General features: G+C 43.2%; 37 protein-coding genes, 4 long non-coding RNA genes, 2 other non-coding genes and 4 pseudogenes across 80 annotated transcripts in view; 24 read left to right on the top strand and 23 right to left on the bottom strand.

Annotated features, from left to right (window-relative positions):
- Positions 1–8,149: 8,149 nt before the first annotated feature.
- On the top strand, positions 8,150–28,060 carry pnp4b (purine nucleoside phosphorylase 4b). Its single transcript, XM_064948222.1, has 7 exons — positions 8,150–8,289; positions 14,002–14,174; positions 18,464–18,567; positions 23,131–23,306; positions 24,399–24,589; positions 26,016–26,095; positions 26,246–28,060. The coding sequence occupies exons 1-7, from the start codon at positions 8,264–8,266 to the stop codon at positions 26,390–26,392; spliced, it is 897 nt and encodes a 298-aa protein (XP_064804294.1). The 5' UTR covers positions 8,150–8,263; the 3' UTR covers positions 26,393–28,060.
- An 11,176-nt stretch (positions 28,061–39,236) lies between these two features.
- On the top strand, positions 39,237–57,411 carry LOC135523096 (calbindin-like). 2 transcript variants are annotated; one of them, XM_064949823.1, is made up of 11 exons: positions 39,237–39,397; positions 39,819–39,895; positions 44,449–44,523; positions 49,333–49,413; positions 49,552–49,608; positions 52,853–52,930; positions 53,083–53,138; positions 53,237–53,276; positions 53,386–53,439; positions 54,728–54,799; positions 56,448–57,411. In XM_064949823.1, the coding sequence occupies exons 1-11, from the start codon at positions 39,319–39,321 to the stop codon at positions 56,571–56,573; spliced, it is 795 nt and encodes a 264-aa protein (XP_064805895.1). In that variant the 5' UTR covers positions 39,237–39,318; the 3' UTR covers positions 56,574–57,411. The 2 variants fall into 2 exon arrangements, with proteins under 2 accessions (XP_064805895.1, XP_064805896.1); XM_064949824.1 differs by lacking the exon at positions 44,449–44,523.
- A 4,538-nt stretch (positions 57,412–61,949) lies between these two features.
- On the bottom strand, positions 61,950–69,338 carry decr1 (2,4-dienoyl CoA reductase 1, mitochondrial). Its single transcript, XM_064948221.1, has 10 exons — positions 69,223–69,338; positions 68,227–68,426; positions 68,065–68,122; positions 67,857–67,943; positions 67,587–67,734; positions 65,369–65,468; positions 63,778–63,850; positions 63,475–63,621; positions 63,150–63,212; positions 61,950–62,873 (listed from the first exon to the last, which is right to left on the bottom strand). The coding sequence occupies exons 1-10, from the start codon at positions 69,304–69,306 to the stop codon at positions 62,814–62,816; spliced, it is 1,020 nt and encodes a 339-aa protein (XP_064804293.1). The 5' UTR covers positions 69,307–69,338; the 3' UTR covers positions 61,950–62,813.
- Positions 69,339–69,831: 493 nt separating this feature from the next.
- On the top strand, positions 69,832–72,435 carry LOC135522183 (uncharacterized). The gene is made up of 3 exons (XR_010452656.1): positions 69,832–69,998; positions 70,117–70,180; positions 70,428–72,435. It is a non-coding gene; the product is annotated as an uncharacterized LOC135522183 (long non-coding RNA).
- LOC135522181 (tropomyosin alpha-3 chain-like) lies at positions 72,098–95,612 on the bottom strand. 2 transcript variants are annotated; one of them, XM_064948219.1, is made up of 9 exons: positions 95,240–95,612; positions 94,842–95,150; positions 86,869–87,002; positions 86,327–86,444; positions 86,080–86,150; positions 85,350–85,425; positions 80,849–80,911; positions 80,664–80,733; positions 72,098–73,590 (listed from the first exon to the last, which is right to left on the bottom strand). In XM_064948219.1, exons 2-9 carry the CDS (start codon positions 94,965–94,967, stop codon positions 73,508–73,510), a joined length of 741 nt encoding a protein of 246 aa, XP_064804291.1. In that variant the 5' UTR covers positions 94,968–95,150; positions 95,240–95,612; the 3' UTR covers positions 72,098–73,507. The 2 variants fall into 2 exon arrangements, with proteins under 2 accessions (XP_064804291.1, XP_064804290.1); XM_064948218.1 differs by having other exon boundaries at positions 94,842–95,612.
- Positions 95,613–103,207: 7,595 nt separating this feature from the next.
- On the bottom strand, positions 103,208–110,070 carry LOC135522180 (annexin A2-like). Its single transcript, XM_064948217.1, has 12 exons — positions 109,931–110,070; positions 107,105–107,207; positions 106,834–106,928; positions 106,378–106,491; positions 105,783–105,873; positions 105,602–105,681; positions 105,089–105,148; positions 104,901–104,991; positions 104,692–104,787; positions 104,484–104,542; positions 104,134–104,244; positions 103,208–104,031 (listed from the first exon to the last, which is right to left on the bottom strand). The coding sequence occupies exons 2-12, from the start codon at positions 107,196–107,198 to the stop codon at positions 103,969–103,971; spliced, it is 954 nt and encodes a 317-aa protein (XP_064804289.1). The 5' UTR covers positions 107,199–107,207; positions 109,931–110,070; the 3' UTR covers positions 103,208–103,968.
- Positions 110,071–110,625: 555 nt separating this feature from the next.
- Positions 110,626–170,141, bottom strand: LOC135522182 (rho guanine nucleotide exchange factor 2-like; annotated as a pseudogene).
- A 1,141-nt stretch (positions 170,142–171,282) lies between these two features.
- On the bottom strand, positions 171,283–186,128 carry LOC135522179 (death-associated protein kinase 2-like). 2 transcript variants are annotated; one of them, XM_064948215.1, is made up of 12 exons: positions 185,648–186,124; positions 176,594–176,725; positions 176,094–176,315; positions 175,162–175,300; positions 174,919–175,048; positions 173,998–174,046; positions 173,853–173,879; positions 173,438–173,590; positions 173,280–173,325; positions 172,999–173,088; positions 172,666–172,752; positions 171,287–172,326 (listed from the first exon to the last, which is right to left on the bottom strand). In XM_064948215.1, the coding sequence occupies exons 2-12, from the start codon at positions 176,653–176,655 to the stop codon at positions 172,246–172,248; spliced, it is 1,086 nt and encodes a 361-aa protein (XP_064804287.1). In that variant the 5' UTR covers positions 176,656–176,725; positions 185,648–186,124; the 3' UTR covers positions 171,287–172,245. The 2 variants fall into 2 exon arrangements, with proteins under 2 accessions (XP_064804288.1, XP_064804287.1); XM_064948216.1 differs by lacking the exon at positions 172,666–172,752 and having other exon boundaries at positions 171,283–172,326; positions 185,648–186,128.
- Positions 186,129–191,070: 4,942 nt separating this feature from the next.
- Positions 191,071–195,717, top strand: LOC135522178 (transmembrane protein 79-like). The gene is made up of 5 exons (XM_064948214.1): positions 191,071–191,194; positions 191,734–192,577; positions 192,839–193,033; positions 193,154–193,370; positions 193,565–195,717. Exons 2-5 carry the CDS (start codon positions 191,884–191,886, stop codon positions 193,764–193,766), a joined length of 1,308 nt encoding a protein of 435 aa, XP_064804286.1. The 5' UTR covers positions 191,071–191,194; positions 191,734–191,883; the 3' UTR covers positions 193,767–195,717.
- A 16,204-nt stretch (positions 195,718–211,921) lies between these two features.
- Positions 211,922–216,176, bottom strand: LOC135522177 (T-complex protein 1 subunit gamma-like). Its single transcript, XM_064948212.1, has 14 exons — positions 216,069–216,176; positions 215,408–215,469; positions 215,234–215,284; positions 215,076–215,138; positions 214,867–214,963; positions 214,486–214,603; positions 214,210–214,396; positions 213,943–214,092; positions 213,687–213,819; positions 213,498–213,579; positions 213,218–213,398; positions 212,785–213,030; positions 212,568–212,699; positions 211,922–212,229 (listed from the first exon to the last, which is right to left on the bottom strand). The coding sequence occupies exons 1-14, from the start codon at positions 216,094–216,096 to the stop codon at positions 212,137–212,139; spliced, it is 1,623 nt and encodes a 540-aa protein (XP_064804284.1). The 5' UTR covers positions 216,097–216,176; the 3' UTR covers positions 211,922–212,136.
- On the bottom strand, positions 212,332–212,467 carry LOC135523236 (small nucleolar RNA SNORA15). The gene has a single exon (XR_010452811.1). It is a non-coding gene; the product is annotated as a small nucleolar RNA SNORA15 (small nucleolar RNA).
- A 1,429-nt stretch (positions 216,177–217,605) lies between the features above and the next one.
- Positions 217,606–221,831, bottom strand: LOC135523095 (uncharacterized). Of its 3 annotated transcripts, XR_010452769.1 has the most exons (7): positions 221,626–221,831; positions 221,183–221,261; positions 220,795–220,915; positions 220,604–220,692; positions 219,451–219,974; positions 219,334–219,362; positions 217,606–219,213 (listed from the first exon to the last, which is right to left on the bottom strand). It is a non-coding gene; the product is annotated as an uncharacterized LOC135523095 (long non-coding RNA). The 3 variants fall into 3 exon arrangements; XR_010452767.1 differs by having other exon boundaries at positions 219,334–219,974; XR_010452768.1 differs by having other exon boundaries at positions 219,334–219,974; positions 221,631–221,831.
- A 120-nt stretch (positions 221,832–221,951) lies between these two features.
- Positions 221,952–245,969, bottom strand: gon4lb (gon-4 like b). Of its 2 annotated transcripts, none has more exons than XM_064948210.1 (31): positions 245,880–245,969; positions 245,097–245,353; positions 244,791–244,883; positions 243,879–244,108; positions 243,694–243,768; positions 243,523–243,555; positions 243,358–243,408; positions 242,952–243,050; positions 242,756–242,872; positions 242,242–242,418; positions 241,332–241,539; positions 240,694–240,795; positions 240,536–240,576; positions 240,334–240,455; positions 232,334–232,550; positions 232,059–232,145; positions 231,748–231,940; positions 231,412–231,565; positions 230,858–231,008; positions 230,624–230,740; positions 228,358–230,499; positions 227,904–228,171; positions 227,593–227,753; positions 227,238–227,435; positions 225,683–225,826; positions 225,296–225,592; positions 225,096–225,206; positions 224,801–224,999; positions 222,907–223,207; positions 222,719–222,821; positions 221,952–222,598 (listed from the first exon to the last, which is right to left on the bottom strand). In XM_064948210.1, exons 1-31 carry the CDS (start codon positions 245,891–245,893, stop codon positions 222,479–222,481), a joined length of 6,582 nt encoding a protein of 2,193 aa, XP_064804282.1. In that variant the 5' UTR covers positions 245,894–245,969; the 3' UTR covers positions 221,952–222,478. The 2 variants fall into 2 exon arrangements, with proteins under 2 accessions (XP_064804282.1, XP_064804283.1); XM_064948211.1 differs by having other exon boundaries at positions 240,694–240,792.
- Positions 245,970–255,746: 9,777 nt separating this feature from the next.
- Positions 255,747–312,510, bottom strand: LOC135522175 (atrial natriuretic peptide receptor 1-like). The gene is made up of 22 exons (XM_064948209.1): positions 311,546–312,510; positions 309,729–310,543; positions 292,564–292,751; positions 289,931–290,044; positions 286,836–286,971; positions 273,141–273,235; positions 270,544–270,679; positions 270,256–270,340; positions 269,989–270,109; positions 269,822–269,896; positions 269,589–269,666; positions 269,354–269,458; positions 269,063–269,134; positions 268,649–268,808; positions 268,330–268,485; positions 262,440–262,608; positions 260,256–260,402; positions 260,031–260,154; positions 259,831–259,899; positions 259,534–259,708; positions 259,340–259,438; positions 255,747–259,213 (listed from the first exon to the last, which is right to left on the bottom strand). Exons 2-22 carry the CDS (start codon positions 310,492–310,494, stop codon positions 259,056–259,058), a joined length of 3,228 nt encoding a protein of 1,075 aa, XP_064804281.1. The 5' UTR covers positions 310,495–310,543; positions 311,546–312,510; the 3' UTR covers positions 255,747–259,055.
- Positions 312,511–318,024: 5,514 nt separating this feature from the next.
- On the bottom strand, positions 318,025–646,823 carry LOC135522174 (thioredoxin-interacting protein-like). The gene is made up of 7 exons (XM_064948208.1): positions 646,192–646,823; positions 645,712–645,787; positions 645,455–645,602; positions 644,782–645,141; positions 644,350–644,664; positions 642,260–644,196; positions 318,025–318,040 (listed from the first exon to the last, which is right to left on the bottom strand). Exons 1-6 carry the CDS (start codon positions 646,445–646,447, stop codon positions 644,137–644,139), a joined length of 1,215 nt encoding a protein of 404 aa, XP_064804280.1. The 5' UTR covers positions 646,448–646,823; the 3' UTR covers positions 318,025–318,040; positions 642,260–644,136.
- Positions 320,817–337,908, bottom strand: LOC135522173 (interleukin enhancer-binding factor 2 homolog). 3 transcript variants are annotated; one of them, XR_010452655.1, is made up of 9 exons: positions 337,538–337,908; positions 329,973–330,035; positions 329,762–329,796; positions 329,420–329,517; positions 326,098–326,191; positions 325,156–325,634; positions 323,951–324,077; positions 323,397–323,486; positions 320,817–323,298 (listed from the first exon to the last, which is right to left on the bottom strand). XR_010452655.1 is itself a non-coding variant. In XM_064948207.1 (8 exons), exons 6-8 carry the CDS (start codon positions 324,060–324,062, stop codon positions 323,126–323,128), a joined length of 375 nt encoding a protein of 124 aa, XP_064804279.1. In that variant the 5' UTR covers positions 324,063–324,077; positions 325,156–326,393; positions 329,420–329,517; positions 329,762–329,796; positions 329,973–330,035; positions 337,538–337,894; the 3' UTR covers positions 320,817–323,125. The 3 variants fall into 3 exon arrangements, 2 of the variants coding, with proteins under 2 accessions (XP_064804279.1, XP_064804278.1); XM_064948207.1 differs by having other exon boundaries at positions 325,156–326,393; positions 337,538–337,894; XM_064948206.1 differs by having other exon boundaries at positions 325,156–326,191; positions 337,538–337,894.
- Positions 345,067–349,707, bottom strand: LOC135522172 (cyclic AMP-responsive element-binding protein 3-like protein 4). Of its 2 annotated transcripts, none has more exons than XM_064948204.1 (10): positions 349,491–349,707; positions 348,625–348,765; positions 348,178–348,442; positions 347,889–348,031; positions 347,372–347,461; positions 347,050–347,156; positions 346,709–346,777; positions 346,523–346,607; positions 346,331–346,427; positions 345,067–346,239 (listed from the first exon to the last, which is right to left on the bottom strand). In XM_064948204.1, exons 2-10 carry the CDS (start codon positions 348,760–348,762, stop codon positions 345,914–345,916), a joined length of 1,320 nt encoding a protein of 439 aa, XP_064804276.1. In that variant the 5' UTR covers positions 348,763–348,765; positions 349,491–349,707; the 3' UTR covers positions 345,067–345,913. The 2 variants fall into 2 exon arrangements, with proteins under 2 accessions (XP_064804276.1, XP_064804275.1); XM_064948203.1 differs by having other exon boundaries at positions 348,610–348,765; positions 349,491–349,706.
- Positions 359,440–363,874, top strand: LOC135522171 (zinc transporter ZIP1-like). The gene is made up of 4 exons (XM_064948202.1): positions 359,440–359,579; positions 360,016–360,292; positions 361,864–361,994; positions 362,351–363,874. Exons 2-4 carry the CDS (start codon positions 360,103–360,105, stop codon positions 363,044–363,046), a joined length of 1,017 nt encoding a protein of 338 aa, XP_064804274.1. The 5' UTR covers positions 359,440–359,579; positions 360,016–360,102; the 3' UTR covers positions 363,047–363,874.
- On the top strand, positions 364,214–385,162 carry LOC135522170 (CREB-regulated transcription coactivator 2-like). Of its 2 annotated transcripts, XM_064948200.1 has the most exons (14): positions 364,214–364,601; positions 367,707–367,808; positions 368,018–368,131; positions 368,362–368,423; positions 369,510–369,578; positions 369,987–370,087; positions 370,284–370,310; positions 370,449–370,578; positions 371,407–371,645; positions 373,569–374,047; positions 374,749–375,318; positions 378,059–378,133; positions 378,265–378,472; positions 378,747–385,162. In XM_064948200.1, exons 1-14 carry the CDS (start codon positions 364,428–364,430, stop codon positions 378,944–378,946), a joined length of 2,550 nt encoding a protein of 849 aa, XP_064804272.1. In that variant the 5' UTR covers positions 364,214–364,427; the 3' UTR covers positions 378,947–385,162. The 2 variants fall into 2 exon arrangements, with proteins under 2 accessions (XP_064804272.1, XP_064804273.1); XM_064948201.1 differs by lacking the exon at positions 369,510–369,578.
- On the top strand, positions 385,284–430,891 carry LOC135522169 (DENN domain-containing protein 4B-like). 7 transcript variants are annotated; one of them, XM_064948193.1, is made up of 28 exons: positions 385,285–385,661; positions 388,113–388,308; positions 405,622–405,939; positions 406,443–406,695; positions 406,817–406,886; positions 407,099–407,268; positions 411,965–412,206; positions 412,353–412,419; positions 413,150–413,208; positions 413,396–413,540; positions 413,664–413,839; positions 413,964–414,064; positions 414,348–414,563; positions 414,731–414,876; positions 415,078–415,214; positions 417,315–417,429; positions 417,928–418,263; positions 418,378–418,522; positions 418,664–418,816; positions 422,435–422,672; positions 422,789–423,071; positions 423,231–423,511; positions 423,903–424,065; positions 424,165–424,404; positions 424,513–424,612; positions 424,708–424,873; positions 427,660–427,718; positions 427,827–430,891. In XM_064948193.1, the coding sequence occupies exons 3-28, from the start codon at positions 405,641–405,643 to the stop codon at positions 427,970–427,972; spliced, it is 4,506 nt and encodes a 1,501-aa protein (XP_064804265.1). In that variant the 5' UTR covers positions 385,285–385,661; positions 388,113–388,308; positions 405,622–405,640; the 3' UTR covers positions 427,973–430,891. The 7 variants fall into 7 exon arrangements, with proteins under 7 accessions (XP_064804267.1, XP_064804265.1, XP_064804266.1 ...); XM_064948194.1 differs by lacking the exon at positions 388,113–388,308 and having other exon boundaries at positions 405,625–405,939; XM_064948197.1 differs by lacking the exon at positions 388,113–388,308 and having other exon boundaries at positions 415,081–415,214.
- LOC135523094 (immunoglobulin superfamily DCC subclass member 3-like) lies at positions 438,324–477,562 on the top strand. The gene is made up of 14 exons (XM_064949822.1): positions 438,324–438,375; positions 446,412–446,717; positions 447,409–447,553; positions 447,818–447,948; positions 448,096–448,233; positions 448,602–448,760; positions 473,800–473,965; positions 474,142–474,392; positions 474,610–474,774; positions 475,075–475,263; positions 475,460–475,576; positions 476,918–477,047; positions 477,205–477,331; positions 477,446–477,562. The coding sequence occupies exons 1-14, from the start codon at positions 438,324–438,326 to the stop codon at positions 477,560–477,562; spliced, it is 2,193 nt and encodes a 730-aa protein (XP_064805894.1).
- On the bottom strand, positions 503,718–508,203 carry LOC135523093 (gonadotropin-releasing hormone II receptor-like). Its single transcript, XM_064949821.1, has 3 exons — positions 507,574–508,203; positions 504,311–504,512; positions 503,718–504,139 (listed from the first exon to the last, which is right to left on the bottom strand). The coding sequence occupies exons 1-3, from the start codon at positions 508,201–508,203 to the stop codon at positions 503,718–503,720; spliced, it is 1,254 nt and encodes a 417-aa protein (XP_064805893.1).
- On the bottom strand, positions 525,578–531,269 carry LOC135523092 (tetratricopeptide repeat protein 24). The gene is given in 4 exon segments (XM_064949820.1): positions 525,578–525,931; positions 526,040–526,241; positions 530,417–530,710; positions 531,075–531,269. Coding segments are annotated over 4 exon segments (882 nt in total). The 3' UTR covers positions 525,578–525,740.
- On the top strand, positions 532,198–552,515 carry iqgap3 (IQ motif containing GTPase activating protein 3). Its single transcript, XM_064948191.1, has 36 exons — positions 532,198–532,470; positions 532,784–532,871; positions 539,182–539,338; positions 539,689–539,766; positions 539,874–540,018; positions 540,138–540,251; positions 540,558–540,736; positions 540,843–540,924; positions 541,014–541,177; positions 541,259–541,346; positions 541,525–541,688; positions 541,962–542,122; positions 542,224–542,339; positions 542,484–542,647; positions 542,739–542,829; positions 542,972–543,139; positions 543,501–543,640; positions 543,761–543,931; positions 544,036–544,119; positions 544,207–544,278; positions 544,374–544,443; positions 544,613–544,821; positions 544,959–545,111; positions 545,250–545,413; positions 545,508–545,732; positions 546,006–546,146; positions 546,361–546,445; positions 548,359–548,591; positions 548,709–548,841; positions 548,976–549,226; positions 549,318–549,405; positions 549,524–549,736; positions 549,904–550,070; positions 550,177–550,305; positions 550,421–550,529; positions 550,731–552,515. Exons 1-36 carry the CDS (start codon positions 532,434–532,436, stop codon positions 550,842–550,844), a joined length of 4,947 nt encoding a protein of 1,648 aa, XP_064804263.1. The 5' UTR covers positions 532,198–532,433; the 3' UTR covers positions 550,845–552,515.
- LOC135522167 (transcriptional repressor p66-beta-like) lies at positions 554,419–576,940 on the top strand. 5 transcript variants are annotated; one of them, XM_064948190.1, is made up of 11 exons: positions 554,419–554,559; positions 564,148–564,551; positions 564,667–564,796; positions 565,179–565,310; positions 567,260–567,388; positions 567,753–567,929; positions 568,569–568,932; positions 569,078–569,277; positions 569,481–569,591; positions 570,459–570,690; positions 571,930–576,940. In XM_064948190.1, exons 2-11 carry the CDS (start codon positions 564,154–564,156, stop codon positions 572,064–572,066), a joined length of 2,010 nt encoding a protein of 669 aa, XP_064804262.1. In that variant the 5' UTR covers positions 554,419–554,559; positions 564,148–564,153; the 3' UTR covers positions 572,067–576,940. The 5 variants fall into 5 exon arrangements, with proteins under 5 accessions (XP_064804262.1, XP_064804261.1, XP_064804260.1 ...); XM_064948189.1 differs by having other exon boundaries at positions 568,557–568,932; XM_064948188.1 differs by having other exon boundaries at positions 567,260–567,409; positions 568,572–568,932.
- On the bottom strand, positions 587,895–591,139 carry LOC135523091 (ankyrin repeat domain-containing protein 34A-like). Its single transcript, XM_064949819.1, has one exon. The coding sequence runs from the start codon at positions 591,137–591,139 to the stop codon at positions 589,541–589,543; it is 1,599 nt and encodes a 532-aa protein (XP_064805891.1). The 3' UTR covers positions 587,895–589,540.
- LOC135522166 (DNA-directed RNA polymerase III subunit RPC7-like) lies at positions 613,261–620,480 on the top strand. 4 transcript variants are annotated; one of them, XM_064948183.1, is made up of 8 exons: positions 613,261–613,425; positions 616,808–616,970; positions 617,269–617,398; positions 617,769–617,837; positions 618,297–618,353; positions 618,917–619,014; positions 619,242–619,358; positions 619,781–620,480. In XM_064948183.1, the coding sequence occupies exons 2-8, from the start codon at positions 616,845–616,847 to the stop codon at positions 619,865–619,867; spliced, it is 684 nt and encodes a 227-aa protein (XP_064804255.1). In that variant the 5' UTR covers positions 613,261–613,425; positions 616,808–616,844; the 3' UTR covers positions 619,868–620,480. The 4 variants fall into 4 exon arrangements, with proteins under 4 accessions (XP_064804255.1, XP_064804256.1, XP_064804253.1 ...); XM_064948184.1 differs by having other exon boundaries at positions 613,261–613,617; positions 618,917–619,005; XM_064948181.1 differs by having other exon boundaries at positions 613,261–613,617.
- On the top strand, positions 635,505–636,651 carry LOC135523090 (uncharacterized; annotated as a pseudogene).
- A 27,278-nt stretch (positions 646,824–674,101) lies between the features above and the next one.
- LOC135522164 (mothers against decapentaplegic homolog 4-like) lies at positions 674,102–683,499 on the top strand. Of its 4 annotated transcripts, none has more exons than XM_064948177.1 (11): positions 674,102–674,398; positions 675,484–675,724; positions 679,382–679,556; positions 679,712–679,783; positions 680,272–680,448; positions 680,599–680,802; positions 680,904–681,005; positions 681,110–681,166; positions 681,326–681,509; positions 681,702–682,009; positions 682,104–683,499. In XM_064948177.1, the coding sequence occupies exons 2-11, from the start codon at positions 675,488–675,490 to the stop codon at positions 682,322–682,324; spliced, it is 1,737 nt and encodes a 578-aa protein (XP_064804249.1). In that variant the 5' UTR covers positions 674,102–674,398; positions 675,484–675,487; the 3' UTR covers positions 682,325–683,499. The 4 variants fall into 4 exon arrangements, with proteins under 4 accessions (XP_064804249.1, XP_064804248.1, XP_064804252.1 ...); XM_064948176.1 differs by having other exon boundaries at positions 680,263–680,448; XM_064948180.1 differs by having other exon boundaries at positions 674,103–674,398; positions 679,712–679,735.
- A 1,496-nt stretch (positions 683,500–684,995) lies between these two features.
- Positions 684,996–696,297, top strand: LOC135522165 (synaptotagmin-11-like; annotated as a pseudogene).
- Positions 696,298–717,166: 20,869 nt separating this feature from the next.
- On the top strand, positions 717,167–728,612 carry LOC135522162 (mucin-4-like). The gene is made up of 8 exons (XM_064948174.1): positions 717,167–717,332; positions 718,039–718,084; positions 718,166–718,364; positions 718,531–718,613; positions 719,101–719,338; positions 720,397–720,578; positions 725,297–725,563; positions 725,799–728,612. Exons 2-8 carry the CDS (start codon positions 718,055–718,057, stop codon positions 728,115–728,117), a joined length of 3,318 nt encoding a protein of 1,105 aa, XP_064804246.1. The 5' UTR covers positions 717,167–717,332; positions 718,039–718,054; the 3' UTR covers positions 728,118–728,612.
- A 132-nt stretch (positions 728,613–728,744) lies between these two features.
- On the bottom strand, positions 728,745–731,785 carry LOC135522163 (ras-related and estrogen-regulated growth inhibitor-like protein). The gene is made up of 4 exons (XM_064948175.1): positions 731,655–731,785; positions 730,983–731,036; positions 730,810–730,886; positions 728,745–730,701 (listed from the first exon to the last, which is right to left on the bottom strand). Exons 1-4 carry the CDS (start codon positions 731,755–731,757, stop codon positions 730,375–730,377), a joined length of 561 nt encoding a protein of 186 aa, XP_064804247.1. The 5' UTR covers positions 731,758–731,785; the 3' UTR covers positions 728,745–730,374.
- A 765-nt stretch (positions 731,786–732,550) lies between these two features.
- Positions 732,551–749,778, bottom strand: LOC135522161 (transcription intermediary factor 1-alpha-like). Of its 2 annotated transcripts, none has more exons than XM_064948172.1 (15): positions 749,529–749,778; positions 749,233–749,422; positions 740,978–741,093; positions 740,711–740,846; positions 740,226–740,346; positions 739,872–739,988; positions 737,275–737,389; positions 737,009–737,155; positions 736,034–736,145; positions 734,172–735,742; positions 733,836–734,035; positions 733,601–733,703; positions 733,395–733,463; positions 733,088–733,222; positions 732,551–732,950 (listed from the first exon to the last, which is right to left on the bottom strand). In XM_064948172.1, the coding sequence occupies exons 2-15, from the start codon at positions 749,420–749,422 to the stop codon at positions 732,663–732,665; spliced, it is 3,420 nt and encodes a 1,139-aa protein (XP_064804244.1). In that variant the 5' UTR covers positions 749,529–749,778; the 3' UTR covers positions 732,551–732,662. The 2 variants fall into 2 exon arrangements, with proteins under 2 accessions (XP_064804244.1, XP_064804245.1); XM_064948173.1 differs by having other exon boundaries at positions 749,592–749,778.
- Positions 749,779–771,896: 22,118 nt separating this feature from the next.
- Positions 771,897–780,017, bottom strand: LOC135521591 (DC-STAMP domain-containing protein 2-like; annotated as a pseudogene).
- Positions 780,018–789,351: 9,334 nt separating this feature from the next.
- On the top strand, positions 789,352–829,224 carry LOC135522153 (disintegrin and metalloproteinase domain-containing protein 15-like). Of its 4 annotated transcripts, XM_064948156.1 has the most exons (24): positions 789,352–790,132; positions 795,862–795,959; positions 803,025–803,101; positions 803,353–803,431; positions 803,583–803,659; positions 804,746–804,944; positions 805,093–805,158; positions 805,310–805,381; positions 806,625–806,794; positions 806,950–807,034; positions 807,156–807,304; positions 807,511–807,688; positions 808,297–808,389; positions 808,751–808,946; positions 810,997–811,105; positions 811,277–811,472; positions 811,635–811,712; positions 811,837–811,948; positions 814,103–814,262; positions 815,292–815,406; positions 821,269–821,334; positions 824,111–824,179; positions 825,949–826,118; positions 826,274–829,224. In XM_064948156.1, the coding sequence occupies exons 1-24, from the start codon at positions 789,868–789,870 to the stop codon at positions 826,338–826,340; spliced, it is 2,946 nt and encodes a 981-aa protein (XP_064804228.1). In that variant the 5' UTR covers positions 789,352–789,867; the 3' UTR covers positions 826,341–829,224. The 4 variants fall into 4 exon arrangements, with proteins under 4 accessions (XP_064804228.1, XP_064804229.1, XP_064804230.1 ...); XM_064948157.1 differs by lacking the exon at positions 821,269–821,334; XM_064948158.1 differs by lacking the exon at positions 824,111–824,179.
- Positions 829,225–840,101: 10,877 nt separating this feature from the next.
- LOC135522154 (semaphorin-4A-like) lies at positions 840,102–865,517 on the top strand. The gene is made up of 14 exons (XM_064948160.1): positions 840,102–840,370; positions 843,689–843,849; positions 843,957–844,019; positions 844,129–844,227; positions 844,428–844,530; positions 844,708–844,827; positions 850,522–850,649; positions 860,190–860,371; positions 860,571–860,706; positions 863,185–863,374; positions 863,549–863,664; positions 863,784–863,947; positions 864,201–864,271; positions 864,405–865,517. Exons 1-14 carry the CDS (start codon positions 840,271–840,273, stop codon positions 865,163–865,165), a joined length of 2,394 nt encoding a protein of 797 aa, XP_064804232.1. The 5' UTR covers positions 840,102–840,270; the 3' UTR covers positions 865,166–865,517.
- On the bottom strand, positions 845,332–845,384 carry LOC135523228 (U7 small nuclear RNA). Its single transcript, XR_010452804.1, has one exon. It is a non-coding gene; the product is annotated as a U7 small nuclear RNA (small nuclear RNA).
- Positions 865,518–870,238: 4,721 nt separating the features above from the next.
- LOC135522158 (membrane-spanning 4-domains subfamily A member 4A-like) lies at positions 870,239–873,992 on the top strand. Of its 3 annotated transcripts, none has more exons than XM_064948170.1 (7): positions 870,239–870,536; positions 871,031–871,272; positions 871,565–871,588; positions 871,943–871,999; positions 872,258–872,443; positions 872,924–873,061; positions 873,502–873,992. In XM_064948170.1, the coding sequence occupies exons 2-7, from the start codon at positions 871,072–871,074 to the stop codon at positions 873,622–873,624; spliced, it is 729 nt and encodes a 242-aa protein (XP_064804242.1). In that variant the 5' UTR covers positions 870,239–870,536; positions 871,031–871,071; the 3' UTR covers positions 873,625–873,992. The 3 variants fall into 3 exon arrangements, with proteins under 3 accessions (XP_064804242.1, XP_064804241.1, XP_064804240.1); XM_064948169.1 differs by having other exon boundaries at positions 870,240–870,536; positions 871,015–871,272; positions 871,487–871,588; XM_064948168.1 differs by having other exon boundaries at positions 870,242–870,536; positions 871,487–871,588.
- On the bottom strand, positions 872,706–878,801 carry LOC135522159 (uncharacterized). The gene is made up of 4 exons (XR_010452651.1): positions 878,591–878,801; positions 878,066–878,126; positions 875,831–875,990; positions 872,706–873,110 (listed from the first exon to the last, which is right to left on the bottom strand). It is a non-coding gene; the product is annotated as an uncharacterized LOC135522159 (long non-coding RNA).
- A 1,746-nt stretch (positions 878,802–880,547) lies between these two features.
- On the top strand, positions 880,548–887,239 carry LOC135522157 (nucleoside diphosphate-linked moiety X motif 17-like). Of its 3 annotated transcripts, XM_064948165.1 has the most exons (9): positions 880,550–880,672; positions 880,965–881,056; positions 884,897–885,013; positions 885,170–885,353; positions 885,485–885,510; positions 885,675–885,767; positions 885,936–886,034; positions 886,179–886,315; positions 886,498–887,235. In XM_064948165.1, the coding sequence occupies exons 2-9, from the start codon at positions 880,982–880,984 to the stop codon at positions 886,667–886,669; spliced, it is 903 nt and encodes a 300-aa protein (XP_064804237.1). In that variant the 5' UTR covers positions 880,550–880,672; positions 880,965–880,981; the 3' UTR covers positions 886,670–887,235. The 3 variants fall into 3 exon arrangements, with proteins under 3 accessions (XP_064804238.1, XP_064804237.1, XP_064804236.1); XM_064948166.1 differs by having other exon boundaries at positions 880,548–881,056; positions 886,579–887,239; XM_064948164.1 differs by having other exon boundaries at positions 880,551–881,056; positions 886,498–887,234.
- Positions 887,240–889,584: 2,345 nt separating this feature from the next.
- Positions 889,585–898,292, bottom strand: LOC135522160 (uncharacterized). Of its 3 annotated transcripts, XR_010452652.1 has the most exons (8): positions 898,181–898,292; positions 895,734–895,930; positions 894,415–894,482; positions 894,167–894,309; positions 892,756–894,022; positions 892,473–892,598; positions 890,977–891,044; positions 889,585–890,611 (listed from the first exon to the last, which is right to left on the bottom strand). It is a non-coding gene; the product is annotated as an uncharacterized LOC135522160 (long non-coding RNA). The 3 variants fall into 3 exon arrangements; XR_010452654.1 differs by lacking the exon at positions 892,473–892,598; XR_010452653.1 differs by lacking the exon at positions 894,167–894,309.
- A 489-nt stretch (positions 898,293–898,781) lies between these two features.
- Positions 898,782–900,729, top strand: LOC135522156 (uncharacterized). Its single transcript, XM_064948163.1, has 6 exons — positions 898,782–898,916; positions 899,038–899,334; positions 899,444–899,749; positions 899,861–899,980; positions 900,098–900,144; positions 900,284–900,729. Exons 1-6 carry the CDS (start codon positions 898,865–898,867, stop codon positions 900,377–900,379), a joined length of 918 nt encoding a protein of 305 aa, XP_064804235.1. The 5' UTR covers positions 898,782–898,864; the 3' UTR covers positions 900,380–900,729.
- A 2,043-nt stretch (positions 900,730–902,772) lies between these two features.
- On the top strand, positions 902,773–931,205 carry LOC135522155 (metaxin-1-like). The gene is made up of 8 exons (XM_064948161.1): positions 902,773–902,887; positions 921,731–921,800; positions 922,243–922,322; positions 923,177–923,269; positions 923,870–924,052; positions 927,314–927,390; positions 927,508–927,665; positions 927,794–931,205. The coding sequence occupies exons 1-8, from the start codon at positions 902,792–902,794 to the stop codon at positions 928,033–928,035; spliced, it is 999 nt and encodes a 332-aa protein (XP_064804233.1). The 5' UTR covers positions 902,773–902,791; the 3' UTR covers positions 928,036–931,205.
- A 9,707-nt stretch (positions 931,206–940,912) lies between these two features.
- LOC135522152 (thrombospondin-3a-like) lies at positions 940,913–958,272 on the top strand. Its single transcript, XM_064948155.1, has 22 exons — positions 940,913–941,287; positions 942,680–942,883; positions 943,162–943,409; positions 943,779–943,881; positions 943,995–944,027; positions 944,141–944,223; positions 944,332–944,383; positions 944,512–944,660; positions 944,948–945,088; positions 945,333–945,407; positions 945,645–945,797; positions 946,155–946,373; positions 946,501–946,660; positions 946,847–946,965; positions 947,100–947,152; positions 947,705–947,886; positions 948,104–948,282; positions 948,539–948,587; positions 952,409–952,605; positions 954,088–954,260; positions 957,117–957,256; positions 957,373–958,272. The coding sequence occupies exons 1-22, from the start codon at positions 941,194–941,196 to the stop codon at positions 957,432–957,434; spliced, it is 2,868 nt and encodes a 955-aa protein (XP_064804227.1). The 5' UTR covers positions 940,913–941,193; the 3' UTR covers positions 957,435–958,272.
- Positions 958,273–973,840: 15,568 nt separating this feature from the next.
- On the top strand, positions 973,841–982,146 carry LOC135522151 (hemojuvelin-like). 2 transcript variants are annotated; one of them, XM_064948153.1, is made up of 5 exons: positions 973,841–973,957; positions 977,020–977,166; positions 977,479–977,636; positions 977,800–978,314; positions 980,273–982,146. In XM_064948153.1, the coding sequence occupies exons 3-5, from the start codon at positions 977,540–977,542 to the stop codon at positions 980,936–980,938; spliced, it is 1,278 nt and encodes a 425-aa protein (XP_064804225.1). In that variant the 5' UTR covers positions 973,841–973,957; positions 977,020–977,166; positions 977,479–977,539; the 3' UTR covers positions 980,939–982,146. The 2 variants fall into 2 exon arrangements, with proteins under 2 accessions (XP_064804225.1, XP_064804224.1); XM_064948152.1 differs by lacking the exon at positions 973,841–973,957 and adding an exon at positions 976,545–976,661.
- A 172-nt stretch (positions 982,147–982,318) lies between these two features.
- The window catches only part of LOC135522150 (integrin alpha-8-like), a 54,902-nt gene continuing 4,720 nt past the window's right edge, over positions 982,319–1,032,500 (bottom strand). Inside the window, exons 5-30 of the mRNA XM_064948151.1 lie at positions 1,031,801–1,031,862; positions 1,029,006–1,029,051; positions 1,026,564–1,026,689; positions 1,026,441–1,026,485; positions 1,025,908–1,025,951; positions 1,024,649–1,024,705; positions 1,024,448–1,024,500; positions 1,023,696–1,023,901; positions 1,020,236–1,020,433; positions 1,013,456–1,013,501; positions 1,013,124–1,013,231; positions 1,012,417–1,012,472; positions 1,011,989–1,012,146; positions 1,011,654–1,011,782; positions 1,011,453–1,011,520; positions 1,010,683–1,010,830; positions 1,010,298–1,010,390; positions 1,007,267–1,007,346; positions 1,006,870–1,006,950; positions 1,005,481–1,005,586; positions 1,004,795–1,004,953; positions 994,288–994,401; positions 994,096–994,209; positions 993,867–993,968; positions 988,178–988,300; positions 982,319–988,065 (exon numbers count right to left, since the gene is read on the bottom strand). Coding sequence (XP_064804223.1) covers positions 987,979–988,065; positions 988,178–988,300; positions 993,867–993,968; positions 994,096–994,209; positions 994,288–994,401; positions 1,004,795–1,004,953; positions 1,005,481–1,005,586; positions 1,006,870–1,006,950; positions 1,007,267–1,007,346; positions 1,010,298–1,010,390; positions 1,010,683–1,010,830; positions 1,011,453–1,011,520; positions 1,011,654–1,011,782; positions 1,011,989–1,012,146; positions 1,012,417–1,012,472; positions 1,013,124–1,013,231; positions 1,013,456–1,013,501; positions 1,020,236–1,020,433; positions 1,023,696–1,023,901; positions 1,024,448–1,024,500; positions 1,024,649–1,024,705; positions 1,025,908–1,025,951; positions 1,026,441–1,026,485; positions 1,026,564–1,026,689; positions 1,029,006–1,029,051; positions 1,031,801–1,031,862 — 2,609 coding nt within the window. The 3' untranslated portion in view covers positions 982,319–987,978. The remainder of the gene's footprint in view (positions 988,066–988,177; positions 988,301–993,866; positions 993,969–994,095; positions 994,210–994,287; positions 994,402–1,004,794; positions 1,004,954–1,005,480; positions 1,005,587–1,006,869; positions 1,006,951–1,007,266; positions 1,007,347–1,010,297; positions 1,010,391–1,010,682; positions 1,010,831–1,011,452; positions 1,011,521–1,011,653; positions 1,011,783–1,011,988; positions 1,012,147–1,012,416; positions 1,012,473–1,013,123; positions 1,013,232–1,013,455; positions 1,013,502–1,020,235; positions 1,020,434–1,023,695; positions 1,023,902–1,024,447; positions 1,024,501–1,024,648; positions 1,024,706–1,025,907; positions 1,025,952–1,026,440; positions 1,026,486–1,026,563; positions 1,026,690–1,029,005; positions 1,029,052–1,031,800; positions 1,031,863–1,032,500) is intronic.
- Positions 999,606–1,004,503, top strand: LOC135522982 (uncharacterized). The gene is made up of 13 exons (XM_064949720.1): positions 999,606–999,675; positions 999,800–999,883; positions 1,000,003–1,000,086; positions 1,000,232–1,000,294; positions 1,000,440–1,000,502; positions 1,000,595–1,000,678; positions 1,000,835–1,000,897; positions 1,002,593–1,002,676; positions 1,002,766–1,002,828; positions 1,002,938–1,003,021; positions 1,003,328–1,003,381; positions 1,003,484–1,003,612; positions 1,004,159–1,004,503. The coding sequence occupies exons 1-13, from the start codon at positions 999,606–999,608 to the stop codon at positions 1,004,464–1,004,466; spliced, it is 1,233 nt and encodes a 410-aa protein (XP_064805792.1). The 3' UTR covers positions 1,004,467–1,004,503.

The following is a 1,032,500-nucleotide window of genomic DNA, read 5'->3' as shown; positions in this document are numbered from 1 at the left end:
GTATAAAGTATGTCCAGAGTCTGGTGAGATGAAGATCTGCACCTTCCATCGAAACCAGCTCCACTTGGTTAAGAAAGGGCTCGTAAGTAAGCATTTCGCGGTAAAGTCTACACCTGTGACAAATAAACATTAGATTTGATCTGGTTCCTCGTCTTATTTCTCTTACAGGTGAGTTGCTTTGTGTGGGTATGATTTCTTTGGATGTTCTTCTATGGATTGGATTCATCTGCAATCTACAGGTAGGTTGTGAGTGTTCTGTTCTCTCTTCTCTTCTTACAGGTTTCCTCAGACAGTTTTCAATCTGCTGTAGTAGTAACACATAGTAACACAATAGTACAATAAATAACACAATCAATAACAATAGCGATGCTATATACAAAGAGTACCTGTACCTAGTCAATGTGCAGGGATACAAGGTAGTTGAGGTAATATGTAAATGTAGTTAGTGATAAAAGTGACTAGGTAATCAGGATAGACAATAAACAGAGTAGCAGCAGCGTATATGGAGAAAGAGTGTGTGTGTGTGTGTGTGTGTGTGTGTGTGTGTGTGTGTGTGTGTGTGTGTGTGTGTGAAAGTGTGAAAGTGTGTGTGTGTGAAAGTGTGTGTTGGAGTGTCAGTGTAAATATGCACGAGTGTGTATTTAAATCCTCATTTTTTGGGGCACAAAACTACCTCCATACTTCCATCATGTTCATAAGAGTTTCCCCCTTTCACATTGGTTTCAAAAATATAATTGCAACATGGAATAAGTTACAGTTCAGTCAATTGAAATAAATTCATTAGGCCCTAATCTATGAATTTCACATAACTGGGCAGGGGCGCAGGCATGGGTGGGCCTGGGGAGGCACAGGCCCACCCACTGGGGAGCCAGGACCAGCCAATCAAAATGAGTTTTTCTACACAAAATGGAGAAATCAGATCAGATGTCCGTGTGGCTGGTCTCAGACATTCCCGCAGGTGAAAAAGCTAGATGTAAATGGCCTGGGCTGGCATGGTTACACGTGGTCTGCGGCTGTGAGGCCGGTTGGACGTACTGCCAAATTCTGTAAAAAGACGTTGAAGGCGGCTTATGGTAGAGAAATTAACATTAAATTATCTGACTACAGCTCTGGGGGTCATTCCTGCAGTCAGCAATGCCAATTGCACACTCCCTCAAAACATATCTCTAGCTTAAGCCGCCTCCAACGTTGTTTAAGAGAATTTACGTCCAATAAAGCACTTTTGTGGGGAAAAACACGTTCTGATTGGCTGGGCCTGGCTCCCCAGTCGGTGGGCCTATGCCCTCACAGGCCTACCCATGGCTCTGCCCCTGCCCAGTCATGTGAAATGCATAGATTAGGTCCTAATATTTTTTTTTCAATTGGCTGATTTCCTTATATGAACTCAGTAAAATCATTTAAATTGTTGCATGTTTATTTTTTTGTTCATTATATAATGCATAGACATTGAGAAGAAGCAACTGAAGAAGGCGGCTAACTCTCTCCATTTCAGGTGTTCTGCTTCTTTCTGTAGCAACTTTTGTCCAGATCATAAGGCAGTTGCCTCATCAGTTTACTGTATCTATTTCTGTGAAACCCCCTACCTCACAACCATGATTACATATTGATTTCATTACCTGTGACCAAATTGGCAGTGTTTACTTTTGTCATTAGTGCAGAAAAGTACTCCGTCAGTGGCATTTTGCACGCCTGCATCTCTATCGAGCCACCCTCGTGGCGACGGGTATGGCCTTTTACTTAGAGTATGGATTCCTCATCGAGTCGCCCACTTTTGAACACATCATTAACCTTTGCCCTCTGCGTAATGGCATAGGTCAAGTCACTAATTATGGTTTGAGAGGAGTTCACCATGCTGGCGAGGATCCATCTGCCTTGTCTAATTATCTTTAACTGGGCACTCAGTCACTACTGTCTGGTGTTACTGTAGAGTGGAGAGGGCTAAAGAAACAAATAAAAGAGATATTGGTGCCATATCTCATCAAGTAGCTGTCCAGTGTTTCCAGATCTCTATTAGATATTATCTTGAATTAATTACAATATTTGTGAAATAGTATTCCTTCAAAAATATCTAATTAAGTATGTTAAAAAGCAGCTTTTCAGTGTGTGGTGTGGGCATACCCCAACAACAGAATTGTGTGACCATATACCGGTCAATAAAAATGTTCATGACAAGTGAACAGATGATTGGCCAGCTCAGCTAATGAGCCAATGAGTGGCTTGGCCAAAAACATGATATCATCCTCTATGAGGAAATGGCAAGCATTGTTTAAACGGTCTGTTTGAGATACAAGTTTGAGAAAGGGTTTTTAAAGTGTTTTCTCTCTGATTTATGCTTTTGGCCAGTTGTTGACAAGTCAATAACATTATTTGGGTATGAGTTAACAGATTATGAGCTTTTAAAGTGAGATTTTCACTGGACAATTACTTTCAGTCCTATTGTAAATGGTGGCAATATGAAAGTTGGCAAGACTTATTTTTGTACTGTAGACATAAGGATGTCCTTGTCCTTCTGGGGGGCAGTAAAGCTGATACAAAGATAAGATAAGGTCCAAGACTGAGGGGTTGTTGGCAGTAGCAAGGTTAGATTTGATCTGTGTGATGGTGGGAATGGGAAAGACTAACTAGAATAATAATTTGGTGGGTGCTTATACTTTCACAGATGTACAAAGTGTATTGGAAATGAGCTTTTTGCGTATCCCAACTCCCCTGAGAGTAGGGTCAAGGCCAGGGTCGGCCATTATCAACAGTAACCCTGAAGCAATTAGGGTTAAGTGCCTTACTCAAGGGCACATCGAGAGATTTTTCACCTTGTCGGCTCGGGGATGCAAACTAGTGACCTTCGGTTACTGGCCTAACACTCTAACCGCTAAGCTACCTGCCCTACTTAAAGCTGCTACCCTGCTTAAAGCATAGCACTGACAATATTTGAACGTTTTTCCAAAGTTATTTTGCAATAATAATTATTGCTATGTAGCTATGGTTTGTATAGCGTTATTTAACATTGTTGGTATTACATAACACCATTGTGTTCATTGGCTTTGCCAAGAATATTGTCTGATTGAAGATCCAGGTTGGACTTTGCCTGGCTACCCAGACTCCTTGCGCCGGCTAAATGCTACGCCAAGCCCTCCACAATGAGGCCAGATCTGAGTACCTCCCAGGTGATTTCTAGAAGTCAAGTACATTCGAACCGTTCCGATTGGTTCCAGAAACCGATGGGATGGGCCAGAGCCAGAACCCATGTGGCTAAAGCAGCATTTCAAAAATATGTGATTGATACTCTGATTGGTTATGATCCCATCGCTGATGACTTTGTTTTGTACAACACCCCTCATTTTGCCATCACCACAAACTACTTAAAGTATGTAACCAACGTAGAGCAGTGGAAGAATTCAGTTTGAGTCGTCAGGCAAGGTTCGACTGAAGAGGCCCTTTTCAATGAGGGCAGGGAGGGTCAGGAATGGAGGCTTTCTATCAGAGAAAGGTGTTGAGTTGAACTTTTTTTATTTATTTTTTATTTCTTCTTTATTTAACCAGGTAGGCTAGTTGAGAACAAGTTCTCATTAACAACTGCGACATGGCCAAGATAAAGCACAGCAGTTCGACCCATACAAAAACAGAGTTACACATGGAATAAACAAACATACAGTGAATAATATAGTATAAAAAATAATATACAGTGAGTGAAAATAAGGTAAGATAAGGGAGGTAAGGCAATAAATAGGCCATGGTGGCGAAGTAATTACAATATAGCAATTAAACACTGGAATGGTAGATGTGTAGAAGATGAATGTGCAAGTAGAGATACTGGGGTGCAAAGGAGCAAGATAAATAAATAAATACAGTATGGGAATGAGGTAGTTGGATGGGCTGTTTACAGATGGGCTACGTACCGGTGAAGTGATCTGTGAGATGCTCTGACAGCTGGTGCTTAAAGCTAGTGAGGGAGATATGAGTCTCCAGCTTCAGTGATTTTTGCAGTTCGTTCCAGTCATTGGCAGCAGAGAACTGGAAGGAAAGGCGGCCAAAGGAGGAATTGGCTTTGGGGGTGACCAGTGAGCTATACCTGCTGGAGCGCGTGCTACGGGTGGGTGCTGCTATGGGGCTTTGGTGACAAAACAGATGGCACTGTGATAGACTGCATCCAATTTGTTGAGTAGAGTGTTGGAGGCTATTTTGTAAATGACATCGCCGACGTTGAGGATCGGTAGGATGGTCAGTTTTACAAGGGTATGTTTAGCAGCATGAGTGAAGGATGCTTTGTTGTGAAATAGGAAGCCGATTCTAGATTTAATTTTGGATTGAAGATGCTTAATGTGAGTCTGGAAGGAGAGTTTACAGTCTAGCCAGACACCTAGGTATTTGTAGTTGTCCACATATTCTAAGTCAGAATAGTCCAGAATAGTGATGCTGAACGGGCGGGCAGGTGCGGGCAGTGGTCGGTTGAAGAGCATGCATTTAGTTTTACTTGCATTTAAGAGCAGTTGGAGGCCATGGAAGGAGAGTTGTATGGCATTGAAGCTCGTCTGGAGGTTAGTTAACACAGTGTCCAAAGAAGGGCCAGAAGTATACAGAATGGTGTCATCTGCGTAGAGGTGGATCAGAGAATCACCAGCAGCAAGAGCGACATCATTGACGTATAAAATAGAGCTATTTCCCTCTGCTTCCTTCTCGGTGGTTAACGGGAGTGGGACCTCTGGCTCTAACCGAAAGACATTGACCCAAAGAGATTCATGACACCATCTCGTCGACCCCAAGCATGCCATGTGTGTTTTGGTAAAATGACGCCCATTAAGGGGGAGATCCCTGAGACCCCCCCTACCTCTGCCCAACCACCCAGCCTTGGAGCTGTCTCTAGGATCAGGACAGCTATTTTTTGTCTGTTTGCTGCTTACGTAAGGTCTCCTGTTTCACACTGATTCACCCCACAGGAGAGGACAAATACATGCAGATGCAAATGAGCTGCCAAGGCCTGGAGACAGAAAAAGATATTCTCTCTGGTCCCATTGTCTGCACACAACCATGCCCGAAAACAAATATATATGATACAGTTATCCTTCCGAGCAGGGGTCAGCAACTTCATAACACATTCATAACCCATACATACAGCATTTATAAGCAGTACATAAGCATTTGATATTTATTTGTGTTTAGGAGCGCAAAAATACTCTTACATAACAGTATGTTTTCTGAACTCCGACAGGTTCAGTGAATCAGTCTGCAGAACTATTTGCTTAGGGCGCATGTGTGTGCGTGTATCTGTGTGTGTATGCGTGCTTGCTTATGTGTGTATGTGTGTTTGTGTGCACATATACATACCGTTGAATGACCCTGTCTAGACAAAGAGATTCATTATGGTCAAGGTGACTCCAGGATTGGACATTGTCCTGCCAAGTGCAATGCGATGTTTCATAGGCTTTAGTTTAAGCCTATTGCCAGTCTGACTGAGCTTATGACACATTATGTCCTTGTATTACCACCACAGTAACCAGTACCAACTTGTACCAACTCATAGCCCATTAAGAGGATACTACTCTTATCTAATCAATTAATCTGCAATCATCACAATTGAGTTGACCAGTAGTGGTAAATAGGTTATAATACAAATTGAATGAGAAACGTAGCCTATCGGTCCACAATGGCCTAAGACGTGAATCTGTGGTCGTCCATTATGTAATCCTCTTGTTTTTGCTTGTCATGATATACTCTTTCATCTAGAGCTGTGTATAGGCTGTGTTTACACAGACAACCCAATTCTGATCTTTTTTCCACTATTTGGTCTTTGACCAGTCACATTAGATCTTTTCACATCAGATATTTTTCAGAGCTGATCTGATAGGTCAAAATATCAATTGGTGATAAAAAAAAAGATTCGAATTGAGCTGCCTGTGTAAATGCAGCCTTACTCAGGCAGACCAATTTATATTTTTGCACAAATTTGTATTTTGACCAATTAGATCAGATATTTTGCCCATAATTGGGCAAAAGATCAGAATTGGTCTGCATGTGTAAATGCAGCCTAACAGTCTTCAATTAGAGAACTTGGGTTGATCATCATTAGAAGCACAAAATATTTTACTGGGCGAGATGCCAGGATTTTCACCTAGAATTTTCCATAGTTCAACAAATTAGAGAAGAAGCAATCTCTCGTGGACAGACTACATGACATAAATTATATGGGGTGGCAGGAAGCCTAGTGGTTAGAGTGTTGGACTAGTAACCGAAAGGTTGCAAGATCGGATCCCTGAACTGACAAGGTAAAAATCTGTTGTTCTGCCCCTGAACAAGGCAGTTAACCTGCCACTATTCCTAGGCCATCATTGAAAATAAGAATATGTTCTTAACTGATTTGCCTAGTTAAAAAAAAGGTCAAATACAGATAAAATATCTTAACATTTGTCGGAAGGATGGGATAAGCAACAGTAGTTCCGGTGCTTTGGTTTTGCGTCACAAGTTATTTGGACGTATTAGGTTTGGGTAGTGCTTAATTTGCAGGTGGGTATTTCAAGAAATGAAAGCGGCATCTGACACAATTACACAAGATGTTGTTCTGCGTTTCTGAGATCAGGGATGAAGAAAAATAATTTTGTCAGATTTCTTCATATCTAACATTAGTTCAAATAAAGCATAGTATGAAATTCCGTGAAGATGAAACAAATGTCCTTCCCCAAAAACTTTTTGAGAGAGCTTAGAGAGAAGCTTAGAGAGAGTGAGCTGGGTAGAGAACACATTGTGACAACGCAATCGTCCTTGAGAGTAGTTAGGTTATCCCACAGCTCATCCAAAATCATACACAACGCACAACGAACACGGCATGCACACACACACACACACATATACGCAAATACGCACACACACACGCGTACACACACACGTACACACACACGTACACATACACGCACACACACACGTACACACACACGCACACACACACGCACACACACACACGCACGCACACACACACACACACACACACACACACACACACACACACACACACACACACACACACACACACACACACACACACACACACACACACACACACACACACACACAGCATCTGTTGGGTTTTCATCAGGATAGTCAGCTGTCTGGATTCCCCTCCGTATACCACATCTGGCACTGTACTAAAGTCGACCTCAACTTACAGGGAGCAATAATTAAAGGTATGTTAATGACAGTAATAACCATGTCAGTGTACTCCTTTCTAATCCCAGCAAAGCAAACTGTCTAATTCTATGTCTCTAGATGATTGCCCTGATCGATATAAATCCCCTGCAATACCTACTCCTGCCACTAGCTGTTTAGCATTCTTTATAACTAATGATTTACTAAATACTATACACAAGTTTTTGCTGAACCCATACCCTTCTACTCAATAACATCTTACCGTTTTGAAAATGTCTGTACCTTGGAATGCTGTAGATTTGTACACTTCCTTAGTATCCCTCATGTAAGAGTGTTATGTAAGCCAATGTTACTCATTGACTGGTTTTACCTTGAACTCAGGGCATCAACACTATCTGGTCAAAAAAATGGTTGTGTGCTAAATGCACACCTCTCTCTTTCTCCACTCAAAGTCCATGCTACGTGTGGATGGGAGCCAGATGTGTCTGAAGACGTGGAGGTGTAGCAGAATGAAAGGTCAAGGGTCACAGACAACAGCTGACTAAGATGATAGTGGCATATGCTGACGGACACTAGACATTTAACCAGAGATGCCCCCACCAACACACCTTTGGCCACCTGAATGAATATGGTTTTGCCACATTTCACAAATAACAACAATTAATAATCCTATGCTGTAATAAACAACCCATTAGTCATATTGCTTAAACTGATATAAAACAAGTTAGGCATATTTACTTAATATTTGTTAGTGACTATTGTAGTAAGGTCATTTCCGATTTGTTAAACAAATTGACTTTCACTACGAACGTGACTTCAAATAGGTAAAAGAACATTGGGAAACCCTGTAATTATTTGCATGTACCCTTGTCACATCGGACCTTTGCATCCCACGAGGACGTGGGAGACATCTCCATGTGACTCGGCACATTTTTTTTTCTCCAGGAATCCCAAAGAATATACCCCACGCTATCTCCCACCTCAAAATCAACCAATGAAAAAGTTCCACACACTAGGTTGCGTGGCACTATCTCACTCCCTCATGATCTCTCTTAACTCTATCTATCGTCACCAGCTTTGATTAACTCTAAACTCCCCACCAGACTACACCTGACAGACCTGTTTGTGGATCATGCATACCAAAGGAAGTACAGAATGGTAAATGTTATTTTCTTCATCATATTTCACACATCAGACAATATTTCCAGTTAAATGGATTGGTTTAGCATAAGCACAACTTTGACCCAGGGATGACAGTGAATACACACATTTCGATTTGTTTCCCATAAATTATGAAACAAAAATGGAATTGTTACATACATTTAATGTGTTTGTTTAAAACAAACATACTAGCAGTCATAAAGACTTTTAGAGGGACTTACTAAGGAACATTTCAAAATGTGAATCTGAGAGGAATAAACAGGCACAGACAGTCATAGACTGCAGGTTAGCAGGGTATTATAGTATTCATTCTTGCTTTTCAATAAATACACTGATTTGTTCATACATTCAGAGGGAGCCTATATCAGAACAACTTACAAGTCAGGTCACATACTGTGCACTCAGTGAATACAAGAGGCTAAATTGGATTTGAATTGTAATTGTAATGTAAAATACCACTCAGGGGTTGACAGTCTGTGGAACAATTGCTTTGAATATGTCTCCTCAGGTCAGACACCCCATTTCAAAAGAGCAGTGAGATCTCCTCACGTATTTCAGTTATTCCTCCTGTGCCTCGCGGATTTATTAGTTGGAGTTATTCCTGTTTGATCACAATGAAGGAAAATGGAACTGTTCTCTACACGGATTTGTTGCGTTGTCATGAGGTGTGCACTAATTTTATATGTATATATGGAGAGTTTGTGTCACTGGTCTACACACAAAACCCCATAATGTCAAAGTGGAATAGTTGTTTTTGGACAGTTTTACAAATTCATTAAAAATTAAAAACTGGAATGTCTTGAGCCAATAAGTATTCGCCCTTTTGTTATGGCACGCCTAAATAAGTTCAGGAGTAAACATTTGCTTAACAAGTCACATAATAATTTGCATGGATTCACTCTGTGTGTGCAATAATAGTGTTTAAGATTTTTGAATGACTACCTCATCTCTGTACCCCACACATACAATTATGTATCTGTAAGGTCCCTCAGTCAAGCAGGGAATTTCAAACACAGATTCAACCATAAAGACCAGGAAAGTTTTTTATTTCACCTTTATTTAACCAGGTAGGCTAGTTGAGAACAAGTTCTCATTTGCAACTGCGACCTGGCCAAGATAAAGCATAGCAGTGTGAACAGACAACACAGAGTTACACATGGAGTAAACAATTAACAAGTCAATAACACAGTAGAAAAAAAGGGGAGTCTATATACAATTGTGTGCAAATGGCATGAGGAGGCAGGCGAATAATTACAATTTTGCAGATTAACACTGGAGTGATAAATGATCAGATGGTCATGTACAGGTAGAGATATTGGTGTGCAAAAGAGCAGAAAAGTAAATAAATAAAAACAGTATGGGGATGAGGTAGGTGAAAATGGGTGGGCTATTTACCAATAGACTATGTACAGCTGCAGCGATCGGTTAGCTGCTCAGATAGCAGATGTTTGAAGTTGGTGAGGGAGATAAAAGTCTCCAACTTCAGGGATTTTTGCAGTTCGTCCCAGTCACAGGCAGCAGAGTATTGGAACGAAAGGAGGACAAACGAGGTGTTGGCTTTAGGGATGATCAGTGAGATACACCTGCTGGAGCGCGTGCTACGGATGGGTGTTGCCATCATGACCAGTGAACTGAGATAAGGCAGAGCTTTACCTAGTATGGACTTGTAGATGACCTGGAGCCAGTGGGTCTGGCGACGAATATGTAGCGAGGGCCAGCCGACTAGAGCATACAAGTCGCAGTGGTGGGTGGTATAAGGTGCTTTAGTGACAAAACGGATGGCACTGTGATAAACTGCATCCAGTTTGCTGAGTGTTGGAAGCAATTTTGTAGATGACATCGCCGAAGTCGAGGATCGGTAGGATAGTCAGTTTTACTAGGGTAAGTTTGGCGGAGTGAGTGATGGAGGCTTTGTTGCGGAATAGAAAAGCTGACTCTTGATTTGATTTTCGATTGGAGATGTTTGATATGAGTCTGGTAGGAGAGTTTACAGTCTAGCCAGACACCTAGGTACTTATAGATGTCCGCATATTCAAGGTCGGAACCATCCAGGGTGGTGATGCTAGTCGGGCATGCGGGTGCAGGCAGCGATCGGTTGAAAAGCATGCATTTGGTTTTACTAGCGTTTAAGAGCAGTTGGAGGCCACGGAAGGAGTGTTGTATGGCATTGAAGCTCGTTTGGAGGTTAGATAGCACAGTGTCCAAGGACGGGCCGGAAGTATATAGAATGGTGTCGTCTGCGTAGAGGTGGATCAGGGAATCGCCCGCAGCAAGAGCAACATCATTGATATATACAGAGAAAAGAGTCGGCCCGAGAATTGAACCCTGTGGCACCCCCATAGAGACTGCCAGAGGACCGGACAGCATGCCCTCCAATTTGACACACTGAACTCTGTCTGCAAAGTAATTGGTGAACCAGGCAAGGCAGTCATCCGAAAAACCGAGGCTACTGAGTCTGCCGATAAGAATATGGTGATTGACAGAGTCGAAAGCCTTGGCAAGGTCGATGAAGACGGCTGCACAGTACTGTCTTTTATCGATGGCGGTTATGATATCGTTTAGTAGCTTGAGTGTGGCTGAGGTGCACCCGTGACCGTCTCGGAAACCAGATTGCACAGCGGAGAAGGTACGGTGGGATTCGAGATGGTCAGTGACCTGTTTGTTGACTTGGCTTTCGAAGACCTTAGATAGGCAGGGCAGGATGGATATAGGTCTGTAACAGTTTGGATCCAGGGTGTCTCCCCCTTTGAAGAGGGGGATGACTGCGGCAGCTTTCCAATCCTTGGGGATCTCGGACGATATGAAAGAGAGGTTGAACAGGCTGGTAATAGGGGTTGCAACAATGGCGGCGGACAGTTTCAGAAATAGAGGGTCCAGATTGTCAAGCCCAGCTGATTTGTACGGGTCCAGGTTTTGCAGCTCTTTCAGAACATCTGCTATCTGGATTTGGGTAAAGGAGAACCTGGAGAGGCTTGGGCGAGGAGCTGCGGGGGCGGAGCTGTTGGCCGAGGTTGGAGTAGCCAGGCGGAAGGCATGGCCAGCCGTTGAGAAATGCTTGTTGAAGTTTTCGATAATCATGGATTTATCGGTGGTGACCGTGTTACCTAGCCTCAGTGCAGTGGGCAGCTGGGAGGAGGTGCTCTTGTTCTCCATGGACTTCACAGTGTCCCAGAACCTTTTGGAGTTGGAGCTACAGAATGCAAACTTCTGCCTGAAGAAGCTGGGCTTAGCTTTCCTGACTGACTGCGTGTATTGGTTCCTGACTTCCCTGAACAGTTGCATATCGCGGGGACTATTCGATGCTATTGCAGTCCGCCACAGGATGTTTTTGTGCTGGTCGAGGGCAGTCAGGTCTGGAGTGAACCAAGGGCTGTATCTGTTCCAGGAAAGTTTTTCTATATCTCGCAAAGAAGGTCACCTATTGGTAGATTTGTATAAAAAAAGCAGACATTGAAAATCCCTGTGAGCATGGTGAAGTTATTAATTACATTTTGGATGGTGTATCAATACACCCAGTCAATACACAGATACAAGCATACTTCCGTAGAGGAAGGAAATCACTCAGGGATTTCCCCATGAGGCCAATGGTGACTTTAAAACAGTTACAGAGTTTAATGCCTGTGATAGGAGAAAACTGAGGATGGATCAACAACATTGTAGTTACTCCACAATACTAACCTAACTGACAGAGGGAAAAGAAGGATGCCTGTAGACAATAAGAATATTCCAAAACATGCATCCTGTCTGCAACAAGGCACTAAAGTAATACTTAAAAAAATATTGCAAAGCAATTCACTTTTTGTCCTGAATACAAAGTGTTATGTTTGAGGCAAATCCAATACAACACATCACTGAGTATCATTCTCCATATTTTCAAGCATAGTGGTGGCTGCATCATGTTGTGGGTATGCTTTTAATCGTTAACGACTGGGAGTTTTTCAGGATAAAAAAAGAAACGGAATGGAGCTAAGCACAGGCAAAATTCTAGAGGGGAAACCTGGTTCAGTTTGCTTTCCACCAGACACTGGGAGATGAATTCACCTTTCACCAGGACAATAACCTAATCTACACTGGAGTTGTATCAGTAACTAGGCCAAATCTACACTGGAGTTGCTTATGAAGAAGACAGTGAATGTTCCTGAGTGGACGAGTTACAGATTTGACTTAAATCTACTTAAAAATCTATGGCAAGACCTGAAAATGGTTGTCTAGCAATGATCAACTGCAAATTTTAATTTGGAAAAGAATAATGTTGCACAATCCAGGTGTTCAAAGCTCTTAGAGACTTACCCAGAAAGACTCACAGCTGTAATTGCTGCCAAATGTGCTTCTATAAAGTATTTACTCAGGGGTATGAATACTTCTGTAAATTAGATATTTCTGTCTGTAATTTTCAATAAATGTGCAAACATTTCTTAAAACATGTTTTCACTATGTCATTATGTGTCATGGATCCCCCCGGAACTGTCATTACGCACACCTGGTCCCTATTCCCATTTGATTAGTAACTGTATAAGTGTGTCCTTTGTTCACCATTGTCCTGTTGATTATTGTTCCAATGTCCGTTGGTTCGTGTGAGTACCTGTGCTATGTTGTTTTGGCTTTTGTGCCACGCATATTGTGCAGATGATTACGGGTCTCGTCCCGTGTGATAATCATTGTGCGATTGTGTATTTATTCGAGGTACTCCTCGCTCTTTTGTTTGGGTTTCTACCCTGTGATTTTATACGTGTTTGTTTGGTCTTCGTCCCCGTGCCTTTACACGGCACGCTGTAATTTGGGAAATAAAAACCCCTATTACGCATTTCTGCGCCTGTCTCCCAATCCCTTTATACCAACGTAACATTATGGGGTATTGTGTTATTCCAGATGGGTGAGAAATATATTGAACACATTTTGAATTCAGGCTGTAACACAACAAAGTGTGGACTAAGTCAAGGGGTATGAATACTTTCTGAAGGCACTGTAAACAAAGATCTAAGTAGATATGTTATCTCGTCTTCCTTGTATCATTTTTGATGATAAACAATATTGTTCCTAAAAGTATACAGTCAGTATATTCTTTATCTATTGCAAGTGTGTTTTATTTCTATCGAACCAATTATAGAAGTTGAGCTATACCTAACTCCATTGCCGAATTCAGTTAACTGCCCAATTCAAAAGTGACAGCTTGTCACTACCACCTATGGACTTGTTTAAGATGGTGGAGACAATATGGCAGGACAAAAACATAGCCTATCAGAAGGTATGGTGGAACTATTACCATATTGTTCATACCAAATCCTTTCATATCCATATTAAATGTTGAGTGGTAGGGAGAAGGGGTTAATTTGGAATTAAGCATGTGTCTCTACATCAGGGGTAGGCAACCATGGGGGTAGGGGGGTAGGCAACCATGGGGGTAGGCAACCATGGGGGTAGGCAACCATGGGGGTAGGCAACCATGGGGGTAGGCAACCATGGAGACACGATCACATCTCTTTTTTTACTTGTGGGAATGGTTGGGAACAGATTTCCAAAATGAAACACTTTTTTAGCTAAATTCCTGGTGATTTTACAGTCTTTTTTGACCAAAAAGTTAAATCCCCCCAAAATCACATTTGCGGGACGGTTTTGGCCCGTGGGCTACCTGTTGCAGATCCCTGCTCTACATGGTGTATAATCAGGCAGTCCATTTAAAAATAATTACCTGAGTGTCATCTCTCCTAGCTGTTGCTCTTTTGAAGACTACAATCAGACGACAGAATGGCTTCTGAGTCGGACGAGACATAGGCCTAAGATCGCAGTGGTGTGTGGCTCCGGCCTGGGCCTGCTCGCCGATGGTGTTACCAACAAAGAGATCTTCCCTTACGCAGATATCCCCAACTTCCCCGTCAGCACAGGTGAGATGAAGTCGCTGTCACGAACGTATAATGTGTCATGATAATATTGATATGAGACTAATGATAGTATATTGTGGTCTCTACCCAGCAAACAGTGAATGTTCCTACAATGTTAAGATCAAGTTCCTATGGAGTCTTAATTTGGTTTACATCCAATGTTAGCATGAAAACTTCCTATGACTGTTGTTAAAATGTCCCGGCAAAACCTACTAACATTCTGGGAATTCAGAAGTAACCAGAAAGGGTTTGCTACATATAAACTGTCAATCTATACTACCCACCCCCCAACACACACATACACACACACTTTGACAAATATAATAGGCAATGCCTCTCTGTAAACATCACCTCACCCCAATTAGCTTGTTCACTGATTCTCCCAAACATCAGGTGAACCTGTGTAGTGCTCTTAATTATGCCTGCACAGCAGAGGAATTTACATTTTCCCTCAATGATTCCATTGACACACCATTGCAGCTAAGTAGTTCATTATTTACTTGCTGAAATGCATTTGGGATTTCTGTGTGTCTTTGTCAAAAAGTCGCATGGAAAAACAAATCATAACCAGTTGGTGGGAAAATTAACCAAGAATGAATAACTACGCCCCATGAATAAAATATTATAACTGGAGTAAAAATAGGCCCTAAAATCTTCCACATGGAATTCTTATTATGATCTCATGGACATATTTAAATATTCATCATGTGGAGGTGAATATAAAATGTCTGCATAAGCGCTCAAATGTTCACTTTCCTATTATTATTAGAGTATGGTGGGTCTTTGCAGAAAAGCCATAGCCTCCTTTCTAGTAACCAGCTTTTGTTGTGTTTTTGGACAACAATAGCATCATAAATAAACAAATGAGAAGTCTAGAAATGACATTATTTGACAATGTTGCCTTCATTAGACAGAGCTGACATTTTTTTTTTAATTATCTTCAATTCTGGTTTGGTTTGTGTTGCAGTCTTCCCAATTATATTCTAGTTCATTTAAGCTTGTCAGAGAGAAGCCCATTGAAAACACTAATCGATGTTCAGTGCAGCACTAGACTTCTCGTTTTTTGGTAAATTAAATGGAGAGCATAATGATTGGCAGACATTCTAAATGAGTGTGATTTCAGACCATACTAATATTGGTGTTTGCCTGTGAACAGGTGCTATGCTGTGTGAACCTGTAACAGTGCCTATCCAATAACCTGTAAAACCAAAGGGCCAGATTGAATCAAATCCACACAACATGTGTGAATAACCTGTAATCATGAGATAACAAACAAAAATAACTTAAAAAATTGCATCCTATCCAATAACATCTGATAAAACCAAAGGGCATCCTGAGATAACCAATACGAATCAAATAACCACACATCCTTAGATAACATAGCAGTCCTGAGATCCAATAAAGGCATCCTAGATAACCAATACGATAGTGCATCCTGAGATAACCAATACGATAGTGCATCCTTAGATAACCAATACGATAGTGCATCCTGAGATAACCAATACGATAGTGCATCCTGAGATAACCAATACGATAGTGCATCATGAGATAACCAATACGATAGTGCATCCTGAGATAACCAATACGATAGTGCATCCTGAGATAACCAATACGATAGTGCATCCTTAGATAACCAATACGATAGTGCATCCTGAGATAACCAATACGATAGTGCATCCTGAGAAATACATTATTTGCTTGGTCACTCACACCAAGTCTTTATAAAGTGACATCCAGTAACGCTCATTAAAACAAGTTAATGCAGCAATGGAATGGATTCTGAAGTAACTTCAATGGACAGAGTAATAACTGACACCATCCTCCCCCCTAAACTTCCCTCTGCCAACCCTCAACCTCTGACGGAGGAGAAGAAAGTCACTTCTCTAAACAGTGTTGTAATCATTCAGGTCCTATCTCATTACGCAGCACTTTTCAACAAATTGCCTCTGACAAAACTCAGGGTCAAATTAACATCCTCTCCACACCACCGAACACAACTCTGCTGTAGTCTCAGCCATCATCCCCACTATAAAGAAGGGTACTAAACAGACAATTACAGTTGACATTTGACAGCGGATGATGAACACTTTTATTTCAATAGCACAGATACTGTTCCTACACTGCATGCTGTCCTGAGTACTACAGTGCATTTGGAAAGTATTCAGAACCCTTGACTTTTTCCACATTTTCTTACATTAAGGCCTTATTCTAAATTTAATTAAATAAAATGTTTTCCTCATCAATCTACACACAATTCCCCATAATGACAAAGTAAAAACTGTTTTTTAGACATTTTTGCAAATGTATTCAAAATAAAAAACAGATACCTTATTTACATAAGTACTCAGACCCTTTGCTATGAGATTTGAAATTGAGCTCCTGTCCATCCTGTTTCCATTGATCATCCTTCAGATGTTTCTACAACTTGATTGGAGTCGACCTGTGGTAAATTCAATTGATTGGACATGATTTGGAAAGGCACACACCTGTCTATATAAGGTCCCACAGTTGACAGTGCATGTCAGATCAAAAACCAAGCCATGAGTTTGAAGGAATTGCCCGTAGAGCTCAGAGGCAGGATTGTGTCGAGGCACAGATCTGGGGAAGAGCACCAAAAAATGTTTGCAGCATTGAAGGTCCCCAAGAACACAGTGGCCTTCATCAAGACTCTTCCTAGAGCTGGCTGCCTGGCCAAACTGAGCAATCGGGGGAGAAGGACCTTGGTTAGGGAGGTGACCAAGAACCCGATGGTCACGCTGACAGAGCTCCAGAGTTCCTCCGTGGAGATGGGACAACCTTCCAGAAGGACAATCGTCTCTGCAGCACTCCACCAATCAGGCGTTTATGGTAGAGTGGCCAGACGGAAGCCACTCCTCACTAAAAGGCACATGACAGCCCGCTTGGAGTTTGCCAAAAGGCACCTAAAGGACTCTCAGACCATGAGAAACTAGATTCTCTAGTCTGATGAAACCAAGATTGAACTCTTTGGCCTGAATGCCAAGCGTCATGTCTGGAGGAAACCTGGCACCATCCCTACGGTGAAGCACAGTGGTGGCAGCATCATGCTGCAGGGATGTTTTTCAGCGGCGGGGACTGGGAGACTAGTCAGGATCGAGGGAAAGATGAATGGAGCAAAGTACAGAGAGATCCTGCACCAGAGCGCTCAGGACCCTTGACTGGGGGTGAAAGTTCACCTTCCAACAGGAAGCTCCAAAACCACCATAAAAAAGCCAGACTACGGTTTGCAACTGCACATGGGGACAAAGATTGTACTTTTTGGAGAAATGTCCTCTGGTCTGATGAAACAAAAATAGAACTGTTTGGCCAATATGAACATCATTATTTTTGCAGGAAAAAGGGGGAGTCTTGCAAGCTGAAGAACCTCATCCCGACCATGAAGCATGGGGGTGGCAGCATCATGTTGTGGGGGTGCTTTGCTGTAGGAGGGACTGGTGCACTTCACAAAATAGATGCCATCATGAGAAGGAAAATGATGTGGGTATATTGAAGCAACATCTCAAGACATCAGTCAGAAAGTTAAAGCTTGGTCGCAAATGGGTCTTCCAAACGGACAATGACCACAAACATACTTCCAAAGTTGTGGCAAAATGGCTTAAGGACAACAAAGTCAAGGTATTGGAGTGGCCATCACAAAGCCCTGATCTCAATCCTATAGAACATTTGTGGGCAGAACTGAAAAAGTGTGTGCGAGCATAGAGGCCTACAAACCTGACTCAGTTACACCAGGTCTGTCAGGAGGAATGGGCCAAAATTCACCCAACTTATTGTGGGAAGCTTGTGGAAGGCTACCCGAAACGTTTGACCCAATTTAAAGGCAATGCTACCAAATACGAATTGAGTATATGTTAACTTCTGACCCACTGGGAATGCAATGAAAGAATAAAAGCTGAAATAAATCATTCTATTTACTATTATTTTAACATTTCACATTCTTAAAATAAAGTGGTGATCCTAACTGACCTAAGACATGGGAATTTTTACTAGGATTAAAATGTCAGGAATTGTGAAAAACTGAGTTTAAATGTATTTGGCTAAGGTGTATGTAAACTTTCGACTTTAACTGTATGTACATGCAGAGAGTTTTTCATTACAGCAGTAGTATTTTATTTCTATAGGACTCTCTCATGCTTGGAGTATGAACAACACAAATCGGACAACTTCTGTGAAATTAAACATGAATAAAACATCAATTCACAGTTTTTTTTCCTAACCCGACTAGAGACGCTGTATCACTAACCGTCCATGACAGAATATGCTTGTGTCCTTCACAGTCCCGGGTCATGAGGGGTGTCTGGTGTTTGGTATTCTGAAAGGCAAATCCTGCGTCTTCATGCAAGGCAGATTCCATCTCTACGAGGGCTATTCACTCTGTAAGGTAAGTCCAAATACAGTATCTGACCGATGAACAGATAATAATATATGCCATTTAGTAAATGCTGAGATTCAAAGTGACTTACAGTCATGCGGGGGGGGGGGTACATTTTACATATATGGGTGGTCCCAGGAATCAAACACACTACCTTGACATTACAACATTCATACTTTATCAACTGAGCTACAAACTGAGCAACGAAGGACCCCATACATTTAGAGACTCCCAGTACCATGACGAAGACTATATCTATATTATTTGGTATAGGCCATATTTTAAACATCCAACATTAAGACATTTGCTCTACACTACTAGTCTTTCTACTCTTTTACCTTGCTGCTCTGCCCTTTGAGATCAGGGAAACATCACATCAGACTATTTTAACCATCAATATTCCTAGCCTCCATGGATTCAACCCAGTCCCTGCTCATCTATAACCCTTACACATTCCCGCTACGGCGACACCGGATGTTTTGAAATATTCATCACCAGTGTGTGCTTATATTAGCCATCATAAAGAAGGAAAAGAGTGAAACAAAATGGGTCCTTTCCTTTGGAACGCTATGCGAAAAACTCTCCATTGTGGCTCAACAAGGTCATGTTAACTGAAGGAGAACTCCTCCTATTTGTATAACAGAGAGGGGCTGGCATCTCCGGCCTTGGCCCATTAACTTTATCTGTCACAATCAGGAAAATGGGAGGCAGGAAGACGATTGCTGAAACCAGCCTGGGAACTGCTGACTTTGCACAAGGCTGTATATTGTAACAAACAAAGTTTAGGACAGGGTCACCACTGATCTGGGCCCTGTTTCTTAAAAATGTCCCTGGCAGCAATGAGGTCATTGTTGGGTAATTTGGTGTGAATTTGAACAAAATGTCAATGAAATGAAGCCATTTTCTCAAACAGTTTGTAAGGATATTGGGCAAAAATGTTGAGTGGATGAGAGGTATGTACCAGCATCCGTTCACCTGTGTTGCGACGCTTGTCTTATTTGTATATAAAAGTATTTCAAAGCAGCAACTTTCTGTATGTAGGTTTTTGCTTGGTCGAGACTTACAGCCCCAATCAACCAGTCAATCAGCTGTAGCACTGCATATTTATGATGTCACTCCAGAGTTAAATGAGTCCTTTCCTTCCACTGTTTTGGTTAAGGCAGCATAAATGCAACCCTCTCTAGACCCGCTAGGCCCTTGGTAAATGGCTAAGGAATCTTCTGTTGTCTGGAGTGGCGAGGGAAATTCTCAGAGCAATTACGACATTGACAACATGACATCATGTTTTAGAGTCAACCCTCATGGCTGCCGGACACCGGCACATAAGTGAAGCACAGGCCTTTTGGCCTTTCACTTAGGGTCACCACATTGTACCTGTCAATCAAAAGCACTAGTAAATACCACATTGCTCATTCTCATCCTTTGATTCTGACCAGTCCAGACAATAATTTGTTCCTATTGACCTAGATTGCATTGGACGGCGAAAGTATAGACATATTGTATAACAGTCTATGAGAACAGCAGGAGACAGTCTAAAGATGTGTAATTATGATGAGATATCGAAGCAGCATTTCTACCTCCCAGGTGCTAGGCAGTAAACACGTCATCATGTTCTCATTGACTGTGACCACAGAGGAGGGCCTAGGTTGCAGCCTCGCCATTGGACATACAGAAGTATCTTACACCGCAATAGGCTTTGGTGACAGTTTATAGGGAGACACAGAGAACAACAGACCAAATGCTGCCTTCTAGATCAATGTCTTATCTCCTATGGGCTGTTTCTCAATTCTGACCTCCACAATATTGTTTTCACCTGTCAATTCTCTTCAGATCAGAGTAGATGTAGGATAGGACCCAAAGGAGAGGAAGTAACTTTACACTGCTGAGATGCAGCCCATAGGTGAGCACTGTCAAGGTTAGGGTTGCAAAGGGACAGTATATTACTGGAAACTTTAGAAGTTTACCATTAAACGACCAGAATTTTGGTCTCTTTTAAGGATTTTATGTAATCTGTCACAAGACATCTAGTGGCACGTTTGGGTACTTCAGATTATCACAGGTGTCTAACAATCTCTGGTCTGGCCTTGTCACATAAAATGATTTTACAATTTAAAAACAATTGAATGACAAATCTGTAGAACATTATGTGTGTGGCTCAGTTGGTAAAGCATGGGTTGTGGGTTTGATTCCCATGGGGGACCAGTATGAAAATATATTACTGTAAATTGCTTTAAGAGGATTCTAGCATGAAATATCATTTCAAAATGTTTTTACAAACTTTTTGTCGATATGTATTTGTTGTCAAGCTGGTTGCAGTTGTGAAAAAAGTAAATAGTTGCAGAGTTAACTAGAAAATAATACCATAGTTGATGAGATGCTTTTCTCACTCAATCAGCTATTTTCTCTTGAACCATATTTATTTATTTAATCTTTATTTAACTAGGCAAGTCAGTTAAGAACAAATTCTTATTTTCAATGACGTCCTAGGAACAGTGTGTTAACTGCCTTGTTCAGGGGCAGAACGACAGATTTGTACCTTGTCAGCTAAGGGATTTGTACTTGCAACCTTTCGGTTACTAGTCCAAAGCTCTAACCACTAGGCTACCCTATTTAATACAAACTCATGTACAATATCGACACAGATATAATAAATTAATAATTTATATGAGGTTTCCTATCTTGAGGACTGACTGAACATGCAGCAAAACGTGTAAGGTGTGAGAGAAGAACAGGTGTGATTACAGTGGATGTTGGACCTCTTTCCTATGGCTCAGCACACCAGACAAGGCAACAAAGCGATATCTGCTAAATTTACCCCAGCACATGCAACCGATACAGCTGTTGTTTCAGCCTGCCATCTGCCTACTCTCTTTGTCTTTCTCTCATTATCTCCCTTCTTTTCTCTCTCTCTTTCTTAATTTCTCTTTCCCCCACCACTACCACCACACAATCTCACACTCTCTACTCTCATCTCCATGTCTCTACTCTCATCTCCATGTCTTCCCTGTTCTGCTCACTTTCTTTCCCAACATTATCGGACAGCAGTCCAGTATGTGTGACAGGGACACCAGGGTGTCCATACACTCCATCAGCCCAGGGACACATCCATGAGTCATTGTATCTGACACCTCCGACACCAACATCACACCACTCTCACAAGAGTTTACGTAAAGACAAAACAAATACAGAGGTGTTGCAGTGAGAATTCAGTAAATATCTGGAAGGCGTAGTGATGCTACTAGTTTGTTACCAATTTTATATCTCCCTTTTCATACACTTTATTTTATGATACACTTTGTTCTATGGGTTTTGACATCAAGTGCCTGGTACATAGCAGAAAAGCAATATGGTTTTGCTTTGTTGAATCGCACTCACACAAGCGCTCTCTCTCTCCCTCCCTCCCCCTGATTTGCAATCAGGGTGTGAGCTGTTATCTCTCTCATCTCAGTGTGTCAGTAGGAGATGCATGACAAGGTTAATTAGCTGGCTTGCTTCGTTAGCCCTCCCTGATCTCCTCTCCCTCTATGAGTGGTGCCTTTCATACAAACTGCTAGCATGCAGCTGGAGTTAGCCTTGGTGCTAGTTCTGTTTTGTATAGTGGCTGTTATTGGGGCATGATGAGTCTTATTGGCATGCATGTTTAATTAAGATAAGCATGCATAAAAATGTATACACATTTTTAAAAATCACTTCTCCTATGCCACACACAAATATACATGCAGGTGAGGCAAGGAAAGACATGGAGGAAAGGAGGGAGGGAGGCTAGAAAGGTGATCTGGCATTGAAATATATTCACCAATTGCCAATCCTAGCTTGCAAACTGACAGAAATGTGCATTTTCATGAGTCACTGTACACCCCACACACGCAAACCATGTTTATGGATGTTGCACTAGTGGTGCCGTGTGTATGTGTCTGTCAGTGGTCTGACTTACAAATGTAGGATCTTCATTTGAGTCAGTTTTCTACAGCAGGAAAATAATGCTGCAGCAACAGGAAATGTGAATTCTTATGTGGATTATATTTAATGCAAAGAGCAAAAATTGGACAGCGCTCTGGTGAATAAACTTAAATTAACATATGTTTATTGCCGCACTCAAATACACTACAAGTTTTACATTTCAGGAAAGTTCTCCTGCAACAGGGTGATCAAATTAAGATCCTACATCTGTACCCTATTGGGTATTTCTATATCAAGAGAAGTGTGTGTGTGACAGAGTTACAAGTCGTGGCTGCATGCTTCTAGCAGATTGTATGCACATCTTGTGTATTACTGGTGCTGGAGATAACCAAGAATGGTCCAAGAGAGAGAACATTTTATGTCTCATTTCTTATCTTCCCCTTAATGGTACAATAAAGTGTTGGTAGCATTCTCTTCACCTCTCTCGTCATTTCCTCTCTTCTATATTTATCTCTCCCTCCCTCCCTTTCTCTCCAACTCCCTTTTCCTCTTCACTCGTCCACTCCTTTCTCCTCTCCTCCTCTATACTCATATAATTCTCTTGTTTTCTCTCTCTGACTTTCTCCCCACCTATATTTCTCTCCTCTCCATCCCCCTCCTCTTCTCCCCCAGGTCACATTCCCGGTGCGGATCTTCAAGCTGTTGGGCGTGGAGACCCTCATTGTGACTAACGCCTCAGGGGGCCTATGTCCGGACTTCAAAGTGGGCGACATCATGCTCATTAAGGACCACATTAACCTGCCAGGCTTCGCCGGCCAGCACCCTCTGTGCGGCCCCAATGACGAACGGTACAACCAGAGACAGGGAGACAGAAAGATTGAGGGAAGAAAGGGGAGACAGTGGTAGAGAGGGGGGATAAGGAGAGAGGGAGAGGGGTGTGGGAGGGCACATCACTCACTGTGCAGCTACAATGATGAACGATACAGGCAGAGAGATGGAGAGAGGCAGGGAAGAGGGACGGAGAGAGGGGTGGGGGGAATGGGTAGGGGAGAGTGGAAGTGATGGAGGGAGAGTCAAGGAGAGAGAGTGAAAAATGTAGTATAGTCTGAAGCACAACGGTGGGAGGAGAGATGGAAAGAGAGAGAGTTGCAGTCAGTGAGAGAACTGAAATGATCCCGGAGAGAGGAAGCACGGGGAGGGAGAGGGGAAGAAATACATACTCTTCAAGTCATCTATCTAGCTCACTAGGTTACATGGAACCTGTAATTCATATTTTCCCTTTACAGCTAGGAGGTTGTAGATTAATGACAAATAAACTGTATATTTAGTGTGCTCAGAGAGCTACAGGTAACTGCCAAAATAATGGAAACACTTGAGCAAATGAGGAATACAAAATATATTGAAAGCAGGTGCTTCCACCCAGGTGTGGTTCCTGGGTTAATTAGGCAATTAACATCCCATCATTCTTAGGGTCATGTATAAAAATGCTGGGCAGGCTATTATTTTGGCTAGCTTGGCGATGTCATGGCGGTCTCAGTCACCAGATCTCAACCCAATTGAAAACTTATGGGAGATTCTGGAGCGATGCCTGAGACAGCGTTTTCCACCACAATCAACAAAACACCAAATGATGAAATTTCTTGTGGAGAATGGTGTCACGTCCCTCCAATAGAGTTCCAGACACTTAGAATCTATGCCAAGGTGCATTGAAGCTGTTCTGGCTCGTGGTGGCCCAAAACCCTATTTAGACACTTTATGTTGGTGTTGCCTTTATGTTGGCAGTTGCCTGTATACTATCATAATATTGTACTATATTACAGTATTATTCATATTATTAATAGTAGCAGATTATTGGTAGATTAGGAGAGATACATTGCAATAGTATTTGCTCCATATGTCCCATCGATAAGCCAGTAGTGATTGTCTGTGCTCTGCTCCAGGTTTGGGATCCGGTTCCCCTGCATGTCAGATGCCTACAGTAAGGACCTGAGGAAGCTAGCTCTGGATATCAGTCATGAGCTGGACTATACCAACTTTGTGCGGGAAGGGGTGTACTGCATGGTGAGCGGGCCCAACTTTGAGACCATCGCTGAGGCACGCATGTTGCAGGTCTTGGGGTGCGACTCTGTGGGTGAGTGGTGACAACACAGGCCTACGGGCTACAACCACGAACGGGTTTTCATCACCAGAACTGGCTATGACTTGAGCAACAAATTACAGTTAATGTTAGGAAATGGTTCAATTTAAGTTTAAAGGAACAATAGATATTTAATACAACTTGTGTTTCAAAATGCTGTATCAAGATCAAGCATCTACTCAGGAAGGGGATGTTTTGTCAGAGAGCCAAGTGACCACCAGCCACAACATGGTTTAACAACGATACAAACACAGACGAGGCTTGCTCACTCTCCCTTTCCCCTTTTTAGTTCATTAACACTGCTCTAATTGGACCTCCCTCGTAAAAACACCCATGCTGGGCTTGTTAATAAATGATGGTGCTAGCTCTGCTAACAGAGCCGACTCATGCTAATTAGCTTAGCGATTAGGTCAACAGATAGACCAACAGGCTGCTACATGCTGTGACGCTAATTGGTCTGATGATTTGATCCAGGATCAAAATACAACACCAATATCTGTTACAATTTACAGTGGGCAGAATTAACGAATGACATCTTTCATGATCCACTCCCCCTAAGAACATGTATTTTGCCGACTTGTTACCTTAAGAGCTTGTTGTTGTAGCCAACCAAAAAGCCGCTTTGGTTCCTTGTTTTGATGACGTTTTGAGTTATTACTCCTGTGAGTGTATTATTTAATGTGAGAGTCCAATTCAGGTCTGCCAAACCATATTTTTTTATGTGGTGTTTTTTCTTTACCATGCTTGAGTTTCAGCTTAGTGGAGGCTGTGTTTGAGTGAGTGAGACCTTTGGCGTAATAAGTATTTTTAATTCATATGCTTTTTGGTTATGCCTGTAAACATTGTTTTGTCGTTGCATTCGTACAGTATGTGTCTGTGTAAATTGTATCCATGTTTTTAGCATGGATTTAATGATATGTGAGATCTGGCTGGGTTCCCATTAAATACTAACATGGGAATGGGACCTAATCTCAGGGAATGGGACCTAATCTCAGGGAACGGGACCTAATCTCAGGGAACGGGACCTAATCTCAGGGAACGGGACCTAATCTCAGGGAACGGGACCTAATCTCAGGGAACGGGACCTAATCTCAGGGAACGGGACCTAATCTCAGGGAACGGGACCTAATCTCAGGGAACGGGACCTAATCTCAGGGAATGGGACCTAATCTCAGGGAACGGGACCAAAGTTCAGGGGGAAGTACACGGAGGGGGTTATTAATGATACTGAATAGTATAACTACCTCTCTACACACACAAACACACAACCATGACCCGGTGCAACCCACAAACCCTGTTGGATATTTTGCCATTTTCTCTCTGCCCCTCCCCACCCCTCTTGCTTTCCATCCCCATGAACCTGCCAACCTCCGCTCCTGTCCCCGTCTGCACTCCCCAACCCCTTTCCTCTTCCCCATAGGCATGAGTACGGTCCCAGAGGTAACAGTGGCCAAGCACTGTGGCCTGAGGGTCTTTGGTCTCTCACTCATCACCAACAAGGTATTGATTGACTTCTCGTATTGCTGTATATCATTTGATGTACCTTATCTGCACACACTCTGAACAGCTCAGCGTATCTATTCTGTCATCTGTTGACTAGTTATTGAGTATGGTACCGGAGCATCTTAATGTATTCTTATCATTGTGAAGGTCTCCCTAGATTACAGCTGTGAGGAGAAGGTGAACCATGAGGAGGTCCTGGAGATCAGCAAGATGAGGGCGGAGCATGTGCAGATGATGCTCAACACACTTATTGCCCGCTCAGACCAGCTGGACGAGGGCATCAATGTCAACTGAAGGAGGAAGGGGGATGGAGAAAGAGACAGAGACATACTCTAATGTTGAAGCACACTCTCTCACACACAGACACTCACAAACACGCAGAAATGTACACAGACATGTGCAAACATGTACATATCATTCACTGTGAATCTTTACAATAATCAACCACCCATGATGAAAGAATTTAGTCAATTTTCCAGTTTAATAAAATGTTCTAAAGTTGTTGTTTTTTACACAAGAACCAGTCTGTTAAAAAATGTAAATGCTTATTTGATGATAGGGCACTGACATGAGAATACGTAATGCTCCTATTTAACATCAGCTGAAGGGGTGCCACTACCAGTTGAACAACTGAACACCTTCAACTGAAATGTGTCTTCTGCGTTTAACCCAACCTAGGTATCCCCCTTTCCTTACGTGAGGAAATTCAGAGAGAGAGATGACAAAGGAGAGAGAGATTGTGACTTGGGTGGGCAAATTTGTTTCTATTTCTTTGTTGGCCTAGTATGGTTTGTTGTCTCTGATTGGGGATCATACTTAGGCAGCCCTTTTCCCCACCTTCAGTTGTGGGATCTTGTTTTTGTACAGTTACTGTGTAGCCTGCAGAACGTTACGTTCGTTTATCATTTGTTTTTTGTTGTTCATCTAAATAAAGAACGATGTACGCTTATCATGCTGCGCCTTGGTCCGATCCTTCAAACAACGGACATAACAGAAGATCGTTGTTGGGATATTCTGTTCCGTCCGTTGTTTGAAGGATCGGACCAAGGCGCAGCATGGTAAGCGTACATCTTTATTTAGATGAACACCAAAAAAACAAAAGATAAACAAGGTGGGAAACAAGGCTGCCTAAGCATGATCCCCAATCAGAGACAACAATAGACAGCTGCCTCTGATTGGGAACCATAACCGGCCAACAAAGAAATAGAAAAACTAGAATGCCCACCCAAATCACACCCCGACCTAACCAAATAGAGAAATAAAAAGGCTCTCTAAGGTCAGGGCGTGACAGAGATTATACATTAATTCCACCAAATGTTTTTCTCCCAAAAATAAATGTGAAAAGCCTCCAACCAGAAAATAGCATTTAATGATAAATAGTGGGAATATAAATATGCAACTGAACTAATGTACAGATGATGGTGCTTTTCTCGTAAAATTCCTTCCTGCTATTCAGAGCTAGTGACAGAAAAAACCTATCCTGTATTAATATAATTATACAGTGCTTTCTTCTTTGTTATCCCCTCACTGTTTAGAACGAGAATCAAACTATTATTTATGTGCTTCACTGTGTTTACCAGACAACACAAGTCTGTTTCATAAAGTTGATTAAAAAACTATTTTCATGCTGAACAATTACAGTGTTACGAGCTTAGTTTGACTGCAATAACAGTGAGAGCTCATGCAGAAATAATGTTTCTTGTAAGAATTTACAAAGCAACAGAAAAAATGGACAGAAAAACTTGTTTTACTCTGCCTTGCCTTACAGTAAATCGAAGTGCGTTCATCTATAAAGAAAACACTGCCATCTTTCACAGGGCTCCTCAGCCAATATGGCGCAGTGGTAACTTCTGCACTGTAGCGATAAGCTTGGAGAACACTGATGTGTTCATAACAAGGTTTTCCCATTGTAAATATATCGATACATATATAAATAAACATACAGTAGATATAGATCATAAACAGACTTTAAGTGTGTTTATTTGTGTCTGTGTGTGTTCATCAGTGCATGCGTGTGTGTGAATATTGGGGCGGCAGGTAGACTAGTGGTTAAGAGCGTTGGGCCAGTAACTGAAAGGTCGCTGGTTTGAATAGGTGAAAATCTGTCATCGTGCCCTTGAGCAAGGCAATTAATCCTAATTGCTCCTATAAATTGTTCTGAATAAGAGCGTCTGCTAAATAACTAAAAGGTAGTGCAGGTGTGTGTAAAAATGGGGTAAAACAAGGTTAAACCTACTCAGGGTCTGACTCAAAGTCAACGTGAATATAATCACATTGGATATTCAGGAATTCTGACCTTGTGCATTGGTTAGTGGTAAAGGAGACAGTAGAAGAAAAGTAGCCCTCCCCTGAGACAGTGCTCAGCTTGAAGAGACAATAATCTCTCATCGTATACAATAGACAAGACCAGGGTGGCTGATTCTGGTCGTGCGGGGCCTCTGTTGTTACAGTCAGTCCAGGGCCCGTATCCACAAAGTGTCAGAGTCGGATTGTGATCTTGGATCAGTGTAGCCTTTTTGATCAAAATAAATAAGATTACATGGCCAGGTGGCCTTGTGTATACGGAGCCTGAACAATACGGCTGAACTAACACATCTGATTGATCTAATCATTGTTGTGAGAGGAAACTAAAATACATATCGCCACCTTATTTCTGAGTATTTAAAGTTGTATGCAAAGCAATACTGTACAATATTGGAACAGTATGGTTGACTATCTTTGTTTAGTCCTGGGACCTGTTTAGCTGAGTGTATAAAGTAGCTAATACACTATTAGTAAACTAATCATAATAGGAATCTCCTGTCAGCCTTAAGACATCATTAACATAGATCAGTGGCTTTTCACACCCTGTTCATTTAGACTGTTATAAACTCCCCACAGAAATCATTCATGCTAACCTGGCAGGCCGAAACAAGGCTGGGGTAGAACGCTTTTAATCTAAATCTTCCCTTTCGATTGTCATCCTCTCATGAGAATAAATAGTGTCAGGTTCCTCTTAGCCTTCTAGTCATTACCAAGGAATACAAATGTTCTCTAGTATTATTAAAATCACCAACATTAATAATTGTTTAATTATTGTAATTACACCAGAACTATTACCTTAAAATCCAAGGGGAAGTGAATTTATTAACAGGCTAATGTGGCAGTTTATCAGAGAAAGAGAGGTGATGTTTGGGTGTTTTTCTCCTTTCTCTGTGTTAATTGCCCTGCCTTGATGACTTGTATTGATGCTTAATGAGTTTGGTAATGTACAAAAACGTAAACAGTATTTCCTCAAAATATTCAACAGGACATGCTACCTACCGCATGCTGTTCTTTAGAATATCAATTGATCAAATGTATTTTGTAAATCATTAATGGCCTAGAAAAGCAGTCGCACATTGTTTAAAAAAAAAAGCTCAATAGAATGAAGCAACCTAGATATGAACCAGGCTCAGAGGGAAGGCCCATCCTCTTCTGGCTGTACGGAATGTTTTGTTCTGTTATGATAAGGTAATGCCACAAATGAGCAGAACACTTTGCTCTTGATAAATAAATAAATGTCCACTATTAACATTGGTATTCAGAATCAGATTCAGAATCATTCTGGAAGCCAATGACCTTTTATCAGGAGTAATATTGTAATGAAATGTACATTGTTCACAATTAATCATAATCCTTTCTAGGCCGACAGGCAATGTTTGTTCTACAGTGCATCAAAAACAGAGTAATTACCATTAACACTAATTACAGTCAAATCTTATACATTATTCTCAGACTTGTGTTAATGGGACATTTGTTTGTTTTCTTATCAATTAGCTCGTTAGCCAAGTCAGTTAGTACATATTTTGATGTCTGCTCAAACTTCAATTTGGAGGATAATGTCCCAGTTATGCTTGTGCCATCAATGTACATTTTATTTAGCCCTTTTCTTCCCAATTGGTAGTTACAGTCTTGTCCCATCGCTGCAACTCCCGTACGGACTCGGGAGAGGCGACGGTAGAGAGCTGTGCATCCTCTGAAACACGACCCCACACATGACACAACGCTTGCTTAATTCGGAAGCCAACCGCACCAATGTGTCGGAGGAAACACCTTACACCTGGCGACCGTGTCAGAGTGCATTACGCCCGGCCCACCACAGGAGTCGCTGAAGCGCAATGGGACAAGGATAACCCTCCTCTATTGAACTTTATATTAATCCACTCATCCAATTTTGACCTAACTTTTTCTCACAATGAGCTTGACGTGGAATCAAAAGAAATTGTAAAAATGTTTTGTTATTTAGGGGGGTGCTGTTCCTAAGAGTAGTTGGTGCTGTTCCTAACAGCAGAAACAGTACTATCTAGTGGTAAAAACCTGGTAATATCAGTATGTAGGATGGAACATAACCTAACAACTTCATTGACTAATTTCTCTGAACAGGGGAAAAAAACATCACCTAATTCACTGAGAATACATTACATAGGATGAAGAGACAATACTACTTGTCAAACATAGAGAACTGATACTGTATATTTGTTGTTGGGGTGGGATTGGCGTGGTTTGTGGGGAATCCGTGGTTTGTGGGGGATCCGTGGTTTGTGGGGGGTCCATGGTTTGTGGGGGATCCGTGGTTTGTGGGGGGTCCATGGTTTGTGGGGGATCCGTGGTTTGTGGGGGGTCCGTGGTTTGTGGGGGATCCGTGGTTTGTGGGGGTCCGTGGTTTGTGGGGGGGTCCGTGGATGGCTTTTGACCATTTATTTGGATTCCTCATGTAGAACTTATTGTTTAAAAAAAGTTAGGTACTGTTAGTTCCAATATTTATTGAATATTATGAATCCTATGAATTAAAATGGCCAATTTGGGTGCAATCAATTAACCTAATTTCTCAGAGATCAAATTATATTTCAACAAGATAATTGCAGAAACGCTAATCTGATCTGTTTCTAATTACAGAAATGATTTCAGAACTATCTGAGATAGTGGGTGTCATGGCTTGCTGAAATGACATGGCACGACGCTAAACAAAGATACTGTAACCTCTGTCTGATGCTCCAAATTATAGCATCTTACATCGACAAATCAAACCGTACATGTGACCCATTTAAACATGTATATTTTTCCTCTTAATTATATAGTTTAATAATATACAAGTAAATGTTTGACAGTCAGGGGCAAAACCAGTTCATGACTGTCATAATAATATTGACTTATCAGGAACCCATTGGATGTTTATGTTTCAATTAAATTCACATTTGTCTGATGAGCAATTGACTATTCAAAAGCTTGTCATTATTTTGTTATGCACTCGGTTCAACCTCATTTCAAATTGGTTGTGAAATTGTCCGGTACAACGTTAAAAGGAGACTCCACAAGGAGACATCATCATACAGTTCTCCTGAGTGGCGCAGCGGTCTGAGGCATGGCATCTTAGTGCTAGAGGCGTCACTACGGCCCCTGGTTCGGTTCCAGGCTGTATCACAAACGTCTGTGATTGGGAGTCCCATAGGGCGCCACACAATTGGCCCAGCGTCGTTAGGGTTTGGCCGGGGTAGGCCGTCATTGTAAATAAGAATGTGTTCTTAACTGACTTGCCTAGTTAAATAATAAAATACACAATGGAGACTTTCTGTTTACAGACATCAACAAAATACATTCAGATCAATAAAAGTCATCAAATAGGCTCTTCCTAATTTGTTCCAGGGACGGCAGAGCCTAAAAAAACGAATTAAACCAAAAGTCTGTCTGTTAGTTAGGTGGCCATAGCCATCCCATTTAGGCAGGGATTCTATCCAATTGGGGGTGATAGAAGGCAATTTCTGATTGAGCCGACATATGCAGTGTTACCGTGAATGGGTTCCCTGTGAACGCAGGGAAATTGCCTTTAAAAGCCACAATGCCTATAACCCATGATCAGGTTGAATCCCTGCATTACTTTTAATGGTCCTTTGGAGCTCAGTTAGTAGAGCAGGGCTCTTGGAACACCAGGGTGGTGGGTTCGATTCCCAGGATCACCCACATGTGAAATGTATGCATGCATGACTAAGTTGCTTCGGGTGAAAGCATCTGCTAAATTGCATATCTATACTGTATATATTATAATGGTCTATAAAGATTATGCAAAAAGTCATGATTCAGTAAATGGAAAGCAATAGGGCTGACAATGATTTCCATTGCAAGTATGGCCAGTCACCTATCTTGTCAATAGAAGTTTGCGCCCTCCCTTAAGTAACACCTACATCTTAACAAGTCTACCATATGTGTGTCAGATGCTGTAACCTCCACAGTTTTCCCCTGAGTGTCATACTGCAAGTGAAGTCACAGCATGGGTCAAACAGATTTATGCAAAAAGAGAAAATTCATCTCACCAGTGCGACTCCGCAGGAAAATACTGTCACTTTGTCAAAGCTCCCTGGGGCTCTCATACCTCCTCTGAGCTGTCAGATGACCCAATCTACGGACCGAGGTTAAACCCTCCATTGAATTACCTTTAACCCCCAAGGCCAAGGGCATTCTGACGCTAGTCAATCTTAGTCAAGCAAAAAGCCTCTCTTACTCTGAGAAAGAAAAACGCTAGATGGTGAATGGAGGGATGAATAAGGGCTTGGTTCAATCCGTAGCGTGGAAGATCTGCCTTGTAACTCGATTGACATTTAAAGGCAATGTTACCATAGCCGTGGGAACGAGGAGTGCTGGAAAATCTCAATTTTAATTTCAAGTTTATATTTATTTTTTAACAAAATGTGTGAACTAGGACCTTATTACTCCTGTATGAGCGGAGAGAAAATAACTCCTCAGCTGAGTGGAGCACAGTACTCCCAAACAAAATATCATTAGCACCCCCCCCTGGAAGCCGCATTTACGGTAAATGCAGCATATGTCGGCTGAAACGGAAATTACCTTTAGATGTTGACCACATTACAATGCAGATCCTCCGTGATACAGATTAAATCTGACCCTAAGCCTCTAATGTGCTGTTGCCAACACTTCTTCATGAACCCATAGAAAGATTGGTTACTCTGGCTGGAGTCTGTGCCAAATTGTCTGGAGGAGCCAACAGGAACTAAATGTCACAGGCAGCCCTGACTGCCGTTCAGTGGCCCCAACTTTATGGCGCAGTCTCGCCGTTTTGCATCTTGAGGATTTATACCGTGTGTAAAAGAAAATAACATTCTCAACGTGGACAGTTAGTCAGGATTTCTGGACAGCCAGTGCACTCCACTCCATCCAGACATTAGATTAGGTCTCACTCTGAGTGGAATAATAACTAGAAAACTGTTGAATTACAGATTAGTCTGGCAAACTCCCCAGCTGCTGCAAAATGTGTTGGCAGGCACAAGTACAGGTGTTTTATTGTCTGCATAAACTGCAGACTGGGATATGTACTGGGATGTAAAGAAGCTGTCTATGAATGAGCCTCAAGATTGTGTAAATTTCTCTGAGCTCAGCAAAAAAAGACAGTTATAGTTTTTGTAAAACAGCCCTACTTCACATCCCAATCAAGTCAAGGAAGTATTCGTTAACAAGCGCATATTTCAAGTGAGGTAACTTATTCAGAGTAATTACAAGTAAAGCTTTCCTCCACAAACGCGCACATTGATACAGAATGATGTATTTGTCATTATACATAGGAATGTTTTCAAATCAAATCCAACTGTACTGGTCTCGAACACGTGTTTAGCAGATGGTATTGCTGGTGTAGCAAAATGCTTGTTTAGAATGCAGAACACGTTGTGGTGAGGGTGTGGAGGTAATGGCGTGTCACTGCGGGTCTGTAGAATACAGCATCACATCAGCACAAACAACACAGAACATCAGATGACACTCTCCACAGAATATATGAGGTCTCTGTCAATATACAAGCTTATGAAGAGCACACGCTTGAGATAAATCAGACCATTTGACCAATTTCCATTTATTATCCATGTAAATCCATGCAGCATAGTGTGCGACAACCTTATGAAAGCATTGACTCCTCATCACCACTCAGACATACAAAGTCATTTCACTATATTATTTGAGTGTAATGGGTAACATTTAAACATTGGATATCATGCTATGATTCTGGGTATTCTTGCGTTAAATCCCCATTTTATAATGATAAATCCCTAGGCTAATGTTCTTGCTACATGGGGCTTCTTTAATGTAGATCATTTGTTTACATGTGACATTTCACTGGCCATTCATTCTTCATAATTAACCCGAGCTACATGTCGTCTCACAAATGACCCTGTGTGAAATGTGGCGACGCTCGAGACAGACTGCCACTGGTGTGTTCCATATTACCAATGTGCTGCAGTCACACACATATACACCAACAACACACACATACTGCCAGCGCACCAACAGTAACCCCCCCCCCCCCCCCCCATCCTGTTATAACATTTTCCTGTTATTAACAATTTGTTAACACTCACATTTTTTCAATATACAATTGTATTATTTATTTTTGGACTTTCAGAACACACAAATCACCACCCTTTCGACACGCCCACTCTTTTTCACACGCCCATACTCCGGTCGTCATGTTGGGATGCAACAACCCCCTTCTCGCGGAGGCAGCATTCATTGTAAACGCAGCATATGTCGGCTGAAACTGAAATTACCTTTAAATGTCAACTGCGTTACAATGCAGATATATTATATTTTTATAGCATTCTTTTTTGACAAATGAGTCATACTTGTAATTATTTCCCGTGACAAACTGCTCTGAATTGTGAAATGTTTTGAAAATGGATGGTAGGTTTTACGTAGTGTGTAGGACCATTGAAAATGTATGCGGTCAACACCAGAAACTGGTAGCTCTTGTCGGCCTATGTTAAAGAGTTTTTTCATTGTGGTATGATGGGAATTGAAAATCTACCATGAATATTAGTTTGATCATTAATTAAAATTCCTACACCATGAAGTCTATTCTCCCTTCTCTGAGAAAGGCTATACTTTATTGCATGTGTTCAATTAGAATCTTAGGCAGAATGAACACATCATTCCTCTTAAAACTCATAGTGTAAAAAACAGTAGATGTTCCATTAGAGCCATGTCTCATAAACAACAGTTCCATGTTGCAATATATTGAAGGTAACAGTTTAGGAATATTACAGGAGAGAGAGATAGTAACTTTCATTACAAATGGAAAGCGAATCCAAACCCTCCAATCACATCAAAGCCCAGACAGGTGACACCTATGACATCATGGCTGTCAGGCAGAATAGTTAGTCACCCACTGGTTGACCATCTGAGGAAGAGCAGTAGGGGTGAGAGGTCGCGGTGGGGCTGAAGCCAGGTCCCCTGTTTGTCTGGGACAAGGTGTCATCAGAAACAGATGGAGCACAATTACACCCTCGGGTGACAGAGTGCATGTGGCTACACTAAATGGCAGTAAATAGCTGGGATGTGTTGTAATAACAAGATAGGAGCTAGGAGTGAAAATCAACACAAAACAAATACAGTGAGATAACCATGAGCAGACCAGATGGAAGCTCTGGTCCTGAACCAATAAGGAGAAAGGAAAGGTTGTTATTGCTTTGTTTCTACAAATTAGTAAATGTGGGGAAAATGCCAACAAATCAAAGCAATACAATTGACATACATTATAAGCAATTTATAATATTTCTAAATGATTGTACACTACAGCTCGAAGAAAATATGGGTTGTCCTAGGCAAGCTCTAAACTTCACAGCAAAATGACATGCTGATATGAACCTTTCCACACTCTTGTGGAGTAAAGGAATTTAGATTACAAGAACATATAATCCTTTCTTATCATTTAAAAACAATATGAAATCGGCTGAAATGTTCATATTCATAAAACTTCCTTCTCCTGCTTAAATGTTAGAAATACATTTACTTTCAGTGCCATGGTGGGGATATGGGAGGGGAGGGGACAAACCTAAATGATACATCATCCTTCATGTCTGTGCTGTCTGTTCCATAAACCAAGAGGAGAGCTGTTTCCCATTACTCCACCCATGATGCCTCAGAATGGGAACTCTGCATGTTGCCATTATAAGGTTCATTTATGATAGGTGGTGGTGGGGTTGTTGTAAAAGCACTCCTTAAAAAGCTATGCCAGTTCCCATGCAGTGCTATTACACGCCGACCTTGGCTGCCTGCGGATTCTCGACCCCACACTGGGAACCCACAGCACAGGGTGATTAAACTGGACCATATCTCTGGAGACTGACCGCAGAGCTAAGAGCTAAGCATTCATGTTTCAAGGGAACAAAGAAGCACATTTTGTGTGTGTGTGTGCACATGCCTGTGTGTTCGAACTAACTACAGTATCTACAATCTTTATACCCAAAAGTGTGGCCCTGTCATAAGGCTATGTTAAGACACATAGACAAGAGGAGTTATAATTAAGCAATAAGGCCCGAGGAGGTGTGGTATATGGCCAATACACCACGGCTAAGGGCTGTTCTTAGACACGACGCATCGCGGCCATATATCACAAACCCCGAGGTGCCATATCGCTATTATAAACTGGTTACCAATGTAATTAGAGCAGTAAAATAACTGTTTTGTCATATCCATGATATACGGTCTGATATACCACGGCTTTCAGCCAATCACCATTCAGGGCTCGAACCACCCAGTTTATAATGATGAATGGCAATGTCATATCCTGTCTCAGTGACTGATGGGAAAGGGAAGAGACAGTGTGATGAGAGTGGATGAGAGGAGGCCCCGGGAACAGGAATAAGCTGAATCATGTCAATGATGATAAGCATCATCATTGTAACACCTTTTATTTGTTTTTCTCATTTACAGAAAGGACTTTGAAGTAACTGGCAGAAAGTATTCATACTGTACCCCCTGACTTCTTCCACATTTAGTTCTGTTACAGCCTGAATTAAAAATATATTGAAATGAGATTTTTTTGTCATTGACCTGAACACAATACCCCATAATGTCAAAGTGGAATTAGTTTTTTAAAACATTTTAACAAATTCATTAAAAATGAAAAGCTGAAATTGGTTGAGTCAATAAGTATTCAACCCTTTTGTTATGGCACGCTTAAATCAGTTCAGAAGTAAAAATGTGCTTAACAAGTCACATAATAAGTTACATGCACTCACTCTGTGTGCAATAATAGTGTTTAACATGATTTTTTAATGACTACCTCATCTCTGTACCCCACACATACAATTATCTGTAAGGTTCCTCAGTCAAGCAGTGAATTTCAAACACAGATTCAACCACAAAGACCTGTGAGGTTTTCCAATGCCTCGCAAAGACGGGCACCTATTGATGGAACACAAGCATTTTGCTACACCCGCAATAACATCTGCTAAATTTTTATATGTGACAATAACAATACATTTTGATCTAATATATATATTTTTTTAAAGAACAGACATTGAATTTCAGCATTAGACTTGGGATGGTGTATCAACATACCCAGTCACTACAAATATACAGGCGTACTTCCTAACTCAGTTGCCGGAGAGGACTAAACCGCTCAGGGATTTCACTAAAGTTTACTAAAGTAATACTGCAGAAAATGTGGCAAAGAAATTCACTTTTTGTCCTGAATACAAAGTGTTATGTTTGGGGAAAATCCAATATAACTCATTACTGAGTACCACTCTCCATATTTTCAACCATAGTGGTAGCTGCATCGTGTTATGGGTATGCTTTTAATCGTTAACGACTGGGGAGTTTTCAGGATAACAAAGGCATCGAATGGATGTAAATACAGGCAAAATCCTAGAGGAAAACCTGGTTCAGTCTGCTTTCCACCAGACACTGGGAGATGAATTCACCTTTCAGCAAGACAATAACATGAAACACAAGGTCAAATCTACACGGGAGTTGCTTACCAAGAAGACAGTGGATGTTCCTGAGCGGCCGAGTTATAGCTTTGACTTAAATCTACTTGAAAATCTATGGCAAGATGTGAAAATGGTTGTCTAGCAGTGATCAACAACCAATTTGACAGAGCTTGAAGAATTTTGAAAAGAATAATGGGCAAAATCCAGGTGTGGAAAGCTCTAAGAGTCTTGCCCAGAAAGACTCACAGTTGTAATCGCTTCCAAAGGCACTTCTGCAAAGTATTGACTCAGGGATGTGAATACTTACGTAAATGAGATATTTCTGTATGTCATTTTCAATATAAATTGCAACAATAAAAAAAACATGTTTTCACTTTGTCATTGTGGGGTATTTTGTGTAGAGGGGTGAGAAATGTTTTGAATTCAGGCCGTAACAAAAAGTGGAATAAGTCAAAGGATATGAATACTTTCTGAAGGCACTGTACTATAGTGTACAACAACCCGAAAAAGGGGCATAAACCTCTTCATAGTACGTTCATATAGAAGTAACTTTGCGATACAATGTTGTTTGAAGCCATACAAGTCATAGACCTGTGCTGCATTTATATGCAGGGGTACACTGACTCTCCATAGCATTCATTGGCCACTGCCATCCATATCGAAGTTCAATTTTTCTCTTGTCACTCACAATATCGGTTATTGAAGGTAATATCTTCACTTTATTCTATTCCATTTCCCCATCTCCCAAAGCCACCTCGTGCACTGAATTGTTATTGATTGTGTGGACTATGTGTGTCCCATTTCCCTGTAAACACACATTATGAGGCAGCAGTCACCAGTCTTCTCTAATGAGTGGCACCACCCAATACAAAAGCCAATGGTGTAAGAGAAATGTAAAAGTAAGAAACAGAATCCTAAATCTCCATAGTTAGATAAGGAGTTGAGTCAGCCCAACTATCATGGAGGGTCCAGCCAGCAATTCGCATTTCAAAATATCCTTTCTGTCCTTTCATTCTTTTTTGAAGATTATGTAACTTTGCATAAGTCTTTTGCTACTCCATAATCCATTTATGGGTTTTATTTCATAAAGAGCCCTTGGATGGCCCTTAAATGCCAGAATAAAGAAGAGGGGGGTTGAGCTATTTTTTGGTTGAACAACTTCTACACTTTTGTGTGATAGAGTGTATATCTGGAGGGGGAAATGAAAAGCACGAAAAGCGGGTGCTCATTTAAATGGATCTCACATCTCCGTGCCCCCTGGCGCGCGTCAACGTGCTGCTGAGCTCCCGTTATTCCTGCGGCGGGAGGAGAGGAGGTGGCTAGTTTCCCGACGTCGGGGAAGGGGGGGGCGACAGTGAAAGATTAGCGTGATAGTGCTCCCTTTAAATACCGGGCACCGACTAATCAAAGCGTCTCATTCATAGCATATCCTCGGCCAGTGCAGCTATCTGGTACGCGCTCCGGTCCCCAAACCTAACCCGCGACATGGCAAACGCTTACCTGCAAGGAGTAGAGATCTCTGCATCACAGTTCCTGGATATTTTTCACCATTATGATAACGATGGTAACTTATTCTTTAATATTGTGGATTATTCATGGAGATGGCACTGAAGTAAAATATTTTTGGGAAGTTTTGCACCAAAGACCCTCATGGACATTTGCGCTTTTTAGCGGGTTTTCGAAAATATGTAGTAGCCTATAGTATATTGAATGAAAAACTCGATTTAGCTGTCAAGACTGATATTTGTTCTCTCAACTTTATCCATTGACATTTTATAGCGACATTTTCAATATTTACAAAACCCTAAATGACTGGAAAATATTATTATAATATGGTGATAGGTTTAGGCACTAAAATGGAAGTTCAGTCATACAGCTGTCATGAAACGGCAAATTATGGATTTGATCCTGTGCGTAATGTTCTTAAACTTAATGTAGGCTACTTTACGCATGTCTTTGATTGATTTGGTGCTTACTTCTTGCAGGTAATGGATATATTGAAGGGAAGGAGTTGCAGAGTTTTATAAAAGAACTTCAGCAAGCTCGAAAACAGGCAGGACTTGTAAGTAAACTGAATTATTTTAAATGTTTTAAACTTAAAACATGAATGTATTGGCAGTGGGCCTGATATCTAATTGTCTTCTCAAACTGAACTGTATCTAGTATTTAAATGTGTTTGGTGTGACTCATTCCAATTACCTTCATCAGATAGGTCATACAGTAGGCCAGACATATTGACATTGTGAAACCAATGGGTGGTTGATTAGGCTACTGGTGGTGCCACAGTTGAAAGCTTCAAGTTAAAACATTTTGGGTGCGCATGTGTGTGTGTGTGTGTGGGGGTGTGTGCGTGTGTGTGCTTGTGCGTGTGCGCGCGTGTGTGTGTGTGTGTGTGTGTGTGTGTGTGTGTGTGTGTGTGGTGCATTTCATGTAACGCTTCACTGAGCTTCCATTTTAAAGTACTGTCATGATATTGTGAAACTGGTTGTTCTTAATTGACCCTTCGCTAAGCCCCACCCCCCTTGGTTACTGTTGTAACCACGGACAACATTTTCCCTGGAAGCACAACTCCCCCTTCTAACCACTGGCGAAATCTCCTCACAATGATCTCAAACTGTGTTTTTCATACACAATGAAATTATACACTGACTACCGCTTGCTAATCAAGAAATTCTCTGGTATGTTGTAGTGGATTGTTATTACAATTGCTTCACTGGAACCTGGTAAAATTATATTTGTAGTCTGGCTAGCCAATGCATCTATGGCTCTGAATTCACTGTCAGCATGCAGTCAAAGCATACTGACCTCTTTTGGAGCAAAGTAGTGCTCTCAAATCATATCCTGATGTCGACAGCAGATTGGAGTTGTATTATAACATGGCTAACTTAGCTAGCTAACATACATTTCGAGAAAACAAGTTATATTTAGTGGCAAGCGAGCTAGCATTAACAACGTTTGATGGTCAATGAGCATGAGAAATAGCTAACCAGATGAACTACCAAACAATGTAACAGAAGTATAATTTTGGATTCTAAAAATACTCCATAAACAGGCTTTGGAATGAGAAGTGCCACTGGTGCACTATTCCATTGTCTAGCCATTTAAAACATGTATTTTATTTAAAGAACTCAGGTTTTCTCACAGCCCTCACTGGCTTTTATGTGTTTCAAACATGAGCTTCCTTGAGGTGTAGTACTCGAGACAGTTGCTATCCATTGGAGTGCTATGATTAGTTGCCCAGAATTCTGGGGCGGGGCTTAGCGAAGGGTCAAATGTCATTGATTAATACATTATGACTAGTTATGAGGTGTCAAGTACATGTCTGGTCTACCAATATTCCATGTCTTTCCATGCCTGAAAGACATGGAACAACCCCATATTCCTGTTGCATCAGATTGATGGGTTGATGGATGTATTTCCCACATTTCCACCTTGCTCAACTGTAAGCCCCGGTGCGGAAAAAGCAGTTTTGGAAAATTCTGTTTTCTATTCTGACCTTGTTATTTGACATTGGTATTTTTATTTGAGTCTTAACTCAGCATTTTGGGGTCTGAATTGGATTGAGTCACCCATTGCTCAGTGACAAACAGCACTGCAGTGCACTTTCCTACTTTGCATTTGGGAAAGGTTAAACACTTATTTCCCATTCTGTGTATAAGCAATTAGCCAAGCCTCTATAGAGCAAGCCATTTGGCACTCAATCCCAGATCTTTAAACAGGAGTAATGGTTCAACATTTGCCAGACACTGAAAACATCTTTTGATTTACTCTATGGGGAGAGAGCACGTTGGGGAGTTGATTATGGAAAATCACAGCATTTACCATCAAATTAAGTGCCCATTTACAACTGCCCAATCAATGGCCAGTGAGAAAACACCATTGAAGTGCATTTGAAGTAGAATTGGAGTTATTAGCATATCTGACACCACCTTATGCAGAGAGATGCCATAGATGGTTTCAACATTTTGCATGGGCATCATCATCATAGAGATCAATACAGAGATCAATGATTGGTTTTGACTGCACAGCGCATGCAGTGTGTTGATTGGCTCAGGGTCCTCTTACTTTGAAATTCCATGGAATTCAATCAAACATGCACTTTAACATTTGCAGAGTCACTTGACGTTGGATAGTCGATAAGGATGGCTTCCAAAGATGGCCGCCTACTCAATGGACACACACATAGACTAGAAGAAGAGTTCACTCGTAGTACATCTTCCTTTCATACAACATAATCATTTTACCCCGAAAGACAAGCCCAATGTTAGAATATTGCCTACTTTCTACATGTTGCTACGTATTGCCTACTTTCTACGTGTACACTTTTCTCTCCAGTGAGTATGCAAGGTGGTCTTCTTCTCTAGAGTTAACCTCTTGTGCCAGTTTCTCTGAAAGGAAAATTATGAAATGATAATGGTCATATATTTGGAACATATTTGGTCAGCGCTGGTGTGGTACTGGGATTTACAGATATTTGTTTATAGCATCTCAGGATATGGTTCACATTGTTCTTGAAGCAATGGATTGCTTTTATTGATTGTGTATTGGAGATTAAATGCAAATCTAAAAGTCTATCTGTTTATATTCCTACTATAGAAAGGCTCTATAAAACAGACATTAGTCAGTACTAAGGTACTTCTGATGTTCTCATAAAAACATATAGTACTAACGCCTCAATCTCACCGATAGCGTCATTGCATTTTGGTACAGCAGAAGTACATTCATTTCCAATGGAACGCTGAGTTTGCCTTGCAGCATTGCGTTGCAGAGGCATTTGCAGTGCGTTCTGTGTGGTGCATACGTTGGATTTATCCAAACTGTATGCGTCAAACTGTATGCGTAGACGACTTGACAGAAATGGTAGTAGAAGGTGAATGTTAAACTTTTGTTGAACACCTATCCAGATGATGCTGCGTACCATTTTGCGCAATGATGGTATAGGTGTGGTCGAGGTGTAAGATATATTGATATTTTATCCTTGGATATCAAATTTAATCTAGTTTTTTTTTTCTTTTTTACATCTATCTAACTCATTTACTTTTACCATCGACACAATGGGAATGAGTGATCATAGTAAAGGCCATGTCCATCTTTTACAGCAATGCTCAATTTGCAGCATAAAGCCTAAGCCTTACACAAATATGCAACACAAGAACGCAATTCACTACGCATGCAATAAAGCCCACTTCAACAGGCCTACTGCAAGGTCATGTAGCAGATAAGTGCTACCCTTTAAGTGTTACACATCATACAATATCTACAGTATCACATTGTCACATGTAACACTTCCAGTCCCAACATAGACAATCTCAAATGGCTGCCGTTAAAGGCCCAGTGTGTAGTCAAAAACTAGATTTTCCTATGTTTTATATATATTCCCACACTATAAGGTTGGAATAATAATGTGAAAATTGCTAAGAAGCTGTTTTTGTTTCTTTTTGACCATTTTGATGGAAAACAATCACAGTAAGCTACTTAATTGTTATCCATAAATCATTTGCTATTGAGATAAAATGGCTGCATTGGACCTTTAAGCATCTTCTATTATAACTTATTTTAGCATTCTCTTGTGGCACTTCGTATGCTTCTATGAAAGTACCTGACAGTATCAGTGCCTTGTCAACTCGATTCAATTAAACTGAACGTGTCAGTGGAGATCTCTGTCCCTCCACACCAGGCATTACATCAGTAGCTGGCTGGCTGTGCAGCCAGGTCAACTGTGATACAAGTCAGTATTTGACGTCCATCAATGTCTGAGGACGTCGGGAGATGACGTGGAACCAGCCTCTAGGGGCAACAGTGAGAGCTGTTACCTTCAAGTAGGTTTGGGTTTTGCTAGGGCGTTGTGAACGGGAATGGCAGATGGGCGTAAGCATCTGATTCGAAAGGTTGCAAGTTCTAATCTAGCGATAGAATGTTGTTTTTTATATTTTGTTTTAATCATATCCCAAAACCTAACCATTCAGAGTTACTGCCTAACCTTAAGAATGTTGAATAAATGCCTGAACTTAAGCCTAACCATAAAAATTCAGAGTTAATGCCTAAACTTAGCCTTAAATACTTAACTTTATATTTTAAACAACCTCGAAATTTGCCATTTGAGAAACATGGATCAACGTTTAATTCTGACGTGAGACTTTGAGAGCTGGTTGGGCCCCTCCGTACATGCATAATCAATGCATCGCGTGGCCGTCTGTATGCGTGCAGTGACATGGACTGACCAGTGCCAAAACTCTATTAGAATTGTGCTCTGATGGGTGAAGAATACAACACTCGCTCCTAATCTAATTCAGATTGGATAACATGGCCGTCTACTTATCATGTTAAATGGTGTTTGTGAGGACACAAGGTATACAAGGTCTTTCACGGCACCAGGTGCCTACTAAATAGCCTTTCCAGATATTTGAGGAGATTTACTGAGCCCTCTCATGTTATCAGTGCTTGTATTTCAAACTAAACGCTTCCCTGCATAAAACATAATTACCTGTTATAAGGATGTGCGAATACCTATTTAGTTTCGTTGTTAACTAATTATATGTTTATATGTTGATTTGTGTGTAATTATTCAAGGCAGAAGCTACTGCAATTAATTGACACAAATTTTCTCTCTCATAGGAGCTTACAGACCAAATGAAGGCTTTTGTACAGGAATATGAGAAAAATACAGATGCCAAAATTGGAATTGTTGAGGTGAGAGTCTACATAAACTCATGATGCAGTATACACACACAGTAGGTTAAGACCCACCTAGAATTTGGGACTTTCAGGGACACTGGATCTTGAAACACTGACAGGTTTAGATGGGGCTTCTCCCTCTATGAAAGGTGTTCAAATATAATTTTAAAAGACAGTCACTTTAGCCATGCGGGGTCAAGGGGATTCATATCTCTGCTATAGATGGATACTCTGAAGCTTTAGCTGACAGACAGGGTCCTGACAGGGTCATTCAGCTGTACACAAATGCACCAATGCACACACAATGATTACACATAAATAGAGGTAAGACATAATTTGAAAGTGGAAATAACATCTATTGTGTTTGGAATATGAGATTGCCGTTTAGATTGGATTCTCCAGGAGCATGATGGAAGAACAGGAGTCCTGTATGAAAACACATTTTTGTCATGGGGTGTTTCAATGCCCCCGGAATGGTTATATTGCAGCTGTCTGATGGATAGTCTAGCGGGAGTAGTCTGAAAGTTTAGGCTGGGTCTCAAACCCGATTTACAATGCATTTCTAAGCAGCCAGCTGGGTTTGCTAACTGGGCAAAAACTGGTAGAATCAATATTGTTTCATGTTATTTAAAAAAAATATAAATAAATGATGTGGCAGACCAGGGGGTTTGATCAAGACGTTCACACAGATCAGACAGACACAAGTGTGATACCTCAGTTTCAAGGGTGTTTATTTAAAACAAAGAAAAAGTAAAGAAACCGGTCTCCTTCAGGAGACCTCTTCCAGATTACCGTCTTCTGGGCTCCGGGGAATGCTGTCTCCTCTGGGGTAGAACACCGAGCCGGTAGCGATCTCTCACTACCTCCAACCCTCCCATGTGCTGCCCTCCTGGAAGCTTCATGGGCCCCATACTGCTGGTGAGCAAACAGCCCCTTGATTACTCACCATCCTCAATCAGGGTCTGATTGCTCACCAGCCTCAATCAGCCCCAATTAGTCCTGACCGGAGGACCCGTTGATACCTGGCACGTCCAGCAGAGGGAGCCACCACCGTGTGATGTAGACTCCGGCTGTCACCAGGCCTCGACGAGTCTCCCCCTGGTGGGTTGTCCGCAGTACGCCACACAAGAATCAACTGATGACTCAATCATTTGTGTCCTTTCCCCTGGCCATCCAGACCAGGGGATCATGGTCCGTGATCAGGGTGAAGTGGGTGCCCAACAGGTAATACTTAAGAGTGTCTAGCTCCCACTTCACCGCTAGACACTCTTTCTTAACATTCAAAACCTTGTTTTCTCGGGGTATCAAATTCCGGGTTATGTACATGATGGAGTGTTCCTCCCCACCGTGTACCTGGGACAGGATGTCCCCTAGTCCTGTGTCGCAGGCATCCGTCTGCACCAGCATCGGTACCTGGAAATCCCTCTTCACGAGAATTGGATGAGAGCACAGGACTTCCTTCAGGCACCTGAACGCCGCTTCGGCCTCATCCAACCACTTCATTGTTTTTGGGAGGCGGGCGGTGGTCAGATTGGTAAGGGCCATAGCCGCAAAATTGGAGATTAAAACCAGTTATAGTATCCTGCTAGCCCCAGGAAGGACTTGACCTGTGTCTTGGGGCATGGGCCAATCACAAACCGGCTGGACCTTCTTCTTCTGGGGCTTGATGTTCACATGTCCGATCAAATACCCCAGGTACTCCACCTTATCGATCCCCAGCTTGTATTTCTTGTGATTCGCTTGAATGAGCACGTCCAGGACCGCCTGGAGACACGTCAGCTGCTCTTCCCAACCTTGGCTGTGGATGATGATGTCATCCAAACAGGCCACTGCGTACTGTTGGTGGGGTCGGAGGACTTGGTTCATCAGGCCCTGGAACGTGGGCTGGGCTCCATGTACTGGACCTTTCCCAAATGGTCAATGAGCTTGTCTACCCTCGGAAAACATGTCCGTGTTCCGATCGATGAGCTCCCGGAGTGCTTGCTTCTGGGCCGGCCCGAGGTCCTCATTGCTCGAGACCACCACTAGCCCCGTCGACGTCCTGAGTTTCGACCACAACACAGCCAAGGCTGTCCTCACGTGTCACCTCTTCAATAGGTTCACGTGGTAAATCTGTTCGTGGTGCCATCTCCCTGGCTGCCGAGGTAATTTACGGGTCCCAGCTTCTCCGTCATCTCATACCGTGCCTTGTTGCCAAGAACTTACTTTCTGCATTGGGGATTAAAACTAGCACCTTCTCACCCACATGGAACTCTCTGGGCTGGGTACCCCGATTGTAAACCTTGGCTTGGGCGCACTGGGCCTTCGCCATATGTTCCCTTACCACTGGCCATATGCCTGTCATCTGCTCCCTCATCGTCTTTACGTGTTCCACCACACTGCGTAAGGGGGTCGGCTAGGCTTCCCACACCTCCCGTAGGGGAATGGCCTCGGGACAACGGTGGCATAATCTACTATTACCAGGATGTACCGGTGTCCTCAGGCCATTTTTACCAGGGGGCCCACTATATCCATGGCAATGCATTCAAACGGCACTCCGCTGGTTCCACTCGGTAGTGGAACCAGCGGGTTCCAGAAGTGTGCTTTTGGTGAGGTGATTTGACACTCGGGGCAGCTGCGGCAGTAGCCTTCCACGGCCTACCTCATCGCGGGTCAGTGGAACCAGGCGTTTCCGGGTCTTCTCAATTCCCAGGTGCGCCCCCAACAAATGGGTGTGGGCCAGCTGAAGAATGGTTCCGACATACCAGCGGGGCAGCAACAGCACCTCTCGAAGTACCCCTTGTTCATGGGACACCTGATACAACAGGTTATTTTTTATTTGGAAATGGGGGTATCGCCAGTCACTCACCCCCAGAACAAGCTGGCCATCCACCGCTATCACTCGGGCCGCGGAGGCTTTCAAGTCCGGATCCTCCCACTGGAAGTTGAAGAGGGGAAGCATGGGCTCCTCCTCCGGTTGTTCACCAGGCGAGGTTGGTTCTAGCACCCTCTCAAACCCCCAACTCCGGGTCCGTAGACACGGGGTTGGCAACTGCTTGCTTCCGGGCCGTGCAGGTGACGGTCTGTCCCCGCTCTCGTCGGTCGCCAGCTCATTCTCTTTTTCTCAGCTCGTGCCTCCGCATTGCCGAGAACAGTGAACAATCTAGTCCCAAAAGGAGGGGCACTGGTAACTCAGGTACAGCACCCATCTGACAGCTTCCTTGTGGCGTCACGATGGTGGCCTGCCTGGTCTAATACTGCCTTTCCGGTTAAATGTCGCCGTGGACACAGGAGACTGACACAGCATTACCACACTCCCAGAATCGAACAAAGCGTGTGTGTCGTGACCATTGACTTTCACCGGCACCATGGGTAGTTCACTGTGGGCACAACATGAGATGAGAATAGTTTACTGCATGGCCCAACTCATCTCCAGGGCCCGCTGATGGCATCAACCCCTCTTGAAAAGGGCAATTGCATGCGAGGTGTTCCCGGGCGACACACTCAAAACATCTCCTTCATTCTTCATCTTCCTGGGTTTTTTGGCAGCGGGTCAATTCTCACCCGGCTGTCTCTCCGGGGGTCTGCATTCCTTTAGCCCGGCTGACTGTCGGATTGGGGAGTACGGTGGTGGGGTCATCCTTCTTTCCCCCCCGACAGCTCCCGGACTTGACCTGCATCCCTTTCAGCAGGGCCTCTGTATTCTGGTGTGTCTCCACAGCTCACAAGATGTTCTCCAAGGTCTGGGCGCGTAGGTTTGTCGCCCTCTTCATGTGAGGTAGCACCCTTAAGAAGCGATTTATGACAACTTTGTCGATTACATGGAGGGTGGCTATGTCGGTTAGGAGCCATGCCCTGATGATACACAGTAGGTCGCTTATCTGGGCTCGTGAGGGAAGCTTCGGCCACAAACCTCCAGTCGTGGACCAGTTGGGCCCGACGGGCCAGGCTGTACCCGTGGCGGCTGAGTACCTCCCTCTTGAGACAGTTGTAGTTAGCCACCTGTTCGGTGTTGAGTTCATAATACGCCTTTTGGGCATCTCCGGACAGGAAAGGGGCCAGCAGACTCGTCAAATTCACCTTGGGCCAACCTTCCCGGAGTGCTGTCCTTTCAAACGTGCAGAGGGAGGTCGTCATCCTCTGTTAGTTTAATTAAAAACTGATTGGGATGCGATTCGGTCTGCGTTTGTCCGCGCAGCTTCCTGACGTCCTTCAGCAGGTGGACATTCTGTAGACGCTGTTCTTCCAGCATTCGTTCCTGAATGCCCTGTTGCACTTGTTGTGCCTGAACAAACTGAGCTATCAACTCGGCCAAGCTGATACTGCGTAAATGTCAACCCTGGTCTGACCACGTTCTCAGACTTGCCCTGTCCAGTAGCAACCCTCCCATGTGCTGGCCTCCTGGAAGCTTTATGGGACCCGTATGGCTGGTGAGCAATCAGCCCCTCTGTCTGTCACAAGGCCTCGACAAGACTCCCCCTGGTGGCTTGTCCGCAGTACGTCACAATGATGACATTGAATCAATGTGGAAAACTGATTGGATTTGAAACAAGTAATCAACATAAGGGAATTTAGTCTTTTTTTTCACCCAACTTTAACCTAAATCCAATGACCTAGTGACATTTTTTTGTTGTTTTCACGTTGAATTCTCAACCAAACGTAAATCAAAATTAGACGTTTAAATAACGTCTGTGCCCAGTGGGTTGTGGCTAAACTGTCACATGGTGCCATTCTTTGCCACTGATCTACTGTTAAAAATAAATGGGATGTTGAACCAATGTAAGCATGTTTCAGGACAATACAGTGTTATCTCTTATATATGTTCTTCTTTTCTCTGTGTCACAGCTAGTACAAATATTGCCCACAGAGGAGAACTTCTTGTTATTTTTCCGGCAACAGTTGAAGTCTTGTGCGGAATTTATGCAGGTATTTTTCTATTAACCAATATTATCTATTTTAAATGTTTTCAAGTGGCTCTTGACATAAATATAGTTTTTAACCGATTTAACTATTCTCTCCTCATTGATGATACAAACCCCTATTTCACTCATTGTCTCATTCCAGGCTTGGCGATGTTATGATGCCGACCATAGTGGCTACATTGAAGCAGATGAGCTGAAGGTGAGCAATGCTGGACTGTAACTTGCCTCCCAATTTGTATCTTGATGAACTGTTTCATTGTCCTCTCTATTTCATTAAGGGGATATAGGCTCACAAGGAGCCTCTGAGGTCAAGGCTCATCTGGACTGTAACTTGAAATCCTTTTTTTATTGTAAATAATTTTGGTAATTGAGCATTTTATACGAGTCTCGGGGGAGTTTTGTCTGTCTTAATAACCCCAATACCAAAGTTTGACTCATATACAGTACCAGTCAAAAGTATGGACACACCTATCCATTCAAGGGTTTTTCTTTATTTTTACTATTTTCTACATTGTAGAATAATAGTGAAGACATCAAAACTATGAAATAACACATATGGAATCATGGAGTCCCCAAAAAAGTGTTAAACAAATCAAAATATATTTTATATTTGAGATTCTTCGAAATAGCCACTCTTTGCCATGATGACAGCTTTGCACACAATTGGCATTCTCGCAGGTGACCTGGAATGCTTTTCCAACAGTCTTGAGTTCCCACATATGCTGAGCACTTGTTGGCTGCTTTTCCGTCACTCTGCAGTCCAACTCATCCCAAACCATCTCAATTGGGTTGAGGTCAGGTGATTCTGGAGGCCAGGTCATCTGATGCGGCACTCCATCACTCTCCTTGGTCAAGTTGCCCTTACACAGCCTGGGGGTGTGTTTTGGGTCATTGTCCTTTTGAAAAACAAATGATAGTCCCACTAAGCTCAAACCAGATGGGATGGCTGTGGTAGCCATGCTGGTTAAGTGTGCCTTGAATTCTAAATCAATCACAAACCGTGTCACCTGCAAAGCACCCACACACCATCACACCCACCTCCTCCTCCTCCATGCTTCACGGTGGGAACCACACATGCGGAGATCATCCGTTCCTCTACTCCGCGTCTCACAAAGACATGGTGTTTGGAACCAAAAATCTCAAATTTGGACTCATCAGACCAAAGGACAGATTTCCACCAGTCTAATGTTCATTGCTAGTGTTTCTTGGCCTAAGCAAGTCTCTTCTTCTTATTGGTATCCTTTAGTAGTGGTTTCTTTGCAGCAATTCGATCATGAAGGCCTGATTCACGCAGTCTCCTCTGAACAGTTGATGTTGAGATGTGTCTGTTACTTGAACTCTGTGAAGCATAAATTTGGGCTGCAATCTGAGGTGCAGTTAATTGCCCATTTCTGAGGCTGGTAACTCTTAATGAACTAATCCTCTGCAGCAGAGATTACGCTGGGTCTTCCTTTCCTGTGGTTGTCCTCATGAAAGCCAGTTTCATCATAGCGCTTAATGTTTTTTTGTTATAGGGCTATTTTGCTTCCTCTGGTCCTGGGGCCCTTGTTAAGGTCAATATCACCATGAACTTTACCCAGTACCAGGACATTTTAGCCAAAAACCTGGTTGTGTCTGCCAGGAGGCTGAAACTTGGATCTTCCAGCAAGACAATAACCCCAACCACACATCAAAATCCACAAAGAAATGGTTAGTTGACCACAAAAAAAATCTACATTTTGCAATGGCCATCTCAGTCTCCAGACTTGAACCACATTCAAAACCTGTGGTTTGAATTGAATAGGTCCATAAGCACAGATGAAGGATATCATGGATCTGTATGAAGAACGGGTCTAAGATGCTTTCCAATGTATTCTTCAATCCATAAAACATTTTTGAAAAAGGCTCAGTGCCATTATCCTCGCAAGGTGAGGTATTGAAAACAGGGGTGCCAATAATTTTGACCTCTATCTTCTTGTGGAAAAAAAGCAACTGTATTAGTATAAAATAATTTCATTTTTGTTTTTGTTGAGCATACAATATACAGTGCCTTCAGAAAGTATTCATACCCCTTGAGTTTTCCACATTTTGTTGCGTTACAGCCTGAATTCATAATTGATTACATAGATTTCTTTTCCTCACCCATCTACATACACAACACCGCATAATGACAAAGATATAAGAAGTTTAGACATTTTTGCAAATTTATTGAAAATAAAATACAGAAATATCTAATTTACATATATATTTACATGCCTGAGTCATTACTTTGTAGAAGCATCTTTGGCGGTGATGACAGCTTTGAGTCGTCTTGGGTATGTCTGCATCAGCTTTGCACATCTGGATTAGGGGATTTCCTCCCATTCATCCTTGCAGATTTTCTCAAGCTATGTTAAGTTAGATGGGGAGCGACGGCTAATAGCAATCTTCAAGTCTTTCCGCAGATTTTCAAAGGGATTCAATGATGTGGCTTTCATGTGGCTTTTGGCAAACTCCAAGCGTGATATCATGTGTATTTCTCTCAGGAATGGCTTCCGTCTGGCCACTCTACCATGAAGCTCATATTGGTGAAATGTTGTAGAGACTGTTGTCCTTCTGGTAGGTTCTCCCATCTCAGCCAAAGAACTCTGTAGTTCTGTCAGAGTGGCCATTGGGTTCTTGGTCACCTCCCTGACTAAGGTCCTTCTTGCCCGGTTGGTCAGTTTGGTCGGGCGGCCGGCTCTAGGCAGAGTTTGGGTAGGTCCATATTTTTTTACATTTCCCAATGATGGAGACCACTGTGCTCTTGGAAACTTTGAACACTTTAGAAATTGTTTTATACCCTTCCCCAGATATATGCCTCATCACAAGTATAACTCAGAGCTCTACAGACAGTTCCTTGGACTTCATGGTATAGCTTCTGCTCTGACATGCACTGTCAACTGTATGACCTTATATAGACAGGGGTGGTTGTTTCTAAATCATGTCCAAACAATTGAATTGGCCACAGGTAGACTCCAATCAAGTTGTAGCGACATCTCAAGGACGATCAAAGGAAATTGGATGCACCTGAGCTCAATTTAGAGTGTCATAGAAAAGGGTTGTGAATACTTATGTAAATTAGGTATTTGTGTATTTCATTTTTAATACATTTGCTAAACTTTCTAAAACCACGTTTTCACTTTGTCATTATGGGGTATTGTGTTTAGAAGGGTGAGAACATTTTTCTCCATTGAATACGTTTTGAATTCAGGTTATAACACAACACAATGTGGAATAAGTCAAGGGGTATGAATACTTTCTGAAGACACCGTAGCTCAGTATTTGTATTGTTTATTTTATACAGTCTTTTTTGATCATCTTTATCAACGGTGCCAAAATTTTTGGACCTGACTGTACATCCCGGACAGCAATGCAGTTCAAATGTGTCTGCTATAGCAGGCGTTGTTGTCAAACTGATCTTTCTGCTTTTGCTTCATTTCCAGAACTTTTTGAAAGATCTGCTTCAGAAGGCTAAGAAACCATATGACGAAAAGAAGTTAGACGAGTATACACATACCACAGTAAGAATATAGTTTATACTTATGCAGCTAGCCTCCGCAACAACTTTAAGAACAGTGTAGCTAAATGGCTACAACAAATAGCTCTGTACAGTGTAGTCCTTCATTTTCTGTTTTGTATTGCTTTAATTCGTTTATTTATTTTTCTCTTCCAGCTCAAAATATTTGACTCAAACCACGATGGGAAGTTGTGTTTGGCAGAAATGGCAAGGTCTGCTTATGGAGTTTTGTCCTGTGTGATATGAATGATATATCTGTCTACACATTGTGCTGTATATGACCTGAACAATGTGTGTATTTTTTCAACAGGCTGCTACCGGACGAGGAGAACTTTCTACTCAAGTTTCAGGTTAGTGGTTATTCCCAGAGTAAATCCGAGATGGAATCGGAAAATCAGATTGACCTTGACTCAATTGTCTCCTCTCCCTCTCCTTCTCCCTCCTGTCTTTCTGTTACAGAATGTGAAAATGGTGAGAAGAGAGTTCAACAAGATCTTTGAGTTATACGATCAGGTACGTTCCAATAATACATTGTCATTATACACCATTTTCCAAAAAATAAGAATCACTCTCTGTTACGGCTTTTTGAATGTTTCAATGCCTCTCAAGACAGTATGAACCAGGACAGAAAGTGCTTCAGAAAGTGCTAGTCTAGGAAATTGCTGCTCTCCTGGGATGCACTCCCTCAATCTTTCTCTCTTATCCTCTTTATCTATCTCTCCTTCTCTTTCTTGCTCTTGCTCTCTCTCTCTCTGTCTATCTACCAATTTCCCTTCCTATTGCCCTTATTTGTATGCACAATGGATACAGTGCATGGTCCCCCCCTGCCACCATCACTCTTCCTCTCTCTCGCTCTCTCTCTTCCCCCATCCCCATTTACCCCACCCTCTCTCCCCCTATAATGTATGACTGTCTCTGGAGCAGGTCGGCCCATACCTTCTCTCCCGTGGCAGCGCCTGTAATCCATATTCACTGGCAGGTTCATGTTGCACATGCGGGCAGGCAGGGTAGCAGGCAGACAGGCAGGCAGGCAGGGTGGCAGGCAGGCAGGCATGGAGGCAGACAGGCAAACAGACAGGGAGGCGGGCAGACAGACAAGGAGGCAGGGAGGGTGGCGCTCTGGGCCTTGCAGATATGTGACAGACAAGTAATTGGGGCAGCAAATGACAACACCTTCTTTCGTCTGCCTGTAGAGCATTACAGGACAATTAATCTGAGTGGCTGGCTGGCTGATCATGCTTTTCCATTTGTTTTAGTCTTCGACCATAGAACCTGGTCTAAAGATTTAGATTGTTAGAAGTGCCATGTTGGCACCTACTGTCCCACATGGTTCCTGATGATGGTGCTCTTGTTGCCAACATAGAGGATTGATTGCTAGACTAGGTACAGTATTTCTTTTGCTCTGAATGGAGTTGGACACACAGAGAACTCCCCTAAAGTGGATAGCGATATCCTTGTAAAGGTATCAGCGATGTGGTTATCATATTATAATATTGCTTTCAGGGAACACGAGCCAGTACAAAGATGACCAAAAACAAACCGTTCAAATTCATGAATAGAAAATACGAGCAAATATCATAAGGGCCCATGAACAGGCTGTTCAAATATACACATCTGTTCATTAGGCTTATTGTTTTGTTTGTTTACTGAGATCTGTCTTGTGAGATGCAGCGTGGTATCATGTTGACACTGCATACCAAACCAAACCCAAAGGCGGGCTAAATGGTGTGACATTGTGTTTCTTGTGTGTCTCTCTCTGTCTTTCTCCCTCTCTCTCTCTCTGTCCTTCTCTGTCTGTCAGGATGAGAACGGCTATATGGATGAGAATGAGCTGGATGCCCTCCTCAAAGATTTGTGTGAGAAGAACAAGAAGGTGGGTTTCCATTCTGTTTAATTGATGGAGAAGAGCGGAGACTAATGGCAAGATTCAATCAGTTCCAGCCTTAACCCGCGATAATCAAGAACTGCATACCAGTCTCATTGTTTTTATGTAGGCGATGTCTGAGGTGTAACTGCATTGGAGCTCTCAAATCATTTAGCAGCTCCCGGCGTTATACTTATCGCGGACATTGTCATTGGATGCGCCAAGTTGAATTAGTAATAAACCCACACCGCTGAAACACCAGCTATGCGGGTGTCAGCTTTCAATGGTTAACGCTGGATCTGATTGAATCTAGGTCTGAACAGTCCACACAAATATTTTAGTTTTTCATTGAGACTTCAAATATCACAGAGGGCCTCTTCTGTTGCCTGTGGTGATATGATTGGCCTGAGGACAATCACAATACCTCTTCAAACAAACTCATGAGCGCATGCTTAGAACTGGACAGATATCCAATCTCTCTGTCTCTGTCTCTCTCTCTGTCAATTCAATTCAAGGGGCTTTATTGGCATGGGAAACGTGTTAACATTGCCGAAGCAAGTGAGGTAGATAATATACAAAAGTGAAATAAACAATAAAAATTAACAGTAAACATTACACATACAGAAGTTTCAAAACAATAAAGACATTACAAATGTCATATTATGTATATATACAGTGTTGTAACAATGTACAAATGGTTAAAGTACACAAGGGAAAATAAATAAGCATAAATATGGTTTGTATTTACAATGGTGTTTGTTCGTCACTGGTTGCCCTTTTCTTGTGGCAACAGGTCACACATCTTGCTGTTGTGATGGCACACTGTGGAATTTCACCCAGTAGATATGGGAGTTTATCAAAATTGGGTTTGTTTTCGAATTCTTTGTGGATCTGTGTAATCTGAGGGAAATATGTGTCTCTAATATGGTCATACATTGGGCAGGAGGTTAGGAAGTGCAGCTCAGTTTCCACCTAATTTTGTGGTCTCTCTCTCTCTCTCTCTCAGTCTGTCTGTCTCTCTCTGTCTCTCTGTCTCTCTCTCTCGGTCTGTCTGTCTCTCTGTCTGTCTGTCACTCTCTCTGTCTGTCACTCTCTCTCTCTGTCTCTCTCTCTCTCTCGGTCTGTCTGTCTCTCTCTCTGTCTGTCACTCTCTCTCTCTTTCTCTCTCTCGGTCTGTCTGTCTCTCTGTCTGTCTGTCACTCTCTCTGTCTGTCACTCTCTCTCTCTGTCTCTCTCTCTCTCGGTCTGTCTGTCTCTCTGTCTGTCTGTCTGTCTGTCTGTCACTCTCTCTGTCTGTCACTCTCTCTCTCTTTCTCTCTCTCTCAGTCTGTCTGTCTCTCTGTCTGTCTGTCACTCTCTCTGTCTGTCACTCTGTCTGTTACTCTCTCTCTCTTCCTCTCTCTCTGACAGCTGACTTTAAAAATACTTTTCTGGATGTCAATATATCAAAGCCATATGTGACCTGCGTGTAGAGCCTACTCCTCTTTTCTTGTGCAAATATTTTGTGTCATCTTTATGAGCTAAGCTTTGGCCCAGCAACCATCTCATAGCCGCAGGGGATTTTGAAATGAAAAAGTAGGGTCAATGTCAAATCTGTAAAAGTCAAGGGATGAAAATGACAAGTTGGATGTCTGCATCTGTTTCTTGTCTCCGACAGGTGCTGGAAGTCAACAAAATCCCCACATATAAGACCGCCATTATGGCGCTATCAGACGGGGGAAAGCTGTACAGGACAGAGCTAGCACTGGTGCTCTGTGCTGAGGACATTTCAGCCCCCTTATAAACCACTCCTCTTTCCACCTAACCACACCCCCTCCATCCCCTTCCAACCCGCCTCCCTTCCCCTCACTCATGAAGTGTTTAAAGATACTGTAGCTTGAAACTCCAAGAACGTAGGGTGTATTTTTGTTTCAGTTTTTGCTTTTCTTTCAATAAATCAGTCAATTTGCCAGTGACAGTGTGTGTGTAGCTAGGGCACATTATCAGAGACATAGGGTGTCACATACTTTTCAAACCTTTTGTTTCTATACTCTTTGTAAATGTACAGATTTTTGTAACAATGAGATTGATACCACCATTGAAAGTCCCTGTACTTTGTCTTCTCTATACTACATACTCCAACCTCTCATTGGCTGAAAGAGAGGGTGTGTCCCCTACTGACCAGTGACAACAATGTTTACTGTATTGTTAATTAATATCTCTACACCAAGTAGTCAAACTACTAGTAACAATAACTTATTATAATTATATCCCTCCAGTAGCCTAAGCAATACGTTACTAAAATGTTTCTGTAATGTGGTGCATGGAAATTAAAAATAAAGAAAATAGCGGAAGAACAGTTCCGTGATGTGAGACAATTTTAAGCTATATATTGTTTTGCAGTGCATGTTAGTTGCTGAAGGCTAGCCTTGTATGGAGATACTACTGAATGGACAAGCACATATCTCAGAGTTGTGTAGCCTAACCCCCATGACCCCTGACCTGCCCTGTGTACAACGATGGTGCCAGTCTCTGATGTGCGACATGGACCTTTTTTTGCACTGTAAACAATGCCATGCCCCACCATGCTGGGCACCAGAAACACTGTGTAAGATGTAATAAAAACTAAATTTAACAACTACCTTACACCCCAACTGTGTGCATCGCTGTGTTGCTATTTGACTGACGTAGGGGACAATGTAGGGGACAATGTCAAGAATGATATGGATGAAACATAATAATAATTCATTTAATATGAAAAGCGCTGAAGAAAATAACTAAAAAAGTGTATATATACAGAGTGTACAAAATATTAAGAACACCAGCTCTTTCCTTGACGTAGACTGACTAGGTGAATCTAGGTAAAAGCTGTGATCCCTTGTTGATGTCACTTGTTAAATTCACTTCAATCAGTGTAGATGAAGGGGAGGAGACAGGTTTAAGAAGGATTTTTAATCCTCGAGACGGATTGGGTATGTGTGCCATTCAGAGGGTGAACGGGCAAGACAAAAGAGTGAAGTGCCTTCGAACAAGGAATGTTAGTAGGTGCCAGGCGTGCCGTTTTGTGTCAACTGCAACGCTGCTGGAGTTTTCACGCTCAACAGTTCCTGTGTATATCAAGAATGGTCCACCACCCAAAGGAGATCCAGCCAACTTGACACAACTGTGGGAAGCATTGGAGTCAACATGGGCCAGCATACCTTGTAGAGTTCAAGCCCTGACGAATTGAGGCTGTTCTGAGGGTTAAAGAGGGGGGTGCAAGTTGCAACTTAATATTAGGAAGGTGTTCCTAATGTTTGTTATATTCAGTGTGTATATATATATATATATATATATATATACACACATACATACAGTGGGGCAAAAAAGTATTTAGTCAGCCACCAATTGTGCAAGTTCTCCCACTTAAAAATATGAGAGAGGCCTGTAATTTATCATAGGTACACTTCAACTATGACAGACAAAATGAGAAAAAAAATCCAGAAAATCACATTGTAGGATTTTTAATTAATTTATTTGCAAATTATGGTGGAAAATAAGTATTTGGTCAATAACAAAATTCTCTCAATATTTTGTTATATACCCTTTGTTGGCAATGACAGAGGTCAAACGTTTTCTGTAAGTCTTCACAAGGTTCACACAGTGTTGCTGGAATTTTGGCCCATTCCTTTATGCAGATCTCCTCTAGAGCAGTGATGTTTTGGGGCTGTTGCTGGGAAACACGGACTTTCAACTCCCTCCAAAGATGTTCTATGGGGTTGAGATCTGGAGACTGGCTAGGCCACTCCAGGACCTTGAAATGCTTCTTACGAAGCCACTCCTTCGTTTCCCGGGCGGTGTGTTTGGGATCATTGTCATGCTGAAAGACTCAGCCACGTTTCATCTTCAATACCTTTGCTGATGGAAGGAGGTTTTCCCTCAATATCTCACGATACATGGCCCCATTCATTCTTTCCTTTACACGGATCAGTCGTCCTGGTCCCTTTGCAGAAAAACAGCCCCAAAGCACGATGTTTCCACCCCCATGCTTCAGAGTAGGTATGGTGTTCTTTGGATGCAACTCAGCATTCTTTGTCCTCCAAACACAACGAGTTGAGTTTTTACCAAAAAGTTATATTTTGGTTTCATCTGACCATATGACATTCTCCCAATCTTCTTCTGGATCATCCAAATGCTCTCTAGCAAACTTCAGACGGGCCTGGACATGTACTGGCTTAAGCAGGGGGACACGTCTGGCACTGCAGGATTTGAGTCCCCTGGCGGCATAGTGTGTTACTGATGGTAGGCTTTGTTACTTTGGTCCCAGCTTCTGCAGGTCATTCACTAGGTCCCCCTGTGTGGTTCTGGGATTTTTGCTCACCGTTCTTGTGATCATTTTGACCCCACGGGGTGAGATCTTGCGTGGAGCCCCAGATCGAGGGAGATTATCAGTGGTCTTGTATGTCTTCCATTTCCTAATAATTGATCCCACATTTGATTTCTTCAAACCAAGCTGCTTACCTATTGCAGATTCAGTCTTCCCAGCCTGGTGCAGGTCTACAATTGTGTTTCTGGTGTACTTTGACAGCTCTTTGGTCTTGGCTATAGTGGAGTTTGGAGTGTGACTGTTTGAGGTTGTGAACAGGTGTCTTTTATACTGATAACATGTTCAAACAGGTGCCATTAATACAGGTAATGAGTGGAGGACAGAGGAGCCTCTTAAAGAAGTTACAGGTCTGTGAGAGCCAGAAATCTTGCTTGTTTGTAGGTGACCAAATACTTATTTTCCACCATAATTTGCAAATAAATTCATTAAAAATCCTACAATTTGATTTTCTTCTCATTTTGTCTGTCATAGTTGAAGTGTACATATGATGAAAATTACAGGCCTCTCATCTTTTTAAGTGGGAGAACTTGCACAATTGGTGGCTGACTAAATACTTTTTTGCCCCACTGTATAAAGTTATATACAGGTGTCGTCAGATCTGGTGGACAGGAGAACAGAATTAACATAGGTATTTGAAAGCTATTCTGAACAACAGTTATCTGTGCCTTAAACAAGATACTCTACAGCCTTGACATTGACTGTAAGTTCCACAGTCAGGGAGCTGCAATACTGAAAGACCCTGTCACCCATACATGTTCGTCTGCAGTGGGGCTGCTGAACAAGTACGGACCTGGAGGTTCGAAAGGTGTGTGTGGGGTAGGAGGGTAGAATGAAGTCAGACAGGTACTTGGCTACGCAGTTGTGGATAGCTTGGTAGCTGTGAACCAGGATTTTAAAGTCAATGCGTGAGCATATTGGGAGCCAGTGGAGGTTGAACAGCACTGGAGGGATGTGCTTACAGGGGGAGGTGAGGACACTTCAGATGGAACTTCTTTAACCTGTGTGCAAATCTGTTTCTGCTTTGGCCAACTTGTCGTTGCAACAATGCAGTGATGCTGAATGCAGAAACAGTCTGGTGCCCAGGCCAGGAGATGTCTGTAGACATAGGGGCACTTGAAGTTACATGCTGCTTTATGACAGACAGAAGCATTAACCTTAGAAATCCCTGCACTGAGTGGAAGCATTGCTCAGTCCTCTGTCCCCCATGCATTATGCAGTGAGAGTTTAGACAGCAGGATGACTTTATCTCCTAATTGGGCAGCTGCTGGCATCTCTCTCCAAGTTGGTAAAGGTATAGCGATGGCTTATCTGAGGTTAGCTGCAGTATGTACGTGCCTAGTTAAATAAAGGTTAAACGTAGCCGGTGTGAAGTGTGTGTCTGTATGTGCCTAATGAAACTCTGGGACGTGAAAAGGGTAGGGGTATGAAGTAGGAAGAGGGGAACAGGCTGCATTATGGGAGAGCTAATTGTAATTAGTAAAAGCAAGGTACTGTTCCACTCTATAAGTTGATGCCTGTTTCCCTCGACACAGAACAGGCATACCTCTGACCTTAAAAGCATGGCCAAAGGAGAATCTGCAAACAAATTAGACACTGGTTCAACACAATTAAAGATGACAAAGGAATAACCAGATGAAATTGTCGTTCTTTTCAATTGGACATTTCCACAAACCTCATAGGATAGGTAAATAAAACTCCACCACATTTCATTTTCTCAGCTAAGTGTTGCTGACACCACAATCAGAGTAATAGTGTTTAGCCTGGATATACTCCAACACTGAGAGACACATACACACAGCTTTAGCAGGAGGGTCAGTGAACTGGTGTTTTGTGTTGGATTGAAAGGATGTTTCCTCCGTTGTGCTTGTCCTATGGCATCAGACACTGTCCAGCGCCCTCTGTTCAGTGGGGGAGGACAAGGTCTGGTGGCAGAACAGTGAAAATGTGACCAGACAATCCACCACGCTCCAACTGTAAGAAAAGGCTTTGTGGCTCCACTGCTCTAATGAATACAGGAAGGGAGGAAAATAAAATAGAAAATGTAAGGATGAGTGGGGGAGGGGGTTCAGACAGACAGGGGGAAGAGGGGTGAAAGGGAAAGAGTTAAAGGAGGTAAAGTGAGGTAAGGAAGAAGGGGGAAGTAGAAAAGGGAGGAAATGAAGAGTATGAAAGACAACAGTAGTGTGACTTGCGCAATACAAATAGAGATGGGAGGGAGTGGGGTTCTCTCTGTTCCTCTGTAGAGAAGCTCACTCGCACAATGCCTACACATCACAGTAAGACAACTATGCCTAACAATGAGACATGGGCTACTTCACATTTGGCGACATTTTCATTTAGCGTCACGTATGGTGCACCATTAAAAGGCTTAGGTCCAATTCCAAAGTTGTCAAAATACATCACGACCTTCCTTGAAGTAACCAATCGGTATGCGATTGGATGCGTGAAGGATGTTTCCATCTTTTTACTTTCACCAATGAAGCCTTGGCACATCAGTGATTACTTCAAAGAATATTAAAAACACATTTACGAAGAATTGAAACGGTTCATCAATGATTATGCATTCGACAAGCTTTTCAACTTGCTACAAATCGCACTTCTGACCAAGAACAGCTCATTCAGGTTATTTATTTATAACAGCTTAGCAGTGTATTAGTTCCACATAAGATTATGTTCGCGTTTAGACTATTGATTTGTCAGAGTAACTAAAATAATGATAGAGCAGCTTGGGAGGGAATGAATAGAGTCAATCCATCTAACGCTCCATGTAACATTAGGTGGCTGAGAATTTTAAAAGACTGCGTCAGAGAGATATAAAATGTCTACTGTCTTTTATTCAACATACTCCACACAGACATATTTATGTAAACCTCACGTATTGTACACAGAGCACAAGACAATCACTTAACAGCAATGAATAGCATTACTGGACATCAATTTAGATAGGCCATTGAAACATGTTTTTTTTAAAGAACAGAATTCATTCTTTTCAAGGCATCATTGTAAAAACAAATGATAAATGTTACTAGCAAAATACCAAGTCATTCGTAGGAACGGACAGGTTTTTCAACCAACAAGAAGCCAGTTTCATCCAGAGAGTGCTGTAGCCAGTAGAATCTCAGACCGAGTGAGAATGAAAAGATGAGGTTCTCTCTCTCAAACCTCCTCTAAATAGTTGGCCTCCTGATGAAGCCATTTTCTCTTCAAATGCTGAACCTACTGTCCCCATCCTGTCAATTTGTCCATTAGGCAATGAGAAATAAGGCTTGAGGTTAAGTGAGTGTGTGAGAATGTGTTTGTAGAGAAGGCTGTGTGTGTGTGTCGATCCTGTAGCCATATTCCCTGACATGGTATAATCTCTGTTTTAGGTCAGAAACAGAGGGAAAGATTGTCTGTGTGAACAGTATATGTGTTTCCCTGGAGCATTAACAGTGGTAGAGAGTTAGTAAATATAATTATTTTAACCTTTAATTAACTAGGCAATCAGCTAAGAACAAATTCTTATTTTCAATGACGGCCTAGGAACAGTGGGTTAACTGCCTTGTTCTGGGGCAGAACGACAGATTTTTACCTTGTCAGCTCGGGGATTCAATCTTGCAACCTTTCAGTTACTAGTCCAACGCTCTAACCACTAGGCTACCTGCTGCCCCGGAAGTATCGTGTTCCCATCTTGACTTCTTAGGATCCCTTGGTGCCCCTGATCATGGTCTCCATCATAGCCCACTGCTCCTTAGTGACCTGACGCACACAAAACACAAAGTTAAAACTAGCACAACCTGACCCACATATCCATAAACTAACATCTGTCATAAAATGTGGCCGATTTCCTCAACCAGCAACAGCTCACATGCAATCTTGTTACGGAATCAATAGCTAGTTGCATAACAGAACAGAGATTATGCAAAAGGTAGCAATGCTATCAAATTATCATTCTATGTTCATATGATTTTTATAGTGTTAAAGTTCCAGTCTTGACAGTGGAACAGGGTTTGCAAAGTTAGTTCCAGCACATACCTTCCTCAGATCATTGAATTCTCCTGCCATGGAGACATACTCTCCACCGTCCATTCGAATGATCTGCAAATAGAAGAGAATGGGCACAACTAAAGAAAAGAACATGGTATATGTGGATGTTGAGTCATCATTTTCCCCTTAGCCATAGTCCATCCCTATACCTACATCGCCTAATCCTAGTGCACTTGGAATGTCATTTACAGTGAAGGACTTACTGTAATCTGCAATTTCCAGATACCCATTCTGCAAGGTAGGCATTCAGCTAACATAGTGATTGGTCTCCACTGCCTGCTTAGCTTATCAAGACAGACACACATTCTCTTACCGCTCCAGACACCCAGCAGGCATAGTCACTGCACAGGTAGGCTGCCAGGTTGGCAATCTCTCCAGGCGTGCCCAGCCTGCCCACGGGTATCCTGCCGATCATGGCCTTCTCAAACATGCCCGTGGGATCGAGACGGCTGAAGGCCCCCTACACAAAGAGAAGAGGTCATAAAGCATAGCTAATTACACATTTACAAGCCAAGATAAAACCAGAAAGGGCAAGATTTAAGCCATTTTATTATAATTAAATAAAATATCAACACAGTATATTTGTAAAGTTTCATGCCAGAGTTGTGTCTGTTACCTTGGTTCTGATTGGTCCTGGCTGGATGACATTAAACCTCAAGCCGTACCTCCCCCACTCCGCAGCCAGAGACCTGAGAAACAAACAGTAGTTTGTTTACCTATACATACAATACACACACACGAAAAAAAGGAAGAACAAGACAAAGAACTACCACTACTGCATGTAGTAATAAAGATGGCCTAGTGCAGGCTCAAGGAATCTGTTTAGACTTGGGCATAGGAGTGAGGCACTACCTCTTAAATATTCTCATAGGTAGTCACTCATAATGGGGCCTTCAGTCTGAGTCTAATATGATTGGAGGGTAACTAGCTGCACCTAAAAACAAAATACATCTCAACTATTCATACAGAAAAAGCTGGGGCGCCAAAAAGTAGATGCCAGGAGTGCTTTAGTCATTCCATGTCATTCTGGGAACATTATAGCGAGAGGCGCCGATGGTGGTGCTTGTTGAATTGATTCATTCCCTCTAGTTTCTTGAAACCCTCCGCACAAAAAAATGTAATGAAAGAATAGGATCTAAAAATAGGCTCGCTCTCCCCTGAGATGCCGGGCGCAATAAATGAGCATGAAATTTGGCTGCTGCTGCCTTTACAAAATAGAGGGGTCACTTTTTTGGTGTGAGCGATTTCATATTGGGGGGGGGGGGGTCCATTATCAGATAATAGCACTCATTCACACAGAAAAAAATGACCAGCTATAGGTAACTCTCCAGTATGCCACTATACATGTAGTATGCTCCTTTGAGACCCCTCTTTCAACGTCACTGGACAACCAGGCATTTTTATGCATGACCCCTAAGCATGATGGGATGTTAATTGCTTAATTATCTCAGTAACCACACCTGGGTGAACAACCTGCTTTCAATAGACTTTATCCCTCATTTACTCAAGTGTTTCCTTTATTTTGGATTCAATCGTAACCTTAAATGGCATTCTAGCTAGTCTGGAATGTACACACACACTGCGGTCACTTGTATAGGAAGTCAAACATATCAAGGTACAAAAGGGACGTGATTGTGAGAGACACGAATAGTTCCCCCATCTATCATTTCCAGTCCCCTGGTTTATGGGGAAACCTTTCAGTGTCATTAACTCTTTCCATGGAATTGAAAGGGACTAATATTGAGTGGGATCTTTCTTTCGGTAAAAGCCCTCCGAGGTTCATTAAGAAGGTGTATTCTTCATTTGATAAGAGCATCCCTGTCTTCACATGAAAGGTGTCGGTCCCATTCAGGATTTAAGTTGGGTTCTCACACACACTATTGGATTCACACGTGTGAAAGAACAAGGTACACGCACAGAGCCCACCCGTCTTTATTATTGTCTACATTCTACTGGAGGGGGATCGGGAGAGAGACACACTTTAATGTTAATTAAATGTTCCTGGACCTTCGTTATGCTAATGATTGCTTCTCTTTAAAAATGCATTAGTGTTCATAAGGCGTTTGATGAGTGAGAGAGCCAAATCTTTTCAAATGAGGCCAATGTGGATGTCTACGTGTGGTGGGTGCAATAGTGATAGGGATGGTTTAGGACAGGGAAACAGGTCCTGATAGGTTTTATGGTAGTGCCTCCTTTGAAATACCTACATGCACAGAGTTTCCACTCCTGCCTTGGCAGCCGCGCTGGGAACCACAAATCCAGAGCCGGTCTCTGCATAGATGGTGGTGATGGCCAGAAACGCAGCACCTACAAACACAATGTACATAAATACCACAAAGAAACAAAAATATGTCCAACTAATATATGCACAGTATATGTCCAGCAATATGTGTTATCATGTACATCCCTATAATTTACAACTGATCCCAGTTTAGACCAATTCGTCCATCTCTTCATTAGACTGTCATAGGCTGACTTGTTCCTCCAATGAACTGAGAGAAGCGGTTAATCATTGTACAGTTCTATAGGCTTTTATATCCAGCACACTAAAGCTCATAAAACATGGTGGCTGTTGTGGGCCAGATTACACTGCAATAGATTTAACGAGTCAGGGTACCTTTAGATTGATAAAACAAACGACGCTACTACACATACATGGAACATCAAGAAGTCAGAGGGGTAGTGGAAGGAGATGCTAGCAGAATAAATAGTGTCTGTGAGACTATTTAATCAAAGCCTGGAGCCAAGCTGCCAGGTAAGAAGACAAAGCAACGTTCTTGTACTGCGATAAAAGCACATTTAGATTTATGTAGCCGCTAAAACAGGGTAGGGAAAATTCTTATTTTAGGCTCACAAATTGATTTTGATGAACAAATCGATCAAATAAAAAAAATTTGCGGCCCTCCGTTAAATTTCTAAATCCCAATGTTGCCCTCAAGACAAAACGATTGCGCACCCCTGCAATAGAATAATCCTAATAGTGTGAAAGAAGAACAGACACCTGGGTATCAATTCAAATATGCTTTCTTGCACTGTTGGAAGAATGGCTGTTTTGGAAAAACATCAGTTCAGATTGAATAGTGCCCCTAGTGTGATGGCATGTTTTTGTCTTTGTACTTCAAGGTAATTGCTTAATTGTGATTTGCCTAATTGCAGTGTTGAGGGCAGATGGAAAAGCCACAGTAATCAGAGAAGGGCTGGGATATTCACATGAATATTAAAGCTTATCCACGCCCACGCAGACACACACATATTATAAATATGTCACAACATCGCATGAGAGGCTTTTCCTATCCTCCCATTACATATAATTTCCCCTTTGATCAGAGACCGCAGAGAAAGGAGAAAAAAAAGAGAATGATAAGGAATGTCTCAGGATGGTAAGTTGGTGGTTGAAGATATCCCTCTAGTGGTGTGGGGGCTGTGCTTTGGCAAAGTGGGTGGGGTTATATCCTTCCTGTTTGGCCCTGTCCTGGGGTGTCCTCGGATGGGGCCACAGTGTCTCCTGACCCCTCCTGTCTCAGCCTCCAGTATTTATGCTGCAGTAGTTTGTGTCGGCGGGCTAGGTTCAGTTTGTTATATCTGGAGTACTTCTCCTGTCCTATCCGGTGTCCTGTGTGAATTTAAGTATGCTCTCTCTAATTCTCTTTCTCTCTCAGAGGACCTGAGCCCTAGGACCATGCCTCAGGACTACCTGACATGATGACTCCTTGCTGTCCCCAGTCCACCTGGCCGTGCTGCTGTTCCAGTTTCAACTGTTCTGCCTGTGATTATTATTATTAGACCATGCTGGTCATTTATGAACATTTGAACATCTTGGCCATGTTCTGTTATAATCTCCACCCGGCACAGCCAGGACTGGCCACCCCACATAGCCTGGTTCCTCTAGGTTTCTTCCTAGGTTTTGGCCTTTCTAGGGAGTTTTTCCTAGCCACCGTGCTTCTACACCTGCATTGCTTGCTGTTTGGGATTTTAGGCTGGGTTTCTGTACAGCACTTTGAGAAGGGCTATATAAATACATTTGATTTTGATTTGATTTGAAGGAATAAGAGGGTGCATGCACGCAAAGCCAAGAGGAGCCTAGGGCAAAAGGGCAGTGGACAAGGGGAGGGACGCTGGACTATGACCAACTGAATGGAAAAGTGCTCAAGCATTTCATATTGAGGCTCAATCACTGTCAATATTACACACTTAAAATAGAAAACAGAGAGACATGGTACACATGCATCCACACCAATGTTCTGGGTTGATCCTCACTTGTTATACTACTAAGGATCAAATGTACAGGAGTTGTAGGCAAATGGTGAATCTTTACTGCCCCCTGTTGGCAGCACTACACGATACATTACAACACAAATAAATGGGGAGGGAAAGCTGATCCTAGATCTGTGCTTATGGGCTCCATCAGATAGCTCTGGTGTTTACCCTTCTCGGCCAGTATCAGCCTCTTGCCCAGTTCCAGGGTGACGAAGGCCGTGCCGTTCAGGACGATGTCTGTGATGGTCCTCCATGCGTTGGCAGACAGCTTCTCTGACGGGGAGATGAAGTTCCCTGCAGCGTTGTTGATCACCACCTAAAGGAACAAGAGAGGAGGATGATATTTACCAAGCAATTGGAGTTTTATTGGCCAGTACATCTAGAACAGCGAAGCATACCACTTTTCAGACAAAACGTCCTTGATCTGTACCTACGTACATCAGGGAGACCAGCAACCTCTACCAGTTGGTCCACAGCAGCTTCAATTGACTTGGGGTCTCTAACATCACACTGCACAGCATGGACCTGCAGATAGAGTCTTGAAGTATCAAACACAACTTAAAGCAGAGTTCATACTGATTTATCAGTATCTACAACTCTTGGATAATGAATGCATTCAATGTGGGTAACTGATCAGTAGTAGTACCTTATTTCCTGTCTGAGCTGTAATTTCCTCTGCAGTCTTTTTCAAAACATCCAGTTTTCTAGAAATTACAACAAAAATGTGTCACTTTCTAATTTGTGAGTGCAAGAAGTCAGCAGTAGTGTTGGGATTTATAGCACGACTGACTACCAAGTTTCCACTTACCTGCTAGCGATGACACACTCTGCCCCTAGTGCTGACAGTGTTGTGGTCATGCCTTTTCCCAACCCCGTTCCTCCTCCTGTGATAAAGGCCACTTTGCCTTTGTAAGTACCAGGGAGCAGCATTGATCCCTCATTTGCAGGAAAGAATTTGGCCTGGGAGGGTCCAGTCTCACTCAATGCCCTGGTCCCACTGCTGAACAACTGTTTAAGGAGAGTAAATGGGATAACACAAAAAAAAAATCATATTAATGAACCAGCAGAAAAGGGATGTTGCGAGTCAGAGACTTTGATTTATTAGGATCCCCATTAGCCGACACCAATTGTGACAGCTAGTCTTACTGGGGTCCGACACAAAGAAAAAGACATCACAGACAAAAAAAAGACTTGGAAAAATACATTAACATGTGTGTTTGCATCTATCAGTTACACATACATGTCAGTAAATACACACAAGTCCTGTTCGGTCACACAGGGAGAGGCGTTGTGCCATGAGGTGCTGCTTTTTCTGTTTAAAAAAAAAACCCAGGCTTGCTGTTCTCCTGCGCTATATAAGAACTTGTGCTATATTTGAACTTGCACGTCTACAAGTAGCATAGAGGCCATTGAATTAAAAACTAGTTGTCTTTCCTGTCAAACAAATGCATTAGTAAGAACAATTACTTATATTGATAAACACCACTGATGCACTGCACTCTACTCCTCCAACAGCGTGAGTACTCACACTCCCAGTGGAGAGGGGACTGGGTGAAAGGTTGAGATGCTTACATGTCTGGCTGTGAGAACACACAGCAAGCCGCCTACACAGGTTTAGCATTTAGTTTACTATGTGCTCTTGCATTAACATCACACAGCTTTCCCATAGAAGCACACCTAACAATTAGCTAGCCAACTAACAACAACCTGCTGCTAAACTAGCAGCTAGCTAACTTACACATCACATTAAGAGTTTTTAATAAGATTTGTGAGTTATTGCATTAATCTCGGTGGCAATGTTTACCCGTCTGTAGACAAGACTCTTCAACGGCAAGGTTAAATCAGTTTTAAATATTGACGACACCCGACACAGTAAAGTGGACGCCATGGTTTCAAATTTTGATTTGACTTTTGCCCTGATTTCCGTAAGGTAAAGAAGGGGAGGGGGGTTATTGTTTAGAAAGTAGGTTGTTCCATGATCTTAGTCATACTGTCGTGGGTCATTTTACGTATTTTAACACTTTTTCTTTCGTGGTTAGTGCAATATCCCTCTTATTTTTCATTCACGTATTCAATTTGATGTTGTCGTCATTAAAGAAACCATTAAATATTTTATATTTCATATGATCACCCTATTTCCGCATGTCAATGGTAAGGCCCATGATATGTTGACGATCTGTTACCGTAAACCTTGCATGACAGTTTTTTAACAAACGTTTGCCCATCTTTTTAAAGTTGATGAATTGTAAGAATGACTATATCTTAAAATAAATAAGTACATGTTGTAAAAATATTGATTGAAATATGTATTTTTCTCTAAGAAATTCGATCACATAAGCAAATGTTATAATTAAATGGCGCTTGTTATGTGTATATTACTGTAGCTCAACCAACCATAATGCATGTGGTACGGTTAATGTGTAAACGAAGAGGCTAGCTCTTCTGTATCAAAAATAAAACACATAAATTGGTTGCTGCAACGTTTTGTTCGATGGCAACAGCGGAACCCAAGCTCATCATTTTATTTAGTGGGAAACGCAAATCTGGAAAATATTACGTGACGGATTTGATTCACAGAAGGTGCTATTGACTGTTGGCATAATGTTCACCAATTTATCAAAGCTATTATCGCTGAATTGTATACTTTATCAAATGTTATGTTAGTTTAACAATCTGGTTCATGTATAATTTCTATCAGACTAGGTCCAGATGTATGCTGTATCTTGCGTATCTCGGGTATTCTCAAACAGCAATACGCACAGGTTGGTATTTCTGTACAGTTGTGCTACATCATCCTGGCCGATCCTCGGTGTGCAGGCTTGTGTTCCAGCAAATACAACACCTAATTCAGATCATCAAGGACCTTGCCTTGATGAGGTTAATCGATCAGACATTAAGTGCTGGGCAGGAACAAAAGCCTGCATGCCCAGCTGGTATGCAATACACACTACGAGTGAATGGAGGAACACTACCACTACTGTCTCCTTATATTACCCACTATGCCTACAGGACCATGGATTGGACTTTGAGGAGCTGTTGGGAGCAGGTGAGTACAAGGAGAAGTACCGTGCTGACATGATCCAGTGGGGTGAGAAGCAGAGGGAGAAGGACCCAGGGTTCTTCTGTCATGTGGCCATCAAGGCAGCCCACCAGCCTATCTGGGTAAGATAACATTCTCAATTGACCCACTGTAATGGAGAAATATACAAGCCAAGTCCCACCATATATGATTTATGTCAAGCGCAAGTATTTGAGTCAGGTCTTAATTGCTATTAGAAACTGACCATCTCCATATTCAGAGTTGGTGAACATGACTAAAAAAAGGCCCTACCTGATGAGCAGTTGAAGCATCATGTATTGTCCTCTACCATTATACCTTCTCTAATCTCTATTGTGCCCCAGATTGTGAGTGACACATGAAATCTGTCAGATCTGCAGTGGTTCTGGAGGGAGTATCCTAGTCAGTCTCGCTGTGTTCAGGTGGAGGACTCAGAAGAGACACGGAGGGAGAGGGGCTGGGAGTTCACAACAGCTGCAATACCTACACTGATAGTATTAGTGATATGTTCTTCACTTTTGGAGAAATACAATACCTCTTCAACACCACACCCTCTCTCTTTGCAGGAATAGATGATGCAGTCTGAATGTGGGCTCGACCAAGGAGTAGATTTTGATTGGATAATCAAAAATAAGGGCAATGGATCACAACTGGAAGAGCAGCTTGCTACTTGGCTGCTCTCAATAGCCAAAGAAAAGGTGAAAGAGGACTGATGTGGAGGGGACATTACACAGCTGTAGTAACTGTAGTTGGGTATACATTACACTATTTTCTGTGAAAATCCTAGAACACCTTTCATACACAGAGGAGCAGCAGAAAGTGAGAATGTAGTATTTATTTCTCTACAGTGTTCTGTACTATCAACTACATAGCATGGCAAGAATACAAAAATCTGATCAAACACCCAAACATGTACGGTGTGCATATTGGCACTGACCAATATGTTAATTTACATGGATCACACAACTGCCAAAATAAAAAACACTTGAGAAAAATTAAGGATACAAAGTATATTAAAAGCTGGTGCTTCCACACAGGTGTGGGTCGTGAGTTAATTAAGCAATTAACATCATCATGATTAGGGTGATATATAGAAATTATTTTGGCTAACATAGCTAGAAGAGATGTGACTGTCACATTAATCCAATAAAGTTTGACACTTGAATAGATGCCAAGGTGCATGGAAGCTTTTCTGGTGGCACAATGCCCTATTAAGACACTTTGGGGTTTCCTTTTTGGCATTTTCCTGTACTTGGTGACATTTACCTCCTGTGTTGACATCACTAAGACCCAATATACAGATTAATTCTGCACTTGTATAAAAGTGTCTTAGATTGTAAAATAGTTAACTAGGCTACTCAAAAGTATAGTTTTAGTTGTAAATAGCTAGACGATTAACTGGGAACCTGGAACATGCACATATGCTGACCCATGGTAAAATTAGTGCAATACTACATTGCACACCTATTCAACATAATTAAAATGTACTAGACACAGACATGATCAATGTTCTAATAGCAGGGTAAGTGTTAGTTCATAAAACATTTTAAAGTAGACATGGAGGTAGTAGCAGCACCTAAATTGAGTGGTATCAAACTGAAGAAAAAAAACAATACAAAAATTGGAATGTCAATACAAATCATGGTTCTTTATTTTTAAAAAGTGTCCATTTGTGTCATGATTACAATCAAAACATTACTGGTAACAAATGTTTACACCCATAGTGTCGAGTGAAAAGTTCCAGTTAAACTTGATGCAATACTTTACTTTTTATTTCCTTATTAATTATAAGGTTTGCAGAGTTCACTTAATTTTCAGAAAAAAAATAGTTTAATAGTCTATACTGATAAGAAGTCTAGATAATACCCTTGTGTCCCTTCTCCCTATTCATTGGCCCCTATGCTTCCATTTTGGCAGTGGAATGCGTAGTGATTGGCTGATCACACCCCTCCCCTACATCATCTTATTGGAAAAAAAATAACAATTCGCCTAGAGGACTAAGGCTGCAATTGGCTAGAATATCTGCATCCAATTCTGTCTGAAGCTATAAGACATTTATATCCCTTCAATGACCCACGACTCATTCACAATTCAATTTCCTGATCTTGGGGGGGGGGGGGGGGTAGTAGTAAACTGAAGAAGAAAAAAAAAAAACTGTTTACAGTAACTTGTGACAATGGCCCTTTTTGGAAAATGACTCCAGATAAAAACAAAAACATGTCATGCAACTAAACAAAACACTTCTCCCTTATAAGAAACACATGTTAATCCCCCAGCCCATAATTGTAAATGAACACAAAATCTTTGACAAAAGGTAGCACAGTTGTGGACCCTCTGGGCATTGGCACAGTAGAAATGCAGTGCTTGTGTAAGGATGTTCCAGCAGAAGGTGAGTGGTTAGAGGGGGACAAGAGTTTGAGGCGATACGTTGGTAGGGCAAGTGGTTCAGATGGGGATAACAGAGGGAGAGTTAATGATCAAATGGTGGTCCCATTCCAAAAGGGAGACATTGGGTAAGAGTTATTACCCTCGCCACCTTAATATGTGCCCCAGTGGACACCAAATATCCCCTTAAGGGTTCTTATCAGAACAGGAGAGAAGCGCCTCAATGTATTTAAACGCTTACAACTAAGATCCAAAGAAAGATCATAGGAATGGCCTCAAACACAAATCACACACCTAAGCTGGAATGTGAATATTAGAAACCTGTGAAACACTTAAGATGTGGGTGCTTGAGTAAATATTGCCCTTTAAGACTAAAAAGAATGGTATGAAGAGGCTACAAAAAAAATTAAATAAAGAGGGATGCTCATCAGGAGAGCATCCGCAGATACTGGAGTGGAATGTGGGAGAGGCGGTCAGCCATTTGGTCTACTGGGGAGAAACGTTTGGCTAGGTGTGAACTGAAGTGCTACCGTGACCAAAAACAATTAACAACCCCCCCACCCCCCTGCTAAACAGTCAGCCAGCACAGACAGACAGGGCCAGAGGTGAGGGGGTGGAACGGCCATGCCGCAGGTCCAGTAGCCGCTCAGAAGCTGTTAAGATCCTCCAGGGTCTTGTCCAGGGTGGCGTGAATGTTGACATTCTCCTCCTTGGCGTTGGCTAGCGCATCTGTAAATCAAAACAAAGAATGAAGGTAAGCGAAGGATCCTCCTGGTGGTGAGATGAGGACGTAGGAGGCAAGACATTTAGATCTTATAGTGTTTGAGTTTTGTAAGAGGTCTACCACACTATAGTGGAGCAACGCCAAGGGTTAAACCATGTCAATCCATGACAAAACCTCCTGATAGCGTCAAAACAGTACATGACTACTTTGAAAACAAGTCACATACATAACTGTCAAGGATAAACAAGGAATGAGTTCAGCTGTAGCTGACAGAAGATGTAGGACATCTATTTCTGCAACTCCACAAGACGGTATAGCACCTGGTCAAATATTGAAGTTGGACCAGTCATCTACACTTTTCTAGCAGCCTTTAGTAGACACCCTTATCCAGAGACACTTAACATTCAACTTCAAATCAAAATCAAACTATTTACTTCAGCACATTTCAGACATGGAATGCAACGCAATGTGCTTTACAGAATAAAAATATATAAAATAAAAGTTGAAATATTTACTACAGAAAACAAGATTTAAAAACAACTAAAATGCACCCCAAGGAAAAGCTAAGCTAAAAATGTTTAAGATATCGAATATATGTCCAGTTTCAGCACCCCTCAGGTTCTCTGGCAGGCTATTTCAAAGGCTGGGGGCATAATAACTAAAGGCTGCCTATCCATGCATCTTGGTCCTAGACTTTGGGATAGTTAAAAAAGGCCAGTGCCAGAGGGACCTACTAGGTACATTACTTAAAAGCATGTCTGACATGTATTGGGGTGAACGATGGCAGATTGATTTGCAAACCCAATAGAACCTGAAAATGTATTCTAAAACTCGGGCAGCCAGTGCAAAGACCTTAAAACCAGGATAATGTGTGCTCTCAGTCTCGTCTTGGTCAGTACCCGTGCTGCAGCAGTCTGTTTTGCAGTTGACCAATACAGTACTCAGGCCTGTCAACGTAAGGTAGTGACGTACAACAAGTCAGTGAAAACGTTCCTCAAAGCAGCCATCAGCAAAGTCAGTGCTAGTAAGGAAACAAGTCCAAGAAAGTAGAACAGTAGGTATTTTATTTTGCTCGCTATGAACAGGTTTCATTTTGTACTGCCTGCATGGGACAGCAAGTGTTAAATTTACAATGTAAGTCAGAAGTTTACATACACTATGGTTAGAGTCATTAAAATTCACTTTTCAACCACTCAAGTTTTTTTTTAACAAACTATAGTTTTGGCAAGTCACTTAGGACATCTACTTCGTGCATGACATTTCACTTTTTCCCAACAATTGTTTGCAGAGAGATTATTTCACTGTATCACAATTCCAGTGGGTCAGAAGCTTACATACACATAGTTGACTGTGCTTTTAAACAGCTTGGAAAATTCCAGAAAATGTCATGGCTTTAGAAGCTTCTGATAGGCTAATTGACATAACTTGAGTCAATTGGAGGTGTACCTGTGGATTTATTTTAAGGCCTACCTTCAAACTCAGTGCCTCTTTGGTTGACATGGGAAAAAGCAACAGAAATCAGCCAAGACCTCAGAATAATTTGTTTTTGTAGACTTCCATAAGTCTGGTTCTTCCTTGGGAGCAATTTCCAAAAGCCTCAAGGTACCACGTTCATCTGTACAAACAATAGTATGCAAGTATAAACACCATGGGACCACCCAGCCGTCATACCGCTCAGGAAGGTAACGCGTTGTCTCCTAGAAATTAACGTACTTTGGTGCGAAAAGTGCAAATCAATCCCAGAACAGCAAAGGACCTGAAAAGCTCAAATAAGCAAAGAGAAATGACAGTCTATCATTACTTTAACTTCTTATGGCTGCAGTGGCAGTATTGAGTAGCTTGGATGAAAGGTGCCCATATCAAAATGGCCTGCTCCTCAGTCATAGTTGCTAATAATTGCATATTATTAGTATTGGATAGAAAACACTGAAGTTTCTAAAACTGTTTGAATGATGTCTGAGTATAACATAACTCATATTGGCAGGCAAAATCCTGAGTTGAAATCAAAACAGGAAGTCAGAAATCTGAGCTTGTATGTATTCAGAGTCCCCAATGAAATCCCCTTGAGATATGAATGACGTTGCACTGCCTAGGGGATCCACTAGATGTCAACCATCAATAGAACGTATAATAAGGCTTCTATGTTGTTGGAGTGAATGAGAGCAGAATATATCAGCTGTCCATCAAGCAGCCATTATGTGATCCCACTTTTTCCTCATGGTAGTCACTTGCGTTCCATTGCTCACGAAGACAAGAAAGAATACTCCGGTTGGAACTTTATTGAAGCTATATGTTAAAAACGTCCTAATGATTGATTCTGTACTTAGTTTGAAATGTTTTTTCGACCGGTAATATCACTTTTTGTCCGATATAACGCTGACCAGAATTAGTGCGTTTTGGTATCCATATCCAAACTCTAACAAAAGGTATTTGGACATGACATTTTTCGAACAACAAACATTTGTGGACCTGGGATTCCTGGAGTGCTTTCTGATGTAGATCAAAGGGAATATTTATCATGTAATTTCTTGTTTATGTCGACGCCATCTTTGCGGCTGTGGTGTTTTTACTTTTGAGCACCGTCTCAGATTATTGCATGTGTTTCTTTTTCCGTAAAGCTCTTGAAATCTGACACAGCGGTTGCATTAAGGAGGGGTATATCTATAATTCCACATGTATAACTTGTTTTATCATATACATTTAGGATGACTATCCGTTGAATGATGTGGCTATGCAAAATCACTTGATGTTTTTGGAACTAGTGAATCTAACACTACAATGTAAACTCAGATTTCTTTTATATAAATATTAACTTTATCAAACATGCATGTATTGTGTAACATGAAGTCCTATGAGTGTCATCTGATGAAGATAATTCAAGGTTCGTGATTCATTTTCTTTATTTCTGGTTTTTGTGAATGCTATATTTTGCTGGAAAATGGCTGTGCTTATTGTGGTTTGGTGGAGACCTAACAATCATTTGTAGTGCTTTGGCTGAAAAGCCCATTTGAAATCGGACACTTGTGGGATTAACGAGAAGAGCTTTAAAATTATATAAGACACATGTTTTAGGAATTGTAATTATGAGATTTCTGTGGATTAAATTTGGCGTCCTCTTTTCACTGGTAGTTGTTATGTCTGTAATCCCGATACCGGAATCGATGAGGTTAAGACATGGTCAGTCAAGCTGGAAAATTTCAAGAACTTAAAGTGCAGTCACAAAAACCATCAAGCCCTACGAAACTGGCTCATGAGGGCCACCACAGGAAGTGAAAGTGTAGCGATATGCCATCCCATCTGGTTTGCACTTAGTGGGACTAGCATTTGTTTTTCAACAGGACAATGACCTAACACACCACCAGGCTGTGTAAGGGCTATTTGACAAAGGAGAGTGATGGAGTGCTGCATCAGATGACCCGGCCTCCACAATCTCCCAAACCAATTGAGATGGTTTGGGATGAGTTGGACCGCAGAGTGAAGCAAAAGCAGCCAACAAGTGCTCAGCATGTGGGAACTCCTTCAAGACTGTTGGAAAATCATTCCAGTTGAAGCTGGTTGAGAGAATGCCAAGAGTGTGCAAAGCTGTCAAGGCAAGAATCTCAAATGTATATTTGGATTTGTTTAACACTTTTGGTTACTACATGATCCCATGTGATATTTCATAGATCTGATGTCTATTAACCTACAACGTAGAAAAGTCAAAATAAAGAAACCCTGGAATGAGGTGGCGTGCCTTAACATTTGACTGGTACATGCATGCACAGTCATCTTCTGCACATCTACCATTCCAGTGTTTAATTCCTTCGCCACCATGGCCTATTTATTGCCCTACCTCATTTGCACATACAGTAGAAAAAGCCTATATACAGTATGTTTGTTTATTCCATGTGTTGTGTCGAAAGGCTTTGCTTCATTTTGGCCAGGTCGCAGTTGCAAATGAGAACTTGTTATCTAGCCTACCAAAAAGGTCAAATAAAAATAAAAAAAATGGACAAAGCCATCACATGAAAATGTATTTCTATGAAGACTCAATAGCGCATCGAAGTTAATTTAAATCGGTTAAGATGGCATCTCATTGAAACATGCACAGTTTGAGCTAGTCCAGGAAGAGACGTTGCAGGCTAGCTCAGTGCTGCCCACCCATTGAGTATCTCAAGTCAAAGGCCGACCAGGGTACTGCAGGCTGCCATTAGCAACTAAATTATCCTGTGTGCGATTTTTAACCTTTTTTTGTAAAAACAGTTCAAGGACATACATCTGGTGTATTAGAAGCAATTATTGGTACCATGATTTATTATTTACACAAGGGGGGGGGGCGGCAGTCTTTCTCCCCTGAATGGAAACATGAATCATTTGGTAATAATTTACTTACATTGTCTACTTAAGATTGATAGGCTAAACCTGTTGATTCTTGAAAAACATAACTTCTACCCCGTGAGCGAGGTACAGCTGGCGTTCCTCATCAGAACCCAAAATATAAGCATGTTTTATGCCATTGTTTGTAAACAATGTAATTGTAAATAACCATTAAAGCCCCAAAACATGGTTAAAACTATTATTTTTATATCATGGATGGCCAGTCCTGACATCCATCGCTCTCTAATATGATTCTGAAAGTGGTTGCATTTCTCCAGCCTCACCCTTTATTTTATGACCCATTTTCTCCCCAATTTCATGGTATCCAAATTGGTAGTTAGTCTTGTCCGTACAGGAGTTGCAGCGATGGGACTCGGGAGAGGCGAAGGTCGTGCGCGTTCCCCGAAACACGACCCAGCCAAGCCGCACTGCTTCTTGACAATACCCGCTTACCCGGAAGCCAGCCGAACCAATGTGTCGGAGGAAACACCGTACACCTGGCAACCTCAGTGTGCATGCGCCCAGCCCACCACAGGAGTCGCTAGAGCGCGATGGGACAAAGATATCCCTGCAGACCAAACCCTCCCCTAACCCGGACGACGCTGGGCCAATTGCGCGCCGCCCCATGGATCTCCTGGTCGCTGCGACAACCTGTGGACTAACCAGGATCTCTAGTGGCACAGCGATGCAGTGCCTTAGACCACTGCGCCATTCGGGGGGCCCAGCCTCATCCCATCACCAAAACAGTAGTGGGGTGACTAATTGTTTAAACTGCAGATGTTAAGAATAACTTAAAACAATTAAGTCATTGGTCTTTATTTAAAAAATCTCACCAGTACCTTTATACAAAATGGCACCACTGAAGATTGGGGGGTTGCGTCAGATACTGACCCACCTCTGGTGATGCAAAACCATGCCAAAAAGCATAGTGGAGTGAAACCAATGAAGCCCAGACAGTGTGGACAGCCAAAAAGCAGTGAACAGAGACTAATGCCATGGCATTATTTTCCCCCTCTTCATTAGGTACAGAGAGACAGTCACAATGACAGAGTGTGAACATAAGTGTCAGAGCGAGCAGTTTAGTACAGATAGGAAAGGACAGGTGGAAAATAAGAACGGCAATAACCCAGCCAGCGTGTTGGCCGCAACTGGGCCAATGACAAAGGGAGATGAGAGAGAGAAAGGGAGAGACAGGCACTGGTTACTAGGAGGAGGGTATGGTTCTTTCTCTCTAGAAAGGAAAGGGAGAGAGCACGCAATCGTTGTGGCAGTTCAGGCAGACTGAATTCAGGGTGTATCGGGTTTTCCAGAAATCTAACGAGTCAAATTTATCTGAAATAGAGACGGAGCAATGGCAATTTAACACTTCAAAATAATAATGACACACCAAGGTTGTTGTCATGGGGTGTAAACTCACAGCGAACCTGCAATCCATGCAAATCCAAAACACACCAAGCGTGACCGGAGTTTTTTATTTTTACCTTTATTTAACCAGGCAAGTCAGTTAAGAACAAATTCTTATTTTCAATGACGGTCTGGGCCTGGGAACAGTGGGTTAACTGCCTGTTCAGGGGCAGAACGACAGGTTTGTACCTTGTCAGCTCGGGGGTTTGAACTTGCAACCTTCCGGTTACTAGTCCAACGCTCTAACCACTAGGCTACCCTGCCACCCCAGTTAAAGGGCAATGCCACCACTTTTCAGCCTGGATTTTAATAATCTCCAGCACAATAACAGTGTCAACATGTGAAGGCAGCACATTTAAGTTATTCAAAATGTTCATAGAAACATGCTGTTTTCACATATGTAGACACCGGTTTGGTGCTGGAGATGAATGTTAAAGTGGTGGAATTGCCCTTTAAGTGTATTACAGTAGAACCCCGGGATACTCAAACTTGTAATTGAACTGAAAGAAATCGCCCAACATACACACGAGCTGCAACCCAATAGTTCCAAATGGAATCCCTGAGCTAGACTAGTCAGTCAAAGGCATTGATATCCATAAAAAGATAACTTGTGTCCACATTTACATGTGGATAAGTAGGCCTGTGACAGCATGTGAGCCATATACATACAGTATCAGTGTTCATGGCTTGTGTTGTGCCGTTGCCAAGGTGACAGCTCACATCCGTTACATTGCAGAAGTGGGTGAAGGGGAAAGCTCAAGGTCTGAGGAAACTTTCTACCACTGCAGATTTACTTGTAGCTACCGTATGCTTTATCTACAATGTGCCGATCCCTAGTCAGAATAAAATGGAATGTGTGCATGGGTGTAGATGCATGGAAGTGTGTGTACATGGTAGGCTATGCCTCAATACATTTTCCAGCACAAACAGCCAAAGGCTACCAGAACACATTCCACTACAATAGTTCCCTAGCAACTCAACCCATCCTCTTTTGACAGTCTGCATACGGTTACTGAATCATACTGTTATTAACACAAGATAGCACACTCCAGTTCAACCCACACCACAACAGGCATCTAAATTAGTATTTACATGGAGGTCATGTCATTGAGGGCATGGTCCTCACTAATGGCTTTGTACTTCAATTTCTGTGCATAGAGCTCATCTGTGGGTGCACAGAGGGGAGAGGAGAAAGGGATGAGGAGAGATGTACACCAAGGGGGGATGGAGAGCAAGACACAGCCAGAGGGCACAAGCAGGAGAGTACAATTTATAACTGTACTGTGAACTCCAACAATATGGCGAGTGAGAGTCCTACCTTCAAGGTCATCAATGGTCTTTTCCAGTTTGGCCACTGATCTCTCAGCAAACTCAGCACGGGTTTCAGCCTATGGGAAAGTAACACAAGTTCATTAAACCCCCCCACCACAGCAATACAGGCACATATCACAGCATTAGTCATCCATGCAGAGCTTCATGATAGACGTTTCCGGGGAATCTCACCTCTTTGAGTTTGTCGGTCAGGATCTTGATCTCCTCCTCGTACTTGTCCTCTTTCTGGGAGTACTGTAGGGGACAAAAAGGGGAGGAAGAAAAAAAAGACAATCAGAGAATCACACATTGGGAACACTAGAGAGTCCTCAGGACAGCACAACAGAGCGTTCACATAAAACAGCCAGGATTGTGTCATGTAGTAGAAAGAGTCGAATCATCGCTGCACATTAGTGGAGCGACAAGAAAATGACAAAGCTTAAAACAATAATTCAAATGTGTTTTCAGCTATCAGAGGTAGCCGGTAGGCTTAACTAGGACTTACAACAGCACTCCATTTAACTGTCTCTCCCTAACATCTTTCCACCTCTTTATTTAACTAGGCAAGTCAGTTAAGATTTTTATTTTATTTACAATTACAGCCTACCCTGGCCAAAACCTAACGACGCCAGGCCAATTGTGCGCCGCCCTATGGGACTCAGAATCACGGATGGTTGCGATACAGTCTGCAATCGAACCAGGGTATGTAGTGACGCCTCTAGCACTGAGATGCAGTGCCTTTGACCACTGCGCCATTTGGAAGCCTCTAGCAGATGTGTACTACGCAAAATATATATATATTATTTTAAAGAGGGTGGTGGGGGGGGGGGGGGGGAACAGATACCGACCTGCAAAGAAACCCCCTGGGAAGTGAGTTGGCCTACAAGTAGGAGAAACTGATACTTATTATTCCTCATCTCTTGAGTACTCAGTCTGGTCAAAAGCTTTTAAAATGTGGCTGCTGTGCGAGTTTGATTGAAACTCCACCAGACAGAAGGGGTAACCCAGACATGTCACGGGGCTATCCGTTTAGATAGTTCTCACCACAAAATATGGTGGCGAGAGGAAGTCCAGTCACAGGTAGTGAGGATAGAACTAGGTGAAGCTGGGCTGACATTTTGGTCCCCAAATCTAGAATCTGTTAAAGACAGTGCACTAAGTTTCAGGCTGATACTTTGCCAAAGTTTTTTTTAAATTGCATTGTGCAAGGTCGAATTGAGTTTGTGCACACGCACTTCAGCGAAGGCGTTCCCTATTGGAAATATGCTTCAACGCACCAATAGGAACTCGCTAGCTCGTGCCTGGCCTACCTCCTTGCTCGTTCTACCCACTATGATTAATTTGCTCTAAACGACACAGATGAACTATCTTGGGTTAGTTATAAATATCTTCACTACCACCTTTGTGCGGACTGAGCTGCAACAGTGCAGTGGGAAGACATGGGCTCATCAAGCTTTTGAGAGAATGAGGGAGAGGTGTGTAGACTGAGTGTGACTCAACATGCCTGGGGAGTTAAGAGAAACGGTTCATTAGTGCAGCTTCAATGTAGCTAGAGTTTGGGTGGGAGAAGAATGAAAACAAAACCGGCTTCTCTCGTCGGATGACATCATTGGCAGATACTCGTTTGGCAATGGGAGTTTGCTGAAAAGGCCTCTTTCTCTGAGCTACAGAGCACTGGATACTGTACTGCACTACACATCACCCTGGGGGGCGATTTACGGGAGGAGGGGGTATGCATTCTTGCAGCTGCAAAGTCAGGGTGTGGCCTCTAATCTAGAAGTGTTTAAGGATTATGCCACAGCAGACAACCACCATACAGACTCCCTCCCTGCACTGAAACACCTTAGTTAGAACTAGAGGTCGACCGATTAATCGGAATAGCCGATTAATTAGGGCCGATTTCAAGTTTTTCACAACAATCGGAGATCTGTATTTTTGGGCGGCAATTTTATTTTATTTTTTACACCTATATTTAACTAGGCAAGTCAGTTAAGAACACATTCTTATTTCCAATGACTGCCTAGGAACAGTGGGTTAACTGCCTCGTTAGGGGCAGAAAAACAGATTTTCACCATATCAGCTCGAGGGATCCAATATTGCACCCTTAACTATTCCAACGCAATAACGACGTGCCTCTCTCGTTGCACTCCTCTTGGAGACTGCCTGTTACGCAAATGCAGTAAGCAAAGCTTAGTTGCTAGCTAGCATTAATTGTTTTTTATAAGATAAGTTTAATCATAATCACTAGTTAACTACACATAGTTGATGATATTACTAGATATTATCTAGCATATCCTGTGTTGCATATAATCTGACTGAGCATACAAGTATCTGACTGAGTGGTGGTAGGCAGAAGCGTAAACATTCATTCAAACAGCACTTTCGTGCGTTTTGCCAGCAGCTCTTCGTTGTGCGTCAAGCATTGCGCTGTTAATGACTTCAAACCTATTCAAACTTCCGAGATGAGGCTGGTGTGACTGAAGTGAAATGGCTGGCTAGTTAGTGCGTGCGAATAGCGTTTCAAACTTCACTCGCTCTGAGCCTTGGGGTGGTTGCTTCCCTTGCTCTGCATGGGTAATGCTGCTTTGATGTGGTGGCTGTTGTCGTTGTGTTGCTGGTTCAAGCCCAGGGAGGAGCGAGGAACGGAAGCTATACTGTTACACTGGCAACACTAAAATGCTTAGAAGAACATCCAATAGTCAAAAGGTTAATGAAATACAAATGGTATAGAGGGAAATAGTCCTATGATCCCTATAATAACTACAACCTAAAACTTCTTACCTGGAAATATTGAAGACTCATGTTAAAAGGAACCACCAGCTTTCATATGTTCTCATGTTCTGAGCAAGGAACTGAAACGTTAGCTTTCTTACATAGCACATATTGCACTTTTACAGTCTTCCCCTACACTATTGTTTTAGCATTATTTAAACCAAATTGATCATGTTTCATTATCTACTTGAGGCTAAATTGATTTTATTGATGTATTATATTAAGTTAAAATAAGTGTTCATTCAGTATTGTTGTAATTGTCATTATTACAAATATATATATATTTTTTTATATCGGCCGATCAACGGCAGCGGCTTTTTTTGGTCCTCCAATAATCGGTATTGAAAAATCATAATCAGTCGACCTCAGGTTAGAACCAGTCCTGGGCCTCTTCAGATGAGAGAGGAGCGAGTTTTCAGGATGGAGGAAAGTATCCTTGGTGAGCTGGTTTTGATGCCTGCTTGTATGTACTTCCTCGTTCCACCTTTTAAAATGGCAACAGGAGAGAACATCTGTGTGTCTGAAACATGGGGCTGGAATTTCCTCACGGTTGGCAAGCCTTCTAGAGCCATTAGAGTATGTCTCTCTACATTCCAGACAATCTAATGTCTAACTTCGCTGTTGCCTGGGAATGCTGGCAGTTTATTTTGGTCAGTTCATCCAAACAGAGATCAGCTTATGTTACAGATCACGTGGTTACATGAGCAGGAACCAAACCAAGTTCTGGGGGATGTCTGAAACTAAACTGACTTTGAGGCTGTGGGCAGGACGCAAACCCAGACACCGTTACAAAGCAAACAGGTCTGCCTCTACTTTGATAAATTAAGTAAGTTGATTACACATAACATTTTGGACTAAAGTCAAGCATTATGTAGCATATACCAGTACACATGCTTTTTAAAACGTTACAGAATACTAAGTTTATCCCTTCTTAAAAGGACACCAAACACTTCAAATTCAGGTTATGCACAACATCTAGGGTTATGGTAATCATATTGTAGTTAAAGAAATTCACCAGCAACTCATTTCAGATCAATAAGGCTTTGGAGGGTTTTAGGTGGTCAATGGACCTGAGTTGTCTCCAGGACTGGCCAGGGTGCAGTTACATTCAGTTCAAAAAGCATGCAGGGTTTCCCCTCCCTCCCTCCTACCTTCCAGGGACTTTAAGTTATTGCTGACATTTTTCAGCTCCTCCTCCAACTCGGCACATTTTCTGCAGTATTTCGTTTTTTTTTGCAGTTCATTTGGGGTTTTGGCAGGGTTTGGGAATAGGGGGATGAGGAAGAGGGAGTGAGGGAAATGAGGACAAAGGTCAATGGATAAGGTGAGGGGCAAGGAAAAGACATGTAACAATGAACAGGGGAATTAGAGGGTGGGGGTAGAGACAACAGACAGAGAGATTTACAAAGAAAAACAAGGAGAGAAAGTCATGGACTTTAACCTCGGAATGGGACCCAGACCACGGCCATTCTGCTAAACTAAATCATATCTCAACAATACAAAACAGACTTATACAAATCCCTGATAAACCAAAGGAAAATGTTTGTGGTCAAATACTCTTACTAAACTTGGATGATGGAGCGCCTGTAGGTCGGGTCAATTCATGCGGATGGTATGCGGAGCGTTTGAGAGAGAAGGAGAAGTGAAAAGGAGCACACACGAGAAGGGGAAAGGATCGCGGAGGCAGCAGCTATACAATTACAGCAGTCAGTCGTGCAGCCAGATAAACGTAGGACTTTATGTTAGCGAGGGTAGGAGGACTGCAAATCCCTGTGTGCATTCCTGGTCCACATAAACCAGGTTCAGGGGGTTACGTTTATGGACGCCTATAATGAAGACCCCAGTCAGACCCGTCGAGGGTCCCCATAAGGCACCATTGTGTCCTGTAGTTGGTAAGAACAGGGAGAAAGGGGGGTGGTACCTTGTCCTCAGAGGCCTGCAGGCTCTTCAGTGACTGGTCGAAACCCCTCAGCTGCTCCTCCAACCTCCGGGCGTTGCTGTGAGTGGGAGGGGGGTGGGAGTCACATGACACAGAAGCGCATGCAGAAAAAAGAGAGGGACCGAGAAAGACAAGAGGGGGAAAGAAAATGGTAACCGACATGTCGGTATGGTAAACCCAGGACACATACAACAGGCACATACATATGGGGAGAGGGGGAGAACAGATTGGATATTGTCATGGTACTGCTACGGCATTCTCATTTTTACACTAATGATAGCGTGCTAGTCCAAGTTAGTGCTAGCAGACATTTGAATATACATTTCCTATTACAGCTGTACTACAGGTAATTGCAAAATTAACAGTATCGTTCGGTTGCATAGTAAAGACACCTCCAGTTTAACGTTTAGTAACAAATCTTCAAAACATGTAAAAGTTTTTTTTTTAAGTGTCATAAGTGGGTGTGCAGTTCCTACTGTGACGAGAGTGAATGCGTCGTGCAGTCAGGCAAAGCCGTGTTGAGGCCAGTTAAGTAACGCCATGCAAAAGGTGTGGCTGAAACACACTGTGGCTTTAAACTTACTTCTGCAGTGTAAGAGTGATGGAACCGGTGGGTGTTTATGTGTTCTGCTACCAGCTTAAGCAGATGCAGTGTAAGACTGTAGCGGAGAGGTACAGGGAGATTGATTAAGTATGTGAGAAAGCGACTAACCCCTCGGCCAGCGCCGCCCTCTCCTCTGTACGCTCCAGATCACCCTCAATAATCACCAGCTTACGAGCCACCTGTAGGGGTAGAAAGGCAGAGAGCAAAGGAAGTGAAACATTTGATAAGAGCAAGCAAGAGAATGAGAGAACAAAAGTGGTGACGCACGGTCCAAGACTTCTTCAGAAGCCACACCAGAGCCTTGTTCTACATGTGTGACCGTGTGTTTGTTGGGGGGGGGCTCTGATCAGCTCACCTCCTCATACTTGCGGTCGGCCTCCTCAGCAATGTGCTTGGCCTCCTTCAGCTGGATCTCCTGCATCTCCATCTTCTCCTCATCCTTGGAAGCCCTATTCTCTATCACCTTCATACCCCTAAGGTAGAGAGAGGGCAAGGAATGAGTGTCAAAAAAGTGTTTTGGCCTTAATTACCATATTACACAGTGTACTGCAGGCCTTAGCTTTCGGCACAGGAAATACTGAAGGAGAAAAACAGGTGAGCACATCTCTCTGTATAGTCTGGTGGCAAACTACCTCCACAGCACTCTTCTGCTGATATGTGGTGTCAGGACCCTATAATGCAGGCCAGATCGGAGGGGCACTAATACACACTGCCCCCTGACATCTTCATATGTGAGAAAGTATCCTAGCATATATAGACAAATTATCCACAGGGTACACCCTCAAATAGGCTAATTCCAGCTCACACCCATCAATGACCTTGTCCCACAACAGGAAGTGGCGTGACCCGGTGAAGACTGAGAACACCGCCCCACCTCCACCCCTTCAAAACACACACCTCTCGCTCTCATCTGCAGCTTTCTCTGCCTCCTCCAGTTTCTGCAGAGCGGTGGCCAGTCTCTCCTGGGCCCTGTCCAACTCCTCCTCAACCAGCTGGATACGCCTGTTCAGAGAGGCCACCTCAGCCTCAGCCTGGATGTGGACAGAGAGGTTATTATTGTACACCATAAGCTCACAAATGCCATTTGAGACACCTCTTCCAAAACAGACAACACATCATGACATACCAGTACCTTTAAATGATAAGGACATATTTCACACCACCTCAGCCTTTGATATAGAGAAGGATTACAGATGTGGCCTACAATCACATAACACTGGTAGTGTGAGAGTTACTATGACATAACAACCGGCAGTTATACTCAGACACACAGGCCTGGTAAAGGATACACCTCTCCCGCAGCCTGGATGTGTGGGTGAGAGAGAGAAAGCAGCACTCTCGACAGAACTGGAACAGAGCTGGGAAAGTGTGTGATCGCAGAGTCTTTGTAATGGACACCAACCAGTCACATTTCATCACCATAAGAGTTGGATACACTAAACGCACACAGCAAATCTCTGACTGATGTGCTGGTGTATGGGTTAGACATGCCAGTGGTCTCCATGGCCATGAATGGCACTAATTAGGCACACCAGCCTAGATGACTGTGCTGCCTACCCTGGGTGGGTTGGGTATGGAAAAACAAGGGAGAGAGAGAGAAAATGCACTGAGACAGATGAGGGGAAAGGTTAAAGCACTTGGAGTGAATAAATGTTTTAGTGCCTTGTAGAGAGTAGCCTGGCTGTTCTCACTCTCCATGCCTTGGAACAGAGGAATAATGCGGTGTCAGAGAAATAGCAAGTGGAAGACAAAGAGCAGTGAGAGAAGGATAGAAGGCTTACTAAGCCTTAGATAGCCACAACCAGATGGCCAGATCAGAAGATGGACCAGAAGGAGGCCAACACTGACACAGCTCAGTATATACTGTGAAGCACATTGAGGATTAGGACTGTCTGTTACTTGTAGTACCTCCATGTTCAGTTGCTAAATTGTATGCATGTACCATCTAGTAAATCTGGATGAAACAAATCATAAATGGGTAAAGCGTTTGACTGACTAAAGAGCTGGGCACCATGATGCTGCTGCCACTATGTTTACAAATACTGGCCAGGAGACGCTAGCATGACGGCCATGGAATCATGTCTGCAAAGAGTATCAGAACCATTTAGGTTGAAACCACAAGCTCTCCTCTATGGCTTTGGGTAAGACCATCTGTCAGATGAACACCATGTAAATATAACGCTGCAATATTGAGACAGACCACCAAACTGAAAACAGAAGGGGAGCATTAAGCAATGAAAGCACAGCAACTTTTAGATGTATACAGCAACCCTTAACTACCCCTACTACACACACAACCACAGGCAACCTGCATGAAAGAACGACTTCGGAGCACAGTCAAACCGGTTGCCATGGCACTGGCATGCAAGTCTTTGACAGCCGTCACGAGAAATGGGCCTCTCGCCAACGTAGGCCAGCACCACAGAGATATGCAAATCGGCACCCCCTCACACCCTGAAATAGCTTTCTATCACCAAAGACAAGAGTGCTATTAGTTAGCTTCTTCCGGTCTGACCAAGCACATTCTGGAGGTGGTATTTTGCAGCCATGGTTCCTAGATTATTGGAAGTGAGGAGCATGCGTATGCACCTTCAAATTCCTCAGTAGCGCAGAGACATTTCAGCTCTAGACTTGAGAATGAGGCGTCTAGTTAGCTTGGTGGTGTTTAGTGTTTGTACACCTTATGACCAAGATGCAACATGATCCGAGTCTTCAGAGTAGCGCATGTAGAAGAACAGTAGCATTTCTGAATACTGTTGATTTCCACAAGGCTGAGTCAGACAGGTGGAATGATACAACAACTCCTCCAGACTAGGCCTGATGATTTATTCTGTGGGAGAAGGGCCAAACATTCATTGTCAGGTAGTCTTCCTCTAGGTAAGACACACACGCGACTCATAACCAACATCTTTTTTAGTCATCAGTTGTCATTTCCTCTGACAGCAGTGGCAAAAAAAGCCCCACCACAATCAGTTGGAAACCACACTTCCTGTGCACCATAATAGAATGACTCCACAGGAGCCTCACGCTCTGTCTCACCCGCTTTCAACACGGACCTCTGTGCTAGAGTATAACTGTAGACCAAGAGACGCTCTCATTGAAAAATTACTCCACTGTTTAGGCCGTTTATTTCAGGCAATTGCTCTGGAATAGCCGTTTATATCCAATCAGTTACTGTGTTGCATTTGTTTTGCTCCAAATAACAGTAACACTTGTGTACCTCCTTGAAAAAGACACAGAGTACATAATTATTTTACCTTTAACTAGGCAAGTCAGTTAAGAACAAATTCTTATCTTCAATGACAGCCTAGGAACAGTGGGTTAACTGCCTGTTCAGGGGCAGAAAGACAGATTTGTACCTTGTCAGCTCTGGGGTTTGAACTTGCAACCTTCCGGCTACTAGTCCAACACTCTAACCACTAGGCTACCCTACCCTTTTATCATGGGATGAAAGGAGAAAACAGACATGCTTGTATCATCTGCGCGTGACCAAATTAACCATAGAACTACAACTGGGGCCTGGGCCAAAGTAGTGCGCCATAAAACCGCAATACATGTTGCACTGTGTGGCAACCCAGGAGCTTACATCACTAGCTACTAGTGAGCTTAGAGAGGAGGAATTTGGCAAGTTGAGGGCCAAGCCTAGGAGGCAAACGTTTGAAATTCCAGTGAACGGGGAAATACAGGGACAACTGAAATACAAACCATTTAAAGCATTTGACCAACATTCATCTTGGAAATAGCATTGCACAAATAAAACATCCATTCAATGAAAGACAAACACCTTTGGGAACAATTATTCTTAAGATAATTGGAAATGCAGGACATCCATAGAGATGGATCAAGGACCCATCTTTGTCTCTGTGCCATGCTGCATCTGCGACAGCATGGGCTGCGCCATAGACGGGTTGGTTGTTTTAATAGAGTTGCCAACTATCCCGTATTAGCCGGGATGTCCCTTATATTGGGCTAAATTGCGTTGTCCCATACGGGACCCCCCTTGTCCCGTATATTCATCCAATCACAGTATAGCGTAAACACGCCAAATCCTGCTAAGTAATTTCTGTTGTTGTTCAGTCAGTTTGGCATATCAAGGAAATATGGATAACCCTGCAATAAAAAAATGCCACTACAACAAATGAAAAAAAAAGTGGGTTAAGCCCGTCAGTGGTGACTCGAAAGCTTTCTGTACTTTATGCCGTCGGGAATTCTCAATTGGCCATGGAGGGGAGAATGACCTAAATCAGCATGCATCCACAGAAATGCACAAGGCGGCCACACTTGCTAAAGGTGCTAGCAATATCGGTGCATTCTTCGTGGCGTCTAATGCGGAAAAAGACAAAAATCTCAGCAAGTGAAGCCTTGCATGTGTACCATACGATTAAACACAGACTCAGCTACAACAGCACCGGCGGTCTTGTTAAGCTTAACGGTGTGTTGTTTCATGACTCAAATGTTTTGAAAATGCACTTGGGAAGAACAAAAGCTCAGATTATTACAATGAATGTTTTAGGACCAAAGACTGTGCGGGATATTCTGTGAGCAGGCCTTCCTAATCGACCTGGCCCGGGTATCCTGGAAGGACATTAACCTCATCCCGTCAGTTGAGGATGTCTGGTCATTCTTTTGTAAGTCGCTCTGGATAAGAGCGTCTGCTAAATGACTTAAATGTAAATGTAAAAGTAACTTCCTCACCATTTTAGATAAGCATGCTCCGTTCAGAAAATGCAGAACCAAGAACAGATACAGCCCTTGGTTCACTCCAGACCTGACTGCCCTCGACCAGCACAAAAACATCCTGTGGCGGACTGCAATAGCATCAAACAGTCCCCGCGATATGCAACTGTTCAGGGAAGTCAGGAACCAATACACGAAGTCAGTCAGGAAAGCTAAGGCCAGCTACTTCAGGCAGAAGTCTGCATCCTGTAGCTCCAACTCCAAAAAGTTCTGGGACACTGAAGTCCATGGAGAACAAGAGCACCTCCTCCCAGCTGCCCACTGCACTGAGGCTAGGTAACACGGTCACCACCGATAAATCCATGATTATCGAAAACTTAAACAAGCATTTCTCAACGGCTGGCCATGCCTTCCGCCTGGCTACTCCAACCTCAGCCAACAGCTCCGCCCCCACCGCAGCTTCTCGCCCAAGCCCTTCCAGGTTCTCCTTTACCCAAATCCAGATAGCAGATGTTCCTTAAGAGCTGCAAAACCTGGACCCGTACAAATCAGCTGGGCTTGACAATCTGGACCCTCTATTTCTGAAACTATCCGCCGCCATTGTCGCAACCCCTATTACCAGCCTGTTCAACCTCTCATATCATCTGAGATCCCCAAGGATTGGAAGGTTGCCGCAGTCATCCCCCTCTTCAAAGGGGGAGACACCCTGGACCCAAACTGTTACAGACCTATATCCATCCTGCCCTGCCTATAAGGTCTTTGAAAGCCAAGTCAACAAACAGGTCACTGACCATCTCGAATCCCACCGTACCTTCTCCGCTGTGCAATCTGGTTTCCGAGCCGGTCACGGGTGCACCTCAGCCACACTCAAGGTACTAAACGATATCATTACCGCCATCGATAAAAGACAGTACTGTGCAGCCGTCTTCATCGACCTTGCCAAGGCTTTCGGCTCTGTCAATCACCATATTCTTATCGGCAGACTCAGTAGCCTCGGTTTTTCGGATGACTGCCTTGCCTGGTTCACCAATTACTTTGCAGACAGAGTTCAGTGTGTGAAATCGGAGGGCATGCTGTCCGGTCCTCTGGCAGTCTCTATGGGGGTGCCACAGGGTTCAATTCTCGGGCCGACTCTTTTCTCTGTATATATATATCAATGATGTTGCTCTTGCTGCGGGTGATTCCCTGATCCACCTCTACGCATACGACACCATTCTATATACTTCCGGCCCATCCTTGGACACTGTGCTATCTAACCTCCAAACGAGCATCAATGCCATACAACACTCCTTCCGTGGCCTCCAACTGCTCTTAAACGCCAGTATAACCAAATGCATGCTTTTCAACCGATCGCTGCCTGCACCCGCATGACCGACGAGCATCACCACCCTGGATGGTTCCGACCTTGAATATGTGGACACCTATAAGTACCTAGGTGTCTGGCTAGACTGTAAACTCTCCTTCCAGACTCATATCAAACATCTCCAATCGAAAATCAAATCAAGAGTCGGCTTTCTATTCCGCAACAAAGCCTCCTTCACTCACGCCGCCAAACTTACCCTAGTAAAACTGACTATCCTACCGATCCTCGACTTCGGCGATGTCATCTACAAAATTGCCTCCAACACTCTACTCAGCAAACTGGATGCAGTTTATCACAGTGCCATCCGTTTTGTCACTAAAGCACCTTATACCACCCACCACTGCGACTTGTATGCTCTAGTCGGCTGGCCCTCGCTACATATTCGTCGCCAGACCCACTGGCTCCAGGTCATCTACAAGTCCATGCTAGGTAAAGCTCTGCCTTAGTTCACTGGTCACGATGGCCACACCCATCCGTAGCACGCGCTCCAGCAGGTGTATCTCACTGATCATCCCTAAAGCCAACATCTCATTTGGCCACCTTTCGTTCCAGTACTCTGCTGCCTGTGACTGGAACGAATTGCAAAAATCCCTGAAGTTGGAGACTTTTATCTCCCTCACCAACTTCAAACATGTGCTATCTGAGCAGCTAACAGATCGCTGCAGCTGTACATAGTCTATTGGTAAATAGCCCACCCATTTTCACCTACCTCATCCCCACACTGTTTTTATTTATTTACTTTCTGCACACCAGTATCTCTACCTGTACATGACCATCTGATCATTTATCACTCCAGTGCTAATCTGCAAAATTGTAATTATTCGCCTACCTCCTCATGCCTTTTGCACACAATGTATATAGACTCCCCTTTTTTGTACTGTGTTATTGACTTGTTAATTGTTTACTCCATGTGTAACTCTGTGTTGTCTGTTCACACTGCTAAGCTTTATCTTGGCCAGGTCGCAGTTGCAAATGAGAACTTGTTCTCAACTAGCCTACCAGGTTAAATAAAGGTGAAATAAAAAAATAAAATGATCTGTCCCCGACCAAAGGTGAGCCAGTGTATTTCTCAGTGATGCCTCAAACAAGAGAAATATAAAAAGGTTTCCAGTGTGTGTGATAATCTGATGGAGTGCAGTGCAAGTTACTTGACTTTTATGAAGACAGTGATGAAACTGCAAATGGCTTACATCAAGCTCTGATGAACTGTCTGGAAAAGCATGAACTGGATATTAGACATCACAGCCTACGCAGAAGACAATGCCAATGTCAACTTGAGGAAGTCCAAAATGAAGATGATTCAGCAGAAACAGGACAGCTTTTTTGAATACCAGACCAATCAGCTGATGGGACAAACAATTGTCAGCACCAAGGTCCAAGCAGAAAAAGGACTTTGTGAAGTTCTATGACACTGTCATTACATACACTGACAAGCGGTTTGATTTCTCACCAGAAAAAGTAATGGTGAAACTAAAACCAATCTGCTTCTATGAGGATCTCTCCTTCACTGACCTGGAGCGTGGTGGTTGCCCTCAAAATGACAGACAGTCAGTATGGACCAACTATGAAGAGTTTTGTGCTGGGAGGAAACACACAGCCAGTAAGGACACCACATAATCCACCAGTGAGAAGTGGGTGGCAGTTTTCCAAACCCAGGGAAAGACAACTTGTTCAACATGTTCAGGATTGTCTCATTTGTCCTCAGTGTGCCAGGCTCAAATGCCTTTGTAGAGCAGATTCTCTCTGATGACCATTAAATGGTCAGACTCAAGAAACAGATGCTGCACAGACCTGATCAAAAATGAACTTCAAATATCTGTGAACTGTGACTTGTCATGTAAGGACTCTGTCTATGCAAAAAGACAGCTTTAAAATCAGTCAAGAGCACCAAAAAATATCCATGGAAAAATGCAGACTTGGTGAGTGACTCATGCCCCTCTTTCACATTTGAAATGTTATTTCTTGCTGTAAAGGTCCAAATTGGGATTTCTTTGATAATTTATTTTGAGGTTTAGTCAGTTTTAGTAAAGCTAGACTAAATTGAATACAATTTATTTTTGCCTTTACAATTGAATAAGAACATACACTATATTCATTCACACAACACCATACCCACACCGCCGTGGCACCGTGCACTGGCACGCCACCTTTCGTCCCTTAATTGGTAGTGTGAAAGGTTGCAACCCTAGTTTACTAACAAAATTGTAAATAAGAATTTGTTCTTAAAAAAACTTAAAGGCAAGTCAGTTATGCATCTATTGAAACCAAATCCACTGTCACTTTTCTTCATGTCTTAAAAAAAATAGAAAGCTAATAGTGGAGGTTTACCGCCACCTGTAGTGCTGGAGTCCTGAACCAAATATTGTCTCATTCATTATTGTGGCCTCTAGATGGCTGTTATAGCTTAAATCCATTTACAAACCAAAACACCCAATTTGAATACAATGGGCTGATCATGAGCTGATTTCTCCGAACCCATAGGAAACCCCACCCAGTTGACTACTTTAAAAATAACAATGGTTATATCCACGATGAGTCTAATCTCTATGAAGACGCCCAATTCCAGCTAGCTGATTTAGCAGGAATTTGTCACATTTCTTTCACCTCCAATTAGGCTATTGGACTGAGCCAGCTGAAGAAACCCGACAAAAATCGGTGCTAACGGTAGCTATCCAGCCAACTGGCTATGGGGTTCAGTTCAAACGATACTGTAAAGTTGCCAGAGCATCACAAATCAATGCATCTAGCTACCTAGCTAAAACCTGTGCCTAGCAACTGGATTATTCAAGGCCTAACGTTGGCAGACGCCGGAAGGTTATGTCAACGTTACCTGTTCCCTTGACCGCTTCTCCTCTTCAACCTGTCTTTGCAAAGTCTCAGCTCTTTCCTCGGCTTCATCCGCCTGTTGCTGCAAAACTTTAATTTTTCGCTTCACTGCCTCGATGCTATTGGCCATTTTCTGACGTTGATTTTGTTTGCTAGCTAACTTGCAACGATTGAAAACGCGTTTCTATTAACTAGCTCGTGCAGGATGCTAACGTTAGTCGTTCCAGTTGGATTAGTTGCAAGCTGGCAAACGTCGTTCCCGATGCGATGTATTCACGAACAGCCAAACCAACGCCCCGCCAACGAGTCCAAACTGGAAATTAGAACAGAGCTTTGTTTCTTTCAAATCTAACGTTACTCAACACTGTAGGAAGTCAGCTTATAGTCTAAATTAATTCTTACCGGCAGACAAATGTAATGTGCATAAAAACTTAACTCTCACGTGGTTCAATTGATAACTATACCGAATTAATCAATTAGACTAGCCTAAAAACTGTAAACCAAAGTTTCCACCTCGATGTGTCGATGGACAGACAGCGTCGTTAGCTAGCGGCTAAAATAAATGCTATAGGTTCGAAAGGCAGTTCCAACAAGGTGAATACAAGTAGGATTTTCCTTTTGAGCTAAATGTATGGACGGTGGTTCCAGTTGTCTATTGAAAATGAATACTGCAATTCCTAAGAATTTGGAGGAAAGCTGTGCAAAGAAGACGGTTCTCTCTCTCCCTCCACTGCTCAGTTGCCTCGTTCTCTTCCTTATTTCAGCAGACAGCACGCTTCCGGTCTACTCCGCCCTGTCAAAGGGGAACTGACGCCTTATATATTCCGCCACCGGATAATTTTGATTTTAACCAAATGATAATGCAATAAAGTTCTCCAACGCAAAGACAATGAAACAGTAAACCAATAAATTGTCATATTTAGAGCTAGGTAGTAGCTCAACCTGGTCTCAGAATATTTCGTATTATTATGTACGTAAATCTGAGACACGCAATTTAGTATCAAATCAAATGTTATTAGTCACATGCACCGAATACAACCTTACAGTGAAATGCTTACTTACGAGCCCCTAAGTAACAATGCAGTTAAAAAAATATGGATAAGATCAAGAAATAAAAGTAACAAGTAATTAAAGAGCAGCAGTAAAATAACAATAGCGAGACTATATACAGGGGGTACCAGTACAGAGTCAATGTGCGGGGGCACCGGTTAGTTGAGGTAATATGTACATGTAGGTAGAGTTAATAAAGTGTCTATGCATAGATGAAAACAACAGAGAGTAGCAGAGGTGTAAAAGAGGGGGAGGGAGGCAATGCAAATAGTCTGGGTAGCCATTTGATTAGATGTTCCGGAGTCTTATGGCTTGTGGGTATAGAAGCTGTTTAGAAGCCGCTTGGACCTAGACTTGGTGCTCCGGTATCACTTGCCGTGCGGTAGCAGGGAGAACAGTCTATGACTAGGGTGGATGAAATGTTAAGTTTCGTGTGGTATGTATTCATTTATGGATGCCCATCACCCATTTCGCATGATATGTTCCGAATTATAATTTGTATTACATGTTACGAGTTAGCAAAATGTAAAATATGTTAAGAATTTGAAAAAAGTGTTATTGCTACGAATTTGCAAAACATACAATATGTTGTGAATTTTCAAAAAGTACAATATGTTACGAATTAGCAAAATGTATGTTATGTTACACATTCTAGCTAGGTGGCTAATGTTAGATAGCTGGCTAATGTTAGCTAGGCTACGGGTTATGGATACGTTTAGGAGTTAGGTTAAAGTGTAAAGGTTAGGGTTAGGGGAAGGATTAGCTAAAAGGGTTAAGGTTCGCTAACATGCTAAGTAGTTGCAAAGTAGCTCAAAAGTAGTAAGTAGTTGAAAAGTTACTAATTAGCTAAAATTATAAAGTTGTCTGTGATGAGATTTGATCTCGCAACCACCTTCATTTAGTTTTTTCCCTAAACAACTATCTGTCTTATGTAACCCTACCAAATGTAACATATCATACTAATTTGAGTATCTTGGATTTACATTTAGTATACTACGTGTAGTCTATGAGACCAGGTTGCAACCCCCACACTGGGCACAGACGTCAATTTAACGTCTATCTATTCCACGTTGGTTGAACGTAATGTATTTGAAATGACATGAAAACAACGTTGATTCAACCAGTGTGGCCAGTGGGTAGCAATATGGTTCATCTGAAGCTATAGCTTTATTTTTCATGTATTACTTTTGTCACTATAAGTCTAGGTCCTGTCTGCAGTGCTTTGTCATGGCCCATCTCTTCCAGGCACTCTTGGATGGCTGCCCTCAGCTCACAGGGCCATCTGTCCAAGCTGCATATACCAGCTGGCCAGGCCATTATTTGGACTGGAGAGCAGTGAGTGGTTTTATTTAGCATAAAGAAGATGTATACTGCCGTGTAAATGCTCTGGCTAATTGTGAAATGTGTTGGCTTGAGACTCCTGCTTTTAGCCCATGCTCAGGTGACACATCTTGCAGGGTATAAATGTTGTAGGTGATGGTTTTAGTGTATGCAAAGATTCATTCCATGGTATTCAAAAGGTGTGAGATGGCTTAAATTGCGTATTACTACTCTTTTTGCCCCATGTATCCAGAAATGTGCACCATGGTACATGGGTGATGTTCATTGACAAGTGCATATGTCAAGTTGTATGTGGACTTGAGAATGGCTTGTCTCACCACTAGATGTCCCCATGGTTACACATAATAGCCAGTCTTTGGCTGAACCAGTACCTGGTCTGAGGAGACGCACAGTATGTGCTTCCAAAAAAGGTCTGAATAAAAATGATCTATTGTTTTTTAAGTTCGCACGCGCCAAATCCATCTTCGGCACCTGCAATAAAATCACTCATTGCTGCTATGCACAGGTCGGCTGATCCAGCAGCGCTACTTTATCCCAAAAAAATCCTAGGCATCAGAGGAGATCTTGTCAAATTCATCATCTCATCAAGCTCAGGTATTGGTTAAGTTTTTTGGGGGGGTGGCATATGAATCACGAGTGGCGTTGCATTTTATTTTGAATGTAAGTTATGATTTAAATCAATTAAATAATCAAATGATAATTGGATACTGGATGAGTTCTTTTGATCTGCCTTTGTAACTCCTAACCACCAGGCAGGCAGTGCAATGTCAGAAAGACTGCAGTTGATCTCTTGCCTGTTTCTTATGTCTCTTGACATTTAATTAAGGGTCAGGAAACCCTAGCAACTCCATTAGAAGAGAAAGTAATGTGTGCCACCCACACGTCTCCCAATACAATGTTCCAGGAAAGATTATCTCAACAAAGAGCAAGCCAATCATTTGAAACGTGTCCCTAATCCTCAGTAAAGGAGCAGTGGACACCCCACAACTCCACAACGGATTACACCAGTCTGGGAGTGTCAATGACATTTGAACCCTAGTAGTTTGAAGGTGTAACGATATTAACCATCCCCACTACACTCTCCCTAGTCACTGGGAACACAATGATGACAGGAGTGATAACAGCAGTGACATGGCGATACTATTAACACTAATCCCCCATTGGGTGCATGGGGAGGGGGGTTGTAGCCAGCTGGCAAAGTGACACCCTGTCTAAATCAATTTCACCCCCTCTTGGATGCCGAGAGGCTTTGCACCAAAATGCCACTGCGGGGGGTGGGGCTTGCCAGTTGGTAGGGGAGGAGGGTGAGCAGTATATATTTTATGGCTGACCCTGGATGGCCATTTTGCTTTGTGTTGTGTGGTTACATAACGCCACACACCAGGGTTTGTCATGGCCCCTGCAGTACATGTAGATCTCTCCACCTGACTGTGGATGTCTCCTGCCTCACTAATGTCTTGTTGTGTCTCTCGAGACTAACTAAAGACTGAAGGGATATTCTCTCCTGGCAACTGAGACCACAAGTCATGACATTATGCCATTAGATTGTCTGAGATGCCACACGAGCCAGGGCATAGATGTTGTGTTATCTTTATCCTCACTGAGGATTCTGGTTCCTCTCAAGGTCTCTTACTGCTTTTCTTCTTCAGGACCTATCTACCACATGGTATGAACCACCAGGGAGGTTTAACAGCATTGTCTCTATGGGTGCATTTGCAAATTCACTCTGGAGTGCCAAAGAGCACTCAGAGTGCGCTCTGGGCATTCGTAAAATCAAAGCTTTGTCAGATTGTCCGTTTGTAAATTCAGAGCTTTTCACTCTCGGAGTGTCTCTGGCCGAAGAGTCGAGGTTGATATGAGCGTTCTGACCTCACAACGGCATTCAAGCATCCAAGCTAACTAGCTAAAGTTAGCTAGCTTGCTAGCTACTTCGAGACATACATGAGAGATCACCTCACTCTGACCATTTTACTTGCTCTAGCAAAGCTGGTTTGGCTGTTTTCATGTTATCCAGAGCGTTGGTGACTGTAACTGTGCTGCTAGCAAAAAAAATCTTAAGCTTTTTTGCCAATGTTTACTAACACCGACCATATTCAATGGGTGTTGAGCGTTCGTAAGTTCATCAGTTATTTTGCATTCTGGCACACTCAAACAAGAGTGCTCTGAAATCGGAGAAGATAGCCAGAGTGAATTTACGAACACGCCCTATGACGAACACGCCCTAGACATGGCCTTTGCCCCCCCCCCCCCCCCTACCATTCTGACCTCTCCTATTTTAAACCCCATGGTATTTTGGCATAGGAGAGCCTTCTCAGGGCTTTGCCATAAGAAGGCAAATTATTTGTGTTCCAGGTGGACGTGCTTTATCAGGGGAGTGCCTCCCTGACATAACCATTTGATCATTATCATGAGACAGATAGGAAGAGAGGGATCAAAATAAGGTAGAGAAAGGGCGTGGGCCTGACAGGTTGACCTGTATGTGTGGAAACTGATATATGATGGGAAGAGTGGCCTTGTTTGTATCTGTGGATGTGAGAGGGAAGTTTGTATGGTGTGCTTTTGGTGTGCCAACAGAACTTACATCTGCAGCTTTCTTGTCTGCAACCTCCAGCTTCTCCTGGGCATCCTTCAAGGCCTCAGAATATTTGTCCAGCTCATCCTCAGTCCCCTTCAGCTTCTTCTGCATCTGGATCAATGTATCGTCATGCTGACGGAGGGAAAGAACAACGGACAGAGGGGAATGGGAAAGAGAGAGACAAACAGCCAGAAAGAAAGGAGATGGAGAGACAATGAGGAGAGGACAATTGAGCGAGGGAGAGATACAGTATGAGCAGATGACTCTGGGGGCGCTATTTCATTTTTGGATGAAAAACGTTCCCGTTTTAAACAAGATATTTTGTCACAAAAAAATGCTCGACTATGCATATAATTGATAGCTTTGGAAAGAAAACACTCTGAAGTTTCCAGAACTGCAAAGATATTGACTGTGAGTGCCCCAGAACAGGAGCTACAGGCAAAACCAAGATGAAACTGCAACCAGGAAATGAGCAGGATTTTTGAGGCTCTGTTTACCATTGTCTCCTTATATGGCTGTGAATGCGACAGGAATGAGCCTGCCCTATCTATCGTTTCCCCAAGGTGTCTGCAGCATTGTGACGTATTTGTAGGCATATCATTGGAAGATTGACCATAAGAGACTACATTTTCCAGGTGTCCGCCCGGTGTCCTCCGTCGAAATTGGTGCGTCATTTTCAGCTGCTGGTATTTTTCCATGGGATTCTGAGACGAAAGCAGGCTTCCACGAACGGCATATCAATGAAGAAAAAACACCTTGAGGATTGATTCTAAACAACGTTTGCCATGTTTCGGTCGATATTATGGAGTTCATTTGGAAAAAGTTTGACGTTTTGGTGACTGAATTTTCGGTTTGTTTCGGTAGCCAAATGTGATGTACAAAACGGAGTGATTTCTCCTACACAAAGATTCTTTCAGGAAAAACTGAACATTTGCTATGTAACTGAGAGTCTCCTCATTGAAAACATCCGAAGTTCTTCAAAGTTAAATGATTTTATTTATTTGGTTATCTGGTTTTTGTGAAAATGTTGCATGCTAAATGCTACGCAAAATGCTAAGCTAGCTTGCAATACTCTTACACAAATGCTTGATTTTCTATGGTTCAAAAGCATATTTTGAAAATCTGAGATGACAGTGTTGTTAAGAAAAGGCTAAGCTTGAGAGCAGGCATATTATTTTCATTTCATTTGCGATTTTCAGAAATCGTTAACGTTGCGTTATGCTAATGAGCCTGAGGCTGTATTCACGATCCTGGATACGGGATGGGTAGTATCAAGATTAAAGGGAAGAAACTCAGAGTAAGACAAGCCAAGATGTGTGAAGACCAGGCTATAGAGTGGAAAGAACCACACATACAGTAGCAAGATGTGAGAAGGAGAGGTCAACATCATAATGTTTCCGAAAACATATTTCCATAGTACAAAACCATTAATTGAAGTTATTGGGAGATTAGAGCAAACAATCATGTTCGGTAGCACATATTTCGGGCTTCAGTTCATTACTTAGTGAACAAGACGCTTTTGGAATGTTATGTATACTGATTGGTCGCTTTTGATGAGCAATTGATCCCAAACATCCACAAGTATGAGTAGCCGAATGAATGTGTTGAGGGATTACAGTGTCAATGCATTGTGGGTATTAATATCCCCAGGCTCTCAGCTTTCGTACCTGGACTGCTGTGTAACACTATTGTCTGTCCTTGTCGTTGTTCCTAACCCTAATGTTGGATTCCAACTTGGGGACAGGAGGACAGCTATCACTGTCAAGATGAATACCCACACGCACGGTCTTAATATAGATTATAGAGCACTCTGGAACCCGATAATCACTTTAGGACCCGGATATAATGTCTCTCTTTGTCTTTTCCTGTGATTATCTGTCAATTAAGTTCAGGCCTTTATAAAGGCTCCTGGCTGTCAAATTTGGATTTGTCATTTTGATTTTTTTTTCTATGTTTCGGTAGAAATACCAAGATAATTTGTTTGCATTCTTCAAACAACTCCGCCTTGAACTTCCTAAATATTGTTATCATTGAGTTTTAAAAAAAACATACACATAGTTAATAAATATGGTATATGCCATAACATATTAGCTTGTAGAATAATTATTATAATTTGTGTTATTTATTGTTACTAGCACTTTGTGTGAGCATAGGTTGCTTGCCTTCTCAATGTAAGGATTTGCTTTTCAATACTCTTATTAAATTCAGTGTTGACCGACTCATTTTGAATTTGAGCTCTATTGTAAAGGCCTCAAGATTAACCTTCAGTTGACCTCCCCTAACCAAGCTATGGTTAGCATCTTAGCAATTGTTGGCCTACTTGTGTTAGCAAAGTTAATCGACTGTGTATGAGTTAGAATCACCTAATTACTTACTAACTAGAATTATACTGAGAATACTAGGCTAATCTGGGCTAGGTGTCCCCACCTGCTTGCTCTTATCCTCAGCTGCCTTTTTGTCAATCTCGAACTGGTCAGCCGCTTCCAGAGCAGTCTCTTTATCCATCTTCAGCATCGGCATCTTCTTCTTGATGGCCTCCATATTGCCTGTGTTTGGTTAGGCTCACGAGGCGAATAAATAAACATGGATGTCTTTCTGGAGAAAAGCTCAAGGAGGATGAGTTGGAGCCCAGAAGGAGATAGGGAGAGAGATGGACGGACAGAGAAAGGGGTGAAAAGGGGGAGGCCAAACTCAAGACTATCATAGGGTGGGTGGTTTTATATTTGGTGGAAAGGTTGGAGACTCCCACCTCCAATGCCGCTCCTCTAACCTATTTTAAGGCTCCTCCACTGACCAAGGCCTTATAAACCTATTATTCAACTCCGTGTGTCTGTCAGAATCTATCTCAAACACTCACACACACTTTCTCTCTGACACACACAGGCACACCCACTCTAACTATATCTCTTACACAAACACACACTGTTATTGCTACTATGGACATGAAACATCACCTCTTAGAGGCCACCCCCGAATATGAATTACTACTAATAAATGTTTCCCAGTTTAGAAACCACAGTCATTGTAAGTTGTAAATCAGTCGGAGAAATGGAGATAAAAGACATGTGGAGGAAGGTGAGACCAAAAAAGTGGACAAGAATCAAATGTTGGAAGTAGAAGAACAGTCCCTGATATAGAATGTACATGGTCTCAAAAGTGAGCTCATTCAATGTGGAGAAGGGAGACAATTTACTGTTGGTTGACAAAGCTGTAATCCTGACAGGCAGTCATTCACTATCAGGGTGTCACTTTTCAATAGCTGGACATGGAACACATATGCAAGAAATTAGCCAGTGGTTAAGCAACTTTTTAATGACATGACCCCAACTAAGCTTTTGGAATTTGCCTGGGACCCATCAAGTGAAACCCGTGTTTATTTTCATGATCCAGTCAGCAGTCAAACCTTTTATGTTTAAAACTAACTTTTATTATTTATCGTTTTGAACAAGTTCAAAGTTGCATTATTAAGGAACAGTTACATGTGGTTTTTGATGCGTCTCATCATATGATCCAAACTCTTTGTCTCGACTCACACAAACATCCAAGGCTGCCAACATCACATTTGATTAACACCAATTGAATCAGGTACCAACTCTTGTGGAGCGTCGGAGTGGCAACAACATCATTTGGGGACAAGGTGCCTTGTCTATATAATGGTAGGGGAAACACTGCCAGAGGATGAAAGTGCTTCTATTTTTACTGATTGACAATCCATAGGCCCAGCCAGCCCTTGGTCATGGTGGGAGGGTGGGTAATGGTGGGGAGGGGATGAGGGGAGTCTGAGATGCTAGCTATGAGATGCTTGAGGGATATTAATACTTCCTGGCTGACATTGACCTGGGATTAGGATGAACAGAGGGAGAGAGACACTTAGAATTTGAAGCGCCTGGACCCTGTTCCCCACCAACTCTCACACACACTGGATGATCATATTCATAGAAGTAGAAACAAAGGTGTGAGATGTTTGAAATTCGGTTGCTATAAGGCAAATTACCCGATCATAATGGTTAGCACTATGGGTGATATAGACATGGTAGAATTATGGCAAAATATGCTGAAATATCAAAGACGTGTAAATTGTTTAATGGAGCGACATAATACCAGTTCTTAGGTTACAACAACGGAAATAATATGTACTGTGTGTAGGTTAAAAGGTATTCTTTCTTTACAGGTCTTCAGATCGACACAAGGCTAGGAGAGCCTGCTGCATCTCTCCTTTGTATTCTTTCTGTGGGTGTGAGAGAGAGGGGCGTAGTTATGACAGAGTTACAAACAACAAACCTTTCAGAATGACTATTCAATGTATTGGTGCGCGTGCATATGTCTTCACCTGCAATGTAGAGTAGAGTGAAGTGTTGGTCAGTCTGCGATACTCGATTCTCACACAGAGGAGGTCCTCTTCACTGTGGCTGATAAGAATCCCCTGCACTAAACTGCCTTTCTGCAGGACACATACACAATAAACATACACATTTGGAATGAATCTGGCTTACAGAAGACTCTTCCTCAAGACCTGACACAAAGGCACAGAAATCAATAGTCTTACAAGATCGCAATGGCCACTACACTTGCCGACTACACCTCACAGCACAACAAGAATAGTCATGTAGCCAGTGTGAGTCTGGAGTAGAGTCACTGTAACAGAATGTGGAGTAGACCATCATATGACATGAAACTCACCTTAATGTTGCTGTGTAGACGCTGGGCCAGGAACAAAGGAATACTTGGGATGGAGCCAACTACAGATGCAAAGAATCAATACATACTGTTAATTAATGTTTGTCATACTGTCATACACACACACACACACACACAAACACACATATGAGCATTTGAAAAAGTTGATAGCCTTGTTCAATTGCTTTGTGCGAGACAAACTATGTCATACCCAGAGTGCGGAAGCCAAGCCTCAGGTCCCCAGAGAAGTGACTCTGTACTGTTTTATCCACAGTCTCCCCTCTCAGATCCTCCAACCTGGATAGCACTGAGAGATAGAGAGAGGGAAATAGAGAGGGGAAGGGGGGTAATGGAGGCTACAGCCATACCAGGGCTAGGAGGAGAGACAGCGAACGGATGAAAAAGAAATTGGTTTGTTACCTCTGTTGAGATGGTTTGAGTCTCTCGTGGTTAACACCTGAATCCAGGGAGCTGGGTCCTTTTTCTTACCATTCACAGCATCATTCAGAGCCTACACACAAACACACACACGCACAAAGGATATCAAGAGTACTGCCTAATTGAAAGAACATTCTGGAGGTAATTTTGGGCTTTGAGGAAGAACACACCTTAACATCCTGGTCAATGAGCTGATAATCAACCATCTCCTTTGAATTCAGCTCCTCCTTCTGTTGGTATTAAAGCACAAATGGCACCGTTTACTTAGTTTAACAGGACATTATTTTTCTCTGACTGATCTATACAGCTTACTCTGTGCAAGGGGGTGAAAACTTGACAAGGCACTCTAACTTACTATGCGTATATAGCATTCACTCTTAGAAAAAGGGTTCCAAAAGGGGTTCTTCAGCTGTCCCTAAAGGAAGATCCCTTTTGGTGCCAGGTAGAACCCCTTTTGGGTTCCATGTAAAACCCTCTGTGAAAAGGGTTCTACCTGGAACCGAAAGTGTTCTACATGGAACCAAAAAGGGTTCTTCAAACGGTTCTCCTATGGGGACAGCCGAAGAACCCATTTAGGTTCTAGATAGCACCTTTTTTTCTTAGTGAACTCTACATAGTTTGCAATATTGAGACATCAAGTCTAAGACCAGAATGAGAATCTGCTAAAAGAAGAGTGGCAGTACCTTGAGTATGGCCAGTACCAGCTTAGTGAAGTCTTTACTAGTCTCACTGATAAGATCATTCTCCAAGTAACGTCCAAACTCTGTAAACAAAGCAGTATAAGACTACAGTAGGGCACACTGTGTGTGTGTATGTGTGTGTGTTGCAAGAGTGTATGTGTTACCCACAGACAGTAATTCTCACCCTGTTTGTAGGCAATAGTGGCATCTTTAAGCTGCTGTGGTGATTTGGTACACAACATAGCCAATAGACTCTCTTCATCTGTACCAATACCCTGTAACAAACAATTACACATTTAAAGTGATTTGTTCCAGTGATGTAGCCAAGTCGCTAAATGTTGAGTCCAAGTGGAATCCCAAATACTTGAGTCACAAGTTGAGTCACGAGTCCCTTGGTGTGCTAAATGTAGTTGTCAAACCATTTTTAAAGTTAAATATCATTACAGTGTGGCACATTTGTAAGGCTAAATAGATAATAAAGCTATCTAATGTTTGCTGTTGTTACATTATGAAAAAGAGAGACATTTTCTGACAACAAAGTCACCACTGGTCGAGTCCAACTCGCGTTGCGAATCATGAAAATCGTGACTTGAGTCTGAGTCAAGTCCGAGTCCTGTGCTCGAGTACTACAACACTGATTCAGTCACACACACAAAGACCCACACATTCATTTAAACCACATTACAGTACATACAGTAGTTACACAACTAAAAATACAAATAACATGTATTACATGCTTATTACAATGATCATTGAAATAACAGGTGATCTGCTCTCACCTCCATGGTCTGTCTGAGGCGATGGGCGTCAAACTGAGAGGGGGTCATCATCAGCCCCAGCATGAGTTGCTCCAGCCCCCCTGACAGAGCTTTCTTCAGGGCAGGACATAACTCCTACAGATTATGGGTAGATAGAGACTGTTGGGCTGGGTTCCAATGCCATATATCACATCCCTTCCCACAGTCCCCTTATAGATGTAAAAGTAGTCAATAAGTAGGCTGACAGATCCACAAAGTGGTAGGCTGACAGATCCACAAAGTGGTAGGCTGACAGATCCACAAAGTGGTAGGCTGACAGATCCACAAAGTGGTAGGCTGACAGATCCACAAAGTGGTAGGCTGACAGATCCACAAAGTGGTAGGCTGACAGATCCACAAAGTGGTAGGCTGACAGATCCACAAAGTGGTAGGCTGACAGATCCACAAAGTGGTAGGCTGACAGATCCCCGGAGTTACCTTCTGTGTAAGGTTACGGTAGGACTCTGCGATGCTCTGTCTCTGAACATTGTTTCGATTGGTCAGGATTCTCACCAAAGTGTTCACATCACTGTCTAATATACGGTAACACACACACATTTTGAATACCTCATCCAATATGTATGTATAATATTAACTACTTCAAACATTCACACCATCAGATGGATGAAATTCTCGGGCAACAAATTGTTTTCTATGAGCTATGGTAGTGATTTACTTCATTGGCGGACATTCAAGCCTTGAATAGTACCTTTGCTCTTCAGGGCAGTTTGAACGTCGCGGGCGTCCTTCTCTGAGTTGAAGTTGGGGAAGGGTCGCACAGTGCCCAGTGTACCCCACCACATCGCATGAGACTGGACAAGACAGGGGAGAGAGGGATGATTTCAATGAGTCACTACAGTAAACCTCTATCACTGACATTGACTGTCTAGGTTCCGTCATGTTGCGTTTAGCCATTCCATCCTTTTAGTTTAGTCCAGAAGAAGAAGAGGAGATGAGGAGAAAGTCTCTTCAGACTATGGAGATGCAGGTTCACTAACACTGGCTTTGGGAGTGTTTTTTTTGCATAGACTTCTGCAGAGTTTCCATGATGGGAGTGACAAGAGTAACTGCGATGGAGATTAGGCATAATTCGTTTTGGGGTTATTTGACATTTAATATGTATACAAATATTTCAAATATTCAATGCAATATTATATATTACAAAACGGACTGTTTGAATCCTAGATGCTGATTGGTTGTTAGCAAGGATTTATTCAAGATAATTCCCAAATACCATGATGCCATAATTTCTATTCACGTATCAATACGCATCCACTGTCCCGCAGTTCAGTTGTCCTACTCTGCATTGATACATTTACCATTGATAAATCAGGTACCCAAACGACAGACATTAGCTATTTTATGCAACAGAAACATTGTCTTCGTGTATCAATTCACAAACAAGTCAGTGATTACCAAAGGAAAGAAGGGAGGGAATAGAACGTTTTTGAACAGGGCCACAATGGTCGGTGAAGTCCTTCCAAAATACTTTAACTTCATTGCCCTCTAGTGTCGCAAATGTACGGAAGAGTATTAGGGGTAAGTGAAGGGAAGTGGTGATACTTGTATATATATATATATTTTTTTACTATAGTTGTTTTTAAAAGTGGGAATATTTCGAGAATAAAATTGCAATATTTCGAAAATTAAGTGGCAATATTTCGAAAATAAAGTGACAATATTTTGAGAATAAAGTGGCAATTTTTTGAGAATAAAATCGAAATGTAATTTTGAGAATAAAGTCAAGATTGTGAGAATAGTCGCAGTTATATTTCAAGATTAAAGTAGGTGATTTGGTTAACTGCATGACTCCCTTACTCCCTGCTGCTGTGCGTGCCACCATTGATTTGCCTGCAATTAGATGACCTGGTGAAACTATACTTTAGAATTGGCTTTCGTATAAAGGAAATCCTTTATCTTTTAGCACATAATAACCATATTATTATAAGTAGGTCAAATCCCTGTCATGGACCTTGCATAGCAACCGGGCAGAGGTTTGGGTAAAGCGCCGTCTGCGACAGTAATTTTACGTCCCATTAATATAATCTAACAGTCAGGTCTAGCCTCTATAATGTGAACAAGTGGTAGCCTAAATTAGCCGTATAGTTGAGACAAATAGTTTTTAACGGAGATGTCCCTGTTTTGGGATATGCATCCTTCATTCCTCCCATCCTTGAAAACATCATCGATAGATGGATAGTGAAAGGAGATATTATGCTAGCCTACCAATCAAGTAATGTCAGATCAGTGATTATTTCTTTATAGCCTATCATAATGTATATAATAGGCCTATATTTAGACCAATGATTCTTTCTAGAAAGGGTGAATCAACCATGAATATATTCAAACATCGCATCAGATTAGCTGGTTTGCGCGTGCATGAGATGTCCTTGATTTGCCTGCTCCCACAGATATTTGCGTAAAACCCACGCTTCGTTGTTCATTCCTCCCGCAGCAGTTGGATAGGCCTATCATTTACTTTCACTTGCCCACTGTAATGTAAGATTAGCCTACAGGTTAATTAAGGTACTCAATCTAATAGACCGCTATAGGTTTATAGTGTGCTGAGAATAGCGTTGTTGTAGCGAATTTTGAGAGCAGTTTGACATTGGACACATACACACGCATATTACCCAGGATCCCAAGAGAATTCGTTTTATTGAGTGTGTTATCGTAGCCTACCGTTAGAAGTATAGTTGCCATAAAGCGGAAATACTACTATCAGTAAAGCATCATGGATAAAGTAGTTAATAGTACCCATTATGCAGATTTTTGCCAGGCGTTCCCCTAGGCTGCGCATCAGAACGTTGTAGCGAATTCGGATGTCAGACTGACAGGGACTCAACCCCAGTTCTTGTTCGTGCGAGATATTAGATCATTAGATTGATAAACGTGAGTGCACAGTGGCGCCTGTTTGAACGAGTGTATTATATCATTAAATTGATGGCCATTTGTTTTGTTTTGCCCCTACTTTTAACCGACCACACACACACACACCTACATGCATACACACCCAACCCGCCGCACTTCTCGAAATATTACCACTTTATTCTAGAAATTTGACACTTTATTCACGAAACTGTGCCACTTTATTTATAAATATTTTGCTAGTTTTTTAAAGTACTAGCCTGCAAAAAATATATATAATCCAAGTAACGCCACCCCTTGCTCTTTTTTTTCTTCACTTTGGCCCTAATACTCTTCCGTACAAATTACATTTCAGCGTTGTGTCATTTCTGCTTGCATTGCATCTCACAAAACTCCAACATCTGGTCAGAGCAAGCAAATAGTCCTCCGACATGACTCTACAGACTCTAAATGAATCTCGTCTCTGGTGATGTTGCCTACAACAAACCTTCGAGCCCACCAATCTAGAAATTACTCCATGTGAAAAAACGCAGGGAAACCAAACGTTTTTTCTGTCGCTTATCACCATATCGTTTACAAAAATAAAACGTACAATTATGAACTTCATAAATCAAGGATTGTCTCCAACAATTTATGTCATTATACAGCATAATGAAATGAAACGCACCTGATAGTACCGTTTCGTATCCGCTTGACAGGAGAGGTCTCTGAAATTTCTTGACGTTTTAGTCTATTTCCAGACAACCTGGTGTGGCTGCAGCGGGACAGGTGGGATATGGCTATGGTGGACTTGAAGCACTCACTCATTCATTTTATAACCATGGGCGTGTCTCTATTGACAGGTAGGCTATCTTGGCTGAAGAAATTCCTGGCTATGGACTCCCTTACAGAAAAACCACATGATTTCACAGGTGGAAAATCACATGATTTCACATTACATTTCAAACGTCAAAACGTGTTTTTTGGAACATGTGTAGTTTCATGTTATCACATGTTGTCATGTGTTATCACATTAACTTCACATAAGATCACATGTGATCACATGAAAGCATGTGTTTTTGGAACACTTCACGTGTTCACATGTGAAATTCCTGTGGTTTTCTCATAAGTGCAATAAGCCTACCTGGCCGTTAGTTCAGTTCACCAATCTGATAGGAAATGGATAAAAACCTGGAGTAAAACCAATACATGGTAAAATAGATGGAGCTATAATAAAATTACTTGTGTATCCTGTACTGTCATGTGGAAAGTTGGATATCAGACACACTGTCACACACACACACACAGAGAATGTTGCACACCTGTCAGAGGGTGACCCCCTCCCAACACACACGCATCAATAACAACTTCCAAGCCACTCTTGATTTCTGTAACATTTATAAACAATACACAAAATTAACAATAATTGTAACTCAAATAAAAATTATAAAAAGACAATAAAATTACAACATTAACGTTAAAAGTCATTTTCTTTTTTTCAGAACAGATCAAATATTTATACAAATTCTTCCTATAGAATATATGTAACATATAAAGAAAAAAACACATTTTTAAAAATGTATTTCAAACAAGGAAACACCTTTTGAATCCAGTCAAATAATTTCCATTCCTACATAATAGTCGCTTCATGGTCAAGGGGTGAGCTCAAAAACGGTTCTAAAAAGGTTGACTTTTTGTTAAAGGAGGTTTTGGTTGGTGTCAGTGTTGCTGGTGGAGTTGGCTGGTAGCAACAGTTTATCATCCTAAAAACCATATGGGTGAAATTACATTAGAGACGATCAAAGTCAATTCCACCGGCAAATCTGAACTCACGATTGAGTGCAGTGTAAACCACGTTTTAGTAGTTTGTGTATGAAACATACAACTGTAGATTAGATATGAGGTCAACATATTCCAGGTACAGCCAGATTAGTCTATCCTTATTCTAAGGATGCAATTCTTTATCCTAATTCAAATATAAATGTTGTTGTTTTTTGGTTCAGTATGGTCCTTCTGTGTATCCTCCAAAAGTCAGAACAGTTCATTGCAAACCTCCCTCCTCCCCATTTTTATAAAATATTCAGTATAAAACCCCCCATGGTGGCTCACTACTGTTGTCTTCCTAGAAAAAAGAAACAATTTGGTTTATAAAAAGCACAAGTGTTTTCAAGTGTTTGTGTTCAAGAATGGGGGTGGGGGTGAGAGTTGATTAATACCCACAATTTTGTAAAACAACTATATAAAGTATATACACATATATATATATGCACATATATATATATATATATATATATATACACATATATACATATTTATTTTTTATTTTTACCTTTATTAACTAGGCAAGTCAGTTAAGGAACAAATTCTTATTTTCAATGACGGCCTTGGAACAGTGGGTTAACTGCCTGTTCAGGGGCAGAACGACAGATTTGTACCTTGTCAGCTCTGGGATTTGAACTTGCGACCTTTCCCATACATATATATATATATACAAATATATATATATATATACACATATACATATTTTTATATATATACACACACATATATATATATATATATATATATACATATATATATACACATATATATATCCTCCTTTTCTGTTCTGTCCTGTCCTCCCCCTTTTCCTGTCCCGCCCTCCTTTACTGATCTAAGTTCAGTTTCAATCAGTCAGCTCCACCACCACAGACAAACCAGGTCTGTAGAGAGGTGACATTAAATGTACAACAATGACAGGCAGTTACAGTACAGAATAGTTCCTACTGGTATCAGCAGACACCTATAGATCAACAGCCCACCATTAGAATTCCATTGTTGTTACCGGATCCTCCTCTTCAGCCCTAATCTCTCTCTCTTATTAGTCATCCTTGTTTTGAAAAGGGAAAGAAGAAACGAAGAGTGGGATTGGAAAAAGGGGTTCAATCCCGGGGATGAAGCTTTTAACATAACATTAGAAAAACATATAACATCTCCGAACTAACTTATACCATGATACAATACACAATTCCTGGGTAGGCTTTCTATGCCAAAGAAAGACGAATAGATGGAATCACTGAAGATAATTTCTATCAGGTCTGGTTGGTTGGAGGTTGACAATATGTTGGTCCAGCTCTCATGTCATGTTTTCTGGTTTGCGTGTCCAGTTTGAGGTCAATGTTAACTCTGAATCAGCCTTTGGATTCCTGCGCTTCCGGTCCGCACTCGCTCTCCTCCGGGATATCCTGGAGATCTGAGGAGGTCACTGAAGGTTATTCATATGAATAAATGTGTTATTAATACGTTTAATAGCTTTTGAATAACGTGTTGATCCAAACAAGACTAGCTTGCTCAGTAATGTAAATAGAGGTCACCAATCAAGATGCGACTGGAGGAGTACTGTTTTACTAGACTGAGTTACTCGACATTGACTGATACAATAAGGACTGTGGACAGAGGGAGTTAAATATTGTCAGAGGTATCCACCCTTTAAGCACACAGAAATAAAGAATGGGGAGAGGTGCATTGATTGAGTAAGAAGGGCATAAAAAACAGGGACTGTCTCTCAATACTCTAAATGTCGCCTCTAACCCTACCATATAGCGTATGATCAAAGTTGAATGAAAATGTATGAAAATTGTGGAAAAGTAAAGAGTGGAGAGGACAGAGCGCTATTATTGACTATCAACAAGCAGCCATTAAGAGAGATCAGAGAGATAGAGGGAGGACAGGACATGGTGCACAAAACTCTGTCTGCTCGAGAAACAGCTGAGAAATTGGTGCCAAACAGATAGATAGAGATATGACGTGGCGACACACCTTCAACATGCAGAGGTAGAGAGTGAGAAATATGGCAGGGCTGAAAGAACATAAAAGTGTGTGTGTGACTAATTCAACTAGGTGTGATATGGTTAAAGGTCAGAAATGGACACCATGGGGATTTTCTGGGGATTCCATTGATTTGGCCAATCCCAAAGTTATCGAGTCAACCACCTCTATCTCACAGATTACACCCTACCAATGACTAATACTTTAGTGGCCCTAGATATTCCTTCTATTTTTGTTTTTTACTCCACATACAAACGTAAACATATAAACAACAATTTACAGACGTACACAAACAGACGCACACAAACAATGACTATATCTCATCTTCCCAGACCCACATGCTCACACCTCCATCCCTAGTGCCTGCATTACTGGTTTCCCTTAGATATTCCAATTACACTCAATACAGGAAAGATACACACTGTGGGTCATTTACTCACCTCTTGGACTATCAGAGCGTGGTGAAACCTTCACTACATCCGCCTCTTCCTCTGACTCCTCCTCTTCCTCCTCACTGCCTTCCTGTACGCCGTCCAATTGGTCCACTGGTTCCTGACAGGCCAATGGGGCGACAGGGCTGGGCTCGCCGTCACCACTTCCTCTCCTTTTAGAGGGAGCCTAGTAAAGGACAAAAGTCATCATATCCTGTTTGAGCTCACCTACAGATCAACCACTAGTACTTCCTGAATGGCTTAGTGATTCAGCCAGTTGGGGTGAGGACTGTAAGTCTACCTAAACCCAAACACACTTGACCCCAAACTCCCATTCACACACCTCTGCATTCACACACCTCTGCATTCACACACCTCTGCCAGATGTTACTTTGCTCACCTGCTCTAAGGCTGTAACATCCACCACAATGTCTTCGTTGCTGCCTCTGCCGCCTCTCCTGCCCCTCCTTCCCCTCCTGCCCTTATTGTCCCTGATCTGCTGCTCCAGCTGAGACCGGACCCTCTCGCTCTCCCTCAGCCTGGCCTCCAGGGGGCGCAGCCTCACCACCTCCTCCTGCAGCAGATCATGCTGCTTCTGGAGCATGGCCATTTCCCCCATGGCTGCCACCATGCCCGCATCCAGACCTGTGTCACGTGACATGGAACGGCACAGCCTGGGGAAGGAGTTTGGAGGAGTGGGGGTGAGAGTCGGGGAACCTGAGGAGGCAGGGCCTGTGCCCTCATGGAGGCGGAGCTCGAGGACAGAGTCTTGGTGAATGACGGCGGCCTGGGAGAGGGAGAGAGAGGAAGGAGAGAGAGTGAGTTTTGAATCTAGGTTGGAGCTGGGGTGTAAGGGAAGGACCACTTATGCAATACAAAATGCCTCAAATGGATTCCAGTGTGTCATTCAGCCTCACCTGTAGAGAGTGGAGATGAGCACTGAGGTTCACAAGCCTCTGACACACCTCCTCATTTAGGGGTCTGTCCTGTAGCTGGTTACCATTTCTGTCCTGAAAGGATAAAGAACACCCACAAAACATGAAGTCATTTTAAACTCATTATGTATTACAGTCACAGTTGTGGCTTATGTATATGTTATCCAACCCTAAGGCACAGTCATCCTCTCTCACCTTGGACGCTGGACTTCCTTTGATTTCATGAGTCCCGTTGACGGAGATCGAATCTCCATCTGTAAATGGGTGGGACAGAAGGAGAGAGAAAGTGAGCAGATTTGCAAGTGAGAGCTGAAACACTGTAGAGACCACCCTCCACCATGTCCCAGTAGTAAAAGACAAAGCGAAACCACTCACTGCTCACTGGCGCCCCTTTGTGGTTCTGGTCATCATTGGTACCGTTGGTGCTACCATTGGACTTGGGAAGCTCTATGTTGGAGCCCAGCAGCAACTCACTGAGCCTGTCGACTGATGAATGGAGGGAAAGAGAGGGAATTAAAAACTAAAAGAAAGAGGCATAGCAACGTTAATAACACAATGTAACACCATCCTAGTCACTGAATAACACTACACCCAGGGGTTAATAACGGAGGTTTCGTTGGTGATCTCAGACTGACTCCTGAGGAAGTTATGACTAGCTGATACTCATACTCTTATAGGGTGCTCATTATGTAATTTTACCTCTCTATCTGCAGTGTTAAGCTCTGGGTTAGGCCTCATTTAATACCTGCCTCTCTGTAAGACGGTATTAACACTCACCTTACACTCTATGGCACTGACCTAGGATGACCCAACCCTACACTGGCCTCTCACCTCACTATTAGGTGGTGAAAAGTCAAACTGACCATAGATCAGGAATTAGAATGAAGGTAAATTCTACATTCCCTTACCCTCTGAGATGGCGTCGGTGAGTAGGTATTCCGCCTGGGGTGCGTAGGGGGTGTCGGCCCGGAAGATGTTCCTAGAGTTGGTGGGGGGCGTGACCTCCTGACACCCACCGGTGACCTCAGCCAGGTCAGAGAACAGAGTCACTCTCTCCTGGAGGAGCTCCAGCACCTCCCTGTCCTTCTGCTGGATGTCAGCTAGAAACACATTTGAGTCAGTAAGATGCATCTTCAGGTCTAAAACAACTGAATATTCAGAACGATGCAGATGTTGTCTATTAAGGGAAGCTACATAGACAAGTGTAGCACAGGAATGATATAGAAAGAGAAGGGTGGAGGAGTGTGAGGAGAGGAGAAGAGGTTGTACCTCTGAGTCGGCGCAGTAAGGCCTTGTCCTCCGTCTCTATCAGGGGGAAGTCCTCTCTGGATGGACAGCTGGAGGGAGGGAGAGAGAGTGAGTGAGGAGAAGGTGAGGTATGGTCGGAATAAGGATAATGCCGGGGCATAAGGAAGGACCCCTAGGATTCCAGTAAGGATAATAGAGAATTCTCAAAACTGAAATCGGCAATGTTCTGAATGAGATGAGTAGGTGTGTGTTTGTGTGTATTACAGGAGCTGACCTGCTGACTGTCTGCTGTATGAGTCTCATCCAGTTGTTCCTGTCGTCTCGTGAGGCGCCGTGCAGCTCGTACATCTCTGGGGGGGTGGAGTCACTGATCAGGAACATCCCTCGCTCCTGATTGGCTATGTCCCTCACAATCAGGTTCTTCAGAGACAACACTGCAGGCTTGTCCTGAGAGAGAGAGAGAGAGAGAGAGAGACCGAAAGGGGGGAGGGGTTAGCTCTGTGATTTAATGCTTAGACTAAATAAAGTTAGATGTGTGGAAAGGCAAAGACAGAAGCAATGGAGGACCTGCTGAACAAAAGTCAGAAAGCAGAATAGATGAGTAGAGGAGGATGAGTCAGATGGGTGGAAAGGTGGGGCAGACTTACTATGCAGGGGAATAAATACTTCTGGTCCTTCTCCTGCATGAACACCAGGATGTCTGTCATCAGCAGGACCTGCACGTCTACATAGACACACAGTGGAACATTGTTAATGATACAAAGAGTGTGCAACCTTGTGATACACACTCAAAGATACAAGAACAATCATACCCCTTTATCTCTCTCTCTCTCTCTCAGATACACACACACACTCCCTCCCACCCTACCTTTGAGTCTGGATCCTTGCGTCTTCCACAGCAGTGTGCCCTCGTGGAGGAGCGTCCTGCGGAGCAGTTCCCCTCCCCTGAACACCCCTCCTCCCCTGACCTCTGCCTGGGCCCGGGGGTCCAATCTTGCCCTGATCTCCTGGAGCCTCTGGGTCCGCTCCAGCTCTGCCACCTGCTGGTCCACAGAGCTCAACAAGTCCCGGATCAGGGACAGGGACTGGGCTAAGGACTGGGCCTCCTCTTCACTGCCTGTTGGGGGAAGGGGGGGGGGTTATTCTACAGCCGTGTGCGTGTATGTAGTGATTATTCAGTTCTTATATGTTTTTGTCTACTCCCTGAGCTGTAGTGGCTGTTCTGTGTTCAGCTTTTATGCTGTGTGAGTCTTCTTACTAAGCTGCTATAGCTGTTCTGGTGTCAGGTCTTACCCTTGGTGTTGTCCAGGATGCGCTGGATGAGGACAGGGTATTTGGTGATGCGTTGAGTCACCAGCAGGATGCACTCCTGGATGCCATGGCGACGCAGCAGGGGCCCCCGGCTTACCCTCTGATTATGGGGTGGATGAGATTTAATACCACTTATTATATATTTAAGCAATAAGGCACGAGTAGTTGTGGTATATTGGCCATTATAAACTGTGGTTCGAGCCCTGAAAGCTGATTGGCTGGCATGGGTATGACAACACATGTATTTGTACTGCTCTAATTACATTGGTAAACAGTTTATAATGGCAATAAGGTACCTCGGGGGCTTGTGATATATGGCCAATATAGCATGTCTAAGGCACTCAGTGTTGTGCCTAAGAACAGCCCTTAGCCGTGCTATATCAGTCATATACCACACTTCCTCGGGCCCTTTTCTTAAATATACCATGGCTAAGGGCTGTTCTTATGCACAACGCAAAACGGCCCTTTGCCGTGATATAATGGCCATATACCACAAACCAAGGTTTGATATATAATAAACTGGTTAACCTTTATTTAACTAGGCAAGTCAGTTAAGAACAAATTCTTATTTTCAATGACAGCCAAGGAACAGTGCCTTGTTCAGGGGTAGAACGACCTTGTCAGCTCGGGGATTCGATCTTGCAACCTTTCAGTTACTAGTCCAACGCTCTAACCACTAGGCTACCTGCTGCCCCATAAATAGGACATTAAACAATTATTTATGCGCCATACCCGTGTTATACTTACTGATGCTGTTTCAGCCAATCAGCATCTAGGACACAAACTACCCAGTTTTATAATATACTATAATTACCACTTAGACATAAAATGTAATAACATGACTAATTTGAATGTGTAAAATAAAGGTATAGTTCCATCTATGGAGACTGAAGCCCAGGAGAAATCCCATTTTAGCTAATATACAGTACCAGTCAAAAGTTTGGACACACCTACTCAATCAAGGGTTTTTCTTTATTTTTACTATTTTCCACATTGTAGAATAATAGTGAAGACATAAAAACTGAAATACCACATATGGAATCATGTAGTAACCAAAAAGGTGTTAAACAAATGTTTTATATTTGAGATTCTTCGAAGTAGCCACCCTTTGCCTTACTGACAGCTTTGTACACTCTTGGCATTGTCTCAACCAGCTTCATGAGGTAGTCACCTGGAATGTATTTCAATTAAAAGAAAGGTGTTCTTTGTTAAAAGTTCACTTGTGGAATTTATTTCCTTCTTAACATGTTTGAGCCAATCAGTTGTGTTGCGACAAGGTAGGGGTGTTATACAGAAGAAAGCCCTATTTGGTAAAAGACCAAGTCCATATTATAGTCAGTCATCTTGAAAATCTCAAGAACTTTTAAAGTTTCTTGAAGTGCAGTTGCAAAAACCAGCACAATGATGAAACTGTCTCTCACGAGGACCATCACAGGAAAGGAAGACCCAGAGTTACCTCTGCTGCAGAGGTTAAGTTCATTAGAGTTACCAGCCCTCAGAAATTGCAGCCCAAATAAATACTTCACAGAGTTCAAGTAACAGACACATCTCAACATCAACTGTTCAGAGGAGACTGTGTGAATCAGGCTTCATGGTTGAATTCCTGTAAAGAAACCACTACTAAAGGACACCAATAAGAAGAATGGTATTTATTTAACCAGGCAAGTCTGTTAGGAACAAATTCTTATCTTCAATGACGGCCTAGGAACAGTGGGTTAACTGCCTGTTCAGAACGACAGATTTGTACCTTGTCAGCTCGGGGGTTTGAACTTGTAACCCTCCGGTTACTAGTCCAATGCTCTAACCACTAGGCTACCCTGTCGCCCCAAAGAGAAGAGACTTGCTTGGGCCAAGAAACACGAACAATGGACATTAGACTGGAGGAAATCTGTCCTTTTGTCTGATATGTCCAAATTTGAGATTTTTGGTTCCAATCGCCATGTCTTTGTGAAACGCAGAGTAGGTGAACGGATGATCTCTGCATGTGTGGTTCCCACCGTGAAGCATGGAGATGGTGTGATGGTGCTTTACTGGTGACACTGTTGTGATTATTTTTTAGAATTCAAGGCACACTTAACCAGTATGGCTACCACAGCATTCTGCAGCGATACGCCATCCCATCTGGGACTATAATTTGTTTTTCAACAGGACAATGACCCAACACATCTCCAGGCTGTGTAAGGGCTATTTGACCAAGAAGGAGAGTGATGAAGTGCTGCATCAGATGACCTGGCCTCCACAATCACCCAACTCAACCCACTTGTGATGGTTTGGGATGAGTTGGAACGCAGAGTGAAGGAAAAGCAGCCAACAAGTGCTGGGAATTCCTTCAAGACCGTTGGAAAAGCAATCCAGGTGAAGCTGGTTGAGAGAATGCCAAGAGTGTGCAAAGCTGTCATCAAGGCAAAGGGTTACTACATGATTCCATTAGTGTTATTTCATAGTATTGATGTCTTCTTTATTCTATAATGTAGAAAATAGTAAAAATAAAGAAAAACCCTTGAATGAGTAGGTGTGTTCAAACTTTTGACTAGTACAGTAGATAGCAGTAAAGATATGTTAATTTTTGGGCATTTCATAGGAGCGTGATTGGACCACAAAGCTAGGACACTTATGAAAAGTTTTGAGGCCAGAACACATCCTTGTGACGAGTGTTAGTTAGGTAATGAAGCAGAAATAACTTGTTCGTGACTCCTTTTTGAATAGAATATCTACAATTACATTTACATTTAAGTCATTTGGCAGACGCTCTTATCCAGAGCGACTTACATATAGAGAGAGATATATAGAGAGAGAGATATACAATGTGATAAGTTGTTCCTACCATTCAGTGTTATCTGTTCAGCACTCCTCCTAGCTAAGGCATGTGAGACACCCCTCAGTTGGCACCTCCTGACACGGACTGCTGAGCTCACATGCACGCGCACATGAATCATGCTCTTAGGCCTTCCCATTCTCCCCGTCTCTGTACCTCTAACCCTTCCCCCTCCCTGTGACACCCCCCCCGCCTCACTCCATCCACCTCTCTTGCTCGCTCTCTCTCTCTTACCCGTATGAAGTGCTGAAACCTCTTGTCTCTGGCCAGCAGTTCCTTGTATAGTTTCACAGCTTTGGGGTGGCGGCTACAGAACTCAGCATAGGCTTTCCTCATCTCATCTGCACACTGACCTGAGAACTGAAAACACACAACGGGTATCAACTCAGTTAGTGTGTGTGCACAATATGTTTAAATTATGCATTGTTCATTGGGTGTTTAGTATGAATGCATTCTAATGTTAATGGACGGCAAAGTTGGTACATGCGTCTCGGGTTCTGTGTGTGTGACCGTGGATGTTTGTTCTAACGTCTGAGTGTGTGTGCCCAGTGCGTTTCCTACCTGTTCAGTCAGTATATCCCCCAGTTGGTTGATAGTAAAGTTGGTACTGCTCCCGGGGGCCAGGCTGTGTGTGCGTCGTGTCATAAGCTGGGAAAGGAAACGTGTGTGTAGCGCCATCAGCTGCTCCAGACAGGGGAAGACAGCGTGCGCCACGCCCGGCTCCAGCAGCACCTCGTCCAGCATGCCCTGCCGGAACACCCCCTCCATGATCCGCAGGGTCCTCACGTGGTGGAACTCTGTCTGGATCAGCTCTGAGAGGGGCGCGGAATGGAAAACAGCGTTAGGGATATACAGTACCTTCACATAACACGCAAACACACAGAGAGACAGAGAGAAGGGATAGAAAGAGAGAAAGAGATAGGAATATAGAGAGAGAGAAGAGGGAGAGAGAGAAAGTGAGAGAAATAGTGAGGAAGAGAGGTGTTCTCACCATAGATGACGTCCTGTCTCTTGATGACGTCTTTGCGGTGCGTCTGCAGGTAGGAGGGGTCTACAGCCCGGCTCCATGAGTCAGCCTCAAAGTCCTTCCCCTCCCTCTCCAGCTCCTCCAACATGGCAGCATAGTACACCTCCCCCTCGTCGTTGAGGGACTCCATTGACATGGCTCTGTTTCTGAAGTTCAGGGAGTCTGTGGACTGAGACAGGATCCTCCGCAGCCCCAACGGTGAGTCGTCATTCAGATTCCTGGAAACACATTTTTGAACACAACAGTTACACAACGTTTCGAACAACTTCATATCAGTGCCCTGCTCGCATAGGTTAATCAATTGATGACTCTACACAGCAGCCTGCTCACCCGGCGAGGTTTTGTGTGGAGACACTCTTGGAAAGGGAGAGGCCAGAGCGGACACGGCGGGAGCCCAGTAGGGACTGACGGAGACTGTCGGATGGATAGATGGCTGAGCTGGGCCGCTCCTTCATCATAGGGGCTGGAGAAAGAGAGAGAGAGAGACAAGGGGTTCAACTGAACTTTTCCTGTCCAAAAGGATTTAAATCCATATGATGCAGTCAGTACTACATCCATACTACATCCATGCAGTGGCAGCGACCAGCCAACAGGTGGCAGCACCCCTATATTTACATGCAGAAAGGAGGCATTAATTGCAAAAGAAGGAGAGGAAATAGGAGAGAAGTTTTTGAGGAAAAGAGATACTAACTTTTGGTCCTCAGAGCTACGTTTGGCAGCGCGGAGCTGTTCCTCACCAGGGCTAGCTTCTGTTGCTGCAAAACCCACAGAGAAAACACATTTAGACCAATGTCTCATCCAACAGTCAATTTTTCAAAGAACAAAAGGCCCAACTTTTGCTTTTCATACATTAAAAACCTTTCCTTTCCCCTCTCTTACCTTTTGTTTCATCTTGGCACAGTTGGCCAGTGTGTCTCGACAGCGGTTGTGGATGGTGACATTGCAGGCTGCAACACAGAAACACAAAGATCAATTTCCCCGACACTCCACAATATCTGCATATGCACTGTTGATAAGAATGGCAACTAACTTTGTTAAATCACGAGACTATTTTTGAGGCACTTGTCATTACGGTCACGATGCGTTGCTTCCAGAGTGACTGGTGAGTACAGCTATCGAGTGGAGTTGATAAAGGTGCCCACTCTTCCTGTTCCAGACAGGGTTATCAATGACACATTGTACATTTCATACTGGCACTGACTCTAAATTCTTTGTTTTTTTTCTCCACATGTTTTTTATTAGTTCTACCACTTTGATATTGAACACTGCACTGTTGGGTAGGGCTTGCAAGTGAAGCATTTCACTGTACTTGTGCATGTGACAATTAACACTTGAAACCTTGAAACCTACGCTTTCTGACACCAATGAAAATGTTATCACTGTTATTAAAATCTCTCCTATGCTTCAAAACACCTCTTCTCCCCTCCTCTCTTCCCTCAGCTTCCCTTTCTCTTCATTGTTAGAGGGGCTCCACTTCCTGGTACAGGTTTTCTTGACAGGAAGTTCTCCTGGAATGGCGCTGGGAGGTTGAAGTGATGTCTGAGGCAGGTTATCGGTGTGTAAGTGCATGTGTGTGTGTCCTGAGTCCTGGGAGTGTTGTTGCGTCCATATGAAACGGCCTAAAAGTGTTTATGAGAGTTCTTGCCCACTACATAGGGTTGTCTTTGTTCTAAGAGCAGCCCAAGGCTAGACACACACACACACACACACACACACACACACACACACACACACACACACACACACACACACACACACACACACACACACACACACACACACACACACACACACACACACACACACACACACACACACACAGAATCTCCCTTATAAAACTCTACATATTCCTTTACTTTAGTCTTTCCCATGTCTCTGCCCAGATTACACATTTGCTACCAAAGCAGGCTAAATACAGCCAAAACACTTGTCAGAAGTATGCTTTGCTTTGGTGGGGTGCATTTCCTTGGTGCCGTTCCTATTTTCAACCAATAGTTTCCACACACATGAGAGGGAACATAGGGCTAAAAATACACTCTTTTCAGGGTGTGTTCTCCATAAAAGCCAACATTTTACAGAGCATGGACTCAGCTAACACGCTTTCTACTTAAACCTCAGAATGCGAGGCACACTGTGACCCATTCATCGCTCAAACTCTCACAACACACGCACACACACACCTTGCTCACTAAACCAACATGCCAGTGTTGGAGCAACACTGCTGGTAATGAAACGATGGCAGCCTTCTCCAAGGCTCGTAGAGACGTTTAGAAAGTACTGTTAGACCCTCCCCCTAAAGCTCAACATCGCTGCTCGGAAACTAGACTGGAGACCCAACAGGATTAATGGCATACTATTATACATATGTCCATACAGAGTGGATCTACAACATAGAAATGCTTTGGCGTTTCAAATACTGCTTAGAATCCCCCCTTCCTTATGACACTATATTATTTACAGTTCACTTGTCTTTAGCTAATTATCTTATTTATTTCTATGATAATACTGTTCACTGAGTGTACAAAACATTAGGAATACCTGCTCTTTCCATGACATTGACTGACCAGGTGAATCCAGGTGAAAGCTATGATCCCTTGTTGATGTCACTTGTTAAATCCACTTCAATCAGTGTAGATGAAGGGTAGGAGACATTTTAAAGAATGATTTTGAAGCCTTGAGACATAGATTGGGTATGTGTGCCATTCAGAGGGTGAACGGGCAAGACAAAGGATTTAAGCCGCACCGGTTTGTGTCAAGAACTGCAAAGCTGTTGTGTTTTACACACTCAACAGTTTTCCGTGTGCATCAAGAATGGTCCACCACCGAAAGGACATCCAGCCAATTTGACACAACTGTGGGGAGCATTGGAGTCAACATGGGCCAACATCCCTGTGGAACGCTTTCGACACCTTGTAGTGTCCACAACCTGACGAATTGAGGCTGTTCTGGGGGGCAAAAGGGCGAGGACAATTCAATATTCTTAATGTTTTGTACACAGTGTATACCCCCCAATTGTCATCTGTGTGTGAGTGTAATCTAGGACCCTCAGATTATGTCAAAATGAGCCAAACAACAATGGCCTGGTCGTCTTAAGCTGAGTCTTAATCTGTGTCTGAGGAGGTAATCTCACACGTAATGACACAGCGCTACGCAGAGGCTACACACATTAAATTACACCCTGCTGGACACCCAGCAGGGCTCCTATTGGTCAGTTATCCGTTCATGCAGAGAACAATAAGATGTGAGGCAGGAAATAGACACGAGTTCAAATGTTGATGAAAACAAAAACAAAATGTCTTTCTCTACAGTAATGGAATAAAGGGACCCTGAAATGAATTTGAAATAAATAATACTAAATAAAAAAGATACCTGGACTTCATTCAAATTCAAGCCAAACATTGTTGTACATCAAGAACACGTACTTAATTGATTGAATACATAGACAATATTGTAAAAGCATTGACGAGAAATCCTCCCTGGTGACTTCAAACCGGAAACATCCACTCAGACATGAAATCAATGGATTCTCCCAAAACAGGCGGTGCTACCTACTCCACACACTCACACACACACTCTCACACACACACACACACACACACACACACACACACACACACACACACACACACACACACACACACACACACACACACACACACACACACACACACACACACACACACACACACACACTCCCCCGCACCCAGCCTAAACATATGTCTCCCCTGTCCCAATTCACAGGGGACCTCAGATAGCAATCCCGATGTAGGACAATGTCATGACCCCGTATTCAAACATCGCTGGGTCTCTGAGGCAATATGGCTCCCTATCAGACCACTGTGTTAAACAGGAGAGGTTTAACTGTGTTACCCTCTGCTCATTCATCACTCATTACTGTTAGGGACCACTAATATCTGTGGACTCAGAGAGGAAGAGGGATTGGGAGTGTGTGTGTGTGCATTCGTTCGTGCTGACCTGCCTATGTGTGTTTGTCTATGTGTGCGTGCATGTATGTGCGTCTATGTGTGCATGCATATGTGTGTGTATGTGTGTGGGTGCACACGTCAGTGTGGCAGATTGCTTGTTAATCTCCCACACTCCAACTACCAGATGCACTATTTCCAGATTACAGTCGGGGAGGGTGGTAGCAGCTGTGTATTGGGGCAAGAGTGGGAGAGAGGGGGGGCTGTTTCAGATCCACCAAACAAAGAGAAAAGCCCCTCTCTCAACAGACAGTGGGCTTCATCATAGACCTACTGTATAATCTCCTAAACCTGCATTCTGTACTGTAGTTACACTATAGCTACTTTGTCATTCTCCATCTCTATATTGAGTCTTACAGGTCTAATGGTTGTGGTGCATCTAATTATAACATATTAGCAAACTGAGATGACAGTGATGCGATAACACAGGAATTAATGAAAAGGTAAAACTGTGAAAAATATTAGTTGAGTTCAGACAAACCGACTATAACTGACCCAAGGCATGTTGCCTAAACCAATTTAGATTCTTATCGAATCTAAATATATGAATAGAGAATCCAACACTAAGGGAATTCCCAACCTGAAATAGTCTCACAGCCGGCTCACACCTAAGTCCTCCCTCCTACTTACAGTAGGCATCCACTCTGTTTCTATTCCCGTTCTCTCCATCTCCATCTGTATCTCGCCCCCTCTCTCACCTCCGGTGTAGTTTACAGTGATAATGTATTCATGCCCCCTTCAGCCCAATACGCACACATACACACCCAGACCTGACCCTGTGAATATAATTATGCCCCCAACCCAAATCAATAGCCTATGACCGGTCTTCTATCTAAACTACAGCTGGTGTACCCCTTACCCCCCACTGCAATCTCTGTGCCCACCGTCTCTCTCATTCTCAAGTACCGGAACTCTCACACACACACACAATACTCATAACCACTCACACACACACACACACACAATACTCATAATCACTCACTCACACACACAGGCGCACACTCACAAACACACACACACCACTCTTTGGCAGCAGACATGTGTAATCACACCCCATGCCAAGAGCCTTCCCTCTCCCACCCCCATGCCCCACTGTACCCCCTCCCCCTGTGCTCTCCTTCTCTCTCTGTCTGTCTGTCTGTCTCTCTCTCTTCTCTTTTATCTCTCTCTCTTTGAACCTCGTCTTCAGAGCTGTAGGGGTCAAGGTAACGAGGTCGAAGATGGAGCAGCTATTTCCTCAACTTGAAGGACAATGAACTTCATCCATACATCAATATTCCATCAAAATAGGTAATTGGGTTTGATAAGACAAAAGGCATCCCTCTTTCCCTTTAGGAATGTACGTTTGGATTGATTTAATGATAAATACAAATCTCAATCGACTATGACAGTCAATTGAATTGTCTTTGATGTTGCTGTGGGGACAGTGTAGTGTTATTGCATGGTATAACGCTCGTTTCAAAATGGGGTAAGCAAAACAAAAACACAATTCTCAGTATGGACTTCCTCTTTCTATCTCAGGCAAACTCCTCTCTGTCTGTTAGTGTCATCATGCATCATCCATATGGCTTCGTCTCCTACTCTCGTCTTTCTGGTTCACTTGTTTGTTAACTAATATCTCTCTCTCCCCCCCTCGGTCTCTCTTGACCTGAGAACTGATGGCCCCTGCGGAGCCTTTTCACTCAATATGTTCTCCTCTACCTCCACCTCTTCCTTCTACCCCTTTCTTTCCCCCTCTTTCTGCTCTCTTTATCTGTCCACCCTTCTCTCTGGATCTTCCTCTATTTGTTTTCCCCGTTTGCCCTGGAGTCTCCCTCCCTCCCACTCCTCCCTCCCTCCACCCAGCTGTTCCTCCAGGCGAGTGGAGAGAGGGGCAGGCCATCTGATCTATGCTCCCCACACACTAACACTATTGTCTGGGCAGGGGAAGGGAGAGGGTTCTCCTAGAAGTCAACAGCTGATTGATTCTCAAAAGGAGGGAAGGAAGGAGAGAAAGAAGGGAAGGAGGGAGGGAGCAAAGAGAAACATTGAGAGGGTGCAGGAGGAATCCCCTCTCCTATTCGCTCCCTGTGTTCACTGTGTTTTCCTTCCCTCTTTTGATCCAACTCTTTGGCTCATCTGTTTCTTCTACCTTTATTGACCCACACGTCCTACCCAATCTCTCTCTCTCTACCCTTATTGTTTGAATCTTCTTTTTCTAGCTCCAATCTCTCTCTCCTGCTGTTCTTTTGATCACCCTTTCTCTTCCAAAGCAATTTTGTCCCTCCCCCCTTTACACAAGACAGTCACTAATCTCTCTCTCTCTCCCTCCAATATGACAACCCTGGGGCAAGATGTCTGTTGGTCCACTGATCTGGTGATGCATCAATACACCAATACCCCGATAATGTTATCGCTAATGACATTAGGCTTTTGTCTGGGCCTTGTGAGTGTATGTCCTGCCTACGATAATGTGTGTGTGGTACTCACTGGGGCAACTGAGGGCCTCTTTAGCGGTGATGCTTTTGTTGCAGGCGGAACAGAGGGTGGTGGCAGACACGGTGAGGGAAGTGAAGAGGTGGCCGTTGCTGTAGCGCGCCTCCCGCTCCCGCGCCTCCTTCTCCCTCTCCTTCATCCGCTCCTTCTCTTTGTTCTGTAACCAAAGACACAAATCAGCGCCAACCGATGCAATCTGTGGATGTTAACTGTTTAAAAAAAGCCACTCTCGCTCATCTCACACTGTCAACCGTTCTGGATATTCCACAGCTGTGAGATGCTTGTCTGGTACTCAGGTCTCCTCATACTGTATATGCAGCATGCACTTTGTTTCATAGAGTAAGTTTCACAGGATGAGGACAGCTGGTGCATGAGGAATTGTAAATGTGGTGTTTTCAGGAATAGTATCTCTCTCTCCCTCCCACTCTGGGAGATTGACAGAGTGGGGACTGGGGACTGTCTTTAATCTCGTTGTTACACGACAGGGCTCTCCATGCTGCCTCAGCATAACTCAAGCGCATTCAGCGTGAGAGTGTATTCCGTGTGCATGTTAGCAATTGCGAGTGCATGTGTCCTTGTGCATCTAAGAATGTGTGTGTGCGAGCACTATGCTAATTAGTGTAGGTGCATGTGCGTGCACTATGCTAATTAGTGTAGGTGCATGTGCGTGCACTATGCTAATTAGTGTAGGTGCATGTGCGTGCATTTGCAATTGTGTAGGTGTGACTCAAATGTGAATGTTCCGGTGTTACTTTGCCTCTTGTAATATCCAGCTGTTCCAAGCATGGTGCCTTATTTTATACCACACATTTTAATGGCAGCCTGTCTGTCTGTGTCCAGACCAGAGCACCAGTCTATGCTGCTGGCTGTGACTCTGGCCGTGCTGCTAATTAAGCAGAAGAATCTGGTACCAAACAGCGTTTCACAGCCGGTGGCCTTTTAGTCACAAACTAATCTCCTGATGTTGTGAACACAGACAAAGTAGTCCATCTTCAGTGGCTTTGTCACTCTCTGTTTTTTAGCTCTCAGCTAATTACCAACTCAACAACACGTGGCGTTACGATGAGGTTGTGTATCCACTGTAGCGAGAGTATATGACTTACAGATGCTTTCAGTAGGTTCTCAGTAAGCACTTTAGGCAATTATTTATGTTCAAGAGGATAACTCTGCCATCAAATTTGTTTTGAAATGATTCAAAATGGTATTCCATGTCAAATAATCCTTGTGCATCACCACAACTGCTAATGCTACCAAAACAAACAGAACAAAAGCTGTTTTCAAATACACAACATGTCTATTATCTGAAATGATGCCCTTCGATACTGGTTGTACTGTATTTTCTAAAATATTCAGAGGACATGATCAACAAAGCAGTTTTCTCTAAGAGTGTAGACTTCAGACCCTTGACGAACACATAAGGAAAGCTCACCCTGTTGGTTTATCATGATGGGCAGCAGAGGGGTTTAACCCGCTCACCGGAACGTGCCACACAACTATAACGTTATCGGAAAGAGGAAGAGAAATAACTAAAAGAAGGATTTGTCAGGGGTTCCTTTGAGAACCTAAACAAAAGGCCTGGGGGCCCCCATTGTGAGGAACTCATTCAGGACACGTCACCATCTCAGGGGTATGTAAAACACACCCAAAGGAAAGAAAGCAGAGAGGAATGGAGGGATGGATGGAGTGAAAGAAGTTCAAACCCATCCATTTACATTAGCTAATTAAAAAGGCAACCCGCCAAGATTTTGATCTGAGGTGAAAATGGAGGAAAGAGACTCAAGGGTAATGACATATAGGACACACTGACACATGCAACATGCTGGTGTGATGACTAGCTACAGTTGTGACGCTGTAATAACGGTGGAATGAGGTGAGACGGGCAGGGAGACAGCTTAGGTCCAGGACACTGGCTCCACTTACAGACCCTCATGTCTAAACACACTAACCCACATTTACATTCACTCTGTTTTGAAGAGGAAGGAAACAGGTGCACAATTTGGCACTGGGCACCAAGCCAATGCTTGGTAAATCTTTCTAAGCTTCTCGGTAGAATTCATCCATAGAGTTTAACTGCATCCATGTAGCGTCCATCGCCTAGCAACTCCTGTACAGTATGTGTGAGGCGGGCTGGCTTTAATGGCGGCAGGATGAGCACTGCGGCAGCATGCTCTAATCCACTCTGTCCCCCGCAGAGCAGAGGTAGGTTAGTCGACTGTTACCAAACTGCCTCCCTTACTATTATTAATGCACAGTCAGCTTCATCAGTCAAGACCACCTTATTAAGACCCTTTTCTATAGAACTGATTCTTACACGAGATATCTGGCACACTGACTGAATTTCCCCCTCCCCCTATCCATCGCTCTCACACACTCACTCCATCTCCCTCTTTCTCTCTCGATTCCTCTCTTCTTGTCTCTCTCTATCCTACCCTCCTTATCACGCTCCTCTACAGTGGATTAACAGACTGGATTAGAATCATCGGATAGGGGATGGTGTGAAAGACGAGAAAGATAGATAGTGAGCGATAGGAAGAGAGAGCGAGAGAGAGAGAGAAGAGTGAGTGAGATTGCTAAGAGCATTTAATTGAGGGAAAGAATGCAACAATGCAGTTTATGAAGAGCGGCGCTGCTGGTAAATTGTTACCAAATGGGTGTAATGACTTTTTAATGAAAAGAGGGCGGGGCAGTGGGGAGGAAGAGAGAAGCTGCTGTTATAGACCAGGGATTAGTAGATACTATTAAGGGGCGGATTAGGCCACAGACTTAACCTCCGCCCAAGCCTTCCAGATATCGAACCTTACTCCACGGAGGAATTTACACTGTTTGGTGGATGAGCTGAGGACAAGGCCTTCTTACTCTCTATTTGGTCTCTCTCTCCCTCTACTCAATTCAAATGTCTTTATTGGCATGACAATAGCCATATCACAAGCAAAAGGCTAGGAAGTAAGACTGGGAAATGACGTTCTATGAAGAAATGAAGAGTTTATTTCCAAAACGCTATATCCACAAATGTTTATCAGAAATTATTGCTTCTGGGTACCGACATGTGTGTGTAAAATATTACTGTTCTCGGATTTTTTATTCATAGATTTTAGATGTGTATGAAAATGTATTTAGCTGGAATGGAATGTTCATATCTTGTATATTTGACTGTGGTATGTGCCAAGCTAAGTGACTTGCCTAGTTAAATAAAAGGTTAAATAAATAAAAAAATATATATAAATGAATGCACTTAAGAGCACCTGCTAAATTAATAAAATGTAAAATGTAAATGTTTTACATACAGATAAATTATAACTGTATTGAAGAAAAGAAATCTTTTTTTATATTGATGCCCCAAATGCATCCTTTGTACAGTTCTTTTAACCTAGCAGTGGCACTTATTTCTCTCAGAGTGAGGTGGTTAAGCAGTATTTTGCAAAGAAAAAACATTATTATTTGTCTCTCTGAAATGAAACCATCAAGTGATAGATAGATTTTAAACAAATACATGTCTATCATTGAACACCACCATACCGTGAATAGATAGTGAAAAAACACTTCAATCTCTTTCATAATTTCTTTAAAACAATAAAAGATAATTGACCAACATGTCTGAAAATGGATATACACGGAGTGTACAATACATTAGGAACACCTTCCTAATATTGAGTTGAACCCTCTTTTGCCCTCACAACTGCCTCAAGTCAGGACATGAACTCAAGGTGTCGAAAGCGTTCCACAGGGATGCTTCCCACAGTTGTGTCAAGTTGGCTGGGTGTCCTTTGGGTGGTGGACCATTCTTGATACACATGGGAAAATGTTAAGCATGAAAAACCTAACAGCGTTGCAGTTCTTGACACACTCAAACCGGTGCGCCTGGCACCTATTACCATACCCGTTCAAAAGGCACTTAAATATTTTGTCTTGCCCATTCACCCTCTGAATGGCACACACACAATCCATGTCTCAATTGTTTCAAGGCTAAAAAACCCTTCTTTAAACGGTCTCCTCCCCTTCATCTACATGGATTCGACATCAATGTAACATCAATAATGGATCATCGCTTTCACCTGGTCAGTCTATGCCATGGAAAGAGCAGCTGTTCTTGATGTTTTGCTCACTCAATGTATAGTCCCTCTCCCCTGCTCCTCTACCTCCTCTCTCATATGATTCCCCTGTATCAGATAGCTGTCCTTGGCTGACCCTCAGACTATGTGGATGCCAGAGGAGAGCTAATGCTAAAACTCTGTAGTCGACTTGTTTATTAAACTGCCTCTCCCGTGCTCCTGGCCAGTCTGAGAGGAGACCACATCAGTGTGTTGAGTTAATCAGCCTAAGGAGGCCTCTAGGATCCATGACCCCACCACCGTCAGACGTCATCTCCCCACCACAAGACCAACAAACCCACTAAGATAACACCCTATCTGGCTGTACAAACTTTATAGGATCAGCTTCTCAGTGATGATCAGACGAAGGGCTTGGGATTCAATCAAACATGTAGTATGGAATGTTTGATTGTATTACGGAAAAACGCACTAGGGGAAATATCACTTTGAACTTTGTACACTGAAAAAAAGGCTATCATCACCGGATGATCACACAGGATGTTGAACCAAGATTAGGCCTGTATTTTTACGTCCATGTTTCAATCTAAAATTAGATACTTTAGACATGTGCGTCTACAGAGAATGAGTATCCTGCACAAGGCCATAAAAGCAGTATACAATTCTCACCTGGGGATTACGAACCAGTATACCCTCAGGTCACAAGCCTCAATCTTAACCACCACTATGCCATATAACAGTATCCCAGTCTGAACTCTGACCCCAGACAGATAAGACACAGAGATAAAAGAGCTGTTAAAATGCTGTTGTGGTGAACAACACAAACAACCAGCAGGTCAATAAACCTGCTATAGGGGAGTGATCAGAAAAATTTATGATGAGGGCAACGTTCCTTGTTATTTTGGATGGGGGAAGTCTATCGTAGCCTTTGTCTCTTAGTGGTTGAAGAGCACCTTTGGCCAAATTCAGCCAGCCAGTGTGTAGCATGGCTAATCCTTTGTTTAGTACATTCGTATTAGACTTGTACTGGTGTCTATATAAAGTGGCATGTATTACTTTTTTTAGATGGAAGGAAGTGACCTAATTGGTTTACTGTAAGCAATGAAGCTTGGGTATGCTACAGGGATCTGGCGTTATTGATGCTAATGGTTAACCAAGAGGTTGGCATGTAAATAGATGCAGATACACAGTGCTAGGCAGTTAACATTGAGTATGCAAAGACATATACTGAGCAAAAATATAAACGCAACATGCAACAATTTCAAAGATTTTACTGGGTTACAGTTCATAGAAGGAAATAGGTCAATTGAAACAATTCATTAGGCCCTAATTTATGGATTTCACATGACTGGCCGGGGTGAAGCCATGGGTGGGCCTGGGAGGGCATAGGCCCACCCACTTGGGAGCAAGGCCCACCCACTGGGGAGCCAGGCCCAGCCAATCAGAATGAGTTTTCGCCCACAAACGGGCTTTATTATTAGGCAGAAATGCTTTTTGTGCATATGAAACATTTCTGGGATCTTTCAGTTCAGCTCACGAAACATGGGACCAAAACTTTACATGTTGATTTTATATTTTTGTTCAGTATATAATAAATAGAATGGACATTACTATTTAAAGCAATTGTCAACATGTTTTTATGCCACACGTCCATTTCTGATGAGTCAGTTTCCAAGCGTCAACCAGTTTTCCTGCCGCAACAATAACACTTCATATTTATCATGACACTTCTACAAAGTCTAGCATGCACTTTACTGGGCTGCCATGACAGATGAGGTCAGAGGAGTTTCAGATGGGATGGACAGAGAGCCATATAGATTCTTCCCTTTCTATTTCTATGAAGGGTGCTATCTGAAAGTGTCAAGACTCATGAAGTCTCTGTTCCTCTTCAGACTGTGATATTGGCATCTGTTGTTTTCAGGGGACTGAACTCATGTGCAGATGCCTGAGTCAGAGAGAATGTGCTCACTTTTGGTCCCTCTATTAAAAGCTTCTATGAATACATGTCATTCACTCCCCTTCCTGCAACCAAGCAGCCTCAGAGACTCAGACACAACAAAACTAAACAGGAAAGGGAGAAACAAAACTCACAGTGTCGAAAAACGTAGTTTGGAAATGGGTTTGTATACACAGTCCAAACATTTTTGTAAAAAGACGTTTTTGTCTCAGTAATCTGTTTTCTACCAAAATTGTCTATGCTAGTACTTCAGTACTGACATCACACACCGGAAGTTCATTATACTGACTTCCTGTTTCATGGAAAAGGCAGTGGAGGCAGAGGAGAGCATGGAGACTGGGGTAGGTGAGTTGGGAGCATAGCAACACTACAGTTGGAGGGGAAGGACAAAGTTGTTGTTCATAATCTTAGCTCCGGGGTTCTCAGACGGCCTTGTAGACTTCTTTGACACAGATCAACACCATGGCTTTGTGTTGCAAACAATTTTGTCCAGTCTGACTGACAAAGCAGACATTTTAGGCATTTTTTTGTCATATAGCTGGATATGTAGTGAATGTAGGTTAAACAACAAACTGTGACACTGGGTAAATACTTGTTGAATCAACATTGTTTCCACATCATTTTAACACCAAAATTCAATGTGATGAAGTTTAACTTCTTATGGCTGAGGGGCAGTATTGAATAGCTTGGATGAATAAGGTGCCCAAAGTAAACGGCCTGCTCCTCAGTCTCAGTTGCTAATATATGCATATTATTATTAGTATTGGATAGAGAACACTCTGAAGTTTCTAAAACTGTTTGAATGATGTCAGTGGGTATAACAGAACTCATATGGCAGGCAAAAACCTGAGGAGAAATCAAAACAGGAAGTGAGAAATCTGAGGTTGTTACCTATTCAACACAGTTCCCATTGAAATCCCCTAGAGATATTAATGAAGTTGCATTTCCCAGGGCTTCCACTAGATGTCAACCATCTATAGAAATGAATGAGGCTTCTACTGTGTTGTGGGACTGAATGACAGCAGAAGGAATCAGGTGTCTGGCAGACAGCCATTTCCTGGTCACCCGCATTTACATGATAGCGACCTGCGTTCCCATGGCTCCTGAAGACACAAAGGAATACTCCGGTTGGAACTTTATTGAAGATTAATGATAAAAACATCCTAATGATTGATTCTGTACTTAGTTTGAAATGTTTCTGAAATGTAACGCTGACCAGAACGAACGTTTGGATATGTTTACCAAACGCGCTAACAAAAGTAGAAAATTGGACATAAATAACGGACATTATCGAACAAATCAAGCATTTTTGTGGACCTGGGATTCCTGGGAATGCATTCTGATGAAGATCATCAAAGGTAAGGCAATATTTAATTTATGGTTTATGTTGACTACAACATGGCAGCTAATTTGACTTGATTGTTCTGAGCGCTGTCTCAGATTATTGCATGGTTTGCTTTTTCCGTAAAGTTTTTTCGAAATCTGACACAGCGTTTGCATTAAAGACAGGTATATCTATAATTCCATTTGTATAACTTGTATTATCATCTACATTTGTGATGAGTATTTCTGTTGAATCGATATGGCTATGTAAAATCACTGGATGTTTTTGGAACTAGTGAATGTAACGCGCCAATGTAAGCTCAGATTTTCTGATATAAAAATGAACTTTATCAAACAAAACATTGTATTGTGTAACATGAAGTCCTATGAGTGTCATCTGATGAAGATCATCAAAGTTTAGTGATTCATTTTATCTCTATTTGTGCTTTTTGTGACTCCTCTCTTTGGCTGGGAAAATGGCTGTGTTTTTCTGTGGCTTGGTGGTGACCTAACATAATTGTTTGTGATGCTTTCGCCGTAAAGCCTATTGGAAATCGGACACTGTGGTGGGATTAAGAACAAGACTACCTTTAAAACGGTATAAGATACATGTATGTTTGAGGAATTTTAATTATGACATTCCTGTTGTTTTGAATTTGTCGCCCTGCACTTTCACTGGCTGTTGTCATATCATCCCATTAATGGGATTGCAGCCCAAAGAGGTGTTTAATCAACGTGGAAAACTGATTGGATTTGCAAAAAGTCATCAACGTAAGGGAATTACGTCTTTTTTCCAGCCAACGTTTAATCTAAATCCAATGACATGGTTAAATTTTTTGTTGATTTCACATTGAATTCACGTTAGTTGACAACTCAACAAAATGTAAATCAAAACAAAAGACATTGAAATGACGTCTGTGCCCAGTGGGAAGTACTGATCAACTAGGAATTTGAACCATAGGCTTTCTAGTAACTATATGACTGGTAACTATAGCATAGACGCTGTAAACATAAATGTTTATTAACTTATAACAAATAAGTGTTCAATAATCTAATTTTTTATAAATGCACTAAGACTAAAAATTAATTCAACACATATTGCACATAATGTAGCTCATAACACTGATTCAAAGCTGAAATAAATGATAATGCTTTGTTTTGATGTGAAGGCCCATTATTGCTCTCCCTTAAGTAACTCATTATCCACACAGTGTAGTCATAAGTTATTACAGTCAGACACTAACAAGCTTGGCTGATCCTTGTTCCGGTTAACTGAATAGCTTTGGGTGTGTCCTCTCCTCTCCTCTGTTTATGTTTCAAGTATTCTTTTTGCCGTCACACTTTCAACCCAGGGTATACAGTGGCTTGCGAAAGTATTCACCCCCCTTGGCATTTTTCCTATTTTGTTGCCGTACAACCTGCAATTAAAATGGATTTTGTTTGTATAATTTGATTTACACAACATGCCTACCACTTTGAAGATACAAAATATTTTTCTTGTGAAACAAACAGGAAATAAGACACAAATTTAACTTAAGCGTGTATTCCCACCCCCTCCCAAATTCAAAACTTTGTAGAGCCACCTTTTGCAGCAATTGCAGCTGCAAGTCTCTTGGGGTATGTCTCTATAAGCTTGGCACATCGAGCCACTGGAATTTTTGCCCATTCTTCAAGGCAAAACTGCTCCAGCTCCTTCAAGTTGGATGGGTTCCGCTGGTGTACAGCAATCGTTACGTCATACCACCGATTCTCAATTGGATTGAGGTCTGGGCTTTGACTAGGCTATTCCAAGACATTTAAATGTTTCCCCATAAACCACTCGAGTGTTGCTTTAGCAACATGCTTAGGGTCATAGTCCTGCTGGAAGGTGAACCTCCATCCCAGTCTCAAATCTCTAGGAAGACTGAAACAGGTTTCTCAACAATTTTCCTGTATTTAGCACAATCCATCATTCCTTCAATTCTGACCAGTTTCCCAGTCCCTGCCGACGAAAAACATCCCCACAGCATGATGCTGCCACCACCATGCTTCACTGTGGGGATGGGGCTCTCGGGGTGATGAGAGGTGTTGAGTTTGTGCCAGACATAGCATTTTCCCTGATGGCCAAAAAGCTCAATTCTAGTCTCATCTGACCAGAGTACCATCTTCCATATGTTTGGGGAGTCTCCCGCATGCCTTTTGGTAAACACCAAACGTGTTTGCTTATTTTTTTCTTTAAGCAATGGCTTTTTCTGGACACTCTTCCGTAAAGCCCAGCTCTGTGGAGTGTACGGCTTAAAGTGGTCCTATGGACAGATACTCCAATCTCCGCTGTGGAGCTTTGCAACTCCTTCCTCATCTTTGGTCTCTTTGTTGCCTCTCTGATTAATGCCCTCCTTGCCTGGTCTGTGAGTTTTGGTGGGCAGCCCTCTCTTGGCAGGTTTGTTGTGGTGCCATATTCTTTCCATTTTTTAATAATGGATTTAACGGTGCTCCGTGGGATGTTCAAAGTTTCTGATATTTTTTTATAACCCAACCCTGATCTGTACTTCTCCACAACTTTGCCCCTGACCTGTTTGGAGAGCTCCTGGTCTTCATGGTGCCCCTTGCTTAGTGGTGTTGTAGACTCTAGACCTTTCAGAACAGGTGTATATATACTGAGATCATGTGACAGATCATGTGACAGATCGTGACTCTTAAATAAAGTCCACCTGTGTGCAATCTAACTAATTGTGTGACTTCTTAAGGTAAGTGGTTGCATCAGATCTTATGGGCTTCGTAGCAAAAGGGGTGAATACAAATACACACACCACTCTTCCATTTTTATTTTTTATTTTTTAAACAAGTTGTTGTTTTCATTTCACTTCACCAATTTTGACTATTTTGTGTATGTTCATTACATGAAATCCAAATAAAAATCTATTTAAATTACAGGTTGTAATACAACAAAATAGGAAAAACGCCAAGGGGATGAATACTTTTGCAAGGCACTGTATTGTGTGATGTCAGCTCACTGAAGCAAAATAAGCGCAGTCTAATCGGAGGGTGAATAAGTGGTCAACTAACCTCAGTATGCCATCACTAACTAATGAGATAGAAAGTCATTAGTGCATAAAGGAACAGAAACGCATACAGCAGATTCACAGAATAATCACACTAGAATGACCTGCATACAGAAACTTAAGTTGAATCTGAAAACAAATGTAAACATGACGCTATTGATATAGGTTGACATTTACAGGGACAGATGCCAGTGGTCCCCAATGAGATTATGTTCCTCAAATGACATATGTAAACAATCAAAAACCATTGTGCAGTCTGCCTTTATTCGAGTTGAGCCAACTAAACCAAGGTGTGTCAGGCAGGAAGGACTGTCCTGTGTGTATTGCGACATCACAGGAAAGTGGACTGCCATAAGAGAGTTAGTGGTAGTCAGCACATGGACATACACTGGGAGAACAAAGCCATTTTGCCTTTGCTTGCTACACAATCGGTCTGCGGCAGCCCAGGATCTCCTTCAAGTTAACCCTGTGTCATGCGTGAAGAGGGTCAGTCCTTCTGTTCTAGGAGAGGAGGAGAGGGTCTTATTATGGGAGAGGGTGTGCTTGCTACTGTCCCCTGTAGCAGAGAGAGTGAGGCTGAGAGAGACGGAGCCCTGGTTAATGGGCCATAACAATGAGCTTGTCTGTTGTCTCTCTCATTTCAGATGACATCAGCAGCATAGTGACAAAAAATGATAGCTAATGGGTAATTAAATATCCTCAGAATGATCTTTGTGAACAAGCACAGTCACCAATCCCCATAGCACGTATGAGAGACATTAAAAAGAGTGATGGAATAGCTACACTATGAAGTGTAGCAGCTTGACGAGATCATCAGTAGCAAGGAGCAGCATGGAGAGTCTGCCTAAACCCAACAAAAAGGAGTGAAGTTATGAAGGTATACACTGTCTAGACAAATATATGTCCTAATAGGAGATGGAGGATTACTAACAGAGAGAGTAAGAGGGAGAGAGAGAATGAAACCGAGATACCTAGGAAAGAGGGAGAGGCCTGGAGGGGAAGACCCACGAAAGCAGGAGGCTGAAACGAGTGAGGGAGAAAAAGAGACCTAAGCAAGAAATAAAATGGGTCTGGGATGAAGGGGGGGGGCAGACAGATGGAGAAACGGATACAGGGGGAAGAGAGAGAACCCCAGAGAGAGGTAGAGAGATAGAGAGCGTGATGTGGCAAGGAAACAAAGGAGGAGAAGAGAATACCTGACACAGCGAGAGAGCCTAGCAGGTAACTGGATTTCAGCGTGTATTGATGGAGGAACAAAGAAATAGAGAGCAGACAAAGAACACAAAGAGAGATGGAGAAACGGGAGACACTGGGGAAGAGAACTACTGGATGTGTTGAGAACTCTTATCCTAAGGGTTACTAAATGTATCGGAAAAAGACATTGAGTGCGTGGATCCATAGTTCTCATCTTAGTGTGTGCGTGTGCATGTGTGTGCATTCAGTACGTGCATGCATATGGGTGTGCGTTTGTGTGGCAGCAAAGGGGAGGTATGGCTGTAGTATTTGTGTGCGGTATGTGTGTTGTCGCGGGGGAAAGTGGTCATTATAATATCAGGAATGTGTCCATCCTTTGCATGTTCCTGTGGGTGAGGAGACTATAGATGTAGGATCTTAATTTGAGCCAGTTTGCTACACCAGGAAAATAATCCTGCATTAATAGGAAATGTGAATTACAATGTGGATTATAATTCATGGAAATATTTTGCAGGGGTTGATATTTTTATATATATATTTTTTTTTTTATTAGGGCAAATCAAGCCTTTTTAAACCTTGAATAACCTACAAGTTTAGATTTCCTGCTGTGCAGCAAAATTCGCAGCAACAGAAGAGTGATCAAATAAAGATCCTACATCTGTATCAGAGACAGATGGCATCCATCATGAGGCTTAGTACACTATGACCTTGATGATGTGAGGCGAGGCCACACACCCACACAGTTCTGTGGGAAAATTAATGTCTGCCCCCTAGTTAGCACCTGACTGTCCCAAGGGCACATTCATTAATAATGAGTACAGCTACACACCCATACCCACATGTAGGATCATAATTTGATCACCCTGTTGCAGGAGAACTTTCCTGCAATGCACAACATGTTAAACTTGAAATGTATGAGGTTTAAAAGGCTTCTGAAGTTTGTAATTTCCATTTAGTAATTTCAGACTTGATTTTCCCGTTGTGAAAAACATAAACCCTACAAAAATGTCCATTCATTATAATCTACATAATAATTAACATTTCCTGTTTTTGAAGGATTACTTTCCTGCTCTACCAAACTGTCTCAAATTAAGATCCTACATCTGAACACACACATATTATACACACGCACAAACTGACTTATGGAACAATTCCTTACAAAAGGTACGGCACACATAAACAGCAGAGAGAGTTATTGCACAGTAGGAGTCCACATACCAGTGTTTTATGGTTACAACTATTTCCACCACGACAACATAAAATAACAGAGGTATCTTCATCAGGGCAAATCTGTTTTTCGTAATCAATAAACATATTTAATCGTTATTTACTATCAACTAAATCAAATCTTCTTAGTTACATGCACCAAATACTTACAAGCCCCTAACCAACAATGCAGTTGAAAAAACATGGATGAAAATAAGAAATTAAAGTAACAAGTAATTAAAGAGCAGCAGTAAAATAACAATAGTGAGACAAAACTCAGCAAAAAAAGAAACGTCCCTTTTTCAGGACCATGTCTTTCAAAGATAATTAGTGAAAATCCAAACAACTTCACCGATCTTCATTGTAAAGGGTTTAAACACTGTTTCCCATGCTTGTTCAATGAACCATAAACAATTAATGAACATGCACCTGTGGAACGGTCATTAAGACACTAACAGCTTACAGACAGTAGGCAATTAAGGTCACAGTTATGAAAACTTAGGACACTAAAGAGGCCTTTCTACGAACTCTGAAAAACACCAAAAGAAAGATGCCCAGGGTCCCTGATCATCTGCGTGAACATGCCTTAGGCATGCTGCAAGGAGGCATAAGACAGCGCTACAGGGAGACAGGACAGACAGCTGATCGTCCTCACAGTGGCAGACCACGTGTAACAACACCTGCACAGGATCGGTACAGCCGAACACCACACCTGCGGGACAGGGACAGGATTGCAACAACTGCCCGAGTTACACCAGGAACGCACAATCCCTCCATCAGTGCTCAGACTGTCCGCAATAGGCTGAGAGAGGCTGGACTGAGGGCTTCTAGGCCTGTTGTAAGGCAGGTCCTCACCAGACATCACCGGCAACAACGTCGCCTATGGGCACAAACCCACCATCGCTGGACCAGACAAGACTGGCAAAAAGTGCTCTTCACTGATGAGTCGCGGTTTTGTCTCACCAGGGGTGATGGTCGGATTCACATTTATCGACGAAGGAATGAGCGTTATACCGAGGCCTATACTCTGGAGTGGGATCAATTTGGAGGTGGAGGGTCCGTCACGGTCTGGGGCGGTGTGTCACAGCATCATCGGACTGAGCTTGTTGTCATTGCAGGCAATCTCAACGCTGTGTGTTACAGGGAAGACATCCTCCTCCCTCATGTTGTACCTTTCCTGCAAGCTCATCCTGACATGAACCTGACATGACAATGCCACCAGCCATACTGCTCATTCTGTGCATGATTTCCTGCAAGACAGGAATGTCAGTGTTCTGCAATGGCTAACGAAGAGCCCGGATCTCATTCCCATTGATCACACCTGGGACCTGTTGGATCGGAGGGTGAGGGCTAGGGCCATTCCCCCCCAGAAATGTCCAGGAACTTGCAGGTGCCTTGGTGGAAGAGTGGGGTAACATCTCACAGAAAGAACTGGCAAATCTGGTGCAGTCCATGGAGATCCACTGCCGTACTTAATGCAGCTGGTGGCCACACCAGATACTGACTGTTACTTTGATTTTGACCCCCTATTTATTCAGGGACACATTATTCCATTTATGTTAGTCACATGTCTGTGGAACTTGTTCAGTTTATGTCTCAGTTGTTGAATCTTGTTATGTTCGTACAAATATTTACACGTTAAGTGTGCTGAAAATAAAAGCAGTTGACAGTGAAAGGATGTTTCTTTTTTGCTGAGCTTATATACAGGGGGTGTACCGGTACAGAGTCAATGTGTGGGGGCACCGGGTTGGGGTAATGTGTACATGCAGCGGCGTAAAAGAGGAGGATGGGGCGGCAATGCAAATAGTCTGGGTAGCCATTTGATTAGATGTTCAGGAGTCTTATGGCTTGGGGGTAGAAGCTGTTTAGAAGCCTGTTGGACCTAGACTTGGCACTCTGGTACCGCTTGCCATACAGCAGCAGAAAGAACAGTCTATGACTAGGGTGTCTGGAGTCTTTAACAATTTTTAGGGCCTTCCTCTGACACAGCCTGTTATAGAGGTCCTGGATGGCAGGAAGCTTGGCCCCAGTGATGTACTGGGCCATTCGCACTACCCTCTGTAGCGCCTTCCGGTCGGAAGCTGAGCAGTTGCCATACCAGGCAGTGATGCAATCAATCAGGATGCTCTCGATGGTGCAGCTGTAGAACCTTTTGAGGATCTGAGGACCCATGCCAAATCTTTTGGGGGAATAGGTTTTGTCGTGCCCTCTTCACGACTGTATTGGTGTGTTTGGACCATGTTAGTTTGTTGGTGATGTGGACACCAAGGAACTTGAAGCTCTCAACCTGCTCCACTGCAGCACCGTCGATGAGAATGGGGGCGTGCTCGGTCCTCTTTTTCCTGTAGTACACAATCATCTCCTTTGTCTTGATCACGTTGAGTGAGAGGCTGTTGTTCTGGCACTACACGGCCAGGTCTCTGACCTCCTCCCTATAGGCTGTCTCGTTGTTGTCGGTGACCGCAGGACAAAACATAAAATGGAATGCTCTTGGTCTTTGTTAGCCTACTAAACAGAGGTATCTGGGTATTTAGGGTTACTACTGTTTTCACTGAAATATATTCCAATTTAGTGCACCTCTTCAATTCAAAATGATGATCCCTGATAGAAGGGAGAACGAGCTCAGATGGTAGGCCAGGTCCTTTCAGCTCCAGCTGTGATAACTATCTATGCCCAGACAGTCATTTCAGCATGGTCAGAGAGAGCCATCACAGGCTATGCACTAATATTAATTTATATTAGTGATCGGGGGAAAAATCTATGTAGTTACATATCGCAATATACATTTTGGACAAAATTATATCAATATTTGACTCCAGCCCTAATTTATAGTCTCCTTTTGTGCATTTTCCCCTGATAGGTATGACGAAATAGGTTTTCACTAGTAACCCTTCTATTCAGATCAGTGTTTATGAGAGCCATGATACTGTGATGAAGCTACAGTATTTCAGTCTGCTGGGTAATTACTGTAGCAGACTCAACCCAGTAGCAGCCACTCAGGGGGAGTGTGAGGGGGGCACTGGGGCTATTGACTGAGTCATCAGGTTCACACAGGGTGTTGTTTGTTTTAAGAAGCTCTCTGATGAGTTCACTTCCTGTGACTCTGGCTTTAGTTAGTTTGGGTTCCACGCCTGACCCCCACTCAGTCACCTCTAGTGGGGGTTTCACAAAGGCAATGCTAAGACTCCAAAGAAAACAACTGTAATAAAATGCTAGCTATTGCAACACCCAAACCCCCTACACAAAGTCCTTTACCTGCAGACTACTAAGCACCCCTCCACCTATCCTTATTTCTCCTAAATGTTTTCTTTCCTCCCTCTCTTTTGTCCCCCCTTCGTAATCACTCGCTATCATGACAACTCAAACGGAAGTCTTCCACTGCTCTATGACCGTGGAGAAGAAACGTTAGTGGGGAACATGGTGTTTGGCTGGAGCTATGTGGCTGAGTAGCCAGTCAAACCTGTCACTCTCCTCTTTCTACATTTAACATTTACATTTAAGTCATTTGGCAGACGCTCTTCCTCTATCTCTAGTCCTCCTCTCCTGCTCTCTCACTTTCTCTCCTCCCTCCCCATGGGATTGGTCCATTCCCCTACCAGTCTAGTCAGCTGCTGTGAGGTGAACCCATTGTCCGTTACCAGGCTGACTGTGAGAACAGCCCCCTAAAGCAACACTGTTTACACAGGTGCAATCACACACTGGTGACCACAATGACAGTATGTGTGTGTGTGTGTGTGTGTGTGTGTGTGTGTGTGTGTGTGTGTGTGTGTGTGTGTGTGTGTGTGTGTGTGTGTGTGTGTGTGTGTGTGTGTGTGTGTGTGTGTGTGTGTGTGTGTGTGTGTGTGTGTGTGTGTGTGTGATCTGTTGACAGAAGGTGAGATGGTGTGTCCATGTGTGTGTGATTATGTCTCTGTTGGGTGTTAAAGTGTGTGTGTGGGCACACTTTTGAGTGTTAAAACAGGCCTGAGCCTCATGGGAAGAACTGTTCATGTGTAGTAGTAACCCATGAACACAAGTGTTTGTGTGCGTACATTAGAGGTCGACCGATTATGATTTTTCAACGCTGATACCGATTACTGGAGGACCAAAAAAGCCGATACCGATTAATTGGCCGATTATTTATTTATTTGTAATAATGACAATTACAACAATACTGAATGAACACTTATTTTAACTTAATATAATACATAAATAAAATAAATTTAGCCTCAAGTAAATAATGAAACATGTTCAATTTGGTTTAAATAATGCAAAAACAAAGTGCAATATGTTCCATATAAAATATGTGCCATGTAAGAAAGCTAACGTTTCAGTTCCTTGCTCAGAACATGAGAACATATGAAAGCTGGTGGTTCCTTTTAACATGAGTCTTCAATATTCCCAGGTAAGAAGTTTTAGGTTGTAGTTATTATAGGAATTATAGGACTATTTCCCTCTATACCATTTGTATTTCATTAACCTTTGACTATTGGATGTTCTTATAGGCACTTTAGTATTGTCAGTGTAACAGTATAGCTTCCGTCCCTCTCCTCGCTCCTCCCTGAACTCGAACCAGCAACACAACGACAATTAGCGCGCGCTAACGAACTAGCCATTTCACTTCGGTGACACAAGCCTCATCTCGGGAGTTGATAGGCTTGAAGCAGGGTAGCCTAGTGGTTAGAGCGTTGGACTAGTAACCGGAAGGTTGTGAGTTCAAACCCCCGAGCTGACAAGGTACAAATCTGTCGTTCTGCCCCTGAACAGGCAGTTAACCCACTGTTCCCAGGCCGTCATTGAAAATAAGAATGTGTTCTTAACTGATTTGCCTGGTTAAATAAAGGTTAAATAAAGGTAAAATAAAAAAATAAAAAATAAAAAACAGCGCAATGCTTGACGCACAACGAAGAGCTGTTTGAATGAATGTTTACCCGCCTGCTTCTGCCTACCACTGCTCTGTCAAATACTTGTATGCTCTGTCAGATTATATGCAACGCAGGTCACACTAGATAATATCTAGTAATATCATCAACCATGTGTAATTAACTAGTGATTATGATTGATTGTTTTTTATAAGATAAGTTTAATGCTAGCTATCAACTTACCTTGGTTTACTGTATTCGCGTAACTCCTTGTGGAGTGGTGTGGGGGCTGTGCTTTGGCAAAGTGGGTGGGGTTATATCCTTCCTGTTTAGCCCTGTCCGGGGGGTGTCCTCGGATGGGGCCACAGTGTCTCCTGACCCCTCCTGTCTCAGCCTCCAGTATTTATGCTGCAGTAGTTTATGTGTCGGGGGGCTGGGGTCAGTTTGTTATATCTGGAGTACTTCTCCTGTCCAATTCGGTGTCCTGTGTGAATCTAAGTGTGCGTTCTCTAATTCTTTCCTTCTCTCTCTCGGAGGACCTGAGCCCTAGGACCATGCCCCAGGACTACCTGACATGATGACTCCTTGCTGTCCCCAGTCCACCTGGCCGTGCTGCTGCTCCAGTTTCAACTGTTCTGCCTTATTATTATTCGACCATGCTGGTCATTTATGAACATTTTAACATCTTGGCCATGTTCTGTTATAATCTCACCCGGCACAGCCGGAAGAGGACTGGCCACCCCACATATGCTCTCTCTAATTCTCTTTCTTTCTCTCTCTCAGAGGACCTGAGCCCTAGGACCATGCCCCAGGACTACCTGACATGATGACTCCTTGCTGTCCCCAGTCCACCTGGCCGTGCTGCTGCTCCAGTTTCAACTGTTCTGCCTTATTATTATTCGACCATGCTGGTCATTTATGAACATTTTAACATCTTGGCCATGTTCTGTTATAATCTCTACCCGACACAGCGGGCGGCAGCGTAGTCTAGTGGTTAGAGCGTTGGACTAGTAACCGGAAGGTTGCAAGTTCAAACCCCCGAGCTGACAAGGTACAAATTTGTCGTTCTGCCCCTGAACAGGCAGTTAACCCACTGTTCCTAGGCCGTCATTGAAAATAAGAATTTGTTCTTAACTGACTTGCCTGGTTAAATAAAAGTAAAATAATTAAATAAAAACAGCCAGAAGAGGACTGGCCACCTCTCTAGGTTTCTTCCTAGGTTTTGGCCTTTCTAGGGAGTTTTTCCTAACCCCCGTGCTTCTACACCTGCATTGCTTGCTGTTTGGGGTTTTAGGCTGGGTTTCTGTACAGCACTTTGAGATATCAGCTGATGTACGAAGGGCTATATAAATAAATTTGATTTGATTTGAGTGCAACGAGAGAAAGGCAGGTTGTTATTGCGGTGGAATAGTTAAGGTTACAAGATTGGATCCCCCGAGCTGAAAAGGTGAAACTCTGTCGTTCTGCCCCTGAACAGGCCGTCATTGAAGATAAGAATGTGTTCTTAACTGACTTGCCTAGTTAAATAAAGATTAAATAAAAGGTGTAAAAAAATAAAATACAAAATAGGCAAATCGGCGCCCAAAAATACTGATTTCTGATTGTTATGACAACTTGAAATCGGCCCTAATTAATCGGTGGACCTCTAGCGTACATGTATGTTGTACAGTGTATGGTCTGTTTTGTCACATGACCGAGCAGTTCAGGCCCATTAACTGGGCACTCCTTATTCCTGGGCCTGCAGACATATGATGCATGTCCACTTTATGAGTCTGCACTGAAGAATGGCCTCTCTATGGCACTGTCTGAAACAGAAGCTGATCTAGGACTGGGCCCCTATAAAAATAGCATGAATGGAACCAACAGGTCACCATTTAACCTTAATGAATAACAATTTGGAAGTCTGCATGCCGCTTTGATTAGGTAAAACATATTTTATATATTTTGGGTTTTAAGAGTACATAATGACATCCGCTCACTTGCTTCCCCACTTTAATTGTTGTCTTTCAGCATGTCACATACAGATGTGGGATCTTAATTTGATCATTCTTTTGTTGCTGAGAATTTTCCTGCACATCAGGAAATCCAAACGTGTAGTGTATGAGGTTTAAAAAGGCTTTTAAAGTTAGTGCTTTCTACTTTAAAATGTCAGACTTGACTTGCTGTAACAAAACAATGTATCATCAACTCCTTAATTTTTAAAATATTTTATCCATTATGATTCAATGTCTCCATCTGTCTCCCCTCATTGGGCTGCAGATCTGAAGAAGGAATGGTTACAAGCAGAGGTTTGGACTTGAGTCACATGACTTGGACTCGAGTCAGACTCGAGTCACAAATATGATGACTTGCAACTCGACTTTGACTTTAACACAAATGACTCATGACTTAACTTGGACTTGAGCCTTTTGACTCAAACTGACTTGATACCCTCCCCAAGCCCAAATATTTAAAATGATGCTATTAAAAAAATGTGCAGTACATCGACTCTTCATTTAACAAATTACAGTTTGAATCGGACAGCAGTCAATCAAATTGTGCCAGTTGAGAAAAAGTTGTGCGTGGCAGTGCAGAGGAACGTCGGCAGGTGAATTCAGATGGAGCCCTTGGAAAGATGATACCCAAAATTATTATTTTCAGATATAAAGATGATGCTGTATCAACAAAAAAACGGATTGCAACTTGCAAAACATGCGGGAGGCGCAACAATTTCCAACTTTGTTCGACATTTGAAACTGCACAAAGAACAGTAAGTCGTGGCTAATACAGCCAACAGCTATATACAGTGTATCATGTAGGCTAGCGTAACGTTAAATCAAAGAGCCTCCACACAGTCAGTCAGTGCGGGAACGTGAACATTGAGTTACAACTGGCTAGGCAGTTGGTAGCCTAAATCCTGCCTGATGTTACTGCTGATCCTAAAACAAGGTTGGGTGATTGTGTCCAAGCCTACATCGCCCGATTGCGCCCCATAGCGATCCTCGATAGTCGATCACTATTGGGGGGAGGGTCTTTCTCATGGCTGCCCATATATTTCAATGGAAATGTAACGTTTATTTGGAAAGTAATAAATATATATATTTAAAAGCATTCATGATTTGCGTAAATGTAATATACTAACTATTACTCTTGTTAAAAATATGAAATGGTATTACATTTGGTGAAGAGCACATTATGACTTGTTTATGGCCTTGGGTTTAAGGACAGAGCGCACTGTGTCAGTCTGGCAACTGGAGTGTGTGTGTGCATGCGTGCAATGCTAAGAGTGTAGGTCTTCAATTTAGACTCCTAGCTATTGTTCCTGGAGGCACCGACCACTAGAGCACATAATGAGAATACAACAGGCTGATCACACAGACACTCCTCGCCTGTCTCAAACAGATATATACGGCAAGGACTGACTCACCTCCTGTCTTTCTGACTCACCCAGACACTTTCAGCCTACGTCAACTACACACCTCATAATATTAGTCTTCCAGACAGATTTAAAACTCTGATATATGATTTGGCAATAGGAAAGCCCTAAATATATAGAATATATCTAAAGCAACTTAGGTGTGCAGTGAGTTATTGGCACAGCAATGAGGGAGAGATAATGTGGGAAAAGCCCACCAGTCAGAGCCATTCCCCAACTGGTACAATGGAGACCCTGTGACAACTGACAAGAGAGCTTCCTCCCTCTTTCTCACACAGGCACAATATCTTTCTCTATCGTCCGCTATCCCTTCCCAACCTCTCCAATTCCATCTATTTCACTCAAACCCCCTCTCACTCCCGCTCTCTTTCTCTCATCTTCCCCCAGGGCTGTATATATCACAATCCCTGCTCTGTCCTGCCCCACATTCTACCCAATGATGTGCAACTTTGCTGGGGTGCATAGGGTCCAATGAACAGCAATGGAACCCCCAAGAGAAAAGAAAGGGTTGGGTTGTGAAATGCATGAAACATGGGATTTCTGGCTAATCTGAATGCATGCCAATGCCAAATATCTTTCTCTCACACATATACACAGTCCAGAAGTGTGTGTGTGCGCATTTGTCTGTGTATGTGTAGACATTGAGCCCTGGAGTATTTCATATGTGATTGTCTGGCACTGCGAGTTTGTATTGGCATGTGGCTCCATGTGACTATGCATGCCAGCCCTGATGCCTTTCCACCAGTCACATCTGCTGGCATGTGTGTTTGGGTTTGCTTGTTCTAGTGGGGGTGAAGGTCACGGCACTGGGATGCTAAATTAGCTTTGGCCAAAAGGCTGACATCCCACAGTCAGACGAAGAACACACACATTCACATTCAAACAAATACGTATGCATGTACACACAGAAATCCCTCACTCTAACCTTTCTGACTCAGTGGGCATCACCCACTAACATTTCCCCTCAACACAATGACACACACACAATGTGATTTTAGTTAGTAATGTTGCCATTGGTGAATATGTTTGGACTACTTGGTTGGGTCTTACAATCTATGCCCACAACAGCTGTACTTTCTCCACTATCCTGTTCTAACAAATCCTTCTCTTGTGGCCTTCTCCATTAAAGGTTGACCAAACAAAAGGCTACGCAACACAGAACTACATTGACACTTGTGTTTCCATAGGAACTGTACACTTCCCTGTAAACATCTGAGCTCTGACTTCAACCACACACAAAGCAGTGAGATAAGGTATCATAGAATACACACAAACCAACCTCACAGTACACATCACACAGAGATAGTAGCACACATTCACTGTACACACACACACACACACACACACACACACACACACACACACACACACACACACACACACACACACACACACACACACACACACACACATTTTACCTTCTGATCAGGAAGCAGTAAGATGATGAATTAAAACTGCTGCAATAATGATAGGCATAAAGCAAGAGGATCATATTACACCTGTATAACCTGTCACAAACCAGGAACACAAAGCCAACAGGTAATACACAACCTCAGCGGGGAGGGGGGGGGGTAGACAGGCTATAAGAGAGGAAGGATATGTACTATTGCCATGTTCTAAGACTATAAAATAAAAATGATACTCAGAGGACTTTGTTAAAGCTAAGACCTGGACCAGATCTGGATCCAAAGTGGTGCAGAAGAGAAGGCTGGGAAAGGGAAGTGAACAGATGACATGGACTAAACGGATGCTAAACTTGTAGAAATGCTTCTGATTTAAACAGGTGTGAAGAGACAGTAACAACATGACCACACTTGTTTAGTAGAACTCAGATACACAAGACAAGAAGTGATTTGTAAACTAACACAAACACATTCAACCTTCTGATCTTTTAGCCATGCCATACCCTCTTAGAAAAAAGGGTTCCAAAAGGGTTCTTCGGCTGTCCCCTCTGTGGAAAGGGTTCTACATGGAACTCAAAAGGGTTCTACCTGGAACCAAACGAGTTCTACCTGGAACCAAAAATGGTTCTTCAAAGGGTTCTCCTAAGGGGACAGCCAGATAACCAAATAACCCTTTTAGGTTCTAGATACACTCTTGGGGGGGGGGGGGGGGTGCTATTTGAGAAACTACTTTTTGACAACAACCATGGTAAAGAATCGATAAACATACTTGTATTATGGAAATGTGGATATGTCAGTATCTGTGTCTGACCTAGTACTCCACAGCATATGTGGCAACACACATCCACACCGGTGCTACAGTCCATCCACCCTTGTCACTTTCAGAGTGCATGATACAATTACTGCGAAACAGAAACAACATATCCTTATCATCATGCTGCATCACCCAAATCACATGGGGAAGACAGACAACAGAGCCCGGGAGAGGTTATAACAAATACAATGATTATAAGAATAGGCTATAGGCATCTCTTTGACGTATACCGTTATAGAGCATTTGCAACGGTCTCTCTCAGAAAACAGTTGCACAATGTTCATTGTTGAATACGTGTCATGTGTCTAATAGCGTAACTGCATAATTTTGCAATTACTGTTCGACATATTATTGATCCGTAATATTCCGTATAGTCCATGACTAGACCAATGACAGACACACACACTTGCGGTTTTTCCCCCCTCCCCCAAACTATTTCCTCTATCTCGGACAACGTGTTCGGGGTCTCAAGCTTTGGCTACTGTGCCGCACTATGCAACCCTTTTGCCAAGCGATATGGTTTTCTATGATATGCAACGGGCGGGACAAACATTGACAAAGTAGACAAAATCATTAGCATTAATAGTAGTCTAAATCATTATTAAAAAGGTTGTTTCATTACATTGCCAGGTGCCACCATACAAAGCAGGAGTCTAAGGGAGCCCCCTCGTTTCCCCTACTCATCTTGGTATACCCGGAATGAATAAATGGGGGATTTCCAAGTCATTGCTGTATTTTACTGTAAAGACATCATTATGTATTTATACAATAAACACATGCAGGCTATTATAAATGTTAGAATAACCCATGTTACAGAACTATTGATATAGGCTACTAGTGGCCTTATACATTTTAACAAATTGCTATTGAAAATGCAAATGTATTATCTATGCTATTGAATACTTTATTGAACAGTTATATATCCATATGACGATTCAAACTCACCCGTAAATTGATTTCTTTCATTCTCTCTTGACGCGTTTTTGGCAGTGGTTCAGTGACACGGGACATAACGAGGACGGGATCAACAGAGATTGATCCTCAATTTAAATCAAAGGTGATCTCCAATCCTTCTCTTTCACTTTATTACAATGTTTTCTTAAACGAAGATAAAATCCCAGTTTAACATTTCCTGTGGAACAGGCGGCGTCAGATAATAGCGCATGGAAGGCGAATCCGTTAACTTTTCTCCATATGTCTGAGTAGGGGCCTCGACGAACAACTGAACCGTTTCTCATGCAGGAAATTCGGACTCGGCACTCTGAAGGAGGAGCGAACATTTTTAAGCCGCGCCTCTGAATGCGGAGCTATTCAGATCAAAACACCCCCTATCCTTCTTTTCACCAACCACAGATGAGTATTGAGTACTTAACCCGCCCACTGGGTAAAGAGACGTAATCAAAAGCCAATAATCAGATTGTGGCTATATTTTTTTGAACCACACCTCTAGAGGTGAAGGTTTCTCGGAGTGTAAACCGAGGCTTCATATTTAGGGGTTCGCTAAATGAGTTGTGCCCCTGTACAGTCTATGGTGGCCCCAATGTTTTACTGTACATTTACAGCACAATTCAGATTATAGTTGTTTGAAACCTCAATTATTAAGCTGTGCTACTTGAGCCACATAATGTGAGTTTGCCTGTTGACGTGGCAAAAACAAAAAACCTCCCATTTGGACAATGTATGGGAGAGATACCATCTGTTGGGAGGTGATGCCTTAAAGGCAAAATGTGGACTGTAAAAAGTAAAGGTGAATGTATTTGGGAATAGAACAAGCAAAAGAGAAGAATAGTAAAGGGATAGAGGACATGTTAAGATGGAGAGAAGGAAAAGAGAAGAATAGTAAAGGGATAGAGGGCATGTTAAGATGGAGAGAAGGAAAAGAGAAGAATAGTAAAGGGATAGAGGACATGTTAAGATGGAGAGAAGGAAAAGAGAAGAATAGTAAAGGGATAGAGGACATGTTAAGATGGAGAGAAGGAAAAGAGAAGAATAGTAAAGGGATAGAGGGCATGTTAAGATGGAGAGAAGGAAAATAGAAGAATAGTAAAGGGATAGAGGACATGTTAAGATGGAGAGAAGGAAAAGAGAAGAATAGTAAAGGGATAGAGGGCATGTTAAGATGGAGAGAAGGAAAATAGAAGAATAGTAAAGGGATAGAGGGCATGTTAAGATGGAGAGAAGGAAAAGAGAAGAATAGTAAAGGGATAGAGGGCATGTTAAGATGGAGAGAAGGAAAAGAGAAGAATAGTAAAGGGATAGAGGGCATGTTAAGATGGAGAGAAGGAAAATAGGGAGAAGGGGAGGTTAAATAAGGAGAGTGGCCCAGGGCTACATTTAGAGAGCAAAGAGAGAGGAAAACGCCCAACCATGCACCCACAGCCAATGGACCTCTGTACAACTCGGTCCAACAAACTGCAATATCACACCATTCATTCTCTCTAACAGGACTGTGCCTGTGTGACCTTGCCTCTTCATCCTCCCACTCGTTTTCAGTCTCTCTGTTTTCAACACAATTTCTACTTTACTGGACGTTCCTCGTCTCCACCTCTCTGAGCATGCACTATGCATTAACACTCTCTGTTTCTCCTTGTTCTTCTCTGGTTCAGTTGAGGGCTATCTGCATCCTTCCTTCTCCACTGTGATCCTCTCCAGCTCCTCCTCCGTCTTCTCAGGTCGTCATCCTCTCTTCATGAGTCCTCATCTGATACCAATTGCCTTCCGACATGGTCAAACACACACACACACGTGTGCGTACATGCGTGCGTGTGTGTGGGAGAGACTGCATGCATGCGTGCGTGTGTGTGAGCGTGTGCGTGCGAGGCCTGGCGGCACTTGGGTGGTATGATATAACACACAGGTGTTGGAAATTGTACAATAGTTCTATTGAGTATAGTCAACCAACATCACACACACAAGTCACTAAATGACACTGTCACACACTAACCCTCTGAAGAGTTATTGTGAGGGAGACAACAACGCCTCACAATACGTAGTGAGTGAGAGAAAGAGTGTGTGTGTGTGTTAGAGAATGAGAAAATGTGTAACAGCGTGATAAGAGGGCAACAGTATTCCCTTTCAAAACAGAAAAGAGTAGCACGTCATTTAGCGAAAGAGTCCTCATAAACAATTATAAGCATCTATAACATGACATCACCCTTCGCATAAGAGTTTCCGATATGATGGATGGAAAAACAAAGACCGCGAGAGATAAAGAGAGTGATGATGGGGAATGGACAGAGGAGAGAGACTAAGAGCAGTTAGTAGTGAACATGTTGGTATGATAGGATATTAGAGGATATGTAACGGATGTGGTGTGAGACGTGGGCAGCTTTAATCAGGCAGGGTATATTTGCTTGGCTAATATTCTCTGGCCCTCCGCAGGCTTCTTTATGAGTTTCATATCCGCTGTTCTGCCTGCCTCAGTTTGTTTAAAAACTCCCACTACCTCAGAATGGACATTTGGAATAGGGCAGATAAAAGTGGAAAAGAGAGCGAGAGTTGGAAAGAGGGAGGTTGAAGGGGTGGGACAAAGAGTGGTGAAGAGAGGAAGTGGAGAGAGATTATCAGACACTGAAAATGGGAGGGAGAATAGAAAATTATGGAAAGATGGAGGAGGAAGGGAATATATGAAAGGGTGAAGAGAAAAGCAAAGGGAGGGAAATGGAGAGGGGACTGTAGAAGGGACAGCAGAGAAGAATAGCAGAAAGGGGTGCAAGAGAGAGAGAGAGAATACGCAGAGAAGCGGAGGCATTGAGCGCAAGGGAGGAAAATGGTGTGGGATTGAGACAAATGAACGGAGGAGTGGGGGTGGAGTGACGGAGAGAGAGAGGGGGCTGGGGAGAGAGGGATAGTGGAGGAGAAAAGCCAGCTTGCTGATGCAATCCTGCCACCCGAAGCAGTAACTGCCCAGTTGGGAAAGAGAGAGATTGAGCTAATGGAGAGAGAGAGCGGGGAAAAGAGAGGGGGAATGAGGGATTGAAGGGAAAATAGTGACTTTGGCCAAGAGTTATTAAATACCAATACATTTTTTTAATGTACACAAAACTGTTAAGTACATTTCACTGTTAAACATAGTGAGACACACACAACACCAATAAATGATGCTGAGCACACACACTTCCCCTGGGACACAGTGAACACACACCAACAAAACCAAGACACATGTTGTCCAGATGTGTTTGCTCTTAAGCGAGGGTTGTGTCTATCTACAGACATAACTTCCTCCTACTCAACATACGCTGAATAAAAATAGAAACTCAACATGTAAAGTGTTGGTCCCATGTTTCATGAGCTGAAATAAAAGATCCCAGAAATGTTCCATATGCACAAAAAGCGTATTTCTCTCAAATTTTGTGCACAAATTAATTTATATCCCTGTTAGTGAGAATTTCTCCTTTGCCAAGATAATGCTTTCACCTGACAGGTGTAGCATATCAAGAAGCTGATTAAACAGCATGATCATTACACAGGTGGTTCTTGTACTGGGGACAATAACAGGCCACTCTAAAATGTGCATTTTTATCACAACACAATGCCACAGATGTCTCAAGTTTTTTAGGGAGCGTGCAATTGGCATGCTGAATGCAGGAATGTCCACCAGAGCGGTTGCCATATAATTGAATGTTCATTTTGCTACCATAAACTGCCTCCAATTTGGCAGTACGTCCAACCGGCCTCACAACCGCAGACCACTTGTAACCACGCCAGCCCAGGACCTCCACATCCGCTTCTTCACCTGTGGGATCGTCTGAGACCAGCCACCCTGACAGCTGATGAAACTGAAGGAGTATTTATGTCTGTAATAAAGCCCTTTTGTGGGGGCCTATGCCCACCCAGGCCAACCCATGTCATGTGAAATCCATAGATTAGGGCCTAATTAATTGATTTCAATTTCCTTATACGAACTGTAACTCAGTAAAATCTTTGAAATTGTTGCATGTTGTGTTTACATTTTTGTTCAGAGTAGTATAAGACACATTTGTACAGGTACACTCTTAGAAAAAACCTTGACCCCTTTTTGTTTCAAGGTTAAACCCTTTTTGGTTCAAGGTTAAACCCTTTCTGTTCCAGTTAGAACTCTTTCCACAGAGGGTTCTATGTAGAACCCAAAAGGGTTATACCTGGAACCAAAAAAGGGTTACACCTTGAACCAAAAAGGGTTCTCCTATGGGGACAGCTGAAGAACCCTTTTTTCTAAGAGTGTATGAATAACAGACTTGTGATCTTGTAATGTGTTCTGTTTTCAGCTCCGTCCATTCTGAAAGACATGACATATTATCATTATGAGAGTACTGGGCTTAATCTAAAGCCACCACATGTCTCTGTCTAACATCCATAGCCAGATCAGCCAGCTCTGTTTAACACTGAGGTTAGTAGGAATACAGACGGTCCTGTAGACACACAGCAGAAGCACACTGATTTACATTCCAAAGTAGACTCCTCCACATTCAGACTTCTTGAGACGTCACGAGAGAGGAGAGGAGAGGAGAGGAGAGGAGAGGAGAGGAGAGAGAGAGAGAGAGAGAGAGAGAGAGAGAGAGCTCATAACTGCTGTAGAGAGGAAAGGTCTGGAGAAGTGAGCTCAGTCTCTTTCTTTCTGACTTCTGTTCTCTTTCACTCTCTCACTGTCTCTTTTCTGTCTGTCTATCCGTTCATCTCGGTCTTATGGTCTGGAGTCCAGTAGCCACTAAACATACAGCACCAAGGGTGTGGATAAACCTCACATACCTGGTTACACCACACACACGTGCGCAGGCACACACACACACACACACACACACACACACACACACACACACACACACACACACACACACACACACACACACACACACACACACACACACACACACACACACACACACAGGATGGCTGTTGTCACAGACCAGAAATAGCTCATGGCAACAGGGCCAGCAGCTGTCTGTCTCTAACAGGCCATCTGAGTCGGAGGCGATGATGTCATTGCGACAATGAACTGCTGATCATCAAAATCACAGCCACGCCCCTGTGACATCAGTGGGATTTCTTATCAGTTGGCATGGAGGGCACAATCTGGCAACCCCCCGTGATAAGGACCTCGGAGGAATCTGGCAACTCAGAGGGTCTTAAATCAGGGACTTAGTCTGGAGGGGCTGGTCGGGCATTTTTTTAGTCTCCCTTGCTTTTAGTTTTTTGATTATTAAACAATATACAGACAAGAATACATCAAATGTTACGTATATGTATAAATTACGTATATGTTACGTATATGTCAAAAGAAAATATACATTTTCCAAAAAGTGTGATGGTGCATACTGCTCTTTGGTCGGGCTTATTAGTAGGACAGTAATCTCTGAAACCCAGCATTTAAATCTTGCGTAATTGCATCAGATTCTTGATACTAGTTATGAGACGTCCGTCTGTCCACCAGAGATTAGTAGGACACAAATAACACACATACAAGAACACCAGCTGTACCCAAGTTCAGTTCAAGTGTGGAATGCCTAAATCATCAACTTGGCCATACATCATCCTGCTGAGGGCCACAGTGCTGCTTATTCCACTTCACTCATCATATCCACCTCCCAAAACAGAGTCTCCCCCTGCTGTTTAAAGATTGTCATTACAATAAAGACACACACACACACACACACACACACACACACACACACAACCCACTAGTACAAACACTTAAAAATGTTCTATCAGAAATCAAGAGCATGTTGCAATTCAGCTAGCCAGATATTGTCAACAATAATCTAAGCAGCACAAGAGAGAGAGCCTCGCCCAACATAATGAATAATACTGTTGTGGTTACTGCTTTGACAATATTGTTGTACATATATCATTGCTGTAACATTGTGTTATAGTCTTGGCAAACAGCATATGTGTTGAATTGGAGGGCCTTGCCTTGGTTGTGGTAAAATTGATATCGGGGGTGGTTCACAGCTGAATCTAAATAAAGCAGATACTGTCACTTCCTCTCTGGGGGAAGTTCACTGCTGGGCCTCTACACTGCAGGGGAAGCTAGCCTACTACCAAACTCCAACTCTCTGTCCTCAGTGATGGTCCTGTGCTCTACTCAAGTACTCTACTGCATAGTGACAGCTGTGACAGGGTCACATCCACATGCACCCACAATCACAGAGAGACACAGACACTCTGAAACACACACCCACACTCTCCTCTCTCTCTCTTTCTCACTCTCTCACCTTGCGCTGGCCGGCCATCTTGCGCAGGAAGCTGAAGGTGCGTCCCAGAGGGCTTCCTGTCTTCTCCCCCCTCTCCTCCCCGGGGGGAGCACCCCTCAGTCCCTCCGTCCTTCTCTCCTCCCTCCACCTCTCTTCACCCAGCCGCTGCCTCTCTTCCTGCCTCCACAGCTCACCAAGCTCCTCATCCACACTGAGAAAGAGGTGAAGAGAAACATCCTTCCATAAGACGGGACGAGTTTGCGTTCAGCCTAGCTTAGAGGAAAAGGTGAGTTACTAAGGGTATGTGTATCAAAATGCAGTCAGTGACAGATGAGATCATGTGCTCTATAGGGTTGTGAGTGAACAACGGTCATCAAGAAGAGAGAGAGAGAGACAACTCACCTCTGTGTGGAACCCCCAAATACAGAGCCCAGGGAAGACTCTGTGAGACAGACAGACAGACAGACAGACAGACAGACAGACAGACAGACAGACAGACAGACAGGAAGAGAGAGTTAGAAAGCAGAAACAAAGGAAACAAACTTAGTCATCCCATTATCTCAAAACTATCCATCCACACACACACACACACACACACACACACACACACACACACACACACACACACACACACACACACACACACACACACACACACACACACACACACACACACACACACTCCCAGATAGATTGAAGTGCATCGCCTGATAAGTGACAAACCTCTCTCTGCTTCTTGGCAAACACAGCTAATCCAAATGATGGCTGAGACCAAGAGTTAACAAACGCATGATGGCAGACAAGGATGAAATAACATAAGACAGTTGATTAAAGACCATCAAGGAGTGATTAAAACGATCTCTGCCGATGCCGTGGAATGAAAGGATGAATAGTGAACATGCAAAAGGTGAAATGAAGAGCGAGAGAGGAGATAGGAGAGCCTGAGAACACAGTGCTTTCTGTTCCGTGGCTAATGACAGCAGCAGCAGCCCACAGTGAGAACAAACACAGGAAGAAGGCTTCCGCATAGCTGCACACAGCTAGAAACACACACACAAATATCTGCCCTTCAAAACAGGAGAGTCCCCACACACACTCACAAATGAAGAGTCCTACTGTCCTACCTTGGTAGTGGCGTTGGGAGATGGAATTGGAGTTTGAGTAGGAGCGATGGCAAGGCTGATGATGGTGGTGGTTTTGTGAGTGTGTGTGTGGGTTGGAGGGTGGAGGTTGGCATTGGGTAGCTGGCGCAGACTGGGACTGGCACACAGGGAGGGAGCGGAGGCACTGAAGCCCTGCAGCTGAGACGACTGCTCCTAACACAACACAGACAAGAGACAAGGGCCACAGTGTGTCAGAGAGAGAGATAGAGAGGGGAGAGAGCGAGCGAAAGAGCGAGCGTGAGACAGAGAGAGACAAAGGGGAGAGAGCAAGAGAGAGGAGAGAGAATGTATGAAAAGCTCATTCCATAATAAACAAAGACAAGAGCATCAGTGAGTGGCTGTGTGTATTTGCAACAAAATATCCCAAGACGTGCTGCCACTGCTTGCACGAGACGTGTGCATGTGACTGTGTGTGTGTGTGTTACTGTCTGTGTTCTAAATAAGATTACTTTATCTCATTCATGTTAGCAAATTATATTTATCACACACACACACACACACACACACACACGATAATTTATCTGATGCTTCAATCCTAGCAGTCTGGACTAGGCCTCACCTCAAATGGGGAGAAGAGCTGGGTCTGGCAGCCCGCCTCCTCCTCTGTGAGTGACAGCAGGGAGCCCAGCTCCTGGCCATAGGAGGTGATGGATGTGATGGGGGCTCGGTGAGGGTCCCGCCCCCCTCTGCTGAACCCCTCCAGGGCCCCAAGGAGTACCTGCTCCATCTCTTCTGTGTCAAAACCCTCCAGACTCACACTGGGGGAGAGGGTAGTGTCACAGTAGAGTAGTTGAGTAGATAGGAGAGGAGTGGAGTAGAGGTCTAGTAAAGAAAGCAGCAGTCACTCATCCTGAGTGTGTGAGGCTGGAGCTTAGTGATTGACCCTCTTCTTGTTTTTGAGAGTACATTGTGTTGATGACCCAGCTTTATTTGCTGGCGGCTGCACTTATACTTCTGGTTTGTCTCTGAGCCCTCTCTCCCTCCCCCAAATTGTATCCTGTGTCCGTAAAATGTATATAGGTTCAGAACTTTTGTTAAACAGCACAGTTACAAATATAAGGCAAATAGAAATCAACTCGATGGTCTTCAGAAATAGATGGGAGGGGTCGAGGAAGGACAGGAGTAAAAAAACAAACAAAAGATAACCATTGTAAAATAGATGGTGTCCGTAACATTTACATAGTATGTAAACTAAGCAAAAAAAGAAATGTGCTCTCACTGTCAACTGCGTTTATTTTCAGCAAACTTAACATGAGTAAATATTTGTACGAACATAAGATTCAACAACTGAGACATAAACTGAACAATTTCCACAGACATGTGACTAACAGAAATGGAATAATGTGTCAATGAACAAAGGAGGGGTCAAAATCAAAAGTAACAGTCAGTATCTGGTGTGGCCACCAGCTGCATTAAGTACTGCAGTGCATCTCATCCTCATGGACAGCACCAGATTTGCCAGTTCTTGCTGTGAGACGTTACCCCACTCTTCCACCAAGGCACCTGCAAGTTCCTGGACATTTCTGGGGGGAATGGCCCTAACCCTCACCCTCTGATCCAACAGGTTCCAGATGTGCTCAATGGGAATGAGATCCGGGCTCTTTGCTAGCCATTGCAGAACACTGACATTTCTGTCTTGCAGGAAATCACGCACAGAACGAGCAGTATGGCTGGTGGCATTGTCATGCTGGAGGTTCATGTCAGGATGAACTTGCAGGAAGGGTACCACATGAGGGAGGAAGATGTCTTCCCTGCAACGCACAGCATTGAGATTGCCTGCAATGACAACATGCTCAGTCCGATGATGCTGTGACACACCGCCCCAGACCATGACGGACCCTCCACCTCCAAATTGATCCCACTCCAGAGAAACGCTCATTCCTTTGACGATCAACGCAAATCCGACCATCACGCCTGGTGAGACAAAACCGCGACTCGTCAGAGAAGAGCACTTTTTGCCAGTCCTGTCTGGTCCAGCGACGGTGGGTTTGTGCCCATAGGCGACGTTGTTGCCGGTGATGTCTGGTGAGGAGCAGCCTTTCAACAGGCCTACAAGCCCTCAGTCCAACCTCTCTCAGCCTATTGCGGACAGTCTGAGCACTGATGGAAGGATTGTGCGTTCCTGGTGTAACTTGGGCAGTTGTTGTTTCACATCTGCATGCCTCCTTGCAGCATGCCTAAGGCACATCCACGCAGATTAGCAGGGACCCTGGGCATCTTTCTTTTGGTGTTTTTCAGAGTTAGTAGAAAGGCCTCTTTAGTGTCCCAAGTTTTCATAACTGTGACCTTTATTGCCTACCGTCTGTAAGCTGTTAGTGTCTTAACGACCGTTCCACAGGTGCATGTTCATTAATTGTTTATGGTTCATTGAAGAATGGGAAACAGTGTTTAAACCCTTTACAATGAAGATCTGTGAAGATATTTGTATTTTTACGAATTACCTTTGAAAGACATGGCCCTGAAAAAGGGAATGTTTCTTTTTTTGCTGAGTTTATGTCACACCCTGATCCATTTCACCTGTCTTTGTGATTGTCTCAACCCCCCTCCAGGTGTCGCCCATCTTCCCCATTATCCCCTGTGTATTTATACCTGTGTTCTCTGTTTGTCCGTTGCCAGTTCGTCTTGTTTGTCAAGTCAACCAGCCCCTGACCCTGAGCCTGCCTGCTAACCTGTACCTTTGCACCACCTCTGGATTGTTGGCCTCTGCCCACCCTGAACCTGCCTGCCGCCCAGTACCGTTGCCCCACTTTTACTGACCCCTGCCTGCCTTGACCTGTCTTTGGCTGCCCCTGTTGGACAATTAAACCATTATCAATTTGACGTGTCTGCGTCTGGGTCTTACCTTGATTCCTGATAGTATAAGCTGGAAGTAGAAGTATTCTTGTTAATGTGTTTACTCCAATCAGGGGAGGAGTGGTGGGGTTAGGGTTATTGACTTATTTTTATATATATATAAAAAAATAAAAAATAAAAAATTGTTGCCAACATCTTGAATAAATGGGTGGAAAAAGAACGATAGATAAAGGATAGACAAAGACAGAGAGAGGGGAAAGAGAACAATGCCATGCCCAGTGAATTAGGAGCAGAAGAGATTAGCAAATAAGAGAGTAGGTGAGGGCCAGCTAAAACAGCACTGATAAGAACTCCAGCAGTTAGAGCAGGAATGCCAGAGATAACAACAGCATTGTCTATATGTGTGGGAAGTTATATACTGGTAGCACTGGTCTTAGATCAGCCATTCCCTAAAACAAATATTAGAACATAGCTATCATAATCCTACACAGTTCACTCCTAAATTCTCGCAGCCCTCCAGGAACATGGTTGAGTTGCAAGCTGTGAATTTAACTCAAATCACTATCTCACTCAAATCAAATCTAAATCAAATTTTGTTTGTCACATGCGCCGAATACAACTGGTGTAGACTTTACTGTGAAATGCTTGCTTATGAGCCCTTAAGCAACAATGCAGTTTAATGTGTACATGAAGGCAGGGTAAAGTGACTAGTTATCAGGTTAGATAATAATAAGAGTAAAATAAAGAGTGGTAGCAGCAAATTGTGTGTAAGTTTGCGATAAAAGTCACTATTGAGCAAAGTTGGGTTGGAACTCGTAAGATGTCACCCTTCTCCGTCGGCACCATCAACCTCTACCCTCGACACTGATGCGAGGTCAGTTTTGGGTTTCCCCGCCCTAATGATAAAGGTTAAGATTTGGGGAAGGTATGCTGAGCCTAGATCTGTCTCTATGGGCAACTTGTAGTCTTGTACCTAAAGTGGGTTGTTGACCACTGGACTAGTATGTATTGGTTGTTAGTGTGCCACCTACCTGCGTTGCTGGTACTGCGGGGGGCAGCTACACATCATGGCTCCAGGCTGCCAGCTGTGCCTGCGGAGGTTGTCCAGATTGTGTGTGAGACAGTAGAAGGTGGGGGGGGTCCGACGTAGTGTCACCCCTGCAGAGGAGGGAGAGGAGGGAGGGGAGGGGCAAGGAGAGGAGGGTGGGGGGGTCGGACATGGGACGCAGCGGCCTCCCAGATATGGCGGGGAGCCTGGGAGACGAGGGGAGTGAGGAGGTGTGGCAGTCATCTGACGGAGAGGGGAAGGGAGAGGAAGGGTGAGAGAGAGAGAAAGGGAGAGGAAGGGTACGAGAGAGAGAAAGGGAGAGGAAGGGTACGAGAGAGAGAAAGGGAGAGGAAGGGTACGAGAGAGAGAAAGGGAGAGGAAGGGTACGAGAGAGAGAAAGGGAGAGGAAGGGTACGAGAGAGAGAAAGGGAGAGGAAGGGTACGAGAGAGAGAAAGGGAGAGGAAGGGTACGAGAGAGAAAAAGGGAGAGGAAGGGTACGAGAGAGAGAAAGGGAGAGGAAGGGTACGAGAGAGAGAAAGGGAGAGGAAGGGTACGAGAGAGAGAAAGGGAGAGGAAGGGTACGAGAGAGAGAAAGGGAGAGGAAGGGTACGAGAGAGAAAGGGAGAGGAAGGGAACGAGAGAGAGAAAGGGAGAGGAAGGGTACGAGAGAGAAAAAGGGAGAGGAAGGGTACTAGAGAGAGAAAGGGAGAGGAATGGTACGAGAGAGAGAAAGGGAGAGGAAGGGTACGAGAGAGAGAAAGGGAGAGGAAGGGTACGAGGGAGAGAGGGAGAGGATGGGTACGAGAGAATGGACAGATGTTATCTAAAGGCCTTTATTCATACTTTCACTGCAATTCATTATTTGCAAAATACATCTCATGGCAGCTACAGAATCAACTATTAGATTATAATTACAATTTAGTACATGTTAGATTTTGAGGAAGCATTAAAAAGTTGAAGTAGCTACTAAATCATTAACTCACTATGTGGTTTGCATGTTGGACTTGTTATGCTGGCATGGAAACAACATGAGGCCACGTCAAAACAAAAAGATACTGCAACTAGCGCTCTTGAGAGAAAAGGTGAAACAAAATGCAGCCAAATCCTGTTTCAACCTTCTGTATTTTACAAGAACAATGTGAAACGTTTGATACATAGATGCCACACTCTCAATGACATCACTGTCCTAAACACCTGGAATGAGATTAAGAAGGATTAAGACCTAAAGATTTGTTAAAATGATCTGCATTGGGAACCAAATGAATAGCAGTGTGTCAAATGCCTGAAACTGTTGCCTACTTCCTGGTCTGTTTTATGATGTAATCATAACTACTTCTTTATTCTAGCTGAGCATAAACAAATGGAATCCATACCATATGTATGAGAGTAGGACTGTGCTCAGAGCCCATTGAATAATGTAGTCACAGCAACCTCTAAAGGTGATGTCTTGTCAAGGTCATGGGCATCTCAATCTATAGGCCTCCTTTTGATGACAAAAAATTAAACATTTAAATATTTAATCCTTACAGAGTGGTGTGTGTGTGTGTGTGTGTGCTGCATGCCTTTGAGAGCGAGAGACAAGAGAGTAGTAGGGAGGTTGTATATTTAATGAATTCCTTCAACCACGTGTCGTGTATCATGCTTCATGTAATGAGGTTTAGACAGACTCCAGCCCTGCATGGTACAGTATCGAACCACACCAGTGGTGTAAAGTACTTTAAAGTACTTTTTGGGGTACTTGTACTTTACTATTTATATTTTTTGACAACTGTACTTTTACTTCACTACATTCCTAAAGAAAATAATGTACAATTTACTCCATACATTTTCCCTGTCACCCAAAAGTACTGGTTACAGTTTGAATGTTTAGCAGGACAGGAAAATTTTCCAATTCACACACTTATCAAGAGAACATTCCTAGTTATGCCTACTGCCTCTGGTCTGGCTGACTCACTAAACACAAATGTTTTGTTTGTAAATTGTCAGTGTTGGAGTGTGCCCCTGGTTTTCCTTAAATACAAAAAAAAAACAAGAAAATGTCTGGTTTGGTAAATATAAGGAATTAGAAATTATTTATACTTTTACAGTTGATACTTAAGTATTTTTTAGCAATTACATTTACTTTTGATACCTAGGTATATTTAAAACCCAATACTTTTAGACTTTTACTCAAGTAGTATTTTACTGGGTGATTTTCACTTTTACTTGAGTCATTGTCTATTACGGTATCTTTACTTTTAGTCAAGTATTACAATTGGGTACTTTTTCACCACTGCCCCACACTGAGGACAACCCTCACTGACACACTCACGCGAGGGCGGAGGTGTATGTTTCATTATTAACGACTCATGGTGTAATTGTAACAACATAAAGGAACTCAAGTCCTTCTGTTCACCTGACCTAGAATTCCTCACAATCAAATGCCGACTGTATTATCTCCCAAGGAAATTCTCCTTGGTTATTGTCACAGGCGTGTATATCCCCCCTCAAGCTGATACCACGACGGCCCTCAAGAAACTTCACTGGACTTCATGCAAACTGGAAACCATATATCTTGAGGCTGCATTTATTGAAGCTGGGGATTTTAACTGAGCAAATTTAAGAACAAGGCTACAAACATTCCATCAGCATATTGACTCTAGCACTCACGCTAGAAAAACACGGGATCACTGCTACTCTAACTTCCACGATGCATACAAGGCCATCCCTTGTCTTCCCTTCGGCAAATCTGACCACAACTCCATTTTGCTCCTCCCTTCCTATGGGCAGAAACTCAAACAGGATGTACAGGTGCTAAGGACTATTTAACACTGGTCTGACCAATCGGAATCCACGCTTCAAGATTGTTTTGATTATGCGGACTGGGACATGTTCCGGGTAGCCTCAGAGAATAATATTGACGTATTCGGTAAGTGAGTTTATAAGGAAGTGTATATGAGATGTTGAACCTACTGTGACTATTAAAACCTACCCTAACCAGAAACCATGGATAGATGGCGGCATTCGCAAAACACTGTAAGCGTGAACCACCACATTAAACCATGCGAAGGTCACTGGGAATTTGGCCGAATACATACAGTGTAGTTATTCCCTCCGCAAGGCAATCAAACAAGTGAAATGTCAGTATAGAGACAAATTGGTGTCGCAATTCAACGGCTCAGACAGGAGACGTATGTGGCAGGGTCTACAGACAATCACGGACTACAAAGGGAAAACCAGCCACGTCGTGGACACCGACATCTTGCTTCACGACAAGCTAAACACCTTCTTTGCCCGCTTTGAGGATAACACAGTGCCACCAACACGGCCCGCTACGACATTTAAACGTGTTAACCCTCGCAAGGCTGCTGACCAAGACGGCATCCCTAGCCACGTCCTCAGAGCATTCGCAGACCAGCTGGCTGGTGTGTTGACGAAGATACTCAATCTCTCCCTATCCCAGTCTGCTGTCCCCACATGCTTCAAGATGGCCATTATTGTTTCTGTACCCAAGAAGGCAAAGGTAACTGAACTAAATGACTATCGCCCGTAGCACTCACTTCTGTCATCATGAAGTGTGTTGAGAGACTAGTGTCGTGTCTTTAATAATCATTAAATTGAAGACTTATAGTTTTTATCAAAGATTCTCTGTAATTAGTATTACGCGATCAACTGATTAATCATGTAACTGTAATTAATTAGGAAGTCGGGGCACCAAGGAAAAATTTTCAGATTACAAAGTTATCATTTCCTAAAATAACTTTTCAGATATTTTATCTGATAAATTAGTCTTCGAATTAAAGAATTATTTACTTAACCTCACGTTAGTCTCATTCCAAACATCGTAAATTGTTGGTTATCTGCACGAACCCAGTCTTCACTATGAGTCATCCATACATCAATTGTCTTAAATCATTTATTTATTACTAACTAAGTAATTCACAGAAATGCATAAACAAACAGTAAATATGGCTACAAGAAATGTTGGGAGAATGTGCCCTAGTGGGCTAAACCGGCATGGTGGCTTGTTAGACAAAAGGGGAAGTGGGGGTCGACTAAGAAGTCACTACAGAGTGATAATTATAACAATTGAAATTCTAATCCTTTGCACATGAACATTCACTCATTCGGGAACAATTGCAATCAATATATATATATTTACGCTCAGTGTGTCGTCTTGATTGCTGGTTAAAAGTTTGTTTCTGTTGGAGAGTTTTGTCCTCTTTCTCTCTCTGTCTTGGTTAGAGGGGATAGTTCAGAGTGACATTCATTCATTTGTTATAGAATGAATGTTTCGGTGGTTGTTGTTCTTCGCGTTCAATGATACCGAATTCCTAGCTGCAGACTAGTAATTAATATCAAAGACTTGTTCTTATTCTGTCGGTATCGATAGTCTAAGAGTTTAACCATGTGGTATGGTTAAAAGATTCAGAAATGGTCCACAACCTTTGTCCTCTCCTAATGGAGAAAAACATGGTCTGGTGATAATTTCTTGGGTTTTATTCGGAATTGTAGAAAAGGGGCTGTCCCAGGATGCCTGACCCTAACCGGGCTCAGGGGCGGTCCTCTGATTTAGTTCAAATCAAAAGGGAATTGGATTTTCCTTCATTAAACAGTCCAAAATCATATTACACAATTTTACAAACAGTATCATACTCACTCATTCATCTTATACAACAATTAGATGTAAACCTCATATCTGAGCCTATTATATACAGCGTTATGGTAATGTGGCCACACCGTCTCCCATGAGCTTCCCCAAGTTGTGACAAACGGACCAGTTCGTAGCTGGATTCTTTACCGATCTTTTATACTTTCTCCGGAACATGAAATTTGTTTGTACCTCAAGTCCTGTGAGGTGGAAGAAATTCCTTTGTTCTCTATGAAGATTTACTCTGCCTCTTATACTGTGTGGCAGGGTCTTCTCCTCAGGGATTTACGACCTCTCTCTGACCACAGCAGCCTAGTTGAAGGAGGCAAGGGGGAGGCATGGAGAGGGGGCTTGCTATACCCAAAGAGGGCAACGTCCTGACACTAGTCAAGGATCATATCACCTCCACCTTACCTGTCACCCTAGACCTACTTCAATTTGCCTAGTGACCCAATAGTTCACAGACGATGCAATCGCCATTGCACTGCACACTGCCTTATCCCATCTGCACAAGAGGAATACCTATGTAAGAATGCTGTTCATTGACTTGTTCTCGTATGTGCTTTCCTGTGTGTTACCGAGTTGAGAGACTGAAAACAAGAGTGATTAAATATACATGTGCCATTGAGTGATTGAGTGTATTAACAGACAGGTGCCTCCCTCTGCATGGGCTAAATGTAGGTAACAATGTCACTGTGCATCTGTGCCTAGCTGCCTTGTCTCCTACTCCCTATTCATATTTTTGCTCTTCCATTTCTCACATTCTTCGTAATTCGTCTCCCTTAAAAGGGATACTTTGGGATCTACTTCCCCAAAGTCAGATGAACTTGTGGATATCATTTTCATGTCTCTGTGTCCATTATTAAGGAAGTTAGAGGTAGTTTTGCAAGACAATTCTAACTAGCATTAGCATGATGACTGGAAGTCAGTGGATGTATGCTTTAAGACATAAGGACTTAAGGTGAATTGAATGGTTGACTGCCATCTACTGTCTCTCCCCTCTCCATCTCTCTCCTCACCTCCCCCTCTTCGATCTCTACTCCCCTTCCTCCATCGTTCACATTCCTCATCTCTAACCATAGACAGGACTCTGTCCAAGGAATGTAAACAGTAGGAGGTGAAACAACATACATGTCATCTTTCTTTCTGAAGAATGATGTGTCATCCGCTCTTCAAACCCTCAAACATTTATCTCTTTAATCCAGCTTTACATTCAGGGTGCTCTAATGCACTCCAATGTTTCTACACAGTTGCTTCACATGTGCAATGTGTTGTACTACCCAGCATCCTTTGAATTCATGGTGTCAATGACTTATCTGCCTAATAAAAAGGTTAGGCTTATTAACTGGGGTTGTTTCGGCCTATCGGGAACGTACGTACAACCATGCTGAAAATGTCTATGTGACCTTACGTCCATATAACTTTTCTTTATATATCTTGAGCGTTCCTGTTGGCCCTGTTCCTCCTTTTACTCTCCTTTTTCTAACTTCAAACATTTGTGGTTCATGAAGAAAGCTCCCATCATCCCATCCATCAGTGCCATCAATTGGCAACTTTTTATGGCCAACCTAATACTGTGGCCAACCTAATACTGTGGCCAACCTAATACTGTGGCCAACCTAATACTGTGGCCAACCTAATACTTAACTTGAAAGTATGCAAACACACTTGATATACCTTTTAGGTTTGTCTTCCTTTAAATCATTACCTAGCTTCTTCTTACAGACCAACCAGACATGAGTTTATGAGCCATGAAGTCCTTTGGAAAGGATGGGGAGAAACACGTCATGTTACTGTCAATGTTGTTAACGCATGCTGACTGCAGGAATGTCCACCCAAGCTGTTGATATACATTTGAATTTCATTTCTCTACCATAAGCCACCTCCAACATTGTTTTAGAGAATTTGGCAGTACGTCCAACTGGCCTCACAACCGCAGACCACATGTGTGGCGTCGTGTGGGCAAGTGGTTTGCTGATGTCAACATTGTGAAAAGAGTGCCCCATGGTGGCGGTTGGATTATGGTATGGGCAGGCATAAGCTACGGACAATGAACACAATTGTATTTTTATCAATAGCAATTTGAATGCAGAGAGATACTGTGATGAGATCTTGAGGCCCATTGTCATGTCATTCAGCCGTCGCCATCACCTCATGTATCAGCATGACAATGCATGGCCCCATATCGCAAGGATCTGTACCCAATTCCTGGAAGCTGAAAATGTCCCAGTTCTTCCGTGGCCTGCATACTCACCAGACATGTCACCCATTGAGCACGTTTGGGATGCTCTGGATAGGTACAACAGCGTGTTCTAGTTCCCACCATTATCCAGCAACTTCGTACAGCCATTGAAGATGAGTGGGACAACATTCCACATGCCACAATCAACAGCCTGATCAACTCTATGTGAAGCAGATGTGCCTTGCTGCATGAGGCAAATGGTGGTCACACCAGATACTGACTGGTTTTCTGATCTACCCCTTACTTTTTTTAAGGTATCAATGACCACCAGATGCACGTTTGTATTCCCAGTCATGTGAAATCCATAGATTAGGGACTCATTTATTTATTTAAATTGACTGATTCCTTATATAAACTGTAACTCAGTCAAATCTTTGAAATTGTTGCATGTTGAGTTCATTTTTTGTTCAGTATACATACATAGACCTTTTATTAGACATTTAGTTCATGATCAGTTAAAAACATTTATAAATTACTTGCAAATGACTCACCGGTTTGGTGGCTGCACCTGCTGCGACAGCCAACTTTCCAACCAGCGCGCAGATGTAATGATTGTCCTGTGCTTTTCACGTCTTCCCACGGTTTAGTCGGAAAAACTACAGTATTATAGCCGTTTTAATTATAGGTTTACCAGTCTTCCTGATATATATATTTTTTTTACATTTAACTTTGTCCAACTAATAAAAAATAAATGCAGACCATCCGAATTCCTCAAACGTCTACAGGTAAGGTGCCATGTGTCACTTGATCTCGAGAAGGAACCCGTTTTACATTTTGTTTGTCTCGCTCTGTGTATGAGTCGCCACTCCCACGATAATGCTGGGCTAGCCGTAAGTGTTGTAGCCTGTTACTCAGTTTCGCGAGACATGGCTGTTTGCGCATCTCCTCTCACCTGTATGTACTGTATGTGTGGGTGTTCATGCGTGCGAATTACAAATATACTGAACATCTTGAACACTTATTATATTATGCACCTTTACTTCAATTTTAATGGTTGCCTAATTCCAAACTCACCTCTCTTGCATGCTCGAGTGCATCTGTTTGTGAGTCCTCTATGGCAACGGGCATGTGCTCTATAGGATGCACATTGGAAGGAGAGAGGGCATGGGCAGATTCAGGAATTTACAGTGTGTGAAAGCTCTTTATTTCCTTGGCCCCCTCTATCTCCCCCTTCCTTGGCCCCCTGCTGACTCCTTGGATCCTGCTCATCTTGGAAGTGCCAACTATTCAACCCCGTTTCAAAACCTCTATACCCTTGTATAAACCCAGAGGAAAATGGCAACAATTCCCCACCCTTCCATAAGAATATGAGGTTGACAGCCTGGAACCAATTTAGAAGATTTAGAAAAAGAACTGAAAGACTAAAGATTGTAGGCCTCACTTCTTCTAATCCATTTGTCTGTTACAATGAACTTTTACAATGATTGTGATGTTAACTCTAGGTTCGCAGTGGTCAAGTTAGATACAGGTTGCTGTTCACTGACTATATTGACCTCATCATGTGCCACAGAAACGTATAACTCAACCAGTGCAAGTAGTCTGCTGTCTTTAAAAAATTGTGGGCTTTCAAAGTAACAAATGTGTATATACTGTAATAGCTTTAACATCATAGACTAACATTTTCTTATTCACCATCATACAATTCACAAAACATGGTTGTTGTCAGTATTAAACTCTCATTATTATTTATTTTTATATATATATATATATATATATATATATATATATAAAAACAAGCCTACACAAGGTTATAAAGTAGCTTTCCCTTTCAAAAATGACTATTCAATTGACCTTTGACATAAGCCAAAGATAGTTGAAATGTTCAATAAAGTATATTGAAGATGAAGTTTGATAAGGCTTTTAAGGGCCCTACACACTAAGACTACATTACATGTCAGTGTCAAACACTGTAGCTGTGTATAGTACAGTAGCTCTGTATAAACTTATATCTACATTCTGACACAAATAATGTATCCACTTAAAGGCAGAATTAGAAAAACAGGCCTTCTATTTCCAATTGTATGGCTTGTATTGTTCCCTAATTTCATGTAAAACACTTAATTTACATTTGAGTTACCAAGTACTTTTTCTAGTTAATTGTATGAAATTGCTCATGTCTCAAACGCAAATAAAAATGAGTTTGGAATAGTATTGACCTTTGATAGGCATACAGTAGTCAAAAATATCAGAACATGCACAGTAGTCAAAAATATCAGAACATGTGGCGGAGGCTAAATAATAACCACATAATATTGTAAGGCATAATAATTGCAATCGAGGTTAGCTATAAGTGTGACAAACTCTATCCCGTGCACCAAAACAAAAGTTTTGGCATGTTCAGAAAATAAATATGTCAAACTTAAAAGGCACAGGCAAATACATAAAAGGCACAGGCAAATGCTAGGTCAAATGGGGGTGAAGTGTAACAGAAGCAGTTTGGTAAACTACAGTGGTTTGATCAGGAACGGTGTCTGACATTAAGATTCAACTCTGTGGACTAACACTGGCTTTAGGCACCTGCACATCACGGGTTTGTTACTCGTATCGTCACTAGCATAGTCAGTCATTCTGTAACTCAGACTATTGTTGATTGGTGCAGCACTCACAAAAGGCTTCTCTCCATTTCCCCATGGTGGGATGGATAGAGGTGGTCTGTGGCTGTGTTAGTGACCCCAGTGGTCTTCTTTAGGAACTGCTGCTGAGGCGGCGGCGAATGAGAGAAGCAGGCTTGGTCTCCGTGTCCTCCTGGTCGCTCTCACACTGCCTCTGATAAGGGGACAATTGCAGAGATATTCAGACATAAGCATATCAACAGCCTCATCGATATGTTGATATTGAGAGTATAATAAAGGGATTTATAACAGTTAAATAAAGGGATTGTAACATTATGATGAAATAAGGGTGCAATATTTCATTGTAGTTTTCCTGTTTTGTTCTTTCCCTGGCATATAAATGATTAATGTATTACGATTTATTAAAATTGGTGTTATTGATTGCCCAGACGGTACACACAGCTAGTTATATAGGTCTTAGTCAGACTTTAAGAACAGGGCAGAAGCCAGCATGTCCCCTGGTCTAGACCCAGTCCTTTCTGCTCTCTCTTACCAGTTCTGGGTCCTCCTGGGACCTGCTTTTACACTGCAACTGCAGGCGAAATAATCTGTTACACGCCCACACCATGTTATATGACATCTACAGAGTAAGAGAGGGGAGAGGGAGGGGGGGGGGGTTTAAAAAGGGCATTGAAAGAGAAGGTGTCCACAGAAAAGCAGGACTTTGGAAAGAAAAAGGCAAATATGATGCAATACAATGTCCGGACCAGCAGGTGTCCCCCTCTCACCAATATTGTAGGACTACTGCTGCACACTAATGCAGATACAAGGTAGGAGAAAAGAAGAGGAAGCCACTGGAGTATTGAGATGCACTGCTGGGCCTTACCTTCCATTTCCTTTTGGCGTTGAACTTCTTGAAGCTTTTCATGTTGATGGACGACCGACTTCTGTTATCTGCCTGTTTACGTGTGAGGGGCTGATAAACAAGGAGTTAACGTGCTATTTTAATAGACGCTTTATCCAAAGTGACATGCAGTTCACAGCTTTTCAGTGAATCATACTCACAACTTAAGCTTTCCTACTCAAACCTTAAGCACAATAATGTGCTTATGTTGGGTTTATGTATTGAAGTTACCCCAATCAAATCACAATTTTCTCTTCTCTCACCTTGATCCAAGGGTGTTCTAGACATTCATCCGCTGTCATTCTCTCTCTGTAGGAGGGACACACATCATTAAGTAATAGACTGTTGCATAGTATACAGAGGTTATAGACAATAACCACATCAATGAAACTAATAAATGAATGAGTGATCGTTTGTTTACATTGGGTCTTTGACCAGCAGTTTCTCAATAAAGTCTTTGGCCATGGTGCTGGTCTTGGTGAAATAGTTCTCTTCAAACTCATAGATCATCCCCACGATATTCTTTAGTGTCTCCTCGTCATTATCTCCTTGAAAGGGGGACAAACCACTCAACCTGTAGAATAGGGGGGTATTAAAGAATATATGTAGCTTCCAGAGGAGGCTGGTGGGCAGAGCTATATGAGGACAGGCTCATTGTAATGGCTGCAATGTAATAAATGGCATGAGAGTCAAACGTGGTTTCATGTTTGATACCGTTCCATTTATTTCATTACAGACATTACAATTAGCCGGTCCTCCTATAGATCCTCCCACCAACCTCCACTGGTAGCTACGGTATGTAAATTTCAAATTGTCCACTTGTTTTGCATACTCACAATATGTAGGTTATCACACCAATACTCCTGAAGAGAAGAGAGATATGAGTGACTTTGTGTGCACAAAACTATTTACCCTGATAGTCAAGGCAGTTGGGACATTTTGTTTGGTTTTTCTAATAAATAACATTGTAGTAATGGTTACCAAATGTCGGCTGCCTCGCTCAGGGGTTCATAGTTAATCACCTCAGGGGCTGGGAAGAAAATGGAAAGGGAGAAGGGGGAGAGAGAAAGAAAGTGAGAGATAATGAGATACACATAATACAATCCAGCCTTATCCAGAAAAACAGAGTGTGTGTAACAGAGGAAAAGAACTGATAGTAAAAGAGAGAGACCTCTTTTGTAAGGACTTGAGAATACAATAGAGGAGAGTAACTTCCTTTTGTCACAACAGTCACTGTGTCATTGTGTTAGGGAAACACTGGGTGATGCTAACACTGCTGTTGCACAATATAATGGCATTCCCTAATGATGAATAATGAATAATAATGAATAAATGCTCTAAGGACGTCATTGTAAATAAGAATTTGTTCTCAACTCACTTGCCTAGTTAAATAAATAAAAATATATAAATAAATCCTAAAATCTTACAGTAGAACACATGAAAATGTGCAACTAGTTGGGGAATGAGTGGGTTATGATAGAACCCATGGCCCAACAATAATACCCATGCAACCCTCCTGCCCTCTCTTAAAGTAATCCTTCCATTACACTCTTTGTGTTGGCGACTCAGGTTGCATCACGTATTTCAGGCCTGTTGAAACCTCTCACCTAGTCACACGTCTCTCTCTCACTACCCCCAGAGCCCCACCACACGCTCTGATGTCACATCCTGTCCACAACCACACTACTACCCCTTGGAAACTGTCTCCATGGAAACCTCAGCACCTTTCTAGAGGCTCATGCTAAATAAAAACTAAAACAGACAGGAAGACACACTGTACACACATCAAACACACACACCATAATCACACACTAACAAAATGCTCCCACAGCATGAGACACATACTGAATGACAATTTCCACCAAACAAACAAAGACAGTAAACGTGGAATGTTCCACTTACCGATGTACTGTGGGGTCCCAGATAGGCTCCTGTACTCCTCCCCCTGTTTGAGGCGATGGGCCAGTCCAAAGTCAATGATCTTGATGTGGGGGTGTGGCATCGTCTTGTCAGCCAGCATGATGTTCTCTGGCTAAATGGAAAACAGAGAATGTTACACACACAATGCCAAATCCTGATGGAATGAAAAACAGCCCAAATGGGCTTAGGCAAGGGGCAACAGAGTCAGGAAACTGTGTGTCTCACCTTGAGGTCAAAGTGGGCAATGTTCTTAGTGTGCATAAAGCCCACTCCCATGAGGATCTGCTTCAAGAACTCTATGGCCTCCTCCTCAGACAGGCTCTCCTTCTCTGCTATGAAATCAAACAGCTCCCCACCACTGATACTAGAGCAGAGAGAGGGAGGAGGGGGGCAGTGAGAAAGAAGTGGTAAAAAAAGTAGATAGAATTAAGTAGATGTAAGTTTGTCAGGAGAATATCTTCATCACATACAGATGTAGGATCTTAATTTGATCACTCTGTTGTAGGAGACATTTAAAACTTGTAATATATTTTAGGTTTGAAGTTTGTATTTTCTATTTTGAAATTTCAGACTTGATTTTCCCTTAGGAATAATGTATCAACCCCTACACAAATGTCCATTAATTATAATCCACAAAATAATTCACATTTCTTGTTGCTGCAGGATTATTTCCCTGCTGTAGCAAGATGGCTCAAATTAAGATCCTACATCTGTCGACTTATAATAACTAGACCAAGTTATGAAAATGGCATCTCATTCCTATTAAAGTTACTCGAAAGTGAATCAGCCTAAAAGTTTGCTTCAAGATCTTATATTCATGCGCTCTTGTTTCCTGGAGTGCAGCACCAGTTTGGTTGCAGTTGTGAGTGTGTCTGTATTTTGGGGGGGGTGTATTGTTCAGTTATATTAACAAGTTTTGAGTTGTCTGTCTGGCCTGGACTATTAGATCAATGCTAGTAATGACAGGAGGATTAGATGGGCTGACGGGACCAAGTGCTTCTCATTGTGTTCCCATTAAACAGTGTGGGAGTGAGAGTGGTGCTCCACGCAACTATTTCCATCCCACCTGCTGTGGGCTGAGGGGGAAGACAGACAGACAGATAGACAGAGACCAGCAGAGGTCTCCCCCTCCCTCCATCTGTCCCCACTTGACTCACAGCTCCACGATGAGCACCACCTCGGCGCGACTCTCAAACACATCCCTGAGGGCCATGACGTTGGCGTGCTGCAGGCTCTGCAGTATCTCCACCTCCCTCTCCACACTCTTCCTCTCCAGGCCCAGGCGGCTACTGGCGCTCCGACGCAGCTTCAGGAACTTCCCCGCCCAGTGGGCCTTGGACGCCCGCTCCAGCACCGCACGCACTTGCCCAAAGTGACCACTATTGGGGGGCAGAGAGGGATGAGAGCGTAGGAAACTTTTGCATTGTGCTCTATATTACGCTGAACTACTCCTGCGATGCTAATAGGCCTAAAGCTAGTTTGAATGTGAGATTAGAGTGAGTAACTGAGAGAGGGGCATTGCACCTTTCTAGTACTATTTACTTAGCAGTGTATTCCTAGCATTATATGTAAATTAAGTGAAATTCAAATCAATTCAAATGAACCTCAATTAATGTCTAGCGCTGTTCCATTCTCTACTCCAAACCTTCTCACTCACCTGCCAAGCACCTCTCCAATCTCATAGTAGTCCTCCACATTCTGCAGCTTAATCTGAGCCATGGTCTTGCTCTTTTTCCCTCTTCCCCCCCCTCACACTATTTTTCTGGTTGTTTTCCAGACCTCCTGCACTCTGTAAAAGTGAGGGAAGAAAGAGGGATGACAGAACAGATTTGGAAGGTAAACTAAAATGTATTTCAAATATAGAAGCAAGTAAGTCACCAGACAGCATCAGGAACCATGGAAGAATGCCGGGACAATAAACAGTACTTTGTGTGTAGATATAATTATGTCAAGCGTATAGCAGCAGATAAACTAATGGAAACAAACATGGACATAAATTGAAAAAGGCACACACACGCACACCAACCCACACAACCAAGGTCGCTGTCAGATGTTTTGGGTTGGCATAGGGGGAGGGGGTGTGGAGCGATTTAAAATAAATGTATTTATCATCATCCATACTTTGCGCAACTATGCACACAAGAAAACAGCCAACCCCCATGATTTGTATCACGTTACAGCTTTTTCAATCACTTTGATGAGATTTTCACAAGTATGTCACAACGGTTAGTACACAACTCAAAACAAATCCTCAACAAGGCAGTTGTTTCACAACTCTAAGCACTTTTTCAATTGATTTGATTCAATATCAAGTGCTGAAGTTTTGCACTGTAGCACGATTGAAATCAAGGCCACAATTAAATTTGTATTGCGAAAGTTCAGCACTATAGCGCGATTGAAATTGATAGGTCATTTCTAATTGAGGCGAAATATGCAGCGTTTACCGTGAATACAGTCTCCCCGAACACGGGAACAGTGCCTTTAATTTTAAATCACGCTATAGCAATTTGATCGCAAATGGGAAAGAAATCATGGACATTTTCAGTAAATGTTTATGGGTAGTGCCAGTGTATTGCCTATTGTGAAAACAGTGTAATATTGTCACGCCCTGACCTTAGAGAGCATTTTATTTCTCTATTTGGTTAGGTCAGGGTGTGATGTAGGGTGGGCATTCATGTTTTATATTTCTGTGTGTTTGGCCGAGTGTGGTTCCCAATCAGAGGCAGCTGTCTATCGTTGTCTCTGATTGGGAATCATACTTGTGGAGCCTGTTTTGCCACCTTAGTTGTGGGTAGTTGTCTGTGTTAGTGGCCTGTATAGCCCTAGGAAGCTGCACGTTTGTTTCTTGTTTTGTTGGCGTCATTCTTAATAAAGGAAAATGTACGCTTACCACGCTGCACCTTGGTCCAGTCATTTCCCTGACGATGTTCATGACAAATATACTGTCATTGACAGTACTGTAGCTTATTACATTCAAAGGACAATTTTGCATCTTGCATTTATTTCTATTAGATTAACTGTTAGTTAAAACAACTACATGAAGAAGATATCATGATGTGTTTTGGTGATTAAATCAAGGTTCTCATGGAATTTCACAGTACAATTATATTTTGGATCAAAGGTTGTGTGGTGAAAGTCTACAAACTAAATGAATACAAAATATAAGGTTATGAATATAAGATGTTGCTGTTTTACCAGTTTGGAGTTTGGAGCGATTGGAAGGAAAAAAAACTGTCAATAGACAACTACACCTCTTCCTTGCATTTCATCTGTGTGTTTGATGGTCAGTCCTGCATGAACACTGATAACTTGGAACAAAAGCAGGCACTGACTGCACCCTTATCCGGATGTTTTATATAGAACAGACGTTTTCTGCTGTGTGTGTGTATATGTGTGTGTTTGATGACATCACCTTGCATGAGGTATGGAAGTTGTTTATGAATGGTAGTGGTTAATAGAGATGTTATTACGTCACGTTAATGAATGCTGAACAAATGTTCCACTATGGCTTGTTAATTTAGCAAAGAAAACCAAATAATTATTCTTTACACACAACCACCCAACCACCAACACACATCCTTCCCTGCTGATGCTGGAGCACAAAGGCATGCTCTGTATCTGTAAATATTTACATGTCACCGGAAATAACATTCATTTATCAGTGAACGCCCCAAGTAGCCAGGGGCCAAAGTGTTCTGCTTAACCACAACACAGATGCGAATACTTCTGTGAAAAAGAGAAAGACAGAGAGGTGTGTCCATATGCCCTGTGTGTCCATATGCCCTGTGTGTCCATATGCCCTGTGCATCCATATGCCCTGTGTGTCCATATGCCCTGTGCATATACAGTATGTGGCCTGTATGCAGGGTCTAGGGGTTTCCACTGTGTGTGAGTGATGCATGGCATGATAACAGGTTCCAATCAATAGTCGGAAAATAAATCAATGTACTCCTCACACTCAGTCATGGCAAGTTCTATCACTACATATCAAATTGTATGTCACATGTGCTGAATACAACTGGTGTAGACTTTCCCTTGAAATACTTGTTCATGAGCCCTTCCCAACGATGCAGAGTTTAAAGATATTAATAATAACTAAAGAGTAACACAAGAGGAAGAAAATAAAATACACAAGAATGGAGCTATATACAGGGAGTACCAGTACCAGATCAATGTGGAGCTATATACAGGGAGTACCAGTACCATATCAATGTGGAGCTATATACAGGGAGTACCAGTACCATATCAATGTGGAGCTATATACAGGGAGTATCAGTATCAGATCAATGTTCTATCACAGGGAGTATCAGTATCAATCAATGTGGAGCTATATTATCAGTATCATATCAATGTGGAGCTATATACAGGGAACCAGTACCATATCAATGTGGAGCTATATACAGGGAGTATCAGTATCAGATCAATGTGAGCTATATACAGGGAGTACTAGTACCAGATCAATGTGGAGCTATATACAGGGAGTATCAGTATCAGATCAATGTGGAGCTATATACAGGGAGTATCAGTACCATATCAATGTGGAGCTATATAAGGGAGTATAGTACCATATCAATGTGGAGCTATATACAGGGAGTATCAGTATCAGATCAATGTGGAGCTATATACAGGGAGTATCAGTACCATATCAATGTGGAGCTATATACAGGGAGTATCAGTACCATATCAATGTGGAGCTATATACAGGGAGTATCAGTACCAGATCAATGTGGAGCTATATACAGGGAGTATCAGTACCATATCAATGTGGAGCTATATACAGGGAGTATCAGTATCAGATCAATGTGGAGCTATATACAGGGAGTACCAGTATCAGATCAATGTGGAGCTATATACAGGGAGTATCAGTATCATATCAATGTGGAGCTATATACAGGGAGTACCAGTACCATATCAATGTGGAGCTATATACAGGGAGTACCAGTACCATATCAATGTGGAGCTATATACAGGGAGTACCAGTATCATATCAATGTGGAGCTATATACAGGGAGTACCAGTACCATATCAATGTGGAGCTATATACAGGGAGTATCAGTATCATATCAATGTGGAGCTATATACAGGGAGTACCAGTATCAGATCAATGTGGAGCTATATACAGGGAGTATCAGTATCAGATCAATGTGGAGCTATATACAGGGAGTATCAGTATCATATCAATGTGGAGCTATATACAGGGAGTACCAGTACCATATCAATGTGGAGCTATATACAGGGAGTATCAGTATCAGATCAATGTGGAGCTATATACAGGGAGTACCAGTACCATATCAATGTGGAGCTATATACAGGGAGTATCAGTATCATATCAATGTGGAGCTATATACAGGGAGTACCAGTACCATATCAATGTGGAGCTATATACAGGGAGTACCAGTACCATATCAATGTGGAGCTATATACAGGGAGTACCAGTACCATATCAATGTGGAGCTATATACAGGGAGTATCAGTATCAGATCAATGTGGAGCTATATACAGGGAGTATCAGTATCAGATCAATGTGGAGCTATATACAGGGAGTATCAGTATCATATCAATGTGGAGCTATATACAGGGAGTATCAGTATCAGATCAATGTGGAGCTATATACAGGGAGTATCAGTATCATATCAATGTGGAGCTATATACAGGGAGTACCAGTACCATATCAATGTGGAGCTATATACAGGGAGTATCAGTATCAGATCAATGTGGAGCTATATACAGGGAGTACCAGTACCATATCAATGTGGAGCTATATACAGGGAGTATCAGTATCATATCAATGTGGAGCTATATACAGGGAGTACCAGTACCATATCAATGTGGAGCTATATACAGGGAGTATCAGTATCAGATCAATGTGAGCTATATACAGGGAGTACCAGTACCATATCAATGTGGAGCTATATACAGGGAGTATCAGTATCAGATCAATGTGGAGCTATATACAGGGAGTACCAGTACCATATCAATGTGGAGCTATATACAGGGAGTACCAGTACCATATCAATGTGGAGCTATATACAGGGAGTATCAGTATCATATCAATGTGGAGCTATATACAGGGAGTACCAGTACCATATCAATGTGGAGCTATATACAGGGAGTACCAGTACCATATCAATGTGGAGCTATATACAGGGAGTACCAGTACCATATCAATGTGGAGCTATATACAGGGAGTATCAGTATCAGATCAATGTGGAGCTATATACAGGGAGTATCAGTATCAGATCAATGTGGAGCTATATACAGGGAGTATCAGTATCATATCAATGTGGAGCTATATACAGGGAGTACCAGTACCATATCAATGTGGAGCTATATACAGGGAGTATCAGTATCAGATCAATGTGGAGCTATATACAGGGAGTACCAGTACCATATCAATGTGGAGCTATATACAGGGAGTATCAGTATCATATCAATGTGGAGCTATATACAGGGAGTACCAGTACCATATCAATGTGGAGCTATATACAGGGAGTATCAGTATCAGATCAATGTGGAGCTATATACAGGGAGTACCAGTACCATATCAATGTGGAGCTATATACAGGGAGTATCAGTATCAGATCAATGTGGAGCTATATACAGGGAGTACCAGTACCATATCAATGTGGAGCTATATACAGGGAGTACCAGTACCATATCAATGTGGAGCTATATACAGGGAGTATCAGTATCATATCAATGTGGAGCTATATACAGGGAGTACCAGTACCATATCAATGTGGAGCTATATACAGGGAGTATCAGTATCAGATCAATGTGGAGCTATATACAGGGAGTATCAGTATCAGATCAATGTGGAGCTATATACAGGGAGTATCAGTACCAGATCAATGTGGAGCTATATACAGGGAGTACCAGTACCATATCAATGTGGAGCTATATACAGGGAGTATCAGTATCAGATCAATGTGGAGCTATATACAGGGAGTACCAGTACCATATCAATGTGGAGCTATATACAGAGAGTACCAGTATCAGATCAATGTGGAACTATATACAGGGAGTACCAGTACCAGATCAATGTGGAGCTATATACAGGGAGTATCAGTATCAGATCAATGTGGAGCTATATACAGGGAGTACTAGTACCAGATCAATGTGGAGCTATATACAGGGAGTATCAGTACCAGATCAATGTGGAGCTATATACAGGGAGTACCAGTACCAGATCAATGTGGAGCTATATACAGGGAGTACCAGTACCAGATCAATGTACAGTAGCAGAGTGAACAGTCTATGGCAATTTGGGCCTTCCTCTGACACCGCCTGATATAAAGGTCCTGGGTGGCAGGGAGCTCAGCCCCAGTGATGTACTGGGCTGTTCACACCACCCTCTGTAGCGCTTTGCTGTCATTTACATACCAAGCGGTGATGCAGCCAGTCAAGATGCTCTCGATGGTGCAGCTGTAGAACTTTTTGAGGATCCTAGGGCCCATGCCATGAAGACGCATGCCAGCTGGTCTGCGCATGATTGGAGAACGCGCCCCGGTATTATGTCTGGCAGGCGGCCTTGTGATTGTTAACCCTGTGCTCACATGGGCCATGGAGTGCAAGATCCCACAGTAATCCTAAAAACAGGGGCTTTCATGCAAGGCACCATGTTATATTCCCTCAAAGCGAGCATAAAAGGCATTTTGCTCGTTTGAGAGTTCTGCATTGCTGGGCAACTCATTGCTGGATTTCCTTTTGTAATCCATTATCGTCAACAAGCCCTGCCACATAAAATGAGAGTTGGAGCCGGTGTAATAGGATTCCTACTATATTGTTCTTTTGCATGTTTGATGTCTCGTCAGAGGTCATATCGGCCTTTCTTGTATGCGTCCATGTCCGTGTCCCGTTCCTTGTAAGCGTTAACTCTGGCCTTTAGCCCAGTGAGAATATTGCCTGTAATTCAGCACCCCCAAACACCTTCCTGCGGCTATGGGCTTTTCTGTCTATGTGTGTGTATCTGCGTGTTGTGTGTGTGTGAGCTTGCACCTGTGCGTTTATCTGTCTAAATGTCTTTCTGACATTATGCATTGATGCAAATTGGGAAAAATATGGTAAAAAAAACCAGGATGTGTGTGTCTGTGTGGTGTGCATGCATGTGTGAAATGACAACGTGTCTGTATGTGTGCTAGTTTGAAAAGAGAAGAGTCTGTGATGACAGGGTGTTTGTGTCTTTGTTGCAAGACAATGGCAGGATATGTGACATGTTGTAACGTCTGCTTCCAACTCACACTCTCAAACACGTAGATCGCCTGCACGCAGCTCACTTTCCAGCCCACTTTCCAGCTCACACTCTCAAACACCTAGATCTCCTGAACGCAGCTCACTCTCCTGATCCCAAGCACCTGAATTCTGATCACCTGTTCACACACCTGCATGTCATTATCACACACACTATTTCGTTCAGTTCTTCCCTATCATTGGGAAGTGTTGTTTGTTTTGTGACACACTTCTATTCTGAGCTCTGCCCTATTTGGTAAAATACCAATTCCATATTATGGCAAGAACAGCTCAAATTAGCAAAGAGAATTGACAGTCCAACATTACTTTAAGACATGAAGGTCAGTCAATCTGGAAAACTTCAAGAACTTTGAAAGTTTCTTCAAGTGCAGTCGCAATAACCATCAAGCGCTATGATGAAACTGGCTCTCAGGAGGACCACCACGGGAAAGGAAGACCCAGAGTTACCTCTGCTGCAGAGGATAAGTTCATTAGAGTTAAATGCACCTCAGATTGCAGCCCAAATAAATGCTTCACAGAGTTCAAGTATCAGACATCAACTGTTCAGAGGAGACTGCGTGAATCAGGCCTTCATGGTTGAATTGGCTGCAAAGGAACCACTACTAAAGGACACCAATAATAAGAAGATACTTTCTCGGACCAAGAAACACGAGCAATGGACATTAGGCCGGCGGAAATCTGTCCTTGGTCTGGTGAGTCCAAATTTGAGATTTCCGGTTCCAACTGCCATGTCTTTGCTAGACACTGTGTAGATGAACGGATGCTCTCCCCATGTGTGGTTCCCACCGTGAAGCATGGAGGAGGAGGTGTGCTGGTGTGGGGATGCTTTGCTGGTGACAGTCTGATTTATTTAAAATTCAAGGCACACTTAACCAGCATGGTTACCACAGCATTCTGCAGCGATACGCCATCCCATCTGGTTTACGCGTAGTGGGACTATCATTTATTTTTCAACAGTACAATGACCCAAAACACACCTCCAGGCTGTATACGGGCTATTTGACCAAGGAGAGTGATGGAGTGCTGCATCAGATGACCTCCACCCAATTGAGATGGTTTGGGATGAGTTGGACCGCAGAGTGAAGGAAAAGCAGCCAACAAGTCTTCAGCATATGTGGGAACTCCTTCAAGACTGTTTGAAAAGCATTCAAGGTGAAGCTGGTTGAGAGAATCCCTACAGTGTGCAAAGCTGTCATCAAGGCAATGGGTGGCTACTATGAATTATCTCAAATGTAAAATATATTTTGATTTGGTTTTTTGGTTATTACATGATTCCATATGTGTTATTTCATAGTTTTGAGGTAGTTACCCGTAATGCATTTCAATTAACAGGTGTGCCTTAAAGTTAATTTGTGTGTGAACTTGTGACTCTGTGTGCATGTGACTCTGTATGTGCATGTGTATTTGACTGCATATCATATGCATGACCCATTCTGGTCCACCAGACTACTGTAACACTATTAAAACATCTACTCCAGTACATCCATTGTCAAGGACTGACCGTCCAAATGGAAAACATATACAGATGCTGTATCCTAATTTGAGCCAGTGTCACACAACAGGAAAATAATCCTGGAGCAACAGGAAATGTGAATTGTTATGTGGATTATAATCAATGGACATTTTTTTTGTAGGGGTTGATACCACAGGAGGCTGCTGAGGGGAGGACGGCTAATAATAATGTCTGGAACGAAACAAATGGAATGGCATCAAACACCTGGAAACCATGTGTTTGATCTATTTGATACCATTCCACAGATTCCGCTCAAGCCATTACCACGAGCCTGTCCTCCCCAATTAAGTTTCAACCAAACTCCTGTGGTTGATTACATTTTTCATTAAGGCAAATCAAGTCTGACATTTTTAAGTGGAAATTACAAACTTTAGAAGCCTTTCAAAGCATTGAATACACTACAAGTTTGCATTTCCTGTTGTCCAGGAACATTCCTGCAACAACAGGATGATCAAATTAAGATATGGCATATGTATAGCCCCAGAGATTAGGACACAGATTAGGACACTATCACCAAATCTATGTCCACAAAACAACTAGAAAAAGAGAAAGATGGAGAGAGAGATTGAGAGATGCTGCATGAATGAGAAGTGGGTTGTTTATAGTGAGAATTTACATGAAGAGGGGGAGGTGGATGCTTTGGCCACTTGTGTGTGAAAGAGAGTCTAACGTGGCATCATCCATTCCATTGTCACTTGTTGCAGGCTTGAAAATTTGATGCGCAATTTGTGACATTGTAACAGCTGCGTCCATGGGTGTTGTATACAATATGACATTACACATCCCTAAATAACAAAAGAAATGGCCAACATCGCTTGATCTCCATCAGTTGGAACCAACAGACAGACAAGAGGGAAATGGCTCCTCATAAATCGGCCTATTCAAATAAACGGATTTTGGGTTTGAGGAAAAAGTCTGTAGGCGGCGGTTATTGTTAAAACTACTCACCCAAATAAATTCACGATAATCTCGGGCGCCGCTTGTGAGGTTGGTCGTGTCACAACTTTCTACTTCTTCACCTGTGTAGTAGGCTTTACGAACTCCCGAATTTAAAGTAAATTTGTCTCCCTTGAAATTAAATAATTAGGTTGTGCCGTATTCTGACAGCAACCGGTTTCCGTACCGGGGAGAGAGTAGTAGCCAGACTAGTTCGACGGCTCCCTTTATTTCAATGCTCTTTGGTTACGAAAGCCTACAGGGGAGCTAGAGATACGCGACATATACACCATAGCAAGTCCTCGCATACTTTTACATTTTTAAACCACATCAATATTCCTGTAGACTATAAAAGGTGCCTGTGGTGGCCCTGAATCAATCCACTGATTAGTCTAGTACAATCCAATTTCTTGGATATGTTGCGTGCAATTTGCAAATAGGCCTACTGCACAGTACACTGGAGTTGTAGCCTATTGTGTGATGTGGTATAAAAAAAGTACCCTAAAGGCAAGGTTGGGTAGGTAACTTTCTAAATGTAATCCGTTAGTTACTAGTTACCTGTCCAACATTGTAATCAATAACGTAATTTTTGATTACCCAAACTCAGTAACTTAATCTAATTAGGCTACTTTCAGTTACTTTTAGATTACCATTAAGAGGCATTAGAAGAAGACCAAAAGGATCCATCAAACACATTTGGTGTGTCATCATAGTGGTGTCTCTGACTTATGGTTAGATTATCACATACACAAACACTAGATGACTGATAGGGGCGCTGTGTTGAAGCCACCATGCCTCCATCTTGGACCCCCACCATTGAGAAAAATATTTTGGAAGCTAAAGAAATGCATTTATTAATGTCTACATTCGTTTTGCCTCATTTATTCTATTACACACACCGTAATGCATGAATAAGGCCACTTTAATAACATTTACATATCTTGCATTACTCATCTCATATGTATATACTGTATTCTATACTATCTTTTGCATTTTAGCCTATGCCGCTCTAACATTGCTCATCCATATATTTAGATATTCTTATTGCATTCCTTTACTTAGATTTGTGTGTATTAGGTATTTGTTGTGTAATTGTTAGATATTGCTGCACTGTCGGAACTAGAAGCACAAGCATTTCGCTACACTCGCAATAACATCTGCTAACCATGTGTATGTGACCAATAAAATTTGATTTGAAAATATATTATGTGAGCTAAACATATACATTTTAATATCTCAGTTTCACCTCATTTCACACCTTTATTTAACAAAAGATAAATCTCAATAGGTGGTCGAGGTAAGTAAAGTCATGACAAGTGGGGGTGGACCTTTCCTCTTTTGTTCTCTACTGCTGCTCCATTGTTCCTCAAGCAAGTGGGAGGCCAATGACATCACGGATTCCCAGCAGACCAACTCCTTGATTTTTTTTTTTTTTTTTACCCCTTTCAGCGATAACCAATTGGTTGTTACAGTCTTGTCCCATCGCTGCAACTCCCGTACGGAGTCGGGAGAGGCGAACGTCGAGAGCTGTACGTCCTCCGAAACACAACCCTGCCAAGCCGCACTGCTTCTTGACACACTGCCCGCTTAACCCAGAAGCCAGCCGCACCAATGTGTCAGAAGAATCACCATACAACTGGCGACCGATGTCAGCGTGAATGCCCTTGACCTGCCATAAGGGGTTGCTAGAGCGGGATGGGACAATGACATCCTGGCCGGCCAAACCCTCCCTAATCCGGACAGAAGAATAGTCAGTATGGTTTCTACTCCACAGCACCACACATGAACATTAGTATTCCCAGTATATGACTAAATTACCTCATTTTGGAACAGGCCCTCTGTGCACTGCTATAATGTGTAGCCTGTAAATTTCATCCGAAATCGCATGGCATTTAATTAATTAATCTTACCTTTCATAACACTCATACCAGACAACTTTTTTCTGCAAGCCTCGAGTCTAGACACGGGTCAAACAATGATTTAAATATACACTAGATGACTGACAGGGGGCACTGTTTTGAAGACACTGCGCCTCCATCTTGGGACTCTACCATCCTTGTAAATTTTTTGGGGGGAGCTATAGAAATCAAATCAAAGTTTATTTGTCACGTGCGCCGAATACAACAGGTGTAGATCTTACAGTGAAATGCTTACTTAAAGCTCTAACCAATAGTGCAAAACATGTGTTAGGTGAGCAATAGGTAAGTAAAGAAACAAAACAACAGTAAAAAGACAGGCTATATACAGTAGTGAGGCTATAAGAGTGGATAGGCTACATACAGACACCGGTTAGTCAGGCTGATTGAGGTAGTATGTACATGTAGATATGGTTAAATTGACTATGCATAATATGATGAACAGAGTAACAGTAGCGTAAAAGAGGGGTTGGTGGGTGGCGGGACACAATGCAGATAGCCCGGTTAGCCAATGTGCGGGAGCACTGGTTGGTCGGCCCAAATGAGGTAGTATGTACATGAATGTATAGATAAAGTGATTATGCATATAAGATAAACAGAGAGGAGCAGCAGCGTAAAAGAGGGGTTGGGGGGGTGCACACAATGCAAATAGTCCGGGTAGCCATTTGTGATCATTCCTGTTCAGGAGTCTTGTGGCTTGGGGGTAAAAACTGTTGAGAAGCCTTTTTGTCCTAGACATGGCACTCCGGTACCGCTTGCCATGTGATAGTAGAGAGAGCAGTCTATGACTGGAGTGGCTGGGGTCTTTGACAATTTTTAGGGCCTTCCTCTGACACTCTGACACTGTAGAGGTCCTGGATGGCAGGCAGCTTAGCCCCAGTGATGTACTGGGCCATACGCACTACCCTCTGTAGTGCCTTGCGGTCAGAGGCCGAGCAATTACCGTACCAGGCAGTGATGCAAACAGTCAGAATGCTCTCGATGTTTCAGCTGTAAAACCTTTTGAGGATCAAAGAACCCATGCCAAATCTTTTTAGTTTCCTGAGGGGGAATAGGCTTTGTCGTGCCCTCTTCATGGCTGTCTTGGTATGTTTGGACCATTCTAGTTTGTTGTTGATGTGGACACCAAGGAACTTGAAGCTCTCAACCTGCTCCACTACAGCCCTGTCGATGAGAATGGAGGTGTGCTTGGTCCTCCTTTTCTGTAGTCCACAATCACCTCCTTAGTCTTGGTTACATTGAGGGATATATTGTTATTCTGGCACCACCCGGCCAAGTCTCTGACCTCCTCCCTATAGGCTGTCTCGTCATTGTCAGTGATCAGTCCTACCACTGTTGTGTCGTCAGCAAACTTCATGATGATGTTGGAGTCGTGCCTGGCCATGTAGTTGTGGGTGAAGAGGGAGTACTGGAGGGCACGCACCCCTGTGGAGCTCCAGTGTTGAGGATCAGCGTGGCAGATGTGTTGCTACCTACCCTCACCACCTGGGGGCGGCCCGTCAGGATGACCAGGATCCAGTTGCAGAGGGAAGTGTTTAGTCCCAGGATCCTTAGCTTAGTGATGAGCTTTGAGGGTAGTATGGTGTTGAACACTGAGCTGTAGTCCAATGAATAGCATTCTCACATAAGTGTTCCTTTTGTCCAGGTGGGAAAGGGCAGTGTGGAGTGCAATAGAGATTGCATCATCTGTGGATCTGTTTGAGCGGTATGCAAATTATAGTGGGTCTAGGGTATCTGGGATAATGGTGTTGATGTGAGCCATTACCAACCTTTCAAAGCACTTCATGGCTACGGACGTGAGTGCTACGGGTCTGTAGTTATTTAGGCAGGTTGCCTTTGTGTTCTTGGGCACAGGGACTATGGTGGTCTTCTTGAAACATGTTGATATTACAGACTCAATTAGAGACATGTTGAACATGTCAGTGAAGACACCTGCCAGCTGGTCAGCACATGCCCGGAGCACACGTCCTGGTAATCAGTCTGGCCCCCAGCCTTGTGTATGTTGACCTGTTTAAAGGTCTTACTCACGTCGGCTACGGAGAGCGTGATCACAAAGTTGTCTGGAACAGCTGATGCTCTCATGCATGCCTCAGTGTCGCTTGCCTCAAAGCAAGCATAGAAGTGATTTAGCTCGTCTGGTAGGCTCGTGTCACTGGGCAGCTCATGGCTGTGCTTCCCTTTGTAGTCTGTAATAGTGTGCAAGCCCTGCCACATAAGACGAGCCTCGGAGCCGGTGTAGTATGATTCAATCTTAGTCCTGTATTGACGTTTTGCCTGTTTGATGGTTTGTCGCAGGGCAGAGCAGGATTTCTTGTAAGCTTCCAGGTTAGAGTCCCGCACTTTGAAAGCGGCAGCTCTACCCTTTAGCTCAGTGTGAATGTTGCCTGTAACCTATGGCTTCTGGTTGGGGTATGTACAGTCGTGGCCAAAAGTTTTGAGAATGACAAATATTAGTTTTCACAAAGTCTGCTTTCTCAGTTTGTATGATGGCAATTTGAATATACTCCAGAATGTTATGAAGAGTGATCAGATGAATTACAAAGTCCCTATTTTTTATTTTTTTATTTTATCCCCTTTTTTTCCCAATTTCGTGGTATCCAATTGTTAGTAGCTACTATCTTGTCTCATCGCTACAACTCCCGTACGGGCTCGGGAGAGACGAAGGTCGAAAGTCATGCATCCTCCGATACACAACCCAACCAAGCCGCACTGCTTCTTAACACCGCGCGCATCCAACCCGGAAGCCAATTAATTGTAATTCATCTGATCACTCTTCATAACATTCTGGAATAAACTTTAATAAATTGACCGCACTCAGTCAGCTGTTTAAGGAAATAAGCAAACAGGAAACCCCTCACCCAGAGGCGGTGCTCCTTCTGGCCGGAGACTTTAATGCAGGGAAACTTAAATCAGTTCTACCAAATGTCTATCAACATGTTAAATGTGCAACCAGAGGAAAAAAAATTCTAGACCACTGTACTCCACACGCAAAGATGCGTACAAAGCTCTCTCTCGCCCTCCATTTGGTAAATCCGACCACAACTTTATCTTTAAATGCTAGGCAACTAAATAGATAACATCTACTGAGGATATATGATAGGTCTCTTGTAGATAACACCAACATGTTGATTTCTCTGTTCATCTAAACTTCATTCCGTCAGTGACAGGGCTGTGTTTCAACCAATATTGCTTTTGGAAATAGATCCAAGAAAGGGTAACCAACAAAGTGAGATAGTACACACCAATGCAATAACAACCACATAACACGAAACAAAACATTTACTGTATGCTATATCCACAATTTCTCACTAATTATTTTCACCCCAAGAAAGTCACATATAAATATAAGACTACTTGAAATACACATGTTGCTGTTTTTTTTGTACATTAAATTATGAAATTAAATTATTAAAAGGGTGTTTCTAAAAGACATTAAAGGACAAGTACGATAGGACCTAAATATTCCTATCGTACTTTCCCTTTAATGTTTTTTTAGGAACATACCCTTTAATAATTTACCTGGCCACACCTGGATTTCCACCCACTGAAAAGCAGTTGCACAATAACAATAGAAGTGGAAAAACGATGTAAGAGACATTCAATAAAATCCCCAAACTCGTTGTTTGATAAACCCTGAGGTTTGGTGAGTTTTACATTTTTATATATTTTCATTTGTATTTTCCAGCTTTGTATAGCGAGCAGTCTTCTTACGTGAGTCGGAAAGTCCAACATTTTATCTAGTGCGCTGGTATGAGAAACTTCCGTGTTATGATATGGAGTGCGCTTTCAAGGTCTGCGTACTATGTTTGTCTGGAAATTTTGTACGTCAACAATATTTTATTTTGTGGTTTTATATTGCAAGCGTATTTTCTTTGGTATTCATGCGTAAATAGGGCCTTTTATTTTCTTAGACTCTACTCAAACAGCACAGGCCATAATGAGATGCATTGGGCGGAGCTTTGTTTGCAACGGACAGGGAGGGATTCTACTTGTTTTATCGTTCTTGGCTTACCTTACCTGTCGTGGAAAAATTTCAACCTTAGAGACTATTTTTTGATGATTAATGACACTAGAATGCTGTCTGGAGTTACAGCTTATCGGTTTTGGGGCATCATCTCTTGCGTGGGAAGACATGTATGACCTACAGAATGTGCACTCTGTAAAATGTACTTTTCTTTGTAGGTGAAGAGCTGTTTACCATCAAACCAATAGAGCTGGGACACAAAGAAGGAAACAGACAATGTGATGTGACTTCAGTCAAAGTAAAAACACTCAATCAAGCATAGACTTACTGACGAAGTCTGGAGACATTAAATACCTAAAAATAAAACTATGTCTGAGGTCCTACGGTCAAACCTGGAGCTGCTAGAAGACAGCCCCCCCAAAACCAGCGGGGTGACTGCTGAACCCCAAACCCCAACATGGGGGGCAGAGGGGGAGAAGGTGATTGAAGAATTGGGGAAGGGAAGGGAAGGAGTGGTGGAGGAAGACGAAATGGTTAGCTCTGCTAAATTGGAGCCTACCACTCTGCAATGGCCGGGTGACAGGGATGTAGAGAAAGCAACAAAGAATGGAAGTGCATTGACTGTGAAAGAAGATAAGGGAAGGGGAAAGGGAGATGACCCTGAGGGCGAGAGGAGGAGCGTGCACTCCATGTGCACCTCTCTTCAAGAAGGAGGAAGCCGGATGGAGAGCGAGAGAAGGCTGGGTTTGGGAGTGGAGAGAATGAGAACGGGGGAAGAATGGATGGAGAGAGAGGTGCAGCACCCAGGGCTGTGTAAGAGAGGGAAGAAGGTGCAGGTAGAGATAGAGGTGGAAGATGGTATGAACTCTTTGCCTGAGAAGGCAGCACAGGTCTTCAACCCATCTGTCACCATCTTACACTCCTCTAGTGCTCCGACATCTCCCAGGGAAAGGGAGCCATTCTGGGATGTGGACGCAGAGAAGAATCCCCTCCTCGTTCCCCAGGGAACCCCACATGATGGCTACTACCACGACTGGCCAGTGGAGGGGGGGTCCTCAAAATGTAAAGAGATGCACTAACGTCATCTTTCTGTCTTTTGGCTTCCAACCTATCTCTCCGTTTCCATCTTTCTCTTTGCTCTTCTCTCCCTTGTTCATTCAGCCACTGTGGCTCTGCTCAAATAGATTTGCGAGTGCAAATTCATCCTTCCTCTCCTCCCTTATTTTGTGGTAATCTGATCTAGAGGGTGGTAATGTTTCTGTTAGCTTTCTTTTACTTCAGAGGGTAGAAAGACTAATAGTCTCTCCTTTCCTCTCCCTCCAGATGGGTGTGACTGTGCCAACCGGGATGCTCTCAAAGTGGGGGTGTCTGTGTTCACTGCAGCTCTGATTTTCCCCCTCCTAGTGTGGGGGGGTTATGTCTTCCTGCCTTTTGATGCCCCACTGCTGGACAGTGCCCCCCTCAGGCTGGTCTACACACTGCGCTGCTCTGTCTTCGCTGTGGTGCCCATCATACTGGGTGAGTGGCTCATTGGTCATTCAGCATATGTTCTTTACCAGAATTATGCCGGTGTGAACAGCAAGGTGGGTTGAACAACAACACTAACATCACAAGCTAACGCTTGTGTTGTCCTCCCAGGCTGGTTGGTGCTGGGTGTCTCCAGGATGCGGTTGGGGAATGTGAAGCCGCTGTGTGAGGTGGAGGCCAGGGAGGTGGGTGTGCACCGGCGCTATGTGGATGACTCCGTCACCCTCTTCCTGCTCTACTTCCTGCAGCTGGCCGTAATGGCGCCCTACCTGAGCCAGGACCTGCTCAAACTGGTGCCCCTGCTCACTATCATCTTCGCCTTTGGCAGGTAAAGAAACAATGCAACAAAAAAATTTTTATTTTGTCACATAACCCAGAGAGATGCAGTGAAATCTGTTGTCCAATTTCAGTGCCCAGTCAGTCATAACCCTATATGATATGTGATCTCAATTTAATACAGTCTGGGCAGACTATAGAAATGACTGCATCTGTCTAATGTCCATCTCTCCTCTGTGCCAACAGGCTGATGTACTGGGTGGCAGCTGCACTGGGCAGCAGTGTTCGGGGCTTTGGCTTCGGTCTGTCCTTCCTGCCCACCGTGGCCATGCTGGGTGCCAATCTCTACTTCATCTTCACCATGGACGCTGGGGGCACCATCTTTGCCCAGGATGTGGTTCACCAACAAGACCAACCCCCAGCCTCCCGCCAGAGGTTCTGGGGATAGGGGAATGGAGTCAAGACTGAAGGAATGAAAAGGATGGGGAAGAAGGACAGGATTTGTTTTACCTACTGGTGGAATTTAACTTTCAAAGGGTTACTATGTAAACGGTAGTGGATCGTGCTAGTGTGTTTAAACCACACTGATGATGTGTAGAATAGACTGGGCAGTGGTAGTCAGTGATAGAGCATGTACAAACCGTTATTGGAGAAAGGCTGTCTACGTAATAATTCATGTTGCATGGCATTATACCGTCACTTGGGGTGGCAGGGTAGCCTAGTGGTTAGAGCGTTGGACTAGTAACCGGAAGGTTGCAAGTTCAAACCCCCGAGCTGACAAGGTACAAATCTGTTGTTCTGCCCCTGAACAGGCAGTTTACCCACTGTTTCCTAGGCCATCATTGAAAATAAGAATTTGTTCTGAACTGACTTGCCTGGTTAAATAAAGGTAAAATAAATAAAATAAAAAAACTTTAGTGAAACAGTAGAATGTATTCTGTAGAAGATCTGCTAATTGACAGCATGACAGTTAAGTACCATGGAATAATTTTGAAATCACAATTGTCTCGCTGCAAATAGTTTGTAGATCCACACAGAATTGTGCCACTTGGGGAAGTTTTGAAAATAACCAAACCACTGTTTTCCTCATATCTAGCTTGGCCTGCTGCAGACAAATAGTTTGCTGAACTATACTGTTTGGTTTGACAAGTATATCTGTACTTGAGGCATCCTGTAATCTACTGTATTGCATTTGGTTATGAATCTGGTATTTCAAGCTAATAACAATTGCATTTACATTTGGGACGTTTATAGAGAAACTGAGACTTGCTCTAGACCACTTAGTCAATTTCCTCTTGAAAATGTTCAATATAACCAATCATAAAATCATGTTCTGTGAAAAAGTAATCGACTACAGAGTGGACATTTTGTCTCATCTTCATGACTGTATGATTGACGTCCCCACATAAGCAATGTCATAACAGCTAACAAATCATTGAAAAATAATTGATTTAGTATAAAGATTTTGACATTGAGAACCATTTCACAATTGGAGAATGTGGATTGCATGGCATTTTGTGCCTCCCCCCAAAATGGCAGTGACCTTATAGAAATCCAACCAGTCCAACGAGTGCCTTTGTCTCTGAAAATGAATCCTTTCACAATACAGCACAACCCTGTAAGGGTGATTGTGAATGGAGTTGTTACTGTATTTTACAATGATATGTATGAAATCTGATTTTTACAGTGTAGGCATCTACTTTATAAAATGTATAACTACGCTGATTTCTTTCTACATTTCAAGGTACACTTACGGTCTGAAACAAAGTGTAGAGTCTATTTAATGTCTATCATATTTTAAAATAATTTATGACTCAATGATCAATTATACTTAACAAGTGATGTTTTTATTGGCCTTTCATTTATGAAGCTGACATTTATTGGTTTCAAAGCCTTTTAGTGACCAATAAAAATTAACAAGCATTTAAGGTAGACCTTTGTGCATTACAGTTGTTTGAAATGGGCACCTGTTTTCAGACTGTTATTGCTGTGTTCGTAACCAAGTGGAAGGTGGTATTTATCACAAACGACTGGGAGAAAAACACTTGAACACCCCTCCAACTCGTAATTACTAGTGGAAAACTATAGAGATCGTTAGAGGACGCAACATTGTATCGGTCAGATTCTGGCTTTGTGAGAGCATGCACTGTGCCATTGAGGCCATCTCCATTCTGAAGAAGTACATTTTCTTCTACGAGTTGGTAAGCAAACTGAAAGGGTGCATACATGCCACTTGGAGTGTGTTGTTTTAACAGGTATAAAGCCAAGTTGGGGGATTTACTGCCACTTGCAGTTTATGGAATGTTTGCTCACAAGTGTAATTAATTGGCTGATCCCTCCTGATGACCTGGATGGAAATATACACTGCTCAAAAAAATAAAGGGAACACTAAAATAACACATCCTAGATCTGAATGAATGAAATATTCTTATTAAATACTTTTTTCTTTACATAGTTGAATGTGCTGACAACAAAATCACACTAAAATTATCAATGGAAATCAAATTTATCAACCCATGGAGGTCTGGATTTGGAGTCTCACTCAAAATTAAAGTGGAAAACCACATTACAGGCTGATCCAACTTTGATAATGTCCTTAAAACAAGTCAAAATGAGGCTCAGAAGTGTGTGTGGCCTCCACGTGCCTGTATGACATCCCTGCAACGCCTGGGCATGCTCCTGATGAGGTGGCGGATGGTCTCCTGAGGGATCTCCTCCCAGACCTGGACTAAAGCATCCGCCAACTCCTGGACAGTCTGTGGTGCAACGTGGCGTTGGTGGATGGAGCGAGACATGATGTCCCAGATGCGCTCAATTGGATTCAGGTCTGGGGAATGGGCGGGCCAGTCCATAGCATCAATGCCTTCCTCTTGCAGGAACTGCTGACACACTCAGGTCTAGCATTGTCTTGCATTAGGAAGAACCCAGGGCCAACCGCACCAGCATATGGTCTTACAAGGGGTCTGAGGATCTCATCTCGGTACTTAATGGCAGTCAGGCTACCTCTGGCGAGCACATGGAGGACTGTGCGGCCCCCCAAAGAAATGCCACCCCACACCATGACTGACCCACCGCCAAAACGGTCATGCTGGAGGATGGTGCAGGCAGCAGAACGTTCTCCACCGCGTCTCCAGACTCTGTCACGTCTGTCACATGTGCTCAGTGTGAACCTGCTTTCATCTGTGAAGAGCACAGAGGTGCCAGTGGCGGATTTGCCAATCTTGGTGTTCTTTGGCAAATGCCAAACGTCCTGCACGGTGTTGGGCTGTCCACACCTGTGGAAGTCGGGCCCTCATACCACCCTCATGGAGTCTGTTTCTGATAGTTTGAGCAGACACATGCACATTTGTGGCCTGCTGGAGGTCATTTTTCAGGGCTCTGGCAGTGCTCCTCCTGCTCCTCCTTGCACAAAGGCGGAGGTAGCGGTCCTGCTGCTGGGTTGTTGCCCTCCTACGGCCTCCTCCAAGTCTCCTAATGTACTGGCCTGTCTCCTGGTAGCGCCTCCATGCTCTGGACACTACGCTGACAGACACAGCAAACCTTCTTGCCACAGCTCGCATTAATGTTCCATCCTGGATGAGCTGCAATACCTGAGCCACTTGTGTGGGTTGTAGACTCCGTCTCATGCTACCACTAGAGAGAAAGCACCGCCAGCATTCAAAAGTGACCAAAACATCAGCCAGGAAGCATAGGAACTGAGAAGTGGTCTGTGGTCACCACCTGCAGAACCACTCCTTTATTGGGGGTGTCTTGCTAATTGCCTATCATTTCCACCTGTTGTCTATCCCATTTGTACAACAGCATGTGCAATTCATTGTCAATCGGTGTTGCTTCCTAAGTGGGCAGTTTGATTTCACAGAAGTGTGATTGACTTGGAGTTACATTGTGTTTTTTAAGTGTTCCCTTTATTTTTTTGAGCAGTGTATAATCTTTCCTTAACGAGTAGGAAGTCCCACCCAGTTGACTACTTCAAAATTGTGAAAATCCTAATGGTGCTGCCCATGCTAAAACTTGCTTTTGGGCACTTAGAGGACTCAATCTCTACGTGGGAAACTCGTCTATCACCCCTGATCGCAGACTTCTCCCACATGCTGACCTGACCTACTAAATAAATTACCTTGATAACAGGATTTTCGGCAGTTAAATGTAATAAATCATTGCTTTTTTAGAAAAAAGCAATCTATTAATGTGTTTTTTGAAAACTATATTTTGTTTACATGCATGATAGCTGTACTTTTAGTTATAGTTGACGCAGCTTGTTGGCTATCCGGCGTTTGTCAACGAGTTCAAGGCATGTGAATGCATCCATCTGGTATTTACTATATTACCAACTTCCCACTTGGTTATGAACGTAGCATATTGCCGTGTTCAAAATAACTGGGAACTCGGAAAAATACGAGGTTAACTCATGACTTCAGGTCAGAAAATCGGGAGCTCTAAAGAGACTCTAGTTTCCGAGTTGGATGACCGTTCAAATAATGTTTTCCCCATTCGGAGCTCGTTTTTCCCAGTTGCTTTGAAGGCGTCATAACATCGAGCCTATGACGTAGGACTACACTTTTCGACTAACGGGCTATTTTTGTCGGTGGTCAAATATTGTTCACGTCTGGAGAATATGGCAGCTGCCCCAGCTCGAAGAAAACACGGAGCGTGTCTGCTTCGATTCAAAGAAAATTGTCCATTGCGAAAATTTAAGAAAAACAGGTGTTACGGTAAGAACATGATTGTTTTCAAGAATTGATGGATAACAACATATAGCCTATAAAAAAGCATAAAATGAACCTACAGACGAATTATACTACCCAGGAAGTTAGTTTGAAGTTGACACTTCATAGATCCCTGTCGGCCTTGCACTGTATAAATTTGACAGTAAAACGTCTGAATTTGTTTGGTCGGCTCTATAGGCCTCAATGCTATAGCCTGATAATACATTATAAATAATAATCTTACATTTTAAAGTTGTATTTACTATAAAGGCACACTATAAAATGTGTATATCAAGGGAGCAAATGCACGACTTTCCACATGCAAACACCTTATATATATATATATATATATATGTGTGCTGAAGGAATAACATTCTAGAAGATAAACATTACATCATGTTTCTGTATACATCTGTATACATTGTCAACATAAACAATGGAGTAATATATCCTAATATAATGATAAGACTACTGCACCTATCAAATTATGAATAATAAGTCATATTATTCCAAATTAAGGGGTAGGCTATATTGCATTAGTTAAAATTACCGGAAGTCTGACTGTGGCTTTAAAATAAGTAGTCAGTGTTGTTAACTGCCAATGCTGATGCTCCTCCACCATTATTTGCCACAGTTTTGAGGAAGTTGGGGGCTAAAGTAGCAAGGCAACATTTAGTCCCAACGTATCATGTGGTTGCTTAAGACTTAAGACTGGCATACCTGTCCAAAAGTACATGCACTAGTCTACGCCTACACCTCCTGTCAAGTACTTCAGTTGCACTTGCTGTCAAGAGCTGGGTGCCCAGGGTGGGTGCATGTCAGCAGTGTAAAAATGCTTCCTGCATGGTCTCCTCTCCTTCAACTGGATTGATCTGACCATAATTTTAAGTAAAATCGTTTAAGCTAACGACTGAAAATTGCTTTCACCAGTCAAATTATCAGTGCAGATGAAGGAAATTAGATAAGGAGAGGAAATCACTTCACAGTATTGATACTTAAGCCTAATTGTTTAAAAAAAAATCCCTTTGGCAGAGGTATCTTCGGCTGGTGGTGGGATGTGTTGGGGAGACTTCAGGAAGCACCCCATTTCACCATCTATGTAGAGCCCATCCCTCCCTCCTATCAGTCTATTTACCATCCCTATCAATCACAGGACCCCATTGGTACGACCATTAAAACACTCGCATGGCCTTCTTTCCAAATGTCTTGGTGAATGGTCTCCAAAGGCTAATAGTTAACTGACCTGCTTTATCAGGAACCATGATATGGTAGTTACTGGTTTTTATTAGTATTAGAAGTTACCTCAATCTCTCTGATAATCCTATTATAAATGGGAACAATATTTTGGGAACACTGCTCTCACCTATTTAGCTTGTCACATCAGGGATTGTTTTTTTTTGAAGTAAGGAAGAATGTACTTTATTGGAAAGTGCTTCACAGAGCCATACACTGTGTATACAAAACATTAAGAACAACAGCTCTTTTCATGACAGACTGACCAGGGGCCTCGTTTTATAAACCGTGCGTACGTACAAAATAGACCCCAAATCAAAATCAAATTTGATTTGTCACGTGCGCCGAATACAACAGTGAAATGCTTACTTACAAGCCCTTAATCAACAATGCAGTTTTGAGAACAAAAAGTGTTAAGAAAATATTTACTAAAATAAACTGAAGTAAAAAAACAACTAAATAAAAGGCCTATGTTACCTCATCAGTATGAAACCATCAGAGAGAAGGTGAGGAATGTATTATGCAATGATCATGGAAATTAAACATGTGTGTGCCAGGTTTCACACAAAAGTTGGCATTTATAAAAACTGAACTTGACATGAAAATGTGCTCACCTTCCCACAAACCTTAGACCATGCGTAAGCACAGTTTATAGTAGTTGAAGTATTGCATTGCAAGCAGGCATGTAGATTAGTATTTTCTGCAAATGGTGGAAAAGAACAGGTTAATAACAAGATGCAATAATTTGTCATTAGTGAGAAGAGAGAATCTATTTAGTTTGTCTTTGCATTTGAAAATAATTAGAAATAGGCATTTATTTCCTAGCCTATTATTTATTTAATTTCCATGATTATTTCATAATAAATTCTTCACCTTCTCTGTGATGTTTTCATACTCACGGGGTAGCGTAGGCCAACAACAAGGATACCATTTGTCCCATCTCTGGTTTAATTGCATCCACTTCATAGTAGTAAATAGATAAGCCATTTCAAGTATTTTGCTCTATGCCATCTGATCCGAAGCTAAGTTTATTAACGGTGGAACAGGCGATTGGTTGTAGGTTACTTTTGTAGCTTACGTTTAACTACTGTACTTTCACATTTCTCAAGGAGACAATATTGCATTTATACACAATCCATATTTTCATAACCATTGCAGAATAAATGTGTCACTTTTTCTGGCCATGATGGGTTCATATTCCCGAAGTAGCCATAGCCTACAACAAATTACCATGCGCAGACCCTTCACTATGTCCCGCCCCAGAATTTTGGGCAACCAATTGCTGTGCTCCAATGGATAGCAACCGTTGTCGAGTCCAACACCTTGGACAAGCTCACGTTTGAAATGCATCAAAGCCATAGAGGGCTTTACAGAAATATTGTTTAAATGGATAAATAATTTGACAGGGCACCAGGCGTGCTGGCTCCTGTGATTCCTATATGGCTGACCCCAATTAGTTGACTGGTCAATTGTTGTTTTGTTAGTCGAGTCGTAACAAATATATAAAATTGCGCCGATTAGAGAGGGCAGCCGTGCTTCTAGCCCCTAGGCAACTTTGCAGTAGTTCCTTTTTTGTATGTGTTATTTTTTACATTATTAGGCCAGAACATTTTTTGTATTATTACATATAGCTGGGAAGAACTTTTGGATATCAGAGCGGCGGTCACTCACCAGCATTACGACTTTCCTGAATCGGATCCTTTGTTCGTACCCCCCAGGGCAATTGGAACTGATTCCAGAAGCTGGTCCAAAACATCGCCAGGGGAGAAGAGTTACTCGGAGTGAACTTTAGTCCGACTCAGGAGGCGCACACACCACCCACTGCTTCTGAGTATATTACTCGCTAATGTTCTGTCTCTGGATAATAAAGTTGACAAGGCCCTCTCCCGCCCTCCCTTCGGCAAATCTGACCAAGACTCAAATTTGATCCTCCCTTCCTATAGACAGAAACTTAAACTTTAAGTACCTGTGCTAAGGACTATTCAACGCTGGTCTGACCAATCGGAATCCAGCTTCAAGATTGTTTTGATCACGCGGACTGGGATATGTTTCGGGTAGCCTCTGAGAATAACATTGACAAATAAACTCAGTCACTGTGTATTTGTGTATCAGGAAGTGTATAGGAGATGTTGTACCCACTGTGACTACTAAAACATACTCGAACCAGAAACCGAGGATAGAGGAACAGCTTTCACGCAAAACTGAAAGCTCGAACCACCGCATTTAACTATGGCAAGATGACTGGGAATATGGCCAAATACAAACAGTGTAGTTATGCCCTCATTCAACAAGCGAAATGTCAGTATAGAGACAAAGTGGTGTCGCAATTCAACGGCTCAGACACAAAAGGTATGTGGCAGGGTCTACAGACAATCACGGACTACAAAAGGAAAACCAGCCACGTCGTGGACATCAAAGTCTTGCCTCCAGACAAGTTAAACACCTTCTTCGCCAGTTTTGAGGACAACACAGTGCCACCGATGCGGCCCGCTACCAAGGACTGTGGGCTCTCCTTCTCTGTGGCCAACGTGAGTAAGACATTTAAGCGTGTTAACCCTCGCAAGGCTGCCGGCCGAGACGGCCTCCCTAGCCGCGTCCTCAGAGCATGTGCAGACCAGCTGGCTGGAGTGTTTACGGAACTATTTAATCTCTCCCTATCCCAGTCTGCTATCCCCACATGCTTCAAGATGGCCACCAATGTTCCTGAACCCAAGAAAGAAAAGGTAACGGAACTAAATGACTATCGCCCCGTAGTACTCACTTCTGTCATCATGAAGTGGTTTGAGACTAGTCAAGGACCATATCACCTCCACCTTACCTGTCACACTAGACCCACTTCAATTTGCTTAGCACCCATCTAGATCCTCTGATGATGCAATCACCATCGCACTGCACACTGCTTCATCCCATCTGGACAGGAGGAATACCTATATAAGAATGCTGTTCATTGACTATAGTTCAGCATTCAACACCACAGTACCCTCCAAGCTCATCATTAAGCTCAAGGTCCTGGGTCTGAGCCCCACCCTGTGCAACTGGGTCCTGGACTTCCTGACGGGCCACCCCCAGGTGGTGAAGGAAGGAAACACTACCCCCACGTCGCTGATCCTTAACACTGGGGCCCCACAAGGGTGCGTGCTCGGCCTCCTCCTGTATTCACTGTTCACCCATGACTACGTGGCAACGCACGCCTCCAACTCAATCATCAAGTTCATCAAGTTTGCAGACGACCCAACAGTAGTAGACCTGATTACCAACAATGATGAGACAGCCTACAGGGAAGAGGTGAGGGCTCGGAGTGTGGTGCCAGGAAAATAACCTCTCACTTAACATCAACAAAACAAAAGGAGCTGATCGTGGACTTCAGGAAACAGCAGAGGGAGCACCCCCCCATCCCCATTGACAGGACTGCAGCAGAGAAGGTGGAAAGCTTCAAGTTCCTCAGCGTACACATCACTGACAAACTGAAATGGTCCACCCACACAGACAGTGAGGTGAAGAGGCACAGGCTGAAGAAATTTGGCTTTGCACCTAAAACCATCACAAACAATTGAGAGCATTCTGTCGGGCTGTATCACCAACAGGTATGGCAACTGCACCACCCGCAACCGCAGGGCTCTCCAGGGGGTAGAGCGGTCTGCCCAACGCGTCACCAGGCGCAAACGGCCTACCCTCCAGGGTACCTACAGCACCTGATGTCACAGGAAGGCCAAACAGATCATCAAGGACAACAACCACCCGAGCCACTGCCTGATCACCCCCCTTACATCCAGAAGGAGACGTCAATACAGGTGCATCAAAGCTGTGACCGAGAGACTGAAAAACAGCTTCTATCTCAGGCCATCAGACTGTAAAACAGCCATCACTAGCACATTAGAGGCTGCTGCCTATATACATAGACTTGAAATCACTGGCCACTTCAATAAATGGATCACTAGTCACTTTAAAAATGTTTACATATTTTGCATTACTCATCTCATGTATATACTGTATTCTATTCTACTGCTCATCCATATATTTATATATTCTTAATTCCATTCCTTTACTTAGATGTGTGTATTGTTGTGAAATTTTTAGATATAACTTTAGATATTACTGCACTGTTGGAGCTAGAAACAAGCATTTCGCTACCCCCTCAATAACAACACGTGTATGTGACCAAAACTATTTGATTATCATTTTTTAAAGTATTTTTTATTAGAGCCGTAGCAAATATATATATACACTGCTCAAAAAATAAAGGGAACACTAAAATAACACATCCTAGATCTGAATGAATGAAATATTCTTATTAAATACTTTTTTCTTTACATATTTGAATGTGCTGACAACAAAATCACACTAAAATTAAGTGGAAAACCACACTACAGGCTGATCCAACTTTGATGTAATGTCCTTAAAACAAGTTCAAATGAGGCTCAGTAGTGTGTGTGGCCTCCACGTGCCTGTATGACCTCCCTACAACGCCTGGGCATGCTCCTGATGAGGTGGCGGATGGTCTCCTGAGGGATCTCCTCCCAGACCTGGGCTAAAGCATCCGCCAACTCCTGGACAGTCTGTGGTGCAACGTGGCGTTGGTGGATGGAGCGAGACATGATGTCCCAGATGTGCTCAATTGGATTCAGGTCTGGGGAACGGACGGGCCAGTCCATAGCATCAATGCCTTCCTCTTGAAGGAACTGCTGACACACTCCAGCCACATGAGGTCTAGCATTGTCTTGCATGAGGAGGAACCCAGGGCCAACTGCACCAGCATATGGTGTCACAAGGGGTCTGAGGATCTCATCTCGGTACCTAATGGCAGTCAGGCTACCTCTGGCGAGCACACGGAGGGCTGTGCGGCCCCCCAAAGAAATTCCACCCCACACCATGACTGACCCACTGCCAAACCGGTCATGCTGGAGGATGTTGCAGGCAGCAGAACGTTCTCCACGGCGTCTCCAGACTGTCACGTCTGTCACACTTGCTCAGTGTGAACCTGCTTTCATCTGTGAAGAGCACAGGGCGCCAGTTTTCTGGCAAATGCCAAACGTCCTGCACGGTGTTGGGCTGTTAGCACAACCCCCACCTGTGGACATCGGGCCCTCATACCACCTTCATGGAGTCTGTTTCTGACCGTTTGAGCAGACACATGCACATTTGTGGCCTGCTGAAGGTCATTTTTCAGGGCTCTGGCAGTGCTCCTACTGCTCCTCCTTGCACAAAGGCGGAGGTAGCGGTCCTGCTGCTGGGTTGTTGCCCTCCTACGGCCTCCTCCACATCTCCTGATGTACTGGCCTGTCTCCTGGTAGCGCCTCCATGCTCTGGACACTACGCTGACAGACACAGCAAACCTTCTTGCCACAGCTCGCATTGATGTGCCATCCTGGATGAGCTGCACTACCTGAGCCACTTGTGTGGGTTGTAGACTCCGTCTCATGCCACCACTAGAGCGAAAGCACCGCCAGCATTCAAAAGTGACCAAAACATCAGCCAGGAAGCATAGGAACTGAGAAGTGGTCTGTGGTCCCCACCTGCAGAACCACTACTTTATTGCAGAGCTATTGTGAAGGAAGTGAGTTTGTGTTTATACAGGACGTACTGTCCCCACCTATCGTCAACGCGGAGCTTTATGGAGCCCTACGCATTGTTACAAAATTTGACAGGCGCATAGCGAAGTGAGGCCATACAGTTGAGGTTTACATATTTATTATACCGTTATTTTACCAGGTAAGTTGACTGAGAACACATTCTCATTTACAGCAACAACCTGGGGAATAGTTACAGGGGAGAGGAGGGGGATGAATGAGCCAATTGTAAGCTGGGGATGATTAGGTGACAGCTTAGGAATTTAGCCAGGACACCGGGGTTAACACCCCTACTCTTACGATAAGTGCCATGGGATCTTAAATGACCTCAGAGTCAGGACACCCGTTTAACATCTCATCTGAAAGACGGCACCCTACACAGAGCAGTGTCCCCAATCACTGCCCTGGGGCATTGGAATATTTTTTAGACCAGAGGAAAGAGTGCCTCCTACTGGCCCTCCAACACCACTTCCAGCAGCACCTGGTCTTCCATCCAGGGACCAACCAGGACCAACCCTGCTTAGCTTCAGAAGCAAGCCAGCATTGGGATGCAGGGTGGTATGCTGCTTGCTATAATATATACCTACATATACCTTAGCCAAATACAATTAAACTCAGTTTTTCAAAATTCCAGTAAAAATTCCGTCTTAGGCCAGTTAGGATCACCATTTTTAAGAATGTGAAATGTCAGAATAATAGTAGAGAATGATTTTATTTTTTTCATCACATTCCCAGTGGGTCAGAAGTTTACATACACTCAATTATTGGCTTTTCCTTTAAATTGTGTAACTTGGGTCAAACGTTTTGGGTAGCCTTCCACAAGCATCCCACAATGAATTTTGGCCCATTCCCCCTGACAGAGCTGGTGTAACCGAGTCAGGTTTGTAGGCTTCCTTGCTCGCACACGCTTTCTCAGTTCTGCCCACAAATGTTCTCTAGGATTGAGGTCTGGACTTTGTGATGGCCACTGCCACAACTTTGGAAGTATGCTTGGGGTCATTGTCCATTTGTAAGACCCATTTGCGACCAAGCTTTAACTTCCTGACTTATGTCTTGAGATGTTGCTTCAATATATCCACATAATTTTCCTACCTCATGAAGCCATCTATTTTGTGAAGTGCACCAGTCCCGCCTGCAGCAAAGCACTCCCACAACATGATGCTGCCACCTCCGTGCTTCACGGTTGGGATGGTGTTCTTCGGCTTGCAAGCATCCCCCTTCCTCCAAACATAACGATGGTCATTCTGGCCAAACAGTTCTATTTTTTTTTTCATCAGGACATTTCTCCAAAAAGTACGATCTTTGTCCCCATGTGCAGTTGCAAACCGTAGTCTGTCTTTTTTATGGTGGTTTTGGAGCAGTGGCTTCTTCCTTGGTGAGCGGCCTTTCAGGTTATGTCGATGTAGGACTCGTTCTACTGTGGATATAGATACTTTTGTACCCGTTTCCTCCGGCATCTTGACAAGGTCCGTTGCTGTTCTGGGATTGATTTGCACTTTTCACACTAAAGTATGTTAATCTCTCGGAGACAGACCGCATCTCCTTCCTGAGCGGTATGACAGCTGCATGGTCCCATGGTGTTTATACTTGTGTACTATTGTTTGTACAGATGAACGTGGTACCTTCGGGCATTTGGAAATTGCTCCCAAGGATGAACCCGATTTGTGGAGGTGTACAGTTTCTTTTTTCTGAGGTCTTGGCTGATCTCTTTTGATTTTCCCAAGATGTCAAGCAAAGAGGCACTGCGTTTGAAGGTAGGCCTTGAAATACATCCACAGGTACACCTCCAATTGACTCAAATGATGTCAATTAGTCTCAGAAGCTTCTAAAGCCATGACATAATTTTCTGGAATTTTCCAAGCTGTTTAAAGGCACAGTCAACTTAGTGTATGTACATTTCTGACCCACAGGAATTGTGATACAGTGAATTATAAGTGAAATAATCTGTCTGTAAACAATTGTTGGAAAAATGACATCATGCACAAAGTAGATGTCCTAACCGACTTGCCAAACTATAGTTTGTTAACACAAAATTTGTGGAGTGGTTGAAAAACTAGTTTTAATGACTCCAACCTAAGTGTATGTAAACTTCAGACTTCAACTGTACGTAGCCAATGTGATTTATAGGATTTTTATTTTTATCAGGATATTTTCTAATTGCAGGGTGCAGTGTTTTTTTTGTTGGCTTTATGTAGTCTATTTTTACATAGTTGGCAATAATAGAAGTTAGGAACAAGGAAATCATGGCCGGCCAAACCCTCCCCTAACCCGGACGACTCTGTGCCGCCTCATGGGTCTCTCGGTCACGGCCTGCTGTGAAACAGCCTGGGATCGAACCCAGGTCTATAGTGACGCCTCATGCGATGCAGTGCCCTAGACCACTGCATCACGCGGGAGGCCTTTCAGGCAGAATTGTAATGCTTGTTCATGCGCGCAGTTTCAGAACGGGTCTGATTTATAATAGAAACCTGCACCAAGTTTATAAATCTCTATTTTTGTATGTGCTCAGTCTTCTCAGAAATACCGCACACAGATTTTTAGTGTGACATTTACACAAGCGGTTATGAGACCCCAGGTGAATCCATTTGAAAGCTATGATCCCTTAAATTCACTTCAGTGTAGATGAAGGGGAGGATTATTTTTAAGCCTTGAGACAGATTGTGTATGTGTGCCTTTCAGAGGGTGAATGGGCAGGACAACAGATTTAAGTGCCTTTGAATGGGGTATGGTAGTATTACCAGGCGCACCGGTTTGTGTCAAGAACTGCAACACTGCTGGGTTTTTCACGCTCAACAGTTTCCCATGTTTATCAAGAATAGTCCAGTACCCAAAGGACATCCAGACAACTTGACAACAAGCATTGGAGCGAGCATGGGCCAGCATCCCTGCGGAACGCTTGACACCTTATAGAGTCCAAGGAAGGTGTTTCTAATGTTTGCTATGCTCAGTTTATACTTTGTACTGCTCACTGATCACTTCCTTTTTTTTCTGGCCCTCCGCTGAGAGCAGGCGTGGATATGGAGGTGGTCCGACCCCAAGCTCCTATTACGGGGGTCATGAGTCTCCCCCCATCCTCTGTACTGGCTCCAGGGTCTCTGGTTCCCAACCTCCAGCCTACCTGCCAGCACAGACGCCTCCCCTCCACAGCACCCAGTGAGGCCAGCATGGGTGAGTCACACTTAACAGGGTGCCATCTGTTAAGTTTTTTCTCCCTTAATTAAAACAGTGTCAGACACAGGTGTGTAGTTTTTTTTTAAGTCATATGCTCAAAAAGATCAATTCAAGGATAAATACTCACACTGAAGAGTTTGGAAAAATTCAGATGCTAATACCTTCATTGCTTTGTAACGGTGACTAACGTGCCGATTTCCTCTCCAGAGCTGGACAGCGGCGTCGACCCAGAGACTGGAGAGAAAGCCCAGAGATGACCACACCACTCTCCCGCTCTTTCTACCTGGCCTGATCCTGGAGATCTGGGTCATATATAATGAATGTCTAGAACAGGTCAAGTGGTTTGGAACCTGGCTGTACAGACTATCTCAATGTTGTGAAATACTTTTCTCATCCCCTTTACATTGGTATGTGAACAAGCATTTACAAGTATCCATCAAGGAATATGAGGGGAAGTTTTTTTATTAGGGTGTATGGAGGCTTTTGGTACACTGCCATCTGCTTCTGTGCAGGGCAGGGAAAAGCAAACCTTTAAATACTTATGGCATTTCATTGCTCCCTTTTCTCATATTCTGAGCCACTGTCCAGATGAGTCAACAAAGACTCCCTTCATATTGCTTTGAATGGTCTTCAGGTCAGAGTATAGGAGATAAAGCCCAGGAATCCATGTACTTGCACGGTCTGTTGACATGTACAGTACCAGTTAAAGGTTAGGACACACCTACTCATTCAAGGGTTTTTCCATTGTGGAATAATAGTGAAGACATCAAAAATATGAAATAACACATGGAATCATGTAGTAACCAAAAAAAGTGTTAAACAAATCACAATATATTTCATATTTTAGATTCTTCAGAGTAGCCACCCTTTGCCTTGACAGCTTTGCACTCTGAACCAGCTTCACCTGGAATGCTTTTCCAATAGTCTGGAAGGAGTTCCGACATATGCTGAGCACTTGTTGGCTGCTTTTCCTTCACTCTGCGGTCTAACTCTTCCCTAACAATCTCACGTGGGTTGAGTTGGGTGATTGTGGTGGCCAGATAATTTGATGCAGCACTCCATCACCCTCCTTGGTCAAATAGCCCTTACACAGCCTGGAGATGTGTTGGGTCAATGTCCTGTTGAAAAACAAATGATAGTCCCACTAAGCACAAACCAGATGGGATGGCATATCGCTGCAGAAGCCATGCTGGTTAAGTGTGCCTTGAATTCTAAATAAGTCCCTGACAGTGTCACCAGCAAAGCACCCCCAAACCATTACACCTCCCAACACACTTGCTTCCCTGTTGGAACCACACATGCAGAGCTCATCTCAGAAAGACACTGAGGTTGGAACCAAAAATCTCATATTTAGTCTCAAAAGGACAGATTTCCACCGGTCTAATGTCCATTGCTCGTGTTTTTTTGGCACAAGTCTGATTGTTCTTTAGTGGTGGTTTCTTTGTAGCAATTTGACCATGAAGGCCTGATTCACGCAGTCTCCTCTGAAAAGTTGATTTTGAGAAGTGTTTGTTACTTGAACTCTGTAGCATTTATTTGGGCTGCAATTTGAGGCTCGTAACTCTAATGAACTTATCCTCTGCATGAGAGTTAACTCTGGGTCTTCATTTTGTGGCGGTCCTCATGAGAGCCAGTTTCATAGCGCCTGATGGTTTTTGTTACTGCACTTCTAGATACGTTAAAATTATTGACATTTTCCAGATTGACTGACTCATGTCTTAAAATAATGGACTCTCCTTTCTCTTTGCTTATTTGAACTTTTATTGCCATAAGGTATTTTACCAAATAGGGCTACCTTGTCACAATGCAAGTGACTGGCTCAAAGGCATTTAAAGAAATTCCATAAAAATGTACTTAACAAGGCAAACCTGTTAATTGAAATTCATTCCAGGGGACTACCTCACAAAGCTGGTTGAGAGAATGCCAAGTGCGCAAATCTGTCAAGGCAAAGGCAGACTATATTTTGATTTGTTATACACTTTTTTGGTTACTACATGATTCCATGTGTCATGTCATAGTCTTCACTATTATTCTACCATGAAATTAAGAAAAACCCTGGAATGAGTAGGTGTGTCCACTAGAGGTCGACCGATTATGATTTTAACGCTGATACTGATTGGAGGAACAAAAAAAAAGCAGATACCAATTAAATTGGATGATTGTATATGTAATAATGACAATTACAATACTGAATGAACACTTATTTTACTTAATATAATACATCAATAAAATCAATTTATCCTCAAATAATGAAACATGTTCAATTTGGTTTAAATAATGCAAAAACTAAGTAATATGTGCCATGTAAAAAAGCTAATGTTTAAGTTCCTTGCTCAGAACATATGAAAGCTGGTGGTTCCATTTAACATGAGTCTTAAAAATTCCCAAGTAAGAAGTTTGAGGTTGTAGTTATTGTTAGGACTATTTCTCTATACCATTTGTATTTCATATACCTTTGACTATTGGATGTTCTAATAGGTACTTTAGTATTGCCAGCCTAATCTCGGAAGTTGATTGGCTTGAAGTCATAAACAGCGCAATGCTTGAAGCACAGCGAAGAGCTGCTGGCAAATGCAGGAAAGTGATGTTTGAATGAATGCTTATGAGCCTGCTGCTGCCTACCACTGCTCAGTCAGACTGCTCTATCAAGTCTGAGTCTTAATTATAATAACACAGAAATATGAGCCGTAGGTCATTAATATGGCCAAATCCGGAAACTATCATTTCGAAAACAAACACTTATTCTTTGTGAAACACGGAACCATTCTGTATTTTATCTAACGGGTGGCATCACTAAGTCTAAATATTGCTGTTACATTGCACAACATTCAATGTTATGTCATAATTATGTACAAGTCTGGCAAATTAATTACGGTCATTGTTAGGAAGAAATGGTCTTCACACACTTCGCAACGAGCCAGGCAGCCCAAACTGCTGCATATACCCTGACTCTGCTTGCACGGAACGCAAGAGTAGCGACACAATTTCCCTAGTTAAAAGAAATGCATGTTAGCAGGCAATATTAACTAAATATACAAGTTTAAAAATATATACTTGAGTATTGATTTTAAGAAAGGAATTGATGTTTATGGTTCGGTACATTGCTGCTAAGATGGTACTTTTTTCATGAATGGCGCTTGTTAAATCACCCGTTTGGCGAAGTAGTTTGTGATTCAATGATAAATGAACAGGCACCGCATTGATTATATGCAATGCAGGACAAGCTAGATACACTAGTAATATCAACCACCATGTGTAGTTAACTAGTGAATATGTTAAGATAGTCTTGTTTATCAAATATGAGTTTAATGCTAGCTAGCTCCTTGCTGCACTCGCATAACAGGTAGTCAGCCTGCTACGTAGTCTGTTGGAGGGCAGTGTTATCGGCCATAATCAGTGCCCAAAAATGACGATTACCGATTGTTATGAAAACTTGAAAATGGGCCCTAATTAATTGCCCATTCCGATTAATCGGTCGACCTCTACTCCAGACTGGTACTGTATATGTGTAAAGTTGCTAACATACGGAGTCAAAAAAAAAGAGAAAAGTTAAACATGACCTATTGCATGGTTTTATGACTTCCTAATAGGCCTATTCAACACATTCAGGGATGTTATGGCCCAGATAAAATAGAACCTTGATGTAACCGGAAGTAATATTTTATTATCTGTTGTGTACTCAGATCTGGTTTATTTCAATATGCTGTGGTGAATTGCATTTTTTTCTCTCCATCCATTTAACTTTAATAAAGCTGAAGATAATATTTTTATGTCCTTTGCTGAGAGAAACCTATCCTTAAAAAGGCTCAAAACAGTATAACCTGTTTCCACTTTAACTGGGTACTACAGTGCTATAAACAATACTCATGGAAGATACTTATTTAATCTGCCACGACTAAAGATACACAATGAACTGTGAGTCAGACCGTATTCGATTTGAATTTTATAGCAAATCAAACATACATGGCTACTGTGATGCTTGATTATCGACACACATACTTGGTTGAGAACAGACAATCCAGGCCAAACATTTAGTATTTTTGCAAAATAGCATCCCAAAAGAAAACAGTAGGCTGTACTATGTACACTAGCGGTCTGTTTGCCCACTGGTCTACCAACCCATTTCTTTCCTCATTTATCTTCACTCTGCTCCCTGTCCTCCTCCAGCCTGGTCATCGCCTTTCTTCTTGATTCCAGACACTATGTCATCAATGCGGAGCAGCAAGATGGCTGTCTGAAAGGCAAGAAGAGATCAAAATTATATTAGTGGGGTTCACTGAAACCAGTGACTGTTTAAAGTCAAAACGAAAAGAGACACTAAAGGTGCCCTGAGTTGCATTGTATTCACTTTGATGTGAAGGAGATAAGGCACTGGAAAGCACTCATCCTTTAGAGTAGTAGTAGTGAAAATGTTTTTGCATGGTGTCTGACTGCATTCACTATTGACAAAGTAAAACAGAATTCGTCCATGCCTTGTACAATATGTTTTAAAAACAGTAAGTCTCAAGCATTTGCAGCAGATACATTCGAGATGAATCTCACTTTCAACAGCAGCCCATTAGCCCCTCTTACCTCCACAGCAGTCTTGTAAGTCTGGGCCTTGACAGCCAGCGGCTCACAGATGCCAAGCTCCATCATGTCTGCCAAGGTGCCAGTCTCTCCGTTCACACCCCATGATGCACAGGCCTCCAGGGTGTGCTTGGCCTACAGAGGGGGAGGTAAGAAATAAAACATAGCTGTGCCCAACAAAATGATAAAGGTGCATATTTTAGAGCAAAACCACACGTACCCTGAGAGAGGTGAGCACGCGGATGGTGGAGGCTCCACAGTTTTGGATGAGTGTACGGGGGATAACCTCCAGGGCCTGGGCCACGGCACGGTAGGGCCACTGCTCCACCCCAGTCAGGGTCTTGGAACGCTCCATCAGCCTCTTGGACACAGCCATTTCCACCGCCCCACCTCCAGGGAGTAGAGATGGGTCCAGTAGCACGTTACGACACACCTGCATTGCATCCTGCAAGTTACGCTCCACCTCCTGAGGGACAGAGAGACACACACACCATTAACACTGTTTGGTTCCACAATGAAGCATTGAGCATAATAGGATACCATGAGGATCAAATCATCCTGTCTTGTTACGGTATGCCTGAAAATGAGCTGCTTCTGCCGCAAAGGAGACGTCTTAACATATTCTTGTGCATGAGGGGTAACTTGATACGTACAGCCAGGATCTCTTTGCTGGCTCCTCTCAGCAAGATGGTGCAGGCTTTGGGGTCTTTGCACTCTGTGACGAAGGTGAAGTACTCGTCTCCAATCTTCTTGATCTCAAACAGGCCGGCGCCAGTTCCCACGTCTTCCTCACGCAGCTCATCTGTGCGGCTGGCGATGCGAGCCCCACATGCCCTGAGAATATGATATCAGCGTTAATAGTCAATTAACAATTTAAAAGGATTAATAGTTAGGACATCTTCAGAATACTATACTGTGTGGAATGGACCTTACCTTGAAATGCGGTTGTTGTCAGTCTTTCTGACACGGCGGATGGCTGTGATGTTGGCCTTCACCAGATAGTGTTGTGCCAGGTCTGGGGAGATGAGTGGAGAAGTGAGTTTCTCTGGTCAGTGCAGGGGAGCTTTGGTGGATTAAGAGCGGTTGCTAAAATTGTACATACAGATTTTGTATGTGAAGTACCTGAGATGCCCTTCTCGGTGAAGATGAGGTCTGGCTTGAGGCGGATGATGTCTTCACAGATTGTCTGGATGTACTCTTCCTCCATCTGAAGGATCCTAGAAAAATCCTCCTCACGTGTGATCTCAATGTCAGTCTGCATAGAAACACAACATTTATTGGCAAGTACCTACTACTGTTATTTTTATACTGTACGTGTGTGCTGGTAATGCATTTGTGTGGATGTATGAATGACACTGTGTACATGTGTTTTCAGTACCTGGCTCTCGCCCTTCTTGTACTCCAGGGAGCAGTCCAGTAGGATGATGCGGGGGTTCTTGATCATTCTGCGCATGCGGGGGTGAGTGACATCCTTGTTGACCATCACTCCTTTTAGCACACATGAGTCCTCAATGAAGCCACCAGGCACCTATAACCATAGTAAAACAAGGAGGAATCAACCAACCTGGTGTCATTTTCCCAATGACCACACCCTTGTCATACTTATTGTTGTCAATCTTGTAACAGCAAGACCTTTAACGTTTACCTTCTCCACTTTGGCGTACAGCTTAATGTTGATCTCCTTGCGTCCGTGCTCCTCCAACTCCACAGTGCGCACGGCATCCAGGGCAATATTACACGCCATGGTAGACCAACGGCTCAAGGCCTTGGTGCAGATGGCAGAGTTGATGATCTTCAGCATCTGCGCCCTGTCATTCACATCCACCGGGGTGCTGGGAGGGAACAGAGACAGTCGGTCAATAGAATAGAGTGTAAAAGTGTGCGAGGGAGGATTGTGTGTGTAAGTGTATGCAATCTATACCTGATGTCTTTGAGCATGTCGAGCATGTCATCCAGGGCGTGTCTGTAGGCACTGATGATGACTGTGGGGTGCATCTGCTGCTCCAGGAACTGCTCTGCTACAGACAGCATCTCCCCAGCTAGAGACAGACAAAATATTGAAAAAATATGTTAACCAAGAGCTGTTTTAAAAATGTGCACACTCAGTACGATGGCTTAGGGGACGATTGATTCTTACGCATCAACAACGTGGCCCTCTCGGAGTCGGAGTGCCACAACATCCAGTCCTAAATAGCCTGAAGCTCAAAAGGGTACATTGACTATGTTGAAGAGGTTGACTGGATCTCAGTCAATTCCATGTCGATGGAGTGAGATGAAATATTTCCACGACCAGGCCACTTACCAAGGATGATGACTGACGTGGTGCCGTCTCCCACCTCCTCATCCTGGGTGCGGCTGATCTCAATCATGGACTTGGCTGCCGGGTGCTGCACTTGGATCTGTGTTTGTTTACAGGAAAGGTAACTTTAACAGACCTGAATGCGTTTACATTTACCATCTTCCAAATACAGTGTAAGGGTGCTTATGGGAAATGTATTGCAGAAACCTCACCTCTCGGAGGATGGCATTGCCATCGTTGGTCATGACAATGCCGCCCATGGGGTCTAGCAGCATCTGTTAATAGATAGGGAAAGGTTAAGACAGTTGTATTTTGGTGTCACTTTGGGATTTAAGTATCTAAGGGCCAGGAATTGTGTCTTGGTACAAACCTTCATCATGGCTCTTGGTCCCAGGCATGTTCTGATGACATCTGCTATTGCCTGTAAAAGTAGACTTCGTAAGGCTGCAGGAATTTCTCATGTTTCATTATCGCAATTAAACCTCAGTCAGAAGTAAAATTATTGGGTAATGGGAAGGGGAAGTCCGAGTGGTGTCATCTTTACCTTTGCTGCACTGATGTTCCCCTTCTGAACCTTGCGTCCAGACTCTCTTTTCATATTCTGGCCTTAAGAGAGAAGATCATTGAGGTGGCGACAGAGAGGGGCAGTCTCGAACTAGGCCTATACGCAAAATGACTGACCATGATGCTGCGGTTTGTTCAGTGTATTTAGCAACTTGACGGACAACAAGTGTGTAGTTATAAGTACATTTAATTTCTGAAATTACATTTGCAAGATTGTTAACTGCCGTGTTGCCACTGCCCGAACCAGATACTGAGACCAACCCCAAAAACGGGGAGATACCAGGGAAATAGCTCACCTTAAAATGTAACTTAGCTAGTAAGGCAGCTAGCAAATTCTTATCCATTAATCTTACCCGAAGGGTTTGTCTAACTACGTTTGATGGCGTGCATAACAATACCAAATAGAACGCTAGCTGAACAGTATCCTGTTTATTACCCAAATTTGATAAGTTTATAGCCGATTGTTCCGCTAACAGCGCAGCATGACTGTCACAACTCGAGACATCACTGGCTAGCTAGGCCCGAACGCCGGGCATCACCTCGCGTGAATGAAAAAGCTCACAAATATAGCAAGATATAAAATACACTTAAAACACTAATGTATTTAATTCATTGATAAATGTTGTAACTTTATCACTCACTCAACACGACGATTGGTCTTCCCATCATTTTGGCAGCGTGCGTAGATCAACCGGCTACCAAGTTCTCAAACGCAGCACAGGAAAGGCTAATTGTTTGTGGCTGGGCGGGTTGGGGAAAAAAATGACCAATTAAGGACGAGGGAATTTTGATGAACAGCCGTACAACCCAATCTGCGTGACTACGAAAGAGGAAGTCGCCAGTGGGCGCTATCTTCAACTTTATATTGTTTCCTCGTGTGATTACCCTAGCAAATTAAATCCTATGTCGCAGTACATATGGACATTATATAGAAACCCAATAAATAACCAGCTCTGTTGTATCAATTATGTGCATGACGGCATAAAACTACCTGTATCTTCAAACATTTACTAGGCTTACCATTTGGTGCACTGTACGTACAACCTTCATCACGCACAGGTATTGCATTTTGGGATATGTAGTCCAGAGAGAAACAAGACCATTCTGTAACATATCAAATAATACCCATGCATTGGACATTGCCCGACCTTCATAACTCTCTTTTCATGAAAGAAACAAATGATTTCAGTAGTTACTGTTGATAAAGAGATATGATGAAGGGCGAGCCGGTCAAGGATCGATGCAGACAAGGTGGTAGATTGTATGACAAGCGACAGTTTATTCAGAGTAAAGATATCTGGTACAGCGTATATAAGGGCCCTTCTATTAGCTCATGAGGAACCAACAAAAAAAGCCCCGCTAATCGTTTGCACAAGCAATTAATACAGAACAGAAAGTAGGTTGATTCTAGAAGTTCGGTTCTTCGGATTGGTTCAGGCTCAGGCTGGGGTGTAGTCTTCCGTCATTGGCTCAGTTGTCTGTCCGTCATCGTAGAATCCCTCCGTGCCTGTTCTGTCACACAATGTTCAGCTAGAAAAAGGAGGTTATGTGTGTGCGCTGGTTTGTCTCCAAGTCAAGGTTGTCTCTCCCTGCCAATGTGTGTAGGAGTCTTATCTGTATGTCCTCGGTAGTTAGTGTATAATGTGTGTGCGTTCGTGTCCTCACTGGATGTTGTGGCCGAACTGAAGGCTAGCACCTGTGGCTAGGATGTATCCTATTTTGACAGTGTTGTGGATGATTTAAGTGAGTCTGTGAAAATACGTTGCTATGTGTTGTCTAAGTTACAGCAAGGCAATAGCAGTAAGTTGGTCACCTGCATAAGATGGTCACCTGCATAAGAATTAACATTTCTTTACATTACTCAAATGCAAATAAAAGCTCAACGAGACGTAAGTCAAATGACACGTAAAACATAAATCGCAGAAGAGGGGCTAGCTGATGTAACTATACATTCTAGGAAAATAAATAATTCCAATAAATATCACTGTAATTTCCAATAACGAATAAACATATCTCTCTAACAAAAATTACTAATATGTGGATTATGTGCGAAATTGTGTATATAACACGAAACAAAATAGTGATATTGAGTGTCTTTAAGTATGTAAAAATCAAATCGAGTTAAATTTGATAAATTCGGGACAATGAGGCATTTCAAACTTTATTTTTTTTATTTAACTAGACAAGTCAGTTAATAAGAACAAATTCTTATTTACAATGACGGCCAACCGGGGCACAGTGGGTTAACTGCCTTGTTCAGGGGCAGAACTTCAGATTTGTACCTTATTAGGTCGGGGATTCAATCCAGCAACCTTTCGGTTACTGGCCCAACTAGGTTGCCTCTCCTCAAGAGCATTTATGGAAGATGCACAAAAGTGTGCAAATGTATGTCAAAAAGAAAGACATACCCAGATGAGATTCTTGGCATAAAAGTCCAACTGAAATCTAAGCCTGTCCATAGTGCTTCAGTAGTCTTCACCCTATTTTCACACAAAACTGGATAAGTGTGTCTGCTAAGACACAGTTTCCCAAACTCATTTTGTTTTTTGCCCTTGCACTACACAGCTGATTCAAATAACCAACTCATCATCAAGCTTCAACTATTTGAGAAAACTGTGTCGTGCTAGGGGCGAAAAAACTGCACGCAGGGGGGCCCAAGGACCGAGTTTGGGAAACCACATGCTAAATGACCAAAATGTAATGTCAAATTTATTTTCTTGTGTAAATCTTTTTGTATCAGATATTTTGTTACTTTTTGTTTGTTTCCCCTTTTTTCTCCCTCATCGCTGCAACTCCCTCAAGAGCTCGGGAGGCAAAGGTAGAGTCATCCCCCGAAACATGACCCACCTACCTCGCTTCTTAAAACACACCCACTTAACCCCGAAGCCAGCTGCACCAATGTGTCAGAGGAAACAACCTTTGAAACACCAGAGGAAACACAACTGACAACAGAGGTCAGCCTGCAGGCACCCGGCCAGCCACAAGGAGTCGCTAGACCGTGATGAGCCAAGTAAAGCCCTCCGGCCAAACCCTCCCCTTGCCCGGACAACGCTGGGACAATTGTGCCCCGCCCTATGAGACTCCCAATAACGACCGGTTGTGATACAGCCCGGGATCTAACCCGGGTCTGTAGTGACGCCTCAGTGCCTTAGACCGCTGCACCACTCGGGAGGCCCCTGTATCAGACATTTGATTCTATTTTTATCTATTTGCTGAGCAGGCACTTTTTTATTTGTACCCGTAAGCAACTTTGCATAAACTGTTGCACATAATTTTTCCTTTTCTACATTTATCTATAGTCTGACTGAGGTACCTTACTCAGAGTCAAGGACGCTACACTAGTATGCCTTTCTTGGGAATATTAATAGCAACCACCAAGTCACCAGTTTAACTGCAAAACCAATCTGCACGTGTTGCCTATTACTGTACTTGCAGATGCTCCATCCTCTCACATTGAGAACATTACTCTTTTGAAGCCCCATGGAAAAAACTGCAGATTTTTAAATGTAGAAGTCCTCTATGTTATGAGTATTCAGTGTTGCTGGTAAGTCAGAGAAACCCAAAGGAGATCTTCTGGTCGGAAACTGTGTATTGCAATGGATGGCTCCTTTTTCCCCCTTATAGTTCATGTCTTCTGCTTCTTTGCCAGTCCACCCACTCATCCCTTGTTTTTTCTTCTCTCTCTTCATTGCGCTCTCACAAGTCTTCTCTGGCAGTGCCCAGGACAAGGGGATGTGTGGCCACCTCCTTCAGATAGTTGAGGAAATCATTCACCTCATGGCCACCCTATTGACATATACGGACGGTTAAAACTGTGAAGGAAAGTATCAGAATATTGATTACAGAGCATTAAGTGTTATTTAATCCATGTCCTTTGGAGGAGGAAAAGTGGTGTTGTAGCCTAACCTTGTATATCCGAGGTTGGTCCTTCTGTCCTGCTGAGACAAAGAAAATAGCGGGGAAACTGGGAAGAAGGACAACAACAGATGAGATTAAAATAGCAGACCGGTCTCTTCAGTTTACCAGCAAAGTAGTCCTCCAAGAACCTCTCCAGGGATTTCCCGTCCCGTCTGCAATGGATGGACAGATTAGCAGTGTGACAGCTGGCCAGACTGCATAAGGAAGGGTCTGTGATGGTCATGTGTTGTCGTAACTCATGTGAACTCCTCCTGCATGCTGTACTTGTGGCCCTCCCTGTTCCTGATGGTGATGAGAGACAACTTTCCCCCGTCGGACGGCCCCGGGCCAAACTCCTCCTCCAGCTCATCCTGGAACTCTGCTCTGTTGGCCACAGCGTAACTCAGTCCCTGAGACTGGAACTGAGTGGTCACTTTCATCACCCTAGGGAGAGAGAAGGGGTAGTGAAAGTGATGGAGAGAGAAAAAGAGAGAGGTGGGTATCAGGTAAGAGAAGTTTCTGTCCCCGTGCTGTGGCCTTCACCAGCTGGCCATCAGGTTTATAGGGACTAGGTGAATTTGCCCCATGCCATCATCATGCTGTCCTCAAACTTGCTGTTGAGTCGTGGGGGCCGGAAGAGCACCACCGTTCTGGTTAAGAGAGACACAAGAGGAGAGTGACATCATAAGGTACTACTACTTGGCAATAATCTATGATGTCATATCCAACAAATGTGCCCTCATAGTCTAGTGACCAGAGGACTGAATGTTCAGAACCCAGGTGGGATTATATGTAAGTGGAGCTACAGCACATACTCTGATTCCACACCGTGTTTGAGGCCCAGGTTCAGGTCTGCAGTGTGGGTGTAACAGTATAACTTTAAACCGTCCCTCGCCCATACCCGGGCGCGAACCGGGGACCCTCTGCACACATCAACAACAGTCACCTACGAAGCATCGGAACCCATCGCTCCACAAAAGCCGCAAAAGTAGTAGTCGGAACTACTACTTCAAGGTCTCAGAGCAAGTGACGTCACCGATTGAAAGGCTATTTAGCTCGTACCACCGCTAACTAAGCTAGCCGTTTCACTGTCTCTCATTGCACTAGACGCCTTCAGAAACTCAGCCATCTGAGAGCTGTCAGCACCTGAGAAAAAACCTGACAGCAGGGAGGGAGAATATAAGTCCCTCATATAGTTCACTAAAAATATACATGCAATTGTTTTATTTCAATAGACTAAAGGATCTCTACTTTGCTGTGATTAATAAAGTGAACTCACCAACCACACTGGCTTCAAAATTGTTGATGAATGCATCCAGGTCTCTGTGCAGAGGAATGGAACTGGGACCTGCCTGTTTTTTCATGAAGCTCACAATGCCATATATGAGAACATGGGACAACATTAGATGAGTCATACATACACTAAAACACAAACACAAACCAGAGCAGCAATGATTTTAAAGTAGCCACCTGCACTCCTGGGTCCATCATAAGCAGCAAAGTCCTCTCCGTTGCGGAAGATTTTGAGTGTGGTGGGGTTCCCATTGACGCCAAAACGTCCACACGTCTCAGAGTTCACTGTGCAGTCTACCTGGGGAAAATGACAGAAACCTGTTTAATAGCAGTGCATTCAGAGTGGCGGTATGTAGAAGCAGCCCTGATGTTAAAGCTACTGTGGGAACTGATCTCAATTCACCAATAAAGATAAAAGAGAAGCAACAGAGCTTTCATGGAAAGTTGACCCCCACATTGTAAAGCAATACCCATCCCATGGAACAAAATAGATTGTAACGAATCTGGATGCAAGTAAATAAAATGCATCCCCTGGGGTGTCGTGTGGAGAAACTATTATACTCACTTTAGCTAAAGACACTGTCCCTTTTCGTTTTGTTGCTGCAGTTTCATATTCTGGGGCTAGTTGCTGGCGGTGACCACACCTGAAAGAGAGATGGGATGAAGGGAGGCGCCATACAAAGGAAGCGAATGATAAAATTTCACAAATGCTAGAGGCAAGTGTGCCAGCTGAGATATCAGGTGACTTAGAAAAGTGTTAAAGAGAGACCTAGACAAGTCATAATCCACTACTTAAATATGTCCGCGCAGAATGACATATATTTGTCAACAAATAATGTAACACTGTTAGTTTGAATTGAGCAGACACATTGAGTCAATAAAGCGTTCTAGATTAAGACAGTTTTATCGACTAACGTTAGATTAACTATTTACAGTTAGAACTGTGCAGCTATCTACAACATTGTGCGGTATAATCGATATTAAAATCAGGAATGAATTTGTATTTACTAAACATGTTTAGATGGCTGTCGTTCGTGCGTGCTAATTCATTAGCGAAGAACTCCAACAGTCTCGTACTCTGCTACCGTGTAATCGAAATCAGAATTCCCGAGCACGTCGCTGGCGGCTACGAAGACGTTCTGCTGAGACAACGCAAAAAGCAAGAACAGGCTAAATGGACCCAAGGTACCCATCGCAGCAGGTGGGCGTGAGTGTAGTAGAGCCGTTACCAGGCACATATGTGTGGGTCTAGTAGACGTCGAGATGTGCGCCTTGGAGATTGCACTCTTATAACATCTCAGTCATCAACGAAAGGAATTAATCAAAAAAAGGCAAACGGATAAATTACGTTTATTTTGTATAAAATATATAACTCTTGTACAGGTAGTATTACCGTGCATAATACATGCACAACTCAGGGAATTGAAAAAAGTATTTAAAAAAAAAAACATGTACATTACTGGACTAAACACCATGTCTATTTATAGTATTTATTCAACTTTTGCCACACTAAGAGACTATGTTCCCTCATCCCCAGTAGTGCATTTGAGTGATAACTTTTAGACAAAGGGTGCATTTCTTTCAATAAATTAGTGATGTACAGTTACACAGTGTTCACTGTCAAAATTGGTTCTGGTAAAAATTGAAAAGCTGCCATCTTTCGAGCTGCTGGTGTTGCTTCTGCTCAGATGATTCTGATATGAGTTTATTAAAAGCATTCATATGCCCTCAATGTTGCTTCCAGATTTCACCAGCCTTGAATTGGTTAGTATGAATATACTGCAGTCAAGTATCTTCTCTGCTCCTCTCCTTTGAAGTATCTGAATTTAGTTCTGTCCTTTTTGGGTTGGTTCTGTCAAGTTCAGTCCTGCTCCTCATCTGTGACTGTCTGCTGTTCAGTGGTCACAGCTTCGTCCTCTAAGTTGACCTGGCGGGCAGCGGTGTGGAACAGGCGCATCAAGTCCCGAAACCGCCGAGACACCTGGACAAGAGAGAGATAAAAGAGTCAGTGGACGAGGGTTAATTTCACAAGCCAAGACTTTTCAACAAGTGTATTACTGTTGGATTTTTTATAGTTCGGTTACAAAAAAACAACCTTCACCTCATTGAGTGTCTTATTGCCAAGTTGGGTGGAAATTGCCTGGAAAGTACTCTGATTGGCACCTTGCTGCTGACAGGTGGTTAGAATGACACGGTCAGCCTCCCTGTAACCCAAAGAGGATTATCACTAACAAAAACATTTTAAAACATTAAACAAATACCAAATATTTTCAGGACCGTCTTTCTCACCTTGTCCAGAGTATGACCTTCTCCCCACTGGCAGTAAGGGAGATGTTTTTGGCACACACCGGGGGATCGGAAGAGGGGCTGGGACAATGCTGCAGGGGGGTCAGGGGGTTCTCCATCTCCCCGCTAAAGGCTGTTGGGGGGCAATCAGACACCCCCGAGCCTTCTCCATCCCCCCTACTCCTCTTTGGCAAGGGGCTGTTTTCTCTCTCCGCATCCTTCCACTCTTCCTCATCATCCTCCTTCTCAGTGAGGGGGAGTGAGCCTTCCTCAGGACCCTCCCATGAAGGGGCTCCTTGCTTTTCTGAAAAGCATAATGGTTGTTAATCTGCAATGTGTGAAAGAGTTTAAAGGGGGGCTGAACTTCCTGATTTGGCTCTAGTGTTTTGTCTCGTTCAGAAATGCAGCAATCATGACTGAAGCCAAACAAGAGTTGTCCAAATGGCCTTCACCACTACAGACCACGTGTATGGCGTTGTGTGGGCGAGCGGTTTACTGATGTCAACGTTGTGAACAGTGTTCCACGGTGGCTGTGGTTTATGGTATTGGCAGGCATAAGCTACGGACAACGATTGCATTTTATCAATGGCAATTTGAATGCACAGAGATACCGTGACGAGATCCTAAGGCCCATTGTCGTGTTATTCATCCGCCCCAATCACCTCATGTTTCAGCATGATAAGGCAAGGTCCCATGTTGTAAGGATCTATACACAATTCCTGGCAGCTAAAAATGTCCCAGTTCTTCCATGGCCTGCAGACTCACCAGACATGTCACCCATTGAGCATATTTGGGATGCTCTGGATCGCCGTGTACAACAGCATGTTCAGTTCCCACTAATATCCAGCCACTTCACACAGCCATTGAAGAGTGGGACAACATTCCACAGGCCACAATCAACAGCCTGATCAACTATGTGAAGGAGATGTGTGGCGCTGCATGAGGCAAATGGTGGTCACACCAGATACTGACTGATTTTCTGATCCACGCACATACTTTTTTTTTTAAGGTATCTGTGACCACCAGATGCATATCTGTATTCCCAGTCATGTGAAATCCATAGATTAGGGCCTAATTCATTTATTTCAATTGACTGATTTTAAAATATGAAATGTAACTCAGTAAAATCTTTGAAATTGTTGCATGTTGCGTTCATATTTTGGTTCAGTATAGATAACTTGACCAGGTCTTGAAGTCGTCTAGGCTAGATAGTGCTGGCCGACTTATTTCGCGACCGTGGCAAAATTGGTTTGACATTGAATAGCCTCTCTGGAGCTAGTTAGGGACAGTCAATGAATTACACAAAGGAAATGGGACAATTACTTACGTTGCACATCTTTTAGTTGTCTCATTAAATGCTTCCAATATTTGTATATGCAATTCTAAAATGTATAGTTGGTTTGACGTTTAAGTCATAGACACTTGGCAACATTGACAAACATTTTGTCCATGTACATTGTCATCTACTGATGGTCCCCAACTACCCTGATAGGGATATTGAAAGTCAAACCAAATTGACCATAGGCATTAAAATCAGGTCGCATGCAGCTGCACTTCGAATTGATGATTACTTGGGTGCTGACAGCTGTGGGCAGGATTTAAATAAACCCAAAAGGAAAACAGTACCCTTCATTCCGTGACATACCATTTTGTCCTATCATCTCGCAAATCTCAGTTTTGGACAAGACTGACTTTATGACTCTTATCGATGCCACAATGCTGTTTTCAAAACGAGAAATTGTTTTTAGGGGCAGTCGCTCTTTAAAGTTTTTCATTCTATAGGTAACAAATGTATTTTCAGCCATATTACTTATGTAGATCAGTTTTACTTTAGTTGCTTTTGACCAAATAATGACAACAACCTTAATTCATACAGCATAGGTAGTACATTTCTTACCAGGATGTGGACTGTTGACTTCATCTTTTACTTCAGTGTCCACCTCTTGCTCTTCCTCTTTATCTTCCTCCCTCTCCTCTTCCCTCTCTTCCTCCCTCTCCTCACCGCCTGTCTCAGTGTGGAGGTTGGCTGTGGGGCTGGTTGCCGTGGGGTACAAGGGGTCAAGGCTCTTCATCGCCCTGGGGATGCCATCGGAAGCCTGAGCGAAGACCGCATGTCACATTCTGTCATCTCCATAACTCATTTTATTCACACAGACAGTTTAGAACAACAAAACACTAGACTACGAGGCTACCTTGTTGCCATGGCAGCGAGAGCATCCTTTCCTCTTGTGTCTGCGAAGCTTGGCATCATGGCTGGCACCATGACAGAGGCAGAAGCAGTCCTTTTCTGGCCAATCACACTCCTGTGAAGGAAGACAACCAGCCAAATCAGAATCATAATTGCAAATGCAATTAGAAATCAATAAACGATACAGTCCACATTTCCTCAAACCTTGTAGATGCCATGAGAACCCATCTTTCTCCTCCGGCTGCGACCTGTCATTGGTGGAATCTCTTCTTCCTCTAGATCAGGGAGGGTCACTTCTTCAAAACCACCACTTGCCCCTCCCCCTGACCCCAAGCCAACACCCTCGCCTCCGTCTATTCCGCCCCCTACCTCCTCTGGCCAACAAGCCTCTTCAAACTGCCCTGGACGGGCTGAGGGTGGGCGGAGCTCGTCAAAGAATACCCAGAATTCCCCTTGCAAGTGGGTGTGGCCTTTCAGGAGAGAGGACATCTGTGCTTTAAGCTGTAGAAAACAGAGGTGGATTACACTTGTGATTTAACATTGGTTTACTGTGCTGACAACTAATGTGAATGGTGTAGAATACTGCCATACCTCCTCAATGCTGGCAGGACTGAGGCCAGGTCCCCCCTGCAGAGCACGTACGATTTTCTGGTAGTGAGAAAGGTTTTCCCCAAAACTAATCTCCAGCTGCCTCAGGAAGCGTCGACTCCTCTCAAATGCCTGCTGCTCCTCAAACTGGACAGGACATAAAACATCATAGTCGAAGAGTATTAATGGCTTTTTCAGCAGTGAGAACTTTGCAGATTCACTACAATGTGTTTGGCTACAAGACAAATAATAATTTTGTTGAACATAATTATATTTATATATATATATATCTCAACACTAGAGTTCGACCGATTTCAAGTTTTCATAACAATTGGCGTTGCATATAATCAATGCGGTGCCGGTTAATTTATCATCGAATCAGTTTACTTCGCCAAACGGGGAATGATTTAACAAATGCACATGCGCGAAAAAAGCACAATCGTTGCACGAATGTACCTAACCATAAACATCAATGCCTTTCTTAAAATCAATACACATAAGTATATATTTTTAAACTTGCATATTTAGTTTTAAAAAATTCATGTTAGCAGGCAATATTAACTAGGAAACTGTTTCACTTCTCTTGCATTCATTGCACGCAGTGTCAGGGTATATGCAACAGTTTGTGCCGCCTGGCTCGTTGCAAACTAATTTGCCAGAATTTTACACAATTATGTCAACATTGAAGGTTGAGCAATGTAACAGCAATATTTAGACTTACGGTTGCCACCCATTCGATAAAATACAGAACGGTTCCGTATTTCACTGAAAGAATAAACATTTTGTTTTTGAAATTATAGTTTCCGGATTTGACCATATTAATGACCAACGGCTCGTATTTCTGTGTTTATTACATTATAATTAAGGCTAAGATTTGATATTTGATAGAGCAGTCTGTCTGAGCAGTGGTAGGCGGCAGCAGGCTCATAAGAATTTATTCAAACTTTACTGTGTTTGCCAGCAGCTCTTCGCAATGCTTGATTCACACCGCTGTTTATGACAAGCCTATCAACTACTGAGATTAGGCTGGCAATACTAAAGTGCCTATTAGAACATCCAATAGTCAAAGGTATATGTAATACAAATGGTATAGAGAGAAATAGTTGCCGCGTTATAATTCATATAATAACTACAACCTAAAACTTCTTAACTGGAAATTTTGAAGAACTGGGAATATTGAACCACCAGCTTTCATATGTTCTGAGCTAGGAACTTAAACGTTAGCTTTTTTACATGGCACATATTGCACTTTTACTTTCTTCTCCAACACTGTGTTTTTGCATTACTTAAATCAAATTGAGCATGCTTCATTATTTATTTGAGACAAAACAGATTTTATTTATGCATTATATTAAGTTAAAATAAGTGTTCATTCAGTATTGTTGTAATTGTCATTATTACAAAAAATATATAAAAATGGTCCGATTAATCGGTATCGGCTCATTTTGGTCGAAAAACGTTGAAAAATCATAATTGGCCAACCTCTAATGAACACTCTGTTACATAGGGCCTGATCCTTAATAAGCATATATGAAAATGGCTGTGATGTCATCCTTACCAGACCACACTCCAAAGCCTGCTCCGGGAGGAGGAAGGCCGCAAAGTCTCTGAGGAGATCTGGCCATTCCCCCAGGACAGGACGGAGCTGGGAGAAGAGCTCCACTGCGCTGCGCCCCTCACCCTCCTGCTCAAACTCATATAGCAGCCCCAAGAACTCCTCCACCTTACCAGGTACACCCTGAAGGGCTTCCCGCACCTGAGGGAGGAAGACGGGTTCAAGAGTTAAAGTTAACCTTTTCTTTTTATTGGATAACTGCTACTAAAGCTTTGCAACTTGTTTTGAAGTATGTCATTTAGAGTATGCTATCCGAGATCCAAAATCCCAAAAAACAAAATCCATTTTTGTTCCTTACCCTGTTGAGGTAGGCCTGTGCAAAGGCGATGTCCTTGCTCTCTCTGAGGGGGTCGTTGTCTAGAATGTGGTCGTCATAGAGCAGCAGCAGCTTGGACGTATCCTTACTGTCCCTCTCCGGACGACGACTACGCCTCAGACTGCGAGGAGGCCTGCCTCGCCCTGAGGGTACCCAACCACAGGAAAAGAGAGAAGATACAAAACAAGGATTCAAATTAGTACTTATATGGAAGTGAATACTTAGTAGACCATTTCTGAGAACATGAAACCATTTTCTAGTGGGTCTCCATCACCCCTAGACCTGAGACTGACCTCTGCCACGTCCAGCTCCCTTCCCACTGGCTCTGGGGGTTCCCTCCCCAGGAGGCACGTCCTCCTCTCCAGGGACCTTACTGACCCCGCCGTCTCCAGACTCCAGCCCCTCCCCCTTGGTGGGCCCCTCCTCCTCCTCAGAGTTTTCCTCCTGGGAGTTCTGGGAGACGGGAGAGTTGGGTGAGGTGGGTGAGTTTGGAGAGTTGTCCTCCTCAGAGTCACACAGCCTCCCCTCTGAGGCCAGCCATGTCAGCTTCTTCATGGTCTCCTGTGGGATAAATGGTGAGCGACCGTTAGCAGGCTTAAGGAGAACTAATGAAGAGACTATTCTTAACTTTCTAGATATATTAAGGTAGAATCTTGTAAAAATAGAAAATTTGCTAGCTGTCCGAATAGGTAACCTTACGCTACTTTCATGCCAAAAAATTCAGACTTAAACCTTTAAGTTACGTACCTGCAGCTCGGGCACTGAGAGAACAGACTCCTCTGAGGCTGATGACATCACTTCCTCTTCATCTTCATCCTGAGTCAGGTCATCAAAATCTTCCTCTTCCTCCTCCTCCCCTTGCCTCTCCTGCTCTCCATCCCCGTCTTTCTCTCCATCCTTCTCTCCTCCTCCATTCGGTCCTCCATCTCTTTCTCCCTCTTCTTCCCCCTCTCCACTTCCCTTTCCATCTTCACCCTGCTCTCCGTTTCTCTCCTCCTCTCCCCCTCTTCCACTGTCTCCTTCTCTTTGGTCACCCTCTTCTCCACCATTCTTCTCTCCTCCTCCTCCAGTTTGTTCCTGTGCTACAGTCCTTCCACTCAGCATGCCCATGCCATGCACACCACAATCTACCTCCTCTTCTTCCCTTCTCTCATCCTCTTCACCACTATTTCCCTCAGGTGGTATTTCAGGTATGTGCGTTGATCTAGCTGCCATGCACCACCTCTCTAGCCCCACCTCTCTCCTCTCTTCTTCTCCCCCTATCTTGTTATTCTCCACCCCATCCTCCCCTCCCTCCATTTCACCAACCACCATTCTCTCCAGGGCGTCAGCATGGCTTTCCAGGCTGGAGCAGGGGCTTCCAGAGGGTGACTCAGAAAGTGTCAGGAGGGGACCCTCCACATCCCCCCATCCCTCCTTCTCTTCCAGCTCCCCCTCTTCCCGTAATCCCTCCACCAATCGGTGCAGCTGCTCCTCTAAACTCGACCCGGAAGCATGTCCGCTAGTCAGAACACTGTTGCTGGGCAACCGGACACTCAGTGCCTGCTGGTAGCCCATTGTGCCATTAGGTAAAGTGGTGTGTGGCGAGAGGCAGGAAGGTATGCCATTCGTTAACCCAGTAATATTGTGTTGGGGTGCAGGCAACAGACCAAACGGGAGGCTTTCAGACCGGTGAAACCCATTCTCTGAAGCATTGGATGACACGGACCCGTTTGAAACCAGGCAGTTTTTGGGCACCCATAGCATTTGCATAGAACCATGGGTCGCAGTTTGTACCAGTACATACTGGTCATTCTTAGGGGCTGAGAAGCTCTGGATGATTGACGGAGACATAATATCATGGGAGCTGCTAGACTGGAGTGTGAAAGTGTCTGTATTAGTAATGTTCGGAGTGTATCCAGAAAGGTTCTGGGAATAGGTTAAGGATGGGTCAAACCCAACTTCATCTTTGACCTCTGCATGAATTGGTTGCCCCCAGGTGCTGTTCTGATTGTCGAGGGAGGGGTTCATAGGGCTGGTTTTGATGCTAAGGGGAGGGGAGGGCGTATGAGAGAAGAACACAGGGCTAGACTTTAGCTGGAGCCTGCTATCAGGGGGTGTGGGGGGATAGTTCAGGGAAACTTCCAAGCTGGGTGGGGCAGGCAGGAGGGGCCTGGTCAGAGTACGGGCGAGAGCTGCTCTGGTCTTAGCCTGAGTGTCCTGGTGGGAAGGGGTGGAGTGTGAGGGCCGCTTGGCCAATCTTGGAGCAGCACAGGCACGATGGGCTGAGTTAGTGACCAATGAGGGAGTACCACCATTCTCTGCTGGAAGAGCAAACAAGGGGGGTGGGGGTGATGGCTTTGGGGTAGCTGGTTGGATGGGCAGCAGTTTGCGAAACGGTGCCCGGTAGGGTGTTTTTTTCTCTGTTTGATTGGGACTCATTTGCATCACAAAGAGGGGGGCTCCCACCGGGATGGAGGGTAAGACCTGAACCAATGGCACTGCTCCATGGGCAGGAGTGACAGGAGCCTGGGACAATGGCAGGGCCCTCCGGATTGGAGTGCTGGGGGCCTTGGCCAATAGGATGACCCCTTGTGAGGGGATAGGTCCAGGAACATGGGCCAGAAAGCGGAGTGTATCTGGCAGGGCTTTGGCTAGGGGCGTAAGCGGGGCAGAATGGGTGAAAGCGTAGAAGGGACGAGGTTTAGGGGCAATGGGTGGGCGCTCGCCTTTGTAGTTCATGCAGGGGTGTAGGCGTAGGATGACATTTCTAGGGAGAGATGGGGGATATCGCGTCCCATTGGCGAAAGTGTAAGGAGGTGCTGGAGGAGGTGGAGGTATTCTGGATGGGGATTTCCCATGTGGTTTATTATACTCCATCACCGCCCTGTGGATGAATGGTAGACTCTTCTGTAGAGGAGAAACAATTTACATAGGAATTAGTACCTATTAGTAGTAATAGGGAAGTAAAATGGAGAATGACACATTTTCTCTGATAAGTAAATACTGAGAGTGGTGGTAGGTGAGTTTGTACCCGTAGCCAGTTGGGCATGACGGACATCTCTCTCTCCACTGGGGGGCGCTCCTCCCCTGGCATCACCCTGCTACAAGTCTCCTGCATGGCAGGAACTATGTTGTGCTGACAGTACAACTGAGAGAGAAGAAAATAACAGATAAAGACCAACATGGAAATAAGTGATAACATCAAGGCATGATCAAAACATTGAGAAAGACTGTGATAAGCATCAATGAGTTGTGAGGTCCACACCTTGATAACGTTGTCAGATGCCTTGTGGCCACACAGCTCCTTGACACGGGAGCGTAGCTGGTCCTGCTTCTTGGTACGGATGAGGTAGCGACACATGAGCTGGTAGGGAAGCTCTGTCTGGCTGAAGTGCTTCAGCCCAAGTACAATGAGCCTGGAACAAAAATCCACATTGCGAGTAAATATCTAGTCTTAAGTCTAACATTCAAACATGCGAGGAGAAATTTGATGCTTGGTTGTAGTAGTAAAGATGACATAGGCCCTCATAGTTCCAACTATGTCGGCGAATGGTCATTGAATGGGTTTGGAGATAGCTAGAGAGAGACTCTCTTTTTAGCAAAGGTAACACACCTTCAAGTGTTAATATTCAGCTCAATACTGAGCAGGCACTCACTGACAAAATACTCACGTTTGGCATGGCTATTTTTGACCAGTGTGAAAAATGAGTAATGTTTTTTTAAAGTTTGTTGTTGTTTGTGAACATGAGCTCCTGTGGAGGTTGTGTCCCCACGCAGAACGTGCAGCATGTGTAAACGTGTGTGTGTGCAAACGTGTACCTGTCCTCTCCGCGTGTGTAGAAGTTGTTCTTGGTGCGTGGAGGGTGCAGTGCGGGGTCCAGGCTGCAGTGAGGCAGGAGCTCTGGGTAGAGGAAGACGGAGCGGGTGGCGAGCAGCCAGGCCGTCTCAGCATGCAGCAGAGGGTAGGTACGCACTGCAGGGACAACCAAACACTTACACGCAATTCACAAAACTCACCCTCTGACACACATAGATAACACAAAACAGCTACACACACAGGCTATCAATACCATCTTTAGTTCATACAATTCAGATTCTCACATCTTTACATTACATATGAACCACACACACACACCAGACCTCCCTGTTCATTACCATTGTTAGAGCGTGTTTGAGGCCTGGCAGGGGGGGTTGGAGGAGAAGGAGCAGATGGCGAGACAGAGCTCTCCTGCTCCTGGACCAGAGACAGCGCCCCCTGGAGGTTACAGGCCCTGAAGATGCTGCTGAATCCTGGGTCCCGGACTGACCTGATCGCCTCCTCACGCTGTGCAAACGTCTGGAGCTCCTCCTGGGTGGGAGGCACACAGAGACTAGGACTTGAGATAGATAGATAGAGAGATAGATAGATGGATAGATAGATAGATAGACAGAGAGACACAGAGAGACAGAGAGACTCAGTTACTCACCAGGTACTGTTTGGTGGTGTGGGCCTTGTGGTGCAAGGCCTCCACAGGGCTGCACAGCAGGTGCACCTGGGTCAGCAGCTGTATGTGCTGAACAGAGACAGACAAAACAGGCAAGGGGGTTGTCAGTGAGTCTACCAGTGTCATGTGTCAATATATAAACAATTGGAAAATAATTACAATTATTGGTGTCAATAATAAGGCAACTTTGAAAATCGAAATGTAATATACCACCAACTTCAGATCCTCAGTTAAGTTTTACGAGCAGGCCAATCTACCTGTTGGACTTGCTGCTGCAGCTGGAGTTTCTGGATGTGGTCGAGCGTGAGGACGGGGCAGGGCAGTGGCAGCAGCACCATGGGGGGTGTTACCGTGACGATGGGGGTGGAACGGCCAGGGGTCTCCTGGAGGGCTCTCCTCTGCTGCAGAGCCTCCATCTGCTCCCTCACAGTACGTCGCCTCTCTGTTAGCATGTTAGCCAGTGGCTCCTGAAACCTGTAGAGATCAGAGGGCAGGGGTCAGAAAAGGGAATAATAATCATATTGATGACATAATACAGCACTTCATTGCATAAATCATCTCAGTGTGCTTTAAAGCATTAAAAAAAGACAAGCAATTTAGAAAAACATAATTCATGAGATGGAAGGTCCTGAGAGGGTGGGGAAAGTTCATGGCTTGAGTGGTCAGAGGAGGAAGGTGGTCGCAAGGGGAGAGCAAGCAAAGATGGCAGCCAGGCAGCTCTGTGTCATCAAGGTGTCTCACTGTCCCTCCCGTCTGTGTGGCTTCTCCATAGTAGGGCTCGGATGACGTTTGAGCTCAGCTACTGCAGTTTATGGACTCCGTAGTAACGTTAGGTGTAGCTAGCCAGCTACTCCTTCACTACTACCAAAATTAAGTACCTATTGTGTGAATCGAAGATAGTCATGTGGCGCCAGAAAGCACACCACATTTCAATAACAATTTAAGAGTAGCCTTGTTGAGGATCGTAAGGAGGACTACTCCCGACACTGCACACCTCTGCTGTGCCATCTTGCTTTCAGGCTTCTCTCCATCCCAAACCTCTGGACATTAGCTGGTATTTGAATATGGTCATTTAGCAGGCTTTATCACCAAAAATATCAGTACGTGAGGCCCATGTGGGAGATGGGACTGAAGACACCCTTGATTGGAATTATACTGAACAAAAATATAAAAACTCAACATGCAACAATTCAAAGATTTTACTGAGTGACAGTTCATAGAAGAAAATCAGTCAATTTAAATAAATTAATTCTGCCCTAATCTATGGATTTCACATGACTGGGCAGGGGCACAGCCATGGGTGGGCATAACCCACTGAGGAGCCAGGCCCAGCCAATCAGAATACATTTTTCCCCACAAAAGAGCTTTATTACAGACAGAAATACTCGGCAGTTTCACCAGCTGTCTGCCTGGCTGGTCTCAGACGATCCTGCAGGTGAAGTAGCCGCATTTGAAGGTCCTGAGCAGGCGTGGTTACACGTGGTCTGCGGTTGTGAGGCCAGTTGGACATACTGCCAAATTCTCTAAAACGACATTTGAGGCAGCTTATGGTAGAGAAATTAACATTCAATTCACTGGTGACAGCTCCGGAGGATATTGCTGCAGACAGCATGCAAATTGCATGCTCCCTCAAAACTTGAGACATCAGTGGCATTGTGTTGTGACACAAAACTGCACATTTTAGAGTGGCCTTTTATTGTCCCCAGCACAAGGGGCACCTGTGTAATGTTCATACTGTTTAATCAGCTTCTTGATATGCCACACTGGTCAGGTGGATGGATTATCTTGGCAAAGGAGAAATGCTCACGAACAGGGATGTAAACAAATTTGTGCACACAATTTGAGACAGAAAAAAAAATTGTGCATATGGAAAATTTCTGGGATCTTTTATTTCAGCTCATGAAACATGGGACCAACACTTTACATATGGCATTTTTATTTTTGTTCAGTATATGTTTGGATTATGCAATATTCTGCTTAAAGTCTCTAGTCTACACAAGGGGATCTGATGGAGGTTCATTTGCGTAGCTCTACATACTTTTGTGCACTGAACTTTTGGAATGTGACGAAAGCGTAGCTCCGCTTGTGCAGACTGAAATCACAGTGGTGAGACTTAACCCTCTCTACCCACCTCTATTATCCTCCTCTACTTTCCCTAATGTTGCTGAGTCATCAGTGGTAGCACTGTCACAGAGCCCTTACTCCACAGTGTGGAAAAACCTGTGTCTCTCCGCACGTCATACTGCCTCGTTAACATTTAGAGACATCCATTACAGCCAGGACCAGGACACAGCAGTGACGCAACCGTGTGCATGCGTGGAGGGTTGCTGGAAGGAAGTAGAATGCTCTCATCAGCTCAGAGAAGTGGCCTGAAAACAGCACGTGGCACACACAGAGACCTCTCAACAGACGTCACAGTTCAACCATCAAAGTAGGCACATGCGCCAACCAGCTACTGAAAACCTGGCGCACTGGGAGTGTATGTGTGTGCGAGACACAAAGTGAGTTTGTTAGTGGTGTGTGTGTCTTTTGTTAGTATGAGTAGCTGTAGCACAAATGTTTGTTAGTGTGGATTGTAGCTCTACTGTGAGTTCTGTCCACCTCCTGACACTTCAGAGGAAGAGAAAACACCAGAGCATTTCTCTGCCTCCCTACCCAAGCAGATACAGCACCCCTATGCTGCTCTGTCCCGAAGGGAGGCCTTGGTGTGTGTGTGTGTGTACACATCACTTCAAGTGATTCCTAGAATGGCATAGATGGATAGGCTCACTCGGCTACACAGCTGATGCCTGCTGGACTGTTCATTAACACTGTACTTCATTTTGTTTATCTGTCAGCCCCAGCCTCGAACTCAGGCCCTGTGTGTAGCTAACTGACCCTCTCTGCCCATTTATCGCCATTTACCTGTTGTTGTTGTCTTAGCTGTTTACCCGTTGTTGTCTCACCTGTTCCTCTGGTGATGTTGAGGTTAACCCAGGCACTGTGTGTACCCAGGTGGTCTCATTTTCTGACTTTGCAACCGTAAAAGCCTTGGGTTCATGCATGTTAACATCAGAAGCCTCCTCCCTAAGTTTGCTTTATTCACTGCTTTAGCACACTCCGCCAACCCTGATGTCCTAGCAATGTCTGAATCCTGGCTTAGGAAGGCCACCAAAATGTCTGAAATTTCCATCCCCAATTATAACATTTCCATCCAAGACAGAACTGCTAAAGGGGTCGGAATTGCAATCTACTGCAGAGATACCCTGCAGAGTTCTGTCATACTATCCATGTCTATGACCAAACAGTTCGAGCTTCAACTTTTAAAGAGCCATCTTCTCCAGAAATAAGTCCCTCACTGTTGCCTCTTGTTATTGACCCCCATCAGCTCCCAGCTGTGCCCTGGACACCATATGGGAATTGATTGCCCCCCATCTATGGTTAGAGTTCGTACTGCTAGGTGACCTAAATTGGGATATACTCAACGTCCCGGCCATCCTACAATCTAAATTAGGTGCCCTCAATCACACACAAATTATCCAAGAACCTACTAGGTACAACCCCAAATCTGTAAACATGGGCACCCTCATAGATATCATCCTGACCAACCTGCCCTCCAAATACACCTCTGCTGTTTTCAACCAGGATCTCAGCGATCACTGCCTCATTACCTGCGTCCATCATGGTCAAATGACCACCCCTCATCACTTCAAACACTCCCTAAAACACTTCTGTGAGCAGGCCTTTCTAAATCGACCTGGCCGGGGTATCCTGGAAGGATACTGACCTCATCCCGTCAGTGGAGGATGCCGGTTTGCTCTTTAAAAAGTGCTTTCCTCACCTTCTTAAATAAGCATGCCCGTTTCATAAAATAAACTAAGAACAGATATAGCCCTTGGTTCACTCCAGACTTGAATTCCCTTGACCAGCACAAAAACATTCTGTGGCGTATTGCACTAGCATCAAATAGTCCCTGCGATATGCAACTTTTCAGGGAAGTCAGGAACCAATACACACAGTCAGTTAGGAAAGCAAAGGCTAGCTTTTTCAAACAGAAATTTGCATCCTGCAGCACTAATTCCCAAAATTGGGACACTGTAAAGTCCATGGAGAATAAGAGCACCTCCTCCCAGCTGCCCAATGCACTGAGACTAAGAAACACTGTCACCGCTGATAAATCCACAATAATAGAGAATTTTAAGAAGTATGTCTACGGATGGCCATGCTTTCCACCTGGCTACCCCAACCAACAGCTCTGCACCCCCCCACCCCTCTCTAATGACCGCCTCACCTGGTTCACTAACTACTTCTCAGATAGAGTTCAGTGTGTCAAATCGGAGGGCCTGTTGTCCGGACATTTGGAAGTCTCTATGGGGGTGCAACAGGTTTCAATTCTCGGGCCGACTCTTTTCTCTGTATATATCAATGAGGTCGCTCTTGCTGCGGGTGATTCTTTGATCAACCTCTACGCAGACGACACCATTCTGTATACATCGGCCCCTCCTTAGAACACTGTGTTAACAAACCTCCAAATGAGCTTCAACACCATATAAACACTCCTTCCGTGGCCTCCAACTGCTTTTAAATGCTAGTAAAAACAAAATGCATGCTCTTCAAACTGATCGCTGCCCGCACCCGCCCGCCCGTCTAGCATCACTACTCTGGACGGTTCTGACTTAGAATATGTGGACAACTATAAATACCTAGGTGTCTGGCTAGACTGTAAACTCTCCTTCCAGACTCACATTAAGCATCTCCAATCCAATAAAATCTAGAAACAGCTTCCTATTTCGCAACAATGCGTCCTTCACTCATGCTGCCGAATTTACCATCATACCAATCCTTGACTTTGGCCATGTAATTTGCAAATTAGCCTCCAACACTCAGCAAATTGGATGCAGTCTATCAGAGTACCGTCTGTTTTGTCACCAAAGTCCCATGTACCACTGTGATCTGTATGCTATTGTTGGCTGGTCCTCGCTACATATTCGTCGCCAAACCCACTGGCTCCAGGTCATCTATAAGTCGTTGTTCTGGTCTCAGCCTCCAGTATTTATGCTGCAGTAGTTTATGTGTCGGGGGGGCTACGGTCAGTTTGTTATATCTGGAGTACTTCTCCTGTCCTATTCGGTGTCCTGTGTGAATTTAAGTGTGCTCTCTCGAATTCTCTCTTTCCTTCACTCTCTCGGAGGACCTGAGCCCTAGGACCATGCCTCAGGACTACCTGACATGATGACTCCTAGCTGTCCCCAGTCCACCTGGCCGTGCTGCTGCTCCAGTTACAACTGTTCTGCCTTATTATTATTGGACCATGCTGGTCATTTTATGAACATTTGAACATCTTGGCCATGTTCTGTTATCTCCAACCGGCACAGCCAGAAGAGGACTGGCCACCCCACATAGCCTGGTTCCTCTCTAGGTTTCTTCCAAGGTTTTGGCCTTTCTAGGGAGCTTTTCCTAGCCACCGTGCTTCTACACCTGCATTGCTTGCTGTTTGGGGTTTTCGGCTGGGTTTCTGTACAGCACTTTGAGATATCAGCTGATGTACGAAGGGCTATATAAATAAATTTGATTTGCTAGGTATAGCTCCGCCTTATCTCAGTTCACTGGTCACCATAACACCACCCACCCGTAGCACGTGCTGAAGTAGGTCTATTTCACCAAAGCCAACCTCCTTTGGCCGCCTTTACTTCCAGTTCTCTGCTGCCAATGACTGGATTGAATAGCAAAATCACTTGCTGGAGAGGTTGGAGACATATCTCCCTTGCTAACTTTAAGCGTCAGCTGTCAGAGCAGCTTACCGATCGCTGAAGCTGTACACAGCCCATCTGTAAATAGCCCATCCAACCAACTACCTCATCCCCATATTTGTTTGTTTTTCTGCTCTTTTGCACACCAGTATTTCTACTTGCACATCCTCATCTGCACATGAAATTGGAAGTTTACATACACTTAGGTTGGAGTCATTAAAAGTCATTTAACCACTACAAATTTCTTGTTAAAAAACTATAGTTTTGGCAAGTCGGTTAAGACATCTACTTTGTGCATGACACAAGTAATTTTTCAAACAATTGTTTTAAGACAGATTATTTCACTGTATCACAATTCCAGTGGGTCAGATGTTTACATACACTAAGTTGACTGTGCCTTCAACCAGCTTGGAAAATTACAGAAAATTATGTCATGGCTTTAGAAGCTTCTGATAGGCTAATTGACATCCTTTGAGTAAATTGGAAGTGTACCTGTGGATGTATTTCAAGGTTTACCTTCAAACTCTGTTCCTCTTTGCTTGACATCATAGGAAAATTAAATCAGCCAAGACCTCAAAAAACAAATTGTAGACCTCCACAAGTCTGGTTCATTCTTGGGAGCAATTTCCAAACGCCTGAAGGTACCACGTTCATCTATACAAACAGTAGTATGCAAGTATAAACACCATGGGACCACTTAGCCGTCATACCACTCAGAAAGGAGACGCATTCTGTCTCCGAGAGATGGTGCGAAAAGTGCAAAGATGATACTTTTTGGAGAAATGTCCTCTGGTCTGTTAGGCCATAATGACCATCGTTATGTTTGGAGGAAAAGGGGGAGGCTTGCAAGCCGAAGAACACCATTCCAACCATGAAGCACGGGGGTGGCAGCATCATGTTGTGGGGGTGCTTTTCTGCAGGAGGGACTGGTGCACTTCAAAAAATAGATGGCATCATGAGGTAGGAAAATGATGTGGATATATTGAAGCAACATCTCAAGACATCAGCCAGGATGTTAAATCTTGGTCGCAAATGGGTCTTCCAAATGGACAATGACCCCAAGCATGCTTCCAAAGTTGTGGCAAAATGGCTTAAGGACAACAAAGTCAAGGTATTGGAGTGGCCATCACAAAGCCCTTACCTCAATCCTATAGAAAATATGTGGGCAGAACTGAAAACGCGTGTGCGAGGAAGGAGGCCTACAAACCTGACTCAGTTACACCAGCTCTCTCAGGAGGAATGGGCCAAAATTCACCCAACTTATTGTGGGAAGCTTGTGGAAGGCTACCCAAAACATTTGACCCAAGTTAAACAATTTAAAGGCAATGCTACCAAATACTAATTGAGTGTATGTAAACTTCTGACCCCCTGGGAATGTGATGAAAGAAATAAAAGCTGAAATAAATAATTCTCTCTACTATTATTCTGACATTTCATATTCTTAAAATAAAGTGGTGATCCTAACGGACCTAAGACAGAGAATTTTTACTAGGATTAAATGTCAGGAATTGTGAAAAACTGAGCTTAAATGTATTTGGCTAAGGCGTATGTAAACTTCCGACTTCAACTATATATCACTCCAGTGTAAATTCCTAAATTGTAATTACTTTGCTACTATTGGTATATTTATTGCCTTACCTCTTTACTTCATTTGCACACACTGTATACAGATTTTTCTATTGTGTTATTGACTGCATGTTAGTTTATCCCATGTGTAACTCTGTTGTTTTTTGTCCCACTGCTTTGCTTTATTTTGTCCAGGTCGCAGTTGTAAATGAGAACTTTTTCTCAACTGGCCTATCTGGTTAAATAAAGGTGATTCTTTTTTTTTTTTTTATAAAAACACATGAGTGGCTGCAGTCACGTATCCTGCAGTTGTTCATAACATATACGACAGATGGCCAATTTGGCTCACCAACCAGCACAAAGTCAACAAGAGGAGGACCGTGTTTGTAGAAAAAAGCAAGGGTGAGCTAAACGGTCACACATTCACATCGATTCAGTTCTGGGATAGATAGCACTGTTGACTCAAGGAGGACCAGGAAGCAATGGATTATTTGGCTCATCATAATGTTATTTTATGAAACAGTTGTCATTTTAAGCGCATCTCAAAAGTCTAGTTGCTTCATCTGGTTGTTTGCGCCGCATTAAAAGCTCTATATCATTATTAATATGAGGTATTGGATTGGTGGACCAACTCAGTGACCTTGTGGTTAGTGTCCACTCTGAGATCGGAATGTTGGGAGTTCGATCCCCGGCCAAGTCAAGACTGTAAAAATGGGAACCAATGCGCCTCTGCTTGGCACTCAGCATTAAGGAGATAGATTGGGGGTAAGGCCTGCGATAGACTAGTGTCCTGTCCAGGGGGTCTACTTGTACATCAAGCTGCCTCATGCAACAGACACAGGAGATCTGCTCCTACAAGCTGTTCCAGCTCAGGGCTACTTACTTACTGGGTTGGCAGTACACTTTTTGAAAGCCCTTTCTTTCCAGAGAGAAATAGGGAGAGGGTCAGGGTGGAATCATACCGAATGGCTTGTGGAACGTTGAATTGCGGAGCACTCAGGGGTGGAGCAGCTTCCTCCCTCTCTTCATCTTCTTCATGCCCATCGTCATCCTGCCCATTCACTATTAGCTCATCATCTTGGAACTGAAGGGGTAAAAAGAGTGAGATTCAGAAAATATACTTTTTTTAAGAGAGACTTGCAGATATGATCCCATAATCCTCACCGTCTCGAAAAGCTCCTCCAATAGCTCGTTCACTTCCTTTTCTGAAAGAGAGGGACAAAGAAAATAGTTTGGTTGATTTTTCCCCTTGAGCAAAATGTAATTTATATATACATCTGTGGTTAAGGTTGATGTATGGAAACATTATTACAGAGACTCACTGGTGATGCGTACGGCCCGGTCATTCCTGTAGTCCTCTCGGTCAGGCTCATCCAGATCCTCCAGGAAATTATACTCTGGGTCATCATCATCATCACCCTCTTCTGGGAGAGAAAGAGAAGGCGGAGGTCGCGAAGAGAGAAAAACGGTTATTTTAAACTGTTTAAAAGTGAAGAAAGGTATATGGCCTAAGGGTAAAATGGCTGTCAACACACACAACCATAACCAGTGAAGATGAAACGGGAAAGATGAGGCAGAGTGGGGGAGACAAACAGGAGCAGAGCAGTGGGGGGGGGGGGGCAAAGTCAAAATAAGCAAAACATGACAGAGCAAACAGAGAACAATTAAACCAACAACACACACATCTCCCGTAAAATGCGTACACACACACAGGTTAAATGCAGCTCCATCTGTCTCAAGTCTACCTGCTTCACACTTTTCAGTGTTTGGAGGAGTGCCAACTTTTTGTGTATTTCACTAATTAAGTATTTGCTCCAGGAAAAACTGAATTCATGACCCATTTTTGAGAATGATGTAAAATCCTGTTGCATTGGTTTCTACATGGTTGGACCATTCAATTTCAATAGTACACCGCCCATCCTTGAATCCTCCCTCATCATCCCTTTATTTGAATCCTAACCTTCATTTTCCATGTCGGATGTCATGAGGCCCTGCAGCCACTCGCTCCAGTCACGGTCCTCCAGGGCCAAGCTGGAGTCGTACATGTCAGGAGTGATGTCAGGGGCATGTAGCTCCGCCTCCAGCTTGCCCAGGGGCACGTTCCTCAGGGTCCGTTTGGAGCGGGTACGACACGCCACCAGGCTAGACCCAGCACCTCCAGTCAGAGGCTGGAAACAGAGAGATGGAACCAATGAAGAAAGAGATTCACATTTGTCTTGATATGTCTGAATAGTGTCCTGATACGAGTCAGGTGATTTCCTGGTATAGCGGAATAGTCTGCTAGTATTCATGGGTTGCACGTTTTGTCACAGTATTGTTTTGAACATTCTCTTGGGGACTGGTAACCGAATTAACGTTCTACTCAAAGCATTGCCAATGGCGGTGATCAAGACTTCATCAAAAGAGCATTACAGTTGCTTGAAAACCCTATGACATTTCAAAAGGAGGCAAATAATTAGTAAGAAAACCTTTTTGTCATAATTGTGATGTCCCCAGATTGACTTTAGATGCAGTATAACTTTAGCTAACTATCCGAGATTGAGGGGACAGCACTGAATTTTAGCTCGCTAGCTATTTTTGACAAACTTTGCTAGCTAATGGAAACATTGCCCTCTCTCTAAAGTAAGTTAGACGACATAATGATGGAAAAGTTGTTCTTGACTAATTATTTCCTACTTTAGCACTGTCATCCTATTTCCATGCCACTGTAGTGTAATTTAGAATAAATAGGCATTAGACCCTGTCCAAAATGACTTGGCATCAGTCAGAGACCAATATGGCTGTGGTGTCTGTATAAAGTTCATAACAATGGCAACGATGTGACGAAGTGACAGAAGTGCAACCCATTAATAGTTTAACAGGTTCAGGACCTGGAAGGATTCGGTGCAGATGGGGCTGAGTTCCAGCTCTTCTTCCACTGCATGAAGCTTCTCCAGAAAGGTGCAGTCTTGGGGCCTGAGGGGCCGGGAGGGGCCAGTGGAGGATGGGGGCGGAGGGGGCCCCATAGGAACAGTCTCCACCCTCAGATGTCTGGGCTGCCTTGACTTCTAAACATAAACCATGACCAACATTACAGTACACTCATACTCATCCAGTGCACATTGTAAATATTAACTCAGTCAGTTAACTCTGACACTGTATATAGTATGTTAACTTACTTTCTTGTATTCTTATTTCTATTTCTCGTTTGTTGCTGTTCTATCTTATGTTATCTTTAGTATTACATTTGCATTGATTACTGCATTGTTAGGTGTAGAGGTGTCAAGAAATGCATTTCACTGTACTTGTGACAAAAAAATGATAAAATAATAATTGCATTCTTTCCCCCCCAATTATTTCAATAACTTTCAATCAAAGGCCAAATGCAGAGGTACGGTGTGTTACCTGTCTGGGACTGTCAAATCTGTCCTCTTCACACTCAGAGTGTCCAGGGGTCCTGGGCCTCGCCCCTCGGGCACACCGTGGGGACGAGGCTGTGCTGTCCACATCACTCCAAAACGTCTGAAACGACAATTTCACAGGCATGACATCGTAGTCACATATCACACACTTTTGACTGATTGAAAACGCTCTTCCTCACCTCCTCTGTAGTCTCATCCTCCTCATCCTCATCGGGGCAGTACTCTTCATCAGAGGAGTCCTCCTCCTCCTCCAGAGGGATGTCAACAAACTGAGGAGGCTGGGGAGAGGAAGCAGGGAGCGAGATGAGAGGGAAAGAGTGAAATAGAGGGAGAAAGCAACAGAGATGAAACAACAGTGAGAAGTAATAAAGTATTTGACAGCAGTGTAGCCTAGTGGTTAGAGCATTGGACTAGTAACCGAAAGGTTGCAAGTTCAAATCCCCGAGCTGACAAGGTACAAAATCTGTCGTTCTGCCCCTGAACAGGCAGTTAACCCACTGTTCCTAGGCCATCATTGAAAATAAGAATTTGTTCTTAAAATTTAAAATAAAAAAAACACTAACACTATGTGTGACAGGGACATACCTTCACTTCAAGGACCCTTTTGATTGGAGAAATGTTCCAGGTGGGGACCCCCTGCAAGAGAAGAGGAAGCCACTTTAGACTATTGAGATGAATCCAGGACAGAATACTAAAAGGTAGCTAGCTACAAGTTGTGTTACTGGAAACCCACCACCCCCTTTCTACCACCTCCTTCAGTCTGGAGCGGGTCATCTTGGGCTCCTGAGGGATGCAAATAGAAGATAAAAACATTGAATTCAGGCAGAGGAGAGATACATTATTTTCAAAACTTGCAAGTGATATCAGCAACCAATTTCTGAGTTGTACTGTCAGTATAACTTGCTGTATGTTGACGCTCACAAATAGGGGTAGGTCCTGCGTCTCCTGGATGGCTGCTTTCATCATGGCCACTACGTGCTCGTTGGTTATCACCTCCTGAGAGCAACATTCACAGGTGTCAGTCAAAAATGTTCAACACTAACATTAGTACTTAGCAGTTAGCATTAACCCCTCTTTTTCTCGGATTGAGACTCCAGGTTACTCACATGGAGGATGGTCCGTACGTTGACGGAAGTCAAGTTGTGTTGCTGTGACTTCCTCTCCAGATCCATATCCAGCTGCTCAAACTCATCTTCCTCACTGTCACTGGATGAATCTTCCGACAACCTTTTTCCAGCCACGGAGTGTCCCTCTTCCTGCCCATTGTCTAAAGTGCTCTTCATTTTCGAGCCGTGCTTCCTCGTTGACAGCCTCTGACCCCCACAATCCTCTCCATCTTCAGACAGAAGTAATTACTTTGTGCACATCAAAACAGAAACCCAATTCTCATACACTAGAAATCTGATTCAGTGTTTCCAAAATGGTGGGTATGTCCACTTCCTATAGAGAAGGGATAAGCAACTTTGATGGGGGTGGTGGCCAGAATAAATCTGAACTCATCATGAGGGGCTGCAGTGGCTTGCAGGTCTGCATACCAACATCCACACCCACACATGTAGTCAGAGCAAGCCCTAGACTTTTGGGGGCCCTAAGTGAAATTGTTGGGAGCAATACATATTCGCAGGTCCCCCTCTTGACAGTGGAGAGAGCGAATTTCCCTAAATTCCACACATTTTGCCTAGGGGTGTGAAAGCATTTTGCCAAGGGGTGTGAAAGCATTTTGCCAAGAGGATTGGAAAGCAAGTTTGCTGCAATTCTACATATTTTGTCATTGGGAAGAGAGAATATGTAGCAATTTAATAACTAATTTCATGCTAATCTTTTTAAAAATTGCCACAGAGCACAGAAAAGAAATTCAGCTTTACAGCTAATTTCTTGCAATTATACTAATTTCGCCATAAGGTGAAGAGAAATTATTGCAGTTATGAATACGATATCTGAGGGTTGTCTGGGGGGGGGGGTGGAAATTGTTCTTGTTTAAATCAGCATGTCACAAGAAGCAGAGTTGAGAAGCTCACCTAAGGTGATTACCAGGCCCAGTTCTGTGTCGTCCTCCTCTGCCTCAGAGGGGCTGGGGGATAGCTGACAATCTTCCCCATTCTTAAGCTGACCTGCAGCAGATACAAAACAAAGATTTCACAATGAAATAGGAGTTGATCACATTCCCACCACTGAAGCATGTAAAACCAATATATGTAAAACCAATGAAATGCCCTTGCACATAAACTCCAACATCCCTTCATATCTCAGCAACACACTATGCGTTACTTGTCATCCCTCTCTCTAAGTTCTCCATTCCCCCTTCCTTTTCTCATCCCTCGTACCTGAAGAAATTGTCCTCTGCTTGAACCTGGGAGAGTGTCTCATTGGTGACAGCCCATCTGTGACCGTCATCCCAGAGCCCTTTCCCTTAGCCGGGGTGGAAATGGAGAGATGTCTGTTAACAGAGAGAGTGCAGAGTGGACCACCATTGGAGATCTGAGGGGCACAGGTTGTCTCATCCCTCTTCAAGGCTTTAGAACGCATGGGCAGTGGTTCTGGGGTGCTCAATTTGCGTTTCTGGGCTTTCATGCTTCGAGGCCTGAAAGAACACAACAGTTTAACGTTACAGTTACATGAGGGGGCTAACGTTAGCAGACAGTAAAATATACTCGGTCATAGAATATGACAATATGATTAAATACTTGCAGTTGTTACTAGCTAGACAAAATGTACATAGCCGAGTAAAACACCGAACGAATGTGTCCCATGTGTGCAATCCAAGCTACTATCTAGCTAGCTGTTATTATCTAGCCAAGTTAGCAGGCTAGTGTTGCCGCTTTCTCAGTTGCAGTACAAAAAGCACAACCAAGTCATCACAGCTACATAAAACATTTCTTACTAGCTAAAATAATCGCATGACACAAGTCCCGCTAATGACCCTGAAGTAGTTGTTGGAGTAGTTAGCTAGCTAGCTTGTGTTGTTGTTATTAGCTTGCTGGCTAACGACGTATATTTGTCAACAACTAACCTTGTGTGTTTGTGTGTCTCGGAACTAGATGCCCGACTTTTCTAGGTTGACAGTACATTGACTTTTCAAATTTAGTAACTTTCTTGGTGCCACTTACCCGGAAATAGGCATTTGGTGCCATGAGAAGATAACGAACTAAGCAAATCTCAAAATAATTTACAGCGCCCTTTCCCGCGTGTCACACATAAATCCATCCCCACTTAATTTCCCCATAGCATTAGAGATCCTACCTCAAGTACAGTGAAAGGTTAGACTATTCAATCTACGTGGTTTCAGCAGCCCACAGTAAATGTTTGTGTTATTAACCACACACAATCGTTCAAGTTGATTCACCAGGTTATGTTTTCTTACAAATCAAATGTATTTATATAGCCCTTCGTACATCAGCTGATATCTCAAAGTGCTGTACAGAAACCCAGCCTAAAACCCCAAACAGCAAGCAATGCAGGTGTAGAAGCACGGTGGCTAGGAAAAACTCCCTAGAAAGGCCAAAACCGAGGAAGAAACCTAGAGAGAAACCAGGCTATGAGGGGTGGCCAGTCCTCTTCTGGCTGTGCCGGGTGGAGATTATAATAGAACATGGCCTAGATGTTAAAATTCTCATAAATGACCAGCATGGTTAAATAATAATAATCATAGTAGTTGTTGAGGGTGCAGCAAGTCAGCACCTTAGGCGTAAATGTCAGTTGGCTTTTCATAGCCGATCATTAAGAGTATCTCTACCACTATTGTTGTCTCTAGAGAGTTGAAAACAGCAGGTCTGAGACAGGTAACACGTCCGGTGAACAGGTCAGGATTCCATAGCCGCAGGCAGAACAGTTGAAACTGGAGCAGCAGCACGGCCAGGTGGACTGGGGACAGCAAGGAGTCATCATGCCAGGTAGTCCTGAGGCATGGTCCTAGGGCTTAGGTCCTCTGAGAGAGGGGAAGAAAGAGAGAAAGAGAGAATTAGAGAGAGCATACTTAAATTCACACAGGACACCGGATAAGACAGGAGAAGTACTCCAGATATAACAAACTGACCCTAGCCCCTTGACACATAAACTACTGCAGCATAAATACTGAAGGCTGAGACAGGAGGGGTCAGGAGACACTGTGGCCCCATCCGAATATACCCCCGGACAGGGCCAAACAGGAAGGATATAACCCCACGCACTTTGCCAAAGCACAGCCCCCACACCACTAGAGGGATATCTTCAACCACCAACTTACCATCCTGAGACAAGGCCGAGTACAGCCCACAAAGATCTCCGCCACGGCACAACCCAATGGGGGCGCTAACCCAGACAGGAAGATCACATCAGTGACTCAACCCACTCAAGTGACCTACCCCTCCTAGGGACGGCATGAAAGAGCACCAGTAAGCAAGTGACTCAGCCCCTGTAATAGGGTTAGAGGCAGAGAATCCCAGAGGAAAGAGTGGAACCGGAAAGGTAGAGACAGCAAGGGCGGTTCGTTGCTCCAGAGCCTTTTCGTTCACCTTCACACTCCTGGGCTAGACTACACTCAATCATATGACCCACTGAAGAGATGAGTCTTCAGTAAAGACTTAAAGGTTGAGACCGAGTCTGTGTCTCTAACATGGGTAGGCAGACCATTCCATAAAAATTGAGCTCTATAGGAGAAAGCCCTGCCTTCGGCTGTTTGTTTAGAAATTCTAGGGACAATTAGAAGGCCTGCGTCTTGTGACCGTAGTGTACGTGTAGGTATCTACGGCAGGACCAAATCAGAGAGATAGGTAGGAGCAAGCCCATGTAATGCTTTGTAGGTTAGCAGTAAAACCTTGAAATCAGCCCTTGCCTTGACAGGAAGCCAGTGTAGGGAGGCTATCACTGGAGTAATATGATCAAATCTTTTGGCTCTAGTCAGAATTCTAGCAGCCGTATTTAGCACTGACTGAAGTTTATTTAGTGCTTCATCCGGGTAGCCGGAAAGTAGAGCATTGCTGTAGTCTAACCTAGAGTAACAAAAGCATGGATACATTTTTCTGCATCATATTTGGACAGAAAATTTCTGATTTTTGCAATGTTATGTAGATTAAAAAAAGCTGTCCTTGAAACAGTCTTGATATGTTCGTCAAAAGAGAGATAGAGAGACGTTTATTATGTTCAACATAGGAGGGCCAAGCACAGGAAGCAGCTCTTTCAGTAGTTTAGTTGGAATAGGGTCCAGTATGCAGCTTGAAGGTTTAGAGGCCATGATTATTTTCATCATTGTGTCAAGAGATATAGTACTAAAACACTTGAGTGTCTCTCTTGATCCTAGGTCCCGGCAGAGATGTGCAGACTCAGGACAATTGTGCTTTGAAGGAATACTCAGATTTAAAGAGGAGTCCGTAATTTGCTTTCCAGTAATAATGATCTTTTCCACAAAGAGGTTTGTGAATTTATTACTGCTGAAGTGAAAGCCATCCTCACTTGGGGAATGCTGCTTTTTAGTTAGCTTTGCGACAGTATCAAAAATAAATTTTGGATTGTTCTTATTTTACTCAATTAAGTTGGAAAAATAGGATGATCGAGCAGCAGTAAGGGCTCTTCGATACTGCACGGTACGGGCTATCTAAGCTAGTCGGAAGACTTCCAACCCGCAGTATTAGACTTAAAACGAATCATCCTGCGATCATACACTGTTTACCAGGGGGTAGGGCTACCGACGTTAAGGCTAATCTGAAGACGGTGCTGGCTAAAGCTAAAACTGGCGAGTGTAGAGAGTATAGAGATATTGTTATCCACGTCGGCACCAACGATGTCAGAATGAAACAGTCAGAGGTCACCAAGCGCAACATAGCTTCAGCGTGTAAATCAGCTAGAAAGATGTGTCGGCATCGAGTAATTGTCCCTGGCCCCCTCCCAGTTAGGGGGAGTGATGAGCTCTACAGCAGAGTCTCACAACTCAATTGCTGGTTGAAAACTGTTTTCTGCCCCTCCCAAAAGATAGAATTTGTAGATAATTGGCCCTGTTTCTGGGACTCACCCACAAACAGGACCAAGCCTGGCCTGCTAAGGAGTGACGGACTCCATCCTAGCTGGAGTGGTGCTCTCATCTTATCTACCAACATAGACAGGGCTCGAACTCCTCTAGCTCCACAATGAAATAGGGTGCAGGCCAGGCAGCAGGCTGTTAGCCAGCCTGCCAGCTTATTGGAGTCTGCCAGTAGCACAGTCAGTGTAGTCAGCTCAGCTATCCCCATTGAGACAGTGTCTGTGCCTCAACCTAGGTTGGGCAAAACTAAACATGGCGGTGTTCGCCTTAGCAATCTCACTAGAATAAAGACCTCCTCCATTCCTGCCATTATTGAAAGAGATCACGATACCTCACATCTCAATAGGGCTACTTAATGTTAGATCCCTCACTTCAAAGGCAGTTATTGTCAATGAACTAATCACTGATCATAATCTTGATGTGATTGGCCTGATTGAAACATGGCTTAAGCCTGATGAATTTACTGTGTTAAATGAGGCCTCACCTCCTGGTTACACTAGTGACCATATCCCCCGTGCATCCTGCAAAGGTGGAGGTGTTGCTAACATTTACGATAGCAAATTTCAATTTACAGAAGAAAAACGAAAGACGTTTTCGTCTTTTGAGCTTCTAGTCATGAAATCTATGCAGCCTACTCAATCACTTTTTATAACCACTGTTTTCAGGCCTCCTGGGCCATATACAGCGTTCTTCATTGAGTTCCCTGAATTCCTATCGGACCTTGTAGTCATGGCAGATAATATTCAAAATTTTGGTGACTTTAATATTCACATGGAAAAGTCCACAGACCCACTACAAAAGGCTTTCGGAGCCATCATCGACTCAGTGGGTTTTGTCCAACATGTCTCTGGACCTACTCACTGTCACAGTCATACTCTGAACCTAGTTTTGTCCCATGGAATAAATGTTGTGGATCTTAATGTTTTTCCTCATAATCCTGGACTATCGGACCACCATTTTATTACGTTTGCAATTGCAACAAATAATCTGCTCAGACCCCAACCAAGGAGCATCAAAAGTCGTGCTATAAATTCAGACAACACAAAAATGCCTTGATGCCCTTCCATACTCCCTCTGCCTACCCGAGGACGTCAGAGGACAAAAATCAGTTAACCACCTAACTGAGGAACTCAATTTAACCTTGCGCAATACCCTAGATGCAGTTGCACCCCTAAAAACTAAAAACATTTCTCATAAGAAACTAGCTCCCTGGTACACAGAAAATACCCGAGCTCCGAAACAAGCTTCCAGAAAATTGGAACGGAAATGGCGCCACACCAAACTGCGGGTAATGGAGTAGCCAATGACAAGGGGTTTCAATTTGTCAGAGCTAATGGTGGGAAGCTTCGGTGTCTCAGACCCCGTAACGGGAGGTGTAGAGACAAGAGAAGGTTCGGCCTCAGACTCCGACTCGCTGCTTAATGGAGAAAACCGGTTGAAAGTTTCTGTCGGCTGAATGAGCGACACCAGTTGAGCTGTCCTACAGTATTTCCCTCCAGAAAACATGAGAAAGTTGTCCGGCTGCGGGGACCGTGCGAGGGGATTTATACTAACGTTACTATCTGTACTTACTGGTGGCACAGACGCGGTTTCATCCTTTCATACACTGAAATTACCCTTGCCTAACGATTGCGTCTGAAGCTGGGCTTGCAGCACAGCTATCCTCGCCGTAAGGCGATCGTTCTCATGTATATGATGAGTTTAGCGACTGCAATTAGAAGGCATCATGTTAATGTTACTACTTAGCTTAGTGGTTTTAATGGATGGAGGAAACGTTGACAATTGCACATGCACACACGCACTTAAGATTATTTCTCGTGGTTGTTTTTGTAAAAAATAAATTAAAAAGAACACCCCAAAAATCACTCTATTTATATTATTTATTTGGAGGGATCTGGATAATCTTGCACCTTCATACCTGAAACAAACCATATGACAGTAAAGCTGCGAGCTACTAGGAATGGACGCTCCTAAAGACTATTATATACGCACCTCCATTATGATGCATCGTTCCAGAATATTTGGAAAAGCACCAACACAGAATATGAATCAAGAATTAACATAGCTATGGATCAAACCTAAAATACTGTTTTATCAAAAAACTTTCATTGAAAGTAATTTTTTAAATAAAATATTCTACATATGAATGCCTGAAATGGAAACTGTGAGTATTATTATTATTTGTATTCTTTACAATAAACAAGTTTAAGAATATTTATCCTCAAATTGTTGTTAATGTGGACTGGTTTTGCCTGTTAAAGCCATTCTAAAAATGTGCTTTAAAATGTTCAGAACTGGTCAAAGTTCACCCTCAGCCTTCCAAATCAAGATATTCATGTATTTAGTGTAAATTAAACTTGTTTGTAAACTCAGAATATTCTCTCTCTCCAATTTACAGATATCCATAGCATACAAGTCCAGGCTTCAAAGTGACAGAGGCCTAGAGGTCAAGTCCCTGGTGTCCATGGGTAACAGCGAAGCAACACCTCCATATTTTGGCTCAAAGGGCAAAGCTGCTCACAGGGCTACTGCTGACCTGTACCACCTCCCAAAGCCCCAAAAGGCTAAAGTCCTATATGAGTCCATCCTGCTTGTTGACCCCATCAACCCCAATGAAATCAGGATGATCCTGAGGACGATTGGCTTCCCCCTGACAGAAAAGCAGCTGAACAACATAAAAAAGAAAGAAATTAAAAGATTGGACGATATCAAAAAGAAAGAAATTAAAAGAAAGGAGCTAGAAAATAAATGGAGCCAGCTGCAGAGGCCTAAATGGATCCTCAAGCTCATCAAGCTGCGACAGGGGACAAAACCCGTCCATGGCAGGAGTGGACTGAAGACAACAGCCAGCCAGAGTGAAGCGGGCTCTGCCCGTACATCAGATAAGGCGGCTAGCAACAAGGGGCAAAAGAGAACAGCCAGCCAGATGGAAGGAGAAAGCAGCTGTACCTTAGAGGCATCTAGAAGGGGACAGAAGAGAGCAGCCAGCCAGATGGAACAAGTAGAACTCAACTCATCCAAACGCTTCTTCAATATACCTCCCAGCCAGAAGAAGTTGAGAGTCATTGATATTTACTCATATGTATTTGCACCCAGCCACATTGCCGATCACACATATGCACGCAAGAATAGTTCTTAACTTAAAGATTGCAACAATATAAAGTTGGTAAAAAAAATGTCACATAACAGTCATCAGTCAGTGTGTTTAGAATCACTATTCTTAGCAACAACAGCCAGAGAGAGCTGCCCAATGGACATGTTATGTAGTAATGTAACCATCCTAGAGCTGTACTGCTGATAAAATCTTCAACGCTTGACGTGACTGAAAGCTTAAAAATATATATATATGTATAATTTCTTAATACTATATACATGAGAACTTGCAGCCACATATTTAAATTTCTACTACTATATATTAGGAGGAAAAAGTATTTCTCCCCAGGCACTAAATACTGTAGCTAGTCTCACTAGTCTCGACAGATGGGTTGCCTCCCATAATCTTACAATGTTCCAGCACAGTGCTGGTGCCCTAGCTAGGTCTGGGATTTCCGAGACTACAAAATAGATATAACCTAGTTAAGTTGTTTTTGTGCTCTATAAACCATTAACATGATTAATGGTTGAACGTTTTGGTAATCTTTTAGCCAGTGGAGGCTCAGAGGAGGAAGGGGAGGACCGTCCTTCTGAGTGAACTTCATAAAAATTTAAATTGTAAAACATTTAAAAAGTTATCCTTTTTAGATAAGACTATACTAAATATCACGTCACCAAATAACTGATTAAAACATACTATTTTGCAAAGAAGGTCTATAGTAGCCTCAACAGCACTCTGAGGGTAGCACCATGGTGTAGCTGGAGGACAGGCAGCTTCCATCCTCCTCTGGGTACATTGACTTCAATACAAAACCTATAAGGCTCATGGTTCTCACCCTGTCCCATAGACTTACACAATTATGACAACATCCGGAGGACGTCCTCCAGCCTATCAGAGATCTTGCAGCACGAACTGACATGTTGTCCACCCAATCAAAAGATCAGAGAATTAATCTAGTACTGAAAGCATAAACTAAAGCTAGCTAGCACTGCAGTGTATAAAATGTGGTGAGTAGTTGACTCAAAGACAGAGAAAGACAGTTGAACAGTTAAATTAATTTCTTCCAAAGTGAAGGAGAAGCAAGAGAGAAATAGTCTTTTTTTTCTCCCCCTTTCAGTTTAACTGACTTAGCTAGCAAATGCAGCAAACTAGTTTAGCCTACGGAAACACCCTGCTCAAACAGAGGGATGCTATGTTAGCTAGCTGGCTATGACTTTCCAACACAACACTGGAACTCTTCCAAGTCAAGGTAAGCTTTTGGCATTACCCATTTATTGCCACCAGGGCCTACTGGTGTAACTGCTTACTGACTGTACACTAATGTTACTGCATGATTGTAGCGGGTTTACTAACGCGTTAGTTCTATTAGCTATGCTGACTATGAATTTAGCATAGCTAATATTGTGACAATGATGTAGGCTTTGTGTAGCGGTTCTCCTTGGGAAAGTTTTTTTCACCTGGGCCCATACAGCTGATGTGTTGTGTGTTGAAGTCCACAAGTGAAGGGAAGAGAAGGAATACAACATGGCTGTTATGAGAGTGAGCTGTGTTTACAGGTGATCAGGGGTGTGTTCATTCTGCCGATTCTGTTGAAAAACGTTTAAGCGGAAGCAAACGGAAACAAAACAGGGATAAACATAAACATTGTTTGAGGCTGTTGGACTAATGATTACACCCTATATCAGGCAAAAATGTGCAAGGCGGTATTGAATGTCACTGTCTGTCACCTCAAATTTGTCTCTCGACCTGTGTGCACCTACGTTGTAAACTTCAGTCATAAGCTAGCAACCTCATGATGGGTATAGTGAAAATTCGAGTATCATGTAATAGCCTAAACCTATCACTCTTACATTGAACTGGGTGAATGAAATGTGAATGAGAGTCATCCAATATGTTGTAATAGAAATAAGGCCATGCTCATGAAATAAATAATCCTCCTCCCTCATCTTAAACGACACTGACAGCCACTGCTTTTAGCACTTGTAAAATAATGGTTTATGACAGTGTCATTGATGATTTGAATGCACAGAGGTGCTTATCAAGTTACCTTCAGTATGGCAAGGGCATCTGTTAGCCAACCCCGTGGGAGGAGTTCAGTTCAGCTGTTGACTGAAAAAGACACCGCTTATTGACGTCATTAAGTAGGTGATAGTACCTGAGAACCAATGAGGCATGTGATATACCTGTAATTTAAATATATGGGCACAGCTTTATCTGTCACTTCAGAAGCATGTCTCCGAGAAATTGGACACTCCTTCATTCCATATCTAGTCTGCAGTCGAATATGGTCCTAAGTCTTACAGCAAAATCAACAGCAAAAGATTAGCTTCGTTAATGCCGTCTAAATGTGCGTAAAAGTGGATGTGCGTAAAAGTTGATTTGTGTAAAAGTAATCGGATCCCATTCCGAAAAATCGAAAATGTCAACGCAACTGCAACTCCAACCGACCTAGACGGCGGTAAAGACAAAAACATATATATTTTAAGGACATGTGATGACACCTGACCGCATCCAAGAGTTTACCATTCCACCCCCCGGACAGGCGCGCCACGCACGATGTCTGCAAACTCCAAGGGACCGGGAAGGATGCTCCCTGGTCCACCGACGTCGCTATACAATTCCACTGTTGCCGCGCTCACATCTGTTTTCTGTCGAGCACTGAATCACGACGGTCCTCTCCCGGAGCATCAATAATATACATGGCAAGAGAAGATTTGGTGGATCCAACGACACGGGCGGCATTGTCTCTTCCGCATTTACCCAAAATCACAACGCCATATGGCTTTCTCACCCTGGGCGAAAGCCCCTTCGTCCGAAGGCGGGAGTCATTCTTTTTTAAAGATGACTTGACAGTCTTGCATGATCAACGGGACACAACGGGCCAGCACACCCTCGTCGACTAAAGATCAGACGACCTCTGGCTCTAAGAGGATAGCGCACTCCTTTTCGTACAACGCAGCATCAACTCACAGTTGCGCCTCACGTCAGTCAGAAAACTATCGACATTCTGAGCATCTCTGTCTGGACACTGATCATGCCAGACCTCTGCCACTGTGCTCCCCGGGGAATGGACAAATAAAGCGAATATTCGAGAAGCGCCTGGCTTCAGTTCGGGCAATGTACCGGTCAGCGAAAAGAGACGCTCCATTTGTGCAGAGCGACAACATTTTGGGAACAGGGATCCAGGCATCAGACTCTTGATGTGCCACTTGGCGAAATTGGCACGGGGGATGCCCCCAATATTCAGTATATGTCGATTCGTCTTCGTGGCAAAATGTGAAGAATTGCACGAGATTAGTTATGAAACAGCGAATCGTTTTCTCTGCTCCATGGCAAAATGTGTAAATAGTTTTACATTTGCTTTAAAACTGCAAAATTTTCTCTCAGACACATGACAAAACATATAGAGTAGCATGATAAAACTGCATATTTTTCTCTCTGCCCCATGGCAAAATGTGTTGAAATCCAGGTGAAAAAGTCGTTTTCCCCAACAATTTGTTTTGGGGGGGGGGCCTTCCACTTATACTGATTTCAAAATACACCCATATATCCCTCAAAATACCTCTCAAGAGAGGCGTAATAAGTAGTCAAACTTTGTAGAATTGCAGGAAATTAGTTTTAAAGTCTCCCTTGATGTGCCATATGAGATATTACGGTCAAATTAAATAACAATGCTGATCTTTCAATCCACAACATTGTCTAGGTTTCCCATATACATTTCACAAACATTTGAACAAAATGTTCAGTATACTGTCCTACTATATGGCCTATTTTCCTTCTGTGCAAACTTATCCATGCCCTTGACTTGAAGAAATTAATGCATTAAAAATACAAATGTTTTAACCACAATAAATATGACCGTTGAAATGAATCAACCAACAAGCAAGATAAAGGGAATGGAGTAAAATAAAGTTTAGTACCACATTTCAAAGCTACAATAGAAACAGTTATATATAGTGTCTACTTCACTCAAGCACTTGATGTTACAGAGATCAAACACATACTTCACAGGCTTCAAGACACATTAGATAATGACTACATTACCTTATGATGGATGACAGGTTACAGTTTAAGGCTTATTCTTATACCCACCCGTGGGCTCTGATCTAAGGGAAAGGGTTACATTTGATCCTTGGGGAGAGAGAGAGAGATTAGTCAGAGATGATTGACTGAGAAAGAGAAAAGAAGGACAGGGATAGGGAGAAAGAACCCTAAACTACAGTATTGCTCATTTTGTCTAGGCTGCCCTGGATTAGAGGGTTTAATGAAGTAATCTAAAGATATTTGATAATCAGATATACAGTGGGGCAAAAAAGTATTTAGTCAGCCACCAATTGTGCAAGTTCTCCCACTTAAAAAGATGAGGCCTGTAATTTGCATCATAAGTACACTTCAACTATGACAGACAAAATGAAGAAAACAAATCCAGAAAATCACATTGTAGGATTTTTAATGAATTTATTTATTTTCAAATTATGGTGGAAAATAAGTATTTGGCCAATAACAAAAGTTTATCTCAATACTTTGTTATATACCCTTTGTTGGCAATGACAGAGGTCAAAAGTCTTCACAAGGTTTTCACACACTGTTGCTGGTATTTTGGCCCATTCCTTCATGCAGATCTCCTCTAGAACAGTGATGTTTTGGGGCTGTTGCTGGGCAACACGGACTTTCAACTCCCTCCAAAGATTTTTTATGTGGTTGAGATCTGGAGACTGGCTAGGCCACTCCAGGACCTTGAAATGCTTCTTACGAAGCCACTCATTCGTTGCCCGAGCGGTGTGTTTGGGATCATTGCCATGCTGAAAGACCCAGCCACGTTTCATCTTCAATGGCCTTGCTGATGAGGTTTTCACTCAAAATCTCACGATACATGGCCCCATTCATTCTTTCCTTTACACGGATCAGTCGTCTTGGTCCCTTTGCAAAAAAACAGCCCAAAAGCATGATGTTTCCACCGCCATGCTTCACAGTAGGTATGGTGTTCTTTGGATGCAACTCAGCATTCTTTGTCCTCCAAACACGACGAGTTGAGTTTTTACCAAAAAGTTATATTTTGGTTTCATCTGACCATATGACATTCTCCCAATCTTCTTCTGGATCATCCAAATGCTCTCTAGCAAACTTCAGACGGGACTGGACATGTACTGGACTGGACATAAATTACTATTGCAGATTCAAGTCTTCCCAGCCTGGTGCAGGTCTACAATTTTGTTTCTGGTGTCCTTTGACAGCTCTTTGGTCTTGGCCATAGTGGAGTTTGGAGTGTGACTGTTTGAGGTTGTGGACAGGTGTCTTTTATACTGATAACAAGTTCAAACAGGTGCCATTAATAATACAGGTAACGAGTGGAAGACAGGGGAGCCTCTTAAAGAAGAAGTTACATGTCTGTGAGAGCCAGAAATCTTGCTTGTTTGTAGGTGACCAAATACTTATTTTCCACCATAATTTGCAAGTAAATTCATTAAAAATCTTACAATGTGATTTTCTGGATTTTGATTGAGAACCATACTAGGCCGAAACATAGAAATACACAAATCATAGAAAAACAAACATAGACTGCCCACCCCAACTCACGCCCTGACCATACTAAATAATGACAAAACAAAGGAAATAAAGGTCAGAACGTGACAGATTCAAACCGAAAACACGAGATGAAACTACATGTCGACAGGCTGATTTATAAGGTCTTACAGACAGTATTGATCTGTTCTACACTTCTCAACAGATGATGAACACTGTTGGCTTGAGACGCAAAAAACAATACCATTCTCCATGACTCTCAAACTCAAAAGGTTACTGTGAACACCAAACCAAAATATGGAACTTTATACACATCTATCTCAGAATTAGTTTAGTCCTTTATACACATCAACCCCAGAATTAATTTAGTCCTTTATACACAACTAATTGGGATATTTCTTTAGACCAGAGGATAGAGTGCCTCCTACTGGCCCTCCAACACCACTTCCAGCAGCATCCATCCAGGAACTGACCAGGGCCAACCCTGCTTAGCATCAGAAGTAAGCCAGCAGTGGTATGGAGGGTGGTATGCTGCTGGCAACAATAATGCATTAAATTGAATCGTACACTTCAGTGAAAATAATGAAACTGTCTATGGTGCCGAAGAAGTGGAATGCTTGACTTTATCTTAAGTGCATTTCTGTGAATTGCCCTTTCGGCAATAGAAAAGTAATCTATTGAGAAATAAACAACATCTGTATTATACAAAATAATAAGACAGTAATATGACTGTAAACGGACAAATCATATACACTGATGAGACATTAGACACACGCACACCCACCCACACATATCAAACAAGTCATTTTAACTCCAGAGTAGGCTCAGTTATTGTGGTTGGGGTCTGGGGATACATAATCACAAAGACTACAGTGGAAATTAATCAAATTATAAATCCCACTGGGTAAAAGAAGTTTGAACGTAATTTCTATGTCATTTCAACCCTGAAAATGTATGTGATGATGTTGAGTCAACATGGAAAACTGATTGGATTTGTAAAAAAGTAAGGGCATTTTGTATCTAAACCTAAATCCAATGACATAGTGATATTTATTGTTTATTTCACGTTGAATTCACATTAGTTGACAACTCAACCAAATTTAAATCACAACTAGATGTTGAACTGACGTCTGTGCCCAGTGGGATACTGTGTACTCATAAAAGACATTAATTCAAAAAACAGTTACATAATGTGACCACCAGGTAGCAATATCCACAACCTCCTGTAAAGGTTTGTTTGTGAACCATTTTTTTTTTTACCGATCTAAAATACCATCAGTGTTGCATCCAAAACCTCCAACACGGAAATAAAACTGGAAAAACGTATACACAGAACTTCACACACACACACACACACACACACACACACACACACACACACACACACACCACACACACACACACACACACACACACACACACACACACACACACACACTCTCAGAGCATGTAGCTTTCTATATGTCCTTAAAAGGGCTGAAGTGAAGAAAGTTCTCCACATCCTCCATCCTTGTCCTCTTCCTCATCTACCCCCCACCTCATTCATTCACCAGGCCTCTTCATTTGATTACTTGCTCCAGCACTTCAAATCAGTGGTTCCCATTATTTGCTCAACTTTGCCTCCACCATTTCTTCATTCATGACATTCCTCCCTCCTTCCCTTGGCTCGTCCCCTTAGCTCGTTGACTCATTGTTCTTGCTCTCTCCCAGTAGCCAGTAGGTGGTCATTTTCCCCTTCCCCTTCATCTCCACGTCTCCTCTCAGCTCCAGCTGGAAGCAGTTGAACTCCTGCAGGACGTCACGCGTGGCCGCAGACACATGGATCTTCAGCGCTGTGAGGGAGAAGGTGAGGAGAGCAATCATTAATTAGTCAATTAACTACCACAGAGATATGAAGACCAGCAGATCTGTGGAACTGATTTAAAACCCACATGTTGTATGACTACTCTGTGGCTTACCTTCACCATTGGATTCCAGTCGTGAAGAGGTGTTGACTGTGTCTCCAAACAGACAGTACCGTGGCATCTTCAGCCCAACCACTCCTGCACACACAGGGCCTGAATATAGAGTGAAGTGAATTGGTCAATCACACAACTGAAATTGGTATATCATCACTGAGTCTACTAGTATGTGACCATCGCGTGCCGCTCACCACTGTGGATGCCAATGCGTAGTTTGAGCTGCTGGTCAGGCCGGTGTTGGATTTTGAAGGTGCGTACGGCGTTGAGCAGAGCCAGGGCCATGCGGGCGATCTCTCGGCCGTGTAGCTTCCCGTTCCTCACCGGCAGGCCGGACACCACCATGTAGGCATCACCAATGGTCTCCACCTGGGGGCGCCACAGAAACAGCAGGGGCAGGGAAGTCAGTGTGTCCTAATGGCAGATCTCAGAGGCTTCATCTCCTCTTTTCCTTTCCTTCATCTGCACATTGTTGAGAAATATAATGTTACCTTGTAAACATCAAAGTTGTCAATGATGGCATCGAAACATGTGTAGAGGTCATTGAGCAGGGTCACAACCTAAAGAGGCAAACATTTTTTAGAGCAGAATAGGAATTGTTTAGTTTGACTATGGCCTCCCTTGTAAAGTCTATCTTTGTAACTTGTCACACCTGTGGGAGTAGTGTCACAATGTGATTGTGCTCTCTCACCTGCATAGGTGTGCTCTCAGCTGATATGGCTGTGAAGCCTACAATGTCACTGAAGTAGATGGTGACTGAATCAAAGGCCTCAGCCTGTACCGTCTCCCCTCTCTTTAGCTGCTCCGCCACTGAACTGCAGGTACAGACAGTAACATTACACACTGTGTGTGTGTATCGCATTGACTCACTGTGTGTGTGTTTGTGTGTGTTTGTGTGTGTATAGCAGAGACTCACTGTGGCAGTATCTGGTAGAGCAGGGCCTCAGCCTTGCGTTTCTCTTCGTGGTAGGCCTGGGTTCTCTCCTCCACCAGCTCCTCCAGGTTGTTAGCATACTGCTCCATACGGGACAGCAGGTTATCCAGGATGTTAGTGCTGCACTCCCTACGCACACACAGACATATACACAATACCAGTCAAAAGTTTGGACACACCTACTCATTCAAGGGTTTTTCTTTATTTTTACTATTTTCTCCATTGTAGAATAATAGTGAAGGCATCAAAACTATGAAATAACACATATGGAATCTTCTAGTAACCAAAAAGGTGTTAAAGGTGTTAACCATATCAAAATATATTTGAGATTTGAGATTATTTAAAGTAGCCACCCTTTGCCTCAATGACAGCTTTGCACACTCTTGGCATTCTTTCAACCAGCTTCATGATGTAGTCACCTGGAATGCATTTCAAGTAACAGGTGTGCCTTGTTAAAAGTTTTGGAATTTGTGGAATTTCTTTCCTTCTTAATGCATTTGAGCCAATCAGTTATGTTGTGACAAGGTAGGGGTGGTATACAGAAGATAGCCCTATTTGGTAAAAGACCAAGTCCATATTATGGCAAGAACAGCTCAAATAAGCAAAGAGAAACAACAGTCCATCGTTACTTGAAGGTCATGAAGGTCAGTCAATCAGGAAAATTTCAAGAACTTTTAAACCATCAAGCACTATTACTGAAACTGACTCTCATGAGGACCGCCACAGGAAAAGAAGACCCAGAGTTATGTCACGTTCTGTCCTTTATTTCCTTTGTTTTGTCATTATTTAGTATGGTCAGGGTGTGAGTTGGGGTGGGCAGTCTATGTTTGTTTTTCTATGATTTGGGTATTTCTATGTTTTGGCCTAGTATGGTTCTCAATCAGAGGCAGGTGTCATTAGTTGTCTCTGTTTGAGAATCATACTTAGGTAGCCTGGGTTTCACTGTGTGTTGGTGGGTGATTGTTCCTGTCTTTGTGTTTGCACCAGATAGGGCTGTTTTAGGTTTTCACGTTTATTGTTTTGTTAGTCTGTTCATGTGTAGAGTCTTTATTAAAGTACCATGAATAACCACCACGCTGCGTTTTGGTCCACCTCTCCTTCAACTAAAGAAAACCGTTACAAGTTACCTCTGCTGCAGAGGATATGTTCATCAGAGTTAACTGCACCTCAGATATTGCTTCCCAAATAAATGCTTCAAAGTTCACCTAACAGACACATCACAACATCAACTGTTCAGAGGAGACTGCGTGAATCAGGCCTTCATGGTCGAATTGCTGCAAAGAAACCACTACCAAAGGACACCAATAATAAGAAGAGACTTGCTTGGGCCAAGAAACACGAGCAATGGACATTAGACCGGTGGAAATCTGTCCTTTGGTCTGATGAGTCCAAATTTGAGATTTTTGGTTCCAACCGCAGTTTCTTTGTGAGATGCAGAGTGTGGTTCCCACCGTGAAACATGGAGGAGGTGTGATGGTATGGGGGTGCTTTGCTGGCGACAGTGTAAGTGATTTATTTAGAATTCAAGGCACACTTAACCAGCATAGTTACCACAGCATTCTGCAGCGATATGCCATCCCATCTGGTTTGCGCCCTTGTGGAACTATCATTTGTTTTTCAACAGGACAATGACCCAACACCTCCAGGATGTGTAAGGGCTATTTGACCAAGAAGGAGAGTGATGGAGTGCTGCATCAGATGACCTGACCTCCACAATCACCTGACCTCAACCCAATTGAGATGGTTTGGGATGAGTTGGACCGCAGAGTGAAGGAAAAGCAGCCAACAAGTGCTCAGCATATGTGGGAACTCCTTCAAGACTGTTGGAAAAGCATTTTTCATGAAGCTAGTTGAGAGAATGCCAAAAGTGTGCAAAGCTGTCATCAAGGGAAAGGGTGCATACTTTGAAGAATATAAAATATATTCTGATTTGTTTAACACTTTCTTTACTACATGATTCCATATGTGTTATTTCATAGTTTTGATGTCTTCGCTATTCTTCGACAATGTAGAAAATAGTAAAAATAAAGAAAAACTCTTGAAGGAGTAGGTGTGTCCAAACTTTGGACTGGTACTGTAGTCATACTCTTTTTTTGGAGTGGAGACGCACAGACATTAATGGAATCATGTAACACACTCTCCCCACTTCCACCCCCCTACACCCACCTGTTCTGTTTGCGTAGCAGCAGTTTGATGTGGTTGAACTCGGGCCTCTCGGTGGGCTCCTCTGCCCAGCAGCGCTGCATGAGTTGGCCCAGCTCCTGGCTGTGGATCTGAGGGTTGACAGCAGGCCGCAGGCACGGCCACTCACCCAGAGCCACCCGGTCCATGATTTCTAGAGGAAGGGGGAGTGTACAAAACATTACGCTGTTTCCATGACATAGACTGACCAAGTGAATCCCTTATTGATGTCACTAGTTGAATCCACTTCAATCAGTGTAGAAGAAGAGGAGACAGGTAAAAAAAATATATTTTTAAGACTTGAAACAATTGAGACATGGATTGTGTATGTGTGCTATTAAGAGGGGGAATGGACAAGACAAAATATTTAAGTGCCTTTGAAAGGGGTATGGTAGTAGTTGCTAGGAGCACTGGTTTGTCAAGAACTCCAACACTGCTGGGTTTTTCACATTCAACAGTTTCCCATGTGTAGAAAGAATGGTACACCGCCCAAAAGACATCCAGCCAACTTGACACTAGAGGTCAACCGATTATGATTTTTCAATGCCGATACCGATTATTGGAGGACCCAAAAAGCCGATACCGATTAATCATACGATATTATCGAACTATATTTGTAATAATGACAATTACAACAATACTGAATGAACACTTATTTTAACTTAATATAATACATAAATAAAAATCTATTTAGTCTCAAATAAATAATGAAACATGTTCAATTTTATTTAAATAATGCAAAAACACAGTGTTGGAGAAGAAAGTAAAAGTGCAATATGTGCCATGTAAAAAAGCTAACGTTTAAGTTCCTTGCTCAGACCATGAGAACATATGAAAGCTGGTGGTTCCTTTTAACATGTCTTCAATATTCCCAGTTAAGTTTAAGGTTGTAGTTATTATAGGAATTATAGGACTATTTCTCTCTATACCATTTGTATTTCATATACATTTGACTATTGGATGTTCTTATAGGCACTATAGTCTAGTCTAATCTAGTCTAATCCAGTCTAATCTCAGGAGTTGATAGACTTGAAGTCATAAACAGCGCGGTGCTTCAAGCATTGCGAAGAGCTGCTGGCAAACGCAGGAAAGTGCTGTTTGAATGAATGCTTAAAAGCCTGCTGCTGCCTACCACCGCTCAGTCTGACTGCTCTATCAAATATCAAATCATTGACTTAATTATAATATAATAAACACACAGGAATACGAGCCTTGGGTCATTAATATGGTCAAATCTGGAAACTATAATTTCGAAAACAAAAAGTTTATTATTTCAGTGAAATACGGAACCGTTATTGAATTTCCCTAGTTAATATTGCCTGCTAACATGAATTTCTTTTAACTAAATATGCAGGTTTAAAAAAAATATAGATGTGTAATGATTTTAAGAAAGGCATTGATGTTTATGGTTATGTACATTGGTGCAACGACAGTGCTTTTTCTGCCAATGCGCTTTTAAATCACCACCCGTTTGGCGAAGTAGTCTATGATTCAATGATAAATGTACAGGCACCACATTGATTATTTGCAACTCAGGACAAGCTAGTTAAACTAGTAATATCATCAACCATGTGTAGTTAATTAGTGATTATATTAAAATTGATTGTTTTTTATAAGATACATTTAATGCTAGCTAGCAACTTACCTTTGCTCCTTGCTGCAATCGCGTAACAGGTGGTCAGCCTGCCACGCAGTCTCCTCGTGGAGTGCAATATAATCAGTGTCCAAAAATGCTGATTACCGATTGTTATGAAAACTTGAAATAAGCCCTTATTAATCGGTCAACCTCCACTTGACACAACTGTGGGAAGCATTTGAGTCAACATGGACCAGCATCCCTGTGGAATGTTTGACACCTTTTACAGTCCATGCCCCAACAAATTGAGGCAGTTCTGAGGTCAAAAGTGTTTGTGTGGGGGGGTGCAACTCAATATATTAGGAAGGTATTCTTAATGTTTTCTACACTCAGTGTATAAAGCATTCCTATAGATGGTGAATTTTAATATTTTCTATCTAGTGTCATTCCTTTGCTTTCATCTTCTCAGAGATTCCAGTCCAATTTCCTTTCCATTGTGTTCATATGCTTTCACAATATTTCCATTATCTCTCCCTCCCAATGTATTCTATCCTCTCGTTCACACTTTCATCATTTCTCACCCTATTCCCCTATTTCTGCCCTCATTCAGAAAAAAAATTAAGCACGCACGCACGCACACACACACACACACACACACACACACACACACACACACACACACACACACACACACACACACACACACACACACACACACACCCAACAGCAGTCCATGCAGCCTAACTGAGTTAAGACCATAAAGTGGTTTCAGTGGCATAAATGGCATGCTCTGGTTCTAAGTCAGTTCATTGTCTTTCTGTCACACAACAGCTGCTGTCTCCCACTACAAAGTGTTACACTCTGATGAGCAAATACAAACACTTGCTTCTCTCTCAGTACACCACTCTTGCAATCGACCACAATCACGTTCAATTTTCTATAACTTTGCACAATTTCATGCAATTATGGTTTTGGGAAAAAAAACTAATTCACTGAGCAGTGGTGGTTGGCAGACATGGGTGACAGAAAGGTTTTCTCCTCAACACGTTGTGACGGAGACTTGAATTGGAACACAACAACAGCTGTTATTGCTGATCTGTATAGCAAAAAATCCAATCTCTTTCTTTTTCAGTTTTCAAAAGAAGGAAGATAAGACAGATTGTTGTTCCCAAACTAACTACAATTTAATCTGAAATCTTGACCGATAATTTAAAAAAACGTTCTAAAGAGTCACACACCCCTGATCAAATGAAAAATAAATATCTTGGTTGCAGCTATGTACTTAAAAGTGTGTTGCTTTACTCTAAGCCAGAGACACAGAAAACAGTACAGTGGAAGGTAAACAAATATAATATGTTTCTGTGTTATTTAAAGCATGTGACTGTGTGTTTGCCCCTACAAGTGTTTGCGTGGGCTTAACTATCCTTAGTACAAAGCAGAGAGGTATATTAGCTCTCGTGCTCCACATCATTAGAGTAGGCTCTTCAGGGTAAGTGGGGTGCAAGAGGGGCTAAGTGAGAAAATAGAAAATCTTTTGGGAGTGTGTTCGACAAATTCCCTAGTTTAAGTTGCCAAATGGTTGCAATTGCAAAACTGTTCCATGTCTCCATTTTAAAGTTGTGGCATATTGGTCAGTAGCTCTGAAATGAACATTGGGTTGTGTCAATATTTGGGGGTCTACACTTCATTTGTTGAATTTGATGTCATGTTTTTTTGTGAGTAGAGTCAAGGAGGAACCTTGAAATATAAAGAATACAGTTCACATGGAGTAAAATGAATCGACATACTGTAGCTTTGTTGAGTCACTGGAGCTGTTATGTGTTTTTTGATAGGTTTGTGTTTCTACAGAGCTTTTCCTGAGTAAACAGACTTGCGGGTGCAATGTGCAGAATAACAGCATTTGTTTTGAGTTGCTCTAATTGCCTTATCGCTACTCGGCGATAATGCAGCCAGCAAAGACCACAGAGCCTTGAACGAGAAGGAGGCTTGTAAGGTTTGTTTGTTATGCTTTTGATGGAAGAAACATACAAACACTGTTTATCTTGGACACAATCTGGGGTATAATTTACTCAGCAGCAATGGTATTCTCTCTTTCTTTTATAATACATTTGTGTTTATGTGCAAATAAGCGTGCTTATGACCAAAAGTGTATGGGAGCACAAATGTGACTAGTTTCAGGAAACTAGGAGTATGTCGCATGTCACTACTTCACAGTAGAGGCATTTGAACATGATCATTTTAATTTTTTATCAAAATGTGTTTTTGGGCAGAAATGCCTTCTGGAACAATGAACTTTCATGTGCCTTAAAAACAAACTTGTTTGCCATCTGTAAATATGAATAAATTACGAGCCTAGTTGGTTTAACCACGGGAAAAGACAGGAACCTTCCCGCTAGCCATGATTGGCTGAGATAATGGATGGGCAGGACATGCCAAGAGTGTGGCGCCCTGATCTGTTACACCTGTCCTTGTGATTGTGTCCATCCCCTCTATGTGTAGCTTATTTTCCCCAGTGTATTTATCCCTGTGTTTCCTGTCTCTCTGTGCCAGTTCATCTTGTCTGTTTCAAGTCAACCAGCGTGTTTTTCCCATGCTCCTGCTTTTGCTATTCTCTCTTTTGCTAGTCCACCTGGTTTTGACCCTTGCCTGTTTTCTGGACTCTATACCCACCTGCCTGACCAGTCTGCCTGCCCTGATCTCGAGCCTGCCTGCCACCCTGTACCTTCTGGACTCTGATCTGGTTTTGACCCTTTGCCTGTCCATAACTATTCTCTTGCCTACCCTTTTTGGAACTAATAAATATCAAACACTCAAACCATCTGCCTCCCATGTCTGCATCTGGGTCTGGCCCTAAGCTCTTATAGAGAGATGAGTTCAGATTGGTCTGCCATGTAGCCTGCTTCTGTCTATAACATGAGCTGCTCAGTATGTGTAGGTAATCATTTCTACCACAGCTTTTTTGAAAGATATCATAAAGAACTGCAGAAGTATTGCGACTGCTCTCCATTGTCTGGAGGACGATCGTGTCATGCTGACTCTCTCTGACTCTGAAAATGAATCAGACAATGAGGAAATCCCTGATTTAGATAAAAACATTCTAATTGAACCAGACATCGTAGAGTCTTCAGAAACAGCGATCAACAATGTTGTTGTCACGGAAGAAGTTGAATGCCCAGTGGTGGCAGAGTATGATTGCTATGGAGATGGAGAAAATCCTAGCGTTTGATTGCAAATATGCAGCAGGAGTCGAAAAGAGAAGACAGAAAGCTGTTGTATAAAACACATGTCTCCGGATTACATTTCCAAACTAAGAGCAACCATGGCAATGTTGACAGAGAGGGAGAAGCGTTCATCCATGTATACGGGTAAGAAAGTCTAGCTCAATACATTTTCAGATATTATACATTTCAAATTTAGTCAGAATGTCATTTTCATTTTAAGTTAAAGCGTAGTGTTAGCTAGCTAGCTAACATTAGCTGGCTGACTCACTAGCTAACATTACGTGTATGATCTGTATAATATTATTATTTGTATCTCCAAAATCTATTTGCATTGCTAGTTATAACCTAATGTTAGCTAGCTAGTTAACATTGACCCTAGTTGGTTAGCTTTAGCTACCTGGAGATTCATGCATGGTGGCGAGCTATGACAATCAGTTTGTATTGCTAGTAGTATTGGTTGGGATTATTGCCGCGTTCAAAAACTTGGGACTCGGAAATCTCAGACTTCCGAGTTCAGTGTGTTCAAGACAACTGGGGACTCGGAAAAAAACAAGCTCCGACTCGGAAAAATCGTTTTGAACTGTCATCCAACTCAGAATTCCAACTCAGGAACTGGGGCCTCTTTCTAGAGCCCTGACTTTTCGACCTGAAGCTCTCACTAACGTCATGATTTCACCTCGTATTTTTCCAAGTTCTCAGTTGTCTGGGAATTTACTCACTCTGTTTAGCAAATGGACTCACATGTGAATCCTTAAAGAGATGGGTGGGGCTAAGGCTTAAGAGGTTGTGAACGATCCTGAATGGGTTTAGACAAAGAAGAGCTCTCTAGTAGGTGTACCAAAACATTCAAGAGCCATTTTCTCAAAAGTGGGGTTACAAGTTTATCAACTTTCAAAGCAGAATTACTTTCCCATTGTTCCTCAACTGTAGTGTATTATCTATAACTTTCGCGCTCTGAATCTCTACTTTTATCTAATGTGAAAAACACAATTTCAAATTTTGCTACATAGGATCAAATCGGTCCCAAATGTCTGTCATGTAGAAAGAGAGAGTGCGTGTGTGTGTACGTGTGTGTTACCTTTGGGGCTGAGCGGCTCTCCCTCCAGATAGAAGGCTCCATGGCGTAGCGCCACCTCTTGGAGAATGATGCCAAAGCTGTAGACGTCTCCCTTCTGTGTGCCACATGGAGGGGGTCTCTCCAACCTCAGCAGCTCTGGGGCCATCCACAGCTTCCCTACACACATAGATTGATAAATTGACTAAAAGCTTAATCAATTTGCCTACAGACACTGATCTAAGGTCAGTTTTGTATTTCACCCTCTTAAGGATTTGATCAGGTTAAGCTGATCCTAGATCTGTGTCTAAAGGGCAATTTCCTGCAGAGCCAGGTGACTAACGGGCATAGTAAGAATGGGCGTCATCTGTGTTGCTCTCGGTACGAAAGCTGGACAGGCCGTAGTCGGTGATCTTCAGCACAAAACGATTATCCACCACGCAGTTGGAAGACTTCAGGTTGCCGTGGGAGACAATGACACTGTTGTGGAGGAAAGCCATGCCCTGGTAAGGAGAAGGGGAGGGAGGTAGGGATAGAGGGTAAAATGTAGAAATAGAAGAGAGAGGGATAGTCAAAAGGAGAGATTAGATATATATTAGTTATTTATATTCAGCTTTAGTCTAAAAATGTTTTGCAAAGCATATGCACAGTGTAAAGTCAGTCATCGTTCACTTGAATGATGCACATGTGTTTTCTGAAGTCAACTGAAGTTGACACATGGAAAGATAAGCAGGAGAGTGTGTAGAGCAGTGGTTACCTTGACAATGTCATTGATTAAAGAGTATCTGAACATCCAATCCAGTGTGATGCTCTCGTTTTCCATGATGTCCTGAAGGAGGAAACACACACCCATGCGTACACACACACACACACACACACACACACACACACACACACACACACACACACACACACACACACACACACACACACACACACACACACACACACACACACACACACCATTTAGACAAGGAAAATGCTTCCTAAAGATTTGTAATGGGTCAGTGGACTATCTTATAGTGGAGATGTGGTGAGGGGTGGCTACCTGTAGGCTACCCCGAGGACAGTACTCTGTGATGATGCAGATGTTGGGGGGGTCGATGCAGGCTCCGATGAAGCGGGTCAGGTGCTCATTCTGAATATCACGCATCTGGGGAGGGAAGGAAAGGAAGGAAAGGTAAGGAGGACACCATGTGACATTTAGGGACAGCGCTATTCTCTGATGCACATATGCATTCTGGAGTATACACACGTCACACTACAACCTCATGAGGACTTACATGTTTCAGTTCAAACAGCACGTTTCTGGTGAGCTCAATGCGTTTTCTGTTGATGTATTTGATGGCCACAATATTTGCCTGAAAGACAGAGAAAACATTATGCATTCAATCCAGTTGACATTAAAAGGTTACTTTCTTTCATGCACGCACACACACACACACACACACACACACACACACACACACACACACACACACACACACACACACACACACACACACACACAACTTACCTTGTAATAGCCTGTCTTGGCAAACACCTGAAAGTTTCCATCTCCTGTTAATAGGGAGCCGTAGTTGGAGCCCCTCTGTAAATAAAGCGAAAGGTGGGATGGGGTCAGTTTTGTGCAAGACTGTGTGTATTGTGAAATGTGTGTGTTGTTAATGAGTGTGGACTCACCAGGGACAGAGTGAGCTTGCTGCCTGCGCTTCGCAGCACTTTCTCCATGTTGCTCATCTGAATATCCTCCCAGGAGACTCTCCACAGCTGAGCCACCAGCTCATTTTCAAGCTTCAGCTTCCTGTGTGTGCGAAAGAGAGAGAGAGTGATGATAGATTGCTCTTTTAGATATGTGAACAATGCTATAAACGTAATGACATAAAACTCTTCCTGTAGATTCTAGGCCTTGTGCATACTTGCTGATTGAACTGGCCTGTCTACACTCACCTGTATATGAAGACAGTAATGGTGAGGATGATGATAATGATGAAGAACACCACAATTGTTACCATCTGGTGGATTGTGATGGTTCCTGGAAAAGGAGACAGGGGAAACATTTTTATGGTCCGCTGGTGTCCTTCAATACAGCCACTGCATGACAGTGTAAAGTCAGTCATCGTAAACTGTTTTGACTGGTTATGACTACTATAACTTCTGCTACGTCATGCAAACTAAGACATTTTATGGGGGGCAGTGTATATAAAAGCGAGTGAGAGACAGACGGAGTCCACTGACGTGCAAGGCATGCTGGGTTGTCGTTCTTGAAGCCACAGACGGGCACATCTAAAGGAGCAGCGCCCCCTGGCCACTGGATGTCCATCCCAGGCAAGGCCCTCAGCTTCTTCTGAGAGCCGTTGTACACCAACACAATCTGGCAAGGAACACAGTATAACTTACAATTACATGTCTAATGTTATAGACAAATAACATACCACATTGATTGATTGAATGTATTAGATCATTTAAAGCAGTCGCCTGTTCCAGCCGGAGACAACATTACATAATTAAACATTTTAGAGGATAAAAACAGAATAAAGAAGGCTTATTTCCATTGTGGTCCTCTAAGACAGTGAGATGGCAGGCTGGCAAGATTGACACATTATTCTCAATGCAATGCATTAGCATAGGGTGATAATGGGAGACGACATTCAATGAGCCACCAATCAGACCAAAGACTTGACACTCACCCCCTCACATCGGGTGAAAAGCATCCACTCTCTCTCCTTTATCACACACACACACACACACACACACACACACACACACACACACACACACACACACACACACACACACACACACACACACACACACACACACACACACACACACACACACACTTGAAGTCGGAAGTTTACATACACCTTAGCCAAATACATTTAATCTCAGTTTTTCACAATTCCGGACATTTAATCCTAGTATAAGTTCCATGTCTAATGTCAGTTAGCATCTTCACTTTATTTTAAGAATGTGAAATGTCAGAATAATAGTTGAGAGCATGATTTATTTTAGCTTTAATTTCTTTCATCACAATCCCAGTGGGTCAGAAGTTTACATACACTCAATTAGTATTTGGGAGTATTGCCTTTAAATTGTTTAACTTGGGCCAAACATTTCAGGTAGCCTTCCACAAGCATCCCACAATAAGTTGGGTGAATTTTGACCCATTCTCCCTGACAGAGCTAGTGTAACTGAGTCAGGTTTGTAGGCCTCCTTGCTCGCACACACCTTTTCAGTTCTACCCACACATTTTCTATAGGAGGTCAGGGCGTTGTGATGGCCACTCCAATACCATGACTTTGTTGCCATTTTGCCACTACTTTGGAAGTATGATTGGGGTCATTGTTCATTTGGAAGACCCATTTGCGACCAAGCTTTAACTTCCTGACTTATGTAATGAGATGTTGCTTCAATATATCCACATAATTTCCCCACAACATGATGCTGCCACCCCCGTGCTTCACGGTTGGGATGGTGTTCTTCGGCTTGCAAGCCTCCCCATTTCCTCCAAACTTAACGATGGTCATTATGGCCAAACAGTTCTATTTTTGTTTCATCAGACCAGAGGACATTTCTCCAAATAGTACAACCTTGTCCCCATGTGCAGTTGCAAACCGTAGTCTGGCTTTATGGTGGTTTTGGAGCAGTGACTTGTTCCTTGCTGAGTGGCCTTTCAGGTTATGTCGATATAGGATTTGTTTTACTGTGTATATAGATACTTTTGTACCTGTTTCCTCCAGCCTCTTCACAAGGTCCTTTGCTGTTGTCTGGGATTGATTTGCACTTTTCGCACCAAAATACGTTCATCTCTAGGAGACAGAACGCATCTCCTTCCTGAGCGGTTTGACGGCTGCGTAGTCCCATGGTGTTTATACTTGCGTACTATTGTTTGTACAGATGAACGTGGTACCTTCAGGCATTTGGAAATTGCTCCCAATAATTAATCAGACTTGTGGAGGTCTACAAATATTTTTCTGAGGTCTTGGTTGATTTATTTTGATTTTCCCATGATGTCAAGCAAAGAGGCACTGAGTTTGAAGGTAGGCCTTGAAATACATCCACAGGTACACCTCCAATTGACTATCAGAAGCTTCTAAAGCCATGACATAATTTTCTGGAATTTTCCAAGCTGTTTAAAGGCACAGTTAACTTAGTGCATGTAAACTTCTGACTCACTGGAATTGTGATACAGTGCATTATAAGTGAAATAATCTGTCTGTAATCAATTGTTGGAAAAATTACTTGTGTCATGCACAAAGTTGATGTCCTAACCGACTTGCCAAAACTAGTTTGTTAACAAGAAATTTGTGGAGTGGTTGGAAAACGAGTTTTAATTACTCCAACCTAAGTGTATGTAAACTTCCGACTTCAACTGTACATATACATACAGTACTCTAGATCTCGCTGGATCAGCTGGTCATTAACCTCAGTGGCTTGCCACCAATGAATATTTACCATTCTGTCATTACATAAGACAAACACATTGGCACTAGGTGGATGAAATTACATATTAAATTATCATATGTAAACTGAAATAGGGTTTGTTAATACTGTATGCTATAGCTATATATAGCTGTTTCCCCATTTACCCTCACCCTGAGCAGATGGTATATTGTAGTGTTAATGGAGACATGGAGGTCTTTCTATGAACTGTAGAGCTCTTTTCTTCCAGATGTTAATGCCTCTGGAGTACATCTCATTTTAATCTCCCATCTCCAAAACACACAGAGACTGTGTACACAGACAGGCAGCTTTATGAGCACTGGCAGAATGAAAGAGATGAGAAGCCTTAGTGTACGAGGGAGAGAGAGAGATGTGTGTGTGTTCAGTACCTGGAAAACACTGGTGTTGGTGTCATTCATGTCCCAGAGAGCGAAGTCTGTCTCTCTGTCCCCATTCTCATCTATCTGCACCAGGCCTGTTACACCTGTTGAGGACCAGAAGGAGAGAGGAGCCAAAGGGAGGTAGAGGAGTCAGACAATATTTAAAGGTACCAAATTAATGTTAGCTTACACTAATATCCAGTTCAGGGATGAAAATAATCTTCAAAGCACTCAGCGGGTAACAGTAATTACTACAAATTATTACTGTCGTTACGAAACGAGAGCAGATCTACATTTGAGGTTGTCCCTATTAGCCAACACCGGAAATAAATCTCAACCATTGTGCAAGTTAGAACACCCATAACAAAAATCTCAAACATAAAAAATAAACAGCCATAACGATCAAAACAACCATTGGTCATGACAACAATTTCACTTCAAATGATGGTGTTGGAGATACACAGATGCAAACACAACATAAGTTGATACACCCTAGGTCCACCCAAAAGTATTCATCCATAATCACAGTAATATCGCTGGGCTATCTTGCTAATACATCTACTAGATGGCCATCTTGTATAACATTACTTTCATTTCCGGCAAAGACAACAGCCCAGGGTTGGTTTAGAGGTGCAGATAATAGCCTGAGAGCCATTTCATATTGAGTGTGAATGGAAAGAGGTGTCTATAGGGAGAAATTACATGACAGGCGATGCCATTACCGGCATGGAAATGTCCAATCCAAATGGGGTTATCCTAGTAATAAAGAAATATACAGGCGTCATCCCTCTAATCAGAGGAGAGAGGGCCTGAGAGATGTGCTATGATATGGGACGGATTATCGGCTAGAGGGACATGCAGAAGATAGGGTAGCATGCACGCGTGCACAAACGTACATACTCAAGAACACACACTTTCCCACAGACGTTATTGCCCTACTCACACACACACAGGTGGGCAGTGGTTAGAGAATGATTAACCTTGTGGTTGGTCTGGGAAAATGACATTTGGCCAGCGTCTGCATGGGGGGCTGCATGGTGTTTGGTTGTCTGGGACAGGTTAAGGTGTGGAAGTAAGGGGAGTGGAGTCATGATTTAGTACCTCTTTAATAGAACATTATACACTTAACATTGACCAATGAGTCATGTCGGTGATGTCAGCACGACTTCCAGGAATTGGGAGTAGCACTTCTTTGGGGTATTGTCCCTGGCTGGTCTGTCTGTGTTAAGGCAAACTAGGTATGGGAAGTATATAAAATAATGGAGACATATTTACAGTAAAAATGTAGCCTTTAAATCAAATCAAATCAAATTGTATTGTATTTATCACATGCGCCGAATACAACAGGTGTAGTAGACCTTACAGTGAAATGTTTACTTACAAGCCCTTAACCAACGATGCAGTTTTAAGTAAATACCTCAAAAATAAAAAATAAGACAAAAGAGATAAGAAAAAATAATAATTAAAGAGCAGCAGTGAATAACAATAGCGGGGCTATATACAGGGGGTACCGGTACAGAGTCAATGTGTCAATGTGCCGTGGCACCGGTGTCGAGGTAATTGAGATAATTATGTACATGCAAGTAGTGTTGTTAAAGTGGCTATGCATAGATAATAACAGAGAGTAGTAGCAGAGTGGAGGGGTGCAAATAGTCTGGGTAGCAATTTGATTAGCTGTTCAGGAGTCTTATGGTTGTTTAGAAGCCTCTTAAACCTAGACTTGGCACCCCGGTAGGGCTTGCCATGCGGTAGCAGAGAGAACAGTCTATGACTAGGGTGGCTGGAGTCTTAGACGATTTTTAGGGCCTTCCTCTGATACCGCCTGGCATAGAGGTCCTGGATGGCAGGAAGCTTGGCCCTGGTGATGTACTAGGCCGTACGCACTACCCTCTGTTGTGCCTTGCAGTCGGAGGCAGAGTAGTTGCCATACCAGGCAGTGATGCAACCCGTCAGGATGCTCTCGATGGTGCAGCTGTAAAATCTTTTGAGGATCTGAGGACCTATGCCAAATAGGGGGAATAGGTCTGAGGGGGAATAGGTTTGGTTGCGCCCTCTTCACGACTGTCTTAGTGCGCTTGGACCATGTTAGTTTGTTGTTGATGTGGACGCCAAGGAACTTGAAGCTCTCAAACGGCTCCACTACAGTGTGCCCGGTCCTCTTTTTCCTGTGGTCCACAATCATCTCCTTTGTCTTGATCATGTTGAGGGAGTAGTTGTTGTCCTTGCACCACATGTTCAGGTTTCTGACCTCCTCCCTAAAGGCTATCTCATCATTGTCAGTGATCAGGCCTACCACTGTTATGTCATCAGCACACGTAATGATGGTGTTGGAGTTGTGCCTGACCATGCAGCCGTGAGTGAACAGGGAGTATAGGAGGGGGCTGAGCATGCACCCCTGAGGGGCCCCCGTGTTGAGGATCAGCGTGGCGGATGTGTTGTTACCTACCCTTACCACCTGGGGCGGCCCGTCAGGAAGTCTAGGATCCAGTTGCAGAGGGAGCTGTTTAGTCCCAGGTTCCTTTAACCATCCCTCTGTCCGTCCATGTATCCATCCATCCCTCCACCCATCCATTTTTCTTAGCCTCACATATCTCTTACTGCTGTCTTACTCTTTATTAATAACTCTTTAATAATTCTTATACCTTGAATGGAAATGGTGGGGGTACGGCTGAATTTAGTGGGCTGCAGTGATAGAGGCTCAGTCCACCAGAGCTGTATTAGTCTGGTAGTGCAGACAGACTTTAATTGTGCTGCAAAGAACAGAGCTGGAGGGGGTGGCATTTGCACAATGTGCTAGCAATCAGGGCAGGCGTTCAGAGCGTGTGGAGAAAGGTGGCACATTGTGAGCTACGGTACAGCGCAGTAGCTTGACAGCTAGTGTGTTAGTTTGATAAATTATAACTACCTGTATGCTTTCTTAAAAAGTTCAAATGGACGTAAAGTCATGAGTGATGCGTATTGGAAGTACAGTATATCAGATGAAGGCTGTGTTGCCAAAACATGCGGTTTTCAATAATGAAGAAGCAAGCTCTATACATCTTCCACTGTCCTCCTAGAGTGTCTGAATCTCTCTCACCCATCCAGGCCCATTAGTTAATGGAACAGAAGCCAGAGAGAAAAGCAGCTGTAACCTGATCCTTCCATCTAGACATCCTCCCTCTCTCTAAGGTCTATACTGGCTGCCTACCTTTATGTACTGTATATATCTTGGTACATTATGTAAATTCATATATCATCAACAACAGTAAAACATCCTGTTTGTCTCATCTTATTCCCCTCACTGTTCAAATCCTTGTAATTACCTAAACTAAAACGGGATTCAGTTTCCCCTCTGCGCCTTTCCAATATATTTGATTTGCACAGCAGTGTGTCCCTGATGGAAGAAGTTAACATCTGATTGAAAAAACATTGCATGACCCGTTCCGTACTGACGGCTAACCTGGAGGAGATGTCAACAGGCACATGCTCCTGGGCTGCCTATTCCTAAATCAGGTGTCAACTCCCTCCATCCAAGACTGCACAATGCACATTGTTTTAGTCTGGTCCTCTTTTTGTTGGGGTATAACAAGAAGATCTCGCAGTCAAACAAAAGATTCCAGAAGCATATTGACAAGGTAGAAAAAAAGGTCAAGTGTCCGAAAGAAAATGTCCATGAAAAAGCCAGAGGTGAGTCCATATTAGTGGCATGTTGTGGTTTTTAGGCTTCTAGTTGATAAATGCACAAGGCAACTGTCAAAGCATTTGAAAAGGGCACACAAAGGGAGGACTAGCAACACAATGCAGGTTGTCGCAGTGCGTCCCTAAACATGAATGAAACCTACAATCAAACACTTCTCTAATTCAGGGCATAACTGGAAAGTACTTTGACTTTAAATCTGGAGAAAGCAAAGAGCACTCTTATGAATAACAACAACCATTAACAAAGTGCACAGTGGAAGTGTCACTGCACCATTTGATTTTCCACCAAGTCACAGTGTAGTTTATGGATATATATGGTGCCAACCAGGTGATTACAATCCCTAGCTGCTGTGAAGCAATGAGAGCAGCTGCTGATCGAGCTCCATTAGAGCCACATAAACAGCCTTTGTTCTTATCTAGAGTGAACACATGGGAATAGGTGATATATTGTGTATTTATTATCACTGTGCTAAACGTGGGAGCACTCCTGTCACATACAGTATATGCAAATATTGACCTTATTGTACACTCACTGTAGTGTGTTATGATATTGCAGCTCGACATCAGCTAGACCAGGAGGTTAACTTGCAGGCTGTTTTTTGTTCACTCTACTTAGTTGTCTGATGTCTGAAAACACAAGCTTGGAATTTTGGCCTTGCATTGGAGAAGAATGTGATTACTTTTGTCAAAAAATTCATCAGTTAATTATAATTATTTTTTGGAATGGTTTTAATGCCTCCCCAGAAGCACCTCTCCTTGAAATAATTGCATTTACTGTGAGAAATAACTATGGCATTATTCTACCCAGGCAGATGTGAAAAAGTTTGCCAGTCTGCAAACCACCTGCAGCTTATGTCCCTGGATCAAAGTGTGTTCTACATACATACAGTTGAAGTCGGAAGTTTGCTTCGAAAATTCCAGAAAAGGATGTCATGGCTTTAAAAGCTTCTGATAGGCTGACTGACATCATTTCAGTCAATTGGAGGTGTACCTGTGGATGTATTTCAAGGCCTACCTTCAAACGCAGTGCCTCTTCGCTTGACATCATGGGAAAATCAAAAGAAATTAGCCAAGACCTCCGAAAAAAATTGTAGACCTCCACAAGTCTGGTTCATCCTTGGGGGCAATTTCCAAATGCCTGAAGGTACCACGTTCATCTGTAGAAACAATAGGTCGCAAGTATAAACACCATGGGACCAAGCAGCCGTCATACCGCTCAGGAAGGAGACGCGTTCTGTCTCCTAGAGATGAACGTACTTTGGTGCGAAAAGTGCAAATCAATCCCAGAACAACAGCAAAGGACCTTGTGAAGAGGCTGAAGGAAACAGGTACAAAAGTATCTATATCCACAGTAAAACAAGTCCTATATCGACATAACCTGAAAGGCCACTCAGCAAGGAAGAAGCCACTGCTCCAAAACCGCAATAAAAAAGCCAGACTATGGTTTGCAACTGCATATGGAGACAAAGATTGTACTTTGGTCCTCTGGTCTGGTCTGATTAAACAAAAATAGAACTGTTTGGCCATAATGACCATCTTTATGTTTGGAGGAAAAAGGGGGAGGCTTGCAAGCTGAAGAACACCATCCCAACCGTGAAGCACGGGGGTGACAGCATCATGTTGTGGGGGTGCTTTGCTGCAAGAGGGTCTGGTGCACTTCACAAAATAGATGGCATCATGAGGTAGGAAAATTATGTGGATATATTGAAGCAACATCTCAAGACATTAGTCAGAAAGTTAAAGCTTGGTAGCAAATGGGTCTTCCAAATGGACAATGACCACAAGCATACTTCCAAAGTTGTGGAAAAATGGCTTAAGGACAACTAAGTCAAGGCATTGGAGTGGCCATCACAAAGCTCTGACCTCAATCCTATAGAAAATTTGTGGGCAGAACTGAAAAAGCATGTGCGAGCAAGGAGGAGCAAACCTGACTCAGTTACACCAGCTCTGTCAGGAGGAATTTGCCAAAATTCACCCAACTTATTGTGGGAAACCCGAAACGTTTGACCCAAGTTAAAAAATTTAAAGGCAATGCTACCAAATACTAATTGAGTGTATGTAAACTTCTGACCCACTGGGAATGTGATGAAAGAAATAAAAGCTGAAATAAATCATTCTCTCTACTATTATTCTGACATTTCACATTCTTAAAATGAAGTGGTGATTCTAACTGACCTAAGACAGGACATTTTTACTAGGATTAAATGTCAGGAATTGTGAAAAACTGAGTTTAAATGTATTTGGCTAAGGTGTATGTAAACTTCCGACTTCAACTGTAACAGCCCCTGCCTAACTAACTAAGGATGGCACACACCTGTTGCCATGTCCAAAAATGTACAGCAATCTATGCGTTTACTTTGATTACCTTGAACCTTATCACTTCAGTCAACAACAGTCAATAAATAAACAACAGTTGTTTCATGAAATATATAGGTAACTAAGGATGGGAAAATGTACTACCCCAGGACTTACTTATGAATAATGTATAGTATTCATTATTCATCTGGACTCATCATGGGATTTTTTCTTAGCCTCCAATGGAGAGATAGTGAGTATGGGAGGGAGAGAGAGAAAGAGAGAAAGAGAAAGAAATAGAGAGCAAGACCTCTAGTTATGAATGACATGAAAGGGTCTCTATCGCTAAATGCTATTAGACTAAGATCTGTAGGGTCTCTGTCAATCCTTTTTACAGGCACCCCATTGCCCACTAATAGCATTGACAAGATTCTCCAGTTACCAAATACTTCTGGAACAATGGTGGCCTACCATGTACCATGTAGCTGTAGAGTTTCAGTACACATGATGAACCAAAGGACACAAGCACAACAGTGCTTCATCCTTTCTCTCTGTTCCTATCCCCCTCTGCCCACGTGTCTGCCTGTCTCCTTTCTACAGTGCACTCCACACTCCAGCCCTGCGCTCCACTGTGGCTCGGATGACAAGGCTTCAGATTCACACAGCTCATTATCAGCTCGACCCAGGCCAGACCTACCTACCGTTGGAAATACCAGCTGCCTAAGTGACCAGGGCCACTGCACAGAAGACAGAGGCAGAGAAAAAGGACAATGAATGATGGATGGTGGGGAGAGAAAGGGAAAAGAGAAGGAGGTGGAGACAGATGGACAGAGAGAGATAGAGGGATGAGCGGAGGGTGGAGGCTGGCGTCAGAGGGAGATGGCTCCTACTGACACGGCCACAGGAGCTCTGGTTTCGCCTGATTAGATTACTCTCCTATTTTGGGGATTTCCTCTTTTTTTCCAGGGGGACTATTTGTAACATGACAGCCAAAAGAGAAATGAGATCTTTCCATGGCAAAGGACAGAAGAGTTTAGAGGAGACAGAGAGGTCATGTAGGAGGAGAAGAGGGTAAAATAAGAGTTCAGGAGGATAAGACACGCTGAGACAGGAAAAATATGACAGAGCAGTGAAGTGAGGAGGAACACCTTGATGAGACAGAGAAAATATGGACAGATTGGTGAAGTGAGGAGGAAGGAAAAAGAGGAAGGCAGATACCGTGGGATGGAATTAGAGAACTGTTCACAGAGGAGAGGATTGAGAGCAGAGGAGAGGAGTGCTAGACCAGGAAATAATGAGATGAGAGAAGAAGGTGTGAAGGAAGTAAGGACAATGACTGATAGAAAAGACAGGGAGACTGGCATTAACTAGCTGGTGTACACAGCAGGACATCCACCTCTGACATTGAAATATTATTTTCACACACTTTCACAAGTTTACAACGTACAATTACTCATGAGTCATATACTGTAGTTTAAATGCTGAGGTCAAGTTTCAGATGAAGGTTTTGTATTTCATTAGACCAACTTAAAGCTGTCTTCACTTTCTAACAAAATATAACACCGAATATAACTAAAAAGCACTGAATCGGAAGCATAACAATGAACTAAAGCTACCACACAGCTTACGTTTCAGTATGCAACTGTGTGAGCAAAAATAATAAAAGAAGCATTGTCCTCGCATGCAACCAAACAAACCCTTCAGCCTTTCAATGCCTATGTTCGGATGGGCTAACAGAATCGGTGTGAGGAGACTCCATCTGTTCTTGGCTGCTGCCCGCTCTGCCCTCCCACTGTCTGTCTGAAGTGTTCATCTCTGTTGTTTGTGTGCTCTGGTCCAACTCATAGTGATTGAGGAGAGAAGGATGGACGTTTGTAAAGAGAGGTCAGCCAAGGAGATTAAAGGAAAAAGAGGGAGCAGGCAGGCAGTAATGGAGGACAGATGGAGGGAATAAAAGGGAAATGGGAAAGCAGGGTGAACGAGGGAAGGATAGAGGAGTGCAGAGCAAACAACCTGGCTACTTACCTGATGAGATGTCCCTGATGACTTATGTCACCTCTAAAGTATGTGTACCGTTCCAATGATTCAACGTATTTGTTCTTGCTGTTACCTTTGACTTGGTGTCAAGCGCCTTTCACTGTCTCCTGTGACCTCACACATAATCTGACTCTCTGACTCTCTGACCCCTGGACTCTGTGACCAATCAAACAAACATCAGATCAACAGCCCAACCCTTCAAATTCCCTTCAAGTCCCAATAAACAGAGGTTACTATGACTTGGCATCTGTCTTCAGGGCCCTCACAAAGGACTGGGACTGGGACAGAAGGGGTGATGAAATCCTGCTACAAGCTTTGAGACCACCGTCATTAATAATGTCAAACACTAGTGCAAACCCACAAGTCTGGGTAAACACACGTAACCTTATGGTTTAGTCAGTGAAGTGTGTGTGTTTGGGGGGAGGGGGGGTACTGGCACACGAAACGCAATGGAGGCCTTCATCAGGAAGTAAAAGGGTGATTCAATGATTTAATTTAGAAATGTTCAGCAAGGGGACTACCTCCTCCAGAATGCATAACACAGGGGAAAAGGTCAAAAATAATTTGATGATGTGTGGTCATAAAGATGTTCTTTTATGATTAATTTGCTTTTAAAAGACAATGATGTCACCAGATTGACTCAGATACTGACATTCCATTAAGAGATACCAAGGACTCAGTGATCAATTCCTTTTTTTTTTTTACTGAACTGGACACAATTAAATTAATTTGAATGGATTTGAGGGACACATTCATTTGCAGTGTCCGGGAATGTGTTTGCTCGAAGTCGAACGTGAAGATGAATTTTCTTCCGCTACAGACCTTGGCTTGACTACAAACCAGCTGCCAGTGGAGATGAAGAAGGCTGTTCAATAACAATGTTGGCATTTTTTGTTTCTTTTTGACGCTCTTTCTTTCTTTTCCAAGATCTTGCAGAGACGTGGAGAGGAAACATCTGCTTCTCTTCAAAAGGCCAAATGACACAACCATGGCCTGCTAATTGATCCTTTCCATTTAATATTTTCCCTGCTTTGAGGAGATTTCTGTTTTTGGCAAAACTTCCCCACAAAGGACATGTCCACAGTTATAAAGTCTATTCCCACCTTATAACATCTAACATAAATGGTAACTACAGTGTAAACCAGTGGAGGTTCCTCAGAGGAGGAATGGGAGGACCATACTCCTCAGTGAATTTCATAAAAATAAAAATAGTGAAACATTAAAAAAGCTATCCTTTTTAGACAAAATATATTCGCATGTCACCAAATAATTGATAAAAATACACTGTTTTGCAATGAAGGTCTACAGTAGCCTCAACATCACTCTGTAGGGTAACAATGTCATTGGTGTAGAGAGGAGTAGGCAGGAGGCAGTCGCAGGTTTAGAACTACTGAATTTATTTAAGCACCATAGATCAAAGCGGGATGAAACCCAAACACTGTTGTGCTCAAAATATATCTTCACAAACAAAAATATAAAGTACTCAGGAAATAGTAGGATAGATTCCTCTCAGGAAAACAAGTAACATTTACAATGAAAGATAAAGACAAATGGCAGAGGGTGTATATATACAGTGATAGAGTGGGGATTGGAACCAGGTGTGTGTAATGATGATGAGACAAGTCCGGGGTTGTAGCCTCCTCAAGATGGGAATAGGGAAAATTTGAGTATCATGTAGTAGCCTAAACCTATCAACGTTACATTGAGCTGGTTGAATGGAATATGAATGACAGTCATCTAATGTGCTTTAATAGAAATACGGCCATGCTCATTAAAAAAAAGAATTGTCCTCCCTCATGTTAAAAGGCACTGACCGCCACTTGTGGAAACCTACACTATACTGTAAATACAATAGTAGTGGATTCGGCCAGCCCCGTTGATGACAGCTGTATAAAATCGAGCACACTGTCATGCAATCTCCATAGACAAACATTGGCAGTAGAATGGCCTTACTGAAGAGCTCAGTGACTTTCAAAGTGGCACTGTCATAGGATGTCACCTTTCCAACAAGTCAGTTCATCAAATTTCTTCCCTGCTAGAGCTGCCCCAGTCGACTGTAAGTGCTGTTATTGTGAAGTGGATACTTCTAGGAGCAACAATGACTCAGCTGTGAAGTGGTAGACCACACAAGCACACAGAATGGGACTGGCGAGTGCTGAAGCGAGCAGGGCGTAAAAATCATATGTCCTTGGTTGCAACACTCACGACCAAGTTCCAAACTGCTTCTGGAAGCAATGTCAGCACAAGAACTGTTCGTTGGGAGCTTAATGAAATGGCTTTCATGGCCGAGAGCCGCACACGAGCTTAAGATAAACACGCGCAATGCCAAGTGTCAGCTGGAGTGGTGTAAAGCTCGTCACTATTGGACTCTGGAGCAATGGAAACTCGTTCTCTGCAGTGATGAATCACGCTTCACCATCTGGCAGTCTGACGGACGAATCTGGGTTTGGCGGATGCCAGGAGAATGCTCCCTGCCCTGATGCATAGTGCCAATGGTAAAGTTTGTTGGAGGAGGAATAATGGTCTGAGGCTGCTTTTCATGGTTTGGCCTAGGCCCCTTAGTTCTGGTGAAGGGAAATATATATATTTATATATATACCAATTTCGTGGTATCCAATCGGTAGTTCAAGTCATGTCTCATCGCTGTAACTCCCGTATGGCCTCGGGAGAGGCGATGGTCGAGAGCCGTGCGTCCTCTGAAACACAACCCAACCAAGCTGAACTGCTTCTTGACACAATGCCCACTTAACCCAGAAGACAGCCGCACCAATGTGTCGGGGGAAACACCGTGCACCTGGCGACCGTGTCAGCATGCACTGTGCCTGGCCCGCCACAGGAGTCGCTAGTGCGTGATGGGACAAGGACATCCCTGCTGGCCAAACCCTCCCCCAACATCCTTGCTGGCCAAACCCTCCCAGGGAAGAAATTTGACGAACTAACTTGTTGGAAAGGATGCCACCTTTTCAACAAATCAGTTCAGGCAAATTTCTTCCCTGCTAGAGCTGCTTCAGTCAACAGTAAGTGCTGTTATTGTGAAGTGGATACTTCTAGGAGTAACAACGACTCAGCTGCAAAATGGTAGATCACACAAGCAGACGAGGGCCCTGCTGGCCAAACCCTCCCCTAACCCGGATGACGCTAGGCCAATTGTGCGCCTCCCCATGGGTCTCCAGACAGACCCTGGACTCGAACCCAGAATCTCTGTGATGCAGTGTCTTAGATCACTGCACCACTCAGGAGGCCGTGAAGGGAAATATTAACGCTACAGCATACAATAACATTTTAGACGATTCTGTGCTTTCAACTAGAGGTCGACCGATTATGATTTTTCAGCACCGATACCGATTATTGGAGGACTGAAAAAAGCCGATGCCGATTAATCAGCCGATTTTGTATTTTATTTTTGAAATGTATTTATTTTATTTCATATACTGTATATTTGTAATAATGACAATTACAACAATACTGAATGAACAATGAATACTTATTTTAACGTAATATAATACATTGAAAAAATCTATTTAGTCTCAAATAAATAATGAAACATGCTCAATTTGGTTTAAATAATACAAAAACACAGTGTTGGAGAAGAAAGTAAAAGTGCAATATGTGCCATGTACAAAAGCTAGCATTTAAGTTCCTTGCTCAGAACATGAGAACATATGAAATGGTGGTTCAATATACCCAGTTCTTCAATATTCCCAGTTAAGAAGTATTAGGTTGTAGTTATAGGAATTATGACACGTCGACTATTTCTCTCTATACCATTTGTATTTCATATGCCTTTGACTATTGGATGTTCTAATAGGGACTTTAGTATTGCCAGCCTAATCTCGTGAGTTGATAGGCTTGAAGTCATAAACAGTGCAATGCTGGAAGCACAGTGAAGAGCTGCTTACAAACACAGTAATGTTCGAATGAATGCTTACGAGCCTGCTGCCGCCTACCACCGCTCAGTCAGACTGCTCTATCAAATCATAGACTTAATTATAATATAATAAACACAGAAATACGAGCCGTTGGTCATTAATATGGTCAAATCTGGAAACTATAATTTTCGGTGAAATACGGAACCATTCCGTATTTTATCGAACGCGAGGCAACCCAAAGTCTAAATATTGCTGTTACATTGCACAACCTTCAATGTTATGTCAAAATTATGTAAAATTCTGGCAAATTAGTTCGCAAAGAGCCAGGTGGCCCAAACTGTTGCATATACCCTGGCTCTGCATGCAATGAACGCAAGAGAAGTGACACAATTTCCCTAGTTAATATTGCCTGCTAACATGAACTTCTTTTAACTAAATATGCAGGTTTAAAAAAAATATACTTCTGTATATTGATTTTAAGAAAGGCATTGATGTTTATGGTTAGGTACATTCGTGTATTGATTGTGCTTTTTTCGCGAATGCGCTTTCGTTAAATCATCCCCCGTTAAATCATTTACCGATGATAAATTAACAAGCACCGCATCGATTATATGCAACGCAGGACAAACTAGTTAACCTAGTAATATCATCAACCATGTGTAGTTAACCAGTGATTATGTTAAGATTGATTGTTTTATATAAGATAAGTTTAATGCTAGCTAGCAACTTACCTTGGCTCATTGCTGCACTCGCGTAACAGGTGGTCAGCCTGCCACGCAGTCTCCTCGTGGAATGCAATGTAATCGGCCATAATTGGTTTCAAAAATGGTGATTACCGATTGTTATGAAAACTTGAAATAGGCCTTAATTAATAGGCCATGCCAGTCGACCTCTACTTTCAACTTTGTGGCAATAGTTTGGGGAAGGCCCTTTCCTGTTTCAGCATGACAATGCATGCCCCTGTGCACAAAGCAAGGTATATACATAAATGGTTTGTCGGGATTAGTGTGGAATAACTTAATGGCCTGCACAGAGCCCTGACCTCAACACCATCAAACACTTTTGGGATGAATTGGAACGCCGACTGAGAGCCAGGTCCAATGCCCAACATCAGTGCCCAACCTCAATAGTGCTTGTGGCTAAATGGAAGAAAGTCTCTGCAACAATGTTCATAATCTACTGGAAAGCCTTCCAATAAGAGTGGAGGCTGTTATAGCAGCAAAGGGGGACTAACTCCATATTAATGCCTATGATTTATTTTCCATTGAGTAGGTGTCCACATACTTTTGGTAATGTAGTTTACATGTCCAACAGGCATTTGAGAGCCATATGACTTCTTATGGCCTGCAACTAAATCAATGTCTTGTCTTGAAGAGCTCTTGAAGAGGTGTACATCTCATTTTAAAGGCACAAAGCACCCAATAGGTGACCCTCTGTCAATGGGGAGTATTGTTATATCGTGCTGGTTCTCTCTCATTCTGCCACAAATCACTCAATAATTAATCTACAGCGAAATTGCAAGGAAGACATTGAATGTGTTGTTGTTACAGAACTACCTCCTCAAAGGTGGAAACTGACAAGAGATCGTAAACCAGAGCTCAGATTTAATCCAGTGACATGGAACATTTTGTCTTCACACAAATCTTTTGAAATTGTCTCTGTGACAAAATGCAGACCACTGTAGTTACCAGAGACAGAGCACAGAGCTAGTGCTAGACTGAAAACATGTTCACACATGTTCCAAAAAAACCTAGAACCTTTCGGACCCCTGTTTCAATGGAATAAAGATTCAGGTTATAAACTGAGGTGCGTGGAATGGACTGACCATTGTAGGTGCGGTTCCACATCCTCCTTGTTACGGTTTTCCCCACAGGTCTGTCCTCTGGCGAGGTCATGGTCTCGTTCAGGGTGTGGGTGTACAGCATCAGCCCGTCGTAGAACCCTCCGGAGATTATGTTCATCTGCAGGGAAGCAAGAGGAAATTGTAGAAAAGTTATTAAATCTATCATCACCTATTTTTTATGAGATCGCTTAGATCAACCATACCACACATGTATTAATAGTACATCTATTACCCTCATCCAATAGATATTATTTTCTATAATTAGAAAGCTACTGTGTATGTCTAGCTACAGTTAAAGTTGGAAGTTTACATACACTTAGGTTGGAGTCATTAAAACTCGATTTACAACCACTCCAAAAATGTCTTGTTAACAAACCATAGTTTTGCCAAGTCAGTTAGTTTGTGCATGGCCCAAGTAATTTTTCGAACAATTGTTTACAGACAGATTATTTCACTGTCTACAAAACAAAAATAGAACTGTTTGGTCAAAATGACCATTGTTATGTTTGGAGGAAAAGGGGGGATGTTTGCAAGCCGAAGAACACCATCCCAACCGTGAAGCACGGGGGTGGCAGCATCATGTTGTGGGGGTGCTTTGCTGCAGGAGGGTCTGGTGCAAAATAGATGGCATCATGAGGTAGGAAAATTATGTGGATATATTGAAGCAACATCTCAAGACATCAGTCAGAAAGTTAAAGCTTGGTAGCAAATGGGTCTTCCAAATTAACAATGACCGCAAGGATACTTCCAAAGATGTGGCCAAATGGCTTAAGGACAACAAAGTCAAGGTATTGGAGTGGCCATCACAAAGCCCTGACCTCAATCCTATAGAAAATGTGTGGGCTGTCACGCCCTGACCTTAGAGATCCTTATTATTCTCTATGTTTGGTTAGGTCAGGGTGTGACTCGGGTGGGAAATTCTAGTTTTTTTCTTTGTTTTTAGCCGAGTGTGGTTCCCAATCAGAGGCAGCTGTCTATCGTTTTCTCTGATTGGGGATCATACTTAGGCAGCTCTTTTTCCCACCATTAGGTTGTGGGATCTTGTTTTCTGTTTAGTCACTGATGCCTGACAGAACTTTGCGTTTTCGTTTTCGATTTTGTGATTTTGTTTGAGTGTTTTTTTATTGAAATCATGAACACTTTCCACGCTGCGCCTTGGTCTACTCTTTCTACCACCAACGAGAGCCGTTACATGGGCAGAACTGAAAAAGCGTGTGCGAGCAAGAAGGCGTGCGAGCAAGTTACACCAGCTCTGTCAGGAGGAATGGGCCAAAATTCACCCAACTTATTGTGGGAAGCTTGTGGTAGGCTACCCAAAATATTTGACCCAAGTTAAACAATTTAAAGGCAATGCTACCAAATACTAATTGAGTGTATGTAAACTCCTGACTCACTGGGAATGTGATGAAAGAAATATAAGCTGAAATAAATCATTCTCTCTACTATTATTCTGACATTTCACATTCTTAAAATAAAGTGGTGATCCTAACTGACCTAAGACAGGGAATTTTTACAAGGATTAAATGTCAGGAATTGTGAAAAACTGAGTTTAAATGTATTTGGCTAAGGTGTATGTAAACTTCCGACTTCAACTGTATATTTGTGCCACTGCCATGGAGAACAGAACTTCTTCTGCTAACTACTTGTCTCTTCTACAAGCTTCTCTACAGTGTTTGATATATTTCAAGTGAATACCACTTTCTATTTCTTTCAACGATAAATATTTGCTATCATCTCCGTACCTATTTCTACCCCTTTATTAATTTCACAATTGTGCCTGAGAAACAATTTCCTCTTCTATCTCATCATCTCTCCAAACAATGGACCCAAACCAAAAGAACTGTCCACGTCAATCACAAAATGGAATATGAGGACAATAACCCACTCAAACAACTCACTCAGTTCAGTTGCATCAATTGGAATCGTACAGACACAATGTGCAGGCAGGGTGAATGAGGACCAGGTAGACCAGGGCAGAGCTCTCATGCTCTGTGCCTCTCTCTCATCCTCCAGACTCAGACCTGTCTATTTATCACATTGACTACACTTAGCTGTCTGCTACAAGTGATTCATCGGCTTGTGAGAGGTGCCAGACAGCCCTGTCGGTGTGTGTGTGTGTGTGTGTGTGTGTGTGTGTGTGTGTGTGTGTGTGTGTGTGTGTGTGTGTTTGCACACTCTCAGATGTGCAAATCCCAATGAACTAGTACTATTGTTAAATAAACAAGCACTGCTGATAGTTCTTTGTATGTGTTGCTTGCCTGTCAGATGTGGCTCAATCAAATGTTCCATAGTGAGATGTTCTCTAAAATATGATAGCCCTACACTGAGTGTAGAAAACATTAGGAACACCTTTCTAATATTGAGTTGCACCACCTTTTGCCCTCAGAACAGCATCAATTTGTTGGGCATGAACACTACAAGGTGTCAAAAGCGTTCCACAGGGGTGCTGGCCCATGTTGACTCCAATGCTCCCCACAGTTGTGTCAAGTTGTCTGGATATCCTTTGGGTGGTGAACCTTTCTTGATACACACGGGAAACTGTTGAGTGTGAAAAACCCAGCAGCGTTGCAGTTCTTGACACACTCAAACCAGTGCGCCTGGCACCTAATACCATACCCTGTTCAAAGGCACTTAATTATTTTGTCTTGCCCATTCATCCTCTGAATGGCGCATACATATACAATCCATGTCTCAAGGCTTAAGAATCCTTCTTTAAACTGTCTCCTCCCCTTCATCTACACTGATTGAAGTGAATTTAACAAGTGACATCAATAGGGGATCATAGTTTTTACCTAGATTCACCTGGTCAGCCGATGTCAAGTTAATAATGTTTTGTTCTCTCAGTGTATAGATTATTATACAGAACTTTATTTTGTGTAGTAGTCTTCATGCCTTAGCATAAGTCTTCTCCTTCATATTGCCTCAAGTCTGTGCCACATTGAGATCAAGTTCTGTCCCCTTTTATAAATACTCCTTTTGATCTCAGTTCTCTCTCCCTCTCTCTAAGAATGCCCCACCACACACACACACACACACACACACACACACACACACACACACACAGTGCAGCCCCTTACCAGTGAGTCCTCCACCGTAAAGTTGAACATTCTCTTGGCATCTGTCTTCAGGTCCCTCACAAAATCTTTATATTCAGGGTTCTGGGGTTCTCTATAGGTCAGGATTTTCACACTCTGAGACAGACACAAAGAAAAAAAGCGATTGTGATTCATAAGACAAAGGTTTCACTGAATTATACAGAATCATACCACATGATGATTTCTGCTAATGAATGAATGAACCACAGGTGTGAGAAACACCACTTCTGTGGTAGAAATTAACAGTATGTTCCTCTTTCCCAGGCTGTCCCTTTTATAAACAGGCAACTGTTATTCGAGCCTAGTTGCTCTATTATATGATGTCAATACAACCAGTCATCCAGAACACCTCCTCCAAAACACCCAATAACTTTCATCAAGTGATCTCATCTCCTCCCTCCCATTCCTACAGTCTGTGTAGATACAGGCCCAACCTCATTCAAGCAGAAAACTAAGGTCTGAGAAGGATAACTTGTAAAAACACAGTAGTGAGAGAAGTGTTCATACATATGGGTTATGGCATTGGTTCCCAGACGATTAGAACCCACATAAAATCCGATTCAACCTAAGACATATGACCACGACCCACCAGTAGAGTACGTGCATCAGCTACAGTTTTGCTCTTTCAGGCTTTGTGAGATGAGACTGATATCATCACATTGACGGGATGTTACAAAACATACAGTGCCTTGCAGTATTCGGCCCCCTTGAACTTTGCGACCTTTTGCCACATTTCAGGCTTCAAACATAAAGATATAAAACTGTATTTTTTTGTGAAGAATCAACATCAAGTGGGACACAATCATGAAGTGGAATGACATTTATTGGATATGTCAAGCTTTTTTAACAAATCACAAACTGAAAACTTGGGCGTGCCAAATTATTCCGCCCCCTTAAGTTAATACTTTGTAGCACCACCTTTTGCTGCGATTACAGCAGTAAGTCGCTTGGGGTATGTCTCTATCAGTTTTGCACATCGAGAGACTGAAAGTTTTTCCCATTCCTCCTTGCAAAACAGCTCGAACTCAGTGAGGTTGGATGGAGAGCATTTGTGAACAGCAGTTTTCAGTTCTTTCCACAGATTCTCGATTGGATTCAGGTCTGGACTTTGACTTGGCCATTCTAACACCTGGATAAGTTTATTTTTGAACCATTCCATTGTAGATTTTGCTTTATGTTTTGGATCATTGTCTTGTTGGAAGACAAATCTCCGTCCCAGTCTCAGGTCTTTTGCAGACTCCATCAGGTTTTCTTCCAGAATGGTCCTGTATTTGGCTCCATCCATCTTCCCATCAATTTTAACCATCTTCCCTGTCTCTGCTGAAGAAAAGCAGGCCCAAACCATGATGCTGCCACCACCATGTTTGACAGTGGGGATGGTGTGTTCATTGTGATGAGCTGTGTTGCTTTTACGCCAAACATAACGTTTTGCATTGTTGCCAAAAAGTGCAATTTTGGTTTCATCTGACCAGAGCACCTTCTTCCACATGTTTGGTGTGTCTCCCAGGTGGCTTGTGGCAACCTTTAAACGACACTTTTTATGGATATCTTTAAGAAATGGCTTTCTTCTTGCCACTTCCATAAAGGCCAGATTTGTGCAATATACGACTGATTGTTGTCCTATGGACAGAGTCTCCCACCTCAGCTGTAGATCTCTGCAGTTCATCCAGAGTGATCATGGGCCTCTTGGCTGCATCTCTGATCAGTCTTCTCCTTGTATGAGCTGAAAGTTTATTGGGACGGCCAGGTCTTGGTAGATTTGCAGTGGTCTGATACTCCTTCCATTTCAATATTATCGCTTGCACAGTGCTCCTTGGGATGTTTAAAGCTTGGAAAATCTTTTTGTATGCAAATCCGGCTTTAAACTTCTTCACAACAGTATCTCAGACCTGTCTGGTGTGTTCCTTGTTCTTCATGATGCTCTCTGCGCTTTTAACGGACCTCTGAGACTATCACAGTGCAGGTGCATTTATACGGAGACTTGATTACAAACAGGTGGATTGTATTTATCATCATTAGTCATTTAGGTCAACATTGGATCATTCAGAGATCCTCACTGAACTTCTGGAGAGAGTTTGCTGCACTGAAAGTAAAGGGGCTGAATAATTTTGCACGCCCAATTTTTCAGTTTTTGATTTGTTAAAAAAGTTTGAAATATCCAATAAATGTCGTTCCACTTCATGATTGTGTCCCACTTGTTGTTGATTCTTCACAAAAAAGTACAGTTTTATATCTTTATGTTTGAAGCCTGAAATGTGGAAAAAGGTCGCAAAGTTCAAGGGGGCCAAATACTTTCGCAAGGCACTGTATAGTTATGTTGCCTCTCTTCCCCTCGCTGTAGAGTCTGTTACTCACTAGGGAATTGAGAGGAAAATTAAAGTACTTCACAGTGAGAGAATGGAAAATAAACAAGATTAGATTTGTCATCTCATCTGCCTGGCAGCACACTTAACACCAATGACAGCCATGGGGAAACATAGGGATATCAAAATATGATTGCTTCAGGGCCTGTTGTTGTAAGTCAGCTGAGAATACAGCACATACCTGTTTCCAAGGTAATGATGGGAATGAGGTGAGGAATAAGATGATACACTTGACTCTGATCCAAGGCTTACCTGGAAGGCCTCCTTGGCGACAAGGTCGTCTTGGTCCCCTCTGGCCCAGGGTTGAGCATTCCGGGAGTCCAGGCTGCGTCCAAACATGTCAATGTAGAAGAAAACAAACTCCTCCTGAGGAAGGCCTGCCCGCCGGAAGTGAACCATCAGCTGCCTGAACGTGTCCGGAGAGCAACACACAAACACCACTACGGGGGCAGAGACAGAGAGGGTTATAAAAAGAGAGTAAAGACAATAGGAGAGGAATGATAGTTATTGCACATATGGTCAAATGTTTTTTCTAGCAAAATACACATCAACCAAGGTCCTGAATTATAGACCTGTCTAATACATGTAGGAATAAGAACAATCTTATGTATTGTATTCAACAAGCATCTTAAAAACCATCCTTTACACAGAGCATATCTGTAGGATCTTAATTTTACCACTCTTTTGTTGATGAGAATTTTCCTGCACAGCAAAAAACTTGTAGTGTATTCAAGGTTTAAAAAGGCTTCTAAAGTTTGTAATTTTCACTTCAAAATTTCAGAGTTGATTTGACCTAAAAAAAAATGAATCAACCTCTACAAAAAAGATCCATTAATTATAATACACATAATAATTCACATTTCCAGTTGCTGCAGTGTTTTTTTCCTGCTGTAGCAAACTTGTTCAAATTAAGATCTTACATCTGTAACAATGTAACAGGTCTTCAATTTAGTTCAACCTGCAGGCCAATGTTATGTGAGCAGAATGAGGAAAGCAAAAACACATAAATAGATCAGGTTAAGAATCTCCTATTTGTATTTGAAATGCTTTATTAGCCTCGTCACTCTGGTTAGCCTAGTCACACTTATCATCATACAGATGTATGATTTTAGCTCATTTTAGCCAGTTTCCTATAGCAGGAAAATAATCCGGCAGCAACAGGAAATGTAAATTATTATGTGGATTAAAATTAATGGACAATTTTGTAGTTGTTGATACATTTTTCGTTAAGGGATAATCAAGTCTGAAATTTCAAAGTGAAAATTACAAACTTTAGAAGCCTTTTTAATGCTCAAATACACTACAAGTTTAACATTTCCTGCAACAGGGTGATCAAATTAAGATCTTACATCTGTATGATGAGAAATAACACACTAAATGCATTTTAAACTAGCAAACACGGCAATCCTTGGAACCAGGAGTTGTGCACTGCTTAGTCCAAGGGCTTATTGTGTCAACCACCCATTTACAATGCATAAGTGATCAATATCTTAATCGGATTGACCCTACTACACCTTGGTGACTCAGTATACCAACCCAGTACAATGAGAGGATAGATGACCATCTATTTATTTTCCTTACACAACAGCCACTGGCCACATGACTAGGGTTGCCAAGGGTTGGCATCTATATGGAATTTTGTGGAATTTGTCTGGGAATTCTGCTTAAATTCATCAAAAAAGTTAGCTAAAAACAGTGAACCTTTTTTGTTGGATACACAAAAGGAAATTCTAGGTCTTGTGGCATATTTTGGTTAAACTATCCTCAATTCAATAGAATTTCAACCCTCTGTATGCACAGTGCATTCTTCCATCACATGTACAGCTGATTCTCAAGATCTTGCACACTAATGAGATGCTATTGTGCCCACACTACTACACTGTCTGAGTCAAGGACAACATGCTTTCTGGTAAGTTTTGATTACAATACTTGGAGGGGTGAATATATTTTATATGACATACATGATTTTTTATTAACTAGTAAATAATGGCCCACAGTAAAGTGTGTGTAAATTAACATGTTTCCATACATGTTTCATTTTAAAACATTTATCTTACAAATGAGTTGGTTTAACTGCTTAACTATTTATCTGTACATGGAATTGTATGTTTTTTTAAACTCATTTTTTCAAATCTTTACAGGAAAATGCCACAGGCACTATCTGATGTGTGGAGACATTTCACAGCAGCTAATGTAGAAAGAAAAGCTGTGTACATTTGCACATATTGTGCCAAATCATATGTGAAGAATGCAACAAAGATGCAGAATCATCTGGCCAGGTGCATAAAGTTTCCTCAGCGCTCACAATAAGCAACCTCTGACAAAAGCCCCTCTACTTCTATTTGAGGTGAAAATGATGAATCAGACAACTTATCGATAGCAACAGCTCATGGTCCTCCTGGAATCAGAAGGTTTTTTTTACTCAATTGAGGAACTTAAGAGAAATGCTGATGAATGTCTTGCTCGAACTGTGTATGCAACTGGTTCACCTCTGATTCTCACAGGCAATGTGTATTGGAAGAGATTTCTGAATGTTCTTCGCCCAGCATTCACCCCTCCTCCCAGTGCTTTATCTACCTATTTGCTGGATGCAGAGTTCAACAGAGTTCAAGTGAAGGTCAAGCAAATCATAGAGAAAGCAGACTGTATTGCAATCATCTCTGATGGTTGAATGTGTTTGGGCAAGGAATAATTAACTACATCATCTCCACCCCTCAACCAGTATTCTACAAGAGCACAGACACAAGGGACAACAGACACATCGGTCTCTACATTGCAGATGAGCTGAAGGCAGTCATCAATGACCTTGGACCACAGAAGGTATTTGCACTGGTGACAGACAATGCTGTGAACATGAAGGCTGCTTGGTCTAAAGTGGAGGAGTCCTACCCTCACATCATACCCATTGGCTGTGCTGCTCAGGTATTGAGTCTGCCCCTCAAGGACATCAGGCACTGAAAACAATGGATACACTCTACAAGAGAGCCAAGGAAATGGTTAGGTATGTGAAGGGTCATCAAGTTATAGCAGCAATCCACCTCACCAAGCAAAGTGAAAAGAATAAGAGCACCACATTGAAGCTGCCCAGCAACACCCATTGGGGTGGTGTTGTCATCATGTTTGACAGTCTCCTGGAGGGGAAGGAGTCTCTCCAAGAAATGGCCATATCACAGTCTGCTGATATGGACAGCCCCATCAAGTGGATCCTCCTGGATGATGTATTTTGGGAGAGAGTGGTAAGCAGCCTGAAACTCATGAAACCTATAGCAGTAGCCATTGCACGGATTGAAGGAGACAACGCCATCCTGTCGGATGTTCAGACTCTGCTTGAAGATGTAAGAGAAGAAATTCATACTGCCCTGCCCACTTCACTGTTGCTCCAAGCAGAGGAAACATCTGTTCTGAAATACATCATAAAGTGTGAAGACTTCTGCCTGAAGCCCATATATGCCGCAGCATACATGTTGGACCCCAGTATGGTGTCATCAATACCGTGTCTCGCCACCTTGGCATGGATGAGGGCAAGGTTCTTTATCAGTCTGGCAAAGTAAACTTCCAAGCAAGGGCTTTGGGATGGAGATGCAATATGGCAGTAGTGCCAACATATCTCAACAGCCACCTGGTGGGAAGGGACTTTGTGGATCTGAGGCTCTTTCCTCTGTTGCTTCCATCGTCCTCCAAATCTCACTAACATCAGCCACCTCCGAGCCCAACTGGTCCTTGTTTGGGAACACACACACTAAAGTACACAACAGGCTGACCAATACAAGGGCTGAAAAATTGGTGGCCATCTTCAAATTTGAAGCATTTTGAGCCGTCCTCAACAAGGTTGGAAAGTGACAGTGAAGATGAGGCCTCAGAGTCCTATATTCAAGAGGTGGACATTCAGGGAGAATACTTGGAAGCCTGAGAGGAAGACAGCCAAAGCTTTAGCTTCTAGACTTTCATTTTACAGATGTATGTTGAAAACGTTTTTGGGAGATGCGATGGATCATTGGGAATCATTCAATATTCCCTTTTGTTGTTCAGTGAAATCATCCCATGTGAAGAGTCAACTCATTTAAATAAAGTTCCATTTGTAATTAAATCGTTCTTAAAAATTATTATGTCTAAAAATTATAAATGATAAGGTAAAAAGGTTTATGTTTCTTCCTCCATATATGGTAAATATATCCAATGCAAAAAACATCTACATTGAAATGGTATTAATATTCATTTGCATACATTTCAGTTACTTCCCATATATTCCTTTTAATTCCCACAGAAAGTTTCCACCTCTGAATATTCCCCAAAATGTGCAACCCTACACATGACGTCTAGACAAACTGACAAACAAATAGACAAACAGACAGACCAACACCTAATAGGCACTTCAAATCTTGCTTTCTTCAAAGACGCACCCACTTCAGGCTTGTAAAGTCCATCAAGTAAAGAATCATTAAAAAAAATTTTGGTTTATGTACCACGGAAGTCATATTATACCAATAAGCTATACCAATAAGGTCACCATAGCAGCACCCACTTGTAGCACGCGCTCCAGCAGGTATATCTCTTTGGTCACCCCCAAAGCCAATTCCTCCTTTGGTCGTCTTTCCTTCCAGTTCTCTGCTGCCAATGACTGGAATGAACTGCAAAAATCTCTGAAGCTGGAGACTCACATCTCCCTCACTAGCTTTAAGCACCAGCTGTCAGAGCAGCTCACAGACCACTGTACCTGTACATAGCCCATCTGTAAACAGCCCATCTATCTACCTACCTCATCCCCATACTGTATTTATTTATCTTGCTCCTTTGCACCCCAGTATCTCTACTTGCACATTCATCTTCTGCACATCTACCATTCCAGTGTTTAATTGCTATATTGTAATTACTTTGCCATCATGGCCTATTTATTGCCTTAACTCCCTTATCTTACCTCATTTGCACGCACTGTATATAGACTTTTTGTTTTCTTTTGTTCTACTGTATTATTGACTATATTTTGTTTATTCCATGTGTAACTCTGTTGATGTATGTGTCGAATTGCTATGCTTTATCTTGGCCAGGTCGCAGTTGCAAATGACAACTTGTTCTCAACTAGCCTACCTGGTTAAATAAAGGTGAAATTCAATTAAAAAATATATAAAATAATGATGAGTCACCAGGCCTTTCCTGCGGTGTAGAGAATCAGTACTCTCGTGAATAAATTCTGCTGATTGACTTTAAGACTGGGCTCTGTCCATTATTATAGAATAAGGGTCTTACAAATCCTTATGAATTGACAGAGTGTTTAATTTTAATTGGGTATTAAAACATAGAGCAATTAAATTCCTGTAACACAGTGTCACCAGCAAAGCACCCCCACACCATCACACCTCCTCCTCCATGCTTCACACATGCAGAGATAATCCGTTCACCCACTCTGCATCTCACAAAGACACGGCGGTTGGAACCAAAAATCTCAAATTTGCACACATCAGACCAAAGGACAGATTTCGCCCAAGAAAGTCTCTTCTTGTCATTGGTGTCCTTTAGTAGTGGTTTATTTGCAGCAATTCAACAATGAAGGCCTGATTCACACAGTCTGTTGAGATGTGTCTGTTACTTGAACTCTGTGAGGTGCAATCTGAGGTGCAGTTAATTGCCGATTTCTGGGGTGCAGTTAACTCTAATGAGCTTATCCTCTGCAGCAGAGGTAATTCTGGTTATTCTTTTCCTGTGGCGGTCCTCATGAGAGCTAGTTTAATCATAGCGCTTGATGGTTTTTGCGACTGAAATTGAAGAAACTTTCAAAGTTCTTGACATTTTCTGGATTGACTGACCTTCATGTCTTAAGGTAATGACGGACTGTCGTCTTTCACCAAATAAGGCTATCTTCTGTATACCACCCCAATCTTGTCACAACAAAACTGATTGGCTCAAACACATTAAGAAGGAAAGAAATTCCACAAATGAACTTTTACCAAGACACATCTGTTAATGTAAATGTATTCCAGGTGACTACCTCATGAAGCTGGTTGAGAGAATTCCAAGAGTGTGCAAAGCCGTCATCAAGGCAAAGGGTGGCTACTTTGAAGAATCTGAAGAAATATATATTTTTGTTTTTACTTTTTAGTAACGTGTTATTTCATAGTTTTGATGTCTTCACTATTATTCTACAATGTAGAAAATAGTATAAATAAAGAAAAACCCTTGAATGAGTAGGTGTGTCCAAACTTTTGACAGGTATAATATGTAAATTAGATATTTTTGTATTTAATTTTCAATAAGTTTGCTAAATTAAAAAAAAAATGTTCACTTTGTCATTATGGGGTATTGTGTGTAGATGGGTGAGAGAAAAAATATATTGAATCCATTATAAATTCAGGCTTTAACACAACAAAATGTCAAATAAATCAAGGGGTATGAATACTTTCTGAAGGTACTGTAAATAGGGCTAATGAGAGAAAGGAGAGGGGACACTCAATGTTAGTCCGCAGGCTAATTGTGCTGGGGTATAGTAGTGCCTGTGGCGGTGTGTCAGAGATAGTGATCTGAAACAGGGCTTTATTAGCTCGATGATCAGCTCTGCTCCCAGCCAGAGGCTAACTACCTCGGTCTGACCCTTCATTAGCCTGGGTAATTACTGCAGGCTTCCAAGTACCTGGCACTGCCACGGCAGCACACATTAAGTGTGTGTGGATGTCAAACCGTGTTCAGCATTCTCTGTGCGCCATTGTGTTAGTTTGCCTGGTCCAAAAACAACCCTTAAGCCCTATACCTCATAAGCAGGTTGTGCTGCTGTGATTCTGTGTGGAATGTTCTAGTACAGGTAGGTCTAGGCTGATCTAGTCTAGTCTATTCTAACGTGTCAATGTCATAGTGTATTGTGTTCTGGGCTGGTCTAGTCTGATGGGTTATTGTGTTATGGTCTATTCAGGGTCTTATCTAGTAATATTGTGGTCTGGTCTGGCACCATATGGCTTGGTAGAGTGGCACAGGAAGTCTCCAGGGACGTGATGACATTCCTGTAGCACGCACTTCCTGTCCTGGCGGCTCTATTGTTTCAGGGTTAAATGGCCTTGGTCAGGAAGTGAGCAGTGGAACCAAACCAACAAACCTAAGGAGACTAAAAGGGATCTCCCGGGTCGCCCTGGACTCAGGAGACTCAGACCCTCCTTCTACTTATGAGTGCTCTCCTCCTGGTGAGACTCCATCCATATCTGGATCCCCTACAAACAATGGTGCCACCAGTTGTTTGGTGCCACACTCAACTTGTAGTGGCACCAAGATATATAACATTTGGTGTAAGACAAGCTGTTGACACCCTTGATTTTGTTATGAATGCTGACCCAATGTGCAACATGAGTGGATGGAAACAAACCAGGATGGCATCACGGCTAGAGGAGTGTAGAGCGGTACAAGGAGGCAAAGCACAGGCCTGACCCCTGATCCCAGCACCAGGCGGAGCAAACACTGTGACTTTACATACCTTTCATGCCTGATAAGTGCACAGTCACACACACACTTCCACTATCATCTTCAGGCGGTCTGACACTTCCTTTGAACTTCGAACCTCAGAAGAGCTGATGATGTAGTGGTTTCACTGTGGATAGCCCAGCTGATACCATGACGATAGGGTGAGAGAGCAAGGGTGAGGCGGAGATAGCGAATAGAATGTCTGTCACACATCACCACACCATCCTGTCTGATTTTCTTACCTTCACACAAGGTTAGCAGAAGGTGACATTGAGAGATAAGGGGGGTGTTAGAAGGAGAAGGAGGGTGATGAAAGGAAGGAATAAGAACATTTCTTACTTTTTCTATTTCTTTCTCTCCCTCCACCTTCATTTATTTTTCTTAACTTAATTCAGAGTCCACAACCGCAGAGTAGCGACAGGCTGATGGACCATTATTATATATTTACAAACGTTTTAAAATGTTTTATTTAATAACTTAATTGGCTGTTATCGAGTCACGGATGTATGTTCGCCACGTTGAATTCTGTAGCCCTTTTACTCTGTCTCTCACCACCCCACACAACTTCTTCCTTTCCTATAAATTGGTAAGTGATAACATAATCAATCCCTCTGTGTCAGTGTAATCTCCCAAAACATTCCAGAGAAACAAAGACACTTGATTAAGTCTTTGAATTACTGTGATGTAGGACCTGTCAACTTCCTGCTGAACACGCAGACAATTCCGCAGTCAAGTGACAGAGACAGCAGACTTCCATGGTTCTTGATTAAACATTACATTATCTAGTTGCATTACAATTACAAATTGCGATATGCAAACAGTGGAAGTGAATCCCAATTAATATTGTTATGCGGGATATTACTTAGAAACATTGCTGCTAGGCATACCTATTGGGATTTTGGATGATAGCAAGAAGACTAGTGTATGGGGACCCAAAGCTGGAAAAATAAATGAGAATGATGTAACAGTATGTACCAGTATGTCACTGTGTACTTCACTCCAAACAACCCGTCTATATGTGTCCATGCAGTCACCATCTCACTGGGAAAAAACTGGTTGAATCAAATCAAATCAAATTTATTCATATAGCCCTTCGTACATCAGCTGATATCTCAAAGTGCTGTACAGAAACCCAGCCTAAAACCCCAACATTGTTTTTCATTTCAACAAACAACTTAAAAGTATTTCGGGAATGTTTGTCTTTTTTCACCCAATCTTTCCCTCCCTGGAAGCTAATGGTCCCCACACATGGTAGAGAAGTCTGTAGATTTGTCCCCAGCATGGAATTACCAGCTACAATCCACTGTCTAGTTTAGAGCTGTGCTCTCTTATCTAAACACTTACAAAAAAGGGTTCCAAAAGGGTTCTTTGGCCGTCCCCGTAGGATAACCTTTTCTTGGTTCCATATAGAAACCTTTCTGGATTCAAAAATATTCTACCTGGAACCAAAAGGGTTCTTCAAAAGGTTATTCTATGGGGACAACAGAAGAACTGTCATGACTTCCGCCGAAGTCGGTGTCTCTCCTTGTTCGGGCGGCGCTCGGCGTCGCCGGTCTACTCGCCATCGCCAATCCACTTCTCTTTTTCCTTTGGTTTGGTCTTTGTTTTCACACACCTGTTTTCCATTTCACAATAATTTGTTCCTGTATTTAAACCCTCTGTTTCCCCCATGGTGTTGTGCGGGATTATTACATGTTCAGTTAGGCTTATTTTGATGGCTGTTTTTTTTGACGGGTGCTGTGTTCACCCGTGCGTTACCGTTTTGGTCAAGTGTAATTGTTACCTTGTGCCTTGTTGAGTAAAGTACGTTGCTCACTCAGTCTGCTCTCCTGCGCCTGACTTCGTGCACCAGCTACACTCACCATCTGACAAGAACCCTTTTAGGTTCTAGATAGCACCTTTTTTTCTAAGAGTGAAAATCCAACATAATACAGAAAACATCCAATTATACAATGTCTAACTATAAAAAGCTTTGTTAAATGTTAAATTGGCATAGGAGTGTGTTCAAAGCAGAACCATTACGGCAGAAGCAGCCTCCGTCCTTCCCGGGACTCCAGACTCCACCTGTGATGAACAGCAGGCCTAAACTCACCAAGATAACTAAACGTGTGTGTTGACTCATCTGTGTGTATTCATGCAAACCAACAAATCTAAAACCAACCAAAACCATCATCACTACGATCTCCCCCAGGCTCTAAGGCAAACTATAGGCCTACTACATGTCTGGCTCCCCTCCTTCTCCTTGCCTCTCCAGGATTCCAGAATATACATTTTTAACTGGAGCCAGATGGATGGGGCCGGGGGGGCTAAAGGGGAGAAAAGGGAAAGGCAAGGCCTTGTGGGTAGTTAGGTTCAGCATGGCCACCTTCTGCCTCGGCAACCATAGCGTTAGGAGGAGGTGAAATGGAAGCTCCAGGGTCTTGCGTCACCCCTTTTGGGAAGTCCAAGCTATGGGGTGAAGGAGTCATGTCGAGGCAAGGGTGATGTCAACAATCCTCTTAACACTGTGTTAACAAGCTCAACTGCCAAAACTCTCTCGCTCATCAACACTTTCTGCAAAGATCTGCCACCATGAAAGGTAATTGAAAAATCCCACCCTCCCTTTCACAGGTAGTGTGATGTTCTTGGAACTGTGTATAGACATTTCAAATCAAATCAAAGTTTATTTGTCACGTGCGCTGAATACAACAGGTGTAGATAATACAACAGGTGCACATAATTTTGCTACTCGCATACTGTACTCTCACTAACCTATAGAAGTTATGTAATCACTGGGCATGTGGGTGTGTGTAGTGAAAAGGAAAATAACCTTTCTTTGATTCAGCTTTCTTTGGATGTGATTATCTTTACTGTATGGCTTTGACAGAAGATAGAGTTTCTCATCAATAAGATTAATGTGACTGATACTGAACCACCCGTGGAGCTACACCGTCCTTGATTAAAACAGCCTGTTCCAAAATATAACTGATATGTATACCAAGGTGGGGGTGAGGAGAGCAAAGAGAAGGGCAAGATAGAGGTGTGGCAGAGAGGGGGTGGAAAGGGGAGAGCTGTGTCCACAAATATATTTGCTAATATCAAATGAAAAGTCACTTTCACACTTTTTCTATGTCACCTCAGAAACTCTAAATTCAGGTCAGGACTGTGTTGATAAACACCCCACTCACATGATTCCATGGCTTGTGTAACCAAACGAGAATCTTTCATGATACCAGATATTGTGCAAAAAGGTTACAACATTGATAAATGTATGGTTGTGTTCTGTCCAACCATTTCAGCAAAGTAGATAAAAAATTCAGACTTTGCCAAATGTTTTTGGCTGTTGCTCTTTTTTAGCGTAGTCAATTGGGTTGGTTGATAATGATGGCACACACACACACACACACACACACACACACACACACACACACACACACACACACACACAATGTGGGGAAGATTACTACTCCAGATGTTAAAAACAGCTAACCAAACAGAGCTGTCCTGAAATAAACTGTGCTCCTTCCACACACAGCATTCATTTATTGATTAGTCTATGTAGGCCAACCTCCTCAGAGGAGAACTACTCCTACTGGAGCGTATGTGAAATGGCGTTCAATTAGTGATGTCATGTGCTCTGAAACTTTGAAGTAGTTGTTTCGCTTGCCCTGCAAGGGCCCACGGGTTTGTGGAGCAATAGGTAACAATGCCTCCTGGGTGACAGTTTTCGATGTGTTCATAGGGTCCCTGGTTTGAGCCCAGGTTGGGGTAAGGAGATGGACGGAAGCAACACTGTTACACTACCATCACAGAGACAGAGCTTTGTTACTCCCAGAAACACAATTTCTGACAGGAAACAACATTAACAAGCCTACTCCCTAAGTTTGTTTTACTCACTGCTTTAGCACACTCTGCTAACCCGGATGTCTTAGCCGTGTCTGAATCCTTGCTTTAGGAAAACCACCAAAAACCCTGAAATCTCCATCGCTAACTATAACATTTTTGTCCAAGACAGAACTGCCAAAGGGGGTGGTGTTGCAATCGACTGCAAAGATAGTAATACAGAACTCTGCATGCTATCTAAGTCTGTACCCAAACAATTTGAGCTTCTACCTCTAAAAATTCACCTTTCCAGAAACAAGACCTCCCTCTGCCCCCAGCTGTGCCCTCGATACCATATGTGAATTGATTGCCCCCCATCTATCTTCTGAGCTCGTACTACTAGGTGACCTAAACTGGGACATGCTTAACCCCCGGCCATCCTACAATCCAAGCTTGATGCCCTCAATCTCACACAAATTATCAATGAACCTACCAGGTACAACTCCAAATCCGTAAACACGGGCACCCTCATAGATGTCATCCTAACTAAGTCACCCTCCAAATACACCTCTGCTGTTTTCAATCAAAGATCTCAGCGATCACTACCTCATTGCCCGCATCCATAATGGGTCTGCAACCAAACAACCACCCCTCATCACTGTCAAACGCTCCCTAAAACACTTCTGCGAGCAGGCCTTTCTAATTGACCTGGCCTGGGTATCCTGGAATGACATTGACCTCATCCCGTCAGTAGATGATGCCTGGCTATTTAAAAGTGCCTTCCTCACCATCGTAAATAAGCATGCCCCATTCAAAAAATGTAGAACTAGGAATAGATATAGTCCTTGGTTCACTCCAGACCTGTCTGCCCTTGACCAGCACAAAAACATCCTGATGCATTAGCATTGATCAGCCCCCGTGATATGCAACTTTTCAGGTAATATGGAACAAATATACACAGGAAGTTAGGAAAGCTAAGGCTAGCTTTTTCAAACAGAAATTTGCATCCTGTAGTACCAACTCAAAAAAGTTCTGGGACACTGTAAAGTCCTCCCAGCTGCCCACTACTCTGAGGCTAGAAAACACTGTCACCACTGATAAATCCACTATAATTGAGAATTTCAATAAGCATTTCTCTACGGCTGGCCATGCTTTCCACCTGGCTACCCCTAAACCGGCCAACTGCCCGGCACCCTCCACAGCAACCCGCCAAAGCCCCCACCATTTCTCCTTTACAACATCATAACCACCATCGACAAGAGACATTACTGTGCAGCCGTATTCATCAACCTGGCCAAGGCTTCAGACTCTGTCAATCACCACATTCTTATTGGAAGACTCAACAGCCTTGGTTTCTCAAATGATTACCTCGCCTGGTTTACCAACTACTTACTGTATCTGATAGAGTTCAGTGTGTCAATTCGGAGGGCCTGTTGTCCGGACCTCTGGCAGTCTATGGGGGTGCCACAGGGTTCAATCCTCGGGCCAACTCTCTTCTCAGTATACATCAATGATGTTGCTCTTGCTGGTGGTGATTCTCTGATACACCTCTACGCAGACGACACCATTCTGTATACTTCTGGACACTGTGTTAACTAACCTCCAGACGAGCTTCAATGCCATACAACTCTCCTTCCATGGCCTCCAACTGCTCTTAAACGCAAGTAAAACTAAATGCATGCTATTCAAACGATCACTGCCCACACCTGCTCGCCCGTCGCGCATCACTACTCTGGACGGCTCTGACTTAGAATACATGGACAACTACAAATACCTAGGTGTTTGGTTAGTCTGGAAGGAGAGTTTACAGTCAAACCCACTGTCTACAAGTCTCTGCTAGGTAAAGCCCCACCTTATCTCAGCTCACTGGTCACCATAGTAGCACCCACTCGTAGCACGCGCTCCAGCAGGTATATCTCTTTGGTCACCCGCAAAGCCAATTCCTCCTTTGGTCGTCTTTCCTTCCAGTTCTCTGCTACCAATGACTGGAACGAACGGCAAAAATCTCTGAAGCTGGAGACTCATATCTCCCTCACTAGCTTTATTAAGCACCAGCTGTCAGAGCAGCTCACAGATCACTGCTCCTGTACATAGCCCATCTGTAAACAGCCCGTCTATCTACCTACCTTATCCCCATACTGTATTTATTTATTTATCTTGCTCCTTTGCACCCCAGTATCTCTACTTGCACATTCATCTTCTGCACAACTACCATTCCAGTGTTTTAATTGCTATATTGTAATTACTTCGCCACCATGACCTATTTATTGCCTTAACTCCCTTATCTTACCTCATTTGCACTCACTGTATATAGACTCTTTGTTTTCTTTTGTTCTACTGTATTATTGACTATGTGTAACTCTGGGTTGTTGTATGTGTCGAATTGCTATGCTTTATCTTGGCCAGGTCGCAGTTGCAAATGAGAACTTGTTCTCAACTAGCCTACCTGGTGAAATACCATGTTCATTTTAAGGAATTAACACCAAAATAATTTAAAAGAAGTGCAGTCGACTGTGCAAATCCACTCATAAAATATGCATGACCAGTGGACTGGGGGAAATCCTTCACAATATTCAACTCTTCCTTTCTGTATAAGATTATCTCATAAAAACATAATGATAAATTATTATATTGGTTGTTATGGTTATAATTATTGCATCTGATAAATGCTGTGCTCATGAAAGGACTCTTGGGGGAAACAAATGGCTGATTTTCTGTTGTTGTTGTTGACTAAATCTTTTTGACATTTCAGAAAATGGCCCCTTATTAAATTTCACACACCATGTACACCCACCCAGTCCACTGGGCTTAGCTCTTCCACAAGATATATGATGAGTTACCAACATTGAGTTATTTAAACCCCTAAACTTGATCAATATTCAATACACCACCATCTCCATCCTGCTCCCTGCAGTGCAGCAGTGGTGGGTTGGTAAGGATCCTATTTTGAAAGGAGCTGGAAGAGGGGGTCAAAGTGCTCAATCAACTAAAGGGCATTTGTAGTGTTCCTATAAAATCTGTTTTATTTCTTGACTAATTCTATTGAGTGTTTCCCAAATTTATTTTTCTCAGTTTTGTTTTCCCTATTTTTAGGTTTTCGCTCTCAAAATCTGTTTTTTTATTATACAAAATCAACAAAACTGGATGTTCTAAGTCAAGGATGGGCAACTTTGATAGGGCTCTGGGGGCCACAAAAATCTGAACTCATCATGAGGGGCCACAGGTTGCTCACGGATCTGCACACCCACATCCATGCTTAACAATTATAGATAGCTGGCAGCTAAACTAATTTAGCAATCTAAAATAATTTGAGCTGACATGAGCTAATTGACTGACTATCAGTGACTGACAAAACAAGAGAAAAACGGCTGATCCACAACCATATTTAGAAATTGCACCTTGTATATTCTAGTATTTTAACTCAAGTAAATTGAGACCTCGACTGAGTTCAAAAACATATATACACTTTTTTGATATGAGAGACCACACTTTCTGTCTTTTTCTCCTGGATTATTGTTAAGGCCCCTGAAGCAAGAATGAAACCAGTCCAAAACAATCCAAGCCATGTTATTTTTCATTAAAAGGGGCAATTGAGAGAAGCAACTGTTGGTGAGACAATGAATGTACCCAAACAACAGACTGAGGTCCTTGCAGCACGTAAACCGTCTCTGGCGTCATTTCCTCATCATAATTGTGTGAGTATTTATTTATTGGTCCCTGGGGATGGCGGCAGGGGGTGGTGAGGTGGGGGGACATATTGTGAAAGGCTTCCTCTCGCTTGATGAGTGCTGAGGAAAAGGTCACATTACTGCTGGTGAGTGTGACAGATGTGTGTCTATGTGTTACGGTGGGCTGGGTAGGTTGTTACATTATCTTTTCGCACCACACACACATTATTTTTTTTTGCACATTGAGCACTCCTGCCCCTCACTCTCTCCAACCATAGCATGAGATGAGTGTTGGTGTTGTTGTGGTATTACTTGTCTCTGAGCTGTGAAGAGTTTCCACACGCGGAGAAAAGCAATGCATGAAATATGAATATAAAGCAGGTCTGTCTGATCCTCAAACCATCTGCTGTTCTGAAACAAACAGACAACCACCACAACAACATGGAAATTAGCTGCTGATTGTGTGCTCTGACAGAACAGAGTTACAATCAGGAAGTATTCTTGTACTCTCATATACTGTGTAGGCTAACCCAAATGTTCCACTTGCTACTTTAAGACTTAGTCTTTTCTTCTTTGAGTCAGTCATATTTCCACTATAACTCTTCCATGGGTATTCTTCTAAATGGAGTTGTACAAATGTCTGTTTCAAGCATAGGAGATTTTCTGATAAATACCGTGGGAGTTTAGTTTATTTTGATTCCTAACTGGGCCATGGCGGAGGTTATATTCAGGAAACGGCCTTTTTACTCAGATATTAATTAGATTTTACACTGGTCCCAATCTAATGAACCATTGCATCCCCTATGATGGCTTTTTCCCAGGCAGGTGTATGAGCAATAAAAAAAACATGTCTACGAAGGTCTTTGGGTTAAACATTTCCTGACTGTTAATGCCAAACAGACACTTTAAAGTGGCAATCAGTAGTTAAAACAATAAAGTCATGTAACCACTCTCAAATTCATAGACAGAGCTATGGATGCAAGGACTGACCATCCATGATATCAAAATAATAGATTTAAGCATGTTTTGAGGCTATATAGTTTATATTTACTTTGCTTATATATGAGGAATTTATAATTTGTATTCTTCAAGTATCAATGAGTACATATAATTCATTTATAAGTTCAAACATGGATGTAGCAACTGCAGATTGTCCCTTTAACCTAAATACATAAAACAACTCATATATTCTGCGCACACAGGTCAACTGCACTCCATCAAAATGCATGGCTTTACAATTAGCTCTGTCTGATCCCATGTCCTTTTTCAAATTAGTGTGGCCATTCTACCAGATCTCAGTCAGACAACCTTAACTAAAAGCCCTAATCAATCACACCCAGTTGACTGTGAATTTGAAATAAACCAAAGACAACAGTATTCTGGTGCTCCATAAAGTACACATTTATGTAACCAAAACAACAAAAGTTCACTGTGAAAACAAAAAGAAACATGTTAAGTCACACATGCTTTCTTGTTGAACAGAAATTCCAGGACATGGATTACCAGTTTTTGAACAAATCCCTAATTTGACTAAGTCCATAATTTGCTCACCTCTGGTTAAATATGATGAACTGCAGACCAACAAAAAGCAAAGGGCCAGGGTAATTAGCCCAATGACGGAGTCTGTTTAGCAGGAAATACCTACAGATCTGATATGTTGACTGCAGCTCCCTTATAAGGTCGGACAGCTCTTGACCTCTGTTAATAAATGTCTTCTCTGGAGACGTTTTTATACCCGTGTGGGAACGGGAGAGGGAAGCTCATAGAGAACCAATCGAGAGGCTTATCTGTCTATTTGTTGACTCACTTGACTTTGCAAAAAAAGTGATAGATTGGAGTAGCAATGAATTATATTTGCTTTGTACAGTACTCACTGTGCCCATTTCCTCAAAGGCAGCAGAAGGGTAAACTGAACCAAAATACAGATTTTTTTTTTTTTATATATATATGTATTTTTTAATATATATTTATTTTTTCATTCGGTGGACAAAATTTGAGGGGTCCATTAAACTGCTGCAACATCTAAGGACGCCGATCTTATTATCTCTGTCTGTCCTGAGGACAGGCCATTTGCAGCAGTGAGTTTTCTGATCTGCACAGCATCGATTGAGCTCATAATTCTTGCTCAGGCTGCCGGCGCATTCATCAAAAGCTAATATCCACGCTTAACAAGCCATGCTGCTACGAATCATTCAGAGGGCAAGAGACAACAAATATCATAGGTAATAGGTGAGACACACACGCAATCGTAAATGTGAAAACAAGCACATACAGCTTAGCTATTTTTGTACAGCTGTGTCAACAAATTCAAAATAATCTATGTCATGAGGGCTTCGGCTGAATAAATAACATGCTCCAAGAAGGTTCTTTTTAGGCTGTTCTTAGGCTGACAAGCCTAACCATAATGAAAGAAGATCCACTGTGCCAACCCACTGAACATTAACGAATTTGCTCTCACAATATGTAGAATACAAAGCTGTGAATAATGTGTAGTGAACGTAGGGGACTCACCTCGGCCATCTTGCTTGATGTTGTGAAGCAGGTCAGAGTAGTTGACTGGTCCAGTGTTCTCCTCAAACACCAGGTCCACCGAGGTGATGTTGTTCAAGTGCAGCTCTGTGTAGAGGCCCTCCACAGCGAAGTAGCACGGCCGGTCATCCTTCTTGTTATCACTGAACATGAGCAGCACCTGCTCCTTCCACTCAAAGTGCTTGCAGATATGGAGGCCGAACTTGCCCAGCTTTTTGTGCGTGGGGCCCGTGTTGGTGATAGACGGGTACATGTTGATGCCGTTGAAGCCCACGGCTGGAGCGCCCGCCGTTACCATGGGGATGTCCCAGTGGGTGGTGAAGAGGCCCACTGGGGAGGAGGTGTAGACGCAGCCCGGCCCAATGAAAGCCCAAGGGTCGTGGGCGAACTTGAGGTCAACAGCCATGAGTGGGGCGATGGACTCAGAGCAGATGCCTTCTTCGTTCTCACTGTTCTCAAACACGTAACCCAGGTGGTGGCCGCGGAGGAGTGCTGGGTCAGCGTTGATGGTGTTGATGGCTCGGTCCAGAGCCGGACCCACACGGGGCCAGGCCCAGGGGTAGGCAGTGTTTCTCTGTGGTAGGATAATGGCCAGCGTGATGTTCCCGTGCTGCCGATGGTCCCGGTGCTCTCTGGGGCGTCGGTGTGAATCCCGGTGCCGGGAGGACATGCCAGACTGGACCCACTGGAGACAGGCACCCAGCAGCAGAAGAAGAACCAGCAACAGTTTTACTCCCTCCATCCTCATCCTGATAGGCTGCTGAATAATGTCCTTGTGAATTATTTATCCTGTAGAGCTAAAGAGGGAGACATAGGGAAACATTTGTACACACACACAGACACACACACACAGTTTGGAGTCTCTGCATATCTGTTCAACTCTGTTCAAAGAGCTGTTTTGCTTCGTCACAACTGAATTCCCTCAAACTATTTTTCTTCATGTCACGTTTGAGTGGCCTTTGCACTACCATGTTATAGAACATCTGTGAGAGGGTGACTCCCTTATACCAGACTGGATTTACTGAGTTACTGGGCAGTTCTGATCCCTCAAATCAGATATATACTCAGGAGTTGAGAATATAAACGGAATAATTAACCATGCATCAAAGAATGTCAACATGTGTGACAAAATACTTGTCACATCTTCCTTTAGTAAGTTAGAGTGAAGGTGAACTTTCTTAGACAATTACATGGTTGTTAATTGCCTCTATCAAACTGGTAGACCCTTGAGCTTGCACCTGACAGGATATGCATTGATTTAACTGTTAAACTGCACTCGTTGAGATTTGTTTAGAATCAAAGCCTGGTACACCACCAAATAACGAAACAATTTACCAATAATCGAAGTTGCCTTGCATGCCATTTTCACATGCATGTAGGCTAGATAGAACAGTGTTCAATCTGAGGGCAATTACTTTGATTCATTTGAAGCTATAGGCTACATCTTGTTTATAAAGTATTTTATCAAAAACAATTGAGTAATAGGGCGCATAGGGTTATGATAAACTGATGTCTGAAATCAGATAAAGTTTTTTTCTAGGAGATAACACATATTTAAAACTACTAAATGTATACATAGCAAAACCTAAAACGTTATAAGGACTGTATGCCTGGTTTTGTAAAGCTATTAGCTTTATATTAAGCCTAAATATTTGTTCTCACATCATAGCCTACACTCAAAAGTCATTTTGGAAAACGTGGTGCACTATCTGGCTGTAGCCGATATAATTTAACATGGATTCAAATTTGTTGCGGCTACAAAAACATATTTGACATCTGCCTAAATACAATACAATTACCTTAAATTGCGTTTTCTCCCTCCATGTCAAACGGTGGTTTATTACGACGTCTTGGCACGTGTGACTGTCAGTGACTGAGGTGAATATCAGCTGCGAGGCTCGAGTTGTGTGGGCAAAGGTACTGATGGGCATGCGAAACCCGCGAAAAGGCAACGCGTGGTTCACGAAAGCCGGGGATATCGACCAAAAAAAACGTCAATTATGTTTTTCCTTTTAGTTGCGCCCAAAGAAATAAGAAACAAATCAAATTGGAAAATCAACAGAATGAATGTACAGCCACAGTCAGTCATTTGAGAGGTACTAGCTCCCACCTCTTATTACCAAAGAAAACAGACTGGACAAAGTTGACGTTGGCTTTCCCGATTCAATTATTGTAGGCTAAGCCATGACAGTCAGTTATTTGCTCTGTCAGACAAAGTAGCCTATCTCTGCAGAAAATGTGCCTGTTGTTTCATAGTTGTAGCATGAGAAGATGTAACCTTTTGCCTGAATTAGAAAATAGCCCAAGGAAAGGCTAGCAAAGTACCAGCATTGCTCAGCACCTTTAGCTGTGTTGTAGGTTTCCAACTCAGGGAAGCTGATTCTATGCCTGCGTGGGTCAGCTGTTGAACTCCTGGGTCAGGAAATCCCACCGCATCAGGTAGAGAAAGCAAGATGACAAAAGTAGTGTGCCGTCACACACCAGGAAAATCCTCTATAGCCACGGGTCAAAGAAACACGCGCACACACACTCTGCTTCCCTTCGTCTGGTCTGAGGGTGTGTTCGCTTCCTCACACAGCTGTAGATCCCTGTGTTTGTGACCCCCAATTGTTTGTGTGTGTATGTCTGGTTTCATGACAGTATTCCTTGTACTCTGTCTGTCTATTTCAGTGTTGCGCTGGATAGCCTGAGGCAGCCTTGGCCAGTCCGAGTAGAGACTGACTGCCTGACGCTGGAACAGTGTGTCTGTGCTTGTATGAAAGTGTGTGTGTTCATCTCGTGGCGCGGTCTTACTCCGGCACAGGGATAGGCTTTCGTTTCCACTGGAGGGAGGGGGAGGAGAGAGATAATGCGAGAGAGGAGGAGTGGATCTATTATACAAATATTTCGATTCAATTAGCTTTATTGGCATGACGCAACAATGTACATATTGCCAATGCCATACAAATATTTCTTATCAAGCAATTAGCACAGTGGTAAATAATTCTACCACAGAGCATCTGTATTTAAAAGCATGTCCAACAGTCTATGTTGAAATTATACCAGTTGTTGAGTGCATGCATCTTTCTCATAAAATATCAGGTTACCTAATGTATATCAGCTTACACACACAGTGCGTTTACATGCACAGTAATAATTATAGATTAAACTGATTATGGCAGTAGGCAGATTATGCAATAATCGTGTAAAAAACATACTCTGTTTATCTTCATCGGCGTAAAGTCAAAATCGAAGTAAGCATACGCCAACTAAAACACCAGCAATCTTTCGAATTATGCAGATCTAAACACCGGCGTTCCAGCTGTGCATTTGATCTGTGGATGTGCTAGCACTAGTTTAGAGAGCCTACCTCTTTGAAGTGAGTTCCGAACAACTGAATGTATACGTTTAGTAGTTTTAACAAACAAACTTTATATGTCCGAACTCAGAATCAAATATGCATCCCAAAAATACCACAGTCGCTGTTGTAGAACGTTTATTTTGATTGCCGATTTTCTGCGTTTATCAGAGTGCCATCAAGCCTGATTTCAGATGTGTCCATGTAAACAGGATTATTATGGATAATCGTTCTTCTTGCAATACATATAGGTTAACTAACATAACATTTTAGTCGAACTGTTATATTAATATGACTATCCACAATAATGTAATTATTGTGTGCAGGTAACCATACTCATGATGTGAGCGAATATATTTTCTGAGACCAACTGTTTGTGACATGTGAAGGCCATGATCAGGGCCGCCTGACTACTGCATTTGGGGCCACGGGGCAACGACCTCCAGGGGCCCACTGAGGGGGTCAGGAAATCAGCCAACTTCCTGCATTTCAACACATATTGCCATGGTGCAGAGAGAAAAATGTAGTTTCAAAGCACATTTCCTGCAATTCTACACTGTTGCCACAGGCCAGGGGAAAAAATGTGCTGTTTTACAGCTCATCTCATGTTTTTGTTTACATTTTGCCATGAGGCTGAGACAAAATGTTGCAGTTTTAAAGCTAATTTCCTGCAATGCTACACATCTTTCTATCATATGCTATCTGGGGGCCCCTGACCCTGGAGGCCGGGGCCCCGGGGTACGTGCTCTGCATCCCCGTTTGGTAAAAAATGAAAAGACCAAAACAAAATGCACACAGCAGGAACTCAAAATCCAAAAACACCTCACGGCCATCTAAAAAACATTTTAGATGAAATGCTTAATAAAATAGACTAGTATTATACAGCATATACAGAACTCACATTTCATTCATTCATTCTGAGCAGCACATCTGTCCAGTGAGGAGACATCAGTTGAACAGTTTTAAACTAGGCAGTATTGTAGTCCCTGATCTCTGGAGGCATGAGACAGCAGGCACAAACTGTGCTATATGAGTGCCCAATCTCTTTGTGGTCAAACTGCCACTGAGCTGATTCCCTCACCGCGGGATCATTACAGCTATTAGATTTAAAACGGAAACACTGTCTCTCCGCCTCAGATAGCCTAGTGGTTAAAAGCATTGGGCCAGTCGCTGGTTCCAATCCCCGAGCCTGCAAGGTGGGAAAATGTTGTTCTGTCCTTGAGCAAGGCAGTTAACAACTGCTCCCTGGGTGCTGATGACGTGGATGTCCATTAAGGAATCCCCTCGCACCTCTCTGATTCAGAGGGGTTGGGTTAAATGCAGAAGACACATTTCGGTTGAAAGCATTCAGTTGTGCAACTGACTACCCATCCCCCTTTCCCTATTTTGTGCATGTCGTCATAACTCTAACTCGTGTAAAATGTATGATTGTCATATCTTTTCAAAAATATTTTCCACCCATCTTCATTGTGTCAAGACAAAAGTGTTGCTTGGTGACTGACTGACAACCTACTGCCATTTCGTCATCATCAGGCATATGTAATAGCAGAGAGACATTTCTTGAGACCTGGTGTGGGCAGATAACATTTATTGCCTTCCGATATTAAATTTAAAATAAAGCTAGGACCCCGTACATTATAGCTGTGTAGGTGAAGCAAAATGCCGTTTTGAGTGTAAAATGCATTCTGTACATTTCCAGGTGAAAGCCATGAACATTGTGGCCGCTCTAATCCTGCCTTAGTTCCCTGAAGAGCTGTTGAATTCTGCAGTCTTTTCCTCACCCCATTGTCTTCCTTCCCCCTCACATTTTTGTGTTATTCTTTCCTCAGCTTATCTTTCCTCTCTTCTATGCCCTCTTATCCAACGGCAGTTTACAGATCAATAAACTCAACAAATCCCTTTGACAAACAAACAAATAATTCTAGGAGAAAAACAAGAAAGGGAGACGCCCCACGTAAATCACATTTGCCAATGAACTGGCTTTCAACCAAGAGGTTTATCTCCATTGTGGCCAAGATGACACCAGTGCTGTGCCATGTCTGTTTCCCTCGCCTCTGCCCTGCTCACTTATAGACATGCAGACACAGAACACATGTAAAATGCAGAGAAAGTACAACTTAACAGTTGTAACCTATTAACCTATTAACCTATTAACACACACTTCTCTCCTTTCTATATTTCCCTTTATTTCCCCATATTTATATCTAACACACTCATTATCGAATTCTCCCCCAGAATCGCTGTCACTTTTTCTTCCATCCCTAAATTACTCTCCAAGGCTGTGGTTTGAGAACACATCCCCAATTACAGTGCCTTCAGAAAGTATTCATAACCTCTGAAATATTACACATTGTGTTATAGCCTGAATTCTAAATGGATTAAATAGATTTTGTTTCCCCATCTACATACAATACCCCATAATCACATGACAAAGTGAAAACATGTTTTTAGAAATGTTTGCAAATGTATTGAAAATGAAATACAGAAATATCTCATTTACAAAAGTATTCACACCGAGTCAATACATGTTAGAATCACCTTTGGCAGCGATTACAGCTGTGAGTCTTTCTAGGTAAGTCTCTAAGAGCTTATATTTGCACATTATTATTATAAAAATTATTAAAAAAATATTAAAGGTCTGCCAAGTTGGTTGTTAATCATTGCTAGACAGCCATTTTCAAGTTTGTCATAGATTTTCAAGCCGATTCAAGTCCAAACTGTAACTAGGCCTCTCATGAACAGTCAATGATGTCTTGGTAAGCAACTCCAGTGTATATTTGGCTTTGTGTTTTAGGTTATTATCCTGCTGAAAGATGAATTTGTCTCCCAATGTCTGTTGGAAAGCATACTGAACTAGGTTTTCCTATATGATTTTGCCTGTGCGTAGCGCTTTTCCATGTACTTTTTATTCTATTACTTTAGTGCCTTGTTGCAAACAGGTGTCACGACTCCCACCGAAGGTGGCTCCTCTTCCTGTACGGGCATTTCAGCTATATATTTATATTAATTAAAAATCTAAAATCTAAAAACATATACTGAACAAAAATATGAACGCAACATGTAAGGAGTCGGTCCCATGTTTCATGAGGTGAAATAAAAGATACCAGAAATGTTCCATATGCACAAAAAGCTTATTTCTCTCAAATTTTGTGCACAAATTTGTTTACATCCCTGTTAGTGAACATTTCTCCTTTGACAAAATAATCCATCCACATGACAGGTGTGGCATATCAAGAAGCGGATTAAACAGCATGATCGTTACACAGGTGCACCTTGTGCTGGGGACAATAAAAGGCCACTAAAATGTGCAGTTTTGTCAGTCAATACAATGCCACAGATGTCTCAAGTTGAGGGAGTGTGCAATTGGTATGCTGACTGCACAAATTTAAATGTTAATTTCTCTACCATAAGCCGCCTCCAACGTCATTTTAGAGAACTTGGAAGTATGTCCAACCGGCCTCACAACCGCATACCACGTGTGACCACGCCAGCTCAGGACCTTCAAATGTGGCTTCTTCCCCTGCGGGATCGACTGAGACCAGCCACCCAGACAGCTGATGAAACTGAGGAGTATTTCTGTCTGTGGTACAGCCCTTTTGTGGGGAAAAACTCATTCTGATTGGCTGGGACTGGCTCCCAAATGGGTGGGCCTATGTATGTTGCATATTGCATTTATATTTTTGTTCAGTATAATTCCATTTTGACATTATGGGATATTGTGTCTCGGCCAGTGACAAACAATCTATATTTAATCCATTTTCATTTCAGGCTGTAACACAAAATGTGGAAAAAGTCAAGGGGTGTGAATACTTTCTGAAGGCACTGTATTTTGTGCTAGCACAGACTAGCAGATGCTGCTATATACCCTTTTCACTTGCTTGATCACTGAATATTTCATATTTAACTATGACCTTCAGATCAAAGCCAAACGGTAACAAGAAAACCTTTTCTTGTTCCACTACAGACGAGGGAAATCATGGAGAGCCCTGGCACTGTGCCACCATAGCATTAAACATTATTTCCTCTGTCTCTGTTAGCACATTTCCATCCACAGTTTTAAGAGTAAAGTCATATCATACAACAACAAAAAATCACAACACCTTAAGATGGAAACAGGAAGTTTCAGTATAATTTTATAAATGCAGACAGAATTTGTTCGTTTGACATGGTGGGATCGTTTTGTGTTTGTAAAATTAAGTATGCAAGAAATAGCGGTAGAATTGCCATTATTCGCAAATATTTATATAATAACCATCATATTGAAGAAAACTTAGAGTAATTCAATATGGCGGTTGGTCTACGACTCAGGAAACTATACCATTTATTATGCTAAAGATTAAATGAATTATGATGAACTTCATAGGGTTGTGAAAGTGGACGATGATGAGCTTGATGCTCCTTTCCAATAAATATCAAGGGTCTTGACATGATGAACAATGCTTGACTGCCATTTAACAAATAAAACAATTCTTGCTCTTATCCATAATAATCTCAACATGTAGACTAGCCTACCTGCACTGTATCTGCAGGCTGTTGGCTAGAGTGCACGTGCCAAAACCAGAGTAGACCAATTTTGACCTATCTGTTCCTACCTTATATTTCCTTCCTCAGTTTTGCTAAAACAGACAAATCCGTGCAAGGAAGGGGTTAGTGGTGGGGAGGGATGTCCATTAGTGGGTTAACAAAGTGTGAAAGTCTGTCATGTCAGCTTCCTCTCTGGTGCCCTCTAGCCCTGCACCTCTCTCTGCTTATCAGGGAAAGTGGAGGAAGGAGTACCCAAGAACAGATTACTGCACCACTCCTCAGGGCTCCATGCTAAGCAAATCTAAGTGCGGCTTTGGTCATTTTTCCATGTACTGTAGTTTCCAGTATTGGGCTATTGTAGGATAAATAGGAGTACCTATTACAGCCAAGATATATATGGTATATACAGTTGAAGTAGGAAGTTTACATACACCTCAGCCAACTACATTTAAACTGAGTTTTTCACAATTCCTGACATTTAATCTTAGTAAAATTCCCTGTCTTAGGTCAGTTAGGATCACCACTTTTTTTTAAGAATATGAAATGTCAGAATAATAGTAGAGAGAATTGTTTATTTCAGCTTTTATTTCTTTCATCACATTCCCAGTGGCTCAGATGTTTACATACACTCAATTAGCATTTGGTAGCATATCCTTTAAATTGTTTAACTTGGGTCAAACGTTTTGGGTAGCCTTCCACAAGCTTCCCACAATAAGTTGGTTGAATTTTGCCCATTCCACCTGACAGGCATGGTGTAACTGAGTCAGGTTTGTAGGCCTCCTTGCTCGCACACACTTTTTCAGTTCTGCCCACAAATTTTCTATAGGATTGAGGTCAGGGCATTGTGATGGCCACTCCAATACCTTGACTTTGCTGTCCTTAAGCCATTTTGCCACAACTTTGGAAGTATGCTTGATGTCATTGTCCATTTGGAATACCCATTTGTGACCAAGCTTTAACTTCCTGACTGATGTCTTGAGATGTTACTTCAATATATCCACATATTTGTCCTACCTTATGATGCCATCTATTTTGTGAAGTGCACCAGACCCTCATGCAGCAAAGCACCCCCACAACATGATGCTGCCACTCTCGTGCTTCACAGTTGGGATGGTGTTCTTCGGCTTGCAATTCTCCCCCTTTTTCCTCCAAACATAACGATGGTCATTATGGCCAAACAGTTCTATTTTTCTTTCATCAGACCAGAGGACATTTCTCCAAAAAGTACGATCTTTGTCCCCATGTGCAGTTGCAAACCATAGTCTGTCTTTTTTTAATGGTGGTTTTGGAGTAGTGGCTTCTTCCTTGCTGAGTGGCCTTTCAGGTTATGTCGATATAGGACTCATTTTACTGTGGATATAGATACTTTTGTACATGTTTCCTCCAGCATCTTCACAAGGTCCTTTGCTGTTTTTCTGTGATTGATTTGCACTTCGATTCGCACCAAAGTACGTTCATATCTCGGAGACAGAACGCGTCTCCTTCCTGAGCGGTATGACGGCTGCGTGGTCCCATGGTGTTTATACTTGCATACTATTGCTTGGTTGGTTAAAGGCACAGTCAACTTAGTGTATGTAAACGTCTGACCCACTGGAATTGTGATACAGTGAATTATACGTGAAATAGTCTGTCTGTAAACAATTGCTGGAGAAATTGTGTCATGCACAAAGTAGATGTCCTAACCGACTTGTCAAAACTATAGTTTGTTAACAAGAAATTTGTGGAGTGGTTGAAAAACAAGTTTTAATGACTCCAACATAAGTGTCTGAAAACGTACGACTTCAACTGTATGTAATTAATTTGATCTATATCAATGACCATATCACATTCACCGGGCTGCCAGTAGAAGACTAGACATTTCATGTTACAATAGTTGTGTGTGGCCGTTTTCCAGAAGATCACCACAAAATAAGCTCATATAAGGTGCATTTTGTGCAGCATGAACAGATTATTTGGTTGGCAAAATGAATATGGCACTGGGACAGCAGTATATCCTGCTGCAAATTAGGTTTCTGTTACGTCTCACTGTTGTTCCCATGGGATGTCGACTGGGAGGGAAGAAGAGAGTTCCTGAGTGAAAGAACGACTCTGTGTGCAAAATTCACATTCTATACCTTCCCCATCGGCTCAGGGCAAGATGCTCATCAGTGTCTCTGAACGTCAACAAAACATAGTAATGCTTGCTGTTGAGCGAATTTGACATTCTCTCATCTTCTTTCTGTGCTTCTTAATTTTAGTTATTTCTATGAGAATAAACATTTGACACTATACTCAATAACACGACCATCAGTAACTCTTGTATTAGATTGGAAGGAAATCCTACTTTTTGAAATAAAAAGATAAGTCCGTTTTCTAAGTTTAAAAACAAGTTTAGGGTCACAAAGCCAGCATGCACTAAAAATAAATAGTAGAATAATCAACTATGTTAAAATGTTTTACTTGAACCAAAGCATTAATTTTTAATTCCATTACAGAATGTGAGACCTAACCTGGTGGAAACGGCGATGTAGGCTAGTATGTACCAGAGGAAAAGTCACGGCTCCATGATGATAGCAGACAGCCATGTTCAAAAGCTTGGGATGAGATGTCAGGTTGTTTTTTTGTTGAAAAGCATGTTGAAAAGCATCAGATCTTTTGTTATTTACAGGCTGACACAATTACTGTATAATTGCATAATCAACGATTAAGGATGAAGACCGTCATGAAAATAAAATAGTTGCCATAACCATAAAAAAACAACAGCTGACTGAAGACGGGACGGCCGGGCATTCATGCGGTTGAGTCAGTTTCCGCAGTAACATGGACCCTTTGCAACATGAAACTTGGTTGTGCATTGCTGAAATCAACATGGTGTTGTAGCGAACAAGTGTAGTTGCCTAGGTAACACCCCCTCCCTGCAGCAGCACAGCACATACAGTCAGTCAGTAGCGGACGAGATAATGTGTGTATTAAATATATATTTTGCTATTCACCATTATAATTTTGACCACGGTCATTTGGCTGACCAATAACCGTCATCCAAAATTCCATGACAGTCACAGCCCTAGGCATGCATACATATACAGTGGAGAGAAGAAGGATTTGATAACCTGCAAAATCGTTAGTGTTTCCTACTTACAAAGCATGTAGAGGTCTGTCATTTTTATCATAGGTACACTTCAACTGTGAGAGACTGAATCGAAAACAAAAATCCACAAAATCACATTGCATGATTTTTAAGTAATTAATTTGCATTTTATTGCATTACATAAGTATTTGATCACCTACCAACAAAGTAAGAATTCCGGCTCTCACAGACCTGTTAGTTTTTCTTTAAGAATCCCGCCTGTTCTCCACTCATTACCTGTATTAAATGCACCTGTTTGAACTCGTTGCCAGTATAAAAGACACCTGTCCACACACTTAATCAAACAGACTCCAACCTCTCCACAATGCCCAAGACCAGAGAGCTGTGTAAGGACATCAGGGATAAAATTGTAGACTTGCACAAGGCTGGGATGGGCTACTGGACAATAGGCAAGCAGCTTGGTGAGAAGGCAACAACTGTTGGCGCAATTATTACAACATGGAAGAAGTTCAAGATGACGGTCAATCACCCTCGGTCTGGGGCTCCATGCAAGATCTCACCTCGTGGGGCATCAATGATCATGAGGAAGGTGAGGGATCAGCCCAGAACTACATGGCAGGACCTGGTCAATGACTGAAGAAAGCTGGGACCACAGAACTTAAATTTGAGCATAGAATGTTGTTGTGAGTGCATTCAGATGCATGGTCCACAGCAAATGTTCTTCACAATACAAAAAACATGGACTCATTCTGTTCAGTACAACCCAGGGTATAACCACATAACATATTGTAACTGTACAAACATAGTGATCACAAACATGAACAATGTATATTACAAGTTTCATATGGTAATGTGAAGTGCCCATTTGCACTCACGGTGTTTGGCTTGCTTGTATAACATCAAAGCTGTATTTATTAATAGTTGTCAATGTCCCATCTTTGAAAATACATAGAGCCCTCCATAATTAAAAAAATGTTTTAACCTTTAACTACGCAAGTCTTAAAAAAAACATCTTATTTACAATGGCAGCCTAGGAACAGTGGGTTAACTGCCTTGTTCAGGGGCAGAAAGACAGATTTGTACTTTGTCTGGGATTCGATCTAGCAACCTTTCAGTTACTGGCCCAACACTCTAACCAATAGGCTACCTGCCCAATTAGCGGGAGGGATGGGGTCAACTTCTTGTCCTACACGGTGCTCAAGTTCAGAACGGCTGTCTGTCAAAACCAATATAGAGCTGTGAAGTGCAGAGCCAGAGCTCTGATTTCACGTATAGCATGTTACTGTACAGCGTTCCAATTTAGAAGCTTATTAGTGTCCAACTCTGCCATTTTCAAACTGCATACAGGTACGAGTGGACGAATACTGCAAATAAACAACCCATTGAAAAGCTAACCATACATAGTCAAGGTCCGAGAGTAAAACACCAGCATCACTTTTGTTATTTTGACACAAAAGTAGTCTATCCAGCTATGTTTTTTCTCAGAATGGTTGGAAACCCCAGAAGGATGCAAAAGTTTAAACCTCTGCCATCTGAGAACAAGTACTCCAATACCACAGTTGCAACATTCCATTTGAAGAGGATGTGGTTAGTCAGCTGGAGTATCAACAATAATTACGCCATGTTTTTTCAGCTTAATTGTTCAAGAAAAAGTTAAAATATTGAAAAAGCTCTGTTCGATGTGTGGGGCAGAATAAAGCCTTGAGTTTAATGGCTTACGAAAGCACTGAAACATATACTTTAAAGATTTCATACCAATAGCATAGTATTTTGTGCACTCATATCAAACAAAATAGATGATATACTATCAGCCATGGCTCGATCTCTGTCTAGCCAGAGAAAACCTCAATAAGCCAGCCTTGGGCTTAGTTGCTGGGTGCTAGCAGCTTACTGCCTCCCCCTCCCTTCACAGCTCCTCCAACTGATTATGACATTTTGCAGTTCTTCTGTCAAAGGACTCCGTAATTGGGTTCATTGATTAAAGCCCAGTTATTACTGACAACACCACCGCTGTATGTAATAGTCCAGATAGCATAAACAGAGACGTCTGGTCTCCAGTGGCTGCTCAGTATCTTCAGACACCAAACTGACATAATCTATCCATTGTTGACAGCCAGCTCAGTGAGAAACTGTACACTGGAGCACCATCGATTGGGAGTGACCATAGAAATAAGATTTTCCAATTAAACATTTTTTTAAATCTAAATATTTGACATACAATAAGCCAAGAGAAAATAGTTACATTTCAGTTAACACGACTTGATATGAAATTAAACATAGGAAGCCACACCTTGTGTTCCTAGTATCAGGTTTGTCTGAAAACAAAACAAGCCCTTAAACTGGGCACGGGTAGGAGACGGTACAAAAATAAAATATAAATCCCCATCCCTCCTCAGAAGGGGACCATGCAACACAGTCGAATGACAAACTGAATAAAGCCCTTTACCACAATCATTCTTTAGCGTCCATGCCCTCTTTAGCGTCCATGCCCTCTTTAGCGTCCATGCCCTCCATTTCTACATCACCATCAACATCATCCACCTCCAATTCCAACATCTTCTCATACACCTTCTCAGAATGCTTCACTGTCACTCCATCCCACGTGGATGTCTCCACCACCAGGTCTGACCAGAGAGGACAGAACAGGTAAATGTGCGTGGGGGAGAAAGTTCAATCACTAATAAGTGCTGCAAATGCCTCGTGTTCAGGTGAGTTGACTTACGGCTAGCGTCTCCATCCAGACCCAGAATCTTCATGTAGCCGCCATGAGACAGCAACCTCACCAGGGTCTGAGCAGTGAGGCACACCATGTCTTGGATAGAGCAAATATTATGTCAGCATCTTGGTATAATGTGGAGAACACACTGAAAATGTATTGTTTGATACCTTAGTATTACAAATTAGGCCACGACTCCTGTCTTGCAGACTACAGTTTAGACCAGCAAATAAACCAGAAATCAAACAGTAATTCAAGATTGCGTTCAGAAAGTGCAGGTTTACACTCTTACAAGACAGGATAAGAGACGGGCTGGCGGGTATCATAGTGCTTTAGAGTGCTGAGCCAGTAACCGAAAGGTTGCTGATTTGAATCCCAGAGCCGACTAGGTGAAAAATCTGTTGATGTGTCCCTGAGCAAGGCACTCAACCCTAATTGCTCCTGTTAAATTGCTCTGGATAAGAGCATCTGCTAAATGAAAAAAAATGTAAATGTAATGGAGAGGCCGGCAGGTTGCTCCAGGTTCATGACAGTGAATACACGGTAGTGTCCATTCTCACCGGGGTCTGCAATTCCAGCTGAACCAGGCAAGAAAAGCCCTGATGACAGCATCTCCAGGCTCCACCTGAAGGCCACATTGAGGGCTAGTGGCTGTCTGCTGGGGTTGTTCATGACTGCAGAGTGACCCTGGACAGAGATAGAGAGAGAGAAAAAACAAATAATTTTCACCACGGAAAAACAGACTAAGCTGGCAGGCAGCATCTTGTGCCAGTACACATATATATAGTACGCATAAGGCCATTTCTTCAGCCTTGTAAAGTGCAGTTTGCTTGGGTAATGAATGACACCCAGAGACTCTTGAGTGCGTATCCAACTGCTGAGCAAACCAAAATCTCTCCTCCAAATTAAGCTTGTCAGGAGCAGGCCCACTACATGAGGTCCAGGAAATCCACATTTTATGCCCACACTGAAGTCTAATGAGGACACTAACATATGGGAGTGGTTTTTATACCTCTTCAGGTTCAACATGCAGACCCCCCCACCCCCCCCACACACAGACAAATTGACATGTTTGGATAGGTACATTTAACATCAACAATATTTCATTCCAAAATTGACCGGGAAAAAAAATAAATCACTGATGAAGCCATAGGTGGGTGTGTGTTTGCAGTGGCAGCTCACGTGGAGTGGGAGGCATTTTCTTCAAACAAGCGAGCGTGGCGAACGGCAGTCAGGGAGTTCTGCAAGAGCTTCATATCGACTCACTCAATATATCTGGCTAAACCTGCCTGACATGGATGTTTAAGTCCCTCACGTCAGCTATAATAGCAATACTTCAGCGACTGGCTTATTTGATCAGAGGGTACAGACAGTAGAGGTGAAAGGTTAACAGATAAACCATCCCCATATCTCTGGCTGCCTCCATCCACCCTTCATCCTTCCATTCATTGTAAGAGTGTGACTGTTAATCCTCGCTAAACTATACGTAATGTGCACATCAGGCTCCAGCCTGCGTATGTTGTGGGGCACGGTGGCAATGAGGATTTTCACGGTGGCGTCGGCTAAACTGATCTCAAACCCCATCTCATTGGGAAGCATGGAGAGTACTGGGGAAACATATTCAAACACATACTGAAGATTACCAATGTCATAATCTCAGAAACCCAGACCTAAAATTGTGCGTAATTGCATCAGATACTTGATTAGTTTCTGAGAGGAGATGAGGGGAGATGATGATAATGTAAATAAAAGTGATGTGCATTACCTTCCAAAGGGTCCTGTGTGCGTAGGGTCTCCACCACCTTGGTTCCCAGAGTGGTCACTGTCTCCACTGGGAGAAACAGACCTACTAATCAAAACTCACATTTATTTATATAACCCTTCACACATCAGCTGATATCTCAAAGTGCTGTACAGAAACCCAGTCTAAAATCCCAAACAGCAAGCAATGCAGGTGTGGAAGCACAGTGGCTAGGAAAAACTCCCTAGAAAAGGCCAAAACCTAAGAAGTAACCTAGAGAGGAACCAGGCTATGTGGGGTGGCCAGTCCTCTTCTGGCTGTGCCGGGTGGAGATTATAACAGAACATGGCCAAGATGTTCAAATGTTCATAAATGACCAGCATGGTCAAATAATAATAAGGCAGAACAGTTGAAACTGGAGCAGCAGCACGGCCAGGTGGACTGGGGACAGCAAGGAGTCATCATGTTAGGTAGTCCTGAGGCATGGTCCTAGGGCTCAGTTCCTCCGAGAGAGAGAAAGAGAGAATTAGAGAGAGCACACTTAAATTCACACAGGACACCGAATAGGACAGGAGAAGTACTCCATATATAACAAACTGACCATAGCCTCCTGACACATAAACTACTGCAACATAAATACTGGAGGCTGAGACAGGAGGGGTCAGGAGACACTGTGGCCCCATTCGAGGACACCCCCGGACAGGGCCAAACAGGAAGGATATAACCCCACCCACTTTGCCAAAGCACAGCCCCCACACCACGAGAGGGATATCTTCAACCACCAACTCACCATCCTGAGACAAGGCCGAGTATAGCCCACAAAGATCTCCGCCACGGCACAACCCAAGTGGGGGCGGCAACCCACTAGTGGTCAGTTTTGACCGTGTTCCATCCACTACCCCATTTCCTCAGAGTAGTGATTATCAAGTAATATGGACATAGAAATGCTTTTAGGTAAAAACTTACCAGAAGGCAATATCTTCAGAATGACAGCAAGGTCTGCAACATTGTGTCCTGTTGTCATGGTGCCTTTCTTGTAGGAGCCCACCTGTCTCACTTCCTAGAGTTAGAAAAGTATGAAAGCAATGTCATATTTAACTCAACTAACTTGTTTGAAATTCCCATATCCCTGCATTTGAGGATTCACCAAACCATTTCTCGGTTTAGATCAAATCTGACACTGTAGTACGTTCAGCCCCAGCTGAAACGATGACGTTGTCAATAACGTTGGTGATTTTGATGACCAGTGACAAGATGGATGACTAGAAGAGAGAGAAAAGGTTTTAAAACTACTGTCTGATGGCAGTTCTAATGTGCTAGTTTAATTGGTGTCATCCTGGATACTGGTTCAAAATGGGTTAAGAAACACGGGTCTATGAAGCACACAGCTGGAGTGAAGTAACACATCGGGCACCACTAAACTATGGAGTAGGCTGCCACCAAGTGTCTGAAATCAAACTGCCATAAACACACACAACGTCTTGAGCACTTGAAATCCACAACAGTTCTTGCCCGTAAACATTGCAGACACATGCCAGATCTTACAACAATTAGGTATTTGTAATGGGAAATTATAGTAAATATTTTCCTGTATTTGAGTTACTGTGGATATGGATTGATGGGTAATAAACATTTATTTGCATTTATTTAACTAGCAAGCCAGTTATGAACAAATTCTTAACACAATTACAGCCTACCAAAAGGCCTCCTGCAGGGACAGGAGCTGGGATAAAAAAATATAAGACAAAACACATCACGACAAGAGACAACACTACATAAAGAGATACCTAAGACAACATAGCATGGCAGCAACACAGCATGGTAGCAACAACACGGTAGAAGCACAAAACAGGGTAAATATTATTGGGCAGACAACAGCACAAAGGGCAAGAAGGCAGAGACTACAAATACATCACACAAAGCAGCCACAACTGTCAGTAAGAGTGTCCATGATTGAGTCTTTGAATGAAGCGATTGAGATAAAACTGTCCAGTTTAAGTGTTTGTTGCAGCTCGTTCCAGTCGCTAGCTGCAGCAAACTGAAAAGTCGAGCGACACAGGGATGTGTGTGCTTTGGGGACCTTTAACAGAATGTGACTGGCAGAACGGGAGTTGTATGTGGAGGATGAGGGCTGCAGTAGATTGTATGTGGAGGATGAGGGCTGCAGTAGATTGTATGTGGAGGATGAGGGCTGCAGTAGATTGTATGTGGAGGATGAGGGCTGCAGTAGATTGTATGTGGAGGATGAGGGCTGCAGTAGATTGTATGTGGAGGATGAGGGCTGCAGTAGATTGTATGTGGAGGATGAGGGCTGCAGTAGATTGTATGTGGAGGATGAGGGCTGCAGTAGATTGTATGTGGAGGATGAGGGCTGCAGTAGATTGTATGTGGAGGATGAGGGCTGCAGTAGATTGTATGTGGAGGATGAGGGCTGCAGTAGATTGTATGTGGAGGATGAGGGCTGCAGTAGATTGTATGTGGAGGATGAGGGCTGCAGTAGATTGTATGTGGAGGATGAGGGCTGCAGTAGATTGTATGTGGAGGATGAGGGCTGCAGTAGATTGTATCTGTGGGGAGATGCAGACAGAAGCATTCCCTTGGGGAAGGAAAAAAGGAGTTTACCATGAATGTTTAAGTACAATATTTAATGAAGCCGTTTGGCGCCTGTTACTCTATCATTATCTGATGTAACTATGTACTGATGATCTTACCTTTAACCTGTATCACGTCTGCCAAGTGTTGAATGTTGTGCATTTAGTTTTTACTGACAGTAGTTAGTTTTCCATCCAATTGGCAACAGATTTTCATGTGAATATTCTAAAATCTGCATACAAACTAAATCAATTTTCTCAGCAGAGATGTGTTTCCATCAAATTGACTTGTTACGGATAACAGTCTCTGCGTGATGACGTAGTGCACATAATAACTTTTGTGGTTCAATTCTCATGTACTGAATACAAAAATACAAGTTCAATGGGTTTCTATCACATTCTCAACTCAACTGTTGGTTTTCTAAGAAGAAATGTTGCATTATACAGCAAATCTCTGGTCTTGGCACATGCACTCTAGCCAACAGCTCACAAATACAGTGGGGGTAGCCTAGTCTACATGATGAGAGATTATTTTTGTTTGTTAAATGGCAGCCAAACATTGATCATCATGTCATCAGAATAAGACCCTGGATATTTATTGGAAAGGAACATCAAGCTCATCACTGTGTACTTAACCACCCTGTAAAGTTCAGAACATATTTCATCTGTAGCCAAATAAACCATGTTTTTTTCCCGAGTCGTAGTGAGAGGAGCACAAAATATTTGTGTGAATCACAGTTTATTTTGATATGGTTAGTATATAAATATTTGCACATAAAGTCATTTCCACCGCCATCTCTCACATACTTAATTTTACCGACACAAAAAGATCCCACCTCGTCTAGTGTATTTTGTTTTGTTGACATTTGGAAAGTTAACAAATTTGCTGTTTCCATCAGACCTGTCGTAGTAACATGTTTTTATCCGTCATGTACTTTACTTACATAAGAAGGTATGATGGAAACCTGGTAACTGTGCGATTCTGTAGAAGCAGGGGTGTATTCATTACGATGATTCTGCTGCTAAATGTTTTGCAACAAAAACGATTTACTCCAAACAAAAAAATTGTTTATATTTGACAAATTCAAATAGGCCTCTCCCCATTTCTTTCCATTTGCTTCCTGAAGGTAAACGGTTTCCGTTACAAAACGTAATGAATATACAACCCTGATGTTGTGACTTCTTACAAGCCTCTCGGGCTTGTGTTTAAAGAACATTTGGTACGGTGTGATTAATATAGAAGGGCCTTCTCAGAGAATGCTTGTTAAACATTTTCTCTGCTCCTGTTCTGGAGGTGTCTCTCATTTGCAACTTGTAATAAACCAGAGAATAAACCAGAGATTTTATCAATGGCTGCCTGCTTTTTTTCTTCACATGGAAATTCCCGTTACACTATTAAACAGCTAACCACATCATATGATATAGCAATTGATGCCCAGTCGATTGACTTGGCATGCAACCATTGGTTGATGCATTGCTGCGCCGGCGCATCTAGTTCAGCAGGAAAGCGACCATTACCATAAGTGGATATTATTCCCAGGTTATATTACAGACACACAACTGAAAAAAGACACTTGCTGCTGTAGTGTCTGGTCAGGCCACCTCACTTGACTTACTCCAGGTGTACAGTCTGCTGCTTGTGAACATGCTTAAAATATTAAATGGTTATGTAAACACGTGTGCGCTTAGTCACGGACCTGTTCAACAGAGGTGGGGCCAAGGTCCTGGTTCCTCTTAATAGGGCCTCACTGAAGGCTGTCTCATTAGGGGCAGGCTTCAGGCAGGCTATTTCACACTGAGACAAGGGGAAATAGATATTTGTTAACACAATTATTAACACATGTTGTATTATGTAAGTAGCAACATCTTCCCATCAGTCCAATTATTTATAGTAGAAGGAAACTCTGCATCTAAAGAGTGTTGTGGAGCAGGGTGGTGAGAAGAAATGTAGAAGCTCAGGGATGGTAATATTAACCACAACTTTGGTGTTCAATACAACAACATATGGCATTTCTTTGAAACTGAACAAGAATACTCACCAAGTAGAGGTCAAATGGGATGCGAGGGACAAAATCTACAAATGGAGGAGATCATACATGGCCATTTCACAGATTAATTTACTAAATGCCAAATGCATTCAAATTTCAATGCATTTCCTGAGTTGGTTTGAGATTAAATATAAATGTACCACAAACATTACTAAGGGCGCACACTTTGCAATGTTCAGTGTGGTGTTCAGAAGGTGCTTACCCTAGTACAGGTCCTCCCCCGCGAGCCCCAAAACGGCCACCATGACCTCAACCCCTCTCGCCTCTGGCAAATTAAGAAGTGACAACACATACATAAACTTGATTTAAAGTGTTGAACACAAAGAAACGTATGATGTAACATTAAACAACGTTGAAAGTGACATATTGGGGGCCTCACTGGTGGTGCAGTGGCTAAGGGCGCTGTACTGCAGCGCCAGCTGTGCCACCAGAGACCCTGGGTTCGCGCCCAGGCTCTGTCGTAACCGGCCGCGATTGGTAGGTCCGTGGGGGTGGCTTGGCCGGTAGGGATGTCCTTGTCTCATCGCGCACCAGAGACTCCTGTGGCGGGCAGGGCGCAGTGCGCGCTAACCAAATTTGCCAGGTGCACGGTGTTTCCTCCAACACATTGGTGCGGCTGGCTTCCGGGTTGGATGCGCGCTGTGTTAAGAAGCAGTGTGGCTTGGTTGGGTTGTGTATCGGAGGACGCATGACTTTCAACCTTCGTCTCTCCCGAGCCCGTACGGGAGTTGTAGCGATGAGACAAAATAGTAGCTATTAAAAAAACAATTGGATAGTAGGGGTAAAATTTAACAAAAAAAAAGTGAGGTATTAATAAACATATAAGGGGCGTGCTCTAGCACAAGATAGCTAGCAAGTTCCCTAAACTCTGTACGCTTACGGCGCTAACGTCAGCTAGCTAGAACACCTCAAGCAAAGTTAACTAGTGGTGAAATGCGTGTAAATATATGTACTTTACCTCATTGTGTGAGACGAAATCTACATGGAAAATGTGCACTTCTGCTGCTAGAAGTGTTCTAAATCAAATCAAATGTTTGTTGTCACATGCACATGCAGATGTTAATGCGAGTGTAGCGAAATGCTTGTGCTTCTAGTTCCGACAATGCAGTAATAACTAACGAGTAATCTAACCTAACAATTACACAACTACTACCTTATACACACAAGTGTATAAGGTAAAATCCATAAGTCCCAAAACACATTCAGCCACACTCACAACGATGCCTATTTTCTCAGATTTGTACTGTGCAGTTGATAACCAATGCAATAAATGCTACAGAGTCCACCTAAACATGCAACAGGTCAGGATCCCTCTGTTGACAAGGAATATTCACTGGTCTCTATTCTTAGTACCATTATGTTTTCCACTCTTCTCACCGGCTCCGGATAGGAGTCATGCCGGACAGCCGTTATTCTGGCCACATTCACACTAAAAGGGCACTTCAAGAATTTAGGCCTATGTTCACTACTGCAATTGCAGCATTTATGATCTGCTGGCATATGATACTCCTCCCATTGATACACACTTGACCAAATAATTTGCATTTATCACACTGCATGGGTTTGGGCATTAAGGTTTTTCAAATACACGTGAGAAGGGATAAACTCTTCTTCAAAAAACAATAGAATGGATTGAGTGGGCTTCCTCACTCGTATCAAGCACGTGGGTCAGATGGTGAGCACCAAACACTTGATCCAATTATTCACGTATATCCTTTGCATTCACTTCTAGCACCACCCCAGACATAACCCACTTGATAGGCGCCCGGCCTGCTTCGAAGAGCCACACACTAAAATCCGATATCTTCTTGAAGTACAGAGCATACTCCGTCTGTTCTACTGATACACAGAAAACCAAAATAAGCCCACTTCTTGTTACGCTCACCTTCAACAAATTCACGATTTTCATAGACTTAAAACAAATCTCCCAGGTAACTCCATTAATCGAAAACCCTCACTCTGACCAAAGAAATATCAGAACTAGGCTTGGATTTACTAGCTTCTACTACCACTTTACTTTTCTTTAAAAAAAATAATCTGCTGAAATTGTTGCAACCCCTATTACTAGCCTGTTCAACCTCTCTTTCGTATCGTCTGAGATTCCCAAAGATTGGAAAGCTGCCGCGGTCATCCCACTCTTCAAAGGGGGAGACACTCGAGACCCAAACTGTTATAGACCTATATCTATCCTACCCTGCCTTTCTAAGGTCTTTGAAAGCCAAGTCAACAAACAGATACCAACCATTTCGAATCCCACCATACCTTCTCCGCTATGCAATCTGGTTTCAGAGCTGCCCATGGGTGCACCTCAGCCACGCTTAAAGTCCTAAACGATATCATAAGCGCCATCGATAAGAGACAATACTGTGCAGCCGTATTCATCGACCTGGCCAAGGCTTTCGACGCTGTCAATCACCACATTCTTATTGGCAGACAACAGCCTTGAGTATTGAGGATGATTGCCTCGCCTGGTGTCTTGCTTTGCACGCTTTGTACAAAATAATAAAATGCAGTCCTACAGGATATTTCTTAACGTAGCTCTTTATTAGCTAGCTATAACTTCCATGTTCACGTATCTCCAACCATGATCAACTGACCATGACCTAACCATCTGGTTGGTCTTAACCAATCATAGCACAGTATGATACGGCGGTAAAATGCATCCAATTATAATTCAGTATGTTGACACATGAATATTACATCCCCCTTCTTTTAAAACAAAATGTTTACATATTCTAAGCGTTTCTTTTGAATACATGCTCTGCAGTTTGAACTCAAGGTAAGTAACCATTTATATTGCATACTACACCAACTGAATCAACATAGACTCTGAAACAATGATCCAATATACTGTTACGTTCGAACAAGGGATTCTCAGCAACTCAGCTTTCACAGAAGAAATGACATCTTAACATTTCAAACAAATACAATAACAAAGCATTTCAAGTGAACTTTCTATAACAATTTACAGTCTGGAACTCTTTTAGGGCAGCGATCCGCCTTTGACATTTCACAGGTCTAGGACAGACCTGGGCTTGACCTCTCTTCCTGACCTTCTGCAATATGATGCTGAGCATGCTTCTGTGTTGCAGGTAAGTATGGTGTATGTTGTGCTGTGTGTAGTCCAGCACATTCTCTTTCAGGGGAACAGTTCATCTCATCAGTGTGTTGTTTTTTTATGTTCAGTAGATGACTACGATTTTGGCGGTACACCGCTCCTTCTGCGGTGCGGACGTGATATGAACGTTCAGTGTCAGCTGGCTGGATGACGACTGCTGGCTTACAGAGGCCATGCTCCTGGATTCTAACTGACTCTCCGTCGATCAGTGGTGGCAGTGGTCTTGCTGACCTGTCGTAGTATCGCTTTTGTTGTTGTTGTCTGTGCACGTTTTTCATGCATTTCCTTGAAGCTGCTGGTTAGTGCTGGGAAGGATTGAGCGAAGTCTACGGCTCATCAACAGCTGGGCTGGTGATTTGAAGATGTCAACTGGAGTGTTGCGGTATTCAAGGAGACTGATGTAGGGGTCTCTCTTGTCTGCTTTAGCTTTGTCCATGAGTGATTTAGCAATCTGCACAATTTTTTCAGCAAGGCCATTACTTTGACAGTAATGTGGGCTTGTGGTGACATGTGTAAACTCCCATGCTTTTGTGAAGAATTCAAACTCATTTTATTTGTAACAGGGCCCATTGTCAGATATTAAAGTCTCAACAATACCATGCCTGGCAAAGGCTGCTTTCAGCTTGTGTATCACATCTGCAGATGTGGTGCTGTGAAGCTTGTCGAGTTTGATGTATCTGCTATAGTGGTCCACTGTTACAATGTAGTCCTCGTTGTTCCAGGTGAACAGATCGGTTGCCACGACCTGCCAGGGTCTGTCTGGGATACAGTGAGGTAACATTGGCTCTTTGGTGTTTGAGGGGCGTCGTTCAAGACATATGGCGCATTTACCAACAATGTCCTCTATTTGTTTGCACATGCCGGGCCAAAACAAAATGTCCCGTGCTCTCTGTTTGCACTTTTCCATGCCCGTGTGTCCAGCATGGATCTTTGTCAAAATCTCTTCTCTGAGACTGGTAGGAATAATGATTTTCTCTCCTTTGAAAATGATCCCGTTGATCTGTGATAGTTCATCACGATGGTTCCAGAATTCTGAGATCCTCTGGGGGCATTTTCTCCTCTCCTCAAGCCATCCTTCCTGTATGACTTTACTCACATGTGCGAGTTGTGAGTCCTTTTCTGTTTCTGCTTGGATCTCCTTCAGTTTTGTGTCACTAACTGGTAAGTTGCTGTACACAGTGTGCACTTGCATGTCCATGCCTTCACGGAGGCTGCTGTCGTTATAGGTGAGAAACTTCCTGGAGAGTGTGTCTGCGACAGGGATGTCTTTGCCTGGACAGGGAGTGATTGCCAAGTCGTATTTTTGTAGTTGAAGGATCATTCTCTGTAGCCTTGGCGGGGCTGCGGCTAGTGGTTTTCTCATGATTGACTCAAGGGGCTTGTGGTCAAATATACGTACTGATGGAAACGTTTACATACGAACAGTATGGCGTAGAGCTCCTTTTCGATTTGAGCGTAGTTGATTTCACATTCTATGAGAAATTTGGAAGCGTAGCCAATGGGCTTTCCTTCTTGCAGTAGCACTGCACCTAGTCCATACTTCGACAGGTCCACTTGGAGACTGAGCTCTTTGTCGGGGTCGTAGTTGGCAAACATTGGTCCTGGTTCTCTCGTGATCAAGTCTTTCACATTCTGGAAAGCAATGTCGTGTTGCTTGTCCCAGAGAAACTCACTGGACTGCTTTAGCAGTTGGCACAGGGGTGCATTAGCATTGGAGAGGCTGGGTGCGAACTTGGCTAAGTAGTTGACCATGCCAAGCACTGTTTCCAGCTCTACACAGTTCTTTGGTGGCTGCATTTCTTTTATGGCTGAGATCTTCTGTGGATCTGGCTTGTCTCCATTTGCTGTGAGATGTCCGAAGTTGCTGACCTCTGTAGCGCCGACTGTGCTCTTCTCGGGGTTGAGCCGGACTCCTCTCTTGCGGGACCTTTGCAGCATCGCCCTGAGGTTTTGGTCGTGCTCCTCTTTGGTTCGACCATAGACAAGGATGTCGTCCACAATTGCCACAACTCTATTGAGGCCTTCGTACACTTCGTCGATCTTTCGCTGAAACTCGTCTTGGGCTGAGATAATCCCAAAAGGCAGGCGATGGAACCTGTCGTGTCCAAACGGTGTGTTGAATGTTGTGAGCTTAGATTACTCTTCTGTGAGCTTGATAGCCCAGTAGCCTGATCTAGCGTCCATGACACTGAAGTAGTGTGCTCCCGCGAGCTTGTGTGTGATGCCATCTAGCGTCGGTAAAGGATAATGGGGGCATTTGATAGCCTTGTTCAAATCTCTTGGGCCGAGGCATACTCGGAGCTTGCCTGTGCGTGGTTTCTCCACCACCACTAACGCGTTTACCCAGTCAGTCGGTTCTGTAACCTTGCTGACTATGTCAGATTGCTCCATGCTCTCAAACTCTTTCTTCAGACGGGCACGGAGAGCAAGGGGAATCTTTCTCGTGGGTAGACCACAGGGGTTGCGTCTGGGTCAAGGTGAATGGTACATTCTCCTGGGAATAGTCCTATTCCTGTAAAAACATCAGCAAACTCCTCCATTACATTCTTTTGTCTCTACTGGTGCTGTCACTGATAAAACTAGCTTGATGAGATCCATGTCTAAACATGCTTTAAGACCTAGCACTGCAGGGGCTCTAGTGTCAACAACGTAAACGTCCAACATCATGTCACTTTCCTTGTATTTGCATTTGAAAGTGCATGTGCCTTTTACTGGGAGCTGTTCACCACCATAACCAGTCATTCTGCACGTGGTGGGCTGTGGCTCGCATTCAGATGTCAAGCTGCGTACTTATTCAGAGGAATAATGTTTACTTGTGCACCAGTGTCTAGTTTGAACTTTAGCTCTGTGCCTTGTGTTCCTATTTCAATGTCAGCAAAGGCTTGCTCTGTCTGTGATATTTGACTTTGCTGTGTCACTGAATCAATAAACAGCAGTGGTGGGCCGTCAGGGCCAGCAAGGCCTTCTCTGCTGGCCTGAACATCATCAGAATATATATTTTTTTAAATATATTTTCCCACAAATATGCATTAAATTATTCCCCAGAGTAAGAGTTACACTCTTCATTTCATAGCGTTCCTCTTGGTTGCACTGCTTCCAGCCCCAGGTTGAGATTTGGAGGGCTGGTCTTTATGTTAGATATTTTATCCAATCATATTCAGCCATCATGTGTTGCCAGAGGTCTAAAATCTGCCCTCAGGCCTTCAGAATCAACAGTGCGGGCCCTTGTAGCTTAAAGTGAATGGAAATTAAAATTTAGTGTCAACCAATCAGCTTTAGAGTTGGCTATTGTACGCCTGCTGGCTGGCTCCAGTGTTACACAGGAGCCAGCTAGCAGACGTAGTGCCTGCACCTCTTTTGATTGGATTACCAATATTGAGAGGCAGGTCCTTTAAATATATGGAACTAGGAAACTGAAATTGATCAACGAATTCATTTGCGTACTACTAAACTGTTTTTTCAACCCACAATGGCGGAAGGAGAAGATATCGATTTGGTCGAGGATATAATTATAACGCCATTCTCAAGACAAACTTTTCAAGAAAAGTTAGACATTGTCAGGAGAGGTAGACGCCGACGCTACAAAGCCAGGCTCCGAGAAGCACTGCAAACTGTACTGCTGGGAATGCCTATCGATTTGGTGTTTGGAGCCACACTGGCTTTGCAAACCTGAGTTGTCTAACCAAGGCAGCAACGAGACACCAAAGTACGGCTGGGCACTTACAAACAATGGTGCTTTTGAAAACTTTTGGGGACACCCGAGTGGATCTACAGCTCAACGAACAAGAACGCAGGGCAACGAAGCTGCACAATGAAAAGGTATTGTACTCTTCCCCTGCAATTCTCTGAATAAAAATATAAATTAAGGTGACCCAACGCCTGGTTATACTGCGTTTCTTTCTAAATGTATAGTGTCTACAGCCATGGCATCATAATGATGGTAATAAGAGGTGGATTAATTCGGGTGGGACTGTGTAGACTTCACTGAAGGCCCAGGCCCCAGAACCACGGCACGCTACTGATAAACAGTCCACCAGCATTTGACTCTTTGATTGACGTTTCATCTTCTCTCACTGTGTGTACTGTTTTTCCACGGTAAGCTCTGCACACATTTGCGAAGTGATTCCATTTACCACACTGTTTGCCTTTAGCTGGGAAATTTCCTTGTTCGCCATGCACTTTGTATCCACAATATCCAAATGTTTTGGGGCGTTTTGAGTCTGTGTCGCTCTGTTTTGGAGTTGTCTTTCTCCGTTCTAAAACGCGCTCTCTGTGCACCCGGGGTGTGCTTTGATGTCTGCATGACTGCCTGCACTGCTTGTTCACCTGATGCGCTCGTGCTGCCGCGCGAAATGGTTTTCATCTGAGCCTGTGCTAGCTCGTGAGATCTGGCTATGTCGATAGCTTTGTCCAGCGTTTGCTCAGACCCAACATTCAAAAGTCTCTCTCCCCCTCGCGGTGAGCTCCCTGACAATCTCATCCTTGTTTGCATAATCACAGTCTTTCACAAGCAGACGCAGCTCAGTCACAAACTGTTCAAATGACTCGCTAGCTCCCTGTACTTTCTCATGGAATTTGTACCTAGTGAAAATCGTATTGGTCTTCGGCACAACATATGCTTCAAAACGATCATAGTATATTTTCAGTACCTTTGATTCAGCCTCGATAAGTGTCCATGTGTTGAAATATCTCTCCCCTTTTCACCGACCCAGAGGAGCAGGAAGCTGCACTTTTCCTCTTCTCCTCTGTCCTTCAGAGGACCCGTGAACATAAGAGGTGAAGGAACTCCAGAAAAATCCATCTTTTAAGACCTTTTACTCTGACACCATGTCTTGTTTTGCACACCTTGTACAAAATAATAAAATGCAGTACTACAGGATATTTCTTAACGTAGCTCTTTATTAGCTAGCTATAACTTCCATGCTCACGTATCTCCAACCATGATCAACTGACCATGACCTAACCACCTGGGTGGTCTTAACCAATCATAGCACAGTATGATACGGCGGTAAAATGCATCCAATTATAATTCAGTATGTTGACACATGAATATTACACCTGGTTCACCAACTACTTCTCTGATAGATTTCAGTGTGTCAAATCAGAGTGCCTGTTGTCCGGACCTCTTGCAGTCTCTATGGGGGTGCCACAGGGTTCAACTTTCTGGCCGACTCTCTTCTCTGTATACAGTGAGGGGGAAAAAGTATTTGATCCCCTGCTGATTTTGTACGTTTGCCCACTGACTATGAAATGTTCAGTCTATAACTTTAATGGTAGGTTTATTTGAACAGTGAGAGACAGAACAACAACAAAAATCCAGAAAAACGCATGTCAAAAATGTTATAAATTGATTTGCATTTTAATGAGGGAAATAAGTATTTGACCCCTCTGACTTTTGCAGTACTTGGTGGCAAAACCCTTGTTGGCAATCAGAGGTCAGACGTTTCTTGTAGTTGGCCACCAGGTTTGCACACATCTCAGGAGGGATTTTGTCCCACTCCTTTTTGCAGATCTTCTCCAAGTCATTAAGATTTCGAGGCTGACGTTTGGCAACTCGAACCTTCAGCTCCCTCCACAGATTTTCTATGGGATTAAGGTCTGGAGACAGGCTAGGCCACTCCAGGACCTTAATGTGCTTCTTCTTGAGCCACTCCTTTGTTGCCTTGGCCGTGTGTTTTGGCTCATTGTCATGCTGGAATACCCATCCACGACCCATTTTCAATGCCCTGGCTGAGGGAAGGAGGTTCTCACCTAAGATTTGACGGTACATGGCCCTGTCCATCATCCCTTTGATGCGGTGAAGTTGTCCTGTCCCCTTAGCAGAAAAACACCCCCAAAGCATAATGTTTCCACCTCCATGTTTGACGGTGTGGATGGAATTCTTGCGGTCTGATTCAAACAGAACATCCAGTTCCACCATCTTCTCACTTGTGTTTTCCTGTTGACAGCGGCTTCTTCTTCTTTGGATTTTGATGGCAGACTACATCCTATAAGGTGTACAGAAAGTACATGGGGGAATATAAGTATATATAAATAACACACAAAGGATAATTGGGCTAGGGGGTACAATATCACATTACACAAGGACCTGATGGGACATACATACACTTATCATTTTAACAGATTTTTTGTTAGTAGAGTGTTTAATTGTCTTAAAATACAGTTAAATTTATTTTTGTAAGGTAAGAAATTGTGGTGTTTTGTTTGTAAATGTACATTTGCGAGTAGAAATTTGGCCAAAAGAATAATAGAAATAAGTTGAAACAATTTTATGTAATTAATTCCATCGTAGGTAAAGAATCCAAGCAGTACATCCCTCCACAATAGTGTAAAATCTTCATAAATGTATTCAATTATAAATCTAATGATGTCTTGCCACAGTTTCCTTACATGAATACAATGCCAAAAAGATGCAACACCGTTTCTGGATGGTCATTACAAAAGGTACAATTTGAGATTATGTTTTCATTAAACTTCTTCATATAGTGGTTGGCAAGATAATATTTCTGAATAATTTTAAAGGAAACTTCTTTAATTTTGTTAACGAGTAGGTATGTGTGTGGCAACATCCAAACTTTTTCCAACAGATACTATCAACAAAACCGTTCCAATAAGGCATGACATAAGGTCAACATCCTGCTGACACAAGATTTGTATCACTCTGTTGTTGAATGGACCAAAAGAGAAACAAATACTAGTTGGCTCACCAATAAGATATTTATTATTTCGGAACCAATATTCTAAAAACAAAGAATTATTTTTATACAATATATCTCGATTATTCCATATATAATATCTGTGTGGAGAAAAATTATGCTTATAAATTTAGGACCATGACAAGAAAACCTGCCGATGATAAGCAGAGAGTTTCACTGGAACTTTGTCAATATTATAATTGCAAACCAACATGAAGTTAAGGCCACCAAAAGTAGATAAGACATGATGCGGAATAAAATTCCACATAGAAGTGGTTCTTCTTAGGAATTGTTCTTTCCAATTGAACTTAAAAGTATTATTTAAGGTGGTAAAGTCCAGAAAATTCATTCCACCATACTCATAAGTGTTCATTACAGCAGTTTAACAGTTTTCCTAATGTATTGGGTACGGTTTCTCCACAGAAAGTTGAAAAGCATCTGCTCTATCTCTTTGCTTATTTTACCATCAAGAGATAAAGATAAAGCGCCATATGTTAGCCTAGAGATACTTTAATGCTCGTCGAAATGGGTAGACCATGGCGCAGCGTGATTTGGGTTCATCATCATTTATTAGAATGTGAACCAGCAACAAAAATAATAAAGAGGATAAAACAAACAAACGATTGTACAGCCTTGTAGGGCTCAAAAGCAACAATACAAAAACATAGTCAAGATCCCACAAATCACAAATGGAAAATGGCTACCTAAATATGATCCCCAATCAGAGACAATAAACAGCTGCCTCTGATTGGGAACCATATCAGGCCACCATAGAAATACAATTCCCCTAGATAACCCACCCTAAATCACACCCCGACCCAACCAACATAGAGAATAAACCACTCTCTATGGTCAGTGTGACAGATACCTTCAGCCTTAGTTATTAGGACTCTTCCTTTTAAAGTTAAGTCACTCTGTAGCCATTGATTTAGCTTCTTCTGGGGTTTTTTAATAAGAGGGTAACATTTAGTAAGCCTCTAGACTTCTGATCCTTAGTAATGGTTATGCCTAAATATGTAAGTTCTTCTTTCACTGGAATACCATAATATGAAGGTGTCACAATCTTTGACAGCCATGAGTTCACGTGTATATTGTTTATTGTTTACTCAATGTGTAACTCTGTGTTGTCTGTTCACACTGCTATGCTTTATTTTGGCCAGGTCGCAGTTGCAAATGAGAACTTGTTCTCAACTAGCCTACCTGGTTAAATAAAGGTGAAATAAAATAAAAAGTATTCATGTTAAGATATAAACCAGACGCTTTGGAAAAGGATAGTATCATATTGATCGATATGGGAATTTGGTTATCGTCTTTCAGAAAAAGTGTAGTATTGCCAGCCAGCTGGCTTTTAATAATTTCTTTACCAGCTATGGAAATACCTTGTATACAGGACTATTAGTTAAAGAATTTGTAAGAAGTTGGGTGATTAATAAAAACAGATACGGAGAGATAGGACAACCTTGCCTAATTCCTTTCTTTAACTCAAATCGATGTGAGGTGCCATGTTTCCGTTTGACAGAGCTGTTACCATTTCTATAGAGAGTCTTAATAGCCGTACAGAAAAAATCCCCAAAGACAAATTTCTCAAGGGAGTGGGAAGAGGAACTGATGGTCTACTGTGTGAAATGCTTTATGAAAATCCAAAAATAATATGAAGCTATCCTCAGTTATTAGGTCTGAGTAGTCAAGTGTGTCTAATACTAGGCTGATTTTGTTAGAAATATGACTGTTCTTCATAAAGCCAGACCGTGTTTCATCAATGATTGCATCCAGGACTTATTTAATTATTTTTGAAAGTAGTAAGGCTTATATCTTAAAGTCATTATTGAGAAGTCAAATTGGACGCCAGTTATTGATGAGCAGCATTTCTTTTTTAGGCTTAGGTATCAGTGTTATTTCCCCTGACTCATTGTAGGAGGGAGAACATTGTTTTTAATACTTGTTAAAAAGACTTCAAGTAGGAAGGGAGCTTCTTGTTCAGAAAATAATTTGTCAAATTCTGAAGTAATTCCATCAACATCTGGGGATTTATTGTTCTTTCGATGTTTGAAAGACTATAATCTCTTCAACTTTGATGGGTTCATCACACTGTTAGATTCTGTATCACTGATAGAGTGAACATTATTCAGTGAGTCAAAAAACGTATATGTGGATTCCTGAGAGTGCATAGAGCTATACAATTTCCTGTAAAAATTGCTACAGTATTTAGTGATTCATTTTTGGTAATCTGTAATAACACCATCAATGTTTAACTTATGGATAGTGTTATTTGTAGAGTGAAATTTCTCACGTCTAAAGAACTAGGATCCCCATACTGTTTTTATTTTATTTACTTTTCTGCTCTTTTGCACACCAGTATCTCTACCTGCACATGTTCATCTGATCATTTATCACTCCAGTGTAAATCTGCTAAATTGTAATTATTCACTCCTATGGCCTATTTATTGCCTACCTCCTCATGCCTTTTGCACACAATGTACTGTATATAGATAAAAAAATATACTATGTTATTGACTTGTTTATTGTTTACTCCATGTGTAACTCTGTGTTGTTGTCTGTTCACACTGCTATGCTTTATATTGGCCAGGTCGCAGTTGCAAATGAGAACTTGTTCTCAACGAGCCTACCTGGTTAAATAAAGGTGAAATAAAAAAATAAAAAATTCTGTTCTCCCTCCTCAAGCCATTTTTTCCTAGATCTAATAAAGTCTACTTCTGCTTTTAATCTATATATATTATCCAGTTTATTTAATCTATATATATTATCCAGTTTATTTTGTAACTCAATCAGTTCAATCTTCTCCTCACCCGATAGGCCGGCTGGGGACCTCTGAGAAAGGGAAGTTATCTTAATGATCACCTTTTCCTCCTCAGCTCTTCTGGTCGTAGCAAGATTCCTACCATATTTTCTAAGGTATTTGGACACCTCAAATGTAAAGAGCTCCCAGTTCTTGCAATATGATTTTTCTTCACAAGCCCTTTCCCAATAAGTGTGAGAGCAGATCTTTAACCTCAAACTTAACTATATTATTATTTAATTACGAGCTATTTAGCTTCTAGTAGGATGCTCTATCAAGGTCAGTATCAAGGGTAAATATTTTGATATCAATGTAAATGGCCCTATGAACTGAGGGGAGTAGCACAAATATTTGTAGTAACACACTCACTATCAATACATTTGGATATAAGCAAAAAATCTATTCTGGACTCTCTGGAACCTGTTTTGTTACTCCAAGTGAACGATCTGTTGACCGGAAACCTCTCTCTCCATATATCATTAAGATCAAACTTTTCCATAAAAGTATTAAAGTATTAAACCCAAAGTATTAAACCCAAATTCTGATTGGTTGGCCTACCTGGGTGCCATCTATCAGATGAATTATCTATAGTAATGTTAAAGTCCTCTCCTATCAATAATAAAGAATTGGGAAATTTAGATAACCAATGAAGTATATGTTTCTCCATAGATTCAAGCAACTCATCATTCTCATGTTTGGTGTTGTACCTGTAGAAGTTTACAGCAATGAGCGTAATGTCATTGTAACTGATCACAAGACAAATAAAGTGACCAAAGGGGTCACATTCCGAGTCTAGAATATTACCACCAAAGATATTGTTCACTGTAGTGACACCAGTAGAGCGTTCAGATCCATATCGTTGTCCCACTGTGACCTCCAGAAGTTGGCATCAGTAGAAATTGAGTGAGACTCTTGAAAAAAGCAAAAATCTGTTCGAAATTGTTTAGCAAATAAAAAGAAATACCTTGCGCTTCACATTGTTTCGTAACCCCCTAGCATTAAGAGAAACTATAGACAAAGACAAAATAACAAAGACAATTTAAAAGTATAAACTGTAGAATGAGTCAAAAACGTTGGAGCAGTGAACATAAGCGATAAGGAACCGAGATATGCACCATTTAAGTCAATTTAAAGAGAAAATAGCTTATACCATAAACTCTGAGCTAGTTGTTATCCGGATTTTGAAATTTAACTTAACAGAAAATTATTTTCAAAACCAAACCAAGGGTTCTCTGTAGTAAGAGAGACTAAAACCCCTCTTTAGTGCTATCAGGCACTTTTCTGATAAATAAAATACAAAATATTAATTTCAAAAATAAAAGAGTACCTACTATTTTAAGTGCATATGAAAACTGATTAGAAAAAAAATAGAGTAAAAAATGTTTTACATATACATGTTCCTAAGACCTTTCTCACTTGGCAATAACTAATAATAACTAAATAGAACAATAACTGTGTAAAGTCAGAACAGACCTGAATGCCCCTTTAAAACAGTATTTTAGTTACTGTATACATAAAAAACAAATACAACTTTCAGTCTTCTTCGTGAGTTTGTAAACAAAATACACCTTCCTCTGGTCTGGTCATACAATAACAAGCTAATCAATTATTGAGGTACCATTGAGGTACCTGAGTGTTCCGAAAAAGAGTCACCTGAGGCTTGTTAGGTAATGTTAATCAGTACAAGGAAAATGAGAATACCATGGCTGAAACCACCATCTGTTCCCTCTGGTGAGATTCTAGGGATGAAAATAGATTTCTGAACCGTTGATGAAGCCTTGTCCTCAGACGAAGTAATCATCCTCCGGGCTGAGATGCTCGGCGAAACGCAGACCATGGCTCTGAAGGAACGTGTTCTTCCTAGCAGCTTTCCAGACGGCATTCCTGTAGTATCTGGCAGTGAAGAGGATGATGATACCCCTTGGTCTTGAATCGTTTTGCTGTTGCTTCTTGCCGAGGTGATGCACGTTGATGGTATCACCAACTTTGTTCTTCTCTGCAGGCATAACTTCTTGGCAGATGCGGGGCGGCAGGGTAGCCTAGTGGTTAGAGCATTGGACTAGTGACCGGAAGGTTGCAACTTCAAATCCCCAAGTTGACAAGGTACAAATCTGTCATTGAAAATAAGAATTTGTTCTTAACTGACTTGCCTAGTTAAATAAAGGTTAAAAAAATGTGGATAGCCTCTTGTTGAACATCCTCATTCTCCACCTCTGGCACACCATAGAGTCTCAGGTTCCATCTTCTTGTGTATTTCTCCAGATCAGTGAGACGTCTATGGTAGACATTGTTATTCTGTTCCACATTTAACACACGTTTTCAACTTTAGCCACTCCCATTTTGACATCCTTGATTACAAGACATGCAAACTTCAGTCTTTTTCAAGCCTTTGATAACCACAGTGTTTGCGCCTACCATTGTCTCAATGGCGTCAGACCTGGAGTTGATGAGTAAGGAGAGGGTAGCCACGATGTCAGAGTCCATGTTGGGTTTTTTGGAGGGTGGAGGTTTGCACGGAGTAACCGGTAAAGAGGGGAACTCGTCATCTTCAGCAGCATTCAAAAGCATGAGATTATCCTTAGGGCAAACATTGTTATGGCAGTTGTCAATACATTTTTAATGGATTTCTTCCATGCTCTGAATACTCAAACTTCAGGTAGGCTACATAATTACGATAAAGCAAAACCAGTATTGTTCCCATTTAATAAATATAAAAAGTCAAGTAAAGCACATAAAATAGGACACCAGCAACCACTAAAATTAGGATAGCAAGTTTTGTGAAGAGTATACATTTGGACCACAATTCCATGCTTAAGATAAGGACATGTTTGGATTGTACACACTGTTTACCTCTTAACTGAATGAGGGCCAAAGGACATTTTTAAGTGCACGCAAAAGACAGTTTGCTTACAGTGCCAAATGAGTCTCTCAGCATTCAGTTATGGGAGCTGCAAACTACATTAAGCACAGATGCCAGTCAGAAACTAGCTAGGCAGTTTCACAAACAGTTTGCACATGAGTAGTTAGTTAGTCCAAAACATAATCCATCGATGTAGGCTCACTTTCAAGGAGTGTGTGTGTGGTGTACACTAAGACTTGCTTAAAGAATGCATAGCCAAAACAATATATTCATATCTGTGGTGTTTTTGAGGCTACAATCTAACAACCTTCATCCTTCCCACAGGATGTACTAACTAACTCCTCGGAGTTCAAAGTTAGAAATGTACTGAAATCTTTACCATACAAACATTAAGAAGTGGTGCTTAAATAGAAAAGTCAAAACAGTCAAAAATGTTTAACCCATTTTGAGGACCATTCCACCGAATCCCAGATTAAACTTTGTTTGCACCACAGCACCAAAAAAGAGTAAGGCAATGGTTAGGCATTGAAGGCACCCAAAGGGGTCTTGTTGAAAACCAATGTGGTAATGGGGCAGCATATTGGACTTGTCCATTGTTCATAATGAATTCAAGGAGTTTTGAAGAGCTCTATAAAGCAAATGGAATGTAGTCAAACTAGTTCATCAACAATGTCTACATCTCATCAGTGTGGGCTGGTTTGGTGGGGTCAAGGCTTGCACTCCCTTTTCCTGTTGCTGACACCAGGGCCAAAGGTTCAGTCTGCCCTTCATCCAGAGTCGAGCTGTTCCCTGGTTGGCTCTCCTCCAGGGCCACATCCTCAATGTCAGTGATTTTGGGACTTTCTATTGGTTGCTTTGGTATTATGGAAGCATCCGGGGGTTCTGATTGGCTGAGGTCACGGGAAACGGGTAGGGTATCGGGCTGAATGATACGGTTGTCCACATCCTCAGCAGCTTGCAAGGATGAAGCAGGATCTGTGAGGATGCTTCTGGAGATAACTGAAATGGTAAAGAAGAGGGAAGGCTATTTAACTTTCATCATTTTCAGAAGAAAAATTATCCATTATTAATTCCTAAATGGATAACTAACCTCCTTTTGGTGTATAGTCCTCTTCTATGGATGAGGCGCCCCAGTGGAAGGGGCTGTAACTTGGGAAGATGATGAGGCCCAGAGAGAAGATGATAATCTGATGGGAAACAACAGACACACGTTCAATTCACTTTTTTTTAAGATCACCCTGAAAGTACCCAAAGGCATGGATGAAAGACATGTTGATCTCACCATGACGCAGGTGCTGGTCTGTGCTGCTTTAGTGACCGTCTGCTTGATCAGCGACTGTAGTCTGCGCAGCTGAGCCAGGAGAGACCTGTGCGTGGAGATATTATAAAAACACCAGAACTAACAAGACACAAACATCTTCATTGAGCATCATCAGTGCAAAAAGGTGATGTTAGCCAATTAACTTACATGTTGTGTTTCTCCAGCTGTTCCACGGTCCTCTGCAGCTCTTTGTTTTGCACTGAGCAAGCTGCTGCCCTGAGACACAGAAAATACCTAGGGTCACTGACAGAAAAGTATTCCTACTGTCCGACAGTGTCACACCATTGGGGAGAGTCAACAATAACTCAGTGGCAGAATTGAACATAAGGACCCATTGTCAGGACTTCCTACTGCACATGCCTCACTGTTGTACCACAAATGAAAATGCTAAGGAAATGCAAGTGACTTGTTTATAGAGAATATTATCCACCATGGACTACATAGTGGGTCCAATTTTCATGGAGCCTAATTGAAGCCTCAGGCCTCACCTGCTCTCAAGCCCATCCACATAGTCCTTCTTCCTGCGACGGCTGTCTTGGGCTGACTGTTTGTTGCGTATTTTGCGTCTCACTTTTTTCAGAATCCGTTCCTCAGCCTAGAAGGGAATTCAGTCCAGTACATTTAGATGCAATTCAACTCAGAGATAAACAATTTCAGTCAATTTCAGTCAAATCATATAAAATATACAGCAAAGTCATTTGTTATGTCAAAGTTGTTATGCAAAAGTAATGTAATCCAAGTGCATGCAGGGAAGTAATGGATTTGGGGTACATAGAATAGTGTACCATCTACTGTGCGTGTGTGTCTGACCTTGGTGAGGGGCAGGTTGTTGGGCAGAGATATCCCCTCTTGGTTCAGCAGTTTCTGCTCCTCCTCAGTCAGTGTGAGGTCAGGGTAAAGCTGATCAGGAGAAGAGGGTATTGTGTTTATAATTCTCACGACCATAATCCCATGGAGAGACACTTGAACAACCACCGGGGTCTCAGACTAACAATCCCCCTCCCCCACTATCTTCTTATTGTGCCTATTTATCCATTCATTAGGGATTGAGGCCTATGGAGTTCACCACATCTTTACAATAAATGTGCAGGCTTCCTGTATAAATCATCGGGAAAGATTGTCACTATGTAATTACATCTAATTTGATGGTAAAAACATTCCCTATTCATTTGGGATTGAGCCCTGCAGCTTTGTCCTAATGCATACGGCGGGATCTTCACAACAGATGCCATTGAATATGGACTTATCTTGGCATAAGACCACTTTTGTGGTGTGAAAATATCAAAAACTCTTATTTTGGAGTCAACTTGCCCCTTTTAAGTCTCACCAGTGGGCTGTCTGGACTGGTGGGGCCTGAGGTGGTACCAGAGTGGGTAGAAAGATGACCATGGTCAAATCTACCAGCGGATACTAGGGGTAACTCATTGACGATACAGGACTCTGAGATCAACATCTGAGTACTCCAATCATCTGTAGCAGAAGACGTAGGAAAAGAGAATAAACTCCCACCCAACACACATGGACTCACACACACAGATGCGTGTGCGCTAGCGTACACACACACACACACACACACACACACACACACACACACACACACACACACACACACTCACCCAGTTCTATGGAAATGACATCAACACTATGCTGCTCTGGCTCCGTCTTGATGTTGGCCAGGGTGCTGATGTCATAGACCACCTGATAGATAGTTGTGGGGACCTGAGAGGGGTCCACCGTGGCACTTAGGGGACTCTTGGAGCAGGGTTCCTCAGAGATGCCACTGTCGCTCTCTGAGGAGGTCTCCACTGGGTCTCTGGTAGGGAAGACGTCATTTGGATTGATGGCATAAAGTACATCCTCTGGCTCGCTGTCGTTTAGACCCTGTAACATATGGAGAGGAATTAGGTAATACTTTAAGCAAATGGGTATAATACATTATTACATGTTAATAATGTTTTAATAAATAAAGTTGAGTAAATATTGCCCCAGGTCTTTACAACTTGGCTCACTATATTGTACAACTAGTCATAATGGGAAACCATCCGCACACTTTGGGGGTCTACCGTGCATTCATCCAGGGTTTTTTCAGAGCCAGCATAGATAACATCAGAGCAAGAAAATGGTCCTTCCAGTCCCCAACTCTCCTCTGTCATATTGTCCTCTTTGTGACAGAAAAACAGCTCTCCATTCTCTATATCCATGTCCTAGAAGAAACAAAACAGCAGTTAGAAGTATTACAAAATATTTATCAATTCAGTTCACATTTGTGTACTTATTGCACTGTCACTCTTACAACTCTTTGTTATTAAAGTGTTTGAAACTCATATCTATGTAGTTGTAGTTGGAGATTTATAAAGCATGAAGGTGTGGCAACTGCTCAGAGAGCTGTTAAAGGGTGGAGCTATATCTATTATTACTGTTTGATCAGTGGGAGTCCTTTCCCAAGAGGATATATCAGCATCCTGGTGCACGCACGCACAAACACAGACAGTTGTATTAAAAACTGATAGGCTTTCTTAATAGCAATTGTACCCCCTCATAAAATCTGTTACCCTTTTTTGGCTTCATATTTAATATGTAGGCCTACTAGTTAGGCTAGCAGAAATAATACTATCACGTGACCCACACCAGTAGTCTTTAATAAACTATAGTCTGTATATACGTATGTTTTCTATATCGTAGGCTATTGCCTGAATATTTCAGCCAAGTGTTCAGATAATGATCTCACGCTATTAAATGCCGGAACTTAAATAAAGTTTATCCATTAAAATTCATCATTCGCAAACGAATGCCTTCTTGGTTCGTATTAGATGTTGAGTTTGACACGACACCACGGTCATGTATAGGATTCCGTTCCCTGTCAAGCAGGATAAACAAGTGTTACATTGTACTCTCCAACTATAGCTTCATGACACCACAAACAACTTACTTGTCTGCTGCTGTTTTCAGAAGAGATGATTCTTCCGAATATAGTATATATATAGGTCTACTTCAAGAGCATTACAACAATAGAAGGCCCAACGTGAGTAGAAAAATGCAGACGAGCAGTGTTTAAAGATCAACCAGTGTAAGACGCATTTCTCCCAAAAATCCAGCTGGCAATTCTCATGTCAATCATCCCGGAGGGCGAATAACCATACTGACACGGCGGATGTGCGTCGCCTGTACGCAACAGTTGGCTCTAAAATCACTAACTAATAGAGTATGTGGATTTCTCTCAGTGTCTTACTTATTCCATAATGCAAAAACATGTCCTTTTTATAAATCAGTACATTTACACCAACGTTGTACAGTTCATAAACGTAAAAAAAAACGAAGTCCCTCCCACTTTACCTCTGATTCGGCAGGGCAATTTATGTGTGAATACTTCGTGGGCACAATGTAGCAGTGAATTAGATATTGTACTGGACATACTGGAAAAGAACAGTTACAGTATCGTATTGAACTCAAAAGACTTAGACTTTTGCCAACATTCTCTATTGAGACGTTTTTGCAGTAGGAAAGTCAGAGCAAAATCAAAGGATCATGGCAAAATCTAAAAGTGTGTCACACCATCTGGAGTTCTGACTTTAAACAGGTCATGGATATCTCAAAGCAGTGTTGATGGTTTGTAATACATGGCTGGCACTTCAATGATGGCTGGAAGAGCCTGGTCGGTTGGTGTTCCTTGCAAAAATGGATAGCAGGGTGGTGAGTCAATCTTTGTATGTGTTCACTGCTCTCTTTGCACTTATCTATTTACAATAGACACTTATCTTTTTGTCTCACCATTCTTTGTAGTTGATTGACTGATCAAGAATGGAAAAGGCAGCCAAATGTTGCGATCTTGAATGTAACTTTGTGAAATTGTATCATTCCCTTTACCCTGTAGGTGGCGTTAGAGTCTGTCCTGCTGGTGGATGGTGGGGAGACCATTGTGGTGCAAGGGCTGTGGGTGGCTCCTAGTGTGAGTGGTCAGGGGATTACTGGTGCCATCCAGAGATATGTGACAGTGTATTCCTGCAGTTACTTTCCACAGGTCACTTGCCCGAAGACTGTGCTGAGGACACGATCCCACACCTGAAAAACTGTATAGATATCACCTGTTGGCCAAAGAGGTAGGCCTACATAGCTTGCATGCCAGTGTGGTTTGTATTGAGCAGGGACGTGCACAACTGTAGTCCTTGATGGCCACAGTTCTGAGGCCCAGTCATTTCACATATAACATTCTCTAGTTGTGTAATTTACAATTATACACTACCATTCAAAAGTTTAGGGTCACTTAGAAATGTCCTTGTTTTTGAAAACACATTTTTTGTCCATTAAAATAACATTAAATTGATCAGAAATACAGTGTAGACATTGTTAATGTTGCAAATGACTATTGTAACAGGAAACAGCAGATTTTTTTTATGGAATATCTACATAGGCGTACAGAGGCCCATTATCAGCAACCATCACTCCTGTGTTCTAATTTGAACTTGTACTTTTAAAAATCCAACTCTCTAAAAACAAGTCCCTCACCGTTGCCGCCTGCTATAGACCACCCTCTGCCCCCAGCTGTGCTTTGGACACCATATGTGAACTGATTGCCCCCCATCTATCTTCAGAGCTCGTGCTTCTAGGTGACCTAAACTGGAACATGCTTAACACCCCAGCCATCCTACAATCTAAGCATGATGCCTTCCATCTCACACAAATTATCAATGAACCTACCAGGTACCACCCCAAAGCCGTTAACACGGAACCCTCATAGATATCATCCTAACCATCTTGCCCTCTAAATACACCTTTGCTGTTTTTAACCAAGATCTCAGCGATCACTGCCTCATTGCATGCATCCGTAATGGGTCAGCGGTCAAGCAACCTCCACTCATCACTGTCAAGCGCTCCCTGAAACACTTCAGCGAGCAGGCCTTCTAATCGACCTGGCCCGGGTATCCTGGAAGGATATTGACCTCATCCCGTCAGTAGAGGATGCCTGGTTATTTTTTTAAATGCCTTACTCACCATCTTAAATAAGCATGCCCCATTCAAGAAATTAGGACCAGGAACATATATAGCCCTTGGTTCTCTCCAGACCTGACTGCCCTTAACCAACACAAAAACATCCTATGGCGTTCTGCATTAGCATCGAGTCTGCCGATAAGAATGCAGTGATTGACAGTGTCGAAAGCCTTGGCCCGGCCCGGCTGCACTGTATTGTATTTTATCGATGGCGGTTATGATATCATTTAGGATCTTGAGCGTGGCTGAGGTGCACCGATGACCAGCTCGGAAACGAGATTGCATAGTGGAGAAGGCATGGTGGGATTCGAAATGGTCGGTGAACTGTTTGTTAACTTGGCTTTTGAACACTTTAGAAAAGGCAGGGTAGGATAGATATAGGTCTATAACAGCTTGGGTCTAGAGTGTCAGACACTGCAAGGACATCAGGGTTGGCGGAGTGTGCTAAAGCAGTGAATAAAACAAACTTCGGGAGGAGGCTTCTGATGTTAACATGCAGGAAACCAAGGCTTTTACAATTACAGAAGTCATCAAATGAAAGCACCTGGGGAATAGGAGTGGAACTGGGGGCTACAGGGCCTGGGTTAACCACTACATCACCAGAGGAACAGAGGAGGAGTATGATGAGGGTATGGCTAAAGGCTATAAGAACTAGTCGTCTAGTACGTTGGGGACAGAGAATAAAAGGAGCAGATTTCTGGGAGTGTTAGAATAGATTCAGGGCATAATGTACAGACAATGGTATGGCAGGATGTGAGTACAGTGAAGGTAAACCTAGGCGTTGAGTGGTGATGGGAGAGGTATCGCCCCTGGAGGCACCAGTTAAGCTAGGTGAGGTCTCCACATGTGTTTGGGGTTGGACAAAAGAGCTATCTAAGGCATTTTGAGCGGGACTGAGGGCTCTACAGTGAAATAAAACAATAAGAACTAGCCAAAACAGCCGAGTGATCATAGGGGCAAAAGAGAAGCAATGGTTGAGCCAGGGTGCCGTTCTGTAGTCACTGACTACGCTAGGCGAGCAGGGGACACAGCGTTCAGAAAAGCTAGCAGGCCGGGGCTTGTAGATGGTTCTTCGGCAACATCGTAACAGAATAGCGGAGGTATTGTATCCCTAGAATTAGCTGCTATATGGGCCTAGCTCGAGGCTAGCTCAAGGCTAGATGGTGCTTGCTTCAGGACAGAGGTGTTCGCTAACAGTAGCAACTCGTTTGCAGCTAGCTAGCTGCGATGATCCGGTGTAATGATCCAGAGCGGCAGGAATCCGGTGTTGTGGTAGAGAGAAGCAGTCCGATATGTTCTGGGTTGATATCGCGCCGTGCAAACTGACAGGTGACCAGGTGGCGAATCGCATCTCTGCATGTCTGGCAGACATATCAGTGTGGATGACGGATCACCACCTCAAGCTGAACCTCGGCAAGACGGAGCTGCTCTTCTTCCCGGGGAAGGACTGCCCGTTCCATGATCTCGCCATCACGGTTGACAACTCCATTGTGTCCTCCTCCCAGAGCGCTAAGAACCTTGGCGTGATCCTGGACAACACCCTGTCGTTCTCAACCAACATCATGGCGGTGGCCCGTTCCTGTAGGTTCATGCTCTACAACATCCGCAGAGTACGACCCTGCCTCACACAGGAAGCGGCGCAGGTCCTAATCCAGGCACTTGTCATCTCCCGTCTGGATTACTGCAACTCGCTGTTGGCTGGGCTCCCTGCCTGTGCCATTAAACCCCTACAACTCATCCGGAACGCCGCAGCCCGTCTGGTGTTCAACCTTCCCAAGTTCTCTCACGTCACCCCGCTCCTCCGCTCTCTCCACTGGCTTCCAGTTGAAGCTCGCATCCGCTACAAGACCATGGTGCTTGCCTACGGAGCTGTGAGGGGAACGGCACCGCAGTACCTCCAGGCTCTGATCAGGCTCTACACCCAAACAAGGGCACTGCGTTCATCCACCTCTGGCCTGCTCGCCTCCCTACCACTGAGGAAGTACAGTTCCCGCTCAGCCCAGTCAAAACTGTTCGCTGCTCTGGCCCCCCAATGGTGGAACAAACTCCCTCACGACGCCAGGACAGCAGAGTCAATCACCACCTTCCGGAGACACCTGAAACCCCACCTCTTCAAGGAATACCTAGGATAGGATAAGTAATCCTTCTCACCCCCCCTTAAATGATTTAGATGCACTATTGTAAAGTGGCTGTTCCACTGGATGTCAGAAGGTGAATTCACCAATTTGTAAGTCGCTCTGGATAAGAGCGTCTGCTAAATGACTTAAATGTAAATGTAATGTTGTCCTCGCTAAGGCTGACTGAAGACTGCTAGCCATGGCTAACAAGGACTAGTAGCTAGTTAGTTGGCTAGCTCCTGATGGAAGTTCCAGTTATAAGGAATAAAAATAGCAGAGCCGTACCACATTGAGTGAGGCGGGTTGCAAGAAAGTATATTTAGTTCCATAGATAGAAAGTGAGATTAAGATATATACGAAATAGACCAGCTATTTACACAGGATAAGATACGGGATAAAACAAAGACAAACATCCTACTGCTACGCCATCTTGGATCCGGTGTGTCGGATTGTGTTGTTGAGCATTCATGTATATATAATAACACCGTAAATTCAAAAGCTGTATCTACATACTGAATTCCAAACCAGGCCTTTAGCCAAAATGTCAGACAATATGTTTAATATATTCATGTCCTTTATACTGTATTTCGTGGTTTATCCGTATTATGGAAAATCTAATTGGATAAGATCTCCTGTATACTATGGCAAAATAGGACAGTTATTTATGGCTTCAGGGGCAGAAAGACAGAGTTGTGCCTTGTCAGGTAGGTGGGTTTGAACTTGCAAGCTTCCAGTTACTAGTCCAATGCTCTAACCACTAGGCTACCCTGCCGCCCCACAGAACTCTGTTTTTCTCTTTTTTATACAAGGCAAGGCTTGCCTCTTTATGATCTCACATGATCTCACCTCATAAGAACTGGGTTGTGGCATCAGCAATTTCTGCCTCAATAAATACATAAAAAAATTGTGTTGGTGATCTTTTGAAAAACACAGAACAATATACTATGCAATCAAGATATTTTTATTCTACAGGAAGTAATAACATACATTACCCAGTGAGCAAAATTGCTTTGAAAATACTTTTCGATACGTTGACATCACGTGCATTTCAGGTGCCGAATGAAAGGTTAGAAGACGTCTTATTCAGACATCAAAAATATGTCTGTAATGGATGTCAAAAAGACAATTTACAGACGTGAAAAATATGTCTTTTTCTGTCATTGATTCTATGGACAAATTTCAACTGCACATACATTCTCAATGAAGTAAGCATTCTATCACAAGAATATAGGAAAGACTGCAACTGAAGTATTTGATCACCTACCAACCAGTAGTTCTGCTTTTCTGATGTATCAAATACTAATGTCATGCAATAAAATGCAAATGAATTACTTAAAAATCATACAATGTGATTTTCTGGATTTTTGTTTTAGATTTTGTCTCTCACAGTTGAAGTGTACCTATGATAAAAATTACAGGCCTCTACATGCTTTGTAAGTAGGAAAACCTGCAAAATCGGCAGTGTATCAAATACTTGTTCTCCCCACTGTATGAGTGTCTGCTGAATGACCAAATAAAAAAAACGTGGATTGATGGCAGCCTTGTGAGGAAACTGAAAGAGAGAGATGCTGCTTAAACACGGCAAGGTGACCAGGCACAATTGTATGGTTAAACAGTATAAATATGATCAATACAGATAGATTAAGATGACAAGACACTAGTATAGGGACAAAGTGGAGGGGCAATTCAGCGGGTCTGACAAAATACGTATCTGGCAGCGGCTTCTAACATCCATGGATTTCAAAAAGAAAGCCAATCACGTCAGACACCAACGCCGCTCTACCGGATGAGCTGTTTTGTTGCCTTACAACCTGGAATTAAAATGTATTTTTTGGAGGTTTGTATCATTTGATTTACCCAACATGCCTACCACTTTTAAGATGCAAAATATGTTTTATTGTGAAACAAACAAGAAAAAAAAACTGTCAAAAAAACTGTCAACTTGAGAGTGCATAACTATTCATCCCCCCAAAGTCAATAATTTGTAGAGCCACCTTTTGCAGAAATTACAACAGTTTCCCAGTCCCTGCTGATGAAAAACATCCCCACATGCTGCCACCGCCATGTTTCACGGTGGGGATGGTGTTCTCCGAATGATGAGAGGTGTTGGGTTTGCGCCAGACATAGCGTTTTCCTTGATGGCCCAAAAGCTCAATTTTAGTCTCATCTACCTTCCTCCATTTATTTAATTAGGCAAGTCAGTTAAGAACAAACTCTTATTTTCAATGACAGCCTAGGTACAGTGGGTTAACTACCTTGTTCAGGAGCAGAACAACAGATTTTTACCTTGTCAGCTCCTTCCGGTTACTCGTCCAACGCTCTAACCACTAGGCTACCTGCCGGCTACTTTCCATTTGGTTGGGGAGTCTCCCACATGCCTTTTGGCGAACACCAAAGGTGTATGCTTATTTTCTTCCTTAAGCAATGGCTTTTTTTCTGGCCACTCTTCTATAAAGCCCAGCTCTGTGAAGTGTACAGCTTAAAGTGGTCCTGTGGACAGATACTCCAATCTCCGCTGTGGAGCTTTGCAGCTCCTTCAGGCTTATCTTTGGTCTTTTTTGCCTCTGATTAACGCTCTCCTTGCCTGGTCCGTGGGTTTTGGTGGGCGGCCCTCTCTTGGCAGGTATGTTTTGGTGCCATATTCTTTCAATTTTTTATAATGGATTTAATGGTGCTCTGTGGGATGTTCAAAGTTTCTGATATTTTTTTATAACCCAACCCTGATCAGTACTTCACAACTTTGTTCCTGACCTGTTTGGAGAGCTCCTTGATCTTCATGGTGCCTCTTGCTTGTTTGTGCCCCTTGCTTAGTGGTGTTACAGACTCTGGGGCCTTTCAGAACAGGTGTATATCTACTGAGTTCATGTGACAAATCAAAGTTTATTTGTCACGTGCGCCGAATACAACAGGTGTAGACCTTACAGTGAAATGCTTACTTACAGGCTCTAACCAATGGTGTGAAAAAAAGGTATGTGTGTGTGTAGGTAAGTAAAGAAATAAAACAACAGTAAAATTTGAGTACAACAGTACACATTTGAAAAAAGAGTAGCAAGGCTATATACAGACACATGTTAGTCAGGCTTATTGAGGTAGTATGTACATGTAGGTATAGTTAAAGTGACTATGCATATAAGATAAACAGAGAGTAGCAACAGCGTAAAAGAGGGGTTGGGGGGGAGCACAATGCAAATAGTCCGGTTACCTGGTCACCTGTTCAGGATTCTTATGGCTTGGGGGTTTAAACTATTGAGAAGCCTTTTTGTCCTAGACTTGGCACTCAGGTACCTCTTTCCATGCGGTAGTAGAGAGAACAGTCTGACTGGGGTGGCTGGGGTCTTTGACAATTTTTAGGGCCTTCCTCTGACACTGCCTGGTGTAGAGGTCCTGGATGGCAGGCAGCTTTGCCCCAGTGATGTACTGGGCCGTACGCACTACCCTCTGAAGTGCCTTGCGGTCGGAGGCCGAGCAATTGCCGTACCAGGCAGCGATGCAACCGGTCAGGATGCTCTCGATGTTGCAGAACCTTTTGAGGATCTCAGGACCCATGCCAAATCTTTTTAGTTTCTTAGTTTCATGAGGGGGAATAGGCTTTGTCGTGCCCTCTTCACAACTTGGTATTTTTGGACAAATCTAGTTTGTTGTTGATGTGGACACCAAGGAATTTGAAGCTCTCAACCTGCTCCACTACAGCCCCGTCGATTGAGAATGGGAGCGTGCTCGGTCCTCCTTTTCCTGTAGTCCACAATCATCTCCTTAGTCTTGGTTATGTTGAGGGATAGGTTGTTATTCTGGCACCACCCGGCCAGGTCTCTGACCTCATCCCTATAGGCTGTCTTGTCGTTGATCAGGCCTACCACTGTTGTGTCATCAGCAAACTTAATGATGGTGTTGGAGTTGTGCCTGGCCATGCAGTCGTGGGTGAACAGGGAGTACAGGAGGCGACTGAGCACGCACCCCTGGGGAGCTCCAGTGTTGAGGATCAGCGTGGCAGATGTGTTGCTACCTACCCTCACCACATGGGGGCGGTCTGTCAGGAAGTCCAGGATCCAGTTGCAGAGGGAGGTGTTTAGTCCCAGGTTCCTTAGCTTGGTGATGAGCTTTGAATAAGGTCCACCTGTGTGCAATCTAACAAATTATGTGACTTCTGAAGGTAATTGGTTGCACCAGATCTTATTTAGGGGCTTCATAGCAAAGTGGGGGAATACATATGCATGCACCACTTTTCCGTTTAATTTTTTTTTAAACAAGTTATTTTTTTCGTTTCACTTCACCAATGTGGACTATCCGAATTTAAATCCATTTAAATTACAGGATGTAATGCAACAAAATAGGAAAAACGCCAAGGGGATGAATACTTTTGCAAGGCACTGTACACCTTTCTCTCACACTTCGAGCGTTAACGACTCTGATCTGCCAAGGAGAGCCCCAAGGAGGCTACATGCTTAGGTCTCCACAGAGGACATATGTAAGTCATTCAAACGTGTTAACCCTCGCAAGGCTGCCGGCCCAGACGGCATCCCGAGCCGCAACCTCAGAGCTGATGTGTTTTCAGACATTTTCATCTCTCCAGCTTAGGCCGTTATCCCCTCCTGCTTTAAAATGTCCACTATCATCCCAATCCGTAGCACTCACGCTTTGAGAGGCTAGTCAAAGACCACATCACCTCCTCCGTCCCTGACACACTCGACCCTGCACCACAGCCTGGTATGGCTACTCCACAGTCGCTGACCTCAAGGCTCTACCGAGGGTGGTACGCTCGGCCAGTATGTTTAACAAGTTTAAACATCACATTAGAGTATGGCAGTTTAGCACAGTACGGTATGGCCCGGTACAGGACAGTCACGTTTTATTCAATAGAGTACAGGTAGAGTAGATTAGAGTAAAGCAGGGTACAGTACAGATCACTATTAAAAAATGTTTTTGTTTTTAAAGACATCAACGTCTGTAAATACTTGGTTGGGAAGTGTAGGCCTATACTCGTTCACTACATGGTTGGGAAGTGTAGGCCTATACTCGTTCACTACAGTACTTCCCACAAATCTAAAAGCAGGATCAGTGGAATTTTGGGTTAGTAGAAAGAGATTCCAACATTTTTCTTAGGCTACTCGTCATGTTTCATGGTCATGGCTGTCATCCCACTTCTGACACCAGTGTAGCAAACAACAAACTCGGTTCTTGGTCCTATCGGACCAATCATAGAACTCTGTATGTAGCCAAATCAATGCCAGCCTGGACCAGATCAAATCTAAACCGATCATAGCCGTCTGTTGACGTTGAAATCAAGGCCAGTCCGGACCGCAACAAAAAAAAAATATATAAATACCACAGGACCAGAAAAAACTACGTCCAAATTACATTGCCTGACGGTAAATGCTTAGCTAGTATGTAGCCTACTAGGTTAGGGAATGCAGCAGAGTTGTGGTACTGGAACGCATGCAATTGTCATATTTCGCACATTTACTGGAATGATACAAAGTCTAGAGATGGCACATGATGTCCCCTCAATCCTTCATCTGTTGCAATTGTGTGTGATTTAATAAGTGATACAATGTACATCATTTCTTGTATCAAAAGTCCACGAATGAATAGACCGCGATAGTTCGAAGTTGCTCCGAAACAACTGATAAATGACCTGTTTAGCGGACCCCCAATCTTGAGATGAACTATCGACAGCTAAAACGCAGATCTGACTCGAGATCAGATTTCACTGAGCGTTGATGAATCCGGGATATGCCCCTCCCTCGAGGTCGTCCCAGCCTCATTCTGATCAGTTGAATCATCACTTCCCGTACAGAGTGCAGTTTTTTGGCATAGCAGTAATGTAATTTTGCTGCCTTTTCCCCACTTGTTATTAAGTCTGTGCCAATACAAGCTGCTCACCAAGGCTGTCCTTTTATGAGAGAATACGACAGAAGGTAGTACATTATTTATTGCTTGCTATTTGTAATGTGAGAGACGCCATAGGCAGAAAGCTATACGTTTAGTCATATTGTTTAAAACTTTTTATGGACTAGCGATAGTTTTTAACTTTCTAAACAGCTGTACAGGATATTATAACAGTCCCGGTAAAGCAATTTAATATTATCTGATGTTAGATCAGTCACATGCTTTCTATGCCCCCCTTTCCTTCACAAACTACGTTTTCTATCCTTTCACATACTGTATCTGGGAATTCATGTTATTTGTTTGCCAAGATCCCAGAGCAGATGCTACAATGTGACATTGTCACAGAAGTCTCTCACCCTAAACCATGGGCACTATGAAAATGTATGCAATAAATGTCAAACTGCGTTTATTTGTCTTGACTTGATTTGAATGTAGGCAAATGTTACTCAAACTTCTCTGATGCAGGTGGTCTACCCCTCCCCATTCGACTGTAAGCCAATGGAGGTAGTCTGAGAGCTACTCAGGAGTGAAAGAGAAGCAGGGAGTGCAGAGATGGCTCTTAGAAAAGGATCTTCTGTTGCCCTCTCCGGGTGGCCATCTGAAGTGCAGATGAACCCAGCTTATGTCCCTGGCCTGGAGGTAAAGCTGGGAGCACTGGTTGTTCTTTTCTCCATCACACTGGTCTGTGGCTTCGCCCCTTTGTGCTTAGTCAGGGGGGCAGGGAGGTGCAATGTAGACCCAGGTAAGTGGTACTTTAGATCAGAATGAATTTTGAGAATGTGATTTAAAGGTAAAACCATTTGCATTAAATAAAAATTTGACAGTACCCCTTTTGAATTTAATAGAACCTGCCTTACATTTTTTTCCCATTGTAGAAGTGCTCAGAAAGTTACTTTTTGGACCTGAATGGCAAAATAGTCAAGACATAAAAAGTACTCAGTTGACCTATTTTGCATACACACCATACCATGAGACATCCATCTCTTCATCACGGGAAAAGATAAAAACAGTTGAGATTTACATATTTAAAAGCTTATGAACATGTTTTTTGAACCATCTCGCTTCGCGCTCCTCGGAAACTGTGCAGTTTTTTTTTACGTGTTATTTCTTACATTAGTAACCCAGGTCATCTTAGGTTTCATTACATTACATATTACATATCAGTAGTTTTATATTATATTGTCAATCCTCCATAGGAAACCTTTTGAAATATAGATCATAGAATAGACATGACCATTTAAATTGACATTTGACAATGGGTGGACCAGCAGAAATCTTTGTTAGTAATTAGAAGTACAAATGTCATTTAAATTAAAATGCCAATGGTGTACCAGCTAAATTGCAGAGGTCTGAAGGGTTAGGTCCATTCTATGAAATATATTTCTATGATTGAAATGACACCCACCCTGTATTCAAGAGCATGTTGCGTCTCAACCGATGACGGGCACAACACACAAACCTCAGATGTAAAAATATGGTCTAAGCTACAACATACAGTACCAGTCAAAAGTTTGGAAACACCTACTCATTCCAGGGTTTTATTTTAATTTTTAAATGTTCTACATTGTAGAAAAATAATGAAGACATCAAAACTATGAAATAACACATGGAATCATGTAGTAACCAAAAAAGTGTGAAACAGATCAAAATGTATTTTATGTATGTGAACATGAAGATTATTTTTTCAATATTTTTCTTTTCAATAAATGATTGATTAAGTAGTTTGATAACCCTGTTTTGTAAGCTTTTAAATGGCATCAAACTGAACCGTTTACTTTTTCCAGTGATGAAGACATTTTGAGCACTTATCTCCTGAATGTTTTGGGATTGAGGTCACTTTCTGACCACTTCTTCCATGGGAAAACATGTAGGAAAGTTTTGTTTAAATCAAAAGGAATGCTGTCAAAAAGTGATTGAATTCAAACGGATTTATCCGAAAAGAGATCCTGGGTGTAAACTTACTAGTTGACTCCTATGTGTTCCTTCCTTTCACAAACCCTACACAAAACAGAAAGACCCCCAAATCCATGTAAAGACAGTAGCATGTAAGTGGGTTCAACTTCCATGCACATCCGATAACGTTGCACAGGGCTGAATAATACAGTGCAGGTAAATTAGTAAAAGGAAGACATACCTACTCACTTTTGTGTAATCTGTTCCCAGATGTTGTCAAATCTGTATATTTTTTTCCATGGAGACCAGATGAAGACCAACAGGTTAAAACATTGACCGTACTTGTTGTAGAGCCTTTCAATAGACTTGCATGACTGGCTGACACATTTGTGGCTGAGTTGGGTCTATTGTATTCCACAGAAACGCGTCACAAGGTAGTGAGCTTGGTGAGCTGCTTTGCTGGAGGAGTGTTCTTTGCTACTTGCCTCCTGGACCTGGTGCCTGACTACCTATCTGGGATCAATGAAGCATTTAGTAGCCTGGGCATCACAGTAAGAATTTGGGGAAGTCCCCATTAGCGGTGTCTTTTTTTGGTTCCTGCCCTTCGGTTAGTCATTTCACATCTGATTAGTATTTAGGAAGCACAGCGTTATCTTGGCCTGCCCTGTATTACTTGATGTCAGAATTACATTTTTAATCTTTGTCAAATTTGAATGCTGAGAAAAATATAGATGAATGACTTTGTGTAGACTCATCAATTTCTGTTCGCAGACACCTTTTTTTTAATAGATTTTTTAAATGTTACACTTGTCAGCTTAATCTGACTGATTAGGCTATCTTTGCGGTAGTTAGTTCTTCCAAGTAACTTATAGTGTGTGTTATCCTCTTGTCTATCTACCCCTTCCAGCTTCAGTTCCCTCTACCTGAGTTTATCATAGCCATGGGATTCTTCTTGGTCCTGGTGCTGGAGCAAATAGTCTTGGCCCTCAGAGACCGATCGGCGGGCCACTCTGAAGAAAGACGCGCACTATTGGTGGACTCCAGCGTCCAGTCACATGACAGAGATGGCCGGAGACACTCCCACCACTCCCATGGTAGGGAGGAATTAGGGGGAGAGGATGCCCACTTCCATGTGGACTTTAACTCCACCTCGGCCATCCGGGCCTTCATTCTAGTATTTTCCTTATCTCTGCACTCAGTGTTCGAGGGTCTGGCTGTGGGGTTACAGGAGGACAGTCAAGAGGTGCTGGAGATCTGTGTTGCTCTACTCCTCCACAAGAGCATCATCTCTTTCAGTTTAGCCCTAAAGCTGGCCCAGGGCAAGCTGCGGCGGGCAGCCGTGGTAGGTTGCCTCCTGCTCTTTGCCCTCATGTCCCCAATCGGCATTGGGCTGGGCATTGCCCTCACCGAGACCAAGTCATCCCCCCAGCACCAGCTGGCCAGGTCCACCTTAGAAGGCCTGGCGTCTGGCACCTTTATGTATATCACCTTCATGGAGATCCTGCCCCATGAGCTAAGCTCCCCGCAGAACCGCATCCCCAAGGTGGCCATGATTCTCACTGGGTTCGCAGTGGTCACTGGGATGCTGTTCATCAAAATGTAAATATTCTGTAGATCAATTCTTTAGGTCTGATTCGATCAAAAACAAATTTCCTCTTGCGCCGTGAGAATGCAATTTGGACTGATAAGAATTAAACAATGTTTACAGCATGAGACCAAAATATACTCAAGCGTGTCATTAATTCAAACAAGTTTTCTTAAGGTGCAGGGAGAATGCTGGTTTGCCTTACACTGGAAACTTGATTATTTTAGTTTTAATATGTAGATGAATGTTATTCATTCAGATTTAAAAAAAGGATATATGCTAATCCTGCCATGCTTTGAAATTAACATCATATAACGTTTTCTATTTTAGATATGAGAATTTGAATGTATCTATTTTTTTATATAAACAATGACATACTACAAACTGCTTTCTGTATACCGTGATGTGGTCAAAATTACCTGATTTAAAAAAGGGTAATATGAGCATTATAAAACTCCTGGTTTGATATTATAGCATACCTAATGTTTTGCTAGCTGTGAAATCTGACTATCTGTGTCCTGAATTGTACACACATTTGTTTGTTCAGTATTATGACTGCCTAGCCCCTAAAAACACATAAGAGCATATACAGCTGGCTACTACTTTAAATGCTAAAAAAGATACATGGAGTGGTTGCTCTTTGTCAGAGCCTTACATTGAGATCTAAATATAGGCCCTTATTTCACTGCCATGTGGTGAGAGCTTTGAATTAGTCCTCTATTCTCTTGTAAAACTTGAGTTTGAATAATTGAAATGGGCTGCTCTTGTTTTTATGTTCACTTTTATATCAGCACTTGTTTATCTGTACCTGGTTTACTGATTTAAAAGTAATCTGAAATAATTGAACATGTTTCCTAGTTCTTTTTCACCTGGAGAGCAATAGGATTAGTGATGAGTATGACAGTGATCAGACAACCAGTCTGGCAGTGTATTTTACTACTGAATTATCTGGTTTATATGCAGCCTTTTTATTTTGAGAAAACCAACCAATACAATTAGTTTTATTTTGGAAAAATGTAACGTTTAAAAAAATATCAATATCCATTACACAGTACTGTAATTTCTGTGTTGACCAAGCCTTACATAAAAAAATAAATAAACTACATGCCCCAGATTGGCTTGGGCGCTCACTTTCTCTCCCCCCCCACCAAGTCAGATGGTTTCGACTAGCTAGTTACCACAGCTACAAAGTCAAAATTGTCCGTCGTACAAATTCATGAAAACAAAAATAACTTTTTGGTCTTCATTGATGCTTAACTGTGTTCATGTTAGGTTTAAAATCACATTTTAAGTAGATCAATTGTAGAAATAGGCGGCCCGTATCACTTTGTGGCGATAGTAACTAACGTTAGTGACAACCAAGTCAGATCATCCCACTGCGTGAAGTCGTTCGGCAAATATGTCTGCTACGGATGTAGGCGGTTGTGGACCCGGAGCAGGACCCAGTTCGGGTGCTGGGTCCGGGGCATCAAACCCTCGAAAATTTAGTGAGAAAATAGCTCTACATACCCAACGTCAGGCTGAAGAGACTGCTGCTTTTCAGCAGGTTATGATGGATATCACCTCTACCAGGGTAAGTCGGAGGGGGAGGCAGGAGAGGAAAGCTGGAGTAAGTACAGGCCCGGGGCTTGTCAAGAGGGTAAACAAAAAATACGAACATGATAAACCAATAGAAGTTTAGCGAACTAACTCTAGCCAAGAATGAACGTTATCCACGAGTTGCCTTTATCTGTTGGAGTTTGAATGTCTTTCTAGTTATTTCACCTATCTAACGTTAACTACGATGTTGATTGCTATCTTATCTAACTTGTCAAAAGTGTAATGCGAACCAGCTAGCTAGTTAACTAAAGTTAGCGTAAATAAACTAGTTATCTAGCCCTAAGTTAGTCTTATGTGTCGAAGTAGTATTTCAAATTCAGTAGCTAATGTTAACTAGTTCGTTACGTTAGCTTGCTAACTACTTAGCAAGCTAATGTTAACGAGACATTGTAACGTTAGTTATAACTAACTGTTTTAATACATCTTCAAACCTGCTGAACTGTGTGACTGGTTGATAATGTTAGTTACCAGCCATGTTTTGGCTTAACGTTAGTTTTTCAGTGCTTAGCGAACTAGTTGGTCAGACAGACGGTGCATCAAGTGAAGTGGCACATAGTGGTTGCTGTCAACCACCACAGCAGAACAGATTGCAAACTCTTGGCATAACTGCAACCCACTCCATTATTTTTCAACTGAGTTTAACATTCACAAAATGGTGTGTTTATAGGAACTCCACGGCTATATTAAGTACGCCGATTCTGTTCTAAAAGGTTTAGCAACGTTAACCGTTTACTCCAAACATACATTTTTGTTCAACGAAAACTAGTTTCTATTGGACAAATTCAGGTAGGTCCCTCTCCGTTTTTCTTCGTTTGCGCTGTTCGTGTACGTTTGATTCTTTACCGTGTTTCCGTTGCAAGACATAATAAATACACCCCAGGGTTCATTCTAAGGATCTTTCAATTTGAAGTGAATAAAGTTTGAACTGCTTTTCAAACGGATACTAATTAATAATTTGCTTATTAATGAATTCAACATATATTTTTTTTGAACATTCAATCTTTTAGAAGCATGATAATGGCCAGAATTTCCCCACTCTATGAATATCCTATATATTTTGAGGTGACTGTGATACAGACTGAGTGGGAGGAATAGAAAGGAGAAGAGTGGGCAAATCAAATTCAGTGACGACTCACCCTCCTAAATTGCATTGTTGGACAGCACATTCAAGGGCTCAAGTCTTACACTGACTCATCCAAACCCCTCATACCACCCCACTTTCTTCATTCATGGTAATTCCCCTTTGCCATCTCAACCACTGTCGTTTCTGGGAATTCCTTTGAGTCCTGTCCTTTACAACCTCCCCATCTAATATACTTTTTGTCAGGGTGGTCAGCCTAATAGCAAGGCAGGCATGCGGTTACCGGTAAATGGAGACGGAGCATGCTGTGAAACTGATGTGCTATGTGTGTGCGAGAGAGAAGGCACAAACTATGGAGTAGAGTAATGCAGAATTACGCTGAGACTTCACTTTAAAATGTATGCCAAACAAAAACCATTGATTTAAAAGTTTAACAAACCATACAATTCTATGCACAATGACTACTTTGAACAATTTTCACAGTAAATAAAAAAAACAACATTTTACTTTAAAAACTGTACAGGTGCAAAGTTTTGTAACAGAATTATGGTAAATTCTCACTCAGTTTTATTTGTTTCCAGACTTTGGACCCCCATCCTGTAAATGTGTTTTTGTAAAATGTTCAGTGGAAATTGTTAAAAGTAGTACTTGTGAATAGAGTTCTATGGTTTGTCAAACTTATAAATCAATGTTTTTTTTGTTTGGTATACATTTTAAAGTGAGTCTGTGTAAATCTGTTACCATGGATTTACCCACTTCCATTCATTCATTGTATTTATGAATCAATTTGGTTGTACAACCTGTATGTGTGGAGAATTCATATTGTCATCAGTGTAAGGAATACTGAAAGCGCTAGCTACTTAAATTGTCTTCGCCTGCAAAAGAGAGGGGATTTAAAGATGGAATCCGCAGTAGGGGAAACAGCGCCACCTTCCGCCCCATGGCCATTGTTATTGCTTTTGTTTTGTTGACGAAGCGAAGGTGAGGAGTGTCACCCATAGAAAAAATTGTATCACATATTCTGCTGTTCTATCGCTCGTGCAATGTCAGAGGGGAAAGAAACTGTGTTAACTTCTTTGTTGTTGTAATATCACAGTTTCACAATGAAGGATTCAAGCTTTAAGGCTTTTGGACATTTTTAGATGGGTTCGTAAAATATGACACTGTCGGCCTATCTTATTTGTATGCTGGAACAGTAGTGGTTCATATGAATCCATTTCAGAAGGGAACTTGGTAAGGGCAGATTTAATCTTAAATCCTATGAAGACCTTGTCTCATTCTTCTGCTGTCATAATATTTTACACTGCCAATGTCACATTTGGGAGGTACACAAAGCAGTATTTTCTCACTGTCACCTCACTGGAAATGTTTTGTCCTACTTGGAATGTATTAGGCAACTCCTGGGTGTTATTAGCAATATCCAATATACTTGTGGGGATATTGTTGCTTTGTGACTATTTTCAAAGTTCTTATTTTTCTTAGAAATAATAATTTAACAGCTTTTCCTCAATACTTGTGGTTTTCCCTGTGAATGATTGTCTTTTTTTCCCTCTTTTTCTTTTACAGTGATGAACTCACTGCCGTCTGTTTTAGAGGTTGAGAGACTGCATGAAAGATGTCAGAGGCAGGACAGCACATTTTATAAAATGTCAAGCTTTTACTCAAAAGAACAAGGTCTGAAAAGACACCAAGATGTTTGGCTGTCATTAATGAAAATGGCCAGAATAGTGTCTTACTAAAAGAACCGGCCAGCTCATTTCAAACATTCTATTGTGACATAGGACAACCACAGCTTTGCAGCTGATAAAGCACACTACAACAAACTCTTGAGGATCTTGTTACCCACTTGATTATCTCAATCCACTGATGTGGCTTCTGTCTCTGTGTAGGCTATGCAGCAATCCAGCAGTGAAGTATGTCAAGGGCACAAGTATTACAGTTTGTCTTACAAAAGACATTAGGTATTCATAAAGTCTTCATCTCCTCTTTGTTCTCCAGATCCAGGCTCAGAAAGTGCGTCTGGCTAGAACCCAGGGCCCGTACTATGGGGGCTCCCTACCCAACGTTAATCAGATCGGCAGGAACCCAGGCGACTTTCAGGTGAGAGAGGTTCACCTTTTTGTATCCTCATTGTGTGTGTGTGTGGGTCTACATTAATATATAGCCTAAAAATCTATCCATACAATCACTTGACACCAATTTAAACACCATGGCGTCTCTCCCTCTTCTCTTGCACCCCTCTTTATCCTCTCTCCCTTTCTGTTTCTCTGTCCTCCTACTTGTTTCCATCATCGGTCCCCCTCTCTTAGGGTTTGTTCCACTCTAACCTGGACTCCAGTCGCTCCACACGGCACCACGGCCTGGTAGAGCGGGTCCAGAGGGACAGGCGCTTCATCTCCCCAGGGCGTCCCTACAGGAAACAAGTATCCTTCACAATACCTCTGAGACCAGAACATCTTCAGACCTTGTTGCACAATCTTGGAGCTAATCCAGAGTTTTGCTCTACTTAGGCAAAGGACTGCTTTGATGATATATTATTTTGTCATTTTCTGTGTTGTGCTGACCAAATCCCTTGTTGTTAATCTCTGATTGTGGATGAGAAGAGTAAAAAGTGTAACAATTTAGTTGTCGCCTTAACTTGTGTGCTCCTCAGGTGGACAGCTCTCCGTACAACTCAGCCTATCTGTCCCCGCCTCCGGACACCAGTTGGAGAAGGTAATGATCTGGAGTGGACCCCAATCTGCAGAGACATGGGTGTCCTCAGGGAGCCTGTTTTATTTTTTATGTATTGTGCTTAGTTGTTTTTCTCTGCAGCATTATAGCTTGGTCTCACGGTAACAATGCATGCTAATGCGATTGGGACTGACTAACAAGACACCTGATTTTAGCTTTCCCTCATAGCCTTGAATTTATTTGCTTTTCAGAACTTTGTTGTTTTATTTTCTCCACTTTCCTCCCTTTTTTCTGGCATCCGAATACACTTACACTCTTTTTTTTTTTTCAAGTTTTGGAAAGAAACTCGCACCTCTTTTCCATTCTTGTCAAACCTCTTTTTTTCTTTCTTCTTTCTTTTCTTTCTTTCTCTGCTAAATGGAAAAGGACAAACTCTTTGAGAAAGGGAAACTGGCTTTGACATGAAATTATATGACTCTTACACACCTCCCAACAGTTCCGTTTTATCTTATTCTCTGAAAAAATAAAGGCATGTCGAGATGACTTATAAAGCAGCGTTGATGCATGAATTAAATGAAGGCCGCTCTAAACCAGCGTTTCTCATCCCTGCTTGCTTGGATGCTGTGCTTTGGGGAAATAGCCTCCATCAATCAGGTGAATGGAGGGAGCTGCTCCTGAAGTTTGTTTGTGGTGGATTTGGCACAAGTCTGTCCGATTCTTTCCAGATCAGCACTGGGGCTGGAAACACTGATAAACATCTTTGTAAATTCAACTGACGTGAACCGATCGCTGCGAGACCCCAGTTTAGCAGAGAATTTAACAGCCTCTTTCATAATAGCCAGTCTTACATGAGCACACACGCATGAGCGTGAATGCATACATTTGTGCAGATGAGCATGCAGTAACACACCCACAAATGCACTCACTTCACTCAATATTCTCTGTATCCAAAAAACAGCATCTATGGATGGGCCATGTGTTCTGTAGAATGTCAGTATCCCTCTCTTCCTCCCTCTATCTCTGCGTCTCCTATGCTCGCCGTTCGTCCCAAGCCTTCCCTCTCTTTTATTTCTCTCTTTTAATCCTTCTCTGGAGAATAACGGCCATTTTTGTTGTTGATCACAAAAGGAACTGTTCGGGCAACTTCCCAGGAGACAAAAGCCAGTTGTTTCGCCTCCCCACCATGGCACTCAACAGGTGAATCCCACCCTCTCCATCTATCTTCTCTTCTCCCCCTCAACATAGGGCATCAACTCACTGTCCTGGGGCAGACATTAATAGACGATTGTGCCAGTGCAAGATATGACCATTCAAAGATCTTCCAAGAGCTTGTATATTGAATGAGTTTTCCTTTTTATATTGAATGAATTTATATTTAAGACTGAGTTCCAATATATCACGGATGGAGTTACTTTTGTTTCTGCTCAGCCACAAACTAAGGTAGTGATGTCATGATGTGGTTACCTGAAGACTTTTCTAATGAGTCATGGATTGACTTGAGTAGTTGGTTCCTGTTTGGTGAATGTGTATGTGGGTTGATGTGGCAATGGAAAGAGACCCCCTGGATATATCTTTCTCCTCTCCTAATGCTTTTTCTCTATGCAGGACCAACTCAGACTCTGCCCTCCACACCAGTGTGATGAACCCCCCTGCAGGAGACCCCTTCAGTGCTGGACACACACTCACCCTTCAGGGCAGACTCACTGGTGAGGACTCACTAAAGACTAAACCAACAGCATATGTGTTTAGTTAACACATCGGAGTGGGAGTTGGGGGTTTGCCACTGAGATAAGTGTCTGCTAAATTACCTTATTGTTTATAATTGTTTAAGTGTGATTGTGCCTTAAGCCCATTCCCAGTTTGCCTCGGTACTCTGACTTGTATCTCTCTGTGCTCCTTTAGGTCAGAGTGAAGGAGAGGGGAGAAGAAGTGAGTCTAACAGTCACACTCGCTGTACACTAACAATTCTGTCCTACTTTAAACACACCATAAATAATCTTGACAATGGAAAAAAATCCTTATGACTTGGAGACATTGATTTGTTATCATGTTGTTTGTCATCCACAGTGTTTCCGTACCCAGTTCCCCCCATTGAGGAGAACATTCTGGATCAGGGCAAACTGCTCAAGCCCTGGGACACCAAGAAGTTGCCCCTGCTGTCTTCTCGACCCAAGTCCTGTGAAGTTCCCGGTATCAAGTAAGTAAATCCTTCTGAAACACATCCAAGTAATTTCTACAGCTTTTCTCACAGGAGAGAATAACTTATGTGAAAATGTCTGTGGCTCTAGAAGTTTGCACACAATTATCTACAGAATTCTGTTTCAGTGCAGACACACAGTTATTAAAAACCTGTGATGTTTTGCGTTCATTTAGACCTAATGTAATTTGTTTAATGTGAAGCAGCAATATGTGGAGTCTGATAGGAGACATAGTATTGTACTATGGCTAGCGTGTGCCCTCAGGTATGACATATGAATGCATGGCTGATTTTCTGTTGAACACTTTCTGCTGATGTAAAAGCCTCAAGCTCTCAAGCTCCATTTGTTTTCCATTGAAACATCCATTTGAAATATCTTCCTCTGTTTTCAGCCTCTGTCTGTCTATCCTCCTCTTCTTCGTCATGACTAGCATGACTTTCGTTGCGCATTCTTTTATCTTTCTCTCATAGCTGGGGTTTAGATTGTCCACTGTGTGTAGTTCCATTCTTTATTTTTTCCTTCATTCACTTGCTCTCTATCTCTCCATTTCTTTTTTTAAATTTTCTTGTTCTCTCTCTGTAATTTATTCTCTCGCTCGCTTTCTCCCCTCTTGGTCTATTCTGTTATTTTTCTCTGTTGTTCTCTGTCTGTCTGTCTGTCTGTCTGGCTGGAGGAAGCTGCTGTTGGGTGAGGATCAGTTTAGCTCTGGGACGCTGAGGTCATCCTGTCTGTAAATCACACGCCCCAGTGTCTAATTCTTGACGAATGTGAGACACCACTGTGGTTTCTCTTGTCTATCTAAATAGTTTCTCCATCTCCTCCTCCAGCATCTTCCCCTCCCCTGACCAGCAGTCCAGCACCCCCCATGCTCCCTCAGCCCTGAACACGGGGGGCTCCCTGCCCGACCTCTCCAGCCTGCACTTCCCGTCACCGCTGCCCACCCCGCTGGACCCAGACGAGCCGGGCTACCCCTCATCCCTGAGTGGGGGCAGCAGCACGGGCAACCTGGCCTCCACCCTGACCCAGCTGGGCATTAATGCCAGCAATGCCTTCTGCCACTCGCCAGGTACAGGGAGGTACTGTGGGACAGAGGCTGAAGCTTGTGTGTGTGTGTGTGTGTGTGTGTGCCATGTTGATCTTCAGCACTTCTCTCTTGCGTGTATGTTAGTGTGTGCGCTCATGCAGGCATGCTAGGAACAATACAACCCTTTCCGTCACACTAGTTAAAATGTCTAAGTTGTGACTCAAACGGAGGAAGCTAGTGGGTGTTGGTGCAAGAGGGAGACAGGCCAATATTTATTTAGGTGGGCGCGTGCATGTAAGATGTATTTAGAAAGTGCAGGGCTGTGCATTCTGAAAAAGTATAAAATCCCTGATGTGGACAGAATCAGAGAATCCAGACAAAACGGAATTCAACAATATAAAAAAAATGTATTCAACTTAGTCGGGAGTTAACTAAATGTATTGAACATTTATTAATTAGCCCAGGTTTATCATAAGACATGAACAGAATGAATCAGTGATTTGTATTTCCTGCAAATTTCTGAAGAGGCAATGAGAATTCCCCCATCTGTGTATGTGCGGTGCGCGCAGTTACCACTTTGTGTAGTTATTACCGTTGATGCTAATGAAACAGTCTTCTGGTAGATGGAAAGACTTTCCCCAAAACCTACATTAAATGTTAACAACAAAGCCTATGCCTACCTGGCAGAATATCATGATTATTTGCATCAGTCCAGTGGGTGTTTGTTTTGCAAACTATCATAACAAAAACACAGCTGAACTGCCTCTTGCTAGCTGTGCAATGGAATTAATGGGTAACTACACCCAAAAACCTAAATTTCAAAAACAATTCCCAGACTCAAAAGTGGTCTCCTAATGTGGTTTAAGCATTGTTGTGGACTTAATCCTATTTAGTTGTTTTTCAATTCAAGTGTCATTTAGAGTATGAAAGCCTGAAAAAATCCCGCGGAAACAGAGACCTGTAAAACTCAACGGAATGTGTAAAATGAACTAACCACAATCAGGGAAGAAATTAAACAGATTTTATATGGCCCTACTGACCTTATCTGTGTTGAGGTGATTTGGCTGACCACACACAGGTAATGTTAACTTCAGTCTAGAGGCAAGGCCTAGGGTGCATGTCAATCGTCTGAGGTGGCTTACTCTTCTCGTCTCTTGAGAAAACAGTATGGTGAATGCTTACCAGATATTTGCTGGTATTATTCTAGTTCTTTCACATCAGTGCAAATTAAGGATAGGAGATGATGAAAGGAAACCTAGTTTGACTCTTGAGATGCACCCTGCAGATCAGGGCCTCTTCAGGGGACTGAGCTAGCGTTGTACCTCCTGATATGATCGCCAGGAGACAAACTGTGTTTGCAGTTTGTCATATTAAATGTTAAAACGATGAAATGTTGCAATACATTTTCATTGAATTTTAGATGTTTGTAGTCTTCTACACTGAACAAAAATATAAACACAACATGCAACAATTTCAAAGATTTTAGTTATTTGAAATGTAAGGAAACCAGTCAATTGAAATACATTTCTAATCAATGGATTTCACATGACTGGAAATACAGATATGCTTCTGTTCCTCACAGATAAAGTACCTTAAAAAAAGGTAGGGGCGTGGAACAGAAAACCCAGTCAGTATCCGGTGTGACCACCATTTCCCACATCTCCTTTGCATAGAGTTGATCAGGCTGTTGATTGTGGCCTGTACTATTTTTGTCCCACTCCTTTTCAATGGCAAACAAATTTGTGCGCAAATTTGAGAGAAATAAGCTTTTTGTGCAAATGGAACATTTCTGCTATGGTTTATTTCAGCTCATGAAACATGTGACCAACACTTTACATGTTGCGTTTATTTTTTTGTTCAGTCTATGTACTCATTACCACAACTTTTCACACCAGGACTGAAAATGTGTTTATTTTATGTAGCTCTATATTCAAATCTGTTTATCGGTCTTGTTTATTTGAACAGGTCTCTTGGCATCTCTTCAGGGGACTCTTAGTAACCCCTCCCTGCAGTCCTCGCTAAGCAACCCCAACATCCAATCATCTCTCAGCGGCCACTCCTTCCCCAACTCCCTCAGCTCCACCTCCTTGCACTCGTCGCTGAGCAACCCTTCCCTGCAGTCCTCCCTTAGCTCCTCCCCCTCCCTCCAGTCTTCCCTGAGCAACCAATCCCTGCACTCCTCCCTCAGCAACTCCTCCCTGAGTGGCCAGTCCCTCCACACCGCATCCAGTAACCCGAGTTACAATAGCGGGGTAGGAGGGTCCGGCTCGTGCTCCTCTTATTCGCCACTGCTAACTAGCCAGGGGCAGTCGCCTCTCAGCACGTTGCCACGGAGACGAGCTCAGCTCTCCCCACTGATCCTACCCATGGGAGGGGAGTCTCGCCGACACCACTCCAAACAGTTCTCCCCCACCATCTCTCCTAACTTGTCCTCCATAACACAGGTAATGTCTACCTACATTCTCCTTTTACCATGACTTAATCACAGGCCAGAATAAGCACTGCCCTGGGGTTGGGCGGTATCCAGATGTTCATACCTTCATGCTGTTCCTGTGCTGCACACACAACACAAATAGTAGACGTCAGGGATCTTGATCCAGGAGGGGATTTGTCTCTGCTGTAACCAAGACGATTGATCTTGCAAGCTAGCCACTTAGTTAGCCTAAAGAACCTGACTAGACGTTAATTACTTCTCTCTCTGGTTGGAACTGTGCTATGCCAGAATGTGGACGCCACAGAGCCGGCGCGAGATATGGCTCGGAAAACGTACATCTATCCAGGAATGGGAGATGGCGCTGTACTTCTAATTATGATGAATCGAGTAGATTGAAATACTGCTATTTTTTAACTAAACTACCCTTTTTGTCAACATGCAAGGGTAGTTGATGCTGCTATATTTATTAACCCACAGCACAAGTTAACTGTAGGTATTAAAAAATATATATATTCAAATTGATGGAAAAAAAATTTGCCCAATTGTTTTGACGGTATTGAAAATCATACCATGAGTATTTCAAAATACCCTGGTGTATATATAGTTTATACTGTAAACCGCCCAAGCCTACACGGCACCATAACATTGGCCGACCTGCATGCCAATTGAGTTCGTATTCCATTTCCAATCAATGTGTTTATCTCCTCCCAGGGTGTCCCTCTGGACACCAGCAAACTCCCCATGGACCAGAGGCTCCCTCCCTACCCCTTCAGCCAACCGCAGCAGCAGCTTCATCAGCCAGGTCCTCCAGCATCCCATCAGCCCCAGCAGGCCTCTCAGGTAGGACAACCGCTCTCCCAGCCATCCGTGGTACTGCAACAACAAAATCAACAACAGCATCAACACCAACACCATCAGCTGCATTTGCAACACCAGCTGCACCAGCAGCAATGTGTCCAGTCTCAGCAGGCCCTCCAGCAGCTGCACCTGCAGAACCTGCGCAATGCCCAGAACCAGCAGATGCAGCACCTGCAGCAGCACCATAGGGTGTCGGTCAAAATTGAGAAGCAGGGTGAGCAGGGCCAGAACTCTCAGTGCCTGCAGACGCAAGACCCGCAGTCAACTCAGCAGCAGCAGCAGCAACAACAGCAGCAGCAGCAACAACAACAACAGGACCAGCAAGACCAACTGCAGCAAATGGAGCAGCAAAGGCAGCAGGGAAGTCTTCCCCAGCTGCAGCACATCAGCCACTCCCTGGCCACAGACCTGGGCCTCTACAACGTGAGTGGAGTCAGTGCTAGCCTATACACACAACACACTGCCGCCAATTGGCCCAATAAAGCCACAATTTCCTCTGTCCTCCTACTATCGGTCCGTCACGGTTAACCTACCTCGCCTCTCTGGGGCAGAGGGGCATGACGGCCACCATGGCTTGATGTTTTTGTAAACGTATGGTGTTTAAAGCAAGCTCAATGTTGTAAACGTTGGTTATGATAGAAACTGAGGTCAACTAGAATGATCCGGATGATGTAATCATCTGTACAGTTATTATCAAGACAATAACCAGTGACAGCCTGATGGCTTCTGGTTACACCAGGACATATTTTTTTAAAGAGTTTACTCTGTCATCTAGCTAGAATTAGCTCACTATTTTGTATTGCATATTTGTGTAATCAGTTAATTTATTCATACATTTGGCCATGCAAATTGATCACTGTTCAGCCTCTTAGTGTGTGACATCCTCAAGTATCAAATAGTGTAATATCATCTCTTTACACTTGACACATTACTCTGCTGTCATGTAATATACAGTACCAGTCAAAAGTTTGGACACCTACTCATTCCAGGGTTTTTCTTTATTTTGACTATTTTCTACATTGTAGCATAATAGTGAATACATCAAAACCATGAAATAACACACATGGAATCATGTAGTAACCAAAAAAGTGTTAAACAAATCAAAATATATTTTATATTTGAGATTCTTCAAAGTAGCCACTCTTTGTCTTGATTACAGCTTTACACACTCAACATTCTCTCAACTAGCTTCATGAGGTAGTCACCTGGAATGAATTTCAATTTGTTAAAAGTTCATTTGTGGAATTTCTTTCCTTAATGCGTTTGAGCCAATCAGTTGTGTTGACAAGGTAGGGGTGGTATACAGAAGATAGCCCTATTTGGTAAAAGACCAAGTCCAGCTCAAATAAGCAAAGAGAAATGACAGTCCATCATTACTTTAAGACATGAAGGTCAGTCAGTCCAGAACTTTGAAAGTTTCTTGAAGTGCAGTAGCAAAAACCATCAAGCGCTATTATGACACTGGCTCTCATGAGGACTGCCACAGGAAAGGACAACCCAGAGTTACCACTGCTGCAGAGGATAAGTTCATTAGAGTTAACTGCACCTCAGAAATCGGCAATTAACTGCACCTCAGGTTGCACCTCAAAGAGTTCAAGTAACAGACACATCTCAACATCAACTGTAAAGAGGAGACTGTGTGAATCAGGCCTTCATGGTCGAATTTCTGCAAAGAAACAACTACCAAAGGACACCAATAAGAAGAAGAGACTTGCTTGGGCCAAGAAACATGAGCAATGGACATTAGACCGGTAGAAATCTGTCCTTTGGTCTGATGAGTCCAAATTTGAGAATTTTGGTTCCAACTGCCGTGTCTTTGTGAGACGCAGAGTAGGTGAACGGATGATCTCTGCAAGTGTGGTTCCCACCGTGAAGTATGGAGGTATGGGGGTGCTTCAAGGCACACTTAACCAGCATAGCTACCACGGCATTCTGCAGCAATATACCATCCCATCTGATTTGCGCTTAGGGAAAGGGGGATACCTAGACAGTTGTACAACTGAATGCATTCAACTGAAATGTGTCTAACGCATTTAACCCAACCCCTCTGAATCTGAGAGGTGTGGGAGGCTGCCATAATCGACATCTTCTTCGGTGCCCGGGGAACAGTGGGTTAACTGCCTTGCTCGGGCAGAACGACAGATTTTTACCTTGTCAGCTCGGGCTTAGTGGGACAATCATTTGTTTTTCAACAGGACAATGACCCAACACACCTCCAGGCTTTGTAAGGGCTATTTGACCAAGAAGGAGAGTGATCGAGTGCTACTTCAGATGACCTGGCCTCCACAATCACCCAACCTCAACCCAAATTAGATGGTTTGGAATGAGTTGGACTATAGAGTGAAGGAAAAGCAGCCAACAAGTTCTCAGCATATGTGGGAACTCCTTCCAGACTGTTGGAAAAGCATTCCAGGTAACTACCTCATGAAGCTGGTTGAAAGAATACAAAGCTGTCATCAAGGCAGGCATACTTTGAAGAATCTCAAATATATTTTGATTTGTTTAACACTCTTTTTTTTTTTAGTTACTACATGATTCCATATGTGTTATTTCATAGTTTTGATGTCTTCACTATTATCTACAATGCAGAAAATAGTAAAAAAATAATAAAATAGACAAACCCTTGAATGAGTAGGTGTGTCCAAACTTTTGACTGGTACTGTATTTAAAACAGAACTTAGGCTATTCAAGAGGCCATCTTGTTATAACTGTGGCTCAATAATTTCCTACTTGATGCTTCACAGTTCCTGGACCTGTATAGCTTCTCAATACATTTCCAATGCTCACTCAAGTCTCAACTTGGTTCCATAACTTGCCACTGGAGATTGTTTCACAACATCTTTCTGACTTTGAACATGCTCACAATTTTCTTAGCTGCAGAATGCGGTGTGTGAAACTTGAGAGGGAATGCTGATGTCATGCCCAAGTGAGGTGAAATGGATCCTGGGCTCTGTTGTTGAATGTCTCTATTAATAGCAGTCCAGAGAGCTGACTGTCTTAGTGTGCTGAAGGGCTGTGACATTGGGACCACAGTGAAATTGGCCTGTAGCATCAATGAAGCCCCACTTCACTGCTACAGTCATGTTGTAGGTGTCACTCAACATAACTTGGTTTGACGTGTTGTTCTGTCTTTACACTAAAGTACCTGTGTTTTGTGTTGTAGGACACATTACTGTTAAACTCTCTGTTGGATGATCCCTACCTGGGCCTACAGATCGCCTCCAGACAGAACCAGCAGGTATACCATTTCTGCAGACACTATTTCTCTCAGGCTCATATTTGTATTGACTACTGCACCTCTGCTTTCATTGCTGAGTTCTGTTGTAATGTATTTGTCTGCCTGAGTTCACATTTGGTGTTTTGTCCCAGTCTCAGTTCAACATGGAGACTCCGGGAGACAGCCTAACGTTCAACCACGGTGGCTTGGGCTGTGGGAGTGGTAGAAAAGGCCAGGAGGAATCCTACCACCCCAACCATGGCTTCCTGGAGCTCCACGACACAGGGGATAGGCAGCACCTTAACAACCAGAACTTTGGGGGAGAGGGATGCCACAACGTCCCTAACATCATCCTCACAGGTGAGATCTGGGCTACCACTTCAGCTATTACTCCTCTGTAGGAGAGAAATGCTTTCCAAGTACATAATTATAACTACAACCAACACTAACCCTGAGTGGCTCAGTTGGTAGAATATGGCACTTACAATGTAAAGGGTTGTGGATTTGGTTCCCGCTGGGGCCACCCATTCGAAAACGTATGCACTCATGACGGAAAGTCCCTTTGGATAAAAGCGTCTGCTAAATGGCACATTTATTATTATGTATTACTAGCCCTCTTTTCTTTCTTCACCAGGTGACAGTTCGTTGGGCCTTTCCAAGGAGATCGCCAGCGCCCTGTCCCACGTGCCAGGTTTTGAGATGGACTCATTTGCTCTGGACGACCCCCTCAGGATGGACCCGCTGGCCCTTGAGGGGCTGGGCATGCTGGACGGGGACTTCATGCTGACCGACCCCGCCGTGGAAGACTCCTTCCGCTCCGACCGCCTCAAGTGACCCTCGCCCAGGAGTGGATACGGAGGAGTGAGGAGGGAAGGGGGTTGGAACGACCCCAGACTGAAGTGGAACAGGTGGGGTTGAGCCCTGCTTTGTTTCCCCCTCCTTGGCGATTGACCCAACCACAGCATCTGCGAATAAAAGGTCAGGTGGGAGGTTTTGGACAGTCTAGTGCAGGGATCTCTGACTGGTCCCGGAGAGAAACTGGGAAGCAGGCTGTTGTTCTACCACAGCACTAATACACCTGTCAATCTTAAATCTGGATCTTGATTATTTGAATCGGGTGTGTTAGTGCTGGGCTTGAATAGAATTCTACATGCTCTCCAGGACCAGAGTTGGAGGCACCTGGTCTAGTGGGGACCTCTCCACATGCTTTTTGTGTGGTGGTGGGGAAGGTTGGAGGACAGGACTGACATGTCAGTGGTGGAGCAAGTTCGTTTACGGTTCTTTCCGCTACATCCAGGCAGTTATCGAAAATGCACTTGTGATGCTTAAGAGAAAAAAAGAAAATATAGGCATTAGCTTGTACGAGTCTTATCTGCATGTAAACAAATGCACTTCAGATAATGCATAAACGCAGGGATCACGCATGAGGTCAGTTACACTTGAAAATGCCGTCTTAAAAAGCATACCATATGCATTCTATGAGACAGGACTTTCCCGACTGGTCTTTCGGCTTTGTCTGTCTGTGTTCCATCATTCCAACGCCAGTATGGGGAGGCTGGAATATCGGCCATGTTCGCCATCTTTCTACTGCAAGAACACACAGTAGATCTGGGGTATTTTCTGGATTACATCAACCCAACCAGAGACTGTTCAACCAATAGTTGCCAATTGACATGTCATTAAGTGTTTCCATTTTATTTACGTTTGGTGAAGGTAATTCAATGGTGGGCCTTGGTAGCTATAATTCAGATATAGTTCAGTCTTTCAACGGACAAGAGAAGAAAGTGTTTTTTTTGGAGAGGTGACTTTCTCAGTCCCTCTGGACAAGTTGGCACTTATTCATTTTAGTGTCTGGACGGCATATTCGTCTGTAAGATTATCACTGTGTCTGTGTTCAAGACCCAGCTAAATTGACCTTTCTCAGTTAACGTCTGTTAACTTGAATCGTCTTGATGGTTCCTAATTGAAAAAAAATGACTAAATCAATCGTCTAAGGATATTGTCCTCATATTGAACCAAGTAGTCCACAGAATCCATTATCCAACTCCCCTGTCTATAAAAACAACACAGAAAATAACACATTTCATTGCACCTGTCTGGTGTGTGACAAAATATTTTTGTATTCTTTTTTAAACATTTTTATATGTCCCAACATGACAGCTGTTGCCATTCTGCCAGCCTGCTTCTATACCATTGAGCTTCTCAGTAAGTTTAAGCTGAGGACCTTTTGCTATGTACCACCCCTGTGTGCCTGCTATCTTCCCCTCAGATCTTAGACCTACCCTCTTCTGCACATTTCCTTTAAAGCAACAAGGGACTGTTTGTTTTTAAATGTGTGCTATTGACAAAGTGTCTGCCTTCCATCAAGAGAATTGGCATTGTTGATATGAAAAATGCAGAGGAAAAGGAAAAGCCCTCAAAACATTTCAATTACATGAATTGGAGTTGTATGTTTTTTTATTGAGTAATTGGGAAACGGCAAGGCCAAAACCAAGTAGGCTAATGCATAGCAACATTTTTGCCATAGTATATATTTTAACTGCTACTACTATCCTAAGGCCTTGGAGCTTTAGTGTCCGTTTTAGTCAGGTAATCCTAGCCACTGTGATTGACACCTCTAACCCCTCCCACCTGCTGCACCTGTCTTGCCACAGCAAGGGCCATAGCCAGATTATAGTAACATATTTTTATGTAACAAAGTAGTTATTACTATGAAGTTTTATGTTTTAATTAAAGGTGGTCTGCCTTTGTATATAAATGGATAAATAATTGAGAGTATATTTAAGAAGAGAAGCCTTTTGGTTCCGCAACACCCTGAAACCGGTTGCATGATTTGAAAAGCAACAAGTTCTGAAAAATGTAGTCCATTTGCTATGCAAAGTGTTCTTGTGCATGTCTCGTGTGACTGTCTGGGAGTTGCCAAATACATTTTTTTATTTAGTACATTTGCAAGTAGTACATTTGCATCATACTATTGTAGTGAAAATACATTTTTTTAAACTAATTTTTTGGTGCTTTTTTATTGGTTTTTAAATGGTCATATTTTGCTTTGGTGACAATGTTTGATATTGGTGTCTGACGACTACTGTAAGTTTGACATTGTGTGGCAGCAACAGGAAGTTAGTGCTTGAGATAATATCGTTAAACCTTCATAATGACAAAGGTTATGGAAATCAGCCCTTCTTTCCAGTGTGGACTGAAAGAGGCCATGTTTGACAGACTTAATAAACACCAGCATTGCAATTTGGATATAGAAAGCTGTATGCAACTGTTACATCATAGATTGGTGGTAACATCCATCCTAAAATTAAGTAGTGCTGTTCTGAAGTTGTGTTAACAGAGTTTAACCCCCTTATTGACAGATATTGAAGTACCTCTAATTACCGGTATGCTTTATTTCAACCATATTGCTTTTACACTGATCATATGAGCCAAATGCAAATATTTTTTGACAGGAGTGGTGGTTGAAGTGGTTTGAGTATCAAACCTATGGTAAAACCCGTTCACTACTGCCCCCTATCCAACAGTAATAGTGTGGGTTTGCAAAGTCTCCTTTTACCACAGTGAGCCAATGTTGTGCCTTGATGTAAACTCAGCAAAAAAAGAAACGTCCTCAACTGTCAACTGCGTTTATTTTCAGGAAACTTAACATGTGTAAATATTTGTATGAACATAACATTCAACAACTGAGACATAAACTGAACAAGTTCCACAGATGTGTGACTAACAGAAAAGGAATAATATGTCCCTGAACAAAGGGGGAGAGGGGGGAGGGTAAAATCAAAAGTAACAGTCAGTATCTGGTGTGGCCACCAGCTGCATTAAGTACCTCAGTGCATCTCCTCCTCAAGGATTGCACCAGATTTCTAAGTTCTTGCTGTGAGACTTCTGGGGGGGAATGGCCCTAGCCCTCACCCTCCAATCCAACAGGTCCCCAGACATGCTCAATAGGATTGAGATCCGGGCTCTTTGCTGGTCATGGCAGAACACTGACATTCCTTTCTTGCAGGAAATCACTCACAGAACGAGCAGTATGGCTGGTGGCATTGTCATGCTGGAGGGTCATGTCAGGATGATCCTGCAGGAAGAGTACCACATGAGAGAGGAGGATGTCTTCCCTGTAAGGCACAGGGTTGAGATTGCCTGCAATGACAACAAGCTCAGTCTGATGATGCTGTGACCATGACGGACCCCCCCACCCCCCACAAATCTGTCCTGCTCCATAGTACAGACCTCGTTGTAACGCTCATTCTTTCAACAATAAACGCGAATCCGACCATCACCTCCGGTGAGACAAAACCGCGACTCGTCAGTGAAGAGCACTTTTTTGCCAGTCCTGTCTGGTCCAGCGATGGTGGGTTTGTGCCCGTAGGTGACGTTGTTGCGGTGATGTCTGGTGAGGACCTGCCTTACAACAGGCCTACAAGCCCTCAGTCCAGCCTCTCTCAGCCTATTGCGGACAGTCTGAGCACTGATGGAGGGATTGTGCGTTCCTTGTGTAACTCGGGCAGTTGTTGTTGCCATCCTGTACCTGTCCTGCATGTGTGTTGTTTGGCTGTACCGATCTTGTGCAGGTGTTGTTACACGTGGTCTGCCACTGCGAGGACGATCAGCTGTCCGTCCTGTCTCCCTGTAGCGCTGTCTTAAGCTTCTCATAGTACGGACATTGCAATTTATTGCCCTGGCCACATCTGCAGTTCTCATGCCTCATTGTTGCATGCCTAAGGCACGTTCACGCAGATGAGCAGGGACCCTGGGCATCTTTCTTTTGGTGTTTTTCAGTGTCATTGGAAAGGCCTCTTTAGTGTCCTAAGTTTTCATAACTGTGACCTTAATTGCCTACTGTCTGTAAGCTGTTAGTGTCTTAATGACCGTTTCATTGGTGCATGTTCAGTAATTGTTTATGGTTCATTGAACAAGCATGGGAAACAGTGTTTAAACCCTTTTACAATGAAGATCTGTGACGTTATTTAGATTGTTACGAATTATCTTTGAAGGCGGTGTCCTGAAAAAAGGACGTTTCTTTTTTTGCTGAGTTTATATCTTTCTTCTTACTAGGCTGGTGGTGTTGATAAGACCACAAGTCATTTTGAAGAGTCATAATAATGCATTTCCAATTTAGCCATTAATGAGGAGGTATAAAAAATATCAAGTTAGTGTGAAAATCATATTTGAAAGTGTTAGAAGTTTTTCTGCATTGCTTAGTCCTGTGTTCCCTATTTTCTGTGGCAGGTTTCTTGTATTTTCAGATTTTGTTTAGTTCTGCACTGTGGACCATTCCCAACCAAAACTGAAAAGATTATTTTGAAATTATATTTGAATTGATAGGCTATATAATGGAGATTTGAATGAGTCCTTTTTTAAGTGGACTGTAGGGTAGAGTGGATGAAATATCTTGTCTGTTTAGAAGGAATCATGTAAGTGTGGCTAGTATATTTTAGATTGGGTCTGAAGGGTATTCTGATGAAGTACCAGTTAGTTTCAGGGTCAGCGCTGGCAGTTGACTCGAGATGATGATGATTATATGATCTCCATCTTCACCTGGTGTGAGAACAGACTTGAAATGCAGAGAAAGTAATTTTATTGTTTTCACTGTTATTCTGCACTTTGTCATTTAAAAACCCAAGAGCACGCCCGCCATTGGTTGTCTTGCTTGATTAGTCCATGGTGATGCATGTTTGCTCTACCAGTTGTTTGATTTAGAATCTGTGACAATGTTACGCAATGCCTCCGAGAGATATCAGTCACTTTGCCAATATAGTTGGCTTGTTGAACATTTTTCTAAAGGCAATTATTTAAATGTTTTTTATTTTACTTTTATTTAACTAGGCAAGTCAGTTAAGAACAAATTATTATTTACAATGACGGCCTGCCCCGGCCAAAGCCTAACCCGGATGACGCTGGGCCAATTGTGTACCACCCTATGGGACTCCCCATCACGGCCGGTTATGATACAGCCGGGAATCGAACCAGGGTCTGTAGTGACGCCTCTAGCACTGTGATGCAGTGCCGTAGACCGCTGCGCCATTCAGGAGCTCACAAGTATCATGTGTATCCTAAAGTTTGAATGTGTACACTGCAGTTTTTAGTTACTGAGGAAAGGAGAAATATTTGATCTTATGTTTTCCCCCTCAGTATTAGTTAGTTATACCAAGTGAATTTGTCTAACGTCTTGGCAATTCTTCACAGCTGCAATTTGATGTTTCAGCTGTCATGCTTATAGAGAGCAATAGTAATGTGGTCTTTTTGTAGGCACTAATGGAGCTAGGCTTACTCCACCATGGCTTGTTGGCCAAAGCCTATGGAGAAATTATTTTGGAGTTTGTTTTGATAAATACAAAAAACAAGGCCTGTGTGATCTTAGGTTTTGTTCTATGAGATCATCTTCATCACCTAAAGTATTTTTTTTTGTGAATTTTGAAGCATTTATGTAATCAAAATAAGCACATAAAGGGTTCATAATTCATAAAGGTCATGTTAACAGACACATATCTCATCGAACAAAGCATATAAAATCATCAAAGGATGTGTTAATTAACCTCGGACCTTATTTGCAGCGTTTAGCCCCAAACCTCATTAATTTCCACTATAGGAACGGCTCAACGAACCTGAGGTTTCATTTCCGATTTTTAGGACTACATGGAGGCTCTGCGCTCACAACTTCATAGATCTCTCAGCATCTGTCTTATGCAATAACATTGTAGTTGAAGACCATGCACGGCAATAACATTGCCAGTAGGGGTTGCTGTTGAACAGTGAAGTTATGTGTGATAGGGATCAGTCAGATGGCCATGTAAATTGCTGTTATTGTTCAGTGTATTTTACGGTTGTAATAAAAACATTTTTGCTTTATGTTTAGGGTCAAAACCATATGTATTTTGCGTTTTCAGAGGAATACATTTAAATGTTTATTTTACATTTTTAATTTGTAATATCCAGGGAACCCATGTATGTTGTAAATACTGTTCCTAAACCACTGTGCATCTTAAACCTAACAAGAAAATTTGTACCTTAACATTATTTTACAAAAAATAAAAAATCCTGTCAAAGGCTGGTTTTATATTGTATTATTATCCGCGTTGTCATAACAGATTCACTGGTCTCCAGTAGAGTGACAGCTGGAAACAAACCCCAACAGCTGCATGCACGCGGGGGTGTCCACCAATTGCTTTTACCCTCGCAATTTCCTTTAGTTTTATAATGAATATTGCCACAGCAAACATGTTTTTAAATTCACAACAATAGACGGCAGGGTGTTGAACAAATTAATAACTAGTTTGTATGTATTAGTAAAATAGTAGCGCACTACCAAGGCGCAATGTTCTGAGAGCTCTTTCAGTCTGTAGCACTGGAAGTACGACAGTGTTTTAGTTTCCCATCTCGACCGAAGGAGCTGTTTGCAGCGAACCTCACAACCAGCGAGCTGATACGAGAGACATCTGCACTGGCTCTAATTAGAAACCGACTCATGGACGCTAAACGTCTAAATATGTCCTAAACAGGATGATATCCAAAGTGAGCAATCGGAACAGCCAGCAAGGATTACAAGGTAAATTATATTGCTAGTTAAATAGCGGTAGTAGCGTTTAGTGTCCCCACAATATTTGGTTTGTTAGCTAGCTAGGAAGCTAAGTAACGTCAGCTTGGTAATGCTTGTCTCTGCTCTGGGTTAATGTCACACAATTCAGGTATGGTGACAACTCAAACACTCCCTTGAGTTTTTTAAATTCGAAACCCACAGTAATAGTTGTTAGCCAAAATGCCGAAGTATCTGTGGTGGTAGTGCTGTGCTAACCGGCTAATATGCGAAGCGATAAAACAGTGTGGTGTGTGTAACGTTGGGCCAGCATGAGAAATAGCCTGTGCCGTGATCCAGTGAGTGGTTCCAAGCACTGACCAAAATGCATATGGTACAACCGATTTTAAAGCAATTAAAGGTTGGTAGTAATACTACGTCGCCCGGTGCTCCCTGTCCCTAGTCCAAAATGTTAAAATATGTTCCCAGCGCGGATATTGATCAAGGATATTTGACGTTGTACTGCGCGTGCATCATGTTTTGCATTGGAACGCATTTCTCTGCATTTGCCATCTCATATACTGTGCTGTCCATTCATGGTACTTTGTGGATTTAGAAAATGCATTGTGCATTTATCGTGTTTCTGCTTGAGTATTAAGCATACCTACATCCTGCAAATGCTTCATTTTCCACAACGATATGGGATTAACAAATCGTGTAGTGTAGTTTCGTGGGCCCCTCAAGGTCCGAGCAATATTTATTCAGAATATTGACCAGAAAAAAATTGACTTCAAATATTGACGGAGTTAACGACAGACATTCAAGACAGGCATATTTGTCTCAAAAAAAGATAAATACATTTGTAAAATATAGAAAATTATTCATTTGAAAATACCCTATTAAAAACACCCATTCTGTCTGATCTTTCAGCGTTCTGATGGAGTTGACATTGGACAAAAATCTGGAGTTTTTTACGGAGTTGAATAGTACGTTTTTCGTCTTTTCAAGTGGTATACACAGACCGTATCAATTTTGTTTTTCCACAGTTATTTTATGATTCTAAAACCTAACTAAATGTAGCATATTAAAATAAAAATTAATATTCTATCAGGCAGTTGACAGATTATGGTTCTGACCATGGTGATTCCAATATTGTTTGTTTAAACCTTGATAACTTTACAGACAATGAGTGGTCTTGTTGCACTACATGTAATGAGGACATGAATAAGGGGTCCTTATGCTGACCCTGCTCATTCCAACATTTTTCAGTTAATGTCCAGTATTGGCAGTTTAAATTTATATTTTTTAACACTTTTTGGACTGTTTGAAACTTGAATCCTTTGCACCGGACAAGGGCATTTCTAGGCAAAGAGCCGACATGGAAATTAGTAATAATGAAAGTATTTTGAAACAAATCTTTTCTCAGGTGGCGCAACGTTCTAAGGCACTGCATCTCAGTGCAAGAGACGTCACTACAGTACCTGGTTCGAATCCTTGTGGGGGTGTGTGCTATGCCAGGATTTCTTTTAGCTAAATATGCAGGTTTAAATATATATACTTCTGTGTATTGATTTTAAGGCATTTGTGTTTATGGTTAGGTACAAGCATTGCCGCAGTTCGATTATATGCAACGCAGGACATGCTAGATAAACAAACAAGTAATATCATCAACCATGTGTAGTTATAACTAGTGATTTATGATTGATTGTTTGTTTTTGACAAGATAAGTTTAATGCTAGCTAGCAACTTACCTTGGCTTCTACTGCATTCGAGTAACAGGCATGCTCATCGTGGAGTGCAATGAGAGGCAGGTGGTTAGAGCGTTGGACTAGTTAACTGTAAGGTTGCAAGATTGAATCCCCCGAGCTGACAAGGTGAAAGTCTGTCGTTCTGCCCCTGAACAAGGCAGTTAACCCACCGTTCCTAGGCCGTCATTGAAAATAAGAATGTGTTCTTAACTGACTTGCCAAGTTAAATAAAGGTATAAAAAAATATATATTTAAAAAAATTGGCGCACAAAAATACTGATTTCCGATTGTTAGAAAAACTTTAAATCGGCCCTAATTAATCCGCCATTCCGATTAATCGGCCGACCTCTACTCTCAATGCGCAACGTTACTATTTTGACAGCGTCATGCATCTTGCCTCACGTCTGTCATTGATTTGATTTATCTTATCATTTTGGTAATACGGTTGTTTGGATATTCTTCCCCATTTACAATGTTTCAAACAAATGTTTCATGTTTCAGCATATGAAATAAAATCATTTGCCAGTAGCAATTTTTGTGCTGATATTGAATAGGGACCAATAATAGAGCTGTTTAAAGTTCATAGGTGATGTTTAGGGTCAAATATCTGTTGGCAGGGAGAATTGTAGGCTAAACACATAAAATAGATTTTTGGAATGCTCATGCGATGTTATCTTCTACAACAGCCTGAACATCTTCCTAATATTGAGTTGCAACCCCCTGCTTTTGCCCTCAGGACAGCCTCAATTCGTCGGGGTATAGACTCTACAAGGTGTTAAGCGTTCCACAGGAATGCTGACCCATTTTGACTCCATTGCGTCCCACAGTTGTGTCAAGTTGGCTGGATGTCCTTTGGGTGGAGAACCATTCTTGATACACACAGGAAATGTTGAGTGTGAAACCCAGCATCGTTGCAGTTCTTGACACAAACGGTGAGCTCGGCACCTACTACCATATCCTGTTCAAAGGCACTTAAATATTTTGTCTTGCCCATTCACCGTCTGAATGGCACACATACACAATCCATGTCTCAAGGCTTAAAAATCCTTCTTTAAACTGTCTCCTCCCCTTCATCTACACTGATTGAAGTGGGTTTAACAAGTGACATCAACAAGGGATCATAGCTTTCACCTGGATTCACCAGGTCAGTCTATGTCATGGAATGTTTTGTATAGTGTTGGTCTCATGACATGGCCTCGCTATCTGTTCCTGATGTTTAAACATTGCTGTGTTACAAACCCCTGTTGTTAAAATAACAATTTGCACATGTCAATTGAGCTTAACATCGACATGCTGTCAGTAATCCTCAGCATGTATTCTTGCCCATTCATTCCTTACAGATGACTCAATTCCAGACAAAATATAATAAATATGATTTCAACTTGACACACCTAGACTTTCATGTAGGGGAAAATAAGCTGTAGGTTTGTGGGCCTACTTTGTTGTGGTGTACTGAGCTCGCACAGAGAAGCCCTCATGCTGCCTAACATACCCTCGTAAAACTGACTATCCTACCGATCCTTGACTTCGGCGATGTCATTTACAAAATAGCCTCCAACACTCTACTCAGCAAACTGGATGTAGTCTATCACAGTGCCATCCGTTTTATCACCAAAGCCCCATATACTACCCACCACTGCAACCTCTATGCTCTCGTTGGCTGGCCCTCACTACATATCCGTCGCCAAACCCGCTGGCTTCAGGTCATCTATAAGTCTTTTGCTAGGTAAAGCACCGCCTTATTTCAGCTCACTGATCACCATAGCAACACCCACCCGTAGCACGTGCTCCAGCAGGTATATTGCACTGGTTACCCCCAAAGCCAACACTTACTTTGGCCGCCTTTCCTTACAGTTCTCTGCTGCCAATGACTGGAACGAATTGCAAAAATCACTGAAACTGGCGACTTATATCTCCCTCTCTAACTTTAAGCATCAGCTGTCAGAGCAGCTTACCGATCACTGTACCTGTACACAGCCAATCTGTAAATAGCACACTCAACTACCTCATCCCCATATTGTTATTTATTTTCTTGCTCTTTTGCACCCCAGTAACTCTACTTGCACATCATCTGCACATCTATCACTCCAGTGTTAATGCTAAATTGTAATTATTTTGTCTCTATGGCCTATTTATTGCCTTTCCTCCCTACTCTTCTACATTTGCACACACTGTACATAGATTTTTCTATTGTTGTTGACTGTATGTTTGTTTATGTGTAATTCTGTTGTTTTTGTCGCTCTGCTTTGCTTTAATGAGATTGTTCCCAACTGGCCTACATGGTTAAATACAAAAATAGCACAGTTCGTCTAAATGTATCTGTAGATGTTGTGGGTACAGGTTTGGACAGATGGTTTAGATGATTAATTTCTTTACACTAATTTCTAAAATGAAGAGAAGCTGTTCTAAGTAGAGGAACTGAGCCTACAGCTAGCTACCTGACATGAAATGAGTAATATAATATTACAACTGCTATTCACTGCTGGCAGTCCTACTTAGCTACTCCTCTGCATAGACAACGGAGGCTTGCATTGTTGATTGTTCCATATCCTCACCACTTACACTAGTGGAAAATTAGTGACTAGTTAGGTTAGCCATGCACAACTAAAAGTCCACCGACTGTTTCCACTTATCGTCACAACCCATAAAGGCATAGAGGCAACTTTCTCAAAGCCCGTCATGCATCTAAAGCACTCAATGTAGCCTTGTAGTTGAATTTGGGACATAGTTTCTATGTCCTCATTTAGGCTTACTTATCAGCTTTTGCTAACTATACCTTTCTCTGGCTATCCAGTGTTCTTTCACAGCCGCCTCTTCCTCATGTCAGTAGACAGTAGTCTGTCTGCATGATACCTGAGATTGCGATCACACTTGGGACCTGTCACCTCTTGTTAGGGGTTTGCTACAGCTGGGGAACTTTTCTTGAAGAAAGGAACCTCAAAGCAACACATTGTCAGTGTTTATAACTCTCTGAGCACTAGGGTTGGGAGTCAATTACATTTAAATTCAGTCAAACTCTAATTCCAGAATTGAAGGTTGCTATTTACTTTGAATTGCGATTTCTCAATAGAAGCCGAATGCTCAAGGTATAATCTGATCAGTAGTGTTAGAGCCTTCCGTAAAGAATGTTTATCTGAAATCATGTCTAGTCTCCCAACCGCCTGCCTCACTCAGACTATCTCCTCAGTGTAAACACTAAAGGTGGAATGCTATCTCCAAGTCTCCCAGTTCCCTTTTCACATCATATCTCATTGCAGAGGTAGGCTATGCTTTGTGCATGAGGAATTGCATATGTTTCTGCTAAACCTTTCACACTAGTGCTACATTTACATAAGCCTGTAAGTTAATGCAAAATATAATGGTCCATGTTGAATGTCATAACAATGAAATGGAAACGGAATGTTTAGAAGGAGGAACCAGGGTTTGTCTTGAGACATGTTCAGTTGGCTAATACAGGGAGGGTGTCAGTATGATGTCATCGTACCAGCCAGCAGTTATATACAATTTAATCTCAACAGTGAAATTTGGCCTCATTCCTCACCAACTTTATCAAACCACTGACCTTTGCTTTATGACCCAGTGTCGCACAGATTCTCCCTCGCCCTCCGTTTGGAAAATTTGACCATAATTCTATCCTCCTGATTCCTGCTTACAAGCTCAAATTAAAGTAGGAAGTACCAGTTACTCACTCAACCCGGAAGTGGTCCGATGTCACGGATTTCACGCTACAGGACTGTTTTGCTAGCGCAGATTGGAATATCTTCTGGGATTCATCCAATAGCATTGAGTATACCACCTCAGTCACCGGCTTCATCAATAAGTGCCTCGATGACGGCGTCCATACAGTGAACATACTTATATTTCCCAACCAGAAGCCATGGATTACAGGCAACATCCGCACCGAGCTAAAGGCTAGAGCTGCCACTTTCAATGAGCAGGACAATAATCCGGATGCTTATAAGAAATCCCGCTATGACCCATCAAACAGGTAAAGCATCAATACAGGACAAAGATTGAATCCTACTACACCGGCTCTGACGCTCATCGGATGTGACAGGGCTTGAAAACTATTACGGACTGCAAAGGGAAACCCTGCCGTGAGCTGCCCAGTGACGCAAGCCTACCAGATGAGCTAAATGCCTTTTATGCTTGCTTCGAGGCAAGCAACACTGAAGCATGCATGAGAGCACCAGATGTTCCAGATGACTGTGTGATCACACTCGCTGTAGCCAATGTGAGCAAGATCTTTAAATATGCCAACATTCACAAGGCCGCAGGGTCAGACCAGGCCGTGTACTCTGAGCATGCACGGACCAACTGCCAAACTGTCTTCACTGACATTTTCAACCTCCCCTGACCAAGTCTGTAATACCTACATGTTTCAAACACACCATCATAGTCCCTGTGCCCAAGAAAGCAAAGGTAACCTCCCTAAATGATTGCCGCCCCGTAGCACTCACGTCAGTAGCCATGAAGTGCTTTGAAAGGTTGGTCATGGCTCACATCAACACCATCGTGCCGGAATCCCTAGACCCACTCGAATTTGCATACCGCCCCAACAGATCCACAGATGATGCAATCTCTATTGCACTCCACACTGAAAAGATTTGGCATGGGTCCTTAGATCCTCAAAAGGTTTTACAGCTGCACCATCGAGAGCATCCTGACCGGTTGCATCACCTTCTAGTATGGCAACTGCTTGCCACACAGGACCTGTATACTAGACGTGTCAGAGGAAGGCCCAAAAAATTGTCAGACTACAGTCATAGACCAAATCATAGACTGTTCTCTCTGCTACTGCATGGCAAGCGGTACCAGAGCGCCAAGTCTTGGACCAAAAGGCTCCTTAACAGCTCCTACCCCAAGCCATAAGACTGCTGAAGAACTAATCAAATGGCCACCCAGACTGTCTACACTTTGTTTTTACACTGCTGCTACTCTGTTTATTAACTATTCATAGTCACTTTACAAATGACTTTGAGTAACCTGTACCCCCAGTCATTGACTCGGTACCAGTACCACCTTTATATAGCCTCATTATTATGTACATTTCTTGTTACTTTTTGATTGTTTTTATTTATTTTTACTCTATTTTGTAAATATTTTAACCAACAATGCAGTTCAAGAAATAGAGTTAAGGGCAAGTACCATGCATGTGGTGCATTTCACCGTAATGTGACAAATACAATTTGGTTCAGAGGAAAGGCTAGAGTCCTTCCCAGATGTTTATGGCCCTCCCCCGTCATCATAAGAGAAGAGGAATGAGGTCTTACATTCATGGGTTGAAAGTGCTTAGGCAGCTGGCAATCTGAGGAAGTGGCACGTCATCCAACTAGTGAATATCGGATTAGGAAGTGGGTGTAGTGTTGGGAGAATATGATGTGAATAGATTTGTGGGATGATGCAGGTTGGGTCTACTTTTCCTGGTGGAGCCCAGGTGTACTGTGATCACTGATAATGCAGATGGAAAGCAAACAGACTTTTGTCAGGTTGGGAGGCCATTGAAACTCATGTAACCCTCTGTCAGCCTAAATCTGTGTATCGTTGTCAGCCTCTCTAAACGGGTTACTCCTAAAAGCAAACCTGATGCTGTTGTAGAAACAGGCTTAGTAACAGTCAGCCAGTCTGTCACCTGTCCAAGAATCTGTCCTTTGTACTGCTGTAACAGCCGCATCATACACTGTGCTATAGGGCCTTGTTCACAATGCTTAGCCTCGTATTGCTACTGTTGGGTTGTCTGCACTCACATACACTATGATTTGTTTTGAGAACAGCTCTATAGCCTAGAGCCCCATTGGTAAATGGCCAGTGTCAAGATTATGTATTCATCTGTGATGGATGTCTCCTCTTTTCACTTGCATCCTGTATCTTTTCCTCACTAGCTATGGCTAACGCAGTGTAAATTACTGTTCTCAAAACAGCATCACTTAAGCCTCATACCGTGTGTAATATGTAGGCCTACCGTATGCTGCATTATGCAACACAGAGGAGAAATTATGTAAAGTTTTAGTAGAGAAATGCATGAATATCAGTTATAGCCACATTTTATAGTCCACCTCGTTCAACGTCAAGGAATATATTTGTCCACTGCAATGTAATGATCATCCCACTTGTGCTGGCTAAATCAAACCTGGCAACTGCTCAAAATAAACCTCTCTCTACACTTCCTTTCTCTCCTCTCTTTTTCTCTTTCTGTCTATCATTCTCTCTACCTCTTCCCTGTCATCTATCCCTTCAATCCTGTCTTCATCTGTTGCTTTTACTTTCTGTCAGCTCTAGCTGACTTTGCAACCTTCAGTGTGTCACCTACACAGACACACACACACACACACACACACTTTGTCTATCCCCCTGTCGTACACACACAAATCCAGTTCCCTTGCTACAGTCTATAGTTCATCCCTCCTTCCTTCCTCTACCTTTCTTTCTCTTTCTGAACTCCATCTCTGCCAGATAAAGGTGAAGTCTGTCCCTCCGTCCTCTATCCACTAAACTAGCATAAACACTTTAGCCACATTACCATAGGGGTTAGGCCAAAGCCCAGTGCTCCACAACAAGGAATATATGGGCATTCAATCTTGGTAGAACAATCACAGTAATTGGCAATTGCCCACACCAAAATCTCTAACATTGTCTAGTACCCTACCAACTGTTAAATGTGGATGGATACATCTTGGTTCTAGCATTAAAAAATAATAATTTACAGACACTTTTATTTTCATGGATAGTATCCAAGTTCGAGATAATGAGATCGTTGCTTGGTGCATCATATTGTACACTTAAGCCAGCATTGACTGAAGAGCCTTTCATGATGCTCTCAGCCTCGCCCAGAAGGCAGTCTTGGATATTTATAACTTTATCTTAATCTCCTTCAAGTGTCTGTCATTATTTTTTCTCTCTTATTTCAACAGTTAGGTCTTGTGTCTTTTCCCATGTTGTCTGCCAGTTTGGCAAAAGGCTAATCCTTTACATTTTGACGATTTTGACAGTTTTCCAGAAATCCTGGGAAGCTGCTGTATGTTGAAGTGCAAGTCAGTTATCACACCAATACCTGGAGACGTTTGAATTTGAATTCTAATACTTCAGCAGCAACAGAGAGAGGAGTGCTGCTGAAGCCGTTTGAAGCGAGAGGCTTCAGAGAGGGGCAGAACCGACTCTCTGAGCAGGCTTTAAATAGAAGCGTCATTTGAAATAACCATTTCTCAGGAGTGCTGACAGTAAGAGACAGTGCCAGCCACGTGGCTCAATGGACGCTGCTGGAGCGGAATTAACAGCGCTGGTAGCATGAACCCTGGTGTTAGGGCCACCGAGGCCTAGGAATCTGTTTGGCCCTCTGACTTTGGATGAACCAACCAAGAACTGTTATTAGAATCTTCTGTGGTCTTGAGAGTGGTGTGTCTTCCTTGCCCTGAGGTATTACCAGGGTGAATTCAGACACCCTGGACAATGTTGCGTTGTGACGTGGTCAGGGAACCATGCAGCCTGAGAGGCTCTCTGTGTTGGTTTTGTTCTCGACCCCTTTTAGTTTGTTATGGCCTAGGAAAGTGAGTAGGGGGAGAGTGACTAACAGAGGAAAACCTTTTGTTTGATTTGAGACTAAGTAGGTCTAGTCGTGTTGTTTTTTTGGAGTAAGCGAAATGACTAACCTTTCCCACTGTGGTTGCCTGTATCAAGTTTCCTGAATTTAATTGTGGATGGCATTAAGATTGATCAAAGCATTATCAAGGATCAACTCTGGAAGTTATCCACATCGAAGACACTCTTGCTCCCTGATCATTTCTGCCAGTCTGTTGCAACATCAGCGAGACAATGTTTAAGAAAAATTTGAAAATCCCAGAGTCAAATATTGAACAACACATGGTGCGTGCTGTCTACTATTGACTTGCTGAATACAGGGTGATGAATTCAAAATTAAACACAGTATCCACATGAAGCTTATTAGGTAGGTTTAGGCCTAATCTGTATCAACCTTATACCTGTACCTCAGGTATACCATGGCTCAGTTAGAATGTCTCAGCCAGGCCATGTTTAGGTTGGATTGTTGACCTAGTTTGTCTACTATCCCCAGCCCGCTATTTATGAATCCCCCCCCTCCACCTTGCCGAGTCATGACTCGTGTCATCTAGAGAGGTGTCATTTAAGTGTTTCTCAGCCCCTGGACTGGCACTGGCCCATGAGATGTCACTCGTACATCCGATGATCTAACACCAATTTTAGTCTACCCTCTAGTGCTAGTTTTAGTTAAGTACCACTGACTCCAAGAAGGAGGAGCATAGCTTATCGAATCCTGATAACTGCCAAAAACACTGGTGTAGGTCATGCCTTCTCTTTGGTGGTCTAATGGGCCCAGATCACCTTCATAACAACATGCTGACTGGACAGAGAAGGATTTGTCCCCCCCACCACCCTACAATACTTAATCATCATACCCTTCAAGTTAACTTCACACTAATGGAAGGGTCCCCTATTGTGTTGTTCCACTATCGCTCTTCTAGGCCTACACTTTTTTTCTCCAAGGAGCTCTGTTAAGTCAGAGTTGTGGTCTTTGGTAAACAGTGTGTGATAATGGCTTTTTCACACTGTCAACACTTTGGATAATGCTATTTATTGTGGTGAGCTTGTGAAATGACCATTGTGGTACAGTACTCCCCTCTGGGCCTCACTCTGTTCACGGTGTGTGTGTGTGTGTGTGTGTAGGTTATGCACACGTGTGTGTGTGAATGTATGTCCCCTCTTAACGTCATCACGTGCTTGCCCCGTGCACACAAAAGGGGCATTGTGGGGCGGCCGGGCCTCCATTTTAGAATGGTATTGTGGTGATGCCCCTGAGTTGGCGTGGTCGTGGCTGTACGAGGCTACCAGGCATCTCTCCCTGTTGCTGACTTCCAGCATCATCTCTCTGGGAAGAGCGACCCTGAATACCTCCTCTGTCACTAGCTGTGGCTCTGGTTGAAGGCCAGCTATGGGCAGCAGCATTCTGACAAGAGCCAAGGCACTGCCTCTGGACAGCATTCATCGCTAACAACTTTACCTTAAGCATTGTTTTGACAGGCAAATCAATCAAATTTATTTAAATCAATCAAATGTATTTATGAAGCCCTTCTTACATCAGATGATGTCACAAAGTGCTGTACAGAAACCCAGCCTAAAACCCCAAACAGCAAGCAATGCAGGTGTAGAAGCACGGTGGCTAGGAAAAACTCCCCAAATCAGCTGGCAAGCGTATTTTGAGGAAGAATATATTGCATTAAGTTGCAAGATACAAGTGTTCATAAAGATCTGTTATCACTGTACATTCTGCTGTATTTCAAATACATTTTGTGAATGCTGTGGTGAGTATTGGAAATTATCTGGAAGGTTTTTTTAAAGATCTCCACACTTTTGTGCTGTCAAAATATTCCCCTAGGTATTACATAACACAAAGTAAGAATCTGTTCTTTCGAGGGTGTTATTGACAAAGCTATGAAGAAATGTTGACGTGTGAAATGATGCGTGTAGCACCTCTTCACACACATCATTTCACACATTCTCAAACATGTCAGGAGTTTGAGAACCTGTTGTATAGGAAGAGTGAGAGTGTCAGTCTGCCAGTTCAGGGTCAGGATTTCTAGCTGCCAAGCCTGAACAGAGCTCTCCTTGTCCATTTGGGGTGTCCTTATCAGGAGCTCACACCTGTAGAGATGTGGGGGTGCGGGTTGAATGTTGTCACTGCACAGGCTCAGAAATAACTCTTCTCAATCAGTTTGAGGCAAAGCTACACTGTAATTCACATACACAGTGAGCTATAACTAACTGCTTTATTTGACTGATATGGAGATTTAACCTACGTAAGGTAGAGTAAATTTCTCCTTTCCTAGAAAATGTTCATTGAAATGACTCATTCCTCAGTAGCTTGCATTAGAGGTTTATAATCTTTTGGAAATATATATTCAGGCCTTCCAGCCCGGCATGTGCTCAATAATAGCAGGTGAATTAAAAGAAGAACCAAACTCATGACCTGTTTTGAATATCTTGTGGCTCTTTTTATTTCCTGCTTGTTTGAAACTACTTTTCTGAGGAGGTTGAGGTATGATGTGAGTGGCTGGAAGGCTTTCAGTTGCAGTTTTGTTTCTGAGCATTAGCTAGCCTATTTTGACAAATTGTTTAAGCCACTGTTTCTCAATGATTTCTTGGTGAACTCTCAGGTTGCACACAAGACTTTGTTTTTGTATGTTTATGTATTCAAATCAAATGTATTTATATAGCCCTTCGTACATCAGCTGATATCTCAAAGTGCTGTACAGAAATCCAGCCTAAAACCCCAAACAGCAAGCAATGCATGTGTAGAAGCACAGTGGCTAGGAAAAACTCCCTTGAAAGGCCAAAACCTAGGAAGAAACCTAGAGAGGAACCAGGCTATGAGGTGTGGCCAGTCCTCTTCTGGCTGTGCCTTGTGGAGATTATAACAGAACATGGCCAAGATGTTCAAGTATTGTATCACCTCACTGAATAATAATATAAGTCAATTATTATAATATCTGGAAAAGCAGCCAGAAGGAGAGGCTGGCTGATATATTCAAGATGCAATAGACTAGATGGCGAAGTGGGTACGACCCGAATTCATGTGCTCAACTTGTTTTAATCTTATGTCATCTGTGTACGCCTGTGGATGTTTTTCAAAAGTTATGACTGACATTCTGACATTAGTTCAACCAAGCAGGGATGCACAACTCTAGTGCTTGACGGCCACACTTTGTTATTATTCAAGGAGGAAAGAACTAGCAGAATAACAGACCGAACCCCTGCCCTAAAACAACCCACCTTCTTCAGTAGTAGGCCATGGTCTAATACTTCACATTGATGTCAGCTCGTATGATCATGGTGGCTGCTTCAAGGCTGAAGTGTACTGTCAGACATGTCATAATTCTGGGGAATAAGACCTTTACTTCTCTCTTGTTGCTTGTCTAAATATGGCGTATTCAATTCTATATCTATGATGCACTGGGTTTCATACGAATGGGACTTCAAAAGCCTCTTGTCAGGATGTGGGCGCTCTAGTCCCAGAGCTTGCTCTCTCTTTTGCGCTCTCTCTCTCGCTCAAACCACTGACAGTTTTAATGAATTAATATCTTAGTTATATTGACAAACATATTGAAATAACTTGCAGATTGTGACTAATATTAAGACATGTTGGACATTGGGGCAATCCAGTACTCAAAAGGGGTTTTCCAGTGTGTGTGTGTGTTTGTGTGTACATAGAAAGTGAACGTTACCATACACGTAGGGTATTATGAAAAAGGGAACCAGCAATTATTAGCCTACATCAGCAATTTCTGAAAAACCCTGAGGTTCAGTGTCCTTCACAAGCTCCCAGCAGGGCAACACCCTTTTATTATAGTACCATTGTAGTACCATTTTGCATCAAATACTGCACTGAAATATTTATTTTCATAAGACATGAATAATACTCAAAAGCTCAAACTTATGGGACAGTTACACATTTGTTTATTGTTTTGGCTCTGTACTCCAGCACACATGATTTGAAATGATACAATGACTATGTAGTTAGTGCAGACTGTCCGCTTTAATTTGAGGGTATTTTAATACATATCGGGTGAACTGTTTATGAATTGGATGACATTTTGATGCTACCATTATTACAGATAATCCTGTATGAATCGTGAATAATGATGAGTGAGAAAGTTAGAGATGCACACATATCATACCCCGAAGACGTGCTAACCTCTCAACATTACAATAACGGGAGGTCAGCATTATGGGGGGGGTATTATATATGTGCGTCTAACTTGCTCACTCATCGTTGTTCACAATTCATTCAGGATTGTCTGTAGTCATGCTAGAATCCTCATATAATGCACATATAAGTGAATTTGTCCCAATACTTTTGGTCCCCTAAAATGGTGGAACTATGTACAAAAACAGTTCTAAACGGTTCACCGATATGGATGAAAATACCCGCAAATTAAAGCTGACAGTCTGCACTTTAACCTCAAAGTTATTGTATTTGTTGTATAATTTAAAATCCAAAGTGCTGAAGTACAGAGCCAAAACCACAAAACATTGTCATTTTGGAGCTCACTGTATATTATTACCTCCTGTAGCCTGTCATAATTTCCCCCTGGACAAGTGTCACCGTGCTCTAGTGTCACAAGGAAGCTACTGATGAACTCTTGGAATATAACAGGAAACAGGCTGCCAGTGGCCACTTCCTGTTTGCCAGTCAACCTTTGGAGCCCAACCTCCATCGATTTCCTCTACTCTCACTTTTTCAAGGCCCTTTTAGTAATTCTCTCACACTCTAGGCATGCATATGTACTCTTACGCGTTAGAAGTGCTAAATACTAGTGATTAGAGGTCGACCAATTGATCGGAATGGCCGATTAATTAGGGCCGATTTCAAGTTTTCATAATCGGTAATCGGCATTTCTGGACACCGATTATGGCTGATTACATTGCACTCCACGATGAGACTCCGTGGCAGGCTGACCACCTGTTATACAAGTGCAGCAAGGAGCCGGGTAAGGTGCGCGTTAGCAGTAAACTTGTCTTTTTATAAAAAACAATCTTAACATAATCACTAGTTAACTACACATGGTTGATGATTTTACTAGTTTATCTAGCTTGTCCTGCATTGCATATAATCAATGTGGTGCCTGTTAATTTATCATTGAATCACAAACTACTTTGCCAAACGGGTGATTTAACAAGTTCATTCGCGAAAAAAGCACTGTCGTTGCACCAATGTGTACCTAACCATAAACATCAATGCCTTTCTTAAAATCAATACACAAATATATTTTTTTTAACCTGCATATTTAGTTAATATTGCCTGCTAACATGCATTTCTTTTAACTAGGGAAATTGTGTCGCTACTCTTGCGTTCCGTGCAAGCAGAGTCAGGGTATATGCAGCAGTTTGGGCTGCCTGGCTCGTTGCGAAGTGTGTGAAGACCATTTCTTCCTAACAATGACCGTAATAAATTTGCCAGACTTGTACATAATTATGACATAACATTGAAGGTTGTGCAATGTAACAGCAATATTTAGACTTAGGGATGCCACCCGTTAGATAAAATACAGAATGGTTCCGTATTTTTTGTGTTCGAAATGATAGTTTCCGGATTTGACAATATTAATTAATATGACCTAAGGATCGTATTTCTGTGTTATTATAATTAAGTCTGTGATTTGATAGAGCAGTCTGACTGAGCAGTGGTAGACAGCAGTAGGCTCGTAAGCATTCATTCAAACAGCACTCTCCTGCATTTGCCAGAAGCTCTTCTCTTCGCTGTTTATGACTTCAAGCCTATCAACTCCCGAGAATAGGCTGGCAATACTAAAGTACCTATTAGAACATCCAATAGTCAAAGGTATATGAAATACAAATGGTATAGAGAGCAATAGTTCTAATAATAACTACAACCTAAAACTTCTTACCTAGGAATATTGAAGACTCATGTTAAAAGGAACCACCATCTTTCATATGTTCTGAGCAAGGAACTCATTATTTTTTAGACTAAATTGATTTTATTAATGTATTATATTAAGTTAAAATAAGTGTTCATTCAGTATTGTTGTAATTGTCATTATTACAAATATATATAGGCCCCTCTGTCCTCCACTCGTTACCTGTATTAATGGCACCTGTTTGAACTTGTTATCAGTATAAAATACACCTGTCCACAACCTCAAACAGTCACACTCCAAACTCCACTATGGCCAAGACCAAAGTGCTGTCAAAGGACACCAGAAACAAAATTGTGGACCTGCACCAGGCTGGTAGGACTGAATCTGCAATAGGTAAGCAGCTTGGTTTGAAGAAATCAACTGTGGGAGCAATTATTAGGAAATGGAAGACATACAAGACCTCTGATAATCTCCCTCAATCTGGGGCTCCACGCAAGATCTCTACCCCGTGGGGTCAAAATGAACACTAGAACGGCGAGCAAAAATCCCAGAACCACACGGGGGGACCTAGTGAATGACCTGCAGAGAGCTGGGACGAAAGTAACAAAGCCTGCCATCAGTAACACACTACGCCGCCAGGGGACTCAAATCATGCAGTGCCAGATGTGTCCCCCTGCTTAAGCCAGTACATTTCCAGGCCCGTCTGAATCAAATCAAATGTATTTATATAGCCCTTCGTACATCAGCTGATATCTCAAAGTGCTGTACAGAAACCCAGTCTAAAACCCCAAACAGCAAGCAATGCAGGTGTTGAAGCACGGTGGCTAGGAAAAACTCCCTAGAAAGGCCAAAACCTAAGAAGAAACCTAGAGAGGAACCAGGCTATGTGGGGTGGCCAGTCCTCTTCTGGCTGTGCCGGGTGGAGATTATAACAGAACATGGCCAAGATGTTCAAATGTTCATAAATGACCAGCATGGTCAAATAATAATAAGGTAGAACAGTTGAAACTGGAGCAGCAGCACGGCCAGGTGGACTGGGGACAGCAAGGAGTCATCATGTCAGGTAGTCCTGGGGCATGGTCCTAGGGCTCAGGTCCTCCGAGAGAGAGAATTAGAGAACGCACACTTAGATTCACACAGGACACCGAATTGGACAGGAGAAGTACTCCAGATATAACAAACTGACCCCAGCCCCCCGACACAAACTACTGCAGCATAAATACTGGAGCCTGAGACAGGAGGGGTCAGGAGACACTGTGGCCCCGTCCGATGACACCCCCGGACAGGGCCAAACAGGAAGGATATAACCCCACCCACTTTGCCAAAGCACAGCCCCCACACCAATAGAGGGATATCTTCAACCACCAACTTACCATCCTGAGACAAGGCCGAGTATAGCCCACAAAGATCTCCGCCACGGCACAACCCAAGGGAGAGGGGGGGGGGAGTGCCAACCCAGACAGGAAGATCACATCAGTGACTCAACCCACTCAAGTCACGCACCCCTCCTAGGGGATGGTATGAAAGAGCCCTAGTAAGCTAGTGACTCAGCCCCTGTAATAGGGTTAGAGGCAGAGAATCCCTGAAGTTTGCTAGAGAGCATTTGGATGATCCAGAAGAAGATTGGGAGTATGTCATATGGTCAGATGAAACCAAAATAGAACTTTTAGGTTAAAAACTCAACTCGTCGTGTTTGGAGAACAAAGAATGCTGAGTTGCATCCAAAGAACACCAAACCTACTGTGAAGCATGGGGGTGGAAACATCATGCTTTGGGGCTGTTTTTCTGCAAAGGGACCAGGACAACTGATCCGTGTAAAGGAAAGAATGAATGGGGCCATGTATCGTGAGATTTTGAGTGAAAACCTCCTTCCATCAGCAAGGGCATTGAAGATGAAATGTGGCTGGGTCTTTCAGCATGACAATGATCCCAAACACACTGCCCGGGCAACGAAGGAGTGGCTTCGTAAGAAGCATTTGAAGGTCCTGGAGTGGCCAAGCCAGTCTCCAGATCTCAACCCCATAGAAAATCTTTGGAGGGAGTTGAAAGTCCGTGTTGCCCAGCAACAGCCCCAAAACATCACTGCTCTAGAGGAGATCTGCATGGAGGAATGGGCCAAAAATACCAGCAACAGTGTGTGAAAACCTTGTGAAGACTTATAGAAAACGTTTGACCTCTGTCATTGCCAACAAAGGGTATATAACAAAGTATTGAGATAAATGTTTGTTATTGACCAAATACTAATTTTCCACCATAATTTGCAAATAAATTCATAAAAAATCCTACAATGTGATTTTCTGGGGGTTTTTTCTTCTCATTTTGTCTGTCGTAGTTGAAGTGTACCGATGATGAAAATTACAGGCCTCATCTTTTTAAGTGGGAGAACTTGCACAATTGGTGGCTGACTAATTACTTTTTTGCCCCACTGTATGTATGCATGTATGTATATATGTATGTATGTATGTGTGTGTGTATATATATATAATATAATATAATATAAAAATTGGCTGATTTAATCGGTTTCGGCATTTTTTGTCCTCCAGTAATCTGTATCGGCGTAGAAAAATCATAATCGGTCGACCTCTACTAGTGATGCACCAATATGACATTTTTGGCCGATTACCAATATCCAATATTTTTATTACAAAAAAACCGATATCGATAACCGATATAAAAATGTTTAGCAGCCTTTTAAGCATTCTAGTACAGTTAAATAGTTAACACACAAGGATGCAGTGGTTTAAGGCACTGCATCTCCGTGCAAGAGGCGTCACTACAGTCCCTGGGTCGAATCTAGGCTGTATATACACAATTTAGCCGGGGTAGGCTGTCATTGTAAATAATACTTTGTTCTTAACTGACTTGCCTAGTTAAATTAAGGTTACACACACACACTGACCAAAAAGTTAATTTGTTGGCATGTACGTATGTCCCCATTACCAGTAAAACATAATTGAAACCTATTTATTTCACTTACTTGCTGTGCTATTTCGTTGTTCAGTCGCTTCATTTTCAACCAGGATTTCTATGGAACGCGTTTGGGTCTTTGCGTGTCAAAAAATATACGATTTAATGTGTCAAATAGGTTTGTTGACCAATGCAGACCTTAATATGACTGCACGTCACATAATTTAACGTACATTTTTTACGTAGTTATTACACTATCATTTCATATGTCACAACAATTCATCGATACATATGCCATGATGCTGGTAAAGTTGTCTCGCTCACCTACAGTACTGGTCATAAAGAAAAGCTAGCTAGCTCATGGATGCAAACAATGTTCTTCCCCTAAAGCATAGCTAAACGACATGTGTTTCAGTAGCAATAGTTAGCTAGCTAACTATATAGCTAGGTGTCATCATCTAAAATAACCCTAATTTATAAGACAGTTCTTATTTGATTAATGGTTGTCAGACAATAGTGAACTTTGCGGCTAGCCTTCAAAATAAAAGTATGGCATCATTCTAATAAGTATTCATTTGTATAACTGTCAATGACATACTTTTATTTTGAAGGCAAACTGCAAAATCCACTTTGCCTAATCCTTACTATGGCTAGCTTCACAACACAAACCGGTCTGGTCGAGCCTCACTCGCCAGATAACGTCATAAGCAGCCAGCTCGCTTTATCTTTGGGCAACAGGGTTAAGTAGCTGGCTAGCTATTTATTTTAATGAACTGAAGTTAAATTCCAATTGGCTAACAACAAGTGGCAACCTAGCTAATACTTACTCACAAGGATTCCTAAATCATTGCTAAGAATAATGAAAATGACTTCAGTTTCCTGCACTGTCCTGTCTTCCTAGCAGTGACTCATCCACTCTGTGAGGAAGGCCTATCCATCCTGTATAAATGCTCTCTAGACAGTAATGCTCCCTCTGAAATGATTGGAGAAGGAATCCACATTATTTGTTTCTAGTGATTCGCTGAATCGCTTTTAGTTTTTTGATTAGCTTTTAAATAGATTTCACGTATTTGTTGGCGTTTGGTTTGGTTGACCTTACTAGCGATGTTGGCTAGCTAGCTTTGAATGCCGCAACACTACAGAAGTAGATAGGACTGCATTAGCAGAGATGGCTTGCAGTAGTGAAGATTGTCCACTACTCTGACAGTCACAAAATGTATGGTGAGCCAGTGGCAGGATTGGCATCTACAAAGGGTTAGGATAGGGATAGACTTATCTACGAGAAAGCACAGAGAGGAAGTTGGGAATGGAGAGGTGCGCTCTGTGCTGCTGAGGCTACGGACCTCGGCTGACCATCTGAAGTACAAGCCTGATCCCATCCACGACTTCTTAACTTTCTTGATTTGCCAACTGTATCACATTTATTGTTTTGTTTTCTTGTTGTCATGCATATGAATTCCTGATGCATATGAAATCCAACTTTTACTTGCCATGTATACTGAAATAAACAAACTCAACTAATGGGTGGGGAGAGGATGAGTGGTAATTGGTTGGATCTCCCATCTCAGCAGAATTTAGCAGCTTATTGTTGACCCTCAGACTTACCTCTCAGACGGGTCATATCTGTATGAAATGCGAATGACTCAAGGCCTTTGAGTCAAAAATAAATATTTGTGTGTGACCGTGCGGCATCCACATGCAGCGATATTGTTATCACTCTCCTGGTTATTTACCAAAGATGAGGACCAAATATTGTCAGTCTGAGTAATAAGGTTTTGTTTCTATAAGACTGTTGGAAGGAAGAAATCCATTCATCATCAACTGCTGAGCCATATGTATGTTTACATAAGCAAGATCGCACAATCTCAATTTGGTTCCCCCTCCGTCTACTTCTCGCTCTCTTTTTCTCCCCCTCTCCCTCCCTCTCCACAGCAGTTGGCAGACAGGAGGCATGACGGAGGAGAAATGCCCCCAGCTAGTGGACTACTTTGTGGTGGCAGGGCTGGCTCCGGGGGGCTCGGCCCCGCTGGACGAAGAGGGCCAGCAGAGAGGGGGCCGGGTGGTGGAGCCGGTCATAGACCTGGCGGTGATTGCACGGGGCTTGGGGGAGGAGGTGCCTGAGGGCTTCACCTGCATCGAGAAGACCCAGGGGGGCCACCCGGCCGAGCTGAGTACTGGACTCATCAACAACCCCCACATGTACCTGTGTTACCGCCGTGGGCACGACAAGCCACCCATCCTCGACCTCGGGTGAGACACTCCAGCAGTGATGAAAAAAATTATCATTCTATTCTAATGTGTGCTGGAGTCAGACATTAGCCACATCATCAATTTAAAGCTATGCATAGTGCTTGGAGTTCACATACTGTAGCTAATGCATAACAATGCTTTGAGCTTGCATTATGCAATTATCGACATACTGCATGCTGTAACCATGTACGTGTGACCACAAAGGTTTTATTGTATGCTATTGCTATGTAGCCCTGAACCGCCATAATCATTAAATTAAGCATGTCTGGCCAAGCCATACATGACTGCAAAATTTAATTGTATACATACCCATAGATTCTTTAATGGAAAGAGCTATGCACGTCACATAATACATTCATTCTGGACAAAGTGCGGGATGTCTTCTAAACATGAAAAGAAAAGCTTTCCTTGAATGAGTGATAGAAATTGGTTTCTGTTAACTGTATAACTAGTGACATTGACTGACTCATTGTCCTGACTCTGCCCCCTCCCCCGGTCCCCAGGGTGCTGTACGAGGGCAAAGAGGTGGTGAAGCAGGGCTGGTATGTGATCGAGACCACCCCCTACAGCCGCTCAGCCAGCCTGAGCTCCGGGGGGCCCGCCACCCACCGCACCTTCCTGACTTACCGCCGGGCCCCAGAGTCCCAGGCCCTCCACACCCTGGGGGTCACAGACATCTCCCTCCTGCTGCCCAGTAAGGGGGAGGTGGCCCCCCACACCTTCTGCCGGGTGGAGAAGAACCTCAACACTGGCATAGTGGGTTTGAAGCGCTCTGTTTTTCTATTGTTTTTTAAATTTATTTTTTAACTTAATTCTTCATCTTTCTCCCTCCATCCCTCTCTCTCTCTCACTGTGCTTTGTTGTTTTGGCTCCACAGTGGGGTCCAGCCTTATACCTGTGCTACAAGAGAGCTGTAGCCAAAGCCAATGCCCTAGTCTATGAAGCAGGTGAGTGTAGACTGTTCCATTATGACGGTATCACAGCACTCATTCTGCTGCGTCGCGATATGTGACATTTTAAACAGAGGCCTATTGACCAACTTCTCACAATTAAATACATTTAGAAGCAGAAAGATCTACCAAAAATGAAAGTCTCTCTGTAGTCACTAATCAAAATGGTACTTTTATTAACCGTCTGTCTCTGTGTGTGTGTTTCCCAGGTCTGATCAGTCGGTATCCTGAAGCGGATGTGGAGTCGTTCCCCCTGCCAGAGTCTGTGCCTATGTTCTGCCTGCCCATGGGTGTGACGGTGGAGAGCTGGCCCCTCAACACCAAGTACCAGCTCCCTGTCTTCTCTACCTTCGTCCTCACTAGCGCCTGTGGCGACAAGGTGGGTCCGCCTACCTGCCTTCTCACACACACTCTCCAACACTCTTAACACTGCGCAGTGGCTGAGCTATTGAGTCCATTGGGTTATGTGTTAAGCTGGATAGGAATTTTGATAATATCAGGTGAATGTATAATCTATTGTAGCTCGTTGCAAGTTACCGGTTCAGTCAATTACAACAAATGACAATAACTTAAGATGTCATTATTTGTCAGACATTGAAATACTTCACTCCATCCATGATGCCTGCAGTAACAGTGACAATCATAATGGTAATAGTAAAGTTTCCTAATTCATATTAAATCCATACAACAAGCAAAAATAATTCTAATAAAATGGTCTAATTCTAATATAACGTCCTCTCACTGTCAACTGTATTTACTTTCAGAAAACTTAACATGTAAATATTTGTATGAACATAAGATTCAACAACTGAGACATGAACTTAACAAGTTCCACAGACATGTGACTAACAGAAATGGAATAATGTGTCCCTGAACAAAAGGGTGGTCAAAATCAAAAGTTACAGTCAGTATCTGGTGTGGCCACCAGCTGCATTAATTACTGCAGTGCATCTCCTCCTCATGGACTGCACCAGATTTGCCCGTTCTTGCTGTGAGATGTTACCCCACTCTTCCACCTAGGCACCTGCAAGGGAATGGCCCTAGCCCTCACCCTCCGATCCAACTTGTCCCAGACGTGCTCAATGGGATTGATATCCGGGCTCTTCACTGGCCATGGCAGAACACTGACATTCCTGTCTTGCAGGAAATCACGCACAGAATGAGCAGTATGGCTGGTGGCGTTGTCATGCTGGAGTGTCATGTCAGAATGAGCCTGCAGGAAGGGTACCACTTGAGTGATCCTGTGCAGGTGTTGTTACACGTGGTCTGCCATTGCGAAGTCGATCAGCTGTCCGTCCTGTCTCCCTGTAGCGCTGTATTAGGCATCTCACAGTATGGACATTGCAATTTATTGCCCTGGCCACATCTGCAGTCCTCATGCCTCCTTGCAGCATACTTAAGGCACATTCACGCAGATGAGCAGGGACCCTGGGGGTCTTTCTTTGGTGTTTTTCAGAGTCAGTAGAAAGGCCTCTTTAGTGTCCTAAGTTTTCATAACTGTGACCTTAATTGCCTACTGTCTGTAAGCTGTTAGTGTCTTAACGACCGTTCCACAGGTGCATGTTCATTAATTGTTTAAGGTTCATTGAACAAGCATGGGAAACAGTGTTTAAACCCTTTACAATGAAGTTCTGTGAAGTTATTTGGATTTTTATTAATTATTTTTGAAGACAGGGTCCTGAAAAGGGACATTTATTTTTTTGTTGAGTTTAGTCACTAAAGCTCACCTTTGATTGACCACCCTTTGTTTTTCCGTCTTTCTCTGGACAAATCCTGGACTCGCCAAGCCATGTCCTCTAGCAATCCCTCCATCTTGGCTAGGTATCTACCCTCTACTTCCAGTTTTCTGTATCCATAGGATCTCCCTCTTTCTGATCTCTCTCATCTTGTCCTCTAACCACTCCCTCTCTCTCTTGAACATTCTGTTACATTTCTGTTCAAAAAGGCTTAGGTCCTGTTTTTTCCTCATGTGATCTCCCTCTGCCTTCTGAGGGTGCTTTACTGTTTGGGAGTCAGTGCAGGTTTCACTGTTTGGGAATCAGTGGGAGTCAGTGCAGGTTCCACTGTTTGGGAGTCAGTAGGCGTCAGTGCAGGTTCCACTGTTTGGGAGTCAGTAGGCGTCAGTGCAGGTTCCACTGTTTGGGAGTCAGTAGGCGTCAGTGCAGGTTCCACTGTTTGGGAGTCAGTAGGCGTCAGTGCAGGTTCCACTGTTTGGGAGTCAGTAGGCATCAGTGCAGGTTTCACTGTTTGGGAGTCTGTGCCATCTCTCTCCTTTGTATGGATCTGTTAAGACAAAATGAAACTACTATAAGCCTATTTGGAAATTTAGCTGAGACCACTTTCACATTTGCCTTAACTTGAAATGGAGCAGAAAAGCGAATCAGAAAATGCCCGTGTTTACCGAAGTTGGGCATTGGTGTCTGGTCCTGGAATGACCTTTCTGATGGCAGACAATTTTCTTGTCGTCCTGAAAAAAGAAAAGGTTTCCATATAATCATGCAAACAAGACCATTACATTGATCAAGAATGGTTAGCATATGGCAATAGGCTGTAGTGTTTTGGCAATATTAGATTTTAATTGTTTTTTAAATTCACAGTTATTGGCCTTCTTGGGCGGATAGACGCACTGCGTTAGCGATTCATTACATTTCCCTCTGCCTTCTGTGGGTGTTCCACTGTTTGGGTCACAGAGTCAGTGCAAATGGAACAACACTTAGCCTATATGGAGAGTATAGCCAAGACCACACTCACATTTGCCTTCACTTGAAACAGATCTGAAAAAATGGAAATGCCAGTGCCATAATGAATGTATGGGCTGGTTTACCGAAGATGGGCAGTGATGTCTGGTCCTGGATCTGCCTCTTTCATGGCAGACAGTTTTCTCATCTTCCTGAAAAAAGAAAAGGTTTCAATTATTATTATGACATGGATCAAGAATGATTTGTGTATGGCATGCGATTAAGAATTTCAGATTAGGTTAGCATGTTTTTAAAGGTTTTTTAAGCTTTTTTTAACTCACAGTTATTGGCATTCGTTGAGGGATAGATGACACACTCCGTCCGCAAGTCATAATGTCCCTCTCTGCATTCTGAGAGTAGTCCACTTTTTGGGACACAGTCAGTGCCATCTCTCTCTTTTGTATGGATCTGTTAAGACAATGAAATAACTGTTTATTTCATTTCATGTTTACTGTAGATTGAAAGTTGAGGCGGAACCAGGTGTAAAAATAAATAAATAACTTTTCAGAAAATGTCAGTGTTCCTCCATACTGTATTAACCAATGAGTATAAGGGCTGGTTTGTCCAAATTGGGCAGTGGCGTCTGATCCTGGATCTGTGCCTCTCACGCAGACAGATTTCTCATCCTCCTGAAAATAGAATGTTTTATTACCATGAACATGACATGGGTCAGGAATTATTTGCATATGGCATCAGATTAAGAAATCTAAGATTAGGCTATTGTGTTAAAACAACATTTTCGTGTGATTTTTATTTATTTTTTACTTACAGATCTTCCCCTTCTTCGAGGGACACACTCACTACGTCCACAATTCATTATGTCCTTTTCTGCCTTCTGAGGGTGTTTCACTGTTTGGGTCACAGAGTCAGTGCCTTCTCTCCTTTGTATGGACAAAATTAAACAACTCTCAGCCAAGACCACTCAAATTTGCTTTCATTTGAAACAGAACTGAAAAAGTTTATTACAGAACGTTTGTGTTACTAATAAGTACAGTCTTATGTATTGGCTGGTTTACCAATGTAGGGCAGTGGCATCTAGCCCTGGATCGACCTCTCGCACGGCTGACAATTTTCTCTTCATCAGAAACTGCAGTTCTTCAGGACATGGATTTTTCACAGACTGACGATTTTGGAATATGATGTTCCATCGATTTTGTTTGATGATATAGTAATCATCACTATGCTAACTCAGAACTCATCTGATTATGATTAGGGAATAGCGTCATGAGTTGATGACATCACAATCACAAGGTATATCTCACTGATCATCCCCAAAGCCAACACCTAATTTGGCCGCCTTTCCTTCCAGTTCTCTGCTGCCAGTGGCTGGAACGAATTGCAAAAATTGCTGAAGTTGAAGACTTTTATTTCCCTCAACAACTTTAAACATCTGAGCAGCTCACTGCAGCTGTACATAGTCCATCTGTAAATAGCCCACCCAATCTACCTACCTCATCCCCTTACTGTTTTTATTTTATTTACTTTTCTGCTCTTTTGCACACCAGTATCTCTACTTGCACATCATCATCTGCTCATTTATCACTCCAGTGTTAATCTACTAAATTCTAATTATTCGCTCCTATGGCCTATTTATTGCCTACCTCCTCATGCCTTATGCACACAGTGTATTTAGACTTTCTTTTCTCTACTGTGTCATTGACCTGTTTGTGTTATTGGCTTGTTTATTGTTTACTCCATGTGTAACTCTGTGTTGTTGTCTGTGTCACACTGCTTTGCTTTATCTTGGCCAGGTCGTAGTTGCAAATGAGAACTTGTTCTCAACTAGCCTACCTGGTTAAATAAAGGTGAAATATATATATTTTTAAATGACACCCCAGTGAGGAGTATGTTGCTAATTCTATGGTTGCGACAACAAAAACAAATTCTAGAACCAAATGGGCTGAAGTATTTCTAATTCTACAAAATTCCATGACCTACAGTGGCTGACAAGGTTCACAAATACACACTCACAAAGAAATGCATATCAAGTGTGATATATGAACATTGACAGGTTCTAATGTTGATAAATACCAACTATCTGTTGATTGAGTTGTGCGTAGTTATTTACCAATGCAGCTATTCAATATCATGCTTGCCTACTTAAATTACAAGTTTTAAATTGGCCCACTATATAGACTTTGTCTGCGACAGCAGCAAGAAGCTATAAAAACAACAAAAACATTGAGATGCAAATGACTCCAGTATGAACTCACTCACAGTTTAATTTAAAAAAATATATCTAGCATTTGCTAAATGCTAACTGTTCACACAGTTCAAAGCATCTAGCGTTCGCTGAATCCTTCGTTTTTAACATTCCCGTTTCTCTTCCCGCCCCAGGTTTACGGTGCTGCCATCCAGTTCTACGAGGCGTTCCCACGGGAGTGCCTCTCAGAGCGGCAGAGCGTCCGTCTGGGCCTGGTGAGCGTGGTGGACCGGCGGCCTATCGCCAACCGCACCCTGCAGGTGAAGAAGAGCGTGTGTGTTCTCTCCCACTGGCCCTTCTTCACCGTCTTCCAGAAGTTCCTCACCTTCGTCTACCGATACTCCATCTCCGGACCCCACGTGCTGCCCCTCGAGAAGTCAGTGGCCCTTCATGGCAAATATCAGCTATGTGTCTTTATGAACCTAAACTGGCTGATCTAGTGGCTAACAAACCGTAGTCCTATTGGCTGTTGATTGATGTTATGGTTGGTTGATTTATTAACAGGAACTCTGCTCTCTCCAGGCACATCTCCAGCTTCATGCACAACGTCCCGTTCCCTTCCCCTCAGCGGCCTCGCATCCTAGTGCAGGTAGGGACACCTGTCTTTAACTCAATTCACATTCTCTTATCTTTATTCCTTATTAACACATCAAAGCACTTGAAAGAATCAGAAAGGTGGAATGGAAAACCTTGCTAAGCATTGGTTTAGCTCAGGGCTATACAGAAGGCAGCATTAAAACTGCTAATTCAAGTAAGGCATGACTGTGATTATTAGTTGAGTCATGTGTTAGTGCTAGTTTAGAACAAAAGCTTGCTTGCTCTGTGTGTGTTTGTATATGCCTGTGTGTGTGTGTGTGTTTACAAGCGGAAACTCCGCTTGAGTTCTATTTGAACTTGACACCAGTAGCATTGTGGTGTTTGTCACTAAAGATTTGACTTCCTCCCCCACAGGAAATGGGTGTTGAATTAATTGATGGTTTCACTGGTTAGTGTGTGCAGATGGACAGGGTAAAAATAACACCCAATCAAAACAATCTATAATTTTCTGTGGATTTAAAATAATTTCACATCACTGAATGATCCTTCCGGCACTAGAAAGTAGAGACAGTTGTTTAAGTTGTTTGTGGTTTTCTCAAACTCAAATCGAGTCAAATGAGGCTTTTCAAACTTGATTCCTTTTGGCTTGTTTCAAATCAACATCAACATTGGTGAATGGTGGTCTATGAAATTGAAGCATGGCTGAACTTTCTTCCTTAGACCTGTAGATTATTGTCCACCATGTTGGTTTATTAATGAAAAATGTGTGTGTGTCATTTCAGCTCTCCCCCTATGACAACCTTCTCCTCTGTCAGCCTGTCTCCTCCCCCTTACTGCTCAGGTCAGTACAGTAAATATGCATTAGGTCGAGTCGCAATAAACTATGTGGTGGAATGAGTTATTTTGCGCTAGGAGCTATCACTCCAACAATGGCTTAGTTTCCCCTGAGGGATTTCTAGTATCATATTGAAGTGAATCCATGAAAACAATAATGAATTGATAAATAGGCTGTTCTTTTCTGTCTGTAGTGGTGCTAGCTTTGTGAAGCTGCTGCAGAACCTGGGCCCTGAGAACGCCTGTGTCCTGCTGCTGGCCGTGCTGACGGAGCACAAACTACTGCTACACTCCCTCCGCCCCGACGTCCTCACCTCTGTCAGCGAGGCCCTGGTGTCTGTGAGTTACACACACGCCAAACCTACACCCACGTATGCAATCACACACACACCGCCACACACACAAAGACATATACGTACACACACACTCATTCCAATCAAAGAATGCACTCTATCCCTCCAGATGACGTTCCCTCTGCGTTGGCACTGCCCGTACATACCCCTGTGCCCGCTGCGGCTAGCAGACGTACTGTGTGCCCCCATGCCCTTCATCGTGGGCGTCCACTCCAGCTACTTTGACCTCTATGACCCCCCTACTGACGTGGTGTGTGTTGACCTGGACACCAACACCATCTTTCAGTGAGTACACTGACCTTGAAGGACCTGGCCCAGGATGCAACTGATGGAAGAGGAAGCAACAAAACCAAACATATGCACGTTTGAAAGGATGAAATCCATAGTTTTGTTTTCTCTTCTCCTGCAGAGCAGAGGACAAGAAGCCGTTGTCATGGCGATCACTACCAAGGAAGCATGGCAAGATGCTGGTGAATACCCTCACCAACTTGATGAAGACTCTGGAGAAAAGTGGGTGATGGCTGGAGACTCCATGCATGACATACATTCTCTTCTCATCTCCCTTCTGTCAATCATTTTACATCTTCTAGTCTACTTATTCTGAAGCCCATCTAGGGACCGATGCTGGAATATGAGTACAAGCTGAAACATATTGGTGCAATACATCTGACTCTTGATAATTCAATGTGCCAATCCTTTTTATCTTCATAATTTTATATTTGTGCCTTTCTCCACCACTATCCCCATTTCCCTCACTTTTCCTCTCCCCCCTCCCCACATTCCCCTCCATCAGTCTACACCACTGGCCAAGAGGAGGCCACCCTGGAGTTCCTGCTGACGGACTATGACCTGATCTACGGGCGTCAGAAGCAGCTGGAGCTGGAGATCCAGGAGGCCTTCCTGCGCTTCATGAGCTGCTTGCTGAGGGGCTACCGTGCCTACCTGCTGCCCATCACCCAGGCCCCCTCAGACAGGACCACCGACTGCAGCTCCCTCTTCAACCTGCAGGGTCAGTGGGGGGGGTGACTGCGTGACTCATAACTCACAAAACAATTTACACAAGTGGCCACAAATATTATATAACTTTCTAGCTGAGTACGTGTGTGTGGGTGTTTTACCGCACCTACGAAGCTAGTGTTTTAATGTGTGAAGTTAACCACTCCCTGGCTCTTGCAGGCTTCCTGAAGTCTCGTGAACGCACCCACCAGAAGTTCTACACCCAGCTGACCAGGACCCAGATGTTCACTCAGTTCATCGAGGAGTGCTCATTCGTCAGTGACTGCCACGCCTGTCTGGAGTTCTTCGACGAGTGTGTCCAGAAGGTCAATATCACATCTTCGTGTTTTACAGGATGTTTAGTGATGCACCATATCTTATGGAAGCTTTTAGTGTGTTGATTCTAATACTGAAACCGGATGAGCATTTTTGTTTTTGTGCAGCTAATGGAAATGTGTGTGATCCATTCCTGCCCTCTATGTTGTCAATGTTTGTGTCTACCTGTGTATATATGTGGTGTGTGTAAGCAGTCGGATGTGGAGAAGCCTGAGGAGGTGCGTCTGATAGACCTGGACGAGGCCCACAGTGGGGAGCACACGGTATTCATCATGCCCCCAGAGGAACCCCAGGAACCAGACGGTTCAGAGTGCCCCACTCACTACAGGTAACACAGGCAGTACATATAAATCAAATCAAATTTATTTATATAGCCCTTCGTACATCAGCTGATATCTCAAAGTGCTGTACAGAAACCCAGCCTAAAACCCCAAACAGCAAGCAATGCAGGTGTAGAAGCACGGTGGTTAGGAAAAACTCCCTAGAAAGGCCAAAACCTAGGAAGAAACCTAGAGAGGAACCAGGCTATGTGGGGTGGCCAGTCCTCTTCTGGCTGTGCCGGGTAGAGATTATAACAGAACATGGCCAAGATGTTCAAATGTTCATAAATGACCAGCATGGTCAAATAATAATAAGGCAGAACAGTTGAAACTGGAGCAGCAGCACGGCCAGGTGGACTGGGGACGGCAAGGAGTCATCATGTCAGGTAGTCCTGGGGCATGGTCCTAGGGCTCAGGTCCTCCGAGAGAGAGAAAGAAAGAGAATTAGAGAGAGCATATGTGGGGTGGCCAGTCCTCTTCCGGCTGTGCCGGGTGGAGATTATAACAGAACATGGCCAAGATGTTCAAATGTTCATAAATGACCAGCATGGCCGAATAATAATAAGGTAGAACAGTTGAAACTGGAGCAGCAGCACGGCCAGGTGGACTGGGGACAGCAAGGAGTCATCATATCAGGTAGTCCTGGGGCATGGTCCTAGGGCTCAGGTCCTCCGAGAGAGAGAATTAGAGAACGCACACTTAGATTCACACAGGACACCGAATTGGACAGAAGTACTCCAGATATAACAAACTGACCCCAGCCCCCCGACACATAAACTACTGCAGCATAAATACTGGAGGCTGAGACAGGAGGGGGGGGTCAGGAGACACTGTGGCCCCACCCGAGGACACCCCCGGACAGGGCCAAACAGGAAGGATATAACCCCACCCACTTTGCCAAAGCACAGCCCCCACACCACTAGAGGGATATCTTCAACCACCAACTTACCATCCTGAGACAAAGCTGAGTATAGCCCGCAAAGATCTCCGCCATGGCACAAACCAAGGGGGGGTGCCAACCCAGACAGGATGACCACATCAGTGAATCAACCCACTCAGGTGACGCACCCCTTCCAGGGACGGCATGAGAGAGCCCCAGTAAGCCAGTGACTCAGCCCCTGTAATAGGGTTAGAGGCAGAGAATCCCAGTGGAAAGAGGGGAACCGGCCAGGCAGAGACAGCAAGGGTGGTCCGTTGCTCCAGAGCCTTTCCGTTCACCTTCCCACTCCTGGGCCAGACTACACTCAATCATATGACCCACTGAAGAGATGAGTCTTCAGTAAAGACTTAAAGGTTGAGACCGAGTTTGCGTCTCTGACATGGGTAGGCAGACCGTTCCATAAAAATGGAGCTCTATAGGAGAAAGCCCTGCCTCTAGCTGTTTGCTTAGAAATTCTAGGGACAATTAGGAGGCCTGCGTCTTGTGACCGTAGCGTACGTGTAGGTATGTACGGCAGGACCAAATCAGAGAGATAGGTAGGAGCAAGCCCATGTAATGCTTTGTAGGTTAGCAATAAAACCTTGAAATCAGCCCTTGCTTTGACAGGAAGCCAGTGTAGGGAGGCTAGCACTGGAGTAATATGATCAAATTTTTTGGTTCTCGTCAGGATTCTAGCAGCCGTATTTAGCACTAACTGAAGTTTATTTAGTGCTTTATCCGGGTAGCCGGAAAGTAGAGCATTGCAGTAGTCTAACCTAGAAGTGACAAAAGCATGGATTAATTTTTCTGCATCATTTTTGGACAGAAAGTTTCTGATTTTTGCAATGTTACGTAGATGGAAAAAAGCTGTCCTTGAAATCGTCTTGATATGTTCTTCAAAAGAGAGATCAGGGTCCAGAGTAACGCCGAGGTCCTTCACAGTTTTATTTGAGACGACTGTACAACCATTAAGATTAATTGTCAGATTCAACAGAAGATCTCTTTGTTTCTTTAGCAGGGTATGTGTTAACTAAGCTTCTCAGAGCAGGGCTGGGACTGGGATGAGTTTAGTCTTTTAAATGATAAAGAATAAGAGGGTTGATTTGATTCTAGATGAGCACAAATAAGGGCCCGACACTTTATACTGTCTGATGCTGTGACCAGTGACGGCGTGTTTGTCTGTTTACAGCTATGAGACGTTCCCTGTGCTCTGCATGGATCTGTTTGACCAGCCTCAGGACCAGCTACGTGTCCCTACCAAGGGGAGTGCCCCCAGCAGCCCTGCCCCGCGACGGACTAAACAGGTACAGACCCCAACCGCCGCACCAGAGCCCCAATGCAACCCCACTGAAAGCCAACAACCACAGTAAATCCACTTTATCAAAACCACTAGGAACTATACAATAATAAAGAGGCTGACTCACGCTGTTTAATTTCAATCTTTATTATTTTATTAAGAGCATTACTCTGCCAGCAAATCAAAATGTATTAGCATCAATCAACTTGATCTGTTCAAGACTCCCCAGTTAGCTTTATGATAACCCAGTTTTCCACAGCTAAAGAGGGAACATGCTTCACTGTTTTTCTGTGCCATTTGAATTTAATGAGCATTCATATTTCATTCTTCATTCAATATTTAAAAGCAGAAGCACAGTGGCGGCTGTGTATTTTGGGTGAATACCCCAAGCACCCTTCGGGGTTGTTAAGTTTGCCTTCTAGGACACATAGGAACCACATTATTACAGCTTTAGTAAATCTAGATTGGATGACCTAACAACTCTGTATCCCCCTCTCTCCTTTAGGAGATTAAGCTGGCACAGAAGCGGGCACAGATATACTCGGCAGTGCCCGACATGTGGTCCAAATGCCTGCTGGGCCACTGCTATGGTCTGTGGTTCATATACCTGCCCACCTTTGTGCGGGCGGAGAGTGCCAAGGTGCGTGCCTTGCAAACGGCATACGAGGTGCTCAAGCACATGGAGACCAGGAAGGTGGTACTACCGGATGAGGTGTGTTACAGGATCCTGATGCAGCTGTGTGGGCAGTACGGGCAGCCTGTGCTCGCTGTTAGGGTACTTCTGGAGATGAAGAAAGCTGGGATCACACCCAACACCATCACCTATGCATACTACAACAAGGTGAGACATTATTTACTTCAATTAAAAGTTTAACCCCGTCTGTGATCTCATCTGTAAGTGTTTGTATTTTTTTTTCCATATTGACTCACCTCTGGCTCGGCCCGCTCTCCTCAGGCAGTGCTGGAGAGCAAGTGGCCCTCTACCAATCAGGGTGGTCGTCTACGCTGGGCCAAGTTGCGTAACGTTCTGATGGCCGTGGCGCAGTTCAGACAGCCAGTCAGACAATGGCAGAAAAGTGGTTCAGCAGGCTCGCGGACAGGTCAGGACATTATTTATTTGATGTTTTACTATTGTTTGTAACAAAAATTGTCATTGGTTTTAGTGGCCTTTTTAATGGTTTGAAAAACAAACATTATATATGTAAAAACAGAGGTGAAACATGTTTTGTCTTTTTAAAAAGATACAATGGACAGTAACCAACGATCCCGCCCACAATCTAACCTGATTCGTCAGTCCAGCTGGAGCGGCCTTAGTGAAAGCTCCAGCCACGAATCGCTGACGGGGTCTATGGTGAAGAGCAACAGCCTGAACAGCATGAGAGGCTCAACAGACAGTGAGTGATGGATATCTATTATATAGAAATAGCACTGTCATTGGAATGTTATACACTGCTCAAAAAAATAAAGGGAACACTTAAACAACACAATGTAACTCCAATTCAATCACACTTCTGTGAAATCAAACTGTCAACTTAGGAAGCAACACTGACTGACAATACATTTCACATGCTGTTGTGCAAATGGAATAGACAACAGGTGGAAATTATAGGCATTTAGCAAGACACCCCCAATAAAGGAGTGGTTCTGCAGGTGGTGACCAGACCACTTCTCAGTTCCTATGCTTCCTGGCTGATGTTTTGGTCACTTTTGAATGCTGGCGGTGCTTTCACTCTAGTGGTAGCATGAGACGGGGTCTACAACCCACACAAGTGGCTCAGGTATTGCAGCTCATCCAGGATGGAACATTAATGCGAGCTGTGGCAAGAAGGTTTGCTGTGTCTGTCAGCGTAGTGTCCAGAGCATGGAGGCGCTACCAGGAGACAGGCCAGTACATCAGGAGACGTGGAGGAGGCCGTAGGAGGGCAACAACCCAGCAGCCGGACCGATACCTCCGCCTTTGTGCAAGGAGGAGCAGGAGGAGCACAGAGAGAGCCCTGCAAAATGACCTCCAGCAGGCCACAAATGTGCATGTGTCTGCTCAAACGGTCAGAAACAGACTCCATGAGGGTGGTATGAGAGTCCTACGTCCACAGGTGGGGGTTGTGCTTACAGTCCAACAACGTGCAGGACGTTTGGCATTTGCCAGAGAACACCAAGATTGGCAAATTCGCCACTGGCGCCCTGTGCTCTTCACAGATGAAAGCATGTTCACACTGAGCACGTGACAGACGTGACAGAGTCTGGAGAAGCCGTGGAGAACGTTCTGCTGCCTGCAACATCCTCTAGCATGACCGGTTTGGCGGTGGGTCAGTCATGGTGTGGGGTGGCATTTCTTTGGGGGGCCGCACAGCCCTCCATGTGCTCGCCAGAGGTAGCCTGACTAACATTAGGTACCGAGATGAGATCCTCAGACCCCTTGTGAGACCATATGCTGGTGCGGTTGGCCCTGGGTTCCTCCTAATACAAGACAATGCTTGACCTCATGTGGCTGGAGTGTGTCAGCAGTTCCTGCAAGAGGAAGGCATTGATGCTATGGACTGGCCCGCCCGTTCCCCAGACCTGAATCCAATTGAGCATATCTGGGACATCATGTCTCGCTCCATCCACCAACGCCACGTTGCACCACAGACTGTCCAGGAGTTGGTGGATGCTTTAGTCCAGGTCTGGGAGGAGATCCCTCAGGAGACCATCCGCCACCTCATCAGGAGCATGCCCAGGCGTTGTAGGGAGGTCATACAGGCACATGGAGGCCACACACACTACTGAGCCACATTTTGACTTGTTTTAAGGACATTACATCAAAGTTGGATCAGCCTGTAGTGTGGTTTTCCACTTTAATTTTGAGTGTAACTCCAAATCCAGACCTCTATGGGTTGATAAAATTGATTTCCATTGATGATTTTTGTGTGATTTTGTTGTCAGCACATTCAAATATGTAAAGAAAAAAGTATTTAATAAGAATATTTAATTCATTCAGATCTAGGATGTGTTATTTTAGTGTTCCCTTTATTTTTTTGAGCAGTGTATAATGGCATTGAGGAGTACACCAACTCAGTCACCAGCTTCATCAACATCATCCCCACAGTGACCATATGTACATATCCCAGCCAGAAGCCATGGATTACAGGCAACATCTGCGCCGAGTTAAATGCAGCCTTTTTCAAGAAGCAGGACACTAATCCGGATGCTTATAAGAAATCCCCCTATGCCCTCAGACGAACCATCAAACAGGCAAAGCAACAATACAGGACAAAGATTGAATCCTACTACACCAGCTCTGACACTCGTTGGATATGGCAGGGCTGGCAAACTATTACAAACTACAAAGTGAAACCCAGCCGCGAGCTGCCCAATGGCATGAGCCTACCAAATGTGCTAAATGCCTTTCATGCTCGCTTCAAAGCAAAAAACACTGGAACATGCATGAGAGCACCAGCTTTTCCGGACGACTGTGTGATAACACTCTCCGTAGCCAATGTGAGCAAGACCTTTAAACGGGTCAAGATTCACAAGCCTTTGGGCCATATGGATTACCAGGACGTGTACTCAAAGCATGCACGGACCAACTGGCAAGTGTCTTGATTTACATTTTCAACCTCTCCATGACCAAGTCTGTAATATCTGCATATTTCTAGCAGACCACCATAGTCTCTGTGCCCAAGAACACAAAGTTAACCTTCCTAAATGACTTCCGCCCCGTAGCACTGACGTCGGTAGCCATGAAGTACTTTGAAAGGCTGGTCATGGCTTACATCAACACCATCATCCTGGAAACCTTAGACCCACTCAATTTTGCATACTGACCCATCCGATCCACAGACAATGCAATCTCAGTTGCACTCCACACTGCCATTTCCCACCTGGACAAAAGGAACACATATGTGAGAATGCTGTTCATTGACTACAGCTCAGCGTTCAACACCATAGTTCCCATAAAGCTCATCACTAAGCTAAGGACCCTGGGACTAAACACCTTCCTCTGCAACTGGATCCTGGACTTCCTGACAAGCCATCCCCAGGTGGTAAGGGTAGGCAACAACACATCTGCCACGCTGATCCTCAACACGGGGGCTGCTCAGGGGTGCATGCTTAGTCCCCTCCTGTACTCCCCGTTCACCCACAAATGCATGGCCAAGCACAAATCCAAAACCATCATTAAGTTTGCTGATGACACAACAGTGGTAGGCCTGATCACCAACAGCGATGAAACAGCCTATAGGGAGAAGGTGAGAGACATGGCAGTGTGTGTGTGTGAGCAAGACAAAGCTGATCGTGGACTACAGGAAAAGGAGGGCATAACACTACCCCGTTGACATCGACGGGGCTGTAGTGGAGCAGGTCGAGAGTTTCAAGTTCCTTGGTGTCCACACCACCAACAAACTATCATGGTCGAAACACACCAAGACAGTCGTGAAAAGGGCATGACATCGCCTTTTCCCCCTAAGCAAACAGTGTCAGAGGAAGGCCCAAAAAATGGTCAAAGACTCCAGTTACCCAAGTCATAGACTGTTCTCTCTGCCTACCACATGGCAAGCGGTACCAGAGCACCAAGTCTAGGTCCAAAAACATCCTTAATAGCTTCTACCCCCAAGCTATAAGACTGCTGAACAATAAATCAAATGGCCACTCTGACTATTTCCATTGACACCCCCACTCCCCCTTTGTTTTTACACTGTCTATTAGCTGTTTATTATCTACGCATAGTCACTTTACCAGGACCTGCATGTACAAATTACCTCGACTAACCTGTACCCCCGCACATTGACTCGGTACCGGTACCCCCAATATATAGCCTCGTTATTGCTATTTTATTGTTACTTTATTTAGTAAATAATTTCTTAACTCTATTTCTTTAACTACATTGTTGGTTAAAGGCTTTCGAGTAAGCATTTCACGGTATTTTGTTGTATTTGGCGCATTGGATTTGGTTTAATGTTTAATGTAACATAACACTCTCATCAAACAGCTGTGTCTGTTTGGGAACCACCCTCCTAACAATTTCCACCCCACAGAGTCTAAGCTCTCAATGAAGGCGGTGCTCCGGAACGCAGGTGCCAATGGCTGCAGTGATCCCACCTCCCGTAAACCCCCCGTGGGGCCACGAGACACCTCCACCCCTTCTCCCTTTCCCCCTAGTGGTGTCCTGGTGCGCCGCGACCAGGTGTGCCTGTCCACCTTCTACAAAGACTGTGCCGAGACGGCCGACTCTGACCCTGACTGCAGCTGCCAGCCTGGGGAGAGAGACGGCAGGTGAGGGGGTGGAGAAGCTGGGACTGATATGTTCTGGTATGTTTTTGGATTACAGTTTGAATATCGCTTTGATATACTATAAGAGTATATCTCCCATTCCTCTGTTCTCAATGTAGGCCACCTGGGCCTAGAGACACTGTGAGCCGCAAGGCCGTGGACGAGAACTACAACCATGTGTCACCACCGAGTCGGGGCAGCCTGACGGGGAAACTGCAGCAGCTGCTCACGCCTACTCGCCATCGAGTCTCGGGGCGGCGGGCCGCCAGTGTAGACGCCCGGCGCTCGGGGGGAGAAAACGGGCCTGTGAGCCTGGTGTCAGAACAGAGACAGTCCCGAAAAGCCCAGGTGGCTGAGAGCCTACTGAAGGCTAAGGAGAGGCTCTACAATGCTACCTCTGAGGTGAGGGGACAACATGTGGGTGGTTGTAGCTTATAGTGTAACTACACTGTATTGGCCATCTGATTTAGTTTACTGTGGTAAAATACATTTGTAGATGTAGGGAGAGTTATCAAACCTGTCAAAACATGCTTAATGTTCCACCATCCTTTTCCTCTGTAGAGTTCTCTGTCGGTGGGGAGTGACGTTGACCTCCCTGACACCACCAATTTGGCCTTTCCTCTCCGCAAGTCCTGGGACACCAACCAAGAGGGAGCGGGACTACAGGTGTTGATGTCGAGCTGCTCCTTGTGTCGGAGCTGTAACTCCCTGGTCTATGATGAGGAGATAATGGCCGGGTGGACGTCTGACGACTCCAACCTCAACTCCAGCTGTCCCTTCTGCTCGACCACCTTCGTCCCCCTTCTCAACGCTGAGATCTGTGACCTAGGACCCGTCAGCAGGTAGGACTACTCCTCTCATCATAACATCACCCTAACGTTTGTGTGTATCCCAAATGGCACCCTATTCCCTATATAGTGCACTACTTTTGACCAGGGCCCGTAGAAGTCAAAATCCCTTCATTTTGACTCCTATTCTTATTCCTATTCTTTTCTGTCTATTCAGGGCCATGTACAGTCCTCACCATATGTATTTGGAAAGTGAAGCAGTTTTACTGTCTAAATACAAATGGTGAGGACTGTGTCATGTATGGTGAGGACTGTGTCATGTATGGTGAGGACTGTGTCATGTATGGTGAGGACTGTGTCATGTATGGTGAGGACTGTATGATTCTTAAACTGAATGAACGTTAGACTTTTTTATCACCCAATCCTTTCAATTTGACTAACAAAGCACTCACCATAGCCTGGAACGTACCAACTGGAACACGGAGGATGAGGTGGAGAGCGCAGCCAAGCCCCCTGGTGGCCAGGAGGCCATCCTGGGTCACAACGGTGTGAGTGAGGACTCCAGTTCTGAGACCAGCAGTTATTCTGAGACCAGCAGCGCTACCATGGTACTCTACCAACACTGGTTTATTTCTCATCTTTATCTGTTGGCTTCTGGGAAATATTCAGTCTTGCTATACCCACAGTTAACGTGTTATTGACTCCAGGGTTCATCGGTGGGCGAGTCTCCCCAGGTGACGGTGGCCTACCTGAGCCCATTGGTGCTGCGCAAGGAGCTTGAGAGCCTGCTGGAGAACGAGGGTGAGGCGGTGCTGGCACAGGGCCAGCTCCTGGACAGCCATTCCATCATCTTCTGGAACCTAGTGTGGTACTTCCATCGCCTGGGCCTGCCTAGCAACCTGCTGCAGCTGGTTCGCTCCTCACCGCTGGCCAACCAACTAGCACAGGTAACTCTGCTCCCAGGCTTCTCTTGGGGCCTAGTGATGAATTATTAGTATGTTACAATACATAATGTCCTCATTCTAATGTTGAGCTCCTGTCTGTGTGTATGTCAGACTTCAGAGAACTCAGCAGTGAGGGTGAGGCTGCTGTGGGACACACTGACACCTGACACAGACCACTGGCCCCCCCTCTACATCCTGTGGAGGATACACAGTAAGATACACATGTTATTCACAAGGAAATACTCAGATGATACAGGATAAGATCCTTTCATGAATTACAGATCTCTCTTTCTCTCTCTCTCTCAGGTGGCGTACCCATGCGGAACCACAGCTGGCGGAGGCACAACCACCCCTTCACCCTGGCCTTCCTGGAGGAAGTGCTGCGCTGGGTCGGCATGAACGAGATACACAAGGGAATCACCCTCTTCCTGGAAACCATTGCTAAGCAACCGGGCACGCCCAAGATACAAAGGTGAGTGCAGGAAATGGCCTCTGAATCATCAGTTGTTGATTTACATTTTTTGTTTGTGTGAGTAATAGTGGCTTCAGAAATTATTCACACCCCTTGACTTTTTCCACGTTTTGTTGTTATACTCAGAATTTTAAATGGATTAAAAAAATGTTTTTAAATGTACCTGCCCTACACACAATTCCCCATATTGTCAAAGTTTTTCAAAATTCTACAAATTAATTAAAAATGAAAAGCTGGGCCTCCCGGATGGTGCAGTGGTTAAGGGCTGTGCCTTCAGAGACTGGGTTCACGCCCAGGCTCTGTCGTAACCGGCCGCGGCCGGGAGGTCCTTGGGGCGACGCACAATTGGCCTAGCGTCGTTGCCTGGGTTAGGGAGGGTTTGGCCGGTAGGGATATCCTTGTCTCATCGCGCACCAGCGACTCCTGTGGTGGGCCGGGCGCAGTGCGCGCTAACCAGGTTGCCAGGTGCACGGTGTTTCCTCCGACACATTGGTGCGGCTGGCTTCCGGGTTGGTTGCGCACTGTGTTAAGAAGCAGTGCGGCTTGGTTGGGTTGTGTATCGGAGGACGCATGACTTTCAACCTTCATCTCTCCTGAGCCCGTACGGGAGTTGTAGCGATGAGACAAGATAGTAGCTACTAAAACAATTGGATACCACGAAATTGGGGAGAAAACAGGATAAAATTTAAAATGAAAAAAAAAAAAATAATTAAGAATAATGTTATGGCAAGCCTAAATATACTGAACAAAAATATTAACACAACATGTAGTGTTGGTCCCATGTTTCATGAGCTGAAATAAACCATCCCAGAAATTATCTATATGCACAAAAGCAAATTTCTCTAAAATGTTGTGCACAAATTTGTTTATATCCCTGTTAGTGAGCAATTATCATTTGACAAGATATGCCACACCTGTCAGGTGGATAGACTATCAAGAAGTTGATTAAACAGCATAATCACTACACAGGTGCACCATGTGCCCAGGACAATGAAAGGCCACTCTAAAATGTGCCGTTGTCACACAACACAATGCCACAGATGTCTCAAGTTTTGAGAGAGGGTGCAATTGGTATGCTGACTGCAGGAATGTCCACTGTTGCCAGAGAATTGAATGTTAATTTCTCTACCATTAGCTGGCTCCGACATCGTTTTAGAGAATTTGACAGTACGTCCAACCGGCCTCACAACCACAGACCACATGTAACCACTCCTGCCCAGGACCTCCACATCCGACTTCTGAGGAGTATTTCTGTCTGTAATAAAGTCCTTTTGTCGGGAAAAACTCATTCTGATTGGCTGGGCCTGGCTCCCCAGTGGGTGGGCCTATCTATAGATTAGGGCCTAATTTATTTATTTCAATTGACTGATTTCCTTATATGAACTGTAAACTCAGTAAAATCATTGAAAATGTTGCATGTTGTGTTTATACAGGCTAAGTTCATGAGTAAAAATGTTGAATGAATAGTGTTTAACATGATTTTTGGTACCTCATCTCTGTACCCCACACATACTGTAAGGTCCCTCAGTTGAGCAGTGAATTTTAAACACAGATTAAATAACAAAGACCAGAAAGGTTTTGCAATGCCTCGCAAAGAAGGGCACCTATTGGTAGATGGGTAAAACATTTAAAATATAACACTGAATATTCTTGATGAAGTTAATAATTACACTTTGGAAGGTGTATCAGTAAACCCAGTCACTACAAAGATACAGGGGTCCTTCCTAACTCAGTTGTCAGAGAGAAAGGAAACCACTCAGGGATTTTCCCATGAGGCCAATGGTGACTTTAAAACAGTTTGAGTGTAATGGCTGTGATAGGAAAAAACAGAATGGATCAACAACATTGTAGTTACTGTGCAATATTAACCTAATTGACATTGTGAAAAGAAGGAATCTTGTACATAATAAAAATATTCCAAAACATGCATCTTATTTGCAACAAGGCATTAAAGTAGTACTGCAAAAAATATGGCAAAGCAATTCACTTTTGTATTGAATACAAAGTGTTATGTTTGGGGCAAATCCAATACAACACATTACTGAGTACCACTCTCCCTATTTTCAAGCATAGTTGTGGCTGCATCATGATATGGGAATGATTGTAATCATTAAGGACTGGGAAGTTTTTCAGGATACAAAAGAAACGGAATGGAGCTAAGCACAGAGGAAAACCTGGTTGTCTGCTTTTCACCCAGACACTGGGAGAAGAATTTACCTTTCAGCAGGATAATAACCTTAAACACAAGGCCAAATATACACTGGAGTTGTTTACCAAGAAGACAGTGAATGTTCCTGAGTGGCCGAGTTACAGTTTTGACTTAAATCTACTTGAAAATCTATGGCAAGACCTGAAAATGGTTGTCTAGCAATGATCAGCAAACTTAACAGATCTTAAAGAATTTTGAAAAGAATGAGCAAATGTTGCACAATCCAGGTGTGGAAAGCGCTTTCAGATTTACCTAGAAAGACTCATAGCTGTAACAGCTGCCAAAAAGGCTTCTACAAAGTATTGACTCAGGGGTATGAATACTTATGAAAATGAGAATTCTGTATTTAATTTTCAATATATTGGCAAACATTTCTAAACATGGTTTCAGTTTGTCATTATTGGGTATTGTGTGTAGATGGGTGAAAAAAATCAATTTAATCCATTTTGACTTCAGGCTGTAACACAACATAATGTGGAATAAGTTGAGGGGTATGAATACTCTACTTTGTCAAGGCAATGTTTTGGTTATGTGATTGCACAATTGTGATTGATAGTACTTTGTGTTGTGTGTCCAGGAGTCTGTACAGAGAGATGCTCTTCCTCACACTGGCTGCCATGGGTAGAGATCACGTTGGTAAGCAGCCTTTTCAAGACACTTTAAACACAGTTGGAGTACTAGAACTTCAGTAAAGGTTTCAGACCAACCAGGCTTATTGCTTAAAGCACTTTCTCTGTCTTTTAGCTGCGTTTGATAAGAAATACAAGGCCGCGTACCAACGGCTGAGTGGCTCCTTGGGGCGCGGGGAGCTCCGCAGGAAGCGAGCCCAGCCACCTAGCCTCAAGGCTGTGGACTGCAGACGGAGCTTCCTGCTGCCCCTCGAGTGCTGATACCACCTCCAGCCTCTACCCACTCCAATCCAGATCCGCCCCCATCGCTGCTTCCTCCACTCCCTCGGAACACTGATACCCAGCTGCCAAGAAGAGTGGATGAGAAAAGCTAGACAGAAAAAATTCTGCCTTCAACTTTCACTTTGGACTTATTTGCTCTGCTGCCCCTAGCACAGCCTGGCCACACTATAAAAGCCCCCCAACTGTGCAACTGTACCTCACTGTCCTTGTTTGTGTGAACCAGATATCTACATTTGACCTTCATTCATTTTCATTGTGCAACTGGACTTTGGACCGCTTCCTCAACAACTAAACACAACCCTCTCGGCCAATAGTTTAGCTACAGGGATTATTGGACCTGGTACTGTACATACAACCCAGCCTCCTTGGACTTTGCTCATTGCTCGTATATACATGGTCTCTGCCTCACCAATATAACTCATACTGGTTTGTAGGTCATAAACCATGCATTTCATATGTATGCAATTTGTAAGGAATATTACCGACCTGCAATCTATGCATTCAATGTGAACATATTCTGTAACTTGCATTGCTTTGCTTTCAGACAGAAAATCTCATAAGAGTGGGAGATGTCTAGTGATTGTTGATGTGATGGAAAGTGCCAATATCATCGAACTGTAACACATACATTACATTGCAATGGTACATGCCAATCACTCAGTCAGTCAAAACTTTTAGATTAGATTGCATTTCATGCCTCTCTTGCTTTTTTTTACTCTCTGGAAAGAATTCTGTCAACTGGACATTGGTGGTAAAGTCTAACTTTGGGATGAGACCGCTTCAGCAAGTCTCAGCCAATCCAAACGAGGATGTTTACTCTGGGAGAGGGGGATGTTGATTGACTTCGGGAGGATTATGTCAACTCTGGGAGAGAATTATGTCAACTAAAAAAGGATATCGACTGGGAGAGGATGATGTCAACTCCGGAAAAGATGTCAACTCTGGGAAAGGATGATGTCGACTGGGAAAGGATGTTGTTTCCTATTGATTTGGGGAGATGATGTTAACTCGGTTTTGGGAGCAGATGGTAGAAGTGTGGATCAGCAATGTAATGGTTTGATCGCTATCACTATGGTTTCCTTAGTGTGTGTTTTCCAGCTCATGGTGTGGGATGGAGCTATGGTCAAACTTTGGGTAAGTCAGGAAATAGCCTATGTAGAATCGCCAGAAAATGCTAACATCCAGTTTTCAGGGATACAGTATTTTCGGAAGTGGGAACTCTGCACAGGCATCTCTATGCCTGCAACATTATGTTAGGCAGGAAGTGGAGGGAGGGTGTGACTGGGAACAGACATTGACAGTCAAGAATAATCCACAAGTCACAACCAGGAAGGACTTTTCATACACGGACACACATACATATCGCATACAAGATTTATCAGTTGTATTGTGTTTTTAATTCCCTGTACTGTTCTTGTGAATTCGAAGTGTGATTGGGTGTTCTCAGTTCAATAACTGATTGTCAGTGATCGAGGTATTTGTACCAGAAAAGTGTCTAACGGAAGAAAAAAATTAAAACGTGTGGAAGGGGGGTTTATTATGGTATGTACGATGTCATGTGTTTTCTCACGTTTTATGCTTATTTACCTCATCTCTCACCTCTTTTCCCATGTTCAACGGGAGTGATTTGTCTGGGAGGATGGTCCACAAGGAATGACTGTGATGGATCTTTAGTAACACATCACCAATTTTTTTATTTACCACACTGTTATTCACCACACATTTAGGCAGTATGTTATGGATTGTTGGCAGAGATGAAAGAAGTTCAGAAGATCCAGTTGAGTGGAAGGATTTAAAGAGAGGAAGGTGCTTCACCGTGGAGCCCATACTTACCTACTAGCTTCTTGTTTCCATGTACAATACCTGTGAGGCCTTCCCCTCTTATTTTAACCCTTTATTTGTTCAGCTTTGTATATGAAAGCATATCAATTGCACAATGGATTTTTCATTTTCTTTCAATTTCATGTCACACTGTTAAATGCCTCTGTTACCGTCATACCTTGTTTTTGTTCTTGCAGTGTTATATAGCAGCGTCACGAGAGAATACCTTGTGTTCTGCTTTTGAAGATTGTGTGAGTGACAAATTATTGTCCCACCTGGGGAGTAATGCTGTAATTACAACTAGGGATGTGAAGTTGTATGGAGAACAATTTTCATATCTCATATTTTAGTCTTAACCTTAGGGTGAGATATTTCAGATGGCACTGATATCATTTGTGTGATATTGTACCCATATATCATTAAAGTACAAGAGAGACATTGTTTGCACACAGTCATCCAGTCAACAGGGATATACAGACTGGAGCAAAGCATTGAGCATTCTAAACCAGTAGAGGGCAGTAGGGCATACAGAGTCCAGTTCTAGCCATTGGCAGTGGAATTGGACTTGAACAGGCTAAGGCAACCCTGGTCTTGGAATTGACATGTCTTTAGTAATAACATGGTGGGAACCTGTTTATTCAAATGACTTATCAGTGGTCATAACATAAAGGAGACCCAAGACGGTATGCTGTTTAAAAGCTAAGACTGAGTTATCATCAGCATCTCAAATTACACCCTATTTGGCTCTGGTCAAACGTAGTGAACTGTATGGCTAGTAGGTTGATAAAATGGTGTATAATTTAAGATTTCCCAGCCCAGAGTTAGATAAAAAATAATGGAGGTAGATTTGTTCCCCAACATAGGCAATATTACATTTATGGCTGCTATTTCAATGCATCTGACTGCAAGTGAATATAAGGGACATTTATATTGTCTGTTCTTTTATTGGTCAAGTGAGCAAAGGAATGAAGGAGATCTGTATTTAAAATATATTGTGTTTGCTGTTGTAATTTATATGGATGTGACTTCAGTTGTAAATGTCTTGTTTTATAGAAGAAAATACACAGATTCCCCAAAGCTCAGTTTTCTTGTGATTTAATGTACAGTATGATTTTCTCTATACCTAACAATAGTATTAGAGCTGCTCTGAATTACATCCCAAAATAGTATTCTCTGATCCATCTTTGAAAAGCTTTCAGGCTAGATAAAGGCTAGATAAAGCCGCAAATATTGTTCAATTGTGTGTATATTACAAAAATGTGTGTGTGTGTGTATATATATATATATATGTATATATATGTATATATATATATATATATATATATATATACACAAACACATTGGGGGGAAAAAGTATTTGATGCCCTGCTGATTTTGTACGTTTGCCCACTGACAAAAAATGATCAGTCTATAATTTTAATGGTAGGTTTATTTGAACTGTGAGAGACATAACAACAACAAAATCCAGAAAACCGCATGTCAAAAATGTTATGAATTGATTTGCATTTTAATGAGGGAAATGCGTATTTGACCCCCTCTCAATCAGAAAGATTTCTGGCTCCAAGGTGTCTTTTATACAGGTAACGAGCTGAGATTAGGAGCACACTCTTAAAGGGAGTGCCCCTAATCTCAATTTGTTACCTGTATAAAAAACACCTGTCCACAGAAGCAATCAATATTGCAATCAGATTCCAAAGAGCTCTCCAAGGATGTCAGGGACAAGATTGTAGACCTACACAAGGCTGGAATGAGCTACAAGACCATCGCCAAGCAGCTTGGTGACAACAGTTGGTGCCATTATTCGCAAATGGAAGAAACACAAAATAACTGTCAATCTCCCTCGGCCTGGGGCTCCATGCAAGATCTCACCTCGTGGAGTTGCAATGATCATGAGAACGGTGAGGAATCAGCCCAGAACTATACAGGAGGATCTTGTCAATGATCTCAAGGCAGCTGGAACCATAGTCACCAAGAAAACAATTGGTAACACACTACGCCATGAAGGACTGAAATCTTGCAGCACCCGCAAGGTCCCCCTGCTCAAGAAAGCACATATACATGCCCATCTGAAGTTTTCCAATGAACATCTGAATGATTCAGAGGACAACTGGGTGAAAGTGTTGTAGTCAGATGAGACCAAAATGGAGCTCTTTGGCATCAACTCAACACACCGTGTTTGGAGGAGGAATGCTGCCGTTGACCCCAAGAACTCCATCCCCACTGTCAAACATGGAGGTGGAAACATTATGCTTTGGGGGTGTTTTTCTGCTAAGGGGACAGGACAACTTCACCGCATCAAAGGGATGATGGACGGGGCCATGTACTGTCTAATCTTGGGTGAGAACCTCCTTCCCTCAGCCAGGACATTGAAAATGGGTCGTGGATGGGTATTCCAGCATGACAATAACCCAAAACATACGGCCAAGGCAACAGAGGAGTGGTTCAAGAAGAAGCACATTAAGGTCCTGGAGTGGCCTAGCCAGTCTCCAGACCTTAATCCCATAGAAAATCTGTGGAGGGAGCTGAAGGTTCAAGTTGCCAAACATCAGCCTCAACCTTAATGACTTGGAGATGATCTGCAAAGAGGATTGAGACAAAATCCCTCCTGAGATGTGTGCAAACCTGGTGGCCAACTACAAGAAACGTCTGACCTCTGTGATTGCCAACAAGGGTTTTGCCACCAAGTACTAAGTCATGTTTTGCAGAGGGGTCAAATACTTATTTCCCTCATTAAAATGCAAAGAAATGTATAACATTTTTAACATGTTTTTCTGGATTTTTTGTTGTTATTCTGTCTCTCACTGTTCAAATAAACCTACCATTAAAATTATAGACTGATCATTTCTTTGTCAGTGGGCAAACGTACAAGATCAGCAGAGGATCAAATACTTTTTTCCCTCACTGTGTAATATTAATAGTCAAGTTTGGACACACCTACTCATTTCATTTTTACTATTTTGTATATTGTAGAATAATAGTGAAGACATCAGAATTATGGAATCATGTAGTAACCAAACAAGTGTTAAACTGCTCCCGAGTGGAGCAGCGGTCTAAGGCACTGCATCTCAGTGGAAGAGGTGTCACGACAGTCCCTGGTTTTGATTCCACATAACGATAAGGAGTAGAGACTGGCTTGTGTGAAGAAACACGAGCAATGGACATTAGACCGGTGGAAATCTGTCCTTTGGTCCAAATTTGAGATTTTTGGTTCCAACCGCGATGTCTTTGTGAGACGCATAGTAGGTGAATGGATGATCTCTGCATGTGTGGTTCCCACCGTGAAGCATGGAGGAGGTGTGGGGGTGCTTTGCTGGTGACTGATTTATTTAGAATTCAAGGCACACTTAACCAGCATGGCTACCACCGCATTCTGCAGCGATACGCCATCCCATCTGGTTTGCGCTTAGTGGGACTATCATTTGTTTTTCGACAGGACAATGACCCAACACACCTCCAAGCTGTGTAAGGGCTATTTGACCAAGAAGGAGAGTGCTACATCAGATGACCTGGCCTCCACAATCACCCGGCCACAACCCAGTTAAGATGGTTTGGGATGAGTTGGACCGCAGAGTGAAGGAAAAGCATCCAAAAAGTGCTCACCGTATGTGGGAACTATGTATAGTCAGTATGAGATCATCATATCCTGCATAAGCTTAGGTAGCGGTGTCATCGTACAGTAAAGCGGTGTCATCGTACAGTAAAGCGCTGTCTGATCTACATTGTACAGTAGTTGCAACAGCCCAGTGGGGTATACATTCCAAACCAATTCATCTGGTCCAGTTGCCATGGACCTTTTTATTCCACAGTCAGTATAAGTCTGTACATGACACCTTTATTTCAAGAACAATATATCAAAGTGGTCTTTTTTCCCTGGCGGTTGGGCACGAAATGTGTTGGGGTTGTTTTGCCCCTGTTTTTTTGTTCTTCTTTATACGCCTCAGCTTGTTTATTTTCTGACGACGTAGTATTCCATGAAATGGAATGTAGTTTCTGGTACATTGTGTAGTCAAGGACAAGTCTGCTGCAGGAAACAGTGTTTTTCTCAAATGTAAACAGGGAAAAGACAAAAGGTGGGGAAGCAAATAATCTTCATCTTTATCTCTACTCCTCTCCGTCCTATTTCCTCCATGACCACAAGCCTTGTAGAGAGGAATGGTGTAAAAATGTGAGCCGTATGCATGCAGTGAGAGGAGGTCTTGCCAGGCCAGCTCAGATTAGACCACTGTGATCGTCTCTATGTGAAACCCTAAACCCCATTATGTGGCTAATAGGATAAAGCTTCGCTACTGCTGGGCGGACAATGAGCAACAAAGGGTTCTCAATACAGCCATGCTTACTACTCACTGTTTAACCACAGAGGCCTGGGAATAACACTATTAGTCTCTGTATGCATACTATAGAGGATAAGATTCACATTTGAATGTTGAATCCTAAGTAACTTCTTTCTGAAGCGCTGAATTTCGCTGAATTTCTTTAATTTGTGATAACATATACAGAAGTGTATGTGCTACAAAATATGAATTTGACCAATTTCAGTAATATATGAGGTTAGGTGTTTTGTTCTTAAACTAACTGCATCATACAGAGGTTTATTGTCAATGAGGAATATTTGAGTGATGTTGCACAGTATAGCCTGATCGGCTTTACTACAAGTCTACAAAACATTATGTACACATTGACACCATATGATACTTGCAGTATGTATATTTAAACATACTGGGCTCAGCAGATGAAGGTACATTTTCAGTAAGATTTGATTTAATGGTGGTGAGAAGAACCAGGGTGATTATGAGAAATCACAAAAGCTGCTTTTAGACAGGCAGCTCAATTCTGATATTTATTTTCCACTAATTGGTATTTTGACCAATCAGATCAGCTCTGAAAAAGAGCTGTGTGAAAGATCTGATGTGATTGGTCAAAGACCATTTAGTGGGGGAAAAATATCAGAATTGGGCTGCCTAATGAGTTAGCTATGAAAATCACAAGGGCGGGGGCGGGGGGGGGGGCTGAGGGAGGACTATGTCTATACTCTTTCAAAGAACCTGGAATGGGTAGACATGTTTTGTCTCTTTCTCTCTGACTCTGCATGTATATATCTCAGGACATTCCCAGTTGGACCAGACCCCTGATTATATATTTTTTTAATGTCCTCTAACATTTCTATCTCCCTAGCAACTTTAATGGCCAGATTAGGAGAATGTATGATATGAGATGCTGATACAGCTGTAGTACAGTTTTAACGAGCCCATGGGGGACAGTTGATTGATGCTGTCCAGTATAATTGGCAAGCATGACCACCTTCACTCCCTTACCAGACTGTGTAAGACATTATATTTGGTGTTCAAGATGTGTAAAAAATGAAAATAAATGGGGACTACATTGTATGGTGAGTTTAATAATGTTGTACTGTGGGTGGGGAGCATGGGAACATAAACTTGATTATAGAGTAGGATGAGTGACCAGATGATCAGATCATTTTTGATGGTTTAATGATGGTGAGAACCAGGGGGATTAGGATAGGAACAGCCACTGAGCTACTTACTAATGAGCTAGTTAAGAAGATAACAAAAACTGTGTGTGTAGGTAGGATCTATGCCTCTTCCCTCAGATGGCTAAAAAACATGCATCTCATTCTCCTCCCAGATCCTTGTTTTGCATGTTGATATCTCCCTCATAATAGACCAGGCCATTCCCACTTGGAACGATCCCCAATTAGATCCCTTTATATGAACAGAAAACCACCTAATGAATAGCACGCTGCTACTAGCCTGTTGTTCTCTGTTAAGAGGGGTGCGTATTGTGTGTGTTAGGGGGGCTGATGCCTGTTAATTGGCTGGTCTGTCCTGCTGTGAGCCGCACCGCATTCCAACAGCTTGGGTAATGGAGCCCCTTCCTTTACAACTCCATAGTGAGGACCGTTGGGGCAGAGGGTGGCTGAATGTGTTTTTCTATTTAAACATTCGTTATTGTACCCAAGGTTGAGAACTTCTTTGAGGCTGGTGGAGTTGAGACGATGAGATGATTTGAGTTGGTGAATGGTCTTCATTGAACAGACCTTCAACTTGCTTGTAGCTACTATGACTGTGTTTTTAGTAAAGCTGCAGTACAATATTTTTTATGTTTTATTTTTATTTCACCTTTATTTAATAACCAGGTAGGCTAGTTGAGAACAAGTTCTCATTTACAACTGAGACCTGGCCAAGATAAAGCATAGCAGTATATGCTTCCCCTTCTCATCATCAAGAATCCATTTTTTTAGGGGAGAAAAAAAACACCAAACATGATGACATTCCCTATGTTGTAATTTCATGTTAAATGTTCTTACTTCACAACCTGTATGGGTGACACTTTACTTGACACCCAGTGCCATAACACTGTCATGACCCATATATTTACACCTGTTGTGATAGGTATACATATATACAGTGCATTTGGAAAGTATTCAGACACCTTCACTTTTCCACATTTTGTTATGTCACAGCATTATTCTAAAATGTATGAAATTGTTTTATTTTCCTCATCAATCTACACATAATAGCCCATAATTACAAAGCAAAAACAGGTTCTTAGAAATGTTTGCTAATGTATTCAAAAATAAAAAACTGAAATATCACATTTACATAAGTATTCAGAGCCTTTATTCATACTTTGTTGAAGCATCTTAGGCAGCGATTACAGCCTCGAGTCCCTTGGGTATGACGCTACAAGCTGGGCACACCTGTATTTGGGGAGTTTCTCCCATTATTCTCTGCAGATCCACTCCTACATTGTCTTGGCTGTGTGCTTAGGGTCGTTGTCCTGTTGGAAGGTGAACCTTCACCCCAGTCTGAGGTCCTGAGCGCTCTGGAGCAGGTTTTAATCAAGGATCTCTGTACTTTCCATCTTGCCCTTGATCCTGACTAGTCTCCCAGTCCCTGCCTCTGAAAAACATCCACACAGCATTATTCTACCAACACCATGCTTCACCGTAGGGATGGTTCCAGGTTTCCTCCAGATGTGACGCTTGGCATTCAGGCCAAAGAGTTCAATCTTGGGTTCATCAGACCAGAGAATCTTGTTTCTCATGGTCTGAGAGTCCTTTAGGTGACTTTCGTCAAACTCCAGGCAGGCTGTCATGTGCCTTTTACTTAGGAGTGGCTTCAGTCTGGCCACTCTACCATAAAGGCCTGATTGGTGGAGTGCTGGAGAGATGGTTGTCCTTCTGGAAGTTTCTCCCATCTCCACTCTGTCAGAGTGGCCATCGGGTTCTTCCTGACCAAGGTCCTTCTCCCCCGATTGCTCAGTTTGGCCGGGCGGCCTGCTCTATGAAGAGTTTTGGTGGTTCCAAACTTCTTCCATTGAAGAATGATGGAAGCCACTGTGTTCTTGGGGTCCTTCAAGGCTGCAGAAATGTGCTGGTACCTTTACCCAGATTGATGCCTCGACACAATCCTGTCTCGGCGCTCTACCGACAATTCCTTTGATTGCTCTGACATACTCTGTCAACTGTGGAACCTTAAATAGACAGGTGTATGCCTTTCCAAATCATGTATAATTAATTGAATTTACCACAGGTGGACTCCAATCAAGTTGTAGAAACATCTCAAGGATGATCCATGGAAACAGGCTGCACCTGAGCTCAATTTTGAGCTCAATCTCATAGCAAGGGTCTGAATACTTATGTAAATAAGGTATTTCTGTTTTTTAAATTTTTAATACATTTGCATACATTTCTAAACCTGTTTTCGCTTTCTCATTATTGAGTATTGTGTGGAAATTGATGAGGAACATTTTTTATTTAATCAATTTTAGAATAAAGCTGTAACGTAATAAAATGTGGAAAAGTCAAGGGGTCTAAATACTTTCTGAATGCACTGTACATATATATATATATATACATACATTTTTTGTGTTTTACAGATCACAATGTAATTTGGAAAGTGGTTACTGGAGTAGCAGTAACATTGTCATTGCCAGTAATCATCAGCACCTCCACAACTGACAGCAATAACCACTTTAACAGCATTAAAGTGTATGTATAGAGTTGTAGGTTGACAATATAATGACGATGACCTGCATATTAAGACAACATTTGGATTTTGAGGCTTCTATATAGCAGGTCCCCTCAAGTGATGCTTTGGGGTGCAGAAGGGGCCACCCCTTTTGAGTGGCCCCCATCCTGCCATTGGCTCGTTTACATGCCCCAGTCTCCGCTGGCCAGTTCTATTGTTGTATCAGTGTCCATTCATTGACCGGGATGTCAGCCGGGACAACAATACCTTACGCATAACTAATAGCCCCAGAACCCCGCGAGGGCCCTTCTACAATAGCAAACGGGACATTCTCAAAGCAGCCTTGAACGCGTCCAGAAGCCAGCCGTTCGCCGGACAGTGGAACTTAAACTGCGGAAATGATTTTTTGAGATTTTGTTGGGATTTTTATTTAATACATTTTAAGGAGTGAAGCTCGCTATTAAAAAAACGTTGCTATAATAGTTAGACCTCAAACTAAAAGGGATTAATACTAAAACATGAACCAGACGAGGATTTTTCTGCTTTCTCTATTGGTGGTCATATCTTCAGGTAATGCTTTGCATATTTAAACGGATGAGTGTTCGAGCTTTGAATGGGTAACGGTAGTAAACGTCAAGTAAATGTACTCCATGCAGAACCCACTGAATGTCTTGCTACTTGCATGTGACTTTGAAATGATTTTAGCATGCAGCCTCACTATCTCCTGTATTTGAGGTGAACGTGAAGCCATGCGTCTTTAGTGTGCACCCGACTCTCTAGCCTATTGCAGTGCGTAAAAGCTATTTTTCCTTTCCTGTCGACTCCATCTCGTCTGTGTATGTCTTCCATAAAGTAATTGTTGTCGATTAGGGGACATGTGTAGTTTGCAGCCTCTGGGATACCATGGGTGTAATGAGAGAAATCAATGGGGGCTGTTAAGGCGCGCGTAAAGATGAATGGCCAAGTTGGAACCGTTAGGATATTTACAACTGTGTCTTTGGAGGGAAGCTTTTGAACTTCAACATTCATGTCTATAGTGTTAATATTTATATTATGCGTGGAAATCAGAATGGAGAGCCTTCAAAAAAATAAAAAAATAAACGTTGTTATTGATTCGGGTAAGGTGAAATACAAGAGCATTAGATACTTCTTTTAAACGTTTTTCATTCCAATTTGTTTCATTAATTGTGTGTTATCAGCACAAAAGTTGACATATGTTTGATCAGAGATTTCAACGGTGTGCTAGCGTGATGCACCATTCAGCCGATGCGTAAAGATACTAGCCTTTTCTCTCTCCTTTTACGCACAAGTTTACTTCTCTATAAGGCAATTTGGGGACAGGAACTCACGGTGCTTTATCATGTCAATCTTCATGTTATTAACTTTAGTCAGCTCCCACATTATTTTCTCTGATTACACCACTTAATACCAATTAATGACCCGGAAGGTTGCAAGTTCAAACCCCCGAGCTGACAAGGTACAAATCTGTCGTTCTGCCCCTGAACAGGCAGTTAACCCACTGTTCCTAGGCCGTCATTGAAAATAAGAATTTGTTCTTAACTGACTTGCCTAGTTAAGTAAAGTTTAAAAAATAAAAAATAAAATAAAAATGGCTATCCATCAAACAAACTTCACATAATCATCACAACAATAATCCAATACAACCTTTCAATACTAATCTTGAACATGCTAGTAAATTTGACTCATCCTCTGAACCTGACTATTGCCTCTCATGCATTTATTCCTTAATCAGGTATTGGCTGTTCAAGTCTCCATCTGATTCAAAACACTGTATCATCTTTAACCAAGATGTGCAGTTTGTAACTGTTTCCATAAGAACCATGTTTTCACTTCTCATAAAATAGTGTTAAACTGAGGCAAGGAACATATCTGTAAATCCAATAACTATAGGATGGGAAATGGCATTGTTTTGGCTACCTCTTGTGTATTGAAATCTCAGGGATATTTGGTCAGGGATATTTGGTCAGATCAGACTCATCTACCCTTCATGGCCATGGTCAGACACAGGGCAGCCAGGTGGACTGAACATTGGGGTCAAACAATGATTGACGACCTCACACCTTCATTTACATAAAACAGACAGACCCTCTCTGTCTGCCTCCCACCCCACACCTCATTTGGGGGTATGGTGGTGTGTGGGATTGGGTGTTCAGTAATCCCCCTGCAGCCGCCTTACTAGACATCCCCTAAAACCCAGGCAAACATACACACACAAACACTCTCCCCCAGCCTGCACAGACAGTGTTCTCCTACTCTCAACCAGACACCCTTCTGACTGGGGGTGTTAATCCCAAAGATCTACAATGAGGTAGAATCAGGGCCAAGGCGCTACTCTGCCATGAGGCTCAAAAGCTTGGCCTTAGTTCCTTCAGACATATTTGCTCTCTGTGCCATAGCCTCATAGCCTTCCCTGTTGGCCTCCCCACTTCTTCACCTCTTATGTGGCTGGACCCACCCTGGGTTCATATATAACAAATAAGACTGACGTTGGTGCATAGAAACAGTGCTGCTGGCTGTTATTGCTGTGTGTATGAGGGATAAGAAAGTGGGTTAATTACAAGCATAGACCAAATAAAAAATGCAGGTATTCAACCCTTTTTGACAGCAGTTATGAATGACATATAGTTTTTAGGTATGTGCTTCAATATGTATTACATTTTATAAGACTTAAGCAAGACCTAAAGGCAACACTGGCCATTGTTTTGATGCAATATTGCAGAGCAATGTTGCCAGTAATGGTTACCGAAACTTTTTCCATTGTAAATGAGAATCGTTTTATTATCTGGGGAAATTTAATCGGCAGGGCCACCTAGTCAATAAGATGAATATTGCCAAAACAAATTGCCTGTGTATCATGGGCTTGGTGAAAGAACAATTTACACCACAAGTCTCATACATTGAGAGCATAATTCTCCCAAGGCCCTTTGAGGTGGGATGTATAGAGACTGAAAATAACATTGTGTTCACTATACAATGAAACCTTTTATAAGAGAAAGACACACTGAGGTTTATTAACCTTAAGAAAGAAAGTTATCAAGAAAGTGTGTGAAAGTGAATTTTAAGGACAGTATTGGAAAACATGTCCATCTCTATCTCTCAGTTTAATTGAAACAATACCGAAACATGGAACAACCTTCGTTCTGGCATTGTTTTCCATTAAAGATAAACTAGACTTCCTGTTCTTAAAAGTGAAATCCATTCAATCAACTGCTGGTGGTCAATGAGACCTGATGTTGACTTCTTGACAGAAGCCACTTTCACAAGCAGCAGTACAAGATGACAGAGGCCATTTCTGTCCAACAATGTCAATACATTTTGGTCATCCTGATTCGGTGTTGCAATTACTTTGACAAAATGCGCTCCACTGCATCTCTCAAACATGTTTCTGAGGAACTCAGGCAGAGGCAAAGGGAAAGCAAAGTTGGTTAGTTTAGGATCTGTCTTATTTTGATTGTGCTGTTTTTACATGGCCACAGAGTGCTGAACAAAGTATAGGCCTATCCCACTTACAGAGAACTGGGGGTGAGAAAAATTGAGGAAAGTGATTTTCGCTTTAATACAGACTCTGGCCAAAATAAATAAAAAATATGCTTGGAGCATAGTCTAAGTAGTTAGAACAAGTGTTAAAATACTGATGAATTCATTATCACAGTGTGTTGTCATTAGAATGTATTGTCATTAACTAGGCCATTAATGGTTGTTGAATGATGAATGACAGACAAGCTAAATATGTTATCTCAAAACGTTGCATAATGGATGCTTGGTCTGTTGCCAACATTGCCCACATTTCTACAATGCCACCCCTTGTAATTGGTCCTTAAATGCCCCCTACACTTGCTGAACGAACCCATGGGTGTGTAAGGAAGTGCTTGTAGGCGGAAGTGAATTAATTAGCACAATGGGAAAAGGGTCTCGTGTTCACACACACACTAATGCCAAATTGGCTGGCAATTAATGAAGAAGTGGCTGTTTAAACAATAGGAGAGGAGCTATGCTGGGAGCAGATCTGCTGGTGCACCATCACCAGCCATAAAGAAAAGCGTGCCACGCAGCTAGTCAAGGTTGGGGCTAGGAGAGGGGTAGAGAGGGGAGTTTAACTCCTATTAGTGGGACAATAGGCCCAGCCCTGCAACGTCAGTCCCCAAATCCACAGCCCCCTGCCCCAGCACCCCCAATCCTCAATCCCAGCTGGGCCTAGGAGTCAGACCCCAATACTTATACAGGCCTTTCTACCCCCCTCCCCTCCATCCGTTATGCCTGCATGGGCCTAATTCAGTAGACATCATCTGTGCCTATCCCTCTGCTATGATGAAGAGTGAAGGAGGCTAGTGAAGGAAAAGGTGAAAGGAGAGAGGGAGAGCTGCTGGCTATAGCAATATCCACTGATAATAAGACATGTTTAAGCCAATACCAGAGGGTCTGTCTGTGGTGTGACTTGAGCTGATAATACAACTAAGCCTGTAGAATTCTATGCTTATTATAGCATGGTCATTGATCTTATCCATTTCACCTAGTGGAGCTTATCAACACTGTAAACATTCAGGAAAGCACATAAAGTGAAGAGCACATAAAAGACGTTCATTTTCACGATGGCATCCTTCTATCTCCAAAGTCGGCCTCTCCCCTTCATGCAGGGGTTCCCAGGGTCAGGGAGAGGGGATAGTATGGGACGAGTCAATTAAGGATTCAGCAACAGACTTGCAACTTACTAGCAGCCCCCCCCCCCACCACCACACACACAAACACACACTCACACACAAACAACATACAAACCCACACAGGGAAAAATATAGAGGACGCAACCAATGAAGGGATTTACTTGTGTTTGCCTTCTCTGCCTCGACCCTGAACCCCCTTTTCATCATCCTGGGGGGCTTAGCCACCTTCACGCCACATTCACAATGGAAACTGTGAAGTTCACTGCCAAGTCTGAGGCGACAATAAACAATGAAGGGACTGGGGTAGGGGGGTGCTTTGGTGACCGAATGCAAGCTGTCCTCCACCCCAGCCCCCTCAGTCCCCTCAGCCAACTCTCTCATGACCTTTTAGGGTTTTGGGGTCACAGTCTGGGGCTGAGGGGTGGAGATTTGGGATTTTGGTGGGGTGGAGTGTGAGGGAAAGCTGGGGGATGGGGCCGGGGGACCCTGTCCTCAGTGTTCAGGATAGCCCCCCTTCTGCTTATTATGAGCACCCAGATGGGTGGCGAATTTATCCCTAAACTTAACACTTAATCACACTCCGTGGCACAGGGGTGAATGCAGGGCTGCAGTGGTAAAGATGGGCTTTGCATTTTGACTGTGTGGAATACGGCTGGGAATTGATAAGGCAGCTTGGCTGCTTTTAAATGGCATACATACATGTAGATGATAAATAATATCATCATTTGCTTTATGATGAAGGTTTCCTTATTGAGCAACCCAAAAATAAAGTACTGATTACAGCGCTCTCACCCCTCAAAGCCTCAATCAACACAATTTGACATCAGTCTTAACTGTGCACTGTTTCCCTCATAGTCCCTTCTTACATTGCACTCTCCCTCTCTCCCCAGCATGGAAGTCCCCAGATATCTCTAATCCAATATGTCCCCACAGAAGGTCTGACATGCAGCTAATCCTTAGTTACCGTGACCGACATCTCACTCTCTTTACATCCCCAGCATAGCATCCCAGGTATTCCATTATCCACTGCTACCCCTTACATCAGATGTTAAGCTTGACTGAGTGTCTCTGGGTAGTGCAAGCAGTCGTTCTGAACTACAAAGACCTGGGGCCCAAGCTTCCCAGCTGTGTCAGGCAGTGTGACTTGGGGCCTGTTCTAAGACGCCAGGCCAGAGTGACTTAAGCTTCGACCTGGTCCTGGGTCATAGTATTGAAATCCAGAATTTATATATTTTGCAGAGCAGATATGAAGGAGATTGTAAAATAAGTTTGAAGGGTTAAAGATTCCTTGTACGGTGGCTGCTTGTTTGGCATGCATCCATGTGTGCATTGATTGTGTAAATGATGGAGTTTTACCCTGAATGGCCCAAGCACTCATATAATATATAGTTGTTGGAAGGTGCAGGGGATTGAGCATAATTGTATGTCAGTGATTAAAAGGTGTATAACCCGAATCTAAATGTAATGATCAGGTATCTACTGGAGCGAGAAGATATCTTCATTTAGATTAAGATGCTTTAAGGATCAGTCCTGTGGATGCGCAGCTATACTGTAGATTGTAGTTTCTGGTTAGTTGTTATTTGTTACAGAGAAAGTCAATGGAGGTGGATTAATGGGAAAAGGGGGAGTGATTAAATGGAGTAAAGGGAGGCTAATTGGACAAACAAAAAAACAACTGCAGGCAGTGGAGATTACACAGCATGTGTTGGAGCAGAGCCAAGAGCTGGAGTTTAGATTGGATCTCCCAGAATGGGCTGATGTGGGAGAGGGGGCTATGGGAGATGACTATGGCGAGGATGGGAAGACTATGGATGGATGGGGGGAAGGAGTTGGGAAAGAAAGAGCAGCTGTCTGGCGTGTTTTGCTGGGATGTTTGACGGTTGCACAGTTTGCTGTGGTCGGCCGTGTTGATGTAGGCGGGGGTTTGTTGTGTCTGGGTAGTGTGTATTGTTGTTCTTCAGAAGGGTCACAGGGTCAGGGGTTCCAGACATCACACGCTACAATTCCACAGCTCGCCATATAAACATAAGAGACCGAAAATGAATTGAACCTTTTCTTCTTCTCAGCATCTCTCCTTTTTTAAAATCTTGAACATCTGGGAAAGGTGGATTGGTCTTTAGAATGGGTCAGGGGAAAGGGAGAGGGTTACAAATCAGGGGGAACAGAAGGGGTATCGCCAAATGGTGCGTATAATGGGGCGACGGGCGTGTCGACGGAATCGGTGACGGGGTTCGGCGAAGTGTGAGCGATGGGGGTGGCATGGGAAAGTCACCTCCAAGTTCAAGTTAAAAAGGGGAGAGGGGGACAGGGGGTGCAGTAGAGTGGCTGGCGAGAGGGGGGCAGATGTTCTCATCTGAGTGGGCGATGACTAAAGGGGACAGAGGGGAAAAGGGGAAAGGGGGTGTGTGGGGGGGCTCTCACTAGTCATCCACCCAGACTTTATTGAAGTCATCCAAACTTGACCCCTAACCCCTCTCCCTCTCCCCCCTTCTTCCCCACTTCTTGCATTGTTCAGGCCCTCTCTTGCTTCAATGGCTCCATGGCATTCGGCACTATTGTAAGGCAGTTTTGGGAATGAATTGTGTTTGCGTGTGGGGGAAGGAGGGGGGGCACTGTGAAAGGCAGAATAGGATGGGGGGTGGAGGTGACTAACAGAGCTATCAATCAGGCTGGAGGAAAGTCAAGTGCAAGTTCACCCTTCTGAAAACTACCCAAACAGACTCCTCTGAAGACATTATCTTTGCTCCCCTCCCTCTGCGCTGTTGTTTCTCACTTTTTCAGTCCAATACCCCCCCTTCTCTCTCTCTCTCTCTCTCTCTCTCTCTCTCTCTCTCTCTCTCTCTCTCTCTCACACACTCACACTCACACTCACACTCACACTCACACTCACACTCACACACCCCCGCCTGGAGAATGAAGCTGTCACCAGTGCACACTGTGTGTGGGGCACACCACTGAGAGAGGCAGTCTCACTTTTCACAGGGTCTCATTGTGGGGAAAGAGTTAGGGCTTCAGGCTGTCTGCTCTTGCTCAATGAAACTGGCCATTTATCAGTGTGTGATTCCCAGCCTAGCGCTACAAACCCAGCCAAGGAGTCATCCAGCGTCCTCTTTTTCCCCTATTAATCTCTCATTAACAACCCTGTTATTCAGTGGTAATTAAGGTGTTATTAAGAACACAAGGGCCTGGATTATGTCCAACATCTAGTTGGGCAGAGATTGGTTTACATAGAGCCCTGGAAAAGTTTAAACAGACACACGGTTTATTTGTTATAAATCAATCCACCAAGAAAGGTGCTTCAATATATTTCCCCAGAACCACATGGCCATATATTGTCGGTATTGGAAGCTCCTAAACTTGCTAACTATATAGGAGCTATATTTTACAATGGTGATATAACACAGTGTGATATGTGCTTAAGGCACTACACGAAACCAATAGATAGGTCGTTAACAGAGAATAATTTACGAAAAAAGTCCACTTAGATCGATGACATCAGCACTTGGATGGCTTCATCAGCCATCTTTCAGTGGAGAGTTTCAACCTCTGGCCCTCTGATGGCTCTGTACTGGAATCACTGATTGATTGGTGTAGTAGTGTAATAGTAGGTGATAGGTCATATTCCTGATGTCAGTTCAGCTTTAATAGTCTTTTGCGTGTGTGTGTGTGTCATCATTATTATCATCCTCATTCTCATCTTCATCATTGTCATTTTTCAACAGCCCTCTTACTGCCATCATTGTCCTCTTCTTCATCATCAACTCCACCACCACCATCATCGTCATCAGATGCTCCATTCTGTCCTGAGGATGTCCCTTGTCATCTACATCAGCCCTCTTACCTCCATCATCATCATCCTTATCATCATCTGAATGGAGGAGAACTTCAGCAGTACCTGACCTCCCATGCTCCTCTTCTCTCAACCAGTGTTGGGCAGAGCCTCTGAGCTGGCCTTCTTGAAGGAGCCCAATGATGTCATCGCCGTGCGTGATCGGCCCCTGATGCTGGACTGCCAGGTGGAAGGGGAGGGGCCTATCTCTGTGATGTGGCGGCGCAACGGAGTGCCCGTTCCCACCGGGCCGAAGGCTAGCGTGTTGGCCAACGGAACTCTCCTGATCAAGAGCTTCCAGAAGAGGAAAGAGAGCAATGAGACGGACGCTGGGGTTTATGACTGTGCTGCCCAGAACCACTATGGCATGTTGATCAGCCGCAAGGCCAGGGTTCAGCTGGCATGTAAGTTATACACACCACAGACACGCGCAGTTACATATACATATTGGAGTGCTCACACACACATTAGTAGTCATACATAAGACAGCTGATACACATACTGTATACTGTAAGAGTCACGTGTGACACATTACATGGCATGCAGAAGTTATATGTAAACTCTTTGAAATGTCTTGCAAGCCATTGAAGTGAACACAGCATCTCACATAAACCGGCTCCCATGCTGGTCAAGACATTCTTTATGTGTGTTCATTCATTTGATACTGCACATTGTGCCTTTAAATCATACCTGTCTGCTTTAATCCTCCCTTCCCACCCCTTCCTCCATTATCTGTCCCCAGTTGGGACTGAACATTAATAACCACAGCACCTCCCCCCACTCTAAACGCCCCACTGAGTGGACAACCTTTCATTCACTCAATCCCCTGACCCCTCCCTCTGGTCAAATAAAACCAGAAGTGGGCAGTTGGGGGTTGGGAGGTGCAGGGGATTTTGGGGAAACCAGCAGAATTATGGCTATTGGAAGGATTGGTGGTTCTCCCCTTAGGGAAAGGGGTTACCATGGTGATTCACTTTCATTTAAGAAAAACGCAGTTGCTCTAAGCCTATCAGAAAGACCTGTCTCCAGGGACTTTGTTGTTTTACGGGTTCATTGAAAACCGTCTTGGACATGACTATTTTCTCTCACACACAGCTCTCCCTAAGTTCCACACACACCCAGAGTCCAAGACGGTGGATGAGGGTGGCGTTGCCAGACTGACCTGCCAGGTGAACGGAATCCCAGAGGCCAGCATCTCCTGGGAGAAAAACAGAACCTCTGTGAATACTGATGACAACAGGTAACGCACGGGTACACACACACACACACACACACACACACACACACACACACACACACACACACACACACACACACACACACACACACACACACACAGACACACACACACACACACACACACACACACACACACACACACACACACACACACACACACACACACACACACACACACACACACACACACACACACACACACACACACACACACACACACACACACACACACACACACACTATAATTCTCCTTTCCTGCATTCAGGTACACCATCCTGCCCACAGGGATCCTGCAGATAACCGGTGTAAGGTGGGCTGACAGTGGTGTGTATCGCTGCGTAGCCACCAACATCGCTAACACTCGCTACAGTCACGAGGCCCAGCTCACTGTCACTGGTAAGAGAAGCTGTCTTCTCTGAGTATGTATGTGTCAGAGATCATATCTTCTAATAACAAATATCTGTTTGTGTATTTACTGATATCTGTATTTTTACTTTGTCACCATTTCCTATCTTCTCTCTCTCTCTCTTTTTGTCTCTACAGTGGCAGCTCCACGGATCTACAAGGAGCCAGTGATTCTGTCAGGTCCTCAGAACCTGACCATCACTGTGCATCAGACTGCCATCTTGGAGTGCATCGCCACTGGCAACCCTCGACCCATCGTGTCCTGGAGTCGGCTGGGTAGGGTTCTGCTCCCTCTCACTCTACATCACTGTTCCCTCTCACACAACCTACATCACTGTCCAAACCCAAGACCAAATGTTTCTACCACAGAGAGTATTGTCTCGTAACATCAATTTGTTATCGCTAACCGTTACAATCTATTTGTTATTGTCACTTTTCTGACACCTATTCGGGTTACAGAAGTGACAGCAAACATACACATGATATAAGACGTCAATGTGGCCTTGGTAGTTGAACATTGACTGAATGCTGCCTTAATATTGTTGAGTAGTTCTGTGCTAAATAGATCATCCATGTTTGCTACAGATGAGACCTTCAGCTCTCTAACTCTCCCCCTTTTGCATTATCTCTCTCTTCTCCTCCAGACGGGCGCTCCATCGGGGTGGAGGGTATCCAGGTGCTGGGTACGGGGAACCTGATGATCTCAGATGCCAACCTGCAACACTCTGGGGTGTACGTGTGCTCTGCCAACCGCCCTGGGACCAGAATGAGGCGTACTGCACTGGGCAGACTGGTGGTGCAGGGTGAGTCGTGGTACCCATCAATCTCACACCAAACACACTATACTGTATTAACCCTCAAACCCCAAATACACACAATGCAATATTGGCTCTGTTGATACAGCACTTTTCAGATCTCCCACCCACCATTACCAGCCTCCAGGAAACCACTCAACCATCACCTCAATAGACCGGTGCCTCCCAGGCCTATGCTAAATGTCCCCTAAGCCCCTACCCAGAAAACACTTCTGTAGATCTGAAATGAGTGGATAGGTAGAAAAAACATGTCAGACATTCCACCCAGCCACTCAAGAGACAAGGTGATGCTATTAGCATATTTTTGAAACCTATGTGGTCTTTCCAGATCTACAGAAGAGCCTCAGGGAGTTGGGTCTGGGGGTCCATTTGGAAATTCATCTCAAGTCTCCCTCAGGGGAGCACCTGGCTCTCCCATGGCTCTGTTTTGGGGGGTAAAGATAGAGGGATGTGGGGGAGGGATGGGGAGATGGAGGGAGAGAGGTAATAAGCAGGATGGAGGATGGTGGGGATGCTGGGGTTATTTTAGGAAGGTCAGAATATATTAACCTTTGGTAGATTTGACCATGACCTTAAGGGTGAACTGACATCCCCCAACTCTTCTGGTCACCTTTGACCTCCTGGCACGGGGCCTTAGTGTTCTGCTGTTGGCCAACATGTTCTATTGGCATTGGGCTCCAACTGGACAAAGATGAAGGAGGAGATACCGTTTATTGCTGAAATGACCTTCACCCTACTTCAACGAGGCTTTACGTGTAATTCTACCTCTCTGCTCTACCTATTTTAGCTCATAATACCTTGTTTTATACTATAGAATCTTAATGGTGGTTCATCCCATGGATTCAACTCACAATTATGCCTACATAAATATAAACTCAGAGTAAGACTCAAACACAAACACACTCAAATTTGAGTTTCAGAGTGAGTGTGTGTATGTGTTCATAGTTGGAGTGTTTAGTCAGGTGATACTTTCCTGTACGTCAGTAATACACTGCCAAATGGCACTGGTAGCTGGTGTTAATGGCTGAGTTTGTCTGCTTGTCCTCGCCACCCAACTCAATCAATCTATATCTGCTTTCTGTGTCTTTCAAAATCAGGATCTGGCTAGCACCCTTATTGTGCTTGGTGAATGTATTCATTCATTTATTGATTGACGTTAGAAAAGGCACAAAGAGCATAGCTTCATTTGAAAACAAAGAGGTCAAACCATCAATAGGTTTGGAGGAGTACAACTGCAGTCAGCGTTCATATACAGATATGAATTGGTTTAGTTTCCCTTGCTTTTTCATAACTTGATCAACACATGTGTGTATGTTACAGTGTGGATAAAATTGCTGCTCTTTCTAAAACCACTCATACAGTTAATGTGGGGGTAGATAACAAAAATCCAGTCCATAATGTTAACACCATCTATATCAGGGACTCAGGCTATACCCAAATCTAACATCAATAAAACATACCATATTGATTCTAGTTTACTCAATCCCTTGATATCTCATGTCAAATACCATATGCCTCAATGTGCCTGAAAATCTCCTAAGTTCACTGATTCTACTTGAACTTGACCAGCCTTTACCTTCTGCAGACCTTTTCGGTCTTATGAAGTCTGGTCTGGCTTTGCATATTATGGGATGCCTTTTCAGACCTCATCTCCCTGGTTGCGTCTGCCTCCTGCTCCCCACCCCCAAACTAATTTGGAGTGCTGACTGCTGGGGGTCATAAATTGGCTGCACCAGGGGACCACCTGACCAGGACAGATGCAGGCCACAGTCAGACAATGGCTGCATAATCACCATCTGTGGGGAAGAGAAAGAGACAGAGAGAGAGAGAAAGATGGAAAAATAGAGATAGTGGGACATGTACACTAAACACAAGAGAGAAGGGAAACAAAGGTATACAGAAATGGAGTATTGCAGTATACTGTACACACTCATAGACAGCAAAGAGAGATGTACTGTACACACTCATAGACAGCAAAGAGAGATATACTGTACACACTCATAGACAGCAAGGGAGATATACTGTACACACTCATAGACAGCAAAGAGAGATATACTGTACACACTCATAGACAGCAAGGGGAGATATACTGTACACACTCATAGACAGCAAGGGGAGATATACTGTACACACTCATAGACAGCAAGGGGAGATATACTGTACACACTCATAGACAGCAAGGGGAGATATACTGTACACACTCATAGACAGCAAGGGGAGATATACTGTACACACTCATAGACAGCAAGGAGAGATATACTGTACACACTCATAGACAGCAAAGAGAGATATACTGTACACACTCATAGACAGCAAGGGGAGATATACTGTACACACTCATAGACAGCAAAGAGAGATATACTGTACACACTCATAGACAGCAAGGGGAGATATGCTGTACACACTCATAGACAGCAAGTAGAGATATACTGTACACACTCATAGACAGCAAATAGAGATATACTGTACACACTCATAGACAGCAAAGAGAGATATACTGTACACACTCATAGACAGCAAAGAGAGATATACTGTACACACTCATAGACAGCAAATAGAGATATACTGTACACACTCATAGACAGCAAATAGAGATATACTGTACACACTCATAGACAGCAAGGAGAGATATACTGTACACACTCATAGACAGCAAGGGGAGATATACTGTACACACTCATAGACAGCAAAGAGAGATATACTGTACACACTCATAGACAGCACAGAGATATACAACACTCATAGACAGCAAAGAGATATACTGTACACACTCATAGACAGCAAGGGGAGATATACTGTACACACTCATAGACAGCAAGGGGAGATATACTGTACACACTCATAGACAGCAAGGGGAGATATACTGTACACACTCATAGACAGCAAAGAGAGATATACTGTACACACTCATAGACAGCAAAGAGAGATATACTGTACACACTCATAGACAGCAAGGTAAGATATACTGTACACACTCATAGACAGCAAGGGGAGATATACCGTACACACTCATAGACAGCAAGGGGAGATATACTGTACACACTCATAGACAGCAAAGAGAGATGTACTGTACACACTCATAGACAGCAAGGGAGATATACTGACAGCAAAGAGAGATACACACTCATAGACAGCAAAGAGAGATATACTGTACACACTCATAGACAGCAAGGAGAGATATACTGTACACACTCATAGACAGCAAAGGAGATATACTGTACACACTCATAGACAGCAAGGGGAGATATACTGTACACACTCATAGACAGCAAAGAGAGATATACTCATAGACAGCAAGGGAGATACACACTCATAGACAGCAAAGAGAGATATACTGTACACACTCATAGACAGCAAAGAGAGATATACTGTACACACTCATAGACAGCAAGGGGAGATATACTGTACACACTCATAGACAGCAAGGGGAGATATACTGTACACACTCATAGACAGCAAAGAGAGATATACTGTACACACTCATAGACAGCAAAGAGAGATATACTGTACACACTCATAGACAGCAAGGGGAGATATACTGTACACACTCATAGACAGCAATGTAGAGATATACTGTACACACTCATAGACAGCAAGGGGAGATATACTGTACACACTCATAGACAGCAAGGAGAGATATACTGTACACACTCATAGACAGCAAAGAGAGATATACTGTACACACTCATAGACAGCAAGGAGAGATATACTGTACACACTCATAGACAGCAAATAGAGATATACTGTACACACTCATAGACAGCAAGGGGAGATATACTGTACACACTCATAGACAGCAAGGGGAGATATACTGTACACACTCATAGACAGCAAAGAGAGATATACTGTACACACTCATAGACAGCAAGGGGAGATATACTGTACACACTCATAGACAGCAAGGAGAGATATACTGTACACACTCATAGACAGCAAATAGAGATATACTGTACACACTCATAGACAGCAAATAGAGATATACTGTACACACTCATAGACAGCAAAGAGAGATATACTGTACACACTCATAGACAGCAAGGGGAGATATACTGTACACACTCATAGACAGCAAAGAGAGATATACTGTACACACTCATAGACAGCAAGGAGATATACTGTACACACTCATAGACAGCAAAGAGAGATATACTGTACACACTCATAGACAGCAAGGGAGATATACTGTACACACTCATAGACAGCAAGGGAGATATACTGTACACACTCATAGACAGCAAGGGGAGATATACTGTACACACTCATAGACAGCAAAGAGAGATATACTGTACACACTCATAGACAGCAAAGAGAGATATACTGTACACACTCATAGACAGCAAAGGAGATATACTGTACACACTCATAGACAGCAAGGGATATACTGTAGATATACTGTACACACTCATAGACAGCAAGGTAAGATATACTGTACACACTCATAGACAGCAAGGGAGATATACTGTACACACTCATAGACAGCAAGGAGAGATATACTGTACACACTCATAGACAGCAAGGGGAGATATACTGTACACACTCATAGACAGCAAAGAGATATACTGTACACACTCATAGACAGCAAGGGGAGATATACTGTACACACTCATAGACAGCAAAGAGAGATATACTGTACACACTCATAGACAGCAAGGGAGATATACTGTACACACTCATAGACAGCAAAGAGAGATATACTGTACACACTCATAGACAGCAAGGGAGATATACTGTACACACTCATAGACAGCAAAGAGAGATATACTGTACACACTCATAGACAGCAAGGAGAGATATACTGTACACACTCATAGACAGCAAATAGAGATATACTGTACACACTCATAGACAGCAAGGGGAGATATACTGTACACACTCATAGACAGCAAGGGGAGATATACTGTACACACTCATAGACAGCAAAGAGAGATATACTGTACACACTCATAGACAGCAAGGAGAGATATACTGTACACACTCATAGACAGCAAAGAGAGATATACTGTACACACTCATAGACAGCAAGGAGAGATATACTGTACACACTCATAGACAGCAAAGAGAGATATACTGTACACACTCATAGACAGCAAAGGAGATATACTGTACACACTCATAGACAGCAATATACTGTACACACTCATAGACAGCAAGGGGAGATATACTGTACACACTCATAGACAGCAAGGGGAGATATACTGTACACACTCATAGACAGCAAGGGGAGATATACTGTACACACTCATAGACAGCAAGGAGAGATATACTGTACACACTCATAGACAGCAAGGAGAGATATACTGTACACACTCATAGACAGCAAGGGGAGATATACTGTACTCACTCATAGACAGCAAGGAGAGATATACTGTACACACTCATAGACAGCAAAGAGAGATATACTGTACACACTCATAGACAGCAAGGGGAGATATACTGTACACACTCATAGACAGCAAGGGGAGATATACTGTACACACTCATAGACAGCAAAGAGAGATATACTGTACACACTCATAGACAGCAAGGAGAGATATACTGTACACACTCATAGACAGCAAAGAGAGATATACTGTACACACTCATAGACAGCAAGGGGAGATATACTGTACACACTCATAGACAGCAAGGAGAGATATACTGTACACACTCATAGACAGCAAAGAGAGATATACTGTACACACTCATAGACAGCAAAGATATACTGAGATATACTGTACACACTCATAGACAGCAAGGGAGATATACTGTACACACTCATAGACAGCAAAGAGAGATATACTGTACACACTCATAGACAGCAAGGAGAGATATACTGTACACACTCATAGACAGCAAAGAGAGATATACTGTACACACTCATAGACAGCAAGGAGAGATATACTGTACACACTCATAGACAGCAAGGGAGATATACTGTACACACTCATAGACAGGAGAGATATACAAAGAGAGATATACTGTACACACTCATAGACAGCAAGGGGAGATATACTGTACACACTCATAGACAGCAAAGAGATATACTGTACACACTCATAGACAGCAAGGAGAGATATACTGTACACACTCATAGACAGCAAGGGAGATATACTGTACACACTCATAGACAGCAAATAGAGATATACTGTACACACTCATAGACAGCAAAGGGAGATATACTGTACACACTCATAGACAGCAAGGGGAGATATACTGTACACACTCATAGACAGCAAGGGAGATATACTGTACACACTCATAGACAGCAAGGGGAGATATACTGTACACACTCATAGACAGCAAGGGGAGATATACTGTACACACTCATAGACAGCAAAGAGAGATATACTGTACACACTCATAGACAGCAAGGGAGATATACTGTAGAGATATACTGTACACACTCATAGACAGCAAAGAGAGATATACTGTACACACTCATAGACAGCAAAGGGAGATATACACACTCATAGACAGCAAGGGGAGATATACTGTACACACTCATAGACAGCAAGGAGAGATGTACTGTACACACTCATAGACAGCAAGGGGAGATATACTGTACACACTCATAGACAGCAAGGGGAGATATACTGTACACACTCATAGACAGCAAAGAGAGATATACTGTACACACTCATAGACAGCAAAGAGAGATATACTGTACACACTCATAGACAGCAAGGGAGATATACTGTACACACTCATAGACAGCAAAGAGAGATATACAGCAAAGAGTATACTGTACACTCATAGACAGCAAGGGGAGATATACTGTACACACTCATAGACAGCAAGGGGAGATATACTGTACACACTCATAGACAGCAAAGGAGAGATATACTGTACACACTCATAGACAGCAAAGAGAGATATACTGTACACACTCATAGACAGCAAACTCATAGAGAGATATACTGTACACACTCATAGACAGCAAATAGAGATATACTGTACACACTCATAGACAGCAAGGGAGATATACTGTACACACTCATAGACAGCAAGGGAGATATACTGTACACACTCATAGACAGCAAGGAGAGATATACTGTACACACTCATAGACAGCAAGGGATATACTGTACACACTCATAGACAGCAAGGAGAGATATACTGTACACACTCATAGACAGCAAAGGGGAGATATACTGTACACACTCATAGACAGCAAGGGGAGATATACTGTACACACTCATAGACAGCAAGGAGAGATATACTGTACACACTCATAGACAGCAAAGAGAGATATACTGTACACACTCATAGACAGCAAAGAGAGATATACTGTACACACTCATAGACAGCAAGGGGAGATATACTGTACACACTCATAGACAGCAAAGAGAGATATACTGTACACACTCATAGACAGCAAAGGGAGATATACTGTACACACTCATAGACAGCAAGAGAGATATACTGTACACACTCATAGACAGCAAGGAGAGATATACTGTACACACTCATAGACAGCAAAGAGAGATATACTGTACACACTCATAGACAGCAAAGAGAGATATACTGTACACACTCATAGACAGCAAAGAGAGATATACTGTACACACTCATAGACAGCAAGGAGAGATATACTGTACACACTCATAGACAGCAAGGAGAGATATACTGTACACACTCATAGACAGCAAAGAGAGATATACTGTACACACTCATAGACAGCAAAGAGATATACTGTACACACTCATAGACAGCAAGGGGAGATATACTGTACACACTCATAGACAGCAAGGGGAGATATACTGTACACACTCATAGACAGCAAAGGAGATATACTGTACACACTCATAGACAGCAAGGAGAGATATACTGTACACACTCATAGACAGCAAAGAGAGATATACTGTACACACTCATAGACAGCAAGGAGAGATATACTGTACACACTCATAGACAGCAAATAGAGATATACTGTACACACTCATAGACAGCAAGGGAGATATACTGTACACACTCATAGACAGCAAGGGAGATATACTGTACACTCATAGACAGCAAAGAGAGATATACTGTACACACTCATAGACAGCAAGGGGAGATATACTGTACACACTCATAGACAGCAAGGGGAGATATACTGTACACACTCATAGACAGCAAAGAGAGATATACTGTACACACTCATAGACATACTGCAAGACAGAAGAGATATACTGTACACACTCATAGACAGCAAGGGAGATATACTGTACACACTCATAGACAGCAAAGAGAGATATACTGTACACACTCATAGACAGCAAATAGAGATATACTGTACACACTCATAGACAGCAAAGAGAGATATACTGTACACACTCATAGACAGCAAAGAGAGATATACTGTACACACTCATAGACAGCAAAGAGAGATATACTGTACACACTCATAGACAGCAAGGAGAGATATACTGTACACACTCATAGACAGCAAGGAGATATACTGTACACACTCATAGACAGCAAAGACTGTACACACTCATAGACAGCAAAGAGAGATATACTGTACACACTCATAGACAGCAAGGAGAGATATACTGTACACACTCATAGACAGCAAAGAGAGATATACTGTACACACTCATAGACAGCAAGGGGAGATATACTGTACACACTCATAGACAGCAAGGGGAGATATACTGTACACACTCATAGACAGCAAAGAGAGATATACTGTACACACTCATAGACAGCAAGGGGAGATATACTGTACACACTCATAGACAGCAAAGAGAGATATACTGTACACACTCATAGACAGCAAGGGGAGATATACTGTACACACTCATAGACAGCAAAGAGAGATATACTGTACACACTCATAGACAGCAAGGGAGATATACTGTACACACTCATAGACAGCAAGGAGAGATATACTGTACACACTCATAGACAGCAAGGGGGAGATATACTGTACACACTCATAGACAGCAAGGGGAGATATACTGTACACACTCATAGACAGCAAAGAGAGATATACTGTACACACTCATAGACAGCAAGGGGAGATATACTGTACACACTCATAGACAGCAAGGAGAGATATACTGTACACACTCATAGACAGCAAGGGAGATATACTGTACACACTCATAGACAGCAAGGGGAGATATACTGTACACACTCATAGACAGCAAAGAGAGATATACTGTACACACTCATAGACAGCAAAGAGAGATATACTGTACACACTCATAGACAGCAAAGAGAGATATACTGTACACACTCATAGACAGCAAGGAGAGATATACTGTACACACTCATAGACAGCAAGGAGAGATATACTGTACACACTCATAGACAGCAAGGAGAGATATACTGTACACACTCATAGACAGCAAGGGGAGATATACTGTACACACTCATAGACAGCAAGGGGAGATATACTGTACACACTCATAGACAGCAAGGAGAGATATACTGTACACACTCATAGACAGCAAAGAGAGATATACTGTACACACTCATAGACAGCAAGGGGAGATATACTGTACACACTCATAGACAGCAAAGAGAGATATACTGTACACACTCATAGACAGCAAAGAGAGATATACTGTACACACTCATAGACAGCAAGGGGAGATATACTGTACACACTCATAGACAGCAAAGAGAGATATACTGTACACACTCATAGACAGCAAAGAGAGATATACTGTACACACTCATAGACAGCAAAGAGAGATATACTGTACACACTCATAGACAGCAAGGGAGATATACTGTACACACTCATAGACAGCAAGGGGAGATATACTGTACACTCATAGACAGCAAGGGGAGATATACTGCAACTCATAGACAGCAAAGAGAGATATACTGTACACACTCATAGACAGCAAAGAGAGATATACTGTACACACTCATAGACAGCAAGGGGAGATATACTGTACACACTCATAGACAGCAAGGGGAGATATACACTGACAGCAAGGGAGATATACACACTCATAGACAGCAAGGGGAGATATACTGTACACACTCATAGACAGCAAGGGGAGATATACTGTACAAGACAGCAAAGAGATATACTGTACACACTCATAGACAGCAAAGAGAGATATACTGTACACACTCATAGACAGCAAATAGAGATATACTGTACACACTCATAGACAGCAAAGAGAGATATACTGTACACACTCATAGACAGCAAATAGAGATATACTGTACACACTCATAGACAGCAAGGAGAGATATACTGTACACACTCATAGACAGCAAAGAGAGATATACTGTACACACTCATAGACAGCAAGGGGAGATATACTGTACACACTCATAGACAGCAAAGAGAGATATACTGTACACACTCATAGACAGCAAGGGGAGATATACTGTACACACTCATAGACAGCAAAGAGAGATATACTGTACACACTCATAGACAGCAAGGGGAGATATACTGTACACACTCATAGACAGCAAGGGGAGATATACTGTACACACTCATAGACAGCAAGGGAGATATACTGTACACACTCATAGACAGCAAGGGAGATATACTGTACACACTCATAGACAGCAAGGAGAGATATACTGTACACACTCAAAGACAGCAAAGAGAGATATACTGTACACACTCATAGACAGCAAGGGGAGATATACTGTACACACTCATAGACAGCAAAGAGAGATATACTGTACACACTCATAGACAGCAAAGAGAGATATACTGTACACACTCATACTCATATAGACAGCAAGGGGAGATATACTGTACACACTCATAGACAGCAAGGGGAGAGATATACTGTACACACTCATAGACAGCAAAGGGAGATATACTGTACACACTCATAGACAGCAAGGAGAGATATACTGTACACACTCATAGACAGCAAAGAGAGATATACTGTACACACTCATAGACAGCAAGGGGAGATATACTGTACACACTCATAGACAGCAAGGGAGATATACTGTACACACTCATAGACAGCAAGGAGAGATATACTGTACACACTCATAAGACAGACAGCAAGGAGAGATATACTGTACACACTCATAGACAGCAAGGGGAGATATACTGTACACACTCATAGACAGCAAGGGAGATATACTACACACTCATAGACAGCAAGGGAGATATACACACTCATAGACAGCAAGGAGAGATATACTGTACACACTCATAGACAGCAAGGAGAGATATACTGTACACACTCATAGACAGCAAGGGAGATATACTGTACACACTCATAGACAGCAAAGGAGATATACTGTACACACTCATAGACAGCAAGGAGATATACTGTACACACTCATAGACAGCAAGGAGAGATATACTGTACACACTCATAGACAGCAAGGAGAGATATACTGTACACACTCATAGACAGCAAATAGAGATATACTGTACACACTCATAGACAGCAAAGAGAGATATACTGTACACACTCATAGACAGCAAAGAGAGATATACTGTACACACTCATAGACAGCAAAGAGAGATATACTGTACACACTCATAGACAGCAAGGGGAGATATACTGTACACACTCATAGACAGCAAAGAGAGATATACTGTACACACTCATAGACAGCAAATAGAGATATACTGTACACACTCATAGACAGGGGAGATATACTGTACACACTCATAGACAGCAAAGGAGATATACTGTACACACTCATAGACAGCAAAGGGAGATATACTGTACACACTCACTATACTGTACACACTCATAGACAGCAAGGAGATATACTGTACACACTCATAGACAGCAAGGGAGATATACTGTACACACTCATAGACAGCAAAGAGAGATATACTGTACACACTCATAGACAGCAAGGAGAGATATACTGTACACACTCATAGACAGCAAAGAGAGATATACTGTACACACTCATAGACAGCAAGGGGAGATATACTGTACACACTCATAGACAGCAAATAGAGATATACTGTACACACTCATAGACAGCAAGGAGAGATGTACTGTACACACTCATAGACAGCAAGGGTACACACTCATAGAGATATACTGTACACACTCATAGACAGCAAGGGAGATATACTGTACACACTCATAGACAGCAAGGAGAGATATACTGTACACACTCATAGACAGCAAAGAGAGATATACTGTACACACTCATAGACAGCAAGGATATACTGAGATATACTGTACACACTCATAGACAGCAAGGGGAGATATACTGTACACACTCATAGACAGCAAAGAGAGATATACTGTACACACTCATAGACAGCAAGGAGAGATATACTGTACACACTCATAGACAGCAAAGGAGATATACTGTACACACTCATAGACAGCAAGGGAGAGATATACTGTACACACTCATAGACAGCAAAGAGAGATATACTGTACACACTCATAGACAGCAAGGGAGATATACTGTACACACTCATAGACAGCAAAGAGAGATATACTGTACACACTCATAGACAGCAAGGGAGATATACTGTACACACTCATAGACAGCAAGGGGAGATATACTGTACACACTCATAGACAGCAAGAGATATACTGTACACACTCATAGACAGCAAAGGGGAGATATACTGTACACACTCATAGACAGCAAAGAGAGATATACTGTACACACTCATAGACAGCAAGGGAGATATACTGTACACACTCATAGACAGCAAGGGGAGATATACTGTACACACTCATAGACAGCAAAGGGAGATATACTGTACACACTCATAGACAGCAAAGAGAGATATACTGTACACACTCATAGACAGCAAAGAGAGATATACTGTACACACTCATAGACAGCAAGGGGAGATATACTGTACACACTCATAGACAGCAAGGGAGATATACTGTACACACTCATAGACAGCAAGGGAGATATACTGTACACACTCATAGACAGCAAGGAGAGATATACTGTACACACTCATAGACAGCAAAGAGAGATATACTGTACACACTCATAGACAGCAAGGAGAGATATACTGTACACACTCATAGACAGCAAAGAGAGATATACTGTACACACTCATAGACAGCAAGGGGAGATATACTGTACACACTCATAGACAGCAAGGGAGAGATATACTGTACACACTCATAGACAGCAAGGAGAGATATACTGTACACACTCATAGACAGCAAAGAGAGATATACTGTACACACTCATAGACAGCAAAGAGAGATATACTGTACACACTCATAGACAGCAAATAGAGATATACTGTACACACTCATAGACAGCAAGGGAGATATACTGTACACACTCATAGACAGCAAGGAGAGATATACTGTACACACTCATAGACAGCAAAGGGAGATATACTGTACACACTCATAGACAGCAAAGAGAGATATACTGTACACACTCATAGACAGCAAGGGAGATATACTGTACACACTCATAGACAGCAAAGGGATATACTGTACACACTCATAGACAGCAAGGGGAGATATACTGTACACATCATAGACAGCAAGGGGAGATATACTGTACACACTCATAGACAGCAAGGAGAGATATACTGTACACACTCATAGACAGCAAAGAGAGATATACTGTACACACTCATAGACAGCAAAGAGATATACTGTACACACTCATAGACAGCAAGGGGAGATATACTGTACACACTCATAGACAGCAAGGGGAGATATACTGTACACACTCATAGACAGCAAGGAGAGATATACTGTACACACTCATAGACAGCAAAGAGAGATATACTGTACACACTCATAGACAGCAAAGAGAGATATACTGTACACACTCATAGACAGCAAAGAGAGATATACTGTACACACTCATAGACAGCAAGGGAGATATACTGTACACACTCATAGACAGCAAGGGGAGATATACTGTACACACTCATAGACAGCAAGGGGAGATATACTGTACACACTCATAGACAGCAAAGAGAGATATACACACTCATAGACAGCAAAGGAGATATACTCACACTCATAGACAGCAAGGCAGAGATATACTGTACACACTCATAGACAGCAAAGAGAGATATACTGTACACACTCATAGACAGCAAAGAGAGATATACTGTACACACTCATAGACAGCAAAGAGAGATATACTGTACACACTCATAGACAGCAAGAGAGATATACTGTACACACTCATAGACAGCAAGGGGAGATATACTGTACACACTCATAGACAGCAAGGGGAGATATACTGTACACACTCATAGACAGCAAGGGAGATATACTGTACACACTCATAGACAGCAAAGAGAGATATACTGTACACACTCATAGACAGCAAGGGGAGATATACTGTACACACTCATAGACAGCAAAGAGAGATATACTGTACACACTCATAGACAGCAAGGGGAGATATACTGTACACACTCATAGACAGCAAGGAGAGATATACTGTACACACTCATAGACAGCAAAGAGAGATATACTGTACACACTCATAGACAGCAAGGGGAGATATACTGTACACACTCATAGACAGCAAAGAGAGATATACTGTACACACTCATAGACAGCAAGGGGAGATATACTGTACACACTCATAGACAGCAAGGGGAGATATACTGTACACACTCATAGACAGCAAAGAGAGATATACTGTACACACTCATAGACAGCAAAGAGAGATATACTGTACACACTCATAGACAGCAAGGGGAGATATACTGTACACACTCATAGACAGCAAGGTAAGATATACTGTACACACTCATAGACAGCAAGGGGAGATATACTGTACACACTCATAGACAGCAAGGAGAGATATACTGTACACACTCATAGACAGCAAAGAGAGATATACTGTACACACTCATAGACAGCAAAGGAGATATACTGTACACACTCATAGACAGAAAGAGATATACTGTACACACTCATAGACAGCAAAGAGAGATATACTGTACACACTCATAGACAGCAAGGGGAGATATACTGTACACACTCATAGACAGCAAGGATATACTGAGATATACTGTACACACTCATAGACAGCAAGGGGAGATATACTGTACACACTCATAGACAGCAAATAGAGATATACTGTACACACTCATAGACAGCAAAGAGAGATATACTGTACACACTCATAGACAGCAAAGAGAGATATACTGTACACACTCATAGACAGCAAGGGGAGATATACTGTACACACTCATAGACAGCAAGGGAGATATACTGTACACACTCATAGACAGCAAGGGAGATATACTGTACACACTCATAGACAGCAAGGGGAGATATACTGTACACACTCATAGACAGCAAAGATATACTGAGATATACTGTACACACTCATAGACAGCAAGGGGAGATATACTGTACACACTCATAGACAGCAAAGAGAGATATACTGTACACACTCATAGACAGCAAAGAGAGATATACTGTACACACTCATAGACAGCAAGGGGAGATATACTGTACACACTCATAGACAGCAAGGAGAGATATACTGTACACACTCATAGACAGCAAGGGGAGATATACTGTACACACTCATAGACAGCAAATAGAGATATACTGTACACACTCATAGACAGCAAGGGGAGATATACTGTACACACTCATAGACAGCAAGGAGAGATATACTGTACACACTCATAGACAGCAAAGAGAGATATACTGTACACACTCATAGACAGCAAAGAGATATACTGTACACACTCATAGACAGCAAGGAGAGATATACTGTACACACTCATAGACAGCAAAGAGAGATATACTGTACACACTCATAGACAGCAAAGAGAGATATACTGTACACACTCATAGACAGCAAAGAGAGATATACTGTACACACTCATAGACAGCAAGGGGAGATATACTGTACACACTCATAGACAGCAAGGGGAGATATACTGTACACACTCATAGACAGCAAGGAGAGATATACTGTACACACTCATAGACAGCAAGGGGAGATATACTGTACACACTCATAGACAGCAAAGAGAGATATACTGTACACACTCATAGACAGCAAAGAGGGAGATATACTGTACACACTCATAGACAGCAAAGAGAGATATACTGTACACACTCATAGACAGCAAAGAGAGATATACTGTACACTCACTCATAGACAGCAAAGAGAGATATACTGTACACACTCATAGACAGCAAAGAGAGATATACTGTACACACTCATAGACAGCAAGGGAGATATACTGTACACACTCATAGACAGCAAGGAGAGATATACTGTACACACTCATAGACAGCAAAGAGAGATATACTGTACACACTCATAGACAGCAAAGAGAGATATACTGTACACACTCATAGACAGCAAAGAGAGATATACTGTACACACTCATAGACAGCAAAGAGAGATATACTGTACACACTCATAGACAGCAAAGAGAGATATACTGTACACACTCATAGACAGCAAAGAGAGATATACTGTACACACTCATAGACAGCAAAGAGAGATATACTGTACACACTCATAGACAGCAAAGAGAGATATACTGTACACACTCATAGACAGCAAAGAGAGATATACTGTACACACTCATAGACAGCAAAGAGAGATATACTGTACACACTCATAGACAGCATACTGTACACACTCATAGACAGCAAAGAGATATACTGTACACACTCATAGACAGCAAGGAGAGATATACTGTACACACTCATAGACAGCAAAGAGATATACTGTACACACTCATAGACAGCAAAGAGAGATATACTGTACACACTCATAGACAGCAAAGAGAGATATACTGTACACACTCATAGACAGCAAAGAGAGATATACTGTACACACTCATAGACAGCAAGGGGAGATATACTGTACACACTCATAGACAGCAAGGAGAGATATACTGTACACACTCATAGACAGCAAAGAGAGATATACTGTACACACTCATAGACAGCAAGGAGAGATATACTGTACACACTCATAGACAGCAAAGAGAGATATACTGTACACACTCATAGACAGCAAGGGGAGATATACTGTACACACTCATAGACAGCAAGGGAGATATACTGAGATATACTGTACACACTCATAGACAGCAAGGAGAGATATACTGTACACACTCATAGACAGCAAAGAGAGATATACTGTACACACTCATAGACAGCAAAGAGAGATATACTGTACACACTCATAGACAGCAAAGAGAGATATACTGTACACACTCATAGACAGCAAGGGGAGATATACTGTACACACTCATAGACAGCAAGGGGAGATATACTGTACACACTCATAGACAGCAAGGAGAGATATACTGTACACACTCATAGACAGCAAAGAGAGATATACTGTACACACTCATAGACAGCAAAGAGAGATATACTGTACACACTCATAGACAGCAAGGAGAGATATACTGTACACACTCATAGACAGCAAAGAGAGATATACTGTACACACTCATAGACTGCAAAGAGAGATATACTGTACACACTCATAGACAGCAAAGAGAGATATACTGTACACACTCATAGACAGCAAAGAGAGATATACTGTACACACTCATAGACAGCAAAGAGAGATATACTGTACACACTCATAGACAGCAAATAGAGATATACTGTACACACTCATAGACAGCAAATAGAGATATACTGTACACACTCATAGACAGCAAAGGGAGATATACTGTACACACTCATAGACAGCAAAGAGAGATATACTGTACACACTCATAGACAGCAAAGAGAGATATACTGTACACACTCATAGACAGCAAAGAGAGATATACTGTACACACTCATAGACAGCAAATAGAGATATACTGTACACACTCATAGACAGCAAAGAGATATACTGTACACACTCATAGACAGCAAAGAGAGATATACTGTACACACTCATAGACAGCAAAGAGAGATATACTGTACACACTCATAGACAGCAAGGGGAGATATACTGTACACACTCATAGACAGCAAGGGGAGATATACTGTACACACTCATAGACAGCAAGGGAGATATACTGTACACACTCATAGACAGCAAAGAGAGATATACTGTACACACTCATAGACAGCAAGGAGAGATATACTGTACACACTCATAGACAGCAAGGGGAGATATACTGTACACACTCATAGACAGCAAAGAGAGATATACTGTACACTCATAGACAGCAAAGAGAGATATACTCATAGACAGCAAGGGGAGATATACTGTACACACTCATAGACAGCAAGGGGAGATATACTGTACACACTCATAGACAGCAAGGAGAGATATACTGTACACACTCATAGACAGCAAAGAGAGATATACTGTACACACTCATAGACAGCAAGGGGAGATATACTGTACACACTCATAGACAGCAAAGAGAGATATACTGTACACACTCATAGACAGCAAGGGGAGATATACTGTACACACTCATAGACAGCAAGGGGAGATATACTGTACACACTCATAGACAGCAAGGGGAGATATACTGTACACACTCATAGACAGCAAAGAGAGATATACTGTACACACTCATAGACAGCAAAGAGAGATATACTGTACACACTCATAGACAGCAAAGAGAGATATACTGTACACACTCATAGACAGCAAGGGGAGATATACTGTAGACACTCATAGACAGCAAGGGGAGATATACTGTACACACTCATAGACAGCAAAGAGAGATATACTGTCACACAAAGAGAGATATCATAGACAGCAAAGAGAGATATACTGTACACACTCATAGACAGCAAGGGAGATATACTGTACACACTCATAGACAGCAAGGGAGATATACTGTACACACTCATAGACAGCAAGGGGAGATATACTGTACACACTCATAGACAGCAAGGAGAGATATACTGTACACACTCATAGACAGCAAAGAGAGATATACTGTACACACTCATAGACAGCAAGACAGCAAGGAGATATACTGTACACACTCATAGACAGCAAAGAGAGATATACTGTACACACTCATAGACAGCAAGGGGAGATATACTGTACACACTCATAGACAGCAAGGGGAGATATACTGTACACACTCATAGACAGCAAGGAGAGATATACTGTACACACTCATAGACAGCAAAGAGAGATATACTGTACACACTCATAGACAGCAAATAGAGATATACTGTACACACTCATAGACAGCAAATAGAGATATACTGTACACACTCATAGACAGCAAGGGGAGATATACTGTACACACTCATAGACAGCAAGGGGAGATATACTGTACACACTCATAGACAGCAAGGAGAGATATACTGTACACACTCATAGACAGCAAGGGGAGATATACTGTACACACTCATAGACAGCAAATAGAGATATACTGTACACACTCATAGACAGCAAGGGGAGATATACTGTACACACTCATAGACAGCAAAGAGAGATATACTGTACACACTCATAGACAGCAAAAGAGAGATATACTGTACACACTCATAGACAGCAAGGGAGATATACTGTACACACTCATAGACAGCAAAGAGAGATATACTGTACACACTCATAGACAGCAAAGAGATATACTGTACACACTCATAGACAGCAAAGAGAGATATACTGTACACACTCAAAGACAGCAAGACAGCAGAGATATACTGTACACACTCATAGACAGCAAAGAGAGATATACTGTACACACTCATAGACAGCAAAGAGAGATATACTGTACACACTCATAGACAGCAAAGAGAGATATACTGTACACACTCATAGACAGCAAATAGAGATATACTGTACACACTCATAGACAGCAAAGAGAGATATACTGTACACACTCATAGACAGCAAAGAGAGATATACTGTACACACTCATAGACAGCAAATAGAGATATACTGTACACACTCATAGACAGCAAAGAGAGATATACTGTACACACTCATAGACAGCAAAGAGAGATATACTGTACACACTCATAGACAGCAAACTCATAGACAGAGATATACTGTACACACTCATAGACAGCAAAGAGAGATATACTGTACACACTCATAGACAGCAAATAGAGATATACTGTACACACTCATAGACAGCAAAGAGAGATATACTGTACACACTCATAGACAGCAAAGAGAGATATACTGTACACACTCATAGACAGCAAAGAGAGATATACTGTACACACTCATAGACAGCAAAGAGAGATATACTGTACACACTCATAGACAGCAAAGAGAGATATACTGTACACACTCATAGACAGCAAAGAGAGATATACTGTACACACTCATAGACAGCAAGGGGAGATATACTGTACACACTCATAGACAGCAAGGGGAGATATACTGTACACACTCATAGACAGCAAGGAGAGATATACTGTACACACTCATAGACAGCAAATAGAGATATACTGTACACACTCATAGACAGCAAATAGAGATATACTGTACACACTCATAGACAGTAAGGAGAGATATACTGTACACACTCATAGACAGCAAGGAGAGATATACTGTACACACTCATAGACAGCAAGGGGAGATATACTGTACACACTCATAGACAGCAAATAGAGATATACTGTACACACTCATAGACAGCAAATAGAGATATACTGTACACACTCATAGACAGCAAAGAGAGATATACTGTACACACTCATAGACAGCAAAGAGAGATATACTGTACACACTCATAGACAGCAAGGGGAGATATACTGTACACACTCATAGACAGCAAGGAGAGATATACTGTACACACTCATAGACAGCAAGGGGAGATATACTGTACACACTCATAGACAGCAAATAGAGATATACTGTACACACTCATAGACAGCAAGGGGAGATATACTGTACACACTCATAGACAGCAAAGAGAGATATACTGTACACACTCATAGACAGCAAAGAGAGATATACTGTACACACTCATAGACAGCAAAGAGATATACTGATATACTGTACACACTCATAGACAGCAAGGAGAGATATACTGTACACACTCATAGACAGCAAAGAGAGATATACTGTACACACTCATAGACAGCAAAGTGAGATATACTGTACACACTCATAGACAGCAAAGAGAGATATACTGTACACACTCATAGACAGCAAAGAGAGATATACTGTACACACTCATAGACAGCAAAGAGAGATATACTGTACACACTCATAGACAGCAAATAGAGATATACTGTACACACTCATAGACAGCAAATAGAGATATACTGTACACACTCATAGACAGCAAAGAGAGATATACTGTACACACTCATAGACAGCAAAGAGATATACTGTACACACTCATAGACAGCAAAGAGAGATATACTGTACACACTCATAGACAGCAAAGAGAGATATACTGTACACACTCATAGACAGCAAATAGAGATATACTGTACACACTCATAGACAGCAAAGAGAGATATACTGTACACACTCATAGACAGCAAGGAGAGATATACTCTACACACTCATAGACAGCAAACTCATAGAGAGATATACTGTACACACTCATAGACAGCAAAGAGATATACTGTACACACTCATAGACAGCAAAGAGAGATATACTGTACACACTCATAGACAGCAAGGAGAGATATACTGTACACACTCATAGACAGCAAGGGGAGATATACTGTACACACTCATAGACAGCAAGGGAGATATACTGTACACACTCATAGACAGCAAAGAGAGATATACTGTACACACTCATAGACAGCAAATAGAGATATACTGTACACACTCATAGACAGCAAATAGAGATATACTGTACACACTCATAGACAGCAAGGAGAGATATACTGTACACACTCATAGACAGCAAGGAGAGATATACTGTACACACTCATAGACAGCAAGGGGAGATATACTGTACACACTCATAGACAGCAAATAGAGATATACTGTACACACTCATAGACAGCAAATAGAGATATACTGTACACACTCATAGACAGCAAGGGGAGATATACTGTACACACTCATAGACAGCAAGGAGAGATATAATGTACAGGGAAGCAGAGAGATGTAGAGTAAGGGACGATTAAAATTAAGATCCTAATGTTGACTGAGAGATTGAGGTTGACTGAGAGATTGAGGTTGACTGAGAGATTGAGGTTGACTGAGAGAAAAATAAAGATATAGGGAGAACAGATTCAGAAGAAATTGTAAAACAGAGAACTGAAAAAAGATAACAAGATATAGAAACAGAATAAAACAGACAGTGCTATCAAAGCCCAAGTGCAGGAGGAGAGGGAGCAGAGTAATCGTGCCAGAGTGAGGGATCACCTCTGATCTCTCACCCCTGACCCTCTCCCTGCAGGCCCTAAGGAAATTATGCGTGAGATGGATGGGGGTGGGGTTTTAGTTTTAATAGTAGGGGGTGGGGCTTTGATGGGTTTTTTGTTGTTGTAGGCCTATGATTGCCAGGCCTTGATAGAGCAGCGAGACGGTCCTCGCTCCACCTCCCTGGCCTGTGGGGACACTTGTCTTTGTCACAGCTGCAGGCAACAGACACAGGCAAGGCCAAGTTCAGGGGACAGAGGCCACGAGTGCTAGTCAGACACACAGAAGGGCTCAGGACACAAAGGGACATGACAGACATTGTATGTTTGCAAAACAGCTTATTCTAAGGGACATCTATGTGTAGGCCTACACGCCATTCCCATGGCTTCTGGTTAGCATCCTCATGCATAGGGAAAGCTGAGAGTTACTTTTCATTCACACCTTCTGAAAATGTGCATAATATTCCAGGGAAGTTCGGACAATTCACTATTGCCATGAGGTGTTTGATTGGGACCTATGTGTCGTGAACTTTGTCCTGATGGAAGTTGTGTTCGATTTTAGCCATGGCATTGTCAACTCATTGTATTGCTCTGATGACACTGCAATCAGGTTTACAGAGAGGGAAGCACATTCAGTATATTTCTGGATAGTTCAATATATTTCAATATTGTTCTGTATGAGAAATGATGTGAAACAGTTGAAAACCAATCTATGACCGTGATTGGTTTTCATGATTGAGGACCTAAATGTGTGTGTGACCAGAATGCTGAAGTCTGCTGTATACAATAAGAGTCACAGCAACGTACAGGAACACAGAAAACTCTAGATAGTCCAGCCACACCTTTGGTAGGCAAACACCTAGACTGAGGGACAGGCAGACCCAAAGAAAAGCATTCACTGCAGGTTTCTCCTCTAGCTCACTGAAACAAAAGGAACCACTAACCCTCATTGAAATAACAGGTATTGAATGCATCTCTACTCTAAATAAATGGCCTCGCCCAAGTGTGAAGTGCACTCTAGCACAGGAAAGAGGGATGCTAGAGGGTAGATTCATTACCCGTCCTTTTCCCAAATGCAGTAGTATGGAGCAGCCCCCATTCACTCTCACAATGGGAGCCATCTTTTTTCCTCTCAAATGAGCAAACCAGCAAACCTGCACCTAACCAGAGTCTCCCTTTTCCACCTCTTCTCTACCTCCTCGGTCCCTTCTGCAGAGGGACAGGCTGGGACAGCTGGGGAGCTCTCTCTGCAAACAGAATGACAATGACCCTGACTGCCGTTCTGTCACCAGGCTCTCACACACATCCAGCATTGATCCACCATTACTCAAACTCAATTTCAGCTCTCCACACTGCTGGAGCTGAAGTGAAATACACACTTATTAAACACTTATTCTAGACTGTTTGGAGTACTCCTGTCAGTCTAGGCATAAGGAATTGGACAGTTCGTTGCTGATGGATATGTCTACAGGGCCATTTATGGCAGCTTACTGTTTCAACTTTCCTTAAACCAATATTTGGCCCTATGCTTTGCTCTCAGGTGGATTTCTGTTCGGGAGACGACGGAAGAAAAACTGTTAGGGAGACTAAACGTGTTCCTGTGGTTATATAAACATGTTTAGCACAATTTGTTGCTACCCTGGGAACCCTAACAGATATATATCTCTTCAATATCCTCAAATCTCCACAAGATTAAACCAAGCATTTATGTTTATCTTTTCGGTACACAAGCTTTAGAGGCCCAGCTTGTTTGTCATCTTTTATTTTCCTGTCCCTTGTTAATGCAAAGAGATTGAAGCCCAGCGCCCTGGTTAGAAATAAAATCCATCCCTGCCATTGATTGATGGCCGCCCCAACCCCCCATGCCCCCAGCCCCTTCAACCCTACACCCCCCATCCCACCTCCCTCTCCTCTTGGTCCGCTTTTCCCAGAGTCCTGACAATGGATTTGTGAGCAAGCTAATTTTTACGAGGGGGGTGGGGGAAGTAGTAGATCAATGAGATGCGTGTGGAGGGGGGCGAGGCCTCAGGTTTTTGCACACAGACATCATGCCATTGTGACCGAGAGACTGCTTCTGTGCCCCTCTCTGTCTCCCTCTCCACTCGGGTGTCACAAGGGGGACGGACAGGGGTGCCGCTTTAATTTGGGGACGAGATGCTGCTGTCATGGATAATGAACTTGATTTTGGACTCCTTGTTTTGGCATATGCTCAGTTGGAGTCTGAGTCTCGACCTTAATGTTCTTATCTCCTTGGAGATGTGGTGGCACTTCTTGTTTGTGGATTATTTGGGGATTTGGATTCAGAGGCAAACACTCATCCTGACCACATAAAACACAGAACAGAATGACATTTCATCCGTTTCAAGTTCTTTGAGTAACATTCGACACCTAAACTATATTAAATTGAGCACAAACAGGGCATATAAAATATTGAGTAAACCCTAGAATTTAAATCAAGATTGTATCTCTCGTACACTGTCCATTATCCAAAACATAATTTTGGCAAGTTTATCTTATTCTCATTTTAGTCTCACAACCAGAATGGTCAGAATAATATCAAGTCCACCTGTGTCAACTGCGTTGCTGAAACATCTATGCTGCCCTCTACTGTGCTTTATAGTAATTGCAAGACATAGGCAACACTGCACAGTCAAAGCAGCCACTGAGCCCTGTAATATCAAGCAGTATCTCATCCCTTATCCATCTCCCTCCCCAACCCCTCTCATTTAAATTAAATTGAAATAAACTACATAATGTAGATATTGCCAAGCAGACTTTGAGACAATAGAAGATGGTGGAACATTTCATTACATACATTAATTACAGAGCACATAGCGAAATAGGAGACGCTCACTCTCTTTCTTTTTCTTTCTCTCTATTCCCAGCTCCTCCTGAGTTTTTGCAGTGGCCGCAGTCTGTCTCCAGACCAGCAGGGAGCAGTGCAGTGTTCACCTGTCTGGCCCAGGCAGTTCCCGAGCCTCACCTCATCTGGCTGAAGAACGGCAAAATCCTGACGCCTGGTGACAATGTCAAGCTCACCAACAATAACAGGTACAGTAGTTAGTATGCTTTAACTCATCGAGATTTACTTTTAGATCTGCAAATATAACATTCAAATGAAACATGAAGTAATGTTATTAATATATTCATTACACCATCATTATTAGTCACTACAATTCTTAACAATACACCCCCACCCCCCCAACTCCCCCACCCCCCCTCTACAGTACGCTGGCGGTGACGCGCATCACCACGGAAGACGAGGCCATCTACCAGTGTATTGCTGAGAACAGCGCTGGCACCAACCAGGCCAGTGCCCGCCTGGCCCTCACCCAGTCCACGGAGTTGCCCGAGGCCCCCCAGGACCTGACTGCCACGGCCCTGTCCCCCACTACCCTACAGCTCACCTGGGTCCAGCCCGCTCCAGAGGTCACCGACGGCATAATCGGATATGTGCTGCACATCCGCATGTTGGGCGGTAAGGAGGCTGTTATAATATAATACAACTTCATTGTCCAAAGTGAATCTTATATTTTTGCTATTTCATGGAATTCATATGAAGAATTTAAGATATTTTTTTGCAGACACTTATATATCTAGTACTCCAGTAGTACACAAGACTGCCTCTTTTTAATACCTTCCTGTCGTAAGCTGCAAAGATGATGACCTCACTTCCTATTTCCTGTCCCTTCCAGAGCCAGACAGCAGAGAGCTGCAGGAAGCTGTCAGTAAGACCACCTTCCAGCATGAGTTCACCACCCTGGAGCCCGCCACCACCTACTCCATCTACCTCAAGGCTTACTCCCCTCTGGGAGCCAGCCAGCAGTCCAGCACTGTGGTGGCTACAACACTAGGGGGCGGTACGTCATTTAGACATCATGAAATGAGAGGAGATAAGCAGTTGCATATCAGAGTGCCTAATTTCTCATGTTCCTCGATCACACCTATATTTTTATTTATCCAACTTTTTAATTTTTCTCACTTTTCTATCTTTTCATGTTTCTGTAAAATCTCCTTGTTTTAGTTTTTCAGATTTTGTTTCTTTATTCGAAGCCTCACTCATCTCTTTCCCTTTTCTCTATCTGTCTTCTCATGTTTGGAATTCAATTTGTATGTTAATCCACTCATCTTCTCTGTCCCTCCCCTCTTTCCCCTCACAGTACCCATTTCTCCCAGTTTCTTCACCAAGGTGCTGAACAAGACGGCCATGCAGGTGTTCTGGGAGCTGCCAAGTAAGTCGGGCAAGGTAGAGGGCTTCAAGCTGTCCTACCGCGAGGTCCCCCAGCCCAACTTCCAGGGGCAGGAAGCGTTTCCCGGCCACATCAACACCCACACCATCTCCCATCTAGGTCAGTGATGAGGCAGAATACCACTAACCACTGTCACAGCAGTGTCTCAGATTGCAATGACTCACACAAAGCAGACATTTTCACAATGCAGAGTGCCGGTACTGGTACCAAAAGGACCTTTGAAATGGAATGAATGCTGTGTATTAGGGTGTTGCTTTCTATGGTTGGTTTTCCAAACTGGCCATCTCTGTTTCAGAACCCGCTGCTGTGTATGAGATCCAACTGGTGGCCTACAACGGCAATGGGGACGGTGCTGCCAACAAGCATCTGGTTTCACTGGCTGAGAGTGGTACCAGCGCCAAGACCAGCTCCGGTGAGGCACAAACACGGACCTTTAAGCTGATTTAGGATCAGGACCCTATGTGTAACTGTCAGTGTAAAATGGTACTGTCTAACATACTCCACCAGGTGGCGATGTGGAGCAATGATGCTGTCTCGTCAGTATGTGTCAGGGGGTACATTTTTTATTTTAATAATTTATCCAGAGCAATTAGGGTTCAGTGCTTTGCTCAAGGGTAGTCGGCTCTGGGATTCAAACCAGCGACCTTTCAGTTACTGGCCCAACACTCTTAACCGCTAGGCTACCTGCTGCCCTGTAGGGTTGCAAAGGGAGGGTATACTACAGGAAACTTTTAAAGTTTACCAGTTACCTACAAGAATTTTGGTAACTTTCAAGAATTGTATGTAATTTATAAAAAGACATCCAGTGGCCCTATTGGGTACGTTAGATTATCACAGATGTCTGTAGTTATCGGTGGCCCTCTCTCTGGCAATATCACATGTAAAATAATGAAGGTGATTTTAAAAAACAACAACTATTGAATGACAAAGCTGTAAAACATTATCCTAAATATACCATTAGTGTTTAATATGAAATATCCTTTATATTTTTTTTTACACACTTCTATTTATTTTACACACTTCTATTTATTTTACTATTTCAATATGTATTTGCTGTCAATGTTTTGGCGTCAGACTGGTGCCAGATGTGAAAAAAGTCAACGTTGGAAGAAAAAATAATTATTGTAAAATAATGCCATTACTGATTAGATGCTTTTGTCATTCATTCAGCTATTTTCTGTTGAACCATATGGTCTATCTACTAGGAACTCATGGACAATATGGACACAGATATAATAAATGAATACTATACATTCATATATATTTTTGTAAGCTATTGAAGTATACAGTAAATTACCAAAGTTACCATAGATTGCCACATATTTTCTGTTAATGACCAAATTTACATTGGTAAATTACAAGTAGCTTTGCAACCCTAGTCAGAGGATATATGTAAAAACATATACTCATCCTGGATAAGTGTGTCAGCTATATTATGAAAAGGTAAATGTAATGTAAATCTCTTTAGTTAATCTTTCAGATCACAGAAAGAACATCTCAGTGTGTGTCTGCACAGATGTTTGCCAAGTCCACAAGAACAGGGAATGTGTTTTTTGTGTACTTATGTTTTCAACTTTTTCTGGCTGTAATTAGTGCACAATATTTGCCTCATTATATTAGAATTAAAGCAGATCGCTGTATTGACACCACAGATGGTGTGAGTCGTGGCACTTATGCGTTTCTGTGAGTGTGTATGAGTATCCCTCTATTGCTTTTCCACTAACAAAACCCATTTTTGTGTGTGTTTGTCCAGGTGGGCAGAGTCCATGTAACTGCAAGCAGGATGATGAGGGGTCCATGACTGGCATTGTGGTGGGAATCCACACTGGCATGGCATGCATCCTCTTCTGTGTTCTGTTCCTCATGTTTGGCTACCGCCGCAGGTAAGGAAGCACTTTTTGGTCAAATGTAATATGGTAGCAGAATACGTTTTGAATATGGTTTTAGTTTACATTGCTTTATTTATTATTGCCTGGATATTGAGTCACTTTGACTCGAGGACACGGATCTCATTCCATGTTTGAATGCTTCTCTCCCCAGCTTCTTCTGCAGGAAAGGGACCCAAGATGGCTGGTCAGGGCCCCGAGGAGGAGGCAGGAACCAGCGGGCTAGCCCACCTAAAGAGGGGGTGATCCGCATGCCCGAGGTCATTGAATTAGTGCCACAGGTAAGGAGCTGTAATATGCACAATTCTACACCATACACACTCACAGTTCCAGCTTTCTGTGTCCTATGGAGAGGTTGGTATAATAATAACCATCCTTCTCTTTTCTGCCTGTAGAGATGTGACTCTATCACTGCTCCAGTGATGGTTGTTAAGGGTCAAGCCCCCCCAGCGCAATGCCAAGTCCTCATCGAGCAGCCCCCACCATGCCTACCTGGCACAGGCACCGGCTAAAGTACCCAAACACCACTCCACTTACCCCCTCCCCCCCAAGCCCAGTCCCCTTAGCCTGAGAAATGAATGGCTGTTCTATGGTTCCTCCACCTCACCTGCCCACCAACGCCTTAGCCATAGTCTGCCTATTGCAGCGTCCAGACGTAGTTCTAGCAGTGGATGAGAGAGAGAGATTGAGAATGAAACTGAGAGTAAGAGATGATGTGTTGAGGACTTCTGTTGAATGTCCAATACCACAAACGAAAAAAAGGTATTTTATAATAGCTTCAAGTAAAAACAAAGTAGTACCAATGTAGTCATGAGTAACTATTGGGATTTTAACCCCATGTCTTTTACACCAAAGCTGAAAGCCTTATTTTAACATTTTATTTTTAGTTCCATGGAAATGTATTGATAGCTATAGAGGAAATGGGCACAGACCATTTATTATTCAAAATGACTCACTCGGTAAAATGCTGCTGGCTCATCTCTGAAGATAACTGCAATATTACTATATTCCTTATATTTTTTATGTGGTATTGGACATTGTGCATCTTCTTAAAACCAAAACCCATAAATAGCTTCATTTTATGTCATTTTAAGTTAATGGCCAATGGTGCCATTTTCAGGTTCTGATATATATATTGAGGCCTTTTACTAGTTTGAACAGTAAACGTGGCTCTCAGATAATTAGATGTTGAGCTTGAGTCAATGGATGAGATAGAAAGTCTATCAGTCTTACATTGAGGCCAGTACCAAAGTGATTTCTCTGTTCAGCTTGTGAAACAGTAGATATAGTGAATGTTTTCAGTTGATAGGTGTTCTCTGGTTAGCTCCACAAGATTGTACCTCAGGGCTACTTAACGTGGTCTGCTTTAGCCTTCCTGATTGTTGTCTCACCATGTTAGCCTTGAGGCGGTCTGGTGTCGAGTGATCACAGATTCAGCCATTTTTGTTCAACCCCCTATCCCAAACTCTTTGTTAACTTTCTGCTCCCCCACCAAAACGTTTTACCTCCAAAGATAGCTACCTCAGCCTGACGAGAACGTCAGAGCTATCAAGGTAACCATTTTGCCTGTTGTGCTGCTGGTCAAGCATACCTACCTCAACCAAAAGGGTACTTCTGTGCCCCCTTTTCTTTTTGGGTGCCAATGCCAGTCCTGTGCCAGCTGCCACTCCTTGTGTTCAGAGGGTGGTACACTCTTTCTATTCCTTCCTGTCAAGAAAAGCAGGAGGCCTTGGATTGTGATTGAACGTCACTAGGCCCCTCTTCTACCCAGAATGTAACTGGTTGGATCTGTGGGTTTGCCAGTTCACATATGTTGTTTGACATTGTATGATTCCTGATCGCCTATTGTCTGCAAGAATCGCCTGCCAGCTTCCAACCCCACAATTGGGACTCAACACCTTGTCCAGATCTTGAACGTCTGCATAAATTTAAAGCGGTTCATTCAGAGTTGGGTCACTTCAGCTACTGACATGCAGTATGGAAGCACATGGCTATGATACATATTCTACCTCAGACTCATCAGCTTCACAAACGGGTGATGGAGAGACCACCATCGTTGATGATGTCAAGTCAAGCTGTCTCAGAGCCCAGCTGTGGAGCACTACAAGAACAACAGACATGTCTCCTCAGTCAAACAGTGAGATGAATGTTCCTTTATTAAGGCATCACCTGCTGCTGCCAAACACCATCTCGTCTTGCTGGAGGAAGACATGACTCAGAAACGTGGAACAGGAAACAAAGTTGGAAGCCTGACCGAAAGTGAGCGATAAACATGAACGCACAGCATTTTTTCAACTTTGAACATTGCATGAAAGTATGGACATTTTAAGGAATATAAAGCCCAAGTTTCACCATTCTGTTATGGATGAATTTGCTGACTTTTTTGCCCTTTCCTGCAGAATTCCAAAATGTAATTAGATATGTATATTGTTGCTGAGACGGCCATTTTCAGGAAGCTTTCTGTCACCAACTAAAGGTGATTGGTTTGCAGTGCCTCAAATACCTTTGTTGTCATGGGAACCTTCTGTTCAGCAGACCATGGTTAACTTTCTTGAGTGACTAATTTGTTTTGTATTTTCTCTTCATGTCTATTAATATTCAATTCTTACCTCACATTTACCGCACAAATGACACTAGCTTTTACCGTAGATCGCTGTTTCAACAAAACTTTCCAAATATTCTATGAAAACCAAGTCGAACGATATCCAAAGATGTATGATTGTTACGGTTTTCAGTCTTTCCTGGATTAACCTTTTCGTAAAAAGTTGTTTTCAGGTGGGTTCCTGTTTTAAGGGGCTGCCATTAGCCAATGACGAGACAAACTAAGAAACACAAGCAGCTTACATAAACCAAAAAAACTCATTTACAAAGATAATTCAAGAAACCATCTGTAACATTGTAAAATGTTCGCAGGTTGTTTTCCATGTATCTCACTGGCAGACCACTTGAGGCATGGAATTCCACATATTTTCAGTTTCCAAAAATGGGATATTTTCATATATTGTTATAAGGATGGAGTTGAAATGGCCAAATAACTGTCCTTTGAATTATATAAATACTATGACCAATACTATGACCATATTCTAACATTTTCAATAATTTCAGTTCCATTTATTAATGACCTAACCACATGAATATCCGTGTTGTGATAGAGCACCGCCTTTCCCCTTTTTGTAACTACTGAATAAAATCCCAGTCAATTTGCTGGAGATACTTGAGAAAGTCTCCATCAAGCATAAGAGGATTCCATTTAAGTACATTTGTTTTCAGATCTTCCAAATGAATTGTGTTGTAACTGTTTGAATGGCTGTGAAAAACTTAGCCTCACTACAAGTTTATGTCTCTGTTTTGTGTGGAGGTCCGTCTTTCATTGCCAGTTTGTGAATCTAGTATTCTGTGCAGAATTGGATTAGCTACCGCCACATACCCTAATAAAGTCACATAGTGCCACTGTCCTCAAGGTTTTAGATCAACTGTTTACTCCAGGTATCACTGATACCTTCCTTTTTATTATTGTTTACTGTGAATACCTTATCTACCATTTTTGTTTATTGGAGTATGCTAAGTGTGATACCAAAAGGAAAAAATGTAAAACATTATGGTCAATATTTTATTATTTGAATAGCAAGACATAAGTTGACCCAATGTTTCTTTGAACAAAACAAAAAAATAAAGAAAAAAATATGATATGCTTTTCTTTTTATAGAACTTTTCTTATTCTTTCATTTTATAAATGTTCCCTCTCAAGGCTGTCCTGCTGTGTATGGGAAATCTTGCCAAAATGAAGACATTCCCTTTTAAAATGTTATTATTGTTATTAATATTATAATTATTGCCATTTTTGGATTCACTCCCTTTCATTTTGATTTCATATTGGTTGGCTCGTTTTGTTTCTGTTTTATTTGTAGTTGAAGGATGTGAACATGTTTGCTAGAAATGTGAGAATTCTAAATAGAACGGTGTGTTGTCAGAAAAAGGTTGTGTAAAAAACTGTATTTTGACATTGAAGGAACGATACCTCAAACTGTCTTGTATTCTCCAAATGGATATTTCCTCTCTTAACTCCTTTAGCAGCAGCTCAGCCACAACCATGTTAAGTTCATTTGCAAAGATGGACACTTGCCATACTAAAGTAAGCCATATAGGAGTTTTCCTAAGCCATAATTTACACTACTGTCATGTATTACAGTCTATACTTTGATATCAGGTTACTGAATTGTAACCTATCAACTGAGTACAATAGTTCTTGATGCCAGACACACAACCTACCTGTTGCTAAACATCTACACATAACAGAAAACAGCTGAAACATAGAGAAGTAGTGAATGAATTCTAGAACCAATGAAATGCTTTAATGTTCATACTTTTCTTTTCTCTCAATAAATATGTTTGTGTGTTTCATAAGAACCCCCACAAAGCTTTAAACTGCTTTTAAACTAGTTACAGACCAGAAGAAAGAGAGGAAGATGTGTATGTGTACCATTATAGCATAACTAGAGATGTAACATTTTTTTTTTTACTGTACAAATGGATGGTTGTTTGGTTATTAATTGAATTGAACTAACGCAGAGTAAGATCACATTGTGGTTGTTTTAGTCCCCGACTTTTAAACCATAGTTCTCTGGTTGATATGACTGTTTGAATATGTCAGCTGTTTCTTTAAGTTTCTCCTTCTTTCAACTGAAATGACACCTGTACGCCAAATACAACTAAGATCATTATGTAGACATCAGTCTTCCTGGAGAGTTCATTTATAATGCTGCTGATACCCTTGAAATGAATGAAAGTTTAAATGTATTAAAACGATTCAAATGTTCATAGCTTCCAAGCTCTTTATTGATGATTCAAATATGTTAATTGTAGACTTTTATCAAAAAGCTATATGCCAAACCTGAACCAGCTCAAATTTGAATAATAATGAAATGGTTCATGTTAAAACTGATTTAAATTAAAATAAGTGTTGCCTGGTTTCAACCAGTCAGCCCTGTAGAGACGCCTAGTTTACAGTTGATAGGCCACTGTGGAGTGGATTTAAAGTGGTTTAAATGGACACATAAAGTATTATTTTTGATTTGTCAATAACTCAGACAAATTTTGACCAATCCCATTGCTTTCTCAAACTAAGTTAAGAAATGTACCATGGGCCTACATTACAAAGGTGGTGTCTTTAGGTTCTATGGTTCATGAAAATAAGATTTTGAAGTATTGTTAGCAGCATCTACTGGTATATTGTGGCCATCTTTGAATGAATCAATGTTATCTTCTCAAACTCTTCAGGGACTATTATGATGAGTCCAAAGACCACATCTGGAGTGAATCTACGTTTAGCCCATGAGAAGAAGATTTTTAAAGATTATTTGAAGCATTACATGCTGACCAGACCGCTCGTGCATGTGCGTCCGCATGCGCCATCGTGCGCATGTTGATTTTGTCCACACACACCAGATGCGATCAGGACGAAATATCAAAACGAAATCTGAACCAACTATATTAATTTTGAGACAGGTTGAAAAGCATTAAACATTTATGGCAATTTAGCTAGCTAGCTAGCTTGCTGCTGCTAGCTACTTTGTCCTGGGATATAAACATTGGGTTGTTATTTTACCTGAAATGCACAAGGTCCTCTACTCCGACAAGTTATCCACAGATAAAAGGGTAAACCGAGTTAGTTTCTAGTAATCGTTCCTCATTCAGGCATCTTCTTCTTTGGACTTTATATGGAGGTTGGCAACCAACTATAAGATGCAATAACACAACCAACTGGACTGGAGTGTGAACCGCAGTTCATCTTTCAATCACCCACGTGGGTGTATGCCCCTTAAAGCCAATGAGGAGATGGCACATGGGTATATGCTCCTAAAAACCAATGAGGAGATGGGAGAGGCGGGATTTGCTGCGCACTAAATGTCACAAATAGAACCAAGTTCTATTTAAGCATCTGGCTATGTGGACGCTCATTGACGCGCGCGAGCAGTGTGGGTGCAATGATTGAATAACATGTATGTGTACATTTATTTTGCAATGCTCAGGCACGCGACGTGAGCGGCGTGGTCAGCAAATCAGCATTACATAGTCAAAAAAGTTTGTTGTTAATAGTTTCCTTATTATTTAGGATATCAATGCCAAACGTAACATGGTTCATCATGTTAATGTCTTTGATGACCCTAAAATGTTTTGACTTGATAGGCCATTGTGAAGTGAATTTACAAAGGATTTAAATGGACACGTAAAATCTGATTTCCTGATTTCCTATCAACACCTCAGCAATATTTTTGACCAATCCCTTAGCTTTCTCAAACAAATTGAAGACGTACCATGGGCCTACATTCTGTGTCATTTGGTCCTATGGTTACTTATGACCAGTAGTCTCTGTGTGCCAAATTGGAAAAATAGTTTCCAATTTATGCTTGAGTTATTTGATAATCTAAGAATAGCAATAGGTTTCACAGCTTTGCTGTAAACACCTAATTATATGTACTGAACTCAAAAACTATCAGATGCTGCTACAGTGTAGAGTGTACCAGCCTACTCAGCTCTGGCATAAAGTAGATGTGTGTTTATGTATGGCCTGAGGTCCCTACACTCTTCCCAGGGAGTCCAGGCTACTGCCAGCGCCAACTAACACCTGCTGAGAACCCAATTAGGCCTGATGCCAGGTAGAGGAGAGAGAAGCTCTGGCCAAGGTGAACAGTGAGTCAGCATTTAACAATGAGATTTACCAAGGGACTGAAGAAAGTTTTTTTAATGTCATTGACAATTCAGATGGGTCAAAATACTTGTTTAAACGTGTTTTTCTTCTGTTGGTTTGCAGTTTAATGTCTCTGTAGACTCAGCAAGGGGAGAGAGAGCATTTCTTCAAAAGTGTTTTGGGGTTTGTATAAGGCCTTAGAAAATCATGAAATGGATAGAGCTCATTTTGTGGTGGCAAGTCATTTAACTATACTATACTGTACAGGGGACAAATGCCATTTAATGCCCTTAAGTCATATATGACCAGGTGATCACAACATGTATAGTGTCATCTCCACCATTGCAAAATCAGTCTAGAAAAGTCCAGCCCTGTGTATGGTAGTATTCAGTGCAAATGTGATGCAGACAGCAGTTTGAGCAAACTGCCTCCAACAACCTGCTTTATCAGAAATATTTGAAACATTTTCAAGATAATTAGCGGTCTTAATGTTGACATCTGCAAGCTGGAAAATGTCTCCATGGGGAGATAGATAGATAGATAGATAGATAGATATATAGATATATAGATATATAGATAGAGGGGAAAGGAAAGCTCATTTGACCATTATCTGTAATGCTTTTGATCATTTCACCAGGTCTCAGACAAAGATTGAATTAGCGGCATGTTCTCACCTGTGTGTGTAATTGACAGGATATAACTTTGCTCGGAGAATAATGACCATCCACAGTGTGTGAATCCTCATGTGTATTTATAGCCATTATGAATAATAGATATGATTCTTAAAAAGGGGAGAGAAAAAGAGTGAGCTTAGGTGACACAAAAGTGGCAGGCTTAATGAGACGTCACTGAGATTTCAACGAGACCCATGAGAGGCATAAAGCCGTCTACACGCTCTTGATGTCCGGCTGAATCTCTCTCTCTTGTTCTCAGCAGTACTAAAGTTAATGAGATGCTCAATGCACATTTGCTTACCTCACAATCAGGAATATGTCTCAGGGGATGTTCCTCCACACTGGGATTTCTTTCATTAAGTTTACTGTGGGTTTGAATCCTTTCATGACTTTCAGACAGTTAACTGAAAATGTCTACCTTTAACATTGGCAGTGTTCCTGCTGGACTACCGTATTTGAGTACCACATTTTTGTGGTTGCAGTTTTATAATGCTATTCTTGTCATGAGGGTAATAAAGATAATTTTCTGCAATTCTACACTTTTGCCATGGGTCATAGAGAAAATGTGGCAGTTTTAAAGCTAATTTCCTGCTATTGTTCCCATTTTGCGATGAGGCTGAGAGAGAATTTTGTAGTTTTAAAGCAAATTTCCTGCTATTCTACACATTTTGCTATCATATGCTATCTGGGGGGTTGGGAGTGCTTGTCGGTCGGGGGCCCCAGGGCCCGTTTCGTAACCTGGCCCTGAACATACATGACTGAGAGACAGATACTCATGGAACTAACTTAATATTTGTATACCACGAGCAGCGATGTGACTATTGGAAAGAAAAAGGGGGAAAGATATGAGAACATTCCTCTCCATGTCTCCTTTCCTTTCTGAAATGATGTGAACGAACTGGATAGGTGAAAGTTAACTCCTGGTAGTCATCATTTGTCTGTTCTTTCATGTCAATGCAGTAAGGAAAGGAGATGAGGAGCCCTGTTAGAGTGAGATGCGCCCACTTTCTCTTTGGAGTTTATTTTGTTGTTTTGTCTGGTATTGAAATCCTGCTGGTGATAAAATGCAGTCTCATTTTGGATTACAGGCCATTTACCATTTCAATCATCCTCCAATGAGCTTAATGTCATAACAGGTTAATGGCCAGTCTGACTATTAGCATTATTAGCCCAGCATGGCACCTCATATCCTCATCTCCCATGGACACAAATGGGGACAGTTTTTTAGAATGTGTAATTCAGATCAAAATGATCCTGCCATGCCCATGTTATACTGACGCTGTCAAATAAGGTGTTACCAAAACTTCAAATCAAAATTCATTTTGAAGGTCGATAACCACCATCTGAAAACCATCAATCATGTTGTAGTGCAGTGGTGGCGTCTCTCGACATGACAACCATCTGTGGCAGGGAGAGGTGAGGGGAGTGGTTATTAAGGGGAGATATTTTGCAGCCCCCCTGGCTCCACCCCCAAGCCTTATATGGACGTCCTGCCCCAACGAGGCAAGGCTGTGGGGCGGCAGGGTAGCCAAGTGGTTAGAGCGTTGGACTAGTAACCGAAAGGTTGCAAGTTCGAATCCCCGAGCTGACAAGGTACAAATCTGTCGTTCTGCCCCTGAACAGGCAGTTAACCCACTGTTCCTCGGCCGTCATTGAAAATAAGAATTTGTTGTTAACTGACTTGCCTAGTAAAATAAAGGTTAAAAAAATAAAATTAAGCCAGGGAGTGCTTGGTGATAAAGGAGGAGGCAGTCTGCACAAAGGTGCAGAGAGCGGGAGAAGAGAGAGCGGGAGAAGAGAGAGCGGGAGAAGAGAGAGCGGGAGAAGAGAGAGCGGGAGAAGAGAGAGCGGGAGAAGAGAGAGCGGGAGAAGAGAGTGCAATATCTATATGATTACCCATTGTGACCTGGACTGTCTGTTTGTGTACCAAACCGGATTGGCTGAGGACCCGAGTTTTAGGATTACCCCTGGAAAACGGAACGGACAACGAGACCAGTTTGTGAACTGTGAAATAGTTGGTGAATTCCCCCCTTTTCCCCAGTGTACAAAAATCCCTAATAAACTCTCCATTTGCATTCTAGTGATGCTACTGGGGCGTGCTTTGTTATTGAACTTGGTGACGTGGAAACCCCACACCCTTGAGCCTGCTACACATCAAACATTTAAATATAGAGTATTATTGAAGAATATAATACATAAGACCTGACTGTCAGAAACTGTTCCCGACACAACAACAAACAAAATCAAATCCAAGTTATCTTAAGCCTGTCTCATGTCAGTGGAATCTTCCATCTAATTTTCCACAGGACTAGGAACAGGGATTTCTGGTAGTGTCTGTTGTCACATGTTGGGTTGTGTGGTGAATACATGTGTTTTCATCCATTTGTCCCTTGACCCCACAGAAATAGACTGTCATTTCAAATTCAACTTGGCATTCATTTGATCTCTGGCAGGTGTGACTCTTCCAGACAGGTTCCACTGCAGCTTCTGGCCCAGGGAGCCCTCAGGAAATTGCGTTCAGTTTACCCCAGAGCATACAGTACTGAAGAAGACAGGACAGTACTGTATGAGTGCTTGAAGTTGCACAGCTATCTGTAGGCTCTTTGGCAACTGTTCCCATTTTCTATACTGAGTTCACGCTCTGGGTTTATATGTTAATACTATGGTCATCAAACCTCATACTGAAAGTATGAGAACAGGAAGCTGTTTGTGTGTGTACTGTTTTACCAACTTTTGTGGCACAGCTTTTTTCTTACACAAGATAAGACATTTCTTGCTCTGTTGTAACAGACCTATGACAGACAGGAATGACAGAGCTATTTTGGAGGATCATCAGATGATTAACCCAGGTTAATTATTAGTCATAGAGAGTAGAACAAAATATGATGAGCAAATACTTGTCATTTCGCCTTTCTCATCATCCTCATTTTGAGAAAGACACAAAGATGTCCTCCTACCTGACTAGCAGAGAAGCAGGCATAATGAGCAAGCTCACTTTAGTTGCAGGTAAAAACACTTAAATATGTTCATTTATGTTCTGTTTGTGTAATGTGCAACATATCTTTATTGACTCTAAATCTGTGCTCCTGAAGGTTTGTTCTTGGCTCTGTGCCACTTGGGTGAGTTTCCATTCTTTCCCACACAGATTAAATCAACATGAGACATGTTTTATTCAAATTGTCACTCAATATTTATCAAGATGATGAAGTTGATTTAGTTCCATAATACTTTGCATTTCCAACAAACTGAGATCTAGGGGCTATATTCAAAATGTATCTTGTAAGATTAAGGTCACTGTTGATCAATCGCACACAAGGTCCAACTGAAACTTGACCTCTGCTTTTAACCATGCCCTTCTACAGGTTTTGGAGAGACTTGGCGCCCGTGGAGTTGTTATTGTGAGGGGTTAAGTGCCTTGATCAATGGCAGGCAAAGGCCTCAAGGATTTGATACCAGCAATAACCCTCCAGTTGTCAGCTCACTTCCTGTCAGATTTTTCCCGTCGGACCCAGGATTCAAACTGGCAACCCGCAGTTGCTGGCGCTCCTCTAACCACGAGGCTACCTGCTGGCCCCCTAGCGTGTCTGAAATGTTCATGTAATTTCTGAATGAGCCGACATGAATGCGGGAACACTTCCTTCATTTCAATTGTGCTATAGTGCGGATATTCCGTCATGCGGCTTGTATCTATGTCCTAATTGCTATCCCTCAACCTTTCAGATCAAACTGATGACAAATCCCCTGCCCCTTTGTCAGCAAAGCATGCGCAAGATGAAACGTTTCTGGTTTATGTAATCTGACTCCGGTACACTCTATGTAGGTGGTGGTAACAAGTCTTTTTTAAAGACAGTAAAGAGCTATTTGATCCTCCTTTCCTGTTAGGAAGTTTACCTTTAGTTGACTTGACAGTGTGTATGGAACGTTTTGGGAGTCTGCTGTGACATGGTATTGATTTAAATGTTTCAGTCTCATCTCTAGAGGGCCATTATGTTATACAGGCCTAACCATGGAAACAACCTGCAGATAACACACAATACAGTCCTGGATTGGAAGGACTTCTTGGTGTGCCCCTGTAGTTGTAATCGCGTTCCCAAACTTCCAACTTAATAATAACAAGCAATAACTGCATCTGTACAGCTGCGCATTTCAATTTCACACACTCAGACTGTTGGCAGTGCTCTGGGAGGGGGGGACCTGTTTCTTCTAACCAATCAGATGAGATTTTCATAGACCAGCATACTCTACACTGGTTGGTTGGTGACAGCTCACATGCATCGGCCTTGTTGTCTGACGCAACCACCTGTCAAGGCTGAAATAAGGAAGAAAGTAATTTATGAATTAACATGGAGTGGGGGATTGCACAGGCCTTCTGAGAGATCTGGTGAAGGAGAAGATGGACAATAAAAAAAGAACGTGGAATATTTTTTGAGTGAATATGGATTGGAGGATCACACAACTTTTGGAAGAGCTTCAGGAGGAAATGGAACATGACGAGAGTGAAGATGAATTAAAGGTGGTGGCAGGTGTAGTGATGATTTCTGGGAAGAAGTTGAGTGTAGAGGGAAGTAGTAAAGGGAGGAAGGTGGGTGTCAAGTGTAAAAACAAGGAAATGTGCTTCAGTAGTTCAGAGACGGAACTGGTTGAGAGTGAGGGTGAAGTAACTACGGCTTTCGGGCCTCATCCCAAGGATGATATAGAGGATTTTGTTGGAGTGAGATTTGTAGAGAATGGATCCTTGCTGTTTGGTTGATCCATATGTGGTGTCAGGTTGGGTGGAGGTGAGGTTGGGGACTGTTGAGATGGTGAAGGTAACTCTGAGTGGACTCGTGATGATTTACTGTGTTTCCTCCACCCAGAGGGAGAGGGCGCGCCAGATTATGAGATTAGGGACAAGAATTGTGACATGCTTTGCTCCATGGAGCAGGGCGCCGTTGAGAGGAGTGATAATGGGTGTGGCATTACAGTAGGTGTTAAGGAGGAGCAGTTGAAAGTGACGATCCCGGTGTCTGACACCCGCCGCTTGATGAGACGTAGATCTGGTGGGAAACTGAGAAGACATTATCTGTCATGCTGAGTTTTGATGCAGAATCATTACCAGATAAGGTCAAGGTAGGAAGTGTCAGTTATCCTGTTAGAGCTTATGTTCTAAGAATATTAAAGTGTTTTAGGTGTCAAGGTTATGGCCATATTGTAGCAGTGTGTAGGAGGGCATGAGACTAAGGAATGTGTGGTATCGGTGAAGAAAGTTGTGTGTTAGTTGTGGGGGTGATCATGGGGCTTATAGATCAGAGGTGTCCAGAGAGAGAAAGGCAGCTTGAGGTTCCCAGGGTTAGAGAAGTACAAAAAGTATTATATGCCAAAGCAGTGATGAGAGTACTAGAGGAAGATGGGTACAGGGTGAGGGAACCTGAAAGGATTCCTGTGAGTAGGCAGAGATCAAGAGAGAGTGAAGAAAATGTGCTTCAGTAAGGTGGGCTTTTTAGCATTCACAGCCATGGTTGTACTGCAGAAATGAATCGAAAGACTGAAAATAGAGGTTGTAGTGGCAGCAGCGGAGAAGAACTTGGGATCGCGAGGATTTACTGCAGAACAGCTGCAGGAGGTGTTGAGTGGGAGTGTTATGTCCTCTCAGACTGTTTGTCTGGAGTAGGACTCGGTAGGGTTAAATAGTGGAATGTGTGGTGTTTTTTTTTAGAGAGGGCTAACAGGTGGTAGGGTCATTTTACTTTCTCCCCAATCACAATGTGCACAACCAGGTTACAGCTGAGACTGATTGCACAATGTCCACCAAAGAAGCCCAGCTATTAGCTCTCATGGCTGGTAAGTTTTAATGTCTTTCTTTTATGGCTAGGTAGCATTATTTGTTTCTTATTTTTAATGTTTTGGGAAACTATTGTCCAAGTCATTGTAATTAAGTGTTTGTAACTAACATTGGAGTCTGATGCTAGCCACTGAAATTGACTAGGTAAAGTTATGGATCCATAGCTAGCTACAGTAGCTAGCATTATCATTAGAAAATTAGTTCTGCTAAGAACTAGCAACTGACAGAATACCATCCAGTTAGATCTGGAGTTTTAGTAGAAGCATGACTGAAGGAAGAAATCTATTTGTTTATCTTTGACATTGGTTGCATTCTGGGAATGTGCACTGCCCTTTGATTAATGTAAAACCCTATCTAAACCATTTACAACTGTGTGTCCCAACTCTCCTATTATATATTTATTGCAATTCGATACTGATTTTATTGCGTTCCAAACATAATTCTCACCATATTGTTTTCTGCAGAGAGCCATAAGAAAATGAGTTTTGATCAGTCTTGGAAATGCTGATTTTTTTCTCTCCCTATTTTACTAAAAGATGGGGGGAAATATTGCAATTTTGTGTCGGTACAGCCAACTAGCACAAAATAATACTACGATTTTCTCAAAACGATACGATTTATCATCAAAAATAATAACCCGATATGTATATTTGTATTTTATGTACTCTATCACTAATCAGTGATGTCTGGGCACTAATCCAAACTATCTACCTAGCTGTCTACATACCACCACAGACCGATGCTGGCATTAAAACCGCACTCAATGAGCTCAATACCGCCATAAGCAAACAGGAAAACACTCCTCCAGAGACAGCGCTCCTAGTGTCCGGGTACTTTAATGCAGGGAAATTTCAGCATGTTAAATGTGCAACCAAAGGAAAAAAAACTTGAGACCACCTTTACTCTACACACAGAGACACGTACAAAGCTCTCCCTCACCCTCAATTTGGCAAATCTGAACATAATTCTATCCTCCTGATTCCAAGTCAAAATTAAAGCAGGAAGCACTAGTGACTCAGTCATTAAAAAAGTTCCTTCACACTCTTCACTCACACTGCTGCTACTCTCTGTGTATTATCTATGCATAGTCACTTTACCCCTACCTACATGTACATATTTCCGTAATTACCTTGACTACTCCGTAACCCTGCACATTGACTCGGTACCGGTACCTCTTGTACATAGCCTTGTTATTGTTATTTTTATTTTGTTACTAATTTTCCTTTAGTTTAACAAGTTTTTCTTACTTACTTTTTAAATACTCTGCATTGTTGGTTAAGGGCTCGTAAGTAAACATTTCAGGGGTAAGGTTGTATTCGGAACATGTGACAAATAAAATTGGATTTGATGAGGCCTAACTACTTGACCTGAACAAAGAAGGCCGACTGTGGTAAAACTTATTTTAGTTTCTACACTATTACTTCCATTTTCCCAGATCTAAACCATTATAGAGCAAAGGAGGCATCTTTATCCAACTTCATTCCCACATTCAAGAACATTTTCATGTTTTCTTTCTAATAAAACAATCCTTCTATCACAGTTGACGGATGATTCTTAGTTTAGAGGGAAAGATACTAGCTTAAGGTAAAGGTTATTCACATAATACACTTTCTCTAATTTCAAGCCAAATCTGAAATTTATATAATTTCAGTTTCCAAGGAGTGGGATGCACTTGACATGAATGGACTTCTGTATAGTGGAAGTTCCCAGAAGCCATGCTGAATTTCATAGATGATTCCATGTCAAATCTGATCATAATTCTATCCTCCTGACTCCTGCTTATAAGCAGGAAAGCAGGAAGCACCAGTGACTCGGTCTATAAAAAAGTGGTCAGATGAAGCAGCTGATACACTACAGGACTGTTTTTTGTGGAGTACACAACATCAGTCACTGGCTTCATCAATAAGTGCATCGATGACGTTGTCCCCACAGTGACTGTACGTACATACCCCAACCAAAGGCAACATTCGCATTGAACTAAAGGGGAGAGCTGCCGCTTTCAAGGAGCGGAACTCTAAACTGGAAGCTAATAAGAAATCCCGCTATGCACTCCGACAAACCATCAAACAGGCAAAGCATCAATACAGAGCTGAGATCTAATCGTACTACACCGGCTCCGACGTTCGTTGGATGTGGCAGGGCTTGAAAACTATTACAGACTACAAAGGGAAGCACAGCCGAGAGCTGCCCAGTGACACAAGCCTACCAGACGAGCTAAATAACTTCTATGCTCACTTCGAGGCAAATAACACTGAAACATGCATGAGAGCATAAGCTGTTCCGAACGACTATGTGATCACGCTCTCCGCAGCCAATGTGAGTAAGACCTTCAAACAGGTCAACATTCACAAGGCCGTAGGGCCAGACGGATTACCAGGACGTGTACTCCGAGCATGCGCTGACCAACTGGCAAGTGTTTTCACTGATATTTTCAACCTCTCCCTGTCTGAGTCTGTAATATCAACATGTTTTAATCATGCGATGCAATCTATATTGCACTCCACACTGCACTTTCCAAAAGGAACACCTATGTGAGAATGCTATTCATTGACTAGAGCTCAGTGTTCAATACCATAGCACCCTCAAAGCTCATCCCTAAGCTAAAAACCCTGGGACTAAACACCTCCCTCTGCAACTGAATCCTGGACTTCCTGACGGGCCGCCCCCAGGTGGTAAGGGTAGGTAACAACACATCTGCCACGCTGATCTTCCACACGGGGGCCCCAAAGGGGTGCGTGCTGAGTCCCCTCCTGTACTCCCTGTTCACTCATGACTGCAAGACAACGATGAGACAGCCTATAGGGAAGAGGTCAGAGACCTGACCGTGTGGTGCAAGGACAGCAACCTCTCCCTCAACGTGATCAAGACAAAGGAGATGATTGTGGACTACAGGAAAAGGATGGCCGAGCACACCCCCATTCTCATCGATGGGGCTGTAGTGGAGCAGGTTGAGAGCTTCACGTTCCTTGGCGTCCACATCACCATCATACTGACATGGTCCAAGCACACCAAGATAGTTGTGAAGAGGGCTTGACAAAACATATTCCCCCTCAGGAGACTGAAAAGATTTGGTATGGATCCTCAGATCCTCAAAAGGTTCTACAGCTACACCATCGAGAGCATCCTGACATGTTGCATCACTTCCTGGTATGGCAACTGCTCAGCCTCCGACCGCAAGGCACTATAGGGTAACGAGTACGGCCCAGTACATCACAGGGGCCAAGCTTCCTGCCATCCAAGACTACTATACCAGGCGGTGTCAGAGGAAGGCCCTAAAAGTTGTCAAAGACTCCAGCCACCCTAGTCATAGACTGTTCTCTCTGCTACCGCACAGCAAGTGGTACCGGAGCGCAAAATCTAGGTCCAAGAGGCTTCTAAACAGCTTCTACCCCCAAGCCATGAAACTCCTGAACATCTTAGCAAATGGCTGCCCAGATTATTTACATTTAAGTAACTATTTCACTGTAAGGTCTACACCTGTTGAATTCTGTGCATGTGACAAATACAATTTGATTTGATTTGTTATTGTGCATCTAGTTCCAACCACTGTCAAAAACAGAATAGAAAGGTATGATTGGACTGGTGCCCATATCACTGATGCTACATGAATCATAGAGAGCACAGTACAGACTTACTTTTGTAAATATGAATTGAGGACCCAGGTGAAGCGGTACACAAACCTTTTGGCCGTCAGGTCCTCTGTAGTCAGTTCCTGTACCCTCACGGACACAGTTTTGTGGATCGAGCTTGAAGAACCTTTCCAGGTGTTGTAATGTGTTGGGAAGCCTTGCCCATGGCGCACTGCAGCACTAACTACAGTTGCTTGACCAGGTCGTCCAACAGGCTCTCCACCCTGCCAAAGTAGTTTTGAATGAGGTTCATGTTGTGCGTGTTCTTGTTGCACATGTGGTACTTAAATGTAAATATGTAAATGTACTGATCATATATGAGGTCATTCCATGAGCACTCCAGGTTCATCGGTTGTGGTGGCCCTCCAGTAGCCCGGTTTGCTCTATCATTAACCTCAGTCACTGCACAGGAAAGTATGAGAAATATTACTACACAAATACGTTGTAATTGTACAATGTCACATAAAATGTTATGCAAGCCAACAATAATAGTTCCCAATCAAGTGGCATGTTTGCAGCTGAACATACCTGAAAATATATTCTTCAGATTCGCCACGACTGAGGCTAGCTGACTGTTGCATCCCGGCATATTTTACATCCTTCAGGTTCTCAATGGTATTGACCATTTGCCTCCAGTCATTTCCTATGTCTCCCAGGGAGATCTGAATGTCTTTCACATCCCCCAGGCCATTGTGGAGCTGACGGAGGCCTGAATGGACCCTGTCTAACTGGGAGTGGATTGCAGCCTGGAAATTGTGGACAGACAAATGGTAAATGGTTTAGAGAGGGTTTTACATTTATCAAAGGGTAGTACAGATTCACAGAATGCAGCCAATGTCAAAGCTAAACAAATTATTTTCTACCTTCAGTCCCAAACAGGTCCCACCTCCCAGAGCTTCTGCTCTCACACACAGAAATCACTGTTTGCAGATCTACAAATATGTCTGTCCCAGTAGGGCCACTGTCTTTGATACGGTGCTAAAGCACTGACAAAAGTCTGAGTGCGTGAAATTGACGTGTGCAGTTGTACAGATGCAATTAATGCTGGCAAATATTAGAATTCGATTACAACTACAAACTCATCAGTTACATGCTTACAACTACAGATGATTATTTAATGTTCACAAATGATCAGTTACACACTGGCAAATTGTGCTTACAACTACAAATCTATTCCACACACTCAAATCATCATGCCATGTTCTCTGTTTTGCACACCAAGTGTCCTTCTGAAAGACATTTACATTACATTACATTTAAGTCATTTGGCAGACGCTCTTATCCAGAGCGACTTACAAATTGGTGAATTCACCTTAGGACAGTTCCCTCTGTGTGTATGTGTGTGTCCTGCCTATTGTCGTGCCTCGCCTCAAAATAGCCCTGTTAGACAGCCAGAGATTCATATCTCTCATCTACCTTTCAGCCAGGAAGATTGCACACTGACAAAAACACGCCCCTTTGGAGTGTCCTTGTTAGCGTCAAACATAGTTTTTTTTCCCCTCCACACTCCAGGATATTCCCTGTATAGCTCATTTAAAAGGAATGAAAGCATTCAAGTGTTCAAAACATTCAAATGAAGCACTGTGCGTAGTGAAGCAATTCAAAGTCAAACAATGCCAGCAAAGAGATCCTTTCCAGAGCCTGTTTATTTGGTAGGACAACTGCTGCTTTGATGTTACATTTGTATATTTATTTAATCCATTTCTCTTAAAATCAAAAGGCATACTTGGATACATCTTCATTTTGGAGAGATCTTTTTATTCTTCCCCTTTATATTCAGCTGTCAAGACAATATATTTGAAGGCTGTTATATAGGATCCAATAGTCTCTGAATTACATTTCTTCTCCATATCGCTGTCTCTTCACTAATAAGAGCTGTGCTTATGCAGCATCACATTAGTGTAAACCAAGACTGTTCTCAGGGCCTGCCTGGTTGAAACTAGATACACTACATGACCAAAGGTATGCGGACAGCTGCTTGTTGAACATCTCATTTCAAAATCATTTGCATTAATATGGATTTGGTTCCCCATTTGCTGCTAGAACAGTCTCCACTCTGTTGGAACATTGCTGCTGGGACTTGTTTCCATTCAGCCACGAGCATTAGTGAGGAGGTCGGGCACTGATGTTGGGCAATTAGGCATGGCTCGCCGTTGGTGTTCCAATTCATCCCGAAAGTGTTTGATGGGGTTGAGGTCAGGCCTCTGTGCAGGCCAGTCAAGTTCCTCCACACCGATCTCGTCAAACCATTTCTGTATGGACCTCACTTTGTGCACGGGGGCATTTTCATGCTGAAACATGAAAGGGCCTTCCCCAAACTGTTGCCACAAAGTTGGAGCCACATAATTGTCTAGAATGTCATTGCATGCTGTAGCGTTAATATTTCCCTTAACTGGAACTAAGGGGTGAACCATGAAAAAACATGAAGAAAAGCCCCAGACCATTAGTCCTCCTCCATCAAACTTTATAGTTGGCACTATGCATTGGGGCAGGTATCGTTCTCCTGGCATCCACCAAACCCAGATTCGTCCTCGGACTGCCAGATGGTGAAACGTCCATCACTCCAGAGAATGCATTTCCACTGACCCAGAATCTAACGGCGACAAGCTTTACACCACTCCAGCCGACGCTTGGCATTGCGCATGGTGATCGTAGGCTTGTGTGCGGCTGTTTGGCCATGGAAACCCATTTCATGATGTTCCCGACAAACCGCTCTTGTGCTGACGTTGCTTCCAGAAGTAGTTTGGAACTTGGTAGTGAGTGTAACCGAGGACAGACAATTTTTACGAGCTGTGCAATTCAGCACTCGACGGTCCTGTTCTGTGAGCTTGTGTGGCCTACCACTTCGCGGCTGAGCCGTTGTTGCTCCTAGACGTTTCCACTTCACAATAACAGCACTTACAGCTGACCGGGGAAGCTCAAGTAGGGCAGAAATTTCACAAAAAGACTTGTTGGAAAGGTGGCATCCTTTGATGGTGCAATGTTGAAAGTCACTGAGCTCTTCAGTAAGGCTATTGTACTGCCAGTGTTTCCCTGTGGAGATTGCATGGCTGTGTGCTCAATTTTATACACCTGTAAAGAACGGTTGTGGCTGAAATAGCCAAATCCATTAATTTGAAGGGGCATACTTTTGTATATATAGACTGTTTTCAGGTCAGGCCTGGTTGTAGCTAGATACAGTGCATGTTAGTCGTTTCGGAGACACTTGTATCTAACCCTAACCCTTTTCCTAACCTTAATTCTCCTAACCTGCCACGTTAATTCCCCTAACAACCTGCGTAAGTTCTCCTAACCTGCTACGAAAAGACACTTCTGCTAGTCAAAATCGGTAGACTTGCCCTGAGAACAGTCTTGGTTTTGTTGGTTTTCTGTCCTGAGCCTCATGTTATCTTTCAATGAACTATCGACCAGGAAGGACATCAAAGAAATATGTAAAGATCCAATTAGTATTCATGGCTCTGAACTCTGGATTTTAAGGGTTGTTTTACCTCCTAGTCCAGGGTTTGTGAAAGTACGGAGGTTAAGCAGTGTATCCTCAAGAGTAGGGTAGAAGAGGCTGGTGATTGACTGTGGTGTTTTACACATCATGATGCTGTATCATGGTGAAGGTCTTGGCCGGTGTAATACATCTCTCTATTGCTGCTCAGTTATTAAGCATGAGCCCATATTGGTTCTTCTCAGCATGTGTTGGATAAATAGGAATAGAAGAGAGCCTCAAACAGATCACCCTTAATAGTACAGTATATGCCTTATAGGGAATGGAATGGATATTTCCAATGTTTTCGGTCCCTAGCTTTTTGGATTTGGGAGTAGAGGTCTTCTCGGGTGCAAAACACTTGTCCTTGGGTCCATCAGACCCCGAACCGACTTGATAGTCTTTAATATAGGGGAACCCGGACAGACCCTGAGAACAATCAGACCCCAACCCGAATGGACCTGACAACAACCAGACCTAGACCTGACCCCTACCCTAACCAGTACCTGATTGGATGCGAGTGACAAAAACAATTATGTTAATCAGAAGTTGCTATTCTGGTTAACAAATAGGTCTTCATATGTTGGCTAGGCTTTCTGTAAGTCAATAAATTATTAGTGTAAAATACATTTGCTTTAGGATATGCAGAGCTGTGGTCGGGTCACTCAGGTCCATCAGCTGTAGTTACGTAGACCCGAGACCAGATAACAATCAAACAGGACCTGACCCGGACCTGAAAATCATTTTGGACCTTGACCCTCTCGGGTTTGGGTTTGGGTGGACCCGTGAATACCTCTAGTTGGGAGCAAACCACTTAAGTGTTCTGTTGCTTCAAATTAGTTTTCAAGGACAGAACTCCATAATAACATGTTAGGGCATTAGATGCTTTAACAACCCGCTAGATTAAGAATATTATCTTGAGCACCAATGTTTGGGGCATTTTAAACTCTATTGAGGAACTAAAAACAGGATTGATGTGGCAATTCCTCAGAACCTAAAGCCTGGAAAAGGATGCCATGGAATCAAGAAAAGCAACAGGGAGAAACCTTGATGGTACTTGCTTAATTATCAAGACAGAGCTCGACGTGTGTGTGTTCGCTAATGTAATGCATCATTGTTATTTACCCAATGTGAATCCTTGCGTCTAATCACTTGGCAGGGTGTTGTATGAGAATTTGTTTCTTCTAAAGCACAGCTTGGCCTTCCACACTCTGCCTTCTTCAGCTGACACCGAGCATCAATCAAACTCAACAGCAAGTCTTCTGAATGTACATGTTGTTCCTACAACCTCCTCCAACAGCAGACAGTACACTTTTCTAGCCTGTAAGTGCAAGACTGCTGTCAATCTCTTCCTTACTGTATGCACAGTGCTTGATTGGGACATAGTCTGTCACTCACACCTACTCTTTTTGTCACCATTTTGTTTTAGATAGTAGTATGGAAAGTATGAAATGAGATAGTATTCTTCCTATGAAAGATCTTAGCACATGTTTCTTATGTGTGTCAGACAGTATGATGAATCCTTCTCATGGCATGCAGTAATGATTCCTTTCATCTCCATGTTCACACTTTAATGTTTTCACTTCCCACTGGGCAAAAAACGTGTTGAATCAACTTTGTTTCCACGTCATTTAAACAGAAACATTCAATGTGATGGCGTTGAATCAACGTGGAAAACTGGATTTGCAAAAAGTCATCAACAAAAGGGGGAAAAAAAGTCTTTTTCACCCAACTTTGAACCTACTAAATCCAATGCCATGTTGACATTTTTTGTTGAATTCACATTACAACTCAACCAAATGTAAATCAAAAATGGACGTTGAAATGATGTCTGTGCCCAGTAGGTTATTACCCATAACTAGCTGGGAAGGAGGAGGCATTTCATATTCCGGTATTCCAGGACAGTCTTCCAAGCCTCTGGGAGACTCTGCACATCCCCTGAGCATGGTGCTCTCTTCCCTTCTTGGAATATAATAATCAACAAAAAAAGCACACACACGCTCGTGCTTGCACATGCACACACTCACCACCTGCCCTTTTTAATTAGCATCCTGATGTCAGCACTATGTGAAGGTGTATGCTTGTGTGTGTGTGAATGAAGCAGGACAAGTCTGACAATATGGCTCTTTTTTTACCCCTTTTCTCTCCCCAATTTCATGGTATCCAATTGGTAGTTACAGTCTTGTCTCATCGCTGCAACTCCCATACAGACTCGGGAGAGGTGAACACAACCCAACCAAGCCTCACTGCTTCTTGACACAATGCCCATCCAATCCGGAAGCCAGCCGCACCAATATGTCGGAGGAAACACCGTACACCTCGCTACCTGGTCAGCGTGCACTGCGCCCGGCCCGCCACAGGAGTCGAAGTGCACGATGAGACAAGGACATCCCTACCGGCCAAACCCTCCCTAACCAGGATGACGCTGGGCCAATTGTGTGCCACCCCATGGGCCTACAGTATGGCTCTTTGAACTGTATGGGGAGCCATTATGGAGACCTTCCAGTAGATAAGAGGGCTGTTCTGTTCCTGGTTAACTAAACCCAGTCAGCTCAGCAACCTCTTCTGCCTCTATAGACCACAGGATGGTTGTTACCCCCACATATCACCAACACTGGCAGCTATGATAGATTCATTGATTTCTAGTTGACACTGGTTTCCTACTCCATCTCTTCCTTTATCTCTCTCAAGCTCTATTTCCACGGTGATTATTCATGACGCGATTCATTAATATCGAACACATGGAGCATTCAATAAATGTGCAACTTCTGTGACTTCTGGATGATTTGAACCCACTTAACCACTAACTTCTCCATGTTTTCACGATCAATGTAAAGCCCTAGATTATTATTTATTTAATGTGATTAGTATTCAAATAAAGTATGTATGGCCATCATTTTAAGGTCAATCTTGTTGCGTGAACTGAACTCTCATTTTAATATAGTGAAACATTTTTTTTTTTTTTATAAATAAACATTGTACATTAATAGTCAAATCAGCGTAAAAGCAGGTGGGAAACTGAGTGGGTCGAGCATAACACGTCAACTCTGTTACCCATAGACAGAAAGGCTGGAAATGTTGTTATTTCATTTTTAGCTTGCATTCAGTTGCCACTCCCTGTTGAACACACAGAACAAGCTTCCATTCCCCCTGTCACAAGGGGATTTGTGGCTGATTTTAAGATGAAGTCATCAACAGTAAATAGCAAATACTGCACACTGAACATTACAATCATTCCAATGCCTGACACAGACGTACATTGTGTATTGATTCTAAATGCATTTACACACCTTGTTATCTTGCTTTATCTTGCTTCATAAACAACGTCAGTTACTTGAAGTGGGTAAAAACATTTGTGTCGACATTAGTATAATTGTAATTTTTTGGTATAATTTGGCAAATGTCTGTTCAAGGCAAATCTCAAATCAAATCAAATTTTATTTGTCACATACAGATGCAGACCTTACCGTGAAATGCTTACTTACAAGGCCTTAACCAACAATGCAGTTCAAGAAAGAGTTAAGAAAATATATACTAAATAAACTAAAGTAAAAAATATTGAATGAAAAGTCACACAAAATAACAATAACGGGGCTATATACATGGTAACGGTACCGAGTCAGTGTGCGGGGGTACAGGTTAGTCAAGGTAATTTGTACATGGAGGTAGGGGTAAAGTGACTACGCATAAATATTAAACAGCGAGTAGCAGCAGTGTAAAAACAAAGGGGGGGTTCAATGTATATGGTCCGGGTGGCCATTTGATTAATTGTTCATCAGTCTTATGGCTAGAAGCTGTTAAGGAGCCTCTTGGACCTAGACTTGGCACTTCGGTACCGCTTGCCGTGCGGTAGCAGTGAGAACAGTCTATGACTTGGGTGACTGGAGTCTTTGACAATTTTTTGGGCCTTCCTCTGACAAGGCCTAGTATATAGGTCCTGGATGGCAGGAAACTTGGACCCAGTGATGTACTGGGCCGTACGCACTACCCTCTGTAGCAAATTACGGTTGGATGCCGAGCAGTTGCTATAATAGGTGGTGATGCAACCGGTCAGGATGCTATCGATGGTGCAGCTGTCAAACCTTTTGAGGATCTTGGGACCCATGCCAAATCTTTTCAGTCTTCTGAGGGGGAAAACATTTTGTTGTGCCCTCTTCACAACTGTGTTGGTGTGATTGGACCATGATAGTTTGTTGGTGATGTGGACACCAAGGAACTTGTTCCACTACAGCCCCGTCGATTTGAATCGGGGCCTGTTCGGACCTCCTTTTCCTGTAGTCCACGATCAGCTCCTTTGTCTTGCTCACGTTGAGGGAGAGGTTGTTGCATACTCTCCCTTTACAAGAACGCTTAACAGCTCAGGAACATACAGATTTTGGGTGGGATGGAACAACCCCCCCATACCTCTGTGTATATGATATTCGGAACATTCCATAAGAAGGTGGGCATACCGTATGTGTACTTTGTATGCTCCCAGGACAGACATCCCATGATCTTCTTCTTACATGACCATCAATCTGGCTGCCTCAAGCCTCAGAGCACACCGTAGCTACAGGAGAATTGATTTGTATAGCGTAATGACTATGGCTGAGCCCACTACTTGTGACCCTACTAACAAGTATCTTCTTGGCCCTTTAGCACAATGGTAAGATTAATGGGCTTGATGCATTATGGATTCCACCTGTCTGCTCTCTGCTGCCATATACAGTGAGTGTACAAAACACTGCTCTTTCCATGACATAGACTGACCAGGTGAATCCAGGTGAAAGCTATGATCCCTTATTGATGACACCTGTTAAATCTACCTCAATCAGTGTAGATGAAGGGGAAGAGATAGGTTAAATAATGTTTAAGCCTTAAGACATTTGAGACATCGATTATGAATGTGTGCCATTGAGGGTGAATGGGCAAGGGAAAATCAAATCAAAGTTTATTTGTCATGTGCTCCGAATACAACCTTACAGTGAAATGCTTACTTACAGGCTCTAACCAATGGTGCGGAAAAAAAGGTGTGTGTGTGTGTAGGTAAGTAAAGAAATAAAACAGTAAAAATACATTTGAGTAAAGAGTAGCAAGGCTATATACAGACACCTGTTAGTCAGGCTTATTGAGGTAGTATGTACATGTAGGTATTGTTAAAGTGACTATGCATATATGATGAACAGAGAGTAGCAGAAACGTAAACAGAGGGGTTGGAGGGTGGTGGGACACAGTGCAGATAGCCCGGTTAGCCAATGTGCGGAAGCACTGGTTGGAGTCAACATTGGCCAGCATCCTTGTGGAACGCTTTGAAACCTTGTAGAGTTCATGCCCCGACAAACTGAGGCTGTTCTGAGGACAAAATGGGGTACAACTCAATATTAGGAAGGTGTTCCTAATGTTTTGTACACTCAATGTGTTATAATATACTGTAGTTGTGCTTTGGTTTTCAAGCATGAATGGCTGAAGTGAATGCATGAATAGTAAATACAGTACAAATTATGTTGTTCTCCATGACATGCACTGAATGTGACAGTTCTCTGGACTGTTTGTCCTCCGAGTGAAACGGCCAACCATTTTATTGTACCATCAAATGCATTTGTAAATTTGTTTGTAATTTGACAGTTCTGTATAGTGATGTGTGGTTATGGAGATCATCTCATGCAGCCTGGCATTGTAAAGACACAGTGTTGCATGGAAAAGCAACCTGTAGGCAGACAGCGAGCAGTGTGACATACTGTAAGCAGTATGGTGTATATATATATATATCAGGGGACAGCCAAGGGTTTTAATGGTTCGTAGAAAGTTGTGGAACAGCACTTAAAATGAGTTTGCCTTTCCATGTGATAGTAATTGAAATAGAATGGCATGTGCTTAACTGTTGCTGTATAACTGGATACCCAACGTTGGCAGAAACGTGTTGCAGCCCAGTGGGTTCTGTTCTGCCTCCCTCTGGACCTCTTGGAAACAAAGAACCATTCATGTAAGCTCACAAGATCAGGGTGGCTCCTAAGTCAACGTCTGACCTGCCTTAGCCATGGTGCTTAACGCTGTTGATTAGGCCCAGAAAACATGTATTTTCTGGGTAAAGTAATCCTGAAGGATTTGAACCCTTCAACCCTTGACTTCCAAGTCTCTTTATCCATCTATCCCCTTTCATCTCAGGTTGAGCTTGACCCCTAACTCAAGTGCCTCTTCCCATGCTTCAACAATGTCCTCAAAATGTCAAAGATGGGCGTACAATCAGAGGGGAGACATTTTTGGCGGTGCTGTTTAGCCTGTCACTGTCTTCACCTCACAGAATAAGTAGATCGGTCTACATACTCCTTAGTACCGCTCATTTCCAGGTCTGCTCTCCCTCAGCTCTCCAACCTTACAGATGTACTTACTGTCAGCGCCAGTCATCTACCGTCACCTCCAGTCTCTTTGGTCTGTTCCACACCGGGGGCGTCAGAGTCCTGCTCTCCACTGTGGGGGCCCTGGTGGGCGGAGAGGCGGTCCAGGGACCTGGGCGACATATTAATGTCCCTTCTTCTATAGCACCAGCACATGGCCAGGTCGGCCCGGAACGAGGGCGTGTAGAAGCCATAGATGACCGGGTCAAAACATGTGTTCAGGTTGCCGAAGACAAACAGGGCGTGGTGGATGTATTCAGGCGTGACCTGCAGCATCTCCGGCTGGAACCAGTACCAGATACCCAGGAGGTAGTAGGGCGTCCAGCAGACCACGAAGGACATCACAATGATGATGGTCATCTTTAGAGTCTTCATTCGTGCTTTGGGGATCATGTCTGTGCCACTGCGTCTCAGGCAGGACTCGCCAGCTGGAAATGTATGGCACTGGTTAGTAGCTTCCTAAAGCTAATGTATCTATCATATCTCGCCTAAACATTGTCAATGTATAATTCATGTTGGAACAGCATATAGGCCTACTGAGGTTGCCATATTGGACATGCAAGTATTGTGGTTGCCAGATTGGAATAGCTAGCTTGTACCTTTGTTCCTGTGGAGTTGCTGATTGATCTCAATGAGGATGTGTGTGTAGCAGAAGCTCATGACCAGCAGGGGGAACACGTAGAGAGTGACGAAGTAGAACATGTTGTAGACCGTCTCCTGCCATCGCTCTTTGAAGCTGCCATGGGTCACACACTGGGTGAAGTCTACGCCCTCTGCCTTGATGGCCCGGAAGATGAACAGCTGGGGAACAGGAAGTCACTGAGTAACAACAACATCTAAGATGTATGACAATCCACCTACTGTGAATACAGAAGTACCTTTCACACAGGTATACACTGGGCTACTACAGTACTACTTTAGGTTGTGTCGAGGATAATTTAATCTACCTTCAAAGTATAAAACTCAGTTGAGGTCTTGACTGCTATTTTGTGCCAGCGCACTGGCCAGAAATGGGTGGTTTAATGAGAAAATGCAGTGGCTGAGTCATGTCTGCAGTATTTTCTGAATAATGAATGCAGTGGTCAATAGCATCACAATAGCTTTCAAGGTGGATCCATATTCTGCATTGGCTTTCAAAATGATTTGGGGACATAAATCACCATGACAGACATATATAAATACTGAATTGATTTATGATTTTATACTTTCAGTTGTATCCAATCTGAGTTGTTAGCCTTTTGCAACAATGCAATTTTACTTGTTTTCCAATCCCCAATGTATTAATAAAACATTAGATTGTTTTCAGTGTTTAAATACTTGCTTTTACAACATCTCCCTCCTCCCTCTGCTGATGTTGCACATTCCTAATTCTCAGGAATATAATCACATTTCACACTCTGGGGGGCACAATTAACTAACTAATATCAGCATGCCAGGAATTTAAAGATTTCTCGCTGAAATGCCTCCTCATTTCCAGGAAGACTCCAGAAGGCATATCCCCCCTATCTGTCTATCTATCTCCCACTTGTCCTTGCCCCAGTGCTGCATATACGGGGCCCCTCTGCTGTGATTACATGGGATCTCTGACGGTGTGGCACTGATTACGTGGGATCTCAGATCACTGTTATGCCCCTCTGCTGCATAGGGGCGGTGATTACGTGGGATCTCAGACGGTGTGGCACTGATACGTAAATCCTGTTATGCCCCTCTGCTGCATAGGGGCGGTGATTACGTGGGATCTCAGACGGTGTGGCACTGATACGTAAATCCTGTTATGCCCCTCTGCTGCATAGGGGCGGTGATTACGTGGGATCTCAGACGGTGTGGCACTGATACGTAAATCCTGTTATGCCCCTCTGCTGCATAGGGGCGGTGATTACGTGGGATCTCAGACAGTGTGGCACTGATACGTAAATCCTGTTATGCCCCTCTGCACTCTGCAGCCCTGAGAATTAAATTACAGGGGAAGAGCCTGAGGTAAGACGTTCAAGATGCTCATGCACTGTGGTGAATCACTCGCCTACCAGCAGGTGCACTGATAAAACTCCCAGCAGCCCCGGCGCCACTCTGGCAGCAAATTAGGCTTATTTGTCTACTCAGATACATAAATATATCCTCATGAGGGACGAATGCCGTTTCTCCCCCTTTGAATCGCCCGTCCCACACCCTGACACTCTACCCCCTTCAAGCAAACAGTCCCTCTCCTGCAGCTTGAAGTAAGCCATCCAAACAATGTAGAGAAGCCTGGACTACTTTGAAGTTGTGGTGCCATTACTATTTGAAACCATTTTACATACTGTGCAAGAAAATACCCAAGAACAATCCAAACTACGGTAAGTTATTTACTGTACATTTTCTATTTCCTTAGGCTACATTCTAAATCAGATGGCTTGTAATATATTTTCTACAGGGGGAAAAAAGATGCCCCTTATTGTGAGCTTGAATTGGTTGTAGCCAAAAACCAATTCAAGATCACACTGTGGGGCAGTTTTTCTTTTTTATAATAATAATATATTACAAGACATAAACCACTCTGTCAAGTTCAGAGGAAATATTTAATTTCCCTGTCAAAGCGAATCAATGAATGCATCCATCCACATTTCCCTCTACACCGGCTGTCCTCACAGACCAGTGCCCCATTAACTATCACTTTCCCATAATCCTTAATGCACTGCTTTTGTCAAGGGGTTTTCAGGAAAGCCTTTTTCAATGACACGGCAGGCAGGACTGTGTTTTTGATTCAAGGAACACATTGCCAAAGAACCAGGGAGATCCTCAGCCTATATTCACTAAATCCCCATCTTGGTCCATCAGTATGTGTGCACAGTAGGCGAAGCGGATTCAATTTCTGGATGAGATGAAAGTTGAGTACAGCACACCATGCAGGAACAGAATCGTAGGTAATGCCTCCTCATTTGTCACTGTGTGTGTATGTGTGTGTGTATTAGATGTACGCTTGACCTTGACCAGATTAATTCAGTATCTGTCACAAATGGTGACCTCAGCCATCCTTTCACCTGTCATCATTCACCACAGTGCATCAGCCACTGGGTCGAGAGTGTTAACTGGCACTTGAAACATCTGTGCAAACTGATTGATTATGCGTACACTCCCGCTCAGCCCAGTCAAAGCTCCTCTCTGTCCTGGCACCCCAATTGTGGAACAAGATTCCCCCTGAAGCTAGGACAGCAGAGTCTCTGCCCATCTTCCAAAAACAACTGAAACCCTACCTCTTCAAAGAATATCTTAAACTTCTGTATTGAGGCAAAATGTACTTACGACAACTGTGATATGTGGTTATCTCACCTAGATATCTATTTATTTATTAATGTCATTTTTACCCCCTTTTTCTCACCAACTTTGTGATTAAGATCATGTCTCATTGCTGCCGGGCTCGGGAGAGGCGAAAGTAGAGTCACGCGTCCTCCGAAACATGACCCGCCAAACCGTGCTTCTTAACATCTGCCTGCTCAACTCGGAAGCCAACTGCTCCAATAGGTCGGAGGGAACACTGTTCAACTGACGACCGAGGTCAGCCTGCAGGCGCCCGGTCCGCCACAAGGAGTCACTAGAGTGTGATGAGCAAAGTAACCCCCCCCCCCCCACCACCTAGCTATCTTAAGATGAATGCACCTACTCTAAGTACCTTTGGATAAAAGCATCTGCTAAATTACTAAAATGTAAATACACACTTCTAAGTGCCTTGACTAACCCACAGCTAGAGCTGCACTTGGCATGAACACGTCATCTCAACAACATACCAGGAATGAACAAAATTACTTTCATTTTAAGGAATTTACCTTGAATTTCTTGGAGTGCCACACTATTTATAGTAAACAAGGCTACCAGGGTTTTAACTCACCTGTGGTAAAGCCAGAAGCACGCTGAGGCCCCAGGCCAGACCCAGCATCCTCTTGTTCCTGTGGTGGGAGTTGAGTGAGTCCAGGGGGTGCAGGATGGCGTGGTGCCTGTCCAGACTGACCACCACCAGGATGAAGGCTGACGAGTGCATGGCAAACAGCTTGAGGAAGCATAGCATCTTACACATGGCGTCCCCGCCATACCACTGCACCGTGATGTTCCAAATGGCGTCCAGTGGCATCACCACAAAGGTCATCATCAGGTCGGCGGCGGCCAGGCTCATGATGAGTGGTCGCAAGTGAGAAGCCAGGCGCCGGCCACGCCCCCGGCACACACTGATCAATAACGCAAGGTTGCTGCAGGCAGCAAATAGGAAGAGGATTAAGGTGGCGCCAACACGGAATTGGGCGGCTCGGGTGAAGGTGGGCGCCTCCCAGTCAACCAGAGGGGGAAACTGGGACATGTTTGAGAGGGCGGGTTGCATTGACCCGGTGGCACCCACTAAGGGAGGCCTCAGGAGGGACAGGTTGCCAGACATCCTGGGTTGGAAAAGACAAGATTTATATGAATGACTATAGATGACAAAGTAAAACATGCATGTCATTATCGTGATTACATACATTATTATCATATACACATCAAAGTTTTTATGTGTCGTCAGATATTCTACGTTGCTCTTGATAGTATAAGTGATTATTAATGTAAAATAAGACCACAGTCCACCAACCAACTCATCAGAGAGAAGCGTACCCACTGGGTACACCACATCATTTCAACGTAGATAATTGGATAATATTTGGTTGAGACGGTGATCAATTAGATTACAACATATATTCACCCACTCAAAAAGCAGTGGTGTAAAGTTCCTCAGTAAAAATGTTTTCAAGTACTTTGGGGTATCTGTACTTTACTATTTATATTTTTGACAACTTTTACAAAATATTGTACTTTTTACTCCATACATTTTCCCTGGCAACCCAAAGAACTCATTACATTTTGAATGCTTAGCAAGACAGGAAAATTGTGAAATTCATATACTTATCAAGAGAACACGTGGTCATCCCTACTGCCTCTGGTTTGGTGGACTCACTAAACACAAAGGCATACCAAATACTTTTAGACTTTTACTCAAGTAGTATTTTACTGGGTGACTTTCACTTTTACTTGAGTAACTTTATATTAAGGTATAATACTTTTAATCAAGTATGACAACTGGGTACTTTTCCACCACTGTCAAAAAGAAAGTCAAAAGTTAGTTGAATTGCCAGTGTGTTATCACTATGCTTTCAACCATCAAAAAGCACAACCAAATGCCAATGGAAAAACAATGTCTGGTTTTTGGTTTAATTGTCACCCAAATGTCAATCACTGCACTTTCAACCATCTTAAAGCACAGCAAAGTTCAAATGGGAATACGGTGTCAGATATTTTGTTAAATGTGTTATCACTGTGTTTAATTAATCTAATAGCAGAATCAAACCTGTATTGCAGTTGAGATTACATTAATGCCATTTGAGATTCTGTACAGATTGTGACGATCTCCATAGACCTGCAACATCCTACGCATACTACCTTGAACATGCATGCTTTATGTGATTACATAAGAAGAAATGTATAGTTACAGTAACATCAATGTGCGAATGGAGGTATTACTAATTTTAAGGTGGAATGTTACATTAGTTTGGAAGATAACTTTAGGCTAAGGCTATTTACTGTATTACAAAAGTAATATTAAATTTGGTTTGGTTGACAATGCAACCAAATACCAACATTTAAAGGAGATGTACTGTATATATCAAGTATGAAGGGAAGATCCAGATGCAGACCATGTCAAATAAACAATAGTTTAATGTTCCAGGTATGGGTCAGAAATCCAGAGGTCAGGCAACGGTACCGGACGGCAGGCAGGCTCAGGGTAAGGCAGGGTGGTTAGGCAGGCGGGCTCAGAGTCAGGACAGGCAACGGTACCGGACGGCAGGCAGGCTCAGGGTAAGGCAGGGTGGTTAGGCAGGCGGGCTCAGAGTCAGGACAGGCAACGGTACCGGACGGCAGGCAGACTCAGGGTAAGGCAGGGTGGTTAGGCAGGCGGGCTCAGAGTCAGGACAGGCAACGGTACCGGATGGCAGGCAGGCTCAGGGTAAGGCAGGGTGGTTAGGCAGGCGGGCTCAGAGTCAGGACAGGCAACGGTACTGGACGGCAGGCAGGCTCAGGGTAAGGCAGGGTGGTTAGGCAGGCAGACTCAGGGTAAGGCAGGGCGGTTAGGCAGGCGGGCTCAGGGTAAGGCAGGGTGGTTAGGCAGGCGGGCTCAGAGTCAGGACAGGCAAGAGTCAAAACCGGGAAGGCAAGAAAAGAGAGACTAGAAAAAGCAGGCGCTGAGACACACACCGCTGGTTGACTCGAACAAAGAAGACGAACTGGCAACGGACAAACAGAGAACACAGGTATATATACACAGGAGATAATGGGGAAGATGGGCGACACCTGGAGGGGGTGGAGACAATCACAAGGACAGGTGAAATAGATCAGGGTGTGACAGTATATATTGCTTGGATAGTTAGATCTAAGCCACTGTCTTAATCCTATTCTTTAATTTATATTTTTGGTTGAGTTAGAGACATGAATCCAACATATCAGTTGTTAACTTGTGGACAATTTCAAAGGTGATATTGAATTGTTTTCGATTGTAAATGCAACAAAATACCAACATTTGAAGGAGATTTATAGTCTGCATGGATAGTTCAATCTGTGCTTTAATTCCAGTTTGTCTAAAAATTAATAATTGATATGTTGGATTCACGTCTTTATCTCAATAAAAATGTAAGTTAAAGAATAGGACTAAATCAAATCATACTTTAAATGCACTTTAAATTATGTTTGTATTGTCTATTTTTTGTTGAATTCTGGGTTTAATTTAAACAATATATGCTAACTTTTCAAATGCTATACAGGCCTAAATAGCATCATTGATGTTATATGTGTCACGCCTTGGTCTTAGTATTTTGTGTTTTAGTTAATTAGTTGGTCAGGCCAGGGTGTGACATGGGTTTATTGTTTGTTGTAATTCTTAGTGGGGTTTTTTAGTTATTGGGATTGTGGCTGATTAGGGGTGTGTGTTGCATAGGTTTGGCTGCCTGAGGCGGTTCTCAATCAGAGTCAGGTGATTCTCGTTGTCTCTGATTGGGAACCGTATTTAGGTAGTCTGGGTTTCGCTTTGTATTTCGTGGGTGATTGTTCTTGTCTCTGTGTTAGTGTTCATCAGACAGGCTGTATAGGTTTTTCACGTTCCGTTTGTTGTTTTTGTTATTTCATGTATCGTCATTTTGTTATATTAAAAACATGAGTAACCAACACGCTGCATTTCGGTCCGACTCTCTTTCGACAAACGAAGAACGCCGTTACAATATGATTAAAGTATGGTCACATTTAATTTGCTCTGTTAAACCTACCCTGTGGAATGACTTTGATAGCAACAGTGAAACTATTTAGCCTTAAGTGGAGATCTCCCCACAATAATTCTTATGACCGCACATTAATAGTCAGTAACAAATATCATAGCTAAGCAGGGCTGGGATTGGTTAAAACATTAAAACCCTGGATGGGAGACCAAAGGGTAGATTCTCCAGTAGGAGGTACTGCCCAGCCTATTGTTGTTTTCTGACAGTGGATTTTTTAACGTTGAAGATCTGACGTTGTTTTAAAGGTACAAATTCAACATATTTTACACAAGGTTTGTCTATGTTTACATTTGGTTACCATAATGACATAATCCTGAGGATGAAATACCACCCTCAAAACAACAGTTGATGACTTTTTTCAAATCCAATGTATTTTCCATGCAGATTCCACATCACAATACGTTGACAAATTAAGTTGAAAAACAACATTGATTCAGCCAGTTTGTGCATGGTGGGTAATGGTATCAAGATGATAAACAATTATCCCACCGACAGAATCGCAGGGTAACATATTGTAATCTCTTGGTAATCAGAATATGACGCTGCCTGTTATTGCTCAACTATACACAGAAGGCCAGTGGAGAAGTATGGGTATTCAACACACTGTTTTGTCACTAATGAGACATGAGGCAGCCTCCCCTGCTAATCACAAACCTCTGCAGTATAACTCGCACAGTAGTCGCACAAGCGCTGCATCTTCCCTACTCATTGCTGCTGTTTGTATGGCTCTAGTTGGCCTCCCAAATATCCCTCTATTCTGTTAGCTAGACACAGGTTTGGCATGTCAGCTAAACTCTTGCCCAGTGTAACATATTCATCTGAAGTCCTGAACTCCAGGAAAATGGCCATATAGATGCTACTGTACTTTTCACAACAGATGTTTGTGAGGAAATGTACACAGGATGTATGTTTGAATGGAAGACTCTGTGTGGAATTGGACTTGAGATATATGCACTGTATTAAAAAACATACATTAAATCCTATGCTCAATAAGAAATACAGGACCAGCTGTTTCAAATTAGCTGTAGTGTTGGTGAGAAGCATTGCAATCATTAATTTGCAAAACAATGATCCAACCTGATCCGATTCAGTGACCCCAATTGGGTTGTAATAGAGGCCTACCTACCTGTAAATAACCACGTTGACTCTGACCATGATGGATCTGTATTTATACCACTTTATGGCCAATGCAAATCAGCCCACACACAGAGCACAATAACCTGGCCTGTGTTGTGTCCTAGCCCCAGAGGACTGCAATCAGTGCCCTAAAGCATCATTGTGTGCACTGTTTGTGGACTGATTCATAATGGCACAGTGATGTGCAGAACACCATGGACCATAGTGGGGGAGCGAGATGTCTCTGCATATCAAAGTGTAATGACAAGCCTCAAAGTGAGAGGCTGATCCAGGAGGACTTCATGTACTGTATATCACACACATATCAGAGGTAATAAGGTTGGAAATAGGATTATGATCAGATAAATTATCTGTATTCATTATCATTCATTTGATCTTACAGCTTAATATCAAATGAGATAAGATGATCCGTTCATTGACCTGGCCAAGGCTTTCGACTCTGTCAAACACCACATCCTCATCGGCAGACTCGATAGCCTTGGTTTCTCAAATGATTGCCTTGCCTGGTTCACCAACTACTTCTCTGATAGAGTTCAGTGTGTCAAATCGGAGGGCCTGTTGTCCTGGCTTCTGGCAGTCTCTATGGGGGTGCCACAGGGTTCAATTCTTGGACCGACTCACTTCTCTGTATACATCAATGATGTCGCTCTTGCTGCTGGTGAGTCTCTGATCCATCTCTACGCAGACGACATCATTCTGTATACTTCTGGCCCTTCTTTGGACACCGTGTTAATAACAACCCTCCAGACGAGCTTCAATGCCATACAACTCTTCTTCCGTGGCCTCCAATTGCTCTTAAATACAAGTAAAACTAAATGCATGCTCTTCAACCGATCGCTGCCTGCACGTGTGTAACTCGGTGTTGTTGTATGTGTCGAACTGCTTTGCTTTATCTTGGCCAGGTCGCAATTGTAAATGAGAACTTGTTCTCAACTTGCCTACCTGGTTAAATAAAGGTGAAATAAATTTAAAAATCAGACAGTATGTCAGTGACTATACATCCTCTCTTAGCAAGTGCAGTAGATTTAAACACCACCAATCAACAATCGTCAAAACATTATTAAGGAGTACTCAAACACATGAACTGTTCACCTAGAGTAAGATGGAATGACACTGAACCTGGAAACAAGAAAAGCCAGTGTTGTTTAGACTACATGTGCCGTCTGACTGCTGACTATTGGCTTGAAAGTCAATGTAGAGGACTGCAGAGCCTGACCTTACCCCACTCCAGAGCTGTCAACACCCTCTCCAAACACATTGCCCTGTGAATACTAAAGAAAAGAAGAAAGATCATGTGTTTCTACAGCAGGGACATTGGGACAGGGAGACTTCTGCTCTTCCCCAGAGAGAAATGTCACACCAGAATGTGCTGAAAAAGCCGACTGGTGCAATGGATTTCTCGTCAGCTCATTTCGTTTGTCAGCCTACCCTGGGAATTAACAGAGTTTATAAATATTTTACAAAGGGCATTGTCATGTGTAATGACTCATATGCAGAGATGGTGTTCGTTCTTGGTTTGTAACACAGGGAAAGGCGCATTAAATTGATATAATGGTCATTTTCAGCCTCTTCTGACCATGACTTGTTTCAATTCGGCCCCGTCAGATCCCTGATGGCCCCAGTACTGATGCTGAGAACATTGACACAGCACTGCACTTAAAGTAGCAGCACAAAGACAACCTTTCCCCTTTCAGTTTAGATGACCTTGGACTAAGTGTGCGTGTGTCCTATGCCACACACACACACACACACACACACACACACACACACACACACACACACACACACACACACACACACACACACACACACACACCCTCTATCGCTTTGACTCTCACCATCTCACTTTAATTAATTCAACATTAATTAAGCCTTTCACCCCCCCCCCCCCCACACACACACACACTTTCTCTCTCACCATCTCGCTCTCATTAATTAAGTATTTCAACACTGACCCTCACTCTGCCTCCTCTCAATATGTTAACATATTCAAAATTAAGTCTTGAATGTGTTAATCACGTAATAGAATTATGTGAGTTATTTGTGGCTGTGGTTGTTTTCCCATCCACTGAAGAATCCCTGGCACCGGCACGCGAAGGTGTCTGAAGGACATTGGGATCAAGTTTCACGCAGTAAATCGATCATCCCAGCATGCACCAGTAGCCTACTAGGGTGTTCAATCAGTGTTTACGATGTACACTCATTAATAATTTTTTGGCATCACTGCAAAGCGGCGGCAATGCAAGTCCTATATCGAAACCCCTGAGCCGTTCTACTCTTCAGCAAGGCAGTTAACCCCCAACATCAACTGCTCGCCGGCCGCGGTGAACGTTGTAAGGCAGCTCCCCGCACCTACCTGATTCAGATGGGTTGGGTTAAATGCGGAAGACATATTTCGGTTGGCGTCACTGCTTTTGCTATATTGGCGTGTATGCACGGAAAAACGTCAGGGTCGATTCGGAAACTGCAGCAATCTGATGGATGGGTCAATGGGATACTAAACTTTAAGTGGGGCGAAAAAACCTTTTACTTAATCTTTGAAAATGGAAGGTAAAAAAATGAAAGTATAAGATCTATATATTTGCAACGTTTTGCCTTTATATTTTGGACATTTGTTTGATTTCATGGAGTAAATGGACAAGAAGCGTAGATATGCAGGGTTATTGCATATTTTATTCTATTGATTGTTTCGTACCATATAGTCCTTTAGCAAATTAGGATATTTATTTTTATGCCACTATAATTTAGGCTATACAAGTTACTCCAATGTATCCTATAGCACGTGTATGTATGCTAGTCATCTGTCCACATAATGACAACATGCAGTGCGATATATTACAGGACAATGCTAACTCTTACCTTGTTTAACGCTCAACTCACTTGGAATGCGCGCATTCCCTCACAATACGCCACAAAGCACACTTTCTCTCCGATACAATGTTGTGTATTCCAATTGATCAGCTCAGCCGTAATGCAATGATATATCTGTATTATCTTCAGTTGCCGCAGCATCAAAGATAATTGAAAACCAAAATTACGTATTCGTCTCCAAAGTAGACCTATAACAATTTCAGCGTTTCGGTTGATCCATCTTTCACTCAGTTTTCTTTTTGTATATCTCAATATCCATCGGAGTTAAAAAAATTATCCAATGTCCAATCTTTTGTCGGGCTCCGAGGTTGGTGAAATAGGTTCTGCAGCTACAGTGCAGTTCAACAGACCACTCTATCCCACTACTTGCGTTCATCAAAAATAGACATGGGAGGGGAGCTGTCCATACACGCAGGTGCTGAAGTGCTGAAAAGAAACCTGGTGCATCAAAAGCAGACAACAGATTATTTGGCAATACTGATTTGCAGGCGCATGCACAATATGGGTCTACCTGTGCCAGAACACCTGCCCCTTTCCCCTCCCACTTGCCAAGTGCTCTTTTGTGTGGTGGTATAATTGTATATTTTTGTACACAGTTTGTCATTGTTCTTCTGAACCCACTTCCACCTAGTTGTCGTGATGACGTCAAATTCGCCACCCCTGTATGGAGATTAGTGCTGAGCGATTAGTTTTTTTTGTTTTATAGGTAGGTTCAGTTTCGATTTCAGTTTATTTTTTATACATTAAATGTACTATGCATTATGTGGGTCGAATGTTGTAACAACACAGAATAAAACAATTAAAAGTAAAACTGTTAGTGATGACCATTACTGCTTATCACTTAACCATAATGTATTCACATTACTTCACTTTAATAAAATGTTTTATTTCATTACTTTATTTCATTCCAAGTCATCTCATCTCTATAGAGCTGCTGCCTATGCAGTCTGCCAAATCAACATTTTAGTAGTTCAAAGTAAATAAAACAAACATTTATGACTACTGAATGCCATGTATCAATCACCAATCTGCTCCACACGGTTCTTATTATAATAGCTCAGTACTCCACACAGACCGGACAAGTATGCAGGTGACCAATGGATTATTGTTATTATAGTTAATTACCATGTTTTCTGTGCTAATATGTAGCCTATCGGCCTGTTGGAAACTAAAACAACCTACTACATTGCATAGTTCAGGCTTGATCTGATTGATCTCTACATAAACTGCACATTGAGCTCACAGAACAAAACTATTAAAATGAAATTCAAATGATTTAAACTTGGTCAATTAGTTGTTTAAAACCCCAAAACAACCGACATATCGGTTAATTGCTCAGCACTCATGGAGATTGCGCTCGCCCATTATCCAAACATGCATGGCTTTAAATGCAGTCACTGGTGGAGTGTATGTAGCAAGCTAACTAGTTTAAATATAAACAGTAATGCCAGAGCAGCATAACACTTGATTTACATCATCACCAATATTCGGTCTGGATGGCTGATAATAGCCTATGTGCAGCAGCACTTTATCATATATTTCCTTATACAATCGTAGCAGCGGGAATGGTGTGGGAGGTGCGGCAGCACCCCTGATAAGGGACTGCACGTTATTGATAATGAGGGATACCTGGAGAAAATCGGACCTCTCTGAAATGAAAATGGATGTCCCTCCCTGAACGCTTGAAAAGAAAATGGTGACCCTCCCCTATACCCAAAATAATAATTAAAACAAAGTGGATAACAAAGAACATGCCTACGTTTACCCTCACTCCTATGACAGACCAGGGCTGGGGTTCCCAAAAGCATCGTAACACTGAGATCATCCTAATTCCACTGACACTAAATGGACAGAAGAGTATCTTCGTGCTACGATGCTTTTATGAAACCGAGCCCAGAGCCTGAGATATGCAGTTTTAGAAACTGCTCTTCGATTTGTAAACATTACATACTAAAGTAGCTGGAAGATTGTGTATTTGCAGACAAGGGTAAGGATGTGTAACGAACCTCGTCCTCTTCTGAGGAGGAGAAGCGAGAAGGATCGGAGGACCAAAACGCAGCATGGTAAGTGTCCATAATGTTTATTTTAAAACATAAACGTGAAATGAAAGAAACAGTCCCGTGTGGCGACAACCACTGACACGGAAGACAAACACCCACAACCCAAAAGTGAAACCCAGGCTACCTAAGTATGATTCTCAATCAGGGACAACAATTGATAGCTGCCTCTGATAGAGAACCATACGAGGCCGAACTCAAAAACCAACATTGTTTGATTTTCTGACTGCCCACCCAACTCACGTCCTGACCATACTAAAACAAAGATAAAATAACATAACGTGACAGGATGAAAATATATTATAATAAAAGAACTGCATGAATCCACCATCTTATTTGCAGTCCGATTTTTTTGTGGGCCTTTTATTAACGCACTTCTTGCAATTCTACGTTATTTTACATGACTGGAGACGAGCAGAATATTTTTAAATGCCACAAAGTACGACAACGAATGAGCGAATGCTGCAGCACCAAAGACATTTAGATTTCTATAAAGGATATTGTTAAAGAGTATAGTCTAAGTTTGGAACAGTGCTAAAGTTGTCTATCAACTGTAAACATTTTGCCAACAGAACCAGTTACAACTTTAGTATCTGATCATCAATGACTTAGAGAAAAAGCCATTTGTTATTTAACACATAACCTAAAACCTAAGGTTGAATTTATTTGCACCGAAGAAAAGTGATAAACAACAATACAGTTAAAACAAATAAATAAAAAACGGTGTGCAAGTATGGTTGGAAGCCCAAGGGCTTATAAAAAACAACACAAAAAACTATATTCAATACACAAGTACAAAAATAAAAGGTTTGTTAAAACAGACAACCCTTTTTTGTGGTATCCAATTGGTAGTTACAGTCTTGTCCCATCGCTGCAACTCCCGCATGTACTCGAGAGAGAGGCGAAGGTCGAGAGCCGTGCATCCTCCGAAACATGACCCAGCCAAGCTGCACTGCTTCTTGACACAATGCTTCTTAATCCGGTAGCCAGCCGCACCAATGCGTCAAAGGAAACACCGTACACCTGACGACCGTGTCAGCGTGCATGCGTCCGGCCTGCCACAGGAGTTGGTAGAGCGCGATGGGACAAGGAAATCTTGGCCTGCCAAACCCTCTCCTAACATGGACGATGCTGGGCCAATTGTGCGCCGCCTCATGGGTCTCCCAGTCACGACCAGCTGTGACACAGCCTGGGATCGAACCCTGGTCTGTAGTGACACCTGCAAATTGATTTTAACAAACAATTGGTCCCCCAAAAAATGCAACCCTCAGTTGAATTTCAAAATCCCAATGTGGCCCTCAAGCCAAAAAGTTTGCCCATCCCTGGCCTATAGAATAGGCTATGGATAATTTTATTGAGACCACACGAGGCACACTTGATATTGCACACCCAGCAGAGAGTCAGGGATTAGGGGCAGCATCAGGCACACATGAGATACTAATTCACAGACACTGAGCAATGAAATTTAAATCGATTACAAATTACATGACCCTCCCCTGGACTAAATAAAAAATATATAAAAATGAATAAAAGACTAAACCCTCTCCCTGACTGAAATTGAAAAAGCATGACCCTCCTCTGGGTAACAATTGTGGATATTTAATTAAAGGTTCTCATAGTGTGACCTTTAGGAAAACCAATTGAAAATCGATTGAGTGCTTGTTCTTTTTCGTGTTTTCTTGTAGCAATGATCAACGGTGATGGCTTTGTTAAGCGTTGGGGTGACTATAAACTTACAAAGGATCAGAGTTAAATAGTTCAAAAACAGATTACATTTATTTCTAATTGTACAACCATGATTCAAGTGAAGAGCAGAGATTTAAGTTAGCATGATTGACGAAATGATACACATTATGACAATCTTAGAATATTGACTACCAAGACACCTTGAAATAAGGCAACAGTAAACATGTCATCCCCCCACAAATGACTAACGTATGTACAGTTGATTACTATAGCCCCCCCCCCCCCGCCCAAAAGGTATAATTTTGTCAATTTCAGATCTCTATAGCATGACTAATCATTCACCCAAATTTTGTCAAAATTGGGCCAGTGGTGTCTGAGATATCGTGCAGGTTAGCGCATATCCCTAAACATGCATGCCAAATTTCATCACTAAGTTTCATCAAATTTCATCACAAACAGATCAACAGATATATGCCCGTTATAGCGCCACAGCAAGGTTGATATGAATGTTTTTGCATATGTTGAGTCTTGACAGGGTTTATCAAATTCTGTTACAATACGAATGTCTTTTACTGATTTATATGCAGTTATGTGCCAGACCACACCTAGGTGAATGTTTATTGGTCAATAGCGGCAATGTTGATTTAGCTACCAGTCTGGAAAATATTGCGTTGAGAGATCGTTTTCTATAAATGCCACATATCAAGTTTCGTGCAGATTGGTCATTCGGTAACAGACGAGTCGGGTTAAGTGTTTTTCACACAATTCAAAATGGCGGAAAATCCATCATGGTGGAACTTATGGGTCCCGAGGCAAATTTGTTCCTTGTGAAGACAGGAACCGATCTACTAAATTTCGTGACTTAAGGTATAACGGGGTGAGGGGCATGACCTTTCAAAGTTTGAAAATGCAATCTCGTTACAGGGCCACCATCTGGCCAATCAGTGTAATTTTCTAAATGCTGTAAAGCTATGGCAAGATGCATCATTCACCAAAGTTTAGTCAAAACCGGGTCAATGCTGTCTGAGATATCGCTTGTGACTAACATATGAACGTACTAACGGACAGAAACAGATCCACAGTCCCTTCCCCAATTTCAGTGTGGGGGACAATGACCAGCATACACACAAGGAGTGTTTGGAAGACAAAAGCAATGACAAGGCAACACTTGTACGTGCAGGAGATGAGACAGACAATGTTATACAGTAACACTTACATGTGCAAAGAGCAGATTTGACCCAAAGAAATACACTCAATAGAGTCATTCCTATGAATGCTTTCAATTAACCAACCACATTAACTTGGACTTGCATCTCGTCACATGACTGTGCAGATTTAGGACTTCCGTTTCTTTAACAGGGTTATAGTCTCTTCATTATCTGACGCACCAGTGGGTGAAACTTCGGCGCTTTCGGACAATGGAGTCTCACTAAAACACATGATACGTGTTCAGTCAGTATCAATGATTACTCAAACTGAAGCCGATCACTGGAAATAACTCACAGACAAACATTACATACCTGTTAGTCTGTGTTGTCCTCGGTTTAATGCTCTCATATAAATGCTTGCCTACAGAGGGATTATGACAAACAGTACAAATTGGTTGAACATAGCCATTACTTTCTTGTAACAATATGTGCAGAATGTGGATTTTAAAAAATTGTGTCATTTTAATATGCTAGTGGTCCTCTGTCCAAATAAGGACTACTTAGCCCACACACTAGTTATAGCTAGCTACTTCCCCAATGGGAGATTTGTGCAAAAGTTCATGTTGTGCAACCGTTTCTCAGGTTAAGATTGAGGGGAGTGGTTCTTACTCTGCTGGGTGAGTACAGGGTGGTTTGATGGGTCCTGGTTCTAATAATGGTGGTCAGGTCGGGCTGCTCATATGTATTATTCAGGTTCCTGGAGGTGAGAGGAAGAGGCACGCTTAAACATGATAATCTCAAAAATAACTTTTCAATAATAATTTAAAATGACAAGCAGCAGTGTAACACTGGCCACACACACACAGCAATGCCAAGTTAAAGGCATCTTAGATATATAGTTACTCTGGGAACGGGAGAATAACAAACAGTGCAGCTATGCAGAAATGAGTGTGTGTGTGTGTGTGTGTGTGTTTTTTACAGGGGGATGGTAGTGAATCATCAGTGGATGCCAAGGTCATCGCCATGTACATGAATTATGTATGCGGTTTTGTTTTTTCTGCTGGTGCTCTTCTGCTACATCTGTGGCTGGCTAATAACTCTCCATTTCCCTATTATTCATTTCTTCTCTGCAGAGCAGACACTCACAGAGATCATCTTCTTCAGTGTAATTTAAGAAAACCCAATAGGTTTTTATACCTTAAAGACATTCTGCAAAAATAAACAATTTAAGAGGCTGGAGTCTGGTGGCACAAAATGAAAAAGTGTTTGATTTTCCAGTGTGCTAATAAAGAATCAAAGTCAATCACAACAAGTAAAATTACTCCGGGTTTCTTTATGAGTTGTCTGGATGGGTGTTATTGAGCGTATGCACATGTGTGTATAATGGTGCATCTATGTATGTGTGCTAATGTGTACAGTAAATGAGTGATAATGTGCACTGTGTGAGCATGTATGATGATGTTTACAGTGTGTGTGTTGTGGTAATTTCCTGTATTACTAAGTGAAAGGAGAGTTTACAAACCACACACAAGTCAGAGTTATACTTTAAACTTAATCTTTTAATAATATGAGCTTCACCATAGCCCTTTGACACTCAGATCAATTCAGTGTCTATAAATGAATTCTGAGTGTCAACATAATGGCAACTGAGATCTTTCACAGCAAAGATCCACCCCTCTAAACTCACAATGACAAACCACAGGTCATAGGAAAACTGCACAAAGGAAGACTTTTACTTGAGAGAGGAGTATCCCATAGCCAGACAGCATTAGCTATAAATTATCGTTCAGTTTGCGTTCTTAGACGAGGTTCTACTTCTCGTTCTTGGTACTTCATATTACCAAAACATTACCTCATCCAATGGCATATATCAATTGTCAATTCTAGATACTCCCATCTCAAATACAACCCACCCCTGGACAAGCTCCCTGAGAGGAGTGAGCCTCTAGGTCATATACTATGAAAGACAAGTTTCGACATCAGAGGGGACATACAATGGTTCCAGACACTGCCATACTCCTCCCCCCAATGGGAAAAGTAGGGAGTGACTGGTGTACAGACATTGTGGAGCCCTTCACATGGTTTAACAGATACCCTCACATATGAAGACAATCCTGACCTCTCCCCTCTCTGGGCCCCAAGTGACTTTTCCCACATAAGCATATTTATGAAAGTAGATAAAACATCTTATTTATCAATGTTTACCTAACTAATTCTGCTATGACAGTGTGTGTGTTAAATGCCTTGCCTGTTTGCCCCTGGCAGCACAGTCAAATACCCCGGCTTCTCAATGAGAGATCTTGTCACCGGTGACTGGGAGTCATATGCTTCTCCCATCGCCACTGTGCCTGTTCTCCATCTGGACCCGGGGCTTCCTCCTCCTTCTCCTGCTCTCCGGTAGACACCTCTGCAGAGCCAGCTCCACTCACTAGGGAACAACAGCCCAGTCAGTACACTGGTGATGAAACTGTATAAACACATGAATACACTTACAAGTTCTACAAGATAATTGAAAGTGGCTTGAAATGGAAACACATTTTTCAGTCAACACACACACACACACACAATTATAGTTCCCACCAACAGACCAGAAGTTGGTTGATACAGTGCCTTACAAAAGTATTCATCCCCCTTGGCGTTTTTCCTATTTTGTTGCATTACAACCTGTAAATTAAATGGATTTTTATTTGGATTTCATGTAATTGACATACACAAAATAGTCCAAATTGGTGAAGTGAAAAATAACTTGTTTAAAAAAAAAAAAACATTACATTTAAAAAACGCAAAAGTGTTTCATGCATATGTATTCAAACCCCTTTCCTATGTATCCCCTAAATAAGATCTGGTGCAACAAATTACCTTCAGAAGTCACACAATTATTTAAATAAAGTCCACCTGTGTACAGTCTAAGTGTCACATGATCTCAGTATATATATATATATACACACACACACCTGTTCTGAAAGGCCCCAGAGTCCGCAACACCATTAAGCAAGGGACACCACAAAGCAAGCGGAACTATGAAGACCAAGATGCTCTCCAAACAGGTCAGGGACAAAGTTGTGGAGAAGTAGAGATCAGGGTTGGGTTACAAAAAATATCAGAAACTTTGAACATCCCACAGAGCACCATTAAATCCATTATTAAAAACTGGAAAGAATATGGCACCACAACAAACCTGCCAAGAGAGGGCCACCCACCAAAACTCATAGACCAGGCAAGGAGGGCATTAATCAGAGAGGCAACAAAGAGACCAAAGATAACCCTGAAGGAGCTGCAAAGCTCCACAGCAGAGATTGGAGTATCTGTCCATAGGAACACTAAGCCGTACACTCTACAGAGCTGGGCTTTACGGAAGAGTGGCCAGAAAAAAGCCATTGCTTAAAGAAAGAAATAAGCAAACATGTTTGATGTTTGCCAAAAGGCATGTGGGAGACTCCCCAAACATATGGAAGAAGGTACTCTGGTCAGATGAGACTAAAATTGAGCTTTTTGGCCATTAACAAAACTGCTATGTCTGGCGCAAACTCAACACCTCTCATCACCCCGAGAACATCATCCCCACAGTGAAGCATGATGGTGGTGGCAACATGCTATGGGGATGTTTTTCCATCAGCAGGGACTGGGAAACTGGTCAGAATTGAAGGAATGATGGATGGCGCTAAATACAGTGAACTTCTTGAGGGAAATCTGTTTCAGTCTTCCAGAGATTTGAGACAGAGGTTCACCTTCCAGCAGGACAATGACCCTAGGCATACTGCTAAAGCAACACTCGAGTGGTTTAAAGGGAAAAATTTAAATGTCTTGGAATGGCCAAGTCAAAGTCCAGACCTCAATCCAGTTGAGAATCTGTGGTATGACTTAAAGATTGCTGTACACCAGCGGAACCCATCCAACTTGAAGGAGCTGGAGGAGTTTTGCCTTGAAGAATGGGCAAAAATCCCAGTGACCAGATGTGCCAAGCTTATAGAGACATACCCCAAGAGACTTGCAGCTGTCATTGCTGCAAAAGGTGGCTCTACAAAATATTGAGTTTGGGGGGATGAATAGTTATGCACGCTCAAGTTGTTTTTTTGCCTTATTTCTTGTTTGTTTCACAATAAAAAATATTTAGCATCTTCAAAGTGGTAGGCATGTTGGGTAAATCAAATGATAAAAACTCCCCCAAATCTATTTTTATTCCAGGTTGTAAGGCAACAAAATAGGAAAAATTCTAAAGGGGGGTGAATACTTTTGCAAAGCAACTGTATATTATCTGGTTATAGTGTTGGTATATTAACTAGATACTGGCTGATAGATAAATGAATCTGTTTGTTTTCCTGCAACTGGAGTATGATGGTCAGGAGTGTGGTGACCAGACAGTACCTACCTGGGGTTTTCCAGGGGTGGTCGGTCGGGACGGGACAGACAGAGACAGACAGCGTCATCACTTTTTCACTCACTTAAAAAAAGCATAAGTAGCTATGTCACGTTCACATCCCCAACAGCTTGTGGGCTGCCGAAAAAAAACATGTCTTAGAACCGTTACATGCACATACGCACAAGACATACCAGTGTGTGAGTCACTCAGTGGTGCTGTGGTAAGCACTCTGTAAGTCCCTATGGCATTGCCTCAGTGGAATCTCAGCCACACACACCCCTGCGCACTAGCACACACACACACACACCTCTCTTGCTAATGTGAGAGCTTCTCACAGAGACAGATTAGAGGCATCGAGAGCACTGGCCACACCCAGATACTGTAAAGGATTAATCAGGGTATAATGAAATGTTTGAGGAATGGTCTGCCCCTCTGCCTAAACAATTACTCCTACACACCTCAGGTAACATGTTCCTCACACACACATGATTCTCTGCGGCTCAGTTGGTAGAGTGCTTGCACCACTCATACAAAAACAATATGCACGCAGAGTACTTTGGAGAATAGCGCATGCTAAATGGCATATCATTATTACATGTAGTACATAACAGCACTGAACATTGCAGAAAATACAGTATAACTATACTCTTCAGTGTAAGTGATGTAATAAGCTCACCATGCAGGCTGGCTGTCTAAATCAAATCAAATTTTATTTGTCACATACACATGGTTAGCAGATGTTAATGCGAATGTAGCGAAATGCTTGTGCTTCTAGTTCCGACAATGCAGTAATAACCAACAAGTAATCTAACTAACAATTCTAAAACTACTGTCTTATACACAAGTGTTAGAGGGAAAAAGAATATGTACATAAAGATATATGAATGAGTGATGGTACAGAGCAGCATAGGCAAGATACAGTAGATGGTATTGAGTACAGTATATACATATGAGATGAGTATGTAAACAAAGTGGCATAGTTAAAGTGGCTAGTGATACATGTATTACATAAAGATGCAGTGGATGATAGAGTACAGTATATACGTATACATATGAGATGAATAATGTAGGGTATGTAAACATTATATTAGGTAGCATTGTTTAAAGTGGCTAGTGATATATTTTACATAATTTCCCATCAATTCCCATTATTAAAGTGGCTGGAGTTGAGTCAGTGTGTTGGCAGCAGCCACTCAATGTTAGTGGTTGCTGTTTAACAGTCTGATGGCCTTGAGATAGAAGCTGTTTTTCAGTCTCTCTGTCCCAGCTTTGATGCACCTGTACTGACCTCGCCTTCTGGATGATGGCGGGGTGAACAGGCAGTGGCTCGGGTGGTTGTTGTCCTTGATGATCTTTATGGCCTTCCTGTAACATCGGGTGGTGTAGGTGTCCTGGAGGGCAGGTAGTTTGCCCCCGGTGATGCGTTGTGCAGACCTCAGTACCCTCTGGAGAGCCTATCGGTGGTAGTCCAGGGCCTGCCGGTACTGGCTCAGTGTGTTGTGAACGGCTCCCAGGTTCTGTAGGACCACGGCCAGCCTTTTGGGCCTGGTGCTGACCAGGGGCAGGGCCCGCTCATAGCACCAGGCTGCCTCCTGGAACAACTTCAGCTGGGAGAAACTCAGGCCCAGGTCATTGTACACCTTACCTGAAAGGCTGAGGGATAAAGTCACAAAACTGTCACCAAATTGTTGACTGACAAAGCTGTTACTCATTTGTTTTTTCCTCAATTCAGTTAATCTGACAGTTTACCTACCGAGGAACTCTGGGTTTTTGATGTTGTTGCTCAGCTCGAGGCAATCAGTGAGCACGGTGATGATATCATCCATGGTGAAGTCATCTGATTGGAGCATGTGACTCCCTGCCTATTTGAAGGTCGTGGCGGCTGAGTCCAGCTTGCCTGCCATCCTGTAGCTCTCCCCAGCCCTCTGGAAGCTCTAAGCTGCCTGGGTCCAGTACTGAAAACACACAGCTTGAATCAAAACCAGCTCTATGTAGGACAGTCAGTGAGCTGACAGTATATAGACCTGGCTGCTACACATCTCAAATGAGTCAGTCAGACACTGCAGCTCTTAAAAATTAGGGATGTGCATCTTCACCTTTCAAGATGATTCGATACATGGGCTACAATACCATACAGGAACGATAAGTTTAAGTTTGAAACGATCTGTGCGATTCGGTTTGTTTAGAGGAACGAATCAATGCGATTCAGTTTGATGCAATGCACTAACATTTGTTGCATAAACACATTCCTTTTCCATTCTAAATTAAAATATGCTGCTGATGGAGCTTATGAGCTGGGCTTCTCTGAACTGGATCTGTCTGAGCCGACTTCTCTCTCTCTGTGTGTGTGTGTGTGTGTGTGTGAATGATGTACTGTATATGTCTATGTTGTATGTAGGCACCTGGGCTGAGCCATAAGGGAAACTGGGTATCTACCTTGCCTTTGATCTGAAATCCCCATCAGCCACTAATTCAGTTGTCATTTTTGCATATTAAAAAAGCGTTAGCTAGTAATGTAGCAATATTTATTAGTAAACAATTTGCTATGACATAACCAATTAATATAAAGCACAACTTTGGATTTCACCCGTGTCTCAGAATGGAATGGAAGTTTAGGAAGTTGGACCTTTTGGACTCGAGTGAGCTCCTCTTCTTCTCCCGCTTCGACCATGCAGTGCAGGTAGCAAAAGTGATTGCTGTCCTCATTAAGAAATGATCAACTTTACCTTGTATATCTAAAAATGACCGTATATACTCATTGTTTCAAGCAAAACTACCAAAACTATTGCTGATGGTGAACCTGAACAATCAAAATAAAACCCAATGTAAGCCCTGATCAGCATGTATAGCCAGATGAAAGCAGTGTGTCCCATGATAGCTTAGGCTACTTTTATTCCGGTAAAACACCATTTTCAACAGCGCATTTGATAAACATAATCTAGCAAATTACATTGGTTGTCACTCAAGTGATAAAGCCTAATATTGCACAAGACATTTTCAAACATCTGAATGCTGAAGGTGAAGTGCAGATGTGCCAGATAAGAAATAGGAATGCCTTGCGTTGGTCAGCGAGCGAAGCTGGTCGCAGTTTGACTACTGATTGTGCTTGGGGTTGTTCGGCATGCAAAATGACTTGTAGATCAATGACTGTCAACACAATTGTATGCTAAGTTTGACACTGAAGGAGAGGATACAGATGTCACAAAAGATTTTTAAAAAAGCCATTTTCGGGAAGGCAGAAGGAAAGTAATTTGAGCAACATCAAAATTGTAAACAGGCGATTTGTAAAGGTTTGAATTGATTTTCGGACATATGCATGTTACATTTGGATCGGTTTGTGGGTCCCGCTGACCGATGCACTCAAATCTTAAACATTTGAACCGGGGACTGATGCATATACAGTTGAAGTTGGAAGTTTACATACTTAGGTTGGAGTAATTAAAACTCGTTTTTCAACCACTCCACAAATTTCTTGTTAACAAAATATAGTTTTGGCAAATCGGTTAGGACATCTACTATTTTTCCAACTATTGTTTACAAACAGATAATTTCACTTATAATTCACTGTGTCACAGATCCAGTGGGTCAGAAGTTTACATACACTAAGTTGACTGTGCCTTTAAACAGCTTGGAAAATTCCAGAAAAGTATTTACATCATTTGAGTCCATTGGAGGTGTACCCCTGGATGTATTTCAAAGCCTACCTTCAAACTCAGTGCCTCTTTGCTTGACATCATGGTAAAATCAAAAGAAATCAGCCAATAATATTTTTTTGAGACTGTCGCAAGTCTGGTTCATCCTTGGGAGCAATTTCCAAACGCCTGAAGGTACCACGTTCATCTGTACAAACAGTAGTACGCAAGTATAAACACTATTTGACCATGCAGCCGTCACACCGCTCAGGAAGGAGACACATTCTGTCTCCTAGAGATGACTTTGGTGTGAAAAGTTAAAATCAATCCCAGAACAACAGCAAAGGACCGTGTCAAGATGCTGGAGGAAACAGGTACAAAAGTATCTATATCCACAGTAAAACATGTCCTATATCGACATAACCTGAAAGGCCGCTCAGCAAGGAAGAAGCCACTGCTCTTAAACTGCCATAAAAAAGCCAGACTACAGTTTGCAACTGCACATGGGGACAAAAATCGTACTTTTTGGAGAAATGTCCTCTGGTCTGATGAAACAAAAATAGAACTGTTTGGCAATAATGACCATCGTTATATTTGGAGGAAAAAGGGGGAGGCTTGTAAGCCGAAGAACAACATCCCAACCGTGACGCACGGGAGTGGCAGCATCATGTTGTGGGAGTGCTTTCCTGCAGGAGGGATTGGTGCTCTTCACAAAATAGATGGCATCATGAGGCAGGAAAATTGTGTGGTTTTATTGAAGCAACATCTCAAGACATCAGTCAGGAAGTTAAAGCTTGGTCGCAAATGGGTCTTCCAAATGGACAATGACCCCAAGCATACTTCCAAAGTTGTGGCAAAATGGCTTAAGGACAACAAAGTCAAGGTATTGGAGTGGCCATCACAATGCCCTGACCTCAATCCTATAGAAAATGTGTTGGCAGAACTGAATAAGCATGTGCGAGCAAGGAGGCCTACAAACCTAACTCAGTTACACCAGCTCTGTCAGGAGGCATGTGCCAAAATTCACCCAACTTATTGTGGGAAGCTTGTGGAAGGCTACCCAAAACATTTGACCCAAGTTAAACAATTTAAAGGCAATGCTACCAAATACTAATTGAGTATATGTAAACTTCTGACCCACTGGGAATGTGATGAAAGAAATAAAAGCTGAAATAAACCATTCTTTCTACTATTATTCTGACATTTCACAATATTAAAATAAAGTGGTGATCCTAACTGACCTAAGACAGGGCATTTTTACTAGGGTTAAATGTCAGGAATTGTGAAAAACTGAGTTTAAATGTAATTGGCTAAGGTGTATGTAAACTTCCGACTGTAGGTGAATCGTTACATCCCTATTATAAATTATACTCATTTATTGATAACACCCACACACTGCCTCTGGCAGTTCTCTAAATCATTTAATCGTGGCTCAACTCTGACACTAACTGAGGGTGTCCGAATAAAAAAACAGACCATAGTGACAGAGACTGGCCCTTCATCAGTGGCAGCTGGGGATCAGCAAAGATGAGGGAGGTGGGCAGGTTCACTAAAGATCTGAAAAGGTTAATGGCATGATTCTTCTTGGTGTTATAATTGTATTGATTAAACAAATTGCAGAGCATGATTTCTGAGCACCTAATACATTAGAAGGAAGATGGCTCATATGAATCAATCAACTGACAATCAATTAAAGGAGAAGTTGTATTTTTACAACTAAATTTAGGTATCGCTCAAGTCGCACAAAAGGAAATATAATACTGTGGATAAAGTTTGGAAAGACACGATTTCATGTGTACAACATTGAAAGCCTTGCATCACTATACTGAGCGCTTTGCCGTTTCTAAAATGACATTTTTGGTTGTTTTTGGAGCCTTTGTTCATGTTTTCAGGGATCCCATACTATACAACGTGGATGAGGAAGTGATTTGCTGTTTCTAAAAGGTGTCTGGACCCTTCTATAAGAAACTATTTCCATAAAAAATAAAACATTTCCATTTGTTTGTAATTTTTTAAACTTATTTAACAATCATTCAACTTTTGCAATTCACTCAAGATTTGAGTTCTTGAGCATTTATTTTAGCAGAGAAACTTGTTTTCTTCCTATTGTGGTATAGTTCTTACGTAACATTCAATTTTCAGTCTTGAGTATTCTCGGCCTCATGCGTAAGTATCTTATTATCTTTGCAGAAGATATGGGTGGGCTTCTAAATTCTGCCTCAGCACAATCTTAATGTGCATGAAGGCAAATCTTCTGGTGGTAATATCTCATTATAAAAAAGCACAGCTTGGGCTTTTCTCGAAATCTATTAGATTGGTGTTAAATCTCTTTAGGAGAGTATCCCACCTAAATTTTGGAATGGCTTAAGTTGAGGAAGATAAGTACAGTTTACTGCTGTTTTACAGTTCTCCTCTAATGGTTAGGGGTTGAGATATTTGGCAGGGTAATTTGATTCTTGAGCTGAATCATAAAAAACATACACCTTGAGCTGACTGACCTTTAGGAGCAGGTGACAGTGGGACATTTTCATGCAGGTCTCCCCCTCACTGGCCCCATCCCCCTGGGAGCGGTACAGCTGGGCTTCCTGGAGGCAGTGAACAGCTGCCTGGCTGTGGTTCCCCAGGGGCTCATGGGCTACGGCCAGGTTGAACTGGAGGTCTGCCATCCGCTCGCCCCTCTCTCCTGGCTGTGCCCGCTTCAGGAAGTCCAGCCCCTTCAGGGCTTTACCCACCTCCACGTAGGCAGCTCCCAGGTTAAAGGCACATGCCCGCTGGACCTTGGTCTCCTTTAGCTGTCGGTGATAGAGTATGGTAAGAGAGAATACTTAAACATTATAAAAGATAACATAAGTACCAGTGAACATTATGCAGCATATTTGACTTTCTTCCATACAGTATGTCTAAATATGGGGGTTGTCAGATGTATGTCAATGTGAAAACCAATTACTATTTGGGGACAATAAAGATTGTGTAAATACTGTAATCCATTTGGACTTGGAACCAGACAAGTTTTTGTTGCCTGGACATTTTCCAAACAATAAAATCAGGTGCTCAGTTCTCCCTCTCACAGTTTTAGCAAGCCGTATATTATATGGGTGAGGTGCAGGACAAAATGTCTCAACATGGACAACAAGGAAGTAGCCTAAGTAATGTCACCTCTATGGAAGCTTTGAAGGCCTTTTTGAAGAGGCTAAGGGCTTCTTCACAGTCCCCTTGCTTTAGGGCAATGTGGTCAGAGGCTATGTGCTCCTCAATGTCCACCTGGACCTTCAGGACATCCGTCTTTGCTCTTTACACCCAGTCACTCTTATTTTTCCTGCCCTCATGTAATGGGTAGCTATCAGATGCCATGTTGGTTTCGCCAGGGGGTGGCTACAGTATAGCAATATGAGGAAACTGATGGAAAGAGGAGAGCGAAATAATTATTTAGGTCTGATTGTCACACTCACTCAGGTCATGACACTGAAAGAACTGCCCTCCTTTGGTGATAGTGAGAACTTGCTATGTGGCAAACAACATGAGGACTCACTCCGTGCCTGTCCTTTCAAATAAATGTTTAACCAAGTATATTATGAGCTCACTGAAAGGGATTTATTTTAGGCATATATAGCCAGAATTATCGCATAAAAATAAACATTTTTGAGAAGTAGCATGGACAGATGTTTATCCTGTTCTCTAGCTAACTTACTTACTTGAAACCACATGACTAATTAACGCATTAGCTTCTCGAGTCTTGGTAACATGGCTAACGTAGCTAGTTTAGTTAGCTATTTCACTCACATTTCAAGATGAACAGCCATCCAAGACAGAGCCATTGAAATTAGTTAATTAGTTTGACAAATACATTGGTCAATTATCCCTACAGCCGTAAACCCTAGTTCGTCTATATCACACGTTTTAGCTGGCATTTCTTGTTAGCTAGCTAATGTTAGGGAGTTACTGGTTTGTGGAGCCAGGGAAAGCTATGAAGTAGCAGGTATGTTGCTATGGCAATATTAAATAGGAAGTGAGGAGTAGTTGGCCATTTAAATTATTTTCGGCACAATTAACAAGGAGACTGAATCAGCAACTTAAATATCGAATTCCTAGCTATGATTATTTACAAAATGTTTAAACATTTTTATTTTTTAAGTAACAAGTAAACGTCTCCCAGAAAGTTATTTATGGTTATCACGTATGTTTCGAACGTTTCCAAAATACACTTCATGTACCACAATACAAAGTGACCAACTGTATTGGCCAATCAGAACAGCTTCTGATTAGCCAATGAGTGGATGGCGGGATATTCAAAGTTCAAATTTGACGGAACCTTAACAGAAAAATGTGTGTACTGCAGTTGGATCGGTAGGAAGGGTTGTGCATTTATTTATTTTTTAAATGTGGAAACAGCATCAACAATTTAATTAAAACACTATCCACATGCGAAAGTCATATCGATAACTTGAGACCAGAAAATATAACTAGCGTTTTGAGAGAACGTGCCAGTAATCTGTCGGAGGAGGAAAAGTCAAGAAAATGGGAGATTCGGGCACACAAACGCATTCAGGTGGATGTAAGTTAAACGACCTTGCAACCTAATTAACATTACGTTTGTTAGACAATAAATAGTAAACTGGTTGTTTTGCCTGTTTTAGGTGGATGGCTAACTATAGATCGCAGGTAACATTAGCAAATGATCTAACCTTAACGTTAAAGGCTTACTGTAAAGTTGTAGCTAGCAAACTTGCAAGGCTCCTAATATAACGTTAGCTAACTTGTCAAGGTTAACTTGGCTCAAGTCCATGTCAACTCAGGTATTTAGTTAAGTTAGCTAGCTAGATGGTACTTTGTATACAGTTATATGATTGTTTGACATTTTGTTACAGATGAGCGGTTAACAGCTGAGGAGATGGATGAACAACGCATCCAGAATGTTGCCTATCAATACCTGTGCCGTTTGGAAGAGGCTAAAAGGTAAGAACAGATAACTTTCTTCTCAGTTGGTTTCAGACCATAGCTGACGTGTACTTCAGACTATATCAGTATTACTTCACCCTATCATGGATAGCGAACTTGCTTTTGAAGACCGATGTAAAGACAGTTTCAAGTTTGATATTTGACGGATATTCGCGCTTTCAAACCACTTGAGCCACTCCAAATAAGTGTCATGATGTTGGAAAAATTGCACAGGTCTTATTTTCACGATTTGGACATTATTTCGCTTTCTAAAGCTAATAAACATGTGGAAATGTGAGCAGCATTTCGTATTCCTCGTTGAATTAGTTAGGGAGCGTAAACAAACATTTATTTACATTCGAATGTCAATAGCTCCTTGGTCATGTGACCGAGTGACTCAAACAAGGTGAATAAATGTAGAGCGTTTGTAGACTAAGAAAAAATATTAAGTGACAGTTTCATTAGTACTTAAAGTCATCACAGATGAGTGTCCACCAAATCTATGACAATAGAGAATGAATTGTAAGCACCAAAGTGTGTTTGTCAAAATAATATCTGAAAATGACAGTTGTTGAACATAAATTGCTATTGCAAATAGAAGTATTATGATATATGCAGTTGAGGAATGTTCTATGTACCAACACTACATGTAGGACAGACATTCCCACATACAGGATATTTAAAATAAGTTTTTATTTAGCCAGTTTAGAACAAGTTCTCATTTACAACACAGTTACACATGGAATAAACAAAAGTACAGTCAACAACACAATGGAGAAGTCTATATATAGTGTGTGCAAATTAAGTAAGATCAGGGAGGTAAGGCAATAAATAGGCCGTAGTGGTGAAATAATTACAATTTTGCAAATAAACACGGGTGACAGATGTGCAGAAGATGAATGTGCAAGGAGAGATACTGGAGTGCAAAGGAGTAAAAAAAATTTATTTATTTATTTGGGTTGAGGTAGTTGGGTGGGGTATTTACAGATGGGCTGTGTACAGGTGCAATGATCGGTAAGCTGCTCTGACAGCTGATGCTTAATGTTAGTGAGGGAGATAAGTCTCCAGCTTCAGTGATTTTTGCAGTTCGTTCCAGTCATTGGCAGCAGAGAACTGGAAGGAAAGGCGGCCAAAGGAGGAATTGGCTTTAGGGGTGACCAGTGAAATATACCTGCTGGAGCGTGTGCTACTGGTGGGTGCTGCTATGGTGACCGGCGAGCTAAGGTGGGGCATTACCTAGTAAGGACTTATAGATGACCTGGAGCCAGTGGGTTTGGCGACGAATATGAAGAGGGCCAGCCAACGAGACCATCCATACAGGTTGCAGTGGAGGGTAGTATATGGGGCTTTGGTGAAGAAACGGATGGCACTGTGATAAACCGCATCCAATTTGCTGAGTAGAGTGTTGGAGGCTATTTTGTAAATGACATCGCCGAAGTCAAGGATCGATGGATAGTCAGTTTTACGAGGGTATGTTTAGCAGCATGAGTGAAGGATGCTTTGTTGCGAAATAGGAAGCTGATTCTAGATTTAATTTTGGGTTGGAGATGCTCAATATGAGTCTGGAAGGAGAGTTTACAGTCTAACCAGACATCTAGGTATTTGTAGTTGTCCACATATTCTAAGTCAGAACAGTCCAGAGTAGTGATGATAGGCGGGCGGGCAGATGCGATCGGTTGAAGAGAAGGAAGGAGAGTTGACGGAAGGAGAGTTGTATGGCATTGAAGTTCGTCTGGAGTAGAGAGCGACCTATTAATTGGCATGGCCGATTTCAAATTTTCATAACAATCGGAAATCTGTATTTTTGGACACCGATTTGGCCGACTATTCTCTATTTTTTTACACCTTTATATAACTAGGCAAGTCAGTTAACAACACATTCTTATTTTCAATGACGGCCTAGGAACAGTGGGTTAACTGCCTTGTTCAGGGGCAGAACGACAGATTTTTACCTTCTCAGCTTGGGATTCAATCTTGCAACCTTACAGTTAATTAGTCCAACGCTCTATAAAAATCAATCAATCATAATCGCTAGTTATTAACTACACATGGTTGATATTACTAGTTTATCTAGCGTGTCCTGCGTTGTATATAATCAGTGCGCATTCGCAAAAAAGGACTGTCGTTGCTCCAATGTGTACCTAACCATAAACATCAATGCCTTTATTAAAATCAATACACAGGTATATATTTTAAATCTGCATATTTAGTTAATATTGCCTGCTAACATGAATTTCTTTTAACAAGGAAAAATATGTCACTTCTCTTGCAACAGAGTCAGGGTATATGCAGCAGTTTGGGCCGCCTGGCTCGTTGTAAACTGGGTGAAGACTATTTCTTCCTAACAAAGACAGCCAACTTCGCCAAACGGGGGATGATTTAACAAAGCGCATTTGCGAAAAAAGCACAGTCGTTGCACGACTGTACCCATAAACATCAATGCCTTTCTTAAAATCAATATAAGTTTATATTTTTAAACCTGTATATTTTGCTAAAAGAAATCCAGGTTAGCAGGCAATATTAACTAGGTGAAATTGTCACTTCTCTTGCTTTCATTGCATGCAGTGTCAGGGTATATGCAACAGTTTGGCCCACCTGGCTCGCTGCAAACTAATTTGCCAGAATTTTACATAATTATGACAACATTGAAGGTTGTGCAATGTAACAGCAATATTTAGACTTATGGATGCCACCCGTTAGATAAAATACGGAACGGTTCTGTATTTCACTGAAAGAATACGCATTTGGTTTTCGAGATGATAGTTTCCGGATTCAACCATATTAATGACCTAGGCTCGTATTTCTGTGTTATTATGTTATAATTAAGTCTATGATTTGATAGAGCAGTTTGACTGAGCGGTGGTAGACACCAGCAGGCTCGTAAGCATGCATTCAAACGGCACTTTCCTGCATTCTGCCAGCAGCTCTTCGCAATACTTCAAGCATTGCGCTGTTTATGACTTTAAACCTGTCAACTCCCGAGATTAGGCTGGTGTAACTGATGTGAAATGGTTAGCGGGGTGCACGCTGATAGCGTTTCAAACGTCACTCGTTCTGAGACTTGGAGTAGTTGTTCCCCTTGCTCTGCAAGGGACGCGGCTTTTGTGGAGCGATGGGTAACGCTGCTTCGAGGGTGGCTGTTGTCGATGTGTTCCTGGTTCGATCCCAGGGAGGAGCGAGGAGAGGGGCGGAAGCTATACTGTTACACTGGCAATACCAAAGTGCCTATAAGAACGTCCAATAATCAAAAGGTATATGAAATACAAATCGTATAGAGGGAAATAGTCCTATAATTCCTATAATTTAAAACTTCTTACCTGGGAATATTGAACTCATGTTAAAATGGAACCACCAGCTTTCATATGTTCTGAGCAAGGAACTTAAACGCTAGCTTTCTTACATGGCACTTATACTTTCTTCTCCAACACTTTGTTTTTGCATTATTTAAACCAAATTGAACATGTTTCATTATTTATTTGAGGCTAAATTGATTTTATTGATGCATTATATTACGTCAAAATAAATAATCTGGTTAAATATGTGTTCATTCAGTATTGTTGTAATTGTCATTATTACAAATCAATTAAAAAATCGGTATCTGGCTCTTTTTAGTCCTCCAATAATCTGTATCATTATTGGCGTTGAAAAATCATAATTGGTCCACCTCTAGTGTTGAGGGGTGGTCGTTTTGACCGCTGACCCATTACAGATGCAGGCAATGATCGCTGAGATCCTGGTTGAAGACAGCAGAGGTGTATTTAGAGGGCAGGTTGGTCAGGATTATTTCTATGAGGGTGCCAGAGTCTATGGATTTGGGCTTCTAGCTTACCTGGTAGGTTCCATGATAATTTGGGTGAGTTCCATGTTATATCCCAGTTTAGGTCACCTAACAGTACAAACTCTGAAGATAAATGAGGGGCAATTAATTCACATATGGTGTCCAGGGCGCAGCTAGGGGCTGAGGGTGGTCTGTAACAAGCGGCAACAGTGAGAGACTTATTTCTGGAAAGGTAGATTTATAAAAGTAGAAGCTCGAACTGTTTGGGCACAGACCTGGATAGTATGACAAAACTCTGCAGGTTGTCTCTACAGTAGATTGCAACTCCACCCTCTATGGCAGTTCTGTCTTGGCGGAAAATGTATACACATACATAGAGGCATTATTCAGCTATGATTTTACCACTCAGAATCCAGAATGGATATGACAATGTGGCAGCACAGGACATAATACACCCTTACAACAATCTACTTTTTGATCTTCTTGACTTCTAATCTGGTTAACTGCTACTCTGTGTCAAGAAAAGAGCCCCGATTTCGGGTTTGTGTACTTCAGTAAAAAAGGTCTGGTTTAGATTCATTCCTATCGCCCCGTGTCCCCGTTCATAGGGGCATGAGAGACTAGTCTGGTAGAATTGAGTTGGCACTTTATTGGCCCAAACACCCACAGACCCACAAGGTTGAGGTTACTCATGGACAGTAATTAGTCATTTATTTATTTTTTGATGCATTGTGTTTTCTAACTGTCCAAGAATAGGATCTAAAGTGTTAGGAAATATTTGTTACCATAAATACAAAGGAGGATGTCTCTCCTCATACCTCTGGCACTTTAGTCAGACTGCCAGACTTTGCACCACAGAGCCAATCAGGAGAGAATACCAATTGAAAGTCAAGAGGTGTGTGTGTGTGCCTTTTGGATTACTCTCTCTCTTTACAGAGAACCCCTGTAGTTCAAGTCCAGAGCTACCCTTCCCCATTCAGTCTGCTCTGCGCATGTCTGAAAGTGACAGAGCCAGCAGTGAGTTTTTCACAGTATGTCATAAAATATTATTACACTTATGAATGTATGTAAAATGCTAATATGTATTAGATCCAGTACAATGGAATAACTAAGACCTGCATTTGAATGCAGTGTGTTCTGATTCCTCCTTTCTGTACAGCAGGGTCAACCAAAAACACTGGCCTGATGGTTCATGCAGATACTGGGGAAGCAATATAGAAATGTATTGATCCCTTAAATGATTTTACTATTAAATGACCCATATCACAACCCTCATACCTCTTCACAAAAAATGTATCTAAATCATTTTTGGAAAAAGGATTTTACTCACAAAAGACTTAGACGTTTATTTTCCCAATTAGAAATAGTAGGCCATACATCAAATAACTATTTTCATCAGAAAAACGAACCCTCAAATGCACTATTGCATTTTGTAAGTTGTCTGCAGGTGGCTTGTTGCGAATGCACTCATATCAAGTCATTATCGGGTTCTGTAAACTGCGTTCTAATACTCGACGTAGAAGGATTTGTCTTAATGTACAGTATATGACAGTGATGCTATGAAAAGGATTCTTTCACGTTATCAAGCTCACTCTGTCTGACAAATCGCTGCCTATTACTGTGATTAAAGAGTATATGAAACATTGTTTTTCATGAAGCCTACCTGTGCTCCTTCCTTTAAGCACCTCTGTTCAAACACCTCTCCTGTCCTTGATCCATACCACATACAGACATTTTCAGATCTTTTCAGGGTCCATATAAAAGATAGTTATTGCAAGGTTGGAACATTTGTTAACTTCCTTTTTTTTTTTTTTTTTTTTTAGCACCCATGTAAAATAAAGGCCTGCAAAGCTTACAGATTTAAGTCTAATAGCATGAGATGAAAGTAGACCAACATCAGTGTGAGACGGCAGTCAGTGGACATTCTGAACCTGGTTTGAAGTCACTAGGTCACATGACCAAGGAGCTTTGGGATTTTAAATTGAGAAAAATTCATCTAAAAACATGTGAGATGAAAATGGACAAACTAAAGGGTGTGCAATATAGAAAGGTAGTCAGTGGACATTCTGAACCTTGTTTGAGTCTAGTAGGTCATAAGACCAATGAGCTATTGAAATTCAAAAATGTAAATAATTTAAAAGTTGTGAGATGTAAATCTACATTTTAAAAAAGTGTGCAATGTGTGTCTATGCCATTGGGTTAGCTAGAACCACTTTTGAAAGTTTTAGGAGTAATGGTTAAATAGCTATTGAAATTAGAAAATGTTGCTTTGTCACTATGTTGACGGTCCCTAACTGCTGTTGGTGGAGGTAAGGAAAACTACAGCCATATATCCGTCTAATATCTAACCTGAAACTGTCGTTACCTCGGTCTTCTGAGATAATTGGCCAATTCACTTGTCTGCAGGAAATTGTAAAAGCAACTATCTCTGTCATTTAAGTCTGATTGCTCTTACTTCATGTTTTAACACATCACATGCAATACTTGGACAAATCTTGCGTTAATATTCGCTAGTAAGTTGACATTAGACTTATGTTCTCTCTTTACAAGATGGATGGAAGCTTGTCTCCACGAGGAGCTGCCTGCCCCGACTGAACTGGAGGAGGGGCTGAGGAACGGGGTGCTGCTGGCCAAGCTAGGCCACTGTTTTGCCCCCAAGATCATCCCCCTCAAAAAAATCTATGACCTGGACCAGGAACGCTTCAAGGTCTGTTCTATTGTTCACAGCCCTATGGGTTTTACTGAAATGCCTGTCAGTAAGAAAGACTGAGAAACTTTTCTTTTGGATCTTTTGACAGTCTTGTCATTTATTTTTCTCTAAAAAATAACACTCTGCCTCTTGCTTACCTTCGTGGTCCTTTAGAACACCCTATTTTTCCTAGTACCTGCTTTTCTGCTCTAATATCTTTTCACATGTGACTGTGATTGAAAACCAACTCCTTTGAATTAGTGCTGAGCAAGCATAATACTCTATTTCAAAGGCATTGAATAGTGTAGCTGAATATCAGAGGTGTCATAATGCAGATTTCTCCAACGGATCATATGTTTCTCCCTCAGGGTATGGGATTGCAGTTCCGCCACACGGACAACATCAACCATTGGCGCAGTGCGATGGCGGAGATCGGACTACCAACGGTACATTTTAAAGGGAGAAACTCTTTATTAGGCCTCTCCTCATGTATAACAGTCGCTATCTTGTTTACTATTACACCTGAACTGCACCTAACCTGTCCTTGTTTCAGATGTTCCACCCAGAGACCACTGACATCTATGATAAGAAGAACATGCCCAGAACTGTGTACTGCATCCATGCTCTCAGCCTCTACCTTTTCCGACTAGGTTTGGCCCCTCAGATCCATGACCTCTGTGGCAAGGTCAAATTTACAGGTAGAGTCTTACTTAGTAACCCCTTACTATTCAATCACAACTGGTAACTGGGTTAAGGGGAAAATATCATTAATATTCCTCTCATTCCTGTGTTTTTTTGGGTAATATTTGTTCTCCAGAGGAGGAGATTAACAACATGAAACGGGAGCTGGACAAATATGGCATCCAGATGCCAGCCTTTAGCAAGATTGGGGGGATCTTAGCCAATGAGATAACAGTGGATGAGGCTGCTGGTAAGTAGAGGCACAGATGTTTTTGCTTTGATGTTTTCAGATGTAGAAAATACACCTTATTTCAAGTTAAAATATGAATTCACACTGGCCCAAAATGTGTTAGTTTTAGACAAGGGGTTGTCTGTTGGCACATTGGTACTCTACTTAAACTGATATGGATGGGATTCCAAAATTGAAACGCCTAGAGACACATCAGATACTATTGAAGTTCCTTAGTCATCGACTGTGATCTAAGAGTCAATGTTTTCACTATCCTTGAATAGTTTATCAAAATGATGCCTCCATCTCCCTTCTCTCTCCCTCCAGTCCATGCTGCAGTTATAGCTATCAACGAGGCGGTGGAGAGTGGGCATGTGGAGGTGACTGCCCAGGCCCTGCGGAATCCCAGCGCCATGCTCACCAACCTGCAAGCGCACCTGATGCCAGTCTACCAGGAGATGCTGCGCCAAGCACGGGCACAGAAGGCGGCTCTCGCCTTCACCAAGGTGACTGACTGAATTAATATGATCATTTAAAAATGCATTTATAGCCATATCCCTGGTACAGAGTTTCTGTTGGTGTCAGGATGGTAATCGTGTACTGAATTTCTAGTGTAAAGGTTCAGAAGAGAAGGATATCTATGAGGAATACCTGACCCAAAGTGAGATTCAAGAGAATATTGACAAAGTGAATGGTGAGTAGGACTTAACCATCAAACAGATAAATAAGAAGATGAAGGGAAAAAATCAGAACTAAATCAAATATTTTTGTCACTGTTTGCAGTGCGTGCGGCCATAGAGCAGGTGGACGAGGCCCTGGATTGTGGGGACTCTCTGGCCCTCCTGGCAGCCCTACAGGTCCCCTGTCTGGCCCTGAGGGGCCTCCAGAGAGACCACGGGCCCTGGTACCTGGAGCAACTGACCACTGACCGTGAACAGAAGGCCCTGGTGAGAAACTGCACATTAACACCACGCGCACACGCACACACACACACTGACCCCTGACCTTTGCTCACTGACATGTGGCAGGACCTGGGCTGTGTGGACCCTCTTGAGCGAGATGAGCTGCAGGAGGGGGTGTGTGTGGCTAACGAGGAGGCCCAGCGCAACCAGACAAGTTAGTACACACTCAACTAAATACTGTAGTCAGTTCTTATAACAAGGGGCATGCACTATATAAATTCTAGTGACTCTTGAGTTGCTGCATGTGTGCTTAAGTATATTAATGACTGGTCCTTTGCAGTCACAATGTTCCGTTGTAGATCCATCCAAACAAAGTGTGTGTGTTTATTCAGTGCAGAAAGCTGTAAGGTCCATCAATGAGGCTCTGCGTCTTGGGGAGCCCAGGCAGACTGTTCGTGCCCTCATGGACCCTGATGCCCACCTCCCAGACGTCTACCCCTTTGCCTCAGCGCTCTACCAGAGTGAACTGGCCCCACTGCAGCGACAAAGTCCTCAGGTAGGTTAGGCTACAGTTCCCCACCTGGCCCATCAAGCTACCATGGCCACCTAATCTCCCTCATATCACTCAACTCCTTTTCTCTGCAACTCTGTCTTGGCTGTAAACAAGACTGTTCCATTAACATTTTGTAAAAAAAAGAAATAGATACTATATAAACAATAGAAATATACTAATATAAACAATATAGGGGGAAATGACCAGGTTACTGAACTTGAATAACTTTGTTGTATGTAAACTAACTATAGTGAATGTGGTCCTCTGTGCCTGCAGGGGGACCTGCAGCAGGAGGAGCTGTACGTAGCAGTGGAGATGCTCTCGGCGGTGGCTCTCATCAACCAGGCGGTGGAGGCCAAAGATGTGGGAGCCTTTTGTGCCACGCTGATCAGCCCTGCAGCCGGTCTGGCCGATATTGACGACAGCCTAGTCCAGAGGTGGGTTTCCAGTACCACTCTCCTGACAATTCTCCGTTGTCCCCATGTAGCCTGGTTGCAGATCTGTATACTTTAACGAACTCCTTTGTCATTTGCCTCAGGTACTTTGAGGAGCTGGGTGATCAGAGGAGGAAGGCTGGGAGAGCTCTGCTGACGTGGAACGATCTCCAGAGAGGACTAAACTCTGTAAATGCAGCAGCACAGGAAGAGCATGACCGTACGTTTGGTGAACTGGACACCAACTCCCAGAAACACTCTGGGTTTAGGTCCATTGACAGCAATATTTTGTTGGATGCTATTTGATTCTAAAACCACGGAAACACCTTTTATTTGACTGGATCTGCTTCCTGTTTGTCCCCAGAGATCCTCACCATCGGGCTGATTAACCAGGCCCTGTGCCGAGGCGACCCTCAGAAGACTCTGGCTGCACTGCTGCTGCCTTCCAGTGGCCTTGAGGAGGTGACGACACTCAATGCCCGCCGCTACCATGACGTACTGACCAGAGCCCGGAGGCAGAAGGCTGAGGTATGTCATCCAGGAAGACATAATAGTTTAAAACAGGGAATCTAAAGATTTTGTGGTTCATTATTCAGTGCTGTGCCTTGTCCTATCACAGGTGAACCGTGACCCAGGAGCAGAGTTGTGGTTGGCTGACATTCAGGAAGGAGTGAGAAGAGCCAATCAGGACACTCAAAGAGCCCTGAAGAGTGAGTTGGCATGATACCCTCCACCTCGTCTTTTTAAAGCAATGGTGAAATTCTATGCTGATGGGTTTCCTCACAACAACTGCAATTCATGTTGTCACAAAATGTATACCGTTATCTTAACTGTGTGTGTTTCCTTGGCCAGTGTCCTTGGGCTTGGCGGCCGTGAACCAGGCGGTGAAGGAGGGCAAGGCGTCCCAGACTCTGCGAGTCCTGCGTCTGCCAGAGGTGGCGCTGCGGAGCGTGGTGGCAGAATGTGCTGGAGTGTACCAGGCTGAACTCACCGCCCTACTCGGAGCCAAATCTGTGGGAGGTCTGTACCCACTACTGTGATTCACTTGCGTTCATGCTGGTGGTGATCTATGCACTTTAGTAGCATATTAGCTGCTCACAATTGGTCAGGATTAACTGTAGACTCAGTGACACACAAAGTAAATGTCAATTTCAGCAACAACAGAGTTGAAGAATGAGGCTAAACGTCTCCACTGTTTTGGTCTCGTAGCCGCCACATTGTAGCAGAGTGAAGCATACCCGTGTTCATGCGCAGATGCTATGTTGCATAGCGCTCATCTTAGTATCTGCGGTGTTGCTCCTGGCAGCGTCATAACACTGAGTCTACCTTTAAGCTTCTAGGTAGTGATGACAAGCCATAATCTCTATGTACTTGGACTTAGGAGACAACCGGAGCCCATGGCTGAAGACCAAGACTGAGGACAGCCCCTACTACTTCCACCTGCACAAGCTGGAGGGCACCTGGGAGAGACCGCAGGGCTTTGTCCAGTGCACAGTGTTCCTGGCCCACGAAGAAATACAGGTCAAAATTACCTGTAAATTCAGTAGAAACAAGTATGGCTGAAGAGCTCGAGTTTGTATTGAATAGATAAGCCAACAGTTATTATGGCTGACTGTCTCTGTGGTCTGTCTCCCTCTACAGGCGGTGCTGAGCAGTGTAACTGCTGCCCACGGCCGGGAGGTGCATTGGAAGGCCAGTGAGGGCCTGGTGGTGCAGCTGCAGGCCAGGGCCCAGGGATTCCTCCTCAGACAGAGGCTGGGTGCCCGTCTGCACTTCCTCAACACCCAGCTACCTGCCATCATCACCATCCAGGTCAGCTACCATAGAACGCATAGAACTACAGTGCAGACTAACGTTACATACCAAAATACATGTTTCAAAACCGAAAGGTGCTCAGTGTGTGTGTTTGTTTCCAGTCCCACTGGAGGAGGTTCGTACAGCAGAGAGCCTACAGAAAGAGGCTACAGTATCTCTACCAGAACTGGAGGGCTGTGGTCAGGGTAAGGTTGACCAAATAATCTCTTTGTAAATTAAAGACGAACCCTGTGTTGAAGTTGACCATTGTTTTTTCTTACTGTGTGTGTTAGGTCCAGGCCAGTGTGAAGATGTGGATTGCTCGGAGGAAATACCTTTCACGTCGGCGCTTCTTCAGACGTCAAGTGAGTGCAACCAACCATCACCCCTGTAGACAAACCCTCAGCTCTAAAAATGGCTACATACCTTGAAATGTAGCCTGACCTTTGTTCTTCTACAGGTGGGCGCCATTATAAAGATCCAGGCATTCTTCAGAGCCAACAAGGCCCGTGAGGAATACAGAAAGCTAGGTAGGTGGCCACAGCTCCACTCACAAGTCTGCCTGGTTTCCTACAATTGTTTTTATTTTTACAATGATCATAAATTTAGTCCAATGTAAATACCAAGTCTTTTGCATAACACCAGTCTCAATTGCATTGACATCCCCCGTATTAACACCGTGATCTTGTTCTCTTCTAGTCCACTCCACTACCCCTCCTCTGTCAGTAGTGAGGAAGTTTGCGCACCTGCTGGAGATGGGTGACAACGACATCCGCCAGGAGGGGGAGCTGCTGCGTATGAGGGAGGAGGTGGTGAGGACCATTCGCTCCAACCGCCAGCTGGAGACTGACCTGGACCTAATGGACCTCAAGATAGGACTGCTGGTCCGCAACCGTGTCACGCTGCAGGTCGGAGCCTATTACGTTCCATTATTACTACCCCGGCTTCAGAAGTTCTATTCATTTTTGATTTGGAAGGTGCCTAGAAGGGTCCGTCGTCCATCACACTTCTCATCCATATATTTGATTAACTAACATGACTACAGGAGGTGGTTTCCCACTGCAAGAAGCTGACCAAGAAGAACAAGGAGCAGCTGTCGGACATGATGGCTCTGGACAAGAGCAAGGGCCTCAAGGCCCTGAGCAAAGATAAGAGGGAGAAACTGGAGGCTTACCAGCACCTCTTCTATCTGCTACAGGTGAGCTGATGGAAGCGACATTTTTTTTTTAGTAGGTATTAACGATACAGGGTCGACTATTTTATCCGCCCCCTCGTATGTGGCCTGTACTGAGTTTTCTGCAATGGCTCGCTTAATTTAAGTGTGTGTGTTCTCCAGACTCAGCCTCTGTACCTGGCCCAGCTGATCTTCCTGATGCCCCAGAATAAAACGACTCTCTTCATGGAGACGGTCATCTTCACCTTGTTCAACTACGGCTCCGACTGCAGGGAGGCCTACCTGCTGCTGCAGCTCTTCACCACCGCGCTGCGCCACGAGATCAAGTCAGTGTACACACACTATTCTCACACACACAGGCTGTCAGGGGGATCAAGTTGCACTGAACTTAACCTCTCTTTCTCACTCCCTCCCTCTCAGGTGGAAGGTGGACCAGCCCCAGGAGGTGGTGACTGGGAACCCCACAGTCATTAAGATGTTGGTGAGTTTCTACCGCCATGCCCGCGGTCAGACGGCGTTGAAGGAGATCCTGGGGCCGGCCATTAGAGAGGTGCTGCAGGACCGCACCCTCAGCATCCGCACGGACCCCTGCGAGATCTACAAGAGCTGGGTCAACCAGACCGAGACCCAGACCGGCCACAAGAGGTCAGCACTGAACCAGGAGCAAATGTAGTATCACAGAGACACACACTCATTCTCCTATAGAGAGCCATCTACTAGAGGTGACTAGACAGTTTTAGCCATGAGGTCGGCATACAGCAAATACTTTGCAGACTGATTTACTTACTTTAGTTGAATGTACTGACTTGATTTTCTCATGACTAGTATTTTAAAGATATGTACTCTGATTGGCTTCAAGAGGTCCATTGAGAAACATTCATCTATACAGACACAACATACTCTGTCTCCTCTCCCCAGCTCCCTGCCCTATGAAGTGAGTGCAGAGCAGGCCCTGGCCCACCCAGAAGTGCAGCGTCGCCTGGACATCTCTATCGTAAACCTCAAGAACCTCACAGACCGCCTGCTCAACGCAATCACCAGCAACCTGCATAAATTACCGTAAGAGGCCCTTCATATGCACTCTGCAGAGCTTCCTTTTCATTCTCAGTGCAATTAATTTGAATCACCAGCAACTTAATCAAACAGCTGTTGGTGGCTCATGTCTTCCTCTCACCACATTTGGCTACTTATTGATTTAGTTTGATTTCTTTCTCTGGTACTTTATATTCTGTGATGGGAGTTCAACACTCAGGCGTTGTCCTTCCTCCCACAGATATGGGATGCGCTACACAGCCAAGGTCCTGAGAGATTCTCTACATGAGAAGTTTCCTCAGGCCAGCGAGGACGAGCTTTACAAGGTAAACTACTGACCAGACTCGATGATTAAATCACTTAGATACGGTTATCAGCTAGACAGGATCTGAACCTTCCATGTGTGATGCCGTGTTGTGGTTAGATTGTGGGGAACCAGAGGGGTATTCCACAAAGCTGGTTTAACAAATTCAGGTTTTCCCGACCGTATCCGGCTTGTCTTAACCAGATGAGGGAGTTTAGGATTTCTTTGTTCCAGAACCGTTGCTTCTCGTTTAAGTTATTAGGCTTAGCAAAGCTCTGATTGATCTGACAACTGGCTCGTGCACGCAACATTCAAAAAGGTCCTCATGTCGATAGATATTGGGTTCGGTCTTTTGACTCCATATTTAACAAGTCTAAAACAATTGTAACACAACATATTATTACAGCCTCCACTCTTCTGGGAAGGCTTTCCACTAGATGTTGGAACATTGCTGCTGGGACTTGCTTCCATTCAGCCACAAGCATTAGTGAGGAGGTCGGGCACTGATGTTGGGCAATTAGGCCTGGCTCGCAGTCGGCATTCCAATTCATCCCAGAAGTGTTTGATGAGGTTGAGGTCAGGGCTCTGTGCAGGCTAGTCAAGTTCCTCCACACCGATCTCGACAAATTTCTGTATGGACCTTGCTTTGTGCATTAGGGCATACGTTGTCATGCTCTTCAGTAAGGCTATTCTAATTCCAATGTTTGTCTATGGAGATTGCATGGCTGTGTGCTTGACTTTTATACATTGGTACTGTACATTTGTGTATATGTGGTGTATTTACCCCAAAAAAGTAATACATCCACTACTGCAAAAGCCAGAGGGCCAGAGCCTGGCAGACAATTGCAGACAGTAAATGTGTGAAGTGGCATGATTCCAATATTTAATAGGCCTAGCTTACACACATGGGAGACTAGTCATGTTTTTACTTTATAATATATCACCAGCGTTGCAATAAAAATGCTTAAGTGTCAAGGCTATGGCCTAATAGGCTACTACAACTTACATATGTCACAAATGCAATGCTAGGCCCATTTGGTTTGCTAGAAGTGTTGGCTACAATATTCAATAGCTACCTGTTTATGCAGGTATATATTTTCTGTTCACTTTGTCTCCTTCATTTGGTCCAGAGGGTCTTTGAATTGGGAATGTGTCCCTCTGCAGCACCAATGACTTTGGAAAATCTGAAGGATGAATTAGGCTACTTTTATCATGTTGCCTAGGTTTATTAATGTGAGATTAGCAAAGCATTGCTGGCCTCAGTTTACTCTACCTGCAGTTCAATCACCACCTTCCGGAGACACCTGAAACCCCACCTCTTCAAGGAATACCTAGGATAGGATAAAGTAATCCTTCTCACCCCCCCCCTTAAATGATTTAGATGCACTATTGTAAAGTGGCTGTTCCACTGGATGTCAGAAGGTGAATTCACCAATTTGTAAGTCGCTCTGGATAAGAGCGTCTGCTAAATGACTTAAATGTAAATGTAAATGTTCTGTAGAAGTCCTCCATGATTATATGGAAAACTTGATAGCCAAGGAATGCAATAAAGACATCTTCAATGTGAGGCACCTCATATAGCTCTACACACAGTTGCCCTGCCAAATAGTTCAGCATCGCCGGAAATAAAGCACTGTAAAGCACTGCCAACTACGCAGGCTCCGATGTCAAGTGGATTTTCTAAAGGACAAGTCACAGTCATGAACAATCTTATTGGTGGAGAAGTCCTGTATTCACCAAGACAGGCTAAGATCAAGTTAACCTAGTAGGTAGCAGTTTTACTTTAGAATTCGGTGCTACTATGGTTTCTGATCAGGTTGTCTTTCAACCTCTTTTTCTGGAACTGGAACGTCTCTCTAAGTCACTAGTCTGGCTTTCTGGAATACTGGCGTTATGGTCAGATTGTGGGGAACATGATGGTTGTGTTGTGGTCAGATTGTGGGGAACCTGGTGTACTACCGCTACATGAACCCAGCCGTGGTGGCGCCGGATGGTTTTGACGTGGTCGAGTTCTCGGCCGGCTCCTCCCTGCTCCCCGAGCAGCGCCGCATCCTGGGTTCCATCGCACGCATCCTGCAGCATGCTGCCGCACACAAACACTTCCACGGTGACAGCCCTCACCTGCGTGCCCTCAACGACTACATTACCCTGACGCACTCCAAGTTCCGGTGAGTCGTCCTGTCATTTTAGTGCAGCCTCCACCACCTTTAGAGGAGAGCTTTATTACTATAATTAGGCAAAATATGCTACGTGGTTCTTAAGCACTGTTCATATGTCTTCCGCAGTAAGTTCCTACATGCTGCGTGTGATGTGCCGGAGCCAGAGGAGCGTTTTAACATTGATGAGTACTCTGAGATGGTCATCCTCAACAAGCCTGTCATCTATATTTCCATCAGTGAGCTCCTCAACACCCACAAGGTCTGGATGCCACATAAGATAAAGACTCATCCAAACTTTTAGTTTAATGGGTTCTGAGGGATGTTGGTTGGGTACCAACCTTTTCATTTTAGTAGATCCTGTGCACTAAAGTGTGTGTGTGTGTGTGTGTGTAGCTTCTGCTGGAGCACCAGGACTCCCTGTGTCCCGACCAGTCTGACCCGTTGCTGAATCTGCTGAGAGACCTGGGGAAGGTGCCCACTATCCACGCTCTGATTGGTGAGGGGGCTGTGAGCGCTGCGGAGCCCCAGACAGAACAGACCCTGGCCCAGTACAGTAAGACTGAGGTGTCTCTCACCCTCACCAGCAAGTTTGATGTGTTCAGGGGCTCTGACGACCACCCTGACGCCAGGGGGATTCTCCTCAGGTAGGGGCTTAAACCATTTAACATTTCAGTGTGGTACGGCTATCACACTATGAAAATGGCATGTCTAATGTGAAGTGTGCTTGTTTTGCAGTACCAAACAGTTGATCATTGATGTGATCCGAGCCCAGCCTGGAGACACACTGAGTGAGGTCCTCAGGGCCTCCTCCTCTCAGGATCAGGTATATTCCACAGCTCTTCACTGGGCTCCCACACACCCTCTTCCTCACACTCATCCCTCCGCAGGAAGTTGGTAGTAGTTAACCCCCTAACCGCTGGTGTACTCCTCTCCTCTCTCAGGAGGTGCAGCATGGGTGGATGATGCATCGCCGTGCCCAGAGGGATGCCCGCACCCCCGAGAAGATGAAGAGGAACCAGTCGATCGTTGCCGACGGCAACCTGTCTCTGGAGGAGAAGAAGCGGAAGATCCAGCGTAGCCTGAGGAGGCTGGAGAGCCTGGGGGTCCTGACTCCACCTGACTCTGAGACACAGATACTACAGCTCATAGCCAAGGTGGAAAGAGACACTACACATTACAACTAAAATGTCATTGTGTGTGAAGTTATCCTACCAAATCAACTACACCTGAACCAAGATGGTATATCTCGTCACAATTGGTCGCCATTTGGATTTGCCCCCCCCCCCCCAATGTAACCCTCTTTCCAAACCATCCTTCCCAGGACATCCGCCACCAGCGTCTGTACCGGCAGCGTCGTCAGGCTGAGCTGGTCAAGCTGAGACAGACCATGGGCAGCCTTCACTGCAAGAGCTCCTTCCACAGTGAACAGGTGGACTTCTACAGCCAGTACATCACCACCTGCCTGGATAACCTCACAGCCAAACACAGGTACACATAAACACATGTGGGAGTGTGACCACACTGTTTGAAGTTCAGGAGTAAAACGGCTGCAGACTGCTACCGTGCTGAGCGCTCGCTCTCTCTCCCCCCTCAGTAAGGTGAGTGGAAAGAAGTCAGCAGAGAGCAAAGGGAAGAAGAGCAAGCAGCCCACTCTGACCTACACTGCTGCCCGTTTACATGAGAAAGGAGTCCTGTTGGAGATTGAGGACCTGCCAGTCACACAGTGAGTATACACACACCCAAGCAGGAACATGCACACACACCACCCTACCAAATCACCATGTATGGTTACTTAGGGCCTCAAGAAAATAAATTAAAAAACATTTATCTCTCCTCAGGTTTAAGAATGTAATCTTTGACATTGTGCCCGGTGAGGAGGGCGGCACGTTCCAGGTAAAGGCTCGCTTTATGGGGGTGGACATGGAGAAGTTCCCCCTCAAATACCAGGTGAGTGGGTGGTAGTGGTGGTAGTAGTAGTAGAAACTAGACATTTCAGTACAAACCTATGGTCTGTGATTGATGCATATCCCAGTCTCACTGAAATCAGTGCTCTATATTGTATGTGATGCATTGGTAAATTATTTAGTGTTGCTATTTTTGAAAGATCTTGGATTTCAGAACTGTCTATTCGTGTGTGTGTGTGTGTAGGACCTGCTGCAGCTCCAGTACGAGGGAGTGGCGGTGATGAAGATGTTTGACAAGGCCAAAGTCAACGTCAACCTGCTCATCTTCCTTCTCAATAAGAAGTTCTTCAAGAAGTGAGGGGTTAGAGAACTGCCAGATCTCCCACCTCAAAAGGCTAATTTTTTTTGTGTGTGTACTTTGGCTACTTTTTGTAAATGTACCAATGGACAGATTTAGTTCATATCTAACTACATTAATCAAATCAGTCAATTTAGTGATATTATTCAAGCAGGACATTCAAAAATGTGGTCACTCAGGATGAGGGTTGCTCATTTAATAATAATGAACTTGTGACTTGGAAATGTGTTTTTACATATCCCAACTCCTGAGACACCCTCAGAGTTTGGGGCAGACATAACAGCCTACCTGGAGCAATTGGGCTTAAGGTTCTTGCCCAAGGGCATTATACAGATTTTTCACCTTGTCGGCTTCGGGATTTGATCCGGCGAACTTTCGGTTATACTGGCCCGACGCCATTGTCTTACGTCAGATCGTGTCACTCTTACGTGATGCTTGTCCCTTAAACTCAATTCAGTGCAGACTGCCGTCGTGCTATCTGACGTGAGACAATAGGGGCCAAACACTAACCTTTAGGTTACCTGCTGCCCAACTATTTGCCTTGAGTGATGTTCCTCATTTTCCTTGTTGGGATGACAGGGCTATAGTATGCCTCAATTTGTATTAATCTCACCCTCCCAGATTTACATTTTTTTTCTTTTATATCTTGAACATATTCGAGCAGCTTTACTTTAAGGGATTTTAATCAAAAACACTGCAACCTTATTTACATGTTATTTTATCTCTAGTGGCTCTGTGTACAAACGGCTTAATCTATTATCATTTATTTAATCCTCTGATATTATACGACTGTATCCTAATCATTTTTCAGCCTTGCTGAGTTCGCCACCTTTCTCCCTTTCAAAAACTCACTGAGCAACTTCTCATACAGTATGGATGGATTTGTTTAAATAGAAACACTACAGTTTGCCACATAGCAGCCGACACAATCCTCTAGTATTTTGTGCACTACTTAAAATGGGCACAGGACCGCCCGATAAGCCATATTTGCTTCCCACTCCACATACATATGCTCTCAGGGGATTTTTATGTTGCGCAGCATAATGTTTCAAATGCCACATTCATTAGCCTAGCAACAGGAAATGGTACTGTAATATGTGCCTTGGGACTTCCTGTGATTATGGTTTGTCTCTCTGAAGTGTAGGTTACTGACAGGTTTGGCCACATTGTAAGGTATTTGACCCGAAAGACAGATGACATTGCAATGAGGGTGACTCCATTTAGCTAGGCTTCTGTCAGCTGGAGATGTGGTTGAGCCTTGTTGTCCAACCTTTGACCTCACCTAAGAGGCTTGACCTTTTTGTTAGTCTGTGCTTGAAACTTTGTTCAAACTTATGTACATATTTTCTGTCATTTGTTTCTCTTCTCTTTGTATTTTCATCTGTCATTCTGCTACCCTAATGTCAGTCTTTTGCTTTTTCTTTTCAACACTAATGTTCAGGCCAGTCACAATTAGTTGGTAAATATGAACATGGTCCAACATGACAATAAAACTAATTTCTTTACATGTCAGTACTGTAGGTGAAAAGGAAATTTAGTCCATTGTCTGTTTAGATGAATTAACCAACTGCCTGATTTTTAAATTGTTCTAATGAATCTTACTATGCAATGGAAACTGTTAACACTCCTGTTTTTTACTTTTATATTCTAATAAAAATGTAATTTTTCTGTCATAGTTTTGTTTTTACATAGTTTAATCAAGTATTTTCTTCACTTGTTCTTAATAGTTTATTTCTAATGAGAGATTGTATTATTTTCATAATAGCCATAAGACTATACATGATTGCTCTGTGAGCGCCACAAACTGGTAAATAACAATACCTGCCATAGATATTCACCATGTATACTACATGACCAAAAGTATGTGGACAGCTACTTGTCAAACATCCCATTCCAAAATCGTGGTATTAATATGGAGTTGGTCTCCCTTTCCACTATAATAGCCTCCACTCTTTTGGGAAGGCTTTCCACTAGATGTGGGAACATTACTGCGGGGACTTACATCCATTCAGCCATGAGCAATAGTAAGTCTGGCACTGATGTTGGGCGATTAGGCATGGCTCCCAGTTGGCATTTCAATTGATTCAGATGGTGTTGAGGTCAGGACTTTGTGCAGGCCAGTCGAGTTCTTCCACATCGATCTCAACAAACCATGACTGTATGGACCTCGCTTAGTGCGTGGGGGCATTGTCATGCTGAAACAGGAACGGGCCTTCCCCAAACTGTTGCTGCAAAATTGGTAGCACAGAGTCGTCTGGAATATCATTGTACGCTGTAGACTTAAGATTTCCCTTCACTGGAACTAAGGGGCCTAGCCGGAACCATGAAAAACAGCCCCAGACCATTATTCATCCACCAAACTTTACAGTTGGCGCTATGCATTCAGGCAGGTAGCGTTCTGTCATCTGCCAAACCTAGATTTGTCTGTCAGACTGCCAGATAGAGCTTGAGTCATCTCTCCAGAGAACATGTTCCCACTACTCCAGAGTCCAGTGGCGACAAGTTTTACGCCACTCTTGCCGACATTTGGCGTTGTGCATGATTATCTTAGGCTTGTGTGCGGCTGCTCGGCGATGGGAGCCAATCTGATGAAGCTCCCGACGAACAGTTCTTGTGCTGAAGTAGTGTCCAGAAGCAGTTCGGAACTTGACAGTGAGTGTTGCAACCGAGGACAGACGATATTTACGCACTTCAGCACTTGACGGTCCTGTTCTTTGAGCTTGTGAGGCCAACCACTTCGCGGCGGAGTGGTTGTTGCTCCTAGACATTTCCACTTCACAATAACTGTACTTTGACCGGGGCAGCTCTAGCAGGGCATACATTTGATGAACTGACTTGTTGGAAGGGTGGCATCCTATGACCGTGCCACGTTGAAAGTCACTGAGCTACTATACAGTAATGTGCCCGCGCAATAATACCAGGTAGCCACTAGAGGGCACAGTTAGCTTTTCGGTCAATAGCTTCCAGGCAGCATCCTGTGCAGAATAAATAGACAATGGTTTTAACAGTATTTGTTCAACTAAATTGTAGAAGCATAGGGCTAATAATCTTTATATTTAATGGTAGTTTACAAAAGTTGGAATGCCAATTAAAATGCATGCAGATTTGCATGTAGGCCATTAAGTGTTTATTACTCATGGCAATTAAATGACCTTTGTTTATTGTTAGACCGGGCATAATACATCCTGAATGCGGGTCCCATACTGGTAGCTTACCTCAGCCATGAAATATGTTTAACATAAGGTCCAAGTGATTGCATAAGAAATAGGCTACAAAAACCTGACAAAATTGTCCCTTGACTAAAAATAGTATAAATGCATCAAAGTAGGCCCAGTAGGCTACAATCAATTAATTCGACGTGATGTCTACACTAGAATAACTGACGACATGAGCATATGTCACATTTTTGATGGCATATAGCCTGAATGTTGTATTGTTCACAGGATGGGCATCTCGGTCAATTTCTCCTCTTTTCGCCCCTCCAGACAACAACATACACCTTTGAGTAGAGGCGCGTCAGTGACACAAGCGCGGTCCAATAATTTGTCTGTCTGGTTACGGACAGAGCGCGTGAGAGCTTGTCGGGGCCCAATCAGCGCTTTTGTATTGCCTGCCAGTGCCGGGGACTGACTGGTTGTGAGTGTTTACTGCAGCGCCCCAGGATCCCAAAGCCAAAACCGAAGCCAGTGGAACCTGCGGGGTGAAGGCGAGTCAGGTGAGACCGAGGATTTTGCCGCGGCCTATCTGAAGTGAAGTTTAACTAAAAACCTCAATGCCCGGATCATGGTTCTAGATGTGATGAGACTCCAGACTTCAGTCCAACTGAAGTATTGGGACAATGTGAGATGAGGAGCGAAATAACGGTTACATAGTAGTTCTATTGGGTTAATAGTGATGCGCTTTGCCGTTATTTTTAGTTCCAAAATGTAGGTAATGAGAGAGGTCTGCCTAAAACAGCGGACACAAACGTTGATAATGTTTTAACGTTCCAAATGTGTTTACATTATAGCAATAAATGATACAGTGAGCGCGGATCATATTGATAGAATACTTTTATTGTTTAATCTCGAGTCCCTTGAGGTTAAACTAGATTGGTTGGGGGGAAAATGCGTCTTCGTGGTGTCGTTATGAACAAAATGTTAATCTGAAACCGATGGTTGTAATTTGATTGTTGAAATATATTTATCAACGTTGCTACGATCGAGTTTGTGAATATGAATGATATTTTTTGCGCGAACTGGAGACAAATGGCATGAAGTGTTGTACATATGTCATACAATAAAATTAATTCAAAATGCATCAGCCATTTACGTAAGTGAAGACGTGTTCACCCTCTCAACTTGTTTCCTAGCCCTATGCAAATGGCCACCATGGTTGGCGATGACAAGTGCTGTTGAAGGAATCAGTGAATGCCTGTAGTGATACGTGGGGCAACCAGATTATCAGAGTTCTTATCAGTTGACTTTAATCAAATTTTGTTCAGCTGGTGTCAACTTCGTTTTTTTCTTTGAGTTTCATGAACATTTCAGTGGCAGGTCAATGTATGACAGGTTAATGTATGTTTCAGTGACAGGTCAATTGATGTATTTTTGAGTCAGAAATGTCACTTGTGAAAACCAATAGATAAGCAGATAATCTATTTTGTGTATGTACGTGTTTTATTATCATTTTGTAACTTTTGTATTTATTCCCACTAGGGTTCGACTTTACCTCTGTTTTTTTGTGACCAACACAGAGGGACAATGTTTCACTAGTCAGTGCCACTTTTTCCAGGAATCCAATAGTAAATCTTTTCCATCCTTGAGAACTACTTGTTCAAACTATCATGGCATTTACTCATGGAGGTCAAACAGAGACCGTACCACCCCTATTCAGTTAAACTGAATTACACAAAGATATAACGAACCGCAACAAACGGATAAAAAGCCCAAATCTTTGATTTATGACAAATTTTGACTGTCACGTTCCTGCTGATTTTTTTCCTAGAAGAACTTGTCTAGTTGACTTTGACTTCTGCAGGTGAGATGAACGTTTGGAGATTCCTCTGCCATACATTTTATTTTTGGAATAGAAATGCAGAAAGGGGGTGGACAGGTGGTTGTCTATGTGCTCTTCTGTCATTCTAGTCTCCATTTGTAGATCTCCTGGCTTCAAATTATACATCTCTTGGGCTCTTTATCTCCAGAAGCAAATTGGACTGAAGTGTGCCTTTAAAGGAGCACAGCCAGGGTTGAACTGAAGTGGGACCCGAACTGGCAACTCTTTAGGGTTCATATACCTCACATCATCATCACAACACAAACCCTGACATGAGTGGTTGACAGACTATGTGTGGGTTAATGTAGGTTAGAAGCAGTGTGGATGGTTTGAAAGGCGTTCACAATACAAACTCCATAGAACTAATCTGAATTTTGCACATCATGCGTTTGTACGCCTGCCCCCCACACACATACCCACCTCTCTCTCTCCCCCGTGTGATGTCACTAAAGGCTTCACATTAAGAGATCATTCCATATCCTGAGGTTATAGACCGGCTCAGACTGGCTAGAGCGTTAGGACAGTGCTTGGCACCACAGGGGAACAGAAAGGAGAGATAATGGGTGACTCTTGTTCTTAAAGGGACAGGGGGCCCAACTCTGTGACCCATGTTATAGGCTAGGCCTTATCTACCTAGATGGGATAGCCCTTATGGCAGATGCAATGCATTTGTGTTTGGGCAATTCCACGGTAACAGAATGATGCTGAGACTGACATGTTTCACTTTAAAATGTATGTCAAACAAAAACCAATGATGGCAAAGCTAAACAAACGATACAACAATTCAGAATGACTACTTAAACAATTTCCACTGAAAATGTTATAAAAACACATGAACAATGCAAATGCAAAATGATGGGTTGTGCTCTTTTGTGCCGTCCTTCTTTTACCGAACTTTGCATCTGCACTGTTCTTCAGCTAAATGCGTTTTTGTAACATTTTCTGTGGAAATTGTTCAAACTCATCCTTGTGCATATAATGTTTTGGTTTGTTTAACTTTGCAATCCTTGGTTTTAGTTTGGCATACATTTTAACCCAATGAGTCCCATCGTCACGTTTTGGACTTTTGACCTCCTTTAAACATCATGTGTTTGACCTACAGACCATCAGGCTCTGAGTGGCGCAGAGGTCTAAGGCATTGCATCTCAGTGCAAAAGGCAACACTACAATCCCTAGTTTGAATCCAGGCTGTATCACATCCGGCTGTGATTGGGAGTCCCATAGGGCGGCACACAATTGGCCCAGCGTTGTCCATGTTTAGCCGGGGTAGGCCGTCATTGTAAATAAGAATTTGTTCTCAACTGACTTGCCAAGTTAAATAAAGGTTAAATTTAAAAAAAAACTAGTATGTATGATTAACAGGGGCTGAGCTGGAGCGGTGTTTGTGAGACAAGGGCGGATCCCGAAGGGGCCCAGGGACGGATCTTTTTATAAAAACGTCAGAATGATTTGTGCTACGAACTACTAAAAGCTATCTATGGAAGGCTGAGACCCTCAGAAACACATGTAGCACGTTTTGCTCTATGACGCTCACAAGCGTAATATGCTGTAATAAGCTCACATAGTTGCAGTCACAAACTCCAAACTCCACACAGTTGTCACTGACGAGCTGCATATTAATTTGTCAGTGAGCAAACAATTTCTGTACTTACAGCATTCAATTTCTATCAGGTTTTTGCTTTGGCTGACCATTTTTTAAATTGACATTGTCAATAAAACTCATGAATGCAACTGTTTGTCAAACTGATTTGAGTTTTACTTGTGCGCAATGGTTGTCCTGAAAATAAAACGGTAGGCCTAAAACACTTAATTGGCTTAATATAATAAACATCCCAACAATTGATGTTGGGGTCTTGGGACTGACAGGGTTAAAGTGAAAAATCTGAGTCTCAGCATCGTTACCTGTGGAATTGCCCGTTTTCATAATATGCATGTACATGTCAGTCCATCTTGGTCCATTTCAAAATCCTCTTAACAAACCTGTCTCGATCAATCATGGTTCGGCTATAAAAAGCCAACTGAAATTTACTCCTAAGGTGCTAACCTGTTGCACCCTCTACAACCACTGTGATTATTATTATTTGATCTTGCTGGTCATCTATGAACATTTGAACATATTGGCCATGTTCTGTTATTATCTCCACCTGGCACAGCCAGAAGATGACTGGCCACCCCTCATAGCCTGGTTCCTTTCTAGGTTTCTTTCTAGGTTCCGGCCTTTCTAGGGAGTTATTCCTAGCCACCGTGCTTCTACATCTGCATTGCTTGCTGTTTGGGGCTTTAGGCTGGATTTCTGTACAGTACTTTGTGACATCAGCTGATGTAAGAAGGGCTTTTGAAATAAATGTGATTGACGTATAATTAGGACAAAGGTATGGATGTCTTTCTAGGAAATGCAGCATCTCCACTGTAAACAGAATACAAAACTCTGACATCTCTGCTTTCTCCTCCTCTTCTTCTTGCTCCCTTTGTCCCTTGCTCCCTCCTTTGCTTAGGCAACCGCAGAAATTAAATTGATTAGTGGTGCGGTCTATAAATAGACAGGCCATAGTTGCCATGGCAACCATGTGATAAGTGTTGTGTGATGAAGAACTGGGCCTCCTAAGTGTTGTTGTAGTGTAGTGGGAGCAGGAGGATGGGTGCGGGTGACAGTGTGTAGGTTCGTTTGTCTGGATTATGTGATCTGACACTAACAGGTGTGATATGATATCACAGTGTAATGTTGGACTGTGTGTTTGTGTGTGTTTTGCATTTGCTTTGTGCTAGATTCATTGTGTGAGTAAATGGATTCATCCAATTGAATAGATTCTGTTTATTTTTAATTTTTTATTCTGACTTTATTGTCAAGGTGACCAGCAACCCCTTGGTTTCCATGGACACTGTTTCCTAACCAGTCTCATGTCAGGAACCCTCGGTACTCTGGGGTTGATCGTGTGATGAAACCCTATTGGTTGTAGACAACAACCCCTGATGCCATCACTGCCATGTCCTCATATATTTTTCCCTTTCTTTTCAGTCAATACAGTTTTCATCAGGCTACATTTATGAGATAGATAAACTTAAGGCCCTGTTAATTATTTGCGTCCTGTCCTAATTTATCTCCTCCCCCCCATAAACACACTGATCTTGAATGGAGTTAGATATGATTGTGTTTGATTCCCTCCTAATGACCACAGTGACCCGGCATGAACCATCCATGTTCTTTATGAACGGATCATTACATGTTATTATAGTAATAATGGTGATTTATAATGATGATAGGATTTTTAGATTAGCCTTATAGTCATTCTAGGGATTCAGTCTGACAGTACATATTCTTTAAATTAAATACAACTTTATTTATCCCCTCGGGGGCAATTATGAAAGTTTATGAAAGTATCACAACACAACAAACATAAAAGTAGCTAGTTTTAATATTACACAGACCAAAGAATAAGTAAAAAATATTGCCTTAGCAGAGGACAGAAAAAGGTATATTTTTAAACCTAATTTCCAGCTATTCTACAAATGTTGCCATGGAGCTGAGATTATTTTTGTTGCTGTTATTAGCTAATCTCCTGCTTAGCTTATTAGCTAATCCTGCTACACATTTTTGCATGTCTGATGCTGTGTTCTTATGCTCAAACATGATAACAAAATGAATGGGGGCCTGATAGTCTAGGATTTATTTTGTTGTATGTTCTCAAAGATTATAGGCTATTCTATAGGTCCATTATCTTTTCTACATACTTTCTATTTGCTTTTAGTCATTTAAGTTGACACAAAGCTTTTTTCCATTCCAAAAATGTATTTCTAAATATGTGCAATGCGCAAAAAATTAAATCACGCGACCCACCTGGTCCTGACCCACTGTTTGGGATCCACTGCTATATGGTATTTTGTTGGAACAAAGATTTTTTTGGTGTTGGTGTTTTTTCAGAATTTAGCTCAGGATTCTCCCACATTAAGTCAGGACATGGATGGGATCATGGCTGATTCCTTTCTTCCATTCGGTTGCACCTTGCTAACATTGTGTTGTCAAAAGTGTGGTGATCATCAGTACTTCATTATTTGCATACAACCTGTGCTCTCTCATTGACAGGTTAGGCTGAGATTGGTGGGTTTCTAAAGCTGCTTCTGCACTGACTTCTGCAGCTTCTGCTAGTACCAAGCAACAATAAGGTTAACGAAGTAAATCACATCTCTGTTTGTAATCTACTCCTCATTCACCACGTACATGCACATACTTGGTCCCTACATAAATGAAAGCCCTTGGGACTATATTGCCAACAGTAAGACATAAGCCCTTATTCGTCACTTCCCTTCCCCCCTCGGGGTCTTGCAAACACAACTATGCAGCATATGTTTACGATAAAACAAAGTTGTATTTTCTCCCCAGTGTTTTTTGAGGGATGGATGGAGGGAAGTGGAGTTAGGACAGGGAAGAGGGAGGGGAGGGGAGTGGAGTTAGGAGAGGGAGGGAGGGGAGTGGAGTTAGGACAGGAAAGGGGGAGGGAGGGGAGTGGAGTTAGGACAAGGAAGGGGGAGGGAGGGGAGTGGAGTTAGGACAGGGTGGGAGGGGAGTGGAGTTAGGACAGGGAAGGGGGAGGGAGGGGAGTGGAGTTAGGACAGGGAAGGGGTAGGGAGGGGAGTGGAGTTAGGACAGGGTAGGGGTAGGGAGGGGAGTGGAGTTAGGACAGGGAAGGGGGATGGAGGGGAGTGTTTATACGGGTGCTTTGTTGGCATCGCACAACTGTAGGAAAATGGAGGAGGGGTGGGGGTTGAGGAAAGGGAACAAAGGAGCCTTATGTTGGCATGGTCTCTGAAATCCCAGTGTGTGTGTGTGTGTCTTCTCACAGGGCTGAGTATGGCTGAAGAATACTGTACATATCTTTATCTGTTACTGTGTCAAAGTCTTCTATTGTGTAGCTCTCTTTTACAGGATATAGGCTACAGTGACTATGATATATATATATATATATATATATACTGTATCATAGCAGTCTGTCCGTTGTTCCTGTATGATTGTTTATTTGGAATGCCAATATGATCATTGTAACAAAGAGAAAGGACAGTAAGACAGATTTGTGTATATCACTGCATCTTTTATCCGAGGGTGCTGGTCCCAGTAGAATGTATTTTTGTCCAACCTCTACATCACTTCAACAGTAGCTTCACTTTGCAGGATAATGATTATGTAGCTTTGGGGAATGTTAGTCTGACTGTCTGTCTGTTTGTCTGTGTCTGTCTGTGTGCTGTTTAAGTATGTCTGTGTGTCTGTGCTTATGCTGATCACCCCCTCTCGTTTACCATCCTTCCATCTTAGCAACCCCTTTTTCTTCTTCCTCTCGCGGTATGGAGGCGTCTGACTTGTGTTGTTTGGCAGTGTGCCCAGAGTGTGGTGTGTGTGCATGTGTGCGTGCATGTGTGCCGATGCGTGTTGGGGTTGGGCGCTGTGGGAGGAGACTGGTGGGAGAGAGAGCTAGATGGTGGTTTGTTGCAGCTGAGGGAAACAGTCATCACATTATATAAGGAGCAATAGGGACAGAGAAGGGGGCGGGGGGGGGGCAAGAGGTGCTGGGTAAAGATGGTCACATGTACACACACAAACACAAAAACACACACCACAAGAAAATTCTGATTGGCTTGTTCGCCACGTTTGGTTTTGCTCACACTTACTCGCTATTCTACCTTCTTCTCATCTCTCTCGCTCTTGCTCTCTCTGTCTCTCTCTCTCTCCACAGTTTTATATGTGGGTTACCACTTCCTTTTTCCTTTTGTAAAGGACGTGGTAACTTCCATGTCTCATGCATGATGACTCTTTGGACCTGGAGAGAGAGAGAGTAGTAAACATATTTTATTTATTTATTAATTGTTACATTGAAAAATCATACTATGTGTTTCCTTATAAATGGGTGTGGTAGTGTGTGTGTGTTAGTGTGTGTACACAAGAGTGCTACCATTTCTACATAGCAAGGCATTATGCTCTAATTATAACCAGTCCACCATCCTAGTCCCCTGACAACCCCCCACCCCCCTCTTCCTGGCCAATCCTCATCCCTCTGCAACTTCTTCAAGCGTATCATTGGTCGAAGTTGCAGGGCAAACTAACTCCCTGTGGCACAACCTACATTGTCTGCCTGTGCATCCTCAACCAACCTTTGTATGACTCAAGTGTGTCAAATACAATCGGATTTGCACACACACACGGTGAACCATTTCAGGGCCTGATAGAGGACATGACATATGAATTAATTGACCGTCTCTATGCGCATGTGTGTGCATGTATAAGTCATCATATGTGCCCATGCATGTTACAGTAAAACACACACACACACACACACACACACACACACACACACACACACACACACACACACACACACACACACACACACACACACACACACACACACACACAGGGTACAGCATACATCCATATAGATACATAAAGCCCTCAAGCATGTTCTGTCTTGGGTACATATCATATTACATACCCCTTCAACTCAGACTGGAGAAGGTTAGGAAGGAAAACATGTGTGTGTGCCTTTTTCTGTACCTGTAACCATGTTAAAGGAAACAAAGTATTTCTCCCATTGTTTTCTGTTGGCTTTGATGGAAATATGAACTTTTAGGATAGAAGTATGAATAGTTATTATTGGAGTTGTAACAGCTGTTACACATGCTTATTTGACTCTTAATTCAATAGGATAGCTGTGTGTGCTGTACTGTGTTAGCCTGCTGCTAGTCTATGGTTATGGGACAGGGGTAATGACAGATAACTGTTAGCGTTGTCTGAGGTGGCAAAACAAACAATATGGTGGGAGAGCAGCAGACCTGTCAGCTATCCTTCACTGTGGCTGCTGCAACATTCTTCCATTGAAAATGAGCAACTTATTATAAGCTGAGTAATTTTGATCAGTCGAAGGGGTCCCACAGGTATGCTGGCCCATGTTGACTCCAATGCTTCCCACAGTTGTGTCAAGTTGGCTGGATGTCCTTTGGGTGGTGGACCATTCTTGATACACATAGGAACTGTTGAGTGTGAAAAACCCAGCAGTGTTGCAGTTCTTGATACACTCAAACCAGTGCGCCTGGCACCTACTACCATAGCCTGTTCAAAGGCACTTACATATTTTGCATTGCCCATTCACCCTCTGAATGGCGCATACATATACAATCCATGTCTCAAGACTTAAAAATCCTTCTTTAACCTGTTTCTTCCCGTTCATCTACACTGATTGAAGTGGATTTAACAGGTGACATCAATAAGGGATCATGGCTTTCATTTCGATTCACCTGGTCAGTCAATGTCATTGAAATAGCAGGTGATCCTAGTGTTTTGTACACTCAAGTGTTTTAATGTATTCAGTTTGTCATGTTAATGGACATATATCCACCCTGGGGTGCATGCTAATCGTCATTAGCATGCTAACCGAAACCCATGCTATGTCAATCAGACTAACAGGCCAGGTCGCTAGCTAGCCTTTTTCGTTTTTTTTTGGATAGTTTTTTTGTATGTTAAACTAGCTGGATAGCTTTATGAATACCATTTACACTTACGAGCTTAGAATTGTGATGCAAAACATTTGCTAAATCTAGTTATCCTTATGTCTGCATTGCCATTGTTGACTTGACTGACAGTAGGTTGAGTTCTTTGTTGCTCGTTTGTTAGCTGACAAATTCCAGTACCAATGTGTCAGTCAACAGGCAACAAAAAGCTATAGGAGATGAGTAAATAAATGGGGAAATGTAGGTTTTATATGCTATTCATGGCCATATTGCTTATAATTGCTCCAGTGTCTCATACCCTACTCCGTTGCCAGCAATATTGTCTCCAAAAATTGCTAGTGTATCATTAGCTCAAGTATGCCCACTGTACGTACAAGTGAAGATATTTTCTTTCTTTGCTTGAGTAGAGGTTTTCATTGTTTGTGTTTGAGTTGCACATTTCAATATATGTCATAATCATATTTGTTTTATCTTAGTGTAACAGTATAGCTTCCGTCCCTCTCCTCGCCCCAACCTGGGCTCGAACCAGGGACCCTCTGCACACATCAACCACAGTCACTCACGAAGCATCATTACCCATCGCTCCACAAAAGCCGCGGCCCTTGCAGAGCAAGTGACGTCACCGACTGAAACACTACTAGCGCGCACCACCGCTAACTAGCTAGCCATTTCACATCGGCCACATTAGGACAAATAATCACGGCTAACTTAAGAGATTTCCTACGTACTCCTCTCCATCCCTTTATCCCTGTCTCTCTCTCTTTCATCCATCCAGTCCAGTATGGAGCGACTGAATGAGGAGGCGGTGCGGCTGAGCCTGCTGAAGCGAGGCCTGGACTCCTCCTCGCCTGCAGGTGGCGCCACGAGCAGTGAGCGAGATGAGCTGCTCTCCAAACGCATCAAGATGGAGGGCCACCAAGCCATGGAGCGCCTCAAGATGCTGGCCTATCTGAAACGCAAGGACCTGGCCGGCCTGGAGGGGGGAGGATTGGGAGGGGTCTCAGGAGGCGGGCCCCTAAGGGGTGAGGTCAAGGGTCATGGGTCTTCAGGGGGAGGGGCTTATGAGGAGAAGACCAATGGGAGCCTCCGTGGTCAGGTTGTGGGATCCCATGGCATGGTGGGAAAGAGCGGGAAGGAGAACATGGGCGAGGAGCCAGTGGATTTCAGCGCCCGGAAAGGGTGAGTGGAGGAGGAGAGAGGGGGAGTACAAGAGGATAGGAGGGGAAATAGAAATCCTTCTTACAATTAAGAATCAGTCAGTCAGAGTTGAAAGTGTGTGTGTGTTCCTCCACAGTGACGCGGACCGGGAGCGACACACACCCTCCCCTGATGTGATCGTCCTGTCAGACAATGAGGCGTCCAGTCCAAGAGGGCCCAGCCAAGGGGAAGAACGCCTGAGGGCAGCGAACCTGGAGATGTTTAAGGTGTGTGTTTGTGTGTGTTACAGCACATATTAGCGCAGTCTTGACAAATGTTGAAGTATGTGCATATTGTCTTTTTGTGTGTATGAGTGTTAGAATAGTGCATAGTTGTATAGAGTTAATACATTCATTTAAAAAAAATACATTGTGGACCACTCGGATAGTTTTGAGACACTGTAGGCAAACAGTACAGATATTAATTTGGTATTAGCTATAATACATTATATCATCTATACATCACTGGTATCAGCTATAACACATAATCTATACACAAAAACCAAGTACAATAGATAAAATGTTTTATAGTTGTATATGTGGGTATGGAGAGGAATGACAGGAGTGGGTACAGTATGTGTGCTCATTTGTTTCTATGTGTGTGGTTCAGGGTAAGACAGGGGAGGAGAGGCAAAAGATGATCAGGGCTCTGAGAGAGGAGCTGAGGCTGGAGGAGGCCAGGCTGGTGCTCCTGAAGAAGCTGAGGCAGAGCCAGATGCAGAAGGAGAACCTGGTGCAGAAGGTCAGTCAGTCACCCACCCAATGCTGTCCCATCCATCCTCTATACTCATCTGCTTCAGTCATTCACTCGCTCATCCCTCTGGCATCAACTGCTCACTCTGTCACACTCTCAGCCACCGCACTCATCCCTCTCTCTCTCATCCACCACACTCAACCCTCTCTTATTCTCTCAGCCACAGCACTCATCACTCTCTCACTCACTCATCCTTTTCTCACTGACTTACTGCTTATGCATTAACACTTTAAACTCGGGAATTGGCCTATACGGATAGGGCCTAAACATAAAAAAAGAAGCATATGCATAACCGTTGTAGCAATTGAAAGGGAACACTTTAGAGATTATGGGGAAACAAACAGTTCCCCTGACACAAGAATCCAAACATTACACTGTTCATTTTATCTGCATTTGACATTTCTTGTACTTTCTGCAGCATTTGTTGATAAAGAAATATGGAAATACTCTGGACACATTCAATAACGCAATGAGAATATCCATGCAACATTTGGGGTAGATGCAGTATAAGACAAAACAATTTCAGGGTCAGAGGTCAGAGGTCAAATTGGTGTCTCCAAGTTGCTACACACCACACCGATGTGTGCACAATTCCTAAGCACCCTTGTATTTTTTGGGTTTGGAACACAGCCCCGCATCCACACCATCACACAATTACTGTTGTTAATGCAATGCAAAAATGGTCCATTACAAATTGCAATCAGGGTTAGGTTTGAATTTGAATGATTTGAATGATTATTATATTGCCAACATGAGTAGCGAAGTTCTACAATCTGATTTTTAGTGTTAGGCTTTCACAAGGCACTTCAGAGCAACAGAATTTTTGGTGTGCATGGAATGGAGCCATGGGTGCATTCGGGTGCTAATTCACGAATCGTTTTCTTCACATTACGCTCGAATATAGGCTCCTTCTGTTCAGAACAACAACCCAGGGTATGACGCCGTAATTGTACATCAAACATAACAATCATTAATGCCAAAGTAACCCAATTGGCGCGAAGGATGGGGGCATCTTCTTGTTGCAGGTGGTGCTCCCGCTTGGAATGTCTGTCAGTTGATTCCCATGTCATGTGTTGCTGCCATGCTATGTTGTCGTCTTAGGTCTCTCTTTATGTAGTGTTGTGGTGTCTCTCTTGTTGTGTGTTTTGTCCTATATTTTTATTTCATCTATTTTTATTTTTAATCCCAGCCCCTTGTCACGACTCTTACCGAAGGTGGCTCCCCTTCCTATTCGGGTGGCGGTCGTGGTCACCGGCCTACTAGCTGCCACTGATCCTTTTTCCCTTCTCTGTTTATTGGTTTCACCTGTTTTGTGTGTAGGCTGATTAGTCGGGCTATGTTAGCCAGTAGGCCCGCCTGCTCTTTGTGCGGGATTGTTTTGTGTTGCTCTGAGCACCTTCGATGTTGACGTGTCTCGTTTGTGGGTTTTTCTCCGGACTGTTTGAGTCCCCGTGTTTGGGGCATTTGTTTTGTGTGCGCCCTGTGTTTCGTGGGGTGGCTTATGTTCGCAGTGTGTGCAATAAATAGCACTACCCTGTACTCTCTGCTTCCTGCGCCCGACTTTGCACCCACTACACCCAGAGCGTTATACCTCCATCCCCGCAGGAGGCCTTTTGCCTTTTGGTAGGCCATCATTGTAAATAAGAATTTGTTCTTAACTGACTTGCTTAGTTAAATAAAGGTTAAACAAAATTTAAATTAAATATACCGCTTTAAAATGCATACCCAGAGCTCTGACGTAATGTATAGTATATTACTATACTGCTATCCAATTAATGCGCATATCAGTGACCAAATCTGCTATATTCACCCAATATAGAGTGAAAAGGGCTTACCTATAAGTTGCTAAGGATAAAAGTGTCAGGTAAATAACCTTATTACATTAGTATTATTCTGTGTTTGACCCCTCTATCACCTCTACCCTCCGTCCCCCTCAGGTCCCTGTTGTCCAGAACACAGCGTCTGCCCTCCAGAGCGGTGCAGTCCACGGTGCTCAGAGCATGAGCAAGATGTCTGGCCGCCCTGGCCACCACACCCCAGAGCCCCAGAACCATCGCACTGCACAGGTGGGCTACAGCATTGCACAGGTGGGCTACAGTACTGGTTCTCTTAGGGTTCCCTTTGTGCCTTGGGTCGGTCACAATGCAAGTTGGGCAGGCGCAAGGAAGCCAAAGTTGGGGGATGGGATTGAACAATGATTTTTAATATTTTGCTTGAGAACCATCTCACAATAAAGCAGTCTCCTGTTTCAATAATAGCACAGTGGTGCCATCTCGTGGTATGAAGAGGCATTACCCTCTTAAATAATCTCTGGTGAATATGAGCAGGAAAATGACATGACACTGAAAACCGACAAAAACTACCATCCATGTCCTATTTATGATATTTTTCTCCTTCTCTTCCTCCTTCTTCTCCTCTTTCCTCCCCCAGGGTCACTCGGTGATCAGGTCAGCCACCAACAGCTCCATGTCTCAGATGATGATGTCACAGAGCAGGGTGATAGCGCCCAACCCTGCCCAGCTGCAGGGCCAGAGGCTGGCACAGCAGAAGCAGGGTGGCATGCGCTCCTCGACTGGCAGCTCTAACAACGCCATTAGCTACCAGCAGGTAAAACTCCAACGTCATCCCTGTTATTGGTCATAATTAATTATCATAGGGCGGCAGGGTAGCCTAGTGGTTAGAGCGTTGGGCTAGTAACCGGAAGGTTGCGAGTTCAAACCCCCGAGCTGACAAGGTACAAATCTGTCGTTCTGCCCCTGAACAGGCAGTTAACCCACTGTTCCTAGGCCGTCATTGAAAATAAGAATTTGTTCTTAACTGACTTGCCTGGTTAAAAATTAAAATAGAGCAGTGGGAAAAAAATTAAATAAGAGTACTGATTATTATAGGGGATAATGCTAACTTTTTTGAGAGATAATTAGAAAATACTATTTTATTGATTAAATTGTATTTATTGGTTCTCTCAAACTAGTAGTTTACCCAAATTACAAAATCACATATTGGGTTCCTTAATCTGTAAGCAGTCTATGGACAGGGTATGTCCATAGAAAAAGTGCTGGGAAAGTTTGAATACCACTGTCATAGAGGTTCAAAATCAGTTGCTTCCACTCAGATGCCAGGTTTTGAGGGTTGTTATATCATTATTAGCAGATAAATGTAGCTGTTGTGCCATCGGACATAAACGTAAAACCACTGTTCTGAATGACGGGAATGGTTCTCTGTGTTTACTTGCAGTCTTCCACCCAGCAGGTGGCAGCTTCTCAGCGCTCTGGCTCCTCCTCCTCCTCTGCCATCTACATGAACCTGACCCAAATGCAGGCAGCCGGAGCCGCGGGAGGAGTCAGCGGGGTGTCGGGGGTGGGGGCGGTCAGCCCCTCAGCCACACACAGCCCAGGGGGGACATCGGTGGGCTCCTCCATGGCAGACACAGCCAGCAGTCAGGCAGCTGCCAAACTTGCCCTGAGGAAGCAGTTGGAGAAAACCCTGCTGGAGATCCCTCCTCCCAAGCCGCCAGCGCCGCTCCTGCACTTCCTGCCGTCAGCGGCCAACAGCGAGTTTATCTACATGGTGGGCCTGGAGGAGGTTGTGCAGAGTGTCATTGACAGTCAGGGTAAGGGAAGGAACTGGAACCCTTTTGCTGATGGCTAGCAGCCATTTGTCCTGCACACAACCATCAAACCAACAATGTTATCAGAAGAGTCTGTTTGGAATTGGGCTATTCCCCCCTCATTGAACTCTTGTGGCTCTCTCTTTAGGTAAACTGCGTTTGCCCTCCTCCATGGAGCCCTTCTCGTGTGCCCAGTGCAAGACGGACTTCACCCCTCACTGGAAGCAGGAGAAGGGTGGGCGCATACTTTGCGAGACCTGTATGTCGTCCAATCAGAAGAAGGCACTGAAGGCCGAGCACACCAATAGGCTGAAGAACGCCTTCGTCAAGGCTCTACAGCAGGAGCAGGTCAGCATTCCATTGGCTCCCCGTTGCTCTGTTCAGGCAACCATTGTTTGTAGGGTGTGTGTGTGTGTGTGTGTGTGTGTGTGTGTGTGTGTGTGTGTGTGTGTGTGTGTGTGTGTGTGTGTGTGTGTGTGTGTGTGTGTGTGTGTGTGTGTGTGTGTGTGTGTGTGTGTGTGTGTAACCATATTTTACTAAATGTGTCACAGGAGATTGAGCAGAGAATCCAGTTGCAAGCTGCTCTTGCCACCAGTTCAGCTCAAACTGTTCCAAGCGTCAGTAAGGCGGAGTCTATGAGCAGACATCACACACACAGACAGGTATGTCACTGTCACCGCTGTTAGTAAGTGCTACCTGCTGCAACAGACACCCTGTCATTTAGCATTGTTCAGCAAAGGTGATGAAAGGTCCAATTGTAACAGCTGCGTAATGGATACTTGATCAATCTTTTTTTAATTGATCAAATATTGACTGAATTATCGCTCGTAAACCACATAAACCTCTGTCTTGTGTAATATTAAACCCCCTATTTATGAGATTTGGTTGTACATTTTCGGGAGCGACTGGCTGAGTTACTTTGTAAACACTTCAATTGAATTAAATCGGAACTTTTTTCAACTTTACAAAAATGTACCACCGTCTTATGCAATGATCACTTTCTCTTCTGTCTTTAATCTCCGTCTAAGGGTGGGCGTTGAAATAGATGTATATCAAAAACCACATATTCCATTGTTGACATTTTGAACTGGACTGGCATGTGTTTGAGTGGTCGTTAAAAAGCAATTGCAAAATCAATTGGGAAGTGTATTTACAAGCAAGGGTTGGAATGTACATTGATTTCACGTGGTCCTCTGTAGCTCAGTTGGTAGAGCATGGTGCTTGCTGTGCCAGAATAGTGTGTTCGATTCCTGGGACCACCCATACTTAAAATGTATGCACGCATGACTGTAAGTTGCTTTGGTTAAAAGTGTCTCCTAATTGGCATATATTATTTTGAAATAAATCCATCCAGCGACGATTATGTGACAAAAACAGGGGTAAAATGGCAGCAAAAAGGGGAGTCCTGAGGTAGGCGGGGAATGTGCATTGATACTTTCAACCATCATCACACTCCCTTTAGTTGTTGAGGATGTCCCGTGCTGACAAATGGACTCCATCTGATGTGTGTATGTGTGTGTGACCTCCAGGCGCCTCAGCCCCAGGTGACCCAGTCACAGGCCTCCCTCCAACGGGGTCTGTCTGGATCGGCCCGGGGCGTCCTCTCCAACTTCGCCCAGGCCTCCCAGCTCTCGGTGGCCAGCAGCCTGCTGGGCATGACTGGAAAGCGCAGTGGACAGCTGGGCACTAGTGGGCACAGCCGGGCACAGCAGCAGCAGCAGCAGCATCACGACAACCGCCGCCAGCTCTACAGCATCCCTGGTGAGTAAACAGACCAGGGGCTGGGCTGAGGATGGGACTGAGATCAGACAAAGAACTTTATAGACCAGGGGCTGAGGATGGGACTGAGATCAGCCAAATAACTTTATAGATCAGGGGCTGGGCTGAGGATGGGACTGAGATCAGCTAAAAACTTTATAAACCAGGGGTTGGGCTGGGGATGGGACTGAGATCAGCTAAAAACTTTATAAACCAGGGGCTGGGCTAAGGATGGGACTGAGATCAGCCAAATAACTTTATAGACCAGGGGCTGGGCTGAGGATGGGACTGAGATCAGCCAAATAACTTTATAGACCAGGGGCTGGGCTGAGGATGGGACTGAGATCAGCTAAAAACTTTATAAACCAGGGGTTGGGCTGGGGATGGGACTGAGATCAGCTAAATAACTTTATAAACCAGTGGTTGGGCTGGGGATGGGACTGAGATCAGCTAAAAACTTTAGAAACCAGTGGTTGGGCTGGGGATGGGACTGAGATCAGCTAAAAACTTTATAAACCAGGGGTTGGGCTGGGGATGGGACTGAGATCAGCCAAATAACTTTATAAACCAGTGGTTGGGCTGGGGATGGGACTGAGATCAGCTAAATAACTTTATAAACCAGTGGTTGGGCTGGGGATGGGACTGAGATCAGCTAAAAACTTTATAAACCAGTGCTTGGGCTGGGGATGGGACTGAGATCAGCTAAAAACTTTATAAACCAGTGGTTGGGCTGGGGATGGGACTGAGATCAGCTAAATAACTTTATAAACCAGTGGTTGGGCTGGGGATGGGACTGAGATCAGCCAAATAACTTTATAAACCAGGGGCTGGGGATGGGACTGAGATCAGCTAAAAACTTTATAAACCAGGGGTTGGGCTGGGGATGGGACTGAGATCAGCCAAATAACTTTATAAACCAGTGGTTGGGCTGGGGATGGGACTGAGATCAGCTAAAAACTTTATAAACCAGGGGTTGGGCTGGGGATGGGACTGAGATCAGCCAAATAACTTTATAGACCAGAGGATGGGGCTGAGGATGGGACTGAGATCAGCCAAATAACTTTATAAACCAGGGGTTGGGCTGGGGATGGGACTGAGATCAGCTAAAAACTTTATAAACCAGGGGATGGGCTGGGGATGGGACTGAGATCAGCCAAATAACTTTATAGACCAGGGGATGGGGCTGAGGCAGGCCTTTCTGACAGTCTCACACTGCCTCCCTCCCTCTTCCTCACTCTCCAGGGGTGAACATTGCCTACTTGAACCCAGGCAATGTGGTCGGCCACAAGGGGTCCAGCCTGGCTGACCGCCAGAGGGAATACCTGCTGGACATGATCCCGCCTCGCTCCATATCCCAGTCCATCAGCGGACAGAAATGAACCTCACCCCGCCCCGACGCAATACCACAACCCTTCCCCACACCACACCTCAACCCTCATCGCATGCAGTGCCTGTTAGTGTGCCTACCAAACTAACCTGTATGAAGAACACAATCAACGAGTCAAAAGAGGCCACCAAACTCTGAAATGACTTTTAATTTGAACGTGATGCAACCCCCTTTTAATTCCTCTTGTTATTACTATCGTCATTAGTGCTATGGATGTTGTTACTACATTGCCGCTACCAGTTATGAGCGTGCCCATCTTTGTGGAGAACCCCTGTCTTTATATGCTTGTGGCAGTGTCCCGAGTGTGGGGTGTCTTTTGTTTTGGATTTATGTGCTTGTTTTTGAAGCAATATTTTGTCTCGCTTGAGCTTTCCTTACCAAACTCAAGTCTTTGTTATGTCTGGAATTACCAAGCTATCTTTTTGAGAACTGCAGCACTCTGAAATCCCTGCTCTTTCTCTGATTTCTGAATTCAACCATCACCCTGTTTTTCCACATTTGGTTGTGAATATTGGAAGACAAATTCTACCAGACCGGCCAAACCTTTGTTTTAAAAAGGTGATTGTGATGGTTTAACTTTGACCTGATACTCTCAAGCCTTTGAGCTTGAGCTTTCTTCAAAGATTTGTGGGGAGAAAAGAGGGTGATTGAGACCCTGGAGTTGTCTGAAACAATGCTTTTCGAACGGATTGTTGAAACAAGGATGGATACATATCCCACAAAGAGAGACAGCCCAATGCACCATCTGGACTTGGATTGGATGCACCGCTGAAAAAATACTACTCCCATTGGATATGAAGGCACGGAAACTGAACCTATAGCAGAGTTGCCCTGTATCCTTTCACCTCTTCATCTGAGGCAGCCTGGGGGCTGTAACATTTAACATTTAAGTCATTTGGCAGACGCTCTTATCCAGAGCGACTTACAAATTCAGAAGTGATGGAATTGAGGAGTTAGTATCCTAAAGCATATATAATTGATGGGGTATTGATTGGAGAGATCATTTAGAGGGATTTGATTGGATGAGAGCTCATGTGAACATACTGAGAGATCAGGTGAATACGGTTTTTATTTAATTGGATACAGGTATTGGATTTGGTGGGAGGGATCATCCTTAGACTCAAAATCTAAGGCGTTTCCCATAGGACCATGGCGTGTACTTATTTAGGAGTGGGAAGGGGGGGGAGAGGCACAGGGGTTCCCTCTCTCCCCTGTTTTCATCTCTTAGCTAATAGGATTTGCTATTGTTCACTCTACCCTGTCATTCAATGTTCTGGATTCCGTTTAGATACTATTTGAACTTTCTTATGTCAACATTATCCCCATGGTGTCTGGGAGGCATTTGAAAACGGTCAGGGAGAGTGGCTAGCTAGCTATTAGCTTTAAACCTGCTCTAAGCTATTTAGATGTTTTGTGTCTTCTGAAGTGTTTGCGTATCTGAAAGGTACTTTGAACAGGAGACAATAAATAAATACAGAATGACAAATGCAACTTGAATATCTACATAAATCAAACAGTTCTATAGAAAGAGATATTTACAGGATATACAGTACCAGTCAAAAGTTTGGACATACCTACTCATTCAAGGGTTTTTCTTTATTTTTACTATTTTATTGTAAAAATAAAGAAAAATACTATGAAATAACACAATGGAACCATGTAGTAACCAAAAAAAGTGTTAAACAAATCAAAATATATTTGAGATTCTTCAAAGTAGCCACTCTTTGTCTTGATGACAGCTTTGCACATTCTGAGCATTCTCTCAACCAGCTTCACCTGAAATACTTTTCCAGCAGTCTTGAAAGAGTTCCCACATATGCTGAGCACTCGTTGGCTGCTTTTCCTTCAATCTGCAGTCCAACTCATCCCAAACCATCTCAATTGGGTTTAGCTCGGGTGATTGTGGAGGCCAGGTCATCTGATGCAGTACTCCATCACTCTCTTTCTTGGTCAAATAGCCCATACACAGCCTGTAGATGTGTTTTGGGTCATTGTCCTGTTGAAAAACAAACGAGTCCCACTAAGCGCAAACCAGATGGGATGGTGTATCGCTGTACAATGCTGTGGGAGCCATGCTGGTTAAGTGTGCCTTGAATTCTAAATAAATCACTGACAGTGTCACCAGCAAAGCAAACCCATACCATCACACCACCTCCTCCGTGCTTCATGGTGGGAACCACACATGCAGAGATCATCTGTCCACCTACTCTGTGTCTCACAAAGACATGGTGGTTGGAACCAAAAATCTTAAATTTGGACACATCAGATCAGTCTCCTCTGAACAGTTGATGTTGAGATGTGTCTGTGAAGTATTTATTTGGTATGCAATCTGAGGCTGGTAACTGTAATGAATTTATCCTCTGCAGCAGAGGTAACTCTGGGTCTTCCTTTCCTGTTTTGGTCCTCATGAGAGCCAATTTCATCATATTGCTCGACGGTTTTTGTGACTGCACTTGAAGAAACTTTTTAAAGGTTCTTGAAATGTTCTGGATTGACTGACCTTCATGTCTTAAAGTAATGATAGACTGCCGTGTCTCTTTGCTTATTTGAGCTGTTCTTGCCATAATATGGACTTGGTCTTTTACCAAATAGGGCTATCTTCAGTATACCAACCCTACCTTGTCACAACACAACGGATTAGCTCAAACGCGTTAAGAAGGAAATAAATTAACTTTTAACAAGGCACACCTGTTAATTGAAATGCATTCCAGGTGACTAACTCATGAAGCTGGTTGAGAGAATGCCAAGCGTGTGCAAAGCTGTCATCAAGGCGAAGGGTGACTACTTTGATTAATCTCAAATCTAAAATATATTTGGATTTGTTTAACACTGGTTACTACATGATTTCACATGTTATTTCATAGTTTTCATGTCTTCACTATTATTATACAATGTAGAAAATAGTAAAATCAAAGAAAAACCCTGGAATGAGTAGGTGTGTCCAAACTTTTGACTGGTACTGTACATGATGGGTTATGGCAATGCACAGGACTGTACATGCAGAGCACTTAGGTACAGAGAGTAGGGATATTGTTTCTGTCCACCAGGAATCCAGGGTGAATTGATTGATTATTATTGAATTGATTATTGTTCCATCTCATGATAATTGTGGCTCTATTTCAGCAATGCCTGATGTTGAATTATTTCAGGATAAAATTTGGAAGTAACAAATACTAGTGCATCCATTTTAAAGCAGCAGGAAATAGTTATTCCACTTTAATTTTCTTCTTGCAAGCAGGAGTTGCCTGGTTATTGCCTCTTATACCCTGCCGTTTTAAAACATAACATTAAACATATTGCCAGAGAGCAGTGGATTACTCCTTGCCCTTTTTGATAAACTTCAAAAACAGGTGCAATATTTTGAGACACAGGAAAGACAAAGTTCATTCAAGTATTTGTGCTGAATGTTACTATTCTATCCATGTAGTATCCCAACTAGTTAGGTAGCCTTACTCCCATATACAGTAGTATAAGCACCATTTTTGTTGCACCCAGATGGAACAGATGTTGTATTGGCCGTGTTCAGTAAGCACCAAACTGAAGCAAATATTTTAAACAGAGGTAGTACTACCTGCACTTGTCCTATAGGGGCGTTCATTTCTGTTGTCCGTCTGAAAACCTTTCCTAGTGTTTGTGCCGAATGAACACGACCCAGGGTTTGCCGTAGTCCAATAACACAGAACACCCCACAGCTAGATCACTGTTTGGGATGGACAACAGTGACCCATGGGTGATTTTCAGCCTCACTGTTTTTTGATAGTTATCTTTGTCCTCTTTGTTGTATGTATGCGTTATGGAATTACTTCATCATCAATATTTCTCTTTCTCAAACTATGCCAGATGCACCATTTTAACATTTTTGTTTTAAAGAAAGTAAAGAAAAAAAACACAGGAAAAATAGCATTTTCAGATGTCATTTTTGTAAGGTTTCAAACATTTAAAAAACTACATTTTGCTGACCTGTCTATTCAATTTAATTTCGAACAATTTTTTACAAACAAATGGGGAAAAAGAAAAATCAAGAAATATAATTAACTTAAGAAATTGTCAGGTAATATTATCTTGAACGGCTGTAGTTATAATAATGATGTATTTATTGTACATATGCGTTCCTCCTTTGTGGAATAAGACACATTGAATTCAAGGTGGGTATGCATTGTATAGAAAAACTAACAAAAAGCCATGGATATTGTGAAGCTTGTCATTTTGTTTATTGATCACTATATATTCCTGTGCCACAAATGTGCAAAAATGTGTGGGGTTTTTCTATTTACTATCAAAAGCATTCTCAACTTTCTATATCTTGTCTTCTAGTAGCTAGAGGCAGTAGGATCATCTTTTATGGAGAGTTGTTTGATCTATCCCAGGACCACTTTGTCTATACATTGTATGAAGTGCTCCGCTGTTATTACATGCTTTATTTTCAGCAGCATTGATGTTCAGTTAGAGATTAGTTCATATTATTATCATTATCGTACACTTTTAAAAATTTCTCCTCGTAAAAATGATTGCAAGGCTTGGCGTAGATCAGACAACTGGAATGGGACATTTTATCTTCTTTTTCTCCTAGTATATATTTTCCAGGGAAAGGCAGTGCATGGTCCACATATAAGTAAGAAGAGACTCATGAGATGAACTACCCGCTGTGTGTTTAAAATACAGTCCTAATGGATAAGCTATGTGCTAACCTAGCCATGGTCATGAAGCGAGTCTTCAAATACCCCTTTTAAAAGATGAAGGAGTACTAGATGTTGTGTCAAACAGAGCATGGAATACTCTCAACAACACAACGCAATACTGTCACAATATGACTCCAATGGCTTGCATCATATTCTGTCAATAAAGTTTAAGCGATGTTTTCAACTATTTGATGTGGTCAAATGATGATGATATGGTCTATGATATGTGGACCTTTTATTATGTAATGGAAACATAAAACATCTGAAAGAATACACTCGATATTTGAATAAATAAATGGATTCAAGTGTTTTGTGCTGTGGTCGTGTGTGACACAGACACACCTCCCCTTGCCTGTGTGTCGGGGTCATTATGGTTCTGACTAAAAGAAGTACATCTACGACCAGAAGAGACTTTTGTAGCAGGTTAGAAGAATTTACGCGGCAGGTTAGGAGACTTAAGGTTAGGAAAAGGGTTAGGGTTTTGCTCTCCTAACCTGCTATTAAAAGTCACTACGGGTGGTAGCTGTACTCCTTATAGTCACATCTGGTCATTATGGTCAACATGATCTACATCACCTGTCTGTAAACAAGAATTATACAATTGCAAAAATAAATGTTAAAGAATACCCAAATGATATCCTAATAATCTCCAGGGCAGGCTGCTGTATATTCCATCCACCTCTCTACCTAAAGAGAAATTGCATCAAAGATCTCTCCTTATAACAATGTTTTCAGCCCCTTCAGAGACTCCAGAACACCTGAGCATTTCCTACGGAAATGTTATTGTGTGGACAATGAGGTAATGATCTTTTTCAGGACATCCAGTCACATTCATTTGGGTTGTGTTTTAATATTCTAAAAAGTGATGCCAGATCAACTTTCAACAAAGTATTTTGTCTTATAACAATCATTGACAAAACTAACATGGTTCCTTTTCTTTAATAAATGTAATATTTTCACACAATTCTGGCTGTCAGTTAAAGAACTAATATAAATAAATTACAAATACATTTAAAAATGATGCTATGATATTATTAACCATATAGCTAGTTAACATAATTAGAGAAGCTGTGGACAACAACAGACACCATCAATATAATAGCGTGGCCACAGTGATGTGCTAGCCATTGCCCGGCTTTCAACGGAAACATAGATAACAACAAAAATAGTGTTTTATTTACTGAGGTCTGTTTTTCAGGGGATGACTGGAATGTATTACGGGGGCAGGTGGTTCTGTTGAACCCCAGTACCCATAGCTGCTCCCTCTGGACCCTTTGGGTAGCTCACAGTCTGCAGAAACAACACAGGACATCAAAGGATATTTATTATCTTGACAATGACATACAGTGCATTTGGAATGTATTCAGACCCCTTGATTCTTTGCACATTTTGTTACATTACAGCCTTATTCTAAAATGTATTAAGTCGTTTTCCCCCTCATCAATCTACACACAATACACCATAATGACAAAGCAAAAAGAGGTTTTTAGAAATGTTTGCAAATGTATAAAAAAAATAAGAAATATCACAGATGATGCAGACAGAGATGGTCACCTTTCTTCAACTATGCAGTATTTAGTTTTTTAAATGTATTATTGCTTACATTGCTATACCTGGAAATCTTCAGTCTTATTACATACAGCCGGGAAGAACTATTGGATATAAGAGCAACGTCAACTTACCAACATCACGACCAGGAATACGACTTTCCCGATGTGGATCCTCTGTTTGGACCACCACCCAGCTCTAATCCCAGTAGCCGACCCAAAACAATGGCACCGTTGAAGGGGCAGACGGAGCGGCCTCCTGGTCAGGCTCGATAGACATGCACATCGCCCACCGCTCCCAAGTATACCACTCGCCAATGTCCAGTCTCTTGACAACAAGGTAGACGAATTTCGAGCAAGGGTTCCCTTCCAGAGAGACATCAGAGATTGTAACATTCTCTGTTTCACGGAAACATGGCTCTGTCGGGATATGTTGTCGGAATCAGTTCAGCCACCGGGCTTCTCCGTGCATCGTGCCAACAGAGATAAACACCTCTCTGGGAAGAGGAAGGGTGGGGGTGTATGCTTTATGATTAACGACTCATGGTGTAATCATAACATACAGGAACTCAAGTCCTTCTATTCAGCCGTCCTAGAAATGTCGGCCAAGAGAATTCTCGTCAGTTAAATTCACAGCTGTGTACATTCCCTCTCAAGCAGACGCCAAGACGGCCCTCAAGGAACTTCACTGGACTCTATGTAAACTGGAAACCACATATCCTGAGGCTGCACTTATTGTAGCTGGGGATTTTAACAAAACAAATGTGAGAACAAGGCTACCTAAATTCTATCAGCATACTGATTGCACTACACGCAAGGGTAATACTCTCGACCACTGCTACTCTAACTTCCGCGATGCAAACAAAGCCCTCCCCTGCCCTTTCTTCGGCAAATCTGACCACGATGCCATCTTGCTCCTACCGTTTTGTAGGCAGAAACTCAAACAGGATGTACCAGTGACGAGAACCATTCAACACTGGTCTGACCAATCGGAAGCCACGCTTCAAAATTGTTTTGATCACATGGACTGGAATATGTTCCGGTCAGCCTCAGAGAACAATATCGACCTATACGCTGACTCGTTGAGTGAGTTTATAAAGAAGTGCATTGGAGATGTTGTACCCACTGTGACTATTAAAACCTATGCTAACCTGAAACCGTGGATGGATGACGGCATTTGCATAAAACTGAAAGCACAAACCACCGCATTTAATCATGGAAAGAGGTCTGGAAATATGGCTGAATATAAACAGTGTAGTTATTCCCTCCACAAGGCAATCAAACAAGCGAAATGCCGGTACAAGGTGGAGTCACAATTCAACGGCTCAGACACGAGATGTATGTGGCAGGGTCTACAGGAAATCACAGACTACCACCCCGTAGCACTCACGTCTGTCATCATGAAGTGCTTTGAGAGGCGAGTCAAGGATCATATCACCTCCACCTTACCGGCCACCCTAGACCCACTTCAGTTTGCATACCGCCCCAACAGGTCCACAGATGACACAATCGCCATCACGCTGCACACTGCCCTAGATCAATCTGGACAAAAATAATACCTTTGTAAAAATGCTGTTCCTTGAATACAGCTCATCATTCAACACCATAGTACCCTCCAAGCTCATCATCAAGCTGAAGGCCCTGGGTCTCAACCCCGCCCTGTGCAATTGGATCCTGGAATTTCTGACGGGCCGCCCCCAGGTGGTGAAGGTAGGAAACAACATCTCCACTTCGCTGACCCTCAATACTGGGGCCCCACAAGGGTGTGTTCTCAGCCCTTTCCTGTACTCCCTGTTCACCCACGACTGCGTGGCCATGCACGCCTCCAACTCAGTCATCAAGTTTGCAGACGACACAACAATAATGGGCTTGATTACCAACAACTACGAGACACCCTACAGGGAGGAGGTGAGGACACTCGGAGTGTGGTGTCAGGAAAACAACCTTTCACTCAACATCAACAAAACAAAGGAGATGATCGTGGACTTCAGGAAAAAAGCAGAGGGAGCACGCCGTTATCCACATCGTCGGGACTGCAGTGGAGAAGATGGAACGTTTTAAGTTCCTCTGCATACACATCACAGACAAACTGGAAATGGTCCACCCACACAGACAGTGTGGTGAAGAAGGTGCAACAGCGCCTCTTCAACCTCAGGAGGCTGAAGAAATTTGGCTTGTCACCCAAAACCCTGACAAACTTTTACAGATGCACAATCGAGAGGATCCTGTCGGGCTGTATCACAGTCTGGTACTGCAACTGCATCGCCCTCAACTGCAAGACTCTCCAGAGGGTGGTGCGGTCTGCACAACGCATCACCGGGGGCAAACTACCTGCCCTCCATGACACCTACAGCTCCCGATGTCACAGGAAGGCCAAAAAGAACATCAAGGACGACAACCACCCAAGCCACTGCCTGTTCACACCGCTACCATCCAGAAGGCGAAGTCAGTACAGGTGCAGCAAAGCTGGGAAAGAAATAAGCTGTTTTTCAATCTATCTCAAGGCCATCAGACTGCTAAACAGCAATAACTAACTCAGAGAGGCTGCTGCCTACAGTGAGACCCAATCACTGGCCACTTTAATAAATAGATCACTAGTCATTTTAAACAATGCCACTTTAAATATTGCCACTTTAATAATGTTTACATATCTTACATTACTCATATCACGTGTATACTGTCTTTTATACCATCTATTGCACCTTGCCTATGCCGCTCGGCCATCACTCATCCATATACTTATATGTACATATTCTCATTCAACCCTTTAGATTTGTGTGTATTAAGTAGTTGTTGGGGAATTGTAAGATATTTTGTTAGATATTACTGCACTGTCGGAAATAGAAGCACAAGCATTTCGCTACACTCGCATTAACATCTGCTAACCATGTGTATGTAACCACTAACATATTTTATTTGATTTACATAAGTATTCAGACCCTTTACTCAGTACTTTGCTGAAGCACTTTTGGCAGCGATTACAGCCCCGAGTCTTCTTGCGTATGACACTACAAGCTTTGCACACCAGTATTTGGGGAGTTTCTCCCATTCTTCTCTGCCGATCCTCTCAAGCTCTGTCAGGTTGAATGGGGAGCGTCGCTGCACAGCTATTTTCAGGTCTTTCAAGAGATGTTCGATCGGGTTCAAGCCTGGGCTCTGGCTGGGCAACTCAAGAACATTTAGTGACTTGTCCCGATTCCACTATTGTGTTGTCTTGGCTGTGTGCTTAGGGTCATTGTCCTGTTGGAAGGTGAACCTTCGCCCAGTCTGAGGTCTCTCGAGCAGGTTTTCATCAATGATCGCTCTGTACTTTGCTCCATTCATCTTTCCCTCAATCTTGACTAGTCTTCCCGTCCCTGCTGCTGAAAAACATTCCCACAACATGATGCTACCACTACCATTCTTCACCGTAGGCAGGGCGGACTGAAACAATAATTCAGGCTGGGAATTTGACTCCATCCCAGGCCACCCTGTTCATGCAAACCACCAGACTGCTAATTTTGTAGGCTAACCCTATTTATTGATGTAACGGATACTAAACTAGTTATACATTTGGCCACTATGTTTATCTGGGAAGAAAGTTATCCACATGACAAAATACAAACATTTGGGACTGACCAACAAGTAGCCTGAGTATTCAAGGTATGCTATGGCTATGGGTCACCCTCAAAAACTCACTAAGAATACACCAATCATAGCACATACACATGTACAAGGCTAGTCACACAAAACAATTAGCCTACACTTTTTAAAAAGAGAATATACAGAGATATACAGAATTAGCTCACAGTCTTTAGAAATTGGTTGAGGTTTTTCCTTTGTGTGATGAAGAAGTACGGCCATCCAGAACGAGGGTAACTTGAAGTGTACTGTTAGAGGGGCGTGACCAGAAATGCTCGCTACACTTTGTTATCATCCTGTATTGAACGCTGTTTATCGATTATTTACATTAAAAAATACCTAAAGTTGTATTACAAAAGTAGTTTGAAATGTTTGGACAATGCTTACAGGTAACTTTTGAGATATTTTGTAGTCACGTTGCGCAAATTGGTATAGTATTTTCTGTATACTGAAGCAATAAATGTACTTTGGCTGCAGCACACGGACCCTTTGTATCAGCATTCAGCAGCCAGGTCGCTCCCTGTAGCTCACGCCACAATCAAAAAAATGCAGGGGTCACACCGTCTGGTTTAAAATTAAACTGGGATGAGCTGCCCTCAACAGTGATAGAATTCCTAATGGGATTTTCCTGAGAGGAATGCAGTCCCATGGACACATACCACATGGTCAGTTGTACAGTGGAAAAACTAAAATTATTACAATTTCTTTGTCTTTGTTGTGTTTGAATGTCACTAAATATAACAGAGATGCTGTTTATGTCACGCTGATTTACATACATAGAGGTTTGTGACAGTGAAAAAAATCATGATTAAAAAAAGCATTGCAGCTTTGCACTGTCAGTGCAAATTTGGAAATAATAACCAACGGGAAAGTCCTATTCCCTCATCTGTCTCCTTTGGCAGATTATTGCATTCTGTGGTGTCACAGTGCAAATTGCTGCCCAATTGATTTTCATCCGAATGCTTATTCATCAGGGCTGCAAGGAGTATTCTCAGTCCCAAAGGCAATGCATAGAGTAGAGTGTAAAATGAGTGTTGCACTGCAATGCCAGGGAAAACATATACTACCATGATGGGATACATACTTTCACATACGCTATATAGGCACATAAACAGCAGATCCTTAAACAGGGCGAGAGTAATGTAGGGGCTTACATGGGCTGCATAATAATACATACACACAGTTGCAAAAATAAGTATGTGAACCCTTTGGAATTACCTGGATTTCAACATAAATTGGTCAACAAATGTGATCTGATCTTCCTCTAAGTCACAACAATAGACAAATACAGTGTGCTTAAACTAATAACACACAAATTATAGGTATTTTCTTGTCTATATTGAATACATAATTTAAACATTCACATTGTAGGTTGAAAAAGTATGTGAACCCCTAGGCTAATGACTTCTCCAAAAGATCATCGGAGTCAGTAGTCAGCTAACCTGGAGTCCAATCAATGAGACGAGATTGGAGATGCTGGTTAGAGCTGCCTTGCCCTGTAAAAAACACTCACAAAATTTGAGTTTGCTATTCACAAGGTGCATTACCTGATGTGAAACATGCCATGAACTAAGGAGATCTCAGAAGACCTAAGTTTAAGAATTGTTGATTTACATTAAGCTGGAATGGGTGACAAAGTATTTCTAAAAGCCTTGATGTTCATCAGTCCACGGTAAGACAAATTGTCTATAAATGGAGAAAGTTCAGCACTGTTACTACTCCCCCTAGGAGTGGCCGTCCTGCAAGGATGACTGCAAGAACACAGCGCAGAATGCTCAATGAGGTTAAGAAGAATCTTAGACTGAATCTTAGCTAAAGACAGAACATCTCTGTTGACGAGTCTACAATACATACAACACTAAACTAGAATGGTGTTAATGGGAGGACAACACGAGGACACGACAACACGAGGACAAGTTCTGAAGTTCGCAAAAGAGCACCTGGATGTTCCAAAATTTATGTGGACAGATTAAACTAAAGTTGAGTTGTTTGGCAGGAACACACTATGTGTGGAGAAAAAAAGGCACAGCACAACGACATCAAAACCTCATCCCAACTGTAAAGTATGGTAGAGGGAACATCATGGTTTGTGTTGCTTTGCTTCCTCAGGGCCTGGACAGCTTGCTATCGTCGACCGAAAAATTCATTTCCATGTTTATCAAGACATTTCACAGGAGAATGTTAGGCTATCTGTCCACCAATTGAAGCCCAAAACACAGTAGTAAATCAACAACAGAATGGCTTCAACAAAAGAAAATACGCCTTCTGGAGTGGCCCAGTCCTGACCTCAACCCGATTGAGATGCTATGTCATGACCTCGGTTCACACCAGACATCCCAAGAATATTGTTGAACTGAAACAGTTTTGTAAAGAAGAATGGTCCAAAATTCTTTCTGACCATTGTGCAGGTCTGATCCACAACTACAGAAAATGTTTGGTTGAGGTTATTGCTACCAAAGGAGCGTCAACCAGTTATTAAATCCAAGGGTTCACATACTTTTCCCACCATGCACTGTGAATGTTTACACAGTGTGTTCAATAAAGACATAAACATGTATAATTGTTTGTGTGTTATTAGATTGAACAGACTGTATTTGTATATTGTTGCGACTTAGATGAAGATCAGATCAAATGTTATGGCCAATTTATGCAGAAACCCAGGTAATTCCAAAGGGTTCACATATTTTTACTTGCAACTGTATATTAAATATTTATTATATGTTTTTTATTGTTTTACTGCAACCTTCAACCACAGAAGGATTCAGGAGCCCACTCTCAACGAGTGTAGACAGCCTGCAGCTCCCTGCTGCCGCTCCGCTAATCGTCAGATGGGGGAGGAGAGGAGGTACAGAGCCCACGTGGGTAACTGATTAATTGGGATTAATAAAATAATCGGCATAATTAATACAAGTGGCCGGTCAATTGTGTGAGTCAGTGGCTGGGCCCAAGAGGCAAAATAAAATAAACAATTTATTTTTGTCTTTTATAAAAAATAAAATAAAAATCCTACCACAGGAGCCCGCTCTCAATGTTAAAAATACACCAGAGAGCACAATTAACCACAAAGGATCAATAGTAAAAAAACAACATTTAATCACAAGCACATACAGGTAACTTCCAAAATAAAGAAAATGTTACGCCGTGACCTTCGAGAGCCTTTTTATTTCTCTATTTGGTTAGGTCAGGGTGTGATGTGGGGTGGGCATTCTATGTTTTGTTTTCTATGTTTCTTTATTTCTATGTTTTGGCCTGGTATGGTTCTCAATCAGGGACATTTGTCTCTGATTGGGAATCATACTTAGGTAGCCCTTTTTCCCTCCTTTCAGTGTGGGTAGTTGACTTTGTTAGTGCCACTATAGCCCTCTTAAGCTTCACGGTCGATTTCTATTGTTTTGTTGGCGACATTATAAATAAAGTAATGTACGCTCACCACGCTGCGCTTTGGTCCACTTATCCTTCCAGGAAGACGGCCGTGACAGAACACACCAACATAAAGTGTCTTAAGTCTTAATAGGGTGTTGGGCCACCACAAGCTGCCAGAACAATGCGCCTTGGCATAGATTCTACAAGTGGACCTAAAACATGCCAGAAAAATGCACCCCACAACATAACATCAAATTTGAATCACTCATTTACTCAACTGTTTCCTTTATTTGGCAGTTACTGGTTTCCTATAGTCGGGAAGGCTGCAATTTGGGCAGCATGTGCACCAAATAAACTATGATTTCTTAATCCGGCCATGTCCTTAAAGATGCAGCCTGATAAATAGTGATGTTTGAATAAGTCCTGAATTTTTATTTATTTATATCAAACTCACATCCCTGATCTATGTGTATGTGGCCTAGTCTAGCCATATACTGTGGTATCCAAAATGATTGCATCCCTTGATAAAGATTAGCATATGAGACTTGGTGAACACCTTGGGAGGGATCTTAGACCATTCCTCCATACAGAACCCTTCCAGATCCTAGATGTTCTTTGTCTGCACATATGGACTAACCTTTTCAATTCAAGCCACAGGTTTTCAATGGGGTTCAAGTCCGGAGACAGAGATGGCCAAAACAGGTGATCCAAAAATGTTGACCACTACCTTTTTAGATTTTTTTTATTACTTGTTAAACAACATTTATTTATTTCTCTGAGCAATTGTATTAGTATAAAATAATATACTTTTTCCATTTATTTGAGCATACAATATAACAAAGTATTTGTATTATTATTATTTTTGTATTTTGTTTGCTCATCTTTATCAAGGGATCCATTGACTTTGGACCCTTCTCTATTAGAAAGTTTGTCACTTTCACAAAACATACTTTATTAACCATGTCCAAAGTTATGCTTTTATGGAGATTAAGTCTACCTCACCAAATGACTCCTTTATCCAGTGTTAGCAGTGTTAGTGTATGTTGTCTCATGCTTAGCCTATGATGACGCAATCTAAAGTCCCTCCTCCAGGCCTTTGCCAAAGAAGACATCTTCCACCTGTGCTGGAGTGCATCTTGTTTAACAGATGAATGTGAGGTCACTTCTGGCTCAAATAAATACTTCCTGCCACAAGCCACCTGGGAGACACACCAAACATGTGGAAGAAGGTGTTCTGGTCAGATGAAACCAAAATTGAACTTTTTGGCAACAATGCAAAACGTTATGTTTGGCGTAAAAGCAACCCAGCTCATCACCTTGAACACACCATCCCCACTGTCAAACATGGTGGTGGCAGCATCATGGTTTGGGCCTGCTTTTCTTCAGCAGGGACAGGGAAGATGGTTAAAATTGATGGGAAGATGGATGGAGCCAAATACAGGACCATTCTGGAAGAAAACCTGATGGAGTCTGCAAAAGACCTGAGACTGGGACGGAGATTTGTCTTCCAACAAGACAATGATCCAAAACATAAAGCAAAATCTACAATGGAATGGTTCAAAAATAAACATATCCAGGTGTTTGAATGGCCAAGTCAAAGTCCAGACCTGAATCCAATTGAGAATCTGTGGAAAGAACTGAAAACTGCTGTTCACAAATGCTCTCCATCCAACCTCACTGAGCTCGAGCTGTTTTGCAAGGAGGAATGGGAAGAAATGTCAGTCTCTCGATGTGCAAAACTGATAGAGACATACCCCAAGCGACTTACAGCTGTAATCGCAGCAAAAGGTGGCGCTACAAAGTATTAACTTAAGGGGGCTGAATAATTTTGCACGCCCAATTTTTCAGTTTTTGATTTGTTAAAAAAGTTTGAAATATCCAATAAATGTCGTTCCACTTCATGATTGTGTCCCACTTGTTGTTGATTCTTCACAAAAAAAATACAGTTTTATATCTTTATGTTTGAAGCCTGAAATGTGGCAAAAGGTCGCAAAGTTCAAGGGGGCCGAATACTTTCACAAGGCACTGTATCTTTATGTTTGAAGCCTGAAATGTGGCAAAAGTTCGCAAAGTTCAAGGGGGCCGAATACTTTCGCAAGGCACTGTAGTATGGAACCTGTACTGAATACACAATACCTAAGACTAGTATGGAACCTGTACTGAATACCCAATACCTAAGACTAGTATGGAACCTGTACTGAATACCCAATACCTAAGACTAGTATGGAACCTGTACTGAATACCCAATACCTAAGACTAGTATGGAACCTGTACTGAATACCCAATACCTAAGACTAGTATGGAACCTGTACTGAATACCCAATACCTAAGACTAGTATGGAACCTGTACTGAATACCCAATACCTAAGACTAGTATGGAACCTGTACTGAATACCCAATACCTAAGACTAGTATGGAAAGTGTTTTGCACCCTGTGATTCTTGCCATCACAGAAAATGAAGCATATATTTGAACAAATATCCAAATTAATGGAGATTGGTTGATTCTTGATACTGAAAGTACAGTATTATCAATTTTATGATTACACTTAAGTCAAATTGACATGACAAATCTCATATTAAAGACACATGACAACTAAAGGTTGTTATAATTCACTTACGAACATTTAACAAATGTTTATTTCACAATCAAATTACAATCAAGTTCAAACGTGAAAATAGATGACATATTAGAATTTACTTTGCTATTTCCTAACAGGCATACAAAAATATGTATTTTTTGTTTGTATTTCTCTTAAACTTCAAGTAACCTACATACAGTTCAATCGACAGGAGGTCCATATTAAACCTTGTAGCACATAAACATTATTTCATTAAAGACAGAAATATTTGAAATGGAAGCGGGACAAGCGGTCACATTGAAAAACTTGGTAAACAATTTCTCACTTTTTTTTTCTTAAATCTCACTATACAAATGGGAATTATTTAAAAGTGACAATCTAAATGTGTAAGTAACTGTAAATGTTAGTTCTGTGAGCCTAAAACTCCCTTTCAGCAAATATGTGTACAGTAAATGTTAAGAAGTGCTTCAGATTGCTTTTAATGTACAATTTGTAGACAACTTCACATCCACCATAGCTGAAGGAAATCCATTGACATTACAGTACAGCATATTGCACATGGACATATTTCATAAGCAAATTAGGTTTGTCTTATCTTTACATTATTTACAGTTAATATGTGCTAGGAGCTCTTTCCATATGGAAAGGCACAGCATCAATGTGCAATTATTTGAGGTTAATTCTTCTAAAAGCCATCTAACAGTATTCACACACTCCAATGTAAACAAACATGCTTTCATGGGATTTCTTTGGAATTTTGTATGAAATTAATTGCACCTCAATTGACTTTTATTTATTTCTTTTTTTAATCAATTGATAATAACATTATTACAGTGTGATACTCATAAAGAGTCCCACATGTTGATCCCACTGTAGTTGTCAGGGTAAGTCAGGCGTGTGGTTAGACCATATAGCTAAATAGCTCTCTAAAACACAAAATCTCAAGTGATTAAAAAGTAAAGGCAAATAAAATACAGTGAAAGTAGATAACAGCAACAATACAATGACAGTGAAATCTTCAGGCAATATGTCTTGAAAACTATTTCATGGAATGCAGCATTATTCTCCCCCAAACAAACCCATCAACATGAGAGCATTTTAGGATTGAAGTTTGACGTTTTAAAGCAGCTAACGCAAGAATTGAAAATCGCGAAGACAGAGCATTCAGAATGACAAGGTAAGCTGTTGCTAGCATCTCTACTGTTGATTTTTTTCTTTTGACTTAAAGTGTCATAGATAGATAGGGTGACTGAATTCAGAAGGGAAGAAAAATGTATTCAGCACACGGAACAATAGGCATGACATTGGCGCACATTTTGCAGTGTGTAAACATCTAAAAACACAGAAATACGTTTCTATTTCTGTTGACTGCAAATGGTATATTAATAAATAATTTGAGGAGAAATGAAAAGAACATCTGCTGTATACCGTATTACTCAATCAACCAGCTTTCTGTGACAGCACAGAAAGGAAACACAACAAATTAAAATAGGTCACCTAAAAATAAAAATAACCATCTGCACTCGACACAGAACAAGGATGGGACTGAGGTCTCACTCTGAATGAGCCAAATTCACGTTAGTAGTCCTGGTTTAAGCACTGATTGAGGATAATGATGGACTAATTAGATAGACTAATTGATCCACCACTGTACCCTCACATGTCCTTTTAAGTCTCAGTCCCCGTTGGACTCAATGACCTTCTCTGTCAGGATCTCCTGGAAGGTGGAGAGCTGCTTCATCTGTTCCGTCTGCATGGAGTGCCTCCTCATCAGTTTCTTCTTCATCTTGAAGTCTGGGCCTCTCTTGGGTGAGGCAGGGGCAACTGGAACCAGGATCTTGGGACCAGAGTGGACGGGGGAAGTGGGCTTGCCATTGGCCCGGATGTCTGGGATGGGCCGGTGGGGGTTGACATTGAGTGGGGGCAAGAACCCGGGGCGGGTGTGGGAGATGTGGTCCAAGAGGAGGGTGCCTGAGCCTCTGCGCTCCAGGAGGCCTGGGGGCCGTCTGCGCATGGTGATGGGGGAGACAGAATTGGGGATGCTCTCAAGGGACTCCCGGGAGGAGGTGGTGAGAAGAGAGAGGGGCGAGGCGTTGTACTTCCTCCGCTCCACAGACACGCGCCCTGAGTCTGGAGATCCAGGGATGGACTCAGGACACAGGTGTGTGTCTGACTCATAGTGCTCCATACGTGTAAGTTTGGGGTGAGTCAGGGTGCGTGAAGCCACCCCCCCTGGTCCACCTGTATTTTCCTGAGACTCCGGCGCGGTGTTCCTGCGGTACAGGATCTGGTGCTGTTGGACCTTGTCGGCCCAGGAGGAGCTACAAAGGGCTGCGCAGTCCTCTGAGCAGGATCGGTCAATGAGTTTGGGCGAGCAGGGGTCATGTGTTTCGATGCTGTGCCGACGAGACAGGAGAGGCCTGCCAGGACCCGAGATTGACAGACCATTCATCTCAGTGATGATCCTACCTCCACCTTCCTCCTCCAGTCCACCATCAACCCTCTCCTGTGGGACCCTGCTGAGCACTGAGGGTGCTACCAGCCCCCAAGGCTCAGAGTTGAGCCTCTTCAGGAGTTTGCGGGGAGGCGGCCTTTTCTCCCCTAGGGTTCTAGTGGAGGGTAGGGGTAAGGCTGATGTCAGCACAAAGCTGAAGATACTGTCCTCCTCCTCAGCCTTCTCTGCTGCTGGGGAATTGGAGGTCCGGATCGCCACCTCTGAGGGCGACATGCAGGCCATGGGCGAGAGCTTGTCCACCACCCCTGGTGATGGGGGGGAGTTGAGGTACTGCTTGGTCTTCTTGGTGCCCGAGGGTGACGTGTCGGTGGTGATGATGATTACCTCCTTGCCCTTGGCCTTGCAGGCGTCCAGCAGGACCTGGAGGGTGTCTCTGTCACCTCTGTTGATGGCATGGACCAGGGCGGAGGAGCCTGTGTAGTCCTTGAGGCTGGGGTCAGCTCCATTCTCTAGGAGCAAGGACACCACCTCTTTGCCCGCCTGCTCGACACAGGCATGCATCAGGGCGGTCCGCCCAGACTTGTCTGGAATGTTGGGATCGGCTCCTTTCTCCAGGAGGTAGCGCACCATCCTCTGGCGGCTCTGGGGGTCCTCGTAGCCAGCCAGGCAGGCAGCAGAGATGGGGGTCTCGCCCCGCTCGTTGCCTTCGTTGATGTAGGCACCCCCTTCCAGGAGGAGCCGCGTCAGTCGCAGCTTGCCCTGGAAGACGGCTTTGAGGAGGGCGTTCCCCTCCGTATGGAGGGCTCCTCCATCTCCCATGGTGCCTTTGGCACCTCTTCTTCCAGTCAAATCTGCTACACCCAGCTAGTTAGCTTAGCGCTGACTGGCCATCTTCAAGAGGAAGCTGGTGAACCTGTGATGAAAAACAAAGTGATGTCAGAATTCTAAACGTACAGTACAGACAGGCAGTGCTGAAAGGTGGTTAAGATGGTTAGTTTGGTTGGTCTATGTATCTATCTAATGTCTAGTATGCAGCGGTACAACAGTTATACTGCATCACCAATGCCATCTCAGAGTGACTGCAATTGAAGCCTTTGATATGAAGTGTGTCTGTAAGAGCAAGACAGGGAGTGTCTGGATAGCCATCTCATGAGGTGAAATGAGAACAAGATGCAGCACCCATCTGGTGTAACAAAAACATTTCAGACAGTCTTTTTCAAAGGAAAAGCGTTTTTTCTCCCTCAAGATTGACAACATCTCTGCCATGATTGGTGAATGCATGATACTGATCCTTGACCGCACTATGCTAAGATTGGCTTATTTGACTAACTTTCCTGGTATTCTTAAACTATAACTATGCAGAGTTGAATAAAGTTTGACTTTGCAGAGAATTAACTATGCATGACTTGGACGTTTTGCCTTCCCATCAGCAAAAGAGCAACTTCCCGCTGCAGTGACATGGTAATATGTAAAACAGTGAATAATTAATCATTTGGTGCTTGAAAGTGAAATTATCTCAAAATCTGCAAGTGTGAGATACAGAAAGATGAGGCAATGACTCAAAGAATAATAATCTGATATCCAACAGGATATAAGGTGAATTGACTTGTCTAAACTTTTAAATGACTCCTAATACTGATTTAATTATTATAATATTTTTTTCTGTAACTGAAAATCAACATAATGATGTTCTTGGGATATTCATTCTACCAAACCTTCCTCTAAGTAATCTATTTAAATGATCTCAAACGATTGATTATTATCCACCAAATAGACAACGACAAAAAAATCCAGCCATAACTTTCACCTTGACCCAAGAGGAGGAGGGACTGGTTGCCTGTGGCTCACCAGTGGGTCCCGACCCACCCTATGGGATCTAGTGATCTATTTGGATGGAGAGAAGGAGATGCATCTTGTGCAGAGAGAAATAAACAGCTGTCTAGCAATGAATGAGCTTCCCATGTATGTCAACTGGGATATTTAGTTGTTCTATGCTAAGGTGATTCAATGTGCCCTGTTCATGTTAATAAACAACTCTATTTCATAACCCAGGTGAACAACGAGCATGGGGACAGACAGTGGCTATACAGACCGAAACACAGAGTGTAATCATCTGGGTATAATAGAGAAGTAGTGAGTGGTGGTTGTGGGGAAGGGAGTTGGGGAGCCAGAATGAAGAGGGAAGATATTATTTGTCTATTTCTGTTCTTCATTCCCCCTTGTAGCAATATATCCTCACATGAAATAGGTTGAGAGACTCGTGACTTCTGTTACAACAATATAAGCCAGAGTCTTTCTTTGGCTGTGTTGAAACACATATTGAGACGTCTAACTAACCATCCCTAAGCATGCATATTATAATACACACTGTAAAAATAGAGTGTCTCAAAACACCATGATTGTGTAATGAAACCATGAAAAGTAATGCACCTAAGCTGAGATCAGGTGTTTGAAAGGGTGTTTGAATGTAAACCTAACGTAAGTGTTTTAATACACAGAATGTGTTTGACACATTGTTTTAGAGAGAGGAAACACCACCAAATGAGAAGGTATCTAATTCTGCACTAAACAGGACTCGAAACAACAAAATAGTGTTTTCAATCTTTTCTGTTAGGGCTCCCAGTCCCTGGCAAGGTGTTGCATAACACTTGATTAAGTGGTGTTACTACACACCATGTTATGTTTCAAAACACATCAGGATGGTGTGTTTCAATACTCCTGAAAGGTTCAAACCTCCTGCAAGTCGTCTCCTTCAAATTGGTGGCAGCTCAGTTGCCACTAGTTTTGGTGTTACAAATCACTTCATTTTAACAGTGCAGCATTTACAAACACAGTTTAATTTGAGTGAGTCGGAGTAATTCCTTACAATGGCTAGGGCTCGGTCTTTCTTTCATTCAGACTGTGATCAATACACTCAATTACATTTAATCCATCCACCCCTTTTTATTATGGCCTATTTGCCTAAATAATTCTGTTGGGAATCAATGGAAGTTTAATAACAGTTGTTACTTTGTCATTACTGGCTCGCTGCCAGGGGACTCCGTAGGTGGATTGGGAAGCAGTTGACAGGTGCTGAGTTGAGATGGGCTGAGGGAGAGGCTCTCTATCCTGAGAATGTGGCTACGAGGCTGCCACCTACAGCTCTCTCTCTCTCTCTGTGTGTGTGTGTGTGTGTGTGTGTGTGTGTGTGTGTGTGTGTGTGTGTGTGTGTGTGTGTGTGTGTGTGTGTGTGTGTGTGTGTGTGTGTGTGTGTGTGTGTGTGTGTGTGTGTGTGTGCGTGGGCATCTGTGGGTCTGACACTAGTCTGCCCATGCTAAAGACGCAATCTGTCGACTGGGGCGGAAGGCAACTTGACGATCCACAATGATCTGCATCAAAGTGGATGACGATCCACAATGATCTGCATCAAAGTGGATGACGATCCACAATGATCTGCATCAAAGTGGATTGATGCCTTTGAAACAATGTAGTAAAGTATTATTGCAGTTACTGGATTAACCACCATTATAGATTATTAGCGTTTCAGAATTACAGAGAGAGAGACTCTCCTTTCTCTATATATTGTTCCCCTACAATATTAAATAAATACATCAATAAATTGTTGAAGACTCCAGCCACCCAGGTCATAGACTGTTCTCTCGGCTACCGCATGGCAAGCGGTACCGATGCACCAAGTCTGGAACCAACAGGACCCTGAACAGCTTCCACCCCCAAGCCACAATACTGATACATAGTTAGTCCATCACATACGCTGCTGCTGCTGTTTACTATCTGTCACTTTATTCCTAATTATATGTACATATCTACCTCTTCCCTTGTACCCCTGCACATCAACTGGTACTGGTAGTCCTTGTACAGCCAAGTTATTATTACTCATTGTGTATATATTATTACTTTTATTATTACATGTTTTAGTTTTCTAGTATTTAGCTATTTTCTTTCTCTCTGCTTTGTTGGGAAGGGCCCGTAAGTAAGCATTTTACTGTCAGTCCACACCTGTTGTTTACAAAGCATGTGACGAGTAAGATGTGATTTGATTTGATACTACTGTATACATACAGATGTAGGATCTTAATTTGAGCCAGTTTGCTACCGCAGTAAAATAATCCTGCAGCAATAGGAAATGTTCATTAATATACAGATTATAATTTGTGAGGGTTGTTACATTTTTCGTTAAGGCAAATCAATCATTTCAATTGAAATGTCAAAGTGGAAATTACAAACGTTAGAAGCCTTTTTAAAACTAAAATACATTACAAGTTTGCATATTTTCTGAGTAACCTAAATATTGAGTGGCTTTCGTCAAGCTGTCCACTCAAGAAAATGCTTCAAATTGTAACCAGTGCCTGCAACCTGGTTCAGGTTATCAGTCAACCTACCAGAGTATTCACAAACAGAACAGGAACTAAATCATCCACTTGTATTGATCACATCTAATGCTGCAGAAATCTGCTCTAAAGCAGTATCCACACCCATCGGATGTAATGATCATAATATTATAGCCATATCTAGGAAAAACAAAGTTTCAAAGATGACCTAAAATAGTGTATAAGGGATCATACAAGAGGTTTTGCAATGATTCCTATGTTGAAAATGTGTAATGAGGAACATCCTGACGCAAGCACTTAAATAATTTACTAAATTGCTTATTCCAGTTACTAATAAGCAAGCACTCATTAAGAAAATTATTGTAAAAACTATTAAATACCTGTGGATTGATGAGGAATTGTGGTTGGGGGGATGAGGCAAAAGGAACGGCAAAATGTCTGGTTGCACAGCCGAGTGGCAAACATACTGTAAATTGGGAAATCACGTGACTAAACTTAACAAAAAGAAGAAATTACTATGAAAAAAAATTTATATAAAGAATGATACTAAAAAGCACCTGAAATTAAATGTGGGGCAAAAAGGCAAACTCAGTTCCATCATTCATTGAATCAGATGGCTCATTCATCAAAAAAACATTGATATTGCCACTCAGCTCCATCATTCATTGAATCAGATGGCTCATTCATCAAAAAACCATTGATATTGCCAACTACTTCAAAGATTTTTTAATTGAAAATTCAGAAATGACATAACAACAACATATTATGAACCTACACCTCCATACATAAATTACCAAATGATAAAAGGCAAGTGAAATAATTTTGAATTCTGTAAAGTGAGTGTGGAAGAGGTGAAATAAATGTTGTTTTCTATCAACAATGACAAGCACCCAGGGTCTGAAAACTTGGATGGAAAATTACTGAGGATGATAGTGACTATATTGCCACTCCTATCTGCCATCTATTCAATCTAAGCCTACAGGAAAATGTGTGCCCTCAGGCCTGGAGGGAAGCAAAAGTAATTTCGCTACCCAAGAATAGCAAAGCACCCTTTACTGGCTCAAACAGCCGTCCAGAGTAAGCTTTACTAAGGGTTGTTAACCCTTAGTAAACGTTTAGAAAAAAATGTGTTTGACCAGATACAATGCAAATTCACAGTAAACAAATTAACCACAGACTTGAAGCACGCTTACAGGGAAGGGCATTCAACATGTACAGACGGCACTTACACAAATGACTGATGATTGGCTGAGAAGAATTGTTAATAAGAATCTGCTGCTGGAAAAATGTATATGTTATGGCTTTACATCCCCTGCTATATTGTGGATCAAGACTTACCTGTCTAACAGAACACAGAGGGTGTTCTTCAATGGAAGCATTTCCAACATAATCCAGGTAGAGTCAGGCATTCCCCAGTGCAGCTGTCTAGGCACCTACTTCTTAAAATCTTTACCAATTACCTGCCACTGGCACTGAGTAAAGCCTGTGTGTCCATGTATGCTGATGTCTCAACACTGCACATGTCAGCTACCACAGCAAGTGAAATCACTGCAACGCTTAACAAAGAGCTGCAGTCAGTTTCAGAATGGCTGTCAAGAAATAAGCTGGTCCTAAATATTTAAAAACTAAAAGCATTGTATTTAAGACAAATCATTCACTAAATCCTAAACCTCAACTAAATCTTGTAATGAATAATGTGGAAATTGAGCAAATTAAGGAGACTAAACTGCTTGGTGTAACCATGGATTGTAAACTGTCATGGTCGAAACATATTGATGCAACGGTAGCTAAGATGGGGAGAGATCTGTCCATAATAAAGCACTACTATGCTTTCTTGACATCGCTATCAACAAAACAACTACTATGGTCCCTAGTTTTGTCGCACCTGGACCACTGTCCTGTCATATGGTCAAGTGCCACAAAGAGACACATGGGAAAATGACAATTGGCCCAGAACAGAGCAGCATGGCTGGCCCTTAGAGGTACATGGAGGGCCAGCATGTCTTTGTGAGAGATATTGACATGTTGAAATCACCGAGCTGTCTGTTTAAGTAACGAGCGCACATCTCAGACACCTACGCATACCCCACAAGACGTGCCACCAGAGGTCTCTTCACTGTCCCCAAGTCCAGAATAGACCACGGGAAATGCACAGTACTACATAGAGCCATTTCTACATGGAACTCTATTCCACATCATGTAACTCAGTCAAGTAGTAAAATCTGATTTAGAAAACTGATAAACTACACTTTATGGAACAGTTTGGACTGTGCAGGCAAACACACAGCATTCACAAACACATGCTAACACACGCACTCTACAAACACATACATTTTAATATTGTTATTTTGCTGTATTATTAAATCAAATCATATGTTATCTGTCACATGCGCCGAATACAACAGGTGTAGTAGACCTTACAGTGAAATGCTTACTCACAAGCCCTTAACCAACAATGCAGTTTTAAGAAAAACAAGTGTTAAGCAAAAAATAAAAATAACAAATAATTAAAGAACAGCAGTAAAATAACAATAGCGAGGCTATATACAGTGGGGCAAAAAAGTATTTAGTCAGCCACCAATTGTGCAAGTTCTCCCACTTAAAAAGATGAGAGAGGCCTGTAATTTTCATCATAGGTACACTTCAACTATGACAGACAAAATGAGAGAAAAAAATCCAGAAAATAACATTGTAGGATTTTTAATGAATTTATTTGCAAATTATGGTGTAAAATAAGTATTGGGTCACCTACAAACAAGCAAGATTTCTGGCTCTCACAGACCTGTAACTTCTTCTTTAAGAGGCTCCTCTGTCCTCCACTCATTACCTGTAATTAATGGCACCTGTTTGAACTTGTTATCGGTATAAAAGACACCTGTCCACAATCTCAAACAGTCACACTCCAAACTCCACTATGGCCAAGACCAAAGAGCTGTCAAAGGACACCAGAAACAAAATTGTAGACCTGCACCAGGCTGGGAAGACTGAATCTGCAATAGGTAAGCAGCTTGGTTTGAAGAAATCAACTGTGGGAGCAATTATTAGGAAATGGAAGACATACAAGACCACTGTTAATCTCCGTCAATCTGGGGCTCCACACAAGATCTCACCCCATGGGGTCAAAATGATCACAAGAATGGTGAGCAAAAATCCCAGAACCACATGGGGGGACCTAGTGAATGACCTGCAGAGAGCTGGGACCAAAGTAACAAAGCCTACCATCAGTAACACACTATGCCGCCAGGGACTCAAATCCTGCAGTGCCAGACGTGTCCCCCTGCTTAAGCCAGTACATGTCCAGGCCCATCTGAAGTTTGCTAGAGAGCATTTGGATGATCCAGAAGAAGATTGGGAGAATGTCATATGGTCAGATGAAACCAAAATATAACTTTTTGGTAAAAACTCAACTCGTCGTGTTTGGAGGACAAGGAATGCCGAGTTGCATCCAAAGAACACTATACCTACTGTGAAGCATGGGGGTGGAAACATCATGCTTTGGGGCTGTTTTTCTGCAAAGGGACCAGGACGACTGAACCATGTAAAGGAAAGAATGAATGGGGTCGTGAATCGTGAGATTTTGAGTGAAAACCTTCTTCCATCAGCAAGGGCATTGAAGATGAAACGTGGCTGGGTCTTTCAGCATGACAATGATCCCAAACACACCGCCCCGGCAACGAAGGAGTGGCTTCGTCAGAAGCATTTCAAGGTCCTGGAGTGGCCTAGCCAGTCTCCAGATCTCAACCCCATAGAAAATCTTTGGAGGGAGTTGAAAATCCATGTTGCCCAGCAACAGCCCCAAAACATCACTGCTCTAGAGGAGATCTGCATGGAGGAATGGGCCAAAATACCAGCAACAGTGTGTGAAAACCTTGTGAAGACTTACAGAAAACGTTTGACCTCTGTCATTGCCAACAAAGGGTATATAACAAAGTATTGAGATAAACTTTTGTTATTGACCAAATACTTATTTTCCACCATAATTTGCAAATAAATCCATTAAAAATCCTACAATATGATTTTCTGGAATTTTTTTTCTCATTTTGTCTGTCATAGTTGAAGTGTACCTATGATGGAAAATTACAGGCCTCTCTCATCTTTTTAAGTGGGAGAACTTGCACAATTGGTGGCTGACTAAATACCTTTTTGCCCCACTGTACAGGGGGTACCGGTACAGAGTCAATGTGCGGGGGGAACAGGTTAGTCGAAGTAATTGAGGTAATATGTACATGTAGATAGAGTTAAACAGATAGTAGCAGCAGCGTAAAAGAGGGGTTGGGGAGGTGGACAATGCAAATAGTTTGGGTAGCCATTTGATTAGCTGTTCAGGAGTCTTATGGCTTGGGAGTAGAAGCTGTTAAGAAGCCTTTTGGACCTAGACTTGTCACTACTGTACCGCTTGCCATGTGGTAGCAGAGATAACAGTTTATGACTGGGGTGGCTGGAGTTTTGACCATTTTTAGGGCCTTTCTATGACACCGCCTGGTATAGAGGTCCTGGATGGCAGGATGCTTGCCCCCAGTGATGTACGTACGCACTACCCTCTGTAATGCCTGACGGTTGTATTGTAGATATGTTATGGTAGAGTAGTGTGTAATAATGTGTTGTGTTATGTAATTGTGATTGGACTCCCGGAAGAGTACCTGCTGCCTTGGCAAATTAAGATCCTACATCTGCTAAATGACTTAAATGTAAATGTACATCTGAATGCAGCCTGCGGCTCTAGTATTTCTCCAGTGGATTTATCTGTCAAACACCTCTGAAGAAGTAATGTGTGACCATAAACATCTCTGTAGTGCTGAAGAAAAGAGGTAGACAAATAATATGTATCTCCTGGTCCTTGACAGTATGGCTTCACTACAACAGGAGATGAGGCAGAGCAGACATGGCCTTTTCCATTTACATCTGGGATATTCTTGACAACTCAGGGATACAATCGTAGAGGTACTGTTGCTGATCCGTCGTCATTATTGTGAAATAATTATAATGTTATTAAGGTGAGATTTTAATAGAGAAAGCTGACCCGAGAGCAGAGCTCACTTTCTTTCGATCCTATCAGTATCGACACATGCTCCAACGATGCACTCTGCGTGGTGTTTTGGGAAATGCATGTTACATATTCGGCTGCATCATTAAAACACTAGTAAAACTAAATTCCATCGCTGTCGGTAAACCGGGCCCAGGTGTATTGTGTGGGTCTGAGCAGAGTTCTTCCCACAGCAGACGAGGGAGAGAGAGCTGTCTTGTCTAAGATCTATGGACTCCAGCTCAGATGCACTAGTCATTTCTGCCAAGATGGACCAGGAAAACAGGCACAGTGTGAGTGCTCCAGTCCAGTGTTGCCAACTTAGTGACCTTGTTGCTATATTTAGTCAGTATTCAGATCCCTCTAGCGACACATTTTTTTAAAAGTGACTAGCGACTTTTTCTGGTGTTATTGGAGACTTTTGGAGACTCTGACGTGAAAGCACGTATCGTTCTTACTCTTCTCAACGAGCCGTGGGCCCCACCCCCATCCTGAAGCACTCACAGGCGGGGCCCAGTCCTTGCGCAGCAGTCCCTCCCAGCTGCAGTCAGAGCAGGAGATGTTCACCCTTCCGCGTCCAGACTACAAATGAATCGCGCATGCGGGAAGCCGCTGCTGGCTGATCCTGCCCTGGCTTACATTGAAAAAAAACAATGAACCTGAATTAGGGCCAGACTTGTTACCATAATTTTCTCACATTGCCATTGACAGTTTTTTCTATTGTCTCTTTTGGGTCCATTTAGATTGTATACAAAAAAATGTTAAAAATATTATGGTTAAAAATGTTTTACTGTGACTTGTTGTAGGCTCCTAAGTGGACCATAAGGTTAAAAACCAAACCAAATTAAGAAAACGAAACTAAAAAACAAACAAATAAATAAATAATAAAATAAAAAACTAAGTAACTCCACCAGAGTGTCTTTTTGGGTCACTTTTGCTGGTCCCAAGCCAGGATAAAGGAGGTGGGTTGGAATTGTGATATAAAAAAAAACAAGAATCGACAGGAGAAAGTTCATTTGTAGTTCTAAACATATTTAGGGTATTTTTTACTCACTTTTTGTCTATCCCACGACGTTATTCCTCTCCTACAGTGTCAATCACAATTACATGCACATGGCCAATTATGCAAATTAGGTGATGACGTCATTTAGTGACTTTTAGGACAGCCAATAGCTACTTTCCTTACTGAGGAGTTGGCAACACTGCTCCAGTCAGATAACGATGCTCAGGGGGCTTCATGGAGCTGCTAATCCAATGTAGTTGCAGCATACGAATCCCTGACACAGATTCCTTCCCTGAGATCTCTCAATGATTCACACCAAACGTTTTCTTCCCTGTCATACTGTGTTTATCTAGGCATGTCAAATGAGAAGTTTTCATTTACAACCAAATCAACAACAAAAAAATGATGTAAATGATATATTGCAGAAGGATCTGGACAATTATTTTGTGATTTCATATGTTTTAGAGTAATTTAACCCAAACAGCAAATCACTTCCTCATCCTTGATGGGCCCCCGATAAAAAACACAAATGGCTCCAAAAACACCCAAATACATCAAATTGCAAAGCGCTCAGTCTAGTAATGCAGGTCTTTAGATGTCATACACATGAAATTGTGTCATTTCGAATTTATCCTCAAGGTTAGGCTATATTCCATTTTGTTGTGACTCGAGCGATATCTCCAAAGTCAATTTTACAGGTAGGCCTAACTGCCTAAATAAAGTAAACACTTGAGTAAATGAGGGATACAATTTATATTGAAAGCATGGGGTGGTCGCCCAAAAATTAAGACACTATATGCTAGTCCAGTATTTCCTTTTTTTGGAAGTTACCTGTAGCAGCAGGCTACACGGAAAATGGAACTGCTTGACAAGGCTTGAGTCGCAAAAAAGGGAATATAACATTGCGGATACATTTCGGAATGACACAACTTCAAGTGTACAACATCTAAAGACCTGCATTACTATACTGGGAGCTTTGCTGTTTCTAAAATGATGTATTTGGGTGTTTTGATCATTTTTTCAGGGCCCCCAAGATACACGAGGATGAGGAAGTGATTTGCAGTTTGGGGTAAATTCCTCTAAAACATGTGAAATCACAAAAAAATTGTATGGACCCTTCCATAACATGCCATTTACATAAAATATAGAGATTTGGTTGTGAAAAAAATATTCAGGTAGAACCTGCTGCAGCTGCAAACACATACACACGCCAACTCACACAGTGGTGTCATGATTGTCGCCGCCTCTGAGTGTCCCAGTTTGACCCCTTGCTCTGGGCTGTGGAAAGGACAGGAGCGACAGAGGGGTTGACATCGATCCACCTGCAATTTTCCAACCAGACTCCTCACTTCGCACTCCCACTCTGATAAGGGAGGCAGTAGAAGCTATTTCTGGCTGGGTAGTTTCAGCTATAGCATGACATTTATCATCCTAGCTGCTATCTATCACTGCAGCTTCAACTGACGTATTGCCTTAATCTGGGTAGATAGCGCATCCACTAATCCACTAAAACCTCCTATTGTTCACGCGTTAAATATTGATCATCTATTGGCAAAAACAACATATTTCATGCACAGCACAACAGCAAAAGGTAATTGATAAGCAGTTGATTTATTTTTAATTTCATACTGTTGTTGTCTTGAGTACCAACAATAGGTCTGCAGTAACTATTTATTGATATCCCTCTTAAAACATATTTCAGGCTACTAATATATCAGAGTCTGTGCTTTTCCATACCAATTTCTTTCCCCATCTCTCGACAGGTCTCTTCATTATTGCTCTTCCTCCCTGACTTTCCATTTATAACATCTCTGTTGTTTGGTTTACACACATTATCTGTGTGTAAACCTGGGTCTGTCCGGGTTTCTAAAACAGAGTGTGCATCTGACTGCCTTTGGAAAGTATTCAGATCTCTTTACTTTTTCCACATTTTGTTACGTTACAGCCTTATTCTAAAATTGATTAAATAGTTTTTTTCCTTATCAATCTACACACAAAACCCCATAATGACAAAGTAAAAACAGTTTTTTTAATGTTTGCTAATTTATACAACATTAAATATCACATTTACATAAGTATTCAGACCCTTTACACAGTACTTTGTTGAATCACCTTTGGCAGTGATTACAGCCTTGATTCTTCTTGGGTATGATGCTACAAGCTTGGCATACCTGTATTTGGGGAGTTTTTCTATTCTTCTCTGCAGATTCTCTCAAGCTCTGTTAGGTTGGATGGGGAGTGTCACTGCACAGCTATTTCCAGGTCTCTCCAGAGATGTTTGATTAGGTTGAAGTCCAGGCTCTGGCTGGGCCACTCAAGTACATTCAAAGACTTGTCCCAAAGCCACTACTGCGTTGTCTTGGATGTGTGCTTAGGGTGTTTGTCCTGTTGGAAGGTGAACCTTGGCCCCAGTCTGAGGTCCTGAGCACTCTGGAGCAGGTTTTCATCAAGGATCTCTCTCTGTACTTTGCTCCATTCATCTTTCCCTCGATCCTGACAAGTCTCCCAGTCCCTGCCGCTGAAAAACATCCCCATAGCATGATGCTGCCACCACCATGTTTCACCGTAGGGATGGTGACAGGTTTCCTCCAGATGTGACGCTTGGCATTCAGGCCAAAGTGTTCCATCTTGGTTTCATCAGACCATAAATCTTGTTTCTCATGGTCTGACAATCTTTAGGTTCCTTTTGGCAAACTTCAATCGGGCTGTCATGTCCCTTTTACTGAAGAGTGGCTTCCGTCTGGCCATTCTACCATAAAGGCCTGATTGGTGGAGTGCTGCAGAGATGGTTCTGGAAAGTTCTCCCATCTCCACAGAGGAACTCTAGAGCTCTGTCAGAGTGACCATCGGGTTCTTGGTCACCTCCCTGACCAAGGCCCTCTCCTCTGATTGCTCAGTTTGTCCGGGCAGCCAGCTCTAGGAAGAGTCTTGGTGGTTCTAAACTTCTCCCATTTAAGAATGATGGAGGCCACTGTGTTCTTGGGGTCCTTCAACGCTGCAAAAATGTTTTCGTACCCTTCCCCAGATCTGCGCCTCAACACAATCCTGTCTCGGAGCTTTCTGCACAATTCCTTTGACCTCATGGCTTGGTTTCTTCTCTGACATCCACTGTCAACTGTGGGACCTTATACAGAGAGGTGTTTTCCTTTCCAAATCATGTCCAATTAATTGAATTTACCACAGGTGGACTCCAATCAAGTTGTAGAAACATCTCAAGGATGATCAATGGAAACAGGATGCACCTGAGCTCAACTTTGAGTCTCATAGCAAAGGGTCTGAATACTTATGTAAATAAGGTATTTCAAGGTTTCTAAAAACCTGTTTTTGCTTTGTCATTATGGAGTATTGTGTGTAGATTGCTGAGGATGTTTTTTTCCCATCCATTTTAGAATAAGGCTGTAACGTAACAAAATGTGGAAAAGGTCTTGGGGTTTGAATACTTTCCAAAGGCACTGTATACGTGTCTTAGTTAGTGTGTAAAAGCTTGTCTGAGTACATGTACATCAATCTGTGTGTGTGTGTATTTGTACGTGTAGGCGGGCAACATTATTAAAACCCCCCCACCCCCATTCCAAATAGCTTATCGTTCATCATCAGACCTCTTTCTCACACACTCTCTCTTTCCCTCTCTTTCTCTTTCTCTCTCTCTCACTCTCTCTCTCTCTCTCTCTCTCTCTCTCTTTCTCGCTCTCTTTCTCTCTTTCCTTCACTATCAGCTCACTGACTCACTATCAGCTAAAGTCATGCATTTCCATCTGCTCTCAGAAGACACACAGTCTCATGGCGGAGACAGTCAGGACTGAGTACTCTAGAGTAGAATAGAATATTCCTTCTATGACATGTCTGTCCCCTGGTGTGCAGCTGCACCGTGTCAAGAACTGACATCACCCCAACACCCATTACAATAATTGGCCCTGTTGTACCCCCTGATCTGCCATCCTGGTATCCCATCTCGGGTGAGCTGTGCATGTCAGAGTGTGCCACACTTCCTGTTGGAAAGATGGATGTGATGGCATATAACACTGACAGTGCCCTCCATTGGCCCTCTAGACAGATTATTCATAATTCCAGGTTTGTGGGGGTGGATGTGACCTACACCTAACCTTTCCTCCATAGAACGCCTGTAAGAAGCCATCCATGTGTCATAGTTGTCTTATGCCCTTGTCCCTTAGTGAACCTGTTGTTTCTGAGTAGTAATTGCAGTGCTCTCTGTAACATTTACAAAACCCATAGTTCAGTAGCTATACATCTAATTGCTACAGTACATAAGCTATTAATCAATATCACTATGTGAAATACATTTGAAGATATACATATAATGCAGAAGTATAATGATTATTCTCGGGAACATGAATTACAAGGGACGTTTCTGTGTATAATGTAAATTCGTAATACAAGCAAACATCGTTCCCAAGCGTTTCATATTATTGTTTCCAAGACTTAATAGACAACTTATACAACTTAATCAGGTGTATATGTATACAAGTCTACAATATCATACAGGCCTAATAGCAAAAGATTCAGCGAAACTATTATGTGAAATGTTGCAAGAAACTTAAATCCATTCCAAACTACGGTCGCTATCCATGGTGCTGATTCGGTCGTTCTGCCGGACGCCAACCTTCCGAGAACTGAGAAAAGCAATGTAAAGGAATTCATGCTTTCAATTCAAATTCGTGATGGTGTTGGTAATATCGAATGAAACCGAGACGCAGCATCAGTGTTATCATATCGGCTCCAAGAAAAACTAATTCAAACCTGTTTCGGTGACCAATCACTACGTAAATTGGTTTTCTGACGTACTGCTTCTAATATTAAACTAGCAGGGAAGTTATACTATTCCGGGTTATTGGACAAAAACAGTAACTGCGCCAATAAAAAGAAACAGCCGTTTCAACAGTCGGTTGATAAAAAACATGTTTCTCCACACTGAATGTAGCCTAGCCTATGCATTAGCAGAGATAATAAAATACGACCTAAGTTACATCCCTGCATGTATTGCCTTTCTCACACACATAAAATGTAACTGACTGTCTGCTTCTCTTTTTGCCACATTCCATCATACGGCTGATCTTATAGGACCGCAATAAACCAAGTGACAGAATTTCATGACAATGCAGATCGGTTCATGATTTAGATTACAGGGGTTGCCTCTCAGCCAAGAAATGTGGTGCTTATGATATGGAAAAATTGTGACAGCAAATCTGAATCAGCTGAATCTATTTGCTTTTTGTAGCAGTTTATTGATTAGTCTTTGGATATAGCAAGGCTCAACCAATCTGATTACAACTGCCAAACGAATCGTGTTCGTTGGTCTGCGGGATTTTAGGCTATAGAGCATCTTTTATCTCTTACACAAATATGGTAAGAAACAATTAATTATAAAATCTGAATAAGTTCAGTTGAATTGCATATTTTTTTTATTGTTGGTCTTTCATCAAATTCAACTTGTTTTATTTTTTCACATGGAATACCAAAACACTGTTCTCAGTTCATGTCGATATTGCTTTGTCAAGCCATTTGGCCATGACATTAACCACTCATAAGGAATAATTTAATGGCAACAAATATTTATGTAATCTACAATATGCAAATGTAGCCTTCTATCACCATGCGCTGCAAACACGATATAAAGAGAAAATATAAATCCTTACCATGGATGAAACAAGTTTAATTCAGATCCATTTGGCATATGTTTTTTTCTGATATAAAAGCCAGACTTCAGTCTCTGTAATATCCCCCCGATATAGTGATAACGTCGAGCCTCTCTCCCCCTCCCCCTCTTCACCCGTATCTCTCCCGCAACCACTAGTTTAGAAGACGCGGAGCGTCGCAGCGGGGGTGGGGAGTGGGTCGCGTGGTGGGAGTGAATACGAACGCGGTGGATATGTTGCGCGCAGACGATGCGCTATGATGATCCCTGCGCTTGACAGACAGATAAAGAAACACGAGAGAGAGAGAGACCTGCTGTATATAGACATCATGTGCAGGAACCAAATGACTGTTGTTCATTAAAACAGTAGCCTATACAATGTTATACACACAATTTGGTGTCTTGATAGGCATACAAGTTTCCACACAGCCTATTATAAGAAATATCAACAAAGGATAGGCTATATTTAAACCTGATTGAGCTGTAAGTATGGGCCCAATATTGTCTGTTCTGTGCTTATGACACTATTCCTGTCCTGTTACCTCAAGGGAAAATAAAGAATGTGTACAAGGCTCAATGGCTTGGTTGGTATAGATGTCGCTACACCCGCAATAACATTTGCTAAATGTATGTATGTGACCAATAAAATGTGATTTAATTTAGATTTATATAGACTGATTCTGTAGTCCTCTATGCCTTTTTGCACCTCTGTAGCAAGGGGTTTTTCACCTCTGCAGTAAGCACATCTATTATTTCCACTTGTGATCACAGCTAAAACTAATCTGCACCAGGGCTCCATCTTGTTGCCGTATGAGTTCCTGGTTCTTAAATAAGGTCATAAGAATTCAGTCATTGCAAATTCACAGAGGAAGGAAGTGGCCCACATATCCTTGGTGGTAGCCCATGATTAGTCACCTGCTGTATAGATTAGATATTGTTTCAATGCAAAGTCAGATGTATACAACAGGTAGGCCTACCTAATGGTGAATGTGAGAGCGTTGTGAACATATAGCCTAATACACACAATTGAAGAAGTAGCCTAACTGTTCTGCTTCAAATGACAAGTCTGGTCTCACTTGGTGTTATAAATAGTATATTAAACTGAAACACACATTAAAAGCTCAAAATAAATGAGAAACTTGCATTACTAAAGATGGAGAGGAGGAAATACGTGTACACCCCCAAATGCATAAAATACTTATTCAGCGACTGTTGCTATTATGGAACACAGTTGCTATGGCAACTGATTTGCTGGATTCCTACAGAAATGTTCCCACGGTGACACACTCACCGAGGCAAGCATGCTTACAAGTTCACAGACACACGCTGCATGCACGCAGGCACACAGATACAGACACACAGACAGACAGACAGACACACACACACACACACACACACACACACACACACACACACACACACACACACACACACACACACACACACACACACACACACAGCTGTAAGGTTCTATCAAAGTGATGGTGTCCCTATCCACCAATCCCCCAGGTGGGAGGGGAATCATCACCAAGTGCTTTGAGATTGTAGTTGGCTAAGGGTGACTTGGCCAAAAGCTTATTTATCCTCCTTAAATAGATACAGTTGAAGTCGAAAGTTTACACACACTTAAGTTGGAGTCATTAAAACTAGTTTTTCAACCACTCCACAAATTTCTTGTTAACAAACTATAGTTTTGGCAAGTTGGTTAGGACATCTACTTTGTGCATGACACAAGTAATGTTTCAAACAATTGTTTCCAGACAGGTTATTTCACTTATAATTCATTGTATCACAATTCCAGTGGGTCAGAAGTTTACATGCATTAAATTGACTGTGCCTCAGCTTGGAAAATTCCAGAAAATGACGTCATGGCTTTAGAGGTTTCTGATAGGCTAATTGACATAATTTGTTTCATTTGGAGGTATACCTGTGGATATATTTCAAAGGCCTACCTCCAGTGCCTCTTTGCTTGACATCATGAGAAAATCAAAAGAAATCATCCAAGAAATCAGCCGAGACAAGTCTGGTTAATCCTTGGGAGCAATTTCCAAATGCCTGAAGGTACCATGTTCATCTGTACAAACAATAGCAAAATAACACCATGGGACAACACAACCGTCATATCGCTCAGGAAGGAGACACGTTCTGTCTCCTAGAGATGAATGTACTTTGGTGCGAAAAGTTCAAATCAATCCAAATCAAATCAAATTTTATTTGTCACATACACATGGTTAGCAGATGTTAATGCGAGTGTAGCGAAATGCTTGTGCTTCTAGTTCCGACAATGCAGTAATAACCAACAAGTAATCTAACTGACAATTCCTAAACTACTGTCTTATACACAGTGTAAGGGGATAAAGAATATGTAGATAAGGATATATGAATGAGTGATGGTACAGAGCAGCATAGGCAAGATACAGTAGATGGTATCGAGTACAGTATATACATATGAAATGAGTATGTAAACAAAGTGGCATAGTTAAAGTGGCTAGTGATACATGTATTACATAAGGATGCAGTTGATGATATAGAGTACAGTATATACGTATGCATATGAGATTAATAATGTAGGGTAAGTAACATTATATAAGGTAGCATTGTTTAAAGTGGCTAGTGATATATTTACATCATTTCCCATCAATTCCCATTATTAAAGTGGCTGGAGTTGAGTCGGTGTCAGTGTGTTGGCAGCAGCCACTCAATGTCAGTGGTGGCTGTTTAACAGTCTGATGGCCTTGAGATAGAAGCTGTTTTTCAGTCTCTCGGTCCCAGCTTTGATGCACCTGTACTGACCTCGCCTTCTGGATGATAGCGGGGTGAACAGGCAGTGGCTCGGGTGGTTGATGTCCTTGATGATCTTTATGGCCTTCCTGTAACATCGGGTGGTGTAGGTGTCCTAGAGGGCAGGTAGTTTGCCCCCGGTGATGCGTTGTGCAGACCTCACTACCCTCTGGAGAGCCTTACGGTTGAGGGCGGAGCAGTTGCCGTACCAGGCGGTGATACAGCCCGCCAGGATGCTCTTGATTGTGCATCTGTAGAAGTTTGTGAGTGCTTTTGGTGACAAGCCGAATTTCTTCAGCCTCTTGAGGTTGAAGAGGCGCTGCTGCGCCTTCTTCACGATGCTGTCTGTGTGAGTGGACCAATTCAGTTTGTCTGTGATGTGTATGCCGAGGAACTTAAAACTTGCTACCCTCTCCACTACTGTTCCATCGATGTGGATAGGGGGTGTTCCCTCTGCTGTTTCCTGAAGTCCACAATCATCTCCTTAGTTTTGTTGACGTTGAGTGTGAGGTTATTTTCCTGACACCACACTCCGAGGGCCCTCACCTCCTCCCTGTAGGCCGTCTCGTCGTTGTTGGTAATCAAGCCTACCACTGTTGTGTCGTCCGCAAACTTGATGATTGAGTTGGAGGCGTGCGTGGCCACGCAGTCGTGGGTGAACAGGGAGTACAGGAGAGGGCTCAGAACGCACCCTTGTGGGGCCCCAGTGTTGAGGATCAGCGGGGAGGAGATGTTGTTACCTACCCTCACCACCTGGGGGCGGCCCGTCAGGAAGTCCAGTACCCAGTTGCACAGGGCGGGGTCGAGACCCAGGGTCTCGAGCTTGATGACGAGCTTGGAGGGTACTATGGTGTTGAATGCCGAGCTGTAGTCGATGAACAGCATTCTCACATAGGTATTCCTCTTGTCCAGATGGGTTAGGGCAGTGTGCAGTGTGGTTGAGATTGCATCGTCTGTCGACCTATTTGGGCGGTAAGCAAATTGGAGTGGGTCTAGGCTGTCAGGTAGGGTGGAGGTGATATGGTCCTTGACTAGTCTCTCAAAGCACTTCATGATGACGGAAGTGAGTGCTACGGGGCGGTAGTCGTTTAGCTCAGTTACCTTAGCTTTCTTGGGAACAGGAACAATGGTGGCCCTCTTGAAGCATGTGGGAACAGCAGACCGGTATAGGGATTGATTGAATATGTCCGTAAACACACCAGCCAGCTGGTCTGCGCATGCTCTGAGGGCGCGGCTGGGGATGCCGTCTGGGCCTGCAGCCTTGCGAGGGTTAACACGTTTAAATGTTTTACTCACCTCGGCTGCAGTGAAGGAGAGACCGCATGTTTCCGTTGCAGGCCGTGTCAGTGGCACTGTATTGTCCTCAAAGCGGGCAAAAAAGTTATTTAGTCTGCCTGGGAGCAAGACATCCTGGTCCGTGACTGGGCTGGATTTCTTCCTGTAGTCTGTGATTGACTGTAGACCCTGCCACATGCCTCTTGTGTCTGAGCCGTTGAATTGAGATTCTACTTTGTCTCTGTACTGACGCTTAGCTTGTTTGATAGCCTTGCGGAGGGAATAGCTGCACTGTTTGTACTCGGTCATGTTACCAGACACCTTGCCCTGATTAAAAGCAGTGGTTCGCGCTTTCAGTTTCACGCGAATGCTGCCATCAATCCACGGTTTCTGGTTAGGGAATGTTTTAATCGTTGCTATGGGAACGACATCTTCAACGCACGTTCTAATGAACTCGCACACCGAATCAGCGTATTCGTCAATGTTGTTATCTGACGCAATACGAATCATGTCCCAGTCCACGTGATGGAAGCAGTCTTGGAGTGTGGAGTCAGCTTGGTCGGACCAGCGTTGGACAGACCTCAGCATGGGAGTTTCTTGTTTCAGTTTCTGTCTGTAGGCAGGGATCAGCAAAATGGAGTCATGGTCAGCTTTTCCGAAAGATATATACGGCTGTGATTATAATCGAAGAGAATTCTCTTGGTAGATAATGCAGTCTACATTTGATTGTGAGGAATTCTGAATCAGGTGAACAGAAGGATTTGAGTTCCTGTATGTTTCTTTCATCGCACCATGTCTCGTTAGCCATAAGGCATACGCCCCCATCCCTCTTCTTACCAGAAAGGTGTTTCTTTCTGTCTGCGCGATGCGTGGAGAAACCCGTTGGCTGCACCGCTTCGGATAGCGTCTCTCCAGTAAGCCATGTTTCCGTGAAGCATAGAACGTTACAGTCTCTGATGTCCCTCTGGAATGCTACCCTTGCTCGGATTTCATCAACCTTGTTGTCAAGAGACTGGACATTGGTAAGAAGAATGCTAGGGAGTGGTGCACGGTGTGCCCGTCTCCGGAGTCTGACCAGAAGACCGCCTCGTTTCCCTCTTTTTCGGAGTCGTTTTTTTTGGGTCGCTGCATGCGATCCATTCCGTTGTCCTATTTGTAAGGCAGAACACAGGATCCGCGTCGCGAAAAACATATTCTTGGTCGTACTGATGGTGAGTTGACGCTGATCTTATATACAGTAGTTCTTCTCGACTGTATGTAATGAAACCTAAGATGACCTGGGGTACTAATGTAAGAAATAACACGTAAAAAAAAACAAAAAACTGCATAGTTTCCTAGGAACGCGAAGCGAGGCGGCCATCTCTGTCGGCGCCGGAGAACAACAGCAAAGGACCTTGTGAAGATGCTGGAGGAAACAGGTACAAAGGTATCTATATCCACAGTAAAACGAGTCCTATATCAACATAACTTGAAAGGCCGCTCAGCAAGGAAGAAGCCACTGCTCCAAAACCATCATAAAACAGCCACACTACGATTTGCAACTGCACATGGGGACAAAGATTGTCCTTTTTGGAGAAATGTCCTCTGGTCTGAAGAAACACAAATGGCCATAATGGCCATCAAGACCATCGTTATGTTTGGAGGAAAAAGGGGGAGGCTTGCAAGCTGAAAAACACCATCCCAATCATGAAGCACTGGGGTGGCAGCATTATGTTGTGGGGGTGCTTTGCTGCAGGAGGGACTGGTGCACTTCACAAAATAGATGGCTTCATGAGGAAGGAAAATGAGGTGGATATTTTGAAGCAACATCTCAAGACATCAGTCAGGAAGTTAAAGTTTGGTCGCAAATGGGTCTTCCAAATGGACAATGACCCCAAGCATTTTTACAAAGTTGTGGCAAAATGGCTCAAGGACAACAAAGTCAAGGTATTGGAGTGGCCATCACAAAGCCCTGACCTCAATCCTATAGAACATGTGTGAGCAGAACTGAAAAAGAGTGTGCGAGCAAGGAGGCCTACAAACCTGACTCAGTTACACCAGCTTTGTCAGGAGGAATGGTCCAAAATTCACCCAACTTATTGTGGGAAGGTTGTGGAAGGCTACCCAAAACGTTTGACCCAAGTTAAGCAATTTAAAAGCAATGCTACCAAATACTAATTGAGTGTATGTAAACTTCTGACCCACTGGGAATGTGATAAAAGAAATAAAAGCTGAAATAAATCCTTCACTCTACTATTATTCTGACATTTCACATTCTTAAAATAAAGTGGTGATCCTAACTGACCTAAGACAGGGAATTTTTACTAGGGTTAAATGTCAGGAATTGTGAAAAACTGAGTTTAAATGTAGTTGGCTAAGGTGTATGTAAACTTCCGACTTCAACTGTAGAAACAAGAACAATGATTAATAATAAACATCACCAGGATGTGGTAATATCCAGACCAAGACAAACCACCTTTACAATGTCAGCAAAATTAAGTATTTTGAGCTAATGCATGCCAACCCAGCTCCCACACCAGGGAACAAATATATCTACTTTATGTTGTATCACACTCACTCCCCTCGGGGGTTCCTACTTGGGGGCTCAAACCTTAATTATTTTTTTTATTTCACCTTTATTTAACCATGTAGGCAAGTTCTCATTTACAATTGCACCTGACAATGGTCATTAGTCATTAATGGTCATTAGATAACATTTCAGCCATGACATTTAGCCATGACATTCAGCTAATCGAAATGAATGTATGGTACAGACATTGATCTCTCAGATGGCAAACAAAAGTGTGACCATAATTTTTGGGGAGACACTGCATCTGTTCTGGAATCATTCAACTCCAATACAGCAGGGGGCAGTGTAGCACTGGGTAGTCGACCCCATGTCGCTGGAGTTCCGCAAACAACATAGTGTTTGGTAAACAATAACGTAGCCCGCGGATTTGTAAACTAGTTAACGTTAACTTCGATGTTTTAATATTTTTTATATTTAAAGATTAGTAGCTAGCTATGTTGCAGAAGGTGGGAGGCCGTGAATAAGTTGATATGGTTAGTTAGTAAGCATGTTGTCTTGGTGACCGATATTTTGTCGTGATAAATCTGACAGCACTAGCTAACTAGATAGTAACGTTAGGCGCTAGTCGTTTTCTAGCAAGTTCTTACTAGCTACAGCTGTCATGTAGCTACTGTGCAACCAAGTTATCTGAGCAAGCAAGTTAATATCACTGAAATCACTAGAAGGTAAGATGGAACAAGTTAGCAAGCCGCACAAAACTAGATAGGTAACTTGCTGGTAGCTGTTAAAGGGGCAGAATGCGATTCAAACAACAACAACAAAGCAGGGACCCCACCATTCAGAGATGCTTAGGCTACGGGGTCCCTGATGATCTTCTTGGCCTTCCTGCAACACTTGGCGTTGATTTGGTACGCAGCTGGAGGATGGTAGACTGGTTACCAGAGAGCCCTATTTCTGCACAAAATCTGTCCACTTAAGCATATCCTTAATTATTAAGCAGATGAGGAGTTTTTGAATGGGGGCGAAATGATAGTGTTGAATTTAGTCCAGATAAATATAAATTGTTATTTTGTTTCGTGAGGCTTGTTTAATCTAATATACATTTTCTAATGCTTAGGTTGCTATGAGTGTACTGATAAAAGTGACCTTAACCACTTCCCGGTTGAAATTAGAGCAGGTCCATGCATATTCATGAAGCTAACATAGCATCTCAAGCTCTATTGAATACTAGTGGTTGATGTCAACACCCTTAATCGAATATATATTTTAAATTATTCAAATAACAAAATGTATCCACCAATCCAAAGAGTTGACAGGCCACCGTTCCACTCTGTGGATAAGTAATCCTATTGTTAGGGTGGAGACAAGCATCTCATTATATCCTTTTCTGGCTATATTCCATTCCTTGTCACATGCAAAAGAAAAGAGTTCCAGACTGGTACCCAGACCATCCATGAGACTAAAATTATAGTTTTAACCATGTTTTTTGTTTTTAGTCTATACAGTGTTTGTTTACTATTACATTGTTTACAAACAATGGAGTAAAAAAGCTTATCATTTTGATTGAATTGTGATGGGGGTATGACAGGTGAACTTAGCTCAGGAGGCATTTATAACTACCTTCTTCCATATATTTGGCGAGTCTCCCACATGCCTTTTTGCAAACACCAAACATGTTTGCAAATTTTTTTCTTTAAGCATTGGATTTTTCCTGGCCACTCTTCTGTAAAGCCCAGCTCTGTGGAGTGTACAGCTTAAAGTGTTCCTATGGACACAGATACTCCAATCTCCGCTGTGGAGCTTTGCAGTTCCTTCAGGGTTATCTTTGGTCTCTTTGTTGCCTCTCATTAATGCCCTCCTTGCCTGGTCTGTGAGTTTTGGTGGGCGGCCTTCTCTTGGCAGGTTTGTTGTGGTGCCATGTTTTTTCAATTTTTTAATAATGGATTTAATGGTGCTCTGTGGGATGTTCAAAGATTCAGATATTTTTTTATAACCCAACCTTGATCTGTACTTCTCCACAACTTTGTCCCTGACCTGTTTGGAGAGCTCCTTGGTCTTCATAGTGCCGCTTGGTTGTGTCCCTTGCTTAGGGGTGGAACGGTCGTTAAGACAGTAGCAGCTTATAGATGATAGGCAATTAAGGTCACAGTTATGAAAACTTAAGACACTAAAGAGGCCTTTCTACTGACTGAAAAACACCAAAAGAAAGATGCCCAGGGTCCCTGCTCGTCTGCGTGAACGTGCCTTAGACATGCTGCAAGGAGGCATGAGGAGTCCATACGGTGAGACCCCGAAGACAGCGCTACAGGGAGACAGGACTGACAGCTGATCGTCCTCGCAGTGGCAGACCACATGTAACAACACCTGCACAGGATCGGTACATCCAAACATCACACCTGCGGACAGGTACAGGATTGCAACAACGACTGCTGGAGTTACACCAGGAATGCACAAGCCCTCCATCAGTGCTCAGACTTTTCACAATAGGCTGCGAGAGGCTGGACTGAGGGCTTGTAGGCCTGTTGTAAGGCAGGTTCTCACCAGACATCATTGGCAACAACGTCACCTATGGGCACAAACCCACCGTCGCTGAACCAGACAGGACTGTCAAAAAGTGCTCTTCACTGACGAGTTGCGGTTTTGTCTCACCAGGGGTGATGGTCGGATTCGAGTTTATCATCAAAGGAATGAGCGTTACACCGAGGCCTGTACTCTGGAGTGGGATTGGTTTGGAGGTGGAGGGTCCGTCATGGTCTGGGGCGGTGTGTCACAGCATCATCGGACTGAGCTTGTTGTCATTGCAGGTAATCTCAATGCTATGTGTTACAGGGAAGACATCCCCCTCCCTCATGTGGTACCCTTCCTGCAGGCTCATCTTGACATGACCCTCCAGCCTGACACCAGCCATACTGCTCGTTCTGTGCGTGATTTCCTGCAAGACATGAATGTCAGTGTTGTGCCATGGCCAGCGAAGAGCCCGGATCTCAATCCCATTGAGCACTTCTGGGACCTGTTGGATCGGAGGGCCATTCCCCCCAGAATTGTCCGGGAACTTGCAGGTGCCATGGTGGTAGAGTGGGGTAACATCTCACAGCAAGAATTGGCAAATCTGGTGCAGTCCATTAGGAGGAGATGCACTGCAGTACTTAATGCAGCTGGTGGCCACACCAGATACTGACTGTTACTTTTGATTTTGACTCCCCCTTTGTTCAGGGACACTTCATTCCGTTTCTGTTAGTCACGTGTCTGTGGAACTTGTTCAGTTTATGTCTCAGTTCTTGAATCTTATGGTCATACAAATATTTACATGTTAAGTTTGATGAAAATAAACGCAGTTGAGAGTGAGAGGACGTTTCGACAGTTTACAATAAAATAGGAAAAATGCCAAGGAGGGTGAATACTTTTGCAAGGCACTGGCCAGAATAAAAAACAAGCTTATATACAGTTGAAGTCGGAAGTTTACATACCCCTTAGCCAAATACATTTTTTTCCACATTTCCTGGCGTTTAATCGTTTAAAGTAAAACCTCCTTGTCTTAGGTCAGTTAGGATCACCACTTTATCTTAAGAATGTGAAATGTCAGAATAATAGTAGAGAGAATGATTTATTTATGTAGTCTTCTGACCCACTGGAATTGTGATGCAGTGAATTAAAAGTGAAATAATATGTCTGTAAACAATTGTTGGAAAAATGGCTTGTGTCATGCATGAAGTAGATGTCCTAACCGACTTGCCAAAACTATAGTTTGTTAACAAGAAATTGTGGAGTGGTTGAAAATGAGTTTTAATGATATACAACCTAAGTGTAAGTAAACGTCTGACTTCAACTGTAGCTTTACACAGATAGTTTGGGAAAATAGAAGTGCTATTACTCAGTACTCTTTTAGTGCCCATTGCATTCCTCCTCCCTTGACAGATTTACCTGTGAACCCCCTCCACTGTGTGCTCGCTCCATGGCTGGCCTGGGCCGTGGCAGAGGTCGCGGCAAGGGGTACATGAGCTTCAGTATCGAGGCAGTCGGGATTGGGAAAGGGGAGAACCTGCCCCCTTCAATTCTCCAGCCTACACCTCTGTTCCCTGTGAGTAAGGGGTGATGTGACTGACCCTGTAGCTGTCATTTTTCATTTTGGATGCACCTCATTGTTGACAAATATTGGCTTTATTTAGAGGCTATTCTCAGTCTTTTCTCCTGATTTTTCTATTTGTCTAAGAAACATCCAGGGCTGACATTTTTGTTTAAATGTATTGAGACAGTAAGATATGTGTTTGGTTGGGAGCAAATAAGAGCATGCTATTTTGGGAAAGCCATGCATTGAGCCTTTTGTTGTCATTTTAAGGACTAGCCTAATATGTATTATGTTTTTTGTGCACATGTAGCTCATGGAACACAAGCCTGTCCCCTTGGTGATGGGAGAGGAAGCAGAGTACATGTTGGCACTGAAGCAGGAGTTCAGGGGAAACATGAAGACCTTACCATTTTATGTCCGCCAAGCCGTCTCCAAGAAAGGTACTTAAGCCTGGGAAGACACCATCTCTGTGTGTTAGCGATGAAAAGAGTAATTTTAGACATCCAAACGTAGCAGAAATTAGACAGTCTATGTCTTGTCACTGTCAGCAGCTCCCAATGGTGTTATTTTATTAAAATGATACAAGATTTTAGGTGATACAAGGTTTGGCTGACATTACCTAAATCGGGTGGAAATATTTTTCAATTATTCAGTCAAGCAATTATGCAATCAAGTAATTATGCTTCAATAAGAACATTTGGGAGCAGCAAATGAGGTAGACATGATAATACACAGAGGCTTTCTTTTCAAAGACATGTTTGTTCTTGTACCGTGTTTAAGAAATGAATGAGCTTCTTGTCTGACTTTCAGATGTGGAGCGGTATTCTGATAAATATCAGAACAGTGAGCCGTCTGACAACACCATTGAGTGGAATCCAGGTGAGTCAGCTGCATCATACCTCCAGTTCAAAAAAATGTAACTGAAAGGAGATAGAGACTATGGAACATGTATTAGAAGGATTGCATTGTACAATCTGATTACCAGCATAACACTGTTAAACAGGGATTAATAGAATCAATGATCTAATCCTGAAGCAGTATGAAATCACTCGCTACGCCGCCCCAGAGATGTCAGCCACAATGGAGTGTGAACGGTCCTGATTGAAACTGTCAGGTGACCCAAAGCGTTTCAAATGGGAGAAATTGAGCTGTCGCTCACAATTAGGGTCTGCTGAATAGAGGCTGATTGGGAAAACAATTTGAGGTTTTAGTCCCTCAGCTTTACCGGATGTGAACCAACATTCCATCATTTTGACAAAGTCATTGCTGTGTAAAAACATTATTGTAGAACCTGTGTCTGCTGATTGATTATGTTTGATTTTTGTTTTTTAACGCCAGACTGGAAAAGGCTACCAAAAGAGCTTCGAATCCGTGTCAAGAAGCCCCTAAAAGAGAGTAAGTAGATGATACTGTGTTGTTTTATACCTCACATTGACTGACTGGACATTTTTGTGAGTGATACAGATTCACTATGAAAGCCCACCCACCACCATGTGATCACAGAAGGCTATTGCAAAAAAAAAATCCATTCATTTTGCAGTTCTGTTTAGTTTGCTTCCTGCAGGACTTGATGACATGTACGTTGCTGGCGAAAGACCTGTCTCTTTCAGAGCATATTACGCCCACATTATTTTTTTTCTTCCTATTTCCTGGGCGGAGTGCTGAAGAGAGAGGTGTCTTCAGAAGAATATTGTGTCTGACTGCTTGTGTCTCCCTAGAGACATGAATGCATCAATTTGCCCTTCTGCTTTGAACAGAAGGATAAGATAAAATCACTGCTGGTTACTGACAATGACAATATTGCCTGACTTATACATAAATGATCTGCCATTTTCTATTATGAGATAAATCTAGCTTTTGGTTGAATGGCCTTTTAAATGAAAGGAGAGGAGGGGGAATAGATAGAGGGAGTTGGTTTTCACTAATGATTGGCTTTTGCCCGTTTTCGTCTGTTACAGACACCTCTCTAAGTGTTGATACACCAGTGGACCCTAAACCCATCAAAAAGACCCGGGTGGACAAAGAGGAGATCATCCATAAACTAGAGGTGGGAATAGTAGGTACTCAGCCAGTACATCAGACATTAACTCCATAGTCTGTATTCTATTGACCTCTTCACCACATCTATAGGCATGAAACACAACTCAACCTTGGCACACTAGATGAGGGAAATGTTTCTTGCTGTTAAACCTCAAACTTAATGTAAGCCTGGTGATGTAGTATTTTACTATCAATGTTCTTTTTCTTTTAGTTTCTTTTGTATTCATTTGTGTCATATTTCAGACATTGGAGAAAAAAGAGGAGGAAGTGACCTCAGATGAAGAGGAAGGGGAGAAGAAGAAGCAGGAGGAAGAGCAGCAAGATGGGGAGGAGGAGTATGATGAAGAAGAGTTTGAAGAGGTAAGCATCTGTAGCCAATGTTAAATGGCTAGCTAGTAAGCGGTGTGCGCTAGTAACGTTCAATCGGTGACGTCACCCTCTCTGAGACCTGAAGTAGTTGTTTCCATTGCTCCGCATTGACAGGTAACGATGCTTCCTGGGTGACAGTTGTCGTTTCGTTCAGGTTAGGGAAAGGAGAGGGATGGATGCCAAACTGTTACACATCCAAGCTCTTTCTTACTTTTTTTCATCAGGGTTCATGCCCAACACAACCTCAGTGAGATAATATCACTTTGACTTGAATCCTTACAAGAGACAATTTCCCCATACATATTCCATTGACACCAATGCATGATTTAACAGAAAGTGAGCAAACACAGTTCACAAGGTTGGAATGAGCTCATACGTATAATTTTTTTCCAACTCTGATTGTGTTCCCACAGGAGACGGACTATATCATGTCGTACTTTGACAATGGAGAGGAGTTCGGAGGGGACAGTGATGACAACATGGATGAGGCCATTTACTGATACTTTGAAAAACAACAACAACAGAGCACTGTGCATGCCTAGGACCCAAGAGTCCTGGGAAAATATATGTGACACTCCAGAACTGGGAGAGACTCCAAAGTTGAAAGGATGTGCTGTTGTTCTTTGGTCCATCTTGTATACATGGCCTGAAATGATCTTAACTTGACACATGAATCTTCAAAATAACCCAGGATTCAGTCAGTTCCTGATTAAAAAAATAATCTCAAATTGAGAAACAGGTTGCACAGTTCAAACCTGCAATAGTTTTAAATGGCTCTTAAGTGTGGTGGTGTTATGGAGAGAGAAGTATGTCATTCCTCTTAAGCCGACATCTTTTCTCCTGACACCAATTATAGTATCATTTCTTAGAGGGTTTTTATCCAGTTTTAGAAATGTTAAAGAACTTTGAAGATATAAAATGTGTCTAATACACCAATTTTAATGATATGCTGTTGTTTTATGTAGTTTATATGTAGTTCTAAAAAGTTGTGTTTTGTAAAACTTTTATATTCATGTAATATGTTATATCCAATGTTCTCTGTTAGGTTTGTTATGAAAGAGGATTTTACTCAACTTGAAATTCTGAAAGAATAAATGGCAGCTAATTTGTAAACCAGGTAGTTTTATTTTCTATGCTACACAAACTGTTTTCCTACTAGAAGCTGAACTTGTTCACCAGATGTCGCATGATAATACTTATTACACACCAATAGGTGGCGTAGTGCTGAATGTTGAAGCAGCACACACAAAGTTATCAGCAATACACCATGCTTTGTCAATACACACACACTGCTCAAAAAAATAAAAGGAACACTAAAATAACACATCCTAGATCTGAATGAATGAAATATTCTTATTAAATACTTTTTTCTTTACATAGTTGAATGTGCTGACAACAATATCACACAAAAATTATCAATGGAAATCAAATTTATCAACCCATGGAGGTCTGGATTTGGAGTCACACTCAAAATTAAAGTGGAAAACCACACTACAGACTGATCCAACTTTGATGTAATGTCCTTAAAACAAGTCAAAATGAGGCTCAGTAGTGTGTGTGGCCTCCACGTGCCTGTATGACCTCCCTAGAACGCCTGGGCATGCTCCTGATGAGGTGGCAGATGGTCTCCTGAGGGATCTCCTCCCAGACCTGGACTAAAGCATCCGCCAACTCCTGGACAATCTGTGGTGCAACGTGGCGTTGGTGGATGGAGCGAGACATGATGTCCCAGATGTGCTCAATTGGATTCAGGTCTGGGGAACGGGCGGGCCAGTCCATAGCATCAATGCCTTCATCTTGCAGGAACTGCTGACAAACTCCAGCCACATGAGGTCTAGCATTGTCTTGCATTAGGAGGAACCCAGGGTCAACCGCACCAGCATATGGTCTCGCAAGGGGTCTGAGGATCTCATCTCGGTACCTAATGGCAGTCAGGCTACCTCTGGCGAGCACATGCTGTGCAGCCCCCCAAAGAAATGCCACCCCACACCATAACTGACCCACCGCCAAACCGGTCATACTGGAGGATGTTGCAGGCAGCAGAACGTTCTCCACGGCGTCTCCAGACTCTGTCACGTCTGTTACATGTGCTCAGTGTGAACCTGCTTTCATCTGTGAAGAGCACAGGGTGCAAGTGGCGAATTTGCCAATCTTGGTGTTCTTTGGCAAAAGCCAAACGTCCTGCACGGTGTTGGGCTGTAAGCACAACCCCCACCTGTGGACGTCGGGCCCTCATACCACCCTCATGGAGTCTGTTTCTGACCGTTTGAGCAGACACATGCACATTTGTGGCCTGCTGGAGGTCAATTTGCAGGGCTCTGGCAGTGCTCCTCCTTGCACAAAGGCGGAGGTAGTGGTCCTGCTGCTGGGTTGTTGCCCTCCTATGGCCTCCTCCAAGTCTCCTGATGTGCTGGCCTGTCTCCTGGTAGCGCCTCCATGCTCTGGACACTACGCTGACAGACACAGCAAACCTTCTTGCCACACCTCGCATTGATGTGCCATCCTGGATGAGCTGCACTACCTGAGCCACTTGTGTGGGTTGTAGACTCCGTCTCATGCTACAACTAGAGTGAAAGCACCGGCAGACACACACACTCACACTAAGCTAAGCTAAGCTAAGCTAAGCTAAGCTAAGCTATACAGCAAATGCTCTGGCAAAGCAGAGACATGAAAACATCATCCAACCTGAAGCTGAGTGAGTAATGCTTGGTCTGAAGCTATTTTTTACTTTCAAAAGCCAAGAAGAAAAATACATCACAATTATATATTTTACTTTATAAGGACTGAATGCTCAGGCTACCAAGCTTGCTAGGACAAAGAGATACAACTTCAATTAGCACTGACATGTGAAGCGAGAGGTGTCGAAGCCTTTGAGCCCAACAAATGGCTGGCTATGGCTGGCTACCCCATTCAGATCCAGAGGCCTTGAAGGCCCCTCCTGCTGTTCAGTCCATCCAATGGCATTTTCTACAAGAAATCTGCCTCCAGAAATATAAGCTTCTCCCAAGTGGATGTGACACCTACTCCTGTTGCCTGCTGCACTGCTGCTTGGATTCCGCCTGGCGATCTGTTCACCGTCTGCCCTTGGTTGTCTCCCCCTGTCTGGTACAGGTACCCCCCCCCCTCCCCCCAAGCTTTCACTCGCCTCCAGCACACAGGCACTGTTGGGGCGAGTGACTCTGAACTTACAATGCTAAAAAGCTTTTAAGCAAGCCTTCCTTCAAGAACTGGCCTCTGTAAAATGGTATAGAATGGTCCTGATCCCCTCTATCGAAGACGCTTGGACCTTCTTTTTTGATATTTTCAGTGGTATTTTTAACAAATACGCCCCCATAATGAAAATTAGAATTAAAAACAGGTTCAGCCCCTGGTTCGACACATCATTAAGTCAGGATTCCTATTTGACTCAGCCATGCCTCCTTGCCCATCCAACATTTCCTCGTCTCCCAGCCCTTCTAATGCGACTATCCCTGATGCTTCTCCCTCTTTTTTCCCTGCCTCGCTAAAAGGTTTACCCTGCAGGCAGTCACTGAGTCCAAGGTGCTAAAGGAGCCCCTGAAACTTGACCCCACAAAAAACATCTCGGTCAGATGGTTTAGACCCTTTCTTCTTTAAGGTTGCTTCCCCTATCATCGCCAAGACTATCTCCAACCTTTTTAACCTGTCTCTCCTTTCTGGGGAGGTTCCCATTGCTTGGAAGGCAGTCACGGTTCATCCTTTATTTAAAGGGGGAGCTCAAGCTGATCCTAACTGTTGTAGGCCTATTTCTATTTTGCCCTGTTTATCAAAAGTGTTAGAAAAACTTGTCAACAATCAACTGACTGGCTTTCTTGATGTCCATAGTATTCTCTCTGGTATGCAATCTGGCTTCCACTCATGTTATGGATGTGTCACTGCAACCTTAAAGGTCCTCAATGATGTCACCATTGCCCTTGATTCTAAGCAATGTTGTGCTGCTATTTTTATTAACTTGGCCAAAGCTTTTGATACGGGTAGACTATTCCATTCTTGTGGGCCGGCTAAGGAGTATTGGTATCTCTGAGGAGTATTTGGCCTTGTTTGCTAACTACCTCTCTCAAAGAGTGCAGTGTATAAAGCCAGAAAATCTGCTGTCTCAGCCACAGCCTGTCACCAAGGAGGTACCCCAAGGCTCAATCCTAGGCCCCAAGCTCTTCTCAACAATAACATAGTTCAGGGCCTCCCCGGTGGGCAAGTGGTTAAGGGCGCTGTACTGCAGCGCCAGCTGTGCCCTCAGAGACCCTGGGTTTGCGCCCAGGCTCTGTCGTAAGCCGGCCGCGACCCGGAGGTCCGTTGGGCGACGCACAATTGGCCTAGCGTCGTCCGGGTTAAGGAGGGCTTGGTCGGTAGGTATGTCCTTGTCTCATCGCACAACAGCGACTCCTGTGGCAGGCCGGGCGCAGTGCGCGCTAGCCAAGGTTGCCAGGTGCACGGTGTTTCCTCCGACACATTGGTGCGACTGGCTTCAAGGTTGGATGCACGCTGTGTTAAGAAGCACTGCGGCTAGGTTGGGTTGTGTATCGGAGGACGCATTACTTTCAACCTTCGTCTCTCCAGAGCCCATACGGGAGTTGTAGCGATGAGACAAGATAGTAGCTACTACAACAATTGGACACTACGAAATTGGGGAGAAAAAGGGGTAAAAAACAAACAAAACAAAACAATAACAGTAGGAAGCTCTCACATCCATTTATATGCAGATGATACAGTCTTACACTCAGCTGGCCCCCTTGGATTTTGTGTTAAATGCGCTACAACAAAGCTTTCTTAGTGTCCAACAAGATTTCTCTACCCTTAACCTTGTTCTGATCACCTCCAAAACAAAATTCATGTGGTTTGGTAAGAAGAATGCCCCTCTCCCCACAGGTGTGAATGCTACCTCTGAGGGTTCAGAGCTTGAGGTAGTCACCTCATACAAGTACTTGGGAGTATGGATAGACTGTACACTGTCCTTCTCTCAGCACATATCGAAGCTGCAGGCTAAAGTTAAATCTAGACTTGGTTTCCTCTATCGTGATCGCTCCTCTTTCACCTCAGCTGCCAAACTAACCCTGATTCAGATGACCATCCTACCCATGCTAGATTACGGAGACATAATTTATAGATCGGCAGGTAAGGGTGTTTCCGAGCGGCGATGTTCTTTTCCATTTGGCCATCAGATTTGCCACCAATGTTCTCATAGGACACATCACTGCACTCTATACTCCTCTGTAAACTGGCTGGTTGACCCACTGGTTGATTCTTATTTATAAAACCCTCTTAGGCCTCACTCCCCCCTATCTGAGATATCTACTGCAGCCCTCATCCTCCATATACAACACCCGTTCTGCCAGTCACATTCTGTTAAAGGTCCCCAAAGCACACACATCCCTGGGTCACTCGTCTTTTCAGTTCGCTGTAGCTAACGACTGGAATGAGCTGCAACAAACACTCAAACTGGAGAGTTTTATCTCAATCTCTTAATTCAAAGACTCAGTCATGGACACTCTTAATTACAGTTGTGGCTACTTTGCATGATCTATTGTTGTCTCTACCTTCTTGCCCTTTGTTCTGTTGTCCGTGCCCAATAATGTTTGTACCATGTTTTGTGCTGCTACCATGTTGTGTTGCTACCATGTTGTTGTCATGTTGTGTTGCTACCATGCTGTGTTGTCATATGTTGCTGCCTTGACATGTTGTTGTCTTAGGTCTCTCTTTATGTAGTGTTGTCTCTCTTGTCGCGATGTGTGTTTTGTCCCATATTTATATAATTTTTATTTTTAAAAATTTTAATCCCAGATCCCGTCCCTGCAGCAGGCCTTTTGCCTTTTGGTAGGCCTTCATTGTAAATAAGAATTTGTTCTTAACTGACTTGCCTAGTTAAATAAAGGTTGAATAAACAAAAATAAAAATAATTCTGTGTCCTGTGCTCATCTTTCTAAAAGTCAAATGTCTGTTTTCCGACTGGTTACTGCACTCTATCTTAAGCTTTGGACAGTGATGAACTTGCTTCACTATGCCTGAACAGAGGCTCAATGTGCAGTAAGAGTATTATTCCTCTTTCATGACTCCAAATTTGTCAGCATAATAACATTTGAGGTTTTATGCCTTCACTGTAAATCTACTGGACCTTGGACATCATCCATGTGGCAGTGGTTAAGGCAGGGCCTCGTCTCCCTATTTGACCTTTACTGTTACACGGCAGGACCAGGTGCTGGGCTCTTCCAGTAGCTTCCTGCCACTGTGCTCAACAAACATCTGCGATCTGTCTCTATCAATGCCACCTGCCTCTCTCATGGCATGCTGTTTTATAATAATTTCAGGTACTCCTCTATGAATAGTGTGCATCACTGTATAGGCCTTCTATCTAATGTGTTCATTTCACAACCGATAATGTTCATATCAAGTTTGTTACACAGAAGCTTAGGTCCCCTGTCTCCTGCTCTGTGCCAATATCAAGGCATTGAAATAAGAAAGGTATTGCAATGGCATTTGCATGACATTACAGTGGCATAATTTACTTATCAAGTTTGATGTATTATGATTATTCAAGTCAAATGTTTTGTGTCTAGGGTGCAACTCTAGAATGTTGAGCCCAGGCAAGGTGGTATCTGATCTGCTGTTGAACGTCTCACTCACCCAATCCTGCCTAGCCCATAGAGGGGTAAAATGATGATGTGTGGCGACTGTGCTCATTCAGGAGCACAAATCAATATGATTGTGACCTAGGGAACTGTCTATCCAATGAAAGATAATTGAGAGTTGTGTTGGTGGATTCCCATCTGAGCAAAGGATATGTAATCAGTCTCTTTATCTATCGACCCGTTTGAGTTTTGGGTCGTGCCATGTGGCCTTTAGCATGTGTCTAGTATTTTATGATTCAGGTTCTTGAAATCTGACAGGAACTACTTGGTAAATGACAGTCATGATACCCTATTCAAAGAGGCCTTTGTCCTGCAGACTGCTTCCTCAAAGGGGTTTGGGACATGTTGTAACCTACTTGACTGGGCTCAAGGAGTCAGCACTCGGCAGCAACTGTGCGATCACTCTGCCAAGAGAGTGGGTTCTGAGAAAGGACTGTTGCTTTGATGTGAAGGCCGCTTCTGATGAAAGTGCTATTGTAACAGCACAATGCCATTCAGACAGGGGTCTTCAGATCAAGTTATGGCTTGAACGGGTCTACGTCACTAACGGCTGAGGGAGGGCTATTTGATAACCCTTACAAAAAACATTCCAAGTACCAAGTAGGTCAACAGAAATGGAGAGCATGAGGAGTGTGAAGTAAAACATCCCAAATTATGGTTACAGCAACCCCTGTTGTCAAAGCTACTTACTTCTGAGAGTTCTGCCTGGAATAGATAGTCTGTAGAATTCATTCCAAGAAACCAAGCTGACGCTAAGTATTGTGGCAGATTACTCACTGCCACTGAACATGGGCTGAAACCAGAGCTGATGAGAGGTTCCAGGGAAGAGGGGGGATAAAAAGGTTACAGTATAAATGCATCTGGGGGGGTTAACAGTACCCTTGACTTTTATACACTTATCAGTACTTTCCAGAAGCCATTTCAAAGGTTCTCTGTGGCTCTTCCTGGAAAGTGAACAGACATTTTACTCAATCATTCTCATGTTTTTTAAACCTGACCATAGTATCATCATGAGTCAAGTCAAACTAGATGATAGGTGATGCCTAGTCCATTTAACATATTTCATGGCTAGCATCATCATTTTTAGAAACGAAGCAAATGTTTCTTTACTAAGAAAAAAGGCACTACAACTTTTTAAAACTTAGAGCTGATAACAATAGACAGATGGGTTTGACAACGTCCCGACAAAAGTTGCGCTCAACCCTGAGACAAAAGGCTTTGTTTTGTCATTATCGTAGGTCAGATAGCTAGCAACAACGACTCAAAGCTGCTGTCCAGTGAATGTAGATGGCTTGTTTCAGTTAGTTGTATTTTCTTCTTGATACCATCTCTGGTTTGACATGTTTTGACGCTTGTCATGTCTATGCTAATATGGCTAGGGTTAGCTATCTAACTAACAACTGTAACAATGTATTTGAAAAACAAACATGCTTCATTGGGCAAATGTATTTTTGTATTCAATAAACATTTGCAGATAAAAAAACATGAGCTGCAGCACACCCAGAATAATAGTTAGTGTGCAGGTGATGACTAACGGTGAATAAACTATAAACTATCAAAATAAAGAAAGTTGCTCACTCCATTTGTAATCTCCCAGCAAATACCCACCTCTTTAGGCTAGGGGGCAGTATTTTGATGTTTGGATGAAAAACGTTCCCAAAGTAAACTGACATGTTTCTACGAACTTTACGGATATAATTTGGAATTTTCGTCTGCCCGTCGTGACCGCACAAGCCTGTGGATTGCTGAACAAAATGTGCCAACCAAATGGAGGTTTTTGGATATAAAGATAATCTTTATCGAACAAAACAAACATTTATTGTGTAACTGGGAATCTTGTGAGTGCAAACATATGAAGATCATCAAAGGTAAGTGATTCATTTTATTGCTTTTCTGACTTTCGTGACCAATCTACTTTGCTGCAAGCTGTTTGTAATGTTTTGTCAGCTGAGAGCTGTCCTCACATAATCGCATGGTTTGCTTTCACCGTAAAGCCTTTTTGAAATCTGACATGCCGGCTGGATTAACAACAAGTTAAGCTGTGTTTTGGTGTATAGTACTTGTGATTTCATGAAAATTAAATATTTTTAGTAATTTAATTTGAATTTGGCGCTCTGCAATTTACCGGATCTGGATGAAAATGATCCTGCTAAAGGGATCTAAGTGGCAAGATTAAAGGCACAGTTATGCCGAAATGTTGGTAAATACCCATTAAATTGCTGGGAGATTACACATGGAGTGTGAGACTTTCTTTATTTTGATAATAAACATTTGCAGACAACATATAGTTAACACATTGCTAACTTCTTGGTGACAGGGTGCAGTATTTTCACATCCGGATGAAATGCATGCCCAAATTCAACTGCCTGCTACTCACCCCCAGAAGATAAGATATGCATATTATTATTAGATTTGGATAGTAACCACTCTGAAGATTCTAAAACTGTTTGAATCATGTCTGTGAGTATAACATAACTTATTTAGCAGGTGAAACCCCGAGGACAAACCATTCAGATTTTTTATTTGAGGTCACTTTCTTTTCAATGAGTTTTCATTGGGAATCCAGATTTCTAAGGAACCTTCTTGCAGTTCCTACCGCTTCCACTGGATGTCACCAGTCTTTAGAGATTGGTTGAGGTTTTTCCATTGTGTAATGAAGAAGTAGCCCTGTTCAGAACGAGGGTCACTTCAAGTGTACTGTTAAATAGAGGCGCATGACCAGAAAGCTAGCTACAGTTTGTTTTCCTCCTGTATTGAACACAGATTATCCTGTCTTCAATTGTATAGATTATTTACGTTTACAATACCTAAAGTTGTATTACAAACGTAGTTTGAAATGTTTTGGCAAAGTTTACAGGTAACTTTTGAGATATTTTGTAGTCATGATGCCAGTGTTTTTCTGGATCAAACACGCCAAATAAATGGATATTTTGGATATATATCGACGGAATTAATCGAACAAAAGGACAATTTGTGATGTTTATGGGACATATTGGAGTGCCAACAAAAGAAGCTCGTCAAAGGTAAGGCATGAATTATATTTTTATTTCTGCATTTTGTGTCACGCCTGAAGGGTTGAAATATGCTTTTCTCTCTTTATTTATGGAGGTGCTATCCTCAGATAATAGCATAGTTTGCTTTCGCCGAAAAGCCTTTTTGAAATCTGACATGTTGGCTGGATTCACAACAAGTGTAGCTTTAATTTGCTATCTTACATGTGTGATTTCATGAAAGTTAGATTTTTCTACTCATTTATTTGAATTTAGCGTTCTGCATTTTCACTGGCTTTTGGCCAGGTGGGACGCTAGCATCCCACATATCCATATGTAATATGTTAACTATATGTCATTTCCGGTCACAATTTGCAGACTTGTTTATGTGCTGCTGTGCGTTTTGTTGCCAACCTTACTTTGCTACCTGACAACTTTACCGTTTTTACTTTTTAATTATCGTTTATATTTTTAGTTTTTCCCTCACTCAACTTTTTTTCATTCAACATTTTCACTCCGGACGTTTTATCTGGACATGGTTCGTCAGGACTTCCAACAGCCAAAGCTAAGTAGTAACATGAACATGATGCCTTCTAATTGCAGTCGCTGTACTCATAATATACAGGAGAACTGGGGACACCATGCGTAAGGCTGGTTCCATGTACGCTGGCCCGAGGAGACGCACTGGAGACCAGATGCTAGAGCCGGCTTCATGGCACCTGGCTCTATGCCCACTCTAGCCTGGCCGATACGAGGAGCTGTAATGTACCGCACCGGGCTATGCACACGCACTGGGGAAACTGTGCGCTCCTCAGCATAACACGGTGCCTGTCCGGTCCCTCTCTCTCTCCGGTAAGCACGGGAAGTTGGCGCAGGTCTCCTACCTGGCTTCACCACACTCCCCGTGTGCCCCCCCAAGAAATTTTTGGGGCTGCCTTTCGGGCTTCCAGCCGCGCTGCCGTGCTGCCTCCTCATACCAGCGTCTCCCTTCCTTCGCTGCCTCCAGCTCTGCTTTGGGGCGGCAATATTTCCCTGGCTGTGCCCAAGGTCCTTTGCCGTCCAGAATCTCCTCCCATGTCCAGGAGTCCTGTGTTCCTTGCCGCTGCTGCTGCCCTTTACTCAGCTGCTTGAACCTTTGTTGGTGGGTGTTTCTGTAACGGCATTCCTCATCCTCTTCTGAATAGGAGAAGCGAGAAGGATCGGAGGACCAATGCGCAGCGTGGTAAGTGTCCATAACGTTTTATTTTAAGATATAAACTGAACACTATGAAAATACAAAACAATAAACGTGAACATGAATGAAACCACAACAGTACCGTGTGGCAACAAACACACACGGAAAACAAACACACACAACTCAAAAGTGAAACCCAGTGTGGTCTACAGCTTATCATGACATCCTCTACCTCAGGCAAGAAAAAACCTTGAGACTTCCTTAGATTTCGCTCACCAGCTGTTGTTTACAAACATACATAGACTGCCACCCCTTGTCTTACTAGAGGTGGCTGCTCTATCCTTCCGAAAAAGAGTCAAACTCGCCAGGTGTATGTTATTCATGTCGTCGTCCAGCCACGACATGATATTACAGTTTTTAATGTCCCGTTGGTAGGATATACATGCTCATAGTTCGTCTATTGTATTATCCAATGATTGTCCATTGGCTAATAGGACCGATGGTAAAGACACTCGCAGTTGGATCCTTACAAGGCACCCAGACCTACAACCCAATATCTCTGTCTCTTTCTCCTGCGAATAACAGGGATGAGGGCCTTGTCGTGTGTCTGGAGTAAATCCTTAGTGTCCGACTTGTTAAAGAGAAAATCTTCTTCCAGTACGGGGTGAGTAATCGCTGTCCTGATATCTAGGAGCTCTTTTCCATCATAAGAGACAGTGGCAGAAACATTATGTACAAAATAAGTTACACATAACATGAAAAAACAAATACAATAGCACAATTGGTTAGGGGACTGTAAAACGGCAGCCATCTCCTCTGGCGCTATTATCAAATACCTCACTTGTCTATTGAGGTATTCTTTCAATCCTTAGTGGTGATGGTGAATGTGCCGTGTTAAGAACGTGTTGCCCATATGAGACAGACGCTAGAGCCCCAGTTTCATGGCACGAACTGTGTGTTATATGAACTCATGACTAGTACATTTGGGACTTAAATATGGCATATAGATTGAGTGTCTCAGTTTCACTGCTTGGGGTCATGATCCTGCCCCAAATGCTGTAGTTCAGTAATTACAACACAACATTGGTACAGAGAATGATAGTGACAAATAAAGTATTCCGCTCATAACATTTGAATGATAGGTACGGTTATTGAATCTCCTCAGCATGCAGTTCTTGCTTGCTTGAATAGAGTAAGATTATCCTTGTCAAGAAATGAAACAAATTCACGGGCATCCGATGATCAACTACAATATGTTTAGACCCTTGCAAGCTATGGCAGTATTCGTAGATGGTTATGCCAACACCCACAGGTTGGTATGTCATGGCAAACCCCGTCAGCCTGTGGTGGTGGTGGATCTTATGAAGTTGATTTGAGCTATATGAATGTTCTCATTCTTTAACTCAATGTCACAGAATCGAAAAAGCAAAAACACTCATATAAGAGTTCAGGCGCAAGTATTGTTTTCACCGGTTTTCCAGACAAAGTCACTTCTCAACAACCCCACAAAGGACAAACACTCCACTATTTCCTGATATCTCTGACTTACCAACTGCCCAATATAATTTCACCACTATCAGAAAAACTGCTGTTGACATAATAACCCTGTTGACATTGGCAGGATAATAGAAATGCCATGCACAACGGGATAAGCTGAAGAGTATGTTTAACAATAAAAAAAAAATGTCATGGATTTTAATTAAACTAGACTAACTTTATGTGGACATAATGTTGTGGACGGTGTAAATTGCAATAAATGTTCACATAGTCAAGTAACAACATTGTAAATGTGTAGACTGAGCACATATTGCATTTTGTCTATCCTGACCTTGCAGGTCTGCCATTTCTTCTGGTCTTAGCACTCACAATTCAGCGTTTATTCCAGACTTCAAGGCTTCCCTGATGTCCTCAGTGTGTGCATGTTTTGTGTGTGTCATTCTTGATATCCTGTTTTGACTAAGATTGTAAAATCAGTTAGTTTCTTGAAATGTGTTGTAATTTCAAGGGGGGGGGGTGGTTATAAACTTTGTCTCATAAAATGTTCTAAAATGAGTACACAGCAGAGGGTCACTGCCATCTGTCACTGTCAAATGTGTACAGCATGCAGCAGTGTGAAGAGTAGCCAGGATGTAGAGAATGTAGGGAATAGACCCTCACCCAAACAAAAATAAACACACATCGCAATGACTGTACTAACGAACACTATGGCACATCCAATGGCATTAGAGGTCAACTTGTGAAGAATCTTGACTGTGAGTGGTTGTAATATTCCTGAAAACATGAGATGAGTGCATGTTCAGTTCATGGGTGAAAATGAAAAGTGGGCCAACTTGAAGTCAGGAGGGGGGGGGTTATCCCCAGTTGAGTAGCTTTGTATCCTTTATCATTATTACTGCATTGTAGTTATTGTGTTACTGATCTCAGTATTATGACATATTTCAGTGCTATTCACAAATATCACCTAGGTCATAGCCAATTCTGAGGAACCACCAATCATCATCCAACACAGTTCCCAGCCGTCTGCCTCCTCTCTGATGTCCACCTCTTTGACCTCTCTGAATGGGTCCCTTGTCCACGCGCTCTTTGATTTCTTCCTCTCCATTCCTATCATGCTCTATTTGAAAGAAATTGCATGTTTTCACACCCTTTTATATGGTGACCAACTGTGATTACCATTATGTGAAATCAATTAGCAATAACGAGTAGTCATTATGTATGGTTATCATGTATCATACATATAATTTAGATGTTTATACATTACAAACACACATTTTATATCTGTAGTTCTCAAAATCCATGAATAGTAGACAAACCAGTTTAAAGTCTATAGGTTTACCAAACGGTTAAGTGATTAGCCATTAAACACAGTTGGATTAAGTGATGGTCAAATGTATTTAAACAAATGAGAAGAGAATCATATGAGAAGTATTGTGAGCATTGCATTGTGAAAGGTATTTACCTTATATGAAAGGTATTTTGGCATAGATGAATCACTGAATCAGGTTTGGTGAAAAAGTTACTGTGTGATTTTGTGTGTTGTGCTTAGTCAATTGATGTGCTTAAAGTTTAGAAAAAAACTGTCCTCTAGCACACGTCATCATCATCATCCCACACTGAATTAATGTAAATTAGACATCCATCAATCATAGACTACGTGACTGGAACTAATGGCCAATATGGCTCATGATCACAGAAAGGTAGGTGAGGGGGAAATAGAGTGTGCTTGAAAAGAGTGGGGAGGAGCATTGTACGAAGGCAAAGCCAGGTCAAAGCAAAAATCAACCCAGCTCTCTCAAAAGGACCCTGAATTAAATGGTTGGCCTTTGAAGAGCTGTTGCTTTTTCAAAGTTCATGTTAAACCTTTGGACAAAGTTGCAGAAGTTAGCCTATATTTAGCGGGTTTGTTGACCATCTCTTTCTCTTTGCTTTCAGGGTAGCTGAAATAGAAGTACGCTAGAGTGCATGCATACTGTCCTATATCTGTAACAGGCCAAAAACTTTAAATCATATAGGGCAGATGTTAAGTGTGAGTGAGTAAATCAAACCCACTTAAAATGCCAAATGGATGGAAGGTTGATTTTCGGCCATATAGACTGCAACAGTACTGAATGACAATTGATACAACATATAAGTGAGATTAAAAGCACACAAACTAAAGCGTTTCAACAAATTGTCTTTGTCAGAGCAACTGATTTTCATTGTGTTGCACAGTATGGCTATGATTGAGCAGTGGTTTAAGTGGGCAACATGGACGAGCCACGAGACCTGTCACAATTATGAGGCAAGTTAGGGCGCTGTTCGAAGCTTTGCTGGTTATATAAACACACTGTCCAATGGACCCCAGAGGACGTTTTCACCATGATAGCAAAAGTTAGTGCGATATTATTAGACCCCAACTAAGTTTGATCTTCTGTGCTTGTGCTATATCGAGAGGTGTCAGCTTATAATTCTATCACAGTGGGATGTACTCGTTGATATGAGAAGTGTGCCATTATGCTGCAACTTATACTAACAGTTCAAGGGAAATTGAATTACATTTTTTAGTATGTATGTGTGTCTCTCTGTGAGTAATATAATTGTTTTGATGCATTCAGGTTTCCAAAAATAATATTTGGTCAAATATTTGGTCAAAATATCTCCAATCTCTTCATTAAAAGCTCCATTGTGGTTGTGGCTGCTTTGTATGATCTATTGACCTCATTTGCCCAATAATGTTTGTACCATGTTTTTGTGCTCACATGCTGTGTTGCTACCATGTTGTTGTCATGACCATGCTCATGTTTTGCGCCTTGTGTCAGCTCGTAGTGTTGTGTCGGAAATGGAGGAAATGTCAACGGTTTGATTTGTTTGATCGCCTCTACATAGCTGCTAAGGACCTGGCATCCTTTCATTCTCCCTCCACTGCTCTACATTTTCCTCCTCTGTCTCTGCTGCCTAAAAGCCACTTTACTACCACTCTAAATTCCAAGCATCTGCCTCTAACCTTCCAGGTGTCTAAGCTCTTTGCCACCTTCTCCTCCCTCCTGAATCCTCCTCCCCATTCTCCCCCCCTCCTCCCCATCTGTCCCTCGATTCTTGGCACTGACGGAAACATGGATCACCACAGATAACACTGAATTCCATCTCTCCCAGTGGTCATTCTCTTTCACCCATCTGTCTTAATTCCATGCTGTCACAGTTACCAGCCCTTTCAAGCTTAACATCCTTATCATTTATCGCCCTCCAGGTTCCCTCGGAGAGTTCATCAATGAGCTTGATGCCTTGATAAGCTCCTTTCCTGAGGACTGCAGATGACTTCGCAACTCCCCTCCAACCATTTTGAAAAGTTCTGAAATCCTATCATCTCTTCCCTCTGTTCTGCTCACACTGCCCTACCCTGTGCTCTGACCTCTTTCTCCCTCTCTCTCTGCTGCAGATGAAATCTCGCCACCTTCTCCCTCCTGAATGACGGCCGGAAAAGAAGGTCCGCCCAAAAACCTGCCCGCTTGACCCTATCCCCTCCTCTCTTCTCCAGACCATTTCCGGAGACCTTCTCCCTTACCTCACCTCGCTCATCAACTCATCCCTGACCGCTGGCTACGTCCCTTCCGTCTTCAAGAGAGCGAGAGTTGCACCCCTTCTGAAAAAACCTACACTCGATCCCTCCGATGTCAACAACTACAGACCAGTATCCCTTCTTTCTTTTCTCTCCAAAACTCTTGAACGTGCCGTCCTTGGCCAGCTCTCCCGCTATCTCTCTCAGAATGACCTTCTTGATCCAAATCAGTCAAGTTTCAAGACTAGTCATTCAACTGAGACTGCTCTTCTCTGTATCACGGAGGCGCTCCTCACTGCTAAAGCTAACTCTCTCTCCTCTGCTCTCATCCTTCTAGACCTATCGGCTGCCTTCGATACTGTGAACCATCAGATCCTCCTCTCCACCCTCTCCGAGTTGGGCATCTCCGGCGCGGCCCACGCTTGGATTGCGTCCTACCTGACAGGTCGCTCCTACCAGAATCTGTCTCCTCGCCACGCGCTCTCACCACTGGTGTCCCCCAGGGCTCTGTTCTAGGCCCTCTCCTATTCTCGCTATACACCAAGTCACTTGGCTCTGTCATAACCTCACATGGTCTCTCCTATCATTGCTATGCAGACGACACACAATTAATCTTCTCCTTTCCCCCTTCTGATGACCAGGTGGCGAATCGCATCTCTGCATGTCTGGCAGACATATCAGTGTGGATGACGGATCACCACCTCAAGCTGAACCTCGGCAAGACGGAGCTGCTCTTCCTCCCGGGGAAGGACTGCCCGTTCCATGATCTCGCCATCACGGTTGACAACTCCATTGTGTCCTCCTCCCAGAGCGCTAAGAACCTTGGCGTGATCCTGGACAACACCCTGTCGTTCTCAACCAACATCATGGCGGTGGCCCGTTCCTGTAGGTTCATGCTCTACAACATCCGCAGAGTACCTTCCCTGCCTCACACAGGAAGCGGCGCAGGTCCTAATCCAGGCACTTGTCATCTCCCGTCTGGATTACTGCAACTCGCTGTTGGCTGGGCTCCCTGCCTGTGCCATTAAACCCCTACAACTCATCCAGAACGCCGCAGCCCGTCTGGTGTTCAACCTTCCCAAGTTCTCTCACGTCACCCCGCTCCTCCGCTCTCTCCACTGGCTTCCAGTTGAAGCTCGCATCCGCTACAAGACCATGGTGCTTGCCTACGGAGCTGTGAGGGGAACGGCACCGCAGTACCTCCAGGCTCTGATCAGGCCCTACACCCAAACAAGGGCACTGCGTTCATCCACCTCTGGCCTGCTCGCCTCCCTACCACTGAGGAAGTACAGTTCCCGCTCAGCCCAGTCAAAACTGTTTGCTGCTCTGGCCCCCCAATGGTGGAACAAACTCCCTCACGACGCCAGGACAGCGGAGTCAATCACCACCTTCCGGAGACACCTGAAACCCCACCTCTTCAAGGAATACCTAGGATAGGATAAGTAATCCTTCTCACCCCCCCCCTTAAATGATTTAGATGCACTATTGTAAAGTGGCTGTTCCACTGGATGTCAGAAGGTGAATTCACCAATTTGTAAGTCGCTCTGGATAAGAGCGTCTGCTAAATGACTTAAATGTAAATGAAATGTAAATAAGAATTAGTTCTTAACTGACTTGCCTAGTTAAATAAAGGGTAAATAAAAAATAATAGCAAAAAAAACCTAGTTGGGTAGGGTTTAGGTTGGCATCAGCCATGCTCTAGAGGTAGATGGGGGTTGTGACAACAACCTACTTGGCAAGATCCGTTGGGATAGCATTGAGTTGGTGGGCCCTCAACAGATAGCAGGGCAGCTAGGAAATATAGAGAGAGCGAGAGCGAGAGAGTGAGACAGATGCTTTTTTGAGAGGGGTTGCTCTTTGCGAACAGCTGTAGAAGTAAGTAAACAACAGCATAGGGTTTCTGGTGGCTTGCTGCCAGCTACCCAACTTGGTGTGGTTGTCATTAACCACCACCCCAGCCCCCTGCTCTGCAGGCTAACGCATGCATAGAGAGTGCTACATGAATGACACTTTACAATCCTGTATGTAATGGGAGCAGCAGTAGCCTCAATGGGAGGGGGGAGTGAGCCGGGCAACCTAATGCTGATATTCCCTTGAGAAAGGAACCCCCTAAACTGCTCATTAAGAACTGCACTGCGGCTGTTCTCTCCTCCAGCCTCTCCAACCTAATGTGTGTGTGTGTGTGTGTGTGTGTGTGTGTGTGTGTGTGTGTGTGTGTGTGTGTGTGTGTGTGTGTGTGTGTGTGTGTGTGTGTGTGTGTGTGTGTGTGTGCGTATCGGGGGTTGGATAAAAGCAGAAGTCAAATGTCCATCTCATGTGAACTAATAAACTGTATGTTATCTTATGTTAGGACTACTGAGTTTTGTTTCCAGAGGACCCATAAGTATCCATATGTTTTGCCTGCTTATCATAACCCTGGTTTATAGTGTACAGAGCCTGTCACGTTTGTCCTGTCCAGTTAGAGTGTGTTACATCACCTCAATGCCATCCACAACCTAGCTAATACCTAAGAGTAACACTGGATCTTCTGTGCCACATAGGGTTGGTCCCAAATTGTTTCCAGCTAATCAGAAACTGTGTGTGTGTGTGGTCTGTGTGACAGTAAGAGTGAGAGAGACAGATTGATGCATTGGGTTATTTTGGTCAGCCTATCTGTTCATTTCCATCACTCTCCTTTATATACAGTATCTGCTGATCAACCTTTCCCCTAATTCTTCTTGAGATCTTTATTTTCAAACACTATACATACAAAAGTATTTCAGCCACACCCGTTGCTGACAGGTGTATAAAATCGAGCACACAGCCATGCAATCTCCATAGCCAAACATTGTCAGTAGAATAGTCTTACTAAAGAACTCAGTAACTTTCAATGTGGCACAGTCGTAGAATGCCACCTTTCCAACAAGTCAGTTCGTCAAATTTCTGCCCTGCTAGAGCTGCCCTGGTCAACTGTAAGTGCTGTTATTGTGAAGTGGAAACGTCTAGGAGCAAAAACAGCTCAGCCGCAAAGTGGTGGCCACACAAGCTCACAGGACAGGACCATCAAGTGATAAAGCGCACAGCGTGTAAACATTGTCTGTCCTCAGTTGCAACACTCACTTCCAAGTTCCAAAATGGTCTGGGGCTGTTTTTCATGGTTTGGGCCAGTGAAGGGAAATCTTAATGCTACAGCATACAATGACATTCTAGATTATTCTGTGCTTCCAACTTTGTGGTAACAGTTTGGGGAAGGTCAGTTCCTGTTTCAGCAATATGCCCCTGTGCACAAAGCGACGTCCATACAGAAATGGTTTGTCGAGATCGGTGTGGAAGAACTTGACTGAATTTATGACATTTCATTGTATCAATGTATGTAATTTGGTCATGAGTTACAGTTCATGGTCAGTAAACTACAATAATAACATCTCCTCAACATTTAATTCTGCTGATGAACTGTGGTTCACCTAAGTCATTCACAGCAGGTATGTTTGTATCATCAGATTCCCTGCTGTCAGCTCAATAATTATATAATTTTCCATGAGTTACTGTTTAGTAAGGATGAATAAGTGACTTAATTACTAAAGTGTTGCTCTCTGCTTCCCATAGTCGATAATCCAGAGTAGTGGGGCAAAGGTACAGGATGACAGGCAGATTCAGAGCGGGATGAAAAGGACAAAACAGGAACAATAAAGAGGCAGGAACAGAGGGGGGAAATGCTGGTAGGCTTGATGAAACAAAACGAATTGGCAACAGACAAACAGAGAACACAGGTATAAATACACAGGGGATAACAGGAAAGATGAGTGACACCTGGAGGGGGGTGGGGTGGAGACAAGCACAAAGACAGGTGAAACAGATCATGGTGTGACAGTAACCCCCCCCCCCCTCTCTCTAGGGATGCCACCTGGATTCCTACCTGGGCGCATACCTGGTTGAGCGGGGTGCTGGCGTTGGAACTCTGAGATAAGGCCTGGTTCCAGGATGTCCCTAACGGAGGCCCAGCAACTCTCCTCCGAGCCATAACCTTCCCAGTCAACCAGGTACCGGAATCCCCTGCCCGAGGTCGAACCTTCAGGAGACTTCTAACCCTGTACGCCGGTTGGCCATCGAAGAGACGGGGGAGAGGGGTGGGCCATGGTATTAATTCTAGACACAGGAAAGGTGGGATGTGTATGGAGAGTATGGGGCAACAGAGGACAAACAGTAGAAGGACTAATGTTCTTGGAGGCAGGAGGGAAAGGTCTCAGCTTTTGGGGGTGTATAGCCGCGTGCCAGCGCATCTGGCTTGACCTTCTTGGATACCGGTCGGTGTTGTGGAAATGAAGTGGCCCGGACCTTACTGAACCCCTCCCGGAGGTCCTGGGACTCTGCAGGGCTGGTGGAGAGGTCTGGGGCAATTTCCAAACCCCCGGGAAGACGTCCCGGGGCAGGCAGAGCTGACTTCAGGCAGTGAGTGTGGCAAGGCGGGCCCCAGCCCACGATGGCACCAGTAGTCCTGTCAATAGAGGGATTGTGTTGCTGGAGCCAAGAGAATCCCAATACTGTGGGAACCTGCAGAGACTCAACTAGCAGGAATTGGATCGTCTCGCTGTGGTTCCCTGACACTCATAATTTGATCTGGATAGTATGGTGGGTGACCCGGCCTATAGAGTGCCTGTGCTGCGCTCTAACATCCATGGGAATGGAGTGGGGTTGAGTGGGGATGCCCAGCTTGGACGCCAGGGTAACGTCCATAAGACTCACATCGGCCCCTAAGTCGATGAGTACCTGAAGAGACTTGGACTGGTCACCCCACAGCAGGATGGCATGGAGAGGGGGGTTGAGTAGGCAGAGAAGAAAAATAATATTTTCTCACCTCCACCACAAATGCCCCCAGACTGAAGCATACGGCCAACTGTTGTTCCCAAATGGCCGTATCCCAGGCGAGGGCCCTCAGGGACATGATGAGGTACGCTATCTTAGAGCGGTCCGAGGGGAAGGAGGAAGGCTGCAGCTCCATGACAAGGGAACACTGAGCGAGAACAGCCGACAGGTGTCCGAGTCTCCATCGAAGCGCTCCGGGGGAGGTAAGCGAGGTTCCCGGGAAACCGGGGTGATGGCACTGCTATCAGCCGGGTTACTGAGGGGCTGGGAGCTTACCGTCGTGGTAGGCTTCCTAGTAGACAACCCACGGAATTGCTCCCGCAGTGTGTCCAATGCTAGGTTGTGCCGGTCGGCCACGGCCAGGAACTCTTCCATCAGACCACGAAGCAACTCCTCGTGCCTACCAATAGTGGCTCCTTGGGAGGAGATGGCATTGCAGAGGGGATCCAAGTCTGTTGGGTCAGTCATGGCCAGTTCGTACTATCACATTTTAGGTAAGAGCCAAATGCAGACTGTATCGAAGTAACAATATTTATTAAAGCAACAGGGGCAGGCAAGCGACAGGTCAAGGAAGGCAGGGGTCGATAATCCAGAGTAGTGGGGCAAAGGTACAGGACAGAAGGCAGGCAGGTTCAGGGTCATGGCAGGCAGAAAAGGTCAAAACCGGGAAAAACAAAGCGAAAGGAACATAGGGAAAACCACTGGTAGGCTTGATGAAACCAAACTAACTGGCAACAGACAAACAGAGAAGACAGATATAAAAATACAGTGGATAACGGGGGAGATGGGTGACACCTGGAGGGGGGTGGAGACAAGCACAAAGACAGGTGAAACAGATCTGTGCGTGACAATGACAGTGTCAATATGCAGCCCCTCTGTTGAGAGGTAATTTATGAAGGGCCATTGGTAAACTGCAGTGGCATTGTGTTTAGAGTGTCGACCCTGATATTGAAAGGTTGGGGCTTTGAGTCTTACCAAAGACGCCAAAAATGGGACCTGATGCCTCCCTGCTTGGTACTCAGTGTTAAGGAGATGGATTTGGGGTATGTCCCTGTAACAGACGAGCGTCCTGTCCGAGATGTACTTCTACATCAAGCTGCCTCAGGCTACAGCAACAGGAGATAAGCTCCTGCTGTTCTGGCTTGGACAAGGCTTACATTCTGGTCAAATGCATTGACAACCTTGCTGGTGTCACGTTCTGACCTTAGTTCCTTTGTTTTGTCTTTTGTTTTAGTATGGTCAGTGTGTGAGTTGGGTGCGTTGTCTATGTTAGTTTGTCTATGATTTTCTATTTCTGTGTTTGGCCTGGTATGGTTCTCAATCAGAGGCAGCTGTCAATCGTTGTCCCTGATTGAGAACCATATTTAGGTAGCCTGTTTTCCATTGTGTTTTGTGGGTGGTTATTTTCTGTTTAGTGTGGTGTTGCACCTTACAGGACTGTTTGTTGGTTGTTTATTGTTTTGTTTTCAGTGTTCATTAAAATATTTAAAATATGAACACTTACCACGCTGGACCTTGGTCCTCCTCTCCTTCCACCACAGACAAGCGTTACAGCTGGAATAGACACATTCCACATTCCAATTTGTTCATTTACCTAAGGTCATATCTAGAGTCTTTGGAGACAAATATTTTTCAGACCTTGAAAATAAGCAAATATAAGAAAGGCAGAGACAGGGAAACAATTCAGAATTTAATATTTTTTCTTTGCATAGAAAACCTAACCATAGGTTCTCCTCATATAAAATACTTCTCGCATTTTCACATACCCAAATTCAAAACATAATGTAGATCTCCCATTTAGTCATTCCCATTCGGCAAGCTTGGTCATTACCATGAAAAGTCACTCTCTTCTACCATAAACCACTGAGTTAACATTATTGTAAAATGACCTAGTATAATCTGGAAGACAATTATGAATACAAAAATGTCATTTTTAATGATCTAATTAAGAGCCAATGATATTAACATAAAGTGCAACAGAATATAACATTTAAACTTTCTATCCCTTCACTACTTTTGCATGGTCACAGCATTGTATCTGTCTGACCTAAAATGATAGCTGTGCACACTCAATGTATGGATGTGAATTCTAACATTGTTTCATTCCTCTGAGAGAATATGTCAACTGTCAAAATGCTCGAACACACTGAGGTACAGAACTACCGTGGAATGACTAGAGGGTTACAGACAGACAGTTTTGGAATACACACCTCTGCCAAATGCATTTAAACTCAAGTTTTTCACAATTCCTGACATGTAATCCTAGTAAAAATTCAGTTATACGTCAGTTAGGATCACCACTTTATTTTAAGAATGTGAAATGTCAGAATAATAGTAGATAATTATTTATTTAAGCTTTTATTTCTTTCATCACATTCCCAGAGGGTCAGAAGTTTAAATACACTCAATTAGTATTTGGTAGCATCGCCTTTAAATTGTTGAACTTGGGTCAAATGTTTCGGGTAGCCTTCCACAAGCTTCACACAATAAATTGGGTGAATTTTGGCCCATTCCTCCTGACAGGGCTGGTGTAACTGAGTCACGTTTGTAGGCCTCCTTGCTTGCACATGCTTTTTCAGTTCTGCCCACACATTTTCTATAGGATTGAGGTCTGGGCTTTGTGATGGTCACTGCAATACCTCAACTTTGTTGTCCTTAAGCCATTTTGCCACAACTTTGCAAGTATGCTTGGGGTCATTGTCCATTTGGAAGACCCATTTGTGACCAAGTTTTAACTTCCTGACTGATGTCTTGAAATGTTGCCTCATATATTTCCACATAATTTTCCTCCCTCATGATGCCATCTATTTTGTGAAGTGCACCTGTCCCTCCTGCAGCAAAGCACCTCCACAACATGATGCTGCCACCCCCTTGCTTCACTGTTGGGATATTGTTCTTCGGCTTGCAAGCCTCCCCCTTTTTCCTCCAAACATATACGATCGTCATTATGGCCAAACAGTTCTATTTTTGTCAGACCAGGGGACATTTCTCCAAATAGTATGATCTTTGTCAACATGTGCAGTTACAAACCGTAGTCTGGCTTTTTTTATGGCGGTTTTGGAGCAGTGGCTTCTTCCTTGCTGAGAGGGCTTTCAGGTTATGTCGATATAGGACTCGTTTTACTGTGGATAGATACTTTTGTACACGTTTCCTCCAGCATCTTCACAAGGTCCTTTGCTGTTCTGGAATTGATTTGCACTTTTCGCACCAAAGTATGTTCATCTCTAGGAGACAGAACGTGTCTCCTTCCTGAGCGGTATGGCGGCTGTGTGGTCCCATGGTGTTTATACTTGCGTACTATTGTTTGTACAGATGAACGTGGTACATTCAGGCGTTTGGAAATTGCTCCCAAGGATGAACTAGACTTGTGGAGGTCTACAATTTTTTTTTCTTTGATCTTGGATGATTTCTTCTGATTTTCCCATGATGCCAAGCAAAGAGGCACTGCGTTTGAAGGTAGGCTTGAAATACAGCCACAGGTACACCTCCAATTGACTCAAATGATGTCAATTAGCCTACCAGAAGCTTCTAAAGCCATGACATAATTTTCTGGAATTTTCCAAGCTGTTTAAAGGCACAGTCAACTTAGTGTATGTAAACCTCTGGCCCACTGGAATTGTGATACAGTGAATGATAAGTGAAATAATCTGTCTCTGAACAATTGTTGGAAAATGACTTGTGTCATGCACAAAGTAGATGTCCTAACTAACTTGCCAAAACTAGTTTCTTAATAATACATTTGTGGAATGGTTGAAAAACTAGTTTTAATGACTCCAACCTAAGTGTATGTAAACTTCCGACTTCAACTGTAGAACGATCAGTTTCTGAAGACTGCAATGGTGATAGTGAATGTGGAGTGGACACCAACATCTACAATCCATACTCATTCAACCTGATAAGTTTCACTTCAACTTGATTCTCAAGTCCACATCTCAGTTCTGTTCCTTGAAAGAGTCTTCGGGGCTAGGGTCCCACACTCTTTCTGCTTCACAGCTGTGCTGCTCTTTAACCAGTCACCAGTCCGTTCCCCGATCTCACTAAGGCTAACCACCAGTGCTTAGACTACAACGGGGATTAATTGCAACTCTTACTCGCGGTTCAGCAGACCCGAAGAACATGGCCATTGCTGTTTGAGATCCTCGTCAACCTGAGAGAAAGTTGAAAAGAAAGAGAGAAACAGTTAAAAAAAAAAAAATTGACCACATTTGCAACAGTGCAAACTCAGTGCTATCTGCTTCACTTTTCACTAGTAACTGAATCTATCGGTTAAATGTCTATCTTCTATTCTCCATCTCCTTACCTCGGTGTAGGCAGGGGGAGGAGGGTACCAAAGCTCGGGGACGCGCATGAACAGTCCTTCATCCTCATCTGCGTCGTAGTTGACCAGCAGAGGTGTGAGGGCGGAGTCGATACGGCAGTCGCGGGAGATGTTGCTGTAGCTGGGGGGTTGTGACGGGAGGCACAGTGACCCAAAGCTACTGAAGGGGGTGTTCAGGGACTCTGTCTGGCTGCTCATGCTGTTGGTGCGGCTGCCAAAGCCATTGAAGGGGATGTTCCCGATGACCAGGGGCAACTCTAGGACCACCTTGTCACTGCCGGGAATGTGGACATAGATCTGATGGATAGATAGATATGTCATTCCTAAGTCACAAGTCCTTTCAATCATTTTCAATGTGAGGTTTATGGTATGAGCCTATATCAAGCAACAAGTTGTCTCAAGTGTATGACTCACCCTGAGGGCATAGTCCACGTGAATGATGTCGCACCCCAGGAGTGAGGGCTTGAGCCTAGGCACTCGGATGGTCTTGCTCTGCCACATGTCACACATGCCCGAGATGATATGGTTGCCCCTCACGACTGAGAGCTTCTGCCCCAGGACCTTGGTCCTGCCATTGGCCTGGTAGGTGTGCTTGACCATGATGGCTGCCTTGGGCACCACGATACGTGAGCAAGTGTTTTCAAACTTTGCATTGATGCAGATGTCCTCGCCCTCGCAGAAGCCCTTGCGGTCAATCTTGGCACTGATGGACACATGTCCATCTGGGATGAACATGCAGGTGAGCTTCTTCTCCTTCGTACCTGCAGCTGGAGCCTGGACGAGAAACAATGAGAAACATTAACATGAGTTAAACATAAATCACCAAACATGTTGATTGCAAGTCAACCATCAAGCCTAACACCATCCACCCACACCTTATAATCTCTCATGTATAGCTAGTTATGGCAAAGTTATACAATTGTCATTAACATTATTAAGCCATGCATCCTCATTACATGGCTCATTCAGGAGAACAAGGTGTATAATACAATCACTGTCAAGTAGCAATGTGTATAATGTAATAACTATCAAATGGCATTATTCCTTGTGGTGACAATTATGATGATGTGAATGAGCTGTTATGTACCAGGAGGTCAGGGGTGTTGATGTCCAAGGGCTCCTCCACCTCAAAGTGTTTCTCGCACTGCAAGGCAGGCTGGGAAGGCCTCTCCATCACAGCCCTGACATAATACTGGACACAGCCAAACTTCCCCTTGTAGGACGACACCAGTTGCCTGTGACAAAAGCAGGAGGAATTTTAGTTGTGAGGTGCTGTCATTACCACATAATGCTATGCCTTTATATGAAACAAACAACAAGGTTTTTACAGTCCTTGATGCTTACCCAGGATGTGGCAGCTCAAAGCCAAACATGTACTCATATCTGTTCCCTGGTCTGAGAGTGACTGAGCCATTGGAATCTGAGGACGAGAGAAATACATTATGGTCCATTCATAAATTTATGAATTTAGCCAATCTCTCTTAGGTTAATATATTTTGGTCTATTTGTGCAATCCACTGTAGACCATAGGACACCCGTGGTCCACTTCTAGTGCTTATGGGCCAATAACAACCACCCCTGGCGCATTTGATAATCCATAAACATCGACTTATGTAAATAAAAAATATAGCTAGTCTATAAAGCATAATTTCTCATTCTCCATTTTGGCGCACTACACTGTACTCACAGACTGCAATAGTCAGCTAGTGACAGTGCATAAAAGCTGGATGACACCGGATGTAGCCTGCCGACTGCTTTGAATGGCTATTTTCACATTCGAGACAAAGACATTTACTTTTTGTATATTTTAGTTTGTAATATTACCTCTAGGCTGGTGGTCCAGATAAACGGTATCTTCGTATTTCAGATATTCAATGTCTTCACGGCATCTGTGCTTTCCTTTCGCGTACTCCACTTTTGCGCATCCAATTCCAAACACTCTCATAGCGGACACCTTGGTCACCTCGGACACCTCAACCACAATATTCCCGGCTACCTTGTCACCACTGGAGTAGAAAGCCTTAGTAGGATCATGGAAAACGACCTCAAAGGTCTTCAATTTCTTTGTAATGATGACCATTTTAATATTTGGTCAGTGTCCCGTGGTTAAGAAAATATAAGTGGAAATAGCCGACCGCTATTTTTAGCTAGTTAAGCCTATTGAATTCCACTGATGAACAAATGTCCAACAATTTGATTGCATTCCAATCACTATACTGTCACAATGTTAGCTACTTATTGTCATCATCCGTACAATTCTGAGCTGACTGTAAACAGCAAGTCTCCGCATTGGTTTTATATGGATGGCGAGTAGACATCCCAACCCAGTCTCGCCAGCCGCATACTCACTATCCCGTTACCGGACTGTGCATGCTGTCGTTGAATGCACCGTCTGAACTGCTGCATGTACAGCCCTCTCATTGGTAAAACATATCTTGTTTGTGCACCTCCTTGCCAATCAGCACACAGAAAGACCGCGTGGACACCTCATGGTAAAGTAACGAAGAGGAGTATATCGCATGTAGAGGCGTGGTTCTGGGGTTTGATCTATCGAGATCCCCAAAATGAGTCAACCAATCATTATACCCAACATACACGTGTTAACGTAATATGTTCTCTAAATCTCTAATAATAAAATGTTGATTGAAAGCAAGCACGAAGAAGTTTATTACTTCTAACCAACACCTTACATTTGGGTAGGTAGACAAATCTGTCTCTGATGGTAGGCTATGCTTGCTGACTGTCAACACTCAAAAAAGTGTAGGTAGCCTATAGGGTAGAGTCAGGTTCAAATCCCAAATCTGACGGGAAGATCTGGTGGGATGTGACAGGATGTTGCAACATGGTCTGAGAGCATTTCGCATTGTAGCGACCTGCACGGACAGCTGTGTATTGAGTTATGCTGTTCGTTTGTTGTGTTGTATTTATCAGTACCTAGTGTTCCCTGGGTCCGGCTGTACCAGTCAACCTGCTATCTGCCAACCACAGGAATGCCTGGAATGTACCGGTGCGGGGGCATCCTTGTGGTTGGTGGAACAGCCGGGGGGATTTGGCATGGGGTGGAGCACCGTAAATATAAAACCATGCTTAGCCATTACCCTGCCTCTTCCACTAATCCAATTGTTTCTTATGGACAGAAAAGAGCAGAGGCTCTGAGCTGTCCGATCAGGTTCATTGTCTACTTGTTCTCTCTCTTACGTTTTGTCTTAACAAGAGATGGTCACAGTTGTTGTATACTTTGATCCTTGATTTATTTAGCGCGGGCTACGGCCGAACAGTAGCCTGTGTTGAGTTGGGTTAATAAACCGGGAATTCGTGAAGTCAATCCTGTCTGGACATTTGTTCGTTTATGATCTAGCCAGGTCAAATTTATCTGAGACACTCCATTTATTATGATATTGTAGCGACCCGCACAGACAGCTGTGTGTTATGTGTTAGGCTAGGAGGTGGTTGTGTTGTACTGACCAGTACCCGGTGTTCGCGGGGTCCGACATGTCAATCAACCTGCTATCTGCCAATCACGGGAATGCCTGGAATGTTCTGATGCCGGGCATCCTGGTGGTTGGCGGAGTGGCGTGGAGGGGGGTTGGGCAGGGGGGTGGAGCATTGGAAGTTAAGACCAGGTTCAGCCTTTGTTCTCTCTCTCTTACGTCTGGGCTTCCCAAGAGAAGGTCACGATTGGCTTGTGGGTTATCTGGCATCTTTTTGGCGTGTGCTACGGCCCAAACAGTAGCCTGTGTAAAGTTGGTTTAATAAACCGTCAATTCGCAAACTCAAGCCTCTGTCTGGACAATTGTTCCTTTATGATCTAGTCAGGTCATTACATTGGTGTCAGAAGTAAAAACGTTGATACAAGTTAGCCAGCTAGCTAGCTGACTTATGTGGCTAGCTACCGTAGGTGAGAACGGGGATTGAAAATGCGTCGAGGGAATCCAAAAGTGAAGGTGGAGGTAGGGGACGATTATGGCCAAGGAGGTGCGTGTGAATGGACGTCGGGGGTTCTGTCTGAGGAGATCGCCAGGGCGTCGGAGCGCAGAGGCCGCTTGAGGGATGACGTTAGAGCGATGGCGGCTGAAGCGGGCATGAGTGCTTCGTCGACTGTATTTCGCGCGGATTCTGGTGGGCGGACCGAAGTGGCGACGTCGACGCGGCGTGACGAGGAATCTGGGGCTCAGGATGTAAACAAACATGGCGGCGCCCAGTTCCCGGCTGCGTCCGTATCTGTTAAGACCCCGAAGTATTCCGGTAAGGCGGATTGGGAAGCTTTTCATGTTCAGTTTGAACTGTTAGCTCATTTTAGGGGGTGGTCGGATGAAGAAAGGGCACTGCAGTTGGCTTTATGCCTCACGGATGAAGCTCTGGCCTGTTTGATATTGATTAGCCCCGAGGACAGGCATGATTATGGTGCTTTAGTGGGAGCACTGTGGAGGCGCTATGGACAGTGTGTACAGCCCGGGCTACTGCGCTCCGAACTGAGTAATAGACGCAGGCAGCCTGGAGAGCCTCTACGGGTGCTAGCTAATGACATTGAGAGCCTCTCTCGGCGGGCATATGCTCACATGCCCCCCTCCGTGCAGAGCGAGCTAGCACGGGACCAGTTCATACAGGCGCTCTCTCCTACGGAGCTGCGCATACAGACCCAGCTGGCTCATCCTGAGTCATTGCAGACAGCCTTGGAGATGGCTTTGGAGAGGGAGCTGGTGTGGGCTGGGGCTTCAGCTGGGGCTTTGGTGGGAGTGCAGGGAGACACACCCTCTGTGCGAGCTGGGGGTCAGAGCAACCCGGAGCCGGAAAAGCCTGCTTGGGTGGCCGAAATGACAAAACTCATTCGGGCTGTGTCGCTACAGGCAGCACGAAACACAAGCCCTGGTCCCAGGGTCTGCTGGGGTTGTGGCCAGCCGGGCCATCTGCGCCGAGATTGCCCCATGTCCCCCAGAGCTCAGGGAAACGGCTCGGGGTCCGCATAGACCGGGTAGTGCAGACCCCTGGTTTTCTATCCCAACCACCATCATCTTCAGGAGCCCACCAGCACAGACGGGGAAGCAAGGCTCCACTTCCCCCAGAAGCAGACGAGGGCAAGCGGATGGAGCCTGTTGTTGTGGTGGGCCGGACCTGTGTTGGGGACTTTTGTCATGTCCCTGTCACTGTGGAGAGGGTGCCCTGCTCCGCCCTGGTGGACACTGGATCCACAGTAACCCTGGTGAGGCCAGATATTGTGCCAGGTTGGACTCAGTGTGAGCCTACAACTGTGCAGCTCCGCACAGTCACAGGTGAGCTGGCACCCATGAAAGGGAAGGGAATAATGACTCTGACAGGAGGGGGCAGGACTGTGCGTCATCCTGTGTGGGTGGCGGCTGTGCAGGACCCTTGTATCCTGGGGTTGGACTTTCTTAGGAGCACAGGCTGCCAGTTAGACCTAAATAGGGGCACACTGAGCTTCCAGGGAGGGACGGAAGTCACCATGGCCCCCCCTAATGTCACATTCACTCAACCCAACAAACCCTTTACTCCAACAGTTAAAGCAGCAGAGACTCATGGCTGCGCCCCCTCCCCCACAGCTGTGTGTGACTTTTCCCCAGTCCCCCTGTCACCTACGGCGGTGTGTTACATTCCCCCAGCTACCTCCATGACACAGCCCTCTGTGAGCCCGGGCCGCAACCCCTCAGCCCAGCTACCCCAGATGGGAGAGGAGAGGACACTGTCTGCAGTGAGGGAGATATGGGGGAGGAGCTATGTTGGTCTTGACCCCGAGCAGCAGGAACGGTTGTGGCAGTTGCTGTTTGAATTCAGAGACAGCTTTGCGTTGAGTGAGGAAGAGGTGGGTCAGACTCATCTGGTGCAGCATGAGATCGACACAGGTGATGCTCGACCCATCAAGATGCGTCCCCGCCGTATCCCGCTGGCACGCCAGGAGGCGGCAGACGAGGCTGTGTTGGAGATGCAGCGGGCAGACTTCATTGAGCCCTCAGACAGCCCCTGGGCGGCGCCAGTCGTCATGGTTCCGAAGAAGGGGGGCAAGCTGAGGTTCTGTGCGGACTACAGGCGGCTGAATGAGGTAACCAGGAAGGACTCATACCCCATACCACGTATCGATGAATCGCTGGACCTGGTTAGGGGGTCCTCCTGGTTCTCCTCACTAGACCTCCGCAGTGGCTACTGGCAGGTGCCCCTCTCCCCAGAGGCCAGAGCCAAAACGGCGTTCTCCACTAACAGAGGACACTGGCAGTTCAAGGTCCTGTGCTTTGGCCTGTGCAACGCTCCAGCTACTTTTGAGCGTTTGATGGACAGGGTGCTGGATGGCATCCCCCGACAGCAGTGTCTGGTATACCTCGATGACATCCTGGCCCATGGCAGCTCCTTCCAGTCAGCCCTGGGGGCGCTACGGCGTGTGCTGGAGAGGGTGGCTGCCGCAGGTCTGAAGCTCCACCCCGAGAAGTGCCACTTCATGAGGAGAGAGGTGTCCTTCTTGGGCCACCGAGTGGGGAAGGAGGGGATCAGCACCATGGAGGACAAGGTAGGGGCTGTCAGAGACTGGCCCACCCCCACCGACCAGCGTCAGCTGAAGAGCTTCCTGGGCCTGGCCTTGTACTACAGGAGGTTTGTAAGGGGCTTCTCAAGCGTTGCTGCTCCACTGAACCGCCTGCTGCCGAAGGACAAGGCTTTCACTTGGACAGTGGAGTGTGAGGAGGCGTTCAACACCCTCAAACGTGCATTGCTCGCCCCCCCTGACCTCACCTTGCCCTTTATCCTGGACACAGACGCGAGCAATGTGGGCATGGGTGGGGTGCTGGCCCAGGTGGGGCCAGAGGGGGAGAGAGTGGTGGCGTACTTCAGCAAAACATTTGACAAACATGAGCGCCGCTACTGTGTCACCCGGCGGGAGCTCTTGGCTGTTGTGGCTTCCGTCAAACAATTCAAGTACTACCTGGGTGGTCTGCCCTTTACTGTAAGGACTGACCACTCTGCTCTCCAGTGGCTCATGTCTTTCAGAGGGCCAGAGGGGCAGGTGGCACGGTGGTTGGAGGAGCTTCAGCCGTATGACTTCACGGTGGTGCACAGGGCAGGGGCACGCCACTCCAACGCCGACGCCATGTCCCGTCGGCCCTGTACTGCAGACGGCTGCCGCCACTGAACGGAGAGAGGGACGGGAGAGAGAGCTGCGGGCAGAGGAGGGTGTTCTGTGCCACAGTGTGTCGGGCGAGCGGGCCTGTCTGCTGCGAGCTGCAGACTGTCGACGTGGCTGAATGGCGGCAGCAGCAGGGACGGGACACAGACCTACAGCCAGTGCTACAGTGGGTAGAGGCGCAGGTGAGGCCACCATGGGAAGAGGTGACAGCGCTCTCACTCGCGACCAAAGGGTTGTGGTCGAAGTTTGAGAGACTGCGGCTGGCTGATGGCGTGCTACAGCGGGCATGGAAGGAGTCAGCTACGGGAGAGGAGAGGTGGCAGGTGGTGGTCCCAAAAGCATTGCGGGAGGCTGTGCTCCAGAGTAATCATGGGGGGTGGGGACTGGACACTTTGGGGTCACAAAAACACTGCGCCGTCTCCGTCAGGGCTTCTACTGGGGGCAGCACAAGAGGGATGTGGAGGACTTTTGTCGCCGCTGTGACAACTGCACAGCGAGAAAGGGCCCCCAGGCCGCTCTCATGCTCAGCTCCAACAGTTCCCAGTGGGGGCTCCCATGGAGAGGGTGGGAGTGGATGTAGTTGGGCCGTTCCCCACCACAGACAGTGGAAACCGCTGGGTGCTCACGGCCATGGACTATTTCACAAAATGGCCCGAGGCCTATGCTCTGCCTGACCAGGAGGCAGAGACCATCGTCGACGCCCTGACAGTGGGGATGTTCAGCAGGTTTGGAGCTGCAGAGTCCATCCACAGCGACCAAGGCAGAAACTTTGAGTCCCGTGTGTTCGCCACCATGTGTGAGAGGCTGGGTATGCACAAGACCCGCACTACTCCTCTCCATCCTCAAAGTGATGGCCTTGTGGAGCGCTTCAACAAAACGCTTGGACAGCAGCTGGCCATCGTCTCTTCCAAACACCAGCGTGACTGGGACAAGCACCTGCCTATGGTCCTCATGGCATGCCGCTCCGCTGTCCAAGACTCCACCTCCTGCACGCCTGCCCTCCTCATGCTGGGGAGAGAGATCCGCACCCCTGCGGAGATGGCGTTTGGTCGGCCCCTGGATAGCCCTCATGTTTCTCCGGGGCCGGAGTATGCCCGGAGACTCCAAGACCGCCTGGAGACAGCCCACACCTTCGCCAGAGAGCAGCTGGTGAATGCAGGTGTGAGGCAGAAAAGGAACTATGACGTGCACACCCGGGGAAGGCATTTTGTGGCTGGGGAGCTGGTCTGGGTCTACAGCCCCCTAAGGAAAAAAGGCAGATGCCCCAAGTTGGACAGTCACTGGGTGGGACCCTGCAGTGTCCTGGAGAGGGTAGGGGAGGTTGTGTACCGGGTGCAGCTTCCTCCCAGGGGGAGAAAGGTGGCACTGCACCAGGACAGGTTAGCCCCATACAGAGGGGCCTCTTTTCCCCAAACCCCAGGAACCCCCACAATTCCCCTCTCTGGCAATGACATTCTCCAGGCACCCACCCTCAGGTGCCACAGACAAGGCTCCAGACAGCCCACTCCCCCTGTCTCCCCCCCTGTGTCACCGCGTGGTTCCCCAGAGCCACGGACTGTATTACCCGTTCCCGCTTCCTTGTCCCCCATATCCCTGCCTTCATCCCCTGGTTCCCAGAGGGGCACTCTGCGACCATCACGGCCACGCAGGCAAAGGAGACCTCCGGGTCGCTTCAGAGACTTTGTTTGTTCCCTCGGGGACGAGGGACTTTGTGGTGGGGGGACTGTGTAGCGACCCGCACAGACAGCTGTGTGTTATGTGTTAGGCTAGGCGGTGGTTGTGTTGTACTGACCAGTACCCGGTGTTCGCGGGGTCCGACATGTCAATCAACCTGCTATCTGCCAATCACGGGAATGCCTGGAATGTTCTGATGCCGGGCATCCTGGTGGTTGGCGGAGTGGCGTGGAGGGGGGTTGGGCAGGGGGGTGGAGCATTGGAAGTTAAGACCAGGTTCAGCCTTTGTTCTCTCTCTCTTACGTCTGGGCTTCCCAAGAGAAGGTCACGATTGGCTTGTGGGTTATCTGTCATCTTTTTGGCGTGTGCTACGGCCCAAACAGTAGCCTGTGTAAAGTTGGTTTAATAAACCGTCAATTCGCAAACTCAAGCCTCTGTCTGGACAATTGTTCATTTATGATCTAGTCAGGTCATTACAATATGTTATGTTTCGTATGGTAAGTATTATTTTCTGGTTGTCCATCATCCATTTCTTACATGTTACAAATTACAATTCATATTGTAATGACCTGACTAGATCATAAATGAACAATTGTCCAGACAGAGGCTTGAGTTTGCGAATTGACGGTTTATTAAACCAACTTTACACAGGCTACTGTTTGGGCCGTAGCACACGCCAAAAGTTGACAGATAACCCACAAGCCAATCGTGACCTTCTTTGGGAAACCCAGACGTACTGAACCTGGTCTTAACTTCCAATGCTCCACCCCCCCTCCACGCCACTCCGCCAACCACCAGGATGCCCGGCATCAGAACATTCCAGGCATTCCCGTGATTGGCAGATAGCAGGTTGATTGACATGTCGGACCCCGCGAACACCGGGTACTGGTCAGTACAACACAACCAACTCCTAGCCTAACACATAACACACAGCTGTCTGTGCGGGTCGCTACAATATGATATGCTACAAATTGCAATTTGTACAATATGTTACACATTTGCAAAATGTACAATATATTAAGAATTTGCTAAACAAATTAGGAATTCCAATTTGTTCTGGCTAACGCTAAAGTTAGCTAGTTCTAGGGGGAGTTAGGTTAAGGCTAGTGTTTCGGGTAGCTAAAACGGTTATAGATTATCGAACATGCTAAGTAGTTGCAAAGTAGCTAAAAAGTAGACAGTAGTTGCAAATTAGCTCAAATTATCCGTGATGAGATTCGAACAAATAACCTTTAGGTTGCTAGACTTTCTTGTTATGTGCCCACCCCGAACAACCACCCTTGTTGCTGATTTAAATATTTTAACGCATTCATAAAGCTCCTGTGGTTTCATTTGCAAGGCATGGTCATACATCCTGGTTGCTATCTGGAAGAGTGAAAGACTATTTTTCACTACACAGATCAGAGGTTAAACATAGGCATAACCATTTCACAGCGCTGAGGTAACCAGTAACAACCTTCAAAGCACGGACACACCTGTAGCGTTTGCCGGCACCTTTTGAACAGAGTGCAGGCTGTATTTTGCAAACCAAGAACAAACCCATTGTATATTTAGAAACCGGGTGAAAATATCGGCAGTCTGACACCTACCTAGATTTGTTTAAGGAGAAAACACATCGCACTGAATGACGGTCTGCCTTGCCTAAAATGTTGGTAAGCCTCTGACTACCGACATTTCCCCTGAATCCCTTTACGAAAAAAGATTGTAGTCGGATTGCAGTATAACGGCAGTATGCTGCAAATACTGCGTCCAAAATATAACTGTAGTTATTCTGCATTTTACAAGGTCCAAAATACCACAGTCAAATGAAAAATCAAATGTTTTGTCAAATGCGCCGAATACAACAGATGGAGACTGAAATGCTTACTTATAAGCCCTTAACCAACAATGCTTTAAGGATTTAAGAGAACCGTGTTAAGTAAAAAAATATATAAAAGTAAAAAATAATTAAACATCAGCAGTAAAATAACAATACAGTTGAAGTGGGAAGTTTACATACAATTTAGCCAAATACATTTATAATCTCCATTTTTCACAATTCCTGACATTTAATCGTAGTAAAAAAATCCCTGTTTTAGGTCAGTTAGGATCACCACTTTATTTTAAGAATGTGAAATGTCAGAATAATTAATAGATTAATTTAAGCTTTTATTTCTTTCATCACATTCTCACTGGGTCAGAAGTTTACATACACTACCAAATACTAATTGAGTGTAATAGTTTAGCTTCTGTCCCTCTCCTTGCCCCTATCTGGGTTCGAACCAGGGACCCTCTACACACATTGAGAACAGCCACCCTCGAAGCATCGCTCCACAAAAACTGCGGCCCTTGCAGAGCAAGGTAAACAACTACTTCAAGGTCTCAGAGCGAGTGACGTCACTGATTGAAATGCTATTAGCGTGCACCCCGCTAACGAGCTAGCCATTTCACATCGGTTACATTGCTTTTAAATTGTTTAACTTGGGTTAAACGTTTCAGGTAGCCTTCCACAAGCTTCCCACAATAAGTTGGGTGAATTTTGGCCCATTTCTCCTGACAGAGCTGGTGTAACTGAGTCAGGTTTGTAGGCCTCCTTGCTCGCACACGCTTTTTCTGTTCTGCCTACAAATTTTCTATAGGATTGAGGTCAGGGCTTTGTGATGGCCACTCCAATACCTTGACTTTGTTGTCCTTAAGCCATTTTGCCACAACTTTGGAAGTACAGTGCCTTGCGAAAGTATTCGGCCCCCTTGAACTTTGCGACCTTTTGCCGCATTTCAGGCTTCAAACATAAAGATATAAAACTGTATTTTTTGTGAAGAATCAACAACAAGTGGGACACAATCATGAAGTGGAACGACATTTATTGGATATTTCAAACTTTTTTAACACATCAAAAACTGAAAAATTGGGCGTGCAAAATTATTCAGCCCCTTTACTTTCAGTGCATCAAACTCTCTCCAGAAGTTCAGTGAGGATCTCTGAATGATCCAATGTTGACCTAAATGACTAATGATGATAAATACAATCCGCCTGTGTGTAATCAAGTCTCCGTATAAATGCACCTGCACTGTGATAGTCTCAGAGGTCCGTTAAAAGCGCAGAGAGCATCATGAAGAACAAGGAACATACCAGGCAGGTCCGAGATACTGTTGTGAAGAAGTTTAAAGCCAGATTTGGATACAAAAAGATTTCCCAAGCGTTAAACATCCCAAGGAGCACTGTGCAAGCGATAATATTGAAATGGAAGGAGTATCAGACCACTGCAAATCTACCAAGACCTGGCCGTCCCTCTAAACTTTCAGCTCATACAAGGAGAAGACTGATCAGAGATGCAGCCAAGAGGCCCATGATCACTCTGGATGAACTGCAGAGATCTACAGCTGAGGTGGGAGACTCTGTCCATAGGACAACAATCAGTCGTATATTGCACAAATTTGGCCTTTATGGAAGAGTGGCAAGAAGAAAGCCATTTCTTAAAGATATCCATAAAAAGTGTTGTTTAAAGTTTGCCACAAGCCACCTGGGAGACACACCAAACATGTGGAAGAAGGTGCTCTGGTCAGATGAAACCAAATTGAACTTTTTGGCAACAATGCAAAACGTTATGTTTGGCTTAAAAGCAACACAGCTCATCACCCTTAACACACCATACCCACTGTCAAACATGGTGGTGGCAGCATCATGGTTTGGGCCTGCATTTCTTCAGCAGGGACAGGGAAGATGGTTAAAATTGATGGGAAGATGGATGGAGCCAAATACAGGACCATTCTGGAAGAAAACCTGATGGAGTCTGCAAAAGACCTGAGACTGGGACGGAGATTTGTCTTCCAACAAGACAATGATCCAAAACATAAAGCAAAATCTACAATGGAATGGTTCAAAAATAAACATATCCAGGTGTTAGAATGGCCAAGTCAAAGTCCAGACCTGAATCCAATCGAGAATCTGTGGAAAGAACTGAAAACTGCTGTTCACAAATGCTCTCCATCCAACCTCACTGAGCTCGAGCTGTTTTGCAAGGAGGAATGGGAAAAAAATTCAGTCTCTCGATGTGCAAAACTGATAGAGTCATACCCCAAGCGACTTACAGCTGTAATCGCAGCAAAAGGTGGCGCTACAAAGTATTAACTTAAGGGGGTTGAATAATTTTGCACGCCCAATTTTTCAGTTTTTGATTTGTTAAAAAAGTTTGAAATATCCAATAAATGTCGTTCCACTTTATGATTGTGTCCCACTTGTTGTTGATTCTTCACAAAAAAATACAGTTTTATATCTTTATGTTTGAAGCCTGAAATGTGGCAAAAGGTCGCAAAGTTCAAGGGGCCGAATACTTTCGAAAGGCACTGTATGCTTGGGATCATTGTCTATTTGGAAGACCCATTTGCGACCAAGCTTTAACTTCCTGACTGATGTCTTGAGATATAGCCACAATCCCCCCCCCCCCCCATGATGCCATCTATTTTGTGAAGTGCACCTGTCCCTTCTGCAACAAAGCACCCCCACAACATGATGCTGCCACCCCCATGCGTCACGGTTGGGGATGTTGTTCTTCGGCTTGCAAGCATCCGTAGTCTGGCTTTTTTATGGCGGTTTTGGAGCAGTGGCTTCTTCATTGTCAATATAGGACTCGTTTCACTGTGGATATAGATAATTTTGTACCCATTTCCTCAGCATCTTCACAAGGTCCTTTCCTGTTGTTCTGGGATTGATTTGCACTTTTCGCAGCAAAGTATGTTCATCTCTAGGAGATAGAACGTGTCTCCTTCCTGAGCAGACCCCAAGTAAATGCAATCAGTTTCACGTTGATTCAATGTCATCACATACATTTCTGGGGGTTTAAATGGAGTGGAAATGTTGATTTAACCACTTTGTGCCTAGTGGGATGGCACCTGTGCAAATTCCTGCCAATTCAATCAAAACTGCCAGTGGCTGACTATGGTCCAGCCCTTTCTATGGATTTTGAGAGTAGACTACTGGAGAGTGGTGGTCTCTATGGATGTATAATGTTCTGAAACCACCCATGTCTGCTGCATAGCATTAGTCAGACCAATTAACGTTTGATGAGTGACTGCTGGGGTCGAGGAAATGGGCTCGTTGTGGTATGGCGCCATCTAATGGTTAGATTCATTATGGTTTGGTGTTCAGAATTAAAGTTCAGAGCTCGACTTGTCAGTTAAAACAGCCACACAATTACCACAACTGTCTTGTCTGTGCACCTACTGCAGTTATTTTTTAAATCTGATATTGTTCAGAACAAACTTTGGTTTAAATACTATTACTTTGGCTATCAGTCCTAAAAATAGACCCCCTAGGGCAAGGCATCCTCATCATGAACCTATAACACAGATTCATGTCCGCTACATTCACCCCCTTTGTACCTCCTCCCCCACGCGAGACTGTCCCACGTTGGGTGCCATTGTAGCGGGCTGGATATAAACCCTGGTCTCCCATGGGAGAAACCAACATCTTGACCATTAGACCAAGAGGAGATTCCCTTTGGGCTGAGGGTGACACTGATTTTGAAGTCGCAGGCAGGGCTACCTCATAACGAGACCATGAGACTGACTTATGTCCACTACATAGACATTTTGTACACATACATGTTGGTTGGTGTAATACCGGTGAAAAGCAATAAAGATTCAAACAAATTGGATTGGTGACATCAGAGACTCTGACCATGTTGCCTGGGTCACACACATCAGCTGGGCCAAAACATGTAACCCCCTCAAGGAAGGCCCCAGTGATAATTGAACCTCCAAACCCTGATTAACAAGACCAGTGTTCTAACCCTGTTCTTCATCTAGGCGCTGCTCTGCACAGTTGATGACGTGACACAAACAATGGTTGATGCAGATGGGTTGATGCAATGCCTGCGCATTTAGTTGGGCAGGAATTAAACCTATGGGGGGTGATTCATGCCAGAATTAAGCATCTTGAAGCTACTGATACCTCTCACCAAGTCACCTAACGTCTTCCTAGCGTCAGAAAATACTGCCATAAATTAACATGCATTGTCAATGGAGACAAGTTTTTTTCAATGGCGTCAAACTGCTATCGCGTTCATGTCACGTGACACGTACATGTCATGTTCACGTCGCATAACGTGGCACTGACACGTGACATGTCAGTTTGCTTCTAAGTTTACTATGAAAGATCTCACCATGAATGCCTTAAAAACATCTACATGACATCTACATCATGCTTTCTCACTTACGCGTCACGTGTTAGTTTGTGTCTGTTTAGTTTATTATTAAAAGATCTCACCATGAACGCCTTACAAACGTCTACATGTACATGATTTTATAAAAAATATTTTTAATTGCCAGAGTAATCTAATCTATTTCATTTGTCGTTTTAGCTAAAATAGGCATATCACCTCAATGATGCATATCACCTCTAGTGATGTATTCAAAACAACTCAGAACTTGTCAATCTCTGACTTGATGTCTGTGCGTTCAAGACAACTGGGAACTCTGGAAAAAATTGTTTTGAACGGTCATCCAACTCGGAATTCCAATTCAGAAACTCTGGCATCTTTCTCTGACCTAAAAATCACTGATGTTATGATTCAACCTCATTTTCCTCCCCAGAGTTCCCAGTTTACCGATTTAACAGACACAATCACTGTCACCATGCAATCCTTAGGCTATACATTTCTGTGGAGATGTTTTATGGTTAAAAGCATGGCTTGAATTGAGGACATAGGCCTAATCTTTGTTATAGAGATGGGCAAAAAGCATATGGTACCCCTTGTTTGCTTAACAACGGTCCAGATTATATTAAGCAATCTAGGCTATAACAATGATTAACTCCACGATTATTTCTGCATAGTCTACTAGCCTATCGAAGGTCTTGCTCAGCCTCAACATCACAGGAAAATGTGGTTGCTTTATTAAAAAGCTCCACAATTCAGAATATCAGCGGTAGGCTGTGCCTACCACGAAAGACCTAAGAGATAGAATTGGTATGAGTCTATCCATAGACCAAACAGATCAACACTTTTCTATTCAGGAGAATCTCATTGAATCAGGCTAATCATTTCAGTGCAGTTGCATTCTTACGCATAACCTCAGCCATAAAAGGAACTGAAAACACCCCAGCCTGTTTTGATCATAAAGCCTGAACATTTCAGCTGTTTGTTATTGATTTAGCCCACAACCGCCTACAGATTTGATACACATGAAGACCTATATTTAATCTGGATTTGACAAACAATAGCCTGACTAGGATCCTGACTTTTCTCCACGTTATATTTGTTCCCAATTATGCTAAATGTAGTTCCATTAATAAGCTTTTAATGTTTTCCTATAATTTGCATAGGCTAACCATTGCGATTAATGTTATTTACCATCTTCCACTTTTTATGAATAAACAGGCATTGGGTTAAAAATATATCATTTCTATGCCCACCCACACACATTGTTACCTTACAGATCACAAAGACTGCTAATTTCCACTACATTCATATACATTTGATTCGTACACTGGCTTGTCTGACTGGCATGTTTTTATTTAAAACTGACCTTCTCTTATCTACACTGAAATAATATTTCCTAGTCCTCTATTATGATTTATTTTTTATTAATAGCTCATTAGTACACCCATGTGGTTGAATATATATATATATATATAGATGGTAGGTGCTAGGATACAACAATGAATAATGTTAAACCAACAAATACCATCAAGGGATATGTTACAATTTACAATAATAAACACCTTGTGAAACAGCTGTGAAAATCAATTTGGCAATTTTCAAGATTTAAATATATAAACTTAGATTTTTTTGGGGTACATGTGTGTCAATTGACTTTCACAGATGTTTTGTACACTCACATGGCCATCATAGACAAATACTGAATTCTGGCGTGTGGAATAGAGAGGAGGTGCGTGCTGTGTGGATGGGAGATTCTGCCCGTCACTTGTTCTCAACAGTCTTTGAAAGGGGAACTCGAAGAGGGAGACTGCAAAGTTTTTAGCTAATCTGTGTATCTCACATTATGTGCCCAGTATGATAGTTTTCTTGCTCTTTCTTAGCAGATAATGACAACATGACAATAACCGTAGCTGTAGATGATGTAATGAAAAGTTGGAGGGTGGTTGGTAATGGAGGACATCAGGTGGATCCATGTCTGAGTGTAAAGCAGAGCCCCTAGGTCCTGGACAACAGGAGCAGAGTAAAGGGAACAGGTTAGGAGACAGATGTACACAAGCAAACACACAGGTTACAGGTTGATCAGGTATGTACAAATACAGTTATTGAAAGATTTAATTTAAATGTTTAATTAGACATGCAATAATGTTAATGGCAGACAGAAAATAAAGGATACCTGTCTGTAATTGTTTATGTCAGTGGGGTTGATGAGGGAGGTAAGGGATGGTCCCTGGAAAAAATAAGAGAGATGAGCTGTGAGAGAAACTCCAGGGTGGTGTCATGACCACTAGAGTCATACACCTTAACAGTACCTACCTGGAAGTGGAGGTTACTTAACGTGACCCAGTTGTTAGCCTTGAGATTGACTATTTGGAGAAACCCCTGTGCCAGTGTTGGTACTGCTAACAGCATGGTGATGCCGACCCACCACGAAGCGGCAAATGCATATAGTTATCATCTGAGATTTTTATATTCACCTTAACGGATGGTGAGCCCAGCTAGGAGTGAAAGAGAAGCAAGGTTTCACAGTTCTCGCCTTCCTTTCATCTTTCTTCCAAGCCAAGTCATTCTCCCAGATGTCGAATCACCTGGTCCCCATGATTCTCCTCCGGTGGCCCTCCTTCTGTTTCTCCTGCACCTTGTCCATGTTCAGTCTCACCTTGATTGATAATGGAAATAAATGCAATTATATTTCATATTATTACAGACACATCTCTTACATATCTCTTGAAGGGCCAGGAAATTAATTAACAGTGGACAATACTTTTTACCTGGTCAAGAACCTCCAAATCCTTCTCAGCCCATGCTTGAAGGTCTTCGAAGGCATTCTGATCTGGTTCGACAACATCAGGTGGAGTTTCAGTGATCTCAAAGTACGTTATACAAAAATAACAATAGACAAACACTAAGTCAATCACATTTTTTTACTACATTATATGCAATAATTGTATATACAATTGCATTGTTTACCTCAGTAAACAGCTGTGGCTCCAGTCCATACAGCAGGTGATAGGTTGAGTACTCTGGAGGCCTGGACGCTGCTGTTGTGTGCAAAGATAATTACCTTCAGGTTGTCCTCTCCCTATTCCTGGTACCTGTCATGGGACTTGCCCATAGCAGTCTTGAAGGTCTGGTTGGGCCGTTCATCCAGACCTGGAGTCACCATATATCTACACACATATATATATATATATATATATATATATATATATATATATATATATATATATATATATAAATAACTCACTATACTCACTATACTATAAAAAAATATATATACAGTGGGGCAAAAAGTATTTAGTCAGCCACAAAGTTCTCCCACTTGAAAAGATGAGAGAGGCCTGTAATTTTCCATCATAGGTACACTTCAACTATGACAGACAAAATGAGAAAAGAAAATCCAGAAAATCACATTGTAGGATTTTTAATGAATTTCTTTGCAAATTATGGTGGAAAATAAGTATTTGGTCAATAACAAAAGTTTATCTCAATACTTTGTTATATACCCTTTATTGGTAATGACAGAGGTCAAACGTTTTCTGTAAGTCTTCACAAGGTTTTCACACACTGTTGCTGGTATTTCGGCCCATTCCTCCATGCAGATCTCCTCTAGAGCAGTGATGTTTTGGGGCTGTTGCTGGGCAACACAGACTTTCAACTCCCTCCAAAGATTTTCTATGGGGTTGAGATCTGGAGACTGGCTAGGCCAGTCCAGGACCTTGAAATGCTTCTTACAAAGCCACTCCTTCGTTGCCGGGGTGGTGTGTTTGGGATCATTGTCATGCTGAAAGACCCAGCCACATTTCATCTTCAATGCCCTTGCTGATGGAAGGAGGTTTTCACTCAAAATCTCACGATACATGGCCCCATTCATTCTTTCCTTTACATGGTTCAGTCGTCCTGGTCCCTTTGCAGAAAAACAGCCCCAAAGCACGATGTTTCCACCCCCATGCTTCACAGTAGGTATAGTGTTCTTTGGATGCAACTCGGCATTCTTTGTCCTCCAAACACGACGAGTTGAGTTTTTATCAAAAAGTTATATTTTGGTTTCATCTGACCATATGACATTCTCCCAATCTTCTTCTGGATCATCCAAATGCTCTCTAGCAAACTTCAGACGGGCCTGGACATGTACTGGCTTAAGCAGGGGGACACGTCTGGCACTGAAGGATTTGAGTCCCTGGCGGCGTAGTGTGTTACTGATGGTAGGCGTTGTTACTTTGATCCCAGCTCTCTGCAGGTCATTCACTAGGTCCCATGTGTGGTTCTGGGATTTTGCTCACCATTCTTGTGATCATTTTGACCCCACGGGGTGAGGTCTTACGTGTAGCCCCAGATCAAGGGAGATTATCAGTGGTCTTGTATGTCTTCCATTTCCTAATAATTGCTCCCACAGTTGATTTCTTCAAACCAAGCTGCTTACCTATTGCAGATTCAGTCTTCCCAGCCTGGTGCAGGTCTACAATTTTGTTTCTGGTGTCCTTTGACAGCTCTTTGGTCTTGGTCATAGTGGAGTTTGGAGTGTGACTGTTTGAGGTTGTGGACAGGTGTCTTTTATACTGATAACAAGTTCAAACAGGTGCCATTAATAATACAGGTAACGAGTGGAGGACAGAGGAGCCTCTTAAAGAAGAAGTTACAGGTCTGTGAGAGCCATAAATCTTTTTTGTTTGTAGGTGACCAAATACTTATTTTCCACCATAATTTGCAAAGAAATTCATTAAAAATCCTACAATGTGATTTTCTGGATTTTTTTCCCTCATTTTGTCTGTCATAGTTGAAGTGTACCTATGATGAAAATTACAGGCCTCATCTTTTTAAGTGGGAGAACTTGCACAACTGGTGGCTGACAAAATACATTTTTGCCCCACTACATGACTGGAGGCCTATGTGAAACAATGCTACAACCATTACATTATTAACTATTAACATGTAAGCTAACATTGACTGAAATCAGTTAGTCTAGGGCTAAATAACGTTAGCGTTTAGCCAAGCTAAATTTAGTTAGCATCAAGTTTGCGAACTGTTAAACGCTATTTTTCTACAAATATTAACATTAACATATTTTTAACATATATTTACCTAAACTAAATTGAGCCTTTGTTCATAGAAAATAAAACAAATAGGATCTAAAACGTTGTAGAATTAAAAGTACAGAAAGTTTGGATGCCATCTTAATCCCTTCTTATGTAAACCATTAGCAACCTAACCAACCTCAATTACTTACAAAGGGGAAAATACCAACCAGTTTTTCACTTGGTTAAAACTCCCTTCAAACATTACCAAACTCATGAACTACAGTGGGGAGAACAAGTATTTGATACACTGCTGATTTTGCAGGTTTTCCTACTTACAAAGCATGTAGAGGTCTGTAATATTTATCATAGGTACACTTCAACTGTGAGAGACGGAATCTAAAACAAAAATCTAGAAAATCACATTGTATGATTTTTAAGTAATTCATTTGCATTTTATTGCATGACATAAGTATTTGATCACCTACCAACCATTAAGAATTGCGGCTCTCACATCCCTGTTTGTTTTTCTTTAAGAAACCCTCCTGTTCTCCACTCATTACCTGTATTAACTGCACCTGTTTGAACTTGTTACCTGTATAAAAGACACCTGTCCACACACTCAATCAAACAGACTCCAACCTCTCCACAATGGCCAAGACCAGTGAGCTGTGTAAGGACATCAGGGATAAAATTGTAGACCTGCACAAGAATGGGATGGGTTACAGGACAATAGGCAAGCAGCTTGGTGAAAAGGCAACAACTGTTGGTGCATTTATTAGAAAATGGAAGAAGTTCAAGATGACGGTCAATCACCCTCGGTCTGGGGCTCCATGCAAGATCTCACCTTGTGGGGCATCAATGATCATGAGGAAGGTGAGGGATCAGCCCAGAACTACACGGCAGGACCTGGTCAATGACCTGAAGAGAGCTGGGACCACAGTCTCAAAGAAAACCATTAGTAACACACTACGCCGTCATGGATTAAAATCCTGCAGCGCACGCAAGGTCCCCCTGCTCAAGCCAGCGCATGTCCAGGCCCGTCTGAAGTTTTCCAATGACCATCTGGATGATCCAGAGGAGGAATGGGATGTGGAGACAAAAATAGAGCTTTTTGGTCTAAACTCCACTCGCTGTGTTTGGAGGAAGAAGAAGGATGAGTACAACCCCAAGAACACCATTCCAACCGTGAGGCATGGAGGTGGAAACATCATTCTTTGGGGATGCTTTTCTGCAAAGGGGACAGGACGGGACAACTGCACCGTATTGAGGGGAGGATGGATGGGGCCATGGATCTTGGCCAACAACCTCCTTCCCTCAGTAAGAGCATTGAAGATGGGTCATGGCTGGGTCTTCCAGCATGACAACGACCCAAAACACACAGCCAGGGCAACTAAGGAGTGACTCCGTAAGAAGCATCTCAAGGTCCTGGAGTGGCCTAGCCAGTCTCCAGACCTGAACCCAATAGAAAATCTTTGGAGGAAGCTGAAAGTCTGTATTGCCCTGCAACAGTCCCGAAACCTGAAGGATCTGGAGAAGGTCTGTATGGAGGAGTGGGCCAAAATCCCTGCTGCAGTGTGTGCAAACCTGGTCAAGAACTACAGGAAACATATGATCTCTGTAATTGCAAACAAAGTTTTCTGTACTAAATATTAAGTTCTGCTTTTCTGATGTATCAACTACTTATGTCATGCAATAAAATGCAAATGAATTACTTAAAAATCATACAATGTGATTTTCTGGATTTTTGTTTGAGATTCCGTCTCTCAGTTGAAGTGTACCTATGATAAAAATTACAGACCTCTACATGCTTTGTAAGTCGGAAAACCTGCAAAATTGGCAGTATATCAAATATTTCTTCTCCCCACTGTATGTAGTTAACTATGTTACCTCAATATTTTGAGTCATTTTTTTGCACATTAAACACCTGAAATAATAGGGTAAAATGATGAGACAGAAACGTTAGTCTTCAGTAGTATTTGTTTTCCAAAATTGAAGAAGAAACCCCCAAGCAGTATAGCCATCCCCTCAGTAAGGAAAGTAGCTATTGGCTGTCCTAAAATTCGCTAAATGACGCCATCACCCAATTTGCATAATTGGCCATGTGCATGTAATTGTGATGGATGCTGTAGGAGAGAGGAATAATGTCGTGAAAGAGACATAATAAAGTGAGTAAAAAAACACCCTAAATATGTTTAGAACTACAGATGAACTTTCTTCTTTCGATTCTTGTTTTTTTAAATATCACAATTACAATCCCTCTCCTTTATAAGGGCTTGGGACCGGCAAAAGTGACCCAAACGAGACACTCTTGCGGAGTTAGTTAATTTTTGTGTTTTTTTAGTTTCGTTTTTTACATTTACATCCCGCCCTTAATGTAAGCCAGGGCGGGATCAGCCAGTGTCCGCTTCCCGCATGCGCGATTCATTTGCAGTCTGGACGCGGAGGGGTGAACATCTCCTGCTCTGACTGCAGCTGAGAGGGACTGCTGTGCGAGGACTGGGCCGCCTGTGAGTGCCCTGGGACGGGGATGGGGACCACGGCAGCATCCGCTGCTTGTTGAGCAGAGTAAAAACGATGCGTGCTTTCAATACCAGAAAAAGTCGCTAGATTTGTCGCTAGTCACTTTTTTGAAAATGTGTCGGTAGAGGGGTCTGAGTACTAGCTAAATATAGCAACAAAGTTTCTAAGTTGGCAACACTGCCTCCAAGACCTCACAATCTCACTAACGCACTCCATTGATGTCACAGCTCCCCATAGCGACAGTTTTCATATGCATTACTTAAATGTAAATACCTAGGAGGCCTATACAATTATACAAGGGATGACACCATAAAATAACAAATGAATAAAACATCACATATGACCATACATATTTGTATGTGTCACATATACATATGGCATATGCTTGAGTACCACCTTGACATCTTTGATCTGCTTGCCTCAATAAATGAATGCTAAAACATTGGTAGCCAGGATTAGTTATTTGTATCTAGTCTCTTATTATTCAATAACGGTGCAAGTTACACATTATTTTTTGTTTGCATGCAATGTGATCATGTCTTTTTTTGTCAGTCCTGTCGATGTTGAGTGATCACACGACTCAGCACACATAGAAGGTTACTTTGCCTGCTTGCAAATGTGTTCAAAAAGTGGGGATGTTTCAAAGTACTTTTGATTATCTTCCTAGCTAGCAGGAAAGGGAACGTGTCTTCTGCATTTAACCCAACCCCTCACTACCAATGGCAGATGGAAGGGTGGGTCGTGCGGCAAGTGCTGCTTCTCCTCCAGATGCTATTTTATCTAAAACATCAGGTGTACACCGACCCCAGATAAGTAACTCATGCAAAGATTTAATGCGCAATTATACGTTTTAACTCCAGTACATTTCCACGATTGTCAGTTATGTAGTTGCTTTACTGATCGTCTCAGTGAGTCCTTGCTGTGATGACACAATCAATATACTGCCGGAGAATGCCAACACCCCAGACAAACACATTGATTTACAGTTCCACGGGAGTGGACAGTACACAGCATACCATAATATTCTGAATAATGGCCAAGTCTACCTGGCTCCCTATTTGACTGAACCGCTAAGGAGTAACAAACAAGTCCAACATTTATTGGAAACTGTTAAACTACCTGTTCACTTACCCTCCTGCTCTCCGGGGATGTGCAACTCAACCCTGGGCCTAACATCAACGAGCCAGCCTCAATCCTGGGCCCAACATCAACGAGCCAGCGATACTCACTGGAGTGGAAAGCAGTGGATGGCCTCATCCACTGATTGTCATCCCCTTGGAAGTGAATGAGTGCTATGGTTTCATGGTTTCTCTTGAGTCACCCAGCTCCAGGATGGAATTTGACTCTCCAAGCATATCTAAGTCGCTTCTGGCACGCAAGCTGTTTTAATTAGCTCCCTGCATCCAGTGCAAGTGGAAGGGATAGTCAATTGCACTACCGCCCCTAATCAAAACGATACAAAACAGCCTAAACCCAGCCATCAGAAAACGTGACTTTTTTCAATGTGTTAATCACTCTTGCGTCATCTGGGACCCACGAGCTAAGGCCAAGGGACTGCTAGGGGGGCACTTGAACATTTGCAGTGTCATTCCAAAAAAGTGATCAAATTCAACATCTTTTCAGACTCCAACCTTGACTTCCTCTGCCTTTCAGAGACTTGGCTCCAGAAAAACTCTCCTTCTGCTGCTTTGATTATGCCTGGCTACAATGTCTTCAGGAGAGACAGGATTGAAGGAAGAGTAGGGGGTCTGATGATTTACATTAAAGAACATATCCAATGTAAACAAATTGAGTGGTCATGTGATAATGAACTAGAATGTATTGACCTAAACATTACACTGTCTCCCAAAATGTATTTTACCCTTATTGGAATGTATAGACCACCTTCCACCAAAAGTGTGTTTTTTGATCAGTTTAATAACATGCTTAGGGAATGTGATTTTGGGAAAGAGGTCATCATAATGGGAGATTTTAACATTAATTATGAAGACAAGTCTTGTAGGAAAAGCCTCAAACTGATCACTAATACCTTTGACCTTACACAGCTAGTTAAAAGGCCAACCAGGGTGACTTGTTGCTCTAAAACACAGATTGATCTGCTGTTCAGTAATAAACCAGAGAGAGACTAAATCATTCAATATGGTTACTGGGCTGTGTGTGATCATAATCTGACACTTATAGCCAGAAAGCTTTCCAGGAACAGGTTAGGCTACTCTCTACTGTTAGAAAACCTGATCCGCTCAGAATAACTAGGAGTGAATTCAATTATTTTGAAAACGCATTTATGGGAATTAACTGGAATGATCCCTTGTCCTATACAGATGTGGAAGCTGATAGAAAAACCTGATTATCCACAATCCAAACTACAATAAATGGCTTCCTAAAGAAAATCAAATCCAAATCTGGCCAAAAGAGCACTCTTCCTTGGCTAAATGGAGAAATCTGGAAACTGATGAAATGGGATCATGCTCTAAAAACAGCCCCAACGTCCGAATTAGAGCATGACGGACGTAGGTTTACCAGGTTGAGAAATAAGGTGATGAAAGAAATCAGACAGGCCATGGCAAACTTTATCAACATAATTGGTGAAGCAAAGGGAAATTCTAAATTGATCTGGGATAATCTAAAAAATTTAACAGGGAAATACCATAGTAACACTGGAAAAAATCTAGAAATCATGGTGAATTACAATCTAACACAGGATGCAGTCGAAATAGCAATAGCGTTCAATTCCTACTTTGTTTACTCTGTCAGGGTACTGACACAAAACCCCTCTACTGGTTTATTGGGCTCAGTGCTAGTGAATGACACTCAACCTGTCTTTATCATAAGGGAGGTTTCTGAGTCAGAGGTGAACAAGGTGATTAACTCACTAAAAAACTTGAAAGCCAAAGATGTGTTTGGGCTGGACTCTACCTTTCGTAATAACTACCAAGACTCACTCATTGGCCCCATTACTAAAGTTATCAACACATTTATTGGTCAGGGGTGATTCCAAGATCTGGAAGTCAGCCATAATAATGTCCATCTTTAAATCAGGTGACCCTGCTGACATGAGTAACTACAGGCCCATTAATATACTACCTGTGGTGTCAAAGGTTGCTGAAAAGTGTGTAGAAGCGCAACTGATAGCCCACAACAACAGCACCTACACATTACACTCCATGCAGTTTGGCTTCAGAGCAAAATATTCTACAGAAACATCCAACCGCTTTCTTCTGGAAAATGTGAAGTCCAAGCTGGACAGAGGGGGCGTTGTTGGGGCTGTATTTCTAGACCTAAGGAAAGCTTTTGATTAGAGGTCGACCGATTATTGGAGGACCAAAAAAAGCCGATACCGATTAATATATATATCTATTACACAAACACAATTGAAATCGGGAGTTTACATATACCTTAGCCAAATACATTTAAACTCATCTTTTCACAATTCCTTACATTTATTCCTAGTAAAAATTCCCTGTCTTAGGTCAGTTAGGATCACCACTTTATTTTAAGAATGTGAAACGTCTGAATAATAGTTGAGAGAATGATTTCTTTCAGCTTTTATTTCTTTCATCACATTCCCAGTGGGTCAGAAGTTTTACATACACTCAATTAGTATTTGGTAGCATTGCCTTTAAATTGTTGAACTTAGGTCAAACGTTTTGGGTAGCCTTCCACAAGCTTCGCAGAATAAGTTGGGTGAATTTTGGCCCATTCCGCCTGACAGAGCTGGTGTAACTGAGTCAGGTTTGTAGGCCTCCTTGCTCACACACGATTTTTCAGTTCTGCCCACAACATTTCTATAGGATTGAGGTCAGGGCTTTATACCAATACCTTGACTTTATTGTCCTTAAGCCATTTTGCCACAACTTTGGAAGTATGCTTGGGGTCATTGTCCGTTTGGAAGACCCATTTGCCACCAAGCTTTAACTTCCTGACTGATGTCTTGAGATGTTGCTTCAATATATCCACATCATTTTCTTTCCTCATGTCATCTATTTTGTGAAGTGCACCTGTCCCTCCTTCAGCAAGGCACCCACACAAGGTGATGCTGCCACGCCTGTGCTTCACGGTTGGGATGTTGTTCTTCGGCTTGCAAGCCTCCCCCTTTTTCCTCCAAACATCAGAATGGTCATTATGGCCAAACAGTTCTATTTTTGTTTCATCAGACCAGAGGACATTTCTCCAAAAAGTACTATCTTTGTCCCCATGTGCATTTGAAAACCGTAGTCTGGCTTTTTTTATGCGGTTTTGGAGTAGTGGCTTCTTCCTTGCTGAGCGGCCTGGGATTGATTTTCACTTTTTGCACCAAAGTACATTAATCTCAAGGAGACAGAACGCGTCTCCTTCCTGAGCAGTATAATCGCTGTGTGGTCCCATGGTGTTTATACTTGCATACTATTTTTTGTACAGATCAATGTGGTACCTTCAGGCGTTTAGAAATTGCTCCCAAGGATGAGCCAGACTTGGAGGTCTTGGCCATTTTAATTTGATTTTCCCATGATGAAAAACAAAGAGGCACTGACTTTGAAGGTAGGCCTTGAAATACATCCACAGGTACACCTCCAATTGACTCAAATGATGTCAATTAGCCTATCAGAAGCTTCTAAAGCCATGACATAATTTTCTGGAATTTTCCAAGCTGTTTAAAGGCACAGTCAACTTAGTGTATGTGTAAGGTGTGCGTGTTGGTGGCAGGAAGTCAGGTGTAGGAGAACAAACTTGGTATAAACAGAGTCATTTAATAAGACAAACAAACTCCAAAACATAAAAAAATAATAAAATGGGTACAAAACCCGTTGCGCACCAACATACAAACAAATCTCCAACAAGGACATGAGGGGAAACAGAGGGTTAAATACACAACATGTAATTGATGGAACTAGGTGTGAAGGAAGACGAGACACAACCAATGGAAGATGAAAAATGGATCAGTGATCGGTAGAAGATCGGTGACGTCGACCGCCGAACACCGCCCGAACAAGGAGAGGGACCGACTTTGGCAGAAGTTGTGACAGTACGCCTCCCCCCCGACGCACGTATCCAGCAGCATGTCGACACAGACCTCGGGGACGACCCGGAGGGCGATCCGGATGGAGACCGTGGAAGTCTCGCAGCATATAAGAATCCAATACGTCCTCCAACGGAACCCAGCATCTTCTCCTCCGGACCATACCCCTCCCAGTCCATGAGGTACTGAAGGCCCATCACCCGACGTCTCGAATCCAGTGTGGAACGAACAGAGTACGACGGGGCCCCCTCGATGTCCAGAGGGGGTGGAGGAACCTCCCGCACCTCAGACTCCTGGAGCGGGCCAGCCACCACCGGCCTGAGGAGAGACACACATGGAACGAGGGGTTAATGCGGTCATCGGGGGGAAGCTGTATCCTGTACCATACCTTGTTCACTCTCCTCAGGACTTTAAATGGCCCCATAAACCGCGGACCCAGCTTCCGACAGGGCAGGCGGAAGGGCAGGTTTCGGGTCGAGAACCAGACCCTGTCCCCCAGTGCGAACACCAGGGCCTCACTGCGGTGACGGTCTGGGCCATCCTTGCCCAGGGCACGAACGCCGCCCACTCCCCTGGCCGGTCCTGGCAAAAAGACCTCAGAAACCTACCCACATCCTGGTTAACTCTCTCCACCTGCCCATTACTCTCAGTTTGAAAACCTGAAGTAAGGCTGACCGAGACCCCCATTTCATTTACAATTTAATTCATCCATGAAATAAATAATACTAGCACATCAAATTACGTTATTATTGTACACTAGCCTACTCCCCTATCGACACAGTAAATAATATTGCCTACGCACTTTCGACAATGCGTTATCAACTTGTGCAGTTGTGGACCTGTTGGCCTGTATATTCTTTAGCGTTTTCTTAGCACTATGTGTTCTCTCCCAGGTGCTTGTAATGGCACAGATGACAGCCAGGTAGGATTCAAATCCAAATTTATTGGTCACATACACATATTTAATAGATGTTATTGCGGGTGTAGCGAAATGCTTGTGTTCCTAGCTCCAACAGTGCAGTAGTATTTAACAATTCACAACAATACACACAATTCCAGTTGAGGTAGTTTAATGACGCTGATTCACAGAGCAGGGACAGCACAGTGCATGGCTTGACAGTTGTGTTAACCAAGAGTGTGTGTGGTTCTGAAAAGGGGGAAATTAAATACAATAGTAAATGGCAGGTATAAACTTAATACTAGAGGTCAACCGATTATGATTTTTCAATGCCGATACCGATAATTGGAGGACCAAAAAAAGCTGATACCGAATAATCAGCCGATTTTTATATTTATATATATGTGTGTGTGTGTGTGTGTGTGTGCACTTATTTTAACTTAATATAATACATCAATAAATATATATAGTCTCAATAAATAATGAAACATGATCAATTTGGTTAAAATAATGCAAAAACAAAAGTGTTGGAGAAGAAAGTAAAAGTGCAATTTGTGCCGTGTAAAAAAAGCTAACGTTTAAGTTCCTTGCTCAGAACATGAGAACATATGAATGCTGGTTGTTCCTTTTAACATGAGTCTTCAATATTCCCAGGTAAGAAGTTTTAGGTTGTAGTTATTATAGGACTATTTCTCTCAATACCATTTTGAAGAGGTCACCCGCCGTTTCCAGGCAGTCTTCGACCAGCGGGTGAGCGCCTAAGAAAACCATACGGGCTTGTTGGGCATACAGGGTAGCAGGTAGCCTAGCGGTTAGAGGTGTGAAACCCTTATTTTTTGGAGGGGTTGGGTTTCAATCGGAAGTCAAATTTAAATAGCATAATTTACCGATGAAATTATGTTAATCTTGCGTTTATTTATGTAACTGCGATGGGTGTTGGCAGAGTGTACCATCGAGTCAATCAATCAGTCGATACTTTAAAAATGTCCATTGGTTAATGCTTACCTTGTACGTATGTTTGTCCAGTGTAACTGCGTTTTTATTTTATTTTGGTGCTGCAATCTGTGGTTTAGTTAAACACTTAATTTGTTCTGTGCTGCAATCCGTAGTGTTTGTTAAAAACTTCATTCTACATACGCACGGTTGTTTAGCTGTCGGGAAACTGCGTCCAGAGTTTGGTCACACAGGCACTCAGTTTTTTTCTACACAGAGAGGAGATTCACTGGAGTTGGTGGGACCAGGGGGGAGCGATATTGGGCGGGGTAATCTCACCGGCGCCACCTTAATAAAAAAAAGCAGCCGCACAGACCTGTCAATCAACAAGCAACCCAGACAGACATCAGCCCCCAGTGGCTGGCTGTGAGCTGTAAGAGAGCAGCGTCATAGTTGGCCGAGAGCCCTACCGTCTGGAATGAAACGGGCGCAGCGATTGGCTCGACTTTTTTGCCCTAGACAACTCACTCTCTCTCCCCCTTTTGTTATTGCAAGCAAACTGGAGAAGAGCCGAGGGAGCAGCAGGATGAACGAAGGGAGCGAGAGAGGGCGATAGACTGATAACAGTCTAGACAGACAGCTCCACAGAGAGAGGGGTAAAAGGGGAAATACATTTGGAATACTGCTTCAGATCTCCCTCTACTTATTTGTCCAGTTCTCCTGTTGATTTGTAAGTAAACTACATTTTGGTATTGACTATTCCCATAGGGATTTTAGCTGACCAAACCAGTCACATGGATTGTTGACAGACCTATAGCCTACAGTTAGGTCAACGTAGTGAGACAGACAGCCAGACAGAGCCCCACCCCCCCCACCCCACCCAACTACTCTCAAGTCAATGTGTCTATCTATCCTCTGTCAAAGTACTGTGTACACTGTAGCCTACACATAACGTTGCTTTTCTTGTAGAGGTATTTATATTTTTCTCTCAGTAGGCCTACATGCTTTTGTAAACATGTAAACAAATTACTTTTGACCTCCTAAATGCTCTTAGAATTTCTTTGGTGGAGCATGTATGTTTTTTATAGTTTATTACAGTTGTATTATTGTTAACATTGTAATATACCCTACTTTAGGAAATCACACATTTTCTGCATTATTGTTTTTTTCTGACTAGTTGTGCAAAGCAAAACAAGCTCAACTTCATCACTACCATGACACACATGGAAGGATGTTTGTAAACAACATTGGTCACCCTTAGTCACCGACATTTACATAATTTAGCAGACGCTCACTTACAAGAGCAATTAGGGTTAAGTGCCATGCTCAAGGGCACATTGACAGATTTTTCACCTGGTCGGCTTGTGGATTCAATCCAGTGACCGTTTGGTTACTAGCCCAACGCTCTTAACTGCAAGGCTACCTGCCGCCCTACACTTCACATGCATCATAAGGATGTCAATTCTCTTTAGGGTAATGTATTTTCAGATAAGTAGTATATACCTATTTAAGGATAAAGTAATTTTGGCCTACTCAATTCTGTGTTTACATGGCCTGCTTTGTATCTTCTGCTCTTTAAAAGCCCCATACATTGTGTGTTGTTAATACTGGTAAAGTTGTTATTAGATTGTTATAGGGACCTTGGTTGCTGATAGACTATGACTTGAACCTTGACCTAAAGTACCATATCAGGTCCAGACTTCAGTGTTGTGTCAATGATCAAACAACAATCAAATCAATGAATAAATCATTTGCATTTGGTTGCTTCACCATAGTGGTCTCTCACCTCCTTCTCTCCAACCCCCCTCAACCCAGGGAGATGTCAGTGAACCCCCCCAACAGCAACGATGCCTGCCTGAGCATCGTGCACAGCCTCATGTGCCACCGACAGGGCGGTGAGAACGAGGGCTTTGCCAAGCGTGCCATAGAGAGCCTGGTAAAGAAGCTGAAGGAGAAGAAGGATGAGCTGGACTCGCTCATCACCGCCATCACCACCAACGGAGTTCACCCCAGCAAGTGTGTCACCATCCAGAGGACGCTTGATGGACGCCTGCAGGTAGGCTACTGTTATGTTGGGTTGAATGAGGCCTAGGCCGGTATGTTATCACTGATTATAGAGGGACTATAGAGAGACTGTTTATGAAATCAGTGGATCTCATTAATAAATTATTCACTGATGAATTGTTATTGGTGGTATGGCACAAAGACTCTGTCAACTCAGTGACCAATAGCTGGTCGCATTTGATGACTGACTAATACACCTTTCAGGTACTGCCAGCAACAAAGCCTATACTTTTATTTCAGCCAGTCATGATTGTGGTAATACACTCACTACATGATCAAAAGTAGGTGTACATCTGCTTGTCGAACATCTCATTCCAAATCATGGACATTAAAATGGAGTTGGTTCCCCCTTTGTGCTATAACAGCCTCTACTCTTCTGGGAAGGCTTTCCCACTGGAACATTGCTACGGGGACTTGCTTCCATTCAGCCACAAGAGCAATAGTGAGGTCAGGCACTGATGTTGGGTGATTAGGCTTGGCTCGCAGTCAGCATTCCAATTCATCCCAAAGGTGTTCGACAGGGTTTATGGTCAGGGCTCTGTGCAGGCCAGTGAAGTTCTTCCACACTGATCTCGGCAAATCATTTCTGTATGGACCTTGCTTTGTGCACAGTTGTCATGCTGAAACAGGAAAGGGCCTTCCCCAAACTGTTGCCACAAAGTTGGAAGCACAGAACTGTCTAGAATGTCATTGTATGCTGTAGCATTAAGATTATCCTTCACTGGAACTAAGGGGCCTAGCCCGAATCATGAAAAACAGCGCCAGACCATTATTCCTCATCCACCAAACTTTACAGCTGGCACTATGCAATGTCTGAGCCCTGTTGCTCCTAGACGTTTTCACTTCAAAATAACAGCACTTACAGTTGACTGGGGCAGCTCTAGCTGGGAAGACATTTGACGAACTGACCATGTTGAAAGTCACTGAGCCCTTCAGTAAGGCCATTCTACTGCCAATGTTTGTCCATGGCTGTGGGGTTTTATACACCTGTAAGCAACGGTGTGGCTGAAATAGCCAAACACTAATTTGAAGGGTTATTCACATACTTTTATATACATAGTGTATGTTTTAAAGTCCCGCCAACCCCTCAGTAAACGTCCCTAACCATTTTACCGGTTTTGGAACACATAAATCATGAACATTCTATTGTTGTTCTCAGACATTAAACTTGTCCTTGTCATAAAGAAAAAGTATAAACAAAACGTCAGTCTGCATGCAGCAACGTTACCTGCTTTTATTTTTTGCTCCAAAAAACCTATTCGTTAAAGCAACTTTCTGACAATGTTTTTATTTGTTGCTTGTTTCTTGTAACAACCTTTGAGGATTTTACATTTTGGGGTTGTCGTCTTCAAAGTTGTTTCTGCTGGTCGCAAAAAGCAAAGTTATCATGACACAAGATGATTTAAATGTAAAAGGCTTTGAAAATAAAAAGCTTGTTATACGCTCAGTGCTCCGTTGACATTTCACAGAGACACGCTTGTTTGTGCAAAAATCCAGTGTTTTCTATGTCAAACGGTTTTGTCATAATTCAGTCTTCTATGATGTGTATAAAGTGTAATATTTTGACGCAAAATCAAAACTGAATACATTTCAACTCTAAATCTGACTTGGTACAGGTGTTGTACTTTTTTTAAGCCCATACCATGTGTGTGCAACCTGGTGTCAGAGCATTTCATATTATTCTGTACGTAAATTCCGAGATACTCCCTTTAGTATAATATGTTACGTTTCGTATGGTATGTGTTAATTTGTGGATGTTTATCACCCATTCCGTATGATATGTTACGAATTACAATTCTTATATGTTACGAATTTGCAAAACGTACAAAATGTTATGAATTTGCTTAACATATGATATGTTTCGAATTCTAGCTACATGGCTAACGTTAGCTAGCTGGCCTAACGTTAGCTTGGCTAGGGGTTAGGGTTAATGTTAGGGTTAAGTTTATGGGAAGAGTTAGCTAAAAGGTTTAGGGTTAGGGGAATGGTTCGTTAATATGCTAAGTAGTTGCAAAGTAGCAAAAAAGTAGTAAGTAGTTGAAAAGTTGCTAATTAGCTAAGTTGTCTGTGATGAGATTCGAACTCAACAAGTGAATCATTCAACACATGGGTTACTTACACACTTCAGGGAGGTGAAACAGGAGAAAAAAGTAAAGGGGTTTAGGTCTCCCTATAGGCTAACTTCTAGAGAATAAACATAGTATCGAATACTTAGAAGTGTAACCCACGAATTGCTTACAGAGAGAGAGCAAGGAATGAGAGAGAAGGAAACAGAGGGAGTTCCCCCTCCCCCAGCTCTTGTGAGGGAGAGAGAGAGAGAGAGGGAGGGAGTACTGGAGGGGTAGCGCGGGTTGTTTTGTCTGAGACACAGGAAAGGGGCAGGGTTAAGTTAAGCCTGTCTGTCTCTGGTGTGTGTGTGCGTATGTGCGTGTGTGTTTGTGTCTGGAGTTTTTCCAGTGTTAAAGTTTGTGGAAGTATATTTGTAATCTCAGACATACCACAGTATTTTCTGTGTGTGTGTGTGTGTGTGAGAGAGGTGTTTATTATTGAATGTAAGTTTTGACTTACATCAACAGTTTCTACATTTGAGATTGCCTGTGGATATACGGATGTTAGTGACACGTATTAATGTACTGTGTGAGAACTATATATGAGAATGTACTGCATTATTCTCAGTTCAGGACTGTAGGCTGTATGTGTTTGTCAGTAATGTTGGCTGTAAATGGGCTGGCACTCTGCCAGCTCTGACTCTTTGTCTGAGGAAGGTCACTTTGGTTTTAAGGAAGAAAGAATAAAAGTGTAAAAGTTTACAGTCCATACTGGCTTTCTCTTGCTGTTAGTGCAGAAAGGGTATGTTGATCCCAAAATACTGATCTTTTCCTCTGACACACACACACACACACACACACACACACACACACACACACACACACACACACACACACACACACACACACACACACACACACACACACACACACACACACACACACACACACACACACACACACACACACAGAGAAAAGCTGAGACAATGTCATTCCTCTCCAGCTCAGCTTGTTGAGTTAACCCTACACCAGCTCTCTCTTTTGTCACACCCACACTCTTCCTTGATAGCAAGTACACAGACCAACTCTGACACACTTGAGTACATGCAGCACAATACAAGGACAGAGTAACATTGGTTCCTCAAGAACATGGGAATAAGCCTGAGACACCATTGATGACTCAGTCACTATTTGTGCTATTCAGCTCTGTCTGAGATGTTTTAATGGCTCCAAGGCTATTCCCCACCCAGAGTGTGTGCCTGGAGAGAGTGTGTTTAGCATTGATGTACATTTCCATTCATGACCCGTTTCCTCAACCACTCCCTGTCTACCAGCTCCCTCTTGCTCTTGCTCTCCTCCTTCTCATTCTCCCTCTCCCATCTTTTCTCTCCGTTTCTTTCCCCCTTTCCCTGCACTTAGATTCCCCACAGTTCCACTCCCTCCATGCTCAATTTCCAACCCTATCATGGCCTCCATACTGTCCCCCATTCCCTTCCTGAGACTCACCGTCCTACTGTAAATAATCACCCTAAAAGCCCTGGCTGGATGTTGGAAAGGAATACCTCCATGCCTTCTCCATTCTCTCTCCTCTGTCCCTCCAGGTAGCTGGGAGGAAAGGGTTCCCCCATGTGATCTACGCTAGGCTCTGGCGCTGGCCAGACCTCCACAAGAATGAACTGAAGCACGTCAAGTTCTGCCAGTTCGCCTTTGACCTCAAGTATGACAATGTGTGTGTCAACCCCTACCACTACGAGCGAGTAGTATCGCCAGGCATTGGTGCGTCTGTTCACAATTTCACTTCCACGAATGAAACAGAAGCACAAATGGGGAATGAGAATATGAAGTTGTTAACAGGCTCTTTGGGTCACAGGCTTTTTCAGAACTTCCATGCTGTTTCTAACTTTGTTTCCCTTTCTGTCCCTCTCCTCAAGTTGGTCTCAGCATTCAAAATGCAGGTGAGGAGGAAAACACTATTTTCAGCATCATCAAACATCATCAAAATGGTAATAAGCAATAGCGAGTCATTCTAACCAATCTGTTTTTATCGCATTTCCCAAAGTGCACAGGCAATACTACTGTTTTGATACAGATATACATACTGTAGATGTGCTCTTGGTAATCTGACGAAAAATATGGAATGCAGAGCTTCCAAACCAGCCAGATTCATACCTGTCTGAGCTAGTCTACACTACAAGAAGGACACCTCAATCAAATTGCCAGAAGGTGTTACAGGCTGCATGACAGGGCAAAAATCACTCCCACTTGGAGGCAACAATAAATGCCATCCATCAATTTGATCTAAATTACAGTAAATTCCGGAATTTATTCAAAATGTATCCATTCATGAATCGAAAATATAGTAATATGACATGACTCACGCCTGATTTCTGCCCGCCTGCCTGTCTCTCTCCCTTTCTCTCTCTTTCTGTCTCTCTCCCTCCTGCTCTCTGTCTCTCTCTCTCCCCCCTCCCTTCATTACAAGGTCCTCCAGGTCGGCTGATCAAAGAGGAGTACATCCATGACTGTTTTGAGATGGACCTCCCCTCCAGGATGCCCCCCCAGCCCGAGCGCTACAACCAGCCCCTTCCCCCTCTGCAGATTTCCCCCGAGCCGTCCCGCGCCCCATCCTCCGTCAACCTCTACCCCAGCATGCCCCTCTCTCCGCCAGGTGAGATAGACTAAAACTGAACCTGGTAATAAGAAGTACTACCGTACAAGCAATTCAGCTGAGAAGAACCAGACTCTCTTGCTTTTATGTCTAACTCTATCCCTTACAATTTCCATCTTTTATTCCACTTCCCCCATCTTTTTCCTCCAGTGAGCAGTTCCATGATGGGGCCCATGTCTGGGGGCCACGGCGAGGGCCTGCTCCAGATCGCCTCTCCCCAGAGCCAGGGCATGCCCCAGACGCCGCCACCCACCACCCCCACACACGGACCACCCCCCCAGCCCCATACTCCTCACAGCCAGAGTGACTACAGCAGCAGCTCCAAACACACACAGACACAGAGCTCTTATCACAGTGAGTTACTAACGAACCAGGTTGGCTGTGTCACAGAGATGGTGTCAATTCCATGGTGTCAGTTTCAACTCTGTTTGTTCTCTTTCTTCACAATCTTCCAGCGACCTGGACAGGCACCAGCACGGCCTCTTATACCCCTGTAGGAGCCCAGCAGAATGGGCGTGGCCACCAGCAACCACCACTGCACCACCCCAACCACTTCTGTATGTCAATCACCTGTCAATCAATCTTTCTGTCAGAAATGCAGGACTGTTACTATATGTATATGGCAGCATTGTCATATTTGCTAATTAATTTCTCTTAAAAGGGTCTCAGCAACATCACAGCGCACCCGCCTTTCCTCAGCCAGTCTCCAACCATCCAGGTACAGACACAGCGTACACCCACTCACACACACTCACCCACACACATGATGTTAGGCATCTCACCCCATCCACCACCAATGTACAGTACCCACAAGAGGGACACATGGCAGCCATTTTGCAGTGTTTCATATTATATTTCATGCTGTGTGTGTTGCCAGGTCCAGAGTTCTGGTGCTCCATCTCCTACTTTGAGATGGACATCCAGGTTGGGGAGATGTTCAAGGTCCTGGCTAACTGCCCCGTGGTGACAGTGGACGGATACGTGGACCCCTCAGGGGGCGACCGCTTCTGTCTGGGCCAGCTCAGCAACGTGCACCGCACCGACGCCAGCGAAAGAGCCAGGTCTATCAGCGTTCCCCTAATATACCCACCTTGCCTAACCGCTAGCTATTGGAGAACTTTGTTGGGGTGCAGAATACACAGGGCAAACATGTATTTATCGCCTGTATAGAAATAAATACAATCCCCAGTGTCTGTGATTTTCTCTTCACCAGTGTGAACTCCTATCTCCTATCTCCATTTCCCATTTCCCAGGTTGCACATTGGGAAGGGGGTGCAGTTAGAGTGTCGTGGTGAGGGGGATGTGTGGATGCGTTGCCTTAGCGACCATGCAGTGTTCGTACAGAGCTACTACCTGGACCGGGAGGCGGGGCGAGCCCCGGGAGACGCAGTTCACAAGATCTACCCTGGGGCCTACATGAAGGTGTTTGACCTGCGTCAGTGCCACAGGCAGATGCAGCAGCAGGCAGCCACAGCCCAGGCTGCAGCAGCAGCACAGGCTGCAGCAGTGGCAGGCAACATCCCAGGGCCTGGCAGTGTGGGGGGAATCGCCCCGGCAGTCAGTGAGTGCTTCTGTCCTTCTCTCTCACTCTCTCTTTCTTTATTTCTTTCTCTCTCTCTCTCTCTTAATCACTCAGTAAATCTCTCTTCTCCCAGGTCTGTCGGCGGCAGCCGGGATAGGTGTGGACGACCTGCGGCGGCTGTGTATCCTGAGGCTCAGCTTTGTGAAGGGCTGGGGACCCGACTACCCCCGGCAGAGCATCAAGCACACCCCCTGCTGGGTGGAGGTCCACCTGCACCGCGCCCTGCAGCTGCTGGATGAGGTGCTGCACACTATGCCTCTGGCTGACCTAGGAGGACACGGACATGTCAACTAAGCAGTGTGTGGGTGTGTGTGAGAGAGAGGTGGCGGTGTCTCAGTTGCTTGGTTTGGATGATAACTGCCCTTCATGAACACTACAGTACGTTTTGGATTGGACACCTTTTTCCCCACCACCTGAAACAAAGACTGTAGGCTTTAATAGAAACTTCTATCGAACTTCTATCGAAAAGGTATTTTCATGCTTTTATATATTTTCCTTGAATCGCCTGATTTTCCTGAAGCAGTTTAGACTGCAAAATGTACTTGCTCAACAGACAATCTTTTCACAGAGACTGGAACTTGCACTAAAGGCATTAATGTTTTCTAGTAGTGGTAGAGACTGTAAGGGATGGACTGTGTCACAACAATGGAAACTGGCCTCGTACTTCCAATGACCTGGTAAACTGCCTGGATAAAACACTTTGGGAATTGTTCAGAAAGTCAGAATGATAGCACATGTGCTGCAGTGGATTCTCACTTAAGCAGTGTTGGAATTATGCCTTGATTACAGGGCAGCAGACAGGTATATTGCATTTGGAGAATGCTGCTGTCCTTTAACTGCCTTCAGTAGGGTCTGTTTGTTCTTCAGGGAGAAATTGAAATAATAGTCACCACAATCTCCATCAACCTTTTCTCTTATCAGTCTTTTTCATCAACCTGCATCATGTGACTCAGTTATATTTATACTGGACAAAAATATAAATGCAACATGTAAACATCTCGTGTTTCATGAGCTGAATTAAAAGATCCCAGAAATGTTCCATAAGCACAAAAAGTTTATTTTTCTCAAATGTTGTGCACACATTTGTTTACATTCTTGTTAATGGGCATTTTAGCCTTTGTCAAGATAATCCAACCACCTAAGGTGTGGCATATCAAGAAGCTCATTGAACATCATTACACAGGTGCACCTTGTGCTGGAGACAATGAAAGGACACTCTAAAAAGTGCAGTTTTGCCACACAACACAATGCCACAGATGTCTCAGGTTTTGAGGGAGCATACAAATGTCATGATAACTGCAGGAATGTCCACCAAAGCTGTTGCCAGAGAATTCAATGTTAATGTGTCTACCATAAACTTGAATTTGGCAGTACATCCAACCAGCCTCATAATCGCAGACCACATGTAACCACGCCAGCCCAGGACCTCCACATCTGGCTTCTTCACCTGTGGGATATTCTGGGCTGGGGGGGGGTAGTATAAACTCATTCTGATTGGCTGGGTCTGGCTCCCAAGTGGGTGGGTCTATGTCCTCCCAGGCCCACCCATGGCTGCGCCTCTGCCCAGTCATGTGAAATCCATAGATTAGGGTCTAATGATTTTATTTCAATTGACTGATTTCCTTATATGAACTGTAGCTCAGCAAAACATTTTAAATTGTTGCATGTTGCATCTATATTTGTGTTCAGTATAGTTACCAAAAACAAGAAATGGAATATCAAGAATCTCATTGACTATATTTATTGATGGAATTTCTACATAGGATTTGTAACGTTTTGTTCATTCAGATAAACAGACCAAAGTTGTCAGAACGATTTTTCACTGCTATTTTATGGCCAAAAAACCTTTGCTGAATGTGCTCATCTTCGTTTTGTGTCCTGCCTTTGTTCAACCAAAGCATGTATTTGTGTTGATGTATGCCAAAATATGCCTTTAACTAAAGTACCGCCAGGCCTAATTAAAGACAAGGTCATGAATTAATTAATTTGGTGCCTTAATTTTGAACTACTGACAAAAGATTACAAACCCCACAGAAAAAACGGCCTTCATTTGTTGGTTTTCTCAGTACATTCCTGCTGCAATGTGCCTCTCGTCAGTCTAAGTGATGTATCTACTGCAATTTACGATTGTGTTTTTTAGTAAAGTGAGAACACAAATTGCCTCATGCTGTACATGTCGTACAGTATGACTTCATTGGCTGTATTACATTTGCCCAGTAGGACACCTAGTGAACTTTCTGGGTACTACGTGCATTTGCAGTCCTTCCATGTTGATGTAGGGCCTGTGACTGGTTTACCTCACCAAATGATATATCCAGAATATACTAGTTTGTAAAACAAATGTATTGTTTTAAATGTTTATTTATGTCTACTTTGAGACACTTTAAAAACGCACATGAGGGTCTCTGCTTCTCTTTAAGCTCCTAATGATAACCATGTGAGGGTCCACGATGAGAACATAGCTATAATATTAAATAATTTGTAATGTATTTTTCTTGTAAATCATAATATTAGCAGCAGTCATGGTTTTTTATAGTATTCTTTCAGCTGTCTGTAGTCAGCTTGATTCTGTCTCTTTGGTAGATATAAATAGGATTTATTATTGAGTTAGAATTGACCAAAATCTACTATTTTTGCATTCGTCTTGAACATAGCTTTATAATGGTTGTTTTAGTGTTTTTTATGTAAAATTATAATATATGTAGGTTATAACTATTGTCAAGTTTAGTAAGAATTAAACTGTTTTTATAAAAATCTGTATGGTCCTAAGTCCTAATTGTGTAATGTTGCCAAGCAACTATTTGAATGAAAGTGTGCTACTCATTCACCAGTAATTGGTCATTTACATACATACACGGTTTCATACATGAAAAAATGACATTCTGACGCCACACGGGGGCGGGTCTAAAACCTCCTGCGAGTCGGTGAGTACCAATCTCCAGCCCCACGCAGCCTCCGCATCCGATAAATAATAGCGCCGTTGAGTTTGGTGTGTAGAGAGCGAATAGACCATTTGAAAAGAGCAAGACAATCATTATTTATTAACCTGTGAGCTCATTTTCTGGAATATTTGGTCGAAGTATCGTTACTCATTCTCCATGGATATAAAATAGGGACAAATCAGCTTTATATTCGTTCATTTACCCCTTTATCTGGGCGGCCAGTAAAGCATCCTGCGTTAATTCTCAAAATGGCTGAGGTTACAGATTTACGACCTGCATATGGTGAGTAGCAGGCCTTTTTCGGATTTATTTGGCATTTTGTTTATTGTGTCGTCAGATGTTAACGTTATATGATGTCTTATATTTACATAGCGTGAAATGTTAAAATAATGCCCAGTCGTTTTAGAAATAAGGCCATAGAGATTGAACACACCCAAATAACATGATTAAATTTATTGCATTCATCAAAGATTGCCAAATGTAAATTTGACATCTACTCATTACCATGGCCTATGTTAATGTAAATAGCGTCGAATGTAATTTGGAAATTGAACGAAACTGATTACACAGGCCTATTCAACAGAGATAGTAGCATCACTAGGCACAGACGTCAACGTCTATTCCAAGTTGGTTCAACTTCATTTAATTGAAATGACGTGGAAAAAGGTTGATTCAACCAGTGTGTTCTCAGTGGGAGCCTATTACAGTATTTGCTATTATGAAAGTATTTGTTTTCAATTAGTGAGTAATTTTGTCAACAACATAATAATTGTAGTCCTATTCTATCAAAAATATATTGAGTACTGCGGCCCATTCGCAACATTGTGCGCTTACGATGGGTTGGGTAGGATGACGTGATGTCTATTCCAGGATAAGCATCGCCAGCCGCCGTTCCTTTGTTTTTGTGAAAGCACGCATCCCGGAACTAGGAGCTTGGCCAAATGGACATATTTTCATTTGATCAGACCTTGAGCTTTAAATTAAGATCCCTGAACAGTAGTTTAATGCCACATTGCCACAATAAGAAGTGTAGTGCTCTGAAGGCAGGGGGTGTTGGTGACCCAAAAAGTGCCAGACCCTCTCAGCAAGTGACATGAATAGGTGATGGGGAATGGGGAGGGTTATGGATATTATATAGGAATAGGAATAGAAGAATAGGACAACCCAAGTGGAGAAACAAAACGGATTGTTCTAAACCCTAAAAACAAAGGAAATATAAACCAAATGCATATTAACACTGTCTCAGGAATGGGGCCTGTAACCTATTGGAGATGATTAATTTCCATGCAGAAGAGGAGGCTTTTTAAAATAAATACACTCACATTTCTTGGTTGATTTAAGATTAAACCTTGAAGAACCTCATTACAACAAGCAGTTGGCCTTTTGTCTCAAACAGGCTCAAGATTAACAGTTGTGCAATCAGATGTTAGAGATGTGTTATTGCAAACATAATGTTGGCCCTGAGCCTGCTGGATGCAGCAGAACATTTCATGGCAGCAAAGAAACAAGAGAGTACTGGAGTTGGATATCTGCAATTCAGCCCAACAGACTCCAGAAACCCAGATTACAGCCAGTGATCTAATCTGGGTCACTCATCATGATTAAGACACATCTAGTCCACATCACAATCTGAGTTCTGCAAATCAACTGAATCTTATGCTCACAGGCAGCATACAATAAGACACGTAGCCAATGCAGACAGATTGTTTCGCAGTGCTCCATGGTAACTCAGCACTGTGGATGATGGGGTTTCTGCTGTGCCAACCGGTGCCAGGCAGGAAGAAAGACAGGAAGTTTGTCAGAAGATGGAGAATTTTGCAGGGTAGCCTAGTGGTTAGAGCGTTGGACTAGTAACCGAAAGGTTGCAAGTTCATATCCCTGAGCTGACAAGGTACAAATCTGTCGTTCTGCCCCTGAACAGGCAGTTAACCCACTGTTCCTAGGCCGTCATTGAAAATAAGAATTTGTTCTTAACTGACTTGCCTAGTTAAATAAAGGTAAAATCAAATAAATAAATTCTTCAAACATACGAAACAGCTTTTTCCTGCAATCAGAGCCATAATCATTATGACTAATTCTATGTCAAAACTGTATTTTTTCTGAAAACATTATCTAAGCATATCTCTTTACCTGTTCAATTGTCATTTTAGTTAAGGATGCACATTGATTCTTTAAGAACCTTTTTGCCTTAGAAGTTTAGTACAACTGCCACACTGGTATATAGTATAATAACCCAATCATTAAAGCAATTTCAGTCAGTTATTTATCTATTTATTGTCATCTGAGTTTTGCAAAGAACAATCAAAATGTCTGTTAATCTTTGCATGCATAGCTCTGTCTATGAACAGTGGTTACATTTCCCCTGTAACAACTTCCTTCCTGGGAAGGAGAGGCAGACCAAAACGCAGCATGGTTGAAGTTCATGGTTCCTTAATAAGAGACACTTAACATGAACAAACTACAAAACAATAAACGTGGCAAATCAAACACAGTCTTATCTGGTGCATAGACACAAAGACAAGAAACAATCACCCACAAAACAGGCTACCTAAATATGGTTCCCAATCAGAGACAATGACTAACACCTGCCTCTGATTGAGAACCGTATCAGGCCAAACATAGAAACAAGACAAACCAGACACACAACATAGAATGCCCACCCAGCACACGTCCTGACCAACAATAAAACAAGGAAAACACAAAAGAACTATGGTCAGAACGTGACATCCCCAGCCCCATTACTCAGTTTATCAAACAAAGTGGCAGGGTCAGGCACTGGAAATGGCTAAAATCAAATCAAACGCTGTGTGTGTCTAGAGTATCTAGCGTCCTGCAGAGACATCTCTTTGCTCAGTACACCTTGGAAGGAACCACTTACAAGGGGAGAATAGGTAAGGAGGGGTACACTTTGCCTGGTCTAGTCAGTGTGCCCCCTGCTCAAAGTACAGCTGAAAAGATTATTAAAATAATTATAAATAATTATGATAAAATGTATTTTAAAACATGACAAATCTTAGGGGGCACATGCCTTTGTGTCCCCTATAGGCATGATGCCACTGACAGTAGCTGTGCATATTTATACAAATTGTACTGTGCTCATATTAGTTCAAGGTTGTCTTGAACTTGGCATGTGTGTTTGGTCATATTTGGAATGGCACACTACCTATACAGAAGTGTGGTCTGACCTGTAATCTATGGTTAAATATAATTGCATAATTCCTTGCAAATCAACCTGAGCTCTTTTTCTTGATGAAGGATCTGAGATGGGTTATGCAGAAGGCATAGAGATGGGACCCACAGAAAAAAATGCTCTTTAAAGTTACCCACAGAAAAAAAACTGAACTGAGGAGATTGGCATTGTGTCTAATTATTTTAATTAGTACACTCAATTTATGCTATTACTTTACACATTTTGTGGACAATGCTTGGACCCACTGAAGCGGTAGATTTGAGAGCTCACTACTGAAATCCCCCTGGGGTATGTTTCCAGGGCAACGGGCTCAGCTGGCATTAAGCTCCTTCCAAAATCTGACATCATCCTCCTGGTATCCCTACCCAGAATGCCAATGAACAACAACAGGAAGGAAGGGCAAGGTATTTTGTTGAAATACAGACAGTTGAAGGAGGGAGAGGAGAGACAGACAAAGACAGATGAAAATGGAAACGGGAGAGAGATAGAGAAAGACAGACGTAATATAAATATAGTTAGAAAGCTGAGGTAAAGAGGGGGAAAGATAGTGTGTGTGTGTGTGTGTGTGTGTGTGTGTGTGTGTGTGTGTGTGTGTGTGTGTGTGTGTGTGTGTGTGTGTGTGTGTGTGTGTGTGCGTGTGTGTGCGTGTGTGTGCGCGTGTGTGTGTTCCTACATGTTTGCCTGCGTGCTTAACATATGTTCATGCTCATGCACATGTAGTGTATAGACTGACAAGTTTACGGGGGGGGCGAGAAAGGCAACAATGCGCCTCTTTTCAGGGGCTTGGCCAAACAAAGGGTCCTCTCCCGGCCTGCCCGCCCCACTGCAGCAGGCTCTGTCCACTGAGTCCCATTATAGCTGGGATCAGCACAGTCAGCCAAACCATGTGCGCACAGCACATAGTCACAGTCTCACTCACCACCAGCAACAAATGAGTGGGTGGGGGCTCGCACACACAGTCACACATAGATACATGCGTACCTGCATGTGCACAGACACTCAGACCCCCACCCTTCGCACATACACACATGGAGAGACACACACACAGAAACAGGGTATGGGGCTATACCTCCCAGACACATTGAGACAGACAATACACGCCCTAGTCTGTGTGTGTGTGTGTGTGTGTGTGTGTGTGGTGTGGGGGGCTGACATTTAAGCAACCCGGTGACACCTGGTTGAATGACGTCCGTATTGCTCATGTCTTTCCCACTCACACCCACTCACACACCACTCGCACCCAGGGTGCTCTGTGAAGTCACTACTGCTGTATGGCACAGTCACAGTGTTGAGTCACAGTGGAGTGGAGTCACCCTGGGTGGTGTAGTCACATGACTTACATTATTTAGCCTACCTGACAATAATGAGCCACTGAAGGGCAGTTACATGATATCCTATTTGATGTTCAGTACTGCATCACTTGGTGCAGCTGAAAGAGTTGAATTTCTTTAATCTGAGTCAGTTCCAGTTCCTGGCTGAACTAAATGCAACTGGCAGTTTGACTATCTACTTTATTTAGAGACTCCAGTATGACTATATCCTACACCAGACATTGCAAACACATCCCAGTCTAGACTGTGCAAAGGTGTTAACTCATTCTATGTTCCCCTCTTTTTCAGACATGTCACCGGTGCTGGCCGGTTTTATCGGTGCGGCGGCTCTGGTGGTTGCCGTGGTGATCCTGGTTCTCCTGTGGTCCTTCTACCAGCGTCGACACCTCCGGGTGACGGGCCGATACAAGCTCCATGGTGATCAGTACTGTGACTCGGCTGAAGACCCGCCCTACAAGTTCATCCACATGCTGAAGGGCATCAGTATCTACCCAGAGTCCCTCAGCAGCAGCAAGAGGATAGTACGGGTGGCCAGGCGTGCTGGGTGGCAGGGGGAGAGAGACAGAGAGAGGGGTGGTGGCCGCGGGATGGTCCTGGTGGATGCGGAGAACAACATCCTGGACGCGCCTACCCATCTCCAGATGAGCCACCTGGTTCCCCCTGCTGGCCAGCTCAGGATGGAGCGGGCACTGCCCGTCAGGGCCGACTACTGCTGTCTGGATAGCTCAGCTACCAGTAGCGAGAACAGCAGCAAGACTGTTTCACCTTTCACCCCCGCGTCCTCCGACCCAGAATCAGAGCCTGAAACCAGCCTGGGCTCCCTCAGCCTGGCTTTAGACTACAACTTCCCTAAGAAGGCCTTGGTGGTGACCATTGTTGGAGCCCATGGCCTGCCTGCAGTAGACGAACAGGGGAACAGTTCCGACCCTTACGTGAAGATGACCATACTCCCTGAGAAGAAGCACCGGGTGAAGACCAGGGTCCTGAGGAAGACCTGGAGCCGGTGTTTGACGAGACATTCACGTTCTACGGGGTGGCCTACAGCTCGCTGCCCGAGCTCACGCTTCACTTCCTGGTGCTCAGCTTTGACCGCTTTGCCCGCGATGATGTCATAGGGGAGGTGGTGGTCCCACTGACAGAGTTGGAACCCAGCACGGGGCGGGTGCACATCACCCAGCAAATCAGCAAGAGGAACATGCAGGTGAGGAGGGGGGCCTACACACGTTTCAAAGCGTGAACAAACAATTCTGACATTACAATCATTCTTGGAGGTAGGGGCTGGCTCACACATACAGTACACACACACACACACACACATGGAATTGAGCGCAGTGCAGTACACAGAGGAGATTGTCTGACAGGAAGGTCAATGTGTCTCTTGATTCGGCCCCCATTCAAGTCTTAACTGCAGCCAGACTGAGGAGACAGAAACAACGCCTCCATGTAATCTCTCAATGCAGCCAGCCATCCATCAGGCTCCCTTTATCATCACAGCCACACATGTGCATGTGAGTGTGTACCCAACTCTGACTCGCCACGGACTTGTTTTGTTTTTTGTTCCCACATGTACCTGTGGCACTAGTCCTCCCTGTGTGGCCATTGTGTATAACCCATCTGCTGTTCAATATAAGAAGGGCTGGATATGTTTTGTATGGATGCATTGGAGGGGTTATTACTTCCTCATTGAAAGAAGAAGTCTGATCGTAAAATCGGGTAGTGTTCCTCAGTACTCAGTGTGGAGGGCAAGGTATTGCAGTAGCATGGGGGAAGTCGATACACCATGCATGGGAATCAACCTCATACCTGACTGGGATACCAAGTTGCAGGTGTATTAAAACTACACTAGAATGAGAAGAGAACTTTGGCTCACTGTAGTGGTGTCGGGGCAAATTTGTGTCGCTAAGCTTTCGGTCAAACAACCTTCATCAAAGCAATGTCAATGTCTTCGCAACAATAATCCATTATAAGCATACAAATCACCAGGACACTCACCTATGGATTTGTCTCAGCAAATCCTCATTTTATAATCATTAGATTAGAAAATGCCCTTTTAGTGATGGGTTTGAATAATATGAAATCAATTGCAAGTCAGTGAATATGAGAAAGTGCATGAAGTGTGCTTGTCTGTAGCATCATACATCATGTCTACCTACTGTCATCTGTATTAATGTATACAGTACCAAGATCTGATTTACATTTATATGGATATACAGTGTAAAGGCCAGATATGACAGATTTTTTTCCCACAGTTTATCTGATTCATTGTTTAATGTCCTTGCTCTTACTATGCAGAACACCTAGATTATACAAACCGCTATACTGTATACATTGTGATGTTTCTCACAGAAACACTCAAATAATCACACTAGTCTGTTTCCACACACAGATATGTATGGTATATTTAAGCAATAAGGCCAGAGTGGGCTGTTCTTAGCAAGACGCAATGTGGAGTGCCTGGATACAGCCCTTAGCTGTGGTATGTTGGCCATATACCACAAGCCCCAGAGGTGCCTTGTTGCTATTATAAACTGGTTAACAATGCAATTAGAGCAGTAAAAATAAATGTTTTGTCATACAGCCAATCAGCATTCAGGGCTTGAACCACCCAGTTTATAATTGTGCATGTAGAACAAGGTTGACAAATAGATAATTCCAAAGACTGCTGAGTTGTATTGTCTTGGCAATTGGTGCCCCATTACTCTTTTAATATATGACTATACGATTATGGCTGTTTGATTGTTGCATTGTATCTTAAAGGCTGAGTAGGTGGGTTTGATGATTGTTCCTTTTGAATGAGTCAATAGTTAAATCCTCTATGTGTCTGTCTCTTTCTGCAGTGCGAGAGCCGCGGGGAACTGTTGGTGTCTCTGTCCTACCAGCCTGTCTCCCACCGCCTCAGTGTGGTGGTGCTGAAGGCCAAACACCTGCCCAAGATGGACATCTCTGGCCTGTCTGGAAGTGAGTTCAACCACTGAGTTTGTCTGTGTGTGCCTGTGGACAATTAAAAAAGGCAGAGCTTGTGTAGATGTTCCCTTTACATATGACAATATTCCAAAATCTCCTTCTCTCCCTTAGACCCATATGTGAAAGTCAATGTGTTCTACGGACGCAAGCGCATCGCCAAGAAAAAGACGCACGTGAAGAGGTGCACGCTCAACCCCGTCTTCAACGAGTCCTTCATCTACGACGTGCCCCCTGAGCTGCTCCCTGAGATCTCTGTGGAGTTTGTGGTGGTCGACTTTGACCGTACCACTAAGAACGAGGTGGTGGGGTGTCTGCCCCTCGGCCTGCACAGCCCCTGTCCCTCTGGCGCCACCCACTGGCGGGAGGTCTGTGAAAACCCCCGTCGGCAGATCTCAAAGTGGCACAACCTCAGTGAATATTAGCTCCTCCCAATGCATTATAGTTCTACTTGTGTGTATAGGGGGAGGTGAAGGAGGGGAAGAGAGAGACTTCTTGCTGAGAGAGTGGCTTTTCCTCATGCCATACTTTCTCTTGTGAATAATACCAACAAAAAATGAACAACATTCCTGGTGGGACTTGTACAGTGGACTTTACAGTGGTTAAGGTTCAACTACAGAATCGAATCAAAGTAACAAACATGCATACAGATAAACATACACATATATAACCCACACCACTACAGAATTATAGAGACACTCAGTCTCAGCATTAGGTTAAGAGTAATGAAAATGAAAAAGTTGTTTGTTAACCAGAATATGACCATGATCACACATTCAAGGCTGTTATGAATTATTGTCTGGCCATGTTGTATGAAGTTTAGGCGACGGGAGGATACATGCAAATGCTAAAAAAAAACTAATCGTCAGACTTCAAAATCCTCCCCTTGCCAATATTGTACTTCAATTCATCGCATGTCTGAATTAAACAGAAATATCATCAAATCAAATGTACTAAGGAAACAGAAGTATTGCTTGTATTGATAGTGAGATTTTAATTCTCTCTCTCTTAAACTGAGAAAACCTCATGCAACCCGACTCTCTGTTGCAGTTTCTCTACAGGTAGGACCAAATAGGACAGCTAGAATTTTCTTCCCAATAAATATTTGTTGAAAAAATTCTTGAATGTTTTGGAGCCTAACTATCGTCGTTTAGTTGCATTACCATATTTCATGACGAGCTCTGTATCTAAAATTAAAACCATCAAGGTTTCAAACCAATTACTGTTATTTTGTAAAGACAAATGTGATTTCACTGCAAAAATATTTATTTTGAGTCCATTTTTAGAACTAATTCGGACTGAAAATATGAATGTAATAAACAACCACAACATTATTACATGGATACATGTCATCACAAGAAATATGACAACCTCTCATACTGTGGCATTGAAAAAGCATTCACCACAGTATAAGCGAATAACTGAAATATCACTGCAGCAGGTTAGTCTTAGTACTGTAATAACCAGGTAATAACACATGCTAGTTAGCAGCTTGTAGTGCCAGAAGATGTTCTTTGAAAGTCACTGATATTATTGTGAAAAATGGTTTTGACATGAAGAGTTGTGAAGGGTCATGTTTTGCTGTATGGTTTCCAAAAGGTTTATACAGTATGTTCCACTATTTTGGCCAATGCCGACATGCTCATCTTTTACGGCTCGATTCAATCCGAATCACCAGTTCTGCACTCTAGAACGCTTGAAATGGAAATGTAATTGTCTATTGAGCTGACATATGCAGCGTTTACCATGAATTCAGTCTTCTCGAACTTGGAACATTGCCTTCACATTTTAATAGCGATGATCTTGAGCGATACGGATTGAATCGAGCCCTTCATGTAGTTTTGTTCTCTTTCATTTGGCTAATTTCAAGAATATATTGTGTAAAAGAACAGTACTTTATATCTTGAAGGCAACAATTTTCTATAGTGAATAGCCTCACAGGTTGAAGCTCCTGTATGTTGTTGGTGATACTCTGTGTGTGTGTGTGTGTGTGTGTGTGGTGTGTGTGTGTGTGTGTGTGTGTGGAGACAGCAGAGCCCAGGTGCACTGTTTGGAACAATGTAAGTGGTGATGGGGTTCAGAGCAGGACATGGCAGTGGGGTGGCTACTGCTAGCTTCTGGCTACTTCTCGTCCTTCTGGCTTTGACCAGAAGGAAGAGACACAGGTGGGCAAAACCCCACTCCTCCACTGTCACTAACTAAGCTCCATCCTCTCTTCCTCCTCTTTTTCTCTCGCTCTCTCACTCTCTTTCACCCTCCTTCGCTTCTTTCTTTCTAGCGCTCTCTTTACAGTCCCTTATTTCCTCAATCTCCTTCGTTCTCCCCTGTCTCCTCTTTCTAACTCTTTCTTTACAGTCCCTTATTTCCTCAATCCCCTTCGATCTCTCGTCTCCTCTTTCTAACTCTTTCTTTGCACCTTCTTTCTTTGTCATTTTATTTGGATCACTAATATCTCAAATTCCTTTTAATGCTTCATTCCTCATAATGAGAGATGTCACAGTATTTGACAGATTAGTGAACCCATCATAACACCTATCACACCCTGTGAGGATTTGGCTGTATGACTGTTATGCTCTGTCATCATTGTACCCTGTAGGCAAGGGGTGTCAAACTCATTCCATGGAGGGCCTCGTGTCTGCAGGTTTTTGTTTTTCCCTAGACAACAAGTTGTGGGGGGTTCCTTACTAATTAGTGACCATAATTCATAGTCATAATTCAATGAAGTACAAGGGAGGAGTGAAAACCCGCAGACACTCAGCCCTCCATGGAATGAGTTTGACACCTGCGCTGTAGGCCTACTCAGTGGAGACATGGGGAGCTGTAAGCAGCAATGGCTTTACATCACACTGTGTAACATTTACTGCAGTGCAGTCTGTAAAATTGACTGTGGGAAACTCTGGGAGGACAGTAATCACAGTGAAGCCAAGGTGAAAATACTTAAGTAAGACTGCAGCTCTGTCGACAAGGCAAGGGGAAGGCAGAAATGTGTGTTGCAATACACATGAGCTGCCTTGTTTTTATTTTGGCAGCAAACTCCTGCAATTAGAACCCCCACCATTTTGACTGTCTATATCCCCATTTATACCTGGTGCTAACGTGGGTCCTTTGTCCTGATCTAGTCTACATTCTGATTGTGCCCACATTTCCAGAAGTGTGCCTACACATGGTATTACAATTAGTCTTTTATCTGTCCACTGTGTCTGCATTGTGACCAGAGTTCTTTGCAAAATAATTTCACAGCTATAATATTTATATATATATTTACTGTAAGACATATATTGATGTAATCAGCCACCTGTCACTGATTTTAGAGGCCGGAATAATGATGATTTAAATGGTTTCTCTGTCCAGATCTGTCTACACTTGTAAGATGTCCAGACCCAATAAGATCACAATCAGATCACAATGTGTCTTTTGATTGTTAACACCTGTCTAAAAATGTGGGCACAATCAGAATGTGGACAAGATCAGGACAAAGGACGCAAGTAAGAACAAGGTATACACGGGGCTTACTTCACCTTGTCTCCCCAACTTTGACCTTCAGTGTAGCTATGTCCTTTGTTGATATATCCTTATTAACTCATTTGGAATAAAATATGAAATGTAATGAAAACAAACTGTAATAATGACTGATCGTGGATTGGTACAAATTATTATTTCAAGGTATCATCTGTCCATAAACATGGAGTTAAACTACAGTATGTAAGGAAATACTTGCCAGTAATGCGATCAGTGTCTAAAACTTTCATTTTCCTATATGCTGAGTATATTACGCAGATGCTAACTTGTGTGTTGGTTTCATTAACAGTCATTCAATGTGCAAATAAAATGTTATACTCCAGAGTTTGCAGCTAATTTTTAAAAACAGCTTTACATCACCAGAATCTTGACATACATGCATGGAGGCATGCTTGCACACAGGCTTGTAAGCATGTACACACACTCACACACTCCTCATAACTGAGCTACATTAATAAATCTTAGGGATAGCTCCCTTTTTTTCAATTTTCGCCTAAAATGACATACCCAAATCTAACTGCCTGTAGCTCGGCCCTGAAGAAAGGATATGCATATTCTTGGTACCATTTGAAAGGAAACACTTTGAATTTTGTGGAAATGTGAATTGAACAACATGACATTTAGTGTGTCACCCAGGTACATTTGGACAAATCGTGAAGGAGACATTTGCATTCATATTACATTTTTCTACTAGAATATCGTCAAATCTGTATACTTGGACTTTGATTGAGCTTTTCCAGTATTAATAGCCATATTATAAGTTCAACATTTGTAAAACAACCAGTTTTCATAACTTCATATCTCTGAATATTCTTATAATTTTTGTCCAAAAGGTAAAGGCATGCTGTCGCACAAGGTTAGCAGGTACATTTTGTGACAGATACAGGGTTTCCGGATGCTCCCGTAAAGCTCAGCTCATTGGCTATCTAGCTAGCTTTGTTTGACCACCATTAGTGAATATTTGACAAAGTTAGAGTCGATCAAGTGAAGACCGCCCGCGTCATCGGCGTGCCATGAAGGCATCGCTCTCTGACCAAATATGGTGTCTTATAGGATATACTACACCCCTAATGATAGAGTGAAGTCTGGTTACGTTCTAGGATCTCTGAGGAATACATACGAACGTGATTTGACTGGTTGAAACAACGTTTAGGGTTAGATTTTCACAGATTCCTTTCTTTGCAAATTGAATGAGTGGAAATACAAAAATCCATCGTTTATGCTATATGGACCTTTTTAGGATATGAAAAAGGATCAATGTATGTGACAACTTCTTAAATTACACAGATGACTAGTGCTGCTTCAGCCACAGGCCTATATTACACCACAAGAGGGTGTTGTTTGTCATAATATGTTCAATATTTTCATGTTGCATATTGTGCTTGAAGTTAATGAGGAGCAGCTGATTGAATTACCAATCTTGAAGAATCCATTTGAGATATCCGAACTGGTGGAGAGAGTTCTGGGTAAAGTTAAGTCTGTCATGTCCTGACCTTAGTTCCTTTTTTATGTCTCTATTTTAGTTTGGTAAGGGCGTGAGTTGGGTTGGTTCTGTGTGTTATATTTCTAGGTGTTTGGCCTGGTATGGTTCCCAATCAAAGACAGCTGTCAATCGTTGTCTCTGATTGAGAACCATACTTAGGCAGCCTGTTTTTGGGTAGTTGTTTTCTGTTTAGTTTATTGCACCTTGCAGAACTGTTTGTTTGTCGTTTTATCATTTTTTGTTCAAGTATTCGTATTGATTACCTTGGTTTTCACCTTGGTCTTCTTCTCCTTCTCCGGACAACAGCCATTACAAAGTCTGTGAGGATCACGAGAGGCAGGCTTGTTTTGATTTTTTGTACTTCTGAGGATCAGAAGGAATATGTGTTGCGTCTCACCCGATTTGAGAAGTTTGAGGTGTCGTGTGTGTGTCTCTTCGGAAAAGGGCATCCCTCAAGGGGGTAATATCTGCCGTCTCGAGGGAAGTCGATGTTGAACAGATTAAAAATATTCCTGGAGTGATTGATGCACATCGGATAAATTGTGTGGTGAATTATGAAAAAGTGAAGAGCCTATCAGTTCTTTTGTTTTTTGATATGGAGTCTCTCGCTCCTCAAGAGCAGTTGGGATAAATGCTTTGACTCTGTAGTTTAATTACCCCAAGACCAATGATCACTGTAAAGCTTTTGGACGTTTTCAAGTATTTGTAGAAGGGAGAAACCAATATGTCCAAGTTGTGGAGAAGATCATGTTGTTTTTTAAAAGTGATAAAAATGTGACAAGTTGCAATTGTGGTGGAAATCATGAAGCCACATGTCTTTGGGATGTGAAGGGGTTAAACCAAGGCCTTACACCTTTTGAAGGGTTCATTGTTTTATGATAAACTGGAAGGTCTCCTCTTCAGGAGACCTCTGTGTTAACCCCTGTTTTGAGTGTTGTGCCCTTCAGACACTATCAGAAGGTGGAAACCGCCGACGTTCGTTGTCAAACCCTGATCAGTTTCACCTGTCCTTGTTATTGTCTCCACCCGCTCCAGGTTTTGCTTGTTATCCCTGGTGTTTTTATCCCTGTGTGTCCTGTCTCTGTGCCAGTTTGTCTTGTATGTTCCAAGTCAACCAGTGTTTTTCCTGTGCGCCTGCCTTTTCTATTCTCTTTTACTAGTCCTCCCGGTTTTGACCCTTGCCTGTTTTCCGGACTTTACCCACCTGCCTGACCATTCTGCCTGCCCTGACCTCGAGCCTACCTGCCACACTGTACCTCCTGGACTCTGAACTGGTTTTGACTTTTTGCCTCTCCACGACCATTCTCTTGCCTACCCCTTTTGGATTATTAATAAATATTAAAGACTCCAACTATCTGTCTCCTGTGTCTGCATCTGGGTCTCGCCTTGTGCCCTTATAGTTCATACTCCTCCTGTCTGGGCCCCACCTGGCTATCTGAGGTTCTGAGAATACGACTGGTTTTTTGAGAACACAAGGCTGCCGCAGGCCTGTTGAAAACAGCCACCTGTCAGAAGATGCTTAGACTCATTCACCTTGTTATGACCCAAAGATTGTGATGAAAGGTCAAGTTTCGGTCAAACCCACTTCTGAGCTTTTAATTGCTGACAAGACGGTTGCTGCTGTCAGTGGGAGGTTAGATTTATTAAAATGTTGTTGCCAGGGAAAGTCACACAAGGAAGACTGGGGAGGCTATATGAGTTACAGGATGTCTTAGCTCTCCCCAGGTTCTGCAAAACACCACCATGCAATCACCATAGACAAACATTGTCAGTAGAATGGCCTTACTGAAGAGCTCAGAGACTTTCAATGTGGCACCGTCATAGGAAGCCACCTTTCCAACAAATCAGTTTGTCAAATTTCTGCCCTGCTAGAGCTGCCCCGGTCAATTGTAAACGCTGTTATTGTGAAGTGGAAAGATCTAGGAGCAACAACACCCCAGTTGCGAAGTGGTAGGCCACACAAGCTCTCAGAATGGGACCACCAAGTGCTAAAGTGTGTAGCGCGAAAAAAATCAGTTGCAACACTTACCAAGTTCCAAACTGAATCTCGAAGCAACAGCACAAGAACTGTCATTGAGAGCTTCATGAAATGGTTTACCATGGCTGAGCAGCCATACATACACAAACCTGATATCACCATTCATAATGCCAAGTGTCGGCTGGAGTGGTGTAAAGCTTGTCGCCACTGGACTCTGGAACAATGGAAATGCGTTCTCTGGAGTGATGAATCACGCTGCACCATCTGGAGTGATGAATCACGCTGCACCATCTGGAGTGATGAATCACGCTGCACCATCTGGAGTGATGAATCACGCTGCACCATCTGGAGTGATGAATCATGTTGCACCATCTGACAGTCTGACGGAAGAGTCTGGGTTTGACGGATGCCAAGAGAATACTACCTGTCCCAATGCATAGGGCCAACTGTAAAGGTTTGGTGGAGGAGGAAAAATGGTATGGGTCTGTTTTTCATGGTTCGGGCCAGGCCCCTTAGTTCCAGTGTAGAGAAATCTTAACGCTACAGCATTCAATGATATTCTAGACAATTCCTCGTCGACAACACGCTAGCAAAACATAAACCTACTTGAAGGTAACAGCGCTCACTGTTGACCCTAGTGGCAGGTTTCCACATCATCTCCTAATTCCCTGACATAATATAATAATAATATATCCCATTTAGCAGACGCTTTTGTCCAAAGCAGGTTTACCATATGGGTGGCATCATCTCCTAATGCTCTACCGACTCCACACAGGACAGGACATGGATGGATGTTGAATACTGACTTGTATCATGGATGACCTGGCTGGAAATATAGCATGTATTTCAAATCAAATCAAAATCAAATCAAATTTATTTATCACATACATATGGTTAGCAGATGTTAATGCGAGTGTAGCGAAATGCTTGTGCTTCTAGTTCCGACAATGCAGTAATAACCAACAAGTAATCTAACTAACAATTCCTAAACTACTGTCTTATACACAGTGTAAGGGGATAAAGAATATGTACATAAGGATATATGAATGAGTGATGGTACAGAGCAGCATAGGCAAGATACAGTAGATGGTATCGAGTACAGTATATACATATGAGATGAGTATGTAAACAAAGTGGCATAGTTAAAGTGGCTAGTGATACATGTAGTACATAAGGATGCAGTCGATGATATAGAGTACAGTATATACGTATGCATTGTTTAAAGTGGCTAGTGATATATTTACATAATTTCCCATCAATTCCCATTATTAAAGTGGCTGGAGTTGAGTCAGTGTCAGTGTGTTGGCAGCAGCCACTCAATGTTAGTGGTGGCTGTTTAACAGTCTGATGGCCTTGAGATAGAAGCTGTTTTTCAGTCTCTCGGTCCCAGCTTTGATGCACCTATACTGACCTCGCCTTCTGGATGATAGCGGGGTGAACAGGCAGTGGCTCGGGTGGTTGATGTCCTTGATGATCTTTATGGCCTTCCTGTAACATCGGGTGGTGTAGGTGTCCTGGAGGGCAGGTAGTTTGCCCGGTGATGCGTTGTGCAGACCTCACTACCCTCTTCCTTGCATGTATGCATGTGTGTGTGTGTGTGTGTGTGTGTGTGTGTGTGTGTGTGTGTGTGTGTGTGTGTGTGTGTGTGTGTGTGTGTGTGTGTGTGTGTGTGTGTGTGTGTGTGTGTGTGTGTGTGTGTGTGTGTGAGGGATGGTAAATATGAACATGTGTAGGAGGGTGGTAGAGAATGGGTGTGTGGATGCATAGAGTATATGTTGTGTGGGAATGTATGACAATTGATTAGTTAGTAGATGGATAGATGATGTGTCTGAGAGGGTGGGAAAATATGGGAGGTTGGGACAAGCTTGGCTTGGTTGGGTAAGGATGGGAGGTAGGGACAAGCTTGGCTTGGTTGGGTAAGGATGGGAGGTAGGGACAAGCTTAGCTTGGGTGGGCAAGAGTGGGTAAGGATGGGAGGTTGGGACAAGCTTGGTTTGGGTGGGGTAAAGATGGAGGAAAACTGGGAGGGAGAGGGGGAGAGGGATACATTTGGGTTGGGAGAGAGGGAAGGAAGGATTTATCTATACTGCAATGTATTTGTATTTATTTTTGTGACGTTAAAACCTGCTGTAAAATGAATACAAGTTCTGGACAGATTAGGAGACAATGTCAAGTCATTAAAAAAAACATGTTTTTATTTAAACTTTATTTAACTTGGTACGTCAAACACGGACGATGCTGGGCCAATTATTATTAGTCCTTGTTTGCCTTGATAGCTTAGATTCAATGGTGGTTATTGGTTATTAAGTGGAGATTGGGACGGGGTGGCTAGTAGGGCATCAGACACTTCTTTGAAGTATGTGTGTTGCCGCCCTTCACTCATCTCACTTCGGTCACAAAGTCCTTCTCTATACTGTAATGCTCCGGGTGTCGTGGGTGTGGAGTCAGATGCAGGAGACAGAGAGTGCAATGCTGTGCTCTTTAATGCACTAACGCACCACAGGGTGCTCACAATAATAACGGCCCCAAACACAGGGAATGAAAAAGGTACAACTGAAATTTCACGACCAGGAACAAACACGTTCCTCTACATTAGAGCCGAAGGTTACAATCATTAATCCCACACAACAACCAGGCGGGCCGGCTGTCTAATAAAGACAAACTAATCATTCACCAACAGGTGCTACCAATAAACATACAAGGAGGGGGAGGAAAGACAATCAGTGGCAGCTAATAGGCCGGTGACGACGACTGCCGAGCGCCACCCGCCCGGGGAGGGAAACCACCCTCGGTCGGACTCGTGACGTATACCATCTACTACATCTTGCCATCTTGATGTAATGTATCACTAGCCACTTTAAACAATGCCACTTTTACATGTTTACATACCCTACATTACTTATCTCATATGTATATACTGTACTCTATACCATCTACTGCATCTTGATGTAATGTATCACTAGCCACTTTAACAATGCCAATTTATATGTTTACATACCCTACATTACTCATCTTATATGTATATACTGTATTCTATACCATCTACTGCATCTTGCCTATGCCGTTCTATACCATCACTCATTCATATATTTTTTTATGTACATATTCTTATTCATTCCTCTACACTTGTGTGTATAAGGTAATTGTTGTGAAATTGTTAGGTTAGATTACTCGTTGGATATTATTGCATTGTCGGAACTAGAAGCACAAGCATTTCGCTACACCCGCATTAACATCTGCTAACCATGTGTATGTGACAAATACAATTTGATTTGATTTGATTTGGTCTCTTGGTGGACCCACTCTCCTCAAGTAGAGCCCACCAGCCACTATACTTTAATTGAATTCACAAGGTATTACAAACTGATCAAAGGATTTAAGTGGCGGTCATTCTCCAATGTCCAATGTCTCCAATATTTGCAATGACATAATTCACAGATTTTTGGAGAAAGGCACAGCAGCTCAAAGTACAAAGAAGTACTTTGTTTCATGTTTTTTTGTTTTGTGTGTTCTAAGTTTAATGTCTGGCCAGTATACATGTTCACATGTTCTATATTGGTAAAGTATACAATAACTATTCATTCATACTATGTCCACCGCCATTATATGACATGTCTGCTAAAATGTGTTATCTGATTCTTCAATGATAAATGGAACAGACAAGGTTAACTTTGATTCTATACAAGTAAAGACCAACAAAAGTCAACTTATTCCATGGAATGTGCACAGGCTCCATGAGTGCAAAAAAAGTTCTTGAATATTTAAAGAGATTGTCAGCAGATGTGGTTTTGCTGCAAGAGTTACATTTAAAAATAAGGAGAAATGTAAGATTTAAAGAGGAGCTGTGTTGTGGAGGCCTATGCTGCTTCCTACCATTAGGAAATAAGAATACACCTTTACACCCTTACATCCCAGCACATGGACCAAAAAGACTGTTTTCTAATGTTGAATTGTACCTTACATAGTGAATAATACACATTGATTTAATTGTACATCCCCCGGGGCAAATCTGGTGTTGTTATATGGAATTCAAGCTATATTTGATTGAATCCAGACAGAAGCTATTATTTTATATGGAAAACTAAATCACTCATTTGGCCACTTAAACCAACATAGCAATAAAAAAAGGCAAATTCAAGGAGCCTTTTGTCATAGCTTCAAATAATTTACAGGACACCTGGAGATTGTTATTCCCAACTACAAAACTACTCCTTTTATCTGATAGTAAGAAAAGCTATTCAAGAATTGAGTACATTTTTTACCCCCAAAAAATCCACTCAACAATTTACTGGGTTTAAAAAGCCATGGCATATGAGATCATTCTCCTGTATCATGCATAATTACACACAAAAACAAACAGATTATGGGGAATGAACAGAGCGCATCATCAAGACCCGAAATGTATTATATACATAAATGTAAAAAGTAGAGGACAGAGAAAAGGCCACCCAACATAATTTGGGAAGCTTTTAAGGTGCACATTAGGGGAATGATAATCTAATACAGCAAAATGTTTATCTGAGTTAGAAATTACATAAAAAATAAAAAGATGTCACTATCTTATCATTTTAAAAGATAAGGATACAAATGCTTTAATTAGAAACAACACTATTGATGACAATTTTAAAAGATTCTATGAAAATCTATACAACTCAGAATGAAACAATAATTGGACTGATCCTATAGCTGTATTAGATTAAACAATCCTGTAGCAACCATCAGCAGACAAAAAATCATCACTAAAAATAGAATCACACAAAAATAAATATTAGACACTGTTAAAACATTCACATGGAAAAAATAACCAGGTATGGATGGCATTTCCATAGAATTGTATTATACATTCTGGGACGAAGTTGCGCCACTATTTAAACAAATGACAACACAAGTCCATCAATTCAGTGCTTTGTAGCTCCATGTTGTGATGGTATTGTAGCGATTTTCGGTGGTGGAAGGAGAGGAGGACCAAAGTGCAGCGTGGTACGTATCCATAATACTTTTAATTAAGAATGAATACACGAACAAAAACAACAAAACAATAAACGAACAGTTCTGACAGGGGCAACAAACACTAACCAGAAAATAACTACCCACAAACATTGTGGGAAAACAGGCTACCTAAGTATGGTTCTCAATCAGAGACAACGATTGACAGCTGCCTGTGATTGGGAACCATACCAGGCCAAACACAGAAATACAAAACCTAGAACAAAAACATAGAATGCCCACCCCAACTCATGCCCTGATCAAACTAAAACAGAGGGCTTGAGATTGTTAAAGAAACTAACTCATATAAGATAGAAAAGTGTGTGTGCATTAATAAGAGGCCCGTTCTAACTGTTCTGTGTGTGTAGCATGACCCCATGAAATCTGGGCTCTCAGCCAAGAGCTGACAGAAACTAACTAGTTCCTCTTAGCTTAACTGGAGACAGGGCAAATTGTTATATTCTGCACATCAGTGATATAGCTATTGTTCTGTTTGGAGCCTGTTTCTGGGCGAAAGATTCATGTTTTGTGTGTATGTGACCAGTACGACCATACATTATCTGGGCCAACAGGCGCTTGCTTGCCAAACTTGGGGGGAACCGTTGAGCTACTGTTAGTGTAAGTATATCTGGAGTGACTTCCTGTCATTCTGGTCCCTATTGTCCTCACTCAGTTGCAACAGACTGAGGCAACCTTTTCACCCAGTTGTCTCCCCTCACACACACATGCACATATATAGGGTCATGTGTTTTGTAGATTCTTGCATGTGGTAGCTTGACTACATAAATGAGTACAGGAGGCTCTCACTCCATTTTACCTGTGTGAGTGGTGCGACCAGCCTCCTTAATATAATATATTTTTAATAAAAGTAATACCTTGATTGATTATTGACTTGGCATCTCCTCATTATTAGTTAAAGGTAGAATTTTCACCACATTCTATCAAACTGTTATTTCAGTTATATTTAAAACCAGGAAAATCTGAAGAGCACTGCAGACTACAAACCTATAAGTTTAATAAATTGCAACAATAAAATAAATACAAAGTTTACAAGCAACAGAATGGCAAAAGTCTAACCAGATAATACTTATTAATTAAACAGGGTTTATTAAAAATATACATTTACAAACAAATCCAATAACATATTTCAGTACAATACACTGAAAAACAAGATATAGATGTATCAATAATGGTTGTTGGTGCCGAAAAGGCTTTCGACCGTCTTGAACGGCCTTTTTCATTCAAAACCTTGGAGGCTTTCAACTTTCCAGCTGAGATAATACATTTAATAAAAAATATATAATAAATATCCTGAAGCAAAAATATACATGTACACAAATAAAACATTATCTGACAAAATTGCTTTAGAAAGGGGCATAAGACAGGATGTCCTCTCTCCCCCTTTCTGTTATCGCTGGCAATTGAACCGCTTGCAGAAAGAATTAGACAGGACTCATAAAATAACTCATGCAATCCTAAGTGGACCACAAAAAAAGATCAAATACTTAAGATACTTAATAAATGACAACAAACAACAAATATATAAAGATAACTCTATCCCATTACTCAACCATATCAAAGCAGATGAATTTAAATGGAAGCATCTTCCCATGAATCTTACAGATAGAACAAACCTCTTCAGAATGGCATTGCTCCCAAAGTTATAATATTTATTTTCGGTAATACCAATTACCCCACCGAAGACATTCTTTAAAAAAAGTATAGTCGGCAATAACAAACTTTATGTGGGCAAATAAAATCTCCCTAAGTCTGACTTGCAATTGTATCACCTTGCCACCCAAGGCTTTTACTTGACACATATTGATAAATGCACTAAAGAAGAAGAATGAGTAAAAAAGGGTTAAGGGAAACTGAATGCATTCAACTGAAATGTGTCTTCCACATTTAACCCAACCCCTCTGAATCAGATATTGAAGATTTGCATACTCACCCCCAGAATATTTTCACGTGTCTATTTTCAAATGATAAAGATAAGAACATTAATAACTTCAAAGTTAAGAACACTATAACAATATAGAAGAACATGTAATGAACTATACAATAATAAATATCACTCCTTAAAATCACAGCCCTATGGAACAATCATTGGATAGCTTTTCATAATCCACCAATAAAATGGTCCACATGGAAAACTAAAGGCATAGAAACCGTAAAGGACGGTAATTGTAAATACATTTATTTCCATGACAGAATTAAGTAGTGTCACGACTTCCGCCTCATTCGGGTCCTCACCTTGTTCGGGTGGCACTCAGCGGTCGCGTCGCCGGTGTTCTAGCCATCATCGTTCCACTTTTCATTTTCCATGTGTTTTGTCTTTTTTTTCTCACACCTGGTTTCAATTCCCTCAATAATTTGTTGTGCATTTACCCCTCTGTTCCCCCCCATGTCTTTGTGTGGGATTGTTTATTGTAAGTGCTTGTGCACGTGTTGCTTGGTGCGCGACAGGTTTTGTGTACCAAACTTATCTTGTTATCTTTATGCCGTGGGTTTTGCTATTAAACTGCTCCGGCTATTACCATGTTCTGCTCTCCTGTGCCTGACTTCCCTGCCACCGATTATGCACCCCTTACAGAATCCCACCCCTAACTATATGGAGTCAGCAGGAGCAGGTTCCCCTGGAATAGGGGTGGAGGAGCGCGTTCCATGAGCATGCGGTGATGCTCCCCCATCTTGGCGCCGCCATGGACCACGCTGTCCACACTATAGACCACTGGGAGAGACAGAGAGTTCCTCCAGCGCCTCCACCAGCACAACCAGGGTCTCCACTACACGCCCCCGCTTCACCCGGTCCCAGTGAGATTCGTCTCACCCTTCCCCGGGAGTATGACGGGACGGCTGCACACTGCCAGGGTTTCCTGTTACAGCTCAACCTCTACCTGGCAACCGTCCTCCCGGCTCCTTCAGGTTGTGAGGTGGCCGCACTCGTCTCGTGCCTCTCTGGGAAAGCATTGGAGTGGGCCAAAGCCGTGTGGGGAGAAGGAGATGCAGCGCTGGACCATTTTGAGGATTTCAACATCTCTTCCATCTGAGGCAGGAGACAAAGACCGCCAAGGAGTTCGCCATGGATTTTCGGACCCTGGCCGCCGGCACGGGATGGAACGATAGGGCCGTGATCAACCACTATCGCTGCAGTTTGTGCGAGGACGCCCGTCGGGAGTTGGCCTGCAGGGACACCACTCTCACTTTCGACCAGCTGGTGTATCTGTCCATTTGGCTGGATAACCTTCTGGCTACGTCAAGATCAGGTTCTATCGGTTCCATCCCCCAGCTCTGCCGCTCCGGTACCCATGGAGCTGGGAGGTGCTGTGCGTAGGGAGACTGGAGGAGGTTCTGGCTCATGCATCATCTGTGGCCGCAGAGGTCACACTGCCGGTCGGTGCCGGGTTGGTTTTTCTGGGGATCACGGCAGCAGGCAGGGCACTCTGGCGTCATTCCTGGTGAGCCGGCACCCTTCTCACCTAGAGCCCTTTGTTGCACACATGTTTTTGTATGTTTCTTTCCCTGAGTTTTTCCTGCATTCCCAGCATAAGGTGCTCGTTGATTCAAGCGCGGCTGGGAATTTTATAGACAGATCGTTCGCCCGTAGTTTAGGAATCCCTATTGTTCCCGTGGCTGTGCCCTTCCCGTTCACGCCTTAGACAGTCGACTATTAGGTCAGGGTTGATTAGGGAGGCCACCACTCCTCTGGGTATGGTGACGCAGGGGGATCACAAGAAGATAATTAGTCTCTTCCTTATTGACTCTCTTGCGTTTCCCGTGGTGATAGGCCTACCCTGGTTAGCTTGTCATGACCCCACTCTTTCTTGGCAACGGAGGGCTCCCACAGGGATGGTCCCGAGAGTGCTCGGGGAGGTGTTGAGGGGATTCCGTTGGTGCTACTACGGTGGAAAGTCCAGACCAGGTCTCCACCGTGTGCATTCCCCCTGAATATGCCGATTTGGCTCTCACCTTCTCAAAAAAGAAGGCAACTCAATTACCACCCTATCGACTGGGCGATTGTGCAATAAATCTCCTGGCAGACTCTGCACTTCCCAGGAGTCACGTGTATCCCCTCTCACAGGTGGAGACGGAGGCTGTGTATTGATGACCGAGGCCTAAATCAGATCACGGTGAGGTACAGTTACCCACTACCTCTTATCGCCAGAGCGATTGAGTCAATGCACAGGGTGTGCTTCTTCACCAAATTAGATCTCAGGAGTGCTTACAACCTGGTGCGTATCCGGGAGGGAGACGAGTGGAAGACGGCGTTCAGTACGACCTCAGGGCATTATGAATACCTCGTGCCGTACGGGTTGATGAATGCTCCATCAGTCTTTCAAGCCTTTGTGGATGAGATTTTCAGGGACCTGCACAGGCAGGGTGTAGTGGTGTATATTGATGACATTCTGATATACTCCGCTACACGCACCGAGCATGTGTCCCTGGTGCGCAGGGTGCTTGGTCGACTGTTGGAGGATAACCTGTACCTCAAAGCAGAGAAATGCCTGTTCTTCCAGCAGTCCATCTCCGTCCTAGGGTAACAAATATCCACCTCGGGAGTGGAGATGGAGAGGGACCGCATTTCAGCCGTGTGTAATTGGCCGACTCCCACCACAGTAAAGGAAGTGCAGCGGTTCCTCCAATTACTACCGGAGGTTTATCCAGGGTTTTGGTCAGGTAGCGGCGCCCATTACCTCACTGCTGAATGGGGGCCCGGTGCGTTTGTAGTGGTCGGCTGAGGCGGACAGGGCCTTTGGTCACCTGAAGGCTCTGTTTACCTCGGCTCCCGTGCTGGCCCATCCGGATCCCTCTTTGGCATTCATAGTGGAGGTGGACACATCCGAGGCTGGGATTGGAGCCGTGCTCTCTCAGTGCTCGGGTACGCCACTGAAGCTCCACCCTTGTGCCTTCTTCTTGAAGAAGCTCAGCCCGGCGGAGCGAAACTATAACGTGGGGGACCGGGAGCTGTTGGCTGTCGTCAAGGCTCTGAAGGTGTGGATACATTGGCTTGAGGGTGCTAAACACCCTTTACTCATCTGGACTGACCACCGCAATCTAGAGTACATCCGGGCAGCGAGGAGACTGAACCCTCACCAGGCAAGGTGGGTCATGTTTTTCACACGTTTTTCCCTTTCCTACAGACCAGGTTCCCAAAACGTGAAGGCAGATGCAATGTCCCGACTGTATGACACAGAGGAGCGTCCCATGGATCCCACGGCGCCGGTAGTGTGGGAGCTGGACGCAGACATTGAGCAGGCATTACGTGCAGAGCCCGCTCCCCTCCAGTGTCCCGCTGGGCGTCTGTACGTCCATGACCGGTTGATCTATTGCCCCCACACGTCACCCTCCTCTGGTCATCCTGGAATCGGTCAGATGGTGCGCTGTTTGGTTGGGAAGTACTGGTGGCCTACCTTGGCCAAGGACGTGAGGGTTTATGGTTCCTCCTGCTCGGTGTGTGCCCAGTGTAAGGCTCCTAGGCACCTTCCCAGAGGGAAACTACACCCCTTACCCGTTCCACAGCGGCCTTGGTCGCACCTTTCGGGGGATTTTCTTACCGACCTACCCCCCTCACAGGGAAACACCACGATCCTGGACGTTGTGGATCAGTTCTCTAAGTCCTGCCGTCTCCTCCCTCTGCCTGGTCTCCCTACGGCCCTACAGACTGTGGAGGCCTTGTTTACGCACGTCTTCCGGCACTACAGGGTGCCTGAGGTTATAGTGTCTGATCGAGGTCCCCAGTTCATTTCGAAGGTCCGGAGGGCATTCATGGAAGGTCTGGGGGTCTCGATCAGCCTAACCTCAGGGCCTCATCCCGAGAGTAATGGGCAGGTGGAGAGAATGAACCAGGATATGGGTAGGTTTCTGCGGTCGTATTGCCAGGAGCAGCCGGGGGAGTAGGCAGCGTTCGTGCCCTGGGCCGAGATGGCTCAGAACACACTTTGCCACTCCTCCACTAACCTCTCCCCCTTCCGGTGCGTACTGGATTACCAGCCGGTTCTGGCACCTTGGCATCAGAGTCAGACCCAGGCTCCAGAGGTGGACAACTGGTTCAGGCGCGCTGAGGAGACATGGAACGCTGCCCATGTTCACCTCCAGCGGGCCGTGCTGCGCCAGAAAACCAGCGCAGACCATCACTGCAGTGAGGCCCTGGTGTTCACCCCGGGGGACCGAGTCTGGCTCTCGACCCGGAACATGCCCCTCCGCCTGCCCTGCCGGAAGCTGGGTCCGCAGTTTGTGGGGCCATTTAAAGTCCTGAGGAGAGGGAATGAGGTTCGTTATAGGTTACAACTTCCCCCTGATTAACCCCTCGTTCAATGTGTCTCTCCTCAGGCCGGTGGTGGTTGGCCCGCTCCAGGAGTCTGAGGTGTGGGAGGTTCCTCTGCCCCCTCTGGACACCGATGTGGCCCAGGCATACTCTGTTCGCTCTATCCTGGATTTGAGACGTCGGGCGAGGGGCCTTCAGTACCTCGTGGAGTGAGAGGGGTACGGTCCGGAGGAGAGGTGCTGGGTTCCGGTGGAGGACGTCTTGGACCCTTCAATGCTGCGGGAGTTCCACCGTCTCCGTCCGGAACGCCCTGCGCCTCGTCTCCGAGGCCGGCATCGACGCGCTGCTGGATCCGTGCGTCAACGTGCGGGTCCTGTCACGACTTCCGTCGAAGTCGGGTCATCTCCTTGTTCGGGCGGCGCACGGCCGTCAGCGTCGCCGGTCTTCTAGCCATCATCGATCCACTTTTAATTTTCCATGTGTTTTGTCTCGTTTTTCCTCACACCTGGTTTCAATTCCCTCAATCATTTGTTGTGTATTTAACCCTCTGTTCCCCCCATGTCTTTGTGTGGGATTGTTTATTGTAAGTGCTTGTGCACATGTTGCTTGGTGCACAAATGTTTTTTTGTACCCAACTTATCTTGTTATCTTGATGCCGTGGGTTTTGCTATTAAACTACTCTGGCTATTACCAAGTTCTGCTCACCCGCATCTGACTTCCCTGCCACTGATTATGTACCCCTTACAAGAAGCCATTTTGGACTGACCAATGTAGATATTTTCAAATACATACAACTTAAAAGTTTATTATCACGGAATGTCCATTTGTACATCAGAACAATCTTGAGGGTATCCTATTTGAGTCAAACAAATATATTCATATGGTAGGTAAGATATAGAAAATATTGCAGAAAGCCTATCCAACTGACAACCTCTTAGAAAATATAAACTATTGTAACCAAGACCTAAAAAGAACCAATATTGGCACACGACTGTTGGAATGTTGCAACATAACTAACGAAATTACGACAATTTACACTGATTTCAGAAAAAAATAATGTACAGAATGTAGTATACAAGAGGCAACATTCACAAATGATACAGCACAACAGCCACGTCTTAAGTGTAAAACTAACAATGCCTCAATAATCCATGCCTTCTGGGGAATGGTGAAATCCCAAAATTAGGGTCAGAGTTAGAAAGTTAGCTGTCAGAAGTATTACAATATAAATGTAGGCCTACTTTTAATCCGTCTGTCTGCATATTTCAAGACATGCCATATGAGTGGGGCAGTGAGATAGCCGATGGGTTGGACGATATTCTTCTCGTCAATTGTCTTGAAAAAACATATACTTAACTGGAAATCAACCAATCCTTCATCGTTAAGACAGTGGAAAAATCATATGCATCATTATCTGAATATTGAAAGAACGTAGGCGACGGAGAGGTGGGAACAGGTGGGAACAGGTGGGTCAGGTGGGAACAGGTGGGAACAGGTGGGTCTGGGCAGGAGTGATGTAGTTGATGTTTGTGTGCTTCTGTATGTTGTCTTTTGTAGCCTCTGTTTATGTTTTGTTTTGTATTGCTTGAAGAAAATAAAATTAAGATAAGACACCTGCCAATAAGAATATTTAGTGTACAGTTCCTCTTTTCATTTGAGCTCATAAAGACCATTGGTCTTATGACTCTATTTATCCCATAAAAGCACACAAATCAATCATTTCTGTGTTAATGCATTTACACCACTTTTTACAGTCATGTCACATGGACTTTATTTAATCTTCATTACTTTTAAGGAAGAAGCTATTATGTGGCCTGTGGATATGCTTGAGGTTACCCATGTGCTGCAACAAGGACATCTTCCATGCTTTTGGGGGGGATAAAATCACATTTTATTTGTCACATGCGCTGAATACAACAGGTGGACTTCGAGGCAGAGTTGCAAAGAAAAAGTCATATCTCAGACTGGCCAATAAAAATAAAAGATTAAGATGGACAAAAGAACCCAGACACTGGACAGAGGAACTCTGCCTAGAAGGCCAGCATCCCAGAGTCGCTTCTTCACTGTTGAAGTTGAGACTGATGTTATGCGGGTACTATTTATCTATTTATCTATTCTCAAACTAGACACTCTAATGTACTTTTGCTCAGTTGTGCACCGGGGCCTCTCACTCCTCTTTCTATCCTGGTTAGGGCCAGTTTGCGCTGTTCTGTGAAGGGAGTAGTACACAGCGTTGTACAAGATCTTAAGTTTCTTGGTAATTTCTTGCATGGAACAGCCTTCATTTCTCAGAACAAGAATAGACTGACAAGTTTCAGAAGAAAGTTATTTGTTTCTGACCATTTTGAGCCTGTAATCGAACCCACAAATGCTGATGCTTCAGATACTTAACTAGACCAAAGAAGGCCAGTTTTATTGATTCTTTAATCAGAACAACGGGTTTTCAGCTGTGCTAACATGATTGCAAAACAGTTTTCTAATGATCAATTAGACTTTTAAAATTATAAACTTGGATTAGCTAACACAACGTGTCATTGGAACACAGGAGTGATGGTTGCTGATAACGGGCCTCTGTACGCCTATGTAGATATTCTATAAAACATTTCTAAGTGACCCCAAACTTTTGAACAGTACTGTAGGTAGGGTTATTAAAGTGACTATACATAGATAATAACAGAGTTGCAGCAGTGTAAAATAGGATCTGGGTAGCCCTTTGATTAGCGTTCAGGAGTCTTATGGCTTGGGGGTAGAAGCTGTTTAGAAGCATCTTGGATCTCGACTTGGTGCTCCGGTACTGCTTGCCGTGTGGTAGCGAAGAGAACAGTCTATGACTAGGGTGGCTGGACTCCTTAACAATGTTTAGGGCCTTCCTCTGGTATAGAGGTCCTGGATGGCAGGAAGTTTGGCCCCAGTCGATGAGAATGGGGGTGTGCTCGGTCCTTCTTTTCCTGTAGTCCACAATCATCTCCTTTGTCTGATCACATTGAGGGATAGGTTGTTGTCCTTGCACCACACTGTCAGGTCTCTGACCTCCTCCCTATTGGCTGTCTCGTTTTTGTCTGGGATCAGGCCACTACCACTGTTGTGTCATCGGCAAACTTAATGATGGCGTTGGAGTCGTGCCTGGCCGTGCAGTCATGAGTGAACAGGGAGTACAGGAGAGCACGCACCCCTGGGGAGCCCCTGTGTTGAGGATCAGCGTGGCGGATGTGTTGTTACCTACCCTTACAACTTGGGGGCGGCCCCTTCAGCAAGTACAGGATCCAGTTGCAGAGGGAGGTGTTTAGTCCCAGGGTCCTAAGCTTAGTGATGAGCTTTGAGGGCACTATTGTGTTGAACGGTGAGCTGTAGTCAATGAATAGCATTCTCACATAGGTGTTCCTTTTGCCCATGTGTGACAGGGCAGTGTGGAGTGCAATAGAGATTGCATCATCTGTGGATCTATTGGGGCGGTATGCAAATTGGAGTGGGTCTGGGGTTTCTGGGATAATGGTGTTCATGTGAGCCATGACCAGCCTTTCAAAGCACTTCATGGCTACAGACACGAGTGCTATGGGTCGGTAGTCATTTAGGCAGGTTACCTTAGTGTTCTTGGGCACAGGGACTATGGTGGTCTGCTTGAAACAAGTTGGTATTACAGACTCAGACAGGGAGAGGTTGAAAATGTCAGTGAAGACACTTGCCAGTTGGTCAGAGCATGCTTGGAGTACACATCCTGGTAATCTGTCTGGCCCTGCGGCCTTGTGAATGTTGGCATGTTTCAGTGTTACTTGCCTCGACCCGAGCATAGAAGTAATTTAGCTCATCTGGTAGGCTCGTGTCACTGGCCAGCTCTTAGCTGTGCTTCCTTTTGTAGTCTGTAATAGTTTGCAAGCCCTGCCACATCCGACGAGTGTCAGAGCTGGTGTAGTACGATTCCTTCTTAGTCCTGTATTGATGCTTTGCCTGTTTGATGGTTCATCGGAGGGCATAGCGGGATTTCGTATAAGCTTCCAGTTTAGCTCAGTGCGGATGTTGCCTGTAGTCCATGGCTTCTGGTTGGGGTATGTACGTACAGTCACTGTGGGGACGACGCCATCAATGCACTTATTGATGAAGCCAGTGACTGATGTGGTGTACTCCTCAATTCCATCAGAAGAATCCCAGAACATATTCCAGTCTGTGTTAGCAAAACAGTCCTGTAGCTTAGCATCTGCTTCATCTGATCACTTTTTTATAGACCGAGTCACTGGTGCTTCCTGCTTTCCTGCTTGTAAGCTGGAGTCAGGAGGATAGAATTATGGTCAGATTTGACATGGAGTCATCTGTGAAATTCAGCATGGCTTCTGGGAACTTTCACTATACAGAAGTCCATTCATGTCAAGTGCATTCCACTCCTTGGAAACTGAAATTATATAAATTTCAGATTTGGCTTGAAATTAGAGAAAGTGTATTATGTGAATAACCTCTAAACTAAGAATCATCCGTCAACTGTGATAGAAGGATTGTTTTATTAGAAAGAAAACATGAAAATGTTCTTGAATGTGGGAATGAAGTTGAATAAAGATGTCTCCTTTGCTCTATAATGGTTTAGATCCGGGAAAATGGAAGTAATAGTGTAGAAACTAAAAAAAACAACGTTTTACCACAGTTGGCCTTTGTTCAGGTCAAGTAGTTAGGCCTCATCAAATCCAATTTTATTTGTCACATCCCCTGAATTCTACCTTACCCCTGAAATGCTTACTTACGAGCCCTTAATAACCAACAATGCAGAGTATTTCAAAAGTAAAACTTGTTAAATTAACTAAAGGAAAATTAGTAACACAATAAAAATAACAATAACAAGGCTATGTACCGGTACTGAGTCAATATGCAGGGTTACAGAGTTGTCAAGGTAATTAAGGTAATATGTACATGTAGGTAGGGGTAAAGTGATTATGCGTAGATAATAAACAGAGTGTAGTATATATATATATATATATATATATATATATATATATATATATATATATATATATATATATATATATATATATATATATATGTGTGTGTGTGTGTCCAGTGAGTGTACATTGATCCTGTGCAAGAGGACAAAATCCTGCATCATTGCAAGAAATAATAATAGATAAGAATAAAACAAGGGTGTCAATGCAAATAGTCCAGGTACCCTTTTGATGAACTGTTCAGCAGTCTTATGGCTAGGAGCTGTTAATGTCAGTAAAACTCTGCTTAACAATATCTGTGGCATTTCATCAAAATTAGCTTCGGGCAACTAAGAACATAGGTTTCACACAATGTATCTTCTGTTCAATTTTGGAAATGCCCAGATGAGTTAACTTGAAAGTTTCTTGGGTTGTTTTTCCCATATCATCACACATCACTTCTAAACTGGTTCACATAATTGAGTCATTAGAGCTGACGAACTTGAATAGCCTCCTCAAGTGGCTCTCCCTGTATAGTGATGGTGCTGTTTTTTATTTAACTAGGCAAGTCAATTGTAAATTCTTATTTACAATAGCAGCCTACACCGGCCAAACCCAGACAACGCTGGGCCAATTGTGCACTGCCCTATGCAACTCCCAATCACAGCCAGTTGGAATCGAACCAGGGTTTCTGTAGTAACGCCTCAAGCACTGAGATGGAACACCTTAGACCACTACAGAACTCAGGAGCCCATGTTATGTTAGCCTACCAACCAGGACCCCTAAGTAATGGAGTTAAGTGGCAAAGCTATAGTTGGCCATGTTTATCTAGACACTAGTCAATGTATTAGTCTACCTAGACGACTAATAGGGTTGTAGTAAGCTTTCAGATACTTTTATCATCTTTTCAAAAGTTGTAACATCATTTACTATGTCAGGGTCAATCCCTCTTAAGTGAGGGATGAAGTGAGCAACGTCATCTCTGAATAATTTCAGTAGTCACAGAAAGTTGACTCAATCTTGTGCCTGTAGGCCTATTCATGTTTTCTGATTGAATCGGTGTATGGTGTTTCCAATGATGCTTTGGAAATCAAATCACTTATGCATGTTTCATTTATTTATTCAGTGACTGTTGCAAGGGATAGGACATTAAAAGCCCCTACTTCAACATTAAGGTTCTAGTACAGTTTTTGAAGGGCTAAGTAGTAGACCTAGGCTTTAATTTAGACTGAGCGCTCAGGCTTCAGAATCCTGTTCAGCCGTCTTGGAATACCTGATGCTCAAATGCTGACCCTTCTACCTCCGGGGGGTGTTTTCAGCTGTTATCGTGACTGTTGTAGACATTCCACCACAGAACAAGAAAAATAACAAGCTTGCACTTTACAAACTGTACAAGGCTATGAACAAGCAACAACAAAAAAAATACATAGAGAGGCTGCTTTTAATAATATGCATGAAATATCAATGCAGAAGCAAGGTATCCGTCAATTTGCTATGCTCCTCTAATTGCTGAGTGCAAAACTGTGACTCGCAGTTCGATCACATGCGTGTCCTTTCCAAATTGCAAAGATGTCATAACCCGTGCACTTCAGCAGCTATACTTATTTAGTGCTGAACGGCTCTGGAAGCTCAGGAGTTGATAGGCTGAATTGACAGTTGTGCATGCCAAACCTGCATAAACACTTGGAGAAGAGTTTGTTAAATTTCATATTATATTTCAAATCTTTAAAACTACAATTATCTGAGGTAAGAATCTTATTCCATTGTTTTTATCAGCCTTCAAGAAATGTTTCCTTATTTTCCAAGGCAAGGCTACCTAGTTGGTCAATCTTAAGGCAGATGGAGTCATTAGCCTGGGCTACAACAAGTAATTCTATCCAAAGCTCTGCTTACTTGATCTTATTCGAAGCATATATTTGTCTTGTCTTTCAGTATTTTCCTTTAAATTTGATAGTGTGAGCAGAATTGCTTTCTGTGTTTATGTTTCTGGTCAATACCACTAGGCTGTGGCTTAATATTTGATCATACTAAAACCTGGATGTAAGGATGGATGACCTCTGGTTTATGTAAATATTTATTGAGTTCCTTACTGTTACTTAAATTAATTACAGAATTGTTTGAAATGGTTTCTTCATTGCAGCACTGCTGAACAGTTCATTCCCGTTCATGACTCCCATTGTTCACTGTCATCCTCCTTGGGTATGGTCAGCGCCCATTGAAGGGATAACTAGATTTCCATGCTAGGAGCATAGAACAACTGATATCATTGTGGCACCCTAGCAGCTGACATTACCATGTAAACAGGATGTTAGATTCAAGATAAGGAAGTCATTATGAAACAGATGTGGTAAAGACTAATTGGGGCATTCTGCTTTGCCCCCTGTGTCCCTATGAGGTGTTTGCCTGACAGTCACTAAGGTAATTCACTCTTTCTACATATTCTGTTTGACAGGATTGGTGAAAAGGACATGTCGTACACAAATAATCATTACATTGAGGTGAGCTGGAAAATATATAAAAACAATAACCAGGGGTTAAACGTTTGATTCCAAGGGAGTAAATTGTCCTTCTATCCCCAGGCCAACGTCGTGCAACGGGTGGCTAGTCTGCCGCTCTTCGACTCCGCCCTGAAAACTGTTGTTTCAGTTTACACGGACGTAAAGGGCCGTTACCCGCTCCTGGGTGTGGTGGGGGGCGTGGCTGAGATTGGGGTGCGTAATGCGTCCCAGGCTGCCATTCTCCGTGCCACACCCCTCCTACTTAGTCTGGAGCCCCAGAGTGAGTCCACTGAATACTGAATACTCTACTGATTGATTATACCCTATTGCCTTATAACTCTCATCTGCCATCAAATATAACATGTAAAATGTGAATAACTTTAACATGGATGCCACTGCTACCACTAAATAACTCTAACTTTTGGTTTCCATCCCTCACATTGCAGTTGAGGTTGTCAATAACTATGCTTGTATGGGCTTGGATCAGCTGGAAAAGAACTTTCCCGTCCTGCACCAGTCTACAGAGGAGGTGGGTGTCTTCTCTCTCTGTTTCTGTTCTGCCTGGCCCACTGAGTGATGATGCAGTGTGTGAGGCTGACTGACTGGTCTGTTATCGGAGACACATTCTGATTGTTCCAGCATTAACTGACCTTTCACACCACTTCATAGTCTATTAGATGCATTACGAGAGTTTCAATAGTTGACGTTGACATTAAGTTTAATGGCGTTAGACTATGTGGAAGGTTACTGCTATTGATCATTAGTCATGTTGGATGGATTCCATTTATAACATCCTACTATTGCTCTGACTGATTATTTTTCCCTTTTTCTAAATTCCAAACTGCCTCTCTCCCTTTCTTTCTACCTTATCATCTACAACTATTCTACCACTCCCACCTCCCCCTTTTACTTCACTCACCATCTTTCACTTCTTTTATTATCTCAACACCCTGCTACTTCTTTATCACCCTATTCCCTATAACCCTCCTCTCCTCCACCCCCCATCCTCCCCACAGGTATTGGGTCACCTGAAGGATGCCTTCTTTCTGACCCTGGATGACGTGCAACTGCGTGTGAATGATGAGCTGGACGGGATGCAGGGGCGCTGGGACAAGCTGACCGATGCCACCTGGTACTACATCCTGGCTGTGCAGGAGTCACAGCTGGGTCAGATGGCCACCTCGGGCCTGGACGACATCCTCACACGCTCAGAGGAGGCCATGGCCAAGTACATGCCCCTGACGGCTACACTGCGTGAGTTTTGGTGGAGGGTAGTGGGGGGGCTAGTGCACTTTACACAGTCTTTGCCGAATGGTGGATTGGGAGGCTGTCTTTCCGCTGAAGTGTATTCATGAATGCTTTATGAGGTCTTTGGTCTAAATTCAGGTAACAGTATACAGTGTACACCACAATCTGCATGGTCATCCTATTGCAGCTTTCTGAGATTTACCACAGGGGTTGTTAATGCTCTTCAAGTGTTTGATAATGACCCTACTAATTTGTTTTGAGGCTGTTGTAATACACAATGACATCCATAATAACAGATTTGAGAATAAAAACGTATTTTCAAATGTTTTTATTGTGTTGTTTTGTCAATATTTTAATCATAGGAAAAATTATAATAAATAACTAATTAAAATAGAGCATAATTGATATCCTGCTGTCTGTAAAGGAGATCAAATCAACATGAAATCAGATCAAACCAACCAGATTGATGTGATGCACTGTTGTCTTGGTAACATTGCAGTACATTATTAAGTCATAGTGACTCATATCCTCACTTGAAATATAAAGTGTGCTTGTAAATTCTATTTCCTTTCATCGTTCATCAACATGTAAACAATCAAGCATGTTTTTAGATGATGGTGTGTAATTGTAGAGTGCATAGACTGTGTTGATCAGACAGTGTGTCACACTGATGACGCTCTGTGTGTGGGGGAAGATGTGTTTGGAAGGGATGAAAGGAGTTGTGATGGCTGTGTGGAAGAAATAACACATAGCCTACCGTGCAAATACAACCAACTACTAGTAACCCACTGGGCACAGATGTCAATTCAACGTCTACTCCACATTGGTTCAACGTCATTTCATTGAAATGACGTGGAAACAACATTGATTCAACCAGTGTGTGCCCAGTGGGAAGTATTTGTCCCTAACACCTCACTCTGTCAATATGGCTGTGTCCAGTCTTCTTCGAATATTGGACGCTACAGTTACGAGGGCAGGTTTTGGCAACAAAGACACATCTACGTCTTTCTGTTGAGTTGACCACACTATATTTGTCTTTTGATTTTCCTCTGTGTGTTCCCCAGGCCTAGAGTGGGAGAGGAGTACACAGCAGTATGAGGATGAAGTTGGGGAGGATGAGCCTGGGTTGTGGACGCGGTTCCGAGGCCTCCTGCTTTGTCTGAGCCTGCAGCTGTACCACCGCCTGCTGAAGCTCAGAAACAGGCTGGAGCAGGCCATGGGGATGCTACAGGATGCTACCGAAAGGGTGAGAATCACCTAGAACCCTCTCAATGGCTGTGCCTGTAGCCTCAACTACAGGCCTCTTGCTTTACACGTATCACATCCTAGCCCAGGTCAATCTGCTCTCTCCTCTTCGTCCTTTCTCACACTATGACTCTCATTCATCTGAACCACCCATCCTTTGCCACCCTCCATGTCTCACTCCCCTGTAAACTATACTGCCTCCTCTTTACTCAATCAGGGTACAGCACAAAATCGAACAAGGTATTAAAGACATTTAGATGTGCAGTTAAAATAGTCTAACATTCAGACAATATAATAATTTACACTAAAAGTAAAACATAATGATAATAACAATGTAATGATAAAATAACAACTCAACAGAATAACTTTAAATGGATGAATAAAACATAGCATTTTCAGGCAGCACCTCCACTGCTCTTTGTTGACCTCCTCTGTAATCACTTGATGCCAGGTCCCTCGGGAGGTTCTCTAACCAACACAACATCCTCAGCTGTCTCTGTCTGCCTTTATTGGGTTTGGGTTAAATAGAAGCAGACTACGTGCCCAGAGACATGGTCAGTGCTCTCTGTGAAGGCTCTAGGGTACTCCCTGCATTTCCTGTCTACATGAGCAGAGGGCTGGGGCTCAGCCCTTACCTGGGAACAGAGTTCTGAGCACGGAGAACCATCATTAAGATGTAGCAGACTCAAATCTCCTGGGGCAATAGCAGACTCTATGGCCTAGGACAGAAGGAGGGGTAGGGAGGGGAGGGAAAGCTTATGAGACAAGCGAGACGACAACATTTGAATAGAGGGCTAGATAGTTTTTGTTATCCTTGTTATCTTTTGAAGAATTTATTTTGAGCATGTACAGGGAAAGGGATAGAAAGGGACATGAAATCTGCAACAAAAATGTTCACAAGAGATACATAGTACGTCAACATGAAAAGCATCATGACAATGGCACCACTGCCATCCAAATTAACAACTTGAAAGGGACAAAGATAAAAAAATATATATTTAACTTTATTTAACTAGGCAAGTCAGTTAAGAACACATTCTTATTTAGAATGACAGCCTACCGGTGAACAGTGGGTTAACTGCCTTATTCATGAGCAGAAAGACAGATGTTTACCTTGTCAGCTCAGGGAGTCGATCCAGCAACCTTTCAGGTACTGGCCCAGCGCTCTAACCACTAAGCTACCCACTCCAGTTCTGAGAATGGTCCCTGTGGGATTTGGCCTATGTGAGCTTTAGAGCCTACCACTGCCCCTGCAGCACACACTCAGACAGACAAACACACAGAGCGATGAGGAGATATGAGGGCTGGGGGGCAAGACTTTGATGGACCAATAAGACACAGACAGTAAACATACACAGCTCTCTGAATGCAAGAGTTGTGGAAACTAACAAAAAACACTATGGTGGCATGTTTAGAAATTCATTCATTGTGAGGCTTACTGTTGATATGAAGCTCAAGCTGGGCTTAGGTCAGTTGACATTGGGGGATATTTTCAATAACAGGGTTACTATATGGGTCACCTCAAGGAGGCTTTTAGGAAAGAGGATGAACATTGAGAAGAATAACTACTAGAATTTCAATGGATTGTTTTATAATACATACATTTTTAGGTTTATGGTTCAATGAACTAAAATTGGGTGTATAGCGAAGCTGTCAAAGTAATTACTGAATAAAAAAATATAAAAATGAACAGTAACACAAGGAAATGTTTAATGAATTTTCGTAGAGATATTATATATTTTTCCTTACAACTATAGGGTTTCCAGCAGCCTCTTTGCTTGAACCTCTTGTAATGTGCTGTGATGGAACGACCTGAGTCCCCATTTTTCCCAGGGGTAATTGGTGATAAATGACCCTAACTGCTGCTGCAGGCTGCTGGCTTGAGAGAGAGGAGAATAGGCTGGTGCTGAAAGCCCACCAATGAGGGTCGGCCTCATCAGATAAACACCCTCATTAATGCTCCTGCAAACTCTCCCATAGAGACTGAGGCACTGGGACAGAAACGTGTGTGTGTGAGACAGCGATTGCGTGTGTGTGTGTGTGGTGTCCTCAGATGTCCTACATTGATGAAATTTGGCAGCAGGTACCATGCTGCAATGTTACGTTTGCCCTGAGTCTGTCCCCAGGCTACTTTTGGCCAGTGTCCTGTCTCCTCACCAGAATCCTTGGCTTGGTTTCACACAGCAGGAACACAAGGGGATAGTCTGTCACTTAGCTGACCCAAATACCTCTCCCACCTCTTTTTGTCTTCCCCACCAAAACTGTGGTACTTTTGGCCTAGTTCTAGAGACTTGGTAAAATGTGTTTGCCTATCTGGAGCTGTTGATCTGCACTTCAAGCTCACATGTAAAAGCCTGGAGGATGGTGTGGTTTGATCTGCTTCTAGTTCCACATTACTGCTGCGGTAAACAAGATACGCTGCCAGGCATCACAAGTGTTGTGATATGTTAGATCTTATAATGCAGAAGAGAACAAATGTAAAAAGAATGACGCATTTCATCAATGGTCATATTCAAGTGTCCTCCAGGTCAGATGACGTCCTCTTGGCAGTGGACGGACATTGGTTGCTTTTTATGGCTAAATGACTAGTTTTACAGTGACTGTCAGTTTGTCATGTTTGTTTTTTCAACTTCACAAATAGTGGCGAGAAATCGCTTTAAAGGGTCCTTCAACAATTTCCCCAAAGACTGATGAAATGCATATACAGTTGGAAGTCAGAAATTTACATACACTTGGTTGGAGTCATTAAAAGATGTTTTTCAACCACTCCACACATTCCTTGTTAACAAACTACAGTTTTGGCAAGTCGATTAGGACATCTACTTAGTTCAGGACACAAGTCATTTTTCCAACAATTGTTTACAGGAAGATTATTTCACTTATAACTCACAGTATCACAATTCCAGTGGGTTAGAAGTTTACATACACTCATTTGACTGTGCCTTTAAACAGAAAATGATGTCATGGCTTTAGAATCTTCTGATAGGCTAATTGACATAATTTGAGTCAATTGGAGGTGTACCTGTGGATGCATTTCAAGGCCTACCTTCAAACTCAGTGCCTCTTTGCTTGACATCATGGGAAAATCAAAAGATATCAGCCAAGACATCAGAAAAAAAATTGTAGACCTCCACAAGTCTGGTTCATCCTTGGGAGCAATTTCCAAACGCCTGAAGGTACCATGTTCATCTGTACAAACAATAGTATGCAAGTATCAACACTGTGGGACTACGCAGCCATCATACCGCTCAGGAAGGAGACGCATTCTGTCTCCTAGAGATGAACGTACTTTGGTGTGAAAAGTGCAAATCAATCCCAGAACAACAGCAAAGGACCTTGTGAAGATGCTGGAGGAAACAGGTACAAAAGTATCTATATCCACAGTAAAACGAGTCCTATATCGACATAACCTGAAAGGCCGCTCAGCATGGAAAAAGCCACTGCTCCAGAATCGCCATAAAAAAGCCAGTGTCAAGTCCTGACCTTAGTTCCTTTTTTTATGTCTCTGTTTTAGTTTGGTCAGGGCGGGAGTTGGGGTGGGCATCTATGTTTTGTAGTCTAGGTTTTGTATTTCTATGTGTTTGGCCTGGTATGGTTCCCAATCAGAGGCAGCTGGCAATCATTGTCTCTGATTGAGAACCATAACTTAGGTAGCCTTTTCCCACCTGTGTTTGTGGGTAGTTGTTTTCTGTCTTTGTGTGTCTGCACCAGACAGAACTGTTTTGTTTGTTCTGCTTTGTTGTTTTTTTTGTTCTAGTGTTCAGTTTCTTTATTAAATCTACCATGAACACGTACCCTGCTGCACCTTGGTCCTCTCCTTCCAACAGCCATTGCAGCCAGACTACGGTTTGCAACTGCACATGGGGACAAAGATTGTACTTTTTGGAGAAATGTCCTCTGGTCTGATGAAACAAAAATACAACTGTTTGGCCATAATGACCATCGTTATGTTTGGAGGAAAAAGGGAGAGGCTTGCAAGCCGAAGAACATCATCCCAACCGTGAAGCCCGGGGTGGCAGCATCATGTTGTGGGGTCTTTGCTGCAGGAGCGACTGGTGCACTTCACAAAATAGATGGCATCATGAGGAAAGAAAATTGTGTGGATATATTGAAGCAACATCTCAAGACGTCAGTCAGGAAGTTAAAGCTTGGTTTCAAATGGGTCTTCCAAATTGACTATGACCCCAAGCATACTTCCAAAGTTGTGGCAAAATGGCTTAAGGACAACAAAGTCAAGGTATTGTAGTGGCCATCATAAAGCCCTGACCTCAATCCTATAGAACATTTGTGGGCAGAACTGAAAAAGTGTGTGCAAGCAAGGAGGCCTACAAACCTGACTCAGTTACACCTGCTATGTCAGGAGGAATGGGCCAAAATCGCCCATCCAACTTATTGTGGGAAGGTTGTGGAAGGCTACCCAAAACGTTTGACTCAAGTTAAACAATTTAAAGGCAATGTTACCAAACTTCTGATCCACTGGGAATGTGATGAATGAAATAAATAATTTTCTCTACTATTATTCTGACATTTCACATTCTTAAAAAAAAGTGGTGTTCCTAACTGACCTAAAACAGGGAATCTTTACTAGGATGTCAGGAATTGTGAAAAACTGAGTTTAAATGTATTTGGCTGAGGTGTATGTAAACTTCTGACTTCAACTGTAACTGCCATTATAAGTCTGTCAGTCTTCAGCTAAGTGCCTTATCATTGTATCATCAGATCGGCCTGAGCAGGTTGCTGGAGGTGGTAGGCTCTGTGCTCCAGAGACTGCAGCTGCTCTACGTGTACCAGGTGTTACGTCTAGACATCATGAGGAGGCTGGCCCTGGACCAGCTGAAGGCCCAGGTACGGGTCCTGGCTGAACTGGGGCCCGTCAAGCAGCTGTTGGGACTGCCTGCTCAGGTGCAGCTTGTGGTGGCTGACCTGCAGGAGCTGGGCAAGATCCTACTGCAGCTGCTGGTCAACAGCACCCCTCTCTACAACATGGTGAGCATTCTAGATTATAGTTGCACCCTTCCTTAATAGGTTACTTAACCTTCCTCTTTGTATCATCTCCCCTCGTCTAATCTCTCCTTTATTTGCCCTTATATGTCGCTCTGTATGTATATTCCCCACAGTCTTAATCCCCTGTGTACCCCCACCTTTTATCTCGGTCGCTTTCTCTCTCTGTCTCTCTCTCTGTCTCTCTGTCTTTCTCTCTCTATCTCTGTCTCTGTCTCAGCTCCAGCAGCCAAGTGATCAGGATGTGGAGGACTTCCTCAACCACCAGGAATCCATGTTCTCTGACACCACTCGCCGCAGTTCTGCCAATAGCCTCTTTCTCAAGGCCATGGACGGCCGTCCACACAAACGCACAAGCTCGTATGCCCGCTCCCAAAGGGGCTCAACCAGTGCCCCCAGTCCAGCCCCAGCCAAACCGCCCAACAGCAGCCGTGGCAGCCAGAAGCAGGATGACCAGACTCTATCTCTGGAGCTCAAGGACCTGGATCTCCCTTTCACCATCGCTGTGTGTCAACGCTCTTCAGTACGCAGGGGCTCATCCAGCAGTATCAATCCCTCAGACCCCAGCCCAGTCCCTGACCCAGCCCCGGCTAACCCAGCCAACGGCGATGACCAGCCTCTCTCTCGCCATGGCAGCCAGAAGCCTGTCGACCAGCCCCTCTCTCTCCAGGGCAGCCAAAAGCAGGAAGACCAGCCTTCCTTTGTGGAGCTGTACAGGACTGTGTGTCGCCGCTCCTCAGCCATGAAGTTCCTCTTAGCCCCCATCATTCAGTACCTGAGCCCTGAGCCACTCTCAGATGAGATTGTTATACCTGAGGTGGAGTCCACCAAGTTCCATGCAGACACAAGAGACGAGAGCCCAACCACACGCCAGAGCCTGTCTGCCCGCTCCCACTGGAGCTCATCCAATGCCGTTGCACGCAAGGTGGAGACCACTGAGGACCTGAGTCCTGAACAAGTCTCAGATGAGGCCATTGCACTCGAGGTGGAGAGCACTGAGTACTACTCAGACCTAGATGCAAGAGACGAGAGCCCATCCAGATGCAAGAGCCTGTCTTCCCACTCCCAAAGAAGCTCCTCAAGTGCTGGCAACCCGAATGACCAGCCTCTCTCTCGCCGGGGCAGTCAGAAGCCAGGCGACCAGCCTCTCTCTCGCCGGGGCAGTCAGAAGCCAGGCGACCAGCCTCTCTCTCGCCGGGGCAGCCAGAAGCCAGATGACCAGCCTCTCTCTCGCCGGGGCAGCCAGATGCCAGAGGATCAGCCTCTCTCTCTGGAGCTAGATCCCCTGGAGCTCCCTTCTACAAGCACCGTGCTTCGCCCCTCCTCGGCTGCTGAAGTCCTCCTTGGCTCCATCCTCCAGTACCTGAGCTCTGCTCCACCCTCGGATGAGACCATTATACCCAAGGTGGAGACCACTGAGGACCTGAGCCCTGAGAAAGTCTCAGATGAGGCCATGGCACTCGAGGTGGAGAGCACTGAGTACTACTCAGATGCAAGAGACGTGAGCCCATCCAGACGCAACAGCCTGTCTGCCCACACCCACAGTAGCTCATCAAGTGCTGGTAACCCGGATGACCAGCCTCTCTCTCGCCGGGGCAGCCAGAAGCCAGATGACCAACCTCTCTCTCGCCGGGGCAGCCAGAAGCCAGACGACCAGCCTCTTTTTCTGGAGCTGGACCCCCTAGAGCTTCATTCTACCAGCACTGTGAGTCACCCCTCCTTGGCTGCCGAGGTCCTTCGAGGTTCCATCCTCCAGGACATTAGCTCTGAACCACCCTCAGACAAGCCTGTTGTACCCGAGGTGGAGACCACCAAGAACCACACAGAAGCCAGAGACGAGAGCCCACCCAGAAGCAAGAGCCTGTCTGGTCGCTCCCGCAGAAGCTCATCATGTGCTGGCAACCCATCAAACATCCGCCAGGGCACCCAGATGCGGAATGAAGAGCCTCTCTCTGTGGAGTTCAACATCCTGGAGGTCTCTTCTACCAGTGCTTTGCGCCGCCGATCCTTGGCTGCCGAGGTCCTCCTTGGCCCCATCCTCCAGTACCTGAGCTCTGAACCATCCTCAGACGAGACCATTATACCCGAGGTGGAGACTGCAGAGACGAATGCACACACAAAAGATGAGAGCCCACCCAGACACCAGAGCATGTCTCCCCGCTCCCGCAGGAGCTCGTCCAGTGCTGTTGTGCCCGAGGTGGAGACTACTGAGTACTACTTTGACGAAGGAAACGGCAGCCCACTCAGACGCAAGAGCCTGTCAATCCGCTCCTGCAGGACCTCATCCAGTGGAGGCAACGCCCCAGCCCCCGGGCTAATCCCGGACAACCCACACAATGACCGCCAGGGCAGCCAGATGCAGGACAGCCTGGAGGAGTTGGACACCCTGGCCTTCCCTTCTACCAGCACCGTGCGTCGCCGCTCCTGGGCTGTCGATGTCCTCCTAGACCCCATCCTGCAGTACCTGAACCCTGGGCACTCAGAAAAGGCCGATATAGAAGAGGTCGAAATATCCGTGGTGGAGGCCACAGAGCACTAAGAAGTCACCAGTGTCCTAGAAATGGCCTCCCTCTGCAGGCCCAGGTGTAAGACTTATTAGTTGATTTTAGTTTGTGGGTACACATAGGGGGGCCATAGTTCAGCAGACATAATATGTGATCGGTCCATTGAAATCCAAAATGTGTCAATGTATGTCACTGAAAGATTCAGGCGTTCTTCTTCATGTACAGACGCCAACCCACATTTGTTTTGGTTTCCTAAGTGAGCATCATGTGACATTATACACCTTGCACCCCATTATATATTAGACCTAACTATTCTTCAATGATGTGCTAACCTGATGTCGCATTCTGTTTTCTGTTACACTAAGTAGCCGTGAGAAACATAGCTTGTCATGATTAAAGGTAGAATATGGATTGGCCTAAATATGGATGATGGAAGGATGTTGAATGTGTTGATTGAGGAATGAGCATCAAATAGACAGAACATGTGTATGTCTTTATTACAATGTCATAATGTTTAATATTTCATAACATATAATACATGACACGTTTAGATTGTCCTACAGTATGCATCAACATAATATTGGTTGTATTCAAGAAATAAATAACATTTGGATTGCTGCGATGAAATGTATTGAGGTTATGAAGAGTGAAATAAAGTGCCATTTTCCCATCTACAGTACTCAGCTCATACATGTACTTTCCCAGAATAACCCATTCATGTTTCATGCATTGCATTGCATAAAGGTGAACATTACAACATATAACTTTTTCCAAATATTTGAATACAGAAAAGACTGTATTCGTATAAAATAATACATTGTTTTAAAACCACAGACCCATTTTCCCAGAAAAGCCTTTCTCCACGAGAGAGAAAACGATCAATTCCCATTCATTATAGGGTGAGGTACAATTTTAAAACCATTTATTTAATTCAAAATATTTAGTACAGACCTTTTAAAACATGTTACAATTAATTAAACAATTTTACTATTCCTTTCTTGCAGATAAAGGGCCTGGGTTATAGGTTTATACATCCTGCCGTTTCCAATTCCACCCTGTCGTCAAGACAGGCTCTCTTGCTCGTAGGATATCCCACACAAGCCCCAGCTCCGTAGGTTTTCCAGGCACAATGTAGTTCACATCCAGATGGGCTTTTGAAAATATATACGAACTAACAGATTTTGTAGCATCTCTACTCTGACATGTTACGGTGGTCTTTTTTAAAAGTCAATAAACATAGATCAAAAACATAGATCAAATGCCGACACATGCTTTAACATATACAGATGCACTATCTTGTTAAATAAACACCAACTAAAGCGTGACAGCTTCAAAGGAATAGATGCACTATATGCATAAATTAACACTCACTCTAGGGTGTGAGAACAGGAACAGGATGTCCTGGCAGTATGCCCCTACATTGACACTCCCTGGAGCACGTGATGACATCCTGGCGGGAAGTTCTGACCGGATACCCAAATATGGGCATGCACACGTCATCAGGACATAGGGTCATAAATCAAATGTTTGACGTGTGCAGTCTACTGAATTCTCTCTCATATTCATATATTCATTTATTTACAATTCTCAAACAAACGTGTGCACAGCACAAATAAGTATCAAGTCTGCTAGAACGTGTAACATAGTTACATTACTAATTTTAAAGTTGTTTGTTGTCAGATAAAGTATAATACTGAAATGTAATTGTTTTGTTTTGCATTGCTGATTATACACACATCAAGCCTTCAACATTTTACAAACTGAATGTACATTGTCACTGAACAGAAACTCCCTAACAATTGGCAATGGGTAGGACTTCCATCAGATCAACAGTATTGTCAGATGTCAGCTACTTCAGATTCCTGTTCATGCTTCATATTGAATACATATTGAGTGAAGGATGGAAGTGCACATGATTTCTCATACAGTTTATCAACAGTACTGTAAGCCTACTTTTCAACTTCAAAAAGTAGAATAAATTATTGAATGACTGCTTCCATCTGCAATTCAATCTTTAGTGTAACTCTACAAGATAACCAATTTCTCCTTTCTGAAAACCTCCCAATTAAGTTCCCTCTCAGCATCTGCTGTTGCACTACAATCTGCCATAGACCATTTTTCTCAATTGCCAACGGAGTAGCTACCTACATGTTCTGACTATCTAAATATCATTGCGCATAATGTAGCCTATCCTGTGGTAGATTACTCTGCACGTTTCTTCCCGAATACAGCTGACATGCTTCTCACTATACTTTTAATACCCGCAGCACCTTTCCGCAGAGCTCTCGACTCTCAGATAAGATCTATCAGTCCATGGAACACCAGCAAAACACCGTGGTATGTTTCAGCTGCGGATATCTCGAAAAATACGCATTCTTCCGAGATAGCAAGGATTCGGCCCTCCCCACTTGAGACTGTCCGTCGGTGCTGCAAATCGCGTTCGTTCCCAACAATGATGATGGGAGCTGTTGCAGACATCTTCCTACTGGCGTGGCGGATGCGCTGCACTTGTTGGCGCACTTCCTCAAAGCTGGAGCGGTCGCAGATGCTGTATACCAGTATCACGCCGTCTGCCAATTGAAGCTGTTTCTCGCTTATCGACTCAGTTATTGCACTGTCCTAAAAACACATACAAACTTGACGTATGAGTTGTCACTATGGTTCGATGACAAATTGGCAAATGCGTAATGATGAATGGCGACATTTGGGTAGTCCAAGAGTGTTTACCTGTGGGTAGAGCGAGTCCAATATGTTGAAGGATATTTCCTTCCCGTCAATTGTGTCAATATGACTGTAAATTGATTCTGACGGAGAAACATATGAATTAAATCAAAAACATCATAATGTATTAAATGGTCAGCATTACGCACAACATGTATGTACTCATTTGGCAAGCTTACCTATTTCACCGGACTCGCCTATAAATCTTCTGGTAATAAATCGGACGGTGAGCGCTGGAAAAGACAAAAAGTTATGTACAGTTTAATCTACATGTATTTTAATGGCACGTACAAACTTCGAGTGTACATCGTCAATGAAAATAAATTCCCTTACAATATGCAATTGTAAATAGCCCACCCACTCTACCTACCTCATCCCATACTGTTTTTATTTACTTTTCTGCTCTTTTGCACACCAGTATCTCTACTTGCACATCATCATCTGCTCATGTATCACTCCAATGTTAATCTGCTAAATTGTAATTATTCGCTCCTATGGCCTATTTATTGCCTACCTCCTCATGCCTTTTGTATATGGACTTTCTTTTTTCTACTGTGTCATTGACTTGTTTATTGTGTTATTGGCTTGTTTATTCCATGTGTAACTCTGTGTTGGCCAGGTCGCAGTTGTAAATGAGAACTTGTTCTCAACTTGCCTACCTAGTTAAATAAAATATTAAATAAAAGAAATTGGTAGACCTTCCGTCAGATAAACAGTATTGTCAGATGTCAGACACTTGAATTCCCTTTGAGTGAAGGACTGCAGAGCATATAACTCGTTAACTGTTGACAACACCTCTCTCTGGGAACATTGCAAGGTGCATATTAAACACAAAGACAACACATTCCTACCTGATTTCCCGAAATGTAATAAGATATTAGCTTCCACTATTTGCTGAGTTCCCTCAATTGTCTTGCTGCAGTGGTGTGAGCAGGGTTTGACTTGGACAACCATTTGGACTGGATTATGCTTCAAAATGCTCTGTTCGTTACCCTGTTTTATATAAGGTACTGTACAGTGACTAGGAATATATAGTTTGCAAGAGCTGGAGGATAGGTGGAGCCATTTATGAACCAATGAGAAGATAGCCTGTTTAATTAAGTGGGCTGGGTCACAACTCTGATTCATTGATAAGGCTGACTGTATTGCCTACGTGTGAGTTGATAATAGAGCTCATACAGTTATGTGATCATGATGGCTCGTCTTCTTGTGATAATTAAATTAACTGTTTCAGGTTGGTTAAAATCTTACATTCAACATTTTTCTTTGATCAATTGGTAAATCCCCTCTACACAAAACTACTGAAAATATGAACATATCAGAGAAATGTGAATCACTAATCAAATCATTTTATAAACATTTTGATTTAAACTGCCTTAACACTGGGAAGGCAAATGTGTGCATTGCACACACCATTGACAGTTAATATCCCTGATTCCCCAGGGTGTGTACTAATTTATCAGTTAGGAGAAAATCAAAAACAGCCAGGAATGCAGCCCTAGAGGACAGTCAGAAGTTGTTCACCCCTGATCAATGTGCTTTTACTCAGGCGCCATCTGGTGGCGTTGTATCAGCATCGCCAAGAACATTGGTTGAATCTTTGGCAGCCTTATGCTCATTCAGTGCACCTTTCATCTAGGCCAACTTTAGCACGTTTGAAACACAGGCATACATAGAATATTTGATATACTAGCGCACATTACAAAAGGCTACCGTATTGCATAGTTGGTACAAATGTGCAAAAACAAAGTCACACACACAATCCCTTTTGTTTTTAATTTAATGAAACAAAGTACAATGTCAGTTGTATATAATTGACTAACAAAGCATTTCTGAAACTCCACATCAATGGCCATTATTCAGTCTGCATCTTTTTTAATTTTTTTCACATTAGTTTCATTTTCATCTGTTTCAACTCTGACCTGGGAGTGATGTTTCTTAGCTTTTGGCACTTTGGTCATATTGGTCATGTTCAGCAACTCCCTCATCCTCTTCAGAGACTCTGCAGCTGTTGGTTCCTCAGGTTCCCCAGTCTCAGACCAGCTGCTGTTGGGGTGCCTGAGGAGGGAGGGGTGGAGAGCTGTCCCAAACACTTCACCTAACTTCCTCTGAAAGCTGCCCCGTAGCGTGACAACCAACTCCTGGTCCTTTGAGATAATAAAAAAATGCACATTCAATGTAATTTGTCTGGTATTTTTGTCTGTAAATTCTCAGTTAAGTTTAGAAAATGCTTTCGTTAATGACATTTTTACTATATAAATTACATTTTAAAATATGTGACAACCTTTGAGTTCATCAACATGGTGTCGAAAAGGACCCAGACGTCAGAGACAAATTCGGAGGGGGTACGGTAAGGGGGTGATCGATGTTGTAACAGCCTTCCATGTATGGAGTCAAGACATATTGAATCTGAGGGGGGCTGAAGAGATAAAAGTATGAGAGCTCTCATTTTAAAATGTGCTAAATAATAGTAAAAGATAAGATTATTTACAAATATCACTAATGCCATTGAGTTACAATATGCCATTTTGGTCAGGACAGACTAATCAGAAAAATAAAACAACTTGTTTTTAATATATTTTCATACACACCTCAGCCATGCTGCAAAGGATGTTTCTGTCATTCTCACACCTTAGAAAGAGTAGGAGATGCTCACATTTCTGTTAGCAAAGAAAATAAGATATGGTTAATGCCAGCATTGAATCTAAGAAGTTACAGGTCCAAAAGTTCAATTTAAAAATGTTATCCAACTCAGCAGGAGGATCCAATTTCAAATCTACAACGGGGTGAATCGTACCCTCTGGTCTGCTAGGCTGAGGCACATAGTCCTGTGCCTGTCATCACTGTAGGGGTCTGTGGTGTCGGCCAGGTCCTGACAAAGTGAACACTTCCACTCCTCCCTACCAGAGAGGGAAACAGACAGCACATAGCTTTAACACAAGGAACTCAGACTAGCATATTCCCTCCATATCAACTCCACCAAACTGGAACTTTACACAGAAACTAGTACTGTAATTCTTTAGGGAGATTACCAGAAGGAAGGACCAATGGGTGGGATATGACAATCTTGGTGGTAGCCCCTCCCACACTCCACACAGAATAGCGAACCGCCAACAGTGTGGCAGGCCGCACAGGTCACATACTGGAGCAGTGGGGGACTCTCTGGGGAAGACAGGGCCTTAGTCCAGAGGAGGTTGTCTGACTCTGGTGGTGTGATGTCATCGCCATGGGACTGCAACAACAGCGGAGGGGATAGATCATCATCACTATCTTACTAAGCTAAAAAGGACAATGTAAAGTGCTTTATCACTAACCTTAACTGACACTTTAAATCAGAAACAAAACATGTAGTGCAGCTACGTGCTTACCTGGTGATCTTCTGCAATCTCTTGCAGAATAATCTCATCTTTGCTGGCCCCTTGGACGAGCAGGAACTGAGGAAGAGCGCCTCCAGGAGTGGGGGTGGAGATGGGTAGCTGAAACATCAAGACCCTTGGTTGCCAGTACCTTGAGTTGTTAACATTGTTGCCATTGGTCAAGCTCGGTGGCTCGGTGTTATTGGGTTGCCTGGTTGGCATTTCAGTGGCCACCACCAAACCTGTCCTGGTGGGGTTTGGAGAGGGGCCCTCCACCAAACCTGTCCTGGTGGGGTTTAGAGAGGGGCCCTCCACCAAACCTGTCCTGTTGGGGCTTGGAGAGGGGCCCTCCAGTAGCACTCTAATGCGTGTTGGCAGCTCAGTTCTCCAGTTATTCACATGCCGATGAAGTGACCTGATAGCCTTAGCGTCCTCATGTTGTTGGTCATAAGCCATCTTTTTATTGTTGTGGGGGGCAGTACGGGTCCTACCCACAGAATAGGGTTTACTGTTAGGGTCCATGTCAGTTTCTTCTTTGGGGTGGTGGGTGTGGGTTAAGACACTGTGAGAGAGATGATTAGAGGTCCTCTCAGTAGACAAAGTCCCTGTGAAAGGCAGATCTGAAGAAGTACTGTCCGAGCAGGCAGCTGCCTTTCTATCAGCCCAGGCTGACGGGACCTCCAACTCCATAGCACTGTCTGCCTCTGTGTCAGTTTCCAATTCAGTGACAGTAGAAGTAGGCTCGTTCTCCCTGGCCTGAGAGTTTAGGTCAGGGTCTGCCAGACCAGTAGGAGGCAGGCTTCTATCACAGGGGGAGTCTGCTAGTGCTTTAACCGGGAGGACAGGGATGGGGTTTACAGAGGGAGGCTGATGGAGGATCCACAGTAGCTGCGATTCTGGAAAGTTCCTATTCTGATGCTGAGCTACGGCTGCAGGAGAGGAGGAGCCAGAAGGTGGGAGGCAGATCTCTACAGGTGAGTATGAGTGGAACGTCCAGGACTTTCCATCCTTACCTCTCCGAGATCGTCCAGGGGGAGGAGTTGCCTTGAACATACCATAAAGTCTAGGTGTGGCCTCGATCAGTGGTTGGAGAGACGGGGAGGTTGGAGGCTGAACAGGGGATAGCTGGGCATGGTTGGTGGGGACCAACGCTGATTGGACATGAAGTGCAGGGACAAGTGATGGCTGGGCAGGGTTTGATGGAAGACAGAATGGTGAATTATGTATATTCAGGGAGGGGTGAGATGGTGCTAGTGTAGATGGGCAGGGCTGGGGTGTCACAGGATGGCTCAATGGAAGGTTTGAAGGGGTGTGGACAGGCAGGGAGCGATAAGGAGGAGGCGCACGGGAGGTGGAGGGCTGGGAAGTTGAGGGCTGACTGTGGGGGTTGGATGGGGCAGTGTAAGAGGGGCGTGGGGGCTGGAAGACAGGGTTATGTGGAGGGGGAACAGAATGGATGGACATGTTAGGAACACTGGAAGAGGTCTGGCCAGAGGGAGCATTGGGTCTTTCTTGGTTTTCCAGGGGGTTGTCTTGACTAACATGTGATTGGGCAAAGGGAACAATATCACCCAAAAGTTTACCTGGAAAAAAGGAAGAAAAATAATACTATTGTAGGAGCGATGATATAAATGCGATGGTCACGACCAAACAGTCTCAAGCTTGCGTCCTGTGGCCCCATTCCAATTGAAAAAATTCCATGGGTCGATTTTGGCATGTTATTTTAACAACACTGAAATGGGCAATACTGGACTACCACATCGTTATGTGGTAATCAATGCTAAAACATTTTTTTCCTGATTTAATCTAAGGATTTTGTTAAGATCCAAGCCAGCAAAGCCTACATGAATATGAGATTGAGTATCTTGATTTACCAAAGGAAGCTATTTGTTTCTTGAAGTCATCAGTAATCACCAGCTGCAACTTAAGCATGGTCCCCGGGGGCTCAGTACTCTGAGTCAAGAGATGCTGTAACTGGGACCCAATCTGTGGAGTGAGAGGAGCATGTGTCCATAGGGTTATGCATGTGTGTTGATGTGGTAATGTTTGTGATGGAAAATTGGGGTCAATTTGGAATTTCTGAATCTCATTCAATTTCGAACAATACGATTGAATTTGCCACACCACACAGAAAGCAACATTTGAATTGAAGTAAGTAACATTTCATTCAAACCAATTGAACTAAGACATAAAACATGAAAGTATCATTCATTTGACAAATATTTTATCAAGAAGGATATGCCACTTATTGATGCAAATAATACACACATACCATTTCAAATATTTGTCATGAGATGTTAGATTATTCCCTTCCATACTGCAGTGTTTGACCTAATGCATTCTGGGAAATGTATTCTGATATTTAAAAACATTAAGGGAATGATGAATTATTATAGAAAACCCACAACATGATTTTAGAATATTTCCAGACCACAGTAATAATTTTAAATGGTTTTAGGAGAATGAGTTTTAAAAATGAAAATGTTCAACCTTATGCTACGTGATATTGGTAACAATACATTATGTCAAAATAAACATTTCTATGGTGAATGGTTGGAAAAATAGCCATTTTGAATTTCACTGAATTTTATAGAATTCAATTCTACGTCCTTTCATTCGAATTCAATTCAAATTCTGCTTCATGTGGGGTGTGGCCAATCCAAGTTCAATTCAAATTCTGCTTCATGTGGGGTGTGGCCAATCCAAGTTCAATTCAAAGAGAAATTGGCAACTCAATTCAGAATGAAGTGTCTTTGGGGGAGTTGGGGGAGAAGGCACTCATATAATCCAAAAGAAAAACAAAGAAATGTGTGAGCAGCTTTGTACAGGCAGAACAAGTGGGTTCCTACCTGCCCTTTGCAGGAGAGCAGGGCAAAGAAGTCCTCCACATTCAGGGCTTTCTCAGCAAAGTCAGCAACATAGTCCTGCCTCTGCCCCAGTCTGTTTAGCGCACTCCGTCTCGTCTCGATCCCTGCCACCTCGGCATTACACATCGTCTAGGTAGACATGAGCAAGCATTTTATCGACTCAAACTGAGTAAAATCACATACACGTATGCACACACACGCCTTCTTTAGCTTTCATGCATTGTGTTAGTCTTGTATAGCTGAAATACCTCTATGTTGCTGTAGAGCGACATGGCTCTCGATTTCAAGAGTTGAACAGTGGCAAGAAGCATTCTCTTCAGGCTCTCCCTCAGCTTTGACTTGAGTTGTGTTATGTCTAGCAATCTGCGAGTGGGAGAGAACATGTGGGTCTTTCCATGAAATTAATGGCTTTTGCATCCCTTTTGATATATGCAGTACCAGTCAAAAGTTTGGACACACATACTCATTCAAAGGTTTCTTTATTTGTACTATTTTATACACTGTAGAATAATAGTGAAGACATCAAAACTATGAAATAACACATATGGAATCACGTAGTAACCAAAGAAAGTGTTAAACAAATCAAAATATATTTGATATTTGAGATTCTTCAAAGTAGCCACCCTTTGCCTTGAGAACAGTGTCATGACGTGGCCCTTTCTGGGTGTAGAACGTGCCCCCCACCCTCACTCTCGCTCCTAAACCCAGGATTTGTTATCTCAGGTCATAAATTCCTGGCCGAGACGCTCTCCCCCTGGTCATGCAGAAAGAGAGGGAGAGCACAGAGAGAGAACAAAGGACTTCACTTAGCCAAACTCCTAAATCCCCAAAATGGGAGAATTAAACAATATCTCTACTTTTGAGAATGTGGGAAGGGTCCGTGGACACTTAAGGTACAGTTATGACGAGTGTGTTTAATTTGATCTCATGAAGGACAGCAACTATCTCTCTTAAAGTGTACATTTCCTAGCTGTCAGGTTTACATCTAAATATTGTGAAACGTATGTGATTAAACATGAAACTATTTGTGAAAAGATTAAATGTAATGTTAACCTTCTAAATGAGAGTATGGATTTTCATATAGAGATTAACTAGTCAGTGGCCACACCCACGTGAGCATAGACATTATGTCAGGGTCATGGACCGCCCCTTTCTACTGAAACACATAAAACCCACTCCTGATGAAATTCACACCAGACCATGCAAACCCCGGTGTAAGCCAAGGTTGCAAATGGTTGAATTTCTAAGACCAAAACATGCCGGGTGACGCTGTTGTGTGAAGTGGTTTAAACTACAACTCTATCAAAGGACAAGACTATACCACGTGGAGCATCGGTTACATGGCTGGAAATGGTTAAACTCAGACTATCGATCCCTACAGAATAAGAGCAAATTTTAGACACAAATTACTAGTATGCAGCTAGAAATTACGTAAACCTAGGACGAGAATACATACACCCCCCGAAGGATCTATTCTATAAGAACATTTCTGAATGGTACTCTGAAGTATCCATTCTAACCACCTACAACCACGAAAGACTGTGACCTCAATGAAAGTTAACCCAGAGACTCTGATGAACCCTACAGGACGATCGAGGATTCCAACAGAGAAGACAACAACGACATACGGGCGTAAATATGAATTGCAATTTATTTTGGAATGAGCGGTCGTTCATGTAAAGTATTAGCAATTTCTATGAGTGTAGTAATCCTCTATGAGTTTCCCGCTCTTGAACTGCACACCCCTATCTTTTGTCGACCAAGCCGTCATATTGGCTTTGCCCTCTAGGGCCCTTTTCTTTGTATCGTTGTTAACAACCTATTGGGGAATAATCAGAATTGGTTGGTAACATAGGTAAGATGTTTTATATTCATCATATGTTTGTAAGTTACTTCTCATCAGAATGTTAACTTTGTATAATACTGTGGAGGGGTTGCAGTATCTGTTCTATGTCAAGACTAAGTTGTTTGGGCCGGAGAGAGGGGAGAGGTCAAGCGTGTATCTCTTGGCTCCACAATGTCTGTGTGCCAGTCAGTGTGTCTCTGTGATCTTGTCAAGACAGGATGGATTTGATATATGCCTGTTGATATGAAGGATTGGTTTATGGTTCTGAGTTTGAGAAAGGAGACAAAGCTGAACGATGAATTATGCCGATGCTGTCTTATCCTGTGTGTGTCTTTGCTATAAAGGTTCTCAGTTGAAATGTGTAAGGGACTCTCAGAGAATTCATTGATAGACACTGAATTGATCTGAGAGTCACAGAGTTGTGATAGAGCTCATATAATTAAAGATGGACTTTGTGATAACTAACTCTGACTGTGTGTGGTTTGCTCTCATGATTTGCTAAATAGAGAATTTCCACGACAAACCCAATGTATAATATCTACTGTTTGTTTTCATGTATTTCTGTGACTTGATTAGTTAGTTGTCTTTTAATTGTTGCATGGTTTAATTCAATCACGTAATCAATTAAAAAAGTTAGGTAATTTGATAAAATAGCATGTCATATAATATAATCATAGTAAAGACACGACAACAGCTTTGCACACTCTTAACATTCTCTGAACCAGCTTCAAGAGGTAGTCACCTGGAATGCATTTCAATTAAAAGGTGTGCCTTGTTAATAAAGAATGTATTTCCTTATTAATGTGTTTGAGCCAATCAGTTATGTTGTGACACGGTAGGGGCGGTATACAGAAGGTCTTTTACCAAATTATGTCAAGAACAGCTCAAATAAGCAAATAATTCAAGGCACACTTGAATTCATGAAATCAAGGCACACTTAATAACCAGCATGGCTACCAATATTATAATTTCATTCCTGTGTAATTGACCAGTTATTACCTGCCATCCATGTCCAGAAGGCTCTGCTTCACTGCAAATCTCTGCTGCCTCACTCTCTGCACCAGGGACTGAAGCTGCTCTTTCTGGCTGACCATCGCCTCATGGAGGAACTGGAAACTGCATGGGAATGGAAGGGGAGGCTCAGGAGAACAGGAGAAGAGACTTCAGCCCTGTTGAAATGCTTAAAGAATCCATCTCTCGAAGTAATCATGTGACTTATTTTTTACCTATCGAATTGTGTTTTAGCGATTACTTCAAGGTCGGTAAGGATGCTTCTTCTACAGTATTTGAACTAGGTCCCACCTCACATTCCATGATACTGTGACTGTATTTACAATATGCCAGGAAACTTACCTGTGGTTCCTGTGATCCATTAGTTGGCAGTCTCGACAGGTCAGCTGATCACAGGTCAAACAGAAGAGCTTGATTGGCTCATGTTTGTGTGTGGGACAAAACACTGTGGGGGCAGAGACTCCTGCAGGGGAATACAAAAATATGATACATTCTAGTATATGAACATGCTATTTCAATGTCCTGGTATTATCAACAAGTGTTTGATTACTGTGTCTGGCTCAGTCGGACCTCTAAGTCAATGTTTGGGAGGCCCAGGTCTTTTGTGTGCGTGTAGTGACCAGATAATAAAATATAACTTGAATATTACAAAGTGTTTGCATAAGATGGTATGATGTTTGTAAAAATCTTTAAGCAGATAAGATATGTCTGTGGATAATTTAATCAAATTCTACATGAGTAGAAGTCTCTGAATAAAAATAGCCATAATGCTCAATACCATGGTATTGAGGGTATATAATTCTGGATGATGATTTTCTAGGACAGACCTGTTGGGGGTTGGAGCCGGATAGTGTGGTCCTTTGTCACCTTCACTCTCCTGTGTGCAGATACACACTCCGAACACAGCGCCTCTCCACACTCCACACACCAGCCACTCGCCACGAACCCCTCACAACAGGTACACTGCAGTCACAGACGTGATGATGATGGAATACACAGAATTTGTAAAGGCATTCACAGGCTATGGGAACAGCACTATCATTGACTGAGTTAATATTATAGAGTTATTCATATTAACCCCTAAAGTGTCTCACCTGGACATTACCAGTCCAGAGTTTGTTGGAAGAGTTCTTAATAAAGAGATTATCTTTGACTTCCAGAATATTAAATGGCAGGTCACAGGACGGACATGCTGGAGAGATAGAGAGATCTGGAGAGAGAGAGAGAAAGACTATTGTTGTAATGTTGTAACGTTTCCCTTCTCAGTGTTTCCTGTCTAAAACACTGTGTGATTGTCTTGTGGGTTTCTCTGAATAGTCTTAGGCCTCTCCCCCAAATAATGATACTGTGACCTTGGAATTATAAGGTTCTATCTGCCAAAAGTCTTATGAGATATTGAGCATTCTCATATGTTGGATGTGGGTTGAGTAAAACGGTTCTATCTGGCACTGAATTATAAGATTAATTTAATTTCAAAAGAAAAGCCATGTAATTGTTAAATAAAGAGTATCCCCTCCATCCTTCAAACCACATAAATACATTCATTCATGTTCACCATACCCAACTATAACATTTTCCGTCAAGATAGAACTGCCAAAGGGGGAGGAGTTGCAGTCTACTGCAGCGATAGCCTGCAAAGTAATGTCATACTTTCTAGGTCCATACCCAAACAGTTCGAAATACTAATTTTAAAAATGACTCTCTCCAGAAATAAGTCTCTTTCACTGTTGCCGCCTGCTACCAACCCCCATCAGCTCCCAGCTGTGCCCTGGACACCATTTGTGAATTGATTGCCCCCCATCTAGCTTCAGAGTTTGTTCTGTTAGGTGACCTAAACTGGGATACGCTTAACACCCCGGCAGTCCTACAATCTAAGCTAGATGCCCTCAATCTCACACAAATCATCAAGGAACCCACCAGGTACAACACTAAATCTGTAAACAAGGGCACCCTCATAGACGTCATACTGACCAACTGGCCCTCCAAATACACCTCCGCTGTCTTCAACCAGGATCTCAGCGATCACTGCCTCATTGCCTGTATCCGCTACGGATCCACAGTCAAACGACCACCCCTCATCGCTCCCTAAAACACTTCTATGAGCAGGCCTTTCTAATCGACCTGGCCCGGGTATCCTGGATGGACATTGACCTCATCCCGTCAGTTGAGGATGCCTGGTCATTCTTTAAAAGGAACTTCCTCACCATTTTAGATAAGCATGCTCCGTTCAAAAAATGCAGAACTAAGAACAGATATAGCCCTTGGTTCACTCCAGACCGGATTGCCCTCGACCAGCACAAAAACATCCTGTGGCGGACTGCAATAGCATCGAATAGTCCCCGCGATATGCAACTGTTCAGGGAAGTCAGGAACCAATACATGCAGTCAGGAAAGCAAAGGCCAGCTTCTTCAGGCAGAAACTTGCATCTTGTAGCTCGAACTCCAAAAAGTTCTGGGACACTGTGAAGTCCATGGAGAACAAGAGCACCTCCTACCAGCTGCCCACTGCACTGAGGATAGGTAACATGGTCACCACCGATAAATCCATGATTATCGAAAACTTCAACAAGCATTCCCCCCCCCCGCAGCTACTCGCCCAAGCCTCTCCAAGTTCTCCCTTCCCCAACTCCAGATAGCAGATGTTCTGAAAGACCTGCAAATCCTGGACCCGTACAAATCAGCTGGGCTTGACAATCTGGACCCTCTATTTCTGAAACTATCCGCCGCCATTTCGCAACCCCTATTACCAGCCTGTTCAACCTCTCTTTCATACCGTCTGAGATCCCCAAGGATTGGAAATCTGCCGCAGTCATCCCCCTCTTCAAAGGGGGAGACACCCTGGACCCAAACTGTTACAGACCTATATCCATCCTGCCCTGCCTATCTAAGGTATTCAAAAGTCAAGTCAACAAACAGGTCACTGACCATCTCGAATCCCACCGTACCTTCTCCGCTGTGCAATCTGGCTTCCGAGCCGGTCACGGGTGCACCTCAGCCACGCTCAAGGTACGAAACGATATCATAACCGCCATTGATAAAAGACAGTACTGTGCAGCCGTCTTCATAGACCTTGCCAAGGCTTTCGACTCTGTCAATCACCATTTATTTACTTTTCTGCTTTTTTTGCACACCAATATCTCTACCTGTACATGACCATCTTATCATTTATCACTCCAGTGTTAATCTGCAAAATTGTAATTATTCGCTACCTCCTCATGCCTTTTGCACACAATGTATATAGACTCTTTTTTTCTCCTGTGTTATTGACTTGTTAATTGTTTACTCCATGTGTAACTCTGTGTTGTCTGTTCACACTGCTATGCTTTATCTTGGCCAGGTCGCAGTTGCAAATGAGAACTTGTTCTCAACTAGCCTACCTGGTTAAATAAAGGTGAAATAAAAAATAAAATAAATAAATAAATACAAATATATTTGTTAAAGCAATAGTTCACTAAAATGTCAAATACACCATGGATAACTAGCAACATGGCTAAAGCTTAGCTCTGGATGAGTAAACTGGTATATTGTTCTGGTCTTTGATGCCCAGTGCAAGCAAACTACTTACCATGCAATTATCCATGCAATCTGGTAAGTTTGTATTTTCAGTGAAATATTCTTTCAATATCTATATAGAACAAGATAAAAACAGGGATGCCTCACCAACGGGGATTTAAGGGATAATCCAAGGTACCTGTATTTACTTATTATTGCCATAAAGAGCAGAAGTAGTTTGCTTACACATCATACACTTCCGGCGCCGACAGAGATGGCCGCCTCGCTTCGCGTTCCTAGGAAACTATGCAGTTTTTTTTTTTTTTACGTGTTATTTCTTACATTAGTACCCCAGGTCATCTTAGGTTTCATTACATACAGTCGAGAAGAACTACTGTATATAAGATCAGCGTCAACTCACCATCAGTACGACCAGGAATATGTTTTTCGCGACGCGGATCCTGTGTTCTGCCTTACAAACAGGACAACGGAATGGATCGCATGCAGCGACCCAAAAAAACGACTCCGAAAAAGAGGGAAACGTGGCGGTCTTCTGGTCAGACTACGGAGACGGGCACATCGTGCCCCACTTCCAAGCATTCTTCTTGCCAATGTCCAGTCTCTTGACAACAAGGTTGATGAAATCCGAGTAAGGGTAGCATTCCAGAGGGACATCAGAGACTGTAATGTTCTGTGCTTCACGGAAACATGGCTCACTGGAGAGACGCTATCCGAAGCGGTGCAGCCAACGGGTTTCTCCACGCATCGCGCCGACTTTCTGGTAAGAAGAGGGGTGGGGGTGTATGCCTTATGGCTAACGAGGCATGGTGCGATGAAAGAAACATACAGGAACTCAAATCCTTCTATTCACCCGATTTAGAATTCCTCACAATCAAATGTAGACTGCATTATCTACCAAGAGAATTCTCTTCGATTATAATCACAGCCGTATATATCCCCCCCCAAGCAGACACATCGATGGCTCTGAACGAACTTTATTTAACTCTTTGCAAACTGGAAACCATTTATCCGGAGGCTGCACTCAATGTTGTTGGGGATTTTAACAAGGCTAATCTGAAAACAAGACTCCCTAAATTTTATCAGCATATCGATTGCGCAACCAGGGGCGGAAAAACCTTGGATCACTGTTACTCTAATTCCGCGACGCATATAAGGCCCTGCCCCGCCCTCCTTTCGGAAAAGCTGACCACGACTCCATTTTGCTGATACCTGCCTACAGACAAAAGCTAAAAAAAGAAGCTCCCATGCTGTCCAACGCTGGTCCGACCAAGCTGACTCCACACTCCAAGACTACTTCCATCACGTGGACTGGGACATGTTTTGTATTGCGTCAAATAACAACATTGACGAATACGCTGATTCGGTGTGCGAGTTCATTAGAACGTGCGTTGAAGATGTCATTCCCATAGCAACGATTAAAACATTCCCTAACCAGAAACCTTGGATTGATGGCAGCATTCGCGTGAAACTGAAAGCGCGAACCACTGCTTTCAATCAGGGCAAGGTGTCTGGTAACATGACTGAATACAAACAATGCAGCTATTCCCTCCGTAAGGCTATCAAACAAGCTAAGCTTCAGTACAGAGACAAAGTAGAATCCCAATTCAACGGACTACAGGAAGAAATCCAGCCCAGTCACGGACCAGGATGTCTTGCTCCCAGGCAGACTAAATAACTTTTTTGCCCGCTTTGAGGACAATACAGTGCCACTGACACGGTCTGCAACGGAAACATGCGGTCTCTCCTTCACTGCAGCCGAGGTGAGTAAAACATTTAAACGTGTTAACCCTCGCAAGGCTGCAGGCCCAGACGGCATCCCCAGCCGCGCCCTCAGAGCATGCGCAGACCAGCTGGCTGGTGTGTTTACAGACATATTCAATCAATCCCTATACCAGTCTGCTGTTCCCACATGCTTCAAGAAGGCCACCATTGTTCCTGTTCCCAAGAAAGCTAAGGTAACTGAGCTAAACGACTACCGCCCGTAGCACTCACTTCCGTCATCATGAAGTGCTTTGAGAGACTAGTCAAGGACCATATCACCTCCACCCTACCTGACACCCTAGACCCACTCCAATTTGCTTACCGCTCAAATAGGTCCACAGACGATGCAATCTCAACCACACTGCACACTGCCCTAACCCATCTGGACAAGAGGAATACCTATGTGAGAATGCTGTTCATCGACTACAGCTCGGCATTCAACACCATAGTACCCTCCAAGCTCGTCATCAAGCTCGAGACCCTGGGTCTCGACCCTGCCCTGTGCAACTGGGTACTGGACTTCCTGACGGGCCGCCCCCAGGTGGTGAGGGTAGGTAACAACATCTCCTCCCCGCTGATCCTCAACACTGGTGTCTGGTAACATGACTGAATACAAACAATGCAGCTATTCCCTCCGTAAGGCTATCAAACAAGCTAAGCTTCAGTACAGAGACAAAGTAGAATCCCAATTCAACGGACTACAGGAAGAAATCCAGCCCAGTCACGGACCAGGATGTCTTGCTCCCAGGCAGACTAAATAACTTTTTGCCCGCTTTGAGGACAATACAGTGCCACTGACACGGTCTGCAACGGAAACATGCGGTCTCTCCTTCACTGCAGCCGAGGTGAGTAAAACATTTAAACGTGTTAACCCTCGCAAGGCTGCAGGCCCAGACGGCATCCCCAGCCGCGCCCTCAGAGCATGCGCAGACCAGCTGGCTGGTGTGTTTACAGACATATTCAATCAATCCCTATACCAGTCTGCTGTTCCCACATGCTTCAAGAAGGCCACCATTGTTCCTGTTCCCAAGAAAGCTAAGGTAACTGAGCTAAACGACTACCGCCCCGTAGCACTTACTTCCGTCATCATGAAGTGCTTTGAGAGACTAGTCAAGGACCATATCACCTCCACCCTACCTGACACCCTAGACCCACTCCAATTTGCTTACCGCTCAAATAGGTCCACAGACGATGCAATCTCAACCACACTGCACACTGCCCTAACCCATCTGGACAAGAGGAATACCTATGTGAGAATGCTGTTCATCGACTACAGCTCGGCATTCAACACCATAGTACCCTCCAAGCTCGTCATCAAGCTCGAGACCCTGGGTCTCGACCCTGCCCTGTGCAACTGGGTACTGGACTTCCTGACGGGCCGCCCCCAGGTGGTGAGGGTAGGTAACAACATCTCCTCCCCGCTGATCCTCAACACTGGTGTCTGGTAACATGACTGAATACAAACAATGCAGCTATTCCCTCCGTAAGGCTATCAAACAAGCTAAGCTTCAGTACAGAGACAAAGTAGAATCCCAATTCAACGGACTACAGGAAGAAATCCAGCCCAGTCACGGACCAGGATGTCTTGCTCCCAGGCAGACTAAATAACTTTTTTGCCCGCTTTGAGGACAATACAGTGCCACTGACACGGTCTGCAACGGAAACATGCGGTCTCTCCTTCACTGCAGCCGAGGTGAGTAAAACATTTAAACGTGTTAACCCTCGCAAGGCTGCAGGCCCAGACGGCATCCCCAGCCGCGCCCTCAGAGCATGCGCAGACCAGCTGGCTGGTGTGTTTACAGACATATTCAATCAATCCCTATACCAGTCTGCTGTTCCCACATGCTTCAAGAAGGCCACCATTGTTCCTGTTCCCAAGAAAGCTAAGGTAACTGAGCTAAACGACTACCGCCCGTAGCACTTACTTCCGTCATCATGAAGTGCTTTGAGAGACTAGTCAAGGACCATATCACCTCCACCCTACCTGACACCCTAGACCCACTCCAATTTGCTTACCGCTCAAATAGGTCCACAGACGATGCAATCTCAACCACACTGCACACTGCCCTAACCCATCTGGACAAGAGGAATACCTATGTGAGAATGCTGTTCATCGACTACAGCTCGGCATTCAACACCATAGTACCCTCCAAGCTCGTCATCAAGCTCGAGACCCTGGGTCTCGACCCTGCCCTGTGCAACTGGGTACTGGACTTCCTGACGGGCCGCCCCCAGGTGGTGAGGGTAGGTAACAACATCTCCTCCCCGCTGATCCTCAACACTGGGGCCCCACAAGGGTGCGTTCTGAGCCCTCTCCTGTACTCCCTGTTCACCCACGACTGCGTGGCCACGCACGCTTTCAACTCAATCATCAAGTTTGCGGGCGACACAACAGTGGTAGGCTTGATTACCAACAACGACGAGACGGCCTACAGAGAGGAGGTGAGGGCCCTCGGAGTGTGGTGTCAGGAAAATAACCTCACACTCAACGTCAACAAAACTAAGGAGATGATTGTGGACTTCAGGAAACAGCAGAGGGAACACCCCCCTATCCACATCGATGGAACAGTAGTGGAGAGAGTAGCAAGTTTTAAGTTCCTTGGCATACACATCACAGACAAACTGAATTGGTCCACTCATACAGACAGCATTGTGAAGAAGGCGCAGCAGCGCCTCTTCAACCTCAGGAGGCTGAAGAAATTCGGCTGGTCACCAAAAGCACTCACAAACTTCTACAGATGCACAATCGAGAGCATCCTGGCGGGCTGTATCACCGCCTGGTACGGCAACTGCTCCGCCCTCAACCGTAAGGCTCTCCAGAGGGTAGTGAGGTCTGCACAACGCATCACCGGGGGCAAACTACCTGCCCTCCAGGACACCTACACCACCCGATGTTACAGGAAGGCCATAAAGATCATCAAGGACATCAACCACCCGAGCCACTGCCTGTTCACCCCGCTATCATCCAGAAGGCGAGGTCAGTACAGGTGCATCAAAGCTGGGACCGAGAGACTGAAAAACAGCTTCTATCTCAAGGCCATCAGACTGTTAAACAGCCACCACTAACATTGAGTGGCTGCTGCCAACACACTGACACTGACTCAACTCCAGCCACTTTAATAATGGGAATTGATGGGAAATGATGTAAATATAACACTAGCCACTTTAAACAATGCTACCTTATATAGTGTTACTTACCCTACATTATTCATCTCATATGCATACGTATATACTGTACTCTATATCATCGACTGCATCCTTATGTAATACAAGTATCACTAGCCACTTTAACTATGCCACTTTGTTTACATACTCATCTCATATGTATATACTGTACTCGATACCATCTTCTGTATCTTGCCTATGCTGCTCTGTACCATCACTCATTCATATATCCTTATGTACATATTCTTTATCCCCTTACACTGTGTATAAGACAGTAGTTTAGGAATTGTTAGTTAGATTACTTGTTGGTTATTACTGCATTGTCGGAACTAGAAGCACAAGCATTTCGCTACACTCGCATTAACATCTGCTAACCATGTGTATATGTGACAAATAAAATTTGATTTGATGTTGTGGCCAGTCATTATGCTACAAAAGTGGTGAAACAAATCAAAATAATTGCAAAAGAGTGTCAGAACCCATGATAGGAATAATCAAGGACATGGAACTATTAGTTTTATCAAAATGTATAGTTTTAAATATGGAGAGTCCCAGATCTCAGAACTGTTTTGTTGCGTTTTCCTCTTTCACGAAATCACTTTACCCAGCATTGTGTGATTGAATTGCAAATAGAACCTTATAAAACCAAGTTCAAAGCAAAGCTGTTTGTGCAAATAAAACTTCCTATATATTTATTTTTTTCTGTCATAAATTGACTTTTTCCAATAACCTGAGGTCTCACATGTGAAGACCATCTAAAGAGCTGTGAAGGACACAAACTACAGTCAAGAACAACTAACTAGCTATGTGAATAACTCATTGTTGACCAAAATGTCATAACAGTCCTTATTCCAAGGGCTCGATACAGTAAATTCACCAAACCGATGTGTTCAACAAAAGTGCTTCATACCTTTCTGCAACCCTGGATTGTCTGGGGGCAGGCATGCTTGACATATAGAGTGCAAACAGGGAAGAAGTTGGGGATATCGCTCGTGGTTTAAAGTTAACCCACAGAGGACACAATTTCCATAGGTTCCCGATTCTTTTACTACGTTCGGCCCAAACGGAAAGTCACCGCCGCTTTGCCCTCCATGGTTCATCTGTGTGGAAGAGTCATTCGGGATAAAATAGCTTTTAATGAGAGAAAAACGAGACATGCATTACTATTCATAATCATAATGTATGTATATTTAAGGCGATACTTACCTCTATTGATGATTGTTCGCACGCAAATGAGAATAAAAACCGTTAAACTGTTTTTGTATTTACCTTGCGCAGGTTCTAAACCAGGGCAGGTTACTCCGGATATTCTTTCAGACTAAAAAAAACATCGTAACGGAAGAAGTTTGGTCAAAGATAGTCCAGCTCGGCAAACTGCCCTCTCCCGATCACGACGGTTGCATTAGGCGAGGTCCATGGCGACGTTGGCTAGCTAAACTCATGCGCAGAATCACGTAAACATTGGTCTTGCGCCGAACTGCGCATGTGTAGGCCGTCAAAGGCACTGCTTCCACATAAATTCGTTTTTGACGAAAATGTGACAGTTTGTCCCCTTCACGAGGTTGGAGTTAGAAATTGTTAAATAACTTAAGACATTGGCTCCAATTTAGGTGTTCCTTTAGAGGAAATGAACAACTAAGGAAGAATGTTTTACTTCTCATTGGACTTGTTCAAAGTTGCAGCAGACTGCAGGCGACCGCCGACTGACTGATCTACAAATCACCTTCCATCATAAATAACTACTCTTTATTATTTTTAGATCAGTCCATTTAGCCACGATACATTACAGTTTTGATCCTATCGAGCACGGCCCATTGACTTCTCAAACCCAAAGTCCAGGCCTGGTCTGCTTGGCCTGATCTGTTTAGCAAGCCTTCCCGGAAGTCTCACAATGTTGCACCTCTGGGTTTAGAAACTCTCTGGTTCGGTTACTTTGAGCGAGTCGTTGCCGCATAACCACTGATCAGATTACTCTACCTCTAATTCTGACATTAGCTCTAGGAATGACATATTATCAGATCCAGAGTCAGTAGGTGGAGTCAGACCTACATAAAGGAGTAGACTGTATAGTGTTGTGTATTCTAGAGTTGGTAGCTTCCATGATATTGGCCTAGCCTATACTTATGATAGAAAAAAAGCATGAATAACACAAAACAGGTAACAAAATGTAAAGTTTTATTCAACAAGTTATACAATTATCATGAACATAACACACATACTATGTTTCATTTCTAGTCATTTTTGCATTTGACATGGTTTTAATATGCGTGACAAAAATGTAAATACTGAAAACATAAATAGCATGCTATTATCCATAAGAACTGACATAACAATGAAATTGAAATAATAATTTTGGGTAATTGCAGATGAAATAGAAGACTATAATGTAAACCTTTCATTTGACCATCCAATAGGCCTACAACTTTATTAACCCTCTCTGTGGCAGACACATAACAACCAGGTGTAAACAGCCAGGGAGGAGGAGTTAGAATACTAGGATGGGGTGGGTGGAGGGGCCCAGGTTAAAGTGTGATTTTCTGGGTGGAGTAAACTGTTCCCTTAAGTGGTAGGTTTCCCAAGATAATGTTTGACCAGCTCCTCACTGTAGAACGCAATTACACTTGATTGTCTTCTCCTGGCTCCTCTGTCCGTATTGAATGGTGGCCAGTGTCTGGACTAAGTTCCAAAAGTTCTCAAAGGAAACCCCCCTTCCATCCTTCACTCCAATCTGCTGCAGCAGCTGGCTCAAGCCTTGTTCATCACCTGAGGTCTATTAGAAAGGGTATAAAGTTATAAAGTCCAAAAGTTATGGGCGGGGTTACAAAGTTGTCTGTCAGAAGTATTACAATGTAAATGTACTTTTAATCTGTCTGGCAGCATATTTCAAGACTTGGCATAGGAGGGTGCAGTGGGATAGCCGATGGGTTGGACGATACTTTTCTCGTCAATCATCTTGAAAAAAATATACACTTAAAAACTGGAAAATCAACTAATCCTTCATCGTTAACACAATGTTGAAAGTGTGTGGGCGACAGAGAAATAAAATGGTAAAGTTTGAGGCCATGTGGTCCATTTTCAGCTGGAGATGGTGGCATGAGCATGTGGGTCTGTGCAGGTGTGATGTAGTTGATGTTTGTGTGATGTTGTCATGTGTATGTTTTGTTTAAAAAAACATATATATATTGAAAAAAAAGGGTTGAAAAATATAACATAATTTACGGTCCATATTTAAATAGAGCCATCCAAACACCCCATCAATCCACCCTCCATGAATCAATAATGGCTGGATAGATGTAAGCATGTAATTATGCAATCTATCCAGTTGAACTAGGTGGAGCCACAACCTAATTCCAATCCTCTCAGATCCACAAGGGGGAGGCAACACACAGTTTGATGGTAGAGATTAGATTTTGGGATTGCACTTCTATTTGTTCAGGGGTTGCCATAGAAGGGAAGAATTTATCAATCAAAATGAGGGACCTCTCCCTGGCCCAATAGTTCAAATGCATTCTTCCTTCATCCTTTCCTTGGGATAAAAATGTATATAACATGGCTGGATAGGTTTAAGCCGGGGTTAAACTACACAGATTTATTGAATTCAGTCATGTCAGATCAGTGATTACCGCAAGGAAGGAAGGAAGGAACATATTGGAACAGAGTCGTACTTTACTGTGTGGGTTCATATTACCTTGTCAAGGGTAGGTAGCTGTGTGGAGACCAGGGTCTGGAACTCCTCTGTGGTTAGTGTGGGGGCATTGTTGGCTGCAGCACCATGGAACTGACTTACCAGGGTGTTCAACGCCAACTCCAGATCTGAGTACTTGTGGTGTGTGAGAGAGAATAACACAAAGATTAAGAGCAGATTTGAAGGAAGTATACACTTTAATAGTGTATGACAGATAAATTGTACTATGCATAACACAACCTAATCATGAGTGTAAGTTACTAATTTGCAATCACATTATGATCAGTATCCTGCACAGTGCATACCTGGTAGTAAAACATATGTGTCACACACACTACTGTTAGGATAATGTTTACCCAAGAACAATACTAAGATGTGTTAAGCCTCAGGGCTAGTCATGAACATTGTTTAGGGCGTGTCGCTTGACACACCCTTATGATAAAATGACCTGTACTTTTGAAGCATTTGAATGGAGTTCCCCAGTTGTAATTAGTTAAACTGCTATTACTGACATTTCCTAATTTATTTGATATTTCAGCAAATGTTGATTTAGCTGCCACAATATCTGCATCATCATGGTGAAAAACATTAATGGCAGGATCTCAGATTCAGAAAGAATTGGTACAATTCCGAAAATTGAGGGTTGATTGTATAGGATTCTGAAGTATTTAATTTGTTTACATATACACTGAGTCAACAAAACATTAGGAACTCTTTCCATGTGCTCTTTCCATGAGACTGACCAGGTGAAAGCTATGGTCCCTTATTGATGTCACCTGTTAAAACCTCTTAAGGATCAGACTATTTCTTTTCAATTTTCACCTAAAATGACATACCCAAAGCTAACTGCCTGTAGCTCAGGACCTGAAGCAAAGATATGCATATTCTTGATACCATTTGAAAGGAAACACTTTTACGTTTTTGGAAATGTGAAATTAACGTAGGAGAATATAACACATTAGACCTGGTCAAAGATAATACAAAGAGAAAAAAAATGCAGTTTTTTCCCCATCATCTTTGAAATGCAAGAGAAAAGCCACAATGTATTATTCCAGTTTAGGCGTAATTTAGATTTTGACCACTATATGGCAGCAGTGTATATACAAAGTTTTAGACTGATTCAATGAACCATTGCATTTCTGTTAAAAATGTTGCATCAAGTCTGCCCAAATGTGCCTAATTGGTTTATTAATACATTCAAGTTCACAACTGTGCACTCTCCTCAAACAATAGCATGGTATTCTTTCACTGTAATAGCTACTGTAAATTGGACAGTGCAGTTAGATTAACAAGAATTTAAGCTTTCTGCCCATATCAGATATGTCTATGCCCTGGGAAATGTTCTTGTTACTTACAACCTTATGCTAATCACATTAGAGCGCATTAGCTCAACTGTCCCGCGGAGGTTAAATCTACTTTAATTAGTGTATATGAAGGGGGGAGACAGGTTAAAGAAGGATTTTGTGTGCCATTTAGAGGGTGAATGGGCAATTCAAAATATTTAAGTGTATGTAGTAGGTGCCAGGCATACCGGTTTGAGTGTGTCAAGAACTACAATGCTGCTGGGTTTTTCACAAGCAACAGTTCCCGTCTGCATCAAGAATGGTCCACCACCCAAAAGGACATCCAGAAGAATTGGAGTCAATATGGGCCAGCATCAATGTGGAACGCTTTTGACACTGAAGAGCCCATGCCCAGATGAATTGAGGCTGTTCTGAGGGCAAAAGGGGGTTCTCCTAATGTTTTGTGCCCTTAGTGTATATTTCAGCAGAATTGTATTAAACTAATGGTTGACTGACTGATTCATTCATTTAACAACCCCACTCAAGCATTGTAGCACACCCTGTTAGTCTGCACTGGCAGCTCTCACAGATTTACCTTCTGGGTGTTGGCCAAAGCTGTAGAACGTTATTCCTATTCATCTCGGGTAGCCTTTTGTAATACATTGCATATCCATAGTTGAACTTTGGGCTCATTAAATCCCACTGTACTGCACCTATTATGTGTGAGGCGTCAACTTTTACTATCAATGGTGGCTAGAAACCAATTTTCAATGCAATAAATTCAGATATCATTCAAATAGCCACGCAAAAGTAGACGTTCCTCAACAAAAAAGCGCACCCATTCCAGCGTTTCCGTAGAAAGGGGTGCGTGAACCTGATTGATTCCCCGTGCTTTATATTACTCTGCGCCGAATGTCGAGGCACAGGGCACTCAACTGCTACAAAATAACTGGCACCCAGATTGCGAATTCCGTGTCAAAATGAAATCCACAAGACCAGTGAGCATAATGTAGGCTAATGATATACTCTGGTAAAATAGCTAAATTGGTTTCGATTTGTTACGCTCTAACATGTTAGCGTTTATCGTACACCATGCGCTGATGTCAGTTTGCACGAAAGTCCTATAGGTGAGAGCCGGCGCCCTAGCTAATAAACTTGATTACAGTCTCCTGTGCGTTTGAATCACACATTTTAAACAGATAAACAGATAAGTATTGACTTAAAGATTATTAATGGTAAGAAAACAACTCTTACAAGGTGATATATCATACCTTGGTCGCCATTGAGTCCGTTTTGGTCTGTCCAGTCAAGAGGAAACTTTTCTTGTCAGCGTTCCATTGCCATCCTAGCTGGAATCTCGTATCCTCCCACACACACAAAAAAACTGGATTCCACCCCGGCATCAGACAAGGAATGGGGAGGAGAAACACCGACATTTAACACTGGGCCTGTATAATGAAACGAGACGTGTGCGTTGTTATTCAGTTTACTTATTTATTGTACTTTTTAATTCAAACTTTGTGGGCGTTTACCACCCCATTTACAAAGTCATAGTGTCCTTATCTGTTTCCAACTTCCCACAGAGACATACAAATATGAATATCACAAAACAGTCTGACTAACATTATAAAATGTAAATCTTAAATAATGTATTTATTCTCTTAAAATGGTCAATCCACAATCCATGACATCAGCTTGTACTATTCATCTTTCAAATAACTCTAAAGTCATTGGCCCTATAGCATCTAAGGTTATCATCAGTTTGATTATAAATGAACCTCTGGAGTGCAGGTGATTCATGCAGTGAATTTAACCAAAACCAAAGCTCATTTACATTCTAGATTTGGAGAACACTTCAAATGCATCTAAAAGTTCAGTATGAAGTTCCCCTATTTTTAATCGCACTTACATATGGAAAATAAATGGGCTAATGCTGTGGATAACATGGAAAACATGTATTTTAATACTAAATTAAATGTATATTATTTGCTCATCCCTATTAACATCTGTAGCCTCTTTATCACAGACTGCAGTGTTCTGAGCTGAGCACAATTAGTTCCTTCTGAATGTAAGTGGAGCTGGTTGGTTTTAAGGTGGTCATCCCTGAGAAAGTTGCGGTTGTGAGTTGTGGCCAAGGCTGTGGACTGTGACTGTTCTCAGGGATCCATACTGAGTGGTCAATCTGGCCAGAGGTGATAGAGTGAAAGAAGGCATCACTGTGTGAAGTGTCACTCTCGCACCCTTGGGTCTGCAAGGGTACCGATTATTATTATTGGAGGATACCGATTATTGGAGGACCAAAAAAAGCCGATACCGATGAATCAGCTGATTTTTTAAATGTATTTGTAATAATGACAATTACAACAATAATGAATGAACACTTATTTTAACTTAATATAATACACCAATAAAATCAATTTAGCCTCAAATAAATAATGAAACATGTTCAATTTGGTTTAAATAATGCAAAAACAAAGTGTTGGAGAAGAAAGTAAAAGTGCAATATATGCCAGGTAAGAAAGCTAACGCTTAAGTTCCTTGCTCAGAACATGAGAACATATGAAAGCTGGTGGTTCCTTTTAACATGAGTCTTCAATATTCCCAGGTAAGATGTTTTAGGTTGTAGTTATTATAGGAATATTTCTCTCTATACGATTTTTATGTTTTAGTATTGCCAGTGTATGTTGATGGAATTTATAGGTTTAAATTAATGATTAGAATACTCCACCCTGAAACCATATAATTGTATGAAATTGATTAGAATCATAAAGTTATAATTAATGATGTGTGTGGTTTTAGTCAGTAGAATTATATATTCGTGAGTGTAGTTTTTAGTCAGAATTAGGGTAAAACAATATGTCTGTACAATGTCTATTATCGTATCTTAAAAATAGACTGTCTGAGCAAGATTCGGTGCCGACCTTGGCTGGGGGCCACTGAGAGTACTTCCCAGGGTCTCCCTATCTTGAGGGAGAACGGGGAGTGATTCTCACAGACTCCCCTTGGCTGGGTAGCAGGACTGTCAGGACCCGTTTACGAACCCGGGTCTCCGGAGTGGGAAACAGTCACTTAACCAACTGAGCCACGAATAGTCAGCAGAACCCAGAAGATGAGGCAGACACAGCAGTACTTGAGACGGTGTATTTAATAAAGTAAAAAGTGAAGTCCTTCAGGAAAACATGTAACTCCACAACCTCAAAAGGAATTCCACAAGAACAAGGTAATCCACAAGGTAATCCTCCAAGACAAAAAGGTAAATCCACAAGGTGGTAGGTAAAGCATAAAAAGACTCAAAAATAAATAAACAAGAACAAAAAACAGAATTCCACAAGAGCGTCCACCGGGATCAACAAGAGTACACAGAATACTAGGGCTGGGTGCTAACATACAAACACAGAGCAAAGAACTGAGGGAAACTAAGGGTTTAAATACAATCAGGGGAAACGAGGCATAGGTGCAAATAATAATGGGGATCAAGGGAAAGCAAAAGGTCAAAAAGCACAATGGGGGCATCTAGTGACCAAAAACCGGAACAACCCTGGCCAAATCCTGACAGAATCCCCCCCCCTAGGAACGGCTCCTGACGTTCCTACCAGCTCTCTCGGGGTGGAGGGCCCTGAACTGACGAATGAGGTCAGGGTCCAGTATGTCTTTGGCAGGAACCCAGGAGCGCTCCTCGGGACCGTAGCCTTCCCAGTCCACCAGATACTGCCAGGACCGCTGCACCCGGCGGGAATCCAGTATCCGATGGACGGTATAAGCCGGCTGGCCTCCAATGACACGAGGCGGAGGGGGAGGTCTGTCTGCCGGGACAAGGGGAGAAAAAAACAACAGGTTTTAATAAGGAAATGTGAAACGTGGGATTAATCTTAAGGGATCTGGGTAAGTGTAGGCGATAAGAAACTGGGTTAACTCTCCTGGCAACCTTAAAGGGACCGATGTATCTTTGGGACAGCTTGCGAGACTCCACCCATAGTGGTAAGTCTCTTGTGGAGAGCCAGACTCTCTGGCCGGGGCGCAGGGTAGGCCCGGGACGGCGACGTCTGTTGGCTTGTTGTTGGTACCTCTGTGAGGAACGCATAAGATTAAGACGGGTCTTCCTCCACATAAGCCGACAGCGTCTGACGAACTTCAAGGCTGAAAGCACTCTGACTTCTGCCTCCTGGTCCGGGAACAATGGAGGGGCATAGCCAAACTGACACTCGTGCGGGGACATACCAGTGTAGGAGGAGCGCAAGGTGTTGTGCGCGTATTCGGCCCAAACAATAAAGGACGACCATGTGGACGGGTTGTTACGAGTCATACATCGGAGGGTGGTTTCCAGCTCTTGATTCATCCTCTCAGTTTGGCCGTTGGACTCCGGATGGTACCCTGAAGATAGACTAGCAGAAGCTCCCATGAGTTGGCAGAAGGCCTTCCAAAACCTTGAGGCGAACTGGGGACCTCTGTCAGAAACCATATCTTGAGGAATGCCGAAGACTCGAAACACATGATTAATTACCAACTCAGCCGTTTCCTTGGCAGAAGGTAACTTAGTCAGAGGGACGAACCTGGCCGCCTTTGAAAACCTGTCGATTATGACTAGGATAGTAGTATTGCCATGGGATGGAGGAAGGCCAGTAATAAAGTCCAATGAGATATGGGACCAGGGTCTGTGGGGAACAGGTAAAGGGTGAAGGAGTCCTTGAGGGCGGAGGTGAGAAGATTTGCCCTGGCAGCACAAGGGGCAGGCATTGACGAAAGTGGCAACGTCTTCTCTTATGGTAGGCCACCAGAACTTACGCTGAATGAACTCCAAGGTGCGACCTACGCCCAGGTGACAGGTGAGGCGAGAGGAGTGCCCCCACAGAAGGACCTGAGTCCTCACTGCCTTGGGGGACAAACAACCGATTGGCAGGACCTCCTTTCGGGTCCGGTTTGATAGCTTGAGCTCGTCTCACGGTATCCTCAACTTGCCACGAGATCGGAGCGACGATCTTAGCAGCAGGAAGGACAGGCATGTCCGTGTCATCTCGAATGGCAGGAGCGTAGACTCGGGACAGGGCATCCGGTTTGAGATTCTTCGACCCGGGCCGATAGGTGAGGATAAACTGGAATCGACTGAAGAAGAGAGACCATCTAGCTTGTCTAGAGTTCAACCGCTTCGCCTGCTGGATATACTCCAGATTTTTTGTGGTCCGTAAGCACTTGAAACGGGTGAGAAGCCCCCTCGAGCCAGTGTCTCCATTCCTTCAATGCCATCTTAACCGCTAGGAGTTCACGATCCCCCACATCGTAGTTCCTCTCAGCCGGGGTAAGCCGGTGTGAGAAGAAAGCGCACGGATGAAGCTTCTTGTCTTCACCCCTCTGAGACAGGACAGCTCCAACACCAACCTCTGATGCGTCTACCTCCACCACAAACGGTTCATCCGTAGTCGGTAGTATCAGGATGGGAGCAGAGAGGACGCGCTGCTTGAGTCCTTAGAAGGCCGTCTCAGCTTCTCTTCCCCACAAAAACCTTGCATTGCCACCCTTGGTTAAAGCTGAGAGAGGGCTGCCACCAAGCTGAAGTTCTTGATGAACTTGCGGTAAAAGTTTGTGAAGCCCAGGAAACGCTGAACTTCCTTAATGGATTTGGGAGTGGGCCAATCCGCTACCGCCCCTACCTTCCTGGGGTCCATTTGGACTCGACCGGGTTCCACTACAAATCCCAGGAATTGTACTCGGGATGAATGGAATTCACATTTTTCCGGCTTAACGTACAGATGGCTGTCCAGGAGGCGTTTGAGTACTTGTCTGACATGCTTAGTGTGTTCTTGAAGGGAGCTCGAAAAGATGAGGATGTCATCCAAGTAAACGAAAACAAATATGTTAAGCATATCCCTAAGCACATCGTTTATGAGCGCTTGGAACACCGCTGGGGCGTTGGTCAGGCCATCACCAAGTATTCATAGTGACCAGTAGGCGTGTTGAAAGCGGTCTTCCACTCGTCACCAGGTCTGATCCGCACAAGATGGTATGCGTTCCGCAGGTCAAGCTTAGTGAAAACAACTGCTTCCTGGAGCAGCTCGAAGGCTGTGGCCATAAGGGGTAGCTGGTAACAATTACGGACGGTTATGGCATTGAGTCCCCGGTAGTCGATGCAGGGACGTAATCCACCGTCTTTCTTGGCCACAAAGAAAAACCCTGCTCCCGCCGGGGAGGTGGATGGATGCATGAGGCCTGCTTCCAGAGCGTCCTTGATGTAGGTATCCATAGCAGCTCGTTCGGGTGGAGATAGGGAAAAGATCCGACCCCTGGGGGGGCAAGTGCCCGGAAACAGGTCGATGGGGCAATCATAAGGTCTATGGGGTGGTAGCATGGTGGCCCTCTGTTTGCTAAACACCAGTCTGAGGTCATGGTAACACTCGGGAACTCGGGTCAGGTCGATGGATTCTAAAGACTCGGGAGTAGAACTCGGGAATTCGGAAAATACAAGTAGCTTGGCACGTAGGACCCCACTGCTTGATAGTGCCCACAGACCAGTCGATGTGAGGGTTATGGCTGTGAAGCCAGGGGTATCCAAGGACGAGAGGGAACTCGGAACAGGAGATCAAATGAAAGTTCATCAATTCCTGGTGTTGTGAAACTGAAAGTCGCAAGGAGGTAGTGACATGAGTGACAAGTCCAGATCCCAAAGGGCTTCCATCCAATGTAGTAACCCTCATGGGGTCACTTAGAGGTTCAGAGGGAACACCATTCTCCTTCGCCCAGACACCATCCATGAAGTTACCTGCGGCTCCAGAGTCTACCAAGGCTTGAAGGTGAAGCTTGTGGTTGCCCCAGCAAAGGGTGACTGGAATGAGCAGACGGGAGTTGGACGGATGGGAGGAGGTTATGTTTCCCGTTACAGTTCCTCCCGGTCTGTACGGGACAGAGCGTTTCCCTGGAGCCCGGGACACGTGGAACGGAAATGGCCCAGTTTGCCGCAATATAGACAGCGTCGCTCCCTCATCCGGCGGTCTCTCTCAGCCTGGGAGATGCGTCCAATCTGCATGGGTTCCGGTGGAGCCAGCGAGGATAAAGGTGGGGACTCGGAGCTGGGACTGATAGGGGCTAGAGGTCTACGGTTGAGTTCTCTCTCTCTCAGACGCTGGTCAATGCGTGAGGCCAACTTGATCAGGGACTCGAGATTGTCCGGTGGTTCCCGAGTGGCCAGTTCATCTTGGATAGTGTCAGAAAGGCCTTTCAGAAAGCACACCGTGAGCGCCTCGTTGTTCCAGCCACTCGCTGCTGCCACCGTGCGGAACTGTATGGCATAGTCCGTCACGCTGCGCCGACCTTGGTGGAGAGTCAGGAGCTGTTTGGCTGAGTCAGGACCACTGCTTGGGCCTTGAAACACTCGTTTGAATTCCTCAGCAAAGGCAGAGTAGCTGGCACAGCAGGAACTATGGGCATCCCACACAGCAGTAGCCCAGGCCAGGGCTTTTTCTGACAGCAGGGTGATGATATATGCGATCTTAGACTGGTCGGTGGGAAAAGACGAGGGTTGCAGCTCGAAGGAGAGAGAACATTGGGTGAGAAACCCTTTACAAGCACTTGGATCACCTGAGAACCGTTGGGGAGGTGGAAGACGAGGTTCAGCCAGGGGGTTAACTGCCATGGGTACGTGAATCTGAGGTACTGGGACGGGAACTGTTGCCGGGGTAAGTCGATCAGATATCTGCTTTATGGAAGTCAGCATCTCCGACAGAAGATGAGAATGTCTAGCCATTAAGGCCTCTTGCTGAACCAGGGCGGCTTCGTGGCGTTGGACAGTCTCCTGGTGGTGGGACAGCATGGCAACAAGGTCCTGGGAACTGGCTGCCTCTGGGTTCATTTTTTGGCTCTGTGTTTCTGTCAGGACCCGGTTACAAACCTGGGTCTCCGGAGTGAGAAACAGTCACTTAACCAACTGAGCCACGAATAGTCAGCAGAACCCAGAAGATGAGGCAGACACAGCAGTACTTGAGACGGTGTATTTAATAAAGTAAAAAGTGAAGTCCTTCAGGAAAACATGTAACTCCACAACCTCAAAAGGAATTCCACAAGAACAAGGTAATCCACAAGGTAATCCTCCAAGACACAAAGGTAAATCCACAAGGTGGTAGGGAAAGCATAAAAAGCCTCAAAAGATACTCAAAAATAAATAAACAAGAACAAAAAACAGAATTCCACAAGAGCGTCCACCGGGATCAACAAGAGTACACAGAATACTAGGGCTGGGTGCTAACATACAAACACAGAGCAAAGAACTGAGGGAAACTAAGGGTTTAAATACAATCAGGGGAAACGAGGCACAGGTGCAAATAATAATGGGGATCAAGGGAAAGCAAAAGGTCAAAAAGCACAATGGGGGCATCTTAGTGACCAAAAACCGGAACAACCCTGGCCAAATCCTGACAGGACAGTGTGTGCGTAGGATACCTAATGTTTGTGTGTGAAAGTATGTGCGTGTGTGCGTAGGATACCTAATGTTTGTGTGTGAAAGTATGTGCGTAGGATACCTAATGCTCTATCAAATCATAACATAATGACATAATAATCATAACATAATAACACACATAAATATGAGCCTTAGGTCATTAATATGGTAGAATCCATAAACTATCATTTCGAAAACAAAACGTTTATTCTTTCAGTGAAATACGGAACCGTTCCATATTTTATCTAATGGATGGCATCCCTAAGTCTAAATATTGCTGTTACATTGCAAATCCTTTAATGTTATGTCATAATTACGTAACATTCTGACAAATTATTTTGAAATGACCTGACACAATTTCACCTGGTTAATATTGCCTGCTAACCTTTCTTTTAGCTAAATATGCAGGTTTAAAAATATATACTGTGTATTGATTTTAAGAAAGGCATTGGTGTTTATGGTTAGGTACACGTTGGAGCAACGACAGCCCTTTTTCACGAATGCGCACCGCATCAATTATATGCAACGCAGGACACGCTAGATAAACTAGTAATATCATCAACCATGTATAGTTATAACTAGTGATTATAATTGATTGATTGTTACCTTGGCTTCTTACTGCATTCGCGTAACAGGCAGGCTCCTCGTGAGGCAGGTGGTTAGAGCGTTGGACTAGTGACCGAAACATGGTAATCATCTGTCGTTCTGACCCTGAAAAAGGCAGTTAACCCACCGTTCCTTGGCCGTGATTGAAAATAAGAATGCGTTCTTAACTGACTTGCCTCGTTAAATAAAGTTATTAAAAAAAAAATATATATATAAAAATAAATCAATAAAAAAATTTAAAAAAAAAAAAAAAAAAAAAAAAAATCGACAAAATCTACTACTGTCCCCATTGTCTCCTTCCACCAGCCCTATACTGCTACAGGCCCCACGCTGCACCCTGCTCTCTGAGGGCCGTCGCCACGTTGCCATGGCGATCCCCATCTTCATCAGTCTCCTGGTGCCCCTGTGGGGGATGTTTGGGGCAAGTTAGCGCCGCGGTCCACAGGCCCAGCTGCTCATCATCACTGGAGTCTCTGGAACATACAGGTTATACCACTGTTACAACACACAACTGCTCTTCTGTATGACTAAGAGACACATTCAAGTTCATTAATTCATTATTATTCCACATTAGTTATATGTTTAGTTACTACGTTACAAATTGTTTCTAGTGACAAAATGCAATTGGGGCAAGTGAGTAACTTACTGTATTTTAAGTGTAACCAAACAAAGTGTAACACGATAGTTAAGTGGGCAGCTAGAGTCTAACAGGTTTAACAGTCTAACGCGTGGTCATCATGAGTAATGTGTCCCTGTGGATGCCTCCCAGCTCTTTCTCACAGTCCTCCTGAAAGGTCAGGGGTCCCATGCAAACTGCACACACCTGGCCCATACTCTGGAAGCACTGCTTACACTATACCCCTGTGTAATGTTAAAACAGCACACGGATTAGAGTGCAACAAACCACAGTGGAGCAGTTGAATGGAACAGAAAAGTCCGATTGCCAAGAGGAAATTAAAACTCATCAAGACCAGGGGCTATTTCACAAAATAGTATCAAATATATGGCCTGCAAACATGGGTTAACATTCTGAAACAACAAGTAACAAGTAATAAGTGATTGCAAAGAGTTGCAAATCTGGCTTTGAGAAACACCCCTCGTTGTGCTTCACCAAAGTTGTTAGCTGAATTCTTATCCTTATTGTAACGGCTTTCTTCTGTTGAAGGAGGAGCGGACCGAAATGCAGCGTGATGGTTACTCATGTTTATTGAATGAAAGTAGACTAAACGTGACATAACTGAACATGAACAAAAAAACAACAAACGGAACATGAAAACCTAAACAGTACTATCTGGTGAAGACACAGAGACAGGAACAATCACCCACGAAAACACTCAAAGAATATGGCTGCCTAAATATGGTTCCCAATCAGAGACAACAATAATCACCTGACTCTGATTGAGAACCGCCTCAGGCAGCCATAGACTATATTATACGCCCCACAAAAACCCCAAGACAAAAACACACCACAATAACCCATGTCTCACCCTGGCCTGACCAAATAAATGAAGATAAATATAATATATTTCGACCAGGGCGTGACACTTATAGGCTGAGTCAACAGTTTAACAGAGTCAACTCCCTCACTGTACATACGGTAAGGTCAAACTCCATTTGATTTTACAAGGATAGAAGGTAAGATTTTATGACACAAAAAAAAGCGGTACATGAAAGGCATTTAACTTTTATGAGCTTGTAGAGGAAACAGATCTATCTACTTTTCAAGGGGGTCCTATAAACAAAAACAAAAATCCCCAAACAAAGACAACCTTAAAGGCCTGAGTTCGGCTGCTGTACCTTTACACTGAGGGGTGATGCATGTGACCATGCTGGGGTCATCCTGTCCCTCTCCTCCCCTTCCACAGGCCATGTAAGAGACAGAGGACACCCCCATAATTTCAGTCAGGTAGGATCCACCTGGGAGGCTAGATTAAACAACACATCATTAGCTGTAATAACATTAGTGATGTGTCAAAGCTATCTGTACACACATCCACTATAAATATGTGTAATGTGTTACAGTCCTGTACTATTCCGGATTTGTATGGGCAAAACAAATGCACAAGTTAAAATATTAACATGGTGAAAATATGAGAAATGGCTTCAAGAATGGGAGATTTAGGTGAAATTGACATTCATTTTACCAGGTTGTGAGTGTCTGGAGGAATCTGGGTCCCTCTCCTTCTGCCCTATTTCTGGCTACAGACCTCAGCAGGGCTTTACCGAGAGACTGAATCCTCCTGTGGAAGAGCTGCACCCGCTCCTGCCCCACAGAGGAATGAGAAACACCATTACCTGCTCTATGTTATATTAAAAGTGTCTGGAAGTGTCTGGATCTAGAAAAGGTGCTGGACAAATAGAATGCATCTGTAGCATGGCCCAGTAGATAATCTATAGAATTTCCTGATCATGCTTTGTCAATCTCAGAGAAGAAATTAGATTGTCACCAGAGCAAGACAATAATTACCTATCGGCAGACAATAGACATATACAGGTAATTGCCAAAATAAAGGAAACACTTGAGTAAATTAGGGATACAAAGTACACTGCTCAAAAAATAAAGGGAACACTTAAACAACACAATGTAAATCCAAGTCAATCACACTTCTGTGAAAACTGTTCACTTAGGAAGCAACATTGATTGACAATAAATTTCACATGCTGTTGTGCAAATGGAATAGACAACAGGTGGAAATTATAGGCAATTAGCAAGAGACCCCCAATAAAGGAGTGGTTCTGCAGATGGTGACCACAGACCACTTCTCAGTTCCTATGCTTCCTGGCTGATGTTTTGGTCACTTTTGAATGCTGGCGGTGCTTTCACTCTAGTGGTAGCATGAGACGGAGTCTACAACCCACACAAGTGGCTCAGGTAGTGCAGCTCATTCAGGATGGGACATCAATGCGAGCTGTGGCAAGAAGGTTTGCTGTGTCTGTCAGCGTAGTGTCCAGAGCATGGAGGCGCTACCAGGAGACAGGCCAGTACATCAGGAGACGTGGAGGAGGCCGTAGGAGGGCAACAACCCAGCAGCAGGACCGCTACCTCCGCCTTTGCGCAAGGAGGAGCAGGAGGAGCACTGCCAGAGCCCTGCAAAATGACCTCCAGCTGGCCACAAATGTGCATGTGTCTGCTCAAACGGTCATAAACAGACTCCATGAGGGTGGTATGAAGGCCCGACGTCCACAGGTGGGGGTTGTGCTTACAGCCCAACACTGTGCAGGACGTTTTTCATATGCCAGAGAACACCAAGATTGGCAAATTCGCCACTGGCCCCCTATGCTCTTCACAGATGAAAGCAGATTCACACTGAGCACATTTGACAGACGTGACAGTCTGGAGACGCCGTGGAGAACGTTCTGCTGCCTGCAACATCCTCCAGCATGACCGGTTTGGCGGTGGGTCAGTCATGGTGTGGGGTGGCATTTCTTTGGGGGGCCTCCATGTGCTCGCCAGAGGTAGCCTGACTGCCATTAGGTACCGAGATGAGATCCTCAGACCCCTTGTGAGACCATATGCTGGTGCGGTTGGCCCTGGGTTCCTCCTAATGCAAGACAATGCTAGACCTCATGTGGCTGGAGTGTGTCAGCAGTTCCTGCAAGAGGAAGGCATTGATGCTATGGACTGGCCCTCCCATTCCCCAGACCTGAATCCAATTGAGCACATCTGGGACATCATGTCTCGCTCCATCCACCAACGCCACGTTGCACCACAGACTGTCCAGGAGTTGGCGGATGCTTTAGTCCAGGTCTGGGAGGAAATCCCTCAGGAGACCATCCGCCACCTCATCAGGAGCATGCCCAGGCGTTGTAGGAAGGTCATAGAGGCACGTGGAGGCCACACACACTACTGAGCCTCATTTTGACTTGTTTTAAGGACATTACATCAAAGTTGGATCTGCCTATAGTGTGGTTTTCCACTTTAATTTTGAGTGTGACTCCAAATCCAGATCTCCATGGGTTGATACATTTGATTTCCATTGATAATTTTTGTGTGATTTTGTTGTCAGCACATTCAACTATGTAAAGAAAAAAGCATTTAATAAAATATTTCATTCATTCAGATCTAGGATGTGTTATTTTTGTGTTCCCTTTTTATGAGCAGTGTACATTGAAAGCAGATGCTTCTACACAGGTGTGGTTCCTGAATTAATTAAGCAATTAACATCCCATTATGCTTAGGATCATGTATAAAAATGCCCAGTTGCCCATTATTTTGGCTACCATGGCTAGAAGAAGAGTTCTCAGTGACTATGAAAGAGGGGTCTCAAAGCAGTATATGGCGTTTAAAGGGTGTTTGTGTGTCTCAGTCACCAGATCTCAATTCTCAACCCAATTGAACACTTATGGGAGATTCTGTAGTGGCGCATGTTTACGGGAGGCAACAGTCATATAATATAATTATTTAACATTGCTATTCAATTGTATTCACTTATAGGAAGTTGTCGCATCCCTCCAATAGAATCTATGCCAAGGTGCATTGAAGCTGTTCTGGTGGCTTGTGGTGGCCCAACGCCCTATTAAGACACTTTATGTTTCCTTTATTTTGGCAGTTACCTGTACATAGAGTTATGTGTGCACATAGACAAAGTTATGGTACACAGACACGGTGCTGATGCTCAACATTTTGTACATGGTTTGAATTCCATCTGATCCAACAGTCTAGTATAAAATGTAGTGACACTAAACCTGAAACTGCTGGCAACGTGTATGAACACTGCCATTATAATGATGCAACACCTTCCCTGTCACACCAGTTTGTAATAGATAATGGCTGATGCTAACCGTGCCACTACTAGTATACAAACAATGACAAAGACCGCCACTACATAAGATCAATCAGAATCGACAACAAAATGATAGTTTTTTTCCCTGGTTTAATAGTTTATCTACCTTTGGCATGACAAGAAGAGAACGTGATCAAGCTGTATTACCTTTTTAAGCATAACATTTCTGTCTGTTCTTTTGTCCTGAAATCAAGATAAGTACATCTGTATTGCCGTGCAGTGCTGACCTTGTTTTAATTCTATGCATGGTTCACATTCCTCTTTCTCCTAGACTCCCAGACCAGCAGACTACTGCAGAACAAGTTATATTCTGCCTGCACAAAACCACAACCTGTAGTGGCTATTGTGAACAAATCTATCTGTGGATCTTTTTATTTCAGTGTAGTTGTTATGTAACTGACAGCCCCTAACTCATCAGTGTTTGTAGACCTAAATGAAATGGATAGGTGTAAGCGACAGCTAAGTCCATTGGGAAGGTATCCATTTATTACTACACCTACCTGGTTCCCTCAGATCAGCAAACACAGAAGTGGCAAGGGCTAGAGGAGGGGGTTTGGGACTGGACAGGTAAAGAGAGAGTTGTGACTGGGTCATAACGTACCCGTTCTCGTTTCGGGTGGTACCTGGCACACACGAGCCTCCTTAACTCCTTTTAAGAGAGAGGAAGCAAAGCAAACAGCTTTTTTTGGCCACTGGGTGTCAGTGTGAAACAGCAAAAAATACAGAGACCCTGTAGAATTTACTCCATATCCCTAGGCCAAGGCATTGATTTAGATACCAGACAAAATAAAGGAAACACATAAAGCATCTTAATAGGGAGTTGGGCAACCACGAGTCAGAACAGCTTCAATGCACCCAGGCATTGACTGTTGTGTCTGGAGCTCTACCAGAGGGATGAGACACCATTCTTCCACGAGAAATTCCATTATTTGGTGTTTTGTTGATGATAGAAAACACGGTCTCAGGCACTGCTCCAGAATCTCCCATAGGTGCTCAATTATTTTGAGATTTGGTGACTGAGAAGTCCATGGCATATGGTTAACATCGTTTTCATGATCATCAAAACATTCAGTGACCACTATTGCCCTGTGGATAGGAGCATTGTCATCCTATGGGAGCATAGCCAGGGTAGCAATAATAATGGCCCAAATAATTTTATACATGACCCTAAGCATGATGGGATGTTAATTGCTTAATTAACTCAGGAACCACACCTCTGTGGAAGCATCTGCTTTCAATATACAGTGCCTTGCGAAAGTATTCGGCCCCCTTGAACTTTGCGACCCTTTGCCACATTTCAGGCTTCAAACATAAAGATATAAAACTGTATTTTTTGTGAAGAATCAACAACAAGTGGGACACAATCATGAAGTGGAACAACATTTATTGTATATTTCAAACTTTTTTAACAAATCAAAAACTGAAAAATTGGGCGTGCAAAATTATTCCCGTCAGGAAGTCCAGTACCCAGTTGCACAGGGCAGGGTCGAGACCCAGGGTCTCGAGCTTGATGACGAGCTTGGAGGGTACTATGGTGTTAAATGCCGAGCTGTAGTCGATGAACAGCATTCTCACATAGGTATTCCTCTTGTCCAGATGGGTTAGGGCGGTGTCCAGTGTGGCTGAGATTTTTATGCGAAATGTGGCAAAAGGTCGCAAAGTTCAAGTCTGTGGACCTATTTGGGCGGTAAGCAAATTGGAGTGGGTCTATGCTGTCAGGTAGGGTGGAGGTGACATGGTCCTTGACTAGTCTCTCAAAGCACTTCATGATGACGGAAGTGAGTGCTACGGGGCGGTAGTCGTTTAGCTCAGTTACCTTAGCTTTCTTGGGAACAGGAACAATGGTGGCCCTCTTGAATGCGCATGCTCTGAGGGCGTGGCTGGGGATGCCGTCTGGGCCTGCAGCCTTGCGAGGGTTAGCACATTTAAATGTTTTACTCACCTCGGCTGCAGTGAAGGAGAGTCCGCATGTTTTCGTTGCAGGCCGTGTCAGTGGCACTGTATTGTCCTCAAAGCGGGCAAAAAAGTTATTTAGTCTGCCTGGGAGCAAGACATCCTGGTCCGTGACGGGGCTGGTTTTCTTTTTGTAATCCGTGATTGACTGTAGACCCTGCCACATACCTCTTGTGTCTGAGCCGTTGAATTGAGATTCTACTTTGTCTCTATACTGACGCTTAGCTTGTTTGATTGCCTTGCGGAGGGAATAGCTGCACTGTTTGTATTCGGTCATGTTTCCGGTCACCTTGCCCTGATTAAAAGCCGAGCTGTGCTTTCAGTTTCACGCGAATGCTGCCATCAATCCCCGGTTTCTGGTTTGGGAATGTTTTAATCGCTGCTATGGGAACGACATCTTCAACGCACGTTCTAATGAACTCGCACACCGAATCAGCGTATTCGTCAATGTTGTTGTCTGACGCAATACGAAACATATCCCAGTCCACGTGATGGAAGCGGTCTTGGAGTGTGGAATCAGATTGGTCGGACCAGCGTTGGACAGACCTCAGCGTGGGAGCTTCTTGTTTTAGTTTCTGTCTGTGGGCAGGGATCAACAAAATGGAGTCGTGGTCAGCTTTTCCGAAAGGAGGGCGGGGCAGGGCCTTATAAGAAGGTTTGCTGTGTCTGTCAGCGTAGTGTCCAGAGCATGGAGGCGCTACCAGGAGACAGGCCAGTACATCAGGAGACGTGGAGGAGGCCGTAGGAGGGCAACAACCCAGCAGCAGAACCGCTACCTCCGCCTTTGCGCAAGGAGGAGCAGGAGGAGCACTGCCAGAGCCCTGCAAAATGACCTCCAGCAGGCCACAAATGTGCATGTGTCTGCTCAAACGATCAGAAACAGACTCCATGAGGGTGGTATGAGGGCCCGACGTCCACAGGTGGGGGTTGTGCTTACAGCCCAACACCGTGCAGGATGTTTTTCATTTGCCAGAGAACACCAAGATTGGCAAATTCTGTGCTTTTCACAGATGAAAGCAGGTTCACACTGAGCACATTTGACAGAAGTGACAGTCTGGAGACGCCGTGGTGAACGTTCTGCTGCCTGCAACATCCTCCAGCATGACCGGTTTGGCGGTTGGTCAGTCATGGTGTGGGGTGGCATTTCTTTGAGGGGCCGCACAGCCCTCCAAGTGCTCGCCAGAGGTAGCCTGACTGCCATTAGGTACCGAGATGAGATCCTCAGACCCCTTGTGAGACCATATGCTGGTGCGGTTGGCCCTGGGTTCCTCCTAATGCAAGACAATGCTAGACCTCATGTGGCTGGAGTGTATCAGCAGTTCCTGCAAGAGGAAGGCATTGATGCTATGGACTGGCCCACCCATTCCCCAGACCTGAATCCAATTGAGCACATCTGGGACATCATGTCTCGCTCCATCCACCAACGCCACGTTGCACCACAGACTGTCCAGGAGTTGGCGGATGCTTTAGTCCAGGTCTGGGAGGAGATCCTTCAGGAGACCATCTGCCACCTCATCAGGAGCATGCCCAGGCATTGTAGGGAGGTCAGATGCACGTGGAGGCCACACACACTACTGAGCCTCATTTTGACTTGTTTTAAGGACATTACATCAAAGTTGGATCTGCCTGTAGTGTGGTTTTCCACTTTAATTTTGAGTGTGACTCCAAATCCAGACCTCCATGGGTTGATAAATTTGATTTCCATTGATAATTTTTGTGTGATTTTGTTTTCAGCACATTCAACTATGTAAAGAAAAAAGTATTTAATAAGAATATTTCATTCATTCAGATCTAGGATGTGTTATTTTAGTGTTCCCTTTATTTTTTTGAGCATCCAACACGGAATTCCAGCTCAGGAACTCGGGCCTCTTTCTAGAGCTCTGACTTTGCATCCTAAAGATCACTGTCGTCATGATTTGAACTTCAGAGTTCCCAGTTGTCTTGAAAGCACCATAAAAATGATGGTAGGCTGCCCTTCGCCAGTTTATATCTGTGTGAAGCTGGATTCAGTGCTCTCTTCTGAATTAAAACTAAATATCGATCCAGGTTGACCACGCCCCCTGACTTAGAGAACCTCCGATGCGACATGCATCAAACGCACCCATCTCATTAGTGGAGGTGAGATAAGAGACAATATGTCAGACTAATTTGCAATTGACTGTCCCACATTAAAAGTATGTGATGGTGAGTTGAGAAGACAATCAGAAATATTGTTAGAATGGTTTTAATTTGACAGCCATACTGTTGGCTATATTTCATTTTTACATGTTTTTTGTTTGAGCTTCTTTTAAAAGCAAGTTGAATTGAGCACGGTATTGTTGAATTTGATTTTCATAACAGCAATCTAGGACTGATGATTTGGTTAGATAAATTAGCAAGTCTTTTGTTTGGTTATAATGGACACTCTTTAGTAAACTTGCTAGCTACTTTAATGGATGTTGAATACATTTCTAGAAACAAATGAACATATTTCTAGTGCCAAATGTGTTAAATTATAGCCATGGTATAAAAGGGATAATCAATTTGTGGCTCTATGCACTCTCTAGAAAATAATGTACCTCCAAGGACGGCCAATTCCACTCCACTAACGCTTGGTGGAACACACCTTTCACGTCGTTCATTATTTTCCATAGAATGCATATCCCCTCGTTGATTATCCCTTAATGTAGTATTGTAAATATTATACATTTGTAATAAGAGTAATAATGTATTGTATTATTGTATTTATAATGTATGCTGTTGTTTTGTTTTCATGTAATTGTTTTATTCCTGTTTGGACCCCAGGTAGAGTAGCTGCTGCCTTGGCCTTGGGGATCCTAGTAAATACTAAATACTACTAGTCTAGGTGTTACCTATGAGCATGTATCCTGAGTGGTCTGGCTCTGAAGGCTTAATCAGACAATTCCTGCTGAGAACAGTGATGCTGCCCTTCTGCAGAATGGCAAAGGCAGCTGCTATGTCCTTGAAGATGTCCAGGGCATTGCCTGTGCCATTTACTTCCACTGCCAATACGATGGGTGCTAGAGAGAGCACAAAGAGAGAACACGATGTCTTGGATGATGTTGTTGGTTCCAAATATGGTTTGATATACAATTTCATTAGAATAATCTGTACTATAGTATTTAATTGGAAACTGATGTCCAGTTTAATTCCTTTATTGGACTGAATAGAATGGGGTAAACTGATAGACTTCAGGTTTCAGGCAAGGTTATTCATCACACCGAACAACCACTTTCTCTCATAAAATAAACTGTTATGTCTAAAATAACTAAGTCCAAAATAACAGCCCAAAGAAAATGTGTACAAACAAAATAGCTGTACAAACATGTTTTGAGACTCGGCTTGTTAGCAGTGTTTCTGGTTTCATTCAGGTAAATATACTTTTTGGAAGCAATAACGAATGCAGATATTATACCTCTCATCTATTCCTGTTTTTAACCATGCACCTGTGAGTACACTGATGGGTGGGGTGGCTAGTAAGATTTAAATGTTTTTAGTACAGTAAATAACCTTGAACTGAACATCATCTATTTCCCTGTAGCCAGACTGTCTCACCTCTGGCCACGATGTCCCCATGGGCTTGGTAGTGCACCAGGTCAAACATCCAGAAGACCACCAGGTCCAGTGCCACCCCAGGCATCCTATGGCTATGTGCCTGAGAATGGACACTGCGCTGAGGGCAGCCGTCCGCCGCTCCCTGGCTGTCAGGTACACTGAGACTAAAGGACAGAGATGGGTGTGTGGGATTGGAGGTTAGGTGGGTGTTTTCACTGCCATGACATCAATGTTACACTGACTTTCTCTTTTCACCTTTCTAGATGTTTTTGTTGTTGTTCTCATTTTCTAACTTCTCTATATCCTTTCGCTCCCTACCTTTTCTATCAACACCCACACTGCTTCCCCCTACAATTAATTTATCTTTTCTTCTCCTCTTTCCTGTGCATTCTTGCTGCTCCACTCACATGGTCTGATGTAGGTGCGGGCCTCTCTCTGGCTGAGCGGTTAGACAGGGGGTTTTCCCTCTCTAGCCAATCTCTCGTTGAGCTCCTCAAACTGCTCTGTGATGTAAGTGTTGTCAAAGTCATTCGGGTGCAGGTACTTGTGTTTGTACAGGACAGCCCTAAAACACACACACACACACACACACACACACACACACACACACACACACACACACACACACACACACACACACACACACACACACACACACACACACACACACACACACACACACACACACACACACACACACACTAGAGCAGGGTTTCCCAAACTCAGGGGAAACCCTGGTATAGAGTATACTGCTCCTTGTCAAACCTTGTTTGCATGACCCATGTGAATGAATATAGATAGACTCACCGTAGGTACATTAGCAGCAGAAGGAAGAGGCCTATGTAGGCTATTAGCCCCATCACTTCCTAGAAATGTCCCAGCTCCACCGACACTTCCTCCATCATATCCTGTGACACCTGTTGCACCATCTGACTGCTGTTCACATTCATGTCAAAGTGCATATAGGCTGATATGTTGAACTCAAACTCCTTCATCTTCTCGAAAACTGCTATGGTTGCTAGAAGAGAGCAAAGAGGCACTTCAAGAATGTGCCACTGTGCATTTGTGACTGTTTAGATTGGCCATCAAAAAGGAGTAACAGTAGAATTATGGAATTGAAGAATGTTCTACCTTGGAATAGAGAAGTAGTAGAAACTATTATATAGGGCAAGGTTTTTGTACCTCTGGACTTTACTTACGGGCAGCAATCTTTGTCTTCATGTGGCCGACAATGTAAGAAGGGATGATGCAAAACAGCTGACCAACTGATATGAGAGGAATGTATTGATAATTACTGTCCTCATACCTACAAATGACATAACCTCTAGCTAATTTACGTGACAAATGCATCTCTGCATCACAGGCTCTAGTCATTGTCTCATAAAACCATTGTGAACGGTCATTAAAAGTAAACCCAAGTGTCATGTCAGGTTTATAAGACAGCATTATATAGGATTTATGACCCATAGTTTAGAAAGTGAAATGCCACCATTCACTTTATGCTGAGAGCAGCATTCTAGATCTCCCAAGGGCCAGGAAGTGTGTTGCATCTCTGGCCCTCGGGTCATGTTTGGATTAAAAAGTCACCAGTGCCCGGCTGGCTCCTGGCTGGCCCGAGAGCAGCGGTGGATATGAAACAATAATTCATTTGAAAAGAAAACAGGGGAGGCAGAGGGATGGAGGGTGACTCACGCCTGCACTCCTCCTGGGAAATGTGAGAGGAAACCTAAGGGCAGTGTGGGGCTGGAGGGTTTTAACTAGGCCTTGGCTCCTAAGTTACCCTGCCCTCCTAGGCTAAAGAATAACACAGAGCACCGCAGAGCTTCCAGAGAGCTAGAGAGGAGGGCTGTGCTGTACCTCCACACTGATGTCAACCTCACAACAATGGGTGATCTATTTTTCCATGAGCTAACATATTTGTAGTCAGCAATTTTTCACCAAAATCGGAAAAAACAGGCTTGGGTGCAAAAAAAGGGGACATTTTAACTGAGTTTCAGAAGATTTTAAACTACTGACCACCCAGCTAGCACATAATGTTCTGAGAACCATATGTTGTTTAAAGCTTGGCGAGAGCGTGGTTATCCTGTGGTTATTTTGCATGCAATCTTCCCATAACTTTTCCTATAGGTTTCTTCATGGTTCTATTTAAAGTAATGTTCTCAAATTGTTCAGACAACGTTAAGAAACAATGTTCTTCGGTGGTAATTTCAATATAATGTTTTCTACAGCATTCCTCATGGTTCTATTTAAAGTAATGTTCTCAGAACGTTAAGAGAATGTTAAGAAACAATGTTCTTCTGTGGGAATTCCAATGTTTTCTACAGGTTACCTAATGGTTCTAGTTAAAGTCATGTTCTCCGAATGTTCAGAGAACATTAAGAAACATCGCTCTTCTATGTGAATTCAAGAACTTCAGCATAATGTTTTCTGCAAGTTTCCTCATGGTTCTATTTAATGAATTTTCTCAGAATGTTCAGCAAATGTTAGGAAATTAAGTTCTACTATTGGAATTCCAGTACTTCAGCATAACATTTTTTGCAGGTTTCCTCGTGGTTCTATTTAAAGTACTGTTCTCAGAACATTAAGAAAACTTTCCATAAAAACCATAAGAAAACATTAATGTTTAAAAAACAAACTTTCCATTCTCTGCATCAATAAAGCTCTCTATCCTCTATCTTGTTAAGTGTTTTCAGGTGTGTTGGCCACATCTGATCTTAATGAGTGCTTGTTTCCTTTGAAATAGAATCTGTTTGAATTTACAAAAATGTACGACTTTGTATTAGTAGAGAGTATAGAGAGCAGAAGATCATAGATTTGAATCTCACTGACACCATGCCACAATAAAAAACAAATGTGTTTGCATGATTAATGCCTAAGCAAATTCATTTCCAAGTGTCCTATCTATGGAGTACAAAACAGTAAACCTAAAATAGCAGTGTTATTAAAAGTCTTATTGAAACATGTTCTCAGAACGTTATTTATTTACCTTAAAATGACCTATAATTTCAGTTCGTTAATAAAACCTGCCAGGAAAACTTTCAGGAAACCATAGGAAAACTTTCTCAGAACCTCCCTGCAATCTGAAAATGTACGCTCCCAGAACAAGAGAAATTTTCACTTCTGTTCTCAGAACTTTTTCAAAAGCCTTAACGGTAAGGAAAGTTATGGCTTCATTACCACAACCAATGGAAAACCAAAAACGTACATTCCCAGAACTGCTAAGGAACCAAATGTGCTAGCTGAGAATGACTTAAAAACAGAGACCAAACATCTCAGATAATGTAATGGTTAGGAGGCAAGGAGTAATGGTTAGGAAGCCCTAATAAAGTTGTCCTTCATAATGGCTCTATAAGAGAAACATTAAGCGAAGACTGTGTCAATGACAATACAGATATGACAACCTAATTATAACACTACCATAGATTTTCTTATTTTTAAACAGACCCCTTCCACAGTGATTGATGTCCTTTTCACATTTCCTTTACTCTATTGATACAGCTGTATACTGTATGTGCTAAAGCCTCCCAGGTTCCTACTCTTGCGATTTGAACCTGCTTCTCAGTGGACAATAATTTATTCATCTGACACTATGACAAATAGCTACCCTTCCTCTACTACTGACAGCTGATGGAAGTAAGGGTGAGTGAGGATAGTGATTCTACTGTATGATGGAATAATAACATGTCAACCAACCTCGAGTGAGACCACAGAGGGGGCGGAACCCATCCACAACGTGACAAAGGAAGTTGAACGCAGACAGGAGCTCCATGCAGTCATCACGGGCATCATCAAACAGCTTGTTACACTTCTTATAGGGGGTGCCCGGTTTGTCATTACATACCTCGCCAATGCCGACCAGGAAGTGTAACACGTTTCTCAGGGAATGGCTGTAACAGGGGGCAGAGGGCACAGAAATCAATGAAAGGCTTCATTTGGAGAGTTAAATTGTTAGATACAGTAACTGTACTAACAGTGTCTTCAAATAATGACAGTGCTAGAATAAGCATGGCCCACAGACGTACCTGCTGGGTCTGGCTCATGGCAAGTTCGTCCCCACACACCACGCTGTCCGCTGAACGGTCAAAGTTTTCCAGGGTGTTGGTCATGGGGCCCTGGACCAACATGGAGAAGATGAGGAACAGGAGGAAGTCCTTGCCCTTCACTGTGAGGAAATAAAAAAAATGTAAAAAGTGCATTACTGGCACCCAGAACAAGTTGTTGTACTGAGTATTGCATTGTAGGTCATTCCTTCCACTCGGGCGTTTCTCCAATTTTTTTTTCTTTTCCTGGGGTGGCCAAGGGGGGGGGGGGGGGGAGAACCAATCATGATGGCTCGCCATGGGAAATCAGCAAACTGGATCACAAATAGCTTTGAAAATTGGCTTAACTATGATGCATTGCATTGAATAACTGTTTCAACTGTTAATTTGTATCTGCCCTAATTTATTCAAATAAATGAATTTGAAATTATCCATATGAATCCATATTCAAGTTAATGAGGATCTACACTGATCTCAAAAAACGACCTCTCAGAAGTAATGGAAAACTTTAACCCCTGAATGAACGCCTGGTCGGGTTCTTTTCTTTTCTTTTATCGTTCTTCATCGATAAGGGACATACATAAATAACATTCTAGAACAATATCATGCCATAGCCTACAGCAATTAGCTAGCACTAATTAACACACTTGCTCAGCACCAAGATGAAAAACTTGAGTTTATTTTCCTGTCAAGTCAAACAGCAGTTTCCTACACATCTTCCACCTCTGCACTGCTTTTGTCAACTCAGGGGCGGAATGTGACCTGAAATCGGTCCTGGCATTTCTAACACATTAGCCCATTTTTCCCCCCTCGAGGCCCCCACAACGGCCCATTTTTTTCCCCTTGAGGCTCTCATTATAAGCCAGATCATGATAATTTTGCACAAAAAAAGTTAGACAGGCCTACTAGAAAGAATATGGACCAGCCCTTCTGGCATCTCCAAACTGACTGTCCTAAAGAGATTGAGCCAGTGGGCAAGCTACTTGTAAATGTGGAGGCGTCGCCACTTGCTCACGACTCCTATATGAAAGATGGCATACTTAGTGTTTTATTTTTAGTAAATGTTTCTTTTCAAAGCAGGGGAAAATGTTAACAGGTTGGAGGTGCCTGTGGGGTATTCTGGCGTACTACAACCAAACAAAGGTTCATTCCTGGTGTGGTAATACTGATGATTTGTCGCCACAGATGGTATGTTTACATAGCAGGCTAAGATAACTAATGTGGCAGGTTAGGTGAATTAATGTAACAGGTTAGGAGAATGAGGTTACGGTTAGGAAAAGGATTAGGGTTAGGCTTAGCTACAATGCTAGTTGTCAACAATTGTTGTCCCCGACCCTACCACTAGATTGAGCTGTAGGCCTCCTCCATCTAGCCACAATGGAAGAAATGTAAACAAATAATCTGTGGAAGACAAATCATCAGTATCATATCACCATGGTAACCATGTGATTTTGGAACTGTGAGCTTATTGGTCTGTTTGAATGAATTGTTTGTGTGCCCTAATTGATTGCAGGTAGGCTATGACATGGACACACCTCCACCTGTTTCATACAAAATGGTGGTCTTTCCCTTCTACTGTATGTGCCTTCACCAGTCTTGGAAACAATATATCCAGTTTTCATCAATCCCGTTTGTCTCTCTCTGTTTGAAAGGCTGCGTTTAGACAGGCAGCCCAATTCTGATATTTTTTTCACAGTAATTGGGATTTTGACAAATCACATTAGATATTTTCTAATTTTTATTTTGGTAAAAAGATCAGAATTGGACTATCTGTCTAAATGTTGCCAAAGTGTTGATTTGACTGTTGGGCTGGGTGCATTTCAACGCACAGCACATATACCATTTTTTTGTGGTATGGTTAAAACAATCTTCATATGTAGGCTACTCACTTGAACACAGCATTGGCATCATGAGCACAACATTCGCACGCACGTGAATGGAGAGGCCCGTGCCAAATGCTGAGAGGAAAGCTATGGTGATCATGGTACACACGCAATACCACAGCCCTTGGTTCTGTATGAACAGTGCAGTCATTCCGTACACAGGGGCGAGAAATAGGCCAAACAAAACCCACCCAAACTCTGCACTTGCTTTGTGGGCAACGCCTTGGGCATCTGGGAACCCTGACAAAAAGGTTAAATATTTAGGCTACACTCACCCACCAATGACAACATTATGTAGTAAGCCTATGCATCTCAATAATGTCATTGTATTTCCTTACCACTTGAGGACCCCCCTCAAACGCTCCATTGCGGCTTGGCCACTTTGCACAAACCTTTGCCGAAGACCATGTATGCCTCTCTCATCCTTTTAAGTGGGAGAACTTGCACAATTGGTGGCTGACTAAATACTTTTTTGCCGCACTGTATATAAGTTGTCCTTTTTCATTTGGGTTTTGTGGGTAGTTGTTTTCTGTTTAGTGTCTGCACCTGACAGAACTGTTTCGTTTTGTTCAACTTTGGTATTTTTTTGCGGTGTTCAGTTTAATTTAAAAAAATCATGAACGCCTACCACGCTGCACCTTGGTCTTCTTCTTCATCAGATGACAGACGTTACAGAACTACCCAATACAAAAAGACCAAGCAGCGTGGTCAGGAGGAATGGATGTGGGAGGACATTTTGAATAGGAAAGGATCCTGGACGTGGGAGGAGATCCTGGCTGGGAGGGATCGCCTCCCATGGGAGGAGACGGAGGCAGCAAGGAGGGAGCAATTTTACAAGGGGTCTCGGCTAGCACGAAGCCGGAGAGGCAGCTCCCAAAGTTTTTTGGGTGGTCACACGGGGAGATTGGCGGAGTCAAGGTTTAGACCTGAGCCAACTCCCCGTGCTTACCGTGGGGAGGGTGTGACTGGTCGGGCACCGTGTTATGCGGTGATGCGCACCATGTACGGTGCACTATATTCCAGCTCCCCGCATTGGCCGGGCTAGAGTGGGCATCTAGCCAGGACGGATGGTGCCAGCTCAGTACTCCTGACCTCCAGTGCATCTCTTCGGCCCAGGATATCCTGCGCAGCTCTGCGCACTGTGTCTCCATTGCATCTGCACTGTCCAGTGCATCCTGTGCTAGTGCCCCGCATTTGCCGGGCGAAAGTAACCATCCAGCCAGGACGGGTTGTGCCTGCTCTGCGCTTGAGACCTCCAGTGCGCCTCCACGGCCCAGTGTCTCCGGTGCCTGCTCCATACACCAGGCTTCCAGTGCATCTTCCTGGTCTGGTAGACCTGTTCCGGTTCCACGTACCAGGCCTCCAGTATTCTCCCCAGCCTGGTAAGCCCTGTGGCAGCTCCACGCACCAGGCTTCCAGTACATCTCCTCAGTCCGGTGAGACCTGTTCCGGCTCCACGTAAGAAGCCTCCAGTGATGATCCATGGCACGAAGCCTCCAGTGATGATCCATGGCACGAAGCCTCCAGTGATGATCCATGGTCCGGCGCCTGTAGTAGTGATGATCCACGGCAAGGAGCCTGCGGCGACGGTCCCCGGTCCGGAGCCTGCTGCGATGATCTGCGGCCTGGTTCCTCCAGTGAAGGTCCATGCACTAGCGCCGTCAACAAAGCGGAGGGATCTGCGGGTGGAGGGGGGTCTACGTCCCGCACCGGAGCCTCCGCCTTGAAGAGATGCCCACCCGGACCCTCCCCTTTAGAGTCAGGTTTTGGGACCGGAGTCCGCACCTTTGTGGGGGGGGGGTACTGTCACACCCTGGCCATAGAGAGGCTTTTATTCTCTTTCTTGGTTAGGCCAGGGTGTGACAAGGGTGCGCATTCTAGTTTCTTTATTTCTATGTTGGTGTGGTTCCCAATCAGAGGCAGCTGTCTATCGTTGTCTCTGATTGGGGATAAGTTGTCCTTTTTCGTTTGGGTTTTGTGGGTAATTTTCTGTTTAGTGTCTGCACTTGATAGAACTGTTTCGTTTTGTTCAACTTTGTTATTTTGTTGTGGTATTCAGTATTATTAAAAAATCATGAACGCCTATCACACTGCACCTTGGTCTCCTTCTTCATCAGAAGACAGATGTTACACCAACTCATTGTGAATTCTCCCCTCCGGGTTTATTTCTGGGTCTCTTCCACAATGTCACAATGACCACTGTAAACAGGCTCTTAGCAGAATATGCTTTTGTTGGTGAGTAGATTGTGGTACTGCAATTGAACACTGTTTGGAGTCAATCAGTAAAGTAAACAAATTGGAAACATATTAGTCATGCTCTGTGTGTATTTTTAAGCTGTATGTGTTCTGGGTGTGGCATTTTCCTCCAACTTTTGCTGCTCGGTTCCTCTGCTCTTTCCCAGCATGCTCAGCTACCGTGGCAGGGCGTACCTCATGCTGTTTGTCCTCTACAGCTTGTATAGGGGTAACTGAAAATAGCTCTGGAAAAAGTGTATTGCCTTGATACTTGCCAAATAGCTTGCTAGCAGTGGTGCAAACCGGCAATCCTCTGCTCACCCTGTTCTCTCATCCTGTCAGGCCCTTCCACTGTATTGTCCAGGATGTGGCCTTCTCTATGGGGTGCAACATCGAACTCCAGATCAAACACAGCAAGGTCATGTGGAGGGATGTGATGGAGCCCTTCATGGAGGTGGTGCAGGGTATTGTGGTAAGTTGCACATTATGTTCAGTGGATCACTATTGCCAGAAAAGCATTAGTGGAAACCAAGACTGTCCTCAGGCCAGGCCTGGTTCTAGCTAGATATGTTTGTATTGTGAATTTTGGCTAACCCTTTTCCTAAACCTAATTATCCTAACCTGCTGCTTAAGTTTTCCAAACCTGCTATGAAAAGTCACTAATGCTAGTCATAACTGGCAGACATGCCCTGAGAGCAGTCTGAGTATCCACTAGTGTGATACAGTTCACTATTGTATTAGTTCAGTAGGTTTGTTTCACATTATCGACTGATATTTCAAGGACATGCCCCAATGTTTCCTTCATGTCATTACTGGGTCAGGAGGATAATGGAGTGTTCCAGGAGGAGGCTAAGAGTGTGAGCAAGAAGTTACAGAGCATCAGATATGAGGTCATGGGGAGGTATGGCTATGACTTCATGGAACAGGGCCCAGAATTTGTATGCAGCAGAGACGATGCGATGTGACTATTGGTTTACATTTAAAAACCTATTCAGCAGACTGAAGTTGGTTGTTATTGGTCGATAGTTAGTTGAGAATGTACTGATACTGACATTTACATTTACATTTAAGTCATTTAGCAGACGCTCTTATCCAGAGCGACTTACAAACATTACTCACTGTCTGTTTTTCTGTGTTGTGGGACAGATGTGGTGGAGCAGGGGATGGAGTGGTTGGAGGTCAAGTGGCAGGATGCCATCAAAGCCCCAGTCATCAACCACATGTGTGTGTCCATGAGATTCCACTTCCTCTGTGACATCATGAGAGGTAGGGGTTTAACCTCATTGGTAGCCCAGGTGTTTTAATCAAGTGGGATGATATGCTGTACTTTTCTGATTACAATGATGTTTGCTTAGTTGCTTTTCAAGTCAGTCATGAAGTCCTGGTGCAGAGAGGAGATCCCAGTGGAAGGGAACTGTGGTGGTTAATTTCTTCATTATCAAATGAGGGGAGACAAACTTATCACACAAGTCAGAGTTATACTTAATAGTGAGAGCTTTGCAATAGCAATGGCTGGTCGACGAATCAGTCTCTGATGATTTGTTGAAAAGCCACGAGACAAAGGTCTTTTATAGCCAAGATCCACCCCCTAGTTGACATAACAAACCACAGATGTTTGGAATGGGTCACAAGGTGAGACTTTTTAAATGAGAAAGGAGTATCCCGTAGCCAAATAGCATTCGCTATAAATTATTGTTCAGTTTGGTCCCTAAGACAAGGTTCTAATCTCGTTCCTGGTACTTCATAGCACAAAAACACCAACTCATCCAATGGCATAAATCAGTTGTCAACTCCAGATACTCCCATCTCAAGTAAAACCCCTTCCTGACCCCACTCCTGGACAAGCTCACGGAGGGTAGTGAGCCTCTAGGTCCCTGGTCCGGAGCCTGCTAACCCAGGATAAGTGCAACATCAGAGATGACATACAATGGTTCCAGACACTACCACACACATCCCCCAAAGCCAAAGGAGGGAGTGTCTGGCGCACAGACATTGTGGAGACAAGGAATTTGTTCCCCATTAATCACGCCATCCCTTCACAGGGTTTAAGAATAGGTAGACACATTCACATATGAAGACAATGTTCTCTCCTGTCCTCTTCCCTTTCTGATATTCTGCATAGCACCAGGGACATGTGAAAGACGAGCCTGACCTCTCCATTCTCAGTGCCCCAGTTGACTGAGCCCCAGCTGAGGGAAGAAGTGCAACTGCCAACACCAGAGTCAGAAGAGATGCATTCTAATAACAAGTGTCTCACGGAAGCATATTATGCAGATAAGACATCTTAATTATCTATTTACACAGCTAATTCTGATTCTCCGCTACAGAACTTTGGGCAAACATTCGACAAGCTCAACTTCTCCATTGACACACTGTCCAGATAATTCAGTACTCACGTGTGGTGCTGCAGTTAAAAGCCCAACTCCTGTCTACTCTCACTAAAACCAAGGCAGTTAAATAATGAAAGAAATAAAAGACTGTAGTTTACACATAATTGGGTCATTTGGGGGTTTTCTCTACTCGAAATACATGTATGATGCCTTACTCTTTTGAAGGTACACCTTGCACAATACTTTAATTGGATGTTATTTACAGTTCCTGAGCTTCCACGTTTCCCTCTCGTGTGTGTAGGAGGAGCAGCAGTCTGTTTGGTGTGTCAGCCCTACAGGAGGATTTCAGAGGCTCTGTGTAAAGCCTTTGAGGAGACCAAGGTCGGACCCGTTTCTGGGGCTCATCCAGCTCCTCCTCCTCCTCCCACACCTTCAACACCATCTGCACCTCGTGAGCCTACTCAACCACACAGCAACTCGGTTAGATATGACGGAATGACGTGTGTTTATGCTATCTAATGTAGGGGTTTGTCAGATGTTCTGCTTTTTGAGGCTATTTTAGTAATTCAAAGTGACATTGTCCTTTTCTTTTGTCAGTGATTGGCCAGAGTCCATACATCCAGTTTCCAGGTCTGAATCAGTCAGGGTTGAAATCCAGCCTACTGCAGGCCTTGAGGACCACAGTCATGCACCCCTGCATTAGACTCACTGCAGTACCATGATGTAGTTTATTTCTATAAAGTGTTTATACAGTTTCTAATGTAATCCCTGCATGTGTGCCTCTTCACTCTCTTCCTTCCTCTGAAGGGTGTTTGAATACGCGAGGCAGTATACCCAAGACATTTGCTTTTACAACGTCTACATCACCACCAACTTCAGACAGATTGATGCCAGGAGAAACAGAGCAGTAAGCAAACAAAATACAACGTATTAATTTGGTCAGTGACGCTAAAATGTTTAATTTGGCTCTATACTCCAGCATTTTGGAGTATAGGTAAATAAATAATGTATTGTCATTTTTTGAGTCACTTTCAAGTATAGAAAATGTTTCTTAACAATTTTACATTCATGTGAATGCTACCACGATTACTGGTAATCATGAATGAATTGTGAGTTGCACAAAGATCATGCCCCCCAAAACATGCTAACCTCTTACCATTCCCGATAACGGTGAGGCTAGCGTTTGTGGAGGGGTGTGATATTTGTGCTTCTAATATTCTCACTCGTGTTCTGAAAGAACTGCAACATTTGAATCCCTACAAATCAGCCGGGCTAGACAATCTGGACCCTCTCTTTTTAAAATTATCCGCCAAAATTGTTGTAACCCCTATTACTATCCTATTCAACCTCTTTCGTATCGTCTGAGATCCCCAAAGATTGGAAAGCTGCCACGGTCATCTCCCTCTTCAAAGGGGGAGACACTCTACACCCAAACTGCTATAGATCTATATCCATCCTGCCATGCCTTTCTAAAATCTTCGAAAGCCGAGTTAATAAGCAAATCACCGACCATTTCGAATCCCACCGTACCTTCTCCACTATGCAATCTGGTTTCGGAGCTGGTCACGGGTGCACCTCAGGCACGCTCAAAGTCCTAAACGATATCATAACCGCCATTGATAAAAGACAGTACTGTGCAGCCGTCTTCATCTACCCGGCCAAGGCTTTTGACTCTGTCAATCACCACATTCTTATCGGCAGACTCAATAGTCTTGGCTTCACAAATGACTGCCTTGCCTGGTTCACCAACTACTTCTCAGATAGAGTTCAGTGTGTCAAATCGGAGGGTCTGTTGTCCGGACCTCTGGCAGTCTCTATGGGGGTGCCACAGGGTTAAATTTTCAAGCTGACTCTTTTCTCTGTATATATCAATGATGTCGCTCTTGCTGCTGTTGATTCTCTGATCCACCTCTATGCAGACGACACCATTCTGTATACATCTGGCCCTTCTGACACTGTGCTAACAAACCTCCAAACAAGCTTCAATGCCATAAATAAACATTCAATTTTCTAGCAACAGCTCTGGGGGACATTTCTGCAGTCACCATTTCAATTGCACGCTCCCTCAATCTGAGACATCTGAGGCATTGTTTTGTGACAAAACTACATATTTTTAAGTGGCCTTTTATTGTCCCCAGCACAAGGTGCACATGTGTAATGAATATGCTGTTCAATCAGCTTCTTAATATGCCAGACCTGTCAGGTGGCTGGATTATCTTGGCAAAGGAGAAATGCTCACTAACAGGGATGTAAACAAATTTGAGAGAAATCTCCTTTTTGTGTGTATGGAAAATTTCAGGGATCTTATTTTTAGCTCATGAAACATGGGACCAACACTTACCATGTTGAATTTATATTTTTGTTTGGCATAGTAATAAAAATATTTTTTTCTAAGGTCATAATGTATCTTCAGTAGTAGCTACATTAAAACTCTGGGCGCCTCTACACAACATGCACGTTGACATTGGGCCCAGCCTATGTAACGTTTTAAATAGGCAGACTAACATGTATTATTCCACTTTTTTTATCCCTGGTGGAATTGGCACAGGGAAGGTTTGAACAAACAGTAGGGTCCTGTCGGGCGACCTGCAAATAAACACAGAATACAATGACGCACAAAGTAGATGCGCTCCTTATACTGTTAGTATTTGCAGTCGATCTGGATGTCACAAAGGGTGGATTTCCCCGGAGTTCTTAGCTGTGTTACGGATATCTCCCCGGAAATTGGAGCAGCTACGAGGTCGACTGCTGAGTATAAATAGAAATAAAACAAATCTTTGTTCAGGAGAAAGTGTCACGACGTTCACCGAAGGTGGTTCCTCTCCCTGTTTGGGCGGTGGTCGGCGTCGCCGGCCTACTAGCCATCACCGATCATTTTGTTAGTTTTGTCTTTGCTTCTGTCACACGTGGTTTCATTTGCTTTAATTTTTGTGTGTATAATTACCCCTGTTGCCTGCTTAGGTTTGTGTGGGATTATTCGTATTTTGTTGAGGTTGTGCCTCATTTCTTTTCACGTATTCTACCAAGTGCTTAAGTTCAAGGAGCGTTGTTTTCCTCCTTCCGTGAGTAACTGGTTACTCTTTTGTCGAGGGCGTTTATTTTGGTATTGTACCTGACCTATATGTTTGTGGACTCGCCTATTAAAAATGCTCCTCGGACATCTCTGCTCTCCTGCGCTTGACTCCTGCCCATACCTCTAAACACAATATCCTAACCGAAAGCTTGGCCTTCATTTACATCATACACTACTTGTGTGAAATTCAACTGCTAAACTAAGCTACCTCATTAAGGCCAGTTGTGCACATTTATTGTTTTTGTTTTAATATCCCTTAATTGTTACAGATGAACACCAAAATTAAGTCCAGGAATCTGTAGGCTTATAAAATGCACGTTCTCCATAAACATGCATATAGGAACGTGACCAAAAGAAGAAACCTAGCCTAATCCAGGCGTAATGGATATAACTGTTCGTGCAAACTTGTGCACCATTGCTGGTGGAGGTTATATTTAAGCAATAACACACGAGAGGGTATGGTATATGGCCAATATACCACGGCAAAGGGCTGTTCTTAGGCACAACCTTTAGCCATGTTATTTTGGCAATATATAACAAACCCCTAAGGTGCCTTATTGCTATTATAAACTAGTTACCAATGTAATTGGAGCAGTAACAATAAATGTTTTGTCATACCCGTGGTATATGGGTTTGTCAGCCAATCAGCATTCAGGGCTCGATCCACCCAGTTTATAATTCAATGTATTCGATAGGCTTTAGCACAATATGTACACAGAGTGAATGTGGCCCTTTTCCCCCAATCCTGTAAGAAATGCACTGGCTCGTGTGTGTCGAGTAAAGCAGTGCTTACCTGAGAGCAGCTTATTGTAATAGCATTAGACACTACATATTCTGCTCATACTGAAGCCCTACCTACATTACTGCATAGCGAGGGGCGAAGAAGTGTATACTGTATGCAGAGAAACTAAGAATTTGAGGGCGTAAGAGATTAACAGAGGGAAAGCGGGATACAAACACTTTTCATGCTGGCATTTCCACAACAGGGAGAGTGTTTTTCAAAGGTATTTTGAGCATTTAAAATTCTGTCCCGGGTTGAAAATGCATGTGTGAGATCTGTCCCTTGAGGTTCGATACACTTCTGATTTTCATTCTTCTCTAATCAGGGACTGGTTTAGACCTGGAACACCAATTGAGGTGAGTGCAATGATAGATCAAGTAGGAACAAAAACCAGAAGTGTTTTGCCATTCCAGGATCATAATTGAAATGCTGCCTGGGTTCAAAATGCCAGTCTGAAAGCACATATAGAGAAACTACAGTGAGGGGAGAGACTGGCATAGTAGATAGAGGGCAATCCTTCACTCTGTGTTTTCACTTAGCACTAAATCAGCTGAATTGTCATTACTGTTATTAGTCCTCCCCTTATGCTCTCTGAAGGGGATTAGTTTCACAAATCAAGCAAAATTAAGCTGCTGCACATTCAGCATGTGGGAGAGAAGTGCAACATGGTGAAAGTGTGCAGCTCACAGATGAATCCAACTGGCCTCAGGAGTTCAGTGCTCCAGAAGCATCCTCATGGTGGACAGTATTGAGTGTTGATTCAGCAGTGGTGAAGTCTAGTACCCATCTTCAGGGTGATTCAAATATCTCATTCAACAGAAACTTTTCTACACCTTGCCTGCCTGTGCCCTACTGTTCTACACACTATATATTAGCTCACTGTCATTTATCTGACTGCCCCATTTCTCTCAGTCTGTCCACCCTCTGCTGTTGCTGCCTGTCTGTTAGCGGGAGAAGAGGCGCGCTCTGCTCCTTTATAACCTGCAGATCAAGAGGCGCATCTCATACACCAAAAGGCAATGGACACGACTCATGCAGCTAGGAACAGGAGAGAACAGTGCGTACTGTGTGCATTTAACAACTCTCTCTCATTAAATCGAGTTTAAACATTTTTTTTTCCTAAAGGTCTTTGAACCCTTCTATTTCCTGATTTAGTTGATGGGATGGCTCTTGGATGAACTCTGAGAACTCATGACAGAATGACAGTGCCTTTAATTTTGAAGTCAAATGGGCTTACTCTTTTCCGGGAATGATCTCCAAGACAAATCTAAACAAACACAGACAAACTCTTTGGGATGCAGCCTCCCTCCCACCCTCCTTCCTGGGCCCTTCTCTCTCCATCCGGTCTTACATGCTGTTGTATTATCCTCTTCTGTCATCACTAATGCTTTTCATTCCATGCCCTGTGACACCCAATAATCTAATTAGGGTAAATATGTTCCTTTCATTGAATTGTACTGTTATTTAACACTGCCCCGTCTTACCTACTGTACTCTCCCCATCCCACTCTCTATTCCTCCCACTTTTCTGCTCTCTTTCTACCCTTCACCTCCACTCTCTCCTGTTTAGGTGTTGTCCAGACTGGGCTGCAGGCTGCGGTGGTACTGTGTGTGTTGGGAGAGGCAGAGGGGTGACCGGGCCGTGAAGTGCACAGTCCCAGGCGGCCTACTGGCTCCAGTGCTGGAGGGACCTGGGCAGGATCTGTACCACCTGTGTCCCACTAGTAACTGGGACCCAGTAGAGAGCTGTTCAGACACAGACATGTACTATGTTAGGGCGACCACCTATTAGGGTGACCACCTAAATTATATGCAGACAGTAAAGATATTTAGCATATTAGGCCATTACAGGTTTTAGTCCTGAATCTTTTTCAATGGCAATAAAACAAACTTGCCAAATGAACAGTTGATCATTATACACTGATAAATGTTTATCTCTGCTCATTTCTTTCAAGTTTTGTTCTGAAAGAAATTGTTTAATTCTTTGAATCCCTGTCCAAAGTTGTATTTCCTGTGACTAATTAATCGTTAAAACAACTAGACTAACAATAGCATCTGTTTCACCAGAGGTTTCAGCAGATTGCAGTTGTTATTTAGCAATGCTGACAATTGACAAAACTGTAGATCCAGCTAATTCTTTGGGATGTTCAGACAATAGGATGACTTGATATTATCAGATTAAATAGCCTGTCTGTATGTAAGGTAAACAATTGCATAATTTAGTCACACTTAATTACCTTAAAATGCAGGACTTTATACATCGATTTAGTCATTTTAGAATTCGCTATATAGAAATGTTGTAAGGTTAGAATACGCGGCTGTCTAGAATGTCACCGCAGAAAGATTCAGGCAGTAAAGAGTTAAAGCACAAGAGAAAATCCCGCCCTGTTCGAGGGTTGAAATGCGATTACACCATCGCTGTAATACACGGACTCAGTCTTGTGCCCGAATGTCTTGCATGTGCGAAGCAGTCTGTCTTTCGGGAATTAAAATATTCTGAATAGTACTTTGGGATTTTAACGAGATCACAGTGGGCTCATCTCCGCTACGGAATGGACATATGTTGTAGTAGCTCTGTATGTGAAGGTAACGGTACTGGAAGTATGACCCTGCGATAACGGCAGCCAGAGGCTACGGACAGCGAGCTGGGCTTGGTTAGAGGTTGGTTACAGGACTTTATGGTGTGGGCTAATGGCGCAGGTGAATGAAGCCTCTTGAAATAAAGTTACACGTTCGATTGACTGGCACAAGCAACGCTTCTGCTCTGCTTTGCATTTGTGGATACTATCATGGACTTTCGCTTGACATTTGCCCCTGTAGGCAAATTGAGGTAGCCGTATAGTTGCCTCCAACCGAACCTGTGACCTTTCTCCGTTTTTGAATGCCTTGTTTTACACCTTTTACGTGGATTAGTTGATGGACACGAGCCAATGTCACTGCGCAACAATGTTTCCGTCTAGAGCTCTGGTAACATTGGTGCTACTCGAGACTGTTACATTTCGCGGTACTCAATCAAATACGTTACCTAGTAACCGTTTAGGATTGCTGCACGATGCCGATTTGCAGGAATATCTGCTGGCGGAAAGTCATATGAATTCAAATAAGACAGAGATGGAGAAGCCACAAGAGAAGCTGTCTCTTTTGAACGTAACAACAGTACCGTCCCACTCCTCACTTACAAGTAGGTATTTGTAGTAACCCTAGTTTAGCCTAGGCAACTTCAAAGGAGCTGTCATTAAAATGCAATTTCAGTCCTTGCCTGGGCACTCTCAAATTCACCCAAAATGACATTACATTTTAGGCCTATCCTACAGTCAGTTAACCTTCTATACTGGAGCCTAGCATACATGCTAATTACAATTAATATTTATTTGATACCTTTACTTTCTAAACACTTACAATAACGTTTCTAGTAAATTCGGGTGTAGAACGTAAAAACCTTTTCACTTAATTGTTTAGATATTGGCTTGACAGTCGCTGGACACGCATTCTGTCCCAGTTGGGGCAAATTTTCAAATATGTTGGAGGTGGTTTATGGTAGAGAAATAAACATTAATTTCTCTGGTGGACATTCCTGCAGTCAGTATGCCAATTGCATGCTCCCTCAACTTGAGACATCTGTTGCATTGTGTTGTGTGACAAACCTGCACATTTTAGAGTGACCTTTTATTGTCCCCAACACATGGTGCACCTGTGTAATGATCATGCTGTTTAATCAGCTTCTTGATATTATTTTATTTATTTAACTTGGCAAGGCAGTTAAGAACAAATTCTTATTTACAATGACGGCCTACCAAAAGGCAAAAGACCTCCTGCAGGGATGGGAGCAGGGATTAAAATATATACAGTGGGGAGAACAAGTATTTGATACACTGCCGATTTTGCAGGTTTTCCTACTTAAAGCATGTAGAGGTCTGTAATTTTTTAAATCATATGTAGACTTCAACTGTGAGAGACAGAATCTAAAACACAAATCCAGAAAATCACATTGTATGATTTTTAAGTAATTAATTTTCATTTTATTGCATGACATATGCTTTTCTGATGTATCAAATACTTAATATTTGGTACAGAAACCTTTGTTTGCAATTAGAGAGATCATACGTTTCCTGTAGTTCTTGACCAGGTTTGCACACACTGCAGCAGGGATTTTGGCCCACTCCTCCATACAGACCTTCTCCAGATCCTTCAGGTTTCGAGACTGTCACTGGGCAAAATGGACTTTCAACTCCCTCCAAAGATTTTCTATTGGGTTCAGGTTTGGAGACTGGCTAGGTCACTCCAGGACCTTGAGATGCTGCTACGGAAACACTCCTTAGTTGTCCTGGCTGTGTGTTTCGGGTCGTTGTCATGCTGGAAGACCCAGCCATGACCCATCTTCAATGCTCTTACTGAGGGAAGGAGGTTGTTGGCCAAGATCTCGCGATACATGGCCCCATCCATCCTCCCCTCAATATGGTGCAGTCGTCCTGTTCCCTTTGCAGAAAAGGATCCCCAAAGAATGATGCTTCCACCTCCATGCTTCACGGTTGGGATGGTGTTCTTGGAGTTGTACTCATCCTTCTTCTTCTTCATCCAAACACGGCAAGTGGAGTTGAGGCAAAAATAGAGCTTTTTGGTCTAATCAGACCACATGACCTTCTCCCATTCCTCCTCTGGGACATCCAGATGGTCATTGGCAAACTTCAGACGGGCCTGGACATGCGCTGGCTTGAGCAGGGGGACCTTGCGTGCGCTGCAGGATTTTAATCCATGACGGTGTAGTGTGTTACTAATGGTTTTCTTTGAGACTGTGGTCCCAGCTCTCTTCAGGTCATTGACCAGGTCCTGCCGTATAGTTCTGGGCTGACCCCTCACCTTCCTCATGATCATTGATGCCCCATGAGTTGAGATCTTGCATGGAGCCCCAGACCGAAGGTGTTTGACTGTCATCTTGAACTTCTTCCATTTTTTAATAATTGCACCAACAGTTGTTGCCTTCTCACCAAGCTGCTTGCCTATTGTCCAGTAGCCCATCCCAGCCTTGTGCAGGTCTACAATTTTATCCCTGATGTCCTTACACAGCTCTCTGGTCTTGGGCATTGTGGAGAGGTTGGAGTCTGTTTGATTGAGTGTGTGGACAGGTGTCTTTTATACAGGTAATGAGTTCAAACAGGTGCAGTTAATACAGGTAATGAGTGGAGAACAGGAGGACTTCTTAAAGAAAAACTAACAGGTCTGTGAGAGCCGGAATCCTTACTGGTTGGTAGGTGATCAAATACTTATGTCATGCAATAAAATGCAAATGAATTACTTAAAAATCATACAATATGATTTTCTGGATTTTTGTTTTAGATTCCGTCTCTCACAGTTGAAGTGTACCTATGATAAAAATTACAGACCTCTACATGCTTTGTAAGTAGGAAAACCTGCAAAATCGGCAGTGTATCAAGTACTTGTTCTCCCCACAGTATGTATATATTTATTATAACATAAATATAGGACAAAACACACATCATGACGAGACAACACTACATAAAGAGAGACCTTTGACAACAACATAGCAAGGCAGCAACACATGACAACACAGCTTGGTAGCAACACAACATGTTACAAACATTATTGGGCACAGACAACAGCACAAAGGGCAAGAAGGTAGAGACAACAATACATCACACAAAGCAGGCACAACTGTCAGTAAGAGTGTCCATGATTGAGTCTTTGAATGAAGAGATTGAGATAAAACTGTCCAGTTTGAGTGTTTGTTGCAGCTTGTTCCAGTCACTAGCTGCACCGAACTGAAAAGAGAGCGACCCAGGGATGTATTTTCTTTGGGGACCGGAAGAACGGGTGTGACTGGCAGAATGGGTGTTGTATGTGGAGGCAGCAATAGATATCTCAGATAGGGGCTAGTGACACCTCAGAGGGTTTTAGAAATAAGCATTAACCAGTGGGTCTTGCGACAGGTATACAGAGATGCCTAGTTTACAGAGGAGTATAGAGTGCAGTGACGTGTCCTATAAGGAGCATTGGTGGCAAATCTGATGGCCGAATGGTAAAGAACATCTAGCCGCTCGAGAGCACCCTTACCTGCTGATCTAGCATGGGTAGGATGGTCATCTGAATCAGGGTTAGTTTGCCAGCTGGGGTGAAAGGAGCGAATATGACAGAGGAAACCAAGGCTAGATTTAAATTTGGCCTGCAGCTTTGAAATATGCTGAGAGAAGAACAGTGTACAGTCTAGCCATACTCCCAAGTACTTGTATGCGGTGGCTCCCTCGAGCTCTAAACTCTCAGAGGTAGTAATCACACCTGTGGGAAGAGGGGCATTCTTCTTACCAAACCACATGACCTTTGTTTTGAAGGTGTTCAGATCAAGGTTAAGGGCAGAGAAAGCTTGTTGGACACTAAGAAATCTTTGTTGTAGAGCATTTAACACAAAATCCGGGGAGGGGCCAGCTGAGTATAAGACTGTATCATATCTTGACAAAGGAGAAATGCTCACTAACAAGGATGTAAACAAATTTGTGCACAACATTTGAGAGAAATAAGCTTTTTGAACATATGGAAAATGTCTGCAGTCTTTTATTTCAGCTCATGAAAACATGTTGTGTTTATATATTTGTTCAGTGTATAGTTGAAGTCAGAAGTTTACATACACTTAGGTTGGAGTCATTAAAACTTGTTTTTCAACCACACAAATTTCTTGTTAACAAACTACAGTTTGGGCAAGTCTGTTAGGACATTTACTTTGTGCAAGACACAAGTAATTTTTCAAACAATTGTTTACAGACAGATTATTTAATTTATATTTCACTCTCACAATTTCAGTGGGTCAGATGTTTACATACATTAAGTTGACTGTGTCTTTAAACAACTTGGAAAATTCCAGAAAATGATGTCATGGCTTTAGAAGCTTCTGATATGCTAATTGACATCATTTGAGTAATTTGGAGGTGTACCTGTGGATGTATTTCAAGGCCTACCTTCAAACTCAGTGCCTCTGTGCTTGACATCAGGTGAAAAATCTAAAGAAATCAGCCAAGACCTCAAACAAAATTGTAGACCTCCACAAGTCTGGTTCATCCTTGGGAGCAATTTCCAAATGCCTGAAGGTACCACGTTCATCTGTACAAACAATAGTACTCAAGTATAAACACCATGGGACCACGCAGCCGTCATACCGCTCAGGCAGGAAACGCTTTCTGTCTCCTAGAGATGAATGTACTTTGCTGCGAAACAGAAAAGGACCTTGTGAAAATGCTGGAGGACACGGGTACAAAAGTATCTGTATCCACAGTAAAACGAGTCCTATATCGACATAACCTGAAAGGCCGCTCAGCAAGGAGGAAGCCACTATCCCAAAACCTCCATAAAAAAGCCAGATTACGGTTTGCCACTGCACATGGGGACAAATATTGTACTTTTTGGGAAATGTCCTCTGGTCTGATGAAAGAAAAATAGAACTGTTTGGCCATAATGGCCATCGTTATGTTTGGAGGAAAAAGGGGGATGCTTGCAAGCCGAAGAACACCATCCCAACCGTGAAGCACGGGGTGGCAGCATCATGTTGTTGGGGTGCTTTGCTGAAGGAGGGACTGGTGCACTTAACAAAATAGATGGCATCACGAGGAAAGAAAATTATGTGGATATATTGAAGCAACATCTCAAGACATCAGTCAGGAAGTTAAAACTTGGTCACAAATGGGTCTTCCAAATGGACAAGGACCCAAAGCATACTTCCAAAATTGGCAAAATGTCTTAAGGACAACAAAGTCAAGGTATTGGAGTGGCCATCACAAAACCCTGACCTCAATCCCATAGAAAGTTGTGGACAGAACTGAAACATTGTGTGCGAGCAAGGAGTCCTACAAACCTGACTCAGTTACACCAGCTCTGCCAGGAGGAATGGGCCAAAATTCATCCAACTTATTGTGGGAAACTTGTGGACGGCTACCTGGAACGTTTGACCAAAGTTAAACAATTTCAAGGCAATGCTACCAAATACTAATTGAGTGTATGTAAACTTTTGAGCCACTGGGAATGTGATGGAAGAAATAAAAGTTGAAATAAATCATTCTCTCTACTATTATTCTGACATTTCACATTCTTAAAATAAAGTGGTGATCCTAATTGACCTAAGACAGGACATTTTTACTAGGATTAAATGTCAGGAATTGTGAAAAAACTGAGTTTAAATGTATTTGGATAAGGTGTACGTAAACTTCCGACTTCAACTGTACATAGGTAGGCTATTGTAAAATGGGCACTGGGAGGTGGTCTGCTGCTTGTTAGTCCTCGAGACACCTGCCAGCCAGCCAGCCATCTATAACTAGCCTTATACAGGCTCTGGACAACAGTTGTACCAGGAACGGACAAGGGACACAGAGCATCTTGTACTGAAGTTAATGCAGCTGTGTCTGTTTTATGTGTGTGTGAAGAAAGGAGTCAGAAGATATGCCTGCTAAGAAACAGAGAGCATGAGCTGTTATAAGCACATCTGGCATCACTGATTGGTTTGTGCAATTAGCCTGAATTGTACATGCTTAGTTAAGATTGTGATGCTGAGCTTTTTTTCCTGGCATATTGAAACCATTTAATGAAAATTGTAGGTTTCCTGCATTTCCTACCCTAAGCCTGCATACCACATTAGTTTTTCCTTACGACTAAGGGATATCCATCTGGGATATGGCTGACTTTATCTTAGCATTAGCATTGTCCCATGGGGAAGGGGGTTCACTGACTACTAGGGCTGGGTAATTGGTTGCCATTAGCTGAGAATTTAGATTTTAGGGTCACTACTAGCATTAACAAAATAGTTTCTCCATCCACTGATGTTATAGTAACAAAGTGATTTATTCATCTGAATATAGTGCCTCAAGGAACGTAAGACAACATTTTCCTATGAATCCCATCTCTCCCTGTCCCCAGAGCACCACCATGGTAGTAGGCACGGCAAGCCACTGGAGAGGACCAGGCCCTTTGTGGTAGTGGACGGACACAATAGAAGTCTGAGTGAGGCCTTGCAGGTGAGACTACAGACATCAAGAGAATGTGTGTGTGAGAGTATCGTTCTACACAGGGCCATACACATACATACTATTACTCTGGTCCTACTTCCATTACCTGCTTTCTATTTCCAGGCTTACATGTTACCATTCTTCATTCAGTGATCCCAGAGCACTTTTATAAAGTGGCCTTTATTTTTTTAGTGTCAGAGGTTAATAACCATTCTATTTTTACAGGTCCCATAAGAACTCCTAATTTTAAACTACAGTTTTCAATCTCAAACTAACATCAAACCCACACCTAGTCATTCCAATTCCAATGTGCGGCTCACATTTTTTTTCCATTCGAAGGTCATCAGTGTTATAATGTTCTTCTCTCTGGGTGGAGTGAGTGATATGGGGGAATTCTTCAGGATATGATTTCAGACCTCCTGTCAGCTGCACAGGAAGTGTCTGTCCTCTTAAAGTGCCCCAGTCCCCCCACCTTCTTCAGATCATAGTTTTTATTCAGGAAGCTCTCTGTAAAATATGTCAAGGCGCCTACTTCCTTCCTCTGTTATATTAGCACAAAAAAGGAAGCCAGACAGCAGACCCCCCTTCCCCCCCCCCCCCACACACACACACACACACACACAGAGGAAAGTAGAGAATAAGAGCATGACAGGGCTACATTTTTGCACATCACGTTTTAAGCCAGCTACTGTATCGGAGTGTTGACTTTCAAAGAGGTTGAACCCCATTGTCTCCATCAGGCACCTAGATGTTTGTTTACTGGTTTCAAAACACACCAGGGCACTGCACTGTCATACAAATAACACAGTTGAGTGGGCCTCATTGGCTAAGACTCAGCGGAGAGTCACTCCTAATTCTTACATTATTGTGCTGTTTATCCTCTGAATCACTGCAGTCATTGATGAATGAGTAGCCGTTTTTCACTTGTCATGAGATTACTGCACCCACAGCCTACTGCTCATACTGACGAACATAACACCAGTGATTCACATACTCACTAAAATACATGCAACGTGTAACCATGGAAACCGGGATCTGTTTTTAGATTGTTTGTCAGAAATGAGAGGAAAGGTGGGGGATGGTGCCATATGGCAGGGGTGTGACTGTGTGTGTCTGTTATACAAACTTTGTCCGTCCACCCTCATCAACACCCACCCATCCCCTGAACAATGTAATTCCTGTAACGCTCCATTTCCCAGTCCAGGGTATTCAAGTGATAAAGATCACTCCATCCCGAGCCAAGTGTGACCTTAGAAGTTAGAGCCACCACTTGTGCTCTAAATAACACTAATTAAAAGTATTGAAATTCACCACTCAAACTGAGTGCACTTACTTGAATGTAATCCCCATGATAGTGTGCAACTTCATCACGTTAAATGTAGATCTTTTATTTGTCTAGCAAAGCATGATTAGCTATAGATAAGATGATCATAAATGTTCTCTCGAGGCAAAAATATCTGAGTGTATATTCTTTGCATATCATTACCATGCTACAAATACCGATTATTATTTCAGTTAGTTCAAAAGAACTACGAGTTCCTTTTTGATGAAATGCGTGTAACTCCCAGCCCAATTAGGATCTCAGATTGATTATATGTGAGTGAGATATTAAAGAAGAAAACATGCCAGTCACCACAGTGTTAGTTTCATTTCTTATGGTGGAGCAGGCGACTTGACTTGGCCTGAATAGCTTCTGTCAACGTTGAACCATGAATAGATCTACTTTGTTAAACAAACAAACTTTCAGACAGTTGCCACATTGATGTTGGAAATAAATGTTTTAAGAAGAAAATACAGACATGTATGACATGTTATTATTAGCCTCCACACCAACTTGGTTATGAATGGATTTGTGACACACACACACACACACACACACACACACACACACACACGGAACTCTGATGTGTAAGGCGTGCAGCAGGGAGCTTTACCTTAATACAGCTTAAGGAGGGGACCTAATTCAGAGCACGATCGCTCTGTGTTGACAGTGAGCATTTCTGCCACCCCAACCCTTTACCCTACCATTAAGACAGCTGTGTGTGTGTGAGGGGGGCACTATTGCCTTACACCCAAAGCATGGTAAGACTGATTCTTTACTAAAGGGGGTGGGGGGGGGGGGGCTCTTATCTACTTAAGAAAGTGTCTGTAGGGAAAGTGTTTCACTAGGATGTGTGGTGTATTGAGCCGGGTATAGAATGGTCTTGAGTTAATCCCCAACCGGGGTCGTGTTTACAGTGCCTTGCGAAAGTATTCGGCCCCCTTGAACTTTGCGACCTTTTGCCACATTTCAGGCTTCGAACATAAAGATATAAAACTGTATTTTTTGGTGAAGAATCAACAACAAGTGGGACACAATCATGAAGTGGAACGACATTTATTGGATATTTCAAACTTTTTTAACAAATCAAAAACTGAAAAATTGGCCGTGCAAAATTATTCAGCCCCCTTAAGTTAATACTTTGTAGCGCCACCTTTTGCTGCGATTACAGCTGTAAGTCGCTTGGGGTATGTCTCTATCAGTTTTGCACATCGAGAGACTGAAATGTTTTCCCATTCCTCCTTGCAAAACAGCTCGAGCTCAGTGAGGTTGGATGGAGAGCATTTGTGAACAGCAGTTTTCAGTTCTTTCGACAGATTCTCGATTGGATTCAGGTCTGGACTTTGACTTGGCCATTCTAACACCTGGATATGTTTATTTTTGAACCATTCCATTGTAGATTTTGCTTTATGTTTTGGATCATTGTCTTGTTGGAAGACAAATCTCCGTCCATCTTCCCATCAATTTTAACCATCTTCCCTGTCCCTGCTGAAGAAAAGCAGGCCCAAACCATGATGCTGCCACCACCGTGTTTGACAGTGGGTATGATGTGTTCAGGGTGATGAGCTGTGTTGCTTTTCCGCCAAACATAACGTTTTGCATTGTTGCCAAAAAGTTCAATTTTGGTTTCATCTGACCAGAGCACCTTCTTCCACATGTTTGGTGTGTCTCCCAGGTGGCTTGTGGCAAACCTTAAAGGACACTTTTTATGGATATCTTTAAGAAATGGCTTTCTTCTTGCCACTCTTCCATAAAGGCCAGATTTGTGCAATATACGACTGATTGTTGTCCTATGGAAAGAGTCTCCCACCTCAGCTTTAGATCTCTGCAGTTCATCCAGAGTGATCATGGGCCTCTTGGCTGCATCTCTGATCAGTCTTCTCCTTGTATGAGCTGAAAGTTTAGAGGGACGGCCAGGTCTTGGTAGATTTGCAGTGGTCTGATACTCCTTCCATTTCAATATTATCGCTTGCACAGTGCTCCTTGGGATGTTTAGAGCTTGGGAAATCTTTTTGTATCCAAATCCGGCTTTAAACTTCTTCACAACAGTATCTCGGACCTGCCTGGTGTGTTCCTTGTTCTTCATGATGCTCTCTGCGCTTTTAACGGACCTCTGAGACTATCACAGTGCAGGTGCATTTATACGGAGACTTGATTACACACAGGTGGATTGTATTTATCATCATTAGTCATTTAGGTCAACATTGGATCATTCAGAGATCCTCACTGAACTTCTGGAGAGAGTTTGCTGCACTGAAAGTAAAGGGGCTGAATAATTTTGCACGGCCAATTTTTCAGTTTTTGATTTGTTAAAAAAGTTTGAAATATCCAATAAATGTCGTTCCACTTCATGATTGTGTCCCACTTGTTGTTGATTCTTCACCAAAAAATACAGTTTTATATCTTTATGTTTGAAGCCTGAAATGTGGCAAAAGGTCGCAAAGTTCAAGGGGGCCGAATACTTTCGCAAGGCACCGTATATAACCAGATCATTCATTATACCCCAAAAGTAATTCAAATCACTGAGTACTTCTCTAAGCCCAAGTGAAGGTAATGCAAGTCGGCAGGCTACTAGTTAAATGGGAATTAATCACTTGTTTCCTATTGGTGAGGTTAGTTCTGGATATCCATGCACAGCAGTAAAGAAACAATCAGAGGCAGACATGAGTTTCAGTGAAGTGGTTTTCACTCTTGCCTTCATATCAGCATCTGTTGAACATTTATAAACCAGGACATGTTGACGATCTGGTTCATTGATATTAATCAGTCAAGTGCTAGGGAAGAGGAGAAGAGCCAGCAAACACCACATTCCCTTTGGGACTGGAGTTGAATGCGACACTCCTCTACCTCATGTTGCCCATTGTACATTAATTTACTTTGTTGTGTACCCCTTTGCATTACAATAACAAGTCATGAACTAACCCAGAGATTTCCCTCAGATAGTGGACAGGCACACTCCATTCACATGTCCAGACTTGATCCATAAACAGGATCCAGGGCTGCTCTGGGTCAGACTAAATAACAGAGAAGCACAACAGGGACTGAGGAAGACAGACATCCCAGGAGCTGACTGATTGTATTTCCCTCCCTCACACTCGTCCGTTGAGCTGAAAGAACTGGAGAGGAATCACGACTCGCCCTGTCCCTCCCTTCCTCCGTTACACCCCCTCCGCCCCTTTTCCTCTCTCCTCCTCCCTGGTTTATTTCTTCTGCTCTGGGTCACAAGCAGCTCTGGGTCTGAATGGACCCCACCCAGCATTCATGTGGCGGTGAGCTCATCTTGTTACTAGCAGGAGGTCACGGCCTGGGATACTTACCTCACTGAAGGAGAGGGGGGAAATAAGAGGAGAGGGTGAAGGTGGAGAGTGGGGGAAGGAGAGGTAATGGCAGCAGAGATGGAGTGGACATGGTTGTCGATAGGATAAAGAATGACAGAGGTGAGAGAGGTGAAAGTGAAATGCCAGTGAGGGTGAAATGAGAGACCAGTTGCGAGTGTGAGGTAAAGATTCAGAAGGAGGAAGAGGGAGAGACGAGGAGAGAAATGTAAGAGAAATTGTAATGCTCAAAGAAGAGGGAGAGGGTGAGAAAGGGAGAAGTGAGTCAATGACAAACAAAGTGTGGAGAGGGTGGGTGTTTCTTGGCTGAGCTCCAAATATTTGGGTGTGATCCTCCACTAGAGCCCTGAACAGATGTAGCTCTGCTCTGCTCTGGAAGGAGCCCTGTTTCTACTCTGACCTCTCTCCCCAAAACCACAATCCAAGGCAGCTTGCCAAAAGATGCAGATGTTTGAGAGAGTGTGTACATGTGCTGTATGTCTTCCTATCTCTTTCTCTCCCTATCGCTTTCTCACCCTTAATCTTTATTCTCTTTGGACACATAACTGACATTACTGTAGTTTGTTTTTTGCCTTGTAGTTTTTAACCAGATCTCCACCATTGTGCCTAGAGTCTTTGTTGGTTACCCATTGGACTCTTGCCCTGGCGGTACAAAAACACAGGTCCACCCAACATAACTCAGTCACACTCTCCTTACATACTGTGGTGAATGACCTCACCGAAGCCCTCTGATTATAATAAAGACTATAGGAACTAGAAATAGACCAGAGTTATATTTTCATTCAAATGTATTGGAAATCCCCCTCAATTATCATCATCTACTTCTGGGATTCTTCTTGGATTATTATATTCTTGGATGTGGAACCAGTTATATTTTGTACATATCCAATGACTTGGTTCCAGTGTGAATAGTTATGTTATTACTAATAGCCTCTTAGAGCCTATGGTACAGAGACACAGTTGTATGTGTCATATGAACCATGATGTTGTTAAAGTATTTCTGGGACTGTGGACAGTAGAATACTTCTGAGTGAATTGGGTGTAAGTTGTTCTTGGACTTGGGTACCCGGCAATGACATTATCCAGCATTGTTTTTGCCGGATCACATAAGATTTAGACTCTCTGGTTCCTCATAGTCACTAACCGCTGAACAGACCTCTCTGGCATACTGTCACCACCATTACCTTACTGCCTGTACTCCTACTTCTAGTCCCATTTCCAAGCCTGATCCCCTGCCAATTCCTGTCAGTTAGCTGGAGAGGAGAAAGCGAGGAAGCAGCACTCTGCGGTGGGGAAGGAGGGAAGCGCCAACAGGAAGGGTTTCACTTACTCACTGTCTTCATAGGTGGAGCCGTTAAATGCGCTAGAAAATGACTGAATGGCAGGAAGAGAGACAGTGTTAGTTCCTGCTGGGGGGGAATGACTGTAATGAGATGGAAGTCCAGGGGAAATGGACATGAAAAGAGGGAGAGGATGTCATTTACCCACCGCCGCCTCTGCATTCGGTGAGAGAAATGTGCAGCAGGCAAATTAAGTCCATTTATAGCCTGATCCTTAGTGCCTATGAGGGGTAACCCTGGCTGACAGTCTGATTCAGCTCATTTGGGCTCTGGTATTGTGCTTAGGTGCCAGTGCCAATCAAAGACTGGGTGCAGCACGCATTTAGAGACTGGGTTTATTTTAGAGAGCATGCAGGTGTAAGCGTTGGCAGGTAGTGCTCAGGGGGGGGGGGGCTGCAGCCATAGACAAAGTATAACTTTAATCGCACCATCTCATTTCATGTCCGCTGACTGGTTTGATGGGATGAGTATTGATTGGCTGAAGGGATTCAAAGTATATAGTATTATCCAATTTGAGCATTGCGTAATAATGGAACTTTAGTGCGGAGAAAGGATGAGCGCTCCATAGCTGTCTACGACATCTGAAATGTTGTCCATCAGCCTCTAAAGGATATAGGTCATTGTATACAGAACATGTTTTTTATGAACTATGCAAGACTTCCTATGCCTCAATCCTTTAAACTTCGCAGGGTTAATAAGAAAGACCACATGGTGGTACTGGATATTACTGCTGTTTCACTAAGGAGATTGTCCCTTTGCCCCGTTTGCCACTTCAAGCTGCTCTTGGCGGCATTCGCTCATTAAGACACTCATCACGTGCTAATCATGAGTACGCCATGTTGAAACATTGAGTGATTACAACAACAACAACAGCAAACAAAGTAATTGCTGGAAAGATTTTGTTGGACAATGAGTTCATTTGGTCACACAAGGTCCTTGTTCCCCTTTAGCACAACAGTTGTTAGGGGGAAGTGTCCAACTGAATTTTCGTATTACAGTTAGTTCAATTATCCACTGACTTATGAGGATCAAAATCACAGTACACATTACCAGGTGCATGTTTCTTGTCCTTTCACAGAACGGTCACCCAGACAAGCTACAGTGTGGTCTTCAAATTGGAGGCAGCATCTATCTTTTGGACCTGGAGAAAAACCAGTAAGCTCACTAACAAAAGATACTCCATTTTAAAATATATCAGAAGACTAAAATATATGTAATCATAAGCTTTAGCTATCTGAATGGGGAGTTGTGATGCAGAAATGCCCCAACCTTTGCCATCGTTGAGTTAAGACTTCATAGTTTCATAAAGGGATTTATCATCAACAATAAAATGTTCGGACTTCCAGACAAATCTTCAGAGGAATTAGTCTGAATGAATGTACAGTAACCCTGTCCTCTCCCTGCAGCGCTCTCCTGCCCAAGCCCCCCAATGTCTTCTACTACCTCCCTAATGGCACTGGGGTTTCTTTAGAGGAGAGCACAGTGGTAAGTAATGTGTTGTAAATGTTCTGATTTGTTATAGGTAGAATTGTTAAAGGGGTTGATATGAAAACGGCAAGTTAGTTCATATGAGCTTGGATAATAATGTCGTCCTTATATTATGTTGACTCCTCTCTCCCTGGTTGTTATCTCCTAGACTCACTGCTACTACCACGGATCAGTGAGGGGCTTCCCACAGTCCAGGGTGGCTCTCAGTACCTGCTCTGGACTCAGGTAATAATATCAACTTGAACTCTCTGTCAAAACTACAGGATGGTATGCAGCCTGTCAAAATTAGGATCATTTCCACTCTGTCACAATCCAAAGGAAGGTACATTTTCACAGGAACTTCACAAGCAAAGCAACAGCATGCGAACAATGTTCCCCGTAGATGTAGTCAACATTCTTGATTTGAGAATGGTGTCCATGGAAGTGAGATCATACAAATTCATACTATGTAGTCATGCCTTTTAGGTTTTCCATTAAAAAAATAGAGCCTAACGGCTCAATAGGTTTACCCGCATTACCTTATGACCGTAAGCATATCAAATCAAATGTATTCATATAGCCCTTCGTACATCAGCTGATATCTCAAAGTGCTGTACAGAAACCCAGCCTAAAACCCCAAACAGCAAGCAATGCAGGTGTAGAAGCACGGCGGCTAGGATATGCATTTCATTATCTGTAATGTAATGGTTCATGCATTTAAAACCAGTAAAGTAATGTAAACAGGGGTCAGCCTTATCCCACTTAATCGCCCTCCTCAGTTACTCCCTTTCTGGTGCACTATATGGTGAACCTATTATTATAAAGGGGAAGTCTTTACTAAGGGCACTTCATCTTTGCCTGCAGTACGAACAACGTCATGGTTATGTGAGCGTCATGGTTATGTGAGTGGGGCGGAGTGATCGACCGTGAGGTGGCTTTAATCCAATTCAGATTAATCAGAAAGAACTCTGACCTCCTCAAGCATACTAATCACCCGATTTTGAGAAAGCGCCAGTTTTAATCTGGGGTCCCTTCTGCTGACTTGGATACTTTAGGGATATCCAAATGAACTTGGTGGAAATCCATGAGAAATCCTCTTGACCTTTATTTAGAGTTGGAGTTATTTAGAGCTCTTTACTCACGTGGGAAGACCGTGTGGCCATATACTCGGTTTAGGGCCATGTTTATGTAGAAAAGGTCATCTGGTTGCTAGCAGAGCCTTGAACAATGTCCTCACCTGAAGTAACTGTATTTACTTGGAACTTGGACAGCATTTTCTGCCCCTGTTGACTCTCTGTTGAGTGAGTCCCTGTTTATTCCCCTCTCCCTCAGGGGTGTGGTGGCTATCAACTCCACCCTGAGCTTTGAGCTGCAGCCTGAGGAAGACCATGAGGAGGGGGCAGAGGAGAGCGGAGGGGAGGAGGAGGAGGGGATGCACCTGCTCTACTCCACCAGACCTAGTGTTGGGGGCTGTGGGGTGTCTCATACACCTGTACCCCCCATCCACATCCCACCACAAGTCCCACACAGGGTGAGAGGGGCTGGAATGTTTATCTAGGGATTGGAACTACTAATGTTTTCGCCACTGCTGAAAATACCATACTGACTTCCCTGAATTGTCGACAACATACTGTACATTGGCCCGAATGTCTTTTGTTTACACTTTGCTTTTTTTGCAGAGTAAGAGGGACATTCTCTCAGAGACCAAGTACATAGAGCTTGTGCTTGTAGCTGATCACGAAGAGGTAATGTACGATAAGGCTAATGTACGACAATGCCCCTTAGTGTAAGCAAGGCACTGACGTAGCTGCACTCTGAAGAGACCCCAGTACATTTAGACCAATCCCATCATGTTCTGTCTCTATTGTCCTAATCAATAACGGTTCTTTTTTACAGTACCTTAACTACCAGAAAATCAACAAGACTATCATCTATCGAATGCTGGATGTGGCCAACCAAGTAGACTGGGTATGTAACCTAATATTAAAGTGGTCTCCTTTTCACCTCATTTAACACCTGATTTACTAAACAAAAGCCACATCTCAATAAGTGGTCCAGGTAATTCGTGACATGGCACAAGTGGGGGGGGGGCCTTACTTTTTCTGTCATCTACTGCTTCTCTATTGTTCCTCAAACAAGCGCGATGGCTGACGATATCACGTATTCACAACAGCCCAACTCCTTGAATGCCCTACTCCTTGAAGTTTGCAGGTGTCTAAAAAACATTTATTTAGCTAAAAACACATTTTTCACCCTTTAGTGTGTGTACTTTACTGTATTTATACTTGGGATATTGCTTTTCAAAAGTAAAATAAATCGCTGGAGGATGTCTTTAAGTATTAACCATATACACCCAGTTTATTAGGTACAGCATCCCGTTCATGAAAATGGTTCGCTCCTACAGACAGTGTGTCACGTGGCTTGCTGTATATAGCAGGCAGACTGGCATCAAGGCATTCAGTTACTGTTCGATTGAATGTTAAAATGGGCAAAACGAGTGACCTAAGCAACTGAGCGTGGCATGATTGTCGGTGCCAGGCGCGCTGGATCCAGTATCTCAGAAACGGCTGGCCTCCTCAGCTTTTTACGCACAACAGTGTGTAAGATTTAAAGAGAATAGTGCGACAAACAAAAAAACATCCAGTCAGCGGCAGTCCTGTGGAGAAAACAGCTCGATGAGCGGTCAAAGGAGATGCAAGCAAACAGGCAGGCCACAAACAGGCAAATAATGGCTCAGGACGGCATCTCACACACAACTCGTCAGTCCTTTTTATGGATGTGCTATTACAGCAGACGACAACACCGGGCTCCACTCCTATCAGCCAAAAGCAAGAAGAAGTCTCCAGTGGGCACGCTATCACCAACACTGGACAATTGAGGAGTGGAAAAACATTGCCTGGTCCAACTTAACCCGGTTCCTGTTGTGTCATGCTGATGGCAGAGTCAGTATTTGGCGTAGGCAGCATGAATCCATTAACGGTACAGGCTGGTGGCAGTGGTGTAATGGTGTGGGAAACGTTTTCCTTGCACACATTAGATCCCTTGATACCAATTGAGCAATGTTTCCCTTCCCCAAAGAATTCCAGCTGTTCTGGGGCCAAAGGGAGATCTGACCCGGTACTAGGTGGGTGTACCTAATATACTGGCCGATGTATATTTGTATTATATTTTCATTGGTTTGTCATGGTGGTTCTCCTCTACCCCTCTCTAGTTCTACCGGCCGCTGAGTGTGCGTGTGGCTCTAACTGGGCTGGAGATCTGGAGTGACCAGGATAAGATCCGGGTTGACAAGAGTCCCTCAGACACCCTCAACCGTTTCCTGGAGTGGCGCACCAGAGAGCTGCTGCCCCGCCTGCGCCATGACAATGCTCAGCTCATTATGTGAGTAGTCAAATGGACTTGGTTGAAGGTTATCGTGCCTTTCTCACACCTGTACATTATGGAAGCAGATCCATCCCAAATACATGAATATACCAGTGGATTGCCTCTTTGTGAAAATAGACTAACTATAACTGTATGTGTTTGATCTGTTCCAGGGGGGAGTCATTTGATGGAACTACAGTGGGAATGGCATCTCAGTCTTCCATGTGCTCCAAGGACCGGTCAGGAGGGGTCAATGTGGTGAGTTAGTTAGCCTCAGTTAGGTTTATCAGTGGAGTAGAGGGGCAACTGACCCACAATGATAGTATGAGTCTGGTAGTTGACTGACTCTGTGTGTCTCCCTCTCCCTCTCTGTGTGCAGGATCACCTGGTCAGTGTACTGGGGGTGGCGTCCACCATTGCCCATGAGCTCGGGCACAATTTGGGCATGAATCATGACACAGCCGACCGGCGCTGCCAGTGTCAGAACGAGCCACGCCTGGGAGGCTGCATCATGGAGCCATCTACTGGGTGAGGTGCTATGGGGCTATGGTGGGCTAGGTTTGACGTGCATTACAAAAGCACCAGGCCACGCAAAGTCAATGATGCAAAACAGAAAGGGTCAGTTATGTGCAGCTCAGTTTCCAAGTATTATGTTAATTTTAATGCACTTGTAAGAAGCTCTGGATAAGAGCATCCACTAAATGTCTTGCTCTCTTTGCCCCTCTGACAAAAAGGTTCATGCCAGGCCAGCTGTTCAGCAGCTGCAGTGCCAGAGACCTGTCCCTCAGCTTACTCCACGGTGGGGGGATGTGCCTCTTTAACGTGCCTCAGCCTGAGAAACTGCTGGGGGGGCCACGCTGTGGAAACCTCTACGTGGAGAAGGGAGAGGAGTGTGACTGCGGCCTGCTGGATGTATGTTGGACAGCAAATGTTATATTTTTAGGGGGGACAGCATAGCTCACCATAGATGCAGGTTGACATTTATTTTGATGACTGATGATGCCCTGGAGGCAGCACTAAGCGGTTTCCTCTAGATGGGCCAGCTGTTAAGTCCAAATTGGCCAAATCATACAAAATGTATGAAAACAAAAATGTGCTTTTTGGTCTTAATTTAAGGTTCGGCGTAAGGTTAGCAGTGTGGTCAGGGTTAAGGTATGGGTTAGGTTTAGGTTTAAAATCTGATTTTATGACTTTGTGGATGTGCCAGCTACTGACCACCCTGCAGAGCTGCCTCTAGGACAAGATTCATAACAATGAACACTAACCTGCCACCATAGATGATCATTCAATGAACAGACTTTATGATTTAGGTCAGGGGTATTCAATCAGGGGGCCCGCGAAAATGTATATATAAATTACACATTTTATTTTGTTATTTCAATGTTTATATTACTAACGTATGATGGGGGTCCCTGGGTCGCAGTTTGCCTGGGAGGGGGTCCCTGGAAAGGAAAAGGTTGAAGAGCCCTAACTTTAGCTTTAGGATGAATTATTAAGTGTCTGTCTCTCTGGATGTCCAGGAGTGTAACGATCCTTGCTGCAATGCCACCACCTGTAAACTGGTTCCTGGGGCCCAGTGTTCCTCTGATGGCATCTGTTGTGACAACTGCAAGGTGGGCAAGCCTCTCTCCCTCTGTGTCCTTAACTGGACCCTTACTGATACACTCACTCACACACTCATTCAACCTCATCACTGAACACACTACTGAACACCTACATTTAAAATCAGCTCAGGTTGTTAGTATCATATTTATTATAACTATAATTATATATGTTATAACTCAGATTTTTATGTTCTTGTCTAGTACTGTTCTGTATTTTGTTATGTTTTATGTGGACACCAGGAAGAGTAGCTGCTGCATGTGCAATAATCCTAATAAACTAAACTTTTACATGATCTGTCACAAGAAACTGAACAAAGGTCCAAATCATAAACTCCTTTACTGATTTACTGTATTTTCTCCATCTAACCAGCTGCGTACAGGTGGATGGATGTGTCGGCAGCCCCTGGGGGAGTGTGACCTCCCAGAGCACTGCACCGGGGCCTCTCCCTACTGCCCCCCCAACGTGTTCCTGCAGAACGGCGAGCCCTGCGAGGAAGGCTCCTCCTACTGCTACAGCGGTGTCTGCGCCAGCTTCAACACACAGTGCCAGATGTTGTGGGGACCGAGTGAGTTACACTATTGGTCAAATGTTCTGGACCCGATAACCACTGTGATTGATACCACTGTGGGGAGCTAGTGGCTAGTTATTTGGACTTGTTTCAGTACTTTGACCAAGTACTGTAGAACCTCGAGATCTGAACCCCAGAGTTCTGGACTGACTGGTCAGCGGGACTGGAACTTTTTAAAAGCAACAGAGAATACTTCCCTGGACAAAGGATTCCTACAGTTGAAGTCGCAAGTTTACATACACTTCGGTTGGAGTCATTAAAACTTGTTTTTCAACCACTCCACACATTTCTTGTTAACAAACTATAGTTTTAGCAAGTCGGTTTGGACATCTACTTTGTGCATGACACAAGTAATTCTTCCAACAATTGTTTACAAACAGTTTATTTCACTTATAATTCACTATATCACAATTCCAGTGGGTCTGAAGTTTACATACACTCAGGGGACTGTGCCTTTAACCAGCTTGGAAAATTCCAGAAAATTCCATCATGGCTTTAGAAGCTTCTGATATTCTAATTTACATCATTTGAGTCAATTGGAGGTGTGGATGTATTTAAAGGCCTACCTTCAAACTCAGTGCCTCTTTGCTTGACATCATGACATCTTTGCTTGAAAATCAAAAGAAATCAGCAAGACCTCAGAATTTGTTTTGTAGACCTCAACAAGTCTGGTTCATCCTTGGGAGCAATTTCCAAATGCCTAAAGGTACCACGTTCATCTGTACAAACAATAGTACGCAAGTATAAACACCATGGGACCATGCAGGCGTCATCCCGCTCAGGAAGGAGACGCGTTCTGTCTCCTAGAGATGAACGTACTTTGGTGCGAAAAGTGCAAATCAATCCCAGAACAACAGTGAAGGACCTTGTGAAGATGCTGGAGGACACAGGTACAAAAGTATCTGTATCCACAGTAAAACGAATCCTATATCGACATAACCTGAAAGGCCACTCAGCAAAGAAGATGTCACTGCTCCAAAACTGCCATAAAATAGCCAGACTACAGTTTGCAACTGCATATGAGGGTAAAGATCATACTTTTCGGGGAAAGGTCCTCTGGTCTGATGAAAGAAAAATAGAACTGTTTGGCCATAATGGCCATCGTTATGTTTGGAAGAAAAAGTGGGAGGCTTGCAAGCCGAAGAACACCATCCCAACTGTGAAGCACGGAGGTGGCAGCATCATGTTCTGGGGGTGCTTTGCTGCAGGAGGGACTAGTGCACTTCATAAAATAGATGGCATCATGAAGAGGGAAAATGATGTGGATATATTGAAGCAACATCTCAAGACATCAGTCAGGAAGTTAATGCTTGGTTACAAATGGGTCTTCCAAATGGACAATGACCCTAAGCATACTTCCAAAGTTGTGGCAAAATGGCTTAAAGGACAACAAAGTCAAGGTATTGGAGTGGCCATCACAAAGCTCTGACCTCAATCCTATAGAAAATGTGGGGGCAGAACTGAAAAAGCATGTGTGAGCAAGGAGGCCTACAAACCTGACTCAGTTACACCAGCTCTGTCAGGAGGAATGGGCCAAAATGCACCCAACTTATTGTGGGAAGCATGTGGAAGGCTACCCGAAAACATTTGACCCAAGTTTAACAATTTCAAGGCAATGCTACCTAATACTAATTGAGTGTATGTAAACTTCTGACCCACTGGGAATGTGATGAAATAAATAAAAGCTGAAATAAATAATTCTCTCTACTTTTATTCTGACATTTCACATTCTTAAAATAAAGTGGTGATCCTAACTGACCTAAGACAGGGAATTTCTATTAGGATTAAATGTCAGGAATTGTGAAAAACTGAGTTTAAATGTATTTGGCTAAGGTGTGTGTATACTTCCAACTTCAACTGTATATATAATGTCACTACTAGTGATTGAAGAAACTGTTTTGGTGAGTTATGACATATCAGATCTTCATATGCCATGTGTTGGAGAAGTGAGATTGGCTCATAAACCCAGGAGGCAGAGTTGTTCAGACACTTTTACCTTATGATCTTAGAGACAACTAGGATTGTTTAAACTTCCCTTTCTTTTCAGATTCCACAAGGGCTCCGTCTGTCTGCTTTTCCTCCGTCAACAAACAGGGCAACAAATACGGCAACTGTGGCCAGATGCCAAACGGAACCTACGTCCCCTGCCCTAGCAAGTAGGTTCCATGTTCATTAGGGCACATCGTAGCAAATTGTTTTGCAACAGACAACAAAATTAGCATATTTTATTGGACAAGTTAATGTAGTCCTGCCTTGTTTCAGTTCTTATTCTTCAATTTGGTGCCTAATGAACACTTCTATATATCTGACTGTGTCTGACTTTCCAGAGATGTGCATTGTGGGAGGCTCCAGTGCCAGGGAGGCAACGACCGTCCGTTGCTAGGCATCAGCGCTGAGATCCTGACCACCAAAGTCAAATTTAACTACAGTGACTTTGTCTGCCGGGGAACCTACTTCCACCTTGGCGACGACGTCTCCGACCCTGCCATGGTGGCACAGGGCACTGCATGTGGTCTTGGCAAGGTGGGCATTTCCTCAACTATAGAAATACAATGCAAAATACTTCTGTTTTTGTGGAATGGGTCATTTGACCTTTTGAAATAGGAGAGGTTTTCTGTGTTGTTATCTGAGTTTACGTAAATATCTAAAATGATGATTGTTGTTACTGACCATGTTGTGGTTCAGGCCTGTTGGAACCAGCGGTGTCAGGATGTGTCTTTGTTCGGCGTCGACGATTGTCAGAGCAAATGCAACGGACACGGGGTGAGCAAACCGGCTGCCTGTCTCCCCTTATAGGAGTTATATTGTATCGCTCACAATGGACTGGCTCATACTGTTGATGTTAAATGAATAATATGGCTCAATATCCTCTCTCTGACATTGCCAGGTGTGCAACAGCAATAAGAACTGCCACTGTGACGTGGGCTGGGCTCCTCCAGACTGTAGGTCCACGGGCCATGGAGGCAGTGTGGACAGTGGCCCTGCAAGAGCACCTAGAGGTACCTCACCATTCCTCTGTTAATGCACAACTTGACTGCACTCATAGATATACACTCAAATCAAATGTATTTATAAAGCCCTTCTTACATCAAGTGCTGTACAGAAACCCAGCCTAAAACACCAAACAGCAAGCAATGCAGGTGTAGAAGCATGGTGGCTAGCAAAAACTCCCTAGAAAGGCCAGAACCTAGGAAGAAACCTAGAGAGGAACCAGGCTATGAGGGGTGGCCAGTCCTCTTCTGGCTGTGCCAGGTGGAGATTATAACAGAATATAGCCAAGATGTTCAAATGTTCATAGATGACCAGCAGGGTCAAATAATAATAATCACAGTGGTTGTCGAGGGTGCAACAGGTCAGCACCTCAGGAGTACATGTCAGTTGGCTTTTCATAGCCGATCATTGAGAGTATCTCTACCGTTCCTGCTGTCGCTAGAGAATTGAAAACAGCAGGTCTGGGACAGGTAGCACGTCCGGTGAACAGGTCAGTGTTCCATAGCTGCAGGCGGAACAGTTGAAACTGGAGCAGCAGCACGGCGAGGTGGACTGGGGACAGTAAGGAGTCATCAGGCCAGATAGTCCTGAGGCATGGTCCTAGGGCTCAGGTCCTCCGTGTGTGTGTGTGTGAGAGTGTGTGAGAGCATACTTAAATTCACACAGGACACTGGATAAGACAGGAGAAATACTCCAGACAGATCCTAGCTCCCCGAGACAAACTACTGCAGCATAAGTACTGGAGGCTGAGACGGGAGGGGTTGGGAGACACTGTGGCCCCATCTGACGATACCCCCGGACAGGGCCAAACAGACAGGATAAAACCCCACCCACTTTGCCAAAGCACAGCCCCCACACCACTAGAGGGATATCTTCAACCACCAATTTACCTTCCTGAGACAAGGCCGAGTGTAGCCTACAAAGATCTCCGCCACGGCACAACCCAAGGGGGGCCAGACAGGAAGATCACGTCAGTGACTCAACCCACTCAAGTGACGCACCCCTCCTAGGGACGGCATGGAAGAGGACCAGTAAGCCAGTGACTCAGCCCCTGTATTAGGGTGAGAGGCAGAGAATCCCAGTGGAGGGAACCGGCTAGGATGGTTCGTTGCTCCAGTGCCTTTCGGTTCACCTTCACACTCCTGGGCCAGACTACACTCAATCATAGGACCTACTGAAGAGATGAGTCTTCAATAAAGACTTAAAGGTTGAGACCAAGTCTGCATCTCTCACATGGGTAGACAGACCATTCCCTAAAAATGGAGCCCTATAGGAGAAAGCCCTGCCTCCAGCTGTTTGCTTAGAAATTCTAGGGACAGTTAGGAGGCCTGCGTCTTGTGACCGTAGCGTACGTGTAGGTATGTACGGCAGGACCAAATTCGGAAAGATAGGTAGGAGCAAGCCCTTGTAATGCTTTGTAGGTTAGCAGTAAAACCTTGAAATTAGCACTTGCCTTAACAGGAAGCCAGTGTAGAGAGGCTAGCACTGGAGTAATATGATCCAATCTTTTGGTTCTAGTCAAGATTATTTAGTGCTTTATCTGGGTAGCCAGAAAGTAGAGCACTGCAGTAGTCTAACCTAGAAGTGACAAAAACATGGATACATTTTTCTGCACAATTTTTGGTCAGAAAGTTTCTGATTTTTGCAATGCTACGTAGATGGGAAAAAAGCTGTCCTTGAAACAGTCTTGATATGTTCGTCAAAAGAGAGATCAGGGTCCAGAGTAACGCCGAGGTCCTTCACAGTATTATTTGAGACGACCGTACACCCATCAAGATTAATTGTCAGGTTCAACAGAATATCTCTGTTTCTTGGGACCTAGAACAAGCATCTCTGTTTTGAGTTTAAAAGTAGAACATTTGCAGCCATCCACTTCCTTATGTCTGAAACACAGGCTTCCATTGAGGGCAATTTTGGGACTTCACCATGTTTCATCGAAATGTACAGCTGTGTGTCATCCATAGCAGTGAATGTTAACATTGTTTCCGAATGACATCAGCAAGAGGTAAAATATATAGTGAAAACACTCCTTATCTTAATCAAATCCTGGAGAAATTGGAATACCCTATCAATAAAACTATAATGAAATAAGTAACCTGCACCCAGCTTTGATTCTATGTCTGCCATGATAACCAAGACCACAATATTTTCTGTATCTCCAGGGTCCGACCCGGCACGTGTGGCCTTGCTGGTCATCTTCCTCTTCGTCCTACCAGTGGTTCTCCTCTTCCTCGCCCTGCGTTTCCCCCGGTGTCACCGCAACCTGTCCTGTCTGGGCACTACCAGCCTCTTCCACAAGGGCACCGGACGCCAACAGAGCCGGTGAGAGCCCTGACCCAGGGGACACCAGCTATGTGCTCATATATTAGTTACAGTGTTTATATAGTATGTATATGTTTGCGCAGTGCAGAAACCCGCTATCAGTATGGACAGAATTACGGCCATAGTGTTTTTTAATAGTTAGAATGGAATGAAAGGGGCTATATCCAGCTAGAGTATGTGTAAGTTTGAAATCAGACATGCACAAGGTTTATCTTGCACTTTATCACTCAATGAAGGTCAGAGTTTCCCTACCCATGATTCAATGGGGTCAGTGTGGCCCATAGTGAGATGTGGGGCTTGGTGTTTGCTGCGGAACAGGCTAAAAGGTACTAAATGTTAAGGGTAGAATAAAGCCATGGAATTAGTTCTGGGCTGTGTCTTTATGACGCATTGTTACTGAAGTGCAACGTTAATACTTAGTGATCCATATAACATCCAAGAGTCTCTCGAGTTTGCAAAAATATCTGAACTTTGGTCCATATTAAAATAACTCACTATAATCTAAAGAGGGTGACTAAATTTGATTGATCAGTTTTAGTTCAACAGGTGTTTTTTGACTAAACAGCTCCGATACTAGCGATGCACTTTAAGTAGGATATAACGACAAACTAAATGCTACGAAGGCTTTGGGAAACTCACCCCAGTTCCCCATTTCTTCAATGTTTTAGATAAGACTCCTTTAGAGCCAGTTTCGAGGATAGTGATGGTGACCATTCTTGAGTCTCAGTTCTATAAGCTTATTTTGAGCGTTACTTCTGTCAACCTAATTTTTACTTATACTGTAACACTGCAATGACCTCTGACTCTTCAGAACCAGAACTGATTATTCCCCTAGGTTGTAATATCATGTATACCAGTGTATTGTAACCAAACACCCGTTATTTGAGGGCTAGACCAGTGTTCTAGAGAAACATCATTCTTATCTCTTATGGCAGTTCTCAGCTGACTATTTGTAACGCTTCAGCACCCCCATTATTGAAATTGTGGTATGAACTTTATGTTAATGTGTGAGTGTGTGCCGTCTCCCAGGACCCCGGCCACAGAGCGAGTGGATGCTCGTAATGGGGAACAGGTCCAACCACTGAGGTACCACTGGAGCCGCCAGAGTGACATCCAAATGACCCCATCTCCGCCTTCTAACAAGGTACCACGATGACCCAGCCTGGCCTTCCCTGGCTGTCACTCAAATAGTTTTTCCACCTACACTGTTCCTATGTGCCCCTTGTTACAGGTACATGGAATCGATAACACTGACTTTGTTTGTAATAATATTAGTCATTTAGCAGACGTCAATCTCTGTGTTGACCCACATGAAAAAAATACTACCGTTTACTATAGAATACTATAGTACTTACTGTAGAATTCTGTAGTAAACTGCAGGATAGGGATTAACATGGGTAACCGAGATCCCTGAACTGACCCAAAAACGCACATTTCCCGAAAATATTAAATGACAAGACCCGAAAAATTACAAAAATGTTCCCCAATGTCGGCACTAATGCAATTCCACAAAATACAAAACATGTGCAGCAAAATATTTAATAGCACATTATCCAAACAGGTTGTCGCATGGTAGCCTTTAGTCTAGCGTATTTACTTCACACACAGTTGCCATAAATTCAAAGTAAACTCATAATTGCCACTACTGAACTGCACACATGACCCGAATGCAGTTAATGAACCCTACAGGAAACTCCTACAGTATAGCCTATAAAAGAACGTGTGCCTCTTTGAGCTGTCATTGTGACTCTTCAGACATTCACAAATTTGATAGGCCTATGCACCATTTAGTACATAGTCATCTATGTCACAGACATGAAGTCTGTGGGTAGGCATGAGGGAAAATGATATCTTCTCCTGTACGAATGCCTAGCCTATTTTCTTATCCAAAATCCTGACTCCTGTCGTGCATGAAAATTCCTAACTTTATTCTGTAATCCATAGGTTGCATTATCAAAGCACGTCTCTGGCCTATGCATGTGGAACTACCGCTATCACATTTCCCCTCCTTCTGTGCTCTGTCTCAGACTTTCTGCCCATAGATCTTCAGGAGAGAATGTGTGCTCAACTAACAATATGGGAGTAGATATGGATGTTTTGAAAACGGGTGTTCTTTGTTAAGATACTTTTATATTTAAACTATTTCTACTCTTCATCTCCCTATTATTCATGAGCTGATCTGCTATCTGTATAATCATCAACTCGATTTTTGCCAAATATAAGAGATATTCTATCATTCGTTGAAGGTTATCTAGCAAGATTAGCCACTTTAGTCATTTGACTTTTGTTTGACTGCCATTAAAGTTTGTTTGATTATACATCTCAATGCTTTGGGTGCGCTCTGTGCGACCTGAAATTTGCTGAATTAATTGAGGAACATAAGGCTCAGAATTTATGAATGGCCTGTTTCGCAATTTACAACAATGTCATTGGCGATCAAAGATCAAAGACAGACCCTATAATTACTAAATATCAGTTTAATTTTCTCTGAAATCTGTACTCTCTTATTTTTTTGGGGGGGGGGGCAGTAGGGAGAGGTACCGGAGCGGTGCAGAACTTTTGGGATAAATATTAATTATTCAAGGGTATTGAAACTTGTCTTAAATATTAATCCTTACTGCTGAATACTATACTACACACTACTATTCCCCTCGATCGTGTAGTGCTTACTATAGAAATCTGTAGTGTACTGTAGAATACTATACTACACACTGTAGTATACCTTAATCATGTGTAGTAGTTACTATAGAATTTCTACCTACCGGTTATTGAAATGTTTTAGTAGGAGAAAAGAGAAAGCAGCCAATTCTATGTCAAAGATAATAAAACAAAAATACTATAGTAAAGACTATAGTATTTTAGGCTTGGGTAGTATACTGTATACTGGGGTATTTGGAAATAGCCCCGGGATGCTTTTTCACTACTGTCAATATCAATGAAACTATTTCATACATTTTTTTTAAATACTTTGAATATTTGTAGCTACTTTTTAAGTAAAGTACCTGCAGTCGACTTGTGCAATACGTTAGGAGATAAAGAAGATTGTGTTCTTCATTTCACCTGTCACATTGTTTTTAACTGTAGTCGGTAGTCCCTAATCACATGGTGTTGTCTACAAGCACACAATGACAAAAGACCGGGGCCTTGTGAGTCACTCACTGTTAGGCAGCACACGCCAGGTGATCTAGTTACAGTATGGAATTCATCACTTAATGTTTCACAGCTAGATATCTTCTAACTATTAAGTTAACTGTCTAAAATGTGCTCAATACTCTGTAGTTGTGCATTTGGTTTGCTAATTTAGTAGCTAGTTATCTAGTAGCCAGCAGACCTGTGTAGATTAAAATGTACTTCAATCCAGGGATGAGAAATGGTTTGTACACTGAATTGTCCCATTATCTTCACGGTGTAACAGTTGGGATAATGGGACCATTCAGTGTACAAACCATTTCTCATCCCTGGATTGAGGTACGTTTTCTGAGCCATATCTTGCACTGACTCCGTGCTGTCTTAATATACACAGGAATGCTGTCTGAACTAGTGCAGCTGTAAGTCAGCAGTTGTAATTTTCAGGCTAGTTATCTAACTTAGTGGTCAGCTTCTTGTAAAATCAGCATTGGTAACCTTTGGATTACAGAGGCTGAATGGGGTTTGAAAATAGCACCCCTTGTGTTCAGTTACAGAATATCCCGGGATGGCACAAGGCCGGTATGACAATCTGGATACCGCCAAAGCCTATAGTATACACCATAATCTTTTAACTATAGCAATACTACTGCATTTATACTATAGTCAATTAGTATAAAAACACTACAGTAAATACTATAGTATATAATTATAGTAATACTACAGCATTTACAATGCCTTCGGAAAGTATTCAGACCCCTTTACTTTTTCCACATTTTGTTAGGTTACAGCCTTATTCTAAAATTGATTTGTTTTTAAATTCCTCATCAATCTACACACAATATCCCGTTTGCTCATTTATAAAATAAACCTAAATATCATATTTACAAAAGTATTCAGACCCTTTACTCAGTACTTTGTTGAAGCACATTTGGTAGCGATTACAGCCTTGAGTCTTCTTGGGTATGACGCTACAAGCTTGGCACACCTTTAATTGGGGAGTTTCTCCCATTCTTCTCTGCAGATCCTCACAAGCTCTGTCAGGTTGTCAGGTCCACAGCTATTTTCAGGTCCCTCCAGAGATGTTTGATCGGGTTCAAGTCCGAGCTCTGGCTGGCCCACTCAAGGAAATTCAGAGACTTGTCCTGAAGCCACTCCTGTATTGTCTTGGATGTGTGCTTAGGGTGCCAGGTTTCCTCCAGATGTGATGCTTGGCATTCAGGCCAAAGAGTTACATCTTGGTTTCATCAGACAAGAGAATCTTATTTCTCATGGTCTGAGAGTCTTTAGGTGCTTTTTGGCAAACTCCAAGCGGGCTGTCATGTGCCTTTTTCTGCTGAGTGGCTTCCGTCTGGCCACTCTACCATAAAGGCCTGATTGGTGGAGGGCTGCAGAGATGGTTGTCCTTCTGGAAGGTTCTCCCATCTCCACAGAGGAACTCTAGAGCTCTGTCAGAGTGACCATCAGGTTCTTGGTCACCTCCCTGACCAAGGCCCTTCTCCCCCGATTGCTCAGTTTGGCCGGGCGGCCAGCTCTAGGAAGAGTTTTGGTGGTTCTAAACTTCTTCCATTTAAGAATGATGGAGGCCACTGTGTTCTTGGGGACCTTCAATGCTGCAGAATTGTTTTGGTACCCTTCCCCAGATCTGTGCCTCAACACAGTCCTGTCTCTGAGCTCTGCGGACAATTCCTTCAACCTGATGGCTTGGTTTTTGCTCTGACATGCACGGATCAACTGTGGGTCCAATCAATTTAATTTACCACAGGTGGACTACAATCAAGTTGTAGAAACATCTCAAGATCAATGGAAACAGGATGATCAATGGAATGATCATGATCAATGGAAACAGGATGCACTTGAGCTCAATTTTGAGTCTCATGGCAACGGGTCTGAATACTTGTGTAAATTAGGTATTTCTGTTTTTTGATTTAATAAATGTGATAATATTTCAATATTTTTATTTTTTTATACATTTTAGAATAAGGCTGTAATGTAACAAAATGTGTAAAAAGTCAATGGGTCTGAATACTTTCCGAAGGCACTGTATACTATAGTATTTTATAGACAGGTCTATCTTGTTCAAGACTGATGTTTTTGAATTTGTAGAGGAGGACGGGGCTACATGTGTAGCGGGCATTTCTATGAGTTGTAAGATTGGCCTGAATAAGGGGAGCATAAAGAAAATACAAAAAACATCTAACATATTAACCAGGTCTACAGTAACTATACCAAACAAAAATATAAATGCAACATGCAACAAGTTACAGTTTATAAAAAAACATGGAAATCAGTACATTCAAATACATTCATTAGGCCCTGATGATGATGATGATGGTCACAGATACCTTTAAAAAAAGGTAGGGGTGTGGATCAGAAAATCAGTCAGTATCTGGTGTGACCACCATTTGCCCCATGCTGAGCATCACATCTCCTTCGCATAGAGTTGATCAGGCTGTTGATTGTGGCCTGTTGTTCCACTCCTCTTCAATGGCCGTGCGATGTTGCTGGATATTGGCTGGAACACACTGTCGTACACGTCAATCCAGAGCAACCCAAACATGCTCAATGGGTGACATGTCTGGTGAGTATGCAAGCCATGGAAGAACTGGGACATTTTCAGCTTCCAGGAATTGTGTACAGATCCTTGCGACATGGGGCTGTGCATTATCATGCTGAAACATGAGGTGATGGCGGCGGATGTATGGCATGACAATGGGCCTCAAGATCTCGTCACGATATCTCTGTGCATTCAAATAGCCATTGGTAAAATGCAATTGCGTTCGTTTTCCGTAGCTTATGCCTGCCCATACCATAACCCCACCGCCACCATGGGGCCTCTATTCACAGCGTTAAACGTCAGTAAACTGCTCGCCCATGCGACGCCATACATGCTGTCTGTCATCTGCCTAGTACAGTTGAAACCCGTAATTCATCTGTGAAGAGCACACTTCTCTAGCGTGCCAGTGGTCATCAAAGGTGAGCATTTGTCTACTGAAGTCAGTTACGACGCCAAACTACTGTGATCTTCCCTCATACAGTTTCTGACAGTTTGTGCAGAAATTCTTCAGTTGTGCAAACCCACAGTTTCCTCAGCTGTCTGGGTGGCTGGTCTCAGACAATCCTGCAGGTGTTGAAGCCGGATGTGAAGATCATGTGCTGGCGTGGTTACACGTGGTCTGCGGTTGTGAGAAATTAAAATGTAATTCTCTGGCAACAGCTCTGGTGGACATTCCTGCAGTCAGCATGTAAATTGTATGCTCCCTCAACTTGGGGCGGCAGGGTAGCTTTGTTGGACTAGTAACCGGAAGGTTGCCAACCTCCGAGCTGACAAGGTACTAATCTGTCGTTCTGCCCCTGAACAGGCAGTTAACCCACTGTTCCTCGGCCGTTATTGAAAATAAGAATTTGTTCTTAACTGACTTGCCTAGTTAAATGAAGATCAAATAAAATAAATTAACTTGTGACAAAACTGCACATTTTAGAGTGGCCTATTGTCCGCAGAACTAGGTGCACCTGTGTAATGATAATGCTGTTTAATCAGCTTCTTGATATGCCACACTTTTCAGGTTGATGATTTATTTGAGCAAGGGAGAAATGCTCACTAACAGGGATGTTAACAAATTTGTACACAACATTTTAGAGAAACAATCTTTTTGTGTGTGTTGAACATTTCTGGGATCTTTTATTTCGGCTCATGAAACATGGGACGAACACCTTACGTGTTTCGTTGATACTTTTGTTCAGTGTATGTTCTCAAGTGACCAATTCATATTTTCTCAATCTGAGAGTTGAATATGTAATGCTTAATTCTAATAACTAACTTACCCTCCAATGCATGTTTCCATTGGCTGTCAGAACCCTTTGACTCCTGTTTTCTCAGATTCAGGACAGACCTGCTCCACCTACTAAGCCACTCCCTCCTGACCCTGTCTTAAAACAAGCCCAGGTAACCTGGCCTAGGCCTGTGAGGTGATGGGTAGCTTGAAAAATGCTTGTGTGTGCAATGCAATGAGATGAAATAACAACATAAATAATAATTAGTAATCTATAAGAATCCTCATGTTTTCTAGAACTAACATTCTGTGTCTTTTTATGTATGCGTAGTTGCAGTATTATAGCGAAGTCCTGTTTTGTTCCTCTACTTTTTTCATATATCTATCATTAGATAAGAAAGAAAAGGCCAGCCCCCACCAAGCCCCTGCCCCCCGACCCCAGCCCCCTTAACAACTAGGTACAGTCAAAGGTTGCCATTTAATGAGGAGGTCTTCATCCATATGTAGCAGCAGTAGCCGTAGCAGTAGCCGTAGCCGTAGCAGTAGCCGTAGCAGTAGCCGTAACAGTAGCAGTAGCCGTAGCCGTAGCAGTATCCGTAGCAGTATCCGTAGCAGTATCCGTAGCAGTATCCGTAGCAGTAGCAGTAGCCGTAGCAGCACCACCAACACAGTTGATTCTCAAGCAATCACCCTTTTTCTATCTATGTTTAGAGGGCCATGCCATCACAATGTTTCTTTAAAAGGATTCTATGAAGGGGCCTCCTGAGTGGCGCAGCGATCTAAGGCACTGCTTCGCAGTGCTTGTGGCATCACTACAGACCCGGGTTTCATCCCAGGCTGTGTCGCAGCCGGCCACGTTGTTAGGGGAGGGTTTGGCCGGCCCGGGATGTCCTTGTCCCATCATGCTCTAGTGACTTCTTGTGGCACGCTGACTTCGGTCGCCAGTTGTATGCTGATTCCTCTGACACATTGGTGCGGCTGGCTTCTGGGTTAAGCGAGCAGTGTGTCAAGAAGCAGTGCGGCTCGTCAGGGTCGTGTTTCGGAGGACGCATGGCTCTCAACCTTCGCCTCTCCCGAGTCCGTATGGGAGTTGCAGCGATGGGACAAGAATCTAACTACCAATTGGATATAACGAAATTGGGGTAAAAATATTTTTAAAATGTATTTAAAAAAAATGTCAGTCAGTCTGAATGGAAACCTGCATGTACAGGGTTACTTAAATAATGTTGAAAACTAACCACAGCATTACTTTGATTACTTAGCATTACTTACTGGCATGGGGCGGGGCATGTTCTTCCTTTTAGTGCCAAGAGTATCCACAGCGTCTAATGCTTAACAAAGGTTTAATTTGGACAAGATTAACTCTCCTGTTTAGACATGTAAATCTGTCACTTAGCGAAAGAACCCTCCCCATGAGCGAACTCTCTATCCCCAGCTTAGATCTGGAAGAGTAGCCTATGTGCTGAGACACAATGATTGAACTAGTTGACAAAGACCGTGGCTCCACACACCAGAGTTGTTTTATCTCTTTATTCCCAATCATTTTTGTAAATTGTAATACTTGACTTGAATAGTATGTGATGATGCCTACAAAACACTTGGCATTATTACATAACATTCAAATCTACAGCTACATAGTTAATTAGCTGACGCCCTAGAATCAATGTACACTGAGTGTACAAAACATTAGGAACAAATTCCTAATTTTGAGTTGCAACCCTTTTTGCCCTCAGAACAACCTTGAATCGTCAAGGCAGGGACTCTCCAAGGTGTCAAGCATTCCACAGGGATGCTGACCCATGTTGACTCCAATGCTTCCAATAGTTGTGTCAAGCATTCCACAGGGATGCTGACCCATGTTGACTCCAATGCTTCCAATAGTTGTGTCAAGCATTCCACAGGGATGCTGACCCATGTTGACTCCAATGCTTCCAATAGTTGTGTCAAGCATTCCACAGGGATGCTGACCCATGTTGACGCCAATGCTTCCAATAGTTGTGTCAAGCATTCCACAGGGATGCTGACCCATGTTGACTCCAATGCTTCCAATAGTTGCGTCAAGTTAGCTTGATGTCCTTCGGGTGGTGGACCATTCTTGATACTCTCGGGAAACTGTTGGGGGTGAAAAATCCAGCAGTGTTGCAGTTCTCGAGCCACTCAAACCGGTGCGCCTGGCACCTACTACTATACCCGGTTCAAAGGCACTTGCATCTTTTGTCTTGCCCATTCACCCTCACAATGGCACACATACACAGTTAATTTCTCAATTGTCTCAATGCTTAAAAATCCTTCTTTAACCTGTTGCCTCCCCTTCAATTACTGTACACTGATTGAAGTGGAATTAACGGGTGACATCAATAAGGGATCATAGTTTTCACCTGGTCAGTCTGTCGTGGAAAGAGCATGTGTTCCTAATGTTTGTACACTCAGTGTATAATCCATACCACTGTTCCTCAAAAAGTATCTTATGGTCTTTGGTCAAGTTGCTGATTTCTAAGTTTTTTCAGTGTGGGTAAAGTCATCTCATCTGAATGGCTTTGAGGAGCACTGGTGTCAATCATCTTTCCCTCTTATCATCTACTTCCATGATTGGAATCTGTCTTGTCAATAGTAGCGTAATGGATTCTATTCCATTACTTTAGAGTGCATTTGTTACCTGCATGGAACTAAGCATGATGGCGAATAAGTAGAGGTAGCTGTCTCGTCTCTGTGGTTTGCTAATATAAATGATTTGTCTTTGTCTCATTGCATGGGAATTGGTCTGAAGTTTGTTTTCATCGTACAAATAGTGAACATTTTGGAGTATTGTGACACTACTCTGTAGAGTCTCATTCAGTATTCTGTTAGAATACCCGAATAGTCCCTTTCCTTTGCTTGGTCTCTTCCACCTCTCACTCTCATTCTCTCCATCTATTTCTCCTGTTCTTCTGTTTCCGTCCGTTATTCTAGCCATCGTTGAGTCGGCCGGCTCCTCCCACCAGGCCTCTACCCCCTGACCCTGTGCTAACAGGCAGCCAGGTACCAGAGTAGCATGTAGACATGGCTGCATGTGGGCATTGGGTCTGATTGGTTGATTTATGTGACGAGTGTGGTTGGTTGGTTAATTGATTGTGGAGGGATTTAATGGTTGATTGGTGGGATTGTGTGGTTAATTGATGTGTATGTAGTTGATTGGTTGATTCAATGGATTGAATGATTTGAGACAATTAATCTTAATCAGACTAATCAAGCTTTAGTTCAGAATTGTATTGTATTGCTGAATTTACAGTACAAATGCAGATCAAAGTACTTCATATTCACTCACTTGGAAGTGGCTCTAAAAGGTGGTTACAAAAGAATGCACAGCTAATCTATGGCTGTAGGTAATGACAATTTTGGTAACTAATTGAAAATAAAAAATTATTTAGGTGAAATTAGCATTTTAAAGTTAAAGTACAAACTGCAATGTATTCATTTGTGATACTGCATTTGCATATTAAGCCATGCTTAATATATTGGTGTAGTGTAAATACACACGCCGACCAGTTTATTAGGTACAGCAACCCGTTCACGAAAATGGATCACTCCTACAGACAGTGAGTCATGTGGCCGTGTCATCGAGACATTAAGTGACTGTTTGATTGAAGGTTAGAATGGACAAAAACAAGTGGTCCAAGCAACTTTAAGCGTGGTATGATTGTCAATGCCAGGCGCGCCGAGTATCTCAGAAACGGACGCTTTCCTGGGCTTTTCACACACGACAGTGTCTAAGGTTTACCGAGAATAGTGCTGCAAACAAAAAACATCCAGTCAGTGGCAGTCTTGTGGGCGAAAAAGCACGTTGATGAGAGAGGTCGAAAGAGAGTGGCAAGAATCATGCAAGCTAACAGGCGGGCCACAAACAGACAAATGGCCCAATACAACAGTGGTGTGTAGAATAGCATCTGGGAAAGCACAACTCGTCGGTCCTTATCATGGATGGGCTACTGCAGCAGACGACCACACCTTGTTCCACTCTTATCAGCTAAAAATAACAAGAAGCGTCTCCAGTGGGCACGTGATCATCAACACTGGACAATCAAGGAGTGGAAAAACATTGCCTGGAGTGGCCTGCGCAATCGCCAGAACTCAACCCAATAGAGCATCTTTGGGATGAGATGGAACGGGCTGTTTACAGCATGGATGTACCGCCATCCAAACTGCAGCAACTGCGTGATGCCATCGAGTCAGCATGGACCAACATCCCTGTGGAACGTTTGACACCTTGTAGAATGCCCCAAATAATTCAGGCTGTTCTGGAGGCAAAGGGGGGTGTCTGACCCCGTACTAGATGGGTGTACCTAATAAACTGGCCGGTGAGTGTAGTTTGCATCATCCACGTACAAGCAGGCAACCTTCAACACGTCAATAATAGCAAGTCGCATAAATTATTTCTAGTACTATTAGCAGAACAGTTAACTAAACCAAAAGTTAATTAATTAAATCTATGTTTGGTCTAGAGCCCATCCCTGCAACTCCAGTCCTCAGGGCCGTAGTGGTCACACTAGTTCCTTATCCCTAGCAAACACTGCTGATTTAAACTAATTGCGTTTTTGAACTGAAGATCATTAGTTGATTATTGGAGTCATGTGTTAGCTGGGGCAAAAGTGACACCACTTAGGCCCCCAAGGATTGGAGTTGGTCTAGACACCTCAATTTTCAGTTGTCTTGTCACTGTTACCTAAACTCTGTGACGATCGGCTATAATCAATGAAAATCATTGTATCACACCTGGATTGTATTATATGTTTCTTTTGTATTTTCCTCAGGCCCTTGTACAACCCAAAAAACCACCAGCACCCAGAAAGTCCTTGCCTTCAGAGCCCCCGTCACATCCCACCCACCCTGGGTACGCTGCATCTGGTGCCCCCCTGCAACATGGAGCGAGTATAACTTCAGTTCCACCTGTTGGCCCTCCTGTGGCAGCCGTCCCTTCCAGGTACTTCAGTGACTGTATTGTTCGGCTAATTTGATGAATGTATAGATGTCAAATGAATGGGCAGGTACACACATACAGTTGGCGTTGTACAGTATTGTAACAAAAGCTGGAGGTGACCTTTTCTATCTTTCTATATCCCTCTCTATCTCACATAGACGTGCCCCTTTACCTCCAGTACGGAAGTCACAACCCAGGAAACCCAACTCGACACCTCCGGTTTAACTGCCAAAGATCCACAAAACCACTAAGATTCTGAGATTCTCTTAAACCGGACCTGAACGCATGAATTGCACTGATTCAGCCAAGAGTTTTATTATGGAGAACCTTATAGGAAGGCTCAGAACCCAGAAGTCTCCAAATGAAGGCTGCTTTTCACTCTCCCTGCCCCCCCCCCTAAACTATTTCCTGTTGTCTTCTTCTTGAGAGACTGACAGGTGCCTTACGTGTCGTGTTGGGACAGACTGGGGCTCCGAGCAAAGAAGAGAAGGTCTGGAATGTTCAGTTGGGTTGATCCGTTGGCCATTAAGAAACTGGATGGATGTAGTTAAGTATCCGTCAAAGATGTAACACTTCATGAAAACTGTGTGGCTTTTGACATTAACTGACAATTACAAAAATGGATGTCTGCACAGAGGCTAAGCTCAATTGAGATTAAAGGCCCAGTACTGGTTTTATGGCATTGGCACATTTGAATGTGCCCTGTGATGCTTCAGAACAACATATTACTCTTCTACTTATAGTTTGAAGCCCAAGTCATCCTCCCAATCTGACTGTGGCCACCACTTTTGCACCATTTTGCAGTATTTTATTTTAAGTGGCTTGGCTAATGTAGGCCTCAGGAAACCAGGCCTGACCACCCCTTGCTCTCTTTCTGGAATAAAGAAGCATGTCAACACTCATTCACCGCAATGATTCCTTTGATCTCCATCACAATGGTGTCATTGAGGAGGAGGACCTTGCATGCAACCCTTTCTGACTAACCCTTGAGATGAAATGAGAATAGTGTCACAGAAACCTTAGTTCTTGATTGCAGAGCTGTACAACTAACTGCACAACTGTAAATACCAGATAATTCTAACTTGCCTACTAGTTTTAATTCTACAATAAGGGCTATTTAAAAGCCAAAGAGATGGTTCTCTGGAGAAGTGAGGGGGGAAGTAGATTGAACTTTGAAATGATAGGCCACTTCTCAAAGATTGACCTACGCTGCGACAGAAGATCGGATGCCTTTTTTGTACCTTTGGTGATCAATTGTGCCGCACCAGTGTAAGCCAGAATGAGTTAAGTGCACTCATAGAATGAGGAGCTCTTTTAAATGAGTCTTCACATATCCAGGTGAATTAAAACCAAGCCATGGGATTCACTTCTTTAGGATTGGTGGGTCCCCTGCGTGACGGTTGAGCGAACGTAGGCTAATGCGATTAGCATGAGGTTGTAAGTAACAAGAACATTTCCCAGGACATAGACATATCTGATATTAGCAGAAAGCTTTAACAATAATTTATCTAACTGCACTGTCCAATTTACAGTAGCTATTACTGTGAAAGAATACCATGCTATTGTTTGAGGAGCGTGCAGAGTTTTGAACATAGTTATTAATGAACAAATTAGGCACATTTGGGCAGTCTTGATACAACATTTTGAACCGAAATGCAATGGTTCCTTGGATCAGGCTAAAACTTTGCACATATACTGCTGCCATCTAGTGAACTATTTATAAATTGCACCTGGGCTGGAATAATACATTATGGCCTTTCTCTTGCATTTCAAAGATGGTACAAAAAAAAACACAAAACGGTTGGTTTCTAATTTGTATTATCTTTTACCAGATCTAATGTGTTATTCTCCTACATTCCTTTCACATTTCCACAAACTTCAAAGTGTTTCCTTTCAAATGATACCAAATGCATATCCTTGCTTCAGGGCCTGAGCTACAGGCAGTTAGATTTGGGTGTCCTTTTAGGCGAAAATTGAATAAGAGGGGCCGATCCTTAAGAGTTAAACTGGGGAAACGCTGACTGAATGTACGAGAAAAAAAACTATAGGCTCACACTTTACATTAAGTCACAGCAATGCCATGTAGTTACACCAAATATATACTTTTCTCAGTCTTATTTCATGTAACTAGATTGGTAATTAATGTAAAACATAATGTCACTTATCTTTTTAGTGCAATTCAAGCATTGTTATGTTCCTTCTCTGCAGTACAGTGTACAGCTAGTTTCCAAAATAGTTTGAGTAACTTCATGGTATAAGGGCAACTTAATATAAAGTGTTATGATGTTCTGGAATAAACCACAATATATGTATTACTACTCCTGAAGTGGTGAGCCACCAGTACAGGGGCTGTATGTCGGCAGGCAACAGTATTGATTTTGCCTGCATGTCATGAAAGTGTATTTCATTTCTAGTGAAAGATTATTTTCCAAGTCAAAATGTCTGTTTGTCTTCCATTTTATATTGTTTAAAGTGATGAATTACCAGCTTTATAAGTTTTAAGTTGAGCACTCCACGGCAACATGGCTAACTGTGTTTATACAGCAAATAGATGATTTTGTGTATCAATGGTGGCTTATTTAGTCAAAGAGAATTTGGCTAGCAGGTATGATAATTGAAACTGATCATTTTCATCCTGATTTGAAATCTGCCAATACTTCTTGGTCATTTGGATAAATGAGTACTGGTATGCATTACAAGCATTTCAGATAATTTGACTGTTCATTATTTTGATTAATTACTAAAGTTGTCAACTTTGATTATGACAAACTCTAAATGGCGCAGGCATGTGATTATGCCTTCCATCGGTCCATTTGATTTAGAATTTGTAAATGTCCTTTTTTGACCTTCTACTGACTGATCTGTTTCAATGTTCTGAACACACTCTCCCTTTGGTTCTATTCATATGTCTTACATTTCTAATACGTCTGATTATCAGTATGAGAACAATCAGATGTAACACGAATTGTTACGAATTTTGCTCAATGCAATTATGGGAGGGTCTTTTCATGAGACTGTTCTATTTTGACCTCTGTCTGCATTTTTCCTACTGTCTCAATTGAGACGTTCACTGCTGCTGAGGGAAATTAAACAGACTGTGGAAAAGTGACTGGTTTTGTTTTCTGCTTAATTTTCTTTTGTATTATTAACCTTTTGGGCTGACTTACCCTTTCACACAGTGATGTCACAGCACTGGGTGTGCAACTACGTTGAAACAACACTGGGTGCTTGAGAAGGAGGAAGGTGTTAACGAGCTTGCATGCCAATTTGATCAAATACATTCTTCTCATACATGGTGTGAGTGTGTGCATGCAGCCTGGATTCACAGTGACTGGTTTCAGGGGATGCAGATGTGAGAAGAGATGTCATATCGCTCTCACGTTTAACACAAAAGGAAACGTAACATAACAGAAGGCTTAATTCTGAGAAGTCAGACTTCCTCTGAGCATTTGCTATGAATTTTGAAGTTGTCTTATGGGGAAATATTTCTTTGTCTATCTCCAAGTAATGGAAGATGAGTTGGTTTATTTTTGTAACATTTCTTGAAAACCCTTTTGGATCCATAAGTGTAGGTTGTGGTGAAATGGCACAACTGCACTACACACCATTCACTATTCCTTGCACACAGTTGTAGAACGTGTGTTGTTCAAAATGTTACATTTCAAAACTTGTGTACTTAACACTAAAAAAGCCGGGCCTCAAGGGAACCCACTTTGAACTAATGAGCGGTCATTCTGACTGCAACATTCTAAGTCTAATAACTACATTCCATATATGCTATCGGAATTTTTTTTAGAAACAGATGCCTCACAAGTCTTCAACTGGTAGCTTCATTAAATAGTACCCGCAAAACCATTCTCAATGTCAACAGTGAAGAGGCGACTCCAGGATGCTGGCCTTCTAGGCAGAGTTGCAAAGAAAAAGTCATATGTCAGACTGGCATATAAAAGATTAAGATGGGCAAAAGAACACAGACACTGGACAGAGGAACTCTGCCTAGAAGGCCAGCATCCCGGAGTTGCCTCTTCACTGTTGACGTTGAGACTGGTGTTTTGTGGGTTCTATTTAATTAAGCTGACAGTTGAGGACTTGTGAGGTGTCTGTTTCTCAAACTAGACACACTAATGTACTTGTCCTCTTGCTCAGTTGTGCGCTGGGGCCTCCCACTCCTCTTTCTATTCTGGTTAGGGCCAGTTTGCACTGTTCTGTGAAGGGAGTAGTGCACAGCGTTGTACAAGATCTTCAGTTCCTTGGCAATCTCTCACATGGAATAACCTTAATTTCTCAGAACAAGAATAGACTGACGAGTTTTAGAAGAAAGTCCTTTGTTTCTGGCCATTTTGAGCCTATAATCGAACGCACAAATTCTGATGCTCCAGATACTCAACTAGTCTAAAGAAGGCCAGTTATATTGCTTCTGTAATCAGCACAACAGTTTTCAGCTGTACTAACATAATTGCGAAAGGGTTTTCTAATGATCAATTAGCCTTTTAAATGATAAACTTGGATTAGCTAACACAACGTGCCATTGGAACACAGGAGTGATGGATGCTGATAATGGGCCTATGTAGATATTCCATTAAAAAATCGTCAGTTTCCAGCTACAATAGTCATTTACAACATTAACGTCTACACTGTATTTCTGATCAATTTGATGTTATTTTAATGGACAGAAAATGTGCTTTTCTTTCAAAAACAAGGACATTTCTACGTGACCCCAAACTTTTGAACGGTAGTGTAGGTCTGCCAACCTCTGTCCAATGCACTTCCTCCCACAGAGGTGAGGTGATTGGTTGTCTTGGTCCACGTCTCTGCCTACTGCATCCGTCCCCCGTACCCTCTCCTACTTCCCAATGACGCTGACAGTAACCACAAGTGGGTCATTTGTGTAACTTGGTAAAAAGAAAACGTAAAGAGCACATGTTCATTAAGAGCACATGTTAAGATGGCTCCGAAGAGGATGGATGACATTTTACATGCTCCTAACCAATTGTGCTCTTTTGTTAGTTTTTCTGCATTTTTTGTAAATTCTTTTTTTTAACTTTATTTTTACATAATGTTGCTGCTACTGTCTCTTATGACCGAAAATAACTTCTGGACATCAAAACAGTGATTACTCACCAAGAACTGGAAGAAGCTTTTTCCTTTAAAGAGTCTGACGAGAAGGATACACTGCTCTTCCTGGAACAGGCACCAAATCCCCATCATTTGCATGAAGAAAAGACAGAGGAAAAGAGGACACAGATCGGGCTGCCTTCTGAGAATCCGTAGGCGAGTGAATAAACTCACACTGCCCACACTGCCATCCATTCTACTTGTTAAAATGCAATAATTGGAAAATAAAATTGATGACCTACGATTATGATTATCCTACCAACAGGACATTAAGAACTGTAATATCTTAAGTTTCACCAAGTCATGGCTGAACGGCAACACGGATAAGATAGAGCTGGTGGGATTTTCCATGAACCGGCAGAACAGAGAAGCTACATATGGTAAGGCGAGGCGTGGGGGTGTATGTCTTTTGTCAATAACAGCTGGTGCGCAATGTCTAATATTAAAGAAGTCTTGAGGTATTGCTCGCCTGAGGTAGAGTACCTTATAATTAGCTGTAGACCACACTGTCTACCAAGAGTTACCTATATTATTCGTAGCCATCTATTTACCACCACAGACCGATGCTGGCACTAAGACCGCATTCAACCAACCAACTCTATAAGGCTATAAGCAAACAAGAAAATGCTCACCCAAAAGCGGCCCTCCTAGTGGTGGGGACTTTAATGCAGGCAACATTAAATCAGTTTTGCCACATTTTTACCAGCATGTCACATGTGCAACCAGAGGGAAAAAACTCTAGACCACCTTTACTCCACACACAGAGATGCATAGAATGCACATTGTCATCTTTCCCTCAATCTTGACTAGTCTCTTGCCCTGCCACTGAAAAACATCCCCACAGCATGATGCTGCCACCACAATGCCTCACTGTAGGGATGATGCCAGCTTTCCTCCAGACATGACGCTTTGCATTCAGGCCAAAGAGTTCAACCGTGGTTTCATCAGACCAATTTGTTTCTCATGGTCTGAGAGTCCTTTAGGTGCCTTTTGGCAAACTCCAAGCAGGCTGTCATGTGCCTTTTTACTGAGGAGTGGCTTCCGTCTGGCCACTCTACCATAAAGACCTGACTGATGGAGGGCTGTAGAGATGGTTGTTCTTCTAGAAGGTTCTCCCATTTCGAGAGAGGAACTCTGGAGCGCTGTCAGAGGGAGCATTGGGTTCTTGGTCACCTCCCTGACCAAGGCCCTTCTCCCCCGATTGCTCATTTTGCCCAGGACGCCAGCTCTATGAAGAGTATTGGTGGTTCCAAACTTAAGAATGATGGAGGTTACTGTGTTCTTGGGGACCTTTCAATGCTGCAGAAATGTTTTGGTACCCTTCCCCAGATCTGTGCCTCCACAAAATCCTGTCTCTGAGCTCTATGGACAATTCCTTCGACCTCATGGGTTGGTTTTTGCTCTGACATGCACTGTCAATTGTGGAACCTTATATAGACAGGTGTGTGCCTTTCCAAATGATGTCCAATTGATAGCTTTTTACAACGGGGGACTCTAATCAGGTTGTAGAAACATCAAGGATAGTCAATGGAAACAGGATGCACCTTAGTTAAATTTAGAGTCTCAAAGCAAAGGATCTGAATACTTATTTAAATAAGGTATCTGTTTTTTGTTTAGAATCAATCAATTTAGAATCAATTTCTAAAAAACAGTTTATGGGGTATTGTGTGTAAATTGATGAGGAAAAACATATATTTAATACATTTTAGAATAAGGCTGTGACATAAAATGTGGAAAAAGTCAAGGGGTCTGAATACTTTCCAAATGCACTGTACATACTGTACTTCTATTAATTTTTGAACTGGTACCGGGGAACTTTCAGATGAGTCTTGTGAGGCCTATGGGCGTCCTGGAGCAAAATGTGTCTGTGAGACTCACATCGTTCCACATGGGGGTTATATTGGTATGTAGCCCAAACTGTTTGAACGCTACAGAAAGATGGTGACAGATCGGCTGTACTGACTTCAGACGAGTCCTTCAGACGAGTTTAGTAGTTGTGGAATTCCAGCACTTCTAGTGTTAACATGCTGACTAGACTTGTCACACCCTGGTCGAAGTATATTATGTTTGTCTTAATTTATTTGGTCAGGCCAGGGTGTGACATGGGTTATTGTGGTGTGTTTTTGTCTTGGGGTTTTGTGGGGTGTCTAGCATAGTCTATGGCTGCCTGAGGCGGTTCTCAATCAGAGTCAGGTGATTATCGTTGTCTCTGATTGGGAACCATATTTAGGTAGCCATATTCTTTGAGTATTTCGTGGGTGATTGTTCCTGTCTCTGTGTAGTTTCACCAGATAGGCTCGGTCACTTTGGTTTTTCTTTTTACTTGTTTTGGAAGAGAAGAGAACAAGCGCCATTCTCCTTGCGGAGATGGTGCTAAATACATCAACACGGTCGGTCTCTGGGATTGGGCTGGCCAACACGATTCGGTTTGCTTGGAAGGAAAAGGAGTTGGAGCCTTTAGGACAGGAATCTTTTGGAAGGATAATATTGATGGGGATTCTAAAGCTGACGGTGAAGGACGTGTTTTGTTTCCAAGGCAACTCGTTGGAGGGAGCATACGACGTGGCACTATATACAGAGGAAAAACACGATGATATCCTGAGAAGGGCAAGAGCAGCGGGAGGTGAGAGGCCGATGTGCCACTACGAAATAACAAGCCTGGCGAAGAATAACTTTAGGGTTGTAACTGTCAACATTTACAACCCTTACGTTAAGGACGAAGAGGTGAGGGCTTTTCTGGGGAGATACATGGATAACGTCTCCTCAGCAAGGCACCTCAAAGACTCCCTTGGGTTTTGGAATGGGAGGAGAGGCTTCCAGGCCCTCCTCAGAGAGGACCCAAAGGGACATGGTGGCTACCATCATCCTCCTGCTATGTTCTCCCTAGGGGCTGACAGGGGGACGTTGTTTTATGCACGTCAGCCCCCATTTTGCAGGCGCTGTATGGCCTACGGTCACATATTCGCCTCGTGCAGTACAAGAAAATGCAGATTTTGTGCATCTGAGGATCACGAGGCGAGGGATTGTGACAAGCCTAAGACGTGCCATGGGTGTGGCTCGTCAGCACACCTGTGGCGGGGGTGCCCGGCCCGTCAGAGGTCATATGCGTCTGCGGCTGGGGGGGAGCAGGAGCGGGGGATGGGGGAAGAAGAGGAGGGGAAGGAAGCACGCCTCATGACCAGAGTACAGGTCCAGAGGGGAAGGCCACAAGGAAGGAAGAGGAGCAAGAAGCGGTGGATGGAAGAGAGAAGGAAACGGAAGGCACGGGAGTAGGAGAACCAGGAAAAGCGGCGGAAGAAGGCAACCAAGTGGAGGAGCATGAGAGAGAAGAAAGCGAGGGAGGAGTGGTGGAGAAGGAGACGGTGGAAGAGCAAGTGGACTGGGGGGAAAGTGCCCTGGTGGAAGAGATGAGGGGTATGGTGGAGGAGCTGGCGGGGGGAGGGTGGTATCTCTCCACTGCCGCCATCACCAAAGAAGAGAATGAAGAGGAGGGTGCGATTGGCCGACAGTGAGGGGGAGGGGATGGCCAAGAGAGTGATGGGGGTGGGAGAAACCTCTGGGTTGCTGCTGGTTTCCCCAGGCCCTCAACTTCTGTTGGGTGGGGACACACCTAACAAGACTCAGGACTGGGTACAGGAGGAGGTGGGGAGTTTTTTGTTTGGGGACTCAGCCTCCCCAATTTTTTTTCCAAACCATCTGCAACACTGGGGAGGGGGAGGATTGTGGGGGTAGACCCCAGGGTGCAGGGCACCCCGGGGCCAAACACTATTCCTGCATCCTGGGATGGTGTGATGGAGGAAGAGGGGGGGATGTCGGGATTACGGATGGTGTTCTCACCGGTAGATATGGAGCAGGGGAGCATCGGGTGAGTCTCCTGTTTTTGTTTTTTTTCTGTCTGGGTTTAGAATTTGAGTGTATTACATGTTTTTATTTTTTCATGGAGTCTAATTTTACTTTTGTTAGTTTAAATGTAAGGGGTTTAAGGGATTTTGTTAAGAGGAGGGTGGTTTTTAGTTATTTGGAGGGTGTGGGGTTTGATTTTTGTTTTTTACAGGAGGTTCACCTGAGGGATGGAGGGGATGTTAGTAGGTTTAAGAGGGAGTGGGACAAGTGGGACAGGAGTCGGTTTGGGGTGTTGGGGGTGCACTCATCGGGGGTAGGGATTTTGTGTGGGAACAGGGAGGTAAAAGTGGAGGATTCTTTTGTGGTAATGCAGGGGAGGGTTATAGGGGTGGATGTCACGATAAGGGATTGTAAATTTAGATTAGTGGTGGTGTATGGGCCACAGGTGGTGGCAGACAGGAGGGAGATGGTGGACTGTCTGACGCCCCTGTGTGTCACAAATAGGAAATTAGTGATAGGGGGGATTTTAATACAGATTTAGGAAGAGGGGGGGATAGCAGTGCAGGCGCCATTGCCAGGCTAATGGCTTGCCATGGTCTGGTAGATGGTGGTCTGCACACTACTCCGAAAATGGACGGTCCTACATGGCGCAACTCCAGGGGGGTTGAGCGGAGGCTCGACTATATTTTTGTACCCAGGTCTTTGGGTAAGTTGTCTGGGCGGCTGTTGCCTGTTTTCTTTTCGGATCACGACGGGGTGCTCCTGCAGGTGGGGTCTCCAGTGTGCTTCTTTGGTAGGGGGTACTGGAAGCTAGATTGGGATGTGCTGGAGGAGCAGGCTTTTGTTGACGGGTTTTATGGTTTCTTTTGGAGGCTTGAGGGCCTCCGGTCCATGTGCGAGGGGGTGTTAGAGTGGTGGGAATTAGTTAAGGTGAGGATTAGGGCTTTTATAATAGGGTATTGCAAGAGGAAAAAAAGGGAGGAGAGGAGGGAGGTGGATCGTATCCAAAGGTTAATTGAACTCGAATACGAGACAGGCAACCTCGGCGGGTCGTTTGACTGGAAGAGATCCACAACCCTAAAGGCACAGCTCAGGGAGTTGCAGGAGCGGAAGGCTCGAGCTTTCCTGGAGCGTGCGCATAGTGGCTTTCTAGAACATAATGAGACTTGTTCTGCTATGTTCTTTAAGTTGGTTAGGGCAAGACAGAGTAGGAAGGTAATGCATGGTGTTAGGGAAGAAAATGGTAGTATAGTTAGAGAACCAGAGGATATTGTCAGGGTGACAACTGATCATTTCCAAGGTTTATTTAAGGAAAGGGAAATAGATGTAGAGCAGGGAAATGTGTTTTTAGAACACTTGTCCAGGCGGTTGCCGGAGGACATTAGAGAAGTGATGGAGGCCCAGATCTCACTAGAAGAGGTTGAGAGTGCTCTTAGGAGGATGGGAAAAGGGAAGGTGCCTGGGATGGATGGGTTGCCGGCTGAGTTTTATCTCAAGTTTTGGGGTATACTTGGACCAGTGGTCCTCAAAGTCTTGAAGGCCATCCTTGAGACGGGGGTCCCGGGGGATCAATGGCTGTTGGTGTGCTGTCACTTTTATATAAGAAGGGGGAAGTAACAGACCTTGGCAACTGGCGGCCGTTGACCATGCTGTGTGTAGATTACAAGCTACTTGCAAAGGTTTTAGCAGACCGGTTGCGCACAGCCCTTCCCTACGTCGTTCATGAGGATCAGACGTGCGGGGTAGAGGGCCGCTCTATTAGATGGAACCTACAGTTAATCAGGGACTCCATCGCTTGGGTTGAAGATAGAGGACTGCCTTTTATGGTAGCAGCGCTAGATCAGGCGAAAGCCTTCGATCGCATGAATAGATCCTTTTTATTCAGAGTGTTAGGTCGATTAGGATTTGGGGAGAAGTTTATAGGATGGATTCGTACATTATATGTCGGAGCGGGGTACTGAGTTAGTGTAAATAGTCACTTGGGTGACGTTTTTGACCTCTCGTCTGGGGTCAGGCAGGGGTGCCCACTCTCGGCTCTCCTCTTCGTTCTGTACATGGAGCCTCTGGGGGCTGCCATTAGGGCAGACACAGGGGTGGAAGGTTTGCTGATCCCTGGAAGTGGTGGGCTGCGTGTTAAGATGACGCAGTACGCCGACGACACTTCCTTGCTGTTGTGCAAGGACTCGTGCCTGACAAGGTCCCTTGCCATCTTTGGGGATTTCACCCGAGCGTCGGGAGCAGTTCTGAACCATGCAAAGTCTTCCGTCAAGTTTTTCGGAAGTTGGCGCGATAGAACGGATGTGCCTGGGGGGTTATCTCTCTGTGAGGGGGCCCTGAGGATTCTCGGGGTCCATTTTGAGACCTCCGGCTCAGCGACACTAAACTGGAACATGCGTATCGCAGTGGTACAGAGGAAGCTAGCAATGTGGAAAGCTAGGTATTTGTCTTTTATGGGCAAAGTCCTGGTCCTAAAGGTGGATATGTTGTCGTCTCTTTTGTATTTGGCATACATCTACCCATTGCCGGCTTGTCTGAGGAGGCCTCTAGTGAGGCTTGTGTTTCAGTTTATGTGGAGTGGCAGGTGCGAGTGGGTCGCCAGGGCACGCATGATCTGTCCCATCGGGGAGGGAGGTAGGGGGGTACCACATTTCCCCCTCAAGCTGGACACAATTTTTGTTTCTTTCTTGTTAATGGAGCTTGCTCAGCCAGTGATACACCCGTCCGGTTACCATAATGGTGTTTTTCTCTATCAGGCGGGCATAATGGTGTGGTCTAACATGGGTCCTCCGTGTCACTTTGGTCATGCGGCCAAGTGGCTGCGTGCGCAACCTGAGGTTGAAGTTGCCCGAGTAGGTTTAGATCATAGGCACCTGTACGAGGAGGTCAGAAAGGCAGGGAGTCTGCCTGTAGGGGCATCTGGAAGTGGTCTGGGAAGGCAGGCTGGACAACAGGCTCACCTGAATTGGTTGAGCCTTCATAAGTGTTTGCCGGTACGTTCCATCTTGTACCGGTATAGTTTGGTGCAATCCCCCACCTGTCCAAGATCCTCTTGTGGCAGGGAGGAGACTGTGCGCCATGTCTTTTGGGACTGTGCCTTTGCCGGAGTAGTATGGGCTAGGGCACGGGTGTTGTTAGGTTTGGTAAAGGGGGATTTTGTATTGATGTGGGCCAGGTTAGGGAGGGGTGTAGGGAGAGCGAGAGGGACGGATAGGGACAGGTATCTGCTCTGGCTTCTCATGAGTCTCTTTAAATGGGGGCTGTGGGAAGCATGGCAGAACATGGTGAAGACAGGGAGAGATTGGGGGGTGGAAGGGATAGTGAGGAGGGTGGAAGGAGATTTGAGGGGGAGGATGAAGAGGGAGGAGAGGAAGTGGGGGCAGCATGCTGCTCGGGAGAGGTGGAAGGGGGGTTTAGGGCTGGATGTCACTTAGATTTGTAAGAGGATAGATTAGGGACGGGGAGATAGGGAAAGGTATTTTGTAGGGTGACGGGGGGGGGGGGAAGATGCTCCCCTGAGGTTTTGTTTGGGGTTTATGTTTAGTTTAATTAGTTTAATCAAAATTCCATTATTTGAGTATGTATGTAAATTATGAGTTGTAAAGAATGAATGGTTTTGAAGATAATAAATTATTTTTTATAAAAATAAAAAAAAGATAGGCTGTATAGGTTTTCACGTTCCGTTTGTTCATTTATTGTTTGTTAAGTTATTTCATGTCGAGTTCCTCTTTATTAAAGAACATGAATAATAACCACGCTGCATTTTGGTCCGCTTCTCCTTCGACAGACGAACGCCGTTACAAGACTGGGCAATCGCACGAATGTTGATTTTGTTCATCCACACCTGACGCAAGCAGGTTGAAATATCAATAGAACTCTGAACCAACTATTAATTTGTGGACAGGTCGAAACACATTAAACATTCATGGACATTTAGCTAGCTAGCTTCCTGTTGCTAGCTAACCTGTCCTGGGATATAAACATTAGTCCTTTTTTCTGGATCTTTGTAGAATTTTGACCCATTTTGAGTCACACAAATCGTCTGTTCTCTACTCCGACAATTAATCCACAGATAAAATGAGAAACCTTAGTTTCTAGTAATCTCGCCTCCTTCAGACTTCTTCTTCTTTGTGTTATATGTCGGTTGGCAACCAACTTTAAGCTGCATTACGACAACCAACTGGACTGAAGTGTGGACCTCAGTTCTTCTTTCATTCACCCACGTGGGTATATGCTCCCAAAAACCAATGAGGAGATGGGAGAGGTGGGACTTGCAGTGTGTCAAAAGTAGAACCAAGCACGTGGGCAGTTTGAATGATTTATTTCGCAACACTCTTGCCGGTGTGGTCAGCATGTAAGACTCATTTCGAAAGCCCCACTTCTACTATTATGGTTCATTTCAAAACACCCACTCCTTTGGACACCCCTACTTTTCCTGTGAGGTGCACTGCACTGAGAGATGACATATCAGTAGGTAGTAGCATAGACCCTGAGGGATGACTGCTCTGAGAGATGCAGTCACAGTTGGACCCTATGGAATATTGTGCAATTTGATTTCCACAGGGCTACGGAAATTGACTAGGTTAAATGTTCAAAGTTTCTTTTGAAAAAAATATTTAAAACAGAATAGTGTTACCATATTCCATTGAGAGTTAGTTTAATGTAACAGGGTCAACCTTAAAATGAGGGACAGAGGTAAATGAATCACTAATCACAGGAAATTAATAATAATATTCAGAAATGACTGTCTTTACGAAATAACTATGGCTTTACGATGATGGTGATAACTTGGAGAAATGTTGAAGTTAAGTGGGTTAAAATCAGAGGTTGCAAGTCTTTATTCATATTAAAAATCTGATTTATTGAATTCTACATATTGTCAATATTAACAGGGCACTTTATTTATTGTAACAGTCTTTTAAAATTCTATATTGGTGCACAATTTCTACTTAAAATATCAAAGGGGCGCAAAAAGGCACTCTTTTCGTGTTATGGTGATGACGAGAGGAAGTCAGACGATGCAGGCCACTGCATTGCAACACCTTTTTCACAAGTGTGTAGGAAAGCTCTCAGCACAGCCAGACTCGCACACATTTAACACGAACAGGAAGTCCTCTTCAACAACAGATCCTTCCACATCCTCCGCCTCAATCTCCATCCAGGTATTCCAGCCGGTCCTGTTGAGAGGAGCACCCCCATCATGCCACATGGGAGCCTGGCCTGGAGTCTCTCTGCTCTACTGGGGCTTCTCCTGACACCTTCACTAGGGTTGGAACCTCCACGGATCTCCTTCCCCCTCGGTTAGTAGAACATTTAATTAATTATTGTTTTTTCATGTCCATTTACTGGGTTTTTATGTATTTGCATCTGTGTGTGAATCTTGCAAAGATGCAGCATTCAGGAAAGACAGATATTATTTCAAGTTTATTTCATGTAAATCTATCATTTGTCAGAATATAATATGAAAAAACACTTCCTCATGTTGAACTGCTGGGACATGTTCCGACTACGCATAGCTTGTGGTTGTATGCATGTCACTTAAAATTTCAGTTTGTGCCTCTTCCTCTAAATTTTAAGAAACCACAGTGGCATGAAACACGATGGCACAATAGACACGAAGGCACATAACCTTTTCACTCAGGCCCCCCTTCCAGCATTGGGGAACACCCCTCGCCCCTCGCCTCCGCACTGTACTGGCTCTCGCCACGTCTATTTCTATGGGCACAAGCACTGTTCTTGACACACACTGTTCATGACACACACCTCTTTTGTTGGCGGAGAGAATATTTAGCAGGTTTAAAGCTTATTTCCTGCAAGTTTAACCCTTTTGTCATGGAGTGAAGAGAAAATGTTGCAGGTTAAAGCTAATTTTCTTGCAATTCTATAGATTTTGCCATGTCTAATGTGTATTCATGTGACATTTGAGTGACGCAAACATTCCAACAGAATCTCTGGGCAAATAAACCTAGCTAAAACACTTTAGCTGACATGGGCTAGTTGACCTGGACATTTCTGACAAGTTATAAATAGCTCTCTAAGGTCTGAAATGACAGACATGAGGAGGAAAACGGATTATGCACTACCCAATTTCAAAATATCACCTTGTGCATTCTACTATTACAACTTTCAATAGTAAGTTGAAAGCTGGACCCCCACGCTCCGCCTGCACCCCACAGTTTGGGAACTACTGACCAAGGCCACAGACAGACTGTATGGACAGACACACTTAAATAAACTATAAGCACAGACTGCCTGATAATACATGTTTAGGTCAGGTGACAGTTATAGCTGGTTTATGCTACATGGGGCATCCAATATTGTATATTTTCATACTTCATTTACTTTTCCCCTCAAGCTGTTACCCAATCAAAACAATGGTCAATTATATCCCCTATTTCTCCAAATCAAATCAAAGTTTATTTGTCACGTGTTCTGAATACAACAGGTGCAGACCTTACAGTGAAATGCTTACTTACAGGCTCTAACCAATAGTGCAAAAAAGGTGTTTAGTGAACAATAGGTAAGTAAAGAAATAAAACAACAGCAAAAAGACAGGCTATATACAGTAGAGAGGCTATAGAAGTAGCGAGGCTACATACAGACACCTGTTAGTCAGGCTGATTGAGGTAGTATGTACATGTAGATATGGTTAAAGTGACTATGCATATATGATGAACAGAGAGTAGCAGTAGCGTAAAAGAGGGGTTGGTGGGTGGCGGGACACAATGCAGATAGCCCGGTTAGCCAATGTGCGGGAGCACTGGTTGGTCGGCCCAATTGAGGTAGTATGTACACAAATGTATAGTTAAAGTGACTATGCATATATGATAAACAGAGAGTAGCAGCAGCATAAAAAGAGGGGTTGGGGGGGGGCACACAATGCAAATAGTCCAGGTAGCCATTTGATTAGATGTTCAGGAGTCTTATGGCTTGGGGGTAAAAACTGTGGAGAAGCATTTTTGTCCTAGACTTGGCATTTTTGTCCTGGATGGCAGGCAGCATAGCCACAGTGATGTATTGGGCTGTACGCACTACCCTCTGTAGTGCCTTGCGCTCAGAGGCAGAGCAATTGCCGTACCAGGCAGTGATGCAACCAGTCAGGACGCTCTCGATGTTGCAGCTGTAGAACCTTTTGAGGATCTCAGGACCCATGCCAAATCTTTTTCGTTTCCTGAAGGGGAATAGGCTTTGTCGTGCCCTCTTCACGACTGTCTTGGTGTGTTTGGACCATTCTAGTTTGTTGTTGATGTGGACACCGAGGAACTCAACCTGCTCCACTACAGCCCCGTCGATGAGAATGGGAGCGTGCTCGGTCCTCCTTTTCCTGTAGTCCACAATCATCTCCTTAGTCTTGGTTACGTTGAGGGATGGGTTGTTATTCTGGCACCACATGGCCAGGTCTCTGACCTCCTCCCTACAGGCTGTCTCGTCGTTGTCTGTGATCAGGCCTACCACTGTTGTGTCGTCTGCAAACTTAATGATGGGTGGGTGAACAGGGAGTACAGGAGGGTACTGAGAACGCACCCCTGTGGAGCTCCAGTGTTGAGGATCAGCGTGGCAGATGTGTTGCTACCTACCCTCACCACCTGGGGGCGGTCCGTCAGGAAGTCCAGTATCAGAGGGAGGTGTTAAGTCCCAGGATCCTTAGCTTAGTGATGAGCTTTGGTGTTGAACGCTGAGCTGAATAGAATTCTCACATAAGTGTTCCTTTTGTCCAAGGGCAGTGTGGAGTGCAATAGAGATTGCATCATCTGTGGATCTGTTTGGGCGGTATGCAAATTGGAGTGGGTCTTGGGTTTCTGGGATAATGGTGTTGATGTGAGCCATTACCAACCTTTCAAAGCACTTCATGGCTACGGACGTGAGTGCTACGGGACTGTAGTCATTTAGGCAGGTTGCCTTTGTGGTCTTGGGCACAGGGACTATGGTGGTCTGCTTGAAACATGTTCGTGTTACAGACTCAATCAGGGACATGTTGAAAATGTCAGTTAAGACACCTTCCAGTTGGTCAGCACATGCCCAGAGCACACGTCCTGGTAATCCGCCTGGCCCCGCAGCCTTGTGTATGTTGACCTGTTTAAAGGTCTTACTCACGTCGGCTATGGAGAGCGTGATCACACAGTCGTCAGCTACAGTTCAGTATTTCTACACTTTTTTTTGCTCTTTGTGACTCATTTGCTTGCATACAGTTTTACAAGAAAGTCAATGAACACAATCAGATATGTCAAGATGGTAGATTCAAAGGCCAAACCACTCAAAATCTAAAATTAAACTGTGCACAATGCTACATGTTCAAAAGTGAGACCACATAGTCTGAGTTTTTGTTTGGATACCTATATATACACAGTACGTATGCCGTTTTACAACAGTTGTGGTAAAAAGAGATGAGAAAATGAGCCAACTCTCACAGTCTAAAAGTGAGCACGAGCTGCTACATTATGGAACCCCATCATAACTTTTTAGCTGTGGTGGCTGGAGGGGGGAAGCGTATTGAGTAAATGGAAGGGTATCAAACACAATTAACGAAGAATGTATCAATACCCATGGTCCGGTGTTAGCTGGTGGTCCACACAAACATACATCATAATCATACCATTTATATTTGCCTTTCCTTTCAGAAAGCCCAGAGAGACCTCTTCCCTTATTCAGCCAACCAGACATTAAAAACACCACCACACTGTTGCTAAGTGACGACGGCTCCACTCTGTTTGTAGGGGCACAAGATGCTGTGCTCTCATTGGATGTCAGCCAGCCCGATGTCATAACCATGAAGACTATGGTAGGCACATTCGAGAGGAAGAGGGAGCTGTCTTATTTCATCAGAGATACGTTCATAAAAAGGTTCCTACAGTCTACAAATATTCTCTCTGTCTGTTTCTCCTATAGATGGAATGGAAGCCCCCTCCAGATGTTCTACACGAGTGTACCACTAAGGGCAAGAAAGAAACGGTATTCATTGAGTCATCATGCAACTAAATGCACACACTTGCCTTCACAAGAAACCAATGAGAACCACTCTCACCTCTTTGATATCTGCCTATGTACTTATTTTCCTCAGACGGACTGTCCCAACTTTGTGCGAGTGCTGCAACCCATCAATGCCACCCACTTGTATGCCTGTGGAACATTTGCGTACAACCCTCATGATACCTATATGGTAAGACTCTGCAGATCTCCTAGAATCTCCTAAAGCCTTCTGTTCTTCTCCTTTACATCATATTTGGATAGACAGAGTATTTGTATGATAATGAAATCTATAACACACTTTTAATGACCCCTCTTTCTTTTTCCCACTTATGGTCCTATAATTCCTCCCCTCTCTCAATGTGTCTGTTCCTTTCTCTCTCCTTCTCTCAGGACACAGACACTCTCACCATGGCCAAAATCCCCAGGAAGTACAATAATGGAAAAGGTTGCTGCCCGTTCAACCCATATCAAAGAAACACAGCCATCTCTGTTGGTGAGAATGATGACATGGAGAGCCAATTGTAGCTGAATTAGTGGACTGCCTTGGTGACGATGCCACATGATAATTGCCAAGAAGACACCAACACTTCCAAATAAATGCTCTACTTTGTATTTTGTTCTCGTCACTCGGATACCTCAATTTTGAACATGTTTCTCTATATATATATAGATGGTGAGCTTTTCACAGCCACGACAAATGACTTCCGGGGTAAGACACCAATGGTCTCCCGCCATCTCAGTAAGGATGGTCGCCCAGATGTTAGCCAGGATACCTCAGTGACCTTGAATGGTGAGTGGTCTTAAACAAATAGAGCGCAATAGTAATGACATGTTTTTTTGGCACTTACTCCACCTTTGCTCGTTGGCCAAAGCCTATGGGAAAATGAATGGGGGTTTTAGAGGATTTTTGGATAAACGCTGAAGATAAGGTCTGTGATATCCCACATTAAAAAATGATATAGTATACTATGGTATATGTACACACTACAGTATTCACTGTAGTGTTTTTGCAGACTTAAATGTAGTATTCACTGTAGTATACTGTAGTAGTCAGCAAACACACTGCAGTGAATATTGTAGTATTTACTGTAGTATTTACAGTTAACGACAGTATAAATTCTGTAATAAAATAAAACTGTAGTATATACTATAGTGATTAATGTAGTGTTTTTGCAGATTGTAGTATACTGTTGTATTTACTATACTGTTTTTGCAGAATGTAGTATACTATAGAATTTACTGTAGTGTTTTTGCAGACATTACTGTGTTTTTGTTTTATCTTTGACATAGTAGTGTGGGCTTTCTCCTTGAGGAAACCTACTGGAGAAATACTAAAAGAGCACATTTTCCATAACCTGTTGGTAGGTAGGACTGTGGTCTAAACAGATAGTTCAATGGGATTGAGATCCGGGCTCTTCGGAAAAATCACGCACAGAATGAGCAGTATGACTGGTGGCATTGTCATGCTGGAGAGTCATGTCAGGATGAGCCTGCAGGAAGGGTACCACATGAGGGAGGAGGATGTCTTCCCTGTAATGCACAGCGTTGAGATTGCCTTCAATGACAACAAGCTCAGTCCAATGATGTTGTGACACACCACCCCAGACCATGATGGACCCTCCACCTCCAAATCAATCCCACTCCAGAGTACAGGCCTCTGTGTATAAAAGCCTTCGATGATAATCCAACCATCACCCCTGGTGAGACAAAACCGCGACTCATCAGTGAAGAGCACTTTTTGCCAGTCCTGTCTGGTCCAGCGACGGTGTGTTTGTGCCCATAGGCGATGTAGTTGCCGGTGATGTCTGGTGAGGACCTGCCTTACAACAGTCCTACAAGCCCTCAGTCCAGCCTCTCTCAGCCTATTGCGGACAGTCTGAGCACTGATGGAGGGATGATGAGTTCCTGGTGTAACTCAGGCAGTTGTTGTTGCCGTCCTGTACCTGTACCGCAGGTGTGATGTTAGGATGTATCAATCCTGTGCAGGTGTTGTTACACGTGGTCTGCCACTGCGAGGACGATCACCTGTCCGTCCTGTCTCCCTGTAGCTCTGTCTTAGGCGTCTCACAGTACAGACGTTGCAATTTATTGCCCTGGCCAGATCTGCAGTCTTCATGCCTCCTTGCAGCATGCCTAAGGCACGTTCATGCAGATGAGCAGAGACCCTGGGCATCTTTCTTTTGGTGTTTTTCAGAGTCAGTAGAAAGGCATCTTTAGTGTCCTAAGTTTTCATAACTGTGACCTTAATTGCCTACTGTCTGTAAGCTGTTAGTGTCTTAACGACCGTTCCACAGGTGCATGTTCATTAATTGTTTATGGTTCATTGAACAAGCATGGGAAACAGTGTTTAAACCCTTTATAATGAAGATCTGTGAAGTTATTTGGATTTTTACAAATTACCTCTGAAAAACAAGGTCCTGAAAAAGGGATGTTTCTTTTTTGCTGAGTTTATAGTCTATTCTATATACAGTGCCTTGCGAAAGTATTCGGCCCCCTTGAACTTTGCGACCTTTTGCCACATTTCAGGCTTCACACGTAAAGATATAAAACTGTACAACAAGTGGGACACAATCATGAAGTGGAACGACATTTATTGGATATTTCAAACTTTTTTAACAAATCAAAAACTGAAAAATTGGGCGTGCAAAATTATTCAGCCCCTTTACTTTCAGTGCAGCAAACTCTCTCCAGAATTTCAGTGAGGATCTCTGAATGATCCAATGTTGACCTAAATGACTAATGATGATAAATACAATCCACCTGTGTGTAATCAAGTGTCCGTATAAATGCACCTGCACTGTGAAAGTCTCAGAGGTCCGTTAAAAGCGCAGAGAGCATCATGAAGAACAAGGAACACACCAGGCAGGTCCGAGACACTGTTGTGAAGAAGTTTAAAGTTTCCCAAGCTTTAAACATCCCAAGGAGCACTATGCAAGCGATAATATTGAAATGGAAGGAGTATCAGACCACTGCAAATCTACCAAGACCTGGCAGTCCCTCTAAACTTTCAGCTCATACAAGGAGAAGACTGATAAGAGATGCAGCCAAGAGGCCCATGATCACTCTGGATGAACTGCAGAGATCTACAGCTGAGGTGGGAGACTCTGTCCATAGGACAACAATCAGTTGTATATTGCACAAATCTGGCCTTTATGGAAGAGTGGCAAGAAGAAAGCCATTTCTTAAAGATATCCATAAAAAGTGTTGTTTAAAGTTTGCCACAAGCCACCTGGGAGACACATCAAACATGTGGAAGAAGGTGCTCTGGTCAGATGAAACCAAAATTGAACTTTTTGGCAACAATGCAAAACGTTATGTTTGGCGTAAAAGCAACACAGCTCATCACCCTGAACACACCATACCCACTGTCAAACACGGTGGTGGCAGCATCATGGTTTGGGCCTGCTTTTCTTCAGCAGGGACAGGGAAGATGGTTAAAATTGATGGGAAGATTGATGGAGCCAAATACAGGACCATTCTGGAAGAAAACCTGATGGAGTCTGCAAAAGACCTGAGACTGGGACGAAGATTTGTCTTCCAACAAGACAATGATCCAAAACATAAAGCAAAATCTACAATGGAATGGTTCAAAAATAAACATATCCAGGTGTTAGAATGGCCAAGTCAAAGTCCAGACCTGAATCCAATTGAGAATCTGTGGAAAGAACTGAAAACTGCTGTTCACAAATGCTCTCCATCCAACCTCACTGAGCTCGAGCTTTTTTGCAAGGAGGAACTGGAAAAAATTTCAGTCTCTCGATGTGCAAAACTGATAGAGACATACCCCAAGCGACTTACAGCTGTAATCGCAGCAAAAGGTGGCGCTACAAAGTATTAACTTAAGGGGGCTGAATAATTTTGCACGGACAATTTTTCAGTTTTTGATTTGTTAAAAAAGTTTGAAATATCCAATAAATGTCGCTCCACTTCATGATTGTGTCCCACTTGTTGTTGATTCTTCACAAAAAAATACAGTTTTATATCTTTATGTTTGAAGCCTGAAATGTGACAAAAGGTTGCAAAGTTTTTTCGTGTATATATATATATATATATATTTTTTTTTACCCACCCCATTTTCGTGGTATCCAATTGGTAGTTAGTCTTGTCTCATCGCGTACGGACTCGGGAGAGGCGAATGTTCGAGAGCCATGCATCCTCCAAAACACAACACAACCAAGCCGCACTGATTCTTTACACAATGCCCACTTAACCCGAAAGCCAGCGTGACCGTGTCAGCGTGCACTGCGTCCGGCCCGCCACAGGAGTCGCTAACCCGGATGACGCTGGGTCTTCTGGTCGCGGCCGGCTGCGACAGAGCCTGGACTCAAACCCAGAATCTCTAGTGGCACAGCTAGCACTGCGATGCGGTGCCTTAGACCACTGTGCCACTCGGGAGGCCTGTGGGTTTTGTTACTTATGGGTGGCACAAAACAGGATATGGGGGAAGGGAATGGAGATATGCTAAATGAATACTGTAGTATTTACTATAGTTAAAGTGTAGTGTTTTTCCGGATACTACTGTAGTATTTATATAGTATTTGACAGTATACTACAACATTCTATAGTAAACACTACACAATCGTGGGATACTACAATGTGTAGTATAGTATTCTACAGAATATTATAGTTTACTATAGATTTCTAAAGTAAGTACTGTATTATTTTTTCATGGGGTTAAACACAGGCTTAGGAGATCTTACATGTTCTGTTCTATGAGATACAAATGTTACATTAGCTGATGACGATTGTGAATTTTGAATCAGTTAAGTATTCAAAACAAATACATAGTCTTCATAAATCTTAAAAGGTCATTGTAAACTGACTGATAATATCTCATAGAACAAAACGTATAAGATATCCTAAGCGTGTGTTAACCTCAGACCTAATTTATAAGTTTATCCCAAAACCCCATTCTTTCCCCATTAATTTCCCCCATAGGAATGGCCAAACATACCAGAGGTAACTTATTTCCAATTTTTAGGACTACAAGCTGGCGAGTTCTATACAAATTCAACATACACCTTTGTGTTAGCTTCAGCTCGAGAAACAGAACATAAGCAACTGGTGTCCCCCAGGGCTCTGTGCTCGATACCCTGTTGTTCTCCCTATTCTGCACACAACAAAACCAATTGTTCACATTTTATTGTGTATTAAGAATGACTAAATATATCAACATGTCAAACTTTGATTGTTATTTGAACTCTTCTACATTCACTGATTTTGCAACTGTTGAATTGTCAAGAAAATAGTTACACTCAATATCCAAAAGTAAGTGGAGACCTGCTCTTTGTACATCTCATTACAAAATCATTGGCATTAATATGGAGGTGGTCCCCCCTTAGCTGCTAGAACAGCCTCCAGTCTTCTGGGAAGGCGTTCCACTAGATGTTGGAACAGCGCTGCAGGGACTTGCTTCCATTCAGCCACGAGCATTAGTGAGGTTTGACACTGATATTGGACAATTAAGCCTGGTTTGCAGTCAGCGTTCCAATTCATCCCAAAGGTGTTCGATGGGGATGAGGTCAGGGCTCTGTGCAGGGCAGCCAAGTTCTTCCACGCCTATCTAGAATTTTCTTTTTGTGCACGTAGGAATTGTCATGCTGAAACAAAAAAAGGGCCTTCCCCCAGCTGTTGTTGCCACAAAGTTGGAAGCACAGAAATGTCTAGAAGGTCATTGTATGTCGTAGCGTTAAGATTTTCTTTCATTGGAACTAAGGGGCCTAGCCCAAGCCATGAAAAACAGTGCCAGTCCATTATTCCTCATCCATCAAACTTTACATTTGGCACTATTCATTTGAGCAGGCAGCGTTTTCCTGGCATCCGCCAAACCCAGATTCGTCCTTTGGACTGCCAGATGGTGAAGAGTGATTCATCACTCCAGAGAATGCGTTTCCACTGCGCCAGTCCAATGGCGGCAAGATATACACCATGCCAGCCAATGCTTGGTATTGCGGCTTCTGGGCCATTGAAACCCATTTCATGAAGCTCCCAACGAACAGCTATTTTACTGATGTTGCTTCCATAGGCAGTTTGGAACTCGGTGGTGAGTGTTGCAGACGATTTGTACGTGCAACGCGCTTCAGCACTCCCATTCTGTGAGCTTGTGTGGCCTACCTACTTTGTGGCTGAGCCATTGTTGCTCCTAAACGTGTCCACTTCACAATAACAGCACTGACCGGGACAGGTCTAGCAGGGCAGAAATTTGACAAACTGACTTGTTAGCATCCTATGACAGTGCCACTTTGAAAGTCACTGAGCTCTTCAGTATGGGCCATTCTACTGCAAATGTTTGTCTATGGAGATGGCTGTGTGGCTCAATTTTACACACCTGTCAGCAACCGGTGTGGCTGAAATAGCCAAATCCACTAATTCGAAGGGGTGTCCGCATACCATGTTGTGTATTACCCGTCCGTGCTTGTTTGTGTAATTGTCTGAGATGTTTGTGTAATTGTCTGAGATGTTTGTGTAATTTCCTTAATTTCAGAGCCCACTTTCGTCAGTTCCGCATCTGACACCAGCGAGGGGAAGGTGTACTTCTTCTTCAGTGAAGTTGGAAATGAGTACAGCTTCCTGGATGAGTTCAAAGTAGCGCGGGTAGCCCAGGTCTGCAAGGTAAGTAACAGGATGGGGCTTCGATTCCATTTAATATAGGAGAAATTAACATTAATCCAGTTAATGAATTGGAAAATAAATCCTCATTGAATATAACATGCTAACTTCTCCAATTAATTAATTTAAATTAAATTAATTACCTGAATTGAGTAGGAATTGCCCCCTAAGCCTGGTAGAATGGTAGGCCAGTGTCCCTCCCCATTCTCCTATCCACAGATTTACTCAGAAGGATGTGAGAACCCCTGAGATGCAACTTCTCTTTTTCACAAGGCAGAAATGTGACTGCTTCCTCTGTCATTACTGACAGGAGAGTGTTTACAGTGCCTTCAGAAAGTATTCAAACACCTTGACTTAGTCCACACTTTGTTGTGTTTCAGCCTGAATTCAAAATGGGTTGAAATGACATTTTCTCACCAATCTACCCACAATACTCCATAATGATAAAGTGAAAACATGTTTTTAGACTTTTCTCAAATGTATTGAAAATAAAATAAAGAAATATCTCATTTACGTAAGTATTCACACCCATGTCAATACATGTTATAATCTCCTTTGTCAGTGATTACAGCTGTGAATCTTTCTGGGTAAGTCTCTAAGAGCTTTGCACACCTGGATTTTTCAACATTTGCACATGATTATTTTTTTAATTCTTCAAACTCTGTCAAGTTGGTTGTTGACCATTGCTAGACGGTCATTTTAAGTCAAAACTGTAACTAGGCCACTCGGGAACATTCAATATCGTCTTGGTAAGCAACGCCAGTGTATATTTGGCTTTCTGTTTTAGGTTATTGCCCTGCTGCAAGGTGAATTTGTCTCCCAGAGTTGGAAAGCAGACTGAACCAGGTTTTCCTCTGGGATGTTGCCTGTGCTTAGCTCTATTCTATGTATTTTTATCCAACAAAAGAACTCCCTAATTCTTGCCAATGACAAGCATACCCATAACATGATGCAGCCACCACCATCCTTTGTCCATTTATTTTTTACCCATCTACAGTTGAAGTCGGAAGTTTACATACACTTAGGTTGGAGTCATGAAAACTCATTTTTCAACCACTCCACAAATTTATTGTAAACAAACTATAGTTTGGGCAAATCGGTAAGTAATTTTTCCAACAATTGTTTACAGACAGATTATTTCACTTATAATTCACAGAATCACAATTCCAGTGGGTCAGAAGTTTACATACACTAAGTTGACTGTGCCTTTAAACAGCTTGGAAAATTCCTGGAAATTATGTCATGGCTCTAGAAGCTTCTGATAGGCTAATTGACATAATTTGAGTCAATTGGAGGTGTACCTGTGGATGCATTTCAAGGCCTACCTTCAAACTCAGTGCCTCTTTGGTTGACATAATCGGAAAATCAAAAGAAACAGCCAAGAACGCAGAAACAAATTGTAGACCTCCACAAGTCTGGTTCATCCTAGGGAGAAATTTCCAAAAGCCTGAGGGTACCACATTCAACTTTACAAACAATAGCACGCAAGTATAAACACCATGGGACCATGCAGCCATCATACCGCTCAGGAAGGAGACGAGTTCTGTCTCCTAGAGATTAACATACTTTGGTGTGAAAAGTGAAAATCAATCCCAGAACAACAGCAAAGAACCTTGTGAAGATGCTGGAGGAAACAGGTACAAAAGTATCTATATCGATATAACCTGAAAGGCCGCTCAGCAAGGAAGAAGCCACTGCTCCAAAACCGCCATAAAAAAGCCAGACTATGGTTTGCAACTGCACATGGGGACAAAGATCGCACTTTTTTGGAGAAATGTCCTCTGGTCTAATGAAACAAAAATAGAACTGTTTGGCAATAATGTCCATTGTTATGTTTGGAGGAAAAAGGGGGATGCTTGTAAGCTGAAGAACACCATTCCAACCGTGAAGCACGGGGGTAGCAACATCATGTTGTGGGGGAGCTTTGCTGCAGGAGGGTGTATCTAAACTTCAACTGTACAAATAGGTACCCTTCTTTGTGAGGCATTGGAAAACCTCCCTGGTCTTTGTGGTACAATCTGTGTTTGAAAATCAGTGCTCGACTGAGGGACCTAACAGATAATTGTATGTGTGGGGTACAGAATCATGAATAATGATGAGTGAGAGTTACAGATGCACAAATATCACACCCACCAAAACATTCTAACGCAATTAAAGGTGTTAACCTCCACATCTATCAAGACAACTAGAGTACTGGGCCAGCCACTCTTAAATAGCACATGGGCCAGCTCAGTTCCAAATCAAATCAAATCAAATTTTATTTGTCACATACACATGGTTAGCAGATGTTAATGCGAGTGTAGCAAAATGCTTGTGCTTCTAGTTCCGACAATGCAGTAATAACCAACAAGTAATCTAACTAACAATTCCAACACTAATTTCTTATACACAGTGTAAGTGGATAAAGAATATGTACATAAAGATATGAATGAGTGATGGTGCAGAGCCGCATAGGCAAGATACAGTAGATGGTATCGAGTACAGTATATACGTATACATATGAGATGAATAATGTAGGGTATGTAAACATTATATTAGGTAGCATTGTTTAAAGTGGCTAGTGATATATTTTACATCATTTCCCATCAATTCCCATTATTAAAGTGGCTGGAGTTGAGTCAGTGTGTTGGCAGCAGCCACTCAATGTTAGTGGTTGCTGTTTAACAGTCTGATGGCCTTGAGATAGAAGCTGTTTTTCAGTCTCTCGGTCCCAGCTTTAATGCACCTGTACTGACCTCGCCTTCTGGATGATAGCGGGGTGAACAGGCAGTGGCTTGGGTTGGTGTTGTCCTTGATGATCTTTATGGCCTTCCTGTAACATCGGATGGTGTAGGTGTCCTGGAGGGCAGGTAGTTTGCCCCCGGTGATGCGTTGTGTCCTACCCTCTGAGAGCCTTACTTGTGGGCTGGAGAGCAGTTGCCGTACCAGGCGGTGATACAGCCCGCCAGGATGCTCTTGATTGTGCATCTGTAGAAGTTTGTGGGTGCTTTTGGTGACAAGCCGAATTTCTTCAGCCTCCTGAGGTTGAAGAGGCGCTGCTGCGCCTTCTTCACGATGCTGTCTGTGTGAGTGGACCAATTCAGTTTGTCTGTGATGTGTATGCCGAGGAACTTAAAACTTACTACCCTCTCCACTACTGTTCCATCGATGTGGATAGGGGGGTGTTCCCTCTACTGTTTCCTGAAGTCCACAATCATCTCCTTAGTTTTGTTGACGTTGAGTGTGAGGTTATTGTCCTGACACCACACTCCGAGGGCCCTCACCTCCTCCCTGTAGGCCGTCTCGTCGTTGTTGGTAATCAAGCCTACCACTGTTGTGTCGTCCGCAAACTTGATGATTGAGTTGGAGGCGTGCGTGGCCACGCAGTCGTGGGTGAACAAGGAGTACAGGAGAGGGCTCAGAACGCACCCTTGTGGGGCCCCAGTGTTTGAGGATCAGCGGGGTGGAGATGTTATTGCATACCCTCATCACCTGGGGGCGGCCCGTCAGGAAGTCCAGTACCCAGTTGCACAGGGCGGGGTCGAGACCCAGGGTCTCGAGCTTGATGACGAGCTTGGAGGGTACTATGGTGTTAAATGCCGAGCTGTAGTCGATGAACAGCATTCTCACATAGGTATTCCTCTTGTCCAGATGGGTTAGGGCAGTGTGCAGTGTGGTTGAGATTGCGTCGTCTGTGGACCTATTTGGGCGGTAAGCAAATTGGAGTGGGTCTAGGGTGTCAGGTAGGGTGGAGGTGATATGGTCCTTGACTAGTCTCTCAAAGCACTTCATGATGACGGAAGTGAGTGCTACGGGGCGGTAGTCGTTTAGCTCAGTTACCTTATCTTTCTTGGGAACAGGAACAATGGTGGCCCTCTTGAAGCATGTGGGAACAGCAGACTGGTATAGGGATTGATTGAATATGTCCGTAAACACACCAGCCAGCTGGTCTGCGCATGCTCTGAGGGCGCGGCTGGGGATGCCGTCTGGGCCTGCAGCCTTGCGAGGGTTAACACGTTTAAATGTTTTACTCACCTCGGCTGCAGTGAAGGAGAGACCGCATGTTTTCGTTGCAGGCCGTGTCAGTGTATTGTCCTCAAAGCGGGCAAAAAAGTTATTTAGTCTGCCTGGGAGCAAGACATCCTGGTCCGGGACTGGGCTGGATTTCTTCTTGTAGTCCGTGATTGACTGTAGACCCTGCCACATACCTCTTGTGTCTGAGCCGTTGAATTGAGATTCTACTTTGTCTCTATACTGACGCTTAGCTTGTTTGATAGCCTTGCGGAGGGAATAGCTGCACTGTTTGTATTCAGTCATGTTACCAGTCACCTTGCCCTGATTAAAAGCAGTGGTTCGCGCTTTCAGTTTCACGCTAATGCTGCCATCAATCCACGGTTTCTGGTTAGGGAATGTTTTAATCGTTGCTATGGGAACGACATCTTCAACGCACGTTCTAATGAACTCACACACCGAATCAGCATATTCGTCAATGTTATTGTCTGACGCAATACGAAACATGTCCCAGTCCACGTGATGGAAGCAGTCCTGGAGTGTGGAATCAGCTTGGTCGGACCAGCGTTGGACAGACCTCAGCGTGGGAGCTTCTTGTTTTAGTTTCTGTCTGTAGGCAGGGATCAGCAAAATGGAGTTGTGGTCAGCTTTTCTGAAAGGAGGGCGGGGCAGGGCCTTATATGCGTCGCGGAAGTTAGAATAACAATGATCCAAGGTTTTGCCAGCCCTGGTGGCACAATCGATAAGCTAATACAATTTAGGGAGTCTTGATTTCAGATTAGCCTTGTTAAAATCCCCAGCTACAATGAATGCAGCCTCAGGATGTATGGATTCCAAAGAGTCAAATAAAGTTCGTTCAGAGCCATCGATGTGTCTGCTTGGGGGGGAATATATACGGCTGTGATTATAATCGAAGAGAATTCTCTTGGTAGATAATGCGGGCTACATTTGATTGTGAGGAATTCTAAATCAGGTGAACAGAAGGATTTGAGCTCCTGTATGTTTCTGTGATCACACCACGTCTCGTTAGCCATAAGGCATACGCCCCCGCCCCTCTTCTTACCAGAAAGGTGTTTGTTTCTGTCGGCGCGATGCATGGAGAAACCCGCTGGCTGCACCGCCTCCGATAGTGTCTTTCCAGTGAGCCATGTTTCCGTGAAGCAAAGAACGTTACAGTCTCTGATGTCCCTCTGGAATGCTACCCTTGCTCGGATTTCATCAACCTTGTTGTCAAGAGACTGAACATTGGCGAGAAGAATGCTAGGGAGAGGTGCACGATGTGCCCGTCTCCGTAGTCTGACGAGAAGACCGCCTCATTTCCCTCTTTTACAAAGTCGTTTTTTTTGGATCGCCCGCTGGGATCCATTCCGTTGTCCTGGTTGAAAGGCAGAACACAGGATCCGCTTCGCGAAAGTCATATTCTTGGTCGTACTGATGGTGAGTTGACGCTGATCTTATATTCAGTAGTTCTTCTCGTCTGTATGTAATGAAACCTAAGATGACCTGGGGTACTAATGTAAGAAATAACACGTAAAAAAAACAAAACTGCATAGTTTCCTAGGAACGCGAAGCGAGGCGGCCATCTCTGTCGGCGCCGGAACACCTTCCGACTAACAAAATGGACAAGCCAGCACAGGTGTAAAACATACTGACTAACGAGATGACAGCAATCAGTACGCCCTATGTGCTGACGAGCTAAAGTCCAACCTCAAAACATAAATGGAAAAACCAAAGGCTGTAACATCTTCCCCCTTAAGACAACAAATAGAGAAGTTAGCATGTCTTGGGGTTATGATATTTGTGCATCCAACTTTCTCACTAATCATTATACACTATTCATTCAGGGCTATCTGTAATCATGCTAGCATCCACATTAATGTAGAAGTGTTTAGAAACATTCTATTCTTATGTACTGTACAATAAAAGTAACTCAAATGGCAGAATACATTATTTACCATTTCCATTGGGCACAAAAAAATCTTAAACTGTCAGGACCCGGTTACGAACCTGGGTCTCCGGAGTGAGAAACAGTCACTTAACCAACTGAGCCACGAATAGTCAGCAGAACTCAGAAGATGAGGCAGACACAGCAGTACTTAAGACGGTGTATTTAATAAAGTAAAAAGGAGAAGTCCTTCAATACAAAAATGGCAAATCCAAAAGGTGGTAGGAATAGCACAAAAACAATGCCTCAAGAGATACTCAAAAACAAAAACAGAATTCCACAAGAGCATCCACTGGAATCGACAAGAATACACAGAACACTAGGGCTGGGTGCTAACATACAAACACAGAGCACAGAACTGAGGGATACTAAGGGTTTAAATACAATCAGTTTTAACGAGGCACAGGTGCAAATAATAATGGGAACAAGGGAAAAAACATAAGGTCAAAAGCACAATGGGGGCATCTAGTGACCAAAACCCGGAACAACCCTGGCCAAATCCTGACAGAATCCCCCCTGGTCAACGGCTCCTGACGTTCCTACCAGCTCTCTCAGGGTGGAGGGCCCTGAACTGACGAATGAGGTCAGGGTCCAGGATGTCTTTTTCAGGAACCCAGGAGCGCTCCTCGGGACTACTTTGTCCACCAGATACTGCCAGGACCGCTGCACCCGCCGGGAATCCAGTATCCGATGGACGGTATAAGCCGGCTGGCCTCCAATGACACAAGGCGGAGGTCTGTCTGCCGGCCCTGCCACATACCTCTTGACAAGGGGAGAAAAAAACAACAGGTTTTAACAATGAAATGTGAAATGTGGGATTAATCTTAAGGGATCTGGGTAAGTGTAGGCGATAAGAAACTGGGTTAACTCTCCTGGCAACCTTGAAGGGACCGATGTATTTTTGGGACAGCTTGCGAGACTCCACCCGTAGAGGTAAGTCTCTTGTGGGGAGCCAGATCTCTGGCCGGGGCGCAGGGTAGGCCCGGGACGGCGACGTCTGTTGGCTTGTTGTTGGTACCTCTGTAAAACGCATAAGATTAAGAACTTCCTCCACATAAGCCGAATCAGCGTCTGACGAACTTCAAGGCTGAAGGCACTGTCTTCTGCCCCTGATCCGGGAACAATGGAGGAGCATAGCCAAACTGACACTCGTTACATACCAGTGGAGGAGGAGCTTCAAGGTTTAGTTTCTGTCTGTAGGCCCAAACAATAAAGGATGACCATGTGGACGGGTTATCACGAGTCATACATCGGGTGGTTTCCAGCTCTTGATTCATCCTCTCTGTTTGGCCGTTGGACTCCGGATGGTACCCTGAAGATAGACTGGCAGAAGCCCCCATGAGTTGGCAGAAGGCCTTCCAAAACCTTGAGGCGAACTGGGGACCTCTGTCAGAAACCATATCTTGATTAATTACAACTCAGCCTTTCCTTGGCAAAGGTAACTTAGTCAGAGGGACGAACCTGGCCAATGAAAACCTGCAGCCTAGGATGTATGGATTGCCAATGGAGAAGTCCAAATAAAGTCCAATGAGAGGGACCAGGGTCTGTGTGGAACAGGTAAAGGGGAATAGTCCTTGAGGCTGGATTATAATCGAAGATTTGAATTCCTGGTAGATAATGCGGGCTACATTTGATTGTGAGGAAGTGGCAAATCAGGTGAACAGAAGGATTTGAGTTCCTGTATGGATAGGCCCCACCCTCTTCTTACCAGAAAGGTGTTTGTTTCTGTCGGCGCGACATGGAGAAACGCTGGATGAACTCCGATAGTGTCTTTCCAGTGAGCCATGTTTCGAAGCAAAGAACGCCCGGATGACAGGTGAGGCGAGAGGAGTGGATGACAAACAACCGATTGGCAGGTGAGCACGGTATCCTCAACTTGCCACGAGATCGGAGCCACAATCTTAGCAGCAGGTAGAGGCATGTCCGTGTCTCTCGAATGGCAGGAGCGTAGACTCAGTGCTTGTCTAGAGTTCAACCGCTTTCCAGATTTTTGGTTAAAGAAACAGAAGGAGCCAGTGTCTCCATTCCTTCAATGCCATCCTGAGTTCCTCTCAGTTAAGCCTCTGGAATGCTTTTCCGGCTTAACGTACAGATGGCTGTCCCTTTCACCGGATTTCATCAACCTTGTTGTCAAGAGACTGAACATTTCCTGGAGCGAGAAGAATGCTAGGGAGAGGTGCACGATGTGCCCACCGTCTCCGTAGGATGACGCAGAAGACCGCCTCATTTCCCTCTTTACAAAGTCGTTTTTTGGATCGCCCGGGCTGGGATCCATTCCGTTGTCCTGGTCTGAAAGGCAGAACACAGGATCTAGCTTCGCAAAGTCATATTCTTGGTCGTACTGATGGTGAGTTGACGCTGATCTTATATTCAGTAGTTCTTCTCGTTAGTATGTAATGAAACCTAAGATGACCTGGGGTACTAGTGTAAGAAATAACCAAGTAAAAAAACAAAAAACTGCATAGTTTCCTAGTTCATCTTGGATAGTGTAACCGAATCTTTGTCGCGCCGGATGGTGGCCAGCTTTGTGGCCGACTTCCGACAAAATGGACAAGCCAGCACAGGTGTAAAACATACTGACAACGAGATGATAATCAGTACGCCCCTCATGTGCTGAGGCGAGCTAAAGTCCAACCTCAAAACATAAATGGAAAAACCAAAGGCTGTAACATCTTCCCCACTTAAGACAACAAAGCTAGAGAAGTTAGCATGTCTTGATGAACTTGGGTTATAATTGATATTTGTGCATCCAAGCTTTCAGGAAACTTAAATCATTATACACTATTCATTCAGGGCTATCTGTAATCATGCTAGCATCCACATTAATGTAGAAGTGTTTAGAAACATTCTATTCTTATGTACTGTACAATAAAAGTAACTCAAATGGCAGAATACATTATTTACCATTTCCATTGGGCAAAAAATCTTAAACATAACAAAAAAAACCAATGCATCCAACAAGTTTGAGAACCGTTTTGAGACCAGCCAGGGAGTTAACTGCCATGGGTACAATCTGAGGTACTGGGACTTCATTGCCATAATGGAAAAATACTGAACCATAGAAATTGACAGGTGACTTAGCATTTTGCGCACCAATTTCACAAAAGCGCAGGACACCGTAAAGTCACAAGCTTGATGTAATCGTTGTGTGCCATGAATTTGGGACCAAATACTACATTTCTGACTACTTTAATACACAAGTGAATTTGTCCCAATACCTTTGGTCCCCTAAAACAGGAAGACTAGGTAATTACGTGCTGTAATTTCTAAACGGTTGACGTGAAAATACCCTCAAATTAAATCTAACAGTCTGCACTTTAACCTCATACACATTGAATAATTTAAAATCCAAAGTGCTGGAGTACGGAGCCAAAACAACAACAAATGTCAATGTCCCAATACTTTTGGAGCTCACTGTAATCCCATTGATATTATGGGGTATTGTGGCAGTCAATTCAGGCAGTAACACAACCAAATGTGGAAAAAGTCCAGGGGTGTGGATATAAAGGCCAGAGGTGTATTCAGAACACTCTCAAAACAGAGTGCCCCAAAAAGCGAACCATGTCATGATTATTACTAAACAAATATGTTGTCCGTGGGTGCGTCAGGATGACATTGGGGGAGAGCGCGTCCTGCAGAAACGCTGGACTTCCTTTGCTAAAGCCGAACTTCTCTGTCGGCCTCCCAAAGAGCTGCCTTTCAATATCATCCAGGATGTGTTCACCCTCGCTCCATCAGAGGGCTACTCCACACAAGATATTATTTTCTATGGTGTCTTCACATCCCAATGGTGAGTATTTTATTCCTGCACATGTAAGATGAGATCTCTGGAGGTCTAAATGACATGACCAAACAATTGTGCCAATATTTGGGTTAACTTTCTCACAAAATAGTTTTTTCTATATGGTTCTGCCCCCTCTTTCACATCTCTCTTTCCTGCTGGCCTCCTACCCTCTGTCTATATCTCCTCTCTCCCCTTCCACTCCCAGGTCAGTGGCTTCAGGGCAGTCTGCTGTGTGTGCCTTTCGGCTTGGGGACATCAAAGATGTGTTTGCTGGGAATTACAAGATATTCCAAAACCACCAATGGAGTCCTCGCATGGACATGAGTAGCAACATGGGCAAGGTGTGGATGGGCCAATCCTATACTGTAGAAGTATACACTGAGTTTACCAAACATTAAGAACACCTTCCTAATATTGAGTTGCACCCCCCCCCCAGCAGCGTTGCAGTTCTTGACACAAACCGGTGCGCCTGGCACCTACTACCATGCCCCGTTCAAAGGCATTTAAATCCTTTGTCTTGCCCATTCACCCTCTGAATGGCACACATACACCATACATATTACAATTGTCTCAAGGCTTTAAAATCATTCTTTAACCTTTCTCCTCCCCTTCATCTACACTGATTGAAGTGGATTTAACAAGTGACATCAATAAGGGGATCATAGCTTTCACCTGGTCAGTCTATGTCATGGAAAGAGCAGGTGTTCTTAATGTTTGTATTCTCAGGGTAGATTAGGGTATATGGGCAGGGTTGAGAACAATATCCTTTATAAGGATCCATTCTCATGGTTTACCTATTTTTTTGCAGTGGCTATAATAGGTTTATATACAGTGGTGAGAACAAGTATTTGATACACTGCCGATTTTGCAGGTTTTCCAACTTACAAAGCACGTAGAGGTCTGTAATTTTTATCATAAGTACACTTCAACTGTGAGAGACGGAATCTAAAACAAAAGTCCAGAAAATCACATTGTATGATTTTTAAGTAATTAATTTGCATTTTATTGCATGACATAAGTATTTGATACATCAGAAAAGCAGAACTTAATATTTAGTACAGAAACCTTTGTTTGCAATTACAGAGATCATACGTTTCCTGTAGTTCTTGACCAGGTTTAATTGGCATTTTATTGCATGACATAAGTATTTGATCACCTACCAACCAATTCCGCCTCTCACAGACCTGTTAGTTTTTTTTAAAGAATCCCTCCTGTTCTCCACTCATTACCTGTATTAACTGCACCTGTTTGAACTCGTTACCTGTATAAAAGACACCTGTCCACACACTCAATCAAACAGACTCCAACCTCTCCACAATGGCCAAGACCAGAGAGCTGTGCAAGGACATCAGGGATAAAATTGTAGACCTGCACAAGGCTGGGATGGGCTACAGGACAATAGGCAGGGTAGCCTAGTGGTGAGAGCGTTGAACTAGTAACTGGAAGGTTGCAAGTACAAACCCCCGAGCTGACAAGGAACAAATCTGTTGTTCTGCCCCTGAACAGGCAGTTAACCCACTGTTCCTAGGCCGTCATTGAAAATAAGAATTTGTTCTTAACTAACTTGCCTAGTTAAATAAAGGTCAAAAAATATGTTTCAAAAAAGCAGCTTGGTGAGAAGGCAACAACTGTTGGCGCAATTATTAGAAAATGGAAGAAGTTCAAGATGACGGTCAGTCACCCTCGGTCTGGGGCTCCATGCAAGATCTCACCTCGTGGGGCATCAATGATCATGAGGAAGGTGAGGGATCAGCCCAGAACTACACGGCAGGTCCTGGTCAATGACCTGAAGAGAGCTGGGACCACAGTCTCAAAGATTCGTCTCAAAGAAAACCATTAGTAACACACTACGCCGTCATGGATTAAAATCCTGCAGCGCACGCAAGGTCCCCCTGCTCAAGTCAGCGCATGTCCAGGCCTGTCTGAAGTTTGCCAATGACCATCTGGATGATCCAGAGGAGGAATGGGAGAAGGTCATGTGGTCTGATGAGACAAAAATAGAGCTTTTTGGTCTAAACTCCACTCGCCGTGTTTGGAGGAAGAAGAAGGATGAGTACAACCCCAAGAACACCATCCCAACCGTGAAGCATGGAGGTGGAAACATCATTCTTTGGATGGATGGGGCCATGTATCGCAAGATCTTGGCCAACAACCTCCTTCCCTCAGTAAGAGCATTGAAGATGGGTCGTGGCTGGGTCATCCAGCATGACAACGACCCGAAACACACAACCAGGGCAACTAAGGAGTGTTTCCGTAGAAGCATCTCAAGGTCCTGGAGTGGCCTAGCCAGTCTCCAGACCTGAACCCAATAGAAAATCTTTGGAGGGAGCTGAAAGTCTGTATTGCCCAGCGACAGCCCCGAAACCTGAAGGATCTGGAGAAGGTCTGTATGGAAGAGTGGGCCAAAATCCCTGCTGCAGTGTGTGCAAACCTGGTCAAGAACTACAGGAAACATATGATCTCTGTAATTGCAAACAAAGGTTTCTGTAACAAATATTAAGTTCTGCTTTTCTGATATATCAAATACTTATGTCATGCAATAAAATGCAAATTAATTACTTAAAAATCATACAATGTGATTTTCTGGATTTTTGTTTTAGATTCCATCTCTCACAGTTGAAGTGTACCTATGATAAAAAAATACAGACCTCTACATGCTTTGTAAGTAGGAAAACCTGCAAAATTGGCAGTGTATCAAAGACTTGTTCTCCCCACTGTAGTTGTTAATTTATGGACTTGTCCAATTAGCCTAATGACCAAATCCTCTTTAACCCCTTTGTTTCCCTCATGGCAATTGTTTATGGCCTTCTTGTTGACAGTGTGGGTTGGCCAATGCCTCAGACACCACTCTAATGGCAGTCAAGGAAAGTTTCCTAGCCAGTGGAAGTGTGCGTCCGATAGGCAGTGCACCAGTTCTCAACTCCCCTGACCAGCGCTACAGTCGGATTGCTGTACTACGGACAAAAGCGGCCAATGGACAGGACTACACCATACTCTTCCTGCTTAGTGGTGTGTCATAGTTATTTTCAATCTGGACATTGAAGAGCAATCATGGTCTGTAAACTTCTGTCCGATTGCTCATGTGGTGATACAACTCCAATCCCAAATTTGATGGCAGATCATTTTGTCCCAGCACATTTTCTTTTGTTTGCAACTTTTGTCTTTCACTCTTCTCTTGGTCAGAGTCTGGGTTTCTCCACAAAGCTGTGCTGTTGAACAAGGATACCCACATCATAGAGGAGATCCAAGTGTTCAGACAACCACAGCTGGTGAAAAACATACTTCTCTCCACCTCCAAGGTACACATTTGTTCAATCTTAACTTTTGTCAATACATGTTTTCAAATGGCATCTCTCTGTATACTGTCTGTGGCCTTTCATCCACTAAAGCCCTTTGATGCCTTTTCCTCCTATCGCAGGGTGTGCTTTATGTGGGGACCTCTGAAGGGGTGACCCAGGTGCCTGTATCCCAGTGCTCATCCTATAAGAGCTGTGCCCAGTGTGTTTTGGCACGAGACCCCCTCTGTGGCTGGGACCCTGCTAGTGGACACTGTGCCAGTGTGTCTGCCATTCCAGCCAATGCGTGAGTACATATTTAGATCTTTAGATTAATCACTGGCCTCCACATACTGATGGTTCCCCGTGGCATTTCCATTCATTATTTACTTTTTTTAATAAAAAATGGTAAAATCGATGACATCCCAGCCTAGCACTCATGCATGCGTTTGTGCAATGAAGAGAACAGTCAGGGCACCAATATTAATGGACATTCCTCTCTCTCTCCTACCTTTCCATCTCTCACTCCATCTTGCATTTGTATGTGTTGTTGCTGTCAGACGGCAGGATGTGGAGCATGGCAACGTGATGAAGGAGTGTCAAGGTTCCCTCACAGCTAAACCTCTGCTAGGTGATCACTACAATTAGACACAAGTGTATTGGGATTATAAAGTAATAAAACCAGTAACAAAAACATTTAAGCATTGAGTGCTCTATAGTATGTATAACTCACTAATTTGTCTGTGCTCACATTCTATCCCCAGTGGAGGTGTACGCACAGCTCAATGAAGTAGTGAGGTTGAAATGTTCCAGATCCTCCAATCTGGCAACCCTGAGTTGGAAGTCCGCCAAAGCTAGCGCTCTGCCCCACCACCTCTTCTTTTACTCTGGAGATGAGAATCTGGTCTTCATGGCCACACCTGACACCTTCGGAATCTACCACTGCATCTCTGTTGAGAGGGGTTATGAGGAGACAGCGGCTATCTACACTGTGAGACAGAGTGTCTCTCCTCGGGCCATTGATACTCCAGCCGTTCAAATTCGGATCACCACCACAGAGACGAAAGACCAGATGACCACTAATATGGAGATTCCAAGCGACACTGACAAGCTAGACTTCATTAACTTTGGGGAGGATCCAGTCATCACCGCAGACGTAACCACAACCAACAAGACTCCAGACACACAGTCCACGACTGAGAATCTAGAGGACAAGACTCCAGACACCAATTCCAGTACTGAGAAGCCAGAGGATATGACCCCAGACCCCCAGTCCAGCAGTGAGAAACCAGAAGACATTGTCAACCACAATGAACCCTTAACAGCCAAGAATTACCATAGTGAATTGGTGGCAGTATCATTTCTCCTGGCTGTGTGTGTTTGTGTGCTAGTGCTAGGAGGGCTCTATGGGTGGCACCTGCAGGGCAGATATAAATTGGGCCCCTCGGACACTGCAGAGGGGGGATACAAGGAAGAGAATGACCCCCTGGAAGTCTCACCTCCCTCTATAAAGAAGGCAGAATGAATGGACTCAGAAGATATCTATCTTCATCGAGTCAATTTTTTTCAACAGGCATTTGATGACATAACATCAGGTGGATTCGAGCTTGTTGAAGATTTATAAATAAGTAAATTAAAAGGTGTGTTTGGGAGGGGGGGTGAAGGGTAGGTTTATTTACACGTGGAGCCTATTTGTCTTCAACTTAAACAGACAGATAATGCACATTTCTATTAATTTCAAATGAATACAATTTTTGTAATCCTACATTTCCTCAGCTGACATCTTTTTCTATAGGCTACAAAACAAGTGTCTTTATTTCTGTAGGAATGTTCATTCTCTTTTACTAAGCCTACTATAATAAAAAGGAGAAATTACATTTCTGAATCTTTCATATCCCTTGGCTGTCACCAAATAGTAGTGGAAATGCATAAAGATGGCTGCCCCCAAGTACTTACCAAAAATGCCTCATTTGCTAAGATCACCGTATTATGCAGTGCTCTCCATCACTGCTTTAAAAATCTGCATTAGCACAGTTAAAGATTCCAATTCTAGCTCATAGGCAGTAATTTGAAAAAGTACAGTTGAAGTCGGAAGTTTACATAAACTTAGGTTGAAGTCATTAAAACTCGTTTTTCAACCACTCCACAAATTTCTTGTTAACAAACTATAGTTTTGGCAAGTCGGTTAGGACATCTACTTTGTGCATGACACAGTAATTTTTCCAACAATTGTTTACAGATTTCACTTATAATTCACAATTCCAGTGGGTCAGAAGATTACATACACTCAGTTGACTGTGCCTCTAACCAGCTTGGACAATTCCAGAAAATTACATCATGGCTTTAGAAGCATCTGATAAGCTAAATGCCATCATTTTAGTCAATTGGAGGTGTACCTGTGGATCTATTTTAAGGCCTACCTTCAAACTCAGTTGTCTCTGTGCTTGGCCTAATTGGGGGAAAAAAGACTGTAGAGCTCCACAAGTCTGGTTCATCCTTGGGAGCAATTTCCAAATGCCTGAAGGTACCACGTTCATCTGTACAAACAATAGGACACAAGTATAAACACCATGGGACCACGCAGCCGTCATACCGCTCAGGAAGGAGACGCGTTCTGTCTCCTAGTGATGAACGTACTTTGGTGCGAGAAGTGCACATCAATCCCAGAACAACAGCAAAGGACCTTGTGAAGATGCTCGAGGAAATGGGTACAAAAGTATCTATATTCACAGTAAAACAAGTCCTATATCGACATAACCTGAAAGGCCGCTCAGCAAGGAAAAAGCCACTGCTCCAAAACTGCCATAAAAAAGCCAGACTATGGTTTGCAACTGCACATGGGGAAAAATATCATACTTTTTGGAGAAATGTCCTTTGGTCTGATGAAACAAAAATATAACTGTTTGACCATAATGAACATTGTTATGTTTGGAGGAAAAAGGGGGAGGCTTGCAACCCGAAGAACACCATCCCAACAGTGAAGCACGGGGGTGGCAGCATCATGTTGTGGGGGTGCTTTGCTGCAGGAGGGACAGGTGCACTTCACAAAATAGATGGCATCATGAGGAAAGAAAATTATGTGGATATATTGAAGCAACATCTCAAGACATTAGTCAGGAAGTTAAAGCTTGGTCACAAATGGGTCTCCCAAATGGACAATGACCCCAAGCATACTTCCAAAGTTGTGGCAAAATGGTTTAAGGACAACGAAGTTAAGGCATTGGAGGGGCCATCACAAAGTCCTTACCCCAAACCTATAGAAAATGTGTGGGCAGAACTGAAAAAGTGTGTGTGAGCAAGGAGGCCTACCAACCTGACTCCGTTACACCAGCTCTGTCAGGAGGAATGGGCCAACATTCACCCAAATGATTTTGGGAAGTTTGTGGAAGGCTACCCGAAACAATTTAAAAGCAATGCTACCAAATACTAATTGAGTGTATGTAAACTTCTGACCCACTGGGAATGTGATGAAATAAATAAAAGCTGAAATAAATCTCTCTCTACTTTTATTCTGACATTTCACATTCTTAAAATAAAGTGGTGATCCTAACTGACCTAAGACAGTGAATTTTTACTAGGATTCAAAGTCAGGAATTGTGAAAAAACTGAGTTTAAATGTATCTGGCTAAGGTGTATGTAAACTTCCAACTTCAACTGTAGTTTGAATGATGTCTTGTGCTGTAGTTAACAACTCTGTGGCCGTGTTCGAGAGCATCAAAAAATGACTTTGGGTGACTACCTGACTGACTGATCTACAAATCACATTGCATCATAAATAACAACTCATTATTTGTAGATCAGTCCTACACAATTTACCAATGATACTTTGCAGTTGTGATTTTCTCGAACACGGCCAATGGGTAGTGCCAGAGATACTGTAAATAATGATGAGATCGTCTTGTCTCTGCCTAACAATGCGAGTTGTTCCAAAGGCGGAAAGGCAAGCGGTTTGTGGTTCCCACGTGGACAGATGTTGAATGGAGTGGACCATCGTTCTTCACCTCTTCTTCTCTGGTAGTGCTAAAACAATGTCATAGTGTTAGGAAAATTATGATTAAATGACTGAACACAATAGTCTTATTTTAAATGAAACTGTAACTAGGTAAACTTATACTCTGTTTTATTATATCTGATTAACAATATGATTTCATAAGAAGGGATTGTGTGACACGGACAAGGAGTAATTCAAGTTAATGAACACCATTCCAACTAGGAAGAAAGGAATGCTTTGTGGATTAAGTAAACAGATAAGGTAGATAACCTATGGTTGAACCGACGAAACTGAGCTCTGGGGTGTTTTAGATAAGGTAGTGAGTGCATTCCTAGGTTTTCTGTTAATTAGAACTGTCAGCTAAGTGGTGATCGATAATGGTGAGGAGTCAAAAGTTAATTCCGTTGTGTTGTGTGTCTTGTGTTAGTGAGTTGCAATGAACTTTGAATGAACTTTTAAAGTTCCCTTTGTCCCGGTTTAGAGGAGGAGATTAATTTTAGAATGAATCATGTTATTGTATATAAACTGTTGCTTGTGGTAACGTGGCAGCGTTCTGTTACCTGTTATTGAAAAGACTGGTCTCCGTCTATTTTATGCAAACAAGAATCTTACAAATTCTCATAAAATAGATAAAGGGAATTCAATTAATGAAAACATATTGGAATAACTAAATTACAGTAACACACATCTGAATTCCTCCATCTTTATGCACCTTTGACAGGTTAATAATTGTTTACTTTTATCCGGATTCCTTGGGAGTTGGGACGTCCCTACCCTAAACCATACTTTTAATTAACTAACCCTTATCTTAACCGTTGGGGCTCCGGAGTGGCGCAGCAGTCTAAGGCACTGCATCTCAGTGCTAGAGGCGTCACTACAGACACCCTGGTTTGATTTCAAGCTGTATCACAACCGGCTGTGATTGGGAGTCCAATAGGGCGGCGCACAACTGGCCCAACGTCGTCCGGGTTTGGCCGGTGTAGGCTGTCATTGGAAATAAGAATTTGTTCTTAACTGACTTGCCTAGTTAAATCAACAACAAAGAAATGGTGACAGAGTTGGGATGTCCCAAGGATACGATTTAGACTTTAGACTTTTACACAATTAACAGAACTTTGAGGAGGTAGGTGGGTTTTCTAGTAAATTACCTGGCCTGGGCTGAGTTTCAAACTCATAAGACACACCGTCATCCACTTACCCTCGCCTTATGCCCTTTGGGGAATCTCCGCGGCCATATTTGTCGTCGGTCCAAATGATTAGCCAAGCAAGGGAAGTTTGCAACGTAAGCCCTTCAGCCCTCGTTTTTAATGGAGTTTGCAAGAGCACAATTATGTTCACTTCGGGGCCTAAATCAATTCATATTTTATTAGTCGCATGTGCCGAATACAACAGACCTTACAGTGAAATGCTTACTTACCAGCCCCTAACCGACAGTGCAGTAAAAAAAAAATATGGATAAGAATAAGAGATAAAAGTAACAAGTAATTAAAGAGGAGCAGTAAAAAAATAACAATATATACAGGGGGAGCCGGTACAGAGTCAATGTGCAGGGGCACCGGTTAGTTGAGGTAGTATGTACATGTAGGTAGAGTTAATTAAAGTGACTATGCATAAATGACACCAGAGAGTGGCAGTGGTGTGGAGAGGGGGGAGCGGGCAATGAAACGCCCCATAATTCAATTTGCGATGATTGTACATCCGCTAAGAAAAGTCAGCCAAAACTTAAAACGTCAATATGGAGTCAACATACAAGTGTAAGTAAAAACAAATGTAAATAAGTTAGAAATTGTGCTTCTAATGCACAAACACATCTAGTAAAAGTAATTGTTTTTGTTTGGTCAGCTTTAGGAAATTCTAGAATAAATCATTTTCCTTCTTCAGAAGTAGCTAGACGGGCTAACGTTAGTTCGCTAATTAATTTGTTAGCTAACATACAGTAGGCATATATATTTAAGCAATAAGTCATGAGGGGGTGAGGGATATGGCCAATATACCACAGCTAAGGGCTGTTCTTATGTATGACGCAGTGCTGAGTGCCTGGACACAGCCCTTAGCTGTGGTATATTGGCCATATACCACAAACCCCAGAGGTGCCTTATTGCAATTACAAATGGGTTACCAACATAACTAGAGCAGTAAAAATAAATGTTTTGTCATACCCGTGGTATACAGTCTGATATACCACAGCTGTCATCCAATCAGCATTCAGGGCTCGTACCACCCAGTTTATAATAATAATTGCACAGTTAATATAAGTAGACATGCGATCATAATTGACTGCAGCGCCCACAAACTACCGGTGGCTGAAAATACAACCGTTGCGGGACGAACGAGTAACGAATTTGCGGGCAAGGGCGGTCCATTTAAAATTAATTATGTACTCCCTCACCTCTTGCCCTGCAAGTGGAAACTCGTCAGACGTCATGAAACGTTATCAGAAGTGTCGACTTAATTTGAGGGCTGAGGGGAGAAGGTGTGTCTGTTAAGTGTTTGGAATGCAGCCTTGTCTGTTTCGCAAGCATTCCCAGAAGTCTCGCGATGCTGCGTCTCTGAGTTTATAAACTGTGATATTGGTGCTTTCAAGACAACTGTGAACTCGGAAAAAAACTAAGTCAAATCACCTCAGTAATCTTCAGGTCGGAAAGTTGCAGCTCTAGAAAGATGGTCCAGCTTCCGATTTTGAATTCCGATGACAGTTCAAAAGTGTTTCCCCCCTAAATCCCAGTTGTCATGAACGGACTAAAGTCGAATATTTCCGAGTTTCCAATTGTTTTGAACGCGTTATAAATGAAAATAGCAGACGCAACAGGGATCTGGAAACGTTGAAGAAGTATCCTAGATTATATCCTTGTATTTCCGTGTTTGTACATTAGCTGTTCCCGCACCTGGAAAAAGTGGATAAGTGGTACATTTTTCGATTTGATATGTTACAAATGTTGTCTAAATTAATGTTGATTAGGCGATGTGTGTTAACAGCAGGAGGCCTAATAAATGTAAACATTTCGAAGCTTCCATAGTTTTACTTTCATTTTCCATCGAAATACAAAACACAGATTTACAAGTGCAACTCAAATGTGGCTTGAAAAAAGGCTGTCATATATTGTAATCATTGAATGTTGTCAATATTGTATTGATTTGTTTAACATTTCAATGATGTTAGTCTAACTGATATCAAATCTACTTTGCGGGACATAAAAAAGGCCAATTCTGTGTTCGTTACCGCTGTTTTTGGTCATTTGAAAAAAGCTAAAAGGATAATGAAATTGAAATTGTATTTCTAAACCAAGGACAACCTAAAGAAGACTTAGGCTATCTGTAATGCCATAATAAACACTAACACAATGTCTGCAGCTGTATTAAAGCATCAAGCTTTCAGTGTGTAGTTTGTTTTCTTCTCAGGTGTTTATTGTCGTCAACCACCCAAATAAGGATCATCAACCATGTCCACCTCTATCACAACTGCAAATGGAGTTGTGGTAGTGACACAAGTGTTCCCCTTGGTGGAGAGTGGCAAGGCTTCAGAGCCACTTCTGAATGTCACTCCCCAAATCCAGAGTGCGCCCCTCGCTGTGCCACTGCCTACCACTAAAGTGTCAGAGATGACAAGGGTGTTCCTGCAGCTTCAGCCACAATCTCTTGGGGTGAGAACAGAATATTACTGTCCTTTGTTTTTAGTGCTTATTCCATCCATTTGCCATTGGATTCAATCATCGGCTGTGATATTGTAGAGATCTATATTTAACATCCTTTGAGGGCAATTTGATTTAGAAGAAACATCTAGGCTAAACTGTAAACACTATTAGTTACCATTTCCACTATTGCTACTTAATGTTCCCCGAATTACTGTTGTCTCAGATTGTGCAGATTGTCCTTGGATTGGTGTGCATGGTGATGAGCCTGTCTGCTCTTCTCTCCCCTATCCTGTATGACCAGTTCCCACTCTTCATGGGAGTTGCTGTAAGTTCTGGGTCCCAAGTGGGCAAGTAATATCCAACACACTTAATGCTACACGGACACATGCAATTTTAGAGATGTTTCCTCAGAGTGAATCTGGCATCATCTATCTTACAGTAGTCCTATTGTAACCTAGAAAAGTAGGTGAACAAGCAGGATAACTGACTTCAGATCAGCATTCATGACCAAAGGGCATCCCACACCCACAGGAGACAGCAGAACTTGTGTTTATCTATAAAGTGTAGGCCTCTACAGTAGGTGACATTGGATGTGGCAGTTGATTGGACAGCATCACCTTAGTGTCATATGTCAATGGTCTAAAGTGTCTTTCTCTCCTGTGTTGCTCACTCTCTCCAGTTTGTCCTCTCTGGATCTCTCACTGTGGCTGCCCGGAAAGGAACATGTTTGAGTCTGGTAAGTCATTCGCTGTGATTGTGGTTCCAAGTTTACTTTTTTAGATTTATAAGTTGAGATGTATATCAGAAATTAAATCTTTGCTATTAGGAAGTAAAACAGGAGATATTTTTCTAGACCAAAATTCACAAACCAAAAATCTAACCAATTGGAACAGTTAATGGATTTCCTATGTCCATATATTTTAAACAAAACAAACTAACATTGTCACGAAATGGTTGTTCAGTTTCCCCTCCTCTCCATTTCCCACCCTGTCAGATTAAAGGGACTCTGGCTGTGAATGTCGTCAGTGTTCTTGTGGCTCTGGCTGGGGTTGCCTATCTTTGCATGCTGCTGACTGTAAAACATGAAGATGGTTTATGCATCGAAACTGATGACAACTATACTTCCAATTCCAACCAGAACAGGATACAGGAATGCACAAGTACGGTTAGGACAATATATGTAAGTATTTATGGAAGTGACCTGATTCATGTAATTTTGCTGTATTTATTTCTTATGCTAACTTCAGAGAACTCAGTAACCTTCCAAACACATGAGGTTGGTGGCACCTTAATTGGGGAGGATGGCTCGTAATAATGGCTGGAGCAGAATAAGTGGAATGGTATCAAATACATCACACACATTGTTTCTATGCGCTTTATGCCATTCCATTTGCACTGTTCTGGAAATGATTATGATTAATTTTCCCCTCAGCAGCCTCCTGTGCCTCCAAACAGTCTGTTTATTAAAGGTTGCAAGGAGCTAGAGAAATACATCTTTGAAGGCTTATTAAATGTTTTATATATTTACGAGATACAGTTGATATTGTTTTACCAGGATGAGAAACCTGAACAAAACTTGTAAATCCTGCTAAGTTACAATGCAAATCATTAGCCCAACCATTGACACATATTCCTCTTGCTTTACCCCTGTGTGCATCAGACAGTCTTGAATGGGGTAAAGGGCCTACTGCTGGTCCTGACGGTGATGGAGCTCTGTGTGGCTCTCACTGTCTGTGTCTTCTCTGGGAAAGTCATTCACCTCCATGGGTACTACAGCCTGAGCCGTGGCCGGGGGATGGTAAGCTTGAGAACACTGCAGTCAACGCTTACATCAACAGGTTAACAGTCTGTTGAACAGGCAGAGAGTGCAGCAGCTGTACATTAAAAACAAGTACAGTCTTACAGTAGTTCAAACATGTAATGCTGTGGGGCATGAACCATTTGGCCTATTTAACAGAACATTGCTACAATCCCTAACTTTCCCATAACATTTGTTGCTTCTTGACTCCCCCTCTTGTAAACTCCTAGGTATCAGCAATAACTGAATAGCTCCACCTAGTCCTCTGGAAGGCTTGGTGGAGTTTACACCATATTGCTTAGACACACCAATCCAGTCCTTTCAAATCCCCAGAATCGTCAAGGGTATATGGGTTATGTTGAATGGCCAGTTTGAGATGATGCCAGTCTGTGCTAGTTCCTCACTTCATCCTCCTTCCTGAACCTTGTCATTGGGTCTAGGTGGTGGTAGAGACTGGTACTGACCCCACCGGAGCCAGCCAGGCCTCCCTGAGCGACAGTGATGTGGCCTTACTGGGCAGTGTTGAAGATTCTGACACCCCGACTCCACCATACTCTCCTTGAGGCAGAACCATGCCATACACCTCACCCTACTTCTTACAACACATATTGCATTGTAGTATACCCTATGTACTCATGTGTTTCTCTTCTTTGAATTCGTTATTTCACAATTGCTTACCTAAACTCTGCATGAAGATTATCATTAGGAAGTGTGACACGCTGCGAATGTGTCTGATTGTTTTGTCATCAATGTGAGCAGTCGTGTCCTGGTGATGGTTCTGTCCTGATGAATGTATTGCTCTGTAGTGGTTCCTAATATATCAAGTAGGACTGTTATTCGCTTTGCTATTTCATATTACTGTAGAGTTAATATCTTGATTTCTGACAGTGTATCATTCTTTCATTCAATAAATGGAACATTTCCTCTTCAAGTGTTATAGTGTCTACATTGGTAGAAGTTTACACAGGTCACTGTAACCTTATTTACATCTGGTTCCAACTGTTTAATGCTTTTCTGGAGGTGAAATGCCAACCTGACGTCACATGCACTCAAATCAGCCATTCATCTTTTGCATTATTGATTTGAAGTGAAACTGAGAATGCATGTTGTTGAGTGGCGCTCTACTAAAAGCTGGGGCGCTGTAGGCTAAATATAATTCATGACATGAGGGCAATTTCCTACATCCCTGACTTAATAGCCTCACCCCCAACAAATCAGTAGGAGGAATTGATTAGTGGTCTTGCATTGGGCGAGTTTGTTTTGCATGGCCCGGTGCCCTGGTAGATGGAGATTTGTCTTTAGGACCAATGGAATGGTTGAAAATGAGCAAACCCTGCTCACCTGGGGAACCAGGCCACACAAAACAAATTTGCCCCTTGTTTCTCCAGTGATGTGCAGTCAGGGTAGGCAGTGCATTCTACAAACCACTACCCTTTGCTGGGTGTGTTACTGGAAGAAGAAAAACTGCTTATCCCATTCATTTTAACAGAAGGCAAAGGTAGGTGATCTGAAATTATTATTATTATTATTATTATATCATTATTATAAAATATTGCTTGAGAGTAGATCAATATAGCAGCACATTACTCAATTAAAGATGATTTTTGTTTTCCTTATGAGTAGCTAACTAATACAAAGACAAATCAAATGACTGTGCTTGCTGAATCAGTAACATTCACAATCACACCCTTTGAAGTATCCTGTAAAGACTATGAAGGAGTAACATGCCAACAACAACCAACATGTTGTCATGCATGGACTGTTAATGTAAATCTAAGTAACCTATTTACTGAGCTAAGTAGTCACCTATTAACTATGGTAAGATTTTTTGTTTCACCGCTCCCAACACAGCAAGCCTTGATTCAATTTGCTACAACTTGAAGGAATGCCGTGTTCCTCCCTCCAATATCCTCTCAGAGGAACAGCTGTCGAGTTATTCCAGAGGAAACTCCAAGACTCTGGGGTGAGCACTCAGTTCATTCATAGATGTTTATAGAACAGTTAGGATACTATGGATGGAAGGTATGAATGAATGTGGTTTTGTACTATATATGCCTATAGTAGTAGCTGTTCTATCACGTTCATGATGCACTGCCTGTAGCTTATAAATGTGTAATCGGTTCATACATTTTTCTTTATGTCTCTTTCTCACTACACACTTCTAAGGTGTTTGAGATGATCATTGGGGCTGCTAACGGTCTCCATGACTGGGAATCATTTTCAGCTGAACGGTTTCTTTAAAAGAGATGTCTTTGTCATGTTTATTGTTGGAGGATGGATCAGCTATATATTGATCAGTTGTCTTTTAGGTTAAACTAAAAAGAAATTGGAACTGTGCTATTTGTATTCATGCCACTTGCATTGTTCAATGATACTTCCACACATTGTGTATGTGATCTGTCTCTAAAGTTCAGGATGTTGTTATTTATCCCGTAGGTCCTCCTTAGTGGAATTACTCTTGTATATGCTGGCATTCACCCCACATATAGTACTTCTGGGAAAGTAGGTGAAAGCTGTTTAGATGGCATTCAGAGGCTGGCACCTAGGGTTGTGTCTAGTTCAACAACTGTTAACTCAACCAACTGCTGTCAACCCCTTATACCATGTGTAATCAAGTAGTCGATTTGGTTCTGGGTTCAAGATCAGTCAACCCCTTAGTCAATTAGTCAACCAAGGTAAATATATTTGTGTTTTCTTTAAGAGTATGTCGCCTCTGTTTCCACAGGTGAAGTAAAATGTCTCACTGAATATAATGACTGCGATATTCACCATGGTGGGTTTTGGGCTTGCAGTATATAGGAATCCTTTGTCCAGGGAAGTATTCTCTGCTGCTTTTAAAAAGTTCCAGTTCCGCTGACCAGTCAGTCCAGAACACTGCAGGAACACACTCCCCCAGGGGCTGCCGACACATCCATCCACCTGTACGCAGCTGGTTAGACAGAGAAAATACAGTAAATCAGTAAAGGAGTTTATGATTTGGACCTTCGTTCAGCTTCTTGTGACAGATCATGTATCAGTTTAGTTTATTAGGATCACTATTAGCTATTGCACATGCAGCAGCTACTCTTCCTGGTGTCCACATAAAACATACAAATACATGACAAAACACAGAACAGTACTAGACAAGAACAACATAAAATATTTCATTACATTTAAATTATAATCAGAGTTATAACATATATGATTATAATAAATATGATACTAACGACCTGAGCTGATTTAAATGTAGGTGTTCAGTAATGTGTTCAGTGATGGGGTTGAGTGTGTGAGTGTATCAGTGAGGGTCCAGTGAAGGAGACAGAGGGAGAGATGCATGTCCACCTTGCAGTTGTCACAACAGATGCCTTTGGAGGGACAATGGGCCCCAGGAACTTTCCGAATGCACTGTATGTGTGACGCACTTAGGAGTAGTGGATGTGGAGTCAGGCGCAGGAGCCAGAAGGTACAGAACAATGTGTTAATCTCCGGCACAAAGAAAATAGTACACGCCAATACAGGGCGCACATAAACGACCGGCCCAAAACCAGGACCAAAACAGTCCGGGGAAGAAAAAACAAACTGAAACGCACTACCACACAGAAACAACAGGGGGAAAATAAGCCCTCACAAAGAGCAGGTGGGCCTTACCGGCTTAAATAGCCCAACTAAAAACCTAAACAAGAAACAGGTGAAACCAATAAGACAAAACCAACAGAAAAGGGATCGGTGGCAGCTAGTAGACCGGTGACGACGAGCGCCGCCCGAACAGGCAGAGGAGCCACCTTCGGTGGGAGTCGTGACAGTATGTCCAAGCATACACCATACAAACTGGTCAAATACCCCTGCAAAGAGGATCACCCCTACTCCAATTTCTACTGAGACACTGTGGTAGGTATTTTCTTCAATACCAAGCAAAGGCCTGATGTAGATTCGCTCTGTGTTGCTGCATCTGATAACATCTGATAATAGCTTCCTTCCTGTGAAGCTCCTGATCAATGGCATGCTGGGCATTCTGATTGGTTTCTTGGTGCTGGAGATGCTGATCAGTGTGATGGTTATCACGTATGGGCTGTGCAACATGGGTACCGACGACCCAGAGGTAAGAACCAACTCCTCACAACCAACCCAATTTTTTTCCCACTAATTGGTCTTTTGACCAATCAGATCAGCTCTGAAAAAGATCTGATGTGAAAAGATCTGATGTGATTGGTCAAAAGACCAATTAGTGGAAAAAATATCAGAATTGGGCTGCCTGTCTAAACGCAGCCTTGTTGTCACTTTCTGATTAGGTGACTAGATTCACTAAGATTAGATATGTCCCTCTCCTCCCTGCTCAGGTCCCTCAGACTGACACCCCTCTGTGTGTTCCCAGCAGCACTGTAGACCCCCCTGTGCTCCCCTGGCACTCAGAGTGAAGTCACCACAGTGGTGCACTGCCTTGAAACAGTCAGACATGATGATAAAGGGCAAATCTTTGGCCTAGTGGCAAGAAAAAAAAGAGGGAAAAAACATACCTTACTGTTATGCTTGCCTTTCTTGCACTAAAACACTTGTACTTGTGTTTTCTTACTAATACTGATTCAGATGAAAGCTGCTGCGCTGAGTAAAGTTTAACTTACAATGATTGTCATATGTGGCTGTCTTACCTAATTAGGACATTAAGTTAAATCGCTTTGGATTTCTACTAAGCTATATAAAATTATTTTAAGGTCACACCAAGGATCATTTAGCTATTTGAATTTGAATTTTAAGACCCCTTGAAGAATCCCCCAAAATATATTTAAAAAATATTTGATGGAAAATTGTACTTGGCCCATAAAAACGCATTGAATAACAAATTCACTACACGGAACAATAGATAGTCCCCCCCAAAAAATCTAAAGAAAGTTTGTTCTTAACTGTCTGACCTACATCTGAGAGCTATAACAAATATCAGGAACATTTATTTGTATTATTATTTGTATTTATTTGTGCATGTACTTAACTCCTTATTTTTGGCACTAAACAGTGTCCATATATACTTACATCATTTTTTAAAAGTGGTACTGGCGACCTTCAGACGAGTCTTGTGAGGCCTGTGGGTACCCTAAAGCAAAATAACACATGTACGCGTTTGTGAGACTCACCTTTCCACAGAGGGGTGATATTAGTGTGTAGCCCAAACAGTTCCGGACACAACAGACAAAAGTTGACAGATAGGCAGTAAGATTATGGGGGTCATAGAACAAAACGGAGAATATCATCGTGAGAGTCTTATCTTTCCATAGAGGGGTCATACATTATTTAAAAAATAATAATAATCGGACGCTACAGACGATTATGTGAGAAGACCGATTTTCGGGATGTCTCATGATTTGACAAACACTTCTCTCGCTAGCTCTGTTACTTTTCATCGCAGATGCGGAAGTGCGACATAGGCGTATATGGTGGATTGAGAAACATTATGCTTAAACTGTGCTGTTTACATGATGAATGTATAATTTTTATTGAACCTTTGTTTAACAAGGCAAGTCCGTTATGAACTAATTATTATTTACAATGACGGCTTACCCCTGCCAAACCCGGACGGCGCTGGGCGAATTACGGCCGGATGTGATACCGCCTGGATTCAAACCAGGGACTGTAGTGACGCCTCTTGCACTGAGATGCAGTGCCTTAGACCGCTGCGCCTCTCGGGTGCTAAAATTTAAATCAAATCAAATCCATCTCATTCTTCAATACATTAGATCTTACATAGATATACCTTACATTATTGGTATCAGTAGATTTGAACTGTTAAGTTGTGTTTTTCAAAATTGTTATTTTAGGCAGGTTTATTTTACTGAAGCATCTTCAAAATAATATTGGTCTTTGGCACCACCTACTGGATCAATACTACACTGAATGGGGCGGCACATGGGTGTGATTAGTTTTTTGTTGTTCTCCATGATAATTGATTATGTATTCTCTCAGGGAGAACAGATATTGGGAGGTCTTTGTTTGCGGACGACCGGGCACTGTGGAAGAGAGGGAGAAATATTCCCCATAAAGTCAGGAGAGTTCAAGAAGGATCAGAGAAGTTGAACAGTAGTCCCACAGGTGGGGCTTCAAGTTCTCAGTTGAGAAAACCAGAGGTGTGGACTTGAGTCACATGACTTGGACTCGAGTCAGACTCGATTCACAAATATGATGACTTGCAACTCGATGACTCGTCACTTAACTTGGACTTGAGCCTTTTGACTCAAACTGATACCCTCCCCAAGCCCAAATATTAAACATTATGCTATTAAAAAAAACTGTGCAGCGCATCAACATGCGTTAAGGTTGGGCGATTGTGTATAAGTTTACATCGCCCGATTGCGCCCCATAGCGATCCTCGATAGTCGATTGAAATACATGGCTACCCATGTATTTTCATTGAAATAAAGTTTATTTGGAAAGTAATAAATATATATATTTTTAAAAGCATTCATGATTTGCGTAAATGTAATATACTAACTATTACTCTTGTTAAAAATATTAAACGGTATTACATTTGGTGAAGAGCACATCATGACTTGTTAAGGACTCGAAACTCAAAGTTTAGGACTTGAGACTTGACTCGGACTTGCCTGACTTGGGGGGGGATAGAATAGCATTAAAAACAAATGACAAGAGTTGTGGAATAGGGAGGGAAAGGGAAGACTCCTGTGTAAGATCCAGGAAAATGTGAGGGCAGGGAGGAACGAGGGATCACAAGGCTCTGGGACACACAGAGCTCAACATCTGACTGGGTGTGATCACTGTCAGGAGAAGATGGAGACAGTGGAAAACGGGTTATTTCAGTGCCAGCACAATGGGAGGGATTGTTATCAGATTTAAGGGCAAATATATAATATATGCCATTTAGCAGATGTTTTTATCTAAAGCAACTTTGTTATTCGCGCATACATTTTATGTATGCGCAGTCCAGGGAATCAAACCCACTACCATGGCATTACAAGCACCATGCTCTACCAACTGAGCTACAATGGTATAGAAGGGTCAAGCTTAAGTTAATAGCTGAGAAAATCTTCAGGGGATGTAGTATTTAATTATGTTAGTTTCTTTAAAGGAAAATTACACCCAAAACCAAAATCTTTCAGTATAGGTTTCATTAGTCAATTTTTTACCATTGTCAGCATTCTTTCAAAATACAGACGGTATGATGCTGTCTTTTCCATCATATGATTTATAATGCATCATATCGGCTGTATTTCTGTATTGTGAAAGTTATACTGTATATCTTTAAAACCTTATTGATGACATGCAACGCATTTTGATATCAACAATGGACTAAGGAAAAAAATACCAAAATATGTTTTTGGGGTGGAATTTTCAGGAGATGAGAATAGTTGGTAGGATTTAGAGTTTTTCGACTTTCCTTTTCTCTGGTCCACACTCCAGTCCAGTTTGTTGCGGTAAAGAACATTAAAGTTGGTTGCGAACCGCCATGTATAAACTGAAGAAGAAGAAGAGCCACATGTGATTTCGATGTAGCCAATGAATGTAGGTAGCTAGCTACGTGTACATTTGTGTTTATATTCCTTGGACATGACAGCCAGCCATAGAAGCTAAGAAGATCAGTGGGCAGGAAGCAATTTTGTTGCATGTACCGTCCACCTAGCTAACAAGGCAGGAGCCCATTGGATAGTTAGCTAATACAGCTTGGGAATTGATCAGAATAACGGCTAGCTATAGAGTTATCTTGGTTGTCAATACTTCAGTGAACTGCAGTGGGATGTCAAATGCGCTACTCATTTGAACAAATGTGTAATGTGTCAATATTAGCTAGCTAGCTAACGTGCATTGCCATTCTTATATTGCTATCAGATTTGTTATCGCTCGCAGGATTATTTTACAAATTGTTTTGTAAATCAGGCTAGCCAACTGTCACCTGCATTAAACTACTGTATCTATCAATAAGGAGAATAATTGACAACCATGGAAAAAGTCACGAAAATACTGGTTCATCTGTCGAAGAATAATGTCGCACCCCAATGTGCCCGTTTTGTACAGGTCAGTTGTGCACGTGCTATGTTTTTGCTTTGTTGTCACTTCAACACTAGCCAAATGCCAATGTCACGTGGAATTTATGAAAACGAGGTCCTATGTCAGTGTTTGGTTTTACTGCAGTACCATTTTAAAGGGGTAGGTCACCCAAATTAAATAAAAGGTTAAATAAAAAATAAAACAATAGTACTGTACATATACACTACATGACCAAAAGTATGTGGACAACTTCACTCAAACATCTAATTGCAAAATTATGGGCATTACTATGGAGTTTGTGCCCCCCAGTCGGCTTTCCAATTCATCCCAAAGCAGTTTGGTGGGGTTTAGGTCAGGGCTCTGCTGGCCAGTCAAGCTTTTCCACACGGATCTCGACAAACTATTTCTGTATGGACCTCCCTTTATACACTGGGGCATTGTCATGGAAACAGGAAAGCCTTTCTCAAACTGTTGCCACAAAGTTGGAAGCACATAATCATCTGGAATGTCATTGTATGCTGTAGAATTAAGATTTCCCTTCACTGGAACTAAGGGGCCTAGCCCAAGCCATGAAAAACAGCCCTGGACCATTATTCCTCCTCCAAACTTTCTAGTTGGCACTATGCTTTGGGACAGGTTCCGTTCTCCTGGTAGCCGCCAAACCCAGATTCGTCTGTCGGACTGCTAGATGGTGAAGCGTGATTCATCACTCCAGAGAATGGATTTCTACTGCTCCCGAGTGGCAAACTTTGCACCACTCCGGCCGACGATTGGTGATTTTAGGCTTATGTGTGGCTGCTCGGCCATGGAAATCCATTTCATGATGCTCCCGTCGAACAGTTCTGACTTTGCTTCCAGAGGCAGTTTGGAACTCGGTAGTGAGTGTTGCAACTTAGGACAGACGTTTTTTTACGCACAACGTGCTTCAGCACTCGGCAGTCCCATTCTATGAGCTTGTGTGGCCTACCACTTCGCGGCTGAGCTGTTGTTGCTCCTAGACGTTTCCACTTCACAATAACAGCACTTACAGTGGCAAGAAAAAGTATGTGAACCCTTTGGAAATACCTGGATTTCTGCATAAATTGGTCATAAAATGTTATCTGATCTTCATCTAGGTCACAACAATAGACAGTCTGCTTAAACTAATAACGCACAAACAATTATATGTTTTCATGTCTTTATTGAACACACAGTGCAGGGTGGGAAAAGTATGTGAAACCTTGGATTCAATAACTGGTTGACCCTCCAATAACCTCAACCAAACATTTTTTTTTTGTAGTTGCGGATCAGACCTGCACAACGGTCAGGAGGAATTTTGGACCATTCCTCTTTATAAAACTGTTTTAGTTAAGCAATATTGGGACAGCAGTGGCTTCTTCTGTGGTGACCTCCCATGAACACCATTCTTGTTTAGTGTTTTACGTATCATAGACTCGTCAGAGATGTTAGCATGTTCCAGACATTTCTGTATGTCTCCAGCTGACACTCTAGGATTCTTCTTAAACCTCATTGAGCATTCTGTGCTGTGCTTTTGCAGTCATCTTTGCAGGATGGCCACTCCTAGGGAAATTAGCAACAGTTCTGAACTTTCTCAATTTATAGACAATTTGTTTTACCGTCGACTGATGAACATTAAGGCTTTTAGATATACTTTTGTAACCCTTTCCAGCTTATGCAAGTCAACTATTCTTAATCATAGGTATTCTAACATATCTTTTGTTCAAGGCATGGTTCACATCAGGCAATGCTTCTTGTGAATAGCAAACTCAAATTTTGTGAGGTTTTTTTTATAGGGCAAGGCAGCTCTAACCAACTTCTCCAAACTTGTCTCATTGATGACTCCAGTTTTGGAGAAGTCATTAGCCTAGGGGCTCACATACTTTTCCCAACCTACAACTGAATGTTTAAATTATGTATTCAATATAGACAAGAAATCCAGGTAATTCCAAAGGGTTCACCATACTTTGTCTTGCCACTGTAGAGTTGATCGGGGCAGATCTAGCAGGGCAGAAATCTGATGAACTGAGTTGTTGGAAAGGTGGCGTCCTATGACGGTGCCTTACTGAGCTCTTCAGTAAGGCCATTCTACTGACAATGTTTATCCATGGAGATGAAATGACTGTGTGCTCGATTTGATACATTATGAAATAGAATCCACTAATTTGAAGGGGCGTCCACATATGTTTGTATATACAGTGGGGAGAACAAGTATTTGATACACTGCATTTTGGTTTTAATACTTACAACGCATGTAGAGGTCTGTAATTTTTATCATAGGTACACTTCAACTGGGAGAGACGGATTCTAAAACAAAACTCCAGAAAATCACATTTGTATGATTTTTAAGTAATTCATTTGCATTTTATTGCATGACATAAGTATTTGATCACCAACCAACCAGTAAGAATTCCGGCTCTCACAGACCTGTTAGTTTTTCTTTAAGAAGCCCTCCTGTTCTCCACTCATTACCTGCATTAACTGCACCTGTTTGAACTCGTTACCTGGGGCTTCTTAGGGGCTCACTACCTGGGGCTCCACTACCTGGGGCTCCATGCAAAATATCACCTCGTAGGGCATCAATGATCATGAGGAAGGTGAGGGATCAGCCCAGAACTACACGGCAGGACTTGGTCAATGACCTGAAGAAAGCTGGGACTACAGTCTCAAAGAAAACCATTAGTAACACACTACGCCGTCATGGATTAAAATCCTGCAGCGCACGCAAGGTCCCCATGCTCAAGCCAGCGCATGTCCAGGCCCGTCTGAAGTTTGCTAATGACCATCTGGATGATCCAGAGGAGGAATGGGAGAAGGTCATGTGGTCTAATGAGACAAAAATAGAGCTTTTTGGTCTAAACTTCACTCGCTGTGTTTGGAGGAAGAAGGAGGATGAGTATAACCCCAAGAACACCATCCCAACCGTGAAGCATGGAGGTGGAAACATCGTTCTTTGGGGATGCTTTTCTGCAAAGGGTACAGAACGACTGCACTGTATTGAGGGGAGGATGGATGGGGCCATGTATCGCGAGATCTTGGCCAACAACCTCCTTCCCTCAGTAAGAGCATTGAAGATGGGTTGTGGCTGGGTCTTCCAGCATGACAACGACCCGAAACACACAGCCAGGACAACTAAGGAGTGGCTCCGTAAGAAGCATCTCAAGGTCCTGGTGTGGCCTAGCCAGTCTCCAGACCTGAACCCAATAGAAAGTCTTTGGAGGGAGCTGAAAGTCCGTATTGTCCAGTGACAGTCCTGAAACCTGAAGGATCTGGAGAAGGTCTGTATGGAGGAGTGGGCCAACATCCATGCTGCAGTGTGTGCAAACCTGGTCAAGAACTACAGGAAATGTATGATCTCTATAATTGCAAACAAAGGTTTCTGTACTAAATATTAGGTTCTGCTTTTCTGATGTATCAAATACTTATGTCATGCAATAAAATGCAAATTAATTACTTAAAAATTATACAATATGATTTTCTGGATTTTTGTTTTAGATTCTGTCTCTCACAGTTGAAGTGTACCTATGATAAGAATTACAGACCTCTACATGCTTTGTAAGTAGGAAACACTGCCGATTTTGCAGGTTATCAAATACTTGTTCTCCCCACTGTATAGTTTATATTTCCTTAATCTATGGGCCAAAGATTGCCGTCCATAATCAGGATTTGTATATTGATAACCAAAAAACAATGACTGAATGGACCTATACCAGGTCCAGTACTTTCCCCTCCAAAATACATTGAAATCAAGTAATTTAGGTAAATGGTTAGCCTTTATTGTAGTTGCCGAATTTTCAAAGGTTGTTATATGAGGTGAATTATGCAACAGTTAAAAAAACTTCTTTTTTTTACCACTTAATTTTCTGTTAGAGCATAACAGGTCATTTTACAGAGACTCTTGATGATGAGGTGGAGGTGAAGTGTTCTTTGGAGAACAATCGCTTTATACTGTGTGACTGCGAGAAGGGGAGAGGAATTCCTCTAAAGGTAATGGCTCAACGGAATACATTCAATTTAATAAAATTATAGGTTTAATTGTTTTATCGGTTGTGGCCGCATCCCATATAAATAATTGTTGGTTGACTGAAAAAAGTATAATGGAAAATTTTTTTGTTTATTTGGTTGATATTTCTTTTTTCTCAGAGGGCAACCTTTTGCCCCTTCAAGTATCTGTCTGTCGCAGAGGCAGCTGCAATCCCATTGGATGTTCAGAGCCGCGGAGTGGACGTGGGGGTTGCTATTCTTCTGCAGTCAGCCAATCAGAAGGTGTTGTTAACTCGACGGGCGGCCAGTCTCCGCATTTTCCCCAATGTGTGGGTTCCACCAGGTATGGCATCATTTTGCGGAAGTAACCTTTCAAAATGAAATAGCATTCCATAGGACGACACTTTGGGTAACCCAATTAACCTTAGTGTTGTTTCCTGATATTGAAAGGGTGATTTGTTTTATTTTTTTCAGGTGGCCATGTGGAACTGGATGAGAGGGTAAAGTTTCTAGTTGCTATAGCTATTAAACAGTGAAAGATAAAATGGATTAATCCCCATAAGTGTCTTTGCCTGTGGTTTCATCACCCTCATGGTCTCTGGGGTCAAATCCCTTCAATCAAGCATGGTGTGTGTGTTTGCCTCATATCTCTCTTGTTTGTCAGCTCCTGGACGCAGGGCTGAGGGAGCTGAGGGAGGAGACAGGACTGAAGCTGGACCCTGGAGACGTTTCAGCTCAGCTGCTGGGGCTCTGGGAGGTGGGAAATCACTGCCACTACACATCACATTTCCAGGGAATAGTTTATTAAATAATAATAATATGTAAATGCATTAGAAAAAATCTACTGGCCACAATTCCACAGACATTTGATACATTCTGATTTGTCTGACAGTCCTGTTTGCTCATGTTCTGTTTCTCTTCACAGTCAGTTTTCCCACCCATGCTGAGCAGAGGGATGCCGCAGAGGCACCATGTGGTCACTTACATGCTCCTAAACACCTCCCTCACACACCAGCAGCTCCAGGTATTTGCCTCACTGTCCTGTATCTGTCTGTCTGTCCGTCCGTCCGTCCGTCCGTCCGTCCGTCCATATATATTCCAGTCTGGTGTTATCATTAAAAGCATACAGAGCCAAGTCCTCTGACACTAAAGACTATATTTGTTCTAGGCCTCTCTGCACCCCAAGCCTGCAGAGGTCAGTGGTTGTCTGTGGGTGGACGCCTCGCTGGTCAAGGCCATTGTGTCCGCCGTGGACGGAGAGGAGGGTTCTGTGACACCGTTGGAGGGCCTGGCTCCAACCATAAGGTATGTCACATCCACAAAGTAATGCACTCAAAACATAAACATAAAAAATAGATTATATAGTGTACCATTGATAAGTATTTGTGAAAAAAAGTTTTACTGGGCTAATTTCCTCTGACATTAATTATTTAATTGGGTTCCTCTTAACAATGTTGGCATTTGTTTCTGTGGTGTTGGTTCTGCAGTGTATCGGAGGTCTCTCCGGAAGGTGGGCTCAGTGAGTCAATTTTGCCATTGTCTGTTTTGTGTAACCGGGCCCCGAATAGCGGAGAGGATGTGGAGCGGGTCAGCACTGGTACCAAATACGCCCTGGAGCTCTGGCTTAAGAACCTGGAGGGACAGGGGACCCGATGTTAACTGTCTTCACTAAACCTGGACGTCTAGCCCTGTGATGAAGTGACTTCCTGGAGGATGACATCATTTCCTGGAGTTTGCCTTAACCGGTGAAGGTCACCTGAAGTGAACTATCATCTTTCAAAAAATCTTGTACGTATTAACCAATAATGAACTTTGGGTGATCTGTCCCTTTAATATCTACAGCAACACCTACAAGTCTTATATGGCTGTTTGAGGGCTTTGCATGAGCTATCAATGTTGTGCGTAAGAACAGTTTTTATTGCAAGGGTGTTGTTGTTAGTGATGAAATGTTATGAACAACGTGGATTTATACTGCAGATGCTTTTATGATCATTATATTCCATTTGCGCCTTCAAGCCACAAGATGGCAATGCATAGCCTACACAGTGATTTCACATTTGGAAACAAGCACAAAACAATCAGAATTCTGATTTAAGTTTACATAATTATCTTGACTTGTAAATAATAATGTGTTCTTAACTGACTCGCCTGATTAAATAAAAATGTATAAAAATATTTACATTTTTCTAAATGTAATTATTTTCCTCAACCAGCATATTTACTATTATTATTATTTTATTTTTTACTATACTCAGACAGAAGTTAGGTCTCAAGTTAGTTAGGTTAGGTCTTCATTGTAAAGATAAACACATAAATATGGTATTGTACTTTCAACTGAAGATATCTAATATTTATTGTTTGCAGTGATTCAATAATTAGCATTTAAAGACCACATTTTTATGTCATAAGTGGAAGGTGTGTGTGTCATATAACGAAACCTCTTTTCACACAGATTAATATACAATACATTATGGCAACCTCACCCATGGATAAGCTACTGGGAAATATGCTTACTTTGTTCTTTGGCTGCATTTAGACATGCAGCCCAATTTTGATATTTTCCCCACCAATTGGTCTTTGACCAATCACATCAGATATTTTTCAGAGCTGATCTGATTGTTCCAAAGACCAATTAGTGGAAAAAATAATAAAATTGGGCTGCCTTTGTAAAGCAGTCTTGGTGTGTCAGCTGTTTATGTAGGATTTAACAGCTACTGTTACTGCTTTGCAGTCTCATGGTTGATCTGAAGCAATGCGTGACATTGGCCGATTTGCATTCAAATTTCAAAGCGAAATCTTGAATGTTAAATGGTGGAGGGGTATGGGGTGGGGTGTAATAATGAAATGTAAAACAGTTTTATAACAGTTTTCTACAGTAACTAATTAACTAAGTGACTACAATTGGAGCATTAAATTAGGGACACATTTCACAACATCAACAAGTCAGAATCCACAGTAAAAAATTGGAAGGGTTTTTGTTTTCTCTAATTCATCATAAGTCATTACAGTTTAATATCACTAGGAATAACATTCAGATGGAAAGAGTTGGGAGCATAATCTTCATCAGATCCTGAACTATCCCATTTTTCCCGAACTGTCCTGGCTTTTACCATGCAGAGGTATGACCTGTTGTCAGTATTAGGAGCACCACACCCTCTGTGCCAATAGCAGTGGGAACTGGGCATTCCAGTGGCAAGTATGTGGCAGGGCATTCAAGGTATAATCAAGTCTTGATGCCACATTTCCTTGCCAGCGTATTGTCTGTATTGGTGATGTCGTGATATTACTGTATGTTTTATTGTCTAGATTTATCCTATCGTCATAGTCTGTCACTTGTCTGATTTTGTTTCTAAGTTACATAAGAGTGACTCAGTGACTTATTCATTACCACTAATGCATTTGTGTCTGCATATCTTCATAAGTGGATTTTACCTTTTGCCATTGACAATTGAAAGACAACTTTTGTCATATTGGCCCAAATGCAAAGACAATGACTTCTTTTCTTGATGGTATTATTAGAATAGGTTGACTCTGTTGGCTAAAGAAGCATTGCACGGATGCATGGGTGTATGGTTCTATCAGTATGTACATCTACATGCTTGAATAATGTTTTGTTAGACCAAATGACTTAAGATTGGATTCTGTCTTTGCTCTTTTTGATTGATTTTAAGCCCAGCCAACCGATAAATCATATTGTCTCTGAGGTCAGAATCAAACAATGACCTCAATGTGTTAGAAACAGTAAGAAGTGATCTGATTTGTTTTGGTTGAAAGTTTCTCTCCGATTGATTGATCTTCCTGCTGGACAGTATTAGTAACAGCAACCACTGTGATGTTTTCCTGGAAAAATACACAATGCAACTGTAGAAAGACACATCTAATACAGACTATACAGTTAGGGGATATGGAGAGGGAGGGACATACACCTCATGCATTTTGGATAAGAATGCGGTTTGTACCGCACACCTTGAAAAATGTAAGTCTTTAATTCTCAATGTCACTTGGTAGCTGGTTATCATGAATGTTATGTATCTGTTACCAGGACATCCATATGTCAACTTTTTATGTTAAACCCTGCCCATTGGCCAAAACAGCAGAAAGAGGTGTTGCCTTTTTAATACACACTGACTTGCATATAATGGACAAAGTTTGAGTTATTCGCAATGTTATGGAGTCTGACTAATTTTGTAATATAATACAATACCTTATTCTTTATCACACCGCCACACCCAGCCTAACTGTAAAGCACATTATCTAGATATCTATTTACTTGTTCCTTTCACACAAAGAATAAAAGAAAGAAAAGCCAGGGGATGAGGGCAGGCTTAGATACAAACAGAGGCATGTCTGTTCTGCCCTAGCTTCAGTTCTCCTGATGAACAGAATCATCCAACTCTTTTACAAACCATGAATTCATCCAAACCACTTCTGCCCATAAAATCTAACAAACTTTATTTATTATTTACAATATTTAATCCCAAAATTATTTAGATTGTTTCTATTTTTTTAATGCAAAGTTTAAAGCTCCAATGCACGGTCACTTCAAATGTTTACAGATAGTTACATCTCACAGATTTGATTAATAATGGTGGATTTATTTAATCAGATTGTCAAATATACATAACATTGGTGTTTTCCTCACTGGGTTGGGTTTGCGGAATAGTTCACTTCTTGGCATGCTAGTGTCCTATCTCAAAACATGTCTTATCCAGCAGTAGGGAATTAGAGCTGGATCTCTCAGCCCAAGTCAAAAGGTTTGATTTATAGTCTTTGAAAACAAACTTCTTGTTAACTGTACCTGATTGGATATTGTTCTTAGGGGCACCCTTACTCATTCTTCTTAAATGTTAATTGCGGGATACATATTTTGACCCCATTTACTGATCTAGGATCCAATTTCTTTTTTTTTTTTTACAAAGGTTAAGCTTGCCTTCAGTAAAGACTGAAAATACAACTCAACCCATTACCACAAGGAAGCCAAAATGGCTAACCTGGCCTCAGAGCCATTAGAAACATCATTTATGTATTTCTGAGCACGTCAAGCCATATGATACCTTTCAAAGGCCTGGTTACTTTAGACAGAAACTAAAGTAGGGAGGTTGGTCGGGGAGGAGTAACATATACTAAATGGAGTGTCTCGGATTTACGTACAGAATAATACGAAATACAAATGGAGTCAATGGAATGGTAACAACCACATGGAAACCAGGTGTTTCATGTCTTTGATACCATTCCATTGACTTCATTCCAGCTATTATTATGAGCCGTCCTCCCCTCAGCAGCCTCCACTGGTAAAAACATTAGGAATAAAATAACATTAGGACATCTGCATTGCTTGCTGCTTGGGGTTTTAGGCTGGGTTTCTGTATAGCACTTTGTGACATCAGCTGATGTAAAAAGGGCTTTATAAATGAATGTGATTTGATTTGAATTGAATTGAATAAATACAGGTTGAAATTACAATCAGTGAGCCAACGCCATGATCTTCATTCAGATACTTCAGAGATAATTGGACCATTTGTACAGAATCGTCATTGCTCCCATGCATATTACGTCATAAGGCCATTTCAGATGGTCTTCTTACCCAATTGACTGGAGCTTCTGGAGGAAAGGAAGCAGGGAAGGGTCAAAAAAATGTTTTCAGTTAAAACAGTAAATTACTTCAATTAAATATATACAGTATCTTCAACATTACATGAGGGATGTGTTTTCTTAGGAAGTTATTTCAATGTGTTTAATCAATATGTATGTTGACACATCTCTACACACCTATATCGGCAATAATCAGTAGTCTACCTATTCGAACCTCACATTGAACCCCATCCCCCTGATGTATGGAAGGAAAGAAAGCATTCAGGGGAGATTGTCTCCTGGAATTGAAAACATGAAACTACACTTCCTCTGTTGTCTACCTGAAAGTACCACTGCAGTACATAAGCATACAGAAAGTGTGTCACCTACTGTACCTGTGTGTCAGTACTCGTTCACCACATGCATCCCTGTTCGGTTTTTCAGATGGTCCCCGCATTTCGTCCTGTATCAGAGAAAGTATCAACTCATCAAAGGTGTAAAACAGTCTGTAAAGATAATACTGCACACAAAATAATTTACAAGCAAAACTAAATTTTGCAGTCTGTTTTTGACCTGTTGTATAGAACTGTAATGTTAGCTTATCTTACAGATGTTCGTCTGTTGTAAAGCCTTAGTTAACGAAGCCTGAAAGACATCCACTCTGCTTAATTGCAACAATAAATCAAACCGGTGATTCATCAATTAAAAGGGCTTTGGGAGGAGAAGGTCATGTAAAGAGAACAGAGTGGTTGTGGATTACAATGTGTCTGTCTGCTGCTCTGTTGCCATAGAGACAGGTGACAGAGGGGGCACTCTTCTCATTATATGCTAGTCAGTCTTGGAGCAAATGTTGGCAGACTAGTACGGAACAATAAATAAATTGATCAAGGAGAGTTGGAGGCTGTGGACAAATAGTCCTCCAATGTCTTCCACTGTCCCCTTTACAAAACAACATAACAAACATGTTCAAACCACTGCTAGCAGCAACACAGAATTAAGCCAAATATCTATGTAAATGTAACACAATTATACAAAGTGCATAAACACATATGCAACAATATCCTTATACAGTATATTGAATATAAGCAATGTGTAAGCTAACTCAAACTGTACATTTCCAAAACTAAACAAATATCTATGATGCATACATATCAACGCTAGAAAAAACCTGAGTAGATTCCCTCCTCACTTCACAAACTCTCATGTGTGCTTGAGGTGTGCACTGCATTGTGATGAATATGCAAGTTTCATTATTACAGTCAATTGTCTTTTTGTTTGGTGTTAAGGGAGAGATCTCACTATCCCTGACGTTGGTAGATCCCATGGCATTTGTATTTAGCATCCCTTTCAAAGCTCATTCGAGAATATATATTTTTTATGTCCACAATAAACACTACCTTTTTTCTGTCAAATCATGGTGTTGCCAGTCATTCAAAGTGATATTGATGAGTAACAGGCCCCATACAGGAAGGTCCTTGGATGATAACTCTGGTATCATCCCTCATACGTACCCAAGGTAGGATTAAAGCTATAAACTCACAGCTCACAGATGATTGTGTTTAATTGGTTGTCTGGTCTACCAAGAACATCTGCTTATGTGGGGGTTTGATTTCAGAGATAAGCAACTCGGTGCATCAATGAAAATAGGTGGCTTGAGGGGAGAAATATGGCTTGGGACCCTCTCTGGAAGCTACAGGGGTAGTTCGGCTGAGAGGGTAGAGGGGAAGGCTAGTGTTTCCCACTCCTCAGGTTTCCCTGGTCAAAATCAGAAGGGCACAAAGAGACATCTATCTAACACTGAGACAGAGTGGCCAGTCTTAGTAACCATAGACACAGATTCTGCATTCAGCAGGTTGGCTATCTGGCCTCTCTGCCAAGACATAGGACTTACATTAGGCTTGCCGTTGGGCACGTCGTAGCGGCTGTGTTTGGAGTACATTTGGATGTCTGCCCCGTGGTTGATCTGGTTATATGGGCTGAAACTTCTATATCTCTGCCTACAGCACAACCACACTAGCTGAAGGTCAAGAAAAGACAAGAATCATAGTACTTTTAAAATGGCCTCCTTAGCATGACATACTGTAACTGTTATAGCAGGGTTGTGGCTGTTTCTGAGAAATTGGAGGTCTACGCATTTAAGGATAAACAGTGTGCATGTTTGTTTTTGTACTTACCAGCAGTATTAGGAGAATAAGGAGGATTAACAAGGTCAGGACAGCCAGTACCAATAGAGCGATCCCCAATCCTGAGACTCCTTCTCCGCCCCCAGCAACTACAGCTGCAGCATTCTCTGTGGTCTTATGTGTCGCCTCCGTATTCTCTGTGGTCTTATGACTGGTCGTTTGGCCTGTGGCAGCCTGATGCCTGCTTGTTGCTCTCTCAGTAGGGGCAACTGGGGGGTTAGATTGGCCTGAGGCAGTTGTTGATGGAGAGGGTTTACGGAAGACTGTCGTGCTACTGGTCTGGGGAGGATTTTTAGGGGTAATAGGGGTGGTTGTGTTGCTAATTGTATTGTTCTGGTCTCCAGGAATATGGGTGCTTAGGTTGCTAATTGTTATGTTAGGGTCCCCAGGACTAGGGGTGGTTATGTTGCTAATTGTAAGGTTGTGGTCTTCAGGAGCAGGGGTGGATGTGTTGCTAATTGTAATGTTATGGTCTCCAGGAATAGGGGTGGTTATGTTGCTAATTGTAATGTTATGGTCTCCAGGAATAGGGGTGGTTATGTTGCTAATTGTAATGTTATGGTCTCCAGGAATAGGGGTGGTTATGTTGCTAATTGTAGTGTCTTGGTCTTCAAAAATATGAATGGTAATGTTGCTAATTGTAGTGATATGTTCTTCAGGAATATGAGTGGTAATGTTGCTAATTGTACTGTTATGGTCTTCAGGAATATGAGTGGTAATGCTGCTAATTGTACTGTTATGGTCTTCAGGAATATGAGTGGTAATGCTGCTAATTGTACTGTTATGGTCTTCAGGAATATGAGTGGTAATGCTGCTAATTGTACTGTTATGGTCTTCAGGAATATGAGTGGTAATGCTGCTAATTGTACTGTTATGGTCTTCAGGAATATGAGTGGTAATGCTGCTAATTGTAGTGATATGTTCTTCAGGAATATGAGTGGTAATGTTGCTAATTGTAGTGTTATGTTCTTCAGGAATAGGAGTGCTAATTGTGCTCTTTTGGTCAGGACTAGTGGTGGTGTTTGTGAGGGTATGGCTACTTGTGATACTAATTGTTGCAAGACTGGTGATGTTGCCAGATGAAATCATTGCTGTAGATGCAGTTCCATCCCAACCCTTCCTGAACGGCTAGCCGTACTAACTAAGGCAACTGTAGTAGTCGTTGCTGCAGGGGTATTTGTGGTAGATGGTGGTGAGGAAGTTATGGTTGCTGTTGTACGTGCTACAAGAGGTAGTGTGGCTTTTATTGGAAGTTGACCTAAGGAATAAAGAACATATTTGTGATTCCTGCTTTATTTGACTAATAACAGTTTCTTAAGCTATTTACAAAACAGTTTTTTTAACATACAAATGAATCAGGCTGCTGCACAGCAGAAGTAGAGAAGGTTGCCATCTTCTTTACCTTCAGTATAGGCAAGGTCCAGGTCAAGGGTTTTGGATTTATTTGATTGGATATGAATGGAAAGTAGACCTTTAGCTAAAGTTGGAATGATCATGAATGTAGTCCCAAACATTAATGTTGAGTTTGCAATGACTGATCCATTACTGCAAGAGTGAGACCAGTAGTCAAAAATAATTATAATTTTCAATGTCCTTAAAAATGTTATTTTTTTTCAATGGCAGAATTATAAATTCAACATTAGAGCTCACCTGAAGATTATATCAAATACACCCATATATTTGTCAGACTCTAGCAAAGAGCTGTCGACGTCATCCATCTGAAAAAGAAAGACACAGCAATCAGAGGAGCACTTTAGTATTGTCCTACAAGCCTACAAGGAATGTCTTCACATTTTTACTTGTTTGAATATTGAGGATATTGTAACAGGTTGTAAGGGAGGTATCTATAGTATCCTTGTCTATGATGTAGTGGAGTGGTTCAACTGGAGTGTGAGCTAGTAGTGATGGCTCGTTTTTGCTGTTTACTGTTAAAATAGTGCTCACTGCTAGGTGTTGGAGAGCTGATGATGTTGGTGACATAGAAATACAATGAATAGAACAGACTTGGGAACATCTAACCCTGGCAATTTGACAGGTAAACTCATTGGTACACTCGCAATGGTTGCTTGGTATAAATGCAGTAAAGAAGTCAATGGAACTTGACCAAAACAATGGAAATGCTGTGGAAATGTGTGGGGAGAAAATGCCGTGGGGGAAAGATCCGGAGGCTCACCAGCAAAATGTGCCTACATATATAGGCTATTGTTAATGTTTGTATTATGCTTGTATAGATGTCAACCCCAATACATTTTCATGTCATCATCACCAATCAACTGCATTGCAGTTAAAAGCGACTTTGACTTCTACCACTGATTGTATGCTAGCTATGCTACCGGGTTATACGAACAAGAGTTAACACTTAGAAGTCACTTCTTCTAAGCCTGAAAGGGACTACTTCTAAATGTTATGCAGCGAAAACAGTCAAATATATGAAATCAGACTTTAGTAACCACATTGTGGGCCTGTTAATATACATCAATCATGACGTATTTGACGAATATCCACTTTGTTACATCATATCTGTTGAATGTGCGCCAATCCAGCATCATTCTTCTATACCCCACGGTCTGTGTTCCCTTGACCTTTTAACCGCATATATTGTGATGCAATCCTTTCCATAGAAATGTAGAATCTTCATTAACATGATAAGTGATGTGGCTCATGCAATATAATATATTTTTTAATTTCAGTTGAGTTAAATCAACAAATCACAGCATATTTTGAGGGGTACACTTCCTGCTTTTACTTCCTGCTTTTCTCCAATGGGTACACTTGCAATGGCCGCCAGTCCACCCATTTACCACAATTGACTTGAATGGGGACACCCATTCTATTAATTATATTTCTATGGTGGGTGACTTGTCTTGGCAAGCTTGAAGTATCTCCAGGACAAAGTTATTTTGTGAGTATAGACTGAGTGATGAGTTGAAGCTCTATGGACAGACTTGAGCAGTAAAAAACACACTTACCATCTGTTCCACCTGTTTCCTCAGCTGTTTGTACTCCTTAGAGCTTTGATTATTGAGTGACTCAGTGTAAATCTGGTTGGTGATACTGACGCATAAGTAGTATGCAGACAGCGTAGCTGGGGTGGTCTTATCACTGCTGCTGGGTGTTTCCCTCCGTAAACGGGAAACAGGCACAACATCAGCAAAGAAAACGAGTGCTGTACAGGAGAATGGGAAACAAGCCAAATTTGGAAATTAGCAGAAATACTGTTGGACAGCCATCTAATAAATTACTGCCATTACCCTTAGAGACTGACTGGTTGAAGTGCCAATTACAGACAATAAAGGATGCCTTGTACCGTGGAAATTATTATCTGTAAACAGACACTTTGAGTTTAAAGGGGGGGTCACCATCTGTGATCTCAATCACTGCAATAATGCATTATTTAAACTAATTTATTCCAAAACAAAGTTTGCAAATGTGTTTTCTCAGTGCGGGAAATAAGTTGTTTTGTCTTATCCCAATATTTGATTGAGTGGGGTCGATTGTAAATCCATAATACTATTCTGCATAGCTCTGAAGACATTTTATACATTATGACAGATTATGATAGATGTTTTGCTAAGATCTAAAAACTATTCTCAGTGTGGGTTTTATCTCCAGTATATTGGCATCACTTGAGGCACCTGAGGAAGCAACTTAAAGTAAAAAATAAATAAAAATATATATATTTTTTAAATTGGCCAAAATGTCATCAAGAAGGCTCCAGAGCAGCCGTGGATAAGAGAATCATGAAAAAGTGGTATTCTGGTTGTGTGCTGATAAGGTTTGACTCTCCGTAAACCACAAAGTATGATTTACTTAGATACAGGTAACTGACAAAATAAAAGAAACACCAACATAAAGTGTCTTAATTGGGTGTTGGGCCACCACGAGCCAGAACAAGTGTAGGTGTTTAAGAAGTGTAGGTTACAGTACAACACAGTCCAATGCTTACCATGCAACAGTGGTTCCCAACCTTTTTTGGTTACTGTTTCACCAACAGAATTTTTCTCTACCCGGAGTACTCCTGAAGTAAACCCTCATGTGCATTTTACCAGTAGGCCTATGGTCTCATGAGTCTTCTCAACTACCCTCTGTGGATAGGCCGAGTACCTCCAGGGGTCTTAGTACCCCTGGTTGGGAATCTCTGCCCTACAATAGAAGTCTTTAAAGAAATGTAATGTGTAAATGTGTTATAGGCTACATATTTTTGTATAATCAACACATTAAGATGCATGGAAGAATAGATAGATAGATAGATAGATAGATAGATAGATAGATAGATAGATAGATAGATAGATAGATAGATAGATAGATAGATAGATAGATAGATAGATAGATAGATACGTTTCTGCCATACCTGAAACAGCCAAAGTAAGAATAATCCCAAATTTGATTGGTCTTTTCTCCATGATGTATCATACAGGTAGACTAACGTTTTTAAAAGAAAAGCCAAATACACACAGTGGACGTTGGGAATTAACCTGGTTGCTTACTTGATGAGAAACAATTTCTGTCTGAAAGAAACGCGGTTATTTTGTCATCCAGATAATTGTGCAGGTAGGACAGGTGTATGGCGCGGGGTGGACCCTAGAATATGAGTGTGCGCGTTGGAAGAGAACGTAAATATAGACATTCGTGGTGTATGACGCCAACCAGTGGCCAGAAGGATTTGCTATCGGAGTATCAGTTTCACCTCGATGCGGTAAACCTTTGAGAAACAAGGCACAAAAAAGGCATGGGGCAAAATCAACAGCCTGACACAGCCACTATTTAGTCATCTGAGGGAAACTACTCTCAAATTCATAAATGGAGCAATGGCAAGGACTGACAGCCAATGAAGTCGACATGATGTTTGCAAAGACTAAAATAACGACAAAAACATAAACCACCCTTTGATTTTGATAAACGATAGGATTAGTCTTGTACTAAAAGTTGTACTAAAATCATGTATATCTTTCCAGAATAAATGGTTGTGTATCATTCATTGAAATTGATATTGAACAACAGGAAACCCTTACAAAAAATATTTCCGTTTTGAAACTGCAGTCGACTGTGGTATTTTGGACGCGGTGATTGCAGAATATCTACACAGCAAAATTACTGCAGTAAAAATTAGGTTTTTATTTTGGACCCAGTATTTGCAGCATACTACAGTTATACTGCACTCTAACTGCAGTCTGACTCCAATCTTTTTTTGTAAGGAAGATTGTGCACGTCATTCACAATTTCCCTCATCCGTATGTGGAACCCTTGTCTTCTACTCGGAAAACTAATGACAGCGGTATCTGAATTAAGGACATGCAGTGGTTAGCCTACTTACTGTTTTATTTTTCCAGAAACACAAGCGAGAATGCAATTGAAACAACTACGCAACGTAATCTAGGTAGTTAAACTTGCCTACAAGTGCACGATTGTTACTTACCTGCAACAATGAGACCTTTTCTCCATGATAACAGTAATCAAATACACATTGTGACACAACTTTCTTTCTTCCTATCGCCCTTAATCCCACCCCATGCCCAAAATTCGCCCTCTTTTTCTCGCGCACACCCTCTCTCCTATAGATGGGACATATATAAAGGTAAGGGGACAAGATGTGACGTAGTTGGGGACATGTAGGCTACAATTTTGTGTACTGGGATGTCAGGGTATCGAAAATTTGAGGACAGGGAGGTGAATTATAATACAAACACTGTCAAGTGGATTAACCTTCTTTGTACTTCTTGGCACATTCGCCACCACGTTGTTCTGCCACCCTATTTCACAACATTGATGTAAAAAATGTAATCCCGCTTGCAATCCTGAGGCTTTGAAAGTATATTACAACTGTTAACTGTTTTCACTTGTGTGAAGGAAATTCCATTGATTTAAAAAATAAATAAAAGTGTCTGTTTTTATGATACCCCAGGCTGTAGAACAGCGACATTATTCATGCATCGCTTTGAAGCACATTTTAAGCCATGTGATGACTTGAGTCAGTGCTGCTCTGTTGTCTGGAGGAGTGGTGTGAGTTCGTGACCTATTTCGGTACATAGATATTCCGCACTCTTTGGCAATCTCAGCAGTTTGGCACTTGATATGTGTGCTAGAACACCTCACCCTAAAGATGTGTTCAAGTTGGATGCAGGTGACATTTCTCCTTGCACACTTGATTGTTGGTAAGATTATTGAAATGCACAACATCTACTATTGTTGTATATGACTGTACATTAAATATCAAGTTGCAGATGATTTAGTCTCTATAGTCAGACTTTTAACTATGTGTATGCTCTCCCACAGCAGGAGCAGTGGTATACCAGTACCCAGGGTCACTAACAGTGGCAGAGGGTACCAATGTGACGTTTCACTGTGACATCAGTGAAATGGGAGGGGAATGCTCTTATATCGTATGGGTGCAAGTGGGACCTATGAGAAAGCTCACACTCTGGCCTCAAAAAACCTACAGTGTCCACACCAACACGGCCTGCCTCCTGAACATCATCAATGCCAACAGGACAAGTGTGGGCATCTTCTACTGTGCCCTGCTTAATGGTGCCATGCTGAACATGGGCAATGGGAGTGTGCTGGAAGTCTCTGGTAAGATCAGATGCTTCTCCATGCTTTATATTAGCGTTCATATTTTCTAGTCCTGGGAGGTATACATTTGGTAGTTATGCCATGTCATGTAATGTCCTCTGTCTTTCAGACCCTATCACCTCTGAAGCTACTCTGGAGGTCCTGGTGCCTATGGACTGGCAGGAGGCCCCCTCATCCCCAGTCCCACTCCTGTGCCTGGTGTCTGGACTGGATCCCAGTCAGGCCAGGGTGTACTGGGAGGTGGAGGGGAAGGTTCAGTCCTCAGAGCGTTTACCTGAGGTTCAGTCAGAGAAGCCAGCCACTGTCAGAGTCCAGCTCTCTGTACCTGGCCATACCTGGGCTGAAGGTAAAGAGATCACCTGTGTCATGGAGAGCACCAGTGGGGTGAAGATGAACAAGACAGTCAGCAGGATGGGTAAGAGAGATCGCCCCAGGGCTATGGGTTGCATTTGTTTAGAATGTCTCTCTGTTTAAGTTTAAAATGATGTAGAACTCTTATGTGTCAAAATAAATGGTGTATTTTTAGGAATGGAGAGGTCCAGACAGGGAATGTTTCTGGCCATCTCTTTGGGCGGCATGTGTATCCTTCTTTCTATTGTGGTGATTGTCATCACCTTGTATGTCTGCAGACTGAGACACGACCCTCGTAAGTACTGTTTGATTAGTTATTCATGATTGATGACTTTTCTACATCTATAGCAGCAGGATATTATATAGGCTATCAATAGTATCTTTAACATATTGTATCATAATATTTCCAAAGGAAAGAAAATATTTCAAGCCTATGAGCACAACCAGGACGGAGCACAGGTAAAATAACATTTTTAAATAAATGTTTGTGTATTATACTATTCTTAGTATTATTTTTGTGAGATTTTACTATTACTACCTTTTCTACTATTACAATTTGTAATGATGATGATGATGATGGTGTTTTCTTGTCATTCAGGGTCTGACTGAAGTGCAATATGCCAGTTTAAAGTTTGGAGCTGGTCGTGGGAGACACTTACCTACAGCCGCTGCTAAAAACAGACAATATAAGTAGGCTAAAGCTGCCCTAGTAAGACCTTACATGTGAATTAAATTTTCTACAAAAACATAAAAGAAGTGCTTATTCATTCAGGGTCATCGGTTTGTCAAAATGCTTTCTTGCTTAAGTTTTCTGACCTACTTATTTGAGTCAATGATGTAAGGATTTTTGCCTTTAGAATTAGGAACTTATTTAGTCAGATTGTGTTGTCATTTTACAAGCTTTGTGATTAAAAATCATTTGTCTTGTTGAAATAATAGCCAAATGTAAATTACATTTAAGACAAGTTTAATTTATGGAGTGAACTAATTTCTCTAGTCATATGCTGATGAGATTTTTGTGATAATAGTCAGCAATAAAAATGAGTCACAGATGGAATCTTTTTAATCTCCAACATAAATAGCACATCCTGTTTGTTTCACATAAAGCTCAGCATGTTCAACAGCACAGCTCCATTTGATGGTAAGCATTTTTGTCCAAATGCTCTGCCTCTTAGTATTTCAAAATATCTCACAAGTTAGGTGCGTTCTGTAACTTAAATGATGGAGCATCTTTCATGTCTGTGATGTTGCAACACAAACCCACAGATTTACATCATTTTTAGCGGACACTCTTACCCAAACACAGATGGTGTTTGACCTTAAGCTATTTGAAAGTGGAAATAATTTATGTATTATCTATTTATTTATCTAACCTTTATTTAACTAGGCAAGTCAGTTAAGAACAATTTCTTATTTACGATTACAGCCTAGGAACAGTGGGTTAATTGCCTTGTTCAGGGGCAGAAGGACAGATTTCTACCTTGTCAGCTTGGGGATTTGATCTAGCAACCTTTCGGTTACTGGCCCGACGCTCTAACCACTAAGCTACCTGCCGCCCCTCCAGTCTATACAGTATTCATATTCTGTATTATTAGTTTATGGTTCCCATACACACTGGCTGTAAATCAGTAATTGTATTGTAGGCTGTGCCAGTTTACTTCACTTGACACATCATTATGTTGCAGACACTGTCCACCAGAAGGTAGTAAAGAGGTGTAACTTAGTTTCTGTTTAAATGCTCCCTGAGTAAGCAGAGGCCATTCAACCCTCCAGGTGCCATAGCAGTCCATAAACCAGAAACCTGGACATTTTGACTGCCATTGTAAAACATTGGAGTTTTAGAAACTGACCAGTATATAGACTGCTCTAAAATACTTAATCTAAGTCCCCCTTTTCTCTTCAAAAGATCAACCAGCTGCTTTCACATGAGACTTTCTTAAAGTAATTCATGTCAGATTGAGGGGTATGCAGTTGTGCTATCTATAAAATAAGTGTTGACACTGAGCATATATGTAGACTGTTTGATAATCAGTGTATAGGATCATGGGAGGGAAATTGGGGAGAGGGGTTAACATTTCTCAATGTGTGCAGGGACTAGATGTGGAACCATTGTAAGGAAGGAAGGAAGGAATGGTGATTTTTGGCTCCTGCCCCCTTCCCCCCGTCTTGATAGGAATGCGTGAACTCCTTTCCTCCTGCTCAGTTTGATGATGTCATGGCTTGTGCATGTCCCTTTGGCACGGGCTCTGCCAGCTGCTGAGCTGAGTTTGTTGCAAAACAGACACAGCATTATTTCCATGTTTAAGAGCTCCGTCGGGGTGGGTTAATTAAAACATTGCCTTTAGGTGGATCATTCTTCCCTGTCTTCTCCTTCTATCAATGCTTACATTGTAGGTAGACCTGTTGACATGAATCTTTAGTGAGTGAAAGAAAGTAAAAGAGAAGCATTTGATATAGATTATACAGTAGTTTCATTCATATTTTATATTCTGCCCTATGGATAGACAGGTTGAGTTCAAAGTTCTTGTTACAGTACCACTCTTAAGAACATATAGTGAGGTATGAATTATCCCTTGCCTGAGTTTTTCATTTTCCACAGATATCAAAAGTACAAAAGCCTCTTTAACTGTTAAAGTGAAATATTCCAGCATTAATCTTCCTCAAACACATATTAAAAAGCCATGTATTGGTTTAGAAGAAAAAATAAGCTATCCTTATTCAGAACATCTGCTAAATCTATTCTGACATAGACACTGGAAACATTTTCCAGGTCAAAGTCCTGCTCCAAATATTTGGAAAAGACAGTCCGGGAGTTTACCACAGTTTGGTGGACCAATTTGACCACTGTTTATAGAATAATTACAACATTCTGATAAATATTGCACCGCAAAAACATAGGGGGAGCACATATGTTGAATTATATTTCTAATGGCAAATGTTGTTCAAAGTTCCATTGTAATAGATAGAATATTGTTAATCAATGGGAAGGGGTGGCTAGTTTCAAAAACGTCTAGACAGAAGTCTGGAGTCTGACAATAAATGTAAACGTTGTCAGTGGCAACGAGAGGTATCACTTCCGAGTGAAAGGTCGTTCAATTATTTCAAGATGGCTGTCCCCTCGCAGATGGCAACCTCTGAGCTGTACTGCTGGGAAGGCGACTGGGGTTTACCGTCTGTCGACACTGAGTGTTTAATTGTATTGGTAAGATATCTATTATGATGTAATTCCAGAAATATCAACATTGCAAGATAGCACAGCTTGGCTGCCTTCATATTCAGTTGCAAACTAATGTCAATGCTCATGACGTTGGCTTGGACATCACATCCCTCACTGACATGGCTATCTATTAGTTGTCTAGCTATTTGTAATAAACATTTCACCGTAACTAACGGTAAGTGTATTTACATGATAGTTAACGTTATATGGGCTGCTACTATGTAATTACACTGCAAGGTGAACATTGTTACGTTAGTATCTACGGCTGGCTATCTGGCTAACTTATACCCCTTTCAGACACTTTTTTAAAAAATTGTCTGAAAGGTTATCAATTGTCGCTATCGACCCGTTACTATAGCGGCGTCCAATGTAAGAAAAGGTTATTAGCTAACGTAGCTAGTTAACGGCAGCTAACTACCAACAACAGCAGCATGCACTGGCACTTTGCAAATAAATCTCACAAGAATGTAGATAATCGAATGTACCTAGCTAACTAAATCAATGAAAACAAGGTGTAGGTAAACAGCTGTAAGTACAGTAAACCTTCACTCTGCCTGCCAGTGTGTGTGTCTCAGTGAAGGCTCCTCAGATGAGGACGGGGAGGACCATTCTACTCAGTGAATTTCAGAAAAATACAAATAGTGAAGCATATTGTAATGACCTGACTAGATCATAAATGAACAATTGTCCAGACAGAGGCTTGAGTTTGCGAATTGACGGTTTATTAAACCAACTTTACACAGGCTACTGTTTGGGCCGTAGCACACGCCAAAAAGATGACAGATAACCCACAAGCCAATCGTGACCTTCTCTTGGGAAGCCCAGGCGTAAGAGAGAGAGAATAAAGGCTGAACCTGGTCTTAACTTCCAATGCTCCACCCCCCTGCCCAACCCCCCTCCACGCCACTCCGCCAACCACCAGGATGCCCGGCATCAGAACATTCCAGGCATTCCCGTGATTGGCAGATAGCAGGTTGATTGACATGTCGGACCCCGCGAACACCGGGTACTGGTCAGTACAACACAACCACCTCCTAGCCTAACACATAACACACAGCTGTCTGTGCGGGTCGCTACACAGCCCCCCCACCACAAAGTCCCTCGTCCCGAGGGAACAAACAAAGTCTCTGAAGCGACCCGGAGGTCTCCTTTGCCTGCGTGGCCGTGATGGTCGCAGAGTGCCCCTCTGGGAACCAGGGGATGAAGGCAGGGATATGGGGGACAAGGAAGCGGGAACGGGTAATACAGTCCGTGGCTCTGGGAAACCACGCGGTGACACAGGGGGGGAGACAGGGGGAGTGGGCTGTCTGGAGCCTTGTCTGCGGCACCTGAGGGTGGGTGCCTGGAGAATGTCATTGCCAGAGAGGGGAATTGTGGGGGTTCCTGGGGTTTGGGGAAAAGAGGCCCCTCTGTATGGGGCTAACCTGTCCCGGTGCAGTGCCACCTTTCTCCCCCTGGGAGGAAGCTGCACCCGGTACACAACCTCCCTACCCTCTCCAGGACACTGCAGGGTCCCACCCAGTGACTGTCCAACTTGGGGCATCTGCCTTTTTTCCTTAGGGGGCTGTAGACCCAGACCAGCTCCCCAGCCACAAAGTGCCTTCCCCGGGTGTGCACGTCATAGTTCCTTTTCTGCCTCACACCTGCATTCACCAGCTGCTCTCTAGCGAAGGTGTGGGCTGTCTCCAGGCGGTCCTGGAGTCTCCGGGCATACTCCGGCCCCGGAGGAACATGAGGGCTATCCAGGGGCCGACCAAACGCCATCTCCGCAGGGGTGCGGATCTCTCCCCAGCATGAGGAGGGCAGGCGTGCAGGAGGTGGAGTCTTGGACAGCGGAGCGGCATGCCATGAGGACCATAGGCAGGTGCTTGTCCCAGTCACGCTTGTGTTTGGAAGAGACGATGGCCAGCTGCTGTCCAAGCGTTTTGTTGAAGCGCTCCACAAGGCCATCACTTTGAGGATGGAGAGGAGTAGTGCGGGTCTTGTGCATACCCAGCCTCTCACACATGGTGGCGAACACACGGGACTCAAAGTTTCTGCCTTGGTCGCTGTGGATGGACTCTGCAGCTCCAAACCTGCTGAACATCCTCGCTGTCAGGGCGTCGACGATGGTCTCTGCCTCCTGGTCAGGCAGAGCATAGGCCTCGGGCCATTTTGTGAAATAGTCCATGGCCGTGAGCACCCAGCGGTTTCCACTGTCTGTGGTGGGGAACGGCCCAACTACATCCACTCCCACCCTCTCCATGGGAGCCCCCACTGGGAACTGTTGGAGCTGAGCATGAGAGCGGCCTGGGGGGCCCTTTCTCGCTGTGCAGTTGTCACAGCGGCGACAAAAGTCCTCCACATCCCTCTTGTGCTGCCCCCAGTAGAAGCCCTGACGGAGACGGCGCAGTGTTTTTGTGACCCCAAAGTGTCCAGTCCCCACCCCCACATGATTACTCTGGAGCACAGCCTCCCGCAATGCTTTTGCGACCACCACCTGCCACCTCTCCTCTCCCGTAGCTGACTCCTTCTATGCCCGCTGTAGCACGCCATCAGCCAGCCGCAGTCTCTCAAACTTCGACCACAACCCTTTGGTCGCGAGTGAGAGCGCTGTCACCTCTTCCCATGGTGGCCTCACCTGCGCCTCTACCCACTGTAGCACTGGCTGTAGGTCTGTGTCCCGTCCCTGCTGCTGCCGCCATTCAGCCACGTTGACAGTCTGCAGCTCGCAGCAGACAGGCCCGCTCGCCCGACACACTGTGGCACAGACACCCTCCTCTGCCCGCAGCTCTCTCTCCCGTCCCTCTCTCTGTTCACAGTGGCGGCAGCCGTCTGCAGTACAGGGCCGACGGGACATGGCGTCGGCGTTGGAGTGGCGTGCCCCTGCCCTGTGCACCACCGTGAAGTCATACGGCTGAAGCTCCTCCAACCAGCGTGCCACCTGCCCCTCTGGCTCTCTGAAAGACATGAGCCACTGGAGAGCAGAGTGGTCAGTCCTTACAGTAAAGGGCAGACCACCCAGGTAGTACTTGAAGTGTTTGACGGAAGCCACAACAGCCAAGAGCTCCCGCCGGGTGACACAGTAGCGGCGCTCATGTTTGTCAAATGTTTTGCTGAAGTACGCCACCACTCTCTCCCCCTCTGGCCCCACCTGGGCCAGCACCCCACCCATGCCCACATTGCTCGCGTCTGTGTCCAGGATAAAGGGCAAGGTGAGGTCAGGGGGGCGAGCACGGGGGCCCCGATCAGTGCACGTTTGAGCGTGTTGAACACCTCCTCACACTCCACTGTCCAAGTGAAAGCCTTGTCCTTTGGCAGCAGGCGGTTCAGTGGAGCAGCAACGCTTGAGAAGCCCCGTACAAACCTCCTGTAGTACGAGGCCAGGCCCAGGAAGCTCTTCAGCTGACGCTGGTCGGTGGGGGTGGGCCAGTCTCTGACAGCCCCTACCTTGTCCTCCATGGTGCTGATTCCCTCCTTCCCCACTTGGTGGCCCAAGAAGGACACCTCTCTCCTCATGAAGTGGCACTTCTCGGGGTGGAGCTTCAGACCTGCGGCAGCCACCCTCTCCAGCACACGCCGTAGCGCCCCAGGGCTGACTGGAAGGAGCTGCCATGGGCCAGAATGTCATCGAGGTATACCAGACACTGCTGTCGGGGGATGCCATCCAGCACCCTGTCCATCAAACGCTCAAAAGTAGCTGGGGCGTTGCACAGGCCAAAGCACAGGACCTTGAACTGCCAGTGTCCTCTGTTAGTGGAGAACGCAGTTTTGGCTCTGGCCTCTGGGGAGAGGGGCACCTGCCAGTAGCCACTGCGGAGGTCTAGTGAGGAGAACCAGGAGGACCCCTAACCAGGTCCAGCGACTCATCGATACGTGGTATGGGGTATGAGTCCTTCCTGGTTACCTCATTCAGCCGCCTGTAGTCCGCACAGAACCTCAGCTTGCCCCCTTCTTCGGAACCATGACGACTGGCGCCGCCCAGGGGCTGTCTGAGGGCTCAATGAAGTCTGCCCGCTGCATCTCCAACACAGCCTTGTCTGCCGCCTCCTGGCGTGCCAGCGGGATACGGCGGGGACGCATCTTGATGGGTCGAGCATCATCTGTGTCGATCTCATGCTGCACCAGATGAGTCTGACCCACCTCTTCCTCACTCAACGCAAAGCTGTCTCTGACTTCAAACAGCAACTGCCACAACCGTTCCTGCTGCTCGGGGTCAAGACCAACACAGTTCCTCCCCCATATCTCCCTCACTGCAGACAGTGTCCTCTCCTCTCCCATCTGGGGTAGCTGGGCTGGGGGTTGCGGCCCGGGCTCACAGAGGGCTGTGTCATGGAGGTAGCTGGGGGAATGTAACACACTGCCGTAGGTGACAGGGGGACTGGGGAAAAGTCACACACAGCTGTGGGGGAGGGGCGCAGCCATGAGTCTCTGCTGCTTTAACTGTTGGAGTAAAGGGTTTGTTGGGTTGAGTGAATGTGACATTAGGGGGAGCCATGGTGACTTCCGTCCCTCCCTGGAAGCTCAGTGTGCCCCTATTTAGGTCTAACTGGCAGCCTGTGCTCCTAAGAAAGTCCAACCCCAGGATACAAGGGTCCTGCACAGCCGCCACCCACACAGGATGACGCACAGTCCTGCCCCCTACAGTCAGAGTCATTATTCCCTTCCCTTTCATGGGTGCCAGCTCACCTGTGACTGTGCGGAGCTGCACAGTTGTAGGCTCACACTGAGTCCAACCTGGCACAATATCTGGCCTCACCAGGGTTACTGTGGACCCAGTGTCCACCAGGGCGGAGCAGGGCACCCCTCCACAATGACAGGGACATGACAAAAGTCCCCAACACAGGTCCGGCCCACCACAACAACAGGCTCCATCCGCTTGCCCTCGTCTGCTTCTGGGGGAAGTGGAGCCTTGCTTCCCGTCTGTGCCGGTGGGCTCCTCCTGAAGATGATGGTGGTTGGGATAGAAAGCCAGGGTCCGCACTACCCGGTCTATGCGGACCCCGAGCCGTTTCCCTGAGCTCTGGGGGACATGGGCAATCTCGGCGCAGATGGCCTGGCTGGCCACAACCCCAGCAGACCCTGGGACCAGGGCTTGTGTTTCGTGCCGCCTGTAGCGACACAGCCCGAATGAGTTTTGTCATTTCGGCCACCCAAGCAGGCTTTTCCGGCTCCGGGCTGCTCTGCCCCCAGCTCGCACAGAGGGTGTGTCTCCCTGCACCCCCACCAAAGCCCCAGCTGAAGCCCCAGCCCACACCAGCTCCCTCTCCAAAGCCATCTCCAAAGGCTGTCTGCAATGACTCAGGATGAGCCAGCTGGGTCTGTATGCGCAGCTCCGTAGGAGAGAGCGCCCGTATGAACTGGTCCCGTGCTAGCTCGCTCTGCACGGAGGGGGCATGTGAGCATATGCCCGCCGAGAGAGGCTCTCAATGTCATTAGCTAGCACCCGTAGAGGCTCTCCAGGCTGCCTGCGTCTATTACTCAGTTCGGAGCGCAGTAGCCCGGGCTGTACACACTGTCCATAGCGCCTCCTCAGTGCTCCCACTAAAGCACCATAATCATGCCTGTCCTCGGGGCTAATCAATATCAAACAGGCCAGAGCTTCATCCGTGAGGCATAAAGCCAACTGCAGTGCCCTTTCTTCATCCGACCACCCCCTAAAATGAGCTAACAGTTCAAACTGAGCATGAAAAGCTTCCCAACCCGCCTTACCGGAATACTTCGGGTCTTAACAGATACGGACGCAGCCGGGAACTGGGCGCCGCCATGTTTGTTTACATCCTGAGCCCCAGATTCCTCGTCACGCCGCGTCGACGTCGCCACTTCGGTCCGCCCACCAGAATCCGCGCGAAATACAGTCGACGAAGCACTCATGCCCGCTTCAGCCGCCATCGCTCTAACGTCCTCCCTCAAGCGGCCTCTGCGCTCCAATGCCCTGGTGATCTCCTCAGACAGAACCCCCGACGTCCATTCACACGCACCTCCTTGGCCATAATCGTCCCCTACCTCCACCTTCACTTTCGGATTCCCTCGACGCATTTTCAATCCCCGTTCTCACCTACGGTAGCTAGCCACATAAGTCAGCTAGCTAGCTGGCTAACTTGTATCAACGTTTTTACTTCTGATACCAATGTAATGACCTGACTAGATCATAAATGAACAATTGTCCAGACAGAGGCTTGAGTTTGCGAATTGACAGTTTATTAAACCAACTTTACACAGGCTACTGTTTGGGCCGTAGCACATGCCAAAAAGATGACAGATAACCCACAAGCCAATCGTGACCTTCTCTTGGGAAGCCCAGACGTAAGAGAGAGAGAATAAATGCTGAACCTGGTCTTAACTTCCAATGCTCCACCCCCCTGCCCAACCCCCCTCCACGCCACTCCGCCAACCACCAGGATGCCCGGCATCAGAACATTCCAGGCATTCCCGTGATTGGCAGATAGCAGGTTGATTGACATGTCGGACCCCGCGAACACCGGGTACTGGTCAGTACAACACAACCACCTCCTCCATCCTTTTTAGATGATAAAACAATACTAGAAATATATTCAGGTCACCAAATGACTGATTTAAAACAGTGTTTTGCAATGAAGTTCTACAGTAGCCTTAATGGCATCCTATAGGGTAACACCATGGTGTGGGCAGAGGACAGCTATTTTCCATCCTCCTTTGTGTATATTGACTTCAATTTAAACCTTGGAGGCTCATGGTTCTCACTTTCATAGACTTACACAGTAATTATAATGACTTCCGGAGGATGTTCTCCAACCTATCAGACCTCTTGCAGCATGAACTGACATGTTGTCCATCCAATCAAAGGATCAGATAATTAATCTAGTACCGTAAGCATACGCTACAGCTAGCTAGCACTGCAGTGTATAACATTTGGTGAGTAGTTGACTCAGAGAGAAAGATAACAGTTTTGAAAAAATGTATTTAAAAAATTAAGGGGAAGTAGCAGAGAGAGCGAGGGTGAGCTGGCTATATTTTTTAGTTTGTTTACCTTTCACTTACTTAGCTAGCTAGCTAATGCAACTAATTTAGCCTACTAAACAACCTGACTCAAACAGAGAGGAATGCTATTTTTATGTTAGCTAGCTAGCTAGCTAAGGCGATCCTAGTCAATGTAAGCTTTCGGTTGTATTAATTTATTGCCACTGGAGCCCGTCGGTGTAACTGCTTGCTGTTCACTGGACTGTGTGATTGTACACATGGATTGATTGTGTGTTTACCCATATGTTAGTTCTCGTAGCTATGTTGACTATGACGTTAACTGATATGGTGACAACGATGTAGGCTGGGTAGCGGTTAGCGTAAGCGATTATCGTATGACGGTTTGGCATGTAGAGTTTTTTTTTTTTTTTTTTCTGATGTATGAAGGGAAAAGGAGAAAGGAGGAGACCGTGTAGATGCGAAAAGGATTTATTCAATGAGCATTGTGATGATGCTGTATGGGGCTGATGCTGATGCTGATGATGCTGTATGGGGCTGCTATGAAAGTGAACTGTGTGTGCGGGAGATCAGGGGTGTATTCATTCCACCGATTTCTGTTGCAAAATGTTTCTTAAACGGAATGAAACGGGGATGGACCTACCGGAATTTGTCAAATAGAAACTGTTTGGACTAATGATTAAACCCCAGATCAGCTAGATACAGGCAAGATTGTTCCAGGCGGTATTGAATGTGTCACTGTCTGTCACCTCGGACTCCAATTTGTCTCTCAGCCTGTGCACCTACATTATACACTTTCATTTGTAGTCTAGGTTGTAGCAACGATGGGTATAGGGCACATTTTTGTATCATGTAGAAGCCTAAACCTATCAATGTTACATTGAGCTGGGTGAATGGAATGGTAATGACAGTCATCCAATATGCTGTAATAGAAATGGCCATGCTCATAAAAAATATAAAAAAGTCCTCCCTAATCCTAAACTGCACCGACCACCACTGGTGTGAGTGTTTTTGGTTTTACTATCCTGGTGGGGACATTTCGTCAGTCTCCACAAGGAAAATGGCTATTTTAATCTTAGTGGTTAGGGTTACAATTAGGGTTTGGGGTTAAGGTTAGGGAAAATAGGATTTTGAATGGGAATCAATTGTTTAGAAAGGAAAGGATCTAGTCAGTTGTACATCTGAATGCATTCAACTGACTCCACAAGGAGAGTAGAACAAATGTGTGTGTGTTGCCATACAATATTCTGCAACACAGCTATAATAATATGCCTAGATTCAGAAACAATGGCCTTAAAGCAACTAGCTACATGTTGTGACACCCAAAGAATCCTAATAATTATTAGACTGGACTGGACTGGACAGTTTATGACCTGTCATCTTGTAGGCTATCCCTAACTACTGGTGCCAAATGTTTAAATGTGACTGATTACCAATCATGAATTATGAACATTACAATCATAATCCATTATTTATTTTTTGTTTTCCTTTATTTAACTAGGCAAGTCAGTTAAGAACAAATTCTTATTTTCAATGAAGGCCTAGGAACAGTGGGCAGGGGCAGAACGACAGATTTGTACCTTGTCAGCTTGGGGGTTTGAACTTACAACCTTCCGGTTACTAGTCCAACGCTCAAAAAACTAGGCTACCCTGCCGCCCAGGCAACATAGGAATGCAGCATAGCCCAACATATGATTAACCACACAGCTCATGCAGGTGTTCGGCTACCCTCCCAAAGTTATAGCCCTAAAGTTGACAAATGAGGAGGAAGTAATGAAGGAATCTGTGCAGTGTGCAATCTTGGAAGACATCTGGATCGAAGATAAGGCTATTCTTAAAGCTACTATCTGGTGCCCTTTGTCTTACATGCACCACTCTATACACAGCTTTTAGGGGATCTGGCTTTATTAGCTAACTCCAAGCCTCTTGCTACAATGCAGCAGAGGCAATTGTAACTGGCTTTAGCTCCCCCCTCAATTTCTTACAGGAAATTCCAGGTATGTCCATCATGGTACCCATGTATACAGTCGTGGCCAGAGAATGACACAAATATTAATTTCCACAAAGTCTGCTGCTTCAGTGTCTTTAGAATAGAGGTCGACCAATTATGATTTTTCAACGCCAATACAGATTAATGGAGGACCAAAAAAGCCAATACCGATTAATCGGCCGATATTTATTTGTAATAATGACAATTATAACAATACTGAATGAACACTTATTTTAACTTAATATAATACATCAGTTAAATCAATGTAGCCTCAAGTAATTAATGAAACATGTTCAATTTGGTTTAAATAATGCAAAAACAAAGTGTTGGAGAAGAAAGTAAAAGTGCAATATGTGCTATGTAAGAAAGCTAACGTTTCCGTTCCTTGCTCAGAACATAAGAACACATGAAAGCTGGTGGTTCCTTTTAACATTAGTCTTCAATATTCCCAGGTAAGAAGTTTAAGGTTGTAGTTATTATAGGAATTATAGGACTATTTCCCTTTATACCATTTGTATTTCATTAACCTTTGACTATTAGATGTTCTTATAGTCACTTTAGTATTGCCAGTGTAACAGTATAGCTTCCGTCCCTCTCCTCGCTCCTCCCTGGGCTCGAACCAGCAACAGCCACCATCGAAGCAGTGTTACCCATGCAGAGCAAGGGAAACAACCACCCCAAGGTTCAGAGCAAGTGATGTTTGAAACGCTAGTAGCGCACGCTAACTAGCTAGCCATTTCACTTTAGTTACACCAGCCTCATCTCGGGGGTTGATAGGCTTGATGTCATAAACAGCGCAGATCAGATACTTGTATGCTTGTATGCTCAGTCAGATTATATGCAACGCAGGACACGCTAGATAATATCTAGTAATATCAGCAACCATGTGTAGTTAACTAGTGATTATGATTTATTGTTTTTTATAAGATAAGTTTAATGCTAGCTTACAATTTACCTTGGCTTACTGCATTCGCGTAACAGGCAGTCAGTCTCCTTGTGGAGTGCAACGAGAGAAAGGCAGATCGTTATTGCGTTGTACTAGTTAACTGTAAGGTTGGAAGATTGGATCCCCCGAGCTGACAAGTTGAAAATCTCGTTCTGCCCCTGAACGAGGCAGCGTTCCTAGGCCGTCATTGACCCACCGTTCCTAGGCCGTCATTGAAAATAAGAATGTGTTCTTAACTGACATGCCTAGTTAAATAAAGTTGTTGTGTTTTTAACGGCAAATCGGCGCCCAAAAATACCGATTTCCGATTGTTATGAAAACTTGAAATCGGCCCTAATTAATCGGCCATTCCGAGTCAATATTTGCAGTTGACCCTTCCTTTTCAAGATCTCTGCAATCCGCTCTGGCATGCTGTCAATTAACTTCTGGGCCACATCCTAACTGATGGCAGCCCATTCTTGCATAATCAATGTTTGGAGTTTGTCAGAATTTGTGGGTTTTTGTTTGTCCACCCGCCTCTTGAGAATTGACCACAAGTTCTCAATGGGATTAAGGTCTGGGGAGTTTCCTGGCCATGGACCCAAAATATCGATGTTTTGTTCCCCAAGCCACCTAGTTATCACTTTTGCCTTATGGCAAGGTTCTCCATCATGCTGGAAAAGGCATTGTTTGTCACCAAACTGTTCCTGGATGGTTGGGAGAAGTTGCTCTCGGAGGATGTGTTGGTACCATTCTTTATTCATGGCTGTGTTCATGACAATTGTGAGTGAGCCCACGCTCTTGTCTGAGAAGCAACCACACACATGAATGGTCTCAGGATGCTTTACTGTTGGCATGACACAGGACTGATGGTAGCGCTCACCTTGTCTTCTCCAGACAAGCTTTTTTCAGTTAATTTGCATGGCAAAGAGGGACTTTGCAATTAATTACAATTCATATGATCACTCTTCATAACATTCTGGAGTATATGCAAATTGACATCATCCAAAATGAGGCAGCAGACTTTGTGAAAATTAATACTTGTGTCATTCTCAAAACTTTTGGCCACGACTGTACAAACCCCAAAGATTGTGTTGTGTGTATCTGACTGTAAGCAGTGTTTTTGATTTAGGTTTTACATTGGAGGAATGTTCAGCTAATAATGTTCCATTTGGTGTTCTCTTAATACAAGGCCACCCAAAACATCTAATGTATTTCTGTAAACCACAACATTTCCATTGTGCATGTTCAGTTAAATGACTGATGTGTTCACAAGCCACATATGACAGCTTATAATACCTTGCAGGCTTGATTTAAACCAGATTTAAGCATCATAAACTACATTTTCCTCCCTGGCAAATTTTCAGACATTAAACCATTTTTTTTAATGTGTGTATTTTGGACCCACCTCTTACTGGAGGGAACAAGATGTCAAATGTGGTTCTGGAAAGTGACTTTCCTCCCCTGATACTTTTTTGGTGGTTGGAAAATGCACATCTTGCTTGCTTTTAGTTTTGTCTCTCAGTGTGGTCTCTGAAACCACAAAGTTGCTACTGAACTGGAGCCATGTTAGTGACACATCATACTCTTGGACAAACTCTTGTCTGGAAATTAGCAATTTCATTCAGAGTTTTCCAGGATGCCCCCCGGGTTTTCAGCTGGGTAGATTTATGTCTGGTGATGTGTCACATTCACAGACCTCATTCTTTCCATTAGTGAACTGGCAAAATGTCACTGCATTTAGGCTAGAGGTCTGTACATCCCACCTATTAGGAAATTGCAAAAGTGAATAAGAGAACCTTCCAGATTTTTCTTTAAAAATGTTAACTTTTTAAAAATTACAGCATTAGCATATCTACTTGATGGTTACCGCTGGATTAGCCTATGTTTATAGCGTACGTTATTGCCAATGGCTAGTTATTATCATAGTAAGCATAGTTAATTAGAACATCATGTAAGATATTCATGTTTAGTTAGTAACAGACTGATCCTGAGACTCAGATTTTTCACTTTGAAATATAGGTCAAACAAAAACAATGATTGCAAAGTAAAACAAACCATACAACTCTATGCATAAGGTCTACTTTTAACGATACAAAAACGATACAAAAACACATTCGCTTGAAGAACAGTGCAGATGCAAAGTTTGGCATATATTTTAAAGTGAAAAATCTGAATCTCAGCATCACTCTTTTACTGTGAAATTTCCCTTAGCCTAACCCGAGTCTAGTGATACCCTTCCACTGGTAGTCTCTTATTTGTAAAAAAAAATTCAGTAGTAACCTACCATGTCTTTCTACTACAGGCAAGTGGCATTCATACATATCTAGAATAGGAGTCTCTCTTTACATTCCTCAGATGAGAAGTGTGTTGCTCTGTTTTATTAAGCAATGATGGAAAAAAATGATTGGCTGTGCAATGTAGGCTAGCACTCAATTAAGTGCACCTGTTTGTAGTCTCTCATGCAGAGTAGATTATGGTGGGGTCTGAATACTTATGTCATTTTTTAAATTTATTTTTTATACATTTGCAAACATTTTTAAAGACCTGTATTCACTTTGTCATTATTGGGCATTGTGTGTAGATTTATTTAATCCACTTTAGAATAAGGCTGTAACGTAACAAAATGTGGAAAAGTGAAGGGGTCTGAATACTTTCCTGAATGCACTGTATAGTATATACACTGAGTGTACAAAACATGAAAAATACCTATTGCGTTTCAGCCCTTTTTATTTTTTATTTTGTTTCACCTTTATTTAACCAGGTAGGCTAGTTGAGAACAAGTTCTCATTTGCAACTGTGACCTGGCCAAGATAAAGCATAGCAGTGTGAACAGACAACACAGAGTTACACATGGAGTAAACATTTAACAAGTCAATAACACAGTAGAAAAAAAGGGGAGTCTATATACATTGTGTGCAAAAGGCATGAGGAGGTAGGCGAATAATTACAATTTTGCAGATTAACACTGGGGTGATAAATGATCAGATGGTCATGTACAGGTAGAGATATTGGTGTGCAAAAGAGCAGAAAAGTAAATAAATAAAAACAGTATGGGGATGAGGTAGGTGAAAATGGGTGGGCTATTTACCAATAGACTATGTACAGCTGCAGCGATCGGTTAGTTGCTCAGATAGCAGATGTTTGAAGTTGGTGAGGGAGATAAAAGTCTCCAACTTCAGGGATTTTTGCAATTCGTTCCAGTCACAGGCAGCAGAGTATTGGAACGAAAGGCGGCCAAATGAGGTGTTGGCTTTAGGGATGATCAGTGAGATACACCTGCTGGAGCGCGTGCTACGGATGGGTGTTGCCATCGTGACCAGTGAATTGAGATAAGGTGGAGCTTTACCTAGCATGGACTTGTAGATGACCTGGAGCCAGTGGGTCGAATATGTAGCGAGGGCCAGCCGACTAGAGCATACAAGTCGCAGTGGTGGGTGGTATAAGGTGCTTTAGTGACAAAACAGATGGCACTGTGATAAACTGCATCCAGTTTGCTGAGTAGAGTGTTGGAAGCAATTTTGTAGATGACATCGCCGAAGTCGAGGATCGGTAGGATAGTCAGTTTTACTAGGGTAAGTTTGGCGGCGTGAGTGAAGGAGGCTTTGTTGCGGAATTTTGTAGATGACATCGCCGAAGTCGAGGATCGGTAGGATAGTCAGTTTTACTAGGGTAAGTTTGGCGGCGTGAGTGAAGGAGGCTTTGTTGCGGAATAGAAAGCCGACTCTTGATTTGATTTTCGATTGGAGATGTTTGATATGAGTCTGGAAGGAGAGTTTACAGTCTAGCCAGACACCTAGGTACTTATAGATGTCCACATATTCAAGGTTGTCGGGCATGCGGGTGCAGGCAGCGATCGGTTGAAAAGCATGCATTTGGTTTTACTAGCGTTTAAGAGCAGTTGGAGGCCACGGAAGGAGTGTTGTATGGCATTGAAGCTCAATTGGAGGTTAGATAGCACAGTGTACAAGGACGGGCCGGAAGTATATAGAATGGTGTCGTCTGCGTAGAGGTGGATCAGGGAATCGCCCGCAGCAAGAGCAACATCATTGATATATACAGAGAAAAGAGTCGGCCCGAGAATTGAACCCTGTGGCACCCCCATAGAGACTGCCAGAGGACCGGACAGCTTGCCCTCCGATTTGATTTGACACACTGAACTCTGTCTGCAAAGTAATTGGTGAACCAGGCAAGGCAGTCATCCGAAAAACCGAGGATACTGAGTCTGCCGATAAGAATATGGTGATTGACAGAGTCGAAAGCCTTGGCATGGTCGATGAAGACGGCTGCACAGTACTGTCTTTTATCGATGGCGGTTATGATATCGTTTAGTACCTTGAGTGTGGCTGAGGTGCATCCGTGACCGGCTCGGAAACCAGATTGCACAGCGGAGAAGGTACGGTGGGATTCGAGATGTTCAGTGACCTGTTTGTTGACTTGGCTTTCGAAGACCTTAGATAGGCAGGGCAGGATGGATATAGGTCTGTAACAGTTTGGGTCCAGGGTGTCTCCCCCTTTGAAGAGGGGGATGACTGCGGCAGCTTTCCAATCCTTGGGGATCTCAGACGATATGAAAGAGAGGTTGAACAGGCTGGTAATAGGGGTTGCGACAATGGCGGCGGATAGTTTCAGAAATAGAGGGTCCAGATTGTCAAGCCCAGCTGATTTGTACGGGTCCAGGTTTTGCAGCTCTTTCAGAACATCTGCTATCTGGATTTGGGTAAAGGAGAACCTGGAGAGGCTTGGGAGAGGAGCTGCGGGGTGGGGGGGGGCGGGGCTGTTGGCCAAGGTTGGAGTAGCCAGGCGGAAGGCATGGCCAGCCGTTGAGAAATGCTTGTTGAAGTTTTCGATAATCATGGATTTATCGGTGGTGACCGTGTTACCTAGCCTCAGTGCAGTGGGCAGCTGGGAGGAGGGGCTCTTGTTCTCCATTGGCTTCACAGTGTCCCAGAACTTTTTGGAGTTGGAGCTACAGGATGCAAACTTCTGCCTGAAGAAGCTGGCCTTAGCTTTCCTGACTGACTGCGTGTATTGGTTCCTGACTTCCCTGAACAGTTGCATATCGCGGGGACTATTCGATGCTATTGCAGTCCGCCACAGGATGTTTTTGTGCTGGTCGAGGGCAGTCAGGTCTGGAGTGAACCAAGGGCTGTATCTGTTCTTAGTTCTGCATTTTTTGAACGGAACATGCTTATCTAAAATGGTGAGGAAGTTACTTTTAAAGAATGACCAGGCATCCTCAACTGACGGGATAAGGTCAATGTCCTTCCAGGATACCCGGGCCAGGTCGATTAGAAAGGCCTGCTCACAGAAGTGTTTTAGGGAGCGTTTGACAGTGATGAGGGGTGGTCGTTTGACTGCGGCTCCGTAGCGGATACAGGCAATGAGGCAGTGATCGCTGAGATCCTGGTTGAAGACAGCGGAGGTGTATTTGGAGGGCCAGTTGGTCAGGATGACGTCTATGAGGGTGCCCTTGTTTACAGAGTTAGGGTTGTACCTGGTGGGTTCCTTGATGATTTGTGTGAGATTGAGGGCATCTAGCTTAGATTGTAGGACTGTCGGGGTGTTGAGCATATCCCAGTTTAGGTCACCTAACAGAACAAACTCTGAAGCTAGATGGGGGGCGATCAATTCACAAATGGTGTCCAGGGCACAGCTGGGAGCTGAGGGTGGTCGGTAGCAGGCGGCAACAGTGAGAGACTTATTTCTGGAGAGAGTAATTTTCAAAATTAGTAGTTCAAACTGTTTGGGTATGGACCTGGAAAGTATGACATTGCTTTGCAGGCTCTCTCTGCAGTAGACTGCAACTCCTCCCCCTTTGGCAGTTCTATCTTGACGGAAGATGTTATAGTTGGGTGTGGAAATCTCTGAATTTTGCCCTCAGAACAATCTCAATTTGTCGGGGCATGAACTACAAGGTGTCGAAAGTGTTCCACAGGGATTCTGGCACATGTTGACTCCAATGCTTCCTACAGTTGTCAAGTTGGCTGGATGTCCTTTAGGTTGGGGGCCATTCTTGATACATTGGAAACTGTTGTGTGAAAAATCCAGCAGCGTTGCAGTTCATGACACTCTCAAACCGGTGAACCTGGCACCTACTACAATACCCCATTCATACCCCAAAATCTTTTGTCTTGCCCATTCACCCTCTGAATGGCACACATACACAATTCATTCTCAAGGCTTAAAAATCATTATTTCACTTATCCCCTTCACTGATTTAAATTGGATTTAACAGGTGACATCAATAAGGGATTGTAGCTTTCACCTGGTCAGTCTGTCATGGAAAGAGCAGGTGTTCCTTATGTTTTGTGTGTGTGTGTGTGTTATGGTATGCACTATGCACAATAATTCCTTCAAGATAGGCCTTCACCTAGGCTACATATCTGCATAGGCCTACCAATATATTAGTTATGTCTTTTAGACCTGTAGGGTAGGTATAAATATATGAATTTTATTTTCAGTCTAGCTAGTCTTCGGGTTTACAACCAAAGATAAAAAGTTGAGGAGGAATTTCCTAATAAAGTCGTAGCCATGATGTCAGCCTTTGATGTGTTTAATTACATTTTGGTTGGGTGACTTTGGCCAACTGCAGAGAGAACTTCAGCTGTTCTCCATTCCTCTCTCTTAACTTTCACTGGATATTCCATTATTGAAGATCTAGTTCTGCCTTAAACTCATTCTTCTTTCAATCTGAAGTGATATCTGTCCTTCGCAGTGGAGCACCAGGCCCAATGTTTATTTTATTGTTGTACATTGTACAATCTAAATAAGCCACAGTTGACTTAATACATATGTCTGCTTGTGATATGATCAGTTTGTCATTATTGTGGGCAGACCCTAAATTACATGATTATATTTAATCTCTTGAGGTAAAAGGTATTGAATGACTGAATCTAAATTATTTTGTTATCGGTTTTTGATGATTATAGGATACATTAAAGCATTAAGGCCATTCTTAATGCCTTGGGGCCAGCTGACAGTGGGTTTGTAAGTACTTGCGGACACTGTTGAAGGAATGACCTCTTCTTTTCCATGAGATTACATCCCGTCACACCTGTCTGCAAGCACAGTCAGGTCGATCTGTTCAACTCTGCCGAACCACATTTATAGGAATGTCATTTTATGTATGGCTATCTATCAGCCAGATACAATCATAAATGTTGCTGTGCGCATTTGCCTTGTCAAGCTATAGTGAAATGTGTCTTTAGGCTAATTTGTATCAAGTCTGATGCAATACAACAATTGCTTTGAGATCCATTGAAAGGCATAATAATGCAGTCGATTACTGTTTGCTTATTTCATTCTGGAATATGATTTTCCTTGTGAGTGCAGGACACAGTACGTTGAAATGAAGGACCATTCCATGAATGGTGACCTGGGCCCAGATAGACACAACCTTAAGAAGAAATTTCTTCTTAACTGCCATTTTCTTCCATAACTAGATTTGTGAAGAAAGTCAAGCAAAGTTGCTATTCCTCAAAAATGTTATTGGAAATTTTCTTTCTCTATTTATTATGTTTCTTCCTTAAGCAAAAAGTTAAGAAGAAATTAGATTATTGAAAATAAAGTTATTGGATTTGTTCTTAATTCCAAGATAGCTAAACCCTTGTCCTAAACTATGGGCAGTCGGAGAATAAGCTCTTGAAAGCGATTGAACATGTTTAATGCACTCACAAACTTCATCTATTTATTTTAAACCCAAGAACATGTTTTAGTAACAGTAATCTCTGTACGAATTATGCTAACATGATTGCCATTGATAGATAGCTAAATTGGTTGCCTAGCACATCTTAAGAAGATTCATAAGAAGATATTTGAGAAGTTTGTAAGAAAATCATTAAATCTTAAGATATTGTTGAGGAATTGCACTTACGAACTATTTTATGAACTTTTTTAATTTTAATTTTATTTTTTTAAAGCTTCTTAAGTTTTTGTGTAAGGAGTGTTTTGTGAATCTGGGCCCTGATCTTAGTTTGAGAATGTAGGCTATGTTTAGACACCTATTCTGTTTCTATTAGGCCTATTGAAGTTTCTCCTACGCAAGCCTTTTTACTCTGGTCTTGTACTGCTTTCCTTCTACTTTTTCAATCTCCTTATAGGCTACTCAGGAACAGTTTGTTCCATCACAACTGGCTCAGCTACCTGCCACTACCTTCCCTTGCCTACGCACACTGCATGCTCCAGGACTCTTTCAGGCAGGGCAGGCTCCACATTCTTTCTTCCCTAATCTCCATCTGAACAGTCTAATGCAAGAAATGCCCCTCTCCCATTGATAAAAATCAGTATTATGTAATCTACCTTGTTACATCTACAGGTGTTTATGTCCGTCCACAGTGATTAGGGACAGGTTTTTACAAATAATTAATTTGCTATTTTTGCACCTGCGCAGTTTTTTTATTTTTTCTTCCTCCATCCTTTTCAGAAGGCTCAATGTCTCATTCCTAGTGTCAACCATTAATTTCATCCTTTTTGTTGTTTTGGGTGTTTTATTTCTGGGGCTCCCGAGTGGCGCAGCGGTCTAAGACACTGCATCTCAGTGCTAGAGGCTCACTACAGACCCTGGTTCGATTCCAGGCTGTATCACAACCGGACGTAATTGGGAGTCCCATAGGACGGTGCACAATTGTCCCAGCGTCGCCCGGGTTAGGGTTTGTCCCGGGTAGGCCAGACTCTGCTGTGGTGCTAAAGGTTATGGAGTATAGCCTGGTGTCTAGAGTTATGCAGCCTATCCCACAATCATGTTGTTTATATGCTTGCTGTTTGTTTTTACATGTTGTGTATTGGGTCCTAAGGGCCTGCCTTAATTGAGGTGTTCATGCCTCCCTCCCCCTCCCTTTGTCAGTGCAATTATTTTGGGCCCAGCTTGGATGCTTCCTGGATGCTTTTTTTTTATTGTACAAAGCTGTGGAAACTAAGGTATGTCTGTCTCAACATGTTTTAGCTCAGCGTTAATCTGTTAATCATCTCCCTTCAGGCTTATGCAAAGTTTGCAGGCGCACCCCTCAAACTTCACAAGATCGGCAACCCCTGGAGAAGTCCCACTGGTAAGATGTCTCATCTTTAGTTTTTAGGTCCTTTTTTATATTGTTTTGTCTCAACTCGAGAAACATGGCTGCATTAATTTATTTCAGAACTAGGCATATTCTCCTATAATCAAAGGGAACACAGGAAGACTAAGAAATAAAATGGAGATAGCTCCTTCGTTTCACTTTGTTGTTGTTTGTTATTCCTTTCTCTTTTACTACATTATTTCTCCATCTGTATAGTATGTTTTTCTTGATTCTTACTTTCCAGACTTAATGTCTTCCCTCTCTTCACCAATGGCTCTCCTCTGCCTTTTCGCTCTCTTCTTCATCTCTTGATTTTCTCTCTATCCCACTCTCCTGTTCTCTCTCCATCGGTCTGTAATGGTCACATTAACAGTGGCTGTTAATGAGTGGCATTGTGAGGTGCCCGTCTTTATGATGCATTTTTCTCCTTTGCTAGGCTCCCTGCCTGCCCTGAAGACCAGCGAGAATGGGAGCCTGTCTCGGCCCAGTGACATCATCATCCACCTCAGGAAACAGGTGACAGAGAGACCGCCTGTTTATGTACAGCACAGTCCTCTGGTTTGTCTGAAAGAGCTGCTCCATGCTCTGTTCCACACTTGCTTAAAGTGAATTATGATCCAATTTCCCATTGAAAAAATCAATGTCTCCTATGATCTTTCCTCCCATCCCCCAAGCTCAATTAAATGCACACTTCAGCTAATGCCCAGATGGAACCCATTATCCAAGATACTAACTGCCCCCTGACTGGTAGGTGGGTTGTGAGCTACTGCAGTAGGGATGTTAGAAACCACAATGCAAAGCAGATTGATAAGTGCTGTTGTGGTGTCAATGTCAGCGAACAGGGAGGAAACCCTGGTGAGATCATCCCAAAGGATTAGACAGTAAATGGGTAAGGATGGTGGGTTTTCCAGACAAACCTCCCAAAGTCAGTCAAAAACAGCTTATTTTACCCTCCAAAGCAAGGGAGGGAGAGGAAGGTAGAGATAGAATCTCTCTACGATTTCCAGTCATGTTGAGTTCTTGTTGACCCCAGCATGCACCATTTCAGACTGACTGGCCTGCAGTCATGAGGTTAGATGGAAAACACTTGACCCAGAACACCTAGACTACCAGGAGTCCCTTAAAGGCCTCCACATAGAGGTAGCTTTTCCATTTTTTCAATGGGTTTCTGGAGAACATGGAAAGTGCTAATGGTGTAATTGAGCCAAGGGGGTTCATGGTATTGTTCCAGAAGGGATTTAAAAACGATTTAGAATACCTGACAACAGCAAGACTGGTTTAAGATGTTGTGGTCCATGAATCCTGTTGGCGATGTTCGTGAAAGGTGATGAAACGCCTGAAGTGTGTTGTGATATGAACCCATCTTTCAGAAATACAATGCCGACTTCGACCTGTCTGCCAAAGAGGGAGCAGACACTCTGGCCTTCATCTCACTCCTGGAGGAAAAACTGATGCCAGCTCTGGTGAGGATCACAGTTACTCAGAGAGAACAAGACAGACAAGGAGGGGCTGAAGGGAGTGATAGAGAGCGTGTGGATAGAATGAGTAACGAGGTTGTAGAAGACATTTCAGCAAGAATGAGATGACATGGAAGATGTCACTAGGTTGTGCACTACTGACTGAGTTGTGCCACATCACTCCGATGATGGCAAAATGTTATTATAATTTTGTCATTTTATTTTGTCACATAACCGCTTACTGTGTTTTTGTCCTACTTAATTTTGCTTCTCTCTGTCTCGCTAGAAAGATTGTAGGTAATTATACTGGTGCTTCATTGTGTCCTATAAAGAAATACCTCAAACATTATCTCCTGTGCCAGCAGAACCATGCCAACATAGAACAACCTGTGGCTTCCTGCAGCACTTTGAAGTGGGATAAACAGCCACTGTGCTCTCAATGCCAAAATGTGTAGCTCAACTGCTGTATTTTGTGTCTGTTTGAAAAATCTGAATATCCTAAGGATTCTAATTCATAGTGACTACTATGTCATTACCTCTAGCTTGTAGAAGAAGCCCTTTTGCATCTCTTTCACACTTTTGTGCTTCTCTCTCTTTCTGGTCTAGGTCTATACTCGGTGGATTGACCCTAAGAACTATGTGGAGGTGACTCGGCGTTGGCACGCGGATCACGCCCCATTCCCTCTGAACTTCTTCCTGCCTGGCAGCATTCAGCGCCAGCAGCTCCAGAGGCTGAGGCTGGTCAGGGGAGACGAAGAGTTGACAGCAGGCGAGGAGGTGGAGAAGGAGGTGAGTTGAGAGGGAGATGGAGGAGGTAGGGTAGGGTAGGTACACCCAAAGGCAATTGTTGTTTTAATAGTCTTTCTAAAGAACATTTTATTATGGGGCCCTTTGCAATCCGTCTAGTATGGGGGGAGCATACTGTATTGGTACCATATCATTTATATTGTTTATACAGAAATCTTAATGTGAAAAATAATACTGTGGTGATTTTGTTTTAAATGGTATGAAGGAAAAACCTTAGATACATATATTGTTGAGAATGCATCACTCTGCAAAAATGGCACCTGATACAAAAACATGCAGTCATGCATTGAGGAAGAAATCCATGCTGAAACACATGTGAGAGGTTCAAGACTATTTCCTGAGTGCCAACCACATGTTTTGGTTTTGAGTTATTGTCCAGTTCGGTCTTGTACAACACATATTTTAAATATATCACTGCTGTTAGCAAGTTAGATTACTACTTTTCATTAAAAACACCTAAAAATGGCCATAAAATTCCAGGTGTGTTAATTGGGATAGGTTATCAACAAACAAAAAAATAATGTGTGAATAGGGCCATTGGGGGTGTTACGCTGTGATTAAACCATGTGCTGAGGTGTGAACATTGGACTTGCCTCCGTAGCTGAGCTGATGCATGCTTCAGACATCATTGCTCCTCCCTGTTATGACTTAATGGTTTATAGGCTTGCCATGGGAACTCGACTTGTTTCCCAAAGCGCTGGTCCAGGGCAAAGCTTATCTACATACAGGCTCAGGTCCAGGGTACCTCTTATCAGTCCTGTAATGATTAAAGATCTGAATATGGATGCGGTAAGCTGAACCTAGACCAGTGTTTTGGTATAACCTCTTGCAGAAGTTGATTTAAGCAATAAGACAGGGGGGTGTGGTATATGGCCAATATACCACGGCTATGGGCTGTTCTTATCATTGGCGGTTCAAGCTTGTATGGCTCCCTGGGTGAACCCCCCCCCCACCCTTCAGCACCATTCTGCACTAACTGTAATTTTTATTCAGACATTTGGAACAACAAATAAATAATCATTACATTTAACAACGATATAAATATATATACAAAAATAAGACTCTTAAATATCAAAAAGCAGTAACAAAGACAAATGGAAACAAATTATAGTATATAAATACAAATAAAAAAGAGAATTCAATTATTACACTATTACCTTATTCCTAACAAAAAACACACAAAAAAACTAGAATAAGGGTGCCCACTCCGATTAGGTTAATTGACCCACGGTCCCACACGGTGACATGATATCATTGACGTGATGTGCAAATGAGCGATAGAAAACCGATCGCGCAAATGTCACCATTCGGAATACTTTTTTTTTTTTTTGCGGGCGCCCCATGCCCCCGGCAATGTGCCTGGGCGGCTGCCCATTACGCTTCTGCCTAAATCCGCCACTGGTTCTTATGCACGACGCTACGCAGAGTACCTGGACACAGCCCTTAGCCGTGGTATATTGGCCATATAGCACAAACCCCCGAGGTGCCTTATTGCTATTATAAACTGGTTACCAACGTCATTAGAGCAGTAAAAATGTTTCGTCATACCCGTGGTATACGGTCTCATATACCACAGCTGTCAGCCAATCAGGTGTTTTTACGCTACTGCTACTCTCTGTTTATCATATATGCTTAGTCACTTTAACTATACACTTACAGTGGGGAGAACAAGTATTTGATACACTGCCGATTTTGCAATTATTAGAATCTCACCTTGTGGGGTATCAATGATCATGAGGAAGGTGAGGGATCAGCCCAGAACTACACAACAGGACCTGGTCAATGACCTGAAGGAGAGCTGGGACCACAGTCTCAAAGAAAACCATTAGTAACACACTACGCCATCATGGATTAAAATCCTGCAGCGCACGCAAGGTCCCCCTGCTCAAGCCAGTGCATGTCCAGGCCCGTCGGAAGTTTGCCAATGACCATCTGGATGACCCAGAGGAGAAATGGGAGAAGGTCATGTGGTCTGATGAGACCAAAATAGAGCTTTTTGGTCTAAACTCCACTCATCGTGTTTGGAGGAAGAAGAAGGATGGGTACAACCCCAAGGAAACCATTCCAACTGTGAAACATGGAGGTGGAAACCTTCTTTGGGGATGCTTTTCTGCAAAGGGGACAGGACGACTGCACCGTATTGAGGGGAGGATGGATGGGGCCATGTATCGCTAGATCTTGGCCAACAACCTCCTTCCCTCAGTAAGAGCATTGAAGATGGGTTGTGGCTGGGTCTTCCAGCATGACAACGACCCGAAACACACAGCCAGGACAACTAAGGAGTGGCTCCGTAAGAAGCATCTCAAGGTCCTGGTGTGGCCTAGCCAGTCTCCAGACCTGAACCCAATAGAAAGTCTTTGGAGAAAGCTGAAAGTCCGTATTGCCCTGCAACAGTCCCGAAACCTGAAGGATCTGGAGAAGGTCTGTATGGAGGAGTGGGCCAAAATCCCTGCTGCAGTGTGTGCAAACCTGGTCAAGAACTACAGGAAACGTATGATCTCTGTAATTGCAAACAAAGGTTTCTGTTTCAAATATAAAGTTATTTTCTGATGTATCAAATACTTATGTCATGCAATAAAATGCAAATTAATTACTTCAAAATCATACAATGTGATTTTCTGGAATTTTGTTTTAGAATCCGCCTCACAGTTGAAGTGTACCTATGATAAAAATTACAGACCTCTACATGCTTTGTAAGTAGGAAAACCTGCAAAATCAGCAGTGTATCAAATACTTGTTCTCCCCACTGTATGTACATACTACCTCAATTGGGCCGACCAACCAGTGCTCCCGCACATTGGCTAACCAGGCTATCTGCATTGTGTCCCACCACCCACAACCCGCCAACCCCTCTTTTACGCTACTGCTAGTCTCTGTTCATCACTTTAACCATATCTACATGTACATACTACCTCAATCAGCCTGACTAACCGGTGTCTGTATGTAGCCTCGCTACTTTTAAAGCCTCACTACTGTATATAGCCTTTATTTTTACTGTTGTTTTTATTTCTTTACTTACCTATTGTTCACCTAATACCTTTTTTGCACTATTGGTTAGAGCCTGTAAGTAAGCATTTCACTGTAAGGTCTGCACCTGTTGTATTCGGCACGTGACAAATAAACTTTGATTTGATCAGAATTCAGGACTCGAACCACCCAGTTTATAATAAGGAATATATCATGATTCAAAATGATGTGAGAATTTGGCCTGAGGTTGGTTTGTCAACACCTTTCTCTCTACAGCTGTACCGCGATGCTATGGAGTGTATGAACCTTATCTCGCAGAGGCTGGGCTCAAACAAGTTCTTCTTTGGAGACTCGTAAGTCCACACAGAGAGGTTCTACCTTGACACTGAACTGGGAATTCAGCACCTCAACTTAATTCACTTGCATGGCATCCATATGTATCTCTAACTACATGACGCTGTTCCCTCCAGTCCTTCATCTCTAGATGCTTTCGTCTTTGGCTACTTGGTGCCCATCCTGAAGATGAAACTGCCCAATGGAAGACTCCAGCAGCACCTCAAATCACTGGACAACCTGAGCCACTTCTGCTCCAACATTCTGGCACTCTACTTCCCCAGCGAGGGACGAGGTGTGGGACCACATAACATACTGTACATGCAGTATGACATTGTCTTCAATGATATCTATTATATAACTTGCTATTTTTAACTTTTGAATTCCATGTCTCACACTTTTTCTTGTTTATCTTTTGTGCAGAAGGTATCAGTCGCAAGGTGTCCTCCCAGCCTGAAGGGGGTGACGTTGACAACGAGCCTGGTAAGCGGCGCAAGCAGCTGCTGTCAGTCCTGGTGGCCCTGGGCGCTATGTTGAGCTATGCCCTCCTCACCGGCATTGTGGCTATTCAACACGTCCAGCAGGAGGCACTAGACCACCGTTCCCCAGGTCTCAGGTCACTCTCCTCCCACGGGGAAGAGGAGGATGGGGAGGAGGAGGGCTGAGGATGGGGAGGAGGAGACGGCCACAACTCAAAACTGATCTCCTGTCTCTATTCCTAATTCTTCGTTGACGCTCCCTCATCAGTCTGGAATGACTGGAAAGGTGTTAACCAATATGGCAGAAACTCCAGTTAGCCTTCTAGACTAGGTGGAACGTTTACTCTACTGCTGATGCCTCAACAATCCCTTCAGATCCTGGAGGAGGAGTCAATAGGAAGAAGGGGCAAGGGATTGGTGTTTGATTGGGCCAAAGCTGTAGAGTACGATGAAGAGGAGGAGCAGCACTGTGGGAATATACATTAAGATGCTTGTACCAAGAGTGCTTCAATGTCTTACTTGGAGAATGTTTGGATGTTTTCTCTGCTTTATTTTGACTGCCATTGCACGATAATCATAGATCCAAATCATGACGTCGCTTTGCTTTTCTCAATTTCCTGGTGCTTTATCTAATCCAACTGATTATACTTTCGTGTGTAAATGATATTATTGAGGGAACAAATCCCAGGTAGCATTTGTGAAAATTGAAATGTTACTGACTTCTTAGTAGCATTAGCACATTCTTTCTGAACACTTGCCAAGATAACCACAATCTCCACCACAGTAAACAGTGTGTGAGGTCTCTAGATGTTTAATAATAATAATTTCAACAGAGGAAATAAAGGGGTGATTTCTTGGTTTATATCCTTTTAATATTATTGCTTGTCAGGCTGAGAACTGTTTTATCATTTTTCACCTACCATGAATTTGAGGGCCAAGCCTGAAGTTTGGGGCATTTAAATGTTTCCGGGCCGATTCAAAATCTTGTGGAAATTGCCCTCCCCGGTGCAATTTGTGCTCAAACAGCATATGCATAATGTGTGCTGTAGTGAAGACTGTGCTGGCCCTATTCCTGCATTGCAGCAAGTCAAAGCATCATTCAATACAAGAAACAGCGAAGTTCAATAAATCACTTTAATGTTCCTATACATCTGCTCGCTGTGTAAAGGCTTCTCCTGCTTTAGAATGATGGGTTACTGTTGATCTCTTCAGCAATACAGGGTTACATTATTGTCTAATTCAGAGTTGCAAGAAACTCATTGACTTTCTATCTTTCAATTTCTTAAAGGTAGCCTGTTGGAGATACATAATTTATGGTATGTAAATTTGTAATGCAATCGTTAGTAGAGTTAACCTTATTCAATCTTGTTTTGATGGCAGAACTAATGTTACACACAGGTTGCCATACACATTACCCCTAAACTTAACCAATCACATTTATTTCCTAAATGTAATCTAAACCCCGAACCTGCCTGACCTTAACCAATTGGGATTACTTGCCTAAACTTAACCAAACACTTTCAAGGCTACCCTCAGAACCCGATACAATAAATATATGCCAAAATGAGGATGTGGTGTGTAAAGATGATGGTCCCATATTGAGGGGGAACACCTGTAGCATGAATATATACAGTGGGGCAAAAAAGTATTTAGTCAGCCACCAATTGTGCAAGTTCTCCCACTTAAAAAGATGAGAGAGGTCTGTAATTTTCATCACAGGTACACTATGACAGACAAGATGAGAAAAGAAAATCCAGAAAATCACATTGTAGGATTTTTCATGAATTTATTTGCAAATTATGGTGGAAAATAAGTATTTGGTCACCTACAAACAAGCAAGATTTCTGGCTCTCACAGCCCTATAACTTCTTCTTTAAGAGGCTCCTCTGTCCTCCACTCGTTACCTGTATTAATGGCACCTGTTTGAACTTGTTATCAGTATAAAAGACACCTGTCCACAACCTCAAACAGTCACACTCCAAACTCCACTATGGCCAAGACCAAAGAGCTGTCAAAGGACACCAGTAACAAAATTGTAGACCTGCACCAGGCTGGGAAGACTGAATCTGCAATAGGTAAGCAGCTTGGTTTGAAGAAATCAACTGTGGGATCAATTATTAAGAAATGGAAGACATACAAGACCACTGATAATCTCCCTCGATCTGGGGCTCCACGTGAGATCTCACCCCGTGGGGTCAAAATGATCACAAGAACGGTGAGCAAAAATCCCAGAACCACACGGGGGGACCTAGTGAATGACCTGCAGAGAGCTGGGACCAAAGTAACAAAGCCTACCATCAGTAACACACCGCCGCCAGGGACTCAAATCCTGCAGTGCCAGACGTGTCCCCCTGTTTAAGCCAGTACATGTCCAGGCCCGTCTGAAGTTTGCTAGAGAGCATTTGAATGATCCAGATGAAGATTGGGAGAATATCATATGGTCAGATGAAACCAAAATAGAACTTTTTGGTAAAAACTCAACTCGTCATGTTTGGAGGACAAAGAATGCTGAGTTCCATCCAAAGAACACCATACGTACTGTGAAGCATGGGGGTGGAAACATCATGCATTGGGGCTGTTTTTCTGCAAAGGGACCAGGACGACTGATCCGTGTAAAGGAAAGAATGAATGGAGCCATGTATCGTAAGATTTTGAGTGAAAACCTCCTTCCATCAGCAAGGGCATTGAAGATGAAACGTGGCTGGGTCTTTCAGCATGACAATGAACCCAAACACACCGCCCGGGCAACGAAGGAGTGGCTTCGTAAGAAGCATTTCAAGGTCCTGGAGTGGCCTAGCCAGTCTCTAGATCTCAACACCATAGAAAATCTTTGGAGGTAGTTGAAGGTCCGTGTTGCCCAGCAACAGCCCCAAAACATCACTGCTCTAGAGGAGATCTGCATGGAGGAATGGGCCAAAATACCAGCAACAGTGTATGAAAACCTTGTGAAGACTTACAGAAAATGTTTGACCCCTGTCATTGCCAAAAAAGGGTATATAAAAGGGTATATAACAAAGTATTGAGATAAACTTTTGTTATTGACCAAATACTTATTTTCCACCATGATTTGCAAATAAATTCATAAAAAATCCTACAATGTGACTTTCTGGAAGAAAAAAAAATCTCATTTTGTCTGTCATAGTTGAAGTGTACCTATGATGAAAATTACAGGCCTCTCTCATCTTTTAAGTGGGAGAACTTGCACAATTGGTGGCTGACTAAATACTTTTTTGCCCCACTGTATAGCATACAAATGCTATAGCGTGAATAGGAGTTGAAAAACCAAACTGTAAATATATTAATGTGGGTTTTATTTTCATGGTTGAATAAATGGGTCACATACATGCATACTTTAATATTGTGTGGAGGAGATACGTTATTTTGTGTAGTAACTATTGTGATAGGCCTATCAAAAGTTCAGGGTATCTGGAACAGGGGTGCTTGGAAAGATGAAAGAGCATGCTGCACCTCATATAACATATTACAACATATGGATTCATATTTCAGCCTGGTCTCATAGACTACACTGAACAACAATATAAATGCAACATGCAAGATTTTACTGACTTACAGTTCATATAAGAAATCAGTTTGTTTAAATAAATTCAGTATGTCCTAATCAATAGATTTCACATGACTGGGAATACAGATATGTATCCGTTGCTCACAGATACCTTTAAAAGAAAAACAGTCAGTATCTGGTGTGACCACCATTTGCCTCAACACAGCTTCTTCACATAGTTAATCACACTGTTGATTGTGACCTTTGGAATGTTGTCCCACTCCTCTTCAATGGCTGTGCGAAGTTGCTGGAAATTGGCGGGAACTGGAAGACGCTGTCGTACACGTAGGTCCAGAGCATCCCAAACATGCTCAATGGGTGACATGTCGGGTGAGTATGCAGGCCACGGAAAAACTGGGACATTTTCAGCTTCCAGGAATGGTGTACAGATCCTTGCGACATTTATTGCCATCGATAAAAAACAAGTGTGTTTGTTGTCCGTAGTTTATGCCTTCCCATGACATAACCCCACTGCCACCATGGGGCTCGCCCACACGACGCCATACACGTTTTCTGCTATCTGCCCACTACAGTTGAACCTGGGATTTATTCTTGAAGAGCACACTTCTCCAGCATGCAAGTGGCCATCGAATGTGAGCATTTATCAAATGAAGGCAGTTATGCCAAACTGCAGTCAGGTCACCCTAGTGAGGACAACAAGCATGCAGATGATCTTCCCGGAGATGGTTTCTGACAGTTAGTGCAGAAATTCTTTGGGATGTGCAAATCTACAGTTTCCCCAACTGTCCGGGTGGCTGGTCTCAGACGATCCCGCATGTGAAGAAGCGGAAATGGAGGTCCTGGTCTGGCGTGGTTACACGTGGTTTGGTTGTGAGGCCGGTTGGACGTACTGCCAAGTTCTCTACAATGACATTGGAGGGGGCTTATGGTAGAGAAATTAACATTACATTCTCTGGCAACATTTTTTGGGACATTCCTGCAGTCAGCATGCCAATTGCACACTTCCTCAAAACTTGAGACATTTGTGGCATTGTGATGTGACAAAACTGCACATTTTAGAGTGGCCTTTTATTGCCCCCAGCACAAGGTGCACCTGTGTCATGGTCATGCTGTTAAATCAGTCTCTTAATATGCCACTCCTGTCAGGCGGATAGATTATCTTGACAAAGGAAAAATGCTCACGAACAGGGATGTAAATACATTTGTGCAAAAAATATGCTTTTTATGTGTGTGGAATATTTCTGGGATCTTGGGTGGATGGTTGGTGTATAATAGGAACGTTTAGCAACCCAAATGTTGTGTATTTGAAACTCATCATGAACAATTTTAGCATTTTAGCAACTTTTCAACTACTTACTACTTTTTTGCTACTTTGTAAATACTTTGCATGTTCGCTAACCCTTCCCCTAACCTTAACCCTTTTAGCTAACCCTAACCTTAACTATTTAACCTTAATCCTTACCTTAACCATAACCCATATCCTAGCTAAAGTTAGCCAGCTAACTAGCATTAGCCATCTAGCTAATGTTAGCCACAACAAATTAGAATTCGTAACATATCATACGTTTTGCAAATTCGTAACATAATGTACACTTTGCAAATTTGTAGCATATTGTACGTTTTCTAAATCGTAACATACCATACGAATTGTAGTTTGTAACATATCATACAAAATGAGTATCTCAGATTTCCATCCAGAATAATATGAAGTGCTCTCAGACCAGGTTGCATATTTGAATATTACTGCAGTTTGGTCAGATAAAAGGTTGGGAGAATATTGTTTAAGCAATAAGCCCTGAGGTGGTGTGGTTTATTGGCCATATACCACAAACCCCTGATGTGTCTTATTGGTATTATAAACTGGTTACCAAGGTAATTAGAGTAGTAAAAATACATGTTTTGTCATACCCGTGGTATACGGTCTGATATACCATGGCTGTCAGCCAATAAGCATTCAGGGCTCGAAAAACACAGTTTTTAATAAGAAATAGACATGCCACATGACCAATAAGGATGCATAAACATTTCCATATGTTTTATTTTAGGGAATACAGTGACTGTGCACCTGGCCTCGTAGTTCCTGGCATCCCCCCTCCTTGTTGCCCCAATAACAAGTTTCACTCGAACCTGGTCTCCGCATACCAACATCTGCGCATGACGCCATCGGCAAGGAATCCCGCGTTACCTCCTGTTGACGCAGGGTTTTGGTTTTGTTTAGCGTGTGCGTGAGTGCGTGGCGTAGCATGCGCGTCTCTTTCCGCATTGGAATATTTGAGATCCACCCTTCTGCCCTCATGGGCTTTGTAGCAATCAGCGAGCTGCACCGCGAATAAAAGGAACTCCCTCTGCTTTCAATGAAATCTCTAGGGGCTGAGTTTAATGACCTTGAAAAATGATCTGGGAAAGAATTCCTGTTTTAAGTGGGGGGAAAAACGCTTGTACATGATCACCCTCATTTTCCACGAATCAGACATAATCGCACGCTGCAGCAATGAACATAGGTCAGAAATTCGGCTGGATTTAGTTAGGTAAATAGTGCTAAAACGGTGAATCATAACACATTCAACTCGACCAGGATAAGACAGTACATTCACTCATATTTTCCTCTCAGGAAAATCCATATGAAAAACCCGACTCTGGAATCTAAAACCATACATAGTACAGGCCTGTTGGAAAGGTGACAACAATGAGTGGGTCTATATTTTGCATAGTCCTATCCAGTTGTCATCAAGGTCCAATAAAGAACATGTATGAGAAATCTATTTTCTCCATCACATGCTGTTAAACCCAAGTTGCCCCGGCAACTCATAAGTAATCAAACAAAAACATTTCACAAGCTGAGGGATAGGAAAAGAAAGGGGAGGTCTGGAGACTTGAGGAGAGAAGTTTTATGCATGTAGAAGTTATACTCATGTAGCCTTTTCATGCGAAACGAAATGGCCATTTTACAAAGATTCTAAATATTTGTTGAATGTAGTCATTTCTGTAGCCTTCTTCTGTTAACACTGATATTAAAAATAGATATGTGTGCTTTGTACACATGCAGTAATACACTTGGTAATGACGTGATCTCCAGTGCACATTTATACTGAAAAATATATAAACACAACAATTTCAAAGATTTTACAGAGTTACAGTTCATATAAGTAAATCAGTCATTTTAAATACATTAGGCCCTAATCTATGGATTTCACATGACTGGGAATACAGATATGCATCTGTTGGTCACGGATACCTTAAAAAAAAAGGTTGGACTGTGGATCAGAAAAACAGTCCGTATCTGGTGTGACCACCATTTGTCGCGCTGCCTCATGCATTGATCAGGCTGTTGATTGTGGCCAGTGGAACTATTACAGTACAACGGTTTGTTTTGTTTGATCGTAGCTAGCTAGCTACATAGCCGTCTTTGTATCTAAGTCAATTGTTTAGCCTAGAGCGATTTTCTAGGTTAGCTACATCGCAGCCACTACCAGCTAGCCTACTCCAGCAGTACTGTATCATTTCAATCATTTTAGTCAATAAGATTCTTGCTACGTAGCTTAACTTTCTGAACATTCGAGACGTGTAGTCCACTTGTCATTCCAATCTCCTTTGCATTAGCGTAGCCTCTTCTGTACCCTGTCAACTATGTGTCTATCTATCCCTGTTCTCTCCTCTCTGCACAGACCATACAAACGCTCCACACCGCGTGGCCGCGGCCACCCTAATCTGGTGGTCCCAGCGCGCACGACCCACGTGGAGTTCCTGGTCTCCGGTAGCCTCTGGAACTGCCGATCTGCGGCCAACAAGGCAGAGTTCATCTCAGCCTATGCCTCCCTCCAGTCCCTCGACTTCCTGGCACTGACGGAAACATGGATCACCACAGATAACACTGCTACTCCTACTGCTCTCTCTTCGTCCGCCCACGTGTTCTCGCACACCCCGAGAGCTTCTGGTCAGCGGGGTGGTGGCACCGGGATCCTCATCTCTTCCAAGTGGTCATTCTCTCTCTCCCCCTTACCCATCTATCTATCGCCTCCTTTGAATTCCATGCTGTCACAGTTACCAGCCCTTTCAAGCTTAACATCCTTATCATTTATCGCCCTCCAGGTTCCCTCGGAGAGTTCATCAATGAGCTTGATGCCTTGATAAGCTCCTTTCCTGAGGACGGCTCACCTCTCACAGTCCTGGGCGACTTTAACCTCCCCATCTACCTTTGACTCATTCCTCTCTGCCTCCTTCTTTCCACTCCTCTCCTCTTTTGACCTCACCCTCTCACCTTCCCCCTACTCACAAGGCAGGCAATACGCTCGACCTCATCTTTACTAGATGCTGTTCTTCCACTAACCTCATTGCAACTCCCTCCAAGTCTCCGACCACTACCTTGTATCCTTTTCCCTCTCGCTCTCATCCAACACTTCCCACACTGCCCCTACTCGGATGGTATCGCGCCGTCCCAACCTTCGCTCTCTCTCCCCCTTACTCTCTCCTCTTCCATCCTATCATCTCTTCCCTCTGCTCATACCTTCTCCAACCTTTCTCCTGAGTCTGCCTCCTCAACCCTCCTCTCTTCCCTTTCTGCATCCTTTGACTCTCTATGTCCCCTATCCTCCAGGCCGGCTCGGTCCTCCCCTCCCGCTCCGTGGCTCGATGACTCATTGCGAGCTCACAGAACAGAGCTCCGGGCAGCCGAGCGGAAATGGAGGAAAACTGCCTCCCTGCGGACCTGGCATCCTTTCACTCCCTCCTCTCTACACTTTCCTCCTCTGTCTCTGCTGCTAAAGCCACTTTCTACCACTCTAAATTCCAAGCATCTGCCTCTAACCCTAGGAAGCTCTTTGCCACCTTCTCCTCCCTCCTGAATCCTCCTCCCCCTCCCCCCCCTCCCTCTCTGCAGATGACTTCGTCAACCATTTTGAAAAGAAGGTCGACGACATCCGATCCTCGTTTGCTAAGTCAAACGACACCGCTGGTTCTGCTCACACTGCCCTACCCTGTGCTCTGACCTCTTTCTCCCCTCTCTCTCCAGATGAAATCTCGCTTCTTGTGACGGCCGGCCGCCCAACAACCTGCCCGCTTGACCCTATCCCCTCCTCTCTTCTCCAGACCATTTCCGGGGACCTTCTCCCTTACCTCACCTCGCTCATCAACTCATCCCTGACCGCTGGCTACGTCCCTTCCGTCTTCAAGAGAGCGAGAGTTGCACCCCTTCTGAAAAAACCTACACTCGATCCCTCCGATGTCAACAACTACAGACCAGTATCCCTTCTTTCTTTCTCTCCAAAACTCTTGAACGTGCCGTCCTTGGCCAGCTCTCCCACTATCTCTCTCAGAATGACCTTCTTGATCCAAATCAGTCAGGTTTCAAGACTAGTCATTCAACTGAGACTGCTCTTCTCTGTATCACGGAGGCGCTCCGCACTGCTAAAGCTAACTCTCTCTCCTCTGCTCTCATCCTTCTAGACCTATCGGCTGCCTTCGATACTGTGAACCATCAGATCCTCCTCTCCACCCTCTCCGAGTTGGGCATCTCCGGCGCGGCCCACGCTTGGATTGCGTCCTACCTGACAGGTCGCTCCTACCAGGTGGCGTGGCGAGAATCTGTCTCCTCGCCACGCGCTCTCACCACTGGTGTCCCCCAGGGCTCTGTTCTAGGCCCTCTCCTATTCTCGCTATACACCAAGTCACTTGGCTCTGTCATAACCTCACATGGTCTCTCCTATCATTGCTATGCAGACGACACACAATTAATCTTCTCCTTTCCCCCTTCTGATGACCAGGTGGCGAATCGCATCTCTGCATGTCTGGCAGACATATCAGTGTGGATGACGGATCACCACCTCAAGCTGAACCTCGGCAAGACGGAGCTGCTCTTCCTCCCGGGGAAGGACTGCCCGTTCCATGATCTCGCCATCACGGTTGACAACTCCATTGTGTCCTCCTCCCAGAGCGCTAAGAACCTTGGCGTGATCCTGGACAACACCCTGTCGTTCTCAACCAACATCATGGCGGTGGCCCGTTCCTGTAGGTTCATGCTCTACAACATCCGCAGAGTACGACCCTGCCTCACACAGGAAGCGGCGCAGGTCCTAATCCAGGCACTTGTCATCTCCCGTCTGGATTACTGCAACTCGCTGTTGGCTGGGCTCCCTGCCTGTGCCATTAAACCCCTACAACTCATCCAGAACGCCGCAGCCCGTCTGGTGTTCAACCTTCCCAAGTTCTCCTGTGTGGCTCAGTCGGTAGAGCATGGCGCTTGCAACGCCAAGCGTCGTGGGTTCGATTCCCCGCTGGGGCCACCCATATGTAAAAGTAGTGGCCCCAGCCGACTTGTAAGTCGCTTTGGACAAAAGCGTCTGCTAAATGGGATATATTATTATTATTATTATTATTATTATTATTCTCTCACGTCACCCCGCTCCTCCGCTCTCTCCACTGGCTTCCAGTTGAAGCTCGCATCCGCTACAAGACCATGGTGCTTGCCTACGGAGCTGTGAGGGGAACGGCACCGCAGTACCTCCAGGCTCTGATCAGGCCCTACACCCAAGCAAGGGCACTGCGTTCATCCACCTCTGGCCTGCTCGCCTCCCTACCATTGAGGAAGTACAGTTCCCGCTCAGCCCAGTCAAAACTGTTCGCTGCTCTGGCCCCCCAATGGTGGAACAAACTCCCTCACCGCCAGGACAGCGGAGTCAATCACCACCTTCCGGAGACACCTGAAACCCCACCTCTTCAAGGAATACCTAGGATAAGATAAGTAATCCTTCTCACCACCCCCCCTTAATGATTTAGATGCACTATTGTAAAGTGGCTGTTCCACTGGATGTCAGAAGGTGAATTCACCAATTTGTAAGTCGCTCTGGATAAGAGCGTCTGCTAAATGACTTAAATGTAATGTAAATGTAAATGTTGTCCCATTTACTGTATATTGCCGGGAACTTGAACACGCTGTCGTACAGGTCGATCCAGAGCATCCCAAACATGCTCAGTGGGTGACATGTCTGGTGAGTATGCAGGCCATGGAAGAACTGGGAAACTTATTGTATGACCTCTTAAACACTATATTAGGCCCAGCCTGTGGTTTTCCTAGATATGGCTACTGTCTTGTGATCACTACATCCGATGGTTCTGGATACTGCTTTCAAGCACATTTCTGCAGCATCAGTGAAGATGTGATCAATACATGTTGATGATTTCATTCCTGTGCTGTTTGTAACTACCCTGGTAGGTTGACTGATAACTTGAACCAGGTTGCAGGCACTGGTTAGAGTTTGAATATTTTTCTTTAGTGGGCAGCTTGATGAAAGCCAGTTAATATTTAAATCACCAGAACATATATCTGTTGAATTCACATTCCTCATCAAGCATTTCACACATGTCATCCAGATACTGACTGTTAGCACTTGGTGGTCTATAGCAGCTTCCCACAAGAATGGGCTTTAGGTTAGGCAGATGAACCTGTAGCCATATTCCTTCAAAAGTATTTAACATGAGATCCTCTCTAAGCTTTACAGGAATGTTGTTCTGAATATAAACAGCAACACCTCCACCATTGGCATTTCTGTCTTTTCTGTCAATGATATAACCGTGTATTGCTACCGCTGTATCATCAAAGTTATTATCTATTATAAGTGAGTTTCAGAGATAGTCAGAGTATGAATGTCATCTGTTACTAGCAAATTATTTATTTTGTTAACTTTGTTTCTTAACAAGCTATTTGGAACTCTTTTCTTGGATGCTTACTATTTTCCTTGCTTTACTGGGAAGTTTAGCAGAAGTAGATATGCTCATGTTATTTATGTTAGTGCAGGGTGAGCTGTAAACAGTGGACATCCTACAAGGCCACACCGCCTCCGTGCTAACAGTATAAATCTGGTTCATAGGCACATGATTACTGCATACAATAGCTGAAGAATCAGCAGAGGCATTGGTTGGTTGTCCTTAAGCCATTTTGCCACAACTTTGGAAGTATGCTTGGGGTCGTTGTCCATTTGGAAGACTCATTTGCGACCAAGCTTTAACTTGATGTCTTGAGCTGTTGCATCAATATCTCCACATAATTTCCCCCCCTCATGATGCCATCTATTTTGTGAAGTGCACCTGTCCCTCCTGCAGCAAAGCACCCCCACAAAATCATGCTGCCACACCCGTGCATCACGGTTGGGATGGTGATCTTTGGTTTGCAAGCATCCCCCTTTTTCCTCCAAACATCACAATGGTCATTATGGTCAAACAGTTCTATTTTTGTTTCATCAGACCAGAGGACATTTCTCCAAAAAGTACGATCTTTGTCCCCATGTGCAGTTGCAATCCGTAGTCTGTCTTTTTTATGGCGGTTTTGGAGCAGTGGTTTCTTCCTTGCTGAGCGGCCTTTCAGGTTATGTCGATATAGGACTAGTTTTACTGTGGATATAGATACTTTTGTACCTGTTTCCTCCAGCATCTTCACAAGTTCCTTTGCTGTTGTTCTGGGATTGATTTGCACTTTTCACACCAAAGTATGTTCATCTCTAGGAGACAGAACGTGTCTCCTTCCTGAGCGGTTTATACTTGCGTACTATTGTTTGTACAGATGAACGTGGTACCTTCAGGCTTGAACCAGACTTGTGGAGGTCTACAATTTTTTTCTGGGGTCTTGGCTGATTTCTTTTGATTTTCCCATGATGTCAAGCAAAGAGGGACTGAGTTTGAAGGTAGGCCTTGAAATACATCCACAGGTACACCTCCAATGGACTCAAATGATGCCAATTAGCCTATCAGAAGCTTCTAAAGCCATGACATAATTTTCTGGCATTTTCCAAGCTGTTTAAATGCACAATCAACTTAGTGTATGTAAACTTCTGACCCACTGGAATTGTGATACAGTGAATTGTAAGTGAAATAATCTGTCTGTAATCAATGGTTGGAAAAATGACTTGTGTCATGCACAAAGTAGATGTCCTAACCGACTTGCCAAAACTATAGTTTGCTAACAAGAAATTTGGGGAGTGGTTGAAAAACGAGTTTTAATTGATGCCAACCTATTTGTATGTAAATTTCCGACTTCAACTGTATATATACATATATTTGATAGCCATTCCTAAAGGTGTAAAATTTAAAATCCAATAGCTAAATGATCCATGGTATTACCATCTTAAAACAATTCCAAATGTTAGTTTAGTAGACCTTAATATCATGGAAACACATGTGAACCATTTTGTGACATCTTGTTTGTTTTTCTGTTTTGTTCTTCTTTCCTTACCCTCTTTTATCTTCCTGCCCAGGGAGGATAGCCTGATATGTTTGAAGTACATAGCCTACTTAAGGCTATAGGCCCCTCAAAATCAACTCTGGATCTCGAAGCCAGTTCTACCTGTGTTCTTTCATTGTTCCCTTCTAATCAGGGACTTATTTCGACTTGGGACACCAGGTGGGTGCAATTAATTATTAGGTACAACATACTTCATAGGGTAAGAGTTGAACACCCCTGCTATAAATAACGTTATAGCAGATTAATTACTGTATAGACTACCGGCACAGCCTAGATTATGGCTGTATAACATGAGAATTGAGAAAGTTTGACACCCCGCACGCCTCAGGTTATAGCAGGCGAATGAACTCCCTTGCTCACTGTCACATCCACTCTGCGCGAACGAAGGACTTGGCCGGAGCGCGCCTGTAGGAAGCCAGTCGACATTTGTAACGGCTCTTGAACCTACATTCTGCGGTCAACTCACCCTGCAGACTTATATTTTTCACTTTGAAATAAAGCTCCATTCATAAACATCAAAGTGGACTCTCGGCGGATATTTATTTACTCCTGTTGACTTTCGTGTCAACTTTCCCGCACCGTTTCTTGGGACATGGGTGCGAGGCGCGATGTGCCAACTTTTCTGGCTCTATCCATATTTCTATTCATTGCAACATGTGAGCCAATGGATCAGAAAGATATGCAAGGTAAAACCAATAATACTGACTCACTCATAGGAGTGCGCATTTTGTGAATCATCTAATTCAATTAGGTGGAAGTGTGTTTTCGAAATTAATTGATGCAGACAGTTTTTGGTCTGGGACTTCACTTTGTTCTGCCATATAATATTAGTTAAAACTGTAGTTTTAGAAGTGTGTGCGAACTCTATAACAATTTCCAAGTCGAGCGTAAAACACTCCACACACAGGGCGCAACGTTTTTCTTTCACCCCTTTATGGCTTGAAATGTGCTGTTTTATCTCTATAGGATACTTTCTATCATCTGTTGTCTCATTCATCTTGGTTATGTTGGTCATGTTTCACTGCCGGTTAATTAGGTTATTTATTTTCCATTTCATACAGGAATAATATTTAATATTATTTCTAATTGATCATTCATATTTCCTCTCTCTTTTCTTTCTTTTTTGAGATGACCAGTTTTTTCCTTCCCCATGTCATAACTGATATTCTCCTCCACTTGTATTCTTTATGACATATACAGGAACAGAGAACGTGCGAGGCCAACTATTTTCTGACTTCCTTGGCTGACTTTCCCCCTATTCCCCTCTTTCCCCCTTGAGTGCTCACAGCCTGTTTTTGGCAGAAATCCTGATCATTGCCAAACCTCATTGTCCAAACCAGTGTGTGAATGGGCGAGGAGGTGTCAGAAATAATAGCGAGAGAGAGAGAGAGAGACAGAGAGAGAGGAAGGGGAAAGCCTTCTTACTAAGAGCCAGAAAGCAGCCAGTCCTGTTCCTTTAATTCCTCTCTCTTTTGTTTCCTCCTGGGTTTTAATATCCAGCAATGTGTCAGCATGGGCTTTGACTTTTGGCACTATGAAGTTCTCTGTGATGATGTTCAGGAATGCCACTGCTAAAATTGATGGAAGTAAATGAATTCTGTATTGGTGCATAGTTTACAAAAGACAATAAATACAGAGATAAATTCATAGTCATAGGAAGAGAAATTAAATAGAAAAATATGTATAAGAGAATAGTTGAAATGTACTATGTATTTGTACTTTCAGTGTTATAACACTGTACTATCTGCCTATTAAACAAACATTTAAACTGTAGATGGGGATTTATTAGTGAAATTAAACAACTTGTAAAACTTGTTTCTTAAGGAGTCTTCATAAGGGATGTGGTTATAATAAGAGTCAGACTTGCTATTGTTAAGTTAGATGTTGCTTCAGAGATGTCAACTAGTCACTCAACAGGTGTCCTCATATACCTGGGCAAGGGTCAAAGGTGAAGCGTCGTCATGGGACTGGATGAGAGCCTTTGATCAGGGAACATGGTAGATAGATACCCTCTCTCTTCATTATCTCTCTCTGTCATCCCCTCTTTCATTATCTCTCTCTCCCCACCCCCTCTCCAGTCATTGACATGCTAACCCTGGACTCCAAGAGCAGTGTGTCTGCGGTGGAGAAGGTGACAGGTGCCATGAGTGTGCTCAGTGACATCTACATCGTGTCCACATTCCGCCTGCCTCCCAAGATGGGAGGGGTGCTGCTGGGCCTCTACAGCAAAGAGGAGAACAAGAAGTACCTGGAGCTGGCCATCATGGGAAAGATCAACAAAGGTACTTCACTCTCACCCACTGATTAAACCAGAATGAACTATTTCCCAGTTTCTCTGTGACGGAGCGTACAACTAACTCCGTCTCAAACCACCTTTAGTATTTAAAAGTGTTCACATGAATATCAATCTGTCCATCAAGTTTCCCTTTTTCCACCCCCCTTTTTTTGTATCTGTTTGACTTTTTTCTCCTTGTTCTTCTTTTGCTGTTATTAGTTACCTTTCCTTGTTCAGTAAATCCTTTTTTAAATTTTTTATTCTCCCCGTTACCCTCTCTCATAGCTCTGGTGCGTTACGTGAGGGAGGATGGCAAAATTCACACAGTGAACCTCCAGAGCGCAAACCTGGCTGATGGTCGCACACACTCCATTATTCTCCGGGTTGGAGGCCTGCGCAGAGACAACCTACACCTGGAGCTCTACGTCAATTGTCGATTGGCTGACTCCAGCCAGGGCCTCCCTCCATTGGTCCCTCTCTCTGCGGAGAAGGTGGAGATTCGTAATGGCTTCAAGGCCTACGCAAGGCTACAGGTGACAAGGAGCACTGAGTCTGACACTAAGTCTCAAGTAAATCCCATGCCCCTTTAACTAGGGGCCAGGGCTTCATCTCAATAGCCCAACGTGGCTTTCTCTCCTCGTCTCCTATCCTCAGTCTGCACTTATTTGAAAACACAGGGTGAAGCAATATGGTGGATGCTTACTGGAAATTAGCTTTCACCTGTCAAGGTCTTTCACATCAGTGTAGATGAAGTGGAGCAGATGAGGAGTGGAGGCAACTTTTAATTGAGAGTTGGTCCTCTTTGACTACCTTTAACCATAGCAACAGCTGTCATTTAAAATCATATCATTAATAGCAGCTTCAACCACAGCATGGTGTGATCCAAGCTTCTCCCATTACAGGGCGCTGTGGAGTCCCTCAAAATGGCGCTAGGGGGCAGTGTGGCCAAAGCAGGTGCCCTGGCAGACTGTCCATTCCAGGGGGATTCATCAGTCTACAACACAGGTGTGTCCAAAATCACTATATGACTTTCCAAGATGAAGTCCGTTATGAAAAAAGTTAATCAGATGTGTATCCTGAACATGTTTCAACCTAGAGTCCTTTTCCTCTTCTTACAGTCGGTGCGACTGCAGAAGTGAACTCCATTCTAGGTGAGTGTATCCAAATGTCTCTTTTCAAGTATACAGTGGAATCAATGTCTTATGGAAATGTGTGTTGGCTTTACTTGACAATGATTTGGCATTCTGTGGGTATTGTATGTCAGGTGACCACACTAAGGCTCTGATTGGTCAGCTAATCATCTTTAACCAGATCCTAGGAGAGCTGCGAGAGGACATTAGAGAGCAGGTGGGTTGTGTGTGTGTGGGTTTGTACAAGTGTATGCATGCAGCATGTGTGTGTGTCTGCATACTGTATGTGATTGTGCATTTTCACTGATGTCCTCTCCTTCTCCAGGTAAAGGAGATGTCCCTGATTAGGAACACCATTCTGGAGTGCCAAGTGTGTGGTGAGTGAACAGCCATGGAAAAAACAAACAATATGTATGGAAAATTTGACCCATTCCTCATGTTCCCTATTCTTGTCTCGCTCTTAAATACACAACAAAACCTAAACCAACTGTGTGTTGACCTCCAGGCTTCCACGACCCTCGTTCCCCCTGCTCCCCCAACCCCTGTTTTAAGGGTGTCTCCTGCATGGAGACCTTTGACTACCCAGGGTACCGCTGTGGTCCCTGCCCAGAGGGCATGATGGGCAACGGAACCCACTGCCAGGACATTGACGAGGTATAACACAATAACAGACAGGAAATGGAAATTAGCCTGGCCGGGTTTTAAATTGTGGTTTTTACACTGCCTCAAGCTCACAGTTGAATGAAATGTGAATTGACAAGGCTTTTAGGGTGACAGCTGAGCTGTCAAAATAGACAGAGTCACTTCAAGTACTGTACTCAGCACGGCTCTTATTTCAAAGAGCCCCTACTTTACCACTTATCTCTGTCTATTTCTCTCTCGTCTCCCCCACTCTCTGTTCTTTCTCTATTTCTATTCTCTGTGTCTCTAACTTGTCTCAGTGTTCCATAGCCCAGCCCTGCTACTCTCCAGGTGCGTGTATAAACACAGTGAAGGGTTTTAGCTGTGAGCTCTGCCCCCCTGGTCTCTGGGGCCCACCCCTCTTTGGGGTCGGACTGGAGTACGCCAAGTACCACAAGCAGGTACACACACTCACTCACTCACTCACTCACTCACTCACTCACTCACACACACACACACACACACACACACACACACACACACACACACACACACACACACACACACACACACACACACACACACACACACACACACACACACACACACACACACACACTATCACTTTTTTCCTTATTGACATAATCCATAATTCCCTATTGTCTTTTTTCTTCCTCACACACCTTGCTGTGGTTTTGTCTATAGGAGTGTGTAGACATCGATGAGTGTATTGAAGTTGCCAATGCCTGTGTGCCCCACTCCATGTGTACCAACACCATCGTAAGTAGAAACCCTTTTCCAATGTGAAGATGTTTATTACAATGCATGTACAGCGTCAAATCTTCACAAACGAGACATCGCCCTCTTGTGATCATATGAGGGTACTCTAGAGCTGCTGTGTAGTAAAGCTGTTCTCTCTCCCTTCCCCCTTTCTCTCCCCCATCTCTCTTTCCCTCTCCACCCTTCTCTCTCTCTCTCTCTCTCTCTCCCACCTCTCCTTCTCTCTTTCTCTCCCAGGGCTCGTTCAGATGTGGTGGCTGTAAGGTGGGTTACCTGGGGAACCAGACAGTGGGCTGCGTGCCCCGTAGGTCCTGTGCCACACTCAGCTTTAACCCCTGTGATGCCAACGCCCACTGCATTATAGAGAGGAACGGAGAGGTGTCCTGTGCGGTAAGAAACAGTGGTCTTTTACTATCTTTGCCCTCCTGGACAGGAAAAGAGGAGCCACACTGCACTATACTGCCAAACTCTAAATACTACTTTATAGATCTTGGCTGGGCAATTCCAGTCCTCAAGGACCTGATTGGGGTCACACTTTTTCTCCATCCCTAGCAAACACAGCTGATTAATCAAATTGCATTCTAAACTGAAGATCATGATTAGTTGAATATTGAAGTCAGGTGTGTTAGCTGGAGCTGGGACAAAACTGTGACACCAATCAGGCCCTCAAGGACTGGAATTGCCCACCCCTGTTATAGATGTATTGTAGGTTTGTTTTAAAATGCTCTCTTTTCTTCCATTCTCCAGTGCAACATTGGCTGGGCCGGTAACGGGAACACTTGTGGCACAGATACAGACATTGATGGATACCCAGACCGCTCTCTGCCCTGTATGGACAATGACAAGCACTGTAAACAGGACAACTGTGTTTACACACCCAACTCAGGCCAGGAGGACGCAGACAACGATGGCATCGGAGACCAGTGTGACGAGGACGCAGATGGGGATGGCATCAAGAATGTGGAGGTGTGTTTCCATCTCAGACCATCTGTCGTAATTGTATCTGGGTGTATGTGTGTGATAATATAACTTGTATGATTGTAAGTCATTGTTTCTAATTTTTTCTCATGACCATAACTGTTATATTTTGCAGGATAACTGTCGACTAGAACCCAACAAAGATCAGCAGAACTCGGACACAGACTCTTTCGGTGACGCCTGTGACAACTGTCCCAATGTCCCTAACATTGACCAGAAGGATACAGACAGCAATGGGCAAGGAGACGCCTGTGACAATGACATAGATGGAGATGGTGTGTATTCACACAGATGCGTGCGCACACACTCACAATTTTACTCACACATAAACGGCAAGATGTCCGGGAGACCTTTTTGTGGGCCGCCGTTGAAGTTGGCATTACACTCATTGTTAACATAGCAAATCTAAGCAACTAGGTGATGGTCCTCATGTCTCCCCCCTGTCTTACCCTTGTGTTCAGGTATCCCCAACGTGCTGGACAACTGCCCCAAGGTCCCCAACCCCATGCAGACAGACAGGGATGGAGACGGGGTAGGAGACGCCTGCGACAGCTGCCCTGAGATCAGCAATCCCATGCAGGTAAAATAACCTTCACACACCCCCAACTCCCAAAATGTGGATCTACAGAAGATTTTCAGCCACTCTTGGCTGAAACAGGGGTTTAGGCTGCTCATTTGTCTTGTCTTTGGTTTATTCTGACCCTCTCCCCCTAGACGGACATTGACAATGACCTGGTGGGAGATGTGTGTGACACTGACCAGGACACGTGAGTCTCTGACTTCAACATGCACGCACACAAACACACACAAACTGCACTCACAGTGCTACAGCTGTCACACAGCGCTACACTTGCTGTGCCTAACACACATATACATGCACCTGCTGCGCTCATATTCACAAAAAAACACACTCACTTTACACCTGCTGGGATTTACAAGTAGACACACACACCTGCTGGGATTTACAAGAAGACACACACACCTGCTGGGGCTTGTTTTTATGCTGCAGTTAGAACTTCCTGATGGTGTTTTTCTAGGTGATCAAAAAAACACAAACTATTTCGGTACAAACAAAATAAGTGAACATAACATGACTTGGGCCAGGATTCAATGCAAGGCGCGTTATAGGGCAGCGCACTATACCGGATTTTAAAAGGTAATTTACGATTGAGCCGACATGCGCAGCATTTACCATGAACGCTGTTTAAAATGCCTAAGGCGCATTGTCGGTTGTCTAGTGAACTGTGCTAGAGCACTCCTTGAATTAAATCCCATCCTAGGAGTTTAACTGAATTCCAATGCGTCTATGTGTGTTCCAGGGATGGGGACGGTCACCAGGACTCCAGGGACAACTGCCCTGACCATCCCAACAGCTCCCAGCTGGACTCGGACAACGATGGCCTTGGGGACGACTGTGACGATGACGATGACAATGACGGGATCCCAGACATTCAAGACAACTGCAGACTTATCACCAACCCCAACCAGAAAGATTCTAACAGTAACCAACCGTTATTAAAACTTGAACAGTGAACTATCCCTTTAACAGTAACCAACCGTTATTAAAACTTGAACAGTGAACTATCCCTTTAACAGTAACCAACCGTTAAAGGGACAGTTCAATGTTCAAGTTTTAGCTTATTTTTTACTTCTGCATCGCTACATGCTTCAAAAGTGCCCCTCTGTCTTACTATGGCCATCTCCCTCTCCTCTCCCAGGTAACGGGGTGGGCGACGTGTGTGAGAACGACTTTGACAACGATTCAGTCTGGGATCTGATTGATGTGTGCCCTGAGAGTTCAGAGGTCACTCTGACAGACTTCAGAGCCTATCAGACAGTCATTCTGGATCCAGAGGGCGATGCCCAGATCGATCCCAATTGGGTGGTGCTCAATCAGGTGACCCTTGACCTCCCTCTTTGGCTCAACACATGAACAACTTTGATTGTAGGCTGAAATATCCCTTTAAGGTTATCCTCCTACTCTGAAATCAGTTTACAAGGAGGACTATTATGGTTATTATAAATAGGCCTATGCTAGTGCATTGACTACAGACTAAAGCATGGTATATTGCATTGTGCATATTTGTCATGCTTTTATGTATGATTCATTGTGGATACGGATTATGATATTAGCGAATCCTCTTTTATTGCAGGGCATGGAAATAGTTCAGACCATGAACAGTGATCCTGGTTTAGCTGTGGGTAAGTTGATGTTATGAGTTATGATGTTTGTTACTTCTTGTTCTGGTCCTGTGATGTATTCTCAATAGAATTACTCAAATTCTGGCCTATACAGTGATTTGAGTATAGCTGTGTATTGAAAAGGTCCTGGAAAGAAATATATTCAGTACCAGTCAAAAGTTTGGACACACCTACTCATTCAAGGGCATTCTCAACCAGCTTCACCTGGAATGCTTTTCCAACAGTCTTGAAGGAGTTCCCACATATGCTGAGCACTTGTTGGCTGCTTTTTCTTCACTCTGCGGTCTAACTCATCCCAAACCATCTCAATTGGGTTTAGGTTGGGTGATTGTGGAGGCCAGGTCATCTGATGCAGCACTCTATCACTCTCCTTCTTGGTAAAATAGCCCTTACACAGCCTGGAGGTGTGTTGGGCCATTGTCCTGTTGAAAAACAAAGGATAATCCCACCAAGCGCAAACCAGATGGGATGGCGTATCTCTGCAGACTGCTGTGTTAGCCATGCTGGTTAAGTGTGCCTTGAATTCTAAATAAATCACTGACAGTGTCACCAGCAAAGCACCCCCACACCATCACACCTCCTCCTCCATGCTTCAAGGTGGGAACCACACATGCAGAGATTGTGGTTGGATCCAAACATCTCAAATGTGTACTCATCCCACCAAAGGACAAATGTCCACCTGTCTAATGTCCACTGCTCATGTTTCTTGGCCCAAGCAAGTCTCTTCTTCTTATTGGTGCCCTTTAGTAGTGGTTTCTTTGCAGAAAATTGACCATTGCATTTACATTTACATTACATTTAAGTCATTTAGCAGACGCTCTTATCCAGAGCGACTTACAAATTGGTGAATTCACCTTCTGACATCCAGTGGAACAGCCACTTTACAATAGTGCATCTAAATCATTTAAGGGGGGTGAGAAGGATTACTTTATCCTATCCTAGGTATTCCTTGAAGAGGTGGGGTTTCAGGTGTCTCCGGAAGGTGGTGATTGACTCCGCTGTCCTGGCGTCGTGAGGAGTTTGTTCCACCATTGGGGGCCAGAGCAGCGAACAGTTTTGACTGGGCTGAGCGGGAACTGTACTTCCTCAGTGGTAGGGAGGCGAGCAGGCCAGAGGTGGATGAACGCAGTGCACTTGTTTGGGTGTAGGGCCTGATCAGAGCCTGGAGGTACTGCGGTGCCGTTCCCCTCACAGCTCCGTAGGCAAGCACCATGGTCTTGTAGCGGATGCGGTTCAACTGGAAGCCAGTGGAGAGAGCGGAGGAGCGGGGTGACGTGAGAGAACTTGGGAAGGTTGGACACCAGACGGGCTGCGGCGTTCTGGATGAGTTGTAGGGGTTTAATGGCACAGGCAGGGAGCCCAGCCAACAGCGAGTTGCAGTAATCCAGAAGGGAGATGACAAGTGCCTGGATTAGGACCTGCGCCGCTTCCTGTGTGAGGCAGGGTCGTACTCTGCGGATGTTGTAGAGCATGAACCTACAGGAACGGGCCACCGCCTTGATGTTAGTTGAGAACGACAGGGTGTTGTCCAGGATCACGCCAAGGTTCTTAGCGCTCTGGGAGGAGGACACAATGGAGTTGTCAACCGTGATGGCGAGATCATGGAACGGGCAGTCCTTCCCCGGGAGGAAGAGCAGCTCCGTCTTGCCGAGGTTCAGCTTGAGGTGGTGATCCGTCATCCACACTGATATGTCTGCCAGACATGCAGAGATGCGACCTGGTCATCAGAAGGGGAAAGGAGAAGATTAATTGTGTCGTCTGCATAACAATGATAGGAGAGACCATGTGAGGTTATGACAGAGCCAAGTGACTTGGTGTATAGCGAGAATAGGAGAGGGCCTAGAACAGAGCCCTGGGGGACACCAGTGGTGAGAGCGCGTGGCGAGGAGACAGATTCTCGCCACGCCACCTGGTAGGAGCGACCTGTCAGGTAGGACGCAATCCAAGCGTGGGCCGCGCCGGAGATGCCCAACTCGGAGAGGGTGGAGAGGAGGATCTGATGGTTCACAGTATCGAAGACAGCCTATAGGTCTAGAAGGATGAGAGCAGAGGAGAGAGAGTTAGCTTTAGCAGTGCGGAGGGCCTCCGTGATACAGAGAAGAGCAGTCTCAGTTGAATGACTAGTCTTGAAACCTGACTGATTTGGATCAAGGAGGTCATTCTGAGAGCGATAGCGGGAGAGCTGGCCAAGGACGGCACGTTCAAGAGTTTTGGAGAGAAAAGAAAGAAGGGATACTGGTCTGTAGTTGTTGACATCGGAGGGATCGAGTGTAGGTTTTTTCAGAAGGGGTGCAACTCTCGCTCTCTTGAAGACGGAAGGGACGTAGCCAGCGGTCAGGGATGAGTTGATGAGCGAGGTGAGGTAAGGGAGAAGGTCTCCGGAAATGGTCTGGAGAAGAGAGGAGGGGATAGGGTCAAGCGGGCAGGTTGTTGGGCGGCCGGCCGTCACAAGAAGCGAGATTTCATCTGGAGAGAGAGGGGAGAAAGAGGTCAGAGCACAGGGTAGGGCAGTGTGAGCAGAACCAGCGGTGTCGTTTGACTTAGCAAACGAGGATCGGATGTCGTCGACCTTCTTTTCAAAATGGTTGACGAAGTCATCTGCAGAGAGGGAGGAGGGGGGAGGGGAGGAGGATTCAGGAGGGAGGAGAAGGTGGCAAAGAGCTTCCTAGGGTTAGAGGCAGATGCTTGGAATTTAGAGTGGAAGAAAGTGGCTTTAGCAGCAGAGACAGAGGAGGAAAATGTAGAGAGGAGGGAGTGAAAGGATGCCAGGTCCGCAGGGAGGCGAGTTTTCCTCCATTTCCGCTCGGCTGCCCTGAGCACTGTTCTGTGAGCTCGCAATGAGTCGTCGAGCCACGGAGCGGGAGGGGAGGACCGAGCCGGCCTGGAGGATAGGGGACATAGAGAGTCAAAGGATGCAGAAAGGGAAGAGAGGAGGGTTGAGGAGGCAGAATCAGGAGATAGGTTGGGGAAGGTATGAGCAGAGGGAAGAGATGATAGGATGGAAGAGGAGAGAGTAGCGGGGGAGAGAGAGCGAAGGTTGGGACGGCGCGATACCATCCGAGTAGGAAGGCCTGATTCACACAGTCTCCTCTGAACAGTTGATGTTGAGATGTCATTTGAACTCTGTGAAGCATTAATTTGGGATGCAATTTCTGAGGCTGGTAACTCTAATGAACTTATCCTCTGCAGCAGAGATAATTCTGAGTCTTTTTTTCCTGTGGAAGTCCTCATGAAAGTCAGTTTCATCATAGCGCTTGATGGTTTCTGCAACTGCACTTGAATAAACTTTTAAAGTTCTTGAAAGTTTACGCATTGACTGACCTCCATGTCTTAAAGTAATGATGGACTGTTGTTTCTCTTTGCTTATTTGAGCTGTTCTTGCCATAATATGGACTTGGTCTTTTACCAAATAGTGCTGTCTTCTGTATACCACCACTACCTGATTGGCTCAAACGCATTAAGATTCCACAAATGAACTTTTAACATGGCCCACCGGCTACTTGAAATGCATTCCAGGTGACTACCTCATGAAGCTGGTTGAGAGAATGCCAAGAGTCTGCAAAGCTGTCATCGAGGCAAAGGGTGGTCACTTTGAAGAATCTCAAATATAAAATAGATTTTGATTTGTTTAACACGTTTTTGCTTACTACATGATTCCATATGTGTTGTTTCATAGTTTTGATGTCTCCATTATTATTCTACAATGTAGAAAATAGTAAAAATAATGAATGAGTAGGTGTGTCCAAATGTTTGACTGGTACTGTATATTTTTAAATTCCAATAACTGAATTGACCTGACTCAACGCAATAACCTCCCCCAGGCTACACAGCGTTCAATGGGGTGGACTTTGAGGGCACCTTCCACATTAACACGGTGACGGACGACGACTATGCAGGCTTCATCTTCGGCTACCAGGACTCCTCTTCCTTCTACGTGGTGATGTGGAAACAGACAGAGCAGACCTACTGGCAGTCGACACCCTTCAGGGCCATGGCCCAACCTGGCCTGCAGCTCAAAGTGAGTGATGGGACACAAACACAGCAGCCTATAGGTGGAGCTACTGATAAGAACCTTGGCTGAATCGGGACACTTCCTGAGAATCACCTTCAGATAGACTCTGCTGTTGGATATACACTACTGTTCAAAAGTGTGGGGTCACTTCGAAATGTCCTTGTTTTGAAAGGAAAGCAAATGTTTTGTCCAGTAAAATAACATCAAATTGATCAGAAATACAGTGTAGACATTGTTAATGTTGTAAATGACTATTGTAGTGGGAAACTGCAGTTTTTTAATGGAATATCTACATAGGTGTACAGAGGCCCATTATCAGCAACCATCACTCATGTGTTCCAATGGCATGTTGTGTTAGCTAATCCAAGTTTATAATTTTAAAAGGCTACTTGATCATTAGAAAACCCTTTTACAATTATGTTAGCACAGCTAAAAACTGTTATACTGATTAAAGAAGCAATAAAACCTTGCCTTCTTTAGTCTAGTTGAGTATCTGGAGCATCAGCACTTGTGGGTTCGATTACAGGCTCAAAATGTCCAGAAACAAAGACCTTTCTTCTGAAACCCGTCAGTCTATTCTTGTTCTGAGAAATGAAGGCTCGAAGGCCAGCATCCCGGAGCAGCCACTTCACTGTTGACGTTGAGACTGGTGTTTTGTGGGTACTATTTAATGAAGCTGCCAGTTGAGTACTTGTGAGGCATCTATTTCTCAAACTAGACACTCTAATGTACCTGTCCTCTTGCTCAGTTGTGCACTGGGGCCTCCCATTCTGGTTAGCGCCAGATTGCGCTGTTCTGTGAAGGGAGTAGTACACAGCGTTGTACGAGATCTTCAGTTTCTTGGCAATGTCTCGCATGGAATAGCCTTAATTTCTCAGAACAGGAATAGACTGATGAGTTTCGGAAGAAAGGTCTTTGTTTCTGGACATTTGAGCCTGTAATCGAACCCACAAATGCTGATGCTCCAGATACTCAACTAGTGTAGAGAAGGCCAGTTTTATTGCTTCTTTAAACAGTACAACAGTTTTCAGCTGTGCTAACATAATTGTAAAGGGGTTTTCTAATGATCAATTAGCCTTTTAAAATGATAAACTTGGATTAGCTAACACAACATGCACTTGGAACACAGGAGTGATGGTTGCTGATAATGGGCCTATGTAGAAATTCCATAAAAAAATCTGCAGTTTCCAGCTACAATAGTCATGTATAACATTAACAATGCCTAGACTGTATTTCTGATCAATTTTATGTTTTTTTTATGGACAAAAAATGTGCTTTTATTTAAAAAACAAGGGCATTTCGAAGTGACCCCACACTTTTGAAAGGTAGTATAAGTACAACAAAGCATGTTGTGGTAGAGAGACATTCTAAAAACCTTTGATAGTTATCCAGTGAATTATAATAATGGAAAAAGTAGCATCTACTACAGGGTTCAGAATATGCAACAAACTCTCTCTCTCTCTGTCTCTCTCTCTTGTCCCCCTCCAGGCAGTGAAGTCCCGTACAGGGCCTGGTGAGTACCTGCGTAACGCCCTGTGGCACACAGGGGACACCAACGAGGAGGTGAAGCTGCTGTGGTCGGACCCACGGAATGTGGGCTGGAGAGACAAGACGTCTTACCGCTGGCAGCTCAGCCACAGGCCCCAGGTGGGCTACATCAGGTAGGCCACACCCCTCTTTCTCTCTTAGTTCTTTATTCTTTTTATTTGATTTTAATTTACTACTTTCTATTTGTATCAGATGTTCAGTAACTGTTTTATTGTCAATAGAATTTATGATCTGAAGTAATTTAGTACCGGCTTAACTATGTTTCAGAATTCCATTGTTTTTTACTTACTCGGGGGCAGATGTGTTCGATGGCTTTGAACTTGAAGCTGAGTTCATCCTCACTGGACAGGACACTGTTGTGATACACAGCTGTGTGTGACCACTGTTGACCACTAGAGGGAGTTTACACTGCCTTGGCTTGGATGATAAAAAAAGAAAAAGAAAGATGGCTGGTGGCAGTTTGGTGGACTGGGTGGCTATTCACCAATACATACTCCATATTTTTCCCTCCTAAACCTCTTTGTGACTTTTACAGAGAGGCTGGGCCCCCTGGCCCTCTATTGTCCCCGTTGCCATGTTAACCAAATCCTTGGCAAGAATTTGCTGAGTGCCCGTTCATATGCAGATCCAGAGGAAACTACTGTAGAGTGGGGGGTCTGAGAGAGACAGAGAGAGCAAGAGAGAGAGAGAAGGGGGGGTGGGGGTGAGGGGGAGAAAGCGAGAGAGGGAGAGAGCAGGGAGAGTATCAAAGACAGAGAAAGAAACAGAAAGATAAACAAGTGTGAGGGAGTTTGACTAGAGGCACTGAGAGTAACATAGCAGAATAAGGAAAAATCTCAAGCAGATTGTCAAATTCTGAGAGTGAAAGAGAATATCTTGAATCAGACGTCATGTCCGAGGAACATATTGCTTATGCAAATAGTTTAAGAAACCAACTTTATTGGGTGGCATAAATACCACATTGTGCTCAACAAAGCATCAGCTAGACATTTTCAAAAGACACATTCATTTGAACCAATACCCGTGTTTGAGCATCTCTCAAAACCCTTACATTTCTGTCCCATTATCAGTAGCGATGCGTGGGTAAAATCACCGGGGAAGCCAAGCCAGAACAAAAAGCCATTATATAACCTATGTGTTGTGATAATTGCTTTATTTTCTCTATAGCCTGTCTTGACAGTGTGATATATATATACAATAAGAAGACACAGTGGCAGAATAAATTCAACCACATATTTGTTTCATTACAAAACTGGAGAGCAACATCTGTCCGGTGAAGTCCACAAAACATATTGCATGTAACAAACAGTTACATAACCTACAGCATGGTCAAGCAAGGTAATGTTTATGGATTTAGAACCATGGAAAGTTTCCGCAAGTTGCAAAGAAAACAGGAGCTGCCTCCGCTATTCCAGCACCATTTCAACATCAACATCATCTAATCACCTATGCTTAGTCTAATACAGTGACAACTAAAAGATACCAAAAACTATTTAGTCCAATCAACGTAAGCTAAATATGATGTGGCTGTCCATGTAACTGATTTCTCTGTGTGTGTGTGTATTTCTGTGTGTTTGCGTAACGGATAAGTAGAAAAACATGTTGACTCACCCTACTTGTAGAGAAACGACAATTCCATCCTCCTCTTTCATGTTGCCTGAACGGCTTATAATTCTGTCATATAGTACACACTTTTTGTTGTCCTAGGCTACCTGATTAAAATGCTTGCTAGTTAGACTAACTACCTTTCATGGGCAACGATGCGCCAGGCCAGCATACTACCTGGGGACAATGTATGAATTTATGGTTGGATCATAATCGCCGTTATAATCATTGGCCAGTATGGATAATTAAGTAAAACCACAAGTCCAAATCCCTATCTCCATCCATTGCCAATTTAGGAAAGGGACGATTTTAGCAAGCTAGCCACCGGAAGACAACAACACAAGGAGATGCAACAATTCACGTTTTTTTCTGTCAATAATGATATTTGGCTTGTGATGTGATTAGTCTGAAGCCAAATTCAAACTGGCTTCCCTTGACACATTTTTTTGGTGCTCCAGGACCATTCAGTGTTGAGCTCACACAGTTTTGCTCAACACTGATTGGCTATTTTTTTTATTTTTTTTTCAATGGAGACCAAATGCTCGCTGGCTTCCCATGCATTCAATGCTACGGGCAGCAACAACTTCATACTCTTTCTGACCAGACAGCATCAGATAGATATGCTGCACATACTGAGACAGAGGGGCACTGTTACGTTAGATCAGATGCTTTCTCTGATGAGATACATTCAGCCTGTTGCGAATTGAAGGACATTTATGAAACACAGAGAGGCAAAAGATACATTATTTTGTATATATATTTTTTGTCCATTTTTTGGGGGAAGCCTAGCTTCCCTGGGCATCCATGAATACATGCCACTGCCCATTATAAAAAAAAGTTGCCAGAGAAAAGGAGAGTTGGGGGGTTGGAGTTTGTAGAGGGGGGTGGCACTCCAGTGGGGTGCAGTGAGGGGAGAGTGGAGAGAGAGAGACAGGTCTTTTTAGAGGCAGGGAGGCCCTATTCAGACCCAAACAGAGAGACACCTGCTTTGTATGCTGTGCAGAGGAGTCAATGGAGCACTGCAGCTATGCACTGCACTCACTCAGGCAGTGGCTGGGACAGGGGCTGGGCTTGCTCTCTGTCTCTCTTTCTCTGTTCATCCAAATCACCCATTTTGAGTTCTGTGGTTACTTGCCACTGGGTTTTAGTTTGGTGGTACTTCATTTGACTAATCTCTTATATGACCATATGCCAACTACTACAGCTACCCACAACAATCACATGTTATAGGTATGTGACAGTGGTATAAATAAAGACAGTGTGGATGACTTTCATTTTGATAATTACCAGAGGGAACATGGCTAGAAATGACAAGGGAATGTAAAAGTCCCCTGATTTGTGCATTGTCCCGCGCTCTGTGGCAGGGTGAAGTTATATGAGGGGACCGAGATTGTGGCTGACTCTGGCGTGGTGATTGACACTACCATGAGAGGCGGACGACTGGGGGTCTTCTGTTTCTCCCAAGAGAACATCATCTGGTCCAACCTGCGCTACCGCTGCAACGGTAAGACTCCGTTCTTCACATTGCTACTAACCACTAACGAAACTTCTATTGAACAACATAATGCTAGTGAACTAATTTACTTGTATGTTCTGCTTCATGTATCTGTTGTTTATTAGACACTGTTCCAGACGACTTCAACCCATATCGCAAACAGGTCCTGCTGCACATCAAAGTGTGAGATGATTCGAGGATGTGTGAATGCTGAGGCATGTAGATGAGTAACCTGTCCAGCACTGACTATCTACACAAACTCACACACACATTCACACACACACTCTTACTGCCTCTCAGTACAGACTTCCAACTGCTGTTCAAATGTGTGTGACTGTGTCTGCCATTGAGTGAAAGGGGAGGGGTTTCAGAGTTGTGGTAAAGGAAGAAGAAGAACCAATTTACAACATTGTTATTATACCAGACTGGAAAAGCAAAAAGGTACCAGAGACTTTGGAAGAAAGTATACATGAAAATTCATGTATGTAGGACTGTGTTACTTCTGGGTTTGAGTTGCTGTTTTTGCCCTCAATTTCACTGTATGAACGGTGGTTGTGTGAATGACAGCGGTTAACCGTTGAGTTTGACTGTTGCGTTGGGTGTGAGTGCTTTGTGTTTTTGTATTTACAGCTATTATAGGAATACATGGATTCCATTTTGTGTTTTAAGAACGAAACAGTTAAAGGATGTGTTTTTCCATCTCATATCTAACTGTAAAATAAAAAGCATAAGCTAACGTTACAGGGATGATGGGAATTTGATAAATACTGTACATCCTCTGGATATGAAACTCCTGGTAACTCTGTCATGATCAGATAATGTCATCTCAGCAGCAAAAAACAGATCTGTCACAAGAGACTGTCGACTTGCAGTTATTTAGCCATATTACGTTAAGCCTTTAATAGTGGAATTATGTCCCTATTTTGAATAAATGTGGATCTCTGTGGATTCTAGTGTATACTTTCCTGGACATCTGAGTTTGTGCCCAGTAATTGAATATGAAATAAAGCCTTATTGGAAGTGTTTCTATGAATTAAGTCATCTTTAACTGATTAATCCAACAGAAGCATAAATAAAGAGCAAAACAATGTTTGTCCACAAAAAAGAATAAAGAATTGAATTTCTTAAAAATATGTTTATTTGGCCTTTGTGATTCTGTACACAACAAGAATGCTAATGAACGATACTACTTTTTAAAAACGGTCAAATAAATCAAGAGCAACTGTGAGTGAGCACTGCTGTTCCAAGGTTATCTAGTCAGTGATGTATGTGGTGAAACTTGTGCTAACTCTATCTAACCACTGAGTGCTGTGGTTGTCATCATACCTCCCAGGAGCAGACAGACCCCAGGGCTCAACTGACTGAACTGCCCAGTCTGTCTCAACAGTCTGCTTCTCTGCTCCACCATAATAGCCAGTCATAAAAATCCATATACATTGTACAGAACTTGCTATATTTAATATCATATATTATGTGTCACATAGCCTAATTACGTTATTCTTATGCCGGTGTAGTAACACTGTAATAACTCAATGATAACACTGTATTTTAACATGTTGTTACATTGTAACTTACTTTGTAATGGAGTTGAGCATTTTGTTACCACATAAGTGAAATAAAACCTCTTCCCATTCTACTTGTGTAATAACAACAAAACGAGTTACCCTGCTGAGGACAGACTTGAACATTTATTTGGATTCCATTTAGAATGGAGTATTTTAAGCATTATTCTATTAAGCTGGAGATGTCCTGCTATTGACCCCTGGCTGGATTCCAATCTGATCATTCATTCTCTTTGCTCTATCCTGACTAACTCTCTCTCAGGTGTGAATAGGTGCAATATGATGAGGCATTTGTCATCCTATGTCTTGTTGACCATACAGAGTTTGTGCAATACTGCTTCCTATCCCAATATGTGGGAACTTTCAGAGTGAAGTCACAAGGACAGAGGGAAGAGAATGACTTAGTGGAGTTGGCAAAGGTCCCCACATGGAAGCTAGCCAGCCAGTGTCAGGTGCAGACAGTGGGACCGTTTGGAAGCAGAGGCTTACCAACTGTATAGAATAAATTCCCTGGGTTTCTCCCATTAGCAGGCCACGTGTTGCGAATAGATAGAATAAATTGGGTCAATATAGCCAATGACAGTACTACAGATATGAAATATGTATCTCTAAATAATTGTAGTAGCAAAATGTGCCGTAGAAAGTGATTTTGAAAATATATTTAAAAATATATTTTTTAAGACAGATCAAAGTTTTGAAGCACATATCACAGTGCTCTTCCACATGTTTACAGAGAGAAAATAATGAGGAAAAACAACCTTTCTGAGCTCCTCTGTTAAAGATGGAATACCCTGGGTCCGGGAGGCCGGGACGAGTGCAATATTGGGAGGGCATTGTACAACAGTGCACCACATCCCACACCTGCCTGGCCCTGGGAGGGGTTAACACTTAATCTGCATCCCCAAGCACCAACATTTCATGATCTGGCTGCAATCCCAAGTCTACCCTCTCTTCAGATATGTCTGAGACTCACATCACCTGAGGAAGACAAAAGTGTTGCATATTAGTCATGGGCTAAAAGAGCTTATGCTCTATTTCTCTCTCCTCTCTCTCTCTCTCTCTCTCTCTCTCTCTCTTTCTCACACACACACACACACACACACACACACACACACACACACACACACACACACACACACACACACACACACACACACACACACACACACACACACACACACACACACACATTAACACACACAACAAACATGAGCCCTAACAGTTACCAGGGCAACAGGTCTCCAAGCCACGTAGGGGTAATCTGTTTAGGGCAACCAAAAACGTAAAGGGATAAAAAAAGTTTTATAGGGCAAAAACACTTCCACATTTTAACATGTATTGTCAAAAGTATTATAATAAATATATATATATATTTATTGTGATGCATAACAGGTGCATAATTTCCTTTGGGGAAAAGGTTTGGACTTTGGAGGAGTGTGTCCAAACACAAACTGTCTAAGCCTTTATAAAAAAAGTACACTAAGATAAACATATAGACCAATGAAAATGTGTTTAAAACCTTACCTCATGTCACAAGTGATTAATTGCATCTTCATTCATATAGTGTCGCCATTCTCTGGAACATATTTTGATATGGCCTATGAAAATGCATCAGCAACAACTCGACAGGTCGTTAGAAAGATGCGTTCTTATTATTCCAGAATTTCTTATATGCTGGATCTGTTTTCTTAAATGCATTCCAAACCCATTCTGCAATTATCCAGAGCCGAAGATACAGGACTTCTTTCCTCTCCTAAAAGCTCTCTGACAATGGACCTCGCGCTCCGAATAGCCACTGCTTGGTCAATGGACCCCGCCCCCACTGCTACAACAAACAAAGGCCACTATGCAATGCTCACTGAGGCATGTAGGTGCCCCTCTTAAAAGGCCAATAACTTCGGACATTCTCTGCAGTTGAGGAAACACGTCCGCCTATCCTCCCTCCTGTGTGTGTATCCCTGAAGGAATGTCTACCTTTTTGAACTTTTATTAAAACATGATGAAATTTTAAACTACAATGGACTCACCCAAATTCGGCATTTTTGATAATCAGATGTCAATCAATGAAATTTCGCGCCACTTGTGCGCGCTACATGTCACGTGAAAACCTAGCGATAAATTGAAAGGGTAACACTTTTAGTCATGTCGTTTACTGACGTTCGCCTACCATCCGAAAACACGTTTGGTTACTTTGTTGTATTTTCTATACCAATTTCAAAGTTTCTATATACAGTATAGCCTTACAGTTCGTTTGGGCGGTTTGGCACCTGTCCTACTCCAGCTGAGTTTAGCACCTTGGCTGTGTGAATGAATGGTGTATGGTGCAGACAATTGGTTTTGTTGGGTCATCTTACAAACCATGCAGCCTGTCCTCAGAGCCATACGAAACATACTTTACGTATTTCTGGGCACCTCCAAGGCCTACAGTATGATACCCACCAATGGTTTAGTTACTTTAGACAGAACTAAAAGTAGGGAGATTGGATCAGGGAGGATGGATGGGTGTAATCTGTGACCATCTAGCAATCCAAATGTTGCGTGTTTGATTCAAATTGGGGACAACTGTAGCATTTTAGGTAACCCTTCCCCTAACCCTTATTCTAAACTTAACCAAATTCACCAACCTGCTATGTAAATTTACCTAAACTTTGTCTTTTTAGTTCTCCTAACCTTTTACGTAAATTATCCAAACATTTGTCGTTAGTTTCCCAAAACACCAACGTAAATTCTCCCCGTAATTCACCTTTGTTGTTATGGTGCAACAAGCAACCTGAGTGGTATACTACGAAGCAAACTAGATCTACTCAGGCTTTTATAAAGCTAGCCAGCTTCAGTTATCTTCACATTCCAGGTCAGGCTTCATCCGTATGACGGTGGATATTGCTCGTCCGCCTGCCGCTAACTCTAGCAGGCTTGTAACTGCGTGTGCATGTCGCACATGGCTAGTCGAAGGCGAACTCTTCATTGAGACATTGCGGAAATATCAATCCATTGGTGGGTCAGTGCCACATTTTCATTTGTGCTGAAATGATAATGAAAGAAAAGTTATCCTTATTTCATTACTTATCGTTAATGTCGTGTTTGGTATGCTTTGGTGTGCTTTGGTGTGTTTATCAATGCACAAGCACCTTGTTTCCCACTACTATCGCTCCTTCTTCGATCTGTGGAACAGCTTGTTGCATTGTGGCCACAAATAGACATTTCTATAGCAGGGTTTTGGAATCTTTAACCCTGGCAATTTTACAGATAAACTCATGAATACACTAGCAATGGCCACCAGTCTTGACTTGAATGGGAACTGCCATCTATGGATTATATGTCATTGGTTGGTTACAGTTGTCAGTTTTCTTTTTGCAAATTTCAAAATATAATTGCGCGAAAAAACGTACAGTTTGGAAAGCAAATGCTGTCATTACTAAATGTGTAATGTGATAGGTATTTAACATTTCCATTTTGTTTTACACACACATTCTTTAACATTGGTCCTCAACTAGTGGCTCAGACACTTATTTAGGACACATTGAGTTAGCCCTGAGTTAGCCTGCCCCAATCAGGTTAGTTCTGAAGGATTCGTTGCCATAGAAATTTACCTGGCTAAAAGGTGAATGACTTTCATGGTACCGGTTAACCCGAGTTGGACTCAGTGTAACTATTCCCTCCACAAGGCAATCAAACAAGCTAAGCGTCAGTATAGAGACAAAGTAGAGTCACAATTCAACGGCTCAGACACAAAAGAGGTATGTGGCAGGGTCTACAGTCAATCACGGATTTCAAAAAGAAAACCAGCACCGTCACGGACCAGGATGTCTTGCTCCCAGGCAGACTAACTAACTTTTTTGCCCGCTTTAAAGACAATACAGTGCCACCAAACCAAAACATGCGGACTCTCCTTCACTGCAGCCGACGTGAGTAAAACATTTAAACGTGTTAACCCTCGCAAGGCCGCAGGCCCAGACGGCATCCCCAGCCACGCCCTCAGAGCATGCGCAGACCAGCTGGCTGGTGTGTTTACGGATATATTCAATCAATCCTTATCCCAGTCTGCTGTTCCCACATGCTTCAAGAGGGACACCATTGTTCCTGTTCCCAAGAAAGCTAAGGTAACTGAGCTAAACGACTACCGCCCCGTAGCACTCACTTCCGTCATCATGAAGTGCTTTGAGAGACTAGTCAAGGGCCATATCACCTCCACCCTACCTGACACCCTAGACCCACTCCAATTTGCTTACCGCCCAAATAGGTCCACAGACGATGCAATCTCAACCACACTGCACACTGCCCTGACCCATACCTATGTGAGAATGCTGTTCATCGACTACAGCTCAGCATTTAACACCATAGTACCTTCCAAACTCGTCATCAAGCTCGAGACCCTAGGTCTCGGCCCCGCCCTGTGCAACTGGGTACTGGACTTCCTGACGGGCTGCCCCCAGGTGGTGAGGGTAGGTAACAACATCTCCACCCCGCTGATCCTCAACACTGGGGCCCCACAAGGGTGCGTTCTGAGCCCTCTCCTGTACTCCCTGTTCACCCACGACTGCGTGGCCACGCACGCCTCCAACTCAATCATCAAGTTTGCGGACGACACTACAGTGGTAGGCTTGATTACCAACAACGACGAGACTGCCTACAGAGAGGAGGTGAGGGCCCTCTGAGTGTGGTGTCAGGAAAATAACCTCACACTCAACGTCAACAAAACTAAGGAGATGATTGTGGACTTCAGGAAACAGCAGAGGGAGCACCCCCCTATCCACATCGATGGGACAGTAGTGGAGAGGGTAGTAAGTTTTAAGTTCCTCGGCGTACACATCACAGACAAACTGAATTGGTCCACCCATACAGACAGCATCGTGAAGAAGGTGCAGCAGCACCTCTTCAACCTCAGGAGGCTGAAGAAATTTGGCTTGTCACCAAAAACACTCACAAACTTCTACAGATGCACAATCGAGAGCATTCTGTCGGGCTGTATCACCGCCTGGTACGGCAACTGATCCGCCCACAACCGTAAGGCTCTCCAGAGGGTAGTGTGGTCTGCACAACGCATCACCGGGGGCAAACTACCTGCCCTCCAGGACACCTACACCACCCGATGTCACAGGAAGGCCATAAAGATCATCAAGGACAACAACCACCCGAGCCACTGCCTGTTCACCCCGCTATCCTCCAGAAGGCGAGGTCAGTACAGGGGCATCAAAGCTGGGACCGAGAGACTGAAAAACAGCTTCTATCTCAAGGCCATCAGACTGTTAAACAGCCACCACTAACATTGAGTGGCTGTTGCCAACACACTGACTCAACTCCAGCCACTTTGATAATGGGAATTGATGGAAATTGATGTCAAATATATCACTCGCCACTTTAAACAATGTTACTTAATATAATGTTTACATACCCTACACTACTCATCTCATATGTATATACTGTACTCGATACCATCTACTGCATCTTGCCTATGCCGCTCTGTACCATCACTCATTCATATCTTTATGTACATATTCTGTCAGGACCCGGTTACGAACCTGGGTCTCCGGAGTGAGAAACAGTCACTTAACCAACTGAGCCCAGAAGATGAGGCAGACACAGCAGTACTTAAGACGGTGTATTTAATAAAGTAAAAAGGAGAAGTCCTTCAATTACAACAATGGCAAATCCAAAAGGTGGTAGGAATAGCACAAAAAAGCCTCAAGAGATACTCAAAAACAAAAACAGAATTCCACAAGAGCATCCACCGGAATCGACAAGAATACACAGAACACTAGGGCTGGGTGCTAACATACAAACACAGAGCACAGAACTGAGGGAAACTAAGGGTTTAAATACAATCAGGGGAAACGAGGCACAGGTGCAAATAATAATGGGGAACAAGGGAAAAAACATAAGGTCAAAAAGCACAATGGGGGCATCTAGTGACCAAAACCCGGAACAACCCTGGCCAAATCCTGACAGAATCCCCCCTAGGAACGGCTCTGACGTTCCTACCAGCTCTCTCAGGGTGGAGGGCCCTGAACTGACGAATGAGGTCAGGGTCCAGGATGTCTTTGGCAGGAACCCAGGACTCCTGGGACCGTAGCCTTCCCAGTCCACCAGATACTGCCAGGACCGCTGCACCCGGCGGGAATCCAGTATCCGATGGACGGTATAAGCCGGCTGGCCTCCAATGACACGAGGCGGAGGGGAGGTCTGTCTGCCGGGACAAGGGGAGAAAAAACAACCGGTTTTAACAATGAAATGTGAAATGTGGGATTAATTTTAAGGGATCTGGGTAAGTGTAGGCGATAAGAAACTGGGTTAACTCTCCTGGCAACCTTGAAGGGACCGATGTATTTTTGGGACAGCTTGCGAGACTCCACCCGTAGAGGTAAGTCTCTTGTGGAGAGCCAGACTCTCTGGCCGGGCGCAGGGTAGGCCCGGGACGGCGACGTCTGTTGGCTTGTTGTTGGTACCTCTGTGAGGAACGCATAAGATTAAGACGGGTCTTCCTCCACATAAGCCGACAGCGTCTGAGAACTTCAAGGCTGAAGGCACTCTGACTTCTGCCTCCTGGTCCGGGAACAATGGAGGAGCATAGCCAAACTGACACTCGTGCGGGGACATACCAGTGGAGGAGGAGCGCAAGGTGTTGTGCGCGTATTCGGCCCAAACAATAAAGGACGACCATGTGGACGGGTTGTCACGAGTCATACATCGGAGGGTGGTTTCCAGCTCTTGATTCATCCTCTCTGTTTGGCCGTTGGACTCCGGATGGTACCCTGAAGATAGACTGGCAGAAGCCCCCATGAGTTGGCAGAAGGCCTTCCAAAACCTTGAGGCGAACTGGGGACCTCTGTCAGAAACCATATCTTGAGGAATGCCGAAGACTCGAAACACATGATTAATTACCAACTCAGCCGTTTCCTTGGCAGAAGGTAACTTAGTCAGAGGGACGAACCTGGCCGCCTTTGAAAACCTGTCGATTATGACTAGGATAGTAGTATTGCCATGGGATGGAGGAAGTCCAGTAATAAAGTCCAATGAGATATGGGACCAGGGTCTGTGGGGAACAGGTAAAGGGTGAAGGAGTCCTTGAGGGCGGAGGTGAGAAGATTTGCCCTGGCAGCACACGGGACAGGCATTGACGAAAGTGGCAACGTCTTCTCTTATGGTAGGCCACCAGAACTTACGCTGGATGAACTCCAAGGTGCGACCTACGCCCGGATGACAGGTGAGGCGAGAGGAGTGCCCCCACAGAAGGACCTGAGTCCTCACTGCCTTGGGTACAAACAACCGATTGGCAGGACCTCCTTTCGGGTCCGGTTCGCTAGCTTGAGCACGTCTCACGGTATCCTCAACTTGCCACGAGATCGGAGCCACAATCTTAGCAGCAGGAAGGACAGGCATGTCCGTGTCATCTCGAATGGCAGGAGCGTAGACTCGGGACAGGGCATCCGGTTTGAGATTCTTCGACCCGGGCCGATAGGTGAGGATAAACTGGAATCGATTGAAGAAAAGAGACCATCTAGCTTGTCTAGAGTTCAACCGCTTCGCCTGCTGGATATACTCCAGATTTTTGTGGTCCGTAAGCACTTGAAACGGGTGAGAAGCCCCCTCGAGCCAGTGTCTCCATTCCTTCAATGCCATCTTAACCGCTAGGAGTTCACGATCCCCACATCGTAGTTCCTCTCAGTCGGGGTAAGCCGGTGTGAGAAGAAAGCGCACGGATGAAGCTTCTTGTCTTCACCCTCTGAGACAGGACAGCTCCAACACCAACCTCTGATGCGTCTACCTCCACCACAAACGGTTCATCCGTAGTCGGTAGTATCAGGATGGGAGCAGAGAGAACGCGCTGCTTGAGTCCTTGGAAGGCCGTCTCAGCTTCTCTTCCCCAAAAAACCTTGCATTGCCACCCTTGGTTAAAGCTGAGAGAGGGGCTGCCACCAAGCTGAAGTTCTTGATGAACTTGCGGTAAAAGTTTGTGAAGCCCAGGAAACGCTGAACTTCCTTAACGGATTTGGGGGTGGGCCAATCCGCTACCGCCCCTACCTTCCTGGGGTCCATTTGGACTCGACTTCCACTACAAATCCCAGAAATTGTACTCGGGATGAATGGAATTCACATTTTTCCGGCTTAACGTACAGATGGCTGTCCAGGAGGCGTTTGAGTACTTGTCTGACATGCTTAGTGTGTTCTTGAAGGGAGCTCGAAAAGATGAGGATGTCATCCAAGTAAACGAACACAAATATGTTAAGCATATCCCTAAGCACATCGTTTATGAGCGCTTGGAACACCGCTGGGGCGTTGGTCAGGCCGAAGGGCATCACCAAGTATTCATAGTGACCAGTAGGCGTGTTGAAAGCGGTCTTCCACTTGTCACCAGGTCTGATCCGCACAAGATGGTATGCGTTCCACAGGTCAAGCTTAGTGAAAACAACTGCTTCCTGGAGCAGCTCGAAGGCTGTGGCCATAAGGGGTAGCGGGTAACGGTTACGGACGGTTATGGCATTGAGTCCCCGGTAGTCGATGCAGGACGTAATCCACCGTCTTTCTTGGCCACAAAGAAAAACCCTGCTCCCGCCGGGAGGTGGATGGACGCATGAGGCCTGCTTTCAGAGCGTCCTTGATGTAGGTATCCATAGCAGCTCGTTCGGGTGGAGATAGGGAAAAGAGCCGACCCCTGGGGGGCAAGTGCCCGGAAACAGGTCGATGGGGCAATCGTAAGGTCTATGGGGTGGTAGCATGGTGGCCCTCTGTTTGCTAAACACCAGTTTGAGGTCATGGTAACACTCGGGAACTCGGGTCAGGTCGATGGATTCTAAAGACTCGGGAGTAGAACTCGGGGAATTCTGGAAAATACAAGTAGCTTGGCACGTAGGACCCCACTGCTTGATAGTGCCCATAGACCAGTCGATGTGAGGGTTATGGCTGTGAAGCCAGGGGTATCCAAGGACGAGAGGGAACTCGGAACAGGAGATCAAATGAAAGTTCATCAATTCCTGGTGTTGTGAAACTGAAAGTCGCAAGGAGGTAGTGACATGAGTGACAAGTCCAGATCCCAAAGGGCTTCCATCCAATGTAGTGACCCTCATGGGTTCACTTAGAGGTTCAGAGGGAACGCCATTCTCCTTCGCCCAGACACCATCCATGAAGTTACCTGCGGCTCCAGAGTCTACCAAGGCTTGAAGGTGAAGCTTGTGGTTGTCCCAGGAGAGGGTGACTGGAATGAGCAGACGGGAGTTGGACGGATGGGAGGAGGTTATGTTTCCCGTTACAGTTCCCCCCGGTCTGTACGGGACAGAGCGTTTCCCTGGAGCCCGGGACACGTGGAACGGAAATGGCCCGGTTTGCCGCAATATAGACAGCGTCGCTCACTCATCCGGCGGTCTCTCTCAGCCTGGGAGATGCGTCCAATCTGCATGGGTTCCGATGGAGCCAGCGAGGATAAAGGTGGGGACTCGGAGCCGGGACTGATAGGGGCTAGAGGTCTACGGTTGAGTTCTCTCTCTCAGACGCTGGTCAATGCGTGAGGCCAACTTGATCAGGGACTCGAGATTGTCCGGTGGTTCCCGAGTGGCCAGTTCATCTTGGATAGTGTCGGAAAGGCCTTTCAGAAAGCACACCGTGAGCGCCTCGTTGTTCCAGCCACTTGCTGCTGCCACCGTGCGGAACTGGATGGCATAGTCCGTCACGCTGCACCGACCTTGGTGGAGAGTCAGGAGCTGTTTGGCTGAGTCAGAACCACTGCTTGGGCCTTGAAACACTCGTTTGAATTCCTCAGCAAAGGCAGAGTAGCTGGCACAGCAGGAACTATGGGCATCCCACACAGCAGTAGCCCAGGCCAGGGCTTTTTCCGACAGCAGGGTGATGATATAAGCGATCTTAGACCGGTCGGTGGGAAACGATTGTAGCTCAAAGGAGAGAGAACATTGGGTGAGAAACCCTTTACAAGCACTTGGATCACCTGAGAACCGTTGGGGAGGTGGAAGACGAGGTTCAGCCAGGGGGTTAACTGCCATGGGTACGTGAATCTGAGGTACTGGGACGGGAACTGTTGCCGGGGTAAGACGATCAGATATTTGCTTAATGGAAGTCAGCATCTCCGACAGAAGATGAGAATGTCTAGCCATTAAGGCCTCTTGCTGAACCAGGGCGGCTTCGTGGCGTTGGACAGTCTCCTGGTGGTGGGACAGCATGGCAAAAAGGTCCTGGGAACTGGCTGCCTCTGGGTTCATTTTTGGCTCTGTGTTTCTGTCAGGACCCGGTTACGAACCTGGGTCCCCGGAGTGAGAAACAGTCACTTAACCAACTGAGCCACGAATAGTTAGCAGAACCCAGAAGATGAGGCAGACACAGCAGTACTTAAGACGGTGTATTTAATAAAGTAAAAAAGGAGAAGTCCTTCAATACAAAAATGGCAAATCCAAAAGGTGGTAGGAATAGCACAAAAAAGCCTCAAGAGATACTCAAAAACAAAATTCCACAAGAGCATCCACCGGAATCGACAAGAATACACAGAACACTAGGGCTGGGTGCTAACATACAAACACAGAGCACAGAACTGAGGGAAACTAAGGGTTTAAATACAATCAGGGAGGGGAAACGAGGCACAGGTGCAAATAATAATGGGGAACAAGGGAAAAAACATAAGGTCAAAAAGCACAATGGGGGCATCTAGTGACCAAAACCCGGAACAACCCTGGCCAAATCCTGACATATTCTTTATCCCTTTACACTTGTGTGTATAAGGTAGTAGTTTTGGAATTGTTAGGTTAGATTACTTGTTGGTTATTACTGCATTGTCGGAACTAGAAGCACAAGCATTGAGTTGACCAAAGTTACAGTACCTGCTAACTCCTCAAACCTGATTCATAGTAAAGGGCTCTGGTCTCAGAGAAAGATATACAATACTATACATCATCCAAGACGTATGATAAATCACATTATCCAATTCGTATGCTATTTTATTACCTGGTACGAGGTACCCCACTGGGCACACCACCTTATCAAAACATGGAGAATTGGATAGTATTTGGTTGAGATGTTGATCAATGAGATGACCCACTCAAAAGGACAGCCAAAAGTTAGCAGAATTTTCAATATATTATCAATATGCTTCCCTGAGGAAGGCACAGTGATGCTGAAACGTTGGTAAATACCCATTCAATTGCTGGGAGTTTATTCATGAAGTGTGCAACTTTCTTTATTTTGATAGTTTATAGTTTATTCGCCGATAGTCAGCAGCTCCACACTAACTATTATTCTGGGTGATGCGCCAGCTCATGTTTTTGAATCAATATGCTTCCAACCATCTAAAAGCACAACCTAATTCCAATGGAAAAACAATGTCTGATAAATTGTCACCTGAATGTCTATCACTTCACTTTCAACCATTTTAAAGTAGAGCAAAGTTCAAATTGGAAAACAATGTCAGATATTTTGTTTATTTATACAACAGTTTAGTGGGTTATCGCTGTGCTTAATATAATAGCAGAACCAAATGACCTGGATTGCAGTTGAGATTACATTAAAACTACATGGTGTAAGTGATCAAGGCCATTCAAGATTCTGCACAGATTATTACAGCAATCGTGAAGACCTGCGAAGACCTATGCATGTTATCTTGAACATACTGTGCACATTTTATATGATTACATAAGAAGTATAGTTACAATAACCTCAAAATGTGGCCATGGATGTGTTACTCATTTTAAGGTTGAATGTTACATCAGTTTGCAAGATAGCCTTAACTTTAGGCTATTTACTGTATTACAAAAGTAATATTGAATTTTTGGGGTTTAAAATGCCACCAAATATCAACATTTATATGTTGTCATGCATAGGTGTAATAGGTGGCAGGGAAGTCAGGCGCAGGAGAGTCAAACTGAGTGTAAAATGGAGTCTTTTAATAAAGTTCCACGAGTATGCTCCATAACAATAAATGTACAAACATGGGTACGAGGACCCGACGCGCACCTATGCAACAATCACACTATACTGACAATAAAACAATCTCTGACAAAGACATGAGGGGAAACAGAGGGTTAAATACACAACAGGTAATGAATGGGATTGAAAACAGGTGTGTGGGAAGACAAGACAAAACCAATGGAAAATGAAAAAAGGATCAATGATGGCTAGAAGACCGGTGACGTCGAACGCCGAGCACCGCCCGAACAAGGAGAGGCAACGACTTCGGCAGAAGTCGTGACATATGTACAGTGCATTTGGAAAGAATTCAGACTCCTTGACCTTTTCCACATTTTGTTACATTACAGTCTTATTCTAAAATGGATTTTAAAAATCCCTTCAATCTACACTCAATACCCCATCATGATAAAGCAAAAACAGGTTTCTAGAATTTAAAAAAATGTATTACTAATAAAAAACGGAACTATTACATTTACATAAGTATTTAGACCCTTTACTCTGTACTTTGTTAAAGCACCTTTGGCAGCGACAACAGCCTTCTTTTGGGTATGACGCTACAAACTTGGCACACCTGTATTTGGGAAGTTTCTCCCATTCTTCTCTGCAGATCCTCTCAAGCTCTGTCAGGTTGGATGGGGAGTGTTGCTGCAAAGCTATTTTCAAGTCTCTCCAGAGATGCTCGATTGGGTTCAAGTCCGGGCTCTGGCTGGGCCATTCAGAGACTTGTCCTGAAGCCACTCTAGCATTGTCTTTGCTGTGTGCTCAGGGTCGTTGTCCTGTTGGAACCTTTGCCTTAGTCTGAGGTCCTGAGCGCTCTGGAGCAGGTTTTCATCAAGGATCTCTCTGTACTTTGCTCTGTTCATCTTTCCCTCGATCCTGACTAGTCTCCCAGTCCCTGCTGCTGAAAAACATCCCAACAGCCTGATGCTGCCACCAGCATGCTTCACCGTAGAGATGATGCCAGGTTCCCTCCAGACGTAACGCTTGGCATTCAAGTCAAAGAGGCCCTGAGCGCTCAGGGTTTCATCAGACCAGAGACCAGACCATGTTTCTCATGGTCTGAGAGTCTTTTAAGTGCCTTTTGTCAAACTCCAAGTGGGCTGTCATGTGCCTTTTACTGAGGAGTGGCTTCCATCTGGCCACTCTACCGTAAAGGCCTGAAACATCTTTTTAAAATACATTTTAATACATTTTAGTTCTATCTGAGTCATCCCATTTGTGTACATTTATTTTTGGTTGAGTTGGAGATGTGAATCCAACATATTATTTGTTAACAAGTTAATAGGCTATTTATTGTATTTCAAAAGAGTGGCAGATTGAATTATCCAAGCAGAAGATACATCTCCATCAAATGTTGACATTTGGTTGTGTTGATGTAACAGTATAGACTTTACGTCCGTCCCCTCGCCCCGAACTGGGCAAGAACCAGGGACGCTCTGCACACGTCAACAGTCACCCTCGAAGCATCGTTACCCATCGCTCCACAAAAGCCACAGCCCTTGCAGAGCAAGGGGAACCACTACTTCAAGGTCTCAGAGCGAGTGACATCACCGATTGAAACGCTACAAGCGCGCACCACCACTAAGTAGCTAGCCATTTTGCATCGGCCACATTGACAGCCCAACAAAATTCAATATCACTAAATGTCTTTACATCAAAGGTTGAAACCTTAGGCCTATTATATTGTCTATTTTATTTGTAGAATTCTTATAATTATAATTTCTTTCTGATAAAGGATCTAAAGTTGAAGATCTAATGTTGTTTTAAAGGCACAAATTCAACATATTTTATACAAGGTTTGTCAATTTGCTTAAATTTCACCCTAAAAACAATAGTTGATTATTTTTTATCAAATCCAATGTATTTTCCATGTATACTGAACAAAAATATAAACATAACATGTAAAGTGTTGGTCCCATGCTTCATCAGCTGAAATAAAAGATCCCAAAAATGTTCCATTATGCATAAAAAAAGCTTATTTCTCTCAAATGTTGGGCACAAATGTATTTACATCGCTGTTAGTGAGCATTATTCTCCTTTGCCTCCTCTCCTTTTTTCTCTCCCTTTGACATAATCAATCTACCTGACAGATGTGGCATATCAAGACCCTGATTAAACAGCATGATCATTACACAGGTGCATTTTGGTCTGCAGACAATAAAAGGCCACTCTAAATAGTGCAGTTTCTTCACACAACACAGATGCCACAGATTTCTCTAGTTTTGAGGGAATGTGCAATTGGCATGATGACTGCAACAACCTGATCAACTCTATGCAAAGAAGATGTGTTGCTGCATGAGCTAAATGGTGGTCACACCAAATACGGACTGTTTTTTTATATACACCCTACCTTTTGTTTAAGGTATCTGTGACCAACAGATGCATATCTGTATTCCCAGTAGTGTGAAATCCATAGATTAGGGCCTTATTTCAATTGACTGATTTCCTTATATGAACTGTAATTTAGTAAAATCTTTGAAATTGTTACATGTTCCATTCATATTTATGTTCAGTATAGATTCCACGTCACAATACCTTGACAAATTACCTTTAAACAACGTTGATTCAACCAGTTTTTGCCCTGTGGAATGATGGGCTACTTTTGAATTGTGTAGCACAATTCGACCTATTATTTGTATGAATAGCGTAGCATAATGTATCATATGGAGTGTCAAAGATTTATACACAGAATAATACGAATTGCCCCGAGACCAGCCAGTGCAATATTGACAAAAGTCTACACTTTTTTTATTCAACTGGCTACGATATCTGTCAAAACTGCTTGAACCGACTTTCTTGGAGATTTATGACCAAGAGGGCAATAAATACAGAATGGCCTACTATAAAAATAAGAAAACACACTAGCAACAACAGGTTGCAAATAGAACAGGTTGCCAGAGCCACTGTGATAGTTTGAAATAGCTCCCCGGTGCCTAGGAGAGTGTGCGCCCAAGTGGACAGTTGTTACGCGAGCAGCAGGTGTTCGACGCGAGTGATTTATACCACTCGTGGAGAAACACTGTCAAATATCTCACTCATCTGAGAGCCGACAACGAGAGAGGAAGGAGTAGCGGCTTGCAATGAAACCAGTTTAAGACTGGACATCAGTGTCGGCAGCTCACTTGGACATTGTGGGAGTTTGGTGTCAGTGCAGGCATAACCTACTTCGCCTTTTTCCCATTGGAGCGAGTGAGGTGGGAACATTTACGCAGAGTCTCATACGGAGCTTCAGCAGAGGTGTGATTGGGTGAGGATATGAATGGTGCTTTGCCTGGTTCATTCTTAAATTAATCATGTGCTACAATTCAGAAATGTGGCATATTATTTACCTGCCCACTTGGCACAGACGTCAATTCAACGTCTATTCCACGTTGGTTAAAACCTAATTTCATTCAAATTACGTGGCAACAATGTTGATTTAGTCAGTGTGCCAGGAGATACTGCTATTTTAATTGTGAGCTATGAACATGTATGGATTGGGTCAAGTAACTGTACAGCTTTCATTTGATTGGAACATGTTTTTTCTAACATTGTAGAATAGAACAATTCACTCTGTCCCCTAATGGAACTTGCTGCTTTAAATAGTTTCTCAATGGCCTAATATTAGAACAAACTCCCTGTCATTGTGAGTAAATCAAGAAATACAACAGAATGGCATGTACTGTAAACTGACACTTGGGTGACATTGGCGATGTGGAATTTAAGGTTACATCAGCAGTTATACAACAACAATAGAATGATACCCATATATTAGCCATTAATTCATGTAATAGTACCCCCTGAATTGTTCTGAAGTACAGCTATTGATTGTCATAAATAATTGTTTTCATCAATCCTATGCTTTCACGGATAATTCATATTGATAGATATAGATAGAATATACAATAGATAGATTATCAATTAAATAGATCATACAATTAGTCAATCAGTCTGAAGTTATTTGAATGTTTTGATAGTGACCATCAAAATACACTGGTCTAAATGCAGTTAAGACATGTGACAGTGGGAAGGAAAACATCAGGTGGAAGGAAACCTTGAGAGGAGAGAGCGAGAGAGCTGCACTATTACAAATACAAAGATGCTATGATGTGCATTGACCTTTCCCATGCACACAAACAGATTGGATTCACATTAAAGTCTCATCCATCAATAAATGAAGTGAGGTTGAGGCAAACGACCAACAGCTTGCTCTGTGTTTGTGGTCTTTATGTCCAATACCAGTTGAGGTTTGATCTAATGAATTAGTGAAAACCACTGGTCTTTACGTGAGCTGTTGTTGACATGTAGAAGCACATTGACATGTCACTCCAGGCCAAGCTGTGAGCAAAAACATCCCTAAGTCGCACATGTGACCAACCCACCTCTATGGTGACGTTGTGTATGTGTGTGTTTGGTTTTACTATCCATGTGAGGACCAGAGGTCCTTATAACGATAGTAGCCTAAACAAAGAAAATTCAAACAAGTGGGGACATTTCGCTCTTCCCCACAAGGAATAAAAGCTATTTTAGGTTTAGGGTTAGAATTAGGGCTAGAATTAGGTTTTAGGGTTAGGAGTTAGGATTAGGTTTAGTTTTAGGGGTTTGGGGTTAAGGTTAGGTTTTGGGTTAAGGTTAGGGTTAGAGTTAGGTTAAGGTTTAGGGCTAGGTTTGAACCCCACAAGAATAGTAAAACAAATGTGTGTGTGTGTGAAGGGGAGTTAGGGTTTTGTGGTTAAACAAGGGTATGGGTGCAGTGTTTCCCTAAAGGTAGTACCGTATTGGTGTTTAATTCACAAGCGACTGTTTGTGTGTGTATGCACAGTAATTATTTGCTGTTCATGGATGGAACAAACAGGACCCTGTCAGTGTTGTTGGACACAGAGGGAGGTCACCGGGACTTTCAAAGCAGTGCAACAAAAAAAAAGAAGGGGGGCGGGGGCATACGCCCCCACTCCAAAAGTGCAGCTGCATCAGAATCCATTGGCCGACATTCCAGACCTCAACCACTACACTAGTGAACACAATGCCCACTGGACAACAAAAGGAGACCAATCTAGGGCATTGAAAAATGTTGAAAACAGAAGTGAAGAGACTGGCTTTGGAGAGTGCTGTACACTGCTGCTGTTAGTTAGAATACCGTTAAATAAGATTAATTTGATAATGTAAGTTGAAGATGTGTCTGATTGAAGACTGATTGTGACAGCTAGTAGCCATAGCCACTCCCTCCCTGAGTATTGGAACTGTCGTTGGGAACACCTGCTTTACCCTTCCCTCCTCTGCCTTGTAGCCCTGACTATTTCAGACCAGGGGAACACATGAAGGAAAGGGGCTGGGTGGAGTGAGAGAGAGTCTGGTATATTTAGCATGCTCTATTTCTGCCCCTGCTGCTCTCGTAACCCCCCCCCCCTTCATACCCCCTCTCCCTGGCGCAGTGCACAGGTCTCCCAAACTGTAATAAAGGTCAGACTTTAGTGTTGGTTCAGAGAGAGAGAGAGAGGACCACACACAAATGCACTGCACACATGGTTCAATCTAGCCCATGCCATGTCGCTTTCAAAGGCACACTTCCAATGGCACCAATGCTTTAGGAATGCCTTGTACTGCCAAAGGTTTTACTATGTAATGCACATAAGCTCTGTGAAGGTCTTACCGGAATGTAGGCCGACACCTTTCCTTACTTAAACTTAGATCTTTCCACACATAAATCAGATACAATAATGCCATCCTTTTGGTTACTAAATTGGACTTGACGAAGATAAGCTTTTTTGTTTTACCCACTTTCTTTGGCCCTTGTTTGTTCTTCTCCGCTGGCAAACAGAAAAGGGAGAAGAGTCCAAATTGCAAAATGCCCAATTGACCAAGTGACCAACATTGTTGTAGCCTAGCTTTGACGAGTAAATGCTTGCTTTATACCAAGAACTGAAATACAACATAAAATTGGGTTGTTGATGCTTAGTGCTGTGGCACACATGGTAAGCCATAGTTTTTCTTTGTTTTACTGTATTTTGTCTCAAGCCTAGCTTCACAACACTAACAGATAATTGTTTGCTGTGGCAATGGTTACCACAGATGTTAGGTTACTTGGGCAGTTTATCTACTGTATGGAAACCTAAGCTCTGTAATGTAAATACTGCTGTTTATAGGACTATTATTATGGCTATGATTATGGCAGCTTCAAACATGATATGACCTGACCAGTGGTCAGGTGAATAAGACTGCCCTCACAAACTAAGACAGTTGATCAAAGTATTGGTCCTATTCCTAAAAGTGACCAAATGGTGGACGCTGGTGTTGCTTTTCTCTGATTCTTGAATGTTTGTTTGTCAACAGTTTTCTCTCCATTGCCATCATCTTGTCCATGTCCAAGCAGAACGGTGTTGACTTCAGTCTGAGTGCTGTTGATGGGTTCCAAGAGTGTGGGAGATCATTTTGCACAAACACACAGTCTTAGAAAGTAGTTAGCATTTATTTAAAAAGGTATGAACTACATCTACTTTATTACTTACAATTATATCTTTCTGTATTGTTTTTCACATGTTACTCTGACTGTAAATATTGTGTTTTGCTTTCAAACTAGGTATGATAAATACATAGATCTTGTGATCTGCTTGTATGATATGATAAAATATTACAATATGCATTTGATAATGTATTCAATACAAATTGCACTCTATCTTGACAAATGGTCTACTGGAGTCGAGCCAAGATTGTGCCTGTGGTAGTGGTGTGGGGTTTCCCCCTACAGGCCACAGTGTGTAATGTCTCTCTCTATCTGTGTCCTGCCTGCAGCTGTAGCCCCTGTACTGAGCCTGAGCCTGGTCTGCAGCCCTCGGCCTGAGGCTGGAAGGGGATGGGGACACTGGCCCTCTGCAGCCACTACTCACAGCTGTCATGGAAACACAGCATCATAGTGGCATTGCTACTGTTTCACCTGTGTTGCCTGCAAGGTACTTTCAATGATCCACAGCTTTTGTCTTCAAGCTTCCGAATAATGTCAAGCAACTGTGGTACTTATGTTACATGCTCAATGGAAAGACATATTTTTGCTCCTACTATTGTCAAGTTGTGGTATATGAACTGGAGCTTCCACCTCTCTCCCTCCTCCCTCAGTATGGGCATCCTGTCGCATCCTGAGGTGTAACTCTGACTTTGTAGCTGTCACCCTGGACCTTGGGGGCAGCGGAGGGGGCGGAGGAGGAGGCAGCAGAGAGGGCAATGCGGGCTACTGCAGCGCCCTCCGCTCCTACGCCATGTGTACCCGCCGCATGGCCCGTGCCTGCCGGGGCGACCTGGCCTACCACTCGGCTGTGCAGGGCATCGAGGACCTCCTCATCCAGCACAGCTGCCCCAGGACAGGCCCCACCGCTCAGCCCCGGCCCCTGCCACAGGCCCCCATCTCTGGGGACGCCTGCATCTACGAGAAGGGCTACCTCCAGCGTGAGGGCCGGACCCCTGACTATCTCCACTGTGGGGTGTTCGGGGATCCCCATGTTCGCACCTTCCGTGATGAGTTTCAGACGTGCGCTGTACAAGGGGCCTGGCCACTGATAGATAATGAGTATCTATACGTTCAGGCAACTAGCGCCCCCATGAGAGGAGGGGCATATGCCACGGCTCTCACCACGGTAGGCCTCATTTCTAAAATTATATACAGTAAATTATAATTTATAAAATATATATATTTTTACTTATACAACTTACGTTCTGTTCTTAAAGGCCCAGTGCAGTCAAAAATGTGATTTTCCACCCTGAGGTTTGAATAATACTGTAAAATTGTGGAAATTATTATAATGCCCTTTTAGTGTAAGAGCTGTTTGAAAAGGCCACCTGAAATATCTGCCTGTTTCAGTGGGATGGAGTTTTGGCCTGCCCGGTGACATCACCAGGCAGTAAATTTGTTAATACAGCAATAAGAAAGAGAGTTCCAAACCTCTCTGTTAATAACAGCTAGTTTTCAGTTTTTCTCTCCCCACTCTTGCTTGAGAAATAGTTTTTTTTGCCAAGAAACTATAATTTTTGGGGGGACTATTTTTATTGAATATAATCACAGTAAGTTATTATTATTACCCATAAATTATTTATTATTGAGATAAAACATAACTGCATTGGACCTTTAAAATATAACTATGTACAATCCATGACAGGTCTTTATATAGTCGTAGCCAAAAGTTTTGAGAATGACACAAATATACATTTTCACAAAGTCTGCTGCCTCAGTTTGTATGATGGCAATTTGCATATACTCCAGAATGTTATGAAGAGTGATCAGATGAATTACAATTAATTGCAAAGTCCCTCTTTGCCATGCAAATGAACTGAATCCCCCAAACACATTTCCACTGCATTTCAGCCCTGCCACAAAAGGACCAGCTAGCATCATGTCAGTGATTCTCTCGTTAACACAGGTGTGAGTGTTGATGAGCACAAGGCTGGAGGTCACTCTGTCATGCTGATTGAGTTTGAATAACAGACTGGAAGCTTCAAAAGAAGGGTGGTGCTTGGAATCATTGTTTTTCCTATGTGAATCATGGTTACCTGCAAGGAAACACATGCCGTCATCATTTCTTTGCACAAAAAGGGCTTCATAGGTAAGGATATTGCTGCCAGTAAGATTCCACCTAAATCAACCATTTATTGGATCATCAAGAACTTCAAGGAGAGCGGTTCAATTGTTGTGAGAGAAGGCTTCAGGGAGCCCTAGAAAGTATAGCAAGCGTCAGGACCGTCTCCTAAAGTTGATTCAGCTGCGGGATCGGGCCACCACCAGTACAGAGCTTGCTCAGGAATGGCAGCAGGCAGGTGTGAGTGCATCTGCACGCACAGTGAGGCGAAGACTTTTGGAGGATGGTCTGGTGTCAAGAAGGGCAGCAAAAAAGCCACTTCTCTCCAGGAAAAGCATCAGGGACAGACTGATATACTGCTTCTCAGCAACCCCACACAAGAACACAGCCATGAATAAAGAATGGTACCAACACATCCTCCAAAAGCAACTCCTCCCAACCATCCAGGAACAGTTTGGTGACAAAAGGAACAGTTTGGTGACAAACAATGCCTTTCCCAGCATGATGGAGCACCTTGCTATAAGGTAAAAGTGATAGCTAAGTGGCTCGGGGAACAAAACATCGATATTTTGGGTCCATGGCCAGGAAACTCCCAAGACCTTAATCCCATTGAGAACTTGTGGTCAATCCTCAAGAGGTGGGTGGACAAACAAAACCCCACAAATTCTGTCAAACTCCAAGCATTAATTATGCAAGAATGGGCTGCCATCAGTCAGAATGTGGCACAGAAGTTAATTGACAGCATGCCAGGGCGGATTGCAGAGGTCTTGAAAAAGAAGGGTCAAAACTGCAAATATTGACTTTTGGATCAACTTCATGTAATTGTCAATAAAAGCCTTTGACACACCATAGTAACATCTGACAAAAATATCTAAAGACACTTAAGCAGCAAATTTTGTGGAAATTAATAATTGTGTCATTCTCAAATCTTTTGGCCACGACTGTACTTCAATAAAGTTGCATAAGGTACGTCTAGCTCATTGGAAGGATGTGTGTAACAACCTGGGATGTCTCTCCACCAGATTACCATCATCTTTAAAAACTGGCGCCAGTGTATCGAGCAGCAGATCTACCAGGCGGAGCTGGACAACGTTCCCGCAGCCTTCGTGGATGGCTCCGTGACCAGCGGGGAGAGGCAGGGCCAGTACAGCCTGAGCGTCCACTCTGATCTGCCTGGGCGCCAGGCTGAGATCCGTGCCGCCCACATCGGCACCACCCTGGTGGTGCGTCAGAGTGGGCGGTCCCTGGGACTGTCAGTACGCTCGCCACGCACCATTGCTGAAGCATTCACCCCCGAGCAGGACCTGCAGCTGTGTGTGTATGGCTGCCCACCTTCACAGCGCCTAGAGACGCTACCCAGCCCCTCTTCTTCCTCTTCCCTCTCTTCCTCCTCTTCCTCCAGCCAGCTCTCTGCTGCAGCCCATGTCTACTGTGAAGCCCTCCTCCCTGCCAGGGACATCTACTACCAGGCCTGCCTGTTTGACCTGCTGGCCACAGGGGACCTTAACTCCAGCACGGCGGCTGTGGCGGCCCTGGAAGACGCCCGGGGAATGATCTCAGACCCCAATAAGGTGCATCTGCTACTGGTGGGCAAGGCCGATAGGAGTAGCCCATGTCTGCCTCTGATCCTGGCTGTGGCTGTCTTATCAGAGCGTCTGGTGGCTCTGTGGACGGGGCAGTGTTTATGAACTAGTGACTGGTAGGAGCTGTGGGCATAGCATTAGCCACACTGACTCTGACTGAGCAGATGCTCTTTCTTCATACTTGATGGCCTTGTTTCATAAACAACAGGCTTCACCTTTGACTGGCTGGAACATGGCATTGTGACTGGTTACAGATGTCAATGTTTCCCTGATTCATTTTCTTCCAGCAGGAGAAGCCAATGTTGACAGGAATAAAAACAGGTGAGTGCTCTCAGTGAGGATAGAAGTGAACTATTGAAGCCTGACACTAGTTGTGTTGATTCTAATCCCTTAACTATGCTGAGACAAATGTATTAAGACAATATGTATCATCCATCTCAGCACAGAGGATGGCCTGTTGCATAATTCCACAAATCCAGACAGTAAATGGCATCTTCAACAATTTTTTTTGTATCACTTTCTGTTATTTTCCATTTATTTTATCATGGAGGGGAATTTAGTGGTTTGTTTATAGTAAATATAATACTACAGTGGTTTCATCCTTTGTAAAGAAACTAATTTATCACTAATTTATTACGTCATCTTTGTGTGTCTACATTTGGTATGCAGTGAGTTGTAATAACGTCTCGATTAATTTCATAAGAGACTGTTTTTGAATGTACGTTTGGTTCATATGTCAGTATTTGTAAGACAATGTTTACAATGTATTGTTCATCCTGTTCATATTTTTACCTACTGTAGTTGCCAAAGTAAAAAATATATCTTCCCAAAGTTACTCATACCATCTTTCTAAAGCAATAGAGATCATGCAAGGAGTAAATGACAATACTATATTGATTTCCAAAGGATGGAAAATATCTCAAATTGCCTTCCATGTAATAATGTGAAGTCTGACTGGGATAAAACATATTTATACCTACAGATTCTAATATATTTCCCTTTGTGAGTTTTATTAAATTGTATAGTTTTTTTGTGTGTATTTTTGATGAGCAACCCTAACTGGGGGTTTTTGTGTACTTTGAAATGTCCAGTAACAACTGCAGTATTCCTCTGGAGGGGCTATTGAGGTAGCATTTGGGCGAGTTGAGTTCTCCTTCGCTGTGACTGGCAGCTCTCTTCTGCCCTCTGATGTCAGATGTCTTCTCTGGTGTACTGTCCAGCATTCCTGTTGCTGCTTCTGTGATAGCTGGAATGAGCCCATTCTAGACCCACCTTAGCTTCTCCAATGGAATAGGTCAATGTAGAAAGTGATAGTTGGGGTGGGAGGGGCAGTGGGGGTTGATCAAAAGGGGGGGAAATTGTATTGTTTTTTTATTGATTGTATTGGTTATGATGTGATTCAATAAAAACAATTTTTCACTCTATTTTTGTGAACAGAGACAGCGAGGAACCACACCGTAACACAGTAAACTATATTAGAAAATGTAGACTTGGCAATTAAGGACACTTTATTTCAATAATCTTTCAGTATTCTTCAGTACAAAAACAAAACACAAATCAAATTTGTGACAAAAATCCTTCATATTTACATACTGTGAATTACTAGAAGTGAAGTAAATTGAAATGAAGTTTGAACCTTACTCCCTAATGGCTCTATTCAATCAGATCCACTTCAGCCGACACCTGCATAGTGGTTGTTTTGGAGGTGTAACTGCGCTAGAGCTGCCAAATCCACAATTGGCTCCTGGTATTATACCTAAAGAGGACATTACCATTGGCTACACAGCGTCGCATTAAGAGAAATCCCATGTAGCCATGTTTACAAATTTGAACACGAGAATGTGAGATGTAATCTTCACCTCGATTAGGCTGATAGAAAGTCTCATTATTTAGTTACATTTTCAATTTGAGTGTCATTATTTCTATATAGCTTACACTTTCTCGTTCTGAACTTCTAACGCCAGTGGGATAGTGTGGCTTCATGGCAGTTATCAAGAGCAGCTGCTCAACAATCTGACTGCTCCAATGCAGTTACACCTACGACACTGCCAAAACATCAGCTATTTTTCTACCCAAGCCTTTTTTCACTTTAGTGGATAAGCTTATATCTTTTTGGGGGGGGAACGGTGAGAGTCCAAGAATACGTAAAGCATTCCTCCAGAGAGATAGAACACACTAGCCCTTCCTAATGTTATGTATTATTACTGGGCAGCGAATATACAAAATACTGTTTACTGGCTTCGCACCCCAGAAACTGACTGGTGTCAAACAGAAGTCATCTCCTATTTCTCTTCCTCTTTGTCAGCTTTAGTCACCTCCAATCTTACTCTTTCAGCTTTAGTCACCTCCAATCTTACTCTTTCAGCTTTAGTCACCCCCAATCTTACTCTTTCAGCTTTAGTCACCTCCAATCTTACTCTTTCAGCTTTAGTCACCTCCAATCTTACTCTTTCAGCTTTAGTCACCCCCAATCTTACTCTTTCAGCTTTAGTCACCCCCAATCTTACTCTTTCAGCTTTAGTCACCTCCAATCTTACTCTTTCAGCTTTAGTCACCCCCAATCTTACTCTTTCAGCTTTAGTCACCTCCAATCTTACTCTTTCAGCTTTGCGCTATACATCCTATCCAATTGTTGTCAATACTCTTAAAATTTGGCCTTATTTCCATCAAATTCGGTGATTTCTCTATTCAAGATCCTATATGTAATAATCACCTCTTCCACCCAGTCAATCTAGATTCAGCTTGAAGTCTGTGGCAGAGGAATGGCCTTACTAAGTTTAGTGACCTTTATATAGATGGCACCTTTGCCAATTTTGATGACCTCGCTATCAAATGTAATTACCCCATTCAAGTGTATTTAGGTATTTCCAAATGTATCTATTTGTCTGATAATCATGTCAAATGATAACCCGTCACTTAATAAAATTCGATCTGAGCGTGAAAAAGGAACTTGGTTGAGAGACCAAGGCTAATCTGAAAACAAGACTCCCTAAAATGTATCAGCATATCGATTGCGCCACCAGGGCTAGCAAAACCTTGGATCACTGTTATTCTAACTTCCGCGACGCATATAAGGCCCTGCCCCGCCCCCCTTTCGGAAAAGCTGACCACGACTCCATTTTGCTGATCTCTGCCTACAGACAGAAACTAAAACAAGAAGCTCCCACGCTGAGGTCTGTCCAACGCTGGTCCGACCAAGCTGATTCCACACTCCAAGACTGCTTCCATCACGTGGACTGGGACATGTTTCGTATTGCGTCAGGCAACAACATTGACGAATACGCTGATTCGGTGTGCGAGTTCATTAGAACGTGCATTGAAGATGTCGTTCCCATAGCAACGATTAAAACATTCCCTAACCAGAAACCGTGGATTGATGGCAGCATTCGCGTGAAACTGAAAGCGCGAACCACTGCTTTTAATCAGCGCAAGGTGACTGGTAACATGACCGAATACAAACAGTGCAGCTATTCCCTCCGTAAGGCTATCAAACAAGCTAAGCGTCAGTATAGAGACAAAGTAGAATCTCAATTCAACGGCTCAGACACAAGAGGTATGTGGCAGGGTCTACAGTCAATCACGGACTACAAGATGAAATCCAGCTCAGTCACGGACCAGGATGTCTTGCTGCCAGACAGACTAAATAACTTTTTTGCCCACTTTGAGGACAATACAGTGCCACTGACACGGCCTGCAACGGAAACATGCGGTCTCTCCTTCACTGCAGCCGAGGTGAGTAAAGCATTTAAACGTGTTAACTCTCGCAAGGCTGCAGGCCCAGACGGCATCCCCAGCCACGCCCTCAGAGCATGCGCAGACCAGCTGGCTGGTGTGTTTACGGACATATTCAATCAATCCCTATACCAGTCTGCTGTTCCCACATGCTTCAAGAGGGCCACCATGGTTCCTGTTCCCAAGAAAGCTAAGGTAACTGAGCTAAACGACTACCGCCCCGTAGCACTCACTTCCGTCATCATGAAGTGCTTTGAGAGACTAGTCAAGGACCATATCACCTCCACCCTACCTGACACCCTAGACCCACTCCAATTTGCTTACCGCCCAAATAGGTCCACAGACGAGCAATCTCAACCACACTGCACACTGCCCTAACCCATCTGGACAAGAGGAATACCTATGTGAGAATGCTATTCATCGACTACAGCTCGGCATTTAACACCATAGTACCCTCCAAGCTCGTCATCAAGCTCGAGACCCTGGGTCTCAACCCCGCCCTGTGCAACTGGGTACGGGTAAGTTTTAAGTTCCTCGGCATACACATCACAGACAAACTAAATTGCCATCAGACTGTTAAACAGCAACCACTAACATTGAGTGGCTGTTGCCAACACACTGACTCAACTCCAGCCACTTTAATAATGGGAATTGATGGGAAAGGATGTAAAATCTATCACTAGCCACTTTAAACAATGCTACCTAATATAAGGTTTACATACCCTACATTATTCATCTCATATGTATACGTATATACTGTACTCTATATCATCGACTGCATCCTTATGTAATACATGTATCACTAGCCACTTTAACTATGCCACTTTGTTTACATACTCATCTCATATGTATATACTGTACTCGATACCATCTACTAAATCTTGCCTATGCTGCTCTGCACCATCACTCATTCATATCTTAAAGTACATATTCTTTATCCCCTTACACTGTGTATAAGATATTAGTTTTGGAATTGTTAGTTAGATTACTTGTTGGTTATTACTGCATTGTCGGAATTGGAAGCACAAGCATTTCGCTACACTCGCATTAACATCTGCTAACCATGTGTATGTGACAAATAAAATTTGATTTGATTTGACCTCGGACAAAGTCTAGAATAGTGCCTTACTTAGGGTAAATGGAAGCTCCTCTTGTGCCCGGCTCAGCCTTATACAGTTTAAGGTACATCAATGTATCCATTTCAGTAAGGCCAGACTCTCCAAATTCTCCCCAAATATTGATGTTACATGTCACAGGTGTAAAAGCTCCTTGGCGCATTTGACACACATATTCTGGTCTTGTCCCAGTCTGGCAGACTACTGGTCCACTATATTTAAAACCCTTTCTGAAGCATTTGATATTGAGTGGCAGCCTAGTGCAGAAATGGCAATTTTTGGAGTACCAAACAACAATCCTTCCCTGACCAATAGACAGCTAGATGTCATTGCCTTTGCCTCCCTGTTGGCACGCAGAAGGATTCTATTGGATTGGATTCTATTGGATCTATCAATCCTCCCTCAGCCTGTCTTTGGCCCAACTCATTTTCCTACAATTAGACAAAATTAAGTAGACCATTCAAGGCTCAACCAACTAATTTTATTCCAGCTGGGATCTGATGATATCCTATTAGTGTTCATGGCCCCACCCCCAGCTCTTGAGGTTACTGCTATATTGGCCTATAGCATCAGCTCCCTCCAGATTAGTACTCTTGGCCCCACCTCCAGCCCTTGAGGTTACTGCTACATTGGCCTAGAAGATCACCTAATCACCTGACATTGTTAGGCTATTACATTTTTTGCGTTGTACTGAAGTAATATTATGTTGTATACTTTAGTGTTGTGTTTTCTGATATGTAACTCAATGATTTGCCCTTTCTTTTTAAATGTGTTTGGAATCATTCTGGGGTTGTCGGCTAGTTATGGGGTGTTGGCTAGTGCCGATTAACAATGGGTCTGATTGAATCTAGGCCTAAACCTCTCACATTGGATAATGCTAATGTTAATGCAATTCCTTGTGTATATAGCCCAGGCCCACGTTCTTTTTGTAAACAGTTGGACCCGTTATAAACAATGCACTGTTTTAACACTTACAGTGCCTTCGGAAAGTATTCAGACCCCTTGATTATTTCCACATTTTGTTATGTTAGAACCTTATTCTTAAATTGATTAAAAGACATTTATCCTCATCAATCTACACACAATACTCCATAATGACAAAGCAAAAACTGATTTTTAGTCATTTTTGCGAATTTATTTTGAAAGAAAAACGGAAATATCACATTTACATAAGTATTCAGACCCTTTACTCAGTACTTTGCTGAAGCACCTTTGGCAGATTCAAGGGAAAGAACAGAGCAAAGTACAGAGAGATCCTTGATGAAAACCTGCCTCAGAGCGCTTAGGACCTCAGACTGAGTTAAGGGTCTGAATATGTATGTAAATGTAATAGTTTGTTTTTTATTTGTAAGAAATGTGCAAACATTTCTAAAAACCTGTTTTTGCTTTGTCATTATGGGGTATTGTGTGTGGATTGATGAGGGAATATAATGATTTAATGAATTTTAGGATAATGCTGTAATATGACAAAATGTGGAAAAAGTTAAGGGTTCTTCTACTTTCCGAAGACACATACACTAATATACCAACTAAAACACTTACATACACAATAATACACTAACTAAACAATATACACAAACAATTTGAACATCAAGTTCTAATAAAATAATACCAGTGTAAACAAGCTTCAGTATCACACAGAATATCCCAATATTGCACATACACCATCCATAGATATATACTGTACAGCCCCCTGTGTTTGCGTGTGTGTGTGTGCATGCGTGTGTATTCGTGTGTGTGCGCATGTGTGTGATTGATCAATGATGGAATGTATTTAACAGTGAAAGCGGGCGAACACCAAGTCACTGACATCAGATGGTAACTCCATTTGAAGTTCGCCAGACTGGTTAACTCCAACTGAATTATCCAACCATACAGATCCCCAAGTAGTCTAACCCACAGAGGCAAGCGGTGCATAGAAACATATTCAACTACAAGCAGGGTTAGAACCAGAGTCCATTCTACTGTCCAAGATTGTCTTGAGGCCTCATATACATCCAAGTCATTGTGTTGGCTTAAATAGTGTTAATGTGTGTAGTTCCGTCTGTGTGCATGGTTCCCAGACTCTCTGGTGCCGTTTGATCACCAGTCTTAATGGTGCTTCAGCCTTTGGTTTGTGAGTTTGCAGTCCACTCACTGATGACAGATCAGCTTTAAAAGGGGTAAATAACCTTTGATCTGTGAGTTTGCAGTCTGCCTGCAGATCTCATTTCAGTTTCATTTCACTCAAGAGGTGGAACTCATCCCAAACATCCTCCTCGAATCAGGAACTGGTCTCCATGGTGCCAGTAAGTGTTATTAGGCGTCTGCTAATTGGTCAGAGGTCAGCTGCTCACGGTCTGACACGTCATCCGCTGGCGGCCGGGCCCGGTCAAAGAAACCACACTGAGGAATAGAGGGTTAAGTTATACTAAAGTACTAAAGTGTGTGTGTGTGTGTGTGTGTGTGTGTGTGTGTGTGTGTGTGTGTGTGTGTGTGTGTGTGTGTGTGTGTGTACCTTCCACATGGCCAGTGTTAGCATGGCCAGGACCAGCAGTCCCAGTAGGATGGCTAGGATGATGACCCACAGAGGAATAGCAAACGCCACATCAGGAGTTCCCCACAGCACCAGTGTACCCATCTATAAAACACACACACACACACACACACACACACACACACACACACACACACACACACACACACACACACACACACACACACACACACACACACACACACACACACACACACACACACACACACACACACACACACACACACACACACACACACACTTAGTTGCAGGCTGGATTGGGTTCAGGGTAAGGGTTATTGTAGGTACTAGTTAGGGTGGATGTCACATCTTACTGAAGTTGTGTGTTGGGGTAACTAGGAGGTCTGGAGGCTATAGGGCAGGGTAGAGGTAAGGGTTAGTGTTAGGGGTATCTTATTGAAGTGGTGTGTTGGGGTAAGGAGGATGTCTGGAGGCTAAAGGGCAGAGTAGAGGTAAGGGTTAGTGTTAGGGGTATCTTATTGAAGTGGTGTGTTGGGGTAAGGAGGATGTCTGGAGGCTAAAGGGCAGGGTAGAGGTAAGGGTTAGTGTTAGGGTTATCTTATTGAAGTGGTATGTTGGGGTAAGCAGAAGGGCTGGAGGCGGTAAGGCAGGGTACACTCTTAGAATTAGTGGTGACTAAGAACCCTGGAGATCCTTGAGGAGCCATTGATAATGGTTCACACTTGCACCTATGGTTAGGTTCTTGGAGCATGCGCAGACCAGCTGGCTGGTGTATTTATGGACATGATCAATCAATCCTTATCCCAGTGTGCTGTCTCCACATGCTTCAAGAGGGCCATCATTGTTCCTGTTCCCAAGAAAGCTAAGGTAACTGAGCTAAATGACTATCGCCCCGTAGCACTCACTTCCATCATCATGAAGTGCTTTGAGAGACTAGTCAAGGATCGTATCACCTCCACCCTACCTGACACCCTAGACCCACTCCAATTTGCTTACCGCCCCAATAGGTCCACAGACGACGCAATCGCAATCACACTGCCCTAACCCATCTGGACAAGAGGAATACCTATGTAAGAATGCTGTTCATCGACTACAGCTCAGCATTTCAACACCATAGTACCCTCCAAACTCGCCATTAAGCTCGAGACCCTGGGTCTCAACCCCGCCCTGTGCAACTGGGTCCTGGGCTTCCTGACGGGCCACCCCCAGGTGGAGAGAGAAGGAAACATCTCCACCCCGCTGATCCTCAACACTGGGGCCCCACAAGGGAGTTTTCTCAGCCCTCTCCTGTACTCCCTGTTCACCCATGACTGCGTGGCCATGCACGCGTCCAACTCAATCATCAAGTTTGCAGACGACACTACAGTGGTAGGCTTGATTACCAACAATGGAGGAGTTGAGGGCCCTTGGAGTGTGGTGTAAGGAAAATAACCTCACACTCAATGTCAACAAAACAAAGGAGATGATCGTGGACTTCAGGAAACAGCAGAGGGAGCAGCCCCCTATCCACATCGACGGGACAGTAGTGGAGAAGGTGGAAAGTTTTAAGTTCCTCCGCATACACATCACGGACAAACTGAAACGGTCCACCCACACAGACAGCATGGTGAAGAAGGCACAGCAGCGCTTCTTCAACCTCAGGAGGCTGAAGAAATTTGGCTTGTCACCAAAAACACTCAAACTTTTACAGATGCACAATCGAGAGCATCCTGTCAGGCTGTATTACCGCCTGGTACGGCAACTGCTCCGCCCACAACCGTAAGGCTCTCCACAGGGTAGTGATGTCTGCACAACGCATCACTGGGGGCAAACTACCTGCCCTCCAGGACACCTACACCACCCGATGTCACAGGAAGGCCAAAAAGATCATCAAGGACAACAACCACCCGAGCCACTGCCTGTTCACCCCGCTATCATCCAGAAGGCAAGGTCAGTACAGGTGCATCAAAGCAGGGACCGAGAGACTGAAAAACAGCTTCTATCTCAAGGCGATCAGACTGCTAAACAGCCATCACTAACATTGAGTGCCTGCTGCTAACATACTGACTCAAATCTCTAGCCACTTTAATAATTAAAAATTGGATGTAATAAATGTATCACTAGCCACTTTAAATACTGTTTACCCTACATTACTCATCTCATATGTATATACTGTACTCTATACCATCTACTGCATCTGCCTATGCCGTTCGGCCATCGCTCATCCACATATCTTTATGTACATATTCTTATTAATTCCTTTACACTTGCAGGTAGTTGTTGTGACATTGTTAGATTAATTGTTAGATATTACTGCATGGTCGGAACCAGAAGCACAAGTATTTCGCTACACTTGCATTAACATCTGCTAACCATGTGTATCTGACAAATAAAATTTGATTTGATTTGGAGGAACCTTTAATGTTTTAATGTAGCAAAACCCTTGACTGGAGGCATGGCTTAGTAGGGACGTGGCTTTCAGATAGATCTTTTTAGGGGGTAAATGTCATTCTTGTTCATCTGTTCTTTTTAAAATATTTTTTATTTTTGCATTTTTCAAATAATAACATTTAAAAATTAAAGTGAAAAGATATTAGACAGCAACAGGACAAAGTGACAGTAACAGACGAGCATAAAAAATAAATATATATATATGCCTCCAGTTGTAGGTAGCTAAAGAAGTCCCTGTTAGGCAAGTGGTATTTCTGTTTCAGCTGATGAAAAGACATAAGAACTCCCTCCTCGTAACAATGTTCCAGAAGAGTGATCCCCTTATCAGACCATGGTCTAAAGTTACTGTTCTGGAAAAACATAGGGATCAATCTATTGTTCCATAAAGGGGTTTTAGGGGAAAGGAATCCCCCTCGTCTGAACAGCTCATTCAGTTTGCACCATGCCAGGACACGTATGGTTAAAGGGTTGTCTGTGATGGTTTTTATAGATTTTCTGTCCCATTTGTAAAACAATTCTGCCCCAGTGTCATCATTCACCTCAAGCTTTTCAATGTTCAACCATGAGGGAGAGGGACCATTGCCAAACCTCTGAGCCAGACACCTAGACTGTGCAGCCCAGTAGTACATTCTTTTAAGCCACCTTGACCGTCATCAAAGGTCAGATAATCCAGACCAACCCTAGGGGTTTTGCCGTGCCAGATAAACCGTCTGGTCAGCTTGTCGAGAGAGGAAAAGAATGCTGCGGGCACAGGGATAGGGAGAGATTGAAACAAATATAGAAATCTGGGCAGGACATTCATTTTAATTGCATTGATTCTACCCAGTAGAGTGAGAGGCAAGTCCATCTATTGACAAAGGTCACCCTCCACCTTTTGCAACAAGCTGGACAGATTAAGTTTATAGAGGTTGTGCAGGTTACCATCCACCATTATGCCCAAATATGTGAAGCCCATAGGCGACCATCTAAAAGGAAACTTGTGCTTGATGGTATGGTAGTCAAAGACAGACAACGGTAATATTTAGCTTTTATCAAATATGACCTTATATCCAGAGAAAGAACTATAACACTGTAGTAGGATCTGCAAGTGAGAGAGGGAGTGTTCTGGTTTTGTTAGAAATAAGATAAGGTCATCCGCAAAGAGTGATAATTTATGGGTATGGGGGCCCACCTCAAAGCCATGTATGTCAGGGCTAATAGCCTCAGCTAAAGGTTTGATGGCGAGGGCAAAGAGGTCAGGGCTAATTGGGCAACCTTGTCCGTTCCCCCTATAGAGAGGGAAAGAGGAGGAGGTAATCCCATTCGTAGCAATCCTATCCTTAGTTGATTTGTAGAGTGATTTTATCAAATTGACAAACACAGTACCTAAACCAAACTTTTCCAAGACGCGAAAGAGGTATGGCCATTCAACCCTATCAAAGGCCTTTTCAGCATCGAGGGAGACTGTGACACTAGGTATTTTGTTTTTGTTAGCAAGGTGAATTATATCAAAGAACCTTCTGAGATTATTGGAGGACAATCTATTAATTATGAAGCCAGTCTGATCTGGGTTGACCAACAGGGAAAGACATGACTCCAGTCTCTTAGATAACGTCTTGGTGACCAGTTTACAATCCGTGTTAAGGAGAGAGATTGGTCTATAGGAGGCAGACTTTAGTGTGTTTTTCCCTTTCTTGTGGATTACAGTAATCACTGCTTGAGAGAAAGACGCTGGAAAGCAGTTGTCTTCCCTGGCTTTTATAAGTACCTCCATAAGGTAGGGGACCAACAGCTCCCTAAATTATTTATAGAACTCTGGAGGGAAGCCATCCTCCCCAGGTGATGTATTAGAAGGTAAGGATTTAATGGCCTCCAACAATTCAGGAATTGAGAACTGTTCACGCAGGCGTTCTCTGTCTTCCTCTGACACCTGTTCATCTGTTCTATTGTCATCATATGTTAAGGTTGAACACTGACAGTTGTGTAGCTTCAATGGAGCTTACAGAGGTGTATGAGCTCCTCAAGAGCCTATGCAAATCCCAAAGTTGGAATAGTTACCACCTAATAACTATATGAATGAATGAATTACATTTTATTTTCGTGTCAAATCACCAATCGGCAACCCATCCCCCTTATGGGATTAATTCACACATAAACAATCATTACAATAATTCATTATGGTTTTAAATTATAATTCTTCTTCCGGTGTTCTCTACATTGCACATCACATAAAGTGGTGTTTTGCGGGTACTATTTAATGAAGCTGACAGTTGAGGACTTTTGAGGCGTCTGTTTCTCAAACTAGACACTAATGTACTTGTCCTCTTGCTCAGTTGTGTATCGGGGCCTACCACTGTTCTGTGAAGCGAGTAGTACACAGCGTTGTATGAGATCTTCAATTTCTTAGCAATTTCTCACATGGAATAGCCTTAATATCTCAGAACAAGAATAGACTGACGAGTTTCAGAAGAAAGGACTTTGTTTCTGGACATTTTGAGCCTGTAATCGAACCCACAAGTGCTGATGCTCCAGATACTCAACCAGTCTAAAGAAGGCCAGTTTTATTGCTTCTTTAATCAGCACAACAGTTTTCAGCTGGACATTTTTTTGTGCTTTTCTTTCAAAAACAAGGACATTTCTAAGTGACCCCAAACTTTTGAAAGGTATTGTATGTAAATGTAATCAGTAATGTTAATATCATTATAATTTTATTAGAATATGTAATATGCAGTGTATAAACTTAACATGATGAGCAGGAATGACATTTACTCATAATGGGTGGCCAAATAAGCCATGCCTCCAATCTTCTGATAGTCTCGCAGCCTCTACAATATATTATTGAAAAAGTTCAAAATTGAACCCCTCCTATCACAAAAAGGTTCCGGGTTTCAACTTTTAAACAGGGGTTCCTCAAAGACCAGTGGTGTAAAGTACTGAAGTACTTTTTGAACTGGAAAAGTTCCCTGTGTGGCAATTTTTTGAATCTCAGAAGGTTCTTCCAGGCTCCTTTTCTCATAAGAGTGTAGAGGTATGGGTTAGTGTCAGGGGTATCTTACTGAAGTGGTGTGTTGGGGTAAGGAGGAGGGTTGGAAGCGGTAGGGCAGGGCCGTCACTCTGAAGGACACGGTAGAGTTGAGGAGGTATGGGTTAGTGTCAGGGGTATCTTACTGAAGTGGTGTGTTGGGGTAAGGAGGAGGGTTGGAAGCGGTAGGGCAGGGCCGTCACTCTGAAGGACACGGTAGAGTTGAAGAGGTATGGGTTAGTGTCAGGGGTATCTTACTGAAGTGGTGTGTTGGGGTAAGGAGGAGGGTTGGAGGCGGTAGGGCAGGGCCGTCACTCTGAAGGACACGGTAGAGTTGAGGAGGTATGGGTCGTTACGCCTCTGCAAGGTGAATAGATGTTATAGATACTTTATTTCTTAATACTAATAATAACATTAATACATACAATAATACTAATACTACCATTAGTATATAAGTCTGGGTTTATGTTTATGTGCTTGTGCTCACCTGGAGGAAGGTGTGAGCCCAGAGTCGGGAGCGGATCTTGACTACAGCGCTCTGACCACGGTCCAACCGCCCGACCACACACAGAACTCTTAGACAAATGATGTTACTGCAGTTCTACAGAGAGAGAGAGAGGTCATATACATTCCAAAACTGCTGCTGTATACCAAACAAGCTGACACTGAAAGTAAATACCAGGGTCTTGCTGCTGTAGGGCTGGGCAGCATTGGTGGCTCGTCTGTAGCGGTGAGGAGAGCTACTGTTCCTCAGAAAGCCCAACAGTTCTGGAGTGTCCTGGACAGAGGATGTCTGAGAGAGAGAGACAGAAAGAGAGATAGAGTGAGCGAGTGTGAGAGCGAGAAGGAGATAATGAAGTCACATTATTACAAACCACTTTTTAAGACCAACCAATCATCTAAAACATAAAACACCACAGGTACACACTTACAATACCTTGCTAAAGTTATCACATTTTTATTATAATTTTTATTAGACTTTGACATTACATAGTATTTTGTCTAAACAAAAAATTACAATGAAGTCCATTTGAATCCCACTTTCTAACACAATAAAATGTGAAGAAATCCAAGGGGTTTGAACACTTTTGCAAGGAATACATAAGCCTACACATTGTAGATGACACACTGCCTGATCAGCAGCCTTGTAGTCAGTTTTCTACCTTGTGGAAAAAGAAGAGACCAAACAACACAGGGGTTCTGGGTTACTCTGGTTCTCTTGATGTTTCATTGGATGCCATTGGTGCTATTTTTTACACCCACCACATGTTGACTTCTCACGTAGTGGGCTAGTTCTTGTTGACGTGTTTCTATAAAGATTCCCCATTCTGCCCCCCCCCTTCTTTTTGCTGGTACAGAGACTCATAGACATTACATTACTATTGAACTAAGGCATCATTCAAAATGAGGGGTGTTGTAGCTATGCTGGTGCTGATGTTCTATCTGTCTGGGGCCTGGGCTGAGGGAGAGAGTAAAGGAGGGATGGATCAGATTGACCAGAACATTCTATTCACTACCATAGATGCTGTCTGGGATGAGCTGAATCACCTGAGACTCATGCTGAACAACACAAAGAAACGAGTAGAGAAGTTGGAGAATAAGAACACAGGTACTGTAGTAATGCACATATAGACAGAGAAAGAAAGAACAAAAGTAGCCTCACGTAATAATACAGGTAATGAAACCGATCACACTGCGAAGTAAGTAGTGCTTGCTTAACTCTCATTCTGTATTGATTGATAAGTTTGGACATTTATGTTGGTGCCATTTCAGTCCTGGGGGGGGGGGACAGGGTGGTCAAGCTGAAGACAGAGAACACAGATAATCATCGTTAGATGTCATTTCTTAAATGGATTTGGATAATAATTGACTCAATAGAAAAGTCAGCTGCTGAAATGAATCATACACAGGCTACAGTATATCTTTATCATTAAAGCTCAAGCAGCAGAACTGACAGACCTCGACGACAGACAGAGTGCCAATGTGATACTGACGTTCCATTTACAGATCTAGAACGAAGGTGATAACAAAATGCTAATTTGACAAAATGCGATTTAGTTCATTAGCTCAATCAAAAATGTACAGCTGTGGATTTTGCTGGACATTTTATGGTAATGTACAAGACACATTTCCTTATGATTTCAGCCCAGAGTTACCGCAAAGGGATTGCTTAGCACAGGGGTTCCCATCTTTCTTTAAAGGTAGACTTCATAAGAACTACTGTGCCTCAGATGAGCATAGCTAATTTCAGGGAGAAATGAACAAAGCTTTGTTTTAGCTGCATCTCAGCTATATATGTTCATGCTATTTCAGTCCTGGAGGCCAGAGTGACAGCCAGTGAGAGCCAGGTGGTGGAACTGAAGAAAGAGAATGCAGGTAATAAGGAGACTACTATGAATAAACATGATGTAGCACTTTTTTTTGCATATGAGATGTATGATTCTGTAAGTGAAGTTGTGAACTTCACCAATTCACCAGTGGATACAGTTACTACTAGAAGTTGTTAAACCATCTTCAGTTCTCATACCACAACCATTAAACTCTGTAACTATTTTAAAAATCACCATTGGTCTCAAAGTGAAATGCCTGAGCGGTTTCCTTTTTAATTATATATATTTTTAAAACTTTATTTAACTCTGCAAGTCAGTTAAGAACAAATTCTTATTTGCAATGACGGCCTACACCGGCCAAACCCGGACGACGCTGGGCCAATTGTACGCCGCCCTATGGGACTCCCAATCACTGCTGGATGTGAAACAGCCTGGATTTGATTCCTTCCTCTCTACAACTGAGTTAGGAAGGACGCCTATATCTTGTAGTGACGTGATGTATTGATACACCACCCAAAGCCTATTTAATAACTTTAAAATGCTCAAAGGGATTTTCAGCGTCTGCTTTTTTAAAAATTTGTACACATCTACCAATCGGTGGCCTTCTTTGTGAAGCATTGAAAAACCTCCCTGGCCTTTGTGGTTAAATCTGTGCTTGAAATTCACTACTCGATTGAGGGACCTTACAGATAATTGTATGTGTGGTGTACAGTAGTCACTCAAAAATCATGTTAACCAATTTTATTGAACACGGAATGAGTCCATGCAATTTATTATGCGATTTGTGAAGCACATGTTTACTCCTGAACTTATTTAAGCATGCCATAACAAAAGGGTTGAATACTTATTGACTCAAGACATTTCAGCTTTACATTTTTTATTAATTAAAAACCTTTTCTACAAACAAAATTCCACTTTGACATTATGCGGTATTGTGTGTAGGTCAGCGACACAATATCTGAATTTAATAAATGTTTAATTCAGGCTATGACACAACAAAATGTGGAATAAGTAAAGGGGTGTGAATACTTTCTTTAGGCACTATATACAGTGCCTTGCGAAAGTATTCGGCCCCCTTGAACTTTGCGACCTTTTGCCACATTTCAGGCTTCAAACATAAAGATATAAAACTGTATTTTTCTGTGAAGAATCAACAACAAGTTGGACACAATCATGAAGTGGAACGACATTTATTGGATATTTCAAACGTTTTTAACAAATCAAAATCTGAAAAATTGGGCGTGCAAAATTATTCAGCCCCTTTACTTTCAGTGCAGAAAACTCTCTCCAGAAGTTCAGTGAGGATCTCTGAATGAGCCAATGTTGACCTAAATGACTAATGATGATAAATATAATCCACCTGTGTGTAATCAAGTCTCCGTATAAATGCACCTGCACTGTGATAGTCTCAGACGTCCGTTAAAAGCGCAGAGAGCATCATGAAGAACAAGGAACACACCAGGCAGGTCCGAGATACTGTTGTGAAGAAGTTTAAAGCCGGATTTGGATACAAAAAGACTTCCCAAGCTTTAAACATCCCAAGGAGCACTGTGCAAGCGATAATATTGAAATGGAAGGAGTATCGGACCACTGCAAATCTACCAAGACCTGGCCTTCCCTCTAAACTTTCAGCTCATACAAGGAGAAGACTGATCAGAGATGCAGCCAAGAGGCCCATGATCACTCTGGATGAACTGCAGAGATCTACAGCTGAGGTGGGAGACTCTGTCCATAGGACAACAATCAGTCGTATATTGCACAAATCTGGCCTTTATGGAAGAGTGGCAAGAAGAAAGCCATTTCTTAAAGATATCCATAAAAAGTGTAGTTTAAAGTTTGCCACAAGCCACCTGGGAGACACACCAAACATGTGGAAGAAGGTGCTCTGGTCAGATGAAACCAAAATTGAACTTTTTGGCAACAATGCAAAACGTTATGTTTGGCGTAAAAGCAACACAGCTCATCACCCTGAACACACCATACCCACTGTCAAACATGGTGGTGGCAGCATCATGGTTTGGGCCTGCTTTTCTTCAGCAGGGACAGGGAAGATGGTTAAAATTGATGGGAAGATGGATGGAGCCAAATACAGGACCATTCTGGAAGAAAACCTGATGGAGTCTGCAAAAGACCTGAGACTGGTACGGAGATTTGTCTTCCATCAAGACAATGATCCAAAACATAAAGCAAAATCTACAATGGAATGGTTCAAAAATAAACATATCCAGGTGTTAGAATGGCCAAGTCAAAGTCCAGACCTGAATCCAATCGAGAATCTGTGGAAAGAACTGAAAACTGCTGTTCACAAATGCTCTCCATCCAACCTCACTGAGCTCGAGCTGTTATGCAAGGAGGAATGGGAAAAATTTCAGTCTCTCGATGTGCAAAACTGATAGAGACATACCCCAAGCGACTTACAGCTGTAATCGCAGCAAAAGGTGGCGCTACAAAGTATTAACTTAAGGGGGCTGAATAATTTTGCACGCCCAATTTTTCAGTTTTTGATTTGTTAAAAAAGTTTGAAATATCCAATAAATGTCGTTCCACTTCATGATTGTGTCCCACTTGCTGTTGATTCTTCACAAACAAATACAGTTTTATATCTTTATGTTTGAAGCCTGAAATGTGGCAAAAGTTTGCAAAGTTCAAGGGGGCCGAATGCTTTCGCAAGGCACTGTATACACACCTATTTCAATATTTATTTGACTTTCTTTACTTTCAGCCCCATGGGGAAGGGGTGGTATGGGGGGAGGGTTTTCTATGGTCGCCAGGGTGGGCGGTGGGTGACTGACTAGCAACCCTTGTTGCTAGGGGGGGGGGTTGGGAAGGGGTGGGAAACATGGGGGTAGGGGGAGTAGTATGGAGACATGTTGGCTGCGGGAATGGGATGGGAAGTTGTGGGAGGCCCACTTCTTTGTTATTTTTCTGTTTATACTAAATTGACTATTCATTGTTAAATTATTGTTATGTATTTCTTACAATTTTTTGTTGCTGTCGAGCGGCAGATTACAAGTTTTTATAAACGTATACTTTTGAAATGGATAATGTACCTGTAATCCCCCCCCAAAAAATAAATAAATAACTAAAACAATTCTAATTTGGTCACAAAAAAACAGTAATGGTGGATATGTTCAGCAATGTTTATTTTCATGCTACTTCAGCCCTGGAGGCCAGAATGACAGCCAGTGAGAGCCAGGTGGACGAAGTGAAGAAAGAGAATGCCGGTAAAGCACTAATATAAACTTCACCCTCGTGTATTCTGACAGTAAATAACACTTACAACTAATAAAGCATTCTACATTTTCCAACTGTCTGATCTTAGTCTTGGAGGCCAGAGTGACAGCCAGTGAGAGTTGGGTGGCGGAACTGAAGAAAGAGAATGCAGGTACAGTAAGATAAGCTATATGGTGCAAACGTGTGTTTTTCTGTTCATTTTCCGTTAATTACTTTCCTACTACTTCAGCCCTGGAGGCCAGATCGACAGCCAATGAGAGCCAGCTGAAGGATCTGAAGGGAAAGAATGCAGGTGACTAAAATGTTTTACTTGTAAGAACTACGACATACTGTGTATTCCTCACCTGAACATGATTCAGCTCATTTCAGGATATGAAAAGCAATGTGATGTAACAAAGCTACATCAGGGTTCAATGTTTTTATCATTAAAAAAATGATAGACCTGGAGGCCAGAGTGACAACCAGTGAGAACCAGATGGAAGACTTGAAGAAAGAGAATGCAGGTAATAACGAGATGTTCAAAAAATAAATATTGAGTTAACTTTCTCAATAGAAACAACAACATATTGGATATTGCCTATTACATATGGATGTTACATATCGTCTACTATGTTTATATGATTCCAGGCCAAGCAGCACTAATGTTATCCTTGGGAAGCCGACTAACAGCCCTTCAGAGCCAGATGGCAGAACTGAAGAAAGAGAATGCAGGTAATAATTAATTGTGTTCTGATGAACTATTGAGTTAATAATTTGCTCAATAGAAGAAAAAAATAATCACCGTTCTGGATAATGCCTTTTGCCTCTTTACTAGATTTCTATAATTCCAGATCAAGCAGCACAGCTGTCAGCCCTAGAGAACACAGTGACAGCCAGTGAGAGCCAGGTGGCAGAGCTGATGGCCAAAAATGCAGGTGACTAAAATGTTTTACTTATCAGAGCTAATGCATGTACGCTTCACCTGCACATGATTCAGCTAATGTTAGGATGTAATCAAGCAAAGCGATGTTACAAAGCTTCATCACAGTTTATTGTTTTCTTGTATGCCATATTTTCTAGCCCTGGAGGCCAGAGTGACAGTCAGTGAGAGTCATGTGGCAGAACTGAAGGCGAAGAACGCAGGTGACTATTTATCTTTACTTATAAGAACTACCACATATTAGGTCTCACTTTAACATGATTCCGTTTATTTCAGGATATTATAAAGCTACATCTTGGTTTAACCTTTTAAATCATACATTTTGTTCCTGTATAAACTATTTTCTAGCCCTGGAGGCCAGAGTGACAGCCAGTGAGAGACAGGTGGAGGAGCTGGAGAAAGAGAATGCAGGTAATGATTACATGTGAATTGAAAATAATTCAGTTAATAATTAATTGCCTAGAAAGATTAACAACTTTGGATATTGACTCATATGATTAAAGACAAAGCAGCACAACTGTTATCCTTGGTGAGCAGAGTGACAACCCTTCAGAGCCAGGTGGCAGAACTGAAGAAAGAGAATGCAGGTGACTCAAATGTTTCACTTATAAGAAGGACTACATGTATTCTTCACCAGAACATAATAAGATTACGCTCATTTCAAGATATGAAAAACCAAAGTGATGTAACAAAGCTACATAATTTTCAAAATAAATTACTTTCTTGTATAAATTATCTCCTAGCCCTGGAGGCCAGAGTAACAGCCAGTGAGAACCAGGTGGCAGAACTGATGGGAAAGAATACAGGTGGCATTTCTTTTTTTCTTTTTTACGTATAAGAGCTACTACATGTGTGCCTCACCTGAACATGATTCAGCTAATGTTAGGACGTGATAAAGCAAAGCAATGTAACAAAGCTACATCACAGTTGATTGTTTTCTTGTATGCATTATTTTCTAGCCCTGGAGACAGTCAGTGAGTGACAGTCAGTGAGAAGCATGTGGTAGAACTGAAGGCGAAGAACGCATGTGACTCTATACACTATTTATACAAAAGTATGTGGACACCCCTTCAAATTAGTGGATTTGTCTATTTCAGCCACACCGTTGCTGACAGGTGTATAAAATTGAGCACACCGCCATGCAATCTCCATAGACAAACATTGGCAGTAGAATGGCCTTACTGATGAACTCACTGACTTTCAGCGTGGCACAATCATAGAATGCCACCTTTCCAACATGACAGTTTGTCAAATTTGTGCCCTGCTAGAGCTGCCCCGGGCAACTGTAAGTTCTGTTATTGTGAAATGGAAACGTCTAGGAGCAACAACGGTTCAGCTGCTAAGTGGTAGGCCATACAAGCTCACAGAACGGGGCCGCTTAGTGCTGAAGCATGTAGGGCATTAAAATAATCTGTCCTTGGTTGCAGCACCCACTACTGAGTTCCAAACTGCCTCTGGAAGCAACGCCAGCACAGGAACTGTTAGTCGGGAGCTTCATGAAATGGGTTTCTGTGGCCGAACAGCTGCACACAAGCCTAAGATCACCATGCACAGTGCCAAGCGTTGGCTGGAGGGGTGTAAAGCTCGCCACCATTGGACTCTGGAGCAGTGGAAACACGTTCTCTGGACAAATTAATCACGCTTCACCATCTTGCAGTCCGACGGACGAATCTGGGTTTGGCGGATGCCAGGAGTATGCTACCTGCCCCAATGAATAATGCCGACTGTACAGTTTGGTGGAAGAGGTATAATGGTCTGGGGCAGTTTTTTAAGTTCGAGCTAGATCTAGTGAAATTAAATCTTAATGCTACATCATACAATTACATTCTAGATGATTCTGTGCTTCCAACTTTGTGACAACAGTTTGGGGAAGGCCCTTTCCTGTTTCAGCATGACAATGCCCCTGTGCCCAAAGCAAGGTCCAAACAGAAAAGGTTTTTTCGAGATCGGTGTGGAAGAACTTGACTGGCCTGCACAGAGCCCTGACCTCAACCCCATCGAACACCTTCAGGATGAATTGGAACGCCGACTGTGAGCCAGGCCTAATCGCCCAATGTCGTTGCCCGACCTCACTAATGCTCTTGCTGCTGAATGGAAGCAAGTCCCTGCAGCAATGTTCTAACATCTAGTGGAAAGCCTTCCCAGAAGAGTGGAGGCTGTTATTGCAGCAAAGGGTGGAACCACTCCATATTAATGCCCATGATTTTGGAATGAGATGTTCGATGAGCAGTTGTCCACATACCTTTGGCAATGTAGTGCATCTTTATTGGTAAGAACTACCACATATAGGTCTCAATTTAACATGATTCAGCTTATTTCAGGATATGATAAAGCTACATCTTGGTTTAACATTTTTTTATCATAAATTATGAACTGAAGAAAGAGAATGCAGGTAACAAGAAGTGTTTTGAAAAACTATTGAGTTAATAATTTAGTCAATAGAAAAAAGCACAGCTCTGGATATTGTTTATTGCCTCTCTATAATGTTTATATAATTTCAGCCCAAGCAGTAGAACTGTCAGACTTGAAGAACAGATTGACAACCAGTGAGAGTCATGTGGCAGAACTGGAGAAAAATAATGCAGGTAACGATGATAAGCAATTAGCTATGACAAATATTTAGTCAAATAAGTCACTGGAAACATGAACATTTCTGGAAATTCACTTGTGTTAGCCTTGAGGACCAGAGTGACAGCCAATGAGAGCAAGCTGGAGGAACTGAAGAAAGAGAATGCAGGTAATAATGAACTTAGGAAAAGTAAATAATTTGTTCAATAGAAGAAAGAGGAAAAATCACAGCTCTGGATATCGTCTATTGCCTCTCTAAAATATTTATATAATTTCAGCCCAAGCAGCAGAACTGTCAGACTTGAAGAACAGAGTGACAACCAGTGAGAGCCAGGTGGCAGAGTTGAAGAAAGAGAATGCAGGTAATGAGTAGTACATTTTTTAAGAAGATGATGAATGCCTCTGGATATTGACGTGCATGATTCCAGCCCAAGCAGCAGAACTGTTACCCTTGGGGTCAGAGTGACAACCAGTGAGAGGCAAGTAGCGGAGCTGGAGAAAGAGAATGCATGTAACTATGCTGCACTAATAAGAGCTTGGCTACAACCACTCTCCTGGACCGCTGACTGATCTAATTGATCTAATCAGGATGTATCTAAGCACAGCAATGACAACAAAGCTACCTCAGAGTATGAGTTTATGAAGATATTATTCTCTTGCTATTTCAGCCCTGGAGGCAAGATTGAGTGTCGCTGAGAGCCAAGTGGAGGAACTGAGGCTAGGTAAGAACAGATCAATTCAATCAAACTCACAGTATGGTATGAAATGAATACATTTTAGACATTACGGTGGACTTGATCGAATTCATTCTCATGTATACGCAGACAGAAGACAGGTGGCCTTTTCTGTTGGTTTGACGGACTCAGGATATGTGGGACCCTTTCAAACTGAGATCACTCTGGTCTATGAAAAAATCTTCACCAACATCGGCAACGGTTACGACACAAACTCTGGTACAGCTTACGCCGACAATACTACAGATGAAACTTACACCGACAATACTACAGATGAAACTTACACCGACAATACTACAGATGAAACTTACACCGTAACAATACTACAGATGAAACTTACACCGTAACAATACTACAGATGAAACTTACACCGTAACAATACTACAGATGAAACTTACACCGTAACAATACTACAGGTTCACCCACACAGCAATACATCTACAACTCAGAGAAAGGTATAAACATAAACACACAATCTCCATGCTCACGTGTCCGCCACAGGAGGCTGCTGAGGGGAGGACGGTTCATAACATTGTCTGGAATGGCGTGAATGGAATGGTATGTGTTTGATGTGTTCGATACCATACCACTTTAGTCCGTTCCAGTCATTACTATGAGCCTGTCCTACCCAATTAAGGTGCCACTGGGCGCCTGTGGTGGCCACAGGGGCCAGCTACTGGCACAGACCCCAACCACTAGCAGGCTGCTACAGTGCCTAAAAGAGATGGATAGTGCTGATCTCTCCCTGCTTCCCCTCTGATGCAGGTATGTTTTCAGCACCAGTGAGAGGAGTCTACTACTTCACATTCACCTCCATGGGCCGAGAGCCTGGACAGAAAATGGGTGTTTACTTGGTCAAAAATGGAGAGCAAATGATATACAACGTCCAGGACAACTTCCATGGTGGTTATGAGTACATGACAGGTGCCGTGGCTCTGGAGCTAGAGAAAGATGACCTGGTGTACTTAAGGCTTCCTAAGGGCTGGGGGCTGTATGATGACAACTACAACCACATTGTCTTTACTGGCATCCTGCTCTTCACCACCAACCCTGCTATGGGCCGACTCCACTAGTCCCTCTCCGTCCTCCTACAGTCTTCAATAAACATGGAATGAGTGACTTTGTCCTGTCATCATTAAAGCACATTACTCAGTCATCATCACAAACATAAACCAGACGGTAGATGACATCCTGTTACCCTATTTTATTATGAGAAGAACTGAGCTGCATCAATGCTAGATCGGGTCAGCACACTTTGATCTACCTGGGCTGTAACTTCACAAAAGCATTTATGCAATTGTTTCTAAAACATTGAAGACGAATACAGGTTAATAAATATAGAACATCAGTGCATGAGTACAGGGTCGTGTCCAGTCTCAGCAGGAGGTGTGGTTGTGTTACCTGTAGGCCCAGGGGGTTGAGGCTGGTGTTGCTACGGCAGCTGATTGGTCCGTCTGTTAGAACCTCCAGAGCATAGAGCAGGTGTTCGTCACGGAAACGAGAGGGCCAGCCCACCTGGAGCTCCGCCTCCCGGATACTACTGGGACCTGAGTTATGGAGCTGAGAGAGTAAGAGGGAAAAAGAGAGGAGAGACAGAGAGATGAGAAGAAGAGAGAGAGGGAGGAGTAGAGAGAGGAGATGGAGAGAGAGGGGGGAGAGGAGTAGAGAGGGAAGAAGAAAGAAAGAGAGAGTGAGAGCGAGAGAGTATGAGAACACCAAGCCACTCAGCTTAGCCCCTTTCCACACACTCATTAATTCTGAGGGTGATGATAGTGAGTCACCCAAACAGGACATGGTCTCAGTGCTCCAGGCAGGAATTCTCGGAGAGAGAAACTCTGGCCGACCTAACTATAACCAGCTGGACAGACTGCAGGACAGGAGAACTGCAGCCACAAACCCTGTAGACATCCAGCAGATGTCCCCCTTCACTGCCTCTTCAACACACACATACACATGTCTGATCCCCCCTCTTACCCCCCCCCCCCCATCTCTTCCTTTATGACAGTAATTACCACTGTTCAGGAGGCCTTTGATCAGACAGCAGCCAGTACTTACAGGGCTACTGCTTTTACTTTATGTGTATGTACCTCATAGATGTGTGTGACCTGGGGTCCTACGTCATCCTCTTTGACCGGATTCTCTTTGGGCTCCCAATGAGGAAACGGAAGAACCACCTGAGAGGGATGACACACCCTGGAAAGGGAGAGAGCGAGAGAGAGGCAGAGAGAGAGAGATGGGAGAGAGAAAGAAAGAAAGAGGAGCGATAGAGAAAGAAAGAGAAGAGAAGAGAGAGAGTATGAGAACAAATTATATGGAGAACAAATGATTTACAACGTCCAGGACAACTTGGGGGGTGAACACCAAGCCACTCGCCACTCCGCTGCCAAACACAACTTACCCAATGCCGGTTGGACCTTAACCTCCCGCCCTCTAGGCCCCAACACCCACAGCCCCCCCCAACAGATCACTGTCTGTTTGTGTGTACAACATCTGTAGACCCAGCCAAGTCACTCTGGGGTCCAGGCTTTGAAGTGTGTTTGTGTGTGTGTGTGTGGGTGGGGGGGGGGGGGATAGTAAAACAAGGAACATTCGGACAAGTGGGGACTGACAAGGAAAAAGGCTATTTTAGGCTTGGGAGTTAAGGTTACAATTAGCATTGGGGGTTAGGCTTAGGAGTTAGGGTAAGGTTTAGTTTTAGGGTTAGGGGTTAAGCTTAGCATTAAGGTTGGGGTTAGGTTAACGATTAGGGAAAATAAGAGTTTGAATGGGAATCAATGTTTTGTTCCCCACAAGGATAGTAAATCAAACGTGTGTGTGTGTGTGTGTGTGTGTGTGTGTGTGTGTGTGTGTGTGTGTGTGTGTGTGTGTGTGTGTGTGTGTGACCAAGTAGCACTAGCACTGGCCCAAGTGTGCATGATTAGCATACACAGACTAACATGCACATAGATGATTAACATACACAGACTAACATACACATAGATGATTAACATACACAGACTAACATACACATAGATGATTAACATACACAGACTAACATACACAGACTAACATACACATAGATGATTAACATATACAGAATAACATACACAGACTAACATACACATAGATGATTAACATATACAGACTAACATACACATAGATGATTAACATACACAGACTAACATACACAGACTAACATACACATAGATGATTAACAGACACAGACTAACATACACAGACTAACATACACATAGATGATTAACATACACATAGATGATTAACATACACAGACTAACATACACATAGATGATTAACATACAAAGACTCAACCACACTGAGCAATAGAAATACAGCAAACTATATAAACCTGTCTCACCTACATGGCATGAGACAAAGAGATACACTGTATGACAACAGAGTGCATCAAACAGAGCAAAGATATTCTACTGTCACAGGGTTAGCGAAAAGATCAACCAGAACAGAGATGTGTCACTCACCCCCTCAGGTCTAGCTGAGCTCTGGCAGAGATGGAGAGAGACAGACTGACTGGGTTGCTCTTGGAGCTGTCTTTGTTTGAACTGTAAGATAAGAGACACACATGAGTCAATAAAGATGTTTGGATGTAATGTCTGCACCATGGCCATGTATGGTGACGATGTATGGTGTGTGTGTGCATGCGCGCGCGTGTGAGTAAATGAGTGAGTGACCATGTGTTTGTGGCGAGGTGAACAGTCAATGTTTTGTCTCGTCTGATTTCCTCCGGTCATCCGTCTCGACGCTCTTTGTTTGGGAAAGCCACAGAAATACTCAGAATTCTGACAGAGGTTCCTTTTTACAGTTATGTGTGTCACAGCTCTTCAGCAGTGTGTGTGCGTGTGTGTGTGTGTCTGTCACCTGTGGATCTGTAGGTCAAAGTCAATGTGAGGACCGGCATCATCCAGCCTTTGGACAGCAAACCTTAAACCTACAGATACCTGGAGACAGAGACAGTGAGACCAAGAGAGAGGGACAGAGAGACAAAGAGAGAGGGACAGAGAGTCAGAGAGAGAGGGACAGAGGGACAAAGGGAGAGGGACAGAGACAGAGTCAGAGAGAGACGAATCAAAGTCTATGTCAGTGACATCTGCAAGTGTTCAGTTAAAGCGAGCAGCCTTCTAACCCCATGTAGAGTTTCCCTTTGTGAAAACTAACCAGAACCTGGCCATGGTGTGTGTATCTGGGTTACGTATCTGTATTGTGTGTGTGTGTCTCAGTTGGAGGATCAGTACAGATCTGTGGGCTGAGACAGACCAGATCCCTTCCCCTCTAGACCCCAGTTAAACCCCCCTCTACCCTTGCTTAACTCACACCACGTGGAGGGCTTAGTTCATAACCATGAGTATGATAATGGCTTCTTGTGTTTGTGTAATAATGTTCTCATGAACAACATGTTAGACACTCGTCAATGCCGGAAACTCTTAAAACACTCGCTAAAACTACAAGGGAGAAGCCTGAGGGTGGAAACTCATTAGGACTCCAAAGTCAGAGACTTTATTGCACATCAGAGAGAAAATCAGAACAACTCAACAGAGACGACGAAAGACCAAATGGGTCTAAATCACTGAGGTCCCCAGGCTGAGAGAAAGAGAGAGAGACAGACAAAGTGACCCAAATATATCTCTCTCCCCAAATCTGGAAAGCATTTATTTCCTGTCACTTCTCTCCCATATTCTGAACAGCCCCACCACCACTGTAAAACTGTCTAACCTGGATGTACTGTAGAACCCACCATAGTACAGAGACAGCGTTTGTCAAGGAAATTATCTAATGCATCGACCAATAAATGCCGGAGGCTCTGTGACTGTTCTCACATTCCGTGATGTAAGAGCAGGGATTGACACTGTCAACCAAACTAACAGACAGGTATCAATTTATTTTTCTGCCCAGTGAGACCTCTGATTGCTCCAAGGCTATATATGGTGTTCCACAGGGCTCTGTGGAGGGGCAGTTTCTGTTCACATTATACATGCTGATCGTCTGGCAGAGGTGGCACCACAGGCCCCAGAGTGGTGTAGCGGAAAACAAAATTCTGGGGTACATCATTTTTTCCTGATCTGGTAACCTAACCAGGTAAAACTCCGGCTCTTATACGGTATGACGTGATTCATCTGTTGAATATGGGCTATGATGGGACCAGAGTTTTTCTAATCAGGTCACATGGTTTAAAAAAACTCCTGGCCTTGGGGAGGATGAAAGCCCTGTTAAACTGCAGCAACCTTGTACTTGTTGTTATGAATTATATTTTAAAGAAGGACTGGGGCGGTCCTATACACAGACACTCAGAAAGCTACATGATTGGATAATGTGCAGATTTGCATCATGTAGTCCTGCTCCTGCTCAACTGTAATACTCATAACAAAATGTACTCACAGTCTATGTCAGCTACTGTGTTTAATGATTAATTCAAGTTTATACTCTTGGATTGAAAAAGTCAAAGTAACCTGGTTAGCCCAAGTTTAAATATAAACCAAATGTAATCCCATTGGGTTATAAATAGCCCACACTACGTTACCACTTCGTTTACCCTGGCCAGAGGGACAGGGCCCATAGAAGGCCTGACTATGCAGCTGCTGTTAGTAGCCTACAGTGGATCAGACTCAAAAAGTGTCTCGTTACCATGCAACACATGTCAGATCGCTAATGTTTAGGAGTAAAGGCTGCTCCATTGATGTAAGAGTTTTTGCTTGTGTCTGTTGGGACTGATGTGCTATCAGCTCGCTAAATAAATACCAGAGGAAAGTGGAGAGCGCATTGAGCATTAATCTGATTGGTCAAGACACACAAAGAGCCTGTAGCAGCACTTCGGTGTGAAAGACAGACAAATCATGAGGCAAATCGGTCTAAAAAACAGCACTTTGCCCCTTTTCTTTTACACTTTGCGTAGATATATTTTATTAAACTAAATCAAAAGTGATTGAAAAGTGCTGTGGCAAATGCTGCCTCGCTACACATTTTCCAGCAGTCCTGCCACCTGGGATGTTACCCATAAACAGTGTCTGTTTTCACCGCTATGCTTGTTGACCCCAGGAAGAGTAGCTGCTGCTTTAGCACCAGCTAATGGGTATCCTAATAAAATACAAAAAATGCTGACAATACACAACGTTTTAAAGAAACATGGCGAGGCAGTCTGCATTTTAGAGGCTTGACTCAAAAATATTAGAATGAGAAAAAGATACATTCAAAATGGTCTACAAGCGTCGTTACTCCGACTGCATGATTAGTGTGTGTGTTTATTCTATAAAAGCTCATGAATTCCTACAGGTCCAAAGGGGCAAGGGTAAGTATGTCTGGGAAACATCTGGTCTGAAGGAGAGCTGACGTGCACACACACGTGTGTCACTTCTAGAGCTAACAAATACCACTCTCAGGGTCACAACACACACACTCACGCATGCATGTGGCCACACACACACACACACACACACACACACACACACACACACACACACACACACACACACACACACACACACACACACACACACACACACACACACACACACACACACACACACACACACACACACACACACACACACACACACACAGAGCGGTTACAGAAACACAGGGTAGAGTTACATGTCAGATGGGACCACTCTTTACTTTACAAAGCCTGTGCTTCCTGGATGTGTCATGCAAGGGGCGAACGGATTAACACACACAGAAATACCCACAGACACCTTCAGAGTGTGGGACTCAGTGGGGCACGGGGTATCTGGGTGATCATTCAGCATGGTAACTATCAATCAGCACCACTGTATCTGAGTGACAGCTTCCTGCTTGGACAGGAAGTGGTTGTTTCCAAGTAGAGGGGGAGGTCAGAGTGGGTGCATGTGCGTGTGCATTTTTTTGTGTTCTTTTGTGTTTGTGTGTGTGATGGACTTACTTCTGTTCCTGCAACCATAGGGTTCCCCAGGTCACACACCACCAGTCTGGAGTCATTCACCATCCTGTACTCACAGTTCAACCTGGATAGAGCCTGGAGAGGAGAGGATGTGGAAGGGAGAGGGTGGCAGAGAGGTGATATGTGGGGGAAGGGAGGAGAGGAAGAGAGTGATGAATGTTCTGACAGTAACAACCTCATCTCATCCATCTTTGGGCCCCATTACACATTCATTCAATCACTCTCTAGAGAAAAAACCCTGACGTTGTCAACAGGATGTAATGTAATGGTAAAGAGGTCAGCAAGGCTGTAGGGTCTAGTTGAGCTGGGCTAGGGTTGGGGCCAGTGTGGGGGGTGTGGAAGTGTGTGTGGGAATGTGTGTTCTCACCTCTATCCTGCGTTCCACTCCTATGTAATCAGCCTCAGGGGGTAGGAGTGTGTGTAACTCAGTCTCATATGCCCCCTCTCCTTTGTTAACCGCGTTTATGGTCAACATGACCAGGTTGTCATCCCCGACCACCAGCTCTGTACGGTCTCTGTGTTTGTGTGTGTGCAGGAGAGAGAAATAAACAAGTCAATACTATGTCAAACAGTAGAGGTCGGAGTGTGTGTGTGTGTGTGTGTGTGTATCAGTCAGAGGAGAATGACACGGTTTGTGTTGGGCTGCCATGGCAATTGCATACAGATGAAAACAGAAGAAAAACAACACACACACACACACACACACACACACACACACACACACACACACACACACACACACACACACACACACACACACACACACACACACACACACACACACACACACACACACACACACACACACACACACACACACACTTGCTGATGTAAACAATTAGAGAGCAAACTTCTCTCCTTGCGTGCTGTAACACAGTCCTAGCCTTTGTTTAGGTGTGTGTGTGTGTGAGTGTGTGTATGAATGTGTGTGAGTATGTACATACGTTGAAAGTTTACAGGTTGACAAGGACTTTTTTGAATCAGCATGCCTCACTTGACAGGGCAGGGCACAACACACCACAAGGCGTAACACACCCCTATATCAGTAAGGTTACTTAACTACTGTTTTTAAAATGAGACCGTAACGGTTTCATGTTGACGTATATGCTACACATGTTACATACAGTACATACTTACATGCTTGCAGATAGCTGGAGGTCTGGAATACACTCGTTGTCTTCCCCACAGTCCAGCAGAATATATGCCTGAGAAATAAAGGAGAAAGGGAGAGACCGATGGGGAGAGGGACGGGGGACGGGGGTTAAGGTCGAGTCTAACGATATGCTGTAAGTGGTCTTGATTGGATGAGAAAGAGAGCCCACACACACACACACACACCTGTTCCTGCAGGAAGGTACTGCTGTAGCGGTTGAGGACAGGGGGGAGGTCCAGGTTGGAAGGAGGGGCTAAACTGTAGTTCAGAGCCAATGAGATGGGAGTCAATTTATCCCTAAACTCATCCTCCCCCTGAGAGGGACAGAGAGAGAGGAGGGGGGGATAACGTGTAACAGAAAGTTTGTTCACTAGAACACAATAACTAGTCCAAAAACAGGTTCAGCTGAGTTGACAGATGTTTTGAGAGGATCTTGTCCAAACACAGCAAGGATGGAGGCCTCTTTTCTTAAAAAAAAACTAAAATTCTTTTTTTTGGCAGAGGAGTGTGTTTGACTTACTCGTAGGTAGACAGTATAGTTCAGGCAGGAGTGAGGACGGCTGTGGCCAAGCATTAGGACCCCTGTGTGCTGGGGCTGATGGGAATCCAGGAAATAAACTCTCTTAACTCCGCCCCTCACACCTTTAAGCCAATCCAGTTGCAGCTCTGCATTCAGGACTGGGAGAGGTGGAGGAGAGAGGGGGATGGAGGGAGAGAGTGAGTGAGTGAGGAGGGGTTCCATATGGTCCCATCGTGTGCGGAAGTGTGTGTGTATTCTCATCTGGTGTGCAGGAGGGAACCATGGGTATGGTCTACTTTATCCCTTTTAGTTTCTACAGAGCATCATTAGCCAGTGGAAACAATGCATTCATACAGTTAGCATCTTTAACACTAACTTATGCATAAACCTCTCCCTCCCCCTCTTCATCCCCAGTCAGAGCTACTTACCTACAGACTCTGGGATCCCCACACCGCTCACCTTTGCACAAATATCTACCCTTAGACTGGATAACAGAGAGAGAGAGGTAGAGAGACATGGGAGATTGAGGCAGGATAAAATAATTGCTCCTCTGTATGTCAGTGTGTGTGTGTGTGCGCTCATCTCGATCTCACACACACACACACACACACACACACACACACACACACACACACACACACACACACACACACACACACACACACACACACACACACACACACACAGGTTCTCTAGCAGTGAAATGCCTGCCAACCAGAACCACTCAGGACAGAACAATGGGCACCAATTAGAAGAAGAACTTCATCTTTACTGCTCGTCCTCTCAGTCTCCCTAAAACAACCAGAAAAACTCCTCAACTGGCCAAAGCTCTCAATAAAACAACTATTCAATCAAATAAAAAGCAACAATCCCAGACAGTCCTAAAAACTCCCTAATAGTACATGTGTTGTTGTGTCCTGTCTCGTTCCTCCAGCCAGTCTGATGGTTTATTTCAATCAGCTGTGTTTGTTTTGACTGAATTCCACAGTTTGGTGCCGTCTGTCAATCTGCCCAAACACACCATGTCTCTGTCCTGCCAACACACATAGCCTAAAAACCACCCTATTGGTCAATTGTCTGTCACTCACTAGGTTACCTAGTGACTGCGCGTGTGTGTGTGTGTGTGTGTACTCACCAGGTCACCATGGTATCAGATTCTGTCAGGAGGCAGGATCGGTCATCAGGGTTCAGGATTCTAGGAGTCAGGATCATCTCTGCCTCCACTGACACTACAGGACGAGCCCTACACACACACACACACACACACACACACACACACACACACACACACACACACACACACACACACACACACACACACACACACACACACACACACACACACACACACACACACACACACACACACGCACACACACACACACTTAATCTCACCGTTGTAAACTAGCAGCCAATCTGATACATGAAACAATGTAGTCTAGCCAATCAGATAATTAGATATCTTACCTGTACACCGACACCTCCCCTTTACCAAATGCTCCCACTATCAGATCTACAGTGAAAGAGAGAGAGAGAGAAAGAGAGAGAGCAAGACAGGGAGACTACATGAGCTTCAAAGAAACGCACAGATGGGACTGATTTCAAGGTCTCCAGCAATCTTCATCAAGCACAGACCTCTCACGTTTTACACACACTGACACAGATACACACACATACACAAACACATTTGGTCTGTACCAGCTTTGAGTAGTGAATATAACTATTTTTGCAGCACTATTTTGGTTCAGAATGAAACTATCAAAATAGGAACACAGTGTGTGTGTGTGTCGCAACGGAGAGACCCCACGGCACATTCCAGCTCCATTAGAACATTCCCATTGGTCCAATCAGAAACCTCTGCTACACAACAAGAACATTCCCTCACTTTACTATAATCATGTGCCTTATACAACTAGTCAGTCTGTAGCAGCCACACAACTCGTCCAGTGCTCTACTCAGTTAATTTGTGTTTATGTGTTTTGAAGATGAAGAGTCTTAATTGGGTTTTTGTTTAAAATAGAGCTGCATTTTAATGAGTGTGGTCATGGGAGACATACCACTCTCTCTCACACACACACACACACACACACACACACACACACACACACACACACACACACACACACACACACACACACACACACACACACACACACACACACACACACACACACACGTTGACTGAAAGTCTGAAACCGCAGTGGGTAAGAGACTTAATCAATACCAGCCTTCCCTGCCAGACACACTAAGCTAACACAACGCTAACACAGGACTGACCCCCAACCATAGATCTAGCTAGTCCTGTCACTGGAAGACAGAGGTTATGCTCTGAATATAAATTACATTACATTACACACACTAAGCTAACACAACGCTAACACAGGACTGACCCCCAACCATAGATCTAGCTAGTCCTGTCACTGGAAGACAGAGGTTAAGCTAAGCTCTGAAACTGATACAGCACTGGGACTGGGGACAGAGGCTAAGATAAGTCATGCTAATATCAATGAGGCTGAGGTTCAGAGGCTAAGATAAGTCATGCTAATATCAATGAGGCTGAGGTTCAGAGGCTAAGATAAGTCATGCTAATATCAATGAGGCTGAGGTTCAGAGGCTAACATAAGTCATGCTAATATCAATGAGGCTGAGGGTCAGAGGCTAAGATAAGTCATGCTAATATCAATGAGGCTGAGGTTCAGAGGCTAAGATAAGTCATGCTAATATCAATGAGGCTGAGGTTCAGAGGCTAAGATAAGTCATGCTAATATCAATGAGGCTGAGGTTCAGAGGCTAAGATAAGTCATGCTAATATCAATGAGGCTGAGGTTCAGAGGCTAAGATAAGTCATGCTAATATCAATGAGGCCAGACGGCTAAGATAAGCGAGCGCCAGGTTATCAATGAGGCTGAGGTTCAGAGGCTAACATAAGTCATGCTAATATCAATGAGGCTGAGGGTCAGAGGCTAAGATAAGTCATGCTAATATCAATGAGGCTGAGGTTCAGAGGCTAAGATAAGTCATGCTAATATCAATGAGGCTGAGGTTCAGAGGCTAAGATAAGTCATGCTAATATCAATGAGGCTGAGGGTCAGAGGCTAAGATAAGTCATGCTAATATCAATGAGGCTGAGGTTCAGAGGCTAAGATAAGTCATGCTAATATCAATGAGGCTGAGGGTCAGAGGCTAAGATAAGTCATGCTAATATCAATGAGGCTGAGGGTCAGAGGCTAAGATAAGTCATGCTAATATCAATGAGGCTGAGGGTCAGAGGCTAAGATAAGTCATGCTAATATCAATGAGGCTGAGGGTCAGAGGCTAAGATAAGTCATGCTAATATCAATGAGGCTGAGGGTCAGAGGCTAAGATAAGTCATGCTAATATCAATGAGGCTGAGGGTCAGAGGCTAAGATAAGTCATGCTAATATCAATGAGGCTGAGGGTCAGAGGCTAAGGTAAGTCATGCTAATATAAATGAGGTGGGGGTCAGAGGCTAAGTTTACTCATGATAATATATCAATGGGACTGGTTAAGCTCATTAGTTCTGACCTCTGCAGTTCTGTTTGAAAGAGTTCTGAGCTCTCTAGTTCCATTGGTCTAGTGAATGGGGAAAAATGTGGTTTTGAAGACACGTGACAGAGAGGTTGTTTCTAGTTTACTAGTAACAGTCAAGTCGAGAAATCTTCCTCAGATAGCCTCTTATCTGTTGGGAATATACATACCTGACTATCCATCAAATGAAACGGACTAGGTTAAGTCTTGATGCTGATAGAGGGCTAGAGTGTGACACACCCATGCACACTGTGAGTGACATCTGTTGAAATGGTTAAACTATTAGAGTCAAATAAGATCTATTGAGTGTGTGTATGTGTGCGTGTGTGCACACATGCGTTTGCCTCTGTATGCGTGTGTGTTCTTGTGTGTGTGCGCGTGTTTAAGTGAGCGTGAGTCTAAATTGAATGTAGGAGTGGTCCATCTGTTTTTGCTGTCAGTGAGAGTGCCTTAGCCTGCTGGTCCTCTGAAACCACAACATTACACCCTAGCCCCCAGCGTGTGTGTGTGTGTGTGTGTGTGTGTGTGTGTGTGTGTGTGTGTGTGTGTGTGTGTGTGTGTGTGTGTGTGTGTGTGTGTGTGTGTGTGTGTGTGTGTGTGTGAGATAGGTGTAACAAGGGGCCGGCAGAGGAAGTGGGACCTCTAGCTGTCTGTGGGGTACAGGGGGCAGTTGGAAAGGTAGAGGTGAGGAGGGAAGGTGGAAAGGGGGAAAGGAGGAAGAGGGGGAACGAGGCAGAGAGGAGGAAAGAGGACAGCAGCTAAAGCACTTGGCCTTTCAACCACAGTCTGTAAAAGTCATCAGAGTTAAGGTGTGCTTTCAACAGGCAGATCTAACCGCACCACACACACACACACGCAAAAAAGTACAGTCCAAACATCAGCTCTGCCTCAGGGACCCAAACTTCCAACAGAAGAATGCTGCTCTCATTCCAAAGTCCTGGATCTGTCCGTCTTACACTCCAGCGAAACCCAACCCCACTACTCCGTAGGTGTATGTGTGCATACGTGCGTGCCAGTGGAGGCTGCTGAGGGGAGGACGGCTCATAATAATGGCCGGAATGGAGCGAATGGAATGGCATCAAACAACTGGAGACCATGTGTTTGATGTATTTGATACCATTCCACAGATTCCGCTCCAGTCACTACCATAAGCCTGTCCTCCCCAATTAAGGTGCCACCAAACTCCTGTGATGCGTGCCTAAGTGTGTGTGTGTGTGTGTGTGTGTGTGTGTGTGTGTATGTGTGCGCGAGTGCATGTTCCTCCCATAGGTACATCTGTACTCCTTACCCAGCTGTTCTTTTCCCTCTAAAAAGTGCTACTGACACAGAGGCTGATTTGGGGTAAATGTATCTTTGGAGTAAATAAAACATGGCCCATGGCACACTTTCCCCTTCCAAGTCAATCATATTTCCACACTGATATAAACATGTCTGCCACCACTGATTTGAGGTTAGTATGTAAACACACACACATACAGACACACATTTGGAGTAAGTGTACCTTTGGGGTATGCTGAGTAACTAAACCTCTAGGCCAGTCCGGACTCCCTGCTCTGAGAAATATGGCTGCCATCCAACGTTTACACAACCTGTCAGAGACTGGCTGCTTCAAACTTCTGTATGAGCTCTCTCTTTAGAACCAGTGTTCAGTGTGTCCACTGTCAAAGTGTTCAGTGTGTGTGTGTGTGTGTGTGTGTGTGTGTGTGTGTGCGTGTGTGTGTGTGTGTGTGTGCTGTGTGTGTTTTCTGTTCAGTAGAGCTGAGTCAGTGGGATTGCTGATTGGCAAGTTAAATGTCTACAGCATTTGATCTCTACCGCTGAACATAATTCCTGCCATCAGGCCATCTGACCCCTGACACACACACAAATGTGACCTTAACCTTAACCCTAGGAGTGGGAACAGCAGAGCTTCCCAGGGTCAGTGTGCGTCTAGCAGGCTGTAACCTCTGTGCACTAGGGACATCTCCTGCTGTTCCTGACTGATTGCTTTCTCTGACTCTGACCCAGTCACTTCTCCAGGGTTAGTTTAAATAGGAACACTCCTTCCAAGAAGCTGATGTGCAACCTTGTTGTGAAAGACCTCAAAACTTGTGTTGCCTCTGAGAGATGCCGCCTCGACTTGAGCTCGGTGGGTTAATGCAGTCTTGAGGCGTGCAGACAATCGAGGTTTGATACCCAGCTGGACACGAGTCCCCTGGTAGAGACACACGACTGTATCCATCAGGAACACTGATCCATCTCTCTAATCCTCCCGCCCTTCTCTCTCTAAGAGTAACATGGGTTTTGTACCTATGGGATCATACAACTTCACCTATAGAAACAGACTTATGGACACACACCGTGAAACAGGCGCCGTGAAACAGGCGCACAGATGCCTTAGAAGTCCTGTCATAACGATGAAACATCTGAGGGTCCTTTAACAAAGTGTGACTTTACTAACATTAACCACAGACTATATGTGTGTGTGATGGCTATGCCACCCGGGAGCTTTCCCTCCACTACCAGATCTTTCGCAGAGGGCTTTAGAAAGCCTGAGTTACAACACGCACGCGTGTGTGTCCGCATGCTTATATGTATATGCATTGTGTTTGTACAGTGTGTGTGACTGAGTAACTCGATGTGGGGTGATTCTGTATATGGTCTGGCTTTGGTTCATAGCCTGGCACAGACTCAACACATACACTCAGAGGCCAGTGAAATGGATCACAAGCCATGCAGTGCATATGTGTCTGTATGTGTGTTTGTGTGTGTTAGCGTGTGTGTGCATGTGTGATGTTTTCATTATAAAAGATTTCCTGTTTGTGGGATGGAGAGATCAGAGGACATCTGTTGTTGTTACAGAAAGAAGACAATATGGAAAGAAAATAAATAATAAAATAATAATTCCTACTTTTCAGCTTGGTCTGTAGAGGTACAAAGACTGAACCATGCTGCCTTTAGAATGGCTGCCTTTCAGCTTGGTCTATAGAGGTACACAGACTGAACTATGCTGCCTTTAGAATGGCTGCCTTTCAGCTTGGTCTATAGAGGTACACAGACTGAACTATGCTGCCTTTAGAATGGCTACCTTTCAGCTTGGTCTGATCTATAGAGGTACAAAGACTGAACTATGCAGACTGAACTATGCTGCTATTTAGAATGGCTGCCTTTCAGCTTGGTCTATAGAGGTACAAAGACTGAACTATGCTGCCTTTAGAATGGCTGCCTTTCAGCTTGGTCTATAGAGGTACAAAGACTGAACTATGCTGCCTTTAGAATGGCTGCCTTTCAGCTTGGTCTATAGAGGTACAAAGACGGAACTATGCTGCCTTTAGAATGGCTGCCTTTCAGCTGGTCTATAGAGGTACAAAGACTGAACTATGCTGCCTTTAAGACTGAACTATGCTGCCTTTAGAATGGCTGCCTTTCAGCTGGGTCTATAGAGGTACAAAGACTGAACCATGCTGCCTTTAGAATGGCTGCCTTTCAGCTGAGTCTATAGAGGTACAAAGACAAAGACTGAACCATGCTGCCTTTAGAATGGCTGCCTTTCAGCTTGGTCTATAGAGATACAAAGACTGAACTATGCTGCCTTTAGAATGGCTGCCTTTCAGCTTGGTCTATAGAGGTACAAAGACTGAACTATGCTGCCTTTAGAATGGCTGCTTTAGAATGGCTGCCTTTCAGCTTGGTCTATAGAGGTACAAAGACTGAACCATGCTGCCTTTAGAATGGCTGCCTTTCAGCTTGGTCTATAGAGGTACAAAGACTGAACTATGCTGCCTTTAGAATGGCTGCCTTTCAGCTTGGTCTATAGAGGTACAAAGACTGAACTATGCTGCCTTTAGAATGGCTGCCTTTCAGCTGAGTCTATAGAGGTACAAAGACTGAACTATGCTGCCTTTAGAATGGCTGCCTTTCAGCTGAGTCTATAGAGGTACAAAGACTGAACTATGCTGCCTTTAGAATGGCTGCCTTTCAGCTTGGTCTATAGAGGTACAAAGACTGAACTATGCTGCCTTTAGAATGGCTGCCTTTCAGCTGAGTCTATAGAGGTACAAAGACTGAACTATGCTGCCTTTAGAATGGCTCCAAATTGAAGGGAAAACAATTCTGAAGAATTGGAGGCCTGTCTCAGCTGGAGGCCTACAACACTATGGTGAAATATCTGGCAAACAGACTAAACACTTTCAAAGGGAAATTTAAAAAAATGTCAACTTCATATTCATCATCTTCAGCACCATCCCAATATGAACATATGTGTAAATGGCACGTTTCTATGTTTTGTAGCAAAAATAATAAAGAAAATAAGTGTTTCCAATGACATCATCAAACAATTAGTAGGCAATTAGTAGACAATGCCTACTCATAATTGGTTAAAATCACACGACGCACACTGATGATGTCATTGGAAACACTTATCTCCCTCATATATTTTTTTCCACAAAACATGGAAACACTATTTTCACATATGTTGATGTTGGGGTGGTGCTGGAGATTTTGACATTTTGACATTTCCTTTAGATGTTTCAGTGCACATGCCCCCCCTCCCCCACTCTCTCTCTTCCTGGGGCAGGACAAGAAGTCCTCAGAGAATCGTCGTGGCAACAGCTCTGTAACCCCACTACCCCTCTTGAGTAACGACTTCACCAGAAGAAGGGAGGAGAGAAGTGAAACAGAAAAAAGAGGATCAAATAAGTAAGGTGCATGGGAGTGTACCAGGGTAATGGTTGTTGTCCAGGTCTCTGTCCCCCCTCAGGGTGAAGCCGTAGCCGGAGAGGCCACTACTGGAGGCCCAGGCTCCATAGAGCTCCTGGCTGAGGGTTAGGCCACGGGCCGTCAGTTCTCTCTGGCCATTGTAGATTAACACCAGGCCACTCCGGTCCTCCCCACCAAACGGACAACCCACCGCCACGTCTATGAGACAGAGAGAGAGGGGGGTGGGGGGAAGAATGAGAGAGAGAGAGGGATGGTTTAGACATCATCAAGTGAAAGCCCCTGAGGGAGAGGTAAAGAGACTACCTAGGACTACCCCTCCCTCTTTCCATTTCCTTCTTTTTCTCTCTCTCTCTGTCCAAATGTATATGTCAAACATGTAGAACTGTCTAACAGGCACAGGCAGGAGATTCTGGGGTAGTGAGCAGCCAATGGTTACCCTCCACCAGTGATTGCCAGGTGTTAGTCCCCCCCCCACACCGCAACTCCCCACCTACATCATGTTCGCTGTAGGGAAAAATGGAGTTGAAAACTACAAACAGAGGGTTGTCATGGTTACACTGCTCTGTGATTATGAGGGAGGTTATCAGAGACACACACACACACAGCTATACACACACTACTGTATGATAAGGAGGGAGAACATCACAGTGTCTCAGACTCTAGTCTCCATTGTGGCTCAGACAGCTGGAGTCTCTGGCTCCATTCAAGCTCCATTCTGGCTCCGCTTGCGCTGCAGTTTCCTGAGGCTAATGGATCCTCTACTGATCTGTCCTGTGTGTGATCACCTCCACATTCCCAGTCTAACCCAGCCACACCCTGGCTGATGTATCAACCGAAGGACAAAAGCCTTTGAGATCACTCAATGCATGTGTGTGCGTGTGTGTGTGTGTGCTGGCTTATCAAATCAAACTTAATTTGCCACATGTGCTGAATACAACAAGTGTAGACATTAGCGTGAAATGCTTACTTACAAGCCCTTAACCAACTGTGCAGTTCAAGAAAAGTTAAGAAAATATTTACCAAATAAACTACAGTAAAAAATTATAAAAAGTAACACAATAACATAACAATAATGAGGCTATATACAGGAGTTGCCGAGTCAGTGTGAAGGGGTACAGGTTAGAGGTAATTTGTACATGTAGGTAGGGGTGAAGTGACTATGCATAGATGATAAACAGCGAGTAGCAGCAGTGTGCAAAACAAATGGAGGATGTGGGGGTGGGGTCAATGTAAATGGTCCGGTGGCCATTTAATTCATCGTTCAGCAGTCTTATGGCTTGGGGGTAGAAGCTGTTAAACCTTTTAAGGATCTGCCCTTTTTTCAATATTCGTCTAAAATGACATACCCAAATCGAACCGACTGTAGCTCAGGCCCTGAAGAAAGGATATGCATATTATTGGTAACATTTGAAAGGAATGTAGGAGACTATAACACATTAGATCTGGTAGAAGATAATACAAAGATTAGTACCATCATCTTTGAAATGAAAAAAGTTTATTATTCCATACCGGAAAATTTTGGCCACTAGATTGTATGTGCAAATATCCAATAAATCTGTTCAAAATGTTCCAAGACTGCCCAAATAAGATTTGTTTATTAATACCCAAAACTTGTTGTTGATGGTCTTCACAAAAAAGTTAGATACAGTTTTATATCAGATATGTCTTTAAATGTTTGAAGCCTGAAATGTGGGGACAATCCTGAAGAAGTTTGGAGCCTTTTGGTCCTAGAATTAGCACTCCGGTACAGCTTGCCGTGCGGTAGCAGAGAAAACAGTCTATAACTTGGGTGACTGGAATCTGACAATTTTATGGGCTTTCCTCTGACACCGCCTATTATATAGGTCTTGGTCAGATGCCAAGCAGTTGCCATACCAGGCGGTGATGCAACTGGTCAGGATGCTCTCGATGGTGCAGCTATAGAACCTTTTGAGGATCTGGGGACCCATGCCAAATCTTTTCAGTCTCCTGAGGGTGTCACGACACCCACCGAAGGTGGCTCCTCTTCCTGTTCGGGCGGCGGTCGTCGTCACCGGTCTACTAGCTGCCACCGCTCCCCTTTTCCTTTTCTGTTTGTTATGTCTTATTGGTTGCACCTGTTTCTTGTTTTAGTTTTGATTCAGGACTATTTAAGCCTGTTAGGCCCCCCTGTTTTTGTGCAGGCTTGTTCTCTGTTAGTCAAGGTTGTTGTGTGTTGTGCTCCCTGTCTGTTTGTGCCCTGTTTTGGGTTGGACACTTTCTTTGATATTCGCCTGTTGTTTTGGGCGTGTGTTGTGGATGCCGCAATAAAGCCTGGTTTTCCACATTATCCTCTGCTCTCTGCGCTTGACTCTGCACCCACCACTCCAGGCTGTGTGACAGAGGGGGGAAATATTTTGTTGAGCCCTCGGCACGACGGCCTTGGTGTGTTTGGACCATGATAGTTTGTTGGTGATGTGGACACCAAGGAACTTGAAACTCTCGACCCGCTCCACTACAGCCCCGGGAATGTTAATGGAGGACTGTTCGGGCCCACCTTTTCCTGTAGTCTACGATCAGCTCCTTTGTCTTGCTCACATTGAGGGAGAGGTTGTTGTCTTATATGTGCGTTTGAGTGACTGATTGAGTTATGCCTCCACACTGATATACATTGATTCAGGTTTATTGATTTAGTACTGATGATGATGATGGTGTGGAGGGAGGGAGGGAGTGGCTTCATTTTAAGAACATAAACACATACATAAATAACTAAGTAGGATTGTTATCATATGTTCACCAGAGAAATGCCTGAGGCTCCGAAAAGCATTTGGGTTCCAGACCTGAACGTGTTTGAGTGTGTGTGTGTGTGTGTGTGTGTGTGTGTGTGTGTGTGTGTGTGTGTGTGTGTGTGTGTGTGTGTGTGTGTGTGTGTGTGTGTGTGTGTCACATGGGGTTGGTGGCACCTTAATTGAGGAGGACAGGCTTGTGGTAATGGCTGGAGTGGAATGAGTGGAATGGATTCCAATATGTGTTTGATGCGAATCCATTTGCTCTGTTCCAGACATTATTATGATCCGTCCTCCCCTCATCTGCCTCCACTGGTGTGTGTGTTTAAAAAGCAAACACAACGAGAGGCAAAATGAACTCTGGGCAGCGGGACAGAAACTTCCAGATGCCCCTATCTTAGTTGACATCTGGAGATTAAAAATAACTCTCTCTCTGACACACACACGCGCACACACACCTCAAACCCTTCTCATCAGTACAGGAAGTGGGGGAAGAACTCCACAAGGAAACACTAACACCGCAATTCCTGATTGGCTGAAGAACCTTCGGTTTCCCCCATCGGAACATCTGATAAGATATCCGCTCTCCAAGACCAAACAGCCAGAGATGAAGAGGAAACACATAAAAACCTCTGCTTACCAATACACTGGGAGTGGACACTGAACGGGAAGAAAGAGAGGGGAAAGACACACACACACACACACACACAGCTTACCGTTGTATCCGTCCTGGTTGAGGTCTCCTAGCGGGGCGATGGCAGTGCCAAAGCGTCCAAAGGTGTGTGTTCCCGTCAGGAGAAGGGGCTCGGAGAAGGTGAGCGGGGAGTGCTGGAGGTACAGGTAGACACGGCCCACCTCCTTGGGTTTACTCTCCCTCTCTCTCTCCATGTAGAGAGGTGCTCCTACCAGTACATCATCATACCTGGGGGAAAGATACACAGCTTTAGAATACACACACACACACACACACACACACACACACACACACACACACACACACACACACAGAGGGCAGCACACACACACACACACACACACACACACACACACACACACACACACACACACACACACACACACACACACACACACACACACACACACACATAGCTTAGTGTGTTATACAGACATGTCAGAAAGGATGTGGTCTGGCTCCAGAAATAGAGTTCAGTAATCAGAATCAGAGAACAAGCTACAGCTGGAACACATACAAACAATCCTCTCCCTCTCGTTCCCCCCTCGCCCACTCAACTGTCTTCATTCTTAGCTCGGACTAAACAATTATTTCACTGCAAGAACCATGAAGGTCTGTAGGGACAGGAAGAGAGGGAAGAAGTGGCAAAGTGGCAGACAGAGAGAGACGAGAGAGAAAAGCTAAGCCCCTTAAATTGAAAATGAAATTGAGAGAGTGAGCGAGAGAGCGAGAGAAAGTGATAGAGAAAGTCAGAGAGACAGACAGACAACTCACCCATCTCCGTTGAGGTCAGTAACGGCCACAGAATAGCCAAAGTAGGAAGCCATCTGACAAAACATTTCACAACATGACTCTACAGTCAGGGATGTACAGCAGTGCTATAAAGTAGTCAGGTAAAAGATTAATAGCAGTGTGTGTGTGTGTGTGTGTGTGTGTGTAGGGTGTATGTGTGTGACGTTACTGTGTGTTACTGACCTGCTCTCCTGTGAAGTTCATGATGAATGTCAGATTAGTGGAGTTAATCACAGCTACCTGAAACAGGACACAAGAGTCACACACCTAATACGGATACACACAGGCATCATGCAAACACATTCACAGGATGTAATGAGCTGAAATAGAAACAGAATGTTTCAGCCCAAAACTCTTTCTTTCCCTCTGCCTGGTCCCCCTTCCCCCTGTCTCGCCCTTTCAAACCCCCATCGTCCCCATTGCCTTACCCCCTCCCCTCCTCTGTTCCGTACCCTCCATTTCCATAACCCCAGATGTGGGGGAGACAGAGGGGTTGGGAATTCCTTCAAAAGACCTACAATAACAACCACATGGAGACAGCCAGGGGCTATACACACTCACCCATAAACATGTGCACTCACTCACAAAGTTAGAGAGACAAGCACATACACAAAACACCAACAAATATAGAGAAACAGACAGGCGGACAGGCAGGCAGACGGACGGACATACACACAGACAGTTGCTCGGAATGACAGACAGAGAGAGGCAGACAGAGGGAAAGACACATGTGCAGACACTTAACTCCCTGGCCCCCCCTCCTCCGCCTCTCTCTCAGGGGTGTCAGGCTGGTTGTCTTCCCAGGTCTGAGAGGCTTAACGTGGGCTGACAGCTACTCTAGTCTCATCAGGCCAAACAGACCTAACCCTGACGCCCACTGACCACAAATGTGAGGGCTACCGGCCCCAGAGCCTGTTGACACAACCTCACAGTCTTGTCTGCTCTGAATACATCTCTATCTAGGTTTCAGTGTCTGTCAGTGTGTGCGCGTGTGTGTGCGTGTGTGTGAGCAGGCAATAAGCTGTGTGTTAGAGGTGAGGGGTCATGTGTGTGTCAGGGAAAGGGGTCAGGCTGGGTCAGCTCTCATGGAGAGGAAGTTGTGTGTCATTTAGGAGAGTTCAGGACACACACAAACACACACAGATAGGACTGTGTTGTGGTCAGAGTGGGGGGAGTTGTTGTTGCTAAGCGATAGTAACTAGGAATGGAATTCTACTTTGGAAACATTTCCTCTCTGGACACACAGGAATTTTTAAATTCAATACTTACATATACTGTGTGTGTGTGTGTGTGTGTGTGTGTGTGTGTGTGTGTGTGTGTGTGTGTGTGTGTGTGTGTGTGTGTGTGTGTGTGTGTGTGTGTGTGTGTGTGTGTGTGTGTGTGTGTGTGTGTGTGTGTGTGTGGTTGTGTGCTGTTATGCATGCGTGTGATTCTGTGCTTACATATCCAAAGTTCTGTGCCCCTCTCGGAACACCAGCTATCAGCTCTGGAAAGGAGAGAGGAACACACATTACATCACACTGCCTGCCTGCTTTTCTGTCTGCCTGTCTGGATGCCTGCCTTTCAGTGTGTCTCTCTCTCTCTAGGCCACCCTGACTGAAGACACTAAAAGCTGAAGAAAGATAGAAAGATAGAGAGTGGTTTTGATATGAGTACCTCCCCCAGCCCCGTTCCCAGTACAGACCAGACCACAAACCCAAGCCAGCAAGCTCCAGCTTTAAGGAATTCAAAGATGAGACCACAACCAGCCTACAACCACAATAAAATCATAATACAACCATGTGACAACCTTTGGTTTGGCACTTGGTGCCATGTTTTAATTAGGAAGATGTAGGAGGCAGAACATATGGTTTTGTAGCAAGTTACATTTCTTGGTTAGTTTGCAGTGTAATTACTAGTTAGTTATGGTTCATGAGGGTAGCCTCTGAAACCCTGCAAGCACCAAACACACAGAGATGAAAGTGTTGTATTTTACCTTGCTCTGAGTCTCCTGTGAATTCCCCCACTGCCACAGAGTAACCTGCAGACAAGAGAGATATATTAGTGAGTGAGCGTGTGAGTGTTTGTGTGTGTAGATGAAACTGTGTGTGTGTGTTACCTAGGTAGCTGTCGTCATGGGTATCAGCTGCAGCGTGTGTGTGTTTCTCTCCAGGGACTCTCCTGAGCACGGCTTTCAGAGAGTAACCATTCAATATCTCTGCTACGCCTGCAGTCATCACCTGACCTGGAGAGAGAGAGGTCAGAAACACACAATGGTCAACTAACGAACAGGCCAACCCCAGACCCAATGGGGAGCAATAACTTCCGCACTGTCAGTCTATCATACACACATGCGCGCCCCCACACACACTTTCCTGCCATTTGTTATGAAACTCACAGGTATGAGGTGCTCTTCCCTGAAGAACACTGAAACACCTCGTTAGCAGGAGTTAGAATGACACACACATACACACTTTCTCTCTCTCGCTCTCTCTCTGCTATTGTAGCAAATGCTGTGCGATGGAGGGGGAAGTCAGACAAACATAGGCCTACTGCTTTATCTCCAGCTGCCCTCAACCTCACATCAATCCTCCTTAATGTGGTGGGTACTGGCAGAGAGAAATCGCCCCTGTCTCAGACTCCTACTTTTCCTAACTCCCTTCAGACTTGGACGCTAAGCCTAAATACAGACGCATACCTACACAGACCCTAACCCAAGTCACAGACTTACAAACACAGACAAGACAGACCCTCTTCACAGACCGTAACCACAGGCACACACACACACACACACACACACACACACACACACACACACACACACACACACACACACACACACACACACACACACACACACACACACACACACACACACACACACACACACACACACACACACACACGCGCACAGCTCCTAACCCTAATTACAGAAACAGTCCCCTAACCCTCTGCAGACTTCCTCATTACTGATAGTATAAGAGGTTCCTTCAGATCCTCTGATAATAAGCTGTATAAAAGGCTTCCCATAATAACTCAGCATAATCACCTGTGATAATAGCTGTATATTAGAGACAATAAACTCTCTGCTCAGAGCTTTTATAAACATCTAGAGGAAGTGTTTAAACACCAGGAAGCTGAGCCAAGCTGAGGGCAACGACATGCACACACACACAAACGCTTATACACACACCAGGGGCATAGAGAGATCATAAACCACCTTCAACAAAGGATTAATACAACATAATATTAACTCATAAAAAGACTCACTGACTATCCATCTCTCTTTCTCTCTCTCACCCACTTCTGTCTCTCGCTCCATTTTGAAGGCATATCTCTGCATCCAACTCACACCCTCAAACACGTAGATCCCCTGAACGCAGCTCACTCTCCAGATCCCAATGACCTGAATTCTGATCACCTGTTCACACACCTGTATGTCATTATCACGCACTATTTGGTTCAGTTCTTTGCACCCCATCACTGTGAGGTATTGTTTGTTTTGTGACACACGTCTTTCTGAGCTGGTTTTTCCTGTGATTTACTCCTCTCGTATATGGTAGTTTTTGCCTGCCTCACTAATGACGCCTTTTGCCTATTCCCTGCCTGTACCTTAGCCTATCAGATTTCCTGTCATCTACATATTGCCTGATCTCCCGGACTATGTTACCAGCCTTTTCCCTGCCTGTACTGTTGCCTTGTTGGACTCCCTGTGTATGACCTCCTGCCTGCCCCTGGACCCAGCTACCTGCCTCCTCCTGTGGTCCTTTACAATAAACACCTGCTACACCCTGCGCTTGAAACTAGCTCTCTGTCTACCATCATATTCATTACACATATGGCAGACATAGTAGGCAGTTCTTGTTGTAAAAGCATGTTCCTATCCTCTTTCGTTTTTCAAATGAATTAAGTGACTGGAGCGATAGGGCACAGAGGTTAACATGATGTGACCGTGATAAAAGGAGGAGCGTTTTACTACCCTGTATTAGTAACTGTCTCTCATAAACACACAAATGCACACTTGCATGCACACTCACCGTCACACACACACACACACACAGCTGTGTGCTAATATCACCTCAATGAAGATAAGCAAGGAGACATCAGGACAGGAGAGACAGGAAGAGTAACCCCTCCCACCATGCCCCCCACAGCACAGCACACACACACCCACACACTTTCCAACTTCAAGGTCCACTGTGAAGCAGGTGTCTGCCCTCCAACACACACTAATTATCATGGTGAGTGGGAGTTCCTCCACACCCCATTACCCTCTGATCAGCTCATTACAACTGAGACTAGACTCACTCAAACACTTCCTATCAGAGAGAGAGGAGGCAGGGGCTCTCATTCTACATTGTCCTAATCTGGCTTCTCCTGGGATCAAACTGCACACCAGGAATGAGAGAAATGAACTGGAGCAGTGCTTAATCAAATACTATGTGAATCCAGGTCTGGTGCAAGAATGTGCCTTGATCGTGCTGCTAAACTCATCTCTTTCTCCCTCTCTCTGCCTCTTTTTTGCAATTCTAGTGTTTCACATAGAGGGAGCTAATGTTACCTTGCCAGTAGAAGCTGCCAGGTCCACCCACCACCAGAGTCCCCTCCTGAGGAAGAGAAAGTCTGGGTCAGTCCAGGGTTAGGACAAACTTCCTCAAGACTGGACAAAAGCTGAATTTAAAGTGCATTCGGAAAGTATTTAGACCCCTTGACTTTCACATTTGGTTACATTACAGCCTTACTCTGAAGTTGATGAAATTGTTTTTTCCCACCTCATCAATCTACACACAATACCCCATAATGACAAAGCAAAAACAGGTTATTAGATATTTTTGCAAATGTATTAAAAATAAATAAGCTGAAATATCACATTTACATAAGTATTCAGACCCTTTACTCAGTACTTTGTTGAAGCACCTTTGCCAGCAATTACAGTCTTGAGTCTTCTTGGGTATGATGCTACAAGCTTGGCACATCTGTATTTGGGGAATTTCCTGCCATTGTTCTCTGCAGATCCTCTCAAGCTCTGTCAGGTTGGATGGGGAACATCGCTGCATAACTATTTTCAGGTCTCTCTAGAGATGTCCGATCGGGTTCAAGTCTGGGCTCTGGCTGGGCCACTCAAGGACATTCAGAGACTTGTCCCGAAGTCACTCCTGCGTTGTCTTGGCTGTGTGCTTAGGCTTGTTGTCCTGTTGGAAGGTGAACCTTCGCCCCAGTCTGAAGTCCTGAGTGCTCTGGAGCAAGTTTTCATCAAGGGTCTCTCTGTACTTTACTTTGCATCTTTCCCTCGATCCTGACTAGTCTCCCAGTCCCTGCCGCCAAAAAACATCCCCACAGCATGATGCTGCCACCAGCATGCCACACCGTAGGAATGGTGCCAGGTTTCCTCCAGACGTGACGCTTGGCATTCAGGTCGAATAGTTCAATCTTGGTTTTATCAGACCAGAGAATCTTGATTCTTATGGTCTGATAGTCCTTTAGGTGACTTTTGGCGAACTCCAAGCAGACTGTCTGGCCTCTCTCATCTTTTTAAGTGGGAGAACTTGCACAATTGGTGGCTGACTAAATACTTTTTTGCCCCACTGTAAGTGACGATACTTAATCTACCTGTGTCAAACCAAATTCAATGCACTTTAAAGGCCCAGTGCAGTTAGAAACATGATTTTCCTGTGTTTTATATATATTTCCACATTATGATAATGCACTTTTAGCGTAAGAGCTGTTTGAAAAGACCATCTGAAATGTCAGCCTATTTTGTTGGAATGTAGTTTTGGCCTGCCTGGTGTCATCACCAGGTAGTACATTAGTTAATAGAACAATAAGAAAGTCCGTTCCAAAACTCTCTGCCAATAACATCTCATTTCAGTTCTCCCCTCTCCACTCAGACCACTCCCAGACAGTTATAGCAAAATTCTTGCTTTGAAATTGCTCTTTGCTAAGAAGCTGTTTTTGTTTATTTTTACCCTTTTAATTGGAAACAATCACAGTAAGGTAGTTGTTGTTACCCAAACATTTTTTAATATTCAGATAAAAATGGCTGCATGTGACCTTTAACTGGCCTAGCTCATCCTGATTTACCTGTATACACACTGATTGATAAACATTGAAGAAACAATCATAAAAGACAATATCTGTGTATCTGTCTGTTTGTTTCTCTCTCTCTCTCTCTCTCTGTGTGTGTGTGTGTGTGTGTGTGTGTACACTGTCTTCAGTCATCCATGTGTACTTCCTGTTGAAAATGACATCTTCCTGTACAAGAGGGTACATTGAGCAGAGAGGCAGAGGGTTCAGATGTTCACATGAGCAAGGCCCTCTGTCATTGAAACAGACAAAGTTGCATGCCTCCTAGCTCTCTCCCCTCTAACCCTGATTGGGTGTCTTTCTATAGCCCTGAGAAGGGAGGAGTCAGACAAAGAGAAAGTGAGGATGAGGAGGGAGGCTGTTATGACAAACAGGTCTTTTACACACACGTCTCGGAATATGTTGACTCGGCTGTGATTGTGTTTTAGTTATTTTCTAAGGGGTTCTCTCTGTATTGAGGATTGTCATGACATGGACAGTGATGAGGATGTCATGACATGGACAGTGATGAGGATGTCATGACATGGACAGTGATGAGGATGTAATGACATGGACAGTGATGAGGATGTCATGACATGGACAGAGATGAGGATGTCATGACATGGACGGTGATGAGGATGTCATGACATGGACAGTGATGAGGATTGTCATGACATGGACAGTGATAAGGATGTCATGACATGGACGGTGATGAGGATGTCATGACAAGGACGGTGATGAGGATGTCATGACATGGACGGTGATGAGGATGTCATGACATGGACAGTGATGAGGATTGTCATGACATGGACAGTGATGAGGATGTCATGACATGGACAGTGATGAGGATGTCATGACATGGACAGTGATGAGGATGTCATGACATGGACAGTGATGAGGATGTCATGACATGGACAGTGATGAGGATGTCATGACATGGACAGTGATGAGGATGTCATGACATGGACAGTGATGAGGATGTCATGACATGGACGGTGATGAGGATGTCATGACATGGACAGTGATGAGGATTGTCATGACATGGACAGTGATGAGGATGTCATGACATGGACAGTGATGAGGATGTCATGACATGGACAGTGATGAGGATGTCATGACATGGACAGTGATGAGGATGTCATGACATGGACAGTGATGAGGATGTCATGACATGGACAGTGATGAGGATGTCATGACATGGACAGTGATGAGGATGTCATGACATGGACAGTGATGAGGATGTCATGACATGGACGGTGATGAGGACGTCACGTGGGTAGTGATGGTTGTTACCTTGGTGAAGTCCACACTGAACCCGGCCTGGCAGAAACCCTGTCCCTCCGGGTCTGGATCATCTGACAAACACAATCACACACCATATCAGTTCATTGTTTCAACCCTCCTATGATGAATTGCTATTAGTTGAAGTGTTCCACAAAGTCTGACCCTGACCCTCCAAGTAGCTCGAACTTTACCTCTCCACTCTTCCATATGTCCAAACTCTATGTGGAAGAAATCAGAGTGTATGGTATGTGTGTGTGTGTGTGTGTGTGTGTGTGTGTGTGTGTGTGTGTGTGTGTGTGTGTGTGTGTGTGTGTGTATGTGTGTGTGTGTGTGTATGTGTGTATGTATAAACCTGGCTGATAATGAATCATTCCCCATGTTCCAGAGGCACCCTGAGGAGAGGTGAGTGCTATGTGTGTTGGCTGGAGCGTTTAAGCTCGGAGGTCATAAATCCACATTAAATTCTAAACAGGAAGCTCCCAGAGAGAAATACACACACTGGGTTGGAAACATTACAGAGACTGAGTGTGTGTGTGTGTGTGTGTGTGTGTGTGTGTGTGTGTGTGTGTGTGTGTGTGTGTGTGTGTGTGTGTGTGTGTGTGTGTGTGCATACGTGTGTAGATATGTGTATGTGTGCGTGTGCGAGCGCAGGTGTGCTGGGTTTGTACAGTAGCATTGTGCATCCAAACCCCTTGGGACCATCACGTTG

The sequence above is a fragment of the Oncorhynchus masou genome, chromosome 30 (assembly GCF_036934945.1).
Source record: "Oncorhynchus masou masou isolate Uvic2021 chromosome 30, UVic_Omas_1.1, whole genome shotgun sequence".
Taxonomy (NCBI): Eukaryota; Metazoa; Chordata; class Actinopteri; order Salmoniformes; family Salmonidae; genus Oncorhynchus; species Oncorhynchus masou.
The sequence above is the reverse complement of the archived record's forward strand: the minus strand, read 5'-3'. Positions and strand labels throughout refer to the sequence as shown.

Bases quoted from the DNA above. Each gene is read 5' to 3' on its own strand.
- LOC135522161 (XM_064948172.1), bottom strand. From the start codon at position 749,422: ATGAACCATGGAGGGCAAAGCGGCGGTGACTTTCCGTTTGGGCCGAAC. The intron at 737,156-737,274 runs GTATTTCAGCTA...ATGTCTACCTAG, and splicing joins CGCTCTACAGCAACATAGAG to ACGATGTGTAATGCCGAGGT. The intron at 733,704-733,835 runs GTAATCTCCCTA...CCTCTCTGGTAG, and splicing joins CCCATTGGTCCTTCCTTCTG to GGAGGAGTGGAAGTGTTCAC.
- LOC135523091 (XM_064949819.1), bottom strand. From the start codon at position 591,139: ATGGGAGATGGAGGAGCCCTCCATACGGAGGGGAACGCCCTCCTCAAA.
- LOC135522179 (XM_064948215.1), bottom strand. From the start codon at position 176,655: ATGGCTCAGATTAAGCTGCAGAATGTGGAGGACTACTATGAGATTGGA. The intron at 175,049-175,161 runs GTGAGACACACA...TTTTCCATTTAG, and splicing joins TTGCCCACTTTGACCTCAAG to CCAGAGAACATCATGCTGGC. The intron at 172,753-172,998 runs GTAAGGCCCAGC...CTTACTCTGTAG, and splicing joins ACGCCAAAAGGAAATGGAAG to ATGTCATATAACATGGTGTG.
- pnp4b (XM_064948222.1), top strand. From the start codon at position 8,264: ATGCATACCAAAGGAAGTACAGAATG. The intron at 18,568-23,130 runs GTAAGTCCAAAT...CTTCTCCCCCAG, and splicing joins AGGGCTATTCACTCTGTAAG to GTCACATTCCCGGTGCGGAT. The intron at 24,590-26,015 runs GTGAGTGGTGAC...TCTTCCCCATAG, and splicing joins CTTGGGGTGCGACTCTGTGG to GCATGAGTACGGTCCCAGAG.
- LOC135522173 (XM_064948207.1), bottom strand. From the start codon at position 324,062: ATGAACAACCCCAGCAGACAGCCACTAGCCCTCAATGTGGCCTTCAGG. The intron at 323,487-323,950 runs GTGAGAATGGAC...GCTCTATCCAAG, and splicing joins AGCTGGAATTGCAGACCCCG to ACATGGTGTGCCTCACTGCT. The intron at 323,299-323,396 runs GTAAGTCAACTC...CTCTCTGGTCAG, and splicing joins TCTGGATGGAGACGCTAGCC to ACCTGGTGGTGGAGACATCC.
- LOC135522982 (XM_064949720.1), top strand. From the start codon at position 999,606: ATGATAGACCTGGAGGCCAGAGTGACAACCAGTGAGAACCAGATGGAA. The intron at 1,000,503-1,000,594 runs GTAATGATTACA...ATATGATTAAAG, and splicing joins GCTGGAGAAAGAGAATGCAG to ACAAAGCAGCACAACTGTTA. The intron at 1,002,677-1,002,765 runs GTAACGATGATA...CACTTGTGTTAG, and splicing joins ACTGGAGAAAAATAATGCAG to CCTTGAGGACCAGAGTGACA.
- LOC135522172 (XM_064948203.1), bottom strand. From the start codon at position 348,762: ATGGATATAGAGAATGGAGAGCTGTTTTTCTGTCACAAAGAGGACAAT. The intron at 348,443-348,609 runs GTGCGGATGGTT...CATATGTTACAG, and splicing joins GCACGGTAGACCCCCAAAGT to GGTCTAAACGACAGCGAGCC. The intron at 347,462-347,888 runs GTGAGACTTAAA...TCTCCTGATCAG, and splicing joins CCAGTCCAGACAGCCCACTG to CTTTACCCTGACCTCACACT.
- LOC135522169 (XM_064948194.1), top strand. From the start codon at position 405,641: ATGACGGAGGAGAAATGCCCCCAGCTAGTGGACTACTTTGTGGTGGCA. The intron at 414,065-414,347 runs GTGGGTGATGGC...CCCCTCCATCAG, and splicing joins GATGAAGACTCTGGAGAAAA to TCTACACCACTGGCCAAGAG. The intron at 424,405-424,512 runs GTAACTCTGCTC...TGTGTATGTCAG, and splicing joins TGGCCAACCAACTAGCACAG to ACTTCAGAGAACTCAGCAGT.
- LOC135522157 (XM_064948165.1), top strand. From the start codon at position 880,982: ATGGAAAAAGTCACGAAAATACTGGTTCATCTGTCGAAGAATAATGTC. The intron at 885,511-885,674 runs GTAAAGTTTCTA...CTTGTTTGTCAG, and splicing joins ATGTGGAACTGGATGAGAGG to CTCCTGGACGCAGGGCTGAG. The intron at 885,768-885,935 runs GTGGGAAATCAC...TTCTCTTCACAG, and splicing joins AGCTGCTGGGGCTCTGGGAG to TCAGTTTTCCCACCCATGCT.
- LOC135522153 (XM_064948156.1), top strand. From the start codon at position 789,868: ATGGACACGAGCCAATGTCACTGCGCAACAATGTTTCCGTCTAGAGCT. The intron at 803,432-803,582 runs GTAAGTAATGTG...GTTATCTCCTAG, and splicing joins CTTTAGAGGAGAGCACAGTG to ACTCACTGCTACTACCACGG. The intron at 808,390-808,750 runs GTGGGCAAGCCT...CCATCTAACCAG, and splicing joins TCTGTTGTGACAACTGCAAG to CTGCGTACAGGTGGATGGAT.
- LOC135522164 (XM_064948176.1), top strand. From the start codon at position 675,488: ATGTCAGTGAACCCCCCCAACAGCAACGATGCCTGCCTGAGCATCGTG. The intron at 679,784-680,262 runs GTAATAAGCAAT...CTTCATTACAAG, and splicing joins CATCAAACATCATCAAAATG to GTCCTCCAGGTCGGCTGATC. The intron at 680,449-680,598 runs GTGAGATAGACT...TTTTTCCTCCAG, and splicing joins CATGCCCCTCTCTCCGCCAG to TGAGCAGTTCCATGATGGGG.
- LOC135522175 (XM_064948209.1), bottom strand. From the start codon at position 310,494: ATGAGGATGGAGGGAGTAAAACTGTTGCTGGTTCTTCTTCTGCTGCTG. The intron at 268,809-269,062 runs GTAACCACTGCT...TCTCCTTACCAG, and splicing joins TAATCAATGACATTGTCAAG to GGCATGGCTTTCCTCCACAA. The intron at 262,609-268,329 runs GTAACACACACG...CCCTTCCTCTAG, and splicing joins AGAGCCGCTCAGCCCCAAAG to AAATCATGGACCGGGTGGCT.
- LOC135522155 (XM_064948161.1), top strand. From the start codon at position 902,792: ATGGCTGTCCCCTCGCAGATGGCAACCTCTGAGCTGTACTGCTGGGAA. The intron at 922,323-923,176 runs GTGACAGAGAGA...CCCATCTTTCAG, and splicing joins TCATCCACCTCAGGAAACAG to AAATACAATGCCGACTTCGA. The intron at 927,391-927,507 runs GTAAGTCCACAC...TGTTCCCTCCAG, and splicing joins AAGTTCTTCTTTGGAGACTC to TCCTTCATCTCTAGATGCTT.
- LOC135522167 (XM_064948185.1), top strand. From the start codon at position 564,154: ATGGAGCGACTGAATGAGGAGGCGGTGCGGCTGAGCCTGCTGAAGCGA. The intron at 564,797-565,178 runs GTGTGTGTTTGT...TGTGTGGTTCAG, and splicing joins CGAACCTGGAGATGTTTAAG to GGTAAGACAGGGGAGGAGAG. The intron at 565,311-567,259 runs GTCAGTCAGTCA...CGTCCCCCTCAG, and splicing joins AGGAGAACCTGGTGCAGAAG to GTCCCTGTTGTCCAGAACAC.
- LOC135522156 (XM_064948163.1), top strand. From the start codon at position 898,865: ATGTGTTCAAGTTGGATGCAGGTGACATTTCTCCTTGCACACTTGATT. The intron at 899,981-900,097 runs GTAAGTACTGTT...ATATTTCCAAAG, and splicing joins CAGACTGAGACACGACCCTC to GAAAGAAAATATTTCAAGCC. The intron at 900,145-900,283 runs GTAAAATAACAT...CTTGTCATTCAG, and splicing joins ACAACCAGGACGGAGCACAG to GGTCTGACTGAAGTGCAATA.
- LOC135522162 (XM_064948174.1), top strand. From the start codon at position 718,055: ATGTCGTACACAAATAATCATTACATTGAG. The intron at 718,085-718,165 runs GTGAGCTGGAAA...TTCTATCCCCAG, and splicing joins CAAATAATCATTACATTGAG to GCCAACGTCGTGCAACGGGT. The intron at 725,564-725,798 runs GTGAGCATTCTA...TCTCTGTCTCAG, and splicing joins GCACCCCTCTCTACAACATG to CTCCAGCAGCCAAGTGATCA.
- iqgap3 (XM_064948191.1), top strand. From the start codon at position 532,434: ATGGGAGATTCGGGCACACAAACGCATTCAGGTGGAT. The intron at 542,830-542,971 runs GTGAGTTGGCAT...TTCCTTGGCCAG, and splicing joins CACTCAAAGAGCCCTGAAGA to TGTCCTTGGGCTTGGCGGCC. The intron at 549,227-549,317 runs GTAGGGGCTTAA...CTTGTTTTGCAG, and splicing joins GCCAGGGGGATTCTCCTCAG to TACCAAACAGTTGATCATTG.
- LOC135522178 (XM_064948214.1), top strand. From the start codon at position 191,884: ATGTCTGAGGTCCTACGGTCAAACCTGGAGCTGCTAGAAGACAGCCCC. The intron at 192,578-192,838 runs GTAAAGAGATGC...CTCTCCCTCCAG, and splicing joins GGAGGGGGGGTCCTCAAAAT to ATGGGTGTGACTGTGCCAAC. The intron at 193,034-193,153 runs GTGAGTGGCTCA...TTGTCCTCCCAG, and splicing joins TGTGGTGCCCATCATACTGG to GCTGGTTGGTGCTGGGTGTC.
- LOC135522177 (XM_064948212.1), bottom strand. From the start codon at position 216,096: ATGATGGGAAGACCAATCGTCGTGTTGA. The intron at 214,964-215,075 runs GTGAGGTTTCTG...AAACAAACACAG, and splicing joins GCAATGCCATCCTCCGAGAG to ATCCAAGTGCAGCACCCGGC. The intron at 213,399-213,497 runs GTAAGGTCCATT...TCATATTCTCAG, and splicing joins GACAACAACCGCATTTCAAG to GGCATGTGGGGCTCGCATCG.
- LOC135522171 (XM_064948202.1), top strand. From the start codon at position 360,103: ATGGCTCTTAGAAAAGGATCTTCTGTTGCCCTCTCCGGGTGGCCATCT. The intron at 360,293-361,863 runs GTAAGTGGTACT...TGTATTCCACAG, and splicing joins GAGGTGCAATGTAGACCCAG to AAACGCGTCACAAGGTAGTG. The intron at 361,995-362,350 runs GTAAGAATTTGG...TACCCCTTCCAG, and splicing joins TTAGTAGCCTGGGCATCACA to CTTCAGTTCCCTCTACCTGA.
- LOC135523093 (XM_064949821.1), bottom strand. From the start codon at position 508,203: ATGATAATAATGTATGTAATCACGATAATGACATGCATGTTTTACTTT. The intron at 504,513-507,573 runs GTGAGTTAAAAC...CCTGTTCCCCAG, and splicing joins TGCTTCTGGCTTTACCACAG to CTGTTCATCTTCCGGGCCAT. The intron at 504,140-504,310 runs GTACAAGCTAGC...ATACATTTCCAG, and splicing joins GCAACTCCACAGGAACAAAG to CTGGCGAGTCCTGCCTGAGA.
- LOC135523094 (XM_064949822.1), top strand. From the start codon at position 438,324: ATGAACCAGACGAGGATTTTTCTGCTTTCTCTATTGGTGGTCATATCT. The intron at 438,376-446,411 runs GTAATGCTTTGC...TCTCTCAACCAG, and splicing joins ATTGGTGGTCATATCTTCAG to TGTTGGGCAGAGCCTCTGAG. The intron at 447,554-447,817 runs GTAACGCACGGG...TCCTGCATTCAG, and splicing joins GTGAATACTGATGACAACAG to GTACACCATCCTGCCCACAG.
- LOC135522158 (XM_064948169.1), top strand. From the start codon at position 871,072: ATGTCCACCTCTATCACAACTGCAAATGGAGTTGTGGTAGTGACACAA. The intron at 871,273-871,486 runs GTGAGAACAGAA...CTGTTGTCTCAG, and splicing joins TTCAGCCACAATCTCTTGGG to ATTGTGCAGATTGTCCTTGG. The intron at 872,444-872,923 runs GTAAGTATTTAT...TGTGTGCATCAG, and splicing joins GTACGGTTAGGACAATATAT to ACAGTCTTGAATGGGGTAAA.
- gon4lb (XM_064948210.1), bottom strand. The intron at 242,873-242,951 runs GTGAGGAAGAGC...TTGTCGTTTCAG, and splicing joins AGGATGAGACTACAGAGGAG to ACGTTTTGGAGTGATGTGGA. The intron at 225,207-225,295 runs GTTTGAGGAAAT...CTTCCTTCACAG, and splicing joins GTTCTCATGGCATCTACAAG to GAGTGTGATTGGCCAGAAAA.
- LOC135522181 (XM_064948218.1), bottom strand. From the start codon at position 94,967: ATGGCCAATAGCATCGAGGCAGTGAAGCGAAAAATTAAAGTTTTGCAG. The intron at 87,003-94,841 runs GTAACGTTGACA...GTCCACATCCAG, and splicing joins AGAAGCGGTCAAGGGAACAG to GCTGAGGCTGAGGTGGCCTC. The intron at 80,912-85,349 runs GTACCACCCCCC...TGTCCCCTACAG, and splicing joins TGCAGGCCTCTGAGGACAAG to TACTCCCAGAAAGAGGACAA.
- LOC135523096 (XM_064949823.1), top strand. From the start codon at position 39,319: ATGGCAAACGCTTACCTGCAAGGAGTAGAGATCTCTGCATCACAGTTC. The intron at 49,609-52,852 runs GTGAGCAATGCT...CTTCATTTCCAG, and splicing joins TTGAAGCAGATGAGCTGAAG to AACTTTTTGAAAGATCTGCT. The intron at 53,440-54,727 runs GTACGTTCCAAT...TCTGTCTGTCAG, and splicing joins TCTTTGAGTTATACGATCAG to GATGAGAACGGCTATATGGA.
- LOC135522180 (XM_064948217.1), bottom strand. From the start codon at position 107,198: ATGTGGTGGGGTACACTGGGCACTGTGCGACCCTTCCCCAACTTCAAC. The intron at 105,874-106,377 runs GTGAGAGCAGAT...TGTTTGTTACAG, and splicing joins GCCTCAGACAGACCATGGAG to GGTATTGGTACAGATGAAGA. The intron at 104,032-104,133 runs GTGAAGACATAT...TCACACCCACAG, and splicing joins CACTCTACTCTACATTGCAG to AAAGAATACAAAGGAGAGAT.
- LOC135522152 (XM_064948155.1), top strand. From the start codon at position 941,194: ATGGGTGCGAGGCGCGATGTGCCAACTTTTCTGGCTCTATCCATATTT. The intron at 943,882-943,994 runs GTGTGTCCAAAA...CTCTTCTTACAG, and splicing joins TTCATCAGTCTACAACACAG to TCGGTGCGACTGCAGAAGTG. The intron at 944,661-944,947 runs GTATAACACAAT...AACTTGTCTCAG, and splicing joins ACTGCCAGGACATTGACGAG to TGTTCCATAGCCCAGCCCTG.
- decr1 (XM_064948221.1), bottom strand. From the start codon at position 69,306: ATGGCGTCCACTTTACTGTGTCGGGTGTCGTCAATATTTAAAACTGAT. The intron at 63,851-65,368 runs GTAGGTATTTCA...TTTGTTTCTCAG, and splicing joins GGAGTGGAAACTCTGTGCAT to GTCTCTGGCTGCGGAGTGGG. The intron at 63,213-63,474 runs GTAAGAGAATGT...TTCTATTTGCAG, and splicing joins CCTGCTGGGTGTCTGGAGCG to ATCATTCGAATGGACGGTGG.
- LOC135522166 (XM_064948183.1), top strand. From the start codon at position 616,845: ATGGCTGGCCTGGGCCGTGGCAGAGGTCGCGGCAAGGGGTACATGAGC. The intron at 617,838-618,296 runs GTGAGTCAGCTG...TTTTAACGCCAG, and splicing joins CACCATTGAGTGGAATCCAG to ACTGGAAAAGGCTACCAAAA. The intron at 618,354-618,916 runs GTAAGTAGATGA...CGTCTGTTACAG, and splicing joins CAAGAAGCCCCTAAAAGAGA to ACACCTCTCTAAGTGTTGAT.
- LOC135522174 (XM_064948208.1), bottom strand. From the start codon at position 646,447: ATGGTCATCATTACAAAGAAATTGAAGACCTTTGAGGTCGTTTTCCAT. The intron at 645,142-645,454 runs GTACATAACAGC...TTTCTCGTCCAG, and splicing joins TCAACACCCCTGACCTCCTG to GCTCCAGCTGCAGGTACGAA. The intron at 644,197-644,349 runs GTAAGGAGATGG...ACTTTCTCTCAG, and splicing joins CTCCCCCTGCCTACACCGAG to GTTGACGAGGATCTCAAACA.
- LOC135522151 (XM_064948153.1), top strand. From the start codon at position 977,540: ATGGGGACACTGGCCCTCTGCAGCCACTACTCACAGCTGTCATGGAAA. The intron at 977,637-977,799 runs GTACTTTCAATG...CTCCTCCCTCAG, and splicing joins TCACCTGTGTTGCCTGCAAG to TATGGGCATCCTGTCGCATC. The intron at 978,315-980,272 runs GTAGGCCTCATT...TCTCTCCACCAG, and splicing joins ATGCCACGGCTCTCACCACG to ATTACCATCATCTTTAAAAA.
- LOC135522163 (XM_064948175.1), bottom strand. From the start codon at position 731,757: ATGGTTGTCCAAGTCAAACCCTGCTCACACCACTGCAGCAAGACAATT. The intron at 731,037-731,654 runs GTAGGAATGTGT...TGTCTTTTCCAG, and splicing joins ATTACATTTCGGGAAATCAG to CGCTCACCGTCCGATTTATT. The intron at 730,887-730,982 runs GTAAGCTTGCCA...TTTCTCCGTCAG, and splicing joins AGGCGAGTCCGGTGAAATAG to AATCAATTTACAGTCATATT.
- LOC135522154 (XM_064948160.1), top strand. From the start codon at position 840,271: ATGCCACATGGGAGCCTGGCCTGGAGTCTCTCTGCTCTACTGGGGCTT. The intron at 860,372-860,570 runs GTGAGTATTTTA...TTCCACTCCCAG, and splicing joins GGTGTCTTCACATCCCAATG to GTCAGTGGCTTCAGGGCAGT. The intron at 863,375-863,548 runs GTGTGTCATAGT...TCTCTTGGTCAG, and splicing joins CATACTCTTCCTGCTTAGTG to AGTCTGGGTTTCTCCACAAA.
- LOC135522170 (XM_064948200.1), top strand. From the start codon at position 364,428: ATGTCTGCTACGGATGTAGGCGGTTGTGGACCCGGAGCAGGACCCAGT. The intron at 368,132-368,361 runs GTATCCTTCACA...TGTGCTCCTCAG, and splicing joins GGCGTCCCTACAGGAAACAA to GTGGACAGCTCTCCGTACAA. The intron at 378,473-378,746 runs GTGAGATCTGGG...TTTCTTCACCAG, and splicing joins CCCTAACATCATCCTCACAG to GTGACAGTTCGTTGGGCCTT.